The 1,152,953-nt window shown below is 41.7% G+C and overlaps 4 protein-coding genes, 1 non-coding gene and 1 pseudogene across 9 annotated transcripts; 3 read left to right on the plus strand and 3 right to left on the minus strand.

Moving 5' to 3' along the window:
• Positions 1–72,476: 72,476 nt before the first annotated feature.
• On the minus strand, positions 72,477–732,815 carry PPARGC1A (PPARG coactivator 1 alpha). 5 transcript variants are annotated; one of them, XM_060299208.1, is made up of 15 exons: positions 732,320–732,815; positions 537,531–537,595; positions 370,870–371,035; positions 164,798–164,977; positions 112,453–112,647; positions 110,498–110,620; positions 109,434–109,638; positions 105,313–105,358; positions 105,130–105,203; positions 92,237–93,152; positions 91,571–91,675; positions 91,298–91,418; positions 83,078–83,199; positions 82,595–82,746; positions 72,477–76,341 (listed from the first exon to the last, which is right to left on the minus strand). In XM_060299208.1, the coding sequence occupies exons 2-15, from the start codon at positions 537,542–537,544 to the stop codon at positions 76,238–76,240; spliced, it is 2,523 nt and encodes an 840-aa protein (XP_060155191.1). In that variant the 5' UTR covers positions 537,545–537,595; positions 732,320–732,815; the 3' UTR covers positions 72,477–76,237. The 5 variants fall into 5 exon arrangements, with proteins under 5 accessions (XP_060155191.1, XP_060155192.1, XP_060155194.1 ...); XM_060299209.1 differs by lacking the exon at positions 537,531–537,595; XM_060299211.1 differs by lacking the exon at positions 370,870–371,035 and having other exon boundaries at positions 732,320–732,813.
• Positions 732,816–773,687: 40,872 nt separating this feature from the next.
• DHX15 (DEAH-box helicase 15) lies at positions 773,688–826,042 on the minus strand. The gene is made up of 14 exons (XM_030832197.2): positions 825,811–826,042; positions 819,577–820,012; positions 816,233–816,426; positions 801,142–801,301; positions 799,343–799,561; positions 795,067–795,234; positions 786,986–787,072; positions 785,831–785,980; positions 785,316–785,424; positions 784,611–784,802; positions 781,600–781,722; positions 777,152–777,342; positions 775,462–775,631; positions 773,688–774,255 (listed from the first exon to the last, which is right to left on the minus strand). Exons 1-14 carry the CDS (start codon positions 825,879–825,881, stop codon positions 774,138–774,140), a joined length of 2,388 nt encoding a protein of 795 aa, XP_030688057.1. The 5' UTR covers positions 825,882–826,042; the 3' UTR covers positions 773,688–774,137.
• Positions 826,043–984,325: 158,283 nt separating this feature from the next.
• On the plus strand, positions 984,326–991,565 carry SOD3 (superoxide dismutase 3). The gene is made up of 2 exons (XM_030832199.3): positions 984,326–984,478; positions 988,344–991,565. The coding sequence occupies exon 2, from the start codon at positions 988,360–988,362 to the stop codon at positions 989,092–989,094; it is 735 nt and encodes a 244-aa protein (XP_030688059.1). The 5' UTR covers positions 984,326–984,478; positions 988,344–988,359; the 3' UTR covers positions 989,095–991,565.
• Positions 991,566–995,981: 4,416 nt separating this feature from the next.
• Positions 995,982–1,094,543, minus strand: CCDC149 (coiled-coil domain containing 149). Its single transcript, XM_060299213.2, is given in 14 exon segments — positions 995,982–998,429; positions 998,432–998,820; positions 1,006,796–1,006,912; positions 1,011,616–1,011,648; positions 1,013,033–1,013,109; positions 1,021,389–1,021,533; positions 1,023,753–1,023,837; positions 1,025,244–1,025,316; positions 1,026,030–1,026,202; positions 1,027,021–1,027,137; positions 1,044,451–1,044,558; positions 1,059,406–1,059,444; positions 1,060,902–1,061,063; positions 1,094,338–1,094,543. Coding segments are annotated over 14 exon segments (1,611 nt in total). The 5' UTR covers positions 1,094,386–1,094,543; the 3' UTR covers positions 995,982–998,384.
• Positions 1,038,169–1,038,342, plus strand: LOC115839935 (U2 spliceosomal RNA; annotated as a pseudogene).
• Positions 1,071,695–1,071,767, plus strand: TRNAQ-CUG (transfer RNA glutamine (anticodon CUG)). The gene has a single exon. It is a non-coding gene; the product is annotated as a tRNA-Gln (tRNA).
• Positions 1,094,544–1,152,953: the final 58,410 nt, after the last annotated feature.

Consider the following 1,152,953-nt stretch of genomic DNA (forward strand, 5'->3'; position numbering starts at 1 on the left):
ACAATGCTGTGCACAGCCTTAAGTAGCCTTCTGTACACAGCTAAACTGCTTTGAGACAAAGCCCCTAAAAGCTGAATTTTGTCCACCTGTTTGAGTTGTTTAACCTCTTGAATTCAGCAGGTAAATAGGTATGCATCATTTTCAAAATAACCGGTTGTTTGTTCGCCACCTCCCACCGCTGCCCCCAACCTGGGTAGGACTGTGGGGCAGAGATTCTGCTCCCAGCTTGTGAGTGGAAGAAGGCAGGTCTGTTTACGTGCCAAGAAAGGTCTGGGATGAGCTCACGACTCAGCTGTATTACCGCAAAGCAAAAACAACTCGTTAAAGAGAAAACAATTCAGTCAAACTGAAACAAAACATAAATTTCTCTGAATTCAACTGTATTTTGAGAGACTACATTCAATGAAACCAATTAACGGAGAGTCAGGCAGCTTTAGGAATAATAAGGAGAAAAGAAAACTGTGGGATGGAGAGAAAACACAAGGAGAAAAAGAGATGAAAACAAAAGAGAGACAGGAAATGGCAGTTTGCAGTTTCGGGATCAACATTCATGTTTTCTTATACTTTATTTAAAAAACAGCCCTTCTAGGATTCCCAGGCAAAAATCTCTGCCAAGATGCCAGCTCTGTGAATACAGAAGAGAAAACGGAGAAGTGAAGCAACTACACAGATTCTGTAGAATGGTCTTTACTGAACATCGAGGTGATTAAAGCCAATTCTTTTTCTTTACCTTGCATTATTCACAAAATTGTCTTAACGTTTCACTTCTCCTTGTGTTGTAAACAGAGCTAAAGCCAAGTGAAAAGTTAGTCCAGTTCTTTGCATAACTCAGGCAAAAAAATCTGTATTACACACATATTTGCAAACGTCTAGACTGGCATTGGAGAACTTTGTGAAATAGAAGACAGATAGCAAGAGAGGTGTCTATCAAAAGCACAAAAATGTTTTGCAGCATTTTCCTATATCTTTCCTGAATGGCCAGGGATGTTTTAAACAAGGTTCTGCTTTCATTATCACGTAGACACTTTTCCCTCCTCAACACTGAAATGACATTCTAAATGGCATGTCTGTGTATTATAACCAGGTCCCAATTTCTCCTTGTTTTTGCCTTCCACGTTAGCAGCGAGAAAGGCAAAAGATTGCCCTGGACATTGCTAAAGCAATGCAGAAACGCCTTTGGTTATTATTACCAAAGTAAATGAAGAAACTGCCGACCAGATGGGTGTATATTATCTATCCAACTAAAAAAGTGTCTTGTTAACAGAGATAAATGGTCTGAAATGGCAGAACATTTTCTTGCAATTTTAAAAAATAATAGCAGCAATATTTCAGAGGATAATTCTGCAATTTTTTCAAGGTTTCTGTTAAAACCCACATTTGATATTGATAGATACATTCTTAAACTGTTCATTGACACATTCATAAATATGAGAAGTTGAAAGGGGATTTTTTTAAAAAAAAATCCAACTATAATAATCTCTCTTGGAAGCTTGAAGACCAGATAGCATCCAGTAGGGCTGAAGATGTTTCATTCATTCCTGAATCAGCATTACCAAAACAAAATCAAGGCAGAGTGATGCAGAGGGGAATGTGTAAGTTAAAAGAATCAGACAGACCTGGGCCGCTCCCATTACTATCCTTGTGACCTTGAGAGTGTCAAATAATGTTAAGTAATCTCAGTTTTCATATCTCTAACATGTAGATGAAATCTAGGACTTTAGCATTGCCTTGAGAATTTTTTAAATACCTTATAAATTTCCTGCATGGTACATGCAAGTTGCCATCTAAATGTTAACTTCTCAATGAGCAGTATTTGTACAACACATTGGTTCTTTTCGTCTTCTAGAAATGAGTTTCTAGTTTTATACAATTGGAATATTTTGTTTTCTTTCAATGTTATGGGTACATTGCTACACTTTGGATAGAAAATGAAACAAGATCTTTGGCAAAAATTTATAACACATATTATCCTCTTCTATAGTCCTTGGCCTGGTTACATCAATGGTACAGTTAAACCTAAAATCTATTATGAATATGAAAACATCGCTTTCATTTGCATCCAGCCATATCTATAGTCAAAAAAAAAAAAGGTTATTTGCTAGAAGAAAAATACAATTAAATTCTGAGATGTTTTATTTCATTTGGAAAGCCTCCTTTCTCCAGGAACATCACAATGACTTACTGATTTATAAAGTGCTATACTTCAGAGGCAGTCAAAATGCTTTCCTGTAATTATGACACCTTGTATTTCTAATCTCCGTAATACCTAGCTAGAACATCAAAAACTGCCTTTAAAGAGGCTTTGGGTCTTTTTTTGTTTGGATCACCTCAATTGCCCTTGGAGCCACCCAGAAGCTGTGGGTAAGTTTTAATATTTCCATTTTTAGCATTTGGTTAGTTGGTTTATTTAATTACTAGGCGTACTGAAGAATACAAGTGACTTATTAGCTTGTCAAGCCCAGGAGAAGCTACAACACTGCATGTGACACCCCAGGAATAAAAAAGAAGATGAAGATGTCTTTCCTGACACTTGCAGCCTGGCTGTGTAAAGTCTGCTTTGATGAGCAGAATCAGAAGAGTTCCATTTTACTTGGAGTTTCGAGTCGGAGCTCTAAATGGTGATCATATCAAGTCAAAGCACTCTTGGAAAAAAAGAAAGCAGCATGGGTGACACTCACACACTATTTTCATTATAATAGGTCCAAAGCAAGCCACTCTTTTTTTTTTCTTTTATATAAATTTAATTTTATTTTTCTGGCTGCCTCGGGTCTTAGTTGCAGCACGTGGGGTCTTCCTTGAGGCATGAGGGATCTTTCATTGCTGCGTGGGCTCTTTGTTGTGGTGCGCAGGCTTCTCTCTAGTTGTGGCATGCGGGTTTTGTCTCTTTAGTTGTGGCTCGAGGGCCCCAGGGCATGTGGTCTCTGTGGCTTGCGGCACATGCGCTCTCTCGTCCAGGTGAGGCCCACGAGCTCAGTTGGTGCACGGGCTTAGTTGCTCCACGGCATGAGGGATCTTAGTTCCCCAACCAGGGATCGAACCTGTGACCCCTGCATTGGAAGGCGGATTCTTTACCACTGGACCACCAGGGAAGTCCCAAAAGCAAGCCACTCTTGCTCCAGCGTCCCTCTGTTCTTCAGCTGAGCACCAGAGGAAGTATCTTGCTTGGACTGAGAAGATCTAGCCTATGAAAAATACATACCTCAGCACAGTGTGGAAGCTGAGACAGATAGTGGCAACTTCAGATTCATCTCTCTTAATTCATGATATAAGAGAACTCTGTGGCAGGTCCTCTGGGGACCTGAGGTTGTATTTATGTGATTAGATACATATTTTAAGTGACTCCATCACATTACTTTTATACCCAGGAAAACTCAGTTTCTGGGAACAGATCCTTCCCTACTCCATCTATGTGCTCCTGACTGGAGTTGCCATGTTTTTATTAACGTCACCCTCTTCCCCAATCTGGACCAATCCCTACACTTTCCTAAGATATTTATAGATTCAGAACACACAGAGGGTGATACAGTCTCCCTCTTGTGGCCAAAGCAAAAAATGTGAATGTTGGTTTTTCCATATGCCTCCTCAGAAACATGACATGCGATGAAAATAATAAAGTTGAAATGCAGACAGATAGCACTGTGAGACTTGCAGGGAGGGTCTAGTGCACTCACACCCCTGGACCTGGTTATTCCTGAGACTCAGCTGCGCCCCTCTCCTTGGCCTTGTTTGGTTGGTCAACTCTGCCATGATCGTACGTGTTGATAAATGACCCTCTTACTAATAGCTTGCTAGGGTTAGGCTTCTGACACTTGCAACCAAACTAATACACTCACCAAAGTATTATTTACTCAGCTCAATTTTCTCCTAAGCAGAAATAGAACTATCACCCTAATAAAATCCTTATTACTTGCACACATGTATAGAGGTCTTTGCAGAACCCTTCACTCTGACAGTCTGATTTAACAAGTTGCTTCAACTCGCTGTGTCTTAATGTCCTCATCCATGAAATGACACTGGTGAACGAGGTCAGAGGAAATAAGGGACGCACACACACCACCACACCCCATGGCAGTTATTAAGTACCAATCCTGGCATTCTTCCCAAGGACCTTCGCTTCTGTTTCAGAAGCTTTCTCAACACAGTATACAAGAAGAAATTTATTTTTCTTTATTGGACCTTAAATAATCTCAAAATAGCATGATAACCTTTCTGCTAGTCCAGTGTATTAGACCAGGCAAGTATCTGATTCCCACTTCACAGGTAAGGAGATTGAAGGACAGAGGAACATATGGTTTACGTAAAGCTGTTCACCTTGCTTTTAACCCCTCCTCCCATTCAGGAGTGGGAGGGGGAAGGAGGATTAAAACTGTGGCGCCTTTAAGTATAGTGAGTTTATTCCCTGCGAAAGGGAGCACAGTGAGGCAAGTCACTCCAGGCCTTTTGTATGTTGCCTTGGAAATTATCTCCTTCGCTTCCCCACCCCTTTCTCTCCCTTACCTTTTTCCATCACATTGGTACCAGCTGGCTGTACCTCATATCAGAGGAAGAATGTGGCCCAGCCAATGACTGCTTCTCTGCACTAAGATGTACCCTGGTGAGTAGCACTCTCAAAGGGGTTTAACTTATGAGTGGGAAATAACACAGGAGCCAAGGGAAACTGGCTCAGGGACCCACTTTTGAACCCAAGCAGAGATGCAAATTTGGGGTCTAAGCATGCCATTTAGTCAACCATGCAAATTGGCACATGCTCACTTGCCTGGGGCCTGAAAGAAAGCAGGAGGGGGGGCCACAAGGAATTCCAATCTGTTCTGTTTCTCCTTCAACTGACTTTTGGTCATGTTTTCATTGGTATTTGCTTCTGCAGATTCCCATGGCTGAAGGGGAATATTTGTTTTCTTAACCTGGGCATCAGGAAGCAGATGTGAAGTAGAAGAAATGAGTTAAGATTGAAGGTTAGTAATGCTAAATTTTAGGAGTAAACTAAGAAGAAAAGGTTAAAAGAATAAGATATATAAAAATTATATCTATATAAAATTTTACACAACACGTGCACACACATACCTCTGAAAGACTGGTACAAAAAGGCAATTCAACCTAGTCAACCCCACATCTAAGAATCTTTCTTTCTTTTTTCTTTTAAAGGTTACCATTTGCAATCACTGTTTATGGGTGCAGGGGTTAGGACGACTGTATTTAGTTGCAATTGTTCAAATATATGCTCTTCATAAAAGCAACTGTCTCACTCTGACAAGGGTTGTAACCCTCATATATTTCCTATAGCTCTAGCTGAATTGCAACTATTAGGTCCTATTCACTTACACCTTCTCAGCAAAGATTCCGTTTCCCAAATATTGGAATAGCGAGCCAAATAAAAGCAATATTGCTAAAGAAAACAACATGAAAAGAGCCTTTCAGTATCTAAAAAAGCTGGGGAATGATTTAAACTAAGTAGTTGGAAACGTATCTCCATCCATGGCTTCAACTACAAAGGTGGTGATGGTAGGGAATGGGGTGAGGACAAGAGGGGTAGGAGCTTGGAGCAGGGGCAAGGGGGGGAGAAAATTCATTGAAGTAAAGAAAGAGAATTGGTACCTGGAATTTCCTCTGCAATCTAATGCTGTCAGGCCAGCATCATGCACAGTTACCCAGGTTGAACACATTGCTATTACGGAAGCAGAGCTCCCTTCTAGGATAGATTCAAGAGCTAATAGGTGAAACCAACTGCAGGAAGCATCTGTTTTTTTCATTTCAGAGCAAGAGTCCTAGCAAAACTGGAAAAATACATGCTCCAGATTTCTTAGGGGGGTTGTAGTCTAGGAGGCGGTTTCTATAGTTTCCAATTTTTAAAGAGCCCTAAGCTCAATGAATCTCCATGATTCCTTCCAACATGTGACTTGTCATAGCAACTTCACCTTCTGAAATGTTACCAGTGTGAAGAGATCTGGAGAAGCACAGTGCCACTTTACCCAAGACATCTCCTATCAATGGCCTTATTCTTTTTTTTTTAAAGTATTATTATTTATTTATACATTTATTTATTTACTTTTGGCTGTGTTGGGTCTTTGTTTTTGCGCAGGCTTTCTCTAGTTGCAGAGAGCAGGGGCTACTCTTTGTTGTGGTGTGTGGGCTTCTCATAGCGGTGGCTTGTCTTTGTTGCGGAGCACAGGCTCTAGGCACACGGGCTTCAATAGTTGTGGCACATGGGGCTCAGTAGTTCCAGCTCGCGGGCTCTAGAGCGCAGGCTCAGTAGTTGTGGCGCATGAGCTTAGTTGCTCCACGGCATGTGGGATCTTCCTGGACCAGGGCTTGAACCCATGTCCCCTGCATTGGCAGGTGGATTCTTAACCACTGTGCCACCAGGGAAGTCCCAATGGCCTTATTCTTTGAGTGAGACCTGCGTGGGTATATCTGTGCATCCTGGCTCCTGGTACCTTGAGTGGTTGCCCTGTTACTTATGCCCTAAAAGAATAGATGACCTGCTTCTTCTCTGTCATTGTAAACTAAACAAATGATTGGAAATGACAAGTCTGCCAAACATCTGGGGGTCATACAGCCAACTCACAGAATCTTTAAGGATTTCTTTGAGCAGGGATCAAGATGTATAGAGTATGAATGGTGGGAGTGTCAGAGAAAGAAGAGACACTCAGGATACTTGTTAAGCAGCAGTGGTAGGTCAAGCAATTTAAAGTTGTTATCTCATGAAACCTTCACAATAACCCTGCAAATAAAATTGGATTATTCATATTTTCATTGAAGAAATATAAGACTTATCAAGAATCTCCAACATCCCTGACTGCAGCCTTGCAAGGTAAACTCAGCTGTCCTTGACTCCAAAAGCTCATGAACCATGGAAAATGCATCCACCTCTCCCCCAGCTTTATTGAGGTATAATTGACAAATAAAATTGTAAGATGTTTAAAGTGTACAATGTGATGATTTGATATACATATACATTGTGAAAGAATTCCTCCCATTGAGTTAATTAACACATCCATCACCTCACATATTTACCTTTTTGTGTGTGTGTGAGAAAAATTAAGTTCTACTCTCTTAGCAAATTGCAATTATACAAGACAGTGCTATCAATTATAGTCACCATGTTATACATTAGATCCTCAGACATTATTCATCTTATAACTGAAAGTTTATACCCTTTTACACACCTCTCCCTATTTCCCCCACCTCCCAGCCCCAGTGCAGCCACTTTTAAAGTTGTGTCACCTTCTCCTGAAATCCTATTTTAAATAGCAGACACTTCTGGGATGAAGAGAGGGCTCCTATACACTAACATGCTGTGGGTCCCTATGGTTTAGTAACAGGGCTTTTGGAGCTCTTTTGAGTATGATGCACATAAGAAATGAATACTATTGTGACTCTGTACATATATACCTGTTACATGTGTGTTTTATAACTGAAAAAAGTCCCCAAACAATATTTTCTGTTATATATGCAACGGATTCTGATGGTTAATATATTTTTAGACTATGTTGCTATGAACCCACTAGCACAGTGGTTGTGAATGCACTATGGAGTAAAACCAGCTGAGATCAGATCTGCGTCTAGACATGTGCTAGCTGTATGAACTTGAAAACATTACTGAACCTATAATAATAGTAACATTCATAGGGATTATGATGGTTAAGTTAATGTATCAATTTGACTGGGGTAAAGATGTCCAGATAGCTGGGAAAACGTTATTTCTGGATGTGCCTGTGAAGATGTCTCCAGAAGAGATTAGCGTTTGAATCTGTAGACTGAGTGAAGAAGATCACTTCCATTGATGAGGGTGGGAACCATCCAACCCACTGAGGGCTTGCATAGAACAGAAAGGTGGGGAAAGTGTGGGCATTTGGTCTCTCTGCTCAACCTGAGACATCCATTGTTCTCCTGCCCTGGACATCAGCACTCCTGATTCTCAGGTCTTTAGACTCACAGTAAGATTTCAGCCATCAGCACCCCCATTCTCAGGCTTTTGAACTTGGACTGAATTATACCACTAGCCTTCCTGGCTCTCCAGCTTGCAGATAGCAGATCATGGGACTTCTCATCCCTCATACTCATGTGAACCAATTTCTATAATAAATCTATTTTATGTATCTATGTCTATATCCCATTGGTTCTATTTCTCTGGAGAATGCTAACTTAAAGATGTTGTGAAGATTAAATAAATAAATATTACATGAAAATCACTGACACATTAAATGTACCCAATGAATGTTAATTCTTATTCTGTGAAGCCCTTAGCATAATGTGACACATTGATGGAGCATCTTTACAGTGACTGACGTACAGAAAGTGCTCAACAAATATTAGCCATTCGTGGTAGTGTGTTCTTATTATAGCTACTAAGTATAGGACAGTATGATAAGAGTTTTGCAAGTGAAAACAAAAGAAACTGGAGACTATTTAAAACAATGAGAAGAAAGAGGAGATCAAATGACATAAAGACTTTTGTGGCGACAGAAACATTTTTTACTACTTTGGCATCAGAACCCTAGCCATTTCCTTTTGTAACAATATAAAATAATATGGTGTAAGTATTTGTCTGTTCTCTTATTTTAGACTATCTCACAAGACTGTCAAGTCTTTCAGGACTGAGGCTGTGTCTTTTTTTTTTTTTTTTAATAAATTTATTTATTTATTTTTGGCTGCATTGGGTCTTCGTTGCTGCGCGCGAGCTTTCTCTAGTTGCGGTGAGCGGGGGCTACTCTTCGTTGTGGTGTGCGGGCTTCTCATTGCGGTGGCTTCTCCTGTTGTGGAGCATGGGCCCTAGGCGCACAGGCTTCAGTAGTTGTGGCTCACAGGCTCAGTAGTTGTGGCTTGCGGGCTCTAGGGCACAGGCTCAGTAGTTGTGGTGCACAGACTAGTTGCTCCGCAGCATGTGGGATCTTCCCGGACCAGGGCTCAAGCCCATGTCTCCTGAATTGGCAGGCAGATTCTTAACCACTGTGCCACCAGGGAAGCCCAGGCTGTGTCTATTAATCCACCACTGTTAACCTAGAGCCATGCCCTTTACATAGAAGTCACTCTATAAATTGCTATTGTTGAATGGATAAAGAAATGAATGGACACACATTATTAGTTTATTTGTATCCATATGTCAAAGTAATTGTTCAGTTGATTAAAAACTATAGTCTTGTGGCTAGTGGTTGTATTGAACAGAGCCCTCCCCTAAACTTTACTCACTACCCAGCTTTTAACATCGTGTTGGTATTCATGCACTATGAGAGAGAGAACATACAATGTGTTTGTTCAAACCCTAAAAGAAAAACTAGATTTGGAGACATTTTACCTTTTTCTGTGAAGCACATCATTCCAGCTTTGGGACACCTCTTGAGAACTCTACATGCTCTTGTGAGGTAAGCTTAAAGATGAAGTTGAGATCTCCAGTTGCCCGGGCTAGGAAGTTGGTCACGCATGAATTCCCACTCCCTACCCTACCCCAGAGGAGGGAGCGAAGTTGAATGAAATGACATCACTTAAAACTTCCATTGGTGTGTTTTTTCTTTTGACTTCCTCTATTTATCTGGGCAAAAGTACAGAAGAAACTGGTAGTAGAAGAAAAGTACTGAAATCCAAGAGGGAAAAGACCTATGAGATTATGACACATTGTTTCCTGTTGATGCTTCCAGCTTCTTTTCATGCCCAGTTGGCATTATATCCTTAACCCCTCTCATTTCCACTTCCGTTAATAGCAGAAAATTCTGTTAATTCTGTTCATTGTGCTAGTGCAAGGGAATTACAATGTTGAAATTCTTCAAAACATTGAGGGATCATGATTCAAGGTACAATGGCCCTGATTCACCTCTCAAGTGAGAGATGGCAGGACGAACAAGGTCTTGAGATGAATAAGCCAATTATGTAGTATTGTTGAATGCCTATTGCTTGCCTAATATTATGCAGGGCAAAACAGAGGAGGAAGAAACAGAAGCTCAGTCTTAATCAAGAGCTATGAAATTTTCTTCCTAATAGGACAAGATTGACTAAAACATGAAGGACAAAAAACCCTGAGGGTAGGACTTGTTTCTTATTTATCTGTAATTTCCTGTACCTAGCACCAGACCTAGCACACAGTAGGTAAATGCTGGTAATTAACCAATGAGTAGGTTAAAGTAGTACAAATGTAACCCTTGGAATTGGACAGACCTAGATCTCAAATCTGTCATTTTCTAGATATGTGATTCTGCACGACTTACTTGGTTTCTCTAAGTGCTGGCTTTCAAAACTCTCCTCATCTTATCCTAAACATAAACATTATGAAGATTAAGTGGATCAGAGATAAAACATCTAAAACAGTGCCTGACAAGGAATGTCTGCTCAATTATTGCCTTATAGTTGTGGTGACATCATGCCTTAGCCCATACTCAGCAGGGCGAGCTCCCTTTTCTATACATGAAGATGCCAGGACAAACCAGGATGCAGAGCACAGTTCCTATGTTTATCCAGGAGTAAGCCTGTGGGCTGTCCCCAATTTAACTATGCTCATCAAATATCTCCCCCACTCATGTTCTACTGATCTCAGATTCTATCCTTAGCTGTCTCTTGGGTAATACTGATCCGTGGCATAATAATAAAGGTAGCCTAATTTGCACCTAGATGAAGAACACAAGGCCCAGTCTTATCAGAGCAACGCTAACAGGTAGTAGAGTGATACTGAAGAGCTCTAAGCCATGAGGCAGACACCAAAGTTTACACGGTTGAAAGAGAACACACTTTTCTGACAAATCTTGAGTTCAAGTCCAAGTCATGCACTAGATATATGCACTAAGGCAAATGGTTTAATCTTTCTGAACCACAGATTTAAAATGTAGATATTACCTAAAAGTTTATTTTAAGAATTATGTGACATAATGTATAATGCGTTTAACATGGTTACTGGCACAGAATAATTAACCAATACCTGATTTGAATATTTTTTCTCCTCTAAACTTGATATTAGAACCCTAACAGTGGGTGCAGCCACTGTCCTGCATACCCATTCTGTCTTCCTAATGTATTTCTAAAAATACTGTAATTTCACATTGCTTCAGTGAGCACTTAATATTTCTCGTCCTTTTGAATCATAAGCCTTTTTAGTTTGTGAAGAACTGATCATTTCTGTCACCGGTCCCCAGAAACTCTCAACTCCTGAAATAGTAACTTTCCTTCTTGAGCTAAAGAAACGTCATCAACAGCCATTACCAACTGCGGCAATGACTTATTCTTTCAAAGCCTCTAGAGGGCAAGATCACTATAATTTGCTCCTAAATTTCATCTGACTTGTGATTCCAATTTAGCCAGAATTATGAAATGTCCCTTCAAATTAAGTAAACCACAGCAGTCCTTGTGCTATCTACAGGATGACAATGTATCCCATTAGCCCTGCTCTACAGATTTCAATGAAATCCAAACCCATCTGTAATGGCCCTACAATTGGCACTATTGTCCTTGATCAGTACCAAGAGTCTATTGATGGAAAGGAGCCATCAGCAATCAATAGAGCGTTAACTTCCCAAAAAAGCCTATGGTTAGCAGTTATTTATTGAGATACTGACAGTTTCTAAACCCAAATCAAGGTATAGAAAACAGAAAATTAGGGGACTCCACCATCATTAATGAGATATCTCTAGAGAAGGTAGAAATATTACATAAATATAATGTGATTCTGTGTCCTTAAACGGAAATAACTGTATTCGAGGACCAGAAAGTAAAGCATTTGATGTCATTATCCAGGAAAAGAAGTTTTCAGACAGGTTAGTTAAAGAAGTGGATAGTGCCGTATGGTATTACAGAGGGGGAGGTATTTCATACATCTAATCTATGCCAATCTGCAGAGCTTTCTTGTTTATATCACACAATCCTTCCTACAGCTCTATAAAACAATATTATCTCCATTTTAAAGATGAGTGAATTGAGGTTCAGAAAAGTTGAATAACACATCTAAGGGCACAAAGGTAGAGGTGGAGGAATTAGGATGGGAACATGGGTCCGTTTGGCTTTAGAATCCATGCCCCAGGCTGACTGTGAGGCATAAAGCATCAGAAGCATATTGCATTGAGGACAAGGACTAGAGAGGGATAATTTTCAACTCAATGTTGAGTTCAATTAAATTCTTTAAGCATTCTTTTAGTAATTGTAATCACAGACTTTTATCAGCTGCCCTAGAGAAGCTATATACCTTAAGGTTTATATCTGTGGGTTCTAGAGTCAGATTCCCTTTGTATTTGTATCTCTGATATGCCTCTTACTAGCTGTGTAAACTCAGAGAAATTAGCTCAATTCCCAGGTTTCCCCATCTGTAAAATGGATATAAAAATTACCTTGTACAATTTCCATGGAGATTAAACGAGATGGCTTATAAAAGCAAAGTACTTTGCCTGGCATAGTGTGCATTCAACACATGGTGGTGGTTGTTATTACCCTTTTAATACAAAGCTATCTTATAAATTAACGCAATGTTAGTGAAGCAGTTGGATCCTTCAGTGGAAATATTATTTCTTGTTAGAGGAGAACAGAATAAGAGTGGACAAATACCGCTTATTCAGGACAAGGAAAAAGTTGAAACCAATCATCATACCTTAACCAGAGTTATAGAGAAAACAGGAATATGAGATGGATTCCCCCATGGTACTGCTGAGAGCCATACATGAGACAGATGGGGGGGGTGGGGGAGGACAGGCTCTTACCTGCCTGTGTTAAAATTTTATGTTATTATTTATTCAAAATATCAGAAGGCAAAACTTTTACTAAAGCTTGCGACAATTAACACTGACTGAGAAAACCTAATGGGCAGTAAACATCCAAAACCACTTAGAAGGTGTGGACCATCCCAAGAATTGTATTGTTCTCTTTCAGAATCTGGTCTTCCGATTCTTTAAAATTGTTGCTTAGCTGGTAGTTTAGGGGCCTCACACCCTTTTTAAAGAAGCAGTTCATCCAGGATAGTTTCCTCAATTCAGATTAATCGTTTTGTTGGGGAAAAAAATTGCCACTTATGGCCACAAAAATGCTTACAATTCCCCCCAAGCTCCTGTAATCCATGCTGTCCTACGTCTTCTGGGCACCTGAATTTGGCCATATTTGATCAGAGGCAAGTAACGGGATCACAGTGGTAGAAATGAGGCAGAAAAGAACTTCCAGAACACTGAGAAGCAGTCCCCACCAATCCTGCCCCCAGCCCAGTCCTATTTCATGTTAAAATGAAACATTCACATCACCCTTTTGGTCGTCAACTCCCCACACATTCCCGTCATTTCATTTCCTAAGCAGAAGGTAGCTATGTGGACCTCTACTAAGCCAATCTATTTCTCTATGGAGAAATTTCTATTTCCCATGAGGTACATGCAGGAAATGAATTCATCACCTTCAATAGATTCCATATAAAAATGAGAGAGGCATCAGCCTGAGCTTGGATGCCAAAGACCTTCTGTACAATGTCCCCAACACACAACTCTGGAATCCCTGAGCACTCTTACTTCTTCTCCCCAGGCCAAGGTTACTCCCTTAGCCAGCACTTTCTCATCCTCTTCTGGGTTCTTTGCTTTTCTACTTCCTTTCCTTCTCTTTCCTTTTCCTTTGCTGCAGGCTCCAAATGCTTCCACAAATCATTAATACGTTTCCTATTCTGTACCTTCTTTTTAATTTGACTTCTTCCTACCTTAGTCCTCTGCCCAGTTTTATATGCTTCATTCTCACTGGGATCTTCTTCCCTTGGAAACCTCTACTTGGCATCTCTTCCAAAACTTATTTTCAGTTTTTCAGTGCTCACAGGAAGCAAGGTAAGCTTGCAGGGCAAGCCTTGACATTCAAAGCATCCTGGAATATTTATCCCAACTGGGTTCTTAGTCCCCAAAACTTTGCCTTTCTTTTTCTTCTTAGCATATGGCTGGAGTGAGGAAAAGGAAGACAGTATGATTGCTGATCTTGGTCTTACGAGACTGATACTTTCAGGGGAACACCCTGTTTGTTTACAGACAGGGCCCTTGGGGTAGTTACCATTGGTGGTTGCTGTGGCAGCTTCAATAGCACCATCGGCAAGGATTCACCTCCACCCTGTCTTTTCCCCACATCTCCCTCCCCTCTTTACCCAGACCCTGGTTACCAGGAAACAATAGAAAACCAAAATGTTATGTAGACCTCTTCATTGATAGAAGAGCTCATTTGCTATAGTTAAGCCTATAGTTGCAGAATTAAGCTCACCTACTTGCCTGCATTTCTAAACACCTCACACTGTCGAAGCCCAGGACAGATGAAATCTGCTTCACGTTCAATCATCCTTTATGTTGGCTGTGTACCTGACACCATGGTAGTCCCATAGGAAAAGCCAGATTTCCTGATCAGCTATGGCTTGGATCCACCTGTGGCTGACACCAAGGCAGCTCAGTGTGATAGGGCTTAGGATGATCAAAGAGCTGGCTGTCACTAGGTACTACGCCTGGTTTCTACTGTGCCTGGGAATACACTGAATCCCTGAAACCCCTGCCTCGCTACCTAACACCAAAGGCAGTATCAGATCATCTGACTGGCTTTATCCTTTCTGTTTTTTCCTTCTCAGTCCTAACAACCTAGCCCTTTTCAACCAGAGAAAACTCTACTTTCAGACACGTGTATCAATACAAACTGATCTCTTCCATTTAAGACTGTGACACCAAGGTTTATCATGCCACACCTGAGTCTTTTTGTATTTGACTGCTGAAATATTGGAAATAGTTGAATTGGCTTTGAAGACAGATCAGGTTGGATTAATACTAAAAGATACTCTAAAGTTGATGCTTTGGGCTCTGAATCTTCCTTGAAAGGAAACTTATCAAGAACACACTTTACTTCTAGTATTTTTCAGTAGCTTAAGAGAATATAAGTAGAGAAGTTTTAAAGCAAGTCACCACTTTTTAGGTGAAAGTCCTAGAAAGCTATGTTTTTCATCTCACATCCTCCTTACTCTTTTCCATGACACAGAGAAGATGGGAGCAAGGAGGAAGTTCACCCTAACTTCACGCCAGTAAAATATACTGACTAAACAATTTAAAGACAATCACAGGGTCCCAGGCGACCAGGCCTCTCAGTTTTAAATGACTGTGGACACATTTAAGCTTTTATTCACAGAGGGGCAGAAGTCTATAATGGATCATGCAAGTCAGAGCTGAGTAATGGTTCACCATGGCCTAGTTAATAGTTAGACAAGCTGTTCCCGTTTGATTAGGGTTTTCTTTTCCATTGCTATAATTGTATGATAATTAACTCAACAGAATTACATCTCATTTGGGGGAAATATGTACATTTTGAAGTTTTAGGAGTAACAGATCCCACATGCCAAGGAAAATGTCTGAAATTATACTGTGGGTCTCTTGCTTAGCCATAAAGATTGAATCGTTAGGCATGCGCCTTGTGAGTTTTTGCCTCCAAAGGAGCTAGTGAGTTTCCTTAGCTCTGACTTCTTCCAAAGGCTCTATGCACAAAAGTACTGAACTCAGACAGCTGTTGATAGATTAGAATTGCCAAGTGGCAAACAGCATGAACATCTAATGTAATCTGACTTTGGAATTCAACGTGAGATGGAGCACATGAGGCTTCCCTAAAAGAAAAAAGCACCCATTAATACAGGCACCACCCCATGATCAGGTGTTTTACATAATGGAAGTAAAGTTTTTAAAGCAGATGGCAAGGTATCAGAGTGGATGTCCAAATTAAGTCATTTATAAATTGGTCATACCGATAACTGTGGAGATCTTTTCCCTCCTCTAACCACCTATAAATTTAACTCTATCACACATGGCAGCTAATAATCCTTTACTGTCTTGTGGTTATGCTAATTTCTAGAGTTGCTTGTATCTTTAAAGAGAGAGAAGACACTTTAGAGGAGAAACTCATCTTTGTTCTCTCCAAATCTTGCTAGTTCAGTGCTAGTGCACGATCTGTGCCTAATGCATGGGTTGAGTCACCCTCTAGGCCTCCGTGTCAACGTCATTTTTTTCTAAGAAGCCACACTTGGCCATCAGTATTGAGTAAGTTGTTTCTACTCTGTGCTTCTAGAGCTTCCTGGACTTAAATTTATCAAAAATAGGACTCCTGTATTAAAATTATTGTCATGCTCGTCTTACTGGTCTACAGTTTGTTTTCAATACAAATTTTGCGAGAGTAAAATTTCTAACACATTTACCTTTCTCTTCTAGCAAACAGGAAGAATCACGCAAAGATCCTTGATAAACAAGGTGTATCTACCAATTTACCTCCTGGCTAAAACTTGGCATTATTCTCCCACCAAGTTCCAGTAGTCTTACCATATTAGGATTTAGAAAGCTAAACATACTCTCTTAGGCTGTCAGTAATGAGCTATCTAAATGTGGGCAGGGTGGAGGGTGGGGAGAAAAAGATTCTAAGATTTCTGAAAGGCCAGTATGACATTGCTTGATGAGGCAGATAGCGAATGATCACCCTTAACTGCTGTCCGTGCTAAGTGTTGCTTCTTCCAGGGACCTTTGGATCCTAGACTCACGGGTAAGATTGACTGATGTGGTACAGGCAAAACAGCATTGATTTTCCTGTTGTTTGTCTACCAGAGAATTTTAGGGACCTAATATCCTTAACTGAAATCCTTGATTTGGGGGTAGATGAATGTTCTAGAATCACTGATGTGTGAATCACCCTGTACTCCTGCTTCCCTCTCACACCATGAATTTTCTCTCATTGAATTTTTCCTCCCTCTTACCCATTTCCATCTCAGCAGGGAAGTTCTTCTTTTTCTCTCTGGTCTAAACCTGGCTATAAATCCCTCTCCTTATTTCTCCCTAGAATAATAGGCTGACATTTTGAACAGATACTTTATGGAAAAATAACCTGATCCAACACAGGTATAGAGTTCATTATACAGTTCACGTTATCGTGTCTATTTTTCGGATTCTATACAATGTAGGAAATGCATTCATTCACATTTCCGAATTCACATTTGGAATTCACACCCCGAATCCCTACCCTAACATAAACCCCTCCTGAAAGTGCTTGACATAGCAGTCACTATGGTTCTTCCTCCCAGCCTGGCTGCCCATGTTGCCCGAGGACACCATCTTGCCTCTCCAGCACCCACATGTAGAGCTACTTATATATTATATCCTTCCAAGGAAAAATGTCAATGCATTAAATGACAACACATGGGAGTTAGAACCTTGCAGACACCTAGGGACACCTTCCCACTCAGTTCCTATTTCCCGGTGGAAGGTCTAGTCTGGTACATAGAAAAATAATTTGCAAGGAGGTATCCTACCTGTTATCCCCTTGAGCAACCTGATTCTTCCATTTCTGCATTATCATTCATTATTCACACACCTAGAAAATTCTAAATGACTCATTGAAGGGAGTATCATCATCTAAATACCGAAAGAAGTGATATTTCACTAAGACATCTAGCAGTATAGTTACTAGAACATACTTACAGGGACTTCCCTGGTGGTCCAGTGGTTAAGAATCTGCTTTCCAATGCAGGGGATGCAGGTTCTATCCCTGGTGGGGGAACTAAGATCCCATATGTCTTGTGGGCAACTGAGCCCGCAGTGCTCTAGAGCCTGCGTGCCACGACTAGAGAGAAGCCTGCGCACCACAATGAAGATCTCGCGTGCCTCAACTAAGACCCAACACACCTGACGCAGCCAAATAAATAAATAAATATTTTTTAAAAGAACATACTTACAATAAGCATGTACAGTACTTTTTTTATAGATGTATTGGGTTTAGAGACACTATGGCAGTGACACTTGCAATCGGTCTATTAATTTAAAGAAATGTAAGTGTTAAACACACGACTACCTGTAATAGTAGACATTACACTCTCTACATACTTGTTAATGTTTCTGTCTCCTTAAGATAAGGAACCACTTGAAATCAGAGATTAAGTCTCTTTAAAAATTTTTCATTTCCCTCATCCAACACAGTGTCTGACACTCTGTTAGTCCTCAGTAAATGTTTGATTAATTAGCAAATGAATACCTGAGTTAATTAATTGTCTGATACAAAGCAACTTTGCTTTCTATAGTAAGTACTATTTAAATTTAGACTAAGAAAAAGAAGCAAAACTATTATATAGAGAATGGATAAACAACAAGGTCCTACTGTATAGCACAGGGAACCACAATATATTCAATACCCTGTGATAAGCCATAATGGAAAAATATGAAAAAAAATGTGTATATATATATAAAAATTACTTTGCTGTACAGTAGAAGTTAACACAACATTGTAAATCAACTCTACTTCAATAAAAGAAACAGAAAAAAGAAAAACGTAAGCAAACTCAGGTGAAGCTTAGTGATTGAATGTCCTAAACGTATATGGGAAGGTGATGTTGTTTTGGAAGCACAGGCAGAAGGATGAAAACATGGGTTTGACAATTCTGGCAAGTTGATTTCCTTTTCTGAAAATCAGGGATAATAATACTTACAGTATAAGACTGATAAAATAATGTTTACAAAGACCTTAGCATGAGCCTGGTACACAGTCAGCACTCGTAAAATGGAAGCTTCTGCTGTTGTCATCCATGTGGCAGTGTAAGAAGGCAAGGCACAGTTAAAGAGGTTCTTAGTTAAGAAGATGCCTAGATCCAAGCAAAACATTGTCTGAGGTATCCATATTTGCATAGCTTATCTCCAGACCATAGCCTAAAGTTACCAAATATTTAATCTCTAGGGATATTGACAAGAGCCAAATGGGATACTTTAAGCAGAACTGAAGGTTTTGAATGGACAGAAATGACCACATAAAAACTGGGCTCAGTAAGAGCAAAGGCCTGTGACCCTATGGCCGTGTAGAGAGGCCTCATTCTCAGCAAGGAACACCAAGCCCCCACTTCCGTGCCGATGGGTTTATTCTAAGCCCCAGTGGACATAGAAAGTGTGCTTGGTAGTAAACACTCTCTGTCTGAGTTGTTGTAAAGTCAACAGGGGTGTGGTTAAATCCATGAATGGGGACAGCTGTGGACCAAACTGGGAGGAGCTGGGGAGAGCGGAAGCAGGTTGACAGAGACCAAGATGAGCACAAAGCATCCTGTGCCTAAGGGATGACCATGGCATTGGGGTGCTTGTTTGTAGCTGAACTAGGACAAAGGAAAATCCTGTGTGGGCAGGCCCTCTTCATATGACAAACACTCTGGGCATCCATCAAATTGAAATCACATTCAAAGTGAAATCATGTTTGTGTGACCAACAATAGGGCATCAATCAAAATGTACATCCAAGCTCAGAATGTATTGAGAAATCAGAAATATAGGATAGTGGCAAATGCCAATAGCAATACAATGTAGAAGGCCCAAGCAAGAAGATTTTGATAAAAATACCACAGAAAAACAGGGTTATGGGCATACATCATGCCTCAGGGTTAAGTTGTCCTAAACAGACATGTCCCCAAATGCATTCTTCCTAGTTTTAAACTGTGAGAAGCTTCAGGGAAAAAAATTGTTTCTGTGCTCAAGTAACTGAGAAATGCTATAGCCCTTTTTAGAGAGTTTTCATATAACATTAGCATATTAATGACAAGAGAAATCCTGCTAAAAATCATGCTTGTATTTATTTTTTTTGCGGTACGCAGGCCTCTCACTGTTGTGGCCTCTCCCATTGCGGAGCACAGGCTCCGGACGCGCAGGCTCAGCGGCCATGGCTCACGGGCCCAGCCGCTCCGCGGCATGTGGGATCTTCCCGGACCAGGGCACGAACCCGTGTCCCCTGCATCGGTAGGCGGACTCTCAACCATTGCACCACCAGGGAAGCCCGCTTGTATTTATTTAATCTAACACTTCCCAATCTTCTGCGGCCACCATTTCCTTTTCACAGTACTTAATATTCTGTGAAGTAACTTTGGGAAGTTCTGGCCTAGGACCAACCATATTAAAGCAAGTACATGTTTTTGGTTTCCTCATTTAAGTAACAGAGATGCCAAAGATATGAGAGCAAAGTGCAAGGATCAAATAAGGTAAAGTATGTTAAGCACCAAGAAAGCAATGGACCAGCTACATGGTATCCAGAAACAATGGAAGATAACAAGGAGAGCCATTGAGAATAATGGTAGCCGAGAAGGATAATATTACTAAGACAGTCAACGTATCATTGAAATATTAGAACTAATACTCTTTGGAATATATAAGCTATGTATTTTGCAACTGTATCCTGTATCCAAGAATGTCTTAAGCACATCCTACTACAGTCTTATATTATAAAACAGCATGAACCATTCCTTTTTCCCTCCTCATATCAAATATGTCTGATCACTGTCAATTCTCAGTTTAGAAGATCTCTCTCTCTCTCTGTGGTCATCCAACTCCTTTCCTGCTTTCAAAAGCAGCACCACTTTGTATGGAAACTGGGAAACAAAAATAAAAATAAACCAAAATGCATATCCTTTTTCTTTCCTTCAGGTCTTCAATGGGTGGGATGACTCAGGTCAAACAGAAAAATCTTGGAACTGAAATTTAGAGAAGAATGAGAAACAAGAAAGATTCCCTCCCACCAACACACCCTCAAGATAGACATCTCAGTGACAAGGTCATTATAGGCCTTGCACAGTGTTGATTTCTAGAGATTCAAATGTTGACTTTTTAATAGGCCAGGCCTTCTGCCAGAAGTCAAGACTAGGCCTACATCCATTTGCCTGTTTCACATCTCCAGTTGGATGTCAAAACAAAATTCTTAATTGAACCTCCTGCTGCCTCCAGGCTACCAAACTTCTTCTTCCATTGTCATTCAGTAAATACGATAAGCAGCAACCCAAGTCTATCATTGCTCAACCAGAAGCCCTGGTGTCATCTTTGATGTCTCTTTCTCTCACACATCACTTCCAATTCTTTAGCCAAATCTGTCAGTTCTATCATCAAAATATATACCAGGTACTCACCTGCTAGCCACCACCATCTCTTACCCAGATTACTACACTATCCTCCTAACAGACATACCTGTGCTTCCACCCCATGATCCTTCTCACATATTCATCTTCTAATGTGAGCCCTCGGCAGCTTGCCAGCTCACTCATGGTATAATCCAAGGTCCTCCCCATGGCCCCAAAAGGCCTGCATTCTTTTTTTTTTTTTTTTTTCCGGTACGCGGGCCTCTCACTGTTGTGGCCTCTCCTGTTGCGGAGCACAGGCTCCGGACGTGCAGGCTCAGCAGCCATGGCTCAGGGGCCCAGCCGCTCCACGGCATGTGGGATCTTCCCGGACCAGGGCACGAACCCGCGTCCCCTGCTTCGGCAGGCGGACTCTCAACCACTGCGCCACCAGGGAAGCCCAAGGCCTGCATTCTTTAACCTCTCACCCCATCTCATCACACCTCTGACTCTCTTCCCACTCCTTCTCCTCTCCATTCACTTATCTCTGGCCTTCTTGCTTTCCCTGGAACATTCAGGAGTGCTCCCACTTCTTAGAACTGTTGTGAGGATGAGATGGTTGATATATATAAAGTACTTAGAGCTGCATCTTACTCATAAGAGGTCTGAGTTAACATTGCATCACCACTATTTAAAACCCCTATGTATTTCTTTTTACTTTATCTTTTCACCACATCATGTATCATGGGTAGTGTTTTATGTCCCCACCACAGAACATTTCTTCCAAATATTCCTTCTGCTGAAATATCCTTCCCCCAGAAAGCTACATGGTCCTCAGCCTCACTGCCTTAAGATCTCTACTAAAAGCATCTTAACCATAAGTCTCTCCTGATCACACTATATAAAATAGCACTCACAGCACAGGATCTGGTGAAAACATAGAGAGGAAAAAACAAAAAGTCAAAGGGGCTCCAAATAGTTATGACATAATGTTAATTGAAATTTATTATAAGACATGACTCTAAGAGCTTTACATGAATTGATCACTTAATCCTCGCAACAGCTTTGTGGGACAGATAACATTATTAATCCTATTTTTTAGAGAAGAAATTTAAGACACATAGAATTTACTAACCTGCTCAAGACCATGCAGCTAAAAATTATGTGACGATGTTAGGATTTGAACCCAGGCATTTAAACTGATAGCCACTGTGTTTATCTACATTACAACCTGGTGTCTTCCTGATCTTTCCATTTTAGTGTCCATAGAGCTCTTCTTTCACTGATTCAGCCATGTTTTGTTGAACTCCTACTATATGACATGGTGTAGGGATAGGAAAAGATAAAGGTAAGAAATTAATTTGGAGATGTAGCCAGGGCTCAGATTGCACGTGGCTTAGCAGGTATTGTCTTAAATGTGATGAGAAACTATTGGAGTGATATGACCACATCTGCATTTAGATGGAACACTCTGGTTGCTTAGTGGAAAATAAGCTGTAGGGGGTGATAGAGAAAGCTGCAGGGTCAGTAAGGAGGCTATTGCCAGGTCCCAGTTCACAGGAACCATGATGGATGGTTCCTTGAACAAGGATGCCTATGGTGGAACTGATGAGAATTGGTCAGATTCACAGTATATTTTGAGGGAAAACTAACAGAATTTGCTGGTGGTTTGAACATATGTCCCCCATTCTTTAGTTGTACCGTTATATTGCACAATATGAATACTCCATTGTTATTAGCCATTCCTCATATCGAAGGCACTCCCTACCTTTTTAAAATCACAAAGTGTGCTAGAATGTTTGTCTGCATTCACGTTTTTTTACACACGTGTGATTGTTTCTATAGGGCTGTGAAGTGAAAATGCTGAGTCACAGAGTCCATGAAAGTTTAATCTTAACAGATATTGACAAAAAAAGTCTCTAAACCATGTGTACCCATCAGCCTGTGCCAATTGATATTCCTCTACTTCTCTCTTTAAAATGTGTTGACAGTGTGATTTCAATGTGACATTGAAAACAAGCCTTCTCCCTGTTTTCCCAGTCTGTCTGCAGGTTATGCTGGGACGCAACCTCATCTATGTACCAGTGATAAAATGATCCTCATTACATCACTGGCCTCCCCTTGCTCAATCAATGCCCAAGCAAACTGCCACTTCTATTTGCAGCTGTCTGTTCTGGGCAAAGCTGAGAAATCAGAGAGAGAGAAGAGGTGTGGGCCTTTCCAAGGAAATTGTAACTGCTGCATTTAGCTACCCTTGTAAATACCTGGATACAGGAAGAGCCTTCCCAAATCCGGTTATTTCCTTGTCAAGAACGTGTCTTTTCACAGCCCTGGTACAAGGTCAGGCAGTGCCTTCAGGGGCTGTTAAGAACAGGATGCCCTGTAATTAACTGATTTTCTGCAATACAGTAGTAAAGCATGTGTTTCTGTAACCTTGAATATCACCTAGTACATAGGTGCTCATTGACCTAGAAGTTGAGGGCTTTCAAGAAAAAGAGATAACTGTGCCCAATAATCTTTCTTACCCTCTGCTACCTAGTGCAATCACCCAGAGATTGCCTATCACAACAGACTGTAGACTTTCTGATAAACAGTGTTTTGGACACTTTCTAAACTTTATCTCATTAACTCTTTCAAACTCACATGCCTGGGAGCAAGGCAGGCAGGGATATATTATTCTAAGTTTACTTAAGGTCAACCTGAGGAATGGAAAGGTTAACTGACTTGGCCAAGGTCATAAAACAAGCTGTAAATAGAATCAAGAAAAGAATTCAGATCTCTGGAAATGTTTCCAGTCTAGTGTGGGAAATGTTAAAGCACTGTTCCTTTCTATAATCTGATACCCCAAGAGCAATTTTGCCTTTCTAATTACTCTCAATTATGTTTTCATATCATGGCATGCACAGAAAATGACAGCACTTATATGAGTCATGAGGGTAAATGGATGAAAATGTCTGTGGTGCCAGGTGACCAGCTTGGAGCCCCAGTCATCCCAGGTCCTGCTAGACTCTTTTGAAGAGTGAAGGCATCAGATCTCTGCCAACTATAATCCATTTGGGTCAAACCAATGAGGAATCATCCAACATTCCTATAAAGTTCAGCTTCGTGCAAAGAACTACTTTGCTCTGCCTTGGGACAGACGTAAAAGTATGGCAGGACCTGAAGAATTGAGATTTTGTGTGTGCTGGGCATCCTGTAGGCCTGGGATTCATAGTAATCTCTCACTGGAGCTGTAGGAGACCAGGTGTTTGGAAAAGGGAGTTAAGGGCTAGATCACTCCAGATAAGAGAGGAGGAGTTGCAGGAGCATGGGAATGGCAGTGGGACAGAAAGCAGATACCTGAATTAAAAGAAATTTCCTAGGAACTGGTGACCATCCATGGATGTCTTCAAGATGATTAGCCTTTTAAAACTTCTCCCTAATGTTCCTTTCTCTATACTTAACACATGGTCTCAAATCTTATGTAGTTATTTTTCTAACACAAAACTTTGATCACACTTTCTGTGAAAGCTTTAACTGTTTCTTATCTGGCATAAGAAAAAGTCCAGACTCATTACCTGGGCATACAAGATCCTTCAAAACCAGGATCCAAGAACAAGCCACCAGATTTCTCTCTCTCCACTGCCTATCTCAAAACCAGGGCTTCCAGACACACAAAAGAATGATCCTTCCCTTCCAAACTGAGCTTTTCAATACCTTCTGGATGGTCTTTGCTCTTTCCCTTACCTTGTTCTCTGCCAGACAAAATCCTCCTCGAGATCCTACATGAATGTTACTTCCTCTGTAAAAACTTCCCCTAATCTACCAAGCATGTAAGTTTTCTCCCTTCCTTTTCCTACCATAGAACCTTGCTATTCTTGCATATTAATTAGTGATCTGTATGAGTTCTGTCTCTTCCAATGGGCAATGAATTTCCCCCCAAGGTCAATGCTAAGATTTAACACCCAGCATCTAGCATGGTGCCTGGAACATAATAGGTACTCCAGAGTGTTCATTTGAAGAATTGAATAAATAGATCTTCCATGCTGAACAATGTTTGTGGACTAAGAAAATGATTATTCCTTTTATTGTTCAACATCCTACTAGAAGTGGGCCTTATTGGTGCCATCATACATGATTTTGAATCTCACTTTTGACTTAAGATTTTAAGTGACTTAACATCTTGGAGCCTCCTTTCTCCCACTTATAGAATGAATACAACAATAACCTTACAAGGTTGATGTGAGAAACCAGTGTTATCCTAATACTTGCCATATGTCAAGATATTTAGTAAACATCTCTTCCTTTCTGCTTTTATTCATTGAAAGCATTGTAAATGTTAATAAAAATATATATATTTTTTACAATTCCAGTCTTTATTCACATCTTAATCTACTATTTTATAAAGGTCACACATTTACTTTTGAAATTACTTATCCACGTGAACATAGCATATATACATATACATATGTATAGCTGTATCTTCAAGTATATAAACAAAAAATTTTTAATGGCATCCCCAAGAAATCTATTATTGTTGCTAAACACTCATACAGGCAACATATGAATGGCTAAAAATGAGTAATAGTAATAAGCTTATTGCAGTAATCTTATAGTAATAACCTGAGAGGTAATAAAATATGGGAGTTAAGTGCGTGGGCTAGGAGTAAAGAACAAACTTGGATTTTGATTCTGACAATATCCCTTACAGGAGAATCTGACTTATGATGCTTCAGTTTCCTCAACTGTATCATGGACATAATAAAACATATTTAACTCAAAGAATTATTGTGAGGACCGAAAGAGATAGAGAATGTAAAGCATGTGGCACAGAGCCCAGAACATGGTACACTCAGTGGCTCTAAATTTTATGGTTGCAATCATTATAATTATTTCTCCAACTTCACCCAAACCTACTATTGCAGACTTCCAGGACCATGATAATCTCACACACATATTCTGAGCATCCCACAGGTCGTCCCCAATGTGCCTATAAATGACATCTCAGCCTTCACCCAACAGGGAGTATAGAATGGGCAAATAGGGCCTCTTGGTGAAAAAAGAGTGTGACCATGGTAGATCCATGCAGGAAGCTGTGTGACTCTTTCTTATTAATTCCCCTGGTGCCAGAAATGCAGTCACCCACCCTCTGACCCTCTACCACCCCCCTCACCTCTGAGCACTACCTCGGCAGACGCAGCCATCTACAAGCACTGTCACCCCGCATCCCCCTGCCACCTGGGTATTTCCAGTGTACAACAGCTCTTGATGTGCCAAAGTAGCACTGAGTGCCGTGCCAACGTGGAGAGGATGCTTTGCCACCATCTGTCTTGTTACACTTGTGGCATAGACACAAAAATGGTTTTGTCTTGAGGCTCAATATTGTATGGGGTTTTCAGTGTGTGGGAAATAGAGGTTCATAGGCTGTGGTAAAACCTGAATGACTGAGGGTTCTTCTATTAGAATGACTCTTATTCCCTTTCCAATAACAGAGTCAGATTACCAGACACAGCCAATTTGTCTTTCTCTTCCCTTCAAAGAGAAAGTCACTCTAGTTAGCACTCTTCAAACTCTCCCTCCCAAGTTCTATACACAGTGAACCTGAACCCCATGTGTCTAGGAACAGAGCCAAAAATGGCCTGACATGAGAGCAAAATCTCTTTGATGTGCCATCTTTTACCTTAGGGAAAAAAATCATATGAATTTGGCATCCTCTTTGTGGTATTATATAAATCGAAAATAATGGCATTCTTCCTCCAGATTTTTTAGCCCATTTCACGGCTTTGGGTTCCCTCTGGAATTCCCAACCAACCTCAACAGCACTCATATCCCATGTTAAGATCCCTGATCAGCCTTGGAATAAATGAGTTCTCTCTCAGGAGACACCTTCTTTGTTAGTACTTGGTGGAAAATAGATTTCTGGCATGCTCTTTTCACTCATTTGTCAAACATGCCCTGACATGGCTGAATCCCAGCCATAAACATAGTGTAAGGTTAAACTTGAGTCCCCTGTTCCCCAAGACATTTAAGCCCTGCCTCAGAGACATCATGAAGAACCTCAATTTTTATCCTACCATCTGCCTATGCATTTGCTGGGTAAATGTGAGGTTCTGTTGGCTGAGTAGTCAAAAGCAGAAGGTTTGCTGTGCCTGATTACTGATGGAAACCACACTGCTTCAAAGTATGAGCAGACACAAGGGAAGCAGTTGATAAATGTGTCTTAAAGATAATGACTTACATGGAAGTTTAGCTTTCTGCGAAGAAAATTTGGGTTATCCAAAGACATTCAGGGCCTTCCAGAAAATAAAACCCATTCAATTAGTTCTCTCCATGTACTTAAGCATATAAAAGTAATGGATCCATATAAATTATTACATTCCATATTCACACCAATTAAGAATTCCTCAGATGGTTCAGTCAATGGCCCATATGTATTATAGTTCTAGCGACTCCCATCTCTTTTATAGATGCAAGTCAACCATATGCAGTGACATAGGCTGTGCCAGAAGTACCAAAATAGTCTTTGGAAATGAATGCCTCTGCATTGTGGCTCATAAAAATACCTGTTCATTATAAATGTAAGTCAACCCAGCCCAGTATTAGTTGAATGACAAGAAGCTAATTGCTGAAATGCAGCGAGATCCAGAGCTAAACGCAGTGGGCAAAGACTTAATGGAAAAGTAATAAGGTTAGGTCACGTTACTATTATCTCTAAATTCATGTGGTTTTCCATGAAATAAGTGGAGCTCACTGCAGTCTTCTGAGACCTGGAGGTTTATAGCCCTCATGTTGGTTCTGCTTAAAAAGGCCAACCTCCATAAAAAGGAAGGAAGTACCGATACATGTTACAACATAGATGAACCTTGAAACATTATGTCAAGTGAAATAAGCCAGTCACAAAAGGCCACATGTTATACGATTCCACTTACATGAAATCACCAAAACAGGCAAATCCATAGAGACAGAAAGTAGATTAGTGTTTGCCAGGGGCTGGGGGAGAAGAAAATGGGGCCTGGCTGCTAATGAGTGGGCGTTTCTTTTTGGAGTGATGAAGTGTTACAAAATTAGATAGTGGCAATTGTTGCACAACTCTGTGAATATACTAAAAACCACTGAATTGTATGTTTCAAAAGAGTGAATTTTATGGTAGGTGAATTATACCTCAATAAAGCTGTTATAAAGGAAAAACAAAAGTTCAACCAGGGTGTAATACGAAGTGGAGCCTAGGACTGGGGAAGGATGAACCATGGCCAAAAAAAATCCTCAGAAGAGCTATACTGGACCCATCCATTCTGGACAAGCTTCCAGAGTGAAGCCCAGCATCACTTTAGAACCTCACCGATTTCATTCCCCAAATCCATAGGGTGATAGTTTTCAAGTCACTAAGATATTTTCATTCCCTTTCTTTCTTTGTTTTTTTTCCCCCCTTCATTGAATTTTCTAGTAATTTTGAGTCAGGTGGAGAGGAGTCCGCTCTGCTTGTGCTGTTCATTATGGAAATTGATTTGACCCTCATTTGCATCTATTTGCACCGCCATCAAGCTGATTTAGAATCCGAGGGTGGTTGCAACCTCCTCGGAAGCTGGCAGATTTGCTCTAAAAACAGAGCCCTGGAACTTTCTAACCAGCTCTGAAGAGCTTGTTCTCTTGCCCTTTTGATTTCTGAATAACATGGGCAGAGTTTCAGAGAAATACAACTCGTGGTAAAGGAAAGAAAGGAAACCTTTGTTGCCTCCTGCTATAAATAGCCTCCATCCGCTTGCCTTCCCTCCAGGCTGCTAGTCAACCTTGCAATCCTGGGTTGCACATCAGAAACAAATACGTTGGTCTGTGGAGCAAGTGGCCCCAGGCAAGCTTGCAGCTGGCAACCGGCAGCAGAGGAGTTAAATCTTAAACAGTTTAATATGACCTGAGCGCAACAATTATGCTTGCAGTACTGACCCACATGTTCCTCACGAGCCGCAGGAAAGGACAAAGCGCAACCCTGCATCCTGAACCAACTCGTCAAGAGTCGTGATAGGAACTTAGGAGAATTCAGACTACCCCTGCCTTAGACATGCTTGCCTCTCCTCTTTAATTTCCCTTTCCTCTATAGGCCTGGGCTGATTTCTTGCTTTCCATTTAACTCCTTCTCACACCTGTTCTGTTTGGTCCCTTCCTTCATCTAGCAACCAACAACCTCATCTTCTCTGTACAACCTGCACTCTCTCTTATTATGATGGCATAGCTTGATTGCTATCCGTGATTGTAAAACATTGAATTCTCATTGTAAAAAAAATTTCAGTTTATATAAAAAGGAAAATAAGAAGGTATAAAAATTAACTCTATTTGCCACTCAGAGAGAAATTCACTGGTATTTTGAATGCAGAGTCTTCAAATTCAAAGAGAATATATATTTTTTTAAATGAAACCTATGAGACATATCTATTTTTCACTTAGAAACCCATCTTGTGCATCTTTGCATTTCAATAAATATAGATCTACACTACCATTTTTAGCAATCTCTATAAATGTATCCATGATTTGCACACTTAGTCTGTTTCTTCTTGATTCATATATATATATATATATATTCATAGATAATGTACACATTCACAGTTTTTTTTCTTATCCCCAAATTTATCCATGAGGGCTTCACTCTATCCACAAGTTATCCAAGTTTTCCTAGTCGCACCTGCCATCTGGACCTCCTACTGTGCCAAACTGTCTGCTCATCAGAAGTTGCCCATCCTAGGCCTTATTCTTCACAACCGTATTCCATTTGATGATAACTGGGAAACTGCAGGGAACAAAGTGAGCTGATGGGTTAATCGGGACAGTGGCTTTTGCTTGGTTTCAACAGATAATTGGAGCAGGATGAGCTTGAGAAATAACCCAATATGGCACTTCCCCAAGGTGTCAGTTCATAGGAAGGTAGGAGGGAGTGCAGGGGTTAGCGTAAGTATTAAACAATTCTCTGGGCCCTACTCCAGAGCGTCCGATGTGATGAGTTTGGAGTGGGGTCTGGAAAACTAACATTTAACAAGCACTCCATGTAATGATTTTGATCAGTCAAATTTCACAAACGCTAACTTTATCCAATAGCTTTATCTTTCATACGAGGTCATAGAGGACCAAAAATATATAATTTGCCATGTCTACATGAACAATTAAGGTAAGACTTGAGGTATTGCCTATATTTTCCTATCTCCAAACCTGTCATCTTTTCACTGTGCCAGAGCATCTTATTCTAAAAAATTTTTTTATTAGAACAAAGGACTTCTAAATAGAATACTGTAACAGGAAGTATTTTTGCCTGGTACACAGTGACAGTTCTGGTACTCAAAGTGGGCTAAAGGGAGATTGACTTTGAGGCAAAAAATGTTCTTTTACTGCCACTTAAATCATATAGAACACAAATGGCTGTTTACATTGTGTGTGTATGTGTGTACATATGCCTATATACAGGTCTTAGAAAAAAATACAGTGAAACATAATTATAGAACCAACAGGATCAGAATAAAGGCTTTAAAGACCTATTTCTAGAACTATCTCCAATGGAAAAAAATACCAGTGCTAACGCAGAAAGACTGAAGCTAATCAAAAGCAAAGTTTCCTTTGATTTGAGTCTGTCGTGATCCATGCAGAAAAAAATGCAAATCTTTCAGCAAGATTTTCAACTTTCACTAGAAATGCATAACACAGAACATGCAGAGATAGAAAGAAGACTTCTTAAAAGCAGTATTCAGTAGTGGGCTACTTATCTGGTCTAGTGGTCAATTCAGTTTTGGTGTTTCTATATAATAAGTATTTGGCAGGATTCTTTAATTCAGGATCATATAAGGATAACAAAAGTGGTCATTTAAAATGCCCTAACCTCATGGAGTAGGAACTGTGATGGAAACCTTCCATTTTCCCAAGAAACAGTAGTGCTTCCAGTGAGCACAACTTCAAGTGGTACGTTCAGTTGTCTACTTTGCATGGGAGGAAAAGTAACCATATCAATTTCCCAGGTTCCTGTCATGGGTTGAACTGTGTCCCTCCAAAATTCATATGTTGAAATCTCAACCCTCAATGCCTCAAAATGTGACCTTATTTGGAAATGGGGTCATTGCATATCTAATTAGTTAAATGAGATCACAGTGGAGTAAGGTGGGCCTTTAATGCAATATGACTGGGGTCCTTATAAAAAGGGGAAATTTAGATGCAGAAACAGACACACACAGGAAGAATGCCATAGGAAGACTGGAGTTATACTGCCACAAACCAATGAAACCCCAGAAGAAGCTAGAAGAGAGGCCTAGAACAGATCCCAACTTACAGCCTTCAGAGAATATGGCCCTGCTGACACCTTGATCTTGAACTTGTGGCCTCCAGAACTGAGACAATAAATTTCTATTGTTTAAACTACTCAGTCTGTGGTACTTTGTTACAGCAGTGGTCAGAAACTAATACACTACCCTTCAGAACACAGCCTTCAACCAGATGACACTTTTTAAGCCAAGGACAATCCAACGATAGGCTAATACCCACGACACTCACTGTTTGGACCATACAAAAGCTTAACAGATTCTGAGACCCTAATGGCAAAGGACTAACACCTGCAACAAGGTTCAAAACCTGATTCTCTTGAAATAGAAGCTGACTGTTCCCCTCAGTTATTTCATGATCCTTGTGCAGCTGCACTAACAGAGAGAAAAGGGCCATTGTACCTGCAGGGATGATTGATCCTGAGTCTTGGATTGTTGCTATTAAACATTACAAGGAGGACCATATATGAAACGTAGGATGTCACCTGGAACACCTCTTAGTAACCCCTTGCCCAATAGTAATAATGAATGGAAAACTGAATCAACCCCCGCCTCACACACTCTCTAAATTGTAAGATCCGTAAGGATGCAAAACCATGTGAACAAAGGTTCAGGTCACCACCCACCTGGGCAAGGTGCTGCCAGAAGTCATAAGGAACCTGAAATGCATAGCAGAATATGATGGTGACGATGGTGATGATTACCAAATTGGGCCTCATGACCAGCTACTGAAGCAAGACAAAAGCAGCAGAACATTATGATTATTTACTTTTTTTTTTCGACTACTTTATATGATGACTGGTGGCTAATGTTTTCAGTTTCAAGTAGAAGAATGAAGGAATCAACCATCACCCCTACAATGATACAGTAGCAACTTTGTCTGTCTCCTGTGTTTAGGCCATAAGATTTTTAATGGATGAAGGACAGGAGTGGCTTCTCAGAGGCCAAAAGGATTGACTGCGCTCCTGATCTCTCCAGATCTGCTCACTGCTCTTCCCAACCCTGCTATTTGCCTCAGGAGGCTGACCTATAAATGTTGCATCAATGGACTTTCATCTCTCTGGGTTCTTGTTGGGATCACCCAGTGGGAACACTGGCAAGAAACGAGATACAGAGGAGACAAAGAAGTCATGATATTTCCCTCACTCCTTCTATTAAGTCAGTGTCTGACTGGCTGCATTCTCATCAGAAGATCATAGGGCCCATCAAGTGGCCCTCACCTCATATTTCTTTCTTTTGAGTTCCAGTAAGTATTCTCTTTCTCTTCCCCTTTATGCCTAGAAATGGTAATGGTGCCACAACCATCCCACTCACACACACACAGTTTAATAGTCCCTGGTAACTGATCTCTATTCGTTGTGGTTTCCCTGTATCTTTGAAAGCACTTTATTAAATGCTCTTCAAATGAATCTATTTGAGTATGCCATCATTTGTTTGCCAGGGCTCTGATGAAATAGAAACTCTGACTTGTTTAGCTATATGTATAATGTATACAAATTCTATTTAGCAAACTTAAAGTACATCTAAAATTGAATTCTCATTTTAATTTCCAAGTTTTCCTTCCCAAGAAATTGATGAAAACCCCTAGCTGGCTATGGTTCAGTCCATTATAGACTTGTGCTCTGTTGGCTGTAGCCGTGGTCTGTTGATCCTCAATGCTGAGAACTGGGCTGCCTTTGTTCCGTGGCAGTATGCGTTCAGTTGTCCCTTTCTTATATCCAAACTAGTTTTCAATCCAAGTTGATTTTTTTATTTTTTTACATCTTTACTGGAATATAATTGCTTTACAATGGTGTGTTAGTTTCTGCTTTATAACAAAGTGAATCAGTTATACATATACATATGTTCCCATATCTCTTCCCTCTTGCGTCTCCCTCCCTCCCACCCTCCCTATCCCACCCCTCCAGGCGGTCACAAAGCACCGAGCTGATCTCCCTGTGCTATGCGGCTGCTTCCTACTATCTATCTACCTTACATTTGGTAGTGTATATATGTCCATGCCTCTCTCTCGCTTTGTCACAGCTTACCCTTCCCCCTCCCCATATCTTCAAGTCCATTCTCTAGTAGGTCTGTGTCTTTATTCCTGTCTTACCCCTAGGTTCTTCATAACATTTTTTTTCTTAAATTCCATATGTATGTGTTAGCATATGGTATTTGTCTTTCTCTTTCTGGCTTACTTCACTCTGTATGACAGACTCTAGGTCTATCCACCTCATTACAAATAGCGCAATTTTGTTTCTTTTTATGGCTGAGTAATATTCCATTGTATATATGTGCCACATCTTCTTTATCCATTCATCTGATGATGGGCACTTAGGTTGTTTCCATCTCCGGGCTATTGCAAATAGAGCTGCAATGAACATTTTGGTACATGACTCTTTTTGAATTATGGTTTTCTCAGGGTATATGCCCAGTAGTGGGATTGCTGGGTCATATGGTAGTTCTTTTGTAGTTTTTTAAGGAACCTCCATACTGTTCTCCATAGTGGCTGTACCAATTCACATTCCCACCAGCAGTGCAAGAGTGCTTTTCTCCACACTCTCTCCAGCATTTATTGTTTCTAGGTTTTTTGATCATGGCCATTCTGACTGGTGTGAGATGATATCTCACTGCAGTTTTGATTTGCATTTCTCTAATGATTAATGATGTTGAGCATTGCAGTACTTTCAAGTTTTAGTTGTTAGGTTTCACTTGGACCATTTACTTGTTTACCTATGGTATTTCTAGACTTTGTTCTCCCTCTGATGCATTTTGAAAAATTCTGGCCAGATATTAATGGCTTTATTTCTACCTCTCTCTTTATATTGTCCTTTTTCCTTCTCCCTTTCAATCTCCCCTCCCCTCCCCTCCCCTCCCCTCCCCTCTCCTCTCCTCTCCTCTCCTCTCCACACTCTTGTTCTATCATTGCATAGAGCAGCAGTGGGAAAGCATTTCATTCTGCTTCTTTTGTGGAAAGAGTAACTTTTGTATCAGGAACTATACTGCAAGGAGTCACACCCTGTTTAACAGTGGCTGTAGCTTCTTAGGGATATTAAACTATTACTTGTGTAGTTTCGGGTAAATTAACTACAATCTTGCCGCTACTGACTTTATATAGGAACTCTTTTTTTTTAATTTAATTTTATTTATTTTTTTATATACCAGGTTCTTATTAGTCAACCATTTTATACACATCAGTGTATACATGTCAATCCCAATCACCCAGTTCATCACACCACCCCCACCCCCTGCTGCTTTCCCCCCTTGGTGTCCATACGTTTGTTCTCTTCATCTGTGTCTCAGTTTCTGTCCTGCAAACCAGTTCATCTGTACCATCTTTCTAGGTTACACATATATGTGTTAATATACGATATTTGTTTTTCTCTTTCTGACTTACTTCACTCTGTATGACAGTCTCTAGGCCATCCACGTCTCTACAAATGACCCAATTTCATTCCTTTTTATGGCTGAGTAATATTCCATTGTATATATGTACCACATCTTCTTTATCCATTCGTCTGTTGATGGGCATTTAGGTTGCTTCCATGACCTGGCTACTGTAAATAGTGCTGCAATGAACATTGGGGTGCATGAGTCTTTTTGAATTATGGTTTTCTCAGGGTATATGCCCAGTAGTGGGATTTCTGGGTCATATGGTAATTCTACTTTTAGTTTTTTAAGGAACCTCCATACTGTTCTCCATAGTGGCTGTATCAATTTACATTCCCACCAACAGTGCAAGAGGGTTCCCTTTTCTCCACACCCTTTCCAGCATTTGTTGCTTGTAGATTTTCTAATGATGCTTTCTAAGTGGTGTGAGGTGATACCTCATTGTAGTTTTGATTTCCATTTCTCTAATAATTAGTGATGTTGAGCAGCTTTTCATGTGCTTCTTGGCCATCTGTATGTCTTCTTTGGAAAAATGTCTATTTAGGTCTTCTGCCCATTTTTGGATTAGGTCATTTTTTTAATATTGAGCTGCATGAGCTGTTTATATATTTTGGAGATTAATCCTTTGTCTGTTGATTCATTTGCAAAGATTTTCTCCCATTTTGAGAGTTGTCTTTTCACCTTGTTTATGGTTTCCTTTGCTGTGCAAAAGCTTTTAAGTTTCATCAGGTCCCATTTGTTTATTTTTCTTTTTATTTCAATTATTCAAGGAGGTGGATCAAAAAATATCTTGCTGTGATTTATGTAAAAGAGTGTTCTTCCTATGTTTTCCTCTAAGAGTTTTATAGTGTCCGGTCTTACATTTAGGTCTCTAATCCATTTTGAGTTTATTTTTGTGTATGGTGTTAAGGAGTGTTCTAATTTCATTCTTTTACATGTAGCTGTCCAGTTTTCCAGGAACGACTTATTGAAGAGACTGTCTTTTCTCCATTGTATATCCTTGCCTCCTTTGTCATAGATTAGTAGACCATAGGTGTGTGGGTTTATCTCTGGGCTTTCTATCCTGTTCCATTGATCTATATTTCTGTTTTTGTGCCAGTATCATATTGTCTTGATTTCTGTAGCTTTGTAGTATAGTCTGAAGTCAGGGAGTCTGATTCCTCCAGCTCCATTTTTTCCCCTCAAGACTGCTTTGGCTATTTGGGGTCTTTTGTGTCTCCATATAAATTTTAAGACTTTTTTTTTCTAGTTCCATAAAAAATGCCATTTGTAATTTGACAGGGATTGCACTGAATCTGTAGATTGCTTTGGGTGGTATAGTCATTGTCACAATATTGATTCTTCCATTCCAAGAACATGGTATATCTCTCCATCTGTTGGTATCATCTTTAATTTCTTTCATCAGTGTCTTATAGTTTTCTGCATGCAGGTCTTTTGTCTCCCTAGGTAGGTTTATTCCTAGGTATTTTATTCTTTTTGTTGCAATGGTAAATGGGAGTGTTTCCTTAATTTCACTTTCAGATTTTTCATCATTAGTGTATAGGAATGCAAGAGATTTCTGTGCATTAATTTTGTATAATGCAACTTTACCAAATTCATTGATTAGCTCTAGTAGTTTTATGGTGCCATCTTTAGGATTCTCTTTGTATAGTATCATGTCATCTTCAAACAGTGACAGCTTTACTTCTTCTTTTCCAATATGTATTCCTTTTATTTCTTTTTCTTCTCTGATTGCCGTGGCTAGGACTTCCAAAACTATGTTGAATAATAATGGTGAGAGTGGACATCCTTGTCTTATTCCTGATCTTAGAGGAAATGCGTTCAATTTTTCACCATTGAGAATGATGTTTGCTGTGGGTTTGTCATATATGGCCTTTATTATGTTGAGGTAGGTTCCCTCTATGCCCACTTTCCGGAGAGTTTTTATCATAAATCGGTGTTGAATTTTGCCAAAAGCTTTTTCTGCATCTATTGAGATGATCATATAGTTTTTATTCTTCAATTTGTTAATATGGTGTATCACATTGATTGATTTGCATATATTGAAGAATCCTTGCATCCCTGGGATAAATCCCACCTAATCATGGTGTATGATCCTTTTAATGTGTTGCTGGATTCTGTTTGCTAGTATTTTGTTGAGGATTTTTGCATCTATATTCATCAGTGATATTGGTCTATAATTTTCTTTTTTTGTAGTAGCTTTGTCTGGTTTTGGTATCAGGATGATGGTGGCCTCATAGAATGAGTTTGGGAGTGTTCCTTCCTCTGCAATTTTTTGGAAGAGTTTGAGAAGGATTGGTGTTAGCTCTTCTCTAAATGTTTAATAGAATTCACCTGTGAAGCCATCTGGTCCTGGACTTTTGTTTGTTGGAAGATTTTTAATTACAGTTTCAATTTCATTACTTGTGATTGGTCTGTTCATATTTTCTATTTCTTCCTGGTTCAGTCTTGGGAGGTTATACCTTTCTAAGAATTTGTCCATTTCTTCTAGGTTGTCCATTTTATTGGCATAGAGTTGCTTGTAGTAGTCTCTTAGGATGCTTTGTATTTCTGCGATGTCTGTTGTAACTTCTCCTTTTTCATTTCTAATTTTATTGATTTGAGTCCTCTCCCTATTTTTCTTGATGAGTCTGGCTAACGGTTTATCAATTTTGTTTATCTTTTCAAAGAACCAGCTTTTAGTTTTATTAATCTTTGCTATTGTTTTCTTTATTTCTATTTCATTTATTTCTGCTCTGATCTTTATGATTTCTTTCCTTCTGCTAACTTTGCGTTTTGTTTGTTCTTCTTTCTCTAGTTCCTTCAGGTGTAAGGTTAGATTGTTTATTTGAGAGTTTTTTTGTCACTTGAGGTAGGCTTGTATAGCTATAAACTTCCCTCTTAGAACTGCTTTTGCTGCATCCCATAGGTTTTGGATGGTCGTGTTTTCATTATCATTTGTCTCTAGGTATTTTTTGATTTCTTCTTTGATTTCTTCAGTGATCGCTTGGTTATTTAGTAACGTATTGTTTAGCCTCCATGTGTTTGTGTTTTTTACATGTTTTTCCCTGTAATTCATTTCTAATCTCATAGCATTGTGGTCAGAAAAGATGCTTGATATGATTTCAACTTTCTTAAGTTTACTGAGGCTTGATATGTGACCCAAGATGTGATCTATCCTGGAGAATGTTCTGTGCGCACTTGAGAAGAAAGTATAATCTGCTGTTTTTGGATGGAATGTCCTATAAATGTCAATTAAATCTATCTGGTCTATTGTGTCATTTAAAGCTTCTGTTTCTGTATTAATTTTCTGTTTGGATGATCTGTCCATTGGTGTAAGTGAGGTGTTAAAGTCCTCCACTATTATTGTGTCACTGTTGATTTCCTCTTTTATAGCTGTTAGCAGTTGCCTTATATATTAAGGTGCTCCTATGTTGGGTGCATATATATTTATAATTGTTATATTTTCTTCTTGGATTGATCCCTTGATCATTATGTAGTGTCCTTTCCTGTCTCTTGTAACATTCTTTATTTTAAAGTCTAATTTTATCTGATATGAGTGTTGCTATTCCAGCTTTCTTTTGATTTCCATTTACATGGAATATCTTTTTCCATCCCCTCACTTTCAGTCTCTACGTGTCCCTAGGTCTGAAGTGGGTCTCTTGTAGACAGCATATATATGGGTCTTGTTTTTGTATCTATTGAGCAAGGCTGTATCTTTTGGTTGGAGCATTTAATCCATTTACCTTTAAGGTAATTATTGATATGTATGTTCCTATTACCATTTTCTTAATCGTTTTGTGTGTGTTTTTTTTTTTTTTTTTTGTAGGTTCTTTTCTTCTCTTGTGTTTCCCAGTTAGAGAAGTTCCTTTAGCATTTGTTATAAAGCTGGTTTGGTGGTGCTGAATTTTCTTAGCTTTTGCTTGTCTGTAAAGCTTTTGATTTCTCCATCAAATCTGAATGAGATCCTTGCTGGGTAGAGTAATCTTGGTTGTAGGTTTTTCCCTTTCATCACTTTAAGTATATTATGACACTCCCTTCTGGCTTGTAGAGTTTCTGCTGAGAAATCAGCTGTTAACCTTATGGGAGTTCCCTTGTATGTTATTTTTTGTTTTTCCTTTGCTGCTTTCAATAATTGTTCTTTGTCTTTAATTTTTGCCAGTTTGATTACCATGTGTCTTGGTGTGCTTCTCCTGGGTTTATCCTGTATGTGAGTGTCTGTGCTTCCTAGACTTCGGTGGCTATTTCCTTTCCCATGTTAGGGAAGTTTTTGACTATAATCTCTTCAAATATTTTCTTGGGTCCTTTCTCTCTCTCTTCTCCTTCTGGGACCCCTATAATGCAAACGTTGCTGCATTTAATGTTGTCACAGAGGTCTCTTAGGCTGTTTTCATTTCTTTTCATTCTTTTTTCTTTATTCTCTTCTGCAGCAGTGAATTCCACCATTCTGTCTTCCAGGTCACTTATCCATTCTTCTGCCTCAGGTATTCTGCTATTGAGTCCTTCTAGTGTAGTTTTCATTTCAGTTATTGTATTGTTCATCTCTGTTTGTTTGTTCTTTAATTCTTCTAGGTCTTTGTTAAACATTTCTTGCATCTTCTTGATCTTTGCCTCCATTCTTTTTCCGAGGTCCTGGATTATCTTCACTATCATTATTCTGAATTCTTTTTCTGGAAGGTTGCCTATCTCCCCTTCATTTAGTTGTTTTTCTGGGGTTTTATCTTGTTCCTTCATCTGGTACATAATCTCTGACTTTTCATCTTGTCTATATTTCTATGAATGTGTTTTTTGTTCCACAGCCTGCAGGATTGTAGTTCTTCTTGCTTCTTCTCAGCTTAAATTAATTCCCAGACTGTCCTCCCCTTTTTGTCCTCTCTCTCTTCCTCTTTGTCTCATTCTTTCTTTCTTCTCTCAATTGATAATGAGTGGAGGAATAGAGAAAATGGAATTGATCTGCTAGTGTTAGAGGGTCTCCTGCAGAGGCGGGGGGTGGCTGTGGCTCACCATGAGGACAAGGACGCTGGCAGCAGAAGTTCTGGGAAGTACTCCTTGGCGTGAGCCTTTCCAGAGTCCTATGTAGGAACGCTTCACAGAATATACCAGGTGTTAATGAGATACTGCACTTGCAGCATTTCATCATAAATAGCAGGTCCTTGAGGATAAGAAGGAGTGTTTTGGTGTATGAGGCAACCCACCATCACCATCATGAAAATATTTGAAGAGATAACATTTTTAGAAAACAATCTTTTGAATCACATTTTGTTGCTAGATACAGGCTTGGGGTGGGGTCTTGGGTTTCCATGATAAGCAAAAACTACTCTTCCAGTGGCTGTGACTCAGAGCCTTTTCTCGCCTCTTGAGTTGAAGTTATTTAATTCATCTCTGCTCAATTCAATTCCATTCAATTCATTTTAATTCAACCCTGAAGACAGAGATGGATGACTTATATGTACTTGGTATTGTGAGAGATTCAGTGATGGGAAGTTGCTATCATTTTATTCTTAGCACTTTCCCATTCACAAATTTACTTCCTCTTGCTCATCATCCATATTTGTTCATCTTCCATGTGTCCAGGTCCTTCATACTGTGACTCAATTGGGCAAAGCCTCATATAGTGCCGTGCTTCCATCTATACTTGAACCTCAAGAAACAAAAGCTCTTCTCTCATTATTTTTAAGCAAACACCCCTCCTTTGCATGCATTCCAAGAAAGACATGCATTAATTGTTGTAGAAAGATCTAATAAATTCACCCCCACTATTATTTTATCTAAGGTGGAATAGGAATGGTAAGAACTAATTTGATTACATCTCCCTGGGGTAAAATTTTGCCTTTGAGCATAATGCTCTAAGACAATGGAGTCTATTATTAATACAACTTAAAGTTTTAGTAGAAAATAAGGTGGTAAAACGATTGGTTAGGGAGTGGTCCAGATGTTCCATTGATTTTCGTTTTGTCAGTAGGATTCTTTCTCCCACTGTTACTACATGAAGATCTCCTCCCAGAGCTCTTTTTAGTGAAATCCTTGGAGGATTCTGTGCTTTGCATCTGTAATTGAGGAAGTGGCTGGATTAAAGGGAATAAACTCTGTGAAAGGTGATGCTGAGGAGAAAATAGTCCAAACCCATTTACACAACTGTGCCATTATGCTTCTTCAAGAGCACTTTTTTTTTGGCTGTGTTGTGTCTTCGTTGCTGCACATGGGCTTTCTCTAGTTGTGGCAAGAAGGGGTTGCTCTTATTTGCAGTGGGCAAGCTTCTCTTGTTGTGGAGCATGGGCTCTAGACATGAAGTTTCAGTAGTTGTGGCTCGTGGGTTCTAAAGCACAGGCTCAGTAGTTGTGGCACATGGGCTTAGTTGCTCCGTGGCATGTGGGATCTTCCTGGACCAGGGCTTGAACCCATGTCCCCTGCTTTGGCAGGCAGATTCTTAACCACTGCACCACCAGGGAAGCCGCCCCAAGAGCACTTATTTTTAGAGCTTTGTGCTTTATTTTTTCTACACACATCGAGGTGTAGTTTACAAACAATAAAATGTATTCTTTTTAGGTGACAGTTCTATGCATTTTGCTAAACTTATATAGTCATGTAACCACACAAAAATCAAGATGTAGAATATTTCTGTCACCCCAAAATATTCCCTTGTGTCCCTATGTAGAAAAATCTCCTTTCTTCACTTCCAGGCCCTGGCAACCTCTGATCTAATGTGTGTCCTTTTAGTTTTGTCTTTTCCAATATGTTATGTAAGGGGAATTATACAGTATTGTAGCCTTTTGAGTCTGGCTTCTTTCAATTAGCATAATGCTTTTGAGAGTTATCATTTCTATTCAATATTTTAGTACTTCATTCTTTTTTTATTGCTGAATAAAATACTTATTATAGTATTTTGCTGTATGGTACACCACAATTTGTTTAACCATTCACCAGCTGGTGGATATTTAAGTTGTTTCAAGTTTTGACAATTATGAATAAACCCACAGCATGTATTATTATTTCTCTTTGGTAAATACCAAAGAATATTTTCATAGGTTGTATGGTAAATATCTGCTTAAACTCATAAGAAACTAACAAACTGTTTTATAAAAAGCCACACCATTTTGAAGTTGCACCAGCAGTATATTAGAATTCTAGTTTTTCCACATCGTCATTGACATTTGTTATTGCCTTTTTTTTTAAAAATTGAGCCATTCTAATACTGGTTGTATTTCTTTGTAGTTCTGATTTGCATTTTTCTAACAGTTAATGCTTTTAAATATCTTTTCATGTGTTTGTCATCTATATACCTTCTCAACTGAACTGTAGGATCAAATGTTTTGACTCTTTTTTAATTGGGTTGATTATTTCCATATTATTGGGTTTTGAGAATTCTTTATATTGAATATATTCTGGTTATTAGTACTTTTTCAAATTATTGTCTTTTTAAAAAATGTCAGCAATTTCCTTACAAACATTGTAACCGGAAGAATAATTTTCTCATTCTTTCATTACTTTTGGAGGATCATTGATTCACAACTATTATACTTTTCCCTCAATCTTCTAATCTTAAAATTTTGATCTTGGGTCACTTTGAAAGTTATATAAAAACTAACAGTCTACTGTCTCTCCATAAAAATCTGTATATATACAAATTTTTTCATAGCTTTTTAGGAGTCCACAAGATACCTACTCCTGAAGTTGCATATGGACCATGAACCATGAATTCCAGATTAGAAACTCATGTGTGCACCCTGTTAATGCCAACTTGGATCACTATAATTATCTTCCTCTTTATCTTAGATGGACACAAGCTACTGGGTGATGCTGGATAAATCACACAACTGTGCAAATTAATACACTAAAGATATTCTTTCAACTATTTCAGCAAGGTCTACACAGCTATACAATAATATTGCATTAGTCTCTGTAGTTCTATGTTCAATTCTTACCAAAGCCAGTCAACACATGTTCTTTATTGCCATTTCCTTCACTCTCTACAGATGGTCCTGCTACCTACTTCCCAGAAAAATAGAAGAAATCAGGTGTGAATGAGCCCCCACTTAATTTAAACTTACACATGTACACAGCCTTTCTTCTCTCTAGTCTCAGAGAGAGAGGTGACATTCTTCCAGCCAATGCTAATCCTTCCTTTTGGGCTCTTGATCCTACTCTATCCTACTCTAGACCTTGTTCATATACCCATCTAGTCCTCCAATATTATTAATGTTGCCCTCTTAAATTGCTACTTATTCTCAAGATTTCATTATTTTTTATTTGAAAAGAGACAAAAAGCTTCCTCGATGGTATAACTCATTTTTACTCCTTTCCATACTCTACCCCATCCATTTCTCTTTTTCGTAACCATACTTCTGAGAAGAATATGTTACACTCACTACCTTCAATGGTTCCATTTCTCAAATCAATCCAAACTCCTGTAGCATCTCTGATATGCCATTAAAATTGCTCTTCACAAGTAATGAATAACTTTACATATGCTCTAATCATAAAAAAATAAATTGGTTATTTTCAGTTATTATAGATGTCCTCTTGGAAATATTTGCTGTTGATGACTGTTTCCTGGAACTCATTTCTCTCTTGTCTTTTATAGCAATATTCTTTCCAAACTTCTCTGTTAGTGTCTGAACTTTCCTCGATCTCTTCTCCCAAAAAGCACCACTATGATGGGGATCCTCAGGTCTCTCTCTCTGCTAAGAACTTTTTTACCTCAATACACAGAGTGTTTCTGGATGATGAAACTGTATGATACTTTCAACAACCAGCTACCCATGAATCAATGAATCACAACTCTTGACCTCACACTAGATCACTTTTAGAAGTTCCACTAAAAACCTTTTAAGCATTCTTTTCATAAGCCGCTTGAACCCAACCTGTCTCAAGTAAATGTAATCATTGTCACCCTCCCCAAATTATTCTCCAAATTTGTTTTTCCCTCTCTTGCCCTAACTCAGTGATTATTCCCACCATTTCCCTGTTGCCCAAGAAGAAAACAGGGTCACACTAAGTTTACTCTTTTTCCTAAAATTCCCATTTCTGAGTAGTCATTTAGTCACTCACACATTCATCTGTGCAGTAAATATTTATTGAATGCATACCACATGCCAAACACTCTGCTAACCTTTTGCCAGGTTGAATCAGACATTATACTTGCTCTCTAACTGCTTACATTTTAATGTTGCAGATGCTATATACTATATATAATGTGAGCTCAAAAGTAGGATTATCTTAATTAACTTAAATGTGGGAGAGTCAGAGAAAACTTGCCAGGGGTAACCCTTGAATTGAATGATAAATGATAAATGGTAATTAGCTAAAGAAAGGAGAAAACAATAGTCCAAGAAGGAACAGTCTACTTCAAGGCATGGCAATATGGTTCTGCTTCCTATGTCACTCCCTTTCACTTCCTCTCCAGATGCACTGCCAAGTACTTACATACAGCTGGTCCATCATATTTTTTACCAATACAATTAAAAAGTGCTCCTAACAGGTCTCATTGGCCTCTAGTATATCTTCCTCCAATCCACCTTCCACACGGCTGCTAGAGTGATCTTTCTAAAGTGTCCCTCTGAGCATACCTCTCTCATATCTAAAATCAGTGAATAGCCCCCAAGTTTTTAATTGCATCCAGAGGCATAATGAGTTCGCTTCTCACTACCGTATGGATCCAATAAGCTACTATCATCGGACACTCTACTGACCACTCAGCTTGCTGAATATGCCAATGTTCTTGCCAACTTTTGAACTTTTCCAAGTGCTGGTTCCTTTTCTACAATCCATAACAATGTATGCATATGTTTATTATAGCATATATCACGTCATATTATGCCTGCTTACTTGTCTATTTCCCGTCACACCTGGAAAGCCTTGAGGAAAAGAAAAATGTCTTACTCATCCTCATATATCCAGTGCTCAGCATAGTCCCTGACATATTCATAGGTGTTGAGAATATTTATTGAGTGAGCATTAATTAATTAATTAATATTAGGTACATCCGTTGATTAATGAGAAAGATTTCACAAAATCTTTCTCATTAATTTCATATCTGAAAATATGTCTTTCCTACAACACTAAAGAATCAACAAATATTGCCAAGCTCTTACTATATAGTCGCCGCTGTGTCAGGAACCAATAATTTAAAAATGAAAAACACAGTCCCTACTTTCAAGGGGCTCGTAGTCTATGAGGGAAGAGAGACATGAACACAGACATCTATAAAAGATAAGTTTTAAGCACTATGATAAGGGAAATAAAGAGAACTATGAGAAAAGGGGTAGAAGGGCATCCAACCTGAATTCTTAGAGTAACTTTCCAGAGCCAATGAGGTTTAAGCTGAGATCTGAAGAATAAACAGGTGGATGAGATAATTATTCCAGGCAGTGGTAATTTCATGTGACTGTCCTGGGTGAGAGTAAAAATCACTAGAATTTAAAGAAGTGAGATTGTGAAGGGCTCTCAGAGTTCCCAGGGCTTAAAGAAAGGGACAAGAAAGATCAGGTTATGTTTAAGAAAATCACACTGGCTGCAGGATAGAGATTGGTTTGGAAGAGGGCAAGAATGAAGGCAGAGAGATCAGAAAACGATCTATTCCCATCATCTGGGCAGGGGATGATGGTGGTATAGTCAGAACTCTGTCGGCTCCACCAGTCTTTAAGAATGTGCTCTGTGATCACAGATTTTTAAAAAGCTGTTATGCATCAAAGTGCCTCTAACCTCCTTCCTCCCTTACTGGGAAATGACAAGAAGCCTTTGGAATAAAGGCAAGAAGGAGCTCCTTTATCTGAAGATATCCTATGTCTTCATCTGGATGCCAATTTAAATGTGTGAGGGAAACCTATACAAGACAAGGTGTGAAGAGCTGAAACTCAGAGATGATGACAGATTGATGATTAGGCTTTGGCCAGCCACACCGCAGAAATGTTACAGAATACAGTGTGAACAACAACGATAAAAGTATGTTCCACAGGCAAGAAAAAACTGCTCTCAGTGCGCTGCTGAAGGTGACTGGCAGTAAAACATGAGTCTATTCACCTGGACAAAAGTTAAATTCAGGAAGGAGGCAATATAAAGCCAAAAAGGGGCTTCTATTCATGTACTTTCTGGTTATGAAATGGATGAAAAATGAGGTTTCTCTGGTTTTACGTCACAGCCTAGCACGGGCATCCAGGCTGAGTTCAGATTCTTCCAAGTTGCTGCTGTCATTTTGTTTTCTTAGGATCTGGCTTCAGATCCTTCTTCGCTTAAAGAAAAAGTAACTTGAAGGGGAGAGTAGGATCTCAGTGTGGTGAGACAGAATGTTTTCTACCACACTCTTTTCTCAAAATAAATAACTGCTGTCAGGAAGAACTCCCCTCAATTTCCCCACCGAGTCCCGTATTTCAACGCCTCACAGCCGAGTTTCCACTTGGCTTTATAATTGCAGAAAGGAATTCAAGTATACTTTAAGCACCCTGATGTCCTAATACCACCCAACCTTAGCCATATATATTGGGCTTATTTCAAGAAAACGAGAGGCTCCCCCTCTTCTATATTACCAACTATGAAAATGTACATTTTGCTGGCATAGGTTTCCCATAAGCTCTCAGTCACTCAATTAGATGTTAAAAATATGGCCTAAAGTCTCAAGTCATATTTACTACAGAGGAATGGTCATATATACATTATATTACACATTCCATGCGGAAGGTGTATGGCAAGCTCTGCTTGGTTCACCTTTTTAGATTCCTCTCCATCCCATTCACTTTTCTCTATCCCAGTGGCCACTGCCATAGTTCAGGCCACTATGATCTCTCACCTGGAGACTGTAGCTGACTCCATTCCAGAGGACTCTGCCTACCATCTTGCCTCATCCAATCCATCCTCCACACTGCAGCCAGAGTGATACTTCTAGAATGCAAATGAATGAAACATGTCACTCCCCTACTTAGCACTCATCAAAGGTTTCACAGTGTCATTAGGATAAAGTCCAAGCCCTTCAGAATGCCCTTTGTAGCCTGGCATCCAGCTTTTCTTTCTTGCCTAATCTCTCATCCTCTTGTCCTTCCCTCTTTATGTTCAAATTAGGTAATGGATCCTTTTCTAGTTCTTGAACATAACTTTATTCCTACTCACTGAACTCTTAGTATCCATTTGTTTTTCACTTTAACTATCATTGAGCAAAGCTTTACTGCCCCTTAATAAACAACGTCAAGTACCCCTGCCCTGAGTTAACACTGTATCTTGCATCTTATTGCTTTACCCAGCACACTTTATCTCAAGTGATGATTTAACTATCTGATTCTCCTGCTAGACTGTAAACTTCCAAAGAAGTGAGCTTTCGAATTTGTTCACCATCATATTCCCAGCAGCTAGCACAGCAACTTGCAAATCAATTTACTGAGTGAATGAATGGTTGGATGAGTGGATGGATAAATGGACAGATGAGGATGAGCCTGCTGGAGAGCTTGGTAAAGAAAGTGAATGGAGGGCTTCCCTGGTGGCGCAGTGGTTGAGAGCCCGCCTGCCGATGCAGGGGACACGGGTTCGTGTCCCGGTCCGGGAAGGTCCCACATGCCGCGGAGCGGCTGGGCCCGTGAGCGATGGCCACTGAGGCTGCGCGTCCGGAGCCTGTGCTCCGCAACGGGAGAGACCACAACAGTGAGAGGCCCGCGTACCGCAAAAAAAAAAAGAAAAAAAAAAGAAAGTGAATGGCGTCTTTTGTCCCTTCTATAAAGTGGAGATGATAAAAATATCAACCTCATAATCATTGCCGTGAAGGTTAAATGAGATATTTATTGAATATTATATGTAAAGCATTTAGAACTGTGCCTGGTATGTTCTAAGCATGCCTCCAAAAAATACTAGTATTGAGAGTCATAATATTATGTTCCCAAGAAATATGATAATAGATTAATGGGTAAAAAATTTAAAAAGCCAAAAAGACAATTCAGTAGTAAAATCTAGATAAGTTCTCACTGACGTTTCTGTCCTGCCCTTAATTACAAAATGCCTTTGAGACTTCCTGACAAGGCCCAGCATCTGTGGTCCCAACTCATCCACATTCAGCAGGCAGACACAGAGTACAATGGAGCACTTTCTGCCCTAGGATCCAAGTTCAACCCTTATTACTAGACTTATTTCTGCCTAATTCCTAACCTCTTAGACTCTGGACCCTGTCTGTGCTCTGAGATCTATGACATCTTCTTGCTTCCCCTTGTATTAGCTGACCTTTTGGTCTTTGGTCCCGTGATCGCCTGCGCTGGTGGTACCTGATTAATTGGGCTTATGTTCCTGACCCTTCGTTGTTTGGCTTGTATCCAGGATGGGTCAATGGCTTTAAGGACATGCCCCTGGGCAGTGCACCATGCCAAGACACACAGGAGAGGAATACCATGCCAGTTGGTCTACATTAGCATAATTCTCTCTGAATCCACTTTCAACCAAGTCATTCTTTGTCTGAAGCCAACCTATTTTTTACCTTGGCTTTACTTCCTTACCAGTTGCCCTTTCAACTTGGTGTTGTCCTTTTTAAGGCTTTGATTAGCTTTCTCCTAATGTGACATTTCCTTGGAAAATGTTTGGCTTGGTCCCGGGATCCCGCATATCACTGAACATACTTCTGTGCTGCTCTAACTGGGTATAAGCCAGAGGTGATATACAAAATATTTAATGAGGCAATAAGGAGTCAAACTGAATGTTGGCAACAGGACTGGAGGAGGATTCTGGAAAGTCCTCATACTATGTCAAGCATTAATCCTTTGGTAGCTGGATCTGAGGGTATAGATTGGGGACTTAGGGAAACAGCCACTCACCAAGATGTATAAAAGCATTCCAGGGCTTCCCAGGTGGCACAGTAGTTGAGAGTCCGCCTGCCAGTGCAGGGGATGCGGGTTCATGCCCCGGTCTGGGAAGATCCCACATGCCGTGGAGCGGCTGGGCCCGTGAGCCATGGCCGCTGAGCCTGCACGTCCGGAGCCTGTGCTCCGCAACGGGAGAGGCCACAGCAGTGAGAGGCCCTCGTACCGCAAAAAAAAAAAAAAAAAAAAAAAATTCAACAACCATGATAACTATACCTCAGCAAAGATTTTATCTAGGATGGTGTTTTCTAACACAAACACAAGCCTATTTTCTTTTTTTATATCTCCACAAGGCATTGCCTATTAGACTAATCTTTAAACTTAGGCATTAGGAGACAGGATTTCTCACAAAGACTATGTCTACACATCTATTTGGCTTTAGTTCCTTCATATGGAGATTACTAGAAGCAAAGTTATCCCCGAGGTTACTATGCTTTTGAGGAGATGATATTGCTCAGAAAAGCTCAAACTTGTGACTGTTTAATAATTTAAGCCCTTGAAACTTCACGAACAAGAAATGAACTAGGAAGCTTGTACATGCCTCAGGAAGATCATTTTCTCCAGAGTCTGTTTCAGATTACAGCCACGATGGATACTAGGGATCATATTAGAAAAGGATAGGCTGACTGTCTAACAAAAAAATTGTACTCCACTGCCAAGGGGAAGCCCTTGCCATTTGATGTGTGTTATAGACCAGTAATTTGTATGTAACACCCAGTCTTCCTTTTTCCAAGATGGAAATTTTATTGTAGTTACCCTGTTCCTTCACCACGGTTGGATACTGGAAGAAGGTAACAGAATACTTGTCTTTCAGCTAATAGTCACCAGACCAGGAAATTCACTCCTGGATCTGATAGTGAGTACTGGACATCACTCTCAGAGATAATGCACTTGAAGCTAGATTCTAAAATGAATGAGATGAGGGGTTAATTCCTGTGGGACAAAGATGAAACATATCTATATGAAGAAGGCTATATGAAGATTCCCACTAGTGTAAGGGGCAGATTATGTTAGAGACTACTGATTGGTTAGTTAAGTACTTACCTCTAACCTTCTTCTTCCTTGCCCCATCTATCACAGAGGCCAGAAAAGCTAAATATATGCTTTCCCAGCTTCCCTTGCAACCAGGGTGAGCCACATACTTCTAAACACAAAGAGATGAAGGTCAGAAGTAATATGTGAAGGTTGTTACTGATCAAATAAGCAGACACTACTGATTCTTTACTTTACCACTTTTTTCCTAACTTTAAGGTAGACATGAGACTTGGCGGTGTGGCATCCATCTGATAATCATGGGAAAAAACCCAAGAGAGTTAAAGTACAAACCCTGACACTATTATGGTATTGAACATGTCAGCAATAATCAACCTTCTGATTCTTGTTAAGTGAAAAACATTTATTCATATTAATTTACATCGCTATTGATTGGATTTGCTGTTGTTTGCAGCTGAAAGCATCTTTACTAACAAAGTCCTTTGTAACGTAATTGAAGTCTCCAACATCATTAAACCTAGTGAAAACAATGGTAAATTTTGCACTGTATACCTTTTGCTTTCTTAGGTTGAAATCTGTTTCCTTATGGTCCATGTGGGCTATCTGCTCTCTGCCATGAAATCTGTCAGGGTACAACTTTGTAATAACTCCAACTGGGCAAACAATACATGGGCCAGATGGCTATGATGATACATCAATCTTTCCAGAAGTAAATTTTATAATAACAAGTTTAGAAACCTACCCAAAAAATTATCAGAAGAAAACTAAACATAATTGAAGTAATAATTAGATATAAATCACAATGAAAAATTCATAGAACTCAAGCTAGCACTTGTAAGCATTATGTTCATGATAGGTATTTCTAAATGATTACGGAATATTTTTTCAGCGATACCCCTTAATGTCTAAGAATCCTTCATTAGGGAAAGTTCTACATAACCAGTATCAATAATTGGCGCTGACACATAATGTGAAACCTAACTATTTGTTAACAATTGCATACACACATTTTGTAGGTATGGTTCATGATACAAACACAAATCCATGCTCACCAGGAACTGATAATATTTTTTGGTGGGCAGGGAGAGGGTACCAAGTGAATGTTTCAATTTTGTTTTGCACCCTCTTATTTCCATTAAGTCCTAATTAACCTTGTCATCCTCATCCTAGTCAAGAAGATATACACAATCTCTTTGAGTTTATTCAAAACTCCATTATTATGACATTGTATTCACTGCATTCATGACTAGAGCTAGTAAACGATCCTGTTGCTTATTGCTTTTATCTCTGTCCCTTTATCTTTGCATCTAAACATTTAAAACTTCAAAACTATTCTTACAGTTATGTGTAAAAAGATGCTTCCACTATCCCTTTACAAACGATTATTTATCTGCCCTTTTGGACAAACTACAGCCGTCGATGGAAAAAATTTGTTTCTAGATATGACTTTTGGAAGACAGCCCCTCCCTCTCCCCCATGCAGGAATATAGCTCCCTGCTTGAGTGACCTTCCATTTCCAACCAATGGGCAGTTTCCCGCCAGTTGTCAAATCTATCTGGCAACTTAATCTAAAGGATAGATGAAAAGGAGCAGGGCTATTAGGAGTTAATACTTAACACTTTCCTGCATATGGAATGTAGTTATTTGATCTGGGCTACAGTGAAAGAGTGCTAAAAGATACCTCCAAAAATACCAAAATAGAGATGTTACCCAGAAGCTCAGGCAATTGCTCTTTGGTGACCTGAAAGAAGGAATAACATGAGAAAAGCAAATGAGAAAGTGCCAAGAAAAGAAAATATAGATTGGGGGGGAACAAAACAAGACAGAAAATTAAGTTTAATGACATTTTAGAAATAGGTATATGTGCATGAAAAAATAATCTAAAAAAAATCGGCTCCTGCTAAAAGCAACTCCAGAAATACAAAGAATGTGAAAAACATAGAAAGGTTGACTTAAAATCAGCTGGTGTCAGTGAGAAAGAATGGGCATGGAAATTCCAGCTCCCCATGACAAAATGGCATGATCTTGAAAAATAATTGTAAGTTCTCTCATTGCAAGAGACACTGTGAACCCTCCCCAAGGGAGGAGACAAAAGCCCACGTGAAGCAAAGACAGGAAGCAAATGAAGGAGGGCACTTTGACTTTGATTCAGTCATTCATTTATTCAAATATTTAGTGAGTTCCTACTAGTTCTAGGCACTGCTTTAGGTGCTGAGTGTACATCAGTTAACAAGAGCCTCAAAACCCTTGTCTTCATGGAGCTTACATTTCTAGTGAGGCAAACAGAGATGATACAATAATAGGAAACATAGAGATAATCTCATGTCATTCCCATGGTGCTGCCATTGGGATAGGCCATCCCACCTTTGTCCTCAAAGCTTGCTCCTAACTTCACCTTCTGCATCGAGACATAATATGACAGACATACATTAAATCAGGGCTGAACAATATCAGAAGAAAACAAGTCCACTAGTGGAAAGCAAGAAAGCACATTGGTTGGCGGAGAGGAGGCCGGCCTGGGTGTCAATCCCCCTGGGGCCCACTCACATCCCTCCCTTCCCACGGTTTAGTTATGGGGACCACAAATCCCTGTTGTGTCTACACTCATGCCTGTGGGGTTCTGATATGCACAACCAAATGGGCATGACTTCTACACAAGATACAAGAGCAATAAGCTGTCCTCCACCTTATTTCATCATTGGATAACATTGTGTTAACATGCATCTGATGTTAAATAATGGAGCTCTCTGTATGCCGACTGTTGGTTCTGGTTTTTGCTGCTAAATGTTGTTTCTCATTTAATTGTATTCCCTTCCAAAATGATGCTGTGTTATCTATGCCAATTTTGATATAGTACTTGTAAGAGGTTAATGTAAATACAATCACACACACAAAACTCAATAGAAAATGTTTCAAACTTGTTTTGATTTGAAAACTGTGGTCAGTGTGAATGTATCCAAGAGAAAAAACTGCCCGCAAATTAAACAATTGGCACAATGTTGTTTAAAAACAAACAAACAAACAAACTCATGTCATTCCACACTGTGTAATTATGTAAAATAAAGCCTAAGTATTTGACAACTTCTCAGATACAACAGACTTGTCATCTAATAAAATCAGTGTAAGAGATAAGTTATATATTTGCGTATACACGTTGTCTTGCCTTTTTTCATGTGTCAGTATCCCTCCCTACAAGAAACCATGCTTGCTTGGTGAAAGGTAGAAGCTCAATTTCCTGATCAGGAGAGGTAACTTGGACTAGGCGCCCTATTGCATGTTGTTCCTCCTAACTTTGACTTTAGGCCAAGGAGGATTAAACCCACAAGGAGATGGGAGCAAAGCAAGGTATAGAAATAGAAAAATCTCAAAGAAATTAGTAACAATGATCAAGGCCAAAACACTGAGAGATAACATCTTTTTTTAAAGGTGAAGAAAATAAGTATAAGAATATGCTAAGAAGTTATGTTTTCATATAGAGATGGTTGTTCTAGGTCATCCATCCATCCATCCATCCATTCATGTATTCTAAACAGAGTAAGGCATAGGCAAATTTATCTTCACTAAGAAGGAGATGCCCAAATATGAGTTGACTTGCAAAATCACATTCAAATCCCATGAAGTTTATTCTGCAGGCTTTGTCAATAGAGCTGATTCTTGGGGGTAAAAACTGTGACGTAAGCCATATTTGTCTTGAGCCCAGCCTCTTTTTCTCTTCCTGTGCATTGCCACATCTTTACATTTCCTGTTTAACACATAGGCTCGGGTGAGCAATTTCCCAAAGTTGTTAGATGTGCCTGTTTGTAGAAGAGTCAAACCAAAAATCCTAAAAAGAGAAAACTTCCTCCTGTCAGAGGTCTGGTATAGTTTTGTCATGAATGATGTAGAGACATTCCACAAAGCATGAAAGGAAGCCCTGGGAAATTTATGTTAAATGCAATCAGTCTTACATAGACATATATCTTGAAGTCCACTCTTTGACATTTCCTCCTTAAGACAAAAATTAAATAATGACCCCCTATAAAAACATTAAAGGGCTCCTTTTACTGAAAACAAAAAAGCAAAATTACATGGCAGATTTTAAGCTCAACTTGTGTTTAGCCCACCTTTAATTCCTTTGACACACTCCCAGCTCTACCTTAACAACAATAGGAACAATTCCGTTAAGCTAGAGATTTATAACATGACAACTCAACCCAGATCCTTATGAAACTAGAAGTGAGTCAGCAACATTATATCTGCTTGAAATTCAGGGCATTTCAGAATGAGGGGGAGAAATCTTCAAGAATTTCACAGAGAATGTTTTACTCTCTGAAAAATTGCTAGAATTCCTCATAGGCAAAGAGGTGACTGAGGTTTGCTATCCCCCTATGGCTAGGTGGCAAACGAACCCAGGCTTTGTGAGCCAGGGCCAGACAGCTGACAACAAGAAGGGCCACATCCTCAGGATATTTAGTTGCTACCACACAACATTTCTTAAAAAGGGATTAACCTTCAAAGGCTTCCGTCCTCTTCAAGCAAATAATCTCTACTCCTTAATGCAGGCCACACGGCCCTTAGTGAATAGGCTTTTGCTTGACCATCCACACGTGTCACCCACTCAGTCTTCCTGCCCCTCTTCTACATACCCCCTGCTAATTTCAGACATATTGAAATTCTTTCATTTCCTCAATAGATCGTGCCCTAGTTCTAATTATTATTGCGATGACTCATGATAGATTCATAATATAAAATAGTTATCATACATAATAACAACAAAAATAGCATCTCCATGAATTAAGTATTTACTGTGTCGGACATGAGTCTTGTGCTTACATATAGCGTGCTAATCTTCACCCAAACCCCACAAAGCAGGCTATATCTATTTTTGAGCCCAGGAACCTGCGTTTTGAGAGGATGGGTAATTTGCCTAAGGTAACACTGAACATATATGGTAGATGTGAAACGTTAGTGAAGGTCTATTGATGTCCAAGCACACCATCTTCCTCTGCTCAAGACTCAGTACCATGCCTAGAAAGTCTTCCTTGGATGCCCTCTGCCCCTACTTGCCATTTGAAAGCAAGTAAGGATGCTACAACTTACAAGTCTGCTTGCATCTCCTTCCCTTAGAGTGCAAGCAACAGCCCAGCCCTCTTCTCTCTCAGTTATCACATTACTGTGTATAAGCTGGGGGCTCAAAAGGTGTTTGTCACCCATGGCCAGCCATAAATGAACGAATGATTCAAAAGATGCTGCGTGACGATTCAGGGACCAGGTGAGTCGCAGGAAGTAACTATCTCAAGTCTTTCTGAGAACGCTAACTGGTATAACCAGATGTGGCTAAAACCCAGGGCTTTGTTTTCTGAGCCCTCCATCTCCCCTTCCCAGCCCAATTTACTCTCACAGACGATCCAGGAAAAGACAAAATTATCGCCCTACAAGGAGATTTAATAGTGATCATGACAGGTGGCTGCTGAGGGGCCTGTGTGAAGTCATGATAAAGGCCGTTAGGAGGCTTTATGGAATTGTAACCCAGGAGAAATGTGGCTGGTTTCATCCTGCTGTGGTTTGGGGACCTATGAGCAAATTTTACTGGCTGACCTGAACTACTGAATTGATTTTTCTTTTCTCACAGACCCCTTAGCAAGAGTGGAACAGAGAAAAGACTGGAGGCCTGGAAGATGAACAGAAGAGATGGCAGAGCTGAGGGGAGTCTTTCCTTCCTTCTTCAAGATGAATGTGTTCTCTGGAGACTGAGCCCTGGGGGAGGGAGACCCCACCACCGGGGCCCAGCTGAAGATGAACCCACTGTATCCCCTGGCTTCTGCGAGTTGGGCATTTCCAGACCAAATTATAGAGTAGGTCATAGAATCAGGTCACAGGTGGGGATGCCAATTTCCTGCTTCTCTTTCAAGAGTGCTAAATGACACATATGAAATCTCTCTCTTTCTCTTTCTCTCTCTCTCTCTCTCTCTCTTTCTCTCTGCTTTTAACAAGGAATCACTATAGCACATAATCACTATAGCATAATATAGAACAATATTGCACTATAGCTCTCCACACACTTGTATACTAGGTAGGATATGCCTTCAGTCAATTACATGTCTTACTATCCTACTGTCCTAAGAGGACTAAGTGGGCATTGGAGGGAGTGTCATCTATCTGAGTGCAGGAGCTCTTCCAAAGTATGCCATTTATTAAGTGATGAAAGCTCTTCCTTGGCAGAGATGGTTATCACAGAAGTTGCACATTTATTTTAAAAAAAGATAACCGTTGTTTTTTAAAAAAGCGTTACCTGTAGTGATTTCTGACCTGTGACCATGATTCTCTATAATAATAGCTATTGATTGGTGTAATCACACTTAACTCATGGAGACTGTGAGCTTCTGATGAGGGCATGAATCTCCGGCAGTGCTTGAACAGGGCAATAATCATCTCATCGATGTTTTGTTATGATTAACTACTATTAATATTATCCTCAGTTTACAGGTAAAGAAGCTGAGGGTTAGAGGAGTTACACGCTTGCCCAAAGTCACACAGCTAGTAACTGATTGAGCCAGGGTTTGCTTCTCACTGGGCCACGTGAAGGCTCTATCAAGGCTTCTTGACAAGAGACATGAGTGCAGAATCCGAGGAGCAGAGAGGGTTCCCGCAACTGCCTCTTTCTCTCCCATAACTCAGAGGAGAATGCCAAGAGATGCTTTCCAATAGCTTAAGTAAGAGGAGGGTCCCACACTATGTGGTGAGCAAACAGCAGTGGTCCAGTTTCACCAAAGACCTCCCAAGCCATTGTCTCAGAACCAAGTCACTCAAGCTGGGAAGTTGTGGTAACTCCTTGGAACTCAATTTCATTCTGACACCCTATTCATCTTCCAGCTTATTTCCCATCACTGACCCTGATCTGATTAGAAAGACCTTGGAAAATATCAGTAATGGCACTTTTTTTTGACAAGTTACTCCAGAATGTATTTAATATCTTAAAATTGTCATTGATTGAAACTGGTAATTCTAAATGAGCAGTTTAAAACTAATATCCCTCTTTTTTTTCTTAATCTTTTTTCTTCCTAGCCACTGGTTACTTGATCTTTTCAAAGGTGTCTTCCTAAGCATTCAACAGGCTGTAAAAATGTTGAGAGAGGAAGATAGAGAGAAATGTCCCATAGCATAGAACCTCTCTGGGAGCATAAGTTGTTTCCCCACTGAATTTCCTATGTAGAACAGAGCCCAGTGCACAGCAGTTGCTCAAGAAGTGTTTCACAAATCAGAAAAAGGTTTTCCTAATGGATTCTTATTATTCAGAAAATTGGAGACCTGAATCTCAACACTCAGTAGTGGTTCTCCAGAGGGGCTCCTGTAAGCAAGGACCTGCCAACTTGTAGGTAGGATGGGTGATGTTATTCAGTGAGATTTGAGAGGCAATGAAGTTTTGTCTACTTCAACCATTTCTCTCTTCCAGTCATCTTTTATCAACTGAAATTTCCATCTCTGATTCTGCATTCAGTACCAAAGGAAGGGCATTGACTGGAATTAAGAGCTATTAGCTCAGATAAGTTCATTTAATTAGCGAATTGAGACATGGGTCCCTAAAGGACAAACATATAGGGGTGAGTGAGCCCCAGTTATAGGAGAGAATCAAAAGTGCTTGACCAAAAGGGTAGAATGATTTGTTGCTGTTTGTGCAGGGAGAGCTGAGAGGAGCATGCCAAAGGGAGGGTCACCCAACCAAATTCACTAACTTAACTAGCCCTCGCCTAAGTGCCAGACGAGTGACATGTGTTTGCTCCAAGAAAGCCATGTTTGCACGGTCTATGAGAGACATGTAGCATTATAAGACAATCATGAGGGAGGTGATATGGGTTTATGTGTATATGTATAGCTGATTCACTTTGTTATACAGCAGAAGCTAATGCACCATTGTAGAGCAATTTTACTCCAATAAAGATGTTTAAAAAAAAAAAAAAAAAGACAATCATGGAGTTGGAGTCTGGAAAACTTGAACTGGCATTCTAGCTCTGTATAACCCCAAAGCTTAGATGCCTGGTTGCCAAACTATGCCCTTCATCTGAAGACTCTAAGCAGCCTTTTACCGGAGAGGGAGATTCCCAAGCTGCAAATAGGAAGCAATTCCTTAAGAATAAAAACCTCCGTGTAGGTAAAAATAAATAAATGAATACAATAAAAGCCCCCGAATCAAAGGAAAACTTGGTGGGCACTGGTTCTAAAACACCAGAGAAAGTGACTAAAGGGGAAGCTTGATCAACCACCATCACAGAGTCACAGAGTAAGGGAATGTTATCTCGTCATCGTGGAATAGTCTGGAAGAGAAGAGGTTCCATCTCTCCCGCTATTTTATTCATCACCTCTTCAGAAGTATTCAAATGCGTTGAGACAACTGCTTCGCTTGGCATTTGGATCCATCTATTAGCTACTCAGGGCCTCGAGTGCTTAGTCATTTCTCAGCTCATGTCACTGCGGCTTTGTTCTCACATTTGACACTGACTCCAATGACCTTGTAGCATCTGCCCTGCCAATTCTCTGAAAACCCTGAGCAACCTGCTCTGATGAATGCTCCTCTGAATGTCCTTTTCTCTCTCTCTCTCTTTTTTGACAAGGAAAAGAGCTACCAGGTTTCTTGAACATTCCTGAGTAGCTAATTCCTGGAGTCCTTGTCTTTACTTCTTTCCCTCTGCACCTTACTGGCATTTGCTCCAAAATCTGCTGCTTTTCCAACAATGGCCTGGCATGGAGCTGAGGCTTTCAAATGTTAACTCCCTGGCACCAGTCCTGTAGGTGCTGGCAGAACTCTTCCCTGATTTGCACACAAACCCTTTCATTTTGATGCAGCCGGGTCAGCTCGGCTTTTTGCCTGGCCTACAAGGTGGTTAGGAGGCCATGGCCCAGGGAACAGAATACAGAAGTGTCCTCTTCCTTTTCAGATCATCTCTCAGCCACTTTCATCTGAGTTTGTAGAAATGCATCGTCCTTCCAGGCTCTTACTTAAACCCTGTGGGCAGAGCCAGAGGGTGGACTCTTGCCTAGATACCAGCTTTTCAGACTTCCTTCAGGGAGGTCTGCACAGTCTCCAGCTTGCCTGTGCGGTTCTCATGCCCTTGCTCAGGGGAAAGCTTTTCTAAAGCTTCTATGATGGAAAAACCTTTCCACCCAGGAGCCACTATCAATATGTCTATTTGAGTGGAACACCAGGGGGCTATCTGTGATGTCTACTCTGGGGTGAAGGAGTAGTCTCACCTGCCTGACATCCATTGGTTTCCATATTCTCTGCCTGATTCTTATGAAGCGAATGTAAATGGAACATGGTAAGGGGAAAACAGGAGAAAAAAAGATACGAGTGAAAGAGATAATCCATTCATTCATCCATTTATTCACTCAAAAAGCTTTTCTTGAGTGCTACTATATGGATCTGGGAAGGATGCTGGGGATTCAAACATAAATGACACAATCTTTGTCTTCCAGAAATTCAAGACTCTAGAGAAGAAAGAGAAACCATTCCAATAGCAGAGTCTGTTACTTAGGAGAAGTATTGCACCAATGTTGAAGGAAGATTAGGGGGTTAATAAAAGCTTCCCAGAAGAAACAGTGTTAGAGTTGAATCTTGATGGAAATAACAAATTTTATAGTGGCCTTGCTGTGGGTCAGACACAGTGACATGTGCTAAATAAATGTGAACAAAATAGACTCTGTCCCTGACGTCGTGCAGCTTAAATTCCAGAGCAGGGCATAGAGAGGTGTGGTTGCAGGATGGGGGGAGGAGCTTAGAATCTCTGTAAAGGACAAACATTTGCTAACAATGATTGAATGTTCCTATGTGCCATATGCCATACTAATTGCATCATATTTAATCTTTAGAATAACATTATGTAGCGGGTATTGATATTTACATTTTAAAGGTGATCTAACCAAAATTAAGCGAGCACAAAATAACCTGCCCACCATTACAGAGCTTGTAAGTATGAGATCTGGCATTCAATCTTAGGTGTGTCTTACCTCAAAGCAAGAGCTCTTAACCGCATGGGGAAAAGACCCTCAGGCTCTCTGACAGGGCAGCAGAGGGAGGGCATTCCAAGTAGAGGGAATAGCTTTTGCAAAGTTTTGAAAATAGGACAGAATTGAGGGTGTATATTCCAGAAACTACAAAGGTGGAGTAAGAGTGAAACTGTAGTACAGGGGAGCCATGGAGCTGGGAGCATGGTAAAAAGTAACGGGGGATGGTAGGGGCCATTCATGGATGAAATTATACTCAATAATAAGGCCTTTGCGTTTGTTTCCAGAGAGCCACGTGAAACCATCAGTGGGTTTAAGAACAGGGTAGGATAAATTTAGAGTTTTCAAAGCACTATTTTGACTGCTAAATGGAAGCTATAGTGGAATTGGTTATAACTGGAATAATGAAGATGAAAAATTTGAGAGCTTTAATAGAAGTAGAGGGCTTCCCTGGTGGCGCAGTGGTTGAGAGTCCGCCTGCCGATGCAGGGGACACGGGTTCGTGCCCTGGTCCGGGAAGATCCCACATGCCGCGGAGCACCTGGGCCCGTGAGCCATGGCCGCTGAGCCTGCACGTCCAGAGCCTGTGCTCTGCAACGGGAGAGGCCACAACAGTGAGAGGCCCGCGTACCGCAAAAAAAAAGAAGTAGAATAACTAAGACTTGGTGAGCTTAGATTTGGTGAAATTAGATATGGTAATGAAAGAGAGGGAGGATTTATGATGACTCCCATGTTTTTGCCAGGGAATTTCGAGTTGATGATAATCTCTGAAAAGGAGAATATAAGTCTATTTTTTTAAGGAGTAAGATGTTGTGTTCAGTTTGGGACATACTGTGTTTAAACTTCTAGGAGAAACTCAAAAGGAAATGTCCAGTAGGTCTATGACTCTGAAGCTTGGGAGAGTGACTTGGGTGAGCGAAACTGATTTAGAAGTCATCTTCCATGGTCTTCAGGCATTCACTGTTATCGTGGCCAAGGATACATCTCGAGAACGTGCATCAAGAGGAGAAAGATGATTAAAGAAAAAATCCAGGGGAATAGCGACATGAGAGAGATAAGTAGAAGAAGAAAAAAAAAAAGAAACTAATGAAGGAGACTACAAAGGGGTGGCTAGAATGGAAAGAGAAAGATGAGAGGATAATGCACTAAGAGTATTTTCCTATTTCCATAGCAGGTTAGAATTGGGAGCTATCTGCCCCTTTGACTTTAAAGATGTGAAAAGTAGTGCTTGGGATACAGCTGGTGACCAGAACTGAAGCCCAGAGCCGACCACGGTTTTGTGTTTTTGTTTGTATTTCCTTTAGTCTCACTGTCTAGCATAGTGTATAGGAACTGAAAATATATATATATATACAAAAAAGCAGTGTCCTTTTGACGTCAGATTTCATCACAGCTTTTCAAAGGCATTTCAAGTGCCCATTTGGACCACTAAGAAGAAAAGGGAGTATGCTCATCATTTCCCCAGTGGTTTTACAGAGATTAGCCCGGGACACGTCATATCAACCCCACAGAATGGGCTTTGTTTTCCCATTTTCTCTTGAAGAAACTGAGGCTAAGAAATGTTAAGAAATAAATTTGCTGGGATCACACAGCTACGGTAGACAGTTATTTCATGGTCAGATTGCCCTAATTATTTCTGCCTGTCAGTTTCTCGGGGATCCGGTGCTGACTCCATGTGCAAACTAGCCAGAAGGGACAATTCTAGGGGTTATCTTAATAATAATAATAAAAGGGTAGATTGATTTAAAAGCTTTGTTCTCTGCATTGGGACACTGAGCTGAATTCTAAAGTGGTACCAGAGCTTTGAGGAAATTAGTGATATCTTTCAAAAAATGCCAATAATTGAGAACTAGCTCCAGAGTTATTAACGGAGTCGGCACTTTCTACTTTCAGAAAGAGTCTATCATTGTGCTGGGGCCTTGGCCTCTTGTGTTGGAAATGAGTTAATGTCGTCAAAATATGACAAGCTATTTTTATTCCTCACCCAGATCAGCCATAGTTTAACAACGCATTTCCAAAGTAAGGCTGATGGAAGCTCTACCTGAAACCTGTTCTCCCAGATAAGTATCTTCATCCCATTCATCGTTTCAAGAAAAGAAATCTTACTGCATGGCAGCATTTTCATCTGCTTTGGTTTCAGCTAGAGATAAATTGTGCTTGCTGCAGACTAATTAATATCAGTCACCTGGAAAGTAGAAATTGGGAGACAACAGGCTTCTCTTTCTTGATAAACAGATTGCTGGGTAAGGGATGCACATGGATGTGACAATTCATTTGGCCGTAGAAATAGCAGAAATGAGACTTTTTGGATAGATATTTGGAAGGCATGGGGAGGCAAACCTCCCCAGCTTTTGCCATTTCTGCTCAGGTGGGCCTTTTGTGCTAAGTTTCAACATTCCCTAAGTTGTTTGGATCAGCAGAAATCTCTATGCCCCCAGAGAAGTTTCCCTAAAGCTATAACCAGAATGTGAAAATAATGACCAACTCCTGGGAAAGCTCTTTTTGCACCCCAGTCATCAGCAGCCCCCTTGCCTGAACTAAGTTCCCACTTGGCCAAAGAACCATAAAGGATGGCCTGGGTGATGTGTAATCCAAGGATTCCATCAGAGCTATGCTGCTAGCAAAGAAAAGCAAAGTACGTTTAGAAGCAATAAACAGATTCCTCCCCAGAACTAGCCTGTGGTGGCCAGGGGAGGGGTGGGGGAGGATGAGTTGTAAAGCTCTGAGGAAAGAGCCCATGTTTCTCATGGAACCAGCTCGTCATGACTGCCCTCAAATGAGGAAATCACATTCTGTCGTAGCAGGCTCTAGTTTCAGGGAGTGGTTCTTTGAAAGAGGCAGAAGAGGGAAAATGCCACCATCTGAGTCTTCCTTACACCCAATTTCTCAGAGAAGTCTTGAGGGATCATTTTTTCCATATCAAGAATCATAAATTGCCCTTTTTATAGGAGCTTGAGACAAATGATCTTCCAGAAACGATTCAGAGCCAGGGCATTTGGGGATTCGTTTAGCGAAAACTGAAAATTCTGTCAACTTTTCATTCATCTATCCAGTCAGGTGTATACACAGAAGATGTAAAAATGAAGTTAGTTCTGCAAATCTGGGGCAGAAAGTGGGGAGAGAAAGGTATGGAAAGTTTTTCTAGAAAAGGCAACACTTGAGCTAAGTCAATGAAAGATGGCAAGTATTCACAGGCAGACAGATCAGGGAAATCTTGAATGTTCCCGATTTGAGGAGAGATTCTGGGGAAAGAGAGAGTTTTACTGCTTCTGCTTCTCCCACTGCCCAGTTCCACATTTCAAGGTCAGTTCTGTTACTAAAGATCCCACGGAGGGACTTCCCTGGTGGCCCAGTGGTTAAGACTCTGCACTCCCAATGCAGGGGGCCCGGGTTTGATCCCTGGTCTGGGAACTAGACCCCACATGCCGCATCTAAGAGTTGGAATGTTGCAACAAAGATCCACGTGCCGCAACTAAGACCCAGCACAGCCAAATAAATCAATAAATATTAAAAACAAATCCCATGGAGCTTTCACTGTCCATTCTCCCTTATGAGAAATAAATTTGTTCCTGTAGGTATTGGGACATTTCTGAATTGTTCACTCATTACATTGTATATGCATTCACTAGGCTGCAAATTCCTTGAGGACAGGGTATCTCATTCATTGGTTTTTGCTACCTCTGGTGATGACAACAGTGTCTGCGACATAGCAGGTGTTTCCGTAACGTTTGTCAAGTACTCTGTATATACAGTCTCCACACTTGATTGGGAGTTTCTTAAACGTAGAAACTACATTATTCATACCTTCCAGGTCTAGCTCAAAGTACATATTAAATAAATAGTTAATGAATGTCTAAATAAGTGAGAAAGAAAGTCCTTAGATATTGAGAATACAAGTGAGTATTACATCTTCTTATAGGAACTCACTCAAACTTCAGCATGATAATGGTGGCAAGGACACACTCACTGTATGTCCTTCTTCTGACCACCCAGTGTCACTGTCCTTCCTGTCTTCCTTCAGGGAGGGAGGACTTGGGTTTTCCAATTTCTCTCACTTTGGGTCTAACACAACCACCAATTATCTTGAAATGATCTGAGCAACAGTGAGTTAGGACTGGTAATGGCCATAGTTTTTCATCTTTCCCAAGAGTACTTTCAGTTTAATTAAAACCTATATGAATCACCAAGTGTTGAATTTCCAATATGATTGGTCAGCCGTAGAAGAGATATTTTGGAGAAAGGCATCTGCCGTGAACCTCTCAACTCATACTGTGGATGCAGCTGCCTAATTAGTACTTAATTGTTCTGCATGAGTTTGTTCTTGTCAGTGTGTTGCTGGTTCATGTTCTGATATTGTATGGTTCCCAGCAACTTGTGATGTCACTGAAATAACAATGACAGCCTGTATTCTTCAGGTCATCGTGCGACCTGAAGCCAGGGACTTATCCACTATGACCCTGAGCGTCCTTGACTGTGTCCCCTAAGACTCTCCTCCTGATGTTAATTCTATCATTCTTTGAGTTTTATTTATCTTCTCAGATGGAGTCCATGAAGTCAGTGGATATGGTATTTCACTTCATCTTATTCGTAAGTTTCATTTGGGAGAGGGAGGGATGACCTTGGAGGGATGTAAGAATTGTGTAACTTGTTACTCATGGTGATTCATTGAGCTGCAGAGAGGTTCACAGCCCATCCAAGCTTCTCAAACAACCCATCCAGTCCCAGCCCCTGGCCTGATCATGTAGAGGGTTGGAAAATTCACAGCCACAGAAAGCTCTGGAAATGGAATAGCATCTGTATATATGTTGGGTGATGGGGGAGACATGAAGAAGAAAAAGAGACATATCCGATGGGGGAATGGGGGAGTAGCATCTTCTGGCATCCAGATTTACTTTAGGACCACCTCCTACTTCAATTTAAATATTCACTGATTGTGTACAGTGGTCCTCAATACAGAAAGGCCACCCCCTCAAGGAAAACCATGCCCTCCAAACAGATACACAAACCACATTCTAGCAAGATTCTCCCAGAAAAAAAAACAAAAACAAAAAGCCCCTGCATTTCCTCTATTAAGCTCAACCTCCTTTCATCAATTCCTTTCTTCCTTGGTCCATGAAACGAATCACGAAGAGATTATTTTCTGGGAAAATTAGTAGAAAAACCCTGATGCAGACAGTTTCCCTTCTGATTGCAGTCTGACTTCCACGTATTGAATATCACATCAAGTATTGGTTCAGGGGTTTCAAAGGAGAGCTCAGCAAAAGAAGAAAAACAAATAAGCCCACAAAGTTTTTCAATGTACCTACTGCAGAGTTATCAGGTCATAGATCTAAATGTCAGCGCTATATGCCCGATTTGCACATTTCAAACCGATTTGGTAATTTTTTTTCATTTTTGTCTGCACGCATGAAGTGCTTTAGAATACTGAAACAATTTAGAATCATATTTAGTTTGCAACAGTTCAATTAACTTAAGTGCTGAAACATGCTCCCCAGCTGGTAACTAGTTTAATCGGTTACTATTACAAGAAATAATTTCTTCAGTGCTGGGGCTTCCCAATGTCCTCTTTGGAGAGGGCACGGCCATTCACAGGTATGTGGGAATGGGAAGGTTAGGACTCTGGCAAAAATCTCTGATTTAACGGAGAAGAAAAATCAGAACCCATTCTATTATTTAAAAAACAAAAAACCAAAAACGTAGGTATGGGTTTCCAACTTCTCCTGTGATTTTATGACTCCCTGTTCCCTTGGAATAACTTATAACCACTCAATAAGCAAGATGAGGGTGTGGATCAAGGGTCGAAGACTTTTAAAGATATTGCATAAATGCACTTAACCATGAGCCAAAGTGATAAATAGGAAACCAAGATGAATGTCAGGAATGCTGTGAAGAATGATTAGCTGGGACAGTTGAGCAGCTGCTAAGGCAACTCCAAACACCTGGAAAGAAGGATTTCCTTCTGGCTTACAGCGAGGCTGAATTGTTTTAATTGCATTTGCATTAAAAGGCACCACTGGCAAATTGCAAAAAGGATACCGTACGGTGGGAAAACATTATGTAAATTTTCAAAAGGCACAACATAATACTGCATCTTGCTTTTGGAGACATGGAAAGGTAGTTAGGAGAAAAAGAAATGGATGGGAATAGCAACACGCCAACTACAGGAGACAGGTCACTACTGAGGAGGGAAGGAGAAAAAAAGAGATGGGTATGTGGTTTTTTTCAGAGCGATCTTAAGCATAGAGGGTAAAATGTTAAGATCTTATACATGAGGCTCTATTCGATTATTTTATGCACTTACGTGTCTGTTTGGTATGTTTTCTAATTAAACCTTAAAAACATTTTTAAGAGTCTGTGACAATATCCCTTTTGCAGCCACTGTTAAGCCAGTCGTTGCTGGAATGTTTTCTCTTACCCTGGAGACTGATAGCCCTAGACTATTTTTTTAAGGTTCATAGAATGTCAAAGACCAAAGTCTGTGATGAACTACCCCTCTTTCCCTCTTCATAATTTTTTTCTTTTTATTTATTTATTTTTTATTGGAGTATAGTTGATTTACAATGTTGTGTTAGTTACTGCTGTACAGCAAAGTGATTCAGTTATACATACATATATATATATATATATACACACACACACACACACATTCCTTTTTATATTCTTTTCATTGTGGTTTATCATAGGATATTGAATATCGTTCTCTGTGCTATACAGTAGGACCTTGTTTTTCCAGCCTATATATAACAGCTTACATCTGCTAACCCCGACCTCCCACCCCAGCCCTCCCCTAAGCCCCCTTGGCCATCCCCAGTTTATTTTTTATGTCTGTAATTCTGTTTCTGTTTCATAGATAGGTTCATTTGTGTCATATTTTAGATTCCACATGTAAATGATATCATCTGGTATTTTTCTCTTTCTGACTTACTTCACTCAGTATGATAATTGCTACTTGCATCCATGTTGCTGCAAATGGCATTATTTCCTTATTTTTGCCCTCTTTATCATTTTAACTGACCTCGTTGAGCTTGGACACGGGATTGGAAATGTAGCCCAAATATTGCAGTCTTAGAAACTGAGCCCCCTTTTCTCTACTATTGATTCCAGGTGCAACATGGACACTACCCCCAAAAGGCCATCCATAAACTCAAACTGTGAGTGTCTAGTGATTGATTGCTTTCCACAGTAATCCTAAGACCTTACTGTAGAAATGTTAGCATTGGAGAGAGAAATCCAGACAAAATACACCTGAGAAATTTTAAGAAGGTCCTCTATCAGGAACAGCTGATATTCAAGATAAAAATGACTATACACACAGGAAAGAGAAAGCACTCAGTCAAAAGGGGGCTAGTGATCACGCCTTCAGCTTGTCACATAGCTTAGCTTTAACCGAGAAACTTTTAAATAGTGTTGGGAAAACCGTAAAGAGCTATCAAATATTGATTATTTTTGTTATTGAATACCTAAGTGGTAATGGTGTACCAACTCCAATTTAATTTTAATGCAGGAAGGAGGTCTACTTTTTTTAAAGTTGATTGGCCGTCCTTTTAAGTCAAATTGTTTATCGTGGGATCACAGCACTTTGCCATTCCTGCCCATTAAGTATGAGAATCTCTGGCCTCAACCTCATAGACATTAGTAATACCGCAATATACCTTCCAGAAAACACAAATACACACGCACACACACATATACATATGCATATATGTATTCACACGTATACACACATATGTACATACACACATATACATGTATACATATACAGTTGACCCTTGGACAACATGGGTTTGAACTGCTAGGGTCCACTTATACTTGGATTTTTAAATATGATGCGATGTGGAACCATGGATATGGAGGGCTGACTGCAAAGTTATTCTTGGATTTTTGACTACACAAGTTGTAGGCACTCCTAACTCCCCATGTTGTTCAAGGATCAACTGTACATATATACATATACACTTGTGTATGTGTACACACACACACACACACACACACACACACTTTCTCTCTCACACTCCTGCTAAGAGTGCCCTGCTGTTGTTATTAGTAAACACACAGTTTAATTTTTTCTTACTATATTGTCAACTAGTCCCTTCTGCTCCTAGTACCTAGTATGGTTTCTGGCCCATTGAGTGTTCAGTGAATGCGAATGAATGAATGCATTACATAACATTCATTCATTCTAACAAGGTGATAACAACAAAACCACACAAACTTTTCAATCACCTCCAACAGAAAAATATTTTATTTGGGGTGTTAATATTTTATTGGAGGCATTATATATACGAAATAGTCAATTAAATAAGTTTTAGGGTCAACTGGACTTTACCCAAACGTTGGCAGCTTCTCTACACCTCCATTTTCTCATCTATAAGGTGAGAATAATGGTACACTACCTCATTCTTTACTTAGGAGGATTTATCAAGAAAATTCACATAAAGAGTCAAGCAAAGTGACTAGAAGATTGTAAGCCCACAATAAATGTTAGTTGATACCACCATAGTCATTATCATTAACCTCACTGTTTTAATCACAGCCTGAATTTGCTGGACTTTCGAATGGAAGATAGATTTTCATATTAGCCTTCTTACTGCAGCAGAAAGATTCATCTAATTTGAAAATTAAGATGTTAGAGGAAGAGTCTCAGATTAAGTAACATCGTTATCTGAGGTGGAATTGCTGAGCAACCGAACAGCCAGGTATGTCACTAAGACCAGATTCCGAGAACAGAAGCCTCCAAGTTGATCAAGTTTCCAAACGGAGATGGTAAGGCTAAGTTTTTAAGAGCATGCAAAAAAAAAGCAAATGATGCCTTTAAATCATCCCATTGCCATGAACTTAAATGTCTCCATGGTATCTAACAGATATGACTTTGGAGGGGGTTCAAATTTAACCTTCAAAATGCTGCAAGTCTCTGATGTTCCCTTGCTGCAGGTGGTGACTCTGGGGATGGTAAAACTGGACCAATTAGAAGGAAAAAATGGGATCTTCTGCAATGCATCATCGGAAGGTGAAGAGTCCTGTTTATTGTATGCACATGTAGTATCATTTTAACAGTCCCCAAAAATAAAGTTGAAAATTTCTCTCCAAAAACCTCATTAGGGAAACCTCTAAGAGCCTCCCACCAATGTTAACAGCCCAGGCACTACACAGGATTTTAATAGCTCCTCCAAGCAAACACCAGGTCGGTAAAGGCCGACTGCTGTCTAGCTGACACAGAACCACACACACATATGGAATCGGCTTTGGAAGGTCCATTCTCTTATTCACAGCTCCACTGCCCTCGCAGTACAATTGCCCCTTTTGTTTATATAATCCCATAGACTGAGTTGGCATAAAAGGCAAATAAGAAACCAAGGGGAATCTTTGCCCAAACCTTGCTCTGTACCCGAAGTTCAAATGTGTTTGGTTAACCTTTTATTTATTCCTTCTCTTTCCTTCAGCTGAGCTTTCTAGTTTTAGTCCTTGCCATGGTGAGTCATGGCGGAAGGTGGCTCAATGAGACCCTGGCACTATGTGACAGAGGAACTCTTATGAGCTCTCCATGAATTGTTTCATTCATCAGGCACATACACTGACACTCCCTACGGATGCCACCATACCTGCCATTAAAAAGGGGAAAACGTCAGCTATAACACACAGGTACTTCTCAACCTCAGACACAAAGGCCAAACATTTGGTGGAGAACTCCAGTTTTCGCTTTCCTTCTAATCATTTTCCTATTGGATGGTTTGATAGAGATTCAGATGTTGACCCTGGGAAAGGCAGCTCATTGGATAGTACCAGGATGTTTTGTAGCCAGATAATTGGAGGAACATTAGGCCGTGTGTTGCCCTTGATCATGAAGTTACCTGACACGAAAGTAACATGGCCACATCACATGTTGTGTCACCGATTACTAACTTATCCTTCTCTGGCAAGCAGAGTAATTAACCATCATTCTGTGCACACACATTCCTACCAACAAATAGTGACATGCTTACAGAGGGCAATACCTCTAAGTACTACAAAACATGAGTCATTTGATTAAAGGGTATAGCAATCAAGCTGAAAACCTAAGCTAGGAACAAACACACCCTTATTTTCTTTAAGTCTTAAGTGTGCTGTGAAGCTCTGGTAGGAATAGGAGACCTGGTTGGAAATGAAGTATAAGAGGAAATAAGTATAAGAAATCATTCATTGATATGAATGATTTTCAACACCACCAAAGTCAATCAAAGTACCTGTGAATTCCCTTAAATGACCTGCTGGAGAGTATTGTGTGGTAGCTATATTATTATAGTCCCCCTTTTTCTCATCAATTAGTAATGTTAAAGAGAAGCTTGGATAGAGTTCCTAACAACAGCAAAAACAAATTCTCTCCAATTAAGTAGTCTAATAAGCTACTTAGGATTTTACCACTTAACATTCTTTCCTTCCCATTTAATTTCAGCTTTCACTTGGATGTCATCTGGTTGAAAATCTATCACAGAAAACTACATGGAAGAAAAGATAATGTTGCTAAGTGCTCCCAATGTTCCAAAACGAGCAGAAGCACATTTTTTTCTAAATCAACCCAGGACTTTGCCTAAAAATTCAGCTTCTTCCTACTAGAAATTAATATATGAAAATGGTCAATATGCAAATTTAAATATCACACTGGCTACTCACCTTCAGTAAGTGTTATATGCATACATTTGGAGGAATACAATATTTTAAGGTTCTTGATGATAATATGCCTTGGTGTGCATGTGTGCATGTATAATTATGCTCATTTAATTTAATCAGAAAAATATTATAGGATCATTTGGTTTTCTCCTCTAAAAGTTCTCTCACTTTATTCAATTAATTAATTCCACTCTGCCCCTTTTATAAGTCAGCCGATGGTAAGTAATGGTTTTAGGGTTAAAAGGAATATGGTCACATTCCTGTAAGAATGATGGACAGAAAGGAGGCATAGGGGAAGGGGGTGGCCTCTTGTCCTTATCATACATCCTAATCAAGGAAAAGTGTTAGGCTTTTCAGTGGGAACCTGGTCCTAGAAATATCCAAATTTTCTGATCATTTCTTCCTGCAAGTTTCCAGCGGCCCTGAATGCTGAGAATTTGCCCCGGGGGCAGTCACCTGGTTACAACAGAAGCCCAGGAAACAAGCTCATGTGACCCACACATTCCACATGCTTGACTGGAGTGGAGCTTGTGGGACTTTGCAGAATTACTGGAATCACATGGGATATACCGAGGGGAGCAGGAGGGTAGAGGACATTTAACTTAAACCATGAACTAGAAGAGTAGATAACGTCACGGTAAGTAGAATAAAAAGGACCATGTTGATTGAAAGGGAAGAAACATGACACAAAGGGCATTGCATATTATCTTTCCCCCACCAAGGAAATCTTATTTTCTTTCTCATAGAAGAAACTTTGTTCCTTTTCCCCAACATGTTAACAGAGACCAGTGAAAAGAAATAGGCTGCTTTGTTCCCATCAATAGAATCTATACAGCATCTTTTCCCCCAGGGATTAATTCAGCTTTTGATTAAATCTTTCTGAGATTTAAATCATGATGTTACAAACCTCCGAGGAGCTCCTCTATGAGTTGTGACCTTATTTATTGCTCTCTGCTGTTTGATAAAGTGTGAAGATTGATTTATAATAGTGTATACTGTGTTTGAAAACAAGGCATGGTAAAGAGAATTGCAAAATACAAGATTAATATAAAGTAAACATTGCAAAAAGTACGTCTTGGTTATAATACGCTATAATTAATACTGAGTTACAACTGTGTAGCTAGTAACACCAGTGTCAAATGAGTATAACAGTGCTCTCAGAGCTGTAAATTATATCCAATGATTAGCTAAATAAGGCTACAATTAAGAGAAAACTGGCAATGCTGAAAAAGGATTTTGAACCAATATCACATTGTATACTTTAAACAGATTAGTTTGGAGGACTTTTGAATGGAAACAAGCTCCTTTTAAATAAACTATTCATATCCAGTGTTCATTTATTTTTGTCAGCCTAATTTTGGATTCAATAATTATTTTGCCATTAGTGTCATTAAGGATGGAAGCGATTTAATGTTTGAGGACAACATCAAATGAATCCTTTATCTCTAATCTAGTCTTGTCCCTGTACAGGACTAGTGGCTACTCCTTTTTTTCTCCTCTTAAAAATCCCTCTTTACCCTCAAAAGGTTTTTAAGGGTAAAAAGTTAACCCTTCAAAAGGAAGGCTGTCATTATTCTATTGCCCTTGCTAATTCCAGCCAGAAGATTCAAAATGCCCTATACAATTTAAACACCAGTGGAGACAAGTCACAATGTGAGGCCTACCCACTGAATCACAGTTGTAGATGAATGCAGTATTTGGGTAAGATAACAGGAAGTTTTTATTTTCTATTTTGATAAAATAATTGGCAAATCTTACAGTGCTATAAAATAGACAGAGAGCCATGGGAAGTGCTTCTTGTGTTATTTAGCAGATTTCAATGTACTATTGATAGCTCTATCACATTTCCAATAATTACGAATACATTTTTCTGTAGGAGAAAGCGGGGGGCTAGGAACTGGAATACATTTAACCATCTTTCCCCATGGCTAGGCTTATGCTGAATCTTGCAGTGCAAGTGGCTGGGAGTGAGGACCACATCTGAAATCTGGACATGGCAGAGCACTAATAACACATTCTCTGCAATCTCTGTCACGAAGATCACCAATCACCTACAAGGCACAGTGGACATCCTGACAGCAAGCCGTACCGGCAGCAATCTATCAGCTTGTCCCATATTTAACCTGATGACTTACATATGACGGGGGGACAGGGAGATGCATTCTGTTACAAGTCTTCAAAAAATATTCAGTCCATGCAATACACCAGAAACTAACATAACACTGTAAATCAACTGTCAATAAAAAAAAAATTCAGCCCATTAGAGTACAATTGCTTCCTAAGCTGAAATATTTAGCAGGTTTCTCACTAGGGGCAGTGGCTCGTACTTAAAATTCACACTTTCCAGGGTTAAGTACCAAAACAGAGCTAATCCATTTGATAAAGTCCCACATCACTTCTCATTATAGAAATCACCACTTCTGCCTTTGCCATTTGAAAGGAGACAAGGTAAAATACAGAAGGTGCATGTTACCTTAGAGCTGAAATCCATCCATGAATATGGAAAAGCAGGGGGAGGGGGGAGATCCAGAGAGGAAACAGAATAACAATAAGCGAGTAATGTGTACTGATCTGAGGAATATGCCAGGAGTTTGGTTATGATAAATAAGAAAAGCAGAAGTAGATTTGAAACATTCGTTTCCCTTTATTAGCTCAGTGAGGCTGATGTGTACTGCACATTTAAAAAAAAAAATCACAGGAATTTTCATACAATGAATAAAACCACAACAATACATGTAGAGTTGGCAGGTGGGAAAAAAAAAAAGCCCGACAAGGGCTCAACTAATCGCTCACTTTCCCTCTTCAGCATAGTTCAACCAACAGTATTACACTTTCACCTACAAATCTTATAGTAGCTCCATCAAATCAGCAGTTCATATTATTGAAAATGTCTGTCACATAGGTACAAATTTAGAGTCATCACATTATATTACATGGCTATTCTAGGTCATCTATAGATCAGGTCTTAGACTACAGTGATTGAAGTTCTCATTACAGCCATCAAAAAAGGACACATAATCATTACCTACTGTAAGTTCACATCTAAAGGCATGAAAAGGTTTCCTTTTTTTCAACTGACCCAACCATCATACCCCAATAGTGCAAAGTTCCCTCTCTGCTGCTTTGAATGTTGACAGCCCAACCGTTGCTCTCAGAGTCGTTTAGCAAAAATTGATTTTGTTGCACTGGAAGAATTATTCTGCTACATCTCTTGAAAAACAAAAAACAACCCACATTTCTAAAGCACCAGTTCAGTTACCAAAATTGTAGATGTGGTACTTACCACAGCATGAAGGCAATGGCCCGGGGTCATCTAAAAATCCTACAGATCTATGCTGAAATTTGCCTCCAGTGATGATGGGGTGCATGTGTTCATTGGAAATATTCTCTCCAAAAAAAATTTTAAAAATAAAAATAAAAGGAACACAGTTTACATTTTGATGGGCTACCCACAGTGTCTGCATAAGATACAAAAGCTCTATTTGGATGGTCTAGTGAGTCTCTCTTTGCACTAATTTTAGATGCAATTTGAAGTCCATGGAAGAAAACTATCTTCATGGTAACAATATTTGTCAGGCCAGAAGGGGGGATAAATGAATCCTCAACATGAAATCTGTAGTGTTGTCTTTTCATAAGTAAGAAAAGAAACCAAGATTTTTACTCATGTCAACAATCCAGGGCAAAAAGGAGAAGGTATTGAAAATTGGATCACAAAAAATTTAAAGGCAAAATAGAGAAAGCATCTGGTCCTTGAACACATAATATGATTTACTAAATATTGATTTCTTAAAAATAATTTATTGCTCTTAATAGTCTTTTTTTATTCTTATTCTACAACAGAAGATACTCAAAATTCAGAAAGAAAGACTGTAAACTTTAGTTTGGCGTCCACACAGAGTTAAAATACCTGCATTTAACCTACGGAACAACAAGAATTAGGCGGATTAAAGATGTGTTACGGTCGTAACGCAGGACCTGTGAACAAGTTCTTTTATTTCATAGTATTTTTATTGCTTTCTATCTACTTAGAAATAAGAAGCCAAAAACTCAAGCAAGCATCCGACAGGACAGACAGTGGATTCACTCAGAACACAATATGCTGGTGATAAATGAATGCAGCTTTCAAAATTAGCTGCATTGGCCTGGGGGTGAAATCCATTTTATAAGATCGTGTTGGGCGAGAGAAAGGAAAAGAACGATTACGTAGTAGGTATATCATGTCTTCCAGAAAAGTCATGTCGGCCAAACTGTAATCGGATCTCAATTTAAAAACTTGAATGTACACGCCAAACTTTACTGACTTCCATTCCAGGGCTCCACACTCAGAGGAAATCCTGATGCTCAAAAATGGAGGTTTTTCTGAAGTTTTTATTGAATTTAGCAGAAGCAATGTCATCAAGAACAACTTCATGGTCACGTCAGAGGCCATGCTAGTGCAAGTAGAAACACTGCTTCTGCAAAAGCGGAATTTCCCAAATGAAACACTTAAACTCCAACCTGACAATTGCCATGCATCCTAGGTAGAAAATTTCCACTGGCTTTATTATTTTCATCATCTCATAATTTATAATAAATAGGCTATCTGCAACTGATAAATATGTCTCTTTAGTAAACAAAGGAATGAAATATCAGTATTTATACAGGATGCATAACTGTAAAAAATACAGATAAATACCATCATCATACTCTGCCAAGGGAAAGAGATACTGGCTTCAAAGATAGTCTTCAGACACACATTAATTATTGTAAAAATCATACTGTAATTATTACCTCAGCATTTTGTATCAAATTAAAATCACAAAAATTAAAACAAAACAGCATTTTAAAAAGATTTTTGACCTCTAGTTTCAAAACTACTGTTGATAGAGAAAATAAAAACATTTCTTAATGGTTACCCATTGAGAGACTTTACATAAAATCATGATATCTTCTAGAAAAATTTTAGATGAGAAAATTTCATTCCCCTAACAAATCCAGTGTATAAAACTTCAAAGAAAAACAAGCAACAAGAAAATGTGGAAAAATATCGCAGAAGTGGTTAATACCTTTAGGGGGCTAGGAGATTTCTTGACAAGATGCTTGGATCGAAGCTCACCTAAGAAGGGATGGTTGTGCGTAAAGCATCGGTTTGTTGTGTTGCACTCAACGGACACACACACTGTCCTTTTTTGTTTGTTTTGTTTTACAATCAAATATATATAAGCGGTAAGTTCAGCTTCTAAATATGTTAGTGTACAATAATTGTTTCACCTCATAATTACATTTGAATATTCTTGATTAAGAAAAATTTAGCAGTTTTGAAAAGAAGGCTGCATTTACAGTGCATAGCTGTAACAAAAAAAGAACATCATTGTATCATATGTACACAAAATAAAAATACTCCATTTAACATCTGTAAATACTTAACTACATCAGAGAATGTAGCAATGATACTATCTGAACACATCCCAGAGAGTTCTACCCAACTCCCATTAGTAATGTGACACCGTGCTCGCTCCTCAGAAAGAACCACTGAACAAGCTGCAAGCTTGACCATTGACAAGGCTTTTGAAATTCGCTGTGGAAGATCAACATTTTGGACATTTACATGGGTGTCATGAGAAAGGACGAACTACAGAAACTTCAAAATGTTAGGAAAGTTGAGCTCGGTGCCCGAAGTATCCTCTCCCACCCAGATTCCATGGCAAAAGGAAAAAGGAGAAAAAGAAAGAAAAAAAGGGAGAGAGAGAGAAAGGATATGAGTTCTACGGAACCTGCAGTTTCTTCGGGATTGTCATATAATCATTACGTTATGAGAGAAAGCTTGCTTCAAGTTGATTTTGCACTTTCTTAAAAAAAACAGAGTACGGAGGCTGATGCCCAGACATCAGTGTCTGTCATTTTAGGGTGGCTTGTGGTTGGTTGGTTTTCTTTCCTTTTGGATGTACATATTTTTTTTTTTCCTTTTGAATAGAATATGAACATTTTGAAGTTCTAGGTTTTAAGTGTGTCTTCATGGAACTGCTGCCATTTGAAGTGGTTTGCCCTTGCACGCACTGGTCAGGTGCCCCCAGTCCCCACCTGTACATACACACTTCCCCCAAACCAGGCAAGCACACGCGCGCGCGCGCACACACACACACACACACACACTCCATCACCAAGAGACTCAGGGAAAGCAAAGCTGACACCCATAAATAAACATGTGCTTACTGGGTTTCCATTCTGTCTCTTGCCTCTTCAGCAGCTGTGTTCATGTAAACCATTGTTGTTGTTCTTGTTGTATTGTTGTTGTTTTGTTTTGTTTTTGTATAGAGAGTGTAAAGTAGGAGAAATTCCTAAGTATGACTTGCAACAGTCTGTTAGGGAAGGACGCGCTGTCCCGTGAGGTATTCACCGTCCCTCTGTCATCCTCAGCCAGGGAACATGTTACCTGCGCAAGCTTCTCTGGGCTTCTTTCAGTAAACTATCGAAATCCAGAGAGTCATACTTGCTCTTGGTGGAAGCAGGGTCAAAGTCATCTGAGTTTGAATCTGAAAGAAACCCAAGCCAGATTTAGATGTACCCTCTGCTGATGGTCATTAACTCAATCATCTATTCTAAGATTACCTGATTCAAGAGCAACTTATCCAATCGATATACTTTAAAAAATATGCCCAGCTTTTATTAGTATATGATATTGATGTTGGTGTACACATATATATATGCATATATTTACATATATATTTTTTCAGAAGGTATTTATATGTATGAATATTAATATGTGTATATATATTTGCAGAAGGTATTTTTACAGTATATGGTACTGGTATATATACACACCAATATTTTAGTTAATTAATTGTATATTTATTTATTTATAGCACATGTATATATTTGCAGAGGGTAAGGAGTGATGAGCATTCAAAACAGTCATCTATTGACTCATTTTAGATTTAAACACTCCTGGAGGTAATCAGAACAGACTTTAATATTTCTTTTCAATAGTAACTTAGTCAATCAATATGCTTTAAAAATAAGCCCCCTCTCCCTTCCTGGCATGTTAAATGACTTACCCAAGGTTCCTCAACCACTTAGTTGGAGAGGTAAAAGTAGAAGCTGGAACTAATTTTCCTATTCAGTGGGATTGATTTCATTGAGCATGAAAGCCAGTTGAGTGGGAGAGAGATAATTGTCAGAACTTCACCCACTCATCACCCTGCTGCTCCCCTTTCAGGAGGGAGGGACATACGATCTCCAGTACCTTGAGGGACCCCAGCAACAGTGGCACAAACTCTCCCCAGATTAGAAGGTTTAGGAAAATGCTTCATGTCCAGAGAGGGCAAATGCAGCCTCTTTACTCACTAATAGGAGAGGAAAAATATACCCGTATAAATAAAGCCATGGTCTTTCTTAGATCTTTAAACTAGTCCAAGTAAGCTTTTGTGCACAGCTCCACATGCCACTTTAAGAAGCCCTGAACAAAATGGATGTATGCCAGCCATGTTGGACGTAAGGTAAAATTCTGTCAAATATTTCTGATTTTTCTCCTTTGACATCTATGGAAAAGTCAACTATTTCTGCTGGTCTCTCAGCTTGAGAAAAGGTATCTTGGAAATACAATAGAAAGCCTCTGGCAAACACATTCATTCCTTGGAAAGCACTTACTAGAAGAGAAGACTAAACCTTTCTGGGAAACGTTAACGATCTTACTAAAATATAAATATTTGTGTTTTACCCAGATTAAATTACAAAATAGAAATGCTCGGTGACAGAAAAAGGTAATATTAGATAATATGGGGGCTAATCACTGACCTCACAAGGTGTTCTTCTGAAAAGGTTGCAAATCCCTTAAGCTCTCCAGAACCAGGCTGATTCCCCTTCCCCACCAGCTTCAATCTACTTTAAAGACAAGGAAATTCCTTCACTTCTTTTTTTTTTTCTCATTCTCACCATCCCTTGTCTTTACTGCATTTCTTTTTCCAGGTAAGATGAACAATTATAGTCAGCCTCAGATATAAAAACAGGACAAAAATGGCCCATCTTTCCTCACTAAAATTTTATACGGTCAATCTTAAATTACACTGGCTTACACTCTTCTCTTCATAGCCTAATGAATAATTTGCCTGTATAACCAAAGCCTCATGAGCAGCTGTTGTTCAAATCAAAATCTCTTCTGTAGACACACAAAAAAGTTCTGCTCATTGTCAGAGATTAGCCTGAAATCAGAATTCCACTTGCACTGTAGATGAAGACGGAGGAGCTGTCCAGTGATGGCAGTCTGTGTGACATAAAGTCAGCATAGAACCGTCGAGAATATATATGTGTATCTTTCCTTGGAGGAGATTTTGAGAATATTTAAAATGTCTTAATTTGGGATTATTCTACATGAAACCCAGAATTTTCTGGGTTTTCATCAGTAAATACTAAAAGCACTTTGATACAGTGGATTTCAAGAGTTTCTACACTGAAATACAGTGGCTTGGTGCTTATGTATATACCAACTTTCATGGGCATACTATGTCAGTCGGCACCCACAAAATCCTTCTCATTTCTTGAAGAGACAATGTGTTTATATGCAACTCCTGTGGCAATAACATCCACTCCACCCCTTTCCCTCCACTAAAGGAAGGATATTGCAACACAAGTAAGAGATAATGAAATTTTTATAGGAATAACCTGAAAGCCACGCTAACAAATTAAAAAAATAAAATTTTATAATTAATAATACTGTATTAATAGAAACAAATCACATCACAACTGTATTCCGAGCACCTAGAAAACTGTTGGCACAAAGTAGGCACTCAGTATTTGTCTAATGAATGTATTAGTCTTGAACACCCACATATTATTAAAAACGTGATTGAAAATATTTGTGTTTAGATCTGGGATTGATTTACCAATGAATGGCAAGGGTATATGTAAACTTACATATGTATTCAAGATGTTGATAATATACTACATTTATCTGAGTTAATAAAGAGTTTGTGACCAATGTTATTTGTTTACTTTTTATTATTTACAAATTCTAAGCCAAAACTAATTCCTGATCAAAATGATCATATTCTTAATCATGACCCATCCTTCTGTTTTGACCCTATAGTCCTAATTTAATTTCTGTCTTTCCTCTTTGAGATTTTTCATCAAGCTCTTTCAAATGGAAAGATCTATTTGTTTATAGAACAGTAAACAGAAAGACACACAGATTACAGATTCATAGAAACCAGACTTAAATATTGGCTTCATCATGATAAGCTGATCATCCCTTTAAATTCTGAGTCTCATTTATAAATCTGGCTCATAAATAGTAACCAGAATCATTGTGTTTTGCACTAATAGTATTGTAAGCAACCATTAAGTGGCCTCAACAGCAGAAAAATGGAGGCCTAAATAGACATTTCTCCAAAGAAGACATACAGATGGCCAACAGGGACCTGAAAAGCTGCTCAATATCGCTAATTATTGGGGAAATGCAAATCAAAACTATGATGAGGTGTCACTTCACACCAGTCAGAATGGCCATCATTTAAAAGTCTACAAATAATAGATGCTGAAGAGGGTGTGGAGGAAAAAGGAACCCCCCTACACTGTTGGTGGGAATGTAAATTGGTACAACCACTATGGAGAACAGTATGGAGATTCCTTAAAAAACTAAAAATAGAATTACCATATGATCCATCAATCCCACTCCTGGGCATATATCTGGAGAAAACCATAATCTGAAAGGATACATGTACCCCAGTGTTACAATAACCAAGACATGGAAGCAACCTAAACGTCCACTGACAGAGGAATGGATAAAGAAGATGTGGTACATATATACAATGGAATATTACTCAGCCCTAAAAAAGAATGAAATAATGCCATTTGCAGCAACATGGGTGGACTTAGAATTTATCATACCAAGTGAAGAAGTCAGACAGAGAAAGACAAATATCATATATCACTTAAATGTTGAATCTAAAAAAAATTATACAAATGAACTTACTTACAAAACAGAAATAGACTCACAGACATAGAAAACAAACTTATGGTTACCAAAGGGGATGAGGGGTGAGGGGGGTGGGGGGAGATAAATTAGGTGACTGGGATGAACAGGCACACACGACTATATATAAAATAGATAAACAACAAGGACCTACTGGATAGCACAGGGAACTCTACTCAATATCTTATAATAATCTATAGTGGAAAAGAATCTGAAAAAGAATATATATATACATGTATAACTGAATCACTTTGCTGTATGCTTGAAACTAACACAACACTGTAAATTAACTATAATTTAAAAATAGAGAAATGGGATATATGAGCTAACTTAATTTAGGAGAGCAAATAAAAATTTTAAAAATTGGTAATCTATCTAAAATGATAGGTTGCTTTACTTTTGGTAAAATTAATCAGTATCACATCATTTTCACTTTACTCTTGACATATACATAAGCTCCCAACCCCCCTAAGAGTCCAGGATATGCTTATATGCACCTTATTCAGCATTCATGGCCCGAGGCACCTAACTTCAACTATTCAGGGAATAAAGACAAGACATACATGATGTTGTCTGGTTCCAAAGCTGGCCCCTGGTGTTGATTCTTTCATTTTAAAATGACTTCAAATTTATAACTTCTCATAACAATCATTTTTATTATAATTATAGCTACTATTCATTGAGAATCTATTTTGTGCCAGACACTGACACTATGCTAAGGGCTTCACAGACACAAATTTAATCTTCACAACAACATTATAATGTATTTTACAAATGAAGAACCAGAAGCAGAGGGAGTTTAATTGCTCAAGGTCAAAAAGCTAACTCAGGTTTCAAAACCAGGCCTGCGAAATTCCAAAGCCAAGGCGCTTTCAACTACACCAGGCCTACACTCAGATCGACTCCACTTCCTGCATTTGTAAGGCTGGAGGGAAACGGAAAAATCCATGCTATTACAATACACATCAAACACACCTTTCAGGAAATCAGAGCTAGCTTAGCAATGGCAAAGTTTCTATTGCTGCTGGCAAGGCAGAGAGATAACTAGAGGAGAAGCATTCTTCTTAGAAATATTTCAGGGAGGCTCCAGTGCAATTTGGAAATACTATCCCATGCTCTCTTTACCAGTGATGAATCACGATCTAAAGGCCCCTCTAGGTAGCTTATTCTAAACTCTAGATGTTTTGAGAGACTAGAAAACACCCTGGCCTTCATCACCGAAGAAAATAAGTCAAATCAACTCAAGACTTCAATCTGTCTGGACTGTTTTTATCAGCCAACATTTGAACAAATGACTTGCCACCTTTTATATTTTCATCCCTAGGCGTCTATCTCTCTAACAGTCAACTGTCTCTCCCCTGCTTCATACTATCTATTTAGCTTGTGAAGTGAATTATAGCATATTCCTCCTGAACAATGCACCCCACCTGTATCAATTACTCTAGGAAGACATCAGTTCAGCTGAAGGAAGAAAAAAGCCCTGTATTTGGTATTCATTTTTTTCTTTATACCAAGCCAAAGCAAGTGCAGATAGACATATAATAATGCTTAGGAGCAGACTTATATGTTAATTTCATGATGATTATTATAAATTGATTTAAATAATTATGTCATATGCACAAGACATTTGCCATTTTCCTTCCTTCATTATTTCATGAAGGAATTTAAAGGCTTACAATACACACATTAGTTAGGGAATAACACGGAAAGGAACAAAATTAAAATTGGAAAGGAAATCAAGATGTCCATCGTGGCATTATTTATAATATCAAAAACTGAAAATGTGTTTAGCTATAAGGGAACGATTAAGTATAATGGCACTATTTGCCAGACAGAATACTATACAACCATTAAAGTGTACTGGTGAATTATTTTTCATCCTTTGAATCACAGTGGAAAATGAACTTATATAATATTAATCGAGAAAAGTAGAACTTAAAAGTGTATATATACGTATAATATGACCTCAACTACAAGAAATTTGACGGTCTGACACAAAATACTGAACAGTGGTTATCTCTAGGTGATAGGCTATTTTTCTTAATACCTTTTTATATTTTCCAAATGTCACCCCTTGAGTCTGTACAACTTTTATAACAGGCAAAAAGGAATACTTATCTATTTTTCAGCTTCCTTACCTGTAAAATGGGGATGATAATATCCACTTCCTAGGATTGTTCTGGTAATTAAATGAGAAAACGCTTACAAAGCCTTGGCACAGTGCCTAGCATATGGAAGCACTAAAAAAAAACAGGGTTTTTTTTTCTTCTTTTGTTTTAAAGAAAGTACAGTGTGATTTAGCACATGAAATTTTACTTTCTCCTCTCTCTGGGTGTAATTTGTAGAAAATGTTGACATTTCTAAGAGTTTGTGAGATAATAAGGAAAAAAGAATAAGACTTTTGCATATTCTGTTCTGCAAAGCAATGATGCCAATGCTATAGCTTGTACAAAAGGATTCAGGGTAGGCACGGAAAGCAGTAACAGATTACAAACGAATACAACACTTGCACACTCAAAACATACCACACACACACACACACACACACACACACACACATACAAATAGTGCAGAATTTCAGCATATGGGCAGACAGTAGAAACAATTTGCTTCTTCTCTTTGTTGCCAAAACGTAAGCCCCTTGCTTCTGAAACTGTCTCGTGTGTTAAAAAATAAAAAATAAGATAAAATCTGTATTCAAATATTCCCTCTAGTAAAATAAAGCGATGGTCCAACCCAATGTGCCTACAGTTTACATATGCTTCCATTTTGAGCTCTACATTATGGATTCCTCATTCTATGTACAGTAAAATCCATACCTAGGTCTGCATAGTTAGACTTGAAAAACTGCTTGCGTCCACAAAAGTACAGCTCGAAGTCAGTTTCATTCGACCTGCGCAAAGTATATCCATTTTCAAGAGCAGCAAAAGCATCACAGGTATAACGGTAGGTAATGAAACCATAGCTGTCTCTGCAATGGACAAAGAAGAGAAGTTCAAAGCTAGTGAGGAAGGATTAGCATATATGACTGTAACCCTTTCTACTTTGGAGACTTCGCTGGTGCCAACGTCTGAACCACTGCATCCATTTATCAGTGTGATTGTCCTGTCAAGCAGCTAAATACTTATTTCTGGGATAGGAAATCTCAACTAGAAAGATTAATAAATAGGGATGAAAGAAAATAAATAAGGTTCTGAACTCAACATGTCATCTGTCAAAGCATTCCCATTCTAGTAATCTTATGGCCATAATTTTTTACATATGTCAGCTTCTGAACAAGAAATAATCTTGAAGATTCTCACCCATCATCCCGCAGATTTACTGTGCACTCCTCAATTTCACCAAAAACTTCAAAACGGTCCCTCAGTTCTGTCCGTGTTGTGTCAGGTCTGATTTTACCAACATAAATCACACGGCGTTCTTCCTAGGGGGGGAAAGTGAGAAGACACTTGCTAGTTCTGAAGATAGGAAAGAAGTTGAATGCTAGAAACATTTATAAATGTGCAATCATGCATAATAAGAACCCCCCCCCCGAGCATGCCAATTAAAGCAAAACACACACTAAACCTGAACAAAAGACTACACGTCAACCAAGTTTTACTTTCCATTTCTTCAGTATCACTCTCCTCTGCCTCTCACTCTCTTCTACTTTTTCTATCCATCTCTGTTTCTTTGTCACATGAAATTTAATGTATTATAGAAGAAATGTGTGTAATGCAATCTTTTTTATCACTGAATAGCTGAATAATATCTATTAAATATTTTAACACTTGTGACTCGATTATTAATCTTCAAAATTGGTAGGAAACTGACTTGGCTTGCAAAACTCTTTAATTTCTCCTTAACTCAGAATTGCAATAATAAAATATACACATTTTTTAGTTCTATTGACAAATCATTGACATCCGTTACTATATAATTTTAAGATGTACAGCATGATAGTTTGACATACAAATTTTGACACCCCTCAAAATATTGATTCTTAAACTCTAGTATAAATACAAATTACCTGGGGTGCTTATTAAAAATGCAAATGATTGGGTTTATTCCAGCTGTATTAAAAAAATTTGGAAAGTAAGCTTCAATGATCTTTATTTTTAACAAGCACACCCCAGTGATTCTGATACAGGTGGTCCAAAGACAATAATTTAAAAAATACAGTCTTAAAATACTGGCCATTTTAAGCCATGGGTCTCCAAAGAATAAGAGCTATAAAAGAGGCTATAAATTTCACTTTGCCAATGAATCTTATTTTAGGAACAGACGAGAAGGGTGTGGCCTAATTTTCACAAGTGGAGTCAATATCATCATAATCTGAAAGTCAACGGCAATTTATAACCTACAAAATATGGGAAGAATATTTTATAGCCTGAAGATGGATCACTTTTACAGAACAAGAATGCATTCTTAGTGTAAGAAGTAATCGTATATCTCTTATTCCAAGAAGACAAGGCCAAAGATGATGATGTTTCTCAAGCTGAGAAAAGGTGCAAGAAGTTAGTATAACGAAGTGCTTACCAGTTAGCCTGTATGTCTATCAATGGCAAACAAGAATGAAATGAATTTAAGGTTGGAGAGATTTAAGTTAGACGGAGGCAGAGACTAGGAAACACAGGGCAAAGGTACAGATTTAGCCTGCCTAAGAGTTTTCTCTGGATGTGCTGAGAATATCTTTTTACATCTTGGATGATGTAAAAAGTCATTTAGGCTTAAAGCAAAGAGATGTCCTATGTTATTTACTGAACATATGTCCATTTCATGTGCCCAGTATTTAGCAAAGAACTTGGTAAAGAGTGGACTCTCAATAAATGTTTGAGAAACGTAACTGAACAATTCACAGACCCTATAATACGTATCCTCCTAGGTGATTTGATCATCCATGTTTCTTCTTTTACCATATGCAACACTCATATTTCCGTTTTCATCAGGAAAGTTCCTCTGAGCTTCAGGTTCAAATAAACAACTATCTATTTGACATCTCAGGTTGGATGTCCCATAGGCACCTCAAACTAGACCAACGTTACCCAAACCAAACTCTGTAGTTCAGCCTCTTCCCAGTGGGTCTTTCTTGTATCAGTGAAGTTAACATCAACAATCATTTTCCTCTCTGAGACTTGAGGTGAGGTTCGGCTTTCTATTACAAGTTGCTCTGATAGAACACTCTACTTCTCCTTTGTAGTTCTGTGCCCAATTGTAATTAAATAATTAATAGTTTATTCGGTGTTTAATGTCCATCTCCCCCAACAATGAAAGCTTCATGAAAGCACCGACCATACCAGTCTTATCGACTACTATATTTTAAGGGTACCCAAACATAAGAGTCTTCTTAATGAATATTTGTTGAAAAATCAATCAATTAATCACTTTTGACACCTAGTTCCATACCCTTCATTACATCAAAGGTGACTAAGTGTGGTCCTTACTCTGAGACTCTCTAAGACAGTGGAGAATGAAAACCAGGTTTGGTGCTTTATCATAGGAAAAACCTTACCCAAGTAGCTCAGCTGAGTGTACTAACAAAGGTTTCCATGATTTGCTTTTATGGTTTAAGGGTGAGTGCTCTCACTTGTCTCACTCCACTGAAACAGCTGGTAAAACACAATTCTTTGACAGCAACCACTGAGCCTACATAACTGACCAGACGAAGTACAGCAAGCAGAGCGGGCTGCCTGATTCGCTTCCATGTAGATTGTATGTCTCAACTGAAGGCTGTAATTGTGTTGTTCCAGAGCCCCCAGCACATCCTGGAGGTCAATAAATATAAATGGAGAGTGAGGCTCATCCCGGAGCAGTGCTGTACACTTGAGCAAGGGAATCATCACATCACATTCCATTCTATTTATGCAGCCAGCTCCAGCCAAACAGCAGAATTTGATGGGACTGTTATCTAAACTTCCTGGCGCCTGCTTGCATGAGTGTTATTTATTTATTTTTTTTAATGAATGTCTTTAGGAAGGTTACTACTGTACAGAGGAAAAGGAGGCAGAAATGCAGAAGAGAGAGAAAGAAATTGAACCATCACAAAGAAATTGCTCATCTACCATTAAGGGAATATACACAGCCTATGTTCATCTTCAAGGAAATTCACAGTAAAAGTGAAAATCGACCATATGCACATCCATATGCAGACATATTGGGATAGTCTCTGAATTGCTTCTTTATACGAAACTCTATGCAACAATAATCCCAAAAAAGGATAAACCAGAGGACCTTTTATATTGGATACTGATACATTCTGCACTAAAAAGAAGACACAACCTAGATAGGAAAGACAGAAATCCAAAGGGCTGTTCCGCAATCACTTAAATTACCTATTTGACTGTCAATCTTCTTTTATGCAACGTAAGAATGCGACCACATCTTGCTATCTTACAAAGATCAGAGATTGAATACATGTTGAAATTCTCATTTGAGAAAATGATTAGTGTTTGGTTTTCCTAGTGATAAAAATGAAATTAAAAGGCATCTGAAGGTCTAAAAAGCAAAGACAAAAATCTTTCCAAGATTGACCAAAATGTCTAGTGAAGAACTGATTATTTTTAACATGTTGCAGTTTTATTAGACAGATGAATAGATTCCATATCTTTAAAAAACCTTAACATTTGCAGCCAATTTTTCAAGACATTAATTTCTAAACATGAGATGAAAGGAAAAGAAATCAAAATGCTTAATAACATTTCCAACTTCTTAAAGGCTTGGAGGAACTCTAAACCTTTGGAAAAAGCTCCTTGAAAAATGATTTTCAGACCAGTTTTCCCTACCGAGGAGGAAGGAACATTTATCAAGTATATTTTAGCTTCAATTTTCACAAAAGCTAGTTTGCTGATGGGGTGGATAATAGAAGTGAAGATTTATGTTGCATTAACAGGTATGGTAAATCCTCATTATATCAAAACACAGGGGATGAACAGAGAAAAAAAATCCGACTGAATTAAACTGACTTTGCATTATCAAAATCTTTATCAGAAAGTGGGTAGAGCCTCCCAGTTAGCTGGGGGAAATATACAATGGTTGTTTCTCATCAAAAAATAAGTAGCTCCTGGTAATAGGGGTTTGACTAAGAAGAAAAGGAAATTAGTAGTGAGATTAACATTTACTAAATTCTAGTAGATGCCAAGTGCTGTGCTTGATGCTTTTCTGTGGGTTATCTCACTAAAATGCTCTGCAGTGTTAGGGAACAATAAGGAGCAGCCTGATATCATTTGGATTTTAGTTCTCAGAACTTTTATTCTACATTTCCAAGTCAGGATAATTTAAACATCCCTCTTCCTATGCTAAGGAAACTGCATGTCAACTTTGACAGTGAAAGATTTATGTTCACCTCCAGATTAGTTACAACCTAACTTCCTCAAAAATTCCAAGGATATTACAAACACTATAGATGAGATGAGTGGATAAAATTCATGCCACTTCTACAGTGAATGGTATAGCTAGGTCCTCTATCTAAAAGAGAAAGTGAGAGGGGTGAATGACCATGAAGAGGTGTGAATGGATAGAAACAAAGGCCAAAACTCTGACATAATGCCAAAACAAGTTTCCTTTTTTGTTGTTTTTTCTCTTGTTCTTAACATTGATAACACTCATCTGATTCAGTAGGCATTCAGTAAGTGACCGTGACTAGGAGACACTTTCAGGGGAGAAACAAAACTATAGCTTTCAGTTTACCAAAGTTACTTCCATCCAAGTATGGTCCAGGAATACTCCTCCTTAGTGTCTTAGGTTGGATGGATGTGAATACATCCAGGTTAGTTTACGTAAGAGCTTATATAATTAGACATTAAGTACTATATTCTGGCTTCCAGAGTTCCAATATCCTGAATTATTTCAAGCCTATGAGACTGAGAAAAGCAGAGGATAAATTGGGTTTTGAGAGCATTTAGATGGAAATTGGAGGAAAACAGCAACTTAAACAATGGCAATATTCAACCACAACATATGATTCTGTGTAATTACTAATTATTAGTCTTTTCTTAGCTGTCTGATTTGGTACACTGAAGTCGGTCTGAATAAAGACTTTTGGACACATACATATTAAAAAGTTTATAGATGACCTAAACCACCATCTCCTTCTTATGGAACTCAAAAATAAGTCAATATTATAGACCACAAGACAAGGTAGCAAAGGTTAATTTTGTAAAATATCTATTACATGATTGTAACATTTTTTTTCATTTCCTTTTGGAGCCTCTGTTTTGCTGCTCCCCTGATTATAAAATTGATCTGAATTAATGAATAATCCAGCACCGCACCCAAGATATTCCAGATGTAATTTGCTATTTATTCATTACTTTAAGGGTGTCTCAGAAATCTGAATGGAAATCACCTACCCGACCAACTTCGGCAAACTGTCCTAGTTCCTCTAGCTGTTTCATGAATGACTTTTCAAGCTAATCTAGTCAAATGAGTCAAAAATCATTGCTTGTATCTCCAAGTCCGTAAAAATATATTTTGCAAATGCATTATGGCACAAGAAAGCAGACCATTTTGAGGAAGGAAATCAATCAGAAAAACTTCCTGCGGGTAATCTCATTAAATAGTTCCACTACGCCTTCAAGATATTCTTCAAAATCTTTATTATGACTTAAAGGACCCTTCAAGGATCTGGTGACCATGGAGCCCTCCAGACTTATTTCTTGCCTCTCCTGTACCCTGGTGTTCTAATTAAATGACTAGCAGTTTCCCAATATAGCTTGTTCTTTTCCAGAGACTTAGTATAAGCTAAAGTCTCTGCCTAGAATAGTAATTTCCAATAAAAATATAATGCACCATATGTAACTTTTAAATTTTCTGAGGCACATTTTAAAAAGTAAAAAAAACAAATTTAATTTTAATAATATATTTTACTTGGCTCAGCATAGCCAAAATATTATTGTTTCAACTTGTCATTGATGTAAAAAATATTAATGAAGTATTTTACACTCTTTTTTTTTTTTGTACTGTCTTCAAAATTCAATCACACTCATAGTGCATCTAAATTTGGGACTAGCTGAATTAGCCTCATGGCTAATGGCTCCCACACTGGACAACACAGGTGAAAAAACCTTTGCCCTTTCCTCCCTTTAGGTTTCAAATCAATCTCGCCCTCCAGGGATACCCTCCCTCGTTCCCAGGGCTGGTTGCCGACCCATTTGCCACTGCAGTACCTTAGGCGCATCCTCTGCAATAGCAATTAACACACCCTATTGCCTCTTCATGTATCTTTACCAGCCAGTGGACTTGAACTCCCTGGATGTGGGGACTAGGTCTTACCTAATTTTAGAACCCAGGCACCTAACAAATGTCTCTCATACACTCATGTGTTTTCACTTATTTTAAGCAAAAACAGCATCTAATAGTCCAAGTGGGAATTGGTTTAATAGTTAAGTCCCAAATCTTTATACTAAGCTCTTACTACCTATGGGTCACTGTGTTAGTAAACAATCTCTATGTCCTAGTTTTCTTTTTTAATCTGCTTTTTTAAAAAAAATAAACATCTCAAAGCCAAAATTCTCACAAACGTCTAGTTAATTATGATGACTTAATATAAGCCAAGTTGACATTTGCACTATAATTGCTGTCTTTCAAAGGGAACTGATACAGACTGTCTTAGTCAAAGAATTAACCAAGGAACTGGTCAATATTTGTGACACAGGGAAAGGCAGGGTGGTAGGGTGGTATCTGCTTCCAGACTGAGGCTAGTGGCCTCAAGAGTGCTTTTGGCTCAGGCATCTATGGAATATAGACCATCACACTCTTTGATCTATTTGTAAAGAACCAAACTAGCAAAAATGACCCCTCCCTCCCTTTCTTCACCCTAGTAAGTATCTGGCACTAAATTATCTTTGGAAGAATAGAATAAGCACATGTCATTTATCTACATCTATCTACATAGCTTTGGATACAGCTGTGTTATATTTTGCACAAATGAGCAAATATATGATAAAACAATTTCTCTCTTTAGTGTCATTCTTTTGGGAAGAAACATGAAGAGTTTTATCAAATACGAATATGAAAACATTGAAATAACTATTTACCTTCATGCTTACTCAACATGACTCTCTTTGGTATATATTAACTGTACCGTGCCACACTACAAGGCTTTGTAAACTATATGGCACTCTATAAATGTGAATTATTATAATTATTGAACAGGCTATTAATTAAAAACATCTAAGTTAGAAAATTGAATTTTTAATTTTCATTAGTCTTCTTAAGTGTTAACTAATGATACTCTGGCAGATGTTAATATCACAGCTCATTTGAAAGTTGAGAAAAATGAGGGAAAGTGTTATAATTTTCACAAGGCCTTTAATTTGGTCTTAGGTAGATTCGAAGTTAAATGGCAGCAAAGCCCTAGATCGTTAGCCTACGTATTCAATTGCTTCTCCCTTCTTTTTCCTTGAGTGCCTGAGTTAACAAACCTCTCAGTTAACCTTTTTCCTCCAGTTGATAACTGTTGGCCAACGCTCGATTTGGACTCTATTAGTCAGCTCTTCCAGGTAGGTTTTTCAAGATTTTGTTGATGGTTGTGGGTTGTTTTAAAGGTACCATATCCATCTAACATTTACAGCTAAAAACCATTTCCCCTAAGCCCTGGTTAGCTTGTATGCAAGATGTGTCAAAGGTTGATCTTCATTGAAATGACGTTTAGCAGCTAACAGACAGGCAGCTGCAATGAATGAAAACAGTGCCATTTCCAATGGATATGCCATGGCTCCCTAAAGCACCATGTTGGGAAAGCCCTCAAGGCTCTATTGGGGCTCAGTGGGAAAGATTTCCTTAATCAATTAGGAATATCTGCCTTGAACAAGTACTGGATGCTGACAATTGGAGGACCTCCTTTTTGCCTTCTAAGGTCTGACCAACGGAGAACGAACTAGATGCACATAACCTAGACCCTAACCCCAAAGGGTCAGTACTGTGTATATGTCAAGCGAATGTAATACCCTGCAGTACGTGGTGCTGAAATCCATAATAGGTTATTGAAAAGCAGTTCATAAGAAATATGGATGTGTTAGTTGTTGACCTGGCACAAGGAAGAAATGATGACTTTCTTAGTAAATCTTTCTCTACCACTGCCTTTAAATCTAACTCAATCCAACTCTCACGTCTGCCAAAAAGACGAAAACTGAAACCAAATAGTGATATCTCTTCATTTTCCACTCAGAGAAAAAAAAGCAGCAGAGAACAATACAAAGAACTCATCCTCTGGCTTGATGCGACCAGTATCTGACTGGACAAATCTCTCCTTCCTCCATTTTTAGAAACAAAGGTCGAAAACAGTAATGAGCTTCAAGATGAATGAGAAACAGGTAGTATGGAGGAGAAATACACTGACCTAACGTTTTGCTTTCCAATAGTCTGTGTTAAGAGGGACTGAGGACTCACTGATGCTTTAAAGCCAAAAGGCTGAGTATTGCATATTCTAACAAGAGTCTTTCCCTTATTTTCTAATCTATGCCCACCCCCACGAAAAGAAAAGACAGGAGAAAAAAAGAAAAGAAACCCTCCTGTAAAATGAAAGTAAGCTCCAAGCTGCTTACAATTGCCTTCTGCCTTTGCCTCTCTCTCTGTTTGGCCCTTTCAGACTCCCGTTTCTCATACTCTCTGCGGTATTCTTCCCTCTTCAGCCTCTCGTGCTGATACTCTTCGTAGCTGTCATACCTGAGAAACATAACTTCATCATTAAGGCAACCACCTCCAATCGCATGAGCAAAATTAATCGGAAATTGGGGAGGGGGCGGGGTTTTAGAAAACATCTTGTCATCTACGGGAGGAGATGAGAGGCGCGGAGGGAAAAGGACGTGTGTCATTACCTGGGCCGCCGGCCGTAGGGCGATCTTGAACGTGATCTCGCGCACAGGGGAGAATTTCGGTGCGCGCGGTGTCTGCAGTGGCCTGACTCATAGTAGTAGCAAGATCTGGGAGAGAGGAGGAAAAACAGAAGGGCATTTGCAACTGCCAGTGAACCCCAGTTTATCGGCATGACTGAACAGCCCCTGGAATTCCGCATTACATAAACCGGCTTTCAGTTCCCAGCTACTTGTGAGATTTCCCAGTGACAGTTTGTGATCATCTAGTCAGCTTAGAGGTCTGGAGTGACGTGTTCTCTTGCAGCGTCTCTTATTGATGTGAATGCCGAACGCCGGCCTGGTACACTGTCAGCTTTATCTTGCATGGATCTCACCTATCCTGGCACAAGGCAGCTCTCCAGGTAATGGAAAAAGGTAGATGAGCAAGTTTCTTACAAATTGCTCTCTCAGATCTGACTGGCTCAAGGCACTGTGTTCAAGAATGACAGATTTAAGAGAAGATGGGGAGGAATGTATGGGTAACGACAATCTCCTTAGTTCCTGTGGCACTGGGAATGGATGGTGAGGGGCTGGGCTGCCTGTGGGTTTTGAATGCATTTTTTTGCCTTTGTTTTTTTTTTCACTTCCTGGGGACGCCTTAGGCTTTGGGTGGGTTTTGACAAGGTTTACCTTGAAGAGGATCTACTGCCTGGGGACCTTGATCTTGACCTGGAATATGGTGATCGAGAACACGACCTATGTCGAGAAAAGGACCGTGAACGAGAGCGCATCCTTTGGGGTCTTTGAGAAAATAAGGATTTGGGTGGTGACACGGAATCTCTACATGGAGAGTTAAAAGAAGAACAAGAAGGCGACACATGGAACAATGAATAGGACTGCGTGCCATCCCAAGGGGACTTCAGTTTATCACTTTCATCCTCGCTGTCATCAAACAGGCCATCCATGGCTAGTCCTGAATTTATAAACATAGGTAGTTTGGAGAATTGTTCATTACTGAAATCACTGTCCCTCAGTTCACTGGTCTTGTCTGCTTCGTCGTCAAAAACAGCTTGACTGGGATGACCGAAGTGCTTGTTCAGCTCAGCTCGGATTTCCTGGTCTTGGAGCTGTTTTCTGGTGCTGCCGGGAGAGACCTGCCTGCTCACCCCCGAGGCCTCTCTCAGGTAGCACTGGTCTGAATCTGTGGAAGAGCGCATCTGCCCCTGCCAGTTGGAGGAGGCATCTTTATATTCTAGTTGTCTGGAGTCGTGGAGCTCCTGTGATATATTAATGAGTATTTCCGTTTTGGAATTAATTGACTGACAATAGTCATGGTCACCAAACAGCCGCAGACTGGGCCGCTTGGCCTTCCTTTCCTCGTGTCCACTGGTGAGCACGGAGGTCTTGCTGAGCTGTGCGTACAACTCAGACTGCTCGGGCCCTTTCCTGGTGGAGTTATTGTCTTGGATACCGGAAGACTCACTGTACCGGGCCTTCTTTGATGGCGGAGGTACCACAGTCTTGCAAGAGGGCTTCAGCTTTGGAGAAGCCCTAAAAGGGTTATCTTGGTTGCCTTTATGAGGAGGAGTTGTGGGTGGAGTTAGGCCTAAGATAATAAAAGAAAAAAAAAAGGGGAGGGGAGAGAGAGAAAGAAAAGAGACAGAGATATGTTGTTAAATGCCAGGATATGCTTTCCTAACTTTTCCAAGATTTCAGACAATGGTTAAAACTCAGTGAAAAGGAAGGAAACTAAATTCATGATAAGACCGGAAAAAGTGACTCTGTCTCCCGAAGCCTCTGTCACCAAGAAAAGATGGATCTACGATATGAGGCTGTGGTGAAAGCCATGATATTTTGTATTTCAAACGCCAATGCTAACCGATCCTGCTTCCCAGGAAACATGAGCACGTCACCACCAGGCATTACAAAAGCTCAGATTTACAGGGGCTTCTCACAGTCTTGGTTGTGGAAAATTAACACGGTAGGGACACAGGGAAATCATAGAAGACCTTTGGTGGCATTTGTCTGCAAAGAATGCTGGGGAGGATGCATGTAGGTCAGGAATTTTTGTAAAATCAAGGATATCTACCCACGGAGCCAAAGAATTAGGCAACTTTAAAAAAAAAGAAAAGAAAAGAAAAGATGGGATGACAGCAACTGGGGGGGAGGGTGGGAATGACATTGGCAACATCAAAGTAAGTTCAGTAAAATGCAGCCGGCTAACGCAGGGTACCAGACAACTCTACAACATGACGGCAATGATTCTCTGTCTCCACAGTTCATTAACTTTGTAAACCATGGCTAAGGTAGGTATAGTACATTCTTGTAAGCATAATTAATACATTCTGTCAAAAATATGGTTCTGCAACAGAAACTTAAGTGAACAGTAACACTAAATATTGCGGTACCAGCACACCATTTTATCTGGAGCACCACATCAGGGCGGGTTAGGAGGCTGAAGGATTGAAACGAATCCAAGCTTCGGCAACTAACTAATTGAAAAAATGAAAAAAAAAAGAAAGGAAGAAGAGGGGGAATCTGTCAGTTGTTGCCTTTTGTGCTTTTCTACAGAGGGCAGAAAATTCCATCACAAGTCATTGTGGGAGAGCGTGTGAAGGCTAGTTATCTCTGTTCAGTTTCACCCCTAAGTCCTCCTCAGCCCTTTATGCCAAGGAAGAAGAATTGTGGAAAAGCTCCAGAGTCGACGGAACTTTGAAGAAGGGCAGGCTGGAGTTCAAATGACTTTATGCTTACAAGGGAACATTTTAGTTTACAATACACTTTTTATTTAGGAGGACGGGAGGATGCTATTCAGCAAAAAAGAACTTAAGTCCACAAGAAGCCTGGGGTTGGACTTAAGGCGACTGCATGCTTCAAGGAAAATTCTACCTTGACACACACACATACATACACACACATAACCAAGTAGGGCACAGAACGCTACATGAAGTTTTGGTATGAACAGGAAGACACTGCCTCTCTCCCCTACTTGACAATAAAGAGATAGAAGAAATTAATATTTTCCTTAAAATGAAATATCTTGCACCAATATTTGGCAACTTTTATTATACGTAGCTAATTCTCCCTAAAGGAGGGAAGGAAACGTACAAGAATGCAAAAAGGTTTGACTTTGGACATCTATCCCAGAAAAGTTCAGAAAGACAGGGAAATGCAAACACAAAGAGAAGGAGACACTGCTCTCCCTTCGTGACACATCTGAGTCTCAGAAAAGCTTCCCTTTATCAGCAGCCTACTGTACGCCTGCCCTCCATTCTTTGCTTGAAGATAATAGGGAGGTGACATTACTGAAGGAATCATCTATGTCACTGAAGTTCACTCTCCTTGTGTTCCCTCTTTCATAGACAAGTATATCTTTTACTCACTCTAAGAAATTCCTATATGGCCAATTTTCTCTCCTCCTTCCCTCCTTCCCCTCCTCCGTCTCTTCCTATTCCTCCCATTTCCCCCTCCATCTCCTTCTCCCCTTCCTTTTCGTGCTTTCTTTCTTACCCTGTCTATCTTTCTGTTTGTCCATCTCTCTCTCTGCTTGTTTCCTCTACCCTTTGCACTGCCCCATTCATACACACTGATTTCAACCACATGCTACCTTCAATTACTGCTACAACAAATGTAAAGATACCAACTCCCAGCAAAGAAATGACAAGATCTCAAATATTTCTCACAGGAAGCTAAGATGCTCAAAGAAATCATGATGAATAATCTCTCTTTGCTGAGTAAATAACAGTCAAATATTCCAAATGAGATAGCCCTTGAATTGGGGGAAATGACATTCAACATCCTCAAATACAACTTCATAGATCTTTTCATGATACTCTGAATGGGGGTAATTTTTACTTTTCCAATAATTCACTGCCAGGATCACTCACTTACCAGATATTGCTATATTTTCACGCTTATCTTTTTGAATGTGAATTACATCTTGTCTCTCCAGACAGATGAGAAGCTCTCAGTGGAATATTGCTCGGGCTTATTTTTGCAAAATGTTTCACTCATTTTTATTTTTCTAGATCCTCCTTTACTAGTAGGTGTCCCATTTCAGTGGCCCACGGATCACTTGGGAAGCTGGTCAAATATTTTTAATGACACGGTTCATAGACCACTTATGGAGAGCCACTATCCCGCCGTGTCTATGTGGCACCTTGCCTTGATCTCAGGTAGATATATTTTGACTGACATTCTAGACTTATAAAAAGAAACCTTAAACTTCAGAAACACCAAATTAGGCCACTATTAAAGAGAGACTAGTTCTAAAAATAGCTCAGCTATCTAGGGATTTTAAATATAGAAATTCTTTTTCGTCTTGAACATTTGAAACCCTTGTCCTAGTACCTAAGCTCATTATCGCTTAAATAACCGATTCTCAAGTTGCTCTTGGGAGCGCTAACACATGATTAGAGTTTCTTGGCGTTGAAAACAAAGCCTTTTACTTCCTTTTCATTTTAGATGGCCTGTGGCAATTAAACAGACTTTCACTCAGCACCTACTGTGTGCTGAATATTCCACCAAATGCTGGCATTTCAGGGATTCAGCCCCCAGGACTTCATAAAGAGATCATTCTTTAAAATCTGCAGTGAGTACAGATTTTCTTGTGTATCTGCTTAAAACTTACAGAAACACCCTGAGATAACCAGATATACCCTGTGAGTGAAAATATCAGGGCTAGAAATTTCGGACGGCCCTGCTCATTAAATAATACTCTCTTAGTAGATGGAAGTTATTTTAGGATTAGTGAGTCGGTGGGCAGGGAAAAATAATTCAGATCATTCCCTAACCTTTTGACTATTTACTGAAACTTCTTCAATCTGAGGAGAATACCCCAGAGCAAGACTGAGACATCTTAAGGAGCACGAGACTGCGTGTCACCAGTGCCTCATTGAAAATCTATTTCCAGATAGGGTTGAGATCCAGAGTAAAACAAAACAAAGCAAAACAAAAGTATAAGAAGCGGGGCTTCCCTGGTGGCGCAGTGGTTGAGAGTCCGCCTGCTGATGCAGGGGACACGGGTTCGTGCCCCGGTCCGGGAAGATCCCACATGCCGCGGAGTGGCTGGGCCCATGAGCCATGGCCGCTGAGCCTGTGCTCTGCAACGGGAGAGGCCAAAACATTGAGAGGCCCGCGTACCGCAAAAAAATAAAATAATAAATAAATAAATAAAAGTGTAAGAAGCTTTTTTTTTTTTTCCTTTTCTTGTAACGTGATGTCCAGCTTTTAGGAGTTGTGCCCGGGACAGGGAACCCTTTGCTGCACCTGAACTAATTAGATTTCTCTAACCCCATCTCCTCCACCCAGAATGTTTTCCCCTGCGGTAGAAGGGCAGTCAATAATCAATTCCTCAACCCCACTACCTTTGTCATCTTCCCATTAATTGCCGGACTCTCAATTTCAGCCCACAAGCCTAAATCAACCGGGCTAATGCCTCCCATAACCTCCGGATTATTTCCTGTGTGTTGATTTTCTGGGGAATGTGTACATTTTGGTGTTGACAGTACAAGGTATATTCCATGCTCTCTCTTGAACTTAGCAGGTTTTGACAGATTTATGTGAGGACAGATGGCCATTACAGGCTGAAGGCTGACAAGAGGCAGTTCAGAACATTGTTAACACACTTGCACAAACTCTCAGCAGTGCAGCACTGTGCAGAATGTAATTCAGACTATAGCTTTTTTATTGCTGCCTATTTTCTTTTGTCAGAAGAGCCTGCTGTGCAGAGCAACAAATGGCTGCTATTACCCAGAATGTAATGGGTGTCAGACAAATCACGTAACACAAACAATCAAGAGTATGTAGGTCATATTTCAACGGAGCACAACCTTAGCAATATTTATGATTACTGCATTGAAATGTGCTCTATAATAAACAAGTACCTCTACATCACTCACACTTCTGCACTTCTGCACAGCAAATCTGAGGGAAGTGGTACACACTCTCCCACACTCTCCAGTTATCTTTTTAAACAGCCCTTTAAAAAAAAAAAGTCAGAGACAAGTTTGGTTTGGTTTTGTGTTTCATCATGTGCTATAAAACGATCTCCTTTGAGGAGTTCTCTTTTGGGTTGGTGTGTTTAATTGAATGACTGATAAATGGCAAGTCTTCTGCTCTGTATTCTGTGCTCCACTATCCAGCCAATGACTTCAGCAAGATCTTTCTTAATAGTTTACACAGTTTTACAGTTTACATTTCACACAACCTCCTGCTAAATCTGTGACTCGCTTTGGAGTTTGACAGTGGGATTTTTCTTATGTCAAATGCCAGTTCTAAGATTTCTCAAGGAAAGACACCAAGAAGATGATTTTCTAATTTGCTTAAAAACTCACCAAAGAAGGAGGACTGGGCAAAGAGAGGAGAGTAACTTGAGTTCTACTAACATATTTTTGGCCTCAAGAACTTGGAGTGGGTGTCAAGGGAGCATAGGAAGGACTGATACTCAATCAGTATGAACTGTTACTGCTATCATTGTTAAAATATTTTGTTGATAAAAGCTCCTCCAGTGCTCTCTCTTCACCCCTAACTTCCCCAGGACTCACTGGATCTCCACAAAAGGCAGCAACCAAAGTGTTAACCCCTGACACAGAAGGGCCTCCCACACCTCGCTCTGGTACCCAGGCTGGCATGTCCCCTCTGACTGATGGAGCCCCCACCTTTCCTGCTTTTTAAGGATTTCCTGTATCAGCTCTGAGAACTGGGGAACAAACTCACCGCACAGAAAAGCTTCAGAACATTCCTATGACATGTGTCTAGTGCCCCAACTCTTGCTCATGGAAGATGAAGCTGTTATTCACTGGCCCTCGGGCATTTTCCCACAGAGCTGGGGCAGGAGAGGGGGTCCGGGTCAGGGAGGGAGGAGTCTGGCTTTCCAGGTGTCTCCCACCAAACCCCTGAAGTTGATATGGGAGAGAAAATTGCTTTGCTATCCTTGGCTTGCAAGACATTGGATAGTACCATTTCCAGAAAAGAAAACTGAGGTGTTTTTCAGACGCTGAGTCAAGAAGAATGAGATTAAAAATAGAAAATGAGGGATATGAAATATGGAAGAAATATGGAAGAAATTCCTGTCAGGACGAGTTGCAAAACACTGGAGTGGGCTGTAAAGAGAATTTGCTGGGTCTCCCTTTCTTGGCTTCTTCAGCCACAGGAATGGATTATATGACCTGTCAAAATCACTTTCTAGTTCTCTGTCGCTGTGGCTTTCTGTTAAAACTACCAACTACTATTCCTATTTTGCTTTGGTCTATTTCCCCACGGGTAAGTCACATACAAAAGATGTATATACCAAAAGGGTACAGCAAATTTATGCTGTTTGTCCATATACCATCCAGCGAAATCAGCTTTGAAATGGGAAGTCCAAAAATGACAATACAAGACTCCACATAAAAGAATAAGAAATTACTCAGTGATGGGTTAAAGAGCTGGGTTTTTTAAATGCAAGTCTACTGAAGTGCAATTTCAATAACTGCCGATTTAAACCAAATCCACCATCATGAAAACCATGGGGAAAATGTACATATCGATGGAGGAAAGCATTGCTAAGACCTCGTGAGTTAGGGTGATGAGAGCGCTGATGATTTTGTCCTTATTTTCCTAATTAGTTATATTTATTCGTATTACTTTTACAGTAATAAATATAAAACATTTATATATACATGTGTGTGTATATATATATATATATACACACACATATACATATATATGTATGTACATGTAAATAAATATATATAAATAAAAGTTTGGGGGTTCCTAATCAAATTCCTTCATGTCCTGTGGTTAAAACCATCACCTTGTTGAGCTGACATTGCTTTGCCATTCCCACTTCAGAAGCAAAAAGGCTAGCACTCGGAACATCTCCATATGCAATGGATTGAAATGCCTTCTGCCAAAAGAGCATTCTCTTTTCTCTCACCTTGCTTTACTAACAGCTATTTTGGAATCAAATTAGTTTTTACACCTGTAAAAGAGAAGCTTTTTTTTTATCAGCCAAAATGAGCTACTTTAGGACAATCACAAAGTCAGACCAGCTGGTGATACTTAATAAAGCAAACTTCCTATCTCATCCCTCCTGTTTCCCAAAGACTCTGCAGATGGGGCAGAGGGATTATTCTTGAGGCCTTAGAATTTTGTTGACTCTTTACGTTTTCACTTAAATGTTTGGAAATTTTCACTAAACTTTGTAAAATTAAATAAGAAGACACCACAAAGTCCTGGGCAACAGCTCGATCCATGTCCTCTGTTGCAGCCAAAGGCATTAAGCATGTATACGAAGGATCAGCAAATCAACAACCTGAATGCTGTTTGCACCCTGTCCACCCTTCTGCTGCACTGACGGCAGACATTACTAACTGATCATGACATTCCCACTGAGTACAGACTTGGCCTTAGCATCCTTCTCAACACAATGCTTCTGGCAGCCAATACCAATCAATGACACTTGGCAAGTGAAATAAAACCTATTTAACATAACAGATGTCCACTACTATCTTTAAAATTCAGGCATCAGGAAAGAGACATAATCTCTAGTTAGACCGACTCGCTTTGAACCCAGGGTCCACCACAGACCTAGAATCGACATATAGCTTTTTCCTTCACAATTAAATGGACAGACAGTCAAAAAATAATACATGTGGGGCTTCCCTGGTGGCGCAGTGGTTGAGAGTTCGCCTGCCGATGCAGGGGAAGCGGGTTCGTGCCCCGGTCCGGGAAGATCCCACATGCCGCAGAACGGCTGCGCACGGGAGCCATGGCCACTGAGCCTGCGCGTCCGGAGCCTGAGGCCCGCGTACCGCAAAAAAAAAATAAAAATAAAATTAAATAAAAATAATACATGTGAAGTGCCTATTAGTGAATGTCTAGCCTCTAGGATTTGTAGTAACAGCAGAAGTACCTGTTGTTGAGAGAATGAATGCCCAAGGGGAGATTTTTCTACCTTGATTTAGTAAATCCCAGCCCCACACCAAAAGCAGTATATGTTCAATTTCATGGGGAATTAGGGGAATTTTACCACAAAAGAGAATACATAACTTCATATATGAGAGTGCTAAAGAAGAGCTAGCACAAAGGCCAATAAAAGGCACCAGGTAAAAGGTAGTCAAAAGTTGAAAAGGTGAGCAGGAACGTACAATGACCTCCAGAAATGAACTTAACGTAGAATTAGTAATTAAATAGCTAATAGTTATTGAACACATATGCTGTCACTGGACTAAGCTTTTTTCATGTTTGATATCATTTAATCCTCACAGTGACTCAATGAGATGCAGGTACTGTGATCAGCTTCATTTGATACATAAGCTTCCTGAGTCTTACAGAATTTAATTAAATTGACCAAAGGCCTTACAGCTAGATGGGGGTAGACCCAGAATTTAAACTTGGGTTTGTCCAATATCAGAGCCAAGGTTTTTCTCAGCTTCACTAAACTGTGCTGTCTGTTTTTTAAAAAATCATAATAGACTACTTTCATTTGGAGATTTGCAGCTTTTAAAGTATCTTAGTTCAGGTAGTATCACACGAAATTGCCAATTTTTTGGGGATGTCAAAAATGTTGAATACTGGCAATTTTATGTTTCAATTTACAATACAGTATCTTCTGCTCCATCAATATCTTCTCTCCTTTCCACCCACACACTTAAAAATCAGATGCAAATATTTTTCTCCCTTAAGGCACCCCAAGTCAGTGGAGCGCTCAATTTCCTCCAAACTCCTTTCCACAGATCAACTCTGTCACTCACTGCCTAATGGTATTGCCTTAGTGCTTCCTTCAGTCCTGAACTGTCTCTACAATTCTTTTCAATCTTTTGCACAATCATGGTATTTAACTTGAAGCCATGTTACAGGGTTCCCTATGAAAGCTTATTTTCTCCCTTTGGTGATTCTCCTGAGGTACAATCAGTGTTTGTCATATCCTCCAAACGCTACTACACAACAAATTTTACTGAAGACGTTTAGTGGGGATGGAGGTCATGAACATTACACATTGTCTAGCACTTCAAACACACAATAGCTTTATCAAAAAAAAAAAAAACCCTCTTCTCCCCCAATCTCCTCCTCCCTATACCATCCTCCGAGCAGGTTTCAAACTTCTCCTTCTAGCCACCTTCTACAGCCTCCAAGTTCTTCTTCATCCCTTGATTTTCCTGTAGCTCGAATTCCCTTCTTGCATGTAATGCAATTTGGCCATACATCAGCTTGTGTAATGTGTATCTGCACTCATTACCACCATGCTCAACAAATGAAAAACAACCTCTGGGCCCACCTTCTTTTGAAAGTAGCAAAACATTATAAACAGTAAATAATATTTTCCCTTCATGCTACTTGGACAATATGTGTTATTTTCCCAACTGACTATAAGCCTACATCTTAAAAACAAGAATATTTATTTAGCACCTACTATGAGCCAAGTACAATAGTCCATGCTTTGCATGGATTAGTCTCTATGTCTTTTTTTTTTTTTTTTTTTGCGGTACGCGGGCCTCTCACTGTTGTGGCCTCTCCCGTTGCAGAGCACAGGCTCCGGACGCACAGGCTCAGCGGCCATGGCTCACGGGCCCAGCTGCTCCGCAGCATGTGGGATCTTCCCAGACCGGGGCATGAACCCGTGTCCCCTGCATCGGCAGGCGGACTCTCAACCACTGCGCCACCAGGGAAGCCCAGTCTCTATGTCTTATGCTTGATAAATAGTCCCCAAGATCTACAGTGTTGCAAGCATAGAGCAGGTATTATATATGTTATATATGTTGGTAAATTGATTTCCATTGTACTCAATAATCTTTCAAAGCACTAATAAAAAGGAATTTAAACTAGTAAGATGAATTCTGGTTCACCAACAGAAATAAATCCACTGTATATATTTTTAGGATGCTAAGTATTTTTTTAAAAAGTATCTTCTATAAATTCTCAACAGTGTAGCCTACTAACCTTTCAAATGTATAACTAAATTATTTAAAATTAGGTCAGTAAGAGAAATAATCAAACTTCTGACAAGAAGAAAATAAAAATAAGTGCTTTTTTGTAACATCATAATCTTATGAGTACAAGGAATGCAATTTAAATGATGTTATACACATAAATAAGCAAAATATTTTAAAAACGAAGATACCCAATGCTAGCAAGGATGTAATAAAGCAAATATATCCACATAGTGATAATAGGACTATAAGTGGAAACACCTCTTTTGGAAAGCAATGGGGCAATATGTATCAGAAGCCCCCAAGATATTTATATCCTTATATTCATATTAATAACTACTAGTAATTCATTTTGAGAAAAATAAGATTTAAAAAATTTATGAACAAAGATTTCCACTGCAGTGCTATTTCAAAATGGTAACACTTTAAAACAACCTAAATGTGTAACAAAGAAGTATAATTAAATTTTGATACAGTTTGATGCACCTACTCAAACTAATGTTATACAGCACACTAAGAAAAGCCTGATAATAAAGGGTCTGTGATGATATAAAACTTCCTTATTAAAATGTTAACTGAAAAATCAGAATGCAAAATTATGTATATACAAAATGATCACAGATGTAAAAATATCCATAGAAAACAATTTAGAACTATACACAATTTTTCCACTAGTTTGTATTTTTGACATTTTTTATAGTAAGCTTATATTATTTATAATCAGAGAAAAATTAAAAAAATGTTTCTTTAATGGAAAGCTTGGTATCAGTATATACAGTGGAAGCTTTCTCAAACCTCTCTAAACCAAAGCAACTTACACCTACAGCCATCCTAAACACTCCTAGTTAATAGATTCCTTTCAGCTGGTTGTTACTATAGCCAAGGTAATGTATGTTCACAAATCCACTAATGTCCATTGTACTGGTGACTGAAATTATGTCAGATAATAAAATATTATATAACTGAATGAAATGTTAGTAAGAAAAGTTTTTTCTATTAAAAGACCCGATAAAGGTATATTACTAAAAGAAGGGCTGTCAACTTAGTTGTAGGTGGATGGTATGGGAAAACATAAGGAATTATTATGACTTATGTTAAAAAAATCATAAAAACCTAGAATGATTCTGCACTCAGACTCCCACACAAATACCCTTAATTATTTTCCTTCAAAAACCAAGAAATGAAACGCGAATACCATCTTTGATGCATTATTAGTGAAGTTTGTGCCAGAAAGATGAACGGATCCCTAGTTAGTACATTTAAGTTCAGTGCAAAGGTCTCTCTGTCTTATACCAAAAATTTTATATTTGAATGTGTAATTTGTATGTTTTAAGCAAAAGTAAAATGATTAAACTGTGTACACTTCAATCAACTTTTTAGATAAAACCACCAAATACTCACTCATTGGTCGGACAAGAAGGCCTCTACTGCACATAATACACGCACACAAAAGTTACTTATGATCACACGTGTAATTGTAATTTATTTAAGAAATGATGTTATATATATTCTTTATATGTGAATACATGTGTGTACATCTATTATTATATAACGATATATTTATACTTGTATACGCACATATAAAATATATATAAATACCATGAAATTAACTGCTCTACTGCTTGACCAAATCATGCAATCATGCAACAGACCTTTCATAAGGAAGTAAGTTAGCAAACTCAAAGGGTGAAATTAAACTTAGTAACAGTGTCCACGGTGTGTGTAGGCACCGTAGTTCTGGTTGAAAGCATTTGTTTAACTTACTGTTCCTTTACCCTTATCAGCAATGGCCAAAGCCTAGGAACTTCTTGTACAGACATCCTCAGATTCACTTTCTGGTGGGGTTCAAGTGCCTAAACCTAGGCACTTACTGCAAAGGCACCATTTGCAGCCAACTCAGAAGTCTGCCTAGGAACTCTGGATTTGTAAGTTTCTCAGGGGTTAGTTCAAGTTTTTAAAGCTTCTTCCTCTTCAGAATGTGAAGTAAGACTGGCCAAATAAATTAAGAAGTCCAAACGGTGAAGGAAATTGCTCTTGTTTAAAGTATATAAGAACATTTTGTTTTGGTGAATGGACATATTTTCATTTTTTTCCTTTACTGGAAAGATATAAAGATGGTAACATATATAGGAGAGCATTACACTGTTGAGTACAGTGGTGATTAAGAAAATATTTCAGGTGAAGTATTGATAATTAGTAAACCTGAGTTCAAACCTTTGCTCTTTGTTTTCTAGCTCTGCAATCTTGGGCAAGTTACTTAACGTCTCTGAACCTTATTTTCTCATCTTAAAAATGAAAAATACTACCACCATCTTCATGAGGTCATTATGAAATCAGCTAAAACCACTTATACGCTTGGCATATCTATTGAGTGGAAGACCAATAAATGTTAATTTCTCCTCCTACTCAAGTTTTAGTGTCTTAATCGGAAATAGGTTTATTTGTGGATCCAAATCAATGATATATATCAGAGGGTCTGGCCCAGGTGTGACACACAATAAATGTCTCCTCCTAAAAAAATAAACAACTGAAAATATTTATAGATAACTTCTTATCCAATGTTGTTTGTACTCTGTGAATTTCATTAATCACATAGAGAATATACTCTAATATATATTTCACATACAGACTCACCCACACAAAAAGATTCAAGTGAAATGTAAGGCTTACCTGCAGTTCCAGAGAGTTCCACACTTAAGGTTCGTTCAATAGTCTTGTTCTCAAATGGGGAACCCTTGGGGTCACTGGAAGATATGGCACATTTATAAAAACAAACTGAAATGGAGTTGCTGTAGCCAAATGTATTAGAACCCCCTTCCCTTTCTGAAAATGGTTACATTTCATAATACTTACTTTGGTGACTCTGGGGTCAGAGGAAGAGATAAAGTTGTTGGTTTGGCTAAAGGAAAAAAAAGGAAACTAATTATGAAATATTGAGAGTTTTCAGATTTGTTTTCTTTCTACAAGTCAAGTTGGGAACTGGAAACTGGAAAGCTAAAGTAAGGAAGTCCCTGAATATTGGACCAAACTCAGACAACAGTCCATTATGCTAAAACAAATTCCAAACAACATTTGCATCAGTAAACTATCATTTGAAAACACATACGAAAACAGAATTTTCCCCAAAATGTAGCATCCCTGTTAAGGATACAAAATTTGCATCAGACCATCAGAGAGAAATAATGTTTTCTATTTTAATTTGGAATATAGTACACGGTTTGTTTAGGCAAGAAAACAGCAGAGTAACTACAAGACGACAGAACGTTATGAATATTCAGCTGATTTTTCTCCTAAAATGTATAATTTTATATCTAGCCCTGAGAATAGGTTATTTCTATGGGCCAAAGCTCACTCAAGAACTATTCTATTCACCGAAAATTAAGTGAGAGATTATGGCAAATTGTGGACACTGACCCAGATAGTTTAAAAGGCCTTCAGATCCCCAAATCTGATAGACAACTAAAGGAAAACTACTGTTTATCAGTTGAGAGACCTATAGACTTGCAAAGAGAGCTCATCTACTTCTTTTTCTGCTTCCTAAATCTTACCCTCCTACAGGAGGCATTTCCCAGTTATGAAGGGTGGAGTAAGAATCTTCTTCTCACTCCAAAATTTCAATTGCTTCTCCTTGGCAGTCTTGTCTTTTGAACAGAAGGAGGGGAAAACATGATGAGAAACGTACTTGGGATATACGTCCACATATTATGTATATATATGCTTATCTATAAAGATATTTTTATATGTATGTAGATTTTGTCAATTTTTTCTCATTAAAATAACTACTTTCAAAAGGTCAAGAGGTAGTCATTTATGTAATGAAACTCATGGACTTGAAACCAAAAAGGTCTTTAGTATAAACTTTCTTATTTTATGGATGAAAAACCTGAGACCTAAGATGCTGCATGATATTTCCAGGGCCATAAAACTAGTTACTGGCAGAGTCGGGCCCTGAATATGTTTTCTTTCCCCTATTATCAAAAGGAATTGCATTCAATAGATATTAAAGGAAATTAATCAACACCAGTAATTAAGGCCCTTTGAAATGTGAAAATACTATTTATGTCCAAATTAGGTTGAAATTAGGTACTTTACTTGGACAAATAGTATTTACATATACAAGTAGTATTTACATAGTATTTAATTTATAGATTTAGATTTCGTTTTTGAATTGTTTAGTTTGAATAAACAATTGAATAGTTTATCATCTATCCAATATGCATCCAGAAATATGAAGCTCATGCTGTCTTGTGCAAATTAGGAACATTGACTGATTGGCTTTTTCAGATATACCAATAAATGAACTGATTTGACATTAACTTTCTAATATGTCTGACATAATGAGCCTTTCAAAAAGAACACACTTATGAAGGAACTTTACCAACTTCTATGGTGCTCAACTAATAATTAAGATAACACACACAGGTTCTGTACAAAATATCACCAGGTATGAATATGTGCTATGTCACACAATAGTGTACATTGAAAATCGGTCACTGAAATTCCAGTTTTCAAGGTGTGGGGTAGCCTATCTGGAATGCTCAAAGGAAGATCCCCCAAATTCTGATTGTTGGGTAAAAGTAAGGCCTATGGCAATGGAAGGAAAGGAACAGGCAGTGGTCATATTTCGTGGGACAAAATGCAAACAGGAAATGAGGGTCACAGGAAGGGTACAGCTTCAAAGCACATCCAGAATCTAATCCCAAAATAATTCCACGTTCACAAAAACTACCACTAGAGGAGCTTTGATTTGGTTTACTGGAAGTTTAATCCACACTGTTCCAATGACTGGTAGACCAGAGGCTCTAAGATCCTTGAGGACAGGAATGAATCTTTTTCATGAAGATCATGATATCTTTGATGAATGACTGATATCTTTGATGAATGAATCAATAAATGAATAAATGGGACCATACAATCGCCAAAGTCCAGACCATTATCCTAGGGAAGTGAAAAGAACTGAACCCTACAATGGTACAGAGAGCACACGTGAAGCTCCGTGCAAAAAAATGACAATATGTTCAATAAGGTAACCTCAGAAAATCCTCTTAGTTATTGTTTCTAATTGTTCATATATTTTCTACATTAAAATTTTGAATAATAATTTAAATAATCCCTGAAACTCAGCATTTATTTCCTGTTGGTTATTAACAGCCAGCCATGTTTGCATGTTTATTTTCTTTTAGACCTCTAGTAACTACAGGAATTTTTTTTTCTTTGGTTGTTGTTGTTTAACAAGCTTTGTTCTATTCTGGGATATACTTCTGATGCCTCACCACAGATATATACCTTAAAAAAAAAAACCCTACATACAGCAGGTTTTATCTAAAGTGTATGTCCTTCATAGGCCAATTTAGTTCTTCACTGCCATGGTTTGTAACAGATTACAATAATATTTAGTGGTACATGGATTGACAAAATTAATAAACCCTCAAAATCCAAAAGGACCAAGTAAAATTAAAAAACAAAAAACCCCCACTTTAAAACATGTGCTGCTGGACTATGTTTACTGACTACAGGGTTCCAGCAAGTTTGGGGCTTCAAATTCAGCTCCAGAAAATGAACATATGACCAGGACCATGTGGGGAGTAGCCCAGTGAATTCTTCATTTCAGGTCACCCACTAGAATCCCACAGCATGTCTGGTTCTGCATTGAGAAAACTGTTCCAGCGCATGCATGTGAGAGGCCAATCAGGGTGCAGCAAACTGAGAGACTGTGGCCCATTTTGATAAATATATTTCCTTGAACTGACAGAAAGGGATGGATAGTGATTTTTGAGATATCCACCAGGGAAAATCTAATTGAGAGCCAATTAAAAATATTAAAGGAATATGAAAATCCCGGGTTTATGGTGAGGTAGGGATGAGAGAGGGAAATTCAAAACACTGGAAAAGAAAAGATGTATTAAAAGCAGCAGCAACAGCATACCTGTATGAAATAATCATGGTTCAAAACAGGGATCAGGGGCTACCACTCTGCAGCTGGAAGGGGAATTGGGGAAACAAAAGGGAAAAAAAAAAGAGGTGGATGTTTATAACTGCTATTTTAGAATGTGTCTACTTCCACTACAAAGTCAGAGGTACAGATAATGTGGAAGTTAAATATTTTAAAGCAACGGCAACTTTCTATGGGCTCTCGTTGGGCCTCTACAATTAGAATATTTTGAAGGAAGACAAAGAAAGAAAGAAAGAAAGGAAGGAAGGAAGAAAGGACGAAAGAAAGAAAGAAACAAAGAAAGAAAGAAACAAAGAAAGGAAAGAAAGAAAGAAAATTTACCTTTGCTAAGACAGACTTTCCCCAAATCACCCTGATCTGCTCAGAAGTATCAGCCTTCTAGTAACGTACGGGGACAATAAAAATCACCCCAGATGTTTCGTGTAATATAAGCTTATATTTTTTAAATAGAAAGCAAATTTTTAAAATATCCAGGAATTTCCAAATCCTTATTTACAAAATAAAATTTGTGAGTATACCACATAGTCTAAAACAAGAAGAATGCACATGATAAATGAGAGACTGCATAAATACTAGTTACTATTTCATAAGGGATAGACAGCAAGCAAATCAACAGTGCCTCATTTTTTTTCCATTATTGGAAGGGAAAAAATAAAAGCTCTTTCATGAATTGGCTAGCCCAGCTTGCTCAGAACTTCAGTTATCTCAGCAATTCAGAGATTCCTATAAACCTCATCGGATGTTGCAATTCCCTCTCCACCACCCCTGGCTCCCCACCCGGCTAACATTTCAGGTGCCTTCTGGTGATTGTGAATTAGGCTGCATTTCAGCTAAATAGGGTATGTTCAACCTGTGTCCAAGGAAGGATTTTTTTCCCCCAGTTATCATAAAGTGCTGAGTTCCCTTTCAAGAGAGACACCGATGGAACAGAAGCCCGAAGGTTGGGTATCCTCAGCCCAGCGTAGGCTTGCCCTGCCCTCTGCGCCCTCACCAGCAGCTTGTGTTTGGGTCCACAGCCTACCTTGTAAATGTTGTGACTGAGATTGTGTGTGGACCTTCTTTTTGGAGGTGCATTTGTCTCTGCTGCTGTTCCGGGTCTCTGTGGGTTTGGTGTGAGGAGGGTCATCATTTGTGGTCAGATACTTGAGAAGCTCCGAGCAGGGACGCCTTTGTGGCTTTTGCTGTTGACAAATGCTCTTCGCTTTATTGCTCCATGAATTCTCGGTCTTAAAAACAAGGCATAAAGAAAGCTAAAATTGGTGAACTGAACCTTATCAGAATGGATATAGGTTTTCTGAAGAGATGAGATTTTCAATGAAGTGTTCAGTCTAAGTGTACTAGATCTATGAGCTGTGAATAATTGTTTGCAGAACAAGGAAAGAAAATTACATTTAAAATTCCTAAATGACATTTATGCAGCTTTTTATTTCATTTCTCCTACATTTCAGTGTTCCTACTCAGCAACATGTAACTAACAAGACCCTAAGAGCCTTTACTGTGAGTAAAAAAAAAAAAAAAAAAAGCCGGTTTAAACCTTAATTTGCCACTGATTGCCAGAGCCCAGTAGTCACAATTCTCTTAAGTACCCCTTAACGCTCCCTTTTCACTCACAGTGAATGGCAAGACAAACATTGTTTAATACAGCCCGCTAACCGAATTATGTCATTCCAGCATTCCATGCAATTAATGGCAGAGATAGATCTTTTGTGGTGATTCCAGAGCAATCTTTCTCAGGTTAGACAGTTGGCAAAATGGCAATCCAGCATCTTAAAGTCACTCATAGATGATACTGGACTATCAGCAAATTTTATTTGCCCACGCTGCTGCGTGTATTCATAAAGTAGGCAAGAAGTAAGAACTGTCATTTCAATCGTCCAAAGACAAAGCGTTGATGAACTCTTCCTAGTTTAAAATAGCTAGAGTATTGCTTTTGGAAACCCATTTCGTAATCTGTTTCACCATTAGGAAGCCGCTGCAGGATTCCAGCTGAATTAACACATAGAAACCTATTGTTTATTTTATAGCTTTAAAGCCAAAGTCCCTTGTGACTTCCCCTCCTGTATTAAAAAAACTTTACATTTGTACCTTAACAACTGCAGGGTTTGTTCTGATCCTGTGATTATGGTTTGCATGGTTGTGGGTACTGAGGCCACTGCATTCATTATAACTTAGCTGAGTGTTGGCTGGTGCCAGTAAGAGCTTCTTAAGCTGGAAACATATCAAGGAAGAGAGAAAGCAAGAAACGTTAGGCATCTTTTCAGCATTAGAATAAGCTGTTGAAATTTTAAACTTAAAATTAGTTAATTTTAATTACAAAAATGAATTCACTCTAATCATAGCACACCTTAGCACAATAGCACTAAGGAAACATTTTTAAAAAGTAAGAAAAAGTTTGGCATTACACTACAAACTGTGAAAGTGTTACCTTCTCCTACATTTGAGACTTAGTAGTATCTACCTTAATTTTCCTTTTAGATAAAGTAAGCCAGAAGAATCTTCCTAAAAGGATTTCCAAATACCTATGAGGTGAGAAAAGCTGCTTTACTAAATGAAGACTAGGGGATTTGGGGGTGGGGGTGGGGTGGGGTGTACATTTCCCCCTCAATAACCCAAATGAATCAAGGGGCAATAAAGAAAAGATTCTGTGATGTTTTGAATCATGTTTCACAATCAAGTGTAAAACACTACTGATTCAAATAATATTTCGGATAAAAGAGTGGCTTTCACTAAAAAGAATTTTTAAGTAGGTAGAGTCCTGGCCTGTAGATCAAGAGATCTGGGTTCTGGCTTTGGCGAAGCATTTCCTCTCTTTTGACGTCTTTCTCTTCATTTGACTTGCTGGCCTTCCAGGACCTCCCTGATGGGATATGTAGTATGACTCTGAGTCAACAGCCCCTCCCAACTGAAACCACTGTGTGGATGAACATCATTGGGTATCCACGTAAAGAAATCAGAGTCTTAGGCAGCAAAGCCAATGACACTGGCACATGGAAAAATTGGGGAATACATATGTTACCACTGCTTATGAGATATTCTCCTCTAAACCAGAAATCTCAAACTGCAAAGGCATATAAGTAGGGTCTCCGTAGGTTTACATGGAATGCTTTTAACATGTAGAAACTTAGAGACGGGAGAGAAACAACACCTAAACGGCAGGCCAAAGCACGCTATTAAAGTTTGCAGGATGGCATTCCATAATTTACATTGCAGGCTTGTACATCAGATTTATGGCAAATGACAAATGGCTACCATAGCTGAGAAGGTAAACTGTGTCTTAGAACTAATAAAATCCTGGTCGAGTACTGCACTGAAAAGAAAATTCACTCTTCATTGCCAATAAATCTACTCTTCATTGCCTACCATAAATTTAGGTAACTTAGGTGGCAAATGTGCTATTATTTTCCAGTCTTCATAAGAATTATGGATCCAAAGCCTTGAAATACTGCATACTCTTTGATCTACCTTCTATTTCTAAAATAATATGCATGAGAATAAAACTACAAATACGTCAATTATCATACAATTTATGATGGTGAAAAAAAACCAGGAAAAAGACTAAATATCCCCACCATAAGGGATTGCTTAATAAATTAGTTCATCTCCAAACAATAAAATACTATGCAACCATTCAAAATTATGCATCTATTTAAAATTCATGAACATGTTCATGATATATCTTAAAACAAGAGATTTCAATAATTTTTGATACTAGAGATTATTTGAAATTACAGGTGAACTTTTTGTGTATTCTCTTCAGTTGTCTATATTTTCTAAGTTTCTAACCACACACATCAATATTACTAAGATATAAAAATCTACAAAAGGTAGTTTTAAAAAACTGCAGTGAGACCACATGAAGACTGTATTATCAACATTTTTCAACACAGAATCACAGAATTTGCAACTCCGAGTGTGCTTGGGGATTATTTTGGCATCAGTCTAAATGAAAAATCCAAACCTTATTGTTACTACATCATACCCACGCAGCGGGTAGCCAGAGGCAACTCCAATTCCTGTTAAACAGTAGGAAGGGTTCTTACCAGAGACGGCTCTTCTGTCTCCTGAGGCGGAGGGGTGCCATCAGGCATGGAGGAAGGACTAGCCTCATTCTCGGTGGTCACATCTCCATCTGTCAGTGCATCAAATGAGGGTAATCCGTCTTCATCCACAGGGAGACTGTCCAGTGTCTCTGTGAGGACTGCTAGCAAGTTTGCCTCATTCTCTTCATCTATCTTCTGCAAAAAACAGTAAAACAGAAGTCATGAGTTAGTTCACATTGGGAGATGAGTAATCTATTAATCAGCATAGGCTGAATATGTTTACCCAAATGAGTGTGTGATACATGAAATTTGGAACATCCGTGCCAGAACACAAGATCACGTCTTCCTTAAATTCCAAAGCCCTTTTGGTCTGAATCACGCAATCAATTAATACCTTTAGTGTACCAATCTCTGATTGTTGAGCTGTCCAATTTAGCTATTTATTGTGTTGGTGTTAACACTGCTAAATACGATTCTGTCTTGTTCACGTCATTTTCCGTATATTTATGTCTTGTTTCCTTAACTAAAAGAGAAGATTTAGAGAATCTCAGGGCTTGAGAGCATTTTAATTATCATCTATTGCATCTTCAGATATAGTGTTTCAATCTCCTGTACAGCATACCCACCAAAATGTTTAGATAACCCTCTGTTTGAACACCACTACAAACTGAAACTATACCAAGAAAAACTATACACTTCCATGGTTTCAATTATAATCTCATCACTGAACACTCCACAGCCATTTATTTCTCTCCCTGACATCTCTCCCAACTTTAGTCATAAATCTATAACTGCCTACTGGACATTTCTACCTGATAAGAGCTCCCTCATCTCAAAATCCAAACTTAGGAACTTTCGTGGAAAAAAACCCAAAAAAACAAAAACAAAAACAAAAAACTTGCTGTTTCTCTTGACTTTCTGGGTTTGGATAACAATTCTTCAGACCCTAAACTCTGGAACCACCTTGAGTCCTCTGTACCTGGCCAGTCACTAGGTAGAGCCTTACTTTGTAACATCTCTTGAATGCATTCACTTCTTGTGACCAGGGGTACTTTCTAGGGCAACGTCGCCTCTAACGGGGGCTCTTGCAAACATGGTTTAACTCATTTTCCTACCTGCCACACTCACTTCCACCAACACATCCTTGGAAAGCTCATCTTCAGTTATTCATTGCACAAATATTTTTGAACACCTACTGTATGTCAGGGCCATGTTAAGTGTTGGAGACACAAGGAGAAACAAGACAAAACTCTGCCCCTCTGAGAAACCACCAGGGGAAGGAAAGAATCTGTAAACAATTTATTATAAAAGAGAATATTCATTTATTTCAGCACTCTGTAAAAAAAAAACCTCAAGATCTTCCAAACTGGAGCTTATACCCCTTGTCTATAGGTCAATGCGCTATATTCTTGTGTACCTGGGCAACCAATGCCAATGCTGGGCATACAGTAGACGGTCATTGATTACTTGCTGAATAATTCATTGATCTGCATTTTTTAACCTAAAATATATGTTGTGTAGATCACTTTCTTTTCCTTCTTTTAGCACTTCACGTTGTCCAATCTGACCTGCTTCATAAGTCATTTTTTTAAGTTCTGTACGCTATGACATTAACAATATCAGCTAAATTATCCCACACAGATTCTATTACAAAATACACCTAAACTGCTGACATGTAACAAAGTCAGCAGTGCCACACTTCCTTTCTCTCTAGCACTGAACTCCAGTTAATTGACCTGACAAAATTACAAGAATCACAGAATAAGACAGCTAATCAGAAAATCAAATTGTATTACTAGAAAAATTAGGCAGGCGTTTATCACGTATACATTCTATTTTCACATAAAAATTGCTTTCCCTCCTTACTGATGATTCTCCATCCAGGAGTAAAACTATGAACATCTTTCTGTTTTGGATTCAAGAAGGCAAGAAGAGCCATAGATACTCATGGTAAACTTTATTTGGCACTTTTAACATTTGTTTCCATCTCCCTAATGGCCCTGTACTTGACCTTGTGAGTCAAGTGGTTTGGGGAACACAGTGTGGAGTAACAATTCTAGGAGTTTTTAGACTCTAGTGCAGGCAGTAAACCCTAATCAGAAGGGGTGAAATGTTAACTTCAAAATTGCACCACTTCCTTCCATAAATTGGTCAATCCTTTAAAATCCAAATTGCTCAATTCAATAACAAGACTTTATTGAGCATCCCCATCACCCTCAACTCTTCTGGACTCTGTCCATGTAACCTTAGTAATAAAGATACTGAAATAATTTGCTCCTATTTTCTGCAGCGGATCATAATCTGGTATCCAAAGATGCCAATCTCTCCCTTTTAATTTTGATTTCAATTCTCCCACGTACCAAAAACCAAATTCAGGTTATTAAACTATTCTGAATAAAAGTTATATTTAAATGAAATATATATTATTTTAAATCATTTCAAAATCATCTCAAAATCTCAAAATCAGATTTACACTAATATAAGTATCCCCATATTGCCTAATAAATATAATCTTTGAAAATGTCTCAAGCACACACATGCATGCTTACACACACACACGCACATGCACACAACACACACAAGCACACGCACAAGCACTTTCAATAAGTTGGACATCTTTTCCAGGTATCCCAGTTTTCAGAAAGGCTTACTTCACTGAAGTTCAAAAAGAGCTCAGGAAAAATAGTTAAGCATGTTTACCAGTAAATGAGTAATTTTGTTTACTCTGATTTAAATTTTGCATTTGGCTTCCCAGCAATACTACAAGCCCCTATTTGCTTTCAATCACATAATACAATAGTGTCTTAGTTCTATCCCTAGTGTAAACAAATGACGATAATTCCAATCAAGTGAAAATGACAAAGAACACTTAAATTAACTAGTTTTCTTCAGTTCCTTTAATAAGCCTGGGTGAGTGTACACCAAATACAATGGCAGAAATACTGGAGCTTGATAATGTCATAATTAATTTACAAGACCTGATTAAACCACCAACTATTTAAAGTCTCCTCTCTCCTGAAACCACCATGGGAGGGGAGGGTTTGTGGAATGGAAGACTGGCATTGGGGGGGGGAGGGGGAGAGGGAGGGAAGGGGGAGAGAGGAGGGGAGGGGGAGCGGGAGGGGGAGGGGAAGGGGAGGGGGAGGGGGAAGGGCAGGCTGGTCTTAAATCAGTATGGAACAGTGGGACTGTAATCATTATTTACAGGCAGTGTCCGTTAGAAATAATTATTAAACCTTTTTATTATCATCCTTGTGTATGTGTGACTCAGAGAGGTGCTCCAAGACCATTTGTTTTAATAAAGTTGCTCTTGAATTAAGGTAGAAACGAATGCTATGATTTCAAAATCTCTGTTTTCTTTCGTCATAGCATACTGGGAAGAAAGTTTGATGACACTTCTGTGTTGAAGCTCAACAGATATTCGTACGTGTAAAGTTGAGTGAACACTGTCCCTCATTCTGACAATTTCAATTAATTTGGCATGAGTTTCAACAATCGAACACCCCAGAGAAGGCAACGCATGTGACCAAAAGAACTCAAACAATTAATGTCACTTTCCATTATTGCTTCGGTCCCAATTTACAGAGCAAATAAATGAAAGTCGCTGCAGACAAAGCCCACTGGCCTACTAACACGTGTCTGTTCACAGGGCATGGAAATACATGAGTCAGGAAAAATGCCATTGCAAGATAACCTTTCCAAGACTCGGCTCTGATACTGCTTTCTAATTGTTCAAAATAACTGTTTTTATAAAAATATACTAATTAGCTCCATGTAAGTTAGGAAAAGAAAAGCAGAGCGGTGAAAAAGAGAGAGCAGATCACCAATTGGGTGGTGATCTACAGCTACACAAACAGCTCAGTCTCCTCTGGGGGCAGAAAGGCAGACGTAAGGTTGGGAAGCAGACAAGGAACATTTCCATGTGGAGCTCTGTGGCTATCAAGCTGCATTTCCCACGATGGGTTTCAACCTTGGCCTCTCCTTACATAAAGGAAGTCCACTGCTATTCTTCTGACCTAAATAAAGGTCCTTGTGACTCTAACACTTCAATCTCTAAGGGCTCTCCAGGAGTAAAGAAGGCATAGCAACAAAAACTCACTCAAGGTGTAAAGAATTTCCAGTGACAGATACACAGACACATACATGTATACTAACAAACCACAATTTAGAATGTGCAACAAATCGGAAGCCGTATTGTGTCCTTAATAAACGATAGTTCAGAACAGTCAATAAAACCAGAAGATTCATTACCTCTCTTTGGAACTGTCGGGTCCCTATATGAATTGCACTAAGTGTGATACAATTCAAAAGGTACAGCTGAAGGAAGGTAGATTCAGCCCCTTCACACGCCCCAAGTCACCTCAAGATTGAAATTTGGGATCCAGTGTATAATATCTGGGCCTTGCTCCTTTGTGAGCAGTTGGCAAAAGGATCTTCCAACCAGTTACACATGGTGGGGTAGACGATGCATTCAACTCACCCAAATGCACACAGAGTGAATAAATCCACTAAATTAAGGAGGAGGTGAGGGACTCTGAGATGCTGACGCCTGAAAGGAGAAACACAGAGTGCAAAACTGCATGAGGTATCCCAAAGATTTTTAATGCAGACTGTCTGGAAGGACCATGCCCTGCTTATGATAGTCATTTTTTCCACATCTTGTAGAATTGCAATTATACTCTGCATCCCTAGGTTCTTACACCTGCTTGATCTCTGTTTGATAAAAATAGTTTAATAGCCATTTAATCACAGCTTCATTATCTTAACTCTCTTAATGCGAATTAGGCCAGGAGAATTCGTGCCTCCTCATTAGTCAAATCATCAATAAGAAGGAAACAGTGGGGTCTTCTTATCATTCATTAATCAGTTTCAATACCTTAGGGGCTGTTTACTCTGAGATCAATCTGTGTGAGAGGTCCCTTAACCTCTCTGAGCCTCTATTGTTTTACTATGTAAAATTTCGAGTTATCTCCCGAATTCCTATTACAGAATTTTTCTGCACTCATGAGTAATAAGGAGGAAAAAAAAAGAGTTGATAAACGCCTGAGAATTCTTAAAGAAGGTGCTCAATAAACATCTCCTGTATATGCCCATCATCTTGATTACCTGTATTTGAACTTCATTCTTTGAGCACGTTCTACCGCTGACTCTTAGCACTGGGCCAGCTTCCTCCCAACTTCCCAGCATGCCTTGGGTTTCCTTCTTGCCCCATCCTGCTGATTTGGAAGCAGCTAATGAAGACAAAATTAACTCCTACTTTAAGTGAGGCCTAATTAAGAAGGGAATTCTGCTAGAGTAACATCTGGTAATGTATTCTGAAGCCAAATATAAATGACATTTTTGGATTATCCACTATATTGGATTATTTGTTCCAATAGATCCCACCAGGAGTTGAAATAAATAAATAAGAAAGTGAATTTTATGATAGATTCAGGGGCTCAGATAAGGAATACAACTGATCATAGGCATCCCTTTCCCGAATCACCATGTATAAAGTGCTGTACCACCGTTTCATGCACGAAAAGGCAAAAAATGTTTGCATGTATCAAGGTTGGTTTTGATGTATAAAGTTTGATTCAAGATTTGCAAGAAGCTGAATTCAAAATAAAGAAAAAATTTTTCTTCTGACATGAAATAAAAAATAACAATTCGGATTAAACCCCTGAAATAGAATTTGAGGTTTTAAGTTTTTTTAAAAACCATTTTAATGAGGACAGATAACACTTCACTAATTGTTTATTGCACATGTCTGCTCTGAGTAGTCTGAGTCTTTGCTGAAGACGTTAAATATTTTGAATACTATTTTCAAACAATTCTTTTTCCTTCTTTCTTCTCTTTCTCTCCTTGAATGCTCTACAATCCACTGTGGTTTTTCTTGTTTTACTTACACCCAGGCATGGGTAACAACAGCACGTCTGTCTACCTTCTCACACTCCAAATCGGGCAGAATCCCCACATGGCACGTATAGGTTGCTAACTCCTACCCCATTCCATAGGAAGAGACTCTAAAACACTCCACTAACTTTTTGCTTAGCATATGGAATAAAGGGCTCTGAAAATGGGATGGTCACTTGAAGGCAGAAAAAAAAAACAACTTAAGAAATCTCAAGCATATATGTCCAGCAGAAAAATAATCAAGACAGTAAAGACCACCTTACCTCACATCACATATTTCTTATAAAAAATACTTTTTCTTCGATTCATTTCTTACAAATACCCCCAAAGTTAGCTTAGTCCTCTATTTTATTCCCAGGAGAGATACAATGAGTACATTAGGCGCCACTGTATTTGCCCTGTCAGATGCCAGAGTTGCTGGTTGTATGATATAGTGGCTAACAGAAAGAACACAAATTTAAATTTCACTGTCTAGGCAACTCCCCATGAAACTACAGGCTACTTAAAATATCGTGTACGTAAATGTGTCTACACACATCACACCCCTCAACACATATAAGTCTGCATTTCAAGGACATATTTAAAATAGAATCTATGTATATGTGCCTCTCAATCTCTTGAGTGTATTCTACATATTCAATTGTCATTGACTGTGTAAGTGTATAATCAGTGCATGTATTTTTCCTCCCAGTTATCTACTCTAACTGAAGAAAGCAATGAAGAAAAACTGAAGATAACTCCTGCAAAAATAAAATAAAATAAGGATCAAGTGGAAATAAATACAAGCAAAACTGAAGGATTCCCTCCATAGATGTATTTACCTGTGGGAGTCCATTTCATTCCCGTTAACACTTAACGCTCCTATTTAAGCGGGCATAAAATTTAGGTTCACATCTGTACTTAGGCTCTATACGAACTTATTAGCTTATATCACACACTCATGAGTTAATAAGCATGTCCTGAACATATGGAGTCCATTATTCTGAAAAGGTCACATGAGCCAAAAGTGTAAATACAGAAGTTCAAGAGAAAGGCCTAAGAAAATCCTGGTTGATGCACTCAAAATGAGCTAGTTAAGGGGTGGGTGGGGGAGATGTTTCAAGTCTATTCCTCACACTATATAGAGGAGGCAACTGGGTTGTGCCATCAAACAGGAGGCTTAATAGACCTGAAAAGAGCCAGTAAGGCATTCCATTTGTCCTCAAGTTTAAACCAAGAGAGAAACTGGGCAGGTTATAAGAACACCAGACTGGAAGTCAAGAGAATGGATCCTAGTCCCATGTGGACCACCAGCTATCTGTATGGCTTAAGTCAAACAACTCAATTCCGGCTGCCCTGCACATGCTAGAATGATCATTCTATAGGCTCCCAACTGGCTTCCTGTTTTCACTCTTGCCACTTGCCACCCCATCCCAATAGTCCATTCTCAACCCAGAAGACAGTTATCCTGATAAAACTTGAGTCTTATCTTGCCTCAATTTTGACCACACCCTCCATGGCTTCCCATGTCTCTAAGAGTAAGAGTGAAAGTTCTAAGAGTGACCTACTAGCCTAGGATCACCATATAATTTATCATCCAAGCCAGAACACTTTTGAGAGTGACTGGGAATCATCAACAATCAACCACTGGGGGCTTAACCCAGACTACTGCAGGCTAACTGAGATGCATTGCTGGTTGCCCTATATTAGACCTATATCCTCTGATGCCCTCAACACCCCCATTTATCAGGCTGAATCCTTTCCAAACACTCTGAGCTCCTTACTAGATCACAAAAATGCCAGGCATTCCTCTGCCCCAAGGCTCTGCACCTGCCGTTTCCCCTTTCTAGAAGGAGCTTCTGCCAGAAGGCCACATGGCTTGCCCCCTTTATCCCCTTATTTACTCAGATGTTACCTTCTCAGTGAGACCCTCCTAACTACTCCAAACACAGTCTATCCACCTTCCTGGTTTATTTTTCCCTTTGAAACTTACTGCTTAACTGAAACTTAACTCAGTATATATTTTAATGACAATTGTTCATGGTCTGTGTAAAATAGAAGCCCTGCAAGGTCCATCTGATCGCTGGTTAAAACATGTGACGTATAGTAGCAGCTTAATTAAAATGAATCAGTAATAACTAACAAGTCTAATCAGTTCTAAGAATATAATGTGACTTTTCATCCTCCTTTTGTTATTGCCACTGTTGTATCCTCTGTAATTCCCACCTCTTCTCACCCTCAGCAGATTTGTCTTGATAATAATGTTTATCTTAGGCTCTGATTTAAAACAGCTTCCATTCATTTCTCATGCAGTTTTTGTAAATCCATCTTTTGTAAAGGAAGGGTTTGGGATGGGTCTTGTAAATGTAGAGATTTACTCTCACCAATTCTGGTGTCTGGAAAGATACTGGAATGCATTATTAAGCAATTAATTCGCAAATATCTCAAAAGAGCCAAGAGAAACATCATGCCAGACCAGCTGACTATCTGTCCATGCAGGAACATCAGGCTCACTAATCAAGAGAAAACAACTGATACAATCTATCTGGATTAGAGTGAGCTTCTTTATTTCATACCTTATAACATACTCGTCTACAAGCTAGGTATATATATTACTCTTAGCCAGAGGGTTTTTCAAACTGTGTTCCATGGAATCTTGGACATCAGTACAGTTACTACAAGGACTGATTGTAAACATTTTAGTATATAATACATTTTATATAATTGAATTCATATACAAATATAAATAATTTGCTTTTAGAAAGCAAAATGTACATTCAATTGTGTTATTTATCTTATCATAAACACAGTGGAGATCACCACTGCCTTAACCTGCCTAGTTGAATCATTTGGCATTGGTCTCAAGATTTAAAAATATCTTGAGATGTGCACATGAGCAGTTTAAAACCTGAAGCCATTTACAAATACTCCTTTCTGTGAAGCAGGGTTTTCTCCATCCTCTTCAATCAAAACAAAGTACAAAATAATCAGTTGCTAAGATTGCTATAACATACCAATCATTATCTTATAACCCAACTTCACTTTTTTAAGTTCGTTTAAATAGTGTCAAAAATATTATGACATATAAATGTTATTTTGATATAAAAAATAGTAAACAGCAGCTGACCTTTACTGAGTGCTTCTCATGTGCATGGTGCTGAGTTAATTTCTTTATGCATATTATTTCATTTCAACCACCATTAACCCTAGTAGTAGCCCGAAACTCATGTGGCTAATAAGAAGCAGAGTTGGATATCAAAACAGACACCTCTGATAAAAACTTGTTCTCCCTCCCTTTTTTTATATGTTAGGATTTTATGGAAGAAATTATTAGAACAAAAATGAAAGTGGGTATGGGCTAGTCTAATCTATATTCACATTTGGAGGGTACAAAATGAATTGGAAAGACATGTCAGTTCATTATCAACAGGTAGGGACTAAGGTGAAGAAATATAGTTACATCCCATGAAGCAGAGTTGGCCTTCCGTGTAGAAAGAGGCGGTTTCTCTGAGATTGCTTCTTACTATCTACTGCTGGCCCAGTGTTACTGCCTATCTTTAGTCCTACTGGGTGTGATTTTCTCTTTGATTAGAATGATCTCCCCTTTCCCCTTCATTTTTTTTCATATCTCTGACTCCCACCTCAAAGCCTATTATAAGTGGTCCTTCTTTAATGAAAAGTTTTTCAAAAAATCCAACCCGTACTGGTGTCTTCAAGCCTTTATAAGAGTAACCTGGATCCCTGGTTAGAAATACAGATTTCTGGATCCCACCACATACCACCAAATCAAAATATCTAGATCAGTGTTTCTCAGCTTTGGCACAATTGACATTTTGGATCAGATCATTCTTTACTCTAGGGGAAGCTGCCCTGTGCCCTGTAGGTTGTTTCACAGCTTCCCTGACCACTACCTGTTTAGATGCCTATAGCACCTCTCCAGTTGTGACAACCAAAATTGTCTCCAGATATTGCCAAATATTTGCCAGGAGGCAAAACTTCTCCCATTTGAGAACAATTTCCCTAGAGAAACAGTCCAGGATTCTGTAGTTTTGATAAGCACACCAAGTGATTCTGATAATCATGCAAGTTTGGGTAAGTTGCTATTTTGTGCCTGTTGAGAAATGTATAAATAAAGTTAGAATATACGATTCCACGTATGCTAGATTTATCTCTTCCCACACATGCAATTCTAGTAGTGCCTAATAGTTATTAATAACATTTTTGATTTATTCTGTGTGAATGCTTATTTCTAATAAGCATTCTAATAATTAACGTGCCTAGGTGTTTTACAGCTTACTCCCCGAATTTCTTTTGGATTAGTTCTACGGCATTTTACTCTTTTTATTACAAATCACTCTCCTCTCTCTTCAGCATTTTCTGACCATCATCATTATCGTAAAGTTCATTTTCGTTTTGTAGCCTATTTGATTACATAGACTAGATGCCAAACGATTCTTGAGGATTTTCTTCTATATACTTTCACAGAGTTCTTAAATATTTCTAGACTTCTTAAGATTTTTTTTAAAGATCAAAAGCACATAAAAGCCTTATAAGATTTTCATGTTCTTATGAAAGAGGCAGTGAGGCAAAATATAGATTCTGAAGTTAGATTGCCTGAGTCGGGATCCTGAATTCATCCTTACAAGGTATGTAACCTTCAGCAAGTTACTTAACCTCTCCATGTCTCCGATTTCATGTCTGAGAAGTGTGTTATAATAATGACTTAAAGGGACTTCCCTGGTGGCGCAGTGGTTAAGATTCTGCACCCCCAATTCAGGGGGCCCGGGTTCAATCCCTGGTCAGGGAACTAAATCCCACATGTATGCTGCAACTAAGAGTTCGCATGCCACAACTAAGGAGCCACCCAGCACAACCAAATAAATAAATATTAAAAAAGAAATTTTAATTAAAAACATAAATAAAACTCTGAGCTTAATTTAAAAAAAATAATAAGACTTACATTGTAGGGTTATTTTGAGACTCAGTTTTGCTAATCCATGCATACATGTAGAACAGTGTCTGATATATAGTAACGACTTATGTTTGCTATTGATAATATTATCACTATTATTGTCCTCATGCACTAGATTGAGTTCAAAGTAACTGAGACCAAATATAAATTTGTTGAAAAAATAATATGAAGGAACACAGAGTAGACTTTGAGGTAGGGACAGAGTATAAACAAATGAAGGGAAAAGGAAAGCACATTCTACTCAATAAACTGACACAATATAGAGATTCGAAATGTGCCATCAAAATTATTAAATACATGAATGCTCAGAAATCCTTACCATTTGTATAAAGGTCATTGCCTACCTGTTACTTGTTAAGGCTGATCTGTCCGAGTTAACAGGCATGGTTTGATATAATCCCTGGATGCTTGCATGTTTATTACATGAAGTGATCACCTGAAATCCATATCAAGCTGAACTTTGATATCTACACTGGACATACACTTGTGCACACACAGGCATAAATACCATATTTATGTGCATGTTTATAAATGTATGTTTTTATTACTTACACTTTTTTTTTTTTTTTTTTTGCGGTACGCAGGCCTCTCACTGCTGTGGCCTCTCCCGTTGTGGAGCACAGGCTCCGGACGCGCAGGCTCAGCGGCCATGGCTCACGGGCCCAGCCGCTCCGCAGCATGTGGGATCTTCCCAGACCGGGGCACGAACCCGTGTCCCCTGCATCGGCAGGTGAAGTCTCAACCACTGTGCCACCAGGGAAGCCCTACTTACACATATTTATTGAGTGACTACTACATGCTATAATCGTTTTTCTAGAAACTTACATTTTAGTTTGGTAGACAGAAGATGGCAGACCTTCCAAAGATTAGACTAATATATACATATATGTATAAATATATATACATATATAATATATAAATAATATAGAGTATATATACATATTACACAGAGTACATATATATATAGAGAGAGAATATATTTGGTTCATTTATATATATACATATATGTAATATATATATACATAGAGAGAGAGAAGGAGACAAAATATTTGGAGTATATAGATAGACAAAAATGGAATATATGTGTGTATGTATATTTATAGTGTAAACGCATATATATACCTTACTCTGTGTGTGTGTGTGTGTGTGTGTGTGTGAGAGAGAGAGAGAGAGAGAGAGAGAGAGCGTGCGGGAGACAGAGAGAAAGCATTTGAAGTAGCAAGCCATAATACCTGAGAAAGAAATATTTTAGGCAGAGGACAGAGTAAGTACAAAGGTCCTGAGGTACAAATTTGCAATGAGTAAGATATTAATTTTTCCACGGTTTACATATTGGTAGAAGGGTGAGGGAGGTAATATTGAAAATATTTAACAAACATTCCACAAGAGCATTGATCAATCAGAACAGCAGCACTAGGACTTCAGAGAGGAGGCTTAACTCTAAATGACTCATAAAGTTTTATTTTTTAAATTAGCAGATTATACTAACCCTGGCCATAAGCAATGTTTTTTAGATTGACTCTGTAAGAAATATTTATAACAATTTTCCATTACAACTAATAAATTCTCTCTAAGATAGTACATTTTCTGCCCCAAAGAACTGCTTAGAAGGCACCATTACAGAGGCCAATGCAAAGCTATTTGTTCCTAAAGACTTAGCACCACAAGCTATGTGTGCAAAACGTGCAGCTGCAGATGCCTGGCACCTGGATCTAGATGGCATATTAAGGCTGGGGACGCCAAGATGCAGGCGATGTCAAATGATCCGATTACTGCAATATTCTGGCAATAGCATTAAAATGAGAGAAAATTGTCTCAAGGTAGTTAGAAGCTAATCAGAGGCAAGGCTGTCCTCTCTATGGGGCCATCTAGGGTGAAGGAAATCAGCGTGTACATCCTGAGAATCCTCTGTGCCACTCCTGGCCTGTCCCCAAGAGAAGAGGAGCCATTCACATCCTGGGATTGGACCTTAGACTCCTTGAGCACCTTTCATTTTCCATTAAAGCGTTCCTGCACAGAGCAGTGCGTTGTCAATAAATACTTGCCAAATAAATACAATATGAGAAGTTCATCTTTTCAATTACTTTGTAGTTAACTAAGTATTTCACATAGGTTTGGGTTTCCAAAGCAGCTGAGTAAGTCTGCAATCTCCTAGGATTTAGAGATTGAGCTTCTCTTAATGCCAGACTGAGTGCAACCCTCCTGAAAAATCTTTAAATACTTTATACTGAATTCCTTCTGGATACAGAATCATTCATGATGGTCAGTAATTTATATGCATACACAGTTAGCACGCACAGCAATGTAGCCTAGGACATCCAGTTAGACAAAGTGGCTAATAACACCAAAGGTAACATATTCAAAAGTGGCCTTGAGAGCTGTATTTTTAAAAGTGTATGTGCCTTTAACAACATGGGAAATGACAAGAGAAGTACAAACCAAACTGGATAAAAATTCGAGAGTTACAGAAAGGAGAAAACAAGCCTCATATAATGATAGAACATGGTAACAGAAATGCCAAACAGTAAGAGCTAAAAGAGTCAACTCATCCAGTCACATGATTTTGGAGATTAGACGACTGACCCCCAAAGGGTTAAACAGACTTTCTCAAGGCCAATTAGTAACTGATCTAAATCTATACTTGTTTGTGGCCTGTGGTTTCCTTATTTTTTTCTACTATACTATGTTGTTTCCCAGGAGAATTAAAGGAAATAATAGCAAAGAATCTTTCTCATGCACTTGCCACTTTATTCTTTAGGCCTCAACATTGTTTAAAATATTGTAAATGGCAGTGTGTACATGTCAATCCCAAACTCCCTAACTATCCCTCCCCTCCCCACCCTTCCCCCCCGGTAACCATAAGCTCCTTCTCTGAGTCTATTTCTGTTTTGTAAATGAGTTCATCTGTATCCTTTCTTTTTAGATTCCACATGTAAGGGATATCATACATATTTCTCTTTCTCTGTAAACACTGCTATATTTAAGATGGATAACCAACAAGGACCTACTGTATAGCACAGGCAACTCTGCTCAATGTTATGTGGCAGCCTGGATGGGAGAGGAGTTTGAGGGAGAATGGATACGTGTATATGTATGGCTGAGTCGCTTCGCTGTGCACCTGAAACTATCACAACATTGTTAATCAGCTATACCCCAATATAAAATAAAAAGTTTAAAAAAAAAATATTGTAAATGGAAAGTTCCCGTTTCAGTCCTCTACAGAAATGCTGGACTACAATTAAGTTCCATGTCTGTGCTTTTCAATAGACCATAAGCTTCTTGGGAATAGGAATCATGATGTGCATGTCAAACTGAGTGTCAAACAACGTTAACGAATATTTATTGAGTATCTACTATGTGCCAGGCATTCTTGACAGTGGGAATATGAACAAAATAATTAAAAATGAACAAAGTAATTAAATGTCCCTCCCCTCACAGAGCTTATTCTAGCAAGGGAAGACAGATGATTAAAAAAATAAATTACTGTAAATGAAGTAAACAATTGTGAAGAATAAATGACTAGATAAAATAATAGGAATTCCACTTTTATTCAAGAAAAGCCAAATATTTTTAAAAATCAGATTTATTTACAAAACAGGGCATGACTTTTCCTTAGAAAATATTTCATACTGGGATAACACAGAAACACTTAAACTATTGAAAATATAATTCTTAGTACAAAAACTTGACTCAAAGAAAAGTTTCCTGCTGTCTTTCACACAAAGTAAAAGGCATCTTTGAGTCTCAACTTTGGCTACATATTAGAATCACATGAGCATTTAAAAAAATATTTATGCTTGACACCCCCCCTATCCCCACCCCCAGAGCAACTAAATCACTATCTTTGGAAGTAGGAATTAGTATTTTTATAAAGCTCCTCTGGCAGGATTCGGGAGCCAGGACTTAATGGTAGAGTCTTTGAGGGAAGGTGAAAATGCTTGCTATGATCTATATTTCATGGGCTTTTCCATCAGTGCAGGCCAGTGTCCCACAGTGAGTCGCCCTGAATTCTCACATGTTCCACAGAATGTGGATGCTTCACCTTCATCCAGTGCACATCAAATCTGGCCCCTTTGCTAGGTGAGGCTTTCTTTCCTGGGTCCTGCTCTCATTTCAATTTCCCACTCAGACTAGGAGCTGAGAGTTTGACCTTTGAATCCCTGGGTTAGTTCTGTCAGTATCTCCAGCACTGGATCCTTCCTTAGCACTCGTAAGTCCATCAAATAGATCTTTTTGGCATATGGCAGGGACAACCACCAGCCAAGAGCCTCGTTGCTATGACTGCTGCCGTCACACTGGATCCCTTCTTTTCAAAAAAAATCATCACAGATCATGTTAGAGTGGCCTCTGGCTATAGGCTGGGCAGGAGATGAAAGCTTGGGTTTCAAGTAAAAAGATGTCCAGGAGAACACACACAGTGACATGCTACATCCATGAAAGTGATGATACAGATGTATATCATTAAAATGAAATGTACCCATTAAATACTATTAAATCAATAAAGAAATTTAGCAAATAGCACTTGTTCAGCCCATGATCTATGCAGGTATATGGGGGAAACATCTGAAAGAATAAACACCAAAAATTACAAGGAAGTGAGACTTCCGATGACTTTAGTTCAATTTGTCTTTTCTCTAATCATTCTGTCACGATCACTTTTGTATTTATAAAACATAAAGACAAAAAGCATGTGTAGTAATGTGATAAAAGGGACAAGAGAAAAAGCTTAAGTGTGATTGAAGAGTTAATCCAGATCAGTCCAGGTCTACTCAGCTTTGTGGCTCTGGCTTAGAATCTGCCTTCCTTGGACCTTAATTTTCTCAACTGTAAATGGCAGGAGTGAAATATGCCCTGGTTATTCCTGAAGGTTACTGGAAGTGGAAACATCGTAATACCTATGTGTTTTGAGGAAGGGTTGAGAAGCAATACACAAAAATGTAGTGCTAAAGGTACATGTGTGTCAAATAAAATCATTCAAACAATATTTACTGAATTTGCAATATACTTCCACAGTTGAATACTTTACTTAAATTTAGTTCTTCCTCACAGCACCCCCACAATATCAAGCAAACTATAGCAACCTGTATAAGAACAATGACAGAATTGGCTGAACCAGGACAAAAGTATCATTAAAAAAAATAAAGTACCACTGAGTCACAGGCAATATAAACAGGGGGTATATAGGAAAAGAAAAGGTTATTGTGTTGGAAGACTCTATAGCAAAGCCATGGAAGGGGATTGAGAAACGACTCTGACACCCTTGTTGCCCCAGCTGACATCAATGGTTGTAGACAGACTTTCCAGGTATGTTTGTTGGGATGATGTCAGCCTGCTGTAATCTGTTCAGGGGTGAAAGATCTGATGCTATCAGCTAAGGGTGGCCCTGGAGTAAATCCTTTCACCTCTGGGCACAATATGAAAACATACAGCTTTAGCAATTGACAGCAAAATAGTTCTGAGCCATCACAGCATCAATTGCTGCTCACTTTGTCCCTGGCAGAGCATTCAGTAGTTCAATATTCCTGAAACATTAACCCAAGGTCCCTCATTTTGCTTCTGTTCCTATTGATATCATGTCCACTGTGAATACTTTTAAAGTAATAGTCAAAATCTTATGAGATTTGGCCTAAGAAGAATAGGGTTCAAGTTCTGATTCTGTCACACACTAGCCTATATCCTTAGAGAAGGCATTTGGGCCCTGTGGCCCCAGTTCTATCAACTGTATACAGAGGTAGCTGCTTCACAACACTGAGGTAAGGATTAAATGAGATACTGGACAAAAGAGTACCATAATACACTATGGAACTATTGCCTACTATTTCTCTAGTGATGTTCCTTTTAAAAACTCATTTCAAAATGTTACCCTGTCAATAAAAGAGCAAAACTTAGGAGAATGTCCTAAGAAATCCTATGTAATAAGAACTTAATCTATTACCTAAGATGAGCCATTTCACAATCTTTACCCCTGATTAAATAGCCTTTCTACTTATACAGTAAATTGGGTTTAGTAACTCATAAAACCTTATAGATACTGCCTTCAATTTGGAATAGCTGAACTAGGACAAAAGTATCATTTTGAAAAATCAAATACAATTGAGTCGAAGGAAATATAAACAGCAGATATAGGAAAAGAAAAGGTTATGGTGGTTGAAGATGATAATGGGAAGAAATAATTGATTCATCTTATCTAAAAATAAGACTAGATAAAATAGAGTCTTCAGTAAATATAGCAGATATTGCACTTTCATTTTTTATATCTTTAAAAAATGGGAAAAAAGCCTCAATACATATTTAAGCATTTTGAAGTCCATAGCCATGTTTTATGTGGCTTCATTCATTCCTCCTTTTATTCATTTGTACATTTAGAAAATACTTTTTGAATGGCAAGTGTCTAAGACACACAGCCATGGCTCTAACAGACACAGTCCCTGTTCTCATGATGTTTACAGCATCCCAGCTGCTCAGCAGTCATTGGTGTAGAATCTAACATAATTATTTAGACAAAAAATGAAGGAAAAATAGACTAAAAAATGAAAAGATGGAGAAAAAGAAAACTGAAAATCAAAGAAAAGGAAATTAGGAGAATGGAATAATTCATAATTTTATCATCACTTTTAGTTAGAAATGAAATACGCTTTTCATATTATACTCTTTGTTTGGGCTGTGGGCTTCAGAAAATGATTACTGTCTTTGAAATGTGAATTAAAGTTTTAATCACCACACACAACTCTTCAACTGCTCTTTATTCTTAAACATTGCCAAGATCTTCTTTGGGAGCTATAGCTATAATAAAACATTAGAGGAGAAGCAAGATTTTTCCTTGAGATTCTGTGACAGTGATCAGAGTATTATTGCCATAAAGCCAAATAAAATCAAACCACAATCTACCAGGGAACTAAAAAGTAAACTCTTTTTGGCAGAGTGGCAGAAACTGTCCATTTCTGTAAACTACAAGTATGACAGTAAGATACAACTCTCTTTCTAGTAGATAATACAATGGCTGCATGCTTTTTAATGATTACATATTTAATCTTGAAAAAAATAAGGTTGCTCTAAGACCAAAGTTATTTCAAGATAAAGGGCACGTGAAGAAAAATATCTACGTTGACAAATAAAAGAGAATAGTAGTCTTTGAGCTCTTGCTATGTGCTAGGGATATTGTACCTACTATGTCTTTTTATCTGTAAACAATCCTTTGAAACAGCTATCACTTCACCATTTTACAGATAAAGAGACCGAGGCTTAAGGAGGTTAAGAAACTTGCCTAAGTTTACATTGCAAACATGTGACTGAGTGGAAATTTGAACCCAGGGTCTCCCTCTCTTCAGTGTCCCTAACATTTCTAGAGCATTTTTCCAGTGGCAGAATTCAAAATTCTTATACCTTCACAGGTGTGAATTTCCATTTAATTTTATTTTCAAGATCTCTTTGGGGAAAAAACACAGCTCACCGAATATTCTTCTAGAAATAAAAGTCACATGTTTCATGGCTTCTAATGAGTTGTTGCAGCTCAGAAGTTTCCATTATATTCTGACAATTACGTTGCTAATAAACTGAGGAACCACTAATTGACTTACCTATCTCACACATTCAAGATCCAACTAGTACCCTACAACACAATTCCCATCACTGAATCAAAAATCCCTCACATTTTGCAATCCACTTAGTGAGCAGATTTGATCCGAGTAAATTTCATATGGTTCCCGTATTTGACATGAAGTTCTGACTGGGAACACACACCAGCACCTTGTCACATATTAGTGACAACATGCCTCACTGCTGCCAACTGCATTATAAGAATGATAAGATATTGTTATGCTGGGACCAATGCAACGGCTGAGGACCCAATATAAAAAAAATTATGGTAATTGAAACCACAGAATCTTAGGAAATGCAGTCAATTTCATAGAGTATCAAAAGGTCACCCTATTCAATTCATACTTGAGGCTGAGCACGATATTGAAAAAACCACGTGAAAGCCGACGACCTTATCAGTTGTCCAGGATGCAACATTTACTGACTATATAAGGTAATTTACTGATTACCAAATAAACGCCTTACCTGTGTGTGGAGCCTTGCATCTGGCTCACCAAATTCTTGTAAAGAACTTAACAGTGTGAAAGCATTGTTACATATGTCAACATTACCATATTAACTGCTCTGTTCAAGCTTCAGTAAGAGCAAACATTTTCAGTTCCATGTTCCACTAGTAACACTAAAGGTTCTTGGAAATGTTGCTATCTGCTCGAATTTTGGCTGTACGATTTGCCTTACAGAGGCCATTTAAAAATAAGAACATTAAGTGTACTAAATCGGGTGCTTCGCATCGCTGGATGATGTTGGTAAAATGCAGATTCTTACCCTGGGGTTCGGCCTGAGATTCTGAGTCTCGAATAATCTCTTGGATGATACGGATGCGGTTGGTTCACAGACCACAGTTTGAGTAGCAAGTCTCAAGTTTTCTTCATAAACTCAGCACATTTTCTCTAATACTTGCCCCATCACACAGGACAGAAAAATTCTGTTTATTACAGTTAATCCCCACTAGAAAGACATGCCATAACATTTTGGATGAAGACTTAAGATTTTTATGTCATTTCACTCATCCCAGCTCAGGTTCCAAATTGGAGGTCTTTGGGCCAGAACTAGCCCAGACATATGTTTTGTTTAGATAACATAGTGTTTACCTACAAAAGGTTTTAAACATTATTAGATTGGGTAATAATATTTACTAAACTGGAGATTTCATCTGAAACTTTTGGTTTTCCAAAGAAATCAGAAGATTCAAGGAGCAGCTGATCACTTTACACAAGGGATGTCCTCACCAATTCTCCACTCTCTCCCCTTATAGCTCTGCCATTGAGTTTCCATGGCCTTTTTTTACTGTGTTGCCCACTGGCATTAAAGTCTCTCTCTCCTCCGATCTTCCTTTTTTTCCCATTTACCTCCCTCTTCATTATGGTATCTCTAATATAAAGTACTTTTCCCAATTTTTTTCCTCATAGAAATCCTAAGTATGGCTTAAGATCCAGTTTGATTTTTCCTATCCCATTAAATATTACTTAAGCACACCAATATAACTCTTTTAAAGTGTTTTAGCACATCCTACTATACTTTAAGCTTATCGTGTAAAGCCTAGTTTTTCTCTTTTCATTAGCACATTTTTATCAGTCTTCATCTACGTAGTGATAGACAGATGCAAGAAACATGACTCAGATAAGCATATGAGAGAGAGAGAGAGAGTGTGTGTGTGTGTGTGTGTGTGTGTGTGTGCGTGCATTTGTATACCAGTTACTTCAGCTTTTAACTAGATTGTCACTGTCTTCAAGGAATTAACAATGCGCAGTGGTGTTTGCATATTAACAGGATGATCCACAGGAAGTAATTATAAGCAAAATTATTTGCTAATTTTATGCTGGAGCTATGATAGATCTCCTTTCACAGGTTTTCCTTTTTGTATAAGGGATTTGTAAAGTTTTTTTTTTTTTTTAAGCATTTAGCGCTTAGGATATTGGTTTTCTATATTAGAAGATCTGGGTTACAGAAAGCAAAGACATAGTCAAAACTTTTAACTACTTAAAACATCATAGCTTGATTAAAGGTAAGTACAGAAAGAGGGCATCATCTTTAGTGGAAGACACACTCTGAAACATCTCTTTGAATGGGGAGTGTGAGAGATGTGTAAGAAACACAGGTAGAACAGAAAATTCAGCATAAAAGCAATATCTACATCAGGGTGGTGATACTTTATATGCACTATTACAGTGGGCCAAAGTATTATTATTTATTAAATAGATGAAAGGAAAGATTTCCTAAGTTATAGCTACTATGTTGCCTCAGAAAAAAAAGAGCTACATTTTGAGGAGGGTAAGTATACTAGATGAATCTCAAACTGGGGAGTCAGACATGTTTCCATATCTGAACTTGATCAACACTGAGCCACTATGACTTTTCAGTGGTGAAAATGAAGAGGGATTTCTGCAGAAAATTCTTATGCTGAAATAATCCCTGCTCCTTCGTCAAACTCCGCAGAATATTAAGGTAGTAACTGCCTTATATCTTCTATCCAGAAGGATATATCAAAACATGATAAAATTATGAAAACATTTGGAAAGCTATTTGATAAATCAATCATTTCATTTTTTTTGGAGCCCCTTCCATGTATGAGTCATCATTCAGTAACGCATGAGATAGCTGGAGAGGTCGTAGAGTGAAGGATCTAAGGATACAGGAGCTGGCGTCAGACTGTATGGGCACAAATCCTAGCTCTGACACTAGGGCTGAGGACAGAGGGTGAGCTGCTGAACTTCTCTATGACTTGGTTCCCCAAATATAGTGAAGACAATTATAAAATATCTGCCTCAAGGTTGTTGTAAAGATTAAATGAATTAAAACATGTAAAGTGCTTAGAATACTGCTGGCACATAGAGGCCTTCAATAGTTAAAAGTTTTCTTTGTTATCCTGAATGAGTGAGTTTATGATCTAGTCAAGGAAGTGTGACGGGAACAATGAAAATATAACTAACTCCACAAGGCCACGGACATATGACATGTGTCAGATAAGTCATTCAGAGACTGAAGGTTAGTTCTGAGAAGGGAGCATTATTTTTAGTTTTACATAACGTTGCCAGGAATCCAGGCAAGGGATTTCTTATAGAAGTCATAGCATTTTTAGCATAGTTACATTATTTTGGTCATGGAAATCCCTTCAACAACAATTACAGAACAGGCCTCTCCTAATGTCTGGGTATGCTGAGACATCTAGGTTTTCCCTCTGACCTGTGAATGAAGGCTCATGGTGAGCACATCTAGACCTCACACTCGCGTTGATTATGAACCTATCCAATTACCAGAAACACGTACAAGTTTCCGATGGCCTTGCAACTTGTCTGGCCTGAGAGGCCATACAGCCAAATAATTTCACAGGCTTCGCAAAGAAGCCTAGCTTGAGAGAAAAAAATTAAAACCTCTATAAACGAAGATACCCTTGCCCCACAAAGATGAGTTTTATTTTTATTTTTTTAACAATCTATTACCTTTTATACAAATGTAAGAGTAGAGTTTTATCTTATTTACATACTGTGCCATTATAAATCCAGTAAAGTCAGAGCTTGTATACAAATTAGGAATGATGTAACATTAATATGGAAAGCCACAATTGGGGGAAAAAAAAGTATGCTTTCTTTGCAAACAATAAATGCTGGAGAGGGTGTGGAGAAAAGGGAACCCTCCTGCACTGTTGGTGGGAATGTAAATTGGTACAGCCACTATGGAGAACAGTACAGAGGGTCCTTAAAAAACTAAAAATATAACTACCATATGATCCAGCAATCCCACTCCTATGCATATATCTGGAGAAAACCATAATCTGAAAGCATACATGCAACCCAGCGTTACAATAACAAAGACATGGAAACAACCTAAATGTCCATCAACAAAGGAATGGATAAAGAGGATGTGGTACATATATACAATGGAATATTACTCAGCCATAAAAAAGAATGAAATAATGTCATTTGCAGCAACATGAATGGACCTGGAGATTATCATACAAAGTGAAGTAAGTCAGACAGAGAAAGACAAATATCATATGATATCACTCATATGTGGAATCTAATTTTAAAAAACGGATACAAATTAACTTATTTAAAAAACAGAAACAGACTTACGGATATCGAAAACAAACTTATGGTTACCAAAGGGGAAACATGATGGGCAGGGGGGATAAATCAGGAGCTTGGGATGAACATACCCACACTACTATATATAAGATAGATAGCCAACAAGGACCTACTGTATAGCACAGGGAACTCTACTCAATATTCTGTGATAACCTACATGAGAAAATAATCTAAAAAAGAGTGGATATATGTATATATATAACTGAATCACTTTGCTGTTCACTTGAAACTAACACACATTGTAAATCAACTATACTCCAACAAAATTAAAATTAAAAAAATAAATGTGACATAACTAGATAGAAGGTAGTTAAGTTAAATAAAAGAAAAATGATGTCAAAAAAGTATGCTTTATTTGATATTAATTATTTAATAGAAGCCTATCAACTCCATATAAAAAGCTTCACATATTGGCATTTACCAACAACAACAAAAAATGGCAATACATAGGTTCGCTATCATTTATATCCTTTAGTTCATCATCTGAATGTCAAATAATAAAGACGCGTTTTAATACCGATATACTCACTGCACTAAAATGTTTGGCTCAAAGGCAGGGCTCACCTTAAAAACTGTTTACTTGTGTGTATTTCCTAGGGAGGGATGTACCATTTATTTTTGTATGCTGAGTCTCTGATACAGCAGATGCTGTGCAAATCCCAGATGGATGAATGAATGAATGTGAAGAAAAAAAGGGGAAAGAAGAGAAAGAAAGGACTTACTTCAAAATAAAATAGGTTCAAATATTTTACCTTTCTCTTTAAGTGATCCTCCCATGACGCCACTCTTCATTTCTCTTTGTCTTATTTGAACCTACCATCACTCGAGGCAAATAGCACTTAATATTAATTATCTTTTAAAATACCCATCTTGGGAGTTCCCTGGTGGTCTAGAGGTTAGGATTCAGTGCTTTTACTGCCGTGGCCTGGGTTCAATCCCTGGTTGGGGAACTGAGACCCTGTAAGCTGAGCGGCGCAGCCAAAAGAATAAATAAATAAATAAGATAAAATACCCATCTTTACTTCTAAATAGACAATGACCTGGAACATAGTAGGCATCCAAAAAGCACTTGTCAAAAAATGAGAATGGTTGAGTTAACTGTAAGCTCCTTTAGGACAAGCAAGTACCTACTTATGCTTGATGGTTCTCCCAACAGCAAGCATTGTACCTTTCATAATGTACTCCAAAAATAATTTCAGATTTTTTAATGTCTTACTCATTCAACATATGCATAACAAGACCTGACTATATTTCAGACACTGAGTTAGGTAATGGGACTGCGTTAGTGAAAATCACAGTTCAGACCCTCTATGGGGCACATAGTAGAGATGCCTGGATGTCTTGGGGACCAGAGGGAGATAGTCTAGGGGAGGTGATGTAGAAGGGGAAGTCTGGATGATAGTAAGAAATTAGGCAAGCGGCAAAGAGATGGACAAAGAGATGTGCTACATCTAAACAAAACGATATAACTTACACATAGAAAAACCCAAAGTGTCACCAGACCTAGCATCTAGTAGATGTTCAATAAATAACCGCGGAATAAGTGAATGATTACACAAATGTTACATTACGGGACCCATTCAACATTAAACTACCACCAGGTTCTCCCACGCTGAACCAAAATAAAGTGGTGGTTGGGCATTTGTTAGACGGTCATAATACAAATGTGTTACATAGTTATAAAACAAAAAAATATTTATATGCCCTAATCCCACACCAAATTGCTCACACAACATAGATTAGAGCTTACTGCCTTTCTAGAATGTGCCCCTACAACCATAAAGAAAATCAAACAGCAGTTGTTGCAAATGCCAAATTCTGAACTTTTGCAAGCAGTATTCTGAGCAAAGGTTCCCTGTGTCGATGTTTTCTGCAGTGTAGGCCACTGCTTCCTGGTTTCCCCTTACCATGGACTCATTAGTCATCACAAACATCATTGACTAAATGGGGTCCACTTTAACATATAAAATGCCTTTGCTTGTTGGCTCTCCTCAGCCACATCAGAGAGAGGTCTGGGCCATGCTCAAAGCTGCTGGACACGCTAAGAAATCACACTGTGCTTGCTTGTCTTCCCTCCAAAGGTTACATTTCATGACAGAGATTAAACACCTCACCCGTTCTAGGATCGCTTTTGGAGATTAAGCACTAATGTTAGCCACTCAAGCAAGTAGCTTAGTCATTTCCCTTTGGCCTCTGTCTAGAGCTTCCCAGTTTGGTCATTTTTTCAACAAATATTTCTTAGGTGCCTACCATGCGCTGGGACCCATGCTAAGTGCAGGGTCTGAGGTGAATAAAAGAGACACGGCCCCTCCCTCCTGGAATTTACCTTAGATCCAAGGTACGCATTGGATACACACTAGGAAGTCACTAAGCAGAAACCCCACTTCCCCTTCATCAATGACGGGCTGGCACAGAGCCCAGGGGCGGGCTGCTGGACACTCCTTCCCCGGAATTTGAATCTTGCCCAGAATTCTCTTGCAGTTTTTGTTCCCAAGGACACTTTGGGTTTTACAGAGTTATCCAGGAAATCTGAGGTATCGAATTTTCCTACAAATGGCCATTTACTGACTACCAATTAGGTCCAAGCATTAAACTATGCACTTCCCTTACATTGTTTCTACATATATTATTTGAGATTTTTTTTTTAAATGAGAAGACTAATGTTTCTTGGCAGAGAAACACAAGTGATTTCTCAGGGACAGCAAATACATGTGATTATGGAGTGTATCCCCAGATACCAGCATACCACTGGGCTCACAGAAGATGCTCATCACTGATGTTCTATATGTGTTTCTGGGATTGTTGGATCACTATAAAGGCTATGAGTGCATACTGCCAAATGCCAATGAGATATACAGACCACAGGATGGAGAGCTCAACTTTGGCAAATAACGTCAGAAACAAGGTTTCATAAAACGTAATTTATTGTGTGTATATATACAAATGTATATTTATATTTCGAAGGCACAAGTAATTAAAATATCAGTGCTATTTTTAATTCATGGAATTTCAGAGGAGAGACACTGTGTGGTCAGATTTCCACTGTTTATTTAGGAGCAAGAGCCCTGTTCCTCTCCTCAATGTCAAGCATTTTATGCTGACAAGATCCTCCAACCACCTTAGGACCCTATAGCTTTCATGTCTTGTTTCTTGACTTCCCTGTATTTTGTAGTAGCACGACAATTTCCTCTTACAAAATGATCCCTTCTCCATTAGATACACACTGAGAGCCAGAAAGCCAAAGCCCCACTCTCTGCTCACCACCCAGGAGCTGGCATAGAACCCAAGCAAAAGCTATTAAGATTTGAACTGTGATCAGAGCCATCTGGCAGTTCTGTTCCAAGGCTTGTAAGCCCACTTCAACCTCTCGCATCAGTTCCATCAGCCACTGATGTCCTTTTGCTCCTCTGCTTGGGAGTAGACTCTATGTTTTTTTTTTTCATCCTGTTGTTTACAGCCAAAGAACTCAAAAATTCTAAATTCCAACTATTATAGCTAAACTGTAAATGGTTTTCATGGAATAGACTGATTCTTGGAAAATTTAAGGCTTTGTTCATATTACATTTATTATCTTTACGGATACCCTTAAGGATGAAGGACAAATAGCATCACCTCCAGCTGTTTACAGATTTTCTATTTGTTAAAAATCATTTCTTGCATATCCACTATGTCCAGGCACTGTGCAAAGCACTTTCATTGCATTATCTCATTTAATCCTAACAACAACCCACTAGAACATAAGCTCCAGGAGGGCAGGGCTTTTAATTCCCTTGTTTACTACTGAATCCCCAGTGTCCAGCAGACTTTTCACATGTAATAAGTTATCAGTAAATGTTTGCTGAATGAATTAATAATTTGACGAGGCAGGCACTAGTATATGAAAGAGGAAACTGAGACTCAGAGGAGTTATGTAAATGTATCCATGGCCCTACTGCAAGTAAGTGGTGGAACCAGGATTTCAAACCCAGGCCTATCTGACTCTAGGACCCAATCTCCTAACCATCCTGCTATGCCTTTGGATTCTTGGGATGCAGAGAAGAAGGAGGTCACCGATGTCTAGGAACTTGGGAAAGGCCCTCTGAGTCTCGGTGTCCTCTTGTGAAGAGGAGATATGGCCCTCATTTGTTTTTTGTAGATTTTCCATAATCCCTTCGTACACATGGGAAAATGTCATTTGTAGAGATAATATGCTAAAATTGAGAGAGAGGATTGAGAGTCAAATGTCACCTTTGCCATTGCTAGCTCATAGAGTGGCAGGCTTTAATTCTGAGACTGAGCCCCACTCTGCCAAACATTTGCTTTCTAGTCCCTTTAGGAAGGCAGGCAGAATTAGTGCAAGTCGTATGGACTGACTCTGAGTGGAAACAGAAATAGAAATTAAGGTATATAAACATATAATTATATAAGTTTAAGGTATAAATTTATATTTTATAAGATAACTTATAAATAGAAATTAAGGTAACACATAAATATAAATTTATATAACATAAATCTAGTTTTAAATATAAATTAGACTATTATTATGATAACTTTTAATACCAGCCCACTCCAGTACACTCTTCAAAGCAATTATCCACTCTGTGCTCTTCCCCAGGAAATAAAGTTATACTAGGAGGGTTCTCAAGCATCATTTCATAAACCATTCTTCCTTGCCTCTGTTAACTAGGGAAGAGTGATACTGCCTAAAATGCTAGTCCCAACGTCAGACCAACACAAGGCTCAACGCAGAGATGATGGCAACACGATCAACAGAGCCAGTTCAGCTGTGAGCTTTGGCTTGAACAATTAGCTCCGGTGTGCCTGCATCCCGAAAGTGTAAGGGACAGGTAATGTAAGGATCTTCTAAGCAAAGGAGAGAGAAGAGACGTGCTCAGAGAAGTAGGAAGAAAATTAGGAGACTACAAAAAGGGAAATTAACAACAACTAAAACATTTAAAATAAAATACCAAGGGAGCAAAGAGTTTTACTACCTCCCGGTCAATGGGGAATAATCAAATAGCACAGGAAATTCCAGAAGAAGGGGGACCTGATCAAGGGCTTTTATATTAGACAGTTAAGAATTCCCTGATGATATCAGAGGAAGCGCCGTTAAATTCAAGAGGGGGAAATTAGATGCAATGATACTGTCTCCCCATAATCCTTCAAAAAATGGATGAAAATATGAGTATTAAGGTGAGAAGGAAAAAGGAGTAACAGAAGAATTCTAAAAAGTCGAGGAATTCTAAATAAAGAGTAAAAAGGTGGGAGCAGGACAATATAAGGGCCAAAATCTAAACAGTGGTTCTCAGAGGGCATTGGCTTGCTCCCTGCTTGATAATATTCACCTACTGACCATTCTTAGCCTTCCTGGGATGACCAGGCTCCCAGCAATAACAATAGTGCCTGGTAATAACAGCTGCATTCTTGGATATTTATCTTCATTCAATCAGCAGTATAACTGTTACCATAATACTCTGATCAATACTCTTCTACCCAAACCAGAATATGATGACCTTTAAATACAACATATTTCAAATGAAGGGCAAGTCCACATGACAGTCCTTTCTCCGTGTGCTGCAGCAGGAGTGGTTGCGAGCAGTCTTGTGTTTAGACAGCAATAAAACACTGTTTTGTAAATGTAACCAGAAATGCAAAATGGGCACCACTTTATCTTAAACATCAGTGCACAAAAACCTGTATTATTTGAAGCAAAGAAGGAACTAGCTGAAATGGAATCATTGGCTTAACCAAAGATTTTGATACAGTCACCAGACGCAGCCTGGCAGCTACTCAAGAGATCTTGTTACCCAGGTAATTTTCCCAGTCCCCTAAAAATACTTCCAGGATGGTTTAGAAGATCACAAGTAAAATGTCATTAATTCATTCATTAGGCAGCACTGAGTACCTTTTGTTCACAGAATTTTGAACTAGGAACTAAAGAACTGCTAAGATAACACAGGAACCAAAATAAATAAAAATCAACATCCCTACTTATAAATTAGCTGAGGGAATAATACACAGTCTTATGACATGTATTTATTGAGTTCCTATTATACGCAAGGCATTGTATATAAGAAAAAGATGAATAAGGCATAGTGTGACTTCTTAACCCAGGAGCAACAGAAAAACAGAATATTAAGAAAAAATGCACGGCCACAATGCAAAATGATTTGATGTCCACTAAGGGAAGGAGAATTGTCAGAGCTGAGTGAAATTGTAAGAAATGGTTTATTGGGGGAAATATGCCTGTTTTCAATTGCATTTTAAAAGAGTTATATTACCACTAAACTTGTCTTCTGGGAGACTTATCTCACAGGCATATTCTACCAAATCTAGTTTATGAAGACATGCCCATGAGTTCAATAAAGGACTTTAAAGCCAAGTTTAGGATGCTTTATCAATACTTTGCAACTGCCCTCCTTCTCAACCAAATACCAACAAAAGTATTGGTCCATCAGTCAACACGCATCAGGAATATACACACTGGGGGCATGAAGAATTATCACAAACAGTTCCTGGCCTTACAATTTTAATATATGCTTCCAAGGACAATCCTCTGCAAATGAAAACGTCTACAGATCCATGTGCAATAAGGCATAAACACTGATCTGTTGACCAGGCTGTGGCAGGATGGATTCATGCAGTCTCTCCACTAAATAACATGAAATCTACTCTAACAAGATCAGATCTGGGCTCTGCTAGCTGTTGGGGTAGAGGTGGAATTAATCAGGGAACACTTCCTGAATCTGAGAGGTTCCTGTGATTTTCAAATTCAGGAGAATTGAAAACAAGGGGACAGAAATAATTCCAGGCATTTGGAAAATTTTAAAAAGGCTGGGAGTAGGAGGGGATGAGAAGCTTAGAGCACGGCAATAGCAGTATTAAGTCAAAAGGTTTGGTTAAAAATTCAAGTTTGGGAGTTGGGCCGTCTTAGTTCTTCTGGTTACTTTTTGTAACTTGGCCCTGGACAAGTTACTTATCTAAGCCTCATTGTCTGAACAGTAAAGAGGCAACACCTCCAACCCGTCATGGCAATTAGGTGAATCAAACGAGATCATTTATTTTTAATATATTAAGTTAAACTTTAAAAAAAAACTTATTTTATTATTTTTTTAATATACAGCAGGTTCTTATTAGTTATCTATTTTATACATATTAGTGTATATATGTGAATCCCAATCTCCCAATTCATCCCACCACCACCACCCCACCCCCTGCTTTCCCCCTTGGTACCCATACGTTTGTTCTCTACATCTGTGTCTCTATTTCTGCCTTGCAAACCAGTTCATCTGTACCATTTTTCTAGATTCCACATATATGTGTTAATATACGATATTTGTTTTTTTCTTTCTGACTTACTTCACTCTGTATGACAGTCTCTAGGTCCATCCATGTCTTTACAAATGACCCAATTTCATTCCTTTTTAAGGCTGCGTAATATTCCACTGTATATATGTACCACAACTTCTTTATCCATTCGTCTGTCCATGGGCATTTAGGTTGCTTCCATGACCTGGCTACTGTAAATGGCGCAGCAATGAACATTGGAGTGCATGTGTCTTTTTGAATTATGGTTTTCTCTGGGTATGTGCCCAGTAGTGAGATTGCTGGGTCATATGGTTAATTCTATTTTTAGTTTTTTAAGGAACCTCCATACTGTTCTCCATAGTGGCTGCATCAATTTACATTCCCACCAACAGTGCAAGAGGGTTCCCTTTTCTCCACACCCTCTCCAGCATTTATTGTTTCTAGATTTTTTGATGATGGCCATTCTAACAAGTGTGAGGTGATACCTCATCGTAGTTTTGATTTGCATTTTTCTAATAATTAGTGATGTTGAGCAGCTTGTCATGTGCTTCTTGGCCATCTGTATATCTTCTTTGGAGAAATGTCTATTTAGGTCTTCTGCCCATTTTTTGATTGGGTTGTTTGTTTTTTTGATATTGAGCTGCATGAGCTGTTTATATATTTTGGAGATTAATCCTTTGTCTGTTGATTCATTTGCAAATATTTTCTCTCATTCTGAGGCTTGTCTTTTCGTCTTGTTTATAGTTTCCTTTGTTGTGCAAAAGCTTTTAAGTTTCATTAGGTCCCATTTGTTTAATTTGTTTTTATTTCCATTACTCTAGGAGATGGGTCAAAAAATATCTTGCTGTGATTTATGTCAAAGAATGTTCTTCCTATGTTTTCCTCTGAGAGTTTTATAGTGTCTGGCCTTACATTTAGGTCTTTAATCCACTTTGAGTTTATTTTTGTGTATGGTGTTAGGGAGTGTTCTAACTTCATTCTTTTACATGTGGCTGTCCAGTTTTCCCAACAACACTTATTGAAGAGACTGTCTTTTCTCCATTGTATATCGAAAATTAAACTTTTTTTTTATATGAAAATGCTGTTTGAAAGTGTAGTCCTAGTGTCTAGCACATAAAAATACCGAAAGTTACTGTTACTATTGGCAAGAAAAAGCCTGGCGAATTATTGACCTCAAAGCAAAAGTGAAAAATCTTTAATCTGTCAGACAAAGGGGAACCTTGATATCCCTCCTCCACAGCGTCTGCCAAATAAATATTTCCTTTAAGACACCCATCCTCATAAAGACTTCCATGACTGCGCCCAAGCTCAATTATTATATTTTTTTTCACAGACTTCCAATAGCAGCCACCCCAGCCTCTTTACAATCGAAGCACATTACATTCTAGACCCTTCTTCTCAGTTCCTGCCGTGATCCACATACCCTCCTCTGATTCTCTTATTTTCCTTAACTGATCCCAAAGTCTCCAAATCACCCAGGCTTGAAACCACAGCCATTTTTACTCCTTTTTCTCCCACCACAGCATCGAACCTCTCACTGGATGGGATCAAGATCTTCATCGATTCTTTCTTCACAACGTCTCCCACATCCACCCCTTCCTTTCATTGTCACCATCATCTCCTAATTCCAGTCCTATTACCTCAAGCTTGAAAACCACAACAGCCTCCTCACTGGGCCTCTGCCTGCAGCCTCTGTGCAAGGTAACACTTCTTCCATGATAACAAGCCCTGTCTTCTGTCTTCCCCCTGCTTGTCCTGACCTCAAGCTGTTATCTATCATACAAGTCACATAAGGTACCTGGGCCTCAGTTTCCCTATTGCTGGACTAATCTCTCCTCATATTAATTTAGTCCAATGCTAAGATTCTATTCACTTGTATCTACTTTCCCTCTTGCCCAATCAGATTCGTTCTTATTTCCCAGTCATCCCTTGGGCTCTCTCCAGCACCATGATTTTGCATTTAACATGGTCCCTGTCTCATCCAGTTTGCTATGCCAACAGCTAGCATAAATCCTGGTACATAGCAGGTGGGCAATAAGTATGTAGTAGGGATGAAAACTGATGTCTGAAATACTTCCCTTTCCTCTCTGCCGATGGAAATCTCTCTCCATTCTGAAGATCTGGCTTCTGTGTTCCCGCACAGGCCTTACGGATCTCTTCCCAATTCTAAAACTCTTAGAGGAGTTTGCTAATATCATGCCGATGAGCACATGTTTCCTTATGGGACAATGAATTTCTAATGGAAACTGAACACAGGGACTAGATCACTGACTCGTATATTTTACGTTGTGCCTAGAATAGGGCTTTGTTGAATGTCCATCCACATTTCATCCACTGTCCAGTTGTGTCCCATGAGTAGGTCTTGTTTCCTCACAAAGCTGTGTATCCCAAAAAAGGTTATCCCTAAAGTCCACATATTTCTTCTATAGGTACCATAGTTTCTGGCAAAGCTCTAGACACACAGAAGAAGCTGAAAAATAATGGTTGGTTTCATCATCAAGTATGGAGTGTGCGGGATATGATACCTTCTGAAGTAGCTGGGAACACCACCACCAGGGAAGCACTAAAGGGGGCTGTGATCACTAAGTACAAGTTGATAAGAGTTAAAAAGAAATGACGAGGAAGATGTGATCATTCACCTAAGAACAGGAAGTTCTCAGCAACAGACCGAACATGGAGAACAAAGGACGGGGAGACGGAGGCAGTGACCCTAAGGCTTGTGGTTTGGGGGAAAAACAGCAAACTGGTTTCTGATCCCTGGGAGCACACAAACAAGAAGTTAGGCAACCTGGTGTGCGCTGGGTTGCAGAGTCAGCCTGTGCTAAAGATTAACAGCCAGTCTTAAAGGGGACTAAAGATCAAGAGCGAGCTTGTAAAGCACAAAACACCTCCCTGGCAGCAGACTGCAATGGCAGGACAAAGAATGCCCAGACCCCACCAGTGCTCTGCAGAAGTAGGCACCATTTGTTCATTTAACAGGCAATAGAGCAGCTCAAGGGAGCAAATATATCCTTGGAGATGGTCATGCGACTGGCCAGTGTTTCTGAAGCTTCCTGATAGAAAACAGCAATTCCATCCTACTGACACTGAGGGCAAGCAATGGGAACCAGGGAATTTGAGTTCTGGTTAAATACTAACTCCTAAATCCCTAATCTGTGGGAAGATAGAAATCATGCATAACCAAGAGGAGTGGTGGGGCATTCATTTATAAGGGGCCTAATGACATGTTTATGAGAAGGCTGTTAATTGAGGTAGGATCACTCTGGAAGAGAGGAAGCCCAGGCATGGTGTCTGGATCTCTATAAATGTCCTAAACTTTTCTGACTGCCACCGTGTGGGCGTGGGCAACTTCCTTCTGCCATTCGGTGACAAGCCTCCTTGAGAACTGAAGGCCTGCCTTCATCACCTTTCTAACCGCCACCTCACCTGGTGTACCATCTTGCTTATACTATGAGCTCAAGAGACTTTTGGCTACTGATTGCTGAAATCTACCCGATACCGGATTGGCAAATTGTCTTCTGAATTTCAATAACCCAGTCAATCTGGGAACAACCTTAAACTCGGACGGTTAACAGCATTGTTTTTGATGAACTAAGTAGAAATTAATGCATTGTTAAGTGTTGTAATCCACACCTTATATGGTTATATGATTTAAACTGAGATAGCTCACACATATGCCTCCAGACATACACCCAACACCCACCAACCCACACCCTCAAAAAACACACAGGGCTGTGAACAACAGTAAGCTGATAGAGTTGTCTGTATATACTATATAGAGACAGACAGACAAGAATTGACAGAGCAATTGTCTCACAAAGAGTTGTTAATATGTAAGAAAGAAAGATACTAGGAATAGCCAGCCTAGTGTTTTAAGACGGCATTTTCTTTGCTTTCTGCTTTTAAATTACACACTGCAAAGTCACTGAGGAGAAAGCTTTAAGAAAACTTTCATTTGCTATGGTACAGCTCACCAGTCTTTCTTTGCCTAAAAAAATAAATAAATAAACCCCCGGAAGCGTTTCTTTCTTCTCATAGACATTAATAATGATAGCCTGAACTGTAAAGATTTGGTTTTACTGAAGGTAATGGAGTAATGTTTATTTCCATTAGGCTACGCCTATAAAATCCTCTTTTTATAACCGTGAGCCTACAATTTCAAAACAGCAAAGTTTGACATTTTGGTCTCCGACAGGCAACACTTAATATTGGCATGTTTAAAAAATCTATATGAAAAAAGCTCCTAATACAAGATAGGCTGAACATTTTCCCCGAAAATGGTTTGTTTTAGCTATCTCTCTTCCTCCTGGATGGACAAGGAAAATCAGACAGCTTATTGGCTTAGTTTGTTAGGCCAGGTTAAAGGGATGCAACGCCAAAGACTCTTAAGGGAGCTTACCCTTGGGCTAAAAATAGCACGCACTAGAGAATTATCTTAAATACGACCAAACTTGTTCTGCACTGTGAATGCAGATAACTGTAATATGTTTCCATTTTTGGTCTTTTCAGGGCTTTTTTTTAAGTTTGGCTTGTGGTAGCTGACTATTTAAGTCATTTCTGATTCTATTTGTCACATTTGCTCCCAGGGATACTGCCAAGAGTACCTGACTGAGGAATTCTTCTCATTTAGCTCTGCTGCTTTTGTTAAAATCTAATGAGCTACTGGACTGCCAAGCGTGACGTAGAACGGCCTTGTTAGAAGGCAGATTCATTTAAAAAAAATGTTATTAAGGGCCTAATGTGTGCATCCTTTTTCTTGGCTATTCCGTTTTCCTGCTAAGAGATGGGAAATGCAGTTTACTGTATTTTCTAAGTAAATAGGAGTGTGTTTAACCCCTGATGCGATGAAGTCTCAAATAAATAACCTACCAACACTTACAAACTTTCCTCCCTTTTCACCCTTTCAGCAGACAATTTTACTCCTCTGTTTGTGTCTTCATCTCTAATTTTGCCACAAAATCCATGCCAATATCTTATAATTTGTTAAGTGTCTTTTCACTAGACAACCAACTCTGTGTCCTAAGTATTACATACATAATACGTCCTTGTATTCTGAGCACCTAAATTAGTGCCTTACACATAGTGGATGCTCTTTAAATGGTCAATAAATGGGTCAACTTAAGAAGGACTGAAATAAATTCCTGTATCAGAGCATCCTATATAATAGCATACTAAATTTTAACCCATGAGTCAGCCTAAACAGGTACCCACATGGGCTGGGTAAACTGTTCCCTTTGAAACAAAGACAGCTCACTGGGGTCTTTGCTAAAATAGCAAAGCTGACCAAGAATTCAACTGTTCTACAGAAACTGGTAAGAAATTCAGGTTAAGGGGATCCTTTTGCTTTGCTATTTTTGCACCCAGGTTTCCAGCCTATACACCAAAGCAAGGCCAAGACATTCACAACTTCTGAAGAGCCTGAACGCCTTGGGAGATTAGCCATCCTTTGCCATCCCACCATTTCTTTCTAGCCTCTGTGCTTGATTCTTCCAGGAAATAGGATAACTGTCATAGAGCTATGGTACTGTAAACTTGTGCGATTAGGCAATCACTTTTCCTCATGAGATAAATTCTTTTCATTGCAATTTTTGACAAGGAAATGACAACAGAAACAAAATATCTGCAAATGTTTGAAATCTGGATCTGTTGAGAGAGGCAAAACAGACCAGGAAATATGGGCACAGTGTGGGAACAATGTGGGCCATGGGAAGCTGGGGCCATGCATTTTTATAAGCTCCCAGGTAACAGCTGATCCCTTGGACAGAGGCAGAGTTAATCCGATGCTCTGGAACGCCATAAAGGTACCAATTCTTCAGCTCTTCACTGAGTGTGAGAAATATTCCCTCTTCCGTAGGAGAGAGGAGTGAATACTCGACGTCCAAAGCAGACATACAACAGTGTCTTTTTGTGCCAACACACACCAGCTTAACACATGTCTTGCAACTGCCATTATAACCACCCATCTATCTTAATCTGAGGAGCAAGTTTCAGTGAATTAGAAGGTAAGTTCACAGCTAGTCTGGCAGGTGCACACACACTGCTGTCACAGTTGGCTCTGTTTACAAACCATCTCTTGGAGAGCATGCTCTCAGATCTTTGAGATGTCTTATTTTTAGCAGGATTGGTCTAAATGGCTGGGAAGGTCATTTTATTCTCTCTCTCTTCCTCTCCCTGAATCTGATAGAAACACTGTAAATCCACCCGCTAACGGACAGCAGAGATAGAATTCCAAATATGCACAGTTTTGTGCTCGGCACAGAGAAGGTGACGAGGTAACAAGTTAAGGCACACTTACAAAGGATACGAGGGAACGCCCTCATGCAGTTCATAATGTAGCTTGAGGGATACTGCCGGAAGGACAGACCCCTATGGCCACAGTGCAAAGACCTTCACAAAACGAAAAGATGCTCTTTGGCACGTGTGATAATAATACTCATTTTGCCTAAGAGGGGCCACTCATAGCTTCTTAAGTTTAGAGATTTAATAGTTTATCCTTTGCCTGGTGAAGGTTCCCACTGAACACAGACCCAACCAACCACTGGCCTTTAGTGTAGCACATGGTTATAATACAGTTTATGGACATTCGGTGTATGGCAAATTTCCTTTGGACTCTCATTTCTTAAGACTTATTTCCACTGACACTCAAAGGAGGACAGATTTAATTTCTGAGAACCCCCAACTGCACATCTTTTTCTGTCCGTGCCTCCGCACTTCATTTGCATTGATTCTTTCCGTTCCACTGCTCAGCTCCACGGAGGACACTGAGATGGCAGGGCAGCCAGCTTGCACGCAGCCTGGGATGGGCTTTTATGCTCCTGGATGAAAGGTCGGGTGGAAAGGCCCACCATCGACACAATGGATCTGGTCCCTCAGGGACCATCCACTGGTTCAAGAATAGCTTGCAGGTGAGTGATGGACAGGGTCACCACTGCCCGACTGTATCAGGAGCTATTATGACAGCCATAAAGAGAAAGGGAAAAATTGAACAACGGAAGAATGACTCCTGAAGGGGACATGAAGAGAGGCACAAATGTCTTCATACAAGGGAGAAGCGTGAGAAGTACCAGGGGAGCCGGGCTGCTTACAGTAGTCAGGGTGGACGACATTCTTTGAAATTGCCAAAGTTTGAATATTAATGAGGGGTCATGCCCCAACCAAAGCTCAGGGTCCATATAGAGAAACCCACGCTGTCCGTTCTCTCCCCTCAGGTGAAAGGTGACAGAGCTGGGCCAGAGAGTTTGGATAAAGAAGACGCAGTTATAGCTTCCCTTGGGTTTCGAGAGAGAAATGAGATTTAGAGAACTCAGTGTTGCACGTTATCTGAAATCCTGTACCCCAAACCAAGCAGCGCATTTCGTGATTGTCTTGTAAGCCCTACAGCCTCTATTTATAAGGATCTCCAAACAAAATGGGAAAAAAAGGGGGAAATTACTCATAGTACTGGTAATACAATTGAGTGTGTTCTCAAAGAATATAGACACATAAATTATGCATTGTTGGAGTGGTGGTTTATTTGGGGACCGGGTAGAAAAGCAACAAAGGCGAAAAGTATCAGTAATTTCCTTCTAAGGTAATGCGGGGAATTACTTATTTAAGGATAACTCTGCTGAGCTGTATTTGTCTTGACCAATGGCCTTATAGCTAAAGAGCTTTACTCCTGACAAGAAAAAAAAATCAGTGATCTTTTTTTTAATAAATTTATTTATTTACTTTTGGCTATGTTGGGTCCTCGTTTCTGTGCGTGGGCTTTCTCCAGTTGCGGCGAGCGGGGGCCACTCTTCATCACGGTGCGCAGGCCTCTCACTGTTGTGGCCTCTCCCGTTGTGGAGCACAAGCTCCAGACGCGCAGGCTCAGTAGTTGTGGCTCACGGGTCCAGCCGCTCCGAGGCATGTGGGATCTTCCCGGACTGGGGCACGAACCCGTGTCCCCTGTACTTGCAGGCGGATTCTTAACCACTGTGCCACCAGGGAAGCCCTCAGTGATCTTTTTATTGGAGGAAATTTTTTCCAGTTGTGTTCTTTTTGTCTTGTTTTACTTTTGGCTGCGTTGGGTCTTCGTTGCTGCGCGCGGGCTTTCTCTGGTTGCGGCGAGCGGGAGCGGGGGCTACTCTTCATTGCAGTGCGCGGGCTTCTCATTGCGGTGGCTTCTCTTGTTGTGGAGCATGGGCTCTAGGCGCGCACGCTCAGTGGTTATGGCACACAGGCTTAGTTGCTCCATGGCATGTGGGATCTCCCCGGACCAGGGATCGAACCTGTGTCCCCTGCATTGGCAGGAGGATTCTTAACCACTGCACCACCAGGGAAATCCCACCAGTTGTGTTTTTTTAAGGGAGAAAGTGATCTGACAGATTATACAATGAAGTTTAACATTACATGGAATGTTCTCCTATTAGGTACTACTACGTGGGAAAAACAGGATGATATCCAGACCCCAGGAAAATCTTTTAGATGTAAAAATATGTGTGTGTGTGTTTGCATATATGCCTCATTTATTTCTCATGATCAGGCATTAATCCACATGGGCACCTGTGCAGCTGAATCAAGAAGCTGAATGGTTAACCACCCGAGTTTTTATTAAAGCATTTAATGGGAAGATTTCAAAATCATTTACATATTTCCCTCATCTTAAAAATTATGAGAACTGATTTTTGTAACATTATGTGATATTGTAAAATGACCACAGGGAGCTATTTAGAAATATAGTCCTGAGAAATATAGTGCGCTTTGCCCTCAACTGAAATGGCCCCAGACAGTCATATTTTGAGGAAGTGTCTACTTTTTGTAGTTTTTAGTCTCATCTGTTTTGGCCAGTTCCTACTTCCCACCCCTCGCCTCTACAAGCTCATTAACTTTCTAAATCATTTCTTCTCATCTCCCATGTGCTCAGAACACAGATAACGAGATTGGTGTAAATTGCAAGTAAAACAAAAGGAAGCAAGTGGTAAGTGAGAGCTGGAGAAGCTTATTGGGGAATAAAATGCATTGAGTTTGAGGGTATGACTTTTTTTTTCATCTGGCTTGGCTTCTCAGAGACATTTATACAAATGGTATGTTTCTCAGCTATGTTTCAGACAATTAATAATACTAAGTTAATAATGGCCAGAGAAATGAGGTCTCCTACTATGAATTATAAAAGTAACCACTGTGATTAAGTAAAAGTGCATCCCATCTATGGAACATACATCTTCCCTTTCAGCTATGAAACATGTCGCTGGAAATAAAAACGAACCAGCAACTAAAGGAAAAAAAGTGGGATCGCTGTTTTGTTTTTCCATATCACAAAAGCAGGAGGGAGGTCACACAGTACCGTTGGAGGGTATCATGCCTTTTGCTGACTCAGAGAAGAAACACATTTGCCATTCAAAGACAAATTAAACAGGGCATGGATCATGCTATGTGGATTGCCAGACTCAGTTATCTGCCAAGACCAGGCAACATTCAGTTACCTCCAAAGGCATCTAAACACAGAAAATTCTTTGGCTGTGTGTGGACAGAATGCCTTTGTCAAAATTTTCAGTTGGAACAAATATTGCAAAGCAGTCCAGATGAGATTTGTCCCAGGAGAAATTGACACAAATTCCTTTAGGACAGAGGAAGCTACCTCAGCTACACTGCTGGGATTGCCAGGTGATAGGATTAAAGGAGCTAGAAAGTGGCATCGTGACCTAATATAACTCTCAAATCTACTGCACACAGAGTCCTAGAACTGTGGACCAGCGGGGTAAGAAGTCACTTAACCCACGCAGCATCACGGCGTTCAGATGCTCAGGTATTTGACTAGACCCTTCTCCAGTGGGAACAGGAGGCGAGCCTGCCCATCAGGCAGCACTGCCTAAAAGAAAAGGCAAGCTGATATCGGTGGCTCAGAGGAGAGCAGGGTGTCCCTGCTAAACATGCGCTGGCAAGACACAAGAGGATCCTGACATGAGAACATTTCTGGACAGGATCTGAGTTGGCGAGGATCCCTGGACACCTGGGAGAACTATGTCTGGAATACAGAAGCCCCAACTTCACCTCTGAACAAATGTGATGGCACCCGGCGAAGCTAATGTCCTTAGGCCAAGAGTCCATGTAAAAACCAAGGGCATTCCTATAATAGAGGGACTTTTTTCCCTATACAAGCATCATTCAAATCGGAAATAAACTTCTCGGAAAGGACGGGGGAGAAAAAGTTTAAGCTGGAGAATTACAGGGAAGTGAAAGAGATCTAATTGAATCAGGCCCAGCAGAGATGTAATGCTTGGTACCTCCAGAGAGAAGAGGAAAGAGGTAGTGAGCATTCTTCCTGTGCCTGCCTCATTCACGGAAGCAGGTAGGACCATCCATGAAACAGTGCAAAGAAAGCTCCAAGACGTAGAAAAGCCACATATTCAAGGTGTCGCATATAGACAAAAAGTGTGTCAGGCTTTCCAGCTGGACTGAAATATCATTCTCACAGAGAAATGTCAACAGGCCTAAAAGATGCAAAACGGTATTCATCCAAAGGAGCCCCAAATGCATTGCCAGGGGCTCAGTGTTCCACTCACGGCAGCATTGTACACTGGTGAGAGAACTTGCTGCTGACAGCCTTGCCCTCTTCCGTTAGGTTGACTACCTCTCCTCTTCTCTCAGCCATTCCAATGAGCAAACTGCTGTTTTTCTCAACACACAGTGGGTAGGACACCATAAATCCCAGGTTCTCTAATTTCAAATATTCTGTCCCACTGCCCTGCTTTTGATGGACCCTATGCCTGGGCTCTTGGTTTGGAACAGAAGGTCCCATTAGCCAGGAGAAATGCTCTCCAGCAAAGTTCCATGTCGAGGTGAAGGCATTTCTGAAGATGATAAGTGTACCAACCCAGAGAAGGGCAGAAATTATCTGTGAGCGATAACAGGCAGGTGGGGAAAGTCCCCGCTTTGCTTTCTCTATCAGAGAGCTTATCTCACTTGATTTTAAAGCCCTGTCTTCATCACTAACCATGAGCTTCATAGTACCATGGACTTGTCTACACGTAATCACTGTATCTTCAGAAAGTGGCAAGGAGACGGGCATGCTAATGGTTGACAGTAATTTTTTTTTTTTTAATGAAGGGATAAATAAATCAGTGAGAGAATAGAGAAACTGTTAAAATCCAGAAGCATGAAGAAATGTGAAACTACGCACAAGTTGGAGACCAGTAGCTTCAGCTGGCAAGTGGTTTCTTCCATGAGAAAATGTGACCCATCCATACCACAAGTGATACGGGATGAAAGATCAGTGTTAGTCATACCCCCTCGGTAATACACACATTCTAAAGCACAGTGCTGAGGTTTTAAAGTTGGCATCTTAACCAGGAAAATCCACATGACGGCAGAGATAGCCGGCAATGCCTTCTGTTTCCAGACCATCTGAAGGAAGATGGGGAGTGTTGAACACACTCTAAGAATTTCTCCAAAGTTCAAAAGTACTTGGCATCAGTTTCTACTCATGCCTCTGGTGCCGAAATATCAGCCACCGCGGAAACTGGTCTCTGCAGTTGCTCCCCAGCGACTGGTGAGTATGTTTCATTTGTCCCCTTCTCCTTTCAGTAAGTTGCACATTTGCTTCAATTATTTCTCTGCTGCATCTCTCTAAATTCTCTATCGTGGGAAAGTCTGATCAAAATGTCCAGGCTTCACTATGACCCAGGGCTCTGGTAATGAATTAAGAGTTAACTGGAGTGCACATGAAACAGAGAGCTTGCCAGAAGACGGTTAGAGAATTTCATGACAATTAGCACTGATTTGCGCTACAAGAATACAAAAAAAAAAAATTGTTTCAAAGGAGAACAAAAACAGCTTCTCACACATACATAACCCAAAAAAAGCCTTCTAGCACTGACTGAAAATGATACCATTGGATGACAGAAGAAACACACCAGATTAGCCAATTAGCATTCACCCAAGAAAAGTAAGCACTTTGGAGAGAAGGGAGAAAAGGAACCCATCAACGGTAATATCAACTTTACAATAGCCCTGACTGTTTATCTACCCAAAGGAAGTGCTACCTCCCAATTTTTTTTGTGACCCTCTTGACAATTCTGGGGGAAAAAGTGTTAGTTCAACATTATCGCAAGCCAGAATATGACTCTATTTATGTGACAAGTTGACAACATACAATTTCATGCTTGTTGAACTGATCGGTGTTATATATTCACTGTGCATATTACGAAGGCTCACTGTTATAAATATGAAACAGTATACACTTATTCAAAGTAACTCCAGCAGTGGCAATTTATAACTGGGTTGTTTGTGCTCTTACGAAGCCCACTGCCACCTTAACGGGCTGCAGCGCACAGAAACAGATGTGAAGTGTGACTCTGACCAAAATGGACTGACGATGACCTATGTGAAAGCAGGCTATTACATTTTGGTCTGCATGGCAGCTGACACTGGTTTGTATTTAGATATGTGACTGGTGAGAACACTGTGTTCTTAAAGCTCTGTTTAAACATGGGCCAAGACATTTGTCTGCTGGACTAATTATTTTACCACCCAGCCCTGGCAAGTATCCCATTCTTCTCCTTAAAAAAAGAAAGAATGTGAATGTGTATGCACACACACACAGGCACACAGTTCCACTATGCTGTGTAAAGTTACAGTCAGTACTTTAAACCTTGGTCATGTCAGGTGAATGTTGGCAAGAGTTCTGGAACGTCTGCATAACAGAATCGTACCACGTTCTCGAGCAGGTGCCTGGGAACGGGACAAGGCCACAAACCATCAAATCATAAGCTGTCCCAGACACTGTTTTTGGTCAAATCATTTCCTCCTTTCTTTCCCCGCTTTCTTTCTTTCTCTTAGCAAGCTTCAACCAATTTGCAAGTGTTCACTTCCACAAGGACAAATTTGGAAGAGTGAAGAACAACACAGTTTATCCAAATGTGGAAGGAAATGAGGGAACCAGGTGCCTTGCTAAAGCTAGATATCACAAATTTGCATAAGTAGTTTCCCAACGACAGAAGTGCTATTTGGAACAAAATAAATTGCTTGTATTGTATGCAAGGGCACAAACCTTGACCAAGTTTGTGGTTGCTTCCCTGCTCCTGTGTTTCTTTAAGTACACCCTGATATTCCTGCTAAGAAGCCCAAGTTGGTGGCCCTCTGTAGGTAGATCTAAAAGGATAATAGTTTATTTATTATTTCATTTAATTATTTGTTTTTAGGTAGACCTAAAAATCTTACTGTTTATCTAGAAGTCTTCAACATCTGTATGTGACTATTAAGAAAAATAAATAAAAAATATTTGAAATATGAATTACGTTGCTGCAGGATTTTCTAGTAATTCTTCTGTTTCCTTTTTGTTTGTTTGCTTAAAAGTAAGTAACACCCTTAGCTCTCATTTTGAGATCTAGCAATGCAGTCAGTGACCGGAACCGTGGATCTTTTTTGAAAGATTTTAATTCTAGTGTTTCGGAACTTCCCCACTCCAACAAAGTTTGTTATTCAGAATCTACATCTCTTTCTACTTTTCCTGTTGGACTGAAGTGAAGGTGTTGTCAGTCTGTCTAGTAAATCCAACCCACAAGATAACATAATCACATACATTCATTTCTCAGAGACCTTGGTGGTTCTTATCTCCTTGCTTTTATGATCTCTTATGAACAGCCAGGAATAGCAATTTGCAGGCTGTTTGTAAAGCCATCTTAGTCTGAACCTAGCCTTCCCCTCTTTTATCACACGGCGATATTCTGCAGCTAAATCCCACTCGCCATAGCAAAATTTGCTCTGAGCTCCATTTTCGAATAATTTAAGTATTCTCTGTGTGTATGGAACATACCAAACATGCAGTGTAGGGCGATTATCATTTCAATGAACTATTTATTAATAGAAGGTGGTGTGTGTGCTTTGCTTAGATTTATTGATATGCTGCCCACTGTATATTGTAGCCTGATGCTATTTAGTTCATGGTCATCAGCGTCTCAGACAAGCAGTGCTGTGGCTCTCATGGTCCCAGTTCTTCTTTGTGCTTTGCTCAACTTTATTTTACCACTATATCACCTAGAACCTTAAACACAAGGCTTGAGTTCTGTGTTAAATCACAATTGTTTCCTATTAAGTGTTCCAAGCTCCCCATTTTTATTAAGTTACTTTATTAAATCCTTAATAACATAGATAGAATAGTTAGTTAATTTGTGTGTTGAGCCATGGATGTTAATTTGTAAACATAATAACATACTGCAATCATTTGCATAATAGCATTTTAATCTTTTTAGTAAAAGCTGTAATTCCCTACAAAGTACACTGCAGTAGAAACTAAGTGACTATTGGTAATAGTACAAAGGCCTTAAAATTCTGATCCTATTATAGTGTTGGAACATACCCAAACTGCTTCCATAATCTCTGAAATGTTACTATTCTCTGATTTAGGTGTCTGTGTCAAGAATAAAAATGAAGTATAACTGGTAGCAATAGACTATTTCCTAAATGTAATTTAGTATTCACGAAGCACCAGCACTTTGCAAATAGCTCTGAGGCTTTCCTTCAAAGTTCAGAGCTCCAGCCCTGCACATTGTGTGAGAAACACCAAGGATCTCACACTAAACTTGGTTGTGCCGAAGACAAGGCTCCAATAAATCATGCTGATGTGGCACAGGGCAGGGCATCGGCCACCAAGAATTTGGCTGTTAAGTCTCCTCCCTCCTCCCTGCCCGACCGGCCTGCTTTTACCTCCTTGAACTAACTGCTTCTGAGCAGCAGTTTGGGAGAGAATGAAAAAGTGGGGGAAATAGTTAACAAAGAGACTTCTAAAAAAAAATAAAAAACCAAAAAAACCAAAAAAACAACTCTAGAGGGGGCTTGAAAGAGCCCATTAACACCAATCACAAGACTGGCCAAAAAAAAACAGAAAAAAACAAAAAAACAAAAAAAAAGCCTACTTGTTTAAAAGTCAAGCCAAGTCATTTTACGCAAGATCTGGTAATTCATTAATCTATCCGGCTGCAAACCTTGAATGAATAACTTGCTCTAGTAATGGAGATGGGCAGGTCTACACAGCATCAGTGTTTAGGATCTGAAACTATGCAAATTATTCTATCATTTTGGAAGAGAAAAGGCACGAAAGTATCTCCTATTATCATTTTGGGGTAAATTGCGTAATGGATAAGAAGTCATTTATCTTTGTAAAAATTTGCCCTTGCCAAGAGTAAGAGTGTGTATTTCCTGTGTATCTCTCTCCCCTTTTCCCTTGCTCTCATTCTAGCTGCTTGTAATTCAGCATCTTTGGCAGGCTACAGTAAAACACAGTACCCTGCTTTGCTTTCAAACTATACCTCAGAGCGCACAATCTTGAAAGTAACCTGAGAGGTTAAAGAAGAAGAAAAAAAAGGGTCCTTACAAAATTGTTTTACATCACAGGCAATTCATTTTATAAAACACACAATAAAAGTTTTCATTGTTAAAAGAATAGGCACATAATTATCGGGACAGATAAACCTTGTTAAAAATGTGAAGTCTGGGGTAGAGAACAGTGGAAGAACAATTTGGCTGTCGGTCTTTAATGTTCATCTTTTTATCTGCTTTGTGTGTTGATCTCGTTCAGAGGTGAGCCATCTGCTGGGCTGTGTTTCCAGGACATTTCATATAGATGGGGGGAGGAGGACAAACAGACACTATGTATAAGCTTACCATGCAAGCACACATCGTTGCTATACAAAGAGACAGTTTGTCCACTGCAGCATCCTGAATCTTAATGACTTTAACCTCGACTAATATCTTTGAATAAATCTAAGAGGCAGTGCGCCACTTCTTCCTGATTCCTCCCCAAGTTTTCCTCCTTGTGAATGTGGGTCCACTTTCCTGGCTCCCAAGATATCCAGGGGGAGTAATTTTTAGTTCAATGACCCACTGGAGAGTCCAGGAGGTAGGAAGAGCCCAAGAAATGTCTCACCTCCTTCTTGGAGTGCCAACAGTATCGAAATAGTTGGTCTCTATCCCCAAAACACAAACTAGCACCTTCTACAATCACTGTGCCCAATTACACATATGGATCCTCACTTTGCACATTGCAAATGGCTAAGAACTGGATTGACTTCCCTGAAAAACAGCAGCCGACCTCATCTTTTGTAACCACAACTTACACTAACAAAAGCAACCATCAGGAAAGTTAGTGGTGAAGGATGTCATTTAACTGGCATCCTTTGACTTACTATTTATTAGTAGGGATTGATGCCAATAGACATAGCCCCATGGGTCAGAGCTCCTGAGCCACATTTTCCCAGTGGTCAGCACAATGGCGAGGAAGAAACAGGGTGATAAACCAGATGTTCCCAAGATAAGGCAGATGTTATCAAGACAAGAAGTCTAAACAGTCTTTAACTGAGGTGTGTAGAGAAACACACACACACACACACACACACACACACACACACACACGTGAACACTATTCAGTCTCCCAGCTGGATAAGCCCACAGTAGAGGTTGAAAATAAAGCAGCACACAGGCTGGGTCAGATGGTTGCTTCCTGATTTGTGACTCTCCGAGATGAACATCTAACTGATTTATACCCAGAATTTGAAATTTTGCGGTAGACTACAAATGCAAAGAGAAGTACAACATAAATTTTTAAAATACTCCATAAGTCTCCAGGAGTTTCAACATTCTTCAATGTTCTTATGTTACAGCCAATTATCTCCCCACTTAAATGGCTATTATTTTCTTACTTGAAGTCTATATTCTCCCTAAGCGTCATTACCAAGTGTGGCAAAAATCTGGTTGTGGGCCGTAAATTGAATTTAAATGACAAACTTTTATTGATTGCAAATTGGAAATTCCAGAAATCTTCAAGAAGTGATTATTGTAAATGAATTCGGTCTCTCCACATAAAAAAGGAGAATTTATTCTCCTGATGATTAAATTAAGGGGAGGTGGTTTGGACACACATTTTTTTCTCTGTTTGTTTTATTAAAATTCCAAGAGGTTTGCCATTCATAGAAAAGTCTGCCTGACCTCAGGCACAGGCAGAAGCAGGAATTCATTACCATGGAAGGCTACAGAATTTCCTCCAAGGAGACAAGTGAGAAAAAGCAGACACCACATGAATTTGTGGATTGGGTTAAATAGGTTCTGCCCCTGATGCAGCAGGGAGATGGCAGCCCCTTTGTAAAATGACTCACAGTCCAAGAAAGTGCTTCAGCTCCTAAAGGTGAGCAGAAACTTAACCAGATAGATACCCGTAAAGTTCCAATTCCCTTTGGAATATTTTCGAGTTAGTGTGCTTCGCCACCTCCCTCCCTAACCTAACCCATATTTATCAGGACTGATGGAATTTTCCTTTGAGGTGCTTAAATTTTGTTCCCTGGACGCCATCCCCTCTGCTGTCACCTTGTCCCTTCCCTGCACCTGCATCGCATGGGGTTTGGAATGCAGCAGAGCCTGCTGTCGGATTTCCTCTACTTTCTGCTTGTCCATAGCTCTTAAAACGATCAGAACGATCACCCTTAAATACCATCCCCGTCACGTTGCTCTCCTGTTAAAAATCTTCAGTGGCACCCTAATTCCTATCGTGGAAACTCTAAACACTTGCAACTGGGTCCTCAGGGCCTGGCATAATTTTGTACCCACCCTAAATCCAGACTTACCTATCTTACTCCTGTGCTCCCATTAATACATTTTTCACTTTGAGTAAACCAAACTCTTCACCTTCATAATCTGTCTATGAAAAGACTTCACTCTTATTCTCTTATTAACCTTGGTGATGTTATTCTTGCTGATTCCCTCCTTAGCTAGGATACATACACACACACACACACACACACACACACACACACACACGTATACATATATATACATGTATACATGTATATATGAATACACACAGTCTTGCCATATTTGCCACTTGCTAATATATATATAATATATAATCCCATGCATATAAATATACATGTGCACATATACATGGATGTACATAGTGTTACGTTGTTCTCCAATTACTGATATACATGAACACGTACATATATACGTATATTTGTATACACAGTCTTCCATTATTTGCTAATGGTTTCCGATTTCACCCTCCCCAACTAGATTTAAGGTCCTTTAGGAAATAGATCTATTGGAGCTTTATATTTAATTTTCACATTAACTAACACAGTTCACGCCATCAATAAATATATGATGGTTAACTCACTCATTCATGAGGTTGCAACTATTTACTGAGTACACACTTTCTCCTGCTTTCTAAGAAAACATCTAGAAAAACTTCAGTGAACAAGACAAGCTGGTTCCCTGCTCCCAGAATGCTCCCAGTCTCTTGAATAGCCAAGATCTGTTGTTTTTAACTTTTTCATAAGTATATAATATATGCCCATCGTAGAAAAAAATTAGAATACAACTGAAAGTCGAAGGAAAAAATGTAAAGTCATCTATATTCCTACCATAATGATCGAATATTCTTGAAAGTTTCCATCCGCCATTCCCCGGTGGCATATAGCAGGACACCTTACAGACAGATAGCAGGAAACCACCCGTTTTCTTTTACAAAAGTTCACAGTATCAGACCTTCCTGCAAGTTTCAGTAATTACCCAACGTGAATACTGGCCACAGCTTAGAGACCTTCCCTCCCCATTAGCAAAGGCAGCCTTCAGTACGTATTCTGAGCAACGACCTAGAGGCAGCTACATCCTCACTCTCCACGTACTAAAGAACCCCAAGTAGCTGCATTCAGAAGTTACCAGACCAACAAATGAAAGATGCCCATTCAGTGGAATCAAGGAGGCATCAAAGCAGAGGTTAAAATAAAGCAGAGACAAGGTGGCCCACAATGTCCCAGAAGAGCCAATGTGCTATTTAACCTAACCCATGCCACCCATCTTTACACACTGCCATGCTTTAAAAGTACTTCTTTATTCTCCTCCTTCAAACAATGCACAAAGCAACAGAGAGAAGGAAGTTGTGTTGCAATATTCTGAAACATAAATCTTGCTACCAGCCGGTCCAGGGACAGCATCCTGTTTTCCTGACACATGGATAAGATAAACTGGGTGCTGCACCTATAGGCCTTGTGTCCTGTTTTGCTAAGTGGCTTCTGAATCATACGTGGTCACCTGCATTTACACATCCAAACATAGGTTGTGCAAGCAGAGAGCGCTGTTTGTGTGCCCAGTTACTCAACCAACATGCACAATTACGTGTCAGCTCACTCTTCTCCCACTCAGGAATTCAATTCCATTCTTTTTTTTCTTCTTCTTCTTAAGTTATTCAATACATAAAAATCAAACTAAGATTCAAATTATGGAAGAGGTCAAAGGAAGAAATTTCTATTTATGCCCAACGTTTAAACATTCTGCAATACTAAATGTAACTCTAAATACCCGCTTTCTTCCCGCTTTGATGAGAATTCAGAAATCCCGTGGCCAGTTTCCAGCAGTGTCATCAATGTGATACTTGAGTCAGGGAAAAGTGTTGAACTGCTCGGTGCCTTATTTTATTCTGGGAATCCGAGGTAGATAATGCTTGTTATTGGCAGATCAGAGGTGGCAGAGACCGTGACTGTTGGGCTTGCTCAAGTACAAGGCCTTCACAAATGTGATGAGGCAGGGTTTTGAGAACTGGAGGAGAACAAGGGAGCACAGGTGAAAGTCCGCTGTGAGAGGTTTAAAGTCACAGGCGCTGGGAAATGCCTTTGGGGTAATGCAGCTTTGGTAGAAGCAATGGGCAAGGCTGTAGCCATTCAAGGGTTATTCTGTTGCCTATGGAGTTTCTTTACAGGGGAGGACACAATTTTAGAATTCCACCTATGCTCAAAACACACTTTTTTTTTTCGTTATAGAAAAGAGGTCTGAGTTTAACGCTAGAGGGCAAAGAGTAGAGGCATCTTTCTGTATGCAAATGCTGAGGAAGCCGCTGCTGTGTGTAACAATATTGCCACATTTGGCCTTACCCTTGGCATCAACAGAGAAGAATGGGCTTTGTGACGTCAGAGAAAACTGTTATGGGGACTTATTGATACAGTCACTTTTGCTGTCTGCCACTAAGAGAAGTCCCGACATATCAGTCCTGGGGCCCTGGGCATCTCGATAATTTTATATGGCTTCTAAGTCTTCATATCCTGTATCTTAACTCTATTTTCTCTCTCAGAAATCTGACGGATTCATCTTTAGTGTTTTCTAAAAATTGCGGCGACTTTTTTTTTAAACAGTGTTTCTTCACCTCAGCACTATGGTATGGTCACTTGGGGCCAAGTGATTATTTGCTGTGGGGAGCTGTCCTGTGCATTATAGGATGTTAAGCAGCATCTCTGGTCTCTACCTACTAAATACCAGCAGCATCTCTCTGCCTCCTGTCCTAAAAATCAAACATCCCTCCAAACAATGCAAAATATCCCCAGGCAGGCAAAGTTGCCTTCAGTTGAGAACCACTGGTTTAAAATGAACTCATGAGAGATTAAATGAAATAAACCTTGTGTTTAGAGTGTTGAAAACAATTCCACCAGTAGTATAAAGTTATATAGGAAAACAAAAGGGGTGTCTTTGTGTAGATTAAGCATCTATAGATATATAACTGGTTGCCAAACCCAGTCTCCCGGAAGTGTAAATGAGAAGTACCTCATGCAGTTGCCACGACATGAAATACAGGGACACCAGCCATGAAAAAAAGGTGTATTTTTTGCAACCAGCCCACAAGGGAGGCCTTGACCACCACGCCATCGCCCCAACCACCTTTTAGTTTTTCCCTAACCATCTTCTACAAAATGCATGGCATTCACCCAATATGAAATAGTCGATTTTTAGATAAGAGGTCTATGGAGATGGACATTTTTAAAAGTACTGTTTACTTAATGCAGCATGACTTAAAATGGGCCTGTAACCTGACAAGTGTACTGAATGAGGAATGTTCAATTTACCAGTTCGAACCAGCCAAGTCCTCACATGAACTTTCTGAGACCCGGCTGAGAAGCCTGGGAAAGTATAACTAACCACAAACCCTCAGTGTTTCCTCCACCTGATTCCTTCTCCCCAGCTTTCACTCTATTACCTTAAGCACTCTTCTAAGACCCACTTAATGCTCCAGGCATATTATAAAACCTTAGTGGTCAACAGAATCTACAGCCATCTCAGCTCACCAGCTATATACCTGCTTCCATGTCAACCAACACTGAAAGGAAAGATTCTGTTCTATTTTTAAATATATTGAGCAAAGAAGCAGCTTGGTATGTAAAGGATGGCTGTCACCCAAATTCACTGTTATTCTATTTTTAATCAAGGATAATAGACTTCGAAGTCAGATACATCTGGGGTTCAAATCCCACGTCTTTGTCAACTGTGTGATTTTGGGAAAATCACTTAGCCTCTCTGAAACTCACTGTCTGCATATGTAAAATGGGAATGATAATAATAGCACCTAAACAATAGGTTGTTTTGAGGGATGAGTGCGATGACATACATAAAGCAAAAGTGTGCCCAAATGTTGGCCATTTTGTTATTACTATTACTCTTACGAACATACCGTATTCATCACTCACTCACTATTCACAAAGCACTTATTCAACACCTTCTGTGTGCTGGAAAAACTCAGTAAATATTGTAAAATGGGTTTTCTTAATGACTCAATAAACATTTATTCAGTGCCTTTTATGTGCTGGGTGCTGGAAAAACTCAATAAATATTGTAAAATTGGCTTTCTTAATGACTTGAGATTTCAACCAAACAACACTGAAGTATAAGAAATGTCTCTTCTGGTGGATAAAAAAATACATTTAAAGTGCTTTGTCTGGAGGCTGGCACATGGTAGATAGAAAATGTTACATGATGATGGTGGTGCTGGTGCTGGTGATATTGAAAACTCGTTGATTTGATAATCTTTACTCAATTCACTTGCCAGAGTTTGTCTCTCTAAGAAGCCATTTATTTTCAAGTAAGTGAGGACTGATCTTGTAAGAAAGAACTTCTTTTCTCAAAGTAACTGTTTAATAGGTGCAGATTAACATTCTTTATTACAGGGTAGGCTTATAATAAAGAGTCTAGAGCCTGGGAGGTAATTCTCACTACTCAAAAGTAAATTAATTTTGACTAATTTATAAGTAAATATCAGAGTAGTTGGGCTTAGAAGTTCCCATAATATAAAGAAATCAGAGGTACGATTATAAATATGACAATGACAGTAAAAAAAAAAAAAAAACTGCTCACCTACTTTGTAAAATAATTAAAGGTAGACCTCATGCCTTGGTTAAAAAGAAATGTATTCTTTTACATTCTACGTTAGTTTACAGTAGGCACCATTTTCTGTGGGAAATACACAGGGATAAACAGGTGTAGACGTTTGTTCTTCTTTGTCATTTATTCTTTCACAGTCCCTTAGTATTTCAACAGAGTTTGATGCACTCTGTTGTGGGTCCTTAGGGCCTTAATTCTCACAAAAAAAAAAAATTTGTTTTCCAAAATCGTTTTTCCACAAAATAGGAAGTGCCTAAGTATGATAAAAAGTCTTTTGGTGACAGCAAAGTAAGAACTCATTATGCTTTCAGGCCAATAATATTTTAGTGTGGCATAAGCCAAGTTCAATGAGAAATTAATTTTCACCAAGGGCTGTCCTTACCTCAAATATGTTTGAAGGCTCATTGTTGTACTGATTGGATATTATTTCTGACTGGTCACTGCACCACTTGAGTCCACCCAGAAAGCTGTCTGTATCCAAGTCGTTCACGTCTAGTTCAGAAAGGTCAAGTTCAGGAAGATCTGGGCAAAGAGGCTGGTCTTCACCAACCAGAGCAGCACACTGCAGGGGGCAGGGGAGGAAAGAAAAAAGCTTTCATTAACTGCAGGAATTTATTAAACTGCAATAGCATGTGATAGGAATTAAGCCTGGTTAATTCAACGACACCACCAAAGCTGGTTTCCAGGGTTTTAGTCCCCAGAATAAACATCCTAAATTCTTTAACTCACTTTGCTCCCAAAGGATACTTTGCCAGAACCATTCCATCCCAAATTCTACCTCCAAATCCATAGTAAATGCCATGCTTCCATGAAGCCTTCTCTGATTCGTCCAGTTAGAAATCAACTTAGATTTGTTGGTACCTCTTCGACAGTTAGCACTTACCAAGTTTCAAATTGTTTTCTGGTTAACTATATGCAAAAGTTCACTCTACTCTTAGAGTATAAGCCCTTTGAGGGAAGGATACGGATTTGATTTCACCTTGGAATTACATCACACGTAGGAGAGACAAACGATTACTAAATGAGAGGGAAAAAAACCCATAAGAACTATACTAGGAAGACTTTCTCCATTTACTCTCTCTTTAACCATTATAATCCATAAAATTCATTTAGCAACTAATGATGCAACGTCCTTTAACATGTCTATGGTTCTCTTGAATTGTTATTTAAATCTTTTACTTGACTTTTCATGAGATTCTGAACTTCTCAAACAGGTCAAAAATAAATCCATTGAGATGAAGGACAAAAATCATATTTTTTATGATCTTTGTTATCTTCCACTATGTGTAACTTGCAAGTCTTCTGTGTTGGTGTGTGCGTCTGTGTATACCGTTGGGATCACCTGAAGTCTGAAAAGAAAAACCACTCTAGCACACCACAACTATGTTTTTGTTCATCATTTATATATTCCTAAACTATGCTCTAAGTGAATTCAAAAGAACAATTTTTTATTTGGAGTCTTAAAAATGGTTTCAATATACTGAGAGGCTTAAAATACCCTCTACTGGGACTGGGCTGCTTGTCACCTCCTTGCACAGAGTAAGTGGTCTGTTAACTCTCCTGCACTGTGGGTTTCTGAGGAAAGTGGACCCGCTTCCTAAGGTGGGCTTCTAACCTCGAATTGGCTATCTGACTGCTGTTTCATCACTGCCCATTGTGAAGAACCCTGCAGAAACTTCCTTTGGAAGGGATCTGGTGATGCCAGAGCCATAAGGACTTTATCTATCTGCAAGCCGAGGGGTCTCAATTGAAAGGCACACTCTCTGAGGTGGTACCCTCATGGCCCTCCCTTCCAAGGCCAGGAGAGATGCTGGGGAGTTCTTCCCATCCAGGCAGCAGTTGGGCATGAAGCTAAAGATACTGCTTGACATTTCGATTTTGAATAAAATAAGTTCTACGCAGATTTTTTTTCTCAAGCACCCCTGTCATCCCTGGCAGGCTACATTACACGGGTCATACGCAGCAGCATGTTTGTAAGCAGCACGCTGAGAAGTAGGTACTGGGGAATGGAGCCAGCAGTTGGTAAGGGGAGGCTGGGAGAAGGCTGAAAACTCCTGCACTTCCTCCCTAAGACCACTGGGCCCCACTGAGATCCCAAACTGCAGGCACAAAGGTAATGCCAAGAAAGGGCAACCCCCTTCATCTCAACTCTTCCCTTATCGTTTTATCGGTCTTTCTCTTTTATTATTGGAGTTAGCCCAAAGTTACAGATCCGTATACTTGACTAGATTGATAAGTGAGCGGAGGCTGGGCGGAAGAGAAGATTTTGTTCTGGGACAGTGTTTGGATTTTGTTACAGGCATAACACTTCCCAGTCTCCACACTTGCCCACTGCTTGTCCTCCAAACACAAACACACACACACCCACACACAGTTAACTCTTCCACAACACGACCAATTCAGAGACAAGGGGGGAACTTTTTCACTGGTGCAAAACCCACTAGGATTAGGGGAGAGTCCTTAAAATAAAAAGCCTAAACAACAAAAATGACGACAAAAAAGAATAAGTTAGACAATGTAGGATCTCTACACCTGGCTTAAATTCCTTTTGTGGACAGCATACTCTAGAACCCGTGTTCGGGAATGTTGATACCAACTGGTGGACAACTTCTTGCTGTCTCCCTCTTTAACAGCCCTCTCGAGGCATGACTTCTCCAAAACCCTTTAACCTTTCAGAAATATGTATTTTTCAGTAACTTTTGAAAACCATTCAAAAGATCAGATCAATTTTTTGTATTTTACTCTGCTGTAATTCACATATTTCTTTCCTTTCCTCTCTCTGTCTGCCTCTCTCATTTTTGCTTTTCTGTTATCATTGAAAAATGTGCATGTGCTCTTGCCAATGCTGACGTGCTAATAAAATCAGGGCTTCTGAACGTGGCATTATCCTGATAATCTAAAACACATTAGTGGCAGCAAGTGTTCCTGTTATTAATTTATATTTGGCCTTTGGATGATGCCAGACTTAACAGTCCGAGCCCTGTAACTGTCCTCATCTGACACTCTGATATTTACTGCTTCCCTATACATCTGTAACAGGTGTGCTTTACTGCAATTACAGAGACACATTCTACTGCCTCTTCGCAACTATGACAGCCATTTCACAACCACAGCCTTAATTTTATAATAAGATTTAAGAGGATAGAGCGGTCACTAAACACAAAAGGCTAATTATTGTACGTTATTTCACCCCAACAGACTTTTCTCTTAAAGAGCAGACAATAAATTAGCTTAACTGCACTGATGATAATGAAACATTATAATTAAGTATAATTCTCCATTAACCTTTTGGAGGTTTTTGTGCCATTGATGGTAAATTTGAAAGACAGAGCAGAAAGAGTGGACTTGGCCACATTAATTACATTAATGAAAAAAGAACTTGACTTCTTAAAAAAAAATTAGGACAGGGGATAAGGGGCAGGGCAGGGGTCAGTAAAGAATGACAGTCTTAGTAGAGTGTATGTCATCGGAACTGTCTCTATCAATCTTGGTAAGCTTACTGGACATCACCTTCATTAAACTGTGAAACACGGGGCACTCTGAGTAGCTATAGTGATAGAGGCCTTTATTAACCAACGTACTGTCCCGTCATTATGTGCAAAAGGGCATAATATGTTTTAAGATGACAGCAAACATTAATGATTCAAAAAATGAAAGCGGCCTACGCTACCTGCTGCTCATAATATCTGAGCCTGGCGGAGGTGATTCCCAGGGCTGCCACCACGAAGGCTGGGCTGCTAGCAGCCTGCTGCCTCCAGCGCGATAGAGAAGCGACTGGCCCGTCTCAGCTGACCGACAACTCAATCCACGGCTGGACAATTAGCCCGAGACCTCACCTCCTTAAGAACAAAATTAAAAAGCCGGTGTCCTAAACGGTTCTGACGCTTATTTGAAAATGACCGCAGGAATGCCGACGAGGAAAGGAAATCTTCCCTATTTCCATATGATCTAGTTCTTCAATCAACTCCTAGCAGCATCAGGAAGAATACATGATGGAAAAATGAAACTGCAGCAGCTGAGACCCACAGTGCCAGCCAGACAACCGCCCGCAGGATACTCCAGCTACTCGAAGACAATTAGGACTTTGAAGCCACTTAGAGCCCTGAGTCGTAAGAGCTGCAGGACGTACGAATTATCCATAACTCTTCCACCTTACCAAGAAATCACAACAAGAGAAGAACAGTTACAATCTGCAAATATATATCTGCCAAGGCAAGAGAGGGCAAACGGAGCCAGCATTTGCCAGCCCAGCGAAGAGTTAAGGATCCAGGGCATGCCTCACTAGAGAGGAAAAATGCATTCGCAGACGGCCTTGGCCAAATTATTTTCACTTTAGATGTGTATCGCAGCACCACATGGACATCTTATTTAATCAAATCACGTGTAGCCCTTGATCCTCCCCTTACCCTACGTGCCCCCAGCTTCCCAGAGGAAGCTCTCCCAGCCCTTTGCCAGATTCATTGTTAGCTGCTCAGATCCTCCCTGCAATTCAATTCGGGTCCATCTCACCAGAGTCCACAGAAAGTTTTGCTTGTTTCCCAAGTTGGCCAAACTTCCCGAGAACATTCCATTGTGTTGAATGCGAACATGCCGCGGTCCTCCGTCCCCCCCGCTAGTCACTCTAGACTCCAGAGATTACGAGGAAACCAGCTCGCTTTTTTCCCCCCTGTATGAATTGTAGCCAGCAGAGACTGTGGAATTGATGTATTGCCATCTATTTTTACACAAGCAGTGAGCAGCTCCACACACAGTCCTGCATAAACTCTATTCTCTCTCCGGCTTCAGGCAGCTCTCCGTGGTACAGAGAGATTTAACCATTGGCTTCCCTGTCACTGACGCTGATGGAAAACCTTGCACTGTAAGGCTTTTTTTTTTTTTTTTTTCCTTTACTGGCCAAAGCTTTCAACCACATAGAGGAGTTTTAAAGGAACCAGCTTTGTTGTTTTGTGTTCTGTGGGAAAAGCAATCTAAAATAGCCCAGCAGGATTATTTAGGATTCTGTGAGTTCTCTGATGAACAGAGAGGGAAGAAGAAAAAAATCCAGACTAGAGTCAAAACTGACTAGATTTGAGCCCATCTATTTTAATATTTTTATCTTCATCTTATTATAAATAGAAATGGCATTTTTCCAACCAGGCCACTAAACACCACTGGAAAGACTTCAGCTTCTGATTCATATCAATATCTTAGGGCATAAATATTGCATATGAGTAGAAACAGAGCCAAAGGCACATGGAAAGAGTTTCTAACTGCAACAGATCCTGATGACAGCAGCTAAGCTTTGATTTGTTCACGGTATCTCAGAGCCACCTTAAAATAGCAAACTTATTGGAGTTAAGATAAGATTGAGATTCCCTTCCCAAAGCTCCTGCCGGGGCTACTTTGCTGCCTCCTCTCCTCGCCCAAGCCCAAGCCCTTCCCCCTCTTACAGGAATAATTGCATTGCGAGGGAAGCTTCCGTCCTGGCTGCAGTGCTGAGCCCAGCCCCACCTCACCTCGATGTCACTCCATACAGAGTCCTGGTTGCACATGTCCCACGCCATCCAGCTCCTGAATGACGCCAGTCAAGCTGTTTCAACTCCAATCCACAGTGACACAGAGCACACACTCATGCAGGCAACCAGCCCCTTACTGAGAGTGAACTGAAGGCACCTGTCTTACTACAGTCCCCAGTCACATGACAAAGCTATTAAAAAGTAGGCTGGGCTGTCACTCACCCAGCCTCCCTTCTCCTGTGCTGCTAGCTGCTCAAACTCGTGACGTCACTCAAAGGCAGCCCTCTGCCTCAGTGAAGTAACGCTTAAAAAAAAAAAAAAAAAAAGGAAAGAAAGAAAGAAAGGAAACACTTGGACTTTTGGAGCATCATGCTGTGACTAAAGCCAGCTTTGAATGCCACCGACTCTAAATGGAGCCCTGGCCATATAATAACTAAAATCCCCTGCAATCTTTTTTTAATTTATTTTCCTTCCAAAACAAGCAAGTGGCAAAGCTCTCTGTTTCATGACAGAGTAACTACATTCTGAGCTAAAATGTGGACTCCCTCAGAACTCAGATTTGAAGACATCCAAGTGGACTTGGTTTGGGACTAAGGCAAGATCTTATCACATGATGGATTTTTATGAGACATTTTCTAATTGGGGGAAGTGTTTCAAAACAGAGAATGGGGCATGCTTTCTTTCTTTCTTTTTTTTTTTTTTTTTTGCTTATTTAATCAACAAAACAGCCTGTATTTGTTAAGGTATAAACAAACTCCTCTACCCAGAAATCTGCTGTCCCTGTGGCAGTAGGGAATACCAGCTCCCGAGAAGTGTTACTGCAGTTTACTTTGCTCCATATAAGGAGAACAAGCAACAAAATACCACCCTTTCAGGGTCCTTCTAATTATTTCCATTTCTCTCATAGGCTCTCAGAAAACAAGTGTTAGTAAAGACAGTCGCTGCCGCTTTGCCCAGATCAGCTTAGTTTCCCGGCTACCTTTTTTTTTTTTCATACATGTAGCATTTCCTCTGCAACTGCCTTAGGGTGCCTTTTTGAATAAACACTGGATTCCAACCCTAGTACCCTGGGTTGTGCAGTTTACCTTTGAGATCAAGAATGTCCATGGAGTAAGGGAAAAATACCGACATGCCATTAGCAGAAATATTCATTTCTTGAGCTTTTTCATTCTTTGAATTTTTCAGCTTCTAGCCTGAGACAATGAGGGCTAATGCAGGTTCAACTGTTTTATGATGACACTACATATTGAATCCATAACAAACTCAAGGTACTAGACAACACCAGGAAACACTTCCCATAACACCACAGAGGTCGGATTTAACCCTTCCAAGTTCCAGAGTGATGTTCACGTGGACATATATTTGTGAATATACATGTTTTTATAAAATTTTAAACCCCATATATTTTAAAAACCAACTCAGTCTTTTACTTGATAATTACTCATCTGAAAAAAAAAATTCCCCAGGTATTTAAAAATGATTCTAAAGCACTATTCATTTAATCTCCTATTCTACTAAGTTTAATGTAATGAATTCGCTATTGTCCATTCCTTTATCAGGAAAAGAATGGTGATTTGCTCTAAATATAAAGTTACTCAAATATTAAAGTGAAAGAAAAAACAAACCAAAAAACATCAGACTGTTTCTTCTTTCAGATCACATCTATTTTAAGAAATTTGTCTACTCTGAGATCTGCAACAAGTTGCTACTATATTCCTGAATAATGTGAGGAAATTGACAGTTTGTCGTTACTGGACATAAAACGATGGCCAAAAGCTTTGACGTTTTAAGTTAGCTGAATACATTTCACTGGCACATTTTCCCTCTTACAAATAGCGGAAAATTACCATAGTTTTAATTTTCCAAATCAAGAAAGAACAGGAAAATACAACCTCAGGAAGGCTTTTATACATGCAATTAGTGGCATTACTCTGCACTCCCCACAAAGAAACACTAATTTTCTTCACAATTATATTCTGATTTAATGTAAAACTACAGTAAATTATTAAAATGCAGGGCAGAGGTCATTGGCTCTGTGCTCAACACAGTCAACTGTGAAATAATATTGGTCACTTGACCGAGAAGACTGATGTTTATTCATTATTATCAGGTGATCCCTGTGTCGTGATATTCTCTGATACTTTTGTGTTCATTGAATGCTAGGCATCCATTATATTTATGTGAATATATATATAATTTTTAATCCTATCTTTTAGAGATGTTCTTTACACTGGAACATTCTGTATTATTATTTTTAATATTTAACCTGTTCATATTATGTTATCGGGGTTTTCTTGTTTGTCTTTTTGCCGCCTAATTCCACTTTTTCTTAATCAAATCAGCACATCCACTGAAAGCAAAGGTGGTTTTATATATACATACATTTTCTTTTTCTTCTTACCATCACGAAGAGGGTTAGTTAGGAGTCAAAACATTGAAATGATTTATAAACTCCAGCATACTGCAATTTTTCCCTCAAATTTCTATTATTGTCCACATAAAAATTTAAATAGATTCTTGGGGAAAATTAGAGTACCTTCCACTGTTGTTTTTTTGGTCTCAAAATTACAACTCTAATGAGAGGGATACTCTAGAGGTCTTATAACTTGGTTAATTAGCTCTTCAGATTAAAGTTTCTCTTCTGTCCAGTTTTTCTTTTCTCAGGAGAACATAAAGTGTTAGTTGCTCACCAACCTTGGTCTTTCCTGGTTTCCCAGGATGTTTCTATATTTGATTCTCCCTCAGGCCTTGACTGTTTCTCTTCCTTTCTCCCTGCAGCCCTCTTTTCACCCCTTCATCAACTCTGCCTCCAAGATTTCCAAATGTTTGGTTTCAATCAACAAGGATCTATTGAAACCTTACTGTGTCCACAGCAATGTACTGCAAGGGCTGCTAAGAAGGCAAATGTCATGAACACAAGGGAACTTACAATTTGGGGGGATGACAGACCTTAAAAACACAGAATAATCTGATATGAAAAACACAATGCTATTTTGGTCAATATCCGATTCCTGTCTTCCTTAAAATACACCCTTTCTATGTACAAGGTCCTTTCACTAACCATTAAATTCACACCCAATCAACCCCATTTTGTCTCAACAATAGAAGGAGGTATTTATTAACATCTGTTGAGTGCTCATAATTTTCCGTATCTACACAGAGCCTGGATTCCACCCCAATGGAATTTCTCCCTTCAGTAGTTCTGTCATTGTTCCCCAAGACTCCAACATTGGTGGAGGCAAGAGTATCTATCCTTAAAGTCGATAACAAGAGAGAAATTAAACCTTCAAGAGAAGAATTCAATTCTATGAAAAAAATTTGACAAAGTACATGATGTTTGAGTTTCCTTCCCCTCTCCTGCCCCAGATTACAAGGCTTTTGCTGCCCTGCCTATTTCAGACATCTGCCACTTATAAAAAATAAACACCATCAAACCCAAATACCCAAGTAGACAACAGCAGAGACAATCGGTTTTGATCTCATTATTGAACATAGGTGAGAACTCAGAAGTGAAGAGCTACTAGTATAAATATCTTTGCTCATGTGTTTTTCTAAGCTTACAATAAACTACATAAGAATAAATTTAAGGCGAAAAGTTTATAAGGAAGAAAAATGGGGAGGAAAATATACAGCAGAGCTTACAAGGGCTAGACACTGAGATTAGCATTTTAGATACCACACTTCAATCAATTTAGTCCTCAAAACTACCCAATAAAGATGATCTGTGTACCCATTTTATAACTGAGAAAAATAAGACAGAGCCAGGATTTAGATAACAGCTGAAAAGAGCATACAGATCTCTGAAAACCCTTCTAGGAAGAACTAAAGTTTCATAATAAGAATAATATTCATTCCCAAATCAAAAGCACAGCAAAGTCCCCCGAGGCAACTTAATAACCTAGAGACTGTCTACGTAGCTGGAAACCAACATTCTTGGGAATGCTGCCTGCATAGAAAGGAAAGGGATCTGCCCAGAATGCCTAATATTTTTAAAGTTAATCATTGATAACGGGCATTCAATTGCTGGCTTTTAATTCCTAGAGGGGCTAACTGATCCTGAAACCCCGCATCAGTCTGAGCACGTGCTCTGAGCCCCTGGGACGTGTTTGAAGCGGCTGCTGTGCAGGGCACAGAAGGTGGTAGCAGGGCAGGGTATAACAAAGGCCTCTAGCCTATACCCACTCTAAAATGAAGTCTTATTTTACACAAAATCACCATGGTGATGGCACTGTGAACTAAGCATATTTGGGAAACAGAGGAAAATCAGTAGTCGGCTTTAATGCCTCCTAGCATTTGTTTATTTTATCTTCTAATAAACTAGACAACTTCGGCAACCTCTGTCTCATCTCCAGCGAAACCTTCTGCTGACCAGCTCTATGCAACTGAGCCTGTATTTTAACGTGGATCTCAAAATCTGCTCTTGGCATTTTTCACATTAAAGTAAAAAATAATGTGCAAATTAATCCAAATTGCAATCAACTGGACTAATCTAAACATAAGGCAAGAAGTATGCTTATTAGGCCCACAGATAAGAGATAATAAAAGGATGGTTAAAATCTGATTTCGTCTGATGCTTAACTCTGTTGTATTTGTGCATTTATAGACATTTTCATTTACCTTAATTATTTCAGGTTAATTCATTTATAATGCAGCGAGTTACTGACTATTTAAACAAGAAATGTTCAATAGGATTATTTAGCATTTTCTTTTACTGAAACTGAAAATAAAGCACATCATATCTTATTAAATTTGTTATTATTTAAAATTTTAAAGTCCTATCGAAACTCAATAACATAATTCACTTGGTAAGAGAGATATTTTATCCCCTAACTGAAGTTACTGAAGGCCAGAGTAACCTCAGGTAGAAACACAAATTATTAAATTGGAATAAAACTGTTAGTCAAACAGTTCCCCCTGTTTGGTACTTATTTCTAGAGCTGGGGTCTTAATGAGCCTAACTTTTTTTGATTGTAGAGAAAAAATTGTATTTTCAACTATTGTTGAAATGGAAGAATTAAATAAGTGAAGTTTTTTTTTTCTTTTTCTTTTTTTCAATCCCACCAGGTAAGATTCAGAAGGGTTTTAGTTATTTTGCTTTTGTTTCTGTTGTGGATTTCTCCAGTGCTTTGGTATTTGAATTTTACTCTAGCGGAGTGAATCTATATCCTAAAAATGTGGGGATGTAGAAAGGAAATAAATTTTCATCTTAGGAAGCAGTTAGCTTAAGGTCTAGCTAAATTTTGTGATACCTTATATAAAATCTTATTTTTTTGCTAGCCCAAGTAAACACAGGATTTTTGAGGAAATATTCTTAATCAAGAAGACCACTTCTAAGACGGACCTCCACATTTAGCAGTTCAATCAAAAACAGATGTCAAATACTACTGGTCAGATTATAAATGAGTACAAATTTTTCTAGAGGACAATCGGGCAGTATGTGTTAAAAACGTTAAAAATGGGCATCCCCATAGATCCAGAAATTCTACTTCTAGAAGTTCATCTTAAGGAAAAAACAGGGGGATATGTGCAAAGATTTTTAGTGTGAAGACAGTCAATGCTACATAATTTACACTATTGAAAACTTGAAAGCAGTGTAAATGTCCAACAATAATGGCCTAGCAAAATAAATAATGGAACACTATATATATATAAACTCATATATATTCATACACATATATTCATTATGTATATATATTCAATGCTATCATTAAAAACTGTTGTGAAATACATTAGTGGCATAATGAGAAAATGTTCAAAATATATTAAGGTTTAAAATTATGTTTGAAAAAACTATAATCACAACAAATTTACATATAAATATACGCTCAGAAAGACAGAAGAGCTAAGAGGATAAGGAGAAAATATAATAAGGTGTTAATAGTGGCCGATGACATAAGTTCTATTAAATTTGTGTTTAATAGACATGTGCCTTTATGTAAGGGGGTATATGTGCCTTTCTGTAATTTTTTTAATTTTCTATGCTAAATATGTATAGCTTTTATATTCAGAAGAAGAATAAAAACTATTCATTTTAAAAAGAAACACAGAGATTCAGACTTATAACTGTGCCTTCTTAATATACAGGGAATGTAGCAAATAGAAATAGCCCCTGACATCCAATATAAGCCTCAATATTTATCATATATTTAAAAGAAAGCCATTTCTGTCTATCAAATCGAGTCTAACAGCCACTCCCCTCAGGATGCAAAGCTGAGAGAAGTCACTACCTCGCACCCTGAGAAACCTCTGAGTTCCGAATTATAGGGAGAGGAAAGCTATCCACTATTAGCTTGCCTCAGAGGTGGGCCCAGACCACTGACACCCAGATGCCACAGCCATCTTCACTTTCTTTCTCAAGTTGAAATTTCATCAATTAAGTGAAACAAACATTCCATTCTAAACTGCAATTATCCTTGGTAGGGTTAAGGGGATTTCAGTTATTTATACAAAAGCAGCTATTCATTAATCATATTTTTTATTCCCTTCTAGCATCTAATGGAGCTCAGAAGCACATACCAAGAAAAAAAATAGTAAATGCTTTCAGAATGTTATGACTAAAGTATTAAGAAAATTTCTCAAGAAGGGATTGTTACTGACTAGGGAATAGGAAGGGGCAGTTCTAGAAGGAAGAAGGGAAGAGGTGCTGGAGATATGGCTTCTACTGGAGACCACGGAAATTGACTGGATGGGGAAAATGCAGTCCACGTTTCAAACCAATGACTTGCAAGTGAACTTCTGGACCACAATCTGTTCCAAAACGGGGAGCCACCTGTATAAATGCTGTCATGTTGCAGCCCTGTTCCTGGGCAAGAAGCTCATTCTGGGTTCTCCAAATGTCACATGAGACCTTGACCCATCTCCTTCCCCCTGGAAGGCTGACTATCTCCACAGGAATGGAAGCTGTATTATGAGTCTCTTCGACTTAGCATCCTTGCAGTTTCATGGGCCTTTCCTGCAAATCACTGTTCCTACACTTGGGTGATCATTATTTTGACCATTAAGAATTCTCACGAGAAGATGGTTGACGGGGCTGGAACCAAGGCCAAGTTCATGAGATATCAAGTGATTACATGAGGCTCAGGTCTTCCTGATAAGTAGAGTGACTTTGTGGATCTTGATTTAGCCCAAAAGAGAAGGACAAGGATCGTAGGAAGGACATGGGTCCTGCAATTCAACTTTGGGCAGTTCACTTAATGATTCTGCGCCTCAGTTTCCTTATCTATCAACAAAGATGGCCGGATTCAATTATATCTAAGATCCCTGTCAACTCTCAAACGCAATGCTGTATCTGCCTTGACAAACACAGGCAACCTGGGAAGACTTCTCTGCACGGGGTGAATCCAAATGTCTCATTGTACAAAGGCACTAGAAATCAGGGAGGGTGTGCAGGAAAGGTATCCGGTGCTCAACTTTGCTGAAAAACCACAGCTTCATCACCTTCATAGCAATATGGATATTTAACTTCCTAACCATTCCAGAAAAAGAATAGATGAGAACTGGTGAAACATAATACTTTCATGAATATTGGCTGTTAAGAAGACCAGCTTCTACAGACCTGGATTTCTTACAAAGCCCAGGTCATTGCCCCAGAGAAACAGCAAGCTTTCATCTTGTTTATCATTAATTCTATTAAATGGTACAAGTCACGTAGAAGATCAAGTCCCTGCTTGCATAGTAAGGATGAAAAACACACAGCTGATATGATAGTGACTATTCACTTCTGCCTGCATATAGATGCAATTTTACATACTAACATGTGATTTGGTTTTACAACAGGTAAGAAATGATGTTACCCAGAGAGAGAAGATAGAAAAGAGGATGGATCCGAAATTCAGGTTTTGTAAATAGGAATAAGGTCTAGGGAAATACGAGCTTAGAGTAACACTTTTGCCTCCTAATACCAGAGCACTCCCCCCGTTAAATAAACAGCTCATGGTATTGGGTCAAAGAAGACCTTACCTTTTTTTTTTTTTTGTAATTTGAGAAGGATCATCTGAGATATTACTTTAGGGTGTGGAGGCAGAAAAGAAGGACAAATGCCTAACATAGGTTATCCTGGCATTATTAGCAAATATATTAAACCAACTCTGTAACACAAGGTATATAGTTGATGCATCACTGGGAGTTATCGAGTTTTCTTGTTTAGCTCTGTTCTTTGTACATATGACCCTATTTATCAGGAGGAAGATCTGTGCTTCAGAGCCAAATAATATCACCAACTTAGAGAACTTCCTTTAGCGCTGAATGAATAGCCCAGCTGCAGCCACACTAGATTCCCTAATAGGACATTTGGAGAGGGAGCCCTGGTAACAATGGAGTAAGCAAAGTAAGACCAGGTGAATGATAAACTCAATAAGGACAAAGCCTTGACAGACCACCAGCTCAAACAGTGCTGGACACTCCAGCAGGACAGATTTAACTTCCTGTTTTCTTGCACCCAGAAAAAAGAAACAACAAGAAAACTAACATAAGAAAGCTTGATTTCTGGGCCTGTGAAACAGTCTCCAAAAGGCAGTTTACAAGTTTCCCTCTTCAACAGTCCAGAAGCTTGATTATTCTTTAAAGAGCCCAGATTGTACTTTGCCCCAAGCAGAAGATCAGAAAGGAGTCTTTTCCTACCTCTTTTCAAAACAAAAATCTCTGACAACTCCTGAGGTGTAAGTTCCTACCATCCATCTTAGTACATCCATTTCCATGTAGGGTACCTAAAAATAGGCCACACCTAACCTTTTGCACAGCCATACAAAGCTCCTTAGTGGGAACTCCAACTATTCAATCTCCTGTGGGTATTTTCAGACTGTGCCCTCCTTGCCTTCCCTATTGTATTACCCTATGTTGAATATTGCGTAAAAACACAGAACAAGAGAGGTTTGCTGGGAGGTACCTTACACTGCAACCGTTAAGGCTCCATATTTGAGCTTTGTGATTTTGTTTTAGACTGAATCAAATGAAACTGTGGTTAATAATGTTCTTTAAAAAGCAATTTAAATAATAATTAATGTTCAATAAACTTATTAATTCCACTGACAATATTATGGTTGTTGAGGTCCTTCTACTTCAAAAGTATAGCCAAGTATATCAATGAGAATGAATAAACTTCTAGTACACATCAAAATGTACATAATTTCCACAAACAGAATGTGAAGCAAAAGAAGCCAGACACACCAAAAAAGTACATACGTACTTACGCTAGTCATTATACAAATAAGTACAGAAACAGATATACCTAATTTATGCAGCCAGAAGTCAGGATAGAGGTTGCCTTTGGTGGTGGTTGGAGGCTGGAAGGGGCTCCAGAAAGCTAGTTATGGTTTATTTCTTGTTGGCAGTGCTAGTTCCATGGGTCTGTTCAGTTAGTAAAAGTTCATGGAACTGAACCCTTATGATATATGCACTTTTTGGTATTCATATTATATGTTAATAAAAAGTCTAAAAAGCATAGAGAAGAAAGAGAAAGAAGTCTTTCTATACTCCCAAGTTTTAAAGTTTGCTACCTTTCTGTTAAAAAAAAAAATCTGAATGTTCAATTTATCTCAAAAATCCAGTAAATCACATAGACAACCAGAGTGGAGTAGGAATCAAGGGATCCGATGTGTAGGTTTGTTTGTTGACCTTGGACAAAGCCATTTCACCTTTCTAGATCTATCTTCTATCAAAAGGTGGGATAGGATTAGGTATCTCTGAATGTATTTCCTAAATGAATGAAGTGAAGGAAACTTCCAACTCTATACCTTTAGTATTTTGCCGTTGGTTTAAAATTTGTTATTGAAGGGGGTCACTGACTTGGTGTGAAAACAATGGTCCCCTTCTGTGAGAACATAAGCTTTGGGATCAGTCAGCGCAGATGTGCCACTGGGTATCTATCTGTGTGAGCCCAAGCAAGTTACCTAAACTATCAGACCTCTCATTCTTAGCTGTGAAAATGGCAACGTAAATACCTACTTTACATGATCGGTGTTAGGGCTCAATGAGATGTATACAAGCCCAGTGCTTAGCATATAATAAGTACACAGTAATGATACCTGTCATTCACATACCAATACTTAAAACTCATTGAACATCAAACACCAGTAGAATAAATACATAGGTTTGCTTTTTGCTTGGCTCCCCCATCTAAAAAAAGTCCTGAAAGCAAAGCAGAGCAGACTTTCTTTCGAAGTCTTACATTAAGCCAACTCTCTACGAGTGTACACACTATGGGGATGCCAAGTGCCTGTACCTGAGGAAGGGAAAAGCAGTCTCAGACCAGCCTCGACCTGGCTCTACCTCTAAAGAGACCAGAAGGAGTAAGTGCAGAGAACAGTTTTTGTTTCCATGTTGCTGTCCACAAAAGTGATCTGAGCCAAAAGTCTTTCAAGAGTTTCTCTGTTAAGAAACAAGACATCCATATGGTGCCTGAAAACTGACAAGACACCATGAGTTTGCAAATTCGAGAAGATCCGCCAAGTAGCAAATCATGTTTTAAAATGATGATATCTATGGGGTAAAAGTGGAAAACAAAGCCGCAGGAGCAAAACAATTCAATATAAAGTCAATTTTGCCACCAGTGGCCCATTAACTAAATTGTCTTAGCATTCATACTCTTCTCGAATTTGTGATCAATCATACAATTACTTTTTAAATTGATAAAGTGACATAAAGGGTATGTTATATTTTGTTTTAGATAGTTGAGGCTTTTTTTTATTTCAAGTAATTTTTCTGTGTAAGGATATCCATATACATTAAAAAACTATGTTGGCATATACATTTAAAAAGTTGGCATATACTTATATATTAAATATATATTTAATATATTTATATATATAACTATATTAAATATTTATATTTAATATAGTTATATATATTTATTTATATATTTAGTATACTTATTATATATTAAAGTATATATTGTATATATTAAAGTATATACCTTGGCATATACATTAAAAAACTGTGTTGTCCAATGCAGCAGCCACTACCCACCTATGGCTACTGGGCACTTGAAATGTGTCTAGTCAAACTTGAGACATGCTGTCAATGCAAAATATACAGAGGATTTCAAAGTCTTAAGTGTGAAAAATTGAATGGAAGATATTAATAATTTATAGTGATGACATGTTGATATAATATTTTGGACATATTGGGAAAAATAAAAGATTTTATTAAAATTAAACTTACCTTTTCTAAATGTGGCTACTAGAAAATTCCAAATTATATATGTGATGTACATAATGTTCCTATTTGACAGTGGTGGCCTGAAATTTTGCACTCACTCTCGAGTAAGTGATATCATAGATGCAAATTAAATGAATGAACACAGAATCAGGGAATTTCAGAAGAAAAGGGGTATTAGAGCAGGGCCCCAGCAGTACACAACTCTAGGGGCATCACTCCCATCCCCGTCAGTGAACAGTGATCCTTGGATCTTTACCGTATTCTCACACAGCCCTGTATTAAATGTTGTATAATCCACCTCCTTACATAATCAGGAAGTCCTTCTAGAATATCCTCGAGGCAACCCCATATTATCTTTTCAACACCTTCCACACCTTTTCAAAACATATACATAATAACGCGATGGAAATTTTTAAAGTGAGGTCTAACCGGTACTCCAGACTGGGGGCGGGGGGTGTGGATAGAAAATAGAGCTGATCATATTATAGAACTCGAACAGGCTGCAGGAGAAGGCCAGAGCAGCACAAAGTATGCAAGGTCTGAGGGATGAGTATGCAAGGTTCTCAAGAAGACTGTTCTCTTCCTGGGGACTAGAGGCATTTTTCAGAGGGTAACATTCACTTGAATTACAAATGCACCCGCCTCTCTCTTCCAAGGGAGAAAAGCCCGTTGTTGCATCTATAATGTAGCTTTAGTTTTCGGTGCCAAAAATGATTCAGTAAACACAGTTATGTTATGGTATACTATTCTTATTCAGTGCTCAAATTAATCTCAAGGCAGTGCTGGCATGAATTCAATTTGATGCCTGTACTTAGGATTTCACATAGGTGCCTTCATCCAATTCTTCTTCGCAACTAATAAAATCTTAATTCATGGTAATATATTTATTTCTAGTTCAGTTCGTATTAAGGAGTGCAGTACTTTACAGAAAACTAATTAATATCAATCATATATTATAACATTTTTAATGGTTCACAGGAAAATCTTACACTAGGGGAAAGATTAGATGAACCGGGGGTCTTAGCCCATCCTATTACTCTATTCTAGAATTTGAGCAAAAGGTACCAAGCATCACTTAAAATATTAATTTAATTGAAGATGTGCATCATGAGAAGTCTGGGAATTAAGAAACCTCGTTCTTATCCCTAATAGGACATTGATTTGATGTGGTCCAAGAATGTAATTTACACTCTCAGAAATTCTGTTTTCCATCTATTTTGTGTAACAACCATATAATTTGCAAGTTGGTAAAGACAGTCAAATTCAGATGCGTGACACTAATAAAATAATGAACTTCACTAATAGCATGCCTTCTGCAATTGTTGGTAACAATTCTATTTTTATGGAATGTCTGAGTAATGTTAATAGCATCATATTTTCTGGGATTGGACATATAGTCATCAGGATAGTACAAGCATGAGTCCTTGACTACGACAGAAATGGTGCCCCCTGGAGTTGTGCAATATGGTGGCCCTCCATTGCCTTAAGGAACCATGTTTAAAAGGCCTGATTATCCCCTAGGTACAAAGGACTGGAGCAGTGGTTATACAACTCTTGAACATCTTAAAAAACAATAATAATAATTCAATAGATGCCTTGAAATTGTACGGTCATACTATCCAGCCTTTCCAAATCAGGCATTAGGCATTCATTCATTCTATAACAATTTCCCCACACTGACATGCTATAAGCAAAAAATAAAGTTAAATAAATAAATAAAAATGAAAAAGATAGGCACATCCTATTCTTTTTTTTTTTTTTGCCTCTTTAACAATCTACACATAAAACCTCCAAATCTGAGACAGATAGATAGATATAGATAGACAGATATCTATATATGTATTTTTTAAATCCTGATAAGTAGAAAGAAAACAAAAGCCAAGACACCAGAAGGAGTCTGGGGACAGAGATCATGCCTCTTGATACTCACTTCCAGAACCGAGTCCATAAATGCGAACCCCCAAGATGCGTGTCATTCATTTTACTGCAGTGCAAATACTTGCATGGCAAGTTGAGGGAACACTCACGACGGGGGCTCACACACGCTACTTTTTAATTCACAAGGGCATGGTGACGTGGGAGGGCACCTCAGAGTCACTGCTCAATGAACTCCACAATAGGGCACAAATCTGAAACCCAACCTTAGCCTGATACGGACGTAAGAGCAAATATATACAGTATCATGTGCTTTCCAACAGCCCTGTGTCTCGAGGGAGCTCTCTGACATCAGCAGTTGAGACAGGTGGTTCCCTTTCCAACTGTGGAAAATAAAACCCCATTGCAGAGGCACTAAGTAAATATAGCTGTACTGTAATTTTTCTTTGGTGCACTCTCCCTGTGATTTCTGTCCTGTGATGATACTTTATCGAAGGAACCCATCCAGGGCATCCTTCCATGCTAAACACTGATTAAACATTGGCAAACGGGCTGAAATTGGCATTCGAGACACTGGTTGAGGATTCTGTTTTGCTGCTCTGGTTGGAGAGTTCTCCTCCTCTCGTTGTCAAGTGGCTGCCTAAACCTCTGCTGGAATATGTCCCTGTTACTAATACAGCCCAACAAAATGACAGACAAGAGTCAGACCATCTGAAAATCACATGCACAGAGCAGGTTAATACCAATTACATCCAGTTCAAGTCTGAGAACTCAAATCAGCTGAGATGTACTAAGCCCTTTGTGACCACAACTATTTGCTTTTGCATTTAAGAATTATTAGCAGAAGGGCACCCTGTAACTTGTGTATAAAATTACTTAATTCAATTTCTGTTTCCCTTTCTGAACATAGATACTTTTACACTCTGACAGCCTCTGGCTCTTGAAGCATTCTCCTTTTTGTTGTATCTCCTTAGAAACACAAATCTTGTTCCCTGGCAGCGGCGGCTCTAAGTGCTGTACCACATGCCCAAACTAGTTCTCCCTCGCAGCTTTAATTCACAGTAAGTGGCATGAAAGGAGGTCAACCCTTCTCGAAAAACACTCAGAGTTCTTTTCGACTTTGGAATCTATTTTGGAAAGCCACACTCCCTGGTACGTAAAGAGCAGCTTCCCATTTTGAAATTCTGGCTGTAACTACTGACAACTTGACGGAATGGCCTCAAAGGGGCAGAAGCAAGGTGACAATCACAGTTTCAACTCTTGATCATCATTCTTTCGGGAAACTCCATGAGATAAGAAAGTCAGTAAGCTGCCATCCCATCTTTGCCCCCAAATAACCCTTTTATTTGAAAACTACTTATGGCGGGCATACATGTCTTAGCTTTGCTTTCCTGAGGTGTTTATTGAATGCTTAACTCAATAATGCCATCTTAATCCCAAAAGTTTCCATGGTAACCTACCACTGTAATAAACAAGTCTGAAGGATGGGAAATGAAGCACGGGGCTCCTTTCTCCCCCTCTGCTTCTTCAGCTTTCAAAGAACACTCTTTTCTACTTCTAGAGAACGTTCTACTTCTAACATTCACAGTCCATACCTCTTTGAGCTAGAGTCAAAATAGTAGCAATAAAAAAAAAAAAACGATGGCCAACATTTGATGATATTTGCTATTATGCCAAGCACTGTGCCGAGAAGCTTTGTGGATTATCTCACTTAGTTCTTGCACCAACAGGAGAAGCAAGTACTATTATTATGTCAGTTCTAGGAATTGAATCTTAAAGTTTAAGTAACTTTTCTAAAGACAAAAAGCTGGTATGTAGGAGACCTGGGACCTAAAGTCAGTCTTGTCTGACTCCAGACATTCTGCAGACTGTGCAGAAAAATGGCATTTTTGCTTGTGCCCCAAAGTCACGTAAGTTAGACATCTAGGAATCTCTCCACGAATCAGAAGGGAACCATAGCTTCCCATTCAGAATGAAAGTAAAAACACCACACACATCTAGCTAAAACTGCCAGGGAAATTAAGAAAAGGCAGAACTCAAACAGGATCACAGCCAACACATGGCACCCTGCTCTGGTCAAAAGTAGGCACACCACAGGTCTCTGTGAATGTGATTTGACAAATCATTTAAAAGAACGTCCCTTTCTCTGTGGACCAACCTCTAAAGTTAACTTGAGATGTCTGATTCAGATCACTGACAGCACCCCCAGAGAAAAAGGAGCCCTTATTATAATGCCACTCTTCTCCCTAAATGAAATTTAGACTCCTTCTGAAGATGGCAATTGCAAACGAAAGTCAGATTGGAACAAATCTTAGGACCACATGGCAAACCATATTACAAAAATGTTTCCCATGCCACATATCTGTTCCTATACAAATCTATCCCATGAAGCACAAACAATATGCTTATCTCACTCTAGAACAGGACTCAGTAAATACACCTTAAGCTTGACTCTTAATACCAATAATTGAATAAACTTACAATTTTATAGCCTTTGCTTGGAAGTGCAGCCAAATACAGAAAGGTAGCATGAGTCAGGGCCATTCAAAACTCATCACGGTACTAGTCTTCAGAAACGGGAGCTAAAAAATATGGTTTTCTAATCTCCTCTGATTTATGAAAAAGAAATAAAACAAACTCCACTGAATGCATTTACCCCCCAAAAATGTAAGCTTGTAGAACCTTGCAGCTCTGGTCTTAAAACAATTATAACTAAGATCCAAAGTACCTGGGTCACCTGGTGGACTAGAGGGCCATCATTCAATGGGGCAGGTTCCCAAGTAAATAGCCCAGAATTCAAAGCCAGAATGAGACTGTGTCCTTTGATACGCTCACACCTCTTGGAGCCTAGAAGAACAGAGGCAAACAGGGATGGCCTATGGCCACTTGGGGAGGTAGGCATGTGTTATTAATTCTGAAATCCCCATGGCTACCGTCACCACCACGCCTAAAAAAAAATCAAAACCACACTGATTATAACTGAGTAGGAATGAAAGTTGCATGTTTTGGTTTTGTAATATTTTGAGGTCTGGTCTGAATGCGATGATTTAAAAAGGAGAAACTCACTTTCTAAAAGAGCATTAAGCCAAGTTCACATTCGTGATCCCTTTCTAGGCATGCAAGTTATGCTGCTAAGAACAAACACTTGGAAGCAAAATCTAATTCCGATGGACGCAGAATACATTGGCTGTGAAGGCTGTGCCCTCAGCAAGGCGCACCAGACACAAACATGAGTACGAAGCCACTTCAGAACATTTCATCTCAATCCCAAGAGCCGAACTACTTATTTTCTCTGTGCCTTCATTTTCCCATCTAGAAAATGGACATAATGCCTACCTCCCAGGCTTATCACAGGGATTCAACAGGAAAAGCTGAAGGGGTGTAAGTAAGGGGCATACAAAATGAATGCCTCACCTACAGGGGGAGCTACACAAATGCCCACTTGCCTCACTTTTCAGATTTCTCAGATTCAGCTATTTCTCTGTCCTCTCACTCCTTCTCCCTCCTTTCCTAAAGCATTTTAAAGTAAATTATATGCAATAAAGTTTTTGTACCTTTTAGTCCATGGAGTAGAGATTGAGATTTATGAATACACAAAGGTGTATAAGAACCAGGACTCATGCTTCCTTCTCTGGGGTGCCTTGCCCACTTACTGAAGGGAGAGAAGAAATGACAACTCTGCTTGGAGGATAAAGTAAGTCCCAACTCAATGTATAAAAGAGAGGCATTTTTAAAGATCAAAGATTCCTGTGAAAGAAAAATCTTGAAAACTTTTAAATGGAAAAAAATTTGATATTTGGATTTATCGCCGATGCTTTAGTCATTACCAGTTTGGGTAAATGTATGAGGAAAGAGATAGTACAAATTGCTACCAAATGTCACTTGCAATAAAAGAACGAGTGTCAGACAATGTCTACATCTTCCAACTCCAAGCATCTCTTTTGTTATTTATAGGCAAAATTATTAAGGACTAAATATGAAAAATCAAAATTTTGAAAATGCAGAAATAGGTGAAGTGCGGAAAATAAAAACAAACAAACAAACAAACAAAAACAAGGAAAACGTGAAAGTTGGATTACTCATATGCACCAAAGCCCTCTCTGAATATCTGCATCATAAAGTTACCGTAGAAATGCCCAGAGGTTAAAATAAGTAAAATAAATTAAACTGGTGATATAGCAGAGAAGAAATGTATTCTCAGAATCTATATATTGTTTTTCTAAATATTATCAGTAACCATCACCACTTGAAAGGGGAAGAGGGACGTGGAAAGAAAACACCTTACTGCTTGGAAAATTATCCACAAAGGATTCGTCTCTGCGATTCATGTCCATAGTCGTTATTTATAGTCTCAGACAGTAACTTGAGACTTGTCAAAGGGTGTGAGATGGACTTCCTTCTCCTCCACAGGAATTCTGCCTACTAAATACTAACTGTTCACAATCTTCCCACCTTGTAAAGGTAGATAAAGTCGATCCTAAAGGCTACAGTTAAAACTGAAAGTCCTGGGCTTCCCTGGTGTCGCAGTGGTTGAGAGTCCGCCTGCTGATGCAGGGGACGCGGGTTCGTGCCCCGGTCCGGGAAGATCCCACATGCCGCGGAGCGGCTGGGCCCGCGAGCCATGGCCGCTGAGCCTGCGCGTCCGGAGCCTGTGCTCCGCAATGGGAGAGGCCACAACAGTGAGAGGCCCGCGTATCGCAAAAAAATTAAAAAACTTAAAATCCTTGCTCAAAGACTTGGGGTCAAAGGACAATGTCAGTGTCATGATGCCGAGGCAAAGAGGAAGACACACATCACCAATCTCTCTACACCTAGCCACCTGTCTGGGAAAATACATATCTGTAAACATGTAGAATGCAAGATTAAAGGGGAAACAGCCAGGTGTTACAAGTCAACAAATCAGTAAGTATCCACTACTATCCAAAAGATGGTCCAGCAATATGCCAGGTACTTAACTTGTATAAGACTGTATAACTCTCTGCCCTGAAACTTCTTATAGTCCAAGAGTGAGTGGAAGGTCAGACTCACAATCAATTAATACACTCACATGTGAACAGAACAATAGAAAGTGTGTTGAGGGAGAAGAGATAGTGATCAGTTAGGGACTTGAAAACAGATCTATTTCACTTTATAAACATCCAGACTGTGAAGACCTTAGAGGCTCCTGGCCCACATGTAATTCAAAATAAAAAGTAGACTAATTACTAAATTACATATGTATAGAGAAGCCTAGTAGGGTTCTAACCTTTGTCACAATAGCTGTTGCCAATGATCACTTTTTTAACCATTTTTTAAAATTGAAGTATAGTTAATTTACAATGTTGTGTTAGTTTCAGGTGTACAGCAAAGTGATTTCAGATTCTTTTCCATTATAGGTTATTACAAGATATCAAATATAGTTCCCTGTGCTGTACAGTAGGTCTTTGTTGTTTGTCTGTTTTACATATAGTAGTGTGTATCTGTTAATCCCAAACTCCTAATTTACCTCCCCCTTTCCACCTCCAACCTCCACTATCCCCTTTGGTAACCATAAGTTTGTCTTCTGTGTCTGTGAGTGTATTTCTATTTTGTAAATAAGTTCATTTATATCATTTCTTTAGATGCCGCATATAAGTGATATCATACAATATTTGTCTTTCTCTGTCTGACTTATTTCACTTAATATGATCATCTCTAGGCCCATCCATGTTGGATGCAAATGGCACTATTTCATTCTTTTAAACAAATGTAATAATCTTTCAAAGGAGACATTTTGGTGCCCTTGCATGTGTGCCCTGCTTTGCTGAGTGCCCTACTCACTAGCTTAGTGTAGTATTGGGTAATCCTGTATGCTTGCCAACATGCAAATAAAGGAAAACAGAGATGTGGTTTGCCAGGACCTTGCCCGTCCATTCGTGGGCCCTCCAATAAAAGTTCTGGGATCCCGAATAAATGATTGCAAGAGGCATACGTGGCCGGAAAAGAGCATGTGGATTCCTCTAGCTCTGGGATGGTGGGGGTACCTGCTGAGACCCCAGAAGGGTGAAAGGCAGAAGGAGGAAGGATAATGAAGGAGAGATTTAAATGAAGGCTGACCTGAGGACAGAACCAGGCTCTGATACTTCCAGATTCTTTGAAATGAGTCAAGATACTGATACTTAATCTCCCTGGGTCTCTATAAAATAAGGATGACACCAATGCCCTCATGGAGAATGTAAGGATCAGATACCTAGAGCGGCATCTGTAGATATTTGGTTAAATTTTAGTTTTCCCCAAAACTAAGGGGACTAGAAAATAAAAAGTCCTGGTGACAAATGATAAATCATACAAAGTCCAGTGTTAACTGCTAAGGGAAATACAAAGAAATACGAAAGGCGGTGAGAGCCAAGATCTGGCTCTCAAGCAGGTGGTAGGACACAGCTGCTTATGTGATATTATTGGAAATCAGTCTTTAACCCACAACATTCTAGGAAGTAACTAGACCAGAGATAGAAAATCAAAAGTAGTTTAAAACGGAAATAAGTGGTTTTCTTAAAAAATACAATTGAATGTATAAGGTCCATCACGTACCCACTACCATTCTAAGTGCTTTATACATATTATCTTATGAAATAGGAACTATTCTTATCCTTTTTTTTTCAGATGGAGAAAGAGACACAAAAAGTTAATACATCTACACATCTAATAAATGGTAAGGCTGGAACTTGAACCTGGGCAGCCTCTTAACCTCTACACTAAATTGCCTCCCTCTGCTGCCTGACAAAGTTTTTAATCTTTGCTAACTAAAGCTGTGTGATGCGCTACAGCTACGTAGTTGAATTAGATCTGGCTGCTGGCCTCACAGAGCCCACAGTTTAATAGAGATGATGGAATCTCTGAGTCTGGAGCAGCTGTACAAGAGGAATCTGTTGGACAAAGAACAGGGCAACCCAGGCTGCCTGGAAGAGAGTGGGGAAGGAGAAGCAGGCGTCATCAGGAGCCTTTCTCCCATCTTCCCTTCTGTGAAATCATTCTCTGTGTGCCTAGCGCAGTGTGGGGCACACCCAGTGGAAATCATCGCCTCTGTCCTCTTCTGATTATCAAGATAATATTTTCTAGTGATCTTACTCACAATTATGAATAAAATACAATCTATCCTCTCACAAGGAGTTTATGATCTTGTGGGGATAGAGATGTGAACTTAAATAATTCTAATATGGGTTCACATGTTTTGCAGTGAAATCTTGAGATGACAGACATGATATACAATTAGAGTCCTGATATAAATAATGACACCAACAAGTTCTGATAGTTACCTGATGATCTTCCTAACGGGCCATCAGTCTGACAAAATCTGCTGTTAACTGCTGATAAACTGGGATAAATGATCATGTATTTAACCAATAAACACATGTTAAACTATAATTAATCAATGATTTTCCAATTGGACAAAAGATTGACAATGTCCACCGTGGACTAGAGAAATTATGATACATGAATACAAATTATTTCATCAAGAAATATATACTGGGCTTCCCTGGTGGCGCAGTGGTTGAGAGTCTGCCTGCCAATGCAGGGGACGTGCTCGAGCCCTGGTCTGGGAGGATCCCATATGCCGCCGAGCGGCTGGGCCCGTGAGCCACAATTACTGAGCCTGCGCGTCTGGAGCTTGTGCTCTGCAACGGGAGAGGCTGCGACAGTGAGAGGCCCGCGTACCGCAATGAGGAGTGGTCCCCGCTCGCCGCAACTAGAGAAAGCCCACACATCGAAACGAAGACCCAACACAGCCAAAAATAACTAAATAAAGTAAATAAATAAAATTTAAAAAAAAAAAAGAAAGAAATATATACTAAAATGCATAGGAATGGATTCTGGAAAGCATCTATTTTTAAAGATATGCAATCCTAGGGGCTGTTCAGGAACTGCCTGTCCCCAAATGTACACAATCACAAGCTGCATAATCACAAAATGGAAAGACTAAACCACAAAGAGGTCATCAGGATTCATTTGAAAAGATACCCAGTATGCAGAACTACTTTTTCTTTTTTGGCCGGGCCTCTCACTGTTGTGGCCTCTCCCGTTGCGGAGCACAGGCTCCAGACGCGCAGGCTCAGCGGCCACGGCTCACGGGCCCAGCCGCTCCACGGCATGTGGGATCTTCCCGGACCGGGGCACGAACCCGTGTCCCCTGCATCGGCAGGCGGACTCTCAACCACTGCGCCACCAGGGAAGCCCCAGAACTACTTTTTAAAGTAGAAAAATGTCTTAGAAAAGATTTAAACAAAGAGAGGGAGAGGGAATTCCAGGTGAAGAGATGGCATTTTCAAAAGTGGGTTCTCGGTTGCTAGGCCAGGCTGAGAGGCAACATGGTACAGACAGAACCTCACACCCTCGACTCTGACACTGACCTTGGCTCAGAGCCACATGGCCTGAGGAAAGGTTGGAAGGCTTTCTGTGCCTTCTGTAAAGCAGGGCTCACTGTGCCTAGGCTCTTGAGGAGGATTCTATCAGGATCATAAAAGATCATATTCTGATTGTCTGTGTGTCAACTCGGCTGGACTATGGTGCCTAGTTGTTCAAACACTAATCTAGGTGTCGCTGTGAAGTTCTTTTGTAGATGTAACTAATGTCTACAATCAGTTGACTTTAAATAAAGCAGATGACCCTCCATAATGTGGGTGGGCCTCATCCAATCAATTGAAAGCTATAAGACCAAAAACTGAGGTTGCCCTAAGAAGAAGGAATTCTGCCTCAAGGCTGTAACCTAAAAAATCCTGCCTGAGTTTCCATCCTGCTAGCCTGCCCAACAGATCTGTAGATTTTAGGCTGACAACCTTCCCGATCGTGTGTACCAATTTCTTCAAATGCCTTTCTCTTTCCGTCCCCCTCCCCTCCTAATTTAATCAAGAAACACATGTTAAACTATAATTAGTCAATGACTAATAGTCAATGACTTCCCTTTTCCCCCACCCCCTATCTCTGTCTCTATCTCTCTCAACCTCTCTCTCCCCTCTGCCATGTAATAAATGAGCATATAGAATGTAGGCCCTTCAACAGTAGGAGACCAACCGGTGAAATGTCTAAAAGCTCAGGAATATAATTTTTAATGTAATTTCAAAAGTAAATTAGGACTGAAGCACAGAGATATTTAGAACACACTCTCCATGAAGACAATTGTTCACAATTATGTCCATAGGTCTAAAACGGTAACTAAACAACTTAAAAAACATGTGTTGGAAAGGAATGAATGCTAGAATTCTATAGCTATGTACAGCAAGGTAGGATATTTTTTCCTATTGGTATCCACCCAAACTCTTTTTCTTCTGAGCTAACAGAACATCATGGAGGAGGTATGTATTCAAGCACCCATCCTCACAGGCATCCGTTCATAAAGCAGGCACTGAGAACCTGCCACATTCCACAGGCTGTGCTGGCCTTCAGACTGTGAGATAAAGAAGATATCTTCCCTTTGGAGCACCACAGGCTGGTAAGTGAGCCGATGAATAAACATGTATAATATGTTAGTAAAATATACTGGAGTTAAGCAATGCAGGAGGTGCTGGGCAAGCTCACAGAATGGATACCAAACCTCTTCTGGAATTCATTCATTCATTCATTCATTGTGTTCTTTCTTAAATGAATCTTTATTAAGGTGAACTCTGTGCCATACATTCTGCTATGCCCTGGGAATACTCAGATAGTATAATAAATAATACTAATAATGGGTAAATTATATTGATCACTTACTATATTTCAGGCATGTTCTAAGCCTTTTACTTTATTTACAGATTCTCCTTATACCAGTAGGGAATCAGGTATGTGTTTTCCATATCTTTCCTATAAGACAATCATATGGGCATAAATTCTCATATTTACTCTTCAAAGAGTTGTTGATCACCGACCATCTAGAAGGCACTCTGTTAAGCACCAATTTATGTGATTAACACCTAATCTCTGCCTTAAATTTAGTGGAAGACACTGACATATCCACAAACAACTACAATATCAGGCTATGTGACACCCACAGTCTTGCAAAGGCCTTGTCATAAGCATAAAGATGCCACCTCCAAAACTTCACAAAAACTTGGGAATATGATTATGAACACAACCAACAGAAATGTGTTGAGAGTGGGGTGTTTTTGCTTTTTTTTAATTGAAGTATAGTTGGTTTAAAATGTTGTGGTATTTTCAGGTATACAGCAAAGTGATTCAATTATACATTATCTATTTTTTGTCATATTCTTTTTCATTATAGGTTATTACAAGATATTGAATATAGTTCCCTGTGCTATACAGTAGGTCCTTGCTATTTATCTACTTTAAGTAGTGTGTATCAGTTAATCCCAAACACTTTGTTGTTTTATCCTATCCTTAAGCCAGAAAAATAACCAAAGAAAAATATTGTTAACATGCATGATAGACAGATCTTCAAAATTATATTTAAAAACAAAACTCTCTCTTTTTCGTGACTAAGGACTAGTTACCACGTTAACTGCAGGTCAACATTGCCTGAACCAAACATAGACGCCTGGGATGTCAGTCAACACCAGTGTTTTCAGTCACCTTCCAGGCACTAATGTTAACATAAAGTCTTGTTTCTCAAGATCGCAAAGTTAAAGGTGTGAGCATAACAACAGAAGATGTTGACATAAATATCTTACATTATTGATAAATAGCTTGAATTTGTCATCAATTAACACCAACTATAGATTGCAACAGCTCCTAAATGAAGCCTTGTAAATAAATGTAGTTTTAATTACTCTAGGAAACTACAATATCCACCAGCATCCACAACTCCTGCCAAGTATCACCATGGTCCTAGGAAGTTTCACAGTCACTTAAAAAGGTTATAGTAATAAAAGAGGAAAGATTTTTGTATCTCAAAAGAAAAAGACCAATTCTAGCCAAGAAACACAAGTCTAAACCTTCTTGGAAAGAGAGAGAGAGACAGAGATAGAGACAGAGTCAGAGAGAAAGAAAGAGAAAGAGAAAGAGAGAGAGAGAGAGAGAGAGAGGGGGTCATGGGCATTGGGGAGAAAGCAATAAAAGTAATAAACGAAGAGTCCCCAATCAAGTCAGAAATGAGATTATTCAACAGTCAGTATGAGAAAAAAGAAGGGGAGATTCCTTTGAACTCAAGGAAAATTGGTTGTTTGGTTTCTCTTGTACTTTTCATTGACTCTATTCATTTCTTTGATATTTAAAATGTATATCCTATCTATTTCTAAAAATGGGATTCAGGATTACATATGAAGTTAGACACATAAAACAAGACTATAAAAATCAAAACCACATCAAGTCAGGTTAAGAGGAGTCAGGAATTAAACATTAGGTATATACTTGGAATGCACTACTTTTTTTGTAACTGAGTTCTGAATTTACTTCTGAGTTTCCTGGCCATTTGGACAAAAATCAAAAAGTGTTTGGGTTAGATAAACATTCATTATTCAACAAAAGGAAACAGGACTTCCCTGACCTCTCCAGTACAATTGTAACCTCACCCCTACTCCCATTGCCCAGCCATTACTATCCCTATTCCTTCCATATTTTTCTTCATAGCATTTATCAATTTTCTAAACTTGTATCTTTTGCTTATTTTCTGTCCCCTTCCACTAGAATGTAAGGTTCATGAGGACAGGAGTTTTTTGTTCACTATTTTATCTCAGTTCCCAGAACAGTGCCTGGCACATAGTAGGTTATATATGGATAAGTGTTGTCATGTAGCCAAGAGTGATTTTTTTCTCAATACTGAATTCCAGCAGAAATTTATCATGAGGTCCCCTAAATAAATTATACCAGGCTATGAGGCCACGTTGGGATGGGGAGATAATGGGCTGACAGTCCACGGCAAGCATAAAATGAGGCACATGCAAACGTGTAGTGACAAGGGAACAGAATTTGGAGCCAGAAGAGCTCATTTCAGCTACCAAGGCTACCTCCTCCCACCCTGCACCTTCTATCAGGCAGCACAGCATCACTGTGAAACACGTGGACTCTGGAGTCAAGCAAACTCGTTTGAAATCCTGGCTCTATAAGCTTATAAGCTGTGTGACCTTTGACAATGTACTTAACCTCTCTGTGCCTCAATTTCTTCATCTGTAAAATACAGATAATAATAGGACCTACCTCAAAAGATTTCTGTGATAATTAAATGAGTTTATATGTGTAAATCAATCAGAATATTGCCTGACACAGTAAAACTAAGTACTGGCAGTTAATTTGAACTTGTGCCCCTCATTTGTAAAGCATGGATAATAACTATCCTTGGAGTGGTCGTAAGGATCAAGTGACCTTAATATATGGTAATGTGCTTGTTTTTTAATGGAGGACTTATTGTTTATTTTCATGAGTGTAGCACATGTTCATCGTAAGTTTTTCAGAAAATGCAGAAAGATGGAAAGGAGAAAGCAAAAGTCTTCTATAACCCAGTAAACAGTGACAACCACTATTAGCATTTTCTTGTATAAATTTCCAGATTGCTTTCAATGCTGCATCTACATACAAATATAGATGTCTGTGCAAATATAATTTTTAAAGAGCATTAGACACGCACAATAGACCTGCTTTTCTAAAACTTATCATGGGTGTTATATCATATCAGCAGATAAAGATCTACATCATTCTGTATAACAGCTGCCTAGTATTCCATTGTATGAAAGTGCCTTGATTTTTTTAGCCAACACTCCATTCACAGACAGGTTGTTTCCACTTTGTGAAAGTGCTTGGTAAACTACAGAGTAATATACAAATGTTAGCTATCGTTATCATTATTTTTAAAATAAATATCTAGACATCACCATTAAACTTTTTTTTTTTTTTGCGCGGGCCTCTCACTGTTGGGACCTCTCCCGTTTCGGTGCAGAGGCTCCGGACGCGCAGGCTCAGCGGCCATGGCTCACGGGCCCAGCTCCTCCACGGCATGTGGGATCTTCCTGGACCGGGGCAGACTCTCAACCAGTGTGCCACCAGGGAAGCCCTAGACATCACCATTAAACTTTTGAAAGGTCTTTTTTTTTCACTATTTCTTTAACCCCCTGGAAATGATGCTTTGATCAAATTGTATTCACACCATCATTCAAAAAAGCATGGCATTTAGGGATCCTATGTCTGAACAGGAAAATCAACAACTACTAAATCAGAAGTAGGGGGAGACGTTAGGGAATGAATGTCCCAAAGAGCCCACTTCTCAGTACAAAGCCTGTGTCCTTTCCTGGCACCTGCCACCTCACTCTCCTTTGCTCATAGACTGACACTGCTCACTGATTGCCACCCTTTTCAGAATCTTCCCATGGCTTCAGAATCTTTTTTGATAATGAATTCCAAGTAAACATTATGAAACAATTGGAACAGACAAGAGAGATGAAATATATTTGTTCACTCCAAGTTGAGGATATAAAGTGATATCTACCAGCATTTACTGCGTAGCTACAACTTATAGTATCCATGTTGTAAATGGCAGATTTTGTAGCTATGTTAATTTACATCATCGCCCCTCCTATATTCTGAGTTCCTTGAGATTAGAAACTATGTCCTGTCCTTCTATGTAGCCTCATCTTTGCCTAAAAGAACGCCTCATAAGAGCAGATGCTTAATAAATGTTGCTCACTTATGGGTGAGCAGTTGAAATAATGTCTGAAGTCCTTGACCTCATGTATTTTACAATCTCATTGATTAATAACTGAAATGAAAATAAAAGTGCCAATGTATTCCCTGAAAATAAAACCTGCCAAATTATTTCTGGTAGAGTGGAGTTGGATAGGGCATCCAAATGCATGAAAACAAGTAATTTAGAATTGCTACTCTTTTTTTACAATAAATTTTCTCCACTAATTAATGTTGTGACTTAGAGCAAATGTGCATGGCAGGAAACAGAGGGCCGTATTTATACCAATTTTACAGAAGAAAGTGGCTGTGCATTGCGATCTATTGTGAATATTCTACGTCCTAGCTCAGGTCCCAGCAAGAGTTGGATGGATTCAGCTCATAAAACTCTGGTCTTTCACCTCTTCAAGGCTACAATTAACTTCACTGTGAGTTTCATTCATTCAACAAATATTTACTGCATGCCCAATATATACCAGGCACTGCAGTAAGCACTAGATTTGGAAAGGTCCAACATGACCAAAAAATGATTTAAATTCAAATAGATTATACATAAACATTCCATGTCCCTTAACAATGACTGGGTCATCATGACAAGTATTATTCGTGACTGTCAAAGACAGGGATTGTGTGTTTTTATTTCCTAATATTAAAATAGGAGCTCATCACTCTAACCAGGAAGATATTTCTATCCTAACGTGGAAATTAACAAATAGATTTCATTGTCTCCTGCCTATTTCATAATGGCTACCAGAAATTCACTGCTTAAAAAAATTCAACCATGTCTAAGCATTGGGGAAATTTCTACGATCAATGAGTAATGTCTGCCATGAATAAAGAGTGGGGCAAGCGGCCTGTGTGTCAAGTCCTTGCCATTCCTATTCCATATATATCATGCTGACCCTGCTCCTCTGTTCTGGGCTGTTCTCTCTGGATAACTATTCTATTGGTTCTTTGTGAGTTATTTGAGGACTCATCTATTCAATAAACCATGACCCAACATGGTTAATATTGAGTGCTGCCCCCATCCACACTGCACCATCTAGCACTTGCTTCTATGCCGAGCTTCACCCTTCTCCAGTTTCTTCATTTGAATATATCTAATTTTTATCTAAAATCATAAAGCTCCCTGAGAGCAGCAACCTTTTATCTTCATTCTCTGTTGCCCTACAGCACTAAGCACCCTGCTGGCTATGTCAAAAGTACTCAATTATTTTTTTGTATGGTTGCATGAGGAAAGGATCAATCTCAGAGCCCTAAAAACCTGGCTTCCTATCCTAATTCTCCCCTTACCATATACAAGACTTTGTATACATTTATGTAACTATTGTAAGCCTCAGTTTTTCCATCCCTAAAATAGAGCGGTGGCAAGAGAAAATCTCTAACTTCCCAAATCACCCTAGCATTCAACGATTCTACGTATCTTAGAGGATATTTTGCTTGAAGGAAAACTTTTGCTGTTTGAAATACCTCTTTTCATCTAAGAAAGGAAGATATTGTTTTTTCTTTGAAAAAGAAGTGAATTGTGAATCCTCTTGCCAGGCAGCTCAGCCTTCGCTCGCTCTCTTTCTAACTTCCTAATAAATGAATGGTGATTTTCTCCTCTTGCTTCAGCCCTTAAGAAAAGTCCACCCTCTTACTAATAGAAAATAGGCTTTGAGTGATGGCTTTTATATTAATTGGTCAGGAGCTTAGATAAAATATTGTTATTGACAGAATGTTCTCTTTTTTCATGCACTGATAAAGTGGCTTAGCAGAGGGAATAGAGAGTAAATGCAGGACAAAGAAAAAGTACCTGAGATTTGAGTCAGATTGGAAGAATCAAGTCAGCACTGTAAAGTGCTTGCTAATAAGAGACCCTGATAAGAGGACGTAACAGAAGCCAACGTATTCAACAAGACAATGGAAACAGGAAAGCGAGCATCACCAGTGGTGGGTGAGAGGTTAAGAGCGAAGTCCAGAAGTCCGACTTGTTCTCTTTGACCCTTGAGGTCCACATAGGATCAAATGTAAATGAAATCATTTCGAGACCATAATTTTTAACTCAGCCAGAAGAGTGGGATGCATAAGGAAATCCCATCGCAATCTGTCAAAAACTATTGATTTTAAAAGATAAAACATAAAATGTTCAAAGCAGCTTTGTAAGTGTAATGGAATGGGTTAAGATCAAGGGCAGAGAAGCTTCTGCCGGTGGGACTGTATTCTCCTGTGGCAGGTGATGAACTAACTCAGTAATCTCTCAGGTCTTTTACCTAGAAAGGCACCTCTGGCTACTATGTCTTGATCTATCTAAATTTTAGAAGATGAAAATGCAACCAAGGTTAATATTGATGTTAATCGTCATAATGGTAACTTGTTTCTACTGTGGTCAAGACTTTAATTTGCCATCCCTCAACACTAAACTACAAAATGCAGAAAACACTACTCAGCCAGCAGCTTGGCAGTGCACTAAGGAAATGGAAGCCATGAGAGAGCAAGCAGTGCCCCCTGCCCCTGGGGAATCTGATTCAGGCATAAATACCATAATCCTTTCGTTTTAAGTAGTGCTTGGACAAACCAAATCTTCATTTTCCCCCAAACCCTAAACTTGTCAATGAAGGACGCTGCAATCATTCTTCTAATCTTTTCCTCTTACACCCCAACTCTCCTCTTCCCATCTCCTCAGTAGCAACCTTCCCTCAACTTCAGAAATGGGTACGTTGGGGCAAGTTTGGCTGGAATTCTTTTACGCAGTCTCTGTATCCTACAACTTGGCCTCGAAAATCCTCCTTCCTGCTTGCCCTGCGATTGAAATGACCAGAGCCAGACCAGACTCAGGTTCCTGTTTGGAAACAATAAAGAGGTTCCTCCCCGTTGTTCAAACCAGTCCCAGCAATGGGGAGCCTGTCCCAGGCAGAACTCACGCTCTGCTGAGGCTTCATCAGCTCCACCACCCAGCCCGGGCTTGCCCACCAAGTAAACAACCAGGAAGGCACAGCCCGGAGAACTAGGGGTTCATCTATAAAAAGAACGCCACCCACCCACACCCCTCCTACCCTGCGTCTCAGAGGGGAGGGAGTGGGGTACTCCACTTTGAGCTTCGGGCAAAGGAACAATTCCTGTCTCCCACTCATCACATTCTTCCGAGGAATGGGGCTGACTTTGATTCATCAGATTACATTCACAATTCAACTCTTCAAGACTTTGTATTCTGGGAAACCGGTAAACAACCCAAGGCTTGTCCTCAGATAACCAACTGTGTGTGTGTGTGTGTGTGTGTGTGTGTGTGTGTGTGTTGGGGAGACAGGAGTGGAGTGTGTAAGGATTTGCAGTGAATGCATGAGAAGGGATTCTTCGACTCCTGAGAAGGTCTTCACACAGAGAAGTGCATGAGAGTGAAACACCTTGTAACTTAAAACTATGTTTCTCCCGGCATCTGCAGTTCTCAGCCTGAGCCAGGTCGGCCGTGGGATCCGACTTGGCTGTCCTTGCATTAAACACAAACACCACACTGCTGGGCCGACTCCGGGGTACCAGACAGCAACTCATGAAAAGTCCCCCGGGGCACCCTGAACACCAGTTTGTTTGACATTTCACTGGCGACCACGGAACCGTCTGAAAGTGCTCAGATCCCATCAGGCCGGCAGGTGGGAGGGGAGGGTTTAACAAGATAAGCACACTCTGTGTGGGGCTTCTCTGGAATTTATTGTCAAAGGAACGTGGAGCCAACTGAATACAAGCACAGTTTTACAGGGGCACATTTCACGTATTCGTTGGGGTGAAACGCTATTTGGACTCAGCTTTCAAAAGGAAGTTCAATCCTGGTAGCCATAAATTTGTTTTCTACATCCGTGACTCTATTTCTGTTTTGTAAATAAGTTCATTTGCACCCTTTTTTAAATTTTTTTAAAGATGTCACACATAAGCAATATCCTATGATATTTGTCTTTCTGTGTCTGACTTACTTCACTCAGTATGACCATCTCTAGGTCCACCCATGTTGCTGCAAATCCTGAAAGCAATCATAATAATTCCGTGGTTTCAAGGAAAATACGGCCTTCGCCTAAACAGAAGGCCTCTGCCAGCCCCCAAATTATAATGTGATGCTAGAAATGTTAGAGAGCACTTTCTAAGTGTGTGAGCCTTGCTTATGACCCATCGACAGGGAATAATATCATTCATTCATTCCACAAATATTTATTGACTATCCACAATGTTTGTGAAATATTCTTATCATACTAGAAGGTAGGCAGAGCACGGAAGGATACCCAGATAATCAGATCTGGATTTTGACCTTATGGAATTTGCAGTCTGATAGGAGAAACAATACACAAACACTAAAGATCCTTCAGTGCAAGGAAGAAATATCAGGCATGAGAGAAATTGGCCCCTGATGGACTGGGTGTTTGGCACTTGAAGAGAAATTGATTCTAGCTGGGGCAGAGTATATTTCTTAGCTTTGGTTTGCAATGCAAGACAGGGAGGAGCCCTCAACATCCCATCACATCAGGAAAGGAGCATCTGTTGGGGCTTCCCTGGTGGCGCAGTGGTTGAGAGTCCGCCTGCCGATGCAGGGGACACGGGTTCGTGCGCCGGTCCGCGAACGTCCCACATGCCGCGGAGCGGCTGGGCCCGTGGGCCATGGCCGCTGAGCCTGTGTGTCCAGAGCCTGTGCTCTGCAGCCACAACAGTGAGAGGCCTGTGTACAGCCAAAAAAAAAAAAAAGAAAGAAAGGAGCATCTCTAAGACGACTTCACTTTCTTGCCAAGATATGCAGGTACACATCCATGTGTGGTCTGAATTTCTATAGCCATCCAGGGGTTTTCCCTCCTTTCTTGCCCCCAGTAACAGCAGGGAGTAGACGTGTTCACACAATGGCTAGGCTTCATTTTTTTTTTAACTCTGTCATGTTTTAAGAGGATTAGCTTTATTAGCGCAGTTAGTTCCCTTTCCTTTGATTTTTTCCTTTAATGTTAAAAACAAACCGAGAATAAAAGCAGGAGTTGACTTCAGTCATCCCCAGCAAGGCACTAACTCTCTGGGTCTGAGGTGAAGGAGTCCGCCAGCATTTTAGCTCGCCATGTGTTTGTCTGGTTTACTCCTGACAGATACAGTGGAATGCTTCAATGAGAAACACCCGACTCATGTTCGATCTATGAATGAATCGAAGGCATCCCGTGGCTATTCAACCCCACTGGAAGCCTGCTGGCTCGTCCATGCTCCACCATGATTGTACCCGCTCTGGCTTCCACATGTAACTTACTAAAGTTTGTGCTGTTTCCTGGCAGGATGATTTATCGCTGACGCCTCTTCGCCACTTCAACTGGGGGCCACTGCGATGGGGCAAGGTTCAAGGAAGGTGGCCAAAACTGAAGTAGACATTTTATCAGCTAACTATTGCGTTTGCTAGTTCTTGACTTTTCCCCACGAGCTCCTGGTTTTCATTTTGGTGGCTGCCGTTAACTCTTCCAGTGCCGTACAACCGCAGGTTGTTTTTTCTGAAAATAAAAGCACCTCCAGTACAGCAGGGTTTTTTGGTAAAAAGATATGGAGGCTCCTTACTCCTAACAACTGAGTCTCACCATGGTTTCGAGCATTAGGGAAGTATTTCTGAAGACGCTGGATAAATGGGCAGACTGAGGTATGGAATTAAGTCAAGAGCCTGAAATTATATACAGGTCAAAAGAGGCAACTGAGGAACGTGGCCGTTTGCTTGACTCACCCCCTTGAAAACAACTGTATTCCAGTATCTGTTACTTTTATAACTTCTTCACTTGCTCGATCACTCATTTATTTACTCATTTATTTACTCACTTAACAAATGAACTTAGTGATCTTAATATGAGAAAGATTACTGTGTAATGACTAAATGCTAGTGATGGAAACAAAAAACTGAATAAGATATGGATGTTCCTCTCAAGGAATCCACAGTCCCATAGGGAAAATGCATCATCAACAAATACTCTTGAGGCGAAAAAAAAAGAAGTGACTACTAGAAAAGAAGTACATCAAAGAGCTGTCAGAATATAAAGGGGAGAAAGGAGTATAACCTGATCAACACAGATTTAGCAGTAGTTTCCAAAAATGCTCCAGTTATACCCGAAGCAAAATTTTAACTTGACTTCCTGAGATGGAAAAGAGAGAGAGGAATCAAATCCACCCTCTACCTTTCTCCTGAGATAAAATATTTCCAAAAAAAGTTCCTTTTGAAATAATTTCTCCACCTCCTTTTCCTTAATTCTACACCCACCCTCAACACTTTCTTCATATTTTCATTCTTTTTGCTCTTGTTGAAGCCACATAGTTTTCTTCAAGAGGACACAACCCAGAACTCAAGAAGAAATCATGAAATCTCCTTCCAGGATTGGCCTACACTCTCCTTCTTTACTAAGGACAGATGCTGTTTCTGTGTCTGGGAAGCAAGGGTAAATCAATTTCAGGGCTGGCTCTGTCCTGGACTCTCCTGGGCACAGGTAGAAGTGATACCAAACTATGCTGAATCACTTACAGTGGTTTTATGCTGAAGACGCTTAGGCATAGAAGATCGACTTGACCATCAACTCCATTTTGTAATACTGAAAAATAGGTTGGACACCGAATGGGCCAGTCCTAAACTTCTTAGCCTCCCTCTCTGTGTAAACAAGTGCCCTACCTCTCCTTGGAGACTCCCTACCCCATTTTCAGGGGCCAGCCGTGCTATCTAGAGGAAGCGTTGCTCAATTAATGTCCACAGTAGACATGTCCAAATTTCTAAGGCAAAAAGTAAAGGAAGAGTTTTTATTCCATTTGTTTTCTCAGACAGGACTCCAATCACAAGGCTGTGGGACAGTTTAGCCTTTGCAGGCACAAACTTCCATGAAGCACCAAGCCCAGGCAGGACCAACTTCCTCACCATAGATGCTCACTGAATTCCAACCTCACTCACATCACCAAAGGGCACGAGGGATGTGGCCGCCTGAACTAATTAACCCTTTGGTGACACACGCTGTTTTCATTTAAGACTCTCCTGCTCCATCTCTTTCACACGCCAAACAGAAGAAGGACAGTGTTCTCCCCCTTTCCTCTCTTTTATAGAAACCTGATAGGCTCATGGTGAGAAGATCAGAACACATCAGTGTCGAGCAAAACACATTATGTTTCGAAAAGTGTGAACTACTTGAACAATTAAATAGCTTAAAAGACAAGCCTTCAAGTGTCCTCAGAAGAGATGTGTAAGCACAATTTTCTCCTAAAATGAAAACCCAGAGAACTAAATATGGGCCTGAAAGCATTTTGTTTTTAATTAACTTTCTAAAAATCCTCTCAACAGGAGTGATCTTTCACCAACCCATTGTCAACTGGAAGAAACAATTAATTTGGTCATCAAAAGAGTCATTTTTACCAATGAACCGTCATTATCAATGAATTTAAGCTTCTCTGCATATCCCGGCAATAAATACAAAAATGAATAGGAGAATAATTCTGTAGGTGAATAAATTTTCTGCACACCAATCCCCACAGGCTATGTGTTTATAAGTCAACAGCTTAAAATGAAAACATCTGATGAAGGTAATACACCTGTTAAAGGAGCATAAAATTCCAAACCCAAAGGTAAAATATAAAGATTATAAAGCCTCTGAAAGGAGCCATCAAAGCGAACTATTAAATGAGTACATCTGCTCCATGCTAGACTGTAGTTTATAAGTGCCACTCAAAATAAAAGAGATTTAGGACAAACATTTCATGAAAGAATGTGAAAAGCAGTGAAGGGACCATCTTTTGAGGATGATGAGAGAAAATGGAATGGATTCAGTTAAAAAGAAGAATTGACCTAAACTCAGTCCAGGACTCAAACAAAAGGTTTTATGAGTCTAGTTTTCACCGAAAGGGGTGCGACATGAGAGGATATAGGAAGATCATTTTTATGTCCCACTTTATACTTTGGTTTTAGTCTACAGGCAAAAAGGAAAATAAATCCGTTTAATGCTTAAAGTTACGTGTCATGAAACATGATATTTAAGAAAAATACATATATAAATATATATATATATATAAAAATATATATATTCAGTCAAGGAAGTCAAGGTAGTTCTTATAAGACTTTGAACCCAACATGTTACCAAAGAAGTCTAATAACAGAGGAGTATTAATTGTGCAAGACGGTGTGTCTACCTGACCCTCTCAAATTTGATTGTAGTCATGCTATATTTTCTGGGTTTTCTACCTTTCCAAATGGTGCTCCACAGTTCTCCATCCCTATAATGTTGGTGTTCACTATAATTCTGTCCTCAGCCCACTCTGCTTGCTCTTCGTACTCTTCCTTGGATTATGTCATTGCCTCTCAAGGTATCATCACTACAATAATGATACCCATATCCATGTCTCCAGCCCAGAATGCCTCCCCTCAGCCTTTGAGTCAGCCAGCTGCCAACCACTGACACCTTGCAAGTCCAGGGAAACTCAAAGTGTACAACCTATATCTTCACATCCTCTCCCCAACCCAGCTGCTTCTCTGTGTTTTGCGGTACACGGGCCTCTCACTGTTGTGGCCTCTCCCGTTGCGGAGCACAGGCTCCGGACACGCAGGCTCAGCGACCATGGCTCACGGGCCCAGCCGCTCGGCAGCATGTGGGATCATCCCGGACCGGGGCACAAACCTGTGTCCCCTGCATCGGCAGGCAGACTCTCAACCACTGTACCACCAGGGAAGCCCTCTCTGTGTTTTTTGTATCACTTGGAAAGTAGCTGTGAGATCCACCCAAACCAGAGATACAGGCATCACTTTTAACCCCTCATCACTCCTAAATGTGGCCCTTCTTTTCCATTCCACTCCCAAGGTGCTAGTTCAGACCCTCACCAACCTCATCCCAGTACTCTTTCTAAGACACAATGATGGCCACACCCACCTTGTTACCTCATTTCAGGGCCTCTACACTGACCTAGAGGGAGCTCTTGAACATGGCGGGGAGGCCTTCTCTGAGCTGGCCCCTGCCCATGCCTCCAGCCTGACTTCTTACCAACCACCCCTGCACCTTCCAATTTCCAAAAGAATGATCTTTTTCATGCCTTTGCCCAAGCTCTACCCGAAATCCCTTTCTAGGTCTTTTCCCTTAGCTAACATCTCTTCTTCCTTGAAGAATCATCTAAGATGTCAGCTTGTCTGGGAGATCCTGCTGACCCCTTGAGGCTAAGTTAGGTCATTCTGCTCAGGGTTCCCAAGTGCCTAGTATACTCATCTGTTACAGCACATTATATGCCCATTTCCCCCAACAGACAATGAGCTCAAAGACAGCAAGGGCACTCTGATCCATCTCTGTATCCACCACAAACAAGACAACAATTATTGAATACAAGATCTCTCACAAAAATGCATATACATACACCTATACCCCACACACAGATATTTTAAAGATACTATCATCTAATCATGCCAAAAAAAAAAGAACTTCATATATGTTTACTTCCTTACATCCCTTAAGAAAAGGTTTATGGTTTCTTTCTTGGTTTTGTTTTGTTTTGTTCTGCAGTTAGAGAAGAGTGTAATCCGAGCTCGTTCACCTTTTCTTGAAGGAAATTAAATTCGAACATGAGTTTTGCCAAACTATCTAATAACATTAAGAATAAATAATAATCCACTGTTCTAGGTGCTGTAGATGTCTGAATTAATTTATCCTTGCTGTAGCTCTAGGCAGCTTGGGTCCAGGTATTACTGTTCTCCCCATCTACACAAAGGATAACTAAAGAATTGAGAATAGCTCATCTAAAGCCACACCAATCAGAAGGGGTGGAATTTTGATGCAGCCCAAGATCTTCAACTGTGTACTACACTGCCCTCAATCAAAATTCAGCTCATGATGATTGACTCCTACATCATGGAAACAAATTGTACAATGACTCAAAAATGTTCATAGGCATAACAGCCTATATGGAAATGGACATCACCAATCAGAACACATTCTAGAGGGTCCTGCTATAACAATTAATTCTTTGGTTCCTGTATCATGAGGCAACCGAGGGATTCCAAGAGCAGAAGCCAAGGTGAGGGGGGGGCAGCCACTCAGAGGGCTCAGGCAGCAGCTATTTACTGATGACCACTTCACTATTTTGACAACTGATAATATCAAATGAATATCAACCCTGATCTAATTCATCAGAATAAAGGTATCAAGAAAAAATGTCTGGCCTATTCTCAGGTTTGATGGTTTACCCTCCCAAGGGTCACCACCCTTGTATGCAGCCGCCATTGAGTAGAATTTCCTTAGAGGGAAAAAATCCACAATTTCTGGTGGAAGGATAGAGGCAGCAAAGTTATTCTGGGCTTCTATGCTCTTTTTTTAAATTTTGTATCTCCGGGCCCTAGAAGAATGTCTGGCACAAAAAAAAGGCACTCGGTAATTATTGTTAAATAAATGGATAAGTAACTCACCAACACTGGATTAAATGTTAGGACAGATGGGGAGGGACACAGAGCACTAATCTACAAAGGATGCTAAAGCACTGCTGGTGACAAAGTGAGACAGAGGGCGCTAGATGTGGTAGAAGGAAAACTTTGATAAGTTGCTCGAGACGGAAGAATGAAACCCCCCAGCATGTGTTCACATCATAACAGATGTTCCTTAAACTGCTATCTAAGGATGGAGGCCCTGTGAACCACAGGCCTGTTGTATGGTTGAATGGCACATGCAAGTTGGAGCCAGAGCTGAACTGCTCGGGCAATAGGATGAGGCTGATGCTGCCTGCAGGGGTCCTCCCACTCACTCTATCATTTTACCGGAAGTGGTCCTGGTCCCTTTGGAGTAACAAAGTGGGAACATTGTTGGATGTCAGTGACAAAGGTAGTGGCAGGCACTGTACTGAGGGGAAGAAGTGTGGCACTCATGGGGATACGGGGGGAGGATTTGGGAACTTGCTTGACCCTCAGTAGGAAGACTGAAGTGGTCTCAAGGTTGAAATCATCCTGGAAATGTCAACATTTCAAGTCTGTGTTCAAAGTCTTCTGCCTTCTGCTGCTGAGCATGCAAACAATGACAATAACAAGAATAATAACTAGAGCAACACCTGTCAGCTTTCACTGAGTACTCATTGTGCCCTAGGCTAAGCCTGTCTAAGCCTCTTCTCATTAAATCTTTTTAACAATCCAATAACGAAGGTACTATTATTATTCCATTTTATAGCCAAATGTTAACAGTGCCTGAACTCACCAAGGAAATCCTCAAAACACGGCTGTTTTCCAACATCTCCTAAAGCTTTGAGATCCCATTGTTTGTCCCTCCAGGGTACCCCACTGAGCATAGTTACATTTTAGCACCCAGGACATTATTTAGATGATGTCATCCAAATTTTGCTCCAAACACTCTGTTTTATTTACTTTTAAGTCCCCAAATAAGGTTTGAAATTTCTTTTCACTCAAACATAAAGATCATTTACATTGCTTCATATGGCTTCAAGCAGGACAAAATCCCTCTCTCCACATGAGGGGCTGTGACATTTTTATTTATTTCTTTTTTTATTGAAGTATAGTTGATTTACAATGCAGTGTTAATTTCTGCTGTACAGCAAAGTGACTCAGTTATACACATATATACATTCTTTTTTTATATTCGTTTCCATTATGGTTTAACCCAGGTTATTGACTAGAGTCCCCTGTGCTATACAATAGGACCTTGTTATCTACCCTTTCTATATGTAATAGTTTGCATCTGCTAAGAGTGGCTGTGAATTTGATTTTTGGCATGGCAGCCCTCGTGCAGTTGGCTACCATTGTGCCCTTCCATGGACACTCAGGGCAGCATATAAGTAATAAATCATAGCATTTCTTATGTTTGCTTTGCACCCTCCGAGACATCAATCGTATCGTGAGGAGGAACGCCTTCTCACTGCTGACATTTAGGTACGACGCTGAATGACTATTTCTCTAGCCAGGATTTCCATGGAGTTCTCTAATATCTTAAAGATCAACCTTAGCAACAACAACAACAAAGGCATAGAATTTTATCAGTACAACGTGTAAGAAAAGAAAGGTTTTGAAATATGAACAACTATCACCATTGATTTTTTTTTTAAGCCCAAAGAGCATATACCATTCAAGCTATAGGGACAAAAATAATTTGCTACTAAGGGGCCAACCAGATGGGAACCAGTAGAATCCTTTGAGGTCCAATGGACTTCTTTGTTTCTTTCTCCTCCCCCCCTCCCTTCCCAGACTCTCAAGGGGACAAACTCGTGTGGGAAAGTGATCCTGGAAAGAATGGGTTAATACATGCCATACAGTGCCCTCTGTGATGCCTTAAATAATTGTCACATGGCCCCTATAATCTGTCCCATGCTGTCAGCACTGGGTTAGTCATAATAATATCAGATAAGAGCTGTTCAAAGTGACACACTAACCAACATGAGAGCCACATGACTTTCTGGCTCGGCTGCTGCCCTTCAGCTGAACTTCGGCTTAGAACGAAAGACTCCCAGAGGCGGCCCATGCACATGCCCCCGAGGGTCCCGTGGCATTTTCCGTTGCTAGGGCCTCTGTTGCTTCCTGAGCCGGTGAGGGGCAGCCGGGGCTCAGTTACAGGGAGTCGCCGGCTCACCCGACCTCTGGGGCCAGGGAGAGGGAAGCGCGGCGGGGCGGCCGCGGCTGCCTTTCGGAGCCTGGGCTGGGACTCCCTGTCCCCGCCACACTTGATTAGTTTTGCAAATGTGTGTGCCACACCGTTGTGCCGAGCGCCGCAGCGGGGAAACGGAACCCCACAGGGAGTTTGTGCCGGAAGAGATGGAGAAGGAATGTGGCTCCTGGCTAAGCGGACGCCAAGGCAAGGGCAGGAAAAGAAGGAGGCAAAAAAAAAAAAAAAGAAGGAAAGTGGTCATCTCTGGGTGGAAGGTTATTATAGGCTGACTCTGGTTTATTTGTGCTTTTCTGCTACTACTGCCCCCTCCCTGTTTTTTTGGCTTCTGGCATGTTTTAGATTTTTAACTTGAAAAGTAAAGTCATATCTTTTTTTTTTCAAGGAGAAGAAAGGAAGCAAAGAATAGTGGAAAAGAGGAAGAAAGGAGGTGACCCGTTGACTCCCTGATTCATTCACAAAGGAGAGAGCAGAAAAGAAGGGAGAAAGGAGGTCATCTGACATTGCATTTGAGAACATTTATTGGCTGTGTGCCTCTGGCATATTTACCTAACGTCTCTAAGTGTTGTTATCCTCAGCAGTAAAATGAAATAATAATACCTAATTTACAATATTTCTGTGAGGGTAAAAAGAAGTGATCCATGCTAAGTGGCACATGTGGTAGATGCTAGATAACTAGTAGCTACTGGAAAGGCACAGAAGCTGTGGTGATCTTTGGAGTCAGAACTACCCAAGCCCACAATCTGGCTCTACCACTTACTGGCATGTGACCTCAGTCGAGTTATTTCACCTCCATGAGCCTCAGTCTTCTTATCTATAAAATGGGGATAATGACACCCAACTGTCAGAGTTATTGAAAGAATTATGGAGGTAATGTTCAGCACTCAGCACAAAGCCAGGCACTGAGTAGATATTCAGTAGATAGTAACGGTGGTAGTAGTAGTGGTGGTGGTCATAGGTAGGTAGGTAGGTAGGCAGGTAGAAAAGAAATCCATTCATTTATTCAGCAGATGGAAGTCACAAGAAGTAGAAGCAAACGAAAATTTATACAAAGGTAGGGAATACATAACTAAAAATCAAAGGGAAGGGTCAGTAAAGATAGGAAGGTTTTTTAAAGGACACAAGTACATGAAGAGACAGAGAACATTCTGAGTAGGACTAATCATATTTCCTAGTTGGACATTACCTAGTCCACCCTCCTTCTGCCTTTAGGGAGGTAACATGTTATTCTTCCCATCTTATAGATTGAAGGTCAGAGATACGTAATGACTTTTCTAGGATCACGCAGCTAGTAAGTAGCATAAGGGGATCTAACCTGCAGCTAGCACCCTTACTATGCTCTTTTAGGAAAGACAGGTGAGTATCAAAAAGCATGACAAAAGTTCCATGTAATTAGAGAAACGTTAGCAACTAAATGAAAGGCAATAAATGGTATTGGGCAAAAATTCCTGTTTACACGACGGGAAATGGAATAGAAAATAGGGTTGTATTTTTTTTTTTAATAAACACAGACAGTATTTTGACAAGATGAAAATTTTAAAAATGAGAAATAAAAATTGTATTTAATAGAAGGACAACTTCTCGAAGATAAATCAAGGGAGCTAGAAATTCATGGAGAAACATAAGTAGGAAGAATTCCAGTGGGAAGAAGGAAAGCTAGACCCCCTCCTGCTAATGTCCCCACATCTGATTATTCAGGGCGCTGCATGTGCTAATGCCCTGAGAAAGGCCACAGCAACTTGCTCTGCAAAAGGGAAAGCCACCAACATATGGGGTCTAGGAATCCTAGTCTTGCTGGTTCTAGGCTGTTAACATTAGTTGCTGCAGGAAGAAGAAATGACTTGCATTGGCCAGGTGGGGACACTGCACACTCTTCCCTACAAGTGGTGGCTCTAAGGGGATAAAAATAAGAAGACCCCAAAGCAAAGGTGAAGCTCAGCAGGAAGGAATGGAGCCATTGCCTAATTATTCCTACACCAAAATGTCTGAAAGCTTGTGAACATTTTTCAAGTGGAGCCCATTCCCTTTCCGGAAGCCAGGGGGTGCACTAGAGCAGAAAACAGTCACGGATGATGAACTGTGCCTCTTGCTTTTGCCACTCAGGAGCCAGGTGGACTTGGGCCTGTCCTTGAAGCTCAACATCTCCATCTTTCTTTCCTCAGATATGAGAAGAAAGCCTTCAGGGTTGTTTCAAGGATTAAATGAGATAGTAAGGATGCACCTGGCACATTATAAGTTATTAATACTATCATTTTTCCTTTGCATCCAGGAGCACATGTTCCCCACCACACAAAAGCTTGGCTTCTTGGGTAGACTAACTCTCACCTGCTCACCCCACACTGGCTGGAGGCTTATGAAGCTTAAGTAAAAGAAACGAATATGAAAATGGATAACAAAGAATGGGAGAAAAAGAAGAAACACAATTCAGTATTAAGTAGAATAGTACTGGCCCAGCATTCTGAGGCACTAGAGGCATTTTATTTCAGAGAGCTTCCTGGCTATCATCTAAGTTCATGAGTGCTAGCCTTGCCTTTGCCATGTGCATAAATCATCTCTGCACATTTAATAATAATCATAAGAGCTTACTCTTATAGGGCTTTAGTTTAGGAGGCACTTTCACATACATTACTTAATCATTCACCTGACGCCAGGTACCAGCAGCTGCTGACCACTCATCTGCCAGGAGCGGGCAAAACAAGTCTTTCTTTAGTTATGTAAAGATGAGTACCAATTCCTTCTGGGAAAGAGGTACTATATCCTGTGTGGTCTAACAAAGATGTCTCCCAATATCGCTTGCTATGTGAACCCATCCACTGAAGGATGGACTTACAAACAAATCGTCATGGGGATAAGGAGACTGCTGGAAAGAGAAATTGGAACGTCTCATTTAATGTTCAATGTTATTGGAATCTCGCTATTAGAATGAGGCAGTCTCAACTCAGGTCCCAAAGAGGACCCATATGAAGGTGACATGGGGAAGGATGGATTTGGCTGAGACTGGAAATCCACCCAGAGCCTGCTACCCTGTCTTGGTATAATGCTATGAGGAACACTAACTTAGCATGTGAGTGTGACGAAAGAACGTGGCAAGCTGGAGCCCAAGCCAAGGGACATCAGTGCGTCTGCTTGGAGATCTACAGCAGCAAAGGTCCCTGCAGAGCAATGGACCAGCCTTCACTGTGCTATGCAGGACCACCATCGAACAGTGACACTGTGTGGTAGCAACAGAAGCAGTGGTGCCAGTAGAAAGCATAGCATCCACTTGTCCCGCTAGCATAGTATAAAAAAAAAAAAGAAAGAAAGAAAGAGAGAGAGAAAGAGAGAAAGGAAGGAAGGAAGAAGGAAAGAAAAATAGAAAGCAAGAAAGAAAGCAAGAAAGAAAGGAAGAAAGAAAGGAAGGAGAAAGGAAGGAAGAGAAAGGAAGGAATAAAGAAAAAAGGCTGGATCCTCTAGACTAAATAAAACCCTAGTTACTGGGAACAATTAGGATTGTGATCTGTGAGATGATGGAGAGACTTCAGGAAGGCTATTTCAACTTCCTGCAACAATGGCAGCTGAGACACTGTTGATTAATAACAAGAAGACACATAACTGGGTGGCCCACGCTGGTGAAGCCCATCCTCTTGGTTACATTTACAGCAAATATTGGTTGAGCAAAAACTCTGGGCCAGACACTATTATATAGGCAGAAAAGTTTTATTATTCGTCTCACTTTATAGGTGAAGAAACTGAGGCTCATTTAGGTTGACTGGCTTCCTAAGACCCCAGTTCCAGGAAACGAATGAGGAGGTTCCCTTTCCAACGAAGATGATTCTAGGTAAACAAGAAACAATGTCTCTCCTTTGGGGCAAAAGTGGAATATCCTACCAGATACTGTGGAATTGTCTCTGCATGTGAGGCTGCATCATTTTCACAAAGGTTCCCTGTCTTTTCCACTCCCCTACATGTACTTGGGCAGAAACCAAGCTCGCGGTCCTGCTCACATGCTTGTGGTTTGGCTGCCAGCTAGGGATCACATTCTCTGCTCCACGGGCAAAGCCAAGGATTCTTCTTGCAAAATACTACTTGTGTCCTGGTACCACCTCCTGAAAGAGCCGTCATCTACAATAGCCACATGCCCGGGAGGTGGGGTGGGCAGGATCAAGCACTGGCAACCAGAACATTCAGCGAGAAAAGACTATTTTTCCCCCAGTAAGTTTCCTAAGAGTCATAGACTCGACCATTGATAAATACAACACACATTCAGGAAATCTCTCGGATGAACTTAAAGAGAAACAACACCGGTAGTTGCTAATATACCAATGTTGGCCACTTTTTTGCTCCTTACACATGTGGCAGAGAAAGAGCAGATAATGATGCATTTCTGATTCACAGGTACTCTTCCTAGTTGTATCATCATAATGAAAATGTTAGTAGTTACCAATTTTTATAACAGAGCCACTTATTGCACAACTCAGATGGGTGCCATTTACATAGAATACAGTGTTGAATGGCGCCCCCTAGAGGTGTGCAATATGGCTGTTTCTATAGACTACTTTCCTTATGCCAGGCACCAACATGATTTACATGTAGTATCTCATTTTGATATAATGACCAACCATGTGGTAGGCATTAGTATCTATTTTATAGACAAGGAAACAAATGAATATTGAAAGTTTAAATTATTTATCTATGGTAACACAACTAGTAAGTTGCAGAAGCAGGATTCAAACTCAGAACTATCTGAGTCCAAAACTCATATTGTTAATTGTTTCACTATCCTAGCTGATGCCATAGTATAACAGTTAGACATGAACCTTTAAGAAAGAATTACAAAGCTGGTTAGTATTTAAATGCTAACTCCATATATAAGCAGACTTTTAATTCTATTTTTTCAAAAAGACAAATGGATTAAGTTTTCTTGTCCTCTTAACATGTAATAACTTTTCAGTACATCTCTTTAATTTAGTGACTATGAAGTACTGATATTACTACACATTCATTCATGCCCACGTCCAGAAAAAAAAGTTTAACTGATTTCATTTCATTTAAAATAAGCCAATATCATCACAAAGCCTTTAGATACAACTGATCTATCACTATGATTTCAAGAGCTAATAACAAAAGCTAGCACATGTTGAGTAACTACTATGTTAACAGTTCTAAGTCATTTCCATAGCATGTCTCATCCCCAAGACACCCTTATAATGCAAATACTATAGTTAGGCCTACTTTACACAGATATTTTAAGGAATCAGAATATGAACTGGGCAGCAGTCTGGCTCTGGGTTCTATTTTACTGACGCAAAGATCTGAAGGATAGAGATCATAAGATACAGAAAGCAGCAGATGGAACCAAGAAGGGGAATCATATAAAAACTGAAAGAAACAGGATCCCAGAACAGGGTAAAGCACCAGCTCCTGCATGTACGAGACATCAAAAGCATCGACTTCACCATAATGCCCAAGAATGAGGGGGCACTTTCTGTGCAGTGACCAAGAGTGGTACCATGAAGGGTGCCACAGTGACAAACCCCAAGTTTCATGATCCACAGGACGATGCAACTCTTTCAATCACATCTCTTTTGCATAGAAAAGAGAGGAAGAGAAGACAGGGTAAACCATAAGATAACAATATCCCCCATGTAATGTGCACTGATGTACCCTACTTTCCTTGCCTCTATGGTAGTTTTACAAGTGAAATTCATCTTTTATTTATGTGGGTGGTCTTTTTCCCACCAACATAGGGAGCTCATACAATGCAGGATGATGCATTCAAAAGTGCTGTTGATCCCATTCTGAACCAGGAAAGGGAGTCAGAAAGTTCCACCATTTCTGCCCAAAGTTAAAACTTGGCGCTAAGCCAGAGGTAGAATCGTGGGTCATAACTGACTCCCAGTTCCCAGCACACGAGTTCCCTTTTCCTTTCACTGGAAAAAAAAGTGAACCCAAATATAATCTCTGTTGACTCTCTTCACCTTTTTTCTATTAAAATAAACCAAATTTCAGTCTGTCCTCAACAGGTATACTTATACCAGAAAGGTGAGAAGGTACTGCCAACTGTCTAATCATTGAGCATAAATTCACTTGTTGGGTGTTCACTCTCCCATTCTGTACCCTGCAAGTCCAAACTGCTTAATAGATTTCTACCGGAGACAGAAATGATCCCTCTGTCTTTCTCCCCAGGAGGAAGAACAGAGCCTTATGTGGTAGCATTTTCTGCCTCATCATCACAGTCCTTTCAATTATACAACTTCTCATTATTTAGGGTCAGTCCCTTTTCACAGTGTCCCCAAGGAACATGCCTCAACAAACATCCCATTCATCTCAACAGAACTTAGCAAACTCAGAATAATACGCATAAGCACAATTGGGCTTGGAGGTAAGTCCAAAAGAAACTAGCAAATACTGTGGCCCTCGGGAGGCTTGGAGTGGCCAAAACGGGTCCTATGAGATCGAGTTGAGGTTACGAAAATAAGTAAACCAAGGAGGTGGAAGAGTCGCACAGAGACAGGAAAACCAGAAAAAAAAAAAAAAGGTTTCTGGTCCTTGCTATGGGTTTAATTTCAGCACCTCTAAGTCTCCTGAGTAAGAATTGTTGCAGAGAAAGTCTGAGGAACAATGAAAAGTCCCTCTTTGGAAGGTAGAGGCACCATATGACACTTCTTCATCTAAAAAGAAAAACGCACATCTTTTCCTGGTCCAACAACTCTCTAGGTCAATCATTTATTCATCCTTTCATTAAATTACTGCACACTTAGTACATGTCATACGTTGTGCTAGGTAGTCACTGGAGGATACAATGACAAATAAGACATGCCTTCGAGGAACTTGCAGTAGAGTCAGAAAAACAGACTCTAAAAGACTGATGAAGATGCAAGATGCTAAGGGAGTAGAGAGGAGAAAATGACTAACTAAGGATGACAAGGAAGACCTCCTTGAAGATGTGATGTAAAGCACCGTGAACAATGAAGGTGCAAGTGCAAGAGGCAAATAAGTCAGAGAAGGACACTCAGGGAGTGGTAATATCATCACCCCTTTCATTAAGTAGGGATCACTTAAAAAAAAAAAAAAAAAAGAGGTTAAAAGCAAAAGCCAGAGAACTGATGAGAGACAGCGTCAGGGAAGCGAACCTTCCTTCCAGCCCTCTAGGACATTACTTCCATGTCGAAGAAGAGCTGTGAGGAGACAGTGTGTCTCCTGCCCAGCAAAGGTTGGTTGGCCTTTGGCAGCTAGAAGGCATCCTGTGGCTGCCCTGGTGGGTGCCCCCTTGGAGTCAGGGAGAAGCCTCCACAGCTGCTCTTGTTCAGAGGCTCATCAAGGCTGTTTTGGGCTGGATGGGGTCCATGGTGATGATCGCCTGGCCAGGGCAGCTTACCCAATGTTACTTTTTAGCATTCTGTTTTCCTTGTCATTTAGCTCTGTACCATACAATTACTCAAATAAGGAGAAAAAAAAGAAAGGGAAGAAGAATATGACTACATCTTATTTTTAGTACTCAAATCAGTGGTGGCGAGATCCTCTGCATTTCGATAGAAATTTTGCATATCGAAATCCCCCCAGATAAAGCATAGTAAACATATTAAAATCCATAATGACACTTTTTCTGCACTGTTTCAAAATATGTTTGTTTGTTTTGAAATACCAAAATGGCTCAGCCCAAATTAAAGGCTCATTCATTGCCAGATGGGCCAAAATAATGTATAAATGCAATGAGCATCCTCACCTTATTGCCCTCTAGGTCAAAGAATAATTTAAAATATAACAACATTTTTAAAAAATTTCAATACTCTCTCCTTCTAAAGAATTCAACACACATTTCAAAGATGATCATAGTCACAGGAATCTACAGTGGTAGGGACTCTTAGAGATTTTGCTGTCTTTGCCCTGTGTGTAAACATTCTCTGCGAAATGAATTTCTAGCCCATTTGATTATTACAGAGGGAAAACGTTAGAGGGTAGCTCACACTAGTAAATGCCACAAACCTAGGAGTTAGAGAGATCCTCACTTTAACACTATTGATGGCTACCATTTAACCAGCTATGTGCAGACACTAATGCTGAGAAGTTTACATGCAACGTCATAATTTAACTCTCACAATTACTCTGCAGAAGTTGATATGACCTTAGTTTTACCTGTGAGAACACTGAGGCTAAAGAAGACAAAGCTTGTAAGGGAGAAACATAATAAGAACCTTCGAAGTCTGATCTTTTTTTAAAAATAGCATGTTACCTCTTAACAAGGAAGAAAAATCATTCTCATTAATTTATCTCTTCTCATCTTCACTTGCTTGAAAGTGGTCAGAATCTGCATATAATTAACTGTATGTATTTGAAAATATATTTTAATCGTTTTGCATCCCTAAAATCTTTTCCAGAACACTGAGTTTTCAAGCATTCCCTTATTGGTCCAAATTTCTAAAATGTAATCAGCAATTTACCAGAACATATAAAAATTGTGTTGATCTCAGTTCATCCAGCAATTAATTTACCAAATATGTATTAAGTGCCTTCTCTTGCAGTACACTCCTCTTTTTATCCACAGAGATGAAAGTATACCATTCCTGCTTTGAGGAATTCAAGAGACATGCAATAAATAGTTGCAGCAATGTAACAAATTCCATCCTATAGCAGAGAACTATGGAAGGTACAACATGGAACATGGAAGAGAACGTGCCAACTCTTCCGTTAGCTCCGGGGAAAATTCCAGAAGGAAGTGATATTTCATTTAAGTCTTAAAAGCTGAGTTGAAATTTCTCAGGTGATCTAAATAAGCAATTGTCAAAGGAGAGAGGACAGGTGGAAGCACATTCTAGATTTCCATTTGAGAATATGCTATGGTTTCTACTGTCATGTTAAAAACAAAAAAGAGACAACTAATTTTCACTGACTCTACATGCTTATGATAATAGCAAATGAATAGTCACTATGTGGTCAGTAGAAGCAGAAGCATGAAACCAGATGACATCAACAAAATTAATCCATGGGATCTTTTTATCTCATTAGTTCAAGTGTATGTGTGTGTTATTATTGGTTTTGCTTTGGTTTTGTTTTGTAGTTAGATCATGGAATTCTCTCGTTTGGTGGGCGTTCTGACAAACTAGACCTGGGCCTCACAAAGAATCCAATTCTATTGGATCTATAAGATCCAATTCTATTGGAATCTATAAGATCCAATTCTAATTTTCCAGGCTCCTTCTCGGATGCTTGGTACTTAAAGCCCCAGCATAAGATCGTTCCCCTCCTGACTCTAGAACACCACTTAGCTCCGTAGGAAATAGATGAACTTGAAAGCCCAGATGTAAAGTAGTGTCTCTAAACTGTAGGCTAAAATGTAGAATGCCTTATGAAATTAATGTTTGTTAAACAGAGACTTTGGCAAACAGAACTCTGAATCACTGAAAATAATTTTTAATGCCTTAACTCTAAAATGGATTAACCAATTCATATAGTTTTGTAAGAGAGAAAGTAAAAATCTAACTTCTAGATTAGAATGTAATATCCATCAGACTGGATCAGATGGGCAACTGAGATAAACAAAGAATTTCAGGATTACCTTCTAAATTGGAAATAATAGCCCACCTTTAACCTCATCCCTGAAGGGACTTATAAATTCCACAGACAGAATATATAAACTCCATTTCACACATACCCATTTAGAAAGGAGAATGGCTCTGGTGACGTATTTCCATGTCACAGGGCACCTACTGTTGCTTTTTGGAGTAGGAATTCTGATGCAAGACCGTTCTAGCTTTATGAGGCCATGTACCGTCCTAGGGCACAGTGTCACCACTGGATGGCTTCATATCCATCCATCCTTCTAGGTATTATTTCCCTGGATACATGTTGAGTATCATCACTAAAAAAAACGCACTGCATGAATCCAAGCCACAGCACCGACCACTGCTACAATTACATTATGAATGACTATAATGTCTTTCCTTTTCCTGCTTACCCGTTATACTAAGAATGATTTTAATTGGCTTTGGAGACTAAAAAACCACCATTGTCTCAGAGAATGGTCAGAGCTCTTGGTCCTCTGTACTTTAAGCTGGGCAAAGACTTTAGCTCTTAAAGGACCCAAGAGTACCATATAATGTGAGAAGATACAGTCTTTCCACTGTGGGAGATGATGGATTGCAAACAAGCAAAAGAAGAAGGAGAAGAAGAAAAAGGAGGAGGAGGAGGAAGGGAAAAGGAGGAGGAGGGAGAAGGAGGGAGGGAGAGGAGAGGGAGGGGAAGGGGAGGAGGGAGGGAGGGGAGGAGGGAGGGAGAGGAGAGGGAGGAGAAGGGGAGGAGGGAGGGGGAGGGGAGGAGGGAGGGGGAGGGGAGGAGGGAGGGGGAGGGGAGGAGGGAGGGGAGGAAGAGGAAAAGGGGGAGGGGAGGAGGGAGGGAGAGGAAGAGGAAAAGGAGGAAGGAGAAGAAGGAGAAGAGCAAGGGGAAGAAGTACAATTTCATGGATTTTTGACCTTAATGAAATAGTTTTCAAATTTCACCTCTTGCCCTACTGATCCAAGTGTGTTCTAAAACAGTACCATCAGCAGCACAGTTCTTGGGATAAACAAGGAACTGATGAGCAGTGAGGGAAAAAAGGTAATTGAATTCACTGAAGAACAGCTGAAAATGTCCCTCTGAGAAAGGAATTAGTATCCATATTTAGATTTTGATTGTATCTAAATGATTCCTAATTTCTGATCCACTCTACACAGTCAGATTTCACAGAACCAGTGGATTTTGCCGTTAGTAATCTCAGAATTTTTCCTCTTTTCCTCCAGTTCCCAATCTAAATATAGTACGCTAAGATCATTCCAAATAAGTATAGGGTTTAGGACAAAAATCTCAGTCCTTTGAAACACCCACATTGTTATTTATTTAAAATTCACCTCCACACTTATTGAATCTGTGCAGCTCTGTTTTCAACATATCCCATTGTGCTCATACACTTAGTATTAGTAAATTGGTCCCTTTGGGAATCTAAACTTAGGTGCACGTAACGCTACGTCTTGGAATTCATAATTCTTCCATAATCACCTCCCATTTGGCATCTGTGAAATCACAAAGGCAGGTTTCCTCAGTAAAGATCTGTTCAGAGTCCAATATTTACATAAACAGTTTCTGTTTGGAGTGTAGGTTCTTTCATGCACCAATAACCTCTCCATCTCTGTAGTTCTCTAAATTTCATGTTAAATAAATTTTAGCACTGTAGAAATACTTCAAGCAATCTTCATCATTTTTTTCAGCATGAAAAGTCATGTAGACAGTCTAAAGAGGTATTTTGTGGATTTTTAATGGAATAAATATAAGTACAATTTGAATTGTAGGTACTATTTGAGTTGCAGGAATAATTTGAGGGTTTATTTTTTTTTAATGTTACCTCCATCCCTAGATTAAAATATCCTTGGGAGTGGGAACTAGCTACCTATCCAGAACACGGTCCAGCAAATACCCACTGAATTAACATTTTAGATAATCTGAGTTATTTCCCTGATAAAAGAGTGATTATGATTTTTCAGTCAAAACAGGACTTTGACTTTAAATCCTTCTTTTTAGTAGTATATCTACCACATGCTTAAATTTTCTGCTTATCAAATCATCAATGATTAAAAGGATTAATATACAACCTTGCTATGGTTTGGTAAAGATAGCATTCACCAGTGTAAATAGGTATTACCTTTCTATAAAGTAATTCTCCACCAAAATTTAAAGTCTTTTAAAAATACCTACTCTTTGACCCAAATTTATATAGAAAAGGTTTTTTTTCTAAAGAAAATAATTTGAGGGGTTCAAGGATAATTGTAAAGAATATTCATGTGGCATTGCTTTAAAAGTTGATATAAATGGAAAAACCTCAGAGTCTATCAATAGGGAGTTGGGGAAATCAGCGGTGGAACACCCATGCAGTGTAAAAATGCCATCATGCTCTCCGCTCAAGGAAGTAGAACTTAACTCCCCATCCCTTAAGTGTGGGCTGTATATAGTGACTTGTTTCTAAAAGCACAATCTGGAACACAGGGTAGGGAGTAACTTCACAGTGGAGAAATCAGACACACAGACCTTAGCCTGATGATCAAGGTTAACATCATCACAATTCATGCTGATAGCATGTACTCTGGACGTGATGTGTTGAGGATGACGCTTCACCTCCGTGGGCTTCCCCCGCAAAACCCATAACCCCAGTCTAAACATGAGAAAAGCATCAGACAAATCCCAGTTGAGGCACATTCTATAAAATTCCTGACCAGTACTCCTCAAAAGTGTCAAGGTCATCAAAAACAAGGAAAGTCTGGGAAACTGTCACAACCCTGAGAAGCCCGAGGACACATGACAACTAAATGGAATGTGGGCTCCTGGATGGGATCCTGGAACAGAAAAAGGATATTATGGGAAAACTAATGAAATCTGATTACAGTATGGAGTTCAGTTAATAACAATGTACCAAAATCGGTTCATTAGTTGTGACAAGTGTGCCATAGTCATACGATATTAAATTAGGTGAAACTGGTTACAAGGTATATGGGAATTCTCTGTACTATCTTTACAACTTTCCCATAAATTTAAAACTATTCTAAAATAAAAAGACTATTTGAAATGATACAGTCATGAACAGCGATGATAAATAAATGTGTGCACTACTTCCAGATTAAATTAGGTGTTGCCAACGTGCCCCAGAGTACCCTGAACTTCTCCTGTCATACAGCACAACTGTCTCTTTCCTATTTCATGAGAGCAGAGGCTAGTTCTGTTCTGCGCAAAATTCTCCCAAGACTATGCAGGAACTTAGTAAATAAATGAATGGATCACCACGTTGCCAAGTAAAAAAATCATCATCATAATAAATTACAAAGCACTCTGTATAGCATGCGCTATCACATATTAGCTAGACAACCTTGGGCAAGTCAGTTCAGAACTCTGAGCCTCAGTTTCTGCATCTTTAAAACAAAGATAATCATCACCCATATCCCATAGATTTGTTCTGAGGATTCAAGGGTTAATATGTATAAAATACACTGTTCTTCCCCCATCTCTCCATCATCCAGATGGAGTGATTAAAAATTATGTATATTAGAAGCTACATATCTAAAGTGAATGATATTTGCCATTTTAAGATGTGTATTTTCAATTTATTTTTGATTAGCTCTGTTCATAATTTTTAGATAATGAAAATATATTACACTCGTTAAAAATATTAATAAAAGGAAAATAAGTCAACATACATACACATAACACCAATGAGACATAGCAAAGATCCATAGAATATTGTTCTGTCCCCCAAATAATTTACAATCTAGCTGAAGAGGCAAGGGACAAAACCACTGCTGAAAAGTTGAAGAAACAGTAAAGCAATATAAAAGATGCCTTAGGGCTTCCCTGGTGGCGCAGTGGTTGAGAGTCTGCCTGCCGATTCAGGGGACACGGGTTCGTGCCCCGGTCCGGGAAGATCCCACATGCTGCGGAGCGGCTGGGCCCGTGAGCCAGGGCCGCTGAGCCTGCGCGTCCGGAGCCTGTGCTGCGCAACGGGAGAGGCCACAGCAGTGAGAAGCCCGCGTACCGCAAAAAAAAAAAAAAAAAAAAAAAAAAGATGCCTTAGAGTAACCTCTGAGGAGCAGGCGAGTGACCAGAAGAAGCTATCATTAGAACAGAACTTGAGAGAAAGGAAAGGATGATGCTATGAGATGCCAGCTGGGGACAGAGTTGGGGGCAAGGTGGTCCTAGCCAGAGGGACAGCAGCAGCGAAAGCACAGTTAGGGAAGCTCAGGTGTGAGAGACACCCACCGTTCACACACAAGCCTGCCTTGTATATCTTTACATCAATCCAGGTTCTTGAATTGTCCCCAAGTCCCCAAATTTGTTTTTTTAAGAACTCCTGAGTAATTAACCCTCATCAAGCCTTCCTAATCCACTCCCATTACGTAGAAAGAAGAACGAAAGACCAAAAGAAGCCTAACCTCATTTCTGAATTTACAGTTCCAACGCCAGTGACTCACGCACGTGTCAAGATGGTCAGCCTCGCGTGACCTGCAGATGTGGGTCACAAAGAGATGCAGAGCGGGCACAACCCAGGACAGCTGGAAGCGGACACAGAGTGACAGCCCAGCCCCTCCCTCCTCCCAGGGGTGAATCAACCCCGTCCATATCATAACTTGGCTCGGGTATCTTTAGGATGCCAGGCTTCCAGACAGAGAGGGAGTGAAAAGAAGTGGGGAGCTAATTTCGTCCATTACTTGACAGCACATCATGGAGTACACACTCTCCCATCTCCCCCAGAAAAGAGTACCCATTTTGTCTACCACTAGAACTTATGGACTTTTAAAAATAGATTTTGCCAAACAATCGTGCGGGCAAATGCTGACTTGCAGTCTGGGAGCTATCTCTTCGTCAGGCCCAGCAAGATGAAAGCAGGTTCTATTTTCATCATGAGAGAGCCGCGCGTGGAGGCACAAAGGAGAAATTCACTTTTCATCTCCATCAAGCAGAGCCCCTCACGAGCCAAAGCGGGGCTGGCTCCAACAATCGCCAAAACGCCCTGCGCGGGAGGGGGGTGGGGGGGTGGGGGGGGAACAGCAGCTTCTGCTTGAAGAATGGCATCGTGCAGCTACAAATCCAGGACAGGAGGATTTCCCAGCGCCCAGCTCGAGCTCAAAGTACAGAAAAATTCTTTCCTAGTCTGGCGTGCCAGGAACTTGACAGTGGAAGAGTCTTAGTAGCTAGAGCAGCAAAGGTACAGCGCAACCCAGGCATACAAGCACGAAAAGAGAACACGGATAAAGCCTGCTCCGAAAGCATAGGGGATTGGTGCTTTTTTTGATCTCTTTGATTTTCCCCCCAGGGCGGATTGTGCCCTTCAAGCTTCAAGTCTGAGAGTAGTTTCAGTATATTTCTTTCCTGGTGGGGAGGTTAAAAATTATTTTTTTAATATTCGTATGTATGTATTTTGCTCTCTTATTAACTGCTACCAAGTAGTATTTTTTAATATTCACAGGGTACCTCTCATGTAACTATCTCTTCACAACAATCGAACCGAACCCAAAGAACCCAGTTGTGCATTCAGCCTCTGGCAGGTTAGTGCAAAATTCAATTTGTACTAATCAGCCCCTGGCTGTTGAAGCATGTAATATACTAGATGTGACAATTCCCTGTCTTACCGTATCCGCTTTTTCCCCCTGGAGGTTCCCTGATGCCAGCTAACCGGGAGCAATCACCTCACTGAGAGAATTCGGTATAACGAAGGGTGAGGTTCAAACCCATTAATAATGATGGTGACGATCCTACTAGCATTAATATGGGAAATGGCAGCTAATAATGGTCATGTGCCTACTGTGTGCCAGACGCGAAACCAAATGCTTTACACAGATCCTTTCATTTTACCTTCAAACTAAGCCTGTAAGGTACATAGAATTATTATCGCTGTTTAATATATGGGGAAATGGAGACTTAAAGAATTTGATCAGTCTGCACAGGCTCACACTAGTAATCAGTGGAGCTGGAATTTGAACTTGGGCAGTGTCACCCCAGAGCCTGTGCTCTGGTCCACTGCTCAGATCATACCTATATCCTCCCCAAAGCTATGCTTACCACCCCTTAGTGCAGACAGGAAACAAAAGCCACCCAGTCGAGACAGGGCCCATCAGATTTCACAGACATTCCAGGTGGACACCCACCTCCTCTCCAGTCCGGTAGGGGGGCAGAGGGCGGGCACAAAGGAAATTACATGTGTTTCTCCCTCCCTGCTGTGCCGAGCTCCAGATTTGCTTCCTCTCCATCTCAGAAACTCAGCAGGATCTGGGGAGCCATGTGGGGACAGGAGGACCAGTTCTTCCTTGGTTATGACAAACCCTCGAGAAGAGCCTTCTTATTTTGCCACTCAGCGTAAGTTTCCACTGGGGAAAGACCACTCTGTGTTCTCGTGCTTCCTGAATTCTTATCAGCCAAGAACACACTCACACTCCTCGCTGTCTGAGAAACCTCTGCTGTGGAACAACCGAGATTCTTTTATTCTTTAATTCATTCATCTATTCAACGAATGTTTACTGAGTACTACTCTGTCCCAGGCACCATGTGACTGGGATAAATGATTAATAACACACAATGGCTAATTTCAAAGGGGTCAGCCTCGATTAGGGAATACAAAACTCTGGTCCCTTCCTTTAAAAATGTATATTAAGACATGCTACAGAGTGCAACTGTCTCCGTGGGGAAGGGAGGAGGCGGTGGAAGGAGGCAAGAGGACAAGCAACTCCTGTGTGACAGTCCCTGTCCTAGAAGCTTTATGCACATCTAATTTAATTATTTCCCCAGTTCTGAGAGGCAAGTACCCTGAGCCCCATTTCGTAGCCAACCGAGGTACAGAGAGGTTCAAAAACACCTTTTCCCTAGACAGTGAAGGCTTCACAGCTCCTGTCTGGGAGATCCTGAGGGGCTGAAATCCAGCTGGACTAGGGAGCTCTAGGGGGCTTGTCTTGAAGTTGCATTTGCAAAGCGAGTGCGTTATTCTGACTTAGGGTCACCGCACATCTCAGTGTCTCCAGGTCCGTCCTGCTTTATGCCGGGCTCCCTGAGTGATTATTCATGAACTGAACTCCTCTTTTCATTTGTAAGTGTTCCATGGTGATGATAAATGACACGGGCATCCTATTTTTTTTTAACATCTTTATTGGAGTATAATTGCTTTACAATAAATAGTGTGTTCGTTGTTGCTGTATAACAAAGCGAATCAGCTATACGTATACATATATCCCCATATCCCCTCCCTCTTGCGTCTCCCTCCCACCCTCCCTATCCCACCCCTCTAAGTGGACACAAAGTACCGAGCTGATCTCCCTGTGCTATGCTGGGAATCCTATTTTTACTTCAACTTTACTCATTTGAATCGGCTTGGAGAAGACTGGTGGACATTGCTGGGATTAAATCTTCTATTTCCCAAGCCAGCCCTTTGGAGCACCCAGAGCCAAAAGGTTCATGTCCAACCCTAGTAGGAGTCTTCCCCAAATTATGAGACTCCAAATCCATTGTTTTTTCCCCTAGTACTCTTGCTTCCTAGGAGAATCATAGCTAGAGATGGACATAGAACTTAACTTCCAAACCACATTACTCTCTTGGCCTAAACTAGTTTTTCCCTTCATATTTCAAGTCGTAAGGCAGATAGAGAGCTGAATGGCACAGGACTGGTTGAATGAAGATCATTTCTGAATTAGCTGCCCATTATAAGAAAATCAGAATAAGATCAATGAACAGACCAGTCAGAAACTCAAGGAGCCAACATGCAGACGTGGGCCAAGCACAGCATCACTCATCCTGCAAAAAGTCAATACGATGTCTGATTTGTCAACCACATATGGAATGATATGCACAAAAGAAACAAAGACAACATCATGATGCTTGCCACCATCAGCTCTCTCTGTGCTGGGCTGTTCCATTGTGTAAGTCCCAAAGCACCAAGCAAGGCACTAAATTACGTACAGGTAGTGGCTGGATATAGGCTGCCAGCCGGCTTTTAGCAACATCCCCCATATGGCTAGGAGCGCTTGCGCCAGTTAATTAGCACTGGCATGAATCGAGAGAAGGAACATTGACCAGGACATCGAGGTTATCCTTAGACTATTTAAATATGTCATGTGATCATTCGTTCCATCTGTTATCAACATACCTCACACTTAATCCAGTAAATAAACTCCCTACCATTTTAAGCAAATGATTCCATTTTGCCAGGCCTCTTTAGGCTTTGCAAATCTCGGGGTGTTTTTCTCCCTAGAATCTATAGTGTGAAGTGTGACAGTGTCCTGATGTGAATTCAAGGACAAGAGCGACCCCTCCCCCCATCCATGAAATCCTGGAGAAGTATCCGTAAGAGGTGGGGGGATAAAATCAACCACATGCCATCACTCACTCAAATGCGTATTTTTCACTTTGCAGCTACCCAACAAATCTGCCTTATTTTCTTTCCATGCTCACAATGCTGCTGAAAGCACGTGGAAAATAAAGCCCCGTTATTCAAATGAATTTCACTGTGCACTAAAAATGTGACTATGTTTGGGGGAAACCCATTTTAAAAGTGATCTCCTCTGAAATGCATGATGCCTAGCAAGGTATAAAACACTTGGGTACTTAGAAAAGCAGAGAGGAAATAGTCCAACCTCAAAACACTTCATTGGCAAATTGACTCATTATAGGTCTAGACCCAAAGTAGATTTCCAATCCACGTCCTAGAAAGGTATATAGACCATGCATTTTTAGAAACGCTGGTAAACATCTTCCCTGAGAAACTTATCTTCAAGAGTCTCTTTTCTTACCCTAAGAAAGGTCATATATTCAATATATCATTAATCTTTAGCATTTCTTTATCTACCTCTTCCATAGACTTCTTTCCTCTTCAACACTACCTCCAAAGCCAATTCTCATTAAACTGATGAAAATGTACACCATTTTCCCAATGCCCTCTTCCTTTAGGAAGAGGCCAAAACCCCCTCAAAGTTATAAAAGGTCTCGAGTATTGGTCAAATGAAAGTAAAAATAATGCCTGATCATGACGGAACGTCTCTTAGTGCTGAGACATCTTAGAATAATGAACAGAAAGCACTGAACCTGACTGAGGAGGATCAGGGTTCAAATCCTGCTGCCTCCAGAATGGTGACCTCAGGGAAATTACTTCATCTCTCCTGGCTAAAAATGACAATAAAATCCCTATTCTCTCCAAATCATAGAGTTAGCATGAGATCCAGCGTAATAATGGACATTGTCATTATCACCTTACTCACTGTGGACTTGGCATAGAGTGGTAATCAAGGTTAGTTCCCTTCTCTAGTACTTCATATAAAAGGTATTACCTAATCTGCAATGTCGTCTTAAAAGAAGTACAACTTACTCTTTCAGGTAGCTCAGTGTGATGAAGCAGACATTACTGGTCTAATTTTACCCCAAGCACAGGGAAAATCCAAAAGTCATCTCAGGATCCAATTAATCAGAGAGAGATAATTAAATTTTACACATTGGACTAAGTTTTAACTAGGACACTAGAGCTACCTTGAGGATTACATAGTGTTTCCTGCTCTGGGGAAAATGAAATTCGTACAATTATACAATTGTTCAGCTCGACCAATACCTATTGATGATCCGCTTCATGCCAGATCCTACACACTCTGAACACAGATAGGAATTCGACCCTTTTCCTGACCTGGAAAACCATGTGGTCTAGGAGGCAAAGATAAACACAGAGATATGATGTGATATATGATATGAGAATTAGGAGACAGAGGTACACAGAGAATCAGGGGGTGGCTTCCTGTAAGGGATGTCATGCCTGAGTCAAGATGAATAAGAGTTAGATGAGTGACTAGTCCCAGGAAGGGATGCCAGGCAGAGGGAAGAGCACAGACAAGACCCTACATGGAACCCTTACGGGGAGCTAGATGCCGTGCTTTTTTACTGGAAAATCGACATGAAAGAGCAAGGTCTGGAACATGAGGCTAGGGAGTATGACAAACAGATAACCTAAGAAGAGGAGAAATGGTGCCGCGCACTATCAAAGGATTCTTTACTTTACCATCAAACATCACACAGCTTTTCTTAAAATGAAGATCAAAATAGACAAGCAAAATGCATTCGTGTTTGTCAGACACAGTCTTACAATAGATTCCAAAGAAACCATCTATTTACCCAAATAAGGAACAGTGGGATACATAAAAAGATGGAGACAATAGTCTCCGGGATGCTGCAAAGCTGACTCCCTTGACTGAAACTCACAAAAACAAACAAACAAACAAAGACCCCAAGCTACCTGGGAATTTAGAAGGAAAAACCTGGATCTTAGCAATCCTGCTCTAACCTCCTCCATTTATTGACTAGAATAATTTGCAGTCTCTCAATCTAGAACCCATTCATGAAAACTAAATCCTCTCCCCCTTGCCCTGCCAGAAGAGTCATTGCCGTCATCTCCAATACAACACTCCAGAAGTCTAACATTCCTATCCATTCATCAGTGGTATGTGTAAATATCTGAACAGTTATTAACAAAAGCTCAGGCTGAAAGGTAGTTGCTCATCTGGAAAGTGTCTGTAGATTGAATACTTCTGTTTATAATTCACGGCCATTTCCTTCCACTTCCCCATCACAGTTTACCATGTGGGACACACTGGCCCATGGTCGTTCTGTGTGTTCTGTTACTTGTTTTAACCAAGGCTCTTGTACAAACTAAAGTCTGCAGTACAACTTTAAACATTATATTGCATATTATCCTTCTCAGAATCTACCATAAGAACCCACACCCCGCACATTCCCAGGCTCACAAGAATCCACCTGCCAATGCAGGGGACACAGGTTCAAGCCCTGGTCCGGGAAGATCCCACATGCCGTGGAGCAACTAAGCCCATGCACCACAGCTACTGAGCCTGCGTGCCACAACTACTGAAGCCTGCGCGCCTAGAGCCCGTGCTCCGCCAACAAGAGAAGCCACTGCAAGAAGAAGCCCGTGCACCGCAATGAAGAGTAGCCCCCCCCTCACCACAACTAGAGAAAGCCTGCGCGCAGCAATGAAGACCCAATACAACCAAAAATAAATAAATAAATAAATAAAATTTAAAGTAAATAAATAAATAAAAATATATGACCATAGAAACATATCCCTGACCCCTCTTGGGGCCTTGGAAGGGGTCTATAGAATGAGAAACCCTGAAGCCTCAACTTGATTTGTTTCATGGTAAGTCCCCTCTCTGCTGAAGACTTCCCACTTTGGCCTGTCTCTTGGTGCCCCAGCATGCCTGTTTGTTCTCTTTATAAGGTCACACCTCTATAAGGAACCCCTTCATTAACGTTTCTTCATGTACACAATCTGTGTTGATTCTGAGTCCTGCAAAAATCCTTGCCCATTCTAATGTATTAAGTGAAGATGCGATAGACAACCTTACTTTCTTCCCCTTCTGCTTACCTCCCTGAGAGACGTGAAAGTTTCCTGTAACTTAGTCTAAATTTTGAGACTTTCTTTCCAAAAGCAGTCATGAAAAAATAAAACTAGGCAGGACTAGAAGAAATACTTTACTCTCTTATGAGCTTTTCCAAGCAGGCCACGAGCGAAATGTATTGGGTCTATCCTCACTAAATGCATAAAAGAAATATCGTGGCACCTTTCTAAAGATATGTTTGGTCAACTACTTTTTGGCAGTTGTAATTGCAGTGCAGCTATCCAGTGTTTTTCTTGCTGCTCCTTTTGAATAAACATCTTAGTAAACACCCCAAACAAAGCATTATTATGTTACATAAACAGAGAGAAGAACTTTATTATGGAACCATGTTGGTTTGGCTCTAACCATACAGAGTACACAATTCTGCACGTATTTGATGCAGATGTTTGAATTGATTAGCCCCTTGCTTTTACTATAATATCCAGGGTCTGCATCATTAGATTATAGAGCAAAATCCCCAGTAAAGTGGTGAGAGCTTCAGTTCCCTGGATATCCAAAGCCCACTCAGATTAAGCCTGCAATGGTGTATTGCAAGCCTGTTGTTTCTTTTTAATTTTCAGAACCATGGCATTCCTAATGTCTACAGATGGAATACTCAGTAGTAAAAGAAATGGTGACCATTTTACAACTGATTCAAACAACTTCACCTTCCAAAGTTAGAAACTCTAAGAGCTACATACCAAGAAGAAAACACAAGGCTACATTGTCACACGTGGAAATATACAATGGTATTCGAGTCACCTCCTATGATAAAAGTGCTTCAAATTAGAACAACACATTCATTGTTAGGAAGATGTTTCATAAGACTACACTGTCCACTAAGAGATATTCAGTTAATTTCCTCTGAAACATGGCTTTTTTCCCTCCATATCATCAGTTATCCACCTAACTCTCTACCGTCAGTCTTTGGTTTTGTTTTTTAACTCTTCGTAGCAACTTCACAACTCAGAGTTTAAATTGTTTATGGATGCTGGCTACCTTGCTCAACCAAGTTGAAATTTACATTATCAAATTTTTACTACATTAGTGTTTCTAGGATGGAAAAGAAAGGAACAAGAAGATGAGATCTTCATAGCAAGTTCACCATCTTAAATGTGGCACAGAAAATAAGCAGGCTTATTTTTTTCACTCTGGCAGTTTAGTAATGCTAACTGTGGGAATATCCAGTTTTTATATTGCATATTTACTAAGAGTAAATTACACATTTATTAATATGTTAGTAAACAAGTACATATTTGTTTTAAGCAGTGGTCATTTTAAATGCTTTTTTGACAATTTTGTACTATTTGTAACTTAAATGTAATATATGTTCTTTTATATTTAAAAGAACTCTAGAGAATTTTTTCATACTGTTTACAACCTAAGATCTTCTAGAAAGAGCTCACATTTAAATGTTTAATGTGAACAAGTTTAAATAAAAGTTTGAAATATTCTCAATAATTATATAACAATAATTTGGGCATAATTCTAGTAGATGCCAACTGGAAATATAAATGTTGATTAACAAACCAAATTAAGATGGAGAATAAGAATATAAACAGAAAACATATATGTATTTATCGCTACCAAGTTGTAAAGAAATAGACTGTTTCATATTAAGAGGCAACACTCCGCTCTTTTTTATTTGTAATAATTATAACATCTTAGAAATCTGAGTCTGTTTCTCTATTTCCTAACTCCTAAAGGCTGTGCTAAGAGAAGATATTTACAATAATGGAAGATCTAAGAAAATTATCTGATACTTAACACCACAGCCCAATATTATATTCACAACCAGGAAATAGCTGCACATAAATTCTCAGTTTTGCTGTTGCCTCGCTCTTTGCACCAAGTGTCCCCAGATATCAGTATTTGCTAAAAGAGATATCAGAGTGTAGCTAATAAGAAAAGGCAGAGGTAAAAAGGCAGGAACATTCCATTTTTCTTGAAACTGTATCTTTCTTTTGAGGAAAAGTTATACTTCAATTGAGGAGATAACCAAAATATTGATCTACATTCAATTTAAGTTCAAATCAAGGTCCAAGTATTAAATACCAGCATGGTTATTTGCAGCATTCCCTCAAAATGGGGAAAAAAATCCATGACAGTGACTTTCTTTTATTGATGCTTTTAAAATGTATTCAAAACACCCCATGCTTGTGTTACTATTAATAAATGTTAATTCTTTACCCTAGAAAACCTCTGGAAATACACACAGCATCTGCCCAGAATATAAAACAACATTGATTTATGCCTTGAATGTAGGGTTACAATGAATAACAAACAAATTCATTATGATGGCATAAAAATATCAAAATAAATTACTCCCTAGTATCTATATCACATTGTAGGTTATTAGTTATTAATATCATTATTCATGACAGGCTTAAATACTGATGTAAAGGAGTAATTTTCTTTATTACTATGCGTTCTTCTAAAATCGGTTAGTTGGACAAGGACAGAAATCTAGGTAACTTAAGAGTGAATATTTAAAAAAAGCTGTGTTAGATGTGCCTGATAAGAAATCTGCATTGGTGCCTGAAAAGAAATCTGCATGTGTCTGAAAAGAAATCTGCAAGCAGGATTAAAGAAAAGCCCTGGGATGTACCTCAGTCATTTATTAATATTTTTACGGAGTAATAAGAATAATTGCTGATATGTATTGAGCACTTACTATGCGCTAGTCTTTGGGGTAAGTACAATAGGTGCATTATTCCCATTTATTCTTATTATTTCATGGGTAAAATTATATCTTCATTTTATAAGTGGAAAAAAAATCAAAACGGAGAGATTTTAAGTAACCGCATGTGGGCAAATAGCATCAGTATGACTAGGACTCAGGTCTTCCTAACTCCCAAGTTCTTTCTGTAGATCAGAAGCCAGGAAACTTTCTGTTAAGAGCAATGTAGTAATATTTTTGGCTTAGTGGGTCATATCTTCTCTGTGGCAACTACTCAACTCTACAGTTGCACAGCAAAAGCAGCCATTGACAACATGTCCAGGAATGAGCATGGCTGTGTTGCAGTAAAACTTTACTTAAGGACACTGAAATTTGAATTTCATATAATTTTATATGTCATGAAATATTATTCTTCCTTTATTTTTTCTAACCATTTAAAAAATATAAAAATGATTCAGCAGATGAAAGGACAGAGAAGATGTAATATATACATGCGTGTGTGTGTGTGTATGTACACACACACACACACACACACACACACACACACACTGGAATATTACTCAGCCATAAAAAAGAATGAAATAACGCCATTTGCAGCAACATGGATGGACCTAGAGATTATCATACTAAGTGAAGTAAGTCAGACAAAGAAAGACAAATACCATATGCTAGCGCTTATATGTGGAATCTAAAAATAATAATACAAATGAACTTATTTACAAAACAGAAACAGACTCACAGACATAGGAAAGAAACTTATGGTTACCAAAGGGGAAGTGAGGGAGGGAGGGATAAATTGGGACTAGGGGATTAACAGATGCACACTACTATATATGAAATAGATAAACAACAAGGATTTACCATATAGCACAGGGAACTATATTCAATATCCTGTAATAAACTATATTGGAGAAGAAATTTTAAAAGAATATATATATATATAAATATATATATATATATATATATAAAACTGGATCACTTTGCTGCACACCTGAAACTAAGACAATATTGTAAATCAACTATAATTCCAAAAAAAAAAACATTCTTAGCTCTCAGGTTAAAACAAAAACAGTGAGCTGGATTCGGTCAAGGGGCTGTAGTGTACAAAACCTGCTCTGAACTAGTACTTTTCTACTTTAATGTACACACACATTAGCTGGGAGGTCTGGGGTGAGGTCTGGAAATTCTGAATTTCTATCAAACCCCCAGGTAATGTTGACGCTGCTGGGCCACAGACCACCACGCTCTGAAGAACAAAGCTCTACACTGTAATGCTCTCCTAAGCAGTCTCTAAAGATGCTCATTTTCCGACACCCAGGGTTTTGGGTAACGACCTCACTGAAGCTCACAGTTGTCAAAGTTGGGAAGCTTTGAGCCCCCGCCCCCATTCTTATTGTTCCATAGCTGATTTATCTCTCCAGAGGCTCTGCCTCCTTTCCATCCCCAATTCCATTGCCAATCACATCTTCCAAACAGTTCCCTAGTCTTCAGTCCCTTCTCTCTGAAGCCTCTCCTCTATTTGGCAACATGGGACTTCTTTCTCTTTAAAATAAAATAAAGCCCGAATATTTCCCTTCCTGACTTGCACTCATCTCAGTTGTGGCCCAGGGCATACAGAATAAGATTCAAATGTTAAGTTCTTCACAGTCTCACTTAACCCACCTTACCAATTTCGTCTCGCATCATTTCCTAATGATAATCATGATAACAGTAGCCCCAAACTTTTGTTAAGCTCTTATCACGTAGAAGGCACAAATACATTTCTTTTAACCATTGCTCCAGACTACTGTATGAAGTAAGTTCTATTATTCCTATTTTATAAATAAGGAAACTAAGACATAAAGAGTTTCAGGCGCCCAAAGCTGCAGAGCTCCCAAACAACAGATGTGAAGCCAGAACCCTGGCCTTCTGACTCGAGCCCGCAGCCTAACCGCTAAGGTGTGTTCCCTCCCAAGGTCATTTCACACGCTCATCGCGCTGAACTACTTGAGTTCCTAATGCAGGTCACGCATTTGCGGTGGCTCATCTCTGCCTATGACCTGCTTTACTGCCATCGTCACTTGCCCCCTCCTCACTCAGCACTCAACTCACAGGTCACCCCTCTCAAAGTCTCCTTTGTCTCCCTCTCTCCTCATGGTGCAGAGATGCCCGCAGAGTCATTATTTTTCTTGTGTCCATTTCCCCTACCAACACTGACCTCCCTTAAGGCAGGATCTCTGTTTATTTTTTTCTGGTACCCCCGTCAGTTAATACTATGCTTGGGACGTAGCCGGTGTTCAATAAATATCTGACAGATGAACAAGAGGGTCGAGGAATGAATGAATGGGTGGGCAATCAATTTAACAAATCACCCTCAGCTGGATTTCCACATCTGTATAAAGAAGGGGTTGAATCAGATAAGTTCTAAATTATTTTCGTCAAAACCCATCATATATTTATTATTCATTCACGCCCTTATTTATTAAATGCCTACAGCCTGCCGGGCACAGTTCTAGATCCTGAGCATAGACAGTAGCAGAGGGAGCAAAGTCCCTGCCAAAACTGACTTAAGGAGCACTCTTCTAGACAGATGTACACATATGCATAACAAAAAAGACAGCTATTTACAGGTGGCATTTATAATTGCATTAATCAACTCATATATGTACAAGTAAGAATCAGTTCCTTCTGGTCTTCAAAGAATATGTATTGCCGATATGGCAAGAATATAGGATATTGACAAAAGGACAGAGGGGCATTTGAGTTTAGGTTGACTATAATGTCCATTTGGGGCCTCAAAATTGCAGTAGTTTTGCATTTGATGTATTTAGTTGCTAGCAACCCATTCCTGAGTGTGCACTTACAGAAGGATACCGCAAATAAGAAAAGTAAAGAGATATGAAACAACTTTCCATGGCTTCAGAAACAGTTATCTTGTGGAGAAATGGAAAGTTATACTTGTTGAATTGCATATGAAAAGCACAAATGATTTGTTCATTCTATTTAAGTTTAAATTAAGTTCCAAGTATTGGATTATTTTAACAATAATCATCATCTTCTTACTTTTCATTTTACTTACTGGTCATTTTTACTGCACATAGAATTGTAGTTACAATAGAAATAGAAGCATTCTTATAGAAAAAAAAATATATAACCTGAAATCCTTGTAAAATTTTCATAAAACCACAGTAAGATAAACTTGTAAATTAGTATTCAGACATTTAAAACAGCTGATAACTTGACAACCACAAATTCATAACAAAAACAGATATGAACCCAGGGGCCTAAGCATAGTGTTCAAGTTTATAACTCAGAATTTTCTTTACCCTGTTTAAAATTCTGCTTTACTTTAAGTAAATGTATCTGTATCAACTGTAATCTACTCCAACAATTCATTTAGCCTTAATGGTATCAATTTTGCTCAAGTGCAATGCAGTTTTCAAATAAATGGTCTTCTGTGGCTATCAATACCTACGTTTGTGATTGTAACTCATTGCCCTTTCTATAAGAAAACCTAGAAGTATATAATATTTTTCTTATAGAAATCTTTTCTTATAGAAAACATAGCTAATGGAAAACAGGTAATAGAAAATAAAGGTTTTGTACTTGCAATATTTACAGTAAAATTATTTCTAGAAAGTGCTTAAGCGTTTTTATGAAATGGAATTGTCTTCAGCATAGTCTCAGACATAAAATGAAAATAGATCACTATGCCCTTCCCACCAAGGAAGGCTAGAAAATGTTAGTAGAGATACACCCAGAGTCCTAGTTGCCTTTATTTCTTAAAGAGTGTGTTTGTCAGTATGACTTACCCCCAAAGGATTTACTAATACTAACATAAGGAGCAGAATTTGGAAGATATCCTAGAACTTCAATATGCAAATAAATGGCTTTAGCTAGTACCCTTGATTTAGAAATAAATGAAGCCTTTTATCACTCTATGCTCAGTCCTGCTCCAAGCACAAGGTCCTTGGCATTGGAGAGGAGTCTCCTCTTTACTGTCTCATCAGGGAGTGAATGCAAATGTGACTACATTGACTGAGGGTGGGCATTACACACCATATGGCCCTGTTCAACAGACTCAACATGAGGAGGGGCTCTTTGCTGACAGACAACTAAGCAGGGAACAAGGTGAACACCTGGTCAGATGAAAATCCATCAGGATATTTGAATCGGCTGCCCAGTCTCCAAATTATTTGTAGGCATCAAGTCCGAGGTAAAATGAAATGTGCCCCTCTCGCACATTTCAGTAATTATTCTGGTGTTAGAACGTGCATGAGATATCCCTGAATGGAAAAACCTTCTCAACTGGCCAGTATGACTTTTAATTCCACAGAAGGTGGTGATAAGGTGTGGTGAACAGCTTAAGAGATTAGAAATGGAGACACCCTGCCATTTCTTCAGCGGGCACAGACCAGCCCAGTGTGGCTTTGGGGAACACCACCCTCCCTAGCTTTGTCTTGACTATTTGGAAAGATGCCAACAGTGACTACCGGGCTGCTGGCTGCCCTTTTAAGCCCTCAGGTGGCTGGGAGGCCTTCGACTCTCCCGTGAAGGTAGAAAGAGAAGAGTGTATGTGACAGGTCAATCTTTCTCCTTTTCTCTCTGATCAGCAGTTCTTTGTCCTTCTCATTTATACAGCAGAACTTCTATATCAGCCGGGAAGATGATGGCAGCAGAAGATTTTAAATCGTTGGAAGCACCAGTAAAAGGCTGCTTATCAGTAAGTGCACCAGGCCATGGTAAGCTCAGCGAGCTTCTGTAATGAGTGCCCAAGAGCAGAGGGGAAACCTTGAGTGTGTAAAAAAGGAACCCAGCCTCTAAGCTTGGTCAGCCTGGGCAAGTGCTCAAAATGGCAATTTCAAAGCCAGACTAATGAGCTAATAAATTATAGTCACTTCACACGCAACATGGTATGATTTTTCCTGCTGAGTTGGATCAGGTAGCAATCTAGACTAACCTTTAAAAACTGATTTGAAATCTCCCAATAAGGTGGCCCGATAGATTCAGCCTCTGTTTTGGATATGAAGGCCTAAATTTTCATCCTTTTGTGTCAGAAATATCTCTAGAGCAGTAGCGATTTTGTCCCCCAGGGACATTTGGCAATGTCAGGAGACATTTTTAGTTGTGACTGCATGGGGGGGAGGGGGTGGGAAGGGATGCTTCTGGCATCTAGTAAATAGAGGTCAGGGATGCTGCTAAACGTCCTACAGCATATGACAGCACCCCTCCCCATAAAAAAAAATTATATAGCCTAAAATATCAACAGTACTGAGGTAGTATTAAGAATCCTTCTCTAGAGGGTACACAGATTGGTAAACCACAGCTTGTTTAACCAACAAGAGTGAGCTGGCAAACTCTGGCTCCTAATTTGAGAGGCAGGACTGAACAAAACATGTAAGTCGGGCTTCCCTGGTGGCACAGTGGTTGAGAGTCCGCCTGCCGATGCAGGGGACACGGGTTCGTGCCCCGGTCCCGGAAGATCTCACGTGCCGCTTAGCGGCTGGGCCCATGAGCCGTGGCCGCTGGGCCTGCGCGTCTGGAGGCTGTGCTCCGCAACGGGAGAAGCCACAGCAGTGAGAGGCCCGCGTACCGCAAAAAAACAAAACAAAACATGTAAGTCCACTTGCGTTCCACTGGGCAGGGCTTGGTCAAGTAAATCCACTACGAAGTCCTGTTGGGGTAATGAACTTGTCCTGTGAAAATGACTAAATGGAAAAAGGAATAAAATTATCATTATTTCCGGCAGAGAGCCCCATCATCTTGAATTGTGCAATGTGTCCTGCAGATGGGTAAGATTTAACGAGCATGCCCAATTAGCTCTATTGCCTCCACTAGGGTGAAAGTCATCACATTGTTTCAGTGCCTGAGGCTTCAAGCTCCCCTTAATCTGCCCCAATTCATAACAAAATTAAGCATCACTAAAGTAAGTCATTCCACTTTCTCTGGGAACCCGATGGACTAGTGGGCTTATAAGCACGTGACAGAACAATGGTAGTTAGATTAACTACCAACTCTGTTCACTGAGCGCTCTCACTTCCAGATATCAAGGAAATCATCTATGAATAGTTGCTTTAATTATGTTTCTGTGTTTCAATTTAGCTAAGTCTACATGTTGGTGGAAAAAGCCAAAACATGGCTAAAAGCATGTGCGTGTGAGCATGCATCTGTGTGTGTGTGTGTGTGTAGTTTTTCTAGATAGTTCTTTAAAAAAAATCATATATCTAGGCAGCTAAAAATAATGTCAAGAATGGGGCAGGGCTTCCCTGGTGGCGCAGTGGTTGAGAATCTGCCTGCTAATGCAGGGGACACGGGTTCGAGCCCTGGTCTGGGAAGATCCCACATGCCGCGGAGCAACTGGGCCCGTGAGCCACAACTACTGAGCCTGCGCGTCTGGAGCCTGTGCTCCGCAACAAGAGAGGCCGCGATAGTGAGAGGCCCATGCACTGCGACGAAGAGTGGCCCCCGCTTTGCCACAACTAGAGAAAGCCCTCGCACAGAAACGAAGACCCAACGCAGCAATAATTAATTAATTAATTAATAAACTCCTACCCCCAACATCTAAAAAAAAAAAGTTTAAGAATGGGGCAGTTACACCATTTTACTATTTTCATCTTATAACAATACTATCTCTTCAGGAAAGATCTGCCGCCATAGCAGAACTTCTGATCTTCTGATGACAGAAGAGCAATTTAGATTTAATTTCTCCCTGAGCAAAATTTCATCAAACTTGGAAGAGGGTCAGAATATCCTAACTCAAGTCCCAGGGCAGGACAGTTCCACTCGTGGAGGATTTCCGGGATTCAACTAAAGTATATGACGTGATTTATCCTTATGCTTCTATAGAAACCATATGGTACCTGGAAGTTCTCAGCACGCTCAACTGAACCTATTGGGGAGACCAGCCATCTCCCTAACTGACTCCATTACACTTCCTATTAAAGGTTAGGGCACTTGTGGGTAATTTCAGCATGAATCCAATCCCTAGAGCAACACATGACAATTAGGCTGTCTGACAAGGACACATGACCCCCCACCCTTCCATGTCACCTGTTACTGTGTTACAACTACATGGAACAAGAACTGGCCTTTTTCACTATGGCGATTGGGATAGGCATTGAGTGGCCACATTCCCTGCCTATCAAAAGGCCCCCTGTGCTTGTTATGCAGTGATGAGATGCCCATCGCAGAGGACTCTCCCGAAATCATCCTTTTCCCTACACGGCGACACCAGCCCTAAAGGTGTCCAAGTGAATACTTTAACTAATAGGCTATTTTGAGGACTTTGGACAAAGAAATAGGTGTGAGGATCCTGACCAGTAAAGATAATGAGCATTTGCACTGTTAGATACCATTTCCAACTAAATCAAACCCTCTGGCCAGTAAGAAAAGGGCTAGAAAAAAAATCCAACAGCAAATCTGCTGAGAAAGCCAAATGGGTCCGCCTTCCACAACCCCTTCTCTCCCCCGTTTTTTTGGCTTTTTTTTTGAATAGCACCAGGAAGAAAAGCAGAAGTAGCAGGGGTGGGGGCAGTTTTTCTTCCAGTTAAAATGTAGAAGGACAGAAAATTCTGAATATCCATTCGGCAACAATTGTCAAATTCTACTGTATGTTGGGGGTGAGGCAGAGCATGGCTGAAAGGGACTGAAGCTAGGTTTGTCACCTAAGCATAGCATGTTAGGACCATGAGGTCACCTGGCCCAACACCTTCATTTCCAAGAGGAGAAAACTGAAGCTCAGAGAGGGTGAATGATTCACTCAACCAATTCTCTAGTAAGAACACCAGGAAGCGAAACTTCCAATTTCATCCTGTTGCCTCCCCTCACTGGTCCACTATTTCAAGTCCATTGCTTAGACCTCTCTCGAGTCTACCATCTCTGAGGGCAAAGCTGTCCAAGACAATTTGACAGTCTAAAGCAACCGATGCTTCCCAACTCCCAAAACCAAACTGGGAGTTGGAACTTGAGGTTGGCTCTCCCTAGCCAGGAAGATATTTTTTCTGACTCCGAGCAATCCCAAATGTCAATACAAGACTTCTATTTGCCCAGGGCTTACCGCAGGAACTTGGTCCACTGAGAGCATATGGCCTGCTGGGCACCTGCACATATAGATTATAACCTTGACTGAAGGCCAAGTAGAGGAGGTGATAAAGGCCATTGCCATTAGTCTGTGCCTTTTACCTCTTCCATTTCAATTGTCTCTTGCTTTTACCTGAACCCACAGGAAAGCTGCACAGCCAGAAACACTAAAAAAAAAGGTAGGCCTCTTAAGCTCCAGGGACTTGAGCTCCTAGCCGCAAATTTCCTTTCATTCAAAAGAATGATCTCCACCTTTTTTCTCAGCACAACACTTAGCATGCCCATGGGGGGGTGGCGGGGGGCGGGAAGTGTTTCTCACCAGGAATAAGCTGCAAGGTATATTTGAAAACTGAGATTTTTGAATTGCAATTGGCATCTCTCGGTGCCTTTCAGATGGGGGCCATCTAACTGCAAAGTGACATTTTGTGATCAGGACCTGGTGGAGACCCAGTGAAAAACTACAATCAGTCAGTTTCTAAAACACAGGCTCAAGAAACTGGGGCCTAGCATTAAACCTAGACAATCTTTCATGATTGTTCATCAAAGGAAAATCACAAGAGACATTCAGTTTTCAAATTATTCTCCCTCGCTAGCCTGCTCTTATTGCTATTACCATGTGCAATATCATTCTTTACCCACTGCAGGAATCTTTTGTGAGCAAAATACCATTGAAAATCTTTACTTTCGAATCCATTCACTCCTGGCAAGAAGCAGTCCTGGATGAACTTTCGGGTGCCCAGCTCAGTAAAGGAGTGACCTTTGGTTGATCTAATTTACTTGTCTCTTTTATCCACATATGATTTATATTACATGTGTATTTAAGTAATGCCTTTGTCTTCTAGCACCTGTAAGCCCTTCATAATCATTAATTAAGCCTCAAATCCATTTGAAATAACAGATTTCTTCGCTTTGTAGAGATGGAGAAACTCTGGAAGGATTGCAGGTCCACGTGGAGACAGTCTTGACTCAAGCCCTAGAGGGAGACTGGTACATTTCCCAACCTCTCCAGGCAGCCTAACTGTCCATAAATGTGTGGCCATAATATTAAGTCCCTACTAACCACATAATTGCATTTATGAACCCAGGCAGCTCTGTATTCACTCCTGGGTGCTCTTGGAAAGTTGGCCAAAGAGATGAGGGTATTGCAGCATGGCTAGAGTGAGGAAGGGCCAGCCAGGGAGGAAATATTGAAGTTTTTGATGGCTTGATCTTGAAACAAATATTCTTTATAACATGGTCAAGCAACTGTGAAGAAGCCATTAGAGAGGGATGAAGATGGAGGCCAGGGGCCCAGTTAGGATGTCTTTATAGAGTGAATCCAGAAAGTACAGTGGCTAAGGGCACAAGTTGGGTTTTTTTGGTTTTTCTTTTTTGGCTGTGTTGGGTCTTCCTTGCTGCGCATGGGCTTTCTCAAGTTGCGGCGAGCGGGGGCTACTCTTCGTGGTGGTGGCGGGCTTCTCATTGCGGTGGCTTCTCTTGTCCCAGAGCACGGGCTCTAGGTGCGCAGGCTCAGTAGTTGTGGCACGCAGGCCCTAGAGCTCAGGGGCTTCAGTAGTTGCAGTGAGTGGTCTCAGTAGTTGTAGCTCACAGGCTGTAGAGCGCAGGCTCAGTAGTTGTGGCGCACGGGCTTAGTTACTCCGAGGCATGTGGGATCTTCCCAGACGAGGGCTCTAACCCATGTCCCCTGCACTGGCAGGTGGATTCTTAACCACTGCGCCAGCAGGGAAGTCCCTCAGGGCACAAGTTTTGACATCAGTCAGCTATGGGTTGGAATGCTGGCTTTGTTACTCACCAGATGTGTGGGCAATTTATTTCCCTTTTTGAAGACTCTTGTTTTCTCATCTGTAAAATGGGACTAACAAAAGTCCCCCATAGGGCTGTGGAGATTCTATAATATAAATGTAAATCACTCAGCACAATATTCAGTGCAAAAAATGTTCAGTTATAATTGCAAAAACTGAAATAATGCTTACACTTGCTGGGCACTGTTCTGTTACTCGTTACATTCTCACAACAGCTTGAGAGACAGTGTTATATTTTGCCTCCATTTTTCAGGTGAATAACTAAGGTACAGAGAGGATTTGTAACTTAAGTTATGGAGCCAAGATTCGAACCCACACACTCTGTCTCCAGAATCTGTGCTGCTTATTACTCCTCTAATAATAGCAATTAGTATTGATTACTAAGGCCCTAGATCTGGAACGGAGACAGATGGAGGACTGCGTCCCTGGCAGGACGTAGGGATGACAAGAGAAGGGATGATCCAGACTGGTTCCCTGCGGTTTTGACTTGAGCGATGGTCCATGGTATCTCTCACGGTGGCGGGTGGTGGGGAATACAGAAAGAGGAACAAGTCTTATATACCCGTAGAACATTCGGATATAAATGGTTAATAGGCGGGTGCATATATGGATCTAGAGTCCAAGGCAGAAATTAGGGTGGGTTTTATAAATTTGGGAGTCATCAGAAAATACTTGGGAACGGGAGTCCTGTGAGATCACACACACAGCGTATGGGGTGAGAAAAGAAGAGGACTAAAGAGGATCCCTTTGGAGGGAAGCAGGGGGGCTCCAACATTTAAGGGTTGAACAAAGAAGGGTCCTTAAAGGAGCGCAAGAAGGAGTGGGTGGAGAAGGAATGTGCTTGCTGAAAGCCAAGAAGGAAGAGGGTTTCAACAGTCTTTCTCTGATTTAAAACTAGATTTTTTTTAATTAGGGAAAATATTTTATCTTTCCCCACTTACCTCTTTAGGGTACCACTCCCCAACCAAATACAAAGAATTTAAGTGTAGATGGATTCGTGCCATGCCAGCTCATTTCCTGGGAAAATAAAAAACTCACATCACGGGCTAAGGGGAGGTCAGCTTGTCCATCCCTCTCTCCATCTCTGACTGTTAAGGACTCATCTATTCTTCATCTCAAAGGCTGCCATGTCCATGAAGCTCTCCCACGTACTCTAGTTGGAATTTAAACCATGTTCCTTTGTGGTTCTAGAGAATTCCAGACATATCTATACCACATTTTTTTGGTGTAATTCATGTCACAGTTGTTCGCACAACAGTTCAATCACTTGCTAGACCAAAATTTAATCGATGGCAGGACTACATCTCAGCCTTTCTGTATCACTAGTGCTTGATGCTGTGTCTGGCATAAAGTAGGTACTAAATAAATGCTTGTGGGCCATGAATGAATTTAAATCTTTAAAAAAATTTATTTATTTATTTTATTTTATTTTTTATAAATTTGAATTTAAATTTTTAGTGAATGTAGCCTAACGGGTACATTCAAGTCAGTCACCATCTTGCTTCTGGCTTCCCCTTTTATGCACTGTACCTCAGTGCAAAAATACAGTATCAAGTTTCCATATCTGTAAAATTAATGAAATAGAGCTAGTGGGAATTAAATGAGATTATAAACGGAAGGTACTTAGAACATAGCAAGCATCCAATACTCGTTAGCTATTAAGTGCCAGGTTCTCAGCTCAATGACCGGCCGAGCCCCTCTGGGGAGGGTTTTAGAAATTCCTTACTGTGTTTGGATTTCCCGTGGGCCCCTCACAGACCCAGGGGTCCTGGTTCCCAACCTATTCCTCTAACTCCTGTCCTGTAGGATTTATAGCCTGACTGTGACAGCTAATTTTGGAACTGTAATGCCTCCTGTCATCTTCCATAAATTTGACATAAATAAATCACAAAATACCCTTTTTTTATCACTTTTTATCTTGCCACGCTCCTTGTTTCTTTTGGAAACAGTTTTTATGGCACATGCACAGTGTAAATCCACCCGGCAATAAAGTATGCCAAGCAAGCGTGTAGAACAGGCACCTGAGAGGAAATTACCCGCCATTTGCAGTGCTGCACACAATTACCAGCAGGATGCTGTGGAGTGAGCCTATTCAGCGTGCCGCTCTGTACTCCTCACGCATGATTTGCATAGCCCTTGTAAACAACACTGTCACACAACACAGAGAGGACCCACTGGTCGGCGTCTTCATGCCGGCCTCCCCCAGTGGCAACGTGAAATCCTGACTTTGCATGGCATCTCCCCTGCCTGCTTCCCTGAAGAGGTCCTTTCCCCTACAGCGGCAACATCCAGTAGAACCTTCTGCAATGATGGAAATGTTCTGTACAGATACGCTCGCCATCCAGGATGGCAGCCACAAGCCCCATATGCAGCTACTGGACACTTGACATGTGGGTTGTGAGACAGAGGAACTAGATTTTTCAATTTGAGTGTAGTCAATTTAAATGTAAACTCCACCTGATAATTCTGTAGCTGAAAATATATACAATGTTGGATTGATGTAGCTAATACTTCATTTCAAATGTTTGCATCTATAAGTGAAATGATACATAATTTACTTTTCTCGTATTATCCTTATACAGTTTTTGAATGAAGATTACACGAACCTCAAAAAAAAAAAAAAGTAAATAGCCACATGGGGCTAGTGGCTACCATAGGGATAGCACGGCAAAGATCGTTTGACCTGTGTTCCTTTTCAGATACCTTGTTCCGTACTTCTCCAATTTCAAACACCAGGAATCATGGTTCGTATCCACTGAGTCCTTTCTCACGTGGCTGCTCTGCTTTCACCCTAACGGTGACCCTGTGGGGTAGTTATTAAGATCTCCATCATTTAAAGGAGGCCCCTGAAGTTGAGAGATTTTAAGTGACAAGTCTGAAGTCTCTCTGTGATGGAACAGAGACACGCACCCAGGTCTGTCTGTCAAAGCTTTGCTGCCCTCAGAGTGGTGTTCAGACCAGGCATTCTGGCTTCAGGTTATTATAACTGAATCATTAGGGCAACCTTTGTATGAATTTGTTACCACTGCAGGATTCAATACCTAGCTCTGCAGAGCTCTCTATCCGGGGATGGAGAGAGCTAGCTTCTCATCGCACCCTACCGCCCACTAGCTGCAGGTGTGAGGCCATGCACTTCTGGACACATCTCTCCGTGTGTGTACAGGCTTGTGGCTGCCTCACAGGTTTGCTGGGAGCACTTGAGAGATCCATTTGAGGATGTGCTAAAGAGTAAAACTGCTGCACAAATATAAGGCCTTGCGATTAAAGGAAACTCTGATGAATCCTACCGCACCCTATTTATTTCCGGCCTAAGTTGCCACAAAATCCATGTGCAATATCATTACCCACATCGATATTTACTGAACACCCCCGAAAGCCTACATTCTGTGCAGCAAAATTAAAGGAATGCATCCTGTGGCTTTTTTGTTATACCAAATTAAAGCAATGGCTATCCCCAGCAGAAAACCCACCCCACCGTGCACTGATTATTAACATGTTAATTTCTATGTCCCAGCTTTTGAAAATGATTCTGGGAACTACTTATTGAATTTTTAATTTGCAGATTATCTACCAAATTGGCTGCAATGGCTCTGAGCAATGGGGCCCACATGTCAGCTGAGCAGGTAAGGCAGATGGATGCAGGCAACAGCGGCTCAAGTTCTGATGAGTCTGCCTACCCCAGGACCTGGGCCCCTTACTGGCTCCTGAGAGCTTCGTGTTCAAGAGAAATAATAATGTATTTCCCATTTGTGTGTATCAGGAGGGGAAGAGATATTAGAATCCTCCCCTAAAGAGGTTTCTAAAAATCATTCCACAGTCTGAACCTCTGAAGTCATTTACCAAGCTTATCTTTTATTATGCAAAGCCTCCCTCTTTCCCTTCCTTCCTTCTTTCTTCCCTTCCCTCCATCCTCCCTCCTTCCTTGCACTGGGAATACCGGATGGAATAAGGCAAACTTGTCTCTGCTCTCACAGAACTCACAGTCCAGCTGAAGCTGTGGACACAAACAGTATGTGACACAACAGTGTGACAAGATCTACGTATGAAAGTGTATAGGAATCCCTAGCCCAGAGACGCGGAGGAATAATACCAAAGAAGCCTTCCTAGAAAAAGCAAATTAAAGGGAGAGCAGGAGACAGTCAAGTGGGTGAAGGGAGAGAATATTTCAGGCCGTGGGAACAGCAGAAGAGAAGAACCGGAGGTGGAAGGAGGTGGTCCTCCACCAGGGCTGCAGATTCTAGCCCCGCCCCCTCGCAGGTGCAAGCGGAAGAGCCCCAGCAGCTGAAAGCCTCCCCCTCCAAATCAGGCAGGAAGCAGAACGGTCCCCAAAGCCCCTAAGCACTACTTGTTAGCCATTTGTCCTCCAGAAAGTGACTTACCCTTTCTAAGCCCCCTCAGATCACTGGAGAGCTCGCCTTCACCTGGAGTACCTTCAGCTCTCTTTTTCTTCCCCATTCATTCTCTACTCACTCTCTTATATACACAGTCATCTTTTTCTTCTACATACCTTATTTCTGCAACTAGATCATAACAACTTATTCCTAACAATAAATGCCTCTCTTAAAGTAAAAACTACTGCGACTTTGCATTTGCCCAGAACTTTGTACCTTGCAAAGGGGTTTCACCGGAGGGATTGTTATAGAGATCGGCAGCGTAATCCCCTCAGTCAGTAGGGCAAGTATTAAGATCCTCAATTTACTGAGGAGAGCGCCGTGCTTCGGAGAAGCACAGATGCTATGTGACGTATCTGAAGCAACACAGCTGCTTCATGGTTGAGCTGATACGAGGACTCAAGCCCTAGAGCCAAGATTAGATCCTTGATAAATGTTTGGTAAGAGTCTTACCAAACATGAAATGGCTGACATTTTAAGTGCTTACTGTTGTTCTAAAAATGTTGTATGTATGAAGTACATTCAACTTAAACTCATTGTATGAGGCGAGGGCTACCATTATGTGCTTTATTACAGACAAGGAAACTGAGCCACAAGGATGTTAAACAGTTTGCCCAGGCTCACTAAACGAGCGATGCTGCTGTGACCCACGCCTAGATCCACCCCACAGCACGTATCAAGAGCCTCTAGGCACTCTGCTTCTCTTGATGACAAAATTTCGTTTACGCTTGTTAGGAATCCTCCACTGCTGGGAAGAACACCATGAACGCTGAAGAGGCTCAATGAATATTTATTTATTTATCTTTAAAACAGTTTACTCTCTTATAGGAATTAAAAGTTTCTTGACAAGTTCGAAGGCTTTGATTGTTTATTTCTTCCAAATTCCCATAACGATCACAGCTGCCCGTGAATCAGCTTTCTCTAGTATCTCTTTACATGCATTCCCAGCCCTGGACTGGGGACATTCTGCTATTGTATTTCTCTCTGCTGCTGGGTCATCCATCGGACCCACCCACGTTGGCTCTCCCAGACATACACCTGCCTCAAGAGCAGCCTCTCAGCATAAATCACACACTCTCAGCAGGAGGCACTTTCAGTACCACTTGCTCAAAACAGCCCATTATGTCCCTTAATCATTCCCCCCCGCCCCGGAGAGTAAGGACTTTCCTTGGTTCCCTTTTTCTTTTCCCACAGAGATGAGGAAACAATTCTCCCTAACCTTTTGAAAACAAACAATAGACAGCAAAACCATGACACAAGATACAGATAGATACATGCTGGCTACCGTGAATATTCTATGGGATTGTTTAGTGTGTGACTGTCCCACTTCTCATTGACCAAAAGCAATGTGGACTGAGGAACACGTAGACAGACTTCTTATTTTACGAGATATCCTTTTACCTCTGGGTCTAAGAATTCCTACATCAGTCTGCAGCAGACTGGAGAAAAAGCTTAAGTACAACAAATTCCAACTCACCATAGCAGCCATCATTCGATAAGACAGGAAACCAAACGATACACTCAACCCTTTTCCCACGGCTGCAAAGGGCGGAGGTGATCCCGTTGCAAATTCCTCAGCCTTTGCTACCGGAGCTGAGATTTAATGGGTTAATGACGGACCCTGAAGTCAGATGAACCTGGCAACTCCCAAAGCTGCTATTTTGCAACTTAACAGAAAGCAAGCTGTTAGCCACATGTCCTGGCCTAGCCCCTCCAATTTTTCAAATCATGATTTGTATGCTTGGCTGCTTTTGTCTGGGGTAGGCACTGTAATGTGTGCTGATATGAGGGGGTAGGCAACCACGGGGAAACACTACCTGGAGGTTCAATTAACAAGCTTGATTTGACCCTCGGAGAATGGCAGATACAATTCGTGGAGTCATATGCTATGTCTTTTCCCTCAATCAACTTATTTTCACAAGTGTTTACTAATCCATACAAAATGTGTTACCTGCAGCTGAGGGACCTCGGGTCACCACTTTATGTACATCCTTTCTTCCTGGCTCAGTGGAAAGAATAGCAGATTGGTATCTATTTGGTCTAGTGTCAGTGACTACGATTTTGGTTAAGGGTCAAAAGGCTTTTATACCCCAGGTGTTTTTTTTTTTTTTCCTTTGTAATTTTTCCAAAATGAGAAAAATGGTACTACTTCAGTCTATTTCTTAGTATCCTTCTCATGATATATTCTGCTCTGACCTGCAGCATAGTACAGCTGCACTGGCTGTTAAAACATTAAGACACTTCCATGCTGGCTACTTGGGTGCAGCATCGATCACCCTATGACGTGATGCAACCTCTCTTGGATGCAACAGCTAAGAGGGGGGCGCCTAGCACAGCACAGTGCAGGGGGCTCCACCATTCTGCTCTGGGCTGGACCTGGGTCCATTTTGATTGGTCATTGCCCTAGTTTTTGTACCTGTGGTTATCTATTCCAAATAGTATCTCAGGATATATAGGATAATAGATGCAAGAATCCTAACAGATTTTTGCAAGGTTCCAAGGTTCCATATAAATTTAAGATAGTATTATAGTAATAACTCATGTAATCAATACGGTTGGGGCATAGTATGTTCAGAATGACCTAATTCGCTAATTTACTCAAGGTTAACCCACTTCTGCAGGGAGATCGACTGAAGCAAAGGACCTTTCCTCGAACAATATAGAGGACGGCACCTTGGACCTGCATTTCAGACATTTGACTTTGGTGATCGAGCTTTTCTCTAATTCATATTTTTAGCAGAAAATAGGACTTTTTCACCAAATACAAAATCCGTCATCTGGACCATCATATATTCTTAGAAACAGCATGCTAGGCCTGCTGAGTTGCTGATCTCCAATGATGTGGTTAAGCAAGGTGGAAGAGCGAAAATTCATCCTCCCCACATGACACAGGAATAAAGGCACAGACACTTAAAGAAATAAAGTAAAATTTGAAATGTAAAACGTCAGAGGTGGTGCTTAGGAATAATGAAACTGTAAGAAGTTAAACACAATCAGGTTTAAAGAGATAATGATAAAAATGAAAATCTGAAATCTCTTGCCAGTAGAGTAAACCTAGTCTAGGAAAATGAATTCAATATTTCCTGCAAATAAACAGTGGTTTCTAAAAATAGAAAACACAGATGTGAAAGCCAGAAAGTTTCAGGGGATCGTAGGTAGTGATGGTCAAAGTATGACTTTTTTGTGACTCTGTGAAATTACAGATGAGGGATTGCAACCCTGAAGGTAACTGAGATTTTATTAAACCGACAGACTATATTTTAATACATCCCTGATGAAATATACATGTGCTCACTTTTCAGACATAATCTGTATGAAAGTGCTTTGTGAAGCACTAAACCAGTGTATCTTCAAGTGGATTGCAAAGAATCAGACCTGTGAGACACTTAGTGAAAAATCAAACTACTATTTCACACTGTTTCTCTGTTAGATATTCACAATGCTCATGAATCTATTAAAGGCGCTGAAAAGTCCTGCAATATTTTTTTAAATTCCTTTAACTTTTTTTCCTCTCTTTAATCAATATTTCCCAAATTTACCTGAGCAGAGACACCATTTTTATTTGTCACAATTTGGGGGTTGTTACATTAGAAAAATATAAGGAATTATCATTTTGCTACTGGAAGATTTTTGAAACACAAATATTCTGTGCACACCTTCAGGTGTCTGATCCTAAGGGTCCTCAAAGGCACCCTCTCAGGCTTCACCTGTGACTTCCTATCTGTATCAGCGATACAGATAGGTTTGAGGGTCTTTCAGCTGCTGGTTAAGTGAAGATGAACTGCATTATTACTCAATTGCAGTGATTCTACCCACTGTCAATTCCCTAGAGGATCAGATAAGTCCCCCCACTGTGGTCTTCCTGGGCTCAGGATGCTGGCTTGCAAGCTTCCCTAATAGCTTCACCCCCCTCACTTCCTACCCTGCATTTTTATCACTGGCAGGTGTTAGCAGGAAGCACAGTCCTGTGGCCGAAGGAGGAGAGAAAATATAGAGCAAGCGCCTTCTTTTAAGGAGACCAGCCTTAGCAAAAATGTTACAAATTAGCTACAATTTACAGGTTCTCATTCTTTCCCGATTTCTTCAGGTGCCTGTGCTTGGCTCTCCAAAGGCTTTTAAACTTTATTTTCCTTTCTTTGATTATGCTGGTAGAAAGATGGAATTCTAAAGGAAACGCATCATAAAATTTATATTTGGGCAGTCTTATCAGCATTGGACATACATAATCTTTCACCGCAAAGTTTTTGCTATGAAATTGCACACAAATTCGTTTCTAAAAAGAGAGACAGAGACAGAGACAGAGAGAGGAAACCCTCTATGTTTTTATGGTGTTTGATGCCTATTTTTATGTTTCTTAAAGATAAAGCATTTATTCTATGCATGATTTGAATTTTATGCATCTCTTCTTTTTGCCTTAACGGAAGTGAATCCTTATTTCATAGCCAAATTTTACACTCAATTTATACTGCAGAGTAACTCCCTTCCTCCAGATGGGACTATAAACCAGTAGAAAGAAGTTTTTTAAGTGTTACTAATTGAATATAAGGGATCTACTTCTGAAAGGAAATCAAAGGCTCAGGGGAAAGCACAGGACATTATTGGTAAAGGACACTAATATCCATAAAATAAAATAACAAAATTGGTGCCGAGGTGGCTTGGTAACCAGGTTGGGTTGGTAACTTTGAAGACGCTGCATCGCCAAGTCACAGAAAGGGCAGCATATGGGGGGAATGCAGAGGAGGAAAGGCTGTCTTACTTGGTAGAAAAGATTTCTCCAGCTTCTTTGAAAGCTATTGGAGATCAAAGATAAGGGCTTCTAATGGCTTGGAAGATGAAAGGGAGAAGAATAACTACAAAGCTGTGGAGAGCAGGCCCAAGTATTAGATAGATCGAGAGGGAAAAACTAGTTGCATCAGGACCACTATTATCAAGGATCCAATAATGATAACATGGAAAAAAACTTCTTTGCTTAATGTGTGTGTGTATGTGTGTATGTTTCCCCACAAAACACCTGCGATAATGCTGTATGCAAGCAGAACAGACAACTGCCAGGGCACCCACAATAATATAATAACAATAATAGGACCACCTCATAGTATTTGCTGAGTACTTACTATGTCCCAGGAAGCTGTGCTAAGCCCTTTGTAATGTATTTTTAAATTCTCTCAGCAACGTTTGAGGCCAAAACCCTGTCTCTAGTGGTCACATGAAAGGTGCTAAATAAATATTCATTGAATTAATAAATATTGCCTTGATGTGGTTACCATTATTCTTCCTCTTTCACATACGAGAAAAATCAAGTCTCAGAGAGCCTTGAAGAGGTGAGGGAACCATACAGCTAGTAGTTGCAGAGGCTGTCTTGCACCCATGACTGTCTTTGTCTATGTTTTATTTCAGTGATACTGCCTAAATTGGGACAGAGACACACATAATCTTTCCTCACAAAGGTTACGGGGGATGGGGTCTCAGGACCTGGAGCCATGGCTGTAGAGACAGTGCAAAGCCAGGAGAGAGGAAAGAGCATGGTTATAGGACAAAGAATCACCTAGTTTGATTTTGCGGTCCGTTATAACTAACTGCTGACCTCAGTTTCCTTATCTGCAAGATGGGGAAATTGAAGTCCATCTTATTCAATTGTGAAAGTTTGAGGTTATGCAGACAAAGTGGTATTTACGTGTTCAAAGCTGGTAAACGTTATTTATATTCTGTGTAATAAAAATAGCAATCCCAGCCGCCTGGAGTTTGTTGGGTGGCATTTCATTGTATGACCATGTGAAAATAAGAACCACTGGGCCCTTGGTTTCTTCATCAGTTTCAAATACTGAGTTAAACTATGAAGGGTTTCTAGAATCTCTTCCTGATCTCAGCTGTGCTATTCACTCCTAACAGCATCATAGTTAATAGTACAGGTGCTAGAGCCAGGCTTCCCAAGTTCAAATTCTTGCTCAGCCACTTAAAAGTTGCACAATCTTGTGCTTAACCTCTTAATGGCCTTCATTTCTAATTTCTAATATGCAAATAATGACATAACAGTCTCAGTTTCCACAGCTGTAACACATGAATAATGACAGTGACTACTGGGTATGGTTGCTGTGAGGATCAAATAAATGTTAGCAGTGACGATGTTTGTCACAAAGATGATAATGGTCCTTTATCAGACAGCTTTTGGAGTTTGAAATTCTCACCATACACGTACATCAGGTTTGGTTAAGCAGGTATGAGACGTCCAAAAAAATGAAGTTCAGAATTTGGAATGGCTGAACAAGAGGGTAGGTAAGCTTTGATGTGGGGCAGGAAAGAGGAACCATGGAACTTTTATTTAGTCATTAAGCAAAGAAGATGGTTCTGCTAAAAACAACCCCACAATAATGTGGGCTTGGGACCCTGAAGAGAAGGATGGTTGTTCTCCAGAGTGAGATGCTCTGAAGGAGAAGTGAGGTATTAAAAAAAGAGTGGGAGTGAGGGTTGGGCTGTTAACTCCTTCACAAATAGCTCTCTCTTGGATGTGAGATGGACAACTTTCACTCACCAGAAAAGATCTAATGTATATTTCATATCATGGTCTAAATGAATCATTTATCCAGACAGCCTTTATGGTAGCTATTATAGACTGAATTGTGTCTCCTTAAAATTTACCTGTTGAAGTCCTATCCCTCAAGGTGACTGTATCTGGGGCCAGAGCCTTTAGGGAATAATAAGGTTAAAGGAGATCATAGGGGCAGGGCCCTAATCTGATAGTACTGATGCCTTTATACGAGGAGGAAGAAACACCAGAAATACGTTCATGCAAAGGGGAAAAACCATGAGGACACAGGGAGAAGGCGGCCACCTGCAAGCCAAGAAGAGAGGCCTCAGAAGAAACCCACCCTACTGGCACCTTGATCTTGGTCTTCCAGCCTCCAGAACCATGAGGAAATAAGTTTCTGTTGGTTAAGCCTGGCTAGAGCAAACTGACACAGTAGCTGTAAGAACATGTAGGCTTAGAAGAGTCCCTCTGCTTAAGTGTTAAAGAAGAAAGCTAGAAGGAATTATAGAAGGAGAAAGAAGAGAAGGAGGAGGAAGAAGTGCAGGAGAAGAGCAATGTTCCTCAGCGTCTGTTCTGGACCACAGTGTAAAACCATCATTGCTGAAAATTCTTCCCACGACCCTCTGCTAATGATGGAGTTTGCCTGTCTACAGAAATCAGCCGCACGAGAGCTGCTGCCTGGCTCCTACCGCCTTCTGCGCGTGCGCCAAAACCACGAGGCTCTGTCATCCAGTAGCTTCCCTGGTCATTGCCTTCTCTGAAATTAAGCCCAAAGCAAAATGATATTTTATTTTATTTTATTTTTTGCGGTACGCGGGCCTCTCACTGTTGTGGCCTCTCCCGTTGCGGAGCACAGGCTCCGGACGCGCAGGCTCAGCGGCCATGGCTCACGGGCCCAGCCGCTCTGAGGCATGTGGGATCCTCCCGGACCGGGGCACGAACGCACGTCCCCCGCATCGGCAGGCGGACTCTCAACCACTGCGCCACCAGGGAAGCTCCAAAATGATATTTTAAATAAGATCACCTCCACCCGAAAGAGAAGAACAGAGTGGAAGCTTAGCGCACTGTAAACTTATCCTGGTTTAAAAAAATAAAAATAATAAGTAAAATCTCAGAGAAGCTTTCCACCTTGTATATAGCTACAAAGAGTGAAAAGTTAAACTAAGAAAAGGATAGTTCTAAGATAAATACAAATAGGGAAAAGAAAAGCACTTTTTCACTTTCAACTTCTATCATCATCACCCGTTCTCTTCCGACTTTGAAGGCTACCATGGTACCTGTTTGTCAATAATAAAAAGTAAATGTATTTTGAGACTGTATTATAAGCCTCCTGATAGATTTTTATTGCAGTTGATATTAATTTGCCTTCTCTATTCACATACTATGGGTGCCCAACTAAGTTTAAAAAACTGCTAGTGCATAGTACAACACGGCAGAGAACTACATTAAAACGACAGTATTTTCAGTTGGACTTATAGGAGGTCTCCATTCAGATATGAGTGGCTATAATTAGCCCCCATCCCCCAGCCACTAAGTATCCAATTTGCAGCCAGTTTTGCTACTACTAGCTAAAGAAAAGACTCCAGTGTTACTTTGAACCCACTCCATCCTGACAGGGGAGGACCATTTGAAAGGCAATTATGTATTCAATAGTAAAATGCTTGCCTGTTAAGGTCACCTAACCATCCTACTCTATTCTTTTTGCATTTACTGGCTAGAGACTACTTTAATTCATTTTATAGCAGAACAGTTAGATTATGCTCCATTTATTATAAACATTTGGTTTGCATAGAAGATTTGCTATGTTTTATTAATCTATCACATAGTCTTTCTAAAACTATGATGAACAAGGTAGCATAAAATGTCATTCTTTATAAACTTTAGGTGGTTGGCAATTAACACGTTGAGCCTCTGCAGCTCTTCTGACTCAAAGGCTGTTTTCTGATACGGATCCATCTTGCCCATATCATCTGTGGAATTACAAAACATATGATAAATCCAAGCATCTGACAGCATTATTTCCATCCGGTTATAACCCTATTTGATAAACTCAAATCAGCAGCAAAACTATACCAGATTAATGAAAACCCATCAGAAAGTGCACCATGCCATTTAATTTCTGGGGAATTACAGCTAAGATAAATGCTAAAACATTCAGAACAAATGGGGCAGGCTTTTTAGAAGTATATTTTAGTTAAAGTGACTGGGAAAAAAAACACCCGCAGGATTGTATATTCACCACATCATGTCCAAGACGCTGAAACAGGAACAAAATAAAATGCAATGTGTTTTTGCCAATGAACAAAAGCTGCTTCAATTATAAAAGAGTACACTGATAATAGAATCCCAGAGACAAAGAAGTAATATGAACACATGGCTCAGTGCTTACTGTATATACAGCAAGGAAACAAGTTACATCTATTGCACATAGAAAGAGGCAAGAAAAAGAGTTAAAAAAAGAGAAAATGGAGGAAGAAAATGCACACTAAGCTTCCGTTATGTTCAAAGAATAATTTCATGTCTAAAAATGATTTAACCCAATAATGTAGCAAAAATTCTGGCTTATATGTAATTATTGAAGAATCCTAGCACCATCTTTTTTTAAGAAGAGAAAATTGTCATATTCAGATGCTGACCTTTTACCATGCAATATGAAGCCATTAATAAAAATTTATGTTAACACCAACAACCCCAAAATGCTTTAAAATATCAATTTTAAAGGATACTTTCTCCTATATCCTTTATTATAAATGTTACACAGACACAGGCAGAAACCAAAAATCAATTTTTAATATATTTCTTCCTACCACAGGGCATGAGAAACATTAATGGTTTCTGCATCTACATGGCTACAATTATTAGCTTTGCTTTGCTAACGCAGCGCTCATAAAGTATGCTCGGCTTATGACTGGGGGAATGGGGTGCTATTCTTAAGGTTTTTCTGGATGTAAGTTAATAAGCGATAATCCAAGATCTTGAGAGTCATGCCATTACTTGCTTCCCCCATCCAGCATCCTGATATTTACATGACCACTTACACGGAAGCAGCAGAACAACTTAAAACTTAATGACCCCAATTCACAACCCTGCAGCGGGGAGAAGAAGCTGCTGTAAACCTACTGAGGGATGTTATCATGGGTCCTTGCTATACAGGGAGGGAAAATAACCACTCCGATGGTTTTGTTTCACCTCTACTCAGATGGACTCAGACGTGCTTTATGCCTTTTCGCTTTGTGTCCAATGTCTTTAGGGCCATTGCTGAGGACAGGTACAGTGGACATCTCCTCTTTCATCTGCTCCCAGTGCCTGATCTCTCTGGAGAACCAATTTTCTCTCTATGGGTGGTCTTACTGGGACTGTTAATCAGGGTACATGGCTCTCTCCTAGCCATGGGGTAAGCACAGCCCACTGAAAAGACTGCTTTATAGTTCCTAGTATCTAGGGTTTCGGGAATGCGCTGGCCCCAACTTTACTAAAACCTGGTTCTTCAGGATTTCCTCTGATTCAGTAACCTACCCCATAGCTTTTCCTCTCTGTTTTAGTTCATTTAGCTAGCATCACTTCCTGTGGCTTGAATTGAAACTACCTGCCAGGAGAAAAGGGGAGATAAGCAGCTTGGTCTTTACTTTCCTCCAAAGTCATGTTTATTGATGCCATTTATCTGTTCAGATATTTTCAGTAGCTCCCCTTCTCGATGGTTTAAAATTCTCCTTCCTCTGCAAGGCATTCAAGGCTCTTGTCAACTGGTTTTACTCCATCTATCCAAACTTAACTCCCACTTCCCAAGACAAGGAATCCACAGAAATTGTGTGAATTCATTTTCCTTGCTTAATGCTCTATTCTGAGCATATATATGTTCTCTTGGTCATTTCACTTAACAAATCTCCCAGTCTTTATGAGCAGTGATTCTCAGTTGGAAACAACAGGACCCATGTGTGCCAGTTTCATCTGAAAAAAGAAATTATCAAAGGATGTAAAGTACTTCCCAGAAACTCTAAGAGCTTTAGGCCAGAGGCTAAGCAACCAAACAGATTACATCCCAGGGCTGCCCAGTGGGGACCCAAGGCAGTTGAGGCAGGCCATAGACTTCCCATCACCCAGAAAGAGGCTGGCACGGGAGGCTTCCTTTCAATTCTCCCCATTGCCGCCTCTGATAGTGGGTGCCCAGTGGAGCCTACTTTTTCCCATAATTTGTTTCCAAGCTAAAATCTGAGTGCAGAACTTAGATCACATGCCTGCCCCTTAGGAAGGTCCCTGGGAAGAAGTTTCTGTCTTCTGCCTTCAGGGAGACACAAATGCATACGGTGCTGGGTGACCGTGAACTTGACAAACATCCACTATACTAGCCCTTATGGGCTACCTCCGCCATAAGACCTTCTTCAAGCTTTTAATATGTAATGGTTTCGCTTGTCTCTGAACTCCTTTTAACTTACTATCTATATCTCAAATGTCCAGCTTGATTAAACACATTTAAACTACACTATGATTTGAAAAGTGTTTCTACACACATCATCTCTTCTGATCTTCTCAACGCTCTGTCAGTTGGGTTTCCCTAGTGTTCTCCTTTTCTAGATGAAGCAGGGGAGTTTGGTAAAGTTGAATGACTTGCCCAACTTCCTACTTAAGATGCGCTCTCCACATTACCCTCAGTAAACACACCATGAGGGCAGAAGTCAGGAGCCAGCGTTTCCTTGGGTGTCTGTCTTCTCAAATCGCCCAACTCATATCTAGAAAAGCATAGACCACTCTGCATGTGTGTTCTCTTTCTTGAACGTATAGAACAAAGTTCAACAGCTCACCAACCATGGGACATCACATTTCCAAGGAAGAGGAGAAAGAAATGTTTCCAGGATACCACTGCTGTAGAAATTCCCCTCTAAGTCTCATAGCCACACAAGCCAGTTGGGCAACTTGAGGGAAATTAGGTGTGGGCTGGAAAAGGGATCAGCATCACCTATCAAAGAGAAGGGGTCAGGGCGAGGAAGAGAGTTTCAGTGCACAGAAACAGGTGACAGTCCCAAAGCCTTCAGAGGTAAGTCAACCACCAGACACCAAGGACCTGAATGCAGAAATGGCATTAGCTTTTTAAGCTTTGCAATTTCTCCATGTGTGTTACTTTTATTATTATTCCCTATTTGGTTTTGGTCTTTCCTTGTTCTGCATTTTTTTTTTTTTTTTTTGCCTTGGTCTGTTTGATCACAAAGTGATCAGCCATGGTACTTTTCCTTGAGACCACAAGGAACGGGAAAGCTAAGGAAATGCTGGCCTTAGTGGGAAGAGAGAGCTCAGGGATGGATGAGGGTGACTGAATTAAAGAAAAGGAAAGCAGAGGAGCTTCTATGACAAAAGGGCCCTGAGGCAAGAAACAAAATGCAAGACACTGAAAGTGTATCCACTCCTACCCATAAGCAAGAGATTTCTGGGAAACTCCTCGGAATATGCCCTCTGTCCCCAGTATGGGTGTTTACGTTAGTCAGGATACAGATATACTGCTATAACAAAGATGCTCCACATAACAGTGGTTTAAAAAGAAAAAAGTTTCATACAGCAGTTCAAATAACATGCAGTCCTAGGCTGACATGCTAGGTCCATTTCAAGTCCTCATCCCCAATGGTAGATACTTAACCATTCTCAACACATTACTTTCAACTCCTGATCTAGAGAGCTGCCCCAGCTCCTGCCATCATGAAAGCATTCCAGCCAGTGGGAAGAGGAACAAGACAATGGAGTAGGCATGCTCCTTTTCTTTACGGGCAGGCCTGGAAGTTGAAAACATCATGCTCACTTATTTCCCTTCGACTACAACCATGCCCCACTACAAAAAAGACAAGGATATGCAGTCTGTGACTAGGCAGTCAGGAGCTCAGCTAGAACTATACTATAGCTGCTATACTAAAGGAAAGAAGAAATGGTAGATATTGAAGGACAACCAGCAGTGTTTGCTAAAAAGGCTAGAAATAAAAAAGACCTAGGATAAAATCCTGGTGCCGTCACTGACCAACTGCTTAATCCTAAATAAGTTACTTATCCTGGATAAGTCTTAGTTTTCACATCTACAAAATGAGCATAAAGACACTCACCATACAGAAGAGTTATGAAGATTCAGTGGGATAATGCATGTAAAGTACTTGACCCGCAGAATTGGCAATTGATAAATGACAGTTATTATTATTTTATTGTTTAACAGGAGTTGGCAAACTATAGACGGAGGGCCAAATTCATAAATAAAAAGTTTTATTGGAGCACAGCCATGCCTGATTACTTGTGTATTGTTTATGGTTGCTTTCACCCTACAAGGGTAGAGTTGAGTAGTTGAGACAAGCTCTACGGCCTGCAAAGCCTAAAATATTTACTCTCTGGTTCTTTTAAGAAAAGGTTTGCTAACCCTTGATCTATAGTCACATGTTCTGTTTCTTCAATTGCAAATAAGTCATGAAACATACTTCACCGCATCATTTCAAGAATGAAAGAAATAAACTATGTGAAGCACCTAGCACAGTGCCAAGCACATAGTAAACGCTCTATAACCTTTAGCCCTATTTTATTTTCCTTGATATATGGTTACCACCGGTCCCACAACAACATTCCTAAATGTATGCAAGACATTACATGACAAAAACAAGTGTCTCAGGGGCTCCCCCAGTTGCACAGTGGTTAAGAATCCACCTGCCAATGCAGGGGATGCGGGTTCGAGCCCTGGTCCGGGAAGATCCCACATGCCGCGGAGCAACTAAGCCCGTGCGCCACAACTACCGAGCCCGCGAGCCACAACTACTGAGCCTGTGCTCTAGAGCCCATGAGCCACAACTACTGAGCCCACGTGCCTAAAGCCCGCGCTCCACAACAACAGAAGCCACTGCAATTAGAAGCCTGCGCACCGCAACCAAGAGTAGCCCCTGCTCACCACAACTAGAGAAAGCCCGTGTGCAGCAGCGAAGACCAACACAGCCAAAAATAAATGAATGAATGAATGAATTAAAAAAAATATCCTCTGCACTTGGTTTGAAGCTTCCTTAAAAACAAAACAAAAAAAAACAATGCCTCACTTTGGGGTGCTCATATATTAAACTCAGGTGCCTTTAAAACAGTAGCATCTGGGCTTCCCTGGTGGCGCAGTGGTTGAGAGTTCACCTGCCGATGCAGGGGACGTGGGTTCGTGCCCCGGTCCAGGAAGATCCCACATGCCGCGGAGCAGCTAGGCCCGTGAGCCATGGCCGCTGAGCCTGCGCGTCCAGAGCCTGTGCTCCGCAACGGGAGAGGCCACGACAGTGAGAGGCCCGCGTACCGCAAAAAATAAATAAATAAATAAATAAATAAAAATAAAACAGTAGCATCGCCACCCAGGGCAGCAACACCTCATGTTAGTTATGCCAGGGAGAGCCGGGTGCACCCTTAATGATTATCTTAAGTCCATGTGGGAAAAACAGGGTCCACATCACAGAAAGGAGAAGTTCTTATCTATATGTGGCCAAAATATGCAAAGCTTTGAATGGGAAGATGCTAAATCTAAGTCAAGAATTTCTAGAAATAAAAAATATAGAAGAAGGTGGAGCAGTGCGCCTGGTTCTAGAAATATTTATTAAATGCAAAGAAAGAAGGGAGTGGGCAGGGAGGAGGGGAGAGCCCTAAATGGTTTTCCAATGTTCTTACAAAAAAGAGGATTCTTGGGCTTCCCTGGTGGCGCAGTGGTTGAGAGTCTGCCTGCCGATGCAGGGGACACGGGTTCGTGACCCAGTCTGGGAAGATCCCACATGCCGTGGAGCAGCTGGGCCCGTGAGCCATGGCCGCTGAGCCTGCGCATCCGGAGCCTGTGCTCCGCAACGGGAGAGGCCACAGCAGTGAGAGGCCCGCGTACCGCAAAAAAAAAGAAAAGAAAAGAGGGTTCTTAACTGGCCTATCCTATCTCCCTCTGTGACTCCTCACTCACCACCAGCCCCTCGAATTTTCTGCTCTCCAACCACCCGGCCCTTCTTGAAGTCTCTTAAAATTGTCCACATTCCTCCACCTTTTATCAGAACTTTTGTGAATCTTTTTCCTCCTCCTTTTTTCAGAACTTTTGTGAATCTTTTTCTATCTGGCTACCTTTTTTGATTGTATGTTTCTATTAGTAAAAACATTTTAGTGCCCATGCAAACACGTGAATATTTAGTCATTTACAAATTACACGTACATATATGTATGTATACATATCTGTATGTGCACATACTTATACAAATTGTATATGTATGTTCTTCTCTAAAATGACAAAAATAGAAATGTAAAGGCTAGATAGAAAGTTATGACAGAGCTAATGTTTAATGTTTTCCCCCAACCCCAGGACATGCATTTCTCTCCCAGCCACTGCCCTCCCCCTCGTTTTACTTCAGGTCTCATCTCGAAGGGCCCATCCTCAGAGAAACCTTCACACCATGAAGTACTTCTTTGCTCTTATAACTCTTTTTACTTCTCCTTCAGGGTACTTATCACAGCTTAAACTACACGCTCGTTTGTAATTACTCAATTAATGTCTTTCTCCATCTCTCCCTGCCAGCCCCACTCCCACCAATTGTAATATCTATTCAAATGTCTATTCTGCCCTCGTGAGAGTAGAGATCGCATTTGTTTTACTTAACCACATGTCCTCATCACTTGACACATTGTAGATCTGACTAAGTATTGATTAAACCAGCACACGAACCATTCTATAAGGAAATGCATGCTTTAAAAAAAAAAGGCTTAGAAAGGATAAATTTAGAAAATAAGAAATGTCTTATCAAGAAGGTCACTGACAAGATAAGGCCGAGTGAATAATCACATATCACTTTCTGGGGCATCTTCATTTCTCAAAAAGCCTTTTCTATCTGTAATCGTATCAGATTCTCCCAATACCTCTTCAGGTAGATGAGGTCAGACATTTTTATCCCCATTTTACAGATGAGAGAACTGGAACTAAGAGCATCTGAATGATTTTCCCAAAGCTATACAGCTTGTTGGTAGCAGAACAAGAACTTGAACTCAAGTCTTCCCACCCCCCGTCCACACAGCCCATAGTCAGGGAGGATGAGGGAGCCCAGGCAGTGGGAAACTCCTGCATGTCTTCAGGAAGATATGAATTCGAGCTGTCAGAAGAACCCACTGTATGCAATACCATAGAACACTGACAAACATTTCAGAGTGGCCAGGAGATAGAAATGGAAATAATTAAAGCCCCAGGACTTAACACAGAAAAATGACAGGGCTATGGTGAAAGTTTGGAGGATGGAAACTAAGAGATGAGTTACTAACAGTCTTCAAGTTCATCATTGTTTGTTACGTGGCGGGTGGGTAGCCAGCTGCTCTCCAGTTCCAAAGACCACCAAAGAAATGGGAAATCGTTTAAATTAGATGAGGACGCACTCTCCATTCACTACACAGATGTTTGGGTGAGCAAAACGGATGTTAGACTGGAGAATTCACCCCGGGTATGGAATCTCATTCCCTGATGATGAGGGCTGAGAGGACTCCCCACCTAACATCTGATGGAAAGTCAGTAGAAGAGGTAAGTTGTGCTGGTTCCTGCTGACCAGCACCATCCAATGTCCAGAGGTGGATGCTATACACAAAGCAGGAAAAAACAGGAAAATTAGATCCATCCCTGCAATTCTTCCTGCTGACCATTCCTGAACTGTAGACATTGATGCTTAGCTTTTTTAAAAGCAAATATTTTGGCTAAACAGGTAGGAAGCAGAAGTAAATGCACATCTAGCAAGTATGGTGATTTTGAACAATTGCCTGTGCAGGAGGTATTTTCAAATTTGAGAATGAATTAAAAGAAAGAATTAAAAGAAAACTAAATATAAAATCACACACAAATCATAATGCTCAAGGGATTACAGAGAGCACAGAGGAAATCTGAATGTTTCTACTTTATCTTCGAGTTAATGAACAACAACCAAAAAATAGAATGGTCTCATTGGGACTGTTTCTCATGAAGGCCAATCATGCCAAAAGCATGTTATATATCACACCGCAACCAATTTTTTAACGAGAAAATGATGGTAGAAAATAGTAAACTAACTTGAAAGGTGCTGGTCAAGCAATCAGAAGACCTGCCCACAAGCCTCAGCTCTGAGACTAAACCTCAAGTAAATGCCAAAGGGTCCAGCCCTGTGACCTTGGGCTTCATCTCTCTAGACCTCAGTTTCCTTGTCTGTAAAATGAGAAGACACCGCCCAAAGCCTTCTCCAGTTCTAAAACAACCGGCTCTCTGGTTTTAAATCTCTGAAGAGTTATTCAAAGGAAGCTATGTATTAAAGGCCTCCTTTGTGTCAATCTAAAAATTAGAGAATATCTAGTAAACATCTGGAAAAGTAAAGTGTTCACTGGGATGCATCTCAGTATTAATTGAAATGCCTTAAAGCAGAGTTAAAAAGTCTAAAATATTTACATACACTTAATCGAGATTAGCTAGGGAAAAATAAGAAGATTTTCCCTTACTTTGGTTCATGGAATTCTTCATCAATTAAACCTAAATGTAATGACTTTTTTTTTTTTTTTTTTTTGCGGTACGCGGGCTTCTCACTGTTGTGGCCTCTCCCATTGCGGAGCACAGGCTCCGGACGCGCAGGCTCATGGGCCCAGCTGCTCCGTGGCATGTGGGATCCTCCTGGACCGGGGCATGAACCCACGTCCCCTGCATCGGCAGGCGGACTCTCAACCACTGTGCCACCAGGGAATCCCCTGTAATGACATTTTGACTCAAGTTCTCAGATTAAAATGATTTGTATATGACTCCAGGTAACATTCAGTTAAAAGAAATAGTTAATAAGGCTCTACTTGCAAGAGTAACGGGGCAGTATTTACCAAGTGGACACAGCCCTGCCTAGCTTCTCAACAAGTTCAGAGCAACTGAATTTCCCTTCAGGAGGTAGGGACAACTCTTGCAGGAAAACATACAGAAACCCAGACTACATTAGGCATTTGATAATCATGATCTCATTTCACTGTTTCAATCTCACAATAACAGTTGGTAGTATCATTTATGTTTTACAGATGATGAACTTGAGGCTGAGAAAAGTCAAATTTGCCCTGAGTCATGTAGCCCAGCATCCAGCAAAAACAAAATTCAAACTCAGGCATGCCAGTTTTCTCCATCCTAAGGTATCACCTCTCTAGAGTGTACTCATAAACAATGAGACATTATTGAGCCTCCATGCTACATAAATGATATGCTCATAGAGGGAATAGCACAAAATGTATAGTTGTATAGCAAACGTCATCAAGAATATTATTTCTCTTTCTTGTCTTCAAATTCTCCAACGTAACTTGGCAATTACAGGTTGTTAAAGTGTATTTCAGTAGTAATTTTACTACCAAGAAGAACACAGAACTGGTTGTAAAGGTAACTCTCAAGTCCCATAACATGTCTTATAGTATGCATTATAGTTATTTGATGGGTGCAAAATGGCATCTTCCTTACACTGGCCCATGGAGCAAAAACATCAAACCAAAGGCATAGAATCACAAAAGCACTTGTGGAAAGCAATATTAAGAATACGGAGTTTGTCCACTTCCCTCTTTCTCAGAAAGGTCTACGTTTAAGCCACAGAAAACACACACACGATTCCCTCCACACCTAAAGGACCGCAGGAAGTGATTTCATAGCAGCGGGATTTCTTTCACTATAGACTCTAAGCGTTGCCTGCTTATTAACAGTCATGTTGTTAACACTCATTCCTCACGGTTCTGCCCTCCCAAATACATTGCCACCTTCAAGAGCTACTTTTGGTTCCCTAAGCCCATCATGGTATTCCTTGCCTCTGAGCTTTCCCAAATGCGCATGCTCACTCTGCCCAGACTGCTCCATGCTCCCCTCCCACCGCCCACCCAGCTCTCTTCCTGTAGGTGTCAGTGTGTCACCACTTCCTGGAAGCACTTCCTAAACCCCACGTCACCCACCACGCCCATGAGAGGGGCCTCTTCTATATGTTTCCACAGCATCACACTTCTAAGTAATAACCACCTGTTCTTTAACTGATTTCCCCACTCCCCAACTATAGGCCCCAAGAGAGTAGAACCTTAGTTTGTTTATCACGGTATCCACAGCTCCCAGCTCAACACTAGCACCTTGTAGGTTACCTATAAATACTTGTTAAAAGTATCAGAATGAATAGCTCTGGTGTTCAACACTGTTGGGAATACCCGAATGCAAAAACTATCCTCAGATAAACAAACCTTTGAAAGACAAATGTTAAACATTTAGTGTGATGAAGATTAATAACATTTCTTGCTCTCTTATGTTTTTAGACTATATTTATGTTTTGTATTAGTATAATAGAAATCATCCCAATAGTATATATGGGTTTACTGCTCTTTATAGAGGAAGTTACATACAGTATGTTCATATAAATATGCATATACATACATATTCTATATATATATATGCAGAATAGATACATAAACACATAAAGAGAGTTCTAACCGTAAAAATAATTTGTACCATAAGTTTATATATTTATTTGTATACATATAAAATTAGTATATAAAATGTATATACTAAAAAACTGTATATACTAACTCCTTGATCTCTAGGGAACAAATCTTATGTTGAAAAACATTTGCTGATGCAGACATGGTTATGCAGAAAATCAAGGTTGGAAAGGTTGCCAGCAAGTATGTACTTATCAAAGTGTTTCTAATGGCCCCATCATTACAAGATCTAGTAAATTCTAAACTTTCAGATTAATGGCTTTAGAATTGGGGGTGGAGTTTCTTTTAATAATGCACATTTCAATCCTTGGTTAACGAGAGGTCATGTCAATAATTAATGGTTTCTGTAGCGGTTCGACACTGCATCACTTCCTTGACAGATTTTTTTAAATGTAGGCTTTGCCTTCATAACTAAGTACAAGTGGGGAGGGGAATAGGGAGGTGTGGCATGAGGCCATACTGTGGGATTTACTCATTTAACTTGTGCTCTAAAGCGTTCTTACATATCATCCCATTTGATAGGTACAAAAATCCTGCAAGGAAATTGGGGTGAATGGAAGAGGGACAGGTAAGAAGAGTGGAAGACACTATTCTTTTTTTCTTTTTTTTACTTTTTATTTTATTTAATAAACTATAGTTGATTTACAATATTGTGTTACTTTCAGGTGTACAGCTTCAGATTTTTTTCCATTATAGGTTATTACAAGGTATTGAATATAGTTCCCTGTGCTATACAGTAAATCCTTGTTGTTTATCTATTTTATATATAGTAGTGTGTATCTACTAATCCCATACTCCTCATTTATCCCTCTCCCTCCCCTTTCCCCTTTGGTAACCCTAAGTTTGTTTTCTATGTCTATGAGTCTATTTCTGTTTGGTAAGTAAGTTGATTTGTATTATTTTTTTAGATTCCATATATGAGTGATGTCATATATTTGTCTTTCTCTGCCTAACTTACTTCACTTAGTATGATAATTTCTAGGTCCATCTATGTTGCTGCAAATGGCATTATTTCATTCTTTTTTTGGCTTAGTAATATTCCATTGTATATCTGTACCACATCTTCTTTATCCATGCATCTGTTGATGGACACTTAGGGGCTGGAAGACGCTATTCTATATGTTTTATAAATTGTAGAAACCAGAATGTAGAGAAGTTATGTAACTTACTTAAGAACATAAACTCCACAAGAACAGGAGCATTATCTGCTTTCGTGTTCATTGCTGGTTTTACTCCTAGCATGGTAGTTGCTCGATAAATACTTAGTGAATTAAATATTGAATGAGTGAATGAATGAATGAGTAAATGAGTACTAAAATTTGCTGCAAGAATAGGACCTCGACTCCAACTTCCTGACTCTCAGTCTCATGAGCTCCCAGATATATGAACTCCTTTGTTCTCAGACTATCCCTTAAAAAGATTAAAAATGATTTAAAAGAAAATAATTGCATATATTCTAAAAGACATTAATAAGTTTTATCCCCACTTCAAAAGGCAAAACAATTGTTAAAGATTTTTTTAGATTAGCTTCCTTAAATAATTTGTCCCTACAATTAATGTTCACTTCTAATATATATATCCTGTGGATAATAATAATAAAAAAGAACTGAGCCTCTTTGCTGATAATTTACCAGGTACTCTGAATGCACAGCATAATAATACCAACAACAGTAAATTATGTTATATAAATACTGTATTCACTATACAATGTACCTCGTAGGTATTAATGTAGCAATTACACTTCCTCGCCTTACCACAGTGTTAAGTGTCCTATAGATTGTATGTAGCAAGAAGTATTCTACTGATACACATAGGATAGATCATTTCCCTACAGTAATTACTAGATGCTGCATTATCCATAAGAAAGCTGTTATGTGCTTTCAAGAAACATAAAGAACAACACGCATCTCCTGTTTTATTGAAGGCAGAACTCAGCCAGCCTCTCTGAAGAGGAAGTTCTCGCTGAGAAACACACTTGGCCTTTCCTGATCACTGGAGAATTGAGTTATTGCACTCAGGTCCAGCTCAGAGGTGGAATCAGCTGTCCTGACCTGCAGGGCTTCTGCAGGCGTCACCAACTCACCGAGGATCAACAGAAAGGAGGAGCGCAGAAGACTTAGGCACAATTGTGATCAATTCCTGTAATTGAGGGAAATCAACCATGGCCACCTGACAAAGTAAAAAGTCAAGTAGGAGAGAGAAAGAAGCATCACCATCTGATACAGAAATTGACATCTGTTGCTAAAACTGCTCCCAGAAAGGCTAAAACAAAATAAAAGTAGCTAAACATCTCACCCCGTGAGAGTTTGGCAGCTGCAATCAAAGCATCCTTATGAGCCGGAGGCTTGTTTAAATTTAGTTTTTGATCCATTTAAAATGAGAAATAAAAGAGCTCTCCAGAATCATACTGTTGACCCAGAAGGACAAGGCCAGTCCCCCAAGGTCAGTTACAAATGATAGGGCCACCCCGCTTTCTGGAAATCAAAGCCATTCCTCCAGAGTCAAGGCCAATTGAGAGACGCGGGCGGGCAGATGGTTTGCTTCGTTGTCTTGAGGAGTAGGAATGCAAGACAATGAAAGTTTTATGAAATTAGGAACTATGTCTTCTCCACCTTGGTAACCCCCAGTGCTGAACACAATGCTGCTTAATAAATATTTGTTGAATGAATCAAACAATTGATTAACCTGGAACTAACAAAAATTAACCAGGTAAGAGAAGCCTCTGACCCTGAGAAAGTACTCAGACAAAGGCAGGCAAAGCTGCTTTCCGCTTGGGGCTGGGGCCTCCTCCACTCTGATCCCATCTAGGGAGCAGGACCTACCCCCCAGAAAGACCTTCAAAGAGCGTGTGAAAGGGAAACCTGGGCTGCAGAGGCAGTGACATACGAGAGCCTACAAAGAGTCAAATCCTTACTCTGGGAGCCAAATCTACACCACCAGGGCTTACTCCCCAGCAACCCTGCAAAGGTGGTTTTTTTTTTTTTTTTAACATCTTTATTGGAGTATAATTGCTTTACAATGCTGTGTTAGTTTCTGCTTTATAACAAAGTGAATCAGTTATACATATACATATGTCCCCATATCTCTTCCCTCTTGCGTCTCCCTCCCTCCCACCCTCCCTATCCCACCCCTCTAGGTGGTCATAAAGCACCGAGCTGATCTCCCTGTGCTATGCGGCTGCTTCCCACTAGCTATCTACCTTACGTTTGTTAGTGTGTACATGTCCATGACTCTCTCTCGCCCTGTCACAGCTCACCCTTCCCCCTCCCCATACCCTCAAGTCCGTTCTCCAGTAGGTCTGTGTCTTTATTCCTGTCTTACCCCTAGGTTCTTCATGACATTTTTTTTTCTTAGATTCCATATATATGTGTTAGCATACGGTATTTGTTTTTCTCTTTCTGACTTACTTCACTCTGTATGACAGTCTCTAGGTCCATCCACCTCACTACAAAGAACTCAATTTCATTTCTTTTTATGGCTGAATAATATTCCATTGTATATATGTGCCACATCTTCTTTTTCCATTCAGCTGATGATGGACACTTAGGTTGCTTCCATGTCCTGGCTATTGTAAATAGAGCTGCAATGAACATTTTGGTACATGACTCTTTTTGAATTTCGGTTTTCTCAGGGTATATGCCCAGTAGTGGGATTGCTGGGTCATATGGTAGTTCTACTTTTAGTTTTTTAAGGAACCTCCATACTGTTCCCCATAGTGGCTGTACCAATTCACATTCTCACCAGCAGTGCAAGAGTGTTCCCTTTTCTCCACACCCTCTCCAGCATTTCTTATTTCAGAATGGCCATCATCAAAAAATCTAGAAACAAAGGTGTTTTTAAGAGCCTCCTTTGGCCAATGAGAAAATCGAGACTGGAAGAGCTTAAATCAGCGCAAAACATCCCACAGACAAAAGACAGCAGTAACGGGAGCCCAGGTTTCTGAAACCCACTGTCACTTTCTCTCCTCTATACCTATCCAGGAGTTTCAGCAACTAGACTAGAAAATGAATAGTATAACTGAATCACTTTGCAGTACAACAGAAACTAACACAACATTATAAATCACCTATACTTCAATGAAATAAAATTTTTAAAATAAATTAGATAAAAAATTAACATGTAACAAAGGCCAAAAGCCAAGACAAAGAAAAAGGGATGGAAAAAACCACAGCAAGAAATCTCAACCAAGGAATGCTACAACGGCAGAGCGCAAAATCACTGGTACTGAGTCTCCTGGAATCGAGCAAGTTTTCTCCGTCTCATGGTAGTTAACAGAATAAAGTTTTCCAGGCACTGTATTTTCGAGGGAATTTACTGTGGTATTCTTTTTATAACATTCACTGAACAACGTAATAAATGATTCTTGCATCAACCACTGCTTGGTGATTTTTTTCCCCTTCTTTCAAGTCCTTGGAAAAGAAAATTTCAATCATATTTCCTTGTTTCTGTCACATGGAAGGTAGAATTCTCTTAGTAGTTCCATTGATGCTGTTGTGCTAGCACAGAGGGCAGGAGTACACCTGATTGCATTACTATTAATATTATAATTACCATCAGGTAATATTATGACTATTATGTTCCATTCTTAATGTGTGCCAGGCATTGTTCTAAGCATTGTTTTGCATACATTATTTCATTTAATTCATATAACAACCCTATAAAGCAGGTATTATATGTCTCCTGTTAAAATAATCAGAAAACTGGGAGTCGAAAGGTTATACAGCTTGCTTACGGAGTTGTACCCAGAAAACAGCAGAGTTGGAATTTGAACTCAAGTATGGTTTGAAGCCAAGGCCCATCTTTTTTTTCTTTTTTTTTTTTTTGTGGTACGTGGGCCTCTCACCGTTGTGGCCTCTCCCGTTGCAGAGCACAGGCTCCGGACGCGCAGGCTCACGGGCCCTGCCGCTCCGCGGCATGTGGGATCTTCCAGGACCAGGGCACGAACTCGTGTCCCCTGCATCGGCATGTGGATCCTCAACCACTGTGCCACCAGGGAAGCCCCAAGGCCCATCTTTTTAACCACTGCTAAATGAAGGATGCCTGGCTTTGTGACTGCTAATCGTACCTTTTGACAAGCTGCATGTTCCCATTTTAAAAGAGTGATTGAAAGGCTCGATATAGTCCATTAATTTTATACCCACTTGTATCAAAATCTCTTCAATTCCCTTTGCAGCTTTTCCTGCTTCCATTTTAAGCTCTTCCCCTTCCCTCTACTGCTCCTGCCCTCCACTTGTGCATCAAAATGAAGTCTGGAGGCTCCTTCCAGCCCAAGTCTTTCAACATTTGAAGAGCCAATGAAAGCACACCCTCTACCTTCAATTAAACAATATTTAATTCACACAGCACTTTCCTTCTGAAAAATTCAAAGAGCCCTAGGTGCTTTTAATCGGAGTCTCTTGGTACCTAAATGATTGCTTAAGTTTAATTGTGTCCCCTTTAGGTGACAAATTAGCTTCATCCCCTAATCCTAGAATCTGAAGGGAATTGATCCTACTCTGTCCTGCCTTAAAAAACAACAGCCACTGAAACAAACAAATAAACAAACAAAGCAAAACAAAAAACAAATGGTGTGTAGATACCAATAAAACATAACTAAGGAAAAGCTCTACTCTATAGAAGCTTAGTAAGAATAACGATGGTATTTAACAATTATTGAATACATTCTATGTGCCAGCTAACTCTCCACAGATTATTTTTTTACACAGATTATTTCTTCCTTCAACACTGAATCCTGTCAGACACCAAGTCACTGCAAAAGCAGTAGACTTAACCCCCGCAATGTATAGAGAAGATAACACATGGGGACAGAGGAGAAAGTTCACTGGACCAATACAGCAGGAATGAAACACTGATATCAAATGATCCCCAGTCACAAAGTGTTTGCCAACTTCCTCCATGAAGGAGTGATGGTCAAAATGTAGATTCCCATTTGGGGTAGCGTGTTGGAAACTAACCATGTTCTACCTGCTTTAGCTGCTTATATATTCTGATGCTAGTTTACCTCTACAAGCCAGGGATTACTGTCACCAGCCTCATTTTACGGATGTTGAAACTGAGGCTTGAACTTACCCAAGGACACACACCTTTTCAGGGCTACAGACAGGGTTTGGACCAAGCTCCCCAGTCTAAGCTCTTGACTACTAAGCTAAAAGTACCTGGCTACGTGGTCTCTGGGTTATTGAAAAGTCAGCAAGCATTTAGAGGAGAGAAGGAAAGAAATGGATTTTTGTAAACAGCACAGCAAAGGCATAATAATTTCCTGAATGACTAGGATGCCATTCAGTACCTAGGAGTACCTAAAACTCAGCATCTAAAATAATTTAAGAGTAATTTTTTCAGTAGTATCCTAGGGGCTTCAAACAATCCACTGGACACTTCTTCCTTCCTAAAGGGACTTCAAAATTTAAAAGATTGTCATCTGTGTTTGACAATTTCTCCTGAGAGTAGGCGTTTCCAGGTAATGTGAATTGAAGGTAAAATGTCTCAGTCTGTTCAGATACCCACGCTGTGAGCTAGTAATAAGCTGAGGTTTAGAACCCTGGTCATCTCATTTCCTGACAAACACGCTTCATACTGGCTATTTTCACTCTGTCTCGGCTTAAACCCATCCCGCCCCCATCTATGTAATCCCTGTGTGTAGGCAGTCACCAGTTAAAGGCTCCTGAGCAGATTTAAAACGTTCTGAAGCTCCAGGAGTACAGAGTTCTTTTGATCCTGCCTGGAAGATTCAGCAGAAAGACTTTAAAGTATACCAGTCAGAAAGTACTATAGAAAAAGGCTGTTTTGTTTCCTGGGGCGAAAGTCTTCCAGGGGGTTGAGGAGAGAAGTGATCTGTAGGGAAGTTGGTCTTTCCTTATGAAATAAACACTCACCCAGATTGGGCAGAGAAGGGAAGTGAGAAAAACACCGCTACTAATAAAGCCCTATAGCCATCATTTTCTAGGCATGTAAGTTGCAGGAAGCGAAATGCTAGGTACATTCCTCAGGTCTAATCTAAACCTGACAACATCTATGGGGTAGGTTACTAGTAATTTCATTTTTACAGATGAAGGAACGGAAGATGTGAGAACTTAAGCAAACTCTTTCCGAGGTCACAAAGATACTAAGTGACACCTCCAGGTTTCCACCTCAAGTTTGTCAGAATTCAAAGCGGCATTCTTTCCCACGTGCCCCACTCCCTCAAGACCAGGGAAGCAGCAGCAATCCAGAAGGAGGCAAGAGAAAGAAACACATTTTTCAATGCATGAAATACAAGAAAGAAGATGACAGGATAAGAAAGGAAGTTGGAAAGGCTTTGCAAGAAGGGCAGCCACAGATGAGTGCTATCAGAAGTGACAGTGACCAGATACTACCAAGGAATGGATTTGGTCATTGCAACATATAAAGCAGATGACGCTTAGAAGCAACGATCACCAGAGCAAGAATGAGCCCGACCAGCCCAGATTGAAAATGTTTACCAGTTCCCTCCATGAAGGATGGCTGGCCTAAAAGAAACTCACATTTACAAGAGCGTGTTCGAAATTGATCGTGCCCTACCTACATTAGCAGTTTAATATAATTTAGTGTGAGTCTAAATCATGGTTGTATAATCAATCTCTTTCTGTGACAGGTTCCAGTTTAAAACTCCCAATGGTACTGATTATATTAAAACTCTTTAGGTCTGAGCAAAGTCTGCAGAGTAGTACAGTACCCAGACGAGGAATGGCAGGTTCTCATGGGTCCTATCTGCATCCTGGGCTTACACGATAGAAAATAACATGGGAAAGTCATGTAGATTGACTCCATGAAAAAGAGACACACACACACTCACACACACACACTCACACACACACATCCCTTGCTTAGATGTGTCCATCTTGCCATGGGCTTATTCTCCTTGCAAGTATCGTATTTCAGTTTACAGAACCTCTCTGACCTCCGAAATACTATCCTCTTTCAAAGACCTGTTCACCATTTGATGATATGACTGCCCTGCTCAGTGGTCCTCTGTGGGATGGCAGAGAGAATTTAATTCCCTCAGCTCCACTACCTTCCCAGCACCCTCCAGCAGCACCCAACTGCACGGAGGTCCTCTCACTTTAATTTCGACTTTTTCACCTTACTGTCCACGGGTCTGGAACCCTCACCCCACCCCTCCTCTGCATTCTAAACATTCTATGTATCACTCAAGATTTGGCTAAAGAGTCCCTTCTGTGGGGAAGTGACTTTCCAGGGAAGGAGCCAGACCCTCCTGGAGCATCACCATGGCCCTACCCCTTCCCTCATCATCCTAATTATCATCTACTGAGTCATTTTCACTTTCACATGTTCATTGATTAGCTGAATGAAACAATGAACAATCCCTTTCAGCAACAGAGAACACTTTAAACGGTGAGGTAAATTCTAGTCAGCCTTCCAAAGGGAACCTGACTTTGGGCCAAATCCAGAAGATCCTCAAAGGCGAGAAAGAATGTAAGTCTAGAAACTCTCAGAGATGCTAAGGAGAAAGTATGTGCTTCTCATCCTCAGCAGGACTTATATCTGTATGACAAAGCAAGAGAACTGGGACTTCCCTGGTGGTCCAGTGGTAAAGAATCCGCCTTCCAATGAAGAGGACGTGGGTTCGATCCCTGGTTGGGGAACTAAGATCCCACATGCCGCAGGGCAACTAAGCCCACGCGCCACAACTACTGAGCTCACGTGCCTCAAGAAGAGAGCCCACGTGCCACAAACTACAAAGCCCATGTGCTCTGGAGCCCACGCGCCACAACTAGAGAGAGAAAAACCTGCATGCCACAACTAAAGAGAAGCCTGCGCGCCACAGTGAAGAACCCGCACTGCAGCGAAAGATCCCACAAGCCTCAACGAAGATCCCGCATGTTGCAACTAAGACCCAACGCAGCCAAAAACAACAAATAAAGAAAAAATAAAGAAAAAGCAAGAGAACTGTGCACAGTTTGCTCAGACATTGTATTTATAAGCACTTTCACAGCTATGATAGCATTTTCTACCCTTGATGAAATGGAGGTGATGGAGGTGAACAATGATTGTACCCATACCTTTTACCAGTACTCTTCATGTGTTATACCATGTAACAACCTGAAGAGGTTAAGTATTTCCCCATTTATTATGCAAAGCCCAATGTCACCCAGGAAGTGAGAGGTGGTCATGACTCCAACTCAGGTATGATGATGGGAAAACCTAAGATCTTTCCACTATAGTTCAGCTTCCACAGAAGAGAAGAATCCTCCTATCTATTGGTCGTAACCTATATCAGTCAAAAAGGATTTCCCACTCAGAACTGCAGAGTAGGCTTCCTCATGAAGCAAGTTCACTGCTTCTCATTCTAAGTGCCACTCAGACCTGCTCAATACCTAGAGATCAGCTCACGAAGCTTGGCTGGACACTAGGCTTCCCCCTCTGCTCCATTCTTCCTATCTTCCCTCCCTCCATCCCTCTCTCCCACCGTGTTTCCCCTGAGAAACTTCTTAACATGTTCTATTTCTGCAAAACAAGGAGAGCCTAGACCCAGGAAACCTATAAAGACCTGGGCCGGAGGTCAACAAAATTTTTCTGTAAAGGGCCAAAGGGTAAATACTTTTAGACTCTGACAGCCATACAGTCTCTATCACCACTATTCAACTCTGCCATTGTAGCATGAAAACAGCCATAGACAACATGTAAATGAATGAACATGGCTGTATCCCAATAAAACTTCATTTTCCAAAATAGGTGGCCAGCCATATTTGGCCCATGAGTTATAGTTTGCCAACCCCTGGTCTAGACCAAGGGTAATAAATAAATTTCATCTCATGTGCCAGCTTTGATCAATGAGTGGTAGTTGGCTTCCTGGAGCTCCATGTTCACAGACTCCAAGGCTATCTATGGGCTTAATAGGAAAAATGCTGTGATCCATTACTGATGTCTGCTATAGGTGTCAGAAGGATCATGGTAGGACATGTGCCATATCTGCCATCTTTGGTTAAGCTCTGAGTACACAAATGAGTTTATAAAGAGGCCTTGAAACAATGTATATTTCTCAAATACCCTGAGACCCACCAAAGTTGAGTGATCACCAAGCCACCACTCTGCCACCACCTCTTTCCCTAGTAAATTTCACCTAGCTTCTATTCTAAATGATTCACAACTCAAGAACCAATGATTTGGAAAAATAAGAAAGTTAGAAAATCTACCTGTAGATCAAATCTAAAGGTAAATCACACTTTGAGAAGTTGGATTAGGCAAAAGTCGTTTCTTATCTAAAGTTTGTACCCTAGATTACCTAGGATTAACAAACCATCCTACTCTCTCTGTAGCAAAAGCAACCATAGCAGGTGGGAACTGTTTTTCTTTTTCAAAGAGACTCACCATTAATAACTGCCAAGACAACCTTTTGTATAAGCGGTGTTGTCGTCGACAACAGAGATGGTTCAAGAATCACACTTTGAGTTAACATTGAACTTGTAACTAAATACATAAAGCTTCAGTGCCATAAGGCTAACTTAAAAGGGACATTTCTCTTTATAGTTCCCTGGAGTATTATGGACTCAATGATATTCTTCTGCTATAATGTGGGATTCATTAAAGAACTAAAGTTATAATTTTCTCCATCAGTACATACAGGCTGCCAACCAGATAAATCGTCCCAATGAATTGGTTAATACAACCTCAAGTCCTTGGTGTGAAGTTCTCCATCTGACCCCTGGCAGGTGGGCAGGAAACCCAAGGCTGAATTTTACTTGGGAGAATATCAGAGAAGGAAATTCAAAGGGCATTTCCAAAGCATGACAGTCTTTACACACATAAGACAATTGCTACCTCGCAATTTTATTCCTAAAAATGGAAAATGACATAAGAAACTAATGCATACATGTGTATTTTTAAGATTTATATAGTAATTAATGTAATTGTTGATTGTGATCAGTACTATCTTTCTCATTATATCAATAATGAAAAATTTAACTGTAAAAGTTATGTATCATTTGAAGGCATGTTTTTTAGCTGTCGTATTTCTACATGATTTCTGTATAATGATATGGTAAAGACATGAAGTAACAAAGAGAAAGTAAAGTAAGAACTATGCAAACTGATATCCTCTTAATTAATCAATGGGAAGGCCGTGTGATAGCAGGAAACTTAGAATAACACAACTTTTACTAAACTCACTACCAATTTTACTGAGAGCAATTTTGGAAGAGTAAGACAATGCAGAGTACATTGGCCAGAGACAGATATTATTTTGTCTGTTTAAAGTTTCTGTGCATTACCATTCATAAAATATGTATGGCTTTATTGACTTCCTAGTGAGAACAAGAGGTTGCTTCCCTTTAGAATATAAAAAGTCAAAGAGAAGCTTGAGAGTCAATATCTCTCATACGAAATGCTGTGGTAGCTTGGTGAGTGGCCTATATTTGAATGTTTTGATCTCCCTCAGTTGTTGTCAAGTTTAAGGACTATTTCAACGATTAAAATTCTAAATGAAATACCGCGACTAAAATCAGAAATGAAGATGCTTGATTTATTATGTACCATGAACATTGCTATCAACCTATGAATACATATTTATTTATTACAATAAAAAGAGGCATGCCTGAGAACAGGGAACCCTGGAGATTATTTTGCCCATGTTTTATTTGGGCTGGTTACAGACAACAAAGGAAACAGCATATGTAGCACTTCTAGCAAGTGTGTATCTACAAGAATACCAAGGGCCTCTTCCTGAGTGCCTTTATAAGCCACGCTATTCCCTACCCTCTTCTGTGGAAGTTATCGCTGTATTAGATGTTGTTGAACGTATTTGATATGAAAGCATTGTCTGTTTGCTACCAGTATGTAACGAGTCTCTCCCCCAGAGTTGCCAGCAAGGTGCTGATTAATTAACTGAAGTAGTGAAGCTGAATCGTACAATAGCTGTTTAGAGAATTGTCATTAACTTGGTCTCCTTTCCTGTCTATTAGCTTTCTTGCAGCGATTCCACTAAAATGCAAATCTGGGAAACTCAGCATCACCATCTTAACCTCTGTGTCCTCTTTGATGCAAAAAAAAAAAAAAAAAAAAAAAAAAAAAAAAAAAAGGAGTGAATGGTCTGGGCTGATTTGTTTTTGAGGGAAATCCAGAATCCAGTGAGGAAACAGGAATGGAAAGAAGGCATAAGAAGGTAAAGAAGGGATTTTTCGAAACTTCCTAGAAGTCCCAGTTTGTCTTGTCACTTGTCATTGGCAGCTGACAACAGGACAGTCCTCTGGGCTGAATGTCAAAATGGAAGGGCAGCTATCCTAAGCTTATTGAACAGTTCAGCTATCTGACAATCTCTCCCTGGGACCTCCTTGCACTAGAGGGGAAAGGCAGTCTGTCACGGAGAGAGACTGCAAAAACCAAAAACGAGCCGTGTGGCGAGACAGATGTAGCTGCTCCTCTGGAATGACGACAGTTGGCGAAGAATTCCAACCTGTAGACCTCAGCTGCCCCAAGAACCGGGATGATTATTCAGAGGTGCAGAATCTATATTAAGTGGCAGATTGGAGGGAGGGTCGACTTGATGAGACACAAGCACGTCGTTAAAACATTCTGCGGCGAGGTGTGGCGACGCAGACCAAATAAAAATGATGCGCTTTCTTTTTTTAAGTTCATTTCTTCCTTGCTTTCTTCCTTCTTCCCTCCCTTCCCTCCTTCCTTCCCCCCCTCCCTTCCCTGCTTTATTCTTTTCTTTCCCTGCTCCCTTCTTTTCCCCTTCTTTTTTCTTTTACATATATTTTGAAGTCTCCCTGGAACCTTTTGTAAAAGGCAACATCTTCCACATGTAGGCCAACAAAATTAATTCATAACAGAGGCTGTCACCGTTTCATCCCAGGTATCACCTGATAACCCCGGTAAGCTCTGCTTATTCCCTCTGACATGAATCTCAGAGACTTAGTACCAGAGAGCTCAGATGTTGACACCTTCTGTCGCTGTAACGGTTACCCCGTGCAATTTCATCTGCCGTGTCACCCCTTCACATCAGACTCACTTGATAAAACAGCTAAGGATTTTCAAATCATAAAAAAGGAGAAATGAAAGATGTGATGAAGTAGCACGTAATCGGGTCATCGAGGCATAGAATAAAGAAGCCAAATACATCCCCCCAATGCAGCAGGTGCTTTTTTTTTTAATGAAGCAGATAAATGTAGAAACGAATACATTGATACAGACAGAGGCATCTGCCTCATGATAAAATTAAGTCTTGTGACAGAAATAAATCACTGTGGGGGAGAAGTAAACCATTATCCGGTGGAATATTTTCTTTTCTTCTTATGTGACAGGACTTATTGGATTCCCTGACGCTAGGCAGCTAAGTGCATCCACAATTTGATGATAAATCAGAAAGACTGCAGGATTTGAAATTTAACAACTACTTATTTTTCTGTGATGTAGAGATAAGGGGAAAATTTTGGTGAGTAACTATTAAATTGGGAATCTCCTTCTTCTCTGATAATCTGATCTTCTGGTACTGTGTCACATCATCACACAATGCCAACAACCAGCTGTGAGTAAAATAGGTTTTGGACTAAGATGAATAAGGGAACTACTTATCTTTCCCTTCCTTTCCCAATATTCATCTAAAGAGTACTATAGAAAGGTTACTTTTGACATAAAAACATACCGTTCTTGTTACACTTTCCTTTTTATCCCCTTCAATATTTTTTAAAATGGCAATAAAGGCATGTTTTTCTTTTTAAAATATTTTCACATTTGAACAATTGAAAAGGAAAATCCATATATCATGTTAAAAGTACACAGGAACTAATAGGGCTCGGGATTACTTTACCACGTTTGATAAATGTGACTTGAAAAAACACACCTTCACGTTTTCACGATTCCCTTTGTTGTAATACACTATTAATTACTGGGAGTAGGGGAAATGATTTATCTCTCCAAGATGGACTTTTATTTTTCCCGTGTTGGATCTCTGCAGTACCCTGAGGGCTTAGCTAATGCTTGCCCCAATCACAAACTCTCCTACTGAACTATATACGTCGCCCTTCCAAGAAGCAGAGAGGGAGAAATCAAACGATTTTTCTCTCCAGGTAGTTTTTTTTAAGTGAGAACATGGTATATCTTCAAGAGGAACGCGATCCATTGTGTAAGAATATAGTAACAATCTAACAACCGGCATCCTAGAGCACACTCAGTGCATTTTTGAGCCTGGGTATATTTCAAAAGCCAGACCAGAATCAGTTTTCTTATAAACTAAATCAAGCTCACTGTCAAGCTGAGATCTGATATTTTTTTCCTTCTAAGTACTGTCTTGTAAAGAGCCGAAGGTGGGTTTGGATGGAAAGGCACTAAACACTGATCACTGGTAATTACGGTAATCTCCTTCAAGGCTGCAAACTCAGCCTGTCTTCAGAGAGAGCTAACTCCTTGTGACAAGACGAGAAAAGCCGTTGAAGAACTGTAGACTCCTACAGCTGGGTACCCGCCTTTAATTAGAGTGTGGCACCGAAACAGACGTTCTTCAAGTATCCGAAGAGGTATAATGAATCTATTAGTTCACGAAGTAGAAGATATCACCTGCCAAATCCTACATCTATCACAAAACATACCAAGAAGTGAAGGAGGGAGGGTCACACCATCGGCCAGACATCATGACCATCAGGAAGAGAGTCATGCAATGTGGTCTGGTATTTAGTTGTTCAGTTTCACACAAACTGGATGATAAAAACAACAACAACCAAAAAAAAAAAAAAGAGAGAGAGAAAGACACACACTTCTGAGAGTGTCTAGAAATCTGGAACATACTTTTATGCTTTAGAAACTCAGTCTGACCTGATTCGTCACTTCCAGAGAGCAGAAGTCACTGATCTCCTTGCAATTGAGACGGTGGAAAGGGTTTTACAAAAAAAATCAAGCAAGAGATCCTGGCATAATCCCAGCATTAATTGTGGTTCTCAAAAGTGCACACTGCTATTCTTTTTTACTTTTAACCATCATGACAATATTTTCCTAGCTTTGTTTCCCACAAAAACACAAACAAAAAGAACTAGATGCAATATTGAATTGGCAAGCTCTCCATAGAAACCTCAAGATAAAGGACTAGAAAATGTACCTCTTAGTGTCCTTCATTATATGCTATCATCTCACAGTTTGGCTCCAGCTACCAGGCATTCCACACATACCTACAAATGTCCCATTTTTTGTTGCTGTGATTTATTGCAGCCCGACACACTAAACATAATTACAGGAAGAACATGGACCTTCATTATATGGAACTGAGTCCACCTTGTGGGGTCTTAAATCCTTCCCAAAACACAGAAATAATTGGAAACGGACAGCGGTGTTCATTTCAATCTTGTTGGATTTATTTACTCTGATCGTCTCTTGATTACCACAGAGAAATCCATTTTTATGATCACACAAAAAATCAGAGTCATGTTTGAAAGCTATGTCCATGAATAAAAAGAACGAGATGGAGTCAAAAGCATCTCATCTTCCAGAAGGAAACTCTAAGACCCAGAGAGGTGGATGTGTTACCTACACCCACACAGCTGGTTATCAAGTCGGCCAATCTAGAACACAAACCCCTGAACTCAGAATCCAATACTCTTTCCACTAAGCTGTCAAACATCTTACCTTCTTACCCTCTAGTGAACAGCACCGAAGGGGGAAATCACAGAAAAATCAAAGATGTGCTACTTCAACCTCTGGGAACTAAGTTGAATATATTTTCAATGGTACATAAGACCTAACACAGATGTCCAGTAGATGGAAGAACAGAATTAATATAGAAAAAATATGCAGTCAAAGAAGTTCTGAGTGAGGAAGAGGGTGGGAGGGTGGGCTTTGAAATAGTAAACACCCATGAGAATCACCCAGGCCGTGAGAATTAATAAGCTGACACCTATTTCAGGCATCAAGGAGACAGCCACACAGACATCTCCACCGGAAGCATTCTAGGCATGGCAAACAGCAAGGCCAAAGACCCTGAAGCAAAAATGAATCCCAAGAATAAGAAAAAGACCAAAGCGTGCACAACTGAGTCAGCAGGAGATAAAGAGGTAGGCAGGGGTCAGCTCCTATAGGAACCTTTAAACCATGGAAAGGAATTTGGCATTTGTTTTGATGGCAACAGGAAGTGATTTTAAGTTAAGGATGTGATATGATCACATTGATGTTCTGTTTTTTTAAGATGACTGGCTGCAGTGTGAAGAATGGAATGTAGGATTGAAACAACATACATAAATTCCTTTAAAAAAAAAAGGAGAAATCCAAATGGAAGCAGTGGCTGTCGTTATACAAACAGCATCATAATCTTCAAAAATAATAATGCAGTGATTTTTTTCAGAGAATGTCTTAAACTCCGGCACTAGCCAAAGTATATGGTTTGTCCATGTTCTAAAACCCAGAGTGATAGATCTCTGAAACAGAGGCAAAGATGAAACTGATGCTGGGCCTCATTGGGCCGGGTCGTCATTGGAATTCAAGCCACCTGCGTTGCTACAGCAGCTTGAGAAAGCTCAGACCTAACACAGGCAAGTCTCAGGTGTTCAGAATTTCAGAATTCTGTCACCTAAGCATTCCAAATTGAACAGAGGGGAAATGATACTTCTTTACAAAGAAGAACCCCAAGAAGTAGAATGAGTGAGCGGAGGGACAGGAAGGCAGCCTCTGCATTGAGAAGAGTCAACACCTTATGACTTCAGGGATCAAGAACCAGATCAGTTGGGGTGATTAAAACACAACTGGTGATTTTCGACAACAAAGGAGTAGTCAAGTCCTGCCCCACAGCTAAATTCAAACCGATCAATTTCATCTGCCAATCTCCCTTTTGGTTTTTTTGTTTGCTGGTTTTTGTTTTAGGTTCTCATTAGTTACCTATTTTATACATAGTATCAGTAGTATATATGTGTCAAGCCCACTTCTCCCAATTCATCCCATCACCACTCTTTGCCCCTTGGTATCCATACATTTGTTCTCTACGTCTATGTCTCTATTTCTGCTTTGTAAATAAGATTGTACCGATTTTTTCAGATTCCACATATATGCATTAATATATGATATTTGTGTCTCTCTTTCTGACTTACTTCACTGTTATATTGGAGTGTAATTGCTTTACAATATTGTGTTAGTTTCTGCTGTACAATGAAGTGAATCAGCTATATGTATACATATACCCCCTCCCTCTTGCACCTACCTCCCACCCACCCCTATCCCACCCATCTGGGGTCATCACAGAGCACTGAGCTGAGCTTCCTGTGCTTTATAGCAGGTTCCCACTAGCTATCTATTTTGTACATGGTAGTGTATTTATGTCAATCCTAATCTCCCAATTCATCCCACCCTCCCCCCCCCCCCGCCCTGTCTCCACATGTCCGTTCTCTACGTCTGCATCTCTATTCCTGCCCTGGAAATAGGTTCATCTTAAAAAGCTAAAAGTAGAACTACCATATGACCCAGTAATCCCACTACTGGGCATATACCCTGAGAAAACCATAACTCCCTTTAGTTTGGGTAGTAACTTTGAACCATTAACCCAAGGTAGAGTTCACCTCTAAAGTCCTGCCTGTTGATGACAAATTCCCAGGGATGTTCATATAAGACAAAAAAAAAAAAAAAGGAAAGGGATGGTTTATAAAGCTCTAGGGAAATCACTGATTGTGATACTGGTCTTCAGTAAGATAAAAAATTAAATCAACAGCTCAAGAACCACACTAGCCACACATTATGAAAAATTGAAGTTCTTGGATCTGCAAAGACAAACTACTAGAAGAACACCAGGCTTCATAAAGAGATAGGTTTGTGTTTGAATCCTGGTTCCACCTCTCACTGAGTGACTTGCCAATCCATTATGTTTTACCTCTCTGGGCCTCAGTTTCTTTATCTGTAAAGTGAAAGTCACATTGACAGCTGATTGTTGGGAGGGTTAAAATGAGGTCATTTTGGTAAGGCACATAGTAGGTAAGACACATAGAAGGTACGTAAGAAATGTTCGTCACAGTACAGCTCGCCCACCCTTATCTCCCTGAGGACTTTCCAACAGCATTCATGACTTAGAAAGACTCCATCTGTGCTACTGACCGAATTTTTGTGTCTCTCAAAATTCATATACAGAATCCTCATCACCAGTGTGATACTATTTGGCGCTGGGGACGTTGGGAAGTGATTAGGTCATAAGGATGGAGCCCTCATGAATGGGATTAGTGCCCTTATAAAAGAAACCCAAGAGAGTTCCCTTGCCCTTCCACCATGAACTAGGAAGCAGGCCCTCATCAGACACTGAATCCGCCAGCACCTTGATTTGAACTTCCCAGTCTTCAAAACTGTAAGAAATAAATGTTTGCTGTTGTAGCCACCCAGTCTACGATATTTTTGTTACAGCAGCCCGAGCTAAGACAATCTAGTTACAAACAGAGATGAAGTCTTCAGGCGAATGAGAATCTTTAAGATAGGATCATGAAGAAATGTCCTGAGTCCCCAGGTTATTCCTAAGAAAAAAGATTTAAATTCAAAAGGCAGCAACAAAGCATTCTGAAGTTGTGATTTAAAGAAAATTATAAGCGCTAAACTTATAAAGGAATTCATATTCACATTCTTTAAATGTGAAATAAAAGAGCTTTTGAAAAAAAAGATATTCTTTTTCAAAACAGGTTTGCAAAACTCAGAAGGCAAAGTAAATAGACACTTAAAATAGGGTACAGGAAACTATTGTGCTCGGTATTGTTAAGAATGAAGTCAGCTTGGTATATGGAGAACACATGTGATGGAGAATCATGTCCTGAGTCTACCAGAACCAGCTCTGGGTAACCTTTGGTAATTCATCCCCCTCATTCTTCTGTTAAATGAGACAATTAGCTAAGACAATCCCTACAGATCCTGTCAGATACAGCCTTTTCATAGTTTATGTCTATGGCCCTTAAGATCATGGGGACCAGGAGGGCAGTGTTAACTGTTATACTGTTCACGTTTTCATTTCTAGATAAAATTGGAGGTTTCTGGATTTTAGGTGCTACACATAAACTGGTGGGAAGGACACAGGGTCAAACCTATGAAGAGAACAAATACCAGAAATGAGGAAAACATGCAACAGAAGCAGAGAAGGGCAGAAGACATCACTATGGCATAGTAACTGGCACTGAAAACATGTTGACTGGTTAAAGAGAAAGATGGAGAGGAATCAATGGGAGGAGTGCATACTTACACAAAGCCTAGAAATCTTACAATTTCATTAACATATGGGAAGGGGGACTCAGATTGAAAGTGGGGATTGGAAAAGTCTTGGAGACATGTAATCCCACTGAAGCTCACAGGGGTGACATAGTCACTCAGCTAGTTACAGACTCAGGACCAGAATGAAGACTCTTGACTCCTGACCAGTCGGTCTTCCTTCTCCAGCTGGACAGCAAGACCGATGGCTTTGCAACTTTATAGGTTTACCCCTAAATACTGACTGAAACCACTGTTAATCCGTCACTCCTCTTCAGAGTAGCCTGGTTCCAAAACAATCACAGAAAGATGCCTAACTATGCTATGCTTTAGTCGTTTAGGGAAAAGATATGCTTGGGCACCTCTCTGGACTACACTCTGTACTGTCTGTAACTTGCTAGTCCATTGGTTAGTCCACTGATAGCCGTGATGTCTTCCTCTTGCCATACTGAAGACTGCCCCTCATAATCCCAACCACCTGAAACTCAAATGCTACTTCTCACTAGATGAGCAAGGCATACCTGTGTGACTAGATGTAGCCTAATCTGTGTCACATTACAGAAAAAAAAAAAAGGAAAAAACATTGCTGAGGTCAGCAGTGGCATTCTGATATTCAACATTGGTGGGCAGTAGCATTAATCCTCAAGGCCATCATTCTTCAACCCACATCCATGTGACTATTGATTGAGCTCATTTTCCCTAGATTTAATGTAATCCAACTCTAATGTGTATCAATTCTAAGATGCTCATCTTTTCACATTTTGCCATCTGAAATTTTGATGTCTAAAAATTGGGAGACATTTTACAATCAATAGTATCTCATAGTTTAATGGGCAGTGTTTGTTCTTCCTTTGTGATAAAGAAAGTAATCATGTATCATACAATTTTGTATCTTAGACTCAGTGAAAGGTAGTATTCAAAGCATAAATGGAGAGCCATTTCATCACTCTCTTCAGCAAGCTACAGGAGAGTGAACTGCCCATTTTTCTCTTTGTCTCTCTCTCTCTCTGTGTCTCTATGTCTCTCTCTCCCTCCCTCCCTCCCTCCCTTCTCACTTCCCTCTCTCTCTTTTGTGTATGTGCACATGCTCTATCCCTACCACTCTTTCTCATTCTCTTGTCCTTCCCCTGTTTTAACTTAGATTTATCAGCTGTCTCTTCTGTAGCAGGCACTATGCTACGCACTAAAGATGAAATGATGAGTCCAAACAGAAGTGGCCCCTGCCTGCATGAAGCTTACCAGCTACTAGGGAGAGACAGATATTGAACAAATAGTACAAGAACCAATGTAAAGCTACAAGCATCGTAAATGTTTGAAAGGAGAGGTGCCTAGTGCCACGAAGGAGTACAGAACAGGGTAATGACCTAGTTGGGGAGACTCCCCTGAGAAATGAAGAATGAGTTGGGATATCCTGCTTGAGAATAAGTAAAGGTGAAGGTTACAGGCAGAGGCTTTTGTGTAAAGGGAATTTCGTATCAAAAGGTCCTTTGGTAAGACAGAAGTAAAACTTTGAGAAGGCCATGTCACTGGAGCCCAGAGAACAAGGGGGGCCTAGATATGGGGTGAAATGGGTCAGGAGTAAGACTGCGGCCAGGTTCTGTCTTCGTCTTAAGAGAATCTGAAGGCACTGAAGAGGTAAAACTAATGGGGAGGGTGGGAGAGGCAGTATGTTCAGATCAAAAACCGCATTCTAGCTGCCACATGGGGTCCACTGAAGGGTGCAGGCTAGGAGACCGTTCTAGTGGTCCAGGCAAGAACTGATGGAGGAAAGTGGACTCAGGGCTACTCTCTTCACCAGTTCAGCCATGCAGTCCTCAGCTCTGCAGTGCAGGCCCTCCTGTCACCTCTTCTGTGCACAGACCTTGCAGTGACATCCTGGGAGCAATACCCATAGATTGAGGTCAGAATATTCAATAGAGGTTCCTGCCACAGATGGCAGAGAACTGTGAACAAAGCAGGACAGGGGTGGGGGCTTGGAAATGCACGAGGAGAGGAAGGAAGCGTAGCCCATATGGTCTGCCAGGTCTCCCCCAGCTGGGATGTTATGTAACAAGCCTGGACACTCCTGAACTTTCTGAGTCAACCTATTGTATCACTAGCATGGTCCTCATTAGATAGATGCATTGAAGATCTCACAACCAACTTGGGGAAGATAAAAGTTTATTTGAAGCCTGGAGAAAAAGAGCTCTCTATTTAAAGGAACACAAAGGGTCCTTAGGAGCTTTTTTTTCTTGGCAGATATCGACTTAAAAACCAATCTTACTCCACTAGTTGGAATATATCTATTTCCAGTCCTTGTACCTCTACCCTATGAATTGCGATTTGATGAAGCCATATGAACAACAAATAAAGCCTCACTGTAAAAACGCTAGATGTTCTTAGGAAGGGAAAACGTAAAACTTCAATCCGTGGTTTATTAAAATCCCTAGGTAAGCACAGTTTACAAAGCTAAATGCCAATACCTATAATTCACCCCCATGATAATGTTAGCCACAGAGTAACTGCTATCTCTAGCTGCCTTCAAGTTTGGTTGCCCTTCAGAAGTACTGAAGATCTAACTCCTAATGGCTTTTTATATAAAAAAAGCAGTCTTTGATTGACAGAATCTAATCACTAGAAGGGCAGCAAACAAAAGCTGGGCAAAGCACAGTTCCATGTTGCTTTTTTTTTTTCCTTGCAACCTCTATAAGCATCTGATCACACAGTTGTGCAATTATTTGCTAACTGAAGATGGTATTATTCTGTTACTGTCTTGGAAAAATAGTAACCTTTCTCGGCAAAGATAAAAATATGTGGGTTCTTTTCCCACAGTTTATATGTCTTAAATCTTACGTCATTTTTACAGCAGCTTTCTTCTCAACTCTCCCACCATTTATCTTTCCATTTTCTGCAAGGGCTAGTTTACTTAATACAGCAAGACCTTCACATAACTTTTTGACATTAATTATTTTGGTGGCACAAACTCCTGTGTGAAATATTTGCTGCAATGTGTCCCACAGCCTATTAAAAAAAAACTACAGTGAAGGAAAAGAAAAAATGGAAAGCAAAACACTTCTGATGATTATTCACTATGTTACAAGAATTTTACATAAATTAATGGAGAGTTTGATTGTAAAGCACAGAGCCTCTCCCATTACAGCCTTGCATCAGTAAGCTAACAGAAACATTTTGAAACTGTGTTGGCAAGTAAAGGAAGCCAGCTAGGAAAGTGATGGAGTAGAACACAACCTTTATTCTGAGAACAGGATCAGATCCTGCTCTGGCTAGAGGTGTCTTCTGGCAACCGTATGAGGATTATGAAGCACTGTGAGTGACATTAAAATAATTCAGCCCTAAATGAAAACTAATAAGCGGTTCTGAAGAATCAGCCCGCTAGGATGACTAGCAGTGAGATGCTGCACATTTTAGGGCGGACAATGTATTGCTGGCTTTTTTCTTCTCACGCTCTCCTTCCTGTTAACTACAAAGAACTCTCTGTAAACTTCCACTCTGAGAAGAAGTGAAGTGGGTAAAACACTGACTGGGTCAATATTTTAAGGGACAGCTCTGGGTTTAACTTGACCGGAGAGAAACTGACAAGATCTCTGTTTTAGAACACAACACTCGAGTCTGTTTTGGAAGCAGCTGCCGGCACCTCCTGCAAACAGACTGTCACTCTGGTCCAGCTACGGGGAATTTCACTGTTCATTACTACCCCCTCCATCGGGAATATCCGGGAAGTAAACTAGCCTGTAACTTGTCAATTTATCCTACCAGTGCTTACAGAGCCACCTACACCTCTTCCCCCAATCTGTGCCCTGCCCTCCTCTCCCCCTTAGCAGGTAGAAAAGGCAGGGACCACTCTGTCAGGCACCCAGCTTAGTGCCTGACACATAGAGAACCCTCAGTAAGAGTTGGTTAGTTGATTCGTTGGCTGAATAAGCAAGTCATAAAAAGACACTGGAATGATGATTCAAGGAATGATGGCTCTGGCGTTAGGGAAACCTGGAGTCGAATTGCTATCACTCACCATATTAGTCCTGTGCTCTTGGGCACAACTATAACCTCTGTACACTTTAGTGTCTTCATTTACAAAATGGGTGTAATCATAGTACATACCTCACAGAACTGTAAATGGAAAATTCATTCATATGTCAACAAACTACTTATCCCCAGCACCTGGAACGCAGCAGATCACTCAGTAAATATTAACTTTCAAGGCAGTTTTGTGCAGGCTAGAGGATTTAAAGGAGAAGCAGCTAAGAAACATCCTGAAAAGCGGAATTTAACGTTGCTGCCGCCACTTGTTCAGTGGCAGTCCCCACGGCTGAGCCATGCGTTTAACAAGTATTTATTAAATGCCTAGCCTAATCTTCTTCTGAGAAAGCTGTATTGACTCAAACAAGATTCCTGCTTTCATAGAACTTATATTCTAGTGAGGAAGGCAGATAAAAACACATCAGGAGGGCTTCCCTGGTGGCGCAGTGGTTGAGAGTCCACCTGCCGATGCAGGGGACGCGGGTTCGTGCCCCAGTCCGGGAGGATCCCACATGCCGCGGAGCTGCTGGGCCCGTGAGCCATGGCCGCTGAGCCTGCGCGTCCGGAGCCTGTGCTCCGCAACGGGAGAGGCCACAACAGTGAGAGGCCCGCGTACCACAAAAAAAAAAAACATCAGGAAATCTGTAACGTGTCAGAAAGCACTGATACCCAATAATTATTCATTCATTCATTTCATGTATATTTATTTAGGATTGCTCTCTTCAATCACTGAGTGTATATAATATTTTTTTTCTGATCACAGGATAATAATTTTTGATAAATATGTACCTAAAATATCAAGAAATGGAGACTGATAAGAAATTAGAACAGTCCACACAGCCTCCTCAGAGCAGACTGCTTCCCCATAACATTTGCCTTAAGGGGCAGAGAAGTACTGACTATTGTGACCACTGAACATTCCAGGTTGGGGCAGTGTCTCCAAATACCAAAACTAAGATCTTGGTTTTAGAATAACAGAGGGTCCCCGTGAGTATTAATTTTCACTTGGCATCATGTGGAAATCCAGAGAACTGCTCACAACCATCTGTTCAACTATGATGATGAGGGCTAGTGGGTTTCTTTGAGGCATGTACTGGGACGGATGAAGAGCCGGTAGCAGTAGTAGGACTTTGCAGTTTCAAGAGCAAGTAGAAGTGGCCACCATCATCCTGGGGGAGGACAGAACTTTAGGCGGCCACTCCTTCTTTCGACTGTGAAATAAGGCAACTGAATAAAAATAGACTTTAAAGTAGGGGCACCTCCTTTTTAAGAAAGGTCAAAACTATCCCTTCTCTCTGAAGCTCATGCGCAAATGTATCCACGGAGAGACTTTACCATCTGCCATCAGGACATTGGCTTCCCATGTTAAAGTCTTGACGGAAACAATATACAGCACCAATTACACACTCATGGACTCAGGCACATATAACTCACACATACACACTCATAGGTGCAAGTGCATACTGGGGACTCTCATTCAAGTTTATAGAGCATTTCACTCCCATGCTTGTAGAGTAAACAAGGCAGTTTGAGCCCAGGAGGGAACACGTCAAAGTCCCTTGGCTTTCTAGTCTGTGGGCTCTGGGACAGTCACCTGCGACCGTCTGAAGGCTGCACAGAGACCACTCCCTTGTATCCACAAGGTCCTGGATTTTCCTTTCCGTCAACCTTCTCTGACCCACAGTTACCAAAACCCAATGTAACAACTCTAGCCCTTTTGTGTTCAGTACCTGAATTCGGTCATCTCAGCGCCTACGAGGAAATGGCAGCAAGAGGATAAACTACCACAAGCTGTGGCAGCAGCTTCCAGAGAATCAGTGGCACCCTACACCATTTGTGTACAGATTGCCTCTTTGAGGACAGTTGGAATTAGGCGCAATATATCATTTATTTTGGAAGTCACTGGTTTGTGAAAGTATGGGAAAACTGCCAACTCACCTGAACTGCAGTTATGAGTAATAACAAGGTGATAATTGACATTCAGATTCCATTTTTAAGTTAATGAGGTATCTAACGTGCAATCCAGCAAAAGGCCTTTTGTGCACATAACCTCTGGCTCCCTAAAATAGAAATCTGGGTTCTGATCGTACCTTTCAGACTCATCAGAACACTTACAATGTTCACTGAGAAAATAGTGATAGAGTAACTCTTCACTCTTGGAGCTGCCATCGTGTGCCCAGTGAAATATTTTTGCGAAGAGTGTCCAGAGCGGTTAAAGCTAAAATTGCCTGTATATATAGAAGTGAGCCTTTGGGGAGAAAAAGTCTGTTGTGAACCAGCCAACCTCACTGAGCCACCATAGTATTGGTAATTTCTAGGTGAGGATGATATTAGGGAAGCCAATTGTCAAGGAGTATAGCTCAGCTCTTAGCGGTTGACCTGAACTTATTACGTTCCTGACCCATTAATCAGACGGGACATAGGATTTCTGCTGTTCAATCTTACCTCCCCTCCACAGAAAGCATCTCCCTGGACTTCCACCTTTGGAGTATTCTGCGGCCATCGCCAGCCCATTTGGATTGGACTCTCTCCCCTGCGCCAGATTCTTGATGACCTGGCGCCACCCTGTTCTTCTGCTCTGCAGCCCCGCTTCATAACACTTTCAAGATCTGAGTCACATGTCTTGAACTCAGGCCTGGCTGCCCACTTAGCCTCCAAAGCCCACTATGATCCCTAAACCTGGTAAAATATCAAAATGGAGAGCCTGCCAAAGCCTCATGAAATCTTTACTCATTCAGAAGGTCAGATGGGAAGGTAGACTAGTGAATGAGACACTATTTTGGAAAAAATATATATATTTTGTACATTCAAAATAGCCAGTGAATCCCACTGGACTCTCAATGAATTCATTTACAGCCTTCCCTTGGAGCCCTGCTTTAATGAATGGGAAACAATGTTTTGTGATTGAGCAGTCATTTCCATGTTAACAGTTTGTTCTTCCCACTTTTTTGTTTTTGTAGATGCAATCACATAATCTTATTAGGAAACCCTTTTAATGGGTTACTCAGTGGTGAGATTCACTCACTGAGCCTCCAGCTGTGTTTGAGCATTCCCTACTGGCCAAACTCTGAGCTAGGCATTGTGGACGCAACAGAGAACAAGAAGGCGATGGCTCCTGCCCTGGCAGAATTGACACTCCCAATTCTCACCAATTCTAAATTGGCAGAGTATTAGTTAATTAATTTTCATGCTGCCATGCATTGGGTAGTACAAAACTTTCCTAAAAGTACACCCAGTTTCAAGTTCAAGGCATGCTGAAAAACCAATAAGTTCTTCATCACTCCATACTCTTCTTCTTCTGAAAAATTCCATCATCCAAGTCTAGTTCAAACACCACGTCTCAGATGCCTTCCTTCCCGCCAGACACAGTTTATCTCCCTATCTTCTTCTCTTTCATGTCTTTGTACATGTAGTTGCACCGTCTATCAAAAGTTCATGAGTGATCTTCTTTGCATGATTGCCACCCTGACAGACTGTAATCTCCCTGAGGCATGGTCCAGCCTCCATGAACCACGGGTGGTCCTCTTCCAGGGCTCCAGAGCATAAAATTGCAAATAAAATGACTTAAGAGACCAGAGCCCATGTTCTCAAGGATTCCCTCACTGTCCTCCTGTGAATTCTGCCCTTACCCTCTTACACGTGCAATCACCATTCCCATTCCCGCTAGAGCAAGTTCAATAAATGATTAATTTTTGGCAAAAGGTAAGGCAATAATTGCACATGTCCCATGCTTGGACATTTAGTCAGTCAGTTCGTACCTAAGAAAGTCACAGTTGTGAAGTACTGTTAGGGTGCCAAGAATTAATTACCCCAAATAAGTTCTTGGGGAGGGACCAAGTTTCCCACATCAACATTCAAGACGGATGCCACCACACAAAGGGAAAGAGGAAGAAAAAGCCCAGAAGCCTGAACAGGAAAGAACATTTAAAAAGAGAGTAAGAAAATTAAAAAAAAGTATATTACAGCAGCCACACGCCTTTTTCCGCACGCAATGCTGTAGGATGACGTCTCTGCAGGGAACAGTCCAAGACCCCATTCCTAGCATCAAGTGTCTGATGTTTCCAAACCAAGAACAAGCTAAATATTTTTCTTCCTGAAAAGAGAATTTGCTCCCTGTTGCAGTAACAGAATGAAACAAATAATAATAAAGCTGAGTTCACAGATATGGGAGCAAAACCACCAGCTGAAGCCAGAATGAACACAAAGGTCTCTCTGCACCTACATCTCTTCCTTGGGATGGGATAGAGGTGGATGAAGCAAGAGGGTGAAGGTGCAGATGGTAGCAGGCACGGGTGCCGTCAGACCCTCTATCTGAACATGCAGATCTTGTTATGTTATGTTTGCCCATTTTCTATTGTTGCATAACCAGTGACCAAAACTTTAGTGGCTTAAAACGGCACACATCGAGCACACCTTAGCTGGGCCCTCTGCTCAGGGTCTTCCAAGGCTGCAGTCAAGGTGCTGGCCAGGCTGTGTCCTCATCTGGAGCTCAAGGTCCTCCTCTGAACTCCAACAGATTATTGACAGACTTCAGTTCCTTGGATAGTAAGACTGAGACTCTGAGTTGCTAGGGGTCATTCCCCTCCACAGGAGGCTCACAATACGGCTGGTCGCTTCATCACGGCACTGACGGGGTGTCTGTCTCTTGAGGAAGGATCCGGCCTTCTTTTAAAGGCTCTCACCTGACTCAGATCCATCCAGAATGATCTCTCTTTTGATTAATTCAAAACCAACTGACTTGGGATCTTAATTACATCTCTAAAATCCCATCACCTTTGTCTTATAATGTAACCTAATCACAGGAATGACACAGCATCATATGCACAAGTTTTGACCACACTCAAGGGGATGGGATTATACAGGGCACATACACCAGGGAGTAGAAATCTTGGAGCCTTTGTGAAATTCTGCCTACCACAAGGTTGCAATTCTCTCTTGACACTTCCAGCTCCTGGTCATTTCTCTAGCATGGGAGGAAATAGGAGAAAAGTGGTAGGGAAGGCAGGCAGGAACCTATTCTATGGTCAGAGTTACTGGGCTGAACCATACAAAATCACCAATAACTCACCATTTTTTTGGCCAAAGAAATAGAAACAGTAGGTATGAGATATACGTGTGTGTGTGTGTGTGTGTGTGTGTGTGTGTATGCATATATGTAAACATACATTAACAGATATAATTAGATATAGGTATAATCTATTTACTAGATATATAGGTATCGGTATAGATGATGTAGATGCAGATAAATATAGAGATAGATGTGAATCACCCTTTTTTCATAAAGTCAGGTCTTCCAAACCACTCTGCCTCTGGGGTAGCCAAGAAAACCCTTTTCAGTTTGGTATATATGTGTATTTAAGTTTTCAGTGGTTTTATGGGTAAAAGAGTTGTTATTTACTCTCCCTTCTAACAGATTTTCTTTTGCATCTTTTTTTTTTTTGCGGTACACGGGCCTCTCACTGTTGTGGCCTCTCCCGTTGCGGAGCACAGGCTCCGGACGCGCAGGCTCAGCGGCCACGGCTCACGGGCCCAGCCGCTCCGCGGCATGCGGGATCCTCCCGGACCGGGGCACGAACCCGTGTCCCCTGCATCGGCAGGCGGACTCTCAACCACTGCGCCACCAGGGAAGCCCTCTTTTTCATCTTCACCTTCATTTTTGTAGCAACCATGGAGTCTCAAGGAAAGGAGAAACAAGAGAAAGCTCATTCCAAATCAGGCTTTCACCTCTTGTTAAAGCTTCCTTCGTGGCTGCCTAGATCTTCAGCAATGCAGAGCTATTCTCAGTTCATGGTGGCATATGTGTGCCCGTGTGTGCCTGAGTGTGGTGTCCTCATGTGTGCATACACTTGGGAGACTCTGGAAGGAAATGCCTCCAAAGTACTTGTCTTTTCTGACAGATGAATTAAGTCGGGTCCAACAAGCAATTCATACAAAGCTGCACAGAGAAGGCCTTGCCCAAAGCAGGAAAACAAAGCAAAACTCAACTAAACCAATGGTCATTTTGTAAGGTGGCAAAACTTCAAGAAGACATCATAAATGAACTTGGAGTAAACATTCCATGTTCAATGCCAAGAGTTGATAAAAGAAGTGAGATTGGCATCTGTGGACAAGCCGGACAGCACAAAGGCATGAATTGTTTGCAGACTGATAAGACACACACAAATATGTGATTGTGTGTAATTTCGGTGGATAAACCCACTGCCAACAGAGTGGTACCACAGGCTGTGATGTTTACAGTATGCATAGGAAATTATGAACACAAATGTGAGAATGTCACCGATCATTTAAGCAAGGAAATGGTTTGTCAATGTTCTGAAAATCAGAAACTATTATTTGTGTTCAATTCTGCTGGAAGCGTAAATTAGAATAAGAATCACCAATACCTGGGGCCATTTCAAAGGCTCATGGTAAGTGAAAATTAAGCCTTTCCTGAAAAGCTGGGTTACAGTGCCATGTGACGGGCATTCGGAATAAATGGGGGAAGGCAGCACGTAACTAAATGTTTGAACTAAACAGCCAAATCTAACCCCAGTTTTCTCAGTGACTTCATGTATGACCAAAAGCAAGTTGTTTCCCTTCTCTCTGTCTCGTTTTCACAGACATATATAAAAGTGTTCATTCATCTAACGAACATCTATTGAATGCTAAGCATAGGCTGGGCACTAGTGTGCTCTTGGCATATTCTGGGAGATCAGTACAGCCACAAGGGGCAACACCAGGGAAAAATTATCAAATATTTGTGGGGGAAAGGAAAACTCAGATATGACCCCATGATAGACCCCTTCCAAATCCCAGAACCATGAATATATGTGTATTATTGAAAGCTAGACATGCACCAATAGAATTTTAAAGTTCTTTCAACTTTTGTTTCTGTTCAAATTATGATAAAATATATTTCAGTTCATTGTATGTCCCCATATCTTTAAAAAGGTGAATAACACATCTGAAAAATACCAGAGAACAAATTATACCAATAAGGCTAAATGGCTGATAGACTCAGATAGCAGTGACCTCAAGTAACATTAGAAGCTGTTCATAACAGTTATGAACATTCTCTGTCTTGAGTTCAGCCTATATGTAAGCTGAGGAGTCATTTGAGGGATAACCAAAGGTATCCTCTCTTATTGGTCCAGCCATCACAACTGGAGTTCCCAATGTTTGCACATCTTTTGGGGGAGGAGATACGGGAGTTCTGGGAGAGGAAAATTCTAGGACCAGGAGGGAAGGGAATGGGAGTGGCAAAGCACTGCCTCCAGAGAGCGGGGCAGGAACAGAGATGAATGAAGACCTCAAAGGGTGGGAAAGACTGTGATGTATTAAGAGGCTGCTACCTCTCCACTTCAGCTCACTATTGCCATGTGGTAAGGTACCCAAGATGGTTAAATCTTCTGATCTTTTTAAGAAGATCCAAATTTCCATGTAGAATCTTGAAGCCCTAGCAACCAAACAAAAAACTTTTGAACAGCATCTGGATCAAAGCAAACAACCAGCTAGCCAGTTGAAACCTCTACCCGTAGACCATAAAGCACTAATATTTTCATCTCCTAATACTATGCATGAAATTGTAATAATATATAATATAATCCCTGATGGCTAAAAGTGCTCTGAGGAAATGAATGATGAGGGTAAATTTTATTGGGAAAGCTAAGATCTCCATGGTAGGAGATGGGATTAAAACAGTGGGGAAGGTTTTGTACATAAAAAATAAAAATGGTGTACATCATGATGCAGAAAAGACAGATAAGCAGAGACAGAGAAAGACAGATGGCTTAGAGAGAAAGAGAGAGAGAAAGAGAGCGGGAGAGAAAGTGCCAACACACAGGACCCAAAAGAAAAAGGAAAGAGGGCAGAAATGGGCATTTGGGGAAAGTAAATATAATTCCTTTAAATCTTCACTTAGAACAGTCCTGTTAGCAAAATAATTTTTAGGAATTTTTACTGACAATGTCATCATTTTTTTGTAACAATCAGCATTCTTTATGATGCTCAACTTTTGGGTTGTCTTCAAGAGAGTGAGGCCCCAGAAAAAAACTCATTATTCCTGGAATTGAATTCTTAACAGATAGAAAAAGTGCCTGTAGACATATCTGAGAGTATGATGGTTTTGAGAAAAATATAATTTTTCCCTTGCAAAAAACTCAGAGTTAAAAAGACAAAATATTCAGAAATATGATTTAACCCTTTGGAGAATAAAAAAGAGGCTTAATAAGCATTAGGGTACAATCTTATATGTGAGCACATATGCACCTGTCTCTAAAATTATGTATTCAGCAGGATGCCCTGAAAATTCCAGAACCCTAAGGGTCAAGCTGTAGCATCATAAAAATTATAAACCTCCATGCGTGAAAATAATTTTCGATTTATGAGGAAAATTAAGGGACCCGGCCCACTCCTGAGGTATGAATATAAATAGATATTTATAGCAATCATGTGCCCCTTCCAAACATTATTTCAATTTTTACAAAATCCATTGGGATTTAGACCCAACTATTTCAATAAAGACTTGATATGAAACTATTCTCAGTTCTTCTCAGTTTTTTTTTTTTTTTTCCTCTCTGAACAGGTACAATTTTATTTTTTCTGCTTTTTTTTCTTTTTTAACAAGAGTCAGTAAAAGTGTTTAAAATGTCACAAGTTACTTTTTCAAATTTCTATCCAGGTAAGTCATATTTTGAAAGCCACAACGAGTCTTTCCGCACATAGCCATTTTAGAAAGTTTTATAGCTGATCCAATTTAATTCAAAGGGTGGATGGGTGAGGGTTTGGATGGCGGGCAAATAATGCCTTATACTGCCCATAAATGCCAATCAACCTCCAGTCAGTAGCACAGGCCTCCATCTTTCAAATGTCAGTAAGTCTCCTATTAAAAAAATATATACGGGACCAAGCGACTGTGTAGTTCTCATTCCTCAAGATATCATTTTCAAATGTTCCTGATCTTTCATCCTTTGTTTATGTTTTCTGATAGAGTGACACACCACCAGCACACCCAAGTTTACATCCTGAATTCTCTGATAAAGCCACACTGACACGGTGACTTGTTTTTTCACCACTAAACAAGATAGTCTCCAACTGGGAGCCTCACTCCCGCTTTAATGTTTTCCTTTTTCCAATCAAAACTAGATTTAAATCAAGAATAGAGTGTGAATATTGTAAAAATCTCAGAGAAGCCACAAAAATTAAAAAATAAAACATAAAAAAATTGTATTCCGTCACCTAGAGATACACCTAGATAAATTTTTTTGATGTGTGAGTATATACTTACGTTGTTACTGTTTAAACAAACCATAGGATGATACTAATTTTGTTACCTAATGTTTCACTTGAATTATTTTGAATACTGTTCTGACAATAAATATCAACCACATGGCTCTTAATAGCCAAATAACCACGAGTCATGTATTTAAATATTTGCCATGATATATTTGGCCAATCCAATTTTTCACTATTATAAACAATGCTGTGAGGAACATCTTTCCAACTAAACCTTTGTACATGTTCCTACATATGTCTTAGGCTAGGTTCCTAACAACAGCAGCAATAACAATAGAAATAATAATATATATGAGGACTTACTTTATTATACCAGGCTCTGACCAATCAGTTTTCATGCATTATCTCATTTAACCATGGTACCAATCCCAGTTTTACAGGTTAGAAAACTAAGATATGATAAGGATAAGTAATTTGTCTTAGGAAGTAGTATTCCCAGATCTCCCAAATTTGGTTGAATTCAAAAATCCATTCTTGGTACATGTATCTTTTTTGAATTATGGTTTTCTCATAATTCAAACTATGAATTCTCATAATTCAAAATATATGCCCAGTAGTGGGATTGCTGGGTCATATGGTAGTTCTATTTTTAGTTTTTTAAAGAACCTCCACACTGTTCTCCATAGTGGCTGTATCAATTTACATTACCACCAACAGTGCAGGAGGGTTCCCTTTTCCCCACATTGCAGCACTATTTACAATTTCCAGGACACGGAAGCAATCTAAATGTCCATTGACAGATGAATGGGTAAAGATGTGGCACATATATATGATGGAATATTACTAAGCCATAAAAAGGAACGAAATTGAGTTATTTGTAATGCGGTGGATGGACCTACAGTCTATCATACAGAGTGAAGTAAGTCAGAAAGGGAAAAACAAATACTGTATGCTAATGCACGTATATGGAATCTAAAAGAACGGTACTGATGAACCTAGTGGCAGGGCAGGAATAAAGACGCAGATGTAGAGAACAGACTCGAGGACATGGGGAGAAGGGGAGGATGGGATGAAGTGAGAGAGTAGCATTGACATATATACACTACCAAATGTAAAATAGCTAGCAAGAAGATCAGCTCTATGCTCTGTGATGACCTAGAGGGGTGGGATAGGGAGGGTGGGAGGGAGGCTCAAGAGGGAGGGGATATGAGGATATATGTATACTTATAGCTGATTCACTTTGTTGTACAACAGAAATTAACACAACATTGTAAAGCAATTATACTCCAATAAAGATATATATATTTAAAAAGTCCATTCTTTTTCCCACCCACACCATTTTACCACCCTGGAGGTGAAATTTTCAGCTCAAACAATATTCATTATTCAAAGCATTTCAGTGAGACTTGACAAACAGCCCTCCAATTATAACAACGTCCACTGTCTCTCCGGATCCAGGAGAACAGTCCTCCTGGCTCTCCAAGCCCCTCCAGAAATACCACCAACACCACCACTTAAACACTGCTTGTAAGTTATCTTTAACACCTCAGAAAATGGTGCTATAAAAATAAGCAAAAGACCTGGGACTCAAATTGAACCTGAAAGTTATTGAAGATATTGTTTCTTGACAAACAGCCTCTCCAAACCACATAAATTGTCCAAAACCCCTTAAACCTTTGTTCTCCATTACCCACATAGGACTTCAAAGGAAATGCCACCAAGGAACTACAGGCTAATTGAAAAATCACTCACTTGAGATGCAGTCAGGATCACGCTCCATTTCTACAGACGTATATAGAAAGTAGAAATATGTGGAGTCTTCCCTGAACAGAGCAACTGGCTAATCAGCAAACTCAAAGGGAATTCATCTGCTTTTTCCTCCCCTGTGTTGCTGGATTTGCATTTAATAATTCAAAAGAGATGCCAAAAAACCCCAAAAAACTCTACAGGGGAGATCAGGTATCCAAACTCCTTCCATGCCCCTGAGTCCTAGCTGCTCCCCTTTCAAAGAAAAACTATAGCCTTGACTGGGTGGGAGGCCGGCCTACCACCCAAGAGCTGATGTGTCTAAAACCTGCTGTTCAGAGATCATGATCATGGGTTTCCATTAACAGGACTAAGTAAACGCTTTCCTAAATAATCCTGTCAATGGTTGAAAAAATACATGTATTTTTGGAAGAAAGGCTCAATACTGTACTGGCAGGGCATAACACTGATCCTCATTTTGGAGGCTTTCCGCTCCCCCTGCTTTTTGGAGAGACAATTAATATTGACTGTACCTATCATTAATTTTCCACAGTCATCAGGGGCTTTTAGGTTTTATAAGTATAATATCAATACAGACTGTCTTCAAAGCTCTTATTTCTTTTAGATTTTCCTTCTGCATTCAGTGTTCTCTACTGCCACAAGACAATACTTCACAGGTTTAAGGCATGTGGCTACTAGAGAAAGTCACTCTGATACTAGTAAGGAGATGGGCTCTCATTATCTTTCTGGAGGGACCGGGATGCGTGAGTAAAACGCTTTGATTTCCCAGATCCCCAGTCCTAGGGGGTGGGGAGTGTGTGCTGAGAGTAGAGAGAGGACAAGGGACGGGGGGGAAAAAGGGGGTAGAAGCACACCCCTTTCTCTTCTTCTGCATCCCAGAGCTCAATTTCTTACATCCCCCTTTTTTTTTTAATTTATATTTTATATGGAAGTATAGCTGATTTACAATGTTGTGTTAGTTTCAGGTGTACAGCAAATGATTCAGTTATACGTATACATGTATCCATTCTTTTCCAGGTTCTTTTCCCATATAGGTTATTACAGAATAATGAGTAGAGCTCTCTGTGCTATACAGTAGGTCCTTGTTGGTTATCTATTTTATATATAGTAGTGTGTATATGTTAATCCCACTCCTGGGCATATATCCGGAGAAAACCATACTTCAAAAAGACACCTGTGCCCCCATGTTCATAGCAGCACTATTTACAATAACCAAGACATGCAAGCAACCTAAACGTCCATTGACAAGAGGAATGGATAAAGAAGATGTGGTATATATATACAATGGAATATTACTCAGCCATAAAAAGAGTGAAATAATGCCATTTTTAGCAACATGGATGGACCTAGAGGTGATCATACTAAGTGAAGTCAGTCAGACAGAGAAAGACAAATATCATATATCACTTATACGTAGAATGACAAATGAACTTATTCACCCCCTGTCTCTTTAAAGCCCCCATGGAGCATGTGGACATCTAGACATGGATGTAGTTTTCTCCCCCTGGGGAACATCAATACTTTAGGGATAGTTTGATTCCGTGTTCTCTCTCTGTTCTTTCAGAAATCCTCTATTCTTTCAAGAATCCCTATGAAAACACCACCAAAGTGCTGACTGACAAGAGCTAAACTGTGGCCTCCATGGCTCTGCTCGGGCCAGTGTGGCCTGGTCACCATTCCTGCCATCCATCAGTGTTTGGTCTAACAGCTCTGAGGCTGCAAGAACATGAGTGATTCCAGTCAACGACCCAGGTTTCTTGGCAAAGACCTGAATGGTCCTTGGGGAATCAGAGACCTCTATAACCTTTGAGATGCCACCTGAAAGGTTTGGCTTGGAGGCAGGCTTCTTGGTCCATAGGAGGGAAGCAGGGTTCCCCTCATCTGGCCCTCTTGCCTCTTTCAGGCACATGAGAAATTATAGGGAGTCTGCTGGCCGGGCAGCCACCTCCAGAGGGCACAGACCATCCACTTCCAAAGTCCTCCTGACCCAGGAATATCCCTCCTCTGGCATCCTGTGCCATCTCAGACAGGCTGACCCTGCACAATGTCACACAGGTCTTCCAAAGCCATGACTAAGAAGCCCACAGGTCACTTGCTAACCCTTCTTCTGTTGGGATGTTCTAACCATGTTGCATTCCTTCCTTCCTCAGGGATGTATTTAGAGCTGACTTTCTGTCACGTGCTAAGCTACACACCAAAGATGCCTGTCCTGTCTTCAAGCAGTTCCTCATCCAGGAGTATGTATATATTATCTGGGGGAGGGGAGGGAAGGAGAGGCACAGAAACATCACAAAAATGGTGATAAATCTGGTGTTAGGAATGAGTGACGTGTACGTATTTGCTGAGGTTAGAAGAGCAGGCTGCTCTGCTCTTAGAAGCCTGGTTACCTTGGGCAAGTCTCTTAACCTTACTATACCACAGCTTCATCACCTCTGAAGTGCAAGTTAGAGGATGTTCTGGAGGCATCAAATCTGGATAACACCGTGATTTGGTGTAGAAGAGATTTCAAAAAACCCAAACACTGTAACACAAGATAGAAATACAAAGTGGCATAAGGCAAGTCCAAATAAAGCATGTGGGCTGATCAGAGCAGGGGGCATCTCTTGACAGCAGATGGCTGAGGTTACAAACCTCCAAAGCAGGTAGAATCAAGCTTCTCTTTGGAGAACATTCCAAAGTGCAGCCAACTTAAGTGGAATTTTATAGCTAAAATGCTATCCTGGGACGTCCCTGTTGCAACAATGGCATAATTCACTTATTTCTGCTTTCTTTATGGGTATAATCAACACCTGGGGACCACAGCCCACCTGCACCTACCAACAGACTAGAATAAGTAATGACAAACATCCTCTCTGGGTTTGAATCAGTATTCAAGCTTAACTCACTAACAGACACCTTACTAAGTTCAGGGTCAGACTTGTGCCAGGACCAGCATGTATAAAGCATGTTCTATGTTCCAAGCACTGACCCAGGTAACTTACAAAGAAACAGTCTGAGAGGTTACGTCACACAGTCAGTGAGCAATGGAACCAGATTTCTGATCCATGTGTGTGTGATTTCATAGAACAGGATCTTCCTGTTGCAACAATAGCCAGCTCTTCCCTGGCTTCGTTCACAAGCAGCAGCTTCTCTCTCCACTCTCACTGTCCACCCACATCCTCCTACTTAACTAAATTTCTGGTTTTGCCTTTTCTCAACAGCCTTGTCACAGAGCTGCTCAATACCCAGCGTGGGGCTTCCCTGGTGGCGCAGTGATTGGGAGTCCGCCTGCCGATGCAGGGGACACGGGTTCGTGTGCCGGTCCGGGAAGATCCCACGTGCCGCGGAGCGGCCGGGCCCGTGAGTCATGGCCGCTGAGCCTGCACGTCCGGAGCCTGTGCTCCGCAACGGGAGAGGCCACAACAGTGAGAGGCCCGCGTATCGCAAAGAAAAAAAAAAACCCAGCGTGACAGTCCCCAAATTCTGATGGGCAGTAATTTAGATCCACGTCATCCTGTCCAGCTCTTTCTCAGAGGTTGACTTCAAGGGTTCCCTGGAAATGGAAAGCACCGAGCATTATGGTTTGATGGCAATTTCAACAGATCAGCCGGTGGTCAAGCTCTTCGACTGCCTAAGAGTATCAAGTTACCCCCAAAGAAGCTAGTCCTAGGTCCTGCCACAGCACAAGGCAAGGGTGGAGAGGCACTGCCAAGTATCTGCTGTGCTGCTCAGTTTGTACCATTTATCTAACAGCTAATATATAATATCAAGTGACAGCTTAAACAGGCTACTGTCACCTCATCTGTGCATGTTGTATGCAAAACAGCTCTGACCCTGGCTTGGCTCCTTAAAGCATGTAGGATTTAATTATCTCCCACTGTTACAGAAGTAATGACAAGTTACTTAGTACTTTTAAGACTGACAAATAAAGTCTTTTGACAAGGGAGCTGAAAACTACCCCATTTACAAAGTTGTGATACAAATGCCCCTGTCCCTAAACGCAGGACTTCATTTCTTAAGTGAAAATGATCTCTAGTCCCTGGACTCTCTTAAATATGGTACACCTAGAGCAGTGAAGTCATACAGTGTCTTTTCTGAAAAGGGGGATTCTTCAGGTGCTAAATGAGACAAATTGACAAAGAGAAAGGGAGAGTATGAGGGAAAGAGAAATAAAGAGGAGCATCTATGTATTTTATTAACACTGAACTTCAAATAAACATCTGTGTGAGTTTCAATACACTTGACTACACACCATCATCTTTATGTCACAGCTAAGGCCCTGGACTGGAGAGTGCAATAGAGATTTATCTGCAGTGATAAAATTTCCAGTTTCTTTCAATTCACATTCATTTCTCCCATCTTTCTAGAAGGAATAGTCTCTCCTCCCTCCCCAGTAATCACAGATCTGTTCCTCCTGCCCGGACTCCATGTCCAATCTCTCTTACTTAACTGAGTTTGACATGTTTCTAATACTTATTTAGAGCTGCCAGTCACCTCTGTCCAATGCCTCACACCCTCACAGAGGGGTATTTGTCACCAGGAAAGAAAGTATGGATATTCATACAGAAGTCAGCAAGGCCCCAAGTGCCACAGACTAAGGCAGATAAAATAAGAGACATTGTCATAAATATATGTAATGTTCAGTAAAGGAGGAGTTGCTCTCAAATGACTTAAATACAACTCCAGGTTTAGATGACTTTTTAAAGATCATTATGTAATTCAATGGGAAAAGAAGCAGGAGAAAACCTGTCACCTAGTGCTGTAACTGTCATTAGCAAAGCTGGCTTTTCCCCAGGTTTTTGCAGCATGGTTTCTCTCTAGAATCTGATAAGAGGTATAAATCCGTGTTTGCAAACATGTGGCCCATAGTTGATATGTAACCCAACATCGTGTTGTGTTTGGCCTGCACTACCTTAAAAATCTTTGAATGAATTGACAATATAAAATTGAAATATTTTACATAAAGTCCAGAAAATGTACTTCTCTTGAAAAGTTGAAAGGCCTGACAATACTACGCCAGCGTGACCCCAAGGTAACAACTGACCGATGCCAGGTAGCAACTTTTCCTCTCAGTGGGGTAGGTAGTGTCTGGTTGGCCACACTCTCTACCAGTCCCAACTGCCTTCCACCTGACTGCATCACTCATGTGCCTGATCTGTAGAACCATGAGTTTCCAATGCCTGCCATAAACCTTCTCTTCCAAGAAATATTTATACACACAAAATTCAGAGTAAAGGTTCAGGGGTGGATAGAGCCCTTGATATAGATTATCCATCAGCCAGAGCTTCTTAAGCTTGGCCAAGCCACCTCTCTGATCTTCAGCTTCCTTGTCTGCAGCATAAGAGTGTGCACGATCATCTTTTAGGTCCCTTGAAGTGAAAGACAAAACCACTTTTTAAATGAATTCTCATGATGGAAAGCTCAAAGTTTCAAAAATCTTTTTTTTTTTTTATTCTGTAGACCAACAAATGAGCCACTACCAACAGCACGTTCAAAGACTCCGTGGGGAAAACTGGCAAATCTTCAGACACACAACACTTGCTCCAAATAATCATCCATCCTTCACTCCGTGTCACGGAGGGTCCATTCTGCACAACAAGGGATCACATGCAGTTTCTCTAAGGAGCAGGGGGTACAGGAAAGCTGTGGGATAAGAAATCCAACCTGAGAAATCTCTCGGTCCGCAGCGCAGTTGTATGGGTGTAGGAAGAGAATAAGCACTCCAGGACTAAATCCCAAGTGAGAAGCTGATAACGTGCTTCAAATTGCTCTGTTGGGCCTCCATCTTTACTGCTTTCCCCAAAATTGTATAAACAGGGCCTGAGTACAAATGAAGCCATTCACGTGATGGCCATTTTCTAGCGGGTCAGTATTGCGACGGAGACATACAAGGAAAGCTGTATTTTGTCCTCCTATTTACAGAGTCACAGGCTTTCAGTGGCAGAAAGGACTTTCAAGGGGCCCTAATGCAAGCCTCTAGTTTTACAGGGAAGGGAAAAGACTTAACTCAAGAAACAGGGTAATGCATCCCTGTCCCAGGCTGCTGTATGTGTGTGTTTGTCTCTCCCCATTTTTAGCATAGTGTGGCCTATAGAACAGACTGCCTGAGCTCAAAGTGTGGTCCCATTCTCATGACCTGAGTCCCCTGCTTCCTTTGACTCTCTTTCTTCATCTATAAAAGTTGGAATAATGGTATACTTATAGGATTTTGTGAGGATAAAATGAGATGATTCATGTAAAGCCCTTGGAACGGGGCCCAACAATTAGAACTAAGTAAATGCTACTCATTATTTATTATCAGTGTTGCTTCTGAGTAGAATTAAGTGGAAAACAGTGTGGGGTGCAGCCAGGTGGATCCTAGGTTCGACTTGGGGAGCCTCTATGCACTCACTATTGGAACATTGAGCAAGTAACTTGACCACCCTGAGACTTAATTACTGGTCAGCAAAACGCTGAGAATTACATGAATAATGTGTATGGAAATGACGAGTACTAGGTCCAGCATGCCATAGATGCTGGACAAGTAGTTCCAATAATTGACCGTTCATATTATCATTAATTTTTGCAAACTTTTCAGTTAGAGGCCACATAGAGTTAATCTTGGAATCCACCCCCCTTTCCCCACAAATCAGCACCCACAATAATGACTAACATCTGCTACGTGCATTTAGCTACAAGGCACTGTGCCAAGTGCATTGCATGTACTGATTCATTGAATCCTCATAGCAACACTCTGAAATAAGTCATAGTATCATCATCCCCATTTTATAGATGAGGAGACTGAGGCTTGGAAAAATAAACTTAGTCAAGAGAACACGGCTAGTGGGCTTCCCTGGTGGCGCAGTGGTTGAGAGTCCGCCTGCCGATGCAGGGGACACGGGTTCGTGGCCCGGTCCGGGAAGATCCCACATGCCGCGGAGCGGCTGGGCCCGTGAGCCATGGCCGCTGAGCCTGCGCGTCCGGAGCCCGTGCTCCGCAACGGGAGAGGCCACAGCAGTGAGAGGCCCGCGTACCGCAAAAAAAAAAAAAAAGAGAGAACACGTCTAGTAATTGGAAAAGCTGGAATTTAAAACCAGGCATCAGACCCCTGCAGTTGTTTTACTGGCTCCCCAAGGAAACAAAATCCATTCTCTTAATAAGTTTTGTAGCTGGCCACTTCTGCATAGGGTTTAGAAATAAATGGGCAAAGATAGTAAAATGATGAAGTTAAACTTAATTTCGTTCACAGAATAAAAAAATACCAAGTGCCTTCTGACAAACATGACAGCTGAGGCACACTGGTATGCGGAACAGTAACTGCAAGTAATCTACCCTAAATCATTATCAAAGTGCCCCTTGGAATTTTGACTTTGTCGAAATGAACGGCTTCTCTTTGTTAAACACCTACATCATGCCAGGGGCCATCTATGAGCCTTTGAGATGTCATTTCATCCTAATGTCATACAGGTGCTAAAAGATCAAGTCAGGACTTGCCTGGAGTCCATCTCATTCTAAGCCCAAACCCCACGCACTATGTGTCAAGACAGAATGCAAGAGGTTCACAGGCAAGGTCTTGGAACCAGCTGCCTGCCTTCCAATGCGGGTTCCTCATCTCACTAGCTCTGTAGCCTTGGGAAGTTAATCCCCCCGTGTTGCCTCCATCCCTTCTCCAGCAACATGGGGAAAACAATCTTCCCAAGACTGCCTACATGTAAGTTGCTTAGGGAAGGGCTACTCAAAGTGTGATCCATGGACTATACCAGTCTTCATCCTGTGTTTCATCACTTCATGATCAGACAAATACTGAAATTGAGCTTCTGAAAAAATAATTTTTATGGCCATTGACTCCAATAATAATAAAAAATGGGGCTTGTATATTCTATGCCATTTTACAAAATTGTTTTGTATTAATTGTTAGATTTTAATAGAGCAACAGTCCATGACACATTGAAATTTTTTAAGGAAAAAAAAAGAGGAAGGGAGGGGTGTCCTTCTCCACAAGCAGTTTGATAAGCACTAGATTAGATGCTTACCAGTTATGCAGAAAGTTCTCAATAAATGTTAACTATCAATATTAATATCATTATTTGCTACACTGTTTCTTCACTTCCTAGAAAGGGAGCCAAAAATTCAAGCAGCATCAAGAAGATAAATTCTAAGACATAGGATGCTGGTAACTTTACTGACCAGAGCTTCACTCTTTCCAAGCCCTGGTTCATGATCTATGGGGAGAAATCATGAGGAAGTTCTGAGGATTTTGCTGGATCAGCTCAGTGGACTTCCAAGATGCCCATTAGTAGAAATGGTAGAAAATAACTCAATCCCTCAACTTTTCCCCTGCATTCCATGTCCAATGTTCTCTTATTTTCCAGTTATAAAGTCCTTTGCCTTAACCTTTCCCTGGTCTTCTCCTTCCCCTTACAGATAGTATTTGATGGGATTCACCAGAACATTGGAGCAAAGATAAATATTGATTGGAAATCCCAGTCCTCCACTTACTGGCTCTGTGATCTTAGGTGTATTACCTAGTGTCTGAGAGCCCTGATTTCCCATCTGAATAATTGGGATGACAATGTATATCTTAGAGGAAGGTTAAAGGGGGCGCCATATTGAAAACCCCCAACAGACTCCACTGGCCTTCTCCACTCTCCTCTGTAAAGCAGGTAATGCAGCAGTTGGTAGATGTAGGTGGGGAGAGGAAAATTATAAAGTCTGAGAACTACATCGATAGAGTCACTTTGCTCTTATTATTTATTTAAAACCAAGACTCCAAAATGTCTGTTAGACCACAGGGAAAAAAAATAAATAAATATGAAATCCAACACTTTCATACCATTGCCAGAAAAAAGAAAGTCTCAGTGAACAAGGCCATTGACTGAAAACCTAAGCGAAACGTCCTATATTAAACAATTGCTGAAGGAAGTACAAGCTGCCCAGGAGCCTGTGTACAAAGGAGGTGAGCTGTCTGGAAAGGCATTTACATGAAGAAACCAACATGAGGAAGAGGCTCCTCACTCAAAAATCAGCCACCCGCCGTGCAGATAGAGTGCTTTTGCTGGTGAAGTGAAAGGGAGGAACCGAACTATAAATTAACACTAATAACCTATTGACGAGGACAACAGACCATTGACCAACTTAAGCGACTCTAATAGAAGGGAATTAACTGCTACACAACAGAGTTTAACAAACACAGTCACTACCGGATTGGTTGTAAGTGTCTTTGCAATGAGTCCGAACTTTCGGTTTTAGTAAGGGCTGCGGGTAGCAGAAGCCGCAGTCACCTACATAAAAGTATCCAGTGCATCCAAAAGCTGCCTCCCCACTCCCACATCGTAAGGCAAAACTACTGTCTCTAACAGAAAATACAGTTCGCATTGGGAACATCATTTATAATGGCTGATGCCACCAGCCTGAGAAAGGTTTACATTCGGTGTAAATAAGGTAGATTTGAGAAGTTACTGAGTTCCACTACCCAAGCTCCTTATTAATTCATATACCTCGAAGACATCTACTAAACATAACACCTTTTGAGTCATATACCATCTTTATGGAGATCATTAATATTTCCCCATAATAGAGCAGTTACCGGTCCCATTCTCTCCCTTGATCACCTTTGCACTCCTGACCTGCAACACCGGCTTGTCCACAATTCTCGCTTGTGTTCCAATTGCCCTGAGATCCCACTAGCCTCCTTTTCTCCAAGCGACAGTCATCTCTATGCAGCCCTAGTGAGACCTCGGCCGGAAATCTGTCCTCCGCACCTCTCCCCTCTCTCTTTTCAGTCTGGGATTCACAGAGTTGCCTGGGATGAAGGTGAAAAGGAGGTGGAGTCTTAAAACTGCATGAAGACTGGTTTATGAAGCCCTGCCGCATTCATTCATTCATTTGTTTGTCCTCTCGCTCATCTTTTGAACAGTTTTTGAGTACCTGCTCAGCGCCAGGCACGATGCAAGATGCTCAGGATATGGAGAATAATGAGATCTGATTTCTGCAGGGAAGCAGACAGATAAGCAGCTGAGTAAGAAGGTAAGTGTTGGGCTCAGTGGGAAGAGACAGGAGGGCACCCAGCTCACCCTGAGGGAGTTAGAGAAGGAAGGTTCTCTGAGCTGGGTCTGGAAGGATCAGGAGGACTTGCCTGTGGATGAAAAGGGGGAAGACACAGGAAAGCTCATATAAAAGAGCAGAGCCATGCCACTTTATCCTTGGCTACGTACCCTCAGCAATGGCACAGAGCCTGGCAAGCAATAGGGACTCCATGCACAGTGAGGGAATGAACTAACGGCACAAAGATTCCCACGAGAATCTACCATTCATTGCCCCCATCAGTCCCTTAGCAAGAGAGATGGTGACCCCTTTCCATTCCTTTTGTGGCCCTTTAATACAGAAGTTGTTTCAGGCTCTCCTCTCTAAGGGGTCTCTGATTCCATTTCTTATGTCGTATGACACCTCCTCTTTGTTCCCAACTTCCTGTCACAAAGAGACAGAAGAGCATGAGAGGAAAAGACTCCCTAACGACAAAATTTGTATGTGGTCCCTTCAAATGACCCAGATGCCTAGTAAAACAACTGTGGATGGGGGCTTGGATGCATCTACGTGGCCGAGCCCCCATGTTCGGAAAGCACAAGGACTTCTCAACCTTTGTACTATGGACACTTTGGCCCAGATCACTCTTTGCTGTAGAGGTCTGTCCAGTGCATTGTTGGGTGCTGAGCAAAATCCCTGGCTTCAACCCACAAGATGCCAGTAGCATGCCCCATTCTGGGACATCAAAAATGTCTCCAGACATGGCCAAGTGTCCCTGGGTTGCGGGACAGTCAAAACCATTACAGATGATAGCTTTCTTGATAATCCACCCCTCTGGGGCTCTCCAGCAGTCAAATGTCCAATCTTAGAAGGCCATCCGAGAATCCCAGTGTAAAAAGTGACCTTGGAGCTCATCCAACCCAATACAGATTTTGCCTGTGGGGAGACTATTCCACTATTCCAAAATGCCTTCGAGTGGATGATAAAGGAGAAAAGGCTCACGCACAAACACACCAAAGCCATTACTCCTGTGTCATGCTGCTACCCTGTGTGAAACTGACTAGGCAGAGTTCTGCAGAAATGGCTTCAGTTGGTTGGAAGAGATCAGGGTGGGGCTGGTAGATGGGGGCAGTAGATGGGGGCCGGTAGATGGGGGCGCTTAACTCCAACTCATATTCATTTACTGCTACATTTAGTCTGCTTTCAGGCCACCTTTCTCTCAAAAATACCTTTCATATCAAGATGGCAAGGTTCTGGCTCTGAAGCCTTAGAATGCTGAGTGATCCATTTTGCTTTCATCTTCCTAAACACGTGGGTAAGCAGAGTCTTGGACAGCTTAGCGTTGCCATAACATCATAAATACATAATTATGTAGATATCTGCTGGACATGCAAAAAATATATTTCTAAACAACAGCAAAAAAGAAGCCTCATTATTTCTCCCAAGGAGTAACTCAGAAGTCATTCCTAAGGTCTTCTTCTTTCAAGATACTGGAGATGGAGAGAAAAGCAACTCCAATATCCATATTCCGGTGTGTTACTCTAAACTCAGAAGTTGGACGTGAACCGTCTTCAGTAAATACATTAAAAGGTAAAACAAAAGAGATGGGAGGATATATAGAGTAAATGAAGCTGAAAAGACAAATCAACCAATAGCAACACATGGACCTTATTTAGATCCTTATTCAAACAAACTGCTAAAACATGGCATTTATAAAATAATTGAAAGTTTTGATATTGACTGCATATTTGATAATAAGAATTCTTGTTAAATTTTTGATTTGCCAGTGGTATTGTGGTTGTTTTTCTTTAAACATACACACTAAAATACAGAAGAAAGAATATCTTGTATTTGCTTCAAAGTTATATGAGAGGAGGAAGCACTCTTAAAGAAACAAGATTGGCCATGAATTGTTAATTGTTGAAGCTGGTTACAGGTACATAGTGGTTCATTATACTATTTTGTCTCTTTTTTATGCATTTGTGATTAAAAAATGAAATAGATTAATTTTTAAAGGAGCAAGAAAAACTATTTTAAAAAGGAAGTGATCGAAGACAAAGATAGAATGGCTTTTTTTGCCTCTGATCAAAAGTGGTACATATGATCATCAACTGCTGTCTCAACAGTGTGTTGGGAAGCATCTGGATGGTATGACAGAGCTGTCTGAAAGACAGTCACGTGGAGAACTCTGAACGGCTCTATAGAATGTGGCATATTCTGCCTTCCAATACTATTACTTGTAGATGTACCTAATTCCCCCTCCTCTTTCCTTAGATTGTAACCTCTGTGACAAAGACTGGATCTTGCTTATCACTCTGCCTCCTGGAGAGCCATACCTAACACTTAGGACATAGTAAATGTGTGAGAATCACTTGTTGAAAGTATTGAGGCAGTGTTTGTGCCTCTATAGGACCGATAAATTGAATTTAATGTTAATTTTTGCACCAAAATATATAGCAACAAAATTTTTTAAAACTTCTGAGAAATGAATGGATGAATTTGGGCAGGCAGATCATCACACGGCTTAAATCAGTGTTTCCCAAAGTATAGTACCATAGTGATATGTATGCAAGGTGATTTTATATGGTTCACAAACAACTTTTATTGAGGAGTTATGTATTTACTTTTAATATTTTTTAAGATGAAAGTACTTGGTGTTTACATAGATGCAATAGTTTAGGAAGAGGCTACAATGATTTCTATTTTAAATAAAATTTAGTAAATATTCATACTATTGGCAAAGAGCCATGGCAAAAATGTTTGAAGGTAGTATTCATAGGTTTAAATAGCAGAATCCCAAAGAACATCGACCTGTTTACCTCTCATAAGTGCCCCATTGTTAGCAAAATGTTTTGGAATGTGGACTATGGAACGAGACTACCTGTGTTCAAATACAGGCTTTGCCACTGACTAGCTGTGTGACCTTGAGCAAGTTACTTAACCTCTCTGTGCCCCCAGTTTCTTCATCTGTGAAGTGCGGATAATGATAGTGCCTATCTCCAGGGTTTATTCTGTGGATTAAATGTAAAGCATTTAGAAGGAAAAAAAAAGATACTAGTATATATCCGTCAGGATGGCTAAAATGAAAAAGACTGACAATACCCAGTGTTGACACAAATGCGGAGTGACTAGAAGTCTCATATATTACTGGGAAGGGTGTGAGTTGGTTCAACCACTTTGGAAAACTACTTGGAAATATTTACTAAAGCCAAACACATGCCTACTCTATGGCCCTGAAACTCCACTTCTTGGTTCACATCCAAGAGGACTGAGTGTATAAGCCCACCAAAAGTCATGTATGAAATTGTTTCTAGCAGTTTTAAGTATATTAGCCCCAAATTGGAAACAACTCAAACTGTCCATCAACAGGAGAAGGACTAAATAAATTGCAGTAAATTAATAAAATGAAATACCGCACAGCAGTAAAATAAAGAGAATTACTAAAATGTGTAACAGCATGAGTAAATCTCATAGGCATTTTGTTTAGCAAAAGAAGATAGACACAAAAGAATAAATAATGTATGATTCTATTTACACAAAGTACAAGAACAGACATAACTGATAATGATAGAAGGAACCTCTGGGAGTGGTAACACCTTGGGTAGGGTATTGACTTGAAAAGGGCACAAGGGAATCTTCTGGAGTGTTGGAAATATTGTATACACATATAAAGATCCATTGAGCTGTACACTCAAGATTAAAGCACTTACAGACTTTACTGTATTTTTTGTACACGGCTCAAAAGTAAATTGTAATATAAAGTACTTAGAACAATGTCAGGTGCATAGTAAGTACTCTGCTATTATTATTTACTCTTATCTTCTAGTTATCTACCCATTTCAAAGAGTCTACAGAATTTCTTGAGAACCTGAGTATTCTATGATGGTACAAGAGTTACCAAATACAGTCCCCATTTTAACGAGGAGACAAGCTATTTGAGGAACCCTGTTAACCAGTTCCAGTCACTCCTCAGGAAGCATCGTCATGGCTTAGCAATTCAGCGCACAGTCTCTGAAGCCAGAAAAACCTGGCTTTGATTCTTGGATCTGCCATTTACAAGCCCTGGCAATGTTTCTTAACATCCCAGAGTCTTGGTTTATCTTTAATATACAGCTGATAATAGAAGCTGCTTCATAAGATTGCTGTGAGATGCTTATAAAAAGTTAGCTAATATTACTATTTTTAGATTAATTTCATCTTTAATTTTCAGAAAAAAAAATGATCAGGGCTAAAACTGAATATTTGAGAGGCATTAATTACAACTGAGTTATAGCTGTGTTCCCATATTCACCTTCCTTTGAACTATTTCCGAATGTTTATATAGACATCACCTGAGAAAGGCTAAATGATCTTTCAAGATCACAGAGGAGTTTCAACTCCAATTTATTTACAGACATGCTTGTGGAAACCTGTCAATATGGCAGTCAATTATGATTTTAAGTATTATCTCTATTAGCAGCAGAGAAAGCAGGGCATCCCTAGCTGTACGTTTGCATTCGTTTCTGGATTACTGCGTATGTGAGTATGTATTGCACCCGTATTTGTATATGTCCCTTCCTCAACCTTTCCAAACCACCCTCAGCCCCTCTCCTCTTTGTATCTATGACATGCTGTGTGTATAATACTTTTATCACTGCATATATTTCACAACAGTGCCTTTATCCATTTACCCGGTTGCCGGCCCCACGAGACCACAAACTACTAAAAAGCAGAAGCCACGTCTTGCTCATCCCATACCCCCCAGAACTTAGCGTGGTGCCTGGTACAAAGTAGGTACTCAACAATTTGTGTTGACCTAAATGTCTAGAATGATCCAGGCTGCTGCTAGCCTAAACGGCAGCTTTTGAAAAAATCAAAGACACCTTTTTCTTCCATCACAAGAGGTCCCACACCAGGACACACAGCTTAGCAAGCTGAGAATGGACTGGATTTCAGCCCCCCACTTGCCCTCTCAAGTCAAGTTCCCTTGTGAAGTAAACACCCTGCCCAAACGTAAGTGGACGAACAAGAGAATGCTATGACCTTGTGGAACAAAACAACATAAAGGGCCGATGGCTTCACTGTGCATAATTCTGTTTCAGGATTATCAGCAGTCCCCTCTATAAACCTAGTCTGGATGTCTCTGTCACTTCTAGATGAGATTACTTCAACTCTAGGGGTACCCAAGAGTAGTTGAGCTGGGTGCAATAGCGGTGGCCCAAACCTTCCTTAAATGAGATAATCAGTAGCACTCAGGTACCTACTGAGCCAATGCAATTAACTCAAGGTTGGAAAAAGTCTATAAGTGATATTTAAAATTCAAGGGCCAGGTACCAGAGTAATTGCCCTGATTCTGACCCTCCAAGGTTATTTGATCTAGCCTGCTCTTCTAATTCTCTCCCCCAGGGAGTGTAAAGCAGGAACATTCCAAGTCACCATCCCAACTGCTCTCCCTGAGGGTGATATTCCCTCTGGGATCTTCAATGTAAGAGAAGAGTCTTTCTATATGGGCTGCTGGCTTGGATTTTTCCTTTCAGTTCTTTTTTTTCCCTCCCTCTGGTTGTATTTATGAAAGCAAACGGCTATATTCAGCAGTGGACCCATCTCCCGTTTAATTTCTATTTACACCTTGTAAGTGCACCCCAGACACTGCACTGAAATGGGCATTCCAGAATCCAACTAGAGCAAGTGATATACGGCAGAAGCTGGTAAATCCTTCCTCTTAACTCCTCGGGCTTAGTAATTCCCCACAGAACCTGGACAGCCTCACCTAATGTCGCCACAGAGATTTAACAGCAAAGAGCCACAGTGACATCTTGTCTTGCACAATTTAATTACACTCACCAAGTAGACAGCAGTGCATTTACTGGCCCACCATTAAATATTATCATAAGGAATTTAAACCCAACTTCACTTGTCCAAATATACGGACAAAATACATTCTGTCATCCCAAAGCTTTAATGTTCCCTCCATAACTGTGAATCATCGACAAACCCTCAGTAATTTATTCTGCTTTCCAATTGGAAGCATATCTTAAAGGAAGAAAAGTCAGAATGTGCAACACTTCTGACAGTAAACTTGTCCACCTGCTATCGAACATAAATTAAGGAGCCATACTTTAGTGATTCAATTACACCACTGAGTAATTGAAAATATGCAATTACAAGGAGTTGAGGTTCTTATGAGAAACATAATGTCTGCATTCCAGATTCCCTAGTATTTTATTTATAATTGGAATATTGGCATAATATTCTACATTTGAGAGGAACTGCTCCCTTCTGGATAGTTCTAGAATCTGAATATTTAGGGCTACAAAGACCCTACGAGCTCATCTTGTTTAACCCCTTGTTTTAGGTATGGGAAATGGAGGCTCAAAGATCGGTCAGCTTATAAAAGGCAAAGAGAGGCCTTCTGACTCCAGTTCAGAAAGTCTAGCATCATGGTCAAACTCACAGTCTCTGGAGTAGGACAAGATTCAACCTTGATGCTATACAAGCCAATTAATCTTTCTATGCCTTTGTTGCTTCTTCTTGAATATGGTAACTCCTAGATCAACTAGATACTATTATCTAGTTAAATAAAGATGCCTTTGCTTCTTCCTCTATTAAACAGAGATGATAACTCCTAAAGCAATTAGCCACAAATAGAGAACAACTCCTAGAGTTCCTGACAGAGTATGTTTTCTGAAACACTTAGCATAATGTTAGACCACAGTAAGTACTCAATAAAAAATCAGCCACCACCATCACCATCATCATGTCCAGTCCCAGTCATTGTATCATTTCATAGTCCTTTATTTAAATCCTATTGTTACTTTCAATATCTAACCAACAATTTGGCCAAAACATATTGCAGTTACTGTTCCACATTTAGCCAGAATATCTTTCTGCTCTATTCCAAAGACCGTACGCCTTACAGCATACTTCCCCAATGTGGACAACTGGATCCCCCTTTGTTTTGAGGACAACATGCTAACCAACCAAGAAACCTCCAATGCTCGATTCATTTCTTGGGTTGTACACTGACGAGGTATGTCTGTGTCAGGTGCAACACTTTATCCAATCAGGCTTCCTATGCCAGCTGTCTCAACTCAAACACAGGCACTGATCTGCCATTTTAGTCCTGTAACTAACAGTTGCATCTGAATATGTAAATATTTAAAAAATCACAAATGATTATTCCCATCATTGACCTCCATTCTTTCTCTTGACAAAAGAAACCATAGCTTCTTTGAAACCCCAAATAAGCACATGTGATCAAATGCTAATTTAGCAATAAACAGAAAATTGACTTCAAATCATCTCTCTGTCACTCTAATTGATTAACAGTCACATGAAAATTGATAACATGATTTTCAGCAACAGAGCGCGTGGCACAAGCTTGTCGGTTCTATTGGCTTTGGATATTTACTTCCTTCCAAATAAAGCTTTTTAAGAGTACATTCGTGAGTCCACTAATAATCTTAAAAAGAAGTCTAATTACAATAATGAACTCTGTACAACAAGTTAATGCAATGCTGAAGCTTATAGATCTGAGTCTCTTATTGCAAGAAAAACAAAGTACAAATTCTGTTAAATATAGGACCATCATAGTTTTGTTTCACTGGGAGTGAATAAATGGCTATGGTCTTCTTTGCTTCTCTAGCATTCTGGCAAAATATACTCACATGATATCTACCTGCCTTAAAATTGCCCCAACATCCATAATACTTATCTTAACACAAAATGAATTTTAAGCTGCTGATCCTCTAGTGTTCACATGGCTCAGTCAGAAACCATGCTTAAAAAGTAGAAGATTGAAAAAAATTTAACAGAAAATAAAGCTGCATTGGTCTAGGTTGTGAATATTCCTAAACTGAGTAAGTTATTATAGCAGAACTTGACTTCAGCTCATGTTGGCAATACAAAAACAGACATTGGAATGATGATAAAGCATGCTAACTTTCAGTGCGCTGAACATTCTCTATCTGCTCTTAGTTCTCTGCTTCACCCATCTCTATTCCTGTGACCCCTGAGGCTGACCTTTAGCAATTGTGTCCTTGGGCCTCCTTGCCCTTCACTTCTGACTAGATTGAGATATGGGGAAACACTAACAGTAGATCTAAGGTCAGTGGAAAAAGGAGGTGGGTATTTTCCTTACAACTCTCTCCCTGCTGGGCACAGGTTGAAAGGGACCTCGTTCCTCCACCAAAGGCTGCACTGCTGAGATGTACGCTATCCACCAGCTATAGCTACAGGTCTCTGGGTTCCAAAACAAGCTCCCTTTCCTGGCATCTTCAGGTCTAGGGGAGGTCTTGGCCTTCCACTGCTGCTAACCCTGGGGATTCATCATTTGTTGATTTCCTTTAACCCTTCCCACATCCTTGAAAATAGTCTCTTCATTAAACTCTAATCCCATTTGAATGTGCCATCTGTTATCTGCCAGAACCCTGTCTGAGATGTCTACCTTCCATTAACACAGTGGTCCTCTGCCTGTTGCGGGTTACAAACCCCTTTGAGAGCCTAAATGAAAAAAAAAAAAAAATTAGAGAGACCTCTCTCTGCCAAAATGCACACAGTCACATACATGTGAATTTTCTGATACCATTTCAAAGAGCTGACAGACACCCTGAGTCACATCCCTGGATCCCCAAGTATGAACCCCTACTATATTTAAGAAAACAGTTTTTATATTCAGAAGAGAATTATATGGGTACTATGCTGTTTTTTAAAGAGTCCAAAATGGATATCAGATTGTAGAATATTAAGGTATAAGAAAGCACCCCACTCCTAAAAACATCCAAATAAAGAATAAATATAAAAGATATTGCTCAATAATGCATCTTTAATTTTACTACTTTCCTTGCTTGTCACATCATTTAAGTATTTATCACATATACCCTTAGAATGTTTTTCCATCGGCCAATGTTTTATTTACTTGTAAAGCTGATTGTTCATCACTTCAAGTGCCATCTGGACTACTGATAAGTAAATGTCTTTAAAAATCTCTGAAAGTGATTTCTGGAAGTTTTACCATCTACCAGACCCACTCAGCCTTCCAAAGCCTGATCTCCAAGGATGCCGATATGTATTCAGCTGTTTTTTTATTAACACTGGTGGTTTCACAGTATTAAAAATGTATACACCAGGGGCTTCCCTGGTGGCGCAGTGGTTAAGAATCCGCCTGCCAATGCAGGGGACACAGGTTCGATCCCTGGTCTGGGAAGATCCCACATGCCGTGGAGCAACTAAGCCCATGTGCCACAACTACTGAGCCTGTGCTCTAGAGCCCACATGCTACAATTACTGAGCCCACGTGCCACAACTACTGAAGCCGGTGCGCCAAGAGCCCATGCTCCGCAACAAGAGAAGCCACCGCAATGAGAAGCCCGCGCACCGCAACAAAGAGTAGCCCCTGCTTGCTGCGACTAGAGAAAGCCCGTGTGCAGCAACGAAGACCCAATGCAGCCAAAAATAAAATAAAATAAACACAACACTGTAAATGAACCATACTTCAAAAACAAATTAAATGGAAAAAAATGTATACACCAAGTTACCCCAATAGGAAACATGCACGGATTGTGATGAAAAATAAATTTCACTTCAAATAGTCACCCTCTCTGCCTATACGCCTTCCCCATGGTCCAGGATGAGCATCTTTCTATAGGAAAATCAAAAAATGAATGCTGAAGCCCAATGTTCCAGAGTGCTTGAATCTCTTAAGGTCTCTATCAGTGGCTATTAAAATTTAAAGTGCACTGCATAGTCCTTGACTCCAAAAAGCACATGCTACTTATATTCCTTAAGCTACTGGCAGCTTAAGTTATTCTGTGTGGCTTGGAGGGGAGCAAAAGAACCAATGCAACAGACATTGGACCATATAAATATCAACTGAAGACCATGGGAACAAAAACTTTAGTTGATGTTTTCCTTCCAATGGCAGTCATCTTAATGACCCTGAATTTAAAAGTCACCTTTTTTATATAAACCTGTTTAAATACCATGATATAGTGTATATAAACTTGTATGAGTCCTATGGGCATACACATTATTCTTTTTTCAGCCCCCAAATAAGATTAGCATAAAAGACACCACTGGTGTTCATAATTTTAAAGAATACATGGATATTTAGTTGGCTGCAACTGATGTTTTTTAAAAAGAAACGGAATGGAATAAAACAAATTGTACCAGAATGCATCACTTGTATTAAAGGTGAAATATTGTTTATAAAAAAATGTCTAACAAAAAAATGTCTATCAAAGAATATGTGGATACATAAGCTCTACAGTTCACATCCTTGATAGTAGTGGAGCACCGCTTTTTATTATTCTACATTATTTTCTTTGTTAACCAAGATTGCCTTGACTATTTTGGTGACAATCTTCAACACCAGTCATCAGCAGTACTGAGAGAGTGCCCTTATCCTCAAATGGTCTTTTTGTCCTCATGATTTTCTAATCTGCCATGAAGCTACCAATCTTATAGGCAGCTCTCTGGGGTCAGCGAACTGTGATGTCTTCCCTTCATCCTTTCCCCACACTGATCCTCTCCTACTGAATCAGGAGATGACTTCCGTTTAATCTTAAAAAGAATAAACATGCAACTGGATTCGGAAGTCCAAAGAAGATTTCTCTCCTTGTCGTCTCCAGCTCACCTAGGGATCCTACCCCTGATTCCGTCAAATACATTGCTGCCAAATTAATCTTCCTAAAAGCACAGCCTCAATTGTTCCCCACTGCCCAACCATCCTGTTCAAAACCTTTCAAGGGCTCTTCCTGTCTTTCTGAAAGAAGAAATTGTTTGAACTCTATAGCCTGGGATTCAGAACTCTTAATAATCTGGCACTGGGTTTACCCTGACCTTCCTCCTTTCTTCTGTGTTGTTGTGGGTTCCAAATGAATTACATCACCATTCCCTGGAGGTACCACGTGCTTTATAATCATGCCTTTGCCCATCTCTCCCTTCTACCAATACAGAATGGCTTTTCCAAGGCAGTTCAAATGTTACCCCATCTATAACACATATGACATCTTTTCTATACCTTCCTGCCCACTGCTCACCAGCCCAACCCCAGGGATTTATCTGGTAGTCGTTAACCTCTCTGTAAACTACTAGACCCAGTTTAGCTATTTGTAAAATGGGGTTAATAATGCCAAGTAATTCTGAGGACTAACTATGTAGAATACTTAAAGCACAGTTATGGTTTCTGTGGTGGTGGCCATGATTATTGCTTCTGTCTTCAAACAGTTACTATACAGTAAGGAATTGGAAAACTGAACGTGATTTTTGTACCTTCCACTGCCCCGCCACAGTATAAATAACTTAGGAAGAAACAGAGGAAGGACATATGAAAGAAACTACATGCCCTCAATTTGGGGGCACAGAAAGAACCAACAGTTTCAGATTCTGAGTATATCGTCTATGTAGATCAGTTTGGCCTGGAAACACCATATGTGTACCCTGGCTTTCGCTTAACAAAGTATTAAAGTTGGGTCACTGCACTATCACTAATTGAATTCTAAGAGATGTCAAGCATAACTCCTAGGCTGGGGCTCCTTTGTGAAAGATGGCAGTTGAGTGTAACAAGGACCCCTGCTGCTCTTACCAAAAGAACTGAGTCTGTCTTTGAGTCGGGCCGTTTCTTCCCTTTCAGCTTTCCTGAGCTCTCACTTACAGAGAAAGCAAATTAGATGCCACTTTGTCATCTTGGTCTGCAGGTTCGCACAAAGCCTTCCTCTTTTAAAAGACCTTGAGGGTCAGATCCTAATCTGAGTTGTACTGTGATGAGTCTCTTAAAAGAACCACTCTATGCCTGCAAGCACAGCAGAAAGTATTAGGAAATACAACCTCATTAGTCAAAATCATGGCCACCTCCCAGACACCTGACGTAGAAGCAGGGCGGCCATGTTGGATTTGTTTTAGTAAGAAATACGACTGAGCACAAACAGGTTTCATCCTGTCAAAAGACTGCTTCTTTAATCCAGAGCTTGGAGTGGAAAATATGAGCTGAGGCATATTCAATGGCTCTGAGACATTTTAGGCATCGTACACACTCAGTTTGCAGCACCTCTGAGCCAGGAGTGCACTGGGTGCATCGCAAAGTGACGCATGGTGACATAGAGTTCCACCAGAGCACGGAGCACTGAGTTAATTGGCAAGGCTGGTCACTAGAAAGCACACTTCACTCTGCAGAAGCCGGAGGCCACTTGAGGAACACCGAAAGAAACATTTTAAGTGGGCAAGAGTCACAAAACTGCATACAGCTCACATGACAACCAAGAACTCCTCCTTATTTGTACTCTTTGTGTTCTTGGAGGGGAAAAGGTAAGCCCTTTCCATACAGGCAAGTATTTTAAGTCCTACTGAGCATAGAAGTTCTCAGGGCAACTACCCACAGCCTGAAGGGTCACTGCTTCCTAATTTCCCTGGGTGGTACCTAATGACTCAGCAAGAGTCTACATCTTAATTCTTGCATGGAAGGGATCACCCTAGTTCCAGGCATGAGTACTGCAGCCAGAGGACCTCAATACCGCTCACTAGTCATGTGAACTTGGGCAATTTTCTTAACTCACTAAGCCTTAGTTTCTTCTCCTCTACAGAAGAGATTATGTTTTATGAGAATGAGAATATGTATACAAATTATGTTGTAATATAAAGATATTTTTAAATTAAGAATTAATTTTAATGCTGAGCAAAGATAGACCATCCCTCTGTCAAAATATCTCTGTGTTTGGTGCCCTTAGATCCCACACTCTGCATTAGTCCCCTAGGGCTGTTATAACCAAGTGTTACAAACTGGGTGACTTAAGACAATAGTTATTCTATCATAGTTATGGAGGCTAGAAGTCCAAAATCAAGGTGTCAACAGGGCCATGGCCTCTGTTACGGCTCTAGGAGAGTAATTCTGTGATGGTAAATTTTATGAGACCTCTTGACAAAGCCACAAGGTATCCAGATATTTGGTTAAATATCTGGGTGTATCTGTGAGGGTGTTTGAATTGGTAGACTGAGTAAAGTAGATTGTCCTCCCCAATGTGGGTGAGCATCATTCAATCCATTGAGGGCTTGCATAAAACCAAAAGACAGAGAAAGGGAGAATGTGCTCTCTCTGCCTGTCTGAGTGGGGACATTGGTCTTCTCCTGCCCCCAGATTGGAATTTACATCATCAGCTCTCCTGGCCCTCAGGTCTTCAAGTTTGGACTGGAACTTACATCATTGATTCTCTTGGTTCTCAGGCCTTTGGACTCAGATCAGAACCACATCACCTTTCCTGGGTCTCCAGTTTCCAGACAGCAAATTGTGGAACTTCCCAGCCCCATAATCACAAGAGTCAACTCCTTATAGTCTCTCTCTCTCTTTCAATGTATATATATAACAGCCTGGGTTTTCCAAGATATTCCTGTGCTGGCCCTACAACTTCACTTATGCGTGTCAGAATATATGCCCCAATATTGGTTTCAAAACCAGGCTCACTAAAATATGGGCATCAGAAGAAACGACAATGGGGTGGTTTGTTCTTCAAAACCTTCATTTCCCTTCACAAATTTCTTCTCCCCCTATGTTTCTTCTCTCAGTGAATCAAAGTTGGGGGTTCTTAATCCTTCTATACCGATTCCTGTCTTCTTCACTCCCATCCACTAATCTGTAACCCTGTCCATTCAAACTCTCCCACATTTCTCAAATCAGCCTCCTCTTCCCCAGCCCCACACCACTCATTTGGTTGAGGACTCATTATGTCTCAGATTTTTCACTTTGTTAACTTGAATTTTGGGCCTCACCAATACTCCCACCAGACTGAGCTTTCTAAAACGCAAACTTGATCATTCACTGGCTTCAGTTACCTTAGTGCCTATCTACTGCCTTCAGGATTAAATCCAAGATTCTTAGCATGCCACGTATGGCAGATCCTGCTGGCTATGTGTTCATCAAAACTCATTTCCTCTTCTCCTGGGCATACAGTTGGAGTTCATTGCCTAGCCATCCTTGCAGTTAGTTGTGACCATGTCAGTGGGTTTCTAGCCAATAGAACATGAAAGAAAATGACACGTGCTATACCCAACCTGGTCCATAAAAATCTCCCATGCCATCCTCCATGCTCTCTCTTCCCCAGTTGGCTACTAGGTGCAGAGAGTCCACTACAGGGCTCTGGGGCCTTAGGAAACGGTAGATCCATAAGATGGAAGAAATCTGGGCTCCTGGAATAATACCGAAAGAAAGCTACCTGCTACATGAATGAGATATTCATTTCTATCGTATTAAGATCTCATTACCCCACTATATTAAGATATTCATTTCTATTGTATTGTATTGCTGAGTTGTGACAGTTGTTTATTACAGCCATGTGCCTACTTTGACCAATATACCATTTGAGGCTCTCAGTTTTCTGGCCCCTACCTACCTCTCCCATCTCATCATTGATTCATTACTCCTTTCCATCCTATACCATCTTTCTGCCTCAGTGAACTATTACGGTCCTCCAAACTCATTACTTCCCTCTTGACTTTGGTTTCATTAGAGCAATGCTCTCTCTACTTAGAAGGACCCTATAAGATAGACTATTCTTTATCTTCATTTTACATATAAGGAAACTTAAGGCTTAGAGAGGTGAAGTTCCTTGCCAGATTGTCAGCTAGTATGTAACTGAGTCAAGATTTGAACCTAATCATATGGCTATGGAACCCTTGCACTTAATCACTAGTTCATGAATCAATAAGTGTTTTGGAATGAGTCCTTCTCAGCCAACAGCAGAAAAGTACTCAAGGTCTAGCTATCGCCAGGCCTATCCCAGCCCACTTGGAAGGCTCAGACACGGTTCAGAGATTCTGTTCATGAACACACTTAGAGAAGCTATATAATCTCCCATGCTTAATGTTACTCTTAATCTTACAGAGCAGAGTGTTAATAATATCATTCCTTGAAGGTAACATAAACACTTAAAATGTTTTCTTTCCAACTCTTCTGCCTTTACACTTCCCTTCCTGCCTTTTCTGGTTCAGTGTCATTGAACTTAGTTGGTAAATGGGCAAATATGTATCTCCAGACCATACTAAGCATGTCTTTTGTTGTGCTCAAGTTCCAAATGCACTGGATGTGCTCAAGTTCCAAAATGAACGTCACTCATGTTACAACCTCTCAGGTGCTCAGAAGTATTAGCAATTTCCCTTTTCCTCTGCTGACTTTTCTCTAGGCTATCTATGCTATATTACTTCCATCTTTTTTCGTACAGTAAGTCACGCCCTCTAATCCATTTATCATTCTCGTCATCCTGGCTTGCAGTATTCCTTTTTCATCTTTTTTGAAAGCAAAATGGTGCCCTAATAAACACATTTATACAAACACACACTACAAAATCTCAGGCATTCCAGAACCAGTCTTTCCATCAGAATCCTCTCTTGACAACAGTTGATGTAATTTTTGGCCTGCCTCTTCCTCCCCTCTGCTCTTTGGTCAACACTTCACTATTTTATCCAGATCTGTCCTTCTCATTTTTGCCCAAGTATCTTCAACAGTCACAAGTGGCTCTTTGATCTGCTATAATATACGTAAGTAAACACATTTTGTGGTTCTTTTTTTTTTTAACTCAAGTATTCCAAAGAGTGATGAACGTCAGGAACTATAAATGGACCCTTGCAGCACCCTGTGAAAATCAGAGTTCAGACGGGATTCAAGCCAGTCTTTCCAATACTGATGAAAGGCAGCTCATCCCAAACGGTGCTTCGGAGAATATTGTCTATACCCAACTTGAGCCTAGAGAATTTATGAAGGAGAGAAATTTTTGCATTGCTGTTCTCATGCCTTTCTATAACTTCCTCCAAGCTGTCCACAGATCTTATTTTCCACCCAATCATCCAGTGTTCACACTCTAATCTTAGACACCAAACTCTTTCAACCTATCAGTCAATTGATTTGATAAATTAATGCTAACTAATGGAAATTAAGGAAAAATCTTCCTCTCTTTAAGCAACATATGACCTCTCTGAACCTCAGTTTCTTTGTGTGTAAAATGGAGATGATATTCTGCTTTCTGTATTTCCACATGTAGGGAACTGTCAATTATTCATATGCTAGCTATAGGGACAACACATTAATTTTCACAGTCTCTTCCCTTAACCCTCCCACTCCCAAGAAAAATTCTAGTATCAGTATGTTCTCCTCCTATGAGGCCTTAATATATACATTAGGATAATCAGGGAAGGGAAGAACCTGAGACGGTCCGAAGATAGGATTTACTCCGAAAAAGATCAAAACTAATAGTCCCAGGAATGGGGTAGAGGAATAAGTCAGTAGCTTCCTGGTATGGATACGGGGGAATTCTGGGGGAGAATGGAGAGGAGTGAGTATTGGGGGGAATGGTTATTGTCTATCTAAAAGACAAGACAGGAACAGAGGAAAGAAGTGGTGGGTGTTATAAATGTCCTACTTCCTGAGCGTTTGTTGGAGAGAGAACAATGGAAACTTAAATCAATGTCAATGACTATTTTCCTTTGACTTGATCCTTGCCAAGACTGTGCTATGAGAGGTTTTGGCTTTATAAAGGTTCTGTGTATATAGATTATTCACTTTTCCATTATCCGAGGCCATGGTTGGTTCCACCTTCCCAAATCCAGAATGGCCCACTTTAACCTTTGTGTGCCCTTTTGAGACACTGGCTCCCAACCTTAGTCATCCCTAGTCAATGTCTACCAAGGGGCTTCGGAATGACAGTAGCAAATATAATGAGAAGTTTCGTTCTCCTCCTGTGAAGGGGCCAAGCACAGAAGCACTTTAAAACCAAACCAACAGTTTAAGGATTATCCAGAAATGTGATTTATCTGAATTCTCCTCCATTAGTGTTTAATCAAGGACTGACTGTGTGGAGAACTGCATATTTCCATAGTTTCTAATGTTCACTCTGATTTTTCTGAAGATTTTTTTTCATAAATTACTCCCTTGTTAGCTCTTTAAGAACCCTTGGAATAGATAATATGATCTTACTGATTTATATGGTATAGTTTAGCGACCAGAATATTCTTTTATTTAGCCTCTTATGTAGCTTTCTGACTCTCCCACCAAAAATCTCCTTGACTGCCGCCTCTAGGCTTCTCCTCTGTATAATTTAGTTAAAGGCGGAGGCCAAGTAGTTGCTAATTAATTCCTCACATCGCAGCTCTCTAGTCGTCTAGCTTTCCTCTTCACATAAAGTGGCCTGTCTGGCCTCCCGTTCTCCTTCATTTTCTAATTCCATTGCTTAGGAGAAATATTTTGGTTGTAGTTGTTCTTGGCATTGTGGAATCAATTACAGCAAAACACAAATTGTCCGAGGTAAGTCTGATCCTTAAACACTCATTGACAACTAGCTTATTTCAAAAGTGATTTTATCAGCCTTTTTGCCGAATCCAATAGACATTTTATTTAGAACATAGTCTATTCTTTGAACCTCATTCATTCAAATATTTTATGGAGTTCCAGGTAGTGTACTAAGAATAGGGAATATGATAAAAGATATGGTTCCTTTCTTTGGAAAGGAGTTTCAAAGGAAATATCTTCATATTTGAAAAAAGATGAAACACATTCTTTTAAAGGCTACATTCTATCATAAGTGATATCAATAGTAATAACAGCTATTTACTGTGCACTTTATGTGGGCTCCCTCTGTGCTAAGAGTTTTATCTTCATTCTCTTTTTTGATTCTCACCACACCCTATGAGTTAAGTGCTCTTGTTACCACCTATTTTACAGAAAAGAAAATAGAGGATCAAAAGAAATTAAGATACTAGATCAAATTATACGGCTTACCAGTGGCAGAGCTATAATTCATATCTACAGTGTCTACCTTCTTAAGTTCTAAAAACGTAGCATGAGCATGAGTGTGTCTGGCATGTAGTAGGCACCCAGTCTATGTTTGGTTAATTGTTAGTAAGAAGAGGGTCCGGGAGGACAACGGTGTGGCTTAAACAGCAAATTTGAGTCAAGGAGCAATGGAAGCAAGTGGACATGCAGGCTGAGGAAGTGGCCTTGGCCTCCTCTTGGAGGCCAGGTTGTAGAGTGAGCTCTGAAACCTGCAGAGAAGGGGAAGGCACTGAAGACTTCTGAACAGGGAAGAAACCTGGCGAATGTGTCAACCAGGGACAGCTGTTCTCAGTGGTGATGTGCACAGAGAATTGAAAATTGGAGGCCTCAAGACTTTGTTGTAGGGTGTAAACAATGATTCTGAGGTTCTGAAGCCAGTAACTGTTGCTTTCATCGAAAATCATTTAGTCAGGAATAGGTGTCAGTTTGGGCTTGACAAAACAATGGGTACATAGTAGGCACTCAGACGTTCTTAAAATGAACAAAAGGATGAATGACAGATGAGTAAATGAATGAGTGAATGAAGTGTTCTTGAGAAGCTGAGTTTGAGGGAATGGCAGAGCTTCCCAAGTAGAGTCAGATCCCAAAGAATTGTTCCTGGAAGCAATGTACATTCCCTGCGCTCTTTCCTTCCTTTTTTTTTTTTTTTTTTTTAATTTGCCCCTGTTGTAGCCAAACCTCTGTATTCTCTTTAAAACTCTTTTCTGAGTTAGTTTAGGTAATGTGGTAAATAGTCAGATTTATAAATTTATAGAACTAATTCCTGAGAAACTCTCCTGTCATGCAGCAAGATATATATATTTTTTTTAATCCAGCAGGATTTCTCATTCTCGGAGAATGAGTTCTCTGGGAACAAGAGACTCAACCAATACCTCTATTCAGTGAATGCAAGGTTTTGTAACTCTCCTTCAGAATATAAGTCAAATAGAGGACCCAAAGGGTTACCCAATAACCTAAGGAATCAGTCTTATGTCATGCACTGGCACAAGGCATATGTGAAAAGGGCAAAATAGAAGAGGACATGGAATAAAATGGGTGAAAAGTCACATTCATAAAAGCCTAGGCACCAGCTTTGATAACCACCACCAACATGCCTTAGGAGCAGCACAATGTGTCTAGTTAAATAAAAGATAAAAGATGAAGGGCAACAAGAAAAAAAAAATAGTCACTTGGGGTTCATCAATCCTAAATTTCTGAGACCATTAAAAATGGAATTTCAGGGACTTCTCTGGTGGCACAGTGGTTAGGAATCCACCTGCCAATGCAGGGGACGGGTTCAAGCCCTGGTCCGGGAAGAACCCACATGCCGTGGAACAACTAAGCCCATGCACCACAACTACCGAGCCCACGCTCTAGAGCCCTCGAGCCACAACTACTGAGCCCGCATGCCACAACTACTGAAGCCCACGTGCCTAGATCCCGTGCTCAGCAACAAGAGAAGCCCCTGTACCGCAACAAAGAGTAGCCCCCGCTTGCCGCAACTAGAGAGAAAGCCCGTGTGCAGCAACAAAGACCCAACGCAGCCAATAAATAAACAAATAAAATAAAATAAAATTACTAAAAAAAAAAAAAATGCCATTTCAGGTGGATCCATCCAAACGCTATATTTATATTGAATAAGAATGAAGGTTTTGAAGTCACACAGATCTGAGTTTGAATCTCAGCCACTTTTGCCATTAACCGAGAGACGTTGTATGAGATGCTTCACTTCCCTTTGCCTCAGTTTCCTCATCTATAATATGCAGATAAAGCCTCGGGTTAGTTGTGAGGATTAAATAAGATAATGTGCTTAAACTCAGCATCTGCCTGGGGCACAGCAAATAGCTCCGTAAACTGCGGCTGTAATTTGCATCATTACCAGACTGTGCTACCTACCGGGGCAAATCCAAAGAAATCTAAGACCTGCTCCTTCAAAGCCCCACTCCCCACCAGTCTCAGCCAACTCCACCTCTAACTGTAACACTGCTTCAATCATCAGAACACCATGAAGATGTAAAGGGAACAAGAAAGTGTGTGGAGTAGATGAGAAAAATATACCCTGGTTACCGGTCTAGCATTACCGCTGCTCTGGATTAAGGAGATTTGGGTCATCCGCTAACCAGTGTCGCTCAAAGCAGTGTTGAATTCTCTAATGGAGAAAGGATTAGAGGACAGAACCAGCTGTTTGAGGTACTGGAATTATAAGAATCTGAACGTGATTTTAAGAAGAGATCTCCTAAGGAGAAAAAAATGCTCATGTTTAGATGCATAGTATTATTTGCTCCTGAGGCTGTGGAGGGGGAGGGGTCTCTGGGAGGGAATGAAACACATTTCTTAATATCCTCTTTGAAAAAAAATTATTTGGGCACATAAAACACGTGTTCGTTAAAGGAAGTAAACCATCTGAGATAACAACCTAAGACTGATGTCTTGCGAAAAAGGAGAGTTTCTTGGAGATGTTTATCCCACTTGAGATTTCAACTTTATGTTTTGCATATGTCTATTTAGGGTTTTTAAATACTACTCTCTTCTCACTGCCGCTAATCTTATTTGTACTCTGAAATAAGTTACACTGTAGTGTGGTGGGTGCTTGAAAATATCCTTTCAACTGAGCAAAAATTTACATAATTTACATTTTACATACATATTTAACTCTCATGGTAAAAACATAATCTCACTCAACTGGCAAATGAGCTACTATTAACATACTTTATTAATAATATGAGAAATCCTATTTAAATTAAGAAATTGAAACTCTTTAGAACTTCAAGTCAGTACATAGCATCTAGCAATTGTGCTTTAAGGTGTATTTCACAAGCTATGTCTGTATGCAAGAAACAGTCATGAAATGAGTAATGCTTTTAAGCAGGCAGATGACTCCATTGTTGCATAAGTAGTAACTTCAGAAGTAACAGCAGTAATTGTAATAGTAGCAGTAGTAATAGTATAGTTACAATATTACTAAATTGCTGCAGGCATTGCTCTAAAAGTGTCGTATGTGTTATCATATTTAATCCTCACAACCCTATGAATTTTTATTACAATCCCTTTTTACAGATGAAGACATTGAGGCATAACAAGGAAGTTAAGTATTGCCCCAGATCACGTAGAGCTGGAATTTAAACTGAGAAAGACTCAAGAACCTGAGATTTTTTACACTTCTCTGGAACACACCTCACTTACATGACTACAAGGAAGGTGAGATTGGATTCTAGCCCACGTCTGTGTGATTACAGAATGTACTCCCTGATTATAAGACTTCAGTTGTTTCTTAGGAGATTCCCATGTCCTTTGGGCAAATACGGTCCTGAGGGACCTGTCTCATGAGTTCAGAGTATATGACCAGCCATCTTCATCCAAGAAGCAGCTATGAATTAGGTCTGGATAGTGATGGAAATTAAAACGAATGTGCATCAGAAAAGTGGTTCCATAGGCCTTAGTTGAGAACCTTGTTCATTTCCAGAGTGAAAGTGGGAGGGATGAAAGGATGAAGGAAAAGAGAAGAGAAAGGAAAGAGAAAATTTTTATTAAACAACTATTAAGTGCCAAGAACAGTGCTGAGCACTTTATGTATAAGAACCCATTTCATCAAAGCACAGAATTCACAAAAAGAGCCACAAAAATGATCAAAAGACCAATGTTAAGTTACAGAAAAATTAAGAAAATTAGATTGACTTATTAGGAAAAAGTCAGCTCTTTATTTTGCACATTAGAGAACTTTAGTTGGGAGAGCTTCAGTGCCATGCCCCAAGTTACACATTAAGTTAACACTAAATCCAAGACTGGACCGGTCCACTGGATTTCCCTCGGCCCCAGTCTCCATGTTTGCATCCAACTCAAAGGGGGTATCTTTGCTGTGCCCTCCCACTTCTCCACTGGTGCCTGGCAGTAGATCACATCTCAGCTGAGACACGCTATCCCCAGTATTGATTAGTGACAAAGTCATCAATCTGAATCAGGGATACCCCTTGTCAGACGGGACAAAAGGGAGCAGTGGTGGGTACCAAGCTTGACTTTCTAACATATATAAAAGGTTCTGTTTGCTCTTCCTCTTTCTTTGGGGAGAAAAGGACAGATATTTGTATTTTATAGATGGGAAAACTGAGTTTCAAAGAGGTGAATAAATTGGGCTAAAGTTACTTATCTTGGAAATGGCAGACTTACTGCCCAGCTATAGGATTGCTGGACAAAAGTTTCACCGGTGGCAATGAAGTGCATATGTTTATGTCTATGCCTTTCACTTTGGATCTAAGAAAATACCTTCCAGACAACCAATTCTTTCTTTCTTTATTTTTTTAATCTACTTATTTATTTATGGCTGCGTTAGGTCTTTGTTACTGTGCACGGGCCTTCTCGAGTTGTGGCAAGCAGGGGTGCTGCTCTTTGTTGCAGCGCGCGGGCTTCTCCTTGCAGTGGCTTCTCTTGTTGTGGCACACCGGCTCTAGGCACGGGGGCTTCAGTAGTTGTGGCACTCGGGCTCAGCAGTTGTGGCACATGGGCTTAGTTGCTCGGCGACATGTGGGATCCTCCCGGACCAGGGCTCGAGCCCATGTCCCCTGTGTTGGCAGGTGGATTCTTAACCACTATGCCACCAGGGAAGGCCCCCATTTTTTTCTAAAGGCATGTTCTGCTTAGGCTGACAGAAAACAGCCATTCTCCTTCTGACCCTAGGAGGAGTCACCAGGTCGGTTCCTACCGGCCCAATTAGGGAAGTATTATGGCATAGAGCATAAATTACCCCCTTGTTGTTTAGCTCAGATTTCTTTTGTTTTTCTTAGAATAATAAAAGAAGAATGTCTTCTTTGTGCTCATATGCAATGTGCAGAGCTCTGTTTCCGGCAATTTTAGCCATTAATTGGAAAAAGAAAAGCCCCCAATTCTTTGCTGATATGCTGTCAATATTGCCAGTACAGGGGACCTTACACAACAGGGACCTTATTTTTCCTAGAATGATTCCAGAGGCAGCTAGATTGGAGTTAACTAGGTGTGTAGCCTTGAACAATCTCTTTGACATCCCCAAGCCTCAATTTCCTGATCTTGCTTTTCCTAACTTCATTGAAATATAATTGGCAAATAAATTTGCAAGTTATTTAAAGTGTACAACATGATGATTTTATATACATTTACATCGTGAAAGGATTCCCCCCTCCCCACTGCACTGAGTTAATTAACACATCCATCACCTTACATATTTACTGATTTTTTTTTTTTTTTGGAGAACATTTGAGTTCAATTTTCTGATCTTTAAAATGAGGAAAATAATACTGCCTACTGCACAGGGTGTTGTGAGGCATAAAATAGTTAGGGTGCCACCCTGCACCCAATAGGATGGCTACAATCAAAAAGGTAGAAAATAACAAGTGTTGGCCAGGATGTGGAGAAATTGGAACGCTTGTGCTCTGTTGGTGAAAACGTAAAATGGGCCACTGCTGTGGAAAACTGTATGGAGGTTCCTCAAAAAATTTAAAATGAAATTATCATATGATAATTATCACTTCTGAGTACACACCCAAAAGAACTGAAAGCAGGACCTCAAAGAGATATTTTATACCCATATTCATAGCAGCATTATTCACAAGAGCCAAGAAGTGGAAGCAACTAAAGTGTCCAACAACAGATGAAAGGTAAGCCAAATGTGGTATACACGTACAGTGAAATATTATGTGGCCTTAAAAAGAAAGGAAATTCTGACACATGCTACGACATGGATGAACCTAGAGCATATTATGCTAAGTGAAATAAGCCAGTCATGGAAAGACAAGTACTGATTCCACTTACACGAGATACCTAGAAAAGTCAAATTCATGGAAAGTGGAATGGTAGTTCTCAAGAGCTGGAAGAAGGGAGAATGGGGAATCATCATTTAATGGGTATAGCATTTCAGTTTTGCAAGCTGAAAAGAGTTCTGGAGATGGAAGGTGGTAACGGTTGCACAAGAACGTGAATGTACTTAATATCATTTAAACTACACTTAAAAACGGTTAAGATAGTTTTTTAAAAAAAGGCAGGAGGACAGCCAACTTGGGGGAGGGGAAGCAATGACACAAATTTTAAATGCCTTCAATGAAAACAGAAAAAGTACTTAGCACAGGGCTGGCCCATTGCGATTATTGAGTGAATGTTGAACCACTGGTAAAGATGTCAGGGAAGGTGGTGGTGAAGTGGGGATGACGTGGTGGAGACTGATGCATGGGGTATTGATGCAGCGTGTGCATACCTTTCCTCCTTAGAAGAGGCTGGCTTCCTCAGAGAGAGAGGCACACTCTCCATTTCAGAATGCAAAGCAACATGAAATGAACTGACTTCTCTTGCACAAGATGAGCCCGTGGGAGAGCCCAATACAGGTAGGAACTGAGCAGGCCCAGCGTGGTGGTGACAGAGCATAGCACTGGGGGAACTGTTCCAGCAACTGGAAAAACGTGGGGGCTTTTTTGTTTCTTTTTTTTTTTTTTTTTGATCACATAACTTTTCTTCTTTATTCTGCTAATATGACGAATTGTATTGATTGATTTTTTTTTTTTAACATCTTTACTGGAGTATAATTGCTTTACAATGGTGTGTTACTTTCTGCTCTATCACAAAGTGAATCAGTTATACATATACATATGTCCCCATATCTCTTGCGTCTCCCTCTCTCCCACCCTCCCTATCCCACCCCTCTAGGTGGTCACAAACCACCTAGCTGATCTCTCTGTGCTATGTGGCTGCTTCCCACTAGCTATCTATTTTACGTTTGGTATTGTATATATGTCCATGCCGCTCTCTCACTTTGTCACAGCTTACCCTTCCCCCCCCCATATCCTCAAGTCCATTCTCTAGTACATCAGTGTCTTTATTCCCGTCTTACCCCTAGGTTCTTCATGACCTTTTTTTTTTTTTCTTAGATTCCATATATATGTGTTAGCATACGGTATTTGTTTTCCTCTTTCTGACTTACTTCACTCTGTATGACAGACTCTAGGTCTATCCACCTCACTACAAATAACTCAATTTTGTTTCTTTTTAGGGCTGAGTAATATGCCATGGTATATATGTGCCACATCTTCTTTATCCATTCATCTGGTGATGGACACTTAGGTTGCTTCCATGTCCTGGCTATTGTAAATAGAGCTGCAGGTGTCAGGCTCCCTGACTTCAGACTATACTACAAAGCTACAGTAATCAAGACAGTATGGTACTGGCACAGAAACATAGATCAATGGAACAGGATAGAAAGCCCAGAGGTAAACCCACGCACATATGGACACCTTATCTTTGATAAAGGAGGCAAGAATATACAGTGGAGAAAAGACAGCCTCTTCAATAAGTGGTGCTGAGAAAACTGGACAGGTACATGTAAAAGTATGAAATGAGAACACTCCCTAACACCATACACAAAAATAAACTCAAAATGGATTAAAGACCTAAATGTAAGGCCTGACACTATCAAACTCTTAGAGGAAAAAATAGGCAGAACACTCTATGACATAAATCACAGCAAGATCCTTTTTGACCCACCTCCTAGAGAAATGGAAATAAAACCAAAAATAAACAAATGGGACCTAATGAAACTTAAAAGCTTTTGCACAGCAAAGGAAACCATAAACAAGATGAAAAGACAACTCTCAGAATGGGAGAAAATATTTGCAAATGAAGCAACTAACAAAGGATTAATCTCCAAAATTTACAAGCAGCTCACGCAGCTCAATAACAAAAAAAACAAACAATTCAATCCAAAAATGGGCAGAAGACCTAAATAGACATTTCTCCAAAGAAGATATACAGATTGCCAACAAACACATGAAAGAATGCTGAACATCATTAATCATTAGAGAAATGCAAATCAAAACTACAATGAGATATCATCTCACACTGGTCAGAATGACCATCATCAAAAAATCTAGAAACAATAAATGCTGAAGAGGGTGTGGAGAAAAGGGAACCCTCTTGCACTGTTGGTGGGAATGCAAATTGATACAGCCACTATGGAGGTTCCTTAAAAAACTTAAAATAGAACTACCATACGACCCAGCAATCCCATTACTGGGCATATACCCTGAGAAAACCATAATTCAAAAAGAGTCATGTACCACAATGTTCATTGCAGCTCTGTTTACAACGTGTTTTAATTAGGTTGGTTGGTCGGTGGTTCCAAAAGCAATGGGCTCGGAGCAGAAGGCAGAGAGTGTGCATGCACATGAGCGCAAGACAGCAGCGAGAGATGGAGAGAGAGAGGAGAATGATTGACTGGGGAGAAGGGGCACAATCTGCTGTAAACAGCAGGTTAGGTTCTGAGTGAGCGACTTGAACCGAAGAGAGCGAACTCCTGCACTTTTGGATCTTAGGGGCCAGTGGCATCTTCTTGTGGCACCTGGTGAGAAGCCCTGCCCTAAAGGGATGGCAGGGGCACTGGGTGGCTGCGCCATCGCTCCCACTTCCTCAGCTGACTCTGCTTGTTTTTTGACGACTACGAAGCCCAGTGAGGTGAGCGTCTCAGAGTCCAAGGCTAATAACGATAATAAACCTGCAAGAATATAATTGACTCCACAGAATAAAATTTTGAAAGTGAGACAGTTCTCTACAGTTCTCTGTCATTTCTGTCTCGGATTATGCCGGGGAAGGTTGAACACAATTTTAGTGAGAAATCGATTGTAATTGGCACTCTGCATGCTCTCTGGCAGAGGACACTGAAAACAGGCTCTCCTGACATCGGCGGGCTAATTCACTTCTGCTGCCAACATCCTTGCAAAGGAGCCCGAGTTAGGGGCCCCTCTTCCCACCACGGTGCTGGGAAGACATTGATTTTGCAGCCCTCTCCTCTTGTTGATGAGATCAACGATAAATTTGGGAAAGGAAACAAAGGGATGAGTGCAGGGCAACTAGTGAAAAGTACAGCTGAGAAGATAGAGATAAAACTGCAGGTAAGAGTCTGTGCTAAGGACTGGGAATTTCTAGGATACAGCTGACGAAAGAGAAGAAGGAAAAATAACTCTATGTGTGTGGGGTAGGGGCGTTGTGTTGGACGTGGTTTTTTAGTGTGTTTTACCAATAAAACCCAACAAAAGATCTCTTCCTAAGCTCTTTTCCATGTTTCTTTCAGTCAAGCTGCACTACTTTAACCAAAGAGTACGTGCCAATACTGCACTATCGGAGAAGGAAAATCTGAACGAAATGCACAGTAAGTTAGCAGGAGCAAAAAGTAACAATGTGCTTTCTAATGCAATGCTATCCTGACCTTTCCAAGGGGAACAGCAGCTGGCCTCACCAGACTCACGGATTACAGGACTTTCCTCAGAATTTATACAATGTACTGATGCAAATCCACCCAAAGTATCTTTTATTTAGGTGGGAATTGCAATGTTGGAGGCTTAAGCCTCACCCACCTGTACCTCGGGAGGCACTGTCCCCATGACAAGGCCAAGTGAACTGCTTTCGAACCGTAAACAGCCAGCAGTTTTCAAGCTTCATCCTTAGCATCTTACTGACAAGCATCCTGAGTGTCTCCCGAGGTTTTCTTTGGTGTGGGAGAGAGAAAGGACAGCCACAGCCGTTTCTCCTCTTCCAAAGGGCCAGATGCATTTGACTCCGTACCCATGCTCATTCCTGCCCAGCCCCCCTTCCTGGGCACAGCTGTGGCTGCCACACATTCTTGACAGGGGTCACTTCCCTGAAAAGCATGATGGCATCTTCAAGACAACTTCCCATGCAGAACGACAGCCAAATGTTGCCAGCTTCCCAACTGCCTTCACAGTCTGGGTTCAGCACCCTGCGGGAGGATGTCCCTCCCATCCCCGCCTGTGGGGTCCTCAGCTATTTTCAACTCCTGTAACAATGATCCCTTTTCTCCATGTTACTCCCAGCAGCCACCAAAAGCCAGGGCAACATGACCCTAAATGATCGTTCTTTCAAAGTCCCAGCAATCCCAAAGCCACCCAGGTCCCCGTCTCTCATGACGCTATTCTAGAAGGAGTGAATTGGGAGTTGCCTCCCTGACCTCCAGCTCCACCACACACAAGCTCACCTTCGACCCTGCCTCATGCACCTGGCACCAGGGAGCTCTCAGCATCTACCTTCCACAAAAGTTCATCACAGAGCTATTTTTTCCAGACTCTTGAGCTTACCAGCAGCACGTGGCTTTGAGCTCTGAAGATCCAAATCCAGAAAGACTGAACTTCATCTGACTAAAGCCCAGGAAGTTAAAAACAAATGAACAAAGATATAATACAATAAACAAGCACAAAAGTTGGAAGTATTTGCTGGTCTGCATACTGCCACACAAGCAGACCTTGGAAACTGGCTTTCTTTCATTTTGTAAGCAAACCACCACGGAGCACAATTTCAGGAAATATATGCCATTAAAGAATATTAGAAGCAGCTCACTGCAGTAACACCTATAATTTTTCATTCTTTTTCTTTTTTTTTTTTTTTTTTTTTGCGGTACGCGGGCCTCTCACTGTTGTGGTCTCTCCTGTTGCGGAGCACAGGCTCCGGACGCGCAGGCTCAGCGGCCATGGCTCACGGGCCCAGCTGCTCCGTGGCATGTGGGATGTGGGATCTTCCCGGACCGGGGCACGAACCCGTGTCCCCTGCATCGGCAGGAGGACTCACAACCACTGCGCCACCAGGGAAGCCCTTTCATTCCTTTTAATATGCCCGTTTTTCACGTTTAGAATTTCTAGAAACTCTCCCTTATGATGTTCTCTTGGTTGACGTGCCTACATAATCGGATAAGCATTTGTCTAATACTGGGTTGTGCTATTTTTAAAAGTACTTTTGTGGAACAACAAAAACAAAAAGTCACTATATATATATTAAAAAAAAAGCGCCCAATCATTGCATTTTAATATTTAAGTCTTTCTAAGGTTGAGGAAAAGATGTATTTTTTAAAAAGGGATTTTAAGGAAACGCGTTCAGGTTGTTAATTGACCACAATGTCCCTGCCACTTAGACTTCTCAAATCAAATCCTTCTTTTTGCCAGGTGAAGGGGAAAGGGTAGTGTTTCATGAGGTCTTCCTTGGAAATCTTACTATAAATGCATAAAAATAATAGCAACGAGTATACTTTAGTAAAAATAACATTTATTGAGTGATCACTACATGCCAGGGTTTTACATGAATTAACCCATTTAATCCTAACACAAATCCTGTAAGATCCAAATTAAACGTATCCCCATTTTACAGATGAGGACATTAAGGCACTACCACATACCAAGCACAGAGCTAACTATTTTACATACGTTACTACTTTCATCCTTGCAACTCTCAAGGTTATCCTCATGCCATCAACATCTTTGCCTTAAAAAAATGAAGAAAAAGTAGATCAAAGACTTGTAGGATGTGCCAAACTTCATAAAGGAATTCGGCCCAGAGCCACTCCTTCCAGAAGCCACACTCCTAATCACCATGTTAATGTAGTGCTGTTAAACCTTCTCTACAAACTGACCCAGTTTTCACTGTTCCAGCCTTAAATGGATGAAGGTGGTTGGATTCACCATGCTGAAGAACAGCCACCTTGGCTGGGATCCGGGTTTGGCCTGATGACTTGATTCCACGCGTGCAGACAACTTGGGAGAGGCTTCACTGAGCTGGGTAAGTTTGGCCAAAGGGAGGCTGGACAAGCGTCTTAGAAACTGCATAAAGTTCACGGCCACAACCATCCCGTCGCTGCTTCCTTGGCGCTCACACCGACATCCAGAGGAAGATGAAGATCCCCTTTCCCTCCAAGCACCGAGAATTATCCTCAACCCAAGAAATATTTGCTTGTCCTTCAGAGAGGAGTCAGGATTGGGAGAAAGATCATATACTGGACCATGGTCAGCTGACTGGGCCAAGAGAAGGTGGTCAAGGACATACTCACACTGCGGAGACTTAAATGGCCTCCTTTCTCTCGGTTTTATTTCAACTCCAAGCCTGTCTTAGATGCCACTTGTGAGCATCAATTTTGAGCAACATTTCCAAGAGAAAGGCCACAGAGACCAGGATGCCCAAGAGCTTGGATTCCAAGGGCCCACAGCAAGCTGACTCAACCACTTCAAGTCTCCTCCTCCACCACGCCTTCACACAGTACCATGACAGAGTCTGGGGGGACCAGAGTCTCAGTTACTAATTGAATGTGGTACTTTGTCATCCATGTAATCTTCAGGCACTTCATGGGAAGAAGTGACCATGGCTCCAGCAGGTCTGGTCAAGCCTTTCACACACGGAACCCTGGACCCTACCAAGTACACCATGCCATAACACATATCCTACCATCTACTTATACTCCAAGCAACAAACAAAGCCCCTCACCAACTCCACCCCAGGATGTTATTCCAACATTGAAGACCTGAGAAGCAGGGAAATGGCATGACTTGGCCCCGAGACAGCAATGTTGATGTCCTTCCCTAATGGTACTGGGGATGCACTACAGGTGACAAGGATACTGTTCTCATGCCTGCAGGAGACTCTTGACTCTTGATACCTCCTAAAATCCCATAGGACATGACTAGCATTCAACTAGATCAAGTGTTTCAGAACAGCTTTTGTTTACCCATTAAATGAACCAGGTAGTCACCGTCTAATTCCTAATAGGTAAAGTGTGCCAGCCTCATCAAGGCTAGTTTGGGAAGAATATAATCTGCAAGTAGAATTTCCCTGACATGAATCACCTCTTCCTCTGTACTCCCACAGCACCATGGACCAATCTCTATAGCAGCTTATCTCACAGCCCTGTGATAATTCATCTGCAGGTCTGCTCCCCCGTCCAGCCTGGGGCCAACCACCAGCAGGGCAGAAGCTCCATCCTATGCTGCTCTGTATCCCTGGTGCCACACAGTCTATGGCCCATCATCAGAGCTTTACAAATGGTTAGCAAATGCTTAGTGAAGCACCGCCCCAGCCATTTTTTCAGTTTTCTTCCGTAGCCAGACACTAAGTGCTGGAAAATAAAACTGCAGCATTGTCTCCTGGTATCAACCCAAATTGTCCAATACATGCCTTCAAAACGGATGCCTCATCTATAAGTGTCTTTCAATCATTTTTTTAAATCCATGTATTTTTTTCCAGACATAGAAGTCCTCCCATTTACACAGAAAAACGTAGAACTACCCTTTATTCCTCCTGAACAACTTCAAAGTAAAGAAGAAAATACAGCCATAGTCCTAGAATTCTGGGCCTTATAACTGATGGTCTACCCCCTCCAGAATCCTCAGGACCCCTTCGCTTTAGATGATATTCTCCTCTTGGCCGCCATCTTTCCAGACTGAGAGAGAGATTTTTGTTGCCTTTCTGTGCGAGGGCCCCTTCTCCTTGACCATTATAGATGTCCTCCCAAGTGGGCCTTTTTCATACTTTCTGAAAGTTCTGTAACTGAAACCATTCACTACTCTCCAATCATGGATTCTGAGCTGGCAGATATAATTGGCAAGGTTGGCAGAGAAGTGAAAAACCAAACAGGCCGTAAGAGTCAACTCCCTCAAGCCTGACAAGAGGAAAGCCAAAGTCAGAGAGAGGAGACGAGACTAATTGCCCTGTCTCCCCCCAGCTTGTTCAGGGCACACCATGTTTTCTTTCGTTTAAACAAAGGCCCTTCTCCCATTCTGCCAAGGGCTCCGAAGACTTTCCTGGGATCTGGCCCAGGGCATGGCCCCACCACTCAGTAGGCAGGGAACGACTTCTGCCAAGTCACTTAACTGCCCAATCTCTAGTTCCTCATGTGTAAAATTGGGATAATATTTCTCCACTGACATCTCAGGTCCCTAGCGATAAATATTAATGTCCGTAGAGGGCTTTGAGATCCCGCGGTGAAGGATGCAGCAGGGTGTTATTTTTATGACGTTGCAGCTTCCATAAAGCATCAAATTCAATGAGAAAGAGGAGAGAGGGGGCACTGGGCTGGAACTAAGACTAACACAGGCAGATGCTGGTGGAGCTTCCCCTGCTGCTAATGCATCACGACAGTCACCTGCAAGTCTGCTGATATTCCAGTCCCGGGGCTTTCATTTTTACTGGTGACCTCGTTCACTGCTTCCCCATCCCTGCCTCTGGCAAGCATAGGAATCCCTATTTAGCATCATATTAATATGGAACTGCATAACCCTGATATGGATCTGTGTATTCCCAACATCAGGGGGCCTGCCCAGCAGTCTGCTGGCATCAATATGCTCCTCAGCAGGGAATCTGTGCTCGAGGCTCTGGAGTGGGCCAGCCTTCCAGAGCTGGCCAGACGCCCACATCCCACCTGCCCAAGCCTCACCCCCCCACCCTCCTTCCCCTCCCAGCAGAGGCTTTCCAGGCCCCCAGGCACCAAAACGAAGTGAAGACTGCTGTGCAGAGAACTCTGTGACCAGAAAAGTAGCTGATTTTATTTCCGGATAAAAACGTAGAAGAGGAATCCAGTAAGGACAAAAGAACGGGGAAGATAATTCAATGGTCGTAAGAGAGGATGGAAGGGGGTTGTTACAATGGGATGCCCTGGCTGCATAGCAGGTCAGTGATCATTCATTCTTGATGTGTCCACAAGGTCTCTGGAGACGTGGTTGAGGAAAAAGGACTACGGGGCCTGCCGCAGTGGAGGATCAGGGGTAGTGAGTCCAGGGCTAAGTTGCAGTCGTTCATTGTGTGGGACGTGGACCACAGACCAAGAGGGAAAGAGTCCAAGGCAGGAGGGAATGGGAGTAACTCTTCCCTCATCTCCCGGCTGTGGGTGAGGAAACCAGAGCTGTCCCAAGAGTTGGCAACTCAGGACTGTCAGATCTGGTTAGAGCTGTCAGTGAGCAGAGGGTGGAAGCCAAAGTTTGGAGAAGATGCCATGGAACTAGACTCTGCCAAAAATGTGATCAAAAGCCCACTCAAGATGCTCGTATACATACACAAAGGCAGCTGTCCTTCCTGATGTGCCCCTCTGCTGCCCCTTGTCCTCTTGTAACAGCTCTTCTTCAAAATTCCCTCTGCACCTTCCTTTTTCAGATTTCATCTATATAAAACCCTGTCCCAGGGCTTCCCTGGTGGCACAGTGGTTAAGAATCCGCATGCCAATACAGGGGACACGGGTTCAAGCCCTGGTCTGGGAAGATCCCACATGCGGCAGAGCAACTAAGCCCGTGCACCACAACTACTGAGCCTGTGCTCTACAGCCCGCGAACCACAACTACTGAGCCTGAGCGCCTCAACTACTGAAGCCTGCGTGCCTAGAACCCGTGCTCCACAACGAGAGAAGCCACGACAATGAGAAGCCCGCACACCGCAACAAAGAGTAGCGCCCGCTTGCCACAAGTAGAGAAAGCCTGCACACAGCAACGAAGACCCAATGCAGCCAAAAATAAATAAATTAAAAACAAACAAAAAAACAACCCTGTCCTTTCTGGATTTTTAAGTGCCAGCATGTACATCTTGCTAACTATGAAATGACTGCTCATCTTGCCTTATGAAAACTGCCCCTCGTGGTCCTCACATACGATCCAGGTTAGTGGATGTTGGGCTTCAAAAAATAAGGAAAATGAAGATGATCATCTAGAACATAAAAGCTGGGGGACTTGGTCCTAACACATCATTAAGAAAGTCGTGCATCAAGCCCTTTAAAGAATGGATTCTGGGAACACCTTACAACCTGTTAAGGAGGAATGGTTTTTCCTCACTTGTCTTGTTTCCACAGGGGAAGCTGTCATTTAAAGACTAGCGGCCTCCCTCCCCCCCTTTCCTCCCTCCTTTCCAGGGCAGGAGAAGGGACTTAACTTGACTGGCAAATTTGGAAGAAGGAACCCAACCTGGGTAGTTCAGCCCCTTCTGGGTCCTCTCATGAGGTCCTGCCTTACCTGCATCTGCTCTCCCAGGCAGGACTCTTGCTCTGCCAGTGTCTGGGTGGTCAATTTAACTCTGGTGTGCAGACTTTAGAAAGACTATCCCCCACAGAGTGACGGCATGTCCTTTGTTCAAGCTTTTATCTGCAATAGCACCGACCATTTGATCTTCAGCTCATTGCCCCCCATGCCTACCCAACTCAGGTGGAGAAGTGATCCCCAAACCCCAATGCAACTCAGCTTCTTCTCTGTTTTGCCATGCCCTCAGTGTGGCTAAGAAAAGGGGTGCATTCATGAAAAGATGCTCAATGTCCCTAATTATTAGAGAAATGCGAATCAAAACTACAACGAGGTACCACCTCACACCAGTCGGAATGGCCATCATTAAAAAGTCTACAAATAATAAATGCTGGAGAGGGTGTGGAGAAAAGAGTATCCTCTTACACTGTTGGTGGGAATGTATACTGGTGCAGCCACTATGGAAAACAGTATGGAGGTTCCTCAAAAAACTAAAAATAGAGTTGCCGTATGATCCAGCAATCCCACTTCTGGGCATATATCTGGAAAAAACTACAATTCAAAAAGATACATTCACCCCTATGTTCATAGGAGCACTATTTACAATAACCAAGACATGGAAACAACCTAAATGTCTGTCGACGGAGGAATGGATAAAGATGTGGTACATATATACAGTGGAATACCACTCAGCCACAAAAAAGAATGAAATAATGCCATTTGCAGCAACATGGATGGACCTAGAGATTATCATACTAAGTGGAGTAAGTCAGACAAAGACAAATATCATATGATATCACCTATATATGGAATCTAAACTATGACACAAATGAACTTATCTACAAAACAAAAACAAACTCACAGACATAGAGAACAGACTTGTGGTTGCCAAGGGGGAGGGGTGGATTGGGAGTTTGGGATTAGCAGATGCAAACTATTAGATATAGAATGGATAAACAGCAAGTTCCTACTGTACAGCACAGGGAACTATATTCAACGTCCTGGGATGAACCATAATGGAAAAGAATATGAAAAGGAATATATATATAAGAATATGTATATATATATATGAATATATATATACATAAGAATATATATGTAAGAATATATATATATGTGTATAACTGAATCACTTTGCTGTACAGCAGAAATTAACACAACATTATAAATCAACTATACTTCAACAAAAAAAGAAAGAAAAAGGGTGTGTTTAATAGAATCCATCCCTTGCTTCTGTTGGATTGCTCGTAGGCCAGTTCAGTGCTACCGTTTGTCCCTGTTGAGAACAGCCCTCAGTCTGAGAGCTACAGCCTCCATGGGCTTTACCTCCCTGACTCCCAAGAAGGCACCACAAGGTCTGAGCAAATTCCCTTTCCTAGGACACTGAGACCTGAGGGGGTTATGAAGCCAGTAAGAGAAAAGGACAAAAGCCAACATCAATCTTACGTGTCCATTCACACATCTGTTGATTCATCATGCATTTACTGAGAAACCACTGTGTGCTGTGCCCTCTGCAAGACCAAGCCCAGGTTGGAATGAGCACCTCCATCCTTCTCAGAAGCTCTGGAGGAACTTTCCTGCGGGATACTAGATACCTACCCACCCTAGGAATCAGAAATCCGATTTCCAATGCAAATGGGTTTCAGCCTCTGGTTTCCACAAAATCTCAAACTACAACTTCACCTCTCTCTGCCTTGGTCTCCACTGAGCCCCTCCCCCTCAGGGGTCCTCCAAGACTCGTGACTGATAGAGCCACAGCGGGGAGGATGACTGAAGTTGAGTCCCGAGCTCAGGGCAAATCAGATGGAAGGATGTCTGGAAAACAAGCGGAGGGAAAATCGCCTTCCACAAACTCTTGCCAAGTGAGTAAAATAGCCATTTATTTGGAGGGGGGGTGGGGGTGGTAGGGATGGTGATTGGTTGTTTGCAAAAAAAAAACAAACTAATATTTAAAAATGTATTTCAGACGAAAGAGAGTTTTAAAAGTAGAATTATGACCCTTTAAAAAAGAGCTGCCACAAATCTCTATTAGCATAATGGCAGCACAATGCTATCAAAACCCTGATCATGCAGCCCTCTGTCCATCTCCGAATACCAGATAAAGGGAGCAAGAATATTATTCAGGGGTCTGTTCCTCCATCAGGGAGAGGACAGTTTGTATGCGGGGAGCACCCATTAGTGTTAATGGGAGCCACAGATGTAAATCCCCAGGCACTGGAAGGGGAAATGGTCCCCTGGGATTTTCCACCAATAACCCATCCAGTGTGACAGGTACTTAGGGACCAGAAAGTCCTCATCAGCCCAGCCCCACTCTGGGAGTGATTTGCAACCTCACCCCAAGTATAAGGGATTGAAAGAGTCTTTCTTTGCTGTGACATCTACAGCCTCCCATGTCCTTTTGCCTTTAGATATTTGTGCCACTGAAGCCTAGTCTGAGACAAATGCCATTTTAATTTGCTTTAGGCGGTGAAGGCCAATACACATTTCAGTGGAGAAAGTTATGTGTTTTAGTTGCTTTATGAAGACATAGCATATGCCCTGACACAGTTAAATGATTAACAGATTACTCCAAATGCCTTTGGCATAGACTATCTATACATTCATTAGCCAGAACCATTTGTCTTCTTGATAAAACTAAAATTACTTATATAGCAGGTTTACTTTCCATGATTAATAAATGATAAAAATCTAAATTATCCATCTGAAATGTCTCTCTTTGGCCATTAATCTCACATTTATCAGCTTCTATAAAACATATCAGTAATACAAAAATTCAATTTTCCAAGTATTTTAATGTGCTAAGAAAAACAAAACACGTTCAATGCGAAGAAGGATCTCAATGACTAGGAAATTCTATAATGATTCCGAAATAGTCAGGGAGTGAAAAGACAGAGTTAGCTTTAAATATGCTTTATGAAAACAGATAAACAAAATCTGGGGTGTAGACAGGCCTCAAAATGTTCCCAAAGCAACCCCTCGCTCAAACTTCTTTCCAGTAGCAAGCCATCAGAACGAATGGAGAGTTTAGTATAGTTCTGTCTGTGCTCAAAAGGACAAAATGAAGAGCACGCTCAGAAACAGAGCTGGGCGTGGAAGGATCTAGAATCCACTAAAGGTCAAAATGCAAGCCTTGCATGTGTTCGAGAAAGTGAGCTTCCAGAACAGGTTTAGCTCAAGGGGAAGCCTTGGGAATTGGATCCTTCTGTCAGCTTTTTTAAATGTTTAAGACCGTCTGTCCTCCAATTAAACTGATCAAGGGAGTCCAGGATGGTTCGTTAGCAACTCTGCTTAGGAGAACACTCATTAAAAGGCCTGAGGCTGATTCCGGACCTCCATCTCAGGCACTCACTGCTGCTGTCAGAGGCTGATTTCACTGAATTCCAACTGCCAGAGTAACGGTGGAGGCTGAGCCATGCCACCCCCGCTGCCAGAAAAGGAGGGAGACATCTGCCACTGTCCTGAGTCACCTGTTACTCACCTTGGTGACTCACTCTCTGAGGGGCCTGAACAGAATGGCTCCCGAAAGAACGTGTGTGTGTGTGTGTGTGTGTGTGTGTGTGTGTTCACCCACCTATGTTTACAGACAGGCCCTGGGCCCTCGTGGGGGTCTGACACTCGGCTAGGCCTAGGGCATGTGGTGCTGGGGAAGAAAACCTCTGTCTTACCCTTCAGGAAGCCACAGTTAAATGAGGTAAAAAGACTAATAAAGAGGGGACTGTACTGCCATTTGCAGCAACCTGGATGACCTAGAGATGATCATATTAAGTGAAGTAAGCCAGACAGAGAAGGACAAACGCCATATATCGCTTGTATGTGGAATCTAAAAAAAAAGATACAAAGGAACTTATTTACAAACAAATAGACTCACAGACATAGAAAACAAACTTGTGGTTACCAAAGGCGAAAGGCAGGGAGGGATAAATGAGGGATTGGGCATAAACAGATACACACTACTATATATAAAACAGATAAACAACATGGACCTACTGTATAGTACAGGGAACTATAGTCAATATCCTGTAATAATCTATAATGGAAAAGAATCTGAAAAAGAATATATATATACATATATATTTATACATAACTGCATCATTTTGCTGTACATCTGAAACACTGTAAATCAAGTATACTTCAATAAAAAATACATATATATATATAGAACAATAAAAAAAGTTCTAAAAAAGGGGACTGCAGTACAAAGTGATAAATGCTGGGGAAGGAATGACTATGGTTCCTATGGACATGTGACTCAGGTTTTTGGTTTTTTTTTTTGGCGGTAACATGGGCCTCTCACTGTTGTGGGCTCTCCCCTTGAGGAGCACAGGCTCCAGATGCGCAGGCTCAGCGGCCATGGCTCACGGGCCCAGCCGCTCCGCAGCACGTGGGATCTTCCCGGACCGGGGCACGAAGCCGTGTCCCCTGCATCGGCAGGCGGACTCTCAACCACTGGTCCACCAGGGAAGCCCGTGACTCAGGTTTTAATAAAGGAGGAGGGAAGACGCGGTAAACGCCTTCTGGAAGAGGTGACTGACAAAGCTAAGTTAACAGAAGGTGGGAAGATTGTTCCAGTCAGAGGGAACGGGATGTGCAAAAGTCCAGAGGTGTGAGAGAACCCTCTTTTACTTATCCCTTCACTTTTGCACCCATCCTTCACAGAGCATCTGCTATACACTAGGCGCTACCCTAGGCAGTTGGGTTACGGTGGGGGGTGACCGACAGGGCCCTGCCTTCAAGCGGCTTTGGGAAATTACAAATTAATTCTGTGTGACTGGCGCAGAGTGTGTGGGAGGGGCGGGGGTGGGGAGAATGAGGGCTGAGAGCAGAAGCTGGGGCAGTATGCATGGCTTAATCCGTGTCACATTTAGGATTTAGATGTTATACCCAGCGCCACTGTGTCTGTGTGTATGTGCGCATATGCAAGTGTATTGTGGGATGAATGTGGTACCAGAACAGGACACACACACCTGGCCTGAACTGAAGTCAAAGGGAAAGGTACGTAGTCATGTTCACTTAGTCACAGCCTTAAGTGAGCAGTGCATCCTACCCTGAAGGGGACACTAGTACTGCCCCCTACACACCCGACTTTCTCTCACACCACTCAGTACCCCAAATCCTCTACTTCATCACAGCACTCTCCTCACGGCCCTTCATGTACCATCACGGTACCTCATCCTGCACTCCAGCCTTCTCCCGTGCTGGATCCACCAGGACCACCTTCCACAACGGGGCTGCAGTGAAATGAGCAGCACGGAGGTAGAGTCAGACCTGCGTTCTGATCTCAGCCCTGTACCTGGGATCTATTGAGCATTTAATATACGCCAGGCTTTTGACATGCATTAACTCCACTAGCCCATTCAAACTTCACAGTAATGCTACCTAGGTCGGTACTTTTATGATCTCCATTTTACAAAGAGGAAAACTAAGGCAAAGAAAGGTTCAGTGTCTTGCCTGTGGTCACACAGCTAGTAAAATGGTAGTGCCTAGAGCCAATCCCAGGAACTTTGGCTCCAGAGTGTATACTTTTAACCACGCTAGACTACCTCTCTTGGGTGCCTTGATTTCCTCAACTTCAAGGTGGATCTAGTAATACTGATGTTCAGTGAGGAATAAATGAGTAACTTCAGTGTCCAGCACAGTACACACTCAAAAAATATTGATTTCCTCTATTTCAATCCTCCCTGTTTCCAGAGGCCAGGTCAAATCTGTGCTTTTTCATGAAGTCTTTCCCAGACATTGAGTCTATATTGACCTGTTCTTTCTTTGAAATCTCCTTCAGCTTAGCATGTCTGCCACTAATGTTGGCACTGGTCATACTGTTATGTATTGTTATTGAATTATTTCAAGATTTCTTGGCTTTTCCAACATCATACATTTCTTGAGTCAGTAATCAGGTCTTATCTTCCCCAAGGAGCCTGGGCATTGCTAAGTGCATGGGTTTTCAAGGTGGGCTGGCAGAATAAAGAATAAGTAAATACTACAGGCATCCACATGTGGAATAAATACTCGTTGGAAAAGAAATCAAGTAATTTATAAATTAGTTGAGATAGGGGTTTTTGTACATATCTCCATCCATCCTACAGATTCCAAGGAACTTAAATTTCAAGTTATGTTCTAATCGTTAATTTAAATTCTCTTGCTTCCTTAAGTACCTTTTTTCTTCTACTGTCCAAAGGCAAAAATCCCCAGGTCAACACAGGGAAAGAGGGGCTAATTGCTCAACAAATTTGAATGTGGGTATTCATTTATCACTCTCTAAAGCATGAGATGCCCTCCTACACTCAAGTCAATGACTTTCACTTAGGAGGAAGCAAACACATTAATAAAATACATAAACACTCTCTAATGGCAATAAATCTTAAGAATAATTGACCTCATCTAATCAAAGTTTACAAGTGGCTTTAGATCCCAAGCCTTATAAACTCTAAACTAGGGGCAAGGCTGGGTGGCTGAGCGGAAGGAAAAAATGCATCGGGAGTCTAGTTTGGATTTGAGCGGTGGTTCCACAACTTTCTACCTGTGTGACTTCCCTGAGTGCCAGTCTGCCATCTGCATCAGGGTTTTAGATGGAAAAAACCTGTCACCTTGAAAGCATACCACGCGTATATGGTATTACAGTCATAAAAAGGGCCAGGAACCAATCCAAAGTGTAGGGATTAGAAATATGAGTCATACTAAGTACAAATGATTGTGAGGGATGTAGCCCGGAACGCTTCACTGAGTGCACTTCTGGGGGTGGCTAGCAAGGCAGAGCCCCCCTGACATAAGGGAGGACGTCAGAACCCAAATGACGCATGGAAAGGTTTTCCCATGCATATACGCCACACAGAACTATATCCGTACGCAGGATGCACTTCAGAACAACAAACTTTTTCAGAAGTGCTACACCTTAGTCACAATGGCAAACATATTCAGCAAATGGTCTGTACAATGCAGTAAAGAACCTCTTTGTTTTATCCGCTGGAGTGCTTTGTGGATCAGGAAGTGAGATATTAGAGTGAAAAGATCACACATAGATCTTACTCTGTCTTATGTCGAGACCACTGGTCTATGGAAAACAAAGCAAAACAGAGAGTACTTAGATTCCAGAAACCACAGAATTAGAGAAAAGGGGCAGCTCCTCTCCACTCCTCTGCTGGGACAGAAGAATCATTCCTTAAGTGCTAGACCCTAACCCTTTGTCAGCCCAGCCCAGTGTTCCCCAAACTATGACCCATGAGCCAAATCCAGCTGACCGCCTATTCCTGTACAGCTCTGTGACCTGAGAATGGTTTCTATAGTTTTAAATGGTTGCAAACAATATGAAGAAAAGAAGACTCTGTGACATATGAAAATTACATGAAATTCAAATTCCTGTGACCATAAATAAAGTTTGATTGGCCCGTAGCCATGCTCACTTGTCTACATCTTGTCTGTAGCCACTTTTGTGCTACAACAGCAGAGTTGAGTAATGGCAACAGAGACTTTATGGCTGGCAAAGCCCAAAATGTTTACTCTCTGGTTCTTTATAGAATAATTTTGCCAACTACTTGTCTAGGCCAATTATGTTTTCTTTCAGTGGGTGAAACTAACCTATCTAGCCTGGCTGCTACCTGATCAAACTCTTTCTGACCTTAAGACTGGATTTCAAATGTGTCAGCCTCTGTTCAAGATAGTTCCTAGAACTCCAGAACACTTTCTTGACTCTTGCCTCTAATTTACCATCACCACTTCCATTTATATAGATAGCCCTCCATGAACACATGGACCCCAAATTCTGGTTTCTATTTCCCCACTCTTTATGCTCTGATTTCCTCTGTCTATTACACTGTCTTCGATAATTCCTGAACCATCAATACTCTGTTTCTCATCAAATGACAAACTGAAGGAACCATCAGGTATGGAAAGATGTTACCGGAACTTAATATTAACATTAGAAAGTTCCTACCAGTTATGCTTTCTAACATTACATAGTTCCCTGTATCAATAATGCTTTATTTTTCCTGTTCCAAATTGCCTGTTTCTTTCTTTTTTTTCTTGCCAAACTGGGTCAATTTTACAGGTACATTATAATTTCATAGGTATGTTATAATTTGCACTAGTCTCTAAATGACAAATGCATCGCTCCTATTGCATTCACGTTAACTAGCATTTTAAAATAGTCTTAACTATCTAAAGAAGAGACCTAGTTTATCACAGCACTACTCAGGATGTACCTGAATTGTATCAAAACACATCCTGAGAAGCAGTGTAGTAGAGGGGAAAGGGCAACAGATCCAAGTTTTAGTTCACAGAGTGCCATAAACTAAATGTTTGACCTTGGACTAGTCACAGACAAGTCACTCTTTAGACTTGGTTGTCTTCGTTTACAAGTGAATTACTTCAGATCCTGAGGGGCTTTCCCATTCTCACATTCCCTAATTCCAGGACAATAACTCACGCATACATTCTAATTTGTCATTTAGCATCACATAAGAATTTGAAATACTAAATAGCAATTTGAATCAGAGTATTTAAGTTTTTGTTTTGTTCTGTTTTGTTAGGGCCTGAGAAGCAGCCCGGGGTAATGGTATTTACCACTAAGGAACAGGGCTCTAAGTGAAGAGAGGTAGGCCAATTGTTTTTCATTACAAGTCCTTTTGAAACATTTGATTTTTTAAAGAAAATATAAGCACATATAAAAAATATATAATTTTTTTTAAAATTTTAATTAAACCTAGAAGAGACTTTAGATTGCTTGTAATTCACACCTTGATGGACGGGGCTAGACGTACTACTGAATTTTAGACATGCATGTGGATTTTACACACATTTCCCAAGGGTCACTGAGAGGACCACGTGGGGCTAAATGACCCTAAAGTCCCTTCCAATACCAGATCCTATACTTCGACCTCCCCTCAATGCTCTCATTGTCTCTCTGAACAATTCTCATTTCATGAGCAAGCTTCTCCCTGGGAACTAGGCAGGTGGAAAGTTTCAGCTTTTAAACTTGATTTATGTGTGAGTCCTCCCAGAGCAACAACAAAAAAATTAATGAGATTAAAATAAAAATACTTTACTGCTTCAAAAGCTCAAAAAAAATCATTTAAAACAGGTCTTGTATGAGATTTATCCCTTGAGGCTAAAATAAAGCATTAGAGTTTTTTGTTAAGAGAAACATTTCCTCAAATTGAAAGAAAACAGAGCTGTAATGGAAATACGAATGCAGGCTTTGCAGTTGCAACCATCTAATATAACATTAGAATTCTGCATTTGTGAATTGCTCTAATTTTATGTACATATATTTTTCAACAGGAATAGCATTTCTTTAGCTTTATAGATTTTTTTCACTTATTTAATTGGTGATATAATTACTTGCTCTTATAAATCTGAAAATTAGGAATTCAAACACACACAAACAAAGAAAAGCCTGATTCTTAACGGCTTAGCCATTTTCCCCAGTGCATTGTCATCCCCTCAGCGGGAATCTACAGGCCCTGTGCACCCAATGATCAAAGATTTCTAAGCTACCCTTCCTGAAATGCACATACAAACTTCTCCAGGCAACCTCAAGCAGCCTCAGTATTTTGAACCACGATTGTCTGAAAGGTCTCTGGTATTTTAAAGGACTGAGGGTGACTCAGCCTTGCTCAGAGGTGCTACGGCAATTCAATGACTCCTAGAAAGGCCCACTGGTGCCAGGGAGACCAAACCAGGTGGAAACATTGGCGCAATGCAACTGCATGGGGATCGCTGGCCAAGAGAGACTTGCTAAAGGAAAGTCACTGGGTGGAAGTTGCTTGAAGCACTCGGAGTCACAGTGACTAACTTGCATTGAGTCACAAATTAAGTCTAACTGGAGTTACACTAAAGAGATGTATCAACAAGCGCTCCCAGGATAGCATGGAAGTCTAGATGTCTTAAAATGCTCCCTGATGTCTTCCTTCATTTAATACAGCAAGGTGATCCAGAAAAGTTTTAGTTTTTCTAAGAGACAGTCTTCAGAGCATTCTGACCACTGGTGAACTTTATCCATAATAAAAATGTAGAGGTATGTGTGTGTATGTTTATGTGTGAGGGAAGTGGCTGGAGTGTTCGTAAGAGTCAAGAGGAGAAACATTAAGGACAGTAGGGAGTTTATGTTCATACACCTTGTTCTTATTTCTGCTTTTCCTTCTCTTGAACCCTGGACCTCCCCAAATCTCACCCCTATTCCTGCAAATCCAAACTTCAAACAGCTGAAACCAATCTCAGATGAAAAGAGCCACATGCCCTGAGCACCTTGTATGTGCAGGCCCTTTGGGGGTGGTAGTGAGATGATGACGACAATGATGATGGTGTTATTTTCTTGTTTAATCCTCATGGCAGCCCTATGAGGCAGCTACTGTTACTATCATCATTTTACAGATGGTGAAACACAGAAATTAGCACCAAGAGGTTAGGAAATTGTCAAGTTCTCACAGTTTTTAAGAGGTTTTTAACCAGGATTTGGACCATTTAATGCTACTGACCAGCATTAAACTTGACCTCTCCCCTTTACAGGCAAGCACGAGGAACTGCTGGTCAACTGCCGGTCTCAATCTGTGGAACGTGAGCATGTTGGGGTGGAGGGGAGAGGATAGGGAAGAGTGTGATGTCTTTGGACCCCTTGTCGGCTCCTGGTGGGTATCTAGCCCCACTACCCAAAGGCAGCACTAAGCCTGGATGCCCAGATCTTCCTCACCCATGTAGAGGGTCTCGTAAAGGGAAGTCATCACCAGAAGGAAAAGGGATTGGTCTAGCAAACACTGGGAAGGGAGGATCCCAACAAATAGGATTTCCAGTAACTGTAAAATACCTAGAAAAGAAAGGGGGAAGGAAAATGATAGTCTTGGGGGCCAGAGAGACCTGAGAAGTCACTACCTACTACTACCTATGTGGGCTTGGGTACCCTCCAGAGAACCAACATCCCCATCCTTCAGTTTCCTGATCTGAGAATGGGAATCATTATAAAATTATATATCTGTAGGTTTGACATGAGAATTAAACATAAACTACCATACACATCAGCATCGTTTTACCTAAGTTGCCTTCCCCCGATTTCCTAATTACTCCCTTCTCCTTAGAAGTCATTTCTCCCACATGCTCCTTTGCCTACCTTTACGTGCCCTAATCTTTCTACTGTAAAATCGGCCTTGCTCTTTCATTCCTTCATAGAATTCTCTGAAATTCTGGATAAAGTACTCTCCCTGTGATAACTCCCACTGACTGAAAACATTTGTCCAGTGCAGTGAGATGCAAATAATTGGATGTTTTGGTCTGTAAGCGTCTGCCCGACCAAGTGTTTCCTATATCCCTAACTGCACAGAGATATGTTTAGATTTTTTTGAACCACAAGCATAAACAGAGGACAATGAATGAAAGATCCCACCTTCCCTAAGTGGCAGAGTGTGTTTTCCCTAAAGCAGAGGGAAGGAAAATCCTCCTGATACCCCTCACAGATTCCAGCTTTTTTGCTCCAGAGATACCTAGGGTGCCCTAAGCATCCCCTCTCTTCCCTTCAAGCCCCAGATGCCAATGGCAGTCTCAGGTGAGAGAGACAAATGCCTCATTTCCCTAGAGGTGAAGACAAATATTTTCCCTGCTGCAGAATCCTTCAGGTTTGTATGAGCCCCTCTCCACCTCATATATCAGAGAACAGGGCTTGTCATCGAATAATACATCATGTTTTGAAAATACTCTGTACTGCAACTGGTGTGTTTCTTAAGAACAAGAAACTGCCACATGGGCTTCACACTGTAGACCAAGCAACCTAGTGGTCCATTTTGCTTCCTTGTGAAAATGTGTGATAGGCTGTGGTCTCCACCAGGGCTAAGCTCTAAAGATAGGTATCAAGGCTAAGCATCTCCCTTTTGCTTAGCAACTTCTTGAAACTATCATCCATGAAATTTTCAAATACTTCTCAAGCCCACTTTCATATTCAGAGATGTCCCATGGAGAAGTATGCTGAATTACTGAGAGAATAACAAACCTGTAATATATTATTACTACCAGTTCTGCTCCAGTTGTCAAATAACCACTACCAAAGGTCAGACCTTTTTCTAACCCATGCCAGTGGTTGGTGAAGGCAGGAGACCTAACACTGGTACCATACCACCTTGACTAGATTCCCTACAGATCTCCCTGTTCCTCCTATATTTTTATGTCATAGTTCGCAACAACCATGTAATATAATATTAACATTATAAATATGTTAAAAAGGTACAATATTTGTAGTGATTTCTGGGATCAACTTCTCCCCCTGCTCCCCACCCCACAACTACGCTTCTGCCGTTATTACAATCATTAACATATCAAAGGTCTTCTGTGACCTGGGCACTGTGTTCATCCCTCTACATTCATAACCTATTTTAATCTTATGAAGTGGCTGCTGTTTTTATTCCCATTTTACAGATGAGAAAACCAAAGCTTGGATAGATGAACTAGCTTGCCCAAGATCAGACAGCTAATCAACGGAAAAGGTAGCCCTCAAACCCAGACCCAGAGTAACAACAAAGGCAGCCCATTCAAATCACAATTTATATATAAATTCTGCCTATTCTTAGAAAATAATTTCCTTAACAGCACAATTACCGCATCTCAGAGTGAAACTCACATAAAATACGTGATAAAAATCACTGGTTACCTATTTTAATTCAATACAAGTTTATGGAGAGAGGAATTTCTGTTGAGTCAGCCAACTTGGAGGTATGGGAAGAGCTAGAGAAAGGCAGATGATGTATTTTGATAGACCCTTCTGCCACAGTCAGGACCAAGACTAGACAGATAGCTAAGTTCTAGTTCTGGCTCTACCATGAGCTTGCTGCAAAACCTTGAACAAATCATCCAACCCTTAGGCTCATTTCCTTGTTTGTAAATTATAACAGTCCCTCTAACCAGGTTGTTGCATCAGATATTATCTACTGATGTCTAAATATGGAAGCGGAGGATTAGGTCTTACACCACCCCTACTGACACATACACTTCCTCTACTCTCACCCTCCCAGTACAGTTATGTCATAGTGTTTTGTAAAACAAATTATATTCATGTTATGTTACGTTATTAAAAACTGTTTTGTTCACTGCTGAGCTATGTAGTGTCTCATAATTAAATTTTCTTTCTTACATACTTTTTTGTTTTCCCTGGAGTTAATAGTTGTCTGCATTTTTTATTTCCCTTTTCTTTCTTTCACTCAGTGACAAACTCTTTGTCAGAGCTGAAAAAAACTTCTCAATATGTTCACTTCAGACAGATGTTCAGTTCCATTTTTTTCCAGAAGGCATCCCTCCAGGAGTCCTTAATCCTCTTGCTCTGATCTGGACTGGCTTCTCTTCAGGCATTCAGCACAGCTGACATCCTAGAGCTCCCTTCTGCCATCATCCCAGGAATATCCTTTGCCTCTCTTATTTCCTGGATCCCATATCTTCTTCCTTCTTGATTCACTCTCTTGTTTTTAATGGCGCACATCCTTTAGTAGCTTTCTGAGACATTTGTAAAGATCTTGCAATCTGAAAATATCTTATCTGAACAACTTTACATTCATTATCTTATTTAATCCTATGAGATGCTTCCAAGTTTATTCCCATAGCAGTGAGAGGCAGTAGCAGGATATTGACTTCTAGGTCGATAATCAGTTAAGATTTTGAATATAATACTCTAGTCTCTTCTAGCTTCAAGTGGTAATTTTCAATGTTATTCTTAGTCTGCTGTATGTGACCTGTTTTTTTTTTTTTTCTGGAATCATTTAGTATATTTTATTTATTCCAAATGTTCTGAAAATTTTCAGTGATATGTCTACGTGTATGTGTGTGTGTGTTATTTCATTTGTTATGCTGGCATTAAATAAATGGATGCTTACATTTGTAAACTCATGTCTTTTGGTTCAAAAGAGAGTGGCAGTCCCTCCATTTTATCTGGTATCACTTTCTGAATCTCCTCTGGATTTTAGACTTCCTAAGTTGTTCATCAAATTTTCTTGTTTTTTTTTTCTTGTCTTTTGTATTTTCCTTCTCTTTCTCATTTTTACGTAATTTGTCACAGATTTTTTTTCAAATGTGTTTTCTGACTCTTCTATTAAGTTTAATTTCTGCATTCATTTATTTATTTCCAAGAGCTCATTCTGGTATTCAGACTGTTCCTTCCTATAGTGGCCTGTTCTTATAACTCGAATGAAATATATTCTCTTACCTCTCAAAATAAATTTAAGATTGTTTAAAATGTTTTCCTCTGGCCTGCATAGCCTCCATTTGCTCCAATTATTTCGGTTTGTTTGTTTCTGTTTTAGCCTCTTTCATATTAGAATGCCTTCCAGTAATATCTGGTCATTCAAGAGTAAAACATCCAAGGCTGACTGGAAGTTCCAGGAGCATGGAAAGGAGTTACAGGTGGTGGGCTTTCCCGCAGTATGGCATTGGAGGAGAGTTATCTTTTCACAGTACGCATTTTTTATTGGACTGGTCAGTTTCCCCAGAAAGGAACCCTTCACTTTCCTCTCCAGCAGAGAATGAAGCAAGGCACCAACACTTTGTAAGAGAAGAGAGAACTGGGGTCTCACTGTTCAGTAGGGAGACTCTCACCTGAAACCTTATTTTCACATTGCTTGTTACCTGTCCCACCACGGTGCCTGACTGTCCTCAAAACTCAGATCTTTTCTCAACTCTGTTAGGATATGAACTATTTGTTTTCTGCCTTCATATAGTGGAGAAGAGATCTGGTCTCTTTGCTCTTTCTGGATATCTTCAGCCTGTTCACCTATTTTCCATTGTGCTTCTCACCCCCACCTTCTAAGACACTTGGCACATCCAATTCCTGAGCATTTCCAAAATTGGGCAATGCCAAACAGCCTGCTGTTTGCTGATTTCTCCCCCTGGAAGCTAAAATTTCACTATTATTTTAATGACGTGCCAAGTCCGTTACTAGTTGTTTCTTCTCTTTCAAGCCTTCAGACTCCAGTAGACAGTTCTTCACCAATGTCATCTCCTCTTTCATTCTCTTTGTCTTTCATTGTTTAAACCTTATTTATGTCTTTATTGTCTTTCGCTGGGTTTCAGTTACCATATTTAATCCAAAGTATATTGTCCATGGTTTTCACTTAATAGTCTATCAAAAGCATTCTCTCCCTACAGTAAATATGGAGAACACAATTTCTGATGGCTGTATCATAGTGTGTTTGACCAGCAACCTATAACTGGAAATTTAGAATGGGCCAAACTTTTATTATTATAAACAACATCAAAATAAACATCCTTTTACATGAAGTTTTATCTTTGTCACTGATAACTTCCTTAAGATCTATTTCTAGAATCACATTCAGTCAAGTTTTTAAATAATTTTAAGCTATTGATACATATTATATAGTTGATTTCTAGAAAGGTGGCAATAATTCACACTCTCCCCCAAAAGGCAGAGGTAGTACTTACATGGGATTCATTCCACCATCACCAACATCATCACCAACATAATTGTTTCTCAAAATCTTTACCAGTTGTGTCTCACTGTTGTTCTAATTTGAATTCCTCTACTGACAAATATGATTACAATTTTTTCATGTATTTATTGGTAACATATATCTCTTGTTAGTTGTTCTTGGACCAAACTCATTTTTTTTCAAGTGGAATATTAGGTTATTTCTTATTTATAATCTCTTAATTTGTTAAAGATATCAAGCCGTTTAGACCAGACTTGTCAAAATATTTTTCCATTTTATTATTTGTTGGGTTTTTGTTTATTACGTTTCTGACATAGAGAATTTTTAAATTTTTACATAATCAAAATTATCACTCTTTTTCTTTAAGCCTACAAAGCCTTACCATTCAGAATCAGATAAATATTACCCTATATTTTCTCCTTTCATTTGTATGTTTTGAATTTTTTTACATTTTACTCTTTCTCCCTGGAATTTAATATGTAGTTGTTTCAACTATTAGTTAACCAGGTGGCTCAACACCCTTTATTGCATAATTGTCAGTTCTTCAACTAATATGTAATCTAGCCTTGACCACATCCACCTCCTAAAACTCTTTTTTTTTTACTAGAGTCTGTTTCTGGTCTACTTCAACCCCATTTGTCTGTTGATTCTTACTCCAGAGCATCCTGTTTTAATTATCATAACTTTACAGTACATTACAATATCCACTAGAGAAAAGCCTGCTTTACTGCTCTTGTTCTGAAATATTTTTTAGCTCTTTCATTCTATTTACTCTTCAAGATTAACTTTAGATTACTTGGTCAAGTTTCCAGAAAACCACAGCAGCAAAATGATTTCGACTAGAATTACATTAAAAATGTATATTCATTTGAGAAGAGCTAACATGTTGACAGTATTCGTTCCTCCTTTCTAAGAAAATGACTCCTTTTCCATTTATCCAAGTCTTCTTTTATGTCTCCTGCTAAAATTTTACTGTTTTCTTCATACAGAATTACTCAATGAATTTATTTTTAGATAGTTTATATATTTTAGTGCTATTTTGAATGATTTTAATCTTCATATTTTCTAACTGATTATCACTACTACACCAGAAAGCTATTAATTTTTGTATATTTATTTTCTGTTGAATCAACTAACTCAACTCTCATTTTTTAAAATAATTTTCCAGTTTTTCTAAATATCTTTGCTTTCCTATATAGACAGTAATTTTAGCTGATAATATACTTTTTTGTCTCTTTTTTCTATGTCTTACTTCTGTCCCATACATGAGTAAATTGGCATAAGTGGGATTGTGAACAACATTGTCATAATCCTGGTCTTAATGGAAACACCATGCTAGCCACTTTGCCAAAGGATTTAGATATATTATTTCCTTTAATTTTCATAATCATTTTAGAGTAAAGTTACTATTGTAATCTCATTTTAAAGGTAGTGAAACTGAGGCTTTAAAGCAGAAATATATCCAAAGTTATCCAACTAGTCAATGGTAAAGCAGAATTCAACTTTACATTGGTTTGACTTCAGAGCTTATGTTTGTGTATAACTAATATTATATTCCAGAATTTCAAGTATGAGTTGGTGATAGGAGTTTTTAAGGATGACTAGGAGATATATTTTTTTTAATTTTTGATTGAGAAAGGAGATGGGAGAGAGAAGAGTGGATTGATTTTAGGCAGATGAAACATAGACATAAAAAGTACAATAACAGTGCAAGAAAAGTGCAACATAAGATGCTTCTCCACAGCTCCTCAAGATACGTGTGAACACCAAAACCAATTACTAATAAACATAGTATAGTTCGAAGACCAATGAACCTAAGAGTTCATTATTATTCCCACAAAAATAACAAAATCTGTACTGTGTAACCTCTTGACAATTTCAGTTTTCAAAAATTTCTAAAGAAAACATTTGGTTTCATTAGTTCAGATGTTTGCTTCGCTGAAATTTTGATTCATCCAAAAGGTGGGATTGAGGTGATTGATGCTATTTAAGTCACATCTTGGCAAGGAGCTAAGTTGCAGGAAATGGTGTGTCTCCTTCTCCAATGAGAAAAAAAAAGGAATTTAGCCATGTTCAAAATAAAGTCTTTAGAGTGTGACACAAAATTATGTCTCTGCAGCATATCCCCAGATAGTGGTAACTGTGTAATAGCCCTGCTGGACTCCCACCACTGCGAGAAGCCCATGCCTGAAGCCTGAGGAGCAGCATGGAGAAACACGAACATCTTGCTTTCTCACCAGACATTTTCATTGTTGGGTTGGGGAGGGGAACTCTTCCTCAGAAATGATTACATAAAAGTTTTTAGCTTTAAATGTCACCCTTTTTTAGGAAGGGGACAATTGATTGAGGTTAATTAAGTATTAATTTAATAACAATTTTTTACAAGCTTCTGGAAAGCTTACCCTTGACCAGTGAAGAGAGAGGTAGCTGGATTTGAGCACACAAGCGCAGGACTGTACTTCGACTCAGGTTCTAGTCCTGGCCCTGCTGGGCAAGGCTCTTAAACCTGTCAGCCCTCAGTTTATACATTTGACGATTGGTTATAATAACACGGTTGCCATTTCCTTCATAGGGCCTCTATGAGATTGAAAAAGGAGTATAAATGGATATGCGCTTTTGAAAACTGAAATACACTTGACATGTGTAAGGAAAGATCTGACAGTTTCCAGGACGCGCTCCCTATAGAGCAGTCCTATTTATCGCTCACCCGAACTCCTCTGAAAAAGACAAACGGTCATCAACAGTAATGGGGTTCTGCAGAGAGCCGGCCCATTTCCATTTCGATTCAAAGCCCTGGAGGCAGCAAACTTTCAATCCAGGCACTACCCCAGAGTCTCCAGTATATCTGTCTGTTTCCCCAGTATATGTGGTGAGCATTTGACCAGAAGCATCAGGCTATGTCTGATCAGATTAGCCTATCAGGCGGAGATAATTACCATTTAAAGGCTAAAGGAGAAATGACCTATTTTACACGGACTTTGTGAGAGGCGCTAGGGAGAGATGCTGCGTGATCCCAGGACTACTTGGTAACTTAGCTTTGGTCACCACGTGGCTCCGTCTTCCCCTCAGTCCCTTTTGGCCAGTCATTTCTTTATACACTGTCCAGTGGCTCCGTGTACTGGGGACTGAACTTAAATTGAGCTTGAGACAGGGGCCATGGAGTGATTGAGGAGTGAATTAGATAGAAAGTTGCAGCTTTTGCACCCTAAGTGACAATCACTGCATTCAACCAGCTGGTACAACTTGAGTATTTCTCACTTACTTTTGACATTTTTTCAACAGGGGAACTTGATGTAAAACACATTTGTCTCTTTAGAGTCCAGAGCTGCTTTTTCCCCCTCAACCTTCTTTTAAGATCTGCCCTTTACAGCTCGAATGTTCTGTAGCCAACGTCAGCGTGGATTGTGACCTATGTAAGCCAATGCTCAAGAACGAGTTTGAGAAGGGAAGAGTCTAAGACATAAAGTCGATGCTCATTGGGCCCCCATCAGAATAATCAGCTGTGAATGTGGCACACAGGAGCACAGGAAGCCGAATGTAAAAGGCAAAGACACCACAGGGAGAATTTGTTTCTCGTATTGGTTTTTTGGGTTTTACACAAAACTATTCCCTTCCCAAGAGGTGCTCGAAATTGAGTCAAATTTGAAAACTGTAAAATCCCTGGATGCATTTATTAGCGTGTGTTCATTCATGCATAAGCACAATTGGTTGTCCTTGAACAGTCAGATGAGGGCACTGGTTATACACGGCGAACTTGATTTCAACACACATGACGTAAGCCTGCCCCGTGCCTGGTACTATGCTAGGCCCTGAGAGAAATAGAAAAATGAATAAGATTCAGATTCTGGCCTCTAGGGATTGATACATAACTCTGATCCAAGACAATGTAAGAAAACTCCTAGAAGAGAGACATCAAATGCTGTGGCAGCCTCCCTAACACATCTACAGCTTTTTAAAATAAAGCCCCAGGAGCACGGATTAGGTTAAGGATAAGGCAAATGCCTCAGCAAGGCCCCCTGCTCCACTCACAACCTGAAGCTACCCAGATGGAAGAGCCTCTCCCAGCATCACTGCCCATCACACCCCCTGACACAACAAGCCACCCTCCATCTTTCAAACATGTGCCAAACGTCTACGCTTCTAATTCTTTGTTCACAAAGCCTCCCTGTGACCAGAGTGCCTTTTCACCCTCTTCACCACCTAGAAAGCCCTTACTCTTCCCCTAAGATCCAACTCAGTCATCTGTAGGGTGAAAATGAACAAGGAGATGTCATCCCAAGGTCTCTCCCAGCCTTTTATGTCAACGATATGTGAATTTAAGACGTGCATCCAACAGTCCACCTTCCTTGAACCATGAAGTCATTCCTGATGCCCTGGGGCATGATTCCTCTTGCACCTCTGAACCTGCATCCCACATGCTCAAACTGCTACCAGAGCATCGAACATACTGAACTGTCATTAACTATTTATTCGTTCATCCTTCCAAGTAGAGTGGGTTCAACTAGAGGGCAGGACCCGCATCTTATTTCATTTTTATTTTCTTTAACAAGGAGTTACATGACCATAACTGTGCATCGACCACTACTTTTAAGTGCATTACATGTACTTATCCATTTAATCCTCACAACAAAGCAATGACATAGATCATTGATACTATCATTATCTCATTTGGCCCATGAAGGAAGTGAGACATAGCGTTTAAGTAACATGCTCAAGGTCATACAGCTGGTAAGTAGTGATCCATGATACAGCCTGGCTCTTAGCGCTACCTCATGCTGTTTTTACTTATCTGTGTACCCTCAGGACTTTGCCCAGAGGTCTAGTATTTAGAACGTGGAGCTCAGTAAATATGCAGTAGCTGATTAAATAAATGAGCAGGTGACCCCTGCTGGTTAGCCCTGGCTAGATCCTCTTGAAAAGTTCTAGACTATAGAAGCTAAAGGTAATTAGTGTATATATATACATTAATATGTATAAAGTGGATAACTAATACGAACCTGCTGTATAAAAAAAAAAAAGAAGCTAAAGGTAATGAGCGGATTTGGAGAAGCTTCACAGAAACTCAAGAAGATGGAAATGAAGAATTAAACCTAAGGATTTAAGTTGCTTAGCCTTGAGAAGCAAAAGCTGAAGGCTGCTTTCATAATGATCTTCAAGGCCAGGAAGGCTGATTCCTGAGGACAGTGACTGAGCTGTTTTTCTCCACCTCCAGGGAGGATGAAGGAGCAGGTATCGTCCTCAGCTGCAACGGGAGCGGTTTAAATCCACCACAAGGAAGAATTCCCTTAGCTTAAGAATCATTTGTTAGGCCCAGGGATGAGTTATGGACAGAAGCTACAGAAGGTCATCTGTCTTCAGCATTTTGGACTTGCTTCTGCTCAGAGTGAGGAACACAGAGGGTGAAAACAAACAATGACATGTCATCTCAAGGTCTCTTTGAGCCTTATAAGTCGATGACATTTGAATCTAAGAAATACGTCCCTTTACCTTCCTGGACCAAATGAATGAATGAATGAATGAATGAGTTCCAAATAATTTAAAAGGAAAGCAGAAAAAGAGGGCTTCTCAAACATACTACTGTGCCAGAAATGTAACAATAGAAGAAAAACAGAACTTGTTTTCTGAGAAACCTAAACTCTTAACAGTTTCTACGTTCAAACCATTTCTTGCTAGGTCCATCATACTCCTGACATAAAGTTAGAACTGGTCAGTCTATATCCTCGGGTACTGCTTTTACCCTATCATCACAATTTGCTCATTTGATAGATGACATTAGTATCTTGAAGCAGATTTCTCTAAATATCATGTAAACTCAAAATACGAACCACTATTCCATTGATACCAATGTAAGGTGTATCCCATATAAAGAAATGAATCCTTTCCTGAGAGGAGGAAACAACCTCACACATACTTTTTTCCCTTCCTACATGGAAACTGAAACACAAAATAGCAATGGAATTGGAAGGGAAGGTAGAGAGTAACACGAAACTATTTTCGTATTTGGTATTATTTCAAAGATACAATTCTACTTTATTTTCTGTTATTAGAGACAAAAATCTTACATTCTGTCTAATGCTTTACATTAGACAAATTCTTTTAAACACACATTATTTTACCTGGGAAGTGGGTATTTTGTTTTGTTTACAGAGGAGGAAACATCTCAGAAGAGGGACTTGCCTGAGGTCACACATCTAAGTCTAGTTGCCCTTCCCCAGTCAGGCCCTCTAATTTCCAGGCCTATCATCTCCCATACATCATGGACTGCTGGGCACTGGACTGGACTTGCTAGAGGCCTCCTTCACCATATGCAACCTCTTTTGGGAGCTATGAAGTTGGCCTGTCCCACCTTGAGAAACTCAGGCCAATAACCTTAGGAGACCCATTGAACCCAGAGACACACACAAGAGACTGTTCTATCTGCCCCGAGTAGAGCATATCCACCGCCAGTGAAGCAGCAGAGCCCGGATTCTAACTCAGGGTTTCACTACTGGCAAATTGCACTCCTTAAAAAACCCAGCTCAAATGTCATCTACTCTGTGAACTCATCCCTGGCTCCTAGCTCCATGCAAATGGACATAATCTTAAGTGCTTTCAAGCTCTGGATCCAGGCTGCTTTGACCTAGGCTCCATGGACTGGTTAAGCGATCGATCTTAACCTCTCTGAAACTTCCTCACCTACACCATGAGGATACAACTCGTATCTCTCTAATGCCGTGATGGTGAAGATTCTGTGAGTTAACAGGACAAATGCTTAAAACAGCTCTTGGCACAAAGTAAGCTCTTGGTAATTGTTCAATAGTCTTGATATTATTACCTTCTCTGGGTTTTCTGAGTCCTCACGAGGTTTTGTTTATCTTTCTGGTATAAAACACTATATTATTCATATTTCTTATAACTCTCCTCCACTATTTTGTTAGTTATTACCCAGCCCACCATGAGCCGAGAGACCACCTTCTTTTCTGGCAATCTCTTTTCAGGTGATGTCACTGATATCCACTTAGCCATCCTAAAGAGTCATTGGACTCTCCACACCCTCATTCCCTGCATCAATCGATCACCAAATCCAGAGGCCCCTGTCTTCTAGATTTTTCCGCATCTACGCTTCCATCTCCATCTTATTTCCACAGTCCTGCCAGCCCTCATTTAAAGTGGTGAAGCAGCTTCTTAACTGGGTTTCTGGCCTCTAGTCTTGTTAGTCTAATTTATCTTCCACACTGAAGCCAGAATGATGTCTTTAAAAAATGTTGATCCCTATCTTATGCTTCTGTTTAAAGCCCATCGATGGCTCTCCACTGCAGTTTGAAGCTGCTTGGTCTAACCATGCAGGAACTGTCTCCTTCCTGCCCCTTCAGACTCATCTGCATCACTCCTGCCTCACCCTGAAAGGCTGGCACCAGAAGACAACTGGCTCCTCCCACCTCTGATATGTTCTTTATTTTGGCCTAAACACTCTTCCGAGTTCTTTGTCTGGCTTAAGTCCTTCTCTTTGTTTAATTAGCACCAGTATCACCCCCTCCATGGAACCCCTTAGACGGATCAGAGGCTACTCCTCAGTGCTTCCGTGATACACGGAGCGTTTTGTGGCTATTCTATAATCGTGATGACTTGCTGTGCTCTCTCCACCATGACCTCAAGTTCAAGGGCAATGTCTCCTGTCACTGTCTCACTCACGTAAGTATTGATGTGCTTTGCACACAGTACCTATTCAAAAAAATGCTAAATGGCTGATCTCATTAAAAAGGTAATAGATCCAGATGACACATACAGTGCACACTATGGGGCACTAAACAGTACTTAATTGAAGGGTTCTTCTAAGGGCTTTTCTTGAATTGACTCATTTAATCCTCACAACAACCTTAGAACGTAGCTGGGATAATTATCTCCATCTTATAGGTGAGGAAACTGAAGCACAGAAAGGTTAGAAATGTTACCAGTGTGACATACTTAGAAACTGATGACACCAAGGTTGGAACCCAGAAGTCTGACTCTAGATCCCATGTTCTTAACCCTTATGCCATTGTTCCTGTCAGATATGGGTACCAGGATAAATAAAGATATCTAAACAGACACAGATAATATATTCTAGTTCCAATTCTACAGGTGGGAAAGTTGAGACATTGGAATTTCATGGAGAAGCGATCCAGGGAAACGGAAGAAAGCTAAGCAGGGAGATTACCATCTTTGCTACTCACTAACCAGCAGTAGAACTCAGCGCAGTCAGCCTTGCTCAGCCTTGGTTCTTCACGTGTCCAATCAGGGCCTTAGGGCCACATTACACCTTAGCATTTTTCCAGATCAAATTTGCAATTCCCTTCAGTTAGGCAAACATCATCAGGGTTAAGTGTGTGTCAGGCTCAGTGCTAAGGGCAGAGACACAGAGTCACATGAGATGTGTCTCTGCCCTCGAGGAATTTGTCTTCTTGTGGGGGAGATGGACACAGACAGACAACATTGACAGAGGAGTTCACAATGGCCACACCACTATTACATTGGTTATTTTCAAGGGAACCACCGCAAGATAAAACATTACCCAGAAATGAGCCATTTGCCCCTCCATAATATCTTTCAACTGACCATTGACCAGAGCAATGAAGCACTGGTGTCTCCGCCCATCCTCTCTCCAATGCCCCACTCAAGCATAATCACCTCGGTTTACAAGTGAAGAAGCAAAGGCGCTGCCTTAAGTTTGCCAGTAGGCCGACGGTTACCTGGTGGCCGAAGCCCCTGCCATCTTGGTTCCCAGCTTCTCCCAGAGCTGAAGTGGGCCATGGGCAACAGGAGCATTAACCCTGACACAGCTACTGTTGGTTTTCCAGTACAGGTTATAAGCTTGAAAGGATTTTTAGATTTACAGTTGATTCTAGAAATTGCATCTAGCTCATTTTCAACTCCATGGTTAAGCTGGTTCATTTAAGGCAAACAGCATCCAATTAAAATACATTCTGGAGAAATGAGTGAGCAAGGCATTTTTGCCCAACTCATTTATTTACAAAAAAAAAAAAAAAAACTATCGGGATTTCTCAAGGACTGAATCCCATCACATCATTGTGAGATGAGATAGTTAAAATATGTATGATCAAAATGTAATTTGAAAATACACTCTGAGAGGCAGTCTTGTATAAGAGTACAGGATTTGGGGCCAGTCTAAGTGGGCCCACATCTCTTTTCATCATCTCAGTAGGTATGTAACCTTGAGCATGTTCCTCAGTTTCCTTGAGCTGAGCCTCAGTTTCCCCATCTGTATAAGATGAATAAATAATATCTGTCAGAGTACTTGTAAGAATTAGAAATGCACCTTAGTGCCTGGTAGATAGTAAGGGTTAAAAAAATCAACTATTGAAAAACATTTTATTAAAGCCTTAATGATTCAGAGATTGATTATTCCATTAGAAGATCGTCATACTTTTTCCCTTTCTTTCTCTTTCTTCCTGCCTGCCCACATCACAGCTGCTCATAAGCTATTATTCCATGAGATAAAAAATGAGATAAAATTCAATTCAGATGGTACAGCAAAGTGGGAAGAGCACAGGCACTGGAGTCAAACAGGACTGGACTTGAATACTGGATGGCTTTGGACAGGTTAGGTCTTAATTTCTTCATCTGTTAAAGGGGGTAATCTTATGTACCTTCTAGGCTTCTTAGGAATGTTGGAGTGGTGTGTGTGGACAAAATATTTAAACTAGGAACATGAAATCCAAATGTTTCTGTAAAAACTCATGTGTCCTATCAACGGTAGCGTCCCATGTACCTTTAGGTTAGTCATTTCCCAAAAGGCAGATAATGAAAATGCTCTCTCTGCTCCTTGCCTCCAAAGATGCGATCCTATTCAACACACACACACACACACACACACACACACACACCTGGCACTGTGATTGGTAAATAGTGGTTAGTTAGGTAAAGAAGTATGGAATCAGTTTCTACAAGAAATGTAGTACTAAAGCTAAATTAAAGTTTCAGTATCAATCACAGTTTGTTTTTAAATTGTCCCCAACTCCATCACTACCATGCAGGGTCAAAAGAAGTCACTCTCACGACAAAGGTCTTACATCTAATGCCATCAGATTTCATTGCCTCCTTTAGGGACAGCTTAAGTATCAGCTGAAGTGGGGTGACTCCGTGCATGTGGGGACCCAGCATGGCAACACAGATGGCTGTACAGTGTGGGCCGCAGGCAGGCCTCACTGGGGGTAGAGCCCAGAAGCAGAGTAGCCATGGCCAAGAGTCAGGGAGGGTCAAATGGGAGCCTGGGATGTCCATCCCATAACCGTGACCTCCAGGAGCTTTAGGGAGAGCTTCGGTTACCATAATGGAAATGGCAAGGGTCAACTTGAACATAATCACATCTTTGGAGGCAAGGAGCAGAGAGAACATTTTCATTATCTGCCTGTTGGGTAATGACTAAGCTAAAGGTTCATGGGACGCTCCCATTGATAGGACACATGCTTTTTTACAGAAACATTTGGATTTCATGTTCCTAGTTTAAATATTTTGTCCACAGAGATCTCTGAGTCATCTCCTCACATGCTTCCTTCCTTCATCCTCCTTTGAAATGAAGACTATATATAAGATGCCAACTCTCTAAAGGAAAACACATAAACAAAAGACAAATATCCAAAAGTCACATCAATATACCATAACATACCTGAATATTTGTTTAGAACCTCTGGGGACCTACCACATGACATTCTCAAAGTAGCATGCAGAGATTTATTTGTATGCCTTCCTGCTTCCTAAATAACACTCCCACTCAAAGTGGAAGGACTCCAATTTCATGACAGGCTGGAGGAGGTTTTTTTCTGAAGCTCCTTACTTAACATCACATGGCTTAGAACAGAACATACCTGTCAATACCAGTATTACATTTCACTGAAATTTCAATAGCAAAGGAGACTCTTATGAAAAGTTTCCCTCCTTTTATAAAAAGGGACAATTATTTTTAAAAATTGATGTTGAAAATCAACTCATCCTGAATCACCATTTCTGTAGGAAACTGTCTGCTATAGACAAAATGGAAAATCACAGTTGCACTTTATCCAACACCACCCATAAGAAATGCTTCATGCACGGAAGCGTTCTTTTTCCATAAGGAGCAGCATTAGAAAAAAAAAAACCAAACCTCTGGCATCACTCTTCAATATTGTTGTCTAATTAAATGGCAATGGAGTGGCTGCGTAAAAATATGCATTAGAGGTGTAATGTGTGATGTGAAGAAGAGTAATCAAAGCCATTCAACAGGATTTAGGAAGGGATTTCAGCTGGCAGCTTATGAGACAGGAGCATATAATTTTGCTAATTTGAAATAGGTATTGTAAGGTATAAACATTATTGCTTTGCATATTTTAATGAAAACTGCCTCTACACCAGAATGAATCCTTTAGCTTGAACTTTCTGCATACCACAGAGCTTCCACCTATTATGAGTTCAGCATAAATAAGAAAGGCACGCAAGCCGCATTAAAAGAATGGTCACCTCATTAAAATAGGTTAAAACCAAGCCCCTTATTCCAAGCTACTGTAACACTATAAAGTAAGTCTGGGGACAGGTGTTGTATTAAATTTTTATGTTGCAATGAACTTATACTCACACAAACCAAATCTTCATGCTTCCTTTGACATACACCTGCAACTTGTTAACTCAAGGGGCTTTATTAAGAAAGTATAAATTTAGCAACATCTATAGATTTGTAAAACCCTATTAGCTTGCTCAAGAATCTAGAGGAAATTCATTTGGAATCTTATTTGCATGGTTTACAAAGAAATGAAAACTAATGATGACTTTCCCCAAATGGATGTGTCTGCAGATAACGCATTTGTGCAAACAGACTGATGTGAATTACCCAGACTTGGGCTAAAAGAGTTGAGCGAGAGCTCTGGGTCCGTCTGGGGCCGAGGACGTCACTTACCTGCCAGCTCGCTTCTCGCTGAAGTCCTTTTTTCCAGTCTTCTTCCAGCCTGGGGGAGGTCTCATCCATTGCTGATGCTGCTTGCACAAACTGGATTCGCCAGTGGCTGTTACTCTTTCGTTGCAAGCCTTTACCAAAGCGGCAGCGAGGGCAGTTCAGGGGCAGACTGTCATGGAGAAAATGCCATGCCAGAGGATGAGGGATCAGGCAGGAAGAAGCCACGCGGGAACAAATTTGGGATACACGGGGCTACCCTGACGGCTGCCAAATGGCCAGGCAGGAGGCCAGCTCAGCCACTGAGCATCCAGAGATTAGGAACAACCAAGCTCCAGGGCCAGTGGACAATGGGTCATTCTTACGTTTCTGGCATAAAGGTCAGAGGAGGGAGGTGTGAAGGCATGCTCTATGACCTAGAAATATGCATATCTATGTGTGCACCTGTCTCTTCCTCATCCCCAAACACACACCACACACACACACACACACACACACACACACACAGACACTCTCTCACAGCGGTATTTGCATTGTTCTGCAGGGTTGCATCAGTGGGCCGGAGTATCCTAGAAGAAATAAGCTACTTTACATAGAAGCAACACATTTCATTTGAGCACATCTCCCTCGACACCGGATGAATCACTCAGCAGCCAGTAAACATGAATAATAGCAAGTCCCTTTGGGGGAAAACAGACTTTTCCTATAGTTGAATCTTGAGTGTCTACAGTCTCTGGTTTCCCCTCTCTAGGAGGTTGTGTGTTTAAACTGAACATGGACCTCAACCCTTTACCAAAACCATTAGCCAAAATGACCAGAGGCTTCAGTTTGGATGGACTCCTCAATACTGGGGGCTCAACGAAGTCAAACCCAACCAGACTCTGCCCTGTTCCATTACTATTTCTCACACAGAATGATACTCTCCCCTGCTATTCAAAACTGATCACCTACAGTTTTAAGAGAGGCGCTACTGCCAATGGCACCTGCTTCTTTCTGTTGAAACAGTGGTTATCAAACTTGGCTACACAACAGAATCAACTGGAAAGGTTGTGAAAATACTGTTACAGGAGCCTCACCCCTAGAGATTCTGATTTAATTGGTCTAGGGTAGGGCCCAAGACACTGCTATATTGTTTTAAATCCCACTGGATGATTCTATTGAGTGCCCAGGATTAGAATCACAAAACTCAGTGTTGAGTATCATTTAAGGTTTCTCTAATCTAATCACTCAGCTGATGCCTGAATGCCCAAGATCCTGCCAATACCCATGTGAACCATGTTCTTACCACCAATGACAGTAAACTCACTACTTCCCAAGACAGTCCAATTCCATGGTTGATTCTTCTGTCCCACAGTGAACTGATATCCTTCTCCCTGCAACTTCCATGGCTGTACTGTTTCTTAATTCCATAAAGAATACTAGAGCCTATTCTGTAGGACAACCTTTCAGAGATCCAAAGACAGTAGCAGCCCACGCCCTCAAACCACTGCTAAAGTATCTCTTTTCCAAGTTAGGTCTTGCTAGTTTCTTCAGCAAACCATGGAAGATGGTTTCAGGTAAACTCTCCAACCTGGATGCCAGCCTCAAAATATATTTCATTATCTCTAGTGATAGTGATTCTAATATTCCAGAAGTGATTGTAATATCCCCGCTATGGTCTATCATTGCACGTAGAGCCTAATAATCACATGCTTTATTTTAAAAATCCTCACACTAACAACCAACATAATAAGAAGAACAGCCAGCATTTACTGAGCATGGACCTATACACACGGTACTGCAAGTATTTTATTAACCTTACATCATTTATCCTTTATGAGTATACTGTGAAGTCATCATTTTGCTCCTGATTTACAGTGAAAAGTCCAAGACAGACAAAGGTATTTGCCTAGGTGATGGGTCAGAGGGTAGCCCAGATGTGACCCCAAGGCCTGCGTTCTCCACCTCTACTTCATGTTAGTCAGTTCCTTTCAGTGATGCAGTCCCAGGTCCCATTGGCTATTCTGACAACCACACCTCACTGATATGGGTCACAGTCAATGAGTACACTGAGGTTTGCTCTCATCTTCAGATTAGATATGGACATATTATGTAGGCTACAAATTGCCGTACAGGCCTACCTTGACACTGTTATCCCTTTAATAATTACAAGACTATACCTTCCACCTCTAGCAAAGCAGAGAAATGCAAAATCGCTCCTTTACTTGCTCAGCTCCTCTCTTTTATCCATAATATTCAGATGCTTCTTCAGAGGTTACCCTGAAGGGTAAGAGAGAAAGGCCAGAGGAGAAAGGGACCAGAAAATTTCTCCAGAGACTAGACTCAATGGAAGCCTCACCAATCACCTGTTCTTCCCCATTTCCTCTAAATTCTATCAAAAGCACTCCGTAAGGAAAACTGGGGGCAATTAGCTTTACCATTTGAATCACATCATCTTCAAGGTAGCTGACTCAGTTCTTATGGAAGGCAGTACACAAAGTGGTTGAACAGATAGCCTTTGGAGTCAGACAGACCAAGGTGTGAGTAGCAGCTCCATTATTATCTGGTTCTATATCCCTAGGCAGGTCACCTAATACTTCTGAACCCTAGTTTCCATGTGTGTAAAAGGGAAGTATTATTGTCTCAAGCATATTATTGTTCATCAATATCTGATTCCCATTTGTCCCAGGGACACAGCAAGATGGCATTTCCTTTAACCCCCTAAAATTAGCCTTAATCAATCACATGTCTTGTGTCGGCCAATAACATGTAAGAAAAGTGATGGCTATCACTTCTCAAGGGGAGACCTTAATCACCAGCTCTTGACTCCTAGCCAACTCTTCCCCTACTGCAGTGACTGCATATGTTGCTAAGACATGCCTGAACATCGAAGCAGACTAGAACGCTGAGCCAACTCATGGAGGACAGTTGCCCTGGAGAGTCACCTGGACCAACAACAGGCATTATGTGAACAAGAAATAAACCTCAGGGTTATTTGTTTCCACAACATAACCTAGCCTACCCTGACCAATACACTGTCCTTACCATAGAGTCATTATAAGAATCAAATGAAATAATCTCACTACAGCATTATCATGAGCATCAAGTCTGCAGTATTATTTTATTTTAAATAAATTCCATTACAAGTCAGTCTGTTCTACCCACGTCCCACATAATCCACTATTTCCTCCTTCTTTTACAGCCTGGGTTTTTCCTGCTCATAAGATAGTAGCATTAAGTGTGGCAATTTCCATAGATGATGTAGAAATATGAATTTTAAAAAGGAAGGGTAAAAGTGTTCAATAATGCAGCGTCACTCTGTCTCGGAAAGCAAACTCAGAATAGCATGACTTTAATGCCACTTATCATTTAGCAAGGAAATTAACGAAAGCAACATGAAGCCTCAAATACTAAATGTAGCTCAGTATGAATTCACTACTGATAAAATAAAGTACACGCCTTCAAAATGTAAACATGATGAGAACATACAGGAATATGGGAGCTTATAAAATAGCATAGCTTTTATTCATGATTCTTAAATCAAGCAATCAGAAAAGAATTCATTTTGTTTCTTTCTTTGTAAATATTTTCATTAAAGGAAGGTTCAACTATGAAAATAAAGTGTAAGGAAAGCATATATAACACGTTAGCCAAACTGCAACACTGACATTTCAAGACACAAACTCAAACCTGCTTTGGGACACCGCTGGGAGAGTCTTTTTTTTTTTCTTAATGTTTTGCAAATGCAAACGCTAAAAACTATGCCCTGCATCATGAGTTGAATTGTGTCTTCGCAAAAAGATAGGATGGAATCCCACCCCTAGAACCTCAGAATGTGATCTTATTTGGACACAGGATTACACAGATAATCAAGCTAAAACAAAGTCATTAGGGTGGGTCTTAATCCAACCCGACTGGTGTTCTTATAAAAAGGGGAAAATGTGGACACAAAGACAAATGCACACAGGTAGAAGCCACGTGAAAATGAAGGCAGATATTGGGGTGATGTGTCTACATGCCGAGGATTGCTGGCAAATCACTATTTTTCCTTCAATATAAGCAGCTTATTGAGAATATGCTAACTAATAAGAAATAGAAAGAGTTTTAGAATTTGTAACATTTTCCTTAAGTTATATAAAAAAATAAAAAAGGAGGGCTTCCCTGGTGGCGCAGTGGTTGAGAGTCCGCCTGCCGATGCATGGGACACAGGTTCGTGCCCCGGTCCGGGAAGATCCCACATGCCGCAGAGCGGCTGGGCCCGTGAGCCATGGCCGCTGAGCCTGCGCATCCGGAGCCTGTGCTCCGCAACGGGAGAGGCCACAACAGTGAGAGGCCCGCGTACCGCAAAAAAATAATAATAATAAATAAAAATTAAAAAAAAAAAGGGAAATATCTGTACAAAATGCATCAGTCAGTCCTCCCTTGATTTTAAGGAAAATTCCTTTAACTTATAGAATAAATATGGGTTAATACTTCATTTTTAAGAATTAAAGGACTAGAAAATAAAGTTTTCTAAGTGACTTAAGCCATACATTCCACAGAGTTCTATGATGGCAGAACATGACACTTTAACCTGCTCTATGGGATGCAGGTATTTGGTCTAGAGGAGAAAATCAAAGAAAACCTGGGTGGGGAGAGTCGGGGGACATTGATGAAAATAAGTACAGAGCCAAGGAGTACCCAGGTGTGGAAGGAACCGATGGTCTTTCACCCACCAATAGGATTTTGTACACACTTTCACTTAACACCTGGGCTAGAATTTTTATGAGTTCCTACCATCCATTTTATTATACATTCTCACTTTAAATCCATTCTCAATGAAATTTTCCAAGACGTTTTCCCACAAACTTTTACTTCTGTTTTTGCTCTTTTTTTTATTAGAAGCTAATAGTAAGGTGTTTACCTTCAGAACTTGGCTTCACAGAAAAACTACAATAATGTATGAAATCCACAACACCAGAGGTGTCTGTGTATTAACTCTCACAAAACAAAATAAATACAAACAAACGAAAACAGGTGGCGTAAGAGTGATAAATCTGAAAAGGATGAACTTTGGCAGTGTAGCCGTAATTTGGAAAGAAAAAAAAATAGAACATTGGTTTCCAGTTCACTGTTTCACTGGAATAATTAATGCTAATCATTCCCTCTGTAAAATATCTAAACTGAACTACAGTGATGCCCACAGGACAGTGGACAATAAAGCACTGTGGCTAGGAGAATATTCTCTTGTGCACCTATGTGCTTTGGCTCCCATGTGGCTGAGTTGTAAGCTTATCAAGATTCATTTGTGTTTGTTCCCAATCCTATTTATACCAGTTGTGCCTGTTAATGTAATTACATAATTTAATTAAATAATATAGCTATAAAATATGAGTTTCAATGGAAAGGGAGCTGTTGCTTTCATGAAACAAGTCAAATGCTTTGGAAAGACCCAATAAAGAAAAGTTGCTTTAAAAATATTGTCGTTGCAGGGGCAGGGATTATAAAGGTCTGCCCAGATTCTACTTAAGTTACTGGTCACTGCCTTAAAATTCTTAATTTCCTTTAAAGACATTGAAACTGGAATTTGTAGAGGTTCCTCTAGGGATATAGCTTACACAAAAAAAAGACTCCAAAATTCCACTCTGTGGACCCCTACTTAGAGAAAAGGCCTTAGCTCCACAGCAATACCCTGATGAATAAATGTGCATTTATGGATTTTAAGCAAAAGTCAAATTTTTGTGTAGGTATATGATTTATGATCCCCCAACTTAATCAACTTACATGATTAATCAGTCAACAACCATTTTCAATCATGGAATAAGAAGGTAAACTAGAAAGGACCTTTTCTTAATCGACTCCTAGTGAACAGAGATAGAAAGCAATAGACTCAAATATTCAAACCAAGAAACAGAATCCATTTCAATACCTAAATCTACTTATATCGCTTAAGTGAGAAACAGTCTGGCTATAACTATAAACATTCATCATTGTATAAATCTGGGCCACGTAGACTCCTATTAATTAGTGCATAGCATCCCCATGTCTTCCTATAACCGTGTAATAATACCAACTGCCTATAATCGAAAGGATTTAGTAGACTTTTATTGATGGAAATCAGATGATTTCATCCACAGTGTCTGAATCACTTTGATATGTTTGAGCCCGAAGCAAAATAATGTAATAAAAAGCAACATACAGATGAGAACCTCATATGAATCTGTCGCTGACTTGAGAAGAATCAAATCTAAGTCCGACCAGGTGAAGATATTCCATACATCATCCTTCCAATTCAATATAAAAATAATATTTCCCCTTCCAGTATGTTTATATACTGTTCCGGACTTTGTGAGATCCTGGACATCGAGAGAGCCCATAGACACAGAGCGTTGCCTTAGCAAATGGTACGCACAGCAGAGATGAATTACAGAATACTTCCTTGAAAGAGATTACTTTAAAGACTACCCCAGAAGTCATAACCAATGGACTCATGAGTAGAGTGGGAAGGTAGATCTTATGAGTAGGAAGAATGAATGAGAAATAGGTTATGTGGGAGGCTGGAAACATCATTCCCTCTTCCTCCTGACCCCCCAAAAAGGGTCCTCCAGTAGACTGCCATGGGGCTAAAATCCCACCAGTCATATCTTTTGATTTTAAAAACTTTTCTGTCACTGTCTATGAAACTGCACATACTCCTAGGAGGGGCCACCTAAAGCTTTATCTCCTAACACTTTGTCACAAGTTATTTTTCAGTTCAGCTTAGAGAGTAAGACTCTTTGCCACCAGGCAAGAAATGAAGATGGAGGCCAGAGGAACCTCAGAAGAGGAGAAGGGCTTAGAACCGAGGAAGTGAGGGATTGCCAGAGCCCCTCAGGCACAAATAACTTTAAGAAATATAAATTCAAAGACTCACGAAAATTGACTTTACTAACCACCAGATTCTTGGAAGATTATTAGAAGCTATCCAATTGGTTTAGGGATTTGTAACATACACCTAGGTTCTCATTGCCGTTAAAAAATATAACGTTGGAAAAATATAATGCCGATATAACTTGGTGGGGGCAGGAAGGGGGTCCATCTCTTCCCTCTTCATTTAATACTAACATCTGAATGCCTGGGGAACCTCAGATACAGTTCAAGAATTTCAAAATACGAAGGAATCAGAATGGGAATTTGGTTAATAGGTGGGCTAAGGACTCAAAGTGTACAGACCAACATGACCTAGGGGCTTGGCAGAAATGCAGAATCTCATGCGCCACTCCAGATCTACAGAATCTATTTGCATTTTATCAAGGCTGATTCATTAAATTTAGGAAACAAAGGAAGAATTATCTGGAAGGTGTATTTGCATAGCAAGCTTTATTTATTTTATTTCTTTTTTCTTAACTTAGAGCATAGGCTTAGAGTAACTGAGGAACAGAATAACTGATAAATGTTACATGGAAGAACTGAGCCCCCTACTAAGAAACTGCTTGATGCTGCCTCTGGAGAATCTTCTCAGTGATCTCACTTTCAAAATTCTGTAAGGATCTTTATCAGCACGATCCAGCAGGTGTGACGGGCGGGACTCCAGCCCTTAAATCACTCAACAACCTCAGTGTACGTGACTATTCCACTTACTAGCTCAGAAAAACAGCTGATGACAAGTGAATGACACCTCCTCTGGACATTTAGATGACTGATTTTGTATAAATCAATATTGAGTGCCACAAAATGTCAGAAAATACCAAATGGGGAGAAAAGAATCAATAGATAACCCTGGAATTGAATGAGTGATGAATAATCTTTACCAACTAAAATAAATTAAACCAGGAAAAGCAAGTTAAAGTAACATCAAGAATCTGGCTTAAAACCACAAAAAAAACAATATAATTTAGAGGTAAGACCACTCGTGACAAACATGCTCTTCATTTTTTTTTTCCAGGAAAGCATTATGACAGGAACTACAAAATAAGAGCTACATTTGTACCTTCTAGCTTCTGTCTGAACAGCCATAATTTTTTAACATTCTACAACAAATAAACTCCAATTTGCAGATGCAGACCATGCGATAACCTAGCAACCATGAAATTGAGCACACATTTGGGACAGAGGTAGGGAGACAAATTCTGTAATTTATTTAATTCATTTTAGATTTCAAACATGCCTCTTAGAGCTATCAAATAAACCATAAATTAATAGACAGACCAAATGTCAGAATTCAAATCCAAATGTTTTTCTAAACATTTTTTTCTAAACTGGCATCAGAGATAAATCCAGGCCTGTAACAGAAATCAAGAGAAATGTCTTTCTTTATAACTACACAGATGTAAAGTGGTTTTTCACATTATTTTATAGCTCGTGGATTCTAAGATCATGAACTAAACACCTAATATGTGCTAGGAACAGTGCTGGGCATTAGAGATGAGAGATGAGGAACACACTCCTTGCCCTCATGTGAGGGAGACAGTCAGGTAAGCAAATCCTCTCAGCCACAGTAATATCTGAACATGGAGAAGGAAGGATGCTGGCATTGCCCCAGGGATCCATCCATCCCAACCCCCTATGCCGACCTAGCTCAATGCCAGGAGGTCCGCTCCTGTTGCCGTGTCCCTGGAGAAGGCAATGTGGAGACCCCGCCCCAAATCTGAGTATATAATCTAGGCTTAAGGTTTTTGGTGGTGATGTTTTTAAATCAAATAGTTTCTGAAAGGTTTCTACAGAAACACAGACCACAGAACCAATAAGACTTCACAGCACTCTGACCCATGAATTCTTTTTTTCTTTTTAGATTGATTTCCAAATCCAAATATCCACGGACACCTACAGGACACTGATGCCCACACAGACAAACTCTCCTCTGCTAGATTCCAGTCAATGATTTGTATAAACAGAGAAATTTGGGGACAAGGGGTTTTCTGACCTAATATCCCCAAGGTGTCTAAATTCGTACTTTCTAGCTTCTGTCTGAACAGCCATGATTTATCTAAGAGAGCCAAAAGTCCCCTCAGAGGCCAACCAACTAGAGATCAGCAGAGGTGTTAAGTCTTTTGAATGTCATTTAACAAAAGACGTTCCTTTGGAGAGCTGCCTTTCTGAAGACAGAGGGACAGGAGCACACACAAGCAAAGAGATTTAAACATGCAGCTTCTGTTGGAAGGTTTAGGGAGTAACTGGGGACTGTATTTCTTGGACTTGGGCAGAAAGAGTGCCATTCAGGACCTTTTGATTTCTACCCCATTAGAAGAAATCCTTCAATGTTTCCAGCCATAGTTCCGTCTCTCAGGCAGAGTTGTGGGCCGCTCTTATTTCCTGGGGAATGACAGAGGAGGCAGGGGGAAGACCTCTTCCCCAAGAGGCAGCCCACGTGAAGCACAGATACGGCACTTAATATAGATGCAACTTCTCTGAAATGAAGGCTGCCACTCTACCTAGAACAACACTAGGAATCAGGACAGTGAGCAGATTTAGAAACCAAATTAAGGCAAGACCATCCTGTAGATGGTTATTAAAACACAGTAACTATATCAGACCTTGAATCATGTCTCTGCTCTAGAAGATGCACTGGGCCCAGCCTTTGTTACAAGGGTAGACTTAGAGGCTAAAGGATGCTGAGTGTTTACTACTCGCCATGCACGGCAATCTTTAAGACAATTCTGTATGAGGTTATCATTATCTCTCTTTGACCGATGAGGAAACTGAAGCATGAAAAAGTCGAATAATTTTGCAAAGTTCTCATGGCTTTAAGGGAGCGAATCCACGACCAAATGGGTGATTCCAGAGCCCATCCTGGGAGCCACACCCCCGACTGCTTCCCTTCTTAATCGGCCTCCAAAGCAACCACAGGTAACGATGGCACCAGCGTCAGATTGAAGATGCATCCCAGCCACATCCCCAGATGCTGATGCTGATGTAGGGATCCACCCAAAACAAGTGGAAACAATGGATCCTGAAGGTGTGTGGGAAACGCAAAGGCCCCAAAGAAGGCATAAGACAGAGAGCAGAGCCCTCCGGCCCAGATCCCTCAGGCTTAGGGCAGCCGCAGTAAGCTCCGGTCTCTCCTTCTGGTCCAACGGGTACTCACAAAGTTGTTTGCTTTTAACAACCACTTAATGCCTTCTTTTCCAAAAGAGAGAAGAAGGAAGCTCGTAAGTATATAATAAACCGGAATTATAGCTGCTGCTCTGATGCCGTGTGTTATTTCTGGCTGACTGTCCGGCTCTTCTCGATTCTGTTGGTAGGGTGCTGCAGCTCGCTCCAGTAACACAGGCTGCCTGCTGTCCCCAGAGGACCCTGAGGAAAACGAGAGGAACTATCTCGCCGTCTTCAGCAGACAGGGGAGGTTTAACATAAATAAACTCCCACTTCACATCTTCTCCAAAAAGAATCCATTCATTATCTTTATTTCCGACATGGTATTTATGAATTTCCTCGCAGCAAGGCCCAGCAGGGCAAACGTCACAACTCTGTGGTGAAATATCATGTGCATTTTCTTCTCCTCCCAGGAAGATTAAGGCCAATGAATAAAAGAAAGGGGGATGTGGCCCCTATATTTAGCTCTCCTTACAACATCATGTCTCACGGGTATTAAAAATAGACCCAAATCACTTGAAGACATTCTGAAAAAATCAGAGGCAGAAGAGCTTTCCAAGAGGAAGTTTTAAATGTTTTCTGCTTTCTTTCTCGTTGAGATTCTTAAGGAGCAAAAGCAGTGGTGTGGGCCCCCCTCTCCCTAGGAGGGCAAGCTCATCATCCCCTCAGCTTCGGTTCTTTGTGGACTGGATTTTAAGAGAAATCTGGGCCGGCCCTTGGCAAAAAGTGTGAAATAGTCTGTGTAGAGAAATTCTCCTCTGTTAACAACCTTCCCTCCACCCGAAGTCCTGACACTCCCAAGGTCCCTGTCAGAGAGAAATCAGCTCAGATTCAATTCACTGAACAAATATGTGTTATTTGTGATGTGCCAGGCGCAGTGCCAGGCAGGGCAAAGTGGACAGAGGGGAGCAAAGGATGGAACGTCCTTGTTAGAGAAAGCGTCAGGTAATTCCCTGAGTAAGGAAAGCTTTCAGAGGACCGCAGGCAACACAGATCGAAGAAGAGAGAGTTGCCATCTCGTTGGAAGGAATCAGAACGGACCTTCTTCTGGAGGCAGCACGGGGAACAGAAAATGAAGACAGTGTGGGGATGTGGACTCGAAATACGCGAGCCCAGGGGCGGGCGAAGATCAGGAATTAGCTTAGTGTAACGACGCTTCTCAAAAATACATGCCTAGTAAACCCACAGGAAAAAGCTTTCTAGAAGCGGAAAAAGGAAGTTCCAGCTGGAGAAATCACAGAGAACTGAAGAATGTAGCCTCTTTCAAATCCTGCAGTTCACCAGTTACGCAACTTTGGGCAATTACTTCCCTTTCTTGAGCCTCACTTTCATATCTGTAAAATGGGGATGATGCTCCATTGGGCTGATGTGCTGATTAAATCATAATATGAATAGATACCTGGCTCAGGATTTGGCACAGGGTTCATGGAAAAGACTCAAGGAATGGGTATAACTCACTCAATTGGGAGCAATATAAATGAGATCATATTCTAATATGCCTCTAATCACACACAGTACCCACTCTCCTGGCAGGAAGCCTTGATTAATATCAGGGTATGGCGAGAGTAAGACAGAGTGTCCTTTGCTTTCGTAAATGTCTGATTTCGGACTACCTTGTGGCTCACACCACATTACAAAGGAAGAAGACCCCACAGCCGCCACCAGTTTCCACTTACCCAAGCAAAGAAGCAACCTTGGGGGAAAAGATCTTTTTGATGGGCCTTTATGTCAATCCACAGCAGGGAAACTCATCACACTTTGGAATCACTCATACAGAGTTTAGTGAAAAGTGGATGAGCATTTTCTGAGCTAAGGTAAGGCGGGAAAGGGCCTGGGGGAGGTTAACAGTGAAGGAACAGAAATAGCAGGGGTGAAGATCAATGTTTGTTGAACAGTGCAGTGTTTCTCAAACTTTCATGTGCCCACGGATCCCCTGGGGATCTTGTTCAAATGAAGACTCTGATTCAGTCGGGCTGAATCACAGCTCCCAGGGTATATCTATGCTATCGGTCCATGGACCACACTTTGAATGTCAAGGGAAAGATGTTTCCACCTGGTTCAAGAAAAGACTGACTGGGGGAACCAGGACAGCCCCCAAGGAAAGAAGGGCAACTTGAGGAAGAGTAATGTCCAAACAAGATGGCAAGAATACCAGATGATATGAGAGGCGGCCAAGCCAGAGAGGTAAATACAGAGACACGATGTCCAAGGGGAAGGTTTTCAGAATAGAAGAGGCTCCAGCTCACAGAGCTCCAGTGCATTACTCACATTGGCCGTGAGTCACTCACAGCCTTTTAAAATTGTGGATGGCAAACATTTTAGAGAGTGCAGCGATAACAAAATGTGCTCACAGCCATTAACTATGAAGCACTAACTCATTTCAGCAGCCTGACACAAATTATGCTCCGCACTTGAGAAACAGCTATTGATCAGCCCCTTCTTTCTCATGCCTTCCAATACTCCAGATCAGCACTTCTATGTGCTTCCCGCCACACAGATACCTTTCCACACCTGGTTAGATCCTTCCCAGACCCAAAGATGTCCCCCGAGACTTCACTCTACTTTCTTCTAGATTTCACCTTTGAAAAAACCGCCAAGAAAGAGGCAAATCAAAGCTATCTCTTCTCATTTCTCTACATATCTGCTTCCTAGGAACTTCCCAATGTCTTTTCTTTTCTCTACTCATTAGAGACACAAAGGCAACAAATAACTGATCTATCATTTCCTGTGTTAGAAGATAAGAAACTAAGAGGGCACGAAAGAGACGGAATATAGAGTTAGCCTTTAAAGAATCAAATCAGCTTCAGGGGCAGATTGCGTAGTAATACTCTGAGCACATTAAGCAGCAGCTTGAGTATCAACGAGGCAAAAGGAAGTTCATGGTCCCTCAAGTCAGAGTAATGTGTATCTTCCTTCGTCTCCTTCTTAATCTCAAGAAAAACTGACGAAGCATGTAGGTCTGCCATGGCAGACTGACTGCAGAGATGGATGTCCCCAGCTCTCTGTCTCTCCCTGTGTCTGTGCCCTTTGCCATATCTCTGCAGCTTCTTCCACTGAGAAGTGGAGAACACCTCCCCATTTCTTGAAGCTTGGCTACGTTGTCTCTTGCTCTAGCCAATACAATATGATGGAAATAACAGTGTGAGTGTGTGATCTGAGGCTAGTGGCCCTTGCATACTTCTATTCTCTCTCTTTTTCTTCTGCCTTCACCAAGAGAACAAGTTTGGGCTAGCCCATGATCACTTAGAGCAGAGTGAAGCTTATCCTCCGAGTCGCCAGCCCCCAGCTGGCCCACCAGCTGGCCCAGACACGGAAGTGAGCCCAGCTGAGATCATCTGAGCCCGCCTCAGACCAAAAGAACTGTACAGATAACCCATAGACCTCTGAGAAATAATAAACAGTGGTTGTTTGAAGCCACCAAGTTTTGGAGTGCTTGGTGATGCAGCATTGTTGGGTTAAAAAATAAAAATAACCGATACTGCATCCTTTGGAAAAGCCATGATAAAAAGTCCAGGTATATAAATAATTCCAACAGGACACTGGCTTTCCTCTGACAAAACTATTAATGGACATAAACACATTATAATAACATAACTGCATCATTTATAAAACAAAAAGCACATTAGGGGATTAGATAATAAAACACATTTCTATATTAGTTTTCATTTTTCAAAGGGTTTCATCTATTCATTAATAGACTATATAAACTGGTGCAGATTTTTTCACACATTTGGTTGGTCATTCCTTCTTTTGTGCATTTGTTTGTTGAGGATTATGGTGGGCAGAGCTGAGAGTCGTGTACTGTGGAGGCTCTAATAGCACATTAGTCCCTGATCTCAAATAATTTCCATCTAGCAGGGTTAACAAAAGCACGTATTCACCCTTAACGCATTGCAGGGAACATGTTATGCTCTTGCTGCCATCTCTACGGTTTTAAATCTTACCCATCTTACCAAGTCCAGGTGAAGTGGTTCTTTCTCTTTTTCATCTTCCCTAATCCTACCCTTATTTTTTTCCTTCCCCAGCCATAAGTAAAGTTTCTGAACTTTCAAAACACATTTTGGGAGGCATAGAGCAGGTTCAGGCAAGAATCCAGGGAAGTCATAAAATTTAAGGTTAAAAAAGGAGCTTTATAGCAGATTGATCACGAAAGGCCTTGAAGATTGGTTGCAGAGTACGTGCTTGATTCTACAGGCAATAGGGAGCCATGGAGAGCTTCTGAGAAAGGGAGTGACACAATCAAAGCTATCATTCAGGAAGTGTCATTAAGATGCCTCAGGCCCTCACTTAAGGATCATGGAAGCCCCAGGATGATGGAGTTTCAGAGAGGATGAGACGGTTAGTTGCACGTTCTGCATAGAGATAAAACCGGATGAAAAATCCATTGGGTTTGCCAGGCAGATAGTCTGGTGACCTTGGAAAGGAAAACTTCAATAGAATACAAAAAAAGAACGGGACGGAGTAGGTAGGTGAGAAATTCAAAGTGCCAGTTCCCATCCCAAATTCTTCCAGAGAGGAGACAAGGTTGACTGATTGAGAGTATTTAAGGATGCAGAGCATTTGAGGGAAGATTACAGTCAGCCTCCCTCTGATAAATGGCTTTGGCTGGTCTAAAAGGCCTAAGAAACCCTAGCGTTTCTCAGAAGTGCCTTACAGGCTGTTTTGTGGAGAGAAGGGAAGGTTGAGGTGTCAAGGGGTACAGGCTAGGTGGGCAGGATCCTGATTTCTTGCTCCCATTTCAACAAGCTTCATCTCATTTATCTTCCTTATGTTCTGAGGTTCCATGCCAGAATTTCATCGGGAAAAAATAGGGTTCCTTCTATTGATTTAAAAATTATAATAATTTGAAAACCATTAAACCAGATGATTTCCATGATCCATCCTGGCTCTAAGATAAAAATCTATACTAATTAGCTTCCAAAATGTAGAATGAGGAAAACAATCAGGACGTAAGCACCCGACACCTCTTGAACATATTGCAGGTCAGGCAGTGTGCTGTACACTTTCCTTGGGTCCTCTCATTTAATTCACACCACAGATCTCCAAACTAGGAATCATTAGCCTCACTCTGCAGATGAGGAACTGAAGCCCAGAAAGATCCAATAACTTGCCCAAGATCTCAGTGCTGACTTCCGAGCCTGGGCTCTGACCACAGCTGTACACATTTCCACGCACACCCAGTGGCTCCAGGAACTCCTCCACGAGCTCTCAGGGGCCTCTGAACTTGAATTTCTAGGAAAACATACAGGGGTGACTTTGGGCAGAAGACGCTACTAAACTTAGGAAACAGAAGGGATATATTGAGAGAAAGAGATAGGAAGAGGAAGATTGAAAGAATTGGAAAAAAAACAAGATTCGAGCATTAGTGGAATCTAGAAGTATTGGTGACAACAAAAACCTTGACTCTGGAGCTGTAAAAAACCACACACACACGCACGCATGCACGCACACACACACATCCTTATCTGCAACCATAATGCCATTTCTAGAAAGGATATCTACATAACAGAAAAGGCATTCTTTACCCTAGGTTGAAATAGATTTTTTTCTGAATTAGATTTTAATTTGGAAAATCTAAACTCCTTGGTAAGAATTAATTATTAAAATACTATAGCCCCAATGAGGCCTTGTCTAGTTGATCCCATTTAAAACTGCACCTCTCCCCAAGTCCTTATACCCCTCTCTGCTTTATACTTTTCTCCATAGGACCTAACAGCATTTTTTGACACTATGTATCTTATTCCTTTGCTTACTGCCTATCTCTCTTCATCAGGACATAAGTTCCTTGGGCAGGAGTTGGAAAGGAGGTTTATCGTCATTTCTGTGGTTGCTCCCTCTGTATCTCTAGCACCTACCATAAAGTCTGGCTCCTACGAGGCAGTCAGGCACTCAATAAATATTTGTTGAACAAATTAACGTGTTACTTTGTCATGATATTTATGGAATAAGCATTTATATCTACTCATTCCCACCCCACCTTATGGTATCTGAAACGTTAGCATCCCCATCAATTACAAGTCTATTTAGCATTTATATGACACTTCGTATTTAAAACTCACTCTTCAGTTATTGATCCCCACAATCGACCTTGAAAATAGATGCTGACAAGTGGTGTAGCCCACACCTCTTTTCTTTCCTAGGCCTTCACAACAGATGTGAGCAATGGAGTGGGAAGGAAAAGCAAGTTCGAGGATGTGGGAGAAAAGGGAAGGGGCAGGGATGCGAGGCACGAGGAGTTGTTGAAACTCCATTCCCTGGTCTAACTTGGCCTCCTAAGAAGTGGTGGCACGGAGCCAGAGATCCTCCTCTACAGCTGCTACAGATGAGTTCAGCATCCCCACAGAGGAGAAGGAGAAGGAAGAAGCCCCAGGAGCCTAGAGAGGAGGGGAGGCGTGAGGGAAGGGGGGCCTCCCAGCAACCTTCTCCCAGCAGGGATCGCTGCCTCTGCCCTCTAAACTCTCTATCCTTTTCACAGGTGACAATCAGACTGAACATCTTTCCACACCACTTCCTTGCTTCCTTGGTGCTCTGCTACCTACCACAGCAAGCTTGGGGTCCTGGGCCTGGATGCGAGTGCCCTCCCCCAGCCATCTGGTCTACCCACCTATCTCAGCCACGTGACTTAGCCTTAGGTGGGAAGACCAATGGGACACTTTATGTGTAGAGATGACCCGAGAGGTAAAAGACAAACCACCAGATTTTAACCTAAGAGCTCGATATGCCCTGCTTCATTTCCAAATATCTCAACCCCTTGGCTTTCAGGAAGAGGTTGACCTGAATATGGAATCACGTGGACATTGATATGTTCCCTGAACTGTACATATTAAACAAACACCTGTCTAAATCACTTAATTTAGTACCATAGGACTTAAAGCCTCAGCTCCTAACCTACCACACCCTTCCAGCTCAGCAACAAGCATCACCAAATCATCAGGAAAATAATCAATAGGAAAGGAGGACCAGGCGTCTGGTAGTCAGGTGGGTATTTCTGGATGAGGCAAGAAACACAGGCAGGAACAACCATATCATTTTCATAAACTTAGTACAATAATGTTGGCCATTTCTTTGAAATTTCTAACATACATTGTGTAAAAAAAAGCCTTTCTTCATGTAAAAGGAGAGGCAACTAACACTTGACCAGCACGTTGAGTATCTCCAATGTGTCCAGCACTATGCAAGCTGCCCACAGAAATCATCTTACTTTCACCTCTCAAGAATCCTATGAGGTGTACAGCATACATCTCATGAAGGTATACCTTCGTTTAACAGGGGAAAAGACTCATAAATGTCTAATAACTTGCTTAAGGTGCACAGTTAAAAAGTGGAAGAATCAAGTCTGAAAACCAGGCCTTCTGATTTCAACCCCATTATATATAAACAATTTAAATATTGTTTTATTTCCCACCGACTTTAACTTTTTGATCATTTCTTGTTTTAAAAGCTTAAGGGAGAAAGCATTTAAGGCACTTAATCTTTCTTTGGTGTTACTCTGACATCACACCATTTGCACTGCCCCCGGGGAGATGACTGCAAACATAGTTTGTTACAATACTGTTTGATCTCTGGGTATTTACTGAACACCTATGGATTGTTAATAGGGATTCCTAGGTGACAGAAAGAGTGGGAGAGCCAACTTTCTTTATTCATTGTTTTGTAGATTGACTTCATCATCTGAAGCCTTCATCTTACCCTCATGAACGTTCTCCAGACATATTTGATTCAAAGACATGTTCACTCCACTGATGTTTCTAATCTTCAGTAGGTCATATATTGTATACACATCAGCTAGTGAATACATTTAAAAAGATACTTTTGATACACATAAATTCACACTGCATGATACTTCATGGAAGAAACTTCCAAACAGTTAACTTGCTACCAGACCATTAATAAAAATGTCGTGGCAACGGCTTCTAAAAGCTGGCAATTAGCTACAATGATTAGACAAAACATGGTTTCACATTAAATTAAATTGATATTTAAATGTAATTGTTTTTAGCTCTGTGGTGTCAAGGTACTACATAAATCCATTATTACTACTATTTAACAGCAATGGTAACAACCACGATAACTCAATCAAATTTTCCAAGATTGTAATTCGCAGTGCCCTGAAGAAGTTAACTGCATACTTGGAAGGTGAGTTAACCCTTTCAATCCACTTGGGATCATTTAATGACAGTTCTTGAAAGAGTTAATTGCCTTCCAAATGCTTCCCAGTGGAGAAAGTTCATATATATATATATATATATATATATATATATATGTATATATATGTATATGAATAGTATATGTATTCATATATATGAATATATAAATATATGCATATAATATATACATATATGAATGAGATATGACTATATGACTATATAGTCTATGCATATATGAGTAATATATCTATACACGAATATTGTATGTATATATGAGTATTATATATGTATATATGAATATTATACATACATATATGATATATATATAAAACAGCTCTGAAGAAGTGTATTAATTTACACTTGGCTTGATTAACTCCAAATAGTTTTACTCCATTTCTAAAACTAACTGAGATGTCAACACATTATAAACAGAGCTGTTAGCAATTCAAATATAAAGTTATTCATTACTTTAGAGAAAACAAACAAACAAAATAATAAAACCTTTAGAAGATAGTGGTGAGCTTTCTCTGAGGACTTTGAAAGATAAGAAAAGTCAGGAATTTCTAAATGACTAGAGTCACCTGTTCTGTGTTGAAACTCACTGTCCACCAGGGACTACATGTGAATCAAGTAGAGCCAGTGTGAGGCAACAGAGAATGGGAGGTAATGTGGCAAACTGAAGGGAATATGCCCTGTTCAAGGCAGCTGGAGCTTCACAGTTCTAGGCAAATATTGCGCTGTAGGAATATGGACCCAGAATTTATACACAGTTCCATTTCTTAGGCCCAAAATCTGAATTTTTTTTTAATTTCATGATATTTAAAACACCATGTACACCTAACAAAATATGACCACAGGCTGGATTTGACACATGAGCCTCAAGTGTGCCCGTCTGCCCTTAGTGGTTTTCTGCCTTCAAGTCTAAGTTAGCAGGTAGAACATTTCTAGATGTATACCCAGAAGCTATTTATGTCACTATGCCTTGGAAATGTAGCCAGGTAGAGGGCTGTCTGCTTCCAAGAGGGAAAAAAAAAAAAAAAAAAAGACCACATCAGTGCCATGATCATTCATCACTGTTAACGTGGCTGATGATGGCTATTTCTTCTCTAGGTTTTTGCTGTAGTGATCTTGCCCTGCATGCACCACTTGGAGTCATTGGTGACATAATTCCAATAGAAATCTCATCAAAACCAGCCACCCAATTCATCCACAAATTCAAATACACTCATTATCAAGTGAGGCAAAAGAACATCAAGACCCATCCCTTGCCCTTCTCCACTCCTTTTTTAACCAGAGACCACTCCACCCCAAGATGTGTCACAGGAAGCCAGGGCAAGAGAAGCTGTCAAAAACAACTTCTGAGAGAACCATGGACATTTTCTCCAATGATAAAGATACAGGAAGGGCTATTATGTTTAATATAGGTATTAGATAGAAATAAAATGCTCAAATCCAATCTTATTCCAGAAAGCGTCCCTGGTTCTCCCACTTCTGAACTCTCAGGTCAATTCATACTTTCTGTCTTGAGTTATGATTACTTAGGTATATGTCTAATTTCCAAATTATAGCAGGGTTGCTTTTAGAGCAGAATCCATGTCTAGTTTATCTCTCTGTTCCACAAAGTAGTTAATATGTACCTAGTACATAGAAGCTAGTATTCAAATGTTTGGTAAGTTGATGGGGGGGGAATGGATAAATGGAAGGAAAGAGGAAGGATAGATGGGAAAATCTCTATCTTGACCGAGAGAACAATATCACAAGTGTAACTGGTAGAAATATTTACTGAGCGAAAACAAACAAACAAATAAGCAAACAAACCTTATAAACTGCTTTGTGACCAACAAGGCAGATAACAAATACTGGATATTCATTACCCAATAGCCATATGCCCTCTTTTTCTTTGTTGAGAGAACCCTTTATCTTAGGGAACAGGGATCCCTCTCCTTATCATAGTCCAATCCTGGTAATTTTATTTGTTTGGGGGAGGAGAGGGTCAAGTGGACCAGTTCTGATCAATGAAATTTAAGATGAAGCCTGCAGAGGTTGAGGGAGGAGCTTCCTCGCTATGGAAAAAAAAAAAAGATACAAACTTACAAGACTTGCCTGTGCCTGTCCCTTTCTGCTTGCAATACTTAGCGTAAAGACGTGATACTTGGAGCTGTGGCAGCTATCTTGAGACCATGTGGCAACAGTCATGAAGAAAAAGCTGAGAGCGGGCTTCTCTGGTGGCGCAGTGGTTGAGAATCTGCCTGCCAATGCAGGCGACACGGTTTCAAGCCCTGGTCTGGGAAGATCCCACATGCCGTGGAACAACTGGGCCCGTGAGCCACAATAACTGAGCCTGCGCGTCTGGAGCCTGTGCTCCGCAACAAGAGAGGCTGCGATAGTGAGAGGCCCGTGCACCGCAATGAAGATTGGCCCCCACTTGCCACAACTAGAGAAAGCCCTCGCACAGAAACAAAGACCCAACACAGTCATAAATAAACAAATAAATAAATCTAAATCATATGGGCTTCTAAGAAGACCTCTGCTTAAAAAAAAGAAAAGAAAAGAAAAGAAAAAGCTGAGAGCTTTAGAGAAGAGAGATGGAAAGAACCTGTCTTTATAATACTGCTGAGCTAATGAACAAGCCCTGAGACCACCTATCTCTCCTGTTAAGTAAATAATAGATATGAAGTAGATCCTTAATATCATAAACAACTATCAGTTGGTTTTTCTGAATTTTACAGTAGAAATTATTCCTAACTGATACAGCCTTTCACTCAAAGATAGATGACAATAAACAACGACAGCCAAGATGATAACGGAGCAGAGAAATGAGTGGCCAGGTCTGAACGATTTCCACTAACCTACCCTGCAGCAAGGCAAAGTCTTGGGGAAAAAAGAGCAGAATTTTAACTATAATAGTCGAGCATCTCCTTACTCCATCCCATCAGGCAACCACACACACCAAATGAGTTTCATTCCTGAGACTGACAACTCAGGGACTCATTCTTTTGCTCCCATTTGCCTCAAATCACAGTCCTTTGGCATGCCTCCTGGACACTATTTATGCAGGCTTGAATATATAGCTCACATTAGAACAAATAGAACTTCCTAAATTGGGCAATTTGTGACTTTGCACCCCAAGTTTCACTCACTCATCTCTGATTTGAAATGCACTAAAAGCACATTATTCCTGTTTAAGATGCAAACTACTGCCCTGAAAAATATCACTTTTTACCTGAGGTGAAACCAGTTATAAGTGAATCGTTGGGTGAGGGTAAGGTGCGTTGATAAATAGAAATTCCTTAGAACCATGTGTAGGCCATTCTGCTAATATGATGAGGCTATACTTGCTAGTGGATTAATTACTCTTTTCTTCTAACTTAATTTATTTCATACTTTAAGAAACCAAAATGTCCAGTAGCCACTATGCTTGTGACAAAGAAACACAATAAAAGCAATTTCTCCAGTACAAAAAATAAAGCATTCCCGGTAATGCATTTTTGAATCCAGCATACCTTCCCCTAATGAGGTTTCAGCATGCTATAAATAACACTAATGAGACTTTGTCTTGCCCGTGTAATATATTTCCTTGATATAGCCTTAGATTCTCCATGTTGTGTGGAAAACTAACAGCCTCAGAAAGAAACGTCGTCTAATAGCACATTAAAACCAAAAGCACAATTAAATATAAATGAAGTCAGTAATTTAATTGCACGATTGTCGCTTTAAAAAATTCAAAAGAAAAGTAATGATGTCATTTTTTTCAATCGGTAAATAATAAAAGTGCTTGTGGGGATGGTACAATATTTAAATAAACATTTTTCTGGTAAAGGGTAGGTAGCAAAGACAGTCAGATGTGCTTAGGAAAACCCTGAGGCTTGCAAAACAACATGGAGTATCTTGGCGTACGTCATTCTGCCCATGTGATACGTGGAGACAAACATCTCAATTTCAATATTTTTTGAAAGTGTATCCCATATTTGGAGGGTCTTCTGATTCTGAGTATTAGCAACCAGGATTCACATTATTCCAATTAAAATGAAATGCCAAGCGCCAATGCACCTAAGAGGCTCTCGAAACAGCTCCCGGTGAAATGAGAACACTATGTTATCAGAAAGGCTATCGTTTTCATAGACCAACGATGGAGCACTTTCATGCTGACCAAGTATTAGAAAATCATTAAGGGCTATTCTTGAGCTCCTTTTTATCCAAAGACTGACCCAACACATCCTCCCTTTGATTGTCCTCCCTGATAAGATCAGAGACATGAAACTTTGTCTACAGGAAGATCTAAAGGAAGGCTTCGGGCTTCACTTTACATTGATTTTTATTCAATTCCAATCAAGAACATACCCAAGAAATTTACTTACTCAATTCCAGCATTATGATAAGGAGAGTGGGGGGAAGAGGCTTTTTAATTTTAAGTTAGCTATTATCTTGCCTTCCAGTTCCTGGAACTGACACAAGCAGGTCACCCGAGCACATTCTCTGATGGAGCACCTAGCTGCATGTAAACATCCTAAGCAGATCTGCCCCTTTGTTGTCACTGGCTTTGTGCTTGATATTTACAGCAATTTGTATACAGGACTTTCCTTTATTTTATCCCAAATAACTCTCCAACAAGTAACTCACTTAGTCATCTGCTCATTCCTTCTTTCAACAAATATTTATCTAGCACCCTCTCTGCTCCAGGCACAGTACTGGGCACTGGACTTACGTCGTTAACAAGATGGTCACATCCTTACTTTCGGGGGCTGACACTAGCACACTGGGGTCACAGATGATCAACAAGTTAGCAAATAAAGAGATCATTTCTAAAAGCAGTAAGTATACTAAGAATATAATAATAATAAAAATATGAAAGAAAATAATACAATAGAAGCTCAAGAGTAGAGGGCTGCCACTTTAGCATTGTGGTCAAGGAAGAATTTTCCAGAAGCTGACGTGTGATGAGGGACAGCTAGACAATGCAAAGATCTGAGAAGGGCACTCCTGGCAGAAGGAACAGCACACACAAAGGCTCGGAGGGGAGAATGACTCGGCAGGTCCGGGAACATAATGAAACAGGCAAGATGAGTAGGATGGTCCCGATTTCACAAGGGATGAAACGAAAGCCCAGACAGGATTTTGCGAAAACTCACTGCAGTCTCAAACTCAGACCTCCTCAACCTCTCCCCGACGCCACAGTCCTGCACTTCTCAGGTTAAAACGTTCTGTCACACGCTTTGGTACAGAGTTCTGAATGGCCCTTGGGGAACCCAGCCTCAGAAACTGTGCTGCATTTCCCACAGACTTCTCTTCTAGACTTCATAAAGTTAAAAAAAAAAAAAATGATGACTACACAGAGAAGTAGGTAAATTATCATTGGAAAGAAATTGTTTTAGATTCCTCTGAAAGGATTACATCTGAACTGAGCAGGGGAATTCTCAGAAAGCTTTTTGAAACCATAAAGTAATAACTTCCTCATAAATAGAGAGCTTTATACTTTTCCAAGAAGACCAAATGGCCTGGATTCGAGTTCTGCCAATGCCTTTACCAGCTGCATGGCCTTGGACTCATTCTGTGCTGCGGTTTCCTCTTTAGTAAAACAAAACTAATAGCAAGACCAACGCTGTCCAGTTGCTGTGAGCATTAAGTGAGGGAATCCACGTGAGGTACCAGCGAGGACAGGGCCAAGTGTGTACTAATGTCTTTAGATATTGTTGTTGTTTATCAACATTATTTCTCTAGGAACAAGTCCACCAAGATGAGAAACAGACCAAAAACAAAAAAGAAAAAACCCTTTCACCCCTTATTTTCTTATTTGTAGAGGGCCTTTTGGAGAACAGCTATGACATGTTTAGCATTTGCGGTTTTCTCGTCTCTTTTGCCTAGAAGTGCCTAGTGGGCAAAGAATGTGTCTTTTTAATTAACTTACAACAGCGCCTGGCACACAACAGGAGCCGGTGTCTCCCCCGAAAAGAGCACCACCCCCTCTATAAATATCTGCCACTTGGTATGAGGATAAAATGAGATGACAGAGAAGGGCACACTGTGAAACGGAAGTCCCTTGTAGGAACAAGACATAATTGCTATTAATAATAAATAGCCATAATAAGAAAGAGCAATACATGTTGGATGAATTATCCCCGCGTCCACTGCCGTAATGGAACAATAACATAAAAGTTCTAAGCATCTCTTCCAGCGTCATCACAAAAGTCCCCGCTCTGTGACACAAGTTGCACCTCGTTTCTAATTCGCACATCTCCCTGGCACCATCTCTTTTTATGTGTCCGTTGGAATTCCTCACGACGGGAGCAACAGCTGTGTTAGGCCAACCCATCATTCATCTTGGTGCCCCTCGCCGTAACTCAAAAAGCCTGTAATCACTTGGAAACCAGCTCTGACGGTAGGAGGCGGCCGGGCAGACTGAATTTACAACAAAGCCCTGCCTGCAGAAATCTTCCTGTCACCTGCAGGCCACATAAACCATTAGCATCCCAGCCATCGCGCGTGGTCAATGAGCTACACAGGCATTTCAAAACCAAACACTTTGCCGCTATTTATGGGCCAAGTCAGGGATTCCAGCAGCTCTCTGATTTTCTTGTCGGCCTGCCAGAAGAGAAGCTACAAAGAACAGCTGTGTTACCCACCCTCCTACAGTTGGAACGTTTGAAGAAAATTAAAAGAAAAATCCCCAAACGTTAAAAGGTGCTGCTTCCCGATGCCGGCTTCTCCTCGCAGCGGCCCTGCAAACACTTTTAGCTCCACTGCCAGCCCCTGTCTTCTGCTAAAGAGGAAATTGACAACAGAATATCATTTTTGTCTAATTGCCCTACGCAGAGCTCTCACCAAAGGCAAGCCACAGTGGAATATTATTATTTTTAGAACACTACCCGGTTTTAACATTTTAGCAGCCACATGATCTCTTAGAACCACAATGGTCCTAAATGAACCATTTTACCCTATTCCCAGAAACAGATAAATATAGACACACACACACACATATATATATATATTTAAATAAGCCCTTTACCCTTACACAAGCTGATAAAAATATACTCCAAAGCCATACCTACATCTATTTATAAGTACAACATATACACATGGGATATTTAAAGCATGGACTGGTTCTTGGAATAGGTTTTTTTCATTTGCATAGAAAATTAAGTAAAGGTCAACACAATGAAACGTTTTCTAAGTCACTCCTCTTTATTAGGAAGTTCAGGATAATAGGCTCCAACCTGAAAAAAAAAAGTCAGTGCAATCTAAAAATAACAAAAGGTGCATAACAAATCTGTCCTCATTTTGCTCTTAATAGAAGGTGTTTCTAGTGCATTGGTGAGAATGACCTAGCAAACGCATCACCTTGTCCAGTCAATTTATTCCTTTATCAGACAGTCATCAGGGAGGGATTTTGGTTTGCATTGTCTCAACATAAAATGGAATGCCAAGCCTGCTTTCCCCGATGCCGTGAGGGAGGCTCTTTTGTCAGGAAACCTTTCAAAGAGACGACTGATCAAAACCAAGAAGATGAGACCCGGACGTGTTCCTCCTGCCGCCCTCAAGCGCTGCTCCCACTGCTGGGTATGAGAACCTTTCAGTCGAAGCACTAAGTCCAAAGTAGGACCCCTTCTGGCTTTCAATGCCACTGCTTCACCAGAAACGCACAGAACGTTCCCCCCAAATTATTTCCCGAGACGTGAAAGCCCTGGGCTCAGAAGGTAGGAACGCGCCCTCTCAATTTTTCGGTTGTAAAACTGAAGGGAGGAAAGATACAGGGGCTGCTCTGTGGCCACCGAGCAAACCGTCAGGAGATCAAAGGAGCGTGTAGAGCCATCCACAAGGGTCACCTCTTCATCTGCACCTCGTTATCTGAACAAGCCAAATGAAAAGCTGAAGACCTGCCCGACTTTACAATAATATAGTATACACACTTGGCAAAAGAAAATCACAGACTAGAAACTTGTTGGAGGATTTTAATTTGGGTAATATGGCGCATGTTTTCATAGGGACAGCAAGAAACGAAGAAGTGGATGCTTTGATCCATTTTTCTGTGTCTGGGATAAGTTCAGGAGATGTGAATTCCGCGTAAGCCATCCTTTTGGCCCAACAAATCCATCCCACCAAAACCCTCCCCCTCTTCCCTCACTCAAACACCCCCAAAATCATCTTATACTTATAAAAGGGGCCTGAACTTCCTCCACCGGAAACATATCCTTTGAGTCTTAAACACTTTCCTGGTCCTCACAAGTCCCCTTCGTAGGTTATAAGAATACCCAGATGGATGACACTGTAAAAGGCCTGAAAGCAATGTAAGTAACAGAGGAAGGCAGCTGAGAGCAGGAGAGGAACAAATGTACCGGCGTAGAATACCCGCTATGCGCCAGCAACGTTACATTATATTGTTTCATGTCACCTTTGCAAAAAAAGTAGACATTTAACACCACCGTCTGGTCCCACCCCAGCCAGGCAGGCCGACAGGGATATGGGTAGGAGAGGCTCGGACACAGCAGGCACGGAGCGTCCCTCCACGGACCCTGGCAGAGGCAACAGCATGATATTCACAACCAAGATTTAATGTGCGCTGACTCTGTCCTGATTCCTGTCCATATGTGCAATCTCTCATTTAATTCCCGTAAGAATTTAGAGATAAGCTTTGTTCCCATTTTACAGATGAGAAAATCAAGACTTAGGATAAGTAACCTGCCCAAGGTCTCACGGCTACTAATGGCAAAACCAGGCTGCAAAACAGCTCATTAGACCCCTCTGCTTCACGCTCTCCAGCAGTAACAAGCAGGAAATAATTCAGATTGCTGGTCTCATTCCGGCAAGCTACTTAACCTCTCTGGTTCTCAGTTTCTTCACCTAAAAAACAGAGGTGGTAATAACCACCAGTCAGAGTTGCTGTGAGGACTTAGGATTACACATCCGGGCCCTCCAGGGTGGCTGCATCAGAGCCCAAGCACCTGGGTGGCTGAGGTTCACGGTCATGGGACAAAGGTCTGCGGCCCCTTCAGAGAGCTAGCTTTGGCCAGGAAAAGGCCAGTGAGAAAGAACACAGGCTTCTGGCTATTGGAATGAAGGCTTCTTCTGCCATCCCTCTGTTTCGAATGAGTGAGAACACCAACTAACTGTCCTCAGGAACCTCTGAGCCTGACCATCAGTCTCAGGGGTCCCACTCACTAGAGTTTACCTCCAGTCCCTTCATTCTCCTTGTCATCATTACAGCAGTTGCCTAAGCACAACTGCTGGCAACCAGGGAGGCATCACTAAGGACTCAGACAACTGCCACTGAAGGAGAGAAGCAGATCCAGCCAGAGACCCCACCGGCCACCAACTCAGACTCAGGAGCCGTCCCTGCCAGGCTTGGGCGCCCTGATCTTCCCCCTACTCCTGGACCACCCGCACGGGTGACCAGAGGTGAGGACTACAGAGAAAACCACAAGCCCCATCCACAGCTACATATTTTAAATAGCATCTCTTCTCTGCAGGCCTACGTGGGAGGGAAACATATGGTCCTACATTCATTATACTCCTGAGTTTAGGTTTGAAACATCATATTTTCATTACAAATAAGCTTTGATGACACTGCCTATTGCAATAATTTCAATGCATGGTTAATTTCATCTGCAGCAGTGGTGAGCGTGGCATACCAATTTACTGCCAGATGAGAACAATCTGATTTTAGCATCTTAACCCTGAACTTGAATTCCCTTTCTTCCTGAGAACCTCGTTTTAGCAAGACTTGAAGTGACGGGTAAGAGCACGTCACTGACGGTGACTCAAAGAGTGGAAAAGTTGAAGGGGGAGGAAATTTGCTGAGGAACTTTAATTCTCGAGTTGGGGGAGGAGGGGAAGAAAGTGGCAGAAAGTCTGGGGTCGGTGTGACAGTGTGCTTAGAACTTCAACGAGTGTGTCAAGTCTTCGCAGTTTGGCTGGCAACCTGGCAAGAGCAGATCTATTTGTAAGGTTCCTTTCTGCCGCATCTGACTTCAGGCCAAGCCAGGAAGCAGCAAGAAAGGCTTCACTCATGGAGACCTTTGTTCTGGGCCAGGAAGTTCAGAGCGAAACTAAAATGTGGAATAATGTGGCTGGTGGACGGGAGGGAGAGAAAGGTATGCTCACTTCTTAGCTCCTCTGTAGGAGCCAGAATATAATATATACATATTATATATAATTTATAATTATATAAATTATATATAATTTGTAATATTATATATATAATTTGTAATTATACATAATTAATATAATATATAATCAATTCTATATTGATTACATGTTTCTATATTAATTATATATTATTAATAATTACATATATTTATAATGTGTGATTATATTTAAAATTATAAATATTACTATATATTATATTATATATATATTATATATACTATATATTACTATACACTGTATGTATTATTATATGAAATATATATTTCTATAAAATATATATACTAATATATATTATTTTTTCAACCAAACTGCTTCATTCTTACTTGGCAAACTTTTCTGTAGCCATTTGGCTACATTTCATTTCCATTCTTCTGTCATTCAACAAACACTTACTGAGCATGTGCTAGGTACTGGGAAAAGAAAAGGGTACTGAGAATATGGTCCCTGTCCCCGAGCAACCCAGAACTAGCCTGGGACACACAGTAGAAGGAACCAATTACAGAGACGTGATAAGTTGTTCAGACGTACCAAGAATTCTGAAGAGGAAGTAAGTGACTCCTCACAGTGACGAGGAAGTAAGTGACTCCTCACAGGGACTCGGAGAGGTCTTCAAAGAGGTGGTTAAATAGAAATTGAATCCCCCCAAATTAAGAGGAGTTAACCAGAATGAGGCCACCAGACAGAGCAGCCCTTACAGAGGCCCAGAGGCTAAACACAGCCCAGTGCTGACATCTGAGGAACTACAGGTACAGGAAAACCCCAGGATAACAAGTCGTGCAATAATGTGAATTTGAATACAAGATTCAGCTCTTGCCCTCTCTCCAGTCCCAGTTCTCAAATGGGGACAGCTAAAGTTCTTTGCTATGTGTGTGTGTGTGTGTGCGCGCGCGCACACGCACGTCTGCCTGTATGCATGCACGTGCAAATGGCGCTCATGCACATAAAGGAAGGCTGATGCTGGATCCCACATGCCAAGTAACCTCCCATCCCAACCTCTGCTCCAGAGTGGGCCAAAGAATGACAACCAGCTAAGATTCCCAGAATCACTGCTGCTATCCTGACCAAAATGGTTCCCATCAAGAACTAAGCCATAAAAAAAAAAAAAAAAGAACTAAGCCAGAGTAGACCTCCACCACCAGCCTGTACCAAACCACAGGCGGGACTGGGATGGATTTGGGTCTTGCAGCAAAATCCCTGAAACCTGTGTGCCTCACTGCACTGGCTCTCCCGGGTCATTCCGCCCACCTCGTAGCTCCCACCCACCTCATTCCGCACAGTTGACTTTTGGGAATCCACTGATTGCATTGTGGAAGGTTTTACTATAGTGGGTTCAGTGTGAGTAGCATTGGGACTGGTGGGAATGGAGTGCAGGGTAGAAGATAAGGATAGAAACAAAGCCCTGATTATTAAGAGTTGCATATCCCATGCCGAAGAGTTTGGAGTTATCTTAAGGTCCAAGGGGGGGACCAGCGAGTGACTATAAGCCAGGGATTCAAAAGCTGTGCACAGATGCAATTTGTTTGGCCTGTACAAAGTTTTAAAAATCAAGACATTCTGCATAAACCTGGATTTTTCCTTAAGAAGATGGGCTGACTTTCTCATTAGCCGGAATAGCAGTGCTCTCTTTGTTAGGAGACACTCCCCTAGTCACCATAGGCCCCATCATACCTAATCAGTTTCATGCCTTTGGTAAAACTGATCCCTTCAGGAACCTGGGTTTTCTTTCAAAAAAAAAAACAAGAAGAAGAAGAAGAGGAAGAAGCTTTAAAAGAATCAAATTTGCATGTTACAAAACTCACTCAAGCATCAGTGTCCAGAGTAGGTGACAGGAATGGGGAGGGACTGGAGGCAGAAGAAACTGTCAGAGGGTCACAGTGATCATCAAGGTTTCACATGCAGAACCCAAGGAAAAATGTCAGAAATGGCTCTGACTACACCTTCAATAAGCACACTGTAGCTGCATATACCATCTTACAATGCTAACCCACAACCCCATAATCTAAATGCAAATGTCGAGGTGTCAGAGCGGCACCACAGTTTGACAATACTGATGGGAAACACAATAAATACCGAGGCAAATACACCAGTCAGAAGTAAAGTAAATTGATAGTACAGCTTAGCTGGGATCACAAATGAATCACTCTAAAAGCAATTTTGTCCTGTTGTAAAATGAGATAAACACCTACTTGCCAGTTATTTCAGGAATAACACAAATCAGCCCATCTGTCTTAATTCAGTGGTACTCATCATACATTTTTTAAAGTTATCACTTCCTCAAGAGTCATCCTATTGGATGCCAACAGACACCTTACGGTGACAGTCTGTGGCATGACCTGCAGTCTGGGTGTCAAAGCAGCATCGAAACCCTGAGCTACACATCTTTACCGGAAGTGACTAGTTTTCTAGAAAGCCGGGGAGGGGGAGCCCTCAGTAGTTAGCCAGATACAGTCTTCAAATGACATTGGAGAGGTAGCTGAAGGTAGAAACCCATTTTTTTAGGAAGGAAATGCAAATGTTAGCACAGGCAACAATTTACTGCAAACTAAATTACTAATCAATATCTGATGGTGGGACAGACTGTCCACCAAGGTTGTAAGAGTCATATTCAGCATATAACGGGAGCTGCTAGAAAGGGAGCCTGCTCTGTTTAAATTGTATTCGTGTTTTGTACTCAGATATAAATAAGCTTGCTGATCGTATCACTGTCTCAGATTTATGGTAAACACAGGAGAGCACAAGAATTTCAGAAAACCTCCCTGGGTCTTGCAATTTCTCAGAGTAAATACTTTCCACTCCCTCCTTGAATGAAAGGAAACATGGGATGAGAGTCCGAAAAACTCCTGAAGTTCACAATTAGAAACTTAAGGCTCCATAGAAAATATTGGGTTAGACAGCCTGAGGTTAGGGCAGCACTATGGAAAGCTCAAAATATGCTCTATGACCAACACAAACTGCATGCAGAATAAGGATCCCCTGCTCTATAGAGGCCAACGATGGTACTTTACACATCTTAATCATGATGTGGATCACATAATTAACCCCCTCTTATCATTATCATTCTGGGCTCTCGAGAAACTTGCCAGGTCCTCCCTCCACGAGAGTGCCGACAAAATGCCTGTAAATATATTTTCTTGTCACAGACAGCGAGCACACAGAAAAGCTTCCTCCCCATCCCCTTCCCCAAGGTGGTCTCCAGGCAAATATTCACTGCCTTTCTGATTATATAATATATAATATGGAGCTGTGGATTCCTGGCCTCTGAGTCTTCCAGAGAAGCCACACACCCCCCAAAGCATCTGCCATTAGTTTGGAAGATACCACAATGCTGAGCACCCACTCTTCTCATAGAAGCGGTTCTGCAAGTCCAGCTACTGGTCTACTTTGGTGATGCTACCAGACTTCAGTGGAAAATTCCACTCCTGCTCTCCTCCTTTCTCCTTCCCTACTCCCTAATATGCTTTATTTGTAATTATCTCTATAGGAGAGACCAGCAATTTATAAATAATGGCATCAAACCCACAAAGTTGCCCAAGTTTTAGAGATTATGAGAAGTTCATGTAAGAAGAGTTGAGAGAGAAAGACTTCACACCCCAAATTTATTCAATGTGATCTTATTTCTACAGAGGGCAACGGGCTCCTTTGTTCCTTGAGGTGAGGCAAAGGATTATGTCTCACATATCTCACCTGCCCACCTCCCGTGAGGGGTGGCACAGGGCTCCTTGAATAAATCAGTGAATAGCTTTCCTTGCCTCTGTGAGAGTGAGACCAAAACAAGAAGAGGGTAAGCTCCGAACTGTAATTTTCTAAACACTTGGCTATGAAATGAATGTTGCTCTTTAATCTTCACGATGACCTTGTGAAGAGTCATCATTACCCTCACTTTCACAGGTAGGAGAAAGAATGTTGAGAATCAGCGAGATTAAGTGACATGCCCACTGTAGTGACTGCCCATTGTAAGTGACAGAACAAGACTCCAATCCAGATCTCGCTGGCTCTACAGCCCAGTGTAGATGCCAACAGTGCATCATTCGACAATGACTAATTTCTCCTCCCTCGGTGAATGTTGACACAGTAATTTAAATCATTGACTGGGCCTGGCTTCTCACCACACACAGACACAGTCATTTTTCACGTGGGTAAACTGACCCAAAAGGTCTTCTAAGTTAACTAAGCAGTAATGCCCTTTGCACTCTAAAGTTACACAAGGGACAGAGTCATTTCTGTAGTTCCTCGGATGAAACATACCTTAAAGGGACCAAGAAACGGTGAGTGTTTTGTTTGGGATGTGTGACCTCAAGAGGACTGAGTAGAAGCCTGGTAGCAAGAAGAGATGGGTACTCTCCTTCGTCATCCCAGGACGAGTGCGTCTCAGAGGTAGTGAGGCAGGAACCAGGTGAGTTTTCCTGGCTTTTTTCCCCTGCCTGAAGACGATGTCTAGGGGCGGCCGTACCATGAAAGCAGGAAGCCCCACAGGTTACCCCATGTGGATAAAACCATCAGCAGAGGTGGGGAAAAGGTGGAGTGCATGCAGTGCTGACAATAATTAGATTTCCCAAGGGCTTCCTTCCAGGTATATTACCTGAAAATTTCAATCCTGGTGCTCTCTCTGTTCAAGTGAAGGAGCTGCCACAGAAGCTGGCTGACCAGCCAATTTCTTGGATACAATTACATTTTTATGTTGAGGTTCAAGAAAACTCAGGGCATCAAGAGGACTTCTGGGCACCACACATCACACCCAGAGCTCCTCTCTTCAGGTTCCATTTGTAAAAGGACGAATCAGCCGGTGTGGCCATTTTCCATGCCTGAACCGAACGCTGGGTCAATAGCAACCATGCTTTTCCTCACACTGTGGTCGCCTCCCAAAGTCCTGGGTCACAGCTGACTAAATGAGCTGGATAATTAAAGGAGGGGATGAGCCATGCCTGAGATTTTTCCTGCCTCATCAAGAACACCATGCCCTTTTATCAATCTACTTGTTTTTTTCTTTTTCTTTTGCCCCCTTTGAAAAATGATTAGCCTTGAGAAACTTCCAAACCATGGCACCCTCCACCATTAGCTGTCATGGCCAGAGTATTTGAAAAGTTTCAAATGTGCCCTGTGCTTAGAAAATTCAACTAATAAATCCTGGGGTGGGTGTGAGAGATCAGGAGTCTTTCCTGGGTTTTTTTTTGTTTCTTTTTTTTTTTACATCAAAAACCAAAACCTCAACGTGTTCTTCCAAATTTGAAGATTTTCTATCACAACAAAGTCTTTGTTTAAAAACATTTTTATCTGGTGGGGAAGAGGATGGAGTTGGGGGTGGATCATTCTTTGGCAATTAAAATTTCAAGACAGCAATTCTCAAGGATCATATGATATATATATATTTTTAAATATATATAATATTATGTATATATACACACACATATGGTGCATGTATATGGATATATATAATATTATATAACATATAGAGATAAAGATACAACTTCATAAAAACTTAAGTTCTATGACAACTTTCCACTACCTTCAGGCTTTTAACAAAAAACATTCATATTTCTCCAGCATGTCACTCTCTCAGAGGCCTTCACGTGCAGTGGCTCACCTGAGCCCCACAGCAATACCTGCCTACTCACCTGCATGGCAGGTAAAATTACTATCTCCATTTTAAAGATGGAGAAACTGAGGTTCAGAGAGTCTGAGCGACTTGTTCAATGAAATGCAATCCCATAAGATGGCCAGATCCAATTTGGACCATGAACTCGTCCACCTAGAAATCTCTTTCATCTTCCTATTATGCACCACGACCTCCAAATTACTTCACATCTCCAGGCCTGAATTTCCTCATCTGTAAATATCTTAAATATTAATTCTAAATCTATTCTAAATCTACCACTAGCTCTAACATTTGATGCTTCTATAAATGAAAATCAACTCATGCCACAAACTACTCAAGACTCATCAGCAGCCACTCACGACCTACAAGACACAGTCCAGCCTCCTTTGTATAGAGGACAGGCCCCACTCATCTCTCTGGGCTCATCTCCCAAGCATGACCCCATTTCTTTGCCCAGATCCAGCCTGCTGAGCCAGGTGGTCTGTACTTTTATTCCCTCAGCCAGGAACATTCTCCTCACCATCACTACCACCACCACTCTTCTTTCCCAGCAAAATCTGATGAGATTTCCCTTCCCACTTCCAGCAGGAAGTACTTCCTGTCCCTTTCAGATAGAACTGACCATTTCCTCATCTCGGACCCTTTACCACCCTTCTGTCACAACCCCTCTCCCGCTTTATTGCACTTCCTTACTTATATGCCCACCCTCCTTGACCGCACCCAAGGGACATGTCTACCTTTAGAACCTAGCACAGTGTCAGGTACACAGAGCTTGGGGGAGAAATACATGTTGAATGAGCAGACAAAAAACTTGTCATCTGAAGTACTGAAAATGGTTTTAATCTGAGTGCCAAGGTTCTGTCTAGCACCCAAAACATAATCCATTGGTTGTGCTGAAAGCATTAAGAACTGACTTCACTAATTCTGTTTCCACTCTATTATTACGACTACTAACAGTCAACAAAAGATAAACGAGGTCTACAAGTGCCAAGCATTGTTCTGGGAGTATATATCATACCAATAAATAAGGCGTAGTCCCTGCCCTGGTAGAAATCAGATGCTAGCTGAGAAGCCAGGTATGTAATGTACATCAGTAACTACTGCAATAGGACACGTGGTGTGAGAGGGAAATTTTATGCTGGACCACAAAAAAGAGAAGGTTAAGCATACTTCTATTTCCCCAACTAATTAGATTGGACAAATGGAAAAGAAGCCACTTACTTTGATTTTATATGTTTTCCCTTTTGCAATTTATATGATTTGCCAAACAAAATAAAACCACATTAGTTAAAACACCACTACTTAAAATAATAACCAGAATGTGAGGTATTCTAAAGGTGACCTTGGTTCTATTCTTTAAAAAGGAGCTTAATACGCCAGTTAATGCTGAAAACAGATCAGAAAGGATGCCCACTCTTCTGAGCACTTGAGAAGGAACCACTTTGTATACAAACACACCTCTCACGATATAAGCAGAGGTCAGAAGCCCTGATACGTAAATTTCGAAACATACCACCAAATCACTAAGGCACAACTCTCTAGACAGCATGGCATGATTCTCATACACACCCGAAAATAACGAACCCACATTTACGTTAAAGCACAGCACATGATCCACTTTGTTATAAAGCGGAAACTAACACACCATTGTAAAGCAATTATACCCCAATAAAGATGTTAATAAATTAATTAACTAAATTTTTAAAAAAAGAAAACATAGCACAGTTTAGGCTTTTCACTAATTCACACTGGCCTCCCTCTGAATTTGTCTGAAGTATTCACTGAGTGCTGAGAAAGGCACTTCTCATGCATCATCTATCGAATCCTTCCAACAACCCAACGTAGGTGGTGTTATTATCAAGCCCATTTTGAAAAAGAAGAAACTGAGGTAGAGACATTAAACATTAAACACGTCCAATGTTGCAATTTGCAAGAGGTGAAGCCAAAGTTCATTTTCAGTCCTTTTGGACTCCCTACACTCCTTAGTCATCAATAAGCTATGGTACCTTCATGGGGCTTTACCAGACCAGAAAAAATAAAAGCCATTAACAAAATAAATTACCAAACCTCTTATTGTTTTTTGAAGAAAGTGAAAACTGCTATAAAGCTCATTTTGAAGACCGCTTGGAGTCCCCATGACTTTGCTGGGACAATATGCAGTGTTTCCCCTCTACGTAGCTAAATGGCACAGAATTCTCAAGTAATCCAGCAGCTGCTAACCACCATTACATTGTTTAGTCAGCGACTGTACCTCAATGACTTTTTTCTCTTGATTTGAGCTTAGGTTACCAAGAGAAATCTGAGAACTTGCTAATGCAAAATTCATCGAGTGCAAAATGTTTTCCCTCTACCCTCTGCTCTCCCAAAACTGACCTTATGCTTGGGATCCTGATAAACATCCCTTGATTTGTTGTTGTTGTTGTTGTTGTACGCGGGCCTCTCACTGTTGTGGCCTCTCCCGTTGCGGAGCACAGGCTCCGGACGAGCAGGCTCAGCGGCCATGGCTCACGGGCTCAGCCGCTCCGCGGCATGTGGGATCTTCCCAGACCGGGGCACGAACCCGTGTCCCCTGCATCGGCAGGCGGACTCTCAACTACTGCGCCACCAGGGAAGCCCAACGTTCCTTGATTTAAAGGTTGATTCAAAATCAGATGGAGGGGGTTTCCCAGGTATTCACGTATTAACATTTGCAGTTCAGGTTTTGTTTTTTGTTTTTCTCCCAGACAAACAACATCCTTTCAAAGGGCTCCTCTGGTACCTTCCTCACCTGACCTACCTAATTTAGAGCTGTCCCTGGTGCCATCATGGTGGCGACATGGCTCTGTGATAGCTAATACACACGCATACTTACTGCTGACGTTTAAAAACATTCCTAACAGTTTGTGTGAGTACATGGTAAACAGATGCTGTGGGGTTTTTTACCCATTATCAGTCATCTCCAAAGATTGCAGTCAAGTGACAGGCTTTTGAGGCTTTTCGGTCTAACAGAAAGAGATTTATTTTTAATAGAATATTGATATTATGGTACAAAATGGCATTTGATGTTTATCCCCCCCCCCCTTTAGCAATGCAGTTCAGCTTGGTGGGTTATTTTGAAGCCCTAGCACCCTCTACGCTATCTGTTACTCTGTTCTTTTTTTCCTTGGTTGGGGGGAAAGTTGCAGACTTTTATGAACTCTGATTAAAGTACCTCCATCTGAATGCAGATTAAAAGTTCCAACACCTGAGAGCTCAAAACCAATGAATATTTATACCGAAAACCAGCAGATGAATACACTCTAAATCTTCAAATGCAAGTCTAGTCATGGGTTTTATCTTATGTTAGGACTTACTTTTTATTAAAATGAACTCTTGCATATTTACAGTACAGAAATAAATGTTATTTGGAAGCACAATACAGTGGAGACCTTACAAATGCATTGCCTCTGGGGAAGGCAACTTCTTTCCTCAAGCAGATTTTTATTTCTTTATCAGGTCTTCATTGAAGAAAGGTTTCATTGTATATGACTGGCATAATTTGGGAACCCGAAAACATGCTCACTGGGGAGAGATTATTCATTTCGTGGCCAAGAAATTGTGAGTCCCTCCATACATGGGGGATTTCATCGATTTAACAAGTTTCCCCCTTTCATTGGAAACTTCGTTCTGGACTGCTTCTCTAGAATGTAGAGCTTGTATAAACAAGCACAAAGGAACATTATTTCAGAAACAAGTTTATCTGCCTTCTCTGTGAGGTGGCCTAACACATTTTGGTTTTGAGGTATACCCCTAAATCATGATCTGTCTTTTCAGAATGTAATCAGAGTGAACAAACACTGGCCTTCAGGACAGCTAGCTCTAAGAAGTGGTAGTGGTCAAACAGGCCAAAGTTCGATGATGCCAAAACCAGAGGTTCCCTACCAAGCTTACTTACACAGTGACACAAGTGAAAGTAACCACTGCCACCTACCAACATCACAGCATAAGTAAATGACTCCAAAATGCATTAAAAAGTGATTATTGCAAAGATAGAGAAATCTTCTGTCTTAAAATAACTAAGCTGGAGGTGAAAAAGAAACCCATTCCTTCCCCAATCCCCTTGCAACCTCTTGCTGTTCATTAAAGTGCAGTAAACCTCACATAAAAAGTCAAGTGGGATTATCAGAATTTGGGGAAATACAAATTTTGATTGAACCCACCACGCATCTTGAGACTTCTATGCCCTCACGACACTGAGGACTGAGAATGTGCAAATTTGCCATCATGTTCCCAAACTTATTCCTTCTTTTTCATAAAGTAAGCTTAGAGATAAATGTTTACAAATCAACCCAGTCATCATTTCTTCATTTTAATGCTGAAACGCTTCATTTTGATTGCCGCCTTTTTGACATTTCACTAAGGAAATATGTTTGCGTGTTCGCAATGCCATTGAATCAGCAATTAGATCTCCATATTCCAGATGTCATGAGCGTTTTCAATGCATCGCCCAATAAAATTTATTTCTGAACTTTGAAAAAAAAACAAACAAATGTACTTTGTATAAATTAAACACATTATCCTTATTTTTCTAATTGCTACATTTAACACGGTCAGGGCTTGAACTTATGAATTCAAGAATTTCACATCATTCTATATAATATTTTTTCTTGCAAGGAAGACAATTTTGGCTTATTTATGGGAATGACTTAGGCATTTTGATTCACTAATTTTTTTACCCCTGGTGGAACAAGAGATATGGAGACAAATTTATGCCATTAGCAGCATGCTACACTCTCCATCCTTACCAGCCTCTCTTGAGCCTTGGCAGTCTGGCTGAAGCAGGAAGTTTATTGTCAAAAGTGGACAAAGAAAAATGTAATTCTGGTCTCATGCATGCCTTCGTTAAGATTTTTTTTAACTTCTTAACTCCCTTCCAGCAGACCTCACAATGCTCTCACTCTCCTTTAGCTCACAGGGCTAGCTCCAAAATGCAGTTTCTGTGACTGCTTGGCTATCGTGTGTCACTGCAGAGCAATCCAACGCCAAACCTTTCCTCTTTCACTCCTCGGTGAACTGAATATACAGCTTCCCAGCTCTTTTCAACACACTCTAACTGACTCTTAAAAAAATACAATAGGGCTTCCCTGGTGGCGCAGTGGTTGAGAGTCCGCCTGCCGATGCAGGGCACACGGGTTCGTGCCCCAGTCTTGGAAGATCCCACATGCCGCGGAGCGGCTGGGCCCGTGAGCCATGGCCGCTGAGCCTGCGCGTCCGGAGCCTGTGCTCCGCAACGGGAGAGGCCATAACAGTGAGAGGCTCGCGTACCGCCAAAAAAAATAATAATAATACAATAAACTAAAATGACTAGACAACGTGCAATTTGGCACCACCGGAACATTTAAATGGCAGGGCAGAGGTACCGCTGTAAGGAGCCACCCTGGGTGACTTCAAGCATAGCTGTGTCAGGGAGAAACAAGTTTGCTTGTTTCTGTTCACTTGAAATGGAGATACACACCACCTCTTCATCTTCAAGAATGGAGGAGCGTGGCTAAGTGAGTAGAGAAATCCTTCCCTAAAACCCCCTTTGCAGGGCATGCCCATCACCACAGAGGACCCTGGCAGACAGCAGAGGTTCTACTCCTTCCATTATTCCCAAGACAACGCGTTGGCATTCTCTCCTTGAATAAGAAAAATGACACAATCCAGTGCTCCTTCTGATGGAAGGATTTTGCTTGGTATTTACCCAGTTCCAAAGGGTAACACAAGAAGAGCTTGACTCCCTGTTCTCTTCCCATCCATAAAATGTTTTGTAGATGTCTCCATCTAGCCCATCCCACCTCCTGAAAAATGTGCCCGAGCAAAAACTCATCTGTTGGTAATAGAACTGGAAAATGCCTCGTTCCAGCTAGAGGTGGTACGAGAGCTGCTGCTGCTCCAGCAAATTTATTTTGCCTTTCAAGGGTGTAATTGCACACAACATGGTGCAGTTTTGATGAATCCTTCAGAACTTAATACGTACTCTGGGGGGTGGGGTCCAATATGTTGATTCTTCATGCATCGCTATCACGGGAGTAACCAGAATGCGTTTAAACACCACAGGAGGTACACTTCAACTTACCTGGTCCTGCCAAGGGGAAAAAGTGCTCATTAATGACTCAATCCAGGAGGGGAGCCAGCAGAGGGGGTGCTTCCTCTCTGACACTATTTCTGGTTTGCTTGGCAGTCACGTTTCCCTTGGGGAGGTCCCAGGTGAGATGCACACTGGAATCTTCCAGGCTTATGCCCTGATCATTTTAATGAGAAGGCAGCATCAAAATATTGGCACCTTGCATCCAGCCAACATATGGAGCCACTGTCCAGACACTTAATTGAACTCATTCAAGATTATGAAGGGTAGAGTCAACCGGGTCGATGAGTGTTTATTCTGTGAACTTGGGCTCTGAAGAGGTGATGCACAGGTAATAACAACTCCATTTGCCATTTTCACAGAGAATGATCTTTTTTTTTTTTTTTTTTGAGAATGATCTTTTAAAGTCTAGATTCTATGTTCCTGTAGTTGGATTTCTGATGAAGCACATGGGAAGTCTACGAGTTACAGTGCATTAGGAAACACGTGGACGGGTGTCATAAGACCCTACGGTTTGAGTGCAACACAAGCAGACTCTAAGTTACCAACCCTCCCCAGAAAGTCAGAATCAGAGTTGAAGAACCACAAGAACAGTGCTATGGAAACGCTGCACTTGTGAAGTCATTGTACCAACTATCTCCGGGAGGGAGGTCTGCTTCAACAGAAATAGAGAAACGAAATAGAGCACAGAATGTAGAACCAGAGAAGGATTCTAGCCTTGGCGGCCCTGCTTCTCTCTGTGTAATGTTAAACAGCCTTTTCCAGCCTGTTTTCTCACCTAAAAATCGCGACGTTGAACCGATGCACAGGGGCTGTGTTACGGGCTGCACTGTGTCCCACCCCAAAATCCCTATGTTGAAGTCCTAACCGCCAGGACCTCAGAATGTGACTGTACTGGGAGATAAAGCCTATAAAGAGGTTATGAAGGTAAAATGAGGACGGATGGGTGGACCCTAATGTAATATGACGGGTGTCCTTATAATAAGAGAAGTATTAGATACAGATCCACACAGAGGAAAGACCACGAGAAGACAAAGGAAGAAGAGAGCCATCTGCAAGCCAAGGAGAGAGGCCTCAGGCTGAACCCTGCTGATACCTTGATCTTGGACTTCTAAGCTCCAGAACTGTGAGAAAATAAACTTCTGTTGTTTAAGCCAACCAGTCTGTGGTGTTTTGTTTTGGCAGCCCCAGCAAACTCATACAGGCTGTTCTGAGTCTCCAGTGCCATCAGATACAATAGGTGCTCAGCATGGCACAGGCCTTCAGAGAATGTTAGTTCCCATTCCAGTCTCTCCAGTCCGATTACACTACACGAGATGCACAAATAGAAACAGATCAATTAGGATGAGTTGCCTTGATGTGATATAGTAAGGACAGAAGGCGGAAGTCACCTTCCAAAATTCGGAGGCCAAGCCTCGCGGTTCACGCCTCATCTACTGGACCATTCTGCCTCTGCAAGAAATGGAAGCACAGTGGGCATAGGGAAACACATTAAACAAAACCCTAGATGACATTCCTGGCTTCTAGCCAAGGGCAGATTCCTATCTCAATGTAGCTTCAATATTTCTAAGCTACAAACAAGGGGTCAGAGGGAGATCACTGTGTACAAGCAAACAGCTTTTCCAAAAATCCCTTCCCCAAAGTGCTAGCCAAATAATCAAGCAATGTCTAACCCATTTTTTCCCCTTCTATCTAGACAGAACTGCCTGACAAGTCTATGATGAAATTAACCCAATTCTTAACTACCGCCCCCCCCAAAAAGCCATCTCCCATGATTGTGAAAAACGTTCCAGTAATATTCACAGACTGTCATGCAAGCATTTGAAGAGCTTCATGCCAAAGAGAAAACCGGGGCCCCAGAAGGCCAGGGTTATTGTGGAACCCAAGATTCTGAGTATAAACTCTCCACACCCATGGTCTGTGTGCTCACCAGATTAAACTAGCTATGAGACATTTAAAAGTTAGAACAACAAACACCCTGCCAGGTTTGCAGTGAAACTGCAGTCAGACAGGGCCACCTAGTCATGTGTGCCCCTCTTAATCCCCTACTGGGGGTCAGGTAACACACGGAGAACCTGAGAAATATGCATATCCACCCACAGCCTGTTCCAAGTCAGTTTCTCTCGTTAAGTCAGGTCTCTCTCAACCTCCACTTCTTGGCAGTTTTCAGAACCAGAACCAAAGGGACAATTGGACACAGTCCAATTGCAGTGAAATTCGAAGTTGCCTTAGATACACCAGGGTATACAGAGCAGGGGCTTGCTTACTCAACATATAAGTTAAGGTCAACAAGGGAAGGAATGCTTCCTGTTCACAAATCCTTTAGGGCTGTTTGTTTTGGGGCCTCTGGTTGTTCCTGGTGAAATCCCAAAGTATATGCCTGGGACTAACCAGCTTGGTCACATGAAATGCATTCTCCTTTGCAAATCACTGAAGTCTTACCAGGCCTAACAGCATGCAGTTCCTGCTTGTTCTCGCTAAGAAGCGAAAGAATAGAATTGTCTCTCTTCTCAGAACAGCCAAGGCCTTTGACCATTCGAATGGTCAGCTTTCCCGTTAGCCTGTCAACTCAATTCAACTGGAAACATCAGGAGAAATCCGTGTAAATGCAAAGATCCTAGTGTGTGCATGTGAATACGTTTCACGCTGCCTGGAAACACAGCGGGGACCGTCTATTAAGTGAGAGTATTGATTTTGAGACTTGCTTCTTTAACCTACAAAACACTCCGTGGCTTCATATCCAGTACCTCTTTTAACTTCTGTGTTTTGGGCCCTATATTGTGATCCACCAAGGGAAGCTTGTTTCCATCAGCAATATCTCCGTGTAAACTCCGTGCAGTTCTCCGGTACAGTTTTTCTTCCTCTGAATCAATGGTGGATGCAAAGTGGGTTAAGCTATTTCAAAAAAATTGAGTTACTAAATTGTTTTTCTCTACCATCAGAAACTTTTAATTACACATATTTACTAGTAAATTTTTGCTAGATGGTTATTAAAAAAATCAACTGACATTAATGGCTCCAAGTGTGAAATACAGATTGCTTGAGTAAACACTGCTTTCTCTTCTTTTACAGTGTATAAGTGGAGAGAAAAACAGACTTTTGCTATTAATTGGTGCAATTTCACCCAAATGATCCTGTTTAGTGAGAAATAAACACAATCCCAACATGAAGATTATTGTTTGCTGTCACCCTGACTTGTTTCCTGTGCTCATGGCCCTGAGGATACCTGAGGATTCTTGACGGTGCATGAAAGGATCTTGTGCGTGTCCCACACCAGGGTGCCCATCCTTCCTTCCTTCCCACATATTAATAAGCATTTGAGCAAAAGCATCAGGCAAGCAGCACACTCAGCGGCTCACAAGGGAAGTGCTCACCTGTGGGCTTAAATGCTGGAAATGAGCACACCAAAGAGGAGGTATGTAAAACTCTGGTCCATTACGGCTCAATTATCCACAGGATTCAACCTGAAAGGCAGCATCTCTGAAACAAGTTCATCTGCAAACCCAACTGGAAGCCTCTCCAAAAAACAAACAAACAAAAACAGGCTGGCTCCTTCCCAGCAGAGAATGGGGAAGAGCTGGGGTATCTCCAGGTACCAAGCAGAGGTGAACCCATCTTCTGCCCCATCACTCCAGAGGTTACAAGGAGATCATCACTCAGCCAGGAGCCAAAAGCTGCCCGAGATGCCTGCCTGGCACCTGGCTGTATAGACACTAGACCACAAAGGCACAGGTGAGGGAATGATTCACCCTCAGCACGGCACCAAGGGTAAACACCATTGGTGGAGGACAGAACAGGAAATAAATCCAACAGGCACGTCATCTTCAAATGCAAAGGACGCGCTCAGAGATAAAGGTGGGGACAGATACAGATAGACCTGAGTCACGTTCAGGAAGGCATCCATCTTGGGTCACGTACCTGATCACGGGCCCTGTAATCACATTGCCTGGCGACAGGAACAAGAAATTTCTTTTGTTCACAACAATGCCCAGGATCTGTGATTTCTTGGCCTGATCGTTGGACAATGCTACACTGGAAACTTTCTGAAAATAGCACGCTCCTCAAATGTACGTATTGCCAGGAGAGAACTGAGATAATACACTCTGCCCTAACTTAGTCACATACCATGAATGGCTCTAGAAATTCCTAAAAGGAATGCCAGGACCTGGTTGTAAGGGAAGCTGAATTATACGCCAATGACTTAAAAATAGGATTCTGCTGACGAAAAGGGAGACAAAGAAAGGTGAATTTCTTTCTTTGTGCTCACATAGCTGAGAGAAGCGTGACTTAGGATTCTTTCAAACCATCAGTCCCTGATGAATATACATCTTCAAAAACCACTGAGTAACACCAGGTTTTCAGGCTTGTAGGAGACATTGCCCCCAACCCATCCCACCTGGAACCACCCCCAGAAGAAACCAAAGATAGATAGTCCCAACCAAAAATGATGATGGGTGTTCCTGGCAACACAGATTTATCTGTTTTTCTTCTCCTCCAAACCATACTGAACGATTCTCCAGATAACAGAAGAACTAATAGGAGGTGGGAGAACTCTAGGGAAGGCTAATCACTAAACACAGGCTTCAGACAGCCATTAGAGGTACCAGAAGATGCTGAGCCAGGATCCTTAGAGCAATGACTTAGGGAGAGAAGTGGGGAAAAGCCACTTCTTTTGCCTGGAGCAGGCAAAAGCCCTCACTCCAGAAGAATTTCAACAAAACTCTGATAAAATGCCTTCTATGGTTCACAAGATGGCGGGCACATCAAAGAGGCCCAGACAGCGACTGGCCTCCAGTCCACACATTCAGTCCCCTGCCTATCCTGAGCTTGCCCACCCCTCAAGGAATGCATTGCTAGAAGCATCTACACAGCTATCTCCAGCAGCTGTGAAGTCCTTCCATCTTCAGCGTTTGCCCCTGTGCTCAAGTATTGCTGGGCTGATACAGTTTGACCCCAGATCTGGGTTTTACTAACCAGCTATGTCAAATTATGCATTTCTCAGAGGAACCAGCAGGGCCTCCAAGCAAAGAGGATAGAGGTAGAGAACACGGACTCCAAGGAGTTACTTTATTAAGCAAAAGCAGGAGGCCCTGAGGGAAATGGTGTATGTGTTCCCCCTTCCAATGCAGAGACTTTCTTATAACCAGCTATCATCTCCAACTGACCACCGAGGCATCAAAAATTCAAATGAGAGACAGGCTGGTAAGGAAGGTTGCTCGTTTTTATGGCGTATCTTACTTGCTTAGAGGCAAAATCTGTTGCTGAATTTGGACTCCTGAGAGAATGGGCTGCGGCTCTTGCTTCAGGATCTAAAGATGTGACCATCTGAAGCAAAGAAAGAAACACTCAGTTTCCTCCAGTGAAAATAAGACACTGCAGGTTGATAGGTTCTAAGAACAGTTACCAGGGAAAAGGGACCACGCTTCTAATCAGGGCACAAAATCTGCTACCAAACAGTGGCTCAAAAAGCTTGGCATCATGCTAAAAATGATCACCCATAAGACAAAGTTATGACCCTTTCCTGAGGAGCTCAAAGAACTATTTAACTTTCAAAATATTATTCTATTACAAGAGAGTCAGCACGTAGTGTTACATTCACTCAAAACTAAATCGTCATGGCCCACACGGTGCAACCACCTAAAATAACCGTGTTGAGGGGTAATCCCTTCAGCAAAGATTTATTGAAACCAACCTCAATAAAGTATTTCAGGCACTGATCTAGGCCCTGGGAATCAGCAAAAAAGAAAAGAGACAAAATGCCCTGCTCTCATGGAGCTTACATTTGAAGAGGGGTGGAAATGGAGCAGTAAGAAATAAGCAAAATATATATTGTCAAACAGTGGTAAATACCACGGAGAAAAACAAAGCAGGCAAAAGAGAAAGAAGAGTGTTGGCGTTACAATTTAAAAGGGGAGGGAGTGGTCAGGATCTCCTAAAGGAGATGAGGGCATCAGTCATGTAGATATTTAAAGTAAGAGTTTCCTAGATGTGTGCAAAGGCCCTGAGGCAGGAAAGAGGCCTGTTTGAGTAACCAAAGGTATAGTAAAGGTATGGTAAGTGAGGATATGTAAATTAGAATAGCATGAGACAGTGTGAATATGAATAGATTATATGTGTGTATATATATGTATATACACAAAAGATGTATATTATAATGTGTATGTATTATAATGCATAGGTATACATATACAATGTGTGTGTGTATATATATATATACACACATATGTGTATACATATAGTCTTACATAGTTATATGACTGTGCCAAGTATTTTGATCACTCATTTACTGAACATCTATTATACGCAAGCAACTGTGCTAGGAATAAGGTTGTAAATAAAACAGACGCTGGTCCCTGCTCTCAGGAAGGCTTAAATCAAATCAGAGGCAAAACCAAGATCTCAGAACTCCCACTTGGCACTACAGCAAATTGGGAAAGAGCCAGCAATGGATTTCAGGAACCACGCAGTCTTACCCCAAGTTCTCCACTAGTGTTAAGCAAAAATAGCAGGTAAACTGGTTTTCTTTAGCACGCTCTTGACTGAACAAGGAGTCTGTGTGCTTTTCACTTATTTGCATTCATATTTATCAATACATTCAACCAGCCCTACTGACCACAGGCCCTATGCTGACCCAGTACTAAGAGGTAAAGGTGTAGAGGTGGAAGAAAGTTTCCCCTTAAGGAGCTTCCTATTTAATGAGATAGACTGCAAACAATTACAAGTATACAGTGTCCCAAAAATGTGCCTGCACAATTTAGTCATGTGATGATTAACTTGTAGCAAATAGGATAGATAGATGCTAACTGTTTTGATTACCTTAAAGTCACAAATATTCAGAGCCCTCACCCAGTGCCATCGCATACGGTTTATGATGTCAACTTCAGAAAGGTGAATATGGTCCAAGAAAACTCTGGTGTAGGAATATGCAGGTCTGTGATTAAGAAATAGGGAAACACCTGTTCAATAGCTTTAAGGATAACTTCCCAGGGGAACTGATGCTGGAGGTGGCTTTTAAAAGAAAGTGAGAGTGAATAGGAGCCTTGGAATTACCACAAACAGTTGTCCCTGGGTATCCACAGGGTATTGGCTCCAGGAAAACACACACACACACACACACACACACACACACACACACACACACACACACAGATACCAAAATCCGGTTGCTCAGATCACGTTAAAAAATGGCGTAGTACAGTCAGGCCTCCGTATCTGCGGATTCTGCATTCACAGAAATTCTATCCTCAGTCGGTTGAATTCCTGGATGCAGAACCCACGGATATGAAGGGCTGACTGCAGGAATCTGCAAGCTGGCACTAGCATGCATGGAGGGGAATTCGGAGCTCCTGGCAGATGGTGAGACGGATGCAGAATGAGAGTTCCTGGGAAAGGGCACCAGTCTTCCTCCTGTGGCCCCTCTGGTCTGTCTCCCTCCACGTTCTCCCTGGTTGTCGGTCCTCCTTTGAACCTTCATTGCCACCTCATCCAGACAGTAAAAGAATAGAGCCAGCTTCCCTACAAAATTGATGCACTGTTCGAATAAATGTTAGTCCTCCTCTGATGTTGACATTTGGCAAAATAACTGAAGTGTTATTTTGTTTCTCAGCCAGGGGCAAGCATGCTTTCACGCTCACGCTCTGTGAGGGCAATAAACATGTTTCAGGGTCTTTTTACTTTTGGTCTCTGGATGCTTGCCAGCCAGGAATAATTAATATCTTGGATGACTCCCCACTTTCCCACGCATCCAAGGGCATCTGTTTTATGTAAAAGCTAGTGTTTGTTGAATATATAGATTTCAAACCTATATTTATATAAGTTATATATTACATTATACCAATATATATTTACATATGTATATTATTATACAATAATATATTATAAACAATTATAATATATTATTACATAATAATATATTATATTCATATACATATATTAGTGTTTGTTGAGGATATATATATATATATATACATGTGTATACGCCAAGCACTTTACAAGTATTTACACACTTAATCCTCACAATTTCCCTACAATTACCTCCACTTTTAGAGGAAGGAGAAGACGAAGTACGTTGCCCAAAGTCCCTCAGCCTATACCAGCAGGCACAACCAGCCAACTCCATTCTGCACTTGTGAGAGCAGGGTGCCTCACGCCATCCTCCCTGGTAGATCATGCTCTAAGCATCCAGCAAGTCTCAGTGCCTTGCCAAGGTTACACCATCAGACCCTTAACTTCCCTCAATCTACTGCTGGTTCTTTCTGTGGAATCATGGTACTCTGAAAAGCTTTATGACCAGAATGGCAGACATCACCATGCAAAAGCCAAAAACTGCCCTTCCCAGCCTTGGTCATCCCCTGTGTAGGAGAGGAGATGTTAAAAAATCAACTCATTCACAGAAAAACAAAGTAATACTACATTCTACGTAGGTTTATAAACACCCAGTATGAGACAGCTAGAGACAGGAAGATAATTCCAGATGCATAATGAACAAACAGTAAATTTCATAGTGTGGGCCTTGTTTATACTTCTGCCATCAACTTTAATGATGAGCCTATTTATGCTAAACTTCACTACATTATCGGAGTCATTAGTGCCTGTAAGTGAGTGATAATGTGCTTGAAACTTCCACAAGTACGTGGGGCTTTCTCTGAGCCTACATTTCGATGTTGGGAGATGCAGGGCCAGTGAGTATTTGCATACGAGCACCTAGCACAACTATTTGGTATTATGCCCCAGAAAGCAGCGCACTGGCCAAACAAGTTTGGGAATGTGAGTTAAAGAGAGCAAAACAGATGTATTTAACCTCAAAATCTGTAACATAGTATAAAACGGTAATACGTCCTTTCTCCAAGATGGAACACATCATGTCACATTTTCTGAACACTGACCAAAGAAATTTGCTTCAAAAGAGGACCTATCTGATTATTAGTCTATTGAAACACCAGTGTAATGAATGTTGAATCAAAGAACTGTAGCAAAGCCAGTATTTAAGTATAGCAAAGAAGAAACAGAAATATGCATTGGTTCATCACTTGGCATTAGCCATGTGTATATTTGGGCCTGGCCAAGTTATCTGTCCTCATGTGCGGGTCTTCCTAAGGATGTGCATGTTACCAAGAACGCACATTTCTGCAAATGTAAAGTCCCAACGGAAAAGGACTCAATAAAGTTAAAATCAAAGCTTCAGCAAAGAACCTCAGAACTTTGCATGAGTGTTTCCCCTCTGTCAGTGTGAGCCGGAAGTGTCACGTAACCTCAAGTATCCCTACACCTTTACCCCCTGACTAGGAAAGCACCGCATCATTAGATCCTAAAAGGAAGTACACATTAAAGATTCCAGTCACCATCAGCATTTTGCCCAGAGATGAACCACGTCATTAGCAGACAAGCTACATGCAACCTCAATGAGTCCTGAAAGATAATCCACACAACAGCCAACACTGGACCTTACGAGCAGCTCAAAATGGGGCCAGTTGGAATGGGGCACTAGGACATTCTCACATGACAGACCTAAGCACCTTCTGATAGTGTCCCCACATCAGAGAGGTCCTCCCCAACCACCTACGTGAGGTTACCCTCCCCATGGCTCTCCAGCCCATCTCCCTGTTGCTGTCTTCTACAGCACTTACTATCTAATATTGTCTTATTATTTTTCTTTTTTATTGCCTGTCTCCTCCCACTAGACTATATGTTGCATGAGGTCAGGGACATATCTGTCACATTCATCACCATAGCCCCCATGGAACAATACCTGCCACAGAGCAATCACTCAGCAAATACCTGCTGCACACTGAATGAATGTTCTGCTTTCAGGAAACCTTGATTCAGGGGACCAGATCCCCTGCCTTGGGGAATGACAGTCCTGTTTTAATTTCCTGTCCCACCTTGACACAGTTATCATGCCTCCTTACACTCCTCTCAGCCCCAACCTAACCCAGGGCAAAAGAAGTAAAGAAAAAAGGGGGCAGGGTAAAGGAGGCAGAGCTCTGGTGTAGACATGACATCACATGTACCCTTGGGCTCATACCCTATGCAGAAGGTCACGTGCTTCAAGATGGACCCAGTGGTAACACACCCTATGAAAGGAGCTCTTTCCTAGCTTCTTACATCAGAGCAGACAATGCCTAGCATTTGTACCAGCCCTCCAGCCACAAGGAGTTTGTCAAAGCCTTTAAACATTGGAGACGACCCCTCTCTGTGCCTTTTCTTGCATTGGGCATACTTTATGGCCATTCCTGCCCAAAGCCCCTTCTAAAGAATGTGAATCGCTCGAACACCCTGTAAGGTCTGACTGCCCCCTCACCCAGTATTGGCCAGCTGAGTAAAGAAATGGCCACAAGGTCACAGACGGCCAACCGCTGACTGACCAGTGGCCGATCAGCTCATAATCTCCTGAGAGATTATTTAAGGGCCACAGAGACCATCATCCACAGGTCGTAGGCAATAGAACTGTGAGGTCTTAACAAATCAGGACGTGCAATATTGGCTGATAAATGAGCAGAAGCAAACCAATCCAAATACAGTGGAGATGGAGAAAGCAGGAATGAGATACTGTGCGTGGCTTCTGTAGTTAAGAAACTTGCAAAGCCAGGCCCCACCCTTGTAGACATGACAAGAGATGCTCTCCACTCCTAGCAGATGCCTAACTCCAACTCACCTGAGGTCTGAGCAGCTTTCATTTCCTGTTATCTGTGAGTTTGCTCCTCATCCAGCCACATATACCCTCTTCACTTCAAGTAGCCTGTGTGGCCTTTCCTACCTCGCAATCAGATCTTGGATGGAACACATGCTTTGGGGCTAAGATGCATTTGACAGCTTGTTCCTTTATCTGTGTTCTCAGGACTATCCCCATAAATTCTGTTTTCCACCCTTCCTTCATGGCCCTGCTATAACCCTACCTGTTGTTTTTTAAAATTTATTTTATTGAATTATAGTTGATACACAATGTTGTGTTCATTTCTACTGTACAGCAAAGTGATTCAGTTACATATATATATATATATATACACATACATATATATATTTTTTTCCATTATGGTTTATTACAAGATATTGAATATAGCTCTCCATGTTATGCAGTAGGACCTTGTTGTTTATCCACCTTATATATAATTCTTTGCATCGGCTAATGCCACACTCCCAATCCATACCTCCCCCATCCCTTCCCCCCTTAGCAACCACAAGTCTCTCCTCTTTGTCTGTGAGTCTGTTTCTGCTTTGTAGATAAGTTCATTTGTGCCATGTTTCACGTTCCACATGTAAGTGATATCATATGGTATTTGTCTTCCTCTTTCTGACTTCACTTAGTATAATAATCTCTAGGTCTATCCATGTTGCTGTAAATGGCATTATTTCATTCTTTTTTATGGCTAATATTCCATTGTGTGTATAAGTGTGTGTATATATATATACATGTTCCACTGTGTGTGTGTGTGTGTGTGTATATATATATATATATATATACAGTGTGTGTGTGTGCGCGTATATATATATTTCATTCTGTGTGTGATAATATATCACATCTTCTTTATGCATTCATCTGTTGATGGACATGTTTCCATGTCTTGGCTATTGTAAATAGTGCTGCTGTGAACAATGTAGGGGTGCATGTATCTTTTCGAATTATAGTTTTGTCTGGTTATAGGCCCAGTAGTGGGATTGCAGGATCATATGGTACCTCTATTTTTTAGTTTTTGTTCTCCATGGTGGCTGCACCAACTTACGTTTCCTCCAACAGTGTAGGAGGGTCTCCTTCTCTCCACACCCTCTCCAGCACTTGTCATTTCTGAACTGCTCTTTAACGTCTTTTTTAAGCCCTAGTAGAAGGAACACAACCCCTTACAAACTCAGGCATGCTCTCTGACTCCATGTGATACCCACTGAAATTCCTCCCCTATGTGTTGAGCATCTACTATGTGCTCTGTCAGGTTCTGGGAATATGAAGAGGAAGGAGACACAGTCTCTGACCACAAGGAGCTCCTAGTAGGATGAAAAGGAACCAGCACATCAACATAAATTACAGCACACGGTGTGAAGAACTAAACAGAGCAACAGGGCTGAGAGCCCTGAGACTGCTTGTGTAGGTTCAGGGTCAGAACTGGTGCCTTGGAGCTTCAAGATGGCAGAAGAGTAAGACGTGGAGATCACCTTCCTTCCCACAAATACATCAGAAATACATCTACACGTGGAACAACTCCTACAGAACACCTACTGAATGCTGGCAGAAGACCTCAGACCTCCCAAAAGGCCAGAAACTCCCCACGTACCTGGGTAGGGCAAAAGAAAAAAGAAAAAACAGAGACAAAAGATAGGGATGGGACCTGCACCTCTGGGAGGGAGCTGTGAAGGAGGAAAAGTTTCCACGCACTAGGAAGCCCCTTCACTGGCGGAGGCAGGGGGTGGGCAGGGAGGAAGGTTCAGAACCACAGAGGAGAGCGCAGCCACAGGGGTGCGGAGGGCAAAGCGGAGAGATTCCCGCATGGAGGATCAGTGCCGACCAGCACTCACCTGCCAGAGAGGCTCGTCTGCTCACCCACCGGGACGGGCGGGGTCTGGGAGCTGAGGCTCCGGCTTCGGAAGTCGGATTCCAGGGAGAAGACTGGGTTGACGGCGGGAACTCAGCCTGAAGGGGCTAGTGCGCCACAGCTAGCCAGGAGGGAGTCCGGGAAAAGGTCTGGAGCTGCCGAAGAGGCAAGAGACTCTTTCTTGCCTCTTTGCTTCCAGGTGCGCGAGGAGAGGAGATTCAGAGCACCACCTAAACGAGCTCCAGAGACGGGCGCGAGCCGCGGCTCTCAGCGCAGACGCCAGAGACAGGCATGAGACGCTAAGGCTGCTGCCGCCGCCACCAAGAAGCCTGTGTGCGAGCACAGGTCACTCTCCACAACCCCCTTCCGGGGAGCCTGTGCAGCCCGCCACTGCCGGGGTCCCGGAATCCAGGGTCAACTGCCCCGGGAGAACGCACGGCGCACCTCAGGCTGCTGCAACGTCACGGCGGCCTCTGCCGCCGCAGGCCCGCCCCGCGCTCCGTGCCCCTCCCTCCCCCCGGCCTAGTGAGCCAGAGCCCCCGAATCAGCGGCTCCTTTAACCCCGTCCTGTCTGACCGAAGAACAGACGCCCTCCGGCGACCTACACACAGAGGCGGGGCCGAATCCAAAGCTGAACCCCTGGAGCTGTGTTAACAAAGAAGAGAAAGGTAAATCTCTCCCAGCAGCCTCAGGAGCAGCGGATTAAAGCTCCACAATCAACTTGATGCACGCTGCATCTGTGGAATACATGAATAGACAACGAATCATCCCAAATGGAGGAGGTGGACTTCGTAGCAATGATACATATATTTTTTTCCCTTTTTCTCTTTTTGTGAGTGTGTATGTGTATGCATCTGTGTGTGATATTGTCTGTATAGCTTTGCTTTTACCATTTGTCCTAGGGTTCTATCTGTCCGTTTTTTGTTGTTGTTGTTGTTGTTGTTGTTTTTGCGGTACGCAGGCCTCTCACTGTTGTGACCTCTCCCGTTGCAGAGCACAGGCTCCGGACGCGCAGGCTCAGCGGCCATGGCTCACGGGCCTAGCCATTCCACGGCATGTGGGATCTTCCCGGACTGGGGCACGAACCCGTGTCCCCTGAATCAGCAGGCGGACTGCCAACCACTGCACCAACAGGGAAGCCCTGTTGTTGTTGTTTTTAGTATACTTTTTAGCACTTATCATGGGTAGATTTGTTTTTTGGTTTGGTTGCTCTCTTCCTTCTTTCTCTCTTTTTTTTTTATTACTTAAAAAAATTATTTTTTTATTTTAATAAATTTATTTTATCTTCTTTCTTTCTTTCTTTCTTTTTATTTCTCTCTTTTATTCTGAGCCGTGTGGATGACAGGCTCTTGGTGCTCCAGCCAGCTGTAAGGGCTGTGCCTCTGAGGTGGGAGAGCCAACTTCAGGACACGGGTCCACAAGAGACCTCCCAGCTCCACGTAATATCAAATGGCGAAATATCAAATATTCTGGCGAAATTTTTTTCGCCAGAAAAAAATCAAATTTTCTGGCGAAAATCTCCCAGAGATCTCCATCTCAACGCTAAGACCCAGCTCCACTCAATGACCAGCAAGCTACTGGACACCCTATGCCAAACAACTAGCAAGACAGGAACACAACCCCATCCATTAGTTGAGAGGCTGCCTAAAATCATAATTAGGCCACAGACACCCCAAAACACACCACCAGACGTGGACCTGCCCACCAGAAAGATAAGATCCAGCCTCATCCACTAGAACACAGGCACTAGACCCCTCCACCAGGAAGCCAACACAACTCACTGAACCAACTTTAGCCACTGGGGACAGACACCAAAAACAACGGGAACTACAAACCTGCAGCCTGTGAAAAGGAGACCCCAAACACAGTAAGTTAAGCAGAATAAGAAGACAGAGAAACACACAGCAGACGAAGGAGCAATATAAAAACCCACCAGACCTAACAAATAAAGAGGAAATAGGCAGTCTACCTGAAAAACAATTCACAATAATGATAGTGAAGATGATCCAAAATCTTGGAAATAGAATGGAGAAATACAAGAAACATTTAACAAGGACCTAGAAGAACTAAAGAGCAAACAAACAGTGAAGAACAACACAATAAATGAAATTAAAAATTCTCTAGAAGGGATCAATAGCAGAATAACTGACACAGAAGAACAGATAAGTGACCTGGAAGATAAAATAGTGGAAATAACTACTGCCGAGCAGAATAAAGAAAAAAGAATGAAAAGAATTGAGGACAGTCTCAGAGACCTCTGGGACAACATTAAATGCACCAACATTTGAATTATAGGGGTCCCAGAAGAAGAAGAAAAAAAGAAAGGGACTGAGAAAATATTTGAAGAGATTATAGTTGAAAACTTCCCTAATATGGGAAAGGAAATACTTAATCAAGTCCAGGAAGCACAGAGAGTCCCATACAGGATAAATTCAAGAAGAAACACGCCAAGACCCATATTAATCAAATTATCAAAAATTAAATACAATGAAAAAATATTAAAAGTGGCAAGGGAAAAATGACAAATAACACACAAGGGAATCCCCATAAGGTTAACAGCTGATTTTTCAGCAGAAACTCTGCAAGCCAGAAGGGAGTGGCAGGACATATTTAAAGTGATGAAGGAGAAAAACCTACAACCAAGATTACTCTACTCAGCAAGGATCTCATTCAGATTTGACAGAGAAATTAAAACCTTTACAGACAAGCAACAGCTAGAGAATTCAGCACCACCAAACCAGCTTTACAACAAATACTAAGGGAACTTCTCTAGGCAGGAAATGCAAGAGAAGGAAAAGCTAGTACAATAACAAACCCAAAACAATTAAGAAAATGGTAATAGGAACATACATATCGATAATTACCTTAAATGTAAATGGATTAAATGCTCCAACCAAAAGACACAGACTGGCTGAATGGAAACAAAAACAAGACCCATATATATGCTGTCTATAAAAGACCCACTTCAGACCTAGGGACACATAAGACTGAAAGCGAGGGGATGGAAAAAGATATTGCATGCAAATGGAAATCAAAAGAAAGCTGGAGTAGCAATTCTCATATCAGACAAAATAGGCTTTAAAACAAAGACTATTACAAGAGACAAAGAAGGACACTATAAAATGATCAAGGGATCAATCCAAGAAGAAGATATAACAATTGCAAATATTTATGCACCCAAAATAGGAGCACCTCAATATATAAGGCAAATACTAACAGCCATAAAAGGGGAAATCAACAGTAACACCATCATAATAGGGGACTTTAACAGCCCACTTTCACCAATGGACAGATCATCCAAAATGAAAATAAATAAGGAAACACAAGCTTTAACTGGGTACATTAAACAAGATGGACTTAATTGACATTTATAGGACATTCCATCCAAAAACAACAAAATACACATTCTTCTCAAGTGCTCATGGAACATTCTCCAGGATAGATCATACCTTGGGTCACAAATCAAGCCTTGGTCAACTTAAGAAAATTGAAATCGTATCAAGTATCTTTTCCGACCACAATGCTACGAGACGAGGTATCAATTACAGGAAAAAAATCTGTAAAAAATACAAACACATGAAGGATAAACAATACACTACTTAATAACCAGGAGATCACTGAGGAAATCAAAAAATACCTAGAAACAAATTACAATGAAAACACGACAACTCAAAACCTATGGGACACAGCAAAAGCAGTTCTAAGAGGGAAGTTTATAGCAATACAATCCTACCTTAAGAAACAAGAAACATCTCAAATAAAAAACCTAACCTTACACCTAAAGCAATTAGAGAAAGAAGAACAAAAAAACCCCAAAGTTAGCAGAAGGAAAGAAATCATAAAGATCAGATCAGAAATAAATGAAAAAGAAATGAAGGAAACGATAGCAAAGGTCAATAAAACTAAAAGCTGATTCTTTGAGAAGATAAACAAAATTGATCAACCATTAGCCCGACTCATCAAGAAAAAAAGGGAGAAGCCTCAAATCAGTAGAATTAGAAATGAAAAAGGAGAAGTAACAACTGACACTGCAGAAATACAAAGGGTCATGAGAGATTACTACAAGCAACTATATGCCAATAAAATGGACAACCTGGAAGAAATGGACAAATTCTTAGAAATGCACAACCTCCGAGACTGAACCAGGAAGAAACAGAAAATATGAACAGACCAATCACAAGCTCTGAAATTGAAACTGTGATTAAAAATCTTCCAACAAACAAAAGCCCAGGACCAGATGGCTTAACAGGCGAATTCTATCAAACACTTAGAGAAGAGCTAACACCTATCCTTCTCAAACTCTTCCAAAATATAGCAGAGGGTGGAACACTCCCAAACTCATTCTACGAGGCCACCATCACCCTGACACCAAAAACAGACAAAGATGTCACAAAGAAAGAAAACTACAGGCCAATATCACTGATGAATATGGATGCAAAAATCCTCAACAAAATACTAGCAAACACAATCCAACAGCACATTAAAAGGATCATACACCATGATCAAGTGGGGTTTATCCCAGGAATGCAAGGATTCTTCCATATACACAAATCAATCAATGTGATACACTGTATTAACAAACTGAAGGAGAAAAACCATATGACCATCTCAATAGATGCAGAGAAAGCCTTTGACAAAATTCAACACCCATTTATGATTAAAAACCCTCCAGAAAGTAGTCATAGAGGGAACTTTCCTCAAATAATAAAGGCCATATATGACAAACCCACAGCCAACCTCGTCCTCAATGTTGAAAAATTGTAACCATTTGCACTAAGATCAGGAACAAAACAAGGTTGCCCACTCTCACCACCATTATTCAACATTCTTTTGGAAGTTTTAGCCACAGCAATCAGAGAGGAAAAAGAAATAAAAGGAACCCAAATCGGAAAAGAAGAAGTAAAGCTGTCACTGTTTGCAGATGACATGATGCTATACATAGATAATCTTAAAGATGCCACCAGAAAACTACTAGAGCTAATCAATGGATTTGGCAAAGTAACAGGATATAAAATTAATGCACAGAAATCTCTTGCATTCCTATACACTAATGATGAAAAATCTGAACGAGAAATTAAGAAAACACTCCCATTTACCATTGCAACAAAAAGAATAAAATATCTAGGAATAAACCTACCTAAGGAGACAAAAGACCTGTATGCAGAAAGCTATGACACTGATTCAAGAAATTAAAGATGATACAAACAGATGGAGAGATATACCATGTTCTTGGATTGGGAGAATCAACATTGTGAAAATGACTCTACTACCCAAAGCAATCTACAGATTCAATGCAATCCCTATCAAACTACCAATGGCATTTTTCACAGAGCTAGAACAAAAAATTTCACAATTTGCATAGAAACACAAAAGACCCCGAATAGCCAAAGCAATCTTGAGAAAGAAAAACGGACCTGAAGGAATCAGGCTCCCTGACTTCAGACTATACTACAAAGCTACAGTAATCAAGACAGTATGGTACTGGCACAGAAACAGAAATATAGATCAATGGAACAGGATAGAAAGCCCAGAGAAAAACCCACACACATATGGTCACCTTATCTTTGATAAAGGAGGCAAGAATATACAGTGGAGAAAAGACACCCTCTTCAATAAGTGGTGCTGGGAAAAATGGAACACTCCCTAACACCATACACAAAAATGAACCCAAAATAGATTAAAGCCCTAAATGTAAGGCCAGACACTATAAAACTCTTAGAGGAAATCACAGGCAGAACACTCTATGACATAAATCACAGCAAGATCGTTTTTGATCCACGTCCTAGAGGAATGGAAATAAAAACAAAAATAAACAAATGGGAGCTAATGAAACTTAAAAGTTTTGCACAGCAAAGGGAACTATGAACAAGACGTAAAGACAACCCTCAGAATGGGAGAAAATGTTTGCAAATGAAGCAACTGACAAAGGATTAATCTCCAAAATTACAAGCAGCTCATGCAGCTCAATATCAAAAAAACAAACAACCCAATGCAAAAATGGGCAGAAGACCTAAATAGACATTTCTCCAAAGAAGGTATACAGACTGCCAACAAACACATGAAAGAATGCTCAACATCATTAATCATTAGAGAAATGCAAATCAAAACTACAATGAGATATCATCTCACACCAGTCAGAATGGCCATCATCAAAAAATCTAGAAACAATAAATGCTGGAGAGGGTGTGGAGAAAAGGGAACCTTCTTGCACTGTTGGTGAGAATGTAAATTGATACAGCCACTGTGGAGAACAGTATGGAGGTTCCTTAAAAAACTACAAATAGAACTACCATATGACCCAGCAATCCCACTACTGGGCATATACCCTGAGAAAACCATATTTCAAAAAGAGTCGTGTACCAAAATGTTCATTGTAGCTCTAGTTACAATAGCCAGAACATGTAAGCAACATAAGTGTCCATCGACACACGAATGGATAAAGAAGATGTAGCACATATATACAATGGAATATTACTCAGCTATAAAATGAAACGAAATTGAGTTATTTGTAGTGAAGTAGATGGACCTAGAGTCTGTCATACAGAGTGAAGTTAAGTCAGAATGAGAAAAACAAATACCCTATGCTAACACATATATATATGGAATCTAAAAAAAAAAAAAAAAAGATCATGAAGAACCTAGGGGCAAGATGGGAATAAAGACACAGAACTACTAGAGAATGGACTTGAGGGGAGGGAGAAGGGTAAATTGGGACAAAGTGAGAGAGTGGCATGGACATATATACACTAGCAAACGTTAAATAGATAGCTAGTGGGAAGAGGCCGCATAGCACAGGGAGATCAGCTCAGTGCTTTGTGACCACCTAGAGGGGTGGGATATGGAGGGTTGGAGGGAGGGAGACACAAGCCGGAAGAGATATGGGGACATATGTATAGGTATAACTGATTCACTTTGTTGTAAAGCAGAAACTAACACAGCATTGTAAAGCAATTATGAAAAAATCCTAAGGAGGATCAACCCAAAGATACTACACTGATACACATTACAAGCAAACAAACAACCAAAAAAAAAAAAAAAAAAAACTGGTGCCTCTGTGTTTGTAATGAATCCCACATTCAAACAGGCCAAGTCCAGGGAAAGGATTAGTTGCTCATCATATCAAAGCTAAAAGTATATGCCCAACACCGAAATAAATACACTTAGAAATGCTCCTGTCATGTAGACATGGACATGATACATGTTTGTCAAGGCAGATGAAAAATATTTCCTCTCCGTGAGTAAGGACATTCACAAACAGGATCTGAGACAACCCATTAATGACACAAGACTAAATGCCGCTCTAAATGCAATGTAAACACATGTGCTTGATTTATCAGTCAAATATCTTAACCTGCTCAGTGGCATCAAAGGCTGTATTCAAATCATGCTGTGCCCCAAATTTAATCTCTGAATGGTCTTCCCTTTCACCATGCCCATTAAAACTATTATTGCATCTATCTTTAAATGAGGAAGGACACTTAAATGAATGACAAAAATAAAATTGGCAAAATACAAAGAGAATGCTCATAACTGCATGGAATTAAAGGATAAAATAGTTCTGATCAAGAGTTTTCTATATGAGTACAGTTATTATTAGCACTATCTGTCTCACATGGTAAATCAAGAATAATGAAGATATGCTATCTATGTAGAGTTCCATAATTCATTATTTGCTCCTAAAGCCAATATTCCTAAAAGGAAAAACCAAGGTAAGCAGTATTAATGAATTGTTGGATTTAGAAGTTGTAAGAAGATTTTAATATCTAGCAACTTTTATGACAAGCTGCTAATAAAAAAATAAGTTGGCAGTGAAAAGACAGAAGCTGGGTCTAGAGAATTAGCCTGGGGTTAAAGCAAAAAGGCCTATTGGGTTACCATTTGTATTACTAATTTGCTTTGTTCATTTAGGGAATCAATTTGTTGCCATTAAAGGCTTGGGTTTCATATACTTTACAATTTACACACATTTCCTGATGTGAAAGAGCTATGCAGTTTGTAGGAGCTCAGACAAGCTGTCCTCTAATGGTCCAATAGATGCACATGTTCTTAAAATGCACTTGCAAATAGAATGGAAATGCCACCATGCCTACCATTCTCCATAAATGGGAGAAAATCCTGAGCAGTGTTGAAACTTGGTTCAGCAGGTATATATGAAATAAACCAGATGTGAAATAATAGAAATTAAGAGGGTCCTTCCTAGCCTGAACTATTTTCATCTAAATCTAAATCTAATTTTTCCTTAACTTACAGAAAACCCCATGGGAGAATTTGAAATGCATTGATTTGGAATAGGATGGACGATTATCCTTCAGGAAGGTGGAGTATCCCCAACTTTTGGGACAAAAGAGTTTTTACAGATCATAGTAAATCAATAACTCATAGACAGTATGACTTATACCGAATATCCTTACTTAAGATGAAAAACAAATTGTGCATTGCAATCGTTAATCAATAAAGAGCTAACAAATCAGCAGTGTAAACAGGATGAGAGAATCTTATTTCATCCTCAGTCATGAACTGAAGAGATATACCGGGCTGTGTCCTGTGGTTAAAAATTGCTCCCGGGATGGAGTGCTTGCGAACTATTGAGTAAGAAGGTCAATGGAGACCAACTCCCTCTGGGATCTGCAATGCAGAAAGGACAAGTGGGTGGAACATAAAAGGGCACACTACATACATATCAGTTAATGTATTATTCTTCTACAAACTTCCTTCAGCAAGTATTTTGGTGGCTTTAAAGCCTCTGTTCTTCTCGTGAGAGCAAAAGGGAGACTTCTTGCTTTAGCTTTTCATTAAACGATGTTCAGAAGAAAACCTATCAGCATAGACTAAACACTTCACATTAAAACTGGAAGGCTTGACCCACCCCATTTAGCCCAAATCCCTGGAAATTTTACAATGAAGAGGTCCTTTCTTTTCTGTTGCCAGTTAACTCTAAAAGATTGTTTTTGGAGTGTAACTCTTCAATTGCAAAAACTCCAGTGTGCACTGCACACAGGAGATACACTAATCGGAGCCATCCTTTGAGTACATGGAGCATTAGGACTTATGTAAATGGTGCTCATTTTATAGATGAGGCCTCTGACACTCAGAAAGGTACAATGACATGCCCAAGGTTGTACAACTGAAAGAGGCAAAGCTGGGACTCATATCAAGCTAGTCTGAATCCAAAGTAAATTCTCTCACGCATGACACTGCCATAGCCGTAACGGGCTCAACCTAATTTTCCACTGCCTCCCCACATACCCCCCTCTTCTCTATTCTCACACACCTCCTTTATGTCCCAAATATGCCTTGTACTTTCCCACTTTTATAGTTTGCCATATGAAATTCCCTGTTCTGGGGTCCCCTCCACTTTTTAAAGTCTACCAGTCCTCAAGGTTCTACTGTAAGCACTGTCTCGCCTAAATTCCTATTGCCTCTGGTTGCTGCCAACAAAGCATTTCTACTGCCATCTAATTCTCATTTCTCTACATCACCTCTCCTTCTGGGCCCCCACATTATATGTTGCCTGGGGGCAGAAACTGTGTGCCTAGTGTATTAATCAGCTCAGGCTGCTGTAACAAAATACCATAGACTGGGTGGCTTAAACCGCAGACATTCTCTCACAATTCTGGAGGCTGGGAGGTCCAAGATCAAGGTGCTGGCAGATTCAGTTCTTGGTGAGGGCCTGCCTCCTAGTTTACAGATGGCAGCCTTCTTGCTGTGACCTCACATGGTGGAGAGAGAGAGGGCTCTAGTTTCCTCCTCTTCTTAGAGGACACTAATCCCATCATGGGGGCTCCACCCTCATGACCTTATCTAAATCTAATCACCTCCCAAAGGTCTCACCTCCAAAACTGTCACACTGGAGATACGACTTCAACATATGAATCTTGGAAGAACACAAACATTCAGTCCATAGCACCTAACTAATATCTATTGAATGTGCATATTTTTGTGCTAAGCACTGTTCCACGCTCTTTATATTGATTAGACGTTTTCATTCATTTATTCACCACAATTACCCTATGAATAGGTTCTATCACTACCCCTATCCCACAGATGGGAATACAAAGGCACAAAGTGTTTAGTAACAGATCTCATACATCATGGAGTTAATGAACGTACACAGGCCTGTGGTTCCAGAGGTCATACTCTCAACTTTGACACTGTAGCATCCCCATATATGTCTATGCTAAAAGAGCACCTAGATAAGTGCCTCAGACATAGGCAAAACCAAACCATTGCAGAGCGGTTGGAACAATCAAGCTCAGAGTTTGTGGTCTCAGGAAGCATCTGGTTCATATGTTTAAACAGTAAGGCACAGAGAGGGGAAATGCAGGGCTAGAGCTGGTCTTTTGTTATGGAAATTGAAGAAGAAAAGCATGGCTCCTCAACTGAGGGACTTGTTAGCTACTTCAAGGTTTTTCTTTCTTCTTTTTAAGCCACATCCCCCCAAAACATAAAGGTAAATTTTAAAAGAAGCTTTTTCTTAACTACAAAGGCCTTGTAACTATGTCTCTTTTCTATCTGTACTTACATATTTAAAAAGAAGCAGCTCTAAGAGCAAACTAGTTCCTTGATTGGTATTAAAATCAATGAAATGCTGAAAATCAGTCTTCCATTCATGCAAACATTTACGCAGCACCTGAAATGTGTGCAACACAGTGAGTGATCGTGGACACCATGATGTAAGTCAACACCTGCGGAGAGGGAGGGTAGCTTTTCACACAATGCGAAGTATACCACCACATGAAATATAGAAATAAGGAGTTATGGGAGCACACAAATGAATCAGAGATGGAGTTGGGACTTTGAGGCTGAGAATAATCAGTAGCTACCTTCTTCCAATACCACAGCGTGAAATGTGATGAAGCCTTTGTCGAAATATTTGAATAACTTGCCATTTATTATTATTACTATTATTATTATTATTAGTCATAGCTATGAAGTACCTTCCAATGATTGCAACAGGCATTAGCTAAGTTCATTCATTAACTCTTTATTAAGCATTAAAGTTAACTGTTGAGATTGAAGCACTCCTAACCTAACTCTAGGTCTTCAACAAATAAATATCTATTTACATCTCACAAATAAGTTGGAATGTCTCAAATCCCACCTTGTTTGCCACTCAGCAACACTTCCATGTGCTAACACTGCTGTTCAAGACAGAAGACATTAATTAAATGATTAGCCTGAGCTCAGACATGTAAACAAACACAATTGATGAATTTGTTAATTGTTCTTCCCCGCTGTGGACATGAGCTATTGTTAGCAACAGTAATAATAGTGCTGACTGATTTCCAAGAGACACTTTGGATACAGAAGGTGAAATGAGCTCAGGGGTGGCCAAGGTGCTGAAAAGGAGCACAGAGTATTCTCTGAAGATGCCAACTGTACGATCGCTCTGTTTATACAGTCACGTGGAATACTGGTCAAACAAAAATAACCTAGTCGATGGATATGAGAATTTGCACCAAACACTGACAATTCAATTGTTTTTGCCAGGCTCCCAGCACTCAGAAATAAAGTAATTTAGATAATATCTCCAAAAAAATGCCATGCTTTGAAAACAATATCAAGCATTAGCCCCTCCTCTCCTTTCAGCAACAGAAGATTTGATCTGAATAAAAATGAAACTAGACAGTACAGACTGATGTTCCAACATTTCCCAGGATTTCTTTATAAATGAACTATAAATAGCAATTATCAGCAGACATATGTACACTGGACATGGAAGACACACGCTGGTTGACAACAGGTTTCCAATAGGAAATACGAGGATAACTAGAAAGCAAACCAAAGTATTTTTTCTGCTGTTTATTAACATGTCAATTACTGCTTGGTCCATAAAAATTTCATAAAATCCCGTAAACATTTCCGCATGTTCTTCATTCACATGAAAACATAATGATACTATTTCCTGTGCCATGTTAACGGGGGCTGATGGTGACTCTGTTGATGAATGAAGTGGTATGATCTGCTTTTTATGGGCTGGGTTGTAGGTTTCCTGTCACTATAAGCCTGGAAATAAGATCAAATTGAAATCAAACTGGGCCATTGGCCCAAGAGAGGAATACTCTCTGCCAAGCAAAGACAGACTCCTCCAAATGACAGACGGGGTGGGGAGGGGAGGAACAGTAGGGAACATACACACTTGAGAGGGAGGGAAGGGAGAAGTGAACACAGGACAAAAGATCCCAGGAAAGCCAGAATTTCTTACAAAGAAATACAGAGGACCGTGGGGCAAAGACAGGAATCCACAAACTCAAACTCAGGAGCCACCTTTCCCATTAAGACACTTGAGATTGATAATCGCTGTTACTTTTAATGTTCTACAAACTTCAAGGCCCAGTTTAAATCCCATCTCCTCTAGGAATTTGTCCAGTGTCACCTCCTGCATGATGTGTTTCCCTTCATCTCGTGAACACATAAGCTGAATTCTACCACAGTGATTCTTGTGCTGTCTTGCCTCTCCAGCCAGACTGTGAAATTCTGGAGGGCAGGAGCTGGGCTTCACAACCTTCAAATTCCCCACAGGACCTGCACATGGCATCCCTCACACTGCAGATGCTCAAAAACACACTCGTCAAATAAATTAATCAAGCAAATGACTTTCTTCTTTTGTTATTGAAGTATAGTTCATTTACAGTGTTGTGTTAGTTTGAAGTACACAGCAAAGTAAATCAGTTATATATATATATAGATATTCTTTTTCAGATTCTTTTCTATTACAGGTTATTACAAGATATTGAATATAGCTCCCTGTGCTACACAGTAGGTCTTTGTTTACCTGTTTTATATATGGTAGTGTGTATCTATTAACCCCATACTCCTAATTTATCTCTCCCCCACTTCCCCCTTTGGTAACCATGAGTTTGTTTTCCATGTCAGTGAGTCTATTTCTGTTTTGTATATAAGTTCATTTGTATCACTTTTATTAGGTTCCTCAAATAAGTGATATCATATGATATTTGTCTTTCTCTGTCTGACTTACTTCACTTAGCATGATCATCTCTAGGTCCATCCATGTTGCTGCAAATTGCATTAGTTCATTTTTTATGGCTGAGTAATATTCCATTGTATATATGTACCTCATCTTCTTTATCCATTCATCTATTGATGGACATTAAGGTTGCTTCCATGAATTTCTTCTAATAGTCGTAGAATCTGAACGCTTTTATTGTCTGAATGGCAGAACTTAAAATATTACGAGAAAACTTGGGGAAAATACTATGGGAAGAGTATTCTGCAAGTCGTGGTGGTCAGCATTTAAATAAAACTCAAAATATATGGCCAGCCAACTTGCTTAAAGAACTTCCTCTCTGCTTTCTACTATCAGATTTTCCCACTGACATCAAACAAGGTGAAGTGCATGCCCTTTTCCCTTCACAATGGAAATGTAAAGGGTCATCAAACCTTGAATGAATGAGTGAATGAACGAATAAGCAGGCACTTGGGAGCTGGGAATTCAAAACTGAGTGAAGCTCTCATCTCTGCCTTCATGAAACACACAATCACCCAGGAAATATAAAGTAAGACACAGATATGAAAACCAATATTGTGAAAGGCAGGGTAAGATTAAGTTCCAAAGCAAAAAACAACAATGTTGATTCAAATAAAACAGGTAAGGGCATGAGGGAAAGCCTCTTGGAGTAGTTGCTATGTCTTGAGCTAAGTCTTGAGACGTGTACCAGAGTCCACCCACCAAGTGAGGGGCAAGGGTGTTCCAGGCCGCAAAAGCAAGAACAAGCACAACGTAATGAAAAGAGTCCAGGCTTTGTTCAGTGAAGATCTGGGTTCTAGTCTGATATCAGCCTCTTACAAGATGGATGGTCTTGTGTGAATCACTCTCTTCTCTGGACCCCAGTTTGTTGATCTTGAAGTAGGAAGGTTCGCTGCCAACCTCAGTGGATTCTTGTAATAAACGTGATGATGCGAAACTGCCTAGCAAAATATTTTGCAGAAGGCAAAGGCTAAAGGTCTCAGGATGTATTTGGGAAACAAATCAATCAATGAAGTATTTGCAAGAGGGACATACTATGGACCCAACACTCACTGCCAAAACACAAGGAGAATATAAACAATCAGTATATTTCACTTCCTGTGAAAGCCCTCATGAAGCTTGTAGTCTAGTTGCCAACACAAAAACACCAAGGCAAGTGTGACCCAGGGCTCAGTGGAAACTAGGGTGACCAATCGTCCAGGTTTGACCCAGAGAGAGTGTGCTACCAAGACCTGGGATTTTCCATGCTAAAACCGGGGGAGTCCTGGGCAAAGCATCATGAGTTGGTGACCCTACAGGAGACATGCAAGTTACAAGTTCTGCAAGAGCTCCAAGAAAGGAACTGGTACTAGAATTTATATAATTGGGGGACTTCATAAAATAAGGACTTTTTAGACCCCTACACTCAGCTATTTCTCCATCTTTCTGTTCGCAGAATTCTGAACATTTTTTTGGAAAGAAGATCCATTCACCTTAAAACTCAAATTTAGACAGGACCCTGAGCTTTGAATATGAAACCTGGTTTTCAGGTTCTGTTGGATATAGGCAAACACTGTTTTTCTCATTTTGAACATGGATAAACTGAGCTCCACAGACAGGTTAAACTACCTGTTCAAATCAACGACACAGCTGGAAATAAAACCCAGTTTCTTTACCTCCTGGTTCAGTATGTATTTTGGGATATATAACATAGGCTTCAAACAGTGTTTAAGTTCTATTTAACCTTAGTGGGGAATATTCCAATTAACATATCCACCCCTAGGGTGTTTCTCCCAGTTAAAATTTTCTTCCTTTTTTTTTTCCGTAAAGTGGAGACACTCTCCCACCAACCCCCCATCTCTTTTTTTTTTTCCTTACTAAAGCTGGCAAGTGTCTGTGCCTTTTTGGCTTTCTGTTCAATTCAACTCAAGAGAAGCTTGAAATGTATTCCATTTTTCGTAACAGTTAGGAGAGAACTGTTAAGGGGTGGGGAAGATCAATCACTTGTGAAAAATGCTAGGTGTCCCATTATGGTGTGATAAGTTCAGCTGCATAGCAGATGCATTTTTTTTTTTTTTGCTCTCTGAATAAATGGCAGAAGTCAGTTCCCCATAAATTCAAAATGTATATTAGAACATGAAATCATATTTTAAGTGGATTTCACATAATGCTTCTCTTCATCATTCTAAATACCAAAGATTAAGCTTGCCACTTGCTCTGGAGGTCTTTTCTCTCTCTCTCTCTCTCTTTTTTTTAACTTTTGTTTAATCAGATATGAAGAGTGGTTGGTGGCCTTTATTGCTCAGAACTATCTGAAAAGGAAAGGGAGGGAATGAGCTCTGCTTGCTGTCTCCGTTCCAAATGAGATTTATTTTCATTATGACTGTTTCTAGCCTCTTTCAAAATGGCACCGTCACCCAAATGGTGAAGTTGACCAAAATATCTTTTCACTAAGCCAATTCCGCTCCTCCTTTAATACAGAACATTCTTCCCGCCCCCCTATTTATTTTAAACTCTTTCAAGGATTCCACATAGAGGCAGTGTAGTACGGTGGTAAAGAATCCAGATGCTGGAGCCAAGATCTTTGAATTTAAATCCCAGCTCTATCGCTTCCTAGCTCCGTCACCTTGGTCAAGACACTTAACCTTTCTGTGTTTCAGTTTCTGTAAAATGAGAGGTAGCCACTCCTTTGATCATCATCAATATTGCTCCCAGGAAAACTCTCTCTACCAGACTCCTAGCCCAAAATGGGCCCATTACTCTGCAGCTATGATCCAGCTGTCAGTGTCTTTCATCTCTTAAAAATTTTTCTCCTCTTAATTGATCTGCAAAACTCACCATCTCCTCCTAGCAACACCCCCTGTGGGCTCCTTCTCCCCTTCCTCTAAACATCTCAACTCTATCTCCTTTCTCTCCTAGAAAACCTCACCTGAGCTTTAAATAATATCCTAAATGTATACCTTTTTTTTATTTTGGCTGCACTGGGTCTTCGTTGCTGTGCACAGGCTTTCTCTAGCTGCGGCAAGCAGGGGCTACTCTTCCTTGCGGATGCGCGGGCTTCTCATTGCGGTGGCTTCTCTTGTTGTGGAGCACGGGCTCTAGGCACGTGGGCTCCAGTAGTTGTAGCACGCAGGCCCTACAGCGGGTGGGCTTCAGTAGTTGTGGCTCACGGGCTCAGTAGTTGTGGCGCACAGGCTTAGTTGCTCCGCGGCGCGTGGGATCTTCCCAGACCAGGGATCGAACCTGTGTCCCCTGTACTGGCAGGTGGATTCTTAACCACTGCGCCACCAGGGGGGTGCCCTAAATGTATACCTTTAACAGCGATTGCTCCTCTGAACGCCTGGCTCACACACCTGCCTCCTGTGCCCCTCCACTTGGACAACTAACAAACGTCTCAGTGGTAACCTGACCTTAGATATCTCCCTGAATGCACTCCTCCAGGCTCCTTCCGACCTCGGTAAGTGGCATGACCATCCATTCTGTGGCTTGGTTCCAAAGCCTAGGAGTCGGCTTTGATTTTTCTCTTTCCTTCACCCTCCCAAATCCTTACCCCAAGACCTCCACCTCTCAAATCTGCCCCTATCCGACCACATCTCTCCATTTTTATCGCTGCCATTTTAGATTTGGTCTGGATCTTTGTGCTGTCTTCTCACTTTTTGTCCCTGTACCCCACCCCACAATTTTCTCTCTACTCTGCAGCCACAGAATTCAGAAAAAAATTAAAAGCAAATTAGATCTTATCAGTTCCCAGTTTCATGACCTGCCCTTGTCCACTGGTCTGCTTTCCCATTTAGAATAAACTCCTGTCTCTTTACCCTGACCTTGTCAATGACCACCATGAGTGAGCCTCTGCCGACCTCTCCACTTTTCTTCCCCTGCTCCCCCTACATTTACATTTTTCGCTTCTTTCTGTTTTGTAAATAGTCCAAGCCCATTTCTACCTTAGGAGGTCTTTGCAATAGCGGTCTCTGACCAGAATGTTCTCCTCGGCCACACCTCCTCCCCACCCAACGCCAGAATCATTCAGGTCTCTATTCATAGTAACATCTCCAAAGAATTTCCTTGCTTTCTACCTACAATAGCCTCTGAAGCAGTCACTTTCTGTGTCATTATCCAGCTTTATTTTTGTCATAAACTTCATCACTATCTGAAATATTATTTCTTTGTTATTCATGTATTACCTGTTATCCTCCCAAATTCCATGAAAGTAGGCATCTTGTCTAGTTCACAATCCTATTTCCAATATTTAAAAAAGACCAAGTACATGTTATGCTCTCCATGTCTTGGCTAAATGAATGAATTAATGAATGAACTTTTAAAATCTCTTAATTCCCTGAACTCATCCACATTACACTGGTGAGATGTTTTGCAGGCCTAGATAATTATATTGTAATTAGACTGAAAGAAAGGCATTTACGTTGTAAATTAACAAGCAGATGAATGAGTGTTCTGAGGACACTGGCCACTTGTACATTGTCTGCAGGGTGAAATAAACAAGTCAAATCTGGCTGAAATTGTTGTGGGACAACTTGACTTGATGTAAGAAAAATCTTTTTGATTTTGAGGGTCATGAATAATTGAGAGAGGAAACGAAGAAAGGTGCTGGCACTCAATTCCTAAAGCACTTGACAAACAATAACCCGTGATTTGCCTTCAATGCTTCGGTAATTTGTTAATGTCATGTAGCCTACTGTCATTATTAGTAGGCTACATAACATAAACATATTTCATCCATTCTAAGATGCACATTTTCCCATCTCTGATATCAGAATGTATCTTACAATTGATAGTGCATGATAGTTAAATTGGCAGCATCTTTTCTTAGTGGTATGTAAAATGATGGTACTTAACATATGGCATCTTAGACTCAATAAAGTATAGTGATTTATTATAAGTTACGTTCATTGAATGCTGGCTTTGGGCAAGCACTTGCAAGTGTTTAATCTTCACAAGAAGCCTATAGAATAGGTAACATTAGACTTATTTTATAACTAACAAACTAAGGAACATGGAGATTAAGTAACTTCTCTAAAATCATACAGCTTCTAAGCGCTAGAGCCTAGAATCTAATCCAGATATAACCAGCCCTCAAGCCAATTCTCATCACCACTCTACTATGATAACTATTAATTGTTAAATTAGGTTCTGTACATAAAATGCAAACTCACAAATGAGTCACAAAACAGGTATTCAATTCATGTTAGTTCCCTTCCTCCCTGCTCTTCTACATTTGCCTGAATGTGAGAGCACGAACTGTGCTCCGATTCCATGATTTACGTAAAACCTCTTAGAGGGCAAGCTTTGGCAGTCAGAGCCTGAGGTCCAGTTTTTTGAAAAGATCTGAACCCATATCAAAGGCAGGAAGTTAGCTTGGAAATCAGTGGGACCACATAATGATTGGGCTGCTGAAGGACCACTCCCTGATGAACAGGGCTGAGCAGAACAGCCAAATTAACCCCCTGCCTCAGTCTTGCCTCAGTGGGATGCTAAAAAGATTAGACTTTGGAAGCAGGTGGGTCAGAGGTACTAGAACAAGCATAGGAGGTAGAGCACAGTAGGAAATGCATTGGTTTTTGAGTCTGACAGTCTTGGGCTCAGATCCTAACTCTTCTTAATGTCTCTGGGCCTTAGTATTCTAATCTCTAAATGAGAGGAGGTGCTATTTCCGCTACAGGATTGCAATAAGGATTTGTTTAGGTCGCAAGTGTTTATTGAGCATTTTCTATGTGCATGTGAGATATATCATTGAGCAAAACAGATAAATATCCCTGCCTTCATTTGGCTTACATTTTAGCAATGAGTGCTAATGGATGCAGAGCGTCCAGCATATTACTTGGTGATTCGTAAATAGAAGTTATTATTAAAACTATTATATAGGAGTATTCACACCTGATATTTTGATTAGAACTGCTGTCCAGTTGAGGTTTGCCCAAGAATTCTTAATGAAGTGCCAAACTGATCCCATCTCGGGGCCCTTTGTGCCTAGGTCTCCTCTGCCAATAGCCTTCTTCCCCAAGATCACCACACGTCTCCTCCTCATCATGCCATATCTGGTCCGAGGTCACCTCTCAGAGGAGACGCTGCCTAAACCAGCCTCTTCTTCCTGGCCCAGCCCCATGTGTCTATCACCTCACCTTAGTTATCTGCTTCAGAGCCCTCACCGCAATCTGAAATTCTCATTTTTAAACGTGTTTGCTTGTTTACGTATTTACTGTCCTATCTCCGACTAGGATGTGAGCTCCCTGAGCACAGAGACCCATGCTCTTTGCACCTAGAACAGGCCCTGGCACTTAACATTGGTATGAATTAGCATCAGTGATACACCTTCCTTGCTAGAAAAGAGCTGTAACGTATATACATGGTGAGTCAAGGATAAAGCTGGCGATCTCAGGAGCAAACACTCAAACTTTACTCGCAGCAGCCAAAGCAATACAGAGTTAGCAGAATGCTACAGAGGCTGGCTTCCAGACCCTGAAAAGACAAATCACTTCATTTCATTCCAAGACCTGCAGATTCTTAGAATCAAGGTGTTCAAATCATTGCACACTGAAGACAACAAAACCAATGGGAGCATAGGAATAGGATTGAGGTAGGAGATGATGAATTCAGGTCTGCTTGATCATGGAACTCCTCTGAGAAGGCAAGTGTGGCAACTAGAAGAAACGAACGTCTATCGTTTATTTAGCCTCAAAAAAAAAAAACCTTCTGACAATACTTCAAGTCCAGGGCCATTACAACACTGAGTCATCCTGGGATTCCGGGAACTAGCCTGACAAGGAAAGGGGATCAATGAATCCACAAGAAATTTACTGAACATGTACTATATACCTAACCTGCATCAAGTGAATTGGCTTAAAGACAGAATGCAACGAGAGAGCCCCAGAGGCTACACTGACGTTAGCCTTCTTTAATATTTTTATAAATGATCTAATATAGTGGTATGCACCCAATTCTCCAGCTCTGCTGAACAAACAAACTCTTCAGGTTAATGAAATACTGAGCTGATTGAATAGAGGGGCAGAAGGAGTTCACAATGCTACCCGATGCACGAAAGAATAGCAAAGGAGGAGTTTTGTGAGTGCAGAAAACTGTCTTGAACAGGCAGGAGTCCTGCCCCCCTAGGGAGAGTAGACTGAAAGGTTATGGAGGCCAAGGGCCTTATCTATCTTCTTTGTCACTGCATACAGAACCTAAGACATAACAGGTGCTAACTTGGTGAAATAGAGGGGGGAAGGCACTAGACAGCTAAGATATGCCTTCCATTGGATTTCAAGGCATAGGTGGGGCAGAGGCACTGGATAGGAGGAGGAGAAGCTAAAACTGCGCTCATAGCCAGCCTTGTTTCTTCATTCCTGAGACCTGAGCGGACAATGGGTTGACCGTGCAACCGTCAAGACCCCTGACTCTCCTGACAAGGGGGAAGAAGTGGGACGGAGAGAAGAAGGTGGGTAATTTTCAGCCTGAACAAAATGGCCAACACAAGAAGCCTCTGTCCGATGAGAACATTTGGAAAATCAAGACTCTCCTGCTTCCCTCGGTCTAGCAATGCAAGATCTGAACAGCTAAGGCTTTTCCTTTGTTGCATGATCTAAAACAAACATTTGACAAGTTTGATATCACTGGGCTTTCAAATTATACCACATTGTCACTGGAGCTCAGCAGTGACACTGTCTATGGTCTAATTTCCTAATTTCAAGAGTCTCCCCAGACAGAAACCTGAAACTTAAACAACAGCACAAGAGAAGAAAAATCGAAACCGTTTCATCAGGAATGGGCTTTTTTGGAATCTCTGGCTCTGTCAAATGTTCTCCCTCCTGCTGCCAAAAACCAGGTGTTTGCTGGGAGGAGTAACTATGGACGATGTGATGGGAGACAGCGGAGATGTTTTAACCTGTGCACCTTGCTGTGCCCTTAGAATGAAAAGCCAAAGTGGGGACAGAACCAAATCTCCTTCCAGGCCTGGAGGAAGGCAATCGCAGAAAAGGTACGGCGTGGATTCCTCAAAACGTGAGGGCGGTGGCTGCTGGCTGCAGGATGAGTGATTAGAAAAGGAGTTTGTCAAAGAGCCAGAGCTACTCTCCAACTAAATGCTTCCCAAGTTCTACTGGCTGGTCTGCAATAAGGAAGAGCATGATTGAGGATTACAATGGTCAAGAAGCAAGAACACAGCATTGTTAAATGGCCCAGGTCCTCCCTTAGCGAACAAATCTAAAACACCAGAATCCTGACGACTTTATTCAAGGGTCCGTCTTCTCAGGACCAGCCACATGCTCTCACACCTTTGAACTTTTGCTCGTACTTCTTAATTCTAGCCTGTTCCCACCTAGAATGTCCAACTTAAAAACACAATTCTATCCTTTCCTTCAAGACCCAGCTCAGATTCCATGCAAAGGAACCCAGGCTTCGGAGCAGGGCACATGAGGAATCTGATACGAGGTCCATCCCGCATGAGATCTGTGCCTATGGGAAGCCACTTAACTGCCCCAAGCCCTTCTCCTCACCTGGAAAATGGAGCTGACACCATCTGTTTCGTTCATAGGGTTACAGATACCATGGGAGAATTAGAGAGGGGAACAGAGGCGGACAGGTAGCAGATTCTAAATCAGCACTACAAGGGGGTTTTAACTGAGAGTAAAATATGAAGGAGTAGCTAAGGGAAAGAGGCAGTTTGCAGAGGTTCAGATGGTAAATTTGGAGGTCAGGGAAGGGATTGGTGGGGAGCTATCATGTCCCTGAGGACCAGCCATTGCATAGGGCACTGGGAGATACAGAGGTGAGCAAAAATATGACCCATTCACTCAAGAGCCTTCAATTGAATGAAAAAGAAGTGGCCTTTGGAACCAGGCCCACTTGGGAGTGAATTCCAGCTCAGCCATATTCTAACAATTGGTCCTGGGCAAGTGATTCAAATTCACCCAAGCTACTTCCTTAGCTGTAAGATGAGGTTAATATTAGCTCCCTCACAGCGTTCTTCTAGAGATTAAGTGGGATACCTCCGTAAGAGCCAGTCCTACAGGAGAAGGCATAGACTTTCCTTATTTCCTTCTTATTGGAGTTTTCTGCCATGCCAGAAACATCCAAGCGTTTTGTTTTCATAAAGGTAATAATATAAGATTTGTGGAAAACAGACACCAAGTGTATTTTTTTCCATCTCCCTTTCTAAAAAACTACCAGTATACAAACGATTGCCCTATGTGTATTGGTCTGAATGAGCATTGTGGTCTTCATACAATATACTTTTCTTCTTCCTGAAAAATAAAGGATCTAACGATTTGAATGCTTCCCCCGCCCTCATGATCAACAGCAATGCTGATCTGTGTACGTTTCCACTAAATTATGTGCCATCCTAGATAAAAGATTTGTTTTGAAAAACAGCCACTTCCAAAAATAAGAGAGTTTATCAATTCCAATCATTCTTATCCAAAATTAGTTGTCAAGTTTCAATGGCTGAAATGAATTTAACAACATAAATTTGGTACCGCTGCTGAATGACTAATGCAACCCTGTAGAGCAGGCCTGAATACGCAGCCCTGCTGGGGTTCACCAGCTACGTTGAAAATATCAGCACTTTTGTGTTATAATAGAGCCTATTAACAACACTTGACTGACATTAGATGTGGTCAAACTAAGCATCAATTAAAAAAATATGCTGACCTCCCCCAAACTTAAGAAGCCATTGTCCCACACTCACCAAAGGGAAATCGGAACAATCACTGTGGTGTTATGAAACCAACTTATTTGACCAATAGACAGCAATATTTTTTCACTGCCACAAAAAGCCGGCAAATACATTATAATGCTGTAGCAATATTGATATTCATAAAATCTCATTAGGCCAACTGGAAGTCAAACATTAGCCAATCATGCTCCTGACTCCTACTTACAGATCAAAGTTAAAGACGTGCTTTAGCCAGTTAGAAACAAAATTGAATTTGAGATCCGCATGGCTCTCATTAAGTAGCACTCTGTTAGGCTGTGTTTAAGACAAACAGCCCATAGGGAGCTTTTTCCAAACCAACAAGAAGACCTCCTTCCCGCATCAGACTAGAAATACCATGACTGTTCATTCATTTAAATAAACACATTTTCAAGCAGGCTGGATTTCCATTGCCCTGCCTTCTCTCTTGCTCGGTCATTTCACCTTAAGCTGATTTATTTACAGCAAAATGAAAATCCTATTTGAACCAAATAACTCTCATTTTCCAAATACGCATCTCTGTATTGTGTCCATAGTACAATAGGCAACTATCTTCCTTGTGTGTTTCTTTCCTCTTACATTAGTGCTTAATGAAAAGGCAAACAAACTGATTTAAACAGGTGTCATGAGTGAGATGAGCTTCATGCAGAGGAAAACGAAGTTGAGTCAGGCGGTCGCGGAGTTGAGCTGGCACCCGGAGCAGAAGCAAAATCTCAGAATCCTCAGCTGTGGGGACAGAGCAGGGACTCCTTTTCCTAGAGGAGACCACGTTTTGAAATTCCAATAAGCAGCACATGCCAGCAAAATGCGTCTCCCCTCATGCCGAGACGGTTCACTGCTTCCTCTACATCATTTATAGCCCACAGCTGGGGGTTATTCCACAGGGTCGCCAGGCCAGGGAGCAATACCCAGAGACTGACAGCTTTGAGCTGAGCCTCAGGTCCTCAAACACTGACTGTATCTCCATGGTGCCATTTTATATATGTGTGTGTTTGTGTGTGAATCCCATCTAGTTGGTTTATACAAGGGACATCAAACAGAAAGAGGTTGATGTGATTTTCTTTTTTGTTGTTGTTGTTGGTACGCGGGCCTCTCACTGTTGTGGCCTCTCCCGTTGCGGAGCACAGGCTCCGGACGCGCAGGCTCAGCGGCCATGGCTCACCGGCCCAGCCGTTCCGCGGCACGTGGGATCCTTCAGGACCAGGGCACGAACCCGTGTCCCCTGCATCGGCAGGCGGACTCTCAACCACTGCACCATCAGGGAAGCCCTGATGTGATTTTCTTGTACCCTTTCAAATGAGTTGCTTTGGAGGATCTGTTTTAAAATAACTGAGAGCTTCACCACATTACCTACAAGGCACAGCCTTCATTGTTTGCAGTACATGGGGAAAGCACGAGTTAGTCTATGCCTTGTTCCCAGTGCACAGATTGGAAGGTAAATAAACCTTCTGACTCTGCACGTTGGCAGACCCAGAATTTCTATTGGGGGGGCAGAGGTTGGGCAAGCAGGTTGAAATGGGGGCTGAGGGAACCTGTCTCAATGTGACATTTTGCATGGCAAGCGCATTGTTTTGACATAGCAGATTCATTTGGTGTGCGAGGGGAGCCTGCCGAGGGGAAGTCTCCAAGTCTCTCCGAGCTACTCTGATATACCTACTAGGAGTAACTACAGTTGTCTCTTGGTTAGTATCTGACTTGACTCCTTTTTAAAACTCTTAAAACATGGAAGCATTTGAGGAAAGGAAAATAATTTAACCAAAATATCAGAAGCTTTCCTTTTTTACAACAGAAATTTCCAATGGACATATTACCAAATAAATTCTAAGATTAAAAATTATAAATTGTTTTTCATTTAAAAAATAACTGGATGTTGGTGTTTAGGAGCCTGTACTTGAAAATGCATGAAATTTGATCAAACTAAAATCATGACAACAGGCACGACTTATGCAAAAGTATTACGATGAAAATTTTAAAAACCTTTGTATAGAAACTTCCAATTCACGAAACATTTTCAAATAATATGAACTCTCTGGATCTTTGTTGAAACTCTGTAAATGAGGTGGACAAGATACCAATATACCCACGCTGTACATCACAGAGGAAACTGAGGCTCACAAGTGAAATGGATTGCTTGCATTCAAACATACAGTAACATGAACGAGTGTATCCCAGTGCCCCAAATAGCAGCTTCAAGTTCACAGCCTCTTCCACCATACCACAACTCTGTCTCCTCAAAAAAATGTTTGTTAAAGATAACCCCTCTGGGTGTAGAACAATTATATCCCAGTAACAATGAGGACTCCTAGAACCTAGTTTTTGGTTTCCAATACCATTCTCCAATAAAAGAAACCAGAGACCCTTACATAAATGCCTGATTCTCAGACTGGGGCAAGAAATAAACTCTGGAGTATCTTGCAATGCCAGAAAGTAAGGAAGCGCTCAAACACACATACACACATACACACACACATGCACAATGATGGGAGCATGTCAAAGGAACCCAAGAGTCAACCAAAAGAGTTACCAATTGCCAAAGCTGAAATGAAATAAATAACACAGATTACTTATTTCTTAGAACTCAGATTATAAAATAAATATCCACGAATCCCTACTGATAGAAGTAAATAATTGAAATAAATAAGGAAATGAAAGAGAGGAGACAAATATCCCACGCAACAAAATTCCAAATAATGTCTGCACATTCGCCACCCTCAAAGAGGTGGAGAGTAACTCCAACTTTTTAAGTGTGAGCAGTGCAATGAGAATCCCTTTCTTCCAAAGAGTACAGTATACGAAAAGGAAAAATAAAAGAATAACTTTACAGTGGAGAAACCTGACAAACGCTCCTTCAGATCAAGTTGAACATTGGCAGTGATAAGTCATGTTAATAGTATACACCCTTGACATGATGTGATTTACCTCTGCCACCTCCCCCACAAAATCCCATAAGCCTAATCTAATCATGAGAAAAAACCATCAGACAAATCCCAATTGAGGGACATCCTGCACAAGGCCTGACCAATCCTCTTCAAAACTGCCAAGGTCATCAAAACCAAGGCAAGTCTGACAAACGGTCACAGCCAAGAGGAACCTAAGGAGCCGTGACCACTAATGTAATGTGGTGTCCTGGATGGAATCCTGCGGCAGAAAAAGGACATCGGGTAAAGAATTAAGGAAATATGAATAAAGCACGGACTTAGTAGTAAAGTATCGATAATGGTGCGTTAATTGTAACAAATGTACCATACTAACATCAGATGTTAATTATAGGAGAAACTGGGGGTGGGTGGGATTATATGGGAACTCTGTATTACCTTTGCAATGTTTCTGTAAACCTAAAACTGTTCTAAAATTAAATGTTGATTAAAAAATGATGTGTGTGTTGCCTCTGCAACAAAGCCATATACATGATACACAAACCATTTTACATGATCTAAGGATGGGATTTAATTCAGGGTAAACAAGGAAACTTAACTATGCTTTCTGTACACTGGCCCTAATGGCAGCCCTAAGCCTTCAGGCATCTAAATGTTTTATAATGAATATTTTAAATCTATAAGATCCTCCATAATCTGTGGGTCATCCTTCTTTACCACTGAGCAAACTCGTAAAAGATCAGAGGCAACAGCTGCTAAGGAAACGAGGGTAGCTTGGGAAAAAAAAATGTGTTGCAGGTGGTCCCAACTGTGCTCCCTGATTCCAGCCCCAACAGGACTCTACTGAGTGGTGGTGAAAGATGAAAAATCAGTGAGTCACTCACAGCTGGGGGAGTAAAAGGAAACAAGTTCAGCTGGAGTGTGTGTGTACCCGGTGTGAAAGAGATTGGAAAATTGTAACCCTAAATGTCTTGGGTATTGACAGAGCAATCCACGTGGTGGCTAAGTGGACATTAATGTACTATACAGCACCTGTCAGAACCTCACAAACTAAGTTATTTTCCCTCCTACCTATACACCAAGAGGATATAATCTACTGAGGGGGAAACAAGAATTCTTGATTTTTAAATTGAGCTAAATTGCAATGCCCGGGCAGGGAGTGGGGCCCAAGCGAGACTCTAGTCGGTGAAATGAGATGTTGTGCTGAGCTCCTCTGAGCCTGGTCACTTCAGATCACCCACCTCCAGCAAACGCCGGGCAATAACCCATCAGCTCGTTGACGGAGTGGAGGCCCTCTGACATCTGCTCTGAGATCCCATCTTTTTAGTACCGAACAGCATTTTCCTGTCTCAAAGAATCATGGTGCAGTCTCAGTCTTGCAAGAAACCTGAAAAACTCTTGTATTCAGCAGACCATTTGATACCTGACGCATCACCATAGGATGTCTGCCAAAGGATCCTTCAGCCTCTCTTTGGGACGAGAACCTCACTGCCTTTCAGGGCATGTCCCGAGGGCATCATTGTCCTTTCTTGATCCCATTTCTCTGACATCCTCTCTTACTCTTACTCCCCCACTCCAGCCATCTGATCTTCTCACTGTTGCTTGTGCACTCCATGCACACTCCTGCCACAGGGCCTTTGCACTTGCCTCTTCCTCTACCTGGAATGCAATACTGCCATATACTCACATGACTTACTCCCTCACCTTCTTCATATCTGTGCCCAAGTGTCACCTTCTCAATGAAGCTTTCCCTGACCACCTCATTTTAAATTGTCCCATTCCCACCTTCATCCCCAACACTCTTTAATGGCTTAATTTTTCTCTACAGCATTTATCTATCTATCTATCTAGCCCACTATATATTTTCCTGTTTATTTCTTTATCATCTTAGTCTCCCCTCTAGAATATAAGTTCCCTGAGGTCAGGGTTCTTTGTTCACTGTTGTACCCCCAGCACTCAGAACTGTGGTTTGCATATGTCACTAAGTTCATACAAATTCATGAATGAATAAATGCTTAACTCTCAGCAAAACTTTCTATTTGTTTGAGCAGCTCACATCTATAGAAACCTTATCCACCACCCCTATTAAAAAAGTTAATCCATGATATGCATATATACGACATTCCACTTTAATGGTATTATAAACTTTTTATCAACATGTCTTTTAAGACTTTCGGTGTAGAAAATACAATCACCTTATGTATTAGAAGTGATGTTAAAACCGTTTTCTTAGGCTTCCCTGGTGACGCAGTGGTTGAGAGTCCGCCTGCCGATGCAGGGGACACGGGTTCGTGCCCCGGTCCGGGAAGATCCCACATGCTGCGGAGCGGCTGGGCCCGTGAGCCATGGCCGCTGAGCCTGTGAGCCATGGCCGCTGAGCCTGCACGTCCGCAGCCTGTGCTCCGCAATGGGAGAGGCCACAACAGTGAGAGGCCCACATACCGCAAAAAAGAAAAAAAACAAAAAAAAACCCCCAAAGCCCTTTTCTTTTGTTTCTTACTTAGGTAGTGAGTGGGGAAATTCACAAATACATGTGAAATTCACTTCTCATCTCTGCACTCCTCTCTTTTACACAGAGCCCAGCCCACTACTTTCCATATATGTCCACACTATAACTTGTACATGAATGTTCATAGCAGCATAAGAATCAAAAGAAAAAATACAAATGTCCATCAGCTAGTAAATGGAAAAACAAAGTATGATGTGTCTATACAAGGGAAAACTATTAAGCAATAAAAAGAAATAATCTACTGATACACACTGCAACATGGATGAACCTTCAAGACGTTATGATACATGAAAGGAGCAAAATTCACATCGTATATGATTCTCTTATATAAAAAATGCTGAAAAGGCAAACCTACAGAGACATAAAGTAAACGAGTGGTGCCTGGGGTTAAAGGTGGGATGGGAGCTTGAGGGCAAATGGACATGAAGATTCTTTCTGAGGTGATGGAAACATTCTCAATGTGGATTGTGGCGATGGTTGTACAGTTATGTAATTTACTAAAAATCATTGAGTTGTATGCTGAAAACAGATGAATTTTATTGAGTGTTAAACGTACTTAAAGGTATTTAAAAATGAAAAAAAAAAAAAAACTGTTCAGGAACGAGCCAGGCACTGTCTCACAGTTACCGTTGTGTCACAAGTCAATACATTGGACAGAGACAGAGGAAATACAGCCCCAAACAGTGGCTCTCTACAAGGGCAAAAACTAACTCTAGTTTTATCAGAGTGAGAAAATACTGATGACACTGAACCCCATGATATATTACAATATCACAGAGGAGCATTGAAAAAGAAGTTTAAAAGTGGTCTCTGCCCTTCTGGGTATTTTTCAACTGAAAGAAATAAGATGTTCAGATAAACTCCCAATTTAAGAATATCTTAATTCCTGAGCCCCCAAAGAGAGAGCAATTCATCAAGCATTTAGTCGTTCAATTTTCAAGACATATAGTGAACATTTACTTTGTGCAATCACTTGCTAGGTGTTGGCGACACACAGATGCATCGGACACAATGAAGCACAGAACAGCTCTGATACTGTCACTCAAGGCTCAGGAAGCTCCAAAAGAAAACCCCCAGTTCTCTCTCCCTACAGCTGAGACTTCCTGGGAGGATAGAAGACAGGGCTTTGGCAAGCTCACAAATATATCTCTCTCCAGGATTCTAAGAGAAGGATTAAAGCCCTAATGTGCTCCCGGCTTGACCAAGAAAGAAGAGAGGGCCTGGGGTGTTTTACATGTAATTCCCTCCCTCCCTCGAAGGCAAGGCCTTCTGGGTTTCTGCTTCCCTGTCAGTCTCTTTTTCTCAGGCAGACAGTTCATCTGTTGAAATCAATAGGTAGGAAATCAATAAAATGCAAACATGGCACTTTACCCTTGCCGGTTTAGACTCTCTCCTTTCAATCCTGAAAACACCGCAGCCTTTCCTTCACGTCGGCCCCCTCGGTGCCTCAAAAGCCTCTTCAGTTTTTGCCATCTTACCGTTCTCCTCGGCTCTGATATGAAGTCACCTTGTTGTTTATCCAAGGAACCCAGGGACTCTGTGTCCTGGACTCAGTCAACCACTATGAACTGCACATTGTATTTTAGTCCCTTGAAGCTTTCCCATCAGCCCGACAGAAGATGGAAGTAAATGTGGACAGATTGTGTTGTCTGCCCAGAGTGGTCAGAGACGGCCTATGATCATAGAAAGTTCTCTGTCCCGGGAGCCATTCAGATGGAGGGCTCAGGATGTGTCAGAGATCCTGGAGTCAACATTCTGACGATGTTCAAGGTTGGCCTACACGACCATTATAGTCCTTCTGATTCTGAGATTTTGTTATTCTAAATGGGCACGATAGATCCATATGTTATGAAAGCAAAATAGCCGTGGTCGATATTGGGCTGGACAAAGAAGCCCCATCCCCACAGAAATTTCTAGAAACATCTGAAGAGAAGCAGATCGTCAAAGACCAGAGAAACAAGTCAAGGAGGTGGGGCCTGGGTGCATTAATATCAGTGGGACTACATCTGCACAGAGCAGCTGGAAAAGTCAGAAATATTGGGATACATTATGAGGAGAATAATACAGTATGACGGTCGAGGTTTGAGGCTGAACTGGGTTCCCGTTTCACTTCTGCCATTCCCTCCGGTAGCTCAGCAACCTCATGCAAGTTATATAACCTCTTCTGGACATTCTCAATTAATAGGTCAGTTGGGAGGCCTGGGGATCTGCATTTAACAGAGGACAGAATACTTGTCTTAGTGCCAAGCCATTTATTGTTGGCTTTGTTCCTTGATAAGCACTCATCATCGAGGTCCTGGAACATGCCAGAAACTTGCTGTAGTAATGCACGTGAGACATGCCTCTCAGTCCTCTCAATTTCCATGGGACACAGTGACAGTTGTCCCCATTTTAAAGACAGACACTGAAGCTCAGTCAGGTAAGTGACTTGCCCCATTAAGCGTCAGAGCTGGGGTTCCAACTCACATCTTATGACTGCCGCCCAGGGTGTTTTTTCCATGATCTCATGGTGCCTCAGTAACCTAAATCACTCCTCTATCAACAACTCCAAGACTGATGATGCGGGCAGCCATATGGGACTAGTCATGGGATCTTCCCAGACTAATTCTGACATGTCTTTCATAGCAACAAAGAGCAGCTGCATTTCAAATACGATGTCACTGGCTGGAAATGGCACGCCGCCCAATGCATGGCCTCTTTAGACATCCTGTGAAAATGTCCTAAGAATGCTCTTGCAAAGTGTTTATTTTCTCTGGTAATACTAAATACAAATGTTGTCTCCCTGGAATCTGGTAGCTTGGGGCCTACGTATAACTTTATAAAAGTAACTAATGCCCCTACACAGTTCCCTACAGAGGCCTCACTATATATATCATTAGTTCACAAGCTTCACTGTTGGGTAAAAATGCCATTAGAAAATATATCATTTACCCAATAGACTGAAATGGATCCCAAAGAGCTCTTCCAGTCTATCAGGTAATTATGGGGTAAACCCTTTATTATCTACCGGAGAAAAAGGAATGCCGCTCCGGGGGGCATGAAGGTCCTTCCTCGCTCGTCATAAATAGATGATCTCATTTTGTGATAACAACCATTGAACCTACTCTGATTTCTGGGGCTTTTTTCAAACATCCTTTTGTTGCTTTTCTTTTATATATATATGGCTAATAGCTCCAAGCCAACCATAAATAATAAAATACCCAAAAATTTCATTGTAATCCCATTCATAGCTCTATTTAGCAGAAGGGAGTACAAAATCCTCTGGAATCTCATTTATTTCACAACTGTGGTAATGACCACTTAAACAGGCAGCATATGGCATCCTCTTATCTCCCAGGGCCTTTGGAAGCTTAGAAGCCACAGGCCCAGAGTCAGCTGACTCTTCAAATGCAACCACTCTGGGGACTCCAGCTAGAAACACAGTGAATAACAAGGACTTAACCTTCACTCTCATCATCTCAAATCTTGAGGATCACTGGGCTAGGACTTTGCTTCCTCCCAAAAAAGCCACTCTTCAGAGCCTTAGACTGGAGTACGGCTGTATCCCCTGGACCTACCATGGTCCCTGGCATTCTGAGGCTCTGCGATAAAGGTGTATTGCATGAGAAAGTCCTTTCTTCCAGCTTTAACATCCTATAACTTAGTCACTCTATTCACTGCTTTGTTCCAGCACCTAGAACAGTGCTGACACAAAGCAGAATCACCTTTTTAGCTGGTGATGTTTCTTTCCTTTTTGCAACATGCCTCAACTGCGGTATTAACACGGCCTTTACTTCTTGAGCCTCCATCATCCCCCACTGTCCCACCCACACTGAAAAACTGTAATGGAAGGAGGTGAATGGGGACATGACACAAGACTCATCCTTGAAAGCAGAATGGGGAAAAGGACAGCAAAGAGATGTTCAAAGGCAGAAGAGGATAGTGGAGATTACAACAGGGAGGGCTAGTGAGGAACCAGAAAAGAGACACAAACAGAAGATGGCACCTGTATATTTCCCGACCATGCAGAGTGTGCAAAGCACCGTGCTAAAGACACCCGAGAGGCATGAAGAACAACTATCGCTTCTTAGCCAAAGACCCACAGCACTCATCAGAGAAGAGTCAACCTCCTCAGAAAAGCATAACCCAGGTTAAGACAATAATAATAATAGTAATGTCAACTCAGAGAACCACGTGGAAGAGAACTAGAGACAAGAAGGCAGTGCCAAGGAGGAAAGGTCAAAGGTGAAGAGTGCAAGCAACATACCTCAAACCACAGGTAGAGTGCCCGTTTGCTCTATTTTTCACATTCCGCACAAAAGTCAGTCAAAAGTCCTCACGATTTTTGGAAAGAGGTCTTAAAACTCAGTCTTTAGGACTCTCTGCTGTCTTAACACTAGACGGGAAGCTCCTTGAGGGCAGGGCTTGGGCAGTGTCTTCAAGCCGTGGAAGAATTCTTGGGCTTCTTAGTGCCTAGTAGATGCCAGGCATTCTGAGGGGTGACAGGAGTTCAAGTGACAAAACACAGTTGCTCTGTCTTCAAGAAGTTTACCATCAAAAGTAGGGAACCAATAGGAAACATGGTGCTTTAATTACATCTGGGATATCTTAGGGCAGACACGTGTAATGAGTCAACCACCACTTATATGTAATAATACAGATTCCATTTCCAGGAAATTATCTGCAATCTTGAAGGTTACCTTACAAGGGAACAGGTTTCTCTTTATGCCATACACAGGTTATCTTACAGTAGTATACTGCAAATAGCATGGGGGGAACAGCACAACTGAAAGTATCTTTAGTGGGATGTCTCGTGTCTTTAATCAACTATATGAGATTCTGGTTAAAAGATAGCCTTCAGGAAATGAGATTCCCCCTTAATCTCTTTGCCCCTCCCTTCCAGAAAAAGAAAAAAAAAAAAGAAATGAAATAGAACTCCATAAACCACCATTATGTTTTTCTTTTCTTTTTTTTTTTTTTTTGCGGTACGCGGGCCTCTCACTGTTTTGGCCTCTCCCGTTGCCGAGCACAGGCTCCGGACGCGCAGGCTCAGCGGCCATGGCTCACGGGCCCAGCCACCCTGCGTCACGTGGGATCTTCCCGGACTGGGGCACGAACCCGTGTCCCCTGCATTGGCAGGCGGACTCTCAACCACTGCGCCACCAGGGAAGCCCTATTTTTTCTTGAACTGAAATGCATCTCTTTATTCATTAGGCTCTCTGTTGGAAGCCTAAGTGGGATTGGATCAAAAAGGTGGTGAAATGTGAGAGAATGCCCTCATGATGGCACCCAAATATTCATTTTAATATACGATTATTTAGCAACTAGTATTTGCAACTCACTGAGATTTAAGTAAATTCCAACCTATGCCTTCCAGAGTCATACAATCTAGTGCTGGAACACTTTTGCTAGAGGGGTTACCTGCTATTATGATATCTAGGTGTCTGTACTTTAAAGCAATGCCTGTAATGAATAAGGGCCACAAGTAGTAAATGGCATGTTGCTGCTAGTGGTTTTTTAGAAGCATTACTCAAATAACATCATAAACACACGTGAGACTGCACAGCAGAAGAAAAGAAACAGCAAATGTACCGAGTCCTTTCTTGGAAGAGCTAACAATAAGACCTTCATTATTGTTTTTTTTTTAAATCTGACTTTGTACAACATCACAGCATGCTCTACAATCTTACTTGAAGCAGTTAACTGTGGGGTGGGGGGGAGTTGAATATTCCTCGGAAAAGACTGTCCATTTCTACCTGCTAATGGGCCAGCTAAAATGACCATTTATATGCACAATCATTTACCTGATGCATAATACTTAACTTGAAAATTATCACTAAGAGGTATTGCCAGCGCCAGCATTTGAGCACAGGGTTTTGGTGCAAATGCTAAAGCATTTCTACAGATGATGAAGCACTCAACAAAGTGCCCTTTGTTAGACAATAAAAATAAATGACTTCAAAAGCCATCAACGGGTGATGAAAAAAATATATTTTATAGTAAAGCCGTTGGAGATTTGGGGGTCAGCTCATATTTCACTATAATGGGTTTGTTTTGTCTTTTGTTTTTCTTTCTTTTTTAATCACAACCTACTCGGTATTCTCCACCTATAGCTTATCTTCGTTTTTTTATTAATAATAAAAAGAGCCACTGTCATTTATGGACTCTTTCTTTGTGCCAGGACTGGGCTAAGCAGTTTGCAGTCACTATCTTATTGACTCTTTGCATCTCTTTATGAGGCAAGTTCTGTTATGATGTTCTGTTCTACAGAGGAATTTGTGCAAAGTCAGCACAAAATCATACCTTTTTAAGAAACTTTGTAGCTTTCAAAGTGTTTTGACATAGTTGGTCTGATTCATGTGGCCTGGTTGTAACTTTGAGCACTGAGGGGCTAGTGTGTGTGTGTGTGTGTGTGTGTGTGTGTGTGTGTGTGTGTGTGTGTGTACATATCTTTTTTTAGATTTTTTTTTTTTTTAGATACAAGAACACCACAACCTAGAGAAGTGAAGTAACCTGTCCAAGGTGACATGTTTGCCAAGTGGTTGTAATAGACTACACCAAATGGCCACAATGCTTCACTTCCCTGTAACTACTCCCCTTTGCAATGTAATTTTGCTGTTCCTCCCACCAAGAGGAGGAGTCTCTTTCCCCTTGAATCTAAACTAGCCTTGGGATTTGCTTTGACCAATCCAATGCGTTAGAAGCTGCAACATGCCAGTTCTCAGGCTCAAGAGGTCTTACACTTTTCTGTGCTCTATTTGCCAAGAGAATGAGCTGAGCTAGCCTGATGGATGGTGAGAGACATATGGCCTAGCCACCCCCCTCATTCCAGGTAATGAGCCCCAAATCAAAGTGCCTAGCTTAGTGCCTAACCATCAACTCACTGCAAACACGTGCGTGACCTCAGAGGAGACAAACCCAAATTACAAAACCACAGAACTGTGAGCAAAAAAAAAAGATCATTATATTTAACCTTAAATCTTGGGGTGCTTTGTTACATAGCAAGAGCTGACTGACACAGTGGCAGTGCTGAAAACAGAGTTCAGAAGTCAATGTTTTTTATTTGCTACAGAAAAACTAGATTACTTTCTAATTAAAAAATAAATATCGGGTGTGGGAGGGTTAAAGTAGCAATAAAAGATAAAAACATGGAATTATTTGATTTAAACAAAAAGTAGGGGTTAATTAATCCTCCGTGTGTGTTTCATTACCAGATCATACCCACCATGCTACAAAGGAATGACGTCTCCCTAGGATTTACCATAGCTATTGCCTTACATCTCCAATCTATCAGTGCTTCTTCCTGCCATGAGAGACTGTATCCACAGTGACTACATGCCCAATTTGAGCTCTGAAAATATAATGAGCATGAAAAACTTTTAGCAGTATTTACACACATAAAATTACCTTTTTAATTAACATTGCATTAGCTCAATATTCTCCAAATCTTATTCATTTACATATCACTTTCACAATCTTCGCTAATCTGCAAACTACCAATATTGTTATTTACTGAATATTTTTCTTTAAATGAAATTCAAATTGACTCACGTTTTTTACTTTGCTTAATCCTGAGATAATAACCATGAGATCACTTGTTTTGTAAACTAATGATATATTTTTCTACATAACTGTTAAAATAAAAATGCATACATTCATCTGTATACCATCTAAAATCATCCTGCTTGCCATACTCCGAGAAATATTGCATGACCCATATTTGATTGACTTCAACTCTTTACCTTTGACTATTAGCTACAGGGGAAGGGCAACTTACAAGGCTTTTCTAGGCCCAAGGGAACTCTGATGGAGATGACAATTCCATTGGTCACTTACTTGACCAACACCCTGCCATCTGAAGAACCATGAACAAATGTTCTAGCCCTGGGCCCAGCAAGCAAATGTTATTTCCTTGGTCTCAACTGAGTTTTTGACTCTTTTAGGCACTCTTGATCTGAATAAGCTATCAACAGGCCCTCAGATGGCTTTGAGGCCATGAAACTGTTCATTCCCATCCATGAGGACTAGAAGATGGGTTTGCAAAAGTATTAGAATATTCCCAATGCCCTGCATCATTTTTGTTTGTTTGTTTGTTTGTTTTGCGGTACGCGGGCCCCTCACTGCTGTGGCCTCTCCCGTTGCGGAGCACAGGCTCTGGATGTGCAGGCTCAGCGGCCATGGCTCACGGGTCCAGCCGCTCCGTGGCATGTGGGATCTTCCCGGACCGGGGCACGAACCCGTGTCCCCTGCATCGGCAGGCGGACTCTCAACCACTGTGCCACCAGGGAAGCCCCTCTGCATCATTTTTTTAATACTTTTGATCCTCAACATAAACCTTTAAGTAGAAGCATTTAAAGTCGTGGTTCCTGTGTCATTTACAAAATCAAGACTCAAAAAATGACCTCTCTGGGACTAAACAAGTTGCCTCTGATTCATCCAAGTAGGCACCTGCCAGTCCACAATAAACCAGCTCCAGCCCTGGGAACATATTTTTGCCCCTTCAATTATTGCCCACAAACAATATCAAGGAAATGCCATAAAACGGAGTAAACCTTAACGTAATAAAAACATTAAGTAAAAGCCTCCATGGTTTCTTTGAGAATAAGCTGGTGGACTTAAGTGAATTACTAACAGCCAAAAGTCACTGTAATCAGGAAGTATGGACTAATGGATTAGTATCTACAGGAGGGATCATAGGGTAGGGTGTTAGAATGAAAAACACAGGCTCAAATCCTCTCTGGGTTGAATCCTAATTCTATCTAAATACCTTGGGTAAATTATTTAGTTTCTCTCTTATTAGTTATTTATTTCCTCCATGTATGCACGGTGATAATAATGGTCATTACCTTGTAGGGTTCTTGTGAAGATTAAATGAGCTAATTCATTCGAAACCCTTAGAACAAGACCTTACATGAGTTAAGTACTTAACACTAGCTATTGCTGTAAGTAATTCTGATAGTTTCCTTTTTACGTCAATATGGGATAGCTACTTTGGGTGTCACACGCTCTATCCAGCTCCACATGTTTGCCAGCTACTTGAAGGAGTGTGTATAGATCATGCTGATTAACTATGTATGGGTACCTGAAGATAAGAAAGAGAGCTCAGGGCTTCCCTGGTGGCGCAGTGGTTGGGAGTCTGCCTACCAATGCGGGGGATGCGGGTTCAAGTCCTGGTCCGGGAGGATCCCACGTGCCGCACGGCAACTGAGCCCACGTGCCACAACTACTGAGCCCACGTATCATGACTAGTGAAGCCCACGCGCCTGGAGTCCATGCTCTGCAACAAGAGAAACCACCGCAATGAGAGGCCTGTGCACCACAACGCTCGCCGCAGCGAGCTAGAGGGGCCCACATACAGCAACGAAGACCCAGCATAGCCAAAGATGAAAATAAATAAATAAGTAAATAAATTTAAAAAAAAAAAAGAAAGAGAGCTCATACAATAGATGTCAGAACGAAAGTTCTAAGATACCTTGACAAACAGAACCTTGGGCACGGAGCCAAGAAAACTCAACAAGGATAAAAGTAAAGTCCCGCATGGTCAACTATAGTTGAAGCAACTCTAAAGAAAACCTTGCTTCATAAAGTCTGGTTGGCCAGTAGCTGATGTGTGCTCCCGACTGAGGCAGAAATGTAAAGAACCATTGATGTCTCCCCTGACAAAACAATACGGAGGCCCATTTTCCCGAGAAGAAACGTTTCTGCGAGCCCTCGGGCCGACAAGATCACATCTGGTATAAGGTGCTTTGCTGTTGGTGCCACATTTTAAGAGGAATAAAATGAATAGCAGGCTGGATAAAGTATTGAAACCAAGTCACCTGCGGAATGGCTAATGGCCTCAGGGGTATCTCCACTTGGGCAAGAGCATCAAGTCAGTCAATATTTATGAGCACCTACTATGTGCCAGGCCAGGGCACCAGGAATCACATGGTAAACAAGACAGACAGCATCTCTGCCCTCAGTAAGCTTACAACCACTGCAGAGAGTGACACAAGAAACATGTAATTAAAGAAATAGCAAAAATTACTTTAGGCCCTGAGAAGTGCTGCAAAGAAGATAAAATAGCTTATGCAATGCCTTTCTAAGGAAATGGCTCCAAGTGGAAATAATATAAAGACAACCAGATGGGAATAAGGAGAAAACGATATGTTAGATGTAAAGCATTTATCAAAGTGCCTGGCACATGGTACAAGACTCCATCGCCGGTAGTAGCATCAACAATAACAACAGCAAATATTTCTGCAGCACTTACTGAATGCCAGACACTGCTCTAAGCTCGTTACATGCATTAAGTCATCTCTGTTGGGTAGGAATCCTTATTACCCCATTTTAGAGGTAAAGACACTGAGGCACAGGGCACTTAGTAAGTTGTCTACGATCACACTAGTCACAAGCTAATGAGATCCAGGTTCTGGAGCAGGCAGCCTGACTCCAAAGCCTAGGCTCTTGGCTACCATGCCGTCCAAATACTGAAGGATCATCTCATAATCTCATTGAAAGGAATTGTCTAGGTACTGAGTTGGAACAGAGGGCAGAAATAGAACCAAAGTGAGGGAGTTTCTTTAAGGTCTTGAAAAATATCCTTGTGAATATGAATCAACAAATGGTCCTTGCACACAGGCATGTTTCCTTCATCTTGGTAGGCATGAGACTGGTGAAAACCACGTTTATATTCAGAATAGACTTGCAGCAAGTGGATCGGCATTCCTGTAATATAAAATCATCTTCTCATGGGCAATGGTTTCCCTTCCTCCCTCTGTTCTTTCATTCTCCCTTCAAGACCCTGTTATCTATATCAGGAACATCTGATCTTGAAAAGGATATGCTAGTGATAAAAGAAAAAATGCAAGATTTGACTTAGTGCCTTGCCTGGTAGAGATTTTTTTTAATGAAATGTTACAGGAGTCTAGTTTCTGGGAAATAATCAGTTTGCAAGTTGAAGAAAAAACATAAAACTCCACGGACACAAAGACTGGTGTGAAAAATACTTGCGTACCTGGCCCCCCCCAAAAAATTGCCTACTGAATCTTCCTTGGCTGCATTCCTAAAATAATGCACTGCCTTGACATCCTGTGTCCAACTTTCTTAGTTGCACTTCTCTCCTCAGCCATCATTAGAGGAAGTGTGGAGTTGTAAATAAAAGTATTGCTGAGCTACCTGGAATTGCAGATACAAATTCTAGGAAGCCAATGGACGATAACAACAACAATAATAGTAGCTAACAATTATTGAACAGAATATCGTATTTGGCACTGTTCTAAGTATTTCACCTGGAGTTCAGTACTTTTATTATCCTCAATTTGGAAATTAGAAAACTGGCTTCTTAGGGAGAGTATGTAAATTTACCAAAAGAAAAAAAAGAATATTCTATTTTCTGGTGAGACAACAGATGGTCCAGTGGTGAGCACTGAACTATATTTTTCTTCCTCACCTCCCATGGGTCTTTAAAGAACTCTGAAACTAACACTGAAGAGGTATTTGAGCAATTAATCAGCCAGTTCTTACCAGGTGTTTAGTCCATACCTGGTATGTGGGTGGTCTCTTAGTTTTGCAACCACCAACCCCATCAGGTCGCCAAGGGCAGACAGGGTGCCTCCCAAGGACCTAGCTGCATACCTTGCACATAGTAGGTGCTCAGGAAATACCTGCTGGTTGACTAGTTTCCTCCTCCAGGCCCAGCCTCTGCCTGGGGCCGATGATACTGAGGATGCTATTCTTGGTGCTGGCGATGGCTTTCTCTCCTTATCCACCATTACTTTTTTGCTCTTTTTTTGTCCTTCAGGGTCCAACTGAAGTTCCATGTGGCTCAAGAAACACAGATGGAGGGGCTGAATCCCAGTCTGACTCAGAGATACCCCCGCTAAAATAATTTTCTAGAGTCAAGAAGCTGCTTTTCGCCAGGAAAGAAATGATGAGGAAGAGGGAGAGGGTGATAAGAAGAGGCAGAAGGAGAAGGCAAAAGACCAGAGGAAAGAAAGAAAAAAGAATAGGATGGGAAAAAGAGAAAGAGACAAGAGAGCTATGTACCTCTCCTGTCCTTGTCTCAGAGATACTACGAGCTTCTTAAAAGGCCCTGTGTTCTGAGAAGAGGATTTTTTTCCCAGTCTAACAGGTGTGGAGGCTTAATTATTATTTTAACAGTGTGTTCGAGAAAAGTACAGACACTGATCTATACAATTACTCTCCTCAAATACAGACATTTGCCTCTGTTTTCACACATACAAAATGAAATCATCAGATGTACCAAATGTTGACATTTTCCCTCATGAAATACCAGATATTTTCTGAAACTTAGGTAATTATGTCCTTCACCACCCTCCACAAAAAAAAAAAATTAAAAATCTCAGCCTGTCACAATATAATTCCAAAATCATTAAAATTGTTAAGTTATATACTTGAGAAACCAAGAGAAACCGAGAAAAACCAAGAGGTGGATGATTTTCTCATCTTAAAACTGAAAACTAGATCAGCCACATATTGACAAAGCAAACCTTGGAATTCTCCAAAAGAGCTAGGATGAGCATGCCTCCACAACCCTGGAAACGCTCATCAATGAAATTGCAGCATTTTTTAAAATATTTATTTATTTATTTTTGCCTGCGTTGGGTCTTCGTTGCTGAGCACAGGCTTTCTCCAGTTGGGGCGAGCGGGAGCTTCTCTTTGTTGCGGTGCGCGGGCTTCTCATTGTGGTGGCTTCTCTTGTTGCGGAGCTTCAGTAGTTGTGGCACATTGGCTCAGTAGTTGTGGCTGGCAGGCTCTAGAGCGCAGGCTCAGTAGCTGTGGCGCACGGGCTTAGTTGCTCCGCAGCATGTGGGGTCTTCCTCGCCAGGGCTCGAACCCGTGTCCCCTGCATTGGCAGGCTGATTCTTAACTGCTGCGCCACCAGGGAAGTCCCTGCAGCATTTTAAATGTACACAATCACATGTAACCCCCAGTCCTCTCAAAGACAGTGACATCAGAGTAGTAGTTCTCCCCATGCCAGCCTAAGAAGCAAGGTAGAGCAGCCAACAACTTTCAGTTCAAAGATGAGGCTCTTTGTATGGGTGATTTATTACATGTTTAGAGCTGGAGAGAACAAAGTTTTTTTTAGTTGAGAATATTACTTTCTTTCAGGGCTTCGGGATTCTTACCTTCTTCCTCTCCTTTAAAGCAGCAAAAGCGTTACATGTATGAGGAATCATCCCTGGGCCAGATTCTATTTACAGATAATTGGGGGAGGGGGGAAAAGGAAAACATTTCTTAAAGCAATCTTTGGTTACTCATGTACAGCAAGTTCGATTTGAACGTTCATGAATTTGTGGCATGTTGATACCTCTGCTGAACGTGTCAATTATCAGACTGCTGGCAGATTGGAGCCTTTAGCCCTGCGTGAGGCAGAGAGGGGGAGAGAGGGCAAGACAGAGCAAGAGAGAGATAAGAGAGACACATAAACGAGAGACAGACAGACAGATGCAGATGGAGGCACATATAGTGCCAAATGCCTCAGAATGCAAAGAGGACCCTTCTGTGCAACTATTAAGTTACAGTCAAACAACCTCAGAGTGAGTATTTGGGCTTCAAACAACCCCACCTGTCACCTCCTACATCTGTGCCTCATGAGGCAGGATCACCCAGTTATTAAGAGTGTGGGTGCTTCTGAATCAGACACCTGGGTTCAGGGCCATCATGTGCCACATGCTTATGTCGCATGTGACCTTGGGTAGTTTATGCACACTCTCTGTGTCACAGTGCCCTCAGTCTACAAATGGGGCCCACCAGCAGGGCTATTGGAACAATTAAATGAGTGTGGATGCAGGTAAAGAACCTAGAACACTGCCTGGCACGTGGGAGGGAAGGACTCAGTACACATTTGCTGCTGCTACTCACACCTTATCATCACATTATCATCTCTGAAGGTGGGTCGCAAAGAGGTTGCTACCCAGTTCGAGCCACTTGGAGCATGTGCTCCTTTGCGTGGGGGCATGATGGCTCTTCTACCCCATTCAGTGCCACTGGTCACCAGAACCATGGGCGGGACGGCCAAGGAAAGACAGCCACTAATTACCAGCAAAAACTTGTGTACCTGCTTGACCATTGAAACGGCTTCTGCATGTGCAGCCAGAGATGTTTTCCAAATGAGCATCTACTTGTGAAAAACTTAATGTGCTTTCCTTTAAATACAGCTATTTTTTCATTGCCAAACACTGCACCACCTAGAGAGAGGACAGTGCAACTGCAGCTCCCATCACCTCCAGGGACTTTGGGGTTTTAGGGCAATAAAATTCCATGAATACTAGTCCTCTTTGCTATGCACCTTAAAATGATGTCACTTGTCATCTGGAAATACCCTCCTTGACTCAAGATGATGATAATGGCAGTGATGATGATGGAGGTGATGGTGGTGGTGGTGATAGTGGTGATGATGGTGGTAGTGGTGGTGACGGTGGTGATGATGGTGATGGTGGTGGTGGTGATGATGGTGGTGGTGGTGGTGATGATGGTGGTGGTGGTGGTGGTGATGGTGGTGGTGATGATGGTGGTGATGGTGGTGGTGACGATGGTGGTGGTGATGGTGGTGATGATGGTGGTGGTGATGATGACGGATAACATTTATTGAGCACTCTCCATGAGCTGGCACTTCTCTACATGCTTTACCTAGATTATCTCATTTACCTCTCGAGAGTACCCTAGGAGATGGGTAGCCTTTTATACCCATTTATGTAGATAAGGAAACTTAGGTGCTGAAGAGTTAGGTATCTTGACCATGGTCATACAGCAGGTGACTCCAGAATCTTCACTCTTAATCACCATATTAGGCTACCTCTAAAATTATCTAATAGAAAAATCACTGGTTTGGGAAATCCAATTGCTAGTTCTGGTTCTGCCCAACTACTTTTTCACCTATTTAACTAACCTGGCTTAAGTCACTTTGCATCTTTGGTTTCAGTATCTTCTTCTAAAAAAGAGTAGTTTTTACATTAAATGTCTGTTAAGATCTCTTCCAGATCATCAATTGTATGATTTATTCATTCATCTAGTAAATAATAATTGGGCATTAAGCATCTATTGTGTTATAGGCACTGTATTGGTCCTTATGCAACAGGGGTGTAAAAACAGATGTTCCCTACCTTTCTGGAGCTCATGGTCTAGAAGAGGAGATGACGTTAAGTAAGCAGACAAGTAAATATATAATGACAAACTTTTATAGGTGCCCTAAAGGGCAAGTACCAGGGCCCCATGAAAGAGGATAATATGAAGAACCTGATTTAGACTGAGGGATCCTTTGAGGATGTGATATTTAAAATAAGGACTTCAAGGCAGTAGAAGCTGATTAGTTTAAGAGTCCAAGAAAGGTACTCCAGGTTGAGGGACCACCATATGCAAAGGCCTGAGATGGGAAAAAATATGGTGTATTCCAGGAACTAAGAAAAGGCAATTGTAGCTAAGACATAGTGAATAGGGGAGAAAAGTGGTACGAGACAGATCTGGTAAAGCAGGCAGGTGGCAGACCATTGGTGTCTTTGTCCATCCATGTCCTGTATCCTAAGACTACATCAGAATGCTAATAACTGCCACAGTAGAGAAGTCTTCCCCGTTCCCGTCTCCAAGCCCTCCATGTCAATATCAGGCTTTCCCCAAGGAAAAGGATATTGAGCTAGGGATCAGGCAGAGGCACTCACTTTTAAGGAACTCCCAGGCACCATTAGTGCTTTGACAACATTTACCTATATTATTCTCTTCACCAACAGGAATGGTCCTGGGGGAAATAGAGTAAAGAAGGGGAAAATGGACAACTACCTGGATAATTCAAGTTTCCAATACTGCCTCAAAAACTGACCTGAGTGATCCAAATAGCTACTTGGATTCTCCATTTCACTCCATATATGTAGATACAACTGTAAACCCATCAAGAAGCTCTGCTGTGCCCCGAGAAAGCCCTACCTAAGCGCTTCAGCCTACCCTCTGGCAAGACTATGAAATAGGAAGCATTTGGTAATTGTCCTCTCAGACTTCCAGGTCCTTCTAACGTCACCCCTTCCAGGGAGCCTTCTCTAATTACCCCTCTGAACTCACTCCTCTGACTACTATAGTTCTTGCATCATACCTGCATAGGTGGTTATCTTACTCTGACTTGCACTCACAAGTTGTTCACTAGGTGGTGAGCACCTTGAGAACAGAGTCTGACTTAGTCAAAGGTCTCCTTGCTGGAACCTGGCACAGTGGCTGCACAGAGAAGACCCTCATGCTCCATGCATTTAGTTTAATGGATTTAATCATCTGTAGCCCTAAACCTTTCACTGCCTCCTATACCCCATCCCTACCAGCCTGCCCCGAGCACGCCACCAAATGATTTCACCTGGCAACTCTCTTCCTTCCACCATTTCTCAGCAGCCCCTTCCCAAGCACACCTGCTCTGTGTCCCATTTCTGCAAGGCCCTACCACTGCCTGCTAGGTTACAAGGGATGGAAATTGGTTGATCTAATAAATAAATATGGTACTCAGCTAAGGAGGTTCCCTCCCAGGCAATCTCATACCATAACGCAATCAAGATGTCCAGAGTTACAGAAAACTTGTAAGAATTGTGGACCTCTGGACGATAATGGGGGTTCTCTGCTGCAGGCCAGTCTCTGGTCAAATCACAACACATGGGTGGCTACCAACTCCACCCATGGTTACAACCGACCTGTAAGTAATCTCATGAAACCAATAAAAATAATTATCTCCATTATTTCCCGAACCCCTACTAACTCTCAGGTTCTAATCCTCTCCAAGCCCTATAAATTAGGTTTTAGTAGCCCCACATTACAAAGCGGGAAACTTAGCCTCAAAGAGATGAAGTGACTTCTGCATGCCATGCAGCTGAAATCCCACGGCAGGTTTCAGCTGCACTCTCCATCACCTGGGCTCTTTCTACTCTGCCTCCTCATGCCTCTAGAAATAAAGGAAAACTACAGCCAGTGGCCAACCCCCACTCTCTTCTCAAGCTCAGCATATTTCCTGCTGCTGGAGGAAAGTGATGAACAGCTGCAGCATCCTCCAGAGGAAGATCAGTCTGCCTTTCATTGGAAAAAGAGCTTCCCAGAGAAGAGCGCAGAAGGAGCTATGTAGAGCCCAGCACTGCCCGCTTCCGTGAAACAGGGCGGCACAGCCAATCCCCCAGATGCCATGAGAGGAACAGATCCCACCGCTGCTGGGTGAAAAAAGCTGCAGCCCCTCTATCTGTGTTTACAGTGGACAACAGGCAGGTCTCCACAGTTCTCAACACCAACCTGGGACATTAACGAGGCATGACACTGTCACGTGATCCAACATCCATGAATGAAGAATTGAGCTCCACGTGTTCTTTGAGCAGAAGTTAAAACTCATCAAAACGGGGTCAATGTCAGCCTGAACATGAACGAGGGAAGGGAAATAACATCCAGTAGGCACCAGGTACTGGGTTGGGCGTTTGATATACCTTATCTCTGAACTGCCTCGAGAGAAGAAGTATTAACTAGAGTCCCACTGTGCAGAAAAGGAGACTGAGGCTCAGGGAGGTGATTTACAAAGGCTGACATGGCTAGCAAATGGTAGATTCTGGTTCCATGCCCGCGTCTGCTGATGCTCCCAGGCTGATGCTTTTTCCATTATACCATAATGTCTCGCCTTTGCATGCTTTCTGAACTCCATTTGTTGTGATTTTCAGCTGCTTGGATGGATCGCACACTTGGAAATCCACCAAAAGCAGATCCTACATCTTTAGCAATCCACATAAATGCTAGGCCAAATTCCAACCATCTTTTTCACAAGAGAACTCTCCACCCTGAGTAATGGGGCTTTTAAAAAAAGGAAAAGAAAAGGAGAAAGGCAAAAAGTAATTTGCAGAGGAGGCCTGTGTGATTCAGATGGGTGTGGGTGGCCGAAGCTGGCACAGATATAATCACAGCCCATCGTCAGAACAATGAAGCCATAAGTCCAACTTCTGAAGAATGCCATTCGTTCACTCCACAATGATTTCTGAGTGCCTCATTTCAACAGAGCAAAGCACTGTGGGAGTGACAAAGGAGCAAAAAGCTTGGGCCCAACCCACAGGGAGTACACAGTACTCCCATTCAGGTTCTCAGACATGAAAACGGGCATCTATACTGAGGAACATTACATTTTTCAGACATACCTAGATAGACACCTCTGATATGAACCTCTTCCCCTGTCTCTAAGCTTATATGTTTGGTCCATGGCTCCAGTAGGATTTCTTCCTTATTTTCCTTTCTTTCTTTCATACTCCTCTAGTTCTATTTCCTTACCTCTTTGGTGGAATGTGTAGTGCAGGAAAAAAGTTGTCCTGGAGATAAAAAGTGTCCATCCAGCTCTGTTATCTTCTAGCTATGTGACCTTGGATCAGTCTTTATGTCTCCTGAACCTCTATTGGCTCATCAGTAAAGGAAATGTAATAATCCCTATTTCAAGGGTTATGTGAGGATTGATTGAGATAATAATAGGTAAAAGTCCTTTGGAAAATAGCAAACTGCTAGAAAAAAATGTCCACTTTTACCACCAATGCTAAGATTTATTAGATTATTTATGTTAATGGTTAATATTCAGCTGAACAGAAAGCCCTGCCAATTGGCCGTCATTCTTTCTGGGTTTCCTTGGGCAAAGGCTGGCTAAGCAAAAAAGAAAAGCCAGACAAAGAACGCTGTTTTGTGAATTCTTCCCCAAAAGGACAGCACTGTAAGTCTGCCGTGAATAAAGAGTGTAAATTATATTCAGCATGATATAAGTAATGACATATCAATTAACTGTGTCAACAAGGTCTAAAAATATGCAAATTACTGTACTTCAATTAGAAAAATCTACATCCTTAGAGAATATTGTAAATCAGGAAATTTGGGAGACATTAAGAGTAATCAGTGAGGGAAAGCATGTACTTTTTGCCGTACCCTATTTTTATACCTACATAATGAAATAATTATAGCTACACTGTATTTATGCCTGTGCAAAAATATTAAAATCTTAAGATCTTTACAATGATAAGTTAAATCCGTATTATGTTTTCAGACAACATTAATTATAAGGAAAAGAAATCTATTATCATTCAATATAAGTAAGTTGAAACTAATTTGGACATGTAAATTAGAAATGCTGTTTTTTCTCAGTACCAGAACGTTAGAAAAGAAGAAGCAGGAAGAGATCTCTAGATCAGTTACTGAGTCTATAAATGCAAAGGCTTTAGCATATTTAAGTTGTAAGGCAAATTTAAGAACGTTTAGTAACTTTTCTCAAAAATATCAAATTATTTGGTTTTTGCATTTTAGAGGTTCTCCTGGTTTTCCTTGTTTAAAATGCATTAATCTATCTCTTTGGGATGTATTTGCTCTTGCCTGAGTTGGCCCCTAGCTGTAACTCCCAAACAAACTGCAAGAGACAAGGCTGGGATTGTATAAGGTGATGCCAGTTTTCAATGACAGGGGTATTCACCACAGTAACAGAGGAGTGCTACCTTTGCTTTGAAATTCAATTAGCATCAATTACAGAGATGCCAGAGGAATGCAAGGGAAAGAGACAGAGGACTCCATCAAAAGCAGCTCACCTCTACCCAGCCTTCCAGGAAAGTACATCCCTTTGGAAAGTCCTCAATAAGCCTCCTTGGCAACTGATGGGTTTTATCCTAACTAAATGCAAGCTATATGAGGCTTCATCAGGATCTGAAAATTCTGACCCCATAATGTTTTGTTCCCGCGAAGTTTCCATGCTCTGCCTCTTTTCCACACGTAGGGATGCCGTTTACTTGTCAAGACCCAGAGTTCAACATCATCTTTTATAAAATCTACCCCAGCAGTTGCAAGCAGAGTCGCTCCCTGCCTTAGCTTTATGAAGCCTAGGGCACTGTGACTCTTAGTGTGTCCATTCCCCAGGCTAGGAGCAGCGTGACAACAGGTACGGTGCGTTTTCTCTGTTTGTGCTCCAGGGAGGCACAGCAACTCTTACAAAGCAGACACTGGATCAAGAGTACACCAATAAACAAAAGGAAAGAAGAAGACTGGGCAACTCTCTACCTGGAAGAATGTATTCTGTCAGCGCTAAGTGTGAAAACTTTCATTAAAGTACCCAGTACTGATTCAACTCTTTCCTTGGTTAAACCAACTACATAGCCAGAATTCAAGCTGGTTTAGTGAAAAATGGGGAAGAAGGTGAAGTTTACCTTCACCCTTAGTATCCCTTTTCTATTCTCCAACACCACTTCCCCCAGAAACTCCCATGAGACTTCCATTCTCTGCATGCTTTCTTTACCTGCCCTCATCTAAGTCTGCTTCTCTAGAAAACATCTGATCAAATTGCTCACAATAAGTGACAGCATTTACTATAGCAACCCTTCCAGGAGTTTTGTTCTGAACATGGAATAAAATGTTACGTCAAAAGAACCAAAAAATATAGCAGAGGGTGAAATACTCACAAACTCATTTTACGAGGCCACCATCACCCTGATACCAAAACCAGACAGATGTCACAAAGAAAGAAAACTACTGGCCAATATCACTGATGAATATAGATGCAAAAATCCTCAACAAAATACTAGCAAACAGAATCCAACAGCACATTAAAGGATCATACACCATGATCAAGTGGGATTTATCCCAGGGATGCAAGGATTCTTCAATATATGCAAATCAATCAATGTGATACACCATATTAACAAATTGAAGGATAGAAATCATATGATCATCTCAATTGATGCAGAAAAAGCTTTCAAAAAAATTCAACACCAATTCAGGATAAAAATCCTCCAGAAAGTAGGCATAGAGAGAATTTACCTCAACATAATAAAGGTCATATATGAGAAACCCACAGCCAACGTCATCCTCAATGGTGAAAAAATGAAACCATTTCCACTAAGATCAGGAACAGGACAAGGTTGCCCACTCTCACCACCATTATTCAACATTGTTTTGGAAGTTTTAGCCACAGCAATCAGAGAAGAAAAAGAAAGAAAAGGAATCCAAAGTGGAAAAGAAGAAGTAAAGCTGTCACTGTTTGCAGATGACATGATACTATACATAGAGAATCCTAAAGATGCTACCAGAAAACTACTAGAGCTAATCAATGAATTTGGTAAAGTGTTAGGATACAAAATTAATGCACAGAAATCTCTTGCATTCCTACACATTAATGATGAAAAATCTGAAAGAGAAATTAAGGAAACACTCCCATTTACCATTGCAACAAAAAGAATAAAATACCTAGGAATAAACCTACCTAAGGAGACAAAAGACCTGTATGCAGAAAACTATAAGACACTGATGAAAGAAATTAAAGATGATACAAACACATGGAGAGATATACCATGTTCTTGGATTGGAAGAATCAACATTGTGAAAATGACTATCCTACCCAAAGCAATCTACAGATTCAATGCAATCTCTATCAAACTACCACTGGCATTTTTCAAAGAACTAGAACAAAAAATTTTACAATTTGTACTGAAACACAAAAGACCCCGAATAGCCACAGCAATCTTGAGAAAGAAAAACGAAGCTGGAGGAATCAGGCTCCCTGACTTCAGACTATATTATAAAGCTACAGTAATCAAGACAGTATGGTACTGGCACAAAAACAGAAACATAGATCAATGTAACAGGATAGAAAGCCCAGAGATAAACCCATGCACATATGGTCACCATATCTTTAATAAAGGAGGCAAGAATATACAGTGGAGAAAAGACAGCATCTTCAATAAGTGGTGCCGGGAAAACTGGACAGCTACATGTAAAAGAATGACATGAGAACACTCCCTAACACCATACACAAAAATAAACTCAAAATGGATTAATGACCTAAATATAAGGCCAGACAGTATAAAACACTTAGAGGAAAACATAGGCAGAACACTCTGTGACATAAATCACAGCAAGATCCTTTTTGACCCACCTCCTAGAGAAATGGAAATAAAAACAAAAATAAACAAATGGGACCTAATGAAACTTAAAAGCTTTTGCACAGCAAAGGAAACCATAAACAAGTCAAAGAGACAACCCTCAGAATGGGAGGAAATATTTGCAAATGAAGCAACTGACAAATGATTAATCTCCCAAATTTACAAGCAGCCCATGCAGCTCAATATCAATAAAACAAACAACCCAATCCAAAAATGGGCAGAAGACCTAAATAGACATTTTTCCAAAGAAATAATACAGACTGCTAACAAACATGTGAAAGAATGCTCAACGTCATTAATCATTAGAGAAATGCAAATCAAAAATGCAATGAGATATCACGTCACACCAGTCAGAATGGTCATCATCAAAAAATCTAGAAACAATAAATTTTGGAGAAGGTGTGGAGAAAAGGGAACCCTCTTGCACTGTTGGTGGGAATGTAAATTGATACAGCCACTATGGAGAACAGTATGGAGGTTCCTTAAAAAACTAAAAGTAGGATTACCATATGACCCAGCAATCCCACTACTGGGCATATACCTTGAGAAAACCATAATTCAAAAAGAGTCATGTACCACAATGTTCATTGCAGCTCTATTTACAATAGCCAGGACATGGAAGCAACCTAAGTGTCCACTGACAGAGGAATGGATAAAGAAGATGTGGCACATATATACAATGGAATATTACTCAGCCATAAAAAAGAAATGAAATTGAGTTCTTTGTAGTGAGATGGATGGACCTAGAGTCTGTCATACAGAGTGAAGTAAGTCAGAAAGAGAAAAACAAATACCATATGCTAACACATATATGTGGAATCTAAAAAGAAAAAAAATGGTTCATGAGGAACCTAGGGGCAGGACGGGAATAAAGACACAGACCTACTAGAGAATGGACTTGAAGATACGGGGAGGGGGAAGGGTCAGCTGGGATGAAGTGAGGGAGTGGCATGTGTATATATACACTAGCAAACATAAAATAGATAGCTAGTGGGAAGCAGCCGCATAGCACAGGGAGATCAGCTCGGTGCTTTGTGACCAGCTAGAGGAGTGGGATAGGGAGGCTGGGACGGAGGGAGAGGCAAGAGCAAAGAGATATGGGAATCTATGTATATGTATAGCTGATTCACTTTGTTATAAAGCAGAAACTAACACACCATTGTAAAGCAATTATACTCCAATAAAGATGTTAAATAAATAAAGAAATAAAAAGAACCAAGATGTAGCAGAGGAATTTCAGACACTGGTGGGGCAAGGAGTAAGGCACATTTCTAGTCCCCCTTAAAACACACACACACGCATGCATGCACAATCAGGGAGCTACATGGTTTGCCTGTGTGAACGTCAGCTTTGATGGGTACTGATATTTCTCAAAATGGGACTATACGAAATACTTTTTAAATGACTGCTTAATTGGTGGTGGGAATGGAGCAAGAGAAAGGATGCTCTTTCAACTGGGAGAAGCTAATTTTCAGCCTAATAAATAAATACCACCACATCAAAATCTTTTCCAGCATACTTTCTCCAGTGGAATGGAGAATATGGCTAGCGGTTGAGATTTAAAAACTAGCATCCTTCCTGGTTCACCCAGTGTAAATCCTGGCTTATAACAGATGAGTTTGGGGACTGATGGTATTTGACAAGCTAGTACTTACCCCCAATTTTGCAGGCATATGGTACCTACTCCTTGAATCCACATGGCTCGAAGTAATTCATCTGCCTTACTTGTTTAAGAATTTAGAGAGGTAAATATTTGGGCCAGATTTGCTTAATCAAATGAATTTCCAGAAAAACGGGAATGTCAAAGATCAAGGAAGCAGGATTGAAAACAGCAATTTTAAAACCGTTAATTCGACACTGTTCCTTATGCAAAACATCACATTATCATGCTTTTTTCTCTGTTATCAATTAATCCATACTTTTCTGCTCATTGTCTTCATTTTCCTCATTCTCTGAATTTTTATCCCACACCATCCATAGTTTTGTGTCTTAGATACTCTAGGGTTTATAGCAAAAGTACCGAGTTCACACGCAGCTAAGGTTCTGCTGCTTGATCATGCTAATAAAGAAATACACGCAAGGTTTAATCACCAAGTGTAGCCCGAACTTCAGAGCATCAAGGATCACAAAGAAAGGAGTTCCAATCTTTTATTTAAAAGTTGAGGAGTCAGGATGAGATGACACGAAATCTGCCTGTCTGATCCAAAAGAGGCCAGGGGACTTTTCTCTAATTCGTCTCATCTGTTTTCTCACTTTTGGTCCTCAGAAATAGAGAGAGCATTTACCCATCATAACTTCTGACTATCAAAAGTTAATTTTATTGAATGCCACAATCTATATCCCGGTGGTTGCATTGGATAGATACCAGATTGGGGTAAGGATAAATTCTACAACGTTGACCGAGTCATCACTCTTTGTAAAAATAAAGGGAGAGCTAGGGAGGAAAATCAGTCACCCCTCTACCACTCCCAGAGAAAGAAAACATAAAAATAAAAACAAGAGAGAGAAACACACGTGGTAAACACAGCCCACCTTTCATTGCAGAGCTTCTGCTGGGTATCCAAAGGCTTTGCAATTATTTGGCTATTACTTATCTTTAAATATCAGCTAAAGAGATCTAGCGTTTTGGAAAGGTAATTATACCGTAATGCAGATGGTAGTAATGACAATTACCCAAGATAAGCCCTTGCAATGATCTTTACAAAGCAAAGCAAAGCACAGCAGAGGTAGTACTGACTCATGAAGGACCTCCAGTGGAGAAGGTGGCAATGCAGGAGCCAGGCTCTAAGCACTTCCTAAGTTTAAACCATTCTTGATGGACAGATAATTTCTGAGAGCCGCTATTTGCCATGAATCCTACCCATCTCAAATGGAAAAGGTTTCTTCCCCTGCCTCGTGCATGCCAAATTTGGCCCTGATTCCTATATCAGAAACTGCCTGCCACACATACTTCTGTGGGGAAAGAGTTATCCTACAACATGATAGTTGTTGAAACAGGGGGATCTAATTGCTTAGAAATCATTAATTGCTATAAATAGATGACTTCTGGGAGTCAATGAACTATAAGCAGAAGACACAACGTGTTTGAATGTCACATCTGTGCTCCGGATAGTTTTATGACTTGTCAGTGGTTCCGTAAAGAACTCGCACAGCAAAAGGTGCCTAGTCAACCTGGACTGATTGAAATTGCCAGTTAGAAATAGATCGTCCCTCTTTTAAACCTTGGCCACCCATCTAACAAATCAGGATGTGCATTTATGATGCATTCCTAAGGAAAGTTAGCAGCAGCCATCCAAGAAGGAAGAAAAGGAGGCACTATCTGATCTTTGCTATTTTCCAGGGCATAAAATAACAACCCGTCATCCACCCTTTGCAGGTCATTTTTATCACATTGCAGGCCGAAAGGAAATTTGACCTCCATTTTCCAGCTCTGCTGGTGAGGATAAATTTAATGCGTGCAGAGCAAAGGCACGGGAGGCCCAGAGAGAGTCAGTTAGTGGGATTCTTCATTGCTGAGTCTCCACAAGGCAAAGGGGCATTTCTCCCCTTAGAACTTCTGTCATCTTCCTTCTTCTGCGTCCTCACTCGGTGCCCACATCTTGACCACTTGGCCTGAGTAAGTCCGCACACAGCCCTTCTACGTTCCTACACCACTAGGCCCTTTGCTCCTAACACTTAAAGGGGAAGGGTCATCGTTTCTGTGAGTCAGCTCATTCTGTGATCTGATCAGGGTGCTCCTTTTTTCAACAAAGCAGTAAATAAATCCCATAAACACCTCTTTCAAAAACCCCAGCACTGAAGCAGAAAGGTGCGGCCTTGAAGAGGAGAAACTACTATGGAACCCAACAACCCCGCATGGCTTCGCCGCAGGGAACGCAAAAGTAATTGAGCTGCCAGGTAGCAGTTTCTTACCAACCTGATGAATTAGCTAACGTCCCCCTTAGCTGTAGAACTGGATTTTATGAAGGAAGCTTACCTTTACTTGCAGCTCACCTGCTAGAAAACATGGTTAAGCAGAGGGCATTCTGACTTAAAGCCACCCCCATCACAAAGCAAGAGTGTGTGACCTCGAACATCATTTTCAAAATCCTCAGTGCCCAGGGGAATTCTAAACGGCCTCAGATTCCTGTTGCTCCCTTCCCACTTTCTCCCTCCCGCACAGACTTACCAAGCCTAGCAACTTTTGACCATAGCTAACTTCAGCACTATCGAAGTGTGGAATCCAATTGGTCCTCACTAGAAGAGTTGGCTGTGATGCAATACTGTCTTGTGAAATACAATTGCCCTTCAGATCTGCATGAATTGGCATCTCTGAACAACCAAAGTATTTGTGAGGTCTGTTTCAATCCTAAGTACACATGCATGCATTCATTTAAAACCTCAGTTTTGGGCTTCCCTGGTGGCGCAGTGGTTGAGAGTCCGCCTGCCGATGCAGGGGACGTGGGTTCGTGCCCCGGTCCGGGAAGATCCCACATGCCGCGGAGCAGCTGGGCTTGTGAGCCATGGCCGCTGAGCCTGCGCGTCCGGAACCTGTGCTCCGCAACGGGAGAGGTCACAACAGTGAGAGGCCCGCGTACCGCAAAAAATAAAAAATAAATAAAACCTCAGTTTTATCCTACCTCTCCTCTGTTCAAAGGCATCCAATTCATTCATCGAGAATGAGTGATAAACCCCTTACCTTGGCTTACAGCGTCCCCGCTCCTACTCCAATATCATCTCCTGATCCCTCCCCAGCTCACATCTGCTCCAGCTGCTTCTCTTGGCTGTTCCTCAAAAAAAATGCCAAGCACACGCCCACCTCAAGGTTAGGGTTGGGCTTAGACCTGCTGTTCCTTCTGCTGAGACACCTTTCCTCCAGGTGTCCACAGCGTACTCTCTTTACACTCAGGTCCCCCATTCAAAGAGTCCTCTCCTAACTCCCCGTTATTGATTGGAAACCTCTCTAGCATTCTCTGTCTTAGTTTGGGTTCCTCCAGCCAGAGGCAAGGACTTGTGAGCAGAATGTTTATCTGAAAGGTGATGCTAGGAAGCTGGAGTGAAGAAGTGGCAGGAGAGAAAGCCAGTGCAGAGCGAAGATGAAGCTGGTGACCACTGTGGGTAACCGGAGCTCAATCCTGCTGGAGGGAAGGCTGCTCCTCCCAGGAGGTGCCGGTTCCTCAGCTTTGGAGAAAGTGCTGCAGGTGGAGGGCTGTCATTAGCAAAGGAATCTCGCTCAGTGGCAGCTGAAGTCAGAGGTGGGCTGAAGGGCCGTGATGCAAGGCAACGTCAGCCTCCACTCCCTCTCCCTCGCCTTACTTGGATTTCTTCCCCTGCAATTTTCATCCCCTGATGTAGTATACATTGATTTGTTGATTTATTTATTGTCTATCCCTTTTCCATACCTGCTCCCATGCCAACAAACACATCCATGTAAGCTCGAGGAGAACAGACATTTCACAGGTTGGTTATCTGCTACATCTCCAATGTCTAGACAAGTGCTTAGCAGATTTTGTTGGATGAATTAATTTATTTGTTCATGCATTTATATAATAACCATTGACTGGGCTGTACCTGGGCTAAGTGTTAGTGTGTCAGACGTGACAGGAGCTCAGTTCTACTACACAGCTGGGCCCTAACAGGATTCACACAACACTCGGGAGGGAGTGACAATGCCAAGTATTTTTTTTGTTGTGGTTGTGGTTCTACAGAACCTAGCACAGGCCAGGCACAAACAAGGTACTCAAGAGATGCTCGGGCTTCCCTGGTGGCGCAGTGGTTAAGAATCTGCCTGCCAATGCAGGGGACACGGGTTCGAGCCCTGGTCTGGGAAGATCCCACATGCCGCAGAGGAACTAAGGCCATGAGCCACAACTACTGAATCTGTACTCTAGAGCCCGCGAGCCACAACTACTGAGCCCGCGTGCTACAACTACTGAAGCCCGCGTGCCTAGAGCCCGTGCTCCGCAACAAAGAGAAGCCACTGCAATGAGAAGCCTGCACACTACAATGAAGAGTAGCCCCCGCTCACCACAACTAGAGAAAGCCTGCACGCAGCAACGAACACCCAATACAGCCAAAAATAAATAAATAATTTTTAAAAAATTTTAAAAAAGAGATGCTCATGAATTGAGTTGCCTGCCTATCATCCCTTCCCTGGAAAATCTCACAGTCCAGCCATGGAAACAGCCACAGAAAGCAATAATAATATAACGTCGTAAGTGCAACAAGTGAGATCTATACAGAGAGCCATGAGAACAAAAAGAGGGAACAACAAAGAATCTGGGGGAATCAGAGAAAGTGTCCCAGGGGCAGGGATATTTTAATTGGGACTTGAAATATCAGTAAGAGTTTGCCACTCAAAGGCAATAAACGCATTCCTGGCAAAGGGGATGGCTTTTACGATGTTCAGATAGCATGTGACATTACACAAATCTGGAGCATGAAGCAGGTTGGCAGGGGTTGAACTTGTAACATAGCCTTCATCAGCCAGAAATAAATTCCCTTAAAAAATCAAAAGTGAAAGACTCTGATACCAAGTGTTAGTGAAAATGTGCAGAAGCAGGCATTTTCTTACACTGCTGGTGGGAATGTCAATTAGTACAACCTTTTTGGAGGACAATTTATTGATATCTAGCAAAGCTGAAAATACAATTCCCTCACTGTTGAGCCATTTTACTTCCCGGTACTTGCCCAAGAGGGACGTGCTCACAAACAAAAGGAGGAACATCCTTGAGCATGTCATTAACAGCGCCATTGATAACTGTGAAAAACTGGGGGCAAATCTAGGTCTCCATCTATAGGAGAACAGATATCTTACCTATGAATAAGCAATAAATACACCACAAAATTTGTGTATAGAGGCGTTAAATGAATGAACTAGATCTACATCATCAACACAGAGAAATCTCCATTATAATATCGAGAAAAGAAAGCAAGTCAGAGAAGGATACATGTATCAGAATACCATCACGTAGATTTTAAAATTCACAAAACTCTAGGCTGTTGGTGGAGTCTATGCTCACATAAAAAAAATCAAAGGATAAAAACATGTATAGATCCTGTAGACTTAGTGGTTACCTCTGAGACGTGAGAGAGGCTAATGGGATTAGACAGGAGGCAAATGGAGCTTTAATGTATCTGAAATATGTTATTTCTTAAGAAAAAGAATCCGATGCAAACGTGCCCAACTGTGAGCATTTGTTAAATATGGATTTTGGACACACGGATGTTTTTAGGCGTTTGTTACATTCATCTCTGTGCTTTTCTTACTGTTCAGAAAGATTTCATAGTTTTTAAAATGGCCAAAGGAATGTCACTTGAAAGATAGACTTATTTTATATAGTTTTCATTCCTTGGCCTCATTTTTATTGTGTTGACTCTGTTTTCTATATGAAAACAAAAAGTCAGGGACTATTTATTCATAAATTCAACCATTCACCCCAACAACAAGCATTTATTCAGTGTCCATTATGTAAAAAGCTATCATTTTCCATAACTTTAGGGACTTCCTGTGACCCAAAAGACAAAAATCCTCAACTTCAACATGTATATAATCTGTCTAGAGTCAAAAGACATATACATTCAAATAGCTCCCAAACACCTCAGTATATAGAAATTATATGCCAGAAAACTACATCACCATAATGCACTTTATTTTTATTAGTATGTGGCTGGTATCAGTGTAAAACAAACTTGGAGCCATAAATACAATATCACGTCTCGGCAGTTGTCAAGATCTAAAGAAGCGATGGCAGAAAAGGACCTTACACACTCATAAGGACTTATGCCATAAGGCATAAGGACCTTATGCCCTTCTTGATGACAAGGAGTCAAAAGTTACTTTGCCAGCCCTCACCCCCACTAGCACGAACATGCTGGTGAAGAGAAAAGGAGGACAAATGGTGCGTCCCCCCAACCTGCATTGTGTTCAGAAGCGGAGTCAGCCATTTTTAAAGTCATATAGATTATTGCGGCTACTTTCTAGGTCTGGTCCTGGGAAGAAGCAACTCCAGCCAGGCCCCTGGTCTTTTGCTCAAATAAGACCGCGGCTCAATATTCTAGGGTCAAGAAGGAGAGGGCGCTCACTCTGTCCCTGCTCTCTTCCGATCTCATATAATCTAGCACTTACTTCCTTATTAACTTTAAATTATATAAGTAATATATAAATACATTAACCTTATGAAACAGAAAAAAAAGTCCACATGTAAATATCATGGAAGTCTCTCTTCAATGCATTTATCTACATCCATGAATATATACTTTTTAATATAAATGGCTTATGGGGAAAGTAAAATATTTTTTCACTTGACAATAGTCTTGGCAATCTTTCAATGTCGTTGCCTTCCTTTAAACAGGTGCAGAATACTCTACGGTATGGTTATAGCATCATTGGTAAGCATTCCCATACTGAGCGACATCAAGAGCGTTTCTAATTTCATTGCACTTTCAAATAATGCTGCAATTAATTTCCTTGTAAAGCTCAATTCTACACAGCCAGGCACTGTTTTCTAGCCGCTTCGTATATCTCTGCCTCGGGCCCCAGTATGACTCAAACTACAGGCGGGAGGGAGAGACTATGTCACGTTTTTTTTTTTGTTATGGTTCCTCTGAATGTAATGCAGAGCCAGGCATGTGCATGTTCTCAAGAGATGCTCATGAACTGAGTGCACTTGTGACCTTGGTGCCCTCACTGTCTCTAAGTGGAGTGTACCAGGGTGAAAGCTGACAACTGGTACCTTATGCAGAGGAGACACTTTAATAAATATTAAATGACCCCAACAACTTGAATAAACCAAAGGATTGTGCCAGAAAGTTGAAAACTGTCCATGTGGGTCAACTCTCGTCCTCTTTGGCCTTTTAGGAGCAGAGAGGACACAGCCCTCTCCGCCTTGGACAGAGAGTGGGCCCATTCATCATTCTGCCAGGCCCCTCCAAACAAGATGCCTGCAGCCTCCTCTCTCAAGTGGGTCCAGGCAAGGTCATTACCTGGCAACATGAACTCTCCTTATCTCCCTGGCCCTGTTTCAGAAAAGAGTCATTGACAGCAGGGATTCGATCTCCCCTCTAAAGCCCTTTCCCAGATAAATAAGCTTTAAAGAATCCACCATGTGCACGGCCTTTTGAGAAGCCAAGTCATCAAATGGACAGGGAGGGGCTGAGGAGTAGACTGCCCCTCAGCAGGAAAAGGTTCTCTCTCCAAAACAGGGTTGTGGCCCAGGAAGGAAGTACAACAGAGAATGAGCATCCGTAACCACAGAGGCAGCTCTGAAAATGGACCGTTATCAATTTAACAGGGCACGGCTTTTAAAATCCAACCCGTGGTCCACACGCAGGAAGACTCTATGATGGAAGGGAGCAGATCGCCGGCCAGTGGAAGCACAGAAATCCCTCCCGGGACTGTTTTCCACTAAGAATGGACAGTACTTGAGATTCATCCCTTCAATACAGAAATAATGAACCATTCAAAGAAAGTGAAGGAAGAAATAACTAGAGAAAGATAGACAAGAGAAAGAAAAAGAAAGAGAAAACAGAGAAAGAATAAAGAAGTATTTACAAGTTTGGCTTTAAAATACAAAAGCATAAAACATCTTTGAATACAAAAATCTGTCTTTTTGCCTGCAGACTCACAGAGGGCGAGGCAATGATGAAACCCCGTCGTGAACGTCTGATGGATAATGTGAGGATCAAGGAGATAAAGCAGACAAGTTGCTCTGAGCTCTTTGAAAGAAAGGGAATAAGCCAAAGTACTGACTTAGGAGTGGTTTAAATTCTGGATAACTTAAATATGGGGAGCTTGACTCTGTCTATGCTTATGGGTACTTCTGAAGTGTTCACTGGAGTATGTATTGTTCATTGTTACTGTGAAATTAAGTTGCTGGAGTAGAGCATTACCTCTAAAAATAAATGCTTTAGGGATCTGCTTATTAGAGATGTCGAACCAAAACCATCCTTGAGTCAACTCCTGCAGAGACTCTGCCTGGAAATGAGATAAGTCAAGGATGTAGGAAAGTGAATTTTAAAAGGAAAAAAATGGCATATAATTAGGAAACTGGCAGAATCACCCAAGTACTGATCAACAAGCACATCGTGAGGGCCTACCATGAGCACAGGGCCAGCAAAACTCACACAGGGCCAGCAAAGAGTTAAAGGACTCAGGGAGCCAGCAGGAGCTTTTCTGCTAAGACAGCATGGCTTGATAGCAGCAGAAACATCTGCAATATGGACCACTGTAATTTGGTCCTTTAATCAGTGCCAATAGGCTGACCCACTGGAATATAAGCTTTTTGAGGGCAAGAATTTTGCCTACATTCACCATCACTGTATCTCCATGCTGGTAAATAGCAGTTGCTTAAGAAACATTTATTGAGTAAATTAAATAATAAATGACAGGAAGGAAGGAAGGGAGAGACGGAGGAAGGAAGGACTCGAAGAAAAGAAGATAGAGAAGGCTATACTCCTCGGTGAACAGCCTTCCTAGGATAATTTCCCTGGAAACTATCCCTTCCTATATCCACATACCCCACAGCATCCTGAAAGACAGAAGCAGAGAATAAGAGCCAGCAGGAGAGCTGTGAATGTCAGTGTATGTATGAGCACCAAATTCCTCTTTTGCAATGCCATAATGTTTTGTTCACAACTCCTCTCCGGCACTTACCACCACTCTGCCTTATTTGTTGATGAGTTTGTTTACCTGATCCTGCCCGTTGAGAAAATGGGCCTGACAGAGGCGTACACAGGGGGCTCTCAAGTTCAAAACTGAATATTGACCACAGAAAACGCCGTGCAGCAGACACCATGTTTTCCCTTATTTTTCGAAGAGGTTAGCCACGTGTACACCTTAGTGATGATAATCCAAGGCGTCACCCAGCCCGCATATCCCGTACTAAATTTTCTTGCTCATATTTCTAGTCCCTTAGAACATAGCAAGAGCTCAACATGTACCTTTTAAATGCATGAAAACTTCCTTTCAGACCAGACTAGCAGTGGTTATCAACAGTGTTATCAAAAGAGTTGACCAAACCAGAAGGAAGACATAATTAGTGAGACTCTAAGCTGAAAACCTAGAATTACCAACCAAAAGGAGAGACTTCAAGTTTACAGACAGAGTTTTGTTTTTGTTTTTTTAGCATTTTTATTGGAGTATAATTGCTTTACAATAGTGTGTTAGTTTCTGCTTTATAACAAAGTGAATCAGTTATACATATGTTCCCATATCTCTTCCCTCTTGTGTCTCCCTCCCTCCCACCCTCCCTATCTGACCCCTCTAGGTGGTCACAAAGCACCAAGCTGATCTCCCTGTGCTATGCGGCCGCTTCCCACTAGCTACCTATTTTACGTTTGCTAGTGTATATATATGTCCATGTCACTCTCTCACTTTGTCCCAGCTTACCCTTCCCCCTCCCCATATCCTCAAGTCCATTCTCTAGTAGGTCTGTGTTTTTATTCCCATCTTGCCTCTAGGTTCTTCATGACCTTTTTTTTTTTTTTTAGATCCCATATATATATATATATATATATATATATATATATATATGTGTGTGTGTGTGTGTTAGCATATGGTATTTGTCTTTCTCTTTCTGACTTACTTCACTCTGTATGACAGACTCTAGGTCCATCCACCTCACTACAAATAACTCAATTTTGTTTATTTTTATGGCTGAGTAATATTCCATTGTATATATGTGCCACATCTTCTTTATCCATTCATCTGTTGATGGACACTTAGGTTGCTTCCATGTGCTGGCTATTGTAAATAGACCTGCAATGAACATTGTGGTACATGACTCTTTTTGAATTATGGTTTTTCTCAGGATATATGCCCAGTAGTGGGATTGCTGGGTCGTACAGTAGTTCTATTTTTAGTTTTTTAAGGGACCTCCATACTGTTCTCCATAGTGGCTGTATCAATTTACATTCCCACCAACAGTGCAGGAGTGTTCCCTTTTCTCCACACCCTCTCCAGAATTTATTGTTTGTAGATTTTTTGATGATGGCCATTCCGACTGGTTTGAGATGATATCTCATTGTAGTTTTGATTTGCATTTCTCTAATGATTAATGATGTTGAGCACTCTTTCATGTGTTTGTTGGCAATCTGTATAACTTCTTTGGAGAAATGTCTATTTAGGTTTTCTGCCCATTTTTGGATTGGGTTGTTTGTTTTTTTGATATTGAGCTGCATGAGCTGCTTGTAAATTTTGGAGATTAATCCTTTGTCAGTAGCTTCATTTGCAAATATTTTCTCCCATTCTTACCATTGCAACAAAAAGGATAAAATATCTAGGAATAAACCTACCTAAGGAAACAAAAGACCTATATGCAGAAAATTATAAGACACTGATGAAAGAAATTTAAGATGATACAAATAGATGGAGAGATATACCATGTTCTTGGATTGGAAGAATCAACATTGTGAAAATGACTCTACTACCCAAAGCAATCTACAGATTCAATGCAATCCCTATCAAACTACCAATGGCATTTTTCAAAGAACTAGAACAAAAAATTTTACAATATGTACTAAAACACAAAAGACCCTGAATAGCCAAAGCAATCTTGAGAAAGAAAAACGGAGCTGGAGGAATCAGGCTCCCTGACTTCAGACTATATTACAAAGCTACAGTAATCAAGACAGTATGGTACTGGCACAAAAACAGAAATATAGATCAATGGAACGGGATAGAAAGCCCAGAGATAAACCCATGCACATATGGTCACCGTATCTTTGATAAAGGAGGCAAGAATATACAGTGGAGAAAAGACAGCCTCTTCAATAAGTGGTGCTGGGAAAACTGGACAGCTACATGTAAAAGAATGAAATGAGAACATTCCCTAACACCATACACAAAAATAAACTCAAAATGGATTAAAAACCTAAACGTCAGGCCAGACACTATCAAACTCTTAGAGGAGAACATAGGCAGAACACTCTATGACATACATCACAGCAAGATTCTTTTTGACCCACCTCCTAGAGAAATGGAAATAAAAACAAAAATAAACAAACGGGACCTAATGAAACTTAAAAGCTTTTGCACAGCAAAGGAAACCATAAAGAAGACAGATAGAGATTTAGTATAACCTACAGACATTTAGCAAATGATATCTGTCTTGAAAATTATAATGTGAAATTAGTAAAAGAAGTAACTTGAAGCAGATGTTCAAAATGTTCACCCTTGACCTCTCCACATGGTAGATCAGCACACACATGTCCAGATTCTATGCTTCCAACACGAATAAGAGCAATCGAGGCTTTTCTTCACGGAAACATGATCAATGGATGGTACAGTTTTTGCTCTAAACACAAGCCACATGTAGAAAACACTGAAGTCAGAGTCAAGATATTTGGGAATCCTTCTGCTGCAGGTTCATATTGGAAAGTCTGTTACTATGGCTAATAAACCATGCATTTTTGTTATAAAGTAACCCATGTTCAATAAGAACAATGTATGGCTAAACACAAGAAACTTCTAACAATTAGAAATTTAAAGTAGGTTTTGGGGGAAGCTAACCTTGAATTATTAAAACTCAGCTTTAAAAGTCAAGGCTAGGGGCTTCCCTGGTGGCGCAGTGGTTGAGAGTCCGCCTGCCGATGCAGGGGACGAGGGTTCGTGCCCCAGTCCAGGAGGATCCCACATGCCGCGGAGCGGCTGGGCCCGTGAGCCATGGCCGCTGAGCCTGCGCGTCCGTAGCCTGTGCTCCACAACGGGAGAGGCCACAGCAGTGAGAGGTCCGCGTACCGCAAAAAAAAAAAAAAAAAAAAAAGTCAAGGCTAAGTTCAGCCAAGTTTCTCTTTTGGCTGAAGGCAACTATAGCTCCATCCTTTGGGCTCAGGGCAATAACGTTTTCACACTGGAGGCAAGATTTGGAAGTCAATTACAGGAAATCACCTGGGTTCTTTATGCCTGAAATTATCCCCTGGTAAAGATGTGGAAATTTTATTTAAAAGATAGAAGGCCATTTGGCCTAGTAAAAAAGCCAAGTTAAGATACCACAGAAGGAGGTATAAGCAAATCACAGAAGTATGAGAATGGGAATATATATCTGGGCCACACCACTCTCGCCTAATTAATAGGTCCACAGTTTTGTGTAACAAGAATAATGGTAACTTAAATATCTAATAATAGAAGAACAGTTGAGTCAAAGATGGTTTACTCACCAAGGAAGATATTAAACTGCTATAAATTTGCAATAACACAAAAGCATGGGTATAAGTTACATGAAAGAAAAATTAGGATACAAAAATGTATGTGCAACAGGGAACTATATTCCATATCCTGAGATAAACCATAATGGAAAAGAATATGAAAAAGAATACATATATGTACAACTGAATCACTTTGCTGTACAGCAGAAATTAACACGACATTGTAAATCAACTATATTTCAATAAGATTTTTTTTTAATTTATGTGCAATATTATCTCAACTCTTTCATTTGAACCTGTCTATAGAGAAAAGCCTGAGACCATATTTAAAAAAATGCTAACAGTGGTTGCAATTAGATGACAGAACTTTATGTAACTTTTAAATATTTTCTTTTGACTTTTTAAAAATTTGTCTGCATTTTTCACATATTTTCATAATTGGGGAGAAAAAAATCGAAACCCCCAGTTCCTCAGGTGTTTACTTCCTTTGAATCTCAACAGCCTTTCCTAGACACAGTGGGAATAAAAAGGCTGGCTGCTCTCGCTTTCAATTTTTTTTTTTAATATTTTGATGGGGCTAGGCAATTACATATAATTTAACATAAAATCAGCCTTTGAATGATACCAGACAAGGCAAAATGGAAGCTTCTATTCACTCATTCCATTAATAGCTAAAGAGAGGTTACTCAATGAAGTTGAGAGGCAAAATGTTTTTGAATACATGCTTTTCGAACAAAAGGAACATTCCAATTTCATATCTCGTTTAGGTTAAACGAGAAAAGCCACATGCCTACTTACATTCACACCTCTCTAACACACTCCCAATACCCATACAAACACAAAAACAAGCCTATACTGTTAATTTTGCTTTTATAAAACATATTCTGAAAATTATAGGTTTGAGGTGCTGAAAATTTGAGGAACATAACACATCAACGAGTCATAAAATGGTGGAAAAGTTTCCCCTTTTTTAGTGTTAAGATCCAGATCATCAACAGTCATTTGCTGAAAAGAAACTTGCTCATTTTTAAACAAGACAGAAATTAAAACTGATGTAGCTCCTGTGTTTGTTTGAGTAATGACGCAAGCAGGCATTAGTTTAAATCAGATATCGCTGCTGCGATCAATTTTCTCTTAAATTTATCAAGCATTGTTATGCCTGGCTTATTGATGATTTTTGATGTATTCCCAATAAAAAAAAACTTCCTCAACCTCATAAGTTATCTTTTTTTCATAAAGCCACAGAAGAATTCTAATTTTTCTAAAACTAGCCAGAGGAAACAAAGAATAAATCAAAAACCTGAAACCAGATAAGCAAACTTGCGTTATGAAATGGAATTCGAGAAAATATCATGACAGCAAGCATCTCAGTCAATTCCAAGGGAACAGTTAGACAATCCTGATGATTAAGTTTCTGCATTTCCATTGACTAGATCAAATTATGATGAATTCCCTTTCCTTAAGCTTCAGGTACTTAAGAAGAGTTTGAGCTCCCTTTCCTCCCTTTTTTCCAAACGTATGCAGTCACACTGAGCTGCACAAGGTGAAGGGGGAAGGAGAATTTCTGGGAGTGTTACCTGGCAAGGACCATTAGGTATGATTCTAAAGCAGACCAAAAATGATAATGATCCCACATTTTTGATGGCTTAAAAGGAAGAACACATGCATTCATGGCTTCACAACAAACAATTATTGACCACCTATTACATGCCAGGCTGAACTAGGCAATGATGATCAAGTGATAAATAAGACAGGCCTTGTCCCTATTTCATGGAATCCCTAGTCAAACTCACCAAACATATACATATACATACACAGAAATATCTATACTTACAATATACATTATGATAATATGTATCATTCATTGAGAGCTTACTATGTGCCAGGCAAGAGTCTGAATGTTTTATACAAACATCATCATAATCAAAATAACAGCTACTACTGTTTATTAAGAGCCAGTAACAGTCATTGTGCTAAATTCTTCATTCTTAGGATACAAGAGTTCTCCTCCCCTGTATGTCTTATCATGATGAGGAAAGAGTGGCTTAGGGAGGTCTAAGGAATTGCTCAAGGTCACAGATAATAATGGCAGAAGACAGATTTGAACACAGGTCTACCTGATTCCACCTCACACTGGACCACCACGGTCTTCCACACTGGGCTTTGTCAAAGTCCATTGGCAGTGAAGCGCAAGATGTTAAAATTAGACATGATATGCCTGGGGACAGGAGACATCCCAAGGCTGATAACATCACTGAACAGCTGGACCTCTGTTCTGGCTGGCCAGTCTCAGGAGCTGCTGGACACAGGCTAGAACCAAGCCCAAGGGTCCTCTGGATGAATTTCAAAGGGCAAGAAAAAACATCTTCAAACTGGTGCTGCCAGATGCCTTCTTCTTTGACATTAGCAAGGAGGACAACATTCCTAACGATTACCCTAAAATGGTGGTTCTCAACTGGGGCGGATTTTGCTCCCCCTTCGCCCAACAAGGCACATTTGGCAATGTCTGGAGACATTTTTCTTTGTCACTCTGGGGAGGGTGTGCTACTGGCATCTAGTGGATAAAGGCCAGGGATGCCACTAAATATCCATAATGCACAGCCCCTCACAACAAAGAATTACCTGGTCCTGGGCTTCCCTGGTGGCGCAGGGGTTGAGAGTCCGCCTGCCGATGCAGGGGACACGGGTTCGTGCCCCGGTCCGGGAAGATCCCACATGCCGCGGAGCGGCTGGGCCCGTGAGCCATGGCCGCTGAGCCTGCGCGTCCGGAGCCTGTGCTCCGCAACGGGAGAGGCCACAACAGTGAGAGGCCCGCGTACCGCAAAAAAAAAAAAAAAAAAAAAAAAAAAAATAATTACCTGGTCCAAAATGCCAATAGTGTCTCTGCTGAGGAACCCCACCCTAAAGTATCCGTATGCTGCCTAGTGGATTTTTCTAAGAAAATGAGCCGTAGGAATGAACTTTGAGCCCCTAAATTGCCAAAAAAGGAGTATAGACTAGACGGCAGTCTTCAAAATGGAGTATAGCAAGAAAATAGTATGTCTTCCATTCATCTGTATACATCTTTATGTTTTTATTTCCTGTGTATGTTTTATAATGTTCCTAAAATAGTAGTACAATAGTACATGCAAATAATTTGTGTATAAACAAATACATATTTATTGGAGGTAAATGAGCAAAACAGTAAAAACACATAATCAACAAGGATGGAAATGTAGAGAAAAGAGCTATAGATTTGGAATCAAGGAGATCTGGGATCCAATCCCCAACTCAACCTCTAAATATTAAATGTATGACTTTGGTTTAACTGTCTGTAAAATAGTTATAAGAATACTCATCCCCCCACCCCAGGATTGTGTGATGAATTAAATTCAACTGTGTATTGAACACCTAGCACATAGTAGCTGCTTAATGAATATTCATTTCCTTTACCCTCTTTTCCCTCCCCTGTGTTTTAGGTATAAAAGCCTGGGACAGGTCACAAATTCCCTGTCCTGAGTGTCTTCATCTATAATCAAATTATGAATATTCCATCTACTTGACAGAGTTGGCATGAAGGATTGAATTAGAAAATTGGTATTAAAGTGCTACCAAAAATACAAAGGATTTATAAATATAAAGTTGTTTTCCTAAATTGTGATCGTACAACCTTTTATCAAGGGTATTCCTGATAATTACTCCTTTGCCCAATTTGGAAACTCAAAGATAAACATTCAGAAAGGAAAGGGCTTGATTCTAATAACTCCATGTGGCTTTTTCTTTTCTGCTTACACTATTTCACCATCTTAGCTGAGAGAGTGCTTAAATATTGCAAAATCAGGAATTTCAACAGCGGTATATTCAGTTCAACAGCATGGTGTTTGTTGGTTTTTTGTTTTTTGTTTTCTTTTCTTCTTCTAGAGGGAATTGATTCACACGCTGTGAAAGCACATTGCATCACAGACTGACCACGCAGAAGGGCCCAGAGGCTGTGTACCTCCCGGATGGTGCTGACGTCAAATTGCAGGGCACATGGCCCTGTGCACTCCCAGCTCAGCACAATTCTCCCACATGCCTACGGCCTGGGATTCGTGCTCCATCACCTACAATTCCAAGTGCGTATTTTTAAACTTTTGAAGGTGAAGTGTGTTCATGCAAGCACTCTTCACAAAGGTCAAAAGCAGGCGGGAGCCATGGCGTCCTCATTGGAGGAGCCTGAGCTCTTGGAACCTCTCCCAGTGGGAGCCTCGGAGATGCTGGGAACTCAACCTGGATCTTGCTGGCATTTTCTGACTTTCTCCCCCCACTCTCCCTCATAGAGTTAATAACAATAATAGCACACCATTTCAAAGCACTTTAGATTTTAAAAACCTGTAATGAATATTATCTCCTCAATTCTTTGAATTGCAACGGCTTCTTTACTTACTTATCAGCCACTAGATTCTGAACTCCTAAGAGCATGTCCTGTGACTTGCTTCTGTCTTGGTATCTCCAGGGCCCCCCGAGCATGTGCGTGGCTCATAGTAGGTGCTCCACTTCCATTCCTTGAAAGCACAACTAGATGAATGAATATTATAATCCTTACCTTAACTGTAAGAAACCTGAAGCCCAGGGACCATAAGTCGTTGTGTGCTCAAAAACATGCTTTTCTAAGTTACAGAGACAGTCCTAAACCCAGGTCTTCTGACCTCATTTTCACCAGACATCAATATATAAAGCAATTCCTACCTTAGGGAGGTAAACAGAAAAAAACCTGAATGTTGCTTTCCTGAGTACAGCCTTGAACAAGCTGCCAGGATATAGGAGTGGGCACAAACGGAATCATCGAACTCACTATGCCAATTCTCTTCCCGTGTGCCCTGCATGCATTTTGTCCTAGGGAGATAGGGGTATATGGCCCTGGGTGCATGCATGGCTGGCACATCTAGGAAATGATGAGTTGGACCCTAACACCCCACCTCCGTTCAAGGTCTGACACCATGCTGCCCAGATCTCAAGCTCTGGAGTGAAAGGGGCTGAGATTGAATCCAGGCTCAGCCACTTACACATGGTGTCACCCTGAGCACTCCTTGTCTCTCCATCCCCTCATCTGTAAAACGGGGAAAGTAATATAACTTACTTCATAGGGACGTTCTAAGGATTAAATGAGTCCCCCTTTTTTTTTTTTTTTTTGGCGGTACACGGGCCTCTCACTGTTGTGGCCTCTCCCGTTGCGGAGCACAGGCTCTAGACACGCAGGCTCAGCGGCCATGGCTCACGGGCCCAGCTGCTCCATGGCATGTGGGATTTTCCCCGACCAGGGCATGAACCTGTGTCCCCTGCATCGGCAGGCGGACTCTCAACCACTACACCACCAGGGAAGCCCAATGAGTTCCATTTGTTTAAATGCTTAATACAACGAGAGGCACAGTCATAGGATAAGAAATACTAGCTATTGTTATGCTTGCACTGGCATATTCTACCTCTGTGATGCTCTTTCCTACTTGTTTCATCACCTATGCCAGCCTACACCTTGGTGTTACTCCACTGCCTGCCTACGGCCCCACCTTGCCCTGAAGCATCTTCTTTCTAAGCTTTTTCTGAAAAATCTCCTCTGATCATGTGACTCACTTGCCTGAACACCAATGGCTAAGAGGCTGCCCAGATTCCTTCATATGACTGTCAAGACCTTTCCCGATCCAACTCCAAGCCTGCATTCAAGCCACATCTTCTCATGTTCTACTTCCTTGATCCTTGAGCACAGCCTATGTAAAACCAAGAACGCGCATTGTTTGACTATCCATGCACCTCTGACACCTGCACAGAACTATAAAAACATTCTAGGTGATTTAAACATACATTCATGGAATTAACTTCATAAAATAACTGAATACTGAGGAATATCGTGATTAAGAGCCTGGGCATTGGTGGCAGGCAGATGAGAGTTTCAATCTCAACTCTGACACTTATTAGCTCTGTGACCTTAAACAAGTTACTTAACCTCTCTGAGCTTCTATCTCTTCTTTGGTGAACTACAGCTATTGTCTGTTGTAGAGAATATTGTGAGCATTCAGTGGCATAACGTAATTCAAGTTAGTTCTCACAGTGCCTGGTGCATGGTACACTCTCAAAAAATGGCAGCTAAAACTAAAAGTTTCCAGTGTACATCAAGAGTAAAAAGGCTTATGGTGATAATTGGGCAACTTGTTGAGAATCCTGGAGCCTACTTGCATATCAGACTAAGCCCCCTAATGCGTAAGCCCCCGGTGAGAACCACAAGGCCTGCTTCTAGAAAAGCCAGTGAACATATGCTCTGAGACAGCTTTAAATAAGCACAAAGCACTCAGCAGCCCACACACATTCTCCAAGCCCGTTCTCACCCACGGAAAGCAGAGAAAACACTGGTCACCATCATTTCCTCTTCTCTTAGCAGAAATGACTATGGCCTTGTACATGTAAGAGTGTGGTCATTCCAAGTCTATGACAATGGCCTGTCCAGAGCTTCTCCAGGCCAGCGGTGATTCAGAGATGACAGCAGCTGAAGGTAGAGCCCTTGCTGGTGGTCCACTGCTAGCCTGACCTACAGCAAAGATCTACCAGTGGTCCCCAGAGAGGCTCCATGTCACACTTACGTCCTGCTCTGGGTGACACACAGCCTCTTCTCCATGGCCCAACTGTCTTCAGCTGACCAGAGCACAAATGAATATTTAAATAGAAGTCCCATGACCTATTGTGTATATAACCTTGTGTACATAACATTTATATAACTCCAGCCTACTTAAGAGCGACAACTCCTGATGCATAGCTGCACAGAGAGAAATGCATGACATTGCAGTCTTTCTCCTGAGAACTAGAAGTTGCAAAATGATCCTTTTTTTAATCAGGTAGCTTGAAAAAAATACGATGCAACTAGACAAGAGCGTGTGTGTGTGTGTGTATACGTGCACGAGTGTGTGTGTATGACACAGAAGGAGAAAGAAAAAGGAAGAGATTCCTCTGTTCCCAAAAATTCTTAATTGATTATCTAACATGGCATGTTGGCTCAGGTAATTTAGGAAATTGAAGTTATATGTTTGTACAGAGATAATCTATGCTTAAAAATATCTGGCATGGTAGGAGGAACACTGATGAACAGTTAAAACACTTGCTTCGTGCGGGCTTAATATGGGGCTAATTCAGAATTACAGAGCTGGAGAGTTATGGGACTCAAGATAAAACGTACCAGTTCACTGAGCACCGTAGCGATCAAGAAAACACACATAAAAATTCCGATAAGAACGGAATGTGAGGCAAAAGCACAATTTCCTCCCAATCTGGAATATCAGCAGGATTTGCACTCGTTGTTTGTGGTTTTCGGGGGTAGATGGTACATTACAGTAGAGCATCAGCAGTAATGCTGCATGGCAGCTCCTCGGAATACCATCTGTTTCCCTGGGAACTGTTAGTATAGTTGTAATTATCTACTTCTAAGCACTTTATTGAGAATATCATTTGCAAATTAATCAACTACAGACCAGTAAAACAAATGACACGCCTCCCCGAAAACAACAGCATTATTTCACATTATTTTCCAAAGGATTTAGGAAAGCTGAAGGGGGTGTGTGGGCGGGGGGGGGGGGGGGGCTGTTAAACATGCCTCTAAACCTCACCCTGTGTACATAAGTTGAGCTGAAAGAGTTACAGAATTGGGTGTTCTAGAAAGGTCTTTGGAGGATTTGGGCAATGGAGAAGAGGAGGAGAGCAGCAAAACCTAAGAGATGGGTTACATTACCACGTGAGACAAGAGGCGTGAGAGAGACTCCAGCTGACAGCTACACGATGGTGAAGACAAAGATTTCCAGACTCTTCTGCAATCGCTCCCTTGACTACAGTGTGTTGCCTTCTCAGTCTTGCCCTCCAAACCTTCCAGCTGTCCATAGCGTGTGGATGGCCCCTCCATCCCAGGTCATTTCTTCTTTTTTTCTCTTTGTGGAAAATTAATTTTTATTTATTTTAAGCCAATATCTTCCTGAAATTTGAATTGTAACTAAATTTTAATAATGCAAAACAATACTAGTTAAGTCATATAAATATGGCAGTACGTATATATCAGAAATTCAGCCAAGGCCATTTCTGTTGGCTACAGGACAAGAAGCAGGAGTACAGGAGGAGAGAGAGGAAGTACCGAAACTCTAATCCTTAATTCTCCTGCCATAACTCACCAAGAAGGTAAAGCTTTGAAAGCAGAAAAGCAAAGAGGGGAAAAGGCAAAGTATCTAAATGGCAGAAATGACCCAGGAGTCAGGGGACTCAGGATTGAGAAAAAACCCCAGGCAGGCTGCCCCTCACTCTGAGTAAGCAGCATACATGAATGGGTCTGAACCATGAGTCTTCAAGTCTGTGGCTTCAACCCAGAGGCCCAGAGGAGAAAAAGGATCCCAGTCACCATCACAGAAAACTCCAAGTGCACCTTCTGTTAGCAGCAAATCCGAGAGCCGAGGGAGAAGGAAATATTCACTGCCCTGGCCCTCCCCCACAGAGGCACTGGCTCTAGTCTGGTAATAGAGGGAGTCGGTCTCCCCAGGACATGCCCAGGCTCTCAGTTAAACAAATGGCTTCAGACCCTCCTGTGCTTTCCCCACCATCTTGTCAGTTCAGATGTCACACAGCAACAGAGAGCCAGAGCCACACCCAGAGAGAACGGCTTGTCCACACTTGCATGGCACGTGGAGGATGCTGGTACTTGATCAGAGGATGCTGGTACCTGGTCAGTTTAAGAAGACCCAAGCTGAATTTCACTGTTGGAAATAATGGTTTGTTGGCCTCATTAAACAAGTTTTACAAGAATGTACGAGGGTCTTTCTTAAGAGGGAAAAAAAAGTGTTTAGAATCAGACAATCCCCTTTGTTAATGACCAGTTACTTAATCTTGAGTAACTGGTCCTTGAGTTTACTTTTTTTATTCATGGGAGTTTGATGTCTTCTTGAAGGAGTTTATGTGCAACTTTAAAATAACGCTACATGTGCAGCGACATGGATGGACCTAGAGATTGTCATACTGAGTGAAGTAAGTCAGACAGAGAAAGACAAATATCATATGATATTGCTTATATGTAGAATCTTAAAAAATGGTACAAATGAATCTATTTACAAAACAGAAATTCAGTCACAGATGTAGAAAACAAACTTATGGTTACCAAGGGGGATGGGGGGGCAGATAAATTGGGAGACTAGGATTGACATATACACTCTACTATTTATAAAATAGATAACTAATAAGAACCTGCTGTATAGCACAGGGAACTCTATTCAATACTCTGTAATGACCCATATGGGAAAAGAATCTAAAAAAGAGTGGAAATATGTATATGTATAACTGACTCACTTTGCTGTACAGCAGAAACACAACATTGTTAATCAACTATACTCCAGTTAAAAATTAATTTAAAAGAATAAAAAATAAAATAAAATAATGCTACACTTACTATGGAAGAAAAAGGAGATACAAATGAAGACTTTTCAAACAGAGAGGTTTGTCAGGGAAGAGGTGGGAGAGAAAAATGAAATAACACCACGTGGTGGCCCATGGTTCTCCTGCAGGTCCATAGGGAATGACCAAGACGGCCATAGTAGGGAAGTGTCCACATCGAATTAACATAAGAAACATGTATTGAGCATTTACTGGACTAAACGGATTGGATTGTCATACATTGGATAGCTCTGTAAAAATGCGCTTTCCTATGGAAAGGACAAAGCCCATGTCCTGTTTGTTCTCATAGCCCATCCCAGACTAGACAGTGAGATAAACAAATGTCATAGGCATGGGGTTAAGTGCTGTGGAGAGTACACCTCAATCAACTTTTTCCAGCTCCCGTTAAAATACCTGTGAGGGGGCTTCCCTCGTGGCGCAGCGGTTGAGAGTCCGCCTGCCTATGCAGGGGACGCGGGTTCGTGCCCCGGGCCGGGAAGATCCCACATGCCGCGGAGCGGCTGGGCCCATGAGCCATGGCCGCTGAGCCTGTGCGTCCGGAGCCTGTGCTCCGCAACGGGAGAGGCCACAACAGTGAGAGGCCCACATACAGCAAAAAAAAAAAAAAACAAAAACAAAAGAAACCTGTGAGGCTGGTATTTTCACCAGTTATATTTCAGGTGGGTATCATCTATCCAATCTGACCAGACCACCCTACTGTATAGCACCACCTCGCACAGAAGGCTTATCCATTTTGCAGCTAACTTCTCATAAGATGGTACATCATGGGGCTGACTTACTCAAAATCAGCTCTTCTGATTTTTCTGAGGAGATAATGAGGTTCTTCAAGAATTGAAAAGATCCACTGAGAATTATGTTGCCCTTCAGTTTCTTTTCTGGCCCAAATTATTTATTCCATGAAACATAGCTTTAAATAAAAAACACTCAGAGGCCCTAGCCTCTTCATTATTCAAATATTTGAGTGGATTTAAAGGGACAGTTTCCAGAAGCTACAAATGAAACTTACTACCAAAAAAAAAGGGTAGAAAGAAAATCTTACCCAGGAAGGGATTATGTTAGGAGCACCCCTTGGACTTTCTGATCATCCGAGATTCTTCCCAACCCAGAGAGTTTGTCAGGCATCAAGACTTGATTTTGAAACTGTGACCTTGGGTACATTAAGTTCTTTGTGTTTATTCCTCATCTTTTTTGTTTTAATTTAATTTTTATTTTATATTGGAGTATACTTGATTTACAATGTTGTGGTAGTTTCAGGTGTACAGCAAAGTGATTCAGTCATACGTATACATATAACTATTCTTTTTCAGATTCTTCTCTCATATAGCTTACTATAGGATATTGTGTAGACTTTCCTGTGCTATACAGTAGGTCCTTACTGATTATCTATTTTACATATAGTAGTGTGTATATGTTAATCCCAAACTCCTAATTTATACCCCCCACACACACTTTTCCTCTTTTTATCCCTCATCTTAATACAGAACTAAGTAATATAACTACCACCGTTGTAAAGACTACATAAGAGATAATGCATGCAATGTGCCCAACACACAGTAGGTCCTCACATTAGGGCTCCATCCCACAGAGTCTGGGGCAACCCTTAGCAGACTCCGGAACGGAGGTAACGTGTGTGAATATATGCATATGATATTTTGAAGCTGGGAGAAACGTAAGTTAGGGATCTGAGGGAATGAAGAATTTATTTGTCCCTTAGGTATTTCCTCCCAGAGATCTCAAGCAAAACTTCAACTGGCATGTAGCACATCCATGTTCATAAGAAATAGTAGATCATTAAATTGATTAAAGAACTGTAGTAGTACTGCCTTAACTACCAGAGATGCAAAGGTAGTATTAACAGTTTGTTGATAAAATGTAGGAACCTAACCTTCATTCTTGATCATATTCTCTTCTCTAGACCATTCCACACCTTCACAGAAGTAGGCCTTGGGGACACTGAAATGTGTCGACCTAGAGAGACCTAGTTAGAGGCTATTGCCATTGTTCAGGCATGCCATTGCTGAGCCATGGAGGGTGTTAGATGGTGTTCATGGGGACAAGAGAAGGGGCCCCATATGAGGAAACAGGGAAAGACAGAAACATCAGAGCCTGGCAACTGATTTGAAATGGCGAGTAAATTTTTTTCCATTTTTAGCTAAGGTGTGTTCTTCTAATGTTTCTACAAGGAATGTGTAACATTTATTTTTAAAATTTTTAAAGTCAATGTCATATTCAAAAAAAAGAAGGCATTAGTGATTACAAGAAGGCTTTAATCTTGAGTGCCTGGGAGAAAATGCTAGTGTCACTGATACAAACTTAGAAAATCACCATAAATAAGGTTTCCAGAGTATGGATTGGAGAATGGTGAGAAATTTATCCAGAGACATCTTGAATCTAAAATGTTGGTAGAGCATACAGCAGCAACTGACATACAGCATATGCCCAATAAATGCTTCTCAAATGAATAAATAAATGACATAGACCATCTGCTCTGGGAATTAAGGAACAGCTAGAGCAGACTCTTACCAAGCCTGGTACACAAAAGACTAAGTCGTAATTGTTGTCACAGAAAAAGAGATTCCATGATGAGTTTGGAAAATCCTAGACATAACCATTCACACCAGTTTTTTTTACCACTTTGGAGGGTACAGAGAAACTGGCAGTGCAAGGAAAGAAGGAGGTGGCCCCTGTCACCTCGGCCAGGATGCAGGGCTGAACCAAGTCATGTGGGTCCCCCAAGAAGCTGACAATGTGTCATATCTTCCAAAAGGCATTGAAGTGATGGTTAAATATTTCTTTAGAAGAATGGCAGAGAGCTTCAGATAGGAAGAGGGCAAGAGGTAGCAGTACTCAATCCTTTCTGTAACGTCCCCAGCAATTCAGCTCTGGCCCAAACTTCCCCATCCTACCAACACACCAGTTAACTGCTTCCATCCTCCTTGGAAGCCAGGTTAGGGAACATCCATTGTTCCCCAATCTACCTCTTGAGATGATGGGCCCCAAGCAGCACAATCATGGCACTCTTTCCAACCACATTTTAACCTTTGTCCGGACTGGAGTTCTGGCAGCTAGACATCATCTTCCCTTCACCCCCAGTGCTGTTTAAATCTCCCTTTGAGATTGGTGTCCCAATGACCTGCCCTGCTGCCCACCCTTGACTCCACTCTAAGGAGACACATGTATAGTCTCAGTCCCCTTCTAGGGCAATCACCAAGTCCAAGATGGGGAACACACAATCCTCTTCCCATTAAAACAACTACAGTGCTGTTTGGGTGGAGTGAGAGAGGGGTACTTAATTTCCCCTTAGAGTTCAAATTTCAGCTGCTTCAGAAGTAGTGATGGCAGAAAGGTGAACAGACAGGGTGACTGGTACCAGTCCAAACGTCCTGGCGATGTTTCACAGCCCTGTGCCCCTTGGAGATGGAGCCAGGGAAACCGCTCTGCTCTTCTGCAAGCGCCAGCACACTGCTGGGGGTAGTCACACCTGGGCCAGTGTGCTCTGAACTCTTGTTATCCGGCAGCAGCCATCCAGAATCTCTCTACGATGCTGAGAGTAGCTGTCAGACCAACACCTGCAGGCTGGAATTGCCGCATTCCGAGGCAGAATCTTACAAACAACAGCAACCAGGTTATCTGCTCCATCATACCGGGCTCTTGCTTCCCTTGAATTGTTCAGGGATGGAGTCAATTTCCTGTCACCATCTGCATTGCTGCCTCTACCCCATAAGAGCAACCATCAAGATAAAGTCTCAGGGAAAAGGTCCTGCTCAGTTCACAATCAATCCATCAATGAGTTGTCTCCATTATTCCCTTAACACTTACCTATCTTCACTAAACACCTGCAGCCACTGGCTGGACTCCAGAGGCCCATCTCCCCTCCCCCAAATACGGTCATTCTGGAGACTAGTTAAAAATGTGTGGATAGGAATGGTGTTTGGATATTTGATGCTCTGTGAGTGGTGCCTTGGACCTGGTATTGGAGGCCATTCAGACATGAGCCAACATAAAGGCCACTGCCCCACTCTGGTGCTAATCATCCACCATCCCATCCCTTCTGTTGAGAAGCCCCTTGGAAGGGCCCTTCCTAACGATAACATCAAGTAACAGGGTCCTACCTTTAAGAAGGGATTTCTCTTTGAACCGATTGTAGACAAGGCATTTAAAATTTTCACTTCTTAGAAATAAGTCCACTTACTTTACAGTTCCTTTGTAGAACTCCAGAAACTACCATAAGAAATAGCACATTCTATCCCCAGATGGGGAAAAGAAAATGAGGATGTCTCCAAAATTTACCAAAATACTGTGACATTATTCTTTTTAATCCATAGATAAATTAAATCTTAATTTATTCTACTTTCCAAAGGAAAATTTTAGAGGGGAGAGATCACAAAATTAAACAGTGAGAGAGGCTGGGAGTCATTGATTTGGAGAAAGAGAAACAGGAAAAACATGGAACAACTTCCCGAAACAGTTTCTGAGTTTGGACTTTACCTAAATGTTTATTACATTTTATTAAAATTTTATTACATGGGCTTCCCTGGTGGCGCAGCGGTTGAGAGTCCATCTGCTGATGCAGGGGACGCGGATTCGTGCCCCGGTCCGGGAAGATCCCACATGCCGCGGAGCGGCTGGGCCCGTGAGCCGTGGCCGCTAAGCCTGTGCGTCCGGAGCCTGTGCTCCGCAACGGGAGAGGGCACAACAGTGAGAGGCCGGCGTACCGAAAAAAAAAAAAATTTATTACTTACGTAGTACTAGCTAATTTATTGAACACTTAGTATGCACCAAGTACTGATGTGCATTTTATAAGCATTAGTTCATTAATTTTATTTAATCTGTACAGCAAATCTATGTGGTAGAGTGGTATTATCCTCATTTTGTACCTGAGGAAATCGGACAACCTGTCTAAGTGATAGCAGAGCTAGGATTTTATCCAGGTCTTTCTGACACTGAAACCTGCGCTCTTAATCACTGGGCAAAATTATCTTCCAAACAAGAGTAAAATTTCATATAAATAAAACATAATACTAATTCTTGACAACAAAACACAGAGGAGATATTTGCCTGTGATGTAGAAGCACAGAGGAAATACATAAAATGGTAAAGTTGGAGGAGCAATGGAACAAGTGTAATTAAATTAGCTAGTTGAAATGATTTGTTTGTTCCAATAACAGTAAGACCTTTCTTTGCTCAAAGTTCACCATTCTGGGCGGAAGAGAAACAAAATGTTCTAGAAACATCCCAGATGCTGCGGCATTTGGAACATTTGCATTAATTTTAGCAAGTCCCAGTGTTTCGAACATCTGCCTCGCTGAGAGACACCCATTGATAACACCGGGGAGATGGTAAAGGGTATCATCTCCAAGGGCGATTATATCATCGGGGCATTTGGCCCAAGACTTGAGTCAAAAGGCAGAGGTGGCTGGAAAATGTGCTTTCAGTTGGCAAGAGAGTAAATCTCATCCTCCCATCCTAGATGTGGAAAGTGAACTCATTAGCATAGAGTAGAAAGTCCTCCAAAACCTAACATCTCCATCCACCTCTGCAACCTCCTGTACATTGCAGTGTGTTACACTGGTAGCAGGAAGTAACTTAAGGTAGTTAACAAAATATGCTCTAAGCCAGACTGCTTGGCTTGGTATCCCAGTGTTTTTACTTACTAGATACAACAGCTTCTCTGTGCCTCAGTTTCCACATCCATCAGTGCAAATGATAATAATAATAATACCTATCTTATGGGGTCATTGTGAGAATTCAATGAATATACAAAGTGATTGGATCTTTTTCCAGCAAATGGTAAATGCTATACACGAATATTTGTTGCTATTATTATCATGTGTTCAAAGTGATTAAACTGAATCCTTCCTAAAATATCTAGAGGCAGTAGATTAGTGATCGCCCGCAGCTGGAGGTGGGAGCAGGGATTTATTCAAATGGGCACAAGGGAACTGGTGGAGGAAATGTAAATGTTCTAAAACTGGGTTATGGTGGTGGTTGCACAACTATAGAAATTTACTAAAAAAAAAAAAAAATCCTTGACTTGCACACTTACAAGGCTTAAATGTTATGGCATATGTTATACTTCAATAAAACGGTTGGGGGGAGCTGGGGGAGGAGGGATAGATTGGGAGTTTGGGATTAATAGATGCCAACTATTAAATATAGAATAGATAAACAACAAAGTCCTACTGTGTAGCACAGGGAACTATATTCAATACCCTGTGATAAACTTTAATGGAAAAGAATATGACAAAGAATATATATGTATAACTGAATCACATTGCTTTACAGTAGAAATTAACACATTGTAAATCAACTATATTTCAATAAAATAATTTTTAAAAATAAATAAAACTGTTTATCAAATTAAAAAAAAAAATTCTTCCTTACATAGTCTGTGACAGAGACAAGCAGTGTCAAAGTTCCCAACAGAAATTCTTGAAAATTTCAAGGTTAGACTGTAATACCTTTTTTAAAAAATCCTTGGGAAATGGCAAAAGTCAATTAGATTTGTCCTTAGAAACAAAAATTGATTTTCTTTTTCAATAATTCTATTAACTGAATCTTCTCCTTCACTCCAGCCAAAGACCAGAATTTGAAGAACAATTCCAGTCTCTGTCACCTGAGTAAGATAATCTTACATCACATTGTCAATAGCAACACGTTTTACTAGCAGTTTAGACACATCACTCAATTTGCTACTAATGGAATTTATACCACCTTCTAAATAATCAAAACAATGCAAATATAAACCTGCTATGCATATAAAATTAGCAAAACCAAACAAAAATTGATAAGACCTAATGCTGGCAGAGTTGCAATTAAGCACAGATACTCAAGCATATATTTTGGGTAACAGTCTAAGATATTGTAATCCTTTTGAAAAACATAGCAATATGCTTCAAAAGCTTTTAAGTATCTGTATCCCAATGAATTTATACCAAGGAAACAATTCAGAAGGTAAAAGTTATAGGCACAAAGACGTTCACAGCAGGGTTATTTGTAGTAAAGTAAATTATGTAAATATAAACGTAAAGTAAACGTAAGTGTAAAATAAATATACATACTATGAACTATTTTATTTTCTCAATTTTAAGATACCTTTTTTGGTAAATTTTCAACATTTCTGAAATTAGACTGCATCTTACATTCATTGTATACATTTAAAGTGGTAATATTTCTTCTCTTCCTTGAAAAGCTGTTATGAAGGCAATGGTGCATCTTAAAATCGGTAGCATCTTATGATCAAGAAAATGCAGTAGCCTGTGGTCATTAAAAATAGTAACTATAGATGTTGTTTAAAAACATGAAAATATCGAATACAACCATATTAAATTTTGTATGATTGGGGGTTACAGTAGAAAGCAAGTAGACGAATGCAGGTTGATTTACAAGTAATATTTTTCTTCCTTTCACTTAGAGTTGCATGAATGTCACTATGATATTATGCATGTGTTAACATTTCTTCTTCGTTTTTTTTAAGAAAGAAACATGCCTTCACTGATATTCACTTCCCATGAAATCCTGGGCAGAAATATCATGAACAAGATAGGAATAAAAGCCACCTAAATGCCCTATTCATTGTAGAAACAGAAACCTAAGAGTTTTTAGGGACTCCTCTGGTGGTGCAGTGGTTAAGAATCTGCCTGCCAATGCAAGGGACATGGGTTCGAGCCCTGGTCCAGAAAGATCCCACATACTGCAGAGCATCTAAGCCTGTGCGCCACAACTACTGAAGCCCACGTGCCCACGCTCAGCAACAAGAGAAGCCACCACAATGAGAAGCCTGCGTGCTGCAACAAAGAGTAGCCCCTGCTGCCGCAACTAGAGAAAGCCCATGCACAGCAACAAAGACACAACGCAGCCAAAAATAAATAAATATTTTTAAAAATCCTATTAAAAAAAAGAGTTTTTAATCCTTACCTCCTCCTTCCATTCCAGGAGGGGTTGTATAGGAGCAGGCTGGGGAGAAGAGCAGGGTGACCCCTGAGGACATTTACCCCTGCAAGCTACAGTGGGTTGTCAGGAAGCCTAAAACAAAACCAAACCCCCTAAGGTAGATTATGGGACCTGTTCAGACTGCACACCTACTGCCACACTGGCCCAAAGAGAATTGGGCTCCATAGCTAGAGGAGGAGAATGAAGATAAGGCAGTAGGAACACAACTGTTATTGAAAAATGAGACAGATGTCAGGAAGTTGATGTGGAGGCAGGAATAAAGAGAGCCCTGGAAGGAGAAATAAGTTAGGAAGAAAAGAGAGGATGAACTAGAACATCCTCAAAGACACATGGTGTAAGCCCTCACCAAGTATTTGTTAAAGGAATAAATAAGGGAATGAATGACTTCTATATGCCTAAATGCTAATGCCATGTCTGACCCATAGTAGTTGCTCAATAATTTATTCAACCACTATTCATTCATTCATTTAACAAATATTTACTAAGCATCTGTTATGTGGCAGGCAATTATCTAGGCAAGGTAGACAAAGCACTGAAGAAAACAGATAAAAATCCATGCCCTCAGGGAGCTAACACTCTGGTGGGGATGGAGCAAGGTAGAAAGGTGGGTAGAGAAGACTGACTATAATAAACAAGACTGTAAAACACACAAAACATTAGATCATGATATGTGCTGTGGAGGAAAGGCAAGAGTCCAGGTGGATGAGAGTGCCTGAGAGTGAGGGAGAAGCTTACAACTTTAAATAGAGTATTCAGGGAAGACCTCACTGAGATGGTAACACTGGAGAAAAGACCTGAAGGAACTATAAGAGGAAGCCATGTGGATACCTGAGGGAGAGGAAATAGCACATGCAAAGGCCCTGAGGTGGGAATGTGTAAAGCCTGTTCAAGGATCAGCAAGGAGGTCAGTGTGGGTGGAGCAGAGTGATGAGCTCAGAGAAGGAATGAACAGGTTGGGGCCTCCGAGACCATCTTAAGACCAAAGCTTTTACTCTGAGTGAAGTGGATAGCCAGTGAAGAGTCTGGACCGGAAGGGTGACATGATCTGACCAATTTTAACAGGATCCGTTGCTGTGCTGAGAATAGTCCATGGGGGAAAGGAAAGAATCAGGGAGGCCAGTTTGAAGCCTATTTTAATAACCCAGCTAAGAGTCTTGGACCAAAATGATAATTGAAATGTACTAAAAAGTGATTGGATCTGGGAATATTTTGAATATGGACCCCAAGAGGTTTGCAAATGGATTGGATGCGGTGTGTGATAGAAAGAGAGAGGTCAAGGGTGACCCCAGGTTTTTTGGTCTGAACAGATGGAAAATGGAACTTCTGTGTGCTGAGATGGGAAAAGTGGTGAGAGGAGTAGGTTTGGATGGAGAAGGCCAAGAGTCCACTTTGGGGACACTGTAAGTTTGCAAAATTATTAGATAGTCCAGCAGAGTTGTCCTGTTGACTGGTGTTTAGGTTGAACCGATATCTGAACAAATGCTCAAAACCAGAAAAGTGAAAAATGAAAACAGAAAGAAAGGAGAGAGAAAGGTAAAAAATATAATGCTGTTGATAAAATAAAAGAACTTCGAAAACAAACTTATGGTTACGAAAGGGGAAATGCGGTGGGGGGAGGGATAAATGAGGAGTTTGGGATTAACATATACACGCTACTCTATATAAAACAGATAATCAACAAGGACCTACTGGATAGCACAGGAAACTCTATTCAATATTCGGTAATAACCTCTGTGGAGAAAGAATCTGAAAAAGAATGGATATATGCATATGTATAACTGAAGCACTTTGCCGTATACCTGAAACTAACACAACATTGTAAATCAACTATACTCCAATATAAAATAAAAATTAAATTAAAATAAATAGATAAAAATAACAAAACAAAATGAAAGAGAGGGAGGCAAAGAGAAGGAACAGCGTCTGAAACAGGGAAGAGAACAAGCGAGGAGAGGTGAGCGCCGGTGCTGAGCCTGTGCTGACAGGGGTCTCTAACCCTCCATCTCCTGTCAGTGGAGGTCTGAGTTTCCTCCCAGCCCCACTTTCACCACTCCTAAGAGCCTGCATCCTAATCTGCCGTTGTCTGACACTGTAAATACCAGTGACAAGATGATTTCTCGCACGTTTGTCTAAAATGTGCTCATTCCACCCGGGCTGTAGGAGGGTTGGAAATTGGAAATCTGGGAGCAGGACAGAGGCACCCGGCCCTCTGCATCACATGCTGTCAACCCTGCCTGGGTCTTCTTAATACTCGCTTGCCGTGGAATAGGAATGGTTCCAGGCCCTTCCTCTGCACTCCTGACTTGGGCAGGCTGGGAAAGGCGGTTCACCGTGAATAAGGAGGGTTAGGAAGACACGGGCAGAGGGAGGATGACGAGGCAGGAACTCGCTGGCCAGCAGCTGTGTCTTCAGAGTCAAGGGGAAATGCTGATGTAAAACAAAGAATTAGCTCCTCTGGAATAATCCTGGGAAAAGTGTCTCCCAGCCTTTCCTTCCGAGTTGATTTATTTGGCTCCGTGTTTGGAGAGAGCTGAAGTCGCCCCCAGAAGTCCTGGGGCCCAGGTCTCAGCTAACACTCACTGTGTCATCTTGGGCGAGTCACACAGCTTCCCAGGACTCGGTAGCTCACTTGGAAAAGTAAAGATAATTAGCATTTGCCTGCCAGAAGGCAGGATGACGGGCCAGATGATCTGGCTCAGGCCCTTCCAGCTCTAAGGTCTATGATTGTGTGATGGTTATAGAAAGTGAAATGCACAAGGGCAGGAGTTTAGAGATGTGTGCAGGGAACAGATGTGCTCGGTCACCCTCCTTCTCACAGTAGAACTTCTTATGGCATCTTCAGCAGAAAGTGAAAACCCCTATCCTGGCTCTTTATTCTGTGAGAAAACCATATATTTTGTATTCAACCAGAACTGCGTTTAAATTCTTGGTTCCAACACTTCTAGAATTATAACCTGGGGAAAAGTATTTAACCTTTGCACGTCTCTGTGGACTCATCTGTAAAATGAATATAGGAGAAAGCAAAGATTTCTGGGTTGCTGAGAGGATTAAATATGATGATAAATGTAAAACACTAACTCTATCAGTCGTGGTCCAGTCATAACAACAGAGATCACTCTAGGTATTTAAAGGATTGAATACAGAGGGTTGGTTACTGCAGAGATGGAAGAAAGCCCAATATGCCTTCACTTCCAACCTCAGCTCAGTCTCCAGACCTCCAAACCCCAGCCTTGATCCTACACTCCAGGGTCCCCTGTATCTGGAAGAGAAAACTGGGCATGAATTTAAAAAAATCTAAGGGCAGATTCCAAAGAGGAGGGCAGTGAGAATCTAAATCGTGGAAGTACAAATGGAGGTGGGAGGCCAAAAATAATTTATAGGGTTGCCTAATGAGAGAGAAGCAACTTTTCTTTTCTCTGTTTCCATGCAGGAAAGATTTCCCTAGGAAACAGCTGCCTTCCCCATCCCGTTACGATGGGGCAGTGGAATGATCCCCTTAACTTGAATTTAGGGAAAACAACTGAGTACGCTGAGCTCAGCTCCACACTTCTCATCCTCAGCATGAGCTACCCTCAGGGAGCTGGCATATTCCAGCTGGTTATTCCACCAAGTGCCAGAGGCGACGGGGGCCCTATCCTTCAGTGACCATGTAGATCAGTCTACTTCACCCTGAGTCATAGTGATGGGCCATTTGCCTCTCTTGGCCAAGCCCGGTATCAGCAGCAGTGGAAATGAAGATGGCCTCTATTTTGACTCCTTTCTTTCTCAATTTGTTCAAAACCCAGGGAGGGAATAAAGGTAGGACTGCTCAGAAGCCCCCGACGATGAAGATGAGCCCTAGTCTTTGATTTAATGCTCTAGCTGCACGCAGCTCTATTATCACTAACTAATTAAGGCTGTAATTATTCATGTCATCAGAAGTAGATATTTATCACCACAGTTCATTTCGTTGTTTGCCAGCGGATTTATCTTTCAACTCCTGTCATTGTCATGGTCACCTAGGAAATTTGTTAAAAATACAGATGCCCAGGCTCTAACCTTTGGGATTCTGAGTCAGTAACTGTGTCTTTTATAAGCACTCCCAAGGTATTCCCACACTTTGAGAAGCAAGGTGTATAACTAGTGGTCCTCAATCTTGGCTTCACTTTGAAATAACCTGAGAAGTTTTTAAAAATAATGATTAGCTAAATCCCACTCCTAGAAATTCAGATTTAATTGCTTAGGGATGACACCTGGCTCTGTGGACTTCTAAAAGTTCTCTAGGTGATTCTAACATGCAACCTGGGTAAGACCCACTGGTATAGCCCCTCAAAAGAAATCTTTCTTTAAGGGTTGTTGTTGTTTTTAAAGATCTTTGCTGTTGTTGATGGGAGGAAAGGCTTTCTGTTCACTGAATGCCTCCTGGTGTCTGGAGTTCCTCTTCCTCTGCAGGACACAACATGGTAGCTGAATCCCCAAAGTCCCAGCACCCAGCATCAAAGCATAATACCACTCTGCTTTCAGATGAAATGCAATTTACATCTCTTTAACTAGATGTATTGGTGTTATTACCATTGCAATCCTATTGATTGAAGTGCTGCTCTTAGCAACACATTCCAATTTTATCATCCTTAGTCATTCTTACATGAGTATATATGTAGAAACAAGCTCTGGTATTTAAACCAGCACACAGTTGGGGATGAAAAGGATCAACTGCAAATCTCTAAACCTGCCTGTGAAATGAACCCAAAACAATAAATGCCCCCACTTCAGGGACTTTTCTCTCGGTCCTCTAGATTTTCCTTCTGGGGAGAAGCATGGGTAGGACAAGGATCTGAGACCAAGTTGAACGGGAGTCAGTTCCCATTTTATGAACTGTTTCATTTTATAGATGAAGGATGCAAGCACAAGAGATATAAATTAATTAACTTAAGGTCGTCAGCTGGTTAACGGTGGAGCGGTGAGCAGAACATACTCTTTCTTAATCCCCACCTGGTACTCTTCGACCCAGCCCATATGGCACCTTTCTTTGCCTCAATATTGGGTCTGTAACTTCAGCCATGAGTCCTCCAAGAGAAGAGAGGAAATCTGGGGACCACAGGATGGGTTCCAGGGTAGAATGACTCTGGGCAGTGCGAGAAGAGAGAGAAAACTCAAGGCAGACGTTAGGAAAGATCTGAAAGTAGAAGAAAGCGAAGAAGGCCACTTGCACCTTGCTGTCTTGAGACAAGTGTGGGCAGGATGACAGAGATAACTGCCAACTGTACACGTCAAGTAAAATGAGCTCTACTGGTATGGATTTCCAGATATGATATAGAAACAAGGGTCAGGGGGAGGAGGGGTGACAATCAAAGGGCTATACCTCTCAGTGAGAGGCACCGGAGAGTAAGGAACCAGACAGATGATCAAACTTATAGAAAAGAAGAAAAGGTTTTATTGTTTGACAAGGGATGATGTCACTGCAACTTTATAATTGGAAAGCTCTCATCAGATATGGAAGAGGAACAGAGAACAAATAGCGAACAATCCAAAGCAAGATGTAGATGAGAAGTTGTAGGAAAAAAGGGCTCCAAAGCGCTTCCAAGAGAAAGTCCAAGTCCACAGCCTAAATCCCAAGTCCCTGTCTGACTCAGCCACTGTCTGTGTCCTGAGTCTCAGGTGCTGACACTCCACAACCAAAGACCTCTCTGCAGCTGTGGGCTGTACTAGTAAAATAAGGCCAAGAGTCTGGCGCAAAAGCCCTGGGCTAAAAACCCAGTTCCACCATTCACTCATTTTGTGACACCAGGGTGGCGACTTCATTTCCCTACCCATCATATGTCTTGGGATATTGACCTATAAATTCCACTAAAAATTCTGGACCATTCAGAGCCCTGATAGCCAACATTTCAAAGAGATGTAAGGCCTTCTCCAGTCTGGTCCGGTCTCTCTCCTAAGGGTTCTCAGTACAAAGGATTTGCCATGCTCCCCAGAGGGGTCCACCCCAAAGGGCTCAGTCCCAGAAATCTTAGGAGATGGAGCTCACATGGGGGGACGTTACCCAGGCTCAGAGGCTTCTGGAGAGGGAACTCTAATCCTCCCCAAATTATCTGTCAAACGGCAATTTGTAAGGGAGTTCAAATACCTATTTCCAGAAACTTCCACTCAGGAAGAAATCATATTTCCATAAGGGAACACAAAGAATGAGGGTGCCACTAAACATTATTTGGGTATTTGGGACATGTGCTTTTTATTTTTTATTTTTTGCCAACTCAATATCCAGTCTTTTTCTTGTCAAATGTAATACTGCCAGAGTGAAAGTGACAAGACATACAATAAAGTTGAGGAAGAGAAACACAAAGACCTAGATAGTAACCTATTTATTTTCCAGAGGAAAAAAAGTAACAACTATTCTGGCAAAGAAAATAGCCCTGTATTTGGTCTCTTTTTTTTTTTTTTTTTTTCCTGTGTTCCCCTCAATTTAAGAGAAAAACTTTTCAAATTCACACAAAATGGTATACCCTGTCTGCTTTTCTGTGGCTATCTTCAAATACATAACCTTTCAGGTCACCACAAAACACTTTTCTGAAATATGTCTCAATCTGTCTTTCAGTGTGACAATGAAATTACCAGTCAGTTCAGCATGTGACGTGACTGAATTAGGCTGTAGCTGACCGACTGCTATCATCATCATACTCCATTCTTTACTTCCTGGCCGGGGGAGCGGGAGGCGATCACTGAAAAACCCTGGAACAGAATCACAGCTGATTATTTGTACAAGGGAAGTGACCCTGTGGAATTACACCGTTCCGTTCTCCTAGAGATCTCAGGTCTAGAGAACTACTGATGCAGAAGCAGGTTTGCTTAAAGTCTTCTGTCCGTACCTTGCCAGCCTCCAATTTGTGACTCCATTAGTTACATACCTGTCCAACTCCCTTTGGACTGATAGCGAACACCTTGGAATGTCTTCAGATGAAAGTTGTATAGGAGTACTTGACCTTTTTTAAGAAATACTGATCAGAGTATTACTGATCAAAGTATTACTGATTACTGATCAAAGAAATACTGATTGCTGGGATCAATAAGCTGTTCACTCAGAAAAAAAATATATATATATTACATATATAATACATAAATGCACTTTAAAAGAAAATTCACAAAGACTTGCTGCTACTCCAAGTAGAACTGGTTTTGTTCTTATGCTGGTACAGAGAAGCTGGCTTCCAGCTGGGCCTGACTGAGGAATACCCACAGGATCAAATGAAATTCCTACCATGTACACCATCTTTTTGACTTAGGGCATTGTCTCTAGAAATAGTCTGTTAAAATACAACTATTTGATCTAGAAGGGAAAACATACTGAGTAATTAATAGGTTCTAACACATTTGCATGGATGTGTTTATTAACATAGATGGCAGAAAGCAAATCCCTAAGGATAGGGATCAAAGACAGACAAGTGGGATGAAGAGATGGGCGGAGCAAGAACCCAGGGCATGACTGAGAATGTCCAGTAGTGGCTAGAATAGCCACAAAATGTGCCCCAAGGCTGCATCAGGGCTCTGGTGCTGTAGAGTCGCAGCACTGTCTGCTTTTTCATATTGCCCTGGGCCCCCTTTCTTCTTGAGGAAAGCCTAGAAACAGTGTATCTCCAGTGTATCTTTGGAATTTGTAGCAACAGCTCAAAAGGTCTCACTTAGAGGTATGTGCAAATAAGATGCGATTGGAGAATTTCCTCTCCAAGGCAAAACAAAGAAGCAAAAATATTCTGACAAGTCACCCAATAACCAAGCAAATATGATATGTTGGCCTATTCGTGTGTCATAAGCCTTTCACATACACATTGTACTAAAGAGCATCTCCCGCCCCCCTTCTCCCTCTCTCTCTCTCATTCCCCGCCCCTCCCACACACACACACACAACCCCCTCCTCTCTCCTTCTTTCTCTCAACTGGATTCAGAGGAAACTAACACATTGTCCCAATGGTCCCAGTGAAATTCCAACCCAAAGTAGCTGGAGGAAATGCATAGATGGAGAATACCCTACATGTGCCAACTCAAGCGGCTCTAATAGCTGGAGACTCCCTCAGTGACCTGCAGTGAGGACACACACACACACACACACAGAGTTTGGCAAATACACCCATTTGAAGACCTTCCAAACATTTCTCTTCTCTCTCCTGAATGAAGCTACCTCGTTGTCAATGAGATTTTAAATAAAATTGAAGCATAAATTTGCTTCAACGGTCACATAGGTTAAAAAAAAAAAAAAAAAAAAGAATTAATAGCCTAAGAAGCTGGGGCAAAAGACCAAAAAGTTAAAGCGCTTACAAGGCAAATAATTTGAAGAGGCAGGATAAAATCAAAAACAGAATTTAAATGATCCCAGCCTAAGAATTTATAAAAGACCAAGTCCTGACCTATGACAGAAATGAGAACTTTATTGGGCACGTAATTCAGAAAGGCAAGAAAGGATGATACACAGAACACAATGAATGTCAGGCTAAGGATTTAAATCTCAGTCTGACGGGGTCGGGAAAACCAATACAATAATGCCAACGAGAAGAAGAGGCGAAGGAGAGACGTGCTGTGCAAATCTAGTGTGGTTTAGAACTTGGACGTCATAATTGGCCCACGTTGTAATTAAGAATCTAGAGGGCCTATTGAAATGAAAGCACAATGGGCAGACTTGGATTTTGCTGCATGGAGCCAGAATACTTAACGCAGTAAGAGTTTTCCCCGATTTTGGCTACATCCTTTCATAGCTGACAGCCAGCAAGGCTTATAAACATCCTTGCGCTACCTGTTTCATAACAATCGTGACTGACAGAAGGGAAATATTTTAAAAGTCCTTACATGATGGTTTCATCTTTGAGTTTTCTATCTCACTTCAGGAAAACACTTTTTGGGGTTATGATTTCACCATCTGATCACAGGAAACTGAGTTCATTACAGGCATGAGGTCAAGGCTGAGTTGATCTCTAGGCCAATGATAAACTGGCATTACGGGCTCGTTTTACTTATAGAGACCCGTGATATCAAATTAGATGGAAAGGAGGAGAGGGAAGAATTTAGCTTTATTTAGAATAAGTGTCTCTGGAAGGCATCCACCACCAGTTTTCTAAAGATATAAGACAATGCCATGGGTTCTGCCTTTGCCTTTAGGAAAATCGGAAGAGGAAAGTAAAACGCTTACACACTACTGTGATTATGAGCTAATTCAAAGGACCCATCTTCATATGAAAGTAAAGTAACCTGAGGAAAATAATGCATTTTGTCCATTTCTACTGCTCTTTCATACAATCCAATAAATAGACCCTAGGGGTCACTGACTCAGCTTGCCACACTAATTGGGGAAAATGAAACAAAGAAAGATAGGATTTTTTTCCTGTTTTTCTTGTTTTGTTTTTTTTTTAAGGATAGGCCTTTATTACAACTAGTTGCAACGTGAAAATAAAACATCACATGCTAGAGAACTCATGAAGAAATGTAAGCCTTCACGAGAGCCCCACAGCACAAATTCTTGGTTCCTGCAGTTTCTGCAATGCAACGCTCATTCAGGGAAGATTTTTTTAAGACAATATAAGAGCCCTTCAATAATCTCATTAGGAAATTAGCAATCTCCATCAAGAAAAACTCCACTGGCTACTTGACACCCATCAAGGTACCCAGAATAAAAAGAAAGGATGTCAGAGAAGCATCCACTTCTGAGTTCTTAATCCAAGGGAGGCGGTGACTTTAAGAAACTCTTTGGTGAAACTGACATTTATAAGAATCAAGAAAGGAAGCCTTCAGTAAAATGTGGGGAGCAGAAGCTCTGGGGCCCTTAATATAGTTTATCTTTCACATAAAGGTATCTTGAAAACCTTTACACAAGTTCTTTATGAGGGAATAATTTCTGAGCTAGGGCAGACAATGGTCTTTCAAATCCATTCTCAGTTTAGAAAGCATTTGTAAGGAGGATTTTTTTTCCCAGCCACCGCATGAGAAGTGTGTGATGCCCTTGGAAATCTCTGTAATTAACAATAAGCCTCTTTCACAATTGAAAGTGGACCCTCATACCCTAAAGTAGCACTGATGCTTCTATTTCTGACCTACACCCTTCATTTTATGCAGTGTCTTTGTAAAAACCAAGGGCAAGAACAACCTGGAGAGAAATTTTCAAATTTTGGACCAGAGCCACCAAATCAATAATGGTGGAACAAAATGAATTAGCAACCTCCACTGCTTCAATCACAGGGAAAAGCAAGGAGTTAGCCAAAAGAGAAACTGCGGTCAATGTTAAGAAACAGAATGAATTGACTTTGAGGTAAGCTTATATCTAATTAAATGAGACTGGGGGCAAAGTCAAGGTAGACTCATCCGCAGCTGATAAGGAAGTGATCAGAGGCAGGTGACTCAGCTCGACTGAACCGCAGTTTCCAAACTGGAAAGGAGAGCAGGAAGTGTGATGGGAGGAGGTGGGGCGTACAGGGAGGAAACTGCAAGTTTTTCAGAAGGTATTTTCCCTCATCCTGGTACTGTACGTAGTAAATATCTCAAACTCTCACCACTAGCAATTAATGTCCAAAGGTTCAACAGGAGGAAAAAGGAGCAAAACCACTGCTGTGTGGGACTGGCATATGAACTGAATGAAGCAGGCAGAGAGAACCAGCGAGGTATACCTACCATTGATTTCTAGTAGTGAACCTAGGTCTAGTGGTGAACGCTTTGTCATGCTCGTGGAAGCCTGTCATGAAACTACGGTTCCCAGACTCCTGGATTATACCATCACCAGCCACCCACGTGGTGCCTTGTGAGTCTGGGAGAAAAAGAACAAAATAATGCCATTTGCATCAACACGGCTGCAACTAGAGGTGATCATACCAAGTGCAGTTAAGTCTGAGAGAGAAAGACAAATACCATATGATATCATATATATATGGAATCCCAAATAGGGCACAAATGAACCTATCTACAAAAGAGAAACAGACTCAAGGACATAGAGAACAGATTGTGGTTTTCAGGGGGAGGGGGTGGGGGAGGGATGGAGCGAGAGGTCTGGGTTAGCAGATGTGAGCCTTTATATATAGGACGGATAAACAGCAAGGTCCTACAGTACAGCACAGAGAACTATATTCAGTATCCTATGATAAGCCATAATGGAAAAGACTATACTAAAAAACGAATGCTTATATATGTATAACTGAATCCCTTTGCTGTACAGCAGAAATTAACACAACATCGCAAATCAACTCTACTTCCATTAAAAATAAATAAATAATAAAGGCCGAAGACACTCCTGGTGGTTTCTTCACGTATTCTCTGTGGACTTGGCACTAGTAGAGTCACAAAATGGGATCCAACTGCCCACCAATGATGACACCCTTTTTTTTTTTTAGAAGAAAGGGGGTTTCCAAGGATTCCATGCAGTACCCTGAGCTGTACATGGAGATGCTGTGTCTGACAGCCCAATTAACATCTGCTTTTAGCCTAGAGGCCTTGTCAGGACCAAGAGCCTGAGCAAAGAAATGAAATCCCATCTTTCTTACCCCACTCACCACGTCCACACTGACCTCTAGTGACCCCTGTAACTTGAGTTAAGGAAAACTGCCCTCAACTTTCACGCAGACACTCAGATCAGAAAAACTCCATCCTTTTTCCACAGTGCCCTGAGCTTTACCAACATATATTAACACTTCCTGATCCACTTGCAAACACACAGTGTTCTTTAAATGTGTATAAGTGACACTCAGTACTTTTGAAACACTCTTAAATAAGCCCAAGATGACTCACCATTTTCTGGTCCTATACTGCTAATTATATGTTCAAAAATCCCTTTAAAAGTCACAAAATCTATCTTGGTACTCTCAATGCTTTTAAATGGCAAAAGGGTTGGCCATGAAGGAGTACGCCTAGCAAGGCCAGTAAGAAATTAACATGAACACTGAGACAGACTTGGGCCCTTCTATAGACCTAAATTCACAAGAGTGCTGCACACCCTTATCAGGAAATTATAGATCTTATTATTGGGGAACTGGGTGGCAGGTGCCAAAAACATTTAAATTCGCTCCATTTCTAATTCATGAAGCCCATTGTAGCTTGGTATTATGGTTTTATTAGATTTGTGCATTTAGCCGGGAACCTATTATTATAATAAAATACAAAATACAATTATTGTTTTCTTGCAGTGAGAACCTCAGAATTATCTACCAGTTTATTGTTTCCCCATCAAAAGAAATCCCGAGTTTAGATTTTTTTTAGACTTTTAAAGGAACGTTTCTTCCTCTATCTATTTCCATTATCGTTCTGGCTTTGTGCTGCTTAACAGGAAAAGAAAGAAAAAGGAATTGAGATGGAGGCCATAAGTCACAACGGTTTTCCTTTAATTACAGTATTATACTTATATTTCTCATATTTTCTACCGTTATCTCTGCCCAGCCAAATCTCCATTCCTCATTCAGCGCTCATTAATTGAGATGGTGTTTGGGGAAAGCTGATATATCGATGCGAGTTTCATATGGCCAAGTGCTCACCTACTATTACACACCAAATGGAGTTCAATACCCGTAATGGTCAATTTAGCTACTTGTCATACGATACCCACTCTTCATCCATCCCTCACCGATGCTCTTACAATTCCTCTTTTCTCCTCTCTCTTTCCACTTCACATTATTATTTTCTCTCTTCATCAGAGAATGAAAACGTTTTAGAAATACTGAAGGGAATCACATCAGATGTGAGACACCACAAAATTATGCTCAGATCACTGATTTTAGAGTTGGAAGGGGCCTTATAAATCGTGTCGTCCGAACTCTCATTTTCCAGATGAGGATGGCGTGACCCAGGATGATCACACTGCAGTTAGTTAAGGACAGAAGTCAGGACCTGTCTCCCACTTCTTAGGTCGCTACCAGTGAGTCCTGACTCTGTGCCCAATAGACAGGGCATCATCTCCCATAATCTTCAAGACAACTTCATGAAGTAGATGTTAATACTGCTTCCATTTTGGAGATGAGGAAACTGATGCACAGAAAGGTTAGGTATTTGCTCAAAGACACTCAGAGAATAAGTGGCAGACTCAAGATTCGAACCCAAATTTGTCTAATTATAGAGACTTACCTCTAAACACTACACAGGACCATCTTCTCAATATTACCACGAACTGCCCTTATCCTTGGTTATTATATATCCACATAAATAAAAACATCATTAGTGGTGCTATTTTACAGTAAATAAAATAAAGCACAGACTTTGGAATGAAAAGGTGTGGGTTTGACTCTTGGCTCTGTCATTGATTAGCTAGGGAACTTTCATCAGGATCATCAACGTCCTGAGAGTAAGTACTTCACTGACCAAATAGAGATAATAACAATAACCTCCTCGAAGGGTTACGGTGAAAGCCAAATAAGGTCATTCAGCCACTCATCAAACATATACTGAGCACCACCTATATGTCAGACACTGTTAAAGTGCTGGGTATGCAGCATCACCACTCCTGTGTTCCATCTCAAACCCAAACCCACAGCAGCAAAATAGGTGCTTGACAGCAATGGAGGAGGGGAAGGGAGCAAACGGTTGGTCTGTGTTAGCTAGAGAGAGAGGGTCTCTGTCTGTCTTGTTTTTTTCTCTCTGACTCTCCATGTCTCTGTTTCTCTGCATTACGTGAAATACAAGAGCTTTACAAACATAAGTCATTATGTTAGTCACTGGAGTGATTATATAGTACAAGAAGCTCTCCATTTCTTAGGAACCTTCTACCTGTCCACCACTGGGCGTTTTCCCTCTCCAGAAGATCTCTTAAGTGAATCCAGTCAGACCAAGGGTGTGTGTGTGTGTACGTGTGTGTCTCTGATTACTGATTCCCCCTACTTTTAGATTTAGATACTCTTTGGAAAATTTTATCGTACTTTCTATAGATACTTTTCTTCTAATTTACTAAAGTTGAGGAAAAACTAATAGTTAACATTTGAGCCCTGACTATGTTTCAGGCACTGTACTAACACAGCACATGTACTATCTGTAGTATACAGCTACTAGCAAAAGGACTTGAATATCAAGCACTTCATCAGAAATTGAGACTCCTGACTCTAAAGAAGTTTGCACTGGAAAGTCAGATTCCACTTACACAATTGTTTTACCCACATAATCATTTTTTTATTGAGCATCTACCATGGACCAGGCACCTAACTGTCCCAAAGACATTCTGCTTTCACGGAGCTCACAGTCTGGGAAGGGGAACAAATATGCAAATGAACCATGATGAGAAAACTGGGCTTGTGCTATCTTCGAGGTGAGGTGTTGTAGGGCACACAGAGAAAAGACTGGTGAGCTCTCTCGTAGAAAATAAGCCTTCTCTATGAAAGCAGACCTCAGACATTTAAGGGCTGGGTGTGATCCTACTCGCCTCTTCACCACTAACTTTCTGTGTGATCTTGGGCAAGTCACCTGACTTTCTTGCCCTTAGTGTCCCTACATCTAAAGCAAGGTTAGGGATAGAGAAGAAGGCTAAGGGTACCCACCGTCGCACAGTTATGAGGATGACCCTCTTCTGAAGCAGTTAGAATATCTACACATGTAAACGGGGAAAGCGTTCTACAGGCAGAATTCAGGCTCCATAGTAAGTAGTTGCCTTGCCTTTGGGAGTAAAAAATGTGGTGCAAAAAACAAACCACTGGGGCTTCCCTGGTGGCGCAGTGGTTGAGAGTCCGCCTGCCGATGCAGGGGATGCGGGTTCGTGCCCCGGTCCGGGAGGACCCCACGTGCCGCGGAGCAGCTGGGCCCGTGAGCCATGGCCGCTGAGCCTGCGCGTCTGGAGCCTGTGCTCCGCAACGGGAGAGGCCACAACGGTGAGAGGCCCGCGTACCGCAAAAAACAAACAAAAAAACAAACCACTTTTCTTTGAACTCTGGACTCTCCCTCAGGGTGGCCATTGGCTGCACACCCTGAAATGGGGCACCAGGGGGATGCTTGAGTCTGCTGGCCCCTTACTACGTCTCCATTTCCACCATCCTCTCCACGTGCAGCCTTCTCGCAGCTCCTGTGCCCCTCCTGTAACCCAAACCCAAAGCAGCAAAAGAGGTGCTGGCTGACGACGGAGGAGTGGAAAGGAGCAGATTGCGGGTCTGGGTAAGATGTTTAGGGAAAGGTTGTCTGTCTGTCTTGCTTTTGCTCCCTCTGATTCTCAATGTCTTCGTTTCTCTGCATCATCTCCCCAGACTCTCTCCCTCACCCCCTGCACCCGCCTCTCCCCAGTTTTATACTTGAATCCCAGTAAGTTCAACGAATGGAAGGTGAACGTCACTCTATGTTAAAATGCTTTGCATCAATGGAAAGTGGAGTCCAAATGCTGGTGACTTTTATTAGTTCACGTTAATGCCGTTAAAAGCCTCCCGGTAATTTTCCAGAAAGGTATGTCTTATGCTGAGGTCCACAGGAAGATATAATAGACTTCAGAAGAACTAGAAGCCAAGGAGAAGAAGTCTTAAATCAGAGGCTTAGAGACACAGAAGCCCTTAGGAAGTTCTGTGTGTCAGGTGAGAGGAGGACTTGAAAGCTTACTTCTCTTTTAATTATCTGATGCTCACACCCCCCTCCTTTGTTGCCTTCAGCCTGAGCTGATAAGGAAAGACACCAATAAATATCCTGCGGTCTGAAGGGAGAAGCTATGTTTCATGGGACTCCCTGCTTCTACAGCTGTTGTTAAAATATTACTGCTAATTAGCTGGCTAGTTATATATAAACCCTTACAAAGGAGTATTTTTACACAATCATAAAATAAATTAAACTACCAAAAATTCACGCTGTTAATTAAAATAACCCCTGTAGGAGGGGGAAAAAATCGCTACAAGGCTGAGGTAAACAGGAGGCAATTTCACAAGCACAAACTGATTAATTTTATTTCCCATTACATGTATTTGCTAATATCATCAAAATTAGAAAATAAAGCAATTTTGCCTTGACAGTAGTTCAAAAGGAGGCAGTTCCTAGCAGAGGAATGTAGCTATTCAGATACACCCTTGGCCGGAGAGCAGCTCTCAAAGACACCTCTACGGAGAGACACACATCATGTAGGGTGAGAGAGAAAGGGGACCCCTCCCCAGTCCCCAGAAGCAGCCTCATCCAGCTCATGGAACATCCATGGCATGACCTGTCATGGTCACATCCCCCTCCCAACCAAAGAAAAAGCCATGAGGATACATGAGAAACTAGGATGCTGAGGGGTGGCGGGAGGAGGATGTAGAAAATGAACTCATCTACCCCTAGTTCCAGAATGGCCAAGATAGTTTATTCACAATTTATTAACACTGTCTGTGTATTCTCTCTTGCATGTGTCTCCTGCCCCAGATATTGTAATGGGGTTGCACTATTCTAAAGTTTGTGTATAATTCCTATATGTAAGTAATTGTCCAAACCCTTTGTGGATCATCCCTTTATAAAAGATTACAAGAGGTTAATCAAAAAGTCTAGAAAATACTTTTGTAGCCCCCCAAAAAATGCTATTTAGGAAAGAATGAACTCAACCTTCAAGTTCTTACCTCTTTGTCTGCCAGCCAAGTTCAATGATAGACTTTAATTCAGCTGGGGAACCCCTCCAGACACATAACATTTTATCACCCCCGATCTCTCCACCCCAAGTTGTTTCAAGCAAACATTCACCTGAAAGTATATTCCTAAAAAGCCTAGATACACTACTTTATATCCCTTTTCATCAACCAGAAATATTCTCAATTCCCTTGGACCTGTAATTTGGTTGCTTAGTTTATAGCACCTTGAAGCAGGGGTTATTCACTCTTACACCTCTTAAAATTCATCTACAAGCTCAAGCCTTGGGTAGCACCTAGTTTTATGGATGGCTCTTCACAAAGACTCCCAGGCTTTGTCAACAGGACACCAAACAGCTGGAAGAAGAGGTAAAACTTCAGGCCTAACTCCAGATGTTTCATCTGTGCAGCTCCGAGTATCCAGATGTTTCGAGGGAAAAAAGAACAGCATTTTATAAACGCTGCCTTTGACAAAGAAAACGAACAGGTGCATGAACAATCCAAAAGAGCAGATAAAACGGGAACTCATGGTTGCCTCTGTACGTGTTGGAATATTTTATTCCTGTCCTTTTGTTCTGCTGTAAGGTTTTCTTCCAAGCAGCATTTTGTATAGATTCGCGATACCATTAGCCAGTACTTCCCCAGCTATTAAGGAAGCAATAGTCAGGGTGTCTGAAATGCCAAAGCCCCAACACAAAATCCTGTTGATGCTCTCTCCTTAAAAGCTCCAGCTCACCACTGCTGCCCTGATGAAAGATCTCTTTATTCCTCATCCTGACCAGCCCACAGCCCTTCAGTCACATGTTCTGGCTTCCGGTCTTCTCCTCCGCCCGGCAGCCAACTGACTGTTCTAAAACTGCAGCCGAGATTCTCTGTCTTCCCCAAGGCCTCATTCCAGGATGAAGCCCAACACCTCTGCAGAGTCTACAGGGCTCTTGACCAGTGATATTCACCACTGACACCAGCCCTGTGCTCCAGCCCACGAAGGATAACTTTGCTGTGCTTTGGAAGATTCCTGTAAATCTTCATGCCTGCCTGTCTGTGTAGTTGCAGTTGTCCTACCCGGAACACCAGCTTGGAAGACGGCCACTCTTATTTCATAAGGATTCAGAAGTTGCCTTCTCCGTAAAGCTTGCTATGGCCTCACCAGCAGGGTCGCTCGCTCCATCCTCAGCACATAAGAAGCATTTATCTCAGTGTGTTCTCTCCATCCACTGATCTGATCTGGTCCATATCTAACCATGGCCAAGTCTGTCCCTTTACCCCCTAAATAGCTCTTAACGTCCCTTCAACAGCCTTGATCTTAAGACAAAGACCAAAATCGATAGCCCCTGAAGCCCTGTTGATCGCATCCACATCTGCTGCCTGGACTCCGTCCTGCTGGCCTTCATCACTCCCTGGGTCCCCATGTTTCCTCCTGTTTCAACACGTGCCATCGCCCTGATTGGGATACTAACCCTACTCCTCTCCTTCCAACCTCAGAACATTTAATTCCCACTCATCCTTCACAGCTCAGAGAAAACAGTCTGTTTCACATAGAAACACTTTCTGATGCCCCTTTTCCACCCAATTTGAGTCAGCTTTTGTGCTTATATACACACAAAACCACATCCCTTTCCATCAGTACACTTAAGTTAGTGCAATCGTCTTATATATTTGTTAAGGTGAAATTTTGATTAATGTCTTTCTCTTCCATTAGGCTGCAAGCTCCATTGAGAGTAGAGATGGTATTCTTGCTCCACTGCATCCCCAGCTCCTGGCAAGGTGCCTGGTTCCTCATAACTGCTCATGTTTGTTGAATGAATAAATGAATGATTTACATCCATGAAACATATCACTATGACCATAATTCGCTCCTTGAGGGCAGAAGCTATCTTTTATTCATATTTGGGTCCCAGCACAGGTGGATCCTCAGAATGCACTTGTTGAAGGAATACTGAGTGAAGATAGAGAGGCAGATTCTATGCCCCTAACAATCAGAGAGAGTGGACCAGCAGTTAAGCATCCTCCGTCACTTAACCGTGAACTCCCCATCTCTAGAATCATTCAAGGATAGAACAGATGGACCACATCAGAAATGGTCTAGAAGCAATTCAACCAATGGACTTGATGATCTCTCAAACCCTTTCCAGCCCTCATGTTCTATGGTGCAACTAGAAAGAGGGTAGGTGTAAGGAAGAGAGATCCGCAGAACATGAGTGAAATTGCAACTCCCTCCCTCCCAGAAAAGAGAGTTTCAGAACAAATGGGAAGAGCAGGTTTTTGCCAAGGTTTTCTTAATTGCTGGCAGGTAGCAGATAGGAGAGGCTCTGTTAAAATATGCGTGTGATGGCTGGAAGGGAGATGTCAAAGATTACAGTCTCAACTCCGTCTGATGTCTACTCCTTCATTCTTAACCCGGCCCTTATTTCTAGATTTAGATATAGCTCAAAAGAGACTCAGACTTTGAAGACCCAGGCAGAAAATTGTGCTAGTCACATGGAATCATTTTGACTGTTTTCTCAGCTGTTTCCTAAGAAAACAGATTTAACATTTGTCACCTTCATTCCGGAATAAGGAAAGAGATTTCACTTCCTCCTGAAGCAAAAACCACAAGGTGGATTTGACATTTGTTGAGTATGGAGTGGGGTTCAGATTAATGGTGTGTTGAGGGTTTCTTTGTTTTTACAATCTTTCCATATTTTCACATTCAAGAAGCTAAATGAATTGCCCGTGCCTTTTCATGGGGCTCCTTAATAGAAAGGTCCCACTGGGAAACTGTTCTCCTCACCTCACCATTTCTCCTTCCACTCTCCCTGTTTCACACCTTTGGCCATAATTAGTCAGTTTCTGGAATATAAGAATGGCTGGGGGAAAAAAAAAAAAAGAATGGCTGGGGGATGGAAGGGGAGAGGAAAAAAAAAAAGATGAAACCAGAATTGAGCAACACATGATGAAAGGGGCCCACAGGACTGCCTTTTATTTCTCTGCATGTCTAAACTGACAGTCGTAATATTTCCTATGTCAGGTCATATAATCAGACCATCCGTTTTTGAGCATGTATATATGCCATATTCTTTATACATATTAGTTCACTGATTTTCAATTACCTTATAAGTTAAGTGGTATTACTGTTATTTAACAGGTGGAGAATTTTAGGCTTCAATAAGCTAACTATCTTGCCCAGAGTCACATTAATTAGTGACAGTTAGGGTTGGAGCCAGGATTCAGACCCAGGTTTTCTGCCTCCAAATCCAGGTCTGATACCTCTATCCGTACATCTCAGAGTCAGTAAAATTTTTCATTAACAAAGACCCAGTTAGCTGTCATACTAGATCAACCAGGGGTAGTTTTGCTCCTGAGGGGATATTCAGGAATGTCTTGAGACACTTTTTGGCTGTCACAATGGGTAGGTGCTGCTGGCATCTAGTGAACAGAGGCTAGAAATGCTCCCAACATCTTACAGTCCACAGGACAGCCGCCCACCACAAAAAAAATGATCAGGTCTGAAATATTAATAGCACCAAAGCTGAGAAACTCTGCGCTAGATGCTCCCATTATTATGTAAAATGGTTCTCTACCACCAACTCATGACTTTCTGTGTTAAACAGGGGAACAGTTTGTAACTTCTTGATGTACATGTTTAACGATGTCTGGAATTGGCCAAGGTTCTTTTTAAGAATGTTAAAAAAAAATGAGGAAGAAGTAACAAAAAGAAAGAGAAAAAGAAAATGAACAAGAAAAAGAGAAGGAGACACGTAACATTAGACACCTACACTGCAGCATTCAACAGCTGGATCACATTACATGGAAATCTGCCGCAGCAACAGCACAACAGGCTGCTTTTGTGTCTTCATGAATAACGCAATGTGCTGGGTAAATGCTTTTCCTCATTTAGAAACAGGTAGTTAATGGGAATTGAAGTGATCAAATGCTGTGTACCCCAAGGTTACTTACATCTCAGGCCTGGGTGGCCCAGAGCTCATAAATAAAGCATTGGAGCATCTTATTTTAGGCCCCAGTCAGATAAGCAAAAGCTTGCATCATGTGAGCCGAGCCCACAGCGCGATATGACACTGAGCCTGCTAATTCCAGGACCTCTTGGAATGTGACATTTCGAGCACAGTACACCGAGTTCATGCCCTGTGGAAGCTCCATGGCCCATCAGGCCTTAACTTTCCATCACCTCCTTGATTCAGCTGCCACGAGAGACGTCACCGAGCTAGATTTTCAGTGATGCCCAGCTCCTTCCCTACTCTGCAGAAGTTAACGTGAGGCATATTTGCAACTTACAACTCTGATTTACTCACTTGCTGGGACGAGGACCACAGACGGCTTAACAGCCCGCCAGCTCGCACAGACCATTCCCTCGGAAAACGTTTGGCCCAACTCATGACACAGCTTGGCAGCTCAAAAACACAGCTGCCGGACCATGGCGGAATGCGGAGTTGAATATAAGAAAAGAAAAATGTCTATTCTTTCCCTCAAAGTTTTACATGTAATTATGTAATCATATCCCCATTCAGATACTTTGACATAAATTGTGCTTAATTAAATTGTTGCTAATTTGTTGTTTTATTGTTAGTTCATGGCTTGTTTGTCGACATCTACCCACAAACCGTGTGCAACACACACACACACACTCACACTGACGCTCAGCCATGCTATGTTGTTGCTTTGAAAATAATGAAAATGTTCTCTGTGAATAATTCCTCTATTTGACAGAATCACAAAATTTTTCCAAGAGTGCTTATTCACACGGTATACAAATGGCTGTATGAATAACTCTAATGTGATAATTTGCTGGTGTTACTGTTTCTTTTCTCACAGACTTCCTATAATCTGATCCTATCAATCAAATAATACATTCTCTGCATGAAATAAATTCTCCTTACTATAAAAAATCAGCTCCTGTAATAAATATATTTCCCAGTGATCAGTATTAACACTGTTTCTCATTCAGATCCTAGCCTCAAGAAATTATCTTCAATATATGTTTGTACACTTGAATCTGGGGTAATAGACATGCTCTGAATTTCCTACAAGGTTGTATAATTAGTCATTGACTAAAAGCCACCACCCAACTACCATGAAACCATCTTCTGGGAGAAGGGACACTTCCGTCCAGCACACATCACCTCTCCCATTCCACTTGGAATCTGTCTAGGTACCAACTCCTCTGCCTCTAACACTGTTTCTCAAAGTGTGGGCCTCAGAACACCTGCCTGTTAGAAGTAAAGATTGTTATCAGCTTTTCAGGGTGCGTTTTAGAAACGGTGATTCCTAGATGCCGTGCCAAACCGATTAGAGCTGACCCTCTAGGGGAATCTGGATGTTCAACAACACGTGCAGGTGAAATTGGCTTTCTTCTTTGAGTCTTGTGGAATATGGACTGAGGGGCAGAGGAGAGAAAGCAAAAGCATATTACTGAACAATTTTCCCTGGAACAAGGGATGCAAATGAGATTGTGGGAAATGTGCTCATTAACTCACTGCATTTGAAGGAAAATAATGTCCAAAATTTCATAGTAAAAATCATCAGTTGGCTAATGCCCTACATCCTCTCAACCCTACATCCTCTCAACCTACCAAAAAAAAAAAAAAAAAAAAAAAAAATCTGGTCTTCAGAAAGATAACGCTGAGGTTCCACAAAAAGAAAGAGGCACGAAAACAGAGATATAAGCATTTTTCCATGATATCCTTTAGAATGAATTTTCAACTGCAAAGGTTTAAAAAGAAGTTTTCCTAGCTAAAACTCCACTTACCCCCCAAGGCTTCTAGTTCTAGTTCTATATTTTGCCTGATAACCAATCATCTCTTTGGTTTTCTATCCCAGCTCATCATCATTGTGATGACAGAGTAAAGTGACTTTAATTCAAAGTTCCAGAAGAGGCTCAAAAGTAAGACAATAACCTAATTTACACCAAAGAGATCAGCTCTACCTTTGGAATTAGACCTGCACCCACACAGCACACCCAGGGGTTGCTGACTTCAAACATCTTTGTTAACTTTATTCCAGGTAGTTGCGGAGACTGGCTGAGTAAGTGTATGCAAAGTGTTCATGTAGCAACAGTGCAATCACTGCCATCATTATTAATATCACTTATTAATATTGTGCCGTGGTCCTGTGAGTGGAGTCACAGGGCCTGTTTCACCCACCAGCCCACAGATGAAGGTATCTGAGGATACAACTGGCATTCAACCATTCTCATCAACTCAAATGTACACACTTGGGGGGAAGAACTGTGTTTTCTGTTTCTCTGTCCCCCTAAATCACCTAAAAACTAGTTGGGCATATAGCTGCCCCTGAAAGATACATGTGTCATGGTAAGAACTATCGCATGAGTATTGTCATCCAACCTAGGTCTGTGGTTACCAAGACCAAATAAAGCATATTTTGAACCTTCTGCTTCCAACACAGGGACCTGGATTTCTTCCCCAAACGAGTCAGAGATAAGATGGCAGCCTCACTACACCTGGGCAGAAAGTATATCACGGGCAAGCTCCTTGCAAATTCAGATCCTTTTACTCCGGAAGAACAGAAAAGGAAAGTGTCCTACCCTCTCCCAGGAACCATGACACCTCTGCCTGGATCCCAGCTGTATTCGAGACTTACCGTGTGGCCTTGGGTAGCTCATTTAACCACTCAGTGTCTTAATTTCTTCATCTGGAAAACGAAGATGCTACCTACAGCATAGGCACAGCGTTTCAAGGTTAATGGTGAGGTTGACATTGAAACACAACCTTGCAGGGGGATGTCTAATGTGGGGGGAGAAGTCAGGCACAGCAGTGCACTCCTGGTGGTTATAACATATGCAGGATCGCAAAACTGGGCCCTAAGGTTAGCAGCGCACATGACGAGTGCAATAAGTGTGTGTTCACAACACACCACCTGGAGTCTTTTATTGTTATTGCCAAGTGCAGTTGATAAGCAAACAAAGTACAGGGGTGGGAGCCCTTATTTATCAAACGTGTTGATGCAGATCTGATATTGACAGGCAATGGGCCACTTTTATATTCAGATCAATAAATCCATTTCATAATACAGTACAATCCCAACACTTTGTTCCCAAATCCATCCATCTAGATATTAGAAATCCATCCTGCCTTGCCTGCAGTCTGTCAAATGTCACCACGGAGTGCAGAAGCCACCCTGCCAAGTCTATATCCTGAACTAAATCCCAATGGAAACTTCCCAGATATAAATAACCACTATGAACATACAGGGAAGAAAAATAGCTATGAAGTTTCACTCTTACTTTTTTTTTTTCCTTTTAGCCTGTGACAAGTAAAAAATCATAGAGTTACTCACTCTCCAAAAACAATCTAAAACCAGAAGGTTTAACCAATTCAATTTTCTAGTCACTGTGACAACTATTTTCATCCTTGGAACAGCGTCTGGGGCACGTATACAGGACTAATCCCATGGTGCTTTCACGGGCAGGCCCCACTGGAAACTCTGAGGGAAGCTTCCGTTCCTGGACTCACTGTGGGCAGTGGCATTTGATGACACTCAGAGTCTCATGCCATGAAGAAAGATTCTTTATTTACAGTCAGAGAGGGAGAAACCTTCCTTCTACTTGGGAGTTGATTATTGAGATCCCGGGGAGTCAGTTGTGAGGAGAGTCCAGTTTAATAGGGAGTGGGGAAACCCACTCAACACTTGCAAGGCCCAGGAGAGTAGCATAAAGAAAATAGAAAACTGAGCTTGAAAATCAGAATATCCAGCCTTGAATCGTGCAGAGCTAAGAACGTGTGGTCTTGTTTAAATCATTTGGCCTCCCTGAGCCTCGATCTCCCATTGTCAACAGGTGAAGGGGGCTGTGAGAGAATCAAAGGGTATGAAAGCCTCCGGCACAATGCCTACACGTAGTAAGTGCTCAGTAAATATGTGCTGAAACACAATCTGAAACAAGAAATACTGGATTACTGATATCACTCCTTAACCAATGGGCATAAGTTTAATGTACTGAATGCACACCATATGCCAAGCACTAAGTGGTGGGAATAGAGAGGTAAGACGTTTGTCCTCAGGATAAGACAGAGAAAGTACACAGGACTGGATTAGGAGACCAGTCATCTCTAAATATGAGACCCAGATCTGGAGACTGAGGGGCAGCCATCCTACCCACACCCAGGTTTGGGGGGCTGTGAATTATCCAAAAATGCATTGCCTAAAAATAACTGGTTTCTTGCAACTTACAGACTTAACTCCTGTGCTCATTTGCCCAGGATATGCCAACTCATTTTAATATTAGCCTCACACAGGTTGTTAGGAAGATAACTCTGCTGCAAATATAAACACTAGGCATGGATTGGTTTAGGATTATCTAAATATCCAACGGAAAGAAAGATTCAGGGGCAGACACATGTGCCATCCTGAAAAGCCGAAGGTAAATTAAAATGCCATATAGAGATAGCACAGGGAGATCAGCTCGGTGCTCTGTGACCACCTAGAGGGGTGGGATAGGGAGGGTGGGAGGGAGAATCAAGAGGGAGGGGATACGGGGATATATGTATACCTATAGCTGATTCACTTTGTTAAACGGCAGAAACTCACACAGCATTGTAAAGCAATTATACTCCAATAAAGATGATAAAAAAAAAAAAGCCATATAGAGGATTCAACTCTTTTTCTATTGAATTGCATTACACATTTGCATTCTTGGGGCACGGCCTCTTTGGAATGTGTCTCATGCACAGTAAAAAGAAGAAATGGAAGAGGTAGAGAAGAGAAGAAAAGAAGGAAGAGAACGAAGGGGGGCAGTGGAAGAAGAGGAGGAAAAACTAAAAATCTCCCAAACAGCCCAGATCTCAGTCCGGCCACTCCACAGACGTTCGGCGGCGGGTGGTGGGGGGAGCAGATGTTTTCCCCTTCCCAAAGGAGCTGCCAGAAATGGGAGTGAACTCAGCAAGCTACAAGGACTTCCTTCTCCACGCTTCCTTTCCGAGGGTAAAGAGACTTGCTTCTTCCCCAGAACTTAATTGTTGTTGTTTTACACAAGAATGATTTAAAGGCAACAGTCTCCTGTCATAGCCCCAATCTCTCCTTGCCCCAGAATTTCTCAGGCCAAAATCATCTGGGAACCAGACACAGGATTTTCGTCATATTAGATGTCACCCCTACTATTAATTGTTTCATATGACTCATTTAAATCAAGTTACTTTTTAAAATTTTACTATTGTTCTAGGCAGTAATATCTATAAAACCATGGTTTTTATTGTGCTAGCTGTATTTTCCTCATACACATTGAGATAAATCATTATTGTTAAAATAGCACAGCAGCGTGGTTAGAAGTACAGATGCTGACCACATTCAAGTCCTGGCTCTGCCACTACTAGTTGTGTGATCCTGGGCAAGTGACTTAACCTCTCTGTGTCCCAGCTTTATGGTCTGTTAAGTAATAATACCTACTTCACAGAGTCACTCTGAGGATTCAATTAGTTAATATTTGTAAAATACTGGTATTGTCTAGAACCTTCTACATGAAAAACACTACTGGGGACACTGAAGGCATTCAAGTATACGCCATCTCTTGCCTCAGGATTTGCCTATGTTGTTCCTCTTCTTGAGGATATTCTATTGCTTCCTCTCCCCATCCCATCCAAAAGCCAAAAACAAAAGCAGTAGACAACACACCCTCATTCCTGCCTTCTTAAAAGCCTACCCATTTTAAGGTCCATTTTGAAGAGACACAATAGTAATTACAAACACTTATTGAGCATCTATTACTTTGCAAGCCCTGTGCTCCATCCTTTGAATATATCATCTAATTTAATTTTCATTTTTTACCCTATGAGGAGGGCCCAAGCTTAAAGAGCTTAGGTAAATTTTCCTAAGGTCCTACACCCGGTGAATAGGAGAGTCAGGATTCAAACCCAGGTCCATGTGACTCCACAGCCTACACTTATCCCATTAAGCCATGAGGCCCCACCATGAAGTTCTCTCTTCCAAGAACCCACCACAGGGTTCAGACAGACATGAACTTTCTTTCCTCTCCCATTGGACTTAGTAAAGTCCACTTTACAGTATAATTACTTACTTGTTCGTCTTTCCACCTCTGTTATTCAAGATAATCTTTTCTATTTTAAGCATTTTGGAAAGAACTCATCCTAAAATGTCCCTGAAGTTGAAAAAGGGCTACATTATACTGGGCTGAATATAACATTTTCTTGACAACTTCAGACATCTTCATCAATGACAAGCCCTATGATATCTTATGCTATAGACGTGACTTTAGGGCAATTTTTATCTGTGTGGTACAGGGTGACTGTTAAAAAAAAATCAGACTTATGAGCCCCTCCCTGGATCTACTGAATCAAAATCTCTGGGTTAAAGACCAGGAGTCACTCAAGTTTCAGAATCACTGCCTCAGGCTATGTATGGGCATTTGACCCTGTTTATACTCCTAGACACCAACTGTATCTTAGATCTTGTGTCTGTTTTTCATGGCTTTTCCGACCTCTTCCACCCTGCAAGTTGACAGCTATCGTTTCTCACTGCCAACCAACACTGCAGCATACATTTTTCCTATTTTATCTTCTAGCTGCCAGTGCTATGGTTTCCAAGCTCTTTCTTTTTACTTTTAGCACACTTTCCTGAAAACTGATTCTTAGGCAGATGCCAGTGTAAAGCACATAATATCAGAGCTATTCGGACGCAACAGGGGGGAGTGGCTTGGATTCCAATGCTGGTCCCACTCCCTTTCCTCTGCCCTCCCCCTTTGCCACCATCCATGGGGGTCCTGAGTCCCCTCCCAGATTCCCTATGCTTCACAGAAAGCACTTCCAAAACCACTGAAATAACGCAACTTTCTGGGGAATCCCGCCACACACAGTTTGGAGATCATATCGCCAAATGTATAAACAGCCTCTATATTATATTTACAAAGTCACCCCTTACAGTGAATATCCTTAACGTGGGAAACGATGATCGCATTGTATTAGTATTTGGACTATCGTCTACTTTTGAAAGGCTCTCAGAAAAATAATGGTCAAGGAAATTTGCCTTTTCAAGAAAATCTCTCCTCTGTGAAAGAGAATGTAAGAGCATCCAGAAAAACTTTCTAACCTTTTAAAATTTTAGGCGTCTTACATTGGCCGTGTTCTAAATAAGTCAGTAGTATAAATAGTCTAAAAATAAGTTTCAAGCAGCAGTTTCTAAACTTGCAAAAATATTTAGGCGAAGTTCTCTTATGCTCTTTTTGGATATTTCCTCCAAATTTATAATGTTAGATGCAGAATTTAGGAAGTAAATTTAACATTATGTGCATGATAAGCAGGGGCACATGGAGGGTACATGATTTCTCTGGTGAATTAGCATGAGGTTCAAAGACATGTCTAGAGAGAGAGATATTATCACTGTGGCCAAAGTTTGACACTTAATGAATACAGGTAAAAGGTGTACAGAGCATTCCTTTTACTGTTCTTTCAACTTTTCTGTAGCTTTGAAATCTTTCAAAATAAAATTGGGGGGAATGTTCAAACACACGTACAAATGAAGCACAGTCATCGGGGCCTGGACTAGGGTGAGGAAATTGAGGCATCTAAGGAAGCACCTGCAGGACTCTCGGAGGGTGAATGCCTCCTTGGCACCGGTACAACTCCGAGAGTAAGCACCTCCTTCAATTTTGTACCATAGGTGCTCACTTGTATCACCCTAGCGTTGGCCCTAGTACTCAACCTTAGCAAATACACCTGCTTTCTCAAACTGACTGTAGTAATCCTAAAGAGAAGAAGCTTACAGTCAATGTTATGTATGCATTGATTCCTTCATTTATTCACCAAGCATGTATCGCACCCCAGCTATATGCTAAGTGACCACTCAGCTAGGAACCTATTCTGTGCTAGTAAACCATTTTGACACTCGAACAAAAGAATCTTAAACCAAATTCCTGCCACTCGTTTATCCATCCATGTGTTAGGTGCCAGATACACCGTGATGACAGATCAGTCCCTACTAAAATGTCCTACTATCTGCCAGACACTGCTTTAATGCTACTATTTTCATCATCATCATCATCTATTGGCATGTCTATTTTCCCAATTCCATGGTACTATTTCAAGGTAGGGAATGAATATTATTCATCTTTGTTTTTTTGACACCCAGGATGGTGACAGATAAAGTATTCAGTAAATATTGCTTGAATGGATGAAACCATAAATCTACTTATTTGTTCTTCCTCAAAGATTTGCCACATTTAGATGACTACGAAACGTCTTCCCAGATTGCCTAATATTGTAATACTAGCTAACATGTACTGGGTGCTTACAAACTGCCTCATATTTCCTAAGCTCTTTCCATATATGAACTCAATTAAGCCTTGCAACAAGGCCAAGAGTCTCCTTTTACCAATAAGCACACAGGAGAGACTTTGTATCCTTCCAAGGGCCGCACAGCAGGTAAGAGGCTGTACCAGGGTTTGAACCCAGGACCCCAGCTCTGGAGCGTGCCCACTCAGTGACTCTTTTAAGTCACCTCACAATTCTGACCCAAAGAGGTGCTCCCCTACCCCAAACAGCACTCATCTTCAGCTCACTTTTCACCAACTATTTCCTAGGAAGATCTAGAGGGCACCAGGGACCCTTTTAGTGAAATGATCCTCAACTCCCACGGCCAAGTCAGACTTTGGGGGACTTCCTGCTTAATTTCACCTTGTCTAAATATAACCAGCTAAAAATAACCCGAAAGGGAAGTGTCTCAGAACCGCCAGAGGAGCCGCAGTACACTGCAGAGGACGTGATGTGAAAGAATGATCCAGCCTCCCTAAAACACTGAGATGCTTCCCAACCCCGGCCAGTGGCATATTGGGATGAAAAGACAGAGTCTCCAGTTATCGAAATACCACAGTGTATTTAATTATGCAATTGTCTTACTGTATTAACAAGAGCTAAGGCACAACAGCAATTGCTGAGATTTTTGCAATTTGGAAATGCAGGATTTAGTCTTCCCCTCAGCTGACTACTTCTCATGAGTCTGTCCATTTTTCTGGGATTATGGAAATGATCTTATTTTTGAACTGCTTCATTCAGAACTCGAAAGTAAATCGGACCCCCATTTTTGCCACTCCTTAAAATATGACCCCGCTACTGACTGAGCATATTTCAAGGGAAAAGATCTGCAAATTTACATCATTTTTGTTTTCACCAATCACTTCAGGCTCTTTCCTCCTTGGAAATTCAAGTAAATATAATGTAAAATATAAATTGAAAAGCAGTTATACAAATTACATATTTTCAATGACGCGAATACATTCACAAATACATTCCTATTCATCTGCTTAATAAGGACCTATCCCAAAGGGTTCCTGTATCAGACTGTAAAACCCAGAGTATTTCATCAAAACATCTAATATAAGTATGCTGTGATATTATCATGCACTTCTATTTGCCACCATCACCTCAGCGAATATGAAATATAATCATGCAAAATTAAACATTCCATACATTTTCTATTCATTCTCTAACACTCTCCCTATACTCCAAAATAGGCTATCACACTTTCAAGTTTACAGGGACAAAAGGTAAATCAAATTTCTTGTTTCTGAAAGCATTCCAAGTAATAGGTCTTTTCACTTTAGGCTTTTCATCTAAGTATCACCAGGCTCTTTACACATAAAATATAATTAATCCATACCGTTGGCTACACCCCTATCCAATGGGAATCCTCCTTGCTGATATTCACTCATGGAGAAGCATACCTGCATTTTCTCAAGCTAAATTTGGTCCAGGCTATTAGGAATATGTTTCATTTACTTGAGCATGACTGGGAGGCATAATCTTACGTAGGAAAACCTGGCCCCTTCTCCCAAGTAAGTGATAGCGAAGAACACAAACGCGGGCCCCCAGTTGCCTGGTGTTTGAATCCCAATTTGCAATCATTTAGCTGCAAGTTGATGGAGCAAGTCCTTTTGGCTTTCCTGAGTTTCACGTTGTGCAGTAGTAAAATTGGGATAATCACAGTACCTTTCCCATAGCTTTGTCAGGCAGATGAAATGAGCCACTCTACGTAAGTCACCTAAAACATAGCCTTGTCCTGCCCAGATATGACACCTGATGCCTTTCAAAGCCACTTCCCAAAGATGACATCACTGGGGTCTCACTGTCTTCCTGGGAAACAGTGGGAGCAGATGCTATGATGCCCATTCTACAGGGGAAGAGAGTGAGTTTCAGACAGAGCTCCTGGTGGTCAGGACTAGAGCCCCTGAACCCAGCCTAGGATTCTTCCACTATTTCTCTTTACATTCAGAACACACTGACTCAGTGTCCCAGACAGATCCCTGCTTATGTTTCTTTGGGGTGGTGGCAGCGCAGGGGAGAGCGTCTTGTTTCAAACCCCTGTTTCTGTCGCCAGGCTTGTCTTGCATAGCAAAAGAGCCCCCGATCGGCAGAAGACACATCAACAAGACTGCCTTAATCATGCTTTCTGCTAACTACGAAATGAAAGTTAATTTCATGCCTTTCATTCACAGACAAAAAGGTTCAGAGCTGTTTAAATTCTCTTCAGCCCAATGACAGTTAGTAAACAGGAGGCTTCGTGTTCTAATGCTTGAAATCACCCTTCTTATCTCAATATATTATTTATGCACTCGGCTTAAAATAAACAGCAACTTGCAAGTAGGTGAGTGGTCTCATCCAGGATGAACCTTTTCTTTTTTTTCACTCTGGCAGTTACTTTAAAACATCAGTAAACAGCCTTAATTCACTTCTAACGAATTAGTAGGCGACTGCTGCATATCCAGGAGGCAAGCAGATTGTATTATTAACCAGAACAACGTTCTCCCTGTCAGTCATCTGCACCTCACAGAGGGACGTGGGTTTTGCTGTGTCCTTACTCAAAGCAAATCCATGGGCGCATGGGATTCCAGACGATTCCTGCGAGGTCATTCTCTTCCAGACCTCTGATTAGATCTCTTGACTCTGAGATGCAGAATGAGGCCTGCAGAAGGGAGATTCTCAGTGCTGCTTGTTAAGAAAGATGTAGACAATGAGAAGCTTCCAGAGGGGTAAAGAGTCGGGAAGTCAAAGCAGACAAGCTCTGCTTGTGGAGGGAACTGAGGCAGGGGGACCCGATAAGTACCACCAAATACTTGAAAAAGGGTGTCACTTTGGAGGAGGAAGGCTGGTTCTTTGTAGGGATGGATAGTAACATTAGGACCCGAGCGTGGAAGATACAAAGAAGGTGGATTTGGGTTCAACTCAAGAAAGAATGCTCTAACAGAAAAGAGTTGCCCCTCGGGGTAGTAGGTCAGCCTTTGGGGGTGCTCGGGTACCCATCAGATGGAATACTTAGAACTGGCCAAGAAATAGGACTAGAGATGAGAGACATGCATGGACCCTTCCAGATATAAGATCTTACAGCCTTGGAAATCCCAGGGGGTCTCACTAAAATGGGCTTCGCTAAGCAGTCACAACCCTTTTAAAATTTCTCTCTGGAGTTTTTAAAGGGTGATAGCCACCCTTTAAAAAAATATATACCATGAGTTAAGCTGGGCATGTCTTTGGCCAATCTACAGTTGTTCACACAACACCAGAGCACTGTTTGACCTAACAAGATAAAAATATGTCCCATTCAGCAGGGAAAATCAGTTGAAGCAGCTGCTATAGGATTATACAGTTTCTGCCTGCTCTCGGGTTTTGTGGCTTGCAGGCCTCGGCCATTCCATGGACAGGAGTCCACTCACAAGTCACCTGGGCTGTCACAGGGTCACAAAGGGGTGATCCACACTTAGCTCACCACTGTAGCCTCCTCCCCCAACCCCAAGTCTGAAAACACAATACTTAGCAACTTAAGGAATGTCTTGTCCAGTTTCATCATTAACAAAACATCGCTGACCTCAGTGAAACATGCAGTTGTCTCCCTGAAACCAATTGTTTCTTTGAGACACAAATGGACTGATCAAAACACAGAGTTAAACGCAAATCAAAAAGAAAGGGAGAGAGAGGTGAGGGAAGATAAATACAGATACCTTGCATTCATATCCAGGGTTGATATCAACATTTTTACACAATATGCAGACATGTATTCTTCCAAATTGTCTAGTAAACATTAACCAAATATTTTGAGGGGTGGGTCAGGCTCTTCTACATCCAACATATTGACAAACCATTAGAGAGTTCAGAAAAGTTAAAGTCTTCAAAAGAAGTCAGATTCTCAATATCTGGGTGTGCAACTTGGTGTTACTGATTCCCTAATATGGCAAAAAACAGACATCTGATATTTGCACTTTGGAGTAACAGAACATAACATGACAATAATGTGGTTATACTTACAAAGTACCCTTCATCCATGGGGCTCCAATTTTACCAATATTAGTTCACTGATTTTCGCAAAAAACCTGAAAGGCAGAGGGTAAGTTTGTGTTACCCCCACTTTGCAGATGGGGATATAGAAATGCAATAGGAGAATAAATTATTGGTCTGTTATAGTGAGAGAATTCAGTTAACAGGAGGACAAGAATTACAACTTTCATCTTCCGTGTCAGAAGGCAATTTGACCACCCATCTTTTCCTTGGGGACTGATATTTCCCATGTAATTTCCACCACGATCTCAAAGTATTAAACACATTCTACCCAGAGTAAGACGGTGCTAAATGGCACTAGGTCCAAAGAGCCCAGAGACCAATATTCCTTTAATACCAGAGAAAAGTTTAAAAAAACCTCCCATATCCGTCTAAACAGGGGGAAAAATTAGATTGACAAAATACAATCATCCAAGTAAAATTTGGCCTGAAAATAATGTTACTACTGTTCAGTTTGTTACATACATACTTATGTTCACATGTCAGCATATGGACCTGTCTTTAAAAATTATTCCAAGGAAGTCAGAAGCTTCAGAAGTAATCTCGCTAACAACATTTTTAGAAGGGTGTATTTTTAACAACCCTTTCTAGGACACCCCATCCTTTCTACCACTCTCAGGCCATTTATTCACGCATTGACCAAATAATCAGTATTTACTGAGTTCTATGTTTAAGTTTAGCACTCCATGTGGTTTCTTGGAGGACACAAAAATGTGTATGACACAGGTCCCGTCATCAAGATACTTATAATCTTATGGTTCAGTGATTCGAAAACAGTAACAATCTCTCTGATCTAAAACACTCTGGAAAGATTTGATGGTTTCTGGACACTCCTGGTGAGCTGTGAACACCAGTCCCAGAAGGATGGTTCCTTTGGGGAATGTGCTCCAACAAGATGAGTTTGGGCTCTGTTTATGAACCATACTACTTGGGATTACAGAAATGCTAAAAACTGCGTCTCCTTAAAAATGTCTGACCCAGAGTCTTCCCAAGCCCATGATTTGAGGGTCATGATCTCTCCTACTATCTTCACGTCCGCAGCCACACTGACCTCTTTGCCTGTCCCCAAATACCTAATCACAGGTCTTTTGCCCCTCCAATTGTTCCCTTCTCTTGGGAAAAGCTTCCTGCAGGTATTTCCATGATCTCTGTTCGTATCCCTGCTCAGTGATTTCTCCCCTGAACATTCCTCTAAAATAGCTGCATTGCTATCAAAAAGTATGCTAATAAAGACTGTTTTATTTCTTCTTTTCCAGTCTAGTCTAGTGCCTTTAAATTCTTTTTCTCACCTCCAGTACTCTGTTGAAGAGAAATGGTGAGAGCAGATATCCTTGTCTTATTCCAAAACTTAGAGGGAAACATTCTTTCACCATGAAGCTAAACTTACCACCCGACAATTCCACTGTTATCATTTATTTCTATGAAATTTCCCGAAAAGCACATCCCTAGAGACGGAAAGCAGATCACTGGTTGTCTGGCCCTAAGGGAGCGAGCCAAGATTGACTGCAAATGGACTGTGGTGATGGTTGCAGAACTCTGTACGTTGACTAAAAAATCATGGAACTGTACGCTTACAATGAATGAATTTTCTTTCATGTTAATCATAATAAAGCTGTTATGAAATGCTAAAACAAAACACCAAAAATAAAATAAAACAGCTGCAACTCACCAGGCTCCATCCCCTTACTGTTCTTTCTCTTTCTCCACGAGGCTCCCCACAACCTAACATTACTGGTCTTTACCTGTTTTTGTTACCCTATGCCTCACCCACTAGGATATAAGCTCCATGAGAGTGGGGACTTTTTTGTTCACCACTAAATCAATCCTAAGGTCAAGGCACCCCATAAATACTGGCTGAATGAATGAATCACAGTGCTGAACTGGGTGCTCTGCCTTTCTCCTGTATCTTGTTTTACTCTCACTGGGATACTGTTGTAATTACTAACAAATACGTCTCAAAATTGGCTCATAATAGGTTTTTCCACCTAAAGGGAAAAAAATTCACAAATAGTCAATGAAATGTTTCTGAAAAATATAATAAACACCCATTTTTAGCATTTTCCCTTCACTTGATTGTTCGAGCACTGGGCCAAGAGTCAGGTAACCCTGCTCTCCGACCAGCATCACTGTGGGCGGCTCTGTGGCCCTGAGCTCTTCACCCTCCAGGGTCTTTGTTTCCCAATGGTAAAATAAGAAAGCTTAAGAAGCTTATTTCCAGGCTGCCTTCCGGTTTGGAAACTATGGAGATCAACATACAGGTGATGGGCCAAATTATATTTTTACATCTTCTGATTTCATACCACTTTCTAAGTATAAGCTTATCTCAAAAGTAGTGAGGTCATTGCAACGAAGCAAGACGAAATCCCAGAGGGAAGGAGTTGATTATCTAACCGTATCTACAAGCATGCCAATTTTGGAGAAACACCACAGATATCACCAAAAGCTTGTTCCCCACCACCATGCATGATCACGCCACCAACATACAACAGACATGCAAAGAAAGATGCCACATCAGCTGATTATGACGTCCTGAGTTACAGACACTTCAGTGGGGCCTTTAAACAGATTTCTTATTTACTTGCACATTAACAAAACTCGTACCTTTGCCAGTCACAATTTTCTTCCCCAAGCATCTGAACATCCAAAGAGATTTAGAAGCAATTAACATTCACGAGTAACAGAGTAATCAACAAGGGAATCGCTAATGGGACTGGACAGAATCCAAAAGCAGATATTAGGATAATAGTGAGTTCCTGACATAGGTTATAGTGTTAATTCTGGAGGGCAGACTCGTGGTATGTTTTCAATAGCTTTGTGGGGCCTGCTGTCAGAGCCACATATGCCTCCTCTATATATAGTTCCCAGCCCCCCCTACGACATACTTTTTTTTTAACTGCTATCGAAGAGAAGACATTTTTGCATTGTTATAACACAACCTCTAGCATTAATGGTATATATTGAATTCAAGTTTATTTTTAAATTGCCTACCTGACAAAAATGTTAAAATGTCATTTTTTCCCACTTTGGGTCTCTAGACTATCTTCACCTGTTAGCTCTTGTAGCTAGAGGCCACAAAAATAATAGCTATGAATTTCCACCTAGACGCTTCCCCAATAAATGTTGCCACTTACTTGCGTGCACACGGGTTGATACATCCCAAGTACACAGAAAGACATGGGCACTCCCATTCCAACGAGCTCTATGCCTGCCTCCCGGTCAGTTTTTCTGACCTGTTTTCACAAATATCACTCCAAAATCAGCACACACACACCCTTTATCTTATCCTACCAGGAGAGTCTCTGGGTAATAGAGAATGTTTCCACTGTTACTCTTCCTGCTTCCGTTTCCTTCATCTCTCATCACTACCATCCCTCTAAAATGCCAACGCCAGGCAAATCGATCTTGACCTCCCTTTGGACCACATTCCTGAATCCTTGCCCTGGCGCTCCTTCTCCCTCAGCCTAAAGTGTGAACGGCTCAACCTTCGGAGGCTGGACCTCTCCAGACCCACACATGCCTCTCAATCTTCAACTCCCCTGCTAGCCTTCCTGCGGGGTCATCTTGTCACTCTCATGACCATGACATTCATATCTAATCACAGGACGTCTTCCCTTACGTATGGACTCTGGGCCCCAGGTGGGCAGAAAATCTAGTGTATTCCCAGTTTGGGTGTAATTTTTCAGTTCGGGTGTAATTCATCACTGCTTACTGTGGTTTGCTTTATTCTCTGTGGCCTAAGAAAATAAATTCCTTCCAAGGTTGGGCTTTTAAATTTTTTCAGATACTTTAACGTTAGAGACGAGTATATAATTGGGATAAACACCATTCATTTTGACAGTAGTAATATTTTTCTGGTGGTCCTACAGCATTCATGCTCTATTCCATTTCTTTCTCCTTCTACTTTGCTGTTTCTAGCTATGAAAGGATCCCTTCTTAACAAGTCAGCTCTCTTTTTCCTTCACCTCCCCATCCCAGCACACACCCATTATGAAAATGTAACCCTATCTAAAGCTTTGGTTTATCCCCTGGATACAATCAGCCACTGATACACAATCTACCACCACCAGGCTGTGCGTGCTAAAAGCCTGTTTTGACAAAGATTTTACACAACAGAATCCAAATTAAAGGGAAGTTATCAACAGACCCATACTTGAGAATCCCTCACTTTATCTCTGTAGCAAGTAGTTTCATATTCCCAGCACCAGCCCCAAGGCTGGGAGACTCAAGCTTCTGAGGGCCTCCGTGGCACACACACATCTCAATCACCCAGTCATCACCTCACCTCCCCCAGCTCCCTCCCCACCCCAAGTAGCAGCAGTTGAGATTAAAGTGCTTCTGGGGCTGTGGTAATCCAGTCAGGGCTGGGCGTGCTTCAATCTCTACCATTCCATTCGGCTGGAAAACATTTTGGCAGGATGCCTTTCAGCTGCACTGTGCATTCCGCACTGGTCCCTTGTTTATTTTTGACCGCTCTGCTCTGCAGAAGTGAACGTAGCCAAGGGCCATCCTGTCCCGGGAACAGGGCTTCACCTGCCTTCTTAAACTGCAGGATATCAGAAGCACTCCTGGCATCAAGGAGTGGAGTGTGTGTGTGTGTGTGTGTGTGTGTGTGTGTGTGTGTGTGCGCGCGCGCGCGCGCGCGAGAGAGAGAGAGAGAGAGAGAGAGAGAGAGAGAGAGAGAGAGAGAGAGAGAGAGAGAGAGAGAGAGAGAGAGGAGAGAAAGAAAGAGATTGTAATGCACCCACCTACAGGTGGGGAGCAGGGACAGCAGGGGCAAATACTGCACACATAGTTTTTTTTAACTTTAAAGATTAAAGGAAACCCATTTTTCAACCCTTTGCCTTACCTAAGCACTAACCAAAAATATTCCCCGCATTCTATATTAGTCAAGGCTTTTCAGGGGTCCTTATCCTTTCTAGATCCCTTTGGCTATCAGATGAAATCTATGGACCCCTTCTAAGAAGAACGGTTTTCAAAGGATTACAAAGGAGATTAATTACATTGAAACATTTTCCATCCTGAGTTAAGAAGCCCAGCGGGGTGTGGTTTTAGTGGATGGGAAGTAGAGATGCTGTCTGGATTTTTATTTTTTGAACTTGGGATTTCTGCCCTGGAGACTTGTGCTGGGAGAGTGACGGGCGGTGGCAGAAAGCAGAAAGTGGCCTTTGCATACTGTCCCCGTGACTGTACACCTTCCTGTACACAGGCTTTGCAGCTGTTTCTGCCTTGCAAACAACCCAGGCCCATGAACCCAGAGCCCTTCAGTATTTGATCCACTGAATTACCTAAGAATGTAGACTTTTATTTACAGCCCTAAGTAGATTTTAACTACTCGTGAGAAAGAAGCAGAGGAATAAAGAAAGCAATTTGAGAAATTTTGGAAAAGTAGAACTAATGGTAAAAAAAAAACCCTCTATTCAACCATGTATTCTTTCACCAAATATGTACTGAGCACCTTCCTTAGAGTCACAGTGGTGAATAAATGACCTATAGAACTTTCCAAGGAATGTACATCCAAAGGTAGGGAGATACCCTGTAAGTAAATACATAAGTAAATGTAAAACAAGTAAACATATGTCGAGTGGTGATGAATTCTTCAGAGAAAAACAAAGCAGAGGAGGTTAGGGAGTGTAAGAACATGAACTCATACTTCATTACAGCATTTATTTCTCCATTTCATGTCACTAAATATTTGTTGCCAAGCTCCTACTATGTTTCAGGTCCGGTAATGGGCTCTGGGGAAGCTATATGTATATATATGTATGTGTGTGTGTGTGTGTGTGTGTGTGTAGGTGGATGGATGGATGGTTGGATGGATAAATAGATATGGATATGCATATATACACATCACACACTTAATTTCCGGTTATCTGCATGTGAAGGGTATACAGTCTTCACCAAGCAGGGTCTGTGTGTAATGGTGCAATCTGACTGCAGTTTCTTTTAAAGGGCAACTGATGAATGCCTCTAAAGGGTACCCGGAGTCGGAAGGGTGCACTGGGATCTGTGTCTGCTGTGCTGAAGGACATGGGTGTTGGAACCATTGAGAGCCCTGGTTCGGGGTCCACAACCATGATCCTCCCTCAGCTCCACCACCTGCCTCACTGAGTGGCTGTAAGCAAGTTACATCACCGCTTTGAGCTTCAGGATGCTCATCTACAAAGTGAGGATCCCAGGTGCTGTGGAGTTCAAATGCAGTCAGGCAAGGAGAGTGGCCAGCACAGTGCCCGGCACAAGGAAACTGACAGATGAGTCCGTGCCTCCCTCATCTTCTCATCCAGGAAAAACACACACACCAGAAATGCAAAAGCCCCCAACAAAGGGCTGTGCACCTAGAGTAAGGATACAGTAAACGCTTTTGCTTGTTTTCTTTGTTCTTTGACCCAAAGAGTTCTATGGAATACCAGATGGTACTTTAAAAAAAAAGTCCACAGTCAAATAAGTTTTAGAAACAACAAATGAAATGAAGCCACATGGGTCTTTACTTCAGGTTTTCCTGTTCTGTAATACACGGATGTGAATCACATAGCTCCAAGAAATGTAAACAATGGCATGAGTGTTTCCCACCTTATATGACCCTGGAACCCTTTGGCAAATCCTATGTGACAGTCATTCAGTGGAACCGACTTCAGGAAATATAGATTTGCTCTAAGAATAAATGAATCAAAAGATAAGGAATCTATATCATCTTTGGTTCTGATGGCTTCCTTTGAAAAGGCAGACTTAGGCATATTTTCTGCAAACCAAGAAAGCCTGGTGGCAGTGCTTCCTATCCACTGGACCACAGCAACTTCTTTTCCTAGAAAAGAAGTCGTTATTCTGGAAACACACCACATTTGGGGGAAGTGTCGGCAACATCTGAACACTTCTCATTCCCCAGGACAGGTAATTCCCCAATTTTCTTCACTAAATGGGCTCAGACTGCCATACAGAGTGAAGTAAGTCAGGAAGAGAAAAACAAATATCGTATATTAACGCATATATGTGGAAACTAGAAAAATGGTACAGATGAACCGGTTTGCAGGGCAGAAATTGAGACACACGTGTAGAGAACTAACGTATGGACACCAAGAGGGGAAAGCGGGGGGGGGGGTGATGAATTGGGCGATTGGAATTGACATGTATACACTGATGTGTATAAAATTGATGACTATTAAGGACCTGCTATATAAAAAATAAATAAAATAAATTTTTTTTAAAAATGAGTTTTGTTAATTATTCTCTTGAAAGCCAAATCCTCTTCTGGCTACATGGGGAATCCTGCTACTTAAAGCCACCCCGGGTTTCTTTTAACATCTGAAAGCTTCACAGTGAGTGTGCATCACTTTCATAAACAGAAGATCAATGCTGGGGAAAAAAGGAAAAGAAATTCTGTAGAGATGTGTTGATATACCAGTGATCAGTCCAAAAATTACCTACCTGCACATGAAGATTTTTATATATGGGGTTTTCCTGAAGATCTTACTTAATATTAGTACACTTAATAAAACTGAAGCAAAAGAGGGAGGCAAGGAGGAAACTGGGACAAGATTGTTCCTCACATGCTTAGAATTCAATCTCAGGAGGAAGGAATCACCCACATTCTCCCATTCTCCAAGGCAAAGATAGAGAGAGAGAGGGAAGGAGGAAGGGAGGAGAGGAAGAAAGAAATAGAGAGAGAGAGAAAGCAAATGAGAGAAAAAAAGCAAGAGTTGTTGAGAAGCCTAAAGTGGGGGGAGGGGAACACAAACCCACAGGTGAAGTTGACCCATGTCAATACAAAAGGCTTTGTGCAAGGACTCTGGTATTAATGGGATTTGGACCATTAAAGACCTGCAAATCACGTACAGAACATACCCAAGATGCGGGAGTTATTTGTGAAATTAATGTCCTAAGTAACATGAAGCTCGGACTTCCGGGGTGGCGCAGTAGTTAAGAATCCACCTGCCAATGCAGGGGACACGGGTTCGAGCCCTGGTCCGGGAAGATCCCACATGCCACGGAGCAACTAAGCCCGTGCGCCGCAACTACTTAGCCTGCGCTCTGGAGCCCGCAAGCCACAACTACTGAAGCCCGTGTGCCTAGAGCCCGTGCTCCACAACAAGAGAAGCCACGACAATGAGAAGCCCGCGCACCACAAAGAAGAGTAGCCCCCGCTCGCCGCAACTAGAGAAAGCCCAAGCGCAGCAATGAAGACCCAACACAGCCAAAAAAATATATATATTTATTAATAAATTTAAATCTTAAAAAAAAAAAGTAACATGACGCTTAACTAGCAGGGACAGTCGCCGCATTTTGCGTCACTGCTGCCGGCTGGTGGCCCGGCTGGGAACCGGAGCTGCCCGATCAGCAGCAGCCTCCCACCTGGGGCAGGACCAACTAGGTGAGCCTTCACCCAGCGGTGAGCTCAGGAGGAGCTGGTGTGTGTTGGCAGGGAGACTGTGCCGCTCCCTGAATCCATCAGTAATGCAAATGGTACACCTGGTGGGGGACCTTCTGAGCCTGAATCCTGGGGCCCTGGGTTTAGAAAGGAGCTTTCACTCTTTCAATCAGTCTTGCATCAATGTCTCCAGGGTGTCTGCAGCCATTTGGGGTCTTGAAGATACTGGGATGGACCACACAAAGTCCCTGCTCTCAAGGAGCTTACATTCTCCTGGAAGAGGGAAAGCCAACAAGTAAATACGAATTTCTATTGGTTATAAGACACATGAAGAAAATCAAAAATAAAAGAGGAAGAGAGAGGGCTCCCGGGGGCGGGGAAATGTGCTCAGAGAAGACAGCTCCGAAGAAGAAACATTTAAGTGAAGACTCGAATAACAAGGTAGACCCCACCCTGTCAAGACCTGGAAAGCACAGTGGAGGAGGGAGTGGGCAAATACTCCCTCAGACTAAGCAGAGGCCACCATCACCCCTCACTTCCAACCAACTCAGCTTTCGGCAATACGAAATTCAAAAGCTCACAGGCGTGTTTAATTTTAAAATTTTAAATTGCGTACCATGGCTGCTAGGAAAATCTATCCTGAATCGGGATATTTTTAGAATGGTCCACTTCAGTTTCTTGAAGTACTTTTTTCCCTGTTCAACCAGAAGACCCAAATAGTCCAGGTAACATCAGCCTCCTCTAAATACCTGAAACTGCATTCATCAGACACTCTTTAAAAATTCGATCTTACTTCAAAGCTGAGTGACTTGATTACTCCCATAACAGCATATATTACACTGATTACGGGATTATTCACATGCCATTTCGAAGAGGTTGGGCAACATTTCTCAACATCGCACCCACCAACAAACAGCGTGGTAAACGTGATAAATGGGATGCCAAGATTCAAATGCCTTCCATGTCCTGATACCATGATAAAATGCCTCTGCACTCTTTTTCTTTTAACTGATGTTTTTTAAAAAGAGGGAGAGAGGAGTAATTATTTTGGTACAATACAGCTCAGAGAGAAGAAAAGAAAAAAGCACCAACAGGGTCCCAAATATGAGGCTGTTTCTAGGACGTGACACACACCAGGCACTCAGTAAACATAGGTTCCCCTCCCCATACTCCTTGCCTGAGTATACCCTGAGCAGTTATTTTTATATCAATAATTGGCCAATAGCATATTCATTGGCTCATTTTTTTCTAACTGCCAGTCTAGTGCCATGTTTTCAACATGCTGGCAATTGGTTCAGCTTCATCAATTCATAAGAATGGCTTAGGGTGAGAACGGGGGTGAGGAGGTGGAAATTTTATAGACATGATTCACTGCTAATCGATGATTAGCATTTTATGCTCAAGACAATCAAATTCATATTATTTTACCCTTTAAAAGTTTTTAAAGGAACACTTATTAAAAAGCCAAAATGAAAACAGGGCATCACAAGTTCAAATAAACCATAAATTAGACAAAGAAGCATAATTCTACTGAAAACCATTTTATTAGCTAATCAACGTGTCATTTTTTTTTTCTATTGGCATCTACTTACTGTCATGCAATTTCCATAAGGGCACCATCTGTATCTATAAAAAGAATTATCTTTGTGGTGATCTAGCAATCTACAAAAAATGGTGATATTTAACTTTTCTTAAGGGATCAATTTTAGAATTGGGTTAAAGGATTTATAAGACTCTTTTTCATGATGAACCTTAAAAGGACTTATCCATACATTTCTGTGATGTTAGAAGCACTTGAAGTAAAGACACAAACAAAAAAACAACAAAATGTAATTTTGATGTATTAAAATGTAAAGTTCTGGATATTGACACGTACATATTTTTAATCAAGCATAATGGGTCCCTACTATAAAGTCCAGTAAAACAATCATAAGCAAAATATTTTATTTTTTTTCCATTTTGGCTGAAAGGGCAGGTAAATTTTCAATGTGATCTGATTTGATGCCGCACGCTAAGACAGAACCCAGTATTGGCCACGGTAGCTGCTGTGAGTTGAATCAGCATCAGGCTAGTTCACTTATTTATGACACATGATCAAACCATGCCTTGTCCAGTTCTTAACGCTAGCCTTGCAAGGGCAAGGCACTGGCCTAATGATGGCTAGTCAAGCTGGTGGGAATGAGCCAGCAATCCCCTTACCACTAATGGAATAGAAACTCATAATAGAAGCCCTTCTGTTGGACACAGACTTCATACATAGATGACAAATCATGGGTGCAGGGAGAGATTTGTTGAAAGAGTTTTTATGGCTATCAAGTAGGACCTCAGAGAGAAGAGTTTTTGGTTTTACAAAGGTGCATTAACTTCAGCTTAGAGTCAATTCAAAGAGCAAGATGCAGTTTGAGAGAATCAACAAAGACAAAAGGCTCACTCTTGGTTAGGATGCAAATTTCTCCACTAGTAATCAATTACTTTGTAAATTTAATTTTAAACAAGATTTAGAAGGATTATGATTAAAAATCTATATGACATACTAACCAACAAAATAAAAAGGCAAAAAACAAACTAATATTTATACTTCATTGATTGATTCCTTAATTTGTATGGGTTCATGGATTTCTATCAAATATCAAGGACCATATTAAGGATCGGGAACAGTGAACAAAACAGACAGTCTTTGCCCTCCTGGAGCTTTACTGTCTTTAAAAAAAGTATGTGTGAATTGAGTGGAAATTCACCACATCATATTAGTGATTTAGTTAAGATATGTAAGTACTCTGTTTCCTCTCTTGAATATAGTTTTATTGCTTTTAAAATCTGAAGCATTTATTTTAAGTGATCTGATTATGTACTGGGACCAGGAAGTAATCTTTCTGGACTTGTTTTTTGTTTGTTTATTGAAATGTTATTCATTGAAATGTTAACTTTGGAAGAAACTTTGACCATTGAATATTTGAAATATGTTAATAAAATAGAGAATGTTTAGGGAAACGTAACAAAAAACATATTCAGGAGTGGAAAATGGGTCTTCTTGGGGAAGGATAAGGAATTAGGCTCATTTCTCCCAAGAAATAACTTGATTATTATCTCTGTGGGGAATGAACATGTAAGAGAATGAACTCTGGGATCAAACAAGTTCTCTCTTCAAATCCCGGCTCTCCCACTATGTAGGAGAAGCTCTCCACATCTCAGTTTCCTTATCCATAAAAGGGGCATATCACAAGAACTACGTGAGTATAATAAATGTAAATAGCTTAGCAGGTAATCCTTAGCTGCCTTCATCATAACACGTCATCATCATCATCACAAAAGAACCCAAGATCTGTTGTAAAAAAGAGCAGCTTTAGACTATCCTGGTGGTAACCACAAAGGAAGCAGGTAACAATCTATCCCGAGAAAACACTAGAACTTAAATCACAAGTCCCTGGCTCAAATCCTAGCTCTTCTCATGCTAACTTTGCAAACTTGGATAAAACTCTTAAACTTCTGAGTCTCATTTTCCCCAGCCCTAAAATGGGCCTCATAGAACTTATTTAATGAGATAATATATAAGGAAGGATCACATACATCATCTCATTATATACAGGACACTCCTCATTTTACAGGAAAGCACATTCTGACAATAACATACCATAAAATGATCTCTTTTTTAACCACCCAGGTTAAAAATTCCCAGAAAGATCATGAACTTGAATTTCAGCTGCACTATTCACTAGATGAATAACATCTCTTAAATTCTCTGGGCACCGGTTTCTGGTCAGGAAAATAGCATACTCATTGTGAAGATTAGAAATTAGATGTGCAAAGCGCCCAGGAGGGTCTGGCACATCACACATATTCCCTGATAGGTAACTTCCATCCCTCTCTGTTAAACCGTGGTTCCTTTCATTTTTAATATGTATATTCCCACACTCTAAAACTCCTTAAATGAAAAGCATTATAAATAACCTTGGATGATCTTTAAATAATTCTTTATGGTTTAGAGGGGGAAAAAATCTATAGAAACATAAAAATCCAGGGTGTCAAATATACAGTATAATCATTTTGTATGATCACTGCTAATACAGTTCAATCTAAATTGCAGTCTCATATTTGACATAATTATATGTAACCAAACACTAATAAAAATTGCTGCCTTATATTTCAAATTAGTAATTATGGTAGTAAAAATTAACAACATGTCAGATATAAGATGGTGATTTGTTCTGAAATGTATTAGAAATCATTATACTGTATGATAATTTTAATTACAGTTGGGTAGCAAGAGAGCAGGCAGCGCTTAGGGCTCTAAGTGCATTATGGGAATCAGCAGCTCTTCAATTCAGCCCTAACTCTGACTCCCTTGGTTTGAGTTCAGGAAATGCACAGTTCTTTCTCCACCTTTAAATAGTGAACACAATTCCCTCTGCAGAATCCGTACTATCAGGAGGTTTGAAGCCATTTTTCCAGGGTTTTAGAATCCTTATTCTATCACTTTCTAGCCATACAAATTTGACTGACAGGAATTTCTCTGTGCCTCTGTTTTCTCATCTTAAAAATGGAAAACATAGGGCTTCCCTGGTGGCGCAGTGGTTGAGAGTCCGCCTGCTGATGCAGGGGACACGGGTTCATGCCCTGGTCCGGGAAGATCCCGCATGCCGCGGAGCGGCTGGGCCCGTGAGCCATGGCCGCTGAGCCTGTGCGTCCGGAGCCTGTGCTCCACAACGGGAGAGGCCACAACAGTGAGAGGCCCATGTACTGCAAAAAAAAAAAGGAAAGCATAGCAGTACCTAACTCAGAGAGTGATAATAGCAGCTAAATTAGATCATTCTGTGGGCAATACTTAGACTGGCAACCGGAACATAGTAAGTCTTCAATATATAATAGTGGTTGTTATTATCATTTTATATTAATATCCAGATCAATCATTTTCCTAAGCTTAATAATAGTGACCAAAGGTCCTATGTAGAGTAGAAATGTGCTGAATGTTAGCTTCTTTCTCTCAGGACACTGCAGTCTTCAAAATTTAGTCATTCTCCTTTCCTCTCTCCTTCCATGTTTTCCCCATTTCTTTTTACTCACTCTGTTTTGTGAGTCAATGGGAAGACCCCATTCTTTATATTTTCACCTCTCAGGAATGTCTGGCTTTGGCTTATCCTTTCATGGCATCTGTTTCCATGTTGTCCTTAACATTGACCTCTAAACAAAGCCATGGCCTCTAAGCATGGTCCAGTGTCCAGACTCCACGCTCCATTAATGATGACGGTGGAGAGACTGAGAAAGTCCACCGCCTGCCACGAGATGGGCAAGTATATGAGGCACGAGACTCACAATCCCACTCATATTACAAGTTGCCACACCTGACATCTGATCACTAGGCTCTCATTGAGGAATTTAATGCCCCTCCCACCCTGCCTACGCAACCTCCCCCAAAATAAGTGAAATTCATTATTCTAACATTAAAACCATTTGTTTATTCAGAGTTACCGATTTCTACCACTTTTAAAGATCCGTTGATTTATGCAATTTAAGAAAAAAAAAAAGATCTCGGGGCCTTGCCACGTCTGTGCAGACTTACCCGCCTCCAAAATCTCCATGCATTTACATGGTTTCCTACAAAGTTGGGGAGAACTCCCAGCATTATGATAAAGCACCTTTCCTGTCTATATTTCCATACTGTTTCGGGGAAAATATTCAGGGGAACAGACTGGACTGCTAATTAGAGAACTGTCTGAAACCACCAAGAACCACATTTCCATAGGTGCAATGAGTAAAGACTCTTCATTAAAATCACTGCTCTCTGCAAGGGAAAGCTGTTTCAAGCGCAATAGATCTAATTCACAGGAGTGATCATGCAGACCCAGGTACCGTATTCATTATTAACTTAAAAAGAATGCCAAAACAATTAAAAACCATTTTAAAAGGAAGGAATAAAATTTAGTTCTACCTAACTGCGGCTCAGCTCTAATTTATCTTCCAGCCACCTTCAAGGGATTTTACTTGGTCCTTAATCTAACATTCACCGGAAAGGGTAATTCTCATGAAATTACAATGGCATCTCTTGCATCATTTAATGCAAATGTTCCCATTCTTCAGAAATGGAGAGCAGCTTCTCCAATAAAGACCTCCTTCAAGGTGTAAAGTGGAAGAACTCCCAGATCTGCTTGAGAAGAATAAAACATCCCGTTTCAGAAGCTACTCAAATTTAAAACTCTGCTTGCACCCCTATGACAAACCGTATTCCAAATATAAGTTATTCACAACATGTTTGTTATAAGGCGAGGCATATGAATTCCTGCCGTGTCTTTCTTTACAAACATGTCAAGACTTGTGAACCCTTAATGAAATGCAGCATTTTAGAGGCACAGAGGAAGCTACAAAGATGCCAGAAAGAAGAGGCTCCTTTCCTGGGACTGGGGTTTTCTTATGCTAGTGATAGTTCTCATTATCAGAGATATTATATCATCTCAAAACCTATTATATCATCTCAAAACCAAATGGGGCTTTAGCGGTCATTGAGATGAGCCACTTCTGCTCACAGATGAAGAAACTAAAGCCTGAGAGAAAACAAGATTCGTCCAAAGTGTTAGGGCTAGTGAGGGGCAGAGACTACTGGGCCCAGGTCTGGCCTGGCCATCCCACGGCTGCCTTCCACTAGTGCCATAGGGTTGACAAGACTCTAAAATAGACTTTGCCCTCCTGGGGCACTTTCGTAAGTCCCATGGGGTGCCAACCTCCTGGTGTTCAGATAAAAGTTCTAAAAACTTGGAAGTGAGCTTATCCCAGTAGGATATTTTTAGTCATGCTATTGAAACCGAGTCCCCCTAAAATTGATTTCCCCTGCCAAATTCATCATTAACTTCTCTATCCAAAACTTTATTCTCTTTCTTGTACCACCCCCTGCTCCCCTCGGGATTATGGAGTAGCAAAGAAAAGGGGGGATTAAAATAGAACAGGACGCTGTGGTAAAAAAATGCCCCTCTGTGTCCCCCATTTCTTATTTGTAGAAAAATGCTTTAGTCGCCCAGCCTTCCCTGAGCTCCAAAGAGCAGATTCAAGAAGTTATTAATTAGGGAAGTGACGGATGAAGGAACAAAGGAAAAGGAGTCAAGAAACAATAGTTCAGTGATAAAACAGAGTCTTAGCTCCTCCTCAAGGGATATACTTAATAGTCTGAAACATATTCTTGAGTTCTTCTGCAGGAACGAAGACTCGCACCCAGGTGGATGATGGTGACTACAAGCATGTAGACCTCAAACTGGTTGGAACCAGAAGGTTGATGATTAAGATACCTGAAACACCACCCTGTTACCTCACCACCAACCAATCAGAAGAAAGTCACACCCCCTGCAACCCTCAACCCAAATGTTGCCTTTAAAAGCCCTTCCCTGAAAGCCATCGGGGATTTAGTGTCTTTTGAGCATAAGCTGCCCATTCTCCTTGCTTGGAACCTGCAATAAATGCTGTACTTTCCTTCGCCACAATCTGGTGTCAGTAACTTGGTTTTGCTGCACAGCAGGCAAGCAGACCCAAGTTCGGTCTGGTAACCCTATAGAAGTTAGTTGGATTGATTTTATATTTGGCACTTTTTTAACTAAGGCCCAGGAGTGCAATCTTTCTCACTTGTTAACTCCTCTTCTCCCTTACACCACTGTTCACTAGTAACCAGAGGTCCCAGGCAGAAAATATCCACTTCCTACTCAATCCCTAGTCTGGGGCTTTCTGAGTTGGTGAGAACACAGTCATCTACCCTGGTTTAGTTTAAAGCAGGGCTCAGCAAACTTTTCCTGTAAAGGGCCAGATAGTGACTATTTTAGTCTTTGCAGACCATTTGGTCTTTGTCTGAACTACTCAAGTCAGCCACTGTAGTGCAAAAGCAGCCACAGACATTATGTAAGCAAATGAGCATGGCTGTGTTCTGATGAAACTTTATTTATCTATGTTGAAACTGAATTTCATATAACTTTCACGTATCATGAAGCATTATTCATCTTTTTGATTTTTATTCAACCATTTAAAAATGTAAACACCATGCTTAGCTCGTGAGCTGTACAAAAACAGGCAGCAGACCAGATTTGCCTCGTCCCTGCTATAGTTTGCCAACCCCTGGTTTAGAGTTATGAAAGCACCCACTGCAAAGAAAACTTCCTTTTCCTACCCAGCTGCTCTCTTTATAATTTGCTATCAGCACTCACCTGGCTCATCCACATTTTCTATTAAATGTGCACGTTCTTCCATTGGTGTGTGATAGGTATGATTTCAGTAAGGCTTTATCCCACTTGCTAGTAACTTCAGTTATCACACAGTGTTCCTGAGTGGGGTATCTTCCTCGATGGGAAATACAACTGAAAAGACTAACTTGATCACCAAGAAACAGTTGTGAAATTATGTCACTATGATACCAATCAGATGAAAGAGAAACATCCAGCCATGGGACAGTTGATATCTGTTCTACTACTGGATTTTTAGCCTTCATACATAAATATTGCTATTTATGTAAATATTAATTTCAGAAAGAAATATTTTAGTTTCACCTATGGCCAATATTAGCACCAACAAATCAATCACTGAGCTCATTATCAATCTTTTGTCTGTTCAATGAAGTAAGTAGGAACCTTCCATTTAAATACTTTTACACACAGCACAGCTCTACTGGCATCAGCATATTACAAAAACCAATTTTCTTACATCAAATTCTATCTACTTCTAATTCTGTAGCATAGCTCTGGGGAGTTGCTACAAGGTCTGTGTAAACTGAAAATCTAAATAACATTATGACGCCTATTACAGAACTAATTTATAATCTAATACCCCAGTTGAATTTAATATCCTATTTATTTATTCAAGCAAAATATCTGGAAAAAATATGTCACATCATAATGTAGTTGTTATGAAAATGGAAAAATAAAACAGAATTTTAGAGAAGGCATGATAATTGCTAGGGGCAGGTATGAGCAAGAATTTCCAAGCCCCTCACACAAAGGAGAGGCAGAGACGGGAGCCCTTTAATAAATAGAATTTTTGCTTTATAAAGCAATTATTGTCAAATTTAGTATTTTACATCAAATTTACAACTTTCAAATGTGATTCCTATTAATGTTATCTGCTCAGAGCTACTGCAGCATAAAACTGTTGGCCAACAGATGCCACCTCATCAACTGTCTTTAACAACTCCTTTCCCATCCTAGATGGAAGAACCAAGTTTATGGCAGCGTTCATAAGCACGCCCTGCCAATACAAATGCACAAGTGATGCCCGTATATATTATAATACATACGGCTGATGGAAATAACTCTACAGAGGCTTCTAAGAACATTAAGTTTCGTGCTGATTTTTTTATCTTAAGATAAATGGAAGGAAGGAATCAAGGAAGGAAGGAAAAGAAGCAGGGAGGAAGGAAGAAAAGGAAATGGTGATAATGACATCCTACCACAGATGCTCCTAGCCATCCAGGAAGCTGGGGATGATCTGATGAAAGTTTAGTGAGGCTCCACAGTACATTTACAGGGGAGTTGCTAAGACTCAGAGAAAGGGTAGCAGAACTGAAATCACAGTCAATAAGGAAAATGCTTACTGCTTGTTTTTTCTTGAGATAGGAGCCATGTTTTTAGTAAGTAGCAGCCCCAAGTTACGCTGGTCTAGGTCCCGAAGCATGTGCGCACCCAGGTGCACCCCCATGCTCACACTGATGACTTTCAATCCTCACAAAAAGGCAGAAGCAGCAGCCGTCTACATTGCAGGCTCTCAAACCCTGAGGTCCTTGAGTCCTGTTCCAAACCTGTATGTCTGGATTACGAGCCCTACACTAGACCGCCTAGTGATTCTGATGCACTTCAAAGTTTAAGAACAAGTGGCCTCTGTGATCATACTTGAAAGGCATCTGGGAAGAACACTTTGCTCTGGAAATTATAACACTGCTCTCTCAATATCCTCGAATTCCATAATTAGTAATTCATTCTTTTGCCTTTTAAAGATTTTTCTGGTCTCCACGGGTACGGAAACTGAACTCAAATATAACAATACCTAGAAAAAAGAGCTTAAGTCCTTGTACCAGATGATGCCTTGTTGGATACTTAGGCCCTGCAGAAATTAAACAAGGCATCACAAACAGGCAAGAAAATGCCCCATAAAAGGAGGATATCAACGATACAGGATTAGACTCAGTTCTGCACACATAAACACACATGGGTTGTGTGATCACATATAACCTCTGAGCAAAATGTGTGGGTGTCAAGGGTCAGGCATCCCAGCCTCATTCTAGTTCTGCTGTGTACAGTCTGACATCAAAAGCACTTCACATTCAGGTCCCTCATGTGTTCCAGAATGTACCCATGTCCAAACGGGCCTTCCTTCATGGGTATCCATTTTCAACAACATACACATGGAGATTCTGGTGTGAGAGTTAACGCTCTCTCCTGACAGATGGGCCTCCTCTGATGGTTTGCCTTCTCCAGATATAGAGCTGGCCCCCCACTATTTCCCAAGCATCCTTCCTAGGGTGGATTCTGTCTCCCTCCTCCTCCTGCCATTAGTGTCAGCTCAGTGAGGCTGCCTGGGAACTATGAAGACCACCTCTTCCCTGAACAATCCTACCTGCTCTTTGTGAAAGGTGCACACATGCAACAGAAACCCAGCTCAGCATTCTATTGATTATTACCTATAAATCTCACTACTCGTAAAAAGGCTCCATGAAATACAATCCAGGGACATAAATCTCTCTGAGAGAGATGAAATCTGATGGGAAATAAAATTCCCTCATTTCATTTATTCCCTTGTTTAAAAGACTGACTTTCCAATCAGCTGGGAACATTAACATGAGACGGTTGGGGGACGGGGACAAAGCACAGGTGGAAGGCTCAGACCAACAGGAGAGCAAACACTCCCCGTGCCAGCCCCTCAGTGTGTGTCACCAGCAAGTGACATTCTCTCTGAGCCTCAGTTTTGTCACTCTACAATAAGTGGGATAAACTCTCTTGCACGGCTGCCATGAGATCAAATTCGATAGACTATAATGTACCACGCATACATTAGGCGCTCAAGATGGTAGCTGTTACACACAGCACATCTCCACCTTTAAAATTCTTTTTAATACAAGAAAGAGAAAGAAAATAATTAGCTACCCCCCCAAAGTCCATACTTTCTTCCCACAAGACCAAGTGATGGCCCATAAGATGGTTTTATTCATTTAACAGACATTAAATAAGCATCAACTAGGTATCAGGCTTTGTCCTAGATCCTGGGAGTTGTTCAGGCTTGACCTCCAATTTTAAAAGGTGACAGCACCAACAATTAAGGTGACACACAAGAAAAAAAACAGGTGGTGGGAAAATCATAATTTTGGGCAAAAATTCTTATACTGCACACAGGCCCGGTCCCCTGTGTCCTTCGTGAATCTTGAAGACTGCATCTGCCCTTTCAGAAGCCTTCAGAGATCTCCAGCCCAGTTCCTCCCCCTGGGTTCTCTTAGCTCCTGAGTGAAGGTCAGTCTCTGAATTTCCACATCGTGTTGCCACTGTGATTCAACAAAGTGACAAATCCCTACATTGTGAGCTTTATAAGGACAGGGACAATGTTGTGTTAACGTCTTATTTGCTCCCTCATCAGAAGAGTGTCTGCACATAGTACTCAAATTGCCCCTCTGAGCTTCTGCTTCCAGACCAGAAAGCCTCACCGTCAACATCCTTCCCTCCATCACTCCTAGTGACCAGAAAGTCAGTCCCTGAGTTTAAGTGGCTGCGTTCCAGATACATTTTCCCACAACAACAAAAAATGACAAATAGGAACCGTTTCTTTCTAGAAGAAGAAGAAAAGTTTACAAGGCTGAGAAAAATGTTGGCATTAGCACTCACTCCAACTGTCCAGCAAAATTTTCCATGGCTTTTTCCCAGCTGATCTTCTGGGCCTTCTAATCCTATATTTCCGTGATCTGACCACGAGGTGAAAACCACATTCTGCTCTTTTCCACTTTGCTTGAACAATAAAATGGTCTTTGGTTTGAGTGAGTCAAGAGCCTGTTGGTTTCACTGTTTCTCTATACATACAGTATATGGTGCAAACGAACAAGAAGTCTTGAATCGACTAAATGTCGGGCAAAGATCAAAGCAAGGTTGAATGATTTCACAGGCATCTTGAGAAAGAAAGAATATGAATCTATTGAGTGGTCCTTGTAATCCCATTCTTAGGTCACACTGAGGGAAGTTTGGAGCTGCAGAAAGAACATGGAAGAACAAGATGATGGGGAAAGAGGTAACCGGGAGAAAAAAAAAACTCCTTCTATCCTGTAGAGTCAGGCCAAGCATTTGTTACCGTTGTGTCTAGCTCTCTAAACCAAAAAAAGTAAAATCAAAACAAAGAATGCACCAGCCAGAGCCAGGCAGACTCTCCCGCCTTGATTCACACATGGTCTCCTCGCTCCACACTCCCACCACAGATGGTGACAAAGCTCTGACACATGCGGCGCCCTCAGGCACTGAAACTTCCTCTGAGTCCCTCTGCAAGGGTGGCTGGCGGGTCCAGCTTTCAGCTGCCGTGGGGCAATCTCTGCCCCCCATTCTCTCTGCGTCCCATCAAAATGGCACACTGTTAGAAATGTGCTCAGGATGTGTGATTTGGGGCAGATAGTTGTTGGAGTCCCATATGCTTAAGGTACATAACTGGGCCACTGAGAAAAAGGAATTTAAGCATTCTAGAAAACAGCAGGAGAGCAAATTGGCCTTTCCCTCTGAGAGCTATTATTAGAGAGGCCCAGCCCAATTCAACCAGAAAGCCAATATCTAGCCCATCCATTCTTCCCCTGCAACAATGCCCCCAACATCCCACCCCCTTTCAAATAGGCCTGTCCTGATGCATCCCAGCTAGACACACAAGTCATCTTTAATGCTGACCACTGGCTGGCAGAGATCAGTGGAAGCATCCCTTCTCATATAGCAACTTCATGGTCCAGAGGTTAATTTCACATAATACCGAGAACTCCGGGAATGTGGCAGTGCATTTGATGTGTACTCGTGGAATTTGGCAACCAGCTTGCTCTTCTCTTTGTGTACCTCCTGAAGTCGCAGCTGCTGCCTAAACTTTGTAAATAAATGCTAAACAAATGCCAAATAAAGAAACCAACTTCCCAGGAAGCGGAAAGGGCAGGAGATCACAGTTTTTGTTCTCAGAAATATGCTGTGACCTGCTTCAGAGCTGCATCTTGGCAGCCTGGGTGTATCTCTGTTCTCCTGTGTCTTGAATGCTGTTTTACCGAGGGGAAAAAAGCCTTTAGAGAATGCTGGCTGGGAAGACAAAACACAGTCTTACTATTTCTTATAACATCTATTTCTATGGAAATTAGAGATTTTAAGAGTTAATTTTTCCATGGACTTCATCTCCAATCGTGCAATGAGAAAACAGGTTTCATTTCACTTGACTCGACTTTTCAGGCATGGACCCGTTGCACGTATGAAGACATTGCTGGGTGGGCCTTCTTATCGCTCCTGGTCCTTTGGCCTCATGGGACATGTTTCTCAACATCAACTCCTTGCCAAAGCGGGTGGAGTTAATCACTCAACATACTCTGGTATGTCACAGTCTGCGTTCTCTTGGGCACAGGTAATGCACAACGGAATCAACCAATCAAAGTTGGAGAAGCCCAACATTTCTCATCACGGAGGAAAATATACTTTACAAGTGGGCTGTCAGGCAGCCACCTCTATTTCCCTGGCTATCTCAAAGGATACATCCATCCCAGATGCAAGATGAGAAACCAGAAGGAGGTGCAGGCATGATATATAGACTAGATGTGACTTACAGCTCCTCTCTGCCTTTCAGATTCTGGCTCCTAGTGACCCAGGCCAAGTAATCTGGGTAACAATGATGTTACTTATAGCTACCATCTACTGAACACTTAAATGCCAGGCTCTGTGCTATAGCACTTTATGTGTCTTGTCTTCTCCCAATAAACCTGGAGTTCTATAAATGGCAAAGATCTTTTCTCTGTTGTTTTCCTTTTTCTTTTTGTTCTTCCTTTGGTTTGCCATTGTCCCCACCACATAGTAATGACGAACACTTACAGAGCGCTAAGTAGGTGCCAGGTACCTTTCTAAGGGTGGTAAATACAGAAACTCATCAAATCCTCACAACAACCCTATGAGGTAGATACTCTTGTTATCCTCATTTTTTACAGATGCTCAGAGAACTTTAGTACCTTGTCTAAGTAAGTGGTGAAAACCAGAATTCAAACACAGATATTCTGCTTTTAACCTCTATGCTATTGCAGGATGTTTACTGTACCAATAAGTAATTTTTAAATGAATGAAGGCTCTAAGGTAAGCATTACAACAATCTTAAGGGGAAAATATGACTACCCTTATCTACAAAGTTGGCAGCTGAGACTCAGAGTGCTTAAGTAACTTGCCCAAGGTCACACAGCTATGTGTGCAGAATGAGGACTCAGCTTGGGTCTTTCTGACATGGAGGCCCATGGTCTTGAAACAACTGTAGTATTTTAAACCATGCGACCAAGCAACTCCCTCTTCAGTGCTTCCATTCAGTGACTCCATTTCCCCCATCTTATCAAGAAAAGTACCTATATTTGCAACCAAAAAAAAAAAAAAGTTGTTTATGATAAAGCAGATACATCTCTTTATGGGTCTGCAACTGTTTTTTGTTTTCCCCAATAAGTTGTATAACAAAAGAAAGGCTGATATTATAGGTGACAAGTGAGAAGTGGGTCAGGCAGCTCTTTGATTTCAGGGGAGCCTGTCCATCAGAATTTGTCACTGATGAGGACCTTCTCTGTGTGGTTACTTCTGTAAGGAATGTCTCCACGTCAGGCTCTGTACATTGCTTAATCAGTATTGGAAAGACTAAGTATTGGCTAAGCAAGGACCTCATCCCTCTCTCTCATCCAGGCTCAAGTCTGGGAGGCAGGGAGGTCTTCCTGAGCCGTGGAAAACCTCTACCTTCGTCCAGCACTTGCTCCAACTGCTTGCTCCTAAATGACTGCTCTTTCATCTGATTATTTTTCTTCCATACACACCTGTCATCGAACTTTTCATTTTTTAAAAAGTTTTAAAAATTTATTACTCCTGAAGCGAGAACCTGAGAATGAGCCGGTGATTAACGGAATCATTTGACTGACCTTCAGGGGACCCAACCAGTGGGTGATTGATGAAATGGCTACAGGTTTAATCAGAAGGTCAGCTTCAATAATATGGCTGTTACTTCCCATGGTCCTTACAAACCAGCTCAGTCGATGGCCTTCACTTCTCCTTCGCAACAATTTTAAGGCCAAGGCATTTGACTGACTCCACCACATTCCTCCCTCTTGAGGCTTGTTACGTAGTGACAAAGAGGCAGTGTTGGTATGGCACCCAAAACACTCATGCTCTAACATCAGATAAGATTGTTCTCAACCACTGAGGGTCCCTGTTAGTTGCTTTCCCACCATATCCAACTGACCTCCCACGGAGGCCCGGCAGGAGGTTACCTGGACAGCAGTCCTTGCTGTACCATCTAATGAGCCCTGCCGTCTATAACTGCTTCCCTTTTCTTAAAACGGGGGTCAAAAAATCTACCTGCCCATCTTTGGATAATTAAAACATTAAAGTTTTCCTTCTAGCTGGTAGCATTTGAATTTGAAAGAGGGGACAAAAGAAGGGAAAAGACTTCATTAAAATCTTTTTCTGGCAACTTCTAAGGGTTAGATAAATCTTTAACCTCATCAACATTTAAGAATGCACTTCAAATTTTCTCTACAAAGTAACCCAATAAGTAGGAAATTACAACAGCAGGAACCAAGAGACCACTGTATCACTTTGCCTGCAACATCTCAAGGAGTCCTCAAAGGTTTCCTAGGAAATCAGGTTAGGAACAGAGGCTCTGGTCTCATACTACTCAGGATGAAATCCTGGTTCTTCCACTGACTATCTGTGTGACCTCGGGCAAGGCACTTAACCTAACCCTGCCTCAGCCCCATACACACAGAATGGGGATAATGATACCCAGCTCTTAAGACTGCTGTAAGGATTAAGTGAATCAATGCATATAAAGGGCTAGACCAGGTCTGGGCATGTGGTACGTGCTCAGGTAAGCACTGTATATTATTACTATCATTAATCCAGTTTTATAGATGAGGAAACAAAGGCTTTGGGAGATTAATTAAATGACGTGCTCAAGGTCATGACTACTGAGTGGAAGCATGGGGATTTGAACCAGGCAGTCTAACTCCAAAGCCCAAGTTCTTAATCACTCCCTTAGTTTCTTCATGGGGACAGTTTTTAGCTGTGAGTTTCTGGGCCCATAGCCTTCCTTATTAGCCTTGTGATATCAATTAAAGATGGATATTTAAAGGGGGAAAGATCACAAGGGCAGCCCAAAGCCACGACCAGGATGGAGGGAGGTACTTCCCAGCGTCTTGGTCAGCAGTGCAGGGCTGCCCACAAAAGCTACGGACTTGGGACAGCTCTGTAGCTCTGCTCTGTAGTTCTGCTCCATCTCCTCCAACCCTCTACAAAGAAGGAGTGAACCCTCCCGGTCTGTCCGTGCCTTGAAGCAGGAATGTGTCAGAATAGTTTCCACCCGTTAGAAAGGAAAGAAGAAAGTAACAGATCATCCGCGGAGGTAAAGAGGGAATAATCCGTGTCGTATGCAGCCCTTTCTATTAACAGGAACTTGCATTTGTAAGGTCAGTCTTAGGCAGAGGAGGAGAGTCTGATGCCTAAATAGGGTGGCTTAGATGTCATAGAAAGACATCTAAGGCATCTTCCCCAAAGAAATGTTTACCCACTGATGTCCTGCTATTCGTGATTTATGCTTTCACATTTAGCCTGTATCCACTCAGTCCTCCTCTTTCAAAATGCAAATATGCCTGTGATGGGTAAGAAATTAAATTCCTGCCTGCAGTGGTGCCTGTGTTCCTCGGATCCCCTTTCCACGTGGCAAAATACACAAGCACATGGATGTCCTCAGGGAGGAATGAGGAATAAAGTAGTGACAGGGGCCTCTGAAAGAGAGGCTTGGAGAAGGGAAACAGAAACCAACATCAAGATTCTACCCAACAGAAACAACCTGATTTAACTTTTCATAAAAAAGAAGGAAATACAGTGCTTACTAAATTGGGTGCTTTCATGTACCACAGATTACAGCCTTGAGCCTGAGAGAAGTTAAATGACTTGGCCAAGATCACAGAGCTAATAAGGGGCAGAGCTGAGATTTGAACACATTTATCTCCAAATCCCATGATCCTACCCCTGTCCTCTCTGCCTCTCTATATTAAACTACCGGGTGCAACTCAGAAATGGCTGTGGGTCTCTATTTCTAAACCAGAATTTGTGCTCAATCATTCCTTTGCAGGTCATCGTGTTTACAAACTTGTCCTTCATCATATGTATTCTTCATCTGTCCACCACTTCCAATGCAGTCATGAGAATAAAATATGTGATTTTGTTCCTCTCCATAATTTCTCCTCCAGAAGGCTATGGTCATAGTATGAAGCAGCAGGGATTGCACTGAAGCTTAAGGAAAAGCAAAACTATTAAACCACAGTCCATCCATCTTCAAGAACTCTGCCCAAACTTTCGGAGGAAACAATGATTACTATTACAGCAGCAGCAGTCCCCTGAGAGTCAACCAGCAGCCAAGAGCAAAATACCTGAGCCAACCAAGCCTTCTCACCCTCCTTACTAATTCCCTGCATGCAAGGATACCTCAGTGGGAAAACATCTGCTACAGAAAGGGTAGAGGTGAATGGGACATGTAATTGCCCAAGCAGTGAGTACCCGGAGATCTAACTAGAGTCTCGGGCTCACTGCCTCCACAGGAAAGTTACCCAAAGCTACAGGCTTCTACTCACAGAGGGAAAGATGTGGAATTGTCTCTTCTTCAGCCTTGCTCTTCTTTTTTTGTTGATAGAGACCACTTCCCATCACAGAGGCAAGAAGGCCTAATATTTACTTTCCTAGCCTGCCTTACAACTAGGACATCAGCATACATCCTAATCATGTCCACGGGGATGTAAGGGGAAATTCTTATAAGAGGCTCCTGAGAAAAGTTTTCAATTCTAATAAAAAGAGATACCCAAGAAGAAACTCTCTTTCTTGCTTTTGGAATTGAGTGTATGATACCTAGGGCATCCATCTTAGGATCATAAAGGGAAAGCCCAGGGACCAGCAAATGCACAGAAGATGGCTGAGTGAAGGCACAAAGACAACCTGGGCCTGGATGATGTTACTGAATCTCTGATCCACTTCTGGAACCACCTCGCCTCCAGACTTCTTATGTATTGGTTATCAACTGCTGTGTAACAAACAGCCCTAAAGTTTAGCAACTTAAAATAACAAACATTATCTCACAACTTCAGTGGATCAGGAATCCAAGAGTGGCATAGGTGAGTGATACTGGCTTGGAGTCTTCCACAGGCTACAGTCAAGGTGCTGGTCAGGGCCGCAGTCATCTCAAGGCTCAAGTGGAGGAGGATTTGCTTCCAAACTCATTCATATGGCAGTTGACAGGCCTCAGAAGATCCATTTTCAAGCTCATTCACACAGGCCACACCACACGGCTGCCTCACACCATGGCAGCTGGCTTCTCCCAGAAGAAGCAATGAAAGAGAAAATGAGGGAGAGTACCCAATATGGAAGCCATGGTCTTTTTTATAACCTGTTATTAGAAGTAGCATCCTAGGGCTTCCCTGGTGGCGTAGTGGTTAAGAATCCGCCTGCCAATGCAGGGGACACAGGTTCAAGCCCTGGTCCAGGAAGATCCCACATGCCGTGGAGCAGCTAAGCCCATGAGCCACAACTACTGAGCCTGCACTCTAGAACCCGCAAGCCACAACTACTGAACCTGAGCACCACAACTACTGAAGCCTGCATACCTAGAGTCCGTGCCCCGCAACGAGAGAAGCCACCGCAATGAGAAGCCTGCATACCGCAATGAAGAGTAGCCCCCACTCACCACAACTAGAGAAAGCCTGCGCACAGCAATGAAGACCCAATGCAGCCAAAAATAAAATAAATTTAAAAATAAAAAAAATACATTAAAAAAAAGAAAGAAAGAAGTAGCATCCTATTACTCCATGCTATATTCTATTCTTTTAATGCAGAGGTTCTCAACCTTGGCACCACTGACATTTTGGGTTGGATAAGTCTTTGCTTGGGAGGTTGCCCTGTGCTTTGTAGAATGTTGAGTGGCATCCCTGGTCTCTATTAGATGCCAGTGTTACCATCACCACCCCCAGCTGTAACAAAAAAAGCCACCAGACGTTGTCAAATGTCCCATGGGAAACAATCACCCCCAGATGAGAACCACTGATTTATAATGAGTCACAAGATCAAGGGGAGAGGATTACATAAGAGCATGAAGGACCAGACGCCAGGAATCACTCACTGGAAGCCATTTGGGTCCTGCATACCACATCTTGCGTTATAAGATAATCAACTTCTTGAATGTTTAAGCCACTTAATGTTGACTCTTTGGTTATTTGAAGCCAAGAGCTCCCTAACCTATACAGAGGGACTAGCCACTTATTTTCTCTATTAATAATGCTATTACTTAGTGCTGGAGAGGGTGTGGAGAAAAGGGAATTCTCCTACACTGTTCATTGGAATGTAAATTGGTGCAGCCACTATGGAAAACAGTATGGCGGTTCCTCACAAAACTGAAAATAGAGTTGCAATATGATCCAGCAATCCCACTCCTGGGCACATATCCAGACAAAACTCGAATTCAAAAAGATACATGCACCCCAATGTTCATAGCAGCATTATTTACAATAGCCAAGACACGGAAGCAACCTAAATGTCCATCGACAGATGAATGGATAAAGAAGATGTGGTATACATTCACAAGGGAATATTACTTAGCCATAAAAAAATGAAATAATTCCATTTGCAGCAACATGGATGGACTTAGAGATTATCATACGAAGTGAAATAAATTGGAAAGAGAAAGACAAATACCATATGATACCATTTATATGTGGAATCTAAAACATGACACAAATGAACTTATTTACGAAACAGAAACAGACTCACAGACATAGAAAACAAACTCATGGTTACCAAAGGAGAAAGGGGGTGGGGAGGGGATAAATAAGGAGTTTGGGATTAGCAGATACAAATTACTATATATAAAATAGATAAACAACGAGGTCCTACTATATAGCACATATTCAATATCCTGTAATAAACCATAATGGAAAAGAATATGAAAAAGAATATGTATACATATAAATATGTATGTATGTATAACTGAATCACTTTGCTGTATGCCAGAAACTAACACAACATTGTAAATCAACTACATTTCAATAAAAAAAAAATAATAATACTGTTACTTTTCCCATCTTTTAAGATCAGACAAAGCATCATGCTTACCAATGAAGTGACTCAGCACTAGTGTCCTAGGAAAGAACCATTATCTTCCGTTTCGGACCAATAAAATGTTCAACACCATACACACGTGCACACACACATGCACACACAAGTTTCTAAAGGAAAGACATCAACTGCCCCCATCTTATGCATTTTCACTACATGAAGAAGACCTGAGAGTCAGAATACAAAGGACAACGATTGTTTTAAACGGTACCTCTTCAAAAAAGGAATGACCCGTATCATACCAATTGGTTTTTTTTTTTTTAAGCATTTAATAAATGCCACGCACTCAGCAAAAGACTACTCCTGATTTGCCTGGGTATAGAGTTGAAATGGACAATGACCTACCATTCAGAAGACACAGGCATGGACTATATAGCAAAGGAGAATGACAGCCAGCTGATCCTGCAGCACCTTCTCTCGTATTTGTGTCCTTTCACCACATCCCCGCATCTTTTTTGGGTGCCCTTCAAGTTAAACCCTCTTTAGGGACCTAGCAACTCTCGTATGCTTCCTCAACCCATTTCAGTTTTTTAGCTAACCTCACTGTTACACCTTCAAACATGCACTATATTCAATTTACCAACAACCCAGGTTTTCATCCTATAGATCCTTCAGGAGCTGTCCACTCTTTACAGTCTCCCAGGAGCAAAGAGCTCCTTTCTGCCTTATGATGACCCTGGCTGGGTTTCTTAAGCCCCAGGCTGTGAACAAATGGTCCTAAGGAAAGACCATATGGCGATTTTTATTTAAAAACGAAGGGTCTTTTTTACTGGTCTAACCCATCCCTTTCCAGAGCTCCCTCCGGAGATTACAAAGTCTGTAACAGATATCCGAAACCAATTATCAACTAAGGGGCAGTAGTCCCGGGAATAACTATGGAGTTCAAGATGAAAGGCTCAAAATGAAACCTATTTCCAACACAAATATCTCTTAGAATGGTAGAAATCAACCTGGGGGTGAAATAACATTATTGTAAAATATGTTCTATGACACTGTAATGATTAACGGCATTTCACACTAATAAAGCTGACAGGAAGAGGATGTGAAAGACTAACGAAAGTGCAAATACAAATTTCCTTTTAATATCACCAGCATTTTTGTACAAGAACAAGACATGCACCAACAGGATAAGAGGAAGAGCTGTTTTAAAAATCCAAAATAAATAAATAAACAGCAGTAGACATCAACGGTGCAACCAACTGAATAGCAAGTCGTGTATGATAAATTCCCCAGAGAGACACTGAAAATATGGAAAATATTCCTTCCTCCTTTTAGTCGCCAATCCTTTCTGCTGACCAAGACGTTACCTGATAACATGGAATCGTCCTGTTTGCAGAAAAGGTTGTCTGAATCAAGAGTCCCACCTGTCTGTTACATTGGTCCATTTCAGCAAATCCACACCCTACATCTCCTTTCTCATCCTTGCCGGCATCTTTTAAGAGCTGAGCCTTCTCCTCCACCATTGCTCCCACCTCCTCCAGCCACCTGGACCCTTCCTTTTCGTGAGCTCGCCTACCCTCCCCTCTGCACCTTCTGTACCTTCCCCACATAGAAAACTTTACGTGGTTGCGTTTGTTAACTGCTATTTTATTTCACTTCTTTCTCTCTGTAACTCCTGGGATGAGTGATCTATGCCCATCTTCTCACTAGACATTCCTCAATCTGGGGAAGCATCTGATAGGCATCATCTACTTATACTTACTACTTGGGGAGACTGACCACTGGGAAGTCATCAGCAGCATCTTTCCAGCCAAATCCCTGAAGTCTTTTCTCATTTCTTATTCTGCTTAACTTCCCAGGGCATTTGACATTGATCACTGCCACCAGCCGCTTCTGATTTCTCTCCCACTTCTCTGAGCCCTTCTTCACCTTCTTCCTTACTTCTCCTTTCTCCCTCCCAGCTTGACTAGTCGACAGCCTGCAAAGCTCAGTCTTAACTCTTCTGTTTCTCCTCCTGAATTAGCCTCCCTACGCCTCCATTTCTTTATCTATACAATGGAGATTATAGCCGTATCTATCTCACTGAGTTGACCTGAGGAAAAAATAACATAATTAAACCAAGTAAAGTGCTGAGAACGGTGCCATGTGATTTACCAATAGGATTTCCTTGAATCCCCATCCTGTCCTCACACTGGAATGGAAGCTCTAGGAGGGCAGGGACTTGGTTTGGCTTACTCCTATATCTCTGGCTCGTAGAATCATGCCTGCATGATTTCAAGTAATGACTCAATGCTGGTGACTCCCAAATACAGCCCCTTATTTCTGAGTCTATTTGATTCCAATTCTGAGACACATTTGATATGACTCTAGAGCCACAATCTGCCTAAAATTTAACTCAATATCTTTCTTCCATCTGATTCCTCTTTGCAAAGTCCTCATTTTTATTAATTTGAAACAACCGTTTTCACCATATCCTACAGACAAAATTTTGGTTCACATGTTACTCTCTCCTCCCCTCCGTTGCACCCTGTTTCATGGATCCCATGCATCCTTCTCTGCTGTCACTTTAATCTGGGTCTTTACCCCCCTTTCTGTCTCTCAGATCATCACTGTGACCTCCTACATGGTTTACCTACCTCCAATCTCCCTAAAGTAGCCCACCCATTTGCTAGATAAATCCTCTGGAAATGGGTGCCCAGAATCACTCTTTTGTTTAAGAAGTTTGTCTCCGTTGCTTTTTCTAACATGTCCAAACCCTTGAGCCTGACAAAACTGCCTACTTAAAATTCTCTCTCTCTCTCTCTCAGTATCTCTTAATGATATAATAAATTAACTTCTTCCCACCCTTTCCCCCATCTCGGTTTTGTAGTGGACAAGAGGTCTGTGCAGCCATTCTATGTCAATGTGTATATGATGTAAATGTTAAAGAGTACTTCTTGAACTTGAACTAGGATGGCTTTAAACAGTGAATGACAGCTGTGGCTGCTAGTCATTGGGTTCCTGCTCTCTGCCAGGCATGACGCTAAGCCTCACACACAGCCTGCAGTACTGCATTTAATCCTCACAAAACCCTAGGAGGCAGGGAGTTTTATCCCCAGGTACAAGAATCCTTAGGCTCAGAGACCTAACAACTTGTCTCCAAACACGCAGCGACTGAGGCAGTAGAACCGGCTTCTGTCCCAAGGCCAGCTGATCCCAGGACCCACGCACTTGAACAGCCTGAACGTTTAAGCTGAACTCAGGGGCCAGGGTGCCTGGGGTAGAGATCAGCGGACGTGAAGAACAAATAAATTAATTAAAAGAGAAAAGGAGCAGGAAGCAAGTAGTAAGTCAGAGAGAAACATCTGGCATGAAATCAATGACGAGGGGAAGAGCTGGAGAGAATTCTTCGGAGAACGTGAGAAATGAAGACATAAGTGAATCTGAGGAGGAAATGGCTAGGGCAGCTGGAAGACACTAAGAAGGGCTCCTGCAGAGGTAGAACAAAAAGGGGTATCACTCTGGATGCTGGGCGGCAGCGGCACGGAAGTCTGGTAAGGGGGCCTGGCTTCCTCAGAGATGGAAAAAAGTGGGTGAAGAAGAAGGAGAGAGAGAAGGCAGGGAGACAGACCAAAAGGAGGACACAGGCCGAGATGTCTAGACAGCTACGTCACCACACAAGCTTCTCTGAGACTTACCTCCTACACAGGGATGCTCTCAAGGGTTTGACCTCTATTTTCACCCCTGCCTAGAGATGAAGCCCGGAGGACACATATAAATCTCCAAGTACAAAATAGCCACTCAAAAAATACTTCCTGCCCTGAAAGAGGGAACTGTTATGAGTTGCTTTGAATGCCCTGATTATGTCCATACTGGTTACTTTCGAGAACGGAGGCGTTAAGAAGAGATAAGAGGTCAGGACTGCTGTCCACTATTCTACGGAAAATGTCAATTACAAATAAGCAGGTGGCCAAGACCTGATGTTCCATCTCCCAGACATGCCCTTTCCCCGAGAAGCTGCAGAAATGTCACCCAGCCATGCCTGCCTTTCTTCCTCACCAAGTCGCCCTCCGTCACCTCCACCCGCTCCCTGTCTACCCGGTGCCCGTGCTCCTCCTGTATCCTTGCTACCATGTCAAAGCCCAACCTTTCTTCAAGGCCTAACTCAGGGATTATAGTTTTCCTTCAGGCTTTCTAGAACACTCTTGTTCCCCAAGTACCTACCTATTGCTCTGAACTCAGGTATTACAAACCACCCTAAACTGTTTTCTGATTGTTACAGGTACCATGTCTTCTCTTTTGAACTTAAACCCAGATCTCTGAGTAGAGAAATTGTATTTTCTCTTATTTCTTCCCTACTGCATTTTCTTAGAGAAGGCCTGGGCCAAAACTGAGGCTCCTTTTATAGTATGAATGAGGAGATAAATATATAAATGCATGAAACTTTTAGAAAAAACTTGGCAGGTAGAAAACCCATATGAGCACTAACTGTTGTTATTATTATTATCATCATCATTATTTTTATGGCTACAGTGCCATGCCTTGTACATAGTTGATGCTCAGAAAATATGACTTGAATGATGCCTCAATTAATATACGGTCTCTAAAATGTATACTGTATCTTCTCTGTGGAAGGCTTAATTATTTTGAGCTTTTATCTCTAAAGTCACTCTTTGGGAATAAATATTGCATATCGACTGCTACAAATTTTCTTTTCTAAAATAAATAGGAAGCAATTCAGAGGTATAGTTAGATCACGAGTTAAAGAATAAGTGACAGTGAGCATAAACCAGCTGAGTTGCCACGAAGAAAGCCCACTGAGGTCTAAACCTTCCCCCACCACCCCCAGACAAGCTTTCTGTGGACAGATCCTCATTGGCCTTTGGAGATTTCTAACAAGAGTCAGCATTGCCATGGGTCTCTTCACCCATGGACGCCAAATCACTATGCTGTCAAAGTTTAATCTCTCTTTGTGAAAGATGAGAAACCAAGCAAAGGATTTCCTTTTATTCTTTTTCCCCATGATCCCACAAAGATGCAATGACAAGGCAACAGGAGCTCCCAGTTCTCTGGCACCAATCACATCTGGAACTCTGGGGTGACTGCCATCAGGCTTTTTGAAGGTGGCAGCTCTAGCTACAAAGGCTATGCAGAAACACAGAACAATCCCAGGCCCCTGGCCCTTCCTGGGCCCCGCCTCCTCCAGCAAGTCCCTGGGAAGGCTTCTGAGGAGGCAGTTTCATGGGCAACTGGCCATGCCGTGGTCCATCAGAGGCATCAATCACTGCTTTCAACCCAGCTGCCTCTCCAATTAATGCAAAGCTGTTTAGTTAGTGCCTTGAGAGTTGGGACAGAGAAGCAGCCTCAAAGAATATTCTTTAAGGATAAAAGCAAAACCTCTTTCTAGTCCTTATCATGAGATGTTTTTGTGTATTTGTTTTCATTTTTTAAGTTTATCTAAAAAGGAAGAGGATCGTAATAATCTCCTTCCCACCATTACAACTTTTAGAGATGTTTACCGAAGCCAAACCTCTCTTGACGTTTGCCAGTTGCTAAATAGAAGTTGTTTCTCCTGCCAAATATACCCTCTCTTTTTTAGTGCTTATAAATAGGTTATATATAAATAGGATGAGTTAATGCTGTTCATCTGATGAAACAGATTAAAATAGATGAACACGAAATTAAGGTAAAACAGGGTTCTATTGGAGTTTGTGGGAAAAGCATCAGAGAGAGCCTTGCACTAGAGGCACCAGAGAGTGGAGAGAGAAAACCGAATTTATCCTGAAAGGACTATTCTTGACTTTACCAGCAAGATTCACAGGAGTGGCTGCTATACAGTCCCACATAGGGTGGCCAGCTTTAGAAAATACAAATATAGAACGTCCAGTTGAATTTGAATGCCAAATAAATAGCAAATAATTTCTTAGTATACGTAGGTCCCATATATTGCATGGGACCTACTTATACTAAACATTATTCATTGTTGACCTGAAATTTCATTTAACTGATCGTCCTGTATTTCATCTGTCAACCCTCACCCCAAAGAGTTTAAGTTGATCCTCAGAAGCCAAGGAGTTAATCCTTTTGGCAAATTCAATCAAAGGCCAGATGCTTTTGTCTACATCAATTAGGTTGGCAGAAAATTTGCTTGAATGATTCACAAATTCAGGGCCTAGCAGCCTTCATGGCAACATGGTCGGCGGCCATCACCATTATGAATTTCACCACTTCAGCAGTCCTAGCTGTGTGTACCTGTGACACATGCTTTAAAATAGTAACCCATTCATATTTCAAAGAGCAAATAATGTTATCATCAAAAGCATCTTCATGGTTGTGCCCAGGCTCTATGCTAGGTGTTTATAGCTCTAGCTAATTTAATCCTCACAACTCTGTGAAGTTGGTATTATTCATTACTTGGTAAGTTGCAGAAACCTGTCCAGGGTCACACAGCTGGTAAATGGAGATTCCAGGATGGACATCAAGGTCTGTCCCACCCCCAAGCATATGTTCTCCTATCTCACCAATCAAATCAACACAGTATTTTTTTTTCAGTTGCAAATGTGCAATGCGTGGAGGACTGCCTTAAATACTAGGGATTGATTCTGGTTGATGGCAAGGGAAATAGACAGAAGACAAGAGACTGGAGTATTGTTAAGAAGACAAGACAAATGCATTGAAGTACAATTAATAAAAGACAGTAAAGAACTGTCAAAGTGACTCTCACTTGAAACTAGAAGGGTCCTGGGGATCAAATCAATATTACTAATAATGAGCATCATTTAATAAACACCTGTTAAATACCAGGCACAAGGTAGGCATTACAACCTTACCAGTATAAATGGGAAAGTGAGGCAAAGGCTGCATAGCTTTCCCAGAGATGCCAAGTAGTAGAGCTAATAGAATTAAACCCACATCCCTATGATCACTCTCCCACAAAGCCCATACTCTAAACCACTAGGCTGTGATGCTTTGATATAATTCTTCTCAGAAATGCACTTTAAAAAGCCTCTCCTTTCTTTTCATGAGCTTCTCACAGCTTTCAGCTCACTGCAAAACACAAACATACAATTTACCCTCATGGGCCATCAAGGGGACGTAAATACTCCATAAAAGCCAATGAACAGATTTCAATCATCCATATGTAATCTTTGTATCTAGAAGAAAAGGGTCACTGCAAAAATACGATTCATTACCATAAGGTCAACAAAAGCCAGCCTCAAGCATTTGTTCCCATCCCAGGAATCATAAAATAACTAACACCTGGAGCTCATCATGAGCTTTGAGGGAAGTAAAGGAAGTGAGCCCCCCCCTCATATTTTGATTCCATTCAGTCACCATCGAATGAGCATCCCATTTGTACACAGGAAAAAAAAAGTGGCCAAAACAGCCTAGTTTGCCTGCATCCAAAGCCTCTACTGCTCCATGCCAAGAGACATGGAGACAAAAGAGAAATGTGTCACTAAGATGTAACCACTCTACGGTCAGCTATGTTCTGGGTCAATCAGGGTCCTTTGGTTGTAAGCAACAGAAACCAGCTTTGGCTAATGTAAGTCCAAATAATTTTTTACAAAGAGAGAATAAGAGGACGTATGATAACCCACAGGACCAACTGAAAGACTACGGAGTCAGGCTTCAGAATGAACACAGACCTAGATAACAGGGGACCCAGAGAGCAGGGAGCCACCTCCATGGAGACATATTTTAGCTCCAATTATAGTCAATATTCCAATTCCTGGGAGAGAAAAAAGCAAAATCCATGTGCTATTACCATAAAAAAAAAGGAGAGGTGGTCAGGGAAAACATAATGTTTCTGCTTTGGAAGGCAAAAACATCAAATGGTTACAAAAACATTATGTAGCGGTTACAGGTGCAGACAATGAAATCAGACTTCCCAAAGTAAGAATCCTGGCTCCTAGACTTACTGTGTAACCTTGGATAAGTTGTTTAACCATGCTGTTTCTCTGTCTTCTTGACTATAAAATGCTAATGATAATAGAACATATCCCATTTAGTTGTGAGGATTCAAAGAGTTAATCCAAGTAAACTATTTGCAATAGTGTTTACTATGTTGTAACTACTCAATAAATGTTGGTCATCATTCTTATCATTGATCTACACGACTGCTCTTGACCACCATGATTTGAGGATTGTTTGTTAATGCAGCTTCACCTACCTTATCCTGACTAATATGGGATTCCACCTTCATAACGGTTTAGTCCATTTCAACCAACACCTACTAAGCACCTACACATATCAGATTCTGAGTTTGGCATTGAACACTCAGAAAAAGGAACTATCTGAGCTTAAAAATGTAGCAGGAAATGTATAGTGTCTCTATTAAACATGGCTTTTACTATGCTCAATTCCACACCAAAAACAAAACCTAGAAACAGATGTCCAAGAGACACAGTTCCTATAAAGTTCTGGGTTTTACTGGTATCTCGCATACAAATTTACTCTTCTCAAAATGTAAACATCTAGAAGCACCTATGCCTCCCTTCTGTGAAACAGCATTTATACTACATATGTGTTTAATAACTGTGCTTACTGAATGTTTAATGATGAGAACCTAAACAACTCCTCTCACTACAGGAATAGAACAGCTAATAGGCCACTGGTGGACTGGGCAGTAAAAAGAAGTACAGAATTGAGTCAACTAAATCCATAGGTCTCATTACCAAGAAGGGGATAAAATATTCTATACCAAAACCAATGCACAAATGCTGCCAGAAGTCACAGCCAAATATACAGACTGAACACAAAGAACAGCTGTGGTGAAAATTTTATGCTCTTTATTACACAACTTCTCTAAGGACCTGATTTTAAATCCAGTCACTGATTTCCTCATTTGTCAGCATGGATTGCCACAGCCGACCACAGAACCTAGTTGACAAATGGGACTTTTGCTATTAAAAATTATTCACTCAAGCCATAATTTCCAGTGGAATAAAAAATATATGGACATTACAATGTTAAAAGTCTATGTCTTGTGCATGAGCATTATTGCCTAAGCAGTTGTAACAGAAGGGACTTTTAGCTCTATCTGGGGTGTAGGCTTGTTCACAGAAGTAAGTATATGGGATTTTTTAAGATTCCACAGTGTCCCGGAGCACTATTTTACTCAAAAAAGCCCCTTCAGGGGGCCAAAATGGTTAACCACCTTGCTCAACCCTGGTGAGGTTAAAGAGCTAGCTCACTGTTTGGAAAACGTGGGCTACAATTTATTTCCTTCTCCAAATAAGTCTGAATACGACTCTTATTTATGATCATGAATATGGACTGCCAATCAAGTCTCTGTGGCACAGAGCAAGACAAACAAAGGACATCCCAACCCAACACATAAGTAATTTCAGTCCTAGGGACTATCACAAGCCTATTTAACTAGGCTGTTTTCATCCTTCAGGAAAGACACATCTTACACTAGAATATGAATAGCATCACTAGAGGCAAGATCCAGGCCAGAAATTCCTTTTTGAGAAATATAAAGTCGTTGTAGGTTAATTGTATATCAGTTAACCTCCTCTATAAGAACCATGTGTGTTGAAATTAGAGTCTGCATCCAAAATCATGTGGCTTTTTATTTGTGATGTGAAAATTAAACATTTTCATATTTGCAATTTAAGCTTTTACTTAATTCATCATTTCCAATCTGATGAGGGTCCCACACATCAAGGCCTTCTAAAGGTCAGGTCTGATTAGGTGAGGACTCTGGAGTTCCTGCCTTCAGTATCTACTCCCAGCTCCTTCTTCAGGAACAGTTTACATCAATTATTTGAATCTTCCTCATATATATATATATTTTTCTTTTTTTTCGGTACGTGGGCCTCTCACTGTCGCGGCCTCTCCCATTGCGGCGCACAGGCTCCGGACGCGCAGGCTCAGCGACCATGGCTCACGGGCCCAGCTGCTCCACGGCATGTGGGATCTTCCCAGACCGGGGCACGAACCCATGTCCTCTGCATCGGCAGGCGGACTCTCAACCACTGCGCCACCAGGGAAGTCCTCTTCCTCATATTTTTATACCACTGTTTAATTTGCCACATTTTGCTATATAGGACCTCATTATCTAGAAATAAGACAAAACTAACTACTGCTTTTATGGGTTTTTTCTCCTTTAAGCAATGGTAGTTTTCTAAACAATAGCATTTTTTGCATAAGTTAAAAACACAGGGTATAGGCATATTGGCATATATACGTACTCGTGTGAAACATGACAAAAGCATATATCAAAATACATGATTGTATAAAAATAAGTATGTATATACACACAAACACATAACTACAAATGCACAATATAAATTTCCAGCTAGATAAATTTATTTACCTTTTGCATCAGGCAGTAACCTGACATCTGCAATAAACTGGTTATTAAATGGACCCATCAGCTTATAAACTGGTATACGTATGCCACAGAGAATGTCTACCTAATATCGGTTAGGGAGGCTGCCTAACCTAAAATTCATTCTCCCATCCTGCTTAATAATAAAGCCGCAGTTTCATTTGGAGGACCAAGGTGCCCAGTTGAGTCTACATTTCATAGCTTCCCTTGTAGCTACGTGTGGAGAGGTAAGTTCTGGCCAATGAAACACAAGCAGAGGTCATTGACTGAGATGTCCAAGAAACTCCTTAAAAGAAGTTTAAGGAGTTTTAAACTGGAACACACCCCTTTTTTGCCCTTGCCCTTGCCCTTGCTTTTCTGTCCGAAACATGGAAGTAATCATCATCATCATAATCATCATCATCATGGAATAATAATTCAGCCACTGTCTTTCATCTTGAAGATGAAAACCCATGCACTACTACTGAAAGAATAGAAAGACAGAAAGACCTGGGTCCCTAATACATTTTTGGAGCTACCATGTCAGTGTTAAAGGGCCTATTTCTGGTCTTCATTCATAAAGAGAAAAATCCCACCCTTAATTTGTTTATTTATGACTTAATTCAGTATGTATAAAGGATACCACACTAAAAGTCAAAATAATAATTTATGAGCCGATGAATGGCAAATAAATGAATACAATTCAGATTTTACCTTAATAAAAGCTGGTTAATTTTTCAATATTTATCATTAAAAAGAAGCATAAGATCTTTCAGACCCCATAATTTGGAAGGATTTTATCTGGCAAAACCAACCAAGTCCAGGGTTAATGAGGTTCATGTTGATGAGAACTGAACTCTAGCTGTTAAGTAAATAATAACACCAGTAGTGATTTAGAGCTTTTCATCCCTAAAATTTGTAGCAAATTGCAAATAGCTCTATGGGGTAGGTAAAATTACTGACATAATTTTATTGACAGAGAAACTGAGTCATCAAGTCATAAAATAGCCTGGGGTCTATTTAGTAAATAAGCAACATCAGTTGAGAGAGACTGTAGTTAGTTTTTAGGCCATCAAAGAGGATTCTTTAAGGGTCAGCATTTAATGAAACACTGAAAATGCACCCTCCCCATACCCATCATTATCCAAAAAAAGAAGTATGTGCATGTGTTCAAAGCAGGCAGCCAGGGTTTCTTGGTTCTTAGAACCAGTGACTGCCTCAAATGCAAAGATCTTGAAGTCTTTTTATCATTTCTTGTCCCCTTAACCTAGCACAGGGCTGGGCACATGAAACGTGCCCCAAAAATGCTTACTGAACGAATTGCTATTTTCTAAAATCATCCTGTAGGTCACCTACTTGTGAAATTCAACCTTCACTTTGAATCAACGCTATTCCGACATTAGAGGCAGCCCTCCCTATTCTCTTCATGCCCCCTGCCCCCAAGTTGTCCCTCTCGAGGCAGACACAGCATTCTCATGGGTCCCTCACCACTCTAAATTCAGGCCACCTCTGAAAATCCATCTTCCTTCTTGATTCATTCTTCAGCATGAACAATGCAATGGTTTGATTATAGAGTAATAATTGATGGTTATGATATCTGATGTTGTATAAAAGGTTTGATTTCACTGCTGCAGAACTTTTTACAAAACATCATATATACACACACACACACACACACACAAATATATATATATATGTCCTGAGTAATATCCTTGCTGGAATACTTTATTTCTAGAGGAGAGCTGCACTGCCCACAGAGACTGATGGGCCACTTTTAAATTAGCAGGAGCTGAAACGTCTGTTCTCCCCTTCCAGGTCGCTGTTATGAACGGTCACATCTGGCCAATCTCTTCTTTGCCCCTGCCCTCCAGGCCATCTTGGCTACTTGTCTTAAACTTGAGCAATTTGACAGGGTGTTTGATGGAGGTGGCCCTGAGGCAGAAGGCTGGTCTTATTGAATCAAAATGCTGTAGCTTCGCTGAAGACCTTTCATCCAACCACTGTTGAAGGCCTTTGAGGCCCTCATTTACAGCAGGTGGATGAAGTGAACTTCCCATGGTCACTTAAAAAGTCAAGGGCCAGGCAGGGCATTCCATAATCAAGTCCAGTGGCTGTGAAACCTCCACTTCTGCCATTTGTCATGCACACTCAGTGTTTCTTAAAGAGCAGTCAGGAATTATCTATCCAAAGGGGTTTCTGGGAAAACAGGGGGTCGGAGGAATACAGTTACGGCGAGAGAAATGTATCTCTGCCTGGGGACACAGGCTCAAGATCGGATTCCAACTCCTCCAAATGAAGAAGAAAACCGTCTTAATAAACATTATTTCCCATTTTCAGTCTACTTCAGAAATCATTATATTCTTGTACCTCTCGGTCTAGACTCAGATAAAGAAAAAGAGTAATAACATCAAGTCAAAGGAAGGTTCCCTTTTCCTGCCATGAAAACCCAGACCCCTGGGTTGAACTCCTGCCACATTCGAAAGTCACCCTTCCTCCACAACTTCCATCTCCCGTCCACCAGACACCCAGAAATGTCAGCTAGACGGAGCGGTTGCAATCCTCTTGGAGAATCGTCACTCTATTTCTAAGACAGAAGTTATTTTTGCACAAAAGGGAGGGGGAGAAGACAGAGGAGAGGTTATTTACAGAAATTAGTTGCAGAGAAAAAAAAATGGGACTCTAAATGGAGAGATGATCAACATAGAAATATGTGTTAGAGCCTAATAAGAAACACATGCTTTACGCAGTACAACTGAATATAACCATTAGCAGCCTGGAAGAGAGGCTGTTTACTGTATTAAAGCTACCTTTACTGGTTGTATAAAAACAAAAAAGGATTGTATTGGGTCCATCACACTCCCATCTTTTCAATTACAGAGATAGAACAATCTCAGATTCCGAAGCTAACTACAAATCAAAATTGTGTTATGTTATCTGCTGAGACACAAATGGAAAATAAATACTGTTAACTGTCACTTTCCATTAGGTAACAGAAATTCAATTACATTTCAAACAAGCCTCCATGTCAACAGAATGAATCTGTTTCATAAATGAGCAGGTAACCATTTTTGATTCCAACTTCCCAAAGGGAAAAAATCAATTTTAATCACAATTCTTCAATTTTTTTCCATATGAATGTTTTGGAGTCGAGTACATCATCTGGTCTAATAAACAGTGTTGTACAGAAGAAGGGAAGAGAGCTGAAATTGGTTGTTGTTTGTTTCTGGTGCCTTTTAAACCAGAGACTCTTCATGTCCAGCTTAATTGAACCCTGTATTGTTCTGATGCTTTCACTTTAAAATCAAATGTCAGAAAGTGGGGAAATGCACAAGCGAGATGCTGTCTGCGGTGGCGTTAGTTCCAATAAGAAATGTACATAAGGAATATGAATCAGTTCTAGTGGCAGACCTTGAGAGGGGACACCCTTCCACAAGCCCCACCCCAGCTCCCCCTGAAATGTAAGGAGAATCAGGAAAGACAAGTTTCTGTTCTGGAAGATTCAGTCAACCAGAGGACAAGTTGACGAATCTGGGATGACTGAGAGAGCTTGAAGTAAATTGCTCACTCAGTACAAGGGTATTTTGATCTATAAACGCTTGCTGGTTACCGGCTTGTGTTGCAATGGGACAGCCTTTTGGAGGGGAGCTTTTTACATTTTACTTGGCTCCTAATAAATGCCGAAGGGTAGTGATTTCCAATAATGGGCCCCCAAACTTATTATAGCTTGTTACAGGACAAAGCACTCCCAACAGCTACTACTTAGAGTCTGAACTATGACGCAGGCACTGCTGCAAGTACTCTGCGCAATTATTTCATTTAATCCTCGCCAGCAACCCCGTAAGATAGGTCTCAGTCTTATCTCCGTAAGTGGATGGAGGCACCGAGAGGTTAAGTACCTGTCCGACTTGCACAGCAAGAATATGGCTGGGCTGGGATCCAAGCCCAGGTAGTCTGACTCCAGAGTCGGTCCTTGCAGCCATCTCCCCGCGAGACTTCCAAATTCAACCCTCCTGGGCTCAGCAATGTTTTAAGTGTTCTAAGTGGATGACCATATGATTCATCGACCAAATCAGAACACTTTTAAAAGCGAAAAGGGATTCTATTAATAATTGTGCCAAAACAGAAGCAAGCTGGAACTGTCCTTGGCAAATAGGTGAACACAGCCCCCTTAATTGTGAAGAAGGTACACATGTTATAAAGAGAGTTTGAATGATAAAGGAAGACTTTAGCAAAAGTCCTGTGTTACTGGCTTTTAAGAAAGGGGGATAGTGAGCTGACCCACTCATTCTAGAAACTATTAAGCCCCTGCTCTATGTCAAGCACTGTGCTAGGTGCTAAGATTATGGCTGAGAATAAGTCAGACAAGGTCGTTGTCCCCTTGAGGTTTACATTCTAGTAGGATGTTGTGAGGTTCAAAATCAATTCAATGAGATAATATGCACAAGAACAGTGGTTTGAGGGCACACTGAAGTGGAATACACAGCAGACCCTTGAACAACATGGGTTTGAACCGGGCAGGTCCACTTATACGTGGATTGTTTTCAATAAATACATACTACAGTTCTACACTATCTGCAGTTGGTTGAATCCACGGATGCAGAACTGAGGATACAGAGGGCCAACTGTAAAGCTAAAGTCGGATTTTCAACTGCCCGGGAAAGGGGGAGGGAGTCAGAGCCCCTAATTTCTATGTTGTTCAAGGATCAACTGGACACCCAGCTATCACTAAGAAGCAGGGCATTAAGGTGGAAAGAATAAGAATTGGGGAGTAAAATAGACCTGGATTCTAATTTGGCCTTTACCACTTAACTGTCTTTGTGACCTTGGGCACATTAACAAACCACTCTGAGTCTCCATTTCTCTATCTATAAAATGTAAATAACAATATCTTCATCGCAAAGTGGCAGTAAGAACTGTATTTAATGTATGTTACATGCCTTCCGCAATGTTTGCCACCACTTAAAACATGGTAGCCATCATCATTACTGGGATGTCTTCTGGGTCCTTGTACACTGGAGTAGATTCAAAATGCAACAAGCATAGAGAATTTAAAGGATACTTAGCTGGCTGAATTTGTACAACATTTGAAGGGCCTAAAGGAGATAAGCATGGTGAAATCAGGGATGTGTCCTCAACCTATGGAAGAAATCCGAATGACACAAAAATGGACGAGGTGAAGAATAATCAGTACCCATAAGTTAAGAGAACTCCTGTCATCACAGGAGCAGATGACCAAGAAGGGAACAAGGGCAGTATGCTCGCTGGGTTCTTGACTGGGTCACAGATTTACCCCAAGACCTTGGTCAACATAGTGAACATCCATATTCTAGCTCCCTTATCTGCAACTTCTGAGTGATGATCTAGACCAGAGGATGGCAAACTTCTTCTAAAAAGTGCTTGATAGTAAACAGTTGAGGCTTTACAGGCTACACAGTCTCTGCTGCAACTACTCAAATCTGTCATTGTAGCAGAAAAGCAGTCGAAGACAATACATTTAAAATCTGGCTGCAGGATCTCTGAAAACTAGGACTATGTCTTATCATCATTATCTCCCCAACATCTCACTCGGTGCTTAATCAAACTCATTGAATGAACGAATAAGTGAGTGAATAAATGAATCATAAAGCAAAGTTGAAGCTCTCAGTAACACTATTTTGAGTAGTGTTGGTATTTTCAGGTTAATGATGGAGAAAAGAGCAAGAGAGAGGAGTCAGCAGGACTTAACACTAGCAATAAAAAGGTAAGTATGAGTCAAATAGGGAGTGGGAAGCTAGCAAACCTTCTGAGGAGGGGTGTGATACGATCAGGTCAGTATTAAGGAAAGAATACTCTTAGGTATTGATATATTACAAGAGGGAAGCACGCTTAAAAACAGGGAGACTATCCAGGCAAAAAGGAACCAGGGCCTATACTAGGGTGGTGGCAGTGATGTTGAAGAGTACAAAGTAAAAACATTTTAGAAATAGAATCAACAGGATTGAACACAGACAATAAGAAGGAAGTTTACACTAAAGATACCCTGTGGTGTTACGTGTTAGCATCTTGAATGACAATGATGGTAGTAACAAGAGAAGGCTTATGGGGTGGGAGTGATAACATGGTGACCATGTTAAATTTGACATGTCAAAATCTGGAACATAGGAGAATTTATCACTGATCAACAACTAAGTGTCACCCTCCCCACCCCCACCCAGTTCTTCAGCTTAGCTACCATCTCCCAACAGAAGAAAAATAACCTTCAGTCTTAGTCAAACACACTGATGAAATCAGTATTCACAGTATCTGCACATGTGCTGATTTATTAGTCTAACAGTCCACCAGAAAAGAGGTTAGCTTGGCTTCTTTTTCATTGACTTTAGTGATCTTTCTTTTTTCTCTATGTTCAATAACCAGCTATTTACTTCTCTCAAACTGTACTAGAATTTCTCTGAAGATTGGTAGTCACTGGCTTGTAGGATGTCTAAAATCCATCTAATTCTTTCTTAAAAATTAAGTCATCTATAACTTTCCAATGCTCTCTCCGGCCTGGCTCCCTTTCTGTGGAATATGCATACAACCACCAACAGTGGTCCCGTGATATATACCCAAGTCCCTGCAGTACTGCGGGTGGCTCAGGGCTGGGTCACCCCTATGACTCACCCTAACTTTGAAACCACTGAGCACCCAGTTTCAGTTTGAAGGTCATTGCCTTTGATGGCAAAATAAATAGAAATGAGGGGATTGGCTTCCTCTTTGCCCATACCTGCCCCAGGCAATAAGTGTATCTCTTCATCATCATCCAGAGGTAGATCAGGAAGTTGGCCCAGAGTTCAACTTCTCTTGCTTTTCCCTTTAAGAACAACCTCCTTCCCCCAACTGAGGCTCACTGGTCATAGCACGCTGTAGCTTCTGGTTGTTGTAGCATCCAAGCTACGTCCCTCAGAGTCTTACTCAACAGCTGTGACTATGGCTACGGTGGCAGAAAAGTGGTCCCCCAAAGATGTCAACGTCCTAATGCCCAGAACATGTGAATATGCGAGGTTACACAGCAGAGGGAAATGAAGGCTTCGGAGGGAATTCAGAGTGCTAATCAGCTAACCTTAAAATAGAGAGATTATACTGGTTATATATAATGGTTATATATATATGGTTGTGGTTAATCACTCATCACAGTGGAAGAGGTATTCAGAAGAGAGAACCAGAGAAATGGCAGCATGAGAAGGACTCAGCTGGATGTCACTGGATTTAAAGACAGAACGGGGTCACAAACCAAGGAATGCAGACAGCCTCCAGAAACTTGAAAAGGCAAGGGAAGAGATTCTGATCTAGAGCCTTAAAAAGGAACACAGTCCCACCAAAACCTCGATTTTAGCCCCATGAGACCCATCTCAGACTTCTGACCTACACAACTGTAAGGTAATACATTTGTGTTGTCCTAAGCCATCAAGTTTATGGTAATTTGTACAACAGCAATAGGAAACTAATACAGTAGCACGTGCTGAATGATTTTCAGGCTTATGCTATCATTTTTTCTACCCAGTTATACATCTTATCAAATCAAAAGCTGCTTTCAAGCACTGCCTTATTCATTTTTCCACACTGTAAAACAAATATGATGCACACATGGTAGGTGCTTAAAATTTTTGTTGCTTTTACTTAAAAAAAAAAGTTATAAAAGAAGGACTAAAAAAGATCTACGCCAAAACGTTAGTGGCTATTCAAGTGGTGATACTCTGTGAGGGTTTTATTTTCTTCTGTAGCAAGGTAGAAAAAAATACTTTCAAGATTCCTTTTAGAAAGAGTCCTGTTTTCATTTGGGACTATTTCTAGATAAGTCTCTTGGGATGGAGAGGAGACATGGAGGGTTTGCACAAGCAAGACCCCCAAAATCAAAAGGACCAGTTAATAATAGCTCTGCTGCGGCTAGCCTCGGGTCTGACATTCATGGCTTCCCTCTTCCCACCTTTGTAAATAGTCTCTCTATTAAACCTTGCTCAAATTAGTCTAACCCAAGTGTGGCTTCTGTTTCCTCTTGGGAGTCTGACTGGTACAGTGACCTAGTACACACGTACACACACACACACACACACACCCCTGAAAGTTGTTTCTTGAAAGTTTCAAGAAAACGTTTATCTGGCCATGCCTTATGCTGCCTCACCAAATAATCAAAATTTATTTCATGACCCTCATTTTGAAAGACCCCTTTCAGACTACATCCATGGTAGGAAACACAGGGGGAAAAAACCTAGTTAAGTGTGCTCTGCATTGGAAAAAAAAAGAGAGAAATCTGGGACCTAGGAAAGAGAAAAAGAGGTGGCGGTAGAGAAGAATCAAGAAAATGGTCAAGTAATATGCAAGGCTGTCAAATGGCTGATAAGAATAGGCATTTCTATCTTCAATTTGAGGTGATTTGTTTTGCTCTAACTTAAGCATCTTCCATCTCCCAAACCCTTAAGTAAAGTTTGCTATATATACAAATGCCTTGCATTCATGGATGTGGGTTTGTTTGTTTGTTTGTTTGTTTATTGAAAAGGGGAGAGAAAATTGAGTCAAGGAACAAAAGGTTCACTTCCAGGTCTATATAGTTAAAGTAGGAAGACACCCATGAGGCATCTCCATGATCCAGAGGCAGTGGCTCCATGAAAAGGGTGTCAAGTTCCCACAACTTGTATAGTGGGGTTTCACCCAATCTGTCAAGACACTGGAGGCAGCTCTCCTCATTTGACACTTGGATACAGTTCTTTCTTTCTGCTTATATTAAATTTTCTACAATAAATATATATTACTTTCAAAAAGAGGAAAAATGTCTTCTCCAAACATTTGTTTGAACTGAATGATGTCAAAGGCACATGCTATATGCCTGGCATTGGGGTAGGCACTCTTGTGAATTTGAGGCAATTAATTCTAATACCTGTCCTTGGTCTCAAGAAGCTTATACTCTCCCCCAAAATAAGGGGAAGCAAGGAAGAAGCTGAAAACAATTCTATTTTGCTACTGGACATGGTTCAAAAAAAAAAAAAATCAGGAGAGTTAAGAGTCATTGAGAAACACAAGACTACAAGGAACATGAGTTGATAAAGGCAGATTCTCTGAGGAGCCCAGGTACAGAAGAGGAAAAGGAAGTCTTGATTTAATACCAGCAGAGGAGCTGGTTCAGAAGATGAAGTTGTTGGAGCCATTAATTAACAGTGACCAGAGCCACAGCTGACTCATGAGCTCACCCTCATTTCCAGTTCTGGCATTTTTCACTAGCCTGCTCTGCCTGTTTTAACAAATAGCCAAGACAGTACTCTAGCAGTGCTATCCCCTGCCTCATTCTTTAGAGAGTGGATACGACACAGACCCTGGTTCCAGAGCTCCAATGCCCAAATTCCCTGCCTTTCCCAACTAACAGGGAGTACAGCTATTCCCCCAGGAAAAAAGAAAAGTTACTTTGAAAGCATGTCTTCTCTAAGCTACATTTAAATCAGGTTAACTAAACACATGAAAGGATGCTCAACATAACTAATCATTAGAGAAATGCAAATCAAAACTACAATGAGGTATCACCTCACAGCAGTCAGAATGGCCACGATCAAAACATCTACAAACAGTAAATGCTGGAGAGGGTGTGAAGGAAAGGGAACCCTCTTGCACTGTTAGTGGGAATGTAAATTGATACAGTCACTATGGAGACAGTATGGAGGATCCTTAAAAAACTAAAAATAGAACTGGATATGACCCAGCAATCCCACTACTGGGCATATACCCTGAGAAAACCATAATTCAAAAAGAGTCATGTACCACAATATTCATTGCAGCACTATTTACAATAGCCAGGACATGGAAGCAACCTAAGTGTCCATCGACAGATGAATGGATAAAGAAGATGTGGCACATATATACAATGGAACATTACTCAGCCATAAAAAGAAATGAAATTGAGTTATTTGTAGTGAGGTGGATGGACCTAGAGTCTGTCATACAGAGTGAAGTAAGTCAGAAAGAGAAAAACAAATACCATATGCTAACACATATATATGGAATCTAAAAAAAAAAAAAATGGTTCTGAAGAACCGAGGGGCAGGACAGGAATAAAGACGCAGACGTAGAGAATGGACTTGAGGACACGGGGAGGGGAAAGGGTAAGCTGGGACGAAGCGAGAGAGTGGCATGGACATATATACACTACCAAATGTAAAACAGATAGCTAGTGGGAAGCAGCCACATAGCACAGGGAGATCAGCTCAGTGCTTTGTGTCCACCTAGAGGGGTGGGGTAGGGAGGGTGGGAGGGAGGGAGATGCAAGAGGGAGGAGATATGGGGATATATGTATATGTATAGCTGATTCACTTTGTTATAAAGCAGAAACTAACACACCATTGTAAAGCAATTATACTCCAATAAAGATGTAAAAAATAAAATAAAATAAATCAGGTTAATTTTTTTCAATTTGCTAGGTTTAGGGTCATATTCTCTTGCCTTAATTTTTTAAAAAGCACAAATGTTTTTTGATTTATGTAGTACGGAGGGATTAATTATACTCTTTACCACATGGACAGTATGGGATTTGTTTGCCATGTATTTGCCTTGGAGTTCATCTCAGAAAAATTGACTGTGTTAGTAAAAGGCTGCTTGAGCTGAACAGACAATGGCTTGCAAGCTGCATCCAAAGACCTCGGGTTCTACCAAGGTGTCTCAGGGGTCAAGTGTGAGAGCGAGAGGGAGGGCTGTAAACCATCTCACTTTAAACAGAGCTATTTGAGGTTCTGCATAATATTTCATTGGAAATAAAACAGGGGAAGGTTTCCTGTAGCTTAAAAAAAATTGTAAACCACTGATTCTCATTCTATTTGCTCATTTCACAGATGGAATAAAAGGGGTCCCAAGAAAATGGGAGACTTACCCAGGATCACCCAGCTAACTGGTAATGGAATGAAGGTGAAATCTCTAAGAGGACTGATACAAACAGAGAAAATCACAGTCACATCAGTGATTTCTTTCAACCTTTCAGCATGAGGTATCAGAAAATGGAAAAGACTTGAGGAGTTAGTATAATAAAGAAGAAAAAAGCCCAGTACTCCTGGTTTCATTCATTTATTCAACAAATATTATTGAGTACCTTCTATATATCAGATACTGTGCCAAGCACTGAGGAAGAACCACATTCAAGATAGAAAAGGATGTCTTCTAGGAGCTCACACTCCAGTGTGAAAGAAAAGGAAAAGATTACAAACCAATAAATAAACAAAATAATTACAGATGTGATACATGCCACAAGGGAAATATACAAGACGAGGTAGTAGGTAAGTCTACAGATTGGTTACGAAAGGTCACTTTAATGAGCTGATAACCTGAATTTAAGCAGAAGGAAAAGAAGGAGCCAGTAATACAAAAGGGTTAGAGAGAACATTCCAGATAAAAAGAACTCTAAGTGAAAAATCCCAGAAGTGAGAAAGACTGGGACTCATTCAAGAAACAGATAAGGGGACAGTGTGGCTGGAACCTGGTGGAGACAGTGGCCAACATGAGGTTGGAGAGGTGAACAGAAACCAGATCACATATGACCAGGTGGACCATGGTGAAATACTTAGATTTTATGCTAAGAGCAAAGAATCTAAATCACTGAAGAGTTTTTAGACAAAGAGTCATATAATCTGACTTATATCTGAAGAATACTCTGGCTGGTGTGTGATGCCTAGTTTGTAGGGGATATAGGGTAAATGCAAGGAAGACTAATAATGAGAGGCGATTGCATTAGTCAAGGAAAGAGATAATGGTGGTAAAGGTAAAGGTAAAGGTGGTAATATTAAAGACAGAGAGAAGTGTATGAATTCAAAGGATATGTTCCATATAAAGCCAATAGGATTTGCTGATGAACTGAATGGGGAGGAGTAGCACGGAAAATTGTGCTGAGTGGCTCCCAGCTGAACATCAGGGGGGATGGTATTTCCATTTATTGAGATTGAGGGGAGGGATATTTTGCATAGAGAAGTCAAAGTATTCATTTCAGGTATATTGTATTTGAGATGTATACTGCATATCCAAATGGAGATGATGAGTAGGACTTTGGCTATACACATATAGAGCTCAAGAGAGTGTTGAGGGATGAAGTTGAAAATGTGGCATCTGTAACTTGGAGATGGTATTTAAAAACTTAAAGTTGGGGAGATTCACCTCCAGTATGGCTGAAAATGCTCCTGTCAGACTGACCATCCCACAGATAAGAGCTATAAACTCCAGACAAAATACCAAAAACAGCTACATAAGGCTCTGCAAAGTAAACAAAAGTAGACAGATTCTAGAAAGGAATTTTTAGATTTTAGAAAGGAATTGATATTTGGAAAAAGATATTGTCATAGATGAGTTTCCCATTTTTATGGGTTTTAGCTTATTTGGGGCTGGGGGGGCAGGCGGTGGGGAACCTGTCTTTCTGGCCTGAGAAATCAGAGGACAGCAAATCTCTGTGACCCTGAACCACAACTGATGAGGCCAACTGAAAGCTCCTCAGCTAAAGATAAAATACCTGAACTGAGATTTTAGCTGCTGCTATCCAAGAAATAGAGTTTTCTGAGTTCAAACAAATTAACTGCCTACTAAAACAAAACAAAAAAAATCAACTCTTTGAAAACTGTAACAGAATCCAGAATCTCCATGACAAAATCTGCAATATCTGGGATACAATCTAAAATTACTCAACACATGCAAGAGGGAAGAGATATGGGGACATATGTATATGTATAACTGATTCACTGTGTTATGAAGCAGAAACTGACACACCATTGTAAAGTAACTATACTCCAATAAAGATGTTTAAAAAAAATAGAAATTTAAAAAAAAGTATATGTAAAACTGATTCACTTTGTTATAAAGCAGAAACACACCATTGTAAAGCAGTTATACACCAATAAAGATGTAAAAAATAAATAAATTAAAAATAAATAAAATTACTCAACATACCAAAATCTAGGCAACTGTGACCAGTATTAAAAGAAAAACGATCAATGGAGAATAACCACAAGATAACCCAGATGCTAGCATTAGCAGACTATGATTTTAGAACAACTATTAGAAATTTGAAGCGGATAATGTAGGGAGGGATAAATTGGGAGACAGGGATTGACATATACACACTACTATATATAAAATAGATAACTAATAACAACCTGCTGTATAGCACAGGGAGCTCTACTCAGTACTCTGTAATGGCCTTTATGGAAAAAGAATCTTAAAAAAAAAAAGAGTGGCTATATGTATTCGTACAACTGATTCACTTTGCTGTACACCTGAAACTAATACAACACTGTAAATCAACTATACTCCAATAAAAATTTTTAAAAAGAAAGAAATTTGACCAATGATGTAAAAGAAAGCATATTTGTAATGAATGTGTAGATAGGAATCTCACAAAGAAAAATAAATACTACCCCCAAAAAATCAAATGGAGATTAGAAACCAAGATGGCAGAGTAGAAGGATGTGCTCTCACTCCCTCTTGCAAGAACACCAGAATCACAACGAGCTGCTGGACAATCATCAACAGGAAGACACTGGAACTCACCAAAAAAGATACCCCACATCCAAAGACAAAGGAGAAGCCACAATGAGATTGTAGGAGGGGTGCAATCACAGTAAAAACAAATCCCATAACTGCTGGGTGGGTAACTCACAGACTGGAGAATGCTTATACCACAGAAGTCCACCAACTGGAGTGAAGGTTCTGAGCCGCATGTCAGGTTCCCAACCTAGGGGTCCGGAAACAGGAGGAGGAATTCCTAGAGAATCAGACTTTGAAGGCTAGTGGGATTTGACCGCAGGACTTCGACAGGACTGGGGAAAACAGAGACTCCACTCTTGGAGGGTACACACAAAGTACTGCGCACATTGGGACCCAGGGGAAAGAGCAGTGACCCCAGGGGAGACTGAACCAGACCTACCTTCTAGTGCTGGAGGGTTTCCTGCACAGGTGGGCGGTGACTGTGTCTCACCGTGGGGACAAGGACACTGGCAGCAGAAGTTCTGGGAAGTACTCCTTGGCATTAGCCCTCCCAGAGTCTGCAATTAGCCCCACCAAAGAGCCCAGGTAGGCTCCAGTGTTGGGTTGCCTCAGGCCAAACAACCAACAGGGAGGGAACCCAGCCCCACCCATCAGCAGTCAAGCAGATTAAAGTTTTACTGAGCTCTGCCCACCAGAGCAACAGTCAGCTCTACCCACCACCAGTCCCTCCCATCAGGAAACTTGCACAAGCCTCTTAGATAGCTTCATCCACCAGAGGGCAGACAGCAAAAGCAAGAAGATCTACAATCCTGCAGCCTGTGGAACAAAAACCACATTCACAGAAAGATAGATAAGATGAAAAGGCAGAGGGCTATATACCAGATGAAGGAACAAGATAAAACCCCAGGAAAGCAATTAAATGAAGTGGAGATAGGCAACCTTCCAGAAAAAGAATTCAGAATAATGATAGTGAAGATAATCCAGGACCTCAGAAAAAGAATGGAGGCAAAGATCAAGAAGATGCAAGAAATGTTTAACAAAGACCTAGAAGAATTAAAGAACAAACAAACAGAAATGAACAATACAATAACTGAAAAGAAAACTACACTAGAAGGAATCAATAGCAGAATAACTGAGGCAGAAGAATGGATAAGTGACCTGGAAGACAGAATGGTGGAATTCACTGCTGAGGAACAGAGTAAGGAAAAAAGAATGAAAAGAAAGGAAGACAGCCTAAGAGACCTCTGGGACAACATTAAACGCAACAACATTCACATTATAGGGGTCCCAGAAAGAGAAGTGAGAAAGAAAGGACCTGAGAAAATATTTGAAGAGATTATAGTCGAAAACTTCCCTAACATGGGAAAGGAAATAGCCACCCAAGTTCAGGAAGTGCAGAGAGTCCCATACAGGATAAACCCAAGGAGAAACATGCCAAGACACATAGTAATCAAACTGGCAAAAATTAAAGACAAAGAAAAGTTATTGAAAGCAGCAAGGGAAAAATGACAAATAACATACAAGAGAACTCCCATAAGGTTAACAGCTGGATTCTCAGCAGAAACTCTGCAAGCTAGAAGGGAGTGGCATGATATACTTAAAGCGATGAAAGGGAAGAACCTACAACCAAGATTACTCTACCTGGCAAGGATCTCATTCAGGTTCCATGGAGAAATCAAAAGATTTACAGACTAGAAAAAGCTAAGAGAATTCAGCACCACCAAACCAGGTCTACAACAAATGCTAAAGGAACTTCTCTAAGTGGGAAACACAAGAGAAGAAAAGGACCTACAAAAAAAACCCAAAACAATTAAGAAAACGGTCATAGGAACATACATAGCAACACTTACCGTAAACATGAATGGATTAACTGCTCCATCCAAAAGACACAGGCTTGCTGAATGGATACAAAAACAAGACCCATCTATATGCTGTCTACAAGAGACCCACTTCAGACCTAGGGACACATACAGACTAAAAGTGAGGGGATGGAAAAAGATATTCCATGCAAATGGGAATCAAAAGAAAGCTGGCAATACTCATATCAGATAAAATAGGCTTTAAAATAAAGAATGTTACAAGAGACAAGGAAGGACACTACAAAATGATCAAGGGATCAATCCAAGAAGAATACATAACAATTATAAATATATATGCACCCAACATAGGAGCACCTCAATACATAAGGCAACTGCTAACAGCTATAAAAGAGGAAATCGACAGTAACACAGTAATAGTGCGGGACTTTTAACACCTCACTTACACCAATGGACAGATCATCCAAAATGAAAATAAATAAGGAAACAGAAGCTTTAAATGACACAATAGACCACATAGATTTAATTGATATTTATAGGACATTCCATCCCAAAACAGCAGATTACACTTTCTTCTCAAGTGCGCATGGAACGTTCTCCAGGATAGATCACATCTTAGTTCACAAATCAAGCCTCAGTAAATTTAAGAAAACTGAAATCATATCAAGCATCTTTTCTGACCACAACGATATGAGATTAGAAATGAATTACAGGGAAAAAAACATAAATAACACAAACACATGGAGGCTAAACAATAACGTTACCAAATAACCAAGAAATCACTGAAGAAATCAAAGAGGAAATCAGAAATACCTAGAGACAAAGGACAATGAAAACACGACGATCCAAAACCTATGGGCTGCAGCAAAAGCAGTTCTAAGAGGGAAGTTTATAGCTATTCAAGCCTACCTCAAGAAACAAGAAAAATGTCAAATAAACAATCTAACCTTCCACCTAAAGGAACTAGAGAAAGAAGAACAAACAAAACCCAAAGTTAGTAGAAGGAAAGAAATCATAAAGATCAGAGCAGAAATAAATGAAATACAAACAAAGAAAACAATAGCAAAGATCAATAAAACTAAAAGCTGGTTCTTGGAGAAGATAAACAAAACTGATAAACAATTAGCCAGACTCATCAAGAAAAAGAGGGAGGGCTTCCCTGGTGGCGCAGTGGTTGAGAGTCCGACTGCCAATGCAGGGGACACGGGTTTGTGCCCCGGTCCAGGAAGATCCCACATGGTCCGGAGCGGCTGGGCCCGTGAGTCATGGCCGCTGAGCCTGTGCATCTGGAGCCTGTGCTCCGCAATGGGAGAGGCCACAACAGTGAGAGGCCCACGTACCGCAAAAAAAAAAAAAAAAAAAAAAACTTCCAACAAACAAAAGTCCAGGACCAGATGGCTTCACAGGTGAATTCTATCAAACATTTAGAGAAGAAATAACCCCCAATCTTCTCAAACTCTTCTAAAAAACTGCAGAGGAAGGAACACTCCCAAACTCATTCTAAGAGGCCACCATCACCCTGATACCAAAACCAGACAAAGGTACTACAAAAAAAGAAAATTACAGACCAACATCACTGATGAATATAGATGCAAAAATCCTCAACAAAATACTAGCAAACAGAATCCAGCAACACATTAAAAGGATCATACACCATGATCAAGTGGGATTTATCCCAGGGATGCAAGGATTCTTCAGTATACGTCAATCAATCAGTGTGATAAACCATATTAACAAATTGAAGAATAAAAACTATATGATCATCTCAATAGATGCAAAAAAGCTTTTGACAAAATTCAACACCCATTTATGATAAAAACTCTCCAGAAAGTGGAGAGTTACCTCAACATAATAAAAGCCATATATGACAAACCCACAGCAAACATCATTCTCAATGGTGAAAAACTGAAAGCATTTCCTCTAAGATCAGGAAAAAGACAAGAATGTCCACTCTCACCACTATTATTCAACATAGTTTTGGAAGTCCTAGCCATGGCAATCAGAGAAGAAAAAGAAATAAAAGGAATACAGATTGGAAAAGAAGGAGTAAAACTGTCTCTGTTTGCAGATGACATGATACTATACATTGAGAATCCTAAAGATGCCAACAGAAAACTACTAGAGCTAATCAATTAATTTGGTAAAGTTGCAGGATACAAAATTAATGCACAGAAATCTCTTGATAATGCACAGAAATCTCTTGCATTCCTATACACTAATGGTGAAAAATATGGAAGAGAAATTAAGGAAACACTCCCATTTACCATTGCAACAAGAAGAATAAAATACCTAGGAATAAACCTACCTAGGGAGACAAAAGACCTGTATGCAGAAAACTATAAGACAGTGATGAAAGAATTTAAAGATGATACCAACAGATGGAGAGATATACCATGTTCTTGAATTGGAAGAATAAATACTGTGAAAATGACTCTTCTACCCAAAGTAATCTACAGGTTCAATGCAATTCCTATCAAACTACCAATGGTGTTTTTTACGGAACTAGAACAAAAAATCTTAAAATTTGTATGGAGACAAAAAAGACCCCGAATAGCCAAAGCAGTCTTGAGGGAAAAAAAACTGAGCTGGAGGAATCAGACTCCCTGACTTCAGACTATACTACAAAGCTACAGTAATCAACACAATATGGTACTATAAAGCTACAGTAATCAACACAATATGGTACAATCAAGACAAACTGGCACAAAAACAGAAACACAGATCAATGGAACAAGATAGAAAGCCCAGAGATAAACCCATGCACCTATGGTCAACTAATCTATGACAAAGGTGGCAAGGATATACAATGGAGAAAAGACAGTCTCTTCAATAAGTGGTGCTGGGAAATCTGGACAGCTACATGTAAAAGAATGAAATTAGAACACTCCCTAACACCATACACAAAATTAACTCAAAATCGATTAGAGACCGAAATGTAAGACCGGACACTATAAAACTCTTAGAGGAAAACATAGGAAGAACACTCTTTGACACAAATCACAGCAAGATCTTTTTTGATCCACCTCCTAGAGTAATGGAAATAAAAAGAAAAATAAACAAATGGGACCTAATGAAACTTCAAAGCTTTTGCACAGCATAGGAAACCATAAACAAAACAAAAAGACAACCCTCAGAATGGGAGAAAATATTTGCAAACGAATCAACAGACAAAGGATTAGTCTCCAAAATATATAAACAGCTCATGCAGCTCAATATTAAAGAAACAAACAACCCAATCCAAAAGTAGGCAGAAGACCTAAATAGACATTTCTCCAAAGAAGACATACAGATGGCCAAGAAGCACATGAAAAGCTGCTCAACATCACTAATTACTAGAGAAATGCAAATCAAAACTACAATGAGGTATCACCTCACAGCAGTTAGAATGGGCATCATCAGAAAATCTGCAAACAACAAATGCTGGAGAGGGTGAGGAGAAAAGGGAACCCTCTTGCACTGTTGGTGGGAATGTAGATTGATACAGCCACTATGGAGAACAGTATGGAGGTTCCTTAAAAAGCTAAAAATAGAGTTACCATATGATCCAGCAATCCCACTACTGGGCATATATCCAGAGAAAATCATGATTCAAAATGACACATGCACCCCAATGTTCATTGCAGCACTCTTTACAACAGCCAGGTCATGGAAGCAACCTAATGCCCGACGACAGACAAATGAATAAAGAAGATGTGGTACATATATACAATGGAGTATTACTCAGCCATAAAAGGGAACAAAACTGGGTCATTTGTAGAGACGTGGATGGTTCTAGAGACTGTCATACAGAGTGAAGTAAGTCAGATAGAGAAAAATAAATATCGTATATTAACGCATATCTGTGGAATCTGGAAGATGGTACAGATGAACCGGTTTGCAGGACAGAAATTGAGACACAGATGTAGAGAACAAACGTATGGACACCAAGGGGGAAAGCGGCGGGGGGTGGGAGATTGGGATTGACATGTATACACTGATGTGTATAAAATGGATGACTAATAAGAACCTGCTGTATAAAAAAATAAATTAAATTTTAAAAAAATCAAATGGAATTTCTAGAACTATAAATGAATATCTGAAATTCTTTTTAAAAAAATCATTAGATGGGCTTAACAGACCAGACGAATGATTCAATGAACTTGAATATAGATAAATAGGTACTATACAATCTGAAGAACAGAGGGGGAAATTTTTTTTTTTGAACAGAGCCTCAATGGGGCAATATCAAAAGCTCTAACATATGTATAAATAGAAATGTTAAATAATATCACCTAGGAGGACAGAGAAAAGGAGGGGGTCCAAGGAATATGCCCTGAGGGGGTTCCATCGTAGAAAGAATCAACAAAGAAGATGGAGAAGAAATGCTTTAATTTTCTTATCTATCAGAAAATCCACTTTGATGTTTTGCTTTTCTCTTTGTCTTATATCTACAAATACAGCAACCAAAACAAGTCAGATGCAGGGACGGACTTTCATCTACCGAAGTTGCAACTTACTGACACTACAAATACCTCTGTCTCTACTCTGTTACTAAGACCTAACCAGTAGTGTGAACTACAGTGATTTGTTAAAGCACAAAGGAATTTACTTTCCTAGAAGTTCTTTTTTTAGTTTGTTTACTGCTTCATCTCACAATAAAACTGTGGATAACATTCATCCAGGAATTCGACCATGAAAAATCCCCTGAAAAAGAGATTCCAAATTTTAATCCATAATCAGAATAAAATTCACACCACACAAAAGTTAAAACAGTGACCAAAAAAAAAAAAAAAAATCAGAAAACCAGCAAGGTTCAGAAGCTTATTGAGACCAAAGAAAACGGATATTTCAAGAAATTGAAATCCATTCCAGTGTGAGGCTTACAGAAGAACAAACTTTAGCAGGTGAGATGTAAAGTGAAGATTAGAGAGGATTAAAAATGGTGTTTGAAAACAAACAGCCAATGATAACAACAAATAATATTAAATTCTTTAAACACATCAGAAATAAGACTGCTGCAAAGGGATCAGTGAATTGGCTAGACAAGCAGTGCACAAAGGAGATATTCAAAAGGATAAGGAGATTGCAGGGAAACTAAATAATGAATTTGCATCCGTTTTCACACTGGAGAATAAAGCAATAGAGGAAAGGGAGGAAAAACCTTATTATGTGAAAGAGAGGCCCAGCTTAGATTGAGACATCAAAAAGAACCATGAGTTAATGAAACAGTAAAAGAAGGTATTGCCATGTTCCAGCCAAAGCAGGAGGCATTCACCAGAGAATCCAGAAGTGCAAAATGTTTGTAATCTCTGATTCCTTATAGCTTTACCATTTAACATTTAAAAGGCTTCATTCATACTGCAGTGAACTGGAAGGCAAGTTACACTCTACCATGGTTGGAAAATATACTTGATTTCTGTGGTAGAGTGATCTCCAAACAGCAAAATACCCAGCCAGTATATTATAACTCAACTGGCTGGTTGATCAGAAGTTAAACAAGATTCTGGAGCTTTAATCCAGCCCATCTCAGAATGTATGGAAATGGAAATTGTCATATATGTCTAGTAGGAGGATAAACTGGTACCAGTAGCTTTGGAGAACATTTGTAATATCTAATAAAGTTTAAAATGTATATGCGAAATGAAGCACCAATTTCACATTAGGTGCAAATGCTAAAGAAACTCTAGGAGAAATTACAAGATTACTCACTGAAAGATTATTTCTAGAGGTGAAAAATTGGTAACAATATAAATGTTCATAAATGGATGAATGGATAAACAAAGTATATTCATACAATGAAATACAAAAGGATGTTTTCAACTCCTAATTAACTAGATCTATATGTATCTGCTTACATACTTCAATATCACAACACTGAGTGAAAAAAGCAAGTCAATAACACCTAAAATTATAGAATACATTTTTTACATATTCATATTTTAGGTAAGTAAACAAATACACTAGTAAGATATACAACAAATTCATATTATGGGATGCCTCTGGCTTTCCAGAGGCCTTTTGGGAGGGTCATGGAACTAGGGACGGAGTGAATATTTCACTTTATCTTTTGAAGATCTATTTCTTTAATAAAAAATTTGAGAAAAATATGACAAAATATTAGCAATTATCAATTCTGGGTGGTGGTAATAGAATTTTTGTTATAGCACTTTTTTTCTTTTCTTTCTTTCTTTTTAATTTTCAAGAAAAAAAAAGTGTTCTGTCTATCACCTGGGTACAAAGCTTAACTTTATTCAATTGCTTACTACTGAAGTACTGAGAGCTATTACTAACCTAAACTCAAAATTTGCCTTGGAAATCTAAGGTGAAGGCAGAAACATTCTCTTCTGCTAACTTAGATCATGATACTATAGTCAGCATCTCTTCAGTCCCTAAGGCTGCCTGTTTTCCACCATCCAAGAATTCATGAAGAATAATTAACAGCTCTATGGCATTCCATTTTTTCCAGAAAGTTTGACTCCATTTTAAAGACTAATCAACAGAGGCCTTAGGTGTTAAGGAAAGAAAAGAAATCAAAACAAACTAGAACTCAGGGGTCCAGACCCCCTTATGCCCAAAAGACTTTCTTCCCACCACTATGTTTAATATTTGGCAGTTCTCTTTGAATTGAGTTCATAGAGTCAAGCCCAGAGATGACAAACAGCTGACATCTTGCATACTACTTCTGAACAATGATAGGTTCCTGGACCTTATGTTGAAAGGATGCTGATGCCACTAAGGTCAGTAGGAAAGTGTCATGATGGATTTGCAATGTCTGCATGAGCACAGGAGTGGGGGAAGAGGGGTTGTAAACCAAGCATCTGCTCTCCCAGGTTTAGCCACTTGAAGAAAATGGCCTTGGATAGGCTAAAACTGAAAATGCATGGTGTTTTATGGTATTAGGCCCCAAATATCTTACAGAATTCCACCCAAGAGTGCATAAGCTGCTGAACATTCAAAAGTACACCTGGGATACGAGATACATCAATAAACCAAGGCTTTCTTCATTGACCAGCTGGGCTCAGGCCAAGTCTTCACATGCCAATGACCCTGCAGCAGTGGTTCTCAACCAGGGCCAGTTTTACTGCACTCCCAGGGGACATCTAGCAATGTCTGGAGACACTGTGGTTGTCACAACTAGGACGATGCAACTGGCATCTAGTGGGTAGAGGTTAAGGATTCTGGAAAACATCATACAGTGCAATGCACAGGACAGTCCCCAAAGGAATTATCCAGCCCAAATTGTCAATAGTGCCACAGTTGAGAAACTCTTCCCTGAAGGTCAGAACATTTGCAGGTTACACTGCCAGGGCCTTGCTGGGCATTCAAAGCCAGACAAAAGTGGGGCATTCTAAAGGTTCCATCCTGGACCTGCTCTTCAGAAAGGACACTTCATATCCAAGGGCTCTGGCCTGCATGAAGAGCCATAGGCCGGCATGCACCCAATGCCCCAGAGGCCAGGCCAAGGGAGCAGCTTCTGAAGCCAGCACTTTTCATTCCGACCCTTGAGGTTGGGGGCTTTGCTCCATTTGTCCCTTCTGTTGGATCCAGAATGATTTTCAGGATCATCAATGCTCTCACCTGTCTTGGTCTAGCTCGAAGATCACAATTTCTTCCAAAGCAAGGGGTCAACCAAGGTGATGCTGCACTTGTCAAGACCAAATGTTTCTGCCACAAGGGGTTTCATCTTGGATGGGCAGAGACACCTATAGCAGGGCTAAGGAGAGACAGATACCAGGGCCAGATGAACCAACCACATCTCTGTAGCTGTTGAGTCAGCTTAGCATCCGTGTCAAGATGCTAAACCAGTTAGCATAAAGTCCCAATGCTTTACTTTCAATGGTTATTAGTGGGCTATAATTCAATAACCTGTAGTCCTGTCATCCTCTTGAAGCAAAAGGAAAGAGGCATGATTATGCTGCTGAGGGGCCTTCGCTGCAAATGAGCTTGTTCCACAAACACCAATCTAAGACTACTTTTCAGAAACCCTCCATGTCAGTTTCTGTAACAGTGTCTTCCCACAGGGGCAGTGGCAAGACCCAAAGTCCACACTTGGCTCTGCCATTTACTCATGCAAGATCTTGCCTTTGATGTCTCTGAGCTTCCATTTCATCTTCTGCAAAATGGTAATAACAGAGCCTACCTTTAAGGACTGGCTTTCAGAGTGAAATGAGATCACATATATACCTTGCCTGACACACTGTAAGAACTCTGAAAATGGAAATTAATTTTTAAAAGTCTTCTGGAAAGGTAGGCTTTCATTAAGCTACCATGTCTTGGGCTAATTCAGTACAGTTATGACTGCAAACATTCCTACCATTTCCATAACCCTCCAGCAGAACACACATTCATTTCTGCTATGCGTGCACATTGGGGGAGAAGAAAGTTACTTTACTTTTATTCAGAAAAAAAAAGAAATAGAGGTATCAAGCTGTAGCTGAGGACTGTTCCAAGCACTTTGTGCCTTAATCCTCACCATCACCCTACAGATAAGTAATATTATCCCCATTTTACAGATGAGGAAGATGTGGCTTAAAAAGGTTATGTAAGTAGCTCACCCGTGGTCACTCAGCTAGTTGGGTAGCCTTTAACCACAGCTGCTCACCTCTATTCATTCATTTATTTGTTGGTTAATAAGCATGTACTGAATCTAGCTATATTCCAACCCTATTCTAGGCTCTGGGGATACAGAAGTCATTCATTCAGTGGGTATTGACTGAGCAAGGCCCTGACATTCAGCAGGAAGTATGGCCAGTCTGGTGGAGTGAAATCAAATGTCCAGAAGTGCTGTGGCTCCATGATAAAAGGGAAGGGGATGAAAGAATGGTGGTCCAGAAAGGCTTCATAGCAGAGGGGACTTTGAGAAGTCCAGTTTTAGCAGGACTTAAGCAAGAAGAGGAGACAACAAACATCAAAAGAATTATTCCTGAAAAACCTGCAGGTAGATGGCTACTTGGCACCCTGTAGACAGAGAAACCAGTTGTTTGGCTGGACTTTTCCCTTCAGAGCTGGCTGCCACACTCCACAGCCCCCAGCCCAGCCCCGGACAAGCACCCATCTTTAGCCAAGTACAAGAGAAGAATAAATTCCACAGGACAGCATTTCAAAGCACCTACCAAGACGAACGTGCACTCTGGCCTGGTTTTTTGTTTGGGAAAATTGTGTGCTAAAAACAGCAGATAAAAAGGAAACTGTGGGCATAATTTATTTAGATTTTCTAAAGGCTGTGAAGAAGGTCTCTCTGATAGGAGGCTATTAAGGCCAGGCAGGCAAGTCGGTAACTACAGGGTGAAAGGTAAAGTTCTGTTGTGATTAAAGGCTTCTTAAGCTAGGGGAAACAAAGAGCAGGAATAAATAGCCAATTCTCCACATGGGATGCTAAAAATAATGGGGCTGCTCAAAGATTAGTCCTGGGGCCAGCTTTGTGCTATCTATTTTTAATGATTTGTCAAATGAAGTACAGTAAATAGAAAAATGCAGGTGGCTAATGACAAGAGAGTGCACGGTAGATTAGAGAAAGCACCCAGCTTGTAGAGTATTAGGGAGCCTGGCCCAGCCTGGACCTCTTAGTACTATTCTCTGGGCCTCAATTTCTTTATCTGTGAAATGAGGAGATTACACATGATATGGCCTAAGGGCTCTTAGACCTGTGAAAATAGTTAAAACCCTTCAACTTGAAGTTAAGGTCGAACCAGAAGGAAAAAAGAGAATTAAAAAGGTTGAGCAATCCATGATCAAAAGGAGCATCAGAAAAGGCAAAGGAAACATTTTCGCCCTGCTATTTTTGTGTCTTGATTGGTCCAGAATAAGTGATAACTTCTTCACAGAAGGCTGTGCGCATCCCAGTGGACAGCTTCATGAGAATGCCTATTCTTAGTCCGGCATCATCAAAAGTGCCAATAAACTGTATGCAGCATTTTTTTTTTTTAAGCACTGAGAGATACACAGAAAAGTATTATTAGGCTATGGCCTAAATCAGCCCAAACAACAACTACTGGTTACACCGAGGATGTGTAATTTGGAAAGCCTCTGAATCCCTACTCTCCAGAAACTGCAATCTGGTTGATGAATTTACAAACACAAAAGAGATGACTCAGAAGTTATCACTAGCTGTTGCCACATTGATAATCCAGCCAATAAAGTTTGAAGAACTTCCCAGATAAGGTAGGATGTGAGCATCACCTTCAAGGATAAATACTATTTCTGAGAATGGAGAGGAACGGGGAGATCATTCCAGATTTAAAAAAAAAAAAAAAAAAAAAAATCTGGAGCAGAGAAGTAAAAAGAAGAGATCAGAAATGAAGCCATTGATTTGAGAAAAGACTTAGTTTGTCCTGAGATAAGAGTTAACATTGTTGTGAAAATAGAGAAGTGTCAGGAAAGATAAAAAGTACAAATGAAGGGACTTACCTGGTGGCGCAGTGGTTAAGAATCCTCCTGCCAATGCAGGGGACATGGGTCCCATCCCTGGTCTAGGAAGATCCCACATGCCGCGGAGCAACCCAGCCCATGCACCACAACTACTGAGCCTGTGCTCTAGAGCCCGCAAGCCACAACTACTGAGCCCACACGCCACAACTACTGAAGCCCACGCACCTAGAGCCCGTGCTCCACAACAAGGGAAGCCACGGCAATGAGAAGCCCACGCACCGCAACGAAGAGTAGCCCCCGCTCACCACAACTAGAGAAAGCCCACGCACAGCAACGAAGACCGAATGCAGCCAAAAATTTAAAAAAAAAAAAGTACAAATGAAGTAATTAATAGATGAGGGTTCATGAATATGCCAGATGGACATTCTTAGTTACCTTGTGCCACAATGCAAGACCAAGGAAACACTCCATGAAATTAAAGAGAAAAAAAAATTAATGGGTTGAGGAAGCGCTTTTAACATCACACAATTAGCTCTGGGGATTCACTGCTATAGGAACTTTCTTCCCCAAGTAGCTTAGCGAGCTTTATTTTTAATAGAATTATATGTTCACACCAGTAAGAGTTCTATCTGCAGTTATGGCTAATGTTATTAATACTCATAACTCAAGGCAGACATTTGGGTTCAAGAAGAAATTTTTCCCTCACATTAAATTGTTGCCGAATGAGTTGAATGCACTCCAAGAAGGATATGTTACTTCTCTCTAAAATACCTGTTTCTATCCACAGGGCTGTCTCTGATTTCACAGCAATTCTTTTTTTTTTTTTTCTTTTCTCGGTTACTTTTTCATGTTTGTTGCCCAAAAAGCTGGCTCATCAAAAAGAGAGACAGGGGCTTCCCTGGTGGCGCAGTGGTTGAGAGTCCGCCTGCCGATGCAGGGGACACGGGTTCGTGCCCCGGTCCGGGAAGATCCCACATGGCACGGAGCGGCTGGGCCCCTGATCCATGGCCACTGAGCCTATGCGTCCGGAGCCTGTGTTCCGCAACGGGAGAGGCCACAACAGTGAGAGGCCCGCGTACCACAAAAAAAAAAAAAAAAAAAAGAGAGAGACAATTGCTCTCTAAGAGTCATTCTGGACCCGGGTGTGTCTCACATGTAAGGCAAGGCTTCCAGAAAATACCAACACAAGACACCTGGAATGATTAACGCTGAATGGCAGGAGGACCAGGAAAAGGCATCAGAACACTAGAGCGGACTTCTCTTCACTTAGTTGGTAAACTTAAATTTCTAAATGATGGCTTTCCTTAGAAAATGTTTACTTGCCGTGAACCACTGCCACTAGCTCTCTCCAGCCTTCTTGAGACATCTTGTTTCTGGCAAGTTTAAGCAATGTTCTCTGAAATTATCCTCTATCTTCAACATCATAAAAAGGAAGAAAACATTGCATTTTTTTTACCTTCTAGAATGAATAATATAGTTTTCACAAAAAATAAATACAACACCATAACTAATATGCCTCATAGATTCTACTCTACTCAATCTACATTTCCTTAGTTCTGACGGAAAATAGACAACCTTAGCATTCAATATTAGTCACAATATATACGCTCCTTCCCTTTCTCCCTTTCTTTTCTCCATAAAGCAATGCATTTAAAATGAAGACTTGGTTTTCACTCTTTTTGACATTCCTGAAGTATATTTAAGCATTAGGAACTTGAAAATATTTTGCCGGGTAATGAACATCCTTTGAAAGCTATAGGCCTTCTCATATAAAAACAGAGATGGGGTTTGATGCTCAGGCTGGTGAACATGTGTCTCCATTGCACAAAGCTCAGAGGAGCTCCTGGGAATATGTGTAAAGGCTTTGCATAAGAATGTGTCTCAGCGTGTAGTGGAGATCATCCAGATTTTACAGATTGCAGCCAAGAGGAACATGCACAGACAACTATAGAAGCTAGGTAATAAACTTCTGAATACCTGTTTGCTATTTTGACAAAAATTGCACTTGGGCAAACAGTATCAGTAGCCGGAAAATGACTTCCAGTGAGCCAACCCTTAGAGTCCTCTAAAATTACAACGCTATTCCAGCAGTTTCCAGAAATCAGCCTTACAAGGCCACCAAGACATCCGGGCCCCCATTTTCTCTCCCCTAGTCCCAGCTGTACCAACAAAGAGTTGCCAAATGTAGGGCCTGACTCCTCTTTGTGCAAGCCTGAATTATCTAAGCAAGCTCTGAAGAAGAGGAAATTCATTTCTCTGCTAAGTCATCATGTAAAGCTTCCAAAATAGAGGTGCCCTTCGAAATAAATTTGCTGGTGTCGATTCCCTCATCCTAAACGATACTGTGTAAGAAGGATCAAGTGATTAAAATGAAGCAAAAAGAAACAGAGGTCACCCAACACCTGGCTTTTAAAAACTGGGGAGATTCCAGGCCTCAGAATGCTTGGAAAACTAAAATGTGTGTGATGCAACCATCAAACCCAAAGGCCTTCTTCGAACTTGTGTCCAATTAAAATGCATAATCCTATAATGACGAAGCTGGCAGCCCCTCAGTAGTTTGACTCATGTTCCTGCTAAATTTAACTGAAGATAGTTTTTCCACTAGGAACTACTGTATTATTTTCTCCCAAGTGGGAAACAGAAACTAATCTCAATATATAAAGAAGTCAAAGCAAAAAGGATGACACAAGTACATCTCTGACTTTACTTTTTTCACAGCAGTACCCTGCTGGAACCACTATTCCAGAACCCAGAGAGGCACCAATAAAGATGTTTATGGACGGATAGGGAAATATTTGTCAGCTGTACAATGTAAAAATCACCTCTATCTGCTACATACAACTTGACTGAAATGATTTAGTCTTAATGTATGATGATGGACGTTGGTTTGTATTGTTTAGCTCTACAAAGGCCACTGCCAAAGAGACCAGTATTTCAACTGACTGCTATTCCTCTCCAATTCAAATGAAAAGAGACTTCAGAACAGACAACACTCAGCAGGAAGCCTATTAGAATTCTTTGTAAGGAGCAACTCTGGACTTGTCCATAAAAGAAAGAGCAACAAAGTGCTCAAATCAAAAATTTCACGGCCTGCACGGGATTGTTTCTGCTTCTAAAATAGATGGTGGATTAATGGAGAACAATGACCTAATAGGAGCATCAACCATTTTTAGAACATAGCTGCCCCAAGAAGCCTTACAAGGAATTATTCCAACTATAATGCTGTAGAACTCCTTACCCACTGAGTTAAAATCAGCTCAAATCCAGTTGCTCTTAATGCAGAATTTCCTGATTATAGCCTCCGCTTATTTTGTCCACATACCAAATCTGCAAATGGTTCTTTAAATTGGTGACTTTGGGGCTTGCTTCGCCGGTGTTCGGGGTACAAAATTATTTTCTCCCCTCAGGTGAAGTGTATTAAAAAAAAAACATTTGGTGAGAAATGCATTTTGAAAACGAAGCTTGAGCGGTAGCTTCACTACAATGGAGAAGCAGAAAATAATCAAACTGCAGCTTTCCTCTTGACAACCCTGACGGCTCATCTGGTGACACTTCAGACCCTTTATTCCCAGCTGACTTGTTCTTATACGTCATTTTTAACTTCACATGTTTTTGGAGGGAGAAAAGGATCTCTTGGATGCATGTGTAACTGTGTGTGTGTGTGTGGGTGAGTGTGTGTGTGCACGCGCGTGTGCAGAGATAATATTAAACTGGCATGTACTTGCTTCAGACTGCGGTATACTGGCGTATGTTCGCTTTTGCAAGAGCAGATTGTTAAATTTGCAGGAACTCTGCAAGTCCCTTGACATCATATGGGTGGCTTGAAATTGACTGTGGTGGGAGTATTTACACTACAGAAATCGACATGCACTATGAGTCAGCACTTAGTCAGGGCTCCCTCCAAAAACTTCCAAAAACTTCCAAAAACCTGGGAGTTTTTGGAGGGACAGTCAGTTGTTAAACATGCACCAGCCCACCTCTGACCACTGCTATGCCCGTTGTTTACATAGGCATCCATCCTGACCCACTACAGTGTCCACTTTGGTCACACCCAGAATTTTTTTTTTTTTTTTTTTTGCGGTACGCGGGCCTCTCACTGTTGTGGCCTCTCCCGTTGTGGACCACAGGCTCCGGATGCGCAGGCTCAGCAGCCATGGCTCACGGGCCCAGCCGCTCCGCGGCATGTGGGATCATTCCCAGACCGGGGCATGAACCCATGTCCCCTGCATCGGCAGGCGGATTCTCAACCACTGCCCCACCAGGGAAGCCCACACTCAGCATTTTTAATATCACCCTCATACACGTGTAACCAAATAATGTTGCAATGACTACTTTTTCTTTGGATGTAATCATTGAAAAGCAGCTCATACTCTCACAGCATCCATTATCAGAAATATATACATATATATATATATATATATATATATATATTTGAGCATGGGGTTGGACCTCAGGTAATTGTCGAATAAATTCTGGATGGCTTAACTGCTGGTAGATCCCAAACAGATAATTTGGGAAGGAAGAAACCATGCTGGGCCTTAGAGAAAAACAAAATGAGTCAGTTCTCACTGCTGCCTTTGGCCAGCCCAAACCCTGGAGTCATCCAGCATGGGGGAGATTTTCTAGTCAACGAATGCAGCACTCATCTGCTCAAGCACATCGAAAGATAAATGATGGGAGGTTACTGACAACACAGAAGACTCCCCCTCCCCACAAAATGGAAATTAGCAGGTCCCCCAAATCAGAGCATTAAAACAAAGATCTGCCAACATGTGATTTTAGTAAACAGAGTAATTTGGGCTTTTGGAGAGCATGAAAATTCTGCCAGGATTACAATGTCTTCTACCACAGACCTTAACTTCCTCTGTCATGGAGAATATGACTAGACTCAGTCCCATGTGATTGTAGGAAACGTCAGTTCCCATTAACAAAAGAGGCACAAGGAAACATGGTGCACGTTTTTAACCCCTTTGGGCAAGGAGGATTTTTTTCATCCCAGACTTCTCATTAGCAATATTCAAAGCTTTTAAACCCTAGCTAGGAGTTTACAGGAGTTTACCTACTAAAATCACCTCCCTTCCCAGGGGAGGCTTTTTGTGTTCCAGTGTTGACAAAAGGAAACGTGAGGGTCATGTATAGGTTCTTTTGTTTGGTTTTATGTTGTAATTCGAGGGATTTTTTTCCACACCACCCACCCCAATCTATGAGAAATCCCGCTCCTTGCATGAATGGAGCTTATTTTAAATGGTCTGACTCTTTGAGGGCAGTCGGGGGGGAGGAATATCCTTTTGGCTACCTGCATTGCTTGGCCATTCGGCCCATGAACTGGTTAGAGCAGGTGGTTTTCACGGGCACTGGGAAATTACAGTCCCAGACCCAAACCTGTATCAGTAAACACCACTGCCTCGGGCTGTTCGCTACAATTCCACTGGACCCTTGGCAGTTCAAACAGGGCACCTGGGTCAGGCTGCGAGCTTAGCAGGCACAGCTAACCCTGGCTGCCCAGCAAACAGTTTATATTGGGGAGCAATCTAGAGATTTCCTAAGATAAGGATGCTATTACAGGCTGACAAATGTGGAAAGGAGCAGAGTGGGCAGCTTTTGTCCAGAGTGACCCCGGGTGAGCATGCTAGGATTACTGCTGATTGGGGATAAATGGCAACCGGTGATTTATTTGTTCAAGTGAAACCAGCCAAGTTCATCCTTCAACACCATCTCCCATCTCTCTTTAAGATATTTTTTCAGGCAAAAAGACTTTGCAATTTTGGGAACTCTTCAAATACCATCATTCCAGTGAACCCCATTACCCTTAGGATAAAATCTGCAGTCCTTAACCAGACTTTGACGCCCTGCACGATGGGGTCCTACCCACCTCGCCAGCTCCAACTCTTGCCACTGGTCCCCGCAACCTACTGCATCAACCACAAGGGCTGCCACTCAGGTTTCTGAGTGACCCGAGCTCCACTCCACTTCCTGCCTTAGCTGATGCTGGGCCTTCCTCCTGGGGCTCTTACCTGGCAATTTCTCCTTATCCTTCTTGTTCCAGATTGAATGTTATCTGCAGAGACTTGGCTAGGTCCCCCATTATGATCTCCTGGGGTCCTTAGCCCAATCACAAATAATTAATTATTGGTGACTATCGGTTTGAAATTTTGCTCCTCCATTGGAAAGGACTGTGTCCTATTCACCTAGCACTCAGTGCAACACAGAAATTTGAATGCTCAAGTTCTGAATGCTCGCCAAGGTCAAATGAATGAATGAGTGAAGTCGTTGCGCAAGAGCTACTGATTGCCTATGAGAGAACCTAGCAAAAAAAAAAACAGCCGAGGGCTTCCCTGGTGGCGCAGTGGTTGAGAGTCTGCCTGCCGATGCAGGGGACATGAGTTCGTGCCCCGGTCTGGGAAGATCCCACATGCCGCGGAGTGACTGGGCCCCTGAGCCATGGCCGCTGAGCCTGCGCGTCCAGAGCCCGTGCTCCACAACGGGAGAGGCCACAACAGTGAGAGGCCTGCGTACCGCAAAAAAAAACAAAAAGAAACAAAAAAAAAGACAGCCAAACAAAATCTTCATTTTAAGTGTGCACAAGCTATGGAGTGAGTTTTCTCTCCAACCCCTCCTCCTCCCTCCATTTCAACACAAGAATTTCAGATGACCCCGCCATTCCATCAGGTTGTCCTATCAAATCTCCTGCCTTTCAACACCCTCCTTTACCACCATCACCACAATAGTTAACACTGAGTGTGTTCTATGTGCCATGTGCATTGGTAAGTGCTCTCTCCTAACCTAGTCACTTCTCACCACAGTCCATAAAATAGTGTGGCAGATGAAAGATGACTCCAGATGGCTACAGATTCTTTAACATGCCTCCCATTGAGAGGTGGGGTCTCTGTCCCCTTACAGCTGAGCGGGCATGTGACTGTTTTGACCAATAGAGTGCACGGGAAATGATGTCATGCATCTTTCCAGTTCCTGTCTTGGAATGCTCACTCTGGGGGAAGCTAGCTGTCATGTGAGAAGTTTGAGTCCCCTGAGAATTGTCATGCAGGGAGGAAACCCTAGCTGGTCACAGGAAGAGGTCCTGGGGAGAGAATGCGCAGCCAGCCATCAGCTGTTGCATTCATCCCAGTGCAGGTACCAGACAACCAAATGAAGATGACATCTTGCACATTCAACTCAGTGGAGCCTTCACTTGACTCCTGCCTCAGCAGATCCCACTGAGCCCACAAAATTGTGAGAGGGAATAATTATTTGATGTCTTGAGCCACCGTGTTTAGGGGAAGACTGCCATACAGAAATAGATAACAAGAACACATGAATACTATTACGACCCTTCCTCGACAAGTGAGGACAGTGAGACACCCAAGCCTACAATCACACCGTTGGTAAGGAGTGGGGCTGGGAGTCCAAGCCGGGCAGCCTGGCTTCAGACCCTGGGTGCTCTTCCATGATGCCACACCACTCCACAGCGACCCACCTTCTCCAATTGACTGCTAGATATAGTCTCCAGCTGCCCTCCCCTCTATAAGGGTCCCTTTGCCTTTTCTTCTGCCCACCTATCTAATCCCCTTCCTCCGTCATGATCCCCTCTCTGAGTCCTCCACTGATGTTCTCTTCCTCCAAGTTCTTTGGCACATTTCAAGACAGCATGTAGCCTCATCTTTCATTGCTCTGGTACTACTCTTCCTGCTACATACTCTCCTTGAAGGCCGAAACCAAGTCTTTGGTTTTTGCCCATCTTTCAACAGAACTTTGCCCATCCTCACACTGCCCAGCACAATGTACACACGATAGGACATTCTTCAGCCACACTGCCCAAGCCCATTGCCTTCCGGTAGCCTCTGCATTTACAATTCTCTTTACTTGGAACGTTCTCTCTTAGCTGTCAGCCTGAGCTGTTCCTTTACAGCATTCCCATCCCGGCTCCTATCTCCCCTCGTCCTCAAGAGGCCTCCCCTGACACCCCTATCTAAACGAGTCACCCTTCCCCACTCCCAGACGGTCACGCACCATCTCCTAACGCTGCAGTGTATTATGTAGTTATGTATTCCTTTTCTTATGAAGAGAACAAGTTCCAGAAGGACAATGAACTTGCCCATCTTGCTCGTTGCTGTAGTTCCCGACACTAGGACAGCATCTCAAAAAAATATTTGCTGAATGAGTGAATAAATATTTGTTTACTTAATCTTCATTTCTCAGGAAATTCCATCAGGAAGCAGGCTTCCTAATGTATATAAAGCACTTTCCCCTAACATTTCAGTTGCATCTCTACTATAACATACATCCTTCCATTTCTCATTTAAGAAGCACCTCCACGTGGCCCTAAGGTAAACTCCACGTTTAGCCAGATGTTGATTTTGGGCAGTAGCTCACATGATGCTTTGTTATCCAAGCCACCACTGACCATCCTGTATGACTGAGGCTCTCTGGGGATCAGTGGCTTTAAAGCCAGTCCTCAGAGGTGTCTCTAGGATGATTCCAAGGAGAGAGGGAGGCTGAGCAGACCGACTTCACATCACTTCATGCATTAGTAAAGGCCACATAACTGGAGACGATGACATGACAATATTAAACCCAATGGAGGTTGGCTGTGCTTACAACTGTAAACACAGAGATTCAACCCAGTATCGGGAGCAGAGTAAACGCTCAGTAAACTCTCAATAAACACTTGCTGAATGAATGAATGAATGAAACATTCTTGCCTTGTATTTTATCGCTTACCACTTATTATTTCAATATGTACAAGAACCGACAGTGCATCTCTTATTTTGTGTACGTGAAACCTACCAAAGAATAGTAGCTAAAGAGTTGTAAAACTATTTACACTAATTGGCACAAGGCAAAACTGAAATATAAATTATCATCTATACTACCCAAAAGACATAATGTGCAGACGGTGAAGTCTATAGAGGACAGGCTGTAGCCTGGGGGGCTAGTAGATGTGCCACTCTGTTAACATCAATTAACTTTCTCAAGTGTAAAGTTCAGAAATTAGCCTAGTTTCACTGAGACTCAGTTTCCTCATCTGTACACTGAAGACCATCTCTTGCCTATCTACCAACCTGAAATATTCATAATGAGTTTAACATAAAATAATAGATAAACAAATACTTTGCAGAGTTAAAAGTGTGGTAGGGATACGAGCTTAAGACGTGTCCTGTCTCCTCATCTTCCTGACTTTTCAAAGACTTCAAATACCTTTGAAATATTAAAAATCAATTTAATGTATTATGTGCTTTCTCTAAGTTTCACGATCCACTCACAAATGACAATTACACGTTTGTTCCAAATGTTCCGTCAGCAAAATTTTTCCTAATCCTTTTATAAGTCTTCACAAATACTTTGATTCTGTTTTCCCCATTTTTCTGCAAAGGATCCTATGATACAGAGAGCTTCTCAATCTTACCAGAGGCTGAGGATAAGTGAGAATAGCAAAACAAAAGTCAAAACTCTTGAGCGTCTAGTCTGTGGGTTGCATTATAGAGCTGAAAGCCACTGGGCCTACCAAATAGTCACCAAGAGAGAAGTCAGCACGAAAGAAACTGGCCTAGTGGTCCTCAAGGCGATGGTGGGGGGAGGTGCAGGGGGAATCAAAATCACCTGGAGGACTTGTTAAACCACAGATCACTGCACTTCACCCCCAGAGTCTCTGATTCACGATGTCTGGGATGAGGTCCAGGATTTTGCATCACTAACAAGTTCCCAGATGATGCTGATGCTGCTGGTCCAAGGTAAATGTAATTATACCCATTTTCTGTATTAGGAAACTGAGGCCCCAAGTATAAGCTTGGCTCTAATTCCAGCTTGTTGATTAACCAAATCAGTGTAGCCTTCTCAAGGTCAATTAACCTCTCCATGGCCCATATTTTTCAATTACTGAAAAAATATTACCTGAGATCTTGTGAAGATTAAAAAGACATGATGTCTAAGAAGTGTTTAGCAAAGTCAAAAGCAGGTGCAGTTCCTGAAAGCTCCTCTATCACAGGACTTGACCTGCTGGAGAATAACTAAGGTAGAATTCCAGGAATCTCTATTTTCTATTTGCGTGGGAAATTTTTAACCACCAGTTTGACAAAGTACTCCACCATCCAAGCATTTCCATCCACAGGGTTTGGTTTTTTTTTTTTTTAATTACTGAATTTGTTTTTCCAAGAAATTTCTTTATCTGCTGTAATGGGTGTGGGGGTGGGGGGCCATGGATGGGGGGTTAGTTATTATACATTATATATACATTATATAATATAATTTGTATATATTATATATACAAATTGGACACTTCCCCAAGACACTTCTTTACTGAACAGCCAATGTTTCCTGGGTTGTGACACGCAGTTATGTTGAAGAATAGTATGAGCATATCCTCCTTTTGTATAAGGTTTTCTGATTTGGCTTTCAGAGGATTCAAGGTATTTGATTTCTATATTTAGAAATCCAGGGCTTTTTGGTATGCTGCAAATCATGCTGAGGCAAGATTAATTGTAAGCACTTGTACTTAAAAATTAGTTTCAAGAATAAGAACCTTCAGAGATTTCCATATTGTATTCCACTAGAGTATCATTAAGGGAAGCAATTACTTATCAGGATATACTCAAAACAACTTTATTGCGTTCGGAGGAAATAATGGGAGCTGTCTGTCTAAATTACTAGACAGGGGCCCTGGAAATCACTTAGCATAATTCTTGGCATAAGGTAGGCAGTCAATAAATGGAACAGGAGTCACGTAAATGAACACCTAGTATGTGTTAGGTGTTTGTACATGTTACGTCATGTGGTCTTCATTATGGCCCCTGAATTTGGTATGACTATGTTCATGTGTAGATGAGGAAACTGAGACTCATAAAAGTTAACTGATTTCACCAGTTCATTAGGTAAGTAGGTGAGTTAAGCTGCAAGCCCACAGGTGCTTGAAGCCAAAAATAATTTTCTTTCCACTACACTCAGCCATTTCCTTCCTTGCTTCTATCCTTCTTCCCTTTTTGTCTCCTGACCTCTATCAAGTTCCTCTCACAGAGACCAGAAGTCTCTGTAAATGCCAGCCAGTGACAAATGCTAGCAAGCCATTCCCGTTTCATGGATTGGTTCATAGTAGGAAAAAAGCGATCCCTCAAAGCCATCCCTGAAAGGTCTCAGAATAAAATATGGAATGCATTTCTGAATCTGATCCCTCAGTGCTCAGCCATAAGCACTAGGGTAACTTTCAGAGGATCCTGTATTTAGGAAAACAAAGTGCTTGTTTGTAGACAACAGTCACACGACAGTCCATCACCCAGGGCTGAGATTCCCAGCTCAGTATGAACAAGCTGCTCAAGGTGACAGAGATGCATGGGAGGAAAAACTGGTCTTGTTTCCAATTTGAATCACCAATGCTTCCTGGAGAAAGAAGTCAGGTGGATATGCCCATTTATTTATTACCTAATGATACCACGCTATATAAAAATAAGTAAATAAATAAAAGTAAAGCACCTACTGATTTATTAGTTGATCAGAACACATGTAGGTCCAGAGCAATACAGGGACTAATTGAGGACTTTCTCTATATTCCCCCCAAAACACCAGTTGTCTTTCTCTTCTGTTTTTTCCCATTTTTTTTCCATTCCTATACCACCATCCCTCTTGCCTCTTAATGGTTTCTGTTTTCCACAATCTGTCTTTCTCTCAATCTGTCCTTTTGGCCCTCTCTTCGAGGACTCTTTCGTCCTCATCTCCTGAGTGCCTTTTCCCTGGTATTTTGTGTCTGGTTCCAAGAGGAGATATCCGAGTGGCAGCATTTCCACCCCCCTGTTGGGCAAGAGCTTTGTGTCACTGTGTCATTTCAGACGCATTGATCTATCAGCTTCTCCTGCCCCCAGGAGAAGGGGATGGTCCAGGCGTAGGCTATTTCCTCCTGAAAATCACTCTGAAAATTGTGCCCAGCGTCTCTCTTTAAATGGATTACGGAAACAGATTTTTTTAGGGGTTCTGTCTTTCTAATTATAAAATTAATAAACATTTATTCAAAGTACAGAAAAGTATGGAGAAAGTAATCACTCAGCATTATTGCAGTATGGAAGCAATTATTGTTAAACGTGCATATATTTTATTCCTGCATTTCAACACATATCATAAATTTGCATATATCACTAATTTTACTTATATACCTACATTGTCCATGCTATTACAATTCCCAACATTATTTTTAATGGCTACATCTTATTCCAATATATGTTTATACCAAAATATACTGAATCATACTCCTTTGATGCTAAATAACTTAATCATCAAAGAAAAATAGTTGGCTTTTTATTTTCAATTTTCTGCTGTTCTAAATAAATGCTCCCATGAACAACTTTGTGCAAAAAGTTCTTTCTGAACATTTCAATTATTACCTTAGGAAATAATTTTAAAAGTAAAATTGTTGGATCAAAGGTTATGAGCATTTTTAAGGTTCTTTATATTGTTTAACTGCAGTCCAAAAAATGTGTGCTCTCTCTAAATTCCTTTTTATAAATTTTAGAAAGAAGTTTTACAAAGAAAATAATCACCTCCTGAATTGTCATCTGGGAGAAGGCCCAAAAAATCCAGGTCCACCTTCACTCTGACTCACCAGCTGCTCTCCGCCCACCACCTACAGAGGGTCAACAGCTTCTGCCCTCTAGGTTTTTTGCAAGACAAGTCAAATGAAGCCATTCTCTTATTCATTCATCCGACCAACAGTTGAGTAGTTGAGCCGTTATTTGCCAGACCCTGTGCCAGGTGCTGAGGACATAAAGAGGAACAGAACTTCATCCCTAACCTATAGGAACAGTGGTGTTTTGGGGCAGACAGACATGTAAATGAATGAGAGCACCACGAGACAAGGGCTCCACAGAGGTGGGCCTGGGTGCCCCAGTGCTCCCACAAGGGCATCTGTAGGGGGCGGGGGAGAGGGGAAGTCAGAAAGACCTCCTGGTGGGGATGACACCTGACCATTCCCCCAACAACGTAATAATAGTTACTCTTTCTGAGCACTTCCTTTTGTACTTACAGGCATTTCCTCATTTATCCTCAGATCACCTCCATTAAAGAGATACAATTGCTCTTTCACAAATTTCACAAATGTGATCTTGGACAAATAACTTGTCCAAGATCACAGAGCTAATAAAGGGTGAAGCCAAATGTGATGCTAGACATAACTTCAAACCTTTACATCAAATGCAAACTATTAAATATAGAATGGATAAACAACAAGGTCCTACTGTACAGCACAGGGAACTATATACAATCTCCTGTGATAAATAATAATGGAAAAGGATATGAAAAGAATATATATATGTATAACTGAATCATTTTGCTGTACAACAGAAATTAACACAACATTGTAAATCAACTATACCTCAATTTTTAAAAAGAAATGAAAGTTGTACTCAAAGTTAACATAAAAAAGTAAACAAGTTAAAATAAATTTGGAATGATCACAAATAAAAAAAAAAAAAGCTCTACATCAAGCTGATCCATGGCTCACTACAAACTCTCCATCAGCCCAAATAAAGCTCCTGAGACGTGAGCTCCAACTCCGTGGTTCCATCTGTGAAGACAGATTGAGGTGCCTTCCCCCCAACTTGCCTTCTCCCAGGCAACCTCCCTTGCTCTGTCCTCTCCTTAGCTCTCTTATCACCCAGGAGGACTTTCGTTTTCTTTTAAGCTAGGTGCAACTAAAATTCCTCTCTTTGCCCAGCCTGGCCATTAGGGTATAAATTTGTTCTAACTGCAGAAAACCGATGGAATGAGAAAAGGATCAGTGATGACCCTCTGGACCCCAGCTTCTCTGTCTCTAAAGCAAGGAGATCAAAAATGATGATGTGATCACAAGCACTGAAATTGAGACTGTGATTAAAAATCTTCCAATGAAAAAAAGCCCAGGACCAGATGGCTTCACAGGCGAATTCTATCAAACATTTAGAGAAGAGCTAACACCTATCCTCAAATTCTTCCAAAATATAGCAGAGGGAGGAACACTCCCAAACTCATTCTATGAGGCCACCATCACCCCGATACCAAAACCAGAAAAATACATCACAAAGAAAGAAAACTACAGGCCAATATCACTGATGAACATAGATGCAAAAATCCTCAACAAAATACTAGCAAACAGAATCCAACAACACATTAAAAGGATCATACACCATGATCAAGTGGGGTTTATCCCCAGAATGCAAGGATTCTTAAATATACGCAAATCAATCAATGTGATACAACATATTAACAAACTGAAGGAGAAAAACCATATGATTATCTCAGTAGATGCAGAAAAAGCCTTTGACAAAACTCAACACCCATTTATGATAAAGACTCTTCAGAACGTAGGTATAGAGGGAACTTACCTCAACATAATAAAGGCCATATATGACAAACCCACAGCCAACATCGTTCTCAATGGTGAAAAACTGAAACCATTTCCTCTAAGATCAGGAACAAGACAAGGTTGTCCACTGTCACCACTATTATTCAAATTGTTTTGGAAGTTTTAGCCACAGCAATCAGACAAGAAAAAGAAATAAAAGGAATCTAAACTGGAGAAGAAGAAGTAAAGCTGTCACTGTTTGCAGATGACATGATGCTATAAATACAGAATCCTAAAGATGCAACCAGAAAACTACTAGAGCTAATCAATGAACTTGGTAAAGTAGCAGGATACAAAACTAATGAACAGAAATCTCTTGCATTCCTATACACTAATGATGAAAAATCTGAAAGAGAAATTAAGGAAACCCTCCCATTTACCACTGCAACAAAAAGAATAAAATACCTAGGAATAGGAGTGGTGGGGGGGGGGTGTGATGAATTGGGCGATTGGGGTTGACATGTATACACTGATGTGTACAAAACTGATGACTAATAAGACCTGCTGTATAAACATTTTTTTAATAAAAATAAAACTTAAAAAAAATACTTAGGAATAAACCTACCTAAGGAGACAAAAGACCTGTATGCAGAAAACTACAAGACACTGATGAAAGAAATTAAAGATGATACAAACAGATGAAGAGAAATACCATGTTCTTGGATTGGAAGAATCAACATTGTGAAAATGACTATCCTACCCAAAGCAATCTACAGATTCAATGCAATCCCTATCAAACTACCAAAGGCATTTTTCACAGAACTAGAACAAAAAATTTCACAATTTGTATGGAAACACAAAAGACTCCAAATAGCCAAACCAATCTTGAGAAAGAAAAATGGAGTGGGAGGAATCAGACTCCCTGACTTCCAACTATACTACAAAGCTGCAGTAATCAAGACAGTATGGTACTGGCACAAAAACAGAAATATAGATCAATGGAACAGGATAGAAAACCCAGAGATAAACCCACACACATATGGTCACCTTATTTTTGATAAAGGCGGCAAGAATATACAATGAAGAAAAGACAGCCTCTTCAACAAGTGGTGCTGGGAAAACTGGACAGCTACATGTAAAAGAATGAAATTAGAACACTCCCTACACCATACACAAAAATAAACTCAAAATGGATTAAAGACTTAAATGTAAGGCCAGACACTATAAACCTCTTAGAGGAAAACAGGCAGAACACTCTATGACATAAATCACAGCAAGATCCTTTTTGACCCACCTCCTAGAGAAAGGAAATGAAAACAAAAACAAACAAATGGGACCTAATGAAACTTAAAAGCTTTTGTACAGCAAAGGAAACATAAACAAGGCAAAAGGACAACCCTCAGAATGGGAGAAAATATTTGCAAATGAAGCAACTGACAAAGGATTAATCTCCAATCTACAAGCAGCTCATGCAGCTCAATATCAAAAAAACAAACAACCCAATCCAAAAATGGGCAGAAGACTTAGATAGACATTTCTCCAAAGAAGATATACAGATGGCCAACAAACACATGAAAGAATGCTCAACATCACTAATCATTAGAGAACTGCAAATCAAAACTACAATTAAGTATCACCTCACACCAGTCAGAATGGCCATCATCAAAAAATCTACAAACAATAAATGCTGGAGAGGGTGTGAAGAGAAGGGGACCCTCTTGCTCTGTTGGTGGGAATGTGAATTGGTGCATCCACTATGGAAAATGGTATGGAGGTTCCTTAAAAAACTAAAAACAGAACTACCATACAACACAGCAATCCCACTACTGGGCATATACCCCGAGAAAACGATAATTCAAAAAGGGTCATGTAGCTAGTCGGAAGCAGCTGCACAGCACAGGGAGATCAGCTCGGTGCTTTGTGACCACCTAGAGGGGTGGGATCGGGAGGGTGGGAGGGAGACGCAAGAGGGAGGAGATATGGGGATATATGTATATGTAGAGCTGATTCACTTTGTTATACAGCAGAAACTAACACACCATTGTAAAGCAATTATACTCCAATAAAGATGTTAAAAAAATTAAAAAAAAAAAAAAAACAAGAGTCATGAACCACGATGTTCATTGCAGCTCTATTTACAATAGCCAGGACATGGAAGCAACCTAAGTGTCCATCGACAGATGAATGGATAAAGAAGATGTGGCACATATATACAATGGAATATTACTCAGCCACAAAAAGAAACGAAATTGAGTTATTTGTATTGAGGTGGATGGATGTAGAGTCTGTCATACAGAGTGAAGTAAGTCAGAAAGAGAAAAACAAATACTGTATGCTAACACATATATATGGAATCTAAAAAAAAAAAAAAAAAAGGTCCTGAAGAACCTAGGGGCAGGACAGGAATAAAGACGCAGACATAGAGAATGTACTTGAGGACCCGGGGAGGAGGAAGGGTAAGCTGGGACGAAGTGAGAGAGTGGCAGGGACACATCTACACTACCAAACATAAAATAGACAGCTAGTGGGAAGCAGCCGCATAGCACAGGGAGATCAGCTCTGTGCTTTGTGACCACCTAGAGGGGTGGGATAGGGAGGGTGGGAGAGACACAAGAGGGAGGAGATATGGGGATATATGTATATGTATAGCTGATACACTTTGTTATAAAGCAGAAACTAACACACCATTGTAAAGCAATTATACTCCAATAAAGATGTTTTTAAAAAATGATGATGAGTGGGGCTTCCCTGGTGGCGCAGTGGTTAACAATCCACCTGCCAATGCAGGGGATACGGGTTCGAGCCCTGGTCCGGGAAGATCCCACATGCCACGGAGCAACTAAGCCCGTGCGCCACAACTACGGAGACTGCTCTCTATAGCCTGTGAGCCACAACTACTGAGCCCACATGCCACAACTACTGAAGCCTGCGCGCCTACAGCCCGTGCTCCGCAACAAGAGAAGCCACCACAGTGAGAAGCCCGCGCACGACAACGAAGAGTAGCCCCCACTCACCGCAACTAGAGAAAGCCCGCGCTCAGCAACGAAGACCCAACGCAGCCAAAACAAAAATGACAATAAATAAAATAAATGTTTAAAAACTCTTATCTATAAAGAAATAAAAAATGATGATGTGTGAGCCCTTTTGCTAGTCTCATGGTGTAAAATTCCACGAGCCACTGAACCACACCATCAGCATTTATAGCCACTATTAGAATGCAAAAGCGAGGGTTTGGTTCAAATTGAAAAGGCAGACACTTGTGGCCTCTTCCAATGAAGAAGAAAGGAAGAGAAGTGCTTTAATGATTTTTTTAATCATTTCCTCCCAAGCACAACAATGAGAATATATTTGCCGGAGAATGAAAAGAACACAACATCAATTTAGTGCACAGAACTACTCTCAAACCTAAGGGCTGGTCTCACGTTTTTCATTAATTCCAGGCTGATAACTTTCAGCGTTAGGCCCCGGTGCTTCATCCAACTCAAGCTTCCTAGAAGCACACAGGCAAATCAGACTTTCTTTGGGTTTGCCAAGAAGTCTTTCAAATATGGAGTACAACTCCGGCTGCAAGTCATTTATTGCTGCCTTAATTTCACTGTCAACCATACATTCTCCATTAGAAACTTCCATCCATCAACCCTGTTAGTTTTCTCATGAAATTATAGAGACTCAATACTCATCTTTCTATGTGATGGCAACAAAAATGGTCTCAAACATAGCCTGTCAACAGAAGTACAAAGCTTACAAAAAAGAGAGCCAATAGCTTAATTCCAAAGATGCCACTTGGATCATATCCTCCCATCCACAAGAACCTTCAATGCCTCCCATTGTTTTCAGAATTCAATCCAGTACTTCTAAACTTTTTCTTATTATAGTAAAACATATATAGAAATAATATACATAACGTAAAATTTTCCATTTTTACCAAAGTGTGCAGCTCAGTGGCATTAAATGCATCCACATTGCTGTGCGCCCATCACCACCATCCTGTACCCATGAAAAAATAATTCCTCATGCCCCCTCCTCCCAGCCCCTGGAAACTTCCATTCTCCTTTCTGTCTCTAGGCATTTGACTATTCCAGATCCCTCATATAAGTGGAACCACACAATATTTATCCTTCTGGGTCTGGCTTATTCCCTTAGCTTAATATCTTCAAGGTTTATCCATGTTATGTATGTATCAGAATTTCATTCCTTTTTAAGGCTAAATAATATACCATGTATTCAGTCCAGTATTTTTTGCATGCCATTTTAAGCCTCCACATCCTGGTCTGATTTTTTTTTTTCTTTTTCTTCTTCGTACTTATTTTCCGTTACATAGCTCTGTGCACTCTGGGGCAGAAAAGATTAGTCAGGAGTTCCTTGCCTCTTCCCCAGGAATTTCAAGTCTCTTCCCCTTTGCTCACACTGGTTCCCCATCCCAGCACACCCCACACCCGGCTTTCTCTACTCTAAATCCTGGTGGTTGCATGAGCTCGATTCAACACCGGCTCCACCACAAAGACCCACGGGAGCACGGATCAAGAGAGATCTATTAAGCACCCACTAAGCTTAAGGACCCTTCAGTTACAGTCAGACCAGCTGTAAAATGTGTGCTTTCACAACAGCAAATGGAAGTTCAAGTACCTTCCTGAAAGCAAGAGAGTTCAGAATACATGCGTCAATTCTTTGGTAGTCCCTCTTTTTGTTAAAAAAATTTTTTAACGTTTCTTATTTATGCCAGGTAATAATATGGCTAGTGTGTACTGAATACACATATACAATAAAATATATTGCATGTATAGTCTCAGTGTTTCAATGTAGTCCTGAATAGCCTTTGGGGGCAGTAGACTATTTCTAATGTAACCGGTTTGAACTGAAGACAGATATCACTTTTGTTCAAAGAATAGTACAAGTATTTTCTCCTCTTGATTTCCCTTCCAAGTTATAGATTAAAATATATTAAATGGTATCAATAAACTGACAAAAAAAGAAGTCACAAGTGCACCTCTCTTTTTTTTAACAACTGCACCTCTATTATTTAAACTGCTTCCTGAAAATTCTGACTGGATATTTCTCTTTAAGATTTACAATGGCGCAGATTTTATATATCTTTTTTTGTGTGGTTAAATTAGTAATAACAGCATTAAAATCTTAAGAACTGTACAGTACTATATTTAATTATCTTCTGCCATAATTACACTGATTAAACACAGCATAAGAGACCATAAAGATAGATAAAACATTATGGCTACAAAACTGTTTTTTAATGTCCATAAAATGACTATTAAGCCCTAGGTGACTAAATTAATATCACCCATACAATTTTATGGGATTTCTGTCCACGTCCAACAGTATCATTTGCTGTGATGGCAGATTTTTTTTTTTCGTAGCAGTATTGAAACTTGAACTAACGCTTTTCAAATAGATGAGAACACGGTGGGCTGACTTAGTCAACTTTACCAGAAGAAGAGGTTTGTGTTTGACCAACGCTTCAGGCTAATATCAACTGTAGGCATTTAAACCCAGAGACCACCCCACTTCCTGTCTCATTTACTCCTCACCCCAGCAGGCAAACAAAGAGGTAACATTTGTTGGATGCATTATCCATTTCTTCATTTCCTTCTAAACATTATCTCCAGAGATTTGGGCTTACACTGACAGCACAGGCAATCAAGGGAGCAGATTTACATTTTCCATCGGAAGAACGAGCCTGTGAAACACCCAAGGACGTTCATACTGAGTAACCCGTGCTATTACAGAGATTAAAGAACATGACAAAATCCCAAGAAAAATTCACTCGAAAAGCTAATCCTGTGGGGAGGAAAAGAAAACTATTTGAAAGCTTTGCAAATATAAAGAATAGCTCCCCAGGATCATAATTTAGCAATTAAAAAATTATATATACATATACACGTACAATCAGCAGAACTAAAATAAGCCTACTGATCTAAATGCATTATCACCGCTAAAAATCTGCACAGATTTTTCTAACAGTGCTTGAAAAATGAAAATAGGGTTTAATACTAAGATGATTCTTTTATTAAATCAACAAATATATTTTAAGAACCTATTGTGAACCAGCTAAGTCCTAGATGTGGTAGATAAAACAGTAAACAAAATCAACACAGACTACAGAGACAGACTTGTGGTTGCCAAGGGGGAGGAGGAAGGAGGGGGAGGAAAGGGTTGGGAGTTTGGGATTAGCAGATGCAAACTATTATATATAGGATGGATAAACAACAAGGTCCTACTGTATAGCACAGGGAACTATATTCAATCTCCTGTGATAAACCACAATGGAAAAGATTATGAAAAAGAATATATATATATATATGTATAACAGAATCACTTTGCTGTACAGAAGAAAAATTTACAACTTTGTAAATCAACTGTACTTCAATAAATTTTTTTTAAAAATCAACACAGGGCTTCCCTGGTGGCGCAGTGGTTGAGAGTCCGCCTGCCGATGCAGGGGACACGGGTTCGTGCCCCAGTCTGGGAAGATCCCACATGCCGCGGAGCAGCTGGGCCCGTGAGCCATGGCCGCTGAGCCTGTGCGTCCGGGGCCTGTGCTCCGCAACGGGAGAGGCCACAACAGTGAGAGGCCTGCGTACCGCAAAAAAAAAAAAAAAATGAAATAAAAAATCAACACAGTCTCTGGGACCTTATGAAACTTACAGTCTAGTGGACGAGGCAGTAAACAAACAGTGATACAAATAAACTGTGATAAGTGTTTTGAAATAAAAGTTAAGAGTACGTTGAGAAAAAATAACAGCAGTATTTACTTTAGATTGGATTGGAGACAGGAGGTCAGCTTGTCTAAGGAAGCAAAATTTAAGACATGAGGACGTATAGAAGTTAGGTTGAGGAAGGCATCAAAGAAACAACATTCTAGGTAGAAGAGACACATGATTCAAGGCCCTGAGGTGAGAAAGAGCTTAGTGTGTTTGACACGCTGGCAGTACACATGTACCAGGAAAGCTGGGTTCAGATCCGTTTTAGTTACCACTTGCTCACAGAAGTGTCTTGTTCATAGAAGGCGCTCACGGACTATCTACTAAATGGTTGTTAAGTGAGTAGATGTGGCCAGTGTTCCTGGAGTTTAGTGCGCAACAAGGGGAACAGCCTGAGATGAGGCTGTTCACCCAGGCAGAAGCCACATCATGGAGGGCACTGCCAACATGTTGAAGACAGCTCCACTGCTTCACAACACCCAACAAACCCAGAGGCAACTTGTTTCCTCCTTTACTGATTAAACCCACGGACTTCCTATGCCTTGTAATACTCACTTATTGCGTGGTTTTCAAAGGCAGAGACCATGTCTTACTCATTTTGGTGGCCCCTGTGACTTGCATGGAATAAAACGCGTGGAATAAAAGGCACCTGAGTACTTAATGACTGAAAGTCCATGCATGGAGTCCTTGGTAGAGATCAGGTAGTGTCCTAAGCACTTTGTATGCATTAGCTCACTCAAGTTTCAAAAATATCTGCAGTAAGTGTGTGTGCGTGTGTGCACGTGCATAAAAGAGAGAGAGGTTTTCCTTATTTTTGTTTCCAATTGCAAGTGAGAAAACTAAGGCTTAACAGAAGGTTAGGGAGTTTGCCCGGGATCACGCTGCTAACGATCACCAGATCTTTCACCTCTAGAATCTGTTCTCTTATCTACCACCCTATGCTGCCTCCCTCAACCAGACTCTAGAGGTGACAACTCCACTGATTTCTCCTTCAAAGAGAAATATACATAATGGCTACCGGATGATACATAACGGAGTCTTTCCTTTATTATATTACCAAGATTTAAATGTGTGACGCAAAATGTATTTTCTTCATGTGGGCACGGTAAAATGAAGAGGATTGTTCTTTAAAGTAAATGGGTGAAGCAGATTTCTTCCAATTACACTAGGTTTGGGAACAATTCAAAAGCTTTACAGACTCCGTGACTCAGAGCCTTGATTTCTTTGGGTTTCCTCATGGGCATCCAACCCAGTTTGATCCACTGGGACGCCTTGCTTTGTGGGCTGCTAGAGTAAGCCCCTGACTTCCTGAAGATCATTTTGTGGTAGAACTCTGACATGCTTTCCTAAAAAACAACACTTCCCCCCATACTGGTGACAGAAAACTGGGCTAGAGAGACTAGGACTCTGACCCACTGTGGCATTCTCATTTTCTGATCCTGTCAATGAACTTCAAACTGAGCTCTGAAGGTCAACTGGCTTCTGGGATTCATTTGGAGGAAGGGGGGCCAGGCAACCAGAATAGAAAGTTTCAAAATAGCAAAAACCACCATGAAAACACTCTGCTTCTAGAGTCTCCTGATTCAAACCAAACCTTTATTCACAGATGAATTATCCTGTATCTTTACCTCCCATGCAAGTTTCAATGCTACGGCAGCAAACACAGAAAAAGTGATGCAAACCTAAAACTTATTTGACTGCCTGGATTAAAGATAACACCTTGTATGTATATGCAAATAGTTAGGGCTGTGGGTAGAGATTCGATGCTACCTTTTAGGAAAACTATTTAGTCTGTACATTCTGAACAAGCAAAGCTGTCCTGAAATCTGCCCTGTCTCTGAAAAAATAAAGAAAAAATAATGAAATGTTCCAAATGATTAAAACACCAATTTCAGGTTAAACCAAGAGCAAGGATATCTACACCTGAGATGTAAGGAAAAAAGGAGGAACGGGACAAAAACAGTTCCCTTATCTAAATCACCAATTCCCTCAGGAGAAGGTGTAACATAATAATAGCTCACACTTAGTAAGCACTTCCTGAGTGCTGGAAAGTATGCTTTCATGAGAACATATTTAATCTTCCTATCAACCCTATAGGCAGGTCATATTATTATCCCATTTTACAGATGAGGAAACTGAAACAGGCAAGTTAGGCAACTTGCCAAAGTTTCACAGCTAATAGATATGACTTGAACCCAGAAACCCTGGCTTCAGGGCCTTTGTCACCAACTACAACACAGCCTCTAGTTCATTATGAGCAGAACATGGAGAGAGGACAACAAAAAGAGCTGTTAGAAAAGAACAGATCAGGTGGGGTCAGGAGCAAGTAGACCTGGAGACTCAGATGCTCAAATTTAGGTTAGAAGACAAAGAGCTTAGGAAAAAACCCAGAATTCCTGAGCAGAGTTGTGATGTGCTGAAAGCAGTATTTAAGGCAAATTATTCTGAGTACAGATGTTTTGCTTGATATGGAGTGTTTATAAAAAGCCATCACAATGCACATTAAATAATTCAATATAAAAAATTAGTTAACAGAAATAAGCCCAGATATAATCCAAAACTCTTTCCAAAAAAAGACACTAACTACCCAATGTAAGAAGTGTTTAGTCTTAAGTATTTAAAATTATTTTATTGTAAGAATTGAGCTGAGAGGGGCAAAAAAAAAAAGCTTTCATGGTACAGAAAACATACAGCATCCTGATTTAGGGCATAGTGTACTCTGAGACTATTTTCTAACCAAAAAATCACAGTTGTTTTTTTTTCTTTTTTTAATATGGTCTTCTAAAAAGAAGCCCTCCTGTAGTCAACAAAGAAGAAAGAGGTTTTCAATTTTTTTTATTTCAGTAAGGAGTTTATTCTATCCTGGGAAGCAGTTTCTGTGCAGAGCTGCAGAGCTGGGTACTGTATTGGTTGGGCTCTAGGGTCGAAGTCAAAGCCTCGAAGGGTGTTATAAACCTGATGGGCGTAAATCAAGGAGGCCCCAGAGGGATGAATTTGGGGTCCATTGTGTTGCTATTCCAACTCCCAGATGAGGTACCCTGGGACTTTAACAATACAGAGTCACCAGAGAGTAGAGGGGAGAGGTCAGGAGAAGCCTGGGATATGAGGGACGGGGGGAATGGAAGCTGACCCAGAGGCAGAACTGGGTAGGGGGAGAGAGCCCGGCATCTGCAGAGCAAGTTACAAGCTGGGGAAAAGTAACACAAAGACATCAATCTGACAGAAAGCAGAGAGATATCAGGCACTGGCCCCAACCAGGAACTAGGTGAGGGGGCAGCTAGGATAGGAATGGCCAACACGAGTGGGCAGAACTCCAGCAGGTGACAGAAGAGGAAGTTCTAGAAGCAAGCTCTAGGGAAGGGAATTCAGAAGAGTTAACGGACTAGCTAGGATTCTACATCCTGTGGGCAGGGGTGATCAGAGGTGCCAGTTTCACCCCCCAGATCTCAGCGGCAGGTCTAGCCAGGCACACACACTGAGCTGTAGCCCTCAAGGTCTAAGGACTTGATTCTCAAGCTGCAAAGGGTGCTGGGCATTCTCCCCAACCAACCCATAAGCAACTACATGTCACCAACATCCGACTGCCAGCCCCAAACCTGGGCATGTGCTCGGTGACCTTGGAGTTTTCCCCCTACCTATGGAGCACGGAACTCCTTGTTTACCAAAACCTGTTGGTCTTTTTTTTTTTTTTTTTTTTGCGGTACGCGGGCCTCTCACTGTTGTGGTCTCTCCCGTTGCAGAGCACGGGCTCCGGATGCGCAGGCCCAGCGGCCATGGCTCACGGGCCCAGCCGCTCCACGTAATGTGGGATCTTCCTGGACCGCAGCACGAACCCGTGTCCCCTGCATCGGCAGGCAGACTCTCAACTACTGCGCCACCAGGGAAGCCCCTGTTGGTCTTTTTAAACAGCCTCCTCCTCCCTCTAGACCGAATGCTCCTCAGAAGCAGGTAGCACTTTGTACGCTTCCTTCCTGCTCTTGTGGAACTTAATGCTGTCGTGTGAGTGCTTTAAAACCACCCATTAAACAAATCCTGTCTGGAGGTCTCCACCAGCCTTAAGGCTGAATTGAAAGAAGCCGTCTCCCAGCACAGGTGGGGCAGGGGTTCATTAGCTGATAGTCAGTGTTCTCTCCGGACAACGTGTAGGGCTGTTCAAAGGCTGGCAGAGGATCTTGGGATTTCAGGGCCATGCTGCACATGTCTAATCCAACCGGCATCGCCAGCAGTAGAACCAAAATCTGGCTTAGTGCGGTAGGATCGGCAAAGCCAAGTGACCCTTTAAAATAATCGTTTTCTCAAATACTCTTTTGTCTTAAATACCAACCTGATTTCTTTGCCAATTCCTTTGTCTGATTCTTAAATACCACCCTGATTCTTTCCTAAGAAACTAGGTGTGTATTCTGCAAGCCACAAAGCAGTGCCGATGAGTAATCAGAGAAGCCAAGTATACAGGTGGGAACCTGAGTGGAGACTGAGAGATGAGCCAATCGGTCTGGGTCCCCCCGTCCCACTGTGGGGTTTTTTTTAAAAAGTCAGGGACGATGTCCTCCATCTTCATCAATATTGTATCAGCCAAAGAAACAAGTGGTTCTATTCTCTTGTTTTCTAGAGCAGAAACTGGCCGAGTGGTTCTATTCTCTCGTTCACTGGGGTAGAGGACTCGGCCAGTACAATTTTGGTTTCCTGACTCGTGAGGTTTGCTAAGGACAATGCAAGAGTGGGGCAGAAGATGAAAAAAAACATATTTTTTGGAGGTTCAGAACCTCACTATGTCACTTACTACTGCTTTAAGCTCAGAAAAGTTGTTGAACCTCTCTTATCTGTACAATATTATGTTACCTACTGCACAGATTGAAATAAGGTTAAGTAGGTTAATCAATATCCTTGGAACACTGGAGATGCTCTATTAATCTTCACTCACCTCCTCTTGTCTCTCCATCACCCAAGTCTTCTGACATTCTAGAAACCCAGGACCACAGGTGGGAATTTGTTGAAGCACTGGAGCTAGAGCGTTTGATTTTGAAAAGAAATGATACGGCCCTTCCTGACTGGGTTCAGAAAGTACCTCATCATTAGGAAAACTCTAGACCAGAGAAACTGAGATATATTGGTCTGCTATCGCTGCTACAACAAATTACCTCAAACTCTGTGATTTAAAGTGATACAAATGTATTACCTTACAGTTCTGTCCATCAGAATTCTGGTCTCGCCAGGCTAAAATCAAGGCAGTGGCAGGTCTGACTTCCTTTCTGGAGGCTCTGGGGAGGACCGTTTCCTCATGCAGTGGGGTTGTTGGCAGAATTTAGTTCCTGGCACACAGCCCCTGCACCTCGGGACCAGCACCAGTGCATCATATCCTCCTTTCCCTCTCACCACAGCCAGGAAAAGTTCTCCGATTTTAAAGACTCACATGATTAGATTGGGTCCACTCGGATAATCCAAGAGAATCTCTCCATCTCAAGGTCTGTAACCTTAATCATATCTGCAAAGTGCCTCTGGCCATGTCAGGTAACATTCACAGACTCTGGCGGGTCGGGACGTGAACATTTGGAGGGACGGGAGCCTTATTTTGCCTCCCAGGCTACTTGCTGAACATAATTCATTAAAGTGTGCACCAGTTTACGCCTAGAATGCCGGGACCTTGGTCAGGGAAGGTTATTGGTGGGTATTTCTACCACTTAGTTCTCTTCTAATTAGCTAAAATGACGTTTCCCCAAATCGTGTTAAGAAAAAACAACACTAACCTATCATTTAGAAGCGTTCCTTTGTTGTTGACTTGGACTTTTCACAGGAGGCAGGTTCAGCTTAAACCAAAATGGGAAAAAGTGTTCAGGGAATCTGCCCCCAGCAACGAAAAGCCAGGAACTGTTTTCGTCACCCGGGATCAGCTTCCCTCAGAAGGCTGCAGTGACTTACCAAAGCTACATTTGTCGTGACCTCATCTCTGCTTCTATTTACAACACACAGAAACAACTCACAATTCGTGACTGATGGCATGGGACGCGAGAGGCAAACAGATTTGAAAAGCCGTGTCCATCATCCTTTCTACAGCTTCTGAGGCATGGCCAAGCCTCCACCTCATTAGTCAAGGGACCTTCTAAGTAACTTTCCAACCCAGCTAAATAGGCGTGGGTGCCGGAAAAAGGCAAGAAGGGGCGAGTGAGAAGACAAAACGAACCCAATGAACCCCGTGCCTTTTATTGGCAAAAAAAAGAGGAGCTGCCTGCCACTCATATCTTCATCCACGGCAAGATGCCCCTTCGATCCATGCCCTCTCCCCTTCTCCAAATTGGATTTATCATCTCCAGCCCCTGATACAGAATCCCTGGTACAGGTCAATGACGGTCATTGTGAAAAACAAGAAATAGAAAAGCTTACCACTTCCTAATGCTTTTTAGCCCCAAAGCACAATAGTACCTTTTATATTTTTTTCAACAAATGCCTCATATGAGATGACAATGTTAACATATCTGAGATTATTGGCTAGAAAAGAGCAAGCGCCAGCACCTGGCAGTCACGCACCAGCAAAGCAGCACTGGAACAGCGTGGGTGGGGTGGGGAAGAACTGATATTCCTGTTGTTATATTAGAATCCTATTTATATTTTGGCCATCAAATTAAGGCCAGCTGCAGCAAGGCATCCTAAACTTATTGCAATCCTCACTACTATCTCTGTAAGAGATAATGAGTTTCCCAAGCATGTGTGAATTGTACTAGGCAAGCTACAGGGAGTCCCTCTCAGTCAATATTTTCATAGAAAGTCACTTCACGGGAAGGCCCAGGGTCTGACCTAAGCTAATAAATGATTATCCTTTGCTACTAAAATCAGGCCCCTAATTAACTTGCTAATTGTTGGTCTCTGTTCACAGACATTAACCTGAGTTATCCCACCATATACACCTGTAAGTAAATTACAGGCTCTATGCTCAAGATGAACCTTCTGTCCAAGAGGATAAATGTGACTTCAGTGTGTCAGCCACACCTAATTCTTTTAAGTGACCAAGTGTAAAAGATTCTATTAGGGGCATTTCTCCAAGCAAATTAAATGGACACAAACTGCCTCTACTAATTTATTTCCTCAGTAGAGTCTATGGGCACCACTCTTTGAAAGGCACAGTCTCCTTTTTCATACATTTCTCCTTTATAACAGTAACAGCTACCCTTGCTGGCTTTCCAAGCAGTCTAAGCTAAACATTGTATGTTCATTGTCACCCTGAATCCCCACAAAGAACTATGAGGTATACGGTATTATTATGCCCATTTTATAGAAGAGGAAACGAGGTTTAGGGAGTTCAAGTGACTTGTCTTGGCCTAGACTGTTAGTATCCATCCATATCTGCTCTGCAATGGACTGAATATTTGTGTCCCCCCAACAAATACATATGTTGAAATCCTAACCTCCAAGGTAATGGAACTAGCAGGCGGGAGGGTGGTGCCCACACGAGTGGGATTAGTGCCCTTATAAAAGGGACCCTAGAGAGCTCTCCTGACCTCTTTCTACCATGTGAGGATACAAGAAGTCAGCAAGCGAGCAGAGGGCCCTCACCAGATCCTGACCATGCTGGCACCCTGATCTCGGACTTCCAGCCTCCAGACCTGTGAGAAATAAATTTCCGTTGTTTATAAGCCGCCCAGTCTATGGTACTTTGTTATAGCAGCTGAGCTGACTAAGACACCCTCCATACTCACAGGTTAGCATCCTTAGCTTATTCCTAAAGCCCAGACTCTGCCCCAGGGCTTTCTCTATTCACAAGAGCACCTGGGCTTACGAGTAGGGCAGTATGCAAGTGCCAAGGAATTGATGTTCCCTGTCCCAGGAGCATCCCTCAAACAAAGACAAATGGGAGTTGGTGGGTAATACTTGAGCTTCCTTGCTCCTCAGGTGGGACAGGCTGAGGAAGGTCTGTATGGTTATCCAGAGGTCCCAGCAGAACTGGGTTTCTGGTGCCCACAGCTATCTCCTGGTCATTAACACACCTTGCACTGGCTTCCTGACCCTCTCCCCCAAGACAGTCAAGGGCCTCCAAATAAATGTGCACCCAGATAAGTAACTGCAACTCAAGTCTAAGACTTGGGGTCTGCTTCTGGGAGAAGCCAACCTACAATATTTGTCCAAGGCCATATCACCAGTAAATGGCGTGGCTGAAACCCAACCCAAGGTAGCTGATGCCAAAGGCCACACTCCTGCCCCCTCAATTATACCATCTCCTTTCATCACGGATGCCTGGTGTCTTTACAAAAATTCCCCTAGGAAATGAATACACACCCCCAAAACCCACACCTTCCATCTGAGTGGAAGGTCAATCCATTCCTCCCATTGATCAGGCCGATTCTCCACTTCTTTCCCTCTCACAGCTCACATTCAATCCGTCAGGAATGTCAACATTCAAATACATCCAGAATCCGCCATCTCGCTACCGGCACAGCTGCCACTCATTCAGGCCACCATCAACTCTCCCCTGGATCAGAGCAAAGACCACCTAACTGGCCTCCCTGCTGCCACCCTGAGGCAGCCACAGTCCATTCTCCACACTGGAATGTGTGCTGCTGGAATGCATTTCTACAAACGTAGATCAGATGATTTCACTCCTTGCTCAACCATCCTATGACTCCAGAATAAAATCCAAGCTCCATTCTATAGCTCACAAGCCCTCCTTGTGGTCCCACCATCCCCTCCTGGAACACATCCCCACCTCTATCCATCCCTTGCTCTGCTCCAGCCACACTGATGTCCTATGTGATCAGAGGCCATCTATATGGCACCCCCCCTCACTCTCTGTTCCTGCTTATTTGTCTTCTGAGCGCTGACCACTATTACCATCACCTGGCTGTTATGTATGTGCCTGTGTATTGTCTAGCTCCCTCCCTAGAAGAGGGGCGTGGTGTTTCAGCACGGCTCTTTTCTAGGCACTGGAACAGTACCCTGTGCATCAAAGACTTTCAGTACATCTGTTGAAGCAGGAAAGTGCTGGAGAGGGCGTAGACCCAGCAGCTGTGGTGTCAAAGGGGCAGGACCTAGTTCCACCCTAGAGCTCAGTTTTTCTTTTCACCTCTAAAAAGGGAAGAATAATAATAATATCTATCCCCTGGGATAATGCAATGCTTAAATATAGCATAAGCCACAGCACAGTTGAAATCAGCTATATTACATAGCTTAAATATGGATATATAAATACATATCTTATATAGAGCTTAAATACAGATAAGGAGTGTCTAGTGGGCAGTGTCTAGTGCAGGATAAGAATTCAATAGAATGCAAGGGCTTCACGAAGGAGGTAGCCCTCGAACTAGCTCTTGGTGGGTGAGGAGTGCAGGAATTGCGGGCAATGAGGCGGGGACCTGCATGAAGTGTGCAGGCAACCACCTGCCAGTAGTTAGTGTGGCTGGAACACAAGTGAAGCACGGCAGGCAGCTAGGGAGGGACAGGAAGAGACGGAGGTGGGGGGCAGGCGGCAGCCGATGAGAGATGTAGCCGGCGCCAGAGCCCAAAAGGCTTTCTAGGGGAAAGACAAAATCTGATTTAAATGACAAACGGGAAAACAGTTTATACGAAATACATCAGGGATTCAGAGACCCTAAAACTCCCCAGTTTACCTCTGAGAGTCGAACTGCTAAGTTCCCACAGCAATATAGTCACTAAGGCCTGAAAGGGAGACTTTTTTTTTCCTTTCACAACCAGTATCAGCAAGAATCTCATAAACTTTCCCCAAAGGAGATTCATTCATTCTGTCTCTGTCTCTCTCTTTTTCTGTCTCTATCTATCTCTCTGTCTCTCCCTCTCTGTCTCAATATACTATTCTGTAGATGGGCTGTGCATGTGACACCCTGAGTTGGATCATTTCCTGTTTGAATGCCTCTGTTTGAATGCCTTTTCGGCTTAAAAGATCAAAGAGAAAAATCTAGTATTTTTTAGTGCAAGAAACCCAGGTGAAGGCTAGAGAAATGTATACCCAGGGCCCCAACAAAAAGAAAGAAGCAGAATCCAATCCCATGTAACAACGCCCACCTCCTGTTGTTAAGCGGGCAAAGACCACACCATCAGCTAGAGAAACCCTGTTCTGACCTGTTGGAAAGTCAAGACAGCAGAAGAGGGAAAGGGGCAGCGAGCTCGTGGCAAGAACATAAAGCATGTCCCTTCCCTTGGACCAGTCTCCTCAAACACAAATGCGTTGTCCAGAAGAATTTCCCACTTGGGAATAAAGACAAAACAATAAGCTGGACTTCAGCCCAACCCTGACATTCTGAAGGAGTTTTTCTGTCATAATAAAACTTTAAGACTAGTAAGACCAAGTCCCATGTGAAACTCATATTCCTTCAGGGTTGCAATTTACCCAGAATATTCTTCACAGACCTATCCCTGGTGTTGTATTCTGAAGAGACTCCAGTCATGGGTCCCCACCCACCAGTGCCTACCTTTGAGCTCACCCACTTCAGATACTGGATATGATCATCTTCCTTTTTTCTTTTTAATATATATCTCCTACCATCTCATTTGGTCGTTCCAGACTCCTAGGCCAATTCCAGCTCAAGCACAATCCCTGAGACCTAGCAGGCAATCAACAGAAGTGTGCTGAACTGGTGAATGAATGAATGGATTCATTCATGATCAAAAGATCAAAGATCTGCTTTTCTTGGGGTAAAGAAGTAAATAAGTAAATTCACTGAGCGTTTTTTTTTTTTTTTAAGCAGGGTGCAGAGGAAGATGAAATGATTAGGTTTTTTCCCTCCACAAATTAAATTCCACAGCCAAGAGGTAGCCAATGACAAGCTGCATTGCCTTAAAGTAAAGAGAAGTACTTATTGATCCCTTTCTCCTCACTTCCAGAAATCTCAATCCAGAAAGCAATCTCAATCCTTGCTTCTAACTTTCCAAGAAATGTCTAGAGGTGGTTTGCAAGTCTCTTCATCCAAACAGTTACACTCATCTCCCTTAGCCGACATAGTCAGGCACAGTCTGTTCCCAAGAATCCTGGTTAAACAACTACCGCTCACTTCCACACTTGGATTTCAGTAGAACGATGCCCAGCATATGATGACCTTCCTTTTATGAGACAAAGTGAGGCACTAGAGAGCACACACAGAGGCCCTTTTGAAATATCATGCCTGCAAAAAAAAACCTCAAGATGTCCCAAAGCTCACTGAAAAGGAATCGATGTAGGACCTTATTCCAAAAGACCCCAATAATCATTAGGAATTTCTATTCAGCCAACTGCCGAGTACAGATCCTAGGGCATCTCCTCACCTGGATGTCATTCTTTCCCACTCTCACTTCAAGCTTTTCTGAAACACTGGATTCTTTTCAGGAAATGTGACCAGGGACAATGTCTTTATTTCCCACAGGAAACCCCTTCACAGAGTTTGAATGTCTTTTTGGTGAAAAGTGTGAAAGTCAATCTCATTCACGTACTCAGAGCATGTATAAACCTTTTGTACATTCCAATTATATAACACTTTTTGCCAAAGAAAAATTGGGTTGACTTATCTCGGCCCCAATCTTTTATTCAGAGGCTGGGCTCCCTTATATGTTTAGACCTAACATTCGTGGTGGTTCAATATAAATATCTGGTGCCAGCCTGAAGTAACCATATCACTAATTACTATGGAATTATAGTGGAAATCATATAGGAGTACTTATAACATTCAGACTAGGACAAGAATGAGCCCATGTGATTAATGTTATTAACACAGCATTCAGTTCAGTAATATACCATAATGATCTGGCTATTATATTAAAGTGTTATAAATATTCACTTAGCTCCAACAAAAACACAGTGGGTGTGAGGTTTCTTGGTCAGATTTGGAATTTAAACAGTGCTCTTTGTCAGATTTGAGCCTGGTCTGAAGCCCCAACAAACAAAGTCTGCCTACTAAAGGAATGTTTACAAAGATCCAGAAAATACCCACAGAAGGAAGCAGTTTATCATAAACAATACAAATATTTACTTGATTATTTAATGGGTGCCCAGCATGTCTGTCCTTAATGTAGCATTAGCTGACATCAGGAACACACCATATGTGCAAATAATTAATTCAAATTATGCTTTCCTTCCAGTGGGTTCTCTTATAAAGGAGGGGAATTAATGTGGAGGCATATTCAGGAGCAGGGAATTAGAGGCACTCTCTCCATGTCTGCCTTTATGGGTACCTAGTTTTTAATACTTCATCCTCACTGTCATCCTGCTGCCAAGAGCTGATGGCATTTGAAATGCTCCTACCGTGTTCCTTATGTAATCAGTAGGATGACTAACACAGCGATTAAAAACCTGACTTGGCTCAAGATTTTCGTATAAGATTAAGCTTTAGAGGCCCAAGATCGCCAGAATAAGTCCACCTCTTTTAACCACCACCACAACTGCAAAATAATCGGCTTGCAAATATCAACAGTGGATGATCCATCATTCCTAGCTTTCAGGAATGGAAAGGGAAGAAGGCCATTCAGATGAATATAAAGTGTTTCCAGTGAAGGTGCTTGAGGCTTATTTATAATAAAGACATTCATACTCTATGAAGGGGTTTCCTGTGGGCAATTACACCATCCCTTTTCTCTATGAATTAATACATGGCAAACTTTGGTTTGCATAACATTTCAAATGGCAAAACCCTTAGCAGAAAGGATGTTCAGACACAAAGTGCAACATTAAAAGTTGCAAGCACTTAAACCATATATTCTTGTGATGTTGCTTGCAGGGAGGTTAGGTGGCCTCAAGAGCTGCCCCCCGCCACCGCCCTCCAATTCTGCAAGAGGTGAAGGTCTCTGGCTTCTCCCCGACTCTTATGACATCATGTTCTTACATATTTTTTCTCTAATTGTTCAGGTGAGTAATATTTGAGAGTTTTTTCTTTATAAGAATAATAAGAAAAGAAGATAGAAAAATCAAAGAAGAATTTCGAACATCCCTCTGATAAGGAAACTGATCCTTCCTGAGAGCAAAGCATTCCAGGCCTATTATGTAATTATTTACTTATATATTTTGTATATATGTGTGTATGTATGTACCTATATACATGCACATATTATAGAGTTGCTGTGAGGATTAGATAGTATACATGAAATAATTATCACAATATCCAATACCTAAGCTCTCAATAAATGTTAGCCACAATTACAATCCTTGGATTATATCCAGAGCACAATGCTTGGTACACTGTGAGTCCTCAAATATAGCAGATGAATGAATAATTACTAATCCTCGTAGTATGCCTCTACATAACAGAAGTCTAAGGCTCACAGAAGTTATGTAGCTTGTGCAGGGTCACACCTCTGACAAACACTAAATCTAGGATTTGAATCAGATTTGTTTGAGTCTAAAACCCTGGCCCTTTTCACTACATCCTGCTGATTCTCAAATACCTATGATAACAAACTAATGCAGAGATGGCATTGAATAATTGAAAAGTTCATTGATCTATTTCAGATTTCAATGGGACTTCAAACAAGATAAACCTTCCCACCAAAATAAAGAAAAGGGATCTTCTAATTTATTTTAAAATATTTCACAAGATTTCTCAATGTTATACAGATGACTACGAAAAGTTTTAACACTCAAAATCATAAACTTATTCCCTGCCCAGTGACATTTTCTTCTTTCTAATGAATCTGTACTTAAGAGGAAAATTCCAAAAGTGAAACAATGGCAATGACTGAGTAATTCATAGCTCAGTGCTATATGAGCAATTAATTAAATCTCTCCAGCAATACTGAGAAACCAGTCATCTGCCCTGTATTTATTTTATTTCCTTTCATTTCCTGTATCTTATATATTCCCCAAAGCAATTCTTTGCAGTCATTTTACCTCCCATGCACAAATCTAATAATCCCTCTTGTTCGTAAGCATTGCGGGTACACAGCATTGTTATTATATTATTAAATGTACATCAGATAAATTCAGTTGTGCTGCATTCTCCAATATACTTTTTTCTCCCCAATCACTTATTTTCTATTTCTCATAAGTAAACACTGAGGTCTTTATTAGCGATAGGTTTTTTTATTTTTTTAACCTATGCTTCAACTTTTTTTCTTATAAGTTTTGTTGCTAATCACAAGATTTAGTCAGTCTCTTATGCACATTCACGACTCTGTAATCTTAACAAGCTATATGCAGATGATTGACAGATAATACTTGACAGGTTCAAAATTAGAGAATATACAATGAAAAATTCAGAACACCCAGATCACTTAGTATGCTACCCTTTTCCAATTTGGCTTCTCTCATAATCATCAACTTGGGAGGGAGAGGGGGAAGGGAGAGAACAGGGCTGAACATTTCCTCACTCTCTGATCTCCTGGATGAAAACCACTGGGCTTGAACCAGTCTGAAAAAGCCCTCAGTCAGAAATCACCTCACCAAGAGTTGAAATTCACACCATCAAAACATGAAGTTGAAAATATGATTCTTCAGCATTTAAACCAAAACACCAGCCTCTCCTTTCTAGAGTCAGCCAAAATATTCTTTTCCATATTTTATTCAGTTTCATTCATTGAAGAGAGTTATCATTTATGTAGCATTACTCCTTAAATCTTTAATGAGAAAAGAAATCATGTCATGTTTATTGAAATGATTAGCCCGAGTTTTATTGACTCTGCACAATTTATGTGACAGTTGATATTTACCTGAAGGCTTTCTATCCCGGAAAGGATTGATTGATGAGTTCCCACTATAACATTAGACTCAACTACTAGAGATCGAGCTAAGAAAAGGAGCTTGTTGGTTCTATTTTGTTTTACTGCCCTTAACTTCTTTTTCAAGCCTCCTCACACCACAACCAACAGCACACATCTTTCTCCTGTTTTCAGGAAAACTGGGTGACACAAAACTCTTATCAATGAAACCAGCAGCATTAAATGTTTGGGAAGAGCCAAAGGCCATGCCTACTCAAGCAGATGCTACTCCAAAGACTTTGACCCTGATTCAAGGCAGTCTGCTCTGCCCTCCCCCAGATCTAGTTTCAGTCAACATCCCATTGTGATGAATTAGGAGCCAGCAAAACCTAACTTGGGCAGGCCTTTCTTAGAGGTCATTCACAGGAGAATTCCACTGGCACCAGCCATGGGTAGGACCTTCTGTCCTCTGAAATAAAAGTAAGTATTTTCCTCCCTTTTCTGTTACCTTCCAACTCTGATCATGTTCACAAGATGACAACTATGTTGGGATTCCATCCAGGAACATTTTAGGAGGGGAGAGAAATCAGTGCCTGAGGGATCATTAGTTGATGTGCACACTTGTGGAAAAACAACAGGGTTGTAGGTGTTAGATCCCTGCTCTCTTCTGGTGTGGCCATTCAAAATAGGTCATAATGGATAAAATTGTTGAAATGTGGCTTTAGTCCTTTTAGAAAGCAATTGCTGTCCAGAGAAGCATTTGTGTTAATGGTTGGTAATCAGTGGTAAGAGCCCAAGGGTTAGTAACTACTCCTGTGGAAGGAAAAGTGGGCATCTGAGGAAGAAATGGGGAGTCCTCTGGAAAATCACAAGGAAAGAGGAGAACCCTGGATTTCCATCATCAGAGAAATGTACACTGAATAATCAGGCCAACTTCGACTCAGCAATCTGTTAAAGGGACAGTTTCGAAGTTCTGCGCAATTTGAGGGTAGAAATCCTGAAATATCGCTATGGGTGGGACAGCCACAGAAGGTTAACAGATACTTCCAATAAGTGATAAAGATATTTTGTAGTCATGGTAACCTGCATGCAAATTTAGAACATTTATTTTAAAAGACTTCTCTCCCCTTTCTCCCAATATCACTTCTAGTTTTCTTTTTTCTATATTCTTATCTGAAGCTGGGTAACTAAGATTCCAACAATAATGGAATCTAATTTTTGAGTTTCTCTCTTCAACATGGAACTTGGTAATTTTAAGGCAGATCCTCTGAACAAGGGCGTTTAAAATATCCATATATTACTGTATGCATTCGTATCATATAATTTACACCACACAAAATGTTGAAAAGACCTTTAAGTGTCCTGTTCCCAACAGGCTGTGCAATAAACTGATTCATATTATAATGAATTTCTTGAACATTAAGCTAAAGGGAGGCAGTTGAAACTTAATATGTATGAAAGGAAGAACTTTTCCTGGAACAAAAATTAGAAGGAAGCATATACACCAGGAGATGCACAAGAAACAGAAAGGGAACAGTCAGGAGATGGCAATTTTCTCGTAGCCTGTTAACTCGTTTCTTTCAAACAGTTTTATTCTTTCCTTTGAAATGAGAAGCTGGGCAAACTCTCCAACGATGGACTGGAGATGAGCCTTTATTCCTGGTCCTCACTCTGCCATATCTTCAACCTCCCGCTAGCACCCCAGCTGGCTCTGACAAGCACAATTTCAGAAGAGGACTGAAGCCAGGCCAAGCTTATTACCTCTTCCTTAGGCCACTGAGTTTAAAGATATATGGTAATTTGATATCAGCATCGATGGAGAAAAAAGTCCGAAAGGGCATGGTCAGAGCACAGATAATCGTCACTTCCTTCTTTTTGCATATTTCTGTTCTGTAAATCTTTTAATTGAACACGCACATCCCTGTTACACTCAAGACAAAAAGCCATCAAACTTATTTTAAAAAAACAGAATGAAAATCTAACAGCACCCCACCTCCTGTTCAAACTCTGAGATAGGGATGGAGGAAACAGTTTCCCTCTAACAGTTCCTTTTCACTGATAAGGGCAGGCGGTGGGGGGAATGTTGTCAGTGACATGAAAGTTACAAGTAAATTAATTTGAGTTAGATAATGCCAATACCTTACATCTTGGATGCACTTTTCAATCACTATCCCATTTGTCCGAATTATAATCCTAGGAGGTAGTTAAGAGAAGTCGTATCAGCCCCAAGTCATATATGAGAAAACTGAAGCTCAGAGGAAACAGAAAAACTGCTCAGGGTCACACAGAGAAAGAAATATAAAACATCCAACTCATTCACTTTTTAAAAACACCATAGCTGGTAGCACGCCATGCTTTTTTAACACCCTGCAAAGCTGTAGCTATAAATGCAGCAAGAATAATTTTGGCATATTTGCTGTCGCATAATTATTCAAGAAGGTACAAGTGCCCTGTCAACACCTTCGATTCAGTCACAATGAAGAAAGGCAGTCAAGACTTTGTCTTTTGTGGCCGCCCACCCACCGAATTAGCAGGGGCTTAGCGAGGCGGGACTGTGCTATGGCTCAAGGTACCCCCTGTGCGAGATGGCTGATGTTGTTAGTTGGGTGAGCGCAGCATTAAACAATGTGCTAGTTCCTTTTCAATCCTGTTTTCAATCACTGTGATTCCACCAAAGAGAAAGTCTTGGCTTGGAGATAATAAACCTTTACCACCTTCCTCAGCCCTCCCAGACTACTACCGCTTTTTAACAAAAGAAAAACAGGTTTCAGACTCATAACCTTCCTTGGGCAACAGTGTCTAGCTAAATATATTAACTTTTTGGTGTTCCCTTAACCTTTATTAGGTATCCTTCTGTTTATAGCAAGTGATACTGGTTTTCCATATAAATGGTAACATAAAATTTCTTCTAGGAATAAATTTCTGGAGGTAAACAAAAAAGTGAGATAAACATATTAGGTTAAACCATGTGAAACCACTGGGGGCATTTTTTTAGATCAAAAATGGTCAAAACTTGGCCCTTTCATATGATTTAGCTTAATGGATAGCATATGATAGATGGGTAGTAAATGATAGTGATTGTTTATAGATATGACAAATATATAGATATACTTAGAGAGAGATGACATATATAGAGACATATTTAGATATTACTGAAAATTATAGTAGATGAATGACTTCAATTTGAGAAGCCTTGTTATTAGGACCATCATCGTATTAGGTTGGAATCTCATTTTTCAATAGCAATACCCTTAATCCATGACAATGTGGCTTTTGATCCAATCAAAGTCCTTCTGGTTTCACTTAGACTGGACCTCACTGTGGCCCAGGGCCAGCCACAATGGAGAAGCATGTGCTGCAGATGAGCCAAAGAGCAGAAGAAACAAGACTACAGGACATCCCGACCCACTCTCTCTCATCACCTTCCTCTTGCCTTCCCTCATCTCCAATATGGAAATTATGTTAAACCACCATGAAACAGACAGACCACCTTTCATCTATCAGAAACAATTTCATCCTGCCTCCATGCCTTACACACTCTTCTGTCCCTACTATGCTTCCTCCAGAATAATCAAGTTGCTTAGAGTCCTGAAAAGAGTTTCGAGTGATGGTACCTACCCTTACCTGCACTGTCCCCAACCCCCACCCACTGCTTTCTCCAAAGGAGAAGCTATGGAACATCTCTGGAAGAAGGAATCTCAAAAGTTCATGAGGAAAAGGAAAAGGAAAAGGAAGGGGAAGGGGGAGAATCCATGAGTCAGGGGTGAACACGGGAGCCTTCACCTTTCATATGGAGACCACGGAAAGTCAGTAGGATGGGCTCATTTTTACGAACGGCTGCCTCTCTTCAGAAACTCACTGGTGCTACTTATGAAACCTAAGAAAGTTACATCTCTCTTTCAGCCTCCAGAGTTTGGGAGGAGCACATTTTAATGCAAAGCTCCAAGCTTGCTCCACTTACTGTGAGGCAGCAGCTACACTAAGGACACAAGCTACAGTCTCCTTCCCAGTCTTTTCCCCACCAACTTGGTGACCTTGGCCACGTCACTGAACCTGTCGGCTTTGGGTTTACTTAAGTGCCTGTCGGCTTTGGGTTTACTTAAGTGCCAAAGGTGACATGGCCAAGGTCACCAAGTTGGTGGGGAAAAGACTGGGAAGGAGACTGTAGCTTGTGTCCTTAGTGTAGCTGCTGCCTCACAGTAAGTGGAGCAAGCTTGGCACTTAAATCAGTGGTTCTCGAAGTTGGCTCCATATTAGAATCGAACCACCTGCAGAGCTTCAAAAACAATGCCCAATCAGGCCCACACCTGGAAAGTGTTTAACGGGTTAGCACTGCTCCATGCATTTGCATTTGTAAAGCTGCCCTTGGGGTTCTATTATAGGATTCCTGGCATGGAGCTTCCCTGAGGGCCCATCCCAGCTCTGACATTCTTGGAGTCCCTGAACCTCATTTAGGGGCTGGCGGCCTTTTCTGGTTTCCATTGGCACTACCTAGCCTTTATCTATAAACACTTTTGCCTTTGCTATAATTGCAGTTCTTAACCTTATCAGGAAAACTGCCAACACCAAAGAGGTGAAGTTTATTCTTCTACCAAAAGGGACTTTGTACTTTGGTGGAAAACTGGCTTTGCAGCTATGCAGACTCGATTTTGAATCCTACTGTGGTGGCCTTGAGCAAGCTTCTTAATCTCACTAAGCCCCAGCCTTCTCATCTCCAACACGGGGATGATAATACCTCTTTCATGGACGGTTGTGAGGAATGAATGTATATATAAAGCACACAGGATGTAAACACTGAATAAGTGTCAGTTACCCCTCCTTCCCTGAAATTTGGAGGTGACAGGGGGTTCTGTGCTCACAGAGGAAAGAGCTGGATGAAGGCCAGTCTGAATTTCCAGAACCCCAAGAGCAGTCTTTGGCTGAGCAGATCAACACCTGCCAGAGAGACACTTAGAGCTTCAAAGCCCGGCCTCCCACGAGCCACAACGTCCTCCCACCATGAGCCGCAACGTCCTCCCTCCCGTTAGCTGCAGAAAAGCAGAAACAATCCGGTTCATCGCCCTGGAAGGGGGAAGCTACAAGTGTGAACTAACAGAACTGCAGGCCATGAGATAAGTAGGCCAGTCCTGGACTCCTGCCGCCAAAAGCGCAGGAAGAGAGAGGCAACCGTCAAAGGAATGTAATGAGGAAACAGTGGAGTCTAGTGATACTGGGGCAAAGAGCCGTCCGCAACAGATGGAAGAGGAAAAAGATGAGAAAAAGAAAAGATAGTTGCCCTTTGCAGCGTTGGCAGGGCCAGGGAATACATTTCCCAGATCCCTGAGAATAAACAGCTAGGGAAACATTCGGCGCTGCTGTAAGTAAGGTTGCTGTGAAAAATTAGCTTTACCCTCCCCATGCGTACGTGGCAGAGGAGAAAGACTGGAAGGAAACACAAAAATGTTAGTAGGGTTTGTCTCGAAGTAGTAAACTTGTTGGTCATTTCTAGTCTCTTCCATATACATGTCTGCAGATTGCAAATCTGTAATGAATAGGCATGTCTTTTATTTTCAGGGAAACAAATGGAAGGAATAAATGAAGCATGTCCTACAAGTTTATAATGACAGACAGGGAAAAAAAGGAAAGAGGCACGGGGTAGGGGTGGGGGTGGACATGAGATGATCAAAAAAGAGAACTGTGTTTTTAACTAGCAAATACGACAGAAAAGAAGCGACTCACAGATACAGAAAACTAACCAGTGGTTACCAGTGAGGAGGGGGGAGGGGCGATATAAGGGCTGGGGAGTGAGAGGTACCAACTTTGGGGTGTAAGACAGGCTCAAGGATGTATGGTATGACACGGGGAATATAGCCAATATTTTGTAATAACTGTAAATGGAAAGTAACCTTTAAAAATTGTATAATTTTTTTAAAAAATTTTTTAGAAGAGAGCTGTGTTTTTAAGAAGAGAGCAAATGAAAATTTGGTGGGTTAACCATTCATGAGACCCTATTTCCTAGGAGACTGGGGTCAGAATTTGCCACTGCAAATAGCAAACAAGGCTGCAGTCTATATTTTAACCTTTTTTGCTTGCAATGTTGACACTGGCTTTTCCAGTGTTTTGGAGCCTGGGAATTGCTATGTGATAGCAAACACAAATAAATCACTAAGGAATGTTGATGCAAATGCTCTAGCAAAAGAACCTAGCTTTGAGCACAGACCTACAGAAACCAAAACAAAACCAAGGAGGTGCTTATATTTCATAAAACATCACTTGTCAGTATTTTTCCAATCTAAAAATACATGCAACCTCATACAGGATGTCATGGATTTCGAAGAGGCGATCCCAGATGTCAGAGTTAAAATTTTCCTACAACGTTCAAAATGCTTCCTATGGCAAAACTATGACAGTTAACACCCCTGGGGAAGGACAGGCTTTCCATGCAGGAAAGCCTCCGCTTTCACTAGGCCAAGGTCAGTGTTTCTTTTCTTCTGTCTGCCTCTACCTCTGGTCTGCTGGCATAGACCCACTCAGGGATCACAGAATAGCAATTGCACCCTGTTGCTTTATCCTTAGAGGTCTTCTGATGGGGCCTGGCTGCCACAAGAAACCTGTCATGAAGAAATCTATGATCAACTCTGTCCAGTTAGGGGATGTGGGACTTTTAGACAAAACAGCTAAACAGCTACCATTAAAACTCCTTGTGAATATAGCCAATATTTTATAATAACTATAAATGGAGCATAACCTTTAAAAATTGTGAACTACATTGTACACCTGTAACTTATACAGCATTGTACAGCCACTGTACTTCAATAAAAAACTGTTAATAGGTTAGATCTCGTGTTAAGTATTCTATTTTTTTAAAAACAGTAACAAACTAAATATATATGTATGTGTGTGTGTGTGTATATATATATATATATATTTTTTTTTAGCAGCATATGGTTGGGTCTTGCTTTTTTTTTTTTTTTTTTTTTTTTGCGGTACGCTGGCCTCTCACTGTTTTGGCCTCTCCCGTTGCCGAGCACAGGCTCCGGACGCGCAGGCTCAGCAGCCATGGCTCACGGGCCCAGCCGCTCCGCGGCATGTGGGATCTTCCCGGACGGGGGCACGAACCTGTGTCCCCTGCATCGGCAGGCGGACTCTCAACCACTGCGCCACCAGGGAAGCCCTGGGTCTTGCTTTTTAATCCAGTCTTACCATCTCTGTTTAAATCATTTACTTTTTAAAATTTTCCCACAAATCCCATAAATATGGGTTATTTTTTTTCTTACTAGTTATCTATTTTATACATATTAGTGTATACATGTCAATCCCAATCTCCCAATTCAGCACACCACCACCACCACACCCCACTGCCTTCCCCCCTTGGTGTCCATACGTTTGTCCTCTACATCTGTGTCTCTATTTCTGCCTTGCAAACCAGTTCATCTGTATCATTTTTCTAGGTTCCACATATGTGTGTTAATATACGATATTTGTTTTTCTCTCTCTGACTTATTTCACTCTGCATGACAGTCTCTAGGTCCATCCACGTCTCTACAACTGACCCGATTTTCTTCCTTTTTATGGCTGCATAATACTGCATCGTATATATGTACCACATCTTCTTTATCCATCTGTCTGTCGATGGGCATTTAGGTTGCTTCCGTGACCTGGCTATTGTAAATAGTGCTGCAATGAACGTTAGGGTGCACGTGTCATTTTGAATCATGGTTTTCTCCGGGTACATGCCCAGGAGTGGGACTGCTGGGTCGTATGGTAGTTCTATTTTTAGTTTTTCAAGGAACCTCCATACTGTTCTCCATAGTGGCTGTATCAATTTACATTCCCACCAACAGTGCAAGAGGGTTCCCTTTTCTCCACACCCTCTCTGGCATTTGTTGTTTGTAGATTTTCTGATGATGTCCATTCTAACTGGTGTAAGGTGATACCCCATTGTAGTTTTGATTTGCATTTCTCTAATAATTAGTGATGCTGAGCAGCTTTTCATGTGCCTCTTGGCCCTCCATATGTCTTTTTTGGAGAAATATTTAGCTCTTCTGCCCATTTTTTGACTGGGTTGTTTTTTTAATATTCAGCTGCATGAGCTGTTTATATATTTTGGAGATTAATCCTTTGTCCGTGGATTCATCTGCAAATATTTTCTTCCATTCTGAGGGTTCTCTTTTCATCTTGTTATAGTTTCCTTTGCAGTGCAAAAGTTTTCTAAGTTTCATTAGGTCCCATTTGTTTATTTTTGTTTTTATTTCCATTACTCTAGGAGGTGGGTCAAAAAAGATCTTGCTGTGATTTATGTCGAAGAGTGTTCTTCCTATGTTTTACTTTAAGAGTTTTATAGTGTCCAGTCTTACATTTAGGTCTCTAATCCATTTTGAGTTTATTTTTGTGTGTGGTGTTAGGGAGTGTTCTAATTTCATTCTTTTACATGTAGCTGTCCAGTTTTCCCAGCACCACTTATTTAAGAGACTGTCTTTTCTCCATTGTATATCCTTGCCTCCTTTGTCATAGATTAGTTGACCATGGGTGTGTGGGTTTATCTCTGGGCTTTCTATCCTGTTCCATTGATCTGTATTTCTGTTTTTGTGCCAGTACCATATTGTCTTGATTACTGTAGCTCTGTAGTATAGTCTGAGATCAGAGAGTCTGATTCCTCCAGCTCCGTTTTTTTCCCTCAAGATTGCTTTGGCTATTCGGGGTCTTTTGCGTCTCCATACAAATTTTAAGATTTTATGTTCTAGTTCTGTAAAAATAATGCCATTGGTAATTTGATAGGGATTGTATTGGATCTGTAGATTGCTTTGTGTAGTACAGTCATTTTCAGAATATTGATTCTTCCAATCCAAGAACATGGTATTTCTCTCCATCTGTTTGTGTCATCTTTGATTTCTTTCATCAATGTCTTATAGTTTTCTGAGTACAGGTCTTTTACCTCCTTAGGTAGGTTTATTCCTAGGTATTTTACTCTTTTTGTTGCAGTGGTGAATGGGATTGTTTCCTTAAATTCTCATTCTGATCTTTCATTGTTACTGTATAGGAATGTAAGAGATTTCTGTGCATTAATTTTGTATCCTGCAACTTCACCAAATTCATTGATTAGCTCTAGTAGTTTTCTGGTGGCATCTTTAGGATTCTCTACATATAGTATCATGTCATCTGCAAACAGTGACAGCTTTACTTCTTCTTTTCCAATTTGTATTCCTTTTATTTCTTTTTCTTCTCTGGTTGCCGTGGCTAGGACTTCCAAAAGTACGTTGAATAAGAGTGGCGAGAGTGGACCTCCTTGTCTTATTCCTAATCTTAGAGGAAATGCTTTCAGTTTTTCACCATTGAGAATGATGTTTGCTGTGGGTTTGTCATATATGGCCTTTATTATGTTGAGGTAGGTTCCCTCGGTGCCCACTTTCTGGAGAGTTTTTTATCATAAATGGGTGTTGAATTTTGTCAAAAACTTTTTCTTCATCTATTGAGATGATCATGTGGTTTTTATTCTTCAGTTTGTTAATATGGTGTATCACATTGATTGATTTGCATATATTGAAGAATCCTTGCATCCCTGGGATAAATTCCACTTGATCATGGTGTATGATCCTTTTAATGTGTTGTTGGATTCTGTTTGCTGGTATTTTGTTGAGGATTTTTGCATCTATGTTCATCAGTGATATTGTTCTACAATTTTCTTTCTTTGTAGGATCTTTGTCTGGTTTTGGTATCAGGGTGATGGTGGCCTCTTAGAATGAGTTTGGGAGTGTTCCTTCCTCTGCAATTTTTTGGAAGAGTTTGAGAAGGATGGGTGTTAGCTCTTCTCTAAATGTTTGATAGAATTCACCTGTGAAGCTGTCTGGTCCTGGACTTTTGTTTGTTGGAAGATTTTTAATCACAGTTTCAAGTTCATTACTTGTGATTGGTCTGTTCATATTTTCTATTTCTTCCTGGTTCAGTCTTGGAAGGTTATACCTTTCTAAGAATTTGTCCATTTCTTCCAGGTTGTCCATTTTATTGGCATAGAGTTGCTTGTAGTAGTCCCATATGATGCTTTGTATTTCTGCGGTGTCTATTGTAACTTCTCCTTTTTCATTTCTAATATTACTGATTTGAGTCCTCTCTTTTTCTTGATGAGTATGGCTAAAGGTTTATCAATTTTGTTTATCTTCTCAAAGAACGAGCTTTTAGTTGTATTGATCTTTGCTATTGTTTTGTTTCTATTTCATTTATTTCTGCTCTGATCTTTATGATTTCTTTCCTTCTACTAACTGGGTTTTGTTTGTTCTTCTTTCTCTAGTTCCTTTATGTGCAAGGTTAGATTGTTTATGTGAGATTTTTCTTGTTTCTTCAGGTAGGATTGTATAGCTATGAACTTCCCTCTTAGAACTGCTTTTGCTGCATCCCATACATTTTGGATCATCATTTTTTCATTGCCATTTGTCTCTAGGTATTTTTTTACTTCCTCTTTGATTTCTTCAGAGATCTCTTGGTTATTTAGTAATGTGATGTTAAGCTTCCATGTGTTTGTGTTTTTTACGTTTTTTTCCCTGTAATTGATTTCTAATCTCATAGCATTGTGGTCAGAAAATATGCTTGATATGATTTCAGTTTTCTTAAAATTACCAAGGCTTGATTTGTGACCCACAACGTGATCTATTCTGGAGAATGTTCTGTGTGCACTTGAGAAGAAAGTGTAGTCTCTTGTTTTCGGATGGTATGTCCTATAAATATCAAGTAAATCTATCTGGTCTATTGTGTCATTTAAGGCTTGTGTTTCCTTATTAATTTTCTGTCTGGATGATCTGTCCATTGGTGTAAGTGAGGTGTTAAAATCCCTCATTATTATTGTGTTACTATCGATTTCCTCTTTTACAGCTGTTAGCACTTGTCTTATGTATTGAGGTGCTCCTATGTTGGCTGCATATAATTGTTATATCTTCTTCTTGGATTGATCCCTTGATCATTGTGTAGTGTCCTTCCTTGTCTCTTGTAACATTCTTTATTCTAAAGTCTATTTTAACTGATATGAGTATTGCTACTCCAATTTTCTTTTGACTTCCATTTGCATGGAAAATCTTTTTCCATCCCCTTACTTTCAGTCTGTATGTGTCCCTAGGTCTGAAGTGGGTCTCTTGTAGACAGCATATATATGGGTCTTGTTTTTGTATCCATCCAGTGAGCCTGTGTGTTTTTCGTTGGAGCCTTTAATCCATTCACATTTAAGGTAATTATAGATTAAGTATGTTCTTATTACTGTTTTCTTAATTGTTTTGGGTTTGTTTTTGCAGGTCATTTTCTTCTCTTGTGTTTCCCACTTAGAGAAGTTCCTTTAGCATTTGTTGTAGACCGGGTTTGGTGGTGCAGCATTCTCTTAGCTTTTACTTGTCTGTAAAGCTTTTGAGTTCTCTGTTGAATCTGAATGAGATACTTGTCAGGTAGCGTCATCTTGGTTGTAGTTTCTTCCCTTTCATCACTTTAAATATATTATGCCATTCCCTTCTGGCATATCGAGTTTCTGCTGAGAAATCAGCTGTTAACCTTATGGGAGTTCCCTTGTATGTTGTTTGTCATTTTTCTCTTGCTACTTTTAATCATTTTTCTTTGTCTTCAATTTCTGTCAATGATTACTATGTGTCGTGGGGTGTTTCTCCTTGGATTTATCCTGCCTGGGACTCTCTGCACTTCCTGGACTTGGGTGGCTATTTCCTTTCCCATGTTAGGGAAGTTTTCAACTATAATCTCTTCAAATATTTTCTTGGGTCCTTTCTCTCCCTCTTCTCCTTCTGGAACCCCTATAATGCAAATGTTCGTGCGTTTAGTATTGTCCCAGAGGTCTCTTAGGCTGTCTTCATTTCTTTTCATTCTTTTTTCTTTATTCTGTCCCACAGCAGTGAATTCCACCATTCTGTCTTCCAGATCACTTATTCGTTCTTCTGCCTCACTTATTCTGCTATTGATTCCTTCTAGTGTATTTTTCGTTTCAGTTATTGAATTGTTCATCTCTGGTTTTTTTCTTCTTTAATTCTTCTAGGTGTTTGTTCTTTAATTCTTCTAGGTCTTTGTTAAACACTTCTTGCATCCTCTCCATCTTTGCCTCCATTCTTTTTCCAAGGTCCTGGATCATCTTCACTATCATTATTCTGAATTCTTTTTCTAGAAGGTTGCCTATCTCCACTTCATTTAATTGTTTTTCTGGGGTTTTATCTTGTTCCTTCATCTGGTATATAGTCCTCTGCCTTTTCATTTTATCTATCTTTCTGTGAATGCTGTTTTCGCTCCACAGGCTGCAGGGCTGTAGTTCTTCTTGCTTCTGCTGTCTGCCCTCTGGTGGATGAGGCTATCTAAGAGGCTTGCACAAGCTTCCTGATGGGAGGGACTGGTGGTGGGTAGAGCTGGGTGTTGCTCTGGTGGGCAGAGCTCAGTAAAACTTTAATCTGCTTGTCTGCTTATGGGTGAGGCTGAGTTCCCTCCCTGTTGGTTGTTTGGCCTAAGGCAACCTAGCACTGGGGGCTACAGGCTCTTTGGTGGGGCTAATGGCGGACTCCAGGAGGGCTCATGCCAAGGAGTACTTCCCACAACTTCTGCTGCCAGTGTCCTTGTCCCCACAGTCAGCTATAGCCACCCCTTGCCTCTGCAGGAGACCCTCCAACACTAGCAGGTAAGTCTGGTTCAGTTTCCTATGGGGTCACTGCTCCTTCCCCCTGGGTCCTGATGCACACACTGCTTTGTGTGTGCTCTCCAAGAGTGGAGTCTCTCTTGTCTCCCAGACCTGTTGAAGTCCTGCAATCAAATCTCACTAGCCTTCAAAATCTGATTCTCTAGGAATTCCCCCTGCCGTTGCCGGACCCCCAGGTTGGGAAGCCTGACGTGGGGCTCAGAATCTTCACTCCAGTGGGTGGACTTCTGTGGTATAATTGTTCTCCAGTTTGTGAGTCACTCACCCAGTGGTTATGGGATTTGATTTTATTGTGATTGCACCCCTCCTACCATCTTATTGCGGCTTCTCCTTTGGATGTGGGGTATCTTCTTTGGTGAATTCCAGTGTCTTCCTGTTGAAAACTCTTCAGCAGTTAGTTGTGATTTGGTGCTCTTGAAAGAGGGACTGAGTGCACATCCTTCTACTCTGCCATCTTGAACCAATCTCGATATATTTTAAAGTCTCGTGTTAAGTATTCTTAACATGAATAAATTCTAACAGTGAAATACAATTTTTAAATATACCATGTTCATATTAACAGTATTATAAATAATTTGCTCACTACAGAAAACCAATAAGAAGAAAATAAAAATCACTCATAATTACCCCCAAAAAAACAACAACAAAAACTCCTTGTGAATTTTCTCTCCCAAGACACTTCTAATCTAGCCTCATATGTTAGGTTTTGAAGAAAACAGTATCATTAAAAAAGAAAATAGAGTTGGGGGAGGTTAAGGTTAGGCTTAAGGGTTCATGAAATTCAGACTCCACATATTTCAATTAAATGGTACATTGACCCATGTACCAAACTGTACTGAAATCTGCTCCAAGTCCCATTTGTCAAGTTTCATCTGCCAGCATTTGGATTCAAGATGACAGACAGAGTTATAAATCCAATTCAAGATGACACTTATACTGAGCAGTATACCTAGTTTCATCAAAATCAGTTAGCATCCTCAACAGCTGAACACAGGATAGACCAAACAGACAGTTAAAAAGGAAAATGTTATGTCATCTATTTGAAGCAGGAATTGTTCTTAAATTGTGCTTAAATTAAAATTCATTTGTGTGTCTACTCATTCATTTAGCAAATATTTATTGAGCACCTACTTTATGTCACGTACTACAGGAAAAGCCAGGGATATGCAAATCACAGGGCAAAGTCTTTGCCCTTGTAGACCTTACATTATGGTGGGGAGGTAAGGGAATAATTAAATAAAATCACTAAAAACTGAGATTAGAGCCATCATGGAACTAAGAAGGAAGGTATGATAGAGAAAAATAAGGAAAGCCTACTTTAGACAGGGTTGCAGGGAAGCCTCCTCCAAAGGGACGTATTTAGGTTGACATGGAAGGATGGGATGGAAGCAGCCACGTTAAGAGCCCAGGAAGAGTGCTCCACACAAAAGAAACAGCAAACCCCAAGGTCTTAAGTAGGACCTGTCGTGGTCATGGACAGACTAAGGATGGGAGGGTGAGGAGGAGAGGCAGAGCAAGCCCACCATGACTCGCAATGTTAAATGATTACCAGTGGTATTAAGAGTAACACTGTCTGGGAATTCCCTGGTGGTCCAGTGGTTAGGACTTGGCACTCTCACTGCCAGGAGCCCGGGTTTGAACCCTGGTTGGGGAACTAAGATTCCGCAGGTCGCTGGGCCAAAAAAGACAAAACAACGTTAACACTGTCAGAATCATTTGTGTGGATTATGCAAAATGGGAGACATTGTGCCTGAAAGGAAACTATGCATTTTGCCTTTCTTCTCTTTAAGTGTTTTCCATTCACACATTAAATAATGCCTAACAGCTCATACATTTCACTTTCTTTAGAAAATTACCACTATTAAATATTATCATCAGCCTCCCTAAGGAACTTTTAAGTGTGATACGTAGCCCTTTAATGCATTTAGCACCTAAGCATATAAACTTCCCACCACAGAAAATGGAAGAGTCCTCCGTCAAATCAGTTAACTCCAAAAGCAGTCAGGTATCTACTGCATGGCCTGCGGAGCAAATAGCTCTTGGGTACTTCAGCCCTGTAGGGCTGCAGAAGCCATCGAATCTCCATGAAAGCTTGTCACATTCGAGATGTACCCAATCTGCTCCGTGGATACAGGTCAATCCGCAGAGAGATAAAAGGATGTGCCCGATTATACAAAGCACCTTCCATTTCCCAGTCACCAGAAAAGTTGTAAATTTTATGAAATTCCAATCTTATAGTTCTCTTGATTGCTTTTAAGCTATTTGGAAAATAAAATGGATTGCAGGAGAGTTTTCCTAACTAGCTCAGTGATCTTTCCTTGTCATGTCAGGTTGAAAGAATTCACCATATGACTAAAGGTCAATGTTCTAGAAGTATTTATGGGTGACTAAAAGGGGAAGACTATTAGGGAAATTCTTTTTCATTACCCTCACTATTGCACAGTTAGTTACACGAGGTGCTAGACACACACGTGCTACATCCTTACCCTCCCTTCCATGTTCACGAACCCATGGGTTACGTTCCTAGGTAGGGGGGGTTCTTCTTATAATGAATTTAAGGATACCCTTTCAAAGAAATGACTAAATGTTGGTTACATTTTAAATTGTGCATGATTTTAGTTCGCTCTGAATAATGTTTGATGGATACGTCTTTTAAAAATAGTCAAATGGACTAACTTTTTAGCAATAAAACTGTGTGCAATAAAAATGCTGGAGGGTACCCGTTAGCAAACTGTCATAGCCTGGAGAATTATTAGACCCCATAATTCTGTAGTGCAAAACCAAATTTGTTGATTTTTTTCAAGTAGAAAAAACTCCAGGAAATTAAATGGAAAGACCTGTAGTAATGAAATATTAAATGCAATTTCAAGTGCACAAAAATGACAGAAGCCAAAAAAAAAGATCTCAGGAACAACATTACTTTTCTTACACCTCATGTATGCCTGAGCTTAAATTGCCCTAGAAACCAGCCAGACCCAGATGCGGGGAGTGGTGGGGATGCACGGGAAAGGTAGGAAGAAGCAGCCCAGAACAGGAAAAAGTAAGAACTAAGAGTAATGGAAAGAAGTCAGATAGAAAATATTTCATTTGTTTTCAATTTCCAAAGTTGAAGTCATACTCCATCAACACACATCAACACCAGCAGAAAGGCATAAAAGCAAAAGCAAAAGTACCGGACTTCAACCATGACATGCCCGTACTACCCAAAGTTCAGTCTGATTCTTGGTTCTTTGCACTGTTACAGTCCTGGGCTCCTGTTCTTAACCTCAGCATAACTGTACTTCAATTCTGGCCAAAGAGAACATGTCTCATAGGATGGTTTGGTGAGCATTTGGACTCAGTCAGTTGAGATGTGTCTACGTGAAGAGGACTACTATTGGAAGCAGTCACTGGACATCTACAGCTTCAGCTGCAGAACTGGCAGTAATAATTCATTTTAGTAATAAGTATTTAGGAAGGGATAGGGAGATCCAGAGAAATTTACAGGCAAGATTTTGAAATAAAAATCATTGTGTGAATAAAAGTGTCAAATGTTAATATCAGGACACCGTGAGTTTAGGCAGGACACGCTGTTCATGAGGAATATTGTTTCAAGATGCACACGGGGAAAATCCTGGCTAACTCTCCAGGTCCAATTCTCACACAGTCTGTATACTCTATTTTTTTTTAACTTTTTATTCTATGTTGAAGTACAGTTGATTAACAATGTCGTGTTAGTTTCAGGTGTACAACAATGTGATTCAGTTATACATATACATGTATCTATTCTTTTTCAAATTCTTTTCCCAATTAGGTTGTTACAGAATATTGAGCAGAGTTCCCTGTGCTATACAGTAGATCCTTCTTGCTATATCCATTTTAAATACAGCAGTGTGTATATTCTTTCTTTAAATAAGCTACAGGAATCAGATGATCTGTAATTTATGATTGTTACACCTTTAAAACCTTAACAACACGTGATGAAATCTATTTCTTTAGAATATCCATCTGTGTGGTTGCAACGCTGGATGGCAGAAAGAAAGATTTATATTTATGGCCAATTTTTATTTATTCTCATCTATTTATAAATTGGGCTACAACTTCAATAGCCATGGTTAAAAAGAATAATGTCATTCCTAACCACTGCCTTTGACTATAAAAACAATTTCACCATAACAGATAGCACTGAAATACTCCAAGAATAATCTATAAATGAATCCTGGATTACCAGTCTAAAGATGGTGGTTATAAATGATTACATGAAAGAGGCTGATGTTACTTTGAAATTCTTGAAGTATGTCTATGGATTTTCGTATTTTATATGTAACATTTTTATGAAGTGATTTTGCCGTTACATAATAGCTTTCATCTTCAAAGCACTTCACAAATATGAACTAGTTACATAAAAAACTATATTACTGCAAAATCAGAAAATGGAAAAGCTAAGGTTCTCCTAGTAACAGTCACTCTCACACATTCTATATGTTTAATCTACAACAAAGGTTATGTATTTAAAACATGTTTCATTATAAATACTGTTAACAAAACCATCTAAAGGGTTAACAGAGCTTTCACTATACCAGGCAGCTATTACTATCCATAAAAATCTCCCTTTTATGGAATTTATAAATTTGAAGAAATTAGACTTGTATTATGGTAGATCTTCTTTGTCCCCTTCTTCTAGTTCATGAAATCTGTTAAATATCAGTAAAAAGTGATGTTCAACAAAGCTTTATCACGATAAAATTGAAAAAAAATTAAACACATCATGAAGAATGGTTAACTAAATTATGGTATGTTTATGTGATATAATATTCTCAAATATAATACAGCCATTAAACATTATGTTTTTGAAGAATATTTAAATACCTGAGGAAATCTGTGCAATATATTAGTTTTTTAAGGGCTACAAGATTATCTATATCCTATCATATGCCAACTTTATAAAAGAAATAATTATATATAGGTACACAAGCAAATTGGATGAAATAAATATGGGTAATAGGGCATTGTGATTTTATTTCCTTCCTTGGACTTTATTATTTAAATTTTTGACAATAAGATATATATTTTAATGGGACATATATGTTATTTAAAGGAAAACAAAACCACAATCCTTGGCTTCAAGAACTCACACTCTACTGGAGAGGTAGAAAATGTCCGTCAGTGTGATAATCTCTTTGAGAGTGAGAGCTCAGAGGACCATGGGAGTAGCCCAAGGCAGAGGTTCAGAATAGAAGGAGAACTTTGAACTGGGTCTTGCAAGGTAAGCAGGTATTTAATAATAACAGAGAGAGCAGTCTAGACAGAACATATACAAAGGCCCATGTATGAGACACATGGACACAACAAGAAAAATAAAGAGTTTTCCTGGGGCAAAGAATATGGACAGGAATCATAGAAGATGCTGCCGGTGATGGCACATGCTAGATCATAGAAGACCTTGCATATTATGGAAAAGGATCTGACTTCAATCTTTACACACAATGGGTAGACCCTGCTGGAAAAGGGGATGTGGAGAGGGGTTAAGTCAAGAAAGCAATAACGGGCTTCCCTGGTGGTGCAGTGGTTGAGAGTCCGCCTGCGGATGCAGGGGACACCGGTTCGTGCCCCGGTCTGGGAAGATCCCACATGCCGCGGAGCGGCTGGGCCCGTGAGCCACGGCCGCTGAGCCTGCGCGTCCGGAGCCTGCGCTCCGCAACGGGAGAGGCCACAACAGTGAGAGGCCCGCATACTGCAAAAAAAAAAAAAAAAAAAGAAAGCAATAAGAAGAGAGGAGTTCTTTATGTCACTGGCTGCAGCAAGCAAACAATTGGAGGAAGGCAATACTAGAGCCAGGGATCCGGGGTAGGAGATCCTGATAGGATTTTCCCTCAAAGAACAGTGGAGAAGAAAGGAGAGAAGGGGTTCTACAGAGAGTGAGGAAATAGAATCAATATAATTTAGTAGCCAGATAGATGTGAATGAATGAAAAAAAAGTGTCCAAGGTAACTCCCAGGACTCTAGATGGAATAAGTGAGTGGTACCATTATCTTAATAAAGTGGATCTGGGCACAAAGCCAGTGAGTTTGATTTGGGACATGTGGAATTAAAGGAGACTCCAGATATTCAGATAAGAATACACAGAAGCCTCCATGGATTCGTACACAAGTCATAGGTGAAGGACAGAAGAACAGACTTGAGAACACTCAGCTTATAGCTCCGTGCTTAAAAAATTAGAAATGGGTGGAATCACCCTAGAAGACTGGGCAAAGTGAGGAGCCTGGAAATTGGGGAAACATCACATACTTGGGGACAGGCACAAAGAGCCAAGAAAAATAACCAAGATGGAACGGTCATGGAAGCTGAGAAGCACAGATTTTCAAGAGGGAGTGAAAGGCTATGGAGGTCAAACAGATAAAGGCCAAAATGCATCATTTAGGTCTGACAATAAGAATGCTCATTTGACAACTGCTGCAGCAGTTTCAGTGGGTGGTATGAACAGAAGCTTATAAGAGATCACGGAATGATTCAGATTTAAGGGGAACCTGAGCATAGGACTCCTTCCACAAACTTAGCTATGAACTGAAGAAGAAAGGAAGCACTAAAACTAGAGATGAACGTAGAACTAGAAAAGAAGGGCATTGATGATTTATGGATAGGTGACTGGCAACAATCGCAGTAATGACTACCCATGAAATACAGTCACCTTTTTTCGCCTAATAAACATATAGTCATACGTATACAGATGGCCAAAAGACACATGAAAAGATACTCAACATGGCTAATTATTAGAGAAATGCAAATCAAAACCACAATGAGGTATCACCTCACACTGGTCAGAACGGCCAACATCAGAAAGTCTACAAATAATAAATGCTGGAGAGGGTGTGGAGAGAAAGGGACCCTCCTACACTGTTGGTGGGAATGTAAATTTGTGCAGCCACTATGGAGAACAGTATGGAGGTTCCTTAAAAAACTAAAAATAGGGCTTTCCTGGTGGCGCAGTGGTTGAGAGTCCACCTGCCGATGCAGGGGACACGGGTTCGTGCCCCGGTCCGGGAAGATCCCACATGCCGCGGAGCGGCTGGGCCCGTGAGCCATGGCCGCTGAGCCTGCGCGTTCGGAGCCTGTGCTCCGCAACGGGAGAGGCCACAACAGTGAGAGGCCCGCGTACCGCAAAAAAAAAAAACGAAACTAAAACTAAAAATAGAGCTGCCATATGATCCTGCATTCCTACTCCTGGGCATGTATCTGGAGGAAATCATACTTTGAAAAGATACATGAACCCCAGTGTTCATTGCAGCTCTACAAGACATGGAAGCAACCTAAATGTCCATGGACAGATGAATAGATAAAGAATATGCAGTACACTTTCACAACAGAATATTTCCCAGCCATAAAAAAGAATGAAATAATGCCATTTGTAGCAACATGGATAGACCTAGAGATCATCATACTAAGTGAAATAAATCAGAAAGAGAAAGACAAATATCATATGATATCACTTATATGTGGAATCTAAAAGGAAAAAAAAGACACAGATGAACTTATTTCCAAAACAGAAAGAGACTCACAGACGCAGAAAACAAATTTATGGTTACTAAAGGGGAAAGGGGGGTGAAGGGATGGATAAATTAGGAGGCTAGGATTAACATATACACACTACTATGTATAAAATAGATAACCAACAAGGACCTACTGTATTGCACAGGGAACTATACTCAATATTATGTAATGACCTATAAGGGAAAAGAATCTGAAAAGGAATATATATATATATATATATATATATAAAAAACTGAATCACTGTGCTGTACACCTGAAGCTTACACGCTATTGTAAATCAACTATACGTCAATAAAAATTTGTTTTAATAAATAAATATATAGACATACAGCCACAAAACAAAGATATGACAACACATGTCCAAATGTTTGCTCTAAAACATCAACATTATTCAGCTAAAATTCACACTGGAGATATCTTTTGTCAGTGTGAAAAAATCCTGAGATTCCATTTCCAAAGTCTCACCTTAAATTTTTCTGTTACTCAGGTCATTGAAAGAGTTTGCTAATATGAGGAATACAATTGATAGCTATAAATAATTTGGGACCAGCAATGAATTCATTTGGGGCTAAATTATCTACTGAATGACAAAGTTGTTTTGAATTAACTGAATAACTCTTTCAACACTAAGTAGACCTAAGCTTGATTAGGTAAAAATCCATTTGTCTAGTATAAACTAGTTGAAGAAGTTTGCATAGAAATTTAAGGAACTTCATTTTTGTTGTGGTTCTTACTGGGCTAGTTAATTGAATGTTAGGAACTTTAACCCATATTGGGGTCAAAGTCTATACCATTCTTTCCTTCAATTCACCTAAAAATATCAAATTCACTCTGTGTAAGATCCACACAAAGATTCACGATTCATTATTTCTAACCCAATAATTCTGCTCTTAGGAATTTATCCTATGATATAATAGGGGAAAAATGCTATTTGCACAGATGTGTTCACTACGATATTATCCAGAAGAACAAAAACATGGAAACAACCTAAAAATTCAACAATGGGGAGAAAACCACATCAATTACAGACATTTACTTAATGGAATCATATACGGTCATTAATTGCGTGAAACAAAGCTGAATAAGATTGTTCACTTTGACTGCAATCATATAATTATAAATTATGTGTGCAAACCAAAAAATTCTTAAAGGTAATATAATACACACACATACACACACACAGCTATGCTGTAGAAATAAGAAAGATTTTTGTTTCTTTTTTCAAACTTTCTTTTAACGTTCCTATAAGAACTTTCAGAAGTTAAGAGAAAGGAAGACAGGGGAGAGAGGGAGGGAGGAAAAAGGAAGGAAGGAAGAAGGAAGAGGAGAACATAACTGAAGATCAAAACCAGTGCAAAGAAAAGTCCTAAAAGAGAAAAAAAGAATTCTAAAATGTATGTTGACATATTTGCAAACTATTTGTTGACTGTGACTCACTTGCAGATTCTGAAGTCCTGTCTAGAACTGATACAAGGTTAAACGGAGTTACCCACTTGCACGTATGGCTCATTTAAATGATACAGACGAGTACCCTGTCATCACTACAGTCAGAATCTATTAATGTTAAATATATTTTTTTGACCGAGTTTACTGAAAACAAAGAAATAAAGATGGCAGACAGTTCCAGCATAAGTAAACTGTTGGTGTAGTGCTGAAGTTTTCAGGTTTCTCTGTATTCTTAGTTGAATATTATTTACAACAAACTTAATTTTATTTTTTAAATATTTTCAGTAAAATTTTGAATATGCTCAAATAACAACACTAAGATAGAATCGGGTTAACCTCAAGTAGCTAACAGGCCTTGCTTCAATTTTAAGCAATTTAGATTAACGAAGGCTACTTCTCAACATTGCCATGAGAACTGAACTTCTTAACGTCTATAATAATGCTTCAGGAAACAATTAGTTATTTTGCTTACAATTTCAAAGGCCTGTAATAGTTAGAAGGGGGACTCCAAAGTCAGAGGGGTTTGCATTCCAGCTCCAACATTATTAGCTTGGAGACCCTCAGTGAGTTCCCAGAATGCTCTGTGCCACTGGTTCCTCATTTACAAAATGGGGATGAAATTAGTATCTCTCTCATGAGGTCTTGTGAGTATTAAGTGAGATTAATGTATGTAGAGTCCTTAGAGATATGCCTGGAACATAATAAGCACACAGATAATGGGAGCTGTTATTATTATTAGATATTGCAATGATACACAGAAGCATCAATGCTCTGGCCTTGAGGGAGCCTGCATTTATTAACATTAATAATAATGACATAAATAAGCATAATGGTAACTACTATTATACCTTTCGCAGGCATGTCATCATTTCCATGTATTAACTCTTCTGATTTCACTCTGACTCTGTAAGACAGGTTTTAGACACATTATATAGCTCAAGCAACTGAGGTCCAGGAGAGCAATGCAATTGACGGATTGCCCACAAATAGGACGTTAGTAAGGGTTGAGGTAGGTTTTGCTCTAAAGCTATGGATTAGAAGTGTCAACCCTCACGACAGGACCCGGGGAGGGGGTGGGGTGTGGGGGGAGGGGTTGAGGATTGGTTAAGAGTTTATGGCCTTCCTTTTTGCTGACAAAGCAATTTGGATAGGTTTGGAGTTTTAAACGGTATAGTAAAACTTGACTAATCACGACCCACAGTATGAATTACAAGTACCTTATTTTTTCAGAAAAATGAAAGAGCTGCCAAAAGTAGCACTACAAAAACTGTATTTTAGCAGCAATATCCTAAGAGTTCACAGACTACGATTATGCCTCAGACAAGTCCAGCTTCAAAGTAAGATCAGAGTCACAAGACAGGAAGTAAGCACACTTTTTCCCCTCAAATTAAAATTAAGACAAGACTGCTGTTTGAAAATACCCATGCTTGCAACAAGAAGGTGGGATTTTTAGCAATTTATATAATACTGGCTCCTTTGATGTATTACTTTACACAACCAGATGTATTTTTATTAGTTTTGGTCTCACATAAAAACGTATGTTTACCGTGAAGAATTATGAAAAAGAAAGCGAAAACATCATCCTAAATTCCACAAACTTCAAAATAAATAACGTTGTAAAGTTTTGTAGATGTGTCATATGTGTATGTGTACAGCCGCTTATTTACATGCCCCCAATATAAAATTTTATTTCCAACTTCTTGCAGCTCATAACTTCTTAATGTCACACAAAAACCACTTCTTCTGTTGTTGGGATACTATATATGCAGTTTTGTCTGGCTTGCCTTTCATTTAACATTATATCAAGAGCATTTCCCATGTTATTAAACATGGTTTGAAAAGGTATTTTTCCTGCCTTTTTAGATTTGGATACCTCGCCTTTTAAAAATAGCACATAGATTCAAGAATGTCCTGCAACTCAAAACTCTATGACATAATATAGAGATCGAAGTTTCATGACCCCCTGCTAACTCCAGTTAACACATGTTAAATTATCTAAAGCAACTTAGGAATTTAATAATTTTACCTTAAAATATCAGGGAAAAGCTTTTAGTTCGGGGTAACTCCTCATGTTTGCATTTTAACAGACCTCTTTTGGGTACCTCAAATCTTTTGGCTAGAACAGCTTTCCTTAGCTTTATGATTTTCCCTGCCTAGAAAGTAAAGGTAAAAGTAAAAAATTATTATGAAGTTCATATGCCCTTATCTATTGTGACTGGAAGCCTTGTTAAGGGCAGAGACCACTTCTCAATCCATCTCTCTATGTCTTCTTGAATGCCTTAAAAAATTAATTGCACCAGACTGTTACCACTTTTCTAAAAATATGTGTCCAGGTGAATATTGTCCATAATATTGTACTGTGAAACCAGTGAACAGGTATATACACAAAACAATGATCTCTCTAAACTCTGAGTTTGACTTGGCCATACCTCATCACAAGAGGGGCATTACACAGGTATTCAGTTCATACATATCTCCGACTACTCATCCAAATAAAGTTGGGTCACCTTCACCAAGAAATCGTTTCCCTGGAGGGGGTAAACACACATCTAAACCCACAAAAATTCTATTAGCACCAGTTATGTTGTAACACAATGATGAACACTTTTCTTCCAATTTGCTAGCTCCCCAACTAAAGAAAGGCTTTGCCGGTTCTGGTTGGCATTCGAGCTGTGTGTAGTAGATATGCTGATTTTTAAAAAAGAAAGAAAAAGAACTACAATAATGATGTGGTCTCCTGAGAATATATTTATTTCTGCAGTATAAAGCAAAATTAAATTCTTCAATCTCAAAAACTATTAAAAGGTTGTATTTAAAATGCATGAAGCATTAAAAAGACATCAAAATTAAAATAATCTCATAAATCTCTTCATTTAAAAGACTTATTAGAATACAGATCGAGGCAGAAAACAGCTGGCCGGCACTCCGGAGTAGTAAATTATGACTGTTTTAACTTTTTTTCATTTTCATCATTGAAAATTCTTTTCCAGAATAATTGTATTGCTGTAGCAAGACCAACTGTCCCATATATTTAACGTGTGAATAGTAAATTGCTTTCAATGGACTCTGAAACAGATCTGCTGTAAATTCGTTCAAAGAACAGCAGGCCACAGGGTCGTACCCTGGCAAAGGATACAGAAGATACAAGCAGATATTAGCTTTTAATGTAAAATTGATCCAATTAATTACTATTCCAATTCGGTTTGCCAGAGCACTAGGGATACCCTAGGAAAACCTGATAGCATAAGAGGTTTTTTTTTTGGCCATTCCCTTCTTCCCTAGATCTGCCAGCTAAAACCCAAGGAAAAGTCAGCAGAGGAAGGACAGTCAGATGTGTCCAATTGCCATCCATCCTGAAAACCGGACTCTCTTTTGTAAATGACTGACAGCTAGAGGAAGTTTTGTTTTTTAATAAAGATTCTCACTCCACAGACCATCATGTGTCCGTCTTGATTGTACTAGAACATTCCTTGGAGCACAATTAAACTATCATGTTGATTGCACCTCAATGCCTTTGAAGCCTAAGGGGAGGAAAAGAAAAGCCAGATGGCTAACCAGGAGGCCTGTGATCCCCCTCGTGATACTCTTTAACAATATACTAGGAACTGAGCAGAGCTGTTGTTGACGGAAACAGCCAGGTATGCTTTGAAAGTCTTAGAAGATAAAAGGTGTGTTGCCATAGAGCTGCCTCCCATTTTTATCGACCTCCCCTTCCTCAGATGCACTCCGACCTCATTCCTCCTTCACAGGGACAAGATTAGTAAACAGTGGGCTTTATTAGGAGCTGTTTAGAACACCATTAATCCAACTTAATTGATGGTGTAGTGGTACCAGGTCTTTTTCTGCTCTCTTTCCAGAAGACAACATTGGTAGCAGAATTGGACTTCTTTCCAGAAACAGCACCTATCTTTGTAATTCTGTACACTTTCCCATCGCCTTGGCTCAAGCAGGCTGAGCAAAGCTTCTTATCTAAGACTCTGAAAAGGATAACAGGACTGCTCAAGTATAAAAACTGCAAGTACTTTATTTATCTTTCTTTCTGCTTAGATTACCATTATCTCTGGTCACTGAATTTTGTCTTTGGGGCTTCAAATGGAGAGCGAAGTCAACCAGAAGGTACAGCTCTAAACCCAATGGAATACTGCTCCATCAGCACTCGTACACACACAGACACATACACACAGAGGCTCACATACACACACACACACACACACACAGAGGCACACACACACACACACACACACACACACACAGGCACGCCTCCTTCCAGCCTTTGGCTTTACCCTAGGGTTAACTTCCTCATGAATAGTTTCAGATGATGCTATGATCTTCCTTGCAAAATATTTATGCTGAAAAACAATTCAGGTTCTACAAGTGCCTCAGTAACTACTACGTACAGTGAAGCCGACAGGTAGGCCGAACAAAGGAGCTGTCTAACCAGGCAAGGTCTCTGCAGAATGGGGGGGAAATTGCATAAAATAATTGCTAACCTGAATTTCAAATCTATCCATTCATTCTTTCCTATAACCACATGTAAGACATTGAAGATACCATGGAGATGAATTGAGAAGTGGTTCCTGCCCATAAGTCTTCCAGTTATAACAGAGATGGTCATGTGAATATCTATGACAAGATTAGAATAACAAAAATACTAAATCATGTTTTAAGCAAAGTCTTATGGGCATGCACAATTAACTGTGACTACAGAAATCAGGGAAGGCTTCAAAGAGGAGAAAGCAAAGGAGATCCATTATTAGTGCGTAGGGAAAAGAGCACTTACAATTAAGGAACAGCATGCACAGACTCACACAGAAGTAAAGTCATCAGAAGAGATGGCTCCTGTGCACATTTTTGTCATGTGAGGACTGCATTCACAATTCTTGCTATAGCCACACACCATCTGTACTAGTATTTGCTTAACATTCTTTCTTTAATTGGCTCCATTTTTACTGAAATAAATTTAGTTTTTCAAAGGAAAAATTTCTGTCACTACTATAAATGGAAATCCAGTGTTGCTTGCCCCAAGCACCACATAACTATAAAAGCAAATAAATGAAAACGAAACAATGAAATTCTAGCTCAATACTGTTGGAGCCTGCCCTCTCATTATCACAAAGGGGAGCTAGTGGGGCAAGATGCTGAAGAAATCCCAACATCAAACAAAGACTTTCTCCTCAAGGGTTCTCTGAAGGGTTGAGAGAGAACTCTAAATTCTTCAAAATTCTAAATTCTGAAAAAATCACTCATGGGGTAACTCAGGGTTTTCAAGGCCATGTTAGGGTACAACCTAAAGTCATTCTGAATCATTGGCCTACACTCTGGGAAACACTGAAATAGATCAAAGACCTTACCCCACCCTAATAAGCACCATGGTATTACATATATATTTCTCCCTACCACCCTATCCTTTATATAAACTAAGTCATTATTACTGCATTTCATCAAATCTAAGTTAATATCAATTATGAGATGCACCATTATTTTATGTGCCATTAAGAAAGAAAAATGCTGCCAATTAAATTGTGATACACCATCACTTATAAGAAGCATCTAATTTCAGAGATGTTAAAATGTGGCGGGGAAGTGCTTGTTTTGGAATCAGTGAGACACATTATTAATCACTGTTGCTTAGAAGCAAATAACATAGAGCTTGGAAGTTAACTGGTTTTCAGAAAACAATGAAAAAGTGTATCTGGTGTAATGTCCTACTTGATATAACTAGAATAGTAAATTGTCATCCTTTTAGGACAAGACAATATAGAACAGTGATTCAGAGCAGAGCCTGGAAGACCCTGGGTTCAAATCGTGCTTCTGTCACTTACTAGAAGTGGCACATTAAATGACTAACAAACTCCATTGGTTCATCTGTAAATTACTCCATGTATTTTCAATATTTAAACATTTCCCCAGTGGAAAACTAAAAAAGAACCCTGGGTATTTTCCTGCCCAGATCTGTCAGAACTGATTTTTAATGAAAGCTAAGTATCATTTGTAACTACTAGTACCAGTGCAGTATAGTTAGTAAAATTTTTTTCCTCTTTTATTTTTTAGACCCAAAGAACCACAGTGCCAACTAGTTTTAGATCATCACTGCATGCTTTACTAATGCTCACTTACATAGGATAGTACCTGAAGACTAGTCAGTCACAAATAGAGTTAGACCCCGTAGAGGTGGGTTCCTTTGAGTTGGTCAACTTACCACCTCAGATTCCAGTTCCTTGTGACTTTCTGTTCCAAGGCTCCTCCTGGACACTAACAAGTCTATCAATGTGAATTGTCCTGAAGATAAAATGTGGAATGATCTACCCCAGTGCAACCCCTGGGAAAAGCAAGCTGCTTCTCCTGTTGTCAGAGGAGCATCTCCTTAGTTTGTGTGTTACCTGTACTAGGTGCTTTCACACTACGATACAATCTGAGCCTTGTACCAAGCCTGGGCTTTAAACAGGACAGGCGTTATTGCTGCAAATCATGGAAGTCAAAATTGAGACTCAGAGAGGTCACGACAGGATTTGCCCAAGGTCACACCATTGTGAGTAATGGAGATGGAAGGAAGCCCAAATCTGGCTCCAAATGTTCCACTCACTCCATGCTTCCACATCATAAAAACATTTTTTTTAAGTAATTACACCATTTTGCTGTTCATCCACATTCTATCTCCTCGTTTCTGGCTCGGTACTTGTTCTTCACCGGTCCTCCAAGCTCTCACACTAGCCCTAAATCTCTTGCTGACCTCTTGTCAGTGTCGTTGAGATGAAACAAGTTTCTGGGAGACTCAACCCTTCATCGTGCCCGCACTTTCTGGGGCTGAGTCGGGCAGACACTGGGACCTTTGTCACAAGCGTGCAGGAGACTGTTGTTCTCAGGTAGAGCCACACGGGGGCAGGGTGACGAAGGATGCAGACACGCCTGGAATTCCTGGGAGAGAACGAGGGTACAGTCCAAAGCCTTATGGCAAGTGCAGGACGATGGTGAAGGCTCAGAGGCAGCTAGGCATGGAGAATGTGGTCGCTTATGTGGGAATTGCACCCACGAATTCTAGATTTGCTTCCTCAGCCAACAAGCTGGGGAATGTTAGGCAACTTGCTTCCCCTGTTAGGTGATCTAGTAATCTCTAAGAGCAGACCCCTCTTTAACAGTTGTTGACTCAGGACCTTTACAGTCTAGCGCTAAAGAGCCCTGATAGCGTTCTTACTAAGTGTGATGTGCCTGTGCAGGTTTAAAGGAGACATTGTTTACAAAATGCTCTCAACTGATAGAGAGCCGAGACGGCTGTCTGTAGCGCGCCCTCTAATGGATAGGTGGTATCATCACAGCCTTCTCTATCTTGAAATAACAAGAGAATACATATCTTAGTATAAGTCTCATATTTTTCCCTCTGAGTCCTGACAAAGCAGGATTCAGGAAGCCCTGGCAATCGTTTTAGAGGTCAAAGAGCATTGCACTGCTCCCCACAGCTCGTGCTTCAAACACACTGCATGTGACTCTTCTCTGTGTCACCCCTTTCTCCATGCCCTTTCTGGTTCTTCTGATTCCTTCATAGAAAGATACTCTAATTTCTGCAATTAAAACACTGCAGAAGAATGATATTAACTCAAACATGGAACTTGTGCAAATCCTAGTCCCCATATAGTATAATGAAGAGAGCTCTTGACTACCCACCACATGCATTCTCATATATCCCCTATTCCAGGACTGCCAGAAACATTATTTCTGCTTTATAATTAACATGATAAAGGGTCAATAACTTAATATAAATGATTAATAAACAGTTAAAAACAAACAACCAAATCACTCCTTGGACTTGGAACATAAACAAAAAGTTCAGGAAAGATAAAATATAAACCGCTAATAAATAATAAAATAAAATGCCAATCCACACTAGTTATCAAAGAAGAATAAATTAAAACATGACAACTGACTGCCAATATTATAAAATTCACTATTCCCAGTGCTGATGAGGGTGACATAAGATGGGCATTTCAGTGTACTGTAATTGGTACAATCATCCTGAAAACAATATAGCAGAATATATCAAAAGTCTTGTTGGGACTCGTATGTACAAAACATGAGGAAATTCTTAAGGTACAGTGGTCCTCTGATATCCTTTCTCCCCTTCCTCTTTAGGAATGGAATCTCCAGTTTTTTTAACTGGGCATATGTCCATTTGTAATAAAGATTATATTTCCTAGCATCCCTTGCAGCTAGGTGTGGTCCTGCAAATATATTCTAGCCTAAGAAATGGAAGTGGAAATGACTGATGCAAATTCCAAGTAAAGGCTTACTTTCTTCCTCTCTTTTCCTTCTTTCCTACAGTCTGGAATGCAGCTGGATGGCTGGAACTCCAGCAGTCATTTTAGATATTGTGGCGGTTTGAGAATGGAAGTCACATGTGGTGGAGCAACAAAATAGAAACAGCTGGACAAATCACTACCAAACTTTTTAAATTCAGAAGACAAATAAAATTCTATTTTGTTTAAGTCACTCTAATTTGGAGTTTTACTTGCAGCCAATCCTAATCCCAAATAATATATGCATTAATACTGAATGTACAGCAAAATATTTGATTGAAAAAAGATGCAGAGCAGTGTGTACTATGCTACCATTGTATAAGAAAGGAAAGCAAAAACATTATGTATGTGGAAGCTAGCTCCCTAAAGAACCATGTCTCCCATTATCCATACCCTTACATAGACCCTTCCCACATTGAGTCTGAACTTGCTATATGACTCACTTAAACAAACAGAAAGTGGAGAAAGTGACACTGTGCCAGCTCCTTGCCTAAGCATTAAGAAAGCCTGGCAGCTTCTGCCAAGATGTTCTTTGCAAATAAATAAAAATAGGAAATAAATAAATAAATCCCACTATAGGGGAACATCTACATTATGGCATTTCTTTACTCTTTGTATATATTATACAGCACAATGATTGAGAAAATGCTTATTCTATAGAAAGAAAATGATAGCATAAAATTATACTCATATGGAATATGATGTCTACTTTGTAAAAATGCATAGAAAATAAGACTTCAATGAATTACATAAAGAGTACTAATATTACTTGCCCCTTACTGACTGAATAATGGTTAATTTATGGGGGGTCCTTTATTCTTTCCAAATTTCTTACAAAGAGCATGTTTTACTTTTAATTTCAATAATTCTATTTTTATTTCTAGAAGTTCTACTTGGGCCTTTTTTGAATATTTCTAGGCTTTCCAATAAACTTTTGATACAGTAGTCCCTCCTTATCTGCAGTTTCACTTTCCATGGTTTTAGTTATCCACTGTCAAACATGCTCCAAAAATATTAAATGAAAAATTTCAGAAATAAACAATTCGTAAGTTTTAAATCGCATGCCTTTCCAAGCAGCCTGATGAAATCCTGCACCATCCAGCTCCGTCCTGCTCAGAACATGAATCATTCCTTTGTCCAGCATATTCACACTGTATAGGATTCCTGCTCGTTAGTATAGGAAAAACATAGTATATATAGGGTTCAGTACTATTTGCAGCTTCAGGCATTCACTGAGGGGTCTTAGAATGTATCCCCCATAGATGGGGGGATAACTGTATATGATTTGGGATTAGTTGATTCTTTTGCTCATGTTTTCAGTTCTACTATTTCCTTGAACATTTTTAACTTATCTCTGTATCTTTTCTGTATCATCATAACTCCAATATTTGAAGCACTTGAGGGTCTCATTCTGCTATCTGTTGTTTCCCTTGACTCTTAAATACAACTACATTCTTCATGTGTTTGTAATTCTGGATTGTGAGATCACATGAGACTAACCTGAAACTGTGACGATGCCACAAGGTCTAGGATGAAGGTCCATTTCTGCAGAGAGCATCTGCCTCCACATCTTCCAGGCACTCTGAGCACCACCAGCCCAGGACCTCTAAAGTTAAGATCTCATCTAGATCACTCAGGGAGTCTAAATTCAAACCCCAAAGCCAAAGGAGGGCAGAACTCTTGTTAAAATTTGGGTAAGAAGACATTTTCCCCCCCAATGAGAGCTAAGTCTAAGATATCTCTCTTGGCCAAAAGGATGATTTTTTTTTTTTTTTTACCTAACTCCTTTTTTCATGGAAAGTGTAGTACTTTGAATGCCCTAGCTTTACAGTAGGGTCTCATTTTCAACTTCCCACATTGCACGGGCCCAAAGACTGGTTTCTTGTCCCCAGCACAGTAGTCAGAGCTTAAGAATCTAAGTTTCTGCTCTCAGCAAACACCCTCAGGGCAGAGTCTCAGTTTCTCCTTCACACCCACTTTCCATTTCCCTCTTTATTTTTATGCCCTGGAAACTCCACTCCCTGTTTTGCAGATATCATTAAAAGATGTTAGTTATACTTTATCCAGCATTCTTAGATTATTTGAGCAGGAAGGTTTATTAGAGTATCTGGTCTACCTGCCATGTAGCCAGAATTGGAAGTATGGGCTGATATTACTTTTATAATCAAAAAAAAAAAAAATTTCAGTACAAAATAACCTATCCCTATAAAATGGGGAGAGTCTTGCCTATTGACTATCCTGAAAACTTCCCTTACAGGGGAAGTTGCTAAAAATTATTCAGCACTGAGATGCAGCTCTAGGAAAATCTCTGCACCTTGATGAGACTGAAATTAACGTTAATTCATTACCAAAATAAAAGGACATTATATACAAGTCGAGAACTTCCACAGGTGAGCAGAGAAAGCAAGGTACAAGAGAACATCAAGGTGCCAGAATATAGTAGGTGCTCATTAAATAATTATATTAATAAAATAAAAATACCCATGTCTACTAGGCAGTATTTTAGAAATGGGTACTAGCAAAGTTTTGTCAATAATTTTATATTTACCATATCCCATTTTTTAAAGCATATAGATACTTACATCAAAGGAATCTCTTCAAATATTCTATGGATCAATTCTTAAATATTCAAAAAGCTGAGATACATTTCTCTTCCCTTCCTTCTATTGTAACCATCACTAAGCAATAATATTTCCACAACATTTGCCTTAATTTGTAGGTACAGAAATCTTCATTTTATGTTCTAACGTGAGAATTAAATGCGATGATTCAGGCAAAGCGCACAGCACTTAGCACAAAATAAGAGTTTGTTACAATGATGGTTGGGGGGATGATGATGGTGATAATGATTTTAAAAAGCATCAATGTAAAATGTGAGGGAGATACACCAACTGACTGAAAACTAAAATCAATGCAGAGCAAGTGGAACATTCTTTGTTTTGGTCTTAAAACCCCAATAGGGGCATGCTTCAGAGTTGTTTATCTGTATCCAGAGCATCTGAAAATGAATCAGGTCTAAGTAGATACTTAATAAATATTCCATCTTTATGGTAAATGTTAGTGTTGCTGTAAGGGTATCACCGTCTCATGAAGGCAACTCATGAGCATTAGGTTTCAAATTTCTAGCATGAGGCCAAGATGGACACATGTACCCATGAGTCTGAGATCTCTGAAGAATACCCCTCAACCAGTGTTCTAAGGCCCTGCTCCTTACTGCTCCAGAAAGAGAGATCCATACTCACCTTCACAGCTGAGAATGACGGTTATTATCTACTCTTCATATACTGTTACCAGGGAGTGGGGTAGGAGGGAATGGGGAGTTGCTAATCAATGGGCATAAAGTCCCAGTCAAGCATGATGACTAAGCTCTAGAGATCTCCTCTACAGCACTGTACCTAGAGTCAACCATAACATATTGCACACGTAAAAGTTTGTTAAGTGGGTAGATCTTAGGTTAAGTGTGCTTACCACTATAAAGTAACACATAAATAATTAAAATTTTAATATATTTTTGTGGCCAAAATAATTAAATATAAATATTCCCATGATTTAAATATTAGGAAAAATGTTTTAATATAGCTGAAATGCAAAAGGGTGATGGATTTATAAGCTTAAATGATACGAAAAAATTGTAAAGAAGTGCATACTTGACAACACAAAATTTAAACTTTTCACTTGAAAAGAATATATTTACTAAGCACATACTATGTGCCGAGCTTGATGCTTCCCGTTAGGGAAGGAGATAGTAGAGTGGTTAAGAGCACGGATCTCTGGGATCTGTCTGCCTGGGCCTGAACCCCAGCTCCGTCATTTACCTTGAGCAAAGCTAGTTAATTAATCTCTCTAAGCCTCAGCCTCCTGGTCTTCAAACAGGCAAACAGCCTCCTGGTCTTCAAACAGCTCTGTACTCATAGAGCTGGTGTGGGGATGGATGAATTGCTATATGGGAAGTGCCTAGAACATAGTAAATGTTATGTAAGTCTTAGCTATTATTATACCTCCTTTCCAGATGAAGAAACTGGGGTTGACAGCAGTCAAATTATTTGGCTCGTAAGAGGAAGAGCTGGGACTTGAACCCAGGCAGCCTGACTTTTAGACACTTGACAAAAAGCAGAAGCTTGATGTACGTACCCTTTCCATGGCAGCTCTGAAGCCTTTTCCCCAAACATAAGTGGTCTCACCCCACTGCAGCCAAGGGAAGGACTGCCAAATACAACTCTATCTGGCTGAGAGGGAACAGAATAGACCAAGGGAAGGCCTGTCCCCCTGGCCTGCCCCACTCCTGACTGGCCTCGGCCCAGCACAGTTTTAAAACGGACGATGTGGACAAACAGCTGAGAGGTGGAGAGAGAGAAGCCACAAGCCTCTCAAACTCAGCATCTGCTGCTGTGTTCTGATTCCCCAGCCACAGAAAGGGCGGCCAAGAATGAGAGGCGGGAGTGGGTATGTCTTCCCCACCAATGCATATGCTGTTTGAGAGCCCAACCAACAGTAATATCCACTGTTTAACAAACACTTCCGGATGTGGCAGGTACCGAGCTGGGTACTTCCCAGGAACTTCATCTGATCCCCATGACAACCTCCTGAGGCAGGTGCTGTCACGTTGTCAACTGCAACCTTTCCCCTCCTGAGTGACATCATGGTACCCCACAACAAGTCCAAACGAGACCCTGAAGACCTGCTCTTCACTTCCCAGTTACGCACACTTTCAAAAGGTCACTGAAACTTCTCTGGGCCTCAGTTTCCTCATCTGCAAAATGGACCTAAGGATGTCTCCCTTATTTATTTCACATAATTTTCCATGAATCAAATAAAATAAGCTTTTCAAAAGCAAGGGTCATTTTATTTTTATGTCCCTGGGGCCTGTGCCCAATCGAAATAAAATATATATTAAAAGTCTGTTGAACTGAAAAGTACATTGAAAACTGTGAAACATCTATCAAATGTCAACTTTCACACTAAATACTAGTCATCAAAATCTTATAAAATTGTACGGAAAGTTTATATGTGGCATTTTCCAAAGAAACAATGTATTTTTCCCTCCCTCCAAAAAAGCTCTCCCAACAAAAGTGACTGTACCTGTTTAGTAACTTGAGAGAGAAAGACAGAGAGAGAGAGGGCTCTTTTATGCAAATTTGATTTCCCTATAATAATCTAGAGCTATTCTGCTAGAAGGAATTATCTCTGCAGCCTGGCAGCTGTGGTAGGAGTGAATTAAAAATGGCTCTGTATATGGGAAAATCTGTTCTATAATCAGTGCTATTCTTGGAGGGGACATCAATCTAGTCCAGCTCCCATGATGCTCCACTTGTGTGAATGACATACAAGTGTGAGGTAGAAACTCTCCTTACATCATGGCTGAGGTTGCTGCCCCACCAGAGACTCTGCACCACGACCCTGAGATGGATGACGACAGACCTAATGGTGGCCTCCAACCAGCCAGTGTGGCCAATCCCCTTAGTTTGGATAAAAAACATGAGCGGAAAAACAAATCTTTCCACAGTGATTTATTCAACTCAACTCTAATGAACTGCCCAGTCTTAGGGTTACTGTAAGGTTTCTGCCTGTTTTCTTTTCCTTCCTTCCTTCCTCCTTCCTTCCTTCTTCCTTCCTTCCCTTCCTCTCTTCCTCCTTTTCTTCCTTCCTTCCCTCTTTCCTTTCCTCCTTCATTCCTCTCTTCCTCTCTTCCTTTCCCTCCCTGCTGTTCTCATACAGAGAACAAGCCTCTATTCCTGAGTCATAAGTCACCAGGCAAGGAAATGCTATTCAAGGGCTTTTTGTCCATTGGAAAGGCACATGGACAGAAAAGTGTTTTAAAAATAAGCAACCACCACAGGGCTTTACATAACATGTCATCACGCTCTTAATGAGACAACTGCTTGGTCATTAAAAATACCCTGGCCCTGAGTGGCCCATTTAACCTGAAATCACCACACGGCAGCATCAGCCCTCACCCCACAGAAAGAAATTACACTGCAGACGAGTAAAGCCATTATATTCCTCAAAATGAATCCTAGCTCCTTCCTCGGACCATAGAAACTTCTTGGAAATCCGCATCCCTGTGTTACATCTGAGGTGTCCTCCTTCTTTCTCTGAGTCAAACACACCCTCATTGTGTCTGCCTGGGAAGATGCCAGGATATCAAAAAATTAAACTGTGGGTTTGTCTGCATGTGTGCCTGTGTCTCTTTATAACTGGGTGTGAACTTACCCTGATTTAAGTCGCTCAGGAGCCTTTAAAATAACCAAGCGCAATGCCAGGAACGCCAAGAAATTGTATCTTCTAAATTGGAACCAGTTTCCCCCTTTCAAGCACTATTAAGAAATTGGCTTTGTCAGTGTGCATTGTCCATGAGCCTACAGACCCAAACAGCTGGGTGCATACATGACCACAGGGGAGGGTCAGAGTCTGCGGAATGTTGGGTCCTCCAGGGAGGACAGAGCGGGCTCCATTTAGCCCCCAGTAGAGCAGGGGTACCTGCTTGACATGGTGGAGGACACCTCTCCAAGTAGATGGAGAGTGGAATCTGCTTTAGACTACGTGAGGCTGCTCTAAGACAGCTCTAAATATCTCCAGAGAGATGCAAGAAATGCTGCTGTGTCCTTCAGGAATGTTCCCAAAGGGAAGCATTCCCGCTCCCCGACAGGGCTCCGTGGTCCGGCCCTGGCGGGTCATTCTCAGGTAGCCATTTCTTTACGTTTTCCTTGGGTTCTGTACTTTTGAGGTCTTTCTCTTTTTTTCAGCTACAGCAGCCCTAGATACCGGGCATCACTAGGCACGCACCTATCTTGTAGCCCAACTCCACTCCCTCTGAAGCTCTGGAAGGCTCCAACGTCCCGACAAAAGGCACAAAAGCTGCCTACATTATCACTTCAGTCGGAAAGCAAATCGGGTGGCACTGCAGGGTTAATTTAAAAGACAGCTGCATCCATTTTGCTCATTACTCTTCATGTACAAACTGCAAATTGCATTTGAAAATATTTTCTTTAAAATAAAATTGTCATTTCTGAGCCTCCTGCAGGCATCTAGTGTCTGGGTCAAGCAAGTAGCGCAAATGAAGCGGGGCGTCATTCGGCATATGCTTCACGGAGGTAGCAGGCCACGCCCTGCTGACCCTATTGCACAGTGAATAATGCAAAAGGGGGAAATGTTATTGTTCGATAAATCGTTCTCCTACATTGGGAAGCTGGGTCAGAATTTGCCTCACAAGCTTCAGAATTCAGTCTGGGGACTCTGGGTTTTAAGAGGAAGCAAGTAAATGTGTGACTCCCTAATTTTGTCCTCCCGTTGATCCCTTTCTCTTTCTCATGGATCTAAGTTGGTTTCCCCCAGGAATCCTGAGAATGAAATTAATCAGAGGCATTCATTGTCTGGATGTCAGGCACTCGTGGTATATGCCTCAGCTTCCATCTCTGGAAAACAGGGGTACTCGTAATACCTCTTTTATAGGGTTGTTATGAAAAATAAATCAGTTGATTCATAGAAAGTATCTGATATGATGTCCAGCACACGGTTAGCACACGGTAAATGCAGACATAGATACAGAAACGTAGACGTTACCTTTCCTGAGCCTGCAAAACAAGAGGCAACTATTTAAAAGCTTTTTCTAAAAAGGCTCAATTGGAGTAAGGTGCTCTGGGCTTAACACCTGAACCCACAAGTTAATTTCGACACCACCAGAGTGAAACTGATTTTGCGTCTCCTGGTGTGATGCAATCAGAGGTACACATCACCACCTATGAAGTGTTTCTACCAAAATTGTGAACCTGAACTTGATCAAGCCTCTGGATCTAACAGCATCCAAGAGAAAAACAAAAACGACAGAGGAACATCAGGTTGCAAGCAACAAAATCCAAACTGTAGTAAACTCAATAGGACAAATAAATTCAACAAATACATTTCAAGCAAAGAATAAAAAGAGGAGCATCTTAAATGAAAAGAAACATAAAAGTCATATCCACCAGGTACAGTGTGTGGACTTCATTTCGATCCTGCTTTGGACAAACCACATGTAAAATACCAGTACTTCAAATGGGGCAATCTGAATGCTAACTGCATATTTGTGACATTCAGGAATTATTCTTAATTTTTTAGCGGCTCCTCCCACTGAGAGGTAGAGTCTAATTCCCCTCCATTGACCCTGGCCCTAGTGACTCCCTTCTTCAACGGAACGTGATGGAAGCAATGGCAGTAAGCTCGGACGGTAGATCATAAGAAGCCTTACAGCTTCTTTTCAAGTGTCTTGAAACTCTTACTCTTCGGATATTCCTTCTTGGAACACAGCAGCCATGCTAGGAGAAGCCCAAGCCACGTGGAGAGACCATCTAAAGAAACGAAGGCATCAACAGCCCCACCTGAGTCCCCAGCTGACAGTCATATGAGTGAGCCACCCTGCATATGCAGCCCAGTCGGATCTTCAGACAACTGCAGCCAACTAAGATCTGATTATAATGGCATTAGACACCCCAAAGGAAAACTGCCCAGCTAAACCCAATGAGCCCATAGAATTGTGAGAGACAACAATAAACTATTGTTTTAAGACATCTAGTTTAGAAGTGGTTTGTTATGCAGTAAAAAAATCAGAAAACTTTATCTCTTGGAGACGCACCCTTCAGTATTTACAGAAGAAATGATGTGATACCTAGGATTTTCCATTTAATCCAGTTGAGGTGGGGGGAATAGTTGAAATGAGCTTGCCCCATGTGTTGCTAATTATTAAAACGGAAAAATTGGATCATAGGGAGTAATTATACTCTTCTTTCTACTTCTGAATTTTTTTGAAATGTTTTCTAATGAAAGTTTTTTTTTTTTAAGAGCTCTGGATTTATCAAGACAGTTCCGAGACTACAGGGGAAAGAATATTAGCTATTAGGTGATTCTATGTGGTAGGCATCACAGATGCCATTTAAACGTGTAGTGTTGATAAGTTCATTGTTACCTGTCCATCTACAGGACATCCATCTCTCAGAAGGCAGAAGAGTTGAAATAACCTGGAGTCAAGAGTGGAATTCCAATCCCAGCTCCACCTCCTCCTGGGAGTCCTTGGGCATGCTCTTCAGTATTTCTGGGCTTCACTCTTTCACGTGCAAAACACTTCTCCTGGGGCTTCCCTGGTGGCACAGTGGTTGAGAGTCCGCCTGCCAATACAGGGGACACGGGTTCGTGCCCCGGTCCAGGAAGATCCCACATGCCGCGGAGCGGCTGGGCCCCCGTGAGCCATGGCCGCTGAGCCTGCGCGTCCGGAGCCTGTGCTCCGCAAAAAAAACCACTTCTCCTAATGAAGTTGCCCAATTCTTAAACAGTTAAAGGGGCAATGTACCCTATAAAGTGCTATAAAAGTATAGATATTATTGTTGCCAGCTGTGATGGAAATCATTATTCTCAAGGTCTTGACAATATTACATCACTAGAGATCATCTGCACACCAGCGTAAATGACATTAAATTTCTGTTCTTTTATCACACATTCAAGAGCTGAACAGACCTTTCTTCATGCTGGAGGATGCATTTGGTTAAAATAGAAGTCATGCAGAGTATGTAAGGTTCATTTTGGGCGTGGGGTACATCTTGAAGAGATATGCATTCATCGCCTAGGGCATCAGAAACGTGGTGCTATGCTTGGAGCAGAAAATCGGGTGTACAGCAAAAGACAGGTCAACCAAATTGCTTCTTGCTATGGGCAACTCCAGAGAGCATCCTGCAGAGTGAGCGGTTCAGAAACGATTTTAGGACGGTTGGTTATTCTCCCAAACAACACGAGAGAAGCTAACAAGTCATTAACTCCACTAATAAATTAATCCACGAGTATGTGTGCTGCTATCTTGAGATAGAATTCAATGTACATCTCTCTTTACGTAGTGAATATGGAGGAAACCAAATATTGTCACTGAAGCAGATTCCTCCGTTAACTCGGCTTTCCATTTCAACGATCTGTTGCTATTGAAATAAACTGTGAAAAAAATTAATGAAATCTAACTTTAAAAGGCAGCTTAAATCCACACATTTGCCAATGGCTCATAACTTGCTAATAAAATATAAACATGTTAGGTAATATAAAATAGCAATAAAACAAATGTTATTATAAGACAACTCCTTGCCTTTTTTCCTCTACTAGATTTGAAGCTTTGTGAAGGTAAATTTTTTGTGTATTTAGCTTTCCTATGGCATCAACTGAAATGCCTTAGACTAGCATTTCCCAAAGAATGTCTGCAGATCCCCACACCACCTAATTTTATTGGTGTTGGATTGGTTAATGGTCTCTGGAGTAGTGTGTGTGTTTGGGAAATGCTGGGTTGAACAACCTTAATCAGGTTTTGTATTTGGTGGTGGTTTTTGAATGACGAGCCTTGGGACAGTCCCTCTTGGAACCCAGCAGCCGTGCTGGGACAAGCCCAAACCGCCTTCTTAAATGGTGGTACCATCTTGCATTCTCATGAGTGAGAGCTCCTGTTGCCCCACATCCTCTCTAGCAGGTGGTATCATTTAACCTGATTTTTATTTTTTATTTATTCATTTATTTATTTATTTATTTATTTATTTATTTATTTATTTATTTATTTATTTTTGTGGTACGCGGGTCTCTCACTGCTGTGGCCTCTCCCGTTGCGGAGCACAGGCTCCGGACGCGCAGGCTCAGCGGCCATGGTTCACGGGTCCAGCCGCTCCGCGGCATGTGGGATCCTCCCGGACCGGGGCGCGAACCCGTGTCCCCTGCATCAGCAGGCGGACTCTCAACCACTGCGCCACCAGGAAGCCCTTAACCTGATTTTTTAATGAAGAAACTGAGTCTAGACTCCAAATGAAGTGACTGGAACCAAGCACAAGTACAATCATTGTGCTTTTTACAATTCACTGGAGCAGGAGTCTAAAAGCTAACCCCCAGGGCCAAATCCCACCCGCCACCTGTTGCTCTACAACCTGTGAGCTAAGAATAGTTTTCACATTTTCAAATAATTAGGGGGAAAAAGTCAAAAGAAGAATATCATCACCTGTGAAAATTACATGGCATTCCAATTTCAGTGTCTATTTAATAAAGTTTTATTGGCACACAGCCACGCCTATTGTTTTCCCATATCTGTGGCTGCTTTTGTGCCTTGCCAGCAGAGTCAAGTAGTTGCCAGAGAGAGAATATGGCCTGCAGAGCCTAAAATATTTACTAGCTGGCATTTTACAGAAAGAGCTTGCCAAGCTCTGCCCAGAAGAATCAGACCCAATTAGAAGTATCATCTCTATGAAGATAATCAGGCTTTGTAAAGGTTTTCTATCAACAAACTCAAAAATGTATTCAAAAGTAGTGTTTTTTTTTAACTTTTTATTTTATATTGGAGCATGGTTGATCAACAATGTTGTGTTAGTTTCAGGTGTACAACAAAGTGACTCGGTCATACATATACATGTATGTGTTCCTTTTCAAATTCTTTTCCCAATTAGGTTGTTACAGAATATTGAGCAGAGTTCCTTGTGCTATACAGTGGGTCCTTGTTGGTTATCCATTTTAAATATAGCAGTGTGTACATGTCAATCCCAAACTATCCCGCCCCTCCCCACCCTTCCCCCCTGGTAACCATAAGTTAGTTCTCTAAGTCTGTGAGTCTGTTTCAGTTTTGTAAATAAGTTCATTTGTACCATTTTTTTTACAAAAGTAGTTTCTATATGCAGCTCCCCTCCTTATAGAACCCTCCTTGCTACTTTTTCCGGACATCTTAGCATTGTATAGGTGGTGATGCTCCACGTAGAAAGTATTGAATTTTGACTGCCAACAGTAAAGTGCACCGTCTCTAAGATTTAGACTCTTTTCCCTTCAAGAGAGCAACATTCTGGGGACTTCCCTGGTGGCGCAGTAGTTAAGAATCCGCCTGCCAATTCAGGGCACACGGGTTCGAGCCCTGGTCCGGGAAGATTCTACATGCCGCGGAGTAACTAAGCCCGTGCTCCACAACTACTGAGCCTGCGTGCCACAACTACCGAAGCCTAGAGCCCGTGCTCCGCAACAAGAGAAGCCACCGCAATGAGAAGTCCGTGTACCATGACAAAGAGTAGCCCCTGCTCACCGCAACTACAGAAAGCCCGTGTGCAGTAAAGAAGAACCAATGCAGCCAAAAATTAAAAAATAAATAAATAAATTTATTAAAAAAAAGGAGAGAGAGAGCAACATCCTGCCTGGCCTCCCTTTTTTTTTTTTTTTTTTTTTTTGCCTTAAGGTTTGTTTACACTCAGCAGGAGGAAAGGTAAGGAGATAAAGCAATGCAGAATGAATAAAGGAAGACAAGGCTACAGCAAAACACAGAGAAGGCAAGATTAGAGGAGTGAGCCCCAGGGAAGAAAGTTTACAAGTTAGCAACTGAGTGGATGGAAAGAGAGATTACACCTGGAACACAGTGGCCAGAAGGAAGAATCACTGGAGACAAAATCGCCACAGGCAAAGGTTATTTCAAATGCACAGATCTCCCAACGTGTGGATCAAGTCACTGAAATAATGAATTTAATCCTGGCGATTAGCTTCTCTAGTCGGCTGGGAGCCCTGCTGGTATTTCAACCCAGACCCTTGCTGGGCGGTCAGTTAGAACAGGGGAACACAGGGAGGGGAAAGACATTTTGCATCTGCAATTCCTTCCTTCTGTCGCTCACTTCCCAGACAGAGGAAAGGGGAGAAAGGACTCAGGGCCAGTGTCAGCCTGAAAACACCCCTGATACTTTAGGCTCTTGAAAGGCAGAAAACATGAGTCTCTTTTTTTTCCCCTTGCATCCCCAAAGTAATCTTATGAATAATAAAGAATGGTCAATTATTGAATGTTTACTATAAACCAGGCCCCAAATTCAATCCTTTCCACGTATTAACTTCTTTAATCCCTGTAACAACCCTTTGAGCTAAGTAATATTCTGGAGACTTTGAAGAGGTTTAGAGAAGTCAAACGACAAGGCTGGGAAGAAGCTGGGCTTCGAACCCACAGTGACTTTATCAGCCTCCAAAGTCCACACTCTAAAACCTCCATGAGGCACCGGCTCCCAGTGAGCTAAGAAAATTACCTTAGGCACTAAATCAATCAAACATGTTCTGAGCGAATCCAAACTGTGTTCCTTCTGGCCATCAGGCATACTTATTTGTACTAAATTATGAAAATGTTATTTATAAACACCTCTTTAATTTAATTCTGTCCCAAAACTTGAGTACGAACAGAAGGAAACCCTAAGTGCCTTTAACCAATATCTTTTCTCCCCTTCTATTATCTCCTTCCAGATCAGCAGAAAACTACGTGCCTAGCCACCTGACGGAGAGCAGTAGAGAATAAACTATAATATGCATCACTGTACCTCTGGGTTTGCCCAAGGCAGGCCCAGTTTAGGTCCGTTGTCCCTCTTTCACTCTCAAGAGTGCCCATGTGAATTATCAATTATATAGTGACCCTAGCTCAGGGATCCTCAACCTCAGTTATGCAACTGGATCACCTGAGATTATTTTAAAATACTGAGTCCTGACCCCAACCATGTAGATTCTGGTTTGATTTATTTGCAGTGAGGCCCTAGCATAGGTATGTTTTAAAAGTCCTCATGTGTTTCAAATATGCAGCTGCAGCCTACAAGTACTGTACCAGCTCTAAACCAAAGTTGTTGGGTGTAACTTCGGGAAAAATTATTTTGAACTATGTAAAGGGAGCTTACTCAGCTAGGAGGAGGTGGCCTTGGGCCCTTCCTCCTTCTTTCTGGGAATGCTGACATGAGAGCTGGAGCTCAAGCAGCCATTTTGGTCTCTGAGGCTACCCTGAAGACGAAAACCACACACCAAGAGGGAAAACAAAGAGTAGAAGCTGGGGTCATCAACAGCTATAAAGCCATGGAATATCTATAGATTTTTATCAACAAGGAAGAAAAATCTTTCTTTTTTCAAGCCACCACACCAAATGTCTGTTACCAACAGCCAAATGCAATTTTTAAGTAATACAGTTGGCATCACTATGTTACAAATGAGAAAAGTTGCTCAGAGTCCCACAGTTTCTAAGTAACAGAAGTCAAATGTTCTGACTCCAATCCTACGACCTTTCTGCTAGAAGGAATGGGGCAGAGTATATTTTACGGACAGAGAAAAGGGTTCTCACTAACAAACGTGTATCTTCCCAGACAACTCTACTGACATTCTGACCACCTATTTTTGAATCCCTTTCATATGTATTGCCAGAACATTGAACAAGGAGAAGATATGATAAGTAGCAGCTCTTACGAATACATATGAAGTTTATTTTGCTTTAAGAACAGCATGCCCTTAAAATTTCCTTTATACTGTGGTTGTATTCCTGATAAATTTATGTAAAATTTCTTAAATCCCAAATTCTTTTAATTTATTTACTCAACAAATACTTTCTGAGAACCTAGTATGGAAGAGACACTAATTTTACAGGAAAAGGGTTTGAGAAAGAGTTTGCAGGGTTTACAGAAAGACACGTGTTCTTCCCCACGAGGAGGTGAAAATCTGAGTGGGATATAACATGTACACGAATAGCTATAGTGGACGCTCAGTGCTGCCTGCAAAGGGTTGTGGTCAACCAAAGAAGGACAAGATCACCTTTGGCTTAAGGAACCAGGGAAGGCTTCACGGAAGAGGTGGCATTCATGTTTTAAGATCCCAAAAGGCCAACGGGGACAGGCACTTCAGGTCCAGGAACTTCCCTGATCAAGGCTGAAAGGCAGTTACGAGGTGGGTGTGTTGACAAGGAGTCCAGTTGGACTGAAACACAATGTCTGTGCGAGAGAAAGAGGGTAGATGAGGCTGGGGAGGTAGTTTAGGGTGAAATTACAAAAAGTCTGGAAGGCCAGGCTAACAGTTTTGGATCTATTCAGTAGACAGTGTGGGTCAGAGCAGTGACCTCGGAAGATTAATTTGCCAAGCCCAAGCAAAAGGAATTAGCCAGGGAGAGAAGAGAGGAAGGGGGACCACGTAATATGTCACAGCCACAGTCCAGGCAAGAGGTAATGCGCGTCAGAATTAGGGCAGAGGTAGTGGGAATGCAGAGGGAGGCTAAGTGCCAGAAACAGGACTGACTAGACTTGGCAGGATGTGGGAAATTAGACAAAGGCAAGGGAGGAATTGGATGGCTCAAGGTTCCAGGCTGAGGAAACGAGTGGCATTCATCAGTAGTGCAGGTTCCAGGAATGCAAAGTTCTAACAGTCGGTAGGAAGTACAGAACTGGCCTATGGGAGAGACATCAAGAGTGCAGTTTCAGATTTCTGAGTGATTTGTCTGGAAGCCATTAAAATAGGGAAATAGTAGAGAGAAAAGAAATGTGAAGACAGAAACTTGAGTAATATTGACAATTGGCAGATGGGGGTAAAGGAAGGAAAGAAGAAAGGAAGGGAGGAAGGAAGGGAGGGAGGGAGGGAGGGAGAGAGGGAGAGAGGAAGGGAGACTGAAGATTAGAGAAGAAGGAAAGAAACTAAGGGAATACAACATTACAGAAGAAAAGGAAGACAGGATTTAAAGAAAGAATTGTACTAACAGTGTTAAAGCAATAAAATAACATTATCTGTTGGTTTTTAATTTGACGTTTTCTTTCTGTGGGTAGCTTAGCTCTGGTGCTGGATGACTCCCAACACAAGCCGCAGATTCCTCCCTTTCCACAGGAGGGTGTAGCCACAGACACCAGACAAGGTCAGTGGCCTCCACTGATGTAATAGGAAAACAGGTCCCCCCTAGTCAGGGACCTAAAAGCCCTGATATCTGATCCAAATTCTGCCTCTCAGATAAATTTCATAACTTCTCTGGGTCTCTGTAGATTCATCTATAAAATGATGAGTCAAGATCAATTGCACAAAGATATATAGTCAAGGGTATTCCTCGTAGTATTGCTTTGTTACGGTAAAAATTTGGAAACAACCCAAATGTCCAACAATAAGGAATTGGTTAAATAAATGATGGTCTGTTCATACAGCAGATCACTTCGTAGCTGTTAAAAGCTATGCTATAGAAATAATTTATTGACACATAAAGGGGTGTACAATATATTCAACTTCAAAAGCAAATTATGAGATTATGATGTCTTTTTTAAAAACATATGCATAGAAAAAAGTATAGATGACATAAATGTTTGTCTCTGTCTCTAAAGTAGAGAAATGATGGATGATTTTCACCATATTTCATTTTACTTATCTGTATTTTCTAAGTTTTCTAGACTAAACATTTATTATAGATAAAAGTTTTTAAAAAACATATTTTTTCAAGTGAAATGGCCTCTATATGGCTATAACACTACCCTTCTCCCTCAGACTACTCTCTTCAGTTTTTCTGTATGAATGCTTACCATATATACATAACAAAAAATAATAGAAATGTTATTCCTTATACTTGATTTTAATTTATAATAACTTATGTGGCCATCCGTTGAGTGTGCAGTTGTAGTCAAGATCCTTCAGTCTACAAGCAGAAAACCTGAACTCAAGAAGAAGTTTTCTTAACCCCAAGGATCCAGCTTCTCCATCTTGTAAAATTTGATGATACTTCCTACCCCAGTGAACTCAGAGTCTGAGATTAGCTGAGCGAAATAAAACATGTGCCAGGCTGTTGGAGGAGGTCATTGAGAGGATGTGTTGCTGGTTGACCCTGGAGCTGGACCCAGGCAATCAGAGATTCCTCACTCCCTCCCCTGTCCTTGGAACATACGTTCCACCCACCATTCCCACACTAGGAGATGTTTCAAGGATGCAGCCTTGAGAAGGTAAGGTGCCATTGAGACCCTCTGGACTGGGTATGTGACAGAACCCCATTAAGGCCTGTTTGTAAACTTTTAAGATTCTGATGGGTGGGGGGCAGAAATCTACTCATCTTGTACTGCCCAAGACAAGCTTCGTTTGTAAGTTTCCTCGCTTATTAAACCCTCCACTCATCAATCTGGGGTGGGCTCCTCTTTCTTCAATCACTCCTTGCCCTCTGCATATAGGGCCAGTTTCAGATTTCACCACGGGAATCTCCCAAGGTTGTGAACCAACCCAGCCCTGAACTGTAAAGGGCCACCCAAATAGGAAGTTATTATTACATTCTGGACTTCAAGGGACACATAGTTTTCTAATTAAACACCATGGACTACTTTCAGTCCTCCGGCATTTATCTATTCATTGAGCAAATGTATTCCAAAGTCCTACTATGTGCCAGGCACTGTGGCAGGTCCTGGGGATGCAATGGGAAGTGACATAGACATTCTGTCCACCTTTATGTGCCATTATCGAGTCATTCCCTAAACACCAAGACACAGTGCTGGAGCCCAACAGACCTAATTCTAATTAGAGCTCTTAAAGGTGTTAGGACCCAAGTCAGGTACTTAACCTATCCACACCACCCTTTATGTGCCAAATAAGGGTGATAATATCCATCTCAAAAACCTATTCTAATATCCATTTCAAAAACCTGTGCTAAAGATTAAGCGATTATACAAAAGTGTCTGGCACAGGACCCGGCACATAGTAGGACCTCAGTAAACATAGCTATTATTTCATTATGAATCCCATTGTTTGCTGATTTAACTGCCAATATACCATGAGCAAATTTTTCTTTAAGTCATTCAATAGCAAATTTTATTTCACCAGACGCACTTCAATTCTGATCAATGCCACACCTTTTACTACGTAGGAAATAGTTTTGCTAATTCTTTGCCAGAATTCTTATATTTAGAGAGCATTGGGTTGTATTATTCAATTTTCACTCTTTGACATTCATCCAGGATTTCTTTTCTTCTTTGAGGCAGCCGTAGGGTGTCTAGATTTCAAATACTTGGCTTCTGTTGGAAAAGGAAAAACAAAAAAATATTCCTTTGGACAATGATTTCTTTTCCCCAGTGGTTAAAAACAGAGGGAAAAGAGCCAAAAGAGGAGGCTGGTATAAAGAGAGATGCCATGAGACTCGCCATCATCCAGAAGTTGGGTTGTCTCTGCTATGAGAACACTTCCCACGGCCCCCTTAAGGCAGATAAACACCAAAGAAAAGGGCATTCCTTCTCACTCAGGGACCATCAGTCAGGACACCGTCTGTTGCTCAGTTGGAACAGACCATACTGCTTAGATACCATGGAAGTGTGATATTTCCCTTCACTTCCTACTCCCCAGCCAACACCAATCTCTAACAAATCTTCAACTGTGTATATGTGTGTGTGTGTGTGTGTGTTACAACACAAATTCAGGAAACATTGCATCCTAATCAAAAAAAAAAAGAAAAAAAAAATTCCTCTCCCCTTTCAGCAGCATCCTAGATACACAAAGTATGCAGTAGAACCTAAAGTGCCCTACAACCCAGAGAAGCCAGAGGTACCAAGGCTATTCTCTCCCACTTCCAGCCTCGGGGAACTTCCTTAATGCCACAGCCAAACTATGTAACTGTGACCACACTTCCTTATGGCTGCAGCGCCACCTAGTGGCCAGGTGAGCAAGGCGTACGCTCATTCTCATCAATGTGAAAAAGCAACTTCCATCCTTTCCAAAGAGAAACAAAAGTGGTTGCTACACACGACAGCTAGAATTAGGAATCACCACGGTTCTATCATATTCAAATTATTTCCTGATTATAATCACATCCAAATCACTGAGAAGAGACAAGAGAATAGAAAATTCCTGCTATCATTAGATTTTCATGTCCAAATGCATCCTCATACAAACTCACAAACTTACACAAATATTTAGTCTAAATCCAGGCATCTTTGTGGCCTGTAAAGTCTTCAAGGCCTGCAATTATATACATAAAGTCTTTTTAAAACAAAAAGGAAGATGAAAAATAGGTCTCTAAAGACCTGTAATGAGATTCCTCTTTTCTATTTTCCACAAATTGCTCTGTCCACTTGCTGGCATTTTTGATGTCATAAGAAACTGACAACTGAATTGCAACTTTATCCTGCAGAGAACAACCAAAAACATGCCTGTACATTGTAAAGATGGCAGTTTAACTAACATAATTTGTTTAGGACTTAACCTGGGGGTATACAACCTAATTCAGTTCATTTTAAACCCAAATTATTCCAGTTAATAGCCTGGTGGAGCTCAGAACAGAATGTGTGCACTGCTGCTAAGTATTCCATATTAAAAATAGTTTGTGATGGGATATGCTTTTTTTAATTAAAAATTTAATGTACATTAACATTTTTAGATGAAAAACTGACAATCCAAAAACAGTTCTAAATTCTCCTTTGATTATTTTTCCCGAGCACTGAAGGCATGATATAGCTAGAGGAATAAGCTAACAGTAAAGTTCTTTGAAAGACTATTTTCTGTCGTAGCTCACGTGTTCTTTGTTATAACCCTCCAGTGGTTTTCTGGTACAGAGATGAATCGGGTAAAACTCTTAGCTGGGACTCCAACCCACAAGAACTTGACTTAATTTCTGACCCATATCTCCTGCTCAGGCCTACTCACTGTCCCCTGCTGAGACCTACAACAGACCAAATTCTAAGTAGGATGAGTTGCTGATTTCCTGCACTCTTTCTGCATCCACCGGCACCTTCGATCCCCCACCACTCACATGGATGGCCTTGCACTGACCCCTTGCTTTGGACCAGAGTAGGGCTGTCAGATTCAGAAAAAAAAAAAAAAAAAAAGGAAAAGGAAAGAAGGGTAAGACATTCAGTTAAATTTGAATTTCAGGTAAACAACAAATAAATTTTAGCATCAGTATGACCCAAATATTGCATAGGGGCTTACTTATACTAAAAACTCACGTGTTGTTTACCTGAAGTTCAAATGTAACGGGTGTTCTGTATTTGATCCAACAACTCCAGCTTAGGAACCCTCTTGGGGTGTCACATGGTGATCTGGTCTTCAATGCAAGAGTCTTTTTCCCATCCGCCACTGACTCCATAATGAAGCCTACCTGTCTACATTCTTTTCAGATGTCCAAGTGACCAGTCATCAAATCAGAGAGACTAATGTTAAGCTCTCTTTCTTGGAACTGACAACAGCCTTAATCAATAGTTCCCAAAACATGGCGTGTGCGCAATTAGTAGTACATGACTGAATTCTTTTGTTATTTTTTGTCGTTTTGTTTTCACTGTATTTTTTTTTTTTGGTGATCAATAATAACACTTTCTACTCATTAATAACACTACTGCTTTCCCATTTATGGTAGTGATATAAATTTATTTTTAAATTTATTTTAAAATAAATTTAAGTGTTTTTTTTTAAAAAAAAAAAAGGTGAATCAATATAAGGGAGAAAAGTAAGTAAACAATAGCACAGATGCTACTCAGATAAAGTGATTATCATGACAGTGGCACCACAAAGACTGACGTTTAGGAAACAATGACCTAAAGCCCACAGACCAAATCTGGCCCCCCACCCATTTTTGTAAATAAAGTTTTATTGGGACATGGCCACAACCATGCGTTTATGTATTGCTTATGGCTGCTTTCATGCAACAACAGCAGAGCTGAGTAGTTGCAAAAGAGATCATAGGACTCACAAGGCCTAAAATATTTACTCTCTGGCCCTTTACAAAAAAACAAGTTTCCTGACCCCTGACCTAAAGCATCACTCATCCAAGCTAGTCAAAGGAAAAGATAGAACTTTGAAAGTCCCCATGACAGAGATATTTTTGGACAACCCAGCCTAAAGCCGAAATGGTCCTCCATTTCCCATTTCAGATTCTTTTTGTTAACCTCCTTCCCATGCCTGAATCTGCTGAGGCTTTCATCCTTCATTCTCATGCTTAAGATTCAGAATAATATCTGCTTCTTCCAGTAAGCCTTCCCTTATTAACTCAGATCCACCTACACCCTGAACTAGGTGATAGTAAGTGAAATACACCAACATGCTTTTATCGAGTTCTCTTTAAAAATACAAAAAGAAAAAAAAAAATCTGTACTTATAGAGAAGTATGGCCATATGAGGCAAAGCCTTTTTAATAACAAAACAACTCAATACTTTAGTACAGAATATGTTAAAGTTAGCATAAATAGGTAACACAGTAACTTCCATAATCATGCACAAATCACTTCTGAAACAATGGTTAGGCTCTGGAAATAAAGCTTTAATCAGCCGCAAACGTCTGAGTAAGCATAATTGCACCCCGCTAGTTAAACATCCTTAAGCATGATAGCATTCTGATCCCACAGGTCAGCAATACTGCAGCATCTCAAGCCAATTCACTAAGATGGGAAGACACAGACACCTTAGGTTTAAAATAAAATTAAAATACAGCCCCTATTGTGCTGTTACAGTCATTGAATATATCTAGAAATTTTCCCAGCCTTGGAAAACACCAGATAGATAGATAGATAGATATGTGGATTCCAGCTCAACGTCATCTCCTTGAGAAACCTTTCCAAGCTGGCCCAGACAACATTTGTTGCCCTTCCCTCTGAATATCTATTGACTCTGGTTGCTCTTGAAAGTCCAGTAGTCACCAACATGCCATAACTGTGTACCTGGTGACAAGTCACTGACCTGGTTGCCTCTAAACCCAGGCCTATGTTTGACTTGCTTTCTCTAGCCTAACACATGACAGGGCTAGTTAAGTTTTGGCAAAAAGAAGTGATGAAACACTCAAAGTTGCTCCAAATGAGATCCAAGGAGAATATGACAAGTAGCAGAATAAAACAAAACTAAGTAAATGTTTCTGTACTAATCAAAGAAACGTTCTGTTTGTAACCCAGTTTGGTTAACAAGTTATGCCTATCACGGCAAGACATACAATGAGTAGTGTTGGGGGAGGGGTGGATCAATGACCTCTAGCCTTTCCCATTTTCTATGCTTTCTCTTCCTGTCAAGTTCTTATCATCTGCCTACTGCTGCTCTTTTTCTCTTAGAAAATAAGCCAGCATCAGTCATTTGCACATTAGTATGAATAAGATAATTAGTTACCTCTCCCAGTTACCTCTCTCAGTTCTAATAGAGGCAGTAAAGTCATTATCCCAAATTAAAGGAACCAGAAGGATGTGCAACAGGCCAAGGAAAACATCAAACACAACCCAACTCTGCCTACAAGTCAAGACTGTTGGGATGGAAAGTTACCTTGGCTCAAATAGAGATGTACAAAATGGCGGCAGTAATGGTGGGGATTGAAATACATACAATGATTATTTTTAGCATCCTTTCCAGATCTTAGAGTCACTTTGTTTATTTCAGAACATAATAATATATTATTTGCAACTGTGTGGTACATGTTTAGAAGTAGAGACCTGGAGCCGAAGTGAAAAACTTCAAGGAAAATTTTACTGTATTCATGAGAAAGACAAAAACATCCTAAAAAACGTTTGTTCTCTATGTGATTTTTCTAGCCTTTACATGTCTATAGCTGGTTTTTTTTATTTGGGTATTTTGGGAGAAGCCTCACTGATTATGCCAAATAGGAAAGGAAGGAGAGAAAAAAACTACGAAAGAGCTGTGCTGGCTGAGCAAACCGTTTAAGTAAACACCTAGTAATAGGGGAGCGGAAGAAATGTTAAATCCAGAGGGAACTATATACCATGTGTTCCAGTATCTATCCCAGTTAGAATGCCACCATCCCAAAGGAGAAGTGCTCTAAAAAGCATAATATGAGTATCAGCTCTCATCATTCAATACAGTTTTTCAACCCTTTCAAAATTACATTGAAAAATCTATAGAACGCACGTTTAGATTAATGAACTGTTTGGATCTGGATCAATAAGCACTCGAGGCTCTGTGCCGTCGACACCTGCTGGGAACATCTAGAATGCTTCACGAAGGGCAGAGCCAGTCGGCACTTTGTAACTACAGGGGTTCCACTTAATAAACAAGCAATCTAATACATGACCTCTGCAGATTAATTTCCTGAGAGCAAGTAAATAATCTGGCTTCAAAATTTCCCTGATTATGCATATAATTACAGTATCACTTACCAATTAACACACTGATTTAAACCTTCTTGGGATTATGTATTTAAGAGTATAAAAGAGATCATTCTGTCATCATCCAAACACTCAGAAATGCTCTAGTTTGGCAAAGAATCACAGAGAGCATAACTTTCCACCCCTCTGATTTCTCTCATGGAAGAAAAAGCTATGATGCTAAGGTTATAAATGATACCTTAAAATATCATAGACCATAATTATTGTCTCAATAACTGGACCACAGTGACACCCATTAGCAAAGGTTTGTACATGACATAATAACAAAGTCTTGGGGAAGCTTCATCATCTCCTGAAATATTTCAGATTTATAAAACTGCTTCTCTAGCTCGGATTATTACTATTTTTTAATTTACTGCAGCAACGAGGGTATAATTTATCCACCATTAGACAGTTACATAAATAGACAAAGATATATGGTAGAGATTCTTCTCCACTTTAGACAAGTATAATGATTAATGTTAGTTTGTTATTTCTTATTCCTACATAAAATTTCTCATTAAAAATGTTAATATATCCCTTCACAAGGCCACATAGTGATGGGGGAAAAAAATAAAGATGAAATTGCTACACAGCATGCATACATATGTAAAAGAAGTTAAAATAATAAATCAACATGGCAAATATAATGAAGCCTGCTGTCGAACAGTAAAAGCTGTCAAAATGAGGTTTTATTATTAAGAACTTTATATCCAACTGTTCGGCTGCATAAAATCTTTCATATCACTTGTGTACTCTCAGGGAGAGGATTCACATCTGGGATGAAATTGTCATGGTGCCGCATTCCTGATTCCTTCCCCTGGTATTACTTTCTGAATAATTATTTGAATCTCCACAGAAAATGAAAGTTGACTGAAGCTAACTGCAAAATAACAAGCTTTTACACGCAGAAAAGCCACTCTGTGGTGTTTTCTCTAACGGTAAATATTTCAAAAAGGAATGCTTAAGCATTGGAAAAATAAAGATGTCACTGGTTCAAACTCCAGAACTACAGTTTTCTCAGTAAGATCATAACACAAACAATCATAAACATGATTTAAAATTACAACTCTGGCGTCAATATTTAAAGCACAGTCTTAGCATTTTGGCAATTCTACTACACATGACCATTGTATGATGTTGCACAAATGATTTAACTTCTTTGTACCCCATTTTCCTATCTAAAATAAAATTCTACCCCATAGATTCATCCAAAAAATAAAATAAAATAAAATAAAATTACAACTCTGGGGAAACACAGTCAGTTAACTTTGGACTCCATTCTTATGTCTTCTAGAGAAGTAAAGCCCCTAATATAATGCTTTACGATTCCAGAATATATAATATTGACATTGTGATTGTTTTGGAGACATAATCACTAATTATTCAGAAAAAGCAAGAAAATAAACCAATCCAACTCCTCCTCCAACCTTAATCCCTAATTTAAAGGAGCAGAAAACACGGCTTCATAGAATCAGAAGTCCCAAGTGCCATTCCAAAATAAAAGGAACACTTCAAATAAACTTCAATCCCCCTGACAGCATACAAACAAAAACAGCAGCTATATACCAGCTTCTCCCCAAAACAAAACCCAGTGAAATGACTGAGAATTTCAGCTACCAAAATCCAACTCTGTGAAACTCTGGGGGTGTCAGCATCTACTCAATAAAAAGGAAAACTGAAAATAGTACAAAAATGGCTCCTAATAGCAATAATGTATACTTCTGCGGTCATTACCGGTCAGATAATAACCGGCAGTGACCTTCAAACCGTACATTATGGTTAAAGTATGGTCTAGTGCTCATTGCAGATGTGTAGCTTAAAAATAAACAGTAAATGCTCAAACCGTTCCAAGGCTGCTTGCATGCATGGATTTTTTCCCTCCCCAGCATTATCACACCAGGAATCTTATAATGATCTGAAAAATATGTACCTAGGGTAATAGTGCTATACTGAAAAGATAAATACCCAGACCGATGTAATCGAAAACACACACAGAAAGCAGCTTTCCTGTAATGCAGGTGAATGTTTTATAACACGAAGCCTCGGAGAGAACATTCTGACCTTTTTAAGCCTCAGCTGTCAGGAAAGCTGCAGGGATCTTGGTTAATTTATAAATCCCCTCTGCGAAATGGTATAATATTAATATTCCCATTCTGCAGGTCAAAACAGTGAGGCCCAGGTAAACCAAATGGCCTGTTATGGGAGGAAGCAAGGTAATGGCTCTGAAAATTAACCTCTCTGTAGGGCAGGCCTGGGTTCCTACATTAAGATAAATTCTTTACAATTTTCAAATTCCTTCATCACAAATCTATTTGTATTTCTTTCCCATCTCCTGTAAACTAGGGGATTGCGCACATTAAAAAACTTTTTTTTCAAATGTACAGGGAATGTTGCATCTGTTTTCTTCTTTGTAATTTTTCTGCTCAACCATTTTTTTTTTTAACATCAAATAATCTTTGCAAATGCATCTCTGGCCAACATGGAAGAAACTGTACAGTCTGGGAGCCATGCTTGGTCTAACTAAAGCTTTCTTGGACATTCCATTCCAAGACTCGAGAAGAGTTCCACTGCTTTATCAAGAATTACCATTGGTTATTTCTTGGCAAAGCAGTAGCGGGGAGAGTACAGAAAATTGGGCACTTCCTAGAATACAGATGAAATGAAGCCAGTTACAGATACTTTTTTTTTTCCAGTTGTTTAAAACACAAAAGAAGGAAAACAGTGACCCCAGCTTCCTTCCTCTTTTTCATTACTCCAATGAGCTAGTTCCTCCAGAGTGGACATCTGCCTGGGTTCCTTTGGGCCACAGTTCTCACGCCTTGATCACAAGTTCATGTCTAAAGCTGAGAACCAGCTCACTAATTAAACACAGGAACCTTCTTTTCCAAGTTTTCTTACTACCAGCATTCTCATCCTCTCCTTGCCCACCTGGAAAACAATCTCACTCAACTGATTTTTGGTGGGGTCTTTACTGAAGAAGCTGAGAGGCAACTTTCTTTCGAAGATGTATTGGCTTCATCTTTCCAGGGGGAGAGCTCAGGATCTCTGCCGATGCCAGTGGTGATCAGCCCAACATCATCAGAGCTGCCTCACAGCTGAACAGGCCATAGCTAGGTGGGCAAATACCTGTCTAGGACAGTGGTTCTCAACAGGGGTGACTCTGTTCCCCAGGAACATTGATCCATGTCTAGAGACATTTTGAGTTGTCATAACTGGGGGGATGGGGGGGCTTGATTCTTGGCATCAAGTGGGTAGAGGCCAAGGAACACATGGAAAAACACACACACATACACACACACACAACAAAGAATTATCCAGCCCCAGGGACTTCCCTCGTGGTCCAGTGGCTAAGACTTTGCCTTCTAATGCAGGGGGTACAGGTTCAATCCCTGGTCAGGGAGCTAAGATCCCACATGCCTCAGAGCCAAAAAAAACTAAAACATAAAACAGAAGCAATATTGTAACAAATTCAAAAAAGAGTTCAAAAATGGTCCACATTAAAAAAAAAAAAATCTTAAAAAAAAAAAAGAATTACCCAGCCCCAAATGTCCACAGTCCCCAGGTTGAGAAACCCAGGTCTAGATGCCTTGCTGTCTAGAACAGGTGTCCCCCGACTCAACCCTGCATCCCCGGTACTTCCCCGGCATCGAGCTCACAGAAGGTCCTCAATCCGTGCTGGTGGAAATGCAGGCAGTCCATGGTAAGAGAGCAGAGGGGTGGGCCCGTCTTCCCCATCCCACCTGATGTCCTAGTGTCTTCCATTTTCTTCTTTCGGTCTCTTTCTCTTTTACTATTGTCCCATTCCCCCTCTCTTTTTCTACTCTCTGTTCTTTCTCTTTGCCTTCAAAAGGCTACATTTGGAGAGTGCTTCACAGTTTCCAAGGAGCTTAGCCTATGTGATCTCCAAAACAACACAAGGGAAATATTACATCCTTACTCAATACAGGGTGAAACCGAAGCTCACACAATATAAGCAATTGGTCCAAAGTTACCCAAGTTACTACACTGTAAAGGAGAGACCGGATGTGTGTCCAGCTCCAGGGCCAAGAGTTCTCTCCTGGCAAAGGACGGGCTGGGATATTACCTGCTTGTGCTGCAAGGAGGTGGCTGACCCATGTTCTAAAATGAACTCCAAAATATTCCTAAGTAGTTGGCCAGTAAGAATGATGTAACAGGAAATAGACAAACTTCACTTTCAGACCAGCATCTCCCCCCTCTGTCCTGTGATGGCTGTAAGCCAAAGGCATTCAGGTGCTGAAAAATGGAAGTGTATCCTCCTTATCATTAGCTATACAAATGCCTTATTTTAAGAGCCTCGGGCCATGGGTAATCCCAGGCTTTATGAGATCCAAGCATAACTGACATGGGACCCAGTGCCACAAGCCACTGACCTCATCAGTGAGGAGAGGCCCAACACAAGGGCAGAGCCTAGTGTCATACTGCTGCCGGACATGACAAAATACACGTGGAATTTCACTGCAAATCCCCAACTGTTGAGCCTGGATAAGCGGCACAGTACACCTTTGGTCGGTGTCTGGCCTCAGGGGCACTGGGCCGAGGCGGTAAATATAAAAAGATAATAATAATCAAAGAACTGGAAAGTCAGCTGTGGGCGCGCACACACATGTATTCATAACTGCCGTAAAACTAATAAACACATGTGTTTTCCTCCATCTCCCAAGTTCTTCTGTGTCCCAGGCCCTGTGCTGGGTAGCAAAGAGACACAGATGAATTGGCCTGACAGTCATCCTCTACAGGGTCTAGTAAGGGAAACAAGACATATCAACAGGTGAATCACATTCCCAAGAGACCAGTGCCACACTGGAAGCTTGGGGATCAACCCACAGAGGAAGCAGTAAGTGGCCCTGCCTAGGGAAGGTGACACGGAAGCTGGGACAAAAAAACAAGGAGAGGTTTGCCTGTGGGAAAGGGGAGCAGCACAGAGACAGCGTGGGCAAAGGCATGATATCAACAGAATCAGACCTGCTCAGCAACAGTGAGATGTATTTTTCCTTACATATGACTTGAGGAGGGTTTTCTCGTGACAGGCCCTGTGTGAGAACCTGTACGGGGAGACGGAAATCAGACTGAGAAACGCTTTATATGCCAAGCGAAGGCGTTCAGAAGATACCCCAGAAGCCTGCGCTTCCTTTTAACTTTTCAGGGGCTACCCAGATAAGATACACATTTTCCATTATAACCGAGCGCTTCCTGACCAGATTTGCAGCTGAAACAAATGTTTTACAAGATAACACTCACCTTTTCTACGTGAAATTCATTCTGTTCCTCTTCATATTTTTGAATGCTTGTTGCAAACTGCGTAAAATGATTTCATGAGCCACATATCAGTTTTATCCTACAGTTTTTAAACCCTGCTACAAGCCACAGGGAAGCAAGAGAATTTTTTAAATTGGGAACTGACAAAATCAGGTATATTTAGGATGATAATTTGGGCAGCAAGGTGAGAGGTGGACTGGAGTTGGGCACCCTGGGATTAGGGAAGCCTGCTAGAAGCCAGAGTCCATAACAGACATGATCTGAGTCTGCACTAAGGTAATGACCCTGAAGATGGAAAGTAGGGCAAAGCTCTAGAGCCTTTAAGTCACAGAATCAACCACCCTGGGTGACTTATTACAGCAGGAACGAAGGAAAAGCTTCTAGATTGAAAGGTTGATGGGATGATCCCCCCCAATGGAAGTGTCCAGTAAAGATGACTCCAAATTTCAGAAGATATGTCTAAAGAGGGAAACATGGATGGAGATGTAATTAGCAGAGATATGATCATTAAAGCCTTGGGGTGGATGCGTTCTCCTAGAGGGTCATATAGAAACAGCAAAGAGGAGAAATAGACATGGAAACACCAAACTGAAGAACCAGACAGAAGAACCAGAGAGACTGTCAAAGGCAATGGAAGAGAGATCAGTGGCCACCAATGGAAGGCTGGCCATCATCATGGCCTCATCATTATCCAACATGATACTTTATGTTCATTTCCATATTTATTTATTGCCTGCCTCTCCACTAAAATATGATACACTTCTGCATCTCCAGAACCTAGAAGAGTGCCCTCAGCACATAGTAGGACTGAAGAAATATTTGCTGAGTGAGTGAATGAATAAAGAAAGGAATGCAAGCCAAGGAAGGAAAGGATCTCAGAATATGGGAGTTGTCAACACAGGCAACTGCTTAAAAGAATCAAGAAAGAAGAAGACTGAAAATAGGTCATTAGTTTTGAAAATTAGGTCATTGGTAACCTTAGCAAGAGTCCTTTTGATAAAGTGTTGGGACAAAAGCTAAATTGGTATGACTTCAAAGAAAATGGGGGTGAGGGCACTCATTGCAAGGGAATAGGAGGCAATGTCAAGAGAAGGTTAATCTGGGAGAGGAGAGATGAACGCAATCTGATATCACATATAGGCTTAGATGAATAAGCCTGAGGAAAGCAACTGAAGATAAAGAAGGGGAAAAGCAACGGAATAAGCCAGTGAAAAGGGTAGAAAGGGTTAGGGAGGCCAGCATACAAGTGAAGAGGTTGTCTTAGCTCATTCCAGCTGCTATAATAAAATGCCATAATCTGGGTGGCTTATAAACAACAGAAATTTATTTCACACAGTGCTGAAGTCTAGGAAGTTTCAGATTAAGGTACCAGCAGGTTCACTGTGCGGTGAGAGCCCACTTTCTGGTTCACAGACAACACCTTCTAGCTCTGACCTCACATGGTGGGAGGAGCGAGGGATCTCTCTGGGGTCTCAGGTACAAGGGCTCCAATCCCATTCATGGGGGCCCCACCCTCCTGACCAAATCACCTCCCAAAGGTCCCCCCTCCTAATACTACCATAGTGGTTTTAGGATTTCAATATGTGAATTTTGAAGGGACACAAACATTCAGACCACAGCAAAAGTTGACTTTAATAAGCTTTGTCTGTTACAGAAAAGGAGAGGAGTGGATTGTCATGGGTAAATGTTCTGATATTTGCAAGGAAAATGAAGGAATCCCCAGCTGATGGATTCATTTTTCCTTTGTGAAAGATGAGGAAAAATTACCTGCATAACCTGCATAAGGTGAGGAGTAGCTTGTTTTGAATGGGCTGCCATGGGGAATCCAAAGGTGGCTAATTAGGGGAAAGCAAAGAGATTTCAAGAAGCACTGAGGATCTAACCAAAACTGGAAACCATAATGTTATGGTGGTGTCCATCAGCATGGTTATGGAGCTCCCTTTAGTGATACTGAAAGCCCAGAGCAGAAGCAGAAAAACAAAATGGGTTTACCATGCATCCACAGTGTGGTCTAACGAGGATTGTCCTGGAAGAAAGCCTACCCTCCTTCTCCACCAATAAGAGCAGGTAGTCCCTGTCTTAGCAACACTGTCCCACCAAGGTTGCTGGGTCCTGAGCGTGTCATCATAACTCTATGAGCTTCTTACCAATAACTGTGGATCCTAATATTGTTCTAGTCTCACTGACTTATGCGGGGGCCCAAATAGGACAATTTATTTGAATGACTTTTGCCAACTCCTAAGTACTACTGAGGTCACCCACCTTGCTGCCTTCCCAAACAAGTCTTGTACCATCTTTTTTTAATACAGTTGTGCCAGGATGTATTGAACACCTACTAGGCACCTGGCAGTCTCCTTCTCTCCAACTATTCCCCTTGCCCCATGAGAATCACATTTTTGACCTACAGAATAAGGACAATTTACATAGGAGACCCTTAATTCATTCAGTATCTATTTAAATTGCTTCTCCATGAAAAGAACTTCTGCCAACTCTAATGCCTTAGAGATGGAACCAAGGAGAGAGAAATTTGCTTTTGTTAGCGGACTCCATAATTACATGGAGATCTGTCCACCTGGGTAATAGCTCGTGGGATTTTTTTTTTTTAACTTTTTATATGAATGTTTCAGGTTCTTACCTTGCTACGTTGACTTTTTTCAATATTAATTGCGTCCATAGTCTTAATCTATAGCAACATTTCTAACCATTGTCCCTGTACATTTTTATTTCTTCCTCAGGAGACTGCTACTGGATAACTTAATTTAAATTTTTTAATACCATGAATAAATATTATCTGCCTTCTCTCTAGAGGGGACAAGCGATTCTCTGGAGGGTTAGCATCAACTCTTTGACAGTTTACTTCATGAAATAGGTTTCTAGGTTTCAGTGTGGTCCATAAGTTTCATAAACTAGGAAAACCCACATCTCCTTTAACCAGTGTTAATTACCATCATCTGCAGAAGGGACCTATAAACCCTCACCTTAAATGCATCTGTCCACAGGCACTGAGTTTATGAATGAGGTCTCTTGCCTAAAGGATTATTGGATAGCCTTTTTGTTTTTGTTTTTGTTTTTTTTTTTGCGGTACGCGGGCCTCTCACTGTTGTGGCCTCTCCCGTTGCGGAGCACAGGCTCCGGACGCGCAGGCTCAGCGGCCATGGCTCACGGGCCCGGCCGCTCCGTGGCATGTGGGATCTTCCCAGACCGGGGCACGAACCCGTGTCCCCTGCATCGGCAGGCGGACTCTCAACCACTGCGCCACCAGGGAAGCCCTGGATAGCCTTTTATATAACGAGTCTCCTCCTCTGTTGATTCGCAGATCCCAGACAATGGGGTCACCTGGGATGCTAAGTTGCGGCCATAAATTATTCCTTTTTGCATGACTGGAGCAGCTGCTCTGGCCACACAGTCCAGCTCTCTCCTGTTCCAACGTAGAGGGTGATCTTAGACCCCCGTCACTTTTTTTTTTTTTTTTTTTTTTTTTGCGGTACGCGGGCCTCTCACTGTTGTGGCCTCTCCCGTTGCGGAGCACAGGCTCCGGATGCGCAGGCTCAGCGGCCATGGCTCACGGGCCCGGCCGCTCCGCGGCATGTGGGATCTTCCCGGACCGGGGCACGAACCCGTGTCCCCTGCATCGGCAGGTGGACTCTCAACCACTGCACCACCAGGGAAGCACCCCCCCCCCACCTCCCGTCACTTTTTAAATAAGCTCTAACTCCTCCCATTCCCAAGCACGTGTTCTGTTCCCTGGATTGCCCAATTTTTACTGCTGAAACTCAAGAAGCTATTAAAGTCTCCTCAACCTGGCAGAGCCCCGGGACCAGATGGTGTTCTCCTGGTTCTTATAAAGCCTTTATTAACAAAATGACACCAAGCCTCACTGGCCTCCATAATGACTGCTTTTCCCACCCACGGTAGACCCTAGATGGGGAGGATGACCTGTTGATTGCTATTCTTGTCATCATTGTCAAAACATCTCTTGAACTCCGAATTGCTCTGAATCTTCACTTGGGTCCCTCCGATCCCTTGCAGGGCACTGATGAGAACTGCTCTCTCTCCCCAAAAAGGAAAGAAAGCCAAAGCAAGGGCTAAAGCTAATGAGAAGCATAAACAACAGACTACAGAGGGAGTTTTGCTAGGAATTCGCCGCCCCTTTCAGGATTTTGAACAGTTTGGCAATGATGAAGCTTTCGGCAGCCCCTCTCAGGAAAAGTCAGAGCTGTTAATTGCTAAGCTGGCCTCGTGGGATCTGCATGGATGACTCACTTTCAATCGGTGTAGTTTTTCATCATGAGCCGATGCAGCATGCCACACGTTACTCTAAGTGTCGAGGCTACATCAGGGTGCCCGGGATTGCTGAGTGAGTCAGTAAAGGAATACAGAATTTCTCACCTCCAGGTCACTAGTTCAAATGCAAAAGGCCATGGAGAGCCATTATCTTCCCGTGGACTCTGGGAAAGTTTTCAGGCGCTATCAGCTGCCACAAATGATGCTCGCGTGACAAACACTCACTGCACAGCATCTCAGGAAGAGCTTGGAAACTCACGCTCTCCGAGGTCATACCGGGCTTGGGAAAGCTGAGGCTATAGCAGCCCTTTTCCACCTGTTCTGTGAACTTTGCCAACACCACCAAAATGATCATAAATGCAAATTCCCCCTCAACGCATTTTTGAAATTACTTTAAAGTTCAACAGTTTTACTCTCACCTAATTTTTGTCCACTCATAACAGGCTGGTGGACACAGGTTAGCAGTTGAAACTTTTAAGATTCCCCCAAAATTCAACTCTGACGTGGGGGAAATGGGCAGAGCCCGTGAGAACTGCCTGTACATTCTGCTCAGAAATGTTAACTCACCAGGGAATTTTCTCAGCACGGGTGCTTTACAGCTCAGGACCTTTTCTTGCTGAATACTGAAGTTATTTCTGGAAAAATAATTCTTATTTCCAAAGTAATATGGCTGGTGACACAGAAACGTCCCTTCTTGTTTATCCACTGTCCATCCTAAGATTGGCTCTTTTGGGTTTAACTCTTTGCCCTCTTTCTTCACCCTCACTGAGATGTCGTCCTCCTCCTGTCCCTCACTGGAACCTTCTCTACAAGTACAGCCACAGACCCAGAGCTCAATTCCTGCCTTTGTAGGCAGCACGGTCCTTTCTGCCGATGGCATGGGTAGGCCAGTGAATCTTCCGGATCCCATACTCCCTGTATCACCCAGAGCCAGCAGAGCGGCTGATACTGGTAAAAATGACAACATAAATTACATAAAGGAATGTCCTGTACTGCGGCAATCCTAGCATTTGTTCATTTCCGCATGCAGCCCAAGCCCTTCCCCACACTGGGTCTTTGAACGAGATGTTTCCACTCCTTGGAAGCCCTTCCCACTTGCTATGCCTCCTGAACACCTGTGTTTTCCTCAGATCTCACCCACATCACCGCTTCTCCCCTACTCTCCCTGAGGAGGGCAACTAGCCCTGTCACGGCACGACCACTGACATGTACGCCCCGGGTTAAGGTCCACCTCCCACTCTGGACCCCAGACTCCCACGGGGGCAAGACAGCATCCTTGTTCCTCTTCCTCACCTCCACACCCAGCACTGAGCACAGAGCTGCCACATGGTGGGCACCTCAGAAGTTATGTGTCCCATGAATCCATGACCTCATTTAACATTCACAACAACCCGATGCTTTTTTAAATCTCCACTTTACTAAGGAGGACGCGGAGGCTCCGAGAAGATAAATCACTCGACCCAAACCACACAGCTAATAAGTTGGCAAAAGCAAGGCTGGAACCCAAGGCCATGAGGCTCCCAAGCCCTGCTCTTTCCCATCATTTTATACGACCTTGCTCCCAGGTCTCAGTCAACGCTAGGCTGTGAAAGAGTCCACGTGATTTCCTAGCTCCTGACGTGTCTGTTGTCAGTTTAGCAGGGTGGGCACCTGGGGTGCATCCACCCAACCCCATGCACACCACAGCCCATGGTACAAATCAATCACTCTTCTACTGAGCAACATAAAGCCTTCCATTCCTTACCTGTGCCTATATATTCATGAGCAATATGACATTCCCAGACAGGGCCATGACTAGGGCAGGGCCAGCGAGGCACTTGCCTTGGGTGCCAAAGTTAAGGACACATCAAAATCTCATTAACCAAGATATTTTAATGCAATACGTTAAAAAACTGACACAAAAAAAATTGATGACGAGCAAAACGTCAAAATCTTAAGTCAAGGCGGGATGGGCATTACTGATTTTTCTCCCACCTCAGGCTCTAGTGTGGCTTGGCAAGGCAGTGCTCACGGCAACTCTCACAGGTAAGCAGAGGTGGCAGACGAGTTGACACCTCTTTGCCACTCCAGTGTGTCTGCCTGGTGAGGAATGTCTGCCTGACTTGCTTTACGGAGAACTCAGCAGAGCAACGTGAACACATGGGTATTTTGTTTGTCAGTAAGCGATGGTGTCTGTCTTCCCCATCAGATGTGGAACTACAAACCTGAAAGCTATAAGAGCTTCCTCTCTTAAAAGACTGGACTCCTTTTTAAAATTTATTTTATTGAAGTACAGTTAATTTACAACGTTGTGTTAATTTCTACTATACAGCAAAGTGATTCAGTTATACATATATATATTCTTTTTCATATTCTTCTCCATTATGGTTTATCCCAGGATATTGAATATAGTTCCCTGTGCTATACAGTAGGACCTTGTTCTTTATTCATTCTATAAATAATAGTTTGCATCTGATAATCCCAAACTCCCAATCCTTCCCTCCCCCTCTCCCCCCTCCCCCTTGGCAACCACAAGTCTGTTCTCTCTGTGAGTCTGTTTCTGTTTTGTAGATCTGTTCATTTGTATCATAGTTTAGATTCCACATGTAAGTGATATCATATGGTATTTGTCTTTCTCTTTCCGACTTACTTCACTTAGTATGATAATCTCTAGGTCCAACCACGTTGCTGCAAATGGCATTACTTCATTCTTTTTTATGGCTGAGTAGTATTCCATCGTATATATGTACCACATCTTTATCCATTCATCTGTTGATGGACATTTAGGTTGTTTCCATGTCTTGGCTATTGTAAATAGTGCTGCAGGGCTTCCCTGGTGGCGCAGTGGTTGAGAGTCTGCCTGCCGATGCAGGGGACACGGGTTCGTGCCCTGGTCCGGGAAGATCCCACATGCCACGGAGCTGCTGGGCCCGTGAGCCATGGCCGCTGAGCCTGCACGTTCGGAGCCCGTGCTCCGCAACAGGAGAGGCCACAACAGTGAGAGGCCCGCATACAGCAAAAAAATAAATAAATAAAAATATAAATAGTGCTGCAATGAACACTGGGGTGCATGTATCTTTTTGAATTAGAGTTTTCTCCAGATATATGCCCAAGAGTGGGATTGCAGGATCATATGACAACTCTATTTTTAGTTTTCTAAGGAACCTCCATACCCTTCTTCATAGTGGCTGTACCAATTTACTTTCCCACCAACAGCACAGGAGTGTTTGCTTTTCTCCACACCCTCTCCAGGATTTGTTATTTGTAGGCTTTTTAATGATGGCCATTCTGACTGATATGATGGTGGTACCTCATTGTAATTTTGATTTGCATTTCAAGACTGGGCTTTTGTTTAGCAAAGCAATAAACAAACATGAGAGATGATGTCAGATTGCCTCAATATCTTGTGAAGGAAAGAAAGGAGATGAGGAAGGACCTTTTTGCTACACAGCTTCCGGGGCCACCTCTTGCCCCATATTCTGTGTGAACAGTTCCCCCTGGAGGAGTGGAGGCCACAGCTCAGGTGTGCAGAGGGACAGTAACGGAGGCCCAGAGTGGCCACTTTAGCTGGTGTGGTCAGGGAGGAGGTCTCTAAGGAAGGGACATATAGAACCTGAAGAGCGCATGTCGTCAGCTCAGAGCTGAGGGAACTAAGGCCCCAGGGCTGGCAAGCGCTTGGTGTCTGTCTTAGCTCGGACTGCCATAACAAAATACCACAGACTGGCTGACTTCAACAACAGGCATGTACTTCTCAGTTCTGGAGGCTGAGAAGTCCAAAATCAAGGAGCTGGCTGACCAGTTCCTGATGAGGACACTCTTCCTGGCTTTTAGCAGGGCATCTTCTTGCTGTGTCCTCACATGGCAGAGAGAGAAAGAAGCAGGCTCTCTGGTGTCTCTTTAAATAAGGACATTAATTCCATCATGAGGACCCCAGACTCATGACTTCACCTAATCCTAATTACTTCCCAAAGGCCCCATCATATTTGGGGGTTTAGAGCTTCAACATATGAGTTCGGGCATGGGGCATGGGGGCCCAATTCAGTCCAGAGTAGCATCCAACAATTAGAAGAAAGACATGAGTAGTTAGACATAGTGACCCAGGGAGAAGACTGCAGGGGATGAGGCTGGACATCCTGTAGGACTTTGAAGACCATGGTAAGGACTTTGGATTGAAATCTGTAAATAAAGGAAAGCCACAAGAGGAAGTTAGCTGGAAGATGGTTGATCCAATGACCATATGTCAATGTTCACTCTGGTCCCAGCTAATGAGCTGGTTGGAAGGGAACAGCACAGAGGGTGGGTAGATTCAGTAGGAGGTCCAAGATGGGATCAGGGGGAGGCAAAGATGGAGACGAACAAACTGACTCAGAGGTAGAACTGATAGCACTTGGTGATGGATTTGATGTGGAGGAACAGGGGAAGAGAGGACAATTCTTGGGTTTTGGCTTAAGCAGCAGGATAGAATGACTGAGGTAATAAAAGACTGAGTAAGAAACAGATGTGAGTTGGAGTTGGAGTGAAGGGAGCATTATCCCATTCTCTATGGAGCAGGGATTTTCCACCAGAGATGAGGGTATGATACTGGAGAAAAAAACCTACATTCCTACTGATAATACCCATACCACTGGCTGAAAACAGTCACCCAAGATTTTAGTCTCCATCAATCCTCCCACTTGTGTCTTACTCATGGCAGTAAAGTTTATTCCCAATAATACTGCTGCAATTTTTTAATTCATCATACTTGTGTTTTAGAATTATCAGAGCAGTGAAATTTATATTCAAGAGCATTATTACAATTTTTGACTGCTAATGAAATTATTGTTTCTGCTTGTGATGTGTTTTGGAGCTATAATGATAAAAAGTTCCTCTCAAAAATACCACTGCAATGTTGATGTCCTCAAAACCTGCCATAAATGACAAACTGCAGAGTGCCTGTGAGCAGTTAATCTCTCTTCTTGGAAAAGCTGGGCATCATGTTTGTATCACGGTAGGATCTAGGCCCTTTAGTAGAAGATAATTAAAATACTAATGGTTGAAACTCACAGTCCAGAACTGAGGTTGCCAAACATTTTTGATCCTGTACTTCATTAGTAAAATAAAACCAAGCACAAATCCCCAGAATGTTTTTTTAATTTATAATAAAATATGATATAATTTAATTTAATATGTGATATAATTTAATATAATTTAATTATATATATATAATATATATTATATATTATTTCTACTGCACTAATATATTATATGCATTATAGCCTATGAACCAAAAAGAACTTAAGAGGATGAGACACAAAACAAAAAGACATTGAAATTCTAACATCTTCTCCCCTTTCCCCGCTGCCCTCAACACCTGAGTAAAAGCCCAGCAGTTTGGAAAGAATGGGCCTGGAATACTGTCCTCCCCCAAGCCCCCGCCCCCCGTCTCTGATTCATATGCATCTTTCTCATTGTTTGAGGGAACTGATTTGACCATGGATTTCCACCCCCTAGGGCTAAATGCAGCACCCTAAGGGAAGGCTTAGGTGCAGGGGATGTGGAAGGACCGGCTTCATCCATTTTAAATTGGGGGATTTTTGAGTGAGAAGTTTAACTGAACAAAGGGACTTGTTCATAAAATCAAGCTTGAGAAGCGCCACTCCACAGAGCAGCTAGGGCTCCTTGGGCACACCAGTTAGAAGTTATCCGTGTGCTCCTTTCCATTCTCTGTACTTGCTGTAATTTCTTCCTGTTTTCTTCTTGACTTCTTCCAAGTTCCAGGCTAGAAGTCATTAAAGCAGCCTCCAATGACGATTCAACTGGTATCAGTAGACACTCAAACCTAGAGACGATCTGGCCACAATCTGGGTGTTCCCACAAATGCTTTCACGTGAAAAAAAAAAGACTTCCAGAAGAAGATAGAAAACATTCCAAGACAGGGTTAAATAGCTCCTCATCAGCAGGCACAAGGACCCCGCGGTCACTCTGTAGACTCCTGTTGTAATTGCTCTGATCTTTCCCATCAAAGGTCCAAGATGATCCCAATAAAATGACCCATTTACTCCAACAGACCCTGGAGTTTCTAACCCTGGATTTGCTGTGGATTTACCAAGCAGTCATTGGCAAGTGACCCAACCCTCTGGGTCAAATCCCATACCTCCATGGAGACTTTTTACCCAGAAGGAATTCTTCTAAAAGAGGAGTTGCTTCAGTGTCTCACTCTGACTTTCTCTCCTCCTCATCCAGCCTGTTTTGGAGCATACTCCCAATCTTCTGATCCCTGTTCAAATTCCTTGCCCTATAGCAAACGCAAAGAGAGGTCTCTCTCCTCCTAGGAGTTCCTAGAACAACGATTATCTGTGAGATTTATCTGACAATTAATCCTGAGAGACCTTGTACTGTTGACCTCAACGGTTACTGTGATGGTGGTAAACTTCATATGTCCTTCCAGTATCCCGAGGTAGACCAGAAGTATCTGCAGGGCAGGAACTATTTTTCATCTTCCCACGGGGAACGACACGGCACTTGGCACACAGGAAGTGCCCAGGAGAGATTTGCTGAATTCCATGTGCTTCCAAGCTTACTGCCAGTTTCCTTTAACTCCTGTGAAAGGGAAGAGCAGTACGCACCTGGTGGGGCCGGGCCGAGGAGTGAGTCGGCCAGCTCAAGCACAGCACAGGTCACAAGTCAGAAACTACCAGCCCCAGACACGTTCACCTCATAGACAAATTTAAATTTTTATTTTAAATTTTAAAATTTTGTTGTCAACAGTGAAAAATCAGGAGATGTCACACAAACACACACATATACACACACACACACTAGCAATTAAACTTGGAACACCTACTTTTGTTGAAAAATCAGAGCTCATCACTCTACAAGCATCCCTACCTGGCAACAATGGATGGGCCTTAGGGAGCAGCTGTCTCCTCTGGAGAAGCACAGATTTTTCTGGTTCACAACGTCCTCACCATTCCCAAGCTAGTTAACACAACATTAAGTGGAGATTTGAGACAACATAAAAATTCCTGTTTCTTAAAAACAGTCATCGCTTGTTTGTCAGAGCACTGTGGAACGGTAGGGACTGTGTGACAAGGACACACCCAGTCACCACCCACCCAGCGCACTTCATTCATGTGCTTCCCTCCCTGGCGCTGGCACGTGTGTGTCTCACCTCTAGTAGGTGCTTCGGAAACAGCAGTTTTCCCGCCCCACTTCCCCTGCCCCTATGCTCCTCTTCTAGCTCTGATTTATTCTTTCAACAACCTAATCGTTTCTCTGTGCCCTTTTATTTCCCTTTCAGATTTGTATTCCCCTGCCCCTTTCTGCCTGTGGGATCCTGCTGCTAGGACACTGGAATCAGACCTTACCTCATTCTTGGAGTCTAAGCTACTGCAGCCTGACTGCTGGAGCACAAGCAAATGAGCAGTCCAGTCAGGGAAGAGCTACACCACCCAGAAGAAAATTAATTCCTAAGGCTTGATGGACCTGGCAGAACCAGAGCCTTACTCAATCACAGGCCCAGGAGGCCGCGGAAAGGGGAGGAGGGACAGCCGCCCTGAACGTGGATTTTGGTGCCTCAGCCCAAGGCCGGCCTCACATCTGTCATGCCCACAGCCCTAGCTATTTGCCAAAGAAAAGAAGGAAGGAAAGAAGCGAAGAAGGAGGAAAGGAGGGAGGGAGGGAAGGAAGGAGGGAGGTGAGAGGTGAGGAAAGAGGAGGAGAGGGGAGGGAGAAACTCTGAGATGCCAAAAACATACTCATCATAGACACAGCTCTGAGCCCAGGAGTGTGGTGCCACCTGATTTTAGCAAAGCTACAAATGCAAAATTCAGCTGGTCCTTAAAATTCAGTAGCCCCAGAACAAAAAAGAACTGCTTGGCGGAGCTGTGACATTTAAGCGGTCATGCATTTTTCAACGTATCAGTTATGCAAAGATGTTTATATTCACTCTCTCCTCAGTCATGTTTCATTTAAATGGAGTGGAAAAAAAAGTCTTCCAAAAGTTTAATTAAATAAAAGAGAATCATGGAAGTCAACGTTAAAAAAAAAACAGACTTTAGAGGTGAAAAAGAGTACAAACAAATTACATAAATAATAAGGGAAAAATAAAAGCAGAAGAGTAAACTTAATACGTATTCTTGTTATCTCTACCTCTTGTTTCCCCTCCACGTGAATTTTTATCTTGCATTATGTTTCTAAAAATCCAGAAAGAAAAATGTCAGTAGACGACAACATGAAAAGGTTCATGGGAGGCTGAGTTCCTCTAAAAACGTGAGAGGTAAAGAAAAAAATGCTTTATTTAAAGAGGCAGTTTCTCTTTTAAAAGAATGTGGGGCTGCATGGACAGTTTTCATTCATAATCTTACGGGCATGCAAAATAAAGTTCAGAGAGGTCTACTGGAAACCCCAGACCAATTCCAGATCATCCGTTTCGTTCCTACGTTCAGCCATAACAGCTTTAATACGTAAGGTAATGACAGCAGTGATAATGACCTTAACTTAGGTAATCCGTTTGTTGACAGCAGGTGATAATTCCGGCCTTCCTGTCAGTAATCTGTTTTTTGGCAAACAAGGGAGAGGGCTATTTGCCACATACATTTATTTTTATGGGGAGGACATGTTTTATAAAGCTGGATACGGGACAGTACAGGTGTGGAATTAATTGTCTAAGCTGCAAAATATGTTAGTGATGGTATGTTAAATCTATGGCACACAGTGGCCCTGACATGATTAAATGTTCACTTCTATTAAGTAACCACAAGCCTGTATTTCCAATTATGGTGGTGAACTGCTTTCTGCTGAGTGGATTAGCTTAGTACTTCATTCTGCTGGTAGTTTTATGATCTGAGATCTTTCATTTTCCCAATTCAACTCTTAGGGCTGCAAAGACAAGCTGCCTGACTTTTAAATAATATATTCCCCCTTTAAATTTCTGCCTCCTTCCATTTCCTAGGAGTGCCATTTCCTGTCACCATAATTATAATAATTTGTATGTAGTTCCTGGGATCACATTTCCAATTGAGTCCTAAATTGGTTAACCTCATGAAGTTATTAATATGCTTTTTTAACCTGCACAAATTATATATTTGTCTGGTTGGTCAAATAATGTTCATTATTACATACATTCTTTGCCTCTCTTCCTCAGTTTTAATGTCACTATTTTAGTTTGCAAAGTGAACTTCATTTTTTTATAATATGCTAAAAATTACAGAACAGTAAGAGTTGGAAAGGAAGGTCTGGGTTAGGGACTAGTAAAAGCAAAGGCTCAGTGGAATAAGAGATCACATTGCACCGGAATAGTAAAAAACAGCTCTGGCACTGGGGAAGAGCCAGTGCAGAGGTGGGGAGAGGTGGGAAGGGAATGTTCAGGCCACCCAACCGGGTCCTGGGGGGCCGCAGCAAGGCATGCAAGAGAACAGTCAGCTCAGCAAGCCTCCACGAAGAATCCCTCCAGAAAACATCCCATGACCAAATGACCAGCTCTACACAAGAACCCCATACATGTTAAGACATTCACCCCGATTGTCTAGGCCCAGACCCTGTGCAGACAGTGGCAGTCACAGGTGTGAACGTTAAATAAGATCTCAAGACTGAATGTCTCTCTGGCTTGAAGATTCACATAATCCCGTTTCTCTCACTAGCTGTTTATTTAAATGTTTCCTAAATCATGTGTCGGTAGGCCCATGCTGATATAAAATCAATATCTCCACAATTCCTTTTTTTCTCTGATAACACAACCAGACTGTCGGTACTAGATGACTGTGTTTTATGGGGACTCTGTTCAAAATACCAGCAGTGGGTTTTATTATTATAAAATCATACAACAATTTGCAACCACAGGATTCAATTCTTCCAAACCTCTCAAGACATGTGTGGGTATTTGTTAAGCCTTGAACTTAAAGCGTTTCAGAGGTCAAAGCATATCTGTAGGTCTTCCAAAGTCCTCAAATCTGGGTGAGCAAAAGGGACATGAAACTATCAGAAAATCCGCCATTATGCATTTCTGAGTTTACTGGGCAGGAAAAGATTGCCTACCTTTACCAAATATATTCTGATAATCTGGAGAACATTGCTGGTTAAACGATATTAGTTCAATATCACTGAAATGACTGAGTCCATATCGTTATGATGTGAATGTGTCTCCCCAAAATTCATAGATTGAAATGCTAACCCCCAACGTGATGTTGTTTGGAGCTCGGGTCTTTGGGAGGTGATTAGGTCATAAGAGTGGAGCCCTCATGAATGGGATTAATGCCCTGAGAGCTCGCTCACTTTTTTCACCCCATGAGGACATGTCAAGAGCATGGCCACCTATGAATCAGGAAGCTGACCCTCACCAGACACTGACCTGCCAGCACCTTGACCTTGGACTTTCAGCCTCCAAAATTGTAAGAAATAAATGTTTATTGTTTAAGCCCCCCTTTCTGTGATATTTTTGTTATTGCCGCCTGAATGGACTATGGCACTGATGAAACAGTTTCTTCTTACATACTTTCTATCACCCAACAACATCTGGTTCTGGAATCTGCCATAAACCAAAGACAGGATAAGGAAGGAAACAGTTGAATTTCTTCACATCCTCACCAACACTTTTTTTTTTTTAATAACAGTCATCCTACAAAGTGTGTTATAACATCTAATTGTTGTTTTGATTTGCATTTCTCTGATGATTAGTGATGCCGATGTACCTGTTAACCATTTGTATGTTTTCTTTGGGGAAATGTCAGTTCAAGTCTTTAACCCATTTTTTAAAATCTGCTTATCAGTTTTTTGCTATGGAGTTGTAGGAGTTCCTTACACATTTTAATTCCCTCAAGAAGAGGGAAGAGACAAAGACACTTTTAACATAATAATCACACAGAGGAGTGCTAAGGAGAGGGCGGTATTGCCAGAAGCGAAGGTGAAACTCTCAGAATAGACAAGGTGGTGTTATGGACTGAATGTTTGTGTCCCCTCGAAATTCATCTGCTGAAATATAATTCCCAGTGTGATCGTATGAGGAGGTGGGGCCTTTGGGAGGTAATTAGGTCATGAGGGTGAAGCCCCCCATGATGGGATTAGTGCTCTTATAACTAGAGGAAGAGACCAGAGGTCTGTGTCTTTCAGGCATGTGAGGATACACTGAGAAGTCAGCTGTCTGTGACCAGAAGAGGCCTCTCACCAGAACCCAACCTTGTGGCACCCTGATCTGTGACTTCCAGCCTCCAGAACTGTAAGAGATGAATCTCTGTCATTTATAAGTCATGCAGTGTATGGTACTTCATTATAGCAACCCAAACTCACTACAACAGGTGGGAGATGCTGAACTTACTAGAAAGCCATCTCACATCTTTGTCTTACTTTACAAGTGAAAATCTGACCAGTGCATGTAAAACACCTCCGTCTAGAGCAGGTCCTTCAGCCACTGGCAGCGTCTCTTCTCTGCCTGCGGCTACTCCACCATAACCTTCCTCCAGCTCTTGCCTGGAGACAATCCCGAACCTCCACAGGCAGCCGCCCATCCCAGAACCAGGAATGCCTTCTCACCCGCTCCAACACATGACCAGAAACACTCTCCTCCCTCCACTGCCAAGTGGCCCAAGGCTGTGGAGAAACCAAAGATGGCTCTTCTTCACAAAAATGCTACACTGGACCCACCCGTCATTGTCCTGCCCAGCACCGCTGAGTGGATGGACGAGGGGCCATCTTAGCCAGACCCTGGCCTCCACCACAAACCAGGACCAAGCAGGTGACTCCAGGGCCTGAGCCAAACAGAACTGCCCACTGGGAAACCAAACAAAGAGACAGAGAAGGAACATCAGTTGGGATGGGGCACTGGGGCTGAGCAGTGATGACATGGAATCAGGACCGGCAGCCATTTAGGTTGAATCTTAGGCCACATAAGTCAGGAGCAAAGAGGCTCCTAAGACAGTGAGGGCATGTAGCCCTTGTCCCAACTCTACAGCACCCAGTCCTACTTCACGTGACACATCGCTTCACTTCACTTTCTGACCTTGAATCCCATGATGTGTCTGGATCCTTGCCACACATCTGCTAACCATCAAAGCCGTGTGTGTGTCTGTGCATGTGTGTGTGTGCTTTCTTAGTGAGCTTTCTTCCTTGCAAACAAAAGGAGGAAACATTGGCATGAAACAGACCCAGAAGATATCCTTCGCCACAGAATATCCGAGGCAATGACCAGCTTCTAAAGACTTCAGCGTCAAGCCCTTCTTTAAACTGGGCGATTGCTCTTTACAGAAACCAACAAAACGGAGGGCTGCTCCTTTAAACATTTTAAACACTTGTTTCTAAAAACCCCAGAGGGTTCACAAGGGTACAGAGTGTGCCCACTGGAGTTGTACCCTTCTCATCTCCCACCGGAATCCAGCCAATCACAGAGATCCACGGGCATCTGCCCTGAATGTGCTACTTAACCTTTGTACGCCATGTAATGTTTGAGGAGCCCACTTCAGGTTTGTCATTTGCACTATTACCAGACACTCGGACATCCTTACACCGTTGGGAAACAGAGGCAGCTGCCCAAACTCTTCTTTGTTTAAGGTAATGACTCTCCATCTTGAGTCCCTGCCTCCACCATCTCTCACATCTATTTTACACAAGAGCCCCCAACTGTTTATTCTTCCCCTGATTCACCCCCGCCTCTGCCATCCTCCTCCTCGAAGAAGCCAGAGTGATCTTTTAAAAAACATAAATCACGGGCTTCCCTGGTGGCGCTGTGGTTGAGAGTCCGCCTGCCGATGCAGGGGACACGGGTTCGTGCCCCGGTCCGGGAAGATCCCACATGCCGCAGAGCGACTGGGCCCGTGAGCCATGGCCGCTGAGCCTGCGCGTCCGGATCCTGTGCTCCGCAACAGGAGAGGCCACAACAGTGAGGCCCGCGTACCGCAAAAAAAAAAAAAAAAAAAAAAAAAAACATAAATCACGCCATGTCTCTCCCCTGCTTACAAATTTCCAATGAATTCTCGCAACACTGAGGATGGATTCTAAACTCCAAACTCCTCACCTTTCAGCTGCAGTCTGGTGGGATCTGGGCTCTTCTACTTCTATCCTGATGTCCAGCCACATCCCCTCACTCACCCAGTTGCAGCCACACCGTTAGTGCTGTCCACTTCCGGCCAGACCACAGAAGCTCCAACAAGACCTACACAGGGTCTTCCCTTGACCACCCCAGCATGTACCCCCTCTCCACACACCCCATCCTCATCACTGTCAATCCCATCACATCATCCTTTTTTATCATCTTCATAGCACTTATCGCTTTCAGAAATTACCTTGTGCCTGCATTTAATTGTACTGTTTTTATTTTGTCTCCGCCTGCAAGACGATAAATGCCACCAAAGCCCAGGCCTTTTTTTCTTGCTCACTGCTGTCTATTCAGGTTCTAAAACGGTGTCTGGAACATGATCAAGCCTCCAAAAATATTTGTGGAAAGAACAATCCTCTAACTTGAGATTGAAAGAGTTAGTTTTTCAGGTAGTTTGGCTCAAAAGACTTTTTTCCCATTTACAAGCCCAAAATACTAATTTCTACCTTAACATTACTTTTTCCACTGATAATGGAAATAATAGTCACCATCTGGTTTTGAAATACCACTCTATGTTAAATACCTACGCAATCTGCATTTATTATAGGTCAACCAAAAAAGAACTGGCTATTACCCATCTCCTATAATTTGACTGCATTTTCTGAAGAATCACATTATTCTTGAGTTTTACCTTCTAATTTTCTTTGGTATTATGCTTTTATTCCCTGCAAATAAATGGGCAATTTTTTCCATTTTGTTTGCAAACCAGAAAAAATATATTAAAATCTGAAGCAGACAACAGAACTTCTAGAAATGACGTGACTAGTATATATTAGGGCATACGGCTTCTCAGCAAAAGACTAAACGTGTTTCTTCCTAGAAAATATTTTATTGAAGCTTACCTCATTACCAACATGTTCTGTGGGAACAAATACAGAAGGGGGTGGAGAAAATGGGGTCTAATAGATATTACGGTTTCCCCAAAATTGTCTCTTGTAAGCCTGGTTAGCATCTGTTCACATATGCTGCATCCGTCTCCCTCTTTTCCTTTTATACTAACATCATCATTAAAGCTTCTGTTTGCTTTCCACACTCCAAGCACTGTTCTAAGCTTTTCCCTTGTATTATCTCATTTAACTCCCAGAATAACCTCAGAAAGTAGATGTTACAATGTCCATTTTACAGATCAGAAAACTGAAAGTTAGTAACTTGCAGAGCTGACTATAAAACACCAGACCTTCACCATCACACTATACATGGATTTCCTTCTAGAACTTCTACATGGATAGATTTCAATTTGGAGAGGTCAAACCTCTGAAGCAACCTGGAATTCTTATACAAATCTGCCTGAGAAGATGTAAATGTTGCAGAGATTCTTTCCTTCCCAGTAAACATGGAGAAATCTGAAGCCTGAATTATACTCACTAGTAAAAATGATGACAGAATTAATAACTGCTGTGTGGAATTCATCATTACAAGTAACCTTTCTCGCTTCCCTTGATTTCATAAACACTGCATATTAAGTCTGGGCCAGATGCCTACAGACATCTTTGAAGACAGTATTTTATCATCTGAATATTCGGCCATTTGAAGAAAAAACATAGCTTGTTCCAAATTCCTCACCCTTGTAAATGTTTTTAAGACTTAATAGAAATATAGCTTCGTACCTGTTATTACCTCTCAAATGACCACCCACAAGGCCTCTTCTGTTGTGAAAGACTTTCTCAGAATCCAAAAACTGTCTAAGAAAACAATTATTTCTTTTCATCACGCTTCTGAGTCTGCTTAAAGACAAGAAACTACAGGGAATTTGATTACAGTACAAATAGATCTAAGAGTAACAGTAAGGATGATAACTAAGCTATAATAATCAGCACTTCAGCTTGGCTCCCTAATCAAATAATTCTTTGATTTTCATGACTTTGTTTCATCTATAACACCCCTTCCCAGCATATACCATAAACTTTGATTTCATGTTTGCATAAAAATGAATACAGTACTCATACTTGTGTGGTGTTTATCGACTGAAATTAAGTTCACCATAAAATAAGGATTTTAAAGTTTTCTTAAACACTCAGGGCTCATCATATTTTCTACTCGAGCTACAGAAAATCATATGACTATTCCTTTTTAGACTACAGAACATCTTTTGAAAATGCTGGCTAACATCTAAATCAGGCAAGACCCTAATGGCATTTTCAACAAAGAGTCCCTCCTACATATGTACATAGGTCAGTTACTTATTTATTTTCGTCCATTCCTTCTGCCTACATTTCAGTCATTATATTCTATACCATGAAGTGCCTCATGGGACCATGAGGGTTGAACCGGGTGATGGTTAGTTTTATGTGTCAACTTGGCTGGGCCATGGGACCCAGATATTTGGTCAAACATTATTCTGGATGTTTCTGTGAAGGTGTTTTTTGGATGAGATTAACAGTTAAATTGGTGACTGTGAGTAAAGCATAATGTGGGTAGGTCTTATCCAATCAATTGAAGGCCTTAATAGACCAAAAACTGACCTTCCTGAGCAAGAATTCTGCCATCAGATGGCTTTGGGGCTCCAATGGTGACTCTTTACTGGGTCTCCAGCCTGCTGACCTACTCTGCAATGTTTGGGCTTACCCGGCCTCTACACTTGCATGAACTATTTCTTAAAATACTTCTCTCTCTCTCTCTCTCTCAACACACACACACACGCACAAGCACACAGTATGTCTGTTCTGTTTCTCTGGAAAACCCTAAAACAGGCTGTTTCGGAAAAGTCTAACATTGCTGTCATTTGTATCACAGTCTCAGCTTCTTTCTTTAGTTAACAGAATGTATTATAATTGCACACGTGGGTCTAACAAGTTCTAGTCTCTCAACCACGTCCTTCAGTCATTCTGCACTAGTTATGACTTGGAATGGGTGAAGGCTAGAATTTTCTCACTTCCTTGCTCATGGTCAGCCAAAAGGCACTAAGGCCACATCATTCGCCACTATTTTCTAAATCACAAATCCTGAGATCACTGTTTCTGGAGGACCGTTTCCCCAGGGCCTCAAGTAAAAAGATAATTTACTTATTTTTTTCATAAGCTGGAAGTCATACATTCAAATTAACCACTGTTGATTGGGGGTCTACTGTTCCAAGTGCTGGACACACAAAGTGTGCTGCCCTCACGAAGCTTACAGTCTAGGAAGGTAGACATGAAAAAATGACAAAAAATATACTATCACTTGGCACTAACAACACTAAAAAAGGGCCTGAGATTTCAATCCTACCACTATCATAATAGTTTTAGGATGAGGTAGAGGATGCTGGGGGGAATCAACATGGGTTGAATTGTGTCCCCCCACCCCAAAAAAGTTCATGATGAAATCCTAACCCCCAGGACCTCAGAATGTGACCATAGTTGACAACAGGGTCTTTGCAGTGTGATTATGTTAAAATGAGGCCCTTAGGATGGGGCCTAATCCAATATGACTTGTGTCCTTATAAGAAAAGGAAAAGCTGGACACAGACACAAACGGAGGGAAGACAACGTGAAGAGACACAGAGAGAAGACAGTCATCTAGAAGCCTAGGAGAAAGGCCTAGAATGGGTCCTTCCCTCCTGGCCCTCAGAAAGAACCAAACCTGCTTGCAGCTTGACCTTGGACTTCTAAAACTGTGAGAAAGTAAGTTTCCATTGCTTAAGCCACCCAGCCCATGGTACTTTGTTACAGCAGCCCTAGCAAACTCATACAGAGGTTAAGCTTACGAATTATGCAGACCAGTGGCTGATGATAGGAATAAGAGAGTTCACATGAAGGCATAACCAGCCTAACTTGATGGCTGACTTGAAGTGATAGGAGAAGGAAAGCAAGAGATACTGGCTGACTTGGGTCATGAGTATAGTTAATTATGAAAGTGGCCCCTGATGCCCTCCCACCCACCCCACCTCCCACACCCATCACACACATGCATGTTCTTGTGGTGTGGCCTTGCAGCTCCTCCCATCAAGAGGCAGAATATACTTCTCCACTCCCTGAATCTGGGCTGGCCTTCTGACTTGCTCTGACCAATAGAATAAGACAGAAGTAACGTTTTACAAGTTCTAAGCCTAGGCCTCAGGAGACCTTGCAGCTTCCTCTCGCTTGCTTTTCTTGGGAAGCCTGTGGTCACTACTATGTGAATGAGCCTGGGTTAGCCTGCTGGATGCATGGATACATGGCTCAGTTAACCCCATATCCCCAGCCAACAGCCAGCCATCTGCCAGATGTATGAGTGAGGCCATCCACGGCCAGCTGACTGCAGACATAAGTGAACCTAGTGGAACCGGCAGAAGAACCACCCAGCTGATCCTAGCCCACATTCCTGATCCGTATAATTATGTCCTTAAAAATGGTTGTTGTTTGAAGCCACAGGGTTTTGGGTGGTTTGGTATACTGCAAATGTTAACTGATATGCAGGATGAGTATTGTTGCCTTTCATCCAGATAAGGAATTCAAGAGCAACGCATGAGGAAGTCTGTCTTTTGACACACTGTGCTTAAAATATCAATGGGACTGTCAAGTAGCCAGTTGGTTTGGAATTCAGGAAGGAGATCTTGCCTGGAAATACAAATCTGAAAGACTGATTTCCATGTGTGAAGAGACTGCCACAGGAGAGCAGGAATACAGTAAAAGGAAAGGAGATCAGAGTGGGGACCCCAGGAACATCACATTTAAGGTCAAGCAAAGCAAGAGTCAATGAGGGAGAGGAGATGTGATGAAAGATAGGAAGATGCCACAGAAGTCAAAGCAATTCCTCAACAGAGTCACAGAAATACCTAAAAAAAAAAAAAAAAAAAATAGAACTAGTAAGAGTCCCAGCCTTTGGGTATTAGGAAGCCATTGCCAGGAGAGTTTCAGCAAGGTGGTGATGGGCGAACCCTTCTTACAGCTCATTAAAAAGCGAGTGGGAGGGGAGGATTTGTAAACGGTGAGTATCTACAAGTTTCCTGCTGAGGTTGGCACAGAGGTCACCTGCCTGGATCACTATCTGCCCCTTTGCTCCAGAAATCTTTGAGCCACTGAGAGAGACCAGCCTCACAGTCATGCAGATTCTTGACTCTGAAATGTACAGTCACATCAGCTGGGCTTTTTCATGCCATCCAACTAAAGAAGGAGACAGGCACCCTCTAAAGGGAAGTAAAAGGTTGATGGAGGAATTTTTCAAGATGGGAGTGGAACACTTATTCCTAAGTGTATGGAGTCACGAAGCCATGATGATGGATCAAAGTCCTGGAGAGGTTGAGAGGGGACGATATTCACGGGTGCAAGAAAAAGCCGGAGGTGAAAAGATGGAGATTTCCAGATATGAGACAAAAGATTAAGGGAATTCACACTGGGTGACCATGAATCCTCACCTGGGAAGGGAGCCAGTGGTGGGCAGAGGAGTTGAGGACAGTGGGCAATGTCTGGAGTTGCAGATACGAACGGTGAGTGAGCTTGATGACCCCTACAGAGCTTGGTGAATGGCACTGAGTTTGGGGACAATAAAATCACAGTGGCATTCTTTAGCATGACTGGGTTTTTCCAACAGCAGGCAACAGCATGCATGTAGAAGCAAACAAGGCAGTTGGTTGGACTGACCCAAGACTGGGATTCTGTGGACAGATATTAAAGGGCAAAGGATTAATAAGGGCTTTGAGGTTTTGGCAAGAGAGTGGTTAAAGTGATGTATCAGGTTCTCCGCTGGCTAAAAAAGCAAGGAGGAAAGTATGACTGATGAGCTGCGAAAAAAGGGAGAGCAGTATAAGGACCAGGGATCTTGGAAATACATAGGTGAGGGAGCAGAAAGGCTATGAGGCTGTAGTCATGTACGATGACACTGGAGTTTAAGGTTCCAGGAGCAGAGCCATTCCAAACGATAAGGTCAGCTGGTGACTGGGCCACTGTGGGAGGTGAAGTGTTGCAACTCGGAGACTAAGCCACTGGGTCCATCCTCCATGCACAAATGCTGAAGATCACCCTGGTGATGACAGCTGGGGGAGAGGGGAGGCATAAGCCAAGTGTCTGGGCCCTCAGGGGAAAAGGGGAAGTGACAGGGAGCTGATAAGATGACCAGGAGGAAGGGTAGGATACAGTCTCTGGGAATTTCACCGGGGGCTACAGGAATCACATGGTTTTGTGTGATAGTGGCCAAGTAATGTTCTGGAAGCAACAATGACCACAGCTCCTCTGGGCCTAAGGGGTATGGACAAATGAACAGCCACTGCCCCACTGTATCTTCCTAAGGAGGAATCAAACTGTAGTAAAGGCAAGATTTGGGAAAAGGGAGTTTATACTGTTAATAAACCAAAGGTCCAGAGGCATTATGGAAAAAGCTGTGAGGAGGTCAACAGAGAAAGGAAGTGGGGCAAGCCAGTGAGAAAAGAGAATGCCCTTCATTGTGGAATTGAATCATTATTACTTTTGTATAAGTTTTTATTTGCACAAATATCTCTAAGATCTGTCAGATCTGGGTCCAGACCAGACCAGCAATAACGATGCCTTATTATATAGTTAACATTCCTCTTCCCTTGGAAGTATCTCAGGAATGACCAGAGATACTGCTTAGAGTCCAGACTTACTCCTTGGTTTGAAGTTTAAGTAGTTCTGTGAGTGGAACAAGAAAGATTTTTCTCTCCATAGGTCTCAACAGAACATAAGCCAGGAGGTTTTGTAGAGATAATACGCCCTGGAAAGAGAGGAAAAAAATGCTCATTTGATAACCAGAGTTAAACTCTTGACGTAAACTATTTGCTTGGATCTAGCGTTTTATTCTAGCGGCCCAAAGAATTTGAAAAACTAAAGACGAAAGAAGGTCATAATTGATATAAGCATGACCTCTTGACTGATAAGGTCATTATAAAGGTTTATTTTGAAGTTTTCAAATGGACAAAGAAAAGACTGTAATACGAGGTTCGTCTCCTAATAGCCTCCATCTGACATGTAGCTGCTGGGAGTATAAGTTGGTACATCTCTTCTAAGAAACAATTAACACAAAAGTCGTAAAAATTTGTATGCCCTTTAACTCAGCAGTTCTATTACTGGGTATGATCCTGAAGAAATAATCACAGATATGCCCCAGGTTTAGTCATAATTGGTGACAACCTAAACACCCAACATTTAGGAGGATGGTTAAATAAATGGTCCTATAATCATACAATGGAATACTGCAGAGACATTAAAAGGGATATAGAAGCATATGAAATATTACGTGGCAAGTTAGTTATGATTTATTGGGCTAAGATCAGGTTTTAAAATTGCTTACACGTGATTCCAATGTAAAAATGAAATACTATGTAGGCCTAAAACAAAGACCCGAAAGATATCCATTAGAGTGGTATCTGTGATTACCTTTAGATGTTTGCATTATGTATGGTTTTGATTTTCCTCTTTTTTCTGAGCCTTTCTAAGAAAAGTCTCCAAAATGAAAATGTATCATATCTATAATAAGAAAAATTAATAATATGCTTTTATCAGTTTCCTAGTATATGATATTCCAAAACAGTACCTTAGAAATCAGGTTTAAATATATTTTTTAAATTAAGTAGTAAAGTATAAAAGAAGAAAGTATTCCCTATTCTTAAAAATGCAGAACAAAAGAAGTATTTGTCCTAATTTTGAAGAGAAAACTCCCTTTTTAGCAAAAGTCCTTTTTGGGTTGGTGCTTAAAGGAATGTTCCTACCTCTATGTTCTAATCCTTTTTGAAACAGGGGCTGCTGATACCTGTGTATTCCCAGAAGGAGTCAAACGTTATTTTTCTTTTCAAATGATCAATAAAGATTTTAGCACCTATTTTGTTCCCTGCACTGTATTTAATGTGAGTCATGCAAATGATGTTTAAAAAAAACCTCAAGGCATTTATAAATCAACTAAGAAAAAGCTGTAACTATTTAAATACAACAGATATAAAAGAACTAATAAGAACAACAGCATTCAAGGAGCGCTTTCTATTTATGACGACTTCTTAAATACCATATATACCCAAATATAAGATCAGGCATTTTCCCAAAATTCTCCCAAAAAGAGGGATATTCAAGTATCTTCAAAGGCTCTCATATTACAGGACATTCTCTAATTACTTTATTTAAACAATTAAGTAATGCTTGGGGAAGACTTATTAGCCTAAAATAACCTCAGTCTATGCTTTTTTTTTTTTAATGCTTTTTTGAGATGCTCTCAGAGGTCACTTGACAGAATCAGTTACAGAGGAGGCAGAGATTTAATAAAGATTTCGTCAACCCCACAATGCAAATGTTTAATATCACTGTCACAAGCATTTAAAAAAGAACTACCTAAATGAGTATAATGCATATTTATTTAACATTTACTTTATTTCCGGTGGGTATTCGATGCTACTGTAGTAAAAAAAAAATGGTTTCAGAAGGCAAGCTCTCCTTCCACCATAATGATAGTGACTAAGAGAGCACTTTATAAACATTCCCCAAAATATCATCATACTCGATTTTACTACTACAGTAAAAGAATGAATATGGCCAAAATTTGGGGGAAATGAACCAGTATTTATTTTAATGCACATAAACAGGAGTCAACCTATTGGTTTTTGGAGGGGGTAGGGGTTGCTGTTTGGTTTTGTTTTGTTTTGTTTTAGAAACTTGTTCTTTAAGGCCAGTTTCATTGGGGAAAATAATCCTAAAACTATTTCTAATGCAACTGTTACTAGCAGGGTCACAAAATCAATTAGCAATGGAGTCCTACTTCCTAAAAAACAAGCATTCGACAAACATTGTAAAGATGATTCCATTCCCCTTTACAATTTTTTTTTGGCTCTTTTCCCAACGCTATGTAACCCTTTTAGTCTGACATCACGAAAAGAAAGAAGTAAATAATTTCATTAGCACTGCTGCACAGGCCTCAGAGCGTGTCCCCAACTTCAGAGGCTATGTCACTTTCTAGCTCGGATGACTAATTTTAATCCAGAAAATGTTTAGCAATCCATTAAAGTGCAATAAGATCCAAAATAAAACTTTACGTTTGATTTACTAATTAAACTGTTCTCTTGACATTGTCAACAGAGCAGATTTTAAATGATGCAAAGATCTTAACTCTCAACTAAGTTTGAAAGCAACTCCCCTATTTAGATTACTAACTCACATGATCCCACCTCTGCTAGCTCTGTCCCTATGCTAAGCAAGAGAGAGGGAGGGGGACTGCTGGTGGGAGGACTGTAAACTCGTCCCCTGGAAGACCCTTTATAAACTTCCAAAGTTGAAACAATGAGTAGGGCAGACCCTGCCCCCTCACCTGTTCTTCTCTCTATATAACATTTTTTATTTTTCTTTCTTGGTACTTCACACAATTTGAACGAGATGATGGATAGATCGATGGATGGATGGATGGCTGGACGGATGGAAGGAAGGAAGGACAGACAAATAGATGATAGATTGACGATATGTATAAACACATGGAGACGGATACAAAAGAATTTATAGATAATATATATTATATATATGTCATGTGATCTATGTCTCTCCCACTAAATTAAAGCTCCTTGAGGGTGGGGATAAGCACAATAAATTGTAGGTACTCAATAAATTTGGTTGAATGAAAAACAAATCGACAAAAAAAAAAAGAACAATCTTTGACAACTACTCCTTGACAAATTCCTTCTGCGCTTTCCTTCTGCCTGGAATGCCCCCTCTGCCTCATTCTCATCTACCCGAATTCTTCCCATTTTCCAAAGCCCAAAGCAAATGTCACTGCCTCTTTAAAATCTTCTGTGATTCTTCCAGCCAAAAGGAAACTCCCCATCATCCAAATGACCACTGCACTGTTACCCACTGCTTTCTTAAAGCACTACCCATTTTCTAACCTTCTCTGCATAGAGGTGAGGTTCCACTTGAAACCCACACCCATGTTGAAGGCAGCAGGTTTTATCCATCTTTGATTTCCCTGTCACCCATCGGTTCGTCCACCTGAAGGCAGCCTAGCATGGTGGCTAATATTAAAACACGGGCTCGGAAGCCAGACATGATAGATACAGATCCTGACTGTACCACTTACTGACTGTGTGACCTTGGTTGTCACTTCACCTCTCTGTGCCTCGGCCCATTTGTAAAGGGTAATATGCAACACTGATAACAGTACCTACCTCTAGGGTTATTCTGATGACAAAATGAGTTGTTCTATGTAAAGCACTTTAAAAGGTTTCTGGAATGTTATAGTAAGTGTTCAATGCAAGAACTCTATTATTATCGACTCAGTCTAATGTATTGAGACTACTATGCACCAGGCACACTGCTGGACTGCCACATCAGTAGGTACTCTATAAATATTTGAGGATTGATGGAGAAGACCTAACACTGACTCAGCTCTTTATTAGTCAAGAGCAAAGGTCTTCCCAGGTCCAAGGTCTCACTTGATCTTAACAACCATTCTAGGGGATGGATGTCATCATTCCTACTTTTATGCAGAAGCAAATGGAGTCCCTTCTGCTCTGAACTGCACGAACACATATTTGATGGGTGAAAAGTCTCTATAGTGTTCACCTCACAAGCCCTCCAACTTCTAGAGATTTTTTTCCGTCCCCTCCTGCAGCTCCCTCAACTTCACCAGAAGCATCCTTTTTAGCATCTGTTCAGCCTGACTCCTGTCATTAGATACATTCTTGTGTGTTTATAATGCACCACTGATTTGTTTCAGACTAAATCGTGGGATCTAAAAATAAAGTGATGTTGAACATATTTCTTTGCATATTAACTTTAAAGAAATAGATTAATCTTTTAGAAATAATCAAAAATGAATGATCCACTCAGCATGTAGAAGTTACCAAAAAATAAAAAGTTAAAATTAAAATTACAACCCCTCAGATTCCCACTTTTCCTCCTTTATCCTTTCTGAATTTATTAATTTAAGTATACACTTCATAATTTTTCATTTTAAAAATTAAGAGGTCTAGTGAGCCTACAGTAAACCAATCATCTTCTTCCCTGGGGACACTTAAATGAAAGCAGGATTCATTTACTCTCCAAGTCAAATTCCCATTTTCAAAAATGACACTGTAGAATTGTCCTCATCATCCTAAGAGATGGAACAAATAAGAATAAACGAAGGGACACATATAACGGTATAAAAGTTTTCTGAAATTTCAGACATTTTCCAACACCTCTGTCTGTCTACTACAGGCCAGGCATGATGAGGGATCTTGAACTGAAGAAGGCACTCTTCCTTCCCACAGGGAGCTTCCTAAGTGGTAGGAAGGGGAGGTGAAACTTACACATTAACCATGACAACTCAGGATGGAAAGGATTATGGGAAAGACAGTCATGGGAGTGGGACAGAGAAATGAATTCTTGCTGATGTAAAAATACGACTCATCTATTTGATAAATTATTTAAAATGTTGCCCCCTTCAGAACACACTCACACACACCCATTTTGACAATATACTTCTTTTCTTTCTTTGCAACCTGAAAACACTCTCACTCATGAGCCCTTGGGTGTTTATCTTAAGCCACCAACCAGCCTTGGTGGCATCATTTTTGTCAATTTGATGTCTTCTTATTACTCAGAAAGGTTACATCTGCAAATAAACATACATTCTGGTTGCAACACTGAATAATGAAGCAACCTGCAGTCCATAAGATGCAGTCATTCCACGCCACATTTCATTTTGGAAGAGGGAGGGCTACAGTCGACTGTGAACAATTACCAAATCATCAACGGAATTCAATAAATGTTGTTTAAAAAAACTAATTATTTGTTACAATAACCAGCTACTACTGCCACTTTGTATTTGGAGGTTTGTAAACTACTTCCATTTGAAATGTAATTGATTCCATTTTTATCATTTGTTCAAGTTTATGGGGTTGTTCTCATCCTAAGAGATGATAACATCTATTTTCAGCAAATTATACATTATAATTCCTCATTCAAAAGCTGTAACAGAAAACAAAATGCTAATTTATGCTGTAAACAAAACTACAGAATCATAATCATTCATTGTTAACTTTAGGGACTGAACTGCTACTGGAAATAATAAATTGGAGCAAAATGTGGTAGGGGGTGATGGTTAAAGTCCTTTTTCTTTTTGTCTGTGCTTTTTTGGCTTGTTTGGTTTCGTCGTCACACAATCAACACACTTTCTAACACGCTTTCAGGCAAGAGATTACATGGATTTTTTGTCTTCTCCCAGATATAAGCCAGACGTTCTTTGCCCCATAGCTACGACCTGCAGCTGGATATTTCAAATCTACAGGAAGATGTGCTCACAAAGAAATCAGAAGCGCACCAAATCAGAAGCGCACCCTAAAAAGGGCCAGGGTATTAGAACCGCACGCCTGCATCTACGTATGTCGTTAAGCTTCCACGCCCACACTGCCCTTTACCCCAGCGATAGCCCCCCTTCTCCGTGCCTCTCCCATATAAGCACCCCTCTGCAGCACCTTCTTGTCAAGGTGAGGTTGGCAAGCTTCCCCTCTATGTCAGGGAATACATGGAATAAACAAACAAACAGAAGTCCGGTAACTTTAATAAATCAGGTCGATTCTTATTAACCAAAAAAGAAGGGGAGGGTAGATGTGGTTCCACATCCCAGACACTGCTTTCCTTAAGTAACTATCTTCAGGTGAAAGACAGTAACAGCACCCAACGGTACTTTCTCTTCCCCATTTTTTTAAAAAAATATAATCCAAAAGAAAGAAAGATGTTAATATAATTATGTCAAAAATGTGAATTCTTTGAAGGGACCAAAAAGTCACACTGCCGTCTTGAGTAAATCACTTTTCTGCTGCCCTTTCATTTAATGCCGTCTGCTGTCCACATTTACCTCTCCAGTGGCAAAGTGTGATCATTGATTTCCTATGGTCTCTCTCTCTCTGGAAGGAAGTTCTGCTTCCTTGATGATGACTACAAAGGGTAGGTGACCCCATTCTCATTCCAATGCAAACCCAGCACTTTTACATTTCCACTAGGGCCGCAGGAACGTGCAACTAGACAGAGACTCTTTGCCCTCTTCGCTGAGACTGTCTTGCTATAACTACTCGCATTTAATGTTTTCCCTCCCCTTCCCACAAGTGTATTTTAGAAGATCACGATACAAGTGATGAACCACTAAAAGGCATTAGTTCGTGATGGACATAAATGTTAGGTGCGTGATTTGGTACAGAAGACACATGTTATAACGTCGCCATGACGAGAAAGGGAAATCTCAGTCTAAATCGCAAACACAGCTATATACAGAACAAACCCAAAATGATATGTTTGCTTATAAAAGGAGAGTGAGTTATGCCTCAAATATATACATATATACATACATACACATACCTATACCTATACAAGCTACGGTCTTGGTGTATCTGAATGATTACTTATAAAAATTATTCTATTCGTGTATCTTAAAATTACATTCCTTCTGTACAGTGTTATCTTCCTGACGCCCACATACATTTGGAACGAGCCCTCCACTAACTCGTAATTATCTGATGTTGGGAGCTGGCAATCTGAAGACCCTCTCTATCTCTCAACCTGGATGAACCATTCAAACCGAAAAGAATGGTAAACTCAAACATTTAGTCCATCACCAAGAAACAAAAAAAAAAGCATCAGGTAGTTAAGGCTGATTTCGCCAGAACAAAAGACTTCAACTCATTCCCAAACAGAATTATACCTGGTTACATAAATAACCAGGGGGGGGAAAAATGAGCAAACTTGGACAAGCAAAGGATTTATTCATTATTTCATGAAGCTGGCAAATGACTGACAGCATAACAAACTTGCTAGAAACGTACCTGTGGCCACACAGCATTTTTCTGTTGTACTGGAGAGCAAGTCTAGTGTGGAGAAAGAGTAAGTGGGACTCTGGGCTCTGAAACCAGACTGCCTGGAGGATGTCCCAGTCTGGCCCCTAATTAGCACTGAGGTCTGAGGCAAGGTACTTACCCCTCTGTGCCTTATCTTCTTCATCTATAAAATGGGAACAATAATAAAGGTATCTAACTCATACGTTGTGGAGATTAAAGGAGTCACAGACTTTTAATTTGGAACAGCGTTAATCAATCGTAGCTATTGTCACTGTACTTTGGTTCCCAAGTTTTAGGGTGACAACAACTTTATACAGAAAAGAGAACAAGACTTTCAAGCTTGTACCTTAAAGAAGCTGCCCTTGCTGGAAGATGCACGACAAACCCAAGTCTCTTTTACTTTTCTGTCTACCTAGGAGAAACCCAATGTTGGAAAAACTGGATAAGGTGAGCTGGATTTAGAGGTAGATTTCTAAAATGTATCTGAAGTAAATATATAGAAATGCACCTAAAAACTAGTTTGCAGTTCATACACTCATCTTCAGGGAAATTAAAATGTTTTTAAACAAAGAAGCCCAGTTTATATTTTTCCAGCTTTAAGATACTGGCTTCCCTTGTAAACGGAGGACGGTCCCAAGTCTTGGCTCATCTCCATGGATCCAAGCAGTGTTACCACTTTAAGAATTATGAAATACCCAGAAAAGAGGGGGAAAAATATTGAATTCTTTACGGTACTTGGACTGGATGGAAAAGAAGTGCTCCTCAGCGGACTGTTTCTGCTTTGGCTATCTATATTCATGGAAGGAGTGCCAAGCCCTACCCCTCACCCCCCCCAAAAAATAGGCAGTCAGCACAGCGTTCAACAACTTACCCAAATCCATTAATGATTCTGCACTGAAACGTCTAGCCTGCTTGAAAAGATAGAGTGAGTACAAAGAATTATAGGTCTTGGCTAACAAAAGTCCAGGGCTGAATTCAAAACAGTCACTGTCTACTCTGAGAAGAGAGTGTGTGTCCTTATAAGGATGCCATTTTCCATTTCTAGTCTGGCAAATTTGAGGGAGTGGCAGGGGGAGGGGGTTAGGAAAGAAAAACAGTTAAAGGCAGAGTCGAGTCTGCTGGTGATGCCTTTATCACAAACTCAGGTTTAAGCTAGACCCAGTAACCAAAGAACTGGTCAATCGAGTGAATAAAGTCAGATAGCTGGCCTTGTGGACACCCAAGCAGTCAGCTAATTGGCTTCATTTTTCACTTTCAGTTGATTACTTCAATATCATACAGACCTGGCCTGCTTCAATTTGGGCTTACAGAGGGACAGCTAAGAAGGTGACCCAGGTCCCAGCTGCAAGCAGTAATGACCAGTACGCAGCTTCCTGATGGAGACGGAAAGCTTCAACAACTATAGGAGAGACGCGCAGGTTGAAAAAGCACAACATAAAAAGATAGAGTTGGGTTCTGGAAGCTTGCACTACTGCCATCCCTAGGCGTGAAACTGTAAATTAAAGAATGGTCTGTTGTCTGCTGCGCTGAGCCAAATCAGAGACATTTCGTATACGCACTTTAATTGGGGTTTTCATTCTAATTGAAGAAATAAATTCCACCTAAGCAGATGCTCCCCGCCCCACTCTCACTATGGTATGTTTTGCACATTGGCAAGTGGGTGCAAAATTTCTGCAACATGGTCCCTTCAGATATAAGATGGAATTTCCCAGTTTTTAAATGGTAACATATTCGGCTCTAATACACACTGGGTTCTCTCCCAAAAAATCACCCCAATCCACCCTCCCCCTGCTTTAATAATAAAATGTCACAGAATAACTAAAAACCTTCCAGTCAGCCATGATTCATGTTTGGGTTTTTTGGGTCTGTTTTTGTGTTTAGTAAGGAATAAAGGCACCAGTCGTTTCCAAATTTCCAGGTCTCTGTATAAAGAACCCCCACTTCCATTAGTTTTTTCACTTGCTTGTTTATCACCAGAGGTGTCATAATCATGTTTCTTGTGAAAATGAAAGTAATCAAAATGCCTTGTGATTCCAGGAAAAGAGCTTCTTAGGGAGACATGCCTGCGTTCTATTGATGTTGTAAAAAGGCTTCTTTTACATGGTATTAGATGTTGAGAGCATATCATATTGATCTAGAAATAAAAAGGTTGTTTGTTTTTTTTGGTACAGGGAACCCTTACCTTCATAAGCACTTTCTAACACTAGGAATAGGATTTTATTTTTAATTGAGGTGGAGTAAACAAATTGTATTTGAAGAGCATTGCTATTTTTAGGGAATGGAAGATTTGTAAGCTTTTGGGCAGCGATTCAGGTAAAAATCATGAATAAGTTTCACTCTTTCAAATTTGGCCCAGGCCTCCCCCTAGCAGCCCTGCCCAGAGTCCAAGATGAGAGTTGGGGTTGCCTTTGTTTAATTAATGCTTTTTCTCCTAAGGAACAGTTAGGAGCAGGTTTCTTAGTCATTTAACCACGCTCAAATGCTGAAATGCAAACTGGCGATCAATAAGAACCTAGGTCCTTATACCTATATATTCTTCATCCCTGAACATGGTGATAGGGCCGCGATGGAAGCCGCGAGTCCTGGTAAGACTCACTGCCGCTGCCTGGCTGCATCTACCACCAGAGATCAAAGCCTCGGTAGCACTTTGAGGGCACCTTTCTCTAATGATGTACATCTCTCATTTGTTTCTGTACTTTATCTTAAAGTTCATACCGCACCAGTGGAAGAAGAAATCAATATTTCAAATAATCTCCCTTTCCCCACCATACAATGTCACTGCACTAAGAGTAGCACGCCACCCGGTACCGGCCTGTGAGCTAACCATCCTCCACAGAGCAGCGCCAGCTGCTTTGTCAGAAATTCTTTCCGATTTTCTTAGCAACATGAGTCTCCCTTTCTAGAAGAAAGATCTTGCCTTTTGGGAAAACGCTTTTCCAAATCAAGTTAAACTAACTTTACCCGAAGAGACCGATAGTTTTCCTCTTTTTAAAACGCCACCCCCGCCCCTTCTCTGGTTCTCTCCTTCCTTTACTCCAATCCTGCCCGCACCCCTCCCTCTCGCCCACCTCCTTTGGTTTCCAAGGAGTTTGCACGTGATTGCCAGTCTTGCAAAATCGGGCCGTAGCCCTTCGCTTTTAAAGGCTCTCAAACGACTTGCTTCCCATCTCGTTAAAAGATGTTGCCAAACCTCCCATCGCTGTAAAGCTGTATCTCTGTGAGCTTCCTTACACCCAAATCTCCTTTCTCTCTCCCTTGGGAGGTAAACAAAGTGCGGGAGTTTCGCGGCCCAGAGGTGCAGGTCGGAGGTACGCGCCTAGAAACTTATCCTAACGCAGCTGACTCCCGGACTCGGGGGCGCGGCGCTGCCAAGGAATCCCTAATCCCGCCCCGGCTTGTGCGGGGTGAGTGGCTCAAGCCTTTCCTACACCTCTCGGTCCTCAAAGACCAGCTGGGGTTGGTTTCTGACTCATCGACAATCACACACACACACACACACACACATATACACACACACACACACACACACACACAGGCGCGCGCGCGCGCAGGCGCGCGGACGCCCGCTCCTGGAGAGCTGGAGTTTGCCGAGCCAGAGGGATTGTTGGCTCTCGGCAATCCGGAGCTGGCGCCGGGAGGCACGGAGAGCACCCGAGGCAGGGTGGTCTGGAGAAAGCCCCCAGCGCCTGCCTCGTTCAGCCGAAGTACCCCTCCAGTTCCCCAATCCCAGCGCCCGCCCGACCCCCCCGTCAGTTCCTGCAAGTTTCTACTCCCAGCGGGGCCTCCCGTTTCTCGGCTGCCTTGCCTGAACCCCCAGTTCAAGCCGCCACCCCGCCCCCCCGTCGTCCCCCCTCCCCCACACCGCGGCCCCCGCCTTCCAGAGCTCCGCACCCGGCGAGCTGCCGGCACGCTTCCGGGGAGCGGCCCAGACGCCCCCACCCGCGGCGGCAGCCGGCCGGTCTGGCCGGAGCTCGCCGCCGTCTCCCGCTGATGCTGTCTCGGCGGCAGGAGCCTCTCCGAGGCTCCCGGGCCGCCCTGCTGTATTATTCACTCGGATGGCCACGGCGCTTTCTGGAGAGCCCACGCCGGAGACGCGAGGTCTTGGCCCGGCGATTACTAGTTCGGCAGTCTCAGTTTCTTGGAAACTGGGGGTGTTGCGGGGGCGGCGGAGCACATTTTTCTGTTGTTTCGCTTTGGGGTATTGGCTCTTTTGCCGGGAGCTCGCAGGAGCGCGCTGCGCCCCGGGCCCAGGAAGGAGCGCGCCAAAGCCGGCGAGTGCGGCGGGCAGCCCGGCTAACGGCCGAGGCGGGCGGGCTAGCTGAGGAGGAGAGACGCCGCGGCGGCTGGGCAAGCCGGGCAGAACAGAGCTCTTTTCCTCGACGCCCCCCAAACCCCGCCGGCCTGCTCCCCCCGCGGCGCTGGCTCCGCTGGGCCCGGGAATCCCCCGCGCCCCGGACCGCCCACCGAGTTGCTGCTGCCTTTCACCATTGCTCCTTCGCCTCGCCTCCCGCCCCAACTTTCCCCAGCCTGGACTCGCGCGCGTACACACACACACACACACACACACACACACACACACACTCACACTCTCCTCTCCCTCGACTCCAGCTCCACTTCCCCGTGTAGTTTGGAGATGACAGATGCCTGTAGACTTTCACCAAACAAGCGGTGGGGGCAGCAGACTACAACAGTTATTTAATTAAAAGGCATTTTTCCTCTCTTTCTCGCTCTGGCTCCCGGAATAGCTTCTGAACGCCTAGACCCCGAGCACATGCCTGTCTCTCCAGGTTACCAGTGGCCCACTAACACCCATCTCCTTCCACGCCCCCCCTTCCGGCGTCTACCCCCAGCTCCTCCGCGCCCCCCGAGCCACACCGACAAGCACACCTCGAGGCCGGCGGCGGGGAGCGTCGAGGGCACGATGCAGCCGGACTGCATTGCACTGTCATCAAAGTTAAGTGTGTTTGTGGGGTGCTTGTGCGCGCCGGGGGAGGCTCGGGGTCACGGGCACTGGAGCATCCACTCTGCCCCCCTCCTCCTCGGGGTCAGGGGACGCCTCCACTTGAGACTGCAGCCATTTTAGGGAAAGAGGTGGCTTGGAGCCCGGGGGGTAGTGGAGGGGGAACAGCACGTCGCGGGGGACTCAGAGCTCCGCAGCCCCTCGGCGCAACTGGAGGGCGGGCAGGCGCCGGGCGCACAGGGGCGCGGCGCCCGCGGCGACTTGGGGAAGGTTGCGCTCGAGTTCCCTGGTTTTGCCTGGAGTTGTTCGGGGTAACGTGCCGGCTCCTACCTCTCTCTCCCGGGTTCCCGCTGGGCTGGAAGGTTGGGGCGGGGGGTGGGGAGAGGTCTGGATGGTAGATTGCACAAGGGAGGGACGCAACAGACCCTGGAGACTGGAAAGCTAGTGCTGGGGGAAGGCGGACACCTCCTCTCGCCGGTTGGCACAGACCCAGACGGTGCGACCCACTTGGCCCCCCCAGCCTCCCCACCCCCTCCCGAGCCTCTGCTTCCCCGCCGAGTGCCAAGTGAGCGCACGGCTGGGGGCACGGGGCGCGACGCCGACCGGCACCGAGCCACCCCTTACCTGGTTGGAAGGGGTTTCCCAGGAGGAGCCGTAGTTGTAAAAGAAGGAAGAGAAGAAGGTGTCTTCCGACAGCCCGCAGCCCGCCATGCTCTGGAAGCAAATAAAATGAGGAAAGAAAAAAAAAAAAAAAGCACACACACAAAAGCAACCAAAAATTTTCAAAATCAAATTAAACCAATAAGCGAAGAAGAAATTCTCTCGAAAAATAAAGAAAAGGAGGGGGAAGGGAACGGCAAAGGGAACGGAAACTCTCGGCGGTGCTCCCTCTCCGGCTGAGGAGGGATGCTCGGGCTGCCGCTGCCGCTGCCGCCGCTGCCGCCGCCGCCGCCGCCGCCGCCGCCGCCGCCTTCTCAAGACGGTACCTAGAGAGGTTCGTCCTGACTTGAGCAGCCGCCGCCGCCGCCGCCTGTGCCGGCTGCGTGTGTGCGCGCGTGTGTGTGCGTGTGCGTGTGTGTGGTGTGTGCGCGCAGAGCGAGAGACCGCAGGGGAAGCGAGAGGGCGAGAGAATGAGCGAGCCGGGATGGAGGGCGCAGAGGCAGAGCGGGCGGGCGTGTGCGCGCGGGGGTGCGTGCGTGTGTGTGTGCGCGCGTGTGGCTGGGTGTGCGTCTGTTTGGGGAGCTCACTGGAGAGCCGGGGCCGTCACGTGGGTGCGCTGACTCCGCCGGCTGCCGGGGACAGCCTGTACTACAGCCACGGCCACTAAATAAGCCCTCGCCGCCAGACCTTTGCAGTCCCCCCAGGCCGGCGGCCAACCCTCCCCGCGGGTCTGTGCGGGCCCCGGGACTGCAGGGGGCGCGGATGCGGCGGCGGGCAGGTGGGTGGGTGGGGAGGGGGTCGCCCCAAGCCTGGACTGGGAAAGAAAGATACCGGCGGGGAGGCACTTGTCCCCCGCTACGCCCCGCACCCTCCTGGCCAGCCTTCCTCACACCCTCTTTGAAGATTTTTTTTTTTTTTTAATTCCTAAAATTGCTTTCCCGTGCAGGGACCCCTCTTACAGCCACGGGGAAATTATTTTCACACAGTTGCTACGTCTCAATGGGTTTTTTTTCCTTTCCCGGTGTTCCACGTCTCCCGCGCGCGCGCGCGCACACGCCGACACACACACACACCCGTGGCCGCCTCCTCCCATCCCAAATGCAAACCCACTTCCTTTTGCTGTAGTTAAGCTAAGTCAATGCTACATCAAACTAGGCTAGGCTGAGAGAACTGGAAAGTGGATTTAGGGGACAATACTGCCCCAGCAGGAAGAAAGGCTCTAGTTTGGCATTCTGTTGATTTAACAGTTTAAAACGTAGAAGGATTTTGTAGCTTCTGCACTGAAATTCAGGCCCCTTGAGTCACAATTCTTTAAATGGAGCTATTTCCTTAAGTCTATTACATGCTATAAAACTGTAAACTGATAACCCCCGCCCCCAAATGGTATTTTAGGACCAAAGCTTTCTCTCAATTTTAGTAATTGAATATCCAAGAGGATTTTTTCTGCAAAAAGCCATTCCTTACCTGCTCCCCCCCAACTTTTTATAGATATTCATAGTAAGTAAAATTCAGATAAAAGTCCGCGTATCGGTGTAGGGTGCTCCTACAAGTATTTGAATCCTTCCAGGACAACTTGAAACAACCTGTTATAGACAATTTATACTGTTTTCTTTCTGAATCCTTTTTCCAAATGCTGCCCATTTTTATTCAAACCAATTGTGCTTTTCCAAGACTCCACACTTCCTCTTTTAAATTCCCCACTTGAGGTCGAAATCCTCTGTGAAATCAACATTTCCACAGCAACCCAGTGATGTCACAAACATCGGCTCATGATTTCAGAGGGAAAATAAAGCAATAGAAAAGGATCTCTCTAGAAAGACAGCTTCTGTTTTCCTGCAAATGGCATTGCTCCTGGTAGCGATTCAGAAAACATGTTAGATTTCTGGTTAAATACCTGTTTTCTTTTTTCTGAGATTAACTTATTTTTCAAAGATATGTCAAATGATCTTAAAAGAAATAGGTCACCATCCTCTTTCCTGGGTTCGTGAAGAATGGTGTTTCAAATCAGTGGTCTCTAATCACACTGGCCACTAGAGATTTTAATAAACGGGAAAAAGATGTTTTTTTCTAAAAAATGATGGCAGAAAGAACACCGAGAGATGAAATTTAATGTACTAACTTCAGATCCAAACAATGCTGACTGACCTGGCTTCAAAAATACAGTCGTTTTTAAGGAGTACTAGGCCCACGGAAATTCTATTCGCTTATCAAAATTAGTGCTGATCTCGCCAATATTGAAGAGAGGGGCTTTTCCTCCATCGTTCCTTCTATTGTTTCCTGGATCTGCAGGCTGGGAGAAAGAGGGAAACAGTTTTCATGCCGTCCCGCCTTTTAACCCCCTGCAGTCTCACGCTTATCAATATTAAACGTAAAGGGAATGGAAAATAGAAATGAGGCCCAATGCCTGGGATTTCTTACTTACACTTCCTGTCTAAATAGGTCCTTTAGATAATATTTCCACAGAGCACTATAGAGATTTAGTCTGTAAGGTGTTTTTCATATACATTTTATCTCAAGTTTACATTCTATTCCTACAGCCACTTACTGTTTCCCTGGTTTCCCCTCAGGTCCCACCTCCACCCCAAGGAAAGTTAATTCTGTCTCTGTGATCCCCTTTCTTATTTGCTGAATGAATAGGTTTATTCCTTACAACAATCCTGGAAGAATCGAGACTCTTTAAACCCATTTCAAAGATGTGGAAATAGGCTCAGATATGCCAAATAACTTGCCAAGGTCACCCAGTGGCAAAGTACTGGGAAGTGAACCCAAACTTTGTGACCACCCCCCTCACCTATCTCTCACATCCAGATCTAACTGAGCCCATCAGAGCACTGCTCTTACATGACCATATCACACATCCCTCCAAGAGCAGAGTCAGTGGTTCTACCCTCTAGCTGCCCAAATTGGTGGTGTGTGTACATCTGTGAGACGTGTTCATTTAAAAGTTGATTGCACATTCACTAGCTCATCCACTCTTCATGAGGACCCTGTTAGGAAGCTATTATTATTTTTGTTTTAGAGGTGAGGAAACAGAGGCTCAGGGAAAGACTCTGATCCCCATCCTACCCAGCTAGTAAGTGGCAGAGCTAGGTCTTGAACCAACGATTTCTGGTTCATGACTTCTCTTTCCTTAAAAAATAGTCTTTCCCATCTCCAAACACACAGGAAAATGGGTATATGGATCCACTGAGCAGGCAGGACCTACAGAGACATCCAGGGAGGGAGAGGCAGGAACAGGTGGAAAGAATCTCCTCTGAGCACCAAACAGGGGAACATTCGTAGACAGAAGTCTGGCCTCCAGCCACAAACATTTGGCTGCCCTCAAATCTCCAGCTCTTTCTTTTTCCAAACAGGGGAGGCCCAAGGAGGGTCACCTGGATAGGCTTCTGATGAAACACCTTCCTCTCTGCCCAGCTTGTCCCTCTCCCAGGGCAGCCCTGCCATCTTGAAAAAATTCTTCCTTGGTAGGTTGGCTCACCAGGTATTAGCACAGTAACGTAGAGGTTTGTTTGCTAGTTCCCAAAAACATAAAAACAAGCCACCCCTTCTACCCCCACTGGGGCCCAGAACAGATGGAGACAACCCCTTGGGAAGTCGGGGGAGCCACAAGCTCATTGAGAAAAGATCATCCCGGCTACCTTGCTAACTCTTTGCTCTGCAGTATTCAGAGATATGAAGATGGAAACCGCGTTTCGTTTCCAAACCCCCTGTGCTTGGTTCTCTGAAGACAAACCAAACTTCTGCACGCATTCCCCTGTCATACTGCCAAGTCACGATTTGCCACACTGCAAATGTGTGATTTGTTAAATTGACATCTTTCCATTAACAAGAAAATACGTCTTTATTCGTAAACACTTTCCCCCCTAAGAAATGTTTTGCATTCATTTCATATTGGAAATTGGTTAATAGTCCATATGATGCTGGGGTGTTTTCCTTGTTTATAAATGAGTTGCATTAACACTCTCATACCACTAGGGTGTCATTTAGTGAACGGTTGCTCCACTCTGCAGATGCAAGAGGCCAAAGTGTGGTGGATGAGGATAAAAAATGGTCGTTTGGGCAAAAACTGCAGATGGGAAGCAGATGCACAGAGGAAGAAGATTTCATTCAGTCTTTTTCCTTTATTAAAATGAAGTCTGCTAATCTGTCTTATTTTAAAAAGCCCTCTGAATACAAACTCGTGTTAATTCCAGGCACAGTGGAAACCAAAATCATCCCTGCCTTCAAGAAGTTTACCGTCTTGGGACTTCCCTGGTGGCGCAGTGGTTAGGAATCCGCCTGACAATGCAGGGGACACAGGTTTGATCCCTGGTCCAGGAAGATCCCACATGCCGCGGAGCAACTAAGCCCATGCGCCACAACTACTGAGCCTGCATGCCACAACTACTGAAGCCCACGTGCCTGGAGCCCGTGCTGCACAACGAGAGGAGCCACTGCAGTGAGAGGCCTGTGCACCGCAATAAAGAGTGGCCCCCGCTCGCCGCAACTAGAGAAAGCTCGCGTGCAGCAGCAAAGATCCAACACAGCCAACAATAAATAAATTTATTTAAAAAAAAAGTTTACAGTCTCAGCACATGTTGTTTGGTCTACCAATTGGTTTAGTTGCCGATTTTCTTTATAGTTGTTTAAAAATTTACATTCACTCATCAAAATTATAATTACCCTGGGGAGAGATTAAAATTAAGAAGTAGTGAGACAAAGAAAAGTTGAGAGGGCAGAGGGATGGTCTAGCAAGAAAGAGACAGGGAGATCCCGTGGAAAGTGCAGAAAGAAAAGGGCAGGAAGAAGGATGCAGAGGTTCATGCAAAACCCAACTACGGCAGAAAATGAACCTCAAAATAACTATGACAATAGTAATAACAAATGTGTAACGAATGCTGACAATATGTCAGGCATGATGTTAAACATAAGGCAGCCTTACTTGGGGCTGCCCTGACCAAAGGGAAGTGCATTAAAGTGCAAGCTGTTTATTTGGAAGGAGATCCTAGGAAGCATAGGTAGGGAAGTAGAAGTGAAAAAAGAAGTGAAGAAAGGATTAAAGCGGGCAACTATGGGCAACCAGAGCTTAACGCCACTTGGGAACCTCTGGGGGCAGTGGAGGAAGCACCCTTCAGAGTTACCCCACTCGAGGGCTGAGGGTGCTGGGATACGGATCCGTCAACTCCTCAGCTGACGGCTGCTCCCAGGTGTCGTTAACTCCCCAGCACGTCCAACCTGCGGCAAACGTGGGCAAAGTGGGCGCCGGCAGCCAGAGCAAGTCCTCAGGCAAAGGGATGCAGAGACCGCTGTTCGAACCTGGGGCCACATACTTGGAAATGGTAAGGGCTGTGGGGCTATGGGTGAGGCACCAAGAGCATCTGCACCCCAAACATTGACTCATTTCATTTTACAAAAACCTTTTGAAGTGGGAACATTTCCACTTTTCCCTGAGAGAACATAGTCTAGGAGATTAAGAAGGGGCATCTGTTGTTTTTACCCAGTTAACTAACATCAGTTCCCTCTTCTGGTAACAGCCCCCTGCTTTTCCTTTGAGGAGCATTCCCTCCCCTGTCTCATTTATCTGACCTAAGCCCCTCACTCCAGGGATGCGCAGGTGACCCAAGCTGACCTGATAAGAGTACTACCTCAGACTTTCACTGGACCTATAGGACTATAGGAGCTGTAGAAGTGTGTTCTTTCTGCTGGGAGAGCAAAGCTGGGAGGATATAGGCCTGGAGCTCTTCCAGGCCCTGTTACACCCACAAGAATGAACCCAACTGCTTCAGAATGAAGCCAGCTCAGAGGAAAGCCAGCACTGAAAGGAAGCACCACAGATTCGTGACTTACATCCGCTGAGCGACTGGATCCAGCCCAACCTGAAGCCAGCCACCGCCCTGGACTTTCCAAGTATGTAAGCCAATAGACTCTTCTTTAATTATACTCCAGTTGGGGCTAAATTCACAGAAGTTAAACAACTTTGCCAAGATCATACCTCTAATGAATGTGGAGGTAATATTCAAACCCAAGTAACCCTAATTCATTTTGGTGCTACGGCCCATGTTCTTAGCTCATGCTCTACAGTGGCGAGTAGTATCTACCACAGGACAGAGCTCAGAGCCACAGCACCCTCCTCATTGTCTGGCCCTCACTTGGAACCTCTTTCCTTCCAGAAGCAGCTGCCAGTTTGTTTAAGAGGATGATGGATCGAGGTGTATCTTGGCTGTATTTGAATTGCTTGTTCCATCAAATCATTAAAAGCGCAACCATGTGTTAATGATGGTCACTTAAGAAAGGCTGGAGCGGAAGTGACAGAAAGCTTAAAACGAAAACAGAGTTAAGAGCTTCAGTTTTTTGATGAGCCAATCAGGACCCACTTATGGACAATTCCAGTTTTAGTCAGGACTCTTGGTTGTAAGTGACAAAAACCCCACTTCACTGGCTGAAGCAAAAAACAAACAAGTGAAAACTTTATTGACTAACCTAACTGAAAAGACCAAGAGTAGGGCTGTCTTTGGGAAAGGCTGGATCTCTGCAAGTCTCAACCTACATCAACAACACAGTTTCTTGGTTTTACTTGCCTTTGGGTTGACCTCATTCTCAAGCCTGCACAAGAGCCTCCAGCAGCGCCTGGCTCACCTCTTGCTTTTTATCAGTAGTCCCAACAGAAAGAGAGTAGACAGATGCCCCTCTCTCTCAACAGTCCCAGCAAAAAATCCCTGAGATTTCAAATCACTGGCTCTGATCGGGTCATGCGCCCATCTTTGCGCTAATTATGGTAGCCAGTGGGATACAATGCTCTGACTGACCGGACTTGAGTCACATGCCCATCCTTGGCTCTCTTGATGGAGTCAGCCCATGAAAGCATGTGAACTGAGACTGGAGAAGATGGGGTCCCCCAGAGGAAAGCTGGGGCACATACTAGTAATCTCCTCTTTCTAGAAGAATGATGATTGGCTGTCAAGTAGACAGATACGGCAATCATCCACAGCAGCACTGTGGTGGACATTAGAGAAGACTCATGACCTCGTCTTAGTCTTTAAGGAGCTCATACTATGCTCAGAAAAAAAGGAACATTACATGTAGAACAACAAAGAAAATATGTAATAATAAATGAAGTTAATTGCAGGTTCTTATTTGCAGGCAACAGAATACATGTCAATGCTTTAAGCAGACAATCTGAGGAAATTCATATCATTCCTGGGAGGGCCAGACAATTGGGTTCGGATGCTACAAATAGGAACAAAGCAGACAGAAAAAGAAGTGATATGACAGTAGGGACTGGACATCAGAAAACTCTACCACCCACTGTCCCAGAAGAACAAAAAGTCTTTCCCACCTCATTGGCCAGAACACCTGATCTCCTGCACTTAGCAGCCACCAAACATTGCTCACTTCTGCCTGTCAGTCCAGAGCAGGTGTGTGCACTTGTGGGGGGCATCTTATGTGCAAAGGGGTCTGGGAAATGTAGTTTTCCACTGTGTGGCCTCCAAGTACCAAAAGGTTAATTAGGAGGTGTGGCAATGGATACTGAGTTAATTTACAATACCTGCCACAGAGCAGATGACAGGAGTTCAGACCGAGAGTAGATGATAAAGGCTGGACTCAGATCACCTGTCACACTGTTTTGTCTGACTTGGCTCTGACATTTGCTAAAAAATTAGAGGATCTCGATGCCAGAGGATAAGATGCGCATAGAAGCCTGTACTCTTCAGACCACTCCTGGACCATACCTGCAAGTCCTGGGTGCCATCTGAAGACAGATGACGGCACATTGTGTCTGTCGCTGGGAAGCAATTAGGAAGAAGTCTTGACCATGATGTATGAAGAACAACCTGGACATCTCCCTCCCCTTCGAGGCCTATATCTACTGTTTCCTCCCCTTAAACCTTCCACTTTTCTCCAATTCTTCCCCATCACTCTAGGCCAGGCCACTTTTCTCTTTCACCAGGACCTTACAGTAAACTCCTTTCCCTTCCTTTTGTCTCCATTCTTGTTTTCTACTTACCATTCAAACAGAATAAGATTTCAAAGCACGGGTCTAATCAAGGCCTCCCTTCAGTGGCTTCCACTGCTCTTTGGATCAAAGCCCAAATCCCGTAACATATACCCACTATTACATATAAAATAGCTAAGCAACAGGGACCTGCTCTATAGCACAGGGGGCTATACTCAATATCTTGCAATAACCTATAATGGGAAAGAATCTGAAAAAGAATAAAGTTTTAAAAATATATATGTACATAAAATGGGTAACTGAATCACTTTGCTGTATACCTGAAACTAACACAACACTGTAGATTGTTCACTTCAATTAAAAAAGTAGTAATTACTATTGTTTAAAAAAGCCCCAATCCTTACACGGGCCCCTTCCAATTCCTTCAGTCTAACTGTCCTCACCCTCTCCAAGTCTGGCATGATTTTCTATGTTCCCGTGCGGCTTAAGAAGCGACAGGAGCGGGCTTCCCTGGTGGCACAGTGGTTGAGAGTCCACCTGCCAATGCAGGGGACACGGGTTCGTGCCCCGGTCCAGGAAGATCCCACATGCCACGGAGCGGCTGGGCCCGTGAGCCATGGCCGCTGAGCCTGCGTGTCTGGAGCCTGTGCTCCGCAACGGGAGAGGCCACAACAGTGAGAGGCCCGCGTACCGCAAAAAAAAAAAAAAAAAGAAGCCACAGGAGCCCTGACGATCAGATTCCTACCACATTATCTACCCGGTCTCATCTCAAGTCCCTTTCTCCTCTGCTCCTCCTCACGTCTCCCAGCCACACACAACCTCAGTGCTGCGAACACTGATGCCCAGAGACATCAGATTCTCCACATGGGTGTAGCTTTGCCCCTATGGCTCCGTCTGCCTGGAATGCCTTTCCCACCTTTCTGCCTGGCAAAGACCTCAACTGCGAACTTGGGAGTCACCTTTTGGGGGAAAGCCCTTTGTAAGAGTCCCAGAGGAAACGACATGTGTCTCTCTTAGCCCTGCTCCCACCATTCCTATGGTCCACTGCCCACAGGCCGGTCTTTTTCACGTGGATTTTCCCACCTAGCCCAAGACCAACTCGATAAAAGTTGACCGAACAAGACCAAATAAACTTTTTTTTTTTTGGCTGCATCAGGTCTTCGTTGCTGCACGTGGGCTTTCTCTAGTTGTGGTGGCTTCTCTTGTTGAGGAGCACGGGCTCTAGGCACGCGGGCTTTAGTAGTTGCAGCACATGGGCTCAGTAGTTGCGGTGCACGTGCTTAGTTGTTCCACAGCATGTGGGATCTTCCTGGACCAGGGCTCGAACCCGTGTCCCCTGCATTAGCAGGTGGATTCTTAACCACTGCGCCACCAGGGAAGCCCCAAATCAACTTAAAAAAAAAAAAAAAAGTCATCCCTCTACACAGAAAGCAGTAATAAAGAAAATGTGTTCTATTACCACCTTGAGACTTCAATTAATGTGCTTTTCTCCTCGTGAATCCTTGCTTCCAAACAAACAGAAACTGACAGCCCGAATTAAATCATTTATCTTTCTAGGTCTCTGCCTTGGCTCTAACACTAGTGAAGAAGCCTGATATCTCATAAGAAACTGGCAGAAACAAAAGCTGCAGCCCGGTACCCTTGACTTCATCTGGTTTTATAACCCATACATACATACGTGCAGGAGAAATGTTCATCTCCAGCTCTTTTACCTAGGCGGAATTAAACGCCAAATTATCGGACTTGATCATTACCAGACTTGTTTCCTCCCATAAACCCTAAAGAGGGGGGGGTGTGTGCGCGCGCATGCGCGCGTGCGAGCGCCTGCTCACGTGCACGACGACAGACCACTTTATCCGACTCCATCCGTGAATTACACAGTGCAAACAGCCTTGGCAGTGAAGAACACAAGCAGAAATGGAGAAAACTTCTGCTAAATGTTATGTTCCAGTTCCTTCGTATACATTGTAATGGCTTTTGACTTAGAGTGACCTCTGTGTTTCCAACCATGGGCCAGTGAGGAAAGAAAAGACCGTTTCCACTCTGCCCTGTATAATTAAATACCTAGATGAAGTTTTTTCCCCCGTCTGCTTTTAGAGCCAAACAATGCTGGTTTGCATTCCATCATCATATATAAACACCCACAGGCCAGGGTAATTTACCTTTGCTGTTCTAGCCCCTTAAATCAGGGCACCCTGAACTGCATTTAAGCATATCGGAAGGGCCTCTGGTTATGGAGACTGCAGTATTTATCTTTTTTTAAATAACAAAAATATCCTCTTTACAATCTACTATTTGGAAAGAGATAACATGGATACAGGCACTCCATAGATAATCCTCAAATCAGGTCTATGGATTCAGACCTCTTTTTTTTTCTTCAAACCTTTGTCTTAGAGCTGCTAAGTAGTCACTAAAGAGAGTGGCTTGGAGGTCGCTTCTACCAGCTTCCCCTGCTGAGATCTGGAGAGTGAGATCCCAGCAAGGAGTAAGAAGCATCAGGAACGGTCAGGGGGGCAGGCAGGCTGTGGGGGAGGCCTGAGGGACGCTGCACAGCACGGCGGGTCGACCAAGGTTTCTCAGACTTAACTATGTACATGAACCACCCAGGGACTTTGTCACAGTGCGGACTCTGGTAGGGCTAACTGGGGCCTGAGATTCTGCATTTTTCTCACAAGCTCCTGAGCGATGCTGATGGTGCTGGCCCAGGACCCACAAGTCAAATAATGAGGCTTTTAGACCTCAGGCTCCCAGTCAGATAGGCCTGGCTGGGAACCACCTCCTTGGTAGCTGGTCGCTCTGGGACAAATTACTTGACCTCTCTGGGCCCCGGATTCCTTATCTGTTAAACAGTGACGATAGCAACCTAACAGGTCTGCCAAGAGGATTAAATTGTGGAATGCATGTGAGGGGCTGAGTGTAATGCCTGGCATGTCCTTAGCGACAGAATGGAGACCAGGGCCCACCTTCCCCACTCCCCGGGAAGTGTGCCTTGCCCATTCTAGTCTTTCATTCTTTTTAGTATTCAATGACTTTTCTTGATTTTATTGTCTCATTACACAAAGTAATACATGTTCGATTAAAGAAAGAAGACGGGAAGGGAGGTAAAGAGGGAGGGAGGGAGGAAAGAACAGAAGAAAATAAGAAAAGACCTATCCCTATCCCTCCAGTCATATGTACACACATATCTTAACTAATGGAATTGTATTGTCCATCTCATTTTGCAAGCCTTCATTCTCACTTGTTATATCAGGGTAACAACAGAAACAATAACGGTCATAACAACAGCAAGAGCTCATCTCCATTAGGCTCTTGCTATGTGCCAAACACCCATCTTGCACACTAAGTGCCTGAACTCATTAATTTTCACAACTCTTTGACATGGACTCTTATCAGCCTCATTTTATAGACAAGGAAACTAAGGCACAGAGAGTGTCACTTACCCAAGGTCACACACTGGTCAGTGGGGAATTCAGGTTGGAAACCAGGCAGCCTGGAAGCACAGCCTGGGCCTTTAATTCCAAATTCTGTACCCTTCATGGGTTCGCCCTAACATGCTGTTCTATCGCCTGATTTTTTTTCCCACTTGCCACATCGTGAATATCTGTTCATGTTATTTCATATTTTTGCACAACATCATTTTAGGTGACTGCTAAATGGTAGTATTCCATTGCCCGTTTTACGGATGGGAAAAGCGAGGCCTGGCTGCTCGCTAGAGGGTAAACAGTAAGAGGAAGAACCATGCCCCGCCTGGAGGCCTAGGCCCCGTGCACCTGAGCATGCCCTCTGGACACAGAGATGCTGACTGCGCACCTACCACGTGCAGGGAATGTGCTGGCCTCAGTGGAGAATGGAAGACCGACAGGATTCTTACTCTTGTGGCCCTCGCTGTCCAGTGAACTGAGCCACGCGATAAAGTCAGTCATTTTTTATTTGGACGAGATGATGTGAGATAACTACGAGAGAAACAATTCTACCCCGTGATATGGCAAATGGAAGGGCTGGTGATCATTTAGGAAAACTGAGGAGGTAAGATTTGAAGTGATACCCAAGTGACAAGAGGAGGGAATCACACAGTCATCTAGAGTCAGGTTTATTTAAATCTCTCAATGTAAAACAAAAGCTTAATGGTAACCCTAGGGAAGGGTACTCAGAAGTATCATGTACCTACAAAATTCTCATAACATGTAAGAGTGCACAGTGGGAACAGCAAGGCTAGGGGGCCATCCTGGATCTGTCCTCCATGCAGCCTTAGACAGTCTCAGTCACCCCATCTGCAAAATGGGCTTGGGACACTTACCCGAGGGCAGGGGCGGGGCTGCTGTGAACATGAAATGGAACAACGTGGGAGACATGGGACACTTTAGTTGCTGTTGACCTTGACGCTGAGTGGTTGACCTGGCTGTTGAAGGGTCAAATCTGCGCTATTGAGACATCAGTATTCATCAATAGTAGAATAAGGAGATTCCTGAGACCTCACAAGCTATACATATCTGGGAGCATGTTGGGCATTGACACGTGTCATGATTAAGATTCAGATAATCCTTCCCACATTGTTTGCTAAGTCTCACCACCAGGGCAGCTTAGGACATTCTGAGTAATGACTTTGGCTTCTCGTTTAATCTGTTTACTCTGGTAAACTGAGGGAGAAGTCTAACCAGGGTCCCCTGAGCACCTTTGACCTCTCTCAACTCTCAGGTGGTGTCATTGCTGAGGTAGACGCCCGGAGGGAGGTTGCGGTAGGGATTCTTCCTCACACATCTTTGCTCAGGGCAACAAATAACACTAACAACGGCCACTACCATGCGGGCTAAACACTCTACATCCAGCGTCTAACTTCATCCTCTGACCTCTTGTCCTCTCCATTTTACAGATGTGGGGACTGAGGTTCCAAGAGGCTAAGGAGCTTGGCCAAGGCCACACAGCCAGCCAGGCAGCTAGCACTGTGCCAGGTCCCTTCCGCATCCCCAGGCTGGTCCTCACAGCAGGGGCTCAGCCTTCCCTGCACAGGGACCACTCCCCCCCATTTTTCCCTGGTTAACTCCGGTCTCGTTTGGATCCCAGCGCTGTCACAGTGAAATGCCCATATCGTGGGCACTCCAAGCCACCTGTCAGAGCTACAACTGCATGCCGTGCACACGATCATGGGCTTCCTGTACAAAGTCGGGGTTGAGCCCAGCTCAGATGTCAGGCATCAGAGCTGGAGCAAGTGCCACCTCTTCCCAGCTGAGCGCTGGGCGAGTTCTCTAGCCGCCCTCCACCTCAGTTTCCCGGGCTGTAACACAAGGAACATAGGAGTTAGGACCTCATGGGGGTGGCGGCAACGATGAAATTAACTGATGCTGCTGCGTGGGAAGTACCCCGCAGGTAGCACCCGTAGGAAGGGGGAGAAGGCCGACCCCCCCTCCCCCCCCCCCGCACACCAGGCTCCACCAGGGCAGGACTGTGCCCGGCTCAGCAGAGCAGGCCTGCCACCAGCATCTGGAGAGCTCAGTGAGATACTACGATCATCATCCCATTTTACACACCAGCGGTGAGTTCCTGCCCAAGGTCACCCAGCTGGTGGAGGGGCCGCGCTGAGCCTGGCCCTGAATCCTGCGTGCGTCCCCTCTTGGCCACTCCCCGCTGCCCTTTGGGTCTTTCCTCCCGTCTGTGGGGTAAGAGGCCACAGCCCTGGGTGGGAGAGGTGGCAGGGGTGTCGCGGAAGCTCAGAGGGAGGCCCATCCTCACACCCTCTCCCCAGCATTCCCACCGCCCCGCCCCCGAGCCCGCACAGGGACCATGAAGATTTCACCCGGACCCCGGTGGTTCCGAGCAGCTGGCAGCAGAGGAGCTGAAGGGCACTCCCGGGAGGGGGACAGAGGGGCCCGAGGCGTCCAGACCTCCCTGCCCCGGGCAGTGGGGCCTCCCGTCAGGCGTGGGGCTCCTGGGCACAGGACGAGGACAGGGGACCTCTCAGCTGTCAACTGCCCTCGTGTTTTTAACTTGTTCCTTCATTTCCCCAGGGCCTCACATGTGGCCTGGGCCTAAAGATCTCCTGTGAAAGCTCCACCAGGGGTGTTTTCTGTGTCTTTAGAGGAAGGACTAACCCAGCCAGACTGTCTCCATTCCCCTCCTTTCACCCCCTCAGACCAGCCCAGCCCGGCCTTTTTTTTCTCTTGAATTTAAGAGCCTTGCAGACACAAAGATCCTTTTAGCTTTTAACATATTTAATAATTTATTATTTATCTGATATTTTGGTAAATGTATTCCTCAGATCGTGCGTCTGCATCTCCAGTTTCCAATTTGCACCTACCTGACATGGTTTATATTACAATCCGTTGATGCTCTCAAGGCAGGGTTTCCTCTTTTAACACTCCTTTATAGCCCTAATGAACTTCTATGCTCCATTTACTCAAGAAGACAGTTCGTTCCCCCTTTTACATTTTCCTGCTCACAGGCATACAAATCATATGTGTCACTAATACAGTGTTGGTTTTCCCTGCGTTGCTTCTTTTTTTAAACATGTTTGCCCTTCAGCCTGCTATTAACCAGTTTCTTCCTACTCTGAAAAACTTGCTCTTTTTAAATTTCATCATTCAGTTTTTTCCTCGGGGATTTTACCCTTTATTAAGAAGTCAAAACCAATTTTGGAGCGATCATAGATATCAAATAGTCTCATGAATCTTTTGTATCCTCCACTGCTCCTGACACAGGGGTGGGCACACAGCAGGGACACTGTAAACACTTGTTGCAACCAGGATGATCGACAAGCGATTTTTGAAAGGCAGGGCGGTGCAATGGCTAAGTACACAGGAGCGAAATCTGACTGCGTGGATTGGTTTAAATGCTCATTTTTATCCCACATTAGCTGTGTGACCTCAAGCAAGTTACTCAAAGGCTCTGTGCTTTAGTTGCCTCAGATCTAACATGGGAATGAGAGTCATTCTACCATCTTCCAAGGTTTGTTGCGAGGATTAAATAACTAAAGCGCATAAGATGGTTTCTCACCAAGCAAGCTCTGAATAAACAGTGACTTTTGTTATCACTGCCTGCCGACTATTTGCAACTTTCAGATATTATCGATTACCTTGGATCACAGATAGAATCAGGCAAATCATACTTCTCCCCTCCCCTCAAAATTAAGAACCACACATGATGAAGTACTAAGATCTCGTTCCTCATTTTCTACACGGGATTCAGATGTGTGGAATGCCCCCTCTGTGTGACCTCAAGGCCAGCATGTATAAAATGGGAATGATGCGTCGTCTCTTGCTGGGGAAAACGCCCACAGTCCTCGTTCTCAGATCTATCACCTTCATTTAAATAATTTCTCGACTCGTTCGTCTAAAATGAATTGCCCACATACTAGTTCAGAACAGTTGCTAACAAGCCAACGGAAGCCATCGGTCGTAAGGATGGGTCGACTCAGGTGGCAGAGGCAGAAATGCCCACTAGGGGGCGAGCGCGTTCACTCCTTGTTCCCTGTGGTGGCTCAGTCCCCGAACCGGCTCCAGCCCCTTCTCTGTGTACACTACCGCCTATAATTCCCCAATGCCCAGCTCAGGAAGCTGTATTAACTCCATATCAGACCTGAGAAATCTCAGGCTAACCTGCCAGGATCACAGCGCTGAGAGGAGAAACTGCAATGGAACCCAGATTTCTCTTACTCTACCAGGCTGCCCCCAGATCCCAGAAGAAGGCAGCCCTCGGCATTGCCCGGAGGAAGAGAAGGTGTGCAGACACCTGAAATGTAGACACTGACAAAATGGTGGGTCACACGCATCTTCCCCCCAAAACGAGCACAGGATTAGGCCTACATTTCCCAAAGTGTGTCCCATGGAACATAAGTCCTGGGAGGTGCTCTGTAAAAAGGGTCTGGGGCCATACCAAGTCTGTGAAACATGGCATTCACTATTCTGTCTGAAATACAAAGTACACATTAGTTTGTTAAAGGTTCTGATAAGTCCTGCAGTAAAGAAAACTCTTTGCTTGACTTTGTTTAATCATTAGCATTTCCCTGGCCTACCTGACATCTGGGTTTTTATATACATATGACATCTTTTAATGTTCACTTTGACAAATGCTGGTTTTGGCAAATAAGGAGCATAATGAAAGTGAAGAAAAGGAACTTTACACACGTGAATAATGAACTGATACAGATGTCTCAAGGACAGAGGAAAATGTGTCCAAGCAAGATACTCATGGAAAGTCTGAATTATGAAACAAACAGAACCAAAACCATAAAGAAACCTAAAGTCTTTATGATATGGAAAACCATTTCAGCATTCAGGATGACTCCCAAATATAATCCAGAAGACGAAATAAAATGGCAACCAGGTTGCTTCACACCATGGGGTACAAAACCTCTATTTCATTAGTTCATGCTCAGAGCTAAGATCTTCACATGGAATGATGAGATTGCTATGTTCCCCAAAATGATCGGATGTTTGCTAAGACTCTGCAATGAATGGCTTAGAAAAGTACAGTCCATGAAGCATTATTTACACTAACCAAGACATGGAAACAACCTAAGTTGTAATGGCTTGTACATGTTTCCTTCATGAGTCTATAAGCTTCTCTTGCATATACCAAGAGCCTAAGTGCTATGGTTGGGCAGGACAGACAAGCACCACTGCTGGGAAGGATGGATGGATGGATGGATAAAGAAAATATGGTATATATAATACAATGGAATACCATTTAGCCATAAAAAAGGAAATCCTGTCATTTCCAGCAACATTGATGGACCTTGAGGACAATCTGCTAAGTGAAGTAAGTCAGACAGAGAAATTCAAACATTGCATGATTTCATTTATATGTGGAATCTAAAAAACAAAAAAAGCAAAAAAAAACCAAAAACAAAACCCTCGAAGAGAAAGAGATCAGATTTGCGGCTACCAAAGGGAGGGAGGGGCATGGGTGGGGAGGAATTGGATGGAGGTGGTCAAAGGGTACAAACTTCCAGTTATAAGATAAATACTGGGGATGTAATAGATAACATGATGACTATAGTTAATGCTGCTGTATGGTATATTTGAAAATTGTAAAAGAGTCCTTCCCCCACAAGGAAAATAAATTTTATAACTATATTAAGTAATGGTTATTATGTAAACTTATTGTGGTAGTCATTTCACAATACACGTACATCAAGTCATTATGTGGTGCACCTTAAACACATACAGCACTATATGTTGATTACAGCTCGTTAAACTGAAAAACAAAAAGAATTTAAAGCAGTATTTAAAGGATTACTCAGTTAAACAAATTCAAGAGAACCTGAAATAAATAACCAAATAAATAAATAAATAAAAGCATCAAAACACACACAAAAAAAGAAAGAGAAAAAAGAAAGAGGAAGGAAAAAAAGGAAGAAGGAGAGAAAGAGAGGAAGGAAGGAAGGAGGGAGGGAAGGAAGGAAGGAAGGAAGGAAGGAAGGAAGGAAAGGAGAGGAAAAGAGGGAAGGAGGGTGGGAGGGAGGGAGGGAGGGAAGGAGGAAGAACAGTCCACAGGGACAGATGGTGAGACCCACGGCTGGCTCTGAAACCTGCCTTCTCCAGTTCAGTGAGAGGCCAGCAGAGACAAGTAAGGAACCAGCTGCTGCTCCACAGCTGGAGCAGCTGAAGGACTGACCCTGAGTAGACCCGTGGTCAGCACTGGAGCCCAGCAGCTTGTGCTGACCTCATGCCTCAGCACATACAGTAAAAACAACACTTGCTGTTCCTGGTGGGTTAAAGATAGGTGCAAATCCTTTGATACTTCTCCTTTTAGTAGGTGTGGTCTAATTTCCCTTCCCTTGGACCTGAACTGGCCCTAGTGACCTGCCTGACCAAGAAAATGCAGCAGCAAGAATGTTCTGAGACCTCTGAGGCTAGATCACTGCAGCTTCCGTCAGTCTCTTGGGACACATTCTTGGAACCTAGCCCCTCTTCTGTAAGGAAGACCACGCAGCCACGTGGAACTCCAGCTGAGCCCCAGCCGTGTGAGCGAGCCATCCTGGAAGTGGATCTGCCGGCCCCAATCATGCCATCTCAGCCATGGACTAGCCGACGCCACCCAGCCAAGTCCTTCCCAAATAACCTGACGCTCCATGCACGGAATATATGGTAAGATGGTTGTTTTAAGCCACTAAATTTGAGGTCATTTGTTAAAAAGCAATAGATAACTGGAACACAATTTTATTGAGCTACTACTATATGACAGGTGCCAAAGTAGGTGCTTTGTATGTTATCTCCTGTCATTTTCACTAGAGCCTCCATGAGGTAGATATTTAGTGATAAATATGTGAGAATAAGTTTTGTCCTTGGGTGAATTAAAAAATTCACCCAAAGTCACATAGGAACACTGTGTTGTCTGTCTCCAAAATCTTTAACGACTAGAAAACTCTTTAGGGGAAGAATCCACGAAATATGCTAGGGATAAAATAGGTGGGAGAAAAGCAGAATGAATGGTGAGTTTGTGTGGGTGCAAGGGAATACACCTCAGATTCTGGCCTAAAATAAAAATAAAAGTTGTAGGCAATTGGAGAATTTTCGTGAAAACACGCACTCCCTCTGCCTTCAGCTTTATCACTGCTATGCAATGAAATAGGAAAATGGAGGCAGGGAGTATTTTCACAATGTTAAAGATTGTTTTTCTTTTAAATTACCAAAGCTAGCACACGGACTGCGCCCTGACGTTTGTCTTTAAAAACATCGCCCATGGACGTAGCATCTACTACAGGTGGGCATTGCTTCAGGTGTGTCACCTGTCAGGTAACCTCAGGCACATTTCCTTACATTTTTGTAAGTGCTTTGGAGTTTCTAAACCACGTTTACCCACATGCTTATTTCATCATGAGAGCAGATGCTTTTCCTGGGGAGCAAACAGAGCAAAATGAATCAACAATTAATATTTATCAGGTACCACCTGTGTGATTGAGAAATATGATCTTCCTTGATTCTCCCTCCCCACTAGCTTATTTCCTTTGCTTTCTTACTTAACAGTTTGCATTGTAATGGCTTGTACATGTTTCCGTCATGAGTCTGTAAGCTTCTCTTGCATTTACCAAGAGCCTAAGTGCTATGGTTGGGCAGGACAGACAAGCACCACTGCTGGGAAGGATGGATGGATGGATGGATGGAAGGAAGGATGGATGGAAGAACTGTATGCATAGTTAAGCGGTTAAGAGTGGTTAAGACCTGTGGAATCACCCAGTCCTTACTACATTATTGACCATGTGATTGTGGGCTAGGGACTTAACCTTTCCGAATGGAAATACTATTACTTACTTCCATAGAGTTCCTGGGGATTAAATGAAATAATAGATATCTCTCATAGTGGCTGATACACTATTAACTCTCAAAAGCAGAAGCTGTGAAAGGAGGAGGGGATGGTGCAGAGGGGGAAGAGCTGGAAGGACAGGAGGAAAAAGAAGTCAGCACAGGGAAATACCTGCCTACTATAAGAAACAAGCAGATGTTTCTGGCCCCTTCCCCTACGTATTTACATATAATGTGGTATCTGCTTTCTTGTTTGACCATTTCTTTACTAACTTGCTGGATTGACCGAGGCCGCCCAGTCCCTCTGTAAAGCGTGCTGACGACGCCCACAGCCCATGAAATGCTCAGAGCTGGTTTGCTCCACGTGAGTTCGCCCACATATTCCCACAAACTGAATCAATCTTTTGTTCCCCAAACCTGTGGCTGACAGTTTAATTCATTCGTACCACAGACATTTGAGCACCTGTGATGTGTGGGCACTGTTCTAAGCTCTGGTGAATAAGACAGAGAAGGCCTGCTCTCAGGGACCTTCTATTCCAGTTATACGTCTTTGATTTCATAGTTTAATCACATATTATGAAACCTGTGGGAAAAAGAAGTCCTTGTTCCTATGAAAACCAAGTGAAATGTTTTGCCATGACTGAGTGGATGCAAGTTGCTAAAAGAAAATTGCTGTTGAATCTGGTGTGGGCCAGATGACCAGACAGTGTTGGGAGCATTGGTAAGAATCCAGGATTCTGCTTTGCAGGTGTATTAAAGTTCTTCCCAGCCTTTAAAGAAGCCGAAAGCAGAGGTTAGAGATGACATATTACTTCAGCGTATGGCTTGTGCAGACAACAAACAAGAAACTCTAATCAGACCTAGATAGCAAAGTAGGAAGCTGGTGAGGCAAGCGAGGAACCCAGGGTGCAGAATTTCGGGAGGACTTGCCCCCAGCACCATGCGTATACAGGGTCGGCACCCCACAGTGAGTGCCTCCTTTTATTTTGTGCCCGAAGTGCCTCACTTGCCTTCCCCCTGGGGTCAGCCCGGCCAGGTGGTCTCAGATCTACGTATGTTTTAAGTTAAAACATTGAAGGGGTATAACGTTCTTAAATATCCATCATTTTATCAACCAACCAACTGGTTCCAAGCTTATTGGAAAGGAGAGCTTCTGCGGTATCAAAAATATGCATTCAGCTGTACAATAATGGCAAACATTTATCGAGTGCTTTCCACGGATCAAGCAATGTTCTACTAAGTGCACTGTGTGTTAACTCTGTTAATCCTCTGCTTTGTTCTAGATACTACTGTTATCATTCCCATTTTGTAGACAAGGAAACAGGCACTGCGAGCTCAGTTGCCTAGTCGCAGGGTCTGGCTGCAGGGTCTGAGACAGCAGTACTTACTCTCAGAGGCCACATGAGTCATGTAGGGCACGACTACCCCCGCCCCATGCTCTACCACCAGCCCTGTCCAAACAGTCGGCAGGGTTCCATCTCCCTGGCCAGAGTGATTGGCTCAGGAGTGGGTATGCATCCCAGCTGATGCATCCTGAGGCCAGGGCTCCCAAGAAGAGCCACTGTCTTTTCAGTTGAGAGCTGCTAATGAAGTGGATGAGTTAGCTGGTGGTGTCCCCAAGAGGAGCCTGAAAAAGCCAACAGAGAGGAAAGCAGAGGCAAAAGGAGGGGAGAGACTGAGTCCCACAGCATTGTCTGAGCTTTGGATCGAGCGCTGCCTAAAGCCAATGTACCCCTCGACTTTTCCACTGTACAAACCAATACAGTCCCAGTTTTACTTAACCCTATTTGAGTTGGGTGTTCTGTCGTCTACAACCAAATTTTTTCTAATTGAAAATTTTCTAATCGCAATCCTCTTTTCTGGATACTTTGATCATTGAATGAGTATTTGTTGAGAAATTATTAGGTATCTGGTCCAAAACTATATGCTCAAAGGGCGATTATCCAGTTTAAGACAGTGTCCCTGCCTACCAGGAACTTACAGTCTCACTGGGAGAGATATGCCCACCCTACCCACCCCAACTCCATCAAAAGTTGGATAATATTAGAACTGCCTCAAGGCAGTATGTGCCAAATGCAAGGAGGGATACTCACTGCTGAGGAAGGAGTGCACTGGAGTGGCCTGAGAAGGTAAGGATGGGTCTTGGAGGACAGGGAAGATGCAGCTAAAAGATGAGTAGCACTTAGGCAGAAAGGAACAGAAGTGGTAGACCCCAGAAGCAGACGCTGAGACGACAATGCAGTGTGTGTATTTTATTTGGGAGATGAGCTCTGGAAATACGGGTAGGAAAGCGGGGTCAGGGAAGAGAAGGAAGCCAGTAAAAAGGGCACCATCAAGCTCATTACTGCAAGGGCACGGAGCTCTATCCAGTGTGCAACATGCTCGAGAATCATCCCAGCTGAGGAGAGAAGAAGGTATTTATCCACAAACTTTCTGCCCGATACTGGCTCCAGGCTGCTCCTGGGGCCATTACCTCACTGCTGGAAAATCAGGAAAAGCCTGGGCAACCAGGCACAAGTGCTAGTCCCACAGGTCTGCGACAGTCACCATTCTGCCTGACTGCCTTTGCACTGAGCCAGGACAACCAGGAGTTTTGTCCCCAACTGTATCATAAAACCTGTCAAGTGTCTTACTGAAGCCTGGGCAGTTTGGGGCCAGCGGGGAGTGGGTGAAGGGATGTTGGGGAATGGGGTACTACTTTTGTAATGTTAGCGCCCAGGGAATGTTTCAGGAGTCAACATGGCAAAGGCAGAGAGTGAATCCAGACCGTCTCCCCAGTTCCCCCCCAACTCTGCTGATCTCTGATGCTGAATTAGGATGAAACAAATCTGCTCCTCCAGAGAAGCCCAGGTGAGCCATTTGATCAGAGACATTGGATTCGCCTTTGTCCTCTGCCCAGCACAGTGGCCCAAATCCCCACAATTATGGTTTTAAAAAGCTGCTGGCCTTGGACAGGTACTTCTTTCTCATTTGCAAAGTAGAATTAATGCCAATTTCTTGTTGGCAACCCACAGTGTGTTTGAAGCATTCCTTGATTTAAGCAGAGTGCCTGCATTTTAATGAAAGATTCAAGGAAGAAATCCACAAACTACACTAAGAATACAGGTGAGGGGTGAATGTCATTTAGGAAGCCCTCGAGTGAGAGGATTCATATCACAAGGAAGATCTTTCCTTCTTTCCTTCATTCAACAAATATTTATGGAATCCCTACTTTGTGCCAGGTAAAGTGAACGAAACAAGCTTCTGCTTTCATATATAAATAAAAATATATACGTACATGTATATATTGTCAGGTAATTTGATGCTATGAAGAAAAATAAAGCAAGGTAAGGGGAGATACAGGGATAGGAGTGTGTTACTTGAAAAAGGCCTCTCTGAGCAGGTGGCATATGAATAGAGAGAGACCAAGGAAGGTGAAGAAGGTGGAGGAACCCAGGCAGGTAACTGGGGGGAAGGGCATTTTAGAAAGAACGAACAAGAAGACATTACCATACTGGTTTATAGCTTTTACATAAAGCATGTGATGCAGGTTGCATTAGCTTCCTATTGCTGCTGTAACAAATTACTACAAAATTAGTAAAATAAAACACATTTATTGGTTTACAATTCTAGAAGTCAGAAGTCCAAAATGGGTCTTGCAGGCTAAAATCAAGGTGTCAACAGATCTGTATTCCTTCTGTAGGCTCTAAGGGAGAACCTGTTTCTCTGACTCCTCTAGCTTCCAGAAGCCACCTGCATTCTTTGGCTTTTGCTCTTTCCTCAAATCAGTCCAAACTCTCTCTGCCTCAGTCATCAAATCTCCTACTCTGTGAGCCTCCTGCCTCCTTCTTATAAGGACCCTTATGATTATAGTGGACCCACCAAATAATCCAGGATAATGTGCTCTTCTCAAAATCCTTAAATTAATCACATCTGCCAAGTCCCTATTGGAACGTAAGGTAATCTATTCACAGGTTCCAGGGATTAGGACATGAATGACTTGTGGGGGTGGGTCATCATTCAGCCTACTGGTGTACAGCCAACGGTCATAATGCTGGGACCCCTGAAAAGGATGGCAAAATGTTAACTGTTGATGCAGGGAAATGGATACATGGGAGTTCATTACAAAACATCTATACTTTTGTACAAGTTTGAAAAATCCCATTAAAAAGTCTGAAATCTTTTGAGAAGGACCAGCTGAGGTTTAAGGGAAAACCTGGCTTTTGAATTAGAAAATTTAAGATCTATTTGCACATGAAGACATGTTCTAACTCATGAGTAATCAGAGAAACGCAACTTGAAATAATGAGATATGAAGATGGCGAAGATGAGAAAGTGGAATGCCACCAGCTGGCAGAGGTGTGGGGGGAGCGGAGCCTGTGCAGCCATGCTGAGAGCAGCACGGCCCTGCTCTGACCTGGCGCCCAGCACAGAGGTCCGCACACAGGTGCACAGGGCGAGTGCAAGGAAGTGCTCCGCGCAGCTTCGTTTACGGCAGTGCAGAGCTGGGGACAACTTGTGTGTCTGTCACTGGCAGCGTGGGTGGGTAAACCGTGGGGCTTGCAACCCACGGAGCACTATGGCGTAGTCAGAAGCAACAGGTTTGATGTACCCACGGCAATAATGGACCTTAAAGGCATCAAGTTGAAGGAGAAACAAAGTAAGAAACAAATTCTCTGTGAAAAGTCAATTCAAAATACTGTCCCACAAGACAAAAGTCCTCATTTGGAAAGACACATATAAACTAGGAAATGGGACTTCCCTGGTGGTGCAGTGGTTAAGAATCCGTCTGCCAGTGCAGGGGACATGGGTTCGAGCCCTGGTCTGAGAAGATCCCACTTGCCGCGGAGCAACTAAGCCCTTGCGCCACAACTACTGAGCCTGCGCTCTAGAGCCGGTGACCCACAACTACTGAGCCCGCGTGCCACAACTACTGAAGCCCACGTGCCTAGAGCCCGTGCTCCGCAACAAAAGAAGCCACCGCAATGAGAAGCCCGTGCACCGCAACAAATAGGAGCCCCCACTTGTCGCAACTAGAGAAAGCCCGCGCGCAGCAACGAAGACCCAGCGCAGACATAAATAAATCAGCAAACTATGGCTCTCAGGTCAAATCTGCCCTTTGTTTTTGTAAATAACGTTTTATTGGAACACAGTAACCCATTCGTTTAAGCATTGTCAGGGGAAGCTTATCTGTACAAATGACGGTAACATGCCATACACTAAGGGCCTGATTAACTTAACCCTCTGTGCCAGAGGTGAAAAAAACAAAGAAGGTGGTAAGAAGATCTAGGCTTGAGTCCTCACTAGCTAAGAGAGCCCTGGGAAGTCACTTTTCCTGTTTGCTCCTCAGTTTTGACTGTAAAAATGGGGCAATATTCATCTTAGAGACAATATACCTGCAAGTGCCTTGTGAATTATAAATGGCTCTTCAAACGTGAAGGCTTCTTAGTGTCAGGGGTGGGAATGGTATCGCAAACATGTGTCCTCCTATAATCCAATGTTGCCTTCTTCCCAGACTTCCTACTAACAGTGTCTTATCCTTTCTCTTCCTTGCCCACTCTATGGAGACACTAACGATAAGGAAGTAGCCAGAAGGGAAGGCAAAGAGAAGGGAAACTGCAGACCAACAGGATCCACAAATGGGAAGCAAGCTGGGAAAAAAGTTAGAAAAGCTTATCAAGGGGAGATGGGTTGGACCTGACTGTGGCCACTGTCCAACAGGCCTCCGAAGAGAGCCGACTTAGGACGTAATATCGCCTCATGACATCCGACGTAGAGGGATGAGGGAAATTGGCAATTTCTGGTAACAAGGTCCAACAGCTACCATTGCTTAGATGCTGAGCACAGAGCAGGCGTATGCTGAACACCTCACGTACATAACCTTATTTATCCCAAGTACCTCGTACCATGATCCCATATGACAGATGAGAATATTGAGGGTATCAAAGGTTCAGTAATTATTCCAAGGCCACAGAACTAGGAAGTGGCAGAAGCAGTTCATTCAGCCCTCCCCACAACCCTACGAGGAATCATCACCGCCGCATAGATGTGAAGTAACACAGCTGAAAGTGTTTGCAGCAGGGCCTCAGAAGAGTGACGCCGAACGTCCCAACTTTCACCACCACTTCAAAACGTCTCCCTGAGACCCAGGGCCCAGACGACCATTTATTAGAAAAGCCCGTTCGCTTTCTCGTGCCCTGAGCCATGCCATCCAAGAGAACATTCTAAGAAGTAAAAGCAGACTTGAGCGCTGCTGGAGACCTACCTGCGAGGGGCTGAGCAGCCTGCTGTGCACATTCCCTTCCTAAAGGCGTCCAGCTCCTTGCTGTCAGTAATTGAAGGGAAGGCTACCTGATGTAACTAAGAAGCTGAAATTTAAAGGGGAGATGGCATAAAGATAAGAAAATCAGCTTTGGAGGAGGGAACAGGACCCTAGGCCTAGTCGTGAGAACTTGGGCAAGTCGCTTCTCAAACTCTGTCAAGTTGGCTTTGCTTCTTTGCAAATGGAGACCTTCTTTCCTGCTTGAACCTGACCCACAGTTCCCAGTCATTTAAAAATTAATCACAGTAATAATCTACTGGGTACTTGATCCTGGGAAGGGACTATGCCCTTTTACATATACTATATAATTTTAGACTTAATACAAACGTGTGAAGTAAATACTAAACTATCCTCATTTTTTTATAGATGGCAAAGCTTAAAGTAACCTCCTCTGTCAACTCAGGATCTGAATCCAAGACTGCCTGACCAAGAAGAGCCCATGATTTTAACCCAAGGTATCTAAACCCTAAATTCACATTAGAACCAAATGGGGAGTTTTGGGGAAAAAAAAAAAAAACCTGATGTGTGAGCCCAATCTTAGAGATTTTGATTTCATTGGTCTAAGGTGGGGCTGGCTTGAGAACCACTGGCTTAACCGTATTACAAGGCAGCCCCCTATTAAAAACTGACCAGCTGCTCATGGTGCCCATTCCACGTCCATGCACAGAAATGCACCAAGGTACCTTAATACAGCTATATAACAAACTAACATAAAAAAGCTTCATAATGTGTGGTACGTGGCAATATTCTCAAGCAATTAAACCTGGCTCTTAGTTATTCATACTACTTTATATAAATACAAATGAATATATTTGGCTTTGCAATTTTTTAAAAATCTGAATTTGAAAGGTATAGCATTCTGATAGCATCATTTTAGGTTGCTGGGTTTTGTTGTTGTTTTTCTTTTTTAAGGAAAGATATAGTAATATAAATGAGGAAAATGAATCAAGCAATAAGAGAGAGCTCTGGTAAAGAGAGTCCAGCCAACATTCCCACCCATACGGGAGTCCCAAATTGCAAGGGTGACCCTTAGGGTTCTGTTATGTAGAAGTTTACATCAGAGTGACTTTTTGCAAGGTCACAGTCAGTGAGGAAGGTCAAAGTGCCGTGAAGAGACTTACATTTTCCCTTTTAAATCCAGAATAAGAGTAATTAATCCTTAAGCTGTGCAACTAGACTTCAGCAAGTAGGTACTCCTCGCCAATTTCTAGGTTTAAGCTGAGATTGTCACTGTATATTAAAGTTGCATTCTGCGCTCTCAAAAACAATTTTCTCACCTGCTTATTAGCTAGCTGTGTGACCTGGGCCATTTAGTATCTCTCAGCCTTACTTTCTATATTGAGCAGTAGGAATAATACCCAGGGTTCTTCCCAGTGTTGCTGTTAGGACAGAATGTGTTCATCTGCGCAAATCAGTCTAGCACAGCGGCGGGAAGAGTGAGGGGCCTCACCAAATATCAGTTCTCCACCTTTCCCATGAATGCTCATGCTTGGTTACTGGACATAAGGCATGACTCAAACATATCCTTGGAGGATCTTGGAGCTAGCTTTTTCTGTTAAGAGTTCCGAAGTTTGTTTTAAATACAATCACAACTGTACCTTCACCATAAGCCTTGTTGATTGGATTAGGCTTATGCATCAAATAGCACAATCTCACATAAGACCTGTAAGTGTTGTATGTTACCTGAGTCAGGATGAGCTAAATATATTGTAGCAACAAAGAGTCCCCATACCCCAGTGGCTTCTACAAACGTGGGTTTATTTCTTGCTCATTTCCATCTGGGGTCAGCTGGGAACTTTGCTTTGTGTGGCCTCACTCTGGAACAGGGCCAGAGGGAGATCGGTCAATGGGAATCACACACTGACTGTGCTCTTAAAGCTTACAGTCTCACTTCTACACTGGCCTAAAGTGAGCGAGTCACGTGGCCATACCTAACTTCAAGGGAGATGAAAAAAACGACCACCTGCCTGGAACCAGAAATATTTGGAGAATCACACTGATGACCACCACAGGGATCTTACAGTTTACAAAGCATTTGTCACAATGATTGCCCAATTCTCAAAATATCCAAAGTAGCAATTAATTAATTATATGTGATAATTCAATTATGAGGAGTCAGCAAACACGAACAAAAACAGAGAAAACCCAATGTAAACAGTTTGGGCAACTCTGCCCACTATTCTGAGTGAAAGTGCCTCCGGCTTACAAAGCGTTGAACTTGCTCTTTCCTCAAGACGTGTCTGCCTCTTGAAGTATGTCTTCGGTAATGAGTGGGATTCTCATTTTGATTGATATTCTCTAGTAAATGGCCTCTGAATGAAGGCCAACTATATCAATTCTCAGCTTAAAAACTGTGATCTTTCAATACTGAAGGAAAAACTGGCCATTTTTTTTTTTTCTTGAAATAGCTCAGCATGCATCTCTAATACAGCACCTTCTTGGGGAGATTTAATTTGGACTATATAATGATTTTTGCCTTAAGGTCTGACTTCAGTGTCTGACCCCTGGGTGAAAGATGAGACTTCACTTTATCCCACTCCAAAAGAGGAGGGAATGAACAAAGGCTCAGCAGTCAAATAACAAGGACACTGAGGAAGGAAGCGGCTTAAATCCCCATCTCCTCAAGGCAAGTCCCCTGTGAAGGGATAGCTTAAATGCATCTCAAGCATTGTGTGGCCCTCTGGGTCTGGCCCCTGGCTCAGTATTTCACCCACCTCTTGCACCCTCAAGATCAAAGTGTGAGGCAGGAGGCTAAGAATAGCCTCCTCTTTTCTTAGTTAATCCTGGCAAGGAAGTGTTCTGGTTTCAAAGCCAGACCACTGGGTGTCAGGCTTCAGGGGGAAAGAAAATAGAGATGGTTTATCAACCCCACTTAATTATGCCAATAGAACCCAAGTGAGATTTGCTAAAGGATAGAAAATCAGCTGGCCCAAGTATGTCAATATGTCAGGGAATGCTCACTAAACTTTCACTCATCTGATTAAATCAATAAATATTTATCTTTTCTACATCTGTAGGAATAATTCATTAGATAGCACAGTGCTGTGCCCCTAATCCTCTCTTGATTTAAAGATTAAAGGGGGGTACTTCCCTGGTGGTCCAGTGGTAAAGAATCTGCCTTACCATGCAGGCGACGCAGGTTCAACCCCTGGTCAGGGAAGTAAAGTCCCACATGTCACAGGGCAACTAAGCCCGCCCACCACAACTAAGAGAGAGAAAACCTGCACGCCACAACTAGAGAGAAGCCAGTGCGCCGCAAAGAAAGATCCCACATGCCGCAACTAAGACCTGACACAGCCAGAAAGAAATTAAATAAATAATAAATCTTTAAAAAAAGATTAAAAGGGAGTGGCCAATTTCTATATCAAGCAATTCTAGAGACAGATCACCTGAAATCTTCCTGCAACAAAACACCTGAGAATGCAGAAGAAATATAACAAGATCTTTTAAAATGCGTAACTGAGCACAGCAGGAAATAGGGGAAATCCCCAAGATGGGGATGGAGGAAGCAACCGACAATTCAAGGAAGGATTAGGTGAGTGGGTACGCTTTGACATTTGCCAAACTTGGCAAGACAAGGACGGGAGGAATGGGACTAAGGGGTGGAGCACAACTGTGATTTCTTCATAAAGCCTTGGCCTTCAAAAAAGCAAGTCTCTAGTGGCACAGATATGACAAGGAAGTTCAGTTTTGCACTGGCTGGGGGTAGGGTAAGGTGTTAAGGGAAATAACAATGCTGTGGAGATAACTGAGCTCTCCCTGCTCAGTTATCTGCTCTCCCCACCCTTTACCTCCACCTTCAAGGTTTGAAACCCATCTCTCACTTAGGCTTGAAATCTTGGGCAGGTTACATAACCTCACAGCACCTCATAAATTTAGTTTATGTTAAGTGCTTAACACAGTACTTGGTACATAAAAGTACTGTTCAAAAATCATAGGGCAAATCAAAATGTGTTTGATACGTGTTTTTCTTCCAGAGTTCAAAATTTTTCCTTAAGAAAAAGTCCAAAAATGATTTATTTCCTTAAGTTAAAAAATAAAGAAGTCAAAATTTTCATTATTTGAAAACTGAATGAAAAAGAAGTACACTCCATCTTTAGTTGTAAAGGACCAAGATTTCACATGCTTATATGATGCTAATCAAATGATTAGAAAAAAACAGCCTGACATCAGCAAAGGTTCGAAACTCCCTCCACAATGAAATTACTAAAATAACACATACACAAAATGTTTTAGTAACTATTATCCAAGTTCCCTTAATGCCACTGGCATAGTTTAACAACAGTTTTTATTTGGGAAAAGAAAGAAATCAAAAGGGATTATAGGGCTTCCCTGGTGGCGCAGTGGTTGAGAGTCCGCCTGCCGATGCAGGGGACACAGGTTCGTGCCCCGGTCTGGGAAGATCCCACATGCCGCGGAGCGGCTGGGCCCGTGAGCCATGGCCGCTGAGCCTGCGCTCCACAACGGGAGAGGCCACAGCAGTGAGAGGCCCACCTACCGCAAAAAAAAAAAAAGGGGGATTATAAATATAAAAGCCACCAGGTATGTAATTGCACAGGGGGGAAAGCCCTCACTTGGAATGAGGAAACAAAGTAACAAAATGAATGACCTTGAAGCAAACTTGGTTATTTCAGGGCTTTGATTTTCTTTGAAAATGAGAATCTGAAATCAATGGCTTGAGGTCCCTTCCAGCATTTCCTTTGATTTTGACAGCTGCTCCAATGGCACAGAAGTTATCCATTTGGCCCTCCCATTCCACAAAAACAAAGCACATTATCATTTTAAGAGTCAAAGAGTCAAATTGTTGTTTTGAATTTTAAAGCACTACATAACTGCTAAGGTTAAAACTCCCCTCTTTCAAAAATCCGAAAAGGTTGAATCATCAGAGGATAGAACCCATCACCACTGAAAACCAAAGTGGATTTTCAACCTAGTAGAAAATCTGAATTGACAAAGCATGCAAAAATTAGCTCAAATAGCTGCAGCCTTCCTCCATGAGTATCCTGGTAAATGCTTAGTGGTTTAAGTGTTTATTGTTTATGCTGCAGAAAGCAATGAGGCTGGAAGCATGAATGTAATATGCCCAGAAACTAGAATCTTCATTCAACAGGGAAAGAGTTTTCTTCAAATAAAAATAACACAACTAAAAAATTCCAAACTCTTAAAAGGTTTAATTTTTTTCACAGGATTCTTTTTTTGGGGGGGAGGGGTAACACATGGGAGCAAACCACCAACTGTCAATCATGTATTTGCAAAATTCCTGATATTTTACAGTCACTGGATTTACATACATTTGTAAGTGATGTTTCTCCACATACACATACAGTGAAAGACACTGTCCAAATAACTTCTGATGTAAAGTAGAACTTCGAAAGAGAAATCACTTAAAAAATCAAATCTTATATAATAAAAATACTTTAAGCACAGCATTCACACATTTGACGGTAGATCCCAAATGCTTATCTAAACAGAGGGAATGCAATTAAGCTGCCTTCACTCAAAATGGTGCCAGAGGGCAACTACCCCATTTACTAGCCACTGATAAGTCATGACAACACTATTTCACAGCCCATCACCATACTTCTGAAGCCCCACACCCCACCCCAGGATTCAGGATTTCCTCAACACTAGGGACTTATCTCAAAAGCCTTAGTTCAGAACAGTAAAATAAATAAAGATCGCAATGCCACATTCAGAAACTAGGTAATGGCTTGGAAGTAAAAAGGGGGCAGGGGAGAAATGAACTGTCACTTATCTGTTTTTCTAAGTTTTCTATTTTTTAATAAATAGCAAAACTAAACTTAAAACACTAACTTAAAAAATAAATCTAGCAGACTTAGAAATTCTGTGGGAAACCCAATGGCCACGGAAAACTTTTAGACCACTTATTAGTAGGTCTTTGTTCAGATACATGGTTCAGACATAATTTAATAATACATATGAACATGGTTATAGTATTTATATTTACTAACGAGAAGAACTTGGCAAAAGACACAATATTCCTTTTCACAATAAAAGTTTTGAAAAGATTCTTTAGATATCATATGTATACAAAAGCTATTAGTATTCATTTTTAATACAAAATAAGCTAATTTCCTTACTTATACCATTTAAATATTATTTTTCTCTCTTCCCTTATGGAACTGGGCGGGGGGGGGAAATGCTACAGAAGAAAAACAACTGATGTTTCTGCTAAATAGTTCAAAAAGTCTTCCGTAAGTCTAAACACCTGCTCCTGCTTGCCTAGCTGTGTCTAAACCCTGTCAGGAGACTAAAAAAGGAAGGTCAAAACAAATAAGGCCTTTCCCTGGAACCTCTACTGGACCCTTTGAGAGTGCATGACATCCTGAGTTTCCCTTGTAGACAAATACTTCAGACATTTATTTGTAATCAGATACTGACGTCAGTAGATTACAGCACAGGATCGATAAACAATCACAGTCACTACACTATCAATTCATAAATATAATGTGGATTATCCATGAAAAACTTGTGATTCCTTTCAATACATTCAATACATTCTTTTGGGGTACTTCCCGGCAAGCATCCCCTGGCATATAATAAGGAAAAGAAAGCACTCAGGTTACTTAAATCTTCTTGTCATATTCACAGTAGTATCAATTTTTATAACAGGGGAATCTCTTTCCAGGTGACTCTGGCTAAGAATCCTAAGAGTCAGGGACTAATAAACAAGACAGGCCTCTGGAAGGCGGTCACAATAAATATTTCAAAGTTCGTGTAAAGAATGGAGCTTTACTCAGGCCCCACGAAATACCCAATCATATTTGTAACAATGGAATAGGAAAAGTTGCTACTTACAGGCATCCACTGGACCAGGTGTTAGTTATATACTATTTCATTTAGTCAACCCAACCCTTTGGCAAAGTATTATAACCAATTTCCCTTAACAAATGAGGACGCGGTTAGGTAAGTCACGTCCAGTATTTCAAACCCCATCAATCAGTTTCTAAAGCTCATTAACACGATATTCCTACCCCATATTCCTCAGATAATCTGGTTTCTAGCCTGGTGGTTAAAAAAGGAGTAGGCAGTCTAAGAAGTACCCCCATCACCAGTGAGGAAGCAACAATGCAATAAGAAAAGCAAACGTAAGAAAGCAAGCCACGGTGGTGAGATTTTTTAAATATCTGCTGAAAAGTTACTGCATACCACACCTAATGTTAGGTACTAGGGACACAGTGACATGTGACACAGCCCCTGCCCTTAAGGAGCTCACAGCCTATCAGAGAAAAACAGCCTTAAATACTCAACACTCCAAGGACAGAAATGGGTAAGACAATCATCATAATGGCTCGAAATCACAGGGAAAAGCAGTTTAGCGTGAATTAAGTAGGAGGGAATATGATTCACTTCGGTTTGGAAATATTTCTCATCCCCAAACTAAACAAGTTAACTTTTGGATTATGTTCACTTCACGCTAGCATATTACTGATCCACTTTAAAAACAAGAAATAGTTGCAGTGAAAATCCATACTATAATAAAGCAAGTTACTGGTTAAAAAAACATCCCATGAGCCCCTGTAGTACCACTCGAGGAAGAGGAGCACCAGAATGCAGTAAAGTTCCTTCTCCTATTTCCTTGTGAACATTACACCAGAACGGAAAACTAGATCCACCTCGCTCACACATGTGCCTATGTGGATAATGTTCTAAACTTACGTGAGATCACAATCTGAGAACCATGCAATCAATCAGAGACTCCAACTAGGCTTTATATATCCAAGCTCCCTAGTACACAGCTCAGGGGAAATCCATCAAGCAGTGCAGGGAGCCCTTAGGCTGCGAGAGGAATGCCAGTTCCGCTGAGTGGCCACGTGACCTTGGACCTCAGTTCTTCTGGGGAGGAAAAAAAGGGGAGGGGGGGAATAATGCAGTCTACCCTAGAGGTAGGAGATTGAGTTCTGATCAAGGACTCTTCAGAGTTCCTATGAATTATTTTAAAAGTTGCTATTGATTGCTTTCTCTTTTCCTCCACCATGACCATCATTTCTACTGCCTTCAGTCTACCTGTTTCTTAGTGAGAACAGGACAATAACTGTCCAAGAGAGCTGTTCATGTGAAAGTCCTCTATACTAAAAGATATCCAATATTACCTTTCTCTATAGTAATTACACAAACTGTGGGAAATTTGGGCTTCAAAGACTTTTCTTAACCCGGATAAACAAAATACCTTGTACCAAAATTGACACGAGCGGATCTCGATCATCACATTACTTTGAGACATCTCTAAAGCAATCAGGACTTTCTGTACAAACTCCTGTTTCTCTGAGGTAATTAAGCGTCTCTAATAAAGGCAAGGAAAAAACAGAATCAGGCATTCAAAGTTTAAAAAACACCTTTAAGTCATCGGTCCAGCCTCTCTTAAATGTAAAAAAGGTAAACAATGAGAAAATAAAATGTAAACTATATTTTAAATTACAAAAAATTTCATTAATATAATTAATCATGGGAAGTCATGATAGCACAAAGCAGCCAAATATAAAGCTTTTAAGAATTTCTAAGTAAATACTTTACAAAATAGTCTTCAGTACATGTTTTTGTACTAAGGAGAACTGAGGCTGTACAATAAAAAGCAAATATACTAAAGTAATACCATACGCTCACTATTGCAATTCAGAAATGAAATTCTAATCATTTTTTCTACAATTTACTGCACAAATTTATCTATCATTCCTTAAACATTAAAATGTTTCCCTTGTAAAGAAGAATGTTAGCACTGGTAAATTCTCCCTGCGAGTCAAATACTAGGTTCTTTGACAAGGTACTATAATATATAATAGAACTAGTGCCAAAGAGCTGAAGTATTCCCCAGCATCTGACCTTAACAATTCTACTTCTTTATGTGATCTAAAATAAACAACACTCACCTCTGTAAGCATTAAAATAAATTTCCACTAGCATGCCTCTGATTGTGCATCAGATTTGGCTAAGTCAAAATTTCTTTCAACTGCCAACAATTCTACATATGAATAACAAATTAAGCTGAAATTAAGACACCTCTCAGCAAAAACATGACATTTATTACCGAGTGTAGAATGTGTTCACCAATGCCATTAACCAAAAATCGCAAGAAAACAAGGCATAAGGAAAATTCACTGCTACTTGATGAGTTTACGGGTATAGTTGCCATCCAAATCTAAATACATGGAATGCATTAAACTTTAAGTATAAAGAACATCTGCTTTGCCTAAATTTTTTTTTTTAAATGGCAAGATCTTAAAAGACTTTACCACTTTTCTCCATGCCTACTATAACCATCCTCAACCTGGGGCAGCCTTCTCCCTGTTTTCAGTTCCCAGGCTACAACCACAGAAGAGGAACCTGAGCAGAGTGAATTTACTATCAGATTCCTAAGATCTAAACCCGCCCATGAGGAAGGCATCCCTTTGATGATCCTTTGCTTACTCACAATCAAACCACTTAACCAACTATCACGCATTACTCCCTTCCCTCAAGCCTAAACTTGATTTCCAGTGCACACTAAGATCAATACATTCCCCCACTCCCATCAAAACAGAGGCATTTAGGGCTTCCCTGGTGGCGCAGTGGTTGAGAGTCTGCCTGCCGATGTAGGGGACCCAGATGTAGGGGACCCAGGTTCGTGCCCCAGTCCGGGAAGATCACGTGCCAAGGAGCGGCTGGGCCCGTGAGCCATGGCCGCTGAGCTGAGCCTGCGCGTCCGGAGCACAGCGCAACGGGAGAGGCCACAACAGTCAGAGGCCCACGTACCGCCAAAACAAACAAACAAACAAACAAACAGAAGCACTTGAGTTAGGGTCCCTTAACCCTCCCTTCTATCTTCACCTTAGTCTTTCTAAGGAAGTTTTCTCATTTCCTAGGCTACCACCACCAAGCTTGGCCTCAACCCGTCTCTCTTAAAGACACAGGTCCAAGTTTTCCCTAAAAAGGTTCAGCTGGGTCCCCTTCTTTAAAAAAATATCCCTCCCATCTTGATCTCAATCCTAACCATGCAACTTCTTGTAAAAAGTAGCCTTGGCAAGCTTTTCCTAGTTCAAAACCCTCTCTCTCTCATTCAACAATGCCTAACAGAGGGCAGGTTGGCCATGCAAGGGACTCAGGCAAACTGAAGAAAATGTGCCTCCCCTCCAGGGGCCAGCCACAAACCCCACTGCGGATTACTGAGTGCCATGCTAAACATCAGGTAGGCCTGTCCTTGCCTGACCTATGAATATTTTGAAAAAACCTTATGTGATCATCTTTCCCTTTCTAAACAACGGCTCTACTTGGTTTGAAACACCCCACGGTCACATAAAACAGATAAGCTGGCTGAAATCTGGCTCTTTTGGCTACCCATTTGCAGCCTCTGCCTTAAACATAAACGAGCTAATCCAATGATTTTGTAGATTCACAATTCTCATCTACCCATAAAAGTGCACCATCTAAACTTTTATTTCTTGGTTTTTCACCTCTCCAATTCCCTTATTGTAGCTTCTATACTTGTAACCTCTGCCATTTCTCTCTCTACGTGGCAACTAGGATCACAATAAAATGATCTGAAGCCTAGATTCGCAGTTGGCACACCAAACCATTTCATTCACTTGTACCCTAAACCAGCTATCCTTAATGACTCCTTTGCTTTATGTCACTACTTACTCTTGCCCTTTCACTCTTATTCTTCTGTTTGGGTTCAATCTTCTTACCTGGATTATAATGTTCTAAGTGGCTTCAGTGTCCCTCACTACTTCCAATCTATCCTCTATAGTGAACTCAGATCCACTTTTTTTTTTTTTCGGTACGCGGGCCTCTCAACTGTTGTGGCCTCTCCCGTCGTGGAGCACAGGCTCCGGACGCGCAGGCTCAGCGGCCATGGCTCACGGGCCCAGCCGCGCCGCGGCATGTGGGATCCTCCCGGACCGGGGCACGAACCCGTGTCCCCTGCATCAGCAGGCGGACTCTCAACCACTGCACCACCAGGGAAGACCCTAGGATCCACTTTTAATCTAGCCTTTAAAGCCCTCCACAACTCGATCCCTACCTAAATTCACAGCCTCATCTGACCTCACTCTATAGCGTATACTCCAGCCAAAATGGAATACTTGCTGCCCCCTTAACACACCATCAAAACTGGCCCCGAATGCCAAGAGCACAAACCATTAAAGGGAAAAAAAAAAAAGATAAATGGGACTTCATCGGTATTTGAAAGTTCTGCTTTTTGAAAGACACCCTTAAGAAAATAAGTCAACAGGCTGGAAAAACATTTGCAAGACATGTATCTCATCAAGAACTTGGATCCAGAATACATGAAGAACTCAACAATAAAACTAATAATAAAAAGGGCTAAAGATGTGACCAGTCACTTCACCAAGAGATGTGAATGACAAATAGGCATGTGAAAAGATGTTCAACACCGCTAAAGATTGGTCGTGCAAATTTCATCACAGTGAAATGCAAATGGAAACCAAAATGAGGGACTACACACCTACTTAAATGGCTGAAATTTTAAATAAAAATGGGGGACTCCCCTGGTGTTCCAGTGGTTAAGACTCCGAGCTTCCAGTGCAAGGGGCAAGGGTTTGATCCCTGGTTGGGGAACTAAGACCCCACGTGCCGCTCAGTGTGGCAAAAAGATAATAAAGGAGGAGGGTGGTAATTACAAAACACTGGCAAGAATGAAGAGCAATGAAACATGCACTGACAGTGGGACAGCAAAATAGTACAGCACTTTGAAAACTGTTGGGCAACTTCTCATAAAACTAAACATGCGTTCCTAGGTATTTACACAAGAGAAATAAAAACCGATGTCCACGCAAACACCTGTATGCAAATAGCTTTACTCATAATAGCAAAGGCTGGAAATAACTCAACCTTCCAGCAACAGGTGAATGCATAAACAGATATGGTACATACATAATGGACTACTGAATATACCTATATATGCAACATGGATGACCCTTAAGAGCATTATGCCCAATGAAAGAAACCAGACACAAAAAAACTACAACCAGTCTGATTCCATTTATGACCTTCTGGAAAGGGCTAAACTAAAAGGACAGAAAGTCTGTGCACTTGCAAAGCTCTTGGGAGTCGAGCAAGGGGATTAGTGAACAGCGGGACAGGGGGAAACATTTTTGGGGTGATCAAAATGTTGTGTATCGTTTGTGGTGATGATTACACAACTGTATAGATTTGTCAAACTTCACCAAACTGTAGACCTAAATCAACATGGTAGTTTGCTGTATGTAAATTATACCTCAATTAAAGCAGAACAACTGTCTCTGGACCATGACTCTTGGCCTGATAATGCTGTTAATTGTCTAAGAAATACTTAGTGCCTATTGCAATCCTAATAATTGTTTGATGTGCAACTAAACCACAAAATTTCCTGATTACTTAACCCCAAATTTGCAAATGGCTGCCTAGAATCCAGCTTTAAGAGTTAAGAAAAAAAAAATCTAAAATTTATAATAGGGAGACTTAACATACAAATTCGAATTTCCAGCTTGGTTTAAAATACCATCAGGCAAAAAAAAAAAAAAAACCATCAGGCATTGTCACATGAGAGCCAGGGATGTGAGCTTACCCCAGCCCTTAACCACTTCCAATGGACTCACACTTAACCATTTGACTTACTTGGCTGCTTATTTATCTCACTTTACTCAATACTTGACTAACTAATCCTTAACCTATCCTTCCTCTCTGATACCTATAGTTCTTTACCACATTCATCATACCTTGCTTTATATTATGGATCTTTGAACACATTTTAAAAATCCCAACCAGACCATAATTCCAGACGGTCTCTGAATTATCAATCTATTTTTATAGACTCACACAATGCCTTCCAGAGTTGGTACTTAATAAAATGAACAGTGATCGGTATTACTAAGCGATGTATACAAAAATTGTATGAAGGAATACCAATAACAATAAAACTTCTATCAGGGAGAAATGTTAAAAACAAGTTATAAATGTAGTTTTCCCATGAGTTCTCAATCAGGTTCCATTTACTACAGTCTATTATTAATTATAAATGAAGACTCTACAAAAAATAGCATCTTTTCAAACAGAATGAAACAGGCCCACATATTAAAAGAATGCAAGAAACTTGCCAAATACAAGTAACTCCCAGGTTTGGGTTAAACTTAGTGTATGACTGATAACAGAGGCTGCTTTTGCTAGGCTAAGTTCAAGCACTTTAGAAATGAGCAATTAACAGTCCAAGCTAGAGAATTCACAGTAAGCCAAACAGGAAAGTTCCCAAAATCTAGCCGGTGTATATCAACAGAAGTACTTAAAAGTCACTACAGCAGTAAGTTCTCAATAAACACATTTGCCTTGATGATGGCAAGATAACTATCAGACCACTTGTACGATGGTTATCTTTTACCTACGGATAAAACATCCACCTATTTTATCCATAAGTATGGTACGAGGGCACCTCTAAAAATGCCTGGAGGCAGACCACAATCCCCTCCTCTACTTTCAGTAATATAGGGTAATGGAATCTTAAGTTGCATTAACAGAAGCAATGGCATGTCTGGTCCCCTGGGAAATACAAGTTCCACGGCACTTTGCCCAGCTTAGACCACAGTATTGACTACAATCCAGAGAACACCCAGCAGAGGTTAAGCAGGAACATTCATGATATCTATAGAAACCGTATCAAAGAGGAAGGCTGAGGAGGAAAACAGGCTGTACAGCCTAAATAAGAATAAAGGAAGATGACAGTTAACTCAAATAACTAAATGGCATCATGCAGAAGAACAGCCAGGCTTATTTAACTTTACTCTAGAAGAATTAAAAACAATTAGTTACAGTGAAAGAGTATGCCCAGCATTTCTAAGAGAACTATTAAGATGTCTTCTAAAGTAATGGTTTTGCTCTGAAGTATCTGAGCAAAGGAGATGGCCATTAAAATTATTTAGAAAAGAATCCCAACTATTTGCAGGTACCTTACAAACCTAAAATTCTAGAACTAAGTCATATACTATATTAAAAATTCAGCATAGAATCCTTTTATTTTTGCAATTCTAGCTAAATGGACTGATTACAGGGTATGTATTTTATCCTGCCCTATACCCCCAAGTTGTGTTCATTTCCTCGGCCTTTACAGACAAGCGTTCTACTTGCTGATTGTCTTCCTTCCTTATGCTACCTATTCTGCACTCTGTATCTAGGGGTTCTGTATCCATGGTTGGTTGAATCCAGGGACCTGTGTTTACAGAGGGCCAATTGTACTATGCCATTTTATATAAGGGACCTGAGCATGCACGGATTTTGGTAAGCACAAGGGGTCCTAGAACCAGTTCCCCACAGATACTGAGAATGACTATATTCACAACAAAAAGCAGTTCTACTTATTTTAAACTGAGAGATAAGGAGACCTCTCCAGAAAACCTTCAAAAAAGATTTTCTGAATTACTATGGAGGGAATTTTAATATTTTGGTAGGCATGATAATAGGGAATAAAAACTCGGTTTGCTCTGTTTCCAGGCAGCCACTCCCAATGCACACTCATCACTTGTAAGATACAAACAATACCAGCCATTCCCAGAAACTCTGCCAAATAACTACCTAACATTGTTCTACATATCGCTCTATAACTTGTTTCTCTATAAGAAAACCGAATGGTCGAACTCTAGATTTTAAAAAGCACAAGGTTAAAAAACACATACAACACACTGAGACCTATTTAAAATTGGATAGATGGTCAGATTATAACGATATGCAACTGATTTACCAACTGTATACTGTGGTATAATTTTAACAGATAATATATTACTTTGGCAAGACCTACCATTTTAGTAAACAGTCTTATCAAGTGCCTAGACTTTCTTAACCTAAAAAAAAAAATGCTAGCATATAATATTGCCAATAGTTAACGTAGGACAAATTTTTAAACAATTTAAATGAAACCTAAAATATTACTTCAGCATGTAAATTACTCCATGGGACCAAAATTAAGCACTTAATAGAAGCATATAACTCTTTCAAACCACTAGGCATCATTTAACAATTAACAGCTACCTACACTGAGAAGTATCCCAGTAACCTGAAATACTCTTAACTTGCCCAATTAACTCCCTTACACCACATACTAGATATATGCCTCAAAGTATATTGAAATCCCAACTATGTATACCTATAAATTTAACATTTAAATATTTTTAAAGAGGGGAAAGGGAGAAGAGGCAAGTCCAGACATTAATGAGTACAGTATTTACTCTTCAAGTAAAAGGAACTGATTTACTAAGAACCCTTTGATGGGTCACACCCTAAAGACCCTTTGATGGGTCATTTGTGGTTAAAAAAAGGGTTTTTAACTTGTCTGTGGCCTGTTACAGGGAATGGAAAGTTCACATTTTAACACACTGCACTAATTACTTTGTACATTGCATAAAACACCCAACACTGAGAATTCAGTAAAACTGACCAAGATCTACAATATATCATTTCCTATTGTCTATTTAATACAAACATTTGTTTCAGTGACTAGAGTGCTTAGAATGGTATAAGTAAAACAAAAACATCTGCTAAAAATGTGGTAACAAAATAATAAATAATCAGTCTTATGGAACGAACTTTAAGATGAAGAGAAAACTATCCTTTAATTATTCTGTCTTTGGGGATCCAATTCTGAGTAAAAACTACATACTTTATCTCATTAGATCACATCCTGACCTAACAAAGTGCTAAGCTATGTTCTTTAAAACACTGCTGTAATGACTACTTTAAAGAGCAACCCTGTGGAAAGATGCTGAATATGTAATCATAGTACACTTACAATTCAAGGAGAGAAAAAAAAAGTCCCACACTGGGGAAGAGAAGAAGCCATACTTAAAGAGACTAGAACAAAAATATCAAAGTGCTGTGGCCAAAATTAGTATAAATAGACTTTATTGAAGTCAGTGCCTCTGTACTGAGACAGAAGATTGTGTCTACATAAGCACAAGTTGTAACATTTCACAACTTCTAAAAGGAATGTCAACAATTACAACGATCATGCATACCATGGTCGATAATCACATTTTAGAAGCATTTTCAACCATTTCTAAAGAAATGCTTATAACATTGTTATATATAGAACTACTTTCAATAAACTGCAAAACATTGATCGACTTTTCCAGTATGAGCTACAGTGTCAACACAAAAGGGAGGCATAAATGTTTAATTTATGAAATCAGAATGGAATATTTACTGTAAAGAAAAATTAAAAAGCTTTCAAATAAAGGCCATTATTGAACCAACGTGAAGAGCACAACTTGAACTTTTGAGTTCATTCATCTTTTAAAGCTGTCCTCTGAATAACTTCAGTTCTAAGCATTGAATTCAGTACTGTGAATATTCCTTGGATTGCAGTTTGGCAATGATGCGGTCCAACTGTCTCTTTGCTTCACACTGTGGGAAATTGCTCATGTCATAATATTGAGGGGCAATTTTCACCAACCTGTCCAGAAGGGGGGGAAAAATTACCAAATTAACAATTAAAGTACTGGAATTGCTAACGGGATAGGCATTACTCATTAATATACTGATAAAGAAAGGCAAACCTACAAATCCAAATCAATGTTAAAATTACAAATGCCTAATCCTTATAAACACCACTTTTGATATGTATGCTTCTAATAAGCTGTAAATTTTCTGATGGTGGACTTCCCATAAACTTAAAAAAAAGATAAATTCTTACAAAAAATCCTTTACATTAATACAAAGATATTAACATAAGGTCATTCATTTCTTCACTCTAGAACACTATTTTGACCAACCTCTCTAAGGTTAGAGTACTGAAGGTTCTATACAAGAAACATCCTGGTATTCAAATGACTGGATCTTCTCATTTTCAAAGTTCTAATAACCATAAATATAACTCTATACCCCAAACAATACACTTGACTGAATCTTTTTTAACGTTTAGCCATACAATTTTTTCTCAGCAAAGCATTTAAGATAAAATGATAATGTCCTACACAATTTCAGTGTCAAAAGTCATAAATCAGTGTAGGAAATATTGCAAGTGACATCAACTAAAATAAGCGCTTCAGTCCCACCATTCTTGGCTGACGTTTCCTATCTTAAGTTATAGAATAGATTCTGGCAAAAAAGGAAAAAAAAAGGACACAAGAGGGAGTGAGGTAGTGAGCTAGTGAAGTGGGTGGGTAATTTTGCTTAAAATAAGTCAGTTCTGATTACATTTTGTGAATCAAATATGCAATGATACAAAAAGAGGTATAGTTTTTAATGCCTGCTTAGCTCCTAAAGCACCAACATATAAATAACAGTTGAGAGCTAATTATAGTGGGACAGATAAAATATAAAGACTGACTGACTTCTGGAACCAGAAGACTTGAGTTAATCACAACAGCAAGAGAAGGGCTCTAAAGACACTCTTGATATCAGTTAACTGTAGCTTTATATTTGGCTCCAAATCCTGCCCATGTCCGTACCAACGATCTCACTGTCCTCTTATCAAACCAAAGATGTTAAGAGGTAACCATACCATCAGGTCAAAGCCCCATAACTATACACTGGACTATATACCTTAGTGATGAAAACACCAAATTCCCCAGAGTGAAACGAAAAACAAGTCTCCTTTCAGATTCCATTCTGAGCAAATGGTAACGAAAACTTTTAGAACGAAAGGCGCTGAGCTTACCATTCGGGCTTGATATCTGTACACGTCCGGATGTAATTCTTTGTTGTAAGAACAAACTCATTATAAAGCACCCATTCAGGCTTGTGGTCAAGAACAGTAGAGGGATGCAACTGAACCACCTGGTTATCTTTCACAGTTAAGTAATGCCCTGTTCGTTCTAAATGTGCCACCTGAAACCAAAACCCAGTAAATTAATACGATACTTCTGATGTGCTAGTTACAAAACAAAAGTGGTGTAAAGCTACCTATATAATTAGGGACAAGCAAGCCTCACCTTTTGCTTTTTATCTGATGGCTATATTTATCTACCACTGCCTAATAAAAGCAGGCATCAGCCAACTACAGCAGGCCAAATCCAACTCACTGCCTATGTTTGTAAGGCCTGTCAGCTAAGAATACTTTACACATCTTTAAATGATTAGGGGAAAAAATTCGAAAGAGAAACATTTGGTGACACTGGAGTGGAAATCACGTGAAATTTACATTTCAGTGAAGTTTTCCTGGAACACAGGCATTCCCATTTGTCCAAGGCTGCTTTTGTGCTACAAGGGCAGGCAGAGTTGAATAGTTTTAATAGGGACCTAATGGGCCCACAAAGCCTACTATATACTATTTGGCCTTCCTGCCTTAGACCATCTAGAGTAGGTTCTTAATGCCAGGTGACAATTTTGTGGTAGCTGAACAACTACTAAAAGATTAATTATCTACAATCAAACACATCAATTGGTGGCACTCATCTAATATTTAACAAATACCAAAGCAGATGAAGATAGCCCTTTCCAATTCTAGAACTCTAGTAACATAAAGAATATGTGTGAATAATAGAAATGAATAATACATAATAGAAAATAAACTCAATTTTATTCAATAAATATTTACTAAGCACCTACTAGGTGCCAGGTACTACACTGCATGCCCTATTTCTAATAAATTTTAATCTTAAGAGAATTAGAAATCCATAATGCTTGAATAACAGAGCAAGGCATGAAAATCCTTATAAGATGCCACAATAAACATTCTGTTGCTTTGATTTCAAATACCGACAATGCGCCAATCTACTTTCATTCTGACTCAGTGCATTTAAGTCCATTCTATTTATTGAGCTCATTTGGCCTTAAGGCAGGCCACATCTTGCTTAAAATACAGAGCCAAAGGAGACAACGAAAAAAACAAGTGGGATATATAAGAGATAACTAAAACCAATCCCATCCCAAGTAAGGGACTGACTTGTTTCATCAGAAAAACTTTGCATTTTTAAAAACATAATCTGTTGTAAGTCCCTTAAAATAAATACTCACTAGATTTACCTGACAAGTTTTACTTCAGCCTCCAATATAAAACACAAAGCTAAATGAAATGTTTTAAATTATTTTTCTTTATTACTTAAATCAAAAGACACGCCTGGCTTTCCCAGCACCAAGTGTCTTAAAGACTCCATTAATAAAAAAGTAATTCTATAATTGATGTCTATATAACTGGATCACTAACTATGCCATTTAGTGAATTAATTTAGACACGTAAAAACTTCTCAGTGTATCAGTTCATTCAAGAATTTGGACATAAAATTTAAGATCAATATTTATAGGCATTCTTTAACTGAATTTTTGTGTTTATGTGGATTCCAAGGGCTGCTATAGAAAACAAACATTATGTAAACATTTAATTATGCACTTCTGTATTATCCACATACCTGCATAAAATACCCAGTAACCAAAGCTTTTCTTATATTAATATAATAGTCCCTGCTTGTAAAGTCAGTACTTCGACGAGGCAAATTAAATCTGTCCATAATTCTCGACAGCTGCTGGCGTACATTGTCTGCTGACATCAGGGACCTGTAGTTAATGAAGTTGTCATAACACCACTGAACCGATTCATGATCTACAAAGTTGGAGGGAGGGAAAATAAGAGGGACATGAATCATCCAAACAGGTATATTATCTAATTAAAAAAGGAAATCACTATAAACAGTAAGCTAAGTAATCCAAAAGGGAATAACCCACATCATTTTTATAAATTAATCACAATGTTATCAACTTTCCTAAAAATCTGGAGTGAAGTTCAAAATTAGAAATAGCACTAAGGTTTCTGGCTATTGAATGACAAAACAATGGTTTTTGGATAAACTATTTTAATTGTTCTGAGTTATTTACCCATAAACATACACCTGGTTGTTTTCGATAGTCTGACAGGGGTGGGTTGAGAGAATTTGGAAAAATGCCATGTCTTTCTCATTTTCAAAGAAAAAACAAGCTTAGATTAAGACTATCAAATACAATTTAAAAGTTATAAAAATGAACTTCAAGTGACTATTGTGTGCTTTGCTTTACTCCTGAGCTAGAGCACCCCAAACTTAGTGTTTAGAAGTTTTACTGTGACCCATGTACCTCTTAGTGGTTTAAAATACAAGTGACATAGGTTACAAGGATGTCTGGAACACTCACTCTTATGTTTAATAAACAAAGCTTATATCAAAGCACTTCAAGTAATTTCACTACATATATTTTATTATCAAAGGGATCTTTCTCCATTGATGAATCCTTCCAACTAACCTAGAGATGCTCATATAAGAGCTCAAACTGTAGCATCATGTAAAACATTACACAGTGCCATCTTTATGTCTCAAAGTCACAATGGAAAACTGCATTATTTACTTCAGAGGCCCTTCGATAAATAAATCTAAGAGGGTTATTTGTGAAATTGGGGGGGTCCTTAAAATATTACAACTATGATGATACTTTTCCAGCTATGTGATATACAGTAATCTTTGGCATAGTCCTTTCTCCTTGGTTCTAGGATTCTACGAATTATAATACACATATTCTTAATAGTTTGTCAGAGGAACAACAGGTATATTAATAAATGTTTATCCATTACAAAATGCAGCCACATTTCAGAAACAGGGTAGGTGGATAGATGGTGTTGTAAATGACCTTTAAATTGAAGACCTGACATGTTAAAATGTCCATTAATTAACCCATCTGGAATGAGAAATAAAAGGTATCCAACTGAACATACTGACATTTAAAGCAAAGCAATGAGTATCTTCAGAGATGAAACAAAGAAAGTATGTGCTTAATGAAAGGTAACGTCGAAACAGACAATAAAAAGGGGGACTTCTTAAAAGGGTTGTTCATTTGCAGACTCTGATCTGGAGTGTAGTGTTTCTGACATGCTAAACTTTTCACAGAATTCATACACTAAAGAGTAACAGAACAGGAATTTTAAGTTGTCAAGATAAACAAATAGTATCTGATGGTTTTACTATGTCTCTAAATTTTTGAGAAATAGTTTGATAAATGGGAGGAATAAAATCTAAACACGGGAACATTTTATTAAAATAATTCTAGCTATATATTTCTCACAGTGAAACTACTCTTAAGATCTAAAGCCAAACCATTAGCACAGACACACACAAACACACAGAGAAATTAAGGCACTGCAAAATAACTTAAATCTAGTTCTGTTTTCCAAGTGTTAAAACCAATAGTATAAAGACTAATTTATCTTTACTATGTAATCAATCATTGTTTTTAATGAAATAGATCGTCTTGACTAATATCTGAAATATTTGCTAATATCTGCTAGTTTGCAAATACACAATGTTTCAAATACAACACAGCATCACTTAAAAAATAGTTAAAACACCCCAAATTCAATAAATGGATCTGAAATGTCCAAATATTATGTGGAGATCAAAGTTTGATGTTATTTTTAGACTAGCTCTCCTTATTTGAAAAGGTGGCAGTGATTAAAGGCTAAATGTCCAGTCATTCTGTTTCCTTTGACCTTATTAAGAAAAGCGTATCGAGGAAAAGGTCTAAAACTAACCAACAGCTTACCATCCCTATGGCAGTGAAAAGCATTTAGTAGAAAAGGATCATCTATCTAGTGAGCAGATGTTCCCATTCTACTTCATGACACTCCCTCTGCTCAGAATGGGTAGGAGAAAGCTTTTATAGGTACCTACTGTTCAATATTTTCCTAGAAAGTTCCCAACTACCAAATACGTGTATAAAGCACAAGCATTCTTTAGCAATTTTATCATTTAAATCTTAAAACTCCTCTAAGACACTGTAATGTTACATTTATATGTAAAAATGAAAACACACAGTTCCACTATAAATCTTAAATTTCATTTTCAAACCAAACTATGAAATACAATGCTGTGCTAGTTATCATCAAAAGCTTAAATGACAAAATAATACAACCTAATTTTAAAGGAATTAAAATGTCCTGTGAGAGAAATAGGGTTAAAAAACCATGCTGCTCCTACAGAAATCTTTTCATTTCCACTTAAAACAGTACCTTAATAACGTCAAGAGATTCTGAGAACCAAGATGGATGTGAATCTGCTCCTTCTCAAGGCAGTTATCACAATCTGTTAACAAGTTACGTGTCTGGTGGTCACACAGTTATCAACTAGCATGCAATACAGTTCGCACCACAACAGGAATATAGTGTATTTCTTGAATTGATCTATCCCATCAGGAATAAAGGCTTTAACATTATGCATTACCAATACTTTGGACACAAGAAGGATAAAATAAATTTTCTGACGTAAACTATGTATTGGCCTTCATCTGTTTCTCAATTACTTTTCATTTACCTCCCTTATGTGCCCCAAATTTCTCAGATCCAGGAAGAGAAGGACTCTCTACCTTTTCCTTATCTGATATTCATCAATTCTATCAACTCATATCAGAGTTCGTGTGTAAGACACAGATGTGCAATTTGGCTGCTAAGGTCCTTGTCCCTCATACTGGCCCTCTAGCACTTCTGGACCCTGAATGAATAAATTCACCCCTATCCCCAAAGAGATGTGCCAAAGTCAACAGACTATTTTAAGAGTGTAAATAGGATTTTTTGAGAAATAAAAATGAGACTCAAATAAAACAAGGAGTGCAAAATTTGAATGTCTATATAATAAATTAGGAAACTAAATTCTTATCAGCAGAAACCACAAACTTTCAGAGTGATTGAAGACACCACATTCCTGGAAAAGGGTGATGTAGGGCTATCAGTCTCTGATAACGTATCACCCAACAGGTTAACCTACCGATATGTAGAAATCAAATACTTTCAGAATCTATTGCAATTATTTCCACATTTTTTTCCCCTTTACATTTTCCTCTCATTTAATTTTTATAAATAGTGCATTCCAACAAAAGCATCTAGCAATAACTGTATTATTACCACTATGTTTCCTTGTTTTCAAATAACTGGAAAATGTTTTTCATGTTGCTAAATATTCTCTGAAAACAATATAAAGTTAGAACAATATTTCATCACGTTGCTATAGCATAAATCACTGAACCATCTTTCTACTGGTGGGCATTTAGGTAGTTTCCATTTTCCCTTACTATGATAGATAACTGTGGGATAAAAAACTTGAAACATATCTCTGTCCACAGAATACTAAAAGAAAATCTCACAGATTATCTCTGGGTCAAAGGGTTTGAGTTTGTTAAGGTTCTTGGTAACATAAAATCTACTGCTTTTCATAAACATAACATAAATTTACATTCCCAGCTCTGGTGTTAAGACTGCTCCACTAAACCCACTCCCACACAACTAAAGACTATTTTTCTTTAACCTTTGCCAATTTTATAGGTGAGAAAATGGCACCTCTCAATAACAATGCATTTATTGAACTACAAGTAGAGGTGAATTTCCTCCTCATGTTTATGGACCACTTATAGCCTGAGAATGGTCATTCACATTTATAGCCTGTATTTCTATTTTGTTAGTTTACTCTTTTGTAAGAGCTATTTATTAGTAAAAATATTAGACAGTAATAATTCTATAATACAAAACCATTCACAAAAAATGCAAAATTAAAACAAAAGTATATCAAAATCTGTATGTTCATGGTAAATTTTATACAAGTATTTTATCTTTATTTCTCTGTATTTTCCAGGTTTCCAGTGCTTTTTCCCTGATTATAAAAGTAAACAACTCTGGAAAAGATGGGCAATTTCTATTTTAAATGATAGTCATGAGTTTTTTTCTAAAGGATCTCTGGGTTTCTAATGTAAAGTTGTCACGGATAATAAATGAAAGTGCGATGAAGAAACATCTTATATGCTGCAAGTGACATTTAGACAAAAGAGTGCCTTCAATCTAATTTACACTTACTTTGTTTAAAAGCGTGGTAGACATTCAGCAGTGTCAGATGATCTCCATCTATGTGGGCAAATCTCATCTTGGCCTCATCTGCGGCTTTCTTGGCCTCCGTGGGGCGAACAAAACACTGTGGGACTAAACAAGGTTGGTATGGGCCCAACACAAACGCCCATATCGATGAGTCACGCATTCACAGATAGAGGAACAAGGCCTAGCTAGGTCAGTTCACAGAGCATAGGGCAGGGCAGGATGGCCTCCAACTGCATCTTGGACTGTTTACTACCTTGATTTGGTACATCAACACCTAACCACATCTGTAAGACAAGAGGGTTTCAAAGCTACAGAGTACCTGATTATTTTTAACTAGATCTAAAAGTAGGCATCAAAACAGCTATTCTGAAGGCCATCAAGATACTAGGAAGCTCAACTCATTTCAAAAACCAGTGCCGATAGCTCTACCAATAGCCAGAATTACGGTGTTAATAGCCTTTTAGCTAAATATAATTTTTTAAAAGGCCATCCATTGAATCCACTGAATGGTTACGAAAGTGATGAAGCTATACTTGCCCACTGCAGGGCTAAAAACAACTTTCCAACCAGTGTACTGCCACATTTCTATTGTAATTCTTCCCTAGTGCTGTGGCTATTACCAACTGGTGGGTATCACTATTAGCACTGGTGAGCAGAAGCATATGTAAACATAAAAAATATCATGAAATCTTGGGTTTTGATGATAGCAGTAGTGGTGGAAGGTTAAACCGCCTCTGAATTAAGAAAATTCAAAAAGGCTGGGAATATTCGGCCTAGTTTTCCAGCATTTTAAGAAAGATTAGAAAATAAAGTCCCAAGTTCTTTTTTTAAACTGTATTTGAAGACTTCAATATAAAAGCAGAATCCAATATTTTAAAAGTTGACAATTAGTCTGAAACGGTCATTATTTCAAGGGTCATCAAAATATATAACTACAGTATTTGTTTAGAGCCTCAATATTAATTCACATAAAACTTTAAGTTGTTACATACAAAGCGTGCACTATATTTTTTGAAATACAACTTTCCTTAATTCACTTTAGCAATTCCATAGTCATAATAGCAGTATGAAAATAAAAAGACTTAACAACTTGGGACTTTGTGAACACATTTTTAAAGCTCTTAAAACTTTGTCAATAAAAAAAAATTATAAATTATCAGTTCAGATAGAAGATAATGGGAATAATCGACAGTGAGATCAAATACAGTATCAATTACTCTTTGCCATACAGTTTCCCCTTTAAAATGATTCCAAAGAAGCCAAATAGAGACAATGACACATAATCACAGTAAATACTAAGTCTTGCTTAATGTAACTGAAGCAAGGTAATAAATAAAAGTACAGAAACCTCTCATAGCTGTGAAAGTTAATGTGAACTAGCTACCAGAGTTAAATATTGGGTATAAGAAGCACTCCATAAGGCCCCTGATTTGTACTATTTATATCAGGACCCAAAAACTTCAGAAACTATTTAAATGGAAAACAAAGCATTACAAGCTCAGCAAACTGTTTCAGTTCCGTGACTTCTTCCTCACACTTTAATAACGTTTTCCCCCACAAATGCCATGCTTAATAACCGCTGCACATAAGTGTTCACTCTCTTGATGTGCTAAAGATGACCAGTAAACCCTACGTTTTGTAGAACTAGTACAAATAAGAGATGTAGTTGGAAGATCTCAACTGCATCATAATGACCAATTTTTTTTAAGGGCTAATTTTCTGAACTCAGACAATGGTAATTGTATAGTATGCCTGATAAGAGAACCTAGAAAAATAAAAACTGGGCAGATAACAAATACACAATCTGTTAAAACTCTTGCCCCACACTTTCTCTAAAAACTAAAATGTTGGGTTAACTACAACTGGGAGAATCTAGCAAAAACAACATATAAGAAAAGGCAGACAACAACCTACCACCACCTCCGCAAGAGACTACAATTTCATTAAAATGATTCGATACTGCCCTGCCCATCTGCTCTGAGTCTGATCAATCATAACTCTGCAAAAAAAACATTTTAGCTAGTTCTTAAATTAAAAATTCACACCATTAAAAAATACATCTAAACTAAGCCAAAATTTTTATATTTAGAAATTTTAAAAATTTCCTCCTTTAACTACATGTAAGATTTTGAATTATTTGAGGCATTTAATTATAAATAATACCAATAAACCACTCTATGACTGGAAGTCAACTTTCCCCAGTACTGAAACTAGTATTATAGAGTACTTTGATAGTAAAAACTTAATACGTTTTCTATTTTACGCTGCAAGAACCAGTGTATATTTTTATATTAACAGTATTTCTTTTTTTTTGGAAAATCTAATTTCCAAGTTACTATTTATTTATGAATTAAGTGTTACTATTAAAAACAATAGTATTTGTTCAGCTTAATGTTCTAATTTTTAAAATAAGCCATTTTATCTATTAGACATATTTATTTTATCAAGTGTTTTCCTGTCATTGTAAAAGAATTACCATCCGGTTAGATTTTAAACCCAGAATTATATATTACTACTTCTATTTATTTGATACTAAGTTTGAAGTAAATGTTTGATTGCCACTGCAGTACGATTTATACATGTAAAAAAAGCTCACTCTTTAAATGACAGTTTGCTTTGTCTCAGGCTCACTTAATAGTGCCAGCTACTAGAACAAAGTTCTTCTGGTACTTTTAGCAATGAACTGCAAAACTAATGGACCTACCAAAGAACTCAGTTATGATGTCTTCAGACTTACTCTCTTATTGAGATTTTTATCTGCACTCAAGAGAGCCCATGTTTTTACTATACTGTGTGCACAATGACTTAATTTACTTTTGTAAATACTATGTCATTATGAAGCTACTTTACAAGATATTTAGGAAGCAAAATGAGTCCCTTAAAACCACCTATAAAATCCACTATCATACTAAATATTAGAAAACAAAACCAAAAGTGAAGTCCACCCAAACTTTGAAGAGCTGGGCTTTTTTTAGTTCCTTTCCCTCTATTACCTGACAACATAGCAGTAATAGATAGGACCTCATTAGAACAGTTGTAGTCACAACTTGCAATAACCATTTTAGCGAGCTGTGGATCTAGAGGAAACTCAGCCATCATGGATCCCAATTCAGTCAGATCTCCATCATCATTTAAAGCAGCCAGATAATTCAAAAGTTCTAGGGCTCTCATCAGAGTTTCAGGAGCTAGGAGGAAAAGGCAATATAACAGACAAGCAAAAACGTGACAAAGTACAAATTATTATAAGCATTCTCATTTTTCATTCTACAGTGGACAAAACTCGAAACTCAAACTGTCATCAAATTCAATTACAGCGATCTAGCAAACTATGAATCATATAAAATTGCAAAACTTTCCTGTATAATAGTAAAACTGTCATCTTCCTAAGTACATTAAATAACTGTTAACTCAACAATGTGTTTATCAAACTATTTTTCTTCCAAAAAAAAATTGGGAAAATTTTCATTTTCATGCCCTGTCAATAACTCCCAGAATAATTTAGCTATTCTGAAGGGGAAAAAAAAAAAAAGAATTTGCTCTTTTGTCACTCTTTTAGTTTTAATGCTAACACACAAAATTTATCTTGACACAGTGTAAGAAACAGGTAAAATGTATTTAATATACATACTGAATAGGATGCAGAGAAAGAGTCAATTTTGGTTAAAAGGTTTGATAAAATATGCTTTGAGAATTCATACCTGGTGGATCCATAAAATCAAAATGCACCAAATCATCAATACCAAGTTTCTTCAATTGTAACACAACTGATCCTAAATTAGAACGCAAAATCTCAGGATAGGTGTTATCCTAGAAAAATACAAAAACATTTCTTCTGTTAAACATTCCTTAATCCTCTTGCTCCAAAAAGCAAAACGTATCTGTTCTCTGCCCCCTCAGCTATTAACTTTTGGCATTTCTTCTAAACTGCTGACTAAAGAGAGGAGAAAAACACTTATGGACTAAAAACACTAAAAGGGAATCAGACACTTTCTATGAACTATCTTTATAGGGTTCGAAGCGTTACTGCTGCTGCCCACCCAAACTTAGAACTATAACAAAGATTTGTATTGGTAGACTACACCATAAATCTCAGAAAAACTAAAGAGATTATAGTGCCAAAAGGCAAGATAAAGTAAATGAAGTAATTTTCTCCTGGTAACAAATTCAACTTAACCTTCCAAACACACTAGGAAGGACACAGTAAAACCCTTACCTGCATTTCTGTTTTGTAAGCTTTCTCTGTATAAAGTCTGAAGCACTTCCCAGGTCTGGTTCGTCCAGCTCGACCAGCCCTTTGCTGAGCTGAAGCTTTACTAATGGCTGTCACTAAAAGGGACTCGACTCTGATTCGAGGATTATATACCTATTGGAATGGAAATGACATTAAGAATGATTCTTCCTTCAGTTAAACACAAAACTGTGATCTAACAGAAGTATCCAAAGCCCACAGCTAACCCCAAAATAAACAAAGTAGTACTGATGACCACGATAAACCATGCTGGGACAGAAACAAAATTCATCGTCTTTACTCCTTAACTTTCTTTCAGGTATTCTGTCTCCAACATTTTGAGAGACCCAAACTAACGTGAAAAGTCTCTTATCTAACACACAGATAGCTTATATCATCTTTACTCTTCCTAATTTAAAATAATTTCAGCTTTACCTTACTCTTATATAGTGGATTGTGCTGAAGGTTTTTGCCTGAAAAGAACCTGTCAATTTCAACACCTTGGACATTAAGAAAACTATTTTGAACTTAGTCCAGAAGAAGTCAGTTATATGCTGCCAGTTTAAAGGACAGTTTTCTATCAAAAACATTAATACTATGTACAATGAATTCTCCCAATTATACTTATAAAATGTAATCAAATGCAATCAAAGATCTTTAAATTATAAAACATAGTTTTATTTATTTACTGAGCAGTCACTTCATTTGGTAAAAGTGCTTGGTATTCAGTACTGTTAAACTAGAGGTTAACATAGTACTTTTTATTCAAGTACTGTGCCTGGCACATAGAAACTCTAATTTAGTTGGGGAGTGACTGATATGCAGGTTATGATAATCAATCCTGTATTTATTACTACCACCATACTCCTTACATGAACATACACTCACATACAGAACACTCACCATCACTACAAAGAAACAAAGAAAACCGAAAAGAAGCCTAGGGTTAAACATTAAACATGGGCTTAGTATGTGAAAGCCAGCTAGAACACAAAGAGTTCATATCTCAGAAGTCTGAAAATGAAACACAAACTGGAAAATAATTCTAAAAAGTAAATTTAAGCCATTAAATGACTAAGCAGTAAGTACTGTTAAACTAATACTAATTTATAAAGTACTAAAGTAGTACAAAATACGTACCTTTTGTTTCGCAAATCCAGGATCAATCACAAATACCACACCATCTATTGTCAAAGATGTCTCTGCAATGTTAGTTGACACAACAACCTGTTAAGAAATAAAGAGTATTTAACTTATACTACCGGCCAAGTACAATTCAAATAGTAAGATTAGCATTAACTTTCACTAAACAATCAGTTACAACCCACTAAATAAACCAGAAATAAGGTTTGATCTTTAATGACCAATGCTATATAAAGACGAATATTTAAGAATTCAGGGCTTCCCTGGTGGTGCAGTGGTTGAGAGTCCGCCTGCCGATGCAAGGGACACGGGTTCGTGCCCCGGTCTGGGAAGATCCCACATGCCGCGGAGCGGCTGGGCCCATGAGCCATGGCCGCTGAGCCTGTGCGTCCGGAGCCTGTGCTCCGCAACGGGAGAGGCCACAACAGTGAGAGGCCCGCATACCGCAAAAAAAAAAAAAAGAATTCAAAGTTTCATTAAGCTCATCATAGTACCTTCCTTTTTCAACAAAAAATCTTCAGGTTATTACTCAATCACATCATGTTTTGATTATTCAAATAGCAGAAGAACATCAAAAGAAAATTATCAATAAATCAATATAAGCTTACCTCACAGAATGTCTCCCTGAGAGAACACTCCTTTGTTAATATCCAAACTCCACACAACATGTAAATCTTTCAATATTTTCAGGCAACATTGACAAAGGAAAACTTTATATCACCAAAACTCAACTCAGTATTTTAAACAAAATGGCACATAGGGATGAAAACCTCAAGTTAGAATCCAAGAATTTGCAGATCATCAGAACAGAACGTGGATGTTTTGTAAAGTGTATAGTCTCAAAGGGGGTGTCACTGCATACAAGGAAACTGTTAATCATTTTAACTTTTTATTGACAGGGAATAATGTTTAAAGCATTTACATACTAACATGATAGCTTGCTTTTTCATGTGGGTGTTTTACTGTATTTTAAACAGGTTTTAGAAGATTAGGGGCTTGAGAATGACATGTTACATAATTTTTCTTTTTAAACAATGGGAAAATGGGATCCTCATTATTATTTTCCCCAAAACATCTCATTTTGGGAACAGATTGCTGCCATTAAGTAGCAGATACGTGTATATGCAAGCAGTTTACACAGAAGATAGATCAGAGTCTGCTCTTAAAGCTTTTACAGTTTGTAAAGAAACATTAGAGGTGGAGAGGAAGTGTAATGACATCAAAAATGGGCTGTAAGGTTTCCCTGGTGGTGCAGTGGTTGAGAGTCTGCCTGCCAATGCAGGGGACACGGGTTCGTGCCCTGGTCCGGGAAGATCCCACATGCCGCTAGGCTAGGTCCGTGAGCCATGTCCACTGAGCCTGCGCGTCTGGAGCCTGTGCTCCGCAACGGGAGAGGCCACAACAGTGGGAGGCCCGCGTACAGCAAAAAAAAAAAAAAAAAAAAAAAAAAAAGCGCTCTAAGATTTTTAAAGTGTTTATTTCCAAAGTGAAGACAATGAAAACTTACCGAGAAAATGGCGTTTAGGAGAGTTGTTGAAGGTAAGGTGGGATCTACCCACAAGAGGGAAGGGAAGAGCACTAGAAATAGAAGGTTCGGCTTAAACGAGAGAGCATGTGGACAAGAATGCCCATAGGCACATGTAAGAAAGGACTCACACTGCCAGGAAATCTTGGAGGTTTAAAAGATTACTAGAATGCCGCGGAGCAACTAAGCCTGTGTGCCACAGCTACTGAGTCTGCACTCTAGAGCCTGCGAGCCAAAACTACTGAAGCCCATGTGCCTAGAGCCCGTGCTCTTCAACAAGAGAAGCCACCGCAATGAGAAGCCCAAGCACCATAACCAAGAGTAGCCCCCGCTCGCCGCAACCAGAGAAAGCCCACGCACAGCAACGAAGACCCAACGCAGCCAAAAATAAATAAATAAAATAAATTTTTATATATTAAAAAAAGATTACTAGAACATCACTAACAGGATAATATTTTAGAATCACTTGCATGTCTAAGACAAAAACACTCCCTTTGTGCATTGGTCAGTTGAAAAGACTACTAACTAGCAAATGGACAATAAACCATAAGTGGTTTGATGCTTAATGAAATATATTTTCCAGAACATTTTGAAGACACGCACATTCAATAATTAGAGCTGAAGCAAGCATAAACAAGGTTAACAGGTGAACTTAAATAAATACAACCAGAGTTTATTTAATATTCTTCTACAAAGTCAGTGTGTTGTAGTGGAAGGAGCAGGGGTAGGTGGCAAAGCCAGGAATCAAACCTAAATAGCTAAGTAAGAGTGGAGAGGTTTTAACACCCCCAAGCTTTAATTTCCTTTTATAACTCTTGTATACTAGTCTAGCTGAGACAGAGTTTTAAGATATAAACTTAGATAATGTGGAAAGCCCTTAAAACTATACAGAATCACAAACTACATGCCTGTGATTACATAAGAGGTCTTGTAATTTTCTGTTATTCTGGGGTGAAAATGGTTGCCATTATGGATAGATGTTGTACTTCTAGATAGATGTTTAAAACACATTTTGGGGGAAAAAATTTCACATATTTCTAATAGAACAAAACATACTCAATGTAATAAAAATGTATTGATGTGATTAACCCTCTGAGTTATTTAAAAACAATTTTTGTCCACCAAATAATTTCACTTGGTGTTCATGTGTCTTCTCTGGGTGTGTGTGTGACAAATCATACAACACCTTATAAAGTGGTGTGGATGTGTGATTTCACAAGTGTTTAAGAATCAGGTGATTACACCAACTTTGACAAGCTCCGTGTCATTACTGATGATAAAGTCAACTGCCATCCCAAAGTCACACTCTGAAATACAAGCATAAAAACACCTAGAGAAGCATGGTCTTTAGACTTTTTCCAAAGATTAAAAAAGTAAATTGGTTAAAAAGCTTTAAGGTGATAAAAACTTTTTTTTGAGTAGGACCTACCTACCCTATGAGAGGTGGGTTTTGGGACAAAAAAGGGGAACAATCATATAACAAACTGTACAACTCTGAGGGAGGTATTTCTACTGACTCTACCACTAGAGCTGGATAAACAATACTAACTAAGGCTAAATAAAACATACACACCCACAGATTACAAAAGAATAGAGAAATAAATGAGATGATAAAAGTTATCTAGCTGTCTTGGAACCTTAGCAGTGGGGTGAGTGAGGCAAGCCCTAAGTATGTTCTAAATGTGTTAAGTGGCACATGATCTAATTAGGAAGTGGTCATAACACAGTGATACTGAATTTGTCAAGGGACTTACATATTACTGACAGGACTATATACATTATAAGCTTTCTAGACTGTAGCTTGCAAATAAGTGTTCAAAGTGTCTTAAAGAGTGTTCAAACCTCACTTGCAAAGGAATTATTTCAGGTAAATAACCCCATATATAGAATAAACATTATGACAAAAAGTCTGGCGATGCCAATTCTAATCTTTTTATATTGTATGTGTTAAGAATAAACTCTCAGCTAGATTTATCCCTTTCCTCCTCAATAATCTGCCTTCTAATGGAATCCACGTTGATTTATTTCAGTAATTCCATTTCAAAGTACTTGAGTTGCTCTACTTGAATTCTATTTGGACTCAGTAATGCAGTTAGGTTAAACAAATTTGGATTTTTAGTCCCTAGGGAACTCGGTGGGGGTCTCCAATTCAGTGAGGACATTATCTTGTTTGTAAATGTCCCAGCAGCACCACACTAAGTTATCTTCAGAGAGTGTATTATTAAGCCTCTCTTTAAAACTATAGAGCCATCACCATAAGGGCCATTTCTCTTTTATATTGAGCAATGTATGCTCTGAGCATACACTGTTAATTAGTAAACTCTAAGATAAGCTACAGAAAAATCAGCTATTTGTATGGACAAAATTAATGAAAACTAAATAAAAACAAAAATAGTTGCTGGATTTTAATAACACCAAATCTACATAAAACAGCAGCTATAAGTCTTAGTCAAAAAATGCATACAAGTGACTTACTGATGAGTAAACTTTCATGCATGTACAAAACTACTGTAGCTTTAGCTTAAAGTCAAATATTTGAACAAATGCCAAGCATGATCAAAACAGGTAACAGTCTCCACCCTCACATAAATTTATGAATTGCATTCTCAACCTTTCTTTTAAAACAATTTATTTATTTATTTATTTTTGGCTGTGTTGGGTCTTCATTGCTGCACGTGGGCTTTCTCTAGTTGCAGCAAACGGGGGCTACTCTCATTGCGTTGCGCAGGCTTCTCATTGTGGTGGCTTCTCTTGTTGCGGAGCATGGGCTCTAGGCACGCGGGCTTCAGTAGTTGTGGCTCTGGGGCTCTAGAGCGCAGGCTCAGTAGTTGTGGCTCGCGGGCTCTAGAGCGCAGACTCAGTAATTGTGGCGCACGGGCTTAGTTGCTCTGCAGCATGTGGGATCTTCCCGGAACAGGGCTCGAACCTGTGTCCCCTGCATTGGCAGGCGGATTCTTAACCACTGTGCCACCAGGGAAGCCGTCAACCTTTCCTGATTAAAAACTTGAAAGTTTACCATTGGTGCTATGTTGCAAGTCCACATAAAAAGAACTCAGTAACTATCTGTAAAAGGAATACTGGTTAAGTACCCAGTGCCCATAAAAGATTACGTTAAATATAGCCTACATTTAAAAACTTGAGTACTAAAAAGCTGTTTTGTTATTAGTTTTACCACAATCCTATTAGGAACCCTATTTTGCATAAATTAATACAATGAGTAAGATAATAAGGTACTACCTTACAAAACGTGCTCGAATATAAAGTAATTTAACAAAAACATGAATCAAATAGTATTTTGTTTCACACTGGAAGCAGACTGTAAACCCCTAAATGTTCCTATGTAATTTTATTTATCTACTTACTTATTTTTGTGCTTTGTCACACTCTTTATATTTTTTTAAATTGGAGTATGGTTGATTTACAACACTGAGTTACTTTCTGCTGTACAGTTTACATATATATATATATATCCACTCTTTTTTAGATTCTTTTCCCATATAGGTCATTACAGAGTATTGAGCTCCCTGTGCTATACAGTAGGTCCTTATTAGTTATCTATTTTATATATAATAGTGTGTATATGTCAATCCCAATGCCCAATTTATCCCTCCCTGTAATTTTAAATGAATTGTATCAGTCAGTGACAGCACTCTTGAATGAAAGTCCCATTCTAGTAACTGGCAGTTATGTTTAATTAATGAATTCATGACAAAAGAATCAAGCCTTGGCCTCTAGTTCTTTGTTTTATAATATAAATAGGATATTACCAAAGTTGTAGCATTTAAAAAAGAGAACAGGAAAATAGCAACTGAATACCAGTTCTTACTGTTCTGGTATCCACCCACATTCCCTCATGTAACCTGTGTGCATCTTAATTCTTACCCTTCTTCTTTTCCCACAATCCCACCAATCCTTTCTTCTATTCTAACTGAACCTGCCAAGCCCTGGGTCTGATGGTCACTTGCTCATCTCGCCTGCCAGTCACTGCTTGGCCTTAGTGCATTTCAACAGTCTCAGGTTTTCAGCTGGCACTCCTACCTTCCCTGACCAGCTTCAAAATACATGATTCGCTGGGTGAATCCTCCTCTATAAACTTCTATAAAAATTGTTCACTTTCCCTTAAACATGCTGGGGTCCAATGTGTCTTTCCTCATAAAGAATAATGCACCAATTGCCAAGGGAAGTCCTCCCTCCCCTGGGATCATCCAGGGAGGCCATGACAGCCCTCTTCTCAACCTCTAAGATGAAGCTGACTCACGCCAGGAGATAACATGATTTCCCAACAAGAGATCCTATAGCTTTAGCTGAAGGAAACATCATTAGTGGATGATGAAATAGCACCGTGGCCCTTAGTTTTGATTCTGAATTAAAAGCCTGAGATGGGATCCCAAGGTGAGTCCAAGCCCTGGGAACTCCAATGGCCTCCCCTCAACATCTGTGGCCATCACACATATATCCAACTGCGGCTGAATCACTCTTTTCAGAAAGACAAAATTCTCCTAAATATCCTAGGATTTACAAGAACATGAAAAGCAATAGTTTTAAAAACCAAACAACTCATTCTATTCCATGGGCTTTGGCTGTAGAGTCTACAAAAATGTACCATGTACTGGACTGACACCAGACTGAACCTAAATTTCCAATATACTAGTATTAACAGAGCGAAGAGCTCAGATATGAAGTAAGTTTTAATGTGTGGGCCCAATAGTTCTCAAAGTAACTCAAAATGGAATGAAGAGAACTACATGAAAAGACAAACATGGCAAATCTTGCTGTAAGCCAATTTTACTCAAAGATAAATAAAAACACCATTTTAAAATTAAAACGAATGCAGATAACACAAAGTGTACATGATTTCAAGAGAAAATTAAATCACCTGCCTGGAGGATGTACTAACTCTAACTCCTCTTTACTACAGAAAATGTTTACGAAACAGCTATTTTTATATACATCCATTGACAAAGAGTGAAGTTAAAAACTCCACAGAGAATGAGTACTTTTCAGTCAACAAATCAACTTCAAAATTATATACTGAAGTTATCACTTAAAACTGTCCCCCAAAGTTCTGAATGCACATAAACAGGAAATATTTTAAAACATATTCTAGAGACAGCACTGACAAAAACAATTGCAATAATTGAACGTAATGAAGCTATGATCAGACTATTTTTTTTAAATAATTGCAATGTTGAACATAATGAAGCTATGATCAGATTATTTTTTTAAAAGTCATATTCACTACTCTTGTTGATCTATGAAAAACTCAAAACCTAATATTTTTCCTTATCAACCTCCTGTTAATTTATATACCACTACGCTGGGGGTGCCTAACTTTTCAGTAAGTTCTTTCCATTTGAAAAATGTATCTGGTTCATTTAACTTTTACACAGCCATGTAAAGAGATAATTAACCATGATACATTTAAATATCTTTATAATTTGTAATTTTCCAACAATCATCAAAAATGTTGGGAAAAAAGATCGAAAAAATACAGCAAAAAAAATTGTGAATCTGTTAAGCTAGAATACAGACATAAGAAAGCAATAAATTCCAAATCTGACTGACAAGCAAGTCATAAGTGAGTAATATTTCCTAAGACTTTTCTACATGAATAAACTCAAGAAATGTGTAACAGTTGCCACGAGGGCCTAGACTGTTCTAGATATGTTAGTACCCTGTATACAATAAGCTTAATCCCCGACAATCATCTCCCCAAGGTGATGAAGGTAATCAACTATACCCAGTTTAAAATATGCAAACTTTAAAACCAGATCAAGAATCGTACCAAAATTCACATGCAGCTTATTATATAGCCTAATAAGTGGCTGGGCTTTTTAGAAGCCAAATTGACTCTAGTGGCTTTCCAACCTTTTCAAACAATGCAATCTTATTTTCAAAGGATCTAAGAGAATCTCCATCTCTTAAAAAATAAAGGCATAGCTACCTGTATCAAACTCAGATCTCCTTCCTATACACGCCCCACACACACACAAAGCACCCAGAAACAAGGCTGGAATTCCCCTGGCTCCCTTCCCGTGCCAGGCAGATATCCACACCAAAAGGATCCACAGTTCCTGCCCACAAGAAATCCAAATATTTACGCAGTGTGATTAGTGTTGCTGTTATTAGAGATCTGTGCAGTCACCATTTCATACCTACAGACAGGACATTTGGTTAGGTCTTGACAAAAATTCTAGGCAGAAGCCAAGGCACTGAAGAAAAAAGTACTTAGTTTTTGCCAAGTGATTTAATGGGGAGGAAGACATCTGGCTGTCTTCCTCACCCCAATCAACCTTCCATTTGCTAAGGAGGAACTTCTGGGGAGAGAGGGAAGCAGTATCTGCTCTTACTCTAAGGTCAAAAGATATGCAAAACTCTACTCAAATACATTTCTTTCTATTTACTTTGGAAATACAGGTAACGCTGTAGCACACAATTCAGATGACAATCACCCATAACTTACTCCTTTATAATTAATTCAATATAGTTTGATATCTCACAGACAAATCTTTCGGCATTAATGCAATGTTTATAGAGAACATTTCAATGCTACCTTTCTTCCAATTGCTCCGTTCTGCTTTTTTGGAGGCGGAGGCTCAAAAATGCGTTGCTGCTGCTGAGGTGGGAGTGTAGAGTACAGTGGAATGATTTTAATGTCACCAACTTCAGGGCCCAAATCATCAACCTCACGCTTTATTCTCTTACAGGCTTCATCAATTTCCTACAAAAGTTTGAGTTTGAAAATAAAATGAATACACACTGAAACATTTTAAGTATTTATCATAATCCTAGTTCTATGCACCTTATTTTCATTTTAGTAATCAAAATTAATTTAGCAAATTTCACTGGGATTTCCAAAAATAATCCAAGAAACTGACTTCTGTAGTCAAATAAACACAAAATTGCCTTATTGGCATTCCACATCCTTTTTCTTAGACTCGATATCCTAATTAATTCTCAACAAACTGTACTAAAATTGAAATTTCTCACCCAGGAATATTTAACTGCACTCATAACCTTTTCAATTTTCACAATCTAAAAGAAATTGATGTGCTAGATATTTTAAACAAGCCAATTAGGCTTTAATGTCACGTATCACTAATGCAATTATATGGAAGATTTGCTTCATTGTGCTTAATGAGAACACACACCTCTACAGTATCAACATAGATATTTAAGAACTAGGTTAACCCAAATATCTTAGAGCCTCTTCAAAAATTTCCCTACTACAGAAAACGATTCCAATACATTTGCATTCAAACCCAGTTTTAAAGAGAGGACACACAATGAATACTGAGAGTGTATGAGCGACAGGTGGATGGGAGGCTCTAGGGGATGGCAAAGGGACTTGAAAATGGGAAGGGAGCCAATTTTAAATTTTACAGAAGCTTTGATTTAGTTAAACTCAGAAGTATGCTAAATGATTTGGCAGTCTGTCCAATAATCTCTACCAGAAGTTACCCTTATTGACAAATTATCTTTTATTCAAAAGACAGAATGATTTTTAAACATTTATCAGGTTAATTTATTGTATATTATAATCAAGCTAGAATAATTTTCCTTGAAATGATTGTAAATCAAAGTGCAACTCTGTTTCCATGTTAAAGAATACAAAGATTTTGGATACTTAAGAACAACAAAAAAAAGGTTTTTTCCATCAATTTCAAACATACCAGTTTTCTTGAATAACAGATAAAGTCTTGAAAATTGTGACACAGAAAATTACTACTAAGTATTTGATGTAATAGTTTCCTTTGAGATCTAAAGTTTCCAAACGAAAATGAAAGTTTGCTATTCACTGAAAAAAATATAACAAATGAAACAAATATTTTTACCAAAAAAACTGCTTTCAAATGCTGTACCTAGATTAGAAAGCCCCCTGCTGGTATACAAATACAAAATTAGACCTCTTCCCCACCCCCGCAAAAAAAACTGAATATAAATCCAAAACTAGATTTTATATATTACATATCCTATAGGAAAACTGACACCAGTATTTTCAATTTTGTTAATTCTATAATATATTCGACTGGAAAATAAATGGTCAGAAGCCACCAAATCCCAGATTTTATATAGAAAATTAAAAGTGCCCCAAATCATGCATTTGCAGACTCCAGAAATTTTAACAAGATTATTGTACTTGGAAGTACTAGAAGTATTTGCTAAGCATGTATGGAGCTAAAACAAAACCACTATTGCACGGGATATAAAGACTACTCTAAAGAGCAGAGGGGAAAAAAATGCCACACCATTTATGTTTTTATACAAAGTTCTAAACACTATGCTTTTAAACTCAGCAACAAAATTTTCCCTAAATTTAACCAAACTTCCAGAGTCAACACTGTCAGTTCTGAAGACCACAAAGCTTATTAACATTCATCAGCACAATGCAACCTTCTGCTTAGTCATGAATTGAGAACTGAGACAAAAGTTTAAGAGTTTCTGAATTCAGGAAAGACTTTCAGCTCCAAAAGCATCAATATGTATGTTAGTAAATTAATTCAGACCCTACTAATTTAAAGAATCTCAACTCCTGCATGTGGAAAAGATTCAGTGAAATTAAAGATAAAAGAATATACTGCTTAAAGAATGAAGGTTTCAACATCTTTAAGCATCTACAGTTGATATTTCAATTATAATCATTCTTATCTAATTCAGTAGCACAGCTCCTCTAAGGAGTTCTTCTAGGAACACTTGATTTAATGGATTAACAAAAAATAATACACATTCTAGAATTCACATGTTTTCCAACCTTTCACCAATTAAAAACTGGTCTCTCCCTTCCCAAATTAACTCAAGGGACTACAGAAAACACAACTGTTTACGTGGTCAAAATGGTAACATGGTCATCATTTTTAAATGTCAAGATAGCTAAATTTTATGGATGCTATTCAAATTTATGGAGACAGGAGTACTGAATTCCCAGAATCTACCATTTAACTGACCAAGTAAAAATAACAGGTTCACAGACATGAGGAATAGTAGTATTGCTACCTTATCCTTAAAGGTCTTTACATTCTTCAAGACTTTATTAGTCTTCTAAAGGAAACTTAAAAATGCAACAGGACACATGTAAACCTAGTTCAATTACAGTAATACTTTACTGAAAGATACACACATTTGAAAACCTTGGGGCTTATTCCCTTCCTTTCCCCAGCTGTGGGGTAGCTGCCAAAATATCAACCACAGAAATTTAACTCATAGAAAAGCATCTCAGGTCGTCTCCATAAGGCCATCTGATATTTCTGATAGAATTCTAATATGCTTGTCTATCTGAACATAATGACTATTTTGAATAGCCGTTAAAAAAACATGCTATGCACTTTGGAGGAAGTGAGAAACTATAGAGACCATACACAAAAGAACAAAATGAATACAACAGCCTCAACATTGCATTATAGGATAAACACTGTTTACATGCATCTAAAAAGCATTTGGTACTCTTGCTTACAAAATATATATATAAATTCTTCCATTCAAAATGCATACAAAGGGAGACTAATACATACAGAGATCTATCTGTAAAACTGAATTTGCAACCCACCTTTTTTCCCAAAAGAACAAATATGATTCTCTACTGTGAATGATTTTGCACCCCCAGGGGACATTTGGCAACGTCTACAGACTGGGGGAGTGTAACTGCATCTAATGCGTAAAGGCCAGAGACACTAAGAAACATCCTACAATGCATGGGGTACCCACAGCAAAGAATTAATCAGCCTACAACATAAATAGTGCTATGGTCGAAAAACCCTGCTCTACAGAAAAGAAACTATGGTCAATGGGACAGAAATAATAAATCATATGGACAATACTGAAAAAATGCAAGGGTAAAAAAGTCACTCAACATTTATAGCTCTTAATGCAACAGCATTTGATCAAATATTATATATCAAGCATCCCTGCAGACTGAACGCAAATAAGAGAGTTCACATTCTAGTGGAGGTGAATGAACAGCACAGATACAGAACATTTCCAGCTATGAAGAAAGTTGTAATGGAAAAGCACTCCTCTAGAACCTTGCTAGGAATAGAATCTCAGGCCCTACCTGACCTATTGAATCAGAATCTTCAAGCTTTCTAAGTGATCAGCACATATATTAGTTTGAGAAGCAAGTTCTAGAAAATTCACAAAGCCTACTACAGCAAATGACAAGCTTTAAGAAAACCTCTAGAAAAGGCTTTCTAAAACTATTTTATCCAGATAGCTTTCATTGAGCTTATTTAGCCATCAAGAATTTTTCAGCACACCTGTAAACATCCTGTTGGATATGAGTTTAGAAAATGCTGCATCTGAGAATAAAATTCCTATCTTAAAATTGATGTAAATTCTAACTAAGGAATTTCAGTGATTCCTTCCAATCCTCAGTAAACACATGCAAGAAGACAAAAACAAAACACACACATTTGTTTTGATGGTAGATGGGCACCTGAATTACCTGAGTTCACTTACAAACTAAATTACTGACTATAATAACCAGATTTCACATCACCTGTGATTCAAATTCATACCTCAGCAAAACTGCAAATTAACACAACACTACTCACCACCCAGGTCTCTCCAAAGTTGAGACTACAATTGCTAAATCTTGAAATTCTAAAAGCATTTAATATTCTTAGGGTAATTAACTAGAACACAAAGACTAATAGTATAAAAGGGTATTCCTAGAGTACACAGATAAAAGGAGTTAAATATTTCATATATATATACAATCAGGTTGAAGAAAAACTTTAAATACTGGGATAAGAAATATATGGTTAATATATGCCAAGTTCTTAAAGTTGTTGCCTAATAGAAACTATAAATAATGAAGCAAATAATGACAATACCTCTTGACCAGTTAAGAAAAGTAGAAGATCTCCTTCCTCTTCTTCACACATATGAATCTGGATCACGGTTCGAATTGCTGCTTCAAGATAATCTCTCTCTGGTTCGGGAGTATAAAAGATCTCAACAGGATGTGTACGCCCAGGAATAGTTAAGAGAGGACAGTTATCAAAGTAAATCTGGAATTTTCCTGCATCTAGAGTAGCGCTCATAACTATAACCTGAAAAGAAAACAGTAAATTAAGTGAAGCTGTCTTCAAAGATCCTTATGTGGTTTTAAAGTAAAAAACAGAAGAGTAATGTTTACTGCTCCAAATATGTCAATATGCCTAAATAAACTGTGATTAAAAAATTCAAATACAGAAAAGCTGTGCTATAGTAAGCTATTTACATTTTTAAAAAGTAGGAATAAACCTGGCATCCAATAAATAAACTAGAATACATGTTCATGAAGCAACACCTTAAAAACCAAAGTTTATATAATTACATGATATGTAAAAGGGCTTGGTAAAAGACAACATAAATATGTAGTATGATTGCAGCTATGTTATTAAAACAAAACATGACAACCTTGCACATAGGGGAAAACAGGAAGAAAGTGCAAAAACAAAACAAAACAAAATATTTCTCTATTCTTCCAAACCATCTTTATTAAGCATATGTTCTTCAGAAAATTTTCTAAAACAGAGGCTTTCTATACTGCTGTAAAAGCCACAGTGAAAAAAGGTTGTTCAGGTGCAGGGCTGCATGACCGTGTAGTCACCCTCCTTTTATTTAAATTATGACGTTATATGACCCATTAAAAACGTACTTAAATAGAAGGTTCCCCCCTTAAACATTCCACTACAGAGTTCTTAATTTCTACTTTGAGTTCCTAACTAAAAATTTCAGTAGCTCATAAGGTTTAATCAATAATGACAGTACTCATATAGTTATTCAAATATATTCTTTAAAAGCATAAATTTAATATTTATAAGCCAAATCATACTCAATATCAATTTTTCTTAAGACCAAGAATCTTTCTGCCTAGTATACAAACCCTCTGTAACACGTACACTAACACACGATACTAAGTTCCAATGAATGGTACACACATACACACAGACACAATGCAAAAGGGGAACTTCATAAACTTTGGGAGACAAAAACGTCAGCATATTCAGTCAGTTTTAAGCCCTTATCAACACAGTAACACTGGCCAGGGTCTAAGTGGTGTAATGGACAGAAAAACAAACAAACAAACACAAGACCCTAGGTTAAGGGAAGGCATTTCTAAGGAGTGGTTTATTCTGGGTGTAGATATTCCACTCTCCAGCATTACGAGTTATAATGAGCATGTTTGTGTTGGGACAAGGACAAAGATTTGATCCTTAATGAAGGCGTTCCCTGTACTTAATAAAGTCAGGGTGAACAGAAGGCTTAAAAACACCATTAGATCATTTAAAACAAAACAAAACAAGAAACAAAAAACTGGGTGGGTTAGAAACTGAAAAGATTTGGCTTAAAAATACATTACTAAAATATATTACTAAAAATACATTACTAAAAAATACATTACTAAAAATACATTACCAAAAAAATTTGGCTTAAAAAGGCATTACCAAAAATACATACTTAAAGTCTAAAAGACACAGCAAGGTAAATTAGAAAGAAAGGATAACCACTATAGGTACTCTTATTGGTTGCTTCTTTTACAGGTGATTATTTTTTGTAGTCGATTAGAGTGAGCATCATGTGCTCCCTGTTTTTTATATATACATACATATATAGGTATTTTTTAAGAACAAATAAATTAATTCACCTTTAAATCTGATCTCTGTCTAACAACCTCCTTCAGAACACCCATGAGAATATCTGTAGCCAATGTCCTTTCATGAGCCTCATCAAGAATTATTACACCATAACGCTCCAAGAGAGGATCATTCATAGCTTCACGAAGTAACATCCCATCAGTCATATACCTATATTGACAAAGAACATGTTAGTTAAGGTTCATTTAGGGCATTTTAAAACTAACCTTCATGACATAAATATGAAATGCAAAGACATCAGGTAAGTCAAAATTAAACTCTTATTCAAACCAAGTGTGCTATTGTTTCATAATCAATTGCAAAATTAAGCTTCCAGAAAAACTTCTCAGTGAATATATCAAAGTTATACATTATCAAATCCTGTCAAGTGAGCCTGTAATACTGCAATGCATTGAGAAAACAAGGTAAATCTGATGATGGAATATAACAAACATATGGTTTCACACAAATGCCAAAGCAAAATTAGTCACTTAAAAAATTTCTTAAAAACAAAATAAAATTTTAAACAAATATTCAACCTGCGAATAAAACTAAGAAACCATTTTAAGTTGCTTTATCACATTACAGCACTAAAATGTTGTACTTCTTTAAAATCCTAATAATTCCTCACTTAAGCTAACAGACTCCTGGTTCAAAAGGACTAAGAGAGCACAAGTCTACCATCTTTCTTTCCCCAGCCCCATCCAATTCAATAAAATGATGGTAAAGAATCATAAAAAGGAATATATTCATGGAATGAGTAGCAGCATTAGCACTATGGAAATGCTGATAAATACATATGGAAGAGAAAAGGCAAATGGCATTAGCTGTATCAATGAAGCAAAGAGGAAAACTAGGCTTAGGGATGGCTCAAGAGAAGACAGCTAATGTGTGATACAGGCACTCAGAAGAAGGGTGGTTTGCAGAATGGCTGTATGGGTCAGCCATCTCCTGTCCATTCCATTCTGGCTGCTACTCTCACTAACACGAAACGCCATCCTACATTTGGCACCTGGACAAATTGCAAATGCTGAAGTCACAGGTCATTCAGTTAAAATACAAATCCATGGTTTTATTTACAGAGTTAAAAGCAGTATAAAAATCTGATGTCATTATTTATGACTTCACTATTCTGGCTCTATTTTTTGTTTTGTTTTGTTTTGTTTTGTTTTGTTTTGTTTTGCGGTACGCGGGCCTCTCACTGTGTGGTCTCTCCCGTTGCGGAGCACAGGCTCCGGACGCACAGGCCCAGCGGCCATGGCCCACGGGCCCAGGCACTCCGCGGCACGTGGGATCCTCCCGGACCGGGGCGCGAAACCACGTCCCCTGCATCGGCAGGAGGACTCCCAACCACTGCGCCACCAGGGAAGCCCCCTGGCTCTATTTTTGACAAATTAGTCTAATCTAATCTTTCACGGACCAACTTGATATTTTTAGCTAAGGCCATCTGCTGGAGCACCAAGTTCAGCAAAATGACAGTATACAACCCACAGGAAGCCCTCTCTTTATTTTACCTGAACTTAATTGTAAATTAAGACTTTTGGCAAAGAAATCCATCTTTACTCTTTATATGTTATGTTTCCTTCTTCTTTGGTCCTATTTTAAAAAGGAAGCTACCACATTCCTGGCATCGACACAGCATTACCTGCAAGATTATTTTATATTAAGACCATGAAGCAAAAACAGAGCCAATTAAACTATGACTCAATGCCTTAACCACAGTGCACCACGGTGCATGAATCAGCTACACTATCCTCTAGATGCTCTGAAATATCTTTTATCTCTTTGAGGACATGTGGTGCTTTCTCCTGCCTTCAGATGTTATTACTGACATGAGCTGGGCAGTCCTTTTGCACATTATCTCAGTAGCAAAACATTAATACAGTTTCATCTACTTGTGGATAATTTCCTTAGATTCAACAAAGCTCTTGTCTGTTGCTTTGCAAGGCAAAAAACCCGAACTGGTCACTCTTTGAACAGCAAATATCTGCTTAAATACTATCAAATTTACACTCTACTGCTCAGTTTGCAAGCCAACTCATTTCAACATGGAATCTTAGTGTATTATTTTGAAGATACTTTAATTAACAAATGAACTCAACATATGTAGTTACGGCAATACATATTACTTATTTGAAGTGACAACTTGTACAGCTAGATCAAGTTCAAGCACTGACAACCACCTAACTTCTACCTGCTTAGAAGACCCACATAGACTGTAAAATGCATTCTAATTTCACATATTAAAATTGTGATTAAAAAGCCACTAAAGTATCAAACGTTCACTTGAAAAGTCCTTAAAAAAAAACAAAACACCCTTTTATTTTGATCTTTTCTCATATTCCTCAAACTTCAGACCACCAAAATACTATGAAGGCATCCAAAAGGAGAGCTAACCCAAATGCTCATTCTTTCATATTTTTCTGAGAAGAGGGGAAAGGTTACAAATGGCAGTTTATATATTTAATTAATGGAACTATTATTTGCCTTCTTTTATTAACAAATTGTATTACCTATTACCAAGTTAAATGGTCAACTAAACCTGAACCCTCTGACTTCCAGATTCTACAGACTAATAGTTCAATATTGATTAGATCATCACCCAGTGATCCAATTCTATGACATGTTACAGTTAATTATCTCCTGCATCACCAGCTAATATGGGAAGCTTGCTGTTTGTACAACAGAGAGCTTCAGGAAAAAAGACATTTGTGAAGTTGGAAAATCTCTCAAAGATACAATCAAATTTGCTGCTTTCCCAGTGAAGAAAACTGAGTACTAGCAGTTAACTTTTCCAGGGTCTCAAAACCAGTTAAACAGCTTACTAAGACTAGGTATCAGTGTACTGATTCCCAATCCCAGGCCCCTCCTACACTAACACACTCTCCTAAAAGTCCCAGATAAATAAATGAAAAAGATACCTGGTGATTTGCTGTACTGCTAGATGTATGAAACCCTTTGCTAAAAAAAACAAAGTAACCTGAAACAGAGCACAAAAAAGGGAGAACCAGGTAGGTACTGGTGGTCCTATTAAAACCCTAACCATTTTCTTTTAGTTAGGTCAAGTTTTACTACCTTTCATAGTTGTGATAAAATACTTAACCCAGACTAAGGGGTGAGCCATAAAAATAGGGGGTCACAATAATAAATTGTAATTACATTATTCTGAAGTTTCAGTAATGGACTAGTAAACAAAAATTGCACAGGACGGCCGAACTCTACATTTTACTGGATACCCTATTCTCCAGTGTTTTTTTAACTGTCTTAGGACAAAGACTAGCTTAAAAAGTCATCAGCATCACCTGGGAACTGGTTAGAAATACAGAACTGGCCTCACCTCAGACCTACTTAATCAAAAATTCTGAAGGTGAGGCATAGCAATCTGTGTTCTAACAAGCTTTCCTATGATTCTGATGCTTGCTAACTTGTGGAAAGCACTAGTCTAAATTAATCAAGTTAAACAAGAGGCAGGGTATTCCCTGGCGGTCCAGTGGTTAGGACTCCAAGCTTCCAATGCAGGGGGGCCAGGTTCAATCCCCGGTTGGGAACTAAGATACCGCAAGCCGTGTGGCATGGCCAAAAAAAAAAAAGTCTTTGGCGCTATTAAAACAAAACTTAAAAAAAAAAAAGAGGCAGATTAAGCAAAGTAGATGGTTAAGGTGGCAAAAACATCCTTGGAGCAAGTCAGCAACAGTCCCTATTTCCAAACAGGACTGTCTATATAATAAAACAAAGCAAAAAAACCCGGTGTGCTAAGTACTATCAATTTAGCTTAAGTATTTTTTGCAGTCAATGCGCACAGGCAGACGGCATGGTACAAGCCAACCACAAACTCTGATCCCAACCAATGTCACAAATTCTGGTATAAACAAAGCACTTTAAAACATTATGTACTGCAAACGTGTTATTTGTTTATAGTTTTCTTTACATATATTTATAATTTTTGAAACATCTCTAGTCAGATTCAAAGAAAAGTCATAAAGGGAAAAAAGATCCACAGAAAGGTGACAAATGCTTTGCAAAATGAACACCAGAAATTTAAAAAAAATTTTTTTTTTTTTTGTGGTACGCGGGCCTCTCACCGTTGTGGCCTCTCCCGCTGCGGAGCAGAGGCTCCAGACGCGCAGGCTCAGCAGCCATGGCTCACGGGCCCAGCCGCTCCGCGGCATGTGGGATCCTCCCGGACCAGGGTATGAACCCATGTCCCCTGCATCTGCAGGCAGACTCTCAACCACTGTGCCACCAAGGAAGCCCTAAAAAGTTTTTAATAATAAACTATGTATTATTTATAACTTTAATGAATGTCAACAAGTAATGCTCAAGTTATGAGTGATGAAAAACTGACTAGGGCTTCCCTGGTGGCGCAGTGGTTGAGAGTCTGCCTGCCAATGAGGGGACACGGGTTCAAGCCCCAGTCCGGGAGGATCCCACATGCCGTGGAGCAACTAAGCCCATGCAACACAACTACTGAAGCCCACATGCCCTAGAGCCCGGCTCCACAACAAGCCACCGCAATGAGAAGCCCACGCGCCACAACAAAGAGTAGCCCCAACTCGCCGCAACCAGAGAAAGCCCGCGTGCAGGAATGAAGAAAAAAACCTGACTGTATGGGTAAGCAATCCTCAGTAACAGTGTTCTCGGGGGGGGGGGGGCAATAATAAAAGACTCCCTGCCTCAGCGCCACCCCCCCAATTCCAGACTGATCAAAGATGTTTAAGACAAAAACATACTAGAGTACAGAATACATGGAGGCTTATTTAAAACAACCTTGGCCAGGGTGTGATGTAAAATCCACATTAAAAAGTGGTTAAACGCTTGTATAAAATTCGTGTTTCTGCAAGGCATGAAATGTCATAAACAAGGCAAGGAAACAAATGGCAAACTAGGCAAAAACTGCAGCTCATATCCAGAATGCCAAACTGCTAAAAGTTCATACAAATCAGTAAGAAAAAGGCCGACCAACCATAGAACAACCATAGGACAAAGAATAGAAAGTTACCAAATTTCATCAATCCTATAATACTGTATATTTTTAAAATTTTCCTTCTCTGTGATTGGCATGCATTTTATTTTTATTTTTCCACTCATGATTTTTTAAATTGAAGTATAGTTAATTTACAATGTTGTGTTAGTTTCTGCTGTACAGCAAGGTGATTCAGTTATACATATACATACTTTTTAAATATATATTCTTTTCCATTATGGTTTATCATAGAACACTGAATATAGTTCTCTGTGTTATACAGTAGGACCTTGTTGTTTAAAGCATACATTTTGAAATAGCACCTGTCAACCAGGTAGCAATACTCCTGGAAAGATGAAAAAAGCATCTCAGATTCCAAAAAAAAATACAAATGGCCCATAAATACATGTAAAGATGCTCAATTTCATACAAAAGAAATGCAAATTAAAACCATAATGAGATTCTATTTTTCACTTACAATACTGACAAAGATAAAAAAAAAAGTTCCACGACAAAGTGTTGGCAAGAGCATGGAAACTGACGCTCATTTTCTCATCCCTTACTGGTCTGAGTAGATAAAATCTCTGTGAAGGGAAATCTGGCCACAGCTAATAAATTCAAACACACCCTTTGATCCAACCAGTTTCATTTTTAAGAAACTCATTTCACAGATATACTCACCTGTACACATGTGTGAAAAAATGTGTGTACAAGATTGTAAGGGAGTACCTAGGGCAGCAACTGATTTTAATAACAAAAACTGTAAATTTGAGTGTCCATCAGAAGAATTAAACTATGCAGCCATTAAAAAGAATGAGGCGGGCTTCCCTGGTGGCGCAGTGGTTCAGAGTCTGCCTGCCGATGCAGGGGACACGGGTTCGTGCCCCGGTCCGGGAAGATCCCACATGCTACGGAGTAGCTGGGCCCGTAAGCCATGGCTGCTGAGCCTGCGTGTCTGGAGCCTGTGCTCCGCGACGGGAGAGGCCACAACAGTGAGAGGCCCATGTATCGCAAAAAAAAAAAAAAAGAGGCAACTTTGTTTATTGATCTACAACAACCTCCAAGATAAATATAAATGAAATCAGCAGCCATACGTCTTGAACCAGCCCTACTATAAACTCTGAATTAATCTGTTCTGAAAATCCTAGTTACACGGTGCTTTTCCAATACTGTTAGGGTTTTGGTTACCTTTCGAAGTATAGGCTTTATCCTGGCATGATTAAATATGCATGTAAATCAAAACTATGTTCTTAGAGGATCCAAAATTTGTCTCAGTATGACCCAAAGAAATTCTTGGTATCTGCTTCAAAGAGTATTTAGTATAAATGACAGGCACTGTTCATTCTGAGTAATTAGACTTACTGCTTCACAAATACTTACACATAACTATATGGAGAGATGAAGAATGAGGATGGAGAGGAATAACAACACATACAGTAGTTAAGAACACATCCTTGTTGCAAGACAAACCTTGATCAAGTCCCTGCTTTCTTACTGGTGTTCAACCTTGAACAAGTTCAACTTCTCTAATACTCCATTTGAAAAATGAGAATATGGTAGCTATTGTTTAAATTAAATAAAACAATGTATATAAAACACCTAACTGCACCAACTGCCTGGCACTTGGTAAGTATTCAATACAGTAGAACTCTACACTACACTCTTAACTAACCTCCACCTAATGAATGAATCCTTGGGAAAACCACCCTTACTCTACAAACATACTGTAGTATAACTACACTTTTGTCCCTGCCAGTTGGGACAACATAATCATATGTGACATGATGATCAACTTTTAGAACAGAAAAGAGAGTTGTACGTATGTATCCTAAGTTGTATGCTCCAGAAAAGCTTGAAAAAGATAAATCACACACACAAAAACTATCAAATGTGTGAGATAACTACAGAAGAGTGAAAAGTGTCTGGAATTCCAGAATTCCAAAAGACTGAACTCTTAAATTCCAGAAAACAACACCTGTGTACTTTGCAAGTGTTTGAGGTTTAGATCCCACCTTTAGAACTAGACATTTTACTAAGTAATGGAACTCCAAAGGGCCCATATTCAAGGAAATGGGTTGGTCCTACATTAACAGATTGACGAATGAATGTATGGGTTTTAAGCTAAAATAAAATGTTTAACATTTTCATAAATTTTCTATTTACCACTGTTTTTATTTTATTTTAAATTTTGACTGCGTTGGGTCTTTGTTGGTGCACATGGGCTTTCTCTAGTTGCGGCGAGCAGGGGCTACTCTTCATTGCGGTGCACAGCCTCCTCATTGCAGTGGCTTCTCTTGTTGCAGAGCATGGGCTCTAGGCACGCGGGCTTCAGTAGTTGTGGCTCACGGGCTCTAGAGCACAGGTTCAGTAGTTGTGGCGCACAGGCTTAGTTGCTCCACAGCATGTGGTATCTTTCTGGACCAGGGCTTGAACCCGTGTTCCCTGCATTGGCAGGCGGATTCCTAAGCACTGCACCACCAGGGAAGCCCTACCACTGTTTTTAGATTAACCCACTACAATCCAGTCAAGTGACATATGTGTCTCTATTAAAGAAAAGCTACCCATATTAAAATGCCTACACAAACAGGTTTGTGTCTGGTAATTTCTTCAAAGTTATAATGGATCAAGACTTCTGAAAGAGACAATGACTAAAAGAAGTACTTACACACTTTCCTACCACAAAACCTATTTTTGTTTAACGCCCCTATCCGTAGAATAATTTTTTAATGACAATAGTAAGGAACAGAAAAATAACAAAGCTAAAATAGTTTGCATTTATCAGGAATAATATTCAGAAGATAGAACTACATAGAGTACAGTGATTTTATAAAATATTGTTCTTTTCACCAGCAAATATGGTGAGTCTAAACACCCTACCCTTCCTTCACAATGCCAACACTATGAAATGGTTGATTACCAAAAAAAAGCAAACAATTTTTAAACATGCTTACAGTGAATGCTATTATACTTATTAAAGAGCTACTGATAGTTATCAAATACCTTCATCCATCAAAACAATTTTTTTCCAATATCAGTTAGTACTTCTGTATGCCATGTGCACAAAAAAAGTTGATCATACATTTTAAGTATATAGAAGTCAGTTTAAAAAATGAAGTTTTTTACCTCTTTTAAGTGACCTGGCTATTTCTGGACTCATCACTAACTTAAGAAAGTCTTCTTATGCATGTCCAAAATAGCTAGCACTGTATGCCTCAGTTCTATGAATTTATTTTAGACAACTTCACAAACCTGATCCACAAGAACACAGCCATTTAAAAAAGCAAGACATTTTGTTGTTCAATATTAAGATCTCCTAAAGGACAGCTCACATACAATCCACTAAAGCACAATCTAATTTTACTGTGTAGAAAAATAAAGGTGGGAGCATCCAATCTGATTCCGCAGACATCACATTAGCAAATAATGGTGGTTAAGAATGAAATAATGACTGAGTTTTTTCTTTCAATGTCCAATATTTGTTTAATAATCTATTAAGTTGTTAGAACATAAATACTTATTAGGTTCTTAGAACCAAACTACTAAATAAACAAGAATTCTGAGTTATTTCTTTAGGCCTAGGGTGTCATGAAAAAACTCCTGACATTAAGCATGCTGCAAATCAAAGCAGCATGGGAACTTCTACTCTACTTAAAATCTAGCTTATCTACCTAGTTAATTTGCCCATTTAAGTCTCTCCATCCTTCTCAGCTCAGATGAAATACCACCTCTTCTGTGAAATCATCTACACAATTCATGTGACATTCAAACTACCTTCTTAATTGCTTCATAGCTTACCTCCCCAACCAAGTCAGAAAAGAGCCAGCAACACTAGCTCGGTTCCTTTATATACATAATGATCCTTTCACTGGTAAAGGGATAAAGATTTATATAGGCTCACGTTCAGTCTGACATATTCTTAGCAAAAGCATTACCCAGTATGAGCAACACTAATCTTACTATAACCACCACACTATATTTAGCATGATATCAGTTACAATGAGAACAAATCACTATTAAATGTAAACAGTCACATGGAAAGGTACTATACAGTACTTGGAATAATTTGCAATCTACAATCTTTTAATGCAATTCTAATATCAAAAAAATGGACAGGGACTCCCCTGGTGGTCCAGTGGTTAAGAATCCACCTTCCAATGCAGGAGACATGGGTTCAATCCCTGGTCGGGGAACTAAGATCCCACATGCCGCCGCAGGGCAACTAAGCCCGCCCGCCACAACTTCTGAGCCCTCTCGCACTAGAGCCCACACACGAGAGAGCCCACGTGCCAAAACTGAGCCCTCGCACGGCAATCAGAGAGAAGCTTGCGCGATGCAACAAAAGATCCCACGTGCCCCAAACTAAGACCCGACGCAGCCAAATTAATTAATTACTTATTTTAAAAACGGACCAAAAAAGCCAAACAGAAAACATCAAATCACACTTATCAAGTATATATAGCCTCATAGTTATTAACTGAAATGCTGAAGATCAGCAGCCAAAGAATACAGCTTTATTTTGGCAAACAGCCAAAATACATTTGGTATGTGTTTCAGAGTTAAGGATCTCATCAAGCAAAAGAAATTAATAGAAAAATAAGGAAACTAAATCATTTTTTTCAAAATATACTGCATGCAAATTTTCATAACTTTTGAAGGAAATGTTCTCCCATCTTCACAACAGAATTTACAAAGCTAGGATCAATGTGTAGGTTCTACTTAGTGTTTTCTTTTAATTTATTTGGCTGCGCCAGGTCTTAGTTGCAGTATGCAGGATCTTCAGTTGCAACATGCGGATCTAGTTCCCTGACCAGGGATTGAACCCGTGCCCCCTACACTGGGAGTACGAAGTCTTAACCACTGGGCCACCAGGGAAACCCCCTACTTGGTGTTTTTAAAGATGTTGGCACTGTAAACAAAAGAGACTTCTATAATCCCTTGTGAGTGCCTAAGTATAAACACAAGCATCAAATGTAATACTATATGCAGACCTTTAGGAAATCAAGTTAGCTTTCTATGAATTAACAAAAGCCAACAGAATTTCAATTCTAAGGTGACAACAGTGATTTTTTTAGTCTCTATGACAGGAACTGCTTAAGTGGTAAATAGCCACATTTACTCTTTATTCCCACCCCTTTCTAAAGATCCACTAAAACCGCCTTTCCCTAACTTCAGTGCTACACTTGAATTAGAACAAAGCCTACCATATAACAGATGTTCAATAAAGTAGTTTATAATTGATGTTTGTATAATTTATTACCTCTAATGACCAGATATCTGTTTCCACATCTTACCTTCAGTCCTAAAAGAATATTTGGATTCATTGATTAATTTCATATTGACAAGTAACGTTTAATTCAAGCTAAAACTCCCAAATTGTAATTCAATTGTTGTATTAAAAGGAACTTTATTAAATTGGTTTTATAAGTCCATTTTAAATTAACCAGGTTAACTGGTTAATAAGATCCAATAATTTCTCAAACTGGAAATCTTCCACCACTATCAGCAGCAGCAAGAGTAGAAATGTTGACTTAGCACTTGCTGGGTAACAGGAATTACTCCATGGGCTACACACAAATTACACATGTGATCTGAGAACAACCCTAAGATGTAGTTCTTATTATCAGCTCCATCTTCTGAAAAAAGCAATAAGCTCAGGGGAGATTAATTACGTGGCCAATATCACACCTAATAAGTGGCAGAGCTAGGACACAACTCAGGCACTGCAATCCTAGAGTCTGTGCTCTACAATCTCTTTCCTTTTGACTCTCTTCTCAAGTCAACTTTTCAGAACAAGACTGTCTTGTTGGAAACCCACTCTGGAATCTCTAAGTAGTCCTTATAAAGCTGGTGCTTCGAACTGTTGTTTCCAGGGGTCCCAAAGAATTTGCTATGGCAATGTCTGATAAATCCTCCCCAAGGGTCAACCTTAGATACTCTATTTTACTGGGTTCTTATATTTGTTAAATATTTTTGGATTCTCTTTCATCTTCTTGCCTAGACTGTCTTTTGGAGATTAAAAAATTCTGCAAGTTTCCGATCCACGTTCCATGGAAAAGCACTTCCTTGGCTGGTTTGCTCAAAACTTCTCTCCCTCAAGTTTTACAAAGGGCTTACCACACCTTAAAACCCAAGGCTTTATTTCTCCCTGTCACTTAATTAAATTTCAGCTATGTCCTGTCTTTTAACTTTCCTTGATTTTCTAGCATCTTGTCCTGAAGTTATATAAAAGATAAACATCTCAGGATAGTGCACAGTCATACAGAGCTAAAAGCATGTGTCCTCCAATAAAGAGCTGCAACACTTTCTGCTTCATCAACATTATCCTGGGTTGAGTTCTTAGTCTTGTGACATCCCAAAATTGAAATGAATCTGATACCCAAAAGCAAAAGATTCAGAATAAAAGGCAAATTATGTACATAAAATCACTATACCTTCTCCACCAAGACAAGTTTAAACAAATCAGGGAAAATGTCTTTCCATGAAAATTCTACCCTTTCCATGATTATATTTAAGATTCACCCTTAGTCTACATTGTAGTGACAAATTTTCACACTCCTCTGCTGCCCCTTCCGTGTCCTCAGAATTTTTTTTTTTTAAAGGATTCATGCACAAGACATGTCTACAGATACAGACACAAACTCTCTTCCCAAAGGGTTTATGTTCCAATTAGGTAAGGAAAAAAACAAAAAAAACCCAATCTCTGATCATCCATACTGTCTACAAACCAGTCCTGAAATATCTCAAAAGCCATCTGCCATGGAAATGCTGATTCACACAAATGAGTTGGATACTTTAAATAATATGCAGACTACAGTGCCTTCAAGCAAAAAGTACGATTTTTTCCCCCTTCAGAAAATAAGTTTTTAAAAATGATGTTCCATGTGCCTAGAAAGATCTGCTTCTCTGTACCCCAATCCCTACTCCTGGCAAACCATTACTTTTAGTTCAGTCCTTGACTTAAAATTCTGCCTTCTCTTTTCTAGTCTCAACTGAATTCTCAAATGATGCTTTCCTATACACTCCAAAATTCTCTTTCAGAGCCTAATCATAATTTTAGATTTTATATTTACTTTTTTATTTGCTTTACGTAGACAGGAACCAGATTTACTACTATACCTAGCACTGCCCAACACACAGAAGCTACTCAATTATTAACTGACTGAATTAATAAGCATTACTGGATTCCCTCAATATCACAATCTCTCAGTAATTTGGCAGTTTGAGGAAAAAAAAACAGAAAGGAAGCATACCACCTAAAATAACAGCGAAATGAGCTACTAAATTAATAACTTAAATATTATGATGTCTTCCCGAAAGTTCAAGACTACTAAACTGCTCTATTCCCTTAAAAGTTAACAGCTCCTTCACAAAGAATGAAGAATGGATTTCTTAAAATTTGTTACAAGTCCAACTACGAAGTGTTTAAAATCCTGTGCAAAACTGTTATCAACCTCTTCCTAATATTAAAATGAATTAAGATATTTTTCACTGACTCATCACAAATTTGGCAACTTAATCTTTCTGACTATTCTGGTCTTCTTATTGCTACCTCATGAGGTACCTCTCCCACTAATGTGCATTCCAAGATGGCCAAAGGAACATAAATATACTGCAAAAGAAATACTTTAGGGAGGGAAAAAAAAAAAAAGATGGGAGCAGGCAAACACACAACAAACAAAATATAAAAACATTTAGCAGTGGTGGTTTTGAAAAGTAACTTGTCTACTGGGACTGGATAGCTATTTAAGGCTAGTCTAACATACTGTGCACTAATTTACACTAGATCCAATCCTCTAAAATAGCATAATATTAGACCTACAACCTAGACATATATGTGTCCCAAACACTGAAGAAACTATCTTTGGACCATTTAACTGTATAAAGATGATTTAAAGATATAATTAGGCTAAAGTACTCTCAAACTTATTTAATTAGTAAACACGTATTTGTTCAGTATACACAACGAATGAGGAAGGGCATGGTTAAATTCTCAGCTCCTGAGACAGAATCTTTGTAAGTTAGTCCTCTTTACCATCCTTCTATGGGTGAAAATTAAAGGCTTCTTCTGGCTACACAGTAGATACATAAGCATTTTATATCTATATATGAAAATAGTTTATGGAGGGTACTGATAGTTGTCTGATGTATTCACTCTTCCTACCCAATTAACTATGTAACCGATCCTCGTTAAGTTAAAGCTTTAAATGTTTTGAACACTGGGTTCTCAAGAAATGAGTTGATAGATGACTATACAAAATACATACAGGGATTCGTAAGACACTGCACTTAATGAAGCACTTCCATTAGTTAAAACTACCACTAACCCTGTACTACTAGGATTTGATATCACTTAAAGATAATACCAAGTCAGCTTCTAGCTCTTCAGAAGATTCTAGAAGAAATTCCAATAAGCTTACCCTGTCAAGAATTAAAGTTTTTTAAATTTTATTATAGCCTCCAGAAACCATTCCATTAAAAAAATATCACAATGCCAAAGATACTTTCATTTTGAGCTATCATATGTTACTTGTCACTCCCTATTAACTGAACCAAAATCTTTCACAAGCATACACCTTTTAAAAGCCTACCACTTCCTACTACAAACATACACAACACACCTTCTGTCCCAACACTGCATGTAACTTTCTCATCTCTGAATTTCCAAATTCTGTTCCCCTGCTCAACTGTGGCTTTAAAAAAAAAAATTCAGTGCATACTGAATCAAATTTTAGAATATTATTCCTCCTAAAGGTGAGTAAAATCTGCCTTTTATTATCCTCAATTGCTTGACATTATCTAATCTTAAATAAAATATCATAAGATTTTGCTTATGTAGTGTTTTTGTCAATTATATTGTAATTACAACCAACCAATAATGTGATTACACTAAAAAGATTTATTCAATGAAGATAAAGGTTTAAGCCAAAAACATGTCTCATAAAGTCATAAAGACAAGCTGAAGTAAACACCTAAGTTCAATTGCTATTAAAAATGAAACAATCTGAAGTTCTAATAAAACAGTATATCAAAGAAACTAAGAAAGTGAAATGAAATTTGAGGGTAACAATGTTCTGATTATGGAAAAATTTTAAGTTGTGATATCACAGTTACATTTCAAGAAATCTTATCTTCGAGAGATGCATTGAAATATTTAGATGAAAGTGTATGATGCCTAGGATTTACTTCAAATTATATGGGACATATAAAAGGTTGAGATATGGATGAAATAAGATTGGCCAAGTTTGAAGATGCAAGACAAATAAACATGAGTTCATTACAGTATTATTCTACTTTTACATACATTTGAAGTTTTCTGTAAAATATATAGTTTCCCCCATAACACAGTATGTACCTCTGCCATCAAAGACTCATGTCACTGTCCAAGTAACATTTTATTCCCAATTGTCTTTTAAAAACAACCTGAGGGAGAAGATTGTATGACAAGGAAATTGTTTTTAACAAATGATTGAAATGTCATACATACACAGAATAAACAAATTTTAAAAAGGGGAAGATTTTCAAAAGCATTACCATCAGGCAACAAACATCACTACTTACGCAGAATGGAAGTGTTAAGATGAAGATAAAAAACTAGGGAAATTAAAGAAAATGTTAGAAAAAAGATCAGTATGGTTGTCAATCATGTGCACCATGGTATAATGAAGAGGAACGAGGTCTTTGAGGAGACTCCAAGAGTATATCACAAGACAAAAGATTCCTCCTTTTAGCTCATAACATATGCATGGTAATAGCTGTACAGTTAACATTAAAAGCTCTCTCACCCAAATAAATCATACCCCTTCCCACACATCATTTGTTCTAAAAGTAACTGTTCTTTACTAAATATATCATTTTACTTTTCTATCATATTTAAATGATACAACATTTCACCTAAGATATTGCACCAAGTAACTAAAAAATCTGACCTTTGAACTTCAATGACCACTGAATAGCTATACATATATTACTACCAAGAAAAAGAATCCATATTAAAAAGTCATCTAGTAAGCATAAGAAGGTCTAATCTGGATTATTCTAAAGTCAGATGGCTTGAGACTCCACTAGCAAAGTCCCCTATCTAGTGGCAGAAAATAAAAACAGAGGGGAAAAAAGTGTTCATTTTTAAAGATAATACTTACTTAAGAATGGTTTTTGCACTACTGCAGTCTTCAAATCGAATGGAGTAACCAACTTCCTGGCCCAACATCACATCCATTTCATCAGCAACTCTCTGGGCCACACTCATTGCAGCCACTCTCCTGGGTTGGGTACAGGCAACTCCTCTTTTGGGTCCTGGTAATGATCGCATGTACTCCACACACCACTGTGGAATCTATCAAATAATTTCACATTTAAATTAATTCTACTCTGCCTGTGCATCAGGTATATTTAACATGAAGTGTTTTATCTCATTCTAATAATTTAAAACAAAATTCAATTTAGGCACACCACAAATTATTACTTATGACTTATAATAGCATGAGCTCTCCAAGCCAAGGAAGGGTCATGTATAACACTGATATGTCATAACTGTACTCCTCAGTGAGCTAGGTCCACTGAGGCTTTGCTGAACATGCTCTATGGTGTCAGTGTTCCACCACCAAGCATTTCTCTCTGCACTGGAAAAATTCCAACTTATGAAAATTCTACTTCATAACAAATGTTAGTTCCCAAAAATATTCTAAGAAACTGTAACTTAAATTCCTATACAATTTAAGTTACAAATTCAGCTCATACTTGGTAAGCCAGCAGAATCTAACTCCTATCCTTCTCCCCTCAGAAGTATGCACAATGGAAACACCTTAGGTACATCTTAAAAGTTAATTTTAGTTAACTATCAAACTCAAATTCAATAGGACCTATAGAAGCAGCAACAGCACTTCCCTGAAGGAGGGAAATGAAGGGTAAACAAGGAAAAAAAAAGACCAACAAGCATAAGTAGTTGGTTGTTGCCATGATGACACTGCATTTCCTAGCTGTTCCATTATCAATAGAAACTAAGATATTTGATAATTTAATGGTTCTTCTCTACTCACTTACCTGTGAAAGAACCATGGGAAAAATCTAAGTGCTTACTACATTAAATTGGAATCCACTCCTACAAGAAGGACATGATGGATCTCCATCAAAGCCTCCAAAAGCCTAACAGATTTTAATGCTACAGGAAACGTGGCATTTTTTTGGTATAGGATTTGTACAGTGATATTTGAAGAATACTAGTTGTACTATTACTACTTTTTTTTTTTTTTTTTTTTTTTGTGGTACACGGGCCTCTCACTGTTGTGGCCTCTCCCTTTGAGAAGCACAGGCTCCGGACGCGCAGGCTCAGCAGCCATGGCTCACGGGCCCAGCTGCTCCGCGGCATGTGGGATCTTCCCGGACCGGGGCACGAACCCGTGTCCCCCGCGTTGGCAGGCGGACTCTCAACCACTGCGCCACCAGGAAAGCCCTATTACTACATTTTAGTTAGATTCCTTCTGCAATTTTGTTTGGAGAATTTCACTTTCTGATAGGCACAAAAAGATAACCAAAAATGGCTAATTATTCTTAATGGTTTTGAGTCAAAGTTTAATAGGAGTATGTGGAAAAAGCATTTGCATGAAATTCACTATTTACAGTTGTTTCCCTTTGAATACCCCAAATCCCTGCAATCCTAGGTATCCATGTACCTTAAGTATTAAAAAAAAAAAAAATACTAATCCAAAAAATCACAAATCTTGTTTTGCGTTCACCTGCCCTTCTTCTCCACTAACTGCTACTAAATAAACTCATCTCTGAAATAAGGTTAATCATATAAGACCACAGAAGAGCAGTATGAAATAAATATAACTTTGGCTATGAGACAAAGGGACAGAGTTTAAAATACTGAACCCACCTATATCTACAGTGTAACCTAAGGCAACCCACTAAACCTCTCATAAATCAAAGCCTCATTTTGCTCATCTGTAAAATGGTGATTAACAACTTCCTTGCATGGCTGTTGAAAAACTTAAATGAGATAATACAAACTACATAGTGCCTGGCTTTACCCAATTGCTGACTAAATGGGTGCTATTAATACTACACAAACTAGATAAACCAGTTGAAATAATTATTAAAAATATAATATTAATAAGCTTAGAGTTATATCTTTTCATGTATTCTTTAAATTTCCATAAGGTGATAAAAATAAACCAACAGTTTTAGCTTCTAACATCAGCATTACATTTCCTCCGTTTAAAAAGAAAAACCATACTTAGGCTCAGTCTTATATTATATAACAAAAGCCTCCAATCTGGGTTGCTATTGTAGCCTTCAAAATGTCTCCATGAAATAATCAAATTGACAGACTTGTGGCATTGTGTAACTTAAATTATACACATACAGGATAACCTGTACATGTAGTATGCTCAAATCTAAACATGTTCACAGGTACATAAACATGGAAAATCAGGCCCGTAGGAAACACAGCAATTATTTCTGCGTGATAAGTAATTATTAAATTCATTTCAACACTTTCCTGAATTTTCCAAATTTTCTACAATAGCCAGGGGCTGCTATTTTTGTAAAATCTAAGAAATTTTCTGATGGATCAGGCTCAAGCATCTGAAAATGAAAATATGGTTACCTCGCTCATAGCAAGAAAATGCAAATTAAAAATTACACTGAAATACCATTTTTCTCCTGTCAGATTTGCAAAAGTTCAAGTTCAGTAGTACACTCTAGTGGTTTCCCACATATGCTCTCATACATACTCACGGAACGGTAAACTGATACGTTCCCTATAGAAGGCTATTTGGCTGTACGTTCCACAACTATAATCCATCTTCTGACCCAATAATTTCTACTTCTGAGAATTTATCCTAAAGATATACTTGCCCATGAAAAACAACCATGAGAAGCAGCCTAAATGTCTATAACATGGGCCTAGTAAATAATGGTTCATCCATGTTTGAAAAATATCCTAAATATATTTCTAATACAACACTAACATGTGTGTTTAGTTCAGGGGTGGGGAGGACGGGGACACTATTGGATGGAGGTCACAAGTAAAAAAGACTTTACTTAGCTCTTCTATTTTTTTTTTTAAAGAATAGATAATATTCACATAGTTCAAAACAATTATAAAAACAAAGAAATGAAAATGACAAAAACAAAACCACTCCAATGGTTCAGCTCTCTCCACCCAAGCACTGGAAAACAAACCTTGTGCCTCCAAATATGTACCACCCCAGATTCAAAGTGGGTGGGAGAGTATCACTGCCATAATTTACATAATAAAACTGGAAAAAAACAGCACCGCTGTTTTTCCAGACTCAGGAAAACAGGTACTCCCTACAGGATTCCAACTCCATAAGTCACTAAAAGTTGCTAAACATAAAAGCAGCTATGCTTCAAAAAGTTCTGACAGACAGCCAATGAGAATAACCACCAGAACCAAATACGCAACATTTAGTAAACATAAATATTAATGAAGTACGTACTGTGGTATTCAATAACTCACCTGTGTTGTTTTACCAGACCCAGTCTCACCAACAAGTACAAAGGATTGATGTCTAACCAGAATATCTGTAAACCTATCCTTGTACTCCCAAACAGGGAGCTGAAGCCGTTTCTTCAGAATATCATAGTATCGAGGCGTATGGGGTAAGTTGGTAAATGGATTAATGCACTGTGGAAGTGATGTGTGTCCTGCATGTCCGGTGTGTGTAGAATGAGCAGAATGTGTTGAATGTGCTGAATGTGCCGAGTGGGTTGAGTGAGCTGAATGGGAAGCTTTTAAAGGTGGTAATCCAGCACTGATAAGCATAGCATTCGTGGAAGCTCGCAATTCTTTCTCCTTTTCTTTCTCCCTCTCCCGCTCTCTATCTCCTCTATCTCGTTCTCGTTCCCGATCTTTAGACCGATCTTCACGATCACGGTCACGATCTCGATCCTTCCTAAAAAAAAAAAAATTTGTAACTCAGATTCCAAATTTTATGCAAAATCTTCATAGCGGCGTTATAGTCACAAGAAAGTAAAATGTCCAACAACCAAATAAACTGATATAAAACTCGAAGTATCAGAAACAATGAAAAAGAACTTGTAATCAAGGATCCTCCATGCCTTATCCATAAACATCTTTCCCTTCCTTAATGATGCTTCAAATTCTATTAAGGAACAGTCTCTTTCCACCTTTAGCCATTCTGCATGTAAAATCCTTTCCTTCTTAGAAATTAAAAACTGAGGGCAGTGTGGGAAAAAGGTAGGGACAAATTAGGCAAAAAGAGAATGGCATCAGAGTCTTTCCCAGATTCTCCTTCAGGTTACATGAAAAGGTATTTTCACACTGAAAGTATGTTCAAAATTTAGCAAGAACTAAGTCTTTTATTGCTTCTGGCCTCAAAGACAATTCCACCTCACATTACAGTAATACAAACAAAATTCAGCACAAAATTCCGAGTTAAAGAATTAGCAAGTTTATTTTCCTAAGTTAACGCTTTCCAAATTTTGTTCAAAATGCATATATTGCTCTATAAGGAAAACTAAAACTTTTTATTCTTGTTTTCATTGTTTACTCTTGCATGTATCCTTAACAGCAATAGTAAAAAACACTGGAAGTACTTTGTAAAACCTATGTATACTTTGATCATCCATAAAGGAAAAGTAGCTCATTTAAAAACAAGCTTCACTGAACACTATTAAGTTGTTTAAAATGTTTAAATTATGCAGATGACCACCATATTAACCTTAGGTCATTTAGCCTATTCCAGCATCTACTTCTAGATACTAGAGATGATCCCTAACCAGTAAGAATTTTAAAATTATCTGTACTTATTCATTTTACTAATCTAGTTTATTTCAGACTAAATCCTATAGCAGACAAATGTGCCACAAGGTGTTTGGACTCATTTGAAATAGTGAGGCAACTTGGAACCATGACACAAGCTGCTAAACATGTCATTGTTCCTTATCCATAACACACACAAGACATACAAATTTCCCATGCCCCAATTATCAGTAGCAGACTAGGGAAGACCATTCATTCTGATGTAATGGCAAATCAGCTGGGCAACAGTTACTCCCCTTCGTAGAATACAGCTAAAATGCTGAGCCCAGCATGAGTTAGGATGGTTCCCCAATTACAAAAATGGTAAGCTGACCAATTATATTTGATATTGTCCCTTCTAAAATAAATAATTCTATTCCACAGGAACTTGCCTAAATAGAGAAAAGCCTTATTATATGTTCACAAATATTCATACACACATATATTTTTTACATATATATAATCTTTTCATGTATGTATATATAAAAAGCGATTCTCCCTTCCCCCAACCCAATGTTCACCTTCTACAGAATTACAGGACATACAAGCTAGGATCGGAGCTTCTCATCCCATGTGGCATAAAGAGAAAGAAATCAAAGGAACCTAAAGGATAACCTACTCAGCATACAAACTGAAGTCCCACAACTCAGAACTTAAGCTTCCTGGCCTATCTTCGCAATATACCATCAACCATCCTTTCTTTGCTTCTCTCATTCTGCTCCAGTTTAACGTGCTTGTAATTAAATAAGTATTTGCACAGCTCCAAAATGTAAATGAGAAAAAGTTTACAACAGGATAGATAGATACGTGTCCAGCAAAGTGAGAAGCACTGTAGTCAGGAATGGATTCAAAGACTAGACATTTTATAGTTCATAGAACATAAAGAATCCTTAAAGAACATCTGGTCTAAATAATACATGTTTTTCAAGGGCCTACTTCACCAGAAACTTTATTACCAAAAATAACTGCAACAGAGGAAGCATAAAATACATTCTGAAGACACAAAGATTAACTGCTGACCATGAATTGGGGTTTAACTCTAATATAAGAGTAAAAGGAGCACGAGCACCTAGATCACAGTTGCATAACCACTGGAAAGGTATAAGCCTCAATTTACTAATCTGCAAAGCGAGAAGTATTAATAAAATAGTCTCTTAGATTAAAATAAGAAAGCAAATTCAATCACCTAGAAATGTTGCCTGTGATTCCAACTACCCACCTTCAACAGGAAAGGGAAGATAAAAATTAGGGTCAGTGGGGGGGGGGGCTCAAACCCACTGCTTCATAAATATATGCAGAATATTGTGTATATGCATGTTTTCTTTTTTAAACAGGCACCTTTATTATAAAGGAGTTTGTTACTTAGAAGATTTACTAATCGAGGTATAATGCTTAAAAAACTAATTATCAAAGCAGTGATCACTTAGCCACAATAATGGCAGGGAGAGACACAACAGGACACATTTGTTTAGCACGTGGTTCAGTATTTTATCTCAGCTTAATCCTGGCTCAACACTTAAGCTATATGACCACATTTATTTCTTTCCTCATCTTTAAAAAGCTCTTGTGGGGTACTGCAAGGGTTAAATGAGTTAATATATGTAATGTGCTTAAAGTAGTGCCTGGAACATAATAAATGCCCAATAAACATTGGTTATCATTTATTTTTTAAATTTAAAACACCACGTTAAAATTCTACATGGAGTAACAGAAACTAAAGAAATGCTAATGAAGATGTAAACTGGTTATCAAAATCAGAGTATTTTAAACAAGCATTGATTTTAATCTGGTAATCTCACTTTCAGAGACTTCTAGGGATATAAGTACACATAAGGATGTTCATCACACTTTTCACTTGTAAGACTAGGAAACTACCAAAACGTCAGTGAACAGGAAATTGGTTAAATAAGTTATGATACCCCTTTACAAGTGGAATACTATGCAGCCAATGAAAAGAATAATGGATATCCATTCCACAGTTTATAAAGTATTTCTGGGTGAATTTAAAGAAATCAAAGCACAAATAATACATATTAAAAGATCCTACTGGTATCAAATAGGATACCTGTGAATAAATATGCAGAGATCTAAAAAAATTTTCATCAAGGGATTAAATAAAGATGGGGATGAAGATTTCTGATAATTTTTTTCCCTTTTCTTTATATCTTTACGAATGTGTTTTCTTGTGTTCCCTGGGGCAAGTTACTTAACCTCATCACAGAACTGCAGTGAAAACCTGTTTATAAAGCACCTGAAAGTTTTGGGATTTTTAACCGAAAAAATTCTTATCAGGCAGTAATATCAGAAACTAACATCAAAGTGAAAAATGTCCCTGTTTTCAAAATTTTTTTCCATACTTCAACATTAAGTTGTCTTTTGGTTAATAATTTTACACAGAAAATGTTGTGGGAAAAATGGAAAAAGGAATAAGGTCAATATGTAACAGAAACCTTCAACTTCTCTACCTGTTTCCAAACTTAAAATATAGCAAGAGTAAATAAAGCCATATATAGTTTGGGAGCATGAATTTGAGTAAAATCTCTCACTTAATTACCTTCCCTTCTGAGTAGCGGGGAAAATGGGACATCCATGTTTGGCAGTGGAGTTCACAAGACTGACAGGCCTACCCTCTCATGTAAAACCACCTGCTACTTAGCAGGGCTTTAAAAAAAGAAAAGAAAAATCTGCAAGATTGCATGACAGTCAACAAATTATTTTGTTGACTTTTTAAATTATTAAATATGGAAAAAAAAAAACCCTAAGCACTAATAAACACTCCAAGCCCACTGCTAAAGAAAGTTCTATCAGAAATGACATTCAGGTGACACAGAAATGAGTATACAAATGTCCCTCCAAAATATCTCAGAACTTGAGCTTTATTCCAAAGATGAACTCTCGTTCATTTACAGGTAGATGTCATATATAATATCCAAGAGAATCAAAAGGTCACCACCAAAGACTTAAAAAGTCCACATTTTTACTAAGGATGTCGGATTTGCAAGGAAAGGGGAACAAACCCATGTACATATCATGGGCCCACTAATCCCCCAAAAAGCATTTAAATGGTGCACATACACACAAATATTAGTAAGTGAATTCATTCCTTCCCCGTATATTTTTTTCCAATCTGAATTCTGTGAGAGGCATTAGTTGCATCTTAGCCAGATGACAAGCAATTTATTTTTGCTTCACAGGAACAAAGAACCAAGTGTTCCCTACTTTACCAACCCATTGTAAATGTCATTAAAATAGGCTGTAATGACTCTTAACTACAGTCACAGTCTGTGTGCTGTACTGGAAAAAGCAAGAGGCTAAGATTGAAAATTAAAAGATCAAGGTTCTAGATCCACCTGTAAACTGTAAGGTTGCACAAGCCACCTTAACAACTCTGGGTCTCCATTTCTCATCCCTCGAGTGGAGCCGAGTATACGCTCTTTAAAGTCACTTCCAGCTCTAAGGAGCCTGTGACTTGTAGCTCAAATGTGCTCAAGTTCTGCTGTGTGTGTTGGGGTCAGGGAGAGAAAGCTGACACAGAACACTGTAAACTAAAAAATGTACACGATTAAACTGTTATATATTTATGCTTTCCATATTCAATATACGGAAAGCCACCAAAAAGTATACCCTATCCTGGCTTATACTCCTCAGACACAGACACCTCAATCAACCGAAAGGAAGGACTCTGAGTGAACAAAAGTTATACAGACTTGACACAGTGATTCTGCACACGTACACACACACTAAAATGCAAAATTATGCAAAGTATTGAAGATATTCAGACTTTCATGTCTCTGCCTGAATTATCCAAATAAACCTCTGTACTTCAGGAACGAAAAGTACACACTGGACAAGAAATGATTTTGATGCAATTGCTAAGGTTAACTGTTAAATTCCTCTGCACCTTTAAGAAAAGGTAAGTAGAAAGGAATCTGAAACACCACGGGCGTGGTCTACTTCAACTCCCAAGCAACCTCCCGACAGGCGATACTTTGCCATAAACAATAAAAACTTTTGAAAAGGGTCTTCTCGTTTCAAAAGCTACCTAGGAACGAGGGCCGGGGAGGGACACAGAAAACAAGAATTTATTGGAAAAAAAGAATGCCTTCTAATTGCTATCCCGGGGATGCCCAATAACTACTGTTTTGGCCAAAGCAGGAAATAAAGGAGATGGCGGGAGCGTGGGCAGAGAGCGGAAGTTTGCCTAGTATCTACTTTGAAGTGTTTGAATGGACCGAGGCACGCACTCTCCCGCCAAAGTATAAACTCCGCGTATCCAAACCACCAGCCCTCCAGCCCATCAGGTATACTCCACATTTTCCTTTCTCCCGGCTGGCCCTCTACTCTCCCCTCCCCCGAGAACTCCTCGTCCGCACGCCTCACTCTACTCCCAGCACCTCCACCCCAGCCTACACAAGAATCCACGCGCTTCGCTCACTTTCCGGCCTCCGCTTCTCCCCTTGCTGGGCGCCCAGCCGCCCCCCAAGGTCCTCTCCCCGACCCCGCTGGCTGAGAAGTACCTGGTGCCCTTGGAAACGATTACTCCCGCCGCGCCCTCCCCCACCCTCTCCCCAGGCTCCAGGCCTTACCAGGAGCCCAGGCCACGAGGTCCGCGGTTCCCTCCCGTCCGCTCCCCTCGAAGTGACTCTTGCTCGACTCCGCCCGGGGAGGAGGCACCCTACTGGCCACGACAGGCCTCTCCGCTCTCCCGACTGGGCCGGGCGGCCACCGCGCCACTCAGCTCCCCGCGCCCTTGCTGGGCCGAACGCCTGGGGGTCCGCTCTCCCGCGCCCCGCCGCCAGTGACCCGAGCCCAGAAGAAAACAAAAGAGTCAGGGCCCGTGGCCCGCTCGGCCTAGCCCTCCCTGGCCCGCTCCCGGCCGGGACCCCAACAAAGCCTGAGCCCCTGCCTCGCGCCCCCGGCCTGGCTTACCCATCGGTCCCCGCACGCTTCTTGCCGGAGGGGTAATCCTCCCCCAGGTCCAACCGGTGTCGCTTAGACATCTTCGGACTCTTCGAGCGGGTGGTTACGAAGGAAGAAAAAAAGAGAACCTAGCGGCTCTATCGGTGCGGTCGAAGGCAGCTACAAAACTCTGGAGGACCCCCACCCCTCCTGCTACAACAGCCTACACCGTGCGGCCGGAACCAGGAGCTAAAATGGCGGCGGCGATGAGGGCTGGGCCTGCGCGCGCGCTTCCGCGGTATGCTGTGCGTGCGTGCGTACGTGCGTGCGTGCGTGCGTGGTGCGCGCGCACGCATAGGAGGCGGGAACTCAAGCCCCGCCCACCGCCTCGTTGACCCGCCCTTATTCCGCCCTCCGCCTGGCAGGCACTTCCCGCCCTCTGGGCGGGTGCTAGGCGGGTTGGGTCCTTGGCCCCTTCACGGCCCTCCGATTTAGGAAATTGAGAGAAGAGGAAGTCTAATGCTAGTTAGGAAATCCTATACATCTGTATTACCCTGGCATTAGGGGAATCTGAGACCCACAGAGGTTGAAAAACTAATCGAGATTATACAGCTGATAAGGGACAGAGCCAGGACTGGTACCCAACTAAAACTCCTGATCTAGCACTTGAAGCCACTGACCAGACATTCTCAACTGCAGTGGGAAAACTGAGGTGAGAAAATGTCAAGACTTACCAAAATGCATTTTGCCTTTTTTTTTTATGTTTATTTTATACTATAGTTGATTTAACATTTTGCCTCTTTTTACCAAGCACGGACAGATTGCACTCAACCTATTGATGTTTTTACTGGAATAGGGAAAATTGGCAGTAAGGGCATAACTTTTTCCTGTGTGCATATTATGTACTTCCACGCTGTTAACCCTACTTCTATTCTCATTCTTACAGTAACCCTGCAAAGTAGGTGTTATTTAATAGATGTGAACACCAAGACTGAGAGAGGTTATGTCACACAGCCATTAGGGCTGTCCCTAAAGCCATAGCAAATTGTTGGGATAGAATGACTTTATGACTTTTGTGACTGTCTCCCCCCAGAACCTATCTGCTTGCTCAGTTGCATTCATTCCCAGAAAAGCACACAAGAAAAAGATCTGTGAACCAGCCCAAGCCGGGTGATCTATGTAGTTTGCGCAGTGGTCATTTGGATGCCCTGGAAGACCATATTAGGGTTCTTATCCAGTCCTCAGAATTGCAATCTCTAAGGTTAAATACAACTCTACAATTGCAGCTTATAAAGAGAATTCTTTTATTTTTTTGTACAAAATCCACATTCCAAAGTCAGCCCAAAGAAAAGTGAGTATCTTCACATACAAAATACCCAGTATAACTTTCTACCCTAAAAGTACATTAACAGCATATTGACTTTTGTTGGAGATCATGATGTATAATCACTGAATTGTAAACCTGGAAGGGTTTCCAGCTGATCTTCTCTTTCTGCTTCATTTTCCAAATGAGGAAATCTAAGCCCTGTGATGACCAGGTTCACCAGTTAGTGTCAATGTCAGAATTAAAATCCAGATTTCACTCTCACATTTCCAGGCTCAGGTCTCCAGGTTCCCAGTTTGAGGGATACTATAAAGTGCTCTAAAATTTTGGAGAAACAATGAAGGAAAAGCTTAGAATTCTACCTGCAGAAATGCTCCACCCTAAGAGGCATCAGCCTGTCATAAATGTGCAAGGAAACTTGGTAAAGGAGGAACTGAAATCAAAGTGATAAGACTTCTTCCTTGGGTCTAGTGTATATTTAAAGAAAACTGTAACCTAATCAATTGTGTTGTGACCTGAATGACTGAAGAGAGGCTGTATTTCTCTAAGGATAGTGGCCTTTCTGGAATCTACAACAGGGGAGCAAAGCGCCAGAATCTGCCAGGATGTTTACACTCTCTGTGAGGAGGGATAGAGTTCTGGATCTGAATGACTCACCCTGGATTTTCAGGCAGAATGGTCCCTAGAATAGAGAAGAGCTATCCACCAGCTCCCCTACAGCTTCCCAGAAATGTTGCCAGAGGAGATTTCCTTTACTCTTACTCTACCAGACAACTCTCCAGTCTATTATGTGGTCTATGGCATGACTTTACTCACCTAGAGGGAACGTCTTACACAGCTAACCAGCTCCAGGTGTCAAGCCAGAGGTGTCTCCCAACCTAACTTAATAAATAATATTAGCTAACACATATAACACACACATATACTGCGTCCCACAAACTGTTTCTTATATATATTAACCTATCAGATCCTTACAGAACTGTAAGCTGGGTGCTATGAATTAGACTTGTTTACAGGTGAGGAACCAAGAAGCTGAGTATTGTGGCCAAGATGACAGTTTTGGATTCATCCCAGAACAGTCTGTGTGCTTAAGGGTACATGGTAGTGCTGCTGATAAATAGGTATTCTTATTCCACATTATTCTCCTAGGGTTTGGTTATTGAGGATAAGTTTCCCCAGTCAGACAGACTCAATGTGAAATGATAAGTTTCTACATTGTCAAAGGGGAGGACGCGTTTACAGAGCTCTCAATGAACGGGTTAGGATTTAAAAGACTTGAACCTACTCTGTCTCCAGAGCCACATGATTAACCACTGCACTTTGTCACTATTATCTATGCCTTAATTACTTCATTTACTTATTCACTCAACAAATATTTATTAAACTCCCATGTCAGGCATTGAGTTAAGTGCTGGGAAAAAGAGAAGAACAAAATAGCCATAGTTCCTGCCTTTATGACACTTATCAGAGGGAGAGAGGCAGGCATTAAACAGATAAATACACAGGTAACTATATCTGGTAAGTGTTTTTAGGCCATGCAAAGGGAACAGACACTGTGAGAGCATGTAACAAGTGGCCCTTATCTAGAGTGAAGGTTAGGGAAGACCTCTCTGAGAAAGGGACATTTAAACAAAGACAAGAATAAGCAGTACAAATTGGTCAGTCAAAGAGGTAAGAAAGCATTTCCAAGCAGAGGAAGCAGCCTGTGCAAAGGCCCTGAAACTTTCAAAAGTCAGGTGCAATCCACAGACAGAGAGAACATAAGTGCAATGAGATGAGGAAGACGTGATCTTGCAGATGCAAGAAGGGGCCGTTTCACGCAGAGCGTGAGTTGTCTGCTAAGGATATTAAGACTATCCTTCCCAGGAGTAATAGGAAGACATCAAAAAGACTTAATTGGGAAAATATGATCACTTGTGAGGATTTGCCAGGATCAACTGGCCAATCTCTCTTTTTGAATTCTCTTTAGTTGCAAAATGCTTACAAATTCAAAACAATCTTCAGTAGTGCTTTTAATCACCCTGTCCTCTCTCTACCGTTTAATAGAAACTGTAACAAAGTGTAGTGGGCACTATGACTTGCCATGGAAATTCTGCTTCAAGAATGAAAGACATCCCTCAGTTTCTAGGAGTGCTACTTGCAGACGGTACTCAACTGTCTGCTCCCTTCAGGAATTTCCTTGGTTAAAGAGAGCTGCCTGGGACTTCCCTGGTGGTCCAGTGGTTAAGAATCTACCTTCCAGTGTGGGGGACGCAAGTTCAATCCCTGATCACGGAACTAAGATCCCACATGCCGCGGGGCAACTAAGCCCATGCGCTGCAAGTACTGAGCTCGCACACTCTGGAGCCCACACACCACAGCTAGAGAAGCCCACACACCACAACTACTGAGCCTGCACCCTCTGGAGCCCATGCACCGCAACTAGAGAGAAGCCCGTGCACCAAAGAGCCCAAACACTGCAACAAAGGTCCTGTATGCTGCAACTAAGAAGCAACACAGCTAAATAAATAAATAAATAAAGAGAGCTGCCCAAGGGCAGCCTGAAGACGTTGTGGAGGTATAAACACCTGATCCCTTTATGTAACTAGGAATAACCGTGAGCTTTGGCGTATCAGAGCTCCCTATGGGATCAGCTGAGGCTGTTATTATTTATGATGGTGTCTCTTGTACCACCATGCATTTTGGCCACTAACCACCCAGAGTTAACTCAGATGCCATGATTTAAGGGCACAGTCTCCAGTAAGACTGCCCTTACTCCAGATGCCATCTACAAGCTCAGGGACCGACAGGCCACCTGTACTTCTGACCAACTGGCTACAAATTTGGGGTTTCCCACAATGTACTCAGGTTCAGTAATTTGCTGGAATAATGATTCACAGAACTCAAGAAAGTGCTATACTTATGATTACAATTTTATTATAAAGTATACAAATCAGAATCAGCCAAATGAAGAGATACATAGGGTAAAGCCTGGGAGGGTCCTAAACACAGAGCTTCTGTGCCCTCTCTCTGTGGAGTTAGGACACATCACCCTCCTGACACATCAAGGTGTTGTTCACAAACCAGGAAGTTCCACTGAGCTTCAGTGTCCTGAGTTTTTATTGGGGTTTCATTACATAGCCATAATTGATTGAATCACTGGCCCCATGATGGAACTCAATCTCCAGTCCCCTTCCCCTCCCTAGAGGTCCAGAACCTAGGCTGATGTCACATGGCTGAAAGCCTCAACTCTTTTATCACATGGTTGGTCTTTCTGGCATGACTAACCCTCATCCTAAATCATCTCATTAGCGTAAACTCAGGTGTGGTCCGAGGACCCACCATAAATAACAAACTCACTCCTATCCCGTGGGAAATTCCAATGGTTTAGAAGTTGCCTCCCAGGAACCAGGGACAAAACCAGTCAAATTCTTTATTATACGACAGCATCACAGCCTAATTTTTCCCTCTGTCTGATCCTACTTTTATGCATTTCCTTCCACTAGTGTACTCCTTAATAAACTCACAGAACACTAATCTTTGCTTCAGAGTCTACTTTTCATGGAACCTGACCTAAAAGCTTTGGTGCCAGGAATTGTCCAAGAAAGAAGACACTATAATTGAATTTTGGAGTTGGCCACCAATTTCATTGGCTGGCAATGAATCAGTGGCAGGTGGAACATAGCTACCACAAGAAAACAGGGCAATTGTTAAAGCTTTCAACTGTGGTGTACGGGGAAAGATCAGGCACTGTTGCCAAAGTATAGGGGAAATAGTATCTATACTGTAAGACCATTGGGATTTGATTGGCTATTGCTAAGTAGACTTGATACTTTGAAGAGAGATAATGAAAGGCTGAGTATGATTAATCTGCAAGTCAAAGCTCAGTATGGAAGCCAGAAGATCTTCTGGAAGCATGTAAAGAGGTTCTCATCTCCTGCAGTGGGAAGACAGAGAAAACTGAGGACAGATCCCAGGACTTAACTGTAACAGTAACAGAAAGCCAAGTGGAAACTTCCAAAGAAGATTAAACTCTCCATTTAGGCAGGCATGATATTTCAAGGGTAGATCCCTGGTTGGGAAAGAGTGGGACCCTGACACATGGGATGAAGACATTTAGGTCGATATACATGAAAAATCTCAAACCCTAAATTCTCTACAACCTACTGAGCCTGCCAAAATGCCCCACTACTTCCTATTAAAAGCTAGTGCTCCTTCCTTGTGAGATAATGAGGGGCCTTCTGTGCAGGATAACATGCACCTCCCTCAGGATGCACTCCCCCCACATTACCTGCCCATCACTAGGAAATGATTAGAATTAAGTCACGATATATGATATTCCACAGACATTCTAAGGCTGATAATATTGGAAAGCAACCCCAAAGAAGCTGTAGAACCTACGCAACAAGTACCAACAGAAGCCAGGGAAGTATGCATGTGATTGAATTCTGAAGGTTCTGGATAAAAAGAGAAGAGGGAGGCGGAACATAAAGTCCAATGAGGGAGAATTTATCAATTTGGGTGTACTCTCCCAGGATACGGGTTCGCGCAAGAACCCCAGGTGATGGCATGAACACACTCAAGATGTCATCTAGAAGCATGGCAAAAACAATGGCCCAAACTACATCAAGTAAGGTAGAAATGCCGGAACTGCTGTGGTTGACAGTGTAAGGGGTGATTAAACAGCTCAGGTAAGTGAACATGCTAGAGCGAAAATACTTACATAAAGCTGGAAAACTCAGCAGATGAATATATTCCACAGAAAAGTTCAGAGGACACACCACTTAGCAAATCGAAAAGGAATTTCTGGTGACAGGCATCATCATCACTCATAACTTCAGTGGTGGCTGTCATCGTAGTCCAGGGCTGAAGATAGAAGATGACATTTCAGAGCTGGGCTTCCTGAGAGAGGTAGAGATGATAGTACCCTGTAACACAGAGGTCTTATGGTGGCATTTAAACATCCGAAACCAAGTGGATGCTATAAGGTAGGAGTGCAGTCAAGGGGGCCTGACCCACAGAATTATGGAGATGGTAAATAGAACAAGGCCTCTAGGGCAAAATAGATGGACAACCATCAAAGGAAGCCCTCAATCTGAACAACCAAAATAAATCAAGGATGCAAGATCAAGAGGTTAAAGAAAGTTGCCCCAGTGAAAATTTGCCCAGTTTCTGGACCTGAACTATGTCAAAAACCAAATTCTTCACACTGAGTAAAACAAAGCAGAAAGATGAGTTTATTGAAAGGCTTTTGACCTGCAAGGTGGGACACTCAGGGCTACCAGAGCAATGAATTCTGAGTTGCTCACAGACTAAAGGGTTTTTGGGAGGGTAAATGCAGAAGTTATTTGGACTTTTCAGCTGATTGGTTGCCTGGTGGTCTTCTTCCTTATTTTGGTCAGGGTAGTGAGTCAGAGGAACAAGGAAATCCAAAGATGGCATGAATAGACTTGGCATTTGGGGACTGACCCGCATCCTTTGCTGATTTCTGAGAAGAGCTGTAAATTCCTGCAACTTATGTTAGGTAACGTTAAGTTTCATTTTTCTTTAATGAACCCGAATTAGCCAACTCCATTTTGTCCCTAACATAAGTGACTCCATTTTAGTTTTGGGTTTACAACCGGTTTTTGGACCTGGAACACGTTAATTAAGGGAGAAATATGTTCCTAGGAGAAAGAACTCTACAACACCATAACAGTGTATTCAGTAGTCATTCCCCGAGTCCTTTCCTTAAGGGGTCTGTAGCCATTTGCTTATGTAGCCATACACTGGGGAAAAGAGAGTACCCAAACGTTTCAAGGACAATTGGATATAGAACCTGAACTGACATTGACACTGAGAGACTCCAAGTGCCTGTATGGACTCCGTTAGAGTGGGGGCAGATGGGAGCCTGGAATGGAGGTCTGGCCCAGGTCCAGCTTGTAGCAGTTTTCCTGGATCCTCAAACACACCCACTTGTCATGTCCCCAGTCCATAAATGTATCAATACACTTAAGAATAGACATCCTTGGTAGTTTGCACAACCCCCCATGTTGAATTTTTGACCTGTAAGGAATAAGAGCTATCATAGTGGCAAATGCCGAGTAGAGGCTTATGAAACCATCCCCCCCATCTCAGCCAAGATACTAAATAAAGAACAACCTGGGGAGGAATTTCCACTTACACCACCAGCATGTAAAGAGCTTAGAAGTTATCACTCCCGTTCTTAGAAGAAACAGCTGAACAAACTGAAAGCCAATGGCTTTTCTTGAAACCATTAGAAAACTGAGGTTGCAGGGTAAACTGCCACCCTGAACTCTGGAGAGACAGGCAAGTTCAAAGAGTCATAGCAAAGATGTGATTACCTGGAGCAGAAGCCACTGGAGCCACACCTGGTTGGAACACTCACCTCAATGGTCATTTTGACAAATTGCTAATGGCTGAGTGGGGACTATCTAGACAGTGAAAAACTCTTGTGGGCCTCAGTCTTAGGTGGACTTTCACACTCCAGTGGGTTTTACCTCCAGGAATCCCACCAAGTTTTCACAATAAAGAGCCAAGAAAGATACTCTTGTGGCGCCGGAAGAGATGGGGAAGAGCAACCATTGTGAAATACGCCCAGAACATTCTCCATAGCAAGAGCTTACTTTCCAGGAGAGAAAAAGGCTCTTACCAGAGGCTTCCCACCTGGGTGGAGGGCATTTCTCCCACTCCAACCCCTTCTAGCCTTCCTGTTTTATCTAAGGGTGTAAAAAAAAAGCTAAGGCTTGTGAAGGTCACAGCTCAGGAACACAGACCCATTAGAAGATAGATTCAGTGATAAGATTAGAGAACACATCGCCTGCCCACTCCTTACCACCACCCCAGCAGGGTTGCAGTGTAACAGTATAACACGATTAGCACTGAAAGAGCTGCAGGATGAGGACTCAAACTGAGGATGATTCCATAGGGAAACCACAGTCAACCTGGAAGACTAAATAAGGACAACAGAGGAATTTGAAACCTCTAGCACCTACAGGTACAGTAAACATTAAACACAGCCCAACTTCTGCCAGACTAACATAAAACCTCACACTAAAGACCTACTGTTTACTTCAGTCCCTGTTACCCAATACATCATGCTGGCTTTCAAGAAAAAAATTACAAGGCTTGCTTAAAAAACAAGAGAAAACATAGTCTGAAGAGACAAAGCAAGTACTGGAACCAGAATCAGATATGACACAGATTTTGAAATTATCAGACAGGGAATTTAAAATAACTCTGATTAGTATGCTAAGGGCTCTAATGGAAAAAATGGATAACATGCACGAGCAGATTAACATAAGCAGGGTAATACAAGTAGAGAAGTGGAAACTCTAACAAAAGAATGAGAAGGAAATGCTAAAAGTAAAAAACATTGTAACAGAAATGAAGAATGCCTTGCAAAAATTATTAACAGAAGTTCTTCAGGGAAAAGGAAATGATATAGGTCAGAAACTCAGATCTACATAAAGAATGGAAGAGTATTAGAGAAGGAATAAAAGTAAAATAAAATCTTTTATTTTATTTTATTTATATTTTGTTATAGCAAATGGATAAGTTAAATGAATGACAGCAGCGTTATAAGGGATGTGAGGGAGGAATTGGGGATATTCTGAGTTACCTGCAATAACTTAGTATGCATGAAGCAGTGTAATGTGATTTGAAGATGGACTTAGATAAGTTTAAATGTATATTGAAAAGTCTAAGGCTACCACTAAGTTTTTTTGGAAGTATAATTGATATGCTAAGAGAGGAGATAAGATGAAATCATATAAAATGTTCAATTAAAACCTGAGAAGGCAGAAAAAGAGGAGGTGAAAAAAGAAACAAAGAACAATTGCAATGAATAGAAAACAGTTACAAAATCAACTCAGGGAAACAACAAGAAACAAACAACCCACTTAAAAAAATGGGTAAAGAACTTGAATAGACATTTCTCAAAAAAAAGATATACAGATGCCCAATAAACACATAAAAAGATGCTCAACATCACTAATCATTAGGGAAATGCAACTCAAAATCACAATAAGAAATCACTTCTACACCTGTTAGGATGCTGATTATAAAAACAAAAAAACAGAATATAACAAGTGTGGGACTTCCCTGGTGGCCCAGTGGATAAGACTCGGTGCTCCCAATGCAGGGGGCCTGGGTTCGATCCCTGGTCAGGGAAGATGCCACATGCATGCCACGACTAGGAGTTCACATGCCACAACTAAAGAGCCCACTTGCCACAACTAAGGAGCCCACATACTGCATCTAAGGAGCCCCCCCGCTGCAACTAAGACCTGGTGCAACCAAATAAATAAATATTTTCTGAAAAAAAGAAAGAAGCACATGGTGTCCAGGTGGCTCTTTAAAAAAAAAAAAAGAATATAACAAGTGTTGGCAAGAAATTGGAACACTTGTGCATTGCTGTTGGGAATGTAAAATGGTGCAGCCACCATGGGAAACAGTATGACAAGTACTCCAAAAATTAAACATAGAATTACCATATGATTCAGCAGTTCCTCTTCTGGGTATATACCCAAAACAACTGAAAGCAGGGACTTGAACAGACATTTGTACATCCATGTTCATAGCAGCATTATTTCACAATAGCCACAAGGTGGAAATAACCCAAATGTTCATTGATAGATGAATGGACAGAGAAAATTTGGTTTATACATACAATGGAATTTTATTTAACCTTAATAAGGCATGAAAATCAGACCGTCTACAATATAGATGAATCTTGAAGACATTATGCTGAGTGAAATGAGATGTGGCGATTAATGGCAGTGGAGGTTGCACAGCAATTTGAATGTACTAAATGCCTCCGAACTGGACACTCATGAATGGCTGAAACAGTGAATTCCGTGTTATACAGTCATCCCTTGGTATTCGAGGGGGAGTAGTTCCAGGATCTCTGTGGCTACCAAAATCCACAGATGCTCAAATCCCTTATATAAAATGGTGTAATATTTGCATATAACCTACGCACATCCTCCGGAATATTTTATTTAATTAATTAGTTTAAACCAATGCTAATTTTTAAAATTTTATTTATTTATTTTGTTTTTGGCTGTATTGGGTCTCTGGTCACTGTGCGTGGGCTTTCTCTAGTTGCGGCGAGGCGGGGGCTACGCTTCGTTGTGGTGCACGGGCTTTTCTCATTGTGGTGGCTTCTCCTGTTGTGGAGCACAGGCTCTAGGCGCACGGGTTGTCACTAGTTGGGGCACGCGGGCTCAGTAGTTGTGTCTCGCGGGCTCTAGAGCGCAGGCTCAGTAGTTGTGGCTCACGGGCTTAGTTGCTCCTTGGCATGTGGGATCTTCCCGGACCAGGGCTTGAACCCGTGTCCCCTGCATTGGCATGTGGATTCCTAACCACTGTGCCACCAGGGAAGCCCCCTCCTGTATATTTTAAATCATCTCTAGATTACTTATAATACCTAATACAGTGTAAATGCTATGTAAATTGTTGTAAATACAATGTAAATGCTATGCAAATAGTTGCCAGAATGTGGCAAATTCAAGTTTTGCTTTTTGAAATTTTTTTCAAATATTTTCCATCCACTATTGGTTGAATTTGTGGATGCAGAACCTATGCAGAACCATCATACCTCTGTTTAATTTACCAGTCTGGCCTCTACAAAATCCAGACAAATCCTGGAGAATGGCGATGGACTATCACAAATCTAACCAAATAGTATCCCCAATTGCAGCTGCTGTGCCAAGTATGCTATCTTTGCTAGAGAAGATTAGTAGGGACTCAGGTACATGATATGTGGCCAGTGATCTGGCAAATCGACTCTTTTTCTATCCCCTATCAAAAAAAGAATCAGAAATAACTGACATTCCTTTGGAATGTGTGACAATATCCATTTATGGCCTCGCCCTTAAGCTATGTTAACTCTTTGTCCTCTGTCATAACATAGTCTGAGGAGACATGGACCAGCTGGACATCCTGCAGAGTATCACACTGATCCAGTAAATTGATGACATCATGCTAGTTGGATCAAAAAACAAGCGATTGCTAGGATATTGGAGGCCTTTGTAATTTACATGCATCCTCAAGGGAGATGAACTCGAAAAGACTCAGGAGCCTGCCACATTAGTATTTTTTCAGAGTCCAGTGATCTTGAGTATGCTGGGGCATCCCTTCTAAAGTAAAAGAGAAATCACTGCATTTTGTAGCTCCCATCATGAGCAAGGCAGCACAATGCCTGCCAGGTAGACCTCTTCAGGTTCTAGAAGCAATATATTTCCAGAAGTACTGCTCCAACTCACATACCTGGTGACACAGTAGGATGCCATTTTTCAGTCGAGTCCATAGCAGGAAAGGACTCTGCAACAGGTCTAGGCTGCAGGGCAAGCAGCTATTGGCCTTTTGGACCACACAGCCCAGCAGAGCCTATTAGGGGTATCAGTGGTGGGAAAATATGACATATAGATTTTATAACAAGCCCCAATAGGAGAATCACAATGTAAATCCATAGAATTCTGGATCAAAGCCATGCCAACTGCAACAGAGAATTATACACCTTTGAAAACACAGCTCCTGGAATACTACTAGGCCCTGATAGAGATGAATGCCTCACCATGGAACACCAAGTGACCATGACACCAGAACTACCCCTCATGAGATATTTCTATCACACTTTGCAAGGCATTAGCTGGGGCAGACCCAGGTAGAAGAGGTACATCTAGCATTGAATGTGAACAAGACCTGAGGGCACAAGCAAGATGCAAGAGAAGATAGCACGCAGGTAGCTCATAGCATCATGCAGGTGCTGTTATGCAGCACTTAGTGGTGTGCTGGAGCCAGTCTGCACCAGCTCATGAGAGCTCATTGTTGTTTTCAGGAAGGGTTGCCATCTTGTTGACATCATATTGGTGGTTTGAAATTGACCATAGTGGAAGTATTTACACTATGAAAATTAGCTAATGTTATAAATCAGATATTTTTTTCTCCTTTTCAGAAAGCCAGTTGTTAAATATTTACCAGTATACCACTGCTCAGCTCACATCTCTTACTGCTTGGGGGAATTTTTGATGATCAGTTGATGCAGGAAAAAAAGCCTGAGCTTGATTCACAAATGGCTCACGTTAGTTTGTTGGTGAAAGCTAGAAAGGGGTGATGGCTGCACTGCTGCCCCACCCAACATGGTCTTGAAAGATGACGGTGAGGAGAATGCCTCCCACCTGGTCAGCTACTTTATGTGGAAAGAGAAGTGGCCTGAAATTAGAATACACAGGGACTCATGGACAGTGCTGGATAGCTTGGCCCTCTGATCAGGGGTTTAGAAGCGGAAAGCTTGGAAGACTGGGGAACAGCAAAGACAAGGGTAAGGCCATGTGGTTGAACATACGGAAGTGAGCATAGAGTGTGAAGATCCTTATTTCACATGTTAATGACCATCAGAGAACATCCATCATAGGAGACGTACTACAAAAACACATATCCAGTTGATACAAGCCAGCCTCTGTCATCAGCCACTCCAGTGCTTGCATCTTGGGCACATGAATGGAGTTCCCGTGGTAGCAGGGATGGAAGCTATACATGGATGCAATGGCACAGGTCCCTCTTAAGGGTGATCGACCTACTCTCACCACTGAATGTCTGACCTTCTTGCAACAGAAACCAACAGCACAGTCCCTCCAAGAGACCAAGCAACCACCTGATGACAAGTTAACTACTTTGGATACCATCTACCCTTTCCCAAGGATAGATGTATATTCTAGGTGTGGATTTGCCTTTCCTGCCTGCCAGCCCTCATCCAGTACCATTATCCAAGCACATATAGAATGTTTAATCCTCCAGCATAAGATTCCACATACTACTGTGCCACACAAAGGAACTCACTTAACATTAAAGGAAGTGCTGGAACAGGCATGATACCGTGAGATCCACTGTTCACATCACATACCGCCATACCCAGAAGCCACTAGCCTGATAGAAGAGCCAGCTCAGAGCCAATACCTTATGAAGATGGCATGCCGTCCTGTGCAATGCAGGGGACATTCTAAATAAATGACCCTTATAGGGTGCTGTTTCCCCAGGAGGTAGAATACATAGGCCTAGGAATCAAGAGGTGCAAGTGGGGGTACTCCCATTTTCCTTCACTCCTACTGATCCATTTGGGGAATTTGTGCTTCCCTTTCCTGAAACTCTAGGTTCTGAACAGTCAAGAGTCTTGGTTGCTAGAAGGCAGTACTTCCACCATGGCTGCCAGCTGGGCTCTTTAAGCTCCTCCTGCCAAGGTGTCGGAGGACAAGAAGAGGAATCACCATCCTGGCAGGAATAATTGGCCCTAGTCACCAGGAAGAGGTAAGACTGCTGTTAGACAATAGGGGCAAAAAAGAATATGTTTTCCACCTGGGTGATCCATTTGAGCATCTCTTGGTACTCTCTTGTTCAGTTTTGGTAATAAATAGACCAGTGTAGCAGCTACAGACTGAGAACAGCATTGTGACCAGGGACTCAGAATCTTAAGAGTTGAGGGTCTGGGTCATACTACCAGGTAAGCCACCAGGAGCACCAGAGGTGCTAGCTGAGGGTGAGGGTAAAATAGCCAGTAGAGGAGGGAAATGATGAGTATTAATTGCAGCACTGAGACCTACTATAGTGGTAGTGTCTAAAGTTGATCCCAATAGTGTACTTCCTCCCCAGGGTAGCCTATGTCTAACGACTGAACATCATGGATGTATAAATCCTGGTCCCAGCTGTCATGATCTGGACCAAATTGGGAGGGCTACCCTAGCTTCGGAATTCCTATTAGGATCAACTTAGACCTTTTAGGGGACTAACACAGCCAAACTGTTCTCTCTGCCAAATTCTACTTTCTTTTCTTTTCTTTCCACTGGTGTTCATCCCTGAAGCAATCCCTAGTAAACTTCCTACATGCTAATCTCAGCGTCAGAGTCTGCTTCCCAGGAAACCCAATTTAAGACACTAGGTTGGTTTCTTTATTTTCAATATGAAAAACCTCCAAACAAATTCTAGATTAATTATCAGAAAGCTTGAAAGCCTCATATGTACATTGATTAATTCATTCATTCAACAAATATTTATTTAGTACCACCTATATATCAAGAACCATTCTAGAGGCTAAGGCTATAGTGACAAAAACATAAAAAGATTCCTCTCCTTGTGGCACTTGTATTCTAGTGGAGGGTAACCAACAATGAGCATGAAACAAATAAGATAATTTTGATGAGTGCTATGAAGAAAATAACACAGGAGAGTATGATAGGAAGTAACTCGAGATGCTAGAGGTATGATGGGTTCCATCAAGAAGGTGGTTAAGTAAAGCTTCTCTTAGAAGATGGCATTTGAGCCCAGATAAGAGGAACCCAGCCTTTTAAGAACTTGGTAAGAATATTCCAGGCAGAAAAAAGAGCATGTGTAAGGAAGGAAATGAGTGTGAGCATGTAAAAACTAGGACAAAGAGCAGAGTGGAAGGAGGTGGTGACCAAGAGGGAGTGGGCTAAGAGGAGGCCATTGAGGTAGGCAGGGGCCACATTGTGTAGGACCCATGGGAAATTGAAAGGAGTTTGGATTAATTCTAATCTCAGTGGAAATCCATTAGAGGATTTTAAACAAGGGAGTAGTATCATCCGTTTTATTTTTTCATAAGTCAATTTAGTTGCTGTTGGAGAATCAACTAAGGGGGAGAAAGGCAAAAAGTGAGAACAGGGAAATTGTTGTTGAAGTAGCCCAGGTAAGAAATGATGGTGACTAAACCTGGAATGGTGGCAATAAGCAGGTAAGAGGTAGTTGGATTTGGGATCTATTTTAGAGGCATAGCCAACAGGACATGCTAATGGATTGTCTCAGTGGAAGTTCAGGATAACAGAAAGGAGAAGAATATAGAATGTCTGATCAACTGGATGGATGGTGGAACTGTTTATTAAGATGGGGAGGATTGTGGTGGGTGGGCTGGAGGGAATGAATCAAGAGTTCTAATTTGATGATGCTAAGAGACATGACACCGAATGATAGGTAAAGTCATGAGTTCCGGGCCCCAGAAAAAGGCTTCAGGTGGGTAAAAATTAATACTGGTTTCCCCCAGCAAGAAGTCAGGCCACCTCTGGATTTCCAGACAGTTTACTGTGAACATTTAAGCGATCTGGGGCAAGGATATCAGTGAATGCCCCTCGCCCGTGGCATACACACCTTCTCTCTCCTCCCTGTGTGGACACTCCAGCCCAACTGTGATGGCTCTGGTCCAGGTTCCCAGGGGCACAGACTCCAAACAGCCACATTGCCTTGGCCCTGTAGACACTTGGCCAAGTGGGTGAGTATTGCCTGAGAAGAGCCCCAGGGGCGCCCTCTGTAGCCCAGGGCTCAGGGCAGGAGCCCTGGCTCCCTGGGTCTAAGGGAGATCTTGCTCTAGGCTCTAGTAGTGTGTGCCAGTTTCTCCCCTCATCATGATAACTGTATAAATAGAACAGTAGGAAGCTCAGGGCACCTAGTTATCAAGCCCCATACAGGTGCTGAATTATTTAAGAGGCAAGTAAGAAAAATGGGAGCCTGTAAAGAAAAGAAAAAGGAACAGAAAGTGAGGAAGGCAAGCCCACCAGACTGTGAGAGACTTGAGAACAGTGGCCACGTCATAGCCAAGCTTGGATCCTCAGCGCAATGCCTGGAACTTACTAGGAGCATGGGGACAGCTTCTCTTTCCAACCCCAGCTTTACACTCTTTTAAGGCACGTCTTCCTCTTGGGGAAAGTACCAGCAAGGAAGATTTCACCATTTTCGCCAACTCAGTAGAACCTGACCTCCATTGGTCCATGTTTCTCAGTTGGGTGAAATAAATGTCACTGTGCAACCAGCCTTTTGGTTCTTGTTCTCTTGGATCTGCATGCCCACAAAGGGAGTCCATTGTCTTTCTGCACTCCCACTCCTCAGAGGAAGCTTGCAGAGATAAAGCACCCACACTGCTCTCAAACACCCCCTCCCCACCAACCCGTTCCCCCAACAAGAGGAGGGAGGCCTGAAGTTCCCCAGGGGTGCTACTTCTGTTCAAAGAGGAAAGAAATATTAGCCCCACTATCAATCTCACGTTTAAGATGGTTCTTGGTCAGTTCTCCAAAAGCCAGTTTTCTAAAAGCCAACTCACCGAAGGCCGATTTACTGAATGGCCCAGTCTCCAAAGCCCAATCACCAGGAGGGAGTCTGATGTGGGTCTCTTCTGTATCTTCCACATCTCTCCTTAACATGCTCACGTTTTCCTCCACCTTCTTGAACATATTTGTTATTACTCCTTTAATGCCATAGTCCACTAATTTTATCATCTGTGTTATTTCTGGATCTGTTTTATTGATTGATTTTTCTCATCTTTATGAGTTATATTATTCTGCTTCTCTGCATGCCTAGTAAATTTTTATTGGATGCAAATAGTTTGAATTTTGTCTTGTTCAATACTGGATATCTTTTGTTCCTTTGAATGGTTTTGGGCTCTGTTTTAGGACACAGTTAAGTTACTTGGAAGGAATTCAGTCCTTTCAAAACTTGTCTTTATACTTCGTTAGTTGGGTTCAGAGCAGCCTTTAGTCTAGGGCTAGTTCTGGGGATTGTTCTGCCTGATCTTTTCTGGTGGTCTTCCCCTAACCTCATGTAGAGTTCTCACACACATTGCTATGGACTGAATGCTTGTGTCCCCCCCAAATTCACATGTTGAAACCCTAACCCCCAATGTGATGGTATTTAGAGGTGGGGTCTTCAGGAGGTAATTAGGTTTAGATGAGATCATAAGGGTGGGGCCCTTATGATGGGATTAATGCCCTTATAAAAAGAGGAGGAGACCAGGCATCTCAGTCTCTCTGAGACACCAAGGAAGGCCACGTGAGGGTATAAACAGGAAGAGAGCTCTCACCAAGACCCAACCAGACACCCTGATCCCAAACTTCGAGCCTCCGGAATTGTGAGGAATAAATGTGTTTTTTAAAATTTTTAATGGAAATACAGTTAATTTACAATATTAGTTTCAGGTGTAAAACATATCAATTTTTTTTTAGATTATACTCCACTTAAAGTTATTACAAAATAATGGCTATGGAAATAAATGTCTGTTGTTTAAGCCACCTGGTCTATGGCATTTTGTTGCAGTGGCTGAGCTGACTAAGACACCTAGGTACTGATGAATACTGAGCTGAACTCTCAAGGGGAACTCTCTGTGGATCTCTGAGCTCTCTTCATGTGGCTCTTTACTATCTTCTGGCCTGACCCACAAATTCCAGCTCCCTTGACCTCCTCAGGGGTCAGAGACCACTCTGTTTAGGTGCTCCTTCCTGTGCTGCAGCTGAGAAATTCTCTCCAGGGAGTATGCTTGGACAGTCTTAGGGTTCAGCTTGTTTGTTTTCCTTCTCCGTGCTGCCTGTTGTCCAATGCCTGAAAACTATTGTTTTACATATTTTTTTCTAGTAATTTCATTGTATAGGAAGGAGGCTAAATCTGGACCCTGTTATTTCATCATGGTCAGGTAAACTCAGTCTATACTATAGACTCAATGCTCCAGTATCTAGTAGGGAAAGTCTTCCCTCATTTTTCTTTTTACTTCAAAACTTTCTTGGCCATTTGGGTCCCTTTCTCTTTCATATGAATTGTATAGCCAGCTTATTAAATTCCCTTAGAAAGTCCTGTTGGGTTTTGGATTGGGATGAATTAAATTTATATAATAATATGAGATATAACTGATATCCTTACATTTGCATATATCTTGCCCTTGGATGGGGCAAGTTAATATCATAAAATACTACTTCTCAGCTGCTGATGCTTTCGATGGCCTGGAAGGGGAGGATGCATGATACAATTGGATTGGGCATTTGAAGAACCAGTGGAGGACAGGCTGGCCATTTCAAGGTTGATAAGCTGGAAAGGGGTGGGAATTCTATTGGATTAAAACCTTAAAATTCTAAAGGTTAAGGAGATAAGAGTGATCTCTGAGACAGTTTATTATGAGAAAACAAGATGGAGAGAAGTATATATGGTATATATATTTAAGAAAGGGGAGATACATATACACATATATAGATACTGTGTATGTATACATGTGCATAAATCTATAACTACTGAAATTAAAAACTGTAAAGTTAATTAACTATAAAACCAGTTTTCAATGACTTCCTGTGGGGAAGTAGTGAACAAGCAGAGACAGAAGCTGAGCTTTTCTGAATATTCCCTGCTTTCAGATTTGACTTTAAAACCATATACGTTTTACACAATTATACATCAAACTTAAATTTTTAAAAAGCAATCCCTAAACACTGAAAGTAAAATAAAACAAATGAACCCAACTCAACCAGAATCATGTTTTGGTGGCACAGCTACCCAGAGAGAAGCAATTTAAAGTGACTTTTAAAGCACAGTAATTTGATAGCCCATCCCTAGTGGGATATGCCCTACGGACAAAAAAAGAATTGCAAAAAATATCTTAAGCTGCCCTGAGAAATCCCACATTTTTGGAGGCAGTATTAGGACCGTTATTCTCAGACTATAGTGTATGTAGAGTGCCCTAAAGGAAGCAAGTAATTCTGCTGAGATTGTCAACAACCGAAATTTTTCAGTGTGGTAGGAAGGAGGTCAATGAGTTAAGTAATAACCCTGTAGTCTTTAATTTGAGTTGAAACTATTAGTATAAACTCATGACATGTACTCTTACCAGCAAACACCATTTTCTACTCTGTCCACTGAAAAAAAATTCCAGAAACAGTGACTAAGCCAGTAACATCAAGTGCCCAGATGGTGGTCCCAAATTCAGTTTCACCTAGAAGGCCAAAGGGCCCCTTGGATTACAGCCATGACAGATCTAGGGCAGGAAACACACCACCTGCCCTGAGTAACTGAGCTTCCTGCTCTCTGGTGTGACCTTAAAGATTCCCAGGGCTGTGTCCAAAGGCCTCACAAGCCAACCTGAAGAGGCTCCCACAGGCCACTGAAACATGAATAATAACTTTAATAGATTAAAATATATCCAATATGATTATGCCCACTAGTTCATAACAAAGCAAACAAACAAAACAAAACAAAAGTTAGTGGTCACTTTCAGAAGATTCTAGGAAGTCAGCTCATCTGAAATCAATCTCTTATCTTGTTTTTTTGCATAACATGTACCTCCAGGTACCCAAGTAGTTGTAGTACTTTTGTAGAAGAAACATCTAAAGCTGCTTCCGTTAACAATACAGAAGGAGTGATGGAGTCATAACGTCACCACTGTGCAAGTTCTAACAAATCCATGGATAGAGGAGTGCTGAATAACAAAGAGAGTCAGACATCCTGTGCCGTCCTCTGTGAAGAGTATTTGCCAGAAAATTGAACCTGAGTCTGATCAAACTTCTAGATCTAACCACTAATAGGCAGAAACTAAAGGGACAGAGGAATACATTAAATGACACCACAGAGGTGCAGTTATCAAAATGCAGGCTAGGAAATGCTACTGGAAAAAACAACCCATTCTCTTCAGTAATTGCAAGAAAAAAGTGTGACAGGGGAGGAGTCTATAGATTCAAAAAAGATTTAAAGACCTGTCACAACCAACTGCAATTTATGGCCTTATTTTGATTCTGAGTCTAACAAATAGACTAAATAATCGTGCGATAATTGGAGAAATTTAAACAGTGACTAGACATTTAATTATCCAGAAATTGTTCATTTTTAAGATGTGATAATATTTCTCTTTTAAAGAGATAAATACTGAAATTCTTATAGACAAAAAATAACAATGGTCTCCCTAAATAAATATAACACATTCCATTTATTATCCTAACAGGTTTTTTGGGGGGAGTGGAAGGAGTTGATAAAATTGTTTTAAAATCTATATGGAATACATATGGAAATATAAAAGCCTGAAAAGCAAAGAAAACTATAAAGAAGATAAATAATGAGAGACTTGCCTTCAACTGAAAGCCATTGTAATAAAAATCACTGTAATACAACCAGAATGGTATTGGCATAAGAGTAGACAAATCAGTGGAACAGAAGAATGGATCCAAATATAGATCTCAGTATATATCATAATTTAATATGTGACAAAGGTAGTATTTCAATTCTGTGGGAAAGAATGGTTTATTTAATAAATAGTGCTGGCATAACTGGCTATTCATCTAGAACAAAATGAACTTGTATCCCAGTTTCACAACAATACAAAAATAAATTCCAAGTGGATTAAAAACTTAAATGTAAACAGTAAATCTTAGAAGAACATTTAGGCGACTACGTGGAAATCTAGGGGACAGAGAACACCTCTTTAAGTAAAACCAGAAATCTGGAAGTATAAAAGATAGACATATTTCATTATCTAAAAATGGAAAACTTTTATATGGCAAAAGATACCATAAACAAAGTCGAGTCAAAATATGCATTTAGAAAAGTATGTGTAATGCAGATAACAGATAAAGGGTTAATAATTCTTACATGCAACAAATTCTTACGAAGTGGTAAGAAAAAGATAAACACTTCCATTTTTTAAAAAGGGCAAGTGTATAAACAGGCAATTTACAGAATACCAAATCCAAATGGCTAATAAGCATATTAAAAGGTACGCAAACTCATCAGCAGTCAGGAAACTGCAAATTAAAATAATGAGACATAGGGCTCCCCTGGTGGCGCAGTGGTTGAGAGTCCGCCTGCCGATGCAGGGGACATGGGTTCGTGCCCCGGTCCGGGGAGATCCCACATGCCGCGGAGCGGCTGGGCACGTGAGCCATGGCCGCTGGGCCTGCGCGTCCAGAGCCTGTGCTCCGCAACGGGAGAGGCCACAACAGTGAGAGGCCCGCGTGCCGCAAAATAAATAAATAAATAAATAATAAAAAATAATGAGACATTACACCCATCCGACTGGCAAAAATTAAAAAGAATAGGACTTCCCTGGTGGCATAGTGGTTAAGAATCCGCCTGCCAATGCAAGGGATATGGGTTCGAGCCCTGGTCCGGGAAGATCCCACATGCCACGGAGCAACTAAGCCCGTGCGCCACAACTACTGAGCCTGTGCTCTAGAGCCCACGAGCCACAACTACTGAGGCCCACGCACCTAGAGCCTGTGCTCTGCAACAAGAGAAGCCACCGCAATGAGAGGCCCACGCACCACAATGAAGAGTAGCCCCCGCTCACCGCAACTAGAGAAAGCCCGTGCACAGCAACAAAGACCCGACGCAGCCAAAATATAAATAAATAAAATAAATAAATAAATAAATCTTAAAAAATTAAAAAGAATAATATTATCTATTGCAATCTCATGCATTGCTTGTGAAAAGTGTGAATTGTTATTGCCTTTTGGAAAAAAATAATCTAACAGCATCTATTAAAATAAAGAATCCACATACCCAATGATTGCACTGCTGGGAATGTAGCCAGTAGAAATAAAAGAACCAGTACAGAAGGCTATATGTAACTTGTTTATTGCAGAATTATAGTAGCAAAAAACTAAAAACAAAGTGAATATGCATCCATAAGGAAATGGTTGAATAAATTGTGCATTTATCTGCGTCATAAAATACTATGCAGCTACTAAGAAGAAGGAATTAGAACTACTCCCCATGAATTAGAAGGATTTCTTCACAATGTTGAGTGATAAAGACAAGATGCTGAGAATTGTGTATATTATGGTTTCCAGCTATAAACTAGTATATGAGTGTATGTATGTATGTGTGTATATATGTAAATGTATATATTTGTGTGCAAACTTCAGTTTGCTCATGATTACATGACCTTGGGGAAAAAGCATGGAATGCTCTACAGGGCGTTGTTAACAAGGGCTATGCCAGGTTGGGGGTAGGGGGATTAGTTTTGGGTAGATGCTGGAAGAGGGTAGAAGGAAAAAAAATTTAATAGAAATTTTTTAAACTAGCATAATGATACTATATATATATATATATATAACACACACATTAGTATGTATATACATTATATATACACACATATACATGTATAATGTGTGTGTATATATATATTAAGAGAAAAAGCTAGAGTTGAATCTATATCGACATATTTGCAGGGATATTCATGATATGTTGTTAAATTTTTAAAAGCTAGTAATGTGTATGGTATGATTCTATTTTGTCAAAGAACATAAAAACAAACCACTATAACTGTGGGCTGCATAAATGCTTGTAATACTGAATGAACCATGAAAAAGATGTGAAGGGATAAATGCCAGTTGTTAACATTTGTCACCTCAAAGGGGGTTGAGATGGGGATGAAATGATGATTAACTTTTCTTTACACATCACTGTAGTAGTTTCCTTGTTGCAATAAAGCTGTATTGCTTTATAATTTGAGAAACATAAAGCAGAGAAAATAAGAAAAAACTATAGTCTTTCACTTAGAGAACATATTATCTTTCATGATATATTGAAGTCTTTTTTTCCCCTTAAAGTTTCTTGGTATTTGTTGTTTTCTTAATCGGGAATAAGTGTTTATCAAATATTTTGGGGGCACCTATTGAGATGATCATCTGGTTTTTCTCCTCTATTTTCTCTTCAATATCTGTACTCTCCCATGTGGTGATCGTATTCATTCTCAAACATCATACATGTGCCAACAAGCCCCAAATACATATCTCCAGCCCAGACTTCTATTCCAAACTCCAGATCCTGGAGAACTGCCTGTTGACATCTCCCCTTGAATGTCTAATGACATCTCAAACTCGACACAACTCTCCCAAATTCCACCAAACTTATTCTACATGCAGCTGTCTTTATATCAGGTAAGGACAACTTCATCTAGCCAATTCTCAGGCCAGAAAATATGTGTCATCTGTGACGTTTCTCTTTCACACTTTTACACTCAATGCATCAGGAAATCCCGTTCATTCTATCTTCAAAATGCATTAGAATTGACCACTTTCATTACCACCACTGCTTCCAACCTGGTCAGAGCCACAATCCTCTCTCACCTGCATTACTGGTGGTCCTGTGTCTGTTCTTGACTGTCTACAGTCTATTCTCAACAGGACACCCAGAGTCAAGCCCTTTAAATGTCCATGAAATCACATCACTCCTTTGCTCAAAACCCTGTTCTCTCCTCTCCCCGCCTACACACGTCCCCCTGCCACTGCTCCCAATTCATTTGGATTAAAACCCAAGGTCTGTACAAGGGCTACACAATCCAGCTCCCTGTGACCTCTCGACCTCATCCCCTTCCACTTCCAGTTTCCTCAAAGTTCCTAGAACATGACAGGCATACCACTCCCGCCCTGGAGTCTTCATACTCACTGTTCCCTCTGCTTTGAATGCCCTTCCACCAGATAGCTGCTTGGCTAACTCCTCTCCTCAGCGCGCCCTACCCTAACCACTTTATTCAATATCCAGCCTCCTACTCCCACAGGACAACTGTCTCTCACCCCCATCTACTTTTTCATCTTCCATGGCATTCATCCTCTTCTCCAGACTGAAATGTTTAAGTTTATCTTTTATTGTCTGTCTCATGCCACTAGAACACACTCTTCAAGAGGACAAGAACCTTGTTTTGTTCACTGATGTGACCCAAATGTCTAGAACAGTGCCTGACACATAATAGATGCTTAACAAATATTTGTTGAATAAAAGAATGAATTAGTGAATTGCATTAGCTCCTCCAAAACCAGTCCTCTCAATGCTATGATTCCTCTCTTGGATGTGTTTTGAGCTGTAATGTTCTACAGGATTTTAAAATTTCTCTTAAGTATGACTCTTACTGCTTTTCCTCTTTTAGGAATCTTTCCAATTTTCTGGCTCATTATTGAAGCTTTTCATTGTTTCCCCCACACTATTATAGATTTATTTTCTTTTAAAGTACCTCTATGATGATTTCATAGGATTTGGTGAGTAAGGAAAGGCAGATGTGTGTGCTCCCTCCTCCCACCCTTGACCTCAGAGAACTGGGAGTTTGTTAGTGTGCATCCGTCTCTCTGAATCTGAGTGAATCTGATGAACTTAAGTTACTGGGCTGTGGGCCCTAGTGATCCCATCAATACGATGTAGCCTTATGAAGCCTGGCTTGGCCAACAGCTGGCCTTCCTCTAAAACCTCTAGCTCTAGCCTTTCAAATTTAACACTGTCCTCATTAACCAAGATATTATAAAGTATTTTTTTTCAATTCAGAGAGGAAATGAATTGCATAAAAGCTAGATAATAAAAATGAGGTTCTAATGCCTGACACCACATTTCCTTCTTACTAATCAACTCAAATCTTAAAATCAAAGATATCCACCCGCATCCTTAGGGAACTCATTGAAAATCTTATGCAGCTGAAAAAATTTCTAATCTCCTTTTACCATAGCTCTACTAGTCAATTAAAGACTTTTCAAAATGTAAAATATGCATTTTTATGTCTAGTCTCAAAGTCACTGAAGACCAGATTTTGACCATTGATTTATATGCTGAATATGCCTACCCTATGAAAAGAAATTTGGTTAATTTGGGAGTTTGGGAGTGTGCTAAACTATTTTTATCTGACTTTCCTACTAGCATAGCATTTATAAACTGCAGAAAAACTTGCTTTTTATTCCCTCATTAAAAAAATATTTATATTCTCAATGCTTTTGGTTTTGTACTTTTATGTAATTTCATGGCTATGTTGGATTTGGAGGAAAAGTGTTCACTGTGAACCCATTTATCCAAGACCAAATGTGAATAAACATAGAGCACAAAATCACAAAACTGTGACTGAATTTATTATTTTTAAAAAAGTATGACTTGGCCTTTGACTACTAATCTCAGCCAATATAGAGGAGAGACCTTGAGCTATCAGCTGAGTCAGCAACCCCCCTGTCAACACCCAACTGTCAACTGGATAAACCAGTATTTCCAGATCTTTCTGTTGAATCAGTAGACCCACGTCCTTGGCCTCCCGCTAACAGTCTTATCCTTTTCCTCTACCTTCTCTAAGATTCACCAAATAAGAACTCCAGTTTGTAAACAATTGGTATAAATGGTTTCTATTATCTTGGGAAAACCTATGCGAATGGAGGCTTTCATCTTATTTTGGAGTTTATTCTATTGTTCTAGCACCGTGATAGTAAATAAGTTCTTCCCTGTGCTCATCCAAAATGTCGTCCTTTGCTGTAAACTCATTTTCTCTTAATTAAAATTATTGGACATAGAAAATCGTCACTCATCATCCTCTGTATTATCCTTGGAGACAATGCACAAGATCTCTCTTTGGCCTATTCTAATTTTTACTTGTGAAGAAATGGAAACCTACTTTTCATTTCTCATCATTTTTGGATGCTGTTCAGCAATTCCATGTGATTATTGAAATGTGGCCAAAATGGGACCCCATTTACTAGATCTTTGTAGAGATGGTAGCTTTTGAAAGATTGAAACAATAGGAGAAATTAAACAGGAAACGATAGATTTAACTGTCTAAAATTTTTGAATTTATATACCATGAAAATTAATAAAGCTGGCTAGGAAACATTAAAATAGTAAAAAATTCATATCTGTACAATCTAAAGAATTTACTTACTTGTATGAAAATCTGCTTATATATAAGATCAAATTTTTAATGAATAATTATGTTCATTTTTTAATGCCTTGGTTATTTTCATTTAAAACCATCTTTTTGAGTAACATCAAGATGCCAGTAGATACATGAATCCTGAATAGACAATATTCTTATTGGCCAACATTCACTTTTCCTCAAAATCTAGTTGACGTGTCATGTCTTGGAAATCCTCAAGAAACTCCTAGGGAAAGTAAGCTCTTTAAACCTGTGATTTTGTATTCCATAACACACTGTACTGCCCTTGTTTAATAGTCACAACAGTATTCTGCAATTATTTGTATGACTGTCTTCCTACTAGAAATAACCAACCGCATGATAAGATGTCAGAGCAGGGACGACGTCTTTGCTTCATTATCTTTTCATTGTCCAACATGGTGTATGCCATATGCAGTAGGTGCTTCATAATTGCTTATAGAATGAATTAGTTCACATTAAAATAAGTGTAAATAGTAATTAGAGAATTATAGAAAAGACCCCCCTTCTCAAGCTCTTAATCAAAAGTCTGCAATATAATGCAATATTATTTTGTTCAAAAAGACTTTAATGTGTTGAAGGACAAGTGTTCATTTTGCCTAGGAATTTTAAAAATATGAATATTATTAAAGATATGAAAAGATAAGAGTTTTCCTGAAATTAATTTATAAATTCAGTTAAATGACAGTTTACAGGGTTCTTAAAACTTAGCACACTCATTCCAAAGTCCATCTAGAGAAACAAACATAAGAGAAGAGCCAGATAGAAAAAAATAACGAAGAGAAATAGCCCTATTAAATATTTAAATGTTTCACTAAATTACAGTAATTAACATGCTGTGGACTGCTGTGGAAACAGAAAGATTCTATTAATAAAGAGAATGAGAAATTCAGAAATGATCAGAAGCATGTATAAACATTATTTTACAATAAAGTTAGCCTCTCAGAAGAAGTGATGAAAGGTTGGCCTGTCCAATAAATTATATTATGAGAAATGGAAAGGCATTTGACAAAGGTCATCTGAATCTCTACATCACTTCTTTCACCAAAAGAAATTCAATGGCTTAAACTCTTAAAGTAATACAATGACAACAACAACAAAACCCCTAGAAGAACATGTCAATAAATAAAAAAAAAAAAGTTTGAATGAGGAAGACCATACTAAGCATGACATGATATTAACAAACCATGAAAGATTAGATTGACTATTTAAATTTTTAAAAAATCCTGAAATTTCCATGCAGCAAAAAAGAAAAACAAAACAAACAAAAAACTCTCCATAGACAAAATCAAAAGATAAACAAGAAACAGAAATAATAATGTTTGAAATACATGAAGCACTAATCTCTTTAATATGCAGAGTTCATACCAATCCATATAGAAAAGATTAATGTTCCAATAAAAAGATGAGCAAAGGATATGAACACAAAATTCATAGGAGAGTAGTAAATGGCTAATAAATCTATAAAAAGATAATAAAAGAGTATCGAAGTAAAACAATGAAATTCCATTTTTTACTTAGCAGATTAGTAAATTTTAAAAAATTGATGACATACAGTATTGGCCACAGAGAGAGGAAATTAATACTCCCCCCAAAATTGGTGGATGGGTGAGAAGGTGCATAAAATATTCTAGAGGGGTTTTTGGCAATAGTAATAAAACATTTACATTAAAACAAACAAGAAAAAATGTGTTTAAGGGTGTTTATTGTAGCATTGTTTGAAATAATAAATGCTAGATACAACCTGAATGTCTATCAACAGGGAATTAAATTATTACAGAGCCATACAATGGATCTCTATGCAGCTCACAGAGAACATACTAGAATAGAAGAATATGAAAATGTGTCTGTTATATCATTAATCAAAAAGAAAAGCAAGTTCAGAACAGTGGTAGAATAGGATCCCATTATTTTTGTGTTGTCATTTTTGTTTTTTTCGACTGCGTTGGGTCTTTGTTGCTGTGCGTGGGCTTTCTCTAGTTGCAGTATGCAGGCTTCTCATTGCAGTGGCTTCTCTTGTTGAGGAGCATGAGCTCTTGGCGCGCAGGCTCCAGTAGTTGCAGCATGCGGGCTCAGTAGTTGTGGCACATGGGCTGTAGAGCATGTGGGCTTCAGTAGCTGTGGCACATGGACTTAGTTGCTCTGCAGCATGTAAGATCTTCCCGGACCAGGGCTTGAACCCATGTCCCCTGCGTTGGCAGGTGGACTCTTAACCACTGCACCACCAGGGAATTCCCCCCCCATTTGTTTTTTTAATGAGTATTAACAGCATTTATACTTTGCATGTATTTATATAAAAACTATCTGAAAGGACATACAATTTATTAACAGTGGCAACTTCTGGAAACGGGACTGAGAGGAGAAAGTTATGATAGAATTTTACTTTTTACTTTACACTTTCTTTTACTTTTTTATGAGTATGAGGTACTTTTGTAATTAAAGTTTAAAACGTAAAATAAAACTCACATTTTACATAGCAAACATTAGAGGCAAAACCCTTTGACAAACAATCTGGCAACAGGTGATGACCCACAGGGCTGGGGCTAGGGTGGGGCGAGAGAGGCACTTGCTTTGGGCACAAAATTTAAGAGGACATCAGAAAACCCAGAAATCAAGATGAGTGATATTTTAATACACTATTTAAAAACTTTTTTTATTGAAGTATAGTTGATTTACAATATTGTGTTAGTTTCTGGTGTATAGCAAAGTGATTCAGTTATACATATATATATTTTTTCCAATTCTTTTCCGTTATAGATTATTACAAGATATTGAATATAGTTCCCTGTACTATACAGTAAATCCTTGGTTTTTATCTATTTTGTACATCATGGTGTGTATCTGTTGGTCCCATACTCCTAATTTATCCCTCCCCCACCTCTTTCCCCTTTGGTAACTGTAAATTTGTTTTTTATGTCTTTGAGTCTGTTTCTGTTTTGAAAATGAGTTCATTTGCATTATGTTTTAGATTTCATACATAAGTGGTATCATATAATATTTGTCTTTCTCTGTCTAGTTTACTTCATTTGGTATGATAATCTCTAGGTCCATCCATGTTGCTGCAAATGGCAATGTTTCATTCTTTTTTATGGCCAAGTAATATTCCACTATATATATACATTTATGTATATATAATGAAATATATGTATATACCACATCTTCTTTATCCATTCATCTGTTGATGGACACTTAGGTTGTTTCCATGTCTTGGCTATTGTAAATAGCACTGCTATGAACACTGGGGTGTATGAACCTTTTCAAATAGAGTTTTTGTCTTTTCCAGATATATGCCCAGGACTGGGATTGCTGGATCATATGGTAACTCTATTTTTAGTTTTTTAATTTTGTCATTTTAAGAATGGTATATAAGGCTTCCCTGGTGGCACAGTGGTTAAGAATCTGCCTGCCACTGCAGGGAACCCGGGTTTGAGCCCTGGTCCGGGAAGATCCTACATGCTGTGGAGCAACTAAGCCCGTGTGCCACAACTACTGAGCCTGCACTCTAGGGCCCTGTGCTCTAGGGCCCACGAGCCACAGCTATGAGTCCACACACCGCAACTACTGAAGCCTGTGCGCCTAGAGCCCGTGCTCTGCAACAAGAGAAGCCACTGCAGTGAGAAGCCCGCGCACCGCAGCAAAGAGTAGCCCCCGCTCGCCGCAACTAGAGAAAAGCCTGTGCCAGCAGCGAAGACCCAACTCAGCCAAAAATAAATAAATTGGAAAAAAAAAAAAGGAATGGTATATAAACGGAATCGTACAATATGTGACCTTTTGAGATTAGCTATTTTTATTCAGCATAACAACCTTTTAAAATTCATCCGTACTGTTGCGTGCATCAGTGGTTTGTTTTCGTTGTGGAGTAGCATTCCATGGTATGGATGTTATCATGTCATTTTCAACCATTCACCTATTGAGGGAAATTGTAGTTCCAGTTTTGGGCTGTTTCAAATACTGATGCTATGAGAAATCATGTGTCAGCTTTTGTTCATTTCTTTAAAATAAAAGCCCCAACTATCAAACTCTTAGAGGAAAACATAGGCAGAACACTCTATGACATAAATCACAGCAAGATCCTTTTTGACCCACCTCCTAGAGAAATGGAAATAAAAACAAAAATAAACAAATGGGACCTAATGAAACTTAAAAGCTTTTGCGCAGCAAAGGAAACCATAAACAAGACCAAAAGACAACCCTCAGAATAGGAGAAAATATTTGCAAATGAAACAACTGACAAAGGACTAATCTCCAAAATTTACAAGCAGCTCATGCAGCTCAATAACAAAAAAACAAACAACCCAATCCAAAAATGGGCAGAAGACCTAAATAGACATTTCTCCAAAGAAGACATACAGATGGTCAACAGGCACATGAAAAGATGCTCATTATTGTTAATTATTAGAGAAATGCAAATCAAAACTACAATGAGGCATCACATCATACTGGTAAGAATGGCCATCATCAAAAAGTCCACAAACAATAAATGCTGGAGAGGGTGTGGAGAAAAGGGAACACTCTTGCACTGCTGGTGGGAATGTGAATTGGTTCAGCCACTATGGAGAACAGTATGGAGGTTCCTTAAAAAACTACAAATAGAGCTACCATACGACCCAGCGATCCCACTACTGGGCATATACCCTGAGAAAACCATAATTCCAAGAGTCATGTACCAAAATGTTCATTGCAGCTCTATTTACAATAGCCAGGAGATGGAAGCAACCTGAGTGCCTATCATCGGATGAATGGATAAAGAAGATGTGGCACATGTATACAATGGACTATTACTCAGCCATAAAAAGAAACGAAATTGAGTTATTTGTAGTGAGGTGGATGGACCTAGAGTCTGTCATACAGAGTGAAGTAAGTCAGAAAGAGAAAAACAAATACTGTATGCTAACACATATATATGGAATCTAAGAAAAAAAAAAAAGGTCGTGAAGAACCTAGGGGTAAGACGGGAATAAAGACACAGACCTACTAGAGAATGGACTTGAGGATATGCGGAGGGGGAAGGGTAAGCTGGGACAAAGTGAGAGAGTGGCATGGACATATCTACACTACCAAATGTAAAATAGATAGCTAGTGGGAAGCAGCTGCATGGCACAGGGAGATCAGCTCTGTGCTTTGTGACCACCTAGAGGGGTCAGATAGGGAGGGTGGGAGGGAGGGAGACGCAAGAGCGAAGAGATATGGGAACATATGTATATGTATAACTGATACACTTTGTTATAAAGCAGAAACTAACACACGATTGTAAAGCAATTATACTCCAATAAAGATGTTAAAAAATCAAAAAAGCCCCAGAGTGCAATTGCTGTGTTACATTGGCTGTACCATTTTACATCCCCACCAGCAATATAAGAGTGGTCCAGTTTCTCTGCATCCTCTCTAGCATTTGGTGTTTGTTATGGGCTGGATTATGTCTTTCCTAAATTCATATGTTGTAGCCATAACCCCCAGTACATCAGAATATGAGTATATTTGGAGATAGGGTCTTTAAAGAGGTGATTAAGGTTGAATAAGGTCATTGGTGTAGACCCTAATCCAATACAACTGGTGTCCTTATAAGAAGAGATTAGGACTAAACATATACAGAGAAAAGACCGTGTGAAAACACAGGGAGAATATGGCCGTCTACAAGTCAAGGAACAAGGCCTCAGAATGAAATCAACCCTGCCAACAGTTTGCTCTTAAACTTCTGGCCTCCAGAATTGCGAGAAATAAATTGCTGTTGTCTTCAGCCACCCAGTCTGTGGTATTTGTTACAGCAGTTTTAGTAAACAAATGCAGTATTGTCATAATTTTTTATTTTAACTGTCTGACAGGTGTGTAGTGACATCTTATTGTACTATTAATTTGCATTTTCCTAATGCCTAATGATGCTGAACATCTGCTCATGTGCTTATTTGCCACTTGTATATCATTTTTGGTAAAATGTCTCTTCATGTCTTTTGCCTGCTTTCTAATTGGATTGCTTGTTTTCATAATGTTGACTTTTAAATGTTCTTTGGATATTCTAGAAATGAGACCTTTGTCTAATATGTGATTTGCAAATATTTTCTCCCCATCTATAGCTTGCCTTTTCATCCTCTTAACAGGGTCTTTCACAGAGCAAAATTTTAATTTTGATGAAGTCCAATTTATCCATTTTTTTCTTTTATGGATTGTGCTTTTGGTGTTATGACTAAGAACTCTTCACTAAGTCCTAGGTCCTGAAGACTTTCTCCTATATTATCTTTTAAAAATTTTATAGCTTTACTTTTTTTTTTTTTTTTTTTGTGGTACGCGGGCCTCTCACTGCCGTGGCCTCTCCCGTTGCGGAGCACAGGCTCCGGACGCACAGGCTCAGCGGCCATGGCTCACGGGCCCAGCCGCTCCACGGCACGTGGGATATTCCCGGACCGGGGCACAAACCCATGTCCCCTGCATCGGCAGGCGGACTCTCAACCACTGCGCCACCAGGGAAACCCTATAGCTTTACATTTTACATTTAACTCTATGATCCATTTTGAGTTAATTTTTTTTATAAGGTGTGAGGTTCAGGTCAAGTTTTATTTTTTGTTTTTGAGGAGTTTTTTTGTTTTGTTTTGTTTTGTATTGCCTATGGATAGCCAGTTGCTCCAGCACCATTTACTAAAAAGACAGTCCTTCCTCTATTGGATTGCACTTGCCCTTTATCAAAAATTACTTGACTGTACTTGTGTGGGGATATTTCTGGGTTCTCTATATTGTTCCACTGATGTATATGTCGATCCCTCTGCTGAAATCACACAACCTTGATTACTGTAGCTCTACAATAAGTCTTGAAATCAGGTAGAGTGATTCCTTCCATTTTTTTCTTTTTCAGAATGGTTTTAGCTGTTCTACTTTCTTTACCTTTCTATATAAATTTTAGAATTATCTCGCCTATCTACAAAAAATATTGCTAGGAATTGCATAAAAGCTGTATATCAGTTTGAAGAGAATTCACATCTTTAGTATGCTGAGTTTTCCAATCCATGTATATGGAAAGTCTGTATATTTACTTAGATTGTCTTTGATTTCTTTCATCAGAATTTTGTAGTTTTCAGTATACAAGTCTTGTACATGTTTTGCTAAATTACACCTAAATATTTCACTTTTGAGGAGTAATTGTAAGTGATGTTGTATTCTTAATTTTGATTTCTACATATTCATTGTTGGTATGTACACAATTACTGGCATCTCTACTAGTATACAATTTATTTTATTTTTTATAAATTTATTTTATTTATTTATTTTTGGCCGCACTGGGTCTTCGTTGCTGCGCACGGGCTTTCTCTAGGTGCAGCGAGCGGGGACTACTCTTCATTGCGGTGCACAGCCTTCTCATTGCGGTGGCTTCTCTTGCTGTGGAGCACGGGCTCTAGGTTTGTGGGCTTCAGTAGTTGTGGCATGTGGGTTCAGTAGTTGTGGCACACAGGCTTAGTTGCTCCGTGGCATGTGGGATCCTCCCGGACCAGGAATTGAACCTGTGTCCCCTGCACTGGCAGGCAGATTCTTAACCACTGCGCCACCAGGGAAGTCCCCCCAAATATATTTTTAATACATTTATAGTAATGTTTCAATAGTAAACGCATTTAGTTTTTTTACAACTTTAGTAATTATTTTGCCATTGCAAAATATAGCAGGAGGATGACTGGACCTTGGCAGCTTAACTCAATCGTGTAATAAAAAAGACACTTCACCATCCATACCATCCCTGAGGAAATGGCTTCAGTAGCTAAATTCTTATCAACTTCCGGTAACTTTTGCCCATACAAGAAATCAAAATGAATTAAAAAGGGGAATTTTCTCTCCAAAGACTAAATTTCTAGATTCATATACTTTTTCTATTTTATCTTTTTTATCTCCAGTGGTACATTTCCCCTTCCTGTCTGCTCTGGCCCCGCACACAGAACTCAAGATTATGGTGAGGAATATGGGAATACAACAGGATGAGACTCAGGGGAGTCACTTCCCTCAGCCATTTGTACGTAGAGCCACTTACCTGGTTGAGGCCCTTATCATCTCTCCTGGGGGAATATTGTAACAGCCTCCAAATGGCCCCCCTGCCTCCTCCAGCCTCATTCTCTTCCCATTCATTTTCTGTACAGCTATTGCAGTTTTTTTGTTTTTTGTTTTTTTGCTGTACGCGGGCCTCTCACTGTTGTGGCCTCTCCCGTTGCGGAGCACAGGCTCCAGACGCGCAGGCTTAGCGGCCATGGCTCACAGGCCCAGGTGCTCCGCGGCATGTGGGATCTTCCCAGACCGGGGCACGAACCCGTGTCCCCTGCATCGGCAGGCGGACCCTCAACCACTGCGCCACCAGGGAAGCCCTGTGGTTTTTTTTTAAACAAATACATTTGCTCATGAGACTTTCCTATTTAAATCTTTTTGTGATCCCCTCGTGTGTACAGGATAGAATAAAACACGAGACCCTTCATAAGGCCCAGCCACTCCAGCCAGTGTACTTCTTCTGTCTCCATCCTCATAAAGCCTAAACTCTAGCCATTAAACTACTCAGAATTTCCTGAATAAGCCAAATATTTTTGTTCATTAATATAATTTTCCTCTAATTTAAACTCTCATTACTCCTTTGACAAAAATGTACCTATCTTTAAAGACAAACTTAAAAAAAATCAACATTTCAGAAAGCCAATTACTTTCCTTCATCTCCTGTTTCAATTAAATTTACCACTCCCTTTGTCATGTCCCATAGTCCTTTACCCTTTTACCTGTGACCTTATCTTCCTAATCAACAAGTGTGACACATTTTCTGATAAATATAATTATACTAATGAGGACAATCAGATAAAATACTTTAAATTAAGACTACATAGCACATTTGACAATATATTATAATCATAAACACATTTGATGGTATAATATCTTGATTTTAAGACACTATTGATTTTAAGATGGCATATTTATTTAGTAATACATTTTTTAAAAGACTATTAATCTACATCAATCTACATATTTTAAACTGCCAAATTTATCCAGATAATTACATTTTACTTTTTTTGTTTAGTATTACAGAGTTTAAGTCTTCAACATAATGAGAATCTAAGGGTCCTTCTGAATCACATCTCATCACCTGCAGTTTGCTTGGCATCACGGTTTATATCATGATCATTTTGTAATCTGTTCTGGTGATAGTGACCCCTTTAGCATCCTTAGTTAAGATCATTAAGTATGGAGTATATTAAAGATTATCAAAGTTTGTCATTGTTTCTTATTTGGTTAAACTCAGTCTTGGTTGCCATTTAATTAAATGATGTATTGCTGGAAGTTAAATGGTTTCTCTTTAAGTGAGAGGAAGCTTTGAACAGAGAGACTTCTAAAGCCTGAGTGATAATCCTTCATGGTGTGTGAATTGGTTACACCTGCCTCTCCCAGGTTTGTAAGTTCTATCAGCTATTACTGAGAGACTTGGTCGTTTCTACTGTCTTTAATCGCATTGCTTGTTGAAGAGAGGAATTTGTTCAATTTTGTTTGTTTTAATTCTTCATCATAAAATAATTTTTTGGAAGACACTTAAGCAACAATTAGGAATCCAAAGTTAGTTAAAATTTTATCACCGATGCAAATAAAGGTGAGAAAAGGGTAACATACTCACTGTGCATCACTAAATACTCCTGTGCTCCAGCCTTCTCACTTGTGTTACCCCAGCTGGTGACAATTCACTCTTCTGCCCGGCAGCTTGTAGGAAAGTAAAGATTGGCATTGATTGTAAAGGCACACTTCAATTCCAGAAATATCAAAATTTAACAAACATTTGCATTTATCATCACAAAATTAAGGTATTGTTTATGTGTTTGTGTCCTTCACAAGACTATAAGCTCCTTAGTTCTGCTATTTTTTCAACTTCATCTCTGTGTTCCTAGAGTCCAGTATGGTGCTTGGTATGTATTATGTGCTCAATAAATACTGTGGAATGAATGAGAAAATGCAAACTATACACTAATTGGGTAACTAATTTGATACGTGTTCATGTATCAGTTATTTAGTTGGACTGACATAGGTTTGAAGGGGGTGATTCTCAATTTATTCTTCCTTTTTTTTGTGAATTGTATTAGACATGTTTTGTTCCTCAATTTGAAGAATGTTTTTCTCCAGTTCAAGAGGAGAAAAGTCACATAAATGGATAGAATTTTCTTGCTTAGATTGCCCATGTATCTTTGGAAGCTGCTTCTGCTTCTCTGATAAGCGCCAGTTCACAAACAAGTGAATAAACAAGTAGCAAACAAATATTATCAGGACATTTTAGAAATATCTGATAGTCCGTAAGTCCAGAGATTGATTTTTCAAGGAAGAGTGTGCTGAAAGCTGTGCTTTTCTATTACACACACGTACTCATGTCATATCTAGGCTACTAAAATTGTTCTTGGTTCATATGATGGAATTAAGTAAAGCAATGTTTCATGGTGCTATTCAAAGAACCTTCTCAACTGTGCAGGGGTTAGCCTCTGTTTGCCCAGAGGCTCTTCAAAGAGGGAAGCATGAAAAGCCTGGGAGTGAGTGTGGTGTTCTAGTTATCCATTGCTTATAACGAACTATCCTGAACACATGGCAATCATTTTATTATATCTCATGATTTTGTGTGTGAGGAATTTAGGCAGGGGTCAGCAACAGTGCTCCATGTGGCATCATGTAAGATCACTCGGCAACACTCAGCTGGAGGCTGGGCTGGCCAGGAGGGTACGAGTCGGCTTTACTCACATGTCTGGTGGCTTGGTGAGTCGGATGAAAGGCTCAGCTCAGCTGGGACTGTCCGCTGGAGTGCCTATGTGTGGTTTTTCTCTCAAGGTGGCCTCAGGATAATTGGTTTTCTTACTAGGCAGCCCAGGGCTGCATGGCTGTTTATGACCCAGTCTCAGAACCATATAGCGGCCCTTCCACCCTGTTCTATTGGTCCAAGCCTACCCAGATTCAAGAGGCAGGGACACAGATCCCACCTCTGGAAGGAAGGAGTGTCAAAGATTTTGCAGCATTGTTTTTTTTTTTGTTGTTGTTGTTGTTGTTTTTTTGCAGCATTGTTTTAAAACTGCCATGAGTGTGGATGTGGGGAGACTCCAACAGGAAGCCCTGTGTATAGGGGGGAAGACTATGTGCCCATCAAGCCTGAAGGGCATGGTGAGGCTGCAAGTGGGAGGATGAAAAGTAAGGTCAGAATCTATCAGCAGGAGTCAGAAACTACATGATAGGAGGAATTGTTGGCATCATGTATTCAGAAGAAAGATCTATGAGCAGCAAGAAATGATGGAGTTTTCCTTTAGAAGTGGCGCAGTGCCTAGTGTGTGATATGCGTGTGATATGCCCATCAGAGGAACTCATGATCGTTGCTACTTTATGCTTGGACATCTGAGCAAGTTTGATAATGTGGTCACCAGAAATCAGCATTTCTTCTTCTCAGCAACTCAGCCCATTTTCTGTTCCACAGATCCCTTCTGTAAACCCTGACCAGGGGTCACTGTGTTCCTGGCCTTTCCTCAAACAGAGGCTTCTGCTCAGTTCCCCGGTGCCCCCCTAGCTTAACCTCAGGGGCCATGGGGCAGAGGGCCATGGACAGATTTGGGGCTTCTCTGGCTTCTTTAAACACCCAGTGGAACTCCATCTTCCTCAGCAGGTCTCAGATCTGTGCCCTGAATTCTGTCTTCCTTTATTATTTCCTCCACATCCTTCTGTCTCTTTCCTATTCTGCTGTTCCCATCCCCATGTTCCAGTTCACTCAGGGTCTTCTTGAGGCTTTCTCTGAGCTGATACTTTTCACCCCAGATTTCCCCACTAGCAACTATCAGGATGGTTAACTGTTGAATTGTCAGGTTAATTTCACATGGATAGTTTCAACTTGGCCATGGTAGAGTAGCTATAACCCAGCCCTCCCTACCCCAGAGCCAGTTGTTAAACACTTACCAGGATGTTATTGCCCACTTCTTTATGATTTTATTTTCTGTCTCTTGCTTCAACCCACCTCTGTCTGAATTTACTTCAGAAATCACCATTTCCACTCACTGTGGAGTCACGGAACATTTGCATTTGAAAATATAAAATGGTTAAGAGCAAGTGACTTCACCTTCTTTAAGCTCTCATCTCCTGTCTGTAAAGTGGTGATAGCAACGTCTTCCTTGGAGGTCGTGATGGGACGAGACCAGGTCATGTAGGTCCGGGCTCAGCAAATACTCACTACTCATTGGCTCTTGTCACTGTGCCGGTCCCCGCCCCACCCAGACTCAGGTTACTCCTTTATCCACTGATAGTTTTTCTGGCACTCTCATGTTCTACGAAAAGTTGGCACTAATGATTCATTAGTGCAGTGTGTTTTAAGCTGACAAAAATCACTTCAATGGTGGAAAAAGCTCACGACAATCAATCCACCCTCGTTTACACTTCTGTGATGAACTGTGAAACCTAGGTCTCGTTCTGCAACGCTAGATCCTGGGCAGTTTGAGGGATCTCAAACTGTGAATTCTTGGATCATTATCTACGTTGTCATTCTTTCACTTGGACAAAGCTGTTCTTCTGGGAATACCCATCTGGCACGTGTCTATATTCAACTGTGCCCTAATTTTGTAGGAACAGCTTCCCTGAGTTCATTGTGCATTGAGGTCAGATAAGAATCATTTGGGCAAAACAAGCTGTCCCCTCTTCTCCGGAGTCTGAAACACACACATCCCATCCTATGCATCATCTGACGTGGGTAGCGGCTGTTAACATGTTTTGCCCAATGGAATTCATATCTGATTCTTCCTGCAAGGCTAATTTAATTTGGAAAAGACTTTTTTTATTCTAAAGTTATTATATTTGATGAGATTAATTGCCCCCTGCTTTCAAAAATGCATATTTCAACGGCTAACAGGGATGTCAAGAAATGCATAAAATAAAAATATAAGGCAGGAAAAAATAGCAGTTATTTGTTTGACGTTGGAAAGTGCCAAGGTCCTTTAATCTGCTGCTTCATGGTCCCAATGGACCATTTAAATGTAAAGTTAGGTTTACTGAGGTGTAATTTACATGCAGGAAAATGTACCTATTCTGATATAGAGTTCTATGAGTTTTTGGGGTTTTTTTTTTTTACATCTTTATTGGAGTATAATTGCTTTACAATGGTGTGTTAGTTTCTGCTTTCTAACAAAGTGAATCAGTTATACATATACATATGTTCCCATATCTCTTCCCTCTTGCGTCTCCCTCCCTCCCACACTCCCTATCCCACCCTGCTAGGTGGTCACAAAGCACCGAGCTGATCTCCCTGTGCCATGCGGCTGCTTCCCACTAGCTATCTATTTTACATTTGGTAGTGTAGATATGTCCATGCCACTCTCTCACTTCGCCCCAGCTTCCCCCTCCCGCTCCCCATGTCCTCAAGTCCATTCTCTAGTAGGTCTGTGTATTTATTCCCATCTTACCCCTAGGTTCTTCATGACATTTTTTTTTTCTTAGATTCCATATATATGTGTTAGCGTACGGTATTTGTCTTTCTCTTTCTGACTTACTTCACTCTGTATGACAGACTCTAGGTCCATCCACCTCACTACAAATAACTCAATTTCGTTTCTTCTTATGGCTGAGTAATAGTCCATTGTATATATGTGCCACATCTTCTTTATCCATTCATCCGTTGATGGGCACTTAGGTTGCTTCCATCTCCTGGCTATTGTAAATAGAGCTGCAATGAACATTTTGGTACATGACTCTTGGAATTATGGTTTTCTCAGGGTATATGCCCAGTAGTGGGATCGCTGGGTCGTATGGTAGCTCTATTTGTAGTTTTTTAAGGAACCTCCATACTGTTCTCCATAGTGGCTGAACCAATTCACGTTCCCACCAGCAGTGCAAGAGTGTTCCCTTTTCTCCACACCCTCTCCAGCATTTATTGTTTCTAGATTTTTTGATGATGGCCATTCTGACTGGTGTGAGATGATATCTCATTGTAGTTTTGATTTCCATTTCTCTAATGATTAATGATGTTGAGCATTCTTTCATGTGCTTGTTGGCAATCTGTATATCTTGGAAACACAAAAGACCCCAAATAGCCAAAGCAATCTTGAGAATGAAAAACGGAGCTGGAGGAATCAGGCTCCTGGACTTCAGACTATACTACAAAGCTACAGTAATCAAGACAGTATGGTACTGACACAAAAACAGAAATATAGATCAATGGAACAGGATAGAAAGCCCAGAGATAAACCCACACACATGTGGTCACCTTATCTTTGATAAAGGAGGCAGGAATATACAGTGGAGAAAGGACAGCCTCTTCAATAAGTGGTGCTGGGAAAACTGGACAGGTACATGTAAAAGTATGAGATTAGAACACTCCCTAACACCATACACAAAAATAAGCTCAGAATGGATTAAAGACCTAAATGTAAGGCCAGAAACTATCAAACTCTTAGAGGAAAACATAGGCAGAACACTCTGTGACATAAATCACAGCAAGATCCTTTTTGACCCACCTCTTAGAGAAATGGAAATAAAAACAAAAATAAACAAATGGGACCTAATGAAACTTCAAAGCTTTTGCACAGCAAAGGAAACCATAAACAAGACCAAAAGACAACCCTCAGAATGGGAGAAAATATTTGCAAATGAATCAACTGACAAAGGATTAATCTCCAAAATTTACAAGCAGCTCAATAACAAAAAAGCAAACAACCCAATCCAAAAATGGGCAGAAGACCTAAATAGACATTTCTCCAAAGAAGAGTTCTATGAGTTTTGACAAACACATGTGCTGTGTAATCACCACAATCAAGGTATAGAACATTCCCAGTCCTTCTCCAAATTCCCTAAGGCCCTTTGATGCTGACTCCCCTCCCCCATCCCTAGGCCCCGGCAATCACTGATCTGTTTTCGGGCTCTATAGTTTTGCCTTTTTCAGAAAGTTGTATTAATGAAACATTACACTATGTAGCCTTTTGAGTCTGCCTCCTTTTACTCAGCTAATGCATTTGAGATGCACCCATGATGTGCCTGTACTGGTGGCTTATTCTTTGTTATAGCTGAACAGTATTCAATTGTGTGCATGTACCACGGTTTGTTTATCCATTCACAGTTAAAGGACATTTGGGTTGTTTCCAGGTTTGGGTGATTATGAATCAAGGCACTATAAATATCTGCATACAGATTTTCATATGGACATAGGTTTTCATTTCCCTTGGGTCAACCCTATGGGCCATTTTCTCAGCTCCCCCAAACTCCTGTGGCTGCTTCACATCTGCCTGCATTATCCTCAGAGCCCCAGCTTGGTGAGTTGAGCACCGTTCTTACTTCAAGCAGAAATGTGTGAGTTCCAGAGCCAGGGAGCAGTTTTAGAATTTAGGTCTCTAGACAACTGACCTACCCTCTCCTCTGAGGAGACAGGGAAATAAATAAAATGCAGAGAATAGATGAACGATAGATAGAGGGAGAAGAGGTGGGCAAAATAAGGCGAGTGAGCACAAGACAGATCTCCTACATCAGGTGCTGTAATTAAGGGCTTCTTCTTAATTAGCAGCCCAGCTGCCTATAAAATTGAATTGTGTTTCTCTGCTTATAAACAGGAATTGTGACTCACTAAGTTATGATTTGCTTAAATCCACTCTTGCCATTTGTGCGTAGGAGCTAATGTATTTATTGCAGCTGATATCTGGACTAAAGTGAAATGATTAGGAGGTCTTTGGTCATCAGAGATTTCTATTAATAACTCGATTTGAAGAACAATAGTAGCTAACACTGAGTACTTGCCATGTACCAGATACTGTTCTAAGGACTTTACATATTCAAACTCAATTAATCCTCATGACAACCTTAAGAGCTAGCGGTAATTTCCCCCACTTTACAAATTTTATATAATCTGATGCACAGAGAGGTTGAGGACCCTTAGCAAGTGGCAGTGCTGGAATAAACACAGGCCATCTGGCTCTCCAGCCCAATTGCTTAACCATGAGGCTATCCTGCCCCTAAGCTCCTGCCACAAAGAGCCAGACACTTTGTGCGCCTTCTCTGTTCTTCATACCTACCCAGCAAGGTGACTCTTATTATCCCTATTTTACAGATGAGGGAATTGAGACTCAGAGAAATTAAGTAACTAGGTCAAGGTCCCCGGGCTTGTGGGTCATGGAATTGGGAATGGAATCCGAGTTAGTCCACGTGCTCTCCACCACTTCTCCCTGCCTCTAATAAAATCCTTTGGTTCGCCATGGACTTGACCTAAGTTGAGAGGCTGTCGAGGACATGCAATGAAGATGAATCTGTCTGAGGCTGTGTTAACCTGCTCTCCAGGCTCAGCGTGTGCTCTCTGCGTGTTCCTGCTGGGACTTGGCTCCATGCGGCCTGCTAGACTCAGAGAGGAGCTCTCTGGGGACCAGGAGTCAAATCGTAAAAATATTCTTATTTTTTCCCAGGACTTTTCTCAAACAATAAACTCCCTTAGAAAGGTTGGGGGAAACACACACACACACACAAGTAAATACTTATTGAGAATATATTTATAATAGATGTCTTTTTGCATTCGACTCAACTTTCCTTAATAGGTTGCTTATTCTGGGCATCATGCTTGCTCTAATTAGTTTTTTCATCATGTGATGGTTGGTCTCTGGAGGAAGACAGAGCTTGAAAGCATGAGCCGCAGCCATATTTAGCTGTAAAACCACCAAATAAGCTCATCATTGCCTTGGCTGTGCTTCTGTGAGGTGGAGGTGAGGGCTGGCCCAGTCCTTACAGATCTCACCTTGCGTAAAAATGCCCTGACGTTGGGGATGCTTGGTTTGCATTATTTATTTCATCATCATTGGGCATCTTCTCCGTGCTCAGCTCTGTGTTCAGCACTTTTGGACTTTTGCTACCTCTAGTCCCCACAGCTGACTTTCTGCACACATCTGTCCCCCTACTAAATTATGGGTTCCTGAGTGTAGAGAACTATGTCATCAGGGATTAATTGGATCTGGTTTCCTATCATCCAGGAGCCCCTAGTTTAGTAAGAGAAACCGACATATATATAAATAATCTGAAAACACGGCACACTGTGATGGTGCGATAGTTTTATAACAATAATAATTAACATTTGAGGAAAGGGTATCATGGTCCTGGCCCAGTGCAAAATCCTGCAGCGTTTACATATATCTTTAATCCTTAGGGAAATCAGTGCTGTATCAGTTATCTGTTACCATAATAAGGCTGTGTAGCAACCATAAAACCTCAGTGGCACGCAACAACATTTATTTTTGCTCACAAGTCTGAGCATTGGCTGGCAGCTTCTGCTTCTGGGGCAGCGGGCTGTTGGCCGAGGCACCTTGGCTGAGTTCTCCCATGCATCTGGGTGGCTGGGGACTGGCTGGTCTGAGAAGGTCTCAGATGAGACACTTTGCTTCCATTTTACTCTGTCTTTCCTCCTCCAGCAGGCTAGCTCTTGCTTATTCTCATGGCAGAGGCAGGATTCCAAGAAGCACGTGGAAGCACACAAACCTCTAGAGGACGAATCTCGAAACTGGCACACAGTCAATTCTGCTTCATCTGCACTTGGCCAAAGCAAATTTACAAGGGTAACCTAGATTCAGGGAATGGGGTAGAGGCTCCACCTCTTAAAGAGAGGAGCTGCAGAGTTATTCTGTGAAGGGCATGGATGCCAGAGCAGTAAAGAATCGTAGTAGACATTTTTGTAATCTACCACAGGAACTAGTATCATCCCCATTTTACAGATGAAGAAACTGATGCATAAAGAGGTACCTAAGCTCACGCAGAAAGTACTGGCATCATAAAGAAAAGGGCTATGGAAGTACAGATGAAGGAAGAGATTGATGTTTTTATGACAGACTTGAAATCTTCTTTGGTGTGGGGATAAATCAGAACTGGGACACTAGCAGGTGCTGTTGATGCCTCACCCCAGTTCATACCAGGACCTTGAGCTCACAGCAGCTGTGGGGGACAGCCTGCCAGCTTCTCACCTCAAGGGACTCTCTGCTTCTCTGCTTGAGGCTTTTTCCAGGGTCATCAAAGTTTGCTCTGTCTCCTTGCAGGGGAGCCTGCAAGTGTCAGAGTTAATGCCCCCAGAGGCAACCCTCAGCCAGCAAGACATAGGAGCTGAGGAATCCATACCCCAGCTTCCCCATCCTGGGTGGAATAATTCTGTGGCACATTTTCGAAATTCCTCAGATGACCCCCTTGGGAACTGAGCCCCAGGTTACTCTCAGTAGTAAACTGCTCATTAACACACACCTTATCACTCTCCTCTTTCAAGGAAGACACCTGCACCCAAACCCTTATCTTAGGGTCTGCTTTTGCAAGAAATCAGAGGAAGACACCTTGAAGGACGGAAAAGATGTTGACAGATAGAAGAAGCCTGGTGCAGTGTTCCAGGTAAAGGATCTTATTTGATAATGTCTTGAAAGTGTTCTACACTCGTCTATTTTGTTTGGTCAGAAGTGCTTTTCAGAACATGGGACTGGTTTTGAAACATGTAGCGCACAAAGCAAACATGAGGGATACCGCTTAGCTTATTCTCATTAGGCACATTCATGTTTTTTTGCTTCTCAAAAACTTAACTTTTCTAGTTATAAAAGAAATGCAGGCACATTGTAGAAAAATTGGAAATGCAAAAGAAAGTAAAAAGAAGAAAAACACATAATCCTACCACACAGAGGCAATTCCTCCTAAAATTTTTCTATATTTTCTTCTGATTTTTCTTGTATGTGTATTTTAATATGTTTCAGGTATACTATTTATTCAGTTTTGGACGCTTCTTTTCCACTTGATATCAGAGCAAAAGCATTTTATAACATTATTAATAAATTTCCAGAAATCTAACTTCTAATGGCTGCTTTATATGACAGCATGAGAATGTGGCATAGATTTACCTAACCATTCCCCCAGTTCTGGACGTTGTGTCTAAATTTTCCTTGTGCAAATAATACTATATTCATATCATTGTGCAATCGCATTTTATATTAATTTCAGATTTTTCCTTTTAGGAATGATTCCTAGAAATAGAATTAGTAGGTTACAGGGTTTAAACATTTTCAAAGGCTTTTGGCCACCAAAATCTTAACTTTAACATTTAGGTTTTGTCCAGCCCAGTTATCTGTCTTAGTACCTGAAGAGGGTTTTAATTCAGAACCTTATTCGATCAATCAACGTATATTTATTGAGCACCTATTATGATCAGGCGTGGTTCTCAGTACTAGAGATACCAATGAACAAAACATACAAAAATCCCTCCCCTGGGAAGTACAAGATGAGCCTCAGACATCTTCTAATAAATACTAGAGCGTAAGGAAGTGCTTAAAAAAATGATGAGTGCATGTAGGGAGGACCCAAGAGCCTGCTTGAAAGGGTTCCCACCAGCAAAATCTGGGATAATGTGAATATCAAATAACTAAGGAAAACAGTGAATTATAAACTATTGAAAAATTAGAAATTGATGAATCCATTGTAATAATAGGTAGATAAACAAACACACAAGGGAGAAGGGAAGGCTCTTGCTTATAGTAAAATGCCAAATTCTCACCAGTCAATGGACAGGGAGTGCTGAAGTGGGAAATTACCATTTTATTACTATCATAATAAAGATTGGCTTAGGCAAGAATCACCAATAGATTAAATCTAGGAGGTAATTTTCACAAGGAGCAGGAGATCTGCATGGCCTTAAGTGTCTCTCTAGAGACTGGTCACCATTTGCAAAGGAAAGAACAGTAACTATTCAGTGCAGAAATCGCACAACATCTCGACCAGATGATAAAGATTGATATCACCCATGAGGGGCAGAGGGATGGTGTGTGCTTTCAAATGTCATTCATTGAGAAGGACACATCAATGATGTATTCTGGTCGGGAATGCCTAACCTGAATATAACTATGAGGAAATATCAGACCAATCCCAAATGAGGAAAGTTCTATTGAAAGAGAGAGAGGGAGAGAGAGAAGCATTATAGTCTTCAAAAGTGTCAGTGTCATAAAATACAAAGAAAGGCTGAGCTGGGAAAAAAGTGCTATAAACAGTATTAGATCAATTGACATCATTGGGTCAATTATCAGTTGGAATACCCTAAACACGTTAGATAAGAGTTAAATTCACTGAAGTTGATAACTGTGTTATGGTGATTTAGAATATCCCAATTCTTAGGAAATACACACTGAAGTAATTAGGGGTAACAGGCCATGATGTAGGCAACCTACTCTCAAATGTTCAGAAAAGTATTATGTAATTATATAGTATGGTTGTGCAATTAAAATAATCACGTAAGTTTTATATATGAGAGGGAGTACATTATTATGCACATGAATAAAATGCCAGCAGTATGTCAATCTGGGGATAGGGCTCATGGGTGTCCTTTGTCCTATTCTTATGTTTGCCACTTTTCTGTGAGTAAAATTATTTCCATATCAAAAATTTTGATCTCATAGAGCCCACATTCATTAACATTACAAAAAGATTGGGGGAGAATCACTGAATCCACACACTGGAATGAAAACTGTGTTCAAACACTTCACTAAATGTTTGCTTAAGCATAACCAGCCTTCTTCCAGTGTTACCTTCCAGTACCCTCTCTCTAGGTTGGGGTGGGGTCCTTAACCAATGGGGTGTAGGTCCTCGGCCTGTGTTCCACTTCTTCATGGTTATGCCCACAACGTCTCATCCCCCTATTGTTCTGCATGATGATATTTCCTATTTCAGGGCTATATTGGCCAGGTTCTAACCAGGACGGCGGAAACCTTCTGGATATTTAAAACAGAGGGAGCTTAATGTGGGGAATTGGTTACATGGGTGATGGAAATGTTAAGAAGACAAATGGGAGATCGAGGCGGCCCAGAGATTTGCAACAGCAGAAGGCCACTGCCGCCTCTGAGCTGGAGGGACAAAGGGGGAAGGCAGCATTGCTGGAGCCCAGGGGCTGGGGTCACCTGGAGACACAGGAACCGCCACAGGCCTAGCTGGCAGGAGCTGGCAGCTCAGACACAGCCCTTGCTAGAGGAAATCCCTGCTTCTCCCTCCTCCAGCTCCAGTCTCCCACGACTGCCTCCCCGTGGCTGAGCCCAGGGCAGCCTGGGAAATGCAGCTGCAGGGTCAGCCCATCTCTCACCCTCTTAACACAGACACCTTGTGGGATATAGAGCAGAGCAGGAGGAGAATGAAGAATAGATCTTAGGGCAGCCACTCCTGTGCCCTCATTGCTATTTGCAGAAAGTTCTTGGCATTGGCATCCACAATGTTCAAAATCCCCTCTATGTATATTGTCTAGGGAGGCTTGGCCTCTCTCCTGTCCTTTTTGTAAATTTTTGGTCTAGGTTCTTGGGCCTGTGACTCTGTCTCTATTCTGAGCCCTCTCTCTGTTGGCCATGAGTTCTCTCAAGCTGACCTGTGTCAGCCGTGGTTTCTGCAGCCAGGCAGATCCCTTTGAAGTCCTGCATAGTTTTCACATTAGCATTTATATTGTGGCTGCACCTTTGAGGGTGCTAACCATGCACTTCTCTCCCTCTCTGTGGTCTAGTTGCTGTTTCCCAAACACTATCTGTAATCATGTGAGCAGGATTTTGCACCCCTTTGGTGGGAAGAGTCTCTTTTTACTTGGGACCTGGCCTGAAAGCAGAGTTCCCCATTGGGTGGTGCTGTGGCCCATCCTGTGTCCCATTACTGATAACAACCCTACTCAAGGATGCTGCTGCTTTTGTCATTTCAGGCCCAACGGCTTGTTAGCCTGTGCCTTTTCATGGTCTTTTGTCTAAGAGTGGAAACAGTTGACTTCCCATTTTTCCTGGAAAATTAATTTATTCTTTCCATGTCCATGCTAAAGATGGCCAGAAGATTGAAACAGGCACATATTGGAAATACCACTGGGGGAAGGGCAGGTACCCCTATCTCAGAGTGACTAAATGTCAGCGATCTAGATGTCCCCGATTCTCTCAGCCTGCAATCGCCTTGTCTTTAAAGATTTAAAGATCAACTCGAATTCCTATCTCACTTTTGCCAGAAATCAGCATCCCTCCCAACAAACCATACTATTCTCTGTGACTTTTAAGTTCCTCCCAGTCACCTCTGGCTTCAGTTTCCTGCTTCCGTTTGATTCTCATTCTCCATTCTACGTCCTCTATGCTGTTCCTTTTCCACATTGCGCGATCGGTGTCATTCTTAACGTCATGCAGGTCCTTGACCTTGGAGGCCATGTGTTTCAAATGCCGTGTCCTCATTGTGGCCAGGGTGAGAAATGAAGACGTGTTGTGTTCAGGTTCATTTGTTTCGGTGTTTATCTGGGATTGCAGCCAGTACTGCTTACTCAAGCACATGCACTTCCCTAAAATTGCATGTTGACACAGGCATAGCAAACTTTTACTGAAATTTTGAGGGTATGGCGGCTGCTTTTAACTCAGTGTAGCACATGCAAGTGCATATGCATACATACACACCCCAACTTAAAATTAAACATTAAATATCCCTATTAAGTCCATTGGTCTTTCTTGTACCATGAACTTCTTACTGGCCAGTCTTCCATATGAAGACATGATCTATCCCCATATTCTCCATTCGTTTCTTTTTTACATCTCTTTTTTCTTATTTCCTCCATTTTAGAGGATAGCCTCCAACCCAGCCACCCTCTCTTTATATCTTCCTAAGCCAACCAATTCACTCCCCCCCACCCTGAGTGCTAGCCTTCCATAACCAGAATGGTTTATCAGAATTTTCACTAAATAAAAGACGGCTCTCTCTCTCAGGTACCCCATAGCTAATGTGTTTGTAGAGATGGGATGGGAGTGGGGATCAGAGGGGAGAACACATGAAGGGGGTTTGACAAATGTCCCTTGTGAAGGGGACAAAATAAACATGTTAAGCTTGAGAGTAATCTGGACAATTTTCTGCTCTCCCAAATATCTACCTCACAGTCTCTAACTCGGTGCTTTGTTCTTTCAGACTCTGAAAGTTTTTTGGTCTTCAATAATTCTCTATTAAAATGCAAATACCTACTGGGAGTTGTTAAGCCTTATCAGTTAATAGTTGACTGTTGCATGAGCATAGGATCCTGCTTTAATGGGGCCAGGATGGCAGAGGGATGGGGTGATATTGTGGAAGGACAAATAGATATAGGAAGAAGGGGAGAGAATATTTATTGAAGGGGTCATTTTGGGGTCTTTCTTATATTTTGACCAGAATGAACTCAGTTCACCATTTTCCATAGCCTTTTCCTTTGCCTTCTCAAGAGGAGACATTTTTAAATGGTTGGTTTCTTTCCCCTTGACCTGAGACTAAGTTGAATTAAGGAGGGATGCTGGAGCTTCTCTCCTTTGTCATGCCTAAATTAGAAAGAGTAAAAGTAATCCAAGGAAATAGCTACAACAGAAGCCCCCTCCAGTTTAAATTTAGCTCTGTTTAATGGCATCAGTCCTGTGGCAAACATGTGGCTTTGGTGGCTCAGTGGGTAGCAGCAAAGCCTGGATATGGCCTGGATGATGGTGTGCTTCTTCCGTGGTAGGAGGTAAGCCAAATTCCTACCAGCGCCCATCAGGAAGGACCAAAAGAGAGTGCAGGTGCACACTGCCAATCATCCCAACTCCCAGGAAACCACAGAAAGCTCACAACCTCCAGAAGAAATGAAGGTATTGTCAGCTGAGTCCCAGCAGCCTTCCAGCTAGAGCACCTTCTGCATCACCTGTGCGCTCTCTACCTACTGTGCATGTCTTCTCTCCCCTGCTGGACCGTGAATGTCTTCAGCAGGAGCCAAGCCTGCTTCATCTTCAAGTGCAAGTCCAAAATGCTTTCAGAATAAATGCATCCATAAAGAATAAGCAACAATGCGGGATCATTCCAAAGCAGAATGTGGAAATAAATGAAATCTTTGCCACCCTCCCATCCCTTTCCCCCAGGATTCGGTTTTCCCTTTCAGTGTTAATATTAAAATATATAACAACCAGGACGGCACCAGCATCAACCAATCAGAAGAGAAGCAAGCTTGCTCAGAAGCTGAGTCCTGGGCCACATGCTGTGTGGGATTAACCCTTTAGTTCCCGGAGCATCAAGTTTGGGAAAGGTTTGCCCAGTTGGCTCAGGAGAGCATCAATTTACCCACCAATGTGGAAACATTCCAATAGTTTAACAACCTTATGGCTATCCTGATGTGTCCTGCCTGAGTACCAGCCCCTGCCCCTTTCTAGGTACTCTGCTCCCAGCTGCAAACCTGGGGTGAAGCTGGGCCTATGAAAGCTCTACCTTGCACTGGCCTGTGCACTTTGGTTGGGGGGAGCTGTCAGGGGGCTCAGTCCTAGAGCAGGGGTTGGGGTCGTTCTGAAGAGGCCCAGGGCCTGGTGGTTCAAAAGGCAATGTCTGTGTAGCTCTGAGCTGGCAGGACAGGGCACATCTTTTCCTCAGACCCAGCAGGCATATGGTCACTGGCTTTGGTGCCAAATTCCCTGCGGCTTATAACAGCTCCAGAGAAAGGCTTGCTATGACACTAAGACATCAGCTTTCTATTCTATTTTTTGCCTTGCATATTCCCACTATTGAAGAAAAAAAAAACACAAAACTTCCCTTCCCCCACAGCCCTCATCCCCCTAAAAAAATTATCTTTAGGCAAACCCAGTTCTGCTGCTCGCTGCTGAAAGAAAGGAAAAGAAACTGTTTTAGTTTCTTTTGATGCATATTAGATCCAGCTTAGGGTTCACTTTTACTACCTCTGTCCTCATTCATGCATCAAAGCTCTCAGTCTAGGACAGGGTTAGGGGAACCCTGACTCTTGGGGTCTTTGAATGTAATCGTGAACATGGTGTGGGGGGAGACAGGAGGAAGAGAGCAAGGAAGTGAGCTATTTTCAGTTTGTCAAAAATCCAAATGGAAATTATAGATGAACACAGCACCCTTGTGTGCAACTAGAGAAATTCAACTTGAGCCAGCTTAGGGGGAAAAAAAGTGGAATTAATTAGCTCATGAAATCAATCCACAGGAAGAACTGGGGTGTGCTGAGCCTCAGGGACCACTGGGACCAGTGCCTTAAATGTCACCAAGACATTCTCAAATTTTCCTAGCTCTCACCTGTGCTCTTCTCTGAATACGGGCTTCATTCTCTAGATCGGTTCGACCAATGGTGGAGAGTGACTTTACCCTCCAGGGGACATTTGGCAATATCTGGGGGGAGATGCTACTGGCATCTAGTGGGTAGAGGCCAAGATGCTGCTATACATTCTACAATGCACAGAATAGCCCCCCTAAAACCAAGGATTATCTGACTCAAACTGTCAATAGTTGTTGGGAAACCCTGGTCTAAGACCGGCTTCTTCCGTATGGTTGGAAACTGGCTTCTCCTACACCTACATCCAACAGCTTTGATAGCCCAAGGGGGACTGAGACTTGTCCCTTCTGATCCAAATGTCAACAATCCCAGGAAAGCTCCCTGATTGGCCCAGCTTGGCCAGGAGGCTCACCCTAGACTAGTCAGTAGTTCCAGAGAGGTGGAATTTTTAAAAGACCAGAGAAGCCCTTTCTAGAACTTCATGGTTGAAGTTGGGAAGGAGCTTTCTCAGAAGTAAGAAAGTAAAGGGCAGGGGAAACATGACAATAAAGTTACAAATGCTACAGTTGAGTAAGTTCAGTTTATTTGGGAGGCAACATCTTTTAAAACTAGGGATATGGGGGAGCCAGTAAAGAGAAGTGAGCTTTGGTGGAGTAAAGGTTGGGAACCATATTAATACCAAACCCTCCACTAAAATACTGCACAGGCCAGTGTCCTCCGATCCAGACCCTTTTTTTCCCATTCCTCCCTTGAAGACAATTCCTGGGGGACCCGTTCGCTCAGAATCTATGGGTGGTAAGTGGCTATTCAGATAACCTAATTATCACTAATGTTTAGCTAGCTAATGAGTTATTCTCTCCAGATGACATAATGCCTAACCCCATTACAATGTGCATATCCTTTAAAAGGTCCTTAAAGGAGGAAATAATGGTAGAAATTTCAGGCAAATAGGAGCTTGGTGGGAAGGTATTTTTGTTTTGGTGTCCTATAGATTCAGGAGATAGCAGGTTACACTATAATTGAATAAGACATGTTCAAGGTCAACATATTCTGAAGTATGCTCTATGGAACACTGAGTCCCTAGGATGGTAGAAGGTATTATTGAAAATAAAGATTTCATAATCAAGTCAGTTGGGAAATGCTGGTTTAGATGACATTTAGTGGGTTTCTTTACTATAGGACTCAGAGCTTTTAATAGTATGGGTGTTGTGATTCTCAAGAAGAAACTATATAGTATGCAGACTTCCCAAAATTTTGAGGTCAAGGAACCCCCTTTGTTGAGACATATTTTACATAGGGTGACCAGTCATATTTTACACCTGCTGTCCTTGCATAATTGCTAAAGGCATCTACTTTAATTCCCCAAAGTGTACCAGTTTGGAGAGTAAATTATATGGTCACCCTATTCTAACAGAAACACACTTTGGAAAATGCTTTTCTATTGTCATCTTTATTTTGAGAGAGCAACATTTTATACCACCTTTGATCAGCCTTAGGAATTCTTCTCGCTGGAATATTTATCACTACTTGGGCATCAAACTTAGAGTGAATTCTTAGTTCTCTCTAGATGAACACAGCATGAGAATTATCTGGAACAACGGTTTCCCATTGTCCCCCAGAGCACAATTTAGAGCACTAAATTGACCCCTCCAATCAATGTTAATATTAGAATCCCAGAATCAAAGCACAGACTTTTAAAATTAGACAGACCCTAAGGTCATTGCATTATTTTTATTTATTTATTTATTTATGGCTGCATTGGGTCTTCGAGTGGGCTTTTCTCTAGTTGTGGTGAGGGGGGGCTACTCTTCGCTGCGGTGAGCAGGCTTCTCATTGCAGTGGCTTCTCTTGTTGCGGAGTGTGGGCTCTAGGCATTCGGGCTTCAGTAGTTGTGGCTCGCGGGCTTTAGAGTGCAGGCTTAGTAGTTGTGGCGCACAGGCTTAGTTGCTCCACAGCATGTGGGATTTTTGCGGACCAGGGCTTGAACCCATGTCTCCTGCATTGGCAGGTGGATTCTTAACCACTGTGCCACCAGGGAAGCCCAGGTCATTGCATTATTAAGGAATTGTTTGTAAGAGACAGAAACTCAAATTGAACAACCAAAAAAGGGAAGGAAGGAAGGAAGGAAGGAAGGAAGGAAGGAAGAGAGGAAGGAAGGAAGGAAGAAATTTAGGGAATAAAACTCTAGAAGCAGAGGACAAAATTCAGGAACTAGAACACCTTTGAGTCCCTTGAGGGCTGGACCCAGTTTCTTGCTGTTTCAGGATTCCATCTCCAATCACGGTTTGTCTCTGCCTTAGCGTCAATCTGTCCCACCTCAGACCATGTTGCCTCTATAGATGCTGGTGATTACAGAAGACAAATTTATGACCTGCAAGTATTCACATAATAAACATCAGACAAAACAAAGACAATCATTTAAAGATTAGAACCATGAGCAAAAACATTAAGCAATGTAGAGTGGTTTCAAAGGAGGACAGGACAAAGGGGTTTTGTTTTAAGGTCAAAGTGTAGGACAAAAACCAATTCCTGTAAATAATGACCCTTGGAAGTCCCTTAAATCACCTATAAAGTACAGTGTATATGGTTTTACATCCTCAACTCTTGATATGTACAAATGACAGAGGCATGCAGTAATGTGAAGAAAATAAGGAATAATGTACAGAAAAATAATGAGTACATGTGTAAAACATAAACTTCCAGACTTTTTACTTTCTTGAAGAGAGCTGAGAAATGGAAGAGTAAAGAAGAAAATAAAGGAAAACTACAGATGGTTTCTTCAATTGAGCACCAGATCAAGTACTCAGTTTAGAATTAAGGGGTATTTTGTACCAAAAAAAAATGTGTCTTTAAATACTAAATGATATTTAGGGCAGAGACCGTGAAACACTTACAGGGAGAAGAGCTGCATTAAGTTTTCAGTCTCATGCTCACACTGAGCTTGGTTCCCTGATGGGAGGTGGGGAAGAATCATCTGCCCTATTTTGACTCTGTTTACTTTTCCTTTTGGTTTTCTTCCTCTCCTTCCCCTTCCCTTTAGCCCTCCCTCTCTCCCTCCCACCTCTCCCCTTTCCCTTAAGCCAGTGTGGTAGGCAATGTAATACAGTAGTAAAAAACACGGGATATGGTTGCATCAACTTAAATCCCACCACTCTCACTGTGGACCGTGGAAAAGTTACTTAGTCTTTCTATACGTCATGTATAAAATGGGGGCAATGATAGAACATGCCTCCGTGTTTTGTGATGATTCAACAAGATAATTCATGCAAAGCGCTTAGAACAGTGAAGATAACTTATCACCACTATTACAGCTATTACTACTGCGACTACTATTAGCACTGTATCATAAAGCCAAGAGGGTCTCAGTTCTCTGGGGACCTTTATTTATTTCCACTTTGTTCATTTCCTCCCAATCCCCAGTGTTTGTTTTGTTTGTTTGTTTTTCTTTTAAACCCATCTTTGACTGGTTTGTGCCTTATGGAGAGAAAGCCTCTTTTGATTCTTTCTTCAGGAGTTACACTCCATTCCTCATTCATTCATTCAACATATGTTTATTAAGTGGCTTGTATGTCCCAGGCATAATTCCAGGTGCTGGAGATATAGCAGAAAACAAATCAACACGAATCCCTGCCCTTGGGAGCTACTATGCCAGTAGGAGAAGGAAGCTGTGAAGGGGAAATTTTCAAGCTCCCTAGTTTATCATTCAAATTGTGTTGTCTTTCTCCCCTCTCCTGCTCCAGCTTGCTTGTCTCTAATTTCCTGATGCCACGTCTTTGGTTTATGTGTGAATACCCTAGGTTGTCCCAGAAAAGATTTCAGGCAGCTTCTTTGGCTTTTAACCTCATTGCTTCCAAATGACTTGTTCCGTCCCCTGCCACGTGCAGTGATGTTTTCCTAGATGCTGTTCACCTTTTCCAAGCTGGATCCATCTCCTGCCTGGTCTTTCAGAGTCCCTTCCTTTGGTGGAGGCAACAAATCCCAATTTAGCATCACTTGTGATTATAATTAATGTGCTGTTTACTCCCTCTTCCAGATCATTAATGAAGACGTTAAGTGAGACCAGAATGAAACCGTTTTTCCGTGGCATCCTGCTAGACACCTTCCAACAACTTGACACCCTGCCATTTGCTGTTTCATTACCCTTTGTTTACCTTGCGAGCCCAGGCCCTTGCTTCTCAAAGAGGCAGGAAGTTTGATATTTCTACTGCTGCAGAGATGCCACTTAAAGGTGGAGCTATTAAAACCTGGCAGATTGTCAATACATCCTTTTGAATGTGAATTAAATGTGGATTATGAATAGAGCATTGTCAGTAAATACTTGGTTGCTCTCCCTCCTCTCAGATGCCTTTGTTTTCCCTGGACTTTCTGCAGCTGTTCTGTCTTTCCTAGAGCAGAGAAGAGTAGATGGTTGGATCAGCGTAACTATGAACTGGAAAGTTACTGTTACATGTGAAGACTGTGCTAGATGGATTGCATTCATAGCCCCTGTTTTTCTCCCTTCCCTGTAACCATGCCCTCCCCATGTAACCCTGCAGAGCCCCCTTCCACTCTGATTCTGGCCCAGCCGTGTGACTTTCTTTGACAGAGGGATTTTAGCAGACATAATGCAGACATTGGCTTGAAAAAAGTCACTGTATCTCTCTGCTTGCATTCTTGCACCTTCCACCACTGTGGTGAAAACAGGCCTGGGAGAGCCTGTTGGGAGATAGGACACACAGAGCAGAGCCCAGTCACCCCAGTTGCCCAGTCAGGACAACTAGCTGACCTCCAGATGCATGAACAATAAGTATATTGCGTATGAGGGCTTGTGGTTTTTTGTTACACAGCAGTAGCCATGGGCTGATACAGTAGCACACATCTGGAGTCTCATGGCCTGGAAATGCACTGATTTCTTTTTTCTTTTTTTTTTAAATGAGGGGCAGATACTATTATTATTATTATTATTATTATTTTTCGTTACACGGGCCTCTCACTGCTGTGGCCTCTTCCGTTGCGGAGCACAGGCTCCGGACGCGCAGGCTCAGCGGCCATGGCTCACAGGCCCAGCCACTCCGCAGCATGTGGGATCTTCCCAGACTGGGGCACGAACCCGTGTCCCCTGCATCGGCAGGCAGACTCTCAACCACTGTGCCACCAGGGAAGCCCTATTATTATTTTTTAATAGATCTTTATTGGAGTATAATTGCTTCACAGTACTGTGTTAGTTTCTGTTGTACAACAAAGTGAATCAGCCATATACATACATGTATCCCCATATCCCCTCCCTCCCACCCTCCCTATCCCACCCCTCTAGATGGTCACAAATCACGGAGCTGATCTCCCTGTGCTATGCTGCTGCTTCCCACTAGCTATCTATTTTACATATGGTAGTATATATATGTCCATGCCACTCTCTCACTTCGCCCCAGCTTCCCCCTCCCGCTCCCCATGTCCTCAAATCCACTCTCTATGTCTGCGTATTTATTCTTGCCCTGCCACTAGGTTCATCAGTACTATTTTTTTTTAGATCCCATATATATGCGTTAGCATACGGTATTTGTTTTTCTCTTTCTGACTTACTTCACTCTGTATGACAGACTCTATGTCCATCCACCTCACTACAAATAACTCAATTTCGTCTCCTTTTATGGCTGAGTAATATTCCATTGTATATATGTGCCACATCTTCTTTATCCATTCATCTGTCGATGCTTCTATGGTCCTGGCTATTGTAAATAGTGCTTGTTTTCCACATAGTGTATTCTTGACGCAATCCTTTGTAAGAAAGGAGAAGGAAAAGTTTTCTAAGTAGAGATTCGGAAGTACAGAATAGATCCTAGCATCTGGCTTCAGGCTTTAAAAAGCAAAACCAGAATACAACTTCCATTGTTTTCAGCTCAAGATTGTTAAAGCGGGTACGGAGCACAGGTACTGTGTGTGGCGTGTCATAGGAATTCTGACAAGTACAGTCACCTTTATGTGGGGAGGGGCTATGGGAGATGCAGCATTTGCAGTGCACTGAGAAACTCCTTTTCCCAGTGAAGACAGAAAAGAGAAATGAAGGCTGTCGCAAGAAGAACATGAGTGGGCTTCCCTGGTGGCGCAGTGGTTGAGAGTCCGCCTGCCGAGGCAGGGGACGTGGGTTCGTGCCCCGGTCCGGCAGGATCCCACATGCGTGAGCCACGGCCGCTGAGTCTGCGCGTCCGGAGCCTGTGCTCCTCAGCGGGAGAGGCCGCGGCAGTGAGAGGCCCGCGTACTGCAAAAAAAAAAAAAAAAGAAGAAGAACACGAGTGCTAAACAATTGTTTGCTGCTTCCCTTTCAAATATTTACCTCCTGAAACTACCCCATCACTCGGCCCGTGGTCGAAAAATGTCCCGTTGGTTTGTGGCAACCTAGTGATACATGGCCTTAGTTGGATGGGCTAAGCCTGGAAAAGCTCTGTTTATGCTGCTGTTTATACTTCCTGAGTGGAAGCCACACGCTCCTGAAGTGTGGAAGAAGCAGCCTCTAGTTGCTCCCTGGGGCCTTTCGCAGCCAGGGCCTCTCTAGGCTTCCTCTTCACGGCTAACACCCGGCCCTAGGACCTTGCTAGAAACAACAGGGTGGGCCTCAGCCTGTTAGACAGGCAGAATCCCAGGTCCCTCCCAGGTCCACTGAATCCATATCGACATTTTCACAAGAACCACAGGGGATCCGCGTGCACGTTAAAGTGTGAAAAGCAATGCACTAGGGGAATTCAGAGCTTTTCTAGTGTAGTAAGCTATTTCTCTTGGGGTCAGCTACCTCCTCTAGACGGTGGGCTTCTTGAGAGCAGGATCACGTCTTTTGGATTTTTGTATCCCCAGCACTTCGCGCTGTGTTTGAATATGGTAGGAGCTGAAAACAAACCTGTTGAACTGTAGTGAGTGGATGTTACTGGGCAGCCAGACGCCTCAGGCTACTCCACTACCTACAGACACACCTTTTCTCTCCATGATTCCTGAGCCTCCTGGAGTGGACGCCACCTTGAGTGTGCAGATTTGCCCAAACGAAGCAAACTCTGCACGGGCTCTGGGCAGCTCTGCACACTCCAGAGATTTAGGTTGGAACATTGTGATGTAAAGCACGGCATCAAGTACCTCGGAATAAGCAAGGTTGGGACCAGAGTCCTGCGTATATTGGAATGTCAACACTGGACCCAAATTAGGGCCCTAGTGAAAAACTCGCTAGACATTTAAGAGAGGACATAGAAATAGACCAGCGGGCAGGAAGGGAGAGAGAGTGAGGAGGAGGATGGTAAGAAACCAGGGCGGGGCTTCCCTGGTGGCCCAGTGGTTGAGAGTCTGCCTGCCGATGCAGGGGACATGGGTTCGTTCCCCGGTCCGGGAAGATCCCACAGGCCGCGGAGCGACTGGGCCCGAGAGCCATGGCCGCGGAGCCTGTGCTCCGCAACGGGAGAGGCCACAGCAGTGAGAGGCCCGTGTACCGCAAAAAAAAAAAAAAAAAAAAAAAAAAGATAAACCAGGGGGAATGACAGCAGGGGAGGGGAAGGAAAGAAAAAATAGGCCAGAGCTTATGGGACCTAAATTTTACCTTCTTATTTTCTAGTGGAACTTCGAATTTTTTCACCCCCCCACCCCATGGTATCATTGACATTAAATATCCAATCTCCTCAGGCCCACATCAACTTGAGTAATATACTACAGCCAAGGTTGGCTGCATCTGCTCTGTTCCCCCTTACTCAATTCAAGTTAAGAATGCTCCCACCATACATTACTATTGGGATTTAAAAAATGATTTATTTTGCTACACAATTCAGACCTTTGAACCATGCTGGATGCTGGGTGGTTTGTTGACATAGTAGTTAGGGATAAAAGGAGAGTTTGGGGGATTGTGGAATTTTGACTTTCTATAAATCATTAATTTTATTGTAGTAAATAGAGGTCACCTCCTGGAACTTCAATAGCCTGCCTTGAAAAATGGTATGAAACTATCAAAGTCCATCAAAAGGGAAAATAGGACAAATGGAGTAGAGGGGAAATAATATTTTCTCAGTTTCAGCCAAGGCCACAGCAAGAATATGGTCAGTACGGTCAGAGCTACTTTGAAGAGGTCAGCCAAAAACTTTCCCTTGCTTCTTTGAGCATATTGTATATCACCCTGCCCCAGAGGAGAAACTAAAGATGAAGCATGGGGCAAAGTAGCTGAGGAGGGTGGGGCCTTGGATGTTCAGTTCTGCCGTGAGCCTAGAAAGGCTAAGGCCAGAACATACTCCAAAACCTATGCCCTGACTCGGCTGAGAATAACATATATGGCAGGCGTTGCAGACACAAATACAGGTACGGGGGCCATGGAGGGCAGGTAAATGATAAACCAGACTGGGAAGGGTGTATTCTGAACTGAGATACTCTAGCTTGAGTTCTACAACACATTTTCAACTGCCTTCCTTCTTGATAGTAGAGGCAGTAATGCATGTTCCATTTCCCAGCCACACTTGCAGCAAGGTGTGGCTGATACAACTCACTTCCAACCTTTAAGATGTTAGTGGAAGTCCCTGGAGCGTCTTCCTTTCTCATATGCAAGGACAGCTTTGCCTGAAGAGATTTTGTCCTTTGCCCCTCTCCGTCCTCCGCCCTCTTTTCTTGTCTGAAACACATATGCTCTAGCTGGATGTGCAGCAGCCATCTTGAGATCATGAGGACAAAACACCACATGCTAAAGATGGCAGAGCAGCCAGCCAGAGGAGCCTAGGTTCCTGATGGCATTGCTCAGCCTCAGTGCCAGCCTCAGACTTCTGAATCCTGGACATCTCATCTTGCTGTATGAGAAAAACTAATCCCTTGTTTAAACCCTAGTGGTCAGATTTTCTATTATTTACACAGTGATATACTGCCCCCTAGCTCTATCCATTGTTGCCATGTAGAAATGATGGCCCAGTGTTGCCAGATCTGATTTTTCAAGAGAAGATGTAAGTCTAGATTACTTTTTTACATGTAATTTCCCAGTTGGCAGTTGGGAATTGAGCCCAATAGAGATAATTAATTGAATTATTTGAAAACACACTTCCAATTTTTGTGACCTCTGATTTATAGAATGTTTACTCTGGGCCAGGTATGATGCCAAACACTCTATGTATCAATAGATTATTTCATTTAATCCTTACAACAATGTTGAAAGGAATGCTATTATTTCTTCTGTTTTATAAGTGAGGAAACTGAGGCTCAGAGGTTAACTTGCCCAAGGCCATAGGGCTAGTAGGGAAAGTGCCTGTCTTTGGAGCAGGCATGGCTAATTATTATGGAATCAATCATCTCTTACCACAGTAACGCTGCTTAACAAACAGCCCCACACTCGATGGCTTACAATCAGCATTTATTCTCATGCTTCCAGGTCTGTGGGTTGACTGTGGTTTGGGTCTCAGTGACTAACTCTGCTTCAGGCTGTGGGTTCTGTGGGACTGGCTCCAGGCTGGGACTCAGGTTCGGGTTGACTCTATGTATATTCATCCCGGGGGCCAGGTTAAGGGCAATGGCCACACAGGGGGGACACCAGAGTTAAGAACTAAGCCAAACGGGCTGGCGCATGTAAAGCCTCTAGCCTTGTTGTGGCTAGCGTTCCATTGGCCAAAAACAGTTTTGAAGCCAAGCATAACATTGACAGAGCAGGGACACAGACTGGGCCCACGGTGGGAGGGGGAGTAAGTATTGCTCAGCGACAATTCAAACAATGGCAATTATACTACACAGCCTCAGGAGAAGCTGCCTTCGTTGTCATGAAACAAGGACTCCTTTTGTTCCCGTTGCCTGTTTGCAACGCTGGCACATGGTACACAGACCTGGAAAATGGGGCATGAAGCCATCTGAACTCATCTAAAATCATTTCGTTTTAGAGCTGTCATCACCCTCTGATGATGTTACACCCTGCAAATTGTGATCCAGCTCTAGCTTCCAGGAGGCAACTGGCAGAAGTTGGGGAGGAGTCGGTGGGAAGGTATCCCAGCTCCTTTCTGAGGGAAGAGCTTTTATCCCATTCCAGTTTTGACGTCCCTCCCCAAACACGGGCTTCATGCAGAGAGATGGATGTGCTACCTGAGAGAATCCACCCTTGCCAGTTCTTTAAAGCAGAGGTTCTCAAAGGGCACAGGGGTGATTGTGCCTCCAGGGGGCACTTGGCAACGTCTGGAGGCATTTTTGATGGTCACAGCTTGGGGAGGGGGTGCTACTGGCTTCTAACTTGTACAGGCCAGGGATGCAGCGAAACACCCTGCAATGCATAGGACAGAATTATCCAGCCTGGAATGTCACTAGTGCCAGGTACTCTAGAGACGTGCTTGTTGGCCTCCCAGTCATCTCTGCAAAGGCTTGATTTAATTTCTAGGTATCATTTTGTTTACCTTGAGAAGGGGTGGTGTATGCACATCACAAAATTCAGAAAGTGCAGTAGGGTCCATAGGGAGAGTGCGTGCCTCTCCAGCCTCCCGGTGCCCCCTCTCCTCCCCACCACTAACCCTGGTTCCTTATGCTGTTCCCTCCAGACAGCCTCTGGGCATGTTTGAACAGACCCTGTCAGTGCTCCACTAATGTCCTCCCTCCCCTCCCTTCAACACCCCAAAGGCTGCTCTCTGTGAACCCTGAGATTTCCCTCCTGGGGCTATTTGCTCTGGTCCTGGGAGCAGCTTTGGCAAGCAGGAATGACTCGAGAGAGTGAATGTCTTGGAAGTAGCTCACAACCAAAGACAGATGGAAAGATGACGGATAAACAGCACAGTCTCCTGACCCCGCAGGTGAGGTAGTAGTGAGGTGAAGTTCACGCCCTTTTCCAGACTCCCCCAGCAGATTTGCACTCCTGCCTTCAGTGGTAACTCTTGATAATGCCCTTAACTGACTCTCTTTCCTTCCCTGCCTACCTAGACATCCCTTGCCTTACTTCTCCACTTCCTATTGGAGTTTCCTGTGGTCACAAAAAATGACATACACTTATATTCTTCTCTTAAAGTTTGATTCTGGAGGAATACAAATTCAGACAGCTATAAATATATAAACATATATGTAATATACACATGTAATGTAATATGTATGTGCAATGCAATATATACATATATGTAATACATGTGTTATTTATTACCTTTGGTGTGCATTACATATATGTATATAATATACCACACATGTGTATTACATTACATATTGTATACACATGTGTTATATATTACATTTATTACATACATGTGCTATATGTGTGTATAGACATATATATGACATGTATATATTACATTATACATACTGAATGTTTGTGTCCCCCTAAAACTCATATGTTGAAACCCAGTCCCCAATGTGATAGTATTAGGAGGTGTGGTCTTTGGGAGGTGATTAGGTCATGAGGGTGGAGCCCACATGAATGGTATTAGTGCGCTTATAGAAGAGACCCTAGAGAGTTCTCTCAGCCTCTTTCTACCACACGAGGATACAAGAAGTCAGCAATCGAGAAGAAGGCCCTCACCAGAACCTGATCCTGCTGGCACCCTGATCTCGGACTTCCAGCCTCTCGAGCTGTGAGAAATAAATTTCTGTGGTTTATAAGCCACACAGTCTATAGTAATGTTTATTATAGCAGTCTGAATAGACCAAGACTGTATGTATGTATGTACATATGTATACATACACATATACATATATATACACACATATGAATATGTGTATATATCTATTTTTTACATGGATGATAATATTCTTCATCTTGCTTTTTCACTTAATTATACATCTTGTTAATTGTTCCTTATCAGCATAGAGAGTTATCTTATTCTTTTATTGGCAGCATTTGTATTTCATTGTACAGATATTCCATAATGTATGGACATCTGGATAGTTTTCAATCTTCTGTGTTTATAAGTGTTACTGAAGTGACTATCATATATTTGATATAATTTCTTCCAGTGGAACTGCTGGGCCATGTGGCATGTGCATTTAAAAATTTTGATAGACATTGGCAAATTTTTTGCCATAAAACCTTTACCAATATATATCTTCTCATCAGCAAAGTGTAAGAGTAGGAACTCAGTGCTGAAAAGAGGGAGCCAAATATTTCTGCTCCCCTTGTCCATGCTTTGGTCACTGCTCAAAGCATTTTTCTCTCTTCTGTATGTTGGAGGTGGACATGACCATGGAACCCCCAGGCTGTGGAATTACAGATGAATGAATGCAGCCCGGAGGCACACAGACAGTGCACTTGAAGCTGTGCGTGCATGTGCACACACACACACACACACACACACACACACACACACACACACACAGCATAACTCCCATGCCCATCCAGTTAGTTAGAATCCTTGTTGGTTAAGTGTCGTTGAGGAAGAAAGTTCTGAACTCCACAAAAGTGAGGTTTCCAAGACAGATTCAATAATGAGATACTGAGAGGATATATGCATTTCATGTGACAGCACCCCCTTGAAATGTAATGAAGACAAATGCGTTTGGAGCACTTACTATGTGCCTGGCAGAGAGCCAAATGTCTTCCTGTGTCCTCTTACCACTTCACAACCTGTGTTGATGATGATGTTTTTATCCTTGTTTTTTTTTTTTAATGGGGAGACTGAGTCACAGAGATACTGATTGACCACATATCAGTGGAGGGAAGCAGTTCAAAGCATGGTCTCTGTAATCCAGACTGCCCGGATTAAAATCCTGACTCTCCCTCTTTTTAGCCGGGTAACCGTAGGCAAGTTGCCCTTCCTCTCCGTGTCTCAGTTTCTTCCTCTGTGAAATGCAGACATTGTTGTGAGGAGTAGATCAGTTAACAGATAGAAAATGCTCAATAAAGTTTGGATATCACCTTTGTCGATCTGACTCTTCAAGATGGAATTTTCATCACTGCATTTGACTGTATCCTAGTAGTCCAGTTCATTTTCTTTTAAATAAAAATAAAATGTATATGTCTAAGATTTTAAGAAAATAAGTGAAAGAGATAAAGCAAAAGTTTTATTCAAGAAATTCTCAAACTGCTCTTAAAAGTGTGGCTGGAACCACCCTCATACCTGAGCAGCCTGGATGACTAGGAACAGATCCCACCACAGTGAGTGGCCGTGATGGAGGCAGAAGTCAGCACTGACTGCTATGCTTATCTGCAGAAATCCAGGCTCTCTGCCTTCTAGAATAATTTGATCCACACCATCTGGCAGCTTGAAAGAAGAAGAAAGAGCAGAAGAGAAAGAAGAAACAGCAGCCATGGAGCATGAATGTAATTCCCAATCTGAGTTACGCACTCTCATGTAATATGAGCCAAATTTAAATATGTCAACATCTCAACAATTGCTGATTTTTCAAGTGCTATACGATGCATCTGGCAGGCGCTCGTTGAATGCTCTTCAACGATGGTGACGCAAATGTATTTACTAAAATATAGTGTATTGAAAAAATAAATAGTATATTGTGATGTCCTTTAGTTTGCGTTTGCATAAATTGGCACTCTCTGAAATAAATGGTTGAGATTTAAAAGAACATGATATATCTTTAAATGTTCAAAGAATCATAATTATAGAGCTTACGAATCCTTTCGTTCATTTCCCTCATTTTAAGTGTAAGAAAACTTAGCCCAAGATTAGTTTTTTTTGTTTTGTTTTGTTTTGTTGTTATATTTTGTCTTTATTTCTCTGTGCCAGACACTGTTAAGCCAACTCTTAATATAAAAACTTTTTGGTTGCCAAGATTAGGTTTTGATAATGAGAGAAAGAGAATAGGGTGTGAGCCAAGCACCCTGGGATCCCAGCAGGGAGGAAGATGGGGGAGAAAGGTGAAGGTGAGTGGAAGCTGGACCACTCTGGCTCCTGGAGCATCCTTCCTTCCTCCTCTCCTCTGTGGTGACTTCCTGGAGAGGAAGCAGCAGTGTAACTGCTAACCAGGTGTAGCTCCTCTGCTTCCTGAGATGGAAGCTCCTCTGAGATGGAGATAGTGTACCTGTGGTTTATTAAGAAGGAGTCTTGGGATTGGAACCTGTAAACGGGAAAGGCAGAGGGGGAAGTTGAGCTGTGATGCCTCCACAGAGCCCCCAGACAACTCTATGGGACATTCTGAAGCCAGGGTGTGCCTTCAGATTGTCCCAGACTGAGATAAGGGAACCAGGCCTTTATATCCCCACATTGGCCAGTCATTAGATGTGGGTCACTGCAGGTGAGGGGGCTCCCTTCTGCTCAGGTGGTTCCTGAAATGAGCTGACAGCTGAGGGCTGGATGCCAATAGCACTCTCAGAACCGAAGGAGAGCCCTTCATGCCTAAAGGAGTCGTGGGCATCACATCACAGTCCCCATCACACCAGGACAGTGCCTGGCACAGGCTGAGCCATCAGGAAATGTCTGTTGAATGGATGAACCCACCTAGAGCCTCAGGACAGACCTACAAGGGACAGAATGGGCTGTCACCTTTACAGTGTGATGTAGAGGTACAAGAAGAGATCAGTTCACCTAAGGTAAAATAAAACTCCACTCTACCTGTTTCTCTAGTATCTGGAATCTCTCTAGATTCCTGGGCAATGGAGGCACTCCTGAGCAAGGTCTACCCCTACGACGTGCAGTTGCAAGACAACTCGCAGTACTATGTTGAACGTTGCTCATTAATTTCCTTCTTCATTTTGAGCACTAGAAAACGCAAAGCTAAATTTGCACCTCATCTATAATAATGCATGGAAATTTGGAGCTGCAAAACTATTTTCTTCATCCCCCTACCCCCAAACTTGATATCCCATTCTAACGTATAGTTTCCCTGATTCTTATGTTTTAGCATTTATTTATGTCTTACTATTTTAATTGATGTATTTCTGATAGCCTCTGTAAGCTCCGTGGAACAGGCCAAATATGAACATATGCATACTGTAAGTTTATTATCTTCTCTCGACAGTTAGTAGTTGGGACCCAGTCTCACTCACATTGACTCACATTCTATGACATCAAGGCTAACGGATGAGATCAGCAGGATTATTCTGGGATCTTTAACGGGATGTCTTCATGTTGAAATGCTCTCTTTTGGCTCAACAAAACGATAGTCATCGTATCTTTAGGCGGTAAGAAGCTTTCCTTATAAACCCTACTTTTGTGAACTTTTATATAATGCAACTTTATTTCCTGGATTTAGTTTATATATTAAATATAGGTTTTAAAAGCACTGTTGTGATCTCTAAGGCATAAATAAATATTTTCAACCATAGCTTAGCAGTCTTGCTTTAAAAATGCCAACATCCAGATCCTTCGGTGTGGGCAACAAATGCTTCTTGTCGCCTCGTCTCTGCAGGGTTCCTGCAGAAGGAGGAAGCCCACATCTAAGCCCTGCCCTGCCATCCAGATTTTAGTAGCAATAAAGCAGATGTTTTGATCTCCATCTCCTCATTCCTGTTCTCTCAGTTGATTTAGAGCTGGGCAGAGAGGAGAGCAGTGTAGTTAATTAGTTCCCTCTGCCCCACAGAAGGGACTGGACCAACCCGCTCCGAGAAGGTGTGGTGGCCAGTATGGAATTCCATTTTTGTATCACTGCTCTCCTGGGGAGGGAATCCCAATTTGGGGCATGGGGGAGGGCAAAAAGTTTCCTTGGCCCTCCTAGCCAGAGAAAATTTCCTCACTGGGAGAATTTTTTTCCTCAGGACTCCACCTTTGACCATCCTCTCTAGCTTTCTGTCCTTCCAGAAGCTTTTTCTTCTCTATCCAAATCCCTGTTACTTTTCCCGCCCTGAGCAGTTTTATCCCTACTTTCCCGCCCTCCACCCACCCTACGCCAAGGCTGTACCTCACCTTAACACTTCTCAATGCTTCCCCTTGCTCTGCTGTACAAAGAAGGCCTGCTCCAGCCTCTCCCGTGTAGCCTAGGGACTCCTAAGCAAGGCAGAGTCAGGCACTGGCAAACCTGGATAAGAAAGAAAATCACATCTTTATTGTCACTAGCCTTTAATGGAAATTCAGCATTTCCTTTAAATATGAAGGTAGGCAACAAATCACAATAATTTCAGCAGAACTTATGAATTTGTCATTAATAGAAATCACAGATATTTCCGAATCACATACATACAGTTGTTACAGACATCTCAAAATATCATTTAGGTTCATCAGAACTTTGAAATTACAGTACTTACTAGACCTGCTGCTAGAGCTTGCTAGATATTGCTAAATTATCATTTAACTATTTTGGTAACTGTGTTTCTGTATAACTGATTTCCTTTGAAATCCTATGTTTTTATTTTATGCGCTTGGAGACATTACCCTGAGGAGTCCATAGATTTTACCATATTGCCAAAGGGACCCATGGCACAATAAAGATTTAGAATTTGTGCTTTGGGTGGAAAAAGCACGGCAGAAGTCACGCAATTAGTTATTCTTTAACGTGATCAGTTCCCAGCTGGGGCTTCGAACTGCAGTCAGGGCCAGCGACCAGGAGGGCAGGGATGTGACAGTGGGCCCTTGGCCCGTCCAGAGAAGGGGTGGCAGATGGTAGTTTCCAAGCTGGCCTGTCCCACACCCTCCTAATGTGAGGCTGACTCTCCTTCTGGTAGGAGCGGCTGTCTGTTCTTTCTCCTCTTGAAGAGGGGAGGGAGTGTGACGGTCGATGCTAATGCCCAGGCCAGCTTCTGAGAAGCAACAGCTGTTACTGCTTCCTCCAGGACAGGCCCCAGCTGAGGTCCCAGCCTGATAGCCACATCGGCTGGGATGCTGGAGGAGGGAAGCTGCCTCCAGGCCCAGCGGCCACTGCAAACAACACAGACCCAAGAACCAGCACCCCCGACAGGGATAACAGGGATCGTTGTTGCTTTAAGGCACTAAGTATGACATGACTTGTTCCATAGCAAGAGTCACCAGAATAGAAGGTGCCCTGGATATTTTTTTTTTTAGTAAATTTATTTATTTATTTATGGCTACGTTGGGTCTGCGTTGCTGCGCGCGGGCTTCCTCTAGTTGCGGCGAGCGGGGGCTACTCTTCATTGCGGTGCACGAGCTCTAGGTGCGTGGGCTTCAGTAGTTGTGGCACGCGGGCTCAGTAGTTGTGGCGCACGGGCTTAGTTGCTCCGCGGCATGTGGGATCTTCCTGGACCAGGGCTCGAACCCATGTCCCTTGCATTGGCAGGCGGATTCTTAACCACTGTGTCACCAGGGAAGTCCTCCCTGGATATATTTTTGTCCTTCTTCTAGTTTATGCTATATTTTCTGAACTATAGCTAGTGCACAGAGTGTAAGATCTCTGTAGCCCAAACTTGAAACATGTATCTATATTGTGAGGGAGGTGTTTCACTAGTGGTTTTGTTTTTTGTCTCATATTAGACTCTAGAGGAGGGCTGTCCAATAGAACTTTATCCAATGATGGAAACAACCTCCATCTCTGCTCTCCAATATGGTAGCCACTGCCTACAAGTGGTTTTTGAGCACTTGAAATGTGGTTAGGGCAACTGAGGAGCTGAATTTTAAATTTTATTTATTTTATTTCAACTTAAATAGCCACGTGGGTTACTGGCTACTTCGTTGGACAGTACAGTTCTAGAGAGTCCATTTTAGATTCCACGTGCTCATAATATCAATTCTTATTTTCATTCAATACATGGTTTATTTAGTGAAGGAAATACCTCACTAAATAGGTGGGTTGCCTACTGGAAAACTACTGAAGGGTTTGCTTTTGACAAACAAAATAAAACAACCCAACCACCTTGCAAAACCAGAAAATCAACAACTCTGTAAAATTGGCATTTTGGTACTGAGTGGTCACAAAAGCTCTGAGGCTGTCTTATTAGAGACTCAAAACAACATTCAGCCCCCATCAGTTGAATGAGGAAGGGTCCCAGCCCCAGGCCTGCTGCCATGACTCCTGGGATGCTGTACTGTGAAAGCAGACGTGGACTGTGTTTCTCCACAGAAACAAGACAGGAGGACCAGGAATCTCCATGTCTGTGCATGGAAAAAAGAGAGTTGGGTGGAGACCTTCACTTTTGCACACTTTCATATTGTTTACATTGTTTTTTACTCAGTGAGTGCAATTAATACTTCCATGTATAGGGACTTCCCTGGTGGCGCAGTGGTTAAGAATCCGCCTGCCAATCCAGGGGACACGGGTTCGAGCCCTGGTCCGGGAAGATCCCACACGCTGTGGAGCAACTAAGCCCATGCGCCACAACTACTGAAGCCCACGCTCTAGAGGCCGTGAGCCACAACTACTGAAGTCCGCGCGCCACAACTACTGAAGCCTGCACGCTTAGAGCCTGTGCTCCACAACAAAGAGTAGCCCCACTCGCCGCAACTAGAGAAAGCCCACGCGCAGCAACGAAGACCCAACACAGCCAAAAGAATTAAAAATAAATAAATAAAAATTTAAAAAAAGTTAAAAAAAACTTCCATGTATACCCTGAATTCTACAGCTGTATTTTTTAGTGAAAGAAAAACTTTTCTATTTTTAAAAGCACAGTTTTATTTTAAAGAGGGATCAACTCAGTTCCAAAACACAGTAAAATCTGAAAATTAGAGGAATACGAAAGACCCACTCAGCTTATTGAACAGGTTCTGAATTAGTGAATATCCACGCTATCTGTAAGGCAAAGTAGATGTGCCACTTTCAATACTGACCAGTAACACAAACCATGAGGAGATGCTGTGCAGCCAGGAGAAGTTCTGCAAAATCGACCCAGTGGATTATAATCATTTGTAATCAGTCCTTCAGTTAACTGGGCCCGAAAGGAGGTCGTAAAGAGTTCAGAAGTGTTTTCCCAAGGAAGTTAAATATACCCCTCCCACCTCGTTTGCTTACATGGGCATTTCACTCAAGGAACCCAAATTTTATTCAAAGAAAAAAAGTAAGTTTCAGCCTTTTCTCTTTTCCAAGTTTTTACAAACTAGCATTAAAAAGCGTCCAAATGAATAAGCTTCTGGTGTAAAATAGGAAACAAACAAACAAACAAAACCCAAACCTAAAACAAAAGGAGTAAAGGAAGAAATCAAATAACCATGCATAGTCACTGAACACCGCAAAGGGACATGGATTAAAGAGGAGAAAAGGACATGTTTTCTGTTTTCAGGAGCTTACATTTTAATCAGCGGCTGACAATGTAATTTAAAAAAGAAACAATGCTGGCCAAATGCCAGTATTTGGCTAAGATTTTTATTTCTTTTTTTAGTAGTAGGTACAAAAGAATAGACGTTCCCAGATTCTGGGTCCTCCAGCAAAATGTTTCAGAAAGCAGCTTTCTAATCATTCTAAAAACTACTCTTAAGAAGAAAAAACTAAAACAAATTAACTGCTCAGGAGATGCCGGCTCATCATAGAAAAGCATTTAAAACTACACAGAAGCAAAAGAAGATAAAAATTACCTATAATCTTACTATTCAGAGATAAAGTGCTACTTTTTTACATTCTTTTTGAATTTTTATATGCATATATTTACTTGTGTATTTATTTGCCCAACTGTATTTTACATATTGTTTGAAACCTGTTTTCCCCCCTCCTCTTAATAATAAATCAGCAACACGTTTCTGTGGCAATAAATAATCACAATATCTATGAGGTCTTCCACTGCATGGGTATCCCGTAATTTAGTTGGCCAATCCCTACTATTGGACATTTAGGTTATTTTTTTCCACCAAAAACAATGTTGTAATCAATGGTCTCCTTGCATCTCTCTGTACATCTTCGATTATTTCCACAGGAAATGATATTAATGGCTGAAAGAGCATAGCGTATACATGTATGAGAAAAGATTCCTCAGTTTGAATGAAATTCAAAATATTTAAGTAGTAAAGCTGATGAGGTCTGACAGATGTCTGAGTAGCTGTGTGATCTCAGACAAGTTAGCTGCTGAGAGTCACACAGCGGAGAGAATGACCACCTTGTGGCTGTGAGGATGGTTCAATGAAATAACACATGTAGGTGTTGCCAGCAGAGTGCCCGGCACATAGCAGGTGCTTCGTAAATGTCAAGTCCTTTCCTTCCTCATCCCCACCTAATATGAAATTATCATTCACAAAGAGAGAGAGAGGAAGAAGAAGGAGAAGGAAGAGAAGAGGGAGGAAGAAGGAGGGAAGGAGGAAGGAGAGAGGGAGAGAGGGAGAGAGGGAGAGAGGGGAGACAGGAGGGAAGGAGGGATTAAGAGAACAGGGAAGGGGGCTATAGGAGAAAAGTCTCGTGGTATCTTTCATGCTTTTTTGTTTGTTTTCATGGCTAGAGTTTCCCCAGCCTAGCATGGAAGCTTTACAGTACGTTACTTCAGAATTTCAGTCCGCCCTTTGGGTATTATGAAAGGTTAAAACCCACACAACAGGGCAGAGTAAAGCTTGTTTACTGCAAGATTCATGTCTGGTCTTGAAAGGTATTTTCCTCCCCTGCCCCACAAGCACTGATGAAAAGGAAGATGGATGCTACACTGAGGGCGTGGGTGATGCAGGCAAATTGGGTTCTGCATGGGCAGGCTGGGTTGGGGAGGGCTTCTTCCTAATCCACATGCACACCTGGATTCAGGTGCCCAGGTGACAGCCAGACAAGCTCTTTCCCTGCCCCCATCTCCCATCCCACCTTCTCTGGAGACTCTTTCCCAGGCAGGGATCTCCTAGGAGTCCTTTAAACGTCAGAACACATTTCAGTCAACGGCTGCCTTTCCCAGGGGTATCTGCATTTCAGGATGTAGCTCTCTCTGTGGGATGCAAGGGTTGTCAGTGTTAAAATGTTTACTAATCATTCAGGCAGCCTTGCTTCCTTCTCTCTCCTTCCTTCCGGAAGCCATTTTTTGAGCACATGGCATTCTAGGCTGTGTCCCACATTGAACCTCCATGGACAAGATAGACAAGCTCTCTGCCCTCTTGGAGCTCACTTTTGGATGAAAAGAGAGACAAAACCCAAGTACACAAATATACGTCCAAATATGAAGTCACTGGGAGAGTTTACTCCGGGTAGGATGGTCAGGAAAGACCCCTCTCCCCCAAGAGGCAGTGCTGTTTAAGCCCCTTGCAGCTTCTTTGTTATCCAGAAATGAGTATGTCAATCATTACATCACTGGGGAGTGGATGCTTTGGTCTATTTTAATAATAATAACAACCTTCACTTATTGAAAACCTACTACATGCTAGGCAGGCTAACAGGACTTTCGTTGTAGCTAGTCTTTATGGCAAACCTTTGACATAGGAGTGACTATCTCCAAAATTCAGAGAGGTTTTCCCCAAATCATACTAGAAATAGTGGTAGAGCAAAAATCGGAACCCAGCTCTACTTGGCTCTATAATCAGTGTCTTTACTCAAACACCGTATCCCCTCCCTTCCTTAGAAGTAAGAGGTTTGTGACAGACAGCAGGTTGCCCTCAAACTCTTGTTCCACAGGTGGTGAATAGTTTAATTCAGAATTTACCTAGATTAGTTTCCATGCAAACGACAAAGGCTTTTTCTTTTGCCCCATTTGCAAGATTCTACAAACCTTGAATTTCCCCCTGATTCTCTATAACCCTTTCCTGTGGAAGAAATAATCCAGTTGAGCCAACTGATGTTCACTTGCGTTGCTAGAGACACACAACACTGGTTGGCGTGGCACCCTGTCTCCTCCCTTCCTCTCTTCTCCTTCCTCCCCTGTCCCATATTGGTTTGAATTTAACTATCTCAGGTTTGCGCATCTTTCCTTATCCTGGAGTCCACCATCAGTACAGATCCAAACAATAGCCCTGTACTCTGGTCCCCCTGGGATGGCATTTATGGAAATTATGAGGCCTCTAGTAGGACACAGGAACATTGAGCGGAAAGCACGGTTTTGCAAGGAAGCATCTGATATTTCACCACTAGAAATCTGTTCAGAGCTTTCTCTTACAATACAGATGCCCTTTTAGGAGAAACGCCTTGAGTGTTTCCAGCTAATAACTTAGCATGGATGAATATCGCTAGCATTTACATTTATATGACATTTCCCAAAGTACTGTACCTTAGCTTATATTAAGCCCGTGGTCTTCCCCCAAACCATGAGTTGGGCCACAAACCATTGTTTCCACTATAGACAAAGCAGCATGTAATATCTATCTGTAATGATAGGTAAACAGCCACTGACCCCAGGTTACCCTGCTGGTAATTGATCCAACTGAGACAGAAATCCAAGGCTTTGGAAGTTGAGTCCAAGTGCTCCTTCCAAATACTGTTTAATGCTACAGATCAATTTATTTGGGTCTTGCTGCGGCAGCTGGCTGGGAGAAAGGGTTCCGGGAAAGCAGGACATAGGATAAATAGAGAAAGTGTGTGAGGATTGACTAACTGAATGAATGAATGACTGATTCACTCATTCAAGCATAAATTTCACAGCCTTTTACTGAACACTGTCACTTACTGTATGATACTATATGAAAGCCTAAACACAGGGGGATAATACTTGTAGATGGCAGAGACCTGCTAGCATTCCCTTCTTTTCCCTGGCTCCACAGGTAGACTACGTTTCCCAGCCTCCATTGTGCCCTGCACCTGCGGTCTAGCTAATTGAATGTGACTAGAAAACCTCTCTCCTCCCTGCTCTTTTCCTTTAATGTAGATGAGCACGGAGAGCTTGGAAGCTCTGACTTATTTTATTTCTGCCAATTTGGAACACCCATGAGACCTACACTTCTATTACATTAAACCACCGAAAGTTTGGAGTTTATCTTTTACAATGATTAGTATTACTAGCGCTTCTTAACCAGGTTGTAGGAAAGAATTAAGACCTAATGGCCTAAGGCATCCATTGTAGGGAATGAATTAACTTCTCTCCTGTGCATCTAAAATGGTACTAGTGATGTATTATCCTTAGGAGAATTGAGAAAATAGTCACCCACACCATTTTCTGTTTCTCTTGTGGAACCCCTGTTGAGAAAGGCTAGATACACTTGAGCAATCTCTGTCCTCAAGGGGTTTTTTATAATCTAGCTGTAAAAATTGGACAGATGTACATATCTCTACAAGGGAAATTCACGTGGCTTCACTTCTTCCTCTTGACAAGCCTGTGAAGGAGACTTTATCCTTGTCATTTACAAACAGAGAGATGGTGAATTAAGAAAATAAATGCTCAGGCGCTCTCAGCTAGGAGGTAGTGGAGCAAAGATGTGAACCTGTGTCTGAACCTTTGCTTTCCTAATCATACCTCCCAAACTCTCAGGGACTCTTGCTTATGCCAGGAAGGACTCTTTATCCAAGCCAGTGCACAAGAAGCAAGTTTAATCTAGTCCGCAATTCTCTGTATGGCCCACAAGGACCAGAGGGCCCAAGACTTTTATTTTCAAGGGCAAAGGGAACACTTCCCTTCTGGAGAAGACAGTTTTCTCCCCAGCACCTCTGGTCTTGGTCACCCCTGAGATGATCTCTCTTCATGAGCATTTTCCTACCCTGGGCCTGTTTATGGGAAAGGGATAATAACATCACTAAAAACCATTTATAGAAGCGAATCAGTAAAAAGAACAGTCATCCTACATTCTGACTTTAGGAAAAGGGGACTAATTTATGGAAAGTTTGGGAGGTATGATTAGGAAAGCAAAAGGTTGTCAGTTTATGGAAAGAATTAGGTTAACTAACAACCATCTTCCAAAAGCTTAATTAAGTCTCTCAGCCCTCAAGTGAGGCAAGGAAATAATTGATTTCTGCGCTGCTGATGGGGAAAGTGATGGGGGGAGGCAATCTGCCCGTGGCCAACAAGTGAAACAGCATCTGTCCTGGGATTAAAATGTAAGATTTTCTAGCTCTTGGTCCTTTGTTTCTCTTTTGAACCTGGGATGCTCAAGGCCCAGAAAAATGTTTGTGTGTGAGAACCCCAGAGCAGGACCATCAACCGAGACACTCCATGCAAATAAGAGACCAAATAGTTACGGATTCACTCCTTAGTAATTCTCTGTCCTTCAAAGAAGTAACGCAAGCAATGCACTGCTTCTGAACATCAAGGCCACATGGGTTCATTTTAATAAGTACTGGTACTTCTCATTAGAAGTCCCGCCCATCACATAGTGACGTGTGATGCCAGAAAACATTTGGAAATCTTAAAATTTAAAGCAACGTCCAGAACAAACTAGAGTGAAAGGGAGAGATGAAAGGGGAAAAAAAAGAAAAGAAGAATGAGTAGCAGAGGAGGGGAGAAAAAGCATTCTAGAAGAAGAGTTCTTGAATTCGCCAATTACTAAATGCTTACTCTGCGCAAGGAGATTTCCAAATGTTTCGCACAAGAACTCCATGTGATAGGCATTTAATTACTTTACATGGATGTGAAAACTGAGGCTTAGATGGGAACCTTCTTGTCCAAGTTAAGAAGGAACAGGACCAGTATTGGAATCCAAGTTTGCAAGTCAGCCTGTTACCATAATATGTTTAAAAAACCAAACAAAACCCAAAACCTCCCACAAAACAAAACAACCCAGTCTTGTCCACCTCTTGTGTGTCTTTCTCCTTTACCACTCACCCAAAATGCTTCACTTCTGACACTTCTGGTCACCACACGTGTGTGAGTTTTTCCCCCACCAAGCAATTCTCTGACACCAGCTGGGTGTCCTATAATTTAATTCAGTGCTGACACTGTCTATCTGGAGACAGTGTCAGATCCCACAGGCTCAGGGCTCAGCCCCATGAGACTGACCCCCACTTCAGATGCCAACTGCAAGTAGCAGGTCCCTAGGTTACTTACAACTTCCGTCCTGGTTGGCTACAAATCAGATGTTCCCACGACTTTTTTCCCCTTGGATGTAATTAATTTGCTAGAGTGGCTTACAGGACTCAGGGAAACATGTACTTAGGCTTACCAGTTTATTCCAAAAGGATATGATAAAGGATACAGATGAACAGCCAGGTGGAAGAGATGCGTAGGGCAAGGCATGTTGGGAGGGGCGGCAGAGCGGCTTCCATGACCTCTCCGGCGCACCACTCTCCCCGCATCTCCACCTGTTCAGCAACATAGAAGCTCTCAGAACCCCATACAACTGGAATTTTATGGAGGATTCATCGCATACACATGACTGATCATTGACTCCATTTTCAGCCCTTTTCTCTTCTCAAGAGAATGGAGGAAGGGGCTGAAAATTCCAAGCTTCTAATCATGCCTTGTTGTTACTGGTGCCCAACCTTCATCCAGGAGCTGACTCAGAGTCACCTCATTCCAACAAAAGACACTCTTATCACCCAGCAGATCACAAGGGTTTAAAGAGCACTGTTGCAGGAACTTCGGTCAAAGACAAATGTTAGAACAAAAGGTGCTCCTAATGCTCTTCTCACTTAGGAAAGTACAAGGGTTTCAGGAGCTCTGTGCCAGCAACCAGGGGCAGAGACCAATACACATTTTCTAATATCTCACACTTAACAACTGTGCTGTACTGCCTTCCACCTGCAGATCTGCCTAAAAGAGGCTGGGAGGAGGACTGTTGGAATCCTGTGCTAACATGTCTATTTTTCTCCGCTTGTCTGAAAGCTCCTTGAGAACTGGAATCAAGATTTAGTATCTTTGTCTCCCCAGAGCCTAAAGTAGATTGTGAAAGCAACGAATGTTTGTTGCAATGAATAAATGAACATCTGCAATCGGCCACAGGCTATGAATCAAATATCTCCAATATCTCACCTTCTCATCTAATCCTGAGTCATCTGTGGGCTCTGATGCTCTCAAAATATAGGTAACATTGGCTTGCCTTCCTCCAACCTCCCCACATCCGACTTTATGGGCTGAGGAAGTCCAAACCTCTCTCTGGAGTGTCCGGAAATTTTAGGCAAGTCACATCTGGATTCTGAGGTTCGGTTTCCTCTCCTGTAAGTGAGTGTTTTCATTTAGAGAAGGAGGGCAGACAAACGCCTACGAGGGTCAGGCAAGTATGGAGAGCGAATGATGCAGGTATTTGGTGTAAGACAATCGGCAGTGGTGACAATGATGACCAACAAGAAAGGGTCCCCCAGGCACAGGAAGAAACTACGATTCGTCTTCAGCTGATCGTTGTGTGGGGATGAGGGCTCAGTGTGGCCACATTTCCAGTTTTTTCCAAAAGATGTAGAAAGTCTGGATTTTTATGTGAAAGTTTCCAACTCTTAAATGTTGGCACAAAAATGTTCAGAAACAGAAAGCGAGCCAAACTCAACACATCTGTGTGCCGAAATCAGCCCATGGACCTCCAGGGTGCAGCCTCTGGACCAGATGTCTGAAGTCTTTTCTACTCTGAGAGGAGTTGGCCTGGTGACAGATTGTCCCTTCAATCTGTATGTTTTTTGCTCTCTGGTCTATTTCTGCTCTAGTTTAAGCAGAGTGGACGAGGGCTTAAGTGTAACCGTGTTTATAAACACCCTAAAGAATTCCATATGGTATGCTGAATGTGAAGCTGGCTTAATTTGAAAAGATTAAATGTACTCAGGCAATTGCAGAGTTGTCTGTTTCGTAAATCAATGCAATTTGTCGGTGGCAGGCCGGGAAGGGATGGGCTTTGGGAAACGCAGCTGGTGTGACCAGCAAGCCCAGTAGTGGGAGCGCCGGAGGCAAGTCGTGTGGTTGCAGCTCTCCTGAGCACTCACACCTCTTCCTCTTTGCAACACACACACACACACACACACACACACACGCACACGCGCACACACACACACACACACACACGCACGCACATGCGCGCGCGCGCTCCTTCTCTCCCCTCCCCCACCCCTGATTTCATTTCCTTCTTCTTAATTTGAACCTTATCCAAATGAAAAAGATTTCCTTTACACACTCAGGGACAATGTGGGAAATGCTTAGCAATCTGGGACCAGGTATCTCAGTGGATAGTGGCACTTGGAGTCATGAAGAAGCCCTCAGTTAGGAACCTGAGTTCCTAAAGCAGGCCTGCCTCTGACATTAACCAACTGTGCGAGCTTGGACAATCATTTCCTCTCTTCACGCCTCATGTCTTTATCTGTAAGATAATGGGAATGAATTTGGATGTCTTAGGTCTCCTGCGGCATTAACAATATTCATTATCTTTGATCCCCCATGAGGCAGGAAAGGGGAATCTCTCCTGTTTTCTCCTTTAACGTTGTTTTTGCTTCAGACGATGGGCGGCAACCTCTTGGCCTCATGTCTACGTGTGGGAATAACCTTGGCTCTTCCGTAGAGCCACCTTAAGCAGGTGGGTGGGAAGCCTGGTCCGAGCGTAAGGTGGACCTTGAGGCATCTATGGATCCCATGTAAGCCTGGAACAGAGGCCCCCTTGCCTTCTTCTCTGTCATTTCTGGCACAGTTTCAACAGTGGAGAGAGTGTCAAACTCATGTAATCAAGTTCCCCAATCAATACTTCTTAACACTTAAGAACACAAGAAGGCAGGCATGAAAGAGGAAACGAAGAGGGGAAATCATATGTGAGTTAGACTTTTGGTCACAAATAAGAGAAAAGCAAATCAAACCAACCTAAACAATAAGAGGATGATTTAACAAATGTGAAGAGAATCCCAGTGTAATACCAGCAGCTTCAGGAATGGATAAATCATCAACTCATTGATGTCATTAAAGACCCACATCTCTTTCATTTTTCCCCCTTTGGGCAATTCTCCTCATTGTAACAAAATGGCTGCCATGGCTTCAGGTATCATGTCTTTACACATCAGTGTTCCTCTTGTGCATACCTTTTATTTTCCAATAAGGACCTCCTCAAATACTTCTTTTAAAGTCACGTTGGCCAGAAATGAATCACATGCCCATGCTTAAAACCAATCATTAGCAAAGAAATAAAATTATTGTCATTGGCTTAGAACCCAACAATCCAGATTTACCCTGGAGCTGGGGAGAGACCCTGCCTCCCCTGAGGTGCGGAAACCCCATACCTGAAAAAAAATCAGGGTCTGAATTCAAAGAAGAGGGATGGGGACATGAATGTTGGACTACCAATAGCATCTCTTTCCTAACCACCCTCCCACCCCTACCTTGGGGTTGGGAAAGAGGAGGGAAGGAAGAGTAGAAAAAAAGAGGAGGAAAGAGAAAAGCAGGGAGGAGGATAAGGGAGAGGAGCAGCTTTGGAATCAAACAGACTTTGGTTTCAATCCCAGCTTTGTCATTTCCTAGCGGTGTGTTCCTGGCATGACCCTGGGCCTGTCTAAGCTTGGGTTTCCTGACTTGTAAAATGGAGGTAACGTGGGATTTTCATGAAATTAAATGAGAAGATGGTTGTAAGGTGCCAAGCACAGTTTCTGTCACAAAATAATGTCCAATTAATGTTAGGGAGAAGAGAAATAGAAGTAGGAGAAGAAGACTTTTTATAGAGGGCTTTACAGTGTACAAGATGCTTTCACAAATAGCAGCCCGTTTCATCTGACAACATATCAGTAAAGTCACAACTGGCACCTGTTTATGGCTTCCTTTTATGGAGGTTGAAATTACAGACCAGGGACCGTACGTATTATCTGGCCTAACGTAGTAAGAGCAGTGTGGAGGTCTTCAAAGTCCAAAGCCCCAGCAATACCCAGAAAAAAAGTAGTAAAAAAATAAAAAAGTGTAGTGAGAAAAAAAGCATATTATAATATTTGGAAAACACATTGTGAGGAGGGAGAAATCCTTACAATGAAAACTCTGCCCACCTCCCAAACCTCCATCTTCCTCTACTTAGGACAATTAGATTCAATTCAACAAGCGTATTGAGCACTCACTGCGTACAGGGCAGGTGTCTGTTCCCCAGAAGATACAGAGGAGGGTAAAATACACTCCCTGTACTCAAAGAGCTCAGAGTCTTGGAAAAGCACGGAGTTATTTTACTGATGTAAGCTTTTCAAGATGCAAAGTGTTTGAGTTAGTACTCTTTTTCTTCAAATGTGCACCACCTAACTCTTATGGTGTCTTGCAGCCCAAGGTCCCTCATGGCCAAGGGTGAATTAGACGTTGAGTCTGTAGGGGAGGCTGTTGCAGGGGGTTGGCTTAGATAGTCTCTGTGGTTCCTTCCAAATCAAATATTCTGTGAGGATAACGGATGCTTTGCCAGAAAGGGGTTCTGGGAGCTCTGGTGCCCTGGAAGATGATGTAATCCCCCTCACTGGGCCAGCCACCTCCTTTCCCCAGCCTTCCCCAGCCTTCCCCAGCCTGAGCCATGGTCAAGCCGCCAGCCCCAACCCAGCAGGACTCCCACTTAGAGTGAGTGGGGCTGTGCTTCGGCCAGGTCTGACCGTGGCTGGTCACCTCTGGGCTGGAGGGCTCCTGGGGAGTGGACCAGAGGTCTCAGTGATTTGGCCACACTCTCCAGACCCTGTTGGGCATCCTCACCTGAAGAGGATTTCCAGTCCTTTCCCAACGGAGGCTCTTAACCTCTCAGACCCAACCCCACTCCCTGTTCTAAGCAGAACTGATCTCCTGGGACGTCTGGTTCAGAGGTAACCTGACTACGGTGTATGTGGTGGTGAAATGCCCAGCCGTTCCAGTGCACAGCAGGAGTGCAGAGCCTGGGCAGCCAGGGGATGTGGATGTGGATCTGAGCTGGTGGAGGGACAGTCAAGTGCCGGGGAGCAGGCTGGCACCATCAGAGGGGCCTGTAGAGGCCCAAGGGACTGGTTTTGAACAGCAGGCCCCTCTCTCTTTTTTTTTTTTTTTTTTTGCGGTACGCAGGCCTCTCACTGTTGTGGCCTCTCCTGTTGCGGAGCACAGGCTCCGGACGCGCAGGCTCAGCGGCCAGGGCTCACGGGCCCAGCTGCTCCGTGGCATGTGGGATCTTCCCGGACTGGGGCACAAACCCGTGTCCCCTGCGTCGGCAGGCGGACTCTCAACCACTGCGCCACCAGGGAAGCCCAGGCTCCCCTCTTTTTAAGGCAGCCTCATATTTTTCTTAAAGAGCCCATACTTTGGAGTTGCCCTCTAACCACTGAGGCTCTATCGATTGCCCAGGCTCCCCAGGTTTACTTGAAGACATGTGCAACTGAGCCAGTGCAGAGCTGCCTCTCTGTCTTAGTCTTTTCAGGCTGCTGTAACAAATGACCATGGACTCAGTGGCTTATAAACAACAGAAATTTATTTCTCACAGTTCTAGAAGCAGGGAAGTCCAAAATCAAGGCACCAGCAAATCCAGTGCCTGGTGAGGGCCCACTTCCTGGTTCTGTCTCTTTTATAAGGGCACTAATCCCATTCATGAGGACTTCCTCCTCTTGACTTAATCACCTCCCAAACATACCACCTCCTAATACCATAGGAACCCAAGTGAGGCCATAGGATTCATTGTAACAAAGTAACACAGACAGACAGCACCTTGTTCTCTTTTACAAATCTCCCCAGGAGAGGCATCGATGTTGCCTATTAGTCATTCTTCCTGTTAATACCTTGGCTCTGGAGTCCCACGCCCTTCCCCCCTCCCCACTGTTAGTCCTCAGACAAGGTATGTAGCTTTTCATGTATAAAAGGGAAAAGGTGTGAGTGTTTAAATCCTTCAGAATATAAGCAACTTGAGGACAGGAATTTTTATCCTTTTGTACACGTGGTAAACCCCCAGAGCCTGGAACAGTAAAGGACATATATTAGGCACTCAGCAAACATTGGTTGGGTATTGAATAAAATGAAACAATCCACTCAAAGTGCTTAGCACATTGACTGCATATGCACATAATTAATGCTAACTATTGTTATTATGAGTGGTTTAGAATCTTCCTCAGATGGTGTTTAAGAGAATACGAAAATACTTTATTCATTCAGTCAAGATATAATTATTGACTGGTTAGTGTGCCAGGCACTCTGTCAGGCTTGAGGGATACAGCAGACACATTTGCAATGAAGTTTATAGTCTACTAGGGGAGATAGACATTGAACAAGCAAGTATAAGTGTGCTGAGGGTTACTCTGAGCTCTGATCACACAGTGTCTGTGTGATAGGATGGGATTGGCTGTACTAGGAAAATTGGACTGTGTTCCAGGCTTCATTTAAACCAGATTCCCTTCTGTAGGTGTGTTAGTTAAGGTAATGCTAACGACTGTAACAGATAAACAGATCAGTGATTAACACGAGAGAAGTTTATTTCTTGCTCACATAAATCCCTGAACAGGTATTTCAGATTAGTAGACAACTCTCTGCCAAACAGCGTTTCAGGGACCCAGGTTCCTCCCACATTGTGGCTCTGCCATCTTCAACATTTGTTTTCCAAGTTCCCTATGTTCCTCTGCATCAACCTGGTGGGGGTGGGAGTGGTGAGAGGGCTTGGCAGGAGGGTTTTAGGGGCCAGGCCTGGAAGTACTGAGCATGACATGTGCTCCCACTCTATGGGTTAGTGGTTAGTCCACAGCCACACCAAAACACAAGGGAGACTGAGGAATGCCATCTTGCCTAGGATTTGAGGACCTCTGCTGCAATCTGCCCTTCTGATCACCAAATAGCCTTCATACACTTTTTCCCATGCAGAAAATACACTGACCCCCTCCATAAAGGAGACAATTGAAAGTCCAGTCCAGTTACTGTGTCCGGCTCAGTGTTCTGAGTCTCCAGATGACATATAACATCTCCACAAAGTCCAGATGCAATATTTCATGCCCACTGATCTTTAAACTAAAATGACAAGTTATCTATCGCCACCCTCCATGTACCCCATGTGCTATGATGGAACAGGGTTGGAACAAGGAAACAAGCAGTCCCATTCAGAAAAGCACGGAATGGGAGTCATTGGTCCATAGTCCATAGATTATACAATCCTGCCAGCTTTCTTGATTAGACCAGAATTAAACTCCTTGGGGAAAAATCCCCTCATCTGTGGTTCTCTATGATCTGTTATTGTATTGACATTTTGAGCCATTTGTTGTGGGGTGTATCTTATGAATATAGGATGCTCAGCAATTTTCCTGGCCTCTACCCTTTAGGTACCAGTAGGTAGAGGCATCTTTGCCCCAGTTGTGACAATCAAAAATGTCTCCAGGGCTTCCCTGGTAGCGCAGTGGTTGAGAGTCCGCCTGCCGATTCAGGAGACATGGGTTCGTGCCCCGGTCCGGGAAGATCCCACATGCCGCGGAGCGGCTGGGCCCGTGAGCCACGGACGCTGGGCCTGCGCGTCTGGAGCCTGTGCTCCACGACGGGAGGGACCACAACAGTGAGAGGCCCGCGTACCGCAAAAAACAAACAAACAAACAAACAAAAAGAATGGCCGGGGACCTGCCCTTCCCCAAGTTGATCACCTTCCTAGCTTTGTACCGATCTTTTCAATGAGAATCCCCCCTCCTCAGCATCCTGTCTCTGGAAAGAAGCTGCACACACACACACACAAGTTCTTATTTAATAGAGCCAACAAAGCTTTTCAAGCCATCAAATGAGTTAAGATGAACCAGAAGTATATGAATTAAATTTCCCCTCAAGTCTTATAGAAATCCAACAAATAAATTAAATGCATGTGGATTTCAAAAATCAAAGGCTGAAAAAGCTTGAGGCAAAGTGCATTTGACATTTGAAATAATAGAAACTTGTGAGGAGGCGTGTAGCAAGATGTGCGCTTACCTGCTGTAATAGGGGCCTGACTCGCTGTTTATGGAGCATAATGGCATTGCAGGGAAATTCAATACACCTCTCCAGGCACCAGGTGTGACTTGAGTGCCATCGTTTAGAAGACAATGTCAGCGGGCTCCAGCTCAGCCCTCAACCCAGGAGGGCCGTGATTGCTGCAGGTCTTAGTTCCTGCAGAGTTACCCTTTTCTTTTGGAAGGGTTTGCCTACAGCTCCAAAGTAAGCATGTGAAAGGGTCTGGGAATATGTTGAAAGAAGCTGAAAGATGTTCTCATTGTGGCCTGGTAATTCCACTTTGAAGCATTTAGCCTAAGCAAGGACTTCTGAGATGTGGCCAAAGCAGCATGCACAAGGATATTCATCACTAGATTATACAACACAGTAAAAATTTTAAAGCAATCCTATGTCCAGCAATAGGAAATTGGTTAAAAAATTGTGGTAGATGCTGTTTAACATAGTAGTTAAGACAATAGATGTGAGTTTGAGACCTGGCTTAGCCACTCACTAGCTTTGGCACCGTGGGTCAGTTCTAGCTGTAACCCAGCTGAGCTTCTGCTTCCTCATCTATAAAACGGGGATGATACATTACCCCATGGGTCTTTTGGAAGGATGAAATGAGACAACATGAGTAAAGCCCTTATGTAGTACCTGATCACTATGAGTGCTTAACTAATGGCATCCTAACTATGATTTTATATATGTATATATCGTATGGGATGTTTGTATATGTATAGTACTATACAATATAATTTGTAGCTGCTATATAATAACAGTTACAAATTACATTGTTTAAAAAATATTTTTAATGGCATGGAAAATACCCATAGTATCATATTAAGTAAAAGAAACAGTACAGAACTAAATGTAAAATATAACTCAATTTTATTAAAATAGATATTAATGGACATAAGAGAAAATACTGGAGGAAACCATCAAAATGTTATTAATGACCTTCATATCTGTTAGGGAGAATATTGGTGATTTAAATTCTGTTCTTTGCACTTTCCTCTATTTTCAAAATTATCAACCTTGATCACATATTACTTAGTGTAATTTCCTTTTAAATAACATCCTATTAGTTTATATTAAATAGAGTTGAATTTAAAGAAAAGAGCAAAAAGAGACCCATACTTTTATCACTCAGAAAACTGTTGGGAAAAAAAGCAACATATAAACATGGTTAGAAAATTGAAAGCATAGAGAAGTACAAAGTTAATAGTGGAGTTTTCCATCTGCTTCCTCCCTCTGTCCATCGCCCACAAAGGTAAATACAGTTGATAGTTCCCTTCAAGGCAGGAAAAAGACACTGTATCTATCAGTGCAAACAGATCCACCTCATTATTTTTTTTTTTAACATCTTTATTGGGGTATAATTGCTTTACAATGGTGTGTTAGTTTCTGCTTTATAACAAAGTGAATCAGTTATACATATACATATGTTCCCATATCTCTTCCCTCTTGCGTCTCCCTCCCTGCCACCCTCCCTATCCCATCCCTCCAGGCGGTCACAAAACACCAAGTTGATATCCCTGTGCTATGCGGCTGCTTCCCACTAGCTATCTATTTTACGTTTGTTAGTGTATATATGTCCATGCCTCTCTCTCACTTTGTCACAGCTCACCCTTCCCCCTCCCCATATCCTCAAGTCTGTTCTCCAGTAGGTCTGTGTCTTTATTTCTGTCTTACCCCTAGGTTCTTCATGACATTTTTTTTCTTAGATTCCATATATATGTGTTAGCATGGTATTTGTCTTTCTCTTTCTGACTTACTTCACTCTGTATGACAGACTCTAGGTCTATCCACCTCATTACAAATAGCTCAATTTCATTTCTTTTTATGGCTGAGTAATATTCCATTGTATATATGTGCCACATCTTCTTTATCCATTCATCCAATGATGGGCACTTAGGTTGTTTCCATCTCTGGGCTATTGTAAATAGAGCTGCAATAAAAATTTTGGTACATGACTCTTTCTGAATTATGGTTTTCTCAGGGTATATGCCCAGTAGCGGGATTGCTGGGTCATATGGTAGTTCTATTTGTAGTTTTTTAAGGAACTTCCATACTATTCTCCATAGTGGCTGTACCAATTCACATTCCCACCAGCAGTGCAGGAGTGTTCCCTTTTCTTCACACCCTCTCCAGCATTTATTGTTTCTAGATTTTTTGATGATGGCCATTCTGACTGGTGTGAGATGATATCTCATTGTAGTTTTGATTTGCATTTCCCTAATGATTAATGATGTTGAGTAAGTGGTGCTGGGAAAACTGGACAGGTACATGTAAAAGTATGAGATTAGATCACTCCCTAACACCATACACAAAAATAAGCTCAAAATGGATTAAAGACCTAAATGTAAGGCCAGAAACTAACAAACTTGTAGAGGAAAACATAGGCAGAACACTCTATGACATAAATCACAGCAAGATCCTTTTTGACCCACCTCCTAGAGAAATGGAAATAAAAACAAAAATAAACAAATGGGACCTAATGAAACTTCAAAGCTTTTGCACAGCAAAGGACACCATAAACAAGACCAAAAGACAACCCTCAGAATGGGAGAAAATATTTGCAAATGAAGCAGCTGACAAAGGATTAATCTCCAAAATTTACAAGCAGCTCATGCAGCTCAATAACAAAAAAGCAAACAACCCAATCCAAAAATGGGCAGAAGACCTAAATAGACATTTCTCCATAGAAGATATACAGATTGCCAACAAACACATGAAAGAATGCTCAACATCTTTTAATTTTTATCAAATGTTATTTATATCCTATTCTAGGAAAGCTGTTGCTTTTAAAGCTCTTTAACCATCACCCCAATCCGTACCATCACCCCTCCCTCCCTCCCCTTCCAGCCCAGCCACACTTAGCAGTTTGATTCGTGGGTCCTTTCATATTGATTCCTGTACATTTACTTGCGTAACAGCATTCTCAAGCACAGCAATAGTGTGGGGCTTTTCTTTTTGATGTAAATTGTATCACACTGTACACGTTAAGTTTAACCATGGCACAGTTTTCTATAGTACAGATGTATCACAGTGTATTGAACATTTCCCCTATGAATGGATATTTAATCTTATTTCAGTTTTATTTATTATTTTTATAATCAGAATGAAATATTAATTATTTTAAATTTGCCTTTTATTAAACCTAAATATATATATAGATTTATATATAAATATAAATCTCTATATATCAATTTAAAATGGGCTATTGGAAGCAGTTCAATGTGGTTTCTTGGTGTTCATCTCACTTTGGACTCTTTGAGTGAACCTGGCCTGTGCAATCTCACCCACACGAGACCTCAGAAATCAGCAGTCCATCCCAGGAGCTGTTCCAGGCTCTGTCCATTTGCACATACACCACCTCAAGTTTTCCCTTCCCTGCACACATCCCTTCTTCTCTGCCCTCCGCTTAGCCCCACATCCCAGTTCCTGCTTCTCCTTCTAACCAGGAGGTTAGAAGGCCTGTGCAATGGCTGCCCCCCAGCCATTCTTTAAAACACTCTGCCTAGTCAAGAGGTTACAGAAAGGTACAAGTAATTGGTAAACAATACCCTCTTCCTTGACCTCATCAGATTAATTTGAGAGCCCACCAGTACTACAGGGATGTGTCAGAAAGCTCGGGGGCACCCCAAATTTAAAAATTTTTAAATTAAATTTCAAAATTTAGAAATTTTCTCATTCAGAAAAATTAATTGGTGACATCGGAACTACCCAATTTGTCCTTCTTACTAAGATAAATGAGTTAATTCCAGCCCAAAGTAGCCCAAACTTGATATTTTCTTAAGTCATTTCAATCCGAAGGTGGCTACATGTATTATTTCCATTAGGCTTTGTTCTGTTTTTATTTTATTTTATTTATTTTTTTACTTATTATGGAGATTTTCAAACATTGAGAAAAGATGAAAGAGGTGTATAGTGAACACCCATATATACAACACCTTAATCCTACAACCATTAACATTTTGCCCTATTTGCTTTTTCACGTGTCAATCCATCTCTCTACGCACCTGTCATCCCATTTTATTTCTTAGTGGATTTCAAAGTAAGTTGCAGACATCAGTAAACTCTATTCCTAAATACTTCAGCATGCCAGTTATTAACTAGAATTCATTATTTATTTACATTTTTTTCTTTTCCAGGAAAAAATGATATAAGTGAAATGCACAAATCTTCCTTGTACCATCCAATGGGTTTCGACTAATATGCTCGTTTGAGTAACCAAATCTCACCAAGATATAGAAATTTTCATCCCCACAGACCTTCTTTGTGTCTTTTTGTAATTAACCCCCTCCCACCCCTTACCCCAGATAACAACTGTTCTAATTTCTATCACTATATGTCAGTTTTGCCTATTTAGAATTTCATATAAATAGAGTTATATCATAAACTATTAAGTCAAGTTGCTATGGCTTCCTTTTCTAGCTACAGGCCTCCTAGTTGATACAAGAACTATTTGAAGCTGACCTTTCTTGCCTTATATTATAAATTGGAATTCCTTAGGAGCACATTGAAAATGGAAGAGAAGGCACTAGTGGAAATAATAACCTAGTTAATGCCTTGCTAGAATGGTATTAAATATGCTACAGAATTATTCTGCTTAATAAAGGAACATTCAGTGGAGAGGTTTGCCAGAAAAAATGCAAGCTGTATTTTGGAAAGAATCTGGTCCTACTTGACTTACCATCCTGCCTGTCAGAACCAGATGGGCCTGCCCTGTATTCAGTGTGCTATGATTTTGTCCATCCTAGTGTTACTTCAAACCAAGTTAGAAGTCAAAACAAGATTCCACTGTTCTGCTCGGAAGATCCCGGTACACCCTTCTGACCATGAACAGGAAGGTCTAAGCCCAGCTATGGTGATGTTGGAGGTGGAGCAGGTCATCAGTAGGTGGCGCTCTTCCTCTGAATCATTACCCAGACGTGCCACCCACCCCCAGCTAAGACAGAAACCAGCCAGCAGAAAGGCCCAGCCTTCTGAAAGTGACAATAAAAGAAGTCGTTAGGTGCTTTTAGTTTTGAAGACTGCTTGACTGACCTTGACTGGAGTCCTTCGAGAGCTGTGTTTCACCATTTCCAGGGCCTGTTACCTGGAAGCAGAAATCTTAGGTATCCTAAGACCAGAGTTTATGGGATCCTATTGAAAAAGGATGCTTGGTACATACCAGTGTTAATCAGTACTAAAAAGTTTGGGAAAATCTGGGAAGGTGAATTGGAAGACTTGATAGAATCTGAATGTTAACCAGAGATATTAGGATAATTTTACTAGGGAAGAAATATAATTCCACCCTTTATTCTTTTATTCATTTTTTCAGTTGTCAACATTAGGGAGGGAATGGAGTGTATAATTTGTTAAGAAACAGCTGTTGGATGAATTGGGATATTGGGATTGCCATATATACACTATTTATACTACGTATAAGATAGATAACCAATGAGAACCTACTGTACAGCACAGGGAACTCTACTCAATGCTCTGTGGTGACCTAAATGAGAAGGAAATCAAAAAGAGGGGATATAGGTATACGTATACCTGATTCACCTTGCTGTATGGTATAAACTAACACAATATTGTAAAGCAACTATAATCTAATTAAAAAAACAAAACAAAACAGCTATTGGAGTCAGGTAGACCTGGGTTTCTACTGGAACCATTACCTGGGTCTCAATTATTTCATTTGTAAAACGAAGACAATATACTTACATCATAGGGCATTTCATCCTTGATTCAACAAACATTTGTTGAGCACCTGCTGTGTGCCAGGCACTGCTCTAGAACTGTGGGTACCATGTGAACAAAACAAGATCTCTGCTCTCACGGAGCTCTTGGGCAGCCTGTATTTTCGAAGATGGCTGTGCCCATATATTCCATCCCATATTCTCTTCTTTTTTTTAAATTTAACTTTATTTTTATTTTATGTCAAACATCCTTGCAAGCAATGAAAACAAACCAAATCATGAATAAATGTCTATTTAAAAAAATTACCTTATTGAAGTGTGATTGTCGTAGAAAATTCTATACACATTTAATGTATACAACTCAATCAGTCTGGGGATAAGTATGTACTTGTGAAACCAGCACCACCAGCAGGCCATAGATATATCCATCACTTCCCAAAGTTTCCACCCGTCCCCTTTATTATTTATCTTTTTATGGTACAAATACGTAACATAGGATCTTAGCAAATTTTAAGTATATAGTACAGTTTTATTAGCTATAGGCATATTTTATATATATATACATATATATATATATATATATATATGCTGTATAGTGGATATCCAGAACTTATTCTCTTGCAGAACTGAAACTTTGTACCCTTTGACCGTCATCCCATTTCCCCTTCCCCTCAGTCCCTGGCAACCACCATTCTGCTCTCTGCTTCTATGAGTTTGACTTTTTTAGATTCCACATGTAAGTCAGATTATGCAATATTTGTCTTTCTGTGTCTGGCTCATTTCACTGAGTATGATGTCCTCCAGGTCCATCCATGTTGTTGAAAACGGCAGGATTTCTTTCTTTTTCTCTTTTAGGGCTGAGTAATATTCCATCATATAGACAGATAGATAGGTACAGATATATATCAATATCACATTCTCTTCTCAAATTATGACACTGCTGGCATTTCTCTGTCTTCTCGAAACAGGACAGGCCTACGACTGTGGTGGAAGAGGTGCTGTATAACTTTCAAGTATACATCATAGATGGTGAGACAACATTCTCTTGGCCCTCTCTTGGGACATGTGCCTTGGGATCCCTGAGCTGGCATATAGGCAGTCCAGCTACATCACTGCTGCAGTGCTGGGGGGATCATGTGGCGGGATTACATAGAGACATAAAAAGATGCCCAAAGAGCCCCACTCGTTCCAGCCTCCGGCCTTTGAGTCTTTCCGCTGAGGCCCCGAAAGATCAGCCATCTCCACTGTGCCTTATCTGACCTCTTTACCTACATAGTCTGTGAGCTTAATAAATGGTTGTTTTGTGCTGATTTGTTATGCTACCCTAGTGACTAGAACAAGCTCTATACTAGTTGGGCAGGCAGAAGATAAGCCAGTGAACAAATAAACAAACAAGGTATTGTCAGACATGGGTATAAAGAACTGAAAATAAGATGATGTGACTGGAGAGTGTGGAGGGAGGGGAAATCCCAGACAGGATAAGGAAATCCTGGCAGAAGAGAGAATGTGTGAGCTGTGGAGACCTGCACATACATGAAAGGGCCAGAATGATTGTTCTGGGGGTGGGAGGGGACAGAGGTAACAGCAAGTGCAAAGGCCCTGGGGCAGGCTGAAGCTTGACATATTCAAGGAACTAAAAAATGACTGGTGTCTCTGGATTATAATAAGAAGAGGTTAACAGTACAAGCTATGGTCAGAGTATGCAGGGTCACCTCATATGTGGACTGAGCCAGAGCTAAGGCCAGAGCTAAGGGTTTGGATTTTTATCCAAGAATAATGGGAAACCATGGTAAGATTCTTAGTGGTGGAGAGATATGGTTTTTTTACATAGTAACCATGTCCCTTTGGCTGCTGTGTGGTGACAGAATTGAAGAAGGGAGGCTAATTAAGAGGCTGTAGCTTCCGTTCAAATGAGAGCTGATGGCAGCTTGGACTGGCCTAGAATCAGTGGACATAATAATAATAACAACAACAACAACAGTGGATAATATTGCCTGAGTGGTTTCTATGTTCAGGCATTGTTTCAAGTGCTTTTACGTGGGTAATCTGATTTTGTCTTCACAGCAACCCTATGATGTAAGTTCTATTACTATCCCAAATGAGCGTTCAAGTACTTTGCCCATTATCACGTACCTAGGAAGTGGTAGAGGAAGGCTCCTAACTCAGGCAGGGCCACCGCAGAATGACGCTTCCCCGGATGGAATCCAATGAGAGGATTCAGGGTATTCTGGAGGTAGAGCTGACAGGACTTGTTAAATGATTTGGGATTTGGGGGAGAAGAAAGAACTCGAGAACGGAGCCTCGTGTCCTGACATGGGCAATGAGGAGGGAGGCGGTGCCGTCTATGGAGATGGGAACGTCTGGGGAGAAGTCTGGGTGGGGAGAGGCAAGAGTTCTCTCATGGTAGAAATGAACAATCACGGTGATCAAATGAGCATAATGGAGGTTAATGTTTACGGAGTGACCACCATGTGCAAGCACTCTACCTATACGAACTCATTGGATTCGGCAACAACCTTAAGAAATAAGGTACCATGATTTCCTTATTTTACTGAGGATGAAACTAAGAAACAGGGAGACTGAGAAATGTGTCAAAACCAGTAAATTGCCGATTTGGGATTTAGTCTGGTTGGCAGCCTGCTCTAACACACTGCTTGTCATTAAATGAGTAAGTGTTGGCACAAGCACGGTGCCTAGTGCATAGTAAGTGATCAATAAATAGTAGCCATTATTACTGTTGTTTATTATTATTATTCAAATGCAGTTGACCTTCTCTGATGTATATGACATTGTGTTACTAGGAAGTAGAACCCAATCGGTGCCCTCAGGAAAGATGCCATGTCTTCGGCAAATCCGGACTCATGGAAGTTTAAATGATTCAAGACAACCACACGATACAAAACAGCAATAGACGAGGCGCCTCAAGGCAGCGTGTGATGAAGTGCCAAAGGAATGGCACATATGTAGCTATACGGAGTTTTTCAAATATCTAGAGGAATATTAAAGGCTTGTGCCAGGATTATTAACACATGTGTTCTCAACCGGGATATTCCTTCTCTATTATTCAGTGTGCCCTGTCAGGACCCAAACCAAATGTCAAAAATTGGAATAGTGACATTTACACTGTTTTAATTGCCCAGCAAGATTAGTGTTTGTGGACTTGTTAAGTAGTTCCCAAACAAAACAATGAAATTTAATGGTTCTGCTGTGCAACAAAATTCACCCCCTTTTCTCTTTTTCTTTCCTTCTCTCCCATCCCCTCCCCTTCTCTCCCCCCACCCCCGCTCCCCTCCCCTTCTCTCTCTTTCTCTGGAGAGGCAGTGTGGACAAGTTTTTACCAGTATTACCAAGACAAATTCCTTGATGTTTTGATAGAATTAAAATGAAAAACTTGAGCTGCTCCCACATTTCTTGCTTTTTTATAAGACTGTTTTTTCTCTGTGGGTCCCAAAATGACAAAGATTCAAAGCAATAAGTCAAGCTACGTTTTGGGGAGCCCTTTTCACATTTCCTTAAATTTTTTCAAAAAGAAAAAATAAACCCAGAAAATTTAGAAATAGGGAACATTAAAAAAAATCCTCACATAATCATATCACTTCAATACAATGACTGATCATATCTTGGTGTGTGTGTCCTTACAATTTTTAATTTTCCCATGCTTATTCATGGTTGTAATTCTAGTGTACTTACAATGTTGTCTCCTGCTTATGTAAATGCTTATCAGATATACCTCTCTATGCTATGAAGTAAAATTCAAAATTTTATTGGAATTGCCCTTTGAGTGAACCTCCCTTAATTTCTAAACCATGTAACTAAATCACTTTTAGAATAAGGAAATGGATAAATTAAATAAAATACATAAATTAAACAGCGTTACCCTTTCCCTTAATGTTGAACTTGGCAAGACCTCATGTATAAGGGTTGAGAATTCTGGCTCTGAGTTCTGCCACTTCCTAGCTGTGTGACCTTGGACAAGTTACTTAACCTTTCTGGGCTTCAGTTCCTTCACCCATAAAATGTCGATAATAACAGTGCCTACTTCATACGAATGGGATAATATGCATTGAAATACCTACTTGAGTACCTGTCACATCATGAGTGCTCAATAAATGTCAGCCGTTATTACTATTATCATCATTATTATTGAAACTTTCAAGCATGATTTTGGTAGAATGAGCATCGGATTGGGAATCAGAAAGTTTGTGCTCTAGACATGGAGGAGCCATGCACTTGTTGCTGGTTTCCTTACCTGCAAAACAGTGTTAAATACCTGTCACACCACTTTCAAAAAGAACTTAGAATAAGATACAAAGCTCTATAAATGCACATAAGATCACATGCACTCCTTGTGATACGAGTGGCACAGTCCCGTGGCCATGGCTGGGGAGATCCTGGCACCTCTCTGATGAGCAGACCTCATTCTAGAGCCAGGTTTACTACTCAGAACAATGCCAGGGGCACACAATGCCGTGCAGAGGTCAGCAAAGACTTCCCACCCTGCGCTGCGGTATCTCCTTCCCTCTTATTTATAGAAGGCACAGAGCCACCCTGTTCTGCTGTGTTAAGGAAACCCATACCTCAGGCTTTTCTCTCTCTTTTTTTCTGTATTCACTTATTTTAGGTATTCTATCAATGCCATGTACACGGTTCACGTTAGAAGTTGTCAGCATTTCCCATTTAGGCTGCTATTTCCAGGGGATGGTAATTTGATTGCAACATTTGTTCTGGGCAGCAACAGGCCAGAAAGAGGTCTCGGTGCAAAAGCATCTTCCCCCCACTTAAAAACAGCAGCCACTGCAACACACTCATGTGACCAAGTTAAAATGATGGAGGTCGACAAAAATCACCGATATTTAGAATTCTGGAAGATGGAGGGGGTTGTTTTGACACCAGAATGAAGTTCACAGCTGCAGGTCAGCCAGAGTTCACTCTCAAGCATCCCAACATGGTCGCAGGAGCTGCCAAATTGTCAGAGAGCAACCCTCCGGCAGGTCCTGCCTCTGCGGAAAATGGGTGTGTAAGTGCCACCTCCTCACCCGACCTCTCCATCGGAAAATGGACTAAGTAAGGAAGGGAGATCAGGGCCAGTTCCTCCTTTTTTGGGAGTTTGCAGGCTCGGCAGGGAGCAGGGAGGGGAAGTAGAAGACGCATTACTGTTAAGAGGCTGACTTCCGGCATCTGCATTCCGTGCCTGCATCACCTCCCCTGTCATCAAGAAAAGCTTGGGAGGTATGTGGAAGAATGACTAAGCTCCTGATTCAGAGGCTTGTTAATTCAAGTGCTATTTATTGAGCACCTACTATGTGTCTTGTGCTTTGTGTCATGCTGGGTGTGCGAAGTTGCACTAACATGCTGCCTCTTCCCAGGGGACCTTGGCTGGTGTGGAGGACAGTCACAATTACACATGCGATCAGGACCCCAAAGGGGGACCAGAGGCCGCTTAGAGAGGCACGATTTGGAGCCTTGGGCTGGAGAAGCCCTCTCTGACTTTCTAGAGAAAGTGACATTTCACTGGAGAAAGGAGGGCTGTGTCGGAGGTGTGGGGAATACTTTAAGAGGCAGGTTCGAGACCAACACCATCTTTTGAACAATGAGTATGTCCACATACCAGGGGTCCTGTTGAGTTTTGTTTGTCTGAGCCTGAGTATGGTTGATTGTGAGACTTGGATACCTATTCAAACTGCTTAAATTGAAAAGGAGGAATTTAGTAGAAACCAAGGGTAGGAAGCATAGCCAGACCTTGCAGGGAATGGCTTCTTCCCTCTCTCCCTTATAGGACTACCTGCTGGGGATGAAATCCTGGCTCCCTACTTGGTCTTTTCTGATGTCACCCCAGGAGGGAAGTTGGGGCATCTCACTGCAGACTGGCAAGAGTGGGAGTCTAGGCTCTGGGCCTTTGCTGGCGGGTGTGGTGGTGGGGCTGCAGTGCTTCCTGTGGTGTTTGGCTGGGGTAGGGTGATTATTGTCTCAAATTTTTCTGTCTTGCTTGGTTTCCCTGTCTTGGTCATTTTGACAGAGAGAACAGGCTTCCAGAGGACCTCTTGGTCTGTATCCATTGGTGCTTCTGGATTTCTAACTTCTTCAAGTACTCAATCTGGGATACACCAGGCAAAAAGAAAACCCAGGGAACTCATCAGTATGTCATTCCTGGGATCCCAATTTCCCTAACCAGTCAGCCTTCTTTCAGAGACTTCTTACATCTGTCCATATAATGTCTAGTGTTTTGAGTTGTACTTGGTGGAAGGAATGGGAGAAAGAATGCCTACTGCATCTTTCTGAAAGCGCAAGTTAGTCAATATCCTTTTTGTGTTTTCTTTTTGATTTTAATTAATTTTTATTGATTGAAAGGTTTTTAAATTCTATAGTGCTTTACAATTTTCAAAAGTTTCATACAGATGATTTCATATAATCCCACATTAACCCTTTTTCCCCCTTTACCCTTCTATTGCCCCTCCCCCATCCCTCTCTCTACTGGTAACCACTAGCTTGTTCTCTATATCTGTGAGTCTGCTTCTTTTTTGTTTGTTTTTTTATTCACTAGCTCGTTGTATTTTTTATATCCCACATATAATCAACTTCTACTTAGTCAGTCAGAGTCAGATTCTATTATTTAAAACTAAGATCTCATCTGACCTAGAGTTCTTAATGTAAATATCAGAAAACCACTTGGGCTAGTTTTGACTCAGCTCGAGTGGCTATCAGAGGTTAGGAGGCAGGCCCTAGAATCTCTCGGAGAGCTAGAGAAGAGTTGGGAAACAAGCAACCGGGCCCAAACCACATTTGGGAACAGCTGCAGTGGTGACACCTCTCTGCCACCATCATGGGGCCCAGCCCTGGGCACAGATGCTGAACCTACCTTCCAGGGCCACTGCCTCTGGAAACCAGAAGATTCTGTCATCAGCTTTGCCAGGGTGAATTCCATGTGGCACCTGCTTCACTGCATCACCTCTCCTGAGTCAGTCCATTGTGTGGGTGTTTGATTGGAGGCCAAGCTAATGTCTGTGTCCTGGCTGCAAGGGATGCTGGGAAAACCAGTTTTTGGCTTCTGTCTTATGAAGGTGAGGACATTTTCCAAATACAGAAAGGGTTCTGGGTGGCCCCAAACATGAAAAATGTCTACTACAGAGTTTACTTAACAGTGTATGTGAAGGCCCAAACTTAGGAGCAGGGACAGGAGATGAAGAGGAAAAAACATACTTGAAAGATAGTGAGGAGGTGGAATTACTAAAAGCTCGTAAGAGATTGAGTGTGAAGCATGAATAAGAGGGAAGAATCTAGTTACTAGTCAAATATCTATGATTTTAAGCAAAAGACAGCTAGTTATTGAGTCAGTGGTTGATGAAGGATCCAGTTACCAAGTCCTAATACTCTTGTTGGGAGTAACTTTCCTGAAGAAAAGTGCAGAAAACAGAGTTCACCTGTTTTTCAGCATTACCAACCACTGTTATTGGACCTTTCAACAAGCCCAAATTCAGTTTCATGGGTGCTGCAAGATAAGACCTTCAGAAACAATCTAAGCCGATTTCTAAGACAAACAAACATTATCTGAAGTGTGTCTTTCCTCACAGTGTCATGATACAAATTTTTTCTTATATTTATCATTCTCATATCCCATCATCTTCCAAAATGTATTTGGAAAATTTGTCATTAAAACATATCTACACATGTGACGTAAACAAGCAATAATAAAACAAAACCCCATATCATTGTAAGGATGAAAGAACAAGAGCTGAGTAATGAGGGCAAGAGGTCAAAGCAAATTATAAATGAAAATCTAGATTAAAGAGGCTAATGGAATTGAGTTCAAAACTTTGCTATGATATTCCTGGCATTAAGGGAGAAAAAAACTTGGATGGGTTGTGTACATGTGTTGCTATGGACCAATTGTGCCACTCTGCCTATATGTTGAAACCTTAACCCCCAACGTGATGTATTTGTAGTGGGACTTTTACAGGAGTAATTAAGGTTAAATGAGGTCATAAGCGTAGGGCCCTGACCTGATAGAATTAGTGCCCTTATAAGAAAAATACCAGAGAGCTCTCTCTCTGCCATGTGAGGACACAGTGAGAAGGTGGCACCCACAAGCCAGGAAGAGAGGTTTCACCAGACCCCAACCACGGCGGCACCCTGATCTCAGACTTCCAGCCTCCAGGACCATGAGAAATAAAATTCTGTTGGTTAAGCCACCCAGCCTGTGGTATTCTGTTATGGCAGCCTGGGCTAAGACATAGGTACTGTACATGTCTGGTTCTCAAGACAGAAAGCGAACTGTTTTCCCAGTTCTGAGCTCTGAGAGTAACCCAGCCTGCAGGTTACTAAGATAAGACATCCAACAGCATATTAAAATTTGATAGCTATTTCTCAAAAAGATGACCTTAAAGAGTTCCTGGTAAAATAACTAATGCCTGGAAGTTAAATTACAGTTCGTTGAAGAGACTCTGGTGATCAGGTCATATCATACAAGTTTTGAGCTTCCTGGGATTTGGTAATAGGTTTGTGCAACAATCAGATGACAGCTGGAGTTCCCATCACCATCCAGGAATTGGCATTATTTCCAGCCCATATTTTCTGTGTGGCAGCCCACAGGTTGGAAAACCCATGAGAGTATGGTGTGTATGTGTGTGAATTTCACATGTGCCAAATGACAGCAAAGCAATGAGCACAGCTTCAGAGAAATGTCTGATCAAGGTCACACACACACAAAAATACCTTCAAGAACCACACAGGTGGGGCTTGTGTGTGGAGTGGGCCCCGCGGGTACACCCTTGGTCAAAAGGAGGCAACTGACTTTTTCAGAAGCCAAGATATGCACTGCAAGAACATTCTGCATGTCCAAACCATCTACGGGCAGCATCCATCCAGAGGGCCCCTAGTCCTTACAAACTACAAGACTGTTACCCTCAGATTTCAATGATCCATCCAAACCATGGCTAATAATTCCAATGAATAGTTGGTAATGTCCACAAAGCAATATTTTAAAACAGTAATGACCATAGCAGGACTTTATCACAAGACTCTGGAGAATGGAAGTCCTCACCACTGCTGGAGAATACAGTGTTCTTTTCTCTTTTTCATTTGCTTGGGCGTATTTCCAAATCATGTGTCCTTCAGCGGGGTTTCTAAATGGGTTAACGACACCCTCCCTCAAAGTGCTTGGTCAGGATATTTGTCACTTTCTCGCAGCCATGGAAAATGCACACAGGGATTGAAAGGCCCAGTTCATGCAACATTGCTCAAAGGATTTGGGGATTCCGTTACTGCACAAATCCTTTAATTAAAGCCAGTTCCTCCAGGCCCCTGTTGCCCGGGCCCAATCCACAGCGTCCCTGGTGACCTTGGGAGGGTTGATTAATTGACGAGTTGGCAGTGCAACCATTCCTTCAAAGATCCCAAGATATATCTGCTAAAACAAAAGTGCCCCCCGGACACCATATGGGCCTGTGTTTGCAGTGGCTCTTAAAATTTATCTGCAACTTCTCCCCTGTGTGACTAATGCCTCCTGCCTTCTACTCAGTGGCTGTTTCGACCCATCACCCTTCCTCTCTGAGGCAAAGAACTCTTCAGCGAGGAGGTATTTTTGGAAACTCAAGAGGCTGTTTTTGCAATTTGGCAATAAGAAGTAACATTCTCCACTGGGCCCAAGTCACCATTGATATCAAAGGAGCCCGATTTTTGAAAAATCTCTCCGCCTTGTCTTTTCAGGGATTCAGCAATAAGCAGTTATATCTGGAAGCACCAACATCTAGATTCTGCTTATCAGAAGAGTGAATTGAAGGGAAACTGGATAACATAGGAAAGTCAGGAGGGAGCATTTTCGAAGGCAACTCTTAAGGGTGACTCTACATGTTTCTTCTTTATAATTCTGGGTATTCTCCCTTTGTCTTTGTCAGCACTCTATGGATAAGGCTCTAGTAAAACTGAGTTCTGGTTCATCTTTTCAGAACCCAAGAAACAAGAGAATTGAACCAAAGGCAAACTTTTAAAATTGTCTAAAGGAGAGTGACTTCTGTAAAATTTGTCCATCTGAGCATAATGATGGATTTGGGCATGTGTATTGGAGAGAAGACCCTAGAGAAAAGTTGTATAATAGAAGGAGAAGAATTTGGAGTTCCCAAGGCAATCCTGAAGCAAAGAGGTAAGAAGGCGAGAGAAGGAAGGAAGAAGGAGGAGGGAGGCTGGCAGGAGGCAGAAGGATGCCCAGGTGTGTTAGGACTCCTCTCTGTGAACCACACCCCTCCATCTGCAGAAGATCCCACCAATCAGATGCTCTTTTTTTTTTTTTCAGAACAAGCAACTTTTTACTGGAGTATAGTTGATTTACAACGTTGTATTAGCTTCAGGTGTATGGCAACGTGATTCAGATATATCAATATATATTATATATAGATATTTTTTTCAGGTTCTTTTCCATTATATTATAGGTTATTACAAGATATTAACTATAGTTCCCTGTGCCATACAGTAGGTCCTTGTTGTTTAGCTATCTTATGCATAGTAGTGTGTATCTGTTAATCCCAAACTCCTCACTTATCCCTCCCACCAACCCCAGGTGCTCCTTTAAAAGCCAAATACATTCCAGGGCCACATGTGGCTCAGTCTCAAGCTGATGTGACGGACAAAATAATGCAATCTGCTATCCCAAACGAATGGTTAATTCCAAGCTTTACTTGAATGGCTGTAATCTCGTACAAGGAAAGGTAGTTAGTAAACCACATGTGGAGGACTACAGAGCAGGGCTGAGAGCATGGACTCAGGGCCAGTCAGCCTCAGTTTGAATTTTGGTTCTGCCACTTACAAGCCGTGAGATCTTTAGTGAATCACTATCTCTCTGTGCCTTTGTTTCCTCATCTGTAAAATAAGGATATTATAGTACCTATTAGGATGACGTTGAGAATGAAATGAGTTAATACTTGTCAAGCCCTCAAAACGGTACCTGACACGCAGGAATAGTTACATCAACATTTGCTAAATAAATAACTACATCTTAGGATCCACTTTCTCTGCTACTCGACCCAAAAGGGTGTTTCTAGTTTTCCTCATCACTTTTCTATTCTTTTATTCCCTCTCTCTGAGAAAAAGCTCTGCATTTTCTGATGCAGTCCCCACCTTGGATGCTTCATCTCTCCCCCACCCAAGGAGTACCCAGATCTGTCTGCAAGGGGCCAAGAAGGGCGGTGGAGAGGATAAGACAGAAAGATGCAGAGTAAATTATGTCAGAGTTTGCCCTGTTAACTGAGGATGAGGGGGTGGGAGAAGTGCCACGAATTTGCATTTTCAGATAATATTTTTCTCTTTTTTATTTTATAAATTTATTATTTTATATTTATTTTTGGCTGCGTTGGGTCTTCGTTGCTGTGTGCGGGCTTTCTCTAGTTGTGGCTAGCGGGGGCAACCCTTCCCTGCAGTGCGCAGGCTTCTCATTACAGTGGCTTCTTTTGTTGTGGAGCACGGGCTCTAGGCACACGGGCTCAGTAGTTGTGGCTCGCGGGCTCTAGAGCGCAGGCTCAGTAGTTGCGGCGCACGGGCTTAGTTGCTCCGTGGCATGTGGGATCTTCCCGGACCAGGGCTCGAACTCGTGTCTCCTGCATTGGCAGGAGGATTCTTAACCACTGCGCCACCAGGGAAGTCCCTTCTCTTATGTTTGATTTGAGTGACCACAGAGAGGGAATCGAGAAGGGTGCTGAGTTTCATTTCACACCAGGCAGCAGATCGGAGGCAGCATGAGAATATATGGAATCTGAAGGTGACCTCAAGAACCTAAGGTCACCTAGGAATTCACAGAATCCTTGGCAACTTTTGACTTGCACAGACCCTGGCAATGCAGGAATTGTGATCCAATTTCTTTAACATCTTGAGAGGTAGGAAACATGAAGTACTATCAGTGTATGGAAAAATGCAGAAATGGGTTTCTTTTTTTTTTTTTTTTTGGCTATACGCGGGCCTCTCACTGCTGTGGCCTCTCCTGTTGCGGAGCACAGGCTCCAGACACGCGGGCTCAGCGGCCATGGCTCACGGGCCCAGCCACTCCGCGGCATGTGGGATCTTCCCGTACCGGGGCACGAACCCGTATGCCCTGCATCGGCAGGCGGACTCTCAACCACTGCGCCACCAGGGAAGCCCCGAAACGGGTTTCTTTTAAAGGGAGATAAACATTTATCAGAAGTCTTATCACAAGAGGGAGATAGATGGCTAGTATTCAAGATCTTAATCTATTGTACAGGGGGAAGGACATTTATTGGATTAAATAATAAGTATATAAAGCCTATAGATAAGACGGTTCACCTACAAATATTCATTTTTACACATAAAGAACCATATGCTTGTGTATGTGGAAATGAGTATATTCACTAAGTGGAATATGGAAGAATATATTTGATTAGGAAGACATATGAGCAATATGGCGAAAATATATAAGACCACAATCTGACAACAAGAGGAAGTGCGTTTGGGACACAGCTGGAGACTGTCATGTGGGTTAGTGGTCTCAGCTAAGATGGATGGCACCAGCTTCTTTCCTGGTCACCCTGCTAATCGTGCTCCTCTGCTCATCCTAGTGACATTATAAGGAGCCAAACCACACGCAGCTAAAGTGAATGGAAAGGGTGGGAGAAGACGAGAGGCTGAGTGACTTGCCCAAGACAGGGAGCTGTGAGCTTGGACTTTCACGTGGCTATTGGTTCTCCCTCTGGCCTAAACTAAGATAAAGAAACCTAGTATTGGTGCCTTCCACATTGTCTTGCCCATCCCATTTGTTGCCGCAGCTAAGTTGAAGCATCTAGAGACCAAAGGGTGACAGAACATTTTCTCCTGGTGGGTTTGACGGGCTGATGTGAGTTGCCTACAAATTTGAGTCTTTTTTTTTTTAAATTTTTTTAAAATTTATTTTTGGCTGTGTTGGGTCTTCGTTTCTGTGCGAGGGCTTTCTCTATTTGTGGCGAGCAGGGGCCACTCTTCATCACGGTGCGTGGGCCTCTCATTATCGCGGCCTCTCTTGCTGCAGAGCACAGGCTCCAGACACGTAGGCTCAGTAGTTGTGGCTCACAGCCCTAGTTGCTCCGTGGCATGTGGTATCTTCCCAGACCGGGGCTCGAACCGGTGTCCCCTGCATTGGCAGGCAGATTCTCAACCATTGCGCCACCAGGGAAGCCCCAAATTTGAGTCTTGACTGCTCTCCCTGCACTGCTGCCTCTAACGAGGGATAAAATACCCAGAGTGGCAGGGGCACTCAGCTTACATCTCACATGCATTTCTATAGGAAACATGCTGTGAACAAGTCTAGGGGATAGAATTATACACCAGCTTTGCCATTCTCCCACCTTCCCATTAAATATGCTCCCTGGGTAAGAGAAGGGTCCTTCCCCTGCCTGTGGGTGGAAACTCACCAGTCACTCTCAGATAATAAGATATTCTTTGGTCACTTTTAGTCATTAACACAATACCAACTTTAGTCATTTTTAACTGCTCAATCCCCCTGAGGGTAATGATGACTTTCATTTTTTAAGATAAGGAAATTGAAGTTTGGAGAGAATAGATGATTGAATAAAGTTTGCAGAAGTAGAAAGCAGGGAAGTTGGGATTCAAACCCATGACCCCCATGTGCATCACTGCAGACTATACTTTCCCCTCTCCACTGGGTGCATCCAAAGAGACCCTCACTCTCTCTCTCAATCCTGATTTATCTACCCCTTGAGCAAGAGGTGAGTGAAGGGTTGAAAACTAGTTCTTAGAACTCTGAGAGTAGCACTTACTATTCTGTTCCACTAGGAAAAGAAGGGAGTTGTTCGCAAGCAGATTTCCTGACCTGTGGTCCATGAGTGATCTCCTGGTGGGAAGATAAGTCTTTTCTTTTCTTTGGTGTCACTTTGTAGATTATCTTTGTGAGAATAACATATTCATTTTAAATGTAAAAATATTTTTGATGTGTGGCTTCACTACAAACAAATGTAGCATGGGAAGGATGTTACTTGGTAATAGACACACTAGAGATTACCCTGACTTCCTGTTGGCGACAGGAGCGTCCCTCTGATAGGAATGGACTACAATATTCCCCGTCATTGTGAGTCTGCACTCCTGCCTTTCTTAAGTTGGGTCCAGCTTAAGTTGGAAAATATCAAGGAAAAGAAGTGATGTTGGGCTTCCCTGGTGGCGCAGTGGTTGAGAGTCCACCTGCCAATGCAGGGGACACGGGTTCGTGCCCCGGTCCGGGAAGATCCCACGTGACGCAGAGTGGCTGGGCCCGTGAGCCATGGCTGCTGAGCCTGTGCATCCGGAGCCTGTGCTCTGCAACGGGATAGGCCACAACAGTGAGAGGCCCGGGTACCGCAAAAAAAAAAAAAAAAAAAAAAGTGATGTCCACATTTACATATATCCTTTGTTCAGATTTTTATCAGTGAACATGATAAGGACTCCCACCATCCACTACCCCCAAAAAGCTGCACTGCCCATGGTGTGGCAAAATTATGTCTGTCCACCCTGAGAATACATTGGACAATGCAGACATTTTTCATGAGAAGGCTTGATCTTAAAAGGCTCAAACTGTGTGGAAACTTGTACTGTCTCAGCACAAAATTCTTTTGTTGAAATATCTTACACAATTGCTTATTCACCTTTCAAGTGAAAGAAGCCATATATAGTTAGAGAGATTTGAGGAACTCCTTGCTCTGTGGATTTGACCTAGTTTATTTGGGACTTGGAGCAGATAAAGAAAATTGAAGCGATACCTCTGTCAAATAGCAACAACCCTCTGGAATTGTTTACATTTCTTTTAATACAATGTCCTATGAAGATGTGCTGTTTGGAGCTGCTGCAGCCATTTTGTGACCACGATGGGGAGGCTAAGAGACATGTAGAGAAGTTGACTCAGAATTCTGGCATTGTTGAGCTACTAAACTAACACTTGAACTCCTTCTTTTCAGATTACCTGCTTAAAAACATACATTCTTAGGATCTAAACCATTTTACCTAGATATTTTGTTACTTGCCCTCCAAAATTAGGATCTGTGATCCAAACCTTGTCTTGGAGAATGCTGTTTTTCCTTGGCACAAGTCTTCCCTCAATTGGCAAAAAGTTTTAGGGGCGCTGATTCTTCTGTAAGTTAGCATTTAATATTTTCCAAAGGAAAAATCAAACTGACTGGATATCAAAGACGACATGCAAAGGCCATTTCAAACTGTATATTACAGTTTCAACTTCTATTTCAAGGCAAACATCAAGTTTTTTAAATTGAAATTTACTTTTGAGAAGATTTAAGGTTGACTTTTGTTTTATTGCACTTATTTTTCTTCCTGGAATGAATCATTAATTTTTGAATAATCAAATAAAAGTGAGAGAAATTTTTTTTTTTAAAGATTGAACATAGATGGAGTAAATAGATTTCTAATGTAATAAGTTCATTGCATGTAATCTTTTCCCACTATGTTTTGTGAACATTTTTCCCTGGGGAGGGATCCTATACCATTCATCAGATCCTCACATGAGTCTGGAACAGAAGAAAAAGTTCTCCCGAGTTGGTGCGATAGGATGGACCATATTCAAAGCCTCAGCTTTTGCCAGACTTCCACCTACTGTTTATTGCAGATGGGCTTTGGCTTGGTCCAAGTTCCTATACGATGGTCCATTCTTAGACCGCCAGTCCATGCCATGGCAGCATGACGTAGCCCTACCCTGTTGATCTCAACTGTGGCTACATAATTTGCTTTAGTTAATGAAACGTGAGTGGAATTAATGTGTATAACTTCCAGGCAGAAACTTTAAGAGCCAGCAAACGATTCATCATATTCTCTTTTTGCCCCTCTGTGTTCTTAGAATCATGTAACAGAATGGCGCATCTTTCAAGTTCTGTCGGGTTATGAGTGGCCCTGGTGAGCAGAGCTCCCTTGTCAACCCATGATGGACGTGGGGTGTGAGTGAGAAATTTGAACTCAATGGTTTTCAGCTGCTGAGGTCTTCACGTTGTTATTGTAGCGCAACCTGGCCTATCCCGATGGATCCAGTGTCTCTTTCAATCCTTCCTGCTTTATCCATTCATACCTCTGACTTCAGACACAGGCAACGTGAAACCAGGGAAAGGAAGGAATTTCATTTACAGAGTGCTTTCCAAGTGCCCAGGGTAATTCAGGGTGTTATTCGCAAAGCCACTTTATTTCAACTGCACAAACATCCCAATGATACGGGGAAGGGGTCCCAGCTTCAGCATAGCATCAAGGGACTATGGCTTGGAGAAGGTTAAACACCCAGTGCTGGCACCCTCAGTCTCCACTCCGAAGCTCTCACTCTTTTCACTGCAGCAACCATCTCTCACTGAAAGGCTGGCTAAGGTCATTCTGGGAGAGATGTTTTTGGATCTTAAAAAAAATAATAACCTTTACTAATGACCTGGTAATTGTTTTTATAGCTTCCCAATGAAGTGTGAAGTGTTCTAAGAGACAACACAGGACAATTTCCTTTGATGGTGAAGCTTTCCAAAGAATGATTGCCTCAGTCATCTGGGCTCCCGAATGATATTGAACAGAAGCTGAGCTGCAGGCCTGGAAAAGACGCCGAGGTTGGGAGGAAGGTTGGCTCAGACTTGTCTATATTTTGTCCATATTTTAAAGCAGTAATCCTGTCTTTCCTTTTCAAAAACGGTCACATAGTAAGATATGAACAAAAAATAAATAACTGGCCTTTGTCAAGCACTTACGCTGTGCCATGGCTGGGCTCAGCACTCAAAGTCCCCACCCCCTCCAACCAAAGCCCAGCATGGTGCCCGGCACACGGTGAGGGCTCCTTAAATATCTCTGTAGTGAATGAATTACTCACAACAAACATTTGTTAGACCTGTTGCTTCGAGCCCTGCTCAAATGCAATGAAAGACTCGCTGCTCAAATGCTTGAGCTCTGCTCAAATGAAAAGTTATTGAGGCGGGGGAAAGTCAGTGTTCAGACAACTCGGTTGCTGAATTCCCTCCCAAAAAGCCATTTGAAATCCCAAGACAGTGAGAAGATTAACTTTAATTGAAAACATTAATGATGATATCAGCTAATATTATGACCTAGTAGAGTTGCCTTTTATTTACTTTGGTACAGATAACTGGACTCCATATGTCCAGAGCATTACATCCTTGTAGGATAATGCATTACTTAGATTAGGGCTCTTGATGGCTTACTTACAAAGCCCCGCCCAACAGTTGCCTCATTTTACTCTCACAATTGCCCTGTGCAGTAGGCAGGGCAGATGTGTTTATTATGAGTTGCAGCTGAGGAAGTTCAGAGACATCCAGTGAACTTCCTGAAAGCCACACACTCACCCGGGGCAGAGGGGGCTAGAACTGGCGACGCCAGCTCTGAGCGAGGCCAGCTGTGAGCACGGAGTACTTTCCTTCACACTGGGGCGTCTTCCTCTTTCTTGACTTTTGATAGGTCCTGGGAGGCAGGGGCTAAGCAGGTGATGGGTTGCTGTACCTTTTGTGTTCTTGTTGTGCCTCGATAAATGGTGTGTTAATCTAAGCTTTGTTCCATGCTCGCTGCTTGGTTAGGTATGATGTTCCCTGAAGTAAGAGATAACATACCTGTGATGGTTAATTTGACGTGTCAACTTGGCTAAGCTATGGTGCCCAGGGGTTTGGTCGAACACCCGTCTACACGTTGCTGTAAAAAAAAATTGTTTAAAGATGTGATTAACATTTAAATCAGTAAGAGTCTGAGTAAAGCAGATTATCCTTCCTAATGTGAATGGACCTCAGCCAATCAGTTAAAGCCCTTAAGAGAAAAAGGCTGAGGTCCCCAAAGATGAAGAAACTCTGCCTCCCGACTATCTTTGGACTCAAGACTGTAACATAACTCCTGCAGGAATTTCCAGCCCGACAGCCAGCCCTGCACATTTTGGACTTGCCAGCCCTCACAATTGCCGGAGCCAATTCCTTAAAATTCACTCTCTTCTCTCTTTCTTTATATATATATGAATCTATATATATATACATATTTACGTCCTATTGTTTCTGTTTCTCTGGAGAGCCCTGACTAATACAATATCTCATGCCTTTCTGGCAGATAAGACAGTGAGGTTAGTTCCTACTACCTGCCTTTCTTGAGCATCTCATCTAACCTTCATGACAACTCTGTGTGGTCAGCGTTATTCCTCCATGATACCAATGAAGAGTCAAAGTGAGTGGACATAACTCACCCAAGGTCAGAAATCTAGAAAGTGACAGAGAGTGAAGCCGGTTTCCAGTCCCAAGCACTCACACGAATATCTCTGGGTTCATCTGGCAATCCATTTTCTAAGGCAGTTGAAGAATACATCATGGCAAAAATTAGGCACCTGGCTATATTTTTCAGACGTGATATTTTATTTGTTGGGAAATAGGTCATTTGTCAAACAGTGTTTGAGTAGACATAGTATCATACCTTGAACTAAAAGAAGAGGAAACCTTTCTGATGATATACTGTGTTTCCAAATTCATTACAAAGAAGATCTCAAAATCTGTCACATGGCGACCCCCAAAACCAAGTTGCATTCGTGTGACAGAAGACAAAAACCTATGCCTTTCAGCTTGGTTCTGGGTTTGGAGATGTTTGGGACTGGAGGTGGTACAGGACGGGAGATCAGTGGTAAATGATTCTGAAGTCTGTGTTTCCTCTTTGCACATGACAAGACCCCCAGGAGCATAAGTTAATGTTCCAGAGAGATTAAAAAAAGAGTTTGAGACGGCTGCCACCTGTCCCTGTGTAGCATGCGCACCCTCAGTGAAATTTATTTTGCCTGTTACACATATACAAATATGTAAAACCTTGGGAAAATCAGCTCTCCATCTCTCTCTGGGAAACATGATGTGAGCTTTGGAAGTTAAAAAAAAAAAAAAAGAAAAAGACGGGGAGGAATCCTCCTTATCATGAGCTTATTTTTAGCTCCAATCTCTTTTGCAGAATGGCTAACGCCAACTCAAACTATTTCTGAAAAGAGTTGCCGGGGACAAAGCGGAGATGTGGGTAGGCCTCCTCAAGCCGGGCTCTCAGAAGCAGGTGAGATGCAAGATAAAGCAATCGCTTTGCAGCCACCTTTGACGTAAGTGCTGGAGATTTCTTCAGGTAGCTTAATCCCTTCCTCCTGACACGCACTTTATAGGAAAGCAAAAGCCATCATTATCCTCCCCCGGCCTCTCTCATCCCTGTCTGCATGGCATGCCGACAGATGCTTTTCTGTCTGCCCGCGCTGCCTGCCTCTCTGAGACCGGTGTCACGATGAGGCGGGCTGTGTGTCACAGATTGCTAAATCTGGCCTCCTCCAGGCAGGGGACTCGGCGTTCAAGTGGTACCGGCTGCTCCAGCCTCCCCTCGGGGCTGAGGCAGGCCCAGAAATTTCTGGAGGGCTGCCTTGTGACTCAGGAAATCCCTTGTAGGGAAGGCTAGCCCTCCACTGCTGGCAGAGCCCACCATAGGTAGCTTGCTTTGTTCAGGATTTAAATATAGGACCCTGCTCAGAAAAAGCCTCTCTCCTCCAGGGAAGTGCGTCCAGCCCCAGATGCCATGGCAAGTGCTGGCCATCATTCGATAGCCAGGGCGTATTACCTGGTCCTGCCCTCCTGTCTAAACACAACCAGGGCCCATCTGTTTGAGCCCATTTATTCATCTATTATTTGAACCCCTCACACATTTCCACTTCTTTTTTTGAGGCCACTGTTTTGGATGTGGAAACTGCTCTTAGTCAGAATTCAGCTCTGCCGCCAGCCACCTGTGTAAATTTTGAGCCAGTTTCTGAGCCTTAGTTTCTTCATCAGTCAATTGGACAGTAACGCTTTCTGTTTTTTGCGAGATCTTTGGTGAGGATGGAGGAAAATAATGAAAGCACTGCACCTCGTTTACAGTGGGTACTTAATCCATGTGATTTACTAATAGGACTAACTATAACATATTTACATTACTGTTACTACTACTGGTGTACATTTCTCTAGTGGTTTAGTTCATTAAAAATGTCAAGGTAATTTCGTATAACATTGTTCCAATTGCTATACAGTGGGTATTATATCTCCCAATTTTTCTTCAGATAAGGTTTGATATACTCGAGATCACTGAGAACAGGGGTTGGCAAACTATGGCTAGTGGACCAAATCAGCTTCTTGTCTGTTTTTGTAAATAAAGTTTTATTGGGACACGACCATGTCCATTCAGATATGCATGGTCTGTGGCTGTTTTTGCTGCACAAAGGTAGAGTTGAGAAGTTCAGGCTTACAAAGCCTAAAATATTTCCTATCTGTCCCTTTACAGGAAAAGTTCACTGACCTCTGACACAGATTGTAAGTGGTGGAACCAGGATTAAAATAGTGTACCTGTCTGCCAAAGCCTAAATGCTGGGCTATGCTGGGGACATGCTTCTCAAAATGGAAAAAAAAAAGGTGTCAGCAAATGGAAAAATAACGGAAAATGTGTTTTGTTTGTGTTTTTAATTAACCTAAACCATTTCTCTGTATTCCTTATGCAGGACTCACTGTGTACACACCAGTGTCCTAGACCTAGAGCTTAAAGGAGTTTGAGAATTTAGACCCAGGGCAACCCCTGAATTATAGTCCACTCAGCAAGCTCACGGTGGAGCCAGCGCGGGGTCTGGGGCTTCCAAATCTGGAGGAACTTCTAACACGGACTTGTTCTCACTGTTTTCTCCATGTAAACATTTCTTGTTACATGTGCTATTATGTGCTCTTTACCTCTGTCATTTCTCTTGCCCATTCCCAGCCCAAACCTATACCAGGTATCACTCTCGGAAGCTTGCAGCATGGATGGGGCCGCTTAGAGGTTCTGTGCTATGGTCCCACAGGCAGAAAACCCAGCTCTTGTGGCCACTCCCTGCTTCCCTCCCCCCCGCCCCCCTATATTTCCCGGGAGCCTGCTATATGCCGAGCCCAGTCCTGGGTGCTGGGGAGACACTAGCGCATGATGGATCCTGGTGCTTGCCCTGAAGGAGCAGAGGGGAGGAAGGGGATCAGAAGGTAAAGAAATAATGCTAGAATAGGGTAAATTATCTGCGAAGTGTATGCAAATCATTTAGTAATTCTGGATTGCCAATTTGAGAGGGAAGCCTGGAGACGTGGCAGAAGCTGGAGAAGTATGGAAAGGAGAGACACTTCTGGGCCTTACGTCGCATGCTGAGGAGTTTGGATGGCTTCCTGAGGTCAGCAAGCAGTCCTGGAGGGTTCAAAGCAGGGGAGTGCCCTCAGGCCTGCCCTTCCCACCAGCGGGACCCTCCGCCTGCTGCCTGCTCCTCATGTCTTCTCACCCCAGTCTCTGCCCCACTTGCCTCTGTCCACAGTTCACTCCCAGGCAGACCCCTCAGGCCTGGTGGTGTGTACACTGGTCTCAACTCTGCCTCCAGGAGAATGGACCCAGAGAGGGGTCCTCTGCAGGACCAGAAGGGGCTCAGGGCTGGAGTGTCAGGAATGCAGGGTCCTGGGTGTCTGGACCACAGTCTAGAATTATTTGTGTATTTGGGCTTGGGGTAGGGGTCCACAGGCTTTGGTGAGAACATCACCTTAGCAGGTAGACCCTTTGTTTATGGGGAGGGGCACAGCTGAGGAGAGCCAGAGCTGGACCCTATGCAGTGCACAGTCCAGGAAAGAAGCCTGAGAGTAAGGATGATGCTGTTTCTCCTGACCAGGTTGGGCAGGGGTGAGATGAAAGGCAGGCCAGTAAAAAGGCTGCCGTTGTAGTTCATGGGATATTAATGGTGATCTGAACCAAGATGGAGGAAACAGGGCTGAAGTGAAAGAACAATTCAGGAAGAGAAATCAACAGAGGCAACCCCTTTGCTGGTGCTGTAGTCTCACCCCTGCCCAGGCTGACCAGGTCCCACACTGTGGCTGAAGAGGCTGCCCCTGCAACCCCAGGGCACCTCTGAACATGGAAGATGACCGGAAAAAAATTGCAGCGTTCTAATTAAAGTAGGTGCCTCTCTGAGAAAACGAGATCCGAAGGGTGGCTATGGGTCAGCCAGTGAAAGAGGGTGAGTGGGGAGGTGAAGGAGAGAGGAGAGGGGCAGGGGAACAGTATTCCAAACAGAAGGGCTGCTGAGAGGAAAACACGGTGATGTCTGCCCATGTTCTCCCTGGCAGGAGTGACAGAGGAGGGTGGCAAGTGGCAAGAGGTAGGCTGGGCTCAGGCGGTCCGGGGCATTAGTATACAACTCTGTGTGTACGTGTACGTGTGTGTATGTGTGTTATGCACGCGCACGTATGTGCACACATACATTAGGTAGAGGGGAAGGGCATGTAGGAGATAACCTCTCCAAGTGCTACATATAAGGTTGCACATCTCCCCAGCAAGTCAGGGCACTGTCAACGTCAATACTCACCCCCTCTTTCCTGTGTAGGGATGTAAAGGTACAGAAAAGGATTCAAGCTCGATGAACTGAAGATAAAAAATAACAAACAGGCAACAACACACACACACATGCACAAAGCAAACTGAAAAAGAACTGCAAATATCTTTTCATCCCACGTAGTGAAAATAATTTGGTCTCTGACCCAACGGAGCATCTGAAATGCAGGCATAAGCGACATAACTTAGATGTCAATCATGCTGTTTTTAATGAGTTCTTCAGACGTTTATGTTCGAAGCTGAGATAGCCCCAGAGGACTCCTGGGTCAGTTATCTATAGTTGGAACATCGTGTATACTCTCTTTGCACAAAACACGCACCGCTTCCAAAGACATAGTATGTTTTCCCCATCAATAAAGCTTAATCTTTATGGGTGCTTAAAAATCACACTACCAAGACCCACTGGTAGGTGTTGAATGGGCTCCAGGATGGGAGTCTGCCAATGTCCATCATCTTCATGAGCTCAAATGCCCTAAAATATTGCCCTTGGGGTTCTTCCCAGAAAGACCAGCCTTGCCAATTCTTCAACACACTTGAAGTAAGAAAGAATCTTCTGAAGAGTGCAAAGTATTTTGAAAAGAGTGGTATGCGTCCCCCAGGAGGTGCTGACTGACACTCTTTAATTCTAGGCTGCCTTATTCAATGGGAACTTCTACTTCATCTCCTTGCTACCATTCCTCTTGTTTTCCCCTGTACCTTTAACCCATTTTTTTTGGCAGTACGCGGGCCTCTCACTGCTGTGGCCTCTCCCGTTGCGGAGCACAGGCTCCGGACGTGCAGGCTCAGCGGCCATGGCTCACGGGCCCAGCCGCTCCGCGGCATGTGGGATCTTCCTGGACCGGGGCACGAACCCACGTCCCCTGCATCGGCAGGCGGACTCTCAACCACTGCGCCACCAGGGAAGCCCCAGAAGTAGTCTTGAATCTAGATTTTCTGCCTACGGCCGGGTTTTATCTCCATTAGAGCATAGTTTAAAGCCGGTATCCCTGTTCTTACTACTCAGTGCTAGAGATTAAAGGAAAAAATAGCCCCAATGATTTCATCTCACTCTTTTTCAGTGAAAATTACTTTTCAGAATGACTAAATCTCCTATAAAGGTTGTAATAGAGGACTCAGGTTCAGTTTCACCCATTTATTAAGATATAGGCTACAAAGTCCCAATAGGAAAAATAAACAAACAACTAACAGTTGACCTGGATTTATGCGCAGTTTGTCTAATCAATCAATCTGTAAACATTATGCAAATGTGTGTAAACCCAAACCTAGCCCAGACTTTACGTATGCGTTGTTATGTAAACGATCAATCTTGTTAATGCAAATATTAATATAAACCTGACATTAAACACGAGTTTACACAGCCTCGCTAGCTGAAGGCAGCTTGATTTACGCTGAAATGTAAATAGCAATAGTGCTGTTTTTGGGGCTTTGGAAAACACTGACTAAAGCTCACTGGGTGGCCTGTCCCCACCAGGTTCCCCAGACGCACTCTGAACCCCTTCATTCAATGTATCTCAGGAGGAACTGGGGGAGAACTTAGACAGCCACTCATCTGTGCCTACTGGTGCCCTTGTTTTTGAGATCCCAGCTCCACAGGACCTTCCCTGGGGCCACCTTTAGGACCAGAGGGCCCTGTCTCTGAACCCACAATGCAGGGAGAGTCTTTCACAAAAGTTTCCACTCCCACCTTGCTTGAAGGTTTGCAGGTGAGCTGTTATGGCAAAAGGACTTGCTATAGGTGGCTCGCGGGCAGCTCTGCGAGGGTGTCTTGATGCACTCTGCCCCACCCCGTCCTTCTTTTTATCCTTCAAGTCTGTTTTAAATGTCACCTCTTTGGACAGGTCTTCTTTGACCATCTGTTCTCAGTAGAGTCCCTCCTCCACTGTTCTCTAGCACCTGTACATCACATTCATAATGTTTTTCTCAATTTGTGACGACGTATTTATTTACTTCTGTGTTTACTGTTGTCTATCTTCCCCACCTATGAGCTTCAGAGCGACATCTGTTTTGTTCATCACTTTATACTCAGTGCCAGGCACATGAGATACGCTTAGAAAGATTTTGTTGGATGGATGGATGGATGGATGGATGGATGGATGGATGGACACACACACACTCTGGAACCTTGTTGCTTAGCACAAAGTTCTGCCTTTCCATAAACAGCCTCAGGAAATTGTTCGTTCTGTCTTTTCTTTAGGACCTGGGCTCTACTCTGTGTACTGATAATCTGCTAGGCCTCCTCCCAAGGCCTTCTGTTAGAGCTGGATTCTATTCTCTGAGCTCCTGCCATGGCATGATAATAATAACAGTAGAAGGAGAAGTAGCTCTCATATATTCAACACTTAGTAGGTCCAGTTATTGTACCAGGAGTTTTACACCCATCATCTCATCTGAACTTTAATATTCAAAGTATATTTTTCAAAAGATCAGTCCTTTAACAAGGAGTCCAGGGCTCGGGTGGGGATAGCACAGTGCACAGTTCAGAGGGCAGATTTGAAGTCAGTGAGATGTGAGTTCTAATCTTGACTGTATTAGCTATGGATCTTGGAAAAGATATTTACTCTGAGCCATAGATCAGGGAACTGAATATTTGTTTCCCAGGGTTGTTGTGACAATTTAATGAGATTGAGAGTATAGCACAAGAATTTAGTCAATATTAGTGTTTATTTACAGCTCTTACACAAAAGTGCAGACTCTGGAGACCAGGAACTGGTTTATTCTCTTCAGCCTCCTTGTCTTCTTTGTCCTCTTTGAACCCTTGGCTGTTTTAAGCTCTCCTGGATCACCCAGTGTTCCTTGTAGTAGAGGATTTGTATGGAATGTACCTTAAGGTACATCCACAGAGATCAACCACCCCAAGCTGAGATTAAGAAGGTAATAACCTAGGGCTCTGCAGGTGGAAGAAAGAGGCACTAAAAGTGACCTAGAACTCGTATACACACACAGCAGTCCTAACCCTAAAGGCCCGGAAACAAAGGGAGTGGAACTGGACTTCGAAAGTCACAGCTGGTTGGTTACAGCTTCCAACCAGAGCACATCTATTACTGGGCACATCTATTTATGTCTCACTGCCTGAAAAGCAGGGCCTGTGTCTTATTCATCTTTGTAACTCAGCAGCCAATGCAGTGCTGGAACATGGTGGGTGCCCAATCAGTTTGTTGAATGAATATTCCCTTTCCAACTCCTCATACCCAGACTCATTGGAGTTCTACTATTTTGGCGTGTTTTCTTGTAGGGGGTACTTTTAAGGTTGACTTTGATCTTCATTTGGGTGCATTGGGAAGAAGACCACACAAATATTTCTCCTGGACTCTCCATGTCTCTAGGTGATGCCTGCTTGAAAATCCCCTGTTTACATGGAGGCTCAGTCTTTGGCCGGAAGGAACTCAACCCGCATGAATCATTAATAGCAATCATTAATAGCAGCTGCAGGCCCCAGGAGTTTCCAGCAAGAGCACGAATGTCAGCAGAATGAGACAATTTCCACTGCTTGAAGCAAAAGCAAGTAAAACTAAAATGGAGTGAAAAGGTGGGGGTGAACTATTATCCTTACACATTATTAATAATAACACCTTTTATTTGAAAAAGGCTTTGGAATTGATCAACTACTCTCTCCTGTATTATTTCATTCATTTCTCACCACCCCCTTTGAGGTATTATTAACAAATTTGCAGATGAAGAAACTGCTCTGAGACAGGCCACAACAGCAGCTGGACCCTTTTGTGATCAGCTACCAACACCCTTTAATGAGAACTTGTGTGTTCCTTGATGTCTTCCTGGGAATATCTCAAAGTAAATAAGGGCTTCGTGACAGTCAGCTAGATGACCCGTAGCTGAGTGACTCTGTTCTGACCATTATTGGCTCACAACCCCTTCTTTAGAGAAAGGAGGCATTCGCCAAGATGGGATTTTCCCAAAAGGATTCTTTAGAAAGAGTGCCAGAACCTTTGCCTTCCACCTTGACAGTCCTCAGAGACAAACTGAAAGGACCTCACTTAATGTCTCATCCGAAGGGTATCTGCCGTGCTGGTTTCATCATTCAAAGCAGGAAAGGCCTTTGTCATGGTCAGATGGCTTTAATGTGTTTTGAATGCTACATAAATTCAAACTTGATGGCTCATTTATTTGTTGGATTGAAGTTTTATACAATAAACGAAGCCTTGGTATTTACTAATAACTTGTGCACTGCCCTGTGTTTGTTTAGAACAGCCAGAAGGCAAAGAAGTTGACCGAGTCTCTCATGGCCAATGTGGTTTTCAGATCCTGGCATTTCCTGGGACAGTTTACGGATCGGTGGAAGGGATGATAAGAGGGTTGTTTGCAGAGGTGTCAGGGGACACAGTTGGGAAAGGAGAAGGGGAAAGATTGCAGGTGGGTGTTTTATTCCAGACGTCTTTGACAAAGCTCTGCCCCAACTGCTTCAACCGCTGAATTCAGTGAGCCGGGAATTGGGAACTTTGAGTGACAGGCTAAGCTTGGCTAGCGACTTGTGGAGTGACCTTGGAAGAGTCATTGCCCCCTGCTGTGTCTCACCACCTCACTTTGAAAAAAAAAAAAAGAAAGCTAATAATAAATTCTATTCATCGTTCAAGGTGAGCTTCCTTAAACTACTCTCCTTTCAGGAGATCTTTGCTCTTTACCTCAACCCCACCCAGAAAAACATCTCTCTTTCTCAAACTCCAATAGGTATTATTTGTCCCACGATTTACGGACAAGAACACAGGCTTTGGTGGCAGACAGAACTGAGCGTGAGTCCCAAGTCCTGTCCTTATCTAAACTTGAACAAGTCAGGAAATATTTTTGAGCTTCCGCTTCCGACAATGGAATGGGCCTAACAGTACTTATCTGCTACGTTGTCGTGAGAAGTAAACCACAGAACACATGTTAGGTTCTCAGCTCATTGCCCGGCATGTAGGAAGTACTTATAAATCCGAACAATATTAATTACAGCCTCGTGCTTTGGGGTCCAGAATAGAGTGTAAGCTCCTGGAGGGAAGGGACCGGTGGGTACCATCTTTCACAACATCCAGCACGTGGAGATGCCCTTATTTTCTGCGATAACAGACATTTACAGTCTACCTTTCAGAGACAGATAACGTGACTGCCTTTCAGAGGAGGCGCTGAGAACAGCAGCATCTTTGGGTTCATTTGAAGGGTAAGAATGAGTTGTGGGAGTGACGCAAGTGGGCAACATCTAGAAATCTTGACATTTCCATGGCCAAGGAAATATCTCCCTGTTTCCACTGGGTGACAGGACTTGCCTTCGGCACCTCCTCATTTGTCCTCCAGGTCTCACATATGGAGTCCAGAGTCTCATTAGCTGGGGCAGGTTTTGGCCCCAACACGGTACCCAAGACAAGGTCCTGCTGGCCTAGAGCCTCGAGGAGCGTTCACTGGTGTCTCCTGGATTCTGGCACGTGGCTGCCTGGGTCCTGACCTAAGGCTCGCTTGCTTGCCTCCCGACTCCTGCTCTCTGCTGTAGCTGACATGACAAGTCTTTCCCCTGCTTCTGTGCTGGAGGAGTCTTCATTTTGTTCTGGTTTGTGTTACCGAATAAATCGGGTCCCACTGCTCACCGCTTACACAATCAATACTCACAAATGTCGGTCGGAAGAAAAGGTGCCTTTAATCAGGAAGCCTGCAATCTGGGGAGATGCCAAAGAATCACCTCCAAATATTCTGCTCGGCCAAGAAAATTGTAAAGGGACACAGAAGAGTAATCTCAGTTCGTCGTTGAGATAGGGGGTCAGTTAATCATCAAGATGGGGGTCAGGGTCGTTGCCATCCCCCACTGTGTGCAGGCTGTGTGCAGGCTTTTCAGCTGCCTGTGATCTTCTTTGGCTGTTATCTTGTTCACCCGGTTTGGTCTCACAGTTTGTTCGGGAGATTACTGAAGAAGAACTTATTCTTCATTTCTACTTCTTTGATCTACTGAAAGAACTGAGAAGTTAGGCAAGGTATTGTGTGATTAAAAGATTTGAAAGGTATGCTTGGGCCTCGATGAGTAGAGCATGGGGGTGTCTGGTTTAAAAGTTAGTTACAGGGCTTCCCTGGTGGCGCAGTGGTTGAGAGTCCGCCTGCCGATGCGGCGGACACGGGTTCGTGCCCCGGTCCGGGAGGATCCCACATGCCACGGAGTGGCTGGGCCCGTGAGCTGTGGCCGTTGAGCCTGTGCGTCCGGAGCCTGTGCTCTGCAATGGGAGAGGCCATGGTGGTGAGAGGCCCACGTACCGCAAAAAAAAAAAAAAGTTAGTTACAGTATAGCTTTGCTAAAGTGACAGGAAACGGGGCTTCCTGCTGAGGGCAGTTTCCTGTAAAGAGCTGCTTACATTTGCACATCTTCCCCAAGTCACTTAGATGAATTCAGATTGGTCTAAGCCAATCATGGCAGTCTCATTCGCCAAATTTGGCCAGTGAGAATAGAGCTTCTGAGTAAGGTTTCTTAACTCTTAAAAAAGAAAGAAAGAAAGATAAAACAGATACCAAGAAGAACTGGTCCCCTTTATTACTAGGATTCTCCAGAGAAAAAATAGGATGTATATACAGACAAAGAGAGAGACAGATTTATTATAAGTACTTGGCTCTGCAGTTACGGAGGCTGGTGAGTTCCAAAAGTGACATGGTAAGTCAGCAAGCTGGAGGCCCAGGAGAGCTTACGGTGTAGTTCCGGTCTGAGTCTGAGGGCTGAGAACCAGGAAGCAATGATGTAGTTCTAGTCTGAAAGCCAGTGGGCCCAAGATTCTGGAGCAGCTGATGGTTCCGTCTGAGTCCAAAGGCCAGAAAAAAGTTGATGTCCCAGTTTGAAGGCAGTCAAGCAGAAGGATTCTCTCTTACCTGGGGAGAAGGTCACTCTTTTTGCTCTGTTCAAGCCTTCAACTAATTGGATGAGGATCACCCACATTAGGGAGGGCAATCTGCCTTAGTCATTGAATCTCATCCCCAAACACCTTCACAGAAACACCCAGAATAATGCTTGACTGAATATCTGGGCAACTGGTGGCCCAGTCAAATTGACACATAAAATTAACCATCACATTCTCTTTCTGCCTTAGTGTATGTTATGGGTTGATCGCATCCCGTTAAAAAGATATATTGAAGTCCTATCCCATGGTACTTCAGAAGGTGACCTTGTTTGGGAATGGTGTCATTGCAGACGTAAGAGGTTAAGATGAGGTCATACTGGAGTAGGGTGGGCCCTGATCCAATATGCCTGGTGTCCTTATAAAAAGAGGGAAATATGGACACAGATACAGAGAGAACGCCGTGTGACGATCGAGGCAGAGACTAGAATTATGCAGCTGTGAGCCAAGGAACTCCAGGGATTTTGCAGCGCCAGAAGCTAAAGGTGTGGAACAGATTCTTCAACAGGGCTTTCAAAAAGAAACAACCTTGCTGACACCTTGTTTTCTGACTTCTGGCCTCTATAACTGTGAGACAATAAATTTCTGTTGTCTTAAACCACCCGGTTTGAGATACTTAGTTACAACAACCCTAGGGAACTAACATAGTGTGCGAAGGTGTGATGCCTGGGGCTTCTGGACAGTCTTGCTACTACGAGGGGGCCTGAGAATGACACACTGAGAATGACAGTGCAGAGTCGGAAAAACCTGGGTCTTCTGGTAAATTTGTTGAGGTTCTGAAATAACCAGCTCAGAAAGACCCCCGCCTCTATACTTCTTGTAATATGAGATAGTACATACCCTTATTTTTTCAACCATTTGGGATTGAGTTTTCTGATATTTGCTGACAAGTGCATCTGACTGATGGATGGATCCCATAGCTTCCCAATTCAGACAGATTCTTCCTTCTGTGTTCCTTGTCTTAGTGAATGGCATTACCATCCAACCAGATGCCCAAGTTTCACAAAGGAGAAACTTGGTATTCATCTTTTTTTTTTTTTAATTTTATTTATGTTGGCTGCTTTGGATCTTCGTTGCTGTGCGTGGGCTTTCTCTAGTTGTAGTGAGCGGGGGCTACTCTTTGTTGCGGTGCACGGGCTTCTCATTGCGGTGGCTTCTCTTGTTGCAGAGCATGGGATCTAGGGGCGTGGGTTTCAGTAGTTGAAGCACACGGGCTCAGTAGTTGTGGCACATGGGCTCTAGGGTGCGCAGACTCAGTAGTTGTGGCTTGCGGGCTCTAGAGCATAGGCTCAGTAGTTGTGGCACAAGGGGTTAGTTGCTTTGCTGCATGTGGGATCTTCCTGGACCAGGGATCGAACCTGTGTCCCCTGCATTGGCAAGCAGATTCTTAACCACTGCGCCACCAGGGAAGTACCAGTAGTCATCTCTGATGCCTTCCTTTTTTTCATCTCCCCAGCTGAATCATTCATCAGGCCCTGACAATATTACCTCTTTATTGGCTTTCAGTCTGCCCAGGCATCAATACCTTGGTACTGTCCTCCCTTACATGTGTTACCACAGCAGCTTAACTGGACTCTCTGTGTCAAATCCTGATCAACTTAAACCATCCTCCTCACCAGAGCCAGAGTGATATTCTATAATGTAAAACTGTCCCAACCTCTGCTTGGCAGGAAGTTGTTCAGTTGTGCATTAAGCCTGAAATGGATGGAAATTGACCAGACCCACATCCTCTGCACTCCATAGTTCCAGAGTCTCTCATCTCCTGGCAGATTTTAAGGGCAGATCATACCCTTTTGTCTCTCATCTTTTTCCATACTCCAAACCATCAGTAGATATCACTTCCTAATTTCATAAGTTTCATTCTGTTTTACTAATCCTAAATATAAACAGAATTGTTCAAAAGGAGACCATTCTATTATTATTATTATTTTTTTTTGCGGTTCGCGGGCCTCTCACTGTTGTGGCCACTCACTGTTGTGGCCTTTCCCGTTGAGGAGCACAGGCTCTGGACGCACAGGCTCAGCGGCCATGGCTCACGGGCCCAGCCGCTCCGCGGCATGTAGGATCTTCCCGGACCCGGGCACGAACCCGTGTCCCCTGCATCGGCAGGCGGACTCTCAACCACTGCGCCACCAGGGAAGCCCCCATTCTATTTTTAAAGTACTTCGTGATATATGTATGAGCTTTTCATGGTGGAACTAAGGACATGGCCCTTTCTTGTTCTTTCAGAACCTGAACATACATGTAAAAACAGGATCCATTTTTGAGCCATGTGAAACTGCAGTTTATTTGTAATTAACTGCCTTTAAGACAATGTTCAAGCCCAAACTCCTTAGCACGGTGTTCATTTCCATTCATGATCTGGTTTCTGGTTGCTATCTTAGCTTCATCTTTTATCACTCATCCTGTGGTCAGACTTGAAGCTGTTGAAGTTATCACTCTCTCTCTTGCCTCAGGGTCTCTGCACATGCAGCTCCCTAAAGATGAAATGTGTTAACCAAAAATTCCAAGAATGGAGGGGAAAAAAGGGTTTCTCTGGGGTTTGTGAGGACTGCAGCCCAGGAAGCACAAATCCAAGGAAGCATTTGAATTGTGTTCTGCTGGACTACAAAATGGGGGAAGCTTATAAAGGTACCCCGCCGCGTCCGCCAAGATTACATAAATTGTTTGTCAAGAATTAGGGTTGGAGCTGGCAAGAAGTAAGGGTGCTTGTTAAGTCAGGATTAGTTGGGGTTCTAAATGATTATTGCATAGTTTTGAAGGGGGGTGCTTTGAAACTACAAGGTTGTAGCTAGCTGCTGCTAGCAGATACTGTTTTTGAAAACGGCTGATGGTATCCTTGAGTTTGATAACAGTTCAGAAAATTCAAGTTCTCATGATGCAGGAATGTGTCTGAAACCACATCCACCATGGCCACCCGCCTCTATTTTGGATGCCTGAACCATGGTTACTCCATTTTGATTTTTGAGTGATCTTCAGTATGTCATCAAATTCTACCCACTTCTCTTGGCCAACTCATTCTTCAAGCCTCAACTCAGACACTCCCTCCTCCTCCAGGAGACCTTTTCTGACATGCTGCTATTTTTCGGTTGGGTATTTTCAGGTTCTAGAAACAATGCTGGTGCTAAGGGGAACATGGCATGGGAGACTCCTTGCTATGGTGGCAAAAGCACTGGAGAGAGTGTGAAGAGAACTAAGTTCCCACCTTGGAGTCTGCCACTAAGGAAGCTGTGGGACCTCAGGGAAGTCCCTTCTCCTCTTGGGGGTGTCAGTCGCTCTGCCTATTGAATAAGGGAGGACTATATCAATGGGTTCAAAACTATGCCCTTCAGAGCCCAGGGACTCCAGAGACAGGGCCCAAGTAAGGAGCAAAAGGAGGGCAAGACAACCTCTGGATCCCATCTTCTTATTCCATTCAGATCTTACTTATATCTGCAACATATATTGAGATTTCATCAGAGTTGGGGGGAAAAAGAGGAATTATGCGCTTAAAAGTGTTAGAAAACCATTGATCTTTCTAATTAAAGTCTTGTTCAGCACAAAGATTCGGCTGTAACACAGGCAGATGAAGAGAGGGAGATGGATGAGGAAACAAAGGTGATGATGGCAACGTCTGTGAGAGGAAGTGAGGCGAGCCTGGCAACCCAGCCAATCACTTTGGTCCTGTCAAACCTGGTCCAGGTGGTCCAGAAGCAAGAGGCTTTGTGATGAGACTGGACATTAGGGGTTTGGAGTCAAAAGCTTGGGTCTTTGGGATTTCAAACCAGTGTCTCACACCCTTAATGCTCAGTAGAATCACCTGGGAGCCTTTAAGAAACACTGATGGCAGAAGCAGCTCCTCAGACAACCGAACCAGTCTCTAGCAGTAGAGCGGAGGTATCTAGGTGATTCTGAAGCATCTCAAGCCTGGGAGAGGAAGTACTGTGATTGTCTTGCCCACCATGCTTGCAGGCAACAGCAAATATTTGTGGAATAAGTGAGTAAATGAGTTTAATATTAGCAACGGATAGCTTATATCTCCTTATTTGGGTTATTGCAACTTGCCGAGGTTTAGTTTTCTCAGATGTAAGATGAGAAAAGACATTTCTACCTGAAGTGATGCTTTGAGAATTACAAATATGCCAAGTACCTTGCACAGCACACGGTGTATTGTAGTTGATTAATAAAATGGTAATACCATCATTAGTGGCAATGGTATTGCTCAGATTTGGAGCAAAAAATACTGAGTTCCAGTTTGGCTGCATTGTATCGGTCAGGATAGGCTAACTTATGCTGTGGTGACAAACAACCCCTAAATCTCAGGGGTATAACACAGCAAAGGTTTAGTTTTACCCATATGACTTGTCCATCACAGTGTGGCTGGGGGCTGTCAGAGTCTCAGTCATAGGGAACATTGCCACTCACCATGAGGGTAAAGAGGAATCTTCTGGGCAAACACCCAGCCAAGGAGTGACCCACTTCCCTTCCACTCACGACTGATTGGCCTACCTAGTCACAAGGTTCTATCAACCACAGGGGCCCAGAAAGTTCAATCATCCCACGTGCCCAAAAGGCAGAGAATGGAAAGTTACATTGATGAGTGACAAGAATGATTAGGAGGGTTGTTCCCAATGGTCCTGTATGACTCTGGACACACCCAACTCTGAACAAGGACAGTGGGTGTCAATGACAGCTTGAGAAACAAGGAACCCTGGGCATCTGCTGTGTTTTGATACCCAACATTGAGTCCTCCTTCTTTTGGAATCAGCACTCAGACATAATTTTCAAACAACCTAAGGAGATCTAATTTACGTATCACAAATCTCACCAGTTTTAAACATACAATTAAGATTTTCAGTAAATTTATAGAGTTGTGGAACCCTCACAACAATGCAGCATTTCCATCACCTCATGCCTGGTTGAAGTCAATCCCCACTCACACACCCAGCCTCAGGCAAATATTAATCTGTTTTCTGTCTTACATAATGGCCTTTTCTGAACATTTGAAATTGTACAATATATAGTCTATTGTGTCTGGCTTCTTTCATTTCATATGATGTTTTTTAAGTTCATCCATGTTGTAGCATTATAAGGGGTTCAAAGGATTTTGGGGGTGATCAAGGAAAAAGATATGACCAGGAGGGACAGTAACACACAACAAGCTTCATTGAGTGGTGCTTAGAATTACATGAAAGGGGAAGTCCTTTTCAGGATGCGACCATCCAGATGTTTATGGGTCTGGGGCCACCATCTGGAAGGGGAGGGGAGCAAGGGAACTAAGAGAGAGCTGGATCATAAAGGGGGCTTGTGTGTCTAGGTGACGTCACTCAGCAATGCATGGCAGTCTCTGGGTAGAGAGATGGACAGCAGCAGCTTGGGGTCTTTCTGGCCCAGGGCATATCTTTTCAATTGCTAGCAGATATAGGGTGAGGTTTAGTGGAACATGCAAAGCAGGGAAGTTTAACTGGCTAAAAATCTGCTTGTTTAGACTATATCTAGAATAATTGGATGTATAAGAAATTGAGTTTCATCAGGATTTTTTGCTAATGGATCTCAGTCTGCAGACATAAACAACCTAGGGGCCAATACACAGAGGCTATATTTGGCTCATTTATACAACAAGCATGTATCAGTATTTCTTTTCTTTTTTTGCTGAATTATATTCCATTGTATAGATATACCACATTTTGTTTATCTATTCATCAGTTGATGAACATGTGATCATTTCCAATATTTGTCTATCATAAATAATACTGCTATGACCTTTCAAGAACAGGTCTCTTTGTTGAGATATGTTTTCATTTCTCTTGGGTAGATTCCTGGGAGTGGCATAGCTAGGTCCTATGCTAACTTTATATTTACCTTTTTAAGAAACTGCCCAGCTGTTTTCCAAAGCAGCTGGATACATTTTACATTCCCACCAGCGATGTATGAGGGGTCTAATTTCCCCACATCCTTGCTAACTTTTGTTATTGTCTGTCTTTTGATTATAGCCATTCTAGTTGGTACAACGTGGTGTCTCATTGCGGTTTCAATTTGCATTCCCCAATGATTAATGATGTTGAGCATTTTTTCATGTGTTTATCAGTGATTGATATATCTTCCTTGGTGATATGTCTATTCAAATCTTGTGCCCGTTCTTAAATTGAATTGTTGTCTTCTTTGTTTTGTTATTTATTCTGGATACAAGTCTTTTACCAGATATACAATTTGCAAATATTTTCTCTCAGTTCATGACTTATTTCTTCACCATGCTTTTTCTGCACCTATTGAGACAATCATGTGGCTTTATTCTCTTAATATGGTGCTTTACATTAATTAATGTTCAGATGTTAAACCAATCTTGCATTACTGAGATAAATCCTACATGGTCATGGTATATAATTCTTTTTTATATGTTTCTAGATTCATTTAGCTAATATTTTGTTGAGGATTTTTGCATCTATATTCCTGAGGATATTAGTCTGTAGTTTTATTTTCTTGTTATATCTCTGTCTGACTTTGGCATCAGGGTAATACGGACTTCATAGAATGATTTGGGAAGCGTTTCCACTCTCTGTATTTTCTGGAAGGGTTTCTGAAGGATTGGTATCATTTATTATTTAAATACTTGATAGAATTCACTAATGAAGCCATCTGGGTCTGGAGTATTTTTGCACATTCAGGAGAAGATTTTTATTTACTGGTTCAATTTTTTGTTGTTGTTATAGGTCTTCATATTTTAAAAATTTCTTCTTGAGTCCATTTTGATTGTATTTTTCTAGAAATTTGTCAATTTCATTTAAATTTTCTAGTTAGTTGCTATAACATTGTTCATACTAATCCTTTATAATTCCTTTACAGTAGAATCCTCTCTTTCATTTCTGATTTTTGTCATTTCTGTCTTCTCTCTCTCTCTTCTTTTATTTTTTGGTCAATGTAGCAAAAAGTTTGTCAATTTTTAAAAATATTTTCAAAGAACCAGATTTTGGTTCTATTACTTTTTCAGTGTTATTTTGTTTTCTATTTTGTTCACTATAATTTTTATTATTTCCTTTCTCTGTTTGCTTTGGGTTTAGTCTGTTCCTTTTTTTTTTTTTTAGTTTCTTAAGGTGGAAGCTTAGGTTATTGATTTGAGATCTTTCTTCTTTTATAATATAAGCATTAAAACTATATGTTTTCCTATTAGCACTGTTTTAGCTGCATCCCATAAATTTTTGGTATGTTGTGTTTTCATTTTCATTCATTTTAAAATATTTTAAAATTCCCTTGTAATTTTTTTTCTTTGACTCATTGGTTATTTTGAAATGTGTTATTTAATTTCCAACTATTTATGGATTTCCTGATTTTATTTCTGTTGCTGGATTTTAATTTAATTCCTTGTTATTGAACTGCCCCCTACCTCCCCCAGCACCTTCAATGTGTCTTCTCACTGCCTTTCGGCTTTCACTGTTTCTAATAAGGAGTAAGCTGTTAACTTTATTGTTGTCTCTCTGTATGTGATGAGTCATTTTTCTCTTGTTTCTTTCAAGCTTGCTTTTAGTTTTCAACAGATGAATTAGAGTTTTCATCTTTTCTGGATATATGCCCAGTAGTGGGATTGCTGGGTCATATGGTAATTCTATTTTTAGTTTTTTAAGGAGTCTCCATACTGTTCTCCATAGTGGCTGTACCAACTTACATTCCTACCAACAGTGTAGTAGGGTTCCCTTTTCTCCACACCCTCTCCAGCATTTATTGTTTGTGGACTTTTTGATGATGGCCATTCTTACCAGTATGATGTGATGCCTCATTGTAGTTTTGATTTGCATTTCTCTAATAATTAACAATAATGAGCATCTTTTCATGTGCCTGTTGACCATCTATATGTCTTCTTTGGAGAGATGTCTATTTAGATCTTCTGCCCATTTTTTGATTGGGTTGTTTGTTTTTTTGATATTAAGCTGTATGAGCTCTTTGCATATTTTGAAAATTAAGCCATCATTGGTTGCATCATTTGCAAATATTTTCTCCCAGTCTATGTGTTGTCTTTTCATTTTGTTTATGATTTCCTTTGCTGTGCAAAAGCTTATAGGTTTGATTAGGCCCCATTTGTTTATTTTTGCTTTTATTTCTTTTGCCTTGGGAGACTGATCTAAGAGGATATTGCTATGATTTATGTCAGAGAATGTTTTGCCTTTGTTCTCTTCTAGCAGTTATATGATGTCATGTCTTATATTTAAGTCTTTAAGCCATTTTGATTTTATTTTTGTGTATGGTGTGAGGGACTGTTCTAACTTCATTGATTTATATGAGGCTGTCCAACTTTCCCGACACCACTTGCTGAAGAGACTCTTTTCTCCATTTTATATTCTTGCCTCCCTTGTTGAAGATTAATTGACTGTAGGTGTGTGTATATGATGTAGTTAGATGTAGGTCTATTTGTATTTATACTAGTTGGAGTTCATAGAACTTCTTGAATCTGTAGATTCATGTTTCTTATCAAATTTGGGGACTTTATTTTGCCATTATTTCTTCTAATATTTTTATGGCATTTCTCTCACTTCTCTCCTTCTGAAATTCCCATTATATGCATGTTGGCGTGCTCAATGGAGTCTTACCACTGTTTGAGGCTTTGTTCAATTTTCTCCTTCTTCTTTTGTTCTTCAGATTTTATAATTTTTGTTGATTTATATTCAAGCTCCATTTCACTTACTTTACTTTTCAGCTGTAAATTTTCCATTTGGTTCTTTTCAAAACATAATTTCTATCTGTTTGTTGATATTCTCTGTTTGATGAGTCATTGTCACCATACTTTCCCTTAATTTTTAAATGTAATTTCTTTTAGTTTTGAACATATTTTTACTAGCTGCTTTGAAGTTTTTTTTCTGCTAAGTCCACTGTCTTATAGGACCTCTCAGAGACAGTTTCTATTGACTGCTTTTTCTCCTGAGATTTTTCCACTTTCCTGTTTCTTCAAATGTCTTATAATCTTTTATTGGAAACTAGACATTTTAGATAATATATTGTAGCAACTCTGGATTCTCATTCCCTCTCTGGGAGTTGTTGTTATCATTGTTTTTTTGTTTGTTTATTGACTTGCTTGGACTTATTTGGTAGAGTCTCTCTTTACTTCAGTGTGTGACAGCTGATGTCTTTACTAAGTTTTCTTTTTTGTTCTTGTTTGTCTTTCTAAGCTTGCCTTCCGACAATTCACCCTTAGTTCAGTACAGGTTACTAATTGATCAGAGGTTGTGCTCAAGCACATTGAGCCAGTAAGCCTTCCACCTTTTGCTGATATATCTCTATATGGATTTGGAAACACATTTAAAGTTCAGGCAGTTTATAAATTTCCTTCGCTTTTACTTTATTCTGACCTTGTTTGTGTCTTCTCTGCATGTACACAAAACTTCACATTTTTTCAGGGATATGTATTTAACTATGTAGATAGCTAGTCTTCTCCAGTCTCTCCTGAATATGCACTTAGCCTGGAGCATTACAGCCTTTGAGACCTCTAGGAATAATCTGGGCTTATTGAGGCCCACTATGCCTGTCTAGTTCCCTTGATGTCCTCATCAAATTTCTGGCTATGCTTCTAGTCTCCTACCAATGTCCCAATCAATACCCCAACCGATATCACAACCTCAGACTAACAGTGACATTGACCTTCCCCCAATCTTTGCTAATAAAATCAGTACTGTTTCTCATGATGTCTGAAGGCATGGGATTTCTTCCATGTTCCCTCCAAATCATATCAACCTGCTCTGGAAAAAATGCAGTTGGTTTTTAGAGCTTGCCCTGCCCTGGTAGACCTATTATACTGATGGAACTGAAGGGATGATAGGAACAGTCGAAAGCTAAAACATCATAGAGTCCAGTTTCAGTAGAGCCAAGTTTCAGTAGGTTTACTTGAATAAACACTTCTCAATCTTTTGGTATGCCTTTGGTCAGTTTCCAGTGTCTCAAAGTTGTTTTTGACAATTCTGTCCAGTTTTACAGTTGTTTGGTGTGGGGAGAGGGAAGAATTTGTTAAGTTTCTCTCCCTGTCATTCTGGTAATCCCAACTTTTCAATATAATTTTATGTCATTATGTCTCTATTGTGTGCTGCTTTGCTGAGACTGTTAACCAGAGGCCCCGCCCTTTTCTAGCCAGGAGATACACCTAAGACACAAGCTGAGTCATCACATTCTTTGGACTCAAATTTTAAATCTTGGTGGAAATGATACAAAAATAGAAAATAAAAAGTTGTGCTTCATTAGCACACACTCTGACAAGATTCTCAATTATCTCCTGCTACCTACATTTCTGGGGCTCCCCTGGTTCCCATCATGTACCAAGCCTGGTTGTCTGGCCTGTTATCAGTTGTGGAAGGACACCTATGTTCATCCAAAAAATACCTTTCCTGCTCAAGTGAGCCAGACCCTGTTTCTGTTGCTTGCAAACAAAGAACCTGACTGATACAGCTTTTCAAAGGATGTGCGGAAGGGAATCTTTTAAAGACTCTGGATAAGAGGCCAGTTATTCACTTGACAGTTTTCGGGATTGCTACAACACACATGTGCCTATGGAAGCTCCTGAGGCGGTGGTGTGCTGTGTGTCTGATGAGATCCCACTGGATGGGCCAAGTCTGCACCTGTCACCAGTCACAAAGAGGATCCAATTTTTATCCATTTCATCTGGAGAACCATCTGGGCTGGGAATAGCAGTAATAATAACAAATCATTGTCACCAGATTTCCTCGTAGATAGCACTTCATTTTTGTTGCTCTTGTTAAAAATCATGTGTTCAAGTCTGCTGGTGAATTAGCAGCCAGAAATTGTTACAAAGGCTGTCCTGAGCTGTCACGAGACTGAACTGGGACAGGGCCTAGGAACATGGCAAAGAGAGACTTGGCTGCTGGTAGTCTTTTCTGGAGGGGCAGAAGGCTGGGAGGAAAGCCACAGAGGCTATGGTAGAAGGAAGTCCTACTGAAATCCATGCAAGGGAACGTTGGGTAGCAATGGCTTACTTATCAACATCATGTATGACAATCTAGGGTTTTGTTTCATGAGGGCCAGCAGCAGGATGTGAATGCTTAAGTAAGCAATCTGTGATATTAAACAGCATTAATAGAGGTATATCACCTTAAACAAGGGAGATGACAATTCTTCTTTATTCCATGCTTCTCAGAGCACTCAAAGTTACGTCTTATTTTGGCATCGTATATTTTGCATGATATAGACTAACAAGAACACATTCAGAGGAGAACAATCAAGATGGCAAACTGTGGAGAAAAGGGAACACTCCTGCACTGCTGGTGGGAATGTGAATTGGTACAGCCACTATGGAGAACAGTATGGAGGTTCCTTAAAAAACTACACATAGAACTACCATATGACCCAGCAATCCCACTACTGGGCATATACCCTGAGAAAACCATAATTCAAAAAGAGTCATGTACCACAATGTTCATTGCAGCTCTATTTACAATAGCCCGGAGATGGAAACAACCTAAGTGCCCATCATCGGATGAATGGATGAAGAAGATGTGGCACATGTATACAATGGAATATTATTCAGCCATAAAAAGAAATGAAATTGAGCTATTTGGAATGAGGTGGATAGACCTAGAGACTGTCATACAGAGTGAAGTAAGTCAGAAGAGAAAGATAAATACCGTATGTTAACGCATATATATGGAATTTAAGAAAAAAAAAATGTCATGGAGAACCTAGGGGTAAGACAGAAATAAAGACACAGACCTACTGGAGAACGGACTTGAGGATATGGGGAGGGGGAAGGGTGAGCTGTGACAAAGCGAGAGAGAGGCATGGACATATATACACTAACAAACGTAAGGTAGCTAGCTAGTGGGAAGCAGCCGCATAGCACAGGGAGATCAGCTCAGTGCTTTGTGACCACCTGGAGGGGTGGGATAGGGAGGGTGGGAGGGAGGGAGACGCAGGAGGGAAGAGATATGGGAACATATGTATATGTATAGCTGACTCACTTTGTTATAAAGCAGAAACTAACACACCATTGTAAAGCAATTATACCCCAATAAAGATGTTAAAAAAAAAAAAGATGGCAAACTGACCATGTGATGAACAATGGGAGGAACAGAGGGCATTTCGTTTATGGAGGAGGAATTAAGAGGGTGGAATAGAGAAGGGGAGGTATGATAGCTATTTTTAGAGAACTGAATGGCTGACAGTTGGAGGAAGGATAACATTTGTTCTCTCTGTTGCCAGTGACAGATTTAGGATCAATGGGCAGAAGTTACACATAGACACATTTTAATTCCATACCCCTCTAAGTGAAATACTTAAATATATTTTCCCACAGGTCACCTGGAAATGTGTTTGCATCTTAGAATTCCAGCCAATGAATGTATCTTTGTAAAGACTAGGGCTGTTAATTTATAAATACCTACACTGATAAATGACAGGTAGGTGATGTCTATATGACTTATGTATATATATACATCTAAGGTTTTGTTTACTTACTCTTTAAAAAAATTAAGGTTAGCAATTGTACTACAGGTTGTAACCTGTAATAGCAAATATATGCTTCCTATTTTAAATTAGCTCACTGTACACACCCTATTTATAAAAGAACTATGTGTATTTTAGGCATCTGTTTGCTGAAAGATGTTTAAGAGTTTTAAAGGAATTTGCAGAACCATGTGTAAGAGCTCAGAGAAATGGAAGACGATACACTAATAAAACCTTAAAGAAGAGATCAAGTAGCCGACAAGTGACAGACTAACAGTGAGGAAAGAGTGGGAATTAGAAGAAGAGCAAACAGTTCTACAACTGTCAGTTAGAAGGAGCAGAGGAGAATAATCCATCAGCTGTAATCAAGGTGGACGGGCGCAGCATAGAACATGTTAAAACTGTCTGCACGGCACCAACCTTAGACTGTGGTACCCTACCGTATAAACCATTAAAATGGTCATCCATGCGCCACAGGAGTAAGACTCAGAACCACAGCTGGCTCATCCAACACTTCTGAGTGAATTAGAAAAAGGACCCCTAGTGGGCACATGCAGCCCTGTAGGTGAATGAATCACTTGCGGTGAAACTTGGCCAGGCTTTCCCTTTCTTATGCCCCTTCTTCTGAGCATCTATGTGCAGGGAATAGCTGTCTCCAGACCTGGATGATCTTGACATGATCTATTCTTATGTTCTGAAACCCATTTATATCTCTGGACTCTTTTAGGATGGGGTCATAAGAATGAGGTTATTCATTGTGTTTGGAATTGAATGAGAGAGAGATATATCATACAACATACAACTGGTAATGAAGAATTTTTAGAGCTATCCAAATCTGAAATGTAAAGTTTTAAGAGAAAGTGCGTTCCCCATAATTAGAGGGGTTCAAGCAAAGGTTTGGTTACAAGAAGTAAGAAAACAGTTTGTTACTACAACCAAGATCTAAAGTTTGAATGTAACTAGGAGCAGAGTGGTAAGGCTGTGTCGGTGGTTTCGAAATGTTAAGGTATATAAGAACCTCCTGGAGGTTACAAGCATATATTGCCTCAAAGTTTCTGATTCAGTAGATGTTCTAATAGGCTCTCAGGTGAGGTTGATGTTGATGCTTCAGGGACCACACTTTGAGACTGGCCTAGACAGTCATTCAGAAATTTTAATGTGGTTTTGAATCACTTGGAGATCTTGTGAAAATGTAGTTTCTGATTCATCAGGTTTGGGGAGGGGAGGCTTGGGGTTCTGGGTTTTCTGGACAAGCTTCCAGGGGCTGGTCCAGGAGCCAGGCTTTGAGTATCAAGTGCACAGCACTAGTTCCATGGCAGCTGCTGAGTCATGTAACAAGTTATCTCGGCTGTAGAGACTAGAAGACTGTTGGGCAGGAAGCCAGGTGGCTCATTCATTCATTTCACAGAGATGAGTGCCTACTGAGTGTCAGCTGCTGGTAAAGGTGCTGGGGACATAGCAGTGAAGAAGCACAGACCTCGCGTTCATGGAGCTCCCGTTCCAGAGAAGCCAAGTCATGTTTAACAGCTCACTCTCCAAACTCTCAGAGACCTCTTCTTTTGGCTTCAGTATTTTATATCACAGCTTATCCTGAGGAAGGAGAAGAAATACAAAGCACTGCAGAAAAGTAGAATAACTTAAAATACTTTTTTCTTCCCACTTTAAGAAGTATAAAATTTCTTGACTTATAAATAAATTTTTCAGAAAAGATGTTCATATATTTACATAGGCATACTCACTTTTACTTTTCCCCCCAAATTTCTAAACAAAATATACATCAAGATGAATCTTAATATCACTGTCATGTGGTGAAACAGACATGGTTAAAACATAGACATTGACTTTTAAATTGGGATGGTCCAAAAATGCGGATCAGGAGAGTGTTTGGAGGAAGTAGACAGTTTTGAAGGGAGCAAATGGGAATTTTCCACTGCCCTCTTCCTTCCCTCCAGGAAGTCTGGGTGAATGGGAAGGAATCAATAGAGTTGCAGTTCAGGTGAAGCAGTGAAGCGTAGTGGACAAAAGAATGGGTTCAAATTCTGTCTCTATCACTTACAAATCATGTGATCTGGGTAAGTTACTTAATGACTCTGATCCCTACTCCTTACCTGAAAAAGAGGAATAAAGTCTACCTTGCAAGGTAGTTGAGGGAAAGAGTGAAATAACATACATATGCCTCACAGTGAACTCTCAGTGAATGGTGGCAGGATAGAGGTAGACTAGAAAGTCACTATAGTTCAGTGGTAGTTTTGAGAGACATGTAAGCAATGCAGAGGGCTAGATATAGCCCTTCTTCTTGGCCAGCTTTCTAGAAGGAGGCTCAGAATACGATAGAAGAATGTTGTTGGGATAAAAAGGAAAACATCAACCAGATAATAAAGAACTGAGTTAGACTGAGCTGAGGGAGATCTATGGCTACAACTAGGATGGATTCCTTTCTAGGATTAGGGTATTGGAATTTTACAATAGACACACAAGAACAGCTTTTGAATTTGTGGTGCTTTTAAATATACCCAAAATTACAATACCCAAAGCTGTGAAGTTGCAATAAAACTGCTATACCCATAAGTTTTTGGTGGAAAATGGGTCCTATCTTTCAGGGAAGTAATTTGGCAGTGTGGATTAGACATTATGAAAAGGTTCATATGCTTTCACTTGGTTATTTTTCTTTTGGAAATTTATTCTAAAGAAATAATCCAAAAGAGGAAAAATAAGGAAGGTGATTATTTTTATTACCCGTATTTGAGAAGAAAAAATAGGAGGCAGCTGTAGTGATTTACAGAATTTTTTAAAAATTTTTACTGCAATATAATTACATATAACATTGTATAAGTTTAAGGTGTACAACGTGTTGATTTGATATACATATATGGCAATATGATTACCACTGTAGCCTTAACTAACACATCCATCATGTTATATAATTATTATTTCTTTTTTGTGGTGAGAACATTTAAGATCTACTTTCTTAGCAACTTTCAATTATGTAATACAGTATTGTTAACTATAATCACACTGCTGCGATTAGATCCCTAGAACTCATCTTCTAACTGCAAGTTTGTACCTTTTGACCAACATCTCCCCAATTTCCCCCACCCCCTTCTCTTCTCTGTTTCTAGGAGTTTGGATTTTTTAGATTCCACAAATAAGTGGGATCATACAACATTTGCATTTATCTGTCTGACTTATCTCACTTAGTGTAATGCTCTCAAGGTCCATCCATGTTGTCAAAAATGGCAGGATTTCCTTCTTTCTCATGGCTGAATAATATTCTATTGTGTGTATATATAGATATATACCACTTTATATATCCATTCTTCTTCCACTCATCTGTTGATGAACACTTAGGTTGCTTCCATATCTTGGCGATTGTGAATAAAATGCTGCAATAAACACAGAATGCAGTTATCTTTTTGATATCTTATTTTCATTTCCTTTGGATAGATACTCAGAAGTGGATTGCTGGATTATATGGTAGTTCTATTTTTTGAGGACCCTTCATACTGTTTTCCAAAGTGCTGAACTAATTCACATTCCCACCAACAGTGCACAAGGGTTCCTCCTTATTTATTTATTTTTCTTAGTTTGATGTAATCCCACTTGTTTTTTGCTTTTGTTGCTTCTGCTCTTTGTGTCATGTCCAAAAAACCATTGCCAAGACTGATGTCAAGGAGGCTTTTCTCTGTTTTCTTCTAGGAATTATATGGTTTCAGGTCTTATGTTTAAGTCTTTAATCCATTTTGAGTTAATTTTTGTGAGTGGCGTAAGACAGGGGTCCAATTTCATTTTTTCTGTATGTAGTTATCCAGTTTTCCCACCATTATTTATTGTAGAGACTATCCTTTCCCCACTGAGTATTCTTGACTTCCTGTCAAGTGTTAGTTGACCATATATGTGAGGGGTTATTTCTGGGCTTGCTATTTTGTTCCATTGGTCTGTGTGTCTATTTTTATGCCAGTACCATACTGTTTTGATTATTATAGTTTTTTAGTATAGGCTGAAATCAGGAAGTGTGAGACTTCCAGCTTTGTTTTTCTTTCTCAGGATTGCTTTGGCTATTTGAAATCTTCTGTGGTTCCATACACATTTTAAGATTTTATTTTTTATTATGTGAAAAATGCCATTGGAATTTTGATAGAGATTGCATTGAATCTATAGGTGGCTTTGGGCAGTTCTTCCTTTTCTATAATAAATAGTCTTTGTTTGCAGCTGGATAGCTTTCACATTCTGCTTCTTTCCCACGAAGGTTGGAGATCCAAAGGCCTTTTTTCAATTTGTGCTAGTTCTGTCTTTCAGTTCAAGATGGTATTGCTTCTGCCAATATAATTCTCTTGAAAATTTTGTGGGTCTTTATGAATCTTATTAGAGTTTCCTTCCTTAGGCAAAACCCACAAAGGGTCTTTGAGGCAGACCCTTCTCTATCTTGGACTCTCAGTAAGACTGCTAAGGGCAATATCCTTAAGAGTCTAGAAGCTCTATTATTTAAGAGGTAAGGTCTACAAAGCATGACCTTAAGATCCTTAGACATTTTTAATATGGTTGATGATGTTTATGAGATACCACTTGGATCTTTCTGAAATCTTTAAAAGAATGTTTTTAAGTCACCTTCTCTGGATTCATTTTGACCCTGTGACTACAACTTCCTGAAAATCTTTTTCCTGGGGCTCTTTTTTTACTTTAAGAACCCTTTGCTGGCTAAAAATATTCTCTCGGGCTATTTGTATATCCTCCAAATTCCACTTGAAAACTGAATAGTTGGTTTATCAGTTTATCTGTTTATATCTCTCTGCCCTCATTTTATTAAAGGCAGCTCAAAGAAGCCATGTGGCATCTTAAACACTCTGCCTAGAAGTTTTCTTAGCTGGAGCATAGAGTTCATTGAGTGTACTTTCTACTTTCCACATCGCTGCAGGTGATGGTTTTGCTAAACTTTCCACCACTGCATTACAATCATCTCCTTTCCTTCAGCTTCTTGTAACATTTTCCTCACATTCCTTTAAGTCCTCACTGACATACGTCTCAGGCCTTTCCAGCCCTTACACCTTGCCCAGTGTCAAAGTCAATGCCACACATTTTAGGTTTTTGTTAGAGCAGCCGCTCATTTCCAGGTACCAAAATTCATTTTTGTTACTATTGTTGTGTAGAAAACTGCCTCAAAAAACTTAGGGGCTTAAACCAACAGTTTTATTTTGCTCGTGATTTTGTGCATCAGAAATTTGAAAAGAGCTTAGCTGAGCAGTTCTCACTTGAGGTTATTCATGCAGTTGCAATAAGATGTCAGCTGGGGCTACAAACATCTGATGACTTAACTGTGCTGGATTTCCAAGACGGCTCACTCATACGGTTAAGAGTTGATGCTGGCTGTCAGCTGCAAGCTCAGCTGGGCTGTCGATCAGAGTGTCTACATGTGGGACCTCCAGCATGGCAGTCTCAGGATACTTGGGCTTCTTACATGGTGCCAGTTTCCCCTAGAGCTAACATCCCAAAAGAACCAGGCAAAAGACTTTTCTGAAGCAGTTTTGCAAGTTATGCAGCATTACTTCTACTGCATTCTATTGGCTACAAGGAGGTCATAAGTCATCCCAGATTAGAGGGGTGGAGACATAGAAACTACCTCTTAAAGAGAGGAGTGGCAAATAATTTGCAGATATGTTTGAAAACTGTCAGACAACATATTAAATTCTCTAGGATTAAGTACAAAAGACAGAATCTAGAATTGAATGTATACTGTCATTGGAGCAATACACAAGGAACGAGGATATGGAAAACATCAGAAAGAAATGCAAAAATTATTGTAACTGTTTTGTTATTATGGATGATTTTTCTTCATTTATTTTATAATAGGAAGGAAAGGTGGAAGGAAAGAAAACAACATATACCACATAGATCTAAGTGATTCCGTGTTTTTGCTTCTTAACCTCTGTTCCATTTTTCTTAGAGTTTACAATTAGTATAGCTATGAGAATCACTTTAAGCTGGGTCTGGGGATGAGATGGGGAGCATTGAGAAGATGACTGGTTGGACATGAGGCAGCCCTGGACTGAGCAGTGGTCTGCAGGCTTTTATATGATACTATCTAATTTAGGGCCATGCAGAAGCCCACAGGTGTTACCTTTTTTTTTTCTTTTTTCTTTTTTTGGCTGCACCACGTGGCTTGTGGGATTTTAGTTCCCTGACCAGGGATCGAACCCAGGCCCTTGGCAATGAGAGCACAGAGTTGTAACCACTGGACAACCAGGGAATTCTCAGTGTTAACATTTTTTTTTTTGCGGTACACAGGCCTCTCACTGTTGTGGCCTCTCCTGTTGTGGAGCACAGGCTCTGGACGCACAGGCTCAGTGTCCATGGCTCACGGCCCCAGCCGCTCCACGGCATGTGGATCTTCCCAGACTGGGGCACGAACCCATGTCCCCTGCATCGGCAGGCGGACTCTCAACCACTGTGCCACCAGGGAAGCCTGAGTGTTGACTTCTTAGTTGCAGGCTCAGTACCTCCCAAAGCGGGTTCATACATTCCATTACAATCAAATTCTGTTTCTTCTGTGAAAGAATTAAAAGGAGAAATAGATCAAGTGATGTCACTGAAAAATGGTATAAGCCTGTCCAAACAGAATGTGCTTACATTCAGTCACCCAAGAAATGTAGAGTCAAAAGCCACCCATGTGTTACAGCTGTATATACTACACCACACCCATCTGCCCCCTCCCCGTCCCATCCCCACTGTGGCATCCAGAGAGCTTCCTTGATCTGCTTTTGCTCACACATTAGAACCTGGATCATGATACAAGTGGAAGAACTCTTACGGACTGAATTGTATACTCTCAAGATCCCTATGTGGAAGCACTAACCCCCAATGAGACTGTATTTGGAAACAAGATCTTTAAAGAGGTAATTATGGTTAAATGAGGTCATCAGGGTGACCTAATCTGATAGGATTAATGTCCTTATCAGAAGAGGGGGAGATGCCAGAGATGTCTCTTTCTCTCTCTCTCTCTCAGTGCACACACAAAGGAAAGGCCATGTGAGGACACAGAAAAGAGACAGCAATCTGCAAGCCAGGAAGAGAGGCCTCAGGAGTTACTCAACCTGCCAACACCTTGCTCTTAGACTTCTAGCCTCCAGAACTGTGAGAAGCTAAATTTCTGTTGTTTAAGCCGCCCAGTCTGGGTACTTCATTATGGCGACCAGAGCAGACTAATACAAGGTCCATCAAGCTGGTTCCTGGTGTCATTTTGACATGTCCCCATTATTTATTGATCACTTCTTTACTTTCTGACACAATCGAATGCTTTCGCTGCCTGTAATAGACAGAACAATGCCCCCTCCCCCCACCAAAGATGTCCACATCTTAATCCTCCAAGTTTGTGAATAGGTTACCTTGACAGCAATCAGCCCAGCACATCTGCTGCCATATGAAATTTCCCTCAAGAGAACCAAGAAAAGAATTCTGAAAAACACACATTTGTAATGTTTCCTAATGAGAGAAATGTTGAAAATGAACTTAACTGAAATTTAAGAAAATGAGGAGCTGGCCTGAGGATGAGACAGTTCACTTCTTACCGTCTCTGCACAGCAGAGATAAGTGAAGATGGTGCAGAGCTGCCGTGGATGGACCCTAAGTGGGTAGTAAGGGGAAATGGAGGGCTTATGCCATTGGAATGAGGCAAGTACTGGCTCAAAACTACCCTTTGAGGGAACGCATGTAACATATGAACCGATTCTGAACAACTCCAATGTGTCTACAGTGAGGCATGGAACCTGGAACTGAGGGGAAGCCAGAGATGCTTAAGACATGAACCTTGTCCTCAAGGAATTTACAACCTAGGGATAGATTCGCATCTACATGGGCAACCAAAGAGATTGCCTAGACTATACATGGCATGTTTCTGGTGCTGGCAAGGAAATCAGATAAGTAGTGTACTGACCCAAGTGAGGGGTGTGGGGAGATGGGTGTGGTGTAGTATATACAGCTGTAACACATGGGTGGCTTTTGACTCCACATTGCTTGGGTGATAGAATGTAAGCACATTCTGTTTGGACAGGTTTATACCATTTCTCAGTGGCATCACTTGATCTATTTCTCCTTTTAATTCTCTCACAGAGGAAACAGAGTTTGATGGTAATGGAATGTATGAACCTACTTTGGGAGGTATTGCTGGGTAGCTGGTAGCAGGCGGGCAAACAGAGGGGCCTGGATCAGTGTCTCTTTACCAAGGAGTATGAAAATATTACAATGTTTTAACAACCGGAGCAGCTGAGTATGGATACACACCAGTCCTGCCTACACATACCTACACACAACACAGGTGCTCTCACCCCGACGCCATTTCCTCATAGGGTACAGATAGAAGACTGAGGCTCTGGGGCTTCCCTGGTGGTGCAGTGGTTAAGAATCCACCTGCCAATGCAGGGGACACGGGTTCGAGCCCTGGTCTGGGAAGATCCCACATCCCGCGGAGCAACTAAGCCCGTGCGCCACAACTGCTGAGCCTGCGCTCTAGAGCCTACGTGGCACAACTGCTGAAGCCCGAATGCCTAGAGCCGGCGCTCCACAACAAGAGAAGCCACCGCAATGAGAGACCCACGCACTGCAACAAAGAGTAGCCCCTGCTCGATGCAACTAAAGAAAGCCCGTGTGTAGCTTTCTACACCTGTGCTGTGTGTAGGTATGTGTAGGCAGGGTGGCTGTGCATCCGTACTCAGCTGCTCAAACAAACCCCATTCAAGGTCTTCACAAACTCAACCCATACCCTCCTACTACAAATCAATGAAGTTGACTCAGTTTCCTGCTAACTCACAGCAGTCCCGGCTTTATCAGTCAGCTGGTTCCACAGGTTAAAAGTGGCTCCTGGCAGAACCCACCATCTCTGGGAATCAGAGCGTCGCATATGGCCACTGGGAGATACTCGGTGTGGTCCTCAGACTCCCTGTGTTGTCCTCACGGTCTGGATCTTCTCACTGGGCTGAATATTTCCAGTTTGCACTCTGAAATGGGAGAGTGAACAAGAGTGGGTGGTACAAAGCCAGATAGAAGCTACTGGGCCAAAGGCCTCCGATTCCTCACTCAATTCAAAGCCTACTTGAAATCAAAGACCTTGGGATATTCAGGCAACCTGATAGTCAGCTGCTTAGAAAAACTGGATTCTAAACTAAACTAAACTTCCAAACATGGGGAGTTACTACGGAAGAAAGTAAACTCTATTGCTGGTGACATAGAAAGGCTCTGAACTCCTTTTAGATCTTCCCAATAAGCTACATATTCCTTTCTGCTGAGACCAATAGAACTCTCAACACTGATCTTTTTAATTCTGGGTTTTGATACTGGGGTTCTTTCAAGAGAGCAGAAGGAATCAGATTTTCTTAAAGGAATATGTTCCTGACTTAAGATCAACGTTTTTATATCCACTCTAGTGAATCTCCTTCCACAATTAACACTCACTCCTGCTGGCAAAAAAAGTTGATAATCTTTTAACAAAAGCATCAATGAATCTTTTAATAAGGCATCAATAATTGGGGGAGCAGCTAAGGAATTTAAATCGAATCTGTTTGTAACCAAACCAGAGAAATATACCTTCAAATAACTGCTGAACTCTTGTCTTTACACCCTAAAGATGAAATTTTTGAGTATCCCCTAACACCTGTTAAATTGTGATAGTTAATTTTATATGTCAACTTGGCTGGGCCACAGTGTCTAGATATGGGATCAGACATTCTTCTGAATGTTTCTGTGACAGTGTTTTTGGGTGACATTAACATTTACACCAGTGGACCTTGAGCAAAGCAGATAGCTCTTTATATCATGGGTGGCCCTCATCCAGTCAGTTGAAGGCCTGAATAGAACAGAAGACTCCACCTCCTCAAGCAAGAGGGAACTTAGCAGCAGATGGCCTTTAGACTTGAACTGCAGCATCTTCTCTTCTCTGGTCTCTCGTCTGTGGGCCCATTCTGCAGATTTTGGACTTTCCATCTCCATAGTCACATGAGTCAATTCCTTAGAATAAATCTCTTTCTATGTACATACACACCCCGTTGGTTTTTCTCTGGAGAACACTGACTAATACAAACGTGTTTCCCTATTTCCCTAATTTGATTCCCTGCTCATATTCTCTTCTCAATCTTGACAGAACAGTGGACTCACCAAGGGAGTTTTAAAAAACACAAGTGCCTGTGTCCCCAACTGCAGAGCCTAATTTGATTTGTCTGGGCTGTGGCCTGGACATTAAGATTTTAAAAGCTTCCCAGAAGATTCTAAAGTGCAATGAGATGGTTGAGAAACACCATCTTCCAGTTCCTTGATCAAATAATCTAAGGAAGAGCTGGGCTGAAACTCTACAATTATCCTATTTCCTAATCCCCTGATTGGCTCCCTCTGCTGCAAATCTCACCCTTATGGACTCCAGAGCAGGGTCACAGTGTCCCAGGAATGGATTTTTTTCTCTTTCTCTTTTTCTCTTTCTTGTGAGAGTGCTTGAGGTCACCAAGTATAAACCATGTTACTTTGTATTTACACAAATTCCAATCTTTAAGAAGAAAAACATGCTTTTCATTTCAAAGTTTTACATTAATTATTTGACCTGGCAAGTGGCTAGTTAATTGGCGTCTATTTTATTCACAAATAGACTGGGATAAAACAGACAATTTCTTTGCATAGAATTTTTCCTAACAGCCCAAACTGTCCAGTGAAGGAATAAATTGTCTTCTGAGAATTTCTTCCCATAGCGGTTCTTAAGAAGTCATGGAACCATGTCCTCTGCTATATTTGCACATGAGCAAATGACACGCATACAAGGTTATCCATTAAAGTCTGGATTGTGGAAGTAAAAGACTGGAAACAACCTAAGTGTCTACTATGAAGGACTGGTTAAAAATTATAGTACATCCTAAAATGACCTGCTATGCAGTCATAAAAGGGAATGAGGCAGCTCTTCATGCTCTGATAGGGAAGGATCCAGTTGTGTGCTGGAGGTCGCTTGGACCAATTCGTGAGCGCAGATAATTAGCTTCTCTTCCTAACTCTGCAGTCAGTGACCTCACAAAGTTTGAAACTGACCATGGTGGCAGTTATGCCATGGACATCTGTAAATGCTACCAATCAAGGATCTCCCTACCCCACGAGACCTAGTTGTTGAACATTTACTAGCACACCACTGAAAAGATCTCCAAAACCCATTGTCAAATGAATAAAGCAAAGTGTAACACAATATGCTTAGTATGCTAGCAACAGTGTGAAAATAGGGGAACTCCCATGTTTAAAAACCTCTTATTCCTCAATATTTAAATTCTATTGTATTACTGTATGACCCAGCAATTTTACTCCTAGGTATATACCCCAAAGAAATGAAAACATATGTCTGCGTGGAAACTTGTGCACAAATTACTATAGCAGCATTATTCATAATAACCAAATAGGTGAAAACAACCCAAATGTCATTCATCAACAAATAAATGGATAAATAAATTGTGGTATATACATACAACAGAATGTTATTCAGCCATAAAAAGGAAAGAAGTAGTGATACACGCTACAACTTGGATGAAACTTGAATACATTATAAGTGAAAGAAGCTAGACAGAAAAGGTCATATATTGCATGATTCCTTTTATAGGAGAGATCCGGAACAGGCAAATCCATAGAGATGGAAAACAGATTAGTGGTTACGAATAGGGGGAGGGGGAAACAGGGAGTGATAGCATAATGGTTAATTTTGCTTCTTGTTGTTTCTGGGGGGATGAAAAAGTTTTAGAGAGAGGTGATGGTTGCACATTGTAACTACACTAAATGCCACTGAATTGTACACTTTAAAATTGCTATATGTGAATTTTACCTCAAGTTAAAAAAAAAAAAAAACTCTGGGAAACTATACATAGAAACTGCATTGTATAAACTAGTCGTCTCTGGGAAGGAGAACTGTATACCTGGGAGATAGGGCATCAGGGTGCCTTTTCATTGTATGCCTTTTAAAAAATAATTTTATTGAATTATATAGTTGATTTATAATGTTGTGTTAATTTCTGCTGTACAGCAAAGTGACTCAGTTATACATACATATACTCTTTTTAATGTTCTTTTCCATTATGGTTTTTCATAGGATATTGAATATAGTTCCCTGTGCTATACAGTAGGACCTTGTTGTTTATGCATCTTGTATAGAATAGTTTGCATCTACTAATCCCAAACCCCCATCCTTCCCTCCCCCACCCCCCTCCCCCTTGGCAACCACAAGTCTGTTCTCTATGTCTGGGAGTCTGTTTCGTAAATATGTGCATTTGTGTCGTGTATGCCTTTTTTGTACTTCAAGATTTTGAACCGTGTGGACAAAAGGGGATACAAAGGTCTAACAGACGTATGTGTCCCCTCTACAAAGCCCAAGATAAACAGATAAAGAACGAGTTAGTGGCAGATCATATTTAAAGTCTATAAACACAGATTCTAGCTCAGTCCTCCAAATGCTAGCTGTCTAGAGGCTTCCATCGGTTGGGCTAAATTCGCCATATCCCATCAGGTGGGAACATCTTTTCAGAGGGCAACGGGGCATCTGGATTGACTCTGCCCTGTGAACGGAAGATACTGCAGAACACCTGGGAGACTTGGTGGTAGAGTGGGTGAGGCAGTTTGGGGGAATGGCCATATGTCCTTAGGTTAGGCATGTGACCTCTCTGAGACTTGATTTTCTCTCTGTAAAATGGGGATGATCAGACCTACCTCTCAGGGTTGGTATGACAATGTTATAGAGTATTAAGGTAACATGAGGATGTTCCTGGTACTCTACAGGCACTCAGTGCTAATCTCCTTTCCCAGGAAGGGGCCAGTGCTGCAGGTTTCTTCTGCATGCTCCGGAGACCTTACCTGATGACTCAGCATGAAGGTTTGCTCTCCCTTCATTGTTCAACTAGTCCAGCTACAAGCTTGATCTTTCTCCAATATCTTTCTGAGCCCTCCATTTCTTCCATTTTTACAAATCAAGATTGCATCATTGAAGTGGAGAATGAACAAAATTTAAGAATTAGACTCCTAAGAGCAACTAGAGCTGTGATTTATTGAGTGCTTACCTTGGGTCTTGTATTTTAAATGTATTGTTTCTAACTCTTACAACAGCCTTAGAAGCAATATATTTCAATCCTCATTTTAGAGAGCACAGAGAGTTTAAGTAACTTGCTCACAATAACACAGCCCTAGTAAGAGAGCAGGGGTTGGAACCCAGGATTGCCTGACCTTCTACTCTATCACACTCCATCATGGGACCCAACTTGCAAATTTCCGAAGTCAAGGCTACTGCTCTGTGTGGCCTACAACAATCACAGAATCTAGATGAAAGTTGGAAGACTCCCCAAAGAGTATCAAGTCTAACCTCCCCTGACAAGGAACCCTCGCTTCAACATCCCTGATTCTTTGACGGGGAGCTCACCACCTCATGTGACAGCCCATTCCATTTTTAGGCAATTCTAATTACTAGGAAGACTCACAATGTGCTATTTGCCAGTCGGATGCACTTTCTATTTTCATTACAACTTCATACACCCTGAGGAGGCCATCATTAAGACATCCTCAGCTGAAATCCTGACTCCATTACCTCCTGGACTTACAATAGTCCCCCAACACCATTGCCAAATAAAGTCCCCCCAGAACATCAGCGATGCAGACAAAGTCATGAAAGGGATGTTGATTGTTGCTTCAGATGAGTCTGGGATAGGTGATTATCTCTTCCTGAGAAAAGGTTATTCTGGATGGGATGTATGGTCACTCGGGACAGAGGTGTAGCATATATTGCAAAAGTTTAAAAATAATCAACACAATTCCTCGGTTAATTAAAGCGCTGCAAAAAGCAATGAAAGCTGATTTTTGTGCTTCTCCTTCTTCCTGGTTTTCAGCTTCTTTGGCAGTTTTCTGTTGAGCTGAAGGACAGTCAGCTCTAAACAATGAAAAATGAGCTACTGTCACTAGCTTCCTGCACCATGACATTACTGTAAGATCCAACCGCTAATAATGGTGATTAAAAACGGATAATAATTAAGAAGGGGGTAACAAAGGTCTTCTGAGTATGGGAGCTGTGCTCATCTGATTCTCCACAGGGGAAACAAAATATGTTTATGTGATTGTGCAAACTGCGGGAAACTAAAAGATGCCAGGGTCAGAAGAGCAACGTGGCTCCTCTGGGATTCCAGGTGGCAAATAGGATGGAGAATCTTAACTTTAATGAGGACAACAAAAATCACATAATTAACACACACTGTTAACACCTCATTAGTCTCCCGGGGCTTAAGTTGTGCTAAAAATAATCAACACATTTTACTTAAATAGGGTGCTCCTACAGGTGATTGTGAAGGCTGCCTTGGCCGTAGCAGAATGGGGCCACGGCTCTGCATGTTCTTCAAATGCTTTAAAGCAGGGTTTATCTTCACACCAAGGAAAGGATTATTAAAAACATATGTGGAAATGAGTGTGTTATGAAGAGCTTCTCTGACTCTGAGCCTGACTCCAAAATCTTGCATAACCCTATTTCACAAGCCAGGTCCCTTAAGTCAGTGTTGTCTCATCAACTAATCTGCTGGGGGACATTGGTACTGGCTACAAGTCAAGCTGTAAAAACAGGCCAGTTTTGTTCAGGGCCTTCTCTTCCTTGAGACAGTCTAAGTATGAAAACTCCTAAGCATTAGACATTTGCCTCCACCGAATCTGGTTTGGCCCATGACTGCTCTGACCAATGGAATTTGGGGGCAGTGACGTTACAGGATTCTGAGCCCAGGCATTACAGAGTGAAGTAAGTCAGAAAGAGAAAGACAAATACCATATGCTAACACATATATATGGAATTTAAGAAAAAAAAATGTCATGAAGAACCTAGGGGTAAGACAGGAATAAAGACACAGACCTACTAGAGAATGGACTTGAGGATATGGGGAGGGGGAAGGGTAAGCTGTGACAAAGCGAGAGAGAGGCATGCACATATATACACTACCAAATGTAAGGTAGATAGCTAGTGGGAAGCAGCGCTTAGCACAGGGAGATCAGCTCGGTGCTTTGTGACCACCTAGAGGGGTGGGATAGGGAGGGTGGGAGGGAGACACAAGAGGGAGGAGATATGGGAACATATGTATAGGTATAACTGATTCACTTTGTTATAAAGCAGAAACGAACACACAATTGTAAAGCAATTATACTCCAATAAAGATGTTAAAAAAAAGAAGGCCTGAACCTTTTGCCATGCCTTGAGCTCCCAAGTAAGAAGTTGGAGTACCCCAATCGGAAAACAAGGCCACAGGGAGAGGCCTTAGAGGATGAGTCAACACATGAAGGGCAGTCACATGGAAGAACACCTGAGGCTCAGATACCCAGCCTTGCTGCCCACTGACGGCAGTACAAGAGAGAAGCCAAGCGAGACCTGTAGAGGAACTGCCAGCAGCCAATCCCCAGCCAACCCACTATCAAAACCACCCATGAGACACGATAAAAGGGTTGCTGGGGTGCGTGCTGCAGGGCAATAAATAACCCAAAGGCCTCCTCTCTGCCCCTCCCCTTGACAGTGTCCCTGCTCACCCACTCTTGAGCACCTCTCTGTGCATTTCCAAGGTATCTTCTAACACATTTGGGAAAATCCTCTACGTGTGTTCACGTGTGCTCACGGAAGCAGTTCTCCCTCCGTTTCTTGGCAAAATAATCATAGTCACTGGAATTCTTGGAGATGAGACAGCAGACTTCGTCGTCAGCTAAGAGAGAAATACTAAGTTGCTCTTGGTCTTGTTTTCCCACTGTGTAAAATTCAGAGCACTAATATACCCGCGTGGGATTAAATAGCAGAACCCCGGGCTTAAGGGCTGGTGGTGGAGAGGGGTGAGAGTCATTGGTTAATTACGCGGCCCTGGACGTCTCCCTAAGTTTTAGAGTCAGTGATAGCTCTCCAAGGGGACTTTTCAAGTAATCCTCAACTTGAAAGCTCTTCTGTTCCTGTCAAAAGTCAGGGCAGATAGCAAACCTGCTCCTACCCCCTCAGTGAAGATTGGAGCTTGCTCCAAACAGGGAGTGGCAGGGAGGCAGAAAACAGCCATACAGCTCTGCTAGACAGAAAGCAAAACAAAGAATTTTGTGAGCGTATTGAAGGAACATTTACACAGACCTGTGCAGTAGCCTCATCACTAGCAGAGCTAAAGTTTTAGAAGTATTTTTTTTTCTTTTTTACTTCCTCACGTCCCAACACGCTATTGTAGAGCCAGATGGCAAACAAAATAACATAAACACATAAACAGCAAAGCCAGAGAAAAGAATATCCCTCTAAACTGAATCTAACAGTTGTAGAAGTATTATTGACAAGACTCTGTACTTTGATTTTTAGAAAACTTATATTGAATAAATAAATGGACGGATAGATGGATCGCCGGATGCCCATGATGGGCAGAGAGAGTGCAATGTGCCCACCAGCTCTTCTAGAGGGAAACGACCATATAACATTGTGAGACCCAGAGAAGGTCTGTGAATGGTGCAGAACCAGGATGATGAGGAAGGAAGATCTGGGTGAAACATTTCCTTTAGTTGCACCTGGCTAAGGTTTACATCACTCCCCTCAGGTAAGGAGGGATATACAAGATTTTGTTGCTGCTCCTAGTCTGGGTCCTCTTTATTCATGCTTAAGTTAACTATAAGTAGTTAATTCCATGGAATGAGCTTGGTCCTTCTCAGCTAATCTTCTTGCTGTCTTTGTAAAAATCTCAAATTAAAGAACCTCCTTAGTTTCTTAAAGAACTACAGATAAATATCTGAACTAGTGTTGCAGTCATTGTGAGCCGCCTACCTAATAAACATTCTCTTCCTTCTTAATAAGGAAAATTCAGTTTTGTTAGGGTAGCAGTATGTTAGGCTAAGAACAGTTGCTCTGCCAGATTCCCATGAACCTAGGGATGCCCTGTGATACGTTTCTCGCCATGAGACATAAATTGAAGGCAACTGGGAAATCTGCCAGTGCTGTCACTGCCCCCCTTCTCCTGAATCAGATGCACCTCTGGAGGTATAAAAGCCAACTTGCAGCAATGAGGCTACAAGCATGAGGTCAGAAGTCTACGCACTGCTGATGAAGACAGAAAGGAAAGATGTGAACGCCCCGAGCCCAAAGGTAAGGTAAAGCCACCCTACCAGCTGTGAACTTTTTGTTCCATGTGACAAACATCTAAATGTTTAAGCAACTTTTTATCATATTTGCAGCCAAAAGCACTCTTGGCAGTTACTCTTGGGTTGATCCGATTGAAAATTACAGTCTGGGTTCTAGTGCCCAGAGTAGGTTAGGGAAGAAGCAGTCTTAATTGGACATTGCCTGAATGAAGGGCAATTCCTTACAGGGTATGGTACATTGTATTAGTTTGGGGTACATTGTATTAGTTTGGGCTACATATAAAAGAAACTCCTGACTTGCACTAACTTATATAACAAATCACAGAGTAGAAAGTCCAGAGGTAAAAAAGACACAGGTGAAGAACCATCACAGCCTTAGGAGTCCAGATTATTCCATCTCTCTGCCTGACTATCCTTGGGGAACCCCACGTGCTCGTTGAAGTAAATTAATCAGGAACTATCCTTGGTGACCCCCTGAACCCTGTTGGGTAGAGTTAGATACTTGGACAAAATGTATGCCTATTAGAAAGGAAAAGCAGGGATCGATAATCATAGCAAACCAAAGGGTCCACGACACACATGCTGGATAAATGCTTTGCAAAATGCGGAAAGTCCCAAAGTACGAAATGATGATGATTCTACCAGCCTAGTGCCAGCATTAGTTTGAATACATTCTTCTGCTGCCACTTGAAAAAAAAGAGGGCTTGTTTTCTTGTCCATTCAGCTAACATTTACGGCTTCCAACTGAATGGTCTGATTCATTCATCCCATTTGACTGGTCTCATAACAGGAAGTAATTAAAATATCCCAAGGGATCAAACAGCCCGCTTGTAAAATTGGAATCTTTGAAAAAAAAACAAACAGTTCCTTCCTTCTCTTCCTCCCAACTAAGCCACCTTCACTGGTAGTATCGAATAAACCCAAACCCTGTTTAAATGAAAAGAAAGAGATTCCAAAGTCTGTTTAATAACAAGACATAGTCATGGATGCTTATTAGAAATAGTCTTTTTTTCAGTGTGGAGCTAAGGTTCTTAAGAATTTTAACAACTGGCACCTCACTGGGAATAGATGTGAAAACTGAGTGAAGGATCACATGATGTGTAGGCAGCTTCACAGGAGTTCATTTCTCCTCGGAACACCAACCTGCTTGTGCGTAATCCACCGTGGTACTCAGTGTGGCATCCGTCGGGGAGAACAATTCCTAGTTCCGGGAGCCACCTGCCAGACGTGCAGAATTTTGACAGAGTGGCATCTGTGTTTTCCTTTGGGGAACTATGTCTTTCTCGTTCTCCCCATGTGGTTCTGGTGGTGCTGACCCAGCTCCTGGTAGGGGTGGGCCTATCACACAGTAGTGTATTCCATCCTCATCCAGGCAGCAGCTGGTTATTCTGCTAATGTTTACAAATGTCTTTGCTTTTCAAATTTATTGAAGTACAATTTACAAGCAATAAACATGCATGATCTTTGACAAACATGAACCCTCATGTAGGCATCCCATATCAATATATAGAACATCTCGATCATCCCACTTCCATCATCCCAGAAAGATCTCTTACGTCTCTTTGTAGCTAATTCTGACACACATCCATACCCAGTGCCCCTTAACTCCCATCCTAGGAAGCCATTGTTCTGATTTCTATGACAATAGATTAGTTAACCTGTTCTAGAACTTCATTTCAATAGAATCATACAATATGTACTATTTTGTGTCTGGCTTCTTTCACTCCGGGGACTGTTGTTGACATCAATCCATGTTGTTATGTGTACTAGCAGTTTATTCCTTCTTATTTCTGAATAGCATCCGATTACGGAATTATAACACAGATGATCTATGCACCTGCTCATGGACATTTGTGACGTTTCCAGTGGAACAATTATGAATAAAGTTCTTATGCATAGTCTTGTATAAGTCTTTGTGTGGACATACATTCTCATTTCTCTTTTTTTTTTTTTTTTTTTTTTTTTTTTGCGGTACGCGGGCCTCTCACTGCTGTGGCCTCTCCCGTTGCGGAGCACAGGCTCCGGACGCGCAGGCTCAGCGGCCATGGCTCACGGGACCAGCCGCTCCGTGGCATGTGGGATCTTCCCGGACCGGGGCACGAACCCGAGTCCCCTGCATCGGCAGGTGGACTCTCAACCACTGCGCCACCAGGGAAGCCCCTCATTTCTCTTGAGTAAATATCTAGGAAAGAAATGATTGGATCACATGTTAAGTGAATGTTTCACCCTATAAGAAACTTCTGAAGTCTCTTCCAAAGTTCTTCACCATTTTACACTCTCACCAATAACGTAGGAGAATTCTAGCTACTCTACATCCTCGTCAACATTTACATCAGTCTTTTTCTTTATAGCCAAGCATATTGAGGTACAGTGACATTCAATTGTGGTTTTGTTTTGCATTTTCCTGATGACCGATGTAGATGCTTATTGGTCATTTGTACTGAAGCACTGGTGAAATTCTTTGATCCCATTTTAAAAACAGGGTTAGCTTTCTTCTTAGTTTTTCATTGTAAGCATTCTCTACATATTCTGGATACAAGTCCTTTGACAGATATGTGTATTAATAATATTTTCTCCTAGTCTGTGGTTTGCCTTTTCAGTTTTGTAAAGGTGTCATTTGAAGAGCAAAAATTGTTAATTGTGATGAAATGCTATTTGTCCATTTTTTAAATGATTTATGCTTTTTTGTTCTACTAAGCAAACTTTACCTACTTGAAGGTCACAAAGATTTATCTCCTATACTTTATTAATAGAGTTTTCTAATAGGTCTTGAAGTCAGGTAGTATAAGTCCTCTAACTTTTTTCCCCAAAATTATTTTAGGTATTCTAGATCCTCTGCTTTCCCGCATACATTGTAGAATGACCTCTTCAATTTCTACAAGAAAGTCTGCTGGGCTTATGACTAGAATTGCATTGAATCTGAGATAACTGACATCTTAACAATACTGTATTTTATAACCCATGAATATGAAGTACTTGTATATTTAGATCTACTTTAATATCTCTCAGAAACAGTTTGTATTTTTGTACATTTTAAGGCTGAGGTATTAAAATCTTTTCTAAATTTATTACTGAATGTTTTATTCTCAATGCTATTATAAATGGTATTTATTTCATTTTCAATTGTTTATTGCCAGTATATAAAAAATCCAATTAATTTTCTTTACTGACTTTGTATTATGTGACCTTGTTAAATTCTTTTACTATTTACTTTTTTAAAATTGTCCTTGGGATTTTCTATGTAGACAATCACAATGTTTGTATAATGTTTACTTTCTTTCTCCTCAATATCCATGCATTTTTTCTTGTCTTACTGCACTGGCAATGACTTCCAGTACATTACTGAATGGAGGTAGGAAGAGCAGGTATCCTTGCCTTGTTCCCAATCTTAAGTGGAAAGCAGTCAGTATGTCTCCATTATGTACGCTGTTACCTGTAGGTTTTTCATAGCTGTCTTTAGTGAAATTGAGGAGGTTCCCCTCTATTCCTCAGTTGATAAGAGTTCTTATCATGAATGGGGGTTGGATTTTGTCAAATACTTTTTCTTCCATTATCAAGATAATCATGTGATTCTTCTCCTTTATTCTGTTAATGTGGTGAATTACATAAGCAAATTTTCAAGTGTTAAACCAATCTTGCATTTCTGAGCTAAATTCTACTCAGTCATGATATATTTTCCATACGATATATTTTCTGGATTTGTTTTGCTAATATTTTGCTGTGGAATTTTTCTCTATGTTCATGAAGAACATTGGTCTGTTAGGATTTTGGTTTCTGGTTTACGCTAGTCTCATAAAACGAATTGAGAAGAATTTTCTCTATTTTCTGAAAGAGATTGTGTAAGTGTGGTATTACTTCTTTCTTAAATATTTGATATCCGTTTGGTAGAATTCACCAGTGAACCCATGTGGGCCTATACTTTTCTTTGTGGAAAGGATTTTTACATTACAAAATAAATTTTTTAAAAATGTATAGGGCCATTTAAACTATTTTTCTTGTGTCAATTTTGGTAAGAAGTGTTTTTCAAGAATTTTTCTAGTTTATCTCAGTTATTGAATTTATAAACATAAATTTGTTCAGAATATTTACTTACCCTGTTGATAGCTATAGGATATGAAGTGATATGCCCTCTTTCATTTCTTATATTGGTAATTAGGATTTCTCTCTCTCTTTTTTTAATTAGTCTTACTAGAACTTCATCAATTTCATTAATCTTTCCAAAGTATCTTCTTTTGGCTTTTTAAACTTTCTGTAAAGTTTATCTTGCAATTTCATTGATTTCTGTTCTTTATTATTTCTTTCCATCTTCTTACATTGCTGTGATTTTTCTAGCTTCTTAACATTTAAGCCTTTCTATTTTTCTAATATAGTTATATATTTTCCTCTAATAAGTGCTTTGGCTGCATTCCACAAATGTTGATCTGTTGTTTTCATTACGATTCACTTGGAAATATGTTCTAATTTCCCTTATGGTTTCTTCTTTGACTCATGGATCATTTAGTGTGCCTTATTTAATTTCCATATATTTGGGGATTTTCTAGATATCTCATTGCTATTGATTTGTATTTTTCCTTCATTATAATCAGATAACATAGTCTATAAAGCTTTAACCTTTTTAAATATAATGAAACCAGGATAGACTAGGATATGATCTATCTTGGTGAATATTTCATGTAAACTTGAAAAGAACATTTATTCTGCAATCGTTGGGAAAATATAACTTTAGTCATGTTGGTTGATAGTGTTGTTCAGATAATCTATATGCCAACTGCTTTGTCTATTTCTTCTATCAATTAATAAGAGAGTATGTTAAAAAATGTCCGACTATGATTATGTACTTATTTTTCTCTTTAGTCAAGTTTTTGTTAATGTATTTTAATGCCTTGTTATTGGGTATATAAACATTTAGCATTATTGTCTTCCTAATAAATGTGCCTTTTATCATCATGAAATGTCCAGTTGCTGAGGTTATCTACAGCCATCATCTTTGTCTTGCCATCTACTTTGTCTGATATTAATATAATCATGCTCATCTTATGCTTACTGTTTGCATGGTAAATCTTTTTTCATCCTTTTACTGCCAATTTATCTGTATCTTGATATTTGATGTATATCTCTTACAGGCAGTAAATAACACTATTGAGCCATCATTTAAAAAACAGGAAATATCACATAGAAATGTGAATCTCTGGCCTCTCTTGAGATCTGGCAATAATAGGCAGCATTCCCATAGGCAATGTCTGGTTGGGCAGCTGCTGCCCCCCTATAGATTCAGAATGTTCTCTCCAGTCCCCACTCTTCTCTAGTGTTTCCCAGACACTGGGGCTGAGTTGCCATGTCTTAATGGGCTGTTGCTGTCTTTCTCATAGAAAAGAAATATTTTTTCAGGCAAATATCTCCACTAGAATATGAACACAAAATGTAGATAGGAAGGTTGTACGTTTAAAGACAAAAAGGAGACAACACGTACCTGGCCCACTTTATTCATGATGCAGCCTATCTGGCTACCACAAGTGCTGGAGTTTTCAATTCCTGTTGTAGTAAATACTCAAGTCCTCTTTGAGATGATATAACTTTGAGCATTAGAATTCAAAAAAGAGAGGATGGTTTCAGCCTAGACATAGGTATTTTCTTTTACAAATGGCTATTCTCTCCTAGTAATGCATTTTAAAAACAATGTCAAGTCTATACTAGTGTGTATATAATAAACATATGCTCACAAATAAGCAGATAACTTTATTCTGATCAATAATACCCAACCAGAACAATGCTCTGATTATTAAAACACGTCTCCATAAGTAAAATAAAGTAGTTGAGCCAATAGTTAGATCCCAGCTCTTCTGCATTGTCTTTGAGGGAAATTGGCCAACGAGAGATAAACTCCTGCTTCTGATGTCAAAGTTTTGTGGAGAAAGACCAGTGTGAAAAGCTTCTGATGCTAAGATGGACAAAAGCTGGAGAAACATTCAAAAAGTTCCATGCTTTGGTCCCCAGCTGGGGCTGCCAACAGCTCCTATTACATCACCACCGTAAGGAGGATGTCCTAAGACCCAACCCTACTCCTTCTGTTCTCTCCAAGAAGGGCAAGATGGATCCTGCACAGCTGGGCCTGGGCCCAGAAGAACTGTCAGGAGGTTGACTGCTTTATAAGATTGCTCCAAAATTCCGTGAAATGAAAGTCAAAGTATACTATTAGGGCCCTAACGCAGGACCATCTAATCTTCCAGATGCTGCTGCCCCCCTGGATTTATCTCTGGGTGGCCTTGGTGGGTGATGGTGGTTTGGAGGCTGTGATGGGAGTTGCTATCCACTCCATTTGAGACCGTCACTTAAGAAGGGCCAGAACCCTACTGGATTCATTTTCTAAGTGAGACACGTGGCTGCTTCTCTATTTTCCTCCCTGGGCTTCAAATCTGAGGCTTTTTGAATTCTGTCAGCATTTAGACTTCCCAATTCCTTTTCTAAAATAGAGGCTGAGTCAGAGGACCTCTCCTGTACAGTTTCTTCCAGCATCAATTTTCTATAATCCTAGGAGTAAAGAATGTTATATCACTTCTGCCCCTAGATTCTATTCTCTACATGTTGCAAGTTTGTGTATTTTGTACAAGCTCCCTGGGGGTTTTCTGTCCATCTTCTTTTGTTAGTCTGGTTGTTCTGAAGATGTGGAAAAAAGGAACAGTGCCAGGCTGGCCATCTGAGTGCAGAGAGTTTTTCTTCTTTCCTGAATATATTCACCAGAACGTGGTGAGGTTTCAGAGTGTGTGTCTGAAGAGGTCAGCAGGGCAAAGGTGAAGAGATGGTCTATGAAGCCTCAGAACTGGTGAGATAGAACGTCACCAATCTGAAGGTTCAGTGAACTGGGCTCAAGTTCTTCCTCTGCACCTAATAGGTGTGACACTGGACAAGTCAATTAAGCACCGTGGGTCTCAGTGTCGTTATTTGTAAAATATGGGAGTGACACTGGGGAGGATCTATGGTCCTACATATATATGTCTCTTCAAATGGATTATAAGCCACCTGAACTAAGGCTATGATTTCTACATCTTCACAGTCACGATGCCCAGTGCAGAATCCGGCACATAATTGTATCAGTTACGCATGAATTTGGCTGCTAGTAACGGAAACCCACTAATAGTGGAACACATCAAGGTTATATTCTCCTATTACGAGAAAACTACAACTGTACTGGTGTTGGTTAAGGTGCTCAGTGAGACATTTTCCCTCCCTTTAGCTTTTAATTTATTTTTTCAGTGAAGTTTTTGAGGACCTAGGTTCTCTCCTTCTTTTCCCCTCCATCCTGTGCATGTTGGCTTTTGTTCTCATTCTCACCGACTATAGTCCCAAGGGAGCTGCCACATTGCTAGGCATCAAAAACATGTTCAAGACAAGAGGAAGGAGAAAGAGGCAGCACCAACCATTTCTGTCTCTTTTATAATGAAAGTAAGAGCCTTCCCCAGAGCCACATCAGGTTATGTCTCATTGGCTATATCTGGGTGACATGACCACAGCTAGCTGAAAGGGATGCTGGGAAAGCTAGTGCCTGGTCTTCCAGCTTCTATAGTGGGAGGCAGCAAGAAGAGGGGTCAATATGGCCATTGGGTCAACAAATATTTTAAAATAAATACGACTAGAAAGTAAGCTGAAAAAATGCTTCTCTTTTCCCAAGTGGAATGTACCATGCAATTATTTTGAGGAAAGAAGCGCTTCATTGGGTATGCTTTTAAATTATTCATACTGCTATTTTTTTTTTATGTGGCAAAACAGGAATGACCTATGTGTTCCCTCACAGGTATGGGCAGGAAGTGGAACTAGAGGCAGGGTCAGAGTTCATGAAGGACTTAGCTTGGAGGGATTTCACTTTGATATTTTCCTGAGAGAATACTTTGCACACACTCACCTTCTGATCAGAAAGGCATTGCTTTCGTGTGCTACAATTGGTCTTCTCCTCACATGGCCAGCCAAGTGTAACTAGTTGAGAAGTTCCTGGTTCTGACTGGTTTCCATTACCTTGTGATTCACGCACATTTGAACAGAAGGGTGACACATTCACGGTGAAAAGGAAATTTCCCAGAATGTGGCATGGACACAGAATGCAATCTCTCTTCTTCACTGAAAAGCAGTGTTATTAATGCAACGAAAAGGCGCATGAAAATCATTTAACAAGTGCCCAGCATGCAAGAGGCACTGAATACATGTGAGATGGTATGATTTTATGACTGTTAATAAGAATGATGTTTCTTTTCTCCCTGCCCACCTTGCCAATAGCATCTCCTTTTTTCCATATTACCCTGACGTGTTTGGACAAAATGACAGGATCCAAGATTGAACCACACAGGTCACTGGTCCCACTCGTACTCTCTGGGGGGCTTCTGAGAGAACCTCAGGCAGGCAAGACACGCTTGAAGTTTTCTCAGGTATGTCTGAATTACTCTGGTTGGATAAACTGTCATCACACAGAACCTGGCCTTCTAGGGATTCAACCTGCAACCGTAATTGTTGCTTTCAAAGCTTTATCCTTATGGTAACCACTTTATTTCCTGGTAGAATTTAATCCTATCAGTTTTTTGAACACAATGAAAAGGAAGTTATCTACAATTGATATCCCTGCATAGAAGAACTACCAAGTTCTCTAGCAGAGATCTCTTCTATACAGATAGAAGTGCTTTTGAATGCATCTCCTATTAATGGCTGATTTACAACGTTTGCTTGATTTTCTGTTGTATTACACATTAACACTGGGGAAAGAACAGAGGTCAGTGTAGGTGTCTTGTTTGCAAGGCGGTCACTGATGTTACAGAGATAACTGTGAGGTGTAGACTCATTTGTTGTTTCTAACTTTTCTTTCATCTCCCCTTCGGACTGGAAGGTAATAAAGTGTAATGATTAAGGGGTCAGGATTAGGAATCGGAGAATCTTGAGTTTAAATTTTGACTTTGCCATTTTATAGCTCTGAAACTTTGGACCTATTACTTCTTTTTTTTTTCTTAATTGAAATATAACTGACCTATTATTCAGAAAGCATAATTATTCTTTCTGAACCTCCTTTCCTTATCTACAAAGTGGGCAAATTAACACCCATCCCACAAAATTATTGCAAGCATTAAATAAAGTGTTCACTTCCAAGTGCAGAAAATGCAACCCAAACAACTTAAGCAAAAAGAGAATATATTTGACTCACATAAAGAAAACAGAGTTTCAGGTACAGCTGGATCCAGGGGCTCAAACACTGCAATTAGGTCCAAATTTCTACTTTTATTGCACTTCCCTCCATTTGCCCTATCCTCAGACAGATTCTCCCTTAGGGGCTGAAATAACTCCACTCTTTCTCCTCCAGTTTCAAGTCCACTGGGAAAGAGAAGATACCTCTCTTACAACAGTCCCAGCAAAAATGTCATTGAATCTCACTGGCTCTGAATGGATTATCCCAGAACCAAGGCAATGTTATGACTGGTCAGGAGCCCACCTCTGGAGCAAGGGGTTAATCAACACCACTTGCATGGACTGAAAACGCAGTGGTTTCCAAGCAGGAAACTGGCGTGCAGTTGCCAAAGGAAAGGGCCATGAATGTTGGTGGGGTCGGGTGAGAGAAAAAGCAAATTTCCCCTAGAATGCCATAAAAAGGAAAGTGAATATGGACTTTAATATCAATCCTAGAATACCATAATGGAGGAAATCTTTCTTGGCCCTTAAAAGAAATAAAATTAGGTTAAGTGAAGAAAGTGCCACCGGATACAGTAGTTACAAACTGATATAATTATTACTTCAAGAACTGAATGAAATACAGATTATATTTTTAGTCGAGTGAAAGAGTCACAAAGAGAAACCAGATGTTTCAGGGTGGGGCAGAGTGGCGGGCAGCATCTGGAACCTGGAAAAGTCATTAGTCAAAGGCACCTATGCCCATCAACAGGACGTAGAGAGGCGTGGATTGAGCTGATGGTGCCCGAGTTCCCAGTGAACCAGAAGGACTGATGTCGGGGACAGAGGGCTGGAGGCTCTGAGTTCTCAGAAGTCTCCACCTTATCTTGCGAAATGTCTGCCCCGGGACAAAGATCTTTAGTTTTTCTTCCTGCCAAGTAGAGGTTCCCAAACATGGTTGTACCCCAGAATAACGAGCTTTTAAAAAGATGATTCCAGAAAGCCCTTGCTGGTAATCGATTCACTCAGCCTGCGATGGTGCCTGGAAGTCTAGATTTTGAACACGCTGTCCTGCGGCCAGGACTAATGTTTGGGTCTTTAGGGACCCTGTCCATCCCTCCCCAGCTACAGTCCCCACTCTGTACTGGATGGATCTATTGACACCGCTGTTCCCTCCCCAGAGTATGAACCCCAAAGGGCAGGGACTCTCCCAGGTTTGGGTACCAGCACACAATGGAGCGAGCACCCACTAAGCATTTATTGAAGGAAGGTTGGCAGGCAGACAAGCAGACAGGCAGGCTGCCTTTTCCCATGTGGACTTTTCTGGGGAAAAAAGCTCCTTTTGGAAAGAGCTGCTGTGATTGAGAAAAGATCATGGCCGCAAAGGAAGAAAGATTCATGGGTGCCTCAGACCACATTCTTTTAAAAGACTCTTCCATAACTTTAATAAGGAAGCGAGAACAGGATGAGAGTGATAACGTTTGGGGCATCGGGTTAGCCTCGCCTCCCCATTTTACAGATGATGAAACAGAGGCACAGGGAGTTGGTCCAGGAGCACATCCTTAGGAAGTGACACAGCTGACACTCTGCAGCCTGAGTCCCCGCCTGCGTCTCACCTCTCACAGGTGTGGCCGCACAGTTCTGGAGGAAACATCACGCATATTTGTGGGTGTTTCCATCTTAGATGCATCCAGCAAAAATAAATCAATAGCTGAGGAAATCAGGGGAGAGCAAAGGGCCTCTCAAGAAAGAGACCATTGTACACGTCTCCAAACAGGCTATTTTCGGTCTACTTTTTATTCCGCTGCTACACCCTGAAGGTCACTTGCTACGTCTGCACAAACCAGTGAAGTCACGAAAAGGAATACTTGGCTAGGGAACGCGGGGCTGGGGGGGAGGTGACAGCGCTGGAGGAGGTGAGGCAATTCCACAACAAGGACTGCCTAGCCGCCTTCCCTCCCTAACCGGCCCAATGACTTTCTTTCCTCGCGGTGACCACTCCCCCCGAGGCTGCCCTGCGCGGCCACAAACAGCCCAGGCGCCCGCTCCGAGTTCCTGCGACCGGCTGGCGGCTGGCGGGGTACTGCTCCCCAGGTCTCAGGAGGGAAAGCTCTCTTGGAAGAGCTGGAAAGGTAAGTGCGAAGTCGAGGTTCATTTCGTTCTTCTCGGAGTGTGCTTACTGAGTTTGAAACCGGGGCGGGGCATCCAGCCTCTCCCAGGAGAAGGATACGATCATTTTCGTGGGAGAGAAACACGCTTCTTCTTTTTATTTTTTAACATCTTTATTGGCGTATAATTGCTTTACAATGGTGTGTTAGTTTCTGCTTTATAACAAAGTGAATCAGCTATACCTATACATATGTTCCCATATCTCCTCCCTCTTGCGTCTCCCTCCCACTCTCCCTATCCCACCCCTCCAGGTGGTCACAAAGCACCGAGCTGATCTCCCTGTGCTAGGTGGCTGCTTCCCACTGGCTATCTAAACACGCTTCTTGACAGAGCCCAGCTGCTGTAAAGCAGAGGAGTGGGGAGGCGGGGAGAGGGGTGAGGAGGGCAACCGGGGAGGAGAAACTGACTGTTCTCGGATCTGCTAATGCCAGGCCAAGAGGACCTCAGCGTCCTCCGGGTTAGAGAAAAAAGAAATCTGGAGTGAGGAAGGCGGATGTTTCTGGATGTTGCCTGCATGGGTGGTGAGGAAAAGCCACCTGCTTAGGGGAGGCACAAAGGGAGGGCCTGGCTGCCTCAGGCGCACAGCTGGGACCCCTTCTCGGAGGGCGCCCAGGCATTAGAACACACCGCAGCCTTCGCGGGGGCTGCAGTCTTCCCAGACCCAGACCCAGGAAGGAGGCACCGGCCCGGAGGCTTGCTTTGTCCCCTGTCTCTGATAACTATGTTCTCCCTTCTGGACCAAGTGGGCCCTCCAAAAACCACTCGGTCGTCCACAGCTCAAACTGAGTGCGAGACTGAGCCAGTAGGGTGAGCCTTATGCAGGCGGGCCTTGAGGGCTAGAGTGAAAAGCTTAATTAAGACCCAAGGAGTCAGGGTTTACCTGGGATTTAAGAATTCTCTTTTTAAGAGAAAAACATCTCCTTCAAGTGTTCATTATGACCCAAGCATTCTTGGAAAAGAAAGCTTTGTGGACACACCCAAAACGATCTGTCTCTGCTGTATGTTTTGAAGGACGTACCTTCCGATCGGCAGAGCCCACCTGAGGGCCACGACCGGTTCAGAAGGAGAGGGGTGGTGGGTGACGATGGAGACCTTGAAGCCAAGGTCTGGCCTCAGGGATGCTCCTCCACTCCCACCCCCACTCCCTGGGGCTTCAGCGTAGTCACCAGGCCACAGAGGGGGTTCCCTTGATGTCACTTTCTGTACTTCTCCTCCTACTTGTCCCTCCTTCTTGGCGCCTTTCCTGGCCACCTCCTCCTCCCAGGGCTGCAATAGCATCTTTCAGCTGATGGTCCTGAAATCCTTATCTGCAGTTTCTCTCTGATAGCTAAGAGCTGCCATTTACTGGGAATTTTCTATGTAGCAGGCTCTGGGCTAAGTGCCTTGATGAGAGCTGTTCAGTGTGGTGCCTAAACCTTGGGCTTGGAGCAGACCACACCTTTCAAATCCTGCCTCAGCTATTATTGTATGTGTAACCACAGGCAGGACACCTGCCTTTCTGTGCCTCAGTTTCCTGCACTTTAGAATGGGCATAACAATGGGCAAAAACCCCAGAGGGTTTTTGTGAGACTTAAATGAATTAACACATGCCAAGTGCTTTTAACAGTGCCTTCAAGTGTGTTCAGTAAATGCTGGCAATTCTAATTGTGTCTTAAGCCTCACAGCAAGACTCCAAGGTAAGTATTATTATCTCTATTTGCGGATAAGAAAACTGAGGCTCAGAGAGGAGGGGGGAGCCCAACTAGAGTTTGCAGTCCAGCATTTTCTCTGCTACTCTGTAACCAAAATAACAATTATGCTAACTCTTAAAGAGTAAGTGAAGTGGCAGAGTCAGGCTTCAGGCCCAGTGAGTTCCGGAATCCATTCTTTTAATCACCACACTAGACTGCATTCCTGTAATGGTTACGGAAAGAATAAACACTCAACCCCAGAATTTAATTTTAAAATGGCACCTGCTTGGGGGTCGGAGAAGGCCTTTGAAAGTGCAGTTGACCCTCAGACCAGCTCTTTGGAGGCAGCATTGATCCCTGTGGGCAGACTGAAAAATGTGAAAATAGCCTGGCATCTCATATCTCGTTTACACCTCCTGGTGGCCCTTGGTGGTCTTACCAGCCTTGTTTTACAGCTAAGAGAGAGTCAGTAACTTCCCCCATGATATTGCGGTTATGCAATATGGTATATGTGTCTCACCATAACATTCCTGGTTGGGTCCCCGAACCTCTGATGGAGCTTTAAACAAAACAAAGCAACTCACGCCCACTGAATCAGAATCCCTTAGGGTGGTGCCTGGGCGTCTGAACTTTAAGAACCAGAATCTGACGTGCAGCCGACACTGAGAACCCCTCCCCGTTACACTGCCTCTTACAAAGGCCAGAAGCCCCCTTTACAACCATCTGCTGAACATCCCACCTGGGATCTCGCATCTCAGCAGGCTCGGGTTGAACTTGCCCTCTCTCCCTTCTTCTCGGGGCCTGGTACCACCATCCATCACCCAGTCTCCCCTGCTGGGAACTCAGTCATCCTCAACTCCTCTTCCCCACTGCCAGTGGTACCCAAAATGTCTCCTGTATCCATGCTGCCTCCACCTTGGTAATAGCCTTCACCACTTCTGGTCTGGATTGCTGCTGCTGCCTCCTAACTCATCACCCTCTGACTACCTCTATTTCTCCGCTGTGTCTCCATTTCTTCTTGTCCTTCTCCCCTGTCCTCTCTATTCCCCAAATCCAGCCCACATCCTTTCTCCTGCCAGACTTAAGGAACTAAAAACTATCTCAACACTCACTTTTCTGCTTAAAAACTTCTACCAGCACTAGCCTCCTGGCTAATAACCACACACCTTAGTACAGAAAAGCCAGCCCTTCCATCCCTGGCTCAGCGTTCCCTCTTCAGCCTCGACTCCTCTCTGGTGGCACAGGCCATGTTCCAGCCACACTGAATTACCCCATCCCCAAAACGAACTGTGTCCCTTCACAGCCTGTGAACACATCATGTTGTGCCTCCTGCCTGAAATGGACTTCTGACCTGGCTTGGCTGAAAAACTCCTCCTTGTCTTGTGAGACCCTTAAAAGTCACCTCCTCTGGGAAGCCCTCCTGGAGTCTCCCAGGGAGATGGGCACTCCTTACTCTGTCCTTCCCCAGAACAAGGCTCCATCTTCAGTTACAGGATGGCATTGGAATGATCTGATGACACATCTGTCTGTCAGTGAACTCCTCATTCAACCTTCACATATTAAACATGTCCTACTGCCAAGTGCAGGCCCAGATGCTACGGACACTGATGAATAAAACTGAGTTTCTAGCTTTAGTCTACTGAGCATGGCAGAGAAGAAGGGATAGGGCACTTCAGAGAGAAGGCACCGCAAGTGCAAGGAGCGCGGCAGCGAGCCTTATGCTGCCTGTGTAAGAGAGGATGCAGAAAGAGAGCAGCAGAAGATGAGAGGCAGAGATAAGGAGAGGGAGGACATCGAAAGGGCCATGAGAGCCTCGCTCTTGTATCCTGAGACAACCCCCCACCCCGGGCCAATTGTCCTGGACTCCCCACGCAATGGAGATGGGACTTGGGAGGACCGTGATCAGATCTGTGGCTCAGAAAGACCCTCCTGAGTTTCTTGAGATTATGTCCCACCCATCTTTACAACCACAGCACCTAACACAGTTCCTGGAACGCAGCAGGCCCTGAAGAGACAGGGGCCGAAAGAACAAAAAGCACGCTAGGCAAGGAAGCCCCTTGGCAGGCAGCGTTTGGATTCAAGGGCACCGGGTCCCTGGGATTCCAGGTTTCCAGTGACTAAATCTCGCTCTGCCCCCACCCCCTGGGGGTGCCCGCAGGTGCCCGACTCCGGCCATGCTGGCGCTGCTCTGTGCCTACCTGCTCCTGACATCCCACACCTCGGAAGTCTCCGCCGACCCGGACATGGAGCAGCCCGGCTCCCGCATTCAGGAGCAGATCCGCGACATGCACGCCAAAGTGACGGAGATCTGGCGGCAGCTGACGCAGTGGTGGGCGGCGGGCGGAAGCCAGGACGCCGCGCTCCACGCCACCTGCCCCGTGCTGCCGTCGGCCACGCTGGACGCGGCGCAGCCACGGGTGAGCGGCGTCGTGCTCTTCCGGCAGCTGCGGCCCGGCGCCTTGCTCGAGGCCTTCTTCCACCTGGAGGGGTTCCCGGCCGAGCCCAACGGCACCAGCCGCGCCATCCACGTGCACCAGTTCGGGGACCTGAGCCAGGGCTGCGACTCCACCGGCGCGCACTACAACCCGCTGGGCGTGCCGCACCCGCAGCACCCGGGCGACTTCGGCAACTTCGTGGTGCGCGACGGCCAAATCTGGAAGTACCGCTCCGGCCTGGCCGCCTCGCTCTTCGGCCCGCACTCGATCGCGGGCCGCGCCGTAGTGATCCACGAGGGCGAGGATGACCTGGGCCGCGGTGGCAACCAGGCCAGCCTGGAGAACGGCAACGCGGGCCGCCGGCTCGCCTGCTGCGTGGTGGGCCTGTGTGGGCCGGGGCCCTGGGCGCGCCAGGCACAGGAGCACGCGGAGCGCAAGAAGCGGCGGCGAGAGAGCGAGTGCAAGGCCAGCTGAGCCCCCCACCCGCACGCCCCGAGAGCTCCCTGCACGCTCCAGACCCATTCCATGTGCCCTGGGAGCCCCTCCACGCCCCGACACCCCTACAAGTGCCTGAGATCCCCTCCGAGTACCCCAAGACCCCTCTACGCCTGACACCTCTCCAAACTCCTGAGATTCCCTCCATGTGGCCCAGGGCCCCCTCTACTTGGATCTGTCTGTTCTGTGACACCTCTTCCAAGCACGCTGAGACCCCTTCTACACCCTGACACCCCTCCAAGTGCCCCAGGATCTCCTCGACACCCTGACTCTCCTCCAAGTGCCCAAGATGCCCTCCATGTGACCCAGGACCCCGTCTACACATCCCAGGATCCCTCCATGCCTGACAGCACTCCAAGAACCCTGGGACACCTCTACACCCTGACACCTCTCCAAGTGCCCAGGATCCCCTCCGTGTGACCCAAATCCCCACCTTCTCATCTTGATTTTTCTCCTTTTGCTCCCAGAGACACTCCCTACTCTGAGGTACCACTTTTGCCATGGCTAGGATCTCCCCGAAAATCTCCTCCACCCTGAGGTCTCAAACCATGTATACTGAGACACCCCCTTTCATCCAGAGGGCACCCTGAGCTCGGAGGACCCCCAGAGATACTGAAATATCCTCATTTACCCTGAGGGTCTTCCAGACTCCCCCCCTTCCACCCTGGCAACCCTGCCCTCACCCTGTGAGCCCTGAGATCCCTCAATGCCCTAAGAACCTACCTACCCCCACCCCCTTTAGGTTCCTCCTAGGCAGTCTGAGACCCCTCCTGAGGTTGCCTCTCCCCCTCCCCCTCCCCAGCATGTGCAGTGCAGCCTGGCGCCCCTGCCCGGTGTCTCCAGCTATTCCCCCAACCCCACACCCCAGAGAGCTGCTCCTTTGTGGGCTGTTTGGCAGTCTTCGTGTTGCACATTAAAAACTTAGCAATTCAGTACTGCATGGGGGCCTTGGTTACTGTTGTGGTTTATTTGAGGCTTCTCTCCCCACTCAGCTATTTTTTGGGGAATGGCAAAGATGTTTCCCAAACCTCTTAGGACTTCTCCTTCTCCCCTGCCCAGCTCTGTGGGCTGCAAGGCTCAGTCACTGATCATCATGCCTTTGGGGTGTGGCTCGCCAGAGGGAGGAAACCAGGATCACTTAGGGAAATGGGGAAAAAAATACAGCTTCCTGGGCCACATGCCAGAGCTGTAGAGTCCAAAGGGAGAGGAGAAAATCTATCTGCAACAAGCTTCCCAGCGATTCTGATGCTGGAGCCACTGGCCTGGCATGAGCGGTTCACCAACTCACTGGGCCCACTGGCCTCTCACATCTGCCTCTGTGGGAAGCCTGAGGTCCATTTCCCAGATGGCGGAGACAGGGCCAGTGAGGCAGTGTCCCTGGGCAAGTTATAGGGAGGTTGGTGTTGGTAGCTAAGGTTGTCAGCTTTCTCCACAGCCAGGACGATGCCCTTCTTGACTTCTTGATGCAAAAGCAGTTGGAAGCAGTGGGGTCCAAAGGCAGGTTGGTCTTAATTAAGGCTTGATGGAGGTTCTGCCTCTCTCTGTGAAAATTATAATCTATACACAGACTAGATCAGTCTTGTGTATTCACTTTCATTTACTGAAGTATCCATCCTGGGGTAGACCCGCTTCCTAGCTGTGGCTTTCCCACCCTGGTTCCTCAGAGGCAGCTTCTGTTTCTCCCAGACTCTTAAGGCAGTGAGTCAAACTGAACCTTAGCCAGAAAGCCATCCCCAGTGGTTATTTTTACCTCTTACTAGGACTACCTTGTTATTTAAAACCCTTTCCTTGAGCCCAAGCGACAAGTGGGAAGAAAGGCTATTGCCTGGTGAATTTGCTCCACCAACCGGTTCTCACTGGTTTTGAAACGGAGCAGGACTCTGCGAGGCCTTCCCAGGGACAGACCCCTTGTGTCCTCCCCCCCACCCCCCACACACACCAGTTTGTATAAAAGCTCTAGCCTCCTAGGCCTTCCCCAGGTTCCAGAGAGCAAATTTAATCAGAGAAGTGAGAAAATGCAGAAACAAAGGAAAACAGTCAAGCAAGACAATAATAGTCTAGTTATAAAACAAAGTCAAGGACCTTTAGTTCCTCCTCAAGTGCTATAGAGAATATCCTGAGCCATATCCTTGAGCTGTTTTGCAGATACTGAAACCCTCACCAGGTGGAAGAAGTTAACAGCATGCTGACCACCAGCACGTAGACCCCAGACCGGTTGGAACCAGAAGGTTGATGACTGAGATTCCTGAAACATCACCCTGTCCTCACCACCAACCAACCAGAAGGATGTCCATGAGCTGATTGTGCACCCTGTGACCCTCTCCCTCACCTTGCCTTTAACCCTTCCCTGAAAGCTATCAGGGCCTTTGGGTCTTCTGAGCACGAGCTGCCCGTTCTCCTTGCTTGGTCCCACGTTGGGTGCCTTGCAATAAACACTGTACTTTCCCTTACCACGAGGCAGTGTCCGTAGATTGGCTTTACCGCATGTCAGACGAGCGGTACCAAGTTTGGTTCAGTAATGGTTTGAAATATTAACTTGAAATGTATGGGTCAGCACTGAAAAGGGAATTAGCAAACTGAGTCTTTAAATAGCCTGATTTCACATAGAGGCATCTGCCTACCCCCGCAATTAAAAGTTGTGAAAACAAGGCAGCAATTACATAGGAACACACGATGGACAGGAATAAAAACCAACACCCCATCTTTGACTCTGCCGCCCAGATTATAGGTTAATTCAGGATCATCAAGGGAAGTTTGCACTTAGTTTTCAGAAGGGGGCTGGTGCGTCTCATCGCTTGTCTTCCGTCTTGGTCTGTTCAGGCTGCTGTCACAAAATACTGGAGACTGGGTAGCTTATAAACAATAGAAATCTATCTCACAGTTCTGGAGACTGGGAGTCCAAGATCAGGGCGCCAGCATCGTCAGTGAGAGCCCTCTTTGGGACTCATAGCCCGTACCTCTTTGCAGTGTTATCACGTGGTAGAAGGGATGAGGGATCTCTTTCAAGCCTTTTTTAAGGCAGCAACCTCATTCACGAGGGCTCCCCCTTCATGACTTTGGGACCCCCTACCAAAGGTCTCACCTTCTAATACCATCATATTTGGGGGTTAGGATTTCAACATATGAATTTTGGGGGGAACACAAACATTCAGACCACAGCACCTTCTGTTTTTAGTTTCTCTCTTCACTACCCTTGACACCCCCCAGACTGAAGAAATACCCTCGCAGATCTGCTTCATTTCTGTCGTGTCCATTCATGGGAATGGGATTGATACACTATTCTATGGGGCTCCAGAGCCAAGAAACAAAGAGAGGAGATAATAGAGGGGCAAGTTACAGTTCACTGTAAGGGCCAGGAATGTATACAGCACAGGGGCTGAAAGTTTAAGAGGTAGAAAGGCCTGTTTGGAACCTCAGCTCAGCCACACTTATAAGCTGTGTGACCTGGGCAAGTCACTTCACCTCTCTGGGCCTGAGCTCTCTCATCTGTAAAATAAGACTATCGCATTGGACTGTTGTGAAGATTAAATCAAGAGTTACTCATGAGAGGTGTACAGCATAGCGTGAAGGCCTAAGGAGCTAATGAATGGCTAAGGTCAAAAATAGCTACCTAGTCATGGATTGGATGACCTTGAAAGGTAGTGAGTGTCGTGTCACTAGAAGGATTCAAGTAAAGGCAAGGCTGCTACCTCTTCGGTTTGGAAGAAGGATTTCCACATCCATTAAGAGGCCTGCTGAGATGAATTCTGTGATCCCAGCTCTTGGGGGGAGGGGCCAAGATGAAGGAAAGACTGGTGCCCATAAGGGCAGGCATCTGGTTCCTGCACAGAACCGGATGTGTGCCACCAGACCCGCCCACAGGACCCCATTTGGCCCCTGGAGGCTATTTTTACTCCTCTCCTCTTACAGATCTATTTTGTTAATCTTCTTATATTTGCTGTTTTGACTTCCCAGCCAGCTTGCTAATCAGTTTGCCTATTTGACTCACAGGGTTTGCGTTTGTCACTGAGACTTAAACACACACTTGTTTTGATTTCTTTTTGTAAAATTAGAAGCGTTTGATGTAATGACTCTACCTAGACGCAGCTGGTAAAGTGAGAATAATGCTCCAGTTTGCACAGTTTAAACACAATGTCGACAATAATTAGAAACGCTATCTTTAGATGTTTAGGATAAGCTTTTTCTCCGAATTGCAGTGAATTTTTCTTCCAAGTGGGGCTTTTCAGTGCGTGTATATACAGAAATACTAAAAACGTAAGAAAATAGAGCAAATCAGTGAGTGCTTTGGTCAACTTGAAAGATGGCAGGAAATTAACTAACTGATTTTAGATCTGGCGTTTTTGACTGAATGCATAAAATCTTTACATTCTCCATATTTTTCACGACTAGCATATGATCTAAAAATTTTAGGGACGGATTGCAAGTGATACGTTGCTGCAATATGCTAAAAGCTATGCTCAGCCTAGCCTCGGCCTTCGGCGAGGGTGGGAGGAGGATAATGTAAATAATACCGATGATTAATCGCCTACATCAGGTTAATTACATTTTAATTTCAGGTAACAAAAAAGATACAGTTATGACACATGATGATCATAGATCCACTAAATCAAGGTCTACAACTGAACAGAAGTTACTTTGTTTAAATCAAATTACAAAACAGCACCTGATCTGTTGTTTTTTTTTTTAAGTCCGTTGTTTTAAATTTAATAGGCTATCACTGGCCTTTGCCAAGATCCCCAAATATATTCCTGGGCTCATATAATTCCAGAAAATCATACTTGTCAGTATTATGCAAACTTGCTCTAAGAATCCGAAAAAACAATCCTCATTTGGTAAAGAGGTGTTATGAAATGTAAGGCGACACATCTGTATCTATCGTTTTAAATTACCTTCAGGCTGTATCAACTTGTTTTGTTTTGTTTTGTTTCTGTGAACAACTGTAATATCGAGAGATGGGTCCTTCTTATTTTTCTGCTTATTTCTAATTAGATTCACTGCCTCGCTCTCTATTGCATCTGTAGAATGTACAAATTTTTCTCTGTTCAGAAAGACATCTGGAAAACAAGGAATATATTAATGTAGTGGGTTGAGGGGAATCCTTTGGCTTTTTGACATCCTAACTGAGCCTTATGAAGGTACCCTCAGTATTATTAAGGAGGAAGATTGCTCCAGATGGAGGCTTCCAAAATGAAAGCAGAGGGCAGAGATGGAAGGGACTCAAATAGAGACCTTCTTCAAAGAGAAATAAGGTATCAAGTCACAGGGCTACAGGAAATAAACCAGCCAGGAGAGAGCCACAGGTTTTAGAGGAAACCAAGAGCGGCAAAGGCATGCTGTGATTTGAAAGAGACAGAAAAGGTAACCCCAATGAGCAAGTAGCTGGTCTTCGAAATTCTTTAGAGAGAAGATTGGACATGCATTTGGAACAATTCAGATGGTGAGCTGGGGTGCAAATGCTCCCAGAAGGAATAACACATCCCCAAATTCACTCCAACACATGAATGACTGATACTAGAACTCTTTTTTTAGAGCTTCAAGTCATGATGGTGGTGTGTGTCTGGGAGTGAGGGCACAGAGAGAGGAAAAATGATGGGAAAATGAATTTCGCTTCCTTAAGACTGCCAACTGGGAGCAGGTTCCAGCAGGGATTGAGCTGAATGCCATCGGGGGCCTCCTAACGACAGAGGCTGTTCCAGGAGAAGGAGAAAGGGGGAGGGGGAGAGGAAGGTGCAGAGGAGGCATGGAAAGAGGAGTTAGGGATGAGAAATGTCTGGCTTACAAAAACCAATCCATTTCCACAGGCCTTAATTAAAAGAATGACAAACACTCATATGTAAAAATCCACACCTAAAGGCTCCCAGGTACAGAGCGATCACAAGAAATGCAGAGTGTGCAAACAAGCTTTCATTAAGAGACCTGTCAGCTCGGTTTCATTTATCCAGACTGTTCAGCATTCTGCTGGCAACTGAGCTGGAAAAATAATGGAAGGACAGATACACTTGAAGAGGTAAACAAAGGTGGGAACGTTTCAGCTGCAAAATAGGACAGGTAATAAAGAAGTCAGGGAATGGGAGAGATGAGATGGCATTTTTCTTAACAAACAAACAAATAACAACCACCCCTCCCTCAACTCCACACTCATCAGTAATGCAATATTCTGGTTTTTAAAAGAAAAAATAAAACAAGAACAGACATGTGGGGTTCAGAGACAATGCTATTGGTGGCCTACTCAAATCTATCCCCCACTCTGCTACACTTCCCAAGATCTGATTTTGTTTTACTGTTCACCCTTTTAGAGTCTGCATGTCCAGGGACAAGTCTCCTCCCCAATTCAGAGGATAATCTTGATGAATCTAAGCCCATCAGAGTAATTTCATCTTCCTTGCTAAGGACTGTTTTAGACATAGACAGGTGACATGGTCATATAGACATGTGACAATTTTGACCAATGAAATGTGACAAGAACTGGGTTACCTGCTCTTAAAACACACACACACACACACACACACACACACACACAGAAACTTCCTTCTGCCTTTGGACACAGATGTGAGAACAGGTGATGGCTGGAGCTGTTGCAGCCATCTTGTTATCATGAGGGAGTAGATGACACCGAGGCAGGAAAAGCAGGAAGACAGAAACTCACATCCTTGATAACTTTCTTGAATGAACCAGCCCTGCCTGGCATTCCCTACTTCTTAAGTTCTTGTTATGAAATATAATTCATTTCCTTATTGTTTAAGTTTCTTAAGGTGTGAACTGTAGCTGAGAGTACCCCAACTGATGCAGGGTTATCTGGTGGAGTAGGGCACAGAATGAAATACATTTTCACAATGACTCTTAAAAAGACAAAAGACAACCATAAGTAATTGCTGAAACTCTTTTTAATGTCTGTGGAACAGAAGAACCATGTTGAGTTGGGATAGCAGAGGTGGGACAGTGTCACATGTATGTACAGGGCAATGTCAAGATTACAAATATGACAGGATCATCTCATTGGCTCCAATTCCATCTAATAACACAAGACCCCCCCCCCCCACAGGCTGATTGGATACACAGAGCTTATGTTATCGCTCCCTATGACCCCCTGCCCTGAACCCCATACTCTGGGACTCATGGCAGTTTTCTTGCCCATGATGGAATGTGTAGGAGTTTATTATAAGCCCTGCTTTCCAGAAGGTGATGAATGGGCCCTAAAAACATGCACCTGGCCAATCGTGTGTCAAAACCAAGGCTTCCGTGGAGAGAGATTTTTCTTGTTATTATCATTGTATTAAATCTGGCTGTGTTTTCCTTTGGTGGCTTTGGCGTCCTATGCAGTAGTGTTAAACATTTGCAGAGAGTTTAGGCCTGGTGCAGCAGGAAAGTGATTTCTGTGGCTGCTGGCCTGGGCAAACTTTGCAGCTGCAGAAGCGACCTCCGTGGAGGGAAAGGTAAGGGGATGAGTCTGGGAAGGGGGAGAGGCTGGAGCATAGAGGGATGAATGGGGCATTGGGGCCTGACGGGCAGGGGTAGATGTCATGTCCTGCTCACCGGGAGCCACAGTGCTCTGACTCAGGCGTGCCTGCATCCCTCTAGGTGATGAGGGTGGACTCAGGTGAGTGGGAAGAAAGCAGCTGGAGGTCCACCCAGGGTGCATTTGGCAGAGGATGGGACCCTCTAGTCTGCACCTTGCCCTCCTTCAGAGCAAGACATGCAAAGTCTGATGGATCCCACCCAGCTGGCAGAGTGATGTCAGGAGATAAACGTGGCAGGGAAGTTTTGGGGGCGGGGGGGGGGCGGGCAGCTGGTCACCCACGTGCATGCAGGATTCACACCTGGGATCCCAAGCCTGGTCTAAACCTCTGATTTCTAGGATGAATTGAGGAATTTTCTACCTCTCCCACCTTGGGAACTTCTCTTTTCCCTGCAGGAGAGTCTCTCAAAAGAGTCATTCTGGTTCTCAGGGATGTTCTGAGCTTTGCGATCTAGTTTTAGGTCTTCCTGGAGAAATGAACTGCGTTCAGCACAAAGAAAGGTCTGTCATTTGATGAGGCTTCAAGTGCTGCAGCGCCAGATGCCGCCTAGAAAAGTTAATTTTATCCCTAAGGAAAGAAGCAGGTGGGGGTGACCACTCTCTGCTTTCCCACTCTTGGAGCTTGAACTTGGTTCCCTCGTCCCCTCCCCTCCCCATCATCACAAAGGCTGTAATGAGTTACTTTGTTTTTCCCTTTCTTTCCACTCTAGGGCCACGAGCTCTGTCTTTAAAACCCCAGTAGCCGGCAGCACAGGGGGAAGCAGCCGCAGCATTCTGTTGGAGGAGTGATGCTAGAGGTTTCAGGTGGTGGGGGGATTGTGGGTTGGCCCCTAAGCAGCTATATCTTGCCCCAACCCTACAGGACCATAAAACCATAAAACCCTATATGTAGCCTGGGATGAAGGGAGAGAACCAGCATTCCCAGGTTCTGGCTCTCATCTCATCTCAGAAACAAAACATCAAAACACCACTGGAGTCCCCCCCATCTTCCCTGTGTATCCACAGCCCGCCCCACTCCCCCCTGTCCTGCCCTCCCCAGTCACTCCAGGTCGATTAATCCTCTAGAATTACAGGCTGGAAAATTCAGCTCTAGTAGTCAGCAGACAGGTCTCAACAGGGGCTGTGGATTTCAGACCGGAAGCCTAACCTTCTGAGCCCACTTAAGCCCCTTTCCGCCTGCCAGTCGGTGCCACTACAGACAGCGCTGCGGGCAGGATGCCAAGAACACCCACGCTGGGAGGTCCTTCCGGGCCCTGACGTGATGGAGAGGAGCTGGGGGCCCTCTGGACCCATTGTGCTTAATTACACCTTACTCTACAGCCTCCTAATCATTACAAAGACCGGAATCTGATTAAAAACCCCATCCATTTCAAGCCCTTCCCATAATTCTGATCGACAACTTTAACCGCAAATAGAAAAACATCTTATCTCTAATAAAACAAGTGCTGACAGAAAGATGGATGTCGAAAACCAGCCATATGGCTGACACGATTCCGCGCCTGGCCATGTTCACAGCGTGCAGCTTCCGCAGAAAGAGATGACACTGAGAAGCTTGAGGACCCGCATTTAATAAATCGAACTGTGCTGGCATCATCAGGATATTCACAGTTTACAGCAGGAGCTGTGTGTCCTTTTTCACTTGCAGACTTGGAGGTGCTTTAGGAGAAAGTGACTTCGGTGAGCTGTTCTGATGCTTAATTCTTTACCGACCCGGGTGCCTTCAATGTGTCATCATGCCTGACCTCGTTCCCCTTCAAGTTTTCATGGTGTTCCTTCTACCTCCACTCTCGGGGGTCTCTCCTTGCCATCTTCCAGGGTGGGAGCTTCTGCTGCACGCTGGCTGGACTCAGCAGAGTCCGGGCAAGGTTTGGGGCACGACCCCTTGGTGGCCAGGTCCGGCGGGGATGGCCCCATCTCGTCCCTCCGACTCTCCACGGGACCCTCTCTTGTGACCCCTTCTGGTTTGGCAGCTGCCTGCTCCTCTGCCAGTTTCACGATTTCCCTTCCAAGCCTGTTTACTTCTTCTTCCTCAGAAGGTAGCTGGGGTAATGAGGGATGAAAGTGCTTGCGTTGGTTCCTGTGACTCTGATTTGCTGGGGAGCTAACGGCGGGAATCCCAGCATCCTCCCGCACTGTCAGCGCCTCGGCAGCGGCACGACTTTCATCTCGTTCTTGCTTCTGAGCCTCCCCTGAAACAGACCAGGGACAGCGTCAAACCTCTGGCTGGAAGTCAGCCCTTACTTCCCCTCTCCTCCCAACCTCAGGCCCACTGCTGCCAGGCCTCCGACATAGAAAATCCTGCTGAAGGGAACACAGGACCCACAAAAAAGAAAACAGCCACTCTGGTGATTCCTGTGTCATTAATGGAGGGAAAGGGATCACGTGGGCCATGTCTGTAACCCCTCCTTTCCAGGCGCCTGGTTATCGCCTGCTTCGCTCTCTGATGGTGGTTCCTTGTGCCCATGAAATATTTAACCTGAGGACAAAGGGTTTGAAGGTTCTGTAGCTCAGGGAAGATCTGGGGCTCTTTAGTAATGAAAAGAGGTTCTCGCTGCTCTCTGTGTGGGAAACAGAAGGAGAGTTAGGGAGGGATTGAGCACCTCCACCCCCATCTCCATCAGCACCTCATTCTTTGATGCAGACCACTTGTGCTTTCTCACTTTCAATAAAGTGCTGTATGCAAAAGCAACTTCAAGCTCCCTACCCCGCCTCTCTAAACTGTTCTTTCTAAACCTGTACAACAGAAATTCTCTAGCTGCAACTGGAGGGGGATGGGAGAGAGCATGGGGCCCTGAGAGCCAGCATCCAGACCCCATTTTCCTATTTGCTTGCTTTGTGGTCAGGATGACCTGTTTGGCCTTCTTTTTTTTTTTTTTAACACCTTTATTGCAGTATACTTGCTTTACATTGTTGTGTTAGTTTCTGCTGTATAACAAAGTGAATCAGCTATACGTATACATACATCCCCATATTCCCTCCCTCTTGCGTCTCCCTCCCACCCTCCCTATCCCACCACTCTAGGTGGTTGCAAAGCACTGAGCTGATCTCCCTGTGCTATACAGCTGCTTCCCACTAGCTATCTATTTTACATTTGGTAGTGTATATATGTCAATGCCATTCTCTCACTTTGTCCCAGCTTACCCTTCCCCCTCCCCGTGTCCTCAAGTCCATTCTCTACATCTGTGTCTTTATTCCTGTCCCGCCCTTAGGTTCATCAGAACCCTTTGATTTTTTTTTAGATTCCATATATATGTGTTAGCATACAGTATTTGTTTTTCTCTTTCTGACTTACTTCACTCTGTATGACAGACTCTAGGTCCATCCACCTCACTACAAATAACTCAGTCTTGTTTCTTTTTATGGCTGAGTAATATTCCATTGTATGTATGTGACACATCTTCTTTATCCATTCATCTGTGGATGGACACTTAGGTTGCTTCCATCTCCTGGCTATTGTAAATAGAGCTGCAATGAACATTGCGGTGCATGACTCTTTTTGAATTATAGTTTTCTCAGTGTATATGCCCAGTAGTGAGATTGCTGGGTCATATGGTAGTTCTATTTGTAGTTTTTTAAGGAACCTCCATACTGTTCTCCATAGTGGCTGTATCAATTTACATTCCCACCAACAGTGCAAGAGGGTTCCCTTTTCTCCACACCCTCTCCAGCATTTATTGTTTGTAGATTTTTTGATGATGGCCATTCTGACTGGTGTGAGGTGATACTCATTGTAGTTTTGATTTGCATTCTCTAGTGATTAGTGATGTTGAGCATCTTTTCATGTGTTTATTGGCAATCTGTATATCTTCTTTGGAGCAATGTCTATTTAGGTCTTCTGACCATTTTTGGATTGGGTTGTTAGTTTTTTTGATATTGAGCTGCATGAGCTGCTTGTATATCTTGAAGATTAATCCTTTGTCAGTTGCTTCGTTTGCAAATATTTTCTCCCATTCTGAGGGTTGTCTTTTCATCTTGTTTATGGTTTCCTTTGCTGTGCAAAAGATTTTAAGTTTCATTAGGTCCCATTTGTTTATTTTTGTTATTTCCATTTCTCTAGGTGGTGGGTCAAAAAGGATCTTGCTGTGATTTATGTCATAGAGTGTTCTGCCTATGTTTTCCTCTAAGAGTTTTACAGTGTCTGGCCTTACATTTAGGTCTTTAATCCATTTTGAGTTTATTTTTGTGTATGGTGTTAGCGAGTGTTCTAATTTCATTCTTTTACATGTAGCTGTCCAGTTTTCCCAGCATCACTTATTGAAGAGGCTGTCATTTCTCCATTGTATTCTCTTGCCTCCTTTGTCAAAGATAAGGTAACCATATGTGTGCGGGTTTATCTCTGGGCTTTCTATCCTGTTCCATTGATCTGTATTTCTGTTTTTGTGCCAGTACCATACTGTCTTGATTACTGTAGCTTTGCAGTATAGTCCGAAGTCTGGGAGCCTGATTCCTCCTGCTCCATTTTTCTTTCTCAAGATTGCTTTGGCTATTTGGGGTCTTTTGTGTTTCCATACAAATTTTGAAATTTTTTGTTCTAGTTCTGTGAAAAATGCCATTGGTAGTTTGATAGAGATTGCATTGAATACGTAGATTGCTTTGGGTAGTAGAGTCATTTTCACAATGTTGAGTCTTCCAATCCAAGAACATAGTATATCTCTCCATCTGTTTGTGTCATCTTTAATTTCTTTCATCAGTGTCTTATAATTTTCTGCATACAGGTCTTTTGTCTCCGTAGGTAGGTTTATTCCTAGGTATTTTATTCTTTTTGTTGCAGTGGCAAATGGGAGTGTTGCCTTAATTTCTCTTTCAGATTTTTCATCGTTAGTGTATAGGAATGCAAGAGATTTCTGTGCACTAATTTTGTATCCTGGTACTCTACCAAATTCACTGATTAGCTCTAGTAGTTTTCTGGTAGCATGGCCTTCTTTTTTTCAGATACAAAATGAGGGGCAGGACTCTCTGATGGCCCTTCCGGACCTAACAAGCAAAAGAGGCTCTGCATGCCTGGGAAGCACTTGGGGAGTGAACTCTTGGCACCCAGACATGTGTGTTCAACACTAGACCCTGTGGTTCTCAGAAGTCAAGGCAGACCTTGACTGCTGTCCCCACACCCCAAGCCTCTAGTTCTGATACAGATTTGCTTCTCACATTCAAAAGAAGCCATTTTCCTTCTCTTAAGTCCTTTTAATGACCATAGAAATTTCCCAGGGACAGACATTCGACCAAATCTTGTATATACTCTAAAGCCTGTATTATTTAGTCATGGACCACTATGTATTACTTTCCTAAGAGCTCACTGACTTCAGTAAGTATTGTACCTGAAAATGAGACATTACTTGTGCTTAAATGAAATTCATGAATATATAAATGAGTGACTAAAGCAAGCCTTGATTTTTAAAAAAGTAACTCTTCAGATCTGTTCAGCCAGGATAACGTATGTTAGTTCCTAATAGGTTCCTGTGCTCCCCAGCTCCTCCTGCTGTAATCCAACTAACAGGAGAGGAACCTTCCCTAAGGCTTTGCTACTAAAAGTGGGGTCCGTGGACCAGCAGCAGTGGCATCACCTGGCAGTTTGTTAGACATGCAGTATCCTATCCCAGACCTACTGGTTCAGAATCTGCATTTTAGTAAGATCGCAGGCGATGTGGCTGCACGTGACAGTGTGAGACACACTAGAGCTGAAACACAAATATGACTATGCCTTTCCCCAGCTCTCAAACCTCCAAAGGCCGCCACCACCCCGAGAACAAAGCCCTAGCTTCTCCTGACATTCAACACCTTCAGTGACCCAACATCCATTTACCTGCCATGCCAACTCTTCTCCTCGTGTCCTTATACTCCAGCCACACCGAACCCTTCATGGCACCCAGCCCTGCCCTCTGCGTCTTTGCTTACATGGTTGATGCCTCCGTGACCATCATTCCTTGATGCGTCAAGATGACCAGCTTCAAGAGTGAGCCCCACCTCCACCTCCGCCGTGAAGGCTGTTTGATTAAATCCTTCCACTGTCCTAATCCCCACAAGGTTGTGTCTGAACCTCCAAGGGAACTTCATACTTCTTACTTTTTTAACCCTTAAATTGTTACTTATGTATAATTAGCTTATAAAACGCACCTGAAGTATAAAATCTTACCTGATTAATTTTTTACCTTTGCCAGTAAAGGGGGGGCTCAGTAAATAGCTTATTAAATGTTTGAATCTATAGACATATACATGAATGCATGAATAAATGAATATGTTTGTACATATATTTCAATACCATCCATAAATAAATGAAAGCAGTCCTTGGATTTATTTGTTCCAGGTTCAGGTTACTAAAAGTTCTTAAAATGGCACTTTGAGAAAAAAAGATTTCTAACTCACACAATCATTTAGCTACATCTGTGGTAGCTCAGGGAAGCAATCACATAATTTTCATACTAACAAATGAAAAAATGTTATAGTGGTTATACAGGAGACACGGGGAAACACGGAGTCAAAATGAGCCAGTTTCCAGCATAGTGCAAGAAGCTTTATTCAAAAGGAGTAAATTATGGTCCTTTCTGCGGCTAAATTTTTCACCAACGTGAGATGAATAAACTCCTTCTGGAAATTACTCTTATGAAATTACTTCTTCCAGGACACTTAATAGTATATTCTGGTGCCCCTGAAAAATTAATTAACCTTATCCATAACAACCTAACCCCTAAACCATTTGCGCTGTTTTTACTGTAGGTCAGGTTACTCTTCTCTACCTTAATTTACATCTAAGGGAGGGTGGTCTAAATTACACTGGGGCCTTTTGGTTCGCCGGTCCTTTGCCTTGTGCCGTTTTTTTAGATGACATTCTGCTCACATCCAAATGTATGAATCTTTTTTAAAATGGCAAACCTCTGAGATTACCAGGTAGAACTTTTCAACTTTTGGGTGGTGAGGGGAACGGGGGCCACACTGCTGTCATCATTATAGGTCAAGGCACAGTCGCAATAAGGGGATGGACATGGCTGTAATTCTCTTGTCTGGTCCTATTGTGGATTTTTTTTTTTTTCCAAGAAAGCCTAGATTTTCAGAGTCTCAGGACCATAAACATATAGAGACCAGGCTCTGAGACTGGCTTATGGTTCAACAGCAGGATTTGCCAATCCTCTTCTCACTTTTGTTTATCCAAAAGATATCTAAAAAGTACACTCAAGTAGTGATTAGAAGATAAAGAAAAGTTACTGAAAATACCACAACTCTTGAGCTAATAAGGAGGACCTCTGGTTATTTGCTGTGGGAGCAGAATCTTCCTTTAACTCTGTGATTCTGGAATGTTGATGCTTAAGCTGTGGGAGTTTTATTTCTCCTTTGAGAACAGACACATAGCATTGCCATTTCTTTTTTTTTTTTTTTTTTTGCGGTACGTGGGCCTCTTACTGTTGTGGCCTCTCCCGTCGCGGAGCACAGGCTCCGGATGCGCAGGCTCAGCGGCCATGGCTCACGGGCCCAGCCGCTCCGCAGCATGTGGGATCTTCCCGGACTGGGGCACGAACCCATGTCCCCTGCGTCGGCAGGCGGACTCTCAACCACTGCGCCACCAGGGAAGCCCTTGCCATTTCCATAAAAGAAAGATTTCTGAATTGGCTCAGAATTGGAAAATATTATTACCCCCCAAATAGTAATTATTCCGTGCTGCTTTAGCAAACAGAATTAGTATCATTAATACTTATTAATAACAATATACATATCAATAATGATGAGGCAATCAACTGATACAAATGCATTAGGACACAAATAGTGCAGAAAGAAAAAATATTTTCTCTAAAAGAAAAAAACAGTAGCTCTTTGTAGAAAGGATTGCTGGTCTTCTAAAAATGTGTTCCCTCCCCCCTAACATTGGCCCGAAGGGCACATTCATCTTCTTTTGTGAACTGGTCTCTGATGGGCTTTGTCTTCCTGAGTGTGCGCTGCTTTCAGTTGGAATTAATCAGAGATGCAGCCGTGATGAGGGCATCCCAGACACTGACAGCAGTTACATAAATGCTTCCTTGTTGCCACCCGTGCTGGCGAAGGACAGGGTTGGAACAATGAGAGCTAATGATGGAACTCTGAAAGCTATCATTTTGAATCAGGCCATTACTTACGCTACCCTTCTGAAAATCAAGCCAGGCTCAGACTCCATGTCAGGTTAGCAGGCTTGGGCCTGCCTGGGGGCTCAGCAGGCCAGCCTTGCAAACAGCCCCATGCTGCTGGCTAGAAAGTCCCTGCCTTGTCTTCTGGCCAGTGTGGGAACCCCACAAGTCAGGAGCTCTCTCCAGGAATTCTTCCCGCATGTGCTTGGGGAACCTCTCTGTTGAAATCCTAGACCCGTCCAGGCTTCTCTTCTTACCATTCCATGCACTAGTATGAGTGATCTGGTTAGGCTTCAAAACACACCTGTACAGAAGCAGGAGTGAGCCTTGCCGAACCCAGCTCGGATTAGCAGAACCACCCATCGGATCCAAAGACTCAGGATAAATAATACATAGCTGTTGCTTGAAGTTCTAAGCTTTGGGGTGTTTTATTATTCAACAGCTAACAAGAGACAGTTGGGAGCCACTTGAGATTTTTGAGCAGGGTACAACCATTATGGAAAGCAGTACTCCAGAAGCTTCATCCCACAGCAGCAGGATGAAGACGGGAAGGGAGTAAGGAGATTCTGGGAGGCAGGAAAACCAGGATGGAAGCCTTGCCAAGAAGGTCAAGAGGGCCCAAGCCAAGCCAGAGGTGGTAGAAATGGAGATACAAGAAGCTCTGAAGAAAGAGTAGCAGCAGACTAGATATGGATGGAGAAGGAACGTGGACGGCGGTTGATGATGACTCTGTTGGATAGCTAAGTGACAAAAAGAGGAAGCAGGAAGAGTTGTGATGTCATACTTGAGAAGTCCATAGAATATGCAGGTGGGAAAATGTGTGCTTTGGGAAATATGGGACTGTAACTCTGCAGATGGGACCCACTGGGAAAAAATGTCAAAAATATTTTCATAGAGGTGTGGTTGCAGGCATGACTCTGAGCAAGAGAAGATGGAGAGGAAATGTAGAAATCCAGGAAAGAAGCGTGACACCCGTGTGCTGGGTATATTAGTTATCTAATGCTGTATAACAAATTGTCTCAAAACTTAGCAGCTTAAGACTCAGGAGCCTGGGAGCAGTTTATCCGGGTGGTTCTTGTGAATGGTCTCCAATGGGGTTGTCATCAAAATGTTAAACAGGGCTGTTGTCATCTGAAGGTTTGACTGCGGCTGGAGAATCTGCTTCCAAGATGGCGCACTCACGTGGCTGATGGCTGGAAGCCTCAGTTCCAGGCCACGTGAAGATCATGTAGGGCTGCTCGAGAATCCTCAGGACATGGCAGCCAGCTTCCTCCAGAGTGAAGGATCCAAGGTAGGGACAGTAAGGCAGACTCCACAAGTCTTTCGTAACTCGGCCTCAGAACTCACATACCATCACTTCTGCTGTAATCCATCAGTCACACAGACCAACGCTGATACAGTGTGGGAGAGGACTACACAGGGCACAAATGCCAGGAAGTGGAGATCAATTGGGGCCATCTTGGAAGCTGGTAACCACACTGGGGGCGGAGGGAGCAGATGAGCAAAACTCAGAAAGATGTGAAAGATAGTTTAGTCAGGGAAATGAGACTGCCACCTGGGAAGAGATCTGGTTCTCGACCCTGTTGCTTCATCTGGCACCTTAAATGGGCCCTTGATCCCCTTCAAAACACACTGCCTCCAGAAAGTGTGCCTGGTAAAGAAATTGTTTTCTCCATCCAACTGATTCCTAGACCACTTACCACATTGCCAGGCAATGTGCCAAGATTTCCCTGACGTTGGTACCACATCTCACCGTCTTATAGGTAGGGAAACTGAGGTTGAGGTTACCAGTCCAAGTTCTCACAGCCAGTGTGACGTGGGGCTGGAATGTGAACCCAGGTTGCTCAAATCCTGACCCTCGCTCTTAACCTCTATGCCGCCATGCTGAGAGTGCAGGGACGCTTGTTCTTCTGCAGGAAGCTCCAAACAAGACAAACCCACGTAGGCAACAAGAAGAAACACGAGGGATGACCCAACAGTGCCACAGAAGCTGCAGGAAGGCGAGGGACTGATGTCCTCCAAGCCCCTGGAGGGCTTGGCCAGGCAAAGAAAGAGCAAGAAATCAAGGGCCGCTTACCATCCTTGGGACTCGCTTTGTTCTCAGTGAGCTGCTCGACGAACTTGAGCAGTGGGGATCTCGACCTCTGCGTGGTGGGAAGAGCGGGGTCACCAAACAGTATGGTGTCTTTGCCTCCTGTCATGGAAAAGAGGAAAATGGACATATTATGTCACCACTGGAGTCACGGTCACACTCATCCCACACAAGGGGCTGGCTGTTTGGGTGAACAAGGCACCTTCTTCAGTTGTAGGGAGTGCTGTGGGAGGGACAGGGCCAGCATTACCCTCTCTGCAGTGCGAGGACCCAGCAGAAAGGTCCAGGACCAGCCGTCTATGAGTCCTAGAGTCTGCTCAGGACATGGCTGCCCACAAATGCCACCGTTAAGGGGTAGCCTGCTATGTCTGCCAAAAACTGAGTGGCTTTGATCTGGGTGAGACAATAACAAGAATAACGACAGCAGTAGAGTGCTTTGAGCGCAGGCTCTGGAGCCATGCTGTAGCGCTTGTGTCCTGGACCCCATCGCTTGCTAGCTGGGCGGCCTTGGGCAAGTCACTGAACCTCTCTGAGCCTCAGAGCCCTCATCTGTAAAGTAAGGAAGAATAACAGCACCCACCTCATGGGGTGGTGGTGATAAAATGAACTGATTCATGTAAAGCACTTAGGCATTTTGTCAGCGCTCAATAAATTTCACACACTGAATTATTACTTTATGGTGGAGACAGAACTGCCCTACACGTATCTCTGATTTAATTAGCTTTGGTCATTTAGATCGAATCATAAGTATGTCACAAGGCAGGTAGCATCAGGTTCCCTAAATGATCACAGCTAAACTCTACTTAGGACACAGAGACCTGCACCAGCCAAAGCCTTTTATGGATTCACATGAACTCCCTGAGTGGATAGAGAAAGCCTGAGGCAAAGAGAAGGAGGAAAGGAAACCACTACAACTCTACTTTTGCGGCCATGGCAAGGTACGGGGGTGAGGATGAGGGAAGCGTGGCTTTGAAACATGAGCTGATGAGCACAGACACATGGACACAAGACACGTGCACAGAAAGTGATGCTGCCCCAGTGATGAGGAGAGCCCTGCAGGTAGGATTGGATCCCAAACTCCTGCCCATGAGCCCTGAAGATTCTCTCGGTGGGAACCACCATGCCAACAGCAAAGACCCTGGGGGCCATGGCCCAGCGCATGCTCCAGCCTCAACTGTCTGACTTTGGATGAGACCTTATCTGAAGCCAAGTCACTTGAACGTCTCTGGGGCTCAGATCAGAGGCTCTAAAGTTCTATGGCTCTACTCAGTTTCAGCCATAAGTTCTATGGCTCTACTCTGTACTCTGTGCAGAGCACAGAATGGTATTTGGGTCAAGATGTCCACTCCCTTGGATAGCCAGGTGAACCTTGGTCTGCACCTCGGAGCCCTCAACTTGTTTATAATACTACCCTCCCTGTAGGCCATGCACGTCTTATTAACTTGATTTCCAAGACTGTAGTAGAGAGTTTGGCGTATGGCAGGTGCTTCATAAACAGCTGATAACTGTGCATAAAATGGCTGATGCATTCTTGGAAATCCTGATGTCTTGGTGGGCATGGGGGCTTGCAGCTGCCACAGGCAGATGGAGTATGTTACTAGCAGCCATTGGTCTCTGGTTTCCGCTATATGAGGGTCATCCCAGAAGAGAAATCTGATAGGAGCTGACCCTGAAGTTCTCCACCAGCACAGCTATTGTCTCAAGTGGAAAAAGTCCCGAAATCTTCAGGACCACAGTCTGGAGAGGTTTCCCAAGGAGAATCCTTTGAGCTATACCTTGGGATATTTTAAGAGGCTCTCAGAATGAAGTCGACCCAGTCAGGACTCTTTTGTGCTGCAAAGATAAAATCTAGAAACACCATGAGGAACTAATGGTCGTTATGAAGCCATAGCAGATGCCGCAGGTGGGCTTCTTTTGTTTCTCTCCACCAAGGCAACAGTTACTGTCCTCAAGTCAGGGACGGGACTGCAATTCCTGACCCATCTTTCTCTAGAAGGTAGGCTGGAAGCTCTCTAACCGTAAGGGGACTCAAGAAGAGGCACACTCTGCACTCTGTGTCCCAACAAACCTTCCAAGTCCCCTCTGCCCTGTGGCCAAGGAATCAGAATTATGGGCAGAGTTGGGAGCTGGCTGTAGCCGAGTGACTAAGGCACCAGGTGGATGGTGCGGGCAGCCTCGGCCCTTCCTACTGTGAGGAATTCTCCAGGGCAGGATGTCTCCGTGGCTGTTTCCAACCACAGGGACTACCCACTCCGCAATGGCTCCTCAAAAACACTGGTACCAGCACATAGAACTTCTCCAAGAATCTGAGCAACAGGCATGCAGACAAGGGAAACAGAAGCCGCCATTCATCCATTTCCAGTCAAAGCAGGGGCTGGGGAGAAGTTAAAAATCTCCCTAAATCCCTGCCTGCAGAGATCATTTCCTTATCTGATGGTAAGATGCCAAGATTTGGTTTTTGCAAAATATTTGAAGAATTCAAAGACCTTCCTTAGAAGGCTCTCAGTTCTACTGTTTCCATCTAAGCCCGGATTCTATCTGTGCTGACTAAATTGAGCTCTAAACTGATGGTCTGCTATCTCCTAGTTGCACTTTGGTTCTTGGGACTGGGGAGTGGGGTGAGGGAGATCCACGAACTAGACGTGAACCACAACCAATGTAGGTCACAGAGGCCCTTCCATTCAACCGGTGTTTGAGTTTCTGGAAGCCCTCCTCATTCCCTGTAATACAACGTCCCTCGTCCCCTTCTCCAAAATGTGCCAGTTACTTTCAAAATGCACATTTTCCTCCTCAGGCTGATGTTGAGAGTGGAGAACAGAGAATTCAAATAAAAAGCTCAAAGAGCCAGGCTCTGCTCTTGCCAGATTTTTTTCTGGCTTTCAGTATTTCTTTCCAGAGCATGAGCACATCCAGGAAATCTCCCCAGTCCCCCCCTCCCCCCAAGCATGATTCTCACCTGCAGACTCTAGCATAAGGCTGGGAGAATGAGGCTGACAGGTAGGGGCTGAGGAAGGTGGAGGGTCATTCCTCCCTGAAGGGCATGGCCAACCAGCCCACCCCCTGGCTTCCTCAAAATAGCCCCGTGCCTTTCCCACTTCTCAGGGACCCGTTAAACAGTCTGGAGTACACTCTGCTTTCCAGATGATTTTTCCATGTGGGCTGTGACATCTGTTAGACTTGTCTACTTCCCAGCAAGATCACACATTTGCCCCAACTTTATCAGACACCATCAAGAGCTATATATTGTTGGCTGAGAGAGCGAGGAGGGAGGGAGAAGAGAGTCAAAGGAAAATCATAGCATGCTCCAAGTCCAAGAGTAATTCTGCCTTATAGTAATGAGTGATGGGTTCCTTCACAATGGTCCTTTAAAGTCTCAGGATAGATGCTTCCAGCTTCTGAATTTTTCTTCTCCAATTCAACTTGCTTTGAGAACCAATCCCCAGCTGATCTAATCTACACTCTACAACCCCCAGCCCCTGTGTATGTCTCTCTTCTCTGAATTGTACTTCCCCAGTGCAGGTGGAGCACTGAAATGAAGATCTGAACACCTGAGTTCAGCCTCTGTGGTCTTAGGTATGACCTAACTTCCTGAGCTTCTGTTTCCTTATCTAAAATGAGGGGATCAGACTAGATCAGGAAAGGGAAATATGTTTTCTCTCACATATCTACTCTGACCAAGAGGTGGTTTCTTGGAAAGCAAAAATGCAAGACTGTTTTTAGGGCCACATGTGAGATCGGCAAGGAGTGATGTGATTGATTAGCAATGCCTGCCACTGGCATGAGAATGGTGTTGGTTATATACACCAAGCATTTGCCATCCTTGAACTTTTTGCTCTCATCTGTCCTTCTAAGTCCAGCATTCGATGACTTGGCACATTATTCCCTCACACACTAACACCTTTATCACTTAATTGATACTTAATTATGTAATATTTTGTGCTTTCTTTTCACTGATGCATATTCATCTTACTTCCCTAGTGGGACTGTAGATGCTTGGAGGGGGCGAGGGGCATGTCTAGAAGGCCTGGTACAGGACTGCATTCACAAAGCCGATGCTCAACAAGGTATCAGTATATTATAGGTTGATTTATTAGAGGAGCCGCTGATCCTTTCAAGATGCTGGTAAATAAGAGAGAGCTAGCAATTCTCTGAAACCACTGGGACTCAATCCCCTCCAGTTGGCTGAAATCCTGTGATTTGGCTCTTACTTGGGGAAAGAGGAAGAGGAAGAAGAGAAGAGAAAAGTGGAATAAGAAGAGGAAAAGGAGGTGGAAGAGGAAGAAGAGAAGGAAAAAAGAACATACTTCCTCTTGCCCCGCTATTCAGAAGGTTAAATGGAGACCACAGAACAATGAGCAGACAGGAGAGACTGGTCTGATTTGCACTAAAAGAGGCCACTCCCCACCCCCCAATCTCACCATGGTTTGAAAATGATCATAAGGTGACACCTCATTACAACCCCCTTCATCACTGCACCAGGGCAATGCTATCGCCATTACATAAACTGTGTCAGATCAGGGGGAATTGCCACTCTTTATTTCTGTCTTCCCACTTTGTATCTATGTGGAGGCCAGAGATTAGAACAAACATAGCTAGGACATAAAATCCATTCAGTTACTGCCGTCCAAACTAATTTTACCATTTAATATTTGCTTTGTGCTAATTGAATTCTCTATTTCAATTGGCTGTTCTAATCAGAAAAGTGCAAGGATACATAGAGAATGCATTTCTATTTATTTACATGCAGGGATGATATTAATGCACTGCTATTAGCCACAAACAAAGATATTTCAAATAGAACATACTCCCAAATCCTACGGAAACATTGTAGCTCAGGCCTTCAGGCAGCAAAAAAAAAAAAAAAAAAAAAAGGAAAGAAACAACTGTTATTGCATAATAGCCATTCTAACCTAGACCAAACAACAGCAGAGATAGGAAATTCTCAGCATTCTTTCATTTATTCAACTTCCATCTTTTTACATAAGTTGTAGAAATAAAACATTGTGAAATCTCACTAAGTCATTTGGAGAGAGAGAAAAAAAAATCCAAACTCCAGTACATGAACAGAAATAGCAATCTGACTGCACAAATAAACGAAAAATTTGCCTGACTGTGTTGAAATTCAATGCAATAAAAGAAAAGCCTTCAAAGGAGATAAGGTTTTAACTGCATCAAAATGTTCTTGTGCAAAATGGATCATTCAAATCCCCAGGATGGCACCCGCCACTAATTAGGTCTGTTAGGTCTTTTGACATCAAGTTCAAGGAATCTCTACTAAAAACTCCAATTTATGAAACACACTTCCAGGCAACCTAAGGTGGCTATTCAGATTTATGTTAAGCAAGCATGTGGTTTTGTCCATGTCCCCGTGGCAATGTTAATTTCTCATCCATTACAAGGAAGCAACCAATATGATTCAAGGGTAGAAAAGGGTTTGTGCAGAAAGGTTAAGTAACTAAAAATATTCGTACAAAGTTGTTTCCAGGGAAAGAGGAGGTGGTGGAAATGATAAATATAACTTTCTGGAGAATGTGAAGAGAAAGAATAGCTGACAGGGGTCTCATGGAGGGGGTAGTTTACCAGGACAAATGGGTAAATATAGCTAATTAAAGTGAAACATCAGTTTCTTCACACCCTGTACAACTGCAAAAAATAATCTCCAGAGGAAGTTTTGATTTTCGATCTATGTAACAAATGGGATGGGGGGGGGGCGAAGAGAGAAGGAGGTTATAAAGTGCATTTGGGATAGACAATTGTTGGTTCTTATATTCATTTTTAGGACTGATGATTAAATTGAAAAGTCTTTGTAAGTTTGTACATTCATTTTTAGAACTGATGATTAACTAGAATAAATTTTTGTGAGTTCCTATATTCATTTTTAGGGGTGATGATTAAATTGAATACATCTCTATAAGACACCTACAGGGGAAAAAAATGAAGCAATTTACCATACTCATAAAAGTTAAAAATAAAATATATACAGACATATACAATGACAATTTCAGAATTTAGATTAGCAAAACTTTATAGTTCACCTTGCATATTTATTATTTTTTTCTGATTTCCTCCAAAATGATGGCTTCTAAGTTTAAAACACTTGTAGATTTCTCAGCAACGATCATCAAATAAAAGAACATTAAAAAGGTAAAGTCTGCTCTGCAAATTTTCAAAACAAGAAACTTTTTTTTCAAAAAAAGAAAATTTGCATGAAGTTCTACTTACCTGGAAGACTCCACAAACCAGAAACTTCCAGAGTTCTTAATTTTTTCTCCAGTTCAGCCACCCGATTCCCTAGGATTCTGGAAAAGGGGAGAGAATGACAATAGACACCAATGAACATGGATCTCATCAGCTCTCAGGGCTGTGAGCAGGATACTTGGGAAGCCCCCTAGTGCCCTAATAGAGAGAACATGCTTTGAGACTTAAGATATATGCGAAAAACTGTGTGTGTGTGTTTGCTACACACACACATACTCTATTGGAAGTACATATGAAAATATAAAGTGAATAATTAAAAATGATTTTAAAATTACTGAAATGTTGCCATTCAAGTGAATCTTCTCACACAAAGGTAGCTGCACAGCCAAACAATGATTCTACCATTGCCCAGACATCTTACATCATTTCTATTTGCTCAGTGCTAAAGATGACACTTAATTTTGAATACTCTTACAAGTATCATGCCCTGATTCTTTGAGGGTGGATCTGAGTTTCAGAAACAACCAAGTCTAACAAATAATATGAAAGAACATGCTTGGTAATGTTACTTAGAGGTAATAAAATAATAAGATCTGCCTTCTTAGACCTGAACTATGGCTTACAGATGTCCATATCCTTGATATCTAGCATAATGTCTGGTAGATGGTAGGTGCTCAATAAATATATTTGATTAAATAAATGCTTTCCTTTTTTTCATGGCTTGTAACGATCTCCGGAGAGAATTTAAAAAATAGGCATATCAAAAACTTTTCAGAAATTACAGAATCACTAGAATAATTACATTGCCTTCCAAGGTGCCCATTCTGACTCACTGTGATGTATAAGATCTAGAATGTGTATTTGAACAGATTACTCTGTTTACTTGGAAGCCAAACTTTGTCTATATGCATGGAAAGACATAAATGTGGGCATATATTTTCCCTCCTTCACTCTACACAAAATTAAATATAGCTGGGAAATGATTTGATAGTCATCTAAAACTTCAATCATTTTCCATTGGCCCGGAAATTGAAAAACCAGTCTTTATCTTTGGCGGATTTTCTTGGCATTGCTGTGCTAAAATGATGTAGAAATCACCTTAATAGCCAAGTTTCAAATCCTTTCAGCAGGAGAAACCAGAACACCAGAATTGTTCTCCTACCTCTCTTTATATTCCAGACATAGCTGCACACACCCACATACATACCGAGACATGAATATGTATATATCTGCACATATATATGTGGCTTTGAATTCATCCTTATTTTACCTGAATTCACTTGCGGCGTCTTAATTAATATTCCCTTTGAGTTCACAGAAAACTCTTTGACATGACTCTATGTGGTTTTGTTCATCTAGGTACTTAGAGTTTTCTTTTCTTCTTTTCCTTAAGTCTTAAATTCTCCATAGTCGTTATCAGTTACTTTCAATTTTCACTCTATGTGTTGGGTCTATTCTGCTTTCATGTCTCTGACCCCTCAATAAACACCTCTTTTCGTAATCTCACTTTTAATATTTTGCTCAGACCCTCTGATCCGAGCTCCCTTTTCACCAGCTGATGGGTCTGAGATGCAATCACAGCAGTGTTCAAGTTGACGCCTGCTTCTTAGCGAGATCAGATCATCTGTATGTGGCTGCCTCTTGGAAACAAAAGATAAGGCTTAACTCTTCTGTGGACAATGAAGGATGCCGTCAGGGCAATGTTCAAAGGCGTGGTGCAGAGACATTTGGCTGCATTTTTTCTGATCGTCCTGGATAACACAGCCATGTCTCCCAGAAATGCACTGAGGTGAATTTGCTGGGGTCCCTAACAACCTACTCTCAGGGACTCTGCCTAAGTTTGTCAGGGCTGACTGCTTTCTTCTTTAGCCTGACATAAGCATCTGATGCAGGGCTGGAGGTGATAAAATGGACCCAGCAGAAGTTGTGGCAGTAGTAATAGTAACAATAATGCCATCAATAACAATAACAACCACACTACGGTTAACACAAATAGCAACTAATCTTTCCTGAGTCCCAGGTCTGAGTCAGAGCCTATGCCAAACACCTACTAAATATGCATTTTTTAATCTGACCTGGCAAAAACTCTGCAGCGTTGACTGTATTTTTATCCTCCTTTGACACGTGTGAACTCTAACAAACAGAGAGGTTAAGCAACTTGTCCAAGGACACACAGTTCACCTCAAAGCTGTGTCTTTTCCCAACCCCCAGTGTTCTCACCCACCACACTCGACTCCTCCCATTAGAAAACAGAGGCAGGGAAGTTAGTTAACTTAACCAAAACCTCATGTAGGACTCAGCTGGTGATGAGTCTGGATTTTCAACCTATACCTCAGTTTACCTCCCAAGTGCATGCTCTTAACCAATAACCCCCTAATGGCACTAGAAAACCAGCATTCTCACACCTAAAGCAAGGCCTCTTTAAAACCGTTCATAACTGATATATGGATGCAGCCATAGCTGGTCTTGCAAAATATAACCCAAGATACTTCCAATGACAGAGAGTCTTCTAACTGGCCTCACACTGAACAGATATGGCAGGTGGTCCACTGAACGTGGTGTGATGCAGCCCACAGAGAGAAGGGGGTTATCTGAGTCTCAATAGCTGGCAGTACTCATAGATGGAGACAGTAGAAGTACAAACAGGGTCTGTTCAATGAAGTTCAACCAATCCAACAATTACTGGGGCTGTAGGGGACACTGAAGAGAAGCAGACCCTGTCCCTGCATTTAGGGACTAAAATTCTGGTGGGAGACAGACATGCACACAGACAGACACACACAAGTACAGTACAGTGGACGGCTTCAACAACAGCTGATGGTTATTAATCACTTGTTCTGTACCAGGTGTTACTCTAAGCCTTGCACGAATATTACCTCCCTTAGCCCCTTGTGACAATAGATGAGGTAGCTCTTACTACGTTTATTAGAGGCCAACTAACTTGCCCTGGGTGACACAGCTGGTAAGTGGAGGGTCCCGAATCAAAACCTGAGCCTGGAAATACACAAGGCCTTCAGTAGAACTGTGGAGAGGACTGTGAAGATTAAATGAAAGATGAATCCAGAGTGGCTTGTAGGGACCGAGATCATGAATGATCTTCTCCATATGGAGAATGGCGAGACATTTTTTCATTGGCCACAAGGAGATATTGAAGGGTTGTAAGCAGAGAAGCAGCATAAGGAAGTTTAGGAAAACTGGTTTTGATGTGGCGTTGAGAATGAACTGGAAGGAGGATGAGTAGAAGCAGAAAGACCAGTTAGGAGAGTGCTGTACTGGGCAGTGATGACGATGGCTCAAAGGAGGCAGAGGGGATGCAGGGAAGCCAAAGGGATGGAGTAATAATACGGAGGAAGATGAGAAGTTGGAGGTGTCTACGGGATATCGGGGTAGACAGCTGCACAACTGGGAGACAGGAGGATCTGGGAGAGCGAAGATGAGAGTGTACGCTGGGGGTGGGTCTGCTCCCCAGCAGAATGTGAGATGTCAGAAGAAGGGAGGGCCAGAGCACCACCCGCGGAAGGTGAGAAAGGACCAGAGAGGCAGAGGTGGAGAGGGGAGAGGAGCACCAGGGGCATGTGGGGAAGGGGAGAGAAGGTTCCCGGTGGGGCAGCATGGTCAGTATCGTCTTATTCTAGAAGGTGGTCACACAGGATGAAAAAGGCCACTAAGAAGACATGCCCCACCCTTGAGAGAGCTGTTACAAGACAGAGGAAGGGGTGAAATCCAGAATCCAAGTGACAGGGTGGGAAAAGCTGCCTATGAGAAGGTTGAAGCAGTGAATATAGATGACTCTTCAAGTAGTTTAGCAGGGAATCCAAGGAGACAGCCAGGGCAGTAGCCTGAGGCATAAACAGGCTTGAGAGAGGTTTTTTTTTTTTTTTTTTGTAGGACGGGAGAGATTTTAAAATAAAGTTTTTATTTAGCGGTGGCTTGTTTTAGGATAGGGGAGATTTCAGCATATGTCTACCCAGTAGTCTAGAAAAATCCTCCAGATGCCAGGCTTCTAGAGAGATTTTCAGTAGTAGTTTCTGATGATAGCAACATCACAGGAAATCTGCAAAGACAGAACGAACCCAGGAGCCGGCCACCACTGTGCCGCTGTCCTTGCTCTCTGGACAACACAGCAAGCAAGAATCTCTGAGTGAGGGCCCTGGGGGGAGCCCGATCCCAAAGAGGAAGAGGTGGCCGTGGCCCCCCGCAGACTGGAGAGAGCCGTGCCCCCCTACCTCCATCCCACGGGACCTTCTTTTGAATCTCTGCTCTGATCCCCGACAGCTCCCGCTGCTTCCAAGACCTTGAACTTCCAAGGTCTTGAACTACCACTGGCCACCACTACCACTACCTTGAACTACCACTGGCCAGGGAGTGGGGAGAGCAGTGAAGAGTTTTAGGCAAAGCACAGAGGGTAGCGAAAGGCCAGCGTATCCTCACGTACTAACCACCACGGCTATCACCCCAGCACTGGCAGAGTGATGGCTTGCTGGGAAGGGCTGGAGGACCAAAGGTGGTGTGCTGTGAGACATAACTCTTAACGTCTGTCTCTTCATTAATGCTTTGCCACCTGTTTCTAAGACACGTGAACCCCGCCCCTTCTTTAACCGTAGCTAGACAACTGCAAACTCACAAGAAGTCCCTCAAGCAAAATGCTTATTAATTGAACTTCCTCTCAAAATATAAAGTCCTAGGTTTATTCATCAGTTCTCCAAGATGGCTCCCACTGGGCCTTCTCAGCGTCGGGGGGTGGGGGGGGGTAGAGGGGGGCTGGGCCAGGCAGTGAAGAAGCAGTAGGGGGAGCACACTCTTACAGAACAGAGCACCTGTATCCCTACTTCTAATGCTCCAGACAAACAAAGCTATTTTTAAATCTTAGGTACAAAAGGCTAAATCATGGGGGACAACAGCAAGCAGACCAAATGCACATTTTATTCTTAGCCCTCACTCCATCTGTTGTATAATTCGTTTCTTTCCATGCCCCCAAATAAAACATTTATTGAAAGTGTGAAACTTAAGACCCTCAAAGGATTAAGAATGGCACATTAGGTACTTTATGTACTGACATGAGGCAATCTTCAAGATCTATTGTTATGAGAGAAGAAAGCAAGGTGGAAGACAGTGAAAAAAACTTTTTTGATGAATACTAGATGCCATTTGTAAAAAAAAAAAACTAAAAGAAAATCTATGTCTATATAAATATATATGAGCATTTACGTGTGTCTATATAAATGTACTATGCGTTTGCTTATATATGCATCCTTGGAGAGGATACATAAAAAAGGAGGAATGGTGGTTTCTTCCAGGCAGGGGAATCGGGTGGCTGAGAGATAAAGTAGTTTGGAGATATATTGTTGCTCAACCTTTTAAAACGTAAATCAACAGATGGTTCAAAATTATTAAATAGTAGTTAAAAATGGAAAGGTACATTAAAAAAAATAAAGCCAGCAAAATGAAAATGTCTGTCTCTCTCAACAGAGGGCGAGAGCCCAGGGCACCTGGGGATGTGTGTGGTTGCAGTGGAGTATGGGAGGAACGTATAAGGAAATCAATCTGTCACAAGAGGCGGGAGTGTCAGGCCAGCAGCTTGGGGATACTGAGTTTGGCAGGCGGTGGGACCCAGCTGGGCTTTTCGGTGGAGGCTTGTGTCATGATCGGCACTGTAGCTGGCAGGTGGGTCTGAGTGTGGCCGGGCAAGCAGTGGAGGAGGTGAGCTGGGGTCTGAGGATGGAGGGTTGATGGGAGGATCTTCCCAAGGACAAGGTAATGGTCTGGTGGGAAGGAAGAAGAAGGGGCAGGTAGGAGATGTACACTGAAGGACCTTGGCAAGCACTCAGGAAATATATACTGAATAAGTGAATGAATGCATGAAAACCATAAAACTTAATGCCTGTTTGCATGTGAGTATTAAGGGAACAGGAACAAAGGGTTAGAGGACATTCAATCATCCCTTCATCAAGTAATCACGAGCACCCACTGGGCCCAGCACTATCCGACATACTGGGAGAGAACAGTGACCAAAGTGGACAAACATACTGGCCCTGGGACAGCTTCAACCTGAGTGAAGTGGAAGTTGGTCAAACCTAGGTATTAGGATGGTGAGCAGAGCACGTTAAATATTCTTCAAATCACGCTTTACATGGCTGCATGGTATTGTGCCTTATGGATTTACTGTAATCTTAACCATTCTCCAATTTAAAAATACTTGGGTTGTTTCCGTTTTTTTCACCCTTATAAATGAATCCACAGTGAACCACCTTATGTATAAATCTAGGGCATCATTCTGATTCTTTTCTTTAGGATAAATTCCTAGAAGCGGACCCTCTGGGTCAAAGGGCACAAGCATTTCAAAGTATTTAAAATGTACTAAGGGATGGATACTCCAGACTCCAGACTCATTGAATGTGAGTGAGTCAATGAGGGTGAGAAAGTGGGGTTTGGGGGCACTGGTGACCTCCAAAGGAAGACTGCTATGGAAAATTCACAAGAGGGCTTGGGAGGTGTTGAAGCGAGGTGATCTTTTGTTCCTGCCCAGTGGCATCACTGGGGGCTCGCTAAAATCCAGAATCCTGATATTCCCTCCAGAAACCCCCCTAAATCTGCATTTCTAAACAAGCACCCCCTCCAGGTAATTCTAACACAGGTGCCCCCCAGAACACACTTTGAGGGGGTGGCTATTGAAGAAGTAGAGGTGGCCTCTTGTTCACAAAGATTGGAGGTGAGTGGAGCTCACGGGAACCCTTTGGGGGGTTCAGGAAGACCTGGGAGGTTTCTGGGTGAAGATGCAGAAGCAGGATGAGGGGCAGAAGTTGAAGAGGTTGAAAGAGGAGGTCACAGGAGAGCTGGGCCCCAAAGGAGGGAGGACGGTGTGGACCCACAGGACAGTGTGTTGGTGTGCTTCCCGGAGACTGGAGGGATAGGATGGAAGACATTGCTTTGGCGGGAGCAGTAAGCCTTGTGGCTCAGGATAGGCAGGCTTGGTTTTCTCAGTAAAAGAGGAGCTGAGGTCACCTGCTGGGAACAGACTAGGGTTTAGAAGACCTGAGGAGGTTTGAAAGAGCCCCAGTGGGTGCCTCACAGGGAGCTGGTGAGGACAGAGAAGGCTCCTGGGGACACTGCCGGGGGCAGGGGATTCTACCTGAATAAAACAGACCTGGTACCTATTCTGGGGAGACTCCCGTTTCTTCGTCCTCCCCCAGAGGCATATCTCCATTTTGGCATCTGGCTGTTTCAGTCCTTGATTAAGATTTCTTTCAAAGGAATTTTTAGAACTTCTTCTGTCAATAAATTACCCCTGTCATCCCTTTGAGATTGCCCAGACTCCCTCCACTGCTCTCTGCCTTCTTTTATATATATCTTAATCTCCTGCTCAATCTTCCCTTTACTCCCGGCCTCTCTTTTTGTTATTTTGTTTTTACAATACTCTCCATCATTTCCCAGTTGCCTCTCTCCTTGCACCCCGCCTCGCCGGGCCCCCGATTCCCTGACCCCTCCCTGTTCGTGCTGGAAGCCCAGCCTTGGGCACTTGCTCCTGTATTCCACGCTTACATTTTGCTTCCACATGTAGGTCTTACAAGCAGGACCAGCTACGTAATTGGCAGAGCTCAGCGCAAAATGAAAACTCAGGGCCCCCTTATTCAAAAAAGATTAAGATTTTCGAAATGGTGACGCAAAGCATTGATTAGACCAAGTGCAGGGACCTTCTGGGCACTGGGCCATGTGTGACTGCATGAGTCTCTGGTCCTCAAAGCTGGCCCTGTTTGCAATGTGTTTTGCTTTAATTTATTGTTTATTCACCGTTTTCTGAACTCTTCCAATTTTGCTTCTGTTGTCCTGACCTGCTACTTTAACTTGCTTGATTTTGCCCAACATAGTCAACATATTTATAGTAACCAAATAAGACATTCTGTTTTAATTATTGTTTTTTGCTGATCTGGAAAAGTGGCATGAGACTCCATTCTAGGCCCAGCTGCCTGAAAGTTGATGCTTGGGTGTTCCTGCTATTCAGAGCCCAAGAAAGCTGTGCTGTGAGGTTAGAATGGCACGAGGAGGTGCCTCCCCTAGAGAAGATGTGGAGGAGAGTAGATTAAGATCCCCCGGGCAAGCATACCGTCAAAATCAGCCAGGTAATATGCATTACTCTGTGAGTGGCTCAGAGGAAGCATTCAATAAGCAAGAACCAGTATTATTTCCATGTTGGTTCCAGCTGAGAGCCAAGATGCTGTCATAATGCAGAAGCACAGTTCTAGCTCAATAAGTTTCCCTCCAGATTTAAGGGCTCTTCTTCCCTTAAGGCCGGCAGGCCCACCACCTGGTTGCCACGCACTGCTGAGAGTCATTGTATCACATATCTCCCGCCCGCCCTGCACCCCAGGGTCCAGCCACCTACTTGTTGGTCTGCCTCTGGTGCTGGATCACCATGTTTTTCTCATGGATTGTCTCCAACAGGGCTGTTGCCAGAGATTTCAGATCAGAAATGGACTGTGGAGTGGCTGGGAGGCTGCACCCGTGATCCTCAGATAACAGATCCTGAACTGGGTGGGATATAAAATTTACAACTCAGTTTTAAATCCTTCTGGAACGTTGGAATGCAAACCAATGTCAGTTCTTCCTGGATAATGAAGCTGGGATCAGTTCCCGGCTTCCACACGCTACTGTGTTGTAATTGAAGGGTCCACTTCAAGTGTCAAAAGTGAAAAAAAATAAAATTTAGTGTGAGGGTTAAACAGAAAGGAGGAAGTACTCATGGACTTTTAGCAACACCTTTTATTTAAAGGATAATAATTTTTTGCATTTGTCCAGTATTTTATGCTTTTGAAACACTCATGCTGACTAACTCATTTGAGGCTTCAAATTTTAAAAAGAACATGGAAAATGTTATTTATTCCCATTTCATGGACAGAAAAGCAAGGCGCTGATGGATTAAAAACATTAGCTGAAGGTCACACAGCAGTGCAAATGCAAATGGCTCTAGTCCTGAGCTCCTGGCTTTATATCACAGCTTCCCACAGTACCCTTGGTGGGAGGTAAGATAATGTAGGAGATCATTTAGAACACAAAATATATTTTTTATATGCATGTTTTTAGAAACTAAGAGATAACCCCAAAAGACCACAACCACTTGTATTCCTATGAGACAGAAAAAAGAAGAAATAATATAAATCTCTCATTATATATCTTTGAACACCATTTCCTATATGCCTATATGTAGACACACAAATTCACACATTTCTCTCCAAAAATGGGAAAAAGCTCTGCTTTTTTCACTTAACCTTATGTCTCATCATGAATATCTACTAAAATATAAAATGTAACGGCTGCTTAGTAGTCCATGCATAGATCTACAGTAATTTATTTAATTACTCCTGGACAATTATGTTGTTTCCAATGTTTTTTAGTATAACTAACGTAGGAAGAACTTTCTTGAAGCAAAATGCTTGCACATGTCTGTAATCATTTCTTGTTGGCTCAGAGGGGATCAGTTTAAGGCTTTTTATAACAGAACCAAATGGTTCTCTAGAAAGGTTGTGCCTGGTTGACGGTCCTGCCAGCGTGTTTGAGTGTGGCTAGCATTCCCCAGGTCGGTGACAGGATTGGGTCTCAACATTCAAACATCCAACATTCAAAGGCTATCAAGGATATCCAGAGCTATACTTAGATGGGCTACTTCACGTTTGTATAGAGGGTGTTCTTTTCTAGCTGAGTGAAAAAAAAAAAAAAAGAAGTTGCTTGGAAAAGTGCCTTGATTATTAGGTAGTCTGGAGATTCACCATTTTTTTTTAATCCCCCGTAGCTCTGATGAGGACTGCCATTTGATCCTTGTTGGTCTGCACTGCCAACAAGCCCAAAACAGGCCAGTCCAGCACGGTCCACTTGAGGGTCATGTTTAGAACTGAATTCCCAAATACTAAGTGTCAGAAGCAAGCTGTCTGCTATTTATTTCCCCTGACTGTTCCTGGAAGATCATTATTTTTCATTGGAATCGACAAGAAGGAGGAACAAAATTGCAATCAATAAAAGCTTCTTTAGGGCTTCCCTGGTGGCGCAGTGGTTGGGAGTCCGCCTGCCGATGCAGGGGACACGGGTTCGTGCCCCGGTCCGGGAGGATCCCACATGCCGCGGAGCGGCTGGGCCCGTGAGCCATGGTCGCTGAGCCTGCGCGTCCGGAGCCTGTGCTCCGCAACGGGAGAGGCCACAGCAGTGAGAGGCCCGCGTACCGCAAAAAAAATAAAAAATAAAAGCTTCTTTGAAAAAGGCACATGTGCCATGGTAAAATGACTTCAGCAGCTGTGAGACTTTTCTAGTCTGACCATAGAGGCCAGGAAAAGGAGAAACTCAATGAGGATGGAACGGACACTTGGAGATGCTAACCTGGTGATTACAGAAGGGAAAACATTCTGGCAAGAGGAGCATAGTTAGGGGAATAGATGCAAATGGGGTCCAGTCATTAGAGAGACCTCTAAGGCAGCGGCTCTCAAAGCAGGGTCCCCGAACCAGCATCAGCATCACCTGGGAACTTTTTAGAAATGCGTATTCTCCGGGCTCACCCTAGACCTAGTAAATCAGAAACTCTTGAGGTGGGACCCAGTAATCTGTGTGTTAATAAGCCCTCCAGGCAATGCTGATGCAGGTGGAAGTTTGGGGGTGACTGCTCTAAGGATCACTTCCATTCCCAATTCAAAAAACGAGATGTGGACCCACAGTGCTCGCATTCTGTGATCATAGGTGGTCCCTCCCAGAAAATGACCCCTACCTTGCTTTGCAGACAGGACTCCAGTCAGAGCACTGCTGCTGGATTTGCCCTGGCCTTTTGAGTTTTTCCGTCTCTCAAGAGCATTCTAAAGCAGCATTGGGAGAAAACAAAAACCTCTGTCAGAAAAGCCAATAATGGAAAAATACCTAATTCCGGTAGATGCATCCTCCCATCCAGCACACAAGAACTCTTTACAAACTCCAAATGCTAGCCCAACTTTTAAAATTCAGAGTCCCTGCCAGAGAGTTATGATTTTTATGGACCTGGTAAAGAGTTTTGTTTTTTTCTTTTTAAGTTGGTGCCCAGCAGAATTACAGCAATTATATCCTCCTATATATAGAAGGTACTCAATGCATATTCGTTAAATTAAATCAAATCTGAAGCAAGAGCTCAGTCTAATGTGTGAAGTCACTAGTTATGGAAACCCCTTCCAAACAGACATGAGATGGAGACTAGGTTTACTTTCATGGCGCAATGCCAAAAGATCATTAGTGGTGTCTGGAAGGTTTCTGTGGCTGGACTGGAAGCAAAGCCATGATTGATTAATGAAATCTGCCATGGACTCAAGGTTAAGGAAGTGCATGTGTGTCATTCCTAGAACAGAACGTTACATTAAAATTGATATGTGCTACACAGCCAGTGCTTGGCACATAGAAGAACTGAATAAATGTTGTTAAGTGAATGCATATACACATTTTTTAAATTATGTATTAATTATACAACTTTAAGAGCTGTATTCTTCTTTGGCTGTGTGTGTATATATAGATGGGTGTAAACTCAAGTGGGCCCCCCCGCCCCAGATTGGAAAAGGAGGAACAGCATGGAGACTTCTGAGAAAAAAGTGAACGTCAAAAGCCAGGAATATGAGATGGCTGCCCCGGCACAGAGACGGCTGTAAAACTTCACCCTCAGGAAGAGAAATCAATCTATTTTCAAAGCAGAGAAACCCAGGAGATTTTGCTAATTATAACACTTACAACTAACATCTGCAGAAACATATTATCTAACGAATGGCACTGGAATTAGACTAAATAACAGTGGGGAGAATTTAAACATTCTGTCCTTTTAGTGTGACGTGAACATTATCGTTTAGATTGTGATTTCCCAATCTTTGTTTCTTCATTGCTCAGAAATCATTTTCTTATGGATGATTAGGGGACAAAGAACATCTGATGACAGAACACTTTATAGAAAAGCTGGATAGGAAACCTAATTTAATATAGACCGAGGCTGTATAGTGGTCACATCCAGATTCTGGTGGTCTCAGTGTGCCCTGTCCAGATAACAGAAGCAGCTCTTGCAAAACCTGTTTTTGTTGTGTTTGCCGTTTGGGGTTTAATTCTTACTGGTTCCTCAGTTAAAGCTCTTATTGAACTATCTGGGAGGGCAGGCAAGCACTAGAGTATCTTTGGCACATAAAAGGGAATTAAAATAGAATGACACTTAGATGTACAAGAGTGAATCATCACCGTCACCGTCATGATTTTCTACCTTATATTTGGCAATGTTAGATTTCAAGAGGTTGACCTCTTCATGAAGTTGCTTTAATCTCTCTTGAAGGTACCTGAAAAAGAATATATACAACTAGGAAGAGTTTGGAGGCAAAATAAAAAACACACACTCAAGTAGGAGAGGATAAAAAGAAAACCACACACCCAAAGGGCCACCTTTGACCTACAGTGCCTTCCCACCACCGAAAGCAGAAAAAGTGCACCTTGGTGACCTCTTCTTAAATGGATGTGATCAAGGTCAAGTATGCCCAAATCACTGAAACCTCACTTTAGGACAGCCCTCTGCAGAGATCCCCTAAGGGATATCAACACAGTTTTCACATAATTCTCATTAAGATGATTCCACTGGGAAGCAAGGCAGCAAGAGGCAATACCAGACACAGCATTAAGTTAGTCACATACACACACTGAAATTTGCCTCTGGGAACAGAGACAGCTAAGGGAATTTCTCAATTTATTTTCTTATTCTTTTCTGTCTTCTTGATAGCAATAATAAGCAGCTTTCACTGGTTCCCTACCCTTCTCACCCAACCGGGGAGGGCAGGGGGAAAGAGGGTATGGATGTAGGCATGTAAGCATGTGGTTCTTCTTTTCTTACTGCTACAATTAACGTGTGACATTAATATCATTGTTTTAGGGTTGAGACTTTCCTTTCACTGTAAGGCTATTTTCTGAAATATAAACAGGGCTGCAAATAACTCCCAGCCTGCAGGCAAGTGGAGAGCCAGCATCCTACCCCAGTACGAGCCTGGGACTGGTCACTTACCTGTTCTCCATACACAGGGCATCCACGTCAATGATTCGGTTCTCGTGGCCGCTCAGGATGTGGTTTAGCTCCTGGTTGAGCCTCTCGACTTTGTCCTGGTAGGAAGACCGCTCTTCTTTAACATCCTGAAGCTCGTCCATAGAGGCCTGCAGGTCATGCTCCAGAGACTCAATCTGAAACCAGAGAAGTGCCCTTACTCAAGGTATTCTGCAGGCATCAGCCTTATGGTTAGAGACGAGCCTTCCACTTGGCTGACTGACTTTTAGAGAGCTTATCAATACCAGCGTCTGCTATAAAACCGTAAGCGCCACACATCGGAATATGATAAAAGCTGAAAGCAAGGAACAACTTCCGGCCAGACACTTACTATATCCAAGATGAGATGGATTGCAGCAGCTTGGAAACACAGAACTGATCACTTACCAACTGCAGCCTGCCCTAAAGCCAGGGGCTTGGAGAGGGCAAATCCAGATATTGGGAACAACAGCCAGTGTCTTACAAATACATACTTTTTCAAACCACTCTAGACCCAGAAATCATGTTCTGCTCTTCAAAACCAATTAGTGAGAGGAGCAAAACGAAGCCTAGGCTCTCTAAGCTGTTCCCTAACTAGGGCTCGGTACCCGTTGAGATTTTGCCTAAAAAGCATCCACTCAGCATTTCAGCGGAAACTTGCAAATTAAGGCCAGTCTGTCATGTTTGTTCTCTCCCTGTCTATCCTGGTTATGGGGGAGGTTTCTTGTTGTGTTCAGAACAATGGCACCCAAAGTAAGAGAGCAGACCTGCTGGAAGACAGAAATGCAAAAGGCTGCTTGGGAACCTAGCAGAGAACAGAGGGAGTAAATGCATTCAAACTGCATCTTCCTTCCTCCTCTAACCGCGTTCCAAGCACCCCACGGTCTCTGAGAAACTGGGGCACAGTCTACTCTTCTCTGTGTCACGCTCAGCTGTGCAAACATATCCCCCACTCCTAACAGATGTTGGCGATAACCTGTTCCCTTGCTCTCTCCAGCTGCTGAACCAAATCTTCACGCTCATGGGCTGCAAAGTGCCGCACGCCGATTTCTTCGTCTCCCAGCCTCTGTTTGGCAATTGTCATTCTCAAGAGCTGCATTTTCCATTGGTAGAAAAAGAAGAGAGGGAGGGAGAGAGAGTTAAAATGAGGAGATCCAAACGAAACCCCAAGCATATTAGGCAGAAAGTGCTGGAAGTTAAGATTTTCCAAGAAATACTGGAGAAAGGCACAAGACAAAGAAATTTCTTGCCAATATCATTAATTAAAAAAATTCTTAAATCCATATTGTATGTACAGATACATGTGTGCACACACACACCTATGAGGCTAACGGGAACACAGGCCTGGGCATCTGAAGGGGGATAGCCTGTTTAGCCCTGCCACAGTGAGGGAAAAAACTCTGTGTCTCTTTTAAACTTAGCAAAGATTAAAAAATGATAACACAATGTTGTAAAGTATCTGCTGAGATGGGCATGCTCCCACATTCTTAACAATTAGGCTATGTTATCAAGAGCCTTAAAGATGTCCCTATCCGACTCTTGCATCTGAGTGCTAATTCAGATTTAAGCCTAAGTAACCTCATCGCCTCTCACCCCATGAATGCTGACAATGGATGAAATACTTTGCTGTAGTTCTGGACTAAAACGCTGGGGAAGAAACTTAATTTTCTTTTTTGCACAACTCAGGAAAACAGCTACTGTGCAGAGTTTCCTTTCTGACCTCAGCAGATGAACTGGACTGACAGTGTTAATTCAGATTTAAGAAATTATCTGAATCTTGGTTTGAGTAGATTCGGGATCTACAGGCAATATTAACTAGATCGGATACCTCTTATATTTTCACATGTATACATAGGCTCTCCTCACCCTCATCAACATCCATTAGTTACTGAACTCTGTGAACTGGCACTGAAACATTCCAATGTTTTTGTTGCTCCAGTTTTGTAAAGTTTTACAGTGCAATACCTGTTACTTTTCAGAGACAAACCAAAGGTTAATTTCTCTAGGTTCTTGCTGTTTGCTTTAGCAGCATTTGATGGAGGATCTTTTTAAATATATATACATTTGTAATAGATGAAAAATAAACCAGATTGCAAACCCCATTTTTTTTTTTTTGAAGCAAACCATGTACCAGGTTTTTGGTCCAAATTGTGTAGTATAAGTTAAATTGCATTCTATTAACCCATATGAGTGTATTTCTGTACCCATAGTTATGTTGAAATAAAGTTTTAAAAAGAAAAAAAAAATGTCCCTATCCAATGATCCAGTAACTCTACTTCTGATAATCTGGGCTAAGAATAATCCCAGACATGGACTAGCTTTAGGAAAAAAGAAAAAAGTAGACTGTGCTGTTATTTATAGAAAGAGTAAAAAAACAATAGAAACAATGTCCAACAATAGTGGAATGGCTAGCAAATGATAATGCAATCAATCAACTGATTGATTGTTTGATCAATCAATCAAACAGCAAATTTCCAGCTGTTTAAAATGAGGTTGATGTGAACTATGTAGTACCATGGACATGTGGATGCTGCCACACTAAGTGGGAAAAAAAGCAGAAAACTAACTTGAATACGCAGTTTGGGGACTTCTCTGCCAGTCCAGTGGTTAAGACTCCATGCTTCCACAGCTGGGGGCCTGGGTTCAATCCCTGGTCAGGGAACTAAGATCCCACAAGCCACACAGTGCGACCAGAAAATAAATAAATAAATATTTTAAAAAAATGTTTAAATAAAGGCACTTTCCTGGCAGTCCAGTGGTTAAGACTCCGAGTTTCCAATACAGGGGGTGCAGGGGGCACGGGTTTGATCACTGGTCGGGGAACTAAGATCCCACATGACGTGCGGCACAGCCGAAAACAAAATATGCAGTATGATTGAAATTATACTAAGAACCCACATACAAAAGAAAAAAATTACCAAATACACTAAAACCCTTAAATGTGTGTGTGTAAGTTTAGGTGATGCAAGACTGTGTATGCTATCTGTTCTTTGTTTTCTAACTTTTAAAATAAGTATACATGACTTTCATAACGTACTTTTTAAATGTTTTAAAATCCCTAGGAACTAAACTCTAGTCCTAAAAGTGTAATTTTCCAAAGCATCCCTGCAGAACCCTTGGCTTTCCCAGTCTCTGGGGCCGAGCTCCATGTGCAGCTCCAAACTTTCCAGTAGGGCCATGATGGAAACTATGTTAGAGACTCCAGGAAGGTCCAGTGGTCCCAGAGCATCCCCTACATGCCGTTCAGTGCCAAGCAGGTGGCCATTAAAAAGTGCTTTTTTGACTTTACAGCACTGCTTCCTGATGCTTCTTCGAAAGAGGTCGCAAGACTGATTCCTCCACCTCCCTGTAGGGTGTGTGCAGATGGGCTTCATATATGGATGAAATCCTGGGGACAGTTTTTTGCTGCCACACAGATCCAACCCATCCAGGAATACCTGCTGGGGTATGCTCTCCCTCGTTCCTGCATGGATCCTAAGGGATTTGTTGCTAACAGACAGAATGGCTTTATTTTTCAAGTCCCTAAGGATTTAGGGGCAGGTGAGAAAGTTAAAAGCCAAGGTAGAATATTAACTATATAGGAATAATAAATAACAGCAATGAACTGTGCAGGAAATGATGACTACTGAAAAGTAAAGAGCATTTTCAAATGACACATATATAAATATATATATATTTTTTACATCTTTATTGGAGTATAATTGCTTTACAATGGTGTGTTAGTTTCTGCTTTATAACAAAGTGAATCAGTTATACATATACATGTGTTCCCATGTCTTTTCCCTCTTGTGTCTCCCTCCCTCCCACCCTGCCTATCCCACCCCTCCAGGCGGTCACAAAGCACCGAGCTGATCTCCCTGTGCTAGGCAGCTGCTTCCCACTAGCTATCTACCTTACGTTTGGTAGTGTATATATGTCCATGCCTCTCTCTCGCTTTGTCACAGCTTTCCCTTCCCCCTCCCCATATCCTCAAGTCCATTCTCTAGTAGGTCTGTGTCTTTATTCCTGCAAATGACATATATTTGGGGTCCTTATTTGAAAACTAGTCAGATGAACTGGAAGTGTATTTATTGTGCATCTACTATGAGCAAATGCATCGTTAGGATCAGCACACAATGTTCCAAGCAGGTGGAACAGCTTGTACAAAGGCCTAGCAGGGGACATACGGCACTTAGGTACACAGATGGCCGTGCTTAATGGAATCCCCATTCCAAAGCTCAAGGATTCTGAATTTGTATACTTGCCTAATGCAAATTTATTTGCAGTCCCGAAATCAGCATTCATGGTGCTTTTGCATCATGAGGGGACATGTGCAGATAAACACAGAGCTGCAAAAACTGGGAAGCATCCCACAGGAACGTTCCCAGCTAAAGTGGAACAAGGCAATGTTCTGCTTTCTTGTTTTAGCTCATACTGTAAACAAGTGTCCTGTTCATGGTTTCTTTCGTGCCACTTTTTTTCACATTTTTGTGCTTTCTGTTGGTGTTTTGCCATTTAGAATGGCCCTCCTGTGCAGTGCTGGAGTATTGTCTCGTGTTCCTGAGCACGAGAGGCCATGATGCGCCTTACAGAGAATATACGTGTGTTAGATGAGCTTCCTTCAGGCACGAGTTACAGTGCTATTGGCTGTGAGTTCAATGTTAAAGAATCAACAATATAAATTAAATAAGGTGACTTTAAAGAGAAACACATATAAAACAGTTCTATATTGATCAGGTGACAAAAATATTGTGACCAGAGGCTCAGAGGAACCTAATCTCCTATTTCCCCTAGGAACAATGGTTCAATATTCCCTAATTCAGTGTTTGCAGTGATTTTAGAGAATGTAACTATAGCAAATGTCAAGAATCGGCTGTACTGTGAGAGGAACGGAGTTTATGTCAGAACTGGTTAATTTACCTGAAAGACGATATGTGAAAACATCTTTCACATCACAGTCTTGGCTCAGGACTCTCAGAACCCCAGGTGAATACACAGAAAGACAAACAGTTAACCAAGCAAGAAACATTTCTCAGATGAAAGGGTCTAGGAACAAGAAGGCCTGTGCCACTTTTGGCATGAGGCAACAGGAGGTCTGCAACACGGCTTTGAAAGCGGGACGCTTTTCCTCGTATGTGAAAAGCCAGACTGACAGCCTGAACTTTAAGTAATAAAACACCACTGAGGTTTTCCATTCACAGTACGCTTCGCCGAACACTTAATTTAGAATCACACAATTATGTTTGCTTAATGCCAATTAATTATTAAACATGTTTATTGAGGTCTGACAGCCATATAAGAGAGTCATCTTTTATATACTGGATGCCTGTTAAGCTTCAATAAACATGTTAACAATCATTTGGTGTTCAATGTGCATACAATATCGGCTATTAAATCTCAGGGCTGGACTAGATGAAACACTTATTTTTAAAAGTGAGGCCCAAGTTGGTAAAAGCTGGATCACTGGTTGGGTCTGACACTCAAGTTCAATCAGCTGAAGGGGCCCAAGGAGGCCATCGCGATAGGGATGGCAGCCCCAGGGAGAGTTCTCTTGCCTTCCCAGCTGACAGCTGATGGGCTATGGAGTCCATCTGTCAGGGGGCGGGGGGGTGTTCTGGGGCCAAGTTCGAGAGCTGTGCAATCTCAGGAATATGCCTGAACTTCTCTGAGTCTTAGTATCCTTCACTGTAAGAATACGACAGTAACAGTACAGTTTTTTCCTGGCCAAGGTTGCTGTAACTGTTGGGGCCCAGAGTAGGCTGCCCCCAAATGTGCCTCAATGGCATATTTATTATTTTGAATTAAAGTTACTTAAGAAATGCCCAACACACGAGGGACACTCTGACCCTCCTTTCTGTCACCCCGAAAGCAGGAAAAAAAAAATCTCTCATGTGAAGGGTGCCCTCCTGCATCTGGAGGTAGAAGGATGCCCTTATCGCCAGAGATGGGGATTCGGGCGAGAAACCAGTATAAACAAACCCTGTTACTGCTTTAATTTACTACCCCAAGCCCAAACTCGGTTTAGATTCTTCACTAATTGGGCACCCCGAACCTAAGTTTCTTTGTCCTGTCAACTCCTCCCAAATCTATTATTTCTTTGTCTAAAAAGTATAAAAGTTATCTGCTTTGGGCACTTCTTAGGTCCCATGTCTATGGGACCAGCATGAATTTAAAATGTGTTTCTTTTTCTCCTGTTAATCTGTCTCATGTCCAGCCACAAGAAATCAAGAAGCGGGGGATTCCCTATTGGTCCAGTGGTTAGGACTCTGCTCTTCCACTTCAGGGTTCAATCCCTGGTTGGGGAACTAAGATCCTGCATGTCGTGTGGGACTCCAAAAAAAAAACAGAGAAATCAAGAGGAGTAGAGGGGGCAATTTCCCCTACCCAACATTAAACACAAAGTAAGAGAGTGACGTTGTATTAAATGAGCATTTAATTTAGGAGAATTCAAATGTATGTGTTTGGCAAAAAGATGATGGGGAGAACCAAGTGGAGGAAGAGAGAGATGGAGAAGAGGGGATGGGAGAGAAATAAAAATGTTTTAAACTGGTGGCTCTACCCACCCCTGCTTTCAATGTCCCAGACTGAGAGCAAGGTGGGAGAGGGACTGATAATACATTTAGACAAAATCATACTGTTCATATTTATACATAAGACTCCTATTCAGGAGACACATGGCCACCTGCCCTGAACTTCATGGACAATTTAAGAGACCGTCAAGGTGAATTTCTGCTAGACACAAGGTTTTGCCTCTTATCCGCTGACTTTAGAACCTAGTCCCAAGTAAGAGAAGATGAGATTTCTCTACCATACTTAGCACAGCCCCCGGAACATACAAAGTGCTTGATCAATGTCAGCTGCTATTACGATTATTGCTGTGCTCATTGGTGTCCTCCTCCACGTGAGTTTCCCCACCCACATGCCCACTGGGGAAGTCGATCTTTCTTCTAAGCTGGAGGAAGCCGAGCTGCTGAGCCAACCTTATCTGTAGACTGCAGGCAGTGAGGCTGATTTCCCCCCTTGGAAGCTCTATGAAGCAACTGCTTGGAGTGCTTGATTTCCTACAATGGGGCCATCAACACTGCACGGCTAGCCTCCCTGTGCCAACGCTTGAAGTGGATCGGTGCCCTGAGAGGCACGCACACGGCCACCAGGAGATGCATCCATTTGCTGATTTAGATGGAAATAAACATTTATGAATGAATTATGGGTGTGAATCGCCCGCTTATGCATGAGGTGCAGCTGCAGCTGGGATGTGGCTGAGGGACAGGGCTGCAAAACGATGTGACAAAAGGCTCTTGGGCGCTCTCCCCCACCCTGCCGATGGAGTCCAACTCCTCTGCCAAAGCCCTGCTCAAACTCTGGTCCCGCCAAGGCCCCTCAGTCAGAATGACTCGCTTCTTCCTTGATCTCTTCTTGGGCTTCATCCCTCATAGCCCTCAACAGTCTCTCCCTCCTCTTGTTTTCATTTGCCTGAATCCATTTTCCCCAACAGAGAGTGGGAGGAAGGCAGCTGGCAGCAGGAGCAGCTATGATTCTCCAGGTGTAATCTGTGTTCAGATCCTGTATCTGCGGATCCTAGTCACATGTCTTTGGCTGTCATCTAGCCTCACTCAGCCCCAAGTGACTTTAGTGTTTTTGAAAGTGGAGATTGCCTTAGTCTATTCAGGCTGCTATAACAGACTACCATCGACTGCATAGCTTATAAACAACAAACATTTATTTCTCATAGTTCTAGACGCTGGGAAGTCTAAGATCAAGGTGCTAGCAGGTTGGGTGTCTGGTGAGAGCCTGCTTCCTAGTTCATAGATGGCTGTCTTTTTTCTGTGTCCTCACATGGAGGAAGGGGTGAGAGAGCTCTCTAGGGTCCCTTTTATAAGGGCACTAATCCCATTCATGAGAGTTCCACCTTCATGATCTAATCACCTCCCAAAGGCTCCCACCTCCAAATACCATCACACTGGGGAGGAGGTTTCAACATATGAATTTTGGGGAGGCGACACAGTCTATAGCATTCCACCCTTGATTGCCCCCAAATTCATGTTCTTCTTACACGTGAAATACATTTACTGTATCCCAATAACCCCCAAAGAATTAACTGGTTCCAGCATCAACTCTTAAGTCCAAAGTCCAAAACCTCATCTAAATATCATCTAACTCAGGTATGGGTGAAACTCGAGGTGAGATGCATCCTGGGGCAAACTCCTCTCCACCTGTGAAATTGTGAAACCTAGCAAGTTATGTGCTTCCAAAATACAAAGGTGGGACACACACAGGAGCGACATTCCCATTCCAAAAGGCAGAAATAGGAAAGAAGGAAGGGGTGACAGGTCTCAAGTAAGTCCAAAACCTAACAGATCAAACAACGTTAAATGTTAAGGCTTAGGACTAATCCCCTGGCTCGATGCTCTGCCTTCCAGGCCCACTGGCAACATCACCGCCAAGGCTTGGCAGGACAGCCCTGCAGTGGCTCTGCTCTGGTGCCCTGCAGCTCTACTGGGCTGTGGTCTCAGCCCTGGGGCTCCGGGAGGCCCCCTCCATTCTAACCCAGGTGAAGGCAATCTGTCCCCCAGAGCTATGTACTCTAGGCCTGTGGCGGGAGTGGCAGCCTTGCTGGGCTCTAAATTAGCTTCCGTGTCATTCTTCTCTTGCCCTGAAAAACAGCGCCCGGCCTCTAACCCATACTAATCTCTTTACCACATGGCTGTTTGGCCAACACCCTTAGCGTTCTCATTTTTTGCAATATGGACAGGCTGAGAATTTTCCAAATCTTTAAACTCTGGTTCCTTTTTGCTGAACAATTCCATCTTCAAATCATCTCTCTCGTCTCACATTTTATAAGCAGTCAGGAGAAACCAGCCTGCTCCTTCAACACATTTTTTAGAAATTTCCTCAGCTAAATATCCAGTTTCATTGCTCACAGGTTCTACCTTCCATAAAACAATAGAACTCGATCACAGTTCAGCCAGATTGTTGCCACTTTATAACAAGGATGGCCTTTTCCCCAGCATCCAGTAACGTGTTCCTCATTTCCATCTGAGGCCTCATCAGAATGGCCTTTACTGTCCATATTTCTACCAACATTCTGTTCAGGATGACTTAAGTATTCTCCAAGAAGGTGGACGCTTTCTCCACAGCTCTCTCTTTTTTTTTTTTTCTGAGTCCTCACCAGAATTGCCCTTAATGGTCCATTCACAGCAATGCTGTGAAGGACAACAGGCTTTTTCAAGCAGGAACCTCAAAACTCTTCCAGCCTCTACCCACTACCCAGTTCCAAAGCTGCTTCCACATTTTAGGTATTTGTTATAGCAGCACCCCACGTCTTAGTACCAACTCCTGTCTTAGTCTGTTTAGGTTGCTATAACAGAATACCATAGACTGAGTAGCTTATAAACAACAAACATTTACTTCTCACAGTTGGAGTCTAAGATGTCCAAGATCAAGACACTGGTAGGTTCGTGGTCCAGTGAGGGCCCACTTCCCAGTTCATAGTCAGCTATCTTCTCACTGTGTCCTCACATGGCAGAGGGGGCAAAATTGCTCACTGGGGTCTCTTTTATGAGGGCACTAATCCCATTCATGAGAACTCTGCTGTCATGACCTAATCACTTCCCAAAGCCCCCACCTCCTAATACCATCACATTTCGGATCAGGTTTCAACATATGAATTTGGGGTGGGGGCACATTCAGTCTACAGTAAGAATAAAAGCTATCTTGTAGACAGAACAGCTATGTACGGCTGCCCAGCCTGTGCACTGCACAACTCCAGCTCTCGGGGTTTCCATCCTTGCAATGTGAAGATACAATGCAATAATCACTCTCTGAAGAGCTTTAAAAGTACAATCCCCAGTTATAGCTGGTATGGTTATAATTCTTATACAGTGACTCTCTATCTGTCAGAGTTACTGGGAAGATGAGATGCAAGAATTAATAGGAGTGGATGTTAGCCCTTCCTCACCCCCGGTCCTTGTGTACTGCTGCAAATAGCACGCCTAGGGAGAGGTCAACACCAAAAGCCATTGATCAAACATTCATCTGCCAGTGTTGTGCTGGGCGACTTAACAGACAAGGTCCTGCCTATCTTTTCTTTACTTTTCCGGTTGGTTTTCTCCACATCCTCTCCAACTGCCCCCTGACCTTTTGAAATACCCTTGATAAAATTAGACAGGAGAGCTTAAAAGGCTCCAAGTAGGCAACTCTATTGTGTATACCAAAGTTCAAATTCCTAAACCTATATGGCAAATCTAGTTCTAGCTTTAAACAAAAGAATTTGTCACTTAAAAAAGAAACCCAGCAGTTTTCATATTCTTCCTCCCAGGCTCTGGAGATTATCATGCACACACTCATTAACGTGTGTCAATATTTCCCAGTTAACGAGCACCCAACTTGGGCCAAACAACATGCTATACGCTTTCCTTACACACGATACCTCCAGTGGCTTTTCACTGCAATGGAATAAATTTGGAATAAATTGCAAAGCCCTTATGAGAGCTGCTGATGCATGAGCTGCCCCTGCCCACCTCCCAACCCAACCTCCAACCACCTCCCTTGTTTGCTGGTCACACTGGCTCTCCTTCAGTGCCTCAAGCACAACCTGCTCCTGCCTGCCTCTGGGCCTTTGCACTTGCTCTGCCCTTGAGCAGCCTGCCCACAGGTCTATCCAGAACCCACTTCTTTTGTCTCTTTCAGGTCACAGATAAATTGTCACCTCCTCTGAGAGGTCTTCCCTGGACACTGTCGCTGAAGCCGTTCACCTTCAAGGGCCCCACTGCCTTCATCACACTGCTAGAAATCACCTGGTTCATCTGTTTGTCCCTCCCCCTGTCAGCTCCACTGCAGGAACCTGGCTGTTCATACGCGCTGAAATAGCCGGCACCCATAGCAGTGTCTGGCTAACCGCAGGGAGTCCTCAGATACACCTGAAATACAGGAAGTCTCTCATGTGCTGCTTCCCAACCCCGGGAGGCAGACACCGCCCCGTCCTCCTCATAGGGGAGAAGCTCATAGGGGCTGCTGCAGGGCTCTGAAACCAGGGCTCCTTGCCTGGGGCTCATGCTCAGATCAGGAGGCTGCAGAGTCCCCTCACCCTTAACACAACAAGCCCTGTCCTAGGTGCTTACGCACATTGCCCCAGTAAGTCCAACAGACACTCTGTGATGCACTGTTACAATCCCCGTTGTCAGAAGAGAAGCAGAGACACAGAGAGCTGGAGTAAGTTGCCCACGTCACAGACCTTAGAAATGGCAGGGTCGGGAGCTGACCCCAGGCAGGCGAGGGCTCTGGAGTGGATGCTCTGCGGCCTCTCTCCACACCGACGATAGCACTCACTGCCTGGCGCTCCCCCTGTGGAGGGTGTTCTGCATCAAGTGCCCTGTATAACTTCCTGTATTTAATCCTCACAGGAGGCACGCTGGCCCCCTATGTCGTGCCTGTGTCACCCAAGCTCGCTCACTCAGGGTCTCTGCACTTCATCCCCCGGTTATCTGACCACCTCCCACCTCACTTCCTTCAGGCCTCTGAGCAAAGGGTGTGTCAACAGAAATGCCTTCCTGACCACCCAGTATAAGTAGTTGCCCTCCTCCCCTATCCCCGGCAGCCCAGGCTGCACTGTACAGCCCCCTAGCTTGCAGTAACTTGTTAAGCACTTAGTACCTTCTGACATATTATACTGTATTTCATCAAATATAAGACTCTATCAACTCTAAGACCCACCACTATGCATGACCAAAAAGACTGAAAAATACCAGTCATCACTACATGATACCAATAACTACATCAGAGATGTTCAAATTGAAAGCCTGTGCCTCTCAGAATCTGTGCAATGTCATATATTAATTTGTTTATTTGCTTACTGCCCATCTGTCCCCACTAGAATAGAAGCTCCATGAAGGCAGGAACTCATTGGTTTTTGTTTACTACCCTATTCCCAGACCATAGAGTTGAGTCTTCAGTAAAGATGTATTGAAATGAATTGAACTGAACTACCCTCCATAGGCGAGTTATCTCCATTGTACAGATGAGAACTGAAGACACAGAGAAGTCAAGCAACTGGCCCAAGGTTACACAGCTAGGAAGCCCCTGAATTACCTTCAGATAGTTCAGAACACATTGCTCCCAGAGCGACAATCTTTAGAGAGTTGCACCAATCGCTTCTCGGCCTTTTGGCTAAGATCAAGTGTAGAGAGTTGCACCAAGCAGTTTTTTTTTTTTTTTTTTTTTTTGCAGTACGCGGGCCTCTCACTGTTGTGGCCTCTCCCATTGCGGAGCACAGGCTCCGGATGCGCAGGCTTAGCGGCCATGGTTCACGGGCCCAGCCACTCCACGGCGTGTGGGATCTTCCCGGACTGGGGCACGAACCCGTGTCCCCTGCAACGGCAGGTGGACTCTCAACCACTGTGCCACCAGGGAAGCCCGCACCAAGCAGTTTAAAGGTGCTTCAATTTGTTTTCATTTTAGTGTAATTTGGGTATGGTATACTATAAAATAAGTCTTAGGCAGAGATATCTTTCAGAATCAGTTCTCTACAAAGTGTAATTACAGTGCATTGTCTAGGGGACGAATGTCCAAAACCACACTGTTTTGGTCGCTTGGTCTACCCGGACTGTGTGCTCATATAAGCCAGAACAAGCTCAAATATGGTGTCTGAGACCAAATTCATTCGTCTAATTCATCTGACAATAAAACATGAGGAAATGGTGCACTAGTCTGGCTGCTTGCTGAACTGAGCATTGCCTGTGTTTCACCATCAAGATCCCAGTTAGAATAAGATATGATGGGGCTGGAGCAGGTAAAGGGCCCTTATCACTCACTTTAATTCTTTGTAATTAATTTTTATAATGCCCCAAGGTGAGAGCTTTTCATTAGAGTGCCCTCTTCATGTGGGTTTCCCACAAGCTAGGGCACCTCCGTGCTCCTCTGAAGCATAAAGAGGAAATGTTTACAAAGAGCTCTCTGATCCCTCATCCTGGACTGTTACAAACATCCAAGCTGAACACTTTTTTTTTTAACAGAGTATACTTCAGTTAGTCACCTGCATGCTCATTGGTCTGCCTGAATTAGCTCGTGGCTTTGACTTAACTGGTTTGCTTGCTGAATCCTTCCAGAAGTCCCACATCAATAGAGGTACGTTCACAGAAGGGGTCTATCATTTTATGGGGCAACACCAGATAAAACAGAGGTACTTAAAGACCTTCAGCTGGTGTAACATAAAGCTCATTATTAAGGGCAAAACCCCGTGTTTATGCGCCACTGCAAACAGTTACATTTAAATTGGCCAGCAGGGGCCCAGGAAGTGTGACTGCCTGACACTGTCCACCTGAAGTTCCTTGCTTTTGAGTACTTCGCATTGCATTATTGTTCTTCTGCACTTAAAGTGCCATAGTCTGTAAAATGAAGGAAAAATAAAAGCAAGCAGACAAGGAAACCCAGCAGGAACATGAGATGCTGCTCCCGGCCTGTTCTATTAGGTGCTTATTCCACAAGGGTACACAAAATGCAAGGAAGCTTCTGGGAGCGTGACACCAAAGCAATGACGTTTGGGGTGGTGATAAATAATAAAGTCGGGTGGTGATAAGGAGGGCTGAGTTTTGGGGATCCAGATGCCAGATGCCAGGCTTCTTACCCCCAATCTCTGTCTCTGTTGGGAGGCACATACCCCCGGGGTTCACTGGAAACAGTTGATCAACAGAAAGGAAGACCTTGAGATTCCTGGTGGAACTCTGATACAAGAGGACACTAGGCCAATCTGGGCCCAGGTTGTGCTAAAGATACCAGCAATGTTTACCCTTTACGAGTGCTTACTGGATGCTTACTATGCTACGCCCTTTATAAACATAATATTGCATGCACACACACACTCCCAACCATTAAATCTCCTGCTTGCTTTTCTTCCCAGCACTAACCACTGTCTGATGATCTTACCTAGGTATTTTATTTTCTTATTCTCTGTCTCCCCAACTAGACTGTAAGCTCTGTGAGAACAGGCACCTTGTCTTTCTTATTCCTGACGTAGTCACAGCTCCTAGAACATTAATCAGCACACAGTGAGTCCCCAATTATGTATTGATGAATAATGATGAAACCTGACAGCAATTCTATGTAAGGTATCATTACTTCCATTCTACAGATGAGGAAACTGGGGTCTAGAGAGACAACTGACTTGCTCAAGGCCACACGGATAATAACTGGCAGAGTTAGAATATAAACCTGGGTCTAGCAGTTTCTAAAGATGGACCTCTTGGACTATTCTAGATTATACCACTTGGCAGTGGGAGGCTGGAGCTAGCTCTTTCTGGAGTCCCAAGCTTTCTAACTCCCAGTTCAGTAACTTCACTTTGCTAGCCTGATGTTTAAATGCCATGGCATCAGTATTTACACCACGGAAATTGGTAAAGTGCTACCAGCCAGGCTTCCTCTTCAGAAGAGCTGGTTCACCAGCTCACCTCTGGATATCTGTGATTCAAGTGTACTCTGCTAGTTTTGTGGATTGCCTCTTACTGATTCTTAAGTTCTCAGAGGCCTCCTTTTCCCCCCGGTCCCCTTTCCCTAAATCCACTCTTTTCTTAATGCCCAGAAGAGGAAGCAGGCATACCTCTGGAGCAAGAAGGGGAGCTGTAATTCTCTGGGTGGGTTGCTCTCCACACTTGAGGCCCTAGCATTGCCTGGGTTTTCCACGTAATTGGTCCTTATTCCTCACAGACTGCCACACAAAGAACCCTGGACAATCCACCCTCATGAAAAGCTTTCCCCAGGGTGATTTGTGGAGGTGTGAGTTCTCCCTTCCCCACTTAACCTTTCAGAGCTATTATTAGCAAGGAAGGGGAGGGTGTCTACTAGGCTTCCCCTTTCCCACCCCTCCTCTGGTTTGAACTGGGCCTTTGTGTCTGTCCAGAAGCCTCAAGAAATTCTTGGGGTGCTTCTCAGAGAGATAATAGGTTTGTTGATCATGGAATCCCACCCTCCACCTCCAACCCTGTGTGAGTGCTAAGCTGCTTGTAAGACAGGGTGGTAACACATCTTTCAAGAGGCTGTTTGAAAATGCTTTATGGCACGTAGGGTTACAAGGCTCTAGCTGAACAAATGGAAAAATTAGTCTACCTTAAAATAGCCAAGGCAAGTAATTTCCTATCACCTTGTTTCTTAAATGTTCTTAACATCTAGAATCTGAGCTTCCCAAAATATGGCTAAGGGTCATCAGTTAAAATGACAACTTGGAGATAAAAAACTTCCACTTCAATAGTTGCTCATAAAGTGATGCCACAAGCCCTTCTGTTCGGAATGGGGGGAGTTAGGAATCCCACAACATCCATTATTAAGTATTATTGAATTTAACAGGCTTGCGCCAGCCTAGGAGCAGGACTCTTACCCCACATCCACTAAGGCTCAGCATCGGATCCCCTGACCTTTCCAGGGGCTTCCTGAGGTCTCACACCTTAGGTTTGGCTTTCTTCTGCTTTTTCTTGGATGGAATAGTTTGCTTTTCTAGTTCCTTTCTCCAGGTTTCTAAACTACTCCTTACCCCACAAGGAGAGTTAGTGATGACAACCACAGGGGCAGTCAGTCTGCTATTTTCTTGTGCTCTTCCTTTTTCTTTTCCTCTTCCTCTTTATTGAACCTTTTTGCATTCCCTTTATTCATTCACTCATTCATTCATTTATCCTATTCCATTCCTTCAATAAAGATCTATTAAATAATGTCTGTGCATCGCGAACTAAGATGCAAATTCCTAGGGATACAGGAATTTGGCCTGCAAAGCGTTTACCTTTGGGGGAGGGGTGCCAAACAAGTACAAGCAGAGGGAAAAGAGCAGGGCACTGTGGGTGTGTGCAGGACCTGCCCCTGAGAGCCGGAGAAGGCTACATTTGACCTATGACCTGAAAGGTGAGTGGGAGTTTACGGAAGTAAAGGGGAAGAGTGTTCCAGAGAGCAGACAGCAGGTGCGAAAGGCCCTGAGGCACAACTGCAGTATGGCTCAGCTGAGGGGCTGAAATTAGTCCTGCAGGAATGAAGTGTGAGGTGACTAATGGCAACAGATGTGGCTGGAAAAATCAGGAGGGGCCAGATAATGGAGGGCCAAGCACACCATGGTAAGGAGGTGGGACTAGATTCCAAAGGCGATGGAAAGGTTGGAGCTGTGACGCGACGAATAAGAGAGCAAAGGAAGGGTTAACCCATTCTCCACCACACAGTCACGGCCACCCTTCAAGAGAGGCCTCTGTGTTTCTCAAGATGGCTGGTGTCATTACTGAATGAGTCATCCGGCCTTAATGTTGATGACTGGGGGTACGTGGGGGGAGGATGACCGTGACTCACAGGGGGATGAAAATAAACCAGCCCTATAACTTTAGATGCAAATGAGAATAAACAGAGTCTCTGGGGCTCACTGCAGTTGGTCTTTTTTGAGGAGGAGAGGACTGGAGACCGAGATACAGGGTCTACTGAACGTTTTACCATCTTGCCTGCATTTGCTGGCAGGAAAATTACTTCACAGGCCATGAATATGAGTCACTAAATTCTAAACCTTGAGTGAGAAAACCAAGTTTGATAAATGTGTCCAGCTACTGGAATAAAGACCCAGAATGCAGGCAAATCATGACGCTCAGATGGTGCCGATGCAAAAGCAGCCCCAGACCTGCGCTCAGTGTCACACTCACGCACACACGCACGCACACATACCCTCCTTTTCTTTCCCTGAAATATCAGTCGCAAATGTCAATTCCTAAAATATCTCAGGCCTACAAGGCGATACAATTAAAAGTGACCAAAAGATGAGGCAGAGGTGTGTCTAGGACAGTCGGAGGTGGGGGGGCGGGTACCTCAGAAAATAAAAAAGAAAAGAAAAGAAGAAGAAGAAAAACAATCAGTCAAGAAGAATCATGCCTCCAAAAATCACATCTCAAAATGTTTCAGTATTTTCTGGATTTATAACTTCTCCAAAATTCCTGCAGTATTTTTATGGGTTTAAAAGGAAATGATTGCACATACTTGATTTTACTCTCTAGAAGACCTTGCCCTGGTGCTATCATTTGATAACACCTAAGAAGGCCTGGCCTTTAATTATTGACCAAATACCTAGGTTACAGAGCTTAAATCCTTTTGAGAGGCCCGATTAGCTTGTCCAGGGTTAATTAGCACCCTTCCTAGCATTCTCGCCCACTCCCTATTTCATGACGGAGAATAGTCATGAAATATTTTTCAAATATAGTATGTTAAATCCAAGAGGTTTAAAAAAATTTCTTTAAAGGCAGACTAAGTGGACAAGAGGCTATGTAAAGAAGACTTCCCAGTATGCCCTTATTATTATTATTTTTTTTACTTTTTGACCACACCTCGTGGCAGGCAGGATCCTAGTTTCCCGACCAGGGATCGAACCCGTGCCCCCTGCAGTGGAAGTGTGGAGTTTCAACTGCTGGACCACCAGGGAAGTCCCACCAGTACGCCCTTAGATTGAGCCCCTTAAGCCAGCAGTAAGCACACAATCCTCTCTGCTCTTTGTCATGGAAGAGTTCTCGAGATAATCCAGACACTTCCATACATTTTTTTTTTTTTTAAAGAATGAGCATCTTTCAAAATGGCGCCTTCCAATAACCAGTGACTCCCAGGAACAACAAACATCCCCATCATTTGTCAGGGAATTTGGTACCGTTCAAAAGACATTGCCCAAGAAAGCACCTCCTCCCCGCCATGTAGTTTGCTTGCGTGAAACTCCAAAGGCCATCCCTGTTGGGAAAGCTGGCTCTGGCAAGAAGTTGAAATTGAATCTATTGGCAAAATGGGAAATTATTTGGGGGCGATGGAATTGAACTTCGGTAGTTTTTCTTCCTTTTCTCAATTGTACTTTTGTTCACAGCTTCAGCTGGGAGAGACAGTGCTCACATTAATTTGGAGTTTATGAGTTCATATTTTATAATTAACGTTGCCAACAGGGGAGTTTGATTAATACCAAGCAGTGGATTTTGAGCAATGTTCCATACAAATTGCCAAATTTAGCAATAAAATAAATTGGTTATGTGAACATAATTAGTAGGATGACTACTTAAAATTCAAAACTGAATGTGAATAATTCCAAATCATATGAGCCACAAATCCATTATCTGTATAGAAAGGAGAAAGTATAGCATTTGGGTTTTATTTTGCCCTCAACCACAATGTTATTCAGCACCAAGCTGAACGTGATGAAACTTCTACAATGGGTTGTGACAATATTTTAGAGCAACCCAGAAACACACACAGACGCGTGTGCATGCACACACGCGAAGGGAAGGTAATAAAGATAAGAAATGCTAAACTGTGAATTTTCATTGCAAATGTAAAAATCTATAACAAATTTTTCTGCAAATGCTGCATTACATTCTTCTGATGCACCATACATAAACCTCTGGCACAAAATTACTCAGGAGAGGTTTTTGCCTTTAAATATTCACGGTACCTTATTGTCGCCCTGGACTTCTCCAAGCCTTTGCTGAAGTTCTTTAATTTCTTCTCCCAGACGTTTATTTCGGTCCTGAGAATCTCTCAATAGTTGTGCAAGATTAGCCTGCAAACTGACAAAGGATTAATCTCCAAAATTGACAAGCAGCTCATGCAGCTCAATATCGATAAAACAAAAAACCAAATCCAAAAATGGGCAGAAGACCTAAATTGACATTTCTCAAAAGAAGATATACAGATTGCCAACAAACACATGAAAGGATGCTCAACATCACTAATCATTAGAGAAATGTAAATCAAAACTACACCAGTCAGAATGGCCATCATCAAAAAATCTACAAACAATAAATGCTGGAGAGGGTGTGGAGAAAAGGGAACACTCTTGCATTGCTGGTGGGAATGTGAATTGGTACAGCCACTATGGAGAACAGTATGGAGGTTCCTTAAAAAACTACAAATAGAACCACCATATGACCCAGCAATCCCACTACTGGGCATATACCCTGAGAAAACCATAATTCAAAAAGAGTCATGTTCCAAAATGTTCATTGCAGCTCTATTTACAATAGCCCGGAGATGGAAACAATCTAAGTGTCCATCATCGGATGAATGGATAAAGAAGATGTGGCACATATATACAATGGCATATTACTCAGCCATATAAAGAAACAGAATTGAGCTATTTGTAGTGAGGTGGATGGACCTAGAGTCTGTCATACAGAGTGAAGTAAGTCAGAAAGAGAAAAACGTATGCTAACACATATATGTGGAATCTAAAAAAAAAAAAAAAAGGGTTCTGAAGAACCTAGGGGCAGGACAGGAATAAAGACGCAGACATAGAGAATGGACTTGAGGACACAGGGAGGGGGAAGGGTAAGCTGGGACAGAGTGAGAGAGTGGCATTGACATATATGCACTACCAAATGTAAAATAGATAGCTAGTGGGAAGCAGCCGCATAGCATAGGGAGATCAGCTCAGTGCTTCGTGACCACCTAGAGGGGTGGGGTAGGGAGGGTGGGAGGGAGGGAGATGCAAGAGGGAGGGTATATGGGGATATACGTATACGTATAGCTGATTCACTTTGTTATATAGCAGAAACTAACACAACATTGTAAAGCAAGTATACTCCAATAAAGATGTTAAAAATAAATACATAAAAATAAAAGTTAGATTTCAAAAAAAAAGATTAGCCTGCAAATATTAACACATTATGAAATATAATCAGAAACGGAGGAGTGGAGAAATGCAGGGCTTTCTTAGGCTTACTGCAGCCATCATCCAAGCCCAGCTGAACCATTAGAATAAACACATGTATGAATGCAGCAAGTGTGCAAATCACACCACTACAACTGCATGGAGAGAAATAAGTTGGCCGTGAACCTCAATTTGGGGATGTTCTTTGTTTCCAGAATGGCTCACAGACAAGTGATGGAGGAGTTGGGTTTTTTTTGTTTTTTTTTTTTTTAATTTAAGAGCTCCTCACAAAAACTCTTCCAAGTAGTCTTAGTTCAATTCTAACTTTGGATCCACAATATAGGAAAAATTTCATTTCCTTGTTTGGATAATTTCATTTCCTTGTTTGGATAGTTTTTTTTTTCTTCAAATAGATCGTGTTTAATGAACTTTTCTTTGCCACCTTAATGCCCAGAATTTCGATCAAAATTGTCAGCCAGAGAAGAGACCAGTGAGGTGTCACGATTTCAGACATCAGGATCCAGAGGTAATTCAGCAGTCTCCTGGGCTGTTTTTCTCACCTCCTTATTCCCCTGTTCTAGTTCCTAGAGTACCAAACAGCCAGGGTGAGTGCCTTCCAGTCCATCTTCATGATGTCAGCCCTTCCTTCAGATTTCCTCCTGCTCAGAGCAGATCCCTCTGGCCCCCGTGCGCAGTTCTCCACCACACCCCCTCCCCTTCTCAGTCCAGCTTCATCGACACATCTCGGCCCTTTTCCCGGAACCACGCAAGCACCCTTTACCACGCTCTCACCCTTCTCAGGTTCCCTGAACCTGAACCTGCATATGCTCCCAAACTATCTTCGTGCTTTTTCCACTCAAGCCTTTAACTTACTATTCCACTTTACCTCCACGGCTGCTTCTTCTATACTATTTGAATTTTGCTAATTTGCTCTAATTCTCACCTTGCTTATTGCACTCTTATCTAACCTCAGCAAGAAGAAATGAGCTATTGAAAGGCAGAGATTCTCGTTTTCTCCCTTCTCAGCCTCCACGTACATTGCTCCAAGAAGTGCTCTTGTCCCAGCACATGTTTTAAAGACCCACGATGAATAAATGGAGGAAAGAAGGAGGGAGGGAAGCAAGCCAGCGATCGGAATGTGACTCCTAAAAAGGAATCTTTCAGAAACAGTCACACAAGGGATTTGAAAGTTATCTTTTAGATTCCTTCCATGTGATAGCTGAAGAAACCCAAATCCAGAGACATTGCAGATGAGTACAACTATAGTGGCTAAATCTCCAAAGACTTTGATGCTAATGCTTTCGGGAATACTGAGTTATGTTAGGTAATCAAAAGGGAATCAAGTGAAAGAATATAGAGATTAAACCTTGGCTTATCCTGGACTCCTCACTTTGCCTTATCTCCCATATTCCATCCATCGGGATATCCAGTGTCTCCACCGTCAGGGTAGCCCCCCATTCAGCTCCCCCGAAGCTCACCTCCTGGCTGTTCCCCACATATACCAGGCAGGAGCCCATCTCAGCGCTGCTCTCTCTGCCTTTTCTCTGGACTGGACTGCTCTCCCTCCAGGGTACCTCTTGTTCACTCCCTTGCCTTTTTCAGGTCTTCGTTCAAACGGCACCGTTTCGACGGGGCCCACCTGGACCACTTGATCTAATCTGCAGTCTGGCCACCTCCCCACTGAACGCCCAAGCCCTTTCCCCTACACTACTTTTTATTTCCATAGCACTTACCATCTCTTAATATACCATGTCATTTACTTTACAGTTTATTGCCATATGTTTACATATGTTTATTACTTACTGTTTATTTCCTATCTCTCTCTCCCTACTAAGACAGAAGTTCCATGAAGGGCAGGGAACTTTGTTCTCTCTACTGGTCTCCCCCAAGCACCTAGTGGATGCTCCAGAAATATATCTAAGTGAAAGATAATATGCTGAGTCTGGAGGCTGTGATCTCAGCCTAGGGAAATATCTGGAATAATAAACTACGGAAACCAGCGCCTGGCACACAGCGTTGCACAGAAACCCCCCTCATCCCCACTGGCTGGCTTTAATCTAGCTCTGATTTCCACTCACTTGTTTGTGAACATTACTCAATAATGTGATCTAATTCTCAGCCCCATATTTGCAAAGCCACCCTTCAAGTCATATCTTGTAGTCGTTGTGTTTCAACTGTCCCAGATTTCCATTCTCATCAGATAAAAATCTGGTGAAGGATGAGGAAAATTAATCCCCGTTTTACAGGCAGGAAAGCAAGAAGACAAGAGGCACTGTGATCCGCTGACTGTTCTTGGAAATGTTCAAATTTCTTTTTGGAATCAGATCGACTAAGTTGGGTCCCAGTTCTGCCACTTACTGGGCTGGGTGACCTTGGGTAAGATTATTAACCTCTTGAGTTTCCCCACCTGTGAACTGGAGTTAACCATACATACTTCATGTAGTAATCTGATACTTACATTGAATAATGAACCTAGGATGCCTACCACAGTGCTTGGTATACAGTAGGCACTGGTTAAATGCTGGTCACCTCCCCTTGACTCTGCCCTTGCAGTGGCTCCAATTCGATCACTCAGTGGACGGTTGGATGGATCTGGCCGAATGGCTCCTTGGACACAGCTGGCTCCCTTGTCATCCTGCCCCTTCACTTATTCATCCATTCATCTACACAACAAATATTTAGGGAGTGCCTACTACGTGTCAGGCACTGTTTTCGATTCTGGAGATACAGCAGTGAGCCATACAGACAAAGCCTCTTGCCCTTGTAAACTTACATTTTAATAGATGATATTATATTAGTTACATTATATTACAACAAAATGAATAATGACTGAGGAGCTGGATGATAAGTACTACGGAAACAGATACAGCAGGTAAAGGAAACAGTGTGTGCTGGGGAAAGGCCACGGAAGGCGTCACAGCGAAGGCCACACTTCAAGTCTTAAACCAAGACTTGAGAAAGGAGAGAGAGTGAGCGTGAGCCTTGTGGATATCCCGGAAAAAGTTCCAGGTAGGTGCAAAGGCAAGCGGCTTCCCTCTCTCCTTCTCTCCCTCACATCACAAGATGTCCATTTTGGAAAGCAGTTCAAGGCCACTAGAGCAGGCGGACCCCAGGGACTGCAGTGAAGTGGAGAGGTGATTCAATTCCCAATTTTCTTTTCCTGGTCCCTCCCCTCTGTCCTGCAGCTCTCCTGCCTTAGCGGCAAGGTATGACAAGTGGGCGGCCTCTCCTTTTCCTTCCGGGAACTCCAGAACACTTCCCAGACATTAGCTCAGCAAGCATAATCCCTCCCCCAGGTGCAGGGACAGAAGCCCCAGGCTGGAGCGACTGGCTCAGAGGTGGGGCGGGAGAAGCCACCCGGGGCAGGTGCTGGCATGCGGCTAAAAGTGGCCTCCGCGAGCCTGCTGCCACCTGCACACTGCATCTCAGCACCCCATCTGCAGGAGACACAGCAAAATTCACCTTCACAGGAGGCTGCTTTTCTTAAACAGTGGAAGAGATGTTCAGAAAGAAATGTTTGTAAGAGCAACAGTGAAAAATTTAACAAAAGACCAAAAAAAAAAAAAAAAAATCTGAAACGTCCCTAACCTTCCCTTTTTGAATCAACAATGGCTTGAGCCCCTCAGGTGGGTGGGAAGACCCTGACATTTGCTCACCAACGTAACCACAAGAGCTAAACCCGTACAACTCAAACTATCAGTGGTGAAAGACCTCAACCTCCGATCCGTCACAGATCAGTACTTGTGCAAAATACAATAAAAATCAATTCCTAGGAAAACAAATTTAAGAAGACATCAAGGCCCCAAGTGTTTGTTAGATTCACCTGACGTAAAATCATACAGACTGTCAGATTGCTATAAAAGTTTCTGAGCCCTTCCTCTCAGTTTCTGCCCTCATCTTGTCGTAGGGACCAGAAAGGGCAGCTTGCAGCCTGGCACTGGTCCTCAGGCCCCACTCTGAATAGCACTGAGCCCAGCGATACTCCCCAGTATTTGGAGGTTACAGCAAAGCAGGCACCCACGTGTTATATATCAAAGGTCCCAGTGACACATGAAGCAAAGGACAGCGCTGCTTTAGGAGACAGCGAGTCAGAGACCCAGTGATGTGACTGTCAAACATTATTTACTCTGCAGCCTGGCCGAAAAGAAATCTACCCAAATAAACTCAAGCGTTTCTACAGTAGCTGCAAAGCAATGGTTAATTAAAATCACAGCGCCTCCAAGAGGGTTCACTGTAAATCTACCCCAGATTTCAGTGACCCCCTGGGGGAGGGTGGGGGAGGGAGACCCCCCTTTTAAAGCAGGTGACTGTAATTTTCTTTCACATTTCACAGGCTGGCTTACTTGTCAACACACAATTCTTTTCTATTCAGTCCTTCCACCTCCTCAACTCCCGAACAATAACTTTGAAAACTAGAAAATGAGTATTCTGATACGGTGCCTAGTTCCTTGACATACACCTTAAAGAACAAAAAAAAAAAAAAAAAAAAAGAAAGAAAGAAAGAAAAGAAAAGGAAGAAAAGTAGTACATTTCAAAGCACTCAAAATAGAGGAGAAAAATTCACATAAATCTTTTGACCAAAAAAAACCCCCATGACTCACACACATTCACTATAACCACCCATCAAGCTAACACACGGCGCCTGCTTATAATTTATCAGCTATGTAGACCGTTTTGTCTCTGTGTTATTGAGAAGGACTCTGTGACCATCAGTTTAGAATAGCAGCACTATGTAAAGAAAATGTCAGGGGAAAAGTGGCAGACCGTCTAACACTCGAAAGGATTTCACAGGGAAGGAAAACAAAACCTAGAGATTATTTCCTCTAAATCTCTGGGGCAGGGTGGGTAGCATAAATAGCAAAACATGAAAAGGTTTCAAAAGAAGCCTCTTTTAAATATCCAGATATAGCCAGGGCTGACGTTAAAAGGTTGACATCTTCTCTCAGATAATAGTGGGATGTTGAATATCCTGGAGTATATTGTAGAATCTATATACTTAAGTCACTCTTTCTAGCTCAGGGTTTATCTATTAAAACTGTGATGGGGAAGGGAGAGAAGACAGATTTGATGAAAACATAGCTGGGAGGCTCAAGGCCAAAAGGACGTTACAGCTGTCCATTCCAACACACGTTCCTTTGTCAAGAATCAAGTCAACCCCCAATCACAACGGATGTCTGCAGAAGTATGCCGCCAAGGCCAGCCCCTGGCGTGGGGACTTTGAGGCTCGGGGAAATTCTCTCTGCACACAGATGAAGACTACACGTCCTGACAGTTGTTGCAAAGGCAGAGATCTGGGAGTTGAGAGAACTGTGTGCATCTCGCCCCAACCTCTCTGCCTTTTTGTGGAAATTCTCACTGAGGTAGATTAGTAACGGGGACAAGGGGATCTCCCTTTCTTCAGGTCCTGCTGCAATCCTAAACTCTAGATCTTGCCTCTACCACTGTATTTGAATTCCCTTATGAATGAATGTCACAAAATACATCCAAATTTATACTATAGATGCAATACATTTTCGAAACTTAAGAGAAGTGGGAGGAGTTTTTTTTAATGGTACATCACATTTGGCAATGACAGTCTCTGTGAAGGAACTCCGTTTTCAATGATCAAGTAACGAAGACTGGTTTACAAGGAAGGGGGAGTTCAGGATACCAGTTGTAAGAAACAGCCCTAAATCTTTTAGATGGGGAGAAAAGGATCCACTATATACCATTTTCCTCCCTGATGTAAGAAATGAAAAGTTGGATATGATAAGATCAGAATATGCCACCCCAAAATATGCTCCTTTACCATGAGGATTATTTTGATCTGAAGGCAACTGAGAATCAGAAGATACAGAGAATATTCTTCCCTCCCCTTTTCAGCCTAAAAATAAGGGCATACATTTCCCTTTGTGAATTGTCCCATCCCCTCCATACCAGGAAGAGAATAGCAACTCTAATCACTGGACACAGAGCATTGGTACCATGATGAGTCTGCATAAACAAACCTAACTAAAGTAAAACCCTATCTTCCATTAGTTTCCCATATATCTCCTAGTCACTTTCCCGCAATTTATCATCTCTTAAGGCCCAAACCCCCTCTCTTTTCTTAAAATGCTATATAAGCCCCCAAGTCTTAACACTTCTTTGAATTTCACTTCTCCTCTCTGGACTCCTGTGCATGTAAAATATTCATGAAATTGTTTGCTTTTTTCTCCTTTTAATCTGTCTTTTGTCAGTTAAATTTGCAGGCCTCCATGCACTGAACCTAAGAGGGTAGAGGAAAAGCTTTTCCTCTCCAACAGATAAAAATAAAATGAAAGAAAGTGATGAAAAGTTTAAGATTAACCTTCAAACCTTGCACTAGCCAGACACTGGGAAGGGCAGTAAAACGGGAAGGCCGTGTGTTTTCTCCTAAGTCCTTAAATAATTCAGCCCAGACACCAGGAGGGGAAAGGGGCAACATTCCAGTTACTATCCCTCAAGTCACCCTGAAATCTTTGTAATTTATTAGATATACACCACTTCAGTAATCTAGCCATGGAAAAGTCATTTTCCATCATAATGTAAAAATGATGTATACCGGAAAATCCTATAACTTCCTTCTCAACTTGCTGACATATTAAAACTCAATGCAAAAATGGGAGGGGAAAAAAATGAGAGAGACAGGTAAAACCTTGGCCTAGGCACTTCCTCAAGGAGAGTTTTTTGCTTGTTTGTTTTGAAAAAAAAAAAAAAAAGAGTGTCAGAGAGAAAAGGAGACCAGATTTATGAAATGCTCCTCAACAACATGGTGTTGACCCCTGAATCCTTTAAACTCACACCTTCAGTAGGGTAAAGTACTCGATTAAGCAAGAATATGTGAAAAAAAAATGTCTGATAAAACATGGAGTGTACTTGAGCAGTGTGATTGATAGCAAATTTAATTGCAATTTCTACCCCGCTGCTTTGGTCTACGGCGACTTCTGTGTTAATAGTAATAGAGTGAAACTTGCTTTGCTGAGCAAGCGCCCCCTATTCATAGCAACTGCCCAAGCGATGACCTCCGCTACAGTGACAGCTTTCTTATTTACAAGAAACAACCACCCAAGAACTCATTCCACACACAGTTTTTGGCTGTGCAAGGAGCCCGCGGCAGCCTACTCTCACCCCACAGTCTCCAAGCACACACTTGCCGATGCAGGCATTTCCAGGCCCACAGGCAAATGCTCTTCGGTAGGTTTAGAAGGTTGCTATTTAAATAAATGTTTGCTTAATCTTGGCCATTATGGCTCCGCATCTGCCACTTAGTGGCTCCCTTAATAGTTCCCGAGTTCTTTAGATGCACTGAGCCTAAATCCCTCCGTGTTTAAGCTGGGGGCTGCTCTCACCTTCCTGACAAAAATCACTGCAAGGATCCGAAGGGCTTCTGAGCAGGAGGTGTGAATGCTCAGAATGAAATTACTGTTATTATGATTTGGGAGGACTCCCGCAGGCTGAACCCTGGATTTCTTCCCAGCTTCCCTGGTGTAACAGTGAAGTTGTACTGTTCGAAGTGGTATAAAAAGAAACATCCCAAAGCACTTGAGATCTTTGAAGGAAGTTTTAGGTTCTGAGCATCAAACCGAGATGCATATACAAAGTTGCTCTGATTTGTGGTCACGGGGGACTAAAATAAGATTGACCAAGAAGACTTTTCTATTGAAGTAAAAAGGTTCCCTCCCATCCCACAAAGGGCCACTCTGTGCTCTGATTTCTCCAGGGTTGTCATCCTGGTGCATGTCACCATCTAAATAAGTCATCACTTTTTAAGGGAAGAAAGCCAAGGCTCCCTCCTGGACCGGGAGGAATACCTCCCGTGGTACCTCGGCTTGAAATCAAAACAGGGAAAGACAGAGATGTGTTTGATTGTTTATTCAAGGAGGAGCTTGCATGGGGAAAAATGTGTTGCTGTGACCCCAAAGAATCCCAACTTATAAGAAGATTAACCCAGGATAATTTAAATTCCCCTTTATCTCCTTTGGAGGAATTGCTTGTTTTGCAAAAGAAAAATACTGAAAGGGTCGTTTGAGATCTTTTGGTGATCTCTCACTGCAGTGCAGAGAGGTGCTCTGTGCACAGTTCTGCCTGGAGTATCAAGAAGAAATTTTCATTTCAATATCCCACGAGAAGCTATTAGTGAAATCACTGTTGTCACGATTTCTTCACAGCTTCTTCAACGGATGATTTGCCATTGGAAATTGAGTTGTTTTAAAAAGGATTCTAAATTCTAAAAGAGAGCCTCGATCGACAACCGTATTTCTAGAACTACAACCATGAAAGTTCTGGCTGTCCTGTAAGGAGGAGACAAAAAATCAGGAAGACATTATGGCCAGACATTGGCTGCCACAGGAAAGAACACTGGCCTAATGGGTAAAGACTCCTAGCTCAGTTTCTGCTTCTCAACCCCTCCTAAGCAGAGGGCTTCAGATAAAGCACTTCACCTTTGAACTTCCAAAATGGGTGGATTAAATGTCAATTATGCTTCTTCCCCATTCAAACAGCCTAAGAGTTAAATATGGAACAAAACCCTGAACTAAAACACTGAACTACAAGTGAGCAGATTTGGATTTTTTAGGCCTGCTCTATTAACCTGCTGTGTGACCTTGGACAAGTCACAGGAAAAATAAAAAACAGCCAACACCCATTGAGCGCTCACTAAGTAGAAGGCAATGGGCATTATAAGCATTATCACACCGATTCTTAATAAAAAATTTATGAATATATCTCATGCTTTCGTTCATTTTGGAGAGGAGGAAATTGAGTCTCAGAAAGGTAACACAGCTTGCCCCAGATCACCCAGCCAGCAAGTGGAAGTGTTATATTTGAATCACAAAATTGGATGCCAGAACCCAAGCTTTTATCTACTGCCATCCATGACGCTGCCTTGAGACTTTATGCAAGACCTAACTTGCAGTGTGGCCGCAGAAGACAGCTGAGAGATGACACACATACATAGATATATACGTGCATACACACATGCATACACAGTCTTGGAAAAGCACAAAGCACTGCCAAGCCTGAGGATGGGGTATTGTTTCTACTTATATTTGAGAAGAACCCTCAATACATTTACAGTCAGCTTGAGCTGCTACAACAAAACGCCATAGACGGGGTGGCTTACAAACAACAGAAATTTATTTCTCATAGTTCTAGAGGCTGCAAATCTGAGATCAGGGTGCCAGCACAGTTAGGTTCTGGGAAGGGCCCTCTTTCAGGTGCAGATTTCTTGTTTTGTCCTCACACAGCAGAGGGCAGAGCAGAGAAAGCAAGTTCTCTTGTGACTCTTATAAGGATACTGAACCCCCTCGTGAGGACTCCACCCTCATGACCTCATCTAATCCTAACTCCCTCCCAGAGGCCCCACCTCCTGATACCATCACATTGAGGACCAGAGTTTCAACATATGAATTTGGGGGGATGTAAACATTCAGTCCATAACAGAGTGATGATTGTAATCTCTCCTGAGTTGAGAAATGAACAGGGGAGGAGTCCATAGACATTCCTCCTTCAGGTCAAGAACAGGAAGCCACGGTTTCAAGGCTGATGGGCAACAAGATGCTCAATGTGGCATCTTTTCCTTTTCCGATATGTGGATCTTTTGACCCCCAGGTCCCACCTGTTACCCCAGCAGCTGGTTGTCGTTCCAGTGCCTTCCGCTTACACAAGGTACATCTGTTTTGCAGCTGGAGGGGTAAATACTTCACCTACTGTTTTGCCTTTGGGATAAACATGTGATATAAGACAGGAGACACCAGGTCAGGGTGCAAGCTTCTACCCCTGTTCCTGCTGATGAAAAAGTTAAGAAGGTAACTGTGCCTCTCCTTTCCGGTACCGGATACATGGATGCCAAAGCTGTCTGCTTCAGGCTAAATGGAAAGTTTCATTGTAACCAGTGCCTGCAAATTCAATGGTGCATTTTCTTCCCCACACTGAGCTCATGAAGAGGACATCTTAACACTTCCCCTCACTCATCCAAAAACCAACCCCATGCTTTTATAAATAAACTAACTATATGTAAATAAAATTTGAAAACATATATTTTAAACAGGTAAGATTATTTTTCCAAATACTGGAACTATTTTCCTCCACTGCTAATCGAGATGTTTCTTCCATTACTAAGCCAGAATTCCCTCCCTGGCTTTGGGCTATATTTTTCTCTCCATTGCACTGCTTACCATTTAACATCCTATATATTTCAATCATTTTGTTGATTGTCTGCCCATAGCATCCCTACTGGAATTAAGGTGACTATATTATTTATCATCCAAACCAAGACACTTTGGAGAGTACAGGGAGCACTAATACAGATTATGCCAGGACAAGAGGTAAAAATGGCAATGATCCTGAGTAAATGGAAGGTCTGGTCGCCCGAGCTACAAGGCGAGTTCTAAGCATGAGCTCTGAGTGGACTGCACGACTTTGAACTCTGGCTCCACCAATTACTCATGTTATTTCCCTTGGGTAATTTACTTGACCATCATGGGCCTAAATTTCCTCATTTGTCTGATGGCAATCATAATAATAACCGCCGACTCCCATGGTTGTGGGGGAATCAAATGGGATCATCCTCATTGCAATGCTGGGCACAGGGTCTGACAGACTGCAAGAGTGAGCACTCAGAAACACTGGCTGCCGTCGTTATTACCTATCATTCCAAGACTCTCTCAAGAAGGCATGTACGGCAGATGGTTAACACATGGTCTACCCAGCACCCCGTCAACATGACAACAGTAGAAGCAGCCTTGTATCTACAGGATGCCTGGCCATGCCCAGCTGACTCGAATGGACCCCTGGCCTGAGCCTGGCCTAGGCGAGCTCTCCCCTGGGATTCAGGGAGCAGCTTTTTCCTACAGGTCAAAGACGTGGGGTCTGTAGCCCTCATGTGACCAGCAGCCACGTTTCCTATTCTACAGAGAAAGCAGGTCCAGAAAAAGAAATGACAGCTGACACAGAGAATGCTGAGGGCAGAGGAGACAGCTGGGGGCACCTGAGTCCAGGTGGTAGCTGGTCCTGAGGCCTGGCTGCATTTCTGCTTACCCAACCCTTTTGAGGTCCTATGAGCCAGGAACTTCTTCTTTGGCCCAAGCTATTTCAAGCTGCCAAGGGTAGCCAAAAGGGTCCTGACAACAGCACGTTAATATATGATTGATTAAAAAAGAAACAGATGATAAGGAAGAGAAGATGATAAATATTTATTGACGCTCACCCGGTGCCAGGCACTGTGCTAAGGACTCTACTTGCGTACGTTATCTCATTTGTTGCGCACAGCCACCCTATGTGGTGGGTACCGTATTTATTCCCACTTTGTAGATGTGAAGGCTGAGTCTCAGACACCCAAAGGAATCTTCTCAAGGCCACACAATTAGTTTGGCGGGTGTCATTGCTGGCTCCCTAAGCCCTTCTATCCCAGGTGATTAATCTAAGCCAATTAATGTATAGTACCCTCCCAGTGCATGTTAGTAGACCAGGAATGGGAGTATGTCCTACAATGGCCCAATGAAACTGGAGGGAAGGACTCACATTCCATGGCTGGGTTTCCTGCCTTTCCTGCTCCGAGGAAAGCTGATGTTAAGTTCAAGAGGAAGCTAACGTTAAAATCGGCATAACGGTAGAGTGGTCAGATAAAATACAGGATGCCCAGCTCAATGTGAATTTCAGATAAATAATCAATAATGTTTTAGCATAAGTATGTCGCGAATATTGCATGGTACATACTCTTATACTAAAAAAGTATTCATTGTCTATCTGAAATTCAGATTCACCTGGGTATCCTGTATTTTTCTTTGCTAAGTGTGGTAGAGAGGAGAGAATGAGTACATGATGACAGTACAGCATCTGAGACCTCCACTACCTCTCAACTTGTGGTTATGCAAAGGCATCGATTCCTTTATTGATTCAGCAGTTTAGAATTTCTGTCACTTGCACCCCAGCCCGTCCTATGTCATCCACCCCAGGCAGGAAGAATGCAGAGCAAGCTTACACCACCACACTAAATCCTAAAGGGACAGAAACCAAATGCCATATTAAAAGCTACAAAGCCAGCGCTTAGGACATCGAACTTGTTTTGTTTGTTTGTTTTTTAGAGCTGTAAGAATGCAGCTTGACAGACTTACTGGAATTCATCAGATTCTCTTCAGTCAATGTAAATTTTTTATTATAAAGTCACGGAACGTGAATCCACTTACACTGTAAAACTCCTTCATGAATACTAACAAACTCTAAAATCGCAGCAAAGATGACGGTTCGTAGCCACCAAAAACACAGAAACAAAAACATTAGCAATTCCACATTAAGGATCCCAATTTTTAAACATTTATGCTAACTTTCCGTGTCATTTTGTTTAGGGAAAAAAAAACCAAAACATCAATTAGCTCCATAGAAAATTTTGACTTTAAATCAAACCTGGAGCATTACAAAATAATCAAATAAAATAGGAAAGGAGTGCGGGAGTGAGCAGAACTGAATGACTGAAAGGATAGCCATAGGACTGAGTTGTTATTTAAGGGTGAACGTCGTGTGTGTGTGTGTGTGTGCGCGCGCGCGTGTGTGTGTGCGTGCGCGCGCATATGTGTGCATGCGCGTCTACTGTTTATTCAGCATCAAAAATCACAAGGTAATGAATCCAAGGAGTTTATATGCTGTGCCAGGTATATGATCGATGAACAAAAATAGGATGTTGTCTTAGCCTTTACAGCTATGAAGACAGCAAACAATTCCTGCGTCCTTATTTTCATCCTCCAGTTTTGAAGTCCTGTTCTGATGCAGAGCATTTCCCATAACATGGTACACACAGCACTAACATCACCATCATCCAGGCTCCCCTCAAGCCCATAAAAGGCTGTAAGTCAGGGTATGTCAGTACAGAACAATTGTAAAGTTGAGGAAAGTGTTAAAACGCAGTATATCTATATATATGCATGCAACAGGATTAAAAAATTTGATGTAGGATATTCCTGGACATAATGCTATAAAAGTATTAACTGTCCCTATATTGATCTATACATTTAACAAAATACCAATAGGGATGGGTTTGGGGGGGGGAATCAGAGGAGGACTTGATAAAATATTTGTCAGTTATATCTAAAAAAAGAAACAAGAAACATTTGAAAAGAAAGAGCAAAGGGAAGGAGAATAGCCCAAACAGGTATTATTACAAGTATTATAAACAAAAAATAGAATAATGTGGTACAAACAGGACAATACAGGAAGCTCAATGGAACAGAACAGAAAGTCCAGAAAGACACACAGACACACACACACACACGGATTTGTCCATTGCTAAAAGTGGGCCTCCAAAATCCGTGGGGACAGTGGATACTCAATAAACGATGTTGGTTACCATTTAGGAGAAAAGAACATAAATGGCTTATGAGTTTTAGTGAGATGGCTTTTAAAAGTCTGAAGCGGCAGGAGCTGAATAGCAGAACGGCATCCATCCGCAGAACAGTAAGCTAAAGTCCTCTAGCAGTGTGCTCTCAACTTGTGGTTTTCTAAAAGGAGTCCCAACAAGAAAGGGAGCACAGTCAACTGGTGTGCCCTCTTCCACTCTGTTAGACTTCACTGCGTTTCCTTCGCCCAGTCCTTAGGCCCTCTCTGTAGGCAGTATTTCTCTAGCACCCACTCCCCCCAGTAATACAGAATGATTCTGGGAAGTTAGAAGATTTCTCTATACATTTTGGGATTCCCTAATCCCCCAGTTGTTGAAAGGCATCAATACGAACATTCTGAGAGTTGTCAAAGATCAGGAATAAGTCTTACCTGTTTCCTCTTTTCAGGGGGAAGTGATGGATCTCCATCCTACAAAGAAACCAGTGTTACATTTTATTTTTTAAAAATTAGATGCGTGTAGATTCAAGAAATTGAACCGAACTATGAGCTAAATTCAGACCCTCCCCTCTCCCGCCCCCTGCAACCAACAATGTGCTGAACCAAACTCAAATATACTTTAAAAATTTTAAACTATAAACTGAACCAGAGTCATTTTGGGAAAACCTCTAAGGAATCACTTCCAATTAGGACCAATCTGTATATTTTCTAAACCTGTGTGAGCCAAATAAATAAACTGGATTGATCAAAATTACTTTTGAGCAGAGCCTAAACAGAAATAGTATTTCATTTGGTTTGAGTTGAGCTCCTCTTTTAAACAGATCCAGAGGAACAGTAATGGACACATACTTGAGTTTTCTCTGTGGGCAGAACAATTTGGGGGGTGGGGATAGGATATGCTCAAAATAAAAGAAAATTAACTGAGAACTTCTAGTCCTATCAGACTTTTTGTCTTAAAAGGATTCAATTTCTCTCCCTCGTGTGCCATCTGGGAATACATAAATATGTCAGGTGAACGATAAATGCTCAGGAAATAGCACTTCTCTATCTGATGCCGTCCACATACAAGTCAACATTATTTTAACCTCAGGAATCTTTCTACTGTACTTCTGTGTTCCAGGACAGTTCAATGACCCCAGCACAGACGGTTAAACGTAAGCAATAGTGTCAGCACTTAAAAAAAGAGATGGCATCCGTGAGAAAGAACTAAGTGAGAATGCAAAATAGCGCTATGCAGTTGGTATCCTCCATTTCAGTAACATTTGCATCCTGAAAAATCCTGCCATATGAAAACTAGAGAAAATCTAATTGCCCAGGAAAGGGAAAGGTTTAAAAATTACGGAAATATTACTATGCACTGTTTTAAAAAGTGAGTTAAATCTGTATATATGGCCTAGAGAGATGTCCAAAATAAAGTGCTGAGCGAAAAGAGCAAGTTTTAGAACAACATTTATATAAAGCTGTCCAATAGAACTCTCTGCAATGAGGGACATGTCCTACAGCTAACTGTCCAATATAGCAGCCACCATGGAAATGTTCTATATCAACACAGTCCCATACGGTAGCCACCAGCCCCCCATGGTGATTGAGGGCATGAGGTGTGATAAGGGAGACCGTGTTCAATTTTATTTAATTCTAATTAATTCAAAATGAAATTTAAATAACCACATGCAGCTAGTGGCTTCTGTATTAGTGCAGATTTATAACACAAATCCTCTTTAAAAAAAAAAACACCTCCATACAGTTTTAAGTAAATAGGCACACACAGACACATTCAGATATGCGTGTAAGATCACGGGCGCCGGAGCAATTATCCAGAAGCATGTACTTATCAACTAGCAAGTGGGACTGGATCGTGGAATAAGTAGGGTGAAGACTTTCAAGTCTTAATTTTTCCACTTTGGAACTCTTCGCGACGTAATACGTACAATCAGCTCACGGTGCTTCTTCTTTAGGGACTGGTGGCGCTCTCGAAGCTGATTGGCCATGAGTTTGTACTGGTCCCTTTCCTGCTGGCATGTGTCCAGCTCCTTGGAAAGGATCAGCAGGGCTTCCTTCTTACTCTCCAGCTTTCTTTTACACACCAGGTACTGCAGAACAAACACAGGCAGGCGACTGCTCAGAACCGTCAACAGGCCTCCCTCCTCTCACCTGCGCTGGGGTTCACACACCCTGCAGAGTCGGTTTTGTTGCCTTTTTTGTTTTAAGAGATTGTATACCCAGAATCATTTGTCAGTCAATGACATGTGAGCCTAAAGGCTGCTACTGCACCCGACATAGTCCCCTCATGACAGAACCAAAACCTTGGACATTCATGAACTTTGGCCAACTGAGACCGGAAAAATAATTGATAAATAAGTTAAAAAGCAGAATCCTTTTTGACAATTACACAGATAGCTAAATAAATGGATAGTTGGACCCAAAATTTTATTTAAAAAAGAGGATTTAGATATCCAGGTAAGATGATGTAAAGTTCTATTAAAATTTTACCAAATGATATAACACGGAAAGATTTAATAAAAATTGTATATACTACTAAGAATTATCTCTTGGGAGCAAAATTATTTGCATTGTTTTTATCCTTTATACTTTTCTGTGTTTTCTAAATGTTATAGAACACACCTATATGGCTTCTATAATAAAAAAAAGTACCAAAAATGTAATGAAAGATAATTTAATTGAACCATAAATTACTGCAATAGATTGTACCTGCCCATGCAACCCAGCAGACATTTTCTCACCCGAGAATTTTTGTTCAATAAATTCGGTCAGAGGTGTGCACCTTCTCCTATGATTCCAATACAGACACCCACCACCCAGAGACCAAGTTTATGAGCTAAGTATTTTAGTCACACTTTGAATTATCCCCCCAAAGTTGGGTGTATCTTGCTGGAATTCTTCCTCAGAGTTGTGGGATATCTTCGTTCCTCCATCTCCCCACTCCCCACACTGCGACCGACCCTCACCTGACAATCACCCACCACCCGCACCAGTGTGAGCCCGACTGGGATTCTGTCCTTTTATTGGATCTATAGTACCATCTGGTGTTATTCGCATATGTGAAATGTGGAACTTAAATACCTTTTGAATTTGCCCCGTAAAAGACCAAATTCAGAGCATTCACGAAAACAATTTATAGTTTCATTATACACTCTGACACGAGCACTTTGTCATTACGGATACTCACACAAAGCAGAGACAGGATCAGTACTCCCATACCATTTGAGTCAACGCTCTTTCATGGACAAAAAGCATTACTCATATATAGTGCTTGCTTGGAACTGACTTTGTTAAGTTCAATTTCAAATAAATGAAAGGGGAAAAAGAGAGTTTTGTGCATTAGCACATTTTTTTTCCTTAAAAAAAAAAAAAAGTAATTGCTTAGCTTCAAAAACAAAGGGGAAAGAAAAGCCATTCTGAGACGGATTTGAGTTCTAAGAGAGGACACTTCCACCTTGGATGAATCTTATTCCTGGCAGTAATGAGGCTGGAATCCTGCCTTAAAACATCCTGGATTTTAACACTTTGACATCGTCTTCGTGGAGGCAAACGGTTCTGTTGCCACAGCGATTTCTCAAGAGTAAAATCCCCAACGAGTAACTATCAGAGGAGAGTAGCCCAAAAACCTGAACTGCAATGTCCTAAGGGAGGTATTGAGATTTCACAGGAAAAAATACCATTTACACACAGTTTAACAGAGCTGCCCTTGTGCCTTCAGTTCTCTGCCTGTGATCAGCGGCCTCGGTTGGCAGTGCTATTGGCATTGGTGGCACAAAAACAGTCACCTTTGTCCCTTCAATGTATCAGATCCAAATCTAAGGCCTCAAAAATATTCCGTGTCTTCCAACTTTGGGGAAGAAAATCGCAATAGTGTGGAGGCATTGTACAGGACAGCAGGCAAGATTAGAATCACATCCAGTCTACTGAAGGGGACCAGGGAAGGGTCACCACTTATGGGCAAAGTAGAATTCAGGTTCCCTGACCTTGAACTGCAATCTCTTACGGTCCAAGAGAGAAGCCGTTTCTCTCCCAAGGCGTGGTCCAAACAGGGCCTTGGAAGCTGCTTAAAGGGCAGTAATAGGCCTCCATTCCCTCTGGGTCTAAGACACCTGGCAGATGAACAGGCACAGAGTCCTCTGCTAAGACCCAGTGACCTGGGGTTTGAGGAGTAGCATCACTGCTCTTCGGGTCTCCTTAGGGCATGAAAACAGGACAATTATAAGCTCCGTCAAAGGGTAAGAAACTGATTCTGTATAGAAGATGAAGCCACACCAAGAAAAGGGCGGGCTTTAGAAAGCCACTGCTGGACTGTTCTTTCTTTTGCTTAGTGTGGTCTAGAACAGCGAATTTCAAAAATGTTATTCTGCGTCATTTATTTTGATCAGCAGAACAAACCTTAGACTGAAGCCTCATTTATAAACAGCTCAAAGGGGCGCTGCTCTGGCTGAAGATGGGACACCTCCCCTGTAGTCCTGCCGCCCTCACGTGGCAGCATCCACAAGGAGCCCTGCTCTACATCACCCTGGGATGCTTGTGAAAATGCAGATTCCTGGGTCCCAGCTCAGACTACTCACCCTCAGCTCACCCCCATACTGCCTGAATCATGAATCTCTGGTGGCTGGCTCAGAAATCTGCGGTTAGCACATGGCACAGGTGATTCTTACTCCATCCATACTTTGAAAACCCAAGCCCTGGAGGCCTCCAGCTTCATGGTGTCTCAAAAGTTAGAAACAATTAAAATAGTCTGGAGGGACTGATAGGCCAGTGGCAGCTCAGGAGCTCAGGGCAAGGCTCCGTCTCAGAGCCATTCCAGGGTTGTCGGAGCACAGAGGGGTCTGAACAAGTACAGCACAGACTACATTTTACCATCTGGCCAAAGAGTCTAAACATGCAGAGTCTCATTAAAATATCAATAGAAACTCTGGGATGTGTATGGGGGGGGGGGGCAGTGGGAGTGTTAGCAGAGAATGGGATGGAATTTCTTGTTATTATTCTAAAATGGTGACAGTTTAGTCCCTGTGGTGGCAACTGCGAAATTGTCCCATTTTCTATCCCTCCAACTGGAAACAAACAAGCAAAAGCCTGGAAAGAGAGAAAAAGGTGTTGAAGATCCTTTTCCGTTGGCAGCTCTGGACAACCAGCAAATGCATGGACTCGGCCTCTGCCTTAGAAGGGACCGGAAATAGAAGAGAAAGCGAGACAAGCCAAGTCACTGCGCTTGGGACGTGTCCGCTTCTAAAGGAGGATGAATAAGCATAGACGATGGAGGGGGTGCACAGCAGAAAATCATCAGGCAGAGTCCGGAGGCCTCTGTCCAGATATAAGTCTACCAAGGGGCTAATCATGAACCGTTGGGACCCTGGGAAAGCCACAGAACGCAAGGAACAAAACAAAGTCACACTGCCTGGGCCTCAGTTTCCACACTTGGAAAATGAATGGGGTTCCCAGAGTGCCCTCCAACTTGAGGAACCCATGATTTTAACATCCCATCCAATATCACTGGGATGCTGGGGAGAACACTGCAGGGAGGGGCTCCAGGCCAGGAGGTATGACTCACTTCAAGCACCTAGAAGTTGCTTCCTCTGCCTTGTCTAGGGCAGAGCCAGCTCAATGATTTCCAAATATCACCTGCAGCAGTGGCAGTTCCAGAATCTCCAGACAGCTGCGGCTTCAGGGCAGCCACCTGGTTGGAAAGGGTGCTGGGGCTGAAGCTGTGTTTGCAATAACAATTTACAATAGCGTGAGAAAAGGCTAAATGTCTGAGGGGTCAACATTAGTGCCCCTCTCCAGTATTTCTAGTTCTCCTTTCCTTGCAGGTGCTCGGAAGGACTATTCTTCCCCATTGCTTTGGAGTAAGGCAGAGCCATGTATCTTGCTTTATCCAATAGAGAGGGACTGGAAGGAACATGAGTCACTTCCAGGGTAGAAGCTCTCAAGAGTCAAGGTATGAACTACCAGCAGAACCTGGATCATGGAACCGGCACAGCAGACAACTGCCCTGAAGAGTCATTTGGGTCCACAGAGAAATTTGTGTGATCCAGAAATAAACTTTTGTACTTTTAAGGTACAAAGATTTTGGGGGTGTTTGTTATCAGAGCATAACTTAGCCCATCCTGACTAACACAGTCCATAGCAAAGTGTAAGGGTAGGAAGGCTGATAGAGATCATAGCTGCCCCTGCTCTGTGCTTCTATTGAGTTACCACAATGATGAAGAGGAATAACATTAGCACTATTATTATTACTATTAATAACAAAAATGAAAGTTGTACGGCAAATGCTTTCCATGTATAATCTCCTTAATCCTCACAAAACCATAATGGGGTTACTGTGTTATTATCATGTACATTTTCTAAATGAGAAGGTGAGACTGAAAGAGTTTACGTAATATGCCAAGGGTTTGGCAGAGCTAGAATTCGAGCCCAGGTTTTTGTACAGCCAAGCCTGTGGAACCCTAATTCCTGACCAACCAAGCACTCAGTGAAAAGACAACCAGAGTATTCATGGAATTGGTTACTACATCTAGTTGGTATTTTCAGCATAGGGAAGCTAAGAAAAGGGAATTTTAAATTTGACTACTTTTTATACCTAGAATCTCTTGACCCACCCCCTTCCAAAACTAGATGCAAAGCCTGAAGAAAGAAGGAAAAAATAAACAAAGAATCCACGAGCATCTCTCCCCTCTGCTCCTCCTGAGGGAGCCAAGTAGAGGCAACAAGGTTTCCATCCACTTAAATGACATGGGATAAAACTAGAGGCTGTTTTCTCAAAAGTGGCTTGGTCCTAACAATTTTCTATAAGCTGTAGTTGCTCTCAATCATTCATTCAACAAATATTTTCTGGGTGCCTTCTATGTGTTAGGCACTGAGCCAAGCATTTGGTCTCCTAAAGGGATAAATGGTCCTGGGGATTTTGAAATGGAAAAACATGATACTTGGATAACAAAATATAACTTCCACAATTCCCTATGGGTTTTTCTGAAACCCCCAAAGTTTTGAAAACTGAAAATGTGTTCGCATCCCGTAAGTGACCTCAGCCTATGTGAGGGTTTTTACTGTATTTATGCCACTGATTGTGAATATTCATACATTTGCTGAAGACAAATCAATGTGTTTGATTTCCAGTTGCTGCCCAGAACTCTCCTGGGGTTGATACACGATATACAGTACACTTATTACATTTCCTTTCAGACACCAAAACTCCTGCCTCTAAAACATATCTGGGGCCCAAGGATTTCAGATATGGAACCTGCCTATTATTTGAAAGTCACCCTTGCAAATCTCTGTATAGTCTCAAAGACATACTGGTGACTAAAATCAAATCTTTCTCAAGCAGCAATTGTCCAAAACCTAAGAATTTATTAGATTTTGACTTCCTCATGTAGGCCAGGAAAAACCAAAAGTGTGTTATATGCAGTAAATGTTCAAGCTGCCACAGTGCTTACGTGCCTATTCCCATCACCTCACAATGCCTTTATTCTTGAGAATTAGCATGAATGCTGGAGTGGAAAAGAAACCTCCCAGATAACCCAAGTGACTTGCCCAATTGCAAAGAACAAGGTTCCCAGCTGCCAGCATCTTGCATAATAGTGTCTTCCAAATTGTGGGTCACGATACATTAGTCTGGGTGGTGAAATCAATTCAGTTGCAACCCTCATTTTCTTTAAAAACTAAAGAACAGAAAATAGCGTGAATCCCATGCAGTAAAGGTAAGCATTGCTTCCTGAAACTTTTCTTTTTGCATACGTGTATACGAATAAGCATACATATATGTATGTTTTCACACATTTATGGTGGACTGCCATTTTAAAAGTTTGGAAATGACTCTTCTATAATAAGCCACTTTGCACATTTATTCATTCATTCATTCAACAAATAGTTAGTAAAAGGCACCACGAGAGGCAAGAGGGGGGCTGGGGGGTAGGTATTGGGCAGGAAAGAAAAGCTACACAGAGGAGATGATGCTTGAAATGAGTTTTGAGAGATGAGTAGGTATAAAAGGCACCCGAATAAAAGCCATTATGTAATAGAAATAATTAACCAGTTCTTTGGGATTGAAGCACAATTCTGATTAATTAATACCTGCTCTGCCCACCTTACTGAGATTACCATGAGCTGGAAATCCAACGTACTATGCTAAAATCTGGCTTTGGAAATGTTCTCAAAATTAAAGGCATTATTTTTACAGCAGTTAAAACTTACAAAACATTTTCCCAAAGACTCTCTCGTTCGATGGCCAACACTATATGACAAGTGTGACAAAAACTGCTTTTCCCATTTTACAGACAAGATAGCTGAGATTGTCTTTCCCAGAGTCAAAAAGCTAACAACTGTCAGCTCAAACTAGGGCTCTTAACTACAAATTCCAGGCTGTTTTTAGTATTCTATATTGGTACCAATTAAATTATTAGCAATTCCACAGATTACCTCTCTTGGGTCAAACTATATTTTTAACAAGACACTCTAGGAGATAATTGTGTAACTGAAAGCCATGCATTTTAATTCATAGTATTTTGAGACCCTGTTTGGAAGACAGGCAGCCCTCCTGGGGCCTTTTCAATCATATTCCATGGGGAGCAGCTGAGGAGATACAGGCCACCTAGAGTCCTGCTCAGTGGTCAGCCAACTCCATGTCCCAAGTGCTCTGGCCAGCCGAGTGTCGGCTGATGGGCAGTTCACCACACTGGGGTCTTCATCAGCTGAATCACGGGCATGAGACACTTTATTTTTCAAAGAGCACTTGAACCCATAATTGTCTAAGTTGTGACTCAGGCCCTAGCCCTCTTGGCTAACTCGAATTCTACCCCTGCCCAGCCCTGCAACAATGTGATCTCATACGGTCCAATGACTTACACTCTCATCTCTGTGCTGATTTCACCCAAACTGATATCACAGCTCAGACCTCTCATCTGTACCTCTTGCTCTGCTCTGAATGTGTAACTCTATCTGAACATCTCAGAGGCATCTTAAACTGAACCCTTGATATTCCCTCGGACCTGCCCCGCCCCGAAACTTCCCTCTTGGTAAATAAGTGGTGCACACCGTATTTGGTTTTCCATGAAAACCTTGGAAGCATCCCTGCCTCTTCTCTTTCTTTGCCAGCCCTCATTTAATTCATCAGCAAATCCTATGGGCACTACCTTCATAAGACATACTGAATTCGAATACTTCTCACCCACTTCTACCACTGTCACCCTCCTTCAAGCCACCATTATCTCCTGACTGGACTGTGGCCTTCGCCTCCTATTTCTACCTCCTGCTTCTACCCACCTACAGGCTATTTTCCAAGTAGTGACGAGAAAGATGCTTTTCAAATGATGGCAACATGTGGTAGCTCAAAATCCCCCATGGCCTCCCATCACCTTTAAAGCAAAATCCAAAGTCCTTCCACTCTCCCTTGCTCACTGCTCTCCACCCTCACTAGCCTCCTTGCTAGCTTTGACCACATCAAGCCAATTCCAACCTCAGGACCTTTGCACTTCCCTCTGCTTAGGTTGTGTGGCTTCCTCCCTGGATTCGTTCAAATCTCTGTTGTAATGTCTCCTTCTCAGGAAGCTCTGCCACCACGCAGACTCTCAATCCCCTTATACTGTGTTACCTTCCTTCACAGCACTTATTACTTGACCTTGAGTTACACATAACTAATTATTGATTTACTTTCAACATGTCCCACTCCATGGCAGCAAGAATTGTGCTGTTTCATCCCAGATCCCCAGTGCTGAAAAAACAGCACATAGTGCATAGCTGGTGAATGACAAAATTCAATCTTACTACATCTTCAACATACCTGTGACACACGTGGTATGGTACCCATTTTACAGATTCTCAAACTCACAGCTAGTGAAGACCTCAGGAATGATCTAAGTCAGGCCCCTCATTCTACAGATGAGGAAACTGGGACTCAGAATGGTGAACTGACTTATCCAAGGCTGGCTAGTAGGCCCCAGAGTTAAAACCTAAACTGAGGACTCTTCTCATTCCAAGTTCAGCACAATTTTCACATTACCAAGTTGAGGTACACATTCCTGGCTGGGGAGACATAATGTCTATAAACTTACAAGGGTACCTGGTACTTTTTTATAGTCATAATAATTATTACAATAAAATAGATAATAATAGATGATAGTAAGGGGCCAAATGATCATTCATGAATACTTACTAACTATAGTATGTTAAGTTCTATAAAGAGATGAAAACAAAGCTCCCAGAACACAGAGAAAAGGAGTTTAGCGTAATGGTTGGGAGCATGGCAGAAAGAGCTGGAATGCCTGAGTTCAAATCTTGGCTTTGCCACTCACTAGCTATCAATTACTTAGCCTCTCCATGCCTCAGTTTCCCCATTTATTAAATGCGTATAATTATAGTATCTTCACAGGGCAGATGTGAGAATTAAAAGAATTTGCATATGTGAAACATTTAAAATAGTAAGTGCTGTATCCACATTCATTGTTATTACTACTATTTCTATCACGAGGCAAGTGATCATAGCTTGGCAAAGAAGGTACTCAAAGAGTTGGAGCAAGATGTGAACATTTGAAATGGATTCCAAAGAATAGGTAGAAGGATGTGTTTTGTTTGGGGATAGACGGAGTTGTGACAGGTAGTGGTGATGAGAAAACAATACTGCTGGCAGGGAAAGAGCCACAGCAAAGCACAAAGGTGAGAAGTAGGAAGACATATTGTCAGAACAGCAAGCAACGAGCAACGCGCTGGGCTGGCTTCGGTGGAGGGGTGGGAATAAAAGCTGTGTGAGATAAAGCTAGAAGGAGAGATAGATGGTGGCTGGGTCAGAAAGGGCCTGGAAGTGTTGCTGAGCAGTACAGATTTTATTCTGTCAGCAAGCAGGAGCCCCGAGGGTTTCTGAAGAAGGGAGTGACACTAAGAATCCTTTTAGGAAGACAGTTTCATCCTGACATCATGTGGTGGAAATTATCTTGGACTATACAGCTTGGGTAGAATTGGTTGCCAAGCTCACAAGGGGAGGGAAAGGATTTGAGGTTCAGGGTCCCCTGTGTAGACACAACTCTGGATCCTGCGTTTTGATCCAAACTCTCGGGCCTACAAAGAACGCACCGGCTTTGCTGTTTCTTAATGCGGGGCCTGCTATCACCTTGTCTAATGCAATATGGACAGGCAGGGTGCTACCCGGGCAACCAGATGCACTCATGGGTTTAGCCTCAGCCTCAGCAGCTGGCATCAGAATCACATCAGTGGGCGAGTGGGTGCCCAACCACACTCCAAAGGGCTCAGCTGAACAGGCAAATGCAGCACTTTGTGGTCACTCGGGTGGGACCAAGGGATACACACTGGGTTCTCCTTAGGTCTCCATTTTTGCTCTACAGTTAAGGTGTAATTCAGCTTGTCAAGTTCATGTGTAGTGTACAGACCAGGGATACTTGCACTCTTCTCTCCCCTGGAAAAGGAGGGTTTGTTTTCAGGAGAGGGGAGGGAGAAAACAAATTAGTATCTTTTTGAATGTCTTCTATGTGCTAGACACTGTTAGGAGTAATAATAATGAGAAGACGACCTTTATTTGATGGTAAGAGTAAGTGGGGCAGCCGCTATTTAGTGAACATTACTATTTTCCAAATTGTGCCAGACGCTCTATTTGAAACATCCTATTTAACCCTGTGAAATGGGTTGTTTGATTAGCCCCATTTTGAGCTGAGGACACTGAGGCTCTCAAAGAGGTCAATTTATCCTTCATCACAAAGGTAATCAGTAGCCGAGCAGACCGTTCTCTGCATGTATCTGTTAGGATCCTTCGGTTGTAGGCAACAGTAACTCACACTCTCTCATGGGAACATGTTGGAAGGATACTGGAACTCACAGAATTGGCAGGAAGACAGAGAAGTAGACCTAGAAACAGGTGGGCACTGAGGTGATTCTGGAGGCAGGACCAGGAACCACCAGGTCTCAGTGCAAGAAAGCTTGGGTTAGAGGCTACTGAATGGGGTAGAGATGAACTCCGTTATGTTTCAGATTCCTTGTCTCTCTGCTCAAGTGTTTCTCCAACTGGCCTAATGCTGATCACGTGCCATCCTGTGCCTGGGGGACAGGACACCCAGACTGTATCCCTCCAACCTGTCCCTCCAGATTATACCCAGTGGTAATGCCATCCAAACTGGGGTGCTGTTGAGAAAGACAAATGAATGCCGGGAAGTGAGAAAACAGCAAATGTTCACCACGATAACCTAGTGTTGGGCTGCTCCCCGCAGGCCCATAAGACCAAAGAAAGAACCCGGAGTCAGCAACAGAGACATCAGTGGTTTAATGGATGCAGGAGCTCACACATCTGAAGCAAGGTCCTGGAGCGACACCCTGTGCGCAGCAGCTGGCAGGCAGGACTTGGCGGCAGGCTTCGCTCCGAGGGGGAAGGGGGAGATTGCCAGTTACAGGGGGAACTGATGTCAGGTTGGCTCATCGTTTACCAGGGAAACCAGCAGAGGAGCACATCCCTCACCACTCCTTTGATAAGAACAATCACTGGCTGGGACCTGGGGCAAGTGTGTAGGAAGGTCAGTCCTACGAGGAGGGTGTAGGTGAAGCAGGCACTGGCTGGGCAGGGGATGCACAGGGAGCAAGAGAACAGCCATCTTGAGTGGCCTGACCATACACCTAGGTAGATCCATCCTATTGAGCTTATTTCTCAACCTTGCTAAGGCTCCCCTTCCAGTGCTTCATGAATAAAGGGTGGAAAAGAAATGGTGGGCATTTAGGGAAGTCCTTGGTGGCCCAGTGGTTAGGACTCGGCACTCTGACTGCCGAGGGCCCGGGTTCAATTCCTGGTCAGGGAACTAAGATCCTACAAGCCTCGTGGGGAGCAAAAAAAAAAAAAAAAAAAAAAAATGGTGAGCATTTAATAGCAAGTTTTAGTTGAACTAACCTCTGAGCCTCTACTCATCATACACAGAAACACAGATACAGTGGTGAAGTTTACATGGCTCCAGTGGGGTATATACACCTACCAATTGGAGAAAGGAGAATAAAGAAGACACCACCGAGTACAATGGGTAATCAGTGAAACGTGAATGGAATAAACTTGGTAAAATAATGCCCAGTTTTTGGCATGTATACTAGATATCATGAAATGTTTTCATTATCCTCTCAAAAACAGATCTCTTTTGAATTGCATTTCAATTATATTTTTAAAGCAGAGCTTATCACTCATTTGTCGATGTTAACTCACGCCCACGTGCAGACACCTGAAGGTAGCCTTGTGCTTCTCAAGAACCCAAACCCACTGTTTTCACCACTGAGTGGCTTTTATCTACCCATTTACTGTTATCTGCAATAAAGCAAGTCATAATTGCTACAAGGAAGATCATAATAATTACAGGACTATCTGACATACTACATTACTATTTGGATGGCTTTACAACCAGATAACGGCTGAGAGAGATGAAGGTAGCCTGGGCGTCAGGGAGGGGACCTCTCCGCCAAGTGACCCTCTCTGTCAAACAATGACTCGTGGGCCTTGGCGGCTTTTACTGATGGGATCAGGCTAGCTCTCATTAACTGCTGCAAGAACATGGCTTGCTAATCCAGAAAGGCTTCTCAGCGTGACGATAAACACATGTGGCTGAAGGGTTCATGTTCAGGAATAACTTAGAAACTTCTCAACAGCACACACTCTTAGTCTGAGAGGTATTTCCTCCCCTGGTCCCCCTCTGCTTTCTACTGTTACTTTCCTCTTCCTACCCTACCCTCTCTCCCCCATTCAGGGATACCTCCTCCCCCATCCACTAAGTAGCGCTAGGTAAACAGTATTCAACAATCAACAGACCTGCTCCAACCTCAAAAAGCTACTCCCTCCATTCCTGGAACCCCTACTCTGTGCTGCTCAGTGATCGCTAGCTGGGACCATCATTTGTCTGCCTACCTGTCTAGTCCAGGTACCAGTCCCTTTGAAAACCATAACTGGGACCTGCCATTCTTCTTTAAAAATATCTCCATTGAGGACACGGGTTCGTGCCCTGGTCCGGGAGGATCCCACATGCCGCGGAGCGGCTGGGCCCGTGAGCCATGGCCACTGAGCCTGTGTGTCCGGAGCCTGTGCTCCGCAACGGGAGAGGCCACAACAGTGAGAGGCCCGCGTACTGGAAAAAAAAAAAAAAAAAAAAAAAATCTCCATTAAGGAGAGTGGCAAACAAAAGCCCTTCAATGTCTGGCTGAAATCCAATTCCCTGACTTTTCCCGCCCACTATGTTTCTATCAAGGCCCACTTACTGCTACCCCAAACTCGCTCTCCCTAACCTCTCTCTTTTCTTGTCAGCTCCTGGACCCAGCTCACAAGCCCCTGACTGGGAAGCCCTCTGCCATTCCCAGGCAGAGTAAGAGCTGGCGGCCACACGGCATTCTGGGTACACCTTGATTAGAGTATCACACGCTGCATCACTGTCACCTGCCCACCCACCTGCCTCCCCACAGACTGAGGTCTCTTTGCAGCCAACTCATTCACCTTTGCATCTCCAAAGCCAAGCACAGCTCCTGACCCAGAGTGAATACCCACACAGTATCTGAGAAATAAATGAATTTCAGTTTCCATGAAGCTGAAAAATATTTATATACATATTATCTATAAATTTATTTATAGATATTTATAATATATATTTTTAGCAAGATAGCCACCAATTTTTATTAAGCTTAAATCTCTAAATTCCATTTTAGCACCATGTTTGGGGGAAAAACGTCCAGTTTTATATAAACTCGATGTGTATGGAGAGGGCACAGGATAGCTCCTATAGAATTAGCAAAATGGTGTTTGTATTTAACCTCATTTTTATCACTTCAAATGAGCACTTCCCTACATCATCTGGGCATATACTCCATTCACCACCTTTATTGTTCGAAGTCTTGCAGAATCACTGCTCTAGATAGAATATAGGACTGTGACCTGCAGATACACGTGTGTATACTTATAACTCCACCGGACCAAGTTTGGGCATCTACAGCGTACATGCCATTTGGGGCCCACCATACGCTGATGTCCACTTGGCTGAAGTCCTCCAGCTGCGGCGATCCCAGCCACGCACCGCTAACCCGCTGGTGCCTTCGTGTGAGTCTTTCCTGTCCATGCCTATCTCCTGTCTCCAATTGTACAGCTCCCTGAGTAGTCCACAGCCTTCTTCTAAATCTGCATTCGCTTCTGTGATTTTTAGATAACATTTCAGCAATTTCAAGTTTGTAACCTAATGATTCTAATGCTCTTCTCTAAGAAGACTTTTTTTCTTTTTTTTTTTTTTTTATGATTTACCTTTCTCAGAGTCACCACGGCAGTTTCCCCTCTCTGGTATTACTTTCGACAGGCAAACTTTGATTATTTGAATGCCCCAGGGGATGTGCTGAAATTTAAGTTAAGTGAGATTTCAGGTAATTGGAAGAGTTTATAATGTGAACCACTGTAGCTGGGGGGTATGTGAAATTCACTGACAGTCTTGGTTAACTGCAGTTTTGAGTAAGAAGGTTTGCCTGAATATCTATTTCAATCCTTTCACTCCTGTTATTTCTCCTTTCCTCCCTCTACCCATCTTCTCACTCTCCAAAGAGTGTATTCTTATTCTTTTCAGGCCGATAAAGATGAGAAAAAAGCAAGGGAAGAAGATTGGGTTTCCTTATAGTTGGCTGTACGTGGGCTAGGAAACCCCTTCCCATTTGCTGAAGAGAGCATATGTTTTTAAAAATCATCCCTTGCCTGGAGTGAATTTGCTCTCTCCCCTGTGCTAGGCTGATCCGACCTTGCCTTGGGCCGAGATGCTGAGGGTGGAGCGTGCAACTCTGGTTCGTTTCAGAGACTGGGTGTTCAGGATAGAGCACAAAAACTACCTGTGCATCTGAGGCTCTCCCTTTTCCATCCAGGTTGCCAAGAGCCTGGGATATGCTGCATGAAGGTGACAGCCCACGTCACCAACTCCCACATATGCAATGACCCATTATAACATATAACAGTCACATATGGAATGTAATGATAGATTCGCTGGTTACGTCATTATATGATAATAATTCGATTCAGTTGCAGAAGGCTCCCCCTGTGGGCTGGGTGGCAGCAAAAAGCCAGCAAAGCATGGACAACACTTCGGTCAAACTGCCTGTCAAAACTGTAAAAATGCTGTGGCTCTCCTTCCCCTTGTCTCAAAAAAGAAATCATAAAAAACCCTAACATTCCCCAATAAGGCGCCGCCTTGTATATCTATCAGCTCTTAACCTCTCAGCTCTGCCCCGAAACACCAGGAGCAGAGGGGCCTGTGGCCATGTCTTCACTTTATATATGAGGTGCTGAGAGGACTAACTGGTGGCATTTGCAGAACCAGAATTGATTCCTGGACCATCCTTTAACAAGAGGGAATTCGGGAGATACAGACAAAGGAGCCATTAATAGAAACAATGTGGCACGTGGGATTTAGAACTGAAATGTGGGTTTCACTGCCATCACCTACCACTGGGCCATGGGAAGCCCCGCACCCACTCTGCGCTTCAGTTTCCTCTTTTATAAATGATGATACCAATAACCACCATCATTTATGGAAGCTACTCAGTGCCCAAAGATGAGTCATCATTTCACATATATAGATCATTAATCCTTATCACAACTCCAAAAGGTAGATGTCATTACCCTCTTTTACACATACAGAATCTGAGGCTCTAAGAGGGTAAAAAAAAGGTGTGCAGCCTGTAAGTGACAAAGGTGGGATTTGAACACAAGTCTGCCCCATGTCCTTTCTGTTGCAGTGCACTGCCTCTCTTACAGAACACTCTAAGGATTTTATAAGGCAATGCATGTTAAAAAGAAAAAAAAAGCACTCAATAAAGTCTAAGGGCATCAATCTTATTATCACAGTATCAAAAGAATCAAGAGAACTGTGTCTGCCCTATTCAAAGAAAGAAAACAATCTCCACTCCTAAGTTTGTCAGCAGACCTTGCCTCTCTGAAAAATATTAGCTCCCTGCTGGGATGAATAGTTCCATAAGAGGGCCAGAGGACTCAAGATGAAGAGTCAGCTCAAGATGGTGCGTTCTGTGGGACTATTCCCTGGCTCCCTTCTCTCTGATACTTGAGTCAGGTGCAGATGCTCTAAAGCAAGGAGGTGTTCCATCCCCGTCTGCCCCAGAAGGCAGTCATCTGCAAACTAGAGATCTTGAAATCAGCCATGCAAATCCGTCACCATTTTAATTATCCAAGTAAATAGAGCTCTTACCACCATCTGCCGAGATTTCAACCAGTCGTGTTCATTAAGCTCCCCCAGCAGTTCTTTCTGGATGAGAACCGTGGAGTCATTGCTAAAGGGCCACTTGGGCCCAGATTTCCGCCTGCAGGATGAAGGTGTCCCCAGCTGAAGCATGTGTCTCGGAGCTGTTTTTTCCCCTCTCTACACCTTGCTCACATTTTTCTGAAAGCCGTTAATTTGCTCCTTCAAAGTAACTTCATCTTTGTTGTTCTTACTTCCTTTCCACCAACTCCAGGCAGTACTGATTAGTGAGAAATTTTCCTCCCCAAGAACTGTCAGCTCAGAACTCAGCCCCACAGCAAAAAGTGAGGTGGAGCTTCACTCTGGAACACGGATGGGTGTGCGATCCTGGTGAGTCGAATCACCAGAGATCTCAGAGACCAGACAAAATTGTAAATGCTTCTTAAGGCGGGGACTCTGTCCAGGTCTGTTTCTCTGGCTGATAACTGTGCAAATGAGTTGATTATGTTAGTGAAAGGCTCCCGTGGGCGACCTGAGTTAATTATGGCTTTCAGGGAAGATGGCAAAATCCTCACTAGCTACAAATCACCAATGGACCACAAGGCAGTATTGGGTATAATTGTACTTGCTTTCCTTGACAGTCAGTTGGTCCACCAACACCACTACCTCTGTCATCATCGTTCCTCAGGATAGCATTTAAATGACAATAAAGTGATTACTCTTCTCCTAGTACAGAATTAAGACCTGACACTCAAAATATTCCTTGGAGAAGGATGCACAGACATCACTGATGCAGGTAATATCCAAGTTTGGGCATTTCTCTTTCACTAAAGAAAATTCAGTGATAATCACAGCATCACCACAGACAGCAGCAACAAATTGCTAATTGCTAAATATATGATTGGGCTGACCGCTCCAAAAGGCGATGACATTTCAGAGGCAGAGAGACCTAAAAGTATATGGAGGACAGTGGATATGCTGAGGAAGACCCTGATCTGGAGACCCAGATATGACCATGGAAGCGTCAGTCAAACACAGAGGGCAGACCCTCCTCTATCAGTGACGGTGCACCAGGCACTTTACACACATTAGCTCATTCGTCCTCACCATGAGACCCTACAAGGTAGGTACTACTATGATCCCCTATATACATATAAAGTGCTGGTCAGTAAGATGGAAGCAGAAGTGACCTTTGGGACTTCTGGGAAGTTTCCTTAAGGGAGGGGTCCCCAACCCCTGTACCGGTCCGCACCTGTTAGGAACCGGACTGCAGAGCAGGAGGTGAGTGGTGGGCGAGCAAGCGAAGCTTCATCTGCTGCTACCCATCCTCCCCCCAACCCTGTCCGTGGAAAAACTGTCTTCCACGAAACCAGTCCCTGGTGCCAAAAAACGTTGGGGACTGCTGCCTTAAGGGGAGAGGTACACTCTTGCATGTCTTCCTCATCCTGAAATATATGGTCCACAAGATAGAAAACCTCACTCTTGGAATGGAGCAGTAGAGCAGAGAAATGGAAGGTGCCTGGATCCCTGACAAACAGTGAGCTGCCATATCAGCCCAAACTGTCTACCTCCAAATTTATTGTACATGTGTGTGTATGGCTGTTAGCATAACTGAGGCAATCTTGGGCCCTTAAAGTTTCTCCTGCCCTTTTGCTGACCCTACCAGGACTGTACTGTGCAGTAAGTCACTTCTTTGTCATCAAGGGCTTTGTATTGATAGTTAATAGATATTGTTTAATAATCATTAGGACCAGGTGGCCTCTATGCTCTGTTAGTCCCCAAACAATGATGAAAACCTTCACTGACGTATTCCTTGTGCCCACGAGACTAGTTACTCATTCATGAATCTTGACTTAGAAATGCACGTCCTGTTTCCCAGCACCTAACCCAATACCCCTTTAACTATAAAACTGTCCCCATGGCCCCTACGCAGTGCACGTGCAGCTGTGAATGCTTCCAGATCATTGTCCCCTAACTCATCCCACCCTGTGAGTAAATTACCCTATAATAAACTGATCCATTGACTGTATGGAGCTGTTTGCCTCATTTTTTTTTTTTTTTTTTTTTTTTTGGTCTCCAGATGCCTTCTCAATTCAGTGGGCACTTTTTGTTCCCTCTGACCTTCAACAATGTGAGTGAGAAATACAGATAATTCTATCTTATTTAAACCACTGTTATTTCTATTACATTAAAATTAATCCTAAATAATATACTGATATGCCAAACAACTGATATTGAGGAAATTTCAGAAGGAAATTAATAAAGCAATCCCATTTGCAATCCCATCAAAACTAATAAAATAGCTGGGAATAAATCTAAATAAGGAGGTAAAAAAAACCTGTACTTGGAAACCTGTAAGACACTGATGAAAGAAATTGAAGACAACACAAATGGATGGAAAGATAGACTATGTTCATGGATTGGAAGAATTAACACTGTTAAAATGACTATACTACCCAAAGCAATCTACAGATTCAATGTAAGCCCTACCAAAATACTAATGGCATTTTTCACAGAACTAAGACAATTCTAAAATTTGTATGGAAACACAAAAGACCCTGAATAGCCAAAACAATCTTGAGAAAGAACAAAGGTGATTTCAAACTATAGTACAAAGCTACATCATCAAAACTATATGGTACTGGCACAAAAACAGACACATAGGTCAATGGAACAGAACAGACAGCTCAGAAATGAACCCACACTTATATGGACAGTTAATCTATAATAAAGGAGGCAAGAATTTACAATGGAGAAAAGACAGCCTGTTCAATAAATGGTGTTGGGGAAACTGGACAACTACATGCAAAAGAATCAAACTGGACTACTTCCTCTCACCATATGCAAAATAAATTCAAAATGGATTAAAGACTTAAGTATAAGACCTGAAACCACAACACTTCTAGAAGAAAACATAGGCAGTACTCACTCTTGGAATGGAGTGATAGAGTAGAGAGACAGAAGGTGCCTGGATCCCTGACAAATGGTGAGCCCCCATAGCACATATCTACATTTTCCAAATCTGGCGTGGAGGGGTGCAGTGAACTCAAGATTACTTGGATATTTCAAGTTACATCCACCACGACTCAAGGTTTTATCATCTCTAGGCATCAATAATACCTTCAGCCACTCAGTTTTCTTCCCCAACCTTTCCTCGTTCACAGATTCAGGCCATCAAGGGCAGGGACTCGCTGCTGCGATGAGGACACTCTGTGATGGGGGTGAACAGGCAGGGGTGGAAGGCTGGAGCCCCTCACTTCCACGGAGCCAGTGCTTGGACAGGGCTGGGTCACCTGGCACACCTGCCTTCCACCCACAGCACAGAGGTGGTGTCCTGCCCGTCCTTCGGGATGTGGTTACGACTGCAGCTCTCCTGACACCACTTTTGCTCAACTTCCAACTGAAATTGAAGTCATGGCAGGAGTCTGGAACCAGACCCAAAAAGCCTCTTTTTCAGCTCAGGTTTTTAGGTTTAGAGCTAGGTCAGCTGACGTGAGTGTACAGAGGGTCTGAACCCAAGGCTCCCAGAGGGAAAACCTTCTAACCTTCAAGTTTAAAAGCCTAGCTCCACACACTTGCTTCTTTTTGAGTGACCATAAAAAAGGACTCTGAATTTCTGAATATTTCGTAAACACTCTGAATTTCCATCTCTTCATCTATAAAGACCCTACCCCCTGCTCATGCTAACTGGTAAAGTAGTTATAAGACATTGATTAAGGAATACAGAGGAGGGTGACAACATCGTGTTGCATTTTGTACCCCAACTTTTAGCAAAGTGCCTGGGACATAGTTAATTCTCTTAAATATCAGTGGAGGGAAGGCAAGTGTAAGGAATTATTTTTATTTGTTACAGCTCATGATGAGAAGATGGTCATAGGGACCAAAAAAAAAAAATAATCGCACACTTTCTTTGCATGAGAGTCAACCGTGGGTGGCAAATAACCTTGGAACAAACTTAAATTCTAGTCCAGAGCAGAGTTAAAGGCTGGCATCTGTTCAGACACACGATAGTACAGGTCAGAGCCCAATACAGAAAGTAGCTCTTTATAACCAAATGATTTCCCACCCGCAGCTTCTGCCTGACTCTTTTCAAGCAATATATCTGATAGAATAAAATTCTAGTTTGAAAGAAAGGAAGGAAAAGAAGGGAAGGTGGGAGGGAGAGTGGGAGGGACTTGACTTCTAGTAAATTCATAAATCCCTTAGAGCTTATTAAAAGGAGATTTGACTTAACTACCTTTAAAAGATCACAATCTGTATTTTGAGAGTCAGAAGGCCTGTAAGATCAAATGGAGATAAGGGGACTTGGGGGGAGAAAAAGAGATAAGAATATTGTTCTGACCAAAAAAAAAAAAAAAAAAAGATGTCCTTGTTTTAATTCAGCAGTTTTTCAATTCAAGTATTAGCTGAGAATCCAGTGGGGTTGTCGTCTCTTTTACGTTTGTTCATTACATGCGGCACATTGTTCTGGGCACAGTGGGAAATTTAAAAAATGAATGTACCCATCCTGCGTTGAGTAACTCCAGGCTGGAGGCAAGACATACATAAATAATTCCAATGTGAGGCAACCCGGCAGACGCTGGTCACAGAGGTGTGTCTAGACGCTTGGGATTGCAGAAGGCAGGAGACCTTTCCGTTGGGGGTCAAGGTGGTCATGACGAAACCTTGAAAGAAGGGTGAGGAGAAGTGAGAGAACAAGAGTTCCTGGCAGAGGGCACAGCCTGAGCAAAGGCCAGGTACATGGAAACACAGGCTTCCAGCAAAGACCCCCAAAGTGGTTCTGTTTGCCAGGAATACGGGACATGTGAAAAGGAGAAACGCAAAATAAGGCTGGAATGTTTGGTTTGGATGAAAGTAAGAAAGGCCTTAAATGACAGTGGAGTCCGAGACAAAGGCAGAGCCAATAGGGCCGTGGAGGGCTTTGAGCGAGGAAGGTCAGGATCACGGTCCTGCTTCCAGACCCTTGACTAGGCAGGGATGGACTGGAAGGAAAGGCAGAAAGAGATGCAGGAGGCAGGGAGGCTGATGAGGAGGCACCTGCAAGAATCCAGGGTGGGGAGCTGACTGCTGGCTCTTTGTGAGCAAGTGCTGGGTCTCGGGCACCGAAATCGGCTGAATACGAGGCTTATTCAAAACCCCAACAAATGAGGAAGGTAAAGTGGTCAGCAGGAGACTGGACTGAGGGAGAGTGAGAAGGGTGCAAAGTCACAAGGTGAACAAGGTGAGCGCAGAAGAGGCCATGGGATGGAAGTTGCCCAGGAATTGATCGAGCAGTCTGCAAACACATTAGAAGGTCTGGCAAAGCTGGAGACTGTTGGGAAAGCAGAAAAGGTTACAGATTGACCCTGACAGCATTCACCAGTCTGGAGCAAATTAAAAAGCAAATTGGAACTGGCTTAAATAAAAGGGAGTCCCATCGCTGCCACCTCCAATATCTCCTTGGTCGTGGGGTCTACAGACGGCAGAGCAAGCAGGTACGTCAATCTGCACTTCATCAATATGAATTTTCAATGGCATCATGTTGACAGCGGCAGCTGACACATCACCTCCCTCGGATGAACCATCCCTGAAGCCCTGGGAAGCCTCTTCCTAAAGCCTAGGCAAGGGCAGGACCACCCCCTCAGCGGTAGAGGGTGGGGGACTTTAAAACACACTTTCACGTACATCATCTCACTTTATCCTCATCTTAGATGAGAGACACAAGGCAGGTATTGTTTTCTTCATTGTACAAAGTCCAGAGAAACTGAGGTCTGGACAAGTAAGGTGATTTGGCCAAGACCGTGTAGCTATGTAGTGGTGGGGCTTGATGACTTACATAACCCACTGCTGCCTGAGAAAGGAAGCTGCCCGGGACACCTGGAAGCTGCCCGGGACACCAGGCATCTGCCAGGCCATGTGGACACTCATGCTCCTTCACAGCCATGGTCAGCCCAGGGAGACGTTGGAAGTGGGGCACACTGGCAGGTGAGTAGGGCTGGCTTCAAAGAGAATGTTGAAAATGACGAGGTGAACCGTTTTTCCTTCCTTGTTTCCTTCTCTTCATTCCTCCCCTCCTTCCCTTCCTTTCTTCCACGAGTGCCTGCCAAGGATCATGTGCCAGGCACTGTGCTAGACACTGGTGACCTCCCACCCCTCTGAAGGCCCCTCATCCTCAGGAACCCCAGTTGCCATACCTGCTCACAAGGCCCCACGCTGGCTTCCCAACTGAAATATACCATCCACGTCCCGATCTCTTGAGACCCACAAAAGGTAGGAAACCCAAGTGGAGGCTATGACATCTGAGCTGGGCTGTGAAGTGTGAGTAGGAGATCATCTTTGGACACAAGCAAAGGCTTAGAGATGTCTCACGGTACGGAATGATCTGGTAACAGGAATTCTATAGAGCGTGAGGGAGACGGTAGCATAAGGGGTACAGAGGAGTTACTGAAGATGAGGAGAGAGCAGGCCCTTGGAGGCCACCTGAGGAATGGCTTTCACTCTGCGGGCCCTGGAAAGCCATCGGGGGCTTTAGGCAAAGGAGTGGTAAATCATTTCAGCGCTTGGAATGACAACTCAAGTAACTGCAGGGAATAAAGAAGATCTTAGAGGGTCTTTATGCAGATATTCTGGGAAGAGTGGATGAGAACCTGGGCCATGGTGGCATAGTAGGAAAGGTGACACAGAGCCCTTATTAAGGACTTGTACCAAAGCAGAAAATATGGGTCTTTGTGGATAATTAGATGGGTGTGGGGTAAGTTGGGAAGAAGAATCAAGGCAGATTCCACAGTGATGTCATTCACTATGGGATAGAAGAAGGGAAGAGAGATGGGAAGGGCTGAAGACAGAGGGAGGGTAAATTCAGTTCAGGGCACGCCGAGTGCGAGGTGCCTGGGGGACACGTCCAGTAGCCCTGTGGAGGGATGCAAAGCCCAGCGTGTAGGGGGAGAACAGCGGAGCGTCAGAGGCTGCACAGCCAGGTGTCAAGTAGGTAGAGGACTGAAGAAAGACTGCCGTATGTGGCAAGTAGGAGGCTGGTCTTGGGCGGCCTTGGCAAGAGCATTTTCAGGAGTAAACGTGGGGTGGAAGGCAGGCTCAGGCGGGTTGAGAGTGGAGGAGGACAAGGGCACAGAGGGACAGGTGCAGGTACAGGGGGCCTCCTGGGTCCTGCTCAGCCCTCATCCCCAGGCAGCTTCTCCCTGTTCAAAGCGTACAGTCATGCCCTTTGAGTTGCCTCTAGAATGAAGGCCACTCAGGACCCCAGCACTCTCTAGACAGCTAACCGGGCATTCAAGGTCAGCCTAACAATCATCAGCTGATGCCCCACTGTGTGTCTCCAATCACAGAAACACATCTGGGATTTCCCAAACAAGCCCTGTATTTTGCCATCTATGCACTTTTGCTATCTCCATTCCTTCTGCCTAGAACACCTTTCCTTTACATTTCCACTTGCAGAAGTCCTGCCTAACCTTCCTGGCCCAAGTGCTACCGTCATCAAGAACCTTCCTCAATCCCCCAATCCAAATGAACTTCCTTGCAAAGCACAAGGCTATGCATACAACGTAGTTGTGTGCAACACAACACAACACAACACAACATAGTTGACCTTCTTCTTTGCTATCCACCTGTCCCACTGAAATACCTCCGGGCTGTGCCTCATTCTTCTTTTACGCCAACCGACCAACTTATCACAGTGATGGATCCATCCTGACATCACTGACCCCCCACCTGTGTGTCTGTCACTAGTAAACTATAGGTGGGCAGGCACGTCCAAGATTCTCTTCCCATAAATGAGAATGTGAAATCAAAGTCGAGGCCCTGCAAATGGGCCAGAACTAGGTCATTTGGGGGATGTTCTCTCAGTATCCTCACTCAGGTCCTGCACCTCTTGAGTCATAGCGCGAAGCCTCATCATTCTAGAACTCCTGTCTCCTACCCCAACACAGGTGGTCATGGTCCCTCCCCTTAGGAGCTCACTAATTTGTGTAGGAGTTAAGATCCACACAAAGAGAAGGTCCTTTCCTTTCTCAGGGAGCATGTAAATTCTACATGAGTGGTTTGTAAGCTACACTACATAAGGCAACAGGAGGAAGAGCTCACTTCAAGCTTGGGTGGTCATGGATGATTTTATGAAGGATGTTGGTGTCTATTCCATCTTGAAGGACTGGTGAAGGCTGTGGTCAGGGAAGAAGTGGAAGGCCCACCCAGATGAGGTCAGGATAATAAAGTAGAAGTCAGAATGCGGAACAGATCAGTTTGGCTGGAACAACCAATTTATGAGGGAAAACGAGGCGTAAGGCTAGAAAGATAGGCCAGCTTGGGGCAGGCCTTGAATACCCAGTAATGGGGAGCCACTGAAGGCTTCTGAGTAAGAGGTCCTGGTGAAGTATCTTTTTTAAGGTAGTTTAATAGGCTAGTCATATAGAAGGTATATTGGCTTGAAGAAGATATGATATTTTGAACAAATGTAAGATGTTCATTACAATAAAAATACCATAAGGTAATGGAAACAGAGTAGCCTAGAAGAAGTGAAATGAAGATGAGAAGACTTCAAAATAAAAAATCTGCCAAAGGTTTGTGTTCCTTGGGGACCAGGTGTCCCCTACCACCGGTGCCCTTTTACCTGAAGGACCAGAAAGAGAGGCAGACTCTCAACTAAGCAAAGTCCTCTGCCAGGAGGCACCCAAAGCCCCGCTATGGTTTTATTGGTGGAAAACCAGGCAGTGGGTAAGAAACGTTGCTCACTCTGGTCATTTTCATTCAGGGACTAGCCAAAGTCCTCTTCTTATCTTCAGCCAATGTATTTTATTCAATGTGAAAGTCACTAAATTAATTTTTTTAACATGATAAGAGTAGCAATTGTCAATTTTAGAAGCACATATGCGAATTTCCCTGCACAGGAGAGAACATGAATCCCATTACTTAAAAATAGCAGTTGTGCTCACTTTCCCCACATGCTAATTTTAATAAACTTACTCTAAAATTAGCCTGCCACTATGAGGATAGCTGCTCATCAAAAATGTTCCCAGGAAGCACTAAGCTTGCCTCGCAAGAGTTCAAGCACTCCTAGGAAACTCTGAACAATGCGGAGCTCTAAGCAGAACTTGTCCTCTTCTCACCAGACTCAGTTACCCCCAACCCTCTGTCAGACCCATCACCACCACTCTCCAGCCACACTTCGAGGGTCATCTTGGACTCATGCTATTGCATCTTCCCGATCCAATTGGCTATGAAATCCTGTATGGGTCTTCCTTTAAAATCTGTCTCATAGCCATCCCTTTTTCTCTCTCTCCACTGATGCCATAACTCCTTATCACTTCATTTATTCAAATATTCAAGCATTCACATATTCTACACTCACTGAGTACCTACAAAGGGCAAGGTACAGTGTGAAGCGTTAAGGTCACAAATTAATAACATGTGGTCCCTACCCTCAAGGAGTTCAAGATCTTTTGGGCCCAGTGGAGAGAGAGAGAAGTCAAGGGTTTATCAAAGAACCATATGATAAGTGGTATGACCTAGGTGCAATAGAGGTAATTGGGAATATTGATGGTGACAGAGAAGAGACTAGATTACTGGTAGCTCATCTTCACTTGTCTTTCCCTGACTCCTGGGAGAGCTACCAAATTTGTCTTTATATTCCCGCTGCCTGGCACAGTGCCTTGTGAATGACAAAGGCTCGGTGATTACTGAGTTCAGTGGAAATGAATCTTTCCCAAGTACTTTCATCAACTTACACTCTAGCTAAAAAAACTTTCAGAGGCTATTACCAGCTACATTAGAGTACACCCTTCTGTCTTGCTTTTGAAGTTGTTCACCATCTGGTCTACCCTGGCTATCCAACCGCCATTTCTGCTATACCTCAACCCACTAGTTTCAGGCTTTATCTGGAGCATTTCCTCAAAGGCCAACCACCAGTCCAGTGCTCAGGCCTGCTTCCTGTCACCACCACCATGCTCTCTTCAGCCAAAGCGGAGGGACCCAGTTCTACTTCTTCTAAGAAGCTTTTCCCCACTTCTTCAGCTTCACCAACTGCCTATATATGTATCTAAGATATATTGTTCATTATTTTGCACTATTTTTTTCATTTAGTATTATGAATGTGAATAATGCTTTGAAATATTAAATGGTACTCTATTTACCTTGCCTCAAATTCCTATAACTCCTACCCTGTTACTCTCTACATATCCCTCTCCCTTTTATTTTTTATTTATTTATTTATTTTTAAAATAAATTTATTTATTTTATTTTTGGCTGCATTGGGTCTTCGTTGCTGCGCGCAGGCTTTCTCTAGTTGCAGAGAGCAGGGGCTACCCTTCATTGCGGTGTGCAGACTTCTCATTGCAGTGGCTTCTCTTGTTGCAGAGCACGGGCTCTAGGCACACGGGCTTCAGTAGTTGTGGCACGCAGACTCAGCAGTTGTGGCTCGCGGGCTCTAGAGCACAGGCTCAGTAGTTGTGGTGCACAGGCTTAGTTGCTCCATGGCATGTGGGATCTTCCCGGACCAGGGCTCGAACCTGTGTCCCCTGCATTGGCAGGTGGATTCTTAACCACTGCTCCACCAGGGAAGCCCCTCTCTCTCCCTTTTAAAAGCCAGACATTTTGCCTTCTCCAAGGAAGAGAGTGCTCAGCGGAACACTGGTAGCAAAGTGACTGGCTTTTCAGTTTTGAAGGCCTTGTCCTTCACCAGAAGATACCAGAGCAAAGAAGAGTCTCCCCATAACTCCCTCCCCCATGACTCTCCAAAAGACTAGAAAAGATCTCCAAATTTGAGGAAAAGGCAGACAGCGTGCAAGGAAAGAGAGCCTGGTTATCATTGAATGTCTAAGAATGAACACTTATCAGCCTGGTGTCAGGAGAGTGGAGTAAGGACAGTGGGACTGAGATGTAGCGGCCGTGGCTAGTTTTGACGGAAACCTGATGAGTTGGGGAATCAGGGAGGTAAAGAGTAAAGCTCTCTATAGTGATGACTGTCTTCAATATCCATTCCGCCCCTTTTTAAAGACTTAAGTTTACTGAGGTATAATTTACGTAGAGAAAAAAAATCACCCTTTTGAGGTGTACAGGTCTATGGATTTTAACAAACTTATACAATCATGTAGCCATCAATCAAGGCATAGACTATGTCCATCACTCTAAAAAGCTCCCTCGTGTTCCCCTGCAGTCAATCTGTTCACTCACTCCAGGCTCTGGCAACCACTGATTGGTTTTTCTGTCCTTTGCGTTGTGCCTTTTCAAGAATTTCATATAAGTGGAATCTTACAGTCAGTGCATTTGAGTCTCTGCCTGCTTTCACTTGACATGTTTCTGCATGCATCAGTAGTCTGTTCCATCTTAATGCTAAGCAGGATTCTATGATGTGGATGTAGCAATTTATCCACGTGCCAGTTAGTGGACACTGTTGTGTTTCCAGTTTTCAGCAATTATAAATAAAACTGCTATAAACAGTCACATACAGGATTTTGTGTGGACACGTGTCTTCATTTCTCTTGGGTCAACACCTATGAGTAGGATTGCTGGGCTGTTGGGTTTAGTGTAGGTTTGACTTTATGAGAACTTGTAAAACTGTTTTCAAAAGTGGTTGTACCATTTTTTATTCCTCTAGCAACGTAGGAGACTTCCAGTCACTCTGCATCCTTATCAGCACTTGGTTTTCCCATTTTTTCTTTCTGTGTCTGTTTTTCCGTTCTAACAGATTCGTTGTGGCATCTTATTGTGGCTTTAACTTACATTTTCCTTATGGCTGACGATGCTGCGTATCTGTTCATGTGCTTATTTACCATCTGAATCTCTTCTTTAGTGCAGTGTCTATTTAACTCTTTTGCCCATTTTAAAAATTAGATTGTTTTCTTACTATTGTGTTATGAGAGTTCTTTGTATATTCTGGATATAAGATATGTGTTCTGCACAAAATTTCTCATCTGTGGCTTGTCTTTTCATTTTTTTTTAACAGAGTATTTCAAAGAGCAGACATTTTTTATTTTGATAAAGTCCAATTTATCCTTTTTTTCCCTTTATAAGTTTGTTTTTCCTGTCCTGTATACCTTTCTAACTTTTTAATAGAACCCTCCCAAATTTAAGTTGGGCATACCCAGCTTAAGATGACATTTCCTAGCCTCCCTTGCAGCTACATGTGGCCATGTGACTACACTCAGACAAATGGGATGCGAGAAGTGATATGTATAGCTCTCTAGTCATCCCTAATTAAAGAAAAGCCCTTTGCCCTGGACTTCCCCTTTCTCTCCTTCCCCTTTCCATGGACTGGGACAAAACACGGCAACAACCTAGCTTTAACTATACAGTTGAGGACCATCCCCTAAGAAACAGTAGAGAAACAAGATGGGAGAAACCTGGGTTCTTAAATGACTCATGGAGCAGGGCTGCTCTCCCAGCCTGGACAACCACACTATGACACGAAAGAGACCTAAATATCTACCTCACTGAAACCACTATATTTTGGGAGTAGGTATCTTTGTTAAGTGGCTTAGACTTTACCCTAAAAAATATACCCTTCTTTCTTAGGAAGTAAAAAATAATCCCCAATTCCCCGGACCCAGCCTCGTGTAGTGTGGTGTGTCTATGCGGAAAATTGCACCATGGTTTCTCAAAGTTTCCCTCAGCTCAGGAGTGATTCAGAGACAGCAGAACACGACTGAATTCCCCCACCTTGGGCAAGGGAGCAAAGCCCCCCATGCCCAGAGTAGTGAAGTAGCAGTAGATCACCTTGTTCTTCATTCACCCAAAGTAGCATGGGTCTAGTACAGACACCAAAGGGCCAGAAGAGGGGAACAAGGGCAGACACAACAGTGACTGACAGTGACCAATGACCAGATGCTAGACTGAAATGAGGAGAGTGTGGCTAAACAAAACTAGCCCAGACCAGTTGTGTGCCTCCTACCCCATCACCCCTGCCAGTGGCTGAGTACTGCTTACCACCCCTAGAACTCAAATACAAGTTCAGGCAGAGGTGTGATTCCAATCCAGATTACGTTCCCCCCCACCGCCTTACAAGGGGAGTTTGTAATCATAATTAAGGTGTTATAGCAAAATAAAGTTTTCGGTTTGTGAACACCTGAGTTTGTGCCCTGAGCTCCACCCTCACTGTACTAATGTTTGCTGAACATTTACTGCTTGCCAGGAAGACAGCAAAACACGAACGAGCATGATTTCACTGGATCCTCAAATTAGAGCACCTACGAGTAGGTGCTTTACGATCCTGTTTAAAGATGAGAAAAATGAGGCTCGGAGGAGTTGCATGGCACGGTGATTCTCTCAACACCCATTCCCCTTCTTCTGGCAATTGTTCCCACCCCCCTGACCCACTCTCAGTCCATGTGGCCTGGGCAGGGCCCCGTGCACAACTGCAGGCCTGAGACAGGTCGCCGTGCTCCTGAATAACTTCCTCCAGGGCAGGTGGGGGATCTAGGTGGGTGCAAAGGGAGTGATTCCTGGGGTTCTATGGGGTCTCCTGCAAAAGAGTTTCTGTCTTCCCCTCTGGACTTGAGCTTGAGAGGGTGGGAGGCTGAGACTGAAGTCAGGCCCCAAGCAGAGCCTAAGATGGAGAGAAAGCATCTGTTTGAGCACTGAATCCAGCTGTGCCCCACACCACCCCTATCTTGGAATGATTAGTCACGGCAGCTGTGTTAGTTTGCTGGAGGCTGCTGTAACAAACTGCGTAAGCTGGGTGGCTTGAAACAATAGAAATTAATTTCTGATAGTCCTGGAGGTCAGAGGCTCAAAATCAAAGTGTCGATAGGGCCAGGATCCCTAATAAGACTCTAGGGGAAGACCCTTCCTTGCCTCCTCCTAGCTTCTGGTAGCTGCCAGCAATCTTTGGCTTTCCTTGGTTTGTGGTAGCATAACTCCAATCTCTGCCTCTGTCATCACCCGGCCTTCCTTCCTCTGTGTCTTCACATCGTCTTCCCTTTGTGCAGCCAAACTTCCCTCTTCTTATAAGGACACTGGTCATTGGATTAGGAACCCACTCAAATGACCTCATCTTGAGAACATCTGCAAGATTGTTTCCAAATAGGGTCATATTCACAGGTATTGGGGGGAGGACGTTAGGACTTGAATATATCTTTTCGGGGACACAATTCAACCCACAATATCAGCTGATAAATTCCCTTTGAGCTGAACCCGCTTGGGTTGGGTTTTGCACCGAGAAAGAAGTACCGCCAAGACTTACTCTCAGTTCTCAGTCAACAAACAAGACCCAAAGCTGCGCCCTTATCCACAGGCTCAGACTGCAAGCCTGTTCAGCTTCCCTCCCCAAATGTCAGCAGCTCTACTTCGGGCAGAGGCCCAGGCTTAACCATCTTCTATATCTGCCTCCTAGTCACTCACTGCATACAGCATGCTCACGGAATACAGGACCGATTGCTATCTAATTAATTCACCAAAATTCAAATAGTGAAACCGAATTAGTCATGGTTTATCACAGGGCAGTAGGCTGAGAGATGACCAGGATTTTTATCTTAGAAATAAAGTTACGGATTGTCTGCACGACTGCGTTTCAAGATTTCCCCCTGATTTGAAAGATCACCTCAGGTGGTGATGAGAAGAATGCTTCCCCCTCCCCAGACATTTAATTTCCAGAATAGAACAGAAGCCACACCCCTTTTACACGCATGGCCGTGTTTACTTCACGACCTGAGAGAAGGCTGTAATTTCAGCTTGTTATGCTAAAAATGTGAAAATAAAACTGATCTCTATAGGATCATTTAAATGAAAACTGCTTCCTAGAGGCAAGCTGAGGAAGCAAACTGATTGAAAGAGAGCACAGGGCTCTGGGCAGGAAGGGCCATGGAGTGTGGGTCCAGGGTGGGAGGTAGAACTGGGGACTTCTGTAGAAACAGACTGGAGCCCATTTGACCCAGGTCACATGGGTGGTGATGCCTTCCCCAGTTCCTTCCACTGGCTTCCAAAGTCACTTTCAAACGCCACTAGCCGCGGACCATTCTCTTCCTTGAATCCTACTTGCCTAGGGCCAACATGATTTCTCCACGCCCACGGAAGCCCAGGCAACTGAACTTGAGCGTGCAGGGGAATCCCCTGGTGAGCTCCCTTTGCAACAAAAGCAGATTTGGGGCTACACCCCCAGGCACTTTCATGAAGTAAGGGAATTCGTTTCCTGTGGTTGCCACAGCAAATCACTACAAACTGGGCGGCTTGTAACACAGAAATGTATTCTCTCACAGTTGTGGAGGCCAGAAGTCCAAAATCAAGGTGTCAGCAGGATTGGTTCCTTCCGGAGGCTCTGAGGGAGAATCTATTCCAAGCCTCTCCCAGCTTCTGGTGGCTGCTGGCAGCCCTTGGCATCCCTTGGCTGTCGCTGCCCATCTCCAGTTTCCGCCTCTTCACATGGACTTCCTCTCTGTGTGTCTCTGCTTCCCCATAGGCTTCTCCCTTGTATCTCTGTGTCTCAAATCTATCTCTACTTTCTCTTAAGAACACTAATCATTAGATTTAGGGCCCATCCTAAATCCAGGATGATCTCATTTTGAGTTCCTTAGCTTGATTATATCTGCAAAGACCCTGTGTCCAAATAAGGGCTTATTATAGCTACTGGGACGTTAGGACTTAGTTGTAGCCATGGGGGGAAGAACACAATTCAGTGCACTACTGTGGATTTGAGGAGAGACCCAGAAACTTGTATTTTTTTCCCCCAAATGCCAAGTGACTCTTTTTACTCTTTGCTCCCAAAATGACTCTGATGATCTGTAAATCGTCCTCTGAGCAACAATGATCCAGTTGCTGAGGATTCAAAGATGAATAAGACATTGACCCCTCCTTTGAGAATCTGCTGTCTAGGGGAAGATACACACAGATGAACTGGTGATTAAGATACAAAGTGTGGGGCTTCCCTGGTGGCACAGTGGTTGAGAGTCCGCCTGCCAATGCAGGGGACACGGGTTCGTGCCCCGGTCCGGGAGGATCCCACATGCCGCGGAGCTGCTGGGCCCGTGAGCTATGGCCACTAAGCCTGCGCGTCGGGAGCCTGTGCTCCACAACGGGAGAGGCCAAGACAGTGAGCGGCCCGCGTACCGCAAAAAAAAAAAAAGATACAAAGTGCGGCCTAATGATCCCAAGCTCTGGAGTCAGGCACCAGGGTTCAACTTCTGCCCCCTCCAGATGTGAGGCTCTGAGCGAGTTCCTTAGCATGTTTGGGCCACAGTTTCCTTATCTGTAAGATAAGAAATAATTCCTACCTTATACCATTGTGACTATGAGGCTGTGTAAATGTTAAATATGAAGGATGGACTTGGGGAATGGCCGTTAGCTCTTATGAAGGTGGGAAGCGCCTTGCATTCATTTTCACATCCCACAGCCCCGAGCTGAGGGCCCTCTGCGTCCTAAGCTTTAACGAATGTCTGAAGGCAAGACAGCATTACTCTGGAGATACAGAGCTGGGATAGGAAGGACAACTACGGAAAGACCCATATCCGGATCTTGACTTATTCTACAAGCATTTTTTGAGCACCTGCTGTGTATGGAGCTCAGCGTGTGGGCACCTGGGACAAAACCAAATAAAATACACAGCCTAGTGGGGAGACCATTAGACTGCAATACTGTGTGGTCAGGGCAAGACAGAGGCACCCTCGGTCCAGGGACAGCCATGCCAATAAGAACTTCCTTCTTTGGTTTCCCATCCTTCCCAGTCCACCCTTTAGGATTCTCTTAGTGTTTATGGTGTGACTCTCCTTCCACACTATACCATATGCTTCAGGAGTTCTTTGAGGGCAGAAGGGGTCATCTGTCTTCCTGGCCATTGTATCCCAAAATACCGAGCCATTGTACCTGACTCCTAATAGGCATTCGACAAGTATTTGCTGGAGTAGTGAACATTCTGCTATTTCAGAGCCCAGCACTGGACTTCCATGAAGAACCACCTCCAGCCTCCTTGACCACTGGGTATGATTCTTGACGAGCCAAGAGAAAAGATCCCCAGAGGATCTGTCCCTTAACATAAAGCCTGACAGAGGAGATGGGGACAGGCTGCATGACAACATATGATAATACTGTCCAGTTATTACATACAGATCAAGAGGGAACAAACTGAACTTGGGGAGAAGCTGTGACAGTCCATTCCCCATTCCCCTTCAGAAATACAACGCTTTGCATACACTGGACATTAAGTACTGTTATCAGACTGACCTGGAGACCCAGGAAATGGTGAAAGGAGAAAGACGGTACAACGTTTCCCTTCCAGCACCCAACGTGGGAAGGAAGCCAGCAAACCATTACACCCTGCATTGTGCGTATAGAAGTAAGAAAACGGAGGCCCAAGCTGGCCTTGGGGACGGGGATGGTTCTCAGGAGGGAGAGAATGGAGAATTTCCGGGGCGTGGTCGGCACAGCTGGGTAAGTGGCTAACGCCATCACAAATGGTGGTTAAGTCAGGACGAACAATTTACCTGTGAGGGGGAGACACCAGCACTCTCTCTCACCTGGAGAAGTCAGGCAGCCCCTCCCAGGCCAAACCATTCTTAGGGTGGGCTGAAGAGGGAATAGCATAGGAGTCCAAAAGCCGACCCCAGGGGTGTTTCTGACAAAATCGCTGGGCCGGGGGGCGGGGGTGGGGGGGAAGGCACGGTATTCTCTGCTTCCACAAATCGAATGACTTCTGCACCAGTGTTTCACTCCTTTGATAAACGGCGCGCCACCTTACACACAGAAGGCCCACGGTAAACGTGTTGACTTAATTGAATAACTGAATGAACGAAGGCTACGGAGGACCCTATGGAACTCCCCTCCCCCACAAAGCTCCGCTGCAGGTGATTCCACCTGGCCCGGCCGTGGCCCCAAAACCCGGATTTCCCCCTGGCACCACCTTTCCGCTTCAGCACTGGGCGTCCAATCGCTTGGCTCCAAAACAGCGGCAACCGAGAAGGCAGGTGGGGCTTGGCTCCCACTCCCGGATCCCCGCTCTCCTCTCGCCAATCCAGTGCCCAGCCCTGCCCGGAGGGAAGGCCCCTCCCCAAAGGCTGGCACCAGCTGGCCTGGAAGAAAGTGGCGCCCGGGCAGACCGCAAAGGGCGGGAGGAACGGCGCACCTGGAGGGGCGCATGAGAGCAGCCAGCCGAGGCCGCGGGGTGCGCGTCCCCCGCGAGTCCCCGCCCGGCTCGGCCACCCGGGAGGCGCGGGCTCGGGGCTGGGGACCGCTCGGTCCGGCCCATCCCGCCCGGCCGGCGCCTCGGCCTCACCTCGCTCACCAGCCCCTGCCAGTCGCTCTCGGTCCGGTCGCCGTTCATGGCCTCCTCCTCCAGGCACGGGCCGGCCTCATGGACGCCACCCTCCTCCTCTGCGCCCTCCTCCTCCCGCCGCGCCGCCGCCGTCGCCTCCTCCACCCGGGCCCCGCGCGGCCCCGAGAGGGCCCGGCGCCTCCGAGCCGCCGCGCCGCCGCCTCCTGCGGCCGCCCGCGCTGTTGACTCAACGTCAGCCTCCGCGGGAGGAAGGGGAGGAGGAGCCGCGGCCGGTGCCGGGCCGCAGCCGCAGCCGAGCCGGCCTAGGAGAGCGCCACGAAGCCCCCGGACCCCGCGCTCGTGGCGGCCGAGCTGCTGACCGCAGGATTACTGCTCTCCCGGCGGGAGGCGGCTCGGCGTCCCCCACTAGAAGTAAATCCCCAAAGCCAGCCATTCCCTGACCACTATCACGGCTCTCACCATTAGAATGTAAGCCCCACCTGGGCAGAGGGTTGCTTCCCTCTCGGATGAATGTTGGGTACAGGGCCTGGCACACAGTAGGTGCCCTACAAATATTTGCTGAACCTGTGGATGAATGAACCACATGTTCTTACATATTTAACATGGTTTTTTTAAGCTACTAATGTTTATTTCTATTTCTTAAATTATCAGCTGTCATAAATAAAAACATTGAAAATAAAACGATAATGAATTCTAAATAGGACCGAAAGCTCTGAGTATGATGCTTAACATGGGTCAAGAGAGGTGTTGAAGACATATTAGCATCAAACTGAGACTTTCTCCTAAGAGGAAGGGCTGAAAGGGAATTACAGAGGACAGGGGAATCTTCACACATGAGTCAATATTATTCAAGGTGGTTTTCCCCATCCACCTAAAATCCTGTCCTGAACCACTACCAGTAGTGAGCTTTCCATACTTGCAGAAGCACTGCCTGTAGAGATGAGCATATAGGTTGAGAAGTTGTGAACCCATTTTAGTTGTGGACACATCGCAACCAACATCTATTTGTTTTAGTCCCTGTTGATCCTGAATCGATCCTGCAGGATGGATGTTACCTCCATTTATGAGAAAAGGTGGAGAAACAGAGACTCAACGAGGACTCCTAGCTCCCAGAGACACTTCCCAGCCTCTTGGAAACCCGAAAATGAAGTATTACCCCTGGGAGGTGGAAATATTGCATTCTATTGTTGGTCTTGTTTTATTGGCTGTTTGCAAAATGGTGTCCATAATTCCCATGTCGCACCCACTGTCTTTGACTCTAGGCTCAGCCATGTGACTTGCTCTGGCTAACGTGATGTTTGCAAGTGTGCTACACAAAGAGGCTTGTAAAATACCTGTGCAGTAGGGCTTATTCTTGCTTACGCTCTTAGGAACCTCTGATCACCACCATAGAAACAAGCCCAGAAGAGCTTGCTGGATGATGAAGGACTCGTGGCCAACAACCAGCCAACTGCCACATGTGAGTGAGGCCACTGACCCCCAGCGGCCTGCATTAGTCCAGCTGAGGTCAGCAGAAGAACTACCCAGCTGAGCCTTGCCCAATTTGCCGACCTACAGAGCACGTGCTAAATAAGCTGTTGTCGTTTTAAGCCCCTAAGTTTTGGGGTGGTTTACTATATAACAATAGATAACTGATATAAGAGGTGACACCACTAATGAGGAGCCTGGATGGCCTGAACTCTCTCTGGAAGCCCTGGCATCATGACCTGTTGGGTCCTCATCTAAAGAAGATTCTACAGCAGATTCTGGCAGACCAGGGGCTACAGGAAGGAGCCAGTCTAGTAGGTAGCACTTTTATTCAGTGCCTGTTGTGTACAAATCCTGTACTCATCCTGAACACATTCAATAGCATTGCAGACCACGGTCCCTGTCCTAGAGGATTTGCGAGGCTTACCATTAAAGTTTTGCAAACAAGTGCTCTAGGGAACAAGAGAAAAAGAAGGGGCTAGAATACAGCTAATGCTTCTGGTATTCTGACCAGCTGGGCCACCTAATCCATTCTTTGTAATCCAAGAGGGTGGAAAGAAGGTCACCCCTGAGTTGAATGTCTAGGGTTAACTCAGCACCAAACACTTGTTCCTAACAGCCTGATCGATGTCTCATGCTAAGAAGAAAGGTACTGTCTGCCAATATATTGCCCTCTGGCAAACCATCTGGTTTCATTCCAACCTGTCAATGAGATAGACTTTAGGAAGAGTGGGCATAACTTGGTCCATCTGCCTTCCACTGCCTCGAGGTCTGCGCCTTGCTCTCGGCTGGCATTCGGGTGGGAAAGCAGCCCGCCCCTTCTAGTTACTATGTTTAGCTGAGGCTTTCAGTACTGCTGTGGCTTTGGAGCCTTCACTGGTATTTCAGGCCGCAGGACAATCAGCAAGCTGTTGGGAGCCAAGGGACCTTCAGGAGAGGGATCATGTACCTTTGCGACAACTCTCTGGACGACTTTTTGCGCCTACTGGCTTTCCTTCTCTGAAGTAAGTCAGCCAGTTATTAAGGTGTTTAAAAATAAAACTGGGGAGGAAAATCAAAGAGCGCCAAGGCTCTACCCTCCCCAGTGTGTGGAGAAACTTTCAACTCAGTTGAAACGGCATCTCCAGTTGCCTGGGTTTCCCTTAGAGGTTTCATGCCCCAAGTGCCAGGTCGAACCTGCTTAGCCTGTGAGATGTGATGAAATCACAAACCACGGCAATGTAGCTGTGAACGATTCTTTTTTATCTCTTTTCATTTATGTAGCCTGACATTGAGTAATAATAATAATTAAACGCGGTTTAAGCTTTCAGGCACCTATACCAGAAGGCCTCTAGACACCTCATCAACAGCAGCCCAGGCTGACAGAAACGAAGCTAATACTATTGTGGTTTACATTTTTCAAAGGAAAAAATAAAACTGCTCATCAACTGTCCTCACCTCTGATAAAAGCAGTACATTAAATGTTCCATCCCACAGTCCATTTGCATGGGACCAGTTTAAAACCAGGGACCCTGGTCTTAAATTTGCTACCCTGACACTAACTGTTGAAACATTGTTTTCAGCCTCTATTTTCACATCCCCTTAACTCTCTGACAAATCTCTAGGGACCCAATTTTTCTTATATATATATTCAGAGCCCCAGGGCCAATTCTATCAATATTTATTTATTTATTTGCATGTGTAGTTAGAGGAAAGTGCTTAGGTGCTTTTGAGTGATGCTTTAAACTTTCAAAAGTTTGGGAGGGTTTTAGATATGGAAACTCCAAAATAGCTTAATCTAAGAAATTGAACTAGAAGATACTGATGAAAACAAAACAAAACAAATCTCTGGAGAGACTGGGAAAGAAAGGATGGCTTGAAGTTATTGTTAGAAACATAGCCTCTCCTTACGGGTTCTCTATCGACTTGCAAGATAACTTTGGCTAAGTTTCAGCAGCCTCAGACACACGGGAAAGCCCTAAAGCTTTTGATACAACTTCTCCAGACAGCATTTTCAGTTCAAATTCTGGCCGCCCAAGCCAGAATGTCAGCATTCTCATTAAAGGAAACTGAGCAAATCTCCAGTAGAGATTTTTGGCTCAGCTTTTCTCTGAAATGTACAATTGGGGCAATATTTATGGCCATTCATTTCTCCAGTCACTTTTCTCCTGCCTGAATTAGGAAACCCAGTCTGATGAGCCTGGGAAGAAAATGATTCTTAATGACTGTGGTTTATAGTGGGGTGTGTGTGTGTGTGTGTGTGTGTGTGTGTGTGTGTGTGTGTATGTTTAATTTATATATTAATTTGCTCTATATGAGCCAAGATCCTCAATTCTTTCTCTTGTCAAGGGAGGGCCGTTTTGACAGGTCCTGCCAGGAGTCCCTATGACCCGGTTGCTAAATGGCTTCCTTTGTTCGTGACTTTAACCCAGGGCAGGGAACTGCAGGTCCCAGTGTGCACTGCAGTCAGGCCTCCTGCAGAGCCCTGAGACCCGAGGTCCTCTGGGCCACTGGCCTCAATTCTGTAAAAGATAAGCCTCTTCTCTTCCTTTCTTTTCCCCTACCTGGGGATACTCTGCAAAGGGCCTCATCCATCATTTCCCTACCAGGGCCCACAGCCAGACACCAGACAGACAGACAGACAGGGGATTCTGGCTGGGTTCCTGACTCAGAGCATTCTCTGTCTCTTAGCCCCCTGAACTCCTGGCCCGTCTCTGTGCTGCCACCAAGCCCTCCCAGCCCAGCAGCAAACAATCAGTTGCATGCTGCTCCTCTCCACCCTGCCCCCAGCCCAGCCAGCTGCCAGTCAGCCGGGCAGCAGCGGGTGGAAGGAAGTTCCACTCCCCGCTGAATCTCTTCCGAGGTGCTCAAAATGACCGAGTGGGGCTGATGATGGCCTGTGGACCCACAATTGCCATCCCCGGAAGGGGCGGAGCGTGATTGACTGGAGCGTTGAGGGCAGGAGGCTGGGGACCGGTGGAGGCAGACGGGCAGCTTTTTTCTCTACCTGTGGAAGGGTCCCGACAAGGGGGAGGAAGATGTCAGGAGGAAAGGGCCCTGAGCTGGAGAAGAAAAGGAAGAAAAGGAGAGACAGAGGTAGATGCAGGGCTTGCGCTCCGGATAAGAGGCCAAGAAATCAACTAGAGAAATCAATTAGAGATGATCATACTAAGTGAAGTCAGTCAGAAAGAGAAAGACAAATACCATATGATATCACTTTTATGTGGAATCTGAAATATGGCACAAATGAACCTACCTACCAAGCAGAAAGAGACTCACAGACACAGAGAACAGATTTGTGGTTGCCAAGGGGGGTGGCGGAGGGATGGACTGGAGTTTGGGGTTAGTAGATGCAAACTATTGCATATAGAATGGATAGACAACAAGGTCCTGCTGTATAGCACAGGGAACTATATTCAATGTCCTGGGATGAGCCATAATGGAAAAGAATATAAAAAAGAATGTATATATGTATTAAAAAAAAAACAACCCACAAGAGAAGAGTGGAAAACATTGGACACAGCAGTGGATGGGGGTAAATCCAACCCTGGCCCCTGGGGCAGTGGAGTGAGCTGTAGCCCAAGGAAGCAGTTAAATGGAAAAGAGACAGGGAAAGTGAGTCTGCTCTCAGATTATTCAAATTTGTTGTACTTATTGATAATGTATTTCATTTCTTCTGCATGGGGGGCTATGATTCAGCACAAATTTGATGTAAATTTATGGAAATGGAAATGCAGAGAGCGGCTGCAGGCCCTGCTGCTGGCGGGTTAGCAGCTCGGCCTTCACCCAGGTGGAGGTTACCACTCTCTGGACTTGGGGAGCTGAAAATAGAAACGTCTGACTTGGGGGCCACTGGCCTCTCCTACAGGCCAAGAGAGGGACTGACCCTGTCGCTCTGCAAGGCTTAGTTAAAAAAAAAAAAAAAAGGCTAATGACTGTCTAAAATAGTATCACCTACACTGTCTTCTTATCTGATTTTTGTCTTAGGGTCGGGGGAAGAACTTTTACCCAGTAGAGATGAGCAGGCTTATTTCAATGAAAGGGAGGAAAACAAAGAAGAGAATTAACATTATCTAGGACCAACTGTGTGCACAGATCTCGCTAGTGAAGTGACACAAGTGTTTTTCCTCCTGTACTGTGGAAGAATCAGGGGCCTGGGGTTAAAAAAAGAAAAAGAAAAAAAGAAGGAAAGAAAACAATTTGCTAGAGAGGGTGAAAAGGTGGCATTCCATACAAATGGATGGAGCTGGTCAAATATTTATTGTCCATTAGGCTGTCCTTCGGAACGCTGGATGTTGATTTCTATCTTTCCCCCCATACCAGGTCATGGCATTTGTCTAATGATGTGCCTCTCCCAGTTGGTAGCAGCCTCTCTGGCTTGGCCGTGACCCTGACAGCCAAGAGAACTTTTCACAGCTTAGGAATAGCTTCTCTGAGCCAGACCTTGCTCTGCAACTTGCAGTTGCAATGAGACAAGAAATTCAAGAGACCAAGATACAAAGCCAGACCAAATGGTTTTAGAGCCCCTTCATTCCCGTTAGAGAGAAAGTTTACTGGCACTGGTTCTTGCTTTCCACCAAAGCAGGGATTCCTTTCAATATCCAAACAGTTGTGAGGTCCCGAGCTGCCGTGCTCAGCTGGTCTGGGGGCAGACAGAGGCGTTTGCCTACAGCCCACAGCCATGGTTTGTGGGTGTATTTGAGCAAATGTTTCCAAGGATGGCAGTGATCTGCTCGCTTGGATTACATCCACGGGGTAGAAACTGTCAGCCCTTGGTGACACTGTTTATAATGCTTTGACCTCATTCAGTCACCAAAGGGCAAATTTCTCTTTGTTCTCTAACAGGAACACAACATGGCAAGTAAACATGATGTCTAAAGAGAGACTGTCAACAAGGCATTTACGAGCTTATCATGCCCCTGCTGTTTCACTGAGCAGTTTACCTCTGGGGAGAGAGGCACATATATGCCCCTTATATGCCCACATGTGACACAACGATTGCCGTTTATTAATGCTGTTTGTTCCCACGAGACAGGAAAAATAATCTTAAGGTGACACAAGTGAGCCTGAGGAGGGTCTCCTTTAACATGCAGGGTTGTTTATTCACGTGACAAACATTTCTTGAGCTGGTCCTAAATGCTGAGCTAGTCAGTGGGCGTGACAACGAGGCTAAGACCCACTCCAGCCTCGAGGCTCCTGGTCTAGTAGCTGAGTTCCCCAAGCAGCTGAACACTGCAGAACATGGAGAAGTATTCCAGAATTGGACCCTTCAACTATGATACATCATATAGTCAGCATCTTCAGGGACTGGGAGTGAACCATGAAACCAGGTTCATTTGGTATGCTTATAATGGTTAAAATGACAAGTTTTATATTATATATATTTTACCATAATAAAAAAAAAGTTTAAAAAATACTTGAAAAAATAAAAAACACAAAAAAGAAAAACCAGGTCCATTTGGCAAGCTGGGAGAGGGCAAGAGCAAAGGTGACAAAGACCCAGAAAGCATGAGTTGGTGAGTTTACTCATCAATTTGAAAAAGAAGCAGCAGTGACCCCTTTCCAAGGTTAAGGAAAGTTTTAATTGGACAAAAAATACTTTCAAAAGGGAGCAGTGGGTTGGAGCAGTGACCCTGGGAGCTGGGGTATCTTCATCTCTCTGTGACTTAACTGTACAATGAGCAGATCAGGCCAGATGACCTTGAAGGTCTATGACTCCACGAAATTAAGCCTAATTTTACATTTGGGTGGACTCTGTACAAAAGGGTAGTGAAGGTACTGTTAACATCATCGAAGAAAGATTACAGCACCATAAAGTGTTACAAAGACAAGGAATCTTAGATAGCTGGACCCCTTACTATACAAGAGAAGAAGTAGAGGCCCAGAGTGATAAAACACTGTGCCCAAGGTCACAGAGCTTGTTAGGGACAGAGCTGTGGCCAGAGTCCAGAACTTCCAATTCCCATGCCCTGGCTGCTTCACAATGCCCTGAAGCTTGAGGTTCCTGAAGAGCAGGATTCTGGTTATCTATTACTATGCAACAAACCATAACAGGTGCTTAATAAGTGTGTTTTGAGCTCTATTTAAATACCATTCTTCTCAATAATAATGTAAACTAGCATTTATTGAGCAATTACCATATTCCAGGCACTTTGCTAAATACTTGACGTGTGTCACCTCGTCTGATCTTCACAAAACTGTATAATTATCTGTAATTATCCCAGGCCTGATATTCAGTAGGTAAAAGCCAGGAAGGCCTTATTAGTTGTCGAAATTGTAAAATACTTCCATATGAGTTGGTAAATAACAGCTGCTCTGTGCCCCTGAAATAAACCACTGACCTTTATACCTCCCCACTGAACACCCCAGACCAAGAGGGACCCAGGTGGGCACAGCCAAGGGGGAACCCCTATCACGTCTGAAGCCCTGTATGCCTCCCCCACCTTGGCTCCCATCCCCGCGTGTCTCCCTGTTCTAAGCTGACCGCATGCTGAAGGGGTAGACAGAGCTTGGTAGTTGTGTTGGTGCCTCAGCAGGTAAGTGCTTGGTGCCCATCCAACCAAGAATCTTCAAGAGTGAATGGATGGATGGATGGATCTTCAAGAACTAATGTGCTGGAGGCCCTGTGGCCACTTATTGGATTGGCAGCCTCTACAGAGTGCTTTATGGGCCGTTAGGTATTTTGAATATCACTCTTGATTACCTGCATTTGATAGAAAAAGAAGCTGAGAATTCTAAAGAGTTTTTAAATGACTTGACCAAAGTCACATAGCTAGTAAGAGGTGGATCCAGGACTAAACTGCCTTCTAGCACCACGTGCTCTGCTATTGTACTAAGCTACTATATTAGTATTTTAGGGCTGCTCTAACAAAGGACCACAGACTGGGTGGCTTTAACAACAGAGCTTTATTGTCTAGCAGAACTGGAGGCTAGAAGTGTGAAATCAAAATCAGCTGTGTTGGTTCCTTCCGAGGACTGTTAGGGAAAGGTCTGTTCCAGGCCTCCCTCCTTGGTTTTAGAGGCCATTCCCTCCCTGTCTCTTCACATCGTCTTCCTTCCACGCCTGTCTGTCTCCGTGTCCAAAATTTTCCTTTTCACAAGGACACCAGTCATATTGGATTAGGAGCCCACCCTACTCCAGTATGACCCTATCTTAACTAATTACAGTTGCAATGACCCTATTTCCAAATAAGGTCACATTCTGAGGTACTGCGGATTAGGACTTCAAACATAGGAATTTGGGGGGAGGAACACAATTTTTTTTTATTGCAACTTCCTCATCTTTGTGTAACAAAGTTAATTAGGTGTCTACATAAATTATCCGGAGAAAGTCCATGATGGATAGGTCAACTAGCTCCCCAATTCATGCTTCACCATTGCCAAGGCCCCCTTTACTTCAATCAGAAGTAGTGTGAATTGATACTGACTCAGCGACTTTTGCCCTTCTCCCCATGCAGTCCATATCTTTCCATTATGCCAACCCCTTCTGATGTCCAGTTGCAGGCTCTGAGATGAGGTGTTCTTTGCTCATTTTTATTCTTTTTCACGCTATTTCAATGTCCTGGGGCTCGTGGCTGTTTCTGCAATCACTGCCGGATGCATGAGGTTAGTACTTGTCCCTTCAGCCATTCAGTGAACTCTGCAGCTCGAGAGACCCTGGAACTGCAGTTCATGTACAATGAGCCCCTTCTTAGTCTCAATGAGTTACTGCAAAGGCCTTTCCCAGGAAGTGCTATCTGAAACTCTTTTGTCACTGAGAGCTTTAGTTCTACTGTCTGTATGTGAGAGGGTGGTCTGGTCTGCTTTCGCACATGCCTTTGAAACAGACAGTAACCTTGGTTTCAGATGCAGTGTCCTCGGACTGGGAAACTCATTGGACCAAAAATGTCTACAACTTATTTTTCCCCTTAGATTTTCTTTTTTGTATTGATTTTCCATTTTTAGCACAAGATTGATCACCAGCAAAATACCAATTTACATACAGATTCTGCTAAACTCAGCATCCTATATACTTGGGACTTTTTCATCCATAAACCAATTTTTTAAAGAGAGAGATTCTATTATCAGAAGTATCCCTGACGACAGTCAAGATGGCCCTTAGAGAGCAAACTCGGGAGGCCCATAGCCTGGTAGGAGTGAGCTCAGCTGATTTGTGAGCATAATTAACCATGAAGCCAAGGTCGTAACTTGATACCCATATGGGCAGTTTCATCTTTTGCTTACTTCTCTGACCACAAGCCTAAACTGCAAAACTTGATCAGCTATCTTACAAGTTCATTCAATAAAATTCAACAAATACTCTTTGAGTACCTACTATGTGCACAGTTTAGAAACTGGGAATAGAGCAAGAAATAAGAAGGACATGAGCCTTGTCCCTATGATGTCTACAATGTCATGGTGAAGCAAATATCAAACAGAGGATTATTTAAGTAGCAAGGTGATAAGTGCTGTGAAAGAAAAATACAGGCATGCTTTGAGAGAACATGATAGGGAATCTAAGTTGAGTGTCATTTAAAGCAAGACCTTGGGGGTGTGTAAAAGTTAGCTAGGCAAGAGGATGTGCCAACCATGCAGAGACAACAACATGAGAACAAAAGAACTTCATGCCGTTGGCTTAACCAAAGAGCAGGGAAGTGAGTGACAGGAGATCTGGCTGGAGGGAGGACCAGAGCCTTAGCCATGTTAAGGAAGTTGGAATTTGTCCCACAAGCACTGGGAGTCCTTGAAGGGTGTATTAGGATTAAAGTGAAGCTTCAGTCACAGAGACCCAAATATATGGTGGGTTGAATAAGAAAGAATTTAATTTCTCCTGCACATGACAGGCTGGCAGGCAGCCCTGCTCCCAAAGCCATTCAGGGTCCTGGGTTCCTTACATGTTATGGTTCTTCCTTCACCTAGGACACCATCCTCAAGTGCAGGTTTGAAGCTGAGTTGCTGGCCTAACTGTGCTCCGGCTTGTGGGAAGGGAAAAAAGTCCAGGGCCTGTGACTTTTTTCTAAGCAAGTGAGAGGGAAGTGGTAGATATCCATTCTACTCATGTTCCCTCAATGAGAACTTAGAATCATGGTCACATACCACTGTAAAGAAGCCTGGGAAATAACAGAGGGGTCTTGTGACCATAAAGAAGAAAACAGATTTGGGGTGAGGGGAACAGCCAGCAACCTGACCCAAAGGCTTTTAAGTGATAAGATCAGATTTTCAAGTTCTTGTAACTGAAAAAGGATCTTGCAAGTCATGTAGACCAAATTCTTCAAATTACAGATGTGAAAACAAAACGAGATCAGGGCTCTCTTGCAGCAGTCAGTGTTGCTGCAAGACAAACCATCCCAAACTTAGTGATGTAAAACATGTCACTATGTTCATGGATTCCATGTTCGGGGATTCAGAAAGGGCACAGCAGGGCCAGCTTGTTCTCCTCTGTGATGCCTGGGGTCTCAGCTGGAGAGATTCAAAGGCAGAGTGACTCAACAGTGGGTCAGGAATCATCTGAAGGCTCATTCTTTTGCATGCCTGAGTCTTAGTCCTCTAAGACTAAGTCCTCTAGTCTTAGAGACTAAGACTGTTGACCAGAGCGCCTACATGTGATCTCTCTGTGTAGATTTTCTTTATCACAGCGCGGCAGCCTCAGGGTGGAGATTTCTCACGTGGGGCTGTGGAGTTGCAAGGATGACTATTCCAGCAAATTTGGTGGAAATACAGTGACCACACCCACTGGCCGCAATGCCCATTGCACATGCAAAATGAATCACCTCTCTCCCAAGATGCACAAAGTCGTATCCCATTATTGCATCAGTTGTATAAGTCCAGAATCTCATCTTAAAAGTCATGAAAAGTCATGTCCATGTGTGGATGATGCTCCTCAGGTACAGTTTTTAAGTTGATCTCCTTAAGTACCAATCCTCTTAAACTGTACATCTATGAACTAAAGAGATGAGTTGTCTCTCCCACATACAAGCAGCAGACAAGAGTAGGACAGGTGTTGTATAACTGCTGTCAACATTCCCATTCAAAAGTAGGGAAAACAGAAGGCATCAGTGGTCACTGGTCCATAACAATTCTGAAATCTGGGCTCATATCAGGACTTAGCTCTACTCTCTGGGTTTTTCTTCGTGGCTCTTGGTTCTGCCCTCTGAGTTATCTCTCCTTTTCCATAAGGAATGACTTGTGCATGAATTTGAATAGCCTTTCAGCCTGCTTCTTGTCCTTAAAAGATTGGGAGTCAAAAAAACCTCTCTTCATTTTATACTGTCTCTATTCCTTTCAGTCAAAGCTGCATAGTTTAAAAAAAACTTCATGGGTTTTTTTGTATCAAATATATAATTTGTATGTGTGTATCAATATGTAATGTACTGCATTAGACAAAACCACATTTACAAATCTCTTTTAGTCAGGCCCTTCTCTCTCGGACCCTTGTGTGGCTATTGTGAGACAATACCCTCAAGATTCTTAGAAGTTATTTTTTAATGAAGAAGTTCTACAAGATACACAGTAAGATCCTTAGAAGGACTTTTATCTTCCTGGAAGAATCTCTGAGGTAGCACCTTAGATCTTTCTGAGATTTAAACAAAGGATCTTACAGCCACATCTTGAATCTATATTGTCCCAGAAGCCACTTCTTACTTTGAGATACTTTCTAGCTGAAGAGACTGTTCTGGGACCTCTATATAGTCTCCAAATTACACTTGAAAACTTAAGAATTTATTCTTTAGCCTATCTCACTCCTCTCTCATTTTGTTATCATCAACTAGAAGAAGTCAGGCAGCACCCTCAGTACGCTGCCTGGAAGTCAATTTACTAGATATATTTTTTACTTTATACATTATCACAGGGAAGAGTTTTGCTGAAATTCTTCCACTACATAACAAGGATCTCCTTTCCTTCAGTTTCTGATAACATGTCCCTCATTTTCCTTTAAACCCTCATCAGTGTTCTCCTTGAGGCCCTTCCAGCTTGCGCTAACTGCCTTCGCAAGGGGCTCCTGGGACCCATCTGCCACTGGATCACAAAGCTAATGCCACAGATTTTAGGTTTTTGTTACAGTAGCCCCCATTTCCAGATTCCAAATTTTCTGTTTCTATTGATGCCAATTCTATTCCTATTACTTCCAAATTTAGTGGCATAAAATACTGTGCCAACAGATAATTTGAGTCAGGAATTCAGAAAGGGCATGGCAGGGATAGCTTGTCTCCTGCATGTCTGGAGCCCTAACTGGAAATACTTGAAGGTTGGGAGTTACTCCATGACTGGGAGTTTGTATCATCTGCAGACTTCTTCAATCATATGTCTGTCACCTGGGCTGGAAGAACTCAAAGACCAGGACTTTTTTTTTTTTTTTTTTTGCGGTACACGGGCCTCTCACTGTTGTGGCTTCTCCCGTTGCAGAGCACAGGCTCCGGATGCGCAGGCTCAGCGGCCATGGCTCACAGACCCAGCCGCTCCATGGCATGTGGGATCTTCCCGGACTGGGGCACGAACCCGTGTCCCCTGCATCGGCAGGTGGACTCTCAACCACTGAGCCACCAGGGAAGCCCAAAGACCAGGACTTTTAACTGGAGGGCCCACGTGTGGCTACTGCACACTGCTTAGCTCCCTCACAGCATGGCAGCCTCAGGATAGTCAACTTCTTACATGGCAGCCTGGCTCCAGGTACAAATTCTCTGGTGAACAGGCAGGAGCTGCACTGCCTTTTATGACACAGTTTCACAAGTCATGTATGGGCACTTCTGCCACATTCCATTGGTTATAAGGAAGTCACAGCCCATTTGGTTTCTAAAGGAAGGGACATAGACTTTTCCTCTTGATGGGAGAGTGTCAAGGACACATTGTAAAAGAGTACATGGGATGTGAGATTTTTGAGGCCATCTTTTGAAAATGTAATCTGCCATCCAGAAAGGTCATTCCTGATGCAGCAGAACTGAAACTCGTTTTTTAAGCCCAGAGCCCCGTTCTTTTGCTGTACCGTGCTGATGAGTCAATAGCATTATTTGCATGAATGAAGGTCCTTATGTTATTTAAAAGAAAAGTTGAAACATAAGGCAAGACGCCAAATTCAGTTTCAATTGAACATTCTCTATATCACAAATGCAGCATAAATATATGTTTTCCACAGCTCTCACAGAGCAAACAGCTGCATTTATTTGGGTCCAAAAACATGGAAAAATTCCAAACTATAAGCAAAGGGAAGGAACTCGAGAAAACTACTCAAACTTCTATAAGTGTAAATCATCATAAAAGTAGTAGTACGGTTGATTAAAGCAGGTGCTGAAACCTCCTAGTCTGAAGTGTTCCACTTATAAACAATCCCCTTCCCGTATAATGACGTCATTCTCTAGGTACCGCTTCTATATTTGGCTAAGCAGTCAAATGCCTGTTAAACTTTCTTGACCCAACCTCCCTGCCCGCCTCCCCCAACCTCATCCGTCCCCTGATCTCCAACACACAAGAACTCAGTCTCTCCTCTCTCCACATGCATACACTCACATACACAAACTTTCCTATATCCCCTTGGAGCCCTTTAGGATTCCTTAGATCCTTTATAGAAAAGGTACATTTTCCATAGCTAAGACTTGGCTTGGACAAAAGTCAGGGCACATACACCTGTGGACATCCATGAGGTCTATTTTACTCTATGTGAATTTCTTCCTTTTGCCCCATGAATACAGATTTCATCTGGAAGAAGAATGGAACCAAAGATCCTCATAGAACCGCTCACCCCTTTCCCCCCTTGATCATATTCTATCTCTGGTCTGAGAAGCTGAACATGTCAGGAATGCATTCTTGCCTACGACTTATCATTAGCAAGAGAGCTCTTTGTAAGGATGCTGTTACATCTTTATGTCTTTGCACATAAACTTCTCTGCACAGAAGACCTTCTCTGAAAACTCAGTTCCAATTTGATTTGCAGTGAAAATCCCTACAGCTGTGGTAAGAAGGGAAACACCATTCAGTGCTTAATGTGTCTATAGCAACATGCTAGGTGCTTTTCTAGACATATGTGCCTTGGATGGTTTGTTATAAAAGAGATCAAGAGGTGTCCTGTGTGTAGATGGGGCAGATGCCCAGCAAGGAGGAGGTGATGGAAGAGAAGTGGGGAGGGGGCAGAATCAGGGGAGGTGGGCACAGACTGGTTTGGAAGGATGCCTAGGAATTCCAACAGAGTGGATGCTATGTGTAAAGAAAGGAGGCTTTGCCTTGACGTCCTGAATTTCTCTCCCTTTCTTAATGAACTCCGACTCCTTATCACTGCCCGTGTGGGAACCTGACCAGTACTGAGCAACGCAGAACTCTCACCTCAGCTCTCACTGCTCTTATTCTCTTTCTCTGCTCCAATCACCCTGGCCAGGCACGCTCCCACCTCAGCGCCTTGGCATTTTTGTTCCTCCTGCTCTGAATGCTCTTCCAAAACTGTGAGAGAATAAATTGCTGTGGTTTTCAGTCCCCCAGTTAGTGGTACTTTGTTGTGGCAGCCCCAGAAAACTCCCACAGATGTGCCATGGTCTTCACAGAATAGAGATGTTTTCCTGTCATTCCCTAATGTGTCTGGGAGCTGAACTGAGTCTAGAAGGCAAGGAAGGCAAAGAACAAGAGGAATAGGTTGCTCTGCACATAGCAGCCTGGGCAGCAAACACCCTTTTTTAAAATTGGAATATAGTTGACTTACGATGTTGTATTAGTTTCGGGTGTACAGCAAAATGAATCAGTTATACATACACCTATATCCACTTTTTTTTAGATTCTTTTCCCATACAGGCCATTACAGAGTATTGAGTGGAGTTCCCTGTGCTATACAGTAGGTCCTTATTAGTTATCTATTTTATATATAGTAGTGTATATATGTCAATCCCAATCTCCCAATTTATCCCTCCCCCCTCTTCCCCCCTGGTAACCATAGGTTTGTCTTCTACATCTGTAACTCTATTTCAGCAGACACCCTTTTGTTAGGTGACATGTGTGGTCAACGGAAATGATCTTGAATTATTGCTAAGCTTCATCTTCCAGGTAGCTACAGTGTCATGCACTTAGCTGGTCTGCCTGCCTCATTTAAATGAATAAGCACCCTTATTAGCATAGCGCTCTTTGGTGCTTTTTTGAAAGGCTGATGGTGGAGGAAACCAGTCTCAACAGCAGTGGTTTTCAGTCCCATCAGACGTGAAGATGTTTGGTCCCATTCAGACCTGACCTGAGTGTGCCGTTTTGTGACCTCTGTGTTCTCCAGATGGATTGCCAAGCAGCCCTGCTCTGCTGATGCTCAAAAGCAGTCCAGAATCTGCTGCACTTTTTCTCATGTGGGCCCCCAGGGAGCGGAAATCGACCCACGGCAGTTCATGAATGATGATCTCAAGGATTCTTCTTAGAGTGAGACGGAAAGATTTCTGGATAGATTAGGAAATTTTACAGAATCTCTTCTCCCTCCTAATCATTAGCCCCACCACTACTATCATTTCCATAATCATCTTTATAATTATTTGAAGTGCAAAGGAAGCAGGGTACCTACTTAATGAAAAATAAATGGGAAAAAATAGAAACTGTGAAGATAGGTGATTGAGTAGCCTCTCTCAGAAATGCACGTGATCGTATGTGATTAGTGAGAATTAGAGGGCTTTCTTGGACCCCAAGAAACTTTTCCAATTGAAACTTGCTCTCTCGTCTTCTTACACCCTTCAGCGCAGTCAAACTGAATCTCTGACTTCCTACCATAAAGACTCCCTGATCACCTACCTCTGTGACCCTGCTTCTGCTTCGCCTGTAGTATTCCACTCCCATCACAGACTCCTCCATCTGCCTTCTCTTCTGAATGCCCCAAAAGCCCTATCTGAACCTCTCTTGGAGCTTTTGTCATTGTATGCCATAGATATTGATAGATAGATAGATGGATACATAGATAGATAGGCAGATAGACAGGTAGAGCTAGCTAGCTAGCTAGCTAGCTAGATAGATAGTTTTTTCCTTCTACTAGATTATTGACTCCTTGAAAGACATTCGTTGCATTCTTCTCTGCAAAGATTATTAACTCCGTGAAAGACATCCTTTGCATTCTTCTCCCTTGCCCGAGCCATCAAGCGTGTGCTTTGAACAGAGTAGGTGTTCCATAAATGTCTGTTGAAAGAATGAGGAACCAGAAGTTTACTAACTCATTCTTTTAATAGACAGAAGTCAAGAGGAAAGGGCTTGGGGGGAGCAATGCCAGCTGTAGCAGAGCCTGCTATTATTCCCCAAACATCTTTCCTCTCCTTCCTGGACACACAGGTCAATGACATTTACCTGCCTATTTTGCAGTTAGGAGAAACCCGATTACTAAGTTCTGGTCAGCGTAACGTGAGCAGAAATGCTGTGTACCACTTCAAGGCGTGGCCCACTAAACCTCCACGTATGACCCTCCGTTCCCTTTCCCCTCCTGCCAGCTTGATACAGATGAGCACAGTGACCTCGGAAACCAGCTTGTTGATCACAAAACCACAATTTAGAAGGAGCCTGGGTTCTTGAATCATTACGTGGAGAGAAGTCCCCCTACCCGTCAGGAACACCACTTTGGGATTTTGTGTAAGAAATAAATGTCTACCATATTTGAGCCATTACTCAGTTTGGGGTTTATTGGTTATAGTAGCTAGGATTACCTTAACCAATATAATAGGTTTTAGTGTTTCTAGAAAAAAAGTACAAAAACCATGATTCTTGGTGGTACTTAAGCAACTTGGTTTCCCACTTTGGGCACAAATATGTCCCCTTTTAAGTTTGGTTGTGGAGGGAGGTATTTAAAGACCACTCCATTTCCAGACACGTGCTCACTCAGCAATGCTCCTACCCAATGAAGCGAAGCATGACAGTTTGGGGTCACTCTTCCTAGAAGCTGTCATACTGAGATGTTGTCCCAGTTTGGATAGCAAACGCAAAGAGGGTTCCTTCTACTGTGGACAGGGAGAGTTTATGGAGATGGGTGAGGAATCATGATAAAAAATTTCTGTCTTAGGTCTTCCCTGGTGGTGCAGTGGCTGAGAGTCCGCCTGCCGATGCAGGGGACACGGGTTCGTGCCCCGGTCCGGGAAGATCCCACATGCCGTGGAGCGGCTGGGCCCGTGAGCCATGGCCACTGAGCCTGCGCGTCCGGAGCCTGTGCTCTGCAACGGGAGAGGCCACAACAGTGAGAGGCCCGCGTACCGCAAAAAAAAAAAAAAAAAAAAATCCATCTTAGAGATCATAAGACCCAATTCTTTTTGGTATTGACTTACAGAACAAATGTCTAGTATTTGGGAAAGGGAGGAACCTCTGGCCCAAGCTGGTACCACCTGAAACTATTGGACTTCATGAAAGCCTCTTGCTCTTCAAAGAGCTCTCTCTGCTACTATCTGCCCAATGTAATTATCCCAGGAAACAGACTTCATTTTTCCCTGTTGCCTTATGGATTAAAGTCTGAACTCTTTAGCCTGGAATTTAAGGCCCTCCATGATCTGACCCCAGTTTTTCTTTCCAGTCAAACAAATATTTGTCCAATAAGCTGGACTTTGCCCTGTTTCCATTATTTTTCTTGGGCTCAGCGCCATCATATATGTATGACGTTATGTGTATAAGGTTATATGCGTAAGGTTAATAAACATTTATATCTATTATATAAGGATATATATACGTATGTATAAAACCTTAGTCAAGACAGATTAGGTTGCACTAGAGTGACAAGCTAAGCACCAAGTCCCAATGGCTTAGCACATAAAAGGTTTTTATTTTGCTCGTGCTGCACGTCCATTACGGGGGCCGAGTATGAGTGTTTGGGTTGGGGGAGGCATCCCTACTCCCCACCAGCCCTCAGGTACCAGGCGGATGGCCTTTCCACCATTTATAGCTGCAGCATCTGGGATGGGTGGCCTTCTCTTTCACTGCAGCAGGAGAGGAGGGACCAAATAAGCCCAGCATTGTCACACATATCTCGACTTCTCATGTGACCCTGACCAAAGAGCAGGAAAGTAGGTAAAGCAAATGTAATACTGAGTGAACATTAATGTCTTTGCCATTCTTCCAGGAAACTTCCCTGGTTCCCTCCATCTGCAAACAACATCTCCTGCCTCTGAATTCTGAGAGCACTGTACATGTCCCTTTCTTGTAATAAGTATTTTCTACGTTATATGGATACTCACACACATACCCACATCCATATCTATATCTATATAAAATAGAAATCACTGACTACATGTCAGACACTCTCCTCTTGACATTTCTTAACTCATTTAAATCCCCATAATAACCCTATGAGGTAGCTACTCTTACTCTCTCTGATTTACAAGTAAGGAAACTAAAGCACAGAAAGACTAAGTATTCTAACAGAATTCTAGCCCAGCCAGTTTACTTCAACACGTCTACTTTTAGTAGTTCCACTTTCTGCATTGCTGGATTGCTTCTAAGGTTATCAGGAAGCATCTTAGGAGATGCAGTTGTTTCTCCTTAAACAGCTACAGGTTTTCAAGAAGATAGAAGGGGGTCTTTGGGGACATCTAGGGGACAGCAAGACAGAAGGCAGAAGAAGTTAAGGTAAGACACTCAGGAAAGACTCGAGCCACTTTATTTATGTTGTGTTTGATTTTGTGCCTAAGAGATTGTTACATAGCTGCAGGGAGGGTGGCTCCTCAGTCTATGTGGTCCTCATTTGAGCCCCCAAACCCCGTAAATAAATCTGCATCCCCAGAGGGGACTTTCCTTTGCTTAAATGTGGATTCCCGGTAAACCGTAATCCCCTTCCACTGGCCGTGAACCGTCTACAAACTAAATTTAGAAAAATTAAATTACAGCCAAGCAATGTGGCTCCCCAAATGAAATGTACAGGGCAGAGTACCTGAAAACACGGGGGAAAATGTTCATCAGAGGGAAGTGGCAGGGACCCTCGATCAATCTCACACGTCTACAATCAGAAAGGCAAAGATCTTGTTCATTTAGAAAGAAATAGGGTTGTGCGAACCAATTTAGAAGCATCAGAGCAATGAGCTGGGAGAAGAGCCTCATTCTAATTATGACTCTGTGTTCCAACCAGGCATGAAAGAAATCACAGTAAAACCTATTCCAGAGGAAGGCATTCCCCAATGAGACAGCGTCCGATGTCATGTACGGTGAGGGCCGGTGAGTCAGGGAGGAAAATCGCTAGAAAAGGATCTTCAGTGACTCACAGAGAGGGACTGTTCTCATGTTTTGATGGAAAGATTGGTGGGATCTCAGGAATTAGTAAGGAGCTATCAGCCCCTGCTTGGATAGTTTATCCTGTAAGTGGGGATTTGTATGTATTTAAATGGGAGGGGTTGGTGGCACCAGAAGTCTATCCTGGGAAAATAGGGGACTAAGTGGTACTTTGTCATTAAACCACCCACGGGTTTGTTCTGCACTATCCAGTGAATGGTATTAATGCCCAAGTCATCTTAAAATGCACTGCAGACTATTTAATGTCTCTTCTGGACTAAAAAAAATTCCTGATATTTTAATAGTAACCTGATAGAGATCTCTGGTTTAAAAGGCAAATGTCATTGGCTGTAGGGATTTAAAAGAAAATGTTTCCATGAAGATGGATATAATTTTGGGGGAAAAGGAAGGCTGATGTATCAGCGTTCTGTGTCCATCTCAGCCTGTCAATAACCAGTGTTGTGGTTGGACTAGCCCTTGTGGTTCTTATTATAATTGCAAGATGCTCTTCAGCAATAACCATCAGGAAACTGAAAAAATAAAGATTTATTACTTACAGGACCTAGGAAGTATACAGTACAGCTGGGGCCACACAGTGAGGTCTGGGGTAAAGAGAGAAAGAGAGAGAGAGAGAAAGCGTGCGTTGGCCTGGGGTTCTGACTCTTTACTGGGGTCAACGGTGGTGGCCTAGGGTTTTGAAGACTCACTCTTTATTGGTGAATCTAAAACATAAGCATGGGAATTTAGAGCATGGGAAGAGAAGAACAACAAGCGGCCCAAATGGTCAGTTATGAAAACCAGTCAAGATCTCTAAAGCAAAGGAACCTCAGTGGGGGGAGGTGGCCTGCCTCTCTATCAAGTCCGTGGCTGGCAATGTGTTATTGGAGGTCACGTCTTAGAAGTGGTCACCTCTTTGAAGTGGCTGCCTCGGCAATCAAAGCTTAAGTCAGGCAGTCACAATACAAAAAAGAAAAAATAAACCACCAGCTGTCAGGGTTATCACTACAGTCAGGTTCTTGGTATATTCATTTATTCAACAAATATTTGTTGAGTCCTGAAACAGACCAGGGATTGTTCCAAGCACCGGGAATGCTGTGGTGAACAAAAAAAAACAAAGCCCTTTTCCTCAAAGAGTTTATATTCTGAGGGAGAGCCTGATAATAAACAACAGACAGATAAAGTAATAATTGTGTAATTTCTTACTGAAATAATTGCTATGAAGAAGACAAGCAGTGCAGTGTCTCAGTCTGTTCAGGCTACTATAACAAAATACATAAACATATGGTATAACAAAATACTGTAGACTGTGCAGCTTATAAATAACACAGTTTATTTCTCATAGTTCTGGAGGTTGGGAAGTCCAAGATCAAGGTGCTGGCAGATTTAGTGTCTGGTGAGAGCCCAATTCCTCGTCCATAGATGGCCATCTTCTCCCTGTGTCCTTATAAGGTGGAAAGGGAACAAAAGAACTCTCTGGGGTCTCTTTTATAAGAGCTCTAATCCCATTCATGAGAACTCTGCCCTCATGACCTAATCACCTTCCAAAAGCCCCACCTCCTAATACCATCACACTGGGGAAGAGGTTTCAACATATGAATTTGGGGAGGACAAACTCAATCTATCACAGAGTGAGGAATTAGAAAGTGTTTCAGTTATCTATCGCTTTGTAACAAAATATCCCAACATTTACTGGCTTTAAACAATGACTTATTATGTTTCATGATTCTGTGGGTCAGAAATTTGGGAAGGGCTCAGGTGGCTGGTTTTTTTGCTCCATGTAGCATCAGCTGGAGTCAATCACTTGGTCATATTCAGCTGGCAGTGGACTAGGCTGAAAGGTCCAAGAATGTATTCCTACATTTGTTGCCTAGATGCTCCTCTATGTGTGCTGTCTCTCTACACGGTATTCAGGAGGCCAATTTGATCTTCTTTACAGCAGAGCAGCTTGTTTTTTCCTCTGAGAAAACAAAAGTGGAAGCTTCCAGATCTCTTAAAGGCTAGTCCTGGAACGGGCACTCTGCTACCTTTTCTGTGTTTCATTGGTCAAAGCAAGTCACAAGACCAGCCCAGACTCAAGGGTAGACTTTACCTTCTGATGGGCAGAGTCTATGGCAGCCATCGCTGGAAAATGCCTAGTACCGAAATTGACTGGAGTTGGGGGACCAGGCTGTTTTAGTTAAAATGATCTTAGGAAACGACATTTGAACAAAGACCTGAATGAAGAGAGAGGCTGAGCCATGGCAAAGAAGGGGGCGGGGTGGTGTGCTCTAGACAGAGGGAACCATGAGGACAAAGGCCTTTGGATGGGATACACTCAATGTGTTTGGGAATTAATAAAAAGGTCAAAGAGGTCAAAGATGCAGGGAAAGTAGCTAAAGAAGACTGAGCAATAGGTTAAGTAGGCAATTGAAGGAGACAGAGATGCAGTCAGATTACCAGGGGCTTTGAAGGTCATGGCTAGGTCTTTATATTTTGTTCCAAATATAATGAGAAGTTCTCATAGAAGAGTAACATGAAATGGTGTATGTATTAGAAGAATCACACCGGCTGCTGTGTGGAAAATGGGCTAGAGGAAAGGAGTAGAGGTGGAAGGAGGGAGACCAGCAGGGAGCCTTCCTCAGTCATCCAGGAGAGATGATGGTGGCTGAGAGTAGAGTAGAAGTGATGGAGGTGTCAGATTCTGGGTATATTTTCAAGTTAGGCCCAGCAAGGCCTGTGAAAGATTGGATATAGAACTGAGACAAAGGGCAGAATTAAGGTTGATTTCAAAATTTTTGACCTGAATAGCTGTGTTAATCATGGCGCCATTTACTGGAATAGAAAAGACATAAGAGGAGCAGGTTTGGGGTAAGGGGTAGTAAGCATAAAGAGTTCTGTTTTAGACATTTTAAGTTCAAGGTGATTATTAGAAATCAAAATATAGATTTTAGTTAAGTAGTGGACACATGAGTCTAGAATTCAGAGGACAGGGGGAACTGAAGACATAGATCTGGGAGTCATCAATGTACACCTGGCACTTAAAGCCATGAAATTCAATGGGACCTGGGATTCTCAACCTTCAGAGGTGAAGCGGGGGAGGGGAGGGCCATCAAAGAAACAGAAAAGAGGTGACCAGTGAAGTAGAAGGAACAAGAAAGAGAGTGATGCCCAGGGGCCAAGGAAAGAGGGTGTTTCGAGAATAAGACAGTGCTCACCCAAGTTGCTGATGATGGTCAAGTAAATGAGAACTGAGATTAGCTTATTGGCTTTGGCCAGTGCAGAAGTCTTGAGTAACCTTGACAAGAGCAAGTTCAGTGGAGTAGTGGGGAAAGAACTGAGGAGAAAGTAGAGGCAGCTAATATAGACAACTTTTTCAAAGACTTTTGCTTAAAAGGGCAGGAGAGAAATGGGTCAGTAGGGGGTGTGGATAAGCAAGGCTTTAATTTTTTTTAAGATGGGCAATATTAGAGCATGTTTTTACACTGATGGGAATGTACATCATTGATGGGGAGAAATTTATATTGCAGGGAAAGGAGAAGATACTTGCAGAAACCAAATCTTTGAATAGGTAAGAGGTATGGGATCCAGTGCCCAAGAGGAAGGTTTGGCTAGAAACAGAAGAGTAGGCAGATGCAGACGCAGATGCAAATGGCTTGGTTGAGATAGTGGTTAAATTACAAGACAGTTCTTCTCTAGCTGATTTGGTTTCTCAGTGAAAGGAAAAAGAAGGCCATCAACTAAGGGTTAGGTAGAGATGTTACAGATTCATGGAGAGAGGAGAATGCCTTAAACGTAGAGTGAAAGAATTTATTGATTAGAGAATGGGATAGGATTCTGGGCCCATATGAGGTATGTGGTCATAAATTAAAAAAATACGGTTGTGTATTTTTCTCTAGCTACCTGTACCTGCTAAGGTGCATATATGAAGTAAATGGAGAATTGGGTTAATTCAGGGGGTTGCTTTTTGCCACATGAGTAAAAGGGAGGGAATAAGATGCTTTTTTTTTTCCAAAAATGACTGAGGAGTTTAAAAAATTTATTCAACATGCACGTATATAGTGACTCCTATGTGCCAGACACTATTCTAAGTGCTATACTGTAACCCATTTGATCTTTATAACAACCCTATGACAAAGATACTATTATTTCTCCCCATTTTATAGATGATGAACTGAGGCACAGAGGGTTAAGGAACTTGTCTAAGGGCATACAGCTAGTAAGTGACAGAGCCAGGATTTGAACTTGGCAGTCTGCCCCTGAGCCTGTGCTGCTCACCACTGTGATGTTTCTCTAGAGGAAATGTACGAGAGAGGTAATAGGGATGGGTCAGGAAGGAAGCAGAGACACAAGGCAAGTGATGGGCACTGAAGAGTTTGTAGGGCCAATGGAAATGAAGGTTTTGGTTGGAGTGAGGATGATAGAGGGTGAGCTGGAAAGATGGAAGGAGGTAATCAGAGAGTGGGCATTGGAGATTTAGAGATAGAGATTCTTGAAATAGAGATTTTGGAGGTGGAGTTATTGATCATGTCAAGATCTGCAACATGATTCTGGGAATGGGTAGCTGAGATGGGATGAGAAAAAAGACGACTGGAAGATAGAACTGAGAGGCCAGAGTGTTGGGTGAGCTATCTACATTAGTACCAAAGCCTCTGAGAATGCTGACAAGTAGTGGTAGAGAGAAAATACAAGGAACCAAGCTAGTTGAACTCTTCACTGCATGAGGAGGTATGCCTTGGAGGCTGGTAGAAAGTGCAATAGCAAAGTAGTGGGTAGATGTGCTTCCAGTGAGTAAAAAGCTTTTCAGGAGAGGGAGGCAAGGTAGAATGGGAAGTAGTAGTCTAGAAGGAGAAGTGAGGAGATACCCCATGCCTCCAGAAGAAAGCCAGTGGTTACGGCAGAGGGCTTCAGGGAAACCACATTCTCTGGGAAAGGCAGCCTTTAATAAGGGAAGAGGCTAAGGATAGTGGGGTTTTGCTGCTGATCATGCATGAGTTTGAGAGGCACGCTAGAAGAACCTGGAGGTTGGGAAAGGTTGGCAGCTTGAGTCACATCAGGAAATACCCAGAGCTGTATGGGAATTAGATCATTGAGGGATGGCCTGGGAGGCTGGAACTCTTTTGCGGTGTCTGAGGTAATGAGATGGGTCCTGATGGTCTCCTGGGGGGTAAAGGGTAATCAGATTTAATTTCAGGCTCTTTCTGGGGCTTGGTCTCTGAGGTCATTTTTGGTGTGGGGTGGGCAGTGCTCATAGCAGAGGAGTGCTGAGTCTCAACAAGGGCACAGGTGGACTCTTTTCAGTCCCATTATCAGTGGTGCCAAAGCCAAGGGGAGGAGCCTTAGAAGGCCAGAAGAAACAGACCTTGACTAAATAAAGCAAAGGTGAACTTACTGGAGGGATATCAAGAGACCCTCAGAATTGACAAAAATCTAGAGAGCCTGGCTGGGAGCTGGGCAGGAATAAATAGAAGCCTGGACTGATGGACATGGGGTGCTGTGGTATCAGTTTTGTAGCAGGAACACTCTAATGGACACATCATGGTTGCCATGAATGTTCTCTCAGCATCATTCATGTATAAAGGCACTCAAGACTCAAAGCTCTGGGAGAGTAACCTATTGATCAAGTTTGGATCAGAGGCTCTATTTGTCAGGATCGACTAGACCATGCTACGATAACATATCAAAACCCCATATCTCAGGGGCTTAACCAACAATGACTTATTTCTTTTTCAGTCTTTGGAAGTAAGCGGGAGGCTCTGCTCTATTTGGTCATCAGAGATTCAGGCTGATAGAGGTTGTACTGGTCACACTGCCTCAATATATGACTTCAGAGCTTGCTGCAGAAAAGGAAGGAAAAAGCTGGAGGGGCACACGCTGGCTTCTCAACGCTCTGGCCTGGAAATGACACACATCCCTTCTGCTCACACCTTTTGGCCAGAATTAGTCATGTGACTCTGCTTAACTGGAAGGGGGCAGGGACATCTGGAGGCACACCTGGCATTCAGCGCGTAGTAAATGTCCCTGCCGACAGGCTGTTCCGGAGCAGGAAGGAGGAGGTTAGCACTACAGCCAAGGTCTTCAAACCCCAAATTCACACTCTTTCCTAAATACTACACTGCCTCCTTAAGGATTATAGGTCTGTGTGTGGGTGGGTTTAGGGGACGTGATGTGTAAAGGGGGGTATTTTTACATTTTTGTATGTACCTTCTTATTCCTTTCCAAAAATACTTAACACAGTGTTGGAGCACAGAGAATATGCTTGAAATTTCTTTTTGACTGATAGATTGACTGATAAGTAGCATAAAAGTTTAATCACAGGGAAATAGCCAAGACCTCCACATCACATAAATTCAATTCAGCCAACCCCTGAGAATGAGTCTATACCACACATCAATTACTGGCATTAAAGGGAAACGACAGAGAGCCCTAATCAGAGGAATAAGAGTTCAGAAATCTTAAGAGAGAATATTATTTCTTTTTCTTTTGGTTATTAAGAAAAGCCTTCATTTCTTTGGAAGAAAGAAGCAACATTAAGGACTAAAAATATAGTTTCAACAAATGAAATCGGTTGCCAAGGTCAAAGGACCATCCTTTGACTTTAATAAACAAATTTTTGAGAGCTTTTATTTGATGACTTTCGTTTTCTGCCATATATGACTTGAGTGGATGATGATAATGATGGCTATGAAGGCGGTTATTTTTGGTAAGTATAAATACACAGTAGCTTACAACCATTGGCAATGTTGTCAGAGTTCAAGTGCAGGTCTACTCGTGACTCAAAGTCAAGCCCCACATTCCTACTCCCCTGCTACCCTACTACCTCATTCTCCTTCCCATCAGACACTCCCTTCTCCTTAAAATGATAACTTTCCATATGTTTTCTGTGTGGATGAATGCTGAATTTGGGAGATGCATGTGCAGCTCCTTCCAGGACAATGGTCCTTACACTTTTAGAGGGCTCTTCTAATCCCCTGGAGGTCTTGTTTAAACACAGATTCCTGGGCTCCACTCAGAAAGTTGATGACTCAGTAGGTCTAGAGTGGGGCCTGAGAATTTGCATTTCTGAGAATTTGCACTTCCCAGATCTTCAGAGTTGAAGAGTGTGTCCCATCACCGCCCCCACTCCCAACTCATAGCCACCCAGAATTTCAGAAAGTGACCTTATTTGGAAGTAGGGTCTTTGCAAGTGTAATAATTAGTTATGATGATGTCCTACTAGATTAGGCTGGGACCTAAATCCAATATGACTGGTGTCCTTGTAAAAGGAGAAGGGACACAGAGACACACAGGGAGAAAGCCATGTGATGGTGAAGGCAGAGATCGAAGTGATATCTGCAAGCCAAGGAACACCAAGGACAGCCAGCAACCACCAGAAACTAGGAAGAGACAAGGAAGGATTTTTTCCTTAGAGGCTTCAGAGGGGACATGGTTCTGCCAAAACCTTGATTTCAGACTTGAGCTTCCAGAACCGTAAGAGAATAACCCTCTGTTCTTTAAGCCACCTCAGTTTGTGGTAATTTGTTACAGCAGCCCTGGGAAACTGACACACCAAGTAGTGCTGATGCTGTTGGTCTGGGGATCACAACTTGAGAATTATTGTTCTAGGCAAAAACGAAGGAAGGCCAAGTCCCTTTCCAAAGGGAAGTATAGGAGAATTTGAATGATAAAATATTTTTGAGAAAAGGGAAGTTCTAACCTGTTTTCTTTTGGGTTCTGTAGTGGACCTGTGCTGTTTTGGGGTTGCCCCAAAGCACCTTACATTTCTTTTGCGGAATTGTCACTGAAAAGGTCATTCTAGGAGGCTTTACTCTGAAGCTGGGTCCTTTTTGTCCCTGACCTAATACAGTTAGAGCTTGGCACATGATCTGTGCTTGGCCAATCACACTCTTTTCTTGGACCTTGGATTGTAAACAAGAGATGCAGGCACAATCATACAGCATTCGTTCCCAGCCCAGTGACCAGGCAGCTCTATGAGATGGTGTCATGGTTTTGTTGCCTGGTTCTCCAGATGAATCCTGCCCATTTTTAGGCTAGTTCTCCAGCCTCCTGGAGATTCTGTGAGTCCCCAGTATCCTTCCAGTAAATCCCTTTCAGTTAAATTACCAAGTCAGTTTCTGTTGCTTGCAACCAAAGAACCTAAACTAATACAGAATATCTGTTGTCTTCATATGTGCCCTTGAAGGTTCTACATTAGCTGAGTTGAAGAGAAATGAGGACTTGATTTTTTACTTCAAATTTCCTATCATTCAAACATAACACTTTTTCAATTAAAAATCTTGGGGTTGGGGCTTCCCTGGTGGCACAGTGGTTGAGAGTCTGCCTGCCTATGCAGGGGACACGGGTTCGTGCCCCGGTCCGTGAAGATCCCACATGCTGTGGAGCGGCTGGGCCCGTGAGCCATGGCCGCTGAGCCTGCGCGTCCAGAGCCTGTGCTCTGCAACGGGAGAGGCCGCGTACCGCAAAAAAAAAAAAAAAAAAAAAAAAAAAATCTTGGGGTTTTCCCCCCTAATTATAAAAGTAATGCAAATGTTGCAACATTTCTGAAGTTTTTTCTTTTCTTTTTCTTTTAAGTCTTTTTGCTTGACTTTCCATTGGTTAAAATGCCATTGTATATTTCATTATATAGATAATGAAAGGATAAAATCTCAGTTAACTAAAACGATTTCCCTTAAGGAAGGAAAATGTATATCAAACGGCTGTCTAAAAAGACCACAGTCCTGGTGAACATGTGGCCACTTTATCCTGGTAACGGGTGAGAGTTTTCTCTCTGCCACCTTTTTGGGCAAGTTAATAGTAACTCCAACTTCATTATCAGCCTTAAGATTTGCCTTTAAAATCTCATTTATGTTAACTCCAGATACATTCTCAGAGTTTGGCTTGATTTTTAACAGACAATTATTTGTAGTGCCTATGTATTCCACGTACTCACAGATTTTCCTCCCTGAACTGTGAATCATTTCCTCTTTGTGATGCCACCTGCTTCCTCCACCTAAGCTACTTTGTCAATAGCTTCCTCTCTGACCTGGAATTCATGTTCCTGAGAAGGACAATAATATATATATTCACAAGCATTGGATACATTATGCCAACTTCCCCCCTATATCAATGCACTAATGCATTAAAATAATCCCAGCTGCGTTTCCGTATCTGCTCTTTGCTTCCCAAATGCCTCCCTCCTGCCTTGCACTAAATCACAGGCGTTCAAATCAAACTGGACTCCAATGAGCCCTCCCCAGGTCTGTCCTTTCCTCCCAAGAAATACAAGCCAAGCTTTCCTGAATCTCCCCAGCAACTTTTCTACATCATAGGAAATCTTCAAAATTTGCCACCATCCGTCTCACGGGTTTCATATAAAAATACAAAATGCTACATTTTAAAAATTAAAAAGCCAGTAAAGTGCCTCCCAAGGTTCAATTCTGAGTTTAGAAAATTCATTATAATGAAAAGAGAAGACGTGACGGATGGATTATTTTTTTCTTTATTGCTGGTAGTTAGTGGCATTGATAGATCATGGCAGAATCATCTGCAATATGGCCAAATCATTTCACTGGAGAGGATTTTGTGTAGCTATAGCTAAAATTCAATGAACTGATTCAGAAGACTCAGTATAAAATATAACAGTGACTTCGAGTGCCAAATCAATTTGGGGGTCTGAGGGGACGGGAGAGCTGTTCGTTCCCTGCCCCTTCATGGATGTGACTTTAACTGGAACTGTGAATTCAGAGGCACCAGAGTGGCCAGGCAGTGAGTTACAGCTGGTGATTTAAGAGACCTATCGCGAAAAATCAGCAAGTGGTTGCGAACACCAATGCTTAGAGGAGCATGTGACTCTGAAGTAAGTCCCCAAGGGGAAGCTAGAAGGATATTCTTTTTTTTTTTTTTTTTTGCGGTACGCGGGCCTCTCACTGCTGCGACCTCTCCCGCTGCGGAGCACAGGCTCCGGACGCGCAGGCCCAGCGGCCATGGATCACGGGCCCAGTCGCTCCGCAGCACGCGGGATCCTCCCGCACCGGGGCACGAACCCGCACCCCCCGCATCGGCAGGCGGACCCCCAACCACTGCGCCACCAGGGAAGCCCTAGAAGGATATTTTGAAGACAAATTAGGAATTTGCAATCAGGTGGCTAGGGTTCTAGGTTTGCAATGTGGATCAATTCAAGACCTGATTTTCTACCTCAGTTTCCTTACTTGTGAAATAGGGGGACGGATCAGAGTAAGGGATTTCAAAGTTTTGTTTTGTCTTTTTGATAGTAGGAGGATTTTTATCAATGAATTCACCTTACGGGGATGAATGTTTGATTTGCTTCTCCAGATCCGTACTCCAGCTGCTATAGACTGAACATTTGTGATCCCCCAAGATTCATGTGTTGAGATCCAATCCCCAGTGTGATGGTGTTTGGAGGTGGGGTCTTTGTGAGCTGATTAGGTCATTAGGAACCTTCATGAATGAGATTAATGTCCTTATAAAAAGAGGGGGAGACACAGGATTTCTGTCTCTGTTCTCCACCACCTTGGGGACATAAGGAGAGGTAGCCATCTGCAAGCCAGGAAGAGGGCTCTCACCAGACACCGACGTAATCAAAATCTGCTGAGCTCCTATATTCATTTATTCACGTATTCAGCTATCGTCAATAGGACACCTCAGTGAGGCAGATTTTGTGCTAGGTTCTGAGGTTAAGAGAGAAACAGGGCGTGATGCCTGGTCTCAAGGGCTCACACACATTCTGAAAACACACGAGGCGAATATTGAAGATTCAGATTCTCATCCCTGTCTGCACTGAGGTTGAGAAAGTCCCCCGAGGTCACAGGGAGGCCCCACCTCCAAGCAAGAAGAGTCAATCCTGCTGTTAGGACCCAAATCCTTCTGAGAGAAGAGGGCAGAGGCAGAAGGATGAGACAGATGAGCTTTTCTCCTCGAGAAGCTATCAGAGATTCAAGCACGGACTCCCCGGGGCTCTTGGCTTAGATGGAAGGTTGCTTTAGAAACCTGAAGGACCACAGAGGGAGTGGCAGAGGTGATTGTGAACAGAATGATGGGCTGCAGAGTCCGTGGGCTGTGCCAAGGACCAGAGAGCCGGGTTCATGCGAGTGGTGCGTGGCTGAAGGCACCGTGTGTATGTCAGGGCCATTCCTCTGCCGTGGTTCCTCCTCACCTGGCAAAGTGAAGAGGGAGAGCGTTCATCTTGCTGGGAAGAGGCAGGACTGGTCCTCACCTCCCTCCGTCGCACGAGGGGGCGGAGGGAAGATGCGGGAGCGCCTCCCTCCGTTACATCCAACAGCACAGTTGGTGAGCACGAGGTCCAGAGCTAAACTGCCCGGCTCCCAAGCCAGTCTTTGCCTCTTGCGGACAAGTCATTTATTGTCTTCAGTCTCCTCACATGTAAAGGTGAATTCTAGCCATCCCTCAGAAGCGGGCTGTGAAGATTTAATTAATTAATATACACAAGCACTCAGTGCCCACACCGTGTAAGCGCTATACAAATATTAATTATTGTTACTCCACGCCACTTGACTATTTTCATTTATTGATTGCCAAGTCCTAAAAATGCTTCAAGATGGTCCCCGAGTCAAGTGGACTTGGAGGTGGAAATCTGGCCCATAAGCTTGAGCACAGGGTTGGAAAGGAAAGTGGAGCTTCCCAGCCTAAGACAAAGACTGGAATCTCAGCTCTGCTGCAAGCCAGCTCTGTGATCTTGGCAAGAGCTCACCCTCTCAGGTCCTTAGTTTTCTTATCTATAAAATGGGCATACTGATAGTGTTCCCCTCTGAGGGTTGTGGTGAGGCTTAATGCAAATCGTTCCTTTATTTTTCATTTGCTCATTCATTTATTCAATAAACAGATTTTTTTCCCCCACCAAACTAGATGTGTTTATTAAGGTAACAAACTTGTTTCTCAATTTGGGGTGGGTCTAAGGCACACATAATGATCCTTCAGAGCCTCTGAAGAGCAGGGCCAGATGAAAGTTGCCACAAGGAGTTGACAGAATTCTCATTTCTTAGTTAGATGCTCCCTGTGTTTCTCACATCCAGCCTTCAAGGACTCAGATTCCCTGGACACCTCACCTCAGCAGCATCTGTGTTCCCTCAGAAACCCCTTCTGGAGAAAAAGCAGCTGTTCCCATGCTGGGGAGGAGGGGGAGAGATGGGCAGGAATGTGCAGGAAATTGTTGCCCACAGTGGATGATTTCCCCATGTGTGGGTACCACTTGTGCCTGGGCGGTGACCAGGACGGCAGACGAGTGACAGATGAGACTCATGCTTCATCATTTACATAGGACCCCTACTCCAGATCTGCCTGTCCCCAAGGAGGTCTCAGGGCAAGTTGCCCCCAACGTTTCCATTCAGAATGATGCATCCCCACTCTTTGGGGAAGCTTTTAAACTTCAGGTTGGACAGCGTGGCCCTTGGGAATGTGCTTTCATGCATTAAGGGTTGATCTTAAACAGCAAATATGCCGCAGTCAGTCATAGAGTGAAATAATAATACAACTTCAAAAGTGCAGAGCCCAAGAGAAAGGGTATTATTAATAGGAAAAAAAATGTTAAGTCCTATTAAAGAGCCTCAAGTCTGGTGGAAAAAGCCAGGAAATGGGAACAAAATTAGCATCATTATAGATTTTCATGGTAACTTACTCTGGGTTTTTATGGTGGCTTAAAAAGGGATAAAAGGGGCTTCCCCGGTGGCGCAGTGGTTGAGACTCCGCCTGCCGGTGCAGGGGACACGGGTTCGTGCCCCGGTCCCGGAGGATCTCGCATACCGCGGAGCGACTAGGCCCTTGAGCCATGGCCGCTGAGCCTGCACGTCCGGAGCCTGTGCTCCGAAATGGGAGAGGCCACAACAGTGAGAGGCCCACGTACCACAAAAAAAAAAAAAAAGGGAGAAAAGAAGGGAAAACCTAGCTGATAACAATTTATACGACCAAATACATGTCCCATCCCAAACGCACCTGCGATAGTGACTGTATTTAAAATGTTTTCCTTTAATATTTGTTTGTGGCCGTTTATACCTCACAGTGTTATTAGACAAAGCAGCATTTTGTGTGGATCAGTAAATAGGAAAGTTCTTTGAGGCCTTTCAGGAAGAGGTGCCATTTAAGGGCCAGGCATTATGATCATTAATTTGCATCTTAATAATCCAAGTCTTCACAAAAGCTCACACTGCAGATGCATCCTCCGGATCTCTGCCGAGGGTCCGCGCTGTAAATAAAACGCGGCATAGCACAGGGAGATCGGCGTGTTTAGATAGCTAGTGGGAAGCAGCCGCATAGCACAGGGAGGTCAGCTCGGTGCTTTGCGACCACCTAGAGGAGTGGGAGAGGGAGGGTGGGAGGGAGACGCAAGAGGGAAGAGATATGGGGACATATGTATGTGTATAGCTGATTCACTGTTATACAGCAGAAACTAACACACCACTGTAAAGCAATTATACTCCAATAAAGATGTTAAAAAAAAAAATGTGGCTCCTCAGATCCTAGAGGACGAAGAGGTTCCGCGAAGGGCAAGGCCTTTCCTTTCTCTCTCTGCCATCCTCTTCCAGGGGGTCCCACCTCCCTCTACTCCAGCCCCTGAGCTCAGCTAGACCGCCACGCTCTCATGGCTCCCAACACAGGAGCACTGATTCCCAGTGTCCCAAACAATTTTCCTCCATCTGGCTTTGGGGCGCTCACAACTCCAGTCTCCTGAAATTATTATGGGACATCTGTGTGTACATCCATATGGAGTGTGTGCAGATGGACATGCCTTGAACATACAGCTTTGTCCATACATATCGCTCTGCATATGTATATTAACTGAAGCCACCTGGGTTTGTGAAGTTTAAATGACTTAAAAAAATTTTTTTTATTGTGATAAAAACACATAACATAAAATCTACTATCAGAAACATTTTTAAGTATGTAGTAATGTTAAGTGTATTCACATGGTTGTAAAACTGATCTCCAGAACTTTGTGGGCAGGGGGGAGGATTTTTTAAAATTGAGACAGTTTTCTAGAGCCAGCTTTAGGTTGACAGTAAAATTCAGGGGAAGATACAGATATTTCCATAGACCCCTGCCCCCAGACCTACATAGCCTCCCTCGTCAACATCCCTCACCAAAGTGGAACATTTGTTACAATCAATGAACCTATACTGACACACCATGATCGCCCAGAGTCTGTAGTTTACATCACTGTTCACTCTTGGTGTTGTACATTCTATGGTTTGGACGAACGTATGATGACATGTGTCAGTCAGTAGGGTATCATGCAGAGTATTTTCACTACCCCCCAAATCCTCTGCCTATTCATCCCTCCCCAACCTCCCCAGAATTTTTTCATCTTGTAAAACTGAAGCTCTGTACCCATTAAACAATAACTTCTCATTTCTTCTCCCCCCAGGCCCTGGTAACCACTACTCTACTTTCTGTTGCTATGAATCTGACTACTTTAGGTAACTCATACAGGTGGATTCATAGAGTATTTGTCTTTTGGTAAATGCCTTTTATAAGAAGGTTGGATTTGAGAATTTCTATTAGGAGACGGTCATGATGTCACTGGAGACATAGCTGATACTTCTGTGTGGCTCCGTGAGGTCCAGCAGACCCTCCAGTAAAGCGCTCACCTCCCAGGGACAAAGCTTGCTCCTCTTCCCGTTGTCACCCACTGGCTCTTTGCTCTGGAGAGGATGACAAGTGGGTGACAGCTGGGAAAGGAATGAAGACCACTTCTGTCGCATCTGGTGGGGACTCCATCGGAGCTGAGGCTGACAGGCATCCCTCGCTGCAACTTCCTGTCCACTGCCTGGATTAGCAAGGAGCTGCCCCAGGTTTTCGTCTGCCCTGGAAGCCCCATGAGGGCCAGGATAACTCCTTCCAGCCTGAGAGACAATAAGACCAACTTCCCCTGGTGGAAAGAAAAGGAGGAGAGTGCCATTCCTAGGTTACATTTGAAGGAGGCTTTTTGAAGAAACAAAGATAAAATTCTCCTAGGGACTTTGGTTGAATGACACCTGCCCTCCTCCCCAAAAGAGAGGAAAACAACCTTTGCTTTAATCTTCACCCGAGAAGGTGGAAGGAAGCTTAACGCATATATTAGACTCTAGAGGTGGTTCTGAAAAAAAATGGACACCATCGTTAGAATAGTAAGAAGCCAAACTATAAATCTCAAGGTTTTCATGTATCTTCTACCAAATTAATTGGATCTGTGCTGAGTCATTTCTCCTGGTGCTGAGGTAGAAGCAAAAGTGGTTCTTGGGAAATGACGCAAAACCTAGTTAACCCAACCTGACCCCATAACAAGGATTTCTCTGAACTTGCCCTGGGCCTGATGATCCCAACACACCCTCTTGGTGACCTTCTATTAACATATGTAAAGACTTTCAAAGTGACTTCTAAAGCTGTCCTGTTTTGTTTAAAGGCTGCTGACAGGCTTCTGACTCCATCCTCCAGCCTGAACTTGTGAATTTGCTATATGACCATCCTGTGAGGACTGAACCAGATCTAGGCGACTTCATGCTCTCAGTGCAAATTATTTTAGTGATCAGTTACCTCAATTCTCCCCAGCACACACCCCACTCTCACACCTTCCCCCTGCTACTCCAGACCTTCACCACCTCCTTCTGGCTCACAGAACATGGTGCTGGATGGGCAGCCAACAAGGGTAACTGTTTAAAATGGAAAATCAAGAGCTTGAAGTTGGGTGAGAAGACTGAGGTCAGCCACCTCTGTAGAAAGTCATGGCCCTCTGCCGGTTTCCAGACCTGAGCCAGTTCTCAGACCCAGAACCCGCTGCCTGGAGGAAAAGTCTTGTAAGGATGGATCCTGCAGCAGCTGAGCCAGTGTCATCCTTCCTCAAGGGTCAATGTCCATCAATTCAGGTAACCGGGGGGAGGGGGATACCCAGAGATTCCAAGGGCTTTTGGTAAGGTCACTCTTAACACTGAAACTCAGAGGTGAAAAGCATCACTGTTAGTACACACATACGGGGTCAGGTGATAAATGGAGTCCTGGGGCAAGTCTGTTTCACAGTGAGACTTTGGGTCCATGAAACTACCCACTGGTAGCTTCTCTGGTTTCCAAATGTATAATGTGAATAGGCACACTCAGCAACTGACAGAGCCATCACCTTGATTTCTTGTCTGAAAACACCAAGTGGAAGCTCCTAAAATTTCAGCATCTTTTCAGCCCTGCCAAGACATGATAGTACACATATTTTATACGGACTTTTATAAATATGAATCTCTCTCTATATCTATCTGGTCCTTTGAGGAAGGGGTATGGAGAGATCAGTGCCATCTTCAAAGACTTAAAAGGATGCAGGGGTCCTGGTCCCCATCAGATTCCCATTTAATTTACCAGTCTGGCCCCTGCAAAAATCAGATGGATCATGGTGGATGGAAAGACACTAGCACAAATTTAATCAAGTAATAGCCCCAGTTTCAGCTAATGTGCCATATATGGTATCTTTACTAGAGCAAATTAATACAGCCTTGGCATCATGGTATGTGGCTATTAAGATGGTGAATGTGTTTTTCCCCACACCCATCAAGAAGGAGGATCAGGGCTTCCCTGGTGGCGCAGTGGTTGAGAGTCCGCCTACCGATGCAGGGGACATGGGTTCGTGCCCCGGTCCGGGAGGATCCCACATGCCGCGGAGAGACTAGGCGCGTGAGCCATGGCCGCTGGGCCTGCGCATCCGGAGCCTGTGCTCCGCAACGGGAGAGGCCACAACAGTGAGAGGCCCGCGTATCGCAAAAAAAAAAAAAAAAAAAATTAGCCAAGAAAAGAAGCTCTCATTTGGTTCAACTTGGAGCAAAGGATGTAAACCTGAGGCTACTGGTGGCCATCTTGACATTATGAGGAGTAAACCTGTTTGAGAATGAAGCCAACCCAGAGGAAAATAGAACTTGAAAGAAGGCCAGAAAAAGACCAGATTCTGGTGATCCATAGAGCACCTGGATCCAGCTGTGCCTGAAACCATCCCTGACATTTTTCTTTATTGAGACAACACTTGTGTGTGTGTGTGTGTGTGTGTGTGTGTGTGTATGGAATTCAGTCTGAGTTGAGTTTTCTCTGCTGCAACTAAAGAGTTCCATATAACACTGTCCACAGTCAGACACAGACTGAGAGGCCCTTCTTAAGGCACGTTAGGCACCTATCTTAGGGAAGGATTCACTTTGGGATTATGGGAGTGACCAGTGCTGCCTGTCTTCAGGCAGGAAGGCCGTGCCCTGCTCCCCGGTGGTGCCTGAGTGCAGAGGCCCGAGGGGGAGGCTTCAGTGCTTGCACTCTGGGCTGTCTCACAGAGAGTCACAGTCAGTTGTGCATCTGCTTTGGAGGAGTATTTTTAGCAGCAAGTAGGGTGGTCTGCAGATAAACAAACACCTGGAACAAATCCTGAAAAGGAGAGCATCTGTGTGCGGCCACTGTGAAACTAGGTCAGCCTCAGGAACAACTGCTTTTTTTTTTTTTTTTTGAACTCCAGCATTCATTTATTTAAAAAATATATTTACATTTTCTGCCTGTATTACTTCTTGTGGGATAACTTGAGGTGGATAAATTTGCTTTTCACTGTTGGCTGAAGAATTCCTTTAAGTTGCTCTAAACTACCTCTCTCGAACTTTAACGGGGTGCTTATCATATTCTGGGATTTGGTGTTCACTTTTCCTACGTGAGTCATAGTGTTTTTTTTTTTTTTAACATCTTTATTGGAGTATAATTGCTTTACAATGGTGTGTTAGTTTCTGCTTCATAACAAAGTGAATCAGTTATACATATACATATGTTCCCATATCTCTTCCCTCTTGCGTCTCCCTCCCTCCCACCCTCCTTATCCCACCCCTCTAGGTGGACACAAAGCACCAAGCTGATCTCCCTGTGCTATGCGGCTGCTTCCTACTAGCTCTCTGTTTTACGTTTGGTAGTGTAAGCTGTGACAAAGTGAGAGAGTGGCATGGACATATGTACACAACTGCTTTTGACAGTTTGCTCCCGGAGGTGACCCGCAGGTACCGGCTGCCTTTCCCACCAATCGGCCGTCTGCGGTTTGAGACGCCCGGGCCTGGGAGAAACCCGGGATGTCATTGGCTCCATGCTCCCCACTTCCACGAGGGTGTAACCCCACCCCAATCAAGAACCCAGAGGCCTGAAAATCCCCTGAGTTCCACAAAGGGAAGCCCCACTGCTTTGTCTCGCAGCAATTCCAGGAGACGTGGTCTTGTCGAGTTGCAAACGTGTGATCACCTTGGAGCCAGGCAGACCTGACATCTACTCCCAGCTCCTCTGTGGCAACGGAAACTGCTGGAATTTCTGTGTCTTCCGGGCTGACTTATGCCAAGGATTTAATGATATATTTCCCCAGCTCTTAGAAGGGCTCCTGCAGTGGGACTTCCCTTTTTCCTCCTTGCTGGCTTCTGAGCTTCTTAAGTATCCATATGGTGAGGGTAGGTGGGCGAGCGTGTCCCAGTCACCTCTCCACCTCCACACCAATGCCCGCACACAGTAGGTGCTCAGTAAACGTCTGCTGAACAAGAGTAGGACTGAATCGCGTCTTCCCGTATGCACTGCCTGGCCTCAGCTGGGGCAGTTCTGTGGGGCTCCAGGCACCCTGATTCTGAGGGTCTCTATTTCAACCGTCCACTCAAAGTCGGCATGAAGCATCTCGGAATCTCCATTTGTGTTTGCTTCACTGAGGCCTGCATGGGGTCAAGGTTGAGGCCTCAGAACAGACACATCAAGAACCTCAGTCTGCAGGGCCTATGGATGTGACTCTGATCATACTACTTCCCTGTTTGGAACCTTCTGGTCGCTTTCCCTGGCATTCAGAAAAAGCCCAAACTCCTCACATGATCACCAGAGCCATCGTGAACTTGCCTCATCTTGCAAACAGTGTGGTCCCCACGCTCCAGCAGCGCTGTTCCTCAAACACACACAGAGTTTGCTCTGCTCCCGCCATTTCCTCAGTCTGGAATATTCCCTCCCTGGCTTTGTGTGAGGCTGGCTCCTTCCCTCATTCAGGGCTCAGCTCAGCTGCCGTCAGAGACGCCCCCTCATCCTCCCTGCCCAAGGGGACCCTCCTTCCATCTCTGTCTCACCTGCCTCAACAGTGCAACCTCTGGAATGATCTTGTTCCCTTGAGTGTGCTCCTTGTTTGTCTCTCTTTCCCAAATGCGAATGTTTGTCCATTTTGTTCAAATCCTATGCCCAGTGCTTAGAATAGTGCTGGCATCCAATCAAGCTTAGTCATAGCTGCTGAATGAATGAATGAACCAATAGGAAGGTGACAGGAGGAAGCCCTTCAGACTTGGCACCGGTGTGGGCAGCCCGCTGGAAGGGCCCTGGCTTCCAGGGCTGGGGTGGGGACAGCGGGACCCAGCAGCAGGGGTCGGGTCTGACAGGGCTCCTGACGGATGACTGCACACAGCTTCGGAGCGGAGCCTCCACAGCTGGGGAGAGAAGAGTCTGCGACGTAGGCATAGGAAGGACGTGGCTGGTTTTGCCCGCCCAGCCTCCATCCTCTCACTTTCCAGCAAATGATTCCTCGAGGAGCCAGCTCTCCTTCACTCCCAATCTATGTGGCCTCGAGAACCTTCCTCCTCCCCTCCCCCGCTCCATCCGGGTGACCATCGGACCCAGGACTGGCCATTCGGCTCATTCCACTCCCTGGCCACAGCGACTGGTTCAAGGAGGGCCAAGCAAAGCCCACTCTGGGGCTTTTTCTGCAGCAACTGAATAAGAGGCAAGCAGAGGAGAGCAGAACCAGGAGAGGCCGAGTGGGGAGGGAAGGGATGTGGCAGCAGTCACTTGAGTCCTCTCTGTTTAGCTGTGTCTACCTTGGATTTTTCAGTTGCATGAGTCAATAAATTACCTTTTTCCTTAAGTCAGTTTAGTTCTTTTGAAGAGTACCTTGTACTCAAAGGAATCCTGCTCATATATCTGGGCCCCGCAGAGTCATCCCAGGGCCCACTTGGCAAGAAAAGCAATGCGGGAGCAATGCAGTCCTGGCTGAGGCAGCCTGCAGTTGCCCCCTGTGCTTGGGCACGGTTTAGCCCTGGAAGCGCATCTGTGTGGGTAGAGGTGACTGGTTGGAGGGTAGAAGTGTAATCTAATAGGCGGCAGGGGAAGGTGGACATGAGAGGAGAGGTATCACCAGGACAGTTACCCACACGGAGCCATCCTCTAGCCCATGCAGATTCCATGCCCTGGTCCGAAGGACGTCACCAGAAGCATCGTCAAGCGCTCTGTGCAGTTCATGCCGGCTGGGAGCCAAGGGGGGATCTGGAAGTGATGCTTGACTGAGGGGGACATCTGGCAGTGTCCATGGAGCACCCCAGAGCACAGTCACTGTACTTCCCAGTTTCTCCTTTCCAGGCTTGAGTTAACCCAGAGCACTGGTTAGAAAAGGCTCATCCCTAATGAGGCAAACCCTAGGCCAGACACTCAAGATCTGTGGGGGAGACATCAGTGGTTCCTGCTTGCCCGGTACCCATTATTCCCTTCTCCTTTAGGGACCCGCCCCCGACTCTGTCTTGCTTTCATGGCACCAGAGGTGGACACTTGACTTAATCCTGGGATATAGTTATTGGGTCAGGGATGGGAACGGGCCCATGCCAGACCAATGAGATCCCTCTGCAGACCTTTGCTGAAACTGTTGGGAAAGAGGCTTCTTTTTTTTTTTTTTTTTTTTTTTTGCCATTGAGGATACCAAGCTGGCAGGATGGTGATCTTTGCTATCTTGTGGGGAGAGCCTGCCTGAGAATGAGAATGATACTAAGCATAGACAAAAGCAGAGTTTTCCTTTATAGGCAACATATTGATTCCTAACTTGTTTCTTTCTTAACTTTGTTCCCACAACTGAGAAGACTCCCTGTGGTTTCAAAATCAGGGTTGACGGGTAAGTCACGCCATTATTTCCTTCCTGAAACCAGAGTGCAATGGTAAGTGAATGAGGAGCTGCAGGAGGTGGGGGCCGAGTTCTTCTTGTGACCCAGCAGCCCTTCCAGTGAAGAGGAGCTCACTGGGGAACCCACCCAGCTCTCTCTAAACACAGTCAGCTCCATGTTCCAAACTGAATCCCATGTCCAATGCATTAGTGTTTCTTCCAGAAAACTGAATTCACATCAAAAATCTTGCTTCTGAGCACAAAGGCTTAAAAGGTTTCTTTGATGCTTCAGGGATTCTTACAGAACAATAAATGGAAAATAACTAAGGAGTTATTTGTATACAATATAAAATACTTATTTCTACAAATAATTTATGAAAAATAACTAAGGAAGAAGTTAGAAAAAGAAATTTCTCTTGAAATTCACATCATTTCACAAAGATTCACAAAGATTCAGGAGGACATCTGGGCTCTAGGAAGATTTGGCATAACATCTGAGACTCCCAGAAAGCCTGCCTCTCCAGTATCCAATCCTGGATCCACCAACTTGGGGCAATTCCTCTTCTCAGTTTTGCTTTTGGGGGATGAGTGGGGAGGTGGGAAAAGAGATACAGTTCCATTCCTGATATGGCCACAAGAGGGAGCTCCCAATGATTGGCTGTACCTGAAAGGAAATGATAGTCCAGTCCATGGAAACTGACAAAGAAAACTTGATTTAAAAGGTGTCTTCTGATAAACCTCAGCGTCTTCTTGCTAACATGCCAAGAACAATCGTTGAACACTTTTAGTCTGTTCAATGCATCCTCCTGGGATCTGACAAGCACTGTCCTATTAAATCTAGGTCATTTGATTTTGGGCATCAGTTTATCTTGGGAGCTGCCCCTACATTTTACAAGGTGAATTCTGGAGCAACAAGATTAAATATTCAGGAAGGGTAAAGTTACCACTGAGCCCTTGGCCTGGTAAATTGACAATCGTGCCAGAATAACTATTTACCATTCTAAACCTCTGATCCTCATTTCACAATTGTTTATGAAGAATGCCACCATCACCTCCCTTCCCCACACTTGCCTGGGTCTTGTCAACTCATATTCGAATTGATTTTCTCTCTCTCTCTCTCTCTCTTTATTATTATTATCATTTTGCCAGGGACTTTGGATCATTATAAGATTGCTGGTAATGACAGACTATAATTAAGCTTAAGACAGATTTTTCTTTTAGGAAAGAGGAGAATCAGCTCTAGCTGAGACTCCAGACGGCTGGGGCTATAATTTGCGGTGCTGTCACAAAGGGGTCCTTCTCGGCAACGGTGCACACAATGATGAGCAAGGAGCTGCGGTTGGGGGGTGCGTGCCTCTCCCCCCACTCTCTCTGGAGCGAGCAGAATGGACGCCTAAATAGCTGAGTATCGTTTGAGACTGATTACAGGCCAGAGCCTGCTATTGTGCCTCATCAGTTGTCATTGTCGGGGCTGCAATTGCACTGGGATATTTCTCTGTTGCCTGCTCCAAGCTCGTTTCTAGGACAGTAGAGAAACTGTGTGGTGAGCCTGAGGCCAGGGTGAGGAGGACTGTTCTGGTTGTCGCCCAAGGAAGGGCCTGGCAGATCATTGGAAATGCAAGATGGACTGACTTCAGCCATGATGCCTGTAGCCTTGGTCTTGGTATGGCTCCCAGGTGTACGGATTATCTCTCACAAAGACAGTTGAAGTCGTGGCTTTGCCCTCATCAGCTTAAGAAAGCAACTTGACTTCCCTGGCCTTAGTTTTCTCATCTGTACAATGGGATAAACAATACTTACTCTCCTATTCTCAAAGCAGATTTGAGGACCAATGGAAAGAAATTTGAAGAACCTACAGATAGCTAGATGTAGACAGATAGAGATGGAGATAGATAGATACACACACGTATAATTTGTACAGTAAATATAGCAACTACCCATATATATTATTATGAGTATTGTGTGTGCATGTGTGTGTAGTTTCTAGGTAATAGGGATCAGATTATAGAGGGTTTTATATGCCGGGAGATGAAGTCCAGACTTGACTACCTAATAATAATAATGATAATGATAAACTTGCATTGAGTGCTTACTATGAGTCAGGCACTGCTCTGAGCACTTTTCATGCATCAATTAATTAACCCATCCATGCAGTGGGTCTCAGTAGAAGAACTCTCAGCACTTGGGCAGGACACTTCTTCATCCTCTTTGGGACCGTCCTGGGCATTGTGTGAATGTCAAGATTCTTGCAGGACCCTCAGTTTCTCTGCCCACCCAGCGCAGCGAGTGCATTTTCAGTCATATGACATTCCAACCCCCTGCACTTCTTAAAATATCCAGCTGAGTACCTGTCTGCTACAGTGTAGGCATGTACTGTCCAGTATGGAAGCTCCCAGCCACGTGTGACTATGGGGCTGTTGAAATGAAGCTAGTTTGAATTGAGATGTGCTGTGAGTATAAAATAATACACACTGGATTTTGAAGACTTGGCACGGAAAAAACCCTGAAGCATCTCATGAATGTTTTGTAATATTGATTACATGATGAAATAATAATACCTTGGAAATATTGTATTAAATAAGATACATGAATTCAATTTCACCGGATTCTTTTTTACTTTTAAAAATGTGGCTATGAGATAATGTTAAAGTAGCCCATAACTTGCATTTGCGGTTTGTGTTATATTTTTACTGGGCATTGCCAATATGGACTGGGATGCTGTAGAGGGTTTTGGAGCCATAATGGTGCCCAGAGCTGCTGAGGCACACTGCTGGGCCAGCCCAGAAAATATCTGTATTCTGTTTCCTCTGTGCTAACAATATCCTAATTGAGTTTGGAATGGCCTTGTGTTAAAAATACTCTTTTCCTTAGCTTCCCATGTAACCTAGTTCTTGCCCAAAAGGTACAAATGGAAATCTACTGGATGGGGCATCTGGGAAAGCTATCATTAACCTGAGAAAAGGGGGATTTGGCTGACACGTGACTTTTGACCGTTGCTCTTCACCCCTTTTCCAGCCTGGAATGCAGACACAATGTCTAGAGGTAAGGCAGCCTTCTTGGAACCATGAGGTTCACAGTCACACTCTAAGAATGGTGGGAGGAGGAAAGAGACTGGTTCCCTGTGCAGCATCACCAGCCCAGCACTCACCACCCCTGGACTCTTCGTGATGTAAGCAGAACAGACACCTCTTTTGGTTAGGCCCCTGAAGCTGGGTTTCTGTTCCAAGAGCTGAACGTGAGACTAACCAATTATCATCTTTACCTTTTGGAGTCAATACAGTGGATATTTATCCCACTTTCAGTTTTTCCCAAACATTGGAGCATCCTCGGTATGTCTGGGGAAATTCTGACATTAAGACGGGCATCCCCACAGCAGAACTCAGAAAACAAAAATGCTCAGGCCCCTCCCAGCACGAGACTCTGGCGATATGTAAGGGAGACTTCAATTCAGAGAAACTGGAGAAGGGGATCTATGGGTTATGCCCCAGTAGGCTTTTAGTAAGCTCCTTTTTGGCTTAGTCATCCCAAGTCAGCACCTACGACCTGCGACCTAGAGGCCCAATATACGCAGCTGTGACTTGGTGAAAGCCCTGCTCCTCCAAAGTCTCTATTAAACTCCAATTCCTCAAGAAAGGACACAAGAGCCCTGGACTCCTCAGCAGGAATGGCTGATCTGAGATCAGGCACTTCCTTTGGACTTCTGTGACACAGACAAAATGCAAGACAGTTCTTAGTGTCTCCACCCATCTCATTCCCAGAGGCTACCACGATGCTGGGCTTTTTGAGTTGAAGTTACTGATGTGGAAACTAAGGCAAAAACCAGACCTTTGCAGGGAAACCTAACAAGTGAGGAGTTGCTCAAACCTCAGCCTTCTGACTCCAAATGAAGTGTACTTTTCAGCTCAGCCCTCTGCCTTCAACCTAAGGAAATGTATATAGAGTTAGACAGCATGGATTCAAATTGTTGCAGCAACACTTAAACCGCTGTGTGACTGTAGGCAGGACACGTAACCTCTCTGAGCTTTGGTTTCCTCTTCTACAGAACCATCTTCTGGATCGTGCAAGCTGTGGTCACACAGGGCCCACTCTGCTTAGAAGGGTCCCCACTTTGTTTCCTGCTCTGTTATCACCATCTTGAAATTCTTAATTTTTGAACAAGGAGCCCAGCCTTCTCATTTTGCACTGGGCCTTGCAAATGATGTAGGTAGTCCTGCTACTTTATAAAATGTGAATGATATGTACCTCAAAAGTTTGCCATGAGAATTAAATGAGAAAACAGCTCTTATGTGCTTAGCCTGGTGCCTGGAAATAGCATCATCTCAGCAAATGATAACTGCCCCATGTCGGCGCAGGTTAATTTTCATGTGGCATCTTCCCTGGCAGGATAAGTCCCCACTCGCTTGCTAACCTCCGTATAGTCAGGGCCCATCTGGGGACAACTATGACACCCACCGCAGCATCAAGGAAGTGGGAAACCTTAGGCAACTCAAAATTCCCAGAGGTGAGATTTTATTTCAGTCCTTTCCCAATGTAAGGGCACATTGAACTTCTATGAGTTTGAGGCTGCAGATGGAATTTCCTAGAGAACTCCACGATGAGAAACCCAGGCCATGTAATTAGCCGGAAACGCCATAGGCTCATAGTCACCTTCCTCTTCTGAACGCCGACATCCATCTGCGCGGGAAAGAACTGAAGTTTAGGGATCAGACCTCTCCTGAATGCTCCTTAAAACTCTCTGGGGGCTTCCCTGGTGGCGCAGTGGTTGAGAGTCCACCTGCCGATGCAGGGGACACGGGTTCGTGCCCCGGTCTGGGAAGATCCCACATGCCACAGAGCAGCTGGGCCTGTGAGCCATGGCCGCTGAGCCTGCGCGTCCGGAGCCTGTGCTCTGCAACGGGAGAGGCCGCAACAGTGAGAGGCCTGCGTACCACTAAAAACAAAACAAAACAAAAGCTCTCTGGACCTTGCCTCTTGTTTCAGCTGCTTCTGCAGTGACCAGTTCCAGGCAGACCCTGACCAGCTTTGCCCAGGGGGCAACAGGAAACATCGTGTGGAATCCTCCTTGGGAGGACATATACATCTTGATACCATCGTACGGGGCACCCCCAGAGGCTGCCCAACCCAGAAGTGGGCAACAGTGAATGCCTGCAAGGCAACGCTTGGCCAATGGGGAGTGACAGCTGATGAATAAGTACTTCCACCCCCTCAGCAGGCAGCTCTGAAATTCAGGTCACACGGCCACTTAGATGTCCCTGGTAGGATCGGGTAGCAGCCCCCAGAGCGCCGGCCAACCTGTCTCTTCCTCCTCCCGAGGGTCACAAAGTCCTTGCAACCAAAGCTTTTGTCTCTGGCCCTGCTTTCCGGGGACCCAGGCTGAGACGATCCCCATGGCTCTCCTGAAATGAAATTCATTCATCATAACCTACCTCCACACGTATTTTTTTTTTAAATCAATATGGAGTTCTAACTGGATTTCAATGGAGAAATAAAAAGAAGTAATAAAAAAAAAATGTCTTTCAATTCGTACATGTTCAGACCAAACTCTACTAGAAGACCAGATGAGCAGGCCGAATACCAGCACCTTCTTGTGGAGTCACCTTGAATGTGACCTGGTGGGAAGAACCTGGAAGGAGGATCGGGGACCTGGCTTTAGGAGTCAGCTCTGCCGTTAACCTCCTGTGTCATTCGAGTCCTTTTCTCCGGGCATCCGTCTCCTCGAGGATAAAGTGTGGCATTGAACTGTGTGCTCATTAAGGACCAGTTCTGCTCTATTTCTATATGGTTTTCTGATCTTCTGACTTTTTCTGAACACTTGTTTACTTGCCTGGCCTTCCTCCAGCTGTTAGATCAGCCATTGAGAGTTGAAATAATAAAGTTTGCACTGAGCATACATACCTGCCAGGCTTTGACAGATGAGACAAAGTTTGCCATTATGAAATTTACATTTTGGGAGGAGCTAGGGGTGGGGGTGGGTGAATAGACAGCAAGAAAACACCTAAACATCTAGTGTGCCAGATAGTAAAGGGTTGAGGAATGTGGAGGTTAGGAGGCAAGGGAGGTTTGCCAAATAAATAAATTCCTTGTAATACTCATCCCAGAATCGTCTATGAGGGGCAGGTCCTCATTTGGAATGCCTGCTGTTCTAGTCACTAGTGCTACATAGAGAAAGGCCCCAAATTGTAGTGGCTTAAAACAATAATTATTTCATCATCTTGCATTGTTTCTGTTGTCTAGGAATTTGGGAAGTGCACAGCCAGGTGGTTTGGGCTTGGAGTCTCTCCTGCAGTGCAGTCAGATGGGGGCTGGAGCAGCTGGGAGCCTCCTGGACATCTGTCTCTCTTCATGGAAGCTTCGAGTTTCTCCAGAAGGTCTGTCTACGTGAGGTAGTTTGAGCTTCCTCACAGCATGGAGGTCGCAGTGCAATCAGACCCCTCATATGATGGCACAGAGTTCCAGGTGAGCATCCCAGCAAACCAGACGGACATTGTAACACCTTTTAGGGTGCACATGGTGGATATCCCCTAGGGAGGCCCCCATGATTGTTGTGCCCTAATATCTACACCCTGTGTAATCCCCATGCCTTGAAGTAGCAGGAATTGTGCCCTGATTCTAAGAATGTGGCCAAGGCAACAGACTGTTGCCCCCATGATTAGGTTACATCATATGAGAAACGTGTAAGGATTCTTCAGATGCAATTAAGGTTACTAATCAGTTGACTTTGAGTTAATAAAAAAGGAGATGATCCTGAATGGGCCTGACCTAATCACATGTACCCTCTAAAAGAAGACCTAGACCTTTCCAGAAGTGAGGGACTCCAAGAAGCAGAGACTGTCTCTGTCCATTGCTTGCTGTTATGGGCTGAACTGTGTTCTCTCTAAATTCATATGTTGAAGTCCTAACCCACCCCACCATATCTCTGAATGTGACTGTTTGGAGATAGGGCCTTTAAAGAGGTGATTAAGTTAAAATGAGACCATGAGAGCGGTCCCTCATCCAACCCAACTGGTGTCTTTATAAGAAAAGGAAGTTAGGACACACAAAGAGACACCCAGGATGCACACACACAGAGAAAGGACCATGTGAGGACCCAGCGAGAAGGCAACTACCCGCAAGCCAAAGAGAGGGAAACCTCAGAAGAATCCAGACTTGCCAACACCTTGATCTCAGACTTCCAGCCTCCAGAACTGGGAGGAAATAAATTTGCATTCTTTAAGCCACCTGATGCTGTGGTGTTTTGTTATGGCAGCCCCAGCAAGCTAGGACCTTGCCTTGAACAAGTCAGCTGCCGCGAATGGGACAGTCCCAAGGAAATAAATTCTGCCAGAATGTCAAGGGAGCTGGAAAGGGGCTCCTTCCCTAGTTGAGTTTCCAGACAAGAACAAGAGCCAAATGCCTTGATTTCATCCTTGGGAGACCCTGAGCAGAGAATCCAGCTAAGCTGTGCCTGGACTTTTGACCCACAGGGAGTGTGCAATCGTAATGAGCGTTGCGGTTAGCTGCTGTATTTGTGGTAATTGACTACGCAGCATAGACACTGAACCCATCTTTTCTGATCCAGCCTTGGAAGTCACAGCATCATTTCTGCTGCACCTCACTGGGGACAAGTGAGCCATAAGCCCACCCAGATTCAAACACTGAAATGGGAGTTATTGCTGGGACCGAATTTGGAAACTACAGCCTGTAGCACCTGTATAATTAAACTTTAATTTGTGGCTCATGGTTGAAACGGTAGCCTGTTCTTTATCTACATCATCTTAGTTTACACTGCATGCTTTCTCCAAGCGGTCTTCACATGGGCCTCTACTGAGACCTGTTTGAGCCCCTCTGGAGGATGTTTGTCTGTTCCTTTGAGGACACCCCCCAACTTACATAATACCAGCATGGCTTGTAAAACAGGCTTTTCCAAACATACCACCCACATTTTATGACTCTTCAGTCAGACATTTTCTCATGGTGCCTTGATAGAAACATTGATTTATTTTCATAGATTTTTCTTCATCCCACCTTTGCTGTTTCCAGTGGCTGATTCCATCTGTCAAGGCTGGGAAAGCATGAGTGTGGTGAGTGATGGGAAGCATGTGTCTCAACACCCTGTCAAGTGGCCCCTGACATAGGTTCTCGGGGGGTGGGAGGCGGTATCTGCTGTGAGAAGCCCCCAGTCTGGGCTTGCACGGTACCTGAGGGCATAACAAAAAGCCTGGCTCAGGTGCCCCCAGCTAGGAAGGCCCCTGGAGACCTCTAGGCCAACCAGACATCTGGGCTCTGTTCCCTTCTACAACATCCCCATCTAGTGGGTCTGCTGGAGTGCTTCTCCAGTGGGGATAATAATAAACCCCAGTTGTCCCAGGGAAGGAAAAGAACAGGTTCTATCTGGAAGAAAGAGGCCATTCATCAGCTTGAGTCTCTAAGCTCCCTTCCTTGACCTCCTTGGCAAGTCAACAGTCTTCACGGCCAGGCGCTGTCAAAAGGCACTGTCTAAATTCCTCTAGTTTGATTACATGTTAGAGCTTGGCTGACTAGAACAGAGAGTTTTACCTTAAGACAGAGGAGAAAGAAGCCATGGTATGAGACAGAGAAGATGGGCAGTCCATTTCTTCTACTTTGGGAGATTATGGAAAAGGGGAAAGATGCAGGGGAAGCCAAGGACCAGTCAAGGTCCTGGCTGTGCAGGATGTGTTGCAAAGGTCAAGGTGAGGGCCAACAACTCAGCAGAGCCAGTGACCCACTTCTCTACACGTCCCAGTGGTGGCTGCAGGGTCTAAGAGAAGCTCACCTAGTGGCTTCTTCCAATATGGCGCGAGGGGAGGGATGGTGACCCTGACGGAGAAGCTTCTGGCCCCGTGGGCTCTCAACGTCTATGCACCTTGGGGAGCAGAGTTGCAGAGGCTGAGAGGGCTGGCAGGGAGGCCTGCGAGGGGGACAAAGAAGCCACTGATCTTTTATTATGATCACAATTTTGTAGATGAGGGAATCTGTGCAAGGTCACTCAGAGAGAAGAGATGGGATCAGTCAGACCTTAGTGGTCCCAGGGCCAGGGACCAGACCAGGGCAGGGCAGAGGCCAGAAAATTCTACATGTACGTGAGGACCACTCCCTATCCCAATCCCACTGCCATGAGGACCTTGAAAGCTCTCCTGAAGGAGAAGCCGAGAGGGTGGAAATCTGTAAAACTGTGTGTTTGACTCACCACAGCCTGAATGATCTAATGAGACTATTTAAATTGTTGGGTTAGACTGAGTTTACTAGATTGGCCTGCACTTAGTTTACTCATTACCCCTGGGGTGGAATCCATTAAAAATATATTAAGTCAATTAGAGGAAAATACAGAAGCTTAATTTTTTGCATGTTTAACTGGAGTCCAAGTCAACTTACGACTTAACATCTATGCTAGCCTGGCTTATCAAAGGCACTATTTGGTCTAAACTTGAGATTCAGACAGTTCTGGATTGGAATTGCAGCTGAGCTACTACTCACTAGCTATTTGACTTTGAACAACTTATTTAACCCTCGAGGGCTTCAGTTTCTTCACATGTAAAATGATGATCACGAGTGTATGTTCTTTAGATCAGAGGCCAACAAACATTTTCTATAAAGGTCCAGAGAGTAAATATTTTAGGCTTTGCTGGTCGTGGAATCTCTGTCGCAACTATTCAGCTCTGTGGTTGAAGCACAAAAGCAGCCACAGGTGATACATAAATGGTGAGCCTGGCTGTGTTCTAATAAAACTTTATTTACAAAATCAGACAGAGCTGATCAGGGGAGTCCTTGCCGTGGTGAGGACTGGGGACAAGGATGACGTCTCCAGCTTTTCATGTTCCCCACGCAGCACTCTTTGTATTCCTCAATCCAATACTACACACACAGGCTTTACTTAGAATGGAGTCAAACACGTGTGGACCAGCAGTCGGCACTTACAAAGCCACAGCCTTTTTTTGTATTTGTGAATTACAGCGTGAATGTAGCACAGTGGATGAGAGTATACTCTTTGATGCCAGATTTTCCTGGGTTCAAAGCCAGGTTCTTCCACCTGCTGGCTGTGTGACTCCAGACAAGTTCCTTAACCTCTCTGTGATGCTATTGTTCCATCTATGAAAAGGGTATAATGATTGGAACTGTCTTGCAGGACTTGTGAGGACTAAGTGAGAAAATAGGTATAAAACTCTTAAAAGAGCACCAGCACTGGGCAAATGCCATGTAAGGGACAGATGTAATTAGCATTTTCTGTGTGATTTTAAGGCAAAAGACATGAGCTCTTTGGGCCTCAGATTCCTCTTAGTATTGGCCCTGCACATTGGTTATGAAGATGAGATGCAAAAATTTACATATGACGTAAACTATCCAGACATACAAACTAAAATGACGGGGGGATCCTTCTCCCCAGCTGCAGTGAAGCTGAGCATCTTGAAGGCAGTGCAGTGCAGTGGTTAAAAGTGTGGGTTCTGGATTAGGGTTGCCAGATTTAGCAAATAAAAGTACAGGACAGGGCTTCCCTGGTGGCGCAGTTGTTGGGAGTCCACCTGCACGTTCGTGCCCCGGTCCGGGAAGATCCCACATGCCGCGGAGTGGCTGGGCCCGTGAGCCATGGCCGCTGAGCCTGCGCGTCCGGAGCCTGTGCTCCGCAATGGGACAGGCCACAGCAGTGAGAGGCCCGCATAACGCAAAAAAAAAAAAAAAAAAGTACAGGACACTGTACCTGTGAAATTTGAATTTCAGAAAAACAAAGAATAATTTTTTAGCATAAGTATACCCCGTGCAATATTTGGGATATCCTTATGCTTAAAAACACTCTTGCTCTCTGAAAGTCAAATCTAACTGGGCATCCTGAATTTTTAACCCTAGTCTGGAGGTGAACTATGTAATTGTGTTCTCAACCCAGGTCTTAATCGCTGAACAAATGTGAACAAGTCACCTGACTTTGCCACTCTCTAACAGTGTGACCCAGAGAAGCCCTCAAACTCTTTGTGACTCCATTCTCTTGTCTGTGAAGTGGGGATATGAGAGTGTCTGCTTCACAGGCTCGTGACTTACTGGGTGCTGGGGAAACAGTGGTGACCCACAGACACAGCCCGTGGAATGAGAGCTTCCTCCTGCCATGACCTCCTTCTCCACTCACGGTTTTAATGGTTATAGAAGTTCCACGCCTTTCATTTCCTAACAGCCATTGAGCTTTTGTTTGAATTCACTTATTTTTCCTTTACAAATGTCCACTTATCCCTTCCTCTGGGCCATCACGACTATAAATCATTGTCTGTGATTCCATGCTTAGAAAGAGCCAGGGCTAGAACCTACTCATTGGAGGGTTTTACTGGGTTATTTATTGTGACAGAAAATGCAAATGCATGGGCAGTAAACATCAGGGCAAAAAGCTACCTCAGCAGTACGCACAGAACGTAAATGCAGATGGAAACGGTGGGGAGAGATTGTCATTTTTAGTAAGTAGAGCAGATACTCCACTTTGCTGAAAATATGGAATGCCAGAAAATTCTTCTGAATTTCTGTGTTACTGAAAGACAATTAAAGTTGACCTGCTTCTTCTTTCAGGACCCTGGAATGACATTATATTTCACTATATTTGGTGCTACGCAATGTGAAAAGCTGATAAAATAGCAAATAAAAATGAGAAAGGGATTATGGGGAGAACAGAGCTTTACTGAGTCATATCTACTCCCATCACCTGCAGGGAGGATCCTCCCTCAGTGCTGGCAAATTTCCCTTTTCTTCTGGTCTATCTTATACCAAAAGATCTTTTCCAAATGGTTAAGAATATGTTCCCCTGGTCTCTGTGGACGACTTGCAAACAGAGTTAAGGAACAGGGAGCTGAGCTCCCCAGATCCACTCAAGGATCAAGAAACATTGCCTTATCCTGAGCTGTTGATGGTGGCAGAGAAAAGGCTGCTTTCCTTCTCCTGAGGTTGCCCTCCACGTGGAGGAAGCCCAGGAGCATTTATTCCTGGCACCAGCGTGTTGGCTTTCTCTCTCCACCCTGGAAAGGGGGGTGAGATGCCTGAATGCAATTGGTGACTTAGGATGAGAAATTGGACGTGCTAAACCCAGTCACACCCTCTCCCTCCTGGTCTGCCTGCAGAGAGCAAGCGTGTCCCTTGCTCCTCCAAACTGTAAGTCTGTGACCAGGTATGGCAGTCTGTTTTGGGGTTCAGTGTTAAGAAGCCCACTTGCCCGCAGATAAGTCACAGTCTCTGAAGTGGCCCTTATCAGTTATAGAGGTGCTATTCTGGCATTTTCCTATTTCTCAATGGGAACAGCTTTCAGACAGAGAACAGGGGCTTGTGTCTTAGTCTGTTCAGGCTGCTAGGACAGAATACCATAGACCGGGTGGCTTAAACCACATTTATTTCTTGCAGTTCTGGAGGCGGGAAGTCTATGATCAAGGTGCTGACAGATTTGTGTCTGGTGAGGACCCGCTTCCTGGCTTGCAGACGGCTGTCTTCTTGTTATATCCTCATGTGGCAGAGGGAGAGATCCCGTGTCTCCTCCTCTTTTATAAGGGTACTAATGCCATTTTTGTTGTTGTTGTTGTTTTGTTGGGTTTTTTTTTGTGGTACGCGGGCCTCTCACTATTGTGGCCTATCCTGTTGTGGAGCACAGGCTCCGGACGCGCAGGCCCAGCGGCCATGGCTCACGGGCCCAGCTGCTCCACGGCACGTGGGATCTTCCTGGACCGGGGCACGAACCCGTGTCCCCTGCATCGGCAGGCAGACTCTCAGCCACTGCGCCACCAGGGAAGCCCACTAATGCCATTCTTAAGGGCTCCGCCCTTATGAGCTAATCACCCCCCAAAAGCCCTACCTCCAAATATCATCCCATTGGGGATTAGGCTTCAACATATGAATTTTAGGGGGAAACATTCAGTCCATAGCAGCTAGTGACAGGCTTACCTCAAAGCCCAAGAGTTGACAAAGATGTCTCTGAGGTATCCTGGATGGTCTTCAGAGCATCGCTATCTTTCTCTGAGTCAACCACAACCCACAAGCCTCACTGTCACTAAGAATTCTTCTCGGGAGTGGTTAAGGAAGTTAAGGCAATTGCATTCCTCTTCCACACTCAATTCACAGGCAAGATTCTGATCATATGTCTTTAGGCAACCTCTCCTGATTTTTTTAGGTAAACTGAATATTTTCTCCTTTTAATTTTAATAAAGCTGTTTACTCAGGAGGCATATACCAACCTAAGAATGAACTATTTGTGGAAATGGCACCTGTCCCTTAAACAATGTGTGTGTGTGTGTGTGTGTGTGTGTGTGTGTGTGTCTGATGTGGCATAGTGTGTGGTGGAGTGTGGTATAGTGTGGTATGTGTGCATGTAGTGTGTGTGTGATGTGGTATGTATGTGTGGGGCTGTGTGGCATGGGTATATGTTGGCTATTAAACTTCCTCAAATTAATGGACTCACTTGGCAACAATCTCATTCCTATAAGCCAATAAAAACATTATATAGTTATTCATTACTGCACAACAAATTACTCTCAAACTCAGCAGCTTAAAATAATAACACTTATTATCTCAGTTTCTGTGAGTCAGAAATGCAGGAGTGGCTCAGTGGCACAGGGCCTCTCATGAGGCTGGAGTCAAGATGTTGGCCAGGTCTGCAGTCATCTGAAGTCTTGACTGAGGTCGACAGATCCACCTCTAAGGTGGTTCACTCACATGGTGCTGGTGTTGGCAGGAAGCCGCAGTTCCTCCCCCATGGGCCTCTCAGCAGGCTCCTTAAGTGTCCTCACAACATGGCAGCTGGCTTCCCAGAGTGAACAGTCCAAGAGAGAACAAGAAGGAAGCCACAGTGCCTTTTAAGACCTATTCTCAGAAGTTACACACTGACACTTCCACTACATTCTGTTCCTTAGAAGCGAGTCACTACAACTTGCACTCAGAGAGTGAAATCAGGCTCCAGCTCCTGGGAGGGGGGAGGGAAATCTAAGAATTTGTACACATATTTTAAAACCACCCTGAGTAACATGGTGCAGAAAGAGAGAAGCAAAGTAAGAAGAATCTTAAAATTTTCTGAATTTACTACAGCAGCAATAAAATATATTAATGTTTGAGCGTTAGTGATTCTTTCCCTCTACTGTTGTCCCAGAAGAACTGAGGTGAAGAAATGGGAGAGAGGACCAGGCAGCGGATGACAAGGTGATGGAGGGGAGGTTTTTGGAACAGTGGAGACTCAGGACTGGGGCTGCTGCTGGGGGTAAGCTGTTGGAGAGTGAAGGGCTTGAGGGAGACTGGATTTAGGAAGCAGTGTGTAGAAGGTTATGAACAGGCTTTCCACTCCTTTCAGGGACACAAGTAGAGATCAGAATCACTCGTGTTAACGCTTTGGTTTGGGGCTGTTTCATTAAGTGCTACACTGTGGTGAGACTGGATCACATGGGCCTCATTATGTACTCGGGTTACATTCACACTTCCTGAGAATTTTCACCATGAACGTGAAATGGCAAGGAAATACTATTTTTAAAGCTTCTTAAATGCTTCTGCCTCTTACTAAAGACTTTTGTATTCTTGGTATCTAGCACAGCACTGTCCACATAGTGGGTACTCAATATTATCGGAAAAGAATCAAGTGAAAAAGTTCATTTGGATTTTCACATAATTTATGAACCAAGATGCTGTAATCCAAAGGAACAGAGGAACAAGGTAAATTTGAAATGAAAATATTTTGGAGTTGCAATGTGTCCAGAATTCTTAGGTGGGTCAGCAAAAACAAAGGCAGGAGATCAGGAGCGAATCACCCCAGGGGTGAGCAGAGTTGCGCTTGGGGCCAGGCAAAATGTCAAGACTGCTATTTTTTCCCGAGGCCACCACCTTACTTTCAGATGCTCTTCAGGCCTACTGCCCTTGAGAGCGAATAGAGAGATGACAGAGCTAACTGGGCTGCCGACACAACCTGGAATCTCCCAGCCCTACTGCTGGAGATGCTGACTGGGGCTCTGGGTCATTTCTGGGGATGCTGGATGTGGGGAGGTGGGGTCTGGAGGGTGTGGCCGGTTTCTAGTAGACTTTCTGGAGCAGAACCTGGAGATGTATGTAGGAGAATGTTCTCCAGGGCTCACATATAATTTCAGAAAGGCCTGGGGATTCTGGCGTGGTTCCTCCATTACTGTGGACCTCTCTGCCTGTGTTGCTTTGGTTTGTTGTCTGGGTGAAGGAGAATCTCAGGTTTACCAACAGGCTGCCTGGAGCATAGACCAAGAGGTGGGGTTCGCCAAAGGCCTTCAGTCTCAGCTCTGCTACCAATTTGTTGGAAGAAGTCATTTGTGCCAATTAGACACGGTTAGTAAAGGGCTGTAGTGTCTGGGAGATAGGTAGAGAAGCCAATTGCAAGAATAGGTGATCAATGCAAGTAACACATTACTTATGCCTCCAGTTCTTTTTAGAGAATTAGTCCCCCTCAATCAGCTCTCTGAGAAACAGAGAAAATAAGCGTGCTTGCCTTGCTAATGGGCACGTAGTCAGAAAATAAGCGTGCTTGCCTTGCTAATGGGCACATGGTCAGAAAATAAGCGTGTTTGCCTTGCTAATGGGCACATGGTCAGGACCGGGCAAGTTGCACAGAGCATTTTAGTTCCAAGATGAAATGCGCTGAGAGACTGGGATGAATGAGCTTCTGACTTGCAGGTGTGGAAAAATTCAGTCCTTTCCTCCACGTCTCCACTAACACAAAACAATCATGAAAAGGAACGAGGCCCTTCTCCCCTCTATCCTGGTCAAGAGTTCTTGCCCTGGCATGAAGTGACCTTTTCTCCTACAAATTTATTATCTGTATTTATAGCTCATGTTCCACTGGAATGCACTGGTCAAGGTTGTTCATGACTAGTATCTACTCTGATCAGCAGGGCATCCATTCTATTTGGCTGGTGCCTGTTTTGGACACAGTCTAAGGTGATCTGTCTCCAGGAGTCATGCTCTTTATGATTCCCTCCCTATGAGTGAGGGTGGGACCTGTTTCAAATCAATAACAGGGCAAAGGTGATGGAATGTCATGCCCAAGACTCCTGATGACCATGAAGAAACCAACAGTTCATGTTGTGAAGACAGCTATGGTGAAGGTCAGTGGCATGGAGCCATGAGGGGCCTCGAGGAGCTGGAAGTGTCCCCCCAACCACAGCCAGCAAGAAATGGGCCCTCAGTCCCATAATCACAAGGAAATGAATTCTACCAACCATCAGAATGAGCTTGAAATCAGATCTTTTCCTAGCTGAGCCTCCAAATGAGAATGTGGTCTGGCTGACACCTGATTGTAGCCTCGTGATGCCCTGAGCAGAGGACCTGGTGAGACAGGCCAGGACTCCTGACCCACGGGAACTGGAAGCTGATGACTGTGCTTCTGTTTTAGCCACTACATGTGTGGTCATTTATTAAACTAATTCAGGGCACACGCCATACCAATAGTTAAATATTTGGTTGTCACCCTTACTTGTCCCATTCATTGCACAGTCACACACTGTTTTGCAGAATATTCCTTAAACCTCATATTGTAACTATAGCTTCATGCAATTATGACTTTTCCTCTTCACTGGATTGTAAATCCAATGAGGGCAAGAACTCTGGTCTTGTATTTTTTAAAAAGCCCCACAGCGTATCAAAGTACCTGACACACAGTAGGGACACAGTCATACGTGATTTGAGGTTTTGACCCTTCATTTGTTCAACTAAACCAAATGGGTCTTAGATTAAAGGCAGGTGGCCGACTTTGACTGCATGACTACTGGGTACCCGGTTAGACCTCAGACATGCAGAGAACAACTCAGAAGTCCTGACCTGAAGTTGAGCATGGCTCAACACAGCCAATGGGATCTTATAATCTCATCTCCTTCTCACCAGCAGAATCAGAAAATACCCAAAGATCCCTAGAGTTCTTTGTCAATCTGTCAAGATTACGATTCCGCTGATCCGGCCAAGGTATAACCGTAAAAGTTCTTCAGTGACTTTTTAGTTTGCAAGTAGAAGCAAGAGGCACCTGCCATGCCCATCTTCCACGTAAACGGGGAGGAAGCCACCACGAGAAATGGGCACGCGCTGCCCTTCCTCAGTAGCCCATTGTGGGCAGCCCTTCAACTCCACGACTCAAGGGGCTCTATCCAGATTCAAGCAGACCAGAAATCAAAGCCATATTAGGCCCAGGTTACTTTTTATTCACAGGCTTACAGAATATATTGAATTAAGAGGCAAGTCATTCGTTAAGTCTATTTACCAACAAGAGCTAAATATATATTCAGCCTTAAAATTCATCCATGGTAGCTTGCATTGTATTGTAGATTGCAAAATCTGCTTTCATATACATATCAACTATTCTTATTTGGCCTACGTTATGCATTTAAAATACATAGAAATGGTACCAAATGGCATATTGGCCAGTTTGTCCCAGGTCTTATACATTCCTGATAGTCAAAGAGATTGATAGGGAATGCATAGTTTCCTACTAGAAAAAAGGCAGATTCTGATACAAGCAATGGAATGATGTCAGGATAGGAGTGCCTCCGTGTAGATCTCAGTAGCTTTACAATGTAATTCTTATTTTAAATTGCATTACACTTGGTTCTCTTCATTAACAATTGGGATGCTGTTAAATTTGCCTGGTCTTTCCACACTCTACTAGCTCAGCTGAGGCAAAGGAAACCATTATTACTTTTTCTTTACTTCCACTTTATTTCTACTTTCCCAAGAGAGTTTCCTCCACAGCCATCTGCCCTGCTTTTCTGCCCATTCCATCATCCCCCAAGTCTGGGCCCCCTTGCTCACTGCATCAACTTCTAGATTATAGCATTCCACTCCAGAATGCTGTTTAACAGATTCTTTGACTACGGCCTAATTAAAGAATTCTCTTCCAAAACCACGAGCGAAGGCCTGATACCTCCGCAGAAGAATCAGGAAGCTGCCTAAGGACATTTTCTTTAAATGGCATGCAAATAGACTCCCCTCCTGCAGACCTTCATCTCTCTTTCATTATACCCAGGTCGGAGAAATTTCCATCGTGAGTGTTCCTGGCAGCCAAACCTCCAGCATCCCACGCTGATTTCTTGCCTAAAAATACACAGCCTCTCACTCCATGGGGAAGAAAAATGCAACACTGCCATTTCCAGCACGCTCCCCAAAGGCTGATTACGGCCCGGGAGCAATTCATCATCACTCGTGCATTGGAGGTTTTAGTTTTTCCCTCATGGAACTCTTCTTG

Source organism: Globicephala melas, chromosome 5 (assembly GCF_963455315.2).
Source record: "Globicephala melas chromosome 5, mGloMel1.2, whole genome shotgun sequence".
Lineage (NCBI taxonomy): Eukaryota > Metazoa > Chordata > Mammalia > Artiodactyla > Delphinidae > Globicephala > Globicephala melas.

Excerpts from the sequence above, each read along its gene's own strand:
- SOD3 (XM_030832199.3), top strand. The coding sequence starts at position 988,360 with ATGCTGGCGCTGCTCTGTGCCTACCTGCTCCTGACATCCCACACCTCG.
- PPARGC1A (XM_060299208.1), bottom strand. Across the intron at positions 91,419-91,570 it reads CCCTACGGCCGGCGGCCCAG|GTATGACAGCTACGAAGAGT; the intron begins GTAATGACACAC and ends TATGTTTCTCAG. Across the intron at positions 82,747-83,077 it reads GTAAATCTGCGGGATGATGG|AGACAGCTATGGTTTCATTA; the intron begins GTGAGAATCTTC and ends TGTCCATTGCAG.
- DHX15 (XM_030832197.2), bottom strand. The coding sequence starts at position 825,881 with ATGTCTAAGCGACACCGGTTGGACCTGGGGGAGGATTACCCCTCCGGC. Across the intron at positions 785,981-786,985 it reads CTGGATTTGCGAAACAAAAG|GTATATAATCCTCGAATCAG; the intron begins GTACGTATTTTG and ends CCATTCCAATAG. Across the intron at positions 775,632-777,151 it reads TTACTGGGTATTTTATGCAG|GTGGCACATTTAGAACGAAC; the intron begins GTATGTGGATAA and ends TTTTGGTTTCAG.